Here is a 1,133,362-nt window from a genome sequence, read left to right on the forward strand (position 1 = left end):
ACTTCTGGCTCTAGGAGTACATAATCTTCCTGGCTTTGATCCCACTGACTCCACAGAATGTGGGATTTAGTAGCACATGTGTAACTGTTTATGTTCCTAAGGAATTTCAAGGAATTTTTGATTCTCAAAAAAGCCCAGTGAGGTGGCCAAGGCAGGCACTGTTTTTTGTACAGTAGGTTTCTACCTATTGTATACAATGGGCCCTTTCTCAGTGCAATGGCTGGTGCATGTATAACATACAGAGTGGGTAATTTATTAATGGTAGTGATTATTCCTCTTAACATTCCCATTCTACAGACAAAGAGGCTAGAAAGAGATTCAGATTCCCAGAATCAGAGCTTGGACTCTATCACTTAAGATTGTGTTTTGCTCCACACGACACCAGTGGCTTAACCAAAGGGTGGCTTATTTTGCTCACATAACCCTGAGTCCAGAGGTAAGCGATCCAGGGCTGGCACAGCAGTTCCATGATTCTGTCGGGATCCTAGGTCTTTCTGTCTTTTTGCTCTTCCACCCTTAACATGTTGCAAGATGGATGCTCCACAGGTATTACCACTTCTGCAAAAAGGCTTGAGAAGAAAAAGAAGAAGGCAAAAGGGGTGGTGCCTGTCACAGGAAAGAAAGAGCTTTCCAGAAATCCCTAGTAGAGTACCACTTAGATTCCTTTCAGTGCCCTCAGCTGCAAGGGAGTCAGAGGAGGTGAATGCTTTTAACTGGGCACATTGCTGTTCCAAAAAACTCGAGAGTTGCACCTGGGAGAAAGAAGGGGAGCAGGGATATTGGGTAGGCAATGAGCAGTGTTGGCTACAAAGCTCTTATTAGCTTTCTGTTTCAAATGCCATGTGGTTCCCTCTCCTCCAGTCCCTCTCCTCCAGCGTGTCCATCCTCTTGCTTCTGCCCTTGAAATTACCTTAGCTGAGCACTAACCATATGCAAGGCTCCTTATCATCGAGGGCTGATGGTGCTCCCTGTGCACTTGGCACTGCTGAGGGGATAGGGAGTGGGCACCCTGGGACAGGACCGGGCAGGGAAGGCTCCTTCTGGAGCCTCACTCTGCTGTCTTCTTTGCAATATTGGCATTAGGGGTGGCAATATCTCCTATGGGATGAATGAGAAATCCTAAGCAATGCGAGACCTTTGGGAGCCTGTCACTGAGGCTTTAGAGACAGCTCATTTATCAGCTGTGGAAGTTTTCCTGAAGCGCTGATTGAGGAGGCCTGTCAGCTGCAAGATCTATAACCTTGATCTCAAGAGTGACCCATGTATGCAGCACCATAAATCTTTCTGAGCCACCAACTGGAAGGCAGAGGCAGGTGAGATTCAACGTTGGTCTCTTAGAGGTAATTTTCCCAACTCACTTGTCCTCCTGTCCTCCAGGATGTCCTCACATTTGATGGTGGCCCACTGGGTGGTGTTCAGAGCTGTGCTGAGCTGCAGGAGGTCATGAAAATGTTGTGCACAGTCGGGCTGCCAAACAGCTGTCCTAGGTCTGTTCTTGCTGGGTGTGGCTTCCACCCAAGCTCTGGCTGCAGAGCAGTAGGAGGAAATATCTGAGCTGCAGAGGCCTCCACCTTCTCTGTACCTGGTGAAGAGGTTATGTGGCTGCGTGGAGAGGGTGGAGGGAGAACCCGGAGACCGGGTCTCAAAGTGTCATTTGACAACACAGCGTGATGGTTAAGAGCTTTGAATCTGAGTTAGCATACATTTAACCCCCTACCCACCCATTCCCAGGTCCTCTTCCAGACCCTCTGAGGACAGACAGGTCAACATAGGCATCATACTCCAGGTATGAGGGAGCCCACACTCTCGGGGAGCTAACAGCCCCCTCAAGTGCCTTCCTCTGGATCTGAACCTCGCTTCTACCTTTAAGCAGCAGTCTGGATCTGAGGTGAGGGGATTGAGGGGAGAAAGTTTGGGACCATAGAGGGCATCCAAATGTATTTTTCTGCCCCAGATCCATCATTTTAATGTAACCTGACTTCCTATTTGAATGATTAACTAAGAAAGTGTCTGTCTTGGCACCTGTGGTTTCTGCACAGCCCTGATAAGGAAGCCCATAAAATCATCTTCAGGCTCCCAGAGGAGATTTTATGTATGTCCCAGAAAAGGTGGTTTGATTTCTAGCAGCTTCTAGCAGGAACTTTCTGCCTGAATCTGGGAGGCTGCTAGGTACCAGGATCCTGTGAAGGCAGGAAGGCTGACCCCAGGTGGACTCAGGAAGGCCCAAGTGGACACAGGTGGGATGAGTAACAGAGCTGGTCATGCTGACTGCATGACCCAGAGGTGCCCTCTCACTGGGCTCTTGTGTACCCCTTCCTGAGTCAGTCTCTAGTTAGTCACTGCCTTCCCTGGCTGCTTCTGTACTTTGTGTGTATTCAATATATATTAACTCGTTCAATACATATTTATCCAGCTCTCCCTGGAGGTCAGGCTCTGAGCCAGCTCCATAGGTGTGGTGCAAATGAGAGGGTCCCTATCCTGGTAAGGTTCCTATAGAGTTATGCAGCCAAAGTAATAAAGAGGGAATCACAGTACATTATGGTAAGCATAAGAGTAAGTAAAGGGGCCTGTGAACACGTACAGAAGGGTCAGGAAACGTGTCCCAGTGGAAGTGGTGGTAAGCTAAGACCTTACTTTGGATGGATGATGGGTGTTGGCCTGGAAAACGGATAGGTGGAGGCACTGGGGAGAGACAAAGAAGGAATATAACAAGTGCAGAGTCCCAGAAGCTAGAGAAGTGGCCTTGTTGAGAAAGCACAAGTACCTCAGTGTGGCTGGATCATAGAGTGTAAGAGGAAAGTACAAAGAGATTCTGGGGAGTGGGGCAGGAGCCTTGTCACAAAAGGACTTGAAACCTTGGTGAGTGCCGCTAGCAGTAACACCTGTGAGGGGGTGAGGGCAGCAAGATGAAGCAGGGGGAAGAAGTTAAACCACAATGCAGTTGCAACCGAGGTCTCACCCAGTCCCCTGGGAGCTCTGGAGCTAGGATGGCCTTTCATTGCTGTCCTGAGTTCACACAAGGGGGATGAACTTTTATATCTCTGCAAAAATCAGTCACTGACCAAAAAAGAGATAAATTGGACTTCATCACAATTAAAAACCTCTGCACTTCAAATGATACTATGAAGAAAGTAAAAAGACAATCCACAGATGAAAGAGAATATTTGCAAATCATATCTGGTAAGATTCTAGTATCCAGAATATATAAAGAATTCTTACAACTCAACAATAAGAAGATAACCCAGTTAAAAAATGGGCCAAGGATTTGAATAGTTCTCCCAAAAGATTTACAAATGGCCAGTAAGCACATGAGAAGATGTTCAACATCATTAGCCATCAGGGAAAAGTAAATCAAAACCACAATGAGATACCATTTCATGTTCACTAGGATGGACACAATCAAAAAGACAATAACAAGTATTATTCAAGAAGTGGAGAAATTGGAACTCTCACACCTTGCTGTGGGGAATGGAAAATGGTGCAGCCTCTTTGGGAAACAGTCTGGCAGTTTCTCAAGAAGTTAAACACAGGTTTAGCATATGACCTAGGTAACTCCCCTTCTTGACACGTATCCAAGAGAAGTGAAAACACATATCCACACAAAAACCTGTACATGAACATTCATAGTAACACTATTCTTAAGAGCCAAAAAGTAGAAACTCGTCATCAGCTGATGAATGAAATAAAAAGGAGTGAATTACTGATGTATGTTTCAACATGGATAAACCTTGAAGACATTATGCTAAGTGAAAGAAGCCAGAGACGGAAGGCTACCTATTGTATGGTTCCATTTATATGAAATATGCAGAATAGGCAGATTTGTAGAGACAGAACACTGATTAGCGGTTGCAAAGGCCTGAGGGGAGGGAGAAAAGAGAGTGACTAGCACAGGGTATCTGAGGTATTTGGGGGGGGGGGTGATGAGATATTGTGATATTAGATAGTGACTGTGGTTTTATAATTTTGTGACTATACTAAGCTCCACTGAATTGCACTTTAAAAGGATGAGTTTTTAGGGTATGTGAGTTATAACTATAAAAAAGGTCATTTTATATGCATACCCCCCAACTCCCACACATCATATAACCTTGAGTGACACAGCTCCCTTAGGCAGAGAGCACTGTCCATGGCAGGGCTCAGCTGTGAGCCATTAGCAGACCACACTCTAAGGGTCTGGGGAATGAGTGCCTCCTGGGGGATCTGAGTTACATACCACAGCATCCCCTGCGGAAAGCTTCCAGGGTGGAAGTGGCGCTGCTAGAGTTTTCCTTTAAATTTTTTTTAATGTTTATTTATTTTTGAGAGAGACAGAGACAGAATGCGAGTGGGTTGGGGCAGAGAGAGAGGGAGACACAAAATCTGAAGCAGGCTCCAGGCTCCGAGCTGTCAGCACAGAGCCTGACGCAGGGCTCCAATTCACAAGCTGCGAGATCATGACCCGAGCCGAAGTCGGAAGCTCAACTGACTGAGCCACCCAGGCGCCCCGCTAGAGTTTTCCTTTAGCATGTAACCTTCATGACAACTCTTAAAAGGTAAGCATTATCATCCCCTTTTGAGATGAATGGTCTGAAGGTCAGAGAGGTTAAGCGACTTGCACAGTCTCCATAGCTAGTGGAAATTTGAACAGGAGTGTGAACTCATGTCTACCCAGAGCTGGAAGTCAGCTTCTTCACTGTGATTCTGTGCTATTTTGTGCTCAGTCATTCATAGGTTTGTTGTCCCTGAAAAATTAATTGGTTTGAAATCAGGGACCATGTCTGAATGTATCCTCAGCACCCAGAACGGAACATAAAAAATATACTCAAAAATGTCTGCTGGGGAGAGGGGGGTCACCTGGGTGGCCGAATCGGTTAAGTGTCCGAACTTCAGCTCAGGTCATGATCTCATTGTTTGTGGGTTCGAGCCCAGCATCAGGCTCTGTGCTGACAGCTCAGAGCCTGGAGCCTGCTTCCAATTCCATGTCTTCCTCTCTCTCTGCCCCTCTCCTGCTCGCTCTCTGTCTCTGTCTTTGTCTCTCTCTCAAAAGTAAATAAACTTAAAAAATGTCTGCTAAGGGAGCCTGGGTGGCTCAGTTGGTTGAGCATCCAACTCTCGGTGTCATCTCAGGTCCTGATCTCACAGTTGGTAGGGTTGAGCCAGGTGACAGCATGGAGCCTCCTTGGGACTCTCTCTCTCACTGTCTCTGCCCCTCCCCTACTTGCACTCTTCCTCTCTCTGTCAAAATAAATAAATAAACTTAAAAAAAATCTTTAAAAAATGTCTGCTAAGCTGAAGTAAGGAGTTCCTTTTTCTTTAAAAAACGTGTGTTTTTTTGACATTTATTTATTTTTTGAGAGACACAGCATGAGCAGGAAGGAACTGAAAGAGAGGGAGACACAGAATCAGAAACAGGCTCCAGGCTCTGAGCTGTTAGCACAGAGCCTGATGTGGGGCTCGAGCCCACGAACCATGAGATCGTGACCTGAGCTGAAGTCGGATGCCTTAACCGACTGAGCCACCCAGGAGCCCCAAGGAGTTCCTTTTTCAACTACTAAAGAAACTTCACCACTGCTAATATTCAGCAAAGGCAGTTTTCTCTAAGTCACAGGAAAAAATTAATGGGATGAGCAGAATTTCCTGATTTTTAATCCTTTTTGGGGAGAACTTTTGCTTTTACTCAGACAACTTGTTTGTACTAACACCTAGTATCAGAAAGCATCTTATTTATCAAAAAATTGGTAGACTTATTTTCATCAATATTTCAGTTTCCTGTCAGATGCTCTCACACATTCCCTTGAAGAGATGAGAGAGTTATGGATTTCAGTTAATTGAAGTCAGCATTGAGGGAGGTGCATTTGACTGCTATTTTCCCCTAGACTTTTCCATGAAGCTTCTCCCCTGTGGCTGATGGAGAATCAGAGGCATTATCCTCAACATATATGCCACCTACTCCCCCTGGCTAGGCATGGAGTGGGGCGTCCATAGGTGCATCTGGGCTGTCTTTGGTAGGGTTTTCTTCCTACGGGGGAGATTGGGAGGAGAGGCATGGGTGGGGGTTGCTTAGCTGGGAGACAGTATCCAGAAAGGCAGTGGATCATTTTCCAGAACCTGGGAAGGACCACATATGTCACTGTGCTTACTTTAATATGAAGTTTCATCCTTGGAACTCAAAGATCATCTTGACTCTATTAAAGTGATAACACCCCTGTCTGTCCAAGTTGACGGCCTTAACAGTTGTTCCTATCTGCATGTGAATGCCTAAGCAATCTTGTAAGGGGAGGAAGCAAAGGGCACTGGGCACCTGAGTGGTGGCCAAGAGGGCTGGGAGCAAAAAACTGGGCCAGAATAGCATCCTGGTGAACAGCGAGGATCCAGGGACATGCTTTGTAGCCCTACTTCCTGACTCTATTGTTACACACTCTTTCCAGGTTGTTACCTCATCATGTTTTTTTACTTTTAATTTTTTTAATGTTTATTTATTCTTGGAAGAGAGAGAGAGATAGACAGAGCGTGAGTGGGGAAGGGGCAGAGAGAGAGATGGAGACACAGAATCTGAAGCAGGCTCCAGGCTCTGAGTTGTTGGCACAGAGCCTGATGCAAGGCTCAAACTCAGGAACAGCTAGATCATGACCTAGGCCAAAGTCAGATACTTAACCAACTGAGCCACCCAGGCGCCCCTGTTTTTTTTTTTTAATTTACTTTTTTATTAAAATTTTTTCAAAATTTTATAGTGTGGGGAAGGGCAGAGAGAGGGAAAGGAAGAATCCCAAGCAGGCTACACTGTCATCACAGAGCCTGATGTGGGGCTTGATCCCATGACCCTGGGATCATGACCTAAGCCGAAATCAAGAGTCAGATGTTTAACTGACTGAGCCACCCAGACACCCCATTACATCTTTGAAATGGGGTAATAATAGTCCTCAATGCACAGGATTGTTGGAGGGATCAAATGAGATAGTACCTATATGGCAGACATAAATGGAAATATAGTCACATGAACAGAGAAAATGCAGTCTCACTTTCTCTTATAGTGCTCTGAGTTTTCCTCATGAGATTTCCACTTGCTGGCTAAGGTGGAGGAAAAACACTTCCATTTTATTCTTATCTCATAAATTTAGTCTTATTAAAAAATGTAAACAATCCCTCTAGGTAGTTATCAGCCTTTCACATTTATCTGGTTCCCTTTCCTCTTACCCCGGGTGGTGTCTGTGAACGGGAAGGGTTAGGTCCTCGTGCCAGAGGAAGAGAATCAGTTCTTGTCTAGTCAGGGTTCAGGTGCAGGAGAGGGACATACAGCAGGATATTTCACGGCTTGTGAAATTGTTGCGAGAGGTCAAGGAACAGACTCGAGACTACTACGGCTCTCTAAGCTGTGTTGCAGAGCTAGTCTGCCTGAGCAGTGAGGCAGTAAGCTGCACAATCAGAAACAGCCATCACAGCTCCCAGCCAGGTGCTTGCTGCCTTTGCCATGATCCACACCTAGAACATGGACGCCCTCCCTCTCTCCCCATGTCCTTAGAGCCTGGTCCCTGTTTTGTTTCAGTTCATCTTATTAGCAGAACCTAAATCACATCCAAAAACCCTAGCTGCAAATCAGTCTGGGCAATGTAGTTTTTAGCTTCCCAGCCTGTGCTTTATATGAGGAGTTGGAATGTCTGTTGAGCTAATATTACCTGCTACATTCCTTCCATTCGGTCATTTAACATCCATACATGTCCTTTTCACCAAATGTCTAAACAACCTTGGCAACAAGTTGCTTCCTTTTTTTTTTTTTTTTTTTAAAGTAGGCTTCATGCCCAACATGGGGCTTGAATTCATGACCCTGAGATCAAGAGTCACATGCTGTACTGGAGCACATGGGTGGCTCAGTTGGTTAAGCCTCCAACTCTTGGTTTTGGCTTAGGTCATGATCTCACAGTTTGTGAGATCGAGCCCCACATCGGGCTGGGCTCAGACGGTGTGAAGCCTGCTTGGGATTCTTTCTCTCTCTCCCTCTCCGCCCTTGCCCCACTTGTGCTCTCTCTCTCTCTCTCTCTCTCTCTCTCTCACAATAAATAAATAAATTTAAATGAATAAACTTAAAAACAAAAAGAGTAGCACGTTCTACTGACTGAGCCAGTGAACTGCCCCACAAGTTTGCTCTTTTATAACCTAATGTAACTATCCTCTGCAAAAATTAAAATGTGCTTACCTTTTTTCCATAAAAGGGAAGACCCAAATTTCATCAGTCACTGATGACATTATTCCTCTTAGTTCAGTGACAATTCTGCCTTTATATCATATAACCTGAAGTTTAAATATATACTTAATAACCACAACATATATTAGAACCTATGAAAGTAGAGGAAAGAAGAGGATCACACAAAGGAAAGGGACATTTGTGCTTATGTGCATGTATAAGTATATATAGTGTGTATGTAACATGTGTGTATATATATATATACATATATCAGTTTTTGTTGCATAACCAAGCACTTCAAATTTAATGGCTTAAAACAATCACCATTTATTATTTCTTACCATTCTGTGGATTGGCTAGAAAGTTCTGGCCTGATATGGTTTGGCTGATCTTTGTTGGGGTTACAGGTCAGCTAGTGGCTGGGTAATCTAGAACAGCCTTGCTCAAATATCTGGTGGTTGGGAGGTTGTTGGAGGGGGCTCAGGTTTGTTCACTTGGTAGTCCCAGAATTTCAGGCAAGAGATCAAATCCCAAGGGACAAAACATCTCCGGTCTTTGTTTACGTCACATCTGTTGCTGACCCATTGGCCCAAACAAATCACACAGCCAACCCTGAATCAAGAGGAGGAGAAATAGACGCCACCTTTGGTTGGTTGGAGAAGAATCTATGGCCATTTTGCCATCTGTCACAATATATACGTACACCACGACAGACTATATGCAAGTCATAAAACAAGTCTCTGTAAACTGAAAAGGATTGAAATCACACAGAGCCCATTTTCTGGATACAACAGAATTAAGCTGGAAATCAGTAACACTTGATATTAGGGGGAAAAATCCCAAAGATGTGGAAATTAAACCACAGTCCTTATCAGGTTTGGAGGAGGCTGACTGGAGTCTGTCTTTACTTTTCTTCATCCCTTTCTAGTCTTAATTTTCCACAAGGATGGCAAAAATTAGGGAAATTTGTCAGCTAATGGTTGTTTATTCTCTTGTGCACAAACTTTTGCCACACTTGCTCATTTTTCCTCCAGATTTTCTAAGGATCACTACTGTGGTCAAGCAACAATTTGTTAAAATGTATATTAGGATTCTCTGAGAAATAGAACCAAAAGGATATGTAAGATATATATATATATACATACATACATATAATTTCATAGGATTTGGCTCATGTGGTTATGGAGGCCAAATTGTCCCACAGTTTGCCATCTGCCAACTGGAGAACCAGGAAAACTGATAGTTTTCGGTTTTAGTCAGAAGGTGTGAGCACTGGGGGTCAATTGTGTAAGCCCGGATCTGAACCTGAAAATCTGAAAAACCAAGAGTGCCAAAGGCCAAGAACAGAAGATGGATGTCTCACTTTAAGCAAAGAGAGGGAATTCCCCCTTTTTGTCCTATTCAGGCCTCCCAAGAATTGGAGGGCACCTACTCACATCTGGTGAAGGTCATCTTTCCTCATTCCACCAATTCAAATGCTAGTGGTTTCCAGGGACACCCTCACAGACACAGCCAGAAATAATGTTTACCAGCTATCTGGGCATCCCTTAGCCCAGCCAAGTTGGAACATAAAATTAACCATCACAGATGCCTCTCTCGTCATGTCCCACTTGTCCAAGTTTGGTTCTTCCAGCCCTCCAAAATGGCACATTTTTGCCAAGCACTAAACATCGGACCATTATTCTCCTGCCAGCAGTGCCTCTCCTTAGGCTATCCCTTCCTGCTTTAGCTACTGTTAACAGTATCTGGTCATTATTACTGGTCTTCCTGAGTAGCTGGTGAATTAGCATAGAATCTGTTGATATCAAAAAACATATCATGAGAGCCATAGGTACCCTATTCTGAGCCCAAGGCACGCATCACTGATCAGGTAGGACATTGTCTCACTGACCTCTGGAAGACAAGGCACAGGCCAGTCAACTGGAGTTGGCATCAGAGATGAATTGTCATCTCTGAGTTGTCATCTCAATTTTAAGTACTTGTCCTTGTGTTCCTTTGCCCACTGTAACCCTACTATATTGTTCTGATGTTCTGGGGATGGGCAAGTATGGGCAGAAAATCACATATCTTAGAAATATGCTATAATTGTCGAAAGTACAGGAAACCGGTCATACAAAAGTAGTGAATCAAGTCATGGCTTCCCCCTCACCCCCTGTAATGTAAAAATTGCAATGTTTTTTAAGTTTTAAAAAATGTTTAAATACCTTTAGCTGTGTTATGTGGAGAGACTTAATATCAAGCTGTTTGTGCTCTCCCCCAAGCATTTTTCTCTTTAAAAAGCTGTCTTCTGCCCTTATTTCCAGAGATCCTAGAAGCTTTTCTCTTTGTGTCTGAAGAGGGTCTACAGATTTTAAAAGTTAATGCTGTTCTATAACTTAAGAAAATACCTTATTTGCACACCAGAGGCCCCTCTTTGATTTAGAAATACAAATTGTGTACCAGCTCCTAGCTCTCAAATTTCTTCTGTGTGCCAGGCATTCCCCTGAATGATTTATCTACCTCAGCTTCCACATGCCTCACAACAGTCCTGGGAGCCTTGTATTAGCATCCCCTTTCTCCTGATGATGAAATGGCTCAGAGTTGTCAAGTGATTTGTCCAAAATTGCACAACTGGAAAGTGGTGGAGTTAGAATTTGAATCCAGGTCTGTGTGGCATCAAAGCCTTAACTAATGCCCTTCCCAACCTCTTTCCTAGGGGTCATGGTGCTCTTGCTTTTGGGGGTCTTATGAAGCTTCTCTGCCTTTTTTTCTGCTTTTCCCCCACCTTCTTTAACTTGCACTAAGTCAAACACTTTTTTTAAATTTATTTTTATTTTGAGAGAGAGAGAGAAGAGTGGGGGGAGGGGCAGAGAGAGAGGGAGAGAGAGAACTCCAAGCAGGTTCCACACTGTCAGCGTGGAGCCTGAGATGGGGCTCAGACCCATGAACCATGAGAACATGACCTAAGCTAAAACCAAGAGTCAGATGCATACTGACTGAGCCACCCAGGTGCCCCAAGGCCTCAAACACTTTTCAATCCCTCTCTCCTCCTCCTCCTCCCCTCCCTCCCTCCTATTAGTCTGCAGAGACTTGGACATTCCTCAAATAGAAACCCCTTTCATCCTAGGGACCCAGCTTAAAATGCCAGAGTCCCAGGGCAGAGAAAAGGGCCTAAGACTTAACAAAGTGCTGGCATCAGGTCCTTTTGGGAGAGCAGGACTTGAGAGAGGTGGGGAGGAAACTCAGGAGGGGAGGGAAAGAATGGGAAAGTAAGAGATGGAGCATGCTTAATCAAGTTGCTCTTAACCTCACAGACCTCAGGCCTTAGACCTAGAGAGTTATCCATTGTGTATCCACTTCCCAAACCCTCTTGAGCACCCACTGTTGGCCAAGCTCTGTGCTGGACTTTGTGCATCCTCAGATAGCTAAGCCCCACCCCTGGGAAGTCAGAGTGGGGAAAAGGAAGGAAGCCTGCTGCTGATGGAGAGGTGCATTTGGGGTAGGAAGGGCAGAGAGGGGGCACGGGAGGAAAGAACCTCCCTTTGGCACTGGATACTTTGGGCACTGGTTGTAGTAGATTTTCAGACCACGCTCTGCATTTTTTCTTTCTGCCCCCTGGCTAGTTGGAAGACCGAGAAGCCTTTTGAAGCCCAGACAATTATTAAACATCATGAAGTAAGTGCTTTCTTGGAGCCCCTCACTCTCCAGTAAGCAGCTGCTCTATCACAAACCTCATTGTGCAGGCCAGGCAGTCTCTTGGTGTCTTCAGGTTTAGGGTCCACACTGAACAACCTCATTTGTTTTCTCTGCATGTAGTGTCTAAATATTTTACCTGAGAGGCTCCTCCTTGGATGTCAACCTGTGCACTTCATTTCCAACTGCTTTGGTGCCCCTTCTCAGTGCTTCCAAAATGACTAATGTGTGTCCTTGTGTTTTAAGTCAGACTGTCGCAAACATACCCCTAAATATAAGGGGAAATACCTCCCGTCTTCTTGGTGTGCTGTGCTACAATAGACACTTAATTTTCTTTATGCAGATACTTAAAGATAGTTTCTTTCATACTAGCCTTTGGAAGGGCTTTGCACATGGTTTGCTCGAATCCCTGGTCTGACAGAGCTTGACTGTAGAAGCACCCAGTGGGCTGCCTCTCCCCCTCCTATGCAAGCCCCATCTCTTGCCTTTATTTGTAATCATACGTAGATTTGCCTTTGGGCCTACTCCCTGTTTAGACCCCAAACAAAATCGGAAGGCTTCAGCCCACCAAACTGGACCGAACCAGAGAGACAAAAGCAGTGGCTGCCACTCTTCTGACTCTGGTTGTTCTGATTTCCTTGATGCCTGGCCTATCTTGCTTTGACCTCCTTGGTATTAGCCATGTTCTGTCTGTTCTCCTGTTGTCTGCTCAATCGCTTGGTACTTAACATTAGACCTGGTTTCTGTTATCCCTTGGAGAAAACGAATGGCCTGACCAGGCAGTGTGGACATCTGCATTCCCTCAGTCTCTGCCTCTGATATGAGCCCTGTGCTGACAGTTCCAGCCCTGGTTTTTGCAGAAGCGCTGTCTTGAAATGGCAGGAGAGAGGCAGAGTGCTCCCAAGGTTTCAGCATAATTTGGTTTTATTACAAGGGTTTTCATTTTGATGACAACATTATTCTTTTCCTGGAAGAAATTATCTTCAAATTATTTAATCTTACTCTTCTATCTTTGGGGATACTTTGGGGTATATTGCTGCAGTCTTACAGATTGCTAGAAAATAGTGGGCCTCTTATTTGAATCATTTTCACAGACCCACATTTGGAAAGGGAGAACGGATCTTGTTATCACAGAGACATTTGGTCCCTGAAATAATCCTAAAATATCTGTGCTTTCTGGGGTAGAAGCACTCAGATTCTTTCATCACTCCAGAGGAAAATATTATCAGCCTAGAAAGAGCTGAAAGGTTCCTGTCAAGGAAGGTTCTGAAGGACAAAGACTCAAGGATCTTTCTTGGGGTAGCATGTTTTCCTGTGAATTGCAGATCCTGGGCAGAATATTCGTTTCAATTAAAAAGATTTCTTTGGCCTGGAATATAGTAAGCATTAAAAAGATAGTAGGTTTTTATTTTATTTTATTAAAAAAAATTTTTTTTTCAACGTTTTTTATTTATTTTTGGGACAGAGAGAGACAGAGCATGAGCGGGGGAGGGGCAGAGAGAGAGGGAGACACAGAATCGGAAACAGGCTCCAGGCTCCGAGCCATCAGCCCAGAGCCTGACACGGGGCTCGAACTCACGGACCGCGAGATCGTGACCTGGCTGAAGTCGGACGCTTAACCGACTGCGCCACCCAGGCGCCCCAGTAGGTTTTTAAAAAAAATTTTTTTTAATGTTTACTTTTGAGAGAGAGAGAGAGCGTGCGAGAGAGAACCAGAGAGGGAGGGGCAGAGAGAGAGAAGGAGACAGGAGACACAGAATCCAAAGCAGGTTCCAGGCTCTGAGCTGTCGGCCCAGAGCCTGACGTGGGGCTCAAATTCGTGAGCTGTGGGATCATCACCTGAGCCGACGTCAGACACGCAACTGACTGAGCCACCCAGGCACCCCCCAAATAGTAGTTTTTGATAGAAATAAAGCAGCTGAATAAGCAGGCTCAGTGAAGCCTGGGGGTAGGGGGGGATCCTGGAGCTGGGAGCAAGAGAAGGCTCTTGAGGGGTGAGTGGCATGACTCAGCCTGGCCTCACCAGCACAGGTGGCACCGTGGTCCCCAGATCCCGGCCCAGAAGCAGCCCTGAAGGAAAGTACAAGGTGAATCCTTCATGCATCTGCAACTAAGGCTGCCTGAGTCTCATTGGCTTCTCCGGCCAGTGTCAGGAGCCAAACACACCCAGACCGCTGTGGCCTCCAAGAGGACAGCACTTGTTGGGATATCGTGCCTGTGGGTTGGGGGAGTATGAAGTGACCTGAGGAAAGAGCTGGGACAGCTGCTGGGGATTAAACAGGGGAATCCTAGGAAAGTGGACTAAGGCATCACAAAGAGACGAAGTGACAGGAGCACAAGTGTAGGTGGCCACTCCAGCCACAGGTCCTGGAAGTGCCTCTCAAATGCCTGGGTCCGGATCGCCTTCTCCAGCCCCGCCTGTCTACCTGGTTGTGTGGTCTCTCCTCCCAGCAGACTTTGCTCTCCACCTTCCTCTCTCTAGCAGGTTGATTACTACCTCTTTTGTGTCCCCAAGGGAACTTGGCAGACACTCCAGGCCCCCTTCCCTGGAATTGCAATCTTCTGTTTATGTCAGCATGTTCATCTCTGAGGGCAGAGCCTAACACAGTTTCTGGCCTGGAATATGGTCTCATTAAATGAATGGTAAAATACTTATTGGCATGCTTTAGACAGGAAGGCACAAAGGGAGGGTGTGAAATAATGGAGCAGGCACTGGATCAGGGTTCACTTCTTCCTAGAGCCGTCCTCAATGGCTGTGTAGCCTTGGCTGAGTCACTTTGCCCCCTCTGAGTCTCTGTTTCAACATCAGTTGCACAGGAAAGGTGATTTCAAAGGTGTCTTGTGAGGCTCCATTGAGTTCATGATTGTGAGAGCTGGTGCTTAACCCAGTTTTCCTACATGTGGATGTAGGCACACCCACATCCAGGAAGTCTCAGCAGGGCTCACATGGTCAATGTCGTTCTTGCAGGATGGATGGACCCTTTTCCAGGGTGGAAGGTGTGGTGACAGCCAACACAGTCTGTCATGGGCTACCTTAACCTGCGCTGTCTTAATCTTAATTACCTTAACCAGCTGGTTCTTGCAGCAACCCTGTGCACTGAGTGTTATTACTGTCCTTCCCGTTTTGTAGATGGGGGAAATTCTGGTTAGAAAGTAAAGTGATTTTGTCAAGGTTCCCAAGGTTGGAATCCCAGTGGTCTGACTCCAGGGACTTGCTTTTTTTTTTAATGTTTATTTTTGAGAGAGAGAGAGGCAGAGACAAAAGGAGACGGAATCCCAAGCAGGCTTCAGGCCCTGAGCTGTCAGCACAGAGCCCAATGTGCAGAACCCACAAACTGCAAAACCCTGACCTGAGCTGAAGTTGGACTCTTAACCGACTGAGCCACCCAGGTGGCTTTGCTCTGGGTCCTTGCTCTTAACCACCATGCTCACCTGCTTCTGTGTGCCTTAGAGGAACCCGCAAGAGGTGGGACAATGTCAGCTTAGACCTGGCAGGGGGATAATGCTGTCAGCCCTGGAGACAGTCAGGAGGTCAGGAAGAGGTGACTTGGGGTTCCAGGCCATCCCTTTCTGAGAGCTGTGCTCCAATGACATAGTTCCCAGCTCCTGGGCCTTTGACTTTTTAGCTCTGAGCCGTTTCTCCTTATTTCAGTCTGGTAGGGACCTAGGGGCTCGCTGGCAGGTGAGGGCAGAATAAAAACTGTTCTTCTCCTTCTCATTGCAGAACAGGACGCTGCCAGCCCTTCCCCCACTCCCTTGGCCACAGCTGACTTAGGCAAAATACTCTGAGGAATGGCCAAAGGGGCCCAGGGGGAGGTTTAGCAAAATGGTTAAGGGTGGCTCAGATGTCAGGTCTGGGGTTTGAGTCCTAGTTAAGTTGCTTACAACTTGTTTCACCCCTCTGAGTCTCCGATTCATCGTAAGTATAAATGGGATGACTCTAGTTACCTGAATTATTGGTCTGGCTCCCAGTAGATGCTCCATAAATTGTAGCTTTTATCATCATTACTAGGGTTATGATGGAACCAACAGTCTTGGGGCAGGTGCAGGGCTGCCTTGAGGCATCCCCTTGAGGGATCAGGGGGCTGCTCTGTGAAATGTTGGTGCAGGTGAGCTTGTGGAGGGCTCAGGGCTGCTATGAGGGGCTCGGCCAGGCGTGGTGCCTCCTTGGGTGGAGTCATCACCCCCTTTCCCATTTTCTGGATTCAGCCATTTGATTAGAACAAATGTGTCTATTGAAACTCTGTAGAAAAGTTGGTTTGCAGTGAGATAAAGGATGCCATTTAAAAATGATGGTATATATTTCTGTTGGTATTGGGCTTTGTCTTCAATTAGAAAGAATTTATTTAGAGTTTGAGCTGGGTTTGAATTGTTTCCCTTGTTTCTCCCTTTTGTGAAACATTGTGGCTACAGACTTCCCCTCTGCAAAAAGGGAAGTTTACTTCTCCTCTGTCTTCTCAGGAGTGCCACCTCTTCCCCTGCCACAGGGAGCACCTGTTGGGGACTGCCACATACTTTCATTGGGAAGGGGTCCCACATGAGGGAGAAAGCTGAGGAAGCAAGTACCCAGAGCTGCCCTTGGCTTTCTCCAAATGGGGAGACAGGTGCTTAGGAAGGCTGAGACCTCAGGTGAGACCTCAGGTAACCCCATTTCTGGTACTCATCCTAGTACCCATCACTTCTGGAGCTGCTGCAAAGTCTGAGTGGAAGGTATTAATTGAGTGCCAGCTCTTCCCAGTCTTGTTTATAATGCCCCCCATCCTAATCCCTGCCACGAATGTCCCCTGACTCAATGCACATCTTGCCATCTCAATCTGTTACCCTCCCGGGGCCACTCTTTGTGCTTGTCTGGATGAAAGGATTCGCCTCGTAACTAATCTCTCTGCTTCCAGCTTCCCTAAGCCACCACCCATTCTCTGCGCAACAACCAGTGTGGTCATTCCAAAAACAGCAAACTGTTCTTGTCTCTTTCCAGTTTGGTGACTTCCCATGGTGCTTGCAACATAATGAAACACCCTAAGCACAGCCCGAGAGCACTCCAGGCCCATCTATTCGTACTCACATCATAATCTTCCACCCCAGCCTTCCTTTGGCACCCAAACCGCAGGACTTTGCATATGCTGTTCCCTCACTATTTAATGCTTTTCCCACTGCCACCCTCTTTTGCCTTGATGAACTCCTATTCATCTTTCATGCTTCTGCTTCAATGTCTTTGCTTAGGCCTGCCATGATCTCATCAAACTAAATCAAATTACCCCAATAAGTACTCTCATAATTCACTTTTCTTTGTCACATCCACCACAGTGGTTAACGCCATATCATTCGAAGTTGCTTTATCCAGGTCTCTCCCCTGTAGTCTTTGTAAGGATGGAAACTGGTGCATAGTATATTTGCTACGTGAATAAATGGAAGTTTCTACTTTGTCTCTATGTTGGGTTTACTGCATCCCCTTCCCCATCAAGACCTGGAGATGATTCCACTTTATTTTTTGAAACTTGTGAATTTTGACTGTGCAATGAATCAACCCTCAGGAAGAAGAAGCTCACATAAGTGTAAACACAAAGTACCACCCACCCCACATCCCTATTCACTTCTAGTTTTTGGTGAGGGCCATGGCTCGTTTCCCCAGAGTTGTATGCAAGGCGTCCCTGCTGTTTTGAGAACTGCTTTTTTTGTAGCATGTTTGTAGGCATGTGTGAGTTTCCTCCCAGAGCTCAGGCACTCTTCCCTTGAAGGGCTCCCTGTCCTTTTACCATATGGACATGCTTGCTTTTTGACACGCACTTGGTGAACACCAGGCATGGTGCCAGACCCTGGGGGAGGCTGCTAAGAGTCCAAGCTGCCAGGTCAGAAGACCTACGTTTGACTCCTGAGGCCCTTCCCTTTCTAGTGGTGTGACTATAGGCCATTTATTTAACCTCTCATCCTCAGTTTCCTTACCTGCAAAACAGGGGTAACATCAGTGTCCACAGCACAGAATTATGGGAAGGACTAAATATTGCATGCTGTGGAAAGAACTTGGAGCCCTGCTTGGCACTTGGTAAGGGTGCACAGATGGCAGCAGCTGCTGCTATTATTAATATCAGGGAAGGGAAATCAACCTTGGTTGAGTCAGACACTTCCATAACTCCCCTCCCCAGTGTGGCTTGGTCTCTGGCCTATGGGTTCCTGCTCTAAGGAATGCAGGTCCAAGGCAGGTGGGTTCTGGGGAGGTACACAGAAGGCTGGTGGCTCTCTTGGGCTTTCAGGGAGTTTATTCTGGTTTTGTGTACAGGGTCCTCCCACTCAGCATATGGGGCTGCCTGGCCATAGGCTGTATTTCCCTGGGAATCCTCAGGCTTGTGCATCTGGGCTATGCTCTGAGAACCATAGGGATCTTTTACCTGGAGAGGGACAAAAGAAAATTCCACTGGGTTTCTTGCTTCTCAGAAAACAGCTGTTCCTCTTTGGCCTGGGACGGTTTCAGAGAGTGGGGGCCGGCCTTTGCACACCAGGGAGAGAGCTGATGAGTATGGAAAACAAGACCCCAGCATTCCCTTCCGTTGCATGGTGGAGCAGCTCCTTTGCTTTTCTTAAAATCACAGATACTTAGATATGGAAGAGACCTTAGAGATCATCAAGTCCAATCCTACAATGTCATAGATGAGGAAACTGAAGCCCCAGCAAGTCATTTTACTTTTCTGTGATGCAGTGTCCTCATCTGTGAAATGAAGACAGTAACATATCCTTTGCAGAGCTAGTGTGAGGCTATGGTGAATGTAGCTGGCCCAGCAGAGTTGTTGGCTTGCAATAGGTGCTCAGCAAATTTAAATTCCCTCCTGTGTGCATGCTACTCCCTTGTTCTCCTAGTTTGCTTTTACTGAATTGAGGTGATAGGGGATTTTTTGGGAGTATTTTGAATTGTGTTTGTGTGAGTGTGTGTGTGTGTGTGTGTGTGTGTGTGTGTGACTAGGAGCATTATACTGAAACCACTAGAACCTGAATTTGAATCCTTGCCTGATTACTACTGGAGAAAAAACCTCCATAACTCAAATTTGGGCAAGTCACAGAACTTGGGAACTCAGGCTCCTCATCTATAATGTGGGAATGTCTGCCTGCTGACCTCACAGCGCTGGTACGAAGCTTGAGTAGAATCATGCATAATAAAGAGCTTCAAAATGCACAAAATGCCCAGCAAGTGGAAAACACCATCCTTCCCTCTTATCTGTGTCGTCGATTTTTCTGCTAGAGGAATGAGCAATGAGTGGAAATATGAATTGGAATTTGATCTTTTCCTTTGAGTGAGTCTTAAGAGTGTGCAAAGGCCATGAGCTGGCCTAATTGATTTTTGCCTGCAGGTTTTCTCCCCCTTTCCCTCTCCTCTCCCCTGATTTGTGTGAAAGCTGGGGCTCCTTTCCTATATTTTAATTCTGGTAATGATCAGTATAACCAAGAGTGAGCAGCTTCTGAATTGGCTAGAAATAATTCTAGTCTTATCAGGCAAGAATGTTACAATCTGATCCTGATTCATAACAGCCAAGGGTTGAATTCCATTAAAGAAGAGACAAGTCTCTGGTTTATTTGCAGGAAAAAGGGGCAATTTAATCTGATGCATGTGATGAAGTTCTTTCTGAAAACAGTAATGCTAATTGCATCTTTCTCATGTACAGTTAATCACATCTTTTAATATTTTCTAACAGCTTTCATTCTTTTATCTGCCAGGCATCCTTAGTAAATTCATCTCTTCTTTCTTATTAACATGTTCATTAATCCTCAAACATTTATTGTGCTTCATTAAACAGGTTAGAGGATTAACAAAAATTTGGATTTGGAGCAATTAAAGATATAGGCAGGTCAGAATCTGAAATCTAGAATTTCAGTCTGTTGATGGCTTCATTGACCAGACTGGATTTTGTGGATAAGGAAGCTGAAAGTGAAGGACAACCTGTGTTGCATTTTCTTCCTGGGTGTTGAGGATCTTAGTTCAGCCTGTGAGGCATTATGGGTGTGTGAGGTGCATTTCTTGCTGGTTCAAAACATGTTTGTCTTAAGAGGCATGATCCTAAGAGTAATCATCTCAGGGTTCATAACACATCAGGGTTTACAGTTGAAAAGCAAAATTTTTTTTCTTTTTGAGGTTACAATATATATTTAATTTATCTTCTTCCATATTTTCTTTTTCTGGCAAATATACATTTTTTAATTTACATCCAAGTTAGTTAGCATATAGTGGAACAATGATTTCGGGAGTAGATTCCTTAATGCCCCTTATGCATTTAGCCCATCTCCCGTCCCACCATCCCTCCTGTAACCCTCTGTTCTCCATCTGTAAGATTCTCTTATGTTTTGTCCCCCTCTCTGTTTTTATATTATTCTTGCTTCCCTTCCCTTGTGTTCATCTGTTCTGTGTCTTAAAGTCCTCACATGAGTGAAGCCATATGATAGTTGTCTTTCTCTGACTGACCAATTTCGCTTAGAACAATAACCTCCAGTTCCATCCATGTAGGTGCAAATGGCAAGATTTCATTCTTTTTGATTACCGAGTAATACTCCATCGTATAGATATGCCACATCTTCTTTATCCATTCATCCATCAGTGGACATTTGGGCTCTTTCCATCCTTTGGCTATTGTTGATAGTGCTGATATAAACATGGGGGCGCATGTGTCCCTTTGAAAAAGCACACCTGTATCCCTTGGATAAATACCTAGTAGTACAATTGCTGGGTCACAGGGTAGTTCCATTTTTAATTTTTTGAGGAACCTCCATACTGTTTTTCAGAGTGGCAGCACCAGCTTGCATTGCCACCAACAATGCAAAAGAGATCCTCTTTATCCACATCCTCGCCAACATCTGTTGTTGCCGGAGTTGCTAATGTTAGCCACTCTGACAGGTGTGAGGTGGCATCTCAGTGTGGTTTTGATTTGTATTTCCCTGATGATGAGTGATGTTGAGCATTTTTTCATGTGTCAGTTGGCCATGTGGATGTCTTCCTTGGATAAGTGTCTATTCATGTCTTTTGCCCATTTTTTCACTGGATTATTTGTATTTGGGGTGTTGAGTTTGAGAAGTTCTTTATAGATTTTGGATACTAACCCTTTATCTGATATGTCATTTGCAAATATCTTCCCCCATTCTGTCGGTTGCCTTTTAGTTTTGCTGATTGTTTCCTTCACTGTGCAGAAGCTTTTTATTTTGATGAGGTCCCAGTAGTTCATTTTTGCTTTTGTTTCCCTTGCCTCCAGAGACATGTTGAGTAAGAAGTTGCTGCAGCCAAGATCGAAGAGGTTTTTGCCTGATTTCTCCTTTTCTCCTCAAGGATTTTGATGGCTTCCTGTCTTATATTTAGGTCTTTCATCCATTTTGAGTTTATTTTTGTGTGTGGTGTAAGAAAGTGGTTCAGGTTCATTCTTCTGCATGTCCTGTCCAGTTTTCCCAGCACCACTTGCTGAAGAACTATCTTTATTTCATTGGATATTCTTTCCTGCTTTGTCAAAGATGAGTTGGCCATACATTTGTGGGTCCATTTCTGGGTTCTCTATTCTGTTCCATTGACCTGAGTGTCTGTCTTGATGGTGACAGCTTTGTAATACATCATGAAGTCTGGGATTATGATGCCTCCTGCTTTGGTTTTCTTTTTAAAGATTTCTTTGGCTATTTGGGGTCTTTTCCAGTTCCATACAAATTTTAGGATTGTTTGTTCTAGTTCTGTGAAGAAGCTGGGCTGGTGTTATTTTGATAGGGATTGCATTGAATATGTAGATTGTTTTGGGTAGCATTGGCATTTTAACAATATTTGTTCTTCCTATCCAGGATCATGGAATATTTTTCCATTTCTTTGTGTCTTCTTCAATTTCTTCCATAGGCTTTCTATAGTTTTCAGTGTATAGATTTTCCACCTCTTTTGTTAGATTTATTCCTAGGTATTTTATGGTTTTTGGTGCATTTGTAAATGGGATCGATTCCTTGATTGCTCTTTCTGTTGCTTCATTGTTGGTGTATAGGAATGCAAATTCTGTGCATTGATTTTATATCTTGTGACTTTGCTGAATTCATGGATCAGTTACAATAGTTTTTTTGGTGGAATCTTTTGGGTTTTCCATATAGAATATCATGTCATCTTTGAAGAGTGAAATTTTGACCTCCTCCTGGATGATTTGGATGCCTTTTATTTCTTTGTGTTGTCTGATTGCTGAGTCCAAGACTTCCAATACTATATTGAATAATGGTGGCAACAGTGGACATTCCTGTCTTGTTCCTGACTTTAGGGGGAAAGCTCTCAGTTTTTCCCATTGACGACGATATTAGTGTTGGGTCTTTCATATTATGGCTTTTATGATCTTGAGGTATGGTCCTTCTATACCTACTTCTTTGAGGGTTTTTATCAAGAAAGTGTGCTGTATTTTGTCAAATGCTTTCTCTGCATCTATTGAGAGGATCATGTAGTTCTTGTCCTTTCTTTTATTGATGTGATGTATCACATTGATTGTTTTGTGGATATTGAACTATCCCTGCACCCCAGGTATAAATCCCACTTGGTCATGGTGAATAATTTTTTAAAAGTATTGTTGGATCCAGTTGGCTAATATCTTGTTGAGGATTTTTGCATCCACGTTCATCAGGGAAATTGGTGTATCATTCTCCTTTTTAGTGGGTACTTTGGTTTTAGAATCAAGGTAATGCTGGCTTCATACAAAGAGTTTGGAAGTTTTCCTTCCATTTCTATTTTTTGGAACAGCTTCATGAAAATAGGTGTTAACTTTTCCTTAAATATTGGTAGATTTCCCCCTGGAAACCCATCTGTCCCTGGACTCTTGTTTTTTGGGAGATTTTTGATTATTAATTCCATTTCTTTACTGGTTATGGGTCTGTTCAAATTTTCTATTTCTTCTTGTGTCAGTTTTGGTAGTGTATGTGTTTCTAGTAATTTGTATGTTTCTTTAAGATTGCCCATTTTATTGGCTCATAATATTCGCTTATTATTATTTTTATTTCTGTTCTGCTGGTTGTGATCTCTCTTCTTTCATTCTTGATTTTATTTCGGTCCTTTCCTTTTTCTTTTTGATCAAACTGGATAGTGGTTTATCAATTTTGTTAATTCTTTCAAAGAATCAGCTTCTGGTTTCATTGATCTGTTGTGGTTTTTTTGGTTTGGATAGCATTGATTTCTGCTCTAATCTTTATTATTTCCTGTCTTCTTCTGGTTTGGGGATTTATTTGCTGTTCTTTTTCCAGCTCTTTAAGGTGTAAGGTTAGGTTATGTGTCTGAGACCTTTCTTGCTTCTTTAGGAAGGCCTGGATTGCTATACACTTTTCTCTTACGACCACCTTTGCTGTGTCCCAGAGGTTTTGGGCTGTAGTATTATCATTTTCATTGGCTTCTATGTACGTTCTAATTTCCTCTTTTACTTCTTGGTTAGCCCATTCATTCTTTAGTAGGATGTCCTTTAGTCTCCAAGTACTTTTTACGTTTACAAATTTTTTCTCATGGTTGATTTTGAGTTTCATAGTGTTGTGGTCTGAAAATATGCATAGTATGATCTTGATTTTTTGTACTTGTTGAGGGCTTGTGTGTGTCCCAGTATGTGGTCTACTCTGGAGAACGTTCCATGTGCACTGGAGAAGAATGTATATTCTGCTGTTTTAGGATGAAATGTTCTGAATGTATCTGTTAAGTCCATCTGGTCCAGTGTGTCATTCAAAGCCATTTTTTTCTTGTTGATTTTCTGTTTAGATTATCTGTCTCTTGCTGTAAGTGGGGTGTTGAAGTCCCCTACTATTATGGTATTATTATCAATGAGTTTCTGTATGCTTGTGATTAATTGATTTATATATTTGGGTGCTTTCATGATGGGGCATAAATGCTTACAGTTGTTAGATCTTGGTGGACAGACCCTTAATTATGATATAATGCCTTTCTTCATCTCTTGTTACAGTCCTTATTTTAAAATCAGATTGCTGATATAAGTGTGGCCACTCCAGCTTTCTTTTGGCAACCATTAGCATGACAGATGGTTCTCCATCCCCTTACTTTCAATCTGAAGGTGTCTTTAGGTCTAAAATGGGTCTCTCGAAAACAGCATATAGATGGGTCTTGCTTTCTTATCCACTCTTTGTCTTTTGATTTGAGCGTTTACTCCACTGACATTTAGAGTGAGTACTGAAAGATACGAATTTATTGCCATTGTGTTGCCTGCAGAGTTTCTGGTGGTCTCCGGTCCCTTCTAGTGTTTGTTGCTTTTGGTCTTTTTTGTTTAGTTTTGTCTTTTATCCTCTCAGAGAGTCCCCCTTAGAATTTCTTTCAGGGCTGGTTTAGTGGTCACAGACTCCTTTAGTTTTTGTTTGTCTGGGAAACTCTTTATTGCTCCTTTTATTTTGAATGATAGCTTTGCTGGATAAAGAATTCTTGGCTGCATATCTTTCCAATTCAGCACATTGAATATATCCTGCCACTCCTTTCTGGCCTGCCAAGTTTCTGTGGATAGGTCTGCTCAAAACCTGATCTGTCTTCCCTTGTAGGTTAAGGACTTTTCTCCCTTTCTGCTTTCATGATTCTATCCTTGCCTGAGTGTTTTGTGAATTTGACTATGATATGACTTGCTGATGGTTGGTTTTTGTTGAATCTACTGGGAATCCTCTGTGCTTCCTGGATTTTGATGTCTGTGTCTTCCCCCAGGTTAGGAAAGTTTTCTGCTATGATTTGCTCACATAACGCTTCTACCTCTTTTTCTCTCTCTTCATCTTCTGAGACCCCTATGATTCTGATGTTCCTTTTTAATGAGTCACTAATTTCTCTAATTCTTAAATTGTGCTCTTTTGCTTCAGTCTCCCTCTTTCTTTTTGCTTCATTATTCTCCCTAGTTTGTCCTCTATATCTCTGATTCACTGCTCTGCCTTATCCATCCTTGCCACCGTGGCATCCGCTTGAGATTGCAGCTCAGTTATAGCATTTTTTATTTCATTCTAATCAGCTTTTACTTCTTTTATCTCTGCAGAAAGGGATTCTAATCTGTTTTCAACTCCAGCTAATATTGTTATTATCCTGATTCTAAATTCTTGTTCAGACATCTTGCTTGTATCTGTGTGGTTAAGTCCCTGGCTGTCATTTCTTCCTGCTCTTTCTTTTGGGGCGAATTCCTTTATTTCATCATTTTGAAGGAAGAAAAAGAATTAATGAGGTAAAAAAATTAAAACTAAAAAGTTAAAACAACACACACACACACAAATCAAATAAATAATGCTATATTCTAGGTGTGTTTTGGTCTGAGTGTTGAAAGGGCTTGATAGATTAAAATAAAATGAGGAAAAAGAAAAAAAGGAAAACGTTTGAAAATTAAAAAAAAATGAATACAATGAAATAGAATAAAATGAAATGGCAGAAGTAAAATAGAATTTGAAAAATTTTTAAAAAGGAAGAAATACAGTAGAAAAAAATTAAAGAAAAATATTTTCAGTAAAAATTGAAAATAAAATAATTTTTTTCTCTCTGTATTCATGAAAAAGAAAAGAAATAAAAAAGAAAAAAAAGAAAATTTAATAGATGGACCAGTGAACAGTCTGAAATACGATTGAAATTACATTGTTTTCCCCTAGAAGTCAACTACAGACTTATTGTCTGTAAATTAAACAGGCAGAAAGACTTGTGGTCTTCCTGAAGAGTGAAGTTGGCCCAGTTGGGCAGAGCTTAGTGTAACAGCTCCATTCTCCACTAGATGGTGCTGCTCAGCTTATTGGGGTAGATTGTTGTGGCACTTGTAGGTGTATGTGTGCATGCGCAGGAGGGGTGAAAATGGCATCACCCAACTGCCCAGTATTTGCTATCGGAACACTGTTCTCCCCGATCAGCAATCATGCACCTGTCCTTTGTTTCTGGCTTCTGTCCACTCCCCTCTTTTACACTGTCCATGACCAAGCCCCAGGCAGCACCTCCCTCCTGAGTTATCTCAGATGTGGCTGTTTTTCCCGTCCCCTTACTTCTGAGGGACTGCAGCTTTGACCTGATCTTCCCCTCTGTGGGAGGGTCTCACTGAGCAATGGCCAGGTGCTGGCTGCACCCAGGAACATTTGTGGGACCGTGCTGCTGCTGATGCCCAGAGATTGCGGCTGGGTGCCAGCCCACCCCAGAAAAAGTTCACATGATCCTGTAGCAGCAGTGTTTCAGGGATTATGGAAAATCACAACACACATCTGGCACCAGGCTTCACTCTTAATGACCTCGTTCCAGCACCAGTGAATGTGGTTGTTCTCCAGGGTCCTGGGTTCTCTGGGGTTGTTCTCTGGGACCTTTACCTGTTGGGGGGCACAAAGCCTCTACCAAATGTCCTCCCAGCAGGGGAACTACCTCCCCCCATGTGGTCCCAGCACCCCCGGACTTCGCTCTTCTCCTGGGGATTCACCCTTCTCACCAGAGCACTGCTAGATATCAAGCTGCAGAGTTTCAGACTATGCGCTCCCCCTGTTTACAGAGTCTTAATGGAATTTAAACCCCCTCCTTTCTCCTTTCTCCCTTTCTATTTCAGTCCTTGTGGCTGTTTCCACTTTTTCACTTTCTCTCCAGCTGCTTTTTGGGGGGGGGTGCTTTTCCCATACTCTCCCCCATCTCCATTCTCTCTCCACAAGCAAAACAGCTCCCTGCCCTCTGTGGCTTTTCTCTCCCCCATTTCACCTCTCTGCACCACATACCTGCTGAGTTCTATGGTTCAGGTTGTGTAGATTGCTGTGTTAATCCTCAATCAGTTTCCTAGGTGTGCAGGATGGTTTAGTGTTGATCTGGCTGTATTTCAGGGATACGAGACACAAAAAAACTTCCATTCTGTTTCACCACCTTGGCTCCTCTCTCCAAAAAGCAAATAGTTTAAAATATTATTCTTTTGTCAAGTCTTTTTGGGGCTCTAATACTTAGTTTCTTCATGTTTAAGATGGAAATGTTAATAACACTAGTAATAATAATGAGAGTTGTCATTTATTTAATGCTCACTATGAGCCAGACATTATGCTAGGCACTTCTTAGAATTATCTCACTCAATCGTCATGAACCCAAAGAGAAGGGTTCTAATTAGGTCCCCTTTCAACAGATAAGAAAATGAGAGCACAGAGAAGGTAGTTAACTTACTTATGGACACATAAATAGTAAGTGGTTAAGCCAGAGTGACCATAGTGTAATGGAATAGGCACTGGATGTGAATCACAGCCTTGGATTCCAGCCTTGATTATCTCACTAATTCTGTGACCTTGGAAGTCACCTAACCTCTCTGGATTTCAGGGTTTTATTGTTGTCTGCTTGTAAATGAGAACGATGGAAAACATGGACTTTATTTAAGTCCTTTCTATCTCTGACATTCTGGAACACTGAGAAATTATATTGAGAATAAAAAGGCCAACAGAGTGGACTGAATAGAATTATCTCCCATGTGGAACACTCCAGCTGGCCTTGATTTCTAGCTGTGACCCCTCTGTGCTGATGCCCATGATTACTCCACAGAGAAGTCCTTACCAGCCTCTGAGCAGTTCTCAGCCATCTCACACTCCAGGCCCCTTGAACATTGCCCTCAATTCTGCAGTTTCTCCTCATGTGCCCTGAAGCCTAGACGACATGTAAACACCCAGACCAAGAACAATAATTCTGCTTCTTGGTATTGAGGAGTGTATCAATTTTCTGTAATTCCTTGTAGCAGAATGAGCATACATTATAGAGTTCAAGTGGTTTGAAAATAAGCTATGAAGAATTGCTGTCTGCTGAAAGAACTGGCAATTTGTCAACTTTCAGTGGCTGAGCAGCTGAGTGTACTCAATGTGGTGTGTACTGTCAGTGCTGGCCTGAGAGAGGTATGGGCAAAGGAGGAGGGAGATGGTGGAAGGGAATGCCCCTCAAATTCTCAGGGAGAAAAATAATTTAGCTGTTGGAGATACGATAGGATTTGCACAATAACTTGAAAGAAGCTATGTAAATTATAGCACATGGGTCTCAGTTTACATCAAGATATATAAAATAAAAACAAAGAAAAACCATGCAAACTTTGGCATGACATAAGTCAATCATACTATCTCTACTACCTGCTATTCTCATCCACCCCCAATAACTTATTTACTTGTGTCAACACTAGCAAATGTTGGCATCACCTGGTACCCTTGAAACATTTCCTACTTTCCCTCAGTAATTTTGTAATTCACATTTCAATTATGGTTGGTCATGGCTTCTTGGTAACTACAATTGTTTGAAAGATAGAATAACAATCTTCTTCTTTCCTTGGCTAATTAATCTTTCAGAGGTGTCTGCTTTTACAATGGTCTTATTCCCCCTCTCTATTTCTGTCCTGCCCTTTTCCCCTCCTTCCCTTCTCTCACATCACTGCCTTTCCCTATATGTTTGGTTTTTATTTATTTTTATTTTAAAGAGAGATAAAGAGATAGAGAGATAGAGATAGAGTTGGGGAGAGAGAGAGAGAGAGAGAGAGAGAGAGAGAGCGAATGAGCTGAGGAGAGGGGCAGAAGGAGACAGAGAGAGCATCTTAAGCAGGCTCCATGCTCAGTTCAGAAGCCTGACATGGGACTCAATCTCATGACTTTGGGATCATTACCTGTGCTGAAATCAAGAGTCAGACACTCAACCAACTGTAACATCTAAGCACCCCTTCCTATATTTTAAAAGAATTCTTGAAAGAGGTTCATTGATCACCACTCTCCCAGGTTGGGAAAAACTTTTATCTTAGCAAGCAAGATCAGAACCACGGACAGCGTCACCAACTTGTGCATGACTCTCCAAATTCATTCTTTTCCTTCCTTCCTTCCTTCCTTTCCTTCCTTCCTTCCTTCCTTCCTTCCTTCCTTCCTTCCTTCTTTCTTTCTTTCTTTCTTTCTTCTTTCTTTCTTTCTTTCTTTCTTAGTTCTAGTTAATTAACATATAGTGCAATATTGGTTTCATGAGTAGAATTCGGTGATTCATCACTTACATACAACACCCAGTGCTCATCATAGCATGTGCCCTCCTTAATATCTATCACCTATCTAGCCCTTCCCCTACACACTTCCTTCCATTAACTTTCAGTTTATTCTCTATTATTGAGTCTTTTATTGTTTGTTTCCCTTTCTCTTTTACCCCCGCCCTTCTCATATGTTTATCTGTTTTCTTTCTTAAATTCCACATGTGAGTGAAATAATAGGGTATTTACCTTTCTCTGATTCATTTATTTCATTTAGCATAATATATTCTAGCTCCATACATGTCATTGCAAATGGCAAGATTCATTCCTTTTGGTGGCTGAGTAATATTCAGTTGTTTAAATATATACCACATCTTCTTTATCCATTCATCAATCTATGGACATTTGGGCTCTTTCCATAATTTGGGTACTGTTGATAATGCTGTTATAAACATCAGCGTGCCTGTACCCCTTTGAGTCTGTATTTTTGTATCCTTTGGATAAATATCTGGTAGTGCAATTGGTGGATCATAGGATAGTTCTATTTTTAACGTTTTGAGGAATCCCCATACTGTTCTCCAGAGTGGCTGCACCTGTTTCCATTCCCACCAACAGTTCAAGAGGGTTCCCCTTTCTCCGCATCCTCATCAACACCTTTTGTTTCTTGTTTTGTTAATTTTAGCCATTCTGATAGGGCAGTATCTCTTCATTGTTTTTATTTGAATTTACCTGATGTTGAGCATCTTTTCTGTCATAAACTCTAAGTCTAAAGTTCTCTTTTGGCCAGCAAAAGAGTGGATGCAGGATTAAAACAAGAGATGGATAATGTTCTGGAAAAAGACAAGTGCCCTGAATAAGGGTCCTTTCCCCGTATTTATTCAAATCAGAAGGCTTGCAAATGTGATGGGTGTGTACAAAGAGACAAACTAGGTACATTAACTTGTGGATGTGAGAGGGAAAGGAGATTTTGAAGATACACAGTGTTTGGGGTTTGGGTCAATATAAAATAAAATCCAGGTGCTGGGCAGATGGGTAGATGGTTGTTAACAGCAGACAGGAGGCACCGTGCCTGTTTATCTTTGCCAGCCTAGGGTATGAGACAGATAGGGGGAATAACCGCAGGATTAATAAACCACCTTTTCTTTTGTTAACTATCTCCACTCTGGGCTACTTGCCTGTAGCGCAGTGGTCCAAAGTCCAATTCACCAATTTACCTAACCTGGCCCTATTCTCCTATGAAAGGAGCTTTCTGCTATAGTACTAAATTTGGGATGCTTTTACCCTGAATATCTAATCTTATTATTCCTATGTATTGGACACCTTTGCGCCATTTTTATTTCAGGCCTTTGCCTTTCTCTATATATTTTTGGGGGCTCAGCACCCCTCCCTATTTTGGGGTGCCTTTGCACCTCCCTATTCCTGGCACCTTTGTGCCTCCCTATTCTCAGAGTGTCTTTGCACCCCCCTATTCTTGGAGTGCCAATCTGGTTTACCCAAACTCAGGTGTGAGCATTTTATTGACTTTGTATTTCTTTGTGCCTTGTAAACCCATTGGTGTAAGCCTGGGGGATTCCTAAGCTTGTCCCCCACTCTTTCCATGTGTCTGTTAGCCCTCTGGATGTCTTTGGAAAAGTTTCAATTCATGTCTTCTGCCCATTTCTTAACAGGGTTGTTTGTTTTTTGGGTGTTGAGTTTGATATGTTCTTTATAGATTTTGATACTAACCCTTTATCAGAATGCCATTTGCAAATATATTCTCCCATTCCATTGAATGCCTTTTAGTTTTATTGATTTTTCCCTTTGCTGTGCAGGAGTTTTTATCTAGATGAAGTCCAAATAGTTCCTTTTTGCTTTCGTTTCCCTTGCCTCTGGCAACATGTTTAGTAAGAAGTTGCTCTGGCTGATGTCAAAGAGGTTGCTGCCTGTGTTCTTCTCTAGGATTTTATTGTTTCTTGTCTCACATTTAGGTCTTTCATCATTTTGAATTTATTCTTGTGTATGGTATAAGACAGTGGTCTGGGTTCATTCTTCAGCATATTGCTGTCCAGTGTTCCCAAAACCATTTGTTAAAGAGACTATCTTTTTTCCATTGGAATTCTTTTCTGCTTTGTTGAAGATTAGTTGGCCATCTAGTTGTGGGTCTATTTCTGGGTTTTCTATTCTGTTCCATTGATCTATGTGCCTATTTTTGTGTCAGGACCATACTGTCTTATTGACTATAGTTTTATAATATAGCTTGAGGGGCGCCTGGGTGGCTCAGTCGGTTGAGTGCCGACTTCGGCTCAGGTCACGATCTCGCGGTCCGTGAGTTCGAGCCCCGCATCGGGCCCCTGTGCTGACAGCTCAGAGCCCGGAGCCTGTTTCAGATTCTGTGTCTCCCTCTCTCTGACCCTCCCCCATTCATGCTCTGTCTCCCTCTGTCTCAAAAATAAAAAAACGTTAAAAAATTTTTTTTTATAATATAGCTTGAAATCTGGAACCGTGATGCTTCCAGTTTTGTTTCTATTTTTTAGGATGGCTTTGGCTACTTGGGGTCTTTTGTGGTTCCACACATTTTGAGAATTGTTTGTTCTAGCTTTGTGAAAAATGCTGTTGGCATTTTGATGGGGATTTCATTAACTGTGTAGATTGTTTTGGGTAGTATCAACATTTTAACAATGTTTGTTCTTCCAATCCATGAGCATTGAATGCTTTTTCTTTTCTTTGTGTTCTCTTGTGTTCTATAGTTTACAGAGTACAGACCTTTTACCTCTTTGGTTAGGTTTATTCCTAGGTATATATTTCTTTTTGATCTTATGGTAAAGGGGATCAATTCCTTGATATCTTTTTCTGCTGCTTTGTTATTGGTGTATAGAAATGCAATAGATTTCTGTACATTGATTTTATATCCTGAGACTTTGCTGAATTAATGTATTAGTTCTAGCAATTTTTTGGTGCAGTCTTTTGTGTTTTCTACATTGAGTATCATGTTGTCTGTAAATAGTGAAGGTTTGACTTCTTCCTTGCTGACCTGGATGTCTTTTATTTCTTTTTGTTGTCTAATTGCTGAGGCTAAGACTTCTAGTACTATGTTCATTAGTTATAGTGAGAGTGGACATCCTTGTCTTGTTTTTTAACATAGGGATTTTGGAGATGTGATTGTATTCAAGCTTTGTATAAACTCTGTGAGGTAAGTGGGCAGACATTCCTGTGATACAGTTGAGGAAACTGAGTTATAAAGAGGCTCTGTGACATGTACAACTTTCATTTTCCCTAGTAGTAATAGGACCTTGATTCATATTCAGGTCTTGTGGTTCCAGAGCTAAAGCTCTTTTTCTATTACACAAAGTAATTACACCAGATATTTCCTAGTTTTCTCTCACCTTATTCTTTTATACTTTTTTTTTTAAACATTTATTTTATTTTTGAGAGACAGAGAGAGACAGAGCATGAGCAGGGGAGGGGCAGAGAGAGAGGGAGACACAGAATCTGAAGCAGGCTTCAGGCTCCGAGCTGTCAGCACAGAGCACGACGCAGGGCTCAAACTCCTGAATCATGAGATCATGACCTGAGATGAAGTCAGATGCTCAACCGACTGAGCCACCCCGGTGCCCCTTGCCCTATTCTTTTAGATTTAAATTCTCTCAGCTTTTATTTATTTTACACAAATATAGATTGATAGTAATTTTTTTCAGTACATTTTACATATAATTCCTCCATCTTTAGACTTCCATTGTTACTATTGATAAGTCACCTGTGAATCTAATTCATTCCTCTGCCATTTTCCTCTGAGAGTCTTTACAGGTTTTTTTCCTCTTTGGTGTTCTGTGGTTTCACAGTACCACATATCAGGTAATTGTCCTTCTCCCTCCCTTCCTTCCTTCTATTTTCCTTCCTTCCTTCCTTCCTTCCTTCCTTCCTTCCTTCCTTTCTGTCTTTTTTTTCTGTCTTTCTTTCTGTCTTCTTTTTTCTTTTCACTTATCATTTTTGGGATTTGTTGGGCTTTTTGAATCTTTGGATTGGTATCTTTTATATTTTCTGAAAAATCCCCTCCAGATTTCCCCTCTGATCTATTTTCTCTTCTCTCCTACTTTTGGGCCTCTGATTAAACTTATTAGATTCTTTCATTCTATCCCCCTTACCTCTTTGTTTTTATAACTCCTTTATTGGAATATATTTCACATTCCATGCAACTTACCAATTTAAAGTATATAATTTGGTGGTTTCTTAATATATTCACAGATCTGTGAAACCATCATTAAACACATTTTAGAACTTTTAATCACCACAGAGAGAAAGTCCATACCCTTTAGCTGTTATCTCCCACTCCCCCATTACATTAGTTATGAACTGAATGTTTGTGTCTCCCCCAAATTCATATCTTGAAATCTAATCCTCCATGTGATGGTATTTGGAGGTGAGCCTTTGAGAGATAATTAGTTCATAGAGTGAAGCCATCATGAGTGGAGTGAGTACCATTATAACAAAAGCCAGAGAGCTAGCTTGGTCTTTTTCATTTATATGAAGATACAGGGAGAAGTTAGCAATGTACATCCTGGAAAAGGGCCCTCACCAGAACCTGGCAATACTGGCACCCCAATCTCAGACTTCCAGTCTCCAAAGCTGTGAGAAATATATTTCTGTTGTTTATAAGCCATCCAGTATATGGTACTTTGTTATGGTAGCCTTAACTGATTAAGATACCACCCAACCCAAACAACCCTTAATCTAGTTTGTCTATATACATATTTACCTTTTCTGACCTTTTATATAAATAAGATAATATGATATGTGATATTTTGTGAGAGGTTTTTTTCACTTAGCCTACTGTCTTCAATATTCATCCATATTGTAACATGTATCCATACCTCATTCTTTTTTTATGGCTGAATAATATTCCATTGTATAGATTTACAGCATTTTGTTTATATATTCATCAATTGATGGACACATGAGTTTCTGCCTTTTGGATACTATGAATAATATTGCTAAACACATTCATATACAAGGTTTTGGGTAGACATGTATTTTCATTTCTCTTGGGTATATACCTAGGAGTGGAATTGCTGGGTCAAATGTTAAATCTATGTATAAGGTTTTGAGAAACTTCTAGACTATTTCCCAAAGTGGTTGTGGCATTATATATAATCCACCAACAGTGTATGAGAGTTCTAATTTCTTCACACCTTTACCAATACTTCTTATTATCTGACTTTTTGATTATAGCCATTCTACTGGATGTAAAGTAGTTACAATTTGCATTTCCCTGATACTAATGATGTTGAGCATCTCTTTAATGTGCTTACTGACAATTTGTATCTCTTTCTTGGTCTATTCAGATTTTTGGGCCATTTTAAAATTGGGTTTTCTATGTTTTTATTATTGAGTGTAAATGTTTTTATATGTTTTAGGTACAAGTCCTAATCAGGTACGGTTTGCAGATATTTTCTACCATTCTGTGGACTGTCTTTCACTTTCTGGATAGCGTCCTTTGAGACAAAATAATTTCTAAATTTAAGGAAATGAAATTTATCTATTTTATCTTTTTTTGCTTGTGCTTTTTGTGTCTTAGCTTGTGCTAAGAATCCATTGCCAAATCCAAGGTCATGAAGATTTATTCCTATATTTTTATCTAAGTGTTTTATAATCTTTGTTCTTACATTTAGGTCTTTGCTCCATTTTGTGTTCCTTTTTGTATATGATCTGAGATGAGTCCAACTCCATTATTTTGCATTGGCTATCCAGTTGTCCCACCAGCATTTGTTGATAAAATATTTTTTCCCATTAATAATCTTAGATCCTTGTTAAAAATAAATTGACCATAAATATATGAAGTTACCTTTGGACTCTCAGTTCTAATCCATAATCTACATGTCTATCTTTATGTCAGTGCTACAAGGGCTTGATTACTATAGCTTTTTAGTAAGTTTTGTTAAACTTATTCCTAAGTATTGTACTTTTTTCGATGTTGCTGTAAATGGAATTGTGTTCTTAATTTCATTTTTGGATGCTTATTGCTAGTGTATAAAAATACAATTGATTTTTTTGTATATTGATCTTGTATTCTGCAATCTTGCTGAACTTATTTATTAATTCTAGTACTTTTTTAGTGGATTCCTTAGGATTTCCTGTATACAAGATTATGTCATCTGTGAATAGAGATAGTTTTACCTCTTCCTTTCCAATTTAGATGTGTTTTATTTATTTCACTTTCTTTCTTAATTGCCATTGCTAGAACATCTGGTACAATGTTCGATAAAAGTGGTAGAGTGGACATCCTTCTGTTTTTTCTGATCTTAGGGGAAAGTATCTAGTTTTTGTACCATTTAGCATGATGTTAAAGTGGGTTTTTTGTAAATGCCCTTTATTGTGTTGAAGAAATTTTCTTCTATTCCTAGTCTGTTGAGGTTTTTATCATAAAGCAGTGTTAGATTTTATGAAATGCTTTTTCTGCATCTAGTGAGGTAATTACATTAATTGATTTTAAGATATGAAATATCTTCTTTGTCTCTTTTCCATATTTTCCACCTTATTATGGCCCTTATACTTTATTACAGTCTGTATTTCCCCACTAGAATAGGAGTCTGATGAAAGTTGAGACTGCATCATATAACATATTCTTGACTTTATGAGGGAGATCTTTGTGGATCCTGAAATATGTGAATCCCTTCCCTTCAAAATGCCACTGAAACAAAAGGAGAGGAAAAACTAAGGTGAATTGAGGTGTATATTCCGGATACTCACTGGGGCTTGGAAAGTGTCTTTTTCTTACATACCAGTCTTGAAGCAAATAATTCAATTTTTAGCCTCAGAAAAACAACAAACCGGGGCGCCTGGGTGGCTTGGTCGGTTAAGCGTCCGACTTCGGCTCAGGTCATGATCTCACGGTCCGTGAGCTCGAGTCCCGCGTAGGGCTCTGTGCTGACAGCTCGGAGCCTGGAGCCTGTTTCAGATTCTGTGTCTCCCTCTCTCTCTGCCCCTCCCCTGTTCATGCTCTGTCTCTCTTTGTCTCAAAAATAAATAAACGTTAAAAAAAAAAAAACAAAACAACAAACCATGGGCTTTCAGGATCACTCTTGAATAAAATAACCATCCAGTGCTCTATCCCCTAGGGCCATAGACCAGTGGTGTTCATCCCTATAGTACTGGCACGTAGTAGGAAGCAAAAAAAAAAATGTTTGTTTATTTTATTATGACTCTGTACCCTGTACTAGATGTTAGATTAGGTGCTGAGGTTATAGGAGTACATGAAATATGGATCTTACCTCAAGGAATTCAGAGTCAGTAGAGGTAGAAAGATTATTAAAATACAGGGTAAAAGTGCTTTGGTGCTGTAAGCACAAGGGAGCGGAGAGGTCCCTTGTAGCAAGTGAGGTCTGAGTCTTCTCACCACTTCTATTGCCATCTCCTAGTCCATGTTACCATTAACTCTCTCCTAGAATAACGTAGGAGTCTCTTCTAACTAACTGACTTCTCTGTTTTCACCTTGCTACACATGCAGTCCATTCTTATTAGAGCATCCAGAGAGATCCTTTAAAAGTTTAAGTGTACTTATGTCTCTGTTCTATTCAGAGACCACACCGACTGCTAGTCTTTCCAGAGTTAAATCCCAAGTTTCTTCCATGGTACATAAGTTCCCACCTTATCTGGCCCTCTACCATCTCTCTCATCTCTTTTCCTCCTTTCACTCTTGATAACACCACTGTACAAGCTCTAGTCTCCCTGAAGGTCTTTCAACACATCAAACTCATGCTGCACCAACCTGGGGTCTTTGCATTTGTGGCTTCCTCTTCCTGGAGTTCTCTTCCCAGGTATATCTTTCCCACACTCTTTTCAGGCTTCTGCTCAAAGCCATTGGTAGCAAGTATTTCTCTGACTACATAAACTGGGAGACTACATTTCCTCCATTCCCTCTCCACTCGAGCCTGCTTTGTTTTTCTCTCTACCACTCATTCATTTATCTGTTTATTGTCTGTCTTCCCCAACTAGAATGTAACTTCCACCAAGTCAGATATTTTTGCCCATTTTGTTCATTGTTGTTATCTCCATTGCCTGGCATGCTTCCTGGAATACAATACAGCATTAAATAATTGCTGACTCAATTAATGAAAGATGAATAGGAGTGACTTAGAAGAAATAATGATCTGGGATATGAGGTAGATAGGGGGTTTATTGAATTGAATGATTTAATTTCCTCATGTGTGAGGTTTTGGTTTTGGACTGTGTGGTTGCTCATATCCATTTTTGTTCAATCATCTCTGAAACAGCATAACAAAATGGAAGTGTTGAAGCCCAAAGTGGACCACTGTTCTGTGTGAATGACACTGACAGCTTTTAGCCATCTGAGGGTGAAGGGATGCCTGACGGGTGGTGGCACCAAAGCACATTGCCAGGCAGTGAATATGGTTCCTGAAACCACAGCTGAATCATGGTTGCTACCCAGACACCTGGTTCTCACATCCTAAGAACAGCTCCTACACCAAATCTCAAAGCTCAAAGTTAATAAGAGGCATCCCCAGCATAATGTATTATTAATGACTGTTGTTTATTAAGTGCTTCCCTTGTGCCATGCTTAGTGCTGGCAACTTTATGATGTTCTCTCTTATAACCCTCAGAAGTAAGTACTGTTGTCATCTCCATTTTATATATAAGAAACCAGGTGCTCAAAAAATTTCATAACTTGCCTAGGGCCATGTGGCTGTTAGGTGACTGAGCCAGTAAATTTTAATTTCAGTCTGCTGGAGTCTAAAACCCGTGTTCTTGGCCACATTGTATTTCCCCCAGATCAGCCACCTGCAACAAATATTTTACCTCGTAGGGCAAGAACACATCTCTCCAGTTTCTCTACTTTTCTGCCTTTGGAAATGAGGTTTGGGATGTTCCAGAAGCAGGTGTGAGTTTACCCACAGCTCTGACAGGGCTATGCAGGTCCGGACACAGCTCTAATTGTATCAGCTGTGATTTAACATACAATATTATCATAACTCAGGGAAGTTATTAGCAGTGCAAAGGATAGAAAAGATTAAGAAGATTGCTTCTAAGAATAAATACATTCTTGCCTAGGAAATGTATTTTCTGTAATAATTTTGGGGCTCCAATTTCCATGCACTTTATTGAAAGGAACCTGCTACATATTGTAGAGAGAGTTTGGATTAGCTCAAGTTCCCTTGGGAAAGGAACAGGGAGGTGTATACTGAAATGTTATGGTGAGTTTCCTGTAATTCTCTTATACAGAACTAGGGGGCTAGACAGAGGGTTTGAACTTCAAAAAAAGAAAAGTAGGCTGTAGGTGGTTGTAGGTTTTTCAGAGGGTTTGTGGTTCAGATAGTAATTCCTTTTGGGGGCTGATGTTTCTTCTTATGGGCAGTTTGGGTGGGTGGTCAGACCACAGAGACTGTGCTTGGGATTACGAAACAAGGTATTTTCAGAAGAAGCCCTAGTACAGCACCTGGATTAAATCATGGGGAATGTTGTGACATCCCCAGGTTATGTCAAGGGACAGTGTTGTGACACCTCTAGATGATGTCATGGTTGGTGCTGTGAGACCCCTAGATGTGCAGTGCACTGTGAACATTATGGAAAGTTGTGGCAACTGAAGTTAGAGAAATCATTTATGGGGGACTTAGCATTTTAGACTTGGTGTAGATCCCTCTATGTGTGTCATCCCATGGTAACATCTGCCTCATGCAGTGGTCCTCAGGGTCTTGGCTGAGGCTGGAGGGGACTCTGAGCATATTAGGAAAGCTATGACATTGTCTAGCCTTCTAGGAGTTGCCTATAAGCCTCTTTAATGCAAGGAAGATGGTCAGAATTGTCATGAGGCAAAAATGAGCTTATGTAGTCTTATTAAGTCAAATGTCAACAAGTTTAGTAAAGTGGGGGTTTGTGAAGAGAGGCATGATCTTTTGGTCTCTGTTCAGATTCTCTTCTTTCTTGTGCTGGATCTGTGCTCTACTGGTCATGCATGTTCCAAGGTGAGTCTGGCCAGCTCATTAACTTTATTGGGTAACATGATGCAGGATATGTGTGTGTGTGCACATGCATTTAGAAAGCACTAGGTGGGAATCAAGGCTCTTGAAATTCTCTGAGGCTGCCCTACTGCCTCTACATGGCATAGGTACCCCACAAAAAGGAGAACTCTGTCTTAATTGTGAGCTATTCACCTTAATAACTTCCTGTCACATTTCATACCCCAGACGTTGCTCTCCACTCTCCAGGTCCATCCCTACCTTTTTTTGTAACTTGGACTTGAGTTTGGTTCCTCTAGTCAATGTCTTAATTGAGTTCTCCGTATGAATGAGTTTCCTTAGTTCATTGGAATTTGTTAGCTCCTTTTTAAAAGGCTGTTCATTTGCTTGAATTTTATTTATTTTTATTTTTAATTCCCCATCCCCAAATCAATACACAGCTTTTATTACATCTTTAAAATAGCACAGATAACTCTGAAAAGTTGCCTAGCATCTTGCTTTTTCTGAAACTGGGCAACTTAGATCTTATTCATCAGCCTGCTGAAGTGTTCTTCTTTCAGAAACTTACATACCATCCAAAATTTTTCTGATATCCTTGTTTTTAACCATTATGGCTTGCTAAGTCAAAGCAGCTAAGTTTGATACAAGTTCACTGTCATTTTATTCAAGAACTAACTCATCTTTCTGGTCTTGAGATACCGAACACGCAATGCCTGGCCTCATATGAACCCTGAGGATGTATTTTTCACTCAAGAAATTTCAGATTTCATCAAGAGAACATTCTCCTGAATAATGACATTGCTGGGGAAGTGAGCATACACAGACCTCATCTTCTACAGGAAGTCCTTGTAATGCCCTTGATCCTGTGTTGTACATGACTACAGAGAGTGAGAACAATAGCCAGTTCCTTTCTGTTTCCTCACTGTTTGTCCACTTAATGCCTTTTCTTTTTCTTTTCAAGGAGGCTGAGTTTTACTTTGACATGACTGAAGGTTCCTCTGGGGCCCTTCACAATTACAGTGTGTCCCTTCAGAGTGATGTTGACATGTTCTGGAATGTTGACATTTTGATTGCTGAGAATGGCCTTCATTCTTGCAGTAGATGCAGCAAAGAGTATTTTTAAAGTTTTCATTGAAGTATAATTGACATAATATTAAATTAGTTTTAGGTGTACAACACAGTGATTCAACAATTACACATTCTGCAAAATGCTTGCCATGGTAAGTGTATTACAGTATTATTGACTATATGACTATATTCCCTGTGCTGCACTTTTTTTGAAGAAAGATGATATGACATACCATTAATACTGCATAGTGACGGCTTAATGCTCATGGTGTGTTCTAACAGGGGTTTTATGGAGACAATGTCTCACTCCATGCAATAACTCTACAGGTGGCTGCTGTAGTCACTCAGCCGGCCAGTGGTCCAGGTCCATGTCTGAACACGGACAGAAAGAACTGGCTGGAGGAGCCTTGGGAACAAGAGGGAAGAAAGAGGGATGTGGGAAGGAGTAAAACTCCATTCTATGGGACATCTGTGAGATCACTGGAGAGAATACTATTGTGTAGGAGACGTTGGACTCTGTGTATGTATCACAGGTTAATTAGGAGAACAGATTAATCTGATTTGGTATCAAAATAGCTGTGGGAAAAACAACCTTAATAGCAGGTTGCAGATGAAAGAAAATGAAATGGCAAAGAAATGAGGAGCATTTAAAAGAAGACAATCACCAGGGCGCCTGGGTGGCGCAGTCGGTTAAGCGTCCGACTTCAGCTCAGGTCACGATCTCAAAGTCTGTGAGTTCGAGCCCCACGTCGGGCTCTGGGCTGATGGCTCAGAGCCTGGAGCCTGCTTCCCATTCTGTGTCTCCCTCTCTCTCTGCCCCTCCCCCGTTCATGCTCTGTCTCTCTCTGTCTCAAAAATAAATAAACGTTAAAAAAAAAATAAAAAATAAAAAAAAAGAAGACAATCAGGCTGGAAGGAATGGAGAGAGGAGGCTAGAACAGAGCATTTAAAAACTAAAGAGGTGGGCATGGGATAGTATATGCAATTCTGATGAGCAGGAGGGGAAGAGAGTCTAGTCTCACATTTCCTCAACCTCAGTGTTTGCCATGTTCAAGTCCCCAGACTTGCTAGGAGACAGGAAAAGGGGGTTGGTAAGCAACTTTCTTGGGGGAGTCAAGTGGCCAGGCTGTGCTCTTTCTCTGCTCAGTCTCAGCTCTGCTATTACCTGTGGTTTTGCCCTCTTCTCATTCCTTGCAGTGAGATACCTGTTCCTTCCATTACTCTCAGGAATTTCATCACCACCCCTTAATGGTTGGGTTTCTCCACCCAAGTCTCTAGCACGCATGCATCTCCTGCATTCTCTAGATGCTCCCTGTCCCTCCTGCACAATCTCAACTGACACATCTGAGTAGACTCTCTCCTCTCCCCATGCTTCCCTGACATGCTTCTCTTTCAATCTTCTCCATCCACCCAATCACCTGAGATAGAAAAGTGAGACTCTTTTTTATTCTTTCTCCAGTGAGTCATTGCCTTCTGTTGACTCTACTTTCTATATATATCTCAGATCAACTTGGTATTTATCTTCACCTTCCTGCCACTGTCTTGGTTGCCACTTACCTGTACAACTTCAGTACCCCAATGGTTATTCTGTTACATTCTCTCTATCTACCAATCTATTGCCCACACCGCAGCCTGAGTGCTCCTTTCAGAGCAAACCTAATAATGTTACTCTCTTTCCTAAAAACTCTCAGTGCTCTTTTGTTGTTCCGGGTATCTACTATTGCATAGAAACGGCACTCCAAAACTTAATGACTTAAAACAACAACGATTTTATTATATCTTATAAATTGTCAGTCAAAAATTCAGGCGGGACTCAGCTGAGGGATTGATTCTTCTATTCCACAGGGCATCATCAAATGTCAGTTAGTGGTATTCAGCTGGTAGTGTGTTGGTCTAAAGTCCAAGATGGCTTTACTCACATATAAGTCACTTTGGTTGGAAGGGCCAGAAGGCTTCACTTAGCTGGAGCTATCAGGTGGAGCACCTATACGTAGCCCTTCCATTACAGTGGTCTTAGGATAACTGATGTTCTTATATGGTGGCTTAAGGCTCCAAGGGTGAGAGTTCCAGTGAACAAGGTAGAAGCTGCATATTATTTCATGGCTTAGCCTTAGCCTCAGAAATCATATGGCATCATTTTCATGGTACTATATTGGCAGTTTCAAGCCTGCCAACTTTCAAGGATAGAGGACGAAGACACTACTTTTTAATGGGAGGAGTACAGCATGTCTTCAGAGGACATCTTCTGTAGCATGGCATATATGACCCTTCATGGGCTTGAAACTGATGGCCTCCTCTCTGTGCATCATTTCCTAACTCACAGCATTTTATGCTCCAAGTCTCTAGCCATCCTTAGCAACTTATAACTCTTTGAGTAGTCTGGGCTTTCTCGCATTGTTAGATTCTTCCCTGTTTAGAATGGCCTTCTTACACCTTCCACATCTGACAAACTGTTATTTACCTCCAAGTGTTACGTGCTGTTTCCTGCAGGAGGCCTTCTGTGAACCTGTTAGTCTAGGTTAGGTGACCCTCCACGTGGCCAAATAATACTCATCACACAGTACTGTAACTGGTTGTTTAACAGCCTATATCTCTCACTAAACTGAGTCATTAGAGCTCAAGACTATGTCCTGTTCATCTTTTTATCTTCAGGATCTAAGGACAAAAGTCCATGACATATTAATTGCTCAACAAATGTTTATTGAATCCATTACTCTCTTCGGGCCTCAGTTTCCCCATTTGTAAATTGGGACAATTGATTAACATCAGGGATCGCAAATAGGTTTATCCAATGTGCTGTTGTCTCACTCACTTGCTTCCTTAGCATAGAGATGAAAAGGATTCTGAAGCTACAACTGGGATCACTAGGAAAGATGGCAATCCATTAGTGATGTCTGCAATGGGCACAGTATAGGAAAGTGGCAGCTTGGATGCACTGCCTTTGACATACCTAGATTAGATCACCTCCAGGGCTTCTCCAACTTTAAAGGACTATCCACAGTGCTGTGTATGTCTTATTTAATTAGAATCCCAGAATGTAAGAGCTACAAGTTTCCTATGGGATCACTCAGTCAAATATTCTCATTGCATAGATGAGAAAACCAAGTCTCAGAGGAAAAGTTCTTCGCTTGAAGTCAGAACCTGAGTCTAGGGTCAGATCTAATATAATGAATTAATTTGCACTCATGTAATAATGCAGGAATAGAATGCAGTATATAAGATAGTAGATGCTAACTTCAAATCAGTGTTAATTTCCTCCCTTGTCTTCTCTGACATTTCAAGCAACACGGCAATAGAACAACCTGAGTTTGAATCCTGGCCATACTTACTCGCTGTGTGTCTTTGAGGAAATTACTTGACTTTTCTGAACTTCAGGTTCCCCTTCTGTCATGTGGTTAACAGTAATATCTATCAAATAAATCAAATAATACAGAGAGAACACTTTTCAGTTGTTTCTAGAACATAGTGAGGACTCAAATATTAACTGCTAATTGTAGTAGTATTAGTATTATGACCACCTCTACTATCGTCACAAAGCTTTTACCTGGCTCACTCCTTGGAGCTAGCACAGAGACCCGGGTCATGTGGAGTGCAAGATACGGGGTGCAGGTTATCTGAATTCTCAGGGGTGACTTGAGATTTTGTAAGAAAAAATTTGAAGAGTCCCATTTTCCCCAAACCAGAAGGCTTTGAAAGTGAACTCAGTGACAAATTGCGGCTTGTACCAGAGAAATATCTCTAGACCGCTATTGGAGCAGCGACATTTTCAATCAGGATTTCTGTAAGAGAGAAAAGGAAAGCTCATCTAACAGGCCAGATGCTTTATCAGATCTAAACAGTTTTGTCTTTTGGGGAAGAAATGCGAAAAGTCAATAGCAAGACTTCAGACTATGTATCTCTACCTGTATATAATTTTTTTAACCTATTAAGACAAGAGTCATCTGGGGTTTGGGAGTTTTTCCCTAAAGAGTGAATAGTAATGAATTAAGGTAAGCTGATTATGAAATGTAAGAATAAATAATTTGGGGCAAAATCAATAGAAGGTGATTATTGCAGAGGCCAGCACTATGGTGAGGACTCAGGGAGTGGCAGGATGGTTAGGTGTTGATCTGATTTCTGGAGGACTAACGCATGAAGATCTCCAGGCAACAATGACAAATGTTCTTCTAATCATCTCCATATTAAATTTATTATCAAGGAGAGAGGCATTTCTCTCTTTTCAATTTGATAGGAATGTGATTAACATAGATATGAAAAAAGTTAAAGGAAACAGAATTTGATTTGAACTTCAGAGTCTCTTTCAGAGTGAAAATTAAGATGTATTTGTAAGGTTTCCATTGGTAAGTTTCGAGGGACTCTAAATTGTGATTGAACCCATTCCATCTTGTATTTTTCCTCCCTCCCCTTCCCCTTTTCCTGGGGGCCTAAGTCTGCTGAGAAGGGAGCAAAAGGAGGAAAGAGATAAACCAGCAGAGTGCAAGGGGACAGGGAGGAAGACTGTTTTGCCAATATTGCAGTGTTAAGGATTTCAGGCCCATGTTGATACAAAATGAACCCCTTGGTTGGCAGTGAAACTTTTATCAGCATGAGAGTGGGACTCTTTGAATTTGAGACAAGAGAATTGGACACAATCGGGGAAGAGGATCTCTAGAAAAATTACAAAGCTGGTGGTCAACAGTTGGCTTTAGCGCTGATGTGTAAAAGGTCACAATTCTGCTGGCAGTCATCCAGGTGGGGGACAACTCTGAATCTTCTACTTCCTTCAGGCCCATTCCTTCACCTTCTAACTAAAACGTTTAAGATTCAAAGACTAAGAGGGGCGCCTGTGTGGCTCAATCAGTTGAGAGAGATCTCGCTCTCCCTTTCTCTCCTCTCTCTCTCCCTCTGGCTGTCAGAGCCAAAGCACAGCCTGATTAGGATCCTCTGTCCACCCCCCCCCCATCTCTGCACCTCTCTTGCTCCCATTCTCTCTCTCTCTATCTCTTAAAAATAAATAAGACAAACAAACAAAAAGATGCAAATACTGAGAACTTGGAAAGCCCTCTATGGGCCTCTGCACCTGGAACTATTTTTTCTTTCCTAAGATTGTTACCTTGAATTTAATAGTTTTGTGGAATAGTGAAGACAAAAAGGGGGAGAAAAATTGGGGACTCCTCTGGCATTGAGAGTGAAGGCACCTATAGTTTTCTGTCTTACATCTTGAAAACAGGCTGTGCTTTGTAGCTCTCACCCCAGTGTTTTAGATTTATTTTTTTTTATATCAGAGATGCTTTCTTTGAGTACGCTTACAAATGTATCTCCTTCTTTAGGGAAGGGCCTTCTTTGAACATGCTCTACCTTTAGTAAGCAATGTAATAAACAGATCCTCAGTTTATCCAGAAACATTAGAAAACAGTGTAATTAAAGGGATATGTTTAATTGGGAAATTGACCCAAAGCCCAATTTAGCATCATCATCTAGACCCACAGGGCCAGGCTACCAACAGTGGCAGTCTGGCCGCTTCAGGATTTGGGGACTGAGCTTGCTTGATTAAGATGTTTCCCAGGAAATGGAATTAAGCCTAATGATTTCCTATGGAAGGGACTGCTAATTGGGGAGGCAATGCTGCTTAATTGGGACACCTGCAGGTAATTAAAGGCTCCTTCCCAGTGGCCTTCTCTGTAGTTGTGACTCTGGGAAGTTAAGGCAATGTGGAGAATACAGGTGTTCTCAGTCCTGTGCTGTGTCTTTCCCTTGACCCTCTGTCCAAGGTCACACAACTAGGTCACTTTTCTACTCCTTGGCAAATAGTGCTTCAAGTAAGGTCTTCCAGGGACCTCAGGAGCTTGGGCAAGTTTTGGTATCTGGAGCTAAACTGCTGCCAGGGAATTTCCTGAGCTCCTTGGAAATGGGAGAAGGCTCTGAGGTAACAAACACAGTAGTGCCCAGAGGATTCTCAGACCCCAGAGACCTCTGTATCATGTAACTCTGGTTGAATGGGACTTAAGGTTGAAGATGTCAGCTTTTCCATGTGATCAGGGTGCCCTGGTAGAAAATATTCTGGATTGGGAGTTGGGTAAATTGATGTCTACTTACTAGCCTACTGCCAACTGGTATTGTGACTCTTACTTCTTTAGATCTCAGTTTGCTCAACTGTAAACTGGGAATGACTCTACTTAATTCTGGACAAAGTAAAGATCCTTTCATTCTACATGTTGGGGAGGAAACTGGAGAAGGATGAAAGGATGAAATTTTAATCTATGTTCCAAGGAACTCATTCTAGTGGAATGGAACAAAACTTGTCATTTGGTGTTACAGGTCCTACTGGACAACGGAAGAGGGCATCAGTTATCAGAGAAGATCAGAGAAGTCTTCAGAAGGAGGTAACATTTAAGTGAGCATTTTGAGAGAAGTTTTATGAATGGATAAGGCAGAGGAAGAAAGCATTCCAGGCAGGGAGAACAGCACATGCAAAAGCACAGGTGTGCAAACCTTGTGGCACATCCTGGGAGTGTCGCTGGTTGTGTATTTCTGTTGAGTGGGAAGGATGCATGTTGTTGGGGAAGAGAAGAGTGGGATGGGACGGGATGGGGGAAGTGAGACAGTGGAAGTCATGGAAGATGGATCATGAAAGGCCATGCACATTATTTTAGGGAGCATGTTTGGACTTCCTTCCTTCCTTCCTTCCTTCCTTCCTTCCTTCCTTCCAAGTTTATTTATTTTGAGAGAGGAGAGAGAGAGAGAGAGAGAGAGAGAGAGAGAGAGAGAACACAAGCAGGAGAGGGCAGGGAGAAGGAGAGAGAGAATCCCAAGCAGGCTCCATGCTGTCCGCACAGAGCCTGATGTAGGGCTTGTGACCTGAGCTGAAATCAAGAGTCAGATGCTTAACCGACTGAGCCACCCAGGCACCCCAGACTTTCTTTAATAGGCAGTGGCTGGTCGTTGAAGAGTATTCATTGTGGGAGAGACTGACACACAATTGAATTCAAGAAAAGCCACTTTAATAGAAGTGTAGTCTCAATATGAGAGCTGGATAGGAGGGGCAGGGCTTGAGGCAGGAATTGCTACAATAGTCCAGAAGAGAGGTGGCCAGTCGCTACAACCAGGCGAAGGCAGAGGGAAGTGAGAAAATGGAACAATTTGAGTTTGTATTATGGACTGCTTTGTTTGCTGGTGTTTACATTTTAAAATAATTTTTTAATGTTTATTCATTTTTGAGAGACACAGAGAGACAGAGTGTGAGTCGGAGAGGGGCAGAGAGAGGGAGATACAGAATTCGAAGCAGGTTCCAGGCTCTGAGCTGTTAGCACAGAGCCTGACGCAGGGCTCGAACCCACAAACTGTGAGATCATGACCTGAGCTAAAGTCAGATGCTAAACCGACTGAACCATCCAGGCTCCCATTGGTGTTTAAATTTTTAAGCTTCTGTTAGCTCTGGAATCACAAGCCTCTTGTAGCATTTGCTTCCCTTTCAGCCAAAGGCCCCTTGTTCATACTTCTTTACCTGCTCTAACCCCTTGCTGTGCATAGAGAGGCTCCTCAGAACCAACTTTTCACAGGAAACTTTGGCAAGGCTTGGGACACCCCATCCAATGTACTCAGACGAGGGGAGTATGATAGGGCAAGAAATGGGGCCTCTGGCTTCCCCAAGAGGCTTAGGAAAGAGAACTTGGACAATACACAGGAAGTCAGCTCAGCACTTGAGTTGCAGTGAGTTTGGAAAAAAACACACCTGACAGAAAGGCAGTTGAGATGGGGGAGCACAAAGGTGAGTCAGAACTGGTAGTAACTGCAGTGTTCACTCTGACTGTCATCCCACGTTCTCTCATTTCATACCTGGCAGTTTGGGTAATGGGCATTCATGCCTCAATGGATAAGGTAGGGACCCATTTCCAATTTTTCTGCAAGACTCTTCCCTTGGGTTGGGTCACCTTAAAGGCTCAGTACAGGCTGTTGGTGCCATTGCAGACTCTTGAGATCAAAGCTATTACTGTCTCTGCCTCGTCAAAAAACATCTTTAGTGTTAAAGTTTTTTTGAAGTGTTCAGCTATGATTCTCTGAAAAGTGCTTCTGTGAATAGTCTGTGCAGAGTTTGAGTTAATGGGGATGAGGTAAGCTAGATGGGGGATTTTCTTGCTTTTCTGTCTGAAAAAGCAGAGCAATCCATCCCTCCTTCTCTTCACTCTTACAGCCCTGACTCCTGGATCACCTAGCAGGGAATCCCTTCGAAGTAGATCAAAATACTTGCATGTCCATGAGGGAACTATTGAATGGCACATTTTCACAATTATTCCAATGTGAAGTTCACTTCCTTTCAAATCATTTTTGTCTTTCTGAAGTCCTAAGTCCATTAGAACAGGAACCTGACAGGGCCTTTTCCTGTTTGGGGAAGCATAGGTTGACCTGCCTTTTTTTTCCAGCCTCTGAGGGCAGGAGCCTATGTTTTCTCCTTTGGCCTCCATGTCCCCAGGGAGACTGAAGCACCTAGCAGCTCTTTAGGACAAACTTTACCATTGACCATGTGAGACTGATCTCACTTGTGTTGTGGGAGAGTTAGTCTTATGACCATGGTGTATCCTTGCTGGATGCATGAATAAAATTATTTTATTCTAGGGAAGTGTTTCCCCAAAGCAAGAAGTAGGGACTGTGCTGTAAATTTTATGCCCATTTTCCTCAAGCCATAGAAAGAGGCAACCTGCATTAGTAAGTAACTTTCCACTCTGCATAAGATGAAATCAAGCCACCTTCCTGTGGCCCACCTGGTCTGACATATCCAGCCTCTGTGGACTGTGGCCTCATCTTGTTCTGCTGTCCTCTTTGGTGCTTTGGTGGCTCTCTGTCAGCTGTACTAGTCACTTGACTGCTTGTCCCACCCCAGAGACCCAGCACAGACTGTTCCTCTGATTGGGTTGCTCTTTTCCCCCATGTCCCACTAATTCCCACCCATCCTTCATTTAGCCCTAGGGAGGTCTTGTCTGACCTCTAATCTAAATTAGGTTCCCTTTCTCCACTTTGTCATCTGCTTCACTCTCTCGTTTCACAGCCCTTATTACTACAATTTTTTGGCCATGCCTCCATGTGAGATCCCTGGCTTCATCTGTTTCTCTGTCAAGGTCCTAAACTCCTGAAGGCAGGCACCTTATCTGTTTTTTACTTCACTAAATTCTAGTGCCCATATTTAGTGCTTCACTAAATTCTATGTGCCCTGGCACAGAGTAGGTGCTTGACAAAGATCTTTTGAGGAAATGGATGACTGATGTTGCCTTTTAGTCCAGTGTGGCAATCCAGGTGGGCAGAGCTGGGAAGCATTAGCCACAGTGCAGACAGTCTAACTATGATGGTCACAATACTTCTAGAACTTTCCTGCATCTATTCTTTAGGGGCCATTTGAGTGGGGCAAAGAGGTTCATGCCAGGGCTTTGATCCTTCTGACTCAGTAGTAGTTCTGATTTTGCTTTTCCCATCCTCTTTGGGTCCTGAAAATGCCCTTGGTATGTTCTTTTGTTCCTGCAGGATCAGGTGGTCAGATGGGCTGGGAGCCAGGGTGGGGAGGGAGGAGGGTAGAAATTGTTTGGTCAGAATGGAGGCCTGCAGAGAAGTTTTCTTAGCAGGACATCTATTGATGAAATACCTAGAGCTAGTTGTGAGAGGTTATTAATCTCAATTAAACCTGATTAGGAGATGATTGGATTTGGGCTGAGACTGTCCAAGTCAAACTGGTCCACTTGATAGTCTGCTCAGTGGCAGGCTTGTATAATACCAGCTGGCATCCACATGAGGACAGAAGGAGAGCCTCTGGCATCTCTGGGAAGGAGGATCCAGGTACCATGAATATAGAGATCCTCATTCCCAGGGGGGTTCGCAGATTGTAGGAGCTTCACTGCTGCTGGCTTCTTGGGAAGATATGACATTCACTATGGGGAGATTATTAATTGTCACAATTATGGGATTATTACCGTGAAAAAGCCACTTTTATCATCTTCCTCATGAGGATGTATTGGGAAAGAACTTGGTAATTGGTGTTGAGCCAGGGGAGCAAGCTGACACCAGTAGCTCCCTGGCTCCTGCTGAGGAGGCAGGTGGATTCTGGAACAGACAGAAGTATTGGCCCGACCTGAGGGGCTGTTCAGAGCTCCCACTGTTGAAAATTACAGCTCATACCATTGTTATCATAGGGAGCAATGAATGGGGTCGTTACGATGTAGCACAGATAGGATGGGCCAACCATGAATCTATTAGTGCAAACTGGGACTAAGAACCTGCAGATGGGGATCCATTATCTACTGAATGGTAGAAAAATGGTAACTATCAAACCTCTGCTTTTGTACATAATATATGCTTTAAAGTATGGGTGAAAAAAATCATATAGGTAAAAGGTGAACAATAAACTTATGTGTTATAAAGGTGTCCCTGCTTAGAGCACTGAAAACATAACAAAATCTTTAAAAACTCTTACCACCTAAACATAATCTTAAATAATATGGTAATGTTTCATGGGTGTTATTTTTAAAAATAAAATTTATTTTTATCAAAGTAATATATGCTCAGTCCTTACAAAGCTTATAATAAAAAGTAGCAGTCAATTGTCCCCCTCCCCCATCCCTTTTCCTTTCTGTCCCCCAGAGTTAACTACATTTAACACCCTTAAAATTTCCTTGGAAATTTATCTCCATATTTATAAATAATATGCTAATATTGCCTTTTCTTGATTTACCCATTTTGGACATTATTAAATTCTTATTAGAGCGTGAGTAGGTTTAGAATGCTTACATACATACGTCCTCCCACCCACTCTCCATTCCCTATCTCATTGTCAATTCCCCATTCTTCCAGTGTAATTACATAATATAATTAGTACATTAGTTTAATTATAAGTCTATGGCTACATAATTATTATCATTATGTAAATGTAGTTCATTGATAAGCCAGGTATAGCATTACGGTTGTTTTCTTTCTTTGGGAATCTCTATTTTATTTTTCTTAGAGTTAATGCCTTTTTCCCCTTATTTTTTCCTTGTGGAGTATTATTTTCATTTTCTTTTTTCAGAACTTCTTTTTTTAATGTTTATTGATTTATTTTGAGAGGTAAAGAGAGAGTGGAGGGGGAAGAGCACGGTGGGATGCAGAAAGAGAGGGAAAGAGAATCCTAAGCAGGCTCTGGGCTGGCAGCACAGAGCCCAATGTGGGTCTTGCTCTCATGAACCATGAGATCATGACCTGAGCTGAAATCAAGACATGAATTCAGCAACGTCGCAGGATACAAAAATAATGTACAGAAATCAATTGCATCTTTATACACCAATAATGAAGCAACAGGAAGACAAATAAAGAAACTGATCCCATTCACAACTGCACCAAGAATGATAAAATATCTAGGAATAAACTTAACCAAAGATGTAAAAGATCTTTGTGCTGAAAGCTATAGAAAACTTATGAAGGAAATTGAAGAAGATACAAATAAATGGGAAAACATTCTGTGCTCATGAACTGGAAGAATAAGTATTGTTAAAATGTCAATACTACCCAAAGCAATCTACACTTTCAATGCAATCCCAATCAAAATTGCACTAGCATTCTTCTCAAAGCTAGAACAAGCAATCCTAAAATTTGTATGGAACCACAAAAGACCCCTAATAGTCAAAGTAATATTGAAGAAGAAAACCAAAGCGGGAGGCATCACAATTCCAGACTTTAGCATCTACTACAAAGCTGTCATCATCAAGACAGCATGGTATTGGCACAAAAACAGACACATAGACCAATGTAATAAAATAGAGACTCCAAAACTGGACCCACAAACGTATGGCCAACTAATCTTTGACAAAGCAGGAAAGAATATCCAATGGAAAAAAGACAGTCTCTTTAACACATGGTGCTGGGAAAACTGGACAGCAACATGCAGAGGAATGAAACTTGACCACTTTCTTACACCATTCACAAAAATAAACTCAAAATGGATGAAGGACTTGAATGTGAGACAGGAAACCATCAAAACCCTAGAGGAGAAAGCAGGAAAAAACCTCTCTGACCTCAGCCGCAGCAATTTCTTACTTGACACATCCCCAAAGGCGAGGGAATTAAAAGCAAAAATGAACTACTGGGACCTTATGAAGATAAAAAGCTTCTGCACTGCAAAGGAAACAATCAACAAAACTAAAAGGCAACCGATGGAATGGGAAAAGATATTTGCAAATGACATATCAGACAAAGGGCTAGTATCCAAAATCTATAAAGAACTCACCAAACTCCACACTGAAAAACAAATTATCAAGAGAAGAAATGGGTAGAAGACATGAATAGACACTTTTCTAAAGAAGACATCCAGGTGGCCAACAGGGACATGAAAAGTTGCTCAATGTCACTCCTTATCAGGGAACTACAAATCAAAACCACCCTGAGATACCACTTCATGCTGGTCAGAGTGGCTAAAATGAAAAATCAGGAGACTACAGATGCTGGAGAGGATGTGGAGAAATGGAACCCTCTTGCACTATTGGTGGGAATGCAAAATGGTGCAGTTGCTCTGGAAAACATTGTGAAGGTTGCTCAAAAAATTAAAAATAGATCTATCCTATGAACTAGCAATAGCACTGCTAGGAATTTACCCAAGAGATACAGGAGTGTTGATGCATAGGGACACTTGTACCCCAATGTTTATAGCAGCACTTTTTTTTTTTTTTTAATTTTTTTTTATAACGTTTATTTATTTTTGAGACAGAGAGAGACAGAGCACGAATGGGGGAAGGGCAGAGAGAGAGGGAGACACAGAATCGGAAGCAGGCTCCAGGCTCTGAGCCATCAGCCCAGAGCCCGACGCGGGGCTCGAAAGCACGGACCGCGAGATCGTGACCTGAGCCGAAGTCGGACGCTCAACCGACTGAGCCACCCAGGCACCCCTAGCAGCAATTTCAACAATAGCCAAATTATGGAAAGAGCCTAAATGTCCATCAAATGACGAATGGATAAAGAGGATGTGGTATATATATATATATACAATGCAATACTACTTGGCAATGACAAAAAATGAAGTCTGGCCATTTGTAACAACATGGATGGAACTGGAGAGTATTATGCTAAGTGAAACAAGTCAGGCAGAGAAAGACAGATACCATATGTTTTCACTCATATGTGGATCCTGAGAAACTTAACAGAAGACCAGGAGGGAGGGGAAGGGGGAAAAAACGTACAGAGAGGGAATGAGGCAAACCATAAGAGACTCTTAAATACTAAGAACAAACTGAGGGGTGATGGGGGGTGGGTAAGAGGGGAAAGTGGGTGATGGGTATTGAGGAGGGCACTTGTGGGGATGAGCACTGGGTGTTGTATGGAAAACAATTTGACAATAAATTATATATATATATATATATATATATATATATATATATATATATATATAAAGAGTTGGATGTTCAATGGACTGAGCCACCCAGATGCCCCCAAAGTTTTCTTTTTTACATAACCTTAATTTCTTTTTCATTAGCAGTCTTCACAGTTCTATAAAAATTTCTTTCTAAATACACACATAACTATTTCATCAATTCTGTGTTGTTTTCCTCCTAGCTTTCCTCCTAGCTCCTTCCTCTAAGCTTCTATTTTTCTTCTGATTTAGACTGATTGTTCTCTAGACCTGTGGTACAACATTACCAAGGAATACTACAGGTTTTCTGCTTCAGATTCCCTGCTTAAGTTTTGAGTTCAAGTCTGAAAATGAATCTGATTATTCTCATATGGATGATATTTTCACTGCTTATAAAATCTCAGGTTAAAAACTCACTTGAAAGCATTACTCCATTATCTTCTGCATCCCATATTCAATGTATTGTTTCCTTGGTCTCTGTTTTTAGGAAAGAAGAAACTAGGTGAAAACTCAAATTTTGGGTAAACTCTTTGCCTTTCACATCTTCCATTGTTTTTTAAATTTGGGTTATCTTATTTGGAGGGGGAGGCTTTGCTACTATTTTATTTTTATTTATTTTAATTTAATATTTTAAACAAATATTTATTTTTTCATACACATTTCTTTTTTTCCTTTTTGTTGAATTTAAATTTTAGTTAGTTAACATACAGTGCATTATTGGTTTCAAGAGTATAACTCAGTAATTCATCACTTACATACAACACCCAGTGCTCATCACAAGTGCCCTTTTTAGTACCCATCACCCATCATGAGCTATCTTACTTTTTTTTTAATGTTTATTTATTTATTTTGAGACTGAGAGAGAGCAAGTTGGGGAGGGGCAGAGAGAGGGGGAGAGAATCCCAATCAGATTCCACACTGTCATCTTAGAGCCTGAGGTAGGGCTCTATTTCATGGACTGTAAGATTATGACCTGAGTTGAAATCAAGAGTCACATGTTAACTGACTGAGCAACCCAGGAACCCCTTGACGTATCTTATTTTTAACTGTAAAGTTCTTTCTTGAACTGAGTTACCTTAAAAAAGATAGACTTCTATTTTTTTTCTTAGATGCAGTACCTTTTTATTAAAAATTTGACATTAATTTCTCTTTATTAGCTCAGCTTTCCTGGTTCTTTCCTTTTTCTGCTTGTTTTATTTTGTCTTCATATCAGGAATTCCTAAGATGTTAAATGATCCTTGGTTGACTATTAATATTTAACAGTAGGATTCTAAAAAGCTGTTTAGCATGTGTATGTGTGAGTGTGATTGCTCAAATAGCACATATCACTGTATTTTGTAGTGATACCAGGCAAATGTAAGTATCTGGCCAACTTTTCTCTGTATAGGAATTCTCTAGTGTCCAGCCTGGGAGGAGAGTGCCTTGTTTCCAGCTTTCTGGGAATGGGGTGGAGGAATGGGGACTGTAGCCTTTAAGTTAACCCACCTTTATCTCTAACATGTGTGATGTTCCTGAGTCTAGAGCCTATCTATATTAACTTCTCCAGAAAATAAACCTTTGATTTCCTTGGGGATAGGGTAGGTGGAGTTTGTCAGCTGGATCTTTGGGGTTGTTCAGGGGATCTTGGAGCACAGTACTTTTGTATTCTGACTTTCAATAAGACCTCATGTTTTCAGCTTTGTGCCTTCATGCTCTCCTCTTTCTGCTTTTTGTGGTATTTAGAACCTTGAGTGCTGAAGCCTTTCTGGGATTCTGTGTTGGGATGAAAGAGAAAGGGAGTAGTTTATGTATCATAGATATCTCCATTTTGTGGGTACATTGGTGGTAGCTTTATGACCCTGTTGAGCAAGTTTCCCAATCCTCCATTTTATATCTTCCCAAAATTTGTGGAAAATTTTCATTTCATTGATTATTCCTTTGTTATACTTCTATCCTTTGGAAATTTATATTTTAAAAAGAACACAATTGGAGCACCTGGGTGGCTCAGTCAGTTAAGTGTCCAACTCTTGATTTCAGCTCAGGTCATAATCTCACAATTTGTGAGATCAAGCCCTACGCTGGGCTCCGCACTGACAGTGCAGTGGGATTCCCTCTCTCTCTCTCTCTCTCTCTCTCTCTTCACCTCCCCTGCTTGTGTGCTCTCTCTCTTGAAATAAATAAAAAGAAATAAAACACTATTATTTTAGTGGGTTTTGAAAGGGAGAAAACAAATGTAAATGTTTGTGGTCATTCGATCACACTTAAATGAAAGTCTTATATGTTTGTGTTTTTCTTATTTTTCAAAATTAAACACATAGTTGTTGGCTTATATCCAGTGTGTACTGTTGGGTATAAAAAAGTACTGCTTTTGGCTCACTAATAATTCTCATCGTTTTCTAAATTATGTAAAATGTATTTGGATTTTTTTCTCTAGCAATAGGCTTTTCGTTTCCCCCCTATGATCTAATATTCAAGTATTTGTGAAAATAAGGACCCATATACAAATGTAGGAAAGTCTACAAAACACAACTGTTGTTTGGGGACCAAGGCCATCCAGTAATAGCTTGAAGTGTTTGTCCATCAGTTAGAACAGCCAAATTGGGAGTACAAGAACAGTTTAGGAGTGACAATGTATAAGGTACAAAAGTCACAGACATGGACCTTGAGGACTGTTGACAGATTCAAGGGTTCAGAAATGAGGTTGACATTGTGTTTCTTTCTCACCACCTGCCTTCACTTCCAGTGTGTCTGTGTGATTCCATCAACCCCATTAGCTGAAACTTTTCATCCTTCAGTACCCAGCCTGGATAGTTCCCATACTGTGAGACCTTCATTCTCCATCCCTGGCAGGGCTCATTGCTCCTTAAATACTTTGCCCTTGCTTTCTTTTTCAAACCTTCTTTTGGTGGTTTCCAAATACTCTTCTGTGAACTGGTGCTAAGTTGTGAAAAAATTTAACTAGTCTAGAAAAATTGGAAAAGTAAAGAAATTAACTGTGTGTGTGTGTGTGTTGTGAGTATACGCATGGTGTGAAGTTCCAACTCTTTTTTCTTGGTATAGAATATCCTTTATTCTTATTAAATACCAGTGAAATGTTTTTTCTTTTACGAAATGATTATGACATTAGATGGTGGTCAAACAAATGTTTACTTGGCAAAAAAAAAAAAAAAAAATTGGAAATACCAGAGGCTGTTATGATACACAGGAGCAGTTGTCCCAATAAGCCATCAATGGACTTAGCTATATCCTCTCTGCTTAGCTATTGCCTTTCTTAGAGCACATGATTCTGCCGTGGTGAGTTTCTATTCCTGGACTGCTTGTGTAGGATCCTTAGAAAACAGTATATCCAGGGGTGCCTGGGTGGCTCGGTTGGTTAAGCGTCCGACTTCGGCTTAGGTCATGATCTTGCAGTCTGTGAGTTCGAGCCCGCGTCGGGCTCTGTGCTGACAGCTCAGAGCCTGGAGCCTGTTTCAGATTCTGTGTCTCCCTCTCTCTCTGACTCTCCCCCTGTTCATTCTCTGTCTCCCTCTGTCTCAAAAATAAATAAAAGTTAAAAAAAATTAAAAAAAAAAAGAAAACAGCATATCCCTGGTAATTAATGAATGAACTGGTCACATTCCATGGCCACTGGGTCAAGGGCTTGCTTTAAGGGGACGGATATTCCTAGTCTGGGTCTCAGGTCTTCATATTAATGCCATTGTTGCATGTTCTGTGCTAAGTCACTTCCCTGCCCTCTGACCCCACCTGAAGCTTTCATAGAGCAGCAAGGTCAAAGCTTGGCAGTATCACAGGAATAAAATTCTTCCAGCACTTAATAGCTCCTCCTTCCTCCTCAGTTTAGCACCCATCCTCTCCTTGCCTCTTCCACTGAGTTCCTTAAGGGGTCCTATTTGATTCATCACCACACCCTTGCGCTCTTCTGGCAACTAGTCCAGTGCCTGGAACATAGTAGGCACTCAGTGTTTTGTAGAAATAATTGTAAATAATCATGCCTAAAAATTTCATAATGATTATACCTTTCACGTGCCTCCATGCTTTTGCCACGTACTAAAAACAAACAAATGAACATTAGGTATCTTGGAAATCATAAATCTTAAGGAAATCATGGATAGGCTTATGAATTTGTGATTCTCTTAAAATTGTATGCAAAATCTTGTGTATGTTCTGTGTATGTGTATTTTTCTGGGGAAGAGTGTTCAATGCTATGTCTTCCAAAGTTTAAGAACCACAAAGAAGAGGAGTCTTGGAGCTACGCACAAATGCATCTGAATGTAAATTCTAAGATGGCAAATGCTGTATCAGTGCAACTATTATGCTCTATAGGAGTTTCTACGTTGGAATTTCCATCCTTTGGGCCTGACCACACTTTTGGTGCCATCTTTTCTGGGAAACGCCATAGGTTTTGGGTTTTTCAACCCCCAATAGCTTTAGGTCTATACTTACTGGAAACCAACCCTGGAATCTTTGATTCAGGATCACTGAGCTTGGTACATGAATCTGAAGCTCCAGGTGACTTGAAGAGATTTCTAGGTTAATAGCTAACTGGATTGGATAGAGCATTTTGTTTCACAAACATGATCATAATTTGTTCTTATTTACTTTTAAATTATAAATGATTATTCAGTAGTTTTTTCCCCTCCTTTTTAAACAGGCTCTTGAAAACATTGCTTTAATGAAAAATAAAACTTAAAAGCAGCTGTGGTGTTGGTATGTAATGATTGAAATATAATTAAGAGTTGTAATTATTCTCAATTAGTCATTTGGAATGTCAAAGTAAGGACCCCAATCAACTCAACCCAGGCAAGGGAGCATCGGGCCTGAGATAGAGACAGGGTGCAAGGTAGGGAGGATTTGACTTGGGGACCCTTGAGCACTCGATTGAAGAGGTTTGGTCATGGGATGGGCATCTAGGGATTGATTCCTTATGTGTGAAAAGTCCCAACCTTCCCTGAGTTTGGGAGTAAAGAAAGCTCTGCTCAGAGGAACGTATTTCTCAACAATGTTTCCCTGAAGATTTCTAAAGTTTATCTACTCTAAAGCAGACCGACATCCTGGAAAAACGTCCTCCTTTTATGAAAATGTATATCATTTGAGGGGAAAGGACCAGTATTCCTTTCCCCTATATCCCATCAAAACCCCATTACCTGGTGTCATTTCTAGGCTGACAGCCCTCCTCACTGCCATAATTTTGTGCTGCCTTTCCTGTACCCAGAAACCTTGTCTGTCCCCACCTTTTTTCACAGTTAATATTACCAGACTTCCATAACCCCATGGTCCTGCCATTCGTTCGTAAATGAACCTGAGCTGTGATTGGTTGCCATGGTTTTAACATGGAGGGAATTGAGTAATGTCTGGAACATTTGGCTTTTTGGGCTGGTCCTCCTGGTCATGTTATTCCCTCCTGAGTCCTCTTCCTGTATTTGGGTGATACTGATGCCTGGGTGAGGGTGGGAATAGGAGGCATATCTGAGAAATGGCATGCCTAACAGACCTGTTAGTTGGGGATGCAGACACATGTGGCAGAACCATGGTGATATGTGGCTGGAAAGGCCCCTTCCTACTGCCTCATAGCAGTGGACTCTGACATTTGAGTTTTATCTACCACTGTGGGCTAGTATGGGCTCTCTGGAGGATTCTGAGTGAAAAGACTTGGCCAGAGTTGGGCTTTGGTCAGACATCCTATTTGTGGGGGCAGATAGGTGAGGGGAATCTGGAAACAGAAAGATGTGTGGAGATCGCTGCTATGGTCCACAGGAAAGAGGCAATGAATGGCAGGAAGCTTGCCGTGGGCTGATGAAGGTGGGGTCATGGGGTGGAGTCTGGGGAGTGGCAACACAGGAAACTGGGTGCCCACCATGATGGTTTGAGGGAGTCAGGAGGAAGGGACTGGTCAAAGCTGTTGAGGTTGGGAAATCTTGAACTTAGATAATTAGAAGCATTAAGCACGGGGTGGTAAGGCTGGTGGTGAGAGAAGGGAAAGAAAGAGTTTGGAATGAGTCATATTATTTGAGAGAACATCCCTTTGGAAGTGTCCAGATGACATGAGGAATATGGGATCGGAGTTGGAACACCCTTAGTAAGAGAGCAGAGTGGAAATATGAGAGACTGGGGACCAAGTCTATTGCAGGGATGCTGTGTGAACCCAGGGCCAGAAAAGAGCCAGGAGCAAAACAGTCCTGCTATGATACCTAATGGCTTTCTGTAGATCTTCATTCATCCTTTTTTTTTTTTTTTTTTTTTTTTTTCAGAGAGAGAGAGAGAGAGAGAGAGAGAGAGAGAGAGAGAGAGAAAGCATGAGAACATGCGAGCAGGGGAGGGGCAGAAGGAGAGAGAATCTTAAGCAGCCCAGCGTGGAGTCTGATGCAGGGCTGGATCCCATGGCCCTGGGATCATGACCTGAGCCAAAATCAGGAGTAGGATACTTAACCAACTGAGCCACCCAGGCACCCCTAGATCTTCATCCTTAAGGACTGGCAACACCTGTGAGTTGTGTCTCTTGCCTATTCAGCTATGACAGGAAGTTCCTGTACTGGTTAGGAGGCTCTGCCTCTGGAACTGGGCAGATCTGAGTTCTAATCCCACCTCTTCCACTTGTAGCTGTAAAATGGGACAATAATGCCTTCCTTGCAGATTCATACAGCAAATACTTACTTCTGTGTGCTAAGCACTGTGGGTAGGGTTCCACATGACTAATTAAATCAGAATCTAGGGGGACTGGTGTGAAAGGGTGTCCAGGTATTTGTGTGTGTGTGTGTGCGTGTGTGTGTGTGTGTGTGTGTGTGTATTTTTTTAACCAGTCATCTTTTATTGGATGGTAATTCTGAATCAGGATATGAAAGGATTCAAGGGTGCCAGGCAAAGCTCACGGTCAGGAATGCTGAATGTGCCTCCACACTGGGCCCTCTTCAGTGGTGCTTGCATAGCTGCTCATGTATGAGTTCTCTGTAACAACAGCAGTAGTCGAAAAGCATATATGCTGCCAGCACCATAGAAATCCCAGCGACTCCTCCTTTCTTCACATAGACACACTTGTTGTAATACTGGTAGTAACCTCTTTGAAATGTTCCAGGAATGCCTTTAGGGGTGAAATCCTGTATCATTATCCAGCTTGACAGCTATCCTAGCCTCACATCCATGAGCTTCTCCTCCTTCACTGGTATGGACGACGCCATCTTGGAGTCTGTATATTTTTAAGGCACGCTGTGTGATTCTAATCTGCAGCCAAGGTTGAAAACAACTGAATTCGCAGAAGAAGGGTTGACTAGGGAAGAGAAAGGAAATCTCGCCAGAAATGCACGTAAGAAATCTCAGAGGGACAGGAGCGGAAGGCAATTTGGACAGACTGCAGAAATCGTTTTAGTATATTGTACAAACTGTAGTTCATGATTTGCTGGTGGGTCATGAAACCAATTTACTGTGTCATGACCGGCTTTAAAAACAAATAGAATAAGATGGGATTGAAAACATCAGAGCTCATAGTATATCCTAAGGATCATGGTTTCTTGGAACTTGTGTTTCAGAAACCTGTGTGGGTGTGTAAGCTGGGTCTCCTGCAAAGCATATTTCCCGTTATGAGCACGGTGACAGGTTTCTGGGAAACACTGGTCCAGCTGGATGGAGGGAGGCTGGGGGGGGGACTGTGAAATGTACTTTAACTTTGTCTCTAGGGTAGTGGGGGGCCTTGGAAGGATTTTCAGGAGGGAGTGCATTTGAGTGAGCCCTCACTTGCCTCATGGGCGGTGTGCTGTAGGAGCCAAGGTTGCCCCTGCAGTGGTGGTCCTTGGAACAGTCAGTCAGCTGCCTGGGGGAGTAGAGGGGCTGAGAGATGTAAGGAGGACACCAGGCCACACTGCTGAACTTTGACTTCTCACCTCACCTTTTCTACTTTTTCCTTCTGGGGCAGGTCCCTGGGTCTTTGGTCAAGGTGTACACTGTCCCCTCAGACCCTGTCAGAAGGGCCTGATTCAGGACCTTTGTAGCATTTTCCTCTCATGTCTCCATCTGGAGAGCTCAGAATGGCTTCAATAATTCAAGCAGGGAGAGAGAAGCCTCGAAATCTTCTGTAAACCGTGGCACTGTTTGGGTTTCTGGCTCCTCTACACGTAAAAATATCAGGATAGATGTAACAGATGCTTTGAGAGCAAATTTCCTTTGAGCTGGTATCAAACATAAATGTTGGGCCCGAAGGGGATATTCAGAAAATTGTGGTTTGGAAAACTCCATTTTATCTCAGTGAAGGTTGGGCACTCTGTGAGCTTCCTCTTAGGGCCAGAGTTTACTGGTTCTTAGTGGTGCTAGGGGCTCAGGTTAGGGGTGGGAGCAGCCAGAGAGACTTCCTCCCATATGTCCCTCCAGGGCTAGGGCATGGTGAGATGGGAGAGAGAGGAGTGGCATCCGCTCCCACGTGCACATGTGGATAGTGAGTGGCAGCACAGGGAGCCCCTCCTACCAAGCCCCCCCCCCCCCCCTTGTACTTCAGCCACATGGGCCTCCCCTCTTCACTTGGCCACACTCACTCCTGCCTTAGGCCTCTTGTATCCCCTCTTCCCATGCTGGGAACACTCTCCCTCATGTCTCCACAGATGTCTCTGCTCAAATGTCACCCTTTCTGCAGGCGACCATCTAGATAATTTTTCTTCCAACACTTTTTCATTCTCTCCTCTTGCTTTCCTTCTCTTTAGTATCAATCCCTACCTGAAATGATTCATGGGTCAGTTTTTGGTAGTCTTCTCCCCCAGCTCAAGGGCAAGCTCCTCGAAGGTGGGTCCCATGTCTGTCCATGTCTTCCTAGTTCCCTGCTATATCTTTTGTGCCAGACCATTTGCAGGGCATGTGGAACATGGGAGCTGGTGGTGAGTACTTCTTTAGTGAATGAATGGTAGACATGGGCCTCACGGATGGATAGACTTATTCATCCTTCATTCAACCATGTTCCAGGCTTGTTTCTTGCTGGTGAAGGGGGTTTGCGAAACTTTGTTAATGGCCTTTTGTAGGGGACAGCCACCTACAAGGTGACACAGCATGGTTTTTGCACCCCACTGTCTTCCCCTGAGGCTAGACCTCTGTTCAGAAGATGCCCTCTTCCTCGGGGGCTTCTAGATGGCCTTTAGTAGTTTGTCCTTGGGGACTGACAACAAGGATCCATGTATCTACTGAGACCACTAGGGAAATCATTATTAGCATTGTGCCATTAGCAAACCTATTCTACTAGTCCCAGATCTGGGACACACTCACATCCCCTTCTCTGCTCCTGGGGCCTTTTGCCACCTCCTCCCACCTGTTCGCATTCCCTCCCTCCTCTGTACCTAGGCTGATAACACTTTCTTTTTTCCTGTGTCATTCTTTGAGCTCCATTTGAGTCCAATGAAAATTTCTCCCCACAAACTCAGATGTGTAACATGTATCATTTTCTGTAAATTGGAGCCTCCATCCTGCCAGGCTGGTAGGAACTGTGTCTCAGTCATTTCTGGGTACTGCCTCTCCTCCAGGGAGTGTGGGCGTGCCAGGCAGGACTCAGGCAGAACCAATGGTTTGGAATCACCAGGGCCATTGGGCCGTCCCCACAGTCCCATGGGTCCCCAGGTTCATGTTCCTGATGTTTATTTGCTATGCTTAGAGCCCGAGTCTTGTGTCCAGAATGCCTACTGCTGTTCTTGCAAAGTACCTACTTCATGTTTACTTGCAAAGAAAAATAGGAGGGGCACCTGGGTGGCTCATTCTGTTAAGTGTCCAACTTTGGCTCAGGTCATGATCTCACAATTCTCAAGTTCGAGCCCTGCATCAGGCTTTCTGTGTCAGCACAGAGCCCACTTTGGAACCTCTGTTCCCCCTCTCTCTCTGCCTCTCACCTGCTCACACATTGTCTTTCTCAAAAGTAAATAAATATTAAAAAAAAAAACACCCTGTTCCTCCCTGAGGGACCAGTTTGTTTAGCTTCCAGTCATAAGGGTCCACATGTAAAAAGGATAAGTAAGCAGATTAAGTGTTAAATTGACCAAGGACTCCAGCCATTCGGAGGAAAGAGCAGGAGGCTTGGAGAGGTGGTGGAGGGCTCCCTGGAGGGGACAATATGCACCTGCCCTTGGAAGTTGGGCTGATTTGAGAGTTTGCTTTGGGGAGAAATTTATCCCCATATCAGTCCAATGCCCAGCTGGCCAACTCCACAGCCCATATAAAGTGAATTTGCTGGAAGAAAGAGCCATAGCGAACTCTTAAACTCTGAAGGACTTGAAAAAGTACGTTCTTGCTGTATCGGTGTGTCCCTGCTGCTGCCAGTCAGGCCTGACAAAGTTCAGTTTGGGATGCGGCAGCCCCTGGATGGAATTGCCTCTTCATACAACAGTGTGTGGCTTTGAAATGTTATATAACAAGTTCACCTGACACAGGCCTGAGCAGCTTCTCAGCTGTCGCCCCCAGCTCTGCTCCCACTGCAAAGGGGCCACATTAGAATCCAACCCCAGAGCAAACGAATCTGGAGTCCATTGAGATGGCAGGTGGTTTTTATAGCTTTCACTGCGTTTTGAGTGGTGCACAGAACTGACAAAATGCCTCTCAAGGCAACAGCTTCACTGGACACAGTGTTTTGAAAGGGATTCAATTCCATTTAAATTATGGCATTTTTTAGTATTTTGCACATTCTGTACCCCGTCTTCCTTTTTATTTTCTATAGCCAAAGCGCAAATGTGAATTAAAATTGCCTGGGAAAATCCAGGCATAAATATTAAAACATTTGGCTGCTGGTTAAAGGGAATTTATGTCTGCATTTTCTCTTTGTTGCAGAAACTTGTTTTTATTTTTGGTGGAAGTTGTTATTCCAGACGTTAGAAGATGTGTTTCTTGGTGCTTTCCCCCTCTTCCTTTAGCAACCCCTGTGTCCATCCACTTGCACCTACCCTCCTGTCTGGTGGTTTGGAAACAAGACCATCATCAACAAATCAGGCGGGGGTCAAACCCCAGTGTCCACAGGGCCCAGCAGGTAAATCAGTGAGTGATGTAGGCAGGAGGCAGGCAGTGAACCAGAGGGGATGGGTCCATTTGGAAAGACAGAGAGCACTCTGCCAGCTCCTGGTTGCCACAGAAATGCAGACCCAAGGTGTGGCTGTGTCTCCAGCATTTTCAAGAGAAGCTGGAATCCAGATTATAAGGGGAAATTTCTTGACTTTTAAATGTCGATGGCTGAAAAACAACCCAACCATGTGGATTGAATAAAATCCATATGCCAGATTGAACCTGTAGGCTACCAGCATAGAGCGTCTGTTAAAGATTGTCAGGTTCTCCTGGCCCAGGAGTAAGTGGGCTTACCTCCCTGTGTAAGGGAGTTCTCTTGGGCCTTTAGTTTTACCTTCAGCAATAGTTTTACCTTCCAGCAATAGTTTTACCTTCAAAGAGGGACCTGATCCAGAAGAGGGAAAAGCCTTGGCTGGAGAGGCACAGGACCCGTACTTTTGTTCATACCCTGTAGCTTCTGGGGCCTGGTGACCTTGAGAATCTATGGGTTTCAGTGCCTCTATTCTTTGAAATAAGGAAAATTGTTTCAGGATTACCCACTCAGTTTCTTGTGAGACAAAAAGGATAACATCAGTAACTATGATTTGGGGAGAGTAAATCCTAAGTGCTGTTCTTATTTTGTGTGGCCAGCACCTGGTGTGAAGAAATCATGAACTTGAAAAGGATGTTATGCTCCATGCCTGCCCAGGTACCAGCCTGGTTCTTCCTTCTCAAGGGCAGTGAGCCTTGGGGCTTTCTGTGCACATCTACCAGCATGATTTCCCAAACCTGTCACAGCATAGGCCACAGAGGAAGGGGAGGAACAAGGTAGGCAGGAAGCAGAGTCTGGGTACAGCAGACCCCTTCACACTCCACTGTGCTGTTATGGCTCAGAGCAGCTTTGAAAAATTGGGGGTCCCCTGGTTTGTTTAAATAAACAATAAACAAATAAATCATAAAATAAATAATAAACAAAGAAATATTATCCAGATAGTGTTTCCCAAACTGGAGTTCCAAGGCATACCCCTCTGCCTAGGATGTTGAGAGGAATGAGAAAGGATCCCATACTCAGGCAAACTGGGAAATATTGGAGTAAAGTCAGATGAGTTTCTTTCCAGCAGGACTCCACAGAGTTTTAGAGGTTGAGAGTGTCCAGTGTTTCTCAAACCTTTGTTTATTGAGTACATGTTTACATTTCCTTAAGACACAATTTTACTCTACCTGAGTTTCCTACATGCCGCCTGAGTGCTAGGCACAGGGGACAGAACGGTGAACAAAAGCAGACCTGGCCTTGTGATGCTGAGAGTCTTGTTGGGGACAGTGGCATGAATCAAGTAAGAACACACCCAGTGTAAAATTGTAATGGGAGAAAGAATGCACAGGAGAGAAGTGTGATGCCATTGGGGGATTTGCTCCTTTCTCTGGCGATCCGGAGGGCGAGAGGAAGGGTTGAGGGAGCTGGGAGGGATAGAGAGGCATTTATCAGCTGGAGAGGCATTAACCAGGGCCATGGGTGCTTCCTAGAAGTGGACAGAAACCAGTGTGGTGAGACATCCGGGGGGTGAAGACTCATGGGGGTCCGATGGTGGTGATGGGAGGCATGAAAGCCTCCTTCAGCCATGGCTTGGCCCCTGCCTGACATGACTTGGAGCCTATCCACACAAGGCAAGCTCCCCCTCTCCTGCCAGGGTTGCAGGAAGCCTGCACGGGCTGAGCTCGTGGAATAATGAACAAATGCTAGCTGCCTGGTGCAGTACTTAATTTCTTGCTGCTGTGTCTGGTCTTTGTCCTGGGACTGTGGTCAGCTTTCCACGTGAACAGATTACATCCTTGGGAAGGATGTTGCTACCTGCTGGGACCGCCAGCGGGTGGCTCAGTTCCCAGTAAGGTTCTCTTTGCTCCCGTTTGCTCTGAAATCAAGAATTTGTTGGTTGTGCCTCCCTGGTGGCTAATACTCTCTTGAATTTCATGTTACTTGGAGTGCACACCCAGCCAGCACAGCATCATTGCCTACCACATGTTCACAATTCACTCAGTAAATATTTCTTGAATGTTATGCTGGACACGAAGCGGGAGGGGTGGACAAGGTAGTGGAGACCCCCTGCTCTCATCCAGCTGTCCTTCAGGTGGGGCGGTGGGAGGCTGAACAATACTGGCAAGCCTGGTAGGTGTAGGAAGCACCTGACCTCAATCAGAGAGCTTCATAGAGGGCTCCTGGCAGAAATGCAGTCTGAGGTGTGGTCTTGAGTGAGACAGAGAGAATGCATGGGCAGAGGGAGGCCAGGTACAGAAGAAAAGGGGGGAGAATATGGCTCAGTCATGTGGCTGCAGCACGGGGGCAGGGCTGGCAAGGCCACTTTGTAAGATTTCCTCTTTCCCTTGATCCCCTGGAGAAGCTTCCCCGGAGTCTGTGGGAGAGTCCTGAGCGGCCTTGGTCACAGTCAGCCAGTGCCAATTGTATTTTTTCTCTGGAGCACTCCAGACCCCAGGCACAATAAACCAAGCCTTGTGTGTCTCAGCTACTGCCTGTACGAGTGGGTGGCCACACGCATGATGTCGAAGTTGCAGGAAGTAATCGCTGCCAACTCTTGGAGTACCCTTCCCTCCAAGAAGCCTCTGCCTGGATGCCCTGAGCCGATGAAATGATAGAACTGCCACTACCAGAGACAGCTTTTTTCATTTAATGAGAGGGATGGGGGTAGTGGGAATACATCGGCTGCAGTGACCTTTTACAGTAGGAAGAGATATGCCAGAATGGAAACAATTATCTCAAGTGCCCGCGGGCACCAGCTTCCTGTTGATAACATGTGGTGCTAATTACCTTGAAGAATTCAGGACAGATGTTGGTGCCTGGAATTAATTGGCCAGCAAAGGGGCTGAGCCTGGCTTAGGACCAGGAACCAAGGTGGGCGGCTCCACCTTCTTACTTCCTGCTGGCAGGTGTGGTTCCTCTCTTCCTCCAGGCGCTATGCTTTTACCGCCCTCTCTTAACCTTTTCAAGGGAACCCAAAGTGTGATTGGCTGACCAGTCACCCCTCTGTGTGTATAGCCTTCTAGAGCTGCAGGGGAGGAATAGGATGCCAGTTAATCAAAACACTTTGTGTGGAAAAGGTCAGCATGGTGGGGCTCCCACTATATATCTTCCCAGAATGGGAGGTATTAACATTCTGCCTCTGCTCTCCTTTCAGTACTGCCCAACCTGAACCATGTGGTCAGGAAATCATATCAGTGCTATGGATCCCAGATGGCCATGCTTTTATTTAAAAAGACTAATGGAGCCAAGTCCGATCACAGTTTTCCTTCTTCCCATTGGACCCATTATTTGGAAGGTGGGCAATGACCTGGGGCATGTGCAGTGCTTTCCCTGCTGTGAGCACCGTCTCTGTGCTCTACGCTTTTGTCTTTTACGGCAACTCATTACAAGTGTAAATATTTATGACAGTATTAATTAACCTTCACCTGGGGCCACCATGTGCCAGGCCCTGGGCCAAGCATTCCACATGCATCATTTCGTTTAATCCTCTAACAGTCTAATGAGGACTCTTATGCCCCTTTCGCAGAAAGGGAAGCTGATGTCCAGAAAGGTCAACCAACATAGCCAGGCCACCCAGCTAGCCTATGAGTCTCCAGGACTTGAACTCAGGGAGTGTAACTCCAGCGATACCTTTGTTTCAGTCCCCCTTTCCACTGGAACCTGAGTTCCGCAAGAATGGAGACAGTACCTGTCTTGTTTGCCTGCACTCATTAGTTGCTCATGGAAGCTAAGCACTCTGGAGGACACTCGGTAAGTGTTTATTAAGTGAATAAATGAGCTTAACCCCCAAGCATTGCTTGGAAGTGAGAACAGGAAAGGTGGGTTTGAGGCAGAGGGTCAGGGCTGAATGCATTTACTGTGTGTTTTGTAGACATAGTCTGGAGGGCTGGAGTGTAGGAGGGTTTACCACTCCAGGAAGGTGAAATGAAAGCTGCTTCCTTTACTCAAAGGAAGCTCACTTTTGCAGAATGGAGAAATTGTTGCTATTAAAGGTAGCAAATGGTATGGGTCATTTGGTTTTGTTTCTTAGCTTCCAACATCTTCCAGCTTTAAAAACTCTAGTCCATAATAGGTAGCTAACTGAAGTAGAAGAAACCTCTAGACAGTGCCAGTTCACCTTTCTGGAATCCTTAGAGAATCTTGCACTCCCTGTGAGTGAGGTGTGTGTGCATGTGTGTGTGTCTGTCGGTGCATGGGAGTACCTTCATTACTGAACTTAGCATGTTGAATTTTCTGCAGGGAGTGCCTCTCATTTTCACCAAACAAAGCTGTTTCCTTTTGAAAAAATTAAATTGTACAAACAAAACAGACAAGCCTGAAGGCTAAAGTAAAATCACTTGAAAATGTATCACCCAGAGCTAACTGGTAGATAATTTGGTGAATATCCTTTCAACATTTGTGTGTATGTAAAATATAATTTTACAGAGAGTAAGATACCATAAATACTACTTTGCAATCTGCTCTTTTCCCTCCATTTACTCTACTGTGCAGATCTTTCCCTGTCAGTGAATATGGTGCTACATTATTCTTTTTAATGGCTATATAGCACTCTATTGTATGGCTGTTTCATGATTAATTTAACCTGTCCCTTATGATGTGCATTTATCCACATTCACATGGCACTGTAATTATCCGTTTAATCATCTGTCTCTCCCTGTAGGCTGTGAAAGCACTGAAAGTGGGGATATTTCCGAATCCACAGGCATCCAATAGGTGTCCAATACATTTTGGATGGATGGATGAGTGAGGGAGGAGAGAAAGAGGTTGTGTTTTGTCATTGCTGTGGCTTGTTTCTGGCTCAACCCATGTTCTGAATGACAGCCTATTAACCTAGGGCTGGTGAGGGCATTTTAGTGATTATAGAGCTCGACGTTGACTGTTCTTTTGGTGTCATGACTTTAAATCCTGGTGCTGCAAGGAAGTATTTCTGACACCAATCAGATTAAATTCTGCTCTTTTTGAAGGAAAGTCCTTGGTTTCTTAACCCTGTGGGTTACTTTTCATGCAGTTACAGCCTCTTTTCTGCTCTTCTCTTCCAAGGCCACATTGGCTGCCCAGGGGAGACATCTCTTACGCATTTAGGGAAACAGCAATTGGCTTTTCGAGGGGAGTTGGGGGGCAGTGTCAGGCATGATGGTTCTCCCCCACCCCTCTTACCTTTCCTTATATTTATGAGCTGGATGCCTTACCCCGTGCCAGGGGGATAAAATGTGCTGAAAAATAAGGATGAAAAAAAAAAGAACAACCTTCAAGGCCATTAACTAAAAAAAAAAGTTAAAATTCTAGATGCCTGCTTCTAGGGAGAGTGAAAGATGTTGTTAAGATGGGGGTTTTAACCTGGGGAGCACTAATAGGAGACATAAGGGTTGCTTTGCTGTGTCTGCTAATCCTTTGAAATAGTATGCAGGACTTTGCATTGTGCGTGTGTGTGTGTGTGTGTGTGTATGTATATGTGTGTATATATATGTGTATATATATGTATATATATCTGTGTGTATATATGTATATATATGTGTATATATACGTGTGTATATATGTGTATATATATAACCATATATACACACACACACATATGTATACATATGTATATATACACACACATGTATATATATATGTATACACACACACATATATATATTATATGTATGCATATATCATATTCACCAAAAATATTCATCATCAAAAATATTATAATTTTTAAGCATGTGTATTTTTCTGGGCAACGGATTCATGCTCTTGTCAGATTCTCACAGGGTTTTGAGACATCTAATTAGAAGAAAAGTAATTTAAGTACGTAAACCTCATATTCCTTATCTGTAAAATGGAACGATAACTCCTGCCTCAGAGTTGTGTAAAGATTGGTAAAAACAAGGTATTTAAAGTACCTGGCTCAGGTGTAGAGTAAATGGCCACTATTATATTGATGCTCCCAGGATAATAGAGTGTGACCTTTCTCTGATCATGGGTGATTGTCCATCCCAGCATTGCTGTGTGCATATGGAATGGGCTGTGACCAGAGGTGTGCTTTAGTGGACTTGCTCTTAGGAAGAGGTGGTCCCGTGAACTGGAGAGAGGGGGAGGAGGGCTCAAAGACCTGTTAGGGGCTGTCTCATTATCTGGGTTGAGGTAGGCAGTGCTGGGACTAGAAGAAGATAGAAGCAAGCAGGAAAGACTCATTAGGGCTTAGTGACTGGAACTGGAGTTGAGAGACAGAAATCAGGAGGACCCTGAGGGTCTGGCTGTCTCTGATGAGAATGAAAATTTTGCTAACAAACCCAGAAAAGTGTGATGGTGGGGAGGAAGTCAGGTTTGCAGGAAGGGTCAGTTTACCCACATTAGTTCTGAGGAGAGATGAACCATATGAGTGGAAATAAAACAGCAGGAAATACAGGTCCTAGAAGTATAATCACTTTGGACACTCTTAGCTGTTTATTTGCATGAATTGCATTTATGGGGCTTTTGGGATTATGGCTGAAAGAGAAGAGCTGACTTCTGGTGGACAGAGTTCCTGGAGCAGTGTGAGAAGCAGAAGAGAAGGTGGTGGAGAGGATGCTCTAATGTCTGATCCCAGCCTAGTCCCTATATTTGTTGGTGACATTAGGGATGGAAGCTGAAGATGCTGTTTTCACAAAGGACCCCATGGACCATGGCAGTACTGGATGATGCCCTGGTGTCCACGTGACAGAGTGCTGTAGGGTCAGTGAGAGGATATTCTCCATGTGGGTATGGAAGGTGGTGGCTCTGTGACCACTGGGGCCATCAAGAAAGAGCACTTTGGGCACTGATGTTGGCATGGATCCATGTGTTTGTAATGGATGCTGTCAGAAGCAATAGGAGTGAAGCTTTCTTGTTGCACCATGAGGGCAGGACATTGATAAGGCAGAGGAGGGATGTGGCGGGTTCTGCACATTGGCCACAGATGACAGATGGGCCTATGAACCAGGAAGGGACACTCTCAGGGACTCTCAGGGACTGTTAGGGGATAGAGTTTCATCTAGTCTGCCTCTGAACCCCTCTAGTATATTTTTCTGTTCAGTTAGTTATTGTATTCTTCTGTGACTTCTGTTTGGTACTTAAAAAAATTTTTTTTAATGTTTGTTTATTTTTGAGAGAGAATGAGCGAGAGAGAGCCTGTGAGCAGGGGAGGGGCAGAGAGAGAGAGAGAGAGAGGGAGACATAGAATCCAAAGCAGGCTCCAGGCTCTGAGCTGTCTGCAGAAAGCCTGATGCAGGGCTCGAATCCATGAACTCCGAGATCGTGACCCAAGCCAAAGTCAAACGCTTAACTGACTGAGTCACCCAGGCACCCCTCTCTTTGGTCTTTTTAATATTTTCTATCTCTTCGTTGAATTTCTCATTGTGTTCATCCATTCTTCTCCTGCGGTAGGTGAGCATCTTTATGAGTCTTACTTTGAACTCTATATCAGAGAAATTACTTACCTCCACTTCATTCAGGTTTATTTCTGGAGTTTTATCTTGTTCTTTCATCTGGATCATATTCCTCTGTTCCCTCATCTTGCTTTTGTCTCTCTTTCATTTGGCAATAGGACAATCTCTTTCATTTGACAAAGAGTGGCCTCGTATAGGCAATGAAATTTATCTTCCCATCTTGCCCTAGTTCTTGCTGGTCTCCTGGAACTTGGTGATTATCTAAGCAACTTGAAGTATTCCTCATAGGTCCCAGTTGCTGTTAGTGGTGTACCAAGCCCTGTCTCTTCCAAAGGGAAGGATCTCACTCAGCACCTGATTTCAGGCTGATTTGAAGCCAGACCCTCAGGCAACAGCTTTTAAAGTATGTAAATTTAAATAGTCTTGTGGGACCACAGTTACAACTCCTGCTGGCTTCTCTACCAGGTGATTTGGAGGTGTCTTCTTGGTGAAAGTTGCAAAATTGGAGCTCCAGACAAGTGTATAAACTCCCTCTGGGAGGTCTGGTGAGCCACAGTGAGGCCAAGGCAGAGCGCAAAGCTGGCACTGTCCTGCCCTCCCTTCCCTTGAGCCCTCACATAGCCTCTGGATGTGTGGCAAATCTGAAGACTGCCCCTCAGCCTGAAGCTCCAGGACAAGTAAGTAGGCCTTTTCCACAGGAAGACTAGCAGAGTGTTTCAGTCAGCCATCTGTGCTGTGTCCTGGGGATGGTAGCCTTCCAAGAACTGTCTCTCGGGTTGTTTCAGTCCCATGAGGCCCAGCAACACAGGCCCCCTGGCCACAGAGCCAGGCACTGAATCCCTCTGTGGACTGTGTATGCCCTCTGGTTTTAGCAGGGTCGTGTCGGAGCCTGGGGTTGGGGTGGGCCTGCTGGCTGCTCAGTGGAGCCACAGGAGCACATGTGTGTAGGGCAAGCCTGCCTTTTTCGGGGGGACTATGGAAGAGCATGGGGAGGGGCAAGCCTGCTAGCACTAAGGGAGTGCCAAAATGGCGCCCAACAGTGCCTCCTTCCACAGAGAAAGTCCTACCAGACCCCTGCATCTCTGACACATGCTTGAAGATTTGCAAATAAATAGTCTTTTGCATGTGGTGTAACTGTTGCTTTTGTGCAGGGTCCTGGGATGAGTAAGTCTGTATATGCCCTTTAGGAGTGGTCTTTCATGGGGCACCAGGGTGGCTCAGTCAGTTATGCGTCCGACTTTGGCTCAGGTCACGACCTCATGGTTTGTTGGTTCGAGCCCCATGTCGGGCTCTGAGCTGTCAGCACAGAGCCTGCTTTGGATTCTGAGTCTCCTCTCTCTGCCTCTCCCCCGCGCACACTGTGTGTGTGTCTCAAAAAAATGAACAAACATTAAAAAAAAAAAAGTGGTCTTTCAGGGGTGCATGGATGGTTCAGTTGGTTAAGTGACTGGCTCTTGATTTCATCTCAGGTCATGATCTTGTGGTGAGTTCCAGTCCTGCATTTGGCTCTGTGCTGACAGTGTGGAGTCTGCTTGGGACTCTTTGCCTCTCTGCCCCTCTCACCTCAAATAAGTAAAAACTTTAAAAAAAGAGTGGACTTTCAGTTCTACAGAATCTTTTGGGTCTGCTGGCTTAGGTCCTGTTGGTTTCCAGAGCCAGATGTTTTGAGGACTCGTTGTTTAAGTCCCACGGGCTGGGGTGCTTGATGTGGGGTATGACCCCCTCGCTCCTCAAGGAGAAAACCCATGTTTGTGTGCCACCTCCTAATTATGGGTTGCCTCTCCGGGGCTGGGGTTTTTGGCAAGACCACATCTCTGCCTCTCTACCCATCCTGATGGGGCTCTTTCATCCTTTGTTGCTGTGAAGCTCTTTAGCTAGTTTTCAGGTCTTTTTCAGAAGGAATTATTCCATATGTAGCTACTGATTTGGCATGTCTGTGGGAGGAGGTGAGTTCAGGATCTTCCTACACTGCTCTTTAATTTTTATAGGACATTTTGAACAGCTCTGTAATTTTTATAGGACATTTTGACACACAGGATGTTTTAAAAGTTCTACTGTGAAATCAATTGGAGGTTTCCTTTATGTTTTCCCACCTTCCCAACTTGCAACTTTTAATTCCAAAATAAATGGTAATCAAGCTTCTTCTTTCCTTTTTTAATGCTTATTTATTTATTCTGAGAGAGAAACAGAGAGCCTGAGCGGAAAAGGGACAGAGACACACACACACAGAATCTGAAGCAGGCTCCAGGCTCTGAGCTGTCAGCACAGAGCCCGACACGGGGCTCAAACCCACAAACCATGAGATCATGACCTGAACCAAAGTCAGACGTCTAATCAACGGAGCCACCCAGGTGCCCCTTAATCAAGCTTCTTAAGATTTCTTATTAAACAAGAGTCGATGAGCCTGTAGGGTGGGTTTGTGAGATTTTTCTACACAGCAGTGTGTGTGACTTTGGTGACAACTGTTCCAGCCCTTTGAGATCATTGCTTTCCATGCTTATTGTGTGAAGAATTGTCTTTAAGCTAAGAATCACTGTGGACCTCCTTGTGATAGTGATTACATTTTTCAGGTCTGTTGATGGAGAACATATAATGACCAAAAACTACAAATTCAGTTCCTTTTGAATATGAATTGCATTGTATTAATTGCCATAGCACTTGCATGCATTAGAGAAACAGCACGCCTACGTGTGAAGCATGTATTCTGTCTACAAAGCTGGGTGTGTGTGTGGCTGCACGAATCCCTGTAATAATTTCAAGGTCTTCCAGATTTGGGAATCCCCAGTAGGACCCACATCTCAGTACGTCTTTTGCCTGTGTTGAAGCCTGCCCCTCCCTGGTTAGCTGGGAATTGTGAGGACATGGGCTTGGGGCTTCTGGGAAGCCTGAATTTGGGATAAGTGGAAATATTATTAGGGTTTTAAAATATTTTGTCTTCAATTCACCTTTCTTGATTTTGAAGGAATATCTCATTCAAGTGGGAGTGGGTGAAAAAGACATTAATGGTCTTCTCTCAGCCATTCTCTTTTCACATGGAAGTGTCTTTGCCCAGAAGAATCAGCACATGGCTTTTCCCCTCTCTCTGTCATTTTCTTTCCGGGAACTCAGAGTGTGCCTGCTTAAATGAGATAACGTATGTGAAGCACCCACCACAGGGCTTGGCCTCCAGTTCGTGTGCATTGAATCTTTGTTCTTCTCCTCTTCCTCTGATAGCGGGTTCCAAGCTCACTTGCAAATGTAGCATTGATCCCACAGCAAATATGTTTTGGCTTAGTGATGAGTCCGCTCAAAAGAAGGGAGAGAATTATTTAAATTATTGAAACACCTTAATCCATAAGCTCACATGAATATTGTTTTGAGCTAATAGTTTTATGCTCTTTGGCTTCTGTATTCCATCTTATTGGTGGTTAATGTCTCTTGCTGTCACATACTTGAAAAAATTCAGGCTTTTGAAATTTTCTTTTGTGTTAAACTTGCAATGGAGTATTGGATTCCTTGGTTCATTTTTAAAAAAGCCTTTTATCAAAATGTTAAGCTTGGTTAATTTGCATAAAATATTTCCTCCGCAATTTACTCTCTATTACTTTTGAAACGCAAATTGCCTCTGCTGCAGTGTGGGGCCGTTGTAATGACACCGAGCTATCAGGGCTTTCCATTCCAGGGATGAACAAGTCTCAGGTTTGAAGCTCAAGGAAATAAATTGGAATCTTGCCTCCTCTCACTCCCTTGGGTGATCTGAGCTCATCCGAAGAAGAAAAGGAAGCAAAGGGAGCAGGGATTGTGAAGACAGGGTTCAAAGGCCTGGGTTAGGAATGTACAGGTGTGGGTTGGAAGCTGGCATGTAGCTGTGTGCTCACGTGTGCTCAGGCAGTGGAGGAGGGAAGAAGAAAAGCCTTGGGGCATCTCCAGAAAGTGGCTCAGGGGAAGCAGATCTAATGGGCATACACAGCCAGGTTCTTCTGCCTAAGACACAGTTCCCATCCTATCATTTCCCCACCGCTGCCAGCCAGCATTTACTGCCTTCCCACCAGCCCAGAATCAATTTGACATTCAAATAGGAAGCTGGTGGACATCAATACTGAAGGAAATAAACAAACTTCAGTGCACCAAGCAGGCTTTTGGGAAACCAGAGACCAAGAGACTTTCCTGCCAACAGGGGCCATGATGGTTATGTGTTGACCCAGAGTCACCCGATTACAGCCCAGATGTTGACATCTCCCATGCCTGGCAGTAGAGTGGAGCCTTTTTGCCCTTAGTAACAACCTCCCTTTAAGGTAAAGCTGCTCAGCCTTCACAAATTGCAGGTGGGCGGGCCAGGCTGATAGGAGGCAGCTGCTGGCTCCTCACACTCCCTTTTCTTAGAAAGAGGAAGACTCACAGAAAAGAGGGAGGGCTTCCTTGTTGGGGAGGGGTCTTCCCTTTGCACATGAGATGCTCCTTCCATGACTCAACCTAGTCTTTTCTCTGAAAGCTCAGAAGGAGCTAATGTTAGTAGGAGCAAATGAATGTATTTGCAAATGAAAGGTGGGATTCGTGTGCAAGGAGATGGGGTTATATTTAGAGCCATGTAATTAAAGATCCATTTATGTCTGAGCATCCTTAAACAGACAAATATAAAACTCATGAATACCAAATTCTATTTGGGTAACTGGCTGGAAGCACACACACTCATGCATCTGAGCCCTGCCTCTGTCTGTTCAAGTAGAAGAGAAAGCCACTGCTGTCTCAACTTGGGCCACAACTTAGGGCTACAATTAAAAAAAACACAAAAAACTGTATTTTTATCTCTTTCTATGTTCTCTGATTTAGAAAGTCTCTAGATGAAACTGTACATGATGCTAGATTGGTACTGACAAGAGAGAGACCAAACTTTCTTCTGAATTGTTTTCCTTTGGGACCTAAGCAGATGTGCTGTTTGAAACTTAAAGAAAGGTCAACGATTGGTATTTGTGATGTAATAAAAAATATATTTGTGGGGTGCCTGGGTGGCTCAGTTGGTTAAGTATCTGACTTTGGCTCAGGTCATGATCTCGCAGTTCGTGAGCTCCAGCCCCATGTCAGGCTCTGTGCTGATGGCTCAGAGCCTGGAGTCTGCTTCTGATTCTGTGTCTCTCCCTCTCTCTTTGCCCCTCCCCTACTCACATTCTGTCTCTCTCTCTCTCAAAAATGAATAAACATAAAAAAAAAATAAAAAATATATATTTGATCTTTGTCCCTGGTTCTGACACAGAGCTCTGAAAACCTTTAGAATTTCCTGAGTGACAGAATTGTCTTTTGTTACCCATAATGAGTTCCTTTCAACCACATGTGTGTTTGTGCTAGTGAGGTGACTACTGGGACCCTAGAAACTTCAGGGTGAAGGCTGGTAGCCAAGGGAACCAACCATGTGGTTAGAAGGTTGGAACTTTGAGCCCACGCCCTGACCCTTGGGTGAAGAAGAGGGACTGGAGGTTCAGTTTAATCACTAATGGCCAATGGTTTAATCAATCTTGCCTACTTAATGAAACCTCCATAAAAACTCCTGAACAACAGGGTTCAGAGAGCTTCTGGGTTGGTGGCTGCATCTGGGTGCTGGGAGGGTGGTACACCCAGAAAAGGCATGGAAGCTCTGTGTTCTTCCCTCCATACCTTGCCTTATGCATCGCTTCCATGTGGCTGTTACTGAGTTGTATCCTTCATAATACACTGGTAATAATGAGTATAGAGCTTTTCTGAGTTCTGTGAGTTATTCCAGTGAATTATTGAACCTGAGGAGAGTGTTGTGGGAACCACCAGTTTATAGCTGGTTGGTTGGAAGTATGGGTGGTCTGGGGCTTGTGACTGGTATCTGAAGTGAGGGAAGTGTTGTAGGACTGAGCCCTTTAACTTGTAGGATCTGATGCTAACTCAAGGTAGTGAGTGTCAGAATTGAATTGAATTATAGGACATCCAGCTGGTGTCTTGAAAGCTGGAGAACTGGTTGGTATGAGAAAAACCCTCCACCAATTTGGTGTCAGAAGTACAGTGAGTAAAAACATCCCAGCACTTATTGAAAAACAGTTTGTTTTTCGCTTAAAAATACTTCAAAAAGAAGAAAAAAACCCATCAAATTCCCAATCAAAAGCTCCACTAGCTTAGAAATAGGAAGAAGTTTCCATTTTCAATGACTTAGTGGTAGTGAGAGAAAAGCTACCAATAGCTGACTTTCTCCATCCAATATCACATCAGAGATAATCATGTGAAATTATTGCAGTCATATTATTTCCCAAAAAAGTGGGCACAGCACATCTTTGGATTTCAAATGTGCTGGAGTTGAACTGCTGTGTTCTTTGCTATAGAATACAGGAGAGGCCCCTCTCCCCCTTCTCACTCCCTTCTCTGAATGTTGGTAACATGGGACATATTGAACACAATTCTCTCCTATCCTGTTTGGTGTTCATACCCCCTGTGATGTGGCATCTGAAGCAAAGAGAAAGCATTTGGAGAATCATGATTATGGCTGTCATTCTGAACCACAGAGGGGGACTGCACAGGAGAGTAGACATGCTAGGTTGCTTGGGGACATCTGGCCAAGTCATCCTAGAGATTTATTCTCAAGGACTTAGATGAAGATAGAGAGGGTTTGCTTATCAGCGAGTAGATGACAGAGATGGGAAGAATGACCAACATGTTGAGTGACAGATTTAGAAATCAGAAAGATCTTGACTGGATGGAGCCAAGCCTGAAATCTAATGAGGAAAAGGTAAGGGAGTAAAGGTAAGGCCTAAAATACCAAGGGCACAGACACAGCAGGGGAAGGAAGGCCTTGGTCCGTGTGGGTATATAACCTGGGGTTTTGCCCATCATGAATGCATTCTGCATCAACAGTGGGATGTGGGATGCAGGGAAGCAAGTGATCTTTGGCAGTGTTCTTAGTGGCGTGATGACTGCAGCGAGGGAGCTGACAGGCTTTCTCTCTTACAGCCTGGTCTCCCTGGGGCATCCTACTCAGGTCAGGACCCCCACTGACAACTTCACAGACAGACTGATGGAGGCTGTGAGAGGAGGGCTCCAACAGAGGAACTGGAGGTCATACCAATGAGAAGGGAAGAAATCAGACTTTTTTGATCTATTTCCTGGGTCAGGGTTATTGCTTTTAACTGAAAGAATTTGTGGACCTGACCTGTGAAAGAGACACTTGGCTTGTTCTGGGAGGTCTAATGCAGGGGTTGGCAAACTGAAGTCTGCTGCTTGCTTTTGTAAATAAAATTTTATTGGAAACAGCCATATCGACTCCTATATATATTGTCTATGGCTCCTTTTGTGCTCTAATGGCAGGGTTAAATCATTCCCAAAGAGACTCTGTGGCCCACAAAGCCTATTTACTATCTGGTCCTTTCAAAAACAAAAGTATGCTGACCTCTCTATGGGAATAGTTTGGAGGTTTTGATGGTGGACATTTTGAGAAGGCCTACTTTCACACAATGAAAGGAAGAAAACTCAAATTTAAGGTATTAATTGAAGGTAAGAATTGAGTTACCTTCTTAGTGGGATTGATTTAGAGGTGATTAAGCATTAGCGGGTGTTTGGACTTAAGTGGCTCTTGACCTCTTTCCAGTTTTGGAAGTGTCTGATTTACTGCCTTGTGACATTACTTAAATTACTTCTGGGTTTATTTTATGACATATTTCAAATATGTCTCACCTCCACCCTTCCCTACACCACTCACTTTCCTTGTGCATAGGACCCACATCTCACTTTTCTCTCTAGCTCCTGTTATGGCTAAGTTAGATCTGCCCTACACTCTTGCCAAGTATATTTATAATGGAAGGTTCCAAAAGGCTTTCTCTTTGGAGAGTTTCACCTACAAGGATGTCCAAAGGCAAGCATTTCAAGGGCAGTATTATAACAAAAATCTAGGGATGTAGTGTGGATTAGAAATAGTAAAGGTCTTGGAGCCAATGTTGGAGAGATTTTGGCTTTATTTGGAGAGACACGGGAAGCCATTGCAGGAACTTCCCTCTTGAACAAAGGAGTGTCTGGAACTGTTTTGATTTAAAAGGATCCTCTGGACATCAGTTGAGACTGGACTATAGAGGTATGAATTAGTTTGCTGTGGCTGCCCCAGCATATTGCCACACATCGGGTGCCTTAAAACAAGAATGCATTTGTTCACAGTTCTGGAGGTTGGAAGTCTGAAATCAAGGTGTTTGAGTGGTTGCATTTCCTCCTGGGTTCCAGGAGAGTATCTGCTTTTGCCTCTTCCAGTTCCTGGTGGCTCCTGGCATTCTTTGGCTTGTGGCTGCATTATCTCCAAACTCTGTCTTCACGTGGCCTTCTCTCTCCCTCAGATCTCCCTCTGCCCTACTTTCATACGGACACCTACCATTGGGTTGAGGATCTACCTAGATAAATCCACGATGACCTCATCTGGAGATCCTTAATTCATTTACATCTGCAAAGATACCTTTTCTGTGTAAGGTCACATTCACAGGTTCTGGGGATTAGGACATACCTTTTGTCCGACCCACTGCAGGGGGCAAAGGCAGAAGCAGGGAGACTGGTGAGAGGCTAGTGTAGCCATCCCTGCAGGAGACACTAATGGTTTGGGCCAGAGTGGTATCAGGAGACACGGTGAAAAAAGCCAGAAAGATACATGACAGATGGGAAGTCGTTGTGGGACAAAGAGCAGTCAGGTTTTTCAAATTCTCAAATGTCAAAGAATGGAATCCCTTTCCCAGGGCTGGGAAAGGCTGGTGGTAGAACAGGTGCTTTTGTTTTTGTTTTGTTTTTCATCCATTAGCTCTTTTAATTTGGGGAGGGGGGCGGGTGGAGGGGCATATCTAGAGGTGAGTTTTTGACATTTAAGTTTGAAGTGTGTTGGACATTCACGCGGAGTTATTAAGCACTTGTAAATATTAAGCATTTACAAGTCTGGAACTGAGGGGGAGACATCCAGACTGGGGATATGAATTTAGGAATTGTCAGTGTATGGATGGTATCTAAAACCATGAGATGAAGTTTCTTAACTGTAAGGAATAAGGATCCAACTATGTGGAAAATTGCGTGGAATCAAATTTGTCAGTGGAGGCTGATTTTATATAGTCCATGGGATGAGGCACTTCAGTCCCATTACCCTGGACCAGCAGCATTGGCTGCTGGGGGCTTGTTAGGACTGCAGCCTCTCAGAGGCTCCCCGGGGGCTCAGTAGGTTAAGCGTGACTCTTGATTTCAGCTCAGGTCATGATCTTAAGGTGGTGAGATCCAGATTCTCTCTCCCTCTCCCTCACCCTGAGCATGCTGAATCAGAATCTGCATCTTAAAAGATTCCAGGCTATTTGAATGCATGCAAAGTTTGAGGAGCACTGTCTCATCAGTGTAATAAATGACCTCACTTGAGGTGTTTCTGGCATGGGCTTAATTTAGATTTTCTGGAAACGCTCATTAGCATACCTATTGGAGTGAGACAAAAAATCAGGAAGTGTTCTAAAGCAAGGGGCCAACCTTTTGTTCTTGGGACTTTCAAGCACTTTCATTGTTACATTTTGAATGAATCCCAGCCCCTCCCTATCACAGCCCAGCAAGTTGCATCAGCTTCAGAGGAAAGCAGGTGTGTGGGGGACGGGCCTGGCAGGTGAGAAGCATCCTGCTTGTTCACCTACCTCCTTAGTACCTGTCTGTTCCTAGCAAGGATTCTTTGGGCTGGTGTCTCCCTTCTCCACATCCCCATACAACAATGACCACTTCTCAGCCCTTAAAGATCTGGGGGTCCCTCAGGTGAGCGGAGTAATTTTCTTTCTTTCTTTATTAAAAAATATTTTTGATGTTTTATTTTTTAAAATGTTTATTTTTGAGAGAGACAGAGTGTGAGCGGGGGAGGGGCAGAGAGAGACGGAGACACAGAATCTGAAGCAGGCTCCAGGCTCTGAGCTGTCAGCAAAGAGCCCGAAGACGTGGAGCTTGAACTCATAGACTGTAAGATCATGAGATTATGACCCCAGCCAAAGTCGGACGCTTAACCGACTCATCCACCCAGGCGTCCCACTGATGTTTTATTTATTTTTGAGAGAGAGAGAGAGAATATGAGTGGGGAAGGGGCAGACAGAGAGGGAGACACAGAATCTGGAGTAGGCTCCAGGCTCTGAGCTGTTGGCACAGCGCCTGGTGCCGGGGCTCGAACTCGTGAACCACGATATCATGACCTGGGCCAAAGGTGGGCGCTCAGACGATGGAGCCACCCAGGTGCCCCAGAAGTAATTTTCTTAACAGATAAAATGTGATTTCTCTAAAACTCTTAAAACATATATTTTAGAAAGCAAATTTACCTACTCCCCCCTTTCCCCACCTCCAAAGGTTAGTGAGGTGAATGCCAGAATAATTTGTAATCCTTGTGTGTGTAGGTGAATGGATTTATTTCAAATGCTCTCTTCTGTGAGGCTGGCTCACAGCCTGAGGACAGAGGCACTGAAATAATTCATTTTTACCCATGATTTAAGCAATCCACTTTCAAATATTTGATTTATGAGGATTTTTAAAATAGGTATGTCTTGCTTTATGTAGTAGATTCATTTCAGAAGACTTCTCCTTGACTATAACTTGTAGAAATCAAGCCGTATTTCCCCCATTAACTTCTGTGATCATTTCAGAGACACTTTGCCCTCCTTGCTGGGTAAGACTCCAGCAGAACTCTTCCTACCATGAGAGTAGGGTGACCAGCTGTCCTTATTTGCCCATGACTGAGGGATTTCTCAAGATGAGGGCCCTTTTTTAAAAAAAATAGATTTTACTTTTTTAGAGCAGTTTTAATTTCACAGACAGCATAATTGAGCAGAAAGTACAGGGTGTTCCAAAAGACTTCCTGCTCCCACACATCCACAGCCTCCCCAACTATTAACATCCCTCCCGAGAGGGGTGCATTCATTACAGTTGATGAGAACCTACATTGACAAATCATTATCCAGCAAAGATGGTAGTTTATATTAGGGCTCCCTCTTGGTGTATACAACACAATACAATTCTATGGGTTTTGACAAGTATATAATGACACGTATCCAAAATGATAGGATCACACAGAATAGCTTTTGTGCCCTAAGAAAGTCCTCTGTGCTCCATCTAGTCATCCCTCCTTACCTCCAACCCTGGCAACACTGATATTTTTACTGTCTCCACAGTTTTGCCTGTTTTCCAGAATGTCTTATAGTTGGAATCACACACTATATAGACTTTTCAAATTGGCTTCTATCACTTAGTAATATGCAGTCAAGTTTCTTCCATGTCTTTTCATGGCTTGATAGCTCAGTTCTTTTTAGTGCTGAATGCTATTCTGTGTTCTGATGTACTGTGGTTTATTTTCCCACTCACCTACTGAGGGACATCTTGGTTGCTTCAACGTTTTGGCAATTATGAATAAAGCTGCCAGCAACGTCCCTGTGCAGGCTTTATGTGGACACAGTTTTCAGCTTATCTGAGTATATCCCTAAGAGTGCAATTGCTGGATTGTAGGCTAAGAGTATCTTTGGTTTGGTTAGAAACTGCCATCCTGTCTTCCTAAATGACTGTACCATTTTTCATTCTCACCAGCGATGAATGAGGGTTCCTGTTACTCCACATCATCGCCAGCATTTGATGTTGTCAGTGTCCCAGATTTTGGACATTCTAACAGGTGTGTAGTGGTATTTCATTGCATGAATTTACAATTCCCTAATGATATATGATGGAGAGCATCTTTTCATATATTTAATTGTATCCATATATCTACTTTGGTGAGATGTCTATTTAGGTCTTTTACCCGAATTTTTAAAATGGGGTGTTTGTTCTCTTATCGTTGAGTTTTGGGAACTCTTTTTAATATTTTGGATGACAGTCCTTTATCAGATGTATCTTGTGCAAGTATTTTCTATTTTCCATTGATGTATAAGGTGATTATTGATACAGTTGGATTAATACCTACCATATTTGTTACTGTTTTCTATTTTTTGCTTTTGTTCTTTATTCCTATTTTTGCCTACCACTCTTTTTTTTCGCCTTTTGTGGTTTTAATTGAGAATTATTTTATTTTATTAAAATTTTTTTTAATGTTTATTTATTTTTGAGAGAGAGAGAGACCAAATATGAGCAGGGGGCAGGGGTGCAGAGAGAGAGGGAGTGACAGAATCAAAAGCAAGCTCCAGGCTCCGAGCTTTCAGCACAGAGACTGATGCGGGGCTTGAACCCACGAGCTGTGAGATCATGACCTGAGCCGAAGTCACACGCTTAACTGACTGAGCCACCCAGGCGCCCCTTAATTGAGAATTTTATATGATTCTGTTTTCTTTCCTTTTTTAGCCTATCAATTATACTTTTCTTTTTTCCTGATTTTAGTGGTTATCCTAGAGTTTGTAATATACATGTACAACTGATCTGAGTCCATTTTATAATAATACTAGTACTTTATAGTCACAATTATTTGTATATCCTTTGCACCTCTTGTATCATTGCTGTCATGCATTTCACTTATATATAAAGTTATAATCATTGAATATAGTGTTGCTATTATTATTTTGAACAAATAGTTATCTGTTAGAAAAATAAAGAATAAGAAAAAAAGGAGGCTTGGCTGGCTCAGTCAGTAGAGCATATGGCTCTTGATGTTGGGGTTGTAAGTTTGGGCCCCACGGTGGGTGTAGAGATTACTTAAAAATATCATCTTAAAAAAAAAGAATGAGAAAAATAAAAGTTTTTCATTTTACTTTCACATATTCTCTAAGTCTCTTCCTTTAAGTAGATCTGAGTTTCTGGCCTATATCATTTAACTTCTTTCTGAAGGGCTTCTTTTAACATTTTTTTGCAAGGAAGGTCTATTGATGGTAAATTCTCTCAGTTTTGGTTTGTCTGTCTTTATTTTTCCTTTACTTTTGAAGGATACTTTTGTAGGAGATAGAAGTCTAGGGGTTTTTTCCCCCTCTCTCTCAGTACTGACCCATTTTCTTCTTGTTTAAATTTCTTCTGAGGAAAAGTCAGATTTAATTCTTACCTTTGTTCCTCTACAGGTAAGGTGTTTTATTTCCTCTGGCTTCTTTCAAGAATTTTTCTTTACCTTTGATATTGTTCAGTTTGAATATGGCATGCCTAGGTGTAGTGTGTTTTTTGGCATTTATCATGCTTGGTGGTCTCTGAGTTTCCTGGATTTGTGGTTTGGTGTCTGACATTGATTTGAGGCAAATTCTCAGTCATTATTGCTTTATATACTGCATCTGTTCTGTTTTCTCTTTTCCTTTTGGTAATCCCCATTGCATGTATGTTATACTTTCTGTGGTTGCCCTACAGTTCTTGGATATTCTGTTCCATTTTTTTTCTCAGTCTTTTTTTGTCTTTGCTTTTTTAGTTTTGGAAGTTTCCATTGACATATCCCCAAGCCCAGAGATCCTTTCCTTAGCCATATCCAGTCTAGTAACAAGTCCTTAAAAGGGATTCTTTATTTCTGTTACAGTGTTTTTTGATCTCTAGCATTTCGTTTTGATTCTTTCTTAGAATTTCCATTTCTCTGCTTACATTACCCATCTGTTCTTGCATGTCTTTTTCCCATTAGAGCCTTTAGCGTATAATCATAGTTTTAAAAAATTCCTGATATGATAATTCCAACATTCCTGCCTGTCTGACTCTGGTTCTCATACCTGCTCAGTGTCTTCAAACTGTGTTTTCTGCATTTTAGAATGCCTTATAATTTTTTTTCCTGACAGCTGGACATGATGTACGGGGTGAAAGGAACTGTTATAAATACTTGATTAGTGTTTTAGTGGTACGGTGTAGGGGGAGTCCTGTAGTCATCTATGTAGGTTGCAATCTTTTAGGAAGCCTGTATCCCTGGACTGTGAACTTTACAGTGTTTCTTAGAATGTCCCACCCTTTCTGTGGGACAGACTGACTAAAGGCGACTGAGTTACGGATTTCTCTTCCTTCGTGTGCAAGTCTGGAGTGGGCTGTTATTTTCCTCCCCCAGTCCAGTTGGGTTCTGATAAAACCCCAATAGTTTAGACGAGTAAACTACTTTCTCTTGTTGGCAGGCCTTGCTGAAAAGAACAGAATGCTCTGGTGTAGTTAAACAATTTTTTTCTTACTCTCTTGCTAGAAGCATGGGGGGATTTTTCTCCCAAATTCACTGTGAGAACTTGGTAGGGCACACACACACATAAGTGTGTAAAGGCCTCCTATGACTGGGGCCCCCTGGAGTCTTTAATTGTCAGATCTGTCCGAGGTGAACCTTCAGTAATGCATTGTATATGGTTGAGGGTTTTCTCACCCCGCACTGGTTCCTGTAGAGCTCTCTGCTTGTAGACTTCTACTTCAGTAAGCTGTGATTTTCTCTATCTGCCTGGCGATCTCTCTCTCCAATTTTGGGGACAGTGGTTTGCTCTGTGGCTTCACTGCTCTGATGGATCTAAGATGAGTTGGTGATTTTTCAGTTTGTTCAGTTTTTTACTTACTCTTTGGACAGAGCAACCACTTCCAATTCCTTGCAGGCCAGATTAGCAGGTGCAAGTCACGTGAGGGCCTTATAATATCAAAATGAGTATGGTTCTGGGAAAATCCAGATGGTTCGTCAGCCTACTTGGGTTAAAGTTCTGGGGTCTTGTCTTGGCTATGGTGAATCCCCTTGAGTACGGCATTTAGTGTTTTGGAGCCTGTTTCCCTTTGTGTGGAATGGGAGAGGGTTCACTGTGGGCTTCCTTCCAGTTACTTTTCCACGTCACATGATCTGATATTCTTTACGCTGGGCAAAAAGGCAAAGCGTTTCTGAACTTAAACTAATGGAGTTTCCTTGCTGGGAGATGAAACCAAAATTCTCCTGTTAACCAACTTTTTTTTTTTTTTTTTTTTTTTTTTGACTCATACTAATCTTGGCTTGGAAGACACAGTGACACTTCAGTTTCAGAGAAAGGGCTCCCTGCTGCTTTCACCCATTATGATGTTTGTCACACAGCAGGGACTTTTCTCCCTTTGACAGCATCTATTTGAAAACAGAACCACTCTTGTTATGGATGGACTTAGGATCTCCTCTCGCTTTTGGTTGAATTTGCCTGAAAGAGTGGAGAGTAGAGAAGTAGGAGTAAGGTAGACACAAGGTGTGAAGGCCTGGCCACACCTTTCTTTTCTTTTCTTTTCTTTTCTTTTCTTTTCTTTTCTTTTCTTTTCTTTTCTTTTCTTTCCCTTTCCTTATTTTCTTTCTTCCTTTCTTTCTTTTTCTTTCTTTCTTTCTCTTTCTCTTTCTCTTTCTCTCTCTGTTTCTTTCTTTTTTTAATAAATGTTTATTCATTTTTGAGAGAGAGAGAGAGAGTGGGGGATGGGCAGAGAGAGGAGGAGAGAGAGAGAGAATCCCAAGCAGCCTCCACACTGTGCGCAGTGAGCCCAATGCAGGGCTCAAACTCATGAACTGTGAAATCGTGACCTGAGCTGAAGTTGGATGCTTAACCAACTGAGCCACCCAGGCACTCCCTAGGACACCATTCTGATAGGATAGCCTCTGATTTATTTCTTTCTAAACGCTTTCAGTCCCTGCTTCTCCAGTTATTCCATGGTCCTTGATTTGCCCAGCAACATAATGAGAAACATTAAGCATATCATCATCTTCCAAAGTCCTCAGCAGAGAAATAGCTCAGACAGTTTTTATGAAATTGTAATGTGCCCACTTGAACACAAACCCTAATTTCCTGAAGTCTAGCTCTAGTTTGAAGAATTGCCTGATTTATTTTAAAATTGAATTTTGCTGTCAGAGAAGCTGCCAATACTTACTGCCAGCGTTGTTATTTTTCTTTACATATTTTAGTCTTAGCTCTTGAGTATAAAAAGCTCTCTCCCTCCTTCCCTTCCAAGAGTTGAGTTTCAACTGCGTGACCAGATTGTACAATTTTGCATGGGTTTAAGGCTTCACGGGGAAGTGGAAGGTGCTGCTAACTCATTGTTTCTTCTTGCAAATGACAGATTTTCTGGTGGCAAATGGACATAGAGGTTAAACAATTCTAAAAAGTAGAAGAAACCTTAAGAGGTCTCTTGCTCCAGCTTTCTGTCCATTAGCAGGACTGCATTCAAGCTATTCTGATGGGGGGGGGGGTGTCACCATGTCCTTTGGGAATCATTTCATTGTCAAGAGGGTCTTGTAGAAGGTCTTTAATTTCAAGCAATTCAGTCAACAGCCATAGAGGACAACATTTATATAACAGGTATAGTTTCAGGTACTTAACGTACAGCGGTGAGCAGGGCAGGTGAACAAATAAGAACATCAGGGATGTGTACCATTAAGAAAATGAAACAGGAATATGTGTGGAGTTGCCTAGGGGCTGATACAACTTGAAGAGAATGGACAAGGAAGGTTAGGTAAGTATTGATAATTTAAGATGAGATCTTGATGATGATCTGTCCTGTAGACAACTGGGAACCAGCAAAGGTTTCTCATTTGGGCGACCACAATACAGTGTAATCAGCAATCCTTTAACATACCTAGATAAATGTACATGTCTTATTTTCTTTAAAAAAACTTTGTGAAGTAACTGTCATTCCCATTTTACACATAAGAACACTGAGATTCTGAAGCCCTCAGTGTCCTTGTGCCTCAGGAGACCTCTAGTCTCTTACTCATTTTAATTCCAAACATTGAGATTCCCTTTCCTTTGCTCATGGTCATACAGATAGTTAAAGGGACTGGATTTTTCCTACCTGTTGGCTGTTTGACCTTGGGTTGGTCATCTTTGGGACCAGTTTCCCATCTGTAGATGGATGAGATGCCCTCAAGAGACCTCACAGACTTCAGATATTTTGAGTTTTAAATTTGTCTTTATGTGCCCCTTTTAGGCCCACCCGAACCAGGATGTCTAAACGGGGCCCTCTGGCTTACTTTATGAATTGTCTTCTTCAGTTGGGTGATGATAAAACGGGACACCGTTTTTTCTCCTATAAGCATGAAGGGAGAACTGCAGAATGTTCTAAGGTCCTTGCTGAAGTCCTGCTATCCTGATTTGGAGTGTTTGTCCTTTTTGGAGGCCACGTATTCCATCTGGTCCTTGTAACAAATGGGTACCCACACATTTATGTCTCCCCTCACTGCCATCCTCAGTGTAGTGAGTTTAATGCTAACCTATTAGGCTGTTTATTAGAGGGGATGAGTAAAAAATTCTTTGTTCATTTCTCAAAAAGTAGGTCAAACATAAAAAAATCTGCTATCGTGTATTTAATCTTCAGATATTAACTCCCATCTATTTTGCAACCTCCCCTGGGGAGTTTGTAAGGAGAAGGGATGTTTTATAGCTTGCAATGTGTATTTGATGATCTCTGCTCCATTAAATTGGAACAGAATCCATCATTTGTTCTTCTAATAGATGCTTGAATAACACACCATATATTAGCCCTCTGTTACAGTTTCTCTTTGAGATGCCTAAATAGTCCAGGCTTCTAAGCTCTGTTTTAGCCTCTCCCCATTTAAATACGCTGAAGATTTCTGGGACTGTTTACAATAAGTATGAGAAGACTCCCCCCCTCTGCCACAGAACAATGACTCTGCCTCAGGAGACTCATAACTTCTCTGGTCCTTTCTTTGTGTGTGTGTGTGTGTGTGTGTGTGTGTGTGTGTGTGTGTGTCGGGGGGTTGTTTGGTGGTGACTTAAAAATGTTTTCTGTTGTGATAAAATGCATGTAACATAATATTTAGCACATAACCATTTTTAAGTGTATAGTTTATTGGTATTAACCACATTCCTATTGTTGTGCAATAACCATTACCGTCCATCTCCAGAATTTTTTTCATCTTGTGGAACTGAAACTCTATACTCATTATACAGGAACTCCCCATTCCCCTTCCCTCCAGCCCCTGACAACCATAATTCTACTTTCTGTCTCCACTGTAATCAAACCAAATGGGAGTTTGCTCACCTGATGTGCAGCAAGCCAACAAAAAATGATACCGAACTTTTGCAGTGAAGAAAGATGGGTGGTTTATTGGTGTGGTGCCACGGAGAACAAAGAGCTAGTGCTCAAAAGTCCCTAACTCCCAGGTGGCTTACAGATGAAGGTTTTTAGGGCAAAACTTGAGGCAGATGAGAAGGTGTACACCATGGATTAGAGGCCCATGAGGTCATGTTAGCAGATGTTACTTGATAACTTTTGGTGCTTCTTTGTCTGGTCCCTGGAGGTCTGTTCTATCTCAAAATACTTTGGATCCAAAAAATACCTTTATTCTTGATGTTAGAGATTTAATTAGGTATATCTGCTGATGTACCTGTCCTACAAATAGTTGAATGATAAACATTCATATCCATTGAGCCTTGCCCTATGTGTTCTTGGCCAGTCTGGTTGAGCCTTGGGGTGACCTGTAGTGTTCATTCTTCTGTCGAAACTTAGAAGGTTGATGCCAGCTTCACTATAGTTTTGACTGTTCTAGGTACCTCATATAAGTGGAATCATACAGTATTTGTCTTTTAATGACTGACTCATTTCACTTTACATAGTGTCCCCAAGTTTCATCCACGCTGTAGCATATATCAGAATTTTCTTCCTTTTTAAGATGAATAATATTCCACTGTATGTATATACACCATTTTGTTTATCCATCCATCTGTCAATGGACACTTGAGTTGTTTCTACCTTTTGATTCTTGTGAATAATGTCACTATGAATGTGGGTGTACAAGTATCTGTTCGAGTCTCTGCTTTCAATTTTTTATGTATCCAGAAATGGATTTGCTAGGTCATATCATAATTGTATTTTTTATTTTGGGGAGATCTGCCATACTGTTTTCCATAATGGCTGTACCATTTTACTGAATTTATATACAATTATTTTTATCATTTCAATTTTGGTGACATGTAATTCATTATTATTCAAGCATTTTATAGAAAAATTTCCTTTACCCTAAAATATTCTTTGTAACTTCCCTTTTTATCCTTGTCAGAGCTTCCTTTGGTGTCATCCCTGACTTCTCTTTTGTTTCCATATCCAACGTCCAAACCATGAAGAAATGGCATCAAGTGTGTCTTCAAAATATATCCAGAATCCTAATCTACTTCTTACTGATTGTACTCACCTACCTTGCCAGTCTGTTCTCCCCACAGCAGCCAGATCAGTCCTTCTAAAACTAATCAGATCATGTCACTCCTCACTTGAAACCCTTCCAAAGTTTTTCCCATTTCATAAAATCCAAATGCCTTGCAATGGCCTGCAAAGTCCTGAGGATCCTACCTGTCATTCTGAACTCACCTCCTCTCTCTCCCCTACCTCCTCCTGTAGTCACACTGGCATTCCTGCTGTTCTTTGAACACACAGGTGCATCCTTCCTCAGTGCCTTAGCATTAAATCTGTCTTTTCCTTGGAGCAACCCTGCTTCTACCCCCTCCTTGACATCAGCTGTGTGGCTTATTCCACCTTTTCTTACTCTGCCCACATGTCACCTTCTCAAAAAGGACTTACTGGGCAACCCTATTTAAACATTTAAACCAGCACCTTCCCATTCTCTCCCTTTTCTTTTACTTTGCTATGTTTTCTTCATAGTCTTTATTTCCACTGTCAAACTTGTCTGTCTTCTACTTCCGCCAGAACGTAAGCTTCATGGGAAATACAAACTTATTTGTTTTTTTAATTCTGAATCGCAGAACCCTATAAAGGGCATGGCATACTAGGCATTCCTATATAGTTGTTCTTTTTTTTTTATTTTTTTTTTAACGTTTATTTATTTTTGAGACAGAGAGAGACAGAGCATGAACAGGGGAGGGGCAGAGAGAGAGGGAGATACAGAATCTGAAACAGGCTCCAGGCTCTGGGCTGTCAGCACAGAGCTCAACGCGGGGCTCGAACTCACGGACCGTGAGATCATGACCTGAGCCGAAGTTGGACGCTTAACCCATCAAGCCACCCAGGCGCCCCTACAGTTGTTCTTAAATGCATGTTTGTATCTGCATTTTCACATAGTAGTGATAAACACTTGAAAGATAAGGCTCTGAGGTCAAATTTCCCTATTTCTAAAATGGGTTCTATTTTAATTACTTTGAGTGTTTTACTTAACATCAGTCTGATTTTCCTCCTCTGAAAAATGGGTATGAATAATAATACCTACTATATAGAATTATAGTTGAGAATTCAGTGGGATAATTTGTGTAATGTGGTATTCACATAGTAAATGATCAAACAAGGTTATTTTGTTGTAGCTGTTATTATTCTTTTGGTTTCTGCTGCCCCCCCCCACACATTTTTTTTTTTTTTGCTTGATCTTTTTTTCATGTACAAAATAGTGAGTGTCATTCTTTAGGGCTACACAGTCTCTCTCCTATGGTCTGTGGCACTCAGCTCGGCCATTCCTCATGTGGATGGTTCTGGAATTTTTCCCTTCATTATAAATAGTGTTATGATGAGCCTCCTTTACATATATTGGAAATGTATACTTTTTATTTATCGTTACTGCCTGGGATATAGTCTTTTATTTGGATTGCTGGTTGGAAGGTGTGGAGATGATTGTCCAGTCCTTCCCACATTGCACACAGGCCACTCCCAGCCCATCTCCAGTGATACTACCTCAACACAGGTGTTTCTGCTTGTGGCTCTTCTGGGTAAGCTGGAAGGTGATAAAGGACAAGAGTTCCTGTGGAGGAATGTGACACAGAGGAAAGGGGAGGGGCTTTTTGGCTAGCCAGATCTGGGCTAGAATAATGGTGCTGACATTCCTAGCTGCGGGATCTCAGTCAAGTAGTCTGACCTCTTTGTTTCCTTATTTCACAAAGCATTGCTGTGAAATAAAATGACCTACCTCAAAGCATTGCTGTGGGGACTGGAGATGCAGATAGAAGCATGTCTAGTACTGGCACATAGTAGGTAGACAGAAAATGTTTGCTGTCATTAATTGCTATTACTCCTTGTTTGCAGGCAGATGGTCTCTGGCCTGTGGGAGGTTGGCCAACGGAGGAAGTTAGGTAAAATGTTAAGGCTGTATAATAACACTGTAGCTTGATCTGATAAAACACTATGGCAGAGAAAGTCCCTTTCTCTTTTAGGATAACTTTCCTTACATGGCCTAAGAGCTGGAGCCTGGGCCTTTAGGTGACTTTCCCAAGATTGCTGAGCTGGTTGGTGGCTGGCATGAAAATACAGGTCATGGCTATCTGGCTGCCTCTCCTGTTAGAATAAACCTCCAAGTTTAACCCCAGAATGACCATGCAAGTCTTTCCTGCTTTTCCCAGCCTCCCCACTCCTCTTTCCATTTATTTTAGAGCTTAGAGAAAATTCAAAGTCTCCGGTATAAAGGTTTCACACATGTGACACGTGGGGAAGGGCCAGATGGGACACGTGATGGCTCTGGGAATAGATGACATTTGTACATGTTGTTGAGGTGTGAGGTGAGAGGGATGGCTAGGAAAGAGAGAGGGTAATTAGAAGAATTATAAAGACAGGATTGTTTATAATGGTATAGCAGTGGGTGAATTTAAGATAGATCTGGGTGCTGAGATTTCAAATGTGTGTGTGTTTTTTCTTTTGCCTGGAAATCTATTTAAAATGTTTATTACATTAGTAACTATTAGAAACCCAACTAAAGTGGCTTTAGGAAAAAAGGAAGGAAGGAATTAAAGAAGGAAGGAAGGAAGAGAAACAAACAGGAAGGAAAGAAGAAAGAAAGGAAAGGAAGAAAGAAAAGAGAAAAAAGAGAAAGGAAAGAAGGAAGGAAAGAAAGGAAGAAGGAAAGAAAAGAAGGAAGGAAGGAAGAAGAGAAAGGGAAGGAAGGAAGGAAAGGAAGAGAAAGAAAGCAAGAAAGAAGGAAAGAAAGAGAGAAAGAACGAAGGTGTTGACAAATATACCTGGTTGCTCAGTCTCTCTTAGCTCTGTTCTTACCCCTGTTGGCCTTGTTCAGCATTTCTTCCAAGATAACAGGAAGATGGGTACCCCTGACTCTGGGTTTACCTCCTATCATCTTTAATGTCATCTATGAAAAGATGAGCCCTTCTGTTTCTCAATAGTTACAACAAAAGCCCTAGAATGGAGCCTCATTGGCCAGGCTGGGGTCATTTGCCCTTCCAGAACCTTCTTGAAGTGTGGCCAGGGGAATTATATGCTGTTTGGGCAGGCTGGGGTCATGTGGCCATCTCAGGAGCTAGGCTGTGGCACCTGCTGTTCTGAATCATGTGGGCTGAGAGAAGGGAAGAGGTGGTTTCTCAAGGAAAATGAAGGCGTATTTATAGAAGAAAGAGAAAAGAATCCTGGGCAGGCAAAAGCCACAGGCTTCTGCTCCATTTATTATATGCTGCTGTTTACTCACTTGAACATTTCTTCTGTACAAATGAAAGGGTAACCCATGAATGGCTTGTGTCAGGTGAAACACCCAACCTTCATATGAATATAATTATAATGTATCACCTTTTATAGTTTTCCTACAGCCTTTGTGAACACCACAAATAGTGGAATTGTACATGACTATTGAATTTGAGTTCAATAAAGGATTTGTACCACCTGAATTACACCTCTACACACAAGATAGGATACATTAACTTAATTACTGTGGGACTCAATAACATAGGCCATTGCCCTGGGAATTTATCTTGTGTTGTACTCAGAGAGAGGAACTGGGCATCATTTCTAAAGGCAGTCAATTTCCAATTATCCATGTTAATGGAAGAACACAGCATGTGGAAACTCTAAATACTGTTTCTGTTAGGTTTAAGGAGGGGACATGATTTTTTATTTTTCCACCTGAGTTGCTTATTTTGCTTAGACTTAGGTAACATAGAAGAGTTTGCATTATCTGGGTCTATACTTCCTTTCCCCCTGCCTTGATTTATACAATGTGAAGTGCACTTTATTTTTTGGATGTTTATTTTTTAACTTTTCATTTTGAACTCATTTTAGGCTTGTAGGATAGTTGCAAAAATAGTACAGAGAGCTTTCTTTATATCTGTTACTTAGCTTACCTTAATGATGACATCATTAAGGAACATAGTAGAAAACCAGGAAACTAACACTGGCACAATACAATGAATCAACTATACACTTTATCTAAATTTCATCAGTATTCCCCCATTGTCCCTTTTCCACTCCAGAATCCCACATTTGGTTGTAATTTATCTTTAGTTTTGCATAATTTTGAACAGTTCTTCAGTTTTTCTTATTTTTCATCATCTTGGACTTCTGAAGAATACTTATCAATTATTTTGAAGCATATCTTTCAGTCTTACGTTTGGAATGAGATTAAGCTTTTTTTTTTGGCAAGAACGCCAAAGGAATGAGTTATGCCCTTATTTTGCATCATATCAAGAGGTCATGATGTTAATAGATTGTCTCAGCACTGGTGATGTTGACTTCCATCACTTGGTTAAAGTGGTTTCTGCTGCAGTTCTCCCTTATAAAGTTGGTATCTTCCTTTTGTAATAAATATCTTGAGGGAGGTAGTTGGAGACTAATCATGTCCTGTTTGTCTTCAAATTTCCACCTACTAATTTTACCACCCATCAGTAGACCTTGTCTATAACAATGATTACTGTGGTGTTTGACTAATAGTGATTTTCTACTTGCTCTTTCATTCTACACTTATTAATTGGAATTCAACTATAAGGAAGAAATGCCCATTCTCACTATTTATTTATTTATCCACCCACTCATTAATTAATTAATTAATTAATTAATTCTATCAGTATAGACTCATGGACATCTAGGTTATTTTATGGTTTAAATCCAATACAGTAATTATTTATTTTGTTTCCAAAAATTTTCCAGCTTTGGCCATGAGGACCTCCTTCAGGTTTGATTCTGTTCTTTTGACAAGGCCACATCTTTGTGAGCACTTTCTTACTTTCTGGCAGTACAAAATGTGCCAAGCTTATCTTCTATTTCCCTGCTCTAGCCCAGCAATCATCCACTTCTCAAGGAGCCCTGGTTTATTTTATTAGAAAATAGTATTTCGAAACCAAGACCTGGGCACTAGGTATGCTCACTGCTACTTGGTTATTTTAGAATCTCTCAGAAGCTAGGGCTAGGAAACATGGGTACATGTACTAATGCATGCATGTGCATACATCTATATTTCTTGCACACAGGTTGATGAATTGAGTGACCTTGCAGCAGAAATGAAGACTATGTATAGTTTCACCAACATGGCTTCCCTTTCCCTAAGAGAAATTTACCTACTAGTAAATCAACTCAGTCACTGCTGAATGTTGACCTACTAGAAACAGAAACCATTGCTGAACCTTTGTATTTCAGATCTCTTCCAACTTGGAATGGGAAACATTTTATTCTGACCAGGACTGACAGATACTCTGGGTTCGGATTTGCCTTTCCAGCATGCTCTGTCTCAGCCAGCACCACTGGCAGATGCAAGGATCAAATTAGTGTTTGATGTACTGACATGGGATACCACATAACATTGCCTTGGACCAGGGAACTATTTTATAGCAAAGGAGGTCTGGCAGTGAGCACATAACCATGGGATCCACTGACCCTTTGTATACTGCACCATCCTGAAGCTGCTGGTCTGGTTAAGGATTGGAACAACCTCTTAAAGATATAGCTGAAGTATTAATTTTAAAATGCCATTTTAAAAATTTATTTATTAAAAAATTTTTTTTTATTTGAGAGAGAGAGAGCAAGCGAGAGGAGGGGAGGGGCAGAGAGAGAGAGACAGAATCCGAAGCAGGCTCCAGGCTCCGAGCTGTCAGCACAGAGCCCCAGAGCCTGACATGGGGCTCGAATTCACAAGCAGTGAGATCATGACCTTAGCCAAAGTCAGTCACCCAACCAACTTGAGTCACCCAGGCGCCCTAAACCAAATGCCATTCTATAGTGCTATGTCCCCAGAAGACAGGATACGTTGGTGAGACTCAAGGATGGTAAGAAAGAGCATCGATGCTCATCATCATTTTCATGACCCATCTGGAGTCTTTGCACACTTCCTGTTTGCAGCTAGAGATCCTATATCCTAGATGGGAGTTGCTTCCACTAGGGTACACAGGAGGTGTTCCACTAAACTTAAACTATGGCTGCTGCCTTGTCACTTTGGACTTCCCATTTGACAACAGAAGACCAAGCACAAAATGGAATAATTGACCCTCACCGTCATGAGAAGGTAGGACTTTGGTATGTGTTGGTGGTAAGAGAAATATACTGAGTTGATTCCCTGAGATCCCTTGGCACTTCCATGACTACTTATAGCTATAAATGGGCAAGGATAGCAGTTACAGTCTGTTAAAGGCATGGTGATCTGGGGCTCAGATTCTTCATGGATAAGGGTCTGGGTTGCCCTGCCAGGCAAGTTACCCAGGCTAGCAGATGGACTAGCCAAGGGGAGGGGAAGGGCAAGCATCAGTTATAACTTCAAGACCAAGTACAGCATCAACTAAGTTACCCACCTCTTGTGTGATTTCTCAGGAAGTATAACCTATCAGAATCCTGGAGAAGTTGTGGGTGGATGGGGTGACTTTAACATGAGGAGCAAGTGGATGTCAGTGGTGCTTCTTCTTAGGAGACTTACCCTTGGCAGAGATTGTATACCCTCATAACTCACACTTCTGGTAGGCAGCAGTCAATGCCACAGGGAAATGAAAGACCAGTCTCTCATGGGGAACCAACCTGGGGGTATTACTCTGTCCCAGAGTTCTCCATGGGTCCAGGCTGAAGCTATTCTCCAGTGGGGACCACAGTCGTGCTTGGCTTTCTTTGCCTGCACGCTCCTATTCTGTTACTCTTCTCCCTACAGCACTCTATCAATAAATCACTTTCTCAGGAATCCTTGCCTCAGGCTCTGCTTCTGTGGAACTAACCTCAGATAATACTGATTGATTATTTTTATTCAGTTAATGCCGTATGTTCCCAGCTGTGAGATATTCCCAAATAACATAACTTAGTGGCCACATAATATTCTTCTATATAAATGTAGTTTATTTAACTAGTTCCCCGTTTCTAGAAATTTAGATTGTTTCCACATTTTCACTATTATAAGTAATTCCACAAACATCGTTGTTGACAAATATTTGCATACATTCTTTTTTTTTATTAAAGATTTTATTTTTAAGTAATCTCTACACCCAGTGTGAGGCTCGAACTCACAACTCTAAGATCAAGAGTCACATGCTCCACCAACAGAGCCAGCCGGGTGCCCCTCTTTGTACATATTCTTAATTATCTGAATAGGTTAAATTCTTATGGGTGGAACTGTGAAGTCAAAGGTTACAAACATTTTGTGGCTTTTAATATAAATATGAACTTGGCCTCCAGGAGCATTGTGCTACTTTATGAGCCCACAGAGAGAATAGGAAGGAGACTTTTCCCCATATCTGCCAAATAGAGAAAAATGAATAAAACAGTCTTTGCAAATTTGATAGGTGATGTATTATTTTGATGTGCTTTATTTTGGTTATTAGGCAGTTGATTCATATATAATTTGGCCATTTGTATGTCTTTGAATTGCCTGTTCAAAGCCTTTGCCAATTTCTCATTGATTTCTTCTTTCCTTTACTGATGTGTTTGAATTCTCTTTGTAATGGATTCAAAGTATATGGAAACTTTAATTGTTAGTATCAAGGGTACCTCATGCTTCCTCTGAGTCCAATGCTGGGGTAGAGGTGCTATAGTCCTCCTCCCTCATTTTAGGAGAGGAGAGAGTCCTAGGAACAGCTAGGATCCCTATGGATAAAGAGGAGTGGGGAGTAAGGTTCTCCTTCTTCTTATGAATACTCATTTAAAATTAATTGAGCATATATGGTTCAAATGATATGTGCATATGCTATCTTCCTAAAATCCTGATAGTCATGTCCTATCATTGCCTACATACTACAAATAAAGAAATGGAAGCATATAGAGAATAAAAAACTTGTGGAAATCACAGAGGCATTAAATGACAGAGCTGAGATCCAAACCCAGGTCTCTCTAACTCTAGGGTATGTGATCCTAATATAGGATATACTGTTTATGTTACACTTCCACACTGAGATATCTTTGGAAGAAGGAAAAGAACATTGCCCACAGTTCTGCCTTAACATAGCCACTGCTAGTTTACTTTTTTTTCCCCCCTTCCTTCCTGCTGAAATCCTTCTGGCCATCCATTTCTACAATTTGATTTTTTTTTTTTTACCCTATATTTTTCCATATTCTTTCATGGGTTTTATGGCCATCATTTTAATGACCTGCATAATATGCCTTTGTTGGTTACATGCTAACTTTGTAAATTTGGTGTTCTCCCACCAAAGATCTTAGGACAGCTTCTGGGGACCCCTGCTGTTTCCCCCCTACAGTTCTCCTTGGCTTGATAACTCCCTGTTTACTTCATGCCTTCAGTGAAATGATACAAATCTAAGTTGCAAATTACCTGAGGATGTCTTTCAAAGTTGTAGGCATCTGCAAATTATATGTGAATATGTGTGTAGCCAGGCAAATTCTTCCCAACATTTTAACTTTAGAAAAATCTAGTGGAGAGAAGTGTGTAAGTGATTTAAAATCTCTACTTGGGGTCTGTGTTCCTCATTCTATAAAGGGGTGAACTCACCTGCTCGTCTAAGCCTCATATGTGAGACTTTAATAAGAAATCACACGGTAAGTTGTAAAGCATCTTATAGGAACAGCAGTGACACTGCCATATCATATTTATAGTGTTTCCCATGTGTAGACACTAGGCAAGTTTTACATCCCTCTTAATCCTCCTCACAGCCCTATAAAGAAGGTACACCATTATTTTCTTCATTTTACAGGCAAACAAATGGGTCCAGAGGGATTAATCAACTAGTCTGAGAGTCCACAGTTAGAAGGAGGCTGAGCTGGTGTTTGAACCAAGGTTTGCCAGAGCCTCAGGGCTCTGTGTGGTTAGCACAGTGATGGAGGTTTTTGTCTTCTCACTGATCCATTAATGCCTTCTGGAACTGTGTTGCCTTGAGGTGATGCTTTCCTAGCATTGTCTATTCCCAGGGGCTTATGCTGGTTCAGTTTAGTGTGTAGGACTTTGCCGATGCTTCTGTATTCCATTTGGGGAATTTGTGTAGGAAATATTTATAGGAAGTTTGGTTTTAGTTCAAGCTAGTTGCTCAATGGTCTTAGAAATCCTGTCAAGCTAGTTCAGGCTCCTCTGGGGGCTCAGGAGATGAGTCTGGTTTTTTTACTGTGTTTCTAAGGCCCACTTGGCTCTGTGTGACTTCTCCAGCTTCAGATTTGCTGTCTCATCTCCATGTTGGCTTGAAAGCTTCTTGGAGAGCTTCCTCCATGAGGAACTCCATTTTTTTTTAAACTTTTTTTTACATTTATTTATTTTTGATAGAGAGAGACAGACCACAAGTGGGGGAGGGGCAGAGAGAGAGGGAGACACAGAATCTAAAGCAGGCTCCAGGCTCCGAGCTGTCAGCACAGAGCTGGGCGCGGGGCTCGAACCCACAAACCACGAAATCATGACCTGAGCTGAAGTCAGGCACTTAACCGGCTGAGCCACCCAGGTGCCTGAGGAACTCCATTTTTGTGCTCAGTCTCTAGATCCTTGCTGAGTTGGGGCCTCTTTCAGCAGTGTGGCTTGCTGGAGGTACAGCCAAGCTCTCTTTTGACATGGCACACCCTGACCTCCATCTCCCTAAGCTGTGAACTTGCATGATCCCCAAACTAAAACAATTCTAATGGCAGAATTCTGGTGATGACCCAGAGAGGGAAGGAGGCTCTTGCCAGCCTATTGTGAATCTTTTGTCTGTGTGTAGAGGCCGATGCCAACACAGGGGTGCTTTTCTTGTCTTTAAATGAACACAAAGTTAATGAGACAAAAAGGAGCTTAGATGGCTTTTCTGGGAGGGGAAAAGAAAATTGTCTTCAAGACTCTAAAGGCTTGCTGTTTGGTTGACAGAGATGAGGTAGCTCCATATTTCCCATCTCAGAGCATAGTGTATGGGCAATGGAGTGAGGTGCTATGCCTCACAGTGTAGAAATGGATTTAGAAGCCACAAAGCCTGGAGTCAGATCCCTTATAATCCTGAGCAAGTCATTTAACCTCTCCAGACCTTGGTGTCCTTGAACCATGAAGTGGGAGGACTGTGGTATTCAGTTTATAGTGTTGAGTGAGGAACTTTTGACAAACAAGCACTTAGATAACATTTATTATGTGTAAGACACTGTGCTAAGTACATTACCAATAGAAACTTGTTTAATCCTCTTGATAACCCCATGAAGTAGGCACTACACTGTCTTTATGTATTTTTTTTAAATTTAACTTTATTTTTTATTTTTTAAAATTTACATCCAAATTAGTTAGTATATAGTGAAGCAATGATTTCAGGAGTAGATTCCTTAATGCCCCTTACCCATTTAGCCCATCCCCCCTCCTACAACCCCTGCAGCAACCCTCAGTTTGTTCTCCATATTTATGAGTCTCTTTTGTTTTGTCCCCCTCCCTGTTTTTATATTATTTTTGTTTCCCTTCCCTTATGTTCATCTGTTTTGTCTCTTAAAGTCCTCATATGAGTGAAGTCATATGATTTTTGTCTTTCTCTGACTAATTTCACTTAGCATAATACCCTCCAGTTCCATCTATGTAGCTGCAAATGGCAAGATTTCATTCTTTTTGATTGCTGAGTAATACTCCATTGTATATATATACCACATCTTCTTTATCCATTCATCCGTTGATGGACATTTGGGCTCTTTCCATACTTGGGCTATTGCTGATAGTGCTGCTATAAACATGGGGGTGCATGTGCCCCTTCGAAACAGCACACCTGTATCCCTTGGATAAATGCCTAGTAGTGCAATTGCTGGGTCGCAGGGTAGTTCTATTTTTAGTTTTTTTGAGGAAACTCCATACTGTTTTCCAGAGTGGCTGCACCAGTTTGCATTCCCACCAACAATGCAAAAGAGATCCTCTTTCTCCGTATCCTCACCAACATCTGTTGTTGCCTGAGTTGTTAATGTTAGCCATTCTGACAGGTGTAAGGTCGTATCTCATTGTGGTTTTGATTTGTATTTCCCTGATGATGAGTGATGTTGAGCATTTATTCATGTGTCGGTTGGCCATCTGGATGTCTTCTTTGGAGAAGTGTCTATTCATATCTTTTGCCCATTTCTTCACTGGATTATTTGTTTTTTGGGTGTTGAGTTTGAGAAGTTCTTTATAGATTTTGGATACTAACCCTTTATCTGAAATGTCATTTGCAAATTTCTTCTCCCATTCTGTCGGTTGCCTTTTAGTTTTGGTGATTGTTTCCTTCACTGTGCAGAAGCTTTTTATTTTGATGAGGTCCCAGTAGTTCATTTTTGCTTTTGTTTCCCTTGCCTCCGGAGACATGTTGAGTAAGCAATTGCTGCGGGCAAGATCAAAGAGGTTTTTGCCTGCTTTCTCCTTGAGGATTTTGATGGCTTCCTGTCTTACATTGAGGTCTTTCATCCACTTTGAGTTTATTTTTGTGCATGATGTAAGAAAGTGGTCCAGGTTCATTCTTCTGCATGTCACTGTCCGGTTTTCCCAGCACCACTTGCTGAAGAGACTGTCTTTATTCCATTGGCTATTCTTTCCTGCTTTGTCAAAGATTAGTTGCCCATACGTTTGTGGGTCCATTTCTGGGTTCTCCATTCTATTCCATTGATCTGAGTGTCTGTTCTTGTGCCATACACTGTCTTATGAATTTAAGATGCATGCTTTTTTAACTTCTCTGAAATGGGTTGCATCTGACAGCTGACAGTGTCTCACAAACTCCAGGGACTGTGTCAGCTACTGAAGAATTGGGAGAATGTTCCAGGCAGAAGGATGTCAGAGATTTTTGGAGACCTGCATGAACATGGAGGAATCAAACAGAGATGAATTCTTTCCAGCTGGGCCAAGCAAGCTTCCCTCCAGTGCTGCAAACCAGGACAGAGGTCTTTCCTATTAGAATAAGCTCCATGAAGATAGGGGCTGTTTTTGTCCCATTCACCTGTAGTGTCCCTGGCATCATCTAGTGTGGCATAATGATTGGTGGATGTTGAAATGAAGATTCAGAGGTTGCCCTCCCATCCCCAGTGACTTTCCACAGATACATCAGTCCCTGGAAGTCTCTCTCCCACAGTCCTTGGGCACCTTGTTAGATTTTTTTTCCCCACAGGACCAAGGAGGTGGGTCAAGACAGCACATCACTTTGTTTGACCAGGTGTCCTGTAAGCAGCCATCACTATTTGACATAGAGAGGGCCTTAGTGTTCCTGGATGAGGACCAAACATGTGGTCCCTAGCACCCAAATACTATTTTACACTCTAAGCTGACGAGGTTACGTCCTCAGCATGGCTCCCGACTCATGTTCAATCCTTTGGTCCTGTGTTCAAGGAGTCAGAGTTATCAGTGCGTTTTGAAGCACAGACAGTCACAATCTTAAATAATTGGAATGATTTCCCATTTTAATATCTTGATGACTAGATACATTTCACGGGAATAGGTGCTAAACTTCATGAGAACAACCGATATTGTGTATAAATGAATCAGGAACAGTCCATTTACATCAAAAGATGACTTTTTACCAGTGTGAGCTTTAGTGTGGGAGGTGAGGGAAACACAGAGGGCAGGGAGGAAGATGGCAGCCGTGGGGTTGAGTGCTGTGGTGGGTTGTGGGGGACCTTTGACATCAGATAGTACCTGGTTCAGATCCTGGCTCTACCATTTACTCATTGAGGGATCCTGGATGAGTGGTAACATGACCCTGGGACTCATTGTCTCCATATGTGCAATGGGGCTTATCTTGGTGCCTATTTCTTAGGGGGTTGTTGTGAACATTATATTATATGCATATGCATTATATGCATTATATGCATATCAGCAAATGTTCCTAGTATTGTCACTCTCCTGGTTTTCTTCTCTGTGGTCAGGACTTTGGCCTCCTCTGCTTTGTCCTTGGGTAGCTGCTTGGCTACTAAGCTTTCCTGATGGTTGTTTTCATTTATTTCTGAGGTATTCATTTGCTTAAAATCGATTTCTCCCAAGCTGGATTGCCCATACCCCATGGCTCTGCATGACAGGGGGTGGTGGGGAGAAAGCAAGAAGGTATGTGTATGCGGTGGAAATGGCCATGGGGGTTGCAGAGAGATGGAGTGAGCCTGGCTCTGCTGAATACATATAATCAATAGGTGAAATCGACATCTTCGTAAAAGTTACAGGTCCTGCTGGGTGAGCTCTTTTCAGTGGTGCCAAGAATGCACCTATTTCATTTTTCCTCTTCTTGGGGCCGGGATAGATTCACCTTCAAACCACCTGAACAGCCTGGGAATAGAGTGGTCATCTCATCCCTCATTGTTCCCACCTTCCATCCATGGACTGTTTTAGGGTTAAGGTATTGACAAAAACCTGGGAGCTACTTTGCTTTTGAGAAGGGAAGGAAATAAATACATTGAGTCACAAGCATTCACTCATTCACTCAGTATTTATTGTGTACCTACTAGGTACCAGATGCTTGTTTTTAAAGTTTATTTAGAGGAGGTGGGGAGGGAAAGAGAATCCCAAGTAGTTTCCACATTGTCAGTGCAGAGCCTGATGCAGGGCTTGAACTCACGAACCCGTGAGATCATTACCTGAGCCAAAATCAAGAGTTGGAGGCTGACTGAGCCACCCAGGTGCCACCAGATGCTTTTTTAAGCACTGTGGGTTTAAAAGCAAATGAGACAGGCATGCCCAGACCCCTGTGCTTTGAATGTCTGGTGGGAGATTGACATTGTACAGCTATGATGGGTGCAGGGAGGATGCTGGGGTCAGGAGAGCCTTTTCTGAGGACTTGGCATGAAGCTGCAGTCTGAATGGTGAGCAGGGGCTGGCCAGGAGAAGGGCAGGGAGGGAGGAGAGCATCTAGGCTGTAGGGAGCCCTCCCCAGATTAGCCCTGAAGTGGGGGGGGGGCAGGAGATAGGTGATTAGAGGGGGAGGAGGAGAGGGTTGTGTAGGACTGAAGGGCTGGCAGAATCCAAGCTCAGCTGGGTGGATAGGGAGTCATGGTTGGGTGCCTGATTGTCATCCTGGGAGCACGGATAGGTAAGGAGAGAGAAGAGGTCATGTTTGTACAGATACAGGATGACTTTGGTGCCTGTATGGAGAGTGAATCACACATCTCTAGTAGAGAGAAAGAGACCCTTGGAAGGGGCTCCATACAGTTTGGATGCAGGGTGGGTGGGGACTGGACTCTAGAGGTGTAGTAGTGGGTACAGTGGGTCTAACTGGAAATTCTGCAGAGGTAGACTTGATGGGTTGGTATATCACTGAAAGTGGGGGCTGTGGAGGAGGTTGGAATGAGACTGGCATTTGGGGTGGTGGTGGTTTTCCTGAGGTGGGGACATGGGCTGGGAGCAGGTTTAGTTAGGAGACATGGCTCAGGCATTCAGTTTTGGACACATGGAGTTCAAAGTGACAGTGAAACAGCCAAATGGGGATGCCATATAGGAGGTAGGTAGGAGTCTGCAGCTAAAAATAAATCTGGGTTGATGACAGGGTGAGTATGGCAGGCACCTCTTTCATCCCATGGAGCCCAATGGGTGGTTCTTATCATAGCCAGCATAGCCTCACGGAGTGGGGGCTACACTTTGAACTTCCTACTACCAGATGCACCTTCCTCTCTTTCTGCGACCTTCAGCAATTCATCTAGCCTTTCTCTGCTCCCCTATCCTCAGCATAAAATGGTGATAGTTATGTCTGCTTCAGACTACCCAGTAGCATGTGTCTGAGGATTCATTAAACTGAAAATAAAACATGTGGGGCACTTTGGAAATAAGAACTATGTTAAAACAAGGAGTTATTATAGTTGTGCGCAAGCCAATGAAAAGCAGAAATACAGCCCTAAGGCCCAGTATTGATTTTGGTCCCGGGTACTTCCCGTAGCCGAATAAATCTGACATTTCTGCCCTCAAGTGCTGGCTGCACTGGTGGCAGGCCTCCAGCTTCCAGCCTCCTTGCCCCTGTTCCAAGGTTACGTCCTTTCTCGGCTCAGGCCAGATTCAGCACCCCCACACCTGCCCATGGTGCTCTGGCTGCCCTTCCCACCCCGGTGGGTGGTTACAGGGAAGGTTCCAGTTGTGAAGTTGGAGACTGGCCAAGAGCAGATGCCCTCCGATTAAACTGGGGACAGGCCCTGCTGGAAAAGCAGAGCTTGGATCTGCAGAACATGGGATTTAAGGGCTACCAAAGGAAACATCTCTAGACAGAGTTTTCAAACTTAGAAATGCATTAAGGGTTTTGGAATTTGCTTCATGCATTCATTCATTCATTCATTCAGTCACTGGATAAATATTTAGGGAGTGCCCATTGAGTGTCAGGCTCTGAGATAAGCCTGGGGATACAGGAGTAAAAGGACGCTACGCATGTCCTTCTGGAATTAATATTTGGACTGGGAAAGAGAGAGACAAAGGAACTACATACTCTTTCGGGACAACCAGGTACAAGGATAGAGAGCAGTGATGTGGCTGGGCTGGGAAGGCCCTGTTTTAGAGGGGGTGACACGGAGCTGAGATCTGACAGCTAAGAAAGAGCTGACCTGAGACATGTGGGAAGCGTGCATTCCAAGTGAAGGACCTGGCCAGTGCCAAGTACCTGAGGTGAGAACATGCTTGGCACGTGTGCAAAACCATGACAACAAGTGTGGCTAGAATCCAGGGAATGAGAGGGAGGAAGAGGGGGCCAGATGGTACAGGGTTTTATCAGTCATGGGAAGGAGTTTGGATTTTTGTTTTAGTGTCATGGTGAGCCATTGAACGGTTCTTTTCAAGGGAGTGATTTCTGTTTGAAAGTGATTATCCTGAATGGATAATGGATTGGAGGGGAAAGGAAAGAATCAAGGCAACCACCCAAGAAGCCACTGCTGCCTTCCAGGTGAGAAGTAGTGGCTGTGTGGACCCATGGTGCCAGTGGAGGTGGACTGGGCAGGGTGCCGGGCAGTGGAAGTGGTAAGGTTGCTGATAGACAGGAGGTGAGGGGCGAAGGGAACGGAGGGACTGAAGATGCCTCCTATGTTTCTGACCCTGGCAGCCATGTGCACAGGGATACATTTATTGTGGTAGGGATCAGTCAGAGCACGGGTTCACAGAGGGAAATCTAGACTCCTGTTTTGACCTGGAAAAGTCTGTCATACCGATGGGGCATGTGGAGGAGATGTCAAGTAGGGCGTTGGACGTACAGCTGGAAGTCATCAGACACTTCTGGGCTAGAAATGCAAATGCAGAGTATCAGCACAGGACTGGATAGGAACACCCCGGGAAAGGATCTAGACAGAGCAGAGGGCCCAGGACTGAGCCCTGAAAATGACTGGTGGGAATGACCGGTGGGGAGCAGGAAAGTCAGCAGGCATGGTGCCACGAAAGCCTAAAGGAACCTCTCAGAGGCCAAGAACAGTAGGACTGAGGTCTCCCACTCATTTTGACGACTTGGAGGAGGTTGCTGATGGTGACAAGTCACTTCAGTTAGTCAGTGAGGATGAAAAGCACATAGAGTGGGTGGAAGAAAGAACTAGAGCTGAGGAGGCAGAAATGACATTTGGGGACAACTCTTTGGAGAAGTTTTGCTGTCAAATTGGGCAGAGAAATGGGGAAGTGGCTGCTTGGTTGGGTTTGTATGAAAGTAAGAAATGGTCTCTCCATCATTTGTAAACCTCTCTCCCACTCTGATACACCCAGGACATGATCCTGAAACACCGGAAGTATTTCCATGATAAAATCAACTGTGGATGACACACAGTCCCCAATATATAGCTGTGACTCCACTCCTTTCTCTCCCTTTCAAGAATGCTTCTAGGAATGTAAATCAGCCAGAATAATGTTGGGATAAGCATCTGCTACTTTTTAGGAACAATCATAATCCAACTTCTACACATCAAACTACACAAGTAAATTATCTGTGGTGACCGCATCACAGCGGTTGAGAAATGTTCGCTGAGTGTGGTTCCAGTCCCTGGCTGGATGCCATTCATTCATTCATTCATTCATTCATCAAATGTTTTCTGAGCTCTCACTATGTGTCAGGAGCGTGGCTCTAGACAGTGGGAGCAGAGATGAACAAGCCAAACATGGCCTCCGTCCTCACATAGCTGCCTCGCTTGGAATAAGGGATTCCAAGTGCAGTAAGTTTAAGCTGGAGTTGTTGTGTTCTCAAGGAGAGCCTCTCTAGGGTCTTGGCCTGGTCCACAGGCTTAGCAAGAGTTACTCTGAAGAGGTCAGGATGTATAAGCTGCAGGGGTGAATTAATAAGGCCCAAGTTGGGGGTGGGTGTGGACAATGGCCCAGGCAGAAATGAGCACCCAGTGCTGGAATCCTATCCCCACTGAGGTCTGTACCAAGACCAACTTGTCCAAGAACTCAGGGGAGGAGGAAGGTATGGCACCAGAGGCGGCCAGATCGGTGGTCAGGGGACAGATGTGCAGAGTCAGGAGGCTTCACCCATTGTTTGGTTTTCATCAGGAGAGCGCCATGAAGGGTTTTAAGTGTGTGTGTTGAAGGAAGAGGGGTGAGTGTATCAGACTTGTTTTCAAAGAGCACTCAGGTGTCTGGGGAGTGGGGTGTGGTTGTACAAGAGAAAGGCAGCAGGTGAGTGTCACCTGTATGCAGACAGAGGACTGCATTACTAACTTTCCAGCCCTTTTTGACCAGACGCCGCTGAGGATTTGGAAACGAGATTGGGGGTCTGGGGGCAGGTTAAGGCCGGCCTTACCGGTCTGTATCCTGTTCCTGAAGTCTGGTTTAGTTTTCCTCCTCTCCTTCCTCCCCTGGGGGAAAACCCAACAGGCTGGTGCGGGGGCCAGCTCTCAAGCAATGGGAACAGAAGCAGACCTGGGCTTCGGCTGCAGAACACCAAAGGATATGCTTAGGTCTAATGTGGGGATCCAGGGATGTAGAAATTTTAGAAATGGAGGCAGACGGACTGTTTTAAGGGCTTAACAGCAGTGGGCATGGTATGGGGCATGGGCGTGCAGAGACACCGGTGGGCACAGGACCAGGAACGAGAACGGGCAGTGCCGAAATTCACTCACCTCCCAGAGGCCCTCTCAAGGAACGCTGATTCAGCAAGTCTGGAGCACCGGCCAGGAATCCGCATTTTTAAGAAGCCCTTTCCTCCCCAGACCAAGGTGATTCTGACCTAGGTGGCCCGGCGACCCTCCTTTTGAGAATGCCTCTACGTTGCTTTCTTGGCCATGTGTCCTCAGTGCCCTCAGTAGCTTTCACCGGCTTGAGCCTGAAAGCTTATTTCGGCCCCGCGTTGAGCGGTGGATAAGCACTTCCCCGGCTGGCTGCCTGGCCAGGGGCGGCGGGGCTAGCGGGCGGGCGGCACGGCAGCGCGCGGCCGCCAGGGGTCGCCAGAGGCCTCGGCTCGAGCGCTCGGGCTCCTCCGCCCGTGGTCGCCGCGCCCGAGCGAGCTAGAGAGCGAGCGGAGCCAGAGCGCTGCGGGCTCACAAAGCGGCCGGACGCGCGGCGGCGGGTGGCAGGAGCGTAGGAGAGCGAGCCGGCGGATCAGCCTCCTCCGCGACCGCGCCACACGAGCTCCAGCAACTCGGACGCGGGGACCCGGGCCGGCCCCCATGGTACGTGCCCCGCGGAACCTCGCGCCCCAACTTGGCGTAGTTGGGACCTCCCCGCGACCACCGGGAGGCTGGCAGGGGCAGGGCCTGGGGGTATCTCCGCGGGACCTTCTTGCCGAGGCTACAGGGCGGACGAGGGATTACCGCCCCCCCCCCCCACCCCAGCTGCGGGTACCTCCTCCCTCCACCCCGTGCCCCGTTTGGCCAGAGCCTGGGCTGCTGCTCGGATCCCTGTTCTCCCCCCTCCCTACCCCGGAGCTCTGGGCACCGTCTGTGGGAGTGCGGCTTGCCGATCCAGGAATCCGCGTTTTTGGGGAGGGGTGCTGAAGAAGCCGATTCGAGAGTAGCGGTCCGTGGGGCACCCGGAGAATAGGCGACAGATATCCTCTGTAGTTTGGTAGCAGCCCCTAATTTGTGACGCAGCCTCTTGATTTGTAACTAAGCCCCCCCATTCGTGAGAGGGCTCCCCGGCTCTCTCGATTCGCGACAGACGCCCCAGGTGTGCGAGGGATGACCCTTTTTCCGCCGTGAGATTCCCCAGTCCCTACAGCCAGGGCGGGTCGCCGAGGCGCCGAGACCTCGGTGCACCGCGAGGGGCTCGCCTGGCCCTGCCCTCCGGCTCACGCCCCTGCGTGCCCCCTGCCCGCAGATGCCGGCGATCGCGGTGCTGGCGGCGGCGGCCGCGGCGTGGTGCTTCCTCCAGGTCGAGAGCCGGCACCTGGACGCGCTCAACGGAGGCGCGGGCCCCAACAACGGCAATTTCCTAGACAATGACCAGTGGCTGAGCACCGTCTCCCAGTACGACCGGGACAAGTACTGGAACCGCTTTCGAGACGTGAGTACCGCTGCTGGCAGGCCCTGCGGGGTTGAGGAGCCTCTATGAGAGGGGGGGCTCTGAGGCGGGGAGGGGAGGGGATGGGCGCAGACCTCTCACCGCAGCTTGTTGGCGGGGGGGTTCCCAGGCTGCATCTTGCCAGAGAAGAACTTTAAAGAGAACTTCGAAGGCGTGATGCTGTTTGCCTGTTACCTGTGGTCCAGGTGTGTGTAATCGTAGGACCGGGGGAGATAACTCAGTACGCATGGTAAGAACAGCAAGCAGCTTGGAGAGAGGCTCCCTAAGGTCCTCAATTCCCCTAACGTGGATGGTTGACTTTGCCGAGCCCCCTAGAGAACCTTCCTGGGGCAGCAGGGATTTGGACCATCTCTGGGCTGTGCCAGAAGAATCCCTGGTGCAGATGTTAGGTTTAGGGGTGAGCCCAGCTGATTTGTTCCAGGAGGATTGGAGGGTCGTGGCAACGGGCCTGAGAAAATGTGGATGGTGGTGCTGTGGAGGAGGTGTGGTGGTTTTGATCCTTGGAGTCTTTAGGGAAAGGGAGCAGGCCACTGATGGAGCTGGTCTTCTGCCCTGAAGATGAGCTTGGGTGGCAGAGGATTGCTCCTGTGGGGGAGCCCTGGCAGGGGAGAAAGTTCCTCCTGGGCACCCACAGGCACATCTGCTGCCTGTTTCTTCCCCAAGGCTGGCTGTGGCTCCCCAGGTATGTCCCGGAGGATGCAGGACAAGAGGCACCTGGCACAGTCTTTCCAGCAGATGGCAACCCCCGGGTGCTGTGGGAGCTGCTTGCAGACAGCTCTTTCAAAGGCTGTCCCAGATGGTTGGGGCCATAGGCTTGCAGGGCACTGAGGAAGAACTTTTATGATCCTTGACATTAGCAATTCCTGCCAGTGAGAGAGAGGGACCCGCATTTCCGAGTCTCTGTTCTTCTTACAGGGTTCTTTCAGGCGGGAGATGTTTGGGAGTCACCATCCTTCACTGGATTTATCTTAGCCCCTGTCCTGGTCTTCCCAAACCCTCGCGGGGGGGAAAGCACGAGGAAATCCAGAGAATCCAGATAATTTCTTATACTTTCTAAAGAGCGCCTCTCCAGGCCCCGTTCCTGAGGAGCAGGCCTGCCCATAGCCTTGAGTGAGGGCTTACCCCTCCTCTCCCTCTTCGTCTTCCTCCTCTCTTTAGTTGGCTGTGGGCTGCTTTTCTTTGAAAGGTGCTTTCAAACACTTTCAGTGAACTTGGAGTTATTTTGAGCTTACTTAGGCAGCGGACTTCCTCTTTGCTTCTCCCAACCCTGAGATCCCTGGCACACCTCCCCGTGTCCCTGACCTGCTCTGTTAACCATCTTGCATCCCCTTTTTGCTCAGCTCGGAGGAATCCTGCAGTGACTTTCTTTGCCTGAGGCTGAAAAGGATGCCAGAGTGCCCAAAGGGTGCCCCCAAAGAAGCATTCATTCATGGACTCAATAGGGTAGACATACTTTTGCTTTGTAAAATTTATTTTATCATTACATTTTGGGTAGAGTTGAGGGACAAGGCAGATGCTTCACCCTCCACGGCATGGAAGAATTGGGCCAGGTGCAGGGAAGGGACACCTTGCAGGTGCCTTGTTTTCCCTGGCCGCTCGGTCAAATTGAAAGCAGCTGTGCTCATTGGCCCATTGGGGTGTGGAAAGGTTTACTGTGCTTTTGTGTCTGCTCAAGGTTTTCTAGTCTCATTGTATCATAAGCATGACATGATTCTTATCTCCCATCAAGCTTTAAATTTATAAAAGTTGAGCATTTCTTCATTTCTCATCTTTCTTGCAAATGGTGACATTTTTTATCCTTGGGTCAGTGTTGTCCCAAACCTGGGTGATCATGAAGCTTGCCTGGGATGTTTGTTAAATTACAACATGCAGATGCCTCTTCTGGAGAGTGTGATTCCATGCTTCCAGGATGACTGCTGGGAAACTATATTTTAAACATTCTAGGTAATTCTTAAGATGTTTAGGAGATACTATAGAGTGTGCCTTAAATAACATAAAAATGTCCACAGTTTAATAAAAAGAGAGACGCTTTTGTGTTCAAATGCCATGCTTTTTTGTTTCTGGAGAATTTTAGGTGTTAATATTTTTACCAGAATATATTCTTTTAAAATGATATTTTAATCCAGTATACCATTAAAAACATCTAAAAATGTTTAAAAAAACACCTCCAAACTGGTGTTATTATCAACCTTTTTATGTGCTTCATGGTGCGGGTGGAGGGGGGCGGTGTCTGATGATACCAGTCAGGTGTGGTTCAGATATAATTTAATGCTATTAACCTCTTCAAAGTTGTGAAACTCAAACCAGCTACTCTTTTACTCCAAATCCAAGTATCTCCATTCGGTCATTTGCTTGGAGTAACTACAAAGCCTGTGTCCCCTGGGACCAGGGACTAAAAGGCTGCTTGCTTTAAAAACCAGATGTTCTGTGGACAAAGCCCCAGGGAACTGGGCACTTGCTCAGCCAGCCTGATTGTTTTTACAGAGCTACGTCTTGCTTAAGACTGACAAAGCTTAACTTCTCTGCTAGTGTTTTTGTTGTTGGTTGAAGCCACTGATAACTTTGAGAGACTGTGTCCTGAGATTACTGTTACGATGCTTGTCAATTTTTGAAAGTCACTGTGAAAGAAAATATCTTGCCTTTTCCTGGACTTATAACCTTTTTGCACTTTGGGGAGAGAGATTTAGAAGTGATTTTTGAACTTGTGAAACTGAAAACTAAGGGCTCCTTTCAGAGTTGATGATACCCATTGGTTGGTGTTCTTGGGCTAACTTTGAAATGGAAATGATGGCAGGCTGTGTGCTCCATGCTCCCTAGCCTATTGAGTGTGCTGTGACATTGCCAGTGATTGCTTGATAGCCACTACTTATCACTTGGAAGTCGTCCTATTGTTCTAGGTACACACATAATAACTGTATCCTTCTTTACAGAAATACATCTTTCACAACTGCTCCATGGCTTGTCTCCTGGAGTGATGGATTCAGGAGAAATAGGACACTGTTTAGATGTTAGGAGATGTTTGTTCCTAAATGTATTGATGGTCTGTTAGTTTGATTATCGTTATTTTTTAAAGATCAGCAGTTGGGATGTTTTGGTCCAATGGAAACTCAGACTTTTGCATAAATACAGTATTAAGAAGGAGAAGAAGTGGCTCCTGGGTGGCTCAGTCTGTTAAGCGTCTGACTTCGGCTCAGGTCATGATCTCATAGTCTGTGAGTTCGAGCCCCGTGTCAGGCTCTGGGCTGATAGCTCAGAGCCTGGAGCCTGCTTCGGATTCTGTGTCTCCCTCTCACTCTGACCCTCTCCTATTCATGCTCTGTCTCTCTCTATCTCAAAAATAAATAAACGTTTAAAAAAAAAAAAAGAAGGAGAAGATGAAGAAGGTAGATGTTTGTGTCTAGTTGTATGATAATTTCCAGCTTCCTATTGTCATGCATTTAACTTCTCTGTGGTTTGAGACTGAGGGGTCAAGATGTTAGAATCATTCCCTGGATTAAAAAAAAAATTATTTTAGAGATAGAGTGTGTGTGAGTGGAGGAGAGGGGTGGAGGGAGAGGGAGAGAGAGAGAGGGAGAATATCCCAAGTAGGCTCCATGCTCATTGTAGAGCTGGATGCAGGGCTCAATCCCGCGACCCTGGGATCATGACGTGAGCCGAAATCAAGAGTTGGATGCTCAACCGACTGAGTCACCCAAGCACCTCTCTGGATTTTTCCTCATTGCGATTTGGCTTTCCATAGTCATTCCTGCAAGGAAATTTTCCTCTTGTCATTCTTACATTCATTTGTACATTCATTCCAACCCATATTTAACTGTCTAGTGTGTGCGAGGCAGTGGGCTGTAAGGGTGAACATGATAAATAAGGTGGTTTCTTCTCTCAGTAACCTCTTGTTCACTGGAGGAAATCCTTTACCTTATGCTTTCATGCATTTCTCTCTTTTTAAGTTTTTTCTTATAAAGGTAATATGTTCTGGTTGTAATTAAAAAATTAAAACATTGCAGAAATAGGTGATACCTAACATTAACCAAGCATTTAGTGTGCCAGACATTGTTTAGGGTACTTTACATGTATTTTCTCATTTAATATTCATAAAAATTCTAGAAGTACTGTTCTTATCGACCATTCACTAAAAGATTAAGGCTCTTGTCCCAAGTTACAGAGCTAGGCTGTAGAGGAGCCTGGCCTGGACCCAGGTAGTCTGATTCCAGTTTCTTACTGTGCATGCAGTCAATTCAGACTGGAATGGACTTAGAGTGTGAGCCTCCATTGATAGGACATGGTAAGTCTTTCCAATTTTATGTCTGAGGACAGTCAGTGAAGAACCTTAGTTTGACACAAAGAAGAATGGAAGCCAGGTAGATACAACTTATTGTAGGGGTTACATTAGGGCTTATCTTCTGCTAATAACGAGCTTCTTATTTGATTAAAATAATATTGTTGCTTACACCAAACATGACATTTTCTTTCTTTTGCATACATGAAACTAGACTTGACATTTAACTCCAGGATAATTACCTTGGGCAGGCCTGAAGAATCAGAAATGTTGCCTTGGCTGGCATTTATCTTATTCCGAAGTGACCTGAGTTTGTAATTCTAATGAGACCACAAGGACCGGCCTGAATTCTTTTTCCTTTGGTGCACACTCTATGGGATTTGATGGTCTCTGTAGCAGAACTGGGGTGCCAGTGAGCATCTGATCTGCTCATTTGATTTTAACATCTCATCTGTAAGGAGTCTCAAGGGCAAACGGGGCTTATTGATAGAATAGTGGCTGGCTCAGTCAGTGGAGTTGGTGAGAAGAGAGGTGGTGTGGCTTAGTGGATCAGTCATTAATCTGTCACCACAGAAACTTGGCTTGTAATAGAGAGTAGCAGAAAATCATTTTGATTAAACAGGTTCAAGGAGACTTAAATGAGTTTGTGATCCTCTCTTTAATGAACCCACTATCTTAAATCCCCTGTACTAAATGACCACTGATAGAAATAATTATTTCACAGGAATCATGGTAAAGTGATGGTTTGGAAGTCCGTAAGCCTGAGACCATTCCTGTGTTTTCTCTCCTTATCTTCAGTTTGTCCTTGCCAGAGAAAACCTAGTTCTTGCCTGGCAAGGATAGTGGAGCTTCTTCACCCAGTTGACCTTCCTAGGTTGACTTCCCCTGCCTCTCCTAGTCCTTTCCCAGTCCTGCCCTGCAGGACTGCAGCTGAACTGGATTGCCGAGAGGTTAAGTCCTCTCCAAATGCTGATGAGATTATTTTCAAAAGCAAGAAGTGGTCCCAAATGGATCTACAGGCCTTTATTACTCCCCTAGAGGAGTAGGACCTAATCATTAGGTCAACTATTTTACCTTGCTTGGAGAGACAAAGTAATGTTAGCAATTATATATTTTTGTAATAAATCATGTGTTATTTCCTTAATGTGTTTCAGACCAAACACATCTCAGTATCTAAATTTGAACACTTTCAAGGTGACTCATTTTACTTTTCTTTTGGTGAGGTGACTATAAATGTTCCTTAGGAAATTCCTCAGACCCAAGTTCAGAGTTGATCTCATCTCCCCAGATGAGATAACTACATATAAAATATATTTTCTGTTAAGAGATTAAATAATTTGCCCAAGGTTACAAGTATTTTCTCACCATATTTCATTTAATAGAAGGTGCCGTCACTTTTAAGATGTAGCATTTATGTGTACTTCTAAGAAGACAGTGCCCAGAATGAAGAATTCGGTAGACCCTTGGATAAAGCTAAGAGCCCAGAGGTCTACCTGCTCAGTGTAAAAGGTAAATGAGAAATGAACCCACCATGCAGAAAAAGGACCATAGCAAGGTGATTTGCAGGTTTTCCCTTGGAACTGGTGGATGGAGGGGAAAAAAAAAATATGCCTCTGGCAATTCACAGTCTGACTCTTGTAGAGTTTCTTGTCTGAATTCATTCAACCACATGGCCTCTCCAAATCTTCGTTAATTAAATCTAAGGTGGTCAAATTGTCCTTTCTGAATCCCTGACTGCATTTGTTAAGTGGGGATAATAACACTCTTACTGGTGAGGACTCTAGATTTTAAGTGACTGAAATCTAGTTGAAGCTGGCTTAATTGGAAAGGAAAACTTACTTACCTATGTAACTGAAGAGTCTACTGATAAACATGGCTTTAGATAAGGTTGAATCCAGAGACTCAGGTTATATCATAGGACTTGGATGTGTGTGTCAATCAGTTTTCTCTCCCCTCACCCCGTAGTCTTTGGGCTTTCTTTTCCCTATTTTGGTTTTTTTCTCAGGCTAATGAATTCCATAATTAGTGGTGGTGGCTCATAGCAACTACAAATTTATATCATCGGACGGTTTTTATGTCTGAGCAAAATTCCCAGAATCGAGACTCATCAGATTCACCTATTGTATATACTTATCCCCCATCAGTCACTCTGGACAATTGGGGAGAATGTGCTGATTGTCCGGGACTGGGACCTGGGGATAAAGTGACGGTGAGGGCTCCATTGAATCACATAGTGACAGGGAGGGTTGAGAGGTAGCTCCTTAAGGGGAAGTGGATGTCCACTATGTTGACCAGCCTTCCAGGGTTGGTGTGAAGAGTTTAACTGGCTAATGCACGTGAAGTGCTTAGCACAGTGTCTGGTGTCATCATAAATGCTGAGCAGATGGAGGCTATTATTTTTATTAATATTAACAACTCCTACAGCACTTTATTATTCCTCAATTTATAGTTTGATTTGTTTATATTTTAGCTGTTTAAATCGTCGGATGCTTCCTGAAGAAAGAGCCTGAGTCTTATTATGCGTGGCACAGAATAGGTAGTGAGTAAGCATTGTGTTGACTTGAATTTTCCTAAGCATGACTCCTGATACATCCCTGGGGAAAGAAAGCCTATAAGAGAATTATAGACGTGTGCTTTTATAGTTTTTGATAGGCAGAAATTATATATCAGGCACAGATTGAAAAGTAGTGTTTTGAGGGACCTAATCTCTATCTCTAAGCTGGGACCTTACAACTTTATAAACCCTTTCAGGAGGCACTGTGGTATAGAGCTTGGTGTCCCTGGACCTTTGCTTTTAAGCTCCTCACAGAAGATTGCTCAGTGAGTGTTGGAATGAATTTGAGTAAATGAATGCATGAATGAATGAATGAGTGAATTATCCTGGACCAGGACTCTCCACACTTGCAGGATGGGGACAAGTAGTTCTTTGCAGAAGGGCCCAGCAGAAGGCTGGGCCCAGTAGGTCAGCTAGCTTTGGACACGTGTCTGTCTTTCTTTTAGTAACTGATAGTGGTTGTGGATACCAACAGGTGGGGGTGCTGTTGAGAATCCTGGGGAAACTCACAGGGAGACCGAACCCCCACACAGTCTGGGCACAGTTTCTGAATCTGTGAAAAGCTCTTTGAGCCTGAGTCCTGTCATGGTGAAGAGCCCACTTTTGACCTGAGCTCACCTTGCAGTCTTGCCAAGTATAAGCTTGGGTCTTTGGCCAGAGCTGCCCTTTCCTTATCTATACAAGTAGAGCAATCATAGCTTCTTGGTGCCGCTTGGGGGAGGATAAGTAAGATCATGATGCAAAGTAGGTGCTCGTGCTCTTTGAGTGGCTGGTATACCTGCTCTTCTGATTTGCTTTCCGAAGGTCACTTCTCTTGTGCCCTGTGAGTGTGAGTGAATTGTTGGCACATGGCTTCAGATGTTGTTTTCTGTCTCATGTCTTAGGGAAATGTTGGGGCCATTTCTTCTATTATCCTTGACCTTATCTACCTTCCTTGCCCCTTGGGATGGCTGTGTGAGGTTCCGTGTGGTTCTCTGTTAATTTCCTTCCAGTTGCAGCTCCTGGCACAGAACACCTTCCCATTATGTTTCACATCATCACCAGACTTCCTGAAGCTGGCAACTCCTCCTGATGTATCTGAGAGGGGCTTTGTGCCCAGCTGTGCCTGAAATCCTAGTTCTGTGAAGGGCTCCCCAGGGAGCTCTGTTCTGCTGGCTAAGCTCTAATTGGTATCCCTTTTAACGGTAAACTCTGATCCAGTTGCCTGTAGCCCATCTCAAAAGGTATAAACCTTCTTGTGCTCCAGAGTGATCCAGGCTGGCTTGGAGGAAGATGGAGTTCTGCATTACTGTCCTTGAGGAAATTCCTGCAGGGTCTAGCAAATGCTTCTGTTTGGTGTTCAGGAGTCCCCAAGCTCCTGGTTTGGCTTTAGAACCAAGAGGAAAGTACTCATAGGGTTGGCCAGGCCTTTGTTACTTCACTCCTCCAGTGTAGCTCTTCAGTTCTAGATGATGACAGGCTCTCAGAGGACCTGTAATTCACTAAAGGCAAAGCAGGTTGGCTCTGGTTGAGGGAAACCCAAACAATAAAAAATAGCCAATGCAGAGCATGGTGTACCCTCCTGCAGACATGGTTTGTACCCTCCTGGGATTTACCATCTAGTGTGGCAAACAGGTAAATCATCACAAAATCACCATTCGGGTACAGTAGCCAAAAGTGCTATCAGGTAGAGAGGTACAGATGCCTTGAGACTGTGTAAAGGGGAGGGGGGGAGCTAATCAACTCTTTTGGTCAGGGAATGCATCCCTGAGAAAGCCATTGGAGCTGCTAGGTGGCGGATGACAGGAGTGAGCCAGGTGAGGAGAAGAGGTGGTTGTATTCGGGGTATCCTGTGGGGAGAGCAAGTCCAAAGATCCCGAAGTGGGAAGACACTGATGTGTTTCCATTAGACACGTTTGCCCTGGGATTCTGTTAAGCAGCAAGCTCTCCCCTAGTTGATTTAAAAATCGCACTTTGCACGTTTTCAGTTTAACACATATTTTGGGGGCAGGGGAATGAGTCAAGTGACAAGTGTGGTGTGCAGATGGGCCAATCCCTTGGAAGGATGGCCTGTTCGTTTGTCCCCCCTCTCTGTTGGCTCTGATAGCCATCTCTGCTGTGTCAGATCCCTCACTTTGCCTCCCCCTTTGCAGAAAGTACCTCTTTCTCTTTTAGTGTCTGTGGCCATGTGCTTCTCCTTCCCTTGGTGGTCCAGTGTTCTGGGCTGTGGCACTCCAGTAACTGCTGCTGCTCTTTAGAAATAAAGGCACCCTGGAATTTCTGGATGGGGTGATGATTTGTGAAGTATTTATTTCAACAATGAGACTGGTTTATATGGGCTGGTCCTTGTTCCTCTCCCCATTCCCTTCCCATGTTACCATTGCTGAGAACAAAGTGGGTGCCAGGCTTGGAGGCCAAGGATGAAAACCAAGATTTCCACCCTCAAGGGTCACAGTTTAGGGGGAGAGACGGACACGCATGTGCTTCTTTTAGCCCCATGTCAGAGTGCTGAGTGGTGTGGGGCATTTCATAGCCCCTGCTTCTGGGTCCTCCCAGGTCTATGACAGACATGACAATAAAGGTTTCTTTCTAGGGAGGTAAAAATGAATTACTGGAGATTCTTCTGGAAGGATAATATTAAAGTCCACATCCACTTGATTGGGCTGCTCTTCTTAGGATCCTATACAAATACGTCCCTCAAGAGACTCTCTCTCTTGATCTTTTAAATTTTTTTTTTTTAATTTGGCGTACTGGGAAAGGGAGGAAGGAAGGACGTCTTAGACGACTGTTTGTAATAATTTGCGAACTCTTCCTGTGTGATCTGCAACACGTCACACTACAGAGGGCACTGTCAACATTCCCCAGCATTATTATGTGGTGGGTGAACAGGCATTTATGCAAAGTCCGTTGATGCCTGTGATTGGAGCAGGGAAGCAGAACTTCCTGCGGGCATTCCAGGCAGTCTTTGTGCAGATAAAACATAGAGAAAACAACTATCCAGAGACTATAAGCCTCCCCTTTTCTGTTTTAGCTCTCTCCTTTCTCTGCCACCATTCATTTAAATTCAAATCAGTTTATATATAGTGTAGTATTGATTTTAGGAGTAGGGCCCCGTAGAATCCATACAACACCTAGTGCTCATCCCAACAAGTTCCCTCCTTAATGCACATTGGCCATTTAGCCACCCCACCCCTCCCCATGACCCAACACCCCTCCAGCAACCCTCAGTTTGTTCTCTGTATTTAAGACTCTCTTATGGTTTGCCTCCGTCTCTGTTTTTATCTTATTTTTCCTTCCCTTCACCCATGTTCATCTGTTGTTTCTTAAATCCCACATATGAGTGAAATCATATGAGATTTGTCTTTCTCTGCCTGACTTACTTTGCTTAGCATAATACCCTCTAGTTCCAACCATGTAGTTGCAAATTCTGTCCCACCCTTTAGATGGAATTGCTGTAACTCTGCTCTAAAAAAGGCCAGGCCAAGTTATAGGTGACTAGGCATGGCCAAGGCAAAAGGGGGAAATGCCTTTCAGACTCCCATCTTCATAATCTTGAAACATCGCCACTGGTCTTGTTTAAAATGTAGATTTCAGCCTCCCCAGTCCAGAGCATAGTCTTCAGTAGGTCAAAGGTGACACCTAGGAAGCTGCATTTTACATAGGCAGAGCAGATAATTGTGAGGCAGGTAATTTTCAGGCTGTATTTCTAGAAAAAATCCTGGAGAGTTATTATGTATCCTAAATACCCAACACCAAGGGATCCAATGAATAATAAAATTTTAGACAAAATGAGCATTTTGTCCAATAGTAAATGACTGTGAGTGCCATATTTTCCCCGTAGGCCAACAGGGCTACTGTTGATTCCAGTAGAAAGAAGGGTTTTGCTTTTCATTGTGTATATCTCCATAGATCTCAGTGGCAGTCATTGTTATGAGGTGCTCTGGGAGTGGGATAACAATGGACTCGATTGGCTTCTAGGGACACGTGTGCATGTGAGCATGGTGAAATTGACCCGGGGCCTTCTAACATGATAAAGTCCTAGGGATCCTCTCAATAAATCTTAATATCTCTAAAGGAGCCTGAACCCAGCCAGTGCTGGGCTAACTTTGTATCTTCTCTAGCAGAATTGATAGGTTTTGTGCACACTGAAGGAAACTGACTCTGACATTGACTTTAGTGTACAGAGAAATGAGTATTGAAGCTTAAGTGGTGCTAAGAGTATGTAATAAGGAATGGTGGATATTACACAGAATATCTACTTTCACAGAGGTGTGATTTTGCGCATGGGGTTGCAGATACTGGTTGGTGGAAGCACAGAGAAGGTCTGAGGGATGTGGGTCGGAGAGTGATACTCCTTGCAGCTCTCTTTTTGGTGTATTAATTTTTTTGATGATTTGGACAGATAATTTTGGAAAGATCAGAGGACTCCAAAAGCAAAGACTCATTAAAGGTGAGAACATTTTTGAGGATCATCAGGACATGGTAGCACTCCTTGTTCTAAAGCCATTGCACTGCCCACTGAACAACCTCTCAAACTTTGCTTTACCCTGTGTTACTGAATTTCTTCTAATTAATGTACCTAAAACTGATGAATGGATAAATAAGATGTTGTTTGTATATATAATGGAATACTACTTGGCAATGAGAAAGAATGAAATTTGGCCATTTGCAGTAACGTGGATGGAACTGGAGGGTATTATGCTAAGTGAAATAAGACAGTCAGAGAGAGACAGATAAATGTTTTCACTCATATGTGGATCTTGAGAAACTTAACAGAAGACCATCGGGGAGGGGAAGGGGAAACAAAGTTACAGAGAGGGAAGGAGGCAAACCATAAGAGACTCTTAAATACTGAGAACAAACTGAGGGTTGATGGGGGGGTGAGTAGAGGGGAAAGTGGGTGATGGACATGGAGGAGGGCACTTGTTGGGATGAGCCCTGGGTGTTGTATGGAAGCCAATTTGAAAATAAATTTTATATTTTAAAAAACCCATTGCCAAGAAGGAGAAAATTGTTAACAGATGATAAATGAATAGATTTATGTGGCTACTTGGGGTCTTTCCATAGCCCCAATGTTAAGGGACCGTTGGGTAGTTTCCATGTCTTTTTATGCTCATTGGATATGATGATTCTTTTGTGACATTGGTGGGTTTGGTTGGCTGGTTGGTGTCCAGAACTTTAATTAGGCTAAGGTGTCATTTCCTGTCTCAATCAGCTACTTTTGCTTTGAGTCTGGATCTGGTCTACAACCTTTGACTAGCTGACTTGAATAAGACCTATGCCATTTTCAATGAATGAGAGAATAAAAATGTTATACCTGGTAAAGATAAATTGTGTGATTTTTCTTTACGTGACAGAATTGATGGTATAAAATTTTTTCTTACCTCAGAAAGACCTTTACATATGTTTTTAAAAATGCTTTGTTTCTCTCCATGGTCATCCTGGACCTAGATCCTTGCTTTTCTAGTAACCAGATCCTGGTACACAGATTCAGTAGTTGTGTTTGGTCACGTATTCATATATTCCTACCGGAGATACTTACTGGCCAGGGTGTTACGTACTTGACACTGTGCTGGCTATTTAGGATGTAGCAGGGAGTGAAAAAAAGCTGATTCCTGTCCTCTGGAATCTGCAGGTTCCTTGTCTGAGATAAAGTGAAGACGAAGGGATGCTTGTCATCTGGGGACCTATTGGGGGTTGTTGTGCAAAGGAAAAGGCCTGGCCTACAAAGGAACCAGAGCAGTCCTGGCAAGCTGGACATCTGGAGGCATCGTTACCTGAGCCATGTCTCTCTGTGGAAAAGTAGCATAAGCCTTCATCTGTGAATCTGTCTAGAGGTCAGGCCATGTCAGCCTATCTGACTGACACACATGGGTTGCCTCTGCTCTTTTGCCTAAGTTGAGGAACCCGGGCAGTGCCAGCAGAAGGGTGCTAGTTGGTACAGTTGAGGTGGAGCATTTAGATGAGACAGGACTTGATGTGTATGAATGCTGAAGTGTGGTGTTTCGCCTTGTCTGTCCTGTAGGTAAAGGTCTGGCTTGGTAGGGAGTATGTTTCATTGGAGTATAACATACTTCCAGCAAAAGTGCCAATCGTGCGTGTACTACTGCTTGGTGTACTTTCATAAAGTGAACACACTTACACAACCATCAACCAAGTCAACAGACAGAACATTATCAGCATCTGAGCAGTCTGTTTTGTGTTCCTTGCTGTCATGGCCTGTCCCTGTCTAGCTGAGAACACTCCTGACTTGTAACTCTATAGACTAGTTCTGTCTGTTTTTATACTTTTATAACGGAGTTCTATTTTTTTTGCCTGGCTGCTTTTGCCCAACATCACATTTGTGATACACCGTGTGTCATTCTGCTTTGTTATTCTCATCGCTGTGTGAATATTCCATAATTTATATGTTTTATTGTTTTTTAAGTATTTAATTCCAGTAGAGTTAACATACGGTGTTATATTAGTTTCAGGTGTACAGTATTTAGCACTTCTGTACCTTTTACTCAGTGCTTATAAAGATGTGTGTGCTCTCCGTCCACTTAACCTGCTTCACAACCCCCCCCCCCCCCCCCCCCCCCGCCCCACCATCTGCCCTCTGGTAACCATCACTTTGTTCTCCGTAGTTAAAAGTCTGTTTTTCAGTTTGTCATTGTTTTCTTTCTTTGTTTTGTTTCTTAAATTCCACATATGAATGAAATCATATTGTGTTTGTCTTTCTCTGACTTACATCACTCAGAATTATAACCAATAGATTCATCCTTGTTGCAACTGGCAAAATGCCTTTCTGTTTTATGGCTAAGTGTTAATTCATTCCACATCTTCTTTATTCCTTCATCTGCCAGCAGACACTTGGATGGCTTGATAATTTGGCTATTGTCAATGCTGCAATAAACACAGGGGTGCCTCTATCTTTTCAAATTAGTGTTTTTGATTTCTTGGGGTAAGAACTCAGTAGAATTGCTAGATCATATGGAAATTGGATTTTGAAATTTTTGAGGAACCTCACTACTGTCTTCCACAGTGGCTGCACCAGTTTGCACTCCCACTAACTGTGCATGAGGGAGGGTTCCTTTTTCTCCACATCCTCACCAACACTTGGTGTTTCTGATTTTTGCCATTCTGGCAAATGTGAGGCGGTAACTCATCATGGTTTTGATTTGCATTTCCCTGATGGTGAGTGATGTTGAGCATTTTTTCATGTGTCCTGTTAACCATCTGTATATCTTTTTTAGAGAGATGTCTGTTTATGTCTTCTTCCCATTTTTAAAAATTGGATTATTTGTGTTTATGTTGAGTTGTACAAATTGTTTACATATTTTGGATACTAACCATTTATACGATATGTCATTTGTAAATATCTTCTCCATTAAGTAGGTTGCCTGTTTTGTTGTTTCCTTTGCTGTGCAGAAGCCTTTTATTTTGGTGTAGTCCCAATAGTTTATTTTTGCTTTTATTTCCCTTGCCTCAGGAAACATATCTAGAAATGTTATTATAGCCATTGTCAGAGAAATTACTGCCTGTATTTTTTTGCAGAATTTTTATGGTTTCAGGTCTCACATTTAGGTACTTAATCCACTTTGAGTTTATTTTGTGTATGGTGTAAGAAAGTGGTTTAGTTTCATTTTTTTTTGTGTTTAGTTGTCCAGTTTTCCAACACCATTTGTTGAAGAGACTGTCTTTTCCCCCATTGCATATTCTTGCCTCCTTTGTCGAAGATTAATTGGCCATATAATCATGGGCTCATTTCTGGGCTATCTGTTCTGTTCTATGGACCTATGTGTCTATTTTTGTGCCAGTACCATACTGTTTTGATTACTGTAGCTTTGTAGTATATCTTAAAGTCTGGGATTATAATACTTCTAGCTTCTTATTTTTTCATATTGCTTTGGTTATTTGGGGTATTTTGTGGTTCCATACAGATTTTAGGATTGTTTGTTCTAGTTCTTTGAAAAATGTTGTCATTTTGATAGAGGTTGCATTAAATACGTAGTTTGCTTTGGTAGTATAGACTTTTTAACAGTACTTTTTCTCCCAAACCATGAGCACGCTATATCTTTCCATTTGTTGATTTCATCTTCATTTTCTTTCATCAGCATTTTAAAGTTTTCAGAGTACAGATCTTTCACCTCCGTGGTTAAGTTTATTCTTAGGTATTTCATTATTTGTGGTACAATTGTAGATGGTATTGTTTTGTTAATTTCTTCTACTCTTTCATTATAATTGTATATAATGCAGTAAATTTCTGTATATTGATTTTGTATCCTCTGACTTTACTGAATTCATTTATCAATTCTAGTAGTTTTTTGGTGAAGTCTTTAGGATTTTCTGTATATAGTATCCTGTCCTCTGTAAATTGTGAAAGTTTTAGTTCTTTCTTACCAATTTTGATGTGTTTTATTTATTTTTCTTATCTGACAGTTGTGGCTATGACTTCCGGTACTATGTTGAATAAAAGTGGTGAGAATGGACTTCCTTGTCTTGTTCCTGACCTTAGGGGAAAGGCCATCAGTTTTTCATCATTGAGTATGATGGTGATTGTGGGTTTTTCATAGATGGCCTTTATTATCTTGAGTTATGTTTCTTCTAAATGTTTACTACTTTGTTGAGGGTTTTTATCATGAGTGGGTGTCGTACTTTGTCAAATGCTTTTTCTGCATCTGTTGAAATGATTGTATGGTTTTTGTCCTTTTTCTTTTTCATGTGATGTATCATGTTGATTAATTTACAAGTATTGAACCATTCTTGCCCCCAGGAATAAATCGTACTCAATCATGGTGCATGATTTATTAAAATGTATTGTTGAATTAAGTTTGCTGTTATTTTTTTGAGGATTTCTGTATCTATATTCATCAGGGATATTGGTCTATAGTTCTCTTCTTTTGTAGTTTTCTCTACCTGGTTTTGGTATCAGGGAATGCTGGCCATATAGAATGAAATTGGAAGCTTTCTCTCCTCTTCAGGTTTTCTTGGAATAGTTTGAGAAGAATGGGTATTAATTTTACTTTAAATGTTTGGTAGAATTAACCTGTAAAGCAATGTGGTTCTGGACTTTTGGGAGTTTTTTGATTAATGATTTAATTTTATTGTTGGTAATTGGTCTGTTGAAATTTTCTATTTCTTTCTCCTTCACTTTTGGGATGTTTTATGTTTCTGGGGATTCATCCATTTCTTCTAGGTTGCCCAATTTGTTGCCATATAATTTTTCATAATCTGTTATAATCCTTATTTCTGTTGTGTCAGTTGTTATTTCACTTTAATTTTTCACTTTGAGTCTTCAGGTTTTTTTTTTTTCTTAATATAACTAAGGCTTATCAATTTTGTTGATAATTTAAGGACTATTTTTTTTTTTTTTTAAGGACTAGCTCCTGGTTTCATTGATATGTTGTTTTTTTGTTTCTATTTTATTTCTGCTCTCATTTTCACTACTTCCTTCCTTGTACTGTTTTGGGGTTTGTTCTTCTTTTTCTACCTCCTTTAGGTGTAAGGTTGGGTTGTTTATTTGAGCTTTTTCTTCTTGAGATAGGCCTGTATTGCTATAAACATCCCTCTTACAACAGCTTTTGTTGCATCTCAAAGATTTTTGGATCACTCTGTTGTCATTTTCATTGGTCTCCATGTATTTTTTATTTCCTCTTTGATTTCTTGGTTGACTCCTTCATTGTTTAATAGTATGTTATTTAACTTCCATGCATTTGTGCTCATTCCTGATTTTTTCTTGTGTTTGATTTGTAATTTCATAGCATTGCGGTCAGAGAGATACCTGATATGACTTAAGGCTTTTAGAATTTGTTGAGAGTCGTTTTGTGGCCTAATATGTGATCTGTTCTTGAGAATGTTCCATGTGCCCTTGAAAAAAATACGTACTCTGCTGTTTTAGGATGAAATGTTCTGAATAATATGTTAGATCCATCTGGTCCAGTATGTCATTGAAAGCCACTGTTTGCGTATTTATTTCCTGTTTGGATGATCTATCCATTGATGTAAGTGGGGGTGTTGAAGTCTGCTGTTATTGTATTACTATTGATTACTTCCTTTATGCTTGTTACTAGTTTCTTTATGTATTTAGTGCTGCCATTTTGGGTGCATAAATATTTACAATTGTTAGATCTTGTTGGATTGTTTCCTTTATGATTATATAGTGTGGTTCTTTGTCTCTTGTTACAGTCTTTGTTTTAAAGTTTTTTTCTTTTCTTTTTTCCCCCCCCAATATCAGTAGTGCTACCCTGGCTTTCTTTTCACTTCTCTTCACCTTCAATCTGTATTTGTCTTTAGGTCTGAAATAAGTCTCTTGTAGGCATCATATGGATGGGTCTTGGTTTTTGTATCCATTCCATCACCCTGTGTCTTTAGTCCTTTAATATTCAGAGTAATAATTGATACGTATGTACTTACTTTTGGTTTATGGGTGTTTTTGTAGTTCTTCTCTGTTCCTTTCTTCTCTCAGGTTTGTTGGCATTCTTTAGTGATATCCTTGGATTCTTTTCCCTTTTTAATTTTTTAATTTTTTTAATGTTTATTTATTTTGGGGGGTGGAAGGGCAGATAGATGGAGAGAGAGCATCCCAGGCAGGCTCCATGCTGTCAGTGCAGAGCTTGACATGGACCTCGATCTCAAACTGTGAAATCATGACCTGAGCTGAAATCAAGACTCAGATGCTCAACCAACTGAGTCACCCAGGTGCTCTCCTTTCTCTCTTTTCTAAAAAGTTTAATTTCAATATAGTTAATATACACTGTTAAATTATTTTCAGGTGTACAATATAGTGATTCATTAATTCTGTATATTATTCTGTGCTCATCAGGATACGTGTACTCTTTTTTTTTTTAAATTTTTTTTTTTAACGTTTTTTATTTATTTTTGAGACAGAGAGACAGAGCATGAACGGGGGAGGGGCAGAGAGAGAGGGAGACACAGAATCGGAAGCAGGCTCCAGGCTTTGAGCCATCAGCCCAGAGCCCGACGCGAGGCTCGAACTCACAGACTGCGAGATCGTGACCTGAGCTGAAGTCGGACGCCTAACCGACTGAGCCACCCAGGCGCCCCGATACGTGTACTCTTAATCCCCTTCATCTATTACACCCATTCCCCCACCCACCTCTTCTCTGGTAACCATCAGTACTCTAAAAGACTCTAAAAGGTCTGTTTTGGTTTATCCACCCCCCCCCCCCGCCCCCCGCTTTGTTCCTTCCTCTTAATTTTTTTGCATATCTATTAATGGTTTTTGGTTTGTGGTTACCATTAAATTTGTATATAACATCTTATGGACCTGGCAATCTGTATTGTTGATAGTCACTTAAGTTTAAACCTGTTCCTTACTCCTCTCTCCCACCTACATTTTAGATATATGGTATCATACTTTATATCCTTTTATTTTGTGAATTCCTTGGTTAATTTTTATAGATATGCTTATTTTCACTGCTTTTGTACTTTCTACTTTTCTTAGTCCTACTATGGTCTTTCTTTTCCACTCACAGAATCCTCTTTAATATTTCTTGTAGGGCTTGTTTAGTGGTCATGAATTCCTTTAACTTTTGATTGTCTGAAAAGCTCTTTATCTCTCCTTCTATTCTGAATGATAGCCTTGCTGGATAGACTGTTTTTTTCCTGCAGGGTTTTTTTCTTTCATTACTTTGAATATATCTTGCCACTCCCTTCTGGTATGCAAAGATTTTGCTGAAAAGTCAGCTCATAGCCTTATAGAGTTTCCTTTGTATTAAGTTGTTTTCTTTTTTCTTGCTGCTTATAAAATTCTCTCCTTATCACTGCTTTTTGCTGTTTTAATTACTGTGTGTCTTGGTGTGATTTTGTTGGGGACTCTCTCTGTACCTCCTGGATCTGGGTTTCTGTTTCTTTCCCTAGATTTAGGAAGTTTTCAGCTTATTGTTTCTTTAGATAAATAATCTGCCTCCTTTTGTCTCTTTTCTCCTGGGTTCCCTGTAATTCAAATGTTATTACAGTTGATGGTATTGCTCAGTTCACTAAATCTCTTTTCATTTATTATTAGTATTTTTCTCTCTCCCAAAGACTACATTACATTACTTTACATTACTGCTCCAGGTCTCTTCTGCTTCATGTAGTCTACTGTTTATTCCATCTAGTATATTTTAATTTCATTAATTGAGTTCTTTATCTGATTAGTTCTTTTTATGTTTCCTTTCTCTTTGTTAAGGGTCTCATTGAGGTCTTCCACCCTTTTCTCAAGTCCAATGAATATCTTTATGACCACTACACTAAATTCCCTACTAGACATATTATTTACATTTGCTTTGTTTAGGTCTCTTGCTGCGATTTTGTCCTGTTCTTTCATTTGGGACCTATTCCTTTGTCTCCTCATTTTGTCTAACTCTCTGTTTTTATGTGTTAGGAAAGTCAGCTATGTTTCCTGCTCTTGAAAGTAATGGCCTTATGAAGAAGAGATCCTGTAGTGTCCTATAGTGTAGTGTCCCCTGTTTACCAGAACTTGTTACTTGAGGAGTGTCTCCTGTGTGTGTTGCATATACCCTACTGTTGTAGCTGAGTTTCATTGGCTTTCATTCATATTCCATGGCTCTCTTTGCCCGTTATGGGCAGGATTTGGTTCCTGTGTTGTTAGTGGGCCAGTCTGGGGCCACCTTGGGTTTGAGTTGAGTCAGACCAGGTATTTGCCAGAGATGTGGTAGCACCAAACTGTAGTGCCCTGAGAAACTTCTGTTGGTGGGTGGGGACCTGCATTCGGACTAGATGTCTGCTCCCAGTCCTCTGTGGGCCACAGTTGGACTGATGTGTGTGGTTATCTTTGGATGGGCTCTGGCCATGGTCATATTGAAAGGGACAGGTCTTTAAGAGAATGTGGGGGTGGGGCACCCAGTGTTAGCAAAGTCTGCACAGGTCTGTTGTGGTAAGTGACCTGGAGCTGACGCCTGGCTGGAGGGGTCATGTACACAAAAGAATGCAGGAGCATGGTGTGCTGTAGCTATAAGATCTCTGCCTGTTGGTTGTGGGAGGGGGCCTGCAGTGGCAGGGGACAGAAGCAGGTGCATTGGAGGGGGCAGATATGCAGAAGCCAGTGGTGTGAGATGGAGAGTGTTGTCACCGTGCTGGTTCTTACAGATGTCTAGGCTGGGAGGTTTGGGGGAAGGAAGTGGCACATACTTCACAGTTAGTAAACAAATCTCCCTGCTGTATATAACCCAGGCATTTTTAAAAATGCTGCTTCTATGCCATATCTCTGTGGGGCTGTTTTTTGTGCTTTTTTGTGCTGTGTTTTTTGTCTCTCTCTCTCTCTCTCTTTTTTAAAGAAGGCTTCTTGCCCAACATGGGGCTTGACCTCCCAGCCCTGAGATTAAGGGTCCCATGCTCTACTGTCTAAGCCAGCGAGGCACCCCATTGTGCTAGCTCTTTAAGGGTGGGCACACAGTTTCTGATCATTCTCCCAGGGCATGCCCACAGATTTTTAAAGATCCATGTGTTAGGCACACATTACTGTAAGAGCCTGTGGAATTCAGCCCCTCTGGTTTTTAAAGCCAAACATTAGGGAGATTGCTTGTGCCTGGAGTGGCTGGGATGTTTGTTTCTTTCCCCTACATGCAGACAGTCCTGCATGTACATTTAGCTCCCAACTGTGTCTCTGCCCTTCCTCCCCTCTTCATTGTGGCCTCTTTAAATTTAGCTGTAGAGGGTTTGTTCTGCCAGTCTTCAGGTTGTTTTCTGAGTTATTTACACTGATATGGTTGTTATACGGGATGAGGTGAGCTTAGGATCCTCCTATTCCACCATCTTCCCTAGAAGTCTCTACCTGTTCTATTACTGAAGGACCTTTGGGTAGTTTTCAGGCTTTGGCTATTATATAATAGCACCTTCTTGGGAATGTCTTCTGGTGAATCTATGTATGCATTTTTTACAGGTACATACTGAAGCAGAGAATCGATTGGTTATAGCATAGGTGAACATTCAGCTTTCATAGATGCAGTTAAATAGTTTTCCCAAGTGGTTGTTCCAGTTACTGTCTCACTATGACAGCATTTGCCTTACTGACAGAGAAATTAAACAAGCAAACAAACTCTACAGTCTAACTTGCACGTTCAATTCAACAAACTGTATTGAGCATCTATTACATATCGGGTACTTGTCTACCCTTATGGAATCTGTGTTCTAGGTGGGGAGAAAAATAATGGGGAGAATAAGACACAACAGTTGGTGGTAAGTGCTACAGGCAAAATAATAAGGTCACTTAATGGGGGAAAGGATAGTCTCCTCAATAAATGGTGATGGGAAAACTGGATATTCATATGAAAGAAAATGAAATTGGGCTGATATCTTACACCACTCACAAAAATTAACTTGAAATGGATTAAAGGTTTATTTTTTTTAAACATTTTATTTTTAAGTAATTTATATATACCCAATGTGGGGCTTGAACTTAAAAGCCTGAGATCAAGAATTGTGTGCTCTACTGACTGACTGATCCAGCAAGGAGCCCCTAAAGATATAAATTTAAGACCTGAAACCATAAAACTCTAGAAGAAAACATAAGGAAAGAGCTCATTGACACCGGTCTTTGCAATGACTTTTTTTGTATGTAGACCAAAAGTACAAGCAATGGGAGCAAAAAATAAATGAGTAGGACTACATCACACTGTAAAAAGCCCCTGCACAGCTGAAGAAACAATCCACAAAATGAAAAGGCAGTCTACAAAGTGGAAGGAAATATTAGCAAGCCCTGTATCTGATAAGGGCTTATTATAGAATATGTAAAACACTCATACAGCTCAATAGCAAAAGACAAAATAATCTGATTTCAAAATGGGCAGAGGACCTGGACATTTTTCCAAAGAACATATACAAACGGACAACAGATACATGAAAAGATGCTCACCATCACTAATTATCAGAGAAATCCAAATCAAAACCTCAGAGATCACCTCATGACCGTTAGAGTGGCTACTGTAAAAAAGACAAGAGATAACAAGTGTTGGCAAGGGTATGGAGAAAAGGAAACTCTTGTACACTATTTGTGGGAATGTAAATTGTTGCAGCCACTGCGGAAAACACTATGGAGGTTCCTCAAAAAATGGAAAACCCAACTACCACATGATCTACCATAGATCTAGAATCTACACTTCTGGGTGTATATCCTAAGGAAATTATCACTACCTTGAAGAGGTGTCTGCACTCCCGTGTTCATTGCAGTATTATTTGCAGTAACCAAGACATGGAAACAACCTAAATGTCCTTTGACAGATGAATGGACAAAGAAAAAAAAAGTACAATGGAATATTATTCAACCACAAAAAAGAAGGAGATCCTGCCATTTGCAATAGCATGGGTGGACCTTGAGGGCATTATACTAAATGAAATAAGTCAGAGAAAGACAAATACTGTATGATTTCACTTATATGTGGAATCTAAAGAAGTTAAATTTATAGAAACAGAGTATATTGGTATTTGCTAAGGCTTGGGAGGTGGAGTGGGAGGAAATGAGGAGATGTTGGTCAAAGGGTACAAACTTCAAGTTGTTTTAGTGATTGATTGATTGATTGTTAAATTTACATCCAAGTTAGCTAGCATAGGTGCAACAATAATTTCAGGAGTAGATTCCTTGATGTTCGTTACTCATTTAGCCCACCCCCCTCCCACCTCTCTTTGTTCTCTGTATTTAAGAGTCCCTTATGTTTTGCCCCCCTCCCTGTTTTTATATTATTTTTGCTTCCTTTCCCTTATGTTCGTCTGTTTTGTACCTTAAATTCCTCATATGAGTGAACTCATATATTTGTCTTTCTCTCACTGACCAATTTCACTTAGCACAATAACCTCCAGTTCCACCCATGTAGTTGCAAATGGCAAGATTTCATTCTTTTTGATTGCTGAGTAATACTCCATTTTATATATATACCACATCTTCTCTATCCATTCATCCATTGATTGACATTTGAGCCCTTTCTATACTTTGGCTATTGCCGATAGTGCTGCTGTAAATGTTGGGGTGCATGTGCCCCTTCGAAACAGCACACCTGTATCCCTTGGATAAATATCTAGTAGTGCAATTACTGGGTCGTAGGGTAGTTCCATTTTTAACTTTTTGAGGAATGTCTATACTGTTTTCCAGAGTGGCTGCACCAGTTTGCATTCCCACCAACAATGCAAAAGAGATCCTCTTTCTCTGCATCCTCGCCAACATCTTTTGTTGCCTGAGTTGTTAATGTTAGCCATTCTGACAGATGTGAGGTGGGATCTTATTGTAGTTTTGATTTGTATTTCCCTGATGATGAGTGATCTTGAGCATTTTTCATGTGTTGGTTGGCCATCTGGATGTCTTCTTTGGAGAAGTGTCTACTCATGTCTTTTGACCATTTCTTCATTGGATTATTTGTTTTTTGGGTGTTGAGTTTGAGAAGTTCTTTATAGATTGTGATACTAACCCTTTATCTGATATGTTGTTTACAAATATCTTCTCTCAGTCTTTCAGTTGCCTTTTAGTTTTGCTGATTGTTTCCTTGGCTGTGCAGAAGCTTTTTATTTTGATGAGGTCCCAGTAGTTCATTTTTGCTTTTGTTTCCCTTGCCTCCGGAGACGTGTTGAGTAAGAAGTTGCTGTGGCCAAGGTCAAAAGGGTTGTTACCTGCTTTCTACTCTAGGATTTTGATGGCCTCTTGTCTTACGTTTAAGTCTTTGATCCATTTTGAGTTTATTTTTGTGTATGGTATAAGAAAGTGGTCCAGGTTCATTTTTCTGCATGTCGCTGTCCAGTTTTCCCAGCACCATTTGCTGAAGAGACTGCCTTTACTCCGTTGGATATTCTTTCCTGCTTTGTCAAAGATGAGTTGGCCATACGTTTGTGGGGTCCATTTCTGGGTTCTCCATTCTGTTCCATTGATCTGAGTGTCTGTTTTTGTGCCAATACCATACTGTCTTGATGATTACAGCTTTGTGATACAGTTTGAAGTCTCAGATTGTGATGTCTCCAGCTTTGGTTTTCTTTTTCAAAATTGCTTTGGCTCTTCAGGGTCTTTTCCAGTTCCATACAAATTTTAGGATTATTTGTTATAGCTCTGTGAAGAATGCTGGTGTTATTTTGATAGGTATTGCATTGAATATGTAGATCGTTTTCAGTAGTATCAACATTTTAACAATGTTTGTTCTTCCACTCCAGGAGCCTTGTATATTTTTCCATTTTTTTTGTGTGTCTTCTTCAATTTCTTCCATAAGCTTTCTATAGTTTTCAGTGTATAGATTTTCACCTCTTTGGTTAGATTTATTCCTAGGTATTTTATGGTTTTTGGTGCAATTGTAAATGGGATCGATTCCTTGATTTCTCTTTGTGCTGCTTCATTATTTGTGTATAGGAATGCAACCGATTTCTGTGCGTTGATTTTATGTCTTGCAACTTTGCTGGATTCATGGATCAGTTCTAGCAGTTTTTTAGTGGAATCTTTTGGGTGTTCCATATAGAGTATCATGTCATCTGCGAAGAGTGAAAGTTTGACTTCTCCTGGCTGATTTGGATGCTTTTTATTCCTTTATGTTGTCTGATTGCTGAGACAAACTTCAAGTTATAAGGGAATCTGGTGATCTAATGAACAGCATGTTGACTATAGTTAACAATACTGTATTGTATACTCAAATGTTGCTGAGAAAGTAAATCTTAAATGTCATACATGTAACATTAACATGGTAATTATGTCAGATGAAGTATGTGTTAACCTTACCTTGGTAATCATTTTGCAGTATATGCATCTATTAAATTATCACGTCATGTACCTTAAACGTAGGCAGTGTTATATGTCAATAAATAAATCTCAAACTGTGAAAAAACCTGGGCTAAAGATGATATGGAGGGGATGTATTTATGTTCTAGATGTGGGTTTACTATTATTCTTTTGATACTAAATTGTTCTTTTCCCATTGTAAAGAAATAGATTATTTAAAAAGAGAATTGTAAAAGAGAATTTAGAAGATATAGAAAGAGAAATAAATAACTTCCCTCCCATATGCAGTTACGGTTAACATTTTTTTTTTTGTGTGGAGGATCTGTTTGCTTTCAGAAGACTTTTTAATGCCAAAGTGTTTATTTTCATGGTTGATGTCATGCTGTTGATATGATTTGGTGTTCTCTCTCTGTGTTTTCATTTAATGACACAGCATAAACATTTTATTATAGTATGATGCTATTCTTTGGAAATGATGTTTTAATGGTATGTATTAGTCCAGGGAATATGTAATACTACATTATAACAAACGAAAATATCTGACAATAGACAGTTGGTGGTTTCCATTCTTTCTAATTTTCTATAAATACATAATGAATACTTTGGGCATAGGAGTCTTTCTCCAGTTAGAATTATTTCTTTATGATACATTCCCAGAAGTAGAAATATGCGGTACTGGCATGTGCATTTTAAAAGCCACTCATGGGTGTTGCTACCTTATGCTGGTTGTACCCCCAGAATTATAGAATGTATGTTTTATTGTACCCTTGCCAGCACTGGCTATTAGTGATTTTTTGGGTAAAGCACAAGAATGTGAAAGAAATATGGCATGCCAAGATAGGTGCAGTTAATGAATCAACACAGGTAAGATGATGCAAGCAAGAGTCCTGACTGGGAGGAATGTGTCTCTGAGCCCTCTTGATTTTGTTCGGGAAACAGATGTGAGAGTCCAGCAACTCACCTGTAACTGGGGAGCAGAAGTGGTTGCTCTTCCTCACATTTGTACCTGCCCTTGTAAATGCTGTGTAGAGCCTGTTCTCTGAAGAGCCCTTCGAACTCATTGTGGAGATATTAATGAATCCTAGCCTCGTTCATAATTAGGAGCAGGAGCAGATGCTCCAAGCCAGATTTCGAGTCAAATAGCTGCTCACAGATCCCCTGCTACTGGTACAACGTATAGATGGTTTTATGCCCTTGCAGTGGAGGAGGGTGAGAGGAGATCATTAAAAACCAAGTCCATCCCCACCACAGCGGTGAAGTGGTTTCTCCTTTCGAATACAGACAAGGCCTGGGCCCACATCTCCGTCTTCATTTGTGTTCAAGACATCTGCCTGATTTTCATTACCCAATATTTCCTCCCACTGCTCTCACCGCAGGCCTGTCTGGTGCACTCAGCTCCAAGTAGGCAGGGAGAAGGGTTTCCCCTGCCTGCGGTCTCAGCATCATGAATAAGACAAAAACACTATAGTTCTCTGGATCTGTCAGCAGTTTGGGAGCTCTGTGCAGGCCTAGACAAGTGATTCCCAAGCAGGGAAGATTTTACCCCCAGGGAACATTTGGCAAGGTCTTGAGACTTTTCTGGTTGCCACAACCAGGGATTGTGGGGGGGAAATGATATTGGCGTCTCATGAGTAGTGGCCAGGGATGCTGCTAAACATCCTACCACGTATAGGACAGCCTCTCTCCCTCACAATGTCTGCAGTGCCAAGGTTGAGAAATGCTGGCCTTGAGGCATGGTTGCTTCTTGTTTATTTTTTTTCCCAGTTTTGTCAAGAAATAATTGACATACCATTTGTCACTGTATAAGTTTAAGACCCATAGCATGATGGTTTGATTTATGTATCTTGTGAAACGATTACCATGGTAGGTTCACTTAATATCCATCTTTTCATATAGATAGAATGAAAGGAAAAAAAGAAAGGAAAAAAGGAAAAAAATTCTTGGGATAAGAGGTTTTAGGATTTATTCCCTTAACAGCTTCCCTATATACCTGTGGCCCTGTTAACAACCCTAGTCACCATGCACTACATTATATCCCTAATACTTAGGTTATAGCTGGGAAGTTTGTACCTTTTGACCACCTTCCTCCAATACTGTCTCCCTGTCCCCACCAAACCACAAGTTTGATTTTTTTTTTTTTCTGTTGGGTTGGTTTTGTTTGTGTTTTGTTTTAGATTGCAAAATAAGATCATACAGTATTTACCTTTTTCTTTTCAACTTATTTCACTTACTACAATGCCTTCAAAATCATCCAAGTTGTCTCAAGTGGTAGAATTTTTTTTTTTTTTTATGGCTCAATAATACTACATTTTAGAGATATATAATACAACTTCTTTATCCATTCATCCATCACTGGACACTTGGGTTGTTTCCATGTCTTGGCTATTGTAAGTAATGCTGCCATGAACATGGGGGTACACATATCTTTTCAAGTTAGTGGTTTTGTGTCCTTTTTGTTCCCAGAAGTGGAATTGCTGGACCATATGGTCGGTTTTTTTTCTAATGTTTTTTAAATTTATTTTGCCAGAGAGAAAGAGTGTGTGTGAGCGGGGCATGGACAGAGGGAGTAGAGAGAGAGAATCCCTGATGCAGGGTTTGATCTTACAAACCATGAGATCATGACCTGAGCCTAAATCAGGAGTCAGACACTTAACCAACTGAGCTACCCAGGAACCCCTGGATCATAGTTCTATTTTTAACTTTTGAGGATTTATCGTAGTGTTTTCCCTAGTGGCTGTAGCAATTTACAATCCCATAAATAAATCAGAAATGTTCTCTTTTCCCTACATTCATGGCAGCATTTATCTCTTGTCTTTTTTATTATGGCTGTTCTAAAAGGCATGAGGTGGTAATCATTGTGGTTTTAGTTTGAATTTCCCTTATCACTAGTGATGTGGAGCATCTTTTCCATGTACCTGTTGGCCTTTCATATATCTTTTTTGGGAGAGTTTTCTAGTTAAGTCCTTTGTCCATTTTTAAATCAGGTTGTTTTTATGCTATTGAATTGTTTCGGGTTCTTTATATGTTTTGGATATCAACCCATTATCAGGTTTGTAAGTATTTTCTTCCACATTTCATAGGTTGTCTTTTCTTTTTGTTGATGGTTTCTTTTACTGTCTAGAAGCTTTTTAGTGTGATGTAGTCCTACTTGTTTTTGATTTTCTTGCTTGTCCTTTAGGTGTCCTATCAAAAAAAGTCATTAGCAAGACTGATGTCAAGGAGCATTTTCTATATGTTTTCTTACAGAAGTTTTATGGTTTCTGGTAGTACATTTAAGTCTTTAATCAACTTCAAGTTAATGTGTATGAGTGGTATAAGATGTAGGTCTAGTTTCATTCTTTTTCATGCGAATATCCAGTTTTCCCAGGTTGAAGAGACTATCTTTTATACAGTGAGCATTTTTGTCTCCCTTGTCAAATATTAGCTGACCATGTATGGTTGGGTTTATTTATGGGCTCTCAGTTGTGTTCCATTGTTCTGTTTGTCCATCTTTATGCCAATACTCTACTGTTTAATGCCTATGGCTTTATAGTGTACCTTGACATCAGTAAGTGTGATGCCTCCTGCTTTCTTCTTCTTTCTTAGGATTTCTTTGGCTATTCAGGGTCTTTTGTGGTTCTACATAAATTTTAGGAGTGTTTTTCCCACTTCTGTAAAAAATGCCTTAGAAATCTTGATAGGGATTACATTGAATATACAGATGGCTTTTGGTAATATTGACATTTTAACAATACCAATTGTTCCAATCTGTGAACACAGGATATTTTACCATTTAATTGTGTTTTCTTCTATTTCTTTTATCGATTTCTTAACAGTTTCCAGAAGAGAGATCTTACACCTACTTAGTTAAATTTGTTCCTAAGTATTTTATTGTTTTTGATGCTATTGTAAACGGGATTGATTTATAAATTTCTTTCCCAGAAAATTTGTTGTTAGTGTATAAAACTGGTACTTATTTTTGTATGTTAATTTTATTTTCTGCAACTATACTGAACTCATTGATTAGATTTAACAAGTTTTTTAGTTGAGTCTTTGGGATTTTGTATATATAAAATCATGTAATCTGCAAATTGAGACAATTTTACTTCATCCTTTATAATTGTGATACATTTTTTTCTTGCCTGATTGCATTGGCTAGACTTCCAATACTACCAGAAGTGTCTTGTTCCTGATCTTAGAGGAAATGTTTTCTTTTTTTTTTTTTTTTTTTTAATGTTTTTATTTATTTTTGCGACAGAGAGAGACAGCATGAGCAGGGGAGGGGCAGAGAGAGAGGGAGACACAGAATTGGAAGCAGGCTCCAGGCTCTGAGCTGTCAGCACAGAGCCCGATGTGGGGCTCGAACCCACAGACTGTGAGATCATGACCTGAGCCGAAGTTGGATGCCCAACAGACTGAGCCACCCAGGCGCCCCAGAGGAAATGTTTTCAACCACTCACCATAGAGTATTATGTTACCTGTGGGCTTGTGATATCTATCTATCTATCTATCTATCTATCTATCTCTATCTATCTATCTATCTATCTATCTACCTATCTATCTATGTATTTATATCTATCTATCTATATCTATATAGATAGATATATATATCTCCTTTATTTTGTTGAGATATGTTCCTTCTGTGCCATATTTAAGCTTTTTAAAATCATGAATGGATGTTGAATTTTTTAAATTGCTTTTTTCTTTGTCAGTTGAAATTATCATATGGTTCTTTTCTCTTATTCTATTAAGGTGATATGTCATATTGATTGATTTGTATATATTGAATCATTCTTGTGACCCAGGGATAAATCCCACTTGATCATGGTGGATGATCCTTTTGATGTGCTCAAAAGGATGTGCTGGTGAATTAGTTTGGCAGCATTTAGTTTGGCAGTATTTTACTGAGAACTTTTGCATCTATATTCATCTGAGATATTGGCCTGTAGTTTTGTTTTCTAGTACCATCCTTTTCTGGTTTTGGTGTTAGGATAATGTTGGCTTTGTAAAATGCATTTGGGTGTGTTTTCTCTTTTTCAATGTTTTGAAGAGTTTGAGAAGGATTGGCATTAATTCTATTTACATACTTAGTAAAATTCACTGTTGAAGCATTTGGTCTTGGGCTTTTCTTTGTTGAGAGATTTTGATTACTGATTCAATCTCCTTACTAGTAATTGGTCTATTAATGTTTTCTCTGTGTTCTTGATTCAGTCATAGTAAATTGTGTGTTTCTAAGAATTTTTCCATTTCTTCTAGTTTGTTGGCATATAGTTTTTCACAGCACCCTCTTACGGTCCTTTGAATTTCTGTGTTATCAGCTGCAATTTTTTTTTTCATTTATAATTTTGTTAATTTGGTTATTCTTGCTAAGGATTTGTCAATTTTGTTTATCTTTTCCACGAACCAGCTTTCCATTTCATTAATCTTCTCTGTTGATTTTCATTTCTCTTTTTTATTCATTTGTGCTCTAATTTTTATTATTTCCTCTCTACTGCTCATTTTGGGCTTAATTTCTTCTTTATCTACTATAGTATTGAGTTAGGTTTTATTTGTTGTCTTTTATCTTAATGTAGGCATGTTTGCTATGAACTTTCCTCTTAGAACTGTTTTTGCTGCATTGTGTAAGTTCTTGTATGTTGTGTTTACATATTTGGTTTTTTTTCAAAGTTTATTTCTGTTTGAATTTATTTTTTGAGCCATTGGTTTAGGAGAGTATTGTTTAATTTCCATGTGTTCATGAATTTTCACTTTCCTCTTGTTGACTTTTAGCTTCATGCCATTATGGTCAAAGAAGATACTTCATATGGTTTCAGTCTTCCTGAATTTGCTAAGACTTGTTTTGTGGCCTAACATATGGTCTATCATAGAAAATGTTCCATGGGCATTTGAGAAGAATGTGTATTCTGTTGTTGGATAAGATTTTTCTCTATATGTCTGTTAGGTCCATTTGGTGTATAGTGTTGTTCAAATCTGCTGTTTCCTTATTGATTTTCTGTCTAGATGGTCTATCCATTGTTCAGAGTAGGGTATTAAAATCCCCTACTATTACTGCCTTACTGTTTCTCATTTTAGCTCTGTTAGTTTTGGTTGATATATTTAGGTGCTCTGATGGGCATATAAATATTTAGAATTGTTATATCTCCCTGATATATTGGCTCCTTTGTCAAAAAATGACTTTATTTCTTTTTTCCATTTTTAGCATAAAATCTGTTTGTCTAATAAAAGTATAGCTACTGCTATTTCTTTTGGGTTATCATTTGCTTGAAATGTCTTTTTTCATACCCTCACTGTCAGTCTATTTGTATCTTCAAGGCGAAATTGAGTTTCTTGTCCGCAATGTATTGTTGGGTTTTGTTTTTGTTTTGCTTTGCTTTGAAATCCTTGCAGCCATTCTGTCTTTCAGTTGCAGAATTTTATCTGTTTACATTTAAAGTAGTTATTGATAAAGAGTTACTACTGCCATTTTGTTACTTCTTTTCTGGTTGCTATGTACATCTATTTTTCTTTTGTACATCTATTTTTCTTTTGTTTCTTATCCTGCTATCTTGTGGTTTGATGTGTTTGCTATCATTATGCTTTGACTTCTTTTATTCTTTTGTGAATTTACTGCAAGATTTTCCTTTGTAGTTACCGAGAGGCTTACCCTAAAATATCTTAAATGTATCACACCCTATTTTAAACTGATAAGAACTCACCTTTAATCAAATTTATAAACTTTACACTTTTATTTCTCTTCCATGTTACCTTTTAGGTTATTGTCATAATTCACATGTTTTTTATGTTGTATAACTAATAATAGATTATTCTACTTAGGGTTATTTTTGCTACTTAAAAAATTTTTTTAAACTAGAGTTGTAAGTGAAGTATGCACCAATATTACAAAACTACAAAATCTAAGACTATATATGTGCCATTATCAGTGAGGTTTATGGTACCTTTTTATGTTTTTATGTTGTATGTTAGTGTTCTTTGACTTCCACTCAAAGAACTCTTTACATATTTCATGTAAGGCAGGTCTAATGGTAATGAACTCCCTAAGCTTTTATTTGTTTGGGAGGTCTTTTCTCTCCTTCATTTCTGAAAGATATCTTCAATGGGTATGGAATTCTTGGTTTATAGTTATTTTTTTTCAATATTTTGAATATGTCTCTCCATTCTCTCTTGGTCTGAGAAGTTTCTGTTGAAAAATCCATTGATAGTCTTCGTGAGATTCCTTTTTATGTAACTTCTCTCTTTGCCTTGTCTTAAAATTCTTTGTTTTTAACGTTTGCCAATTTGATTATAATGTGCCTTAGTGTAGGCTTAATCAGATTGATTATATTTGGGATCCTTTAGGCCTCGTGGGTGTAGATGTCCATTTCTCTCTCCAGGTTTGGGAAGTTTTCAGCCTTTATTACTTTAAATATACTTTCTGTCCCTTGCTCTCTTACCTTTATAGAATTCCTATAATATGAATATGTTTCTTTTCATTATGTCCCATAATTCCTGTAGTCATTTTTCACTCTCTGTTATTCATTTTAAAATTTTGCTCCAGGGGTGCCTAGGTTTCTCAGTGAGTTGGACATCTGACTCTTAAGTTTGGGTCAGGTCTTGATCTCACGGTCATGAGTTAAGACCCTGTGTGGGACTCCATGCTGGGCGTGAAGCCTACTTAAAAAAAATTTTAAATTTTGCTCCTTTGATGGTTAATTTCTAATATTTCTATTTTCTGTGTCACTAATTCTCTATTCTGAATGTTCCAGTGTACATTTGAAACTCTGTTGAATTCTTCAGTTCAGTTATTTATTTTTCAGCTCTAGGATTTCTATTTGGTCTCTTTTGATGGTTGCCATTTCCTTGTTGAGATTCTCATTTTGTTCATGTCTTGTTTTCATAATTTTGTTTAGTTGTCTGTGTATGTTTTCATGTAGTTGCCTAAATTTCCTTAAGAAGATTAGTCTGAATTCTTTGTTAATAGATCTCTATTTTTTTAGGGTCATTTGTTAGAGCTTTATTAGTTTCCTTAGGCAGTGTCCTATTTACCTGTTTTTTTGTGTGTGTGATTCTTGGTATCTGTATCCACAGATACATTGGTATCTGTGGATTTGAGTGAGTTCCTCTTCCAGATTTTATAGATAATATGGTAGTATTAGGTAGACTAGGTAATATGTCCAGTAGTGGATAGAGCCACAAATTTACTTCCTTTTCCTGGCAGGTCAGTAGGATGGGACCCAGAACCTGTATAGCTTCTTGTTTGGGGACCCATATCAGCCCAGAGTGTATGGCCATTAGTTTTGCTTTGTAGATAAGGAAAGCCACTGTCTGTGGTTTCTGTTCAAGTGCCACTGTATGTAGGTTGTTAAATGGGCTACATAGCTTCCCATGTGCTCTGGTTAGGTTCTCTGGTGGGGCAGACTGAAGACTATATTCATTAGTGAGCAGGACTATGAATTAGATTCCCTGCCTGGGTCTATCAGGAGAGCTTCTCTAAAACTGATAAAACTCTTTGTTGTCTTAACTCAAGCTGACCCACACTCCAAGTTCCATAGCTGAACCCGGCCACTGCCTTCCCCTTTCTAGGCTCAACCACTGCTCAACTTGCAGGGGTTGTAACCAGCCCTTATGGTCCCCTGTGACTAAAAGACAGTCTCCATAGTGGTTGGGTTATATATCAGCTTCTAGGTCTAGGAAGGGGGACAGGCCACTCCAGGCTGCCCTCAGTTTCTCAAATAGGCCCTCTCATTGGGAGAGGCTGGGAACTACCCTCAGCCTTGGCTATGAAATTAATCCCACTATCTGTGAATAGTCCAGGAACGCTCTATGACTGGTACTGGCTTTGCTCGGGGATAATCAGCCTTCTTACCCACCTCTTGGCTCAAGTGCCGCTGGGTCACACAGCTTCCTGGAGTCATCTCCAATCCTTCTTGTCAGATGTAGGTAGAAGATGGTATCCACAATGTGTGGGGCTGTAACTCCACTCCTTTCTTGAGCGTGGGAAAACTGGATTCTAGGGCTGGCAAAATTCCTCATTTGAGTATCTGAATCATGTATATCTGTACCCCACCTTGTTCCCTGATCAAAGTGCACCCCCAGCTCAGTTCTACAGATGAGCAAACCTGCTGGTGGGTGTTACTACTTCGGTACTGCAGGAATGAACTTGATCTTCCAAGATCCATGTACTGGTTGTTGCAAGCCCCTCCCCACCTTGTCCATTATACTCAGATTGCCATTCACTGGGCCCTGCAGATTCCCCTTGCAATACATATGGTGTGACATCAGAACAGGGGCTCTCACAAAGTGACCCCCGTGCTACAAGTGGATCTTAGTGTCCCCTGTGAGTTCTCTTTTCCTATTGGAGGAACTGAAGGCTCAGAGAGGAGACCTCTTTGCTTGGTGGTACACCGGTCTGGGAGAGAGCAATGTGCTCAACTAATGTGTAGTCGCTTCTCTTACCCTTCTAATGCAGTCTTGGTCTTTGTGGTACAGGGATTGCTTTAGCTTCCTCCTCGTGCTCTAGGATTCTATCAGTGGTATCTTGTTTTTGAATAGTTGTTAGTTGTTTTTATAAGGGGGAGAAAAGTCAGGAAAGACTTGTTTTGCCATCTTGCTGATGTCACTCCCTGATTATTATTTTTTAATGCCAGGCATAGTGTAAGTGGATAAAGTTGAGCATGAGGGACATGTGATGAGCCATTCTTAATTATGAGCCATTCTTTACATTGTTCATTCAATAAATAAATGTATCAGGTACTGTCTTAGGCTCTTGGATACAGCCATAAACAAAATATACAAAAATCTGTGTCCTTGAAGAGTGTACATTATAAGGCATGAACTCCTCTTATCCAGATACTTGACTTTTCCAGAGCCAAGAGAAGGGAGGATCAATCAAATAAATACATTATATTTTATATCCTTATGAAATCTGATGTATTATTGTAGCCAGTTGGGTATAATAAAGATCATATAATTTTTATTATTTATGCCAAGATAAACAGCCATGGGGAGTTTTTGTGTGAGACATGTATTTACCTGTGAGTCACAGTAAATTGGCTCTACTGTGAATCAGAAAGGCTGTTTGATTTTGTTTCCCTGAGGAGTGGGAACATTCAGCATAAAAATATTTCTGTTCCCAAAAAGAAGTGACAGTCTCCAGATGGATGGCCTGGTTATTCTCCCTTGGATCTTGCTTCACCACACATTGTGGGTAGTAGCCACTCTTTCCAACAAGATGATCTCTGTTCACAACTCACTTCTTTCTCATATGCCATATAACAAATTTTAATGACCTGCTCCTCTGATATCCATAGCAGTGACAGCCAGTACCACATGACTCTTTATCAGGTTTTGCATTACACGGGTTGTGTTCTTGTTTTGTCTGTTGGAGGCGCACCTGAATTGTGAACTCCTGCCTTCCAGGACTGTGGCTCATGGATTTTGGTCTCTCTGAGGCTGCCAGATGTGTAATACATACTTAAGGATATACTGGGAGCCTCTTCTCTCACCCTGTGTAATTGTAGCATTCTTCCTTGTGAAGGGAAAGGGGACACAGCCCACAAGAAAGTTGTTGAGCCAACTCAGCCTCCCAGTGGATCTCCTGTGAAGCCTTTACTTCTCATATGAGTAGTGTCCACACTGAGTTCATATGGTAGTAGAGATGGGGAGAGTAATGTATCTTGCCTATTTGGATATTTCCATAGCTTCTGTTCATGGATATGAAGACTTAGCTCAGGATTAAGGAGTATACAATGTGTCCTGTCCCATGGAAATGCCCTTGGGCATTTTTATTGTGTCCCTTTCCCCCAGTAGAGACCACCCTTCTTTTTTTCCTTTATTTTGCATCTGCCCTCAAACCCCACCAATTATTGTCCCTAAAGTCCAGCATGGGTTGCTATGTCTGCCCTTTTTGGTCTCATTCCTGGGAATGTTTGCGTGGGTAGGAGTGTGGTAGGGTCTGAAAGACCTTTTCCACTTGGAAGATCAACTTGCTGCCAACATGACTCCTGTGTGATGCTAAGTTAAGCTGCATGTTTCTCCTTTCTACCCTTGAGTTAATGTCACAAGGTCTGCTGAATTCTTGGGCATACTTTAAGGAGCAGGAGGGAAAGAGAAGAAAACTTCTATTGTCACACCTCTGCACCCCTTCCACAACTCTGGAAGACCCCTTACTTTGTGGAGTTTATATAGACCTGTAGCCGACTTATTCACTCTGTTCCTAGTTGTGTAATGCGGGGGCATTCATACTTACCTTCTAGAGTGACTTTCAGGCACTTGTCTCTCACCTAAACAAGTGAGTATTTACCTGAGATGTTTTCATAGCATGTAAAACTGACCTGCCGAGTAGCTGAGATTCTATAGAGATAACAGATGTTGATACATAGGCAAGAAAGTTGTTAAACAGATAAGGGGAGCAGGTTAAGAATCACTTTTCTCCTGTTACTTTGGTCAAGTAACATTTTGAATTTGAGAGAGACTAGACCATCTTAATTATTGAATACCTTTGTGCTAGGCATGGTGCCAGGCTCAGGAATGTGGAACTTCAAGTCTAAATCTTGGCCCTAAGGAGCTGGTGCTCTACTTGGATAAAGAGGTAAATAGGAATTTCTGTAGAAAAATCTGTTGCTCAAGTAAATCCCAGGGTCCCACACAGTCAAAGCTTTGTTTAAAGTTCCATTCACAGTTGCACAGTCCAGTCCAGCATCCAAAGTATTTGAAAAGGAATTCCAGTTTTTCCTTCCATATTTCAATACATGTTAAAGAAGACCCAATTCATAACCCACAACTACACTTCTCAAAATGTGTTCTCCTCTTCTTCATTATTTTGGTCCTTGTGTTACTCAGGAGTCTTTTATATGACAGCCCCATAAAACTCTTCTTGTCCTTCCTCTTCTCCCAGCAGTTAGTTTAATGGTTTGACCTAATCTCTCCTGGGTAACCTCCCAACCCTGCCCCACCTTGTCCTCTGGCTTCTTAGGTGCTTGTCTATCCTGACATCTAGGCTGGAAAAAGACACAATTGTTCTTTAGAGGATAGGAGTTGGGTAAAATGCAGTGGGAAGTTGGAGAACCTTTACATGTTAACGAATAGTCTCACTGTCACACCTGTGGTCCACATTTTGGCTATTCGTTGTACACCCTTCTCATAGTAATAGTTGAATTCTAATCTATTCTCTAGGACACATTATTTTCAGATATCCTAATCTTCTCTCTCTCCCTGTAGGGCATACCCTCTTTGTGCAGAGAAAAACAACTTCATCTCTAAAAGAAGCAGGACACCCACATAATAGGATTAGTGTACTCTGGTTGGTAGGGCTGATTAGAACTGCTTGTCTTGGGGCAGTATTGATTGTCTTGTTAGAATTATTTCAGTAATTGTGTGTGTGTGCGCGCGCGCGCGCGCACACGTGTGTTTTAAGGAGAGCAAATGTGAACAGCTGCAGTTTTCTGAGACCAGTCAAAAACACATGTCTTTGTTTATTAAACACGTATGGGCAACCAGTTTATTGAGGAATTTCAACTTGGAAAATAAACATGAGACAATTTTATTTATTTTTAATTCCTGCTTTCCCTTAACAACATCTTGGGGGAGATTCCATAGTTTTCCATCATTTTTGGCTTTAAAACTAAGTCCATTTGACCTTAAATCTTCCATACCAGATTTGGAGAATCTTTTCCTTTTCACCTGCATAATTTAGACTTCTGGCTTGAGGAGCCAGTATTGTGCTGAATGTATAATTTATGATTTATCCCTCTTCCTGCCAGGGTTCATGTCAAGGTGGGCTCTTTGGAGGGCCAGGTGGAGAACTGTCAGTACATAATTCACTGATGGGGTGGTTTGACTCCAGATTCACCTCTTCTTTTCCTCTCTCCTTTTTATCAGTCAGGTTGAGTTAGGTTATGCTGTGGTGACACATAACTCCAAAAATCATCCTTTTGTCTTAAAACAGTGAAGGCCTGTTTTTCCCTCATTCTACACATCTCTCATGGGTTGGTAGGGGCTCTGATCTGTGTTGTCCTCAAGGAAGCAGGCTGATGAAGACTCCATCTCCGTGCTTTCACAATCACTGTGCTGCAGAGCTTACATTAGCTACTGGACTGCATCTTCTTAGATGAGGCACTTTTTTTTTTTTTTTTTTTTTTTTTTTGAGCAAGGAAATTACATGGTCAGAATCCACTTCCATGGGGGCAGTTAAGGGTAATCCTACCATGTATACTTGGAAGGAGAAGTCATATATTTGGCTAATGGTATTAATGACATCCCAAGAACATGTTCTCATAGACATCTGTATCATAGCCTTAGCTGATAAGGTCCTCTTATTTTGTAGGTCGTCCCCTTGGGGAGATACACACAACAAGGTGCTAGGGTTGCCTTCTGTGTTCTTTTGCTCTCTAAACTCTCATCTTTGTTCTCTACTAAATGGTGGGGATAGATGCTTACATACTGCTGCCCCTTCTCTAGGTTTGGCCAGCCCTCTTGAGTTTTCTTTTTTCTGTTCAGTTAGTCATAAGACAGACTAGCAAACCCACTGCCTGAGATTTTCAGTTGGGGAAACAAATATTCCCCTCTTGTAGGTACCACCCCCCCCCCCCCCCCCCGGGTTTTAAGCTGTTTTCCTATCATATGGTCTAAAATTTGTATGGGTTTTAAGCTGTTTTCCTATCATATGGTCTAAAATTTGTACCTCAGAAGGGAAGTGTACCTTACTGGAGGAACCTGGTGAGTATTGCATTTTCCAGAAGGTTGATGACCACCTTCTTCCCACTCTGGTCATCTTCTCATATGTCCAAGGAGCAGGTGAGGGCCTGCATGAGGGTCAGTTGTGCCTACTTTATAAAGCCATTTCTAGGTGGGAGTTGTGTTTGAACATCTGGAAGCTTTTGCGCCCCCGCCCCCTCTTTTTTTCATAGAATATATAGGAATTTGATTCCAAAATGGGTCTTAGTCAAATTTGGTGGGGAGCAATGTAAGTCCCACTGAAACAACACGCTGTTTGTTTGATTTTTAAGAGAGTGTGAGCAGGGGAGAGGGGCAGAGGGGGAGAGAGAAGCTTTAGCAGACTCCATGCTCATTGCATAGCCCAACATAAGGCTTGGTCCCATGACCCTGGGATCATGGACTGAGCTGAAATGGAGAGTCAGATAGTCAGCTGACTGAGCTACCCTGGTGCCCCAACACACATTTGATATAAGGGGCTTAACCCTCTGCTTGGCAATATAGTAATTCATTGATAAATAGGAGGTTTAATAATCACTAATTTAAAAATCCTCTAGGCTTGCAACTTATGTTGGTTAACACTGGGACCTTTGCTGAATTCAGATGTCTTTATTGTTGTTCAGAGTAACTAGGGGCTTAGAGAGAGTTTAATTTCTTGAAAGAAGTATTTTGTTGGGTGATTTAATTTATGTTCCATTTAAGTGAAACCAGTGATTATTTCAAATCTGCATGTCCTTGATATATGTCAGACTTGGGTGTGATTTTTTTTTTTTTTTTATACAGTAACTTCTTCCCTTTTTGGGATACGGATGCCATTCATACCCTTTGAGACTTTGAGTATGGCCACACGAGGTTGGGTCTCAAGCCCTTGTGTTTTGTTTCTCTGATTTGTTGGTGGATGACTCTGGCTCACTAATCTTTGCTCTAGCAGTAATAATACCTAGTATCTTTTGAGACTTAGTATGTGCGAGGTGCTGTTCTATGATAGCCTTGTCACCGTTTTGTTTTATCAGTCCTCCTTCTATGTATGTGCGTACCCACACATATATTAAAGCTGCTGTACCAAGCTCCCTGCACACAGCTTATTTCATCTTTATAGCTCTAATAGAGATCCCCGAGGAGCCTGGAGCTCAGTGTGGGTTAGAGACTTGCCAAGTAGAAGAGCTGAGGGAAAGAAGGGAAGCTTCAAATGTGGGTTCGACTCCAAATCTACATTCTTGAGCATGCTGTGCTGCTCTTAGAAATAAACCTCATTCTGTTTGCTGGCTTGGCAGCCAGCAAGTTGACAGAAACTGGGTTTTCAGCATTGTTACTTAAAGTCAGCATCCTTCTTTGCAGAGTCACAAGGCTATGCTGATAGGTGTGGGCTGTTTTTGTCAGCTTATTGGAGCAGTCCTTAGCTTCGGGTGCTGCCTGAGCTGATATGTGGAGCTTAGCCAAGGATGCCTTATTGAGATGAGGCTAGGTTTTTCAAAACCTCAAGTTTGGTCATTCCCAGTGGAGTTGGTGGGGAATCGTCGTTACGGTCCAGTGGATGTTGACCCACTCTTGTGTAGAGCTGGTCTTAGGGGTTGCTGGCAGGCTGACAGGTTTGCTTTGAAATCCTAGCTAGGGAGCTGGTTCCCCTCTCTTCCCCTGCAGGTTATACTGAGCAGCATTACAAGAGCTCCCCGAACTCTGAGTAGCCTGTGAGTCTTTTCCCAACCTTGAAGTTGGAGGGTAAGGTGTCTGGATTGTACCTCTCCAGAATCTTTCGGCACTGGGCTTTTCTGCTCCTATTTACAAAAAATACATTGAGTACTGAAAAATAGATATGGTTATAAAAGAAATAGCATTTTTTTGAGGATGTTAAGAAAAATAAACAGAACGAAGAAAAAATAAAGTGTATTTAATTTTATAGATAGCTTTGTTGGTTTATGTCTCTATATCTATGTGTATATAGTTTTAAATGAAATCATGTAATGCATGTGCCCTTTTCATTTTAAAATGCTGATAAACATCTTTCTCTCTCATGGTGTATACTTGGACCCTACCCTATATTCCTTTGGGTGGATATTCCATAATTTATTAAAATAAGTCTGTATTTGTTTATTTTTACATTTGGGCTGTTTTTCAGCTTTTCCCTAGTGTAACAATGTTGTGATGAACGTTTTTGGTGATTAAATATTTGTTTATCTTTACAATTATTTCCTTAGGATAAATTTTAGAAAAAGAATTGCTGAATTGCTAGGAAATAATATGCAAAATTTCATGTGTGTATATGTGTATATATATCATATGCACTTTGCTTTTAGCATTTAATAATATGTATTGGAAGGAGTCCATAGCATTTCATCAAGATCTTTCTTATTCTTTAATAAGGCTGCAGACTTTTTCCCATTGTGTGGATTTTACCCAGCCAACTTCCTGTGGATGGGCATTTAAATTGTCTGAACGTTTTTCTGGCAAATGCACAAGGCAAGTGAGTAAGTTTGTGTGTCTCTTGTTTCATGTTGGTGGAGTTACACCTTTGGGGCGCCTTCATAGAAGCGGGATTGCTGGGTCAGAGTCAAAGCATATGTGGTAGTGTTGGATGTTTCTAAATCCCCCTCCCTGGGGCTGAAACATTCTGCACTCCAGCCAGTGACGTGTGACAGGTCTGGTTTCTCCACAGCCTTGCTGGCAGACTATGTGATGAAGCTTTTGAATTTTTGCAACCGTGATAGGTAAGCAGTGGCATTACATTGTGGTTTTAATTTGCATTTTTCTTACAGCAAGTGAAGTTGAGCATTTTTTTGTGTATTTTGTGTGTCTCTTTCTGTGGACTGTTTATGAATTTTGCCCGTTTTTCTATCTTGGGTCCTCATTATTTTTTAAGTTGCATAGTATTTCATAGTCTATATGAAATTCGTTTATTTACCTGGTTTCCTGTTGGTGGAAATTGGCATTGTTTTTTATGTTTGCTGTTAAAGACAGTGCTGTAATGAATGATGTTATGGACACTTCATTTCACTCATGTGTAGCTCTGTCTTGTGTGTTCAATTCCAAAAGCAGATTTGCTTGGTCAAAGGGTGTGTGTGTTAGTAATGTGAATGGGTATTGCCAAGTTTCGTTCCCCTTCTAATGGGTTAACACCTACAGTTACCACCCGCACCAGCAATGTATGTGAGTACCTCTTTCCTCCCAGCTAGTGAGCAGACTGGGTTGTTGGCTTTCGGATTTTTGTCCTAATAGTGAAATACGAAATCTCAGTGAAGTGTTAATTTGCACTGAACATGTCTCGTATACTTGAGATGTTTGTATTTCTTTTTCGGCATTATGGTCTCCTACATTCTTTGGAGGTTTTGGCCCCCTTTTTTTCCTGGCAGATCTCCCTTCTTTCTGGACAGGTAGTGATGGAGTTGTTAAATGGGAGGATTGCATGACCGGGATACCACCACCTGTCTGACCAGGAATTCTGGCTCTGGGAAATTCCAGCCCCAGACTAAGCCATTCCCGAAGTGCCCCCATTCCTAAGGGCCACTTCAAACATGCACACGGTCTGCTGGCAGCACTTGAGCTCAGCCCCCTGATGGTATGTCCTCCCATGAATTCATGGCACTGAGTCCTTGGCCAGCCGCTCTCCAGCTAAATTCCTTAGTGAAAAGAGAGCCTGACTCCCAAACTGCAGCTGGCATCTTGAGGGTTCTTTTCATCATGCTCTCTGTTCATCCCCATGAAGGGAGCTGCTTCCTCCCCCTCTCCTGCCCAATCTACCTGGTCTGTTAAACGGCTCTGCCCCATTATTTCTGTGCGCTCAGGGCTCTTGGACATATGATCACCTCTGTGCTGATTGCCAGGCTGCAGAGTTTCCTGATTTCCTTGTTCCCAGTCTGTCCTTTGTCTGCTCAAAGGTGGAGAGAGTGCCCAGGACCCTCCCCTTCTGAGAAGGTGCTCCTTTCCTTAATGCTGCCGACTGTGCCTCTCTCCCTCCCCACATTTGCCCTGGGTTTGATCTACCTAATCTCTAGTTTTTCAGTGACTGAACAAAATAGGTGCTATGACCATCTGCTTTTTTATAGAAGAGGAAGCTGCCCAAGCCTTCACAGCTCTTAAGTGGTGAAGAAAGTACACATGTAATTTGACTCTGGGGAACATTCCAATTTGGTGGGGAAGACAGCAAAATCTCCAATTCTGATTATGCAGAAAATAACTGTAATTTCTTGAGCATATATTATGTGAATAGATTGGCATAGGATCACCCTGTGTGGCCCTGGGGACCTCAGCGTGGGCTAGAGATTTGGGCAGAGTTACCTATTGCACAAAGCAGAGTGTGGTGTTGGGGAGGTAGTGACTAGTACCAGAGGCTAGTGTTCACTGAGCATTTACTATTTGCCCAGTGTTGGACTAAGCCCTCTGTATGCTTATCTCCTATATTCTCACAGCCTTCTAGTGGAGAAGGAACTATTTCACTCCAGTTTAAATGTGTAAGGAGACTGAGGCTCAGAGTATTAACTGAGTTGCCCAAGGATAGATAGCTGATGACTGCAAAGCCATGATTCAGAGCTGGGTTGTCTGTCTCCAGAGCCTTAGGTTCGTAACTATCATGCAACACCACCTCCCGTGAGGCTGGGGAAATTGCACCAGGCCTCTTGGTAGCGTCCTCCAGGCAGATCCTCTCTTCAGGTATTGGAGAGAGGGAAGCCAGGATCTTTTGCTGTTCATGTTGGTGATTGATCAGACCAGTGGCTTTTATAAGATAGGTTTCCTTTCTGCCTCTGGTGAGCCTGTTAACCACGGCAGCCTCCAGATGCTGCGAACCACATGGCTCTTGGGAAGCAAGAGCTACTAGACTGGATTTGGGGATGGCTGATCCCCTGTCAGCACCTTGGGGGGGCACCATGCTCAACAGCTGCACTTGAGAAGCCTCTTCCACATGTGCCTCTGGCTTCCTCTGTCTCTGTTGCGTTTGGCCTTCTTACTGATAGCACTGTCACAGCAGGGGGACACCCTCACCTCCCACACTGTGCCCATGAATAAGACAAACAGCATAGCTCTTATCTCAAGACCATGTGGGGCTGGCTGACCAAGCTTGGCTGACCTTTTTTGATAACAATACCTTGCATTTTTCTCTAAGTTTTCCTTGGTCAATCACCAAACATTTGAAAGCCTATGTCCTTGGTGCCACAGGAAGATACGATATCTCTGCTCTTGTGGAATGCGTTGTTTTGTTGAAGATGTGCCCACAGATCGTTCCACAAAGAAATGGTTGAACAGGACAATAGTCGTAAAAGGAGCCATGGAAAGCATCAGGAGGCAGTGTCCAGGTCAGTGCAGGCCTCTTGTATTCTCAGTGGAACAGGAAAAGGCCAGTCTGGTCTGGAATCTTCTTCAAGGAAGTGGGACTTTGAAAATGGCTGGATAACTTGCAGTGGAGGAGACAGAGGGGTGGCATGCGCTAGGGCCTCACAGCTGGCCTCTGGGTTCCAGGTAGAGTGTCAAGGCGGTGCTGCTGTGAAAGCCCCCATGCTAAGACGATTCTGAGCCATTGAGAGCATTTACTGAAGGAGACAGGGAAGGAGAAAGTGTCTACCATAGTCTTTCCAAAGTACATGGCACAGAACCTTAATCAATGAGAAAAATGATTGCCTGGAGAAGTATATCATATCCTCCCTTTAGATGCTCACAGTACACATTAGTTTTTTAAGGCTCTGAGAAGTCCTATAGTAAAGAAGACTATTTCATTTTCAACCTCTTGTTTCCCAAACTTATTGACTGTAAGACCCTGTAACATTTTTCTTTGGGGGCATAATTCTTATTAATATATCCAGCAGAACCAGTGTTTTTTTTTTTAATCTTTAGAAATGCTAAAATCATATATTTCTGAAAGACTTTTTCCTTAAAAGCAGTTAGCTGTGAAGAACTTTTGAGCTTAAAATTTTAGCCTCCAACTTTCCAAGGACTTAGTAACAAGGAGTCATTCTTGGCAGGTTCTGGAAAGCTCTAGTTAAAATGTTAAGTTCCTCGAGGGCAGTATTGGAGCCTTAACCTCCTCTGTGTCAACCCCATAGCTTGCTGAACGCTGACCATATAGTAGCTACTCAATAATTACTTGCTAATTACTTGATTGAAGATGTTTGCTGAATGCCAAAGAGTTAATTAGTTGAGGCTGGAATCAAGTACTTTCAACTTCCAGCCAGAGGCTTATTTTGCTAGCCAACAAACTACAATGCTGAGCCCTCCAGTCTCCTGCTGTTTCCTAAAGCTACCTCAAAGTTTATTCAACTCTTTGATTAAGTTGTTGTTGTTATTGTTGTTGTTGTTGTTGTTGTTATTATTATTAGTTGTTGTTGTTGTTGGGTCCATCCTCTTGACTCCCTTTCTCCACATCATGGACGAAGCTGTGATGATGTGAGTGAGCAGACAACCAGATGGTGATTTTTTTATTCTGGTGGGCAGCGCTTCTACCTCCATTTTATCCCACTACACCTCATTGCTCCAGAAAAACATGCGATTTTGATCATCTCTGCTTTGTTCTGAGTGTGGTACGTTGTACTTTGGAAATTCCATCCTGGTGTTGAGTCTGCCAGGAGTGGGGCCGGAAGCATGCTGTTACCAGGGCTAGGTAACAGTTGTCACTCAATTTTTGAGCACAATAAACATGTGTCACCTACCCCCAAACCTTAATTACATTAGTACGTATGGATTGACTACCACAATGTACCTAGGGGTTTTCACAGCATCAATGGGAAAGATGGCCTCTTGTCGATAGGATTGCAATGTAGGCTATTTATCATAAGTATCTCGGCCCAGGGTAACATGAATATAATGAAGATGTACTAATTTCTTTTCCTACAAATGTATTGGATTTCAGACCTATTGAAATGTGTCTTTTTGTGGCTGTTTGACACTTGAACTTGCAGCTTGCTAGTAAGCAAGAGAGGGCACTGAGCAGAATTCAAATGTCTTGGAGGAAAGTTCTTTATTTAAACCCCCACTGGGCTGCATCTGTTTCTGGGTCTGTTCTCCAACCTTGGGAATCAACAGGAAAGCATCTTCATTTTGAGTGTTTCACTCTACCTCTGCCATGGATCAGCATTTTTGTGTTCTCTTTAACTCCAGGAGTCATTTAGCAGTATTATTTATGGAAAAATTGATTGGATTTAATGAAATAGAATGAGAAGGAGTCTTCGTTGTTCTGAGTGCTTTTTGGTTAGCAATAATTCATCAGAATGAGATCTGATTTTGGTTAGGGGTATTGTGTCCTATTATGGAAACCTGTCTTCCTGGACAAATCATTAAAATAACCCGAAGCCCCCAAGACACTGCAGTTTTGCTGGTCTGGAAGATTTAGATCAACATAGGTTTTATTAACTCTTTGTGTGGCAGTTTGTAGATCTAACTGAAATCATGGAGGGCCAATATATCTGAATTGTCCATTGTGAATTTAATATAGTCAAGTACAGGGGCCAGTTAGAAACTTAACTGCTTAATGCTGCCTGGACACCATTCTGCCTCCACCCTACCATTTATTGAGTCCAACGTGTGCAGAATATGTCTGATCTCACAGCCTTCCTACAGTCTGTTCTTTTGTGTCTGGACCTGTCTTCTCTTGCCTGGCCCCTGGTTTTTGCCCTGTTAAGTCTTTCTCATCCTTTTTGTCTCAGTCTGGCTCTCTTCCTCAGGGAAGCCCTATGTGAATTCCGAGTGGATCACATTCTTTGTGCAATTTTGCACAATGTACTTCTTCCTCAAGGCACTCGTCATAACTTTAATTCAATCATAGTTTATTTCTTTAATGTCTGTTTCCCCTGCTAGATTATCAGCTTCATGAGAGCAAGGACATGTCTGTGTTCTTTAATATATTCTCAGGGCCTTTGTGCAGTGCTTGATACAGGGTAAATAAGTGTTAATGGAAAGAAGGAAAAAAAGAGTTGCAACCTCACTGTGAAGACTTTGGCTTTTCAGAATGTACTAGAGCCCTAACATGGTCTTCAATAATGCCCACCTCCTGGTACTCATGCTCTTTTGCGGGGTGGACCCGGAGACTCATTTCTGACAAATAAGGCTATGACAAAGGTATAGGATGCTACTTCTAAAATTAGGTTACAAAGAGAATGTAGTTTCTGCGTTGTGTGCCCTCTCTTGCTCTTTTGCCTGTTCTGAAGGAAGCCAGCTGCTATTCTGTAAGCTTCCTAGTGGGAGTCCCAGGCCATGTGGTAAGGGACTGAGGGAGGCTTCTCATCACCGGCCAGTGAGGAACTGAGGCCCTCAGTCCAATTGCCTGTGAGGTCCTGGATCCTGCCAACCACCATGGGAGTGAACTTGGAAGGGGATCCTCCTTCACTTGAGCCTTCAGATGAGACCCTGGCCAATAACGTGACCACAGCCTATGAGAAACCATGAAGCAGAGGCACTCTAGATTACGCTTAGATTCCTCACTCACAGAAACTTGAGATAATACACGTTTGTTTGCTTCGTTTTTATTTTTTTTTGTTGTTTTTGTTTTTAAAGTAGGCTTCGTGCCCAACATGGAGCCCATTGCGGGGTTTGAACTTGTGACCCTGAGATCATGACAGGAGCTGAGATCAAGAGTCCGATGCTTAACTGACTGAGCCATGTAGGCACCCTAATGCTTGTTTTTTTTAAGGCAATAAGTTTTGGGGTAATTTGTTATACAGTCATAGATAATTAATGCACAGATCTTTCTCTCTTTGTTTATTAGACAATATTAATGATAATGGGAACTTAATACATGCCAGGTCTTGTACTAAACACTTAATATGTACACTTTCATCTGCTCCTTGCATTAACTCTGTGATGTATGTTCTTTTATTATCCCCAATTTTCAGATAAGAAGGCTAAGGGAGGTTGAATAACTTACTGAAGGTCTTGGCAGAGCACAGGGACTGTGATCCTGGAGCCTGTGCTAGAGGTAGAATATAACGTGGAATGGCTTTGGGCTCCTTTGTCACCTAAAGGACAGGAATCCTGACAGTATGGGTTTCTAGGACTCAGTGCAGTGCCGTGTGAGACTGTTGAGTATGAGCATTTGGGCAGTGGCTCATCTTGGAGCCCGTCTCTTTAAGGAATTGGAATCAAGTCCCTTTAGGAGAGATCCAGCTGCCGCTTTATTTAGGCATGCCCTCTTAATGCCCTGTGAATTAGCATGCTTAGTGTGGAAGCCCACTCCACTTGTGTCCAAGAATAAAATCCAATCAGGAGCATAAAAGATGGTGGCTTTTGGAATAAAATGAACAGCATCTACTGTGATTACAGCTTGTTTTTTCACTTGTGCAAGATGAAATTAAATTGAGTAATTGTTTGCACATTTAACCACATGACTCTGTCTGTGGCAGATTGTGGCATTGTGAATATTTTAACCAGTGATAAAGTCTTTTAAACTTATGTTCCATTTTATTTATCTGTAGATCTAAAAATGCAACAGAACAGAATGCAGGGTGTCTAAGAGAAAAGGCTCTTGTTGTGTAAGATCACTCTGGATTTAGGTTATGAAGTTCCAAGGCCTTGTGTTGGGAACTAATTTTGTGTGCAGATTGATTCTAAGTCCTGGATTCTGGAGTTTATGTTTTTGCAGAGAAATTTGAAGACCAAGAGTCCGTTGCAGTCTGTTTTTTTTTTTTTTTTTCCTCCTTGGGTGGGTTTGTGTATCTCCTGCCTCAGAATTGATTTTTGCCAACTTCTTGAATACTTTGGAGTTGCGTCATATTTGCTAATTCAAACAGACTCACTTTGAGTGATGGACATATAACCAAGCATGTACAGATTGCAAATGAGTGTTGGGTATAAAACATATATTAGATGTGTTACTATTTGAAATGTTGCTTCAGATAAGACCTTATATTCTGGAAACATACCTCTGTGTCTTTTAGTGAAAACCTCTGACAATGCAGTAGAACTTTTCCAGATAAACACAAATCAAGTTTGTCTCTTTATGAAAAGATCATTTATAATTTGTCAAAAGTGTAAGCTTGTACATCGGTCTTCATGTTGTTATGAGAAGGAATTTGGATGGAACTTGCATTTTATATTCCAAGGCTCTGCTTTGCCCATAGTGCTCGGCTGTCATGATTTGAATCTGTTTTCGGCTGTCATGATTTTGGCAGCCATTTGATGTTGGGGTTGCTTTCTAGTCTCCCTGAGATCACAAGTGAATTAAATAAGTAGGTTTAATTGGGTAGTCTCTTCAACTCTCTAAGTGTGGAGAGTTACGTTTATTTATATTAGTAACTTATATTTTCTTCATGGAAGTAGTTTATGAATGTAATCAAAATTGATGGCCTGGGTGCTTTTTAGTTAAACCTTCCCATTCAGTCATGAATCCTGGATTTTGGTATTACCTGGTATCTTCCCTTTTTCCACTGACTTCCATAGTAGCACTATTCTATCATCGTTTTCTGACATGGTCTCCCTGCTATCTGTGGCTCTTTTTGTTTATGTCCTTGTCTTCCTCCCAACCTTTCACTGTTGGTGATGCCTTAGGGCTCTGTCCTCAGGCCTTTTGTCTCTTTGTTAATCTCTCCTGCATAATGTCATTCAGCAGGAAAGTCTTCATAACCACATATATCTCACACTCTGAATATGTATCTCCAGCTCAGATCGAAGATTCAAGACACCGATGATCCAGTTGCACAGTGACATTTCCGCTTGGATCGTCTCTCTCTGATGCAGTTCAAACTCACTCTGTATAAACCAGAGTTCGTGTTCCTCCACTTCTTGTCATTGTGGGTGATATTGCCATTCATCCAATCACCCAGGTCTGTGGGCTGCTATTATCCTTGGATCTTCCCCACCCCATACCTAAGCCTGCCCATCTTACCTCCTACGCCTTCAAAGCATCTTTCCTTCCCTGGCTTCTTGTCAGTCTCCTACTTTAGCCCCCCCAACCCCACTCTCCAGTTTCTTTCCACATCATCTGTGAGCCACCTTCTATCTTGCTTCCAGCTCTGTATTTCTGAAACCTAAATCCGGTTTGGTCATGTCCCTCCTTAAAATGTTTCAGTGGCTCCTCATTGTCCTCACGATCAAGTCCAAATTCTTATGTAGGCCATGAGTCTTCTCTGCGATTTGGTTCTGCTCCTGCCTTTAACCTCATTCTTTGTCATTCTCTGAATTGTACTCCACATGAGGTAACTGGTAGTTTCCCAGACCTGATAGCTCATTTCTTGCCAGGGTGCTTTGAGCATATGGTCTTCATTTAACCTAGTGGTTTTCAGCTTTTTCCTTCCAGGGGACACTTGGCAATGTCTGAAGACATTTTTGGTTATCCCACCAGAAAGCAGTTGCTACTGGCATCTAGTGGGGAGAGGCCAGGGATGCTGATCAACTTCCTACAAAGCATAGGATAGCCCCACAGTGAGGAATTATGTAGCCCCAAAGGTCAAGTAGGATGAGGTTGAGAAACAAGACTCAACCACTTGGCAAATTCTTTTTGTCCCAGGTCAAGCACAGTCAGTCTTTTAAGCCTTTGACTAGCTCTGTGACTTTTGGCAAGTGACATAACTTGTCTGTGTCTCAATTTCCTCCTCTGTAAAATGCAAGTTATAATAATTCTCCATCATGTAGATGTTGTGAGGATTAAATGAATGAAGAGTATGTTAAAACAGTGTGTGGGGCATAGTAATTGCTCAATAAATGTTACCTGCTGATATCATTATCATCGTCATCATTATTATGTGATCTCTCTTTAAATTTTTTCTTTTTGACCTATTCAAGCAGAGTTGATCTCTCCTTCTTTATGTCACATGTAGACTGGTGAGCACCTTGAGGAAATGATCTGTGACTTGTTCATTGCTATGTCTCAGTGCCTGGCATAAATTAGACATGTGATGAATGTTTGCTGAATGAATGAATGATTTAATTTGCATATATTTTTATGTTATGAATTCACTGTTCTCGACTGATGCAAAAATCAACAAAATGTTAGCTCTATTAAGCAGGAGCTTCATAAATGTTAGCTATCACTGTTAATATATATAATTATTAATGTAATTTATAGTTATATAACATATAGTAACATTGCTGATCGCATTTTTAATTTTCAAGCCATTTTTACTTTGCAATGTTTTGATGTTACCATTCCAATTATAAGTGAATTTTCCCCATGAGAGTCTTTGATCTCACATGGCAGATGTCCACAGGGTGCCTGAGAGCCCCTTTCCCCTGCTTTGATGGGAGTATTGGGTAAGGGGGTTGTTTGTTGCCTGGCTGAACTGTTGGGATGCTAGGCTCTAGAAAGCTTGAGTGGAGGTTCAGGGTTTGAGTAGAGTTTTACCACACTGTGGAGCTCATGACCTGGGAAATCTTCTAACTCGACCTTAGAGAGTCCTCTGGGTCTTCTGTTATAGGCAGAACTTCAGGCCGGGCACACATTTGCTGTCATGGTTCTCTACCTGGCACATCTTTTCTCAGCCTGGAAAATTCCTATTCATTCTTCATGGCTTGGTTCAGTGTCCAGTTACAGATTCAGCCAGTTCTTTGTGCATCTGCTATGTGTTAGGACCTATTGTAGACCCCGAGGAAGCAATAGTGAACAAAAGAGGCCAAGTTCTTGGCTACGTGCAGCTAGTATTCTGGTGAAGGAGTAGGCAGCAAGCAAGTGGACACATCAGAACATTTCAGAGAGTCATGACTGCTTTGAAGACAGGGTGATGTGATAGAGCGGTGGAGGGAAGTCTCATTAGCTGGTGATCAGGGAAGCCTTTTGGGGAAAGAACATGGAGCTAGCTAGCTATGGGGAGATGTAGGCATAGAACTTGTCAAGCCAAAGGATCGGCAAATGCAAAGGCCTTGACACTTCAATGAACTTGCTGTTCTTAGTGAAGTTTTCTCTATCTCTTTGGTGTTTTGGGTTTTGTATTTGGCTCTTAAGCTGCTTGGTTCATCTCGCTGAAATATTGTTAAGCACACTGCATTGTAAGTTAGATGTGGACATGTTGCTTTCCATCCCTCCTCCTTTGTGGACTCTTAAACTTTCAAGAATATTGTATCTGAAATGAGAGCAATTAGCAGCAACAGTTAACATGTATTAAGCACTTGCTTTTCAATTGTAGCCATTCTTCTAAGTGCTTTGCAGGTATTTTCTCATTTAATACAGTAGCTTTGTGAGGTCGGCACCACTACGATCCTCATTTTTCAGATGAGGAAACTCAGGCTCAGCCTAAGTAACTTGCCCTGGTATACAGCTAGGAAGCGGCTGAGCCGGGGTTCTGAGGCAGGCAGTCTGACCACAAATCTGCCCCTTGTCCCTCCAGCTTCCAGTGCTTGTGGCTCACAAGAATGGGTCTGACATGAGGAGGCCTTTGTCACCCAAGGGTGCGTGAGCTGTAGTCTTGTGTGCATCAAGCCACAGAGGCTCCAACAATCTCACTGGGTAGAGGAAGTAGGCTCTGACTGCTGCCAGAGGAACAGGAGGTCACAGTGGACATGGCTGCTGCCTTCTGGGCCTTTCTGCATCCTGGTTGTTTAGAAGAAATGAGCCATTGGAGGAATGAACCACTGGAGGAAGGTTTAAAACAACAAATTCCACCAATGAAAAATAAGAGAAACCAAAGTCTTCTGTGAGTGCTCAGGGCTAGCCTAGATATGAAGCTCCTGGTGCCCTAGCATAGGGGGCTGAGTGCAGGGCCCCATAGGACTTCCCACATCCCCTCGCCTCTGCTTTAAGGAAGAGCAGCCCCGGCGGGGGCTCATCACCTCAGCAGGCCAAGAGTGTTGCTTCTCATTCTCCCCCCATGTCTCTGAACCTCCATTTCATTTCTTCATCTGCAAAATGCTGATGATGCCAGCAATGGCCTCATGGGGAGTTTGAGAATCATGGGAGACCGTGGGATGTGAAAGTGCTTTGTGCGTGATCAAAAGCTATAGAAAACGGTAGTAGTTTTTATTATTAGATCACAGAGAGGTTTGCAGGAAGAGGTTTCTGAATTATTTGAGGGTTACATTTATTGTCTCTCTGCCTTGTTAGTCCCAGTAAGTGAGCCTTGGCTCCGTTTTGCTGTTTCCAGGTTAGGATGAAATTTTCTTAAAAGGCAGCTCTGCTTTTCCTAAAGCCTCATTAGAGCCCGGACTCCAGGCAGAACAAAGACGCGGGCACGAGAGCACGCCGTGACTTACATGACTTATAGCCTAGGCATCCCAGGATCTCCTACTTCAGTGGTGGGGAATGACTGACATCTTACCCCTCACTTGCCTGCCCTTAACTCCATAGTTAGGGAAGTTTTATTACCAACAAGGTGGTATTTCAAGGGACTGTCCCCTAGAAGCCACTTCATTAATGAAGGCATTTCTAGAAGTTTCTTTCCTCACTGACTGTGTATTTAGCAAGTTCCCTGCTGCTTTTCCCTGTTTGATGTGAACACATACAATGCCCAGCTGCTAACATTTTAGATGCAGATGGTTTAAAGGAAATGAGAAACTCTCTGGCTCTAGTCTCTTTAAGATCTATATTACAGTCTAAAACAGGTTTCCTACTCAGGGAGGTGAAATTTCATGGATCCTCAAGGCATGGGTTGATGAATTATTTCACTTATGTGACAAATATTTGTTAACCACCACCATGTGCCAGGCACTTTTCAGACACTGGAGAGACACAAGTGAACAAGACTTGTTCACTTTAGACATTGCATTGTGATAGGGACAGACCACACACCAAACACTTAGGTAAGTTACAGTTTCTGATAGAGCTAAGTGCAAATAAGAAGATGGGGCAGTTGGGTCAGGTGGGGGAGTCAGTGAAATAGGTGAAGTAGACTGAGAGGTAAAACTGCTCCAGTTATAGGATAAATAAGTTACAGGGATGAGAAGTACAGCCTAGGGAATGTAATCGATAATATTGTAATAATGGTGCATGGGGACAGATGGTAACCGCACTTCCTGTGGCAAACCTTTCATAATGTATATTAATGGAAAATCATTATGTTGTGCACCTGAAAGGAATATAGCATTGTACGGCAACTGTACTTCCATAATGACAATTAAAATTTTTTTTTTTTAACGTTTATTTATTTTTGAGACAGAGAGAGACATAGCATGAACGGGGGAGGGGCAGAGAGAGAGGGAGACACAGAATCGGAAGCAAGCTCCAGGCTCTGAGCCATCAGCCCAGAGCCCGACGCGGGGCTCGAACTCACGGACCGCGAGATCGTGACCTGAGCCGAAGTTGGACCCTCAACCGACTGAGCCACCCAGGCGCCCGATAATGACAATTTAAAAAAAGATGACATGAAGTGGTGATGTAGTAGATGTGCAGGTGAGGTGTACCTCTTCGGTGGGCACAAAACTTTGGTCCATAAGGCCTTCCTAAAAGGGATGAATGTGAGTGGAGGCAGCTGACTTAAGACCTGGGGGAAGGGCATGCTAGGTGGAGGGAACAGCAAGTGTGGAGCCCAGAGGTGAGAATGAATGTGGCACATTTGAGTGATGAAAAGAAATGTGCCTGGAGTATATCAAGTGTGCAGACGTGTGGTGAAATTGTCAGGCAGGGCTTTGAAGATCATGCAGGACCTCTTAGCCAGTATAAGGGATTGCATTTTATTAGAAATGCATGAATTTCTAATGATGAATTTTGCGTCAAGTTCAAGTAGAACAGGTAGAAACCCACAGGGTGAACTTGCCTAGAGAGTCTTTGTGGCCCTGTGTTACCTGCCTCTGTAGTGGACACAGTCGTCATTGTCCTTTCTGTGTGTACAGGATCTGCCTGGACCCTTAGTGGGCTGGCCGAATGGACAAGCTGACTTTGTCTTCTGTAGGGTTGGGGCACAGGAGCAGGGGCAGAGAGTAGCTGCTGAGCTCTATTTCTTGGCTCCTCTCTGTCCCCTAAGTACAGTAGACAGGTTGATTCTTGACTTGTCCTTGACCTGGAAGATTCTCTCTAGGGGTCTTGCATTGTATGGGCTCAGTCCCCTTCTGGGAACATGATTAATCAGACAGGGCAGGAGGTTCAGAAGAATCATAGTCCTTAACCTTCTCAGTCCTGCAAGTGCAGGAGCCAGGCATCCAGGGCTTCTGGAGCCTTCACCCATTTTCCAGTATAGGCTTCCCATACCCCAGACCATCTTGCAGGCTGCTCTGTATTTACCTTCTATATTGTCTTTAAGTGTACCTGCATTGGTGCTTTCAAAGACTGCCTGCTGTTGATGAATTAGAGCCAACTTCTTAGCCTGACTTTCAAGACCCTTTACAATTTAATCCTACTAACTGCCCCATCCTTCTCATCCTCCTACACAAATTCTCTCCTATACTGGGCTTGTTGACTTGCAGTCTCTACAAACTGCCTATACTTTCTGCCTCATGCTGGGGCGCCTGGGTGGCTCAGTCGGTTGAGCGGCCGACTTCGGCTCAGGTCATGATCTTGCGGTCCGTGAGTTCGAGCCCCGCGTCGGGCTCTGTGCTGACAGCTCAGAGCCTGGAGCCTGTTTCGGATTCTGTGTCTCCCTCTCTCTGACCCTCCCCTGTTCATGCTCTGTCTCTCCCTGTCTCAAAAATAAATAAAATGTTAAAACAACAACAACAACAACAACAAAACTTACTTTCTGCCTCATGCATTCATGCTTGCCAAGCCCCCCTCCTAGCATACCCTTCCATTGTCCTAATACCCCAGGTGCACCTTGAACTTCAATTTCTAAACCTGCCCCTCCAGGAAGACTTTCTGGATTGCTTTAGTTCCCAAAAATATAGTGTATCCCTATGAATGGCACAAGTGCTTACAGTTTTCCCTTGTAATAACTCACCTTGTCGTTATTTTTCCTTTGTCTCCCCCAGTATACCGTCAGCTCCTGAAGGGAGCAGGTGCCTTGTTGTTGATGTTGATAAAAACCTCAGAGGTGGTAAGAATCAATAAGCTGGAAACCGTACACATCTTCAGGTCAGGGTGGAATTATATTCCAGATGAACCAGTCCAGAAAAAGGATACAGCACCAGTTAAACTACTAGGCAGCCTTTGTCAGCTCTATAGATAGTTCCCCAAAGGAGTCACTTGCTGAAATGTCTCCTCAGAACTCCATCTGTTAGGAATGATGTTTTATTTTACCCTTGGCCTTGAATTGGCTTCTGTCCCTGTGTAGCATGCAAGGGTAACTTGCTCTTGGGACTACCTCTTCACCAGTGGGAACCACCACCCCTGCCCCCCGCCCCAAAGCTTTGGGGTTGGAGGTGCCCTGTTTTATCTGAGAAGGAAAGTCAGTTTTAGGGATTGTTGGGCTTGGTTGGGCAACAAGACAGTTGCTTCGGGCATTTATTTGAAAAATGTTTTTGTCTCAGACCTCAAGGAGTTTCCTTTGCCCTTGAATTCAGTAATGAGTCTTGTTTTAGTTCCTAGGAAACTGCATGACCTATACATCCACACCCACTCACTTTGAGTAAGAGGAGGGCCCTGCTTGTTCAACAGGCGGTCCCCAGCATGCTCGTTCAACACAGGGCTCTGAACCCGGGCTGCCTGCTCAGGGCTGCTCACCTACTCTTAATTGTGTATGCACCTTTACTGAGAAAACCATGAGGGGTACACACTCTTTCCACCTTGTGTGTTTTCTGTTTCCCTGTTGATAAACGGCATTTCAAATAAGCCTAGCCAAGTTGGTGGTCTGCCCTTAGGGGCTCAGAAGATGGTAAAACCATCCAAATCAGCTTCCTCTCATATTCATTTTGGCACGTGTTCTTATAGTATGTGGGCTAATTGGTGTATTTTTGTTTGGTGGTCAAGTGCTTCCTTTGTATGTACAGATTACATACTTTTTCTCAAAGGGACAATATTATGAACTCGGGAAAGATAGATTTTTGGTAAAAGTGAAGAATCAGGAAAGGGAACTCTTACCTCAGGAGAAATTTAGATGAAAGAAAAAAATATTTGAAGAACAGAAACGCTTCCTAAATTTCATAGCACAAATTCTTACCATAAAAACTTGACTGAAGGCCAGACTCACTGACTGTTTCAAGAAGGGCTTATTTTGCAAAGTTAAGGCATCCACAGCTAAAAGATATTGCCCAGGCAATACTTAATGTTTTCTGTTCTCTAAAAAATGGTTTCTCTTATTACAAAGTAATATATATTTGTTGTAGGGAATTTAGGAAGTACAGGTTTCTAACCCCTCACCCCCACCCCCGCCCCCCACAGCTCTTCCAGGGTGATTAAGAGAATGTGATCTGGGAGCCATTTTTGGAAATGATGACCAAGGCTTGTGGCTTCTTCATGAATGTTTTGCTGGTCCAGTGCATATGTCTCAAACCTACAGTCAAGTGTGTCTTATTGAGGTCCTTCAGCAGGTGCAGGTCACCCAGGGCTGTTCCCTCTGATATGTACTGCTCTGACCTATCAGTGAGAGTTGAGCCCAGTCTAGAATGAGGAATCACTGCAGTGATGATGCTGAGTCCCCAAAGAAACCATCTCTCTTTAGAAGACACGTCAGCATTTCTCTAATTACCTGCCTATATTTCTTGGCATTGCATACACCACCACTGTTTTCTTTATTTTCAGTAACCACTGAACAGAAGTGAGTCATTTCTGTGGATTTTCTCATCTTGTGTCCTTTGGTTGTATTCCTCACATGCGGCTCTCCCTTGGTTTCGAACTGAAGGAGATTTATCTTGTTTGAGGAAGAAATTCCTCTCTTTGTTTCTCTGGGATAGTTTGAAAAGGCAACACATTTTTGTTGAAATAAAAGGGATGTGGTGATTCTGAGTGTGTGCTTTTAAATCTTTGCATCTCCAGTGTCTTCCACACTAGCACAGACTAGGTACTCACACTCAAAAGTTGGCTAATTAAATTGCTGAATTAAGTGCTCACACATCCTTGTTGGGGTTTCAGCCCTGCATAACTCCAGGGATACCTTTCATATGCCTTGTACTGCCTGTGTGACTGACTGCGGCAACTTTGTCAGAAGGAATAGTCATTCCAGGGTATGAGATTTGAGTAGCTTTTTGATTCTTGGTATGGTTTTAACAATCTCTGTGAGTGACATTGAGTTGGAATGCCAGGAACTGCTCATACGCTCCCAGTGTCCTGCACTGACATGACTCGTTTGTCTCCTTGAGCCTAGGAATGTTGTATTCTGCTCAAGCTCATTCTGCATGGATAGACTTTATCTAAATTCCAATCCATGCCAGCACTGTTTCCACTTCATATCATTCTGCTCTAACCCATTCATGTCTATTTTCTCTTTGATCTCCTTCTGAAAAATTCATGAGGACCTCTGCAGGTATCTGCTCATGTGTGGGTTTTTGCTCAGAATCAGCCATATGTGAAACTCCTCCTGGATAGTGAAGCCTCATCTTACCTAGTGATTTCCCCATCGATGAGTTGCTCTCAAATTTCAATTTCCTCTCTCCTGGATATCAAGCTAAACTGAGAAGCCCTAGACCATTAAGTGGGATGAGTACTGGAAGACACTGTGACTAAACTACTTGCAGACTTGTTTCATATTTATTGAATGGTTTCTTGAAACAAAGGTTAATATACCCACTAGCAGATGTGCAGTAGTTGGTAGTGTGTGTTAACAATGAATTTCTTCTGTAGCTGTCAGGCTCTATTATATTGAAACAACATATTTGGGAACATGATGATAGTCTCATAGATAAAATTTATACAAATTTCCCATTGAATTTAAGTGGCCAGTTATTGTTTGGGTCTACCATGGTATCCATTCCAGACTTCTGTTTTAGGCCCTAGAGATCATCATTTTACTGGTTATGGGTTTTTTTGCCCCCATCATTGATTATTATCTCCTTGAGGACAAAAAGAGTCTATTTTGATACCATTGCCGGTAGTGATAATTATGCCACAACATTATTCTGTTCAATAAAATTTGTGATTGAATAAATTCATCAGAAGTCTTAAGCTGGTTAGAATTTGGGTGATTGGATATGAAGATACCATCAGAATCAGGGGCTACTGAGATTCTTGAGCATTTCATACAGCTGGAGAATCAGAGGGAAGGTTTAAGGGGCACACTGTATCTCAATTTACCAGAAGGAGAGAAGAAATCATTCTATTAGTAAATACTAAAAGTTGTACAAGCAGCTACATAAATTGTGATGCATGAATTACTGTGTTATGTTAGTTTTATAGTACTGTAAAATCATATTTTTCCCTCCTATCAAAAGAAGAGCTTTGAATGCTGGATTGGGCAGTCTTATCTGATGCCAGTCTTACCTCCTGATAAATGGTAAGAGTGTCTGAAGATTCAAAGAAGCAACTGAGTACCAGAGAGCAGTGATGATCAAAGACCATGCATAGCTACCAAGGTTTCCCAGGCCTAGCCTGTGGCCTGTCATGTGACTGGTATGGTGTATTAAATTGGACTGGGAAAATAAATTAGTACCAGAGTTCTTTTTTTTAATTTTTTTTAATGTTTTATTTATTTTTAAGACAGAGAGAGACAGAGCATGAGTGGGGATGTGACAGAGAGAGAGGGAGACACAGAATCTGAAGCAGGCTCCAGGCTTTGAGCTGTCAGCACAGAGCCCGATGCGGGACTCGAACTCAGGAACTGTGAGATCATGACCTGGGTGAAGTCAGACGCTCAACCGACTGAGCCACCTGGGTGCCCCAGTACCTGAATTCTAAGCCATAAGGAGTTGGTGGCTGGCAGGAAGGAGAGAGCTCATGCTAAGTGCAGATCCTGAAATATCTCAGATTTTGGGTTTGCAGGCCCCAGAGACCAGGAGCAACCTATTGTGGACCACATCAGCACACACCCATGGAAAAGTGGTTTCTACCATTCAAGACATCTCAGGACTATGACTTTGGCCACTGTTTCTTTAGTATTATCCTTATTTAGGCTCCATAAAGCAGTTGTTCCTTCCATAAACAGTTAGGCCAGCGTGGCCCCGTCTCCTAGGAGACATGCTGGATATTCTGAGAGCAACTAGCTTGGTTTGATTCAGGCAGCCTGGTGTCTGTAGTGCTGCCCTGGAGACAAAACCATCTGTAAGGAAGGACCCTTCCTTCTTGGTAAGTTATGGGGGGACTCTGGACAAGTCCCTTCACCTCTTCTAGTATCATATGACTCTCATTTGGAGAAAGTAACTTCTTTATTGTCCTTAAAGTGATACCTGTCAGTAGACCCAGGTCTTTTCAGGAAAGTTGCTCTGGAATATGATAGTGAAGCAGTGCTATTATGATGAAAAATGAGTACATTCTCTTATGTAGGGTACAAAGTCTATTGTTAACACTTCAAAATTTGGCTTCGTTTCCTCTCAATTCCTAGCTGAATGAACTCATTATCCAAAGATTTGAGAATTGAACATGCATCTGAAGAAGCCCTTTAAGACAGTGTGTATCTGATTTGGTGCTTAATTTGGAAAAAAGAGTCCATTTACTCATATATTATTTTCTCTGGGTTAAAAAAGAGAAACAGAGTTCTGCTTTATCTTTAAGTGTTCCAAATTATGTGTGACAGCTTTTCAAAAAGCTGGTATCTAAAGGCAAAAAATACATTCTTTACATATATATGATTTGACAGAATCCTTGGCCCAGGATTGAGAAGATCTGTCATTTATTGCTGTAATTCAGCATTTGTGATTAATTGTTCCAGAGCCTTCATTGTACTTTGCCAAAACAAAATTAAGGGAAAACAACATTCTCATCATGCAAATCACTTAACTTTCATGTTTATTAATGCTTCCATGAGGAATCAATATCCACTTTTCATTGAGAGTACTAATCACTGTGAACCCCTCTCAAACATTTCTGGGAGAAATCATTGTGACTTTTTTCTAGGGAACTCAGCTCATGACCCCAGAAAGCCATATCACTTTGTGCCCCTCCCCACATCAGCAGACTGCTGAGGTGCTGGTGTGGATTTATAGGGACTCTATTGGTCATGTAAAAGAGATTTTAGGGGCACCTGGGTAGCTCAGTCAGTTAGGCATCTGACTCTTGATTTCACTTCACACATTTCATGGGTTCAAGCCCCGCATTGGGCTCTGCGCTGACAGTGTGGAGTCTGCCTGGGATTCTCTCTGACCCTCTCTCTCTGCCCTTCCTCTGCTTGTGTGCCTATGCATTCTCTCTCTCTCTCTTTCAAAATAAGTAAACAAACATAAAAAAGGAAATTTTAAATGCTTCTTCATGTGATTGTTATTGAATCACATCTGAGCAACAGGTCAGTGATCCTCTAAATGTGTATTCCATTCTTTGGGGTATTTTGGAGGGCTTTTGTAGTTGACTCAGAGTCCACCCTGGTGGTGTCAGAGTTGGGATAGGAACAACTGCTCTCTTAGACTTTCTCTTCATTGCTAAGTTGTCATCAACACTCATTCAGGCCAAGGTTTTGCTTATCAGATAAGCCAGCCTGAAGTTGTGCAGACTGGATCATAGTAATAGAAACAAAATGATCCTACTTTTTTTCTGTCAAGACTTATCTTCCCTCTTCTCACCTGCTCTTTCCTTGAGTACAGTGGATGGACTGAGAGATTTTGTGTTTCTTACATTTTTTCCCTTGATCCCAGTTAATGTCTGTCTTCTCTTCTTGCCTATGACATCTTTGTGCACCAAGGATATCAATATTTGCCATGGGGGGGCGTGGTATATGTTTGTGTCAATCTGTACACAAACAGCTAAATTTAGTTTGAAAAAGTGAAACCCAGGGGGTCAGTGGATGCCACCACAGTCAAAATAGACTTCTAAGACTTTGATTTTTTTGTTGACATTCTGTTGCCTCCCTGCCTCTCACCCCATGTTGTCTCCCAACAAAACAAGGCAAAATAAAACACAATGACATCTTGATTTCCTCTCTACTCCCTAATTACATCATTGCTGTGATGTAGATGTCTTTGGTGCAGTAGCAACATTTCTCAGTAATGCTGCCCTGAACTGTCCACGGTGCTGATAAATCAGCTTACTATAAACTAATCTTGAGCAAGAACATGGCTTCTTCACATGGAATGAAACCTTTTGCTCCTTGAATTTACAAGCTTTCGATTCCCATGGCTAGGTTTTGTCATACCGAAAGAAGTAGAGAATTGAAGACAGATATTTTACCGGTTTTAGCTTTCAGTACAATGATATTTTGGGCCCAAGTTCTCTTGGTCTTAGATATTGGGAGAGTTTTTTTATTTGTGGGCTGTTTTTGGTAGATACAGCTCTTGTTTTCATTTTTCCTTTCTTGTAGCTACCCCAGAGGATTACAGAGAGCACACAGGGAATTGACAATTATTTTTAATGAGAGGTGTATGTGAAGCGGCTTCTCATTCTGAATTCCCTGCACTGCTTTTTAGTGGAATCAGGGGGTTTGGGATGTGTTTGTGGAGCTGTTTGCATTGACAGCGAATTCCATAATCACTTTCTGGCAGGACCAAATGGGCTCTGGTTTTGAGTTTTATTTCAGAAGCATGCCTTATTTTGCTAAGGAAAACAACTATTTGTGAAATTTGAGGAAGGGAGAAGCCTTCTAATATTTGTCTTTGGTTTGTAAGAAGGTGAAGAACATAGTAATGTGGAAAGGGATTTTAAAAAGTCAAATAACCTTCATCTTCTCTCTTCCTAAAACTCAAACTCATGGGCTTGAAGGTGTCTTGGATTCATAGGCTACTAGTGCCCTAGAAGATTCTCAGGAAACAAGGGAAAGATTCTTTTCCATCCACATACCTGTAGTACTTTGACAGTAGCACCAGGGTCAAAAGTGGCGTACGTAATTGGGTATATACCTATCTCTATAATAATAAATGAATAATATATACATAATCATGTATATACAATTTATAGCTGGGACCTCATAAAGCTAATAGTGCGGTAGAAAAAACACACATAGGATAAATAACTGTCCACGTACTAAGGATGGCATGTAAGCAAAAGAGTGTGTGTGTCTGAAATGCTAGTCATAATCATACAAAAGCCACTGTCAGGAGTATGTCCAGGGAATTTGTTGTTGTTATTTTTCCATAATACATGAGTACTGAATGGGGCATGTTAGCCATGCACATTACAGTCTCAATTATTAGCATGTCTGCTGTATACATCCAAATGAAAAGGGAGGGAGTTATTCCAAAATTATTATGTTACAAACCTTGATTCAAATCCACTTTTACTGGTGACAGTACTCAATAGCCAACTCAAATGGGAGAAAGGACAACTACATCATTTGAGATTCGATGAGTCTCACCTTTTAAAATGAAAGCTTCATAATATCTTGGTAAAGCATTCTATTTTTATTTATTGTATGCAACAGTTAGCCTTCAGAATTGATAGAAAAATATATTTCCTTGGCAAAAAGCTCTTCTAGTCACAATGCTATTGGTATAAAAACACACAGCACACGGTGCTAAGACATGCACTACAAATGTAGATCATTAGATCTTGGTTTGTTTTACAAAACAAATTTTTCAGGTTCTTACTGGTTAGTTGTATAAAATAGGCAATTATTATTGTTTTTGAAATTACCCTAATCTGTAGAAGGAGAAGACATGCATGCATCTCTACTGAGCTAAAACATTACAGGACTCACTGAAGGAAACTAATATAAATGGATGAAGCAAAAAAGTGGATTCTGCTGGCACCATTTCATACAGACCAGAATTAATGTGCTACGATAGGATTAAGACTTCGATTGGAGGCATAAAATGTATGTGCAAGACCAAACACAGTCTGAATGGGCTAAATCCATTTTTTATTTCTACATAGATCAAGGGAAAGAGGTTTACCAAGATGATGCTTGTTAAATATTCAAATGAGAACCAGATTTCACTGGGTGTTGGAGGAAAAGCACATTAGCTGGATTAGTAAAGATTTTTCATATTACGCTGAAGTAGATTTTGAGAGTGTTTATGCTTAATGAAATTCCTCTGTGTTTATTGTCACTAAAAAAAGGAAGGAGAAAAGGTGACAGATGTCCTGCAAAATTGAATATGTTGTATAAAGTACCGTGATGGCATTGAGCTCACCCCTGCTAAGGCTGAAACATGAGCTTGGGGCAACACTGAAAATGCATATTGTGAGAAGTCACTTAAAGACAATTCTTGTCTGTGCTGGAGTGCTTGGGATAAGCAGAGATGGAATGGATCAGGCATGGATTCTGGCTGCCGGGAGCATGCAGTATAATAAGGATGGTAGTAAATCGGGAAGTGGGTGCTGTTGTGTTGTAGAATAAGGATCCAGGAGGGAAAGCAGACCTGGCCCCTGTCCTGTGGCTTTCCTAAAAGATTTAAAAGTTCTAGGAAGGGTGGGTCTGTTCCTAGCCTGGGCCAGGGTGGGGCTTATCAGCAGCTTCAGAGCAACAGAGATGGTGCCATGGAAGAGAGGGAGGAGATTTGAGGGGCTTTAAGCATAAGGATGCTAGGATTATCCTTGCCTTTGTGAGATTAATCTGGCCTGGGCAAGCAGGATAGATGACTGGTAGAAGGACCTGAAGGAGGTGAGACTAGTGTGGTCGTGTATTTATTAGGACAGGTTTGAGAGAGTGAGGTAGAGCAGCCATGGTGGGGATGGAGAGGGAGATAAATGCAAAAATCTAAATAGAATTGAAAGTGCCTGGTAGCTTTCAGTGTCAGGAGTTGGGGGGGTGGGGGAGGGCAGGTGGTTGGCTCATGACCAAGAGAGTCTCTGATTCCAAGCCCAGGTAATAGGGAAGATAGTGGGGCCATTATCAGGAACAGGTAGAGTTGGTTTGGGAGAACAGCTGAAAGTCATTGTGAACTATGGAGTTCAGGACTATGTATGTGATTTGTGGTACCCAGTGAAAAATTAAAATTGAAGGCCTGTTCAGAAATTATGAAGGATTTCAAGATGGCAACAGAGTATGGTGATTGTAAGCATGGGGCCCTTTATGAATGTGCTGGTCGCTAACCATGAAGTCAATCTTGATTGAATTGGAGGTGCTAAAGTGCACATGCCGCCCCCCACCCCCACTCTGGGTATCTGCCCCAGTGCCTGGGAAAGCTTGAGTAAAGGAACAGGGTGGGATTGCATGCAGTGGTGCAGCATGTTGTAGGGTCAGGATCAAGGCTGAGGGACAAGAACCACAGCAATCTCTGGGTGGAACTGAACCCCTTTTGTCCCCGTTGTTAGTGATAAGCTCATTCTCAAATGTGATTAATTCCTGAGAACAGATGAGGCGTCTGAGGTCCTTGGATATTTGCCTCAGTTGAAATTTGATGACTCCCTGGGCATTCCAGCCTTCTGGGAAGAAGATACTAACCTTTGGTTTATTTGAATGTCTACTATGCCTGTGTCAAACCTTCTTCTGGAGCATGTTCGTGAGTGCTGCCTTAGAGTATCCTTTGATATGGGCATCATTACCTCATTTTACAGGGAAGAAAATGGAGATGTAGAGAGGCAATCCTCTAAAACCTCACAGCCAGTGGTTGGCAGAGTCCATCTCTCCCTGTGGTGCTGTCCTTTTTTGTTGACTGTGGAAACACAGGCTACTCAAAATTTGTTTAAAAGCGGTAGAGGAACTCATGTGAAAATTATCTTAGGAGGGAACTGACTGGTTTTTGGATGTGGGGCCAGGAGGAGAGCCTGAGAACTTTCTGGGGTTGACCCAGGTGGTACCCAACTCTGACAGACAGACACAAGGGGGCCTGCGGTCTGCTCCTGGAGGAGATGGGCTCTTTTTTTTTTTTTTTTTTTTTTTTTTTATCTGACTGGGCACAAGTTTTGGTCTCTTGGGTTGGTTGAGAAGGAATCATTTTCCATGGTGTGATTAGCCAGTGGAGTGGGGGGGGGGGCAGCTGGTCATGCAGATGTCCTGGGGGCCAAAGCCAAGCTTCTCCTTCCTGGTTCCTTAGCTGTCCCAATGCCTTGGAGCAGGGCCTGAGGGAGGGAGATGACTGGGAGGTTGTGGAAGGGGAGTCAGCCCCTGGGTGGAATTGTGGAAGGGGAGTCAGCCCCTGGGTGGAAAGGGCTGTCTCCTCTCCCCTGGCACCCAGATGACAAGTCAGTGAAAATACAGTCTTAGGCCAGATTCCAGCTGCACATCAGACCTTCCCCTCCCAGGCCATGGCTTTTCTGAATAGGGGCTCTGCTTGATCTGAAGGAAGCACGTGAGGAGGGGCTGGGAAGTAGAGCAGCTGCCAAACGCAGGCTGTGTTTCTCCAAGGTGTCGGCTAAGCCTGTGAATGTCAGAACAACAGAGAACCTGGTTATTTTGGAATCTGAACTCCATCATTGAATTAATTTGAAATTAGAGGTTCAAATTGACGGATAGGAAAAATACGCCCTTAAGGATATTGCTGTTTAAAACCTGAACATTCAAGGAGCTCTTTGACAAATTTCAAAACAGTCTGATTTTTTTTTTTCACTCACACATTAACTTAGCTGTATTCAAACTTCACTCAGTGGCTGTGCCTAGTAGAAAGAGGTTTTGGTGTCCTGGCTCCCCTGGCCCAGGCACAGAGTGCCTTAGCTGGCCTTGGTAGGTGTTTGGGATCTCAAGGTTAGCACTTCACAGAGCAATTCTTCTGTCCAATTGTTCTCACTCTGGGGTATCTGCCAAAACTGCTAGGTTTTTAATCAGATGATGTTAGCGAGAATGGGTTGGACACTGCCTGCTCTCAGAGTGACTACCTCTTTGTAGCACTAATGTGAGGTCAGGGTGGTTCCTCTTCAGGTACTCATAAACTGGTGCTTATTTTTTTTTTAATACCAGTGCTTAAGGTCTATTTGATACTGGATATTAGAGACTGAATGTGAATAGTTGGGGGTGGGGGAGAAACCAGGCGTCAAGACGCTGGGCTTTTGAATATAGCCAGATTATATCATATACCTCGGAGTTACTAATGTTGCTGGCTGGCCTCACAGAGGTGTGTTAAGTTCATTTAGCAGCTTTCTTGGCGGCATAGATTGAATTCTTGTCATTTCTCATATGGGTACAGGCGATAGGCTAACAGTTGGCTGAATGGGTGGGGTAGGGCTGGTGTAGGGAGGCATTTCCCACCCCCTGGACCTTAGAGCCTTGGGTGAGGTAGTGGATAAGGAGAAGGTGGTATGTGTCATCTATGGGGAGGTTTCATTTTGTGACTCCATATGCTTGCCAAGCTTTGCTTCTATTATTTGTTTGTTTAATTTAACAATGTACTTATTTATTTTGAGAGAGAGAGAGAGAGTGAGAGAGCATGTGAGTAGGGGAGGTCAGAGAGAGATGGAGAGAGAGAGAATCCCAAGCAGGCCCCTCATTGTCAGTGTGGAGCCCAACATGGGGCTAGAACCCATGACCTGCGAGATCATGACTGAGCTGAAATCAAGAGTCGGCTGCTTAATCAACTGAGCCACCCAGGCATCCCTGTATTACTTACATATATTAGTGGATGCAATGGATGTAATAAAACACCAATTTATTTTAAAACAACTCTGAATTATTAGTAGCTTTTTTGTCATTCTACTTATTTTTAGATTTTTGTTGTTGTTCTTGCTTAAAGGAGTCTTCTTGTGCAAACACACCAGGTAGGGGACTCCTGGTTTAGGGAAAAGCTATTGCCCCTGCCACTAGCTCAGGGGATGCCTGCAGACAGCATGTCTCTGGTGGCACCATGACATCCCCTCAGTGGAGACAGTCTTCTCCTTACTGATGGTCTTTCTCTGCTGTTGCCCTTGTTTTCTCCACCGTAGGTGAGAAGGAGTGATAGTTTATATTAGGAAATAGTAAAACAAAAATTTTAAACTGACTTTTGGTTCAAAATAGTTTATGCGATTCTACTTAGAAGAATTATCCCCACACTTAAATACCCATGTTCATGGCAGTATTATTCATAGTAACCAGGAGGTGGAAGTGACCCTGGTGTTTCTTATGTTCTTTTTTTTAATTAAGTATTTATTTATTTATTTATTTATTTATTTATTTATTTATTTATTTATTTATTTTGAGAGAGACTGAGAATCCCAAACAGGCTCTGGCTGGCAGGATGGAGACCGACATGGGACTTGATCACACAACCGTGAGATCATGACTTGAGCCAAAATCAAGAGTCAGATGCTCAGTTGACTGAGGCACTCAGGTGCCCCCACCCTCTTGTTTCTTGATAGATGAATGAATTAAAAAATGTGGCATAAAATTATGTAAAGAGCCTAAATGTCCATCAACTGACGAATGGATAAAGAAGATGTGGTTTGTGTATACAATGGAATACTACTTGGAAATGAGAAAGAATGAAATCTGGCCATTTGCAGCAATGTGGATGGAACTGGAGGGTATTATGCTAAGTGAAATAAGTCAGGCAGAGAAAGACAGATACCATATGTTTTCACTCATATGTGGATCTTGAGAAACTTAACAGAAGACCATGGCAGAGGGGAAGGGGAAGAAAAAAAGTTACAGAGAGGGAGGGAGGCAAACCATAAGAGACCCTTGGATACTGAGAACAAACTTAGGGTTAATGGGGGGTGGGGGAGAGGGGAAAGTGGGTGATGAGCATTGAGGTGGGCACTTGTTGGGATGAGCCCTGAGTGTTATATGGAAACCAATTTGACAATAAATTATATTTAAAAAATGTGGCATATATATGCAGTGGAATATTATTCAGTCTTAAAAAGGAAGGAGATTATGACACCTGCTGTAACATGGACTGTGAGGACATTTTGCTAAGCAAAAAAAGCCTGTCACAAAAAACAAGTACTGTATGATCCTGCTTGTGTGAGGTGTGAAGAGGAGACAAATTCATAAAGGCAGGAAGTAGAATGGTGGTTGCCAGGAGTTGGGGGCAGGGGAAATGGGGACTAGTTTAATGGGTGTAAAGCTTCAGTTTTGCAATGAAAACGTTCTGGAGATTGTTGCACAAACATCATGAATAGACTTAATACTTCGGAAGTATACACTTAAAAATGGTTAAGATGGCAGATTGCATGTTATGTGTTTTTTATACCACAATTTTATTTATTTATTTATTTTTCAATATATGAAGTTTATTGTCAAATTGGTTTCCATACAAAGCCCAGTGCTCATCCCAAAAGGTGCCTTCCTCAATACCCATCACCTATACCACGATTTTAAAAAACATTATCATCTTTTCCAGTCTCTTAAGCCATGTTGATTTGTATGTGTCTTTTATCTTTGCCCTGGTGTTGGCACATTCTCACGTTTTCTCTTATCTGTGCACCTCACATACCTTCCTACTGTGGGAATCACTCAGAATCCAGGTTAGACTTATTCTGGGATCGCCCACCGGTGGCATCCTATGGAGACCAAGGGGAACACTGCCTTCCCTTGTGGGTCCCTCCTGTGGTGGTTGCTACTCTTCATCACTGGGTATCATCTGTGATCTGTTTCTTCCTGGCCCAGCTGCCCTCTGGAGATCCAAACACTGTGCTGTTTTCAGCAGCTACATTGATGAGTCATATCATTGTTTTGGTTTAATTGCAGTCACTCTGTTAATAAATTTATACAAAGTAGAGCAGGAAGAAAGTCTTTGGGTACTTACATGTCCCCAACAGATAAAATGTGACCATTTTTTTTCCTGCATCATTTGAATTTTTTACTGCTAATAAATGCCTGGCACTGCCTTTTGGTGTGATATTTAAGTCCAAAGGGATATTGTGGAGCCTGCATATACATAATTTAATGTAGAACGTAGAATTTTAGTGCTGGCAGGGATCTCTGAGAGTTTTTATTTCAACTTTCTCATTTGATAGTGGAGGAATTTGGGGTCCTTATTAGGGAAGTGATAATGGTGGAGCCAGAACTAGGTCTAGGTCCCAGTTTGTATTGTCAGCCCCTTCTCTTCCTTGAGGCACCCTCTTGGCATTTAGAAAACTGTATTTAGGGCCAGGTATCTAAAAGCCATTCATTTCAGAGCATATTAGCTTGAAGTGATTGTGTGCTGCATCTGTCAGCGGTAAGAAGTGGTCATTACCATGTTTCAAGTCCTGTGTGGGTTGCCCTCCCTTTACCCAAGAGATGTACTGCTGATGCCATGTGTGAAAGTCAGCATTTGAACTTGATGCTTCCAAGGGGCTGGCTATTAGAGGATTGCTGCATTAAATCATCTTGAAAATGGAAAACTTACATAACATGAAGAAATTCACCCTTGAATTAACCTTTCTCAGGAAATAATGTTGGCATTCACCTTTGACTCCCTCTTAGCTTTACTTACTCCAACACAGATAATGTTCTTCAGAGACCTTGTGAGTTTCTTCCTATGAGGGGATAAGCTTCCCGAGACTCTGCTGCAGCCTCTAGCTCACACCCAGCATGTAGGAGGCACCCTTCACATCTGATTGTACTGAATTTAAGTAGACTGTTCACAGGGTTGAGGAGAAGGTCTGATCACAGATACAGCACAGCTGTATCATCATTTGAATTCACATTCCTTAAGTAATGTGAATAGTGTTTTGTAACTAGATAGGATTAATCCTGCAAGACTTCCTGGATGAGGTGAGATCTGGTCTCAGTTCTTTTTTGCTTGTTTGTTTAAGAGACCAAAAGAAGTGTATTTTATTTAAATAAACAGTAGATATATGTAAACATTATGAGAATAACTCAAGAAATAAACCACAAGTTGAGATGGGATTTGAAACAAGGGGTGGAGAGAGATTTCAGGAATTTTAGCATTTTTGTGTTCTGGATGGTAACAATTAACAAGGAGAACATCAACAAAGGCTATTATTTACTGAATGTTTATCTAATGTCAGACAACAGGTTGAGCACTTTCCTATATTATCTTTTTTAAAATTTTATTTTTAATTTTTTAAAGTTTGCATCCAAATTAGTTCGCATATAGTGCAACAATGGTTTCAGGAGTAGATTCCAGGAGTAGTGCCCCTTAACCATTTAGCCCATCCCCCCTCCTACAACCCCTCCAGTAACCCTCAGTTTGTTCTCTCCATATTTGAGTTTCTTCTGTTTTGTCCCCCTCCCTGTTTTTATATTATTTTTGTTTCCCTTCCCTTATGTTCATTTGTTTTGTCTCTTAAAGTCCTCATAGGAGTGAAGTCATATGATTTTTGTCTTTCTCTGACTAATTTCACTTAGCATTATACCCTCCAGTTCCATCCACATAGTTGCAAATGGCAAGATTTCACTCTTTTTGATTGCTGACTAATACTCCTTTGTATATATATACACCACATCTTCTTTATCCATTTATCCATCGATGGACATTTGGTCTCTTTCCATACTTTGGCTATTGCTGATAGTGCTGCTATAAACATGGGGGTGCATGTGTCCCTTCGAAACAGCACACCTGTGTCCCGTGGATAAATGCCTAGTAGTGCAATTGCTGGGTTGTAGGGTAGTTCTATTTTTAGTTTTTTGAGGAACCTCCATACTGTTTTCCAGAGTGGCTGCACCAGCTTGCATTCCCATGATCTCAGTTCTAGAAAATGGGCAGAAAATTGAAGAAGATGACTGTAGCAGAGGAAAAATAGCATACTTAGGGGGAAGGAAATACAGAAAGAGGAGGGAGAAGCAAACTGTCCCAGATGGAACAGGCAGTGGAGTTTCCTTTTGGAATGCTTATGGAGCTCACAGCTCTGTTATTTCCTCCTTGCTTCCCACCATTTATTGAAATGAGACCCTCAGTGGCTACTCTGTCTTGAAGCTTGCTACCTGGTATATGTAGTTGGTGGAGCCGGGGAGTGACCCAGCTGGGCCAATCAGAGTCACTCTCCTGGGATTTAGACTAGGAACTGGGAAAGGAATTGGCATTGCTGTGTCTGCGTCATGGTACTTGGACAGCTGGTATCTGCCTGGAGGTCAGAGAATGGGGAGGAAGATCATTAGCAGAGGGATAGAAGAGCCATGAGAATAAGTTGGGTGACCTTCCATTCCCTGGGAGCCAGCCTTGCCTGCACACCCCCTTCAGCATTCATGTGCTTGAATCTTATATTTTCCTTTTCCCCTTCACTTACCTCTGGGCTCCAGTGAGGCTGGCTCTGTTACTTGCAGCTAAAAAGGTGTTAAGGAATAGAGGGAGCCTCCAAGAGAACTAGAGTTCTAGTTTCATGTCAGAAGCTTGTTGGGGAGGTCTGGGTTTGATTTCCTTGGAAGCCAGGTTAGTGGCTTGGTCCTAGTATGCCTGGGTCAACTTGTCACCTCTGTTGTGACTCCGCACCCCCATCTGATCTGGACACAACCAAGGTAGAGGGTCACTGGTTGGATGCTTATGTGTGTATTGGGTGAATCAGCATTGTGTCTGCACAAGACACTGCTGTAATAGCTGGAGTCTGGCTGGAGCATGCAGGTGGAACACCTGCATGTGATGAGGGCTCAGACAGAGATGTGTGGCAGGCACTGGAGGGGAGAAGAGGTGGGGAGGTCCTGGTGTGTTGGAGGGAGCAGGAAGCATATCACAGAGGAGATAACACAGGAGGGGCAGTGCAGGAACTTGGGTAGTGGACAGTCAGAACAGAGGTAACAGGGCATGTCACATGGGGGGGAGAATGACCTTTGGGAGGAGGTGGGGCCAGTCCATAAAGCCAGAGCAGTGGTGTTTGAAAGAGAATGGGAGGCAAAGTTGTGATCACAGGCAGGAGCTAAGTCATGAAGAGCCTCACAAGCCTGGTCAACGGTGACTGTCCTTCTCAGTTTCCTGGGATGGTTCTAGTTTATGCCTGTTAACCTGGTACACTTCTGACAAGTGCTCCCCTTTCACCCTTACAAGTGTCCAGGTTTGATAATAAATGATATGTTCATCTTACTTGTAGGTGCAAGATTTTAAACATCAGAGTGACAGGGTGAGCTTTTAAGTTGGGTCAGTGATTCAGGAGGCGATGGAGAGGTTGGCGAGGCAGGATTAATGGTAGTGGCCTGCAGTGAACAGTGGTAATGGAGTTGGAGAAGGAAGCACAAATGGCAAAACAAGTTACAATGTACAGACCATGGCGTTGGGTGAACTTACAGCTGTCTGTCATGGGGCCCTAAGGGTAACAGTACGAATAGGCTTAGTGAGGGGTTTTTAGACTTATGGTTTAGGGGCCATGGGGAAGCCAGAAAAGAAGTCACGTATAAAGTTGGAAATAATGGGCTGGGGTACAGAAGGGAAGATTAGGCTGCATACAGCCATTTGGGAGTCAGTAGGCTGTGGGTGACCATTGCAACCATCAACATGGATGTGACTGTCCAGGGAGAGAGAGTGTTGAAGAGGAAGTCAAAGACTATGCCTTGGGGCTGCCTGTGTTTAAGGGGAAGTCAAGAAAAACTGAGTCTGCAGTGTTCAGGAGGACCAGCAGGAAAGGTAAGAAGAAGTCTCAGGGCATGGCCAGAGGAGCGGGTGCTATTAATTGAAGGTTTAGTATGATTGCTGCACCATGCTGGAAACTTCGTGTATCTCACCCTTTAAACCTCTTGGCAGAATTGTTTTTTTTTTTTTTTTTAAGCCGTTGTTATTTTTCACCCCACTGGCAGAAAAGAACTAGTGATTGCTGCTCAGGTGGTGGTTGTATCAGGAATGGGGCACCAGAGTCCAGATAATCCTCCTCCTTCAGGTGGCCTCAGCAAGTTGGGCAGATGTCGAGTGCAGGGAACTTGACCTTTGCAGGTGCACGTCTGAGGAGGGCCGCTGTCTCCTTCCTCTCCCAGCCCCATGAAGCAGGCCACATCAAGGAGACCTGGACAAGGAGGCTGTTTAAAATGGAACATGGAAAACAATGCCAGTGATTTAATTGCATTATGAATTGTGGCCAGAAAAGGAGCCTAGCAACAAACTCATTTTTGTTGGGCACAAGACACAGAGAACCTACTATAATTAGTTCTCGTTTTTTTTCTTTTTTCTTGCTGGCGAGTGCCTCTTTATTTTTTTCTTCCTTGAGGGCATATGATGGATCAGCTTTCACCTAAGGTCCTGGTGTTACAGTTGTCTCACAGCATCATGAAATGTTTGTGTAAGTCCTCAGTTTGCATGAGTGTGGGCACACGACTGTGTCTAACATTCAGGGAGCACCTGTTGCATGCAAAGTAATGTACTTGAGAGTTGGACATGTATTATCTTAATTACCTCTTGGCACAACCTTGTGAGTTAGGTATTATTACTCTCCTTATTTTTCTGGTGGAAAAGCTGTACTGACAGAATTTAATAGGTTGCCCAAGATCCCATGGCCAGTAAGTGGCAGACTGGGGATTTGAACCCTCCTCTCATGCTGACCTTCTCCAGTTACTCTCTACATCTTTTCCTATTTGTTGTGATCTGATATCACATCCAGTCAGAGCCTCTGTAGCTTTAATCTGTTATTTTTGACCCTAAAGTGTGATCCTCCTTGAAGACCCCAAAGGGCTAGCAAGGCTGTTGAAGAAGACTTGAATGGCCCAGAGAGTTAACAGCAATTTGTGCAGAGGCCTTTCTGTGTGGCTGGAGTAGCTGAAGCTCCAGGAATAGTGGGTCATGTTCTGCAGGAACGTCATCCATAAGCAAGTGCTCCGACAGGGTTTTGTTTACTTCTTTAGAGGTGGAGCAAAGCTGTTTCTGAGACTCAGGAAATTGTAATGCCATTAAACACCCTGTGGCCTATAGGGGCAGCTCTGGGGGAGCCCTCATTCATTCAGGGAGCCTGCTTTCCGGCTCTGCTGGGAGCAGTGCACCTGCCTAGTTGTGAATAGGGAACTGCTCATCCCCAGAGACCTGGAGAGAAAGTCCTACTAAAAGCCCACGCCTTAACACTTAGAAACATTTTCTTTGTTTGAGGCCTCTTGCTTATGGATTTTCTTTCGTCACCAGGGTGGTTCTGTGCTCTCTTGCTAATGAATTATCCAGGAGTCAATGACCTGTGCACAGTGGTATTGCCATTCATGCAGCATAAGACACAGCTGCCTGCCCTGTGTGACCAGAACCCAAGGTCAGAGCCTCCGAGGTGATTACAAAGCTGTACCATTAGCCATTTTCCCATTTCCTTCCTGTATACGGGTAGTCCTGCAAATATGCATTTGCTCACCAGCCTGTGGTGAACAGTGGTTTAAGCCTGGCAGGCAGTTAAGACTCCTGATTGGATTTATCTTAGTAAGTAGCATGATTTGATAAAAGTTGGAATCACAGACTTTGGGGGGCTTAAAAAAACCTTGTTCCAATCCCTTTAACTAGCAACCGAGAACAAAAAGGCTGGGGAAATGAGGTAATTTCCTTGGCTATGTCTTGAAGAGACTGAATGCCAAGACAGCCCTCCTCCTTGTACCCCCAGTTTTGGGGGTTAGCCTTTCAAATATCTTGTTGGCAGATGGTTCTAAGGCCAGTCCTATTGGCTGAGAAAATTGGAAAAGAAGATTATAAAGAGATTGGCGAAACCTTACCAGTCTTCCAGTGGGTGATAGGTGGGCTCCTTCTCCGACACTGATGTTGAACATTTGATTTGGTTTTGTCTCACTTTTTTCCAGAATAACAGGGATAGTTTTGATGAGTGCTCAACCACTTGCAGTCCAGTGCACGAAGATCAGTTGTCATGTTAGAAAACTCCCTTGCTCTTCAGGTTATTAAAGAACTATTAGTGCCCCCCGACAGGCATGTAATAAATGAAGCCTCCTGAGGCTTGAATAGCAGTAATCAGTGCCTCATTTGCACCCAAGGATTCGCTTGCTCGCTCAGCAGGATCTGGGTCAATAGACGTCATTTTCATAAGTCATTTATCTTTCTTTTTCCATATTAGACAGGCTTACTTTAGGGTTTTTTTTTGGAATTTTCTTTTGGGGCAAGAGGATTTTGGGAAAAAATAAAACTGGCAGATTCTAAGAATAAAGCTGGAATCATATGTAGGTATAAAAAGTAAAATGTAACTTCCAGGGGACCTAGGTGGTACACCATTTCCATTGATATCAACACTTGACTGTGATGAGGTTTAGATTCAGAATTCAATTCCGAGTTCTGTAAGATGATTGCTTGTAAGGAAAAGTGCAGTTAGGCCTTCTGGATGGTACTCAGGGAGGTTGGAGCAGGCATTTAAGAAAGATTGTGAACAGCAAGTGGTAGAGGTTAACCTCTGACATAATCAGAAGTTTCCATGTTTGAGAGTCCCGATTACCTGACCATTCCTATTGATCTTGATTTTGCTTTTTGATGAATATTGTTCCAAAGCTAGGTGTACATATTCTGCCCTACAGTTACATTCTTGGACCATGTAAACACCCTCCCTCTTTTTGCGCAAACTGAATTGTGTCTCCCCGGAATGTATATGTTGAAGCCTCACCTCCCAGTAGGACTGTGTTTGGAGATAGGGCTTTTAGAAGGTAATGAAAGTTAGATGAGACCATAAGGGTGGGATACTAATTCAGTAGCATTGGTGGTCTTAGAATAAGAGGAAGGGAAATTTCTCTCTCTCTGTCATGTGAGTGCACAGCAAGAAGGCAGCCATCTGTAAGCCAGGAAAAGGTCCCACCAAAACCTGCCATGCTGGCACTCTGAGCTCAGATTTCCAAGCCTGCAGAATTGTGGGAAAATAAATTTCCATTGCTTTAGCCATCCAGGATAGTGTGTGTGTGTGTGTGTGTGTGTGTGTATAAAATTTTAAAAAGTAATCTCTACCCATAATGTGGGGCTCAAACTCACAACCCTGAGATCAAGAGTCACATGCTCTACTGACTGAGCCAGCTTGGCACCTCTAGGCTATTGTACTTTGTATGGCAGCCCCAGTTGACTAATCCTTGGTCCCTTTCTCTTTCCTTCTTTCCTTCCTTCTTTCATCTTATTTCATGTCAGCAGCTTGAACTTAACGTGTATAAGTTTCATTTGTTTGTTTGTTTGTAAGTAAGTGGTTAGGCAGCCTTGGATGTGTTTGTCCTGAAAATATTGTTTGAGGTCATGGCTAGCTTTACCAGGTGGTTCACAAAAATCTCTGTACGCCATGATGTAGGTAAATCACATGCTATGAGGGCTCATATGGTAGTTAGGCACCATTAGAAAATGGATAATGCATTTACATGGCTCAAAAAGGTCTAAAGGAAGAGTTTTCTTTTCACCCCATCCCCCATCTGTCCATTTCCACTGTTGCCTTCCCAGGTAACCACTTCCGTTAGCTTGTTAGTTTGGGCATACCTCTGTGTATCCATCCTTCCAGAGTTGCTTAGTTGAAGAATGAAAAGCAAAAATTAATATATTTCTGTACCTCTCCCACTTAAAAAATAAGATAGGTTGTTATACTGTTCTGTCTGGCTTTTTTTTTTTTTTTTCACTTCACAATATAGCTTGGATTTCCATATCAACACATGGAGAATATTGTCCTTTTTGAAGGGTGCCTAGTATCCCATCTTAGGAATACACCACAATATAACCGTGTAGCAAACTCTCTTTACTTTTATTTCCTTCATAACTTATTAGTTTCTCTTATACTAATGATTGTACTGCCTTTTGTATTTGCTTGGTTTTATACATATTTGTCACTAATTTAACCTCTGAACCTTTGCAAGTTACAAATCTCTGAAGATACTCAGGTGCATCTGGATTTCTGTCGGTTCCATTTTCCTGAGCAGCTCTCTCCTGGAGCCCTTGGACCATTGCCACTCTCAACTGCTCTCCTTCTGGACTTGACCTCTGGCACCAGCACCTTGGGATTCATTTCACTTGTCTCCTGCTCTCGATTTCTTGGTTCCTGCATTACATCTGTGCATGGTTTTCATTTACCTCTTCTTGTTGAAGAACATCTTCCAATTGTTGTTTGAGAAAGGGTGTGTCAGAGACAAATGTTTGAGATCTGAAATGAGTACAAATGTACCCTCACCCTTGATTGGTAGCTTGGCTGGATTCATATTTCTAAGTTGGACGTAGTTTTCTTTCAGAATTTTGAGGCCAAGTGTCCACTGTCTTCTAGAGTCCACTGTTGTTCCTGCGAAGTTAAAGCTGTTCAGATTCCTGCTGTGTTCTGTGTTCCTTGTTTCCTTTTCCTTCTTTCTATATTTGTAGGACTTAGCTTACCACTAAGTATTCTAAAATTTCTTGCTGCTGTGCTTTAATTTGTGCTTATTTTATCTATTTTTTTTTCTGGATACTTTGGAGAGCCCTTTGAATTTGGAAATTCATATCATTCTACTCTGGGATTAAAAAAAGGTTTTTTTTTTCTCTGAAATTGTTTTTGGTTGTTCCCATTTTCCCTTTATGCAAGTCTTAATATTCAGACGTAATTTCTAATTATGTCATCTTTTATCTTCTATTTTCTGTCTTTTTGCTCTACTTGCCAGGAGATTTTCCCAAGTTCATCTTGCAGCTATCTTTTGGGTTTTTCTTTTTGTGAATACTCATACACACACACACACATAACCTCCCCCACCCCGCATAATCTTTTGTTGTACCATGCTATTTTTATTTCATGGTTATAGTATTGTTTACTATCTTTGTGAGGATGTTAATGGTAATTATTTTTAAAGTGTTTTCCCCTCCCTTTAGAGACTTTTTTTCTTCCAAGTTCATCACTTTCTTTTACCTTCTGTTTTGGCCTTTGTCTCTAATATTCAAGGTTTTCCTCCACTGTTTAAATTTTTTTTTTTAACATTTATTTATTTGTGAGACAGAGAGAGACAGAGCATGAACGGGGGAGGGGCAGAGAGAGAGGGAGACACAGAATCGGAAGCAGGCTCCAGGTTCCGAGCCATCAGCCCAGAGCCCGATGTGGGGCTCGAACTCACGGACCGCGAGATCGTGACCTGAGCCGAAGTCGGATGCTCAACCGACTGAGCCACCCAGGCGCCCCTCCTCCACTGTTTAATAACACTCAGTTGTTGGTTCATCTGTAAGAGGACTGCAAAGCTCTTTGAAGGCTTTAGTGTATATGTGTGGCTTGTTGATCCTGACTCTTTCTATAGGGTCATCTGGCTGGATGTTTGATTAAGAGTTAGTGTTGAGGGGCACCTGGGTGGCTCAGTCAGGTAAGCAACTGATTCTTGGTTCCGGCTCAGGTAGTGATCTCAGGGTTTGTTGAATTCAGGCACACATCGGGCTCTGTGCTGACAGTGCAGAGCCTGCTTGGGATTCTGTCTCTCTCTTTCTGCCTCTCTCTGCCCCCTCCCACTCGTGCGCGCTCTCGCTCTCTCTCTCTCTCTCTCAAAATAAGTCAATAAACTTAAAAAAAAAAAAAAAGAATTAGTGTTGATATCTTCAGATATCATGGGCGGCTCATGCTCTCCAGCGAAGACTCCTAGAATTCCTGCCTGGAAAGGGAAGATCAGGGTGCCAGTGCTTGTAGGTGCCAGTGGGGATGAGAGGGCTGAAGGGGTGGTGGTAGGGTTTCAGCACCCTCCTTGGTTTGTTTACCTCCCTTATGTGAGGTACCCTAGCCTTTGACCTATGTCTGAAGTCCTTTAACGAAGAGACCCTCTCCTGTCCCCTCTCCTGTGAAGACATCTCCCATGTTTTGCCATGGCAGAGATGGTGTGATACTGAGCTCTGCAGTGGCAAATGGCATCTGGGGGCCTGATTTCTTCTTGATCAGAATTTCAGTTAATCCTTCTTGCTTTAGCCCCCAATCCCATGTCTTTTGAGGAATCTAATTGCATGAATTTAAGTGTAATAATCCAAGGCATGTCTTGAAGTTGTCTACAGTTCTCCCCATCACTGCTGTAGGGCAGGCCATCATCGCCTCCTGCTGGGACCAGGGCAGAGGCTCCCAGCTGCTGGTCTCTGTCCTCCTTAATCTATTTCTCTCTTTACCTCTCTCTCTTCCTCTTCCCCTTCCCCTTGCAAAAGCTTATAATGTATTCAGCCTTAAAAACGAAGGAAATCCTGACACATGCTACAACATGGATAAACCTTGAGGATATTTTGCTAAGTGAAATAAGCCAGTCACAAAAATTCAAATACTATGTGATTCCACTTATATGAGGCATCTAGAGCAGTCAAATTCATAGAAACAAAAAGTAGAATGGTGGTTGCCTGGGGCTAAAAAGGGGAGAGGAATAGGGTGGTGTTGTTTAATGGGTACAGGGCTTCAGTTTTGCAAGACGGAAAGGTTCCAGAGATTGATTGCAGAGCAGTGTGAGTATACGTAACACTGTGAACTGCACACTTAAAGAGTCAAGATGATAAATTTTATGTTAAGTATACCTTACCAAAATTTTTAAAAAGCTTAAATTGACGATAGGGTTTCTATTTTGGGGGGGGATGATGGTTGCACACCCCTTGGTACTACAAACCATAGGATTGTACACATTAGTTTTTAAGTTTTATTTATTTATTTTTGAGACAGAGAGAGACAGAGCATGAGCAGGGGAGGGGCAGAGAGAGAGGGAGACAGAGAATTCCAAGCAGGCTCCATACTGTCAGTGCAGAGCCTGATGTGGGGCTTGAACTCATGAACCGTGAGGTCATGACCTGAGCCAAAATCAAGAGTCAGGCACTTAACTGACTGAGTCATCCAGGTGCCCCTAGAATTATACACTTTAAATGGGTTAATTGCATGGCGTACGGATGGCATCACAGTGAAGTTGTTGTCTCGTAGCGCAGCTTTTTATTATCCCTCAGGCTGACAACATCCTGACTCAGTTCCAAAGGCCACTGGCATTCTGTTCAAAACTGAAGTTCCCAAGAAAGACCTTGGCGTGGTTGTGCTCACCCCTGGAGATAGGGTACAAGATCGAGAGTTGTGGGAGAATGTACCATAAGGGACACAATGCCAGAGGTGGTTGTATCAATATTTTAAGGTGATTTATTTTTCTTCGAAAAGTCTAAAGTGGGCCTTGAGCTTGAGAGATCCATCATGAGTCTGCTCTGCAGTCTAACTAACCCAGGTCTTCTCTGGCACCAGGGCTCGTGAGCCCATTTGTTACCCACCCATTCATTCACTCATCCACTCATGTGTACATTCTTTTCACTTATTTCCTAAATGTTGAGCCTCTCCACCAGGCCCCAGAGAGAGAGCTTATCTTCCACATTGTGGTGTTGAAATTTGGGAATATCATTTCAGACTTGCCTTGCTTGGTGCAGTTCACTTAGGAGTCAAAATATATAAGACACACAGGAATAGCGGAACAAGAAATGCTGCAGAATCCATATGAAGAACATCACAAAAATTTATTGACTGACATAAAAGACGACTTGAATAAATGGAGGTGTGTGCTGCCAGTTTCTCTCAGTGTGATAAAGATGTCAGTTCTTTCCAAAATAATGTGTCATTTCACCCCGTTCCAGTCAGCGTCTCAGCTGGGGTTTTCTTTCTTCTTTTTTTGGAATGTGTCAAATTATTCTCAAATTCTTGAAGAATCAGCTGGCTGGAATTGCCATAAAATTTTGAAAATGATGTATAATCAGGGGAGATGTGCATTTCCAGATAAAAAATGTACCCAAACTATGCTAATTAAGACCATGGTTATTAGTGCAGGAACATACTGTTGAATGGAACAGCATAGTCTAGACATGGAGCCTAATATGAAAGAGGGTTTTAAATTAACCACTTGGAAACAATAGAATTACAGCCTTTCCTCACACAGTATACCAAAAACATATTTTAGTTCTATTAAAGGGTTAAATACCCTCATTATAAAAGCTAGGAAAAATTGTAGGTAACTCTGTTACTGGGGGAGCCAACAGAAATAAGATTTCAAAGGAGGAAAACGACTGTAAATAAAATCCACCCCTCTAGACATCAAAAGACTTGCACAAGAAAATAAAATGCTGATAAAATATCTTGGAAAAACAGGCAACAAAGGATTCTATTAGTATATAAATACACGGGAACAGTACTAAAGCTCTAGTATGAAAATCAATGAAGGATATAAGCAGGTAATTAACAGAAAAGGAAATACAAATTGCTACTAAACGTGAAAAGCTTGTCAAACTTTCCACCTTGCTCCCTTTGAAGCAATACCTTTTATATGATGGCCTACATGTGCTTATAAGAGAATCATGTTTTAGAAGACACTTGAAGACCCTAATGTTAATTGTAATGTTAATGGGAAATGGAACAAAATAGTGTATCAGAAATTGTAAAACAAAGGGAAACATGTGAAAGAAGCTGGCAGGGCCTGCACTGAAAATTGAATAATGCATTTGGGAAGAAAAAAATAGTTCGCAATTTGGGCTATTCAATTACTCAGTTGGTAGAAAGGTAGATTGGTAGAACTTTTACATAAAGCAATTTGGCTGCTCTTAGTAGGCACCTTAAGAAGTCAACGAACAGGGTCCCAGGAGTGAGTTTCTGAGAATCACTCCTAAGGAATTAGAGATGCAGATACAGGTTTACATAGGTGGATATGAGTCAGTTTATTGATAAAAGTTTAAAATGTGGGAAGAAGCTGTAAATCCAGAAGGAGGGGATTGTTTAAAGAAATCACATTAAATATGCTTGATAGAAAGTTTAATGGTAAAATAAGATAGAATACTAAATAAATATAATGTGGTCTTGTTGTGGAAAAAAAAAAAATAGGTATGCTTAGGGGTGCCTGGGTGGCTTCATCAGTTAAGCGTCCGATTTCGGCTCAGGTCATGATCTCATGGTTCGTGAGTTCGAGTCCCGCGTTGGCCTCTGTGCTGACAGCTCAGAGCCTGGAGCCTGCTTCGGATTCTGTGTCTCCTTCTCTCTCTGCTCCTCCCCTGCTCATGCTCTGTCTGTCTCTCTCTCCCTTCAAAAATAAATAAAAGCAATTTTAAAAAATTAAAAAAAAAATAGGTATGCTTAGAAAATACTTTGGAAAGACAGAGAACGAAATGGATATATGTGGTTATAAATGGTTATATGTGGGATGGCTGGCAGTTTTAATTTTTTTTTTGGTAACTCTGGGTGTTTTCTCTATTTTCTTCTTGGAGCATTTGTTAGTTTTTATAATCAGAATCTTATCTGTATGGAATACTTAGTATTGAAACAGGCAGTTCATTGATATTTCAGGAGTTACAGAACTTCTTGAAGTTGTTAATATTTGACTGTTAACATTCTTAAAAAATTGAGGAAGGAAATCTTTTTCTCAGCCACTTGAGGATCTGTGCCTATTTCCTTGAGACCTGGTAGAGTTTAGATATAAGACCTGAAAGGTGAGTAGTGAGGGAATTTCCATTTATCCTGGAGATCTATTGGAGATCATTGGAATGGGGGATGTGTTTTAGGAGTTGAAGTAAATTCTATTGTGAAGGACTGAAGATCAATATAGAAATGTCTCTTTTTTTTTCAAATGACAGTTGAGGGAGAAAGATAGATCATTACTCACTGCCTATTTGGAGGCTGTTCACGAACCGCTTTTAAAAACCAGTGCACGGTTCAGCAACTTTGCCATTTCTTCAGCTGGCCAGTTTCGGTGGATCTGTTTAATTAGATTTCAACACGGCATCTGTAGCCCCAGTAAATTCAAATAATTAAGCTTCATGATTTCTTGTGTGTTATAAATGTCACTAAAATTGCTGTTGCAGAACAGATCATTTCTTTGGTAATTGCAATTTCTGTCATGAATTGTTTCATCACTTATAACGATTAGAACTTTGAAATAATTTCTTAAAATTGGACTCAATTGAATAATTTTTTTTTTTGTCTTGGATCTCCTTGTCCATTTTTCTGCTTTTATTCCTCAATTATTTGGGCTAGTTTGCTTGACTTGAATACGGAGAAGGACATGGGCAGATGCTCTCAAGAAGGCAGGTGCCCAGATTCGGGGTTGTTCTGGGAGGTAGGTGGGCCCGTGTTCCTTCAGGAAGGAAGGCCTATTCTGTCTGGTGGGCAGATCCCATCTGGGGGCATGTGTGATAAGGGATTTTTGGGGGGCTAGGACTGGCCCAGAGTGTCCATCAGTAACTGAAGTCCTTTTGTGTTGTTTTTGCTTTTTCTTGTCTTTGGAAGTAGTCCAGGTATTAGCGGTCCACAGGAGACGGTCTCAGCAGCTGAGGAGGACCTCAGTAAACCATTGCTAGTCATCTGGTAGATCTCTGCAGGTGCTCCTGGCCACTGAGTGAGGCATCAATTTTTGAGAACTCGGGGTGTGCTTAGAATAGTCCTAAATGCCGTGGATACAGACACGCATCTTTAGCTCCTGCCCTCCCCTGTGCAACAAAGGTACAACTTTCTTGCCTGGTGCTTGGGACTTTGTCTGGCTTTTGTCTTTCCCGTTTGTCCTAATGCCCAATTCCCTTCAGCCGGGTTGGATGGTCTGCCATCTTGGCTCGTGTTGCTGTTACTGCTAGCTGGAAGTGTCTTGAGAACCCCCCTTTTTTCTACAGTAAATGTGCTCATTCCTCAGCACCAGTGCCATCTTTCCTTTGAAGCATTTCTCAGATTCCCAAGCCATGAGCAGTGGCTCCGACCTCTGAAGATACATTTTTTTCCCATAACCCTTTGGGGCAGGTATACATTAGTAATGTGGGTCTTTGTGGAAATCTTTTTGCTTTCCTCAGGGCAGGAAACTGTTTGACTCCTGTTTGGTTTCCTATAGAGACAAGTGATTGTGCCTGTTAGCTCTGTGAATGGAGCATTTTGTAGATACATTGGTCTGGGACAAATCTGCTTGGGCTTGACCCAACAATGGTGGTCAGCCTGACAAGCTATGTGTGGCTGTACAGTCTGACAAGCTATGAACTCATTCACAAGTTTTTCATTTCATTTAATCCCTAAAACTATTTTCAAAAGCCATTTATCTTTTTATTAACAATTATTTTTTAAAAATGGTGGTAAAATATAGGTAACCTAAAATGACCACTTTAACCATTTTTAAGTACGCAGTTCAGCAACGTTAACTGTACTCACACTAAGAGAAACCATCACCCCATCCATCTCCGGAGCTTTTTTCGTCTTGGGTGACGGAAGCACTGTTTCTCTCTCTCCCTGGCCCCTGACGGTTACCATTCTACTTTCTGTCTCCGTGAATTTGACGACGTAGCTCCCGTGGAAAGAATCATGTAGTATTTGTTCTTTTATGACCCGCTTATTGCTCTGAGTATAAGGTCTTCAGGTTTCATCCATGTTGGAGCCTTGTGAAATAATTTCCTTCCTTTTTAAAACTGAATACTATTCCACTTACATACATCACTGTTTATCCCGTTACCTGTTGATGGACACTGGGACTGCTTCCACCTTGTGGCTCTTGTGAATAATGGCGCTCTCAGGATGGATGTGCAGACAGCTTTTCGAGTCGCTGCTTCCATTTCTTGTGGCTAGGTACCCAGAAGTGAGATTGCTGCATCATAAGGTAATTTTTTGAGGAGCCATCACCTTGTTTTCTATAGTGCTGCATCCTCTTACATTCTCGCCAGTAGTTACAGTGTTTTTATCTTATTAAAAGATGGAAACAAGTAAACTGTCAGGGATTAAATAATTTGTATCTGGACTTGTGTCGCTAGTCAGTGACTGAACTGGCACGTGAGCCCAAGCGTGTCTAGTTCAAAAGCATGTGCTCAGTCATGCCCCGAACTATGGATTCCAGGACTGTGTGGCTGCAGGTAGCAGAAAGCCTCTCCCATAGTGGTTAAAACAACCAGGCCCTGGTTTTTCTTAGCGAACAAATGGTCTGAAGGGATACAGCTACTGTCATGGTCTTAGAGGCCCAACAGTGTCAACAAGAGTGACATTGGCTCTTTCCCTTCTGGCTTCCTCACTGCCTCCTGTCTGCAAGGTGGCTGCTGTGGCTCTGGACATTACATCTCTCTGACGTGAAGACAGAAGGAATAAGGGCCAAAGCAGCTGGAGCTGTCTTTTCTTAAAATCAGAGCAAAAGCGGTCCTAGAAGTCCTGGAGCAGATTCCTAGGGCTAGTGCATGGCCAGGACTAGGTTGTATGATGACCCCTCACTAAAAGGGAGGCTGGCAAGTGTCTTGGTGAGAAGCAGTAAGGGAAAAGGGGGTTTACAATGCTTTTGGGCAGCTGTTCACCGGTCTTGCACCCTGTACATTTTTAGTGAAATTCAGGATTTTTCCTCCCTACTTAGAATCTTAAAGCCAAAATGTAGGTAATTAAACTCCTCTGCCTAATTTTAACTGGAAACACATTTTGTTAAGTTCTTCTTGGACCAAGGAAGACATGTACAATGATAATAAAAATACCAGGAAAGATGCATAGGAGGTTTAAGTGAAATCACTTAGTATATTATAACGTGCTTTACAAGCGTAGTTCACTAGACTGTGAGCTTCCTGGAGCAGAGGTTGTGTTTCATCGTTGCTGAATCCCCAGGGCCTCACACAGGGCCTGAAACATGGGCGGAAAAAAAAAAAAGGTGATTACGGAATTGGACGAAACCTCATTGCAATATGCCAGTGGTAAAATGCTTCCAGGACACAGACTTGTGTGCGCGAGGCCGAGGCTGTTTGGACATAGATGGAGTATGAGCTAGGCTGATGATGGACTCTTTTGCCCACGTTAGAATAGAGCCTTTGGTATATTCAGTAATAATGCTATGAGGGCATTTAAATCAAAATTTAAATTCCTCATAACTGCTTGGCTGGCAGAAATCAGGTAGCCAGCAATGCTGTCTTTTGAAGATGGATCACCGGCCACCGGACAGGTGTGCCCGATGTTGAACACACGTCTGTGTGGTAAGATCCGTGTCATGTGTTTATCGTCTTCATCCAACACTGTTTGCTGCTGCGTGTGGGGAACAGTAACTGCTCATCAGGAAATACTTTCCTGCCTTCCTAGGGACACGACTATTCTGGCCTGATGGAGGCTGATGCATGGACATCGAACACACTTCGCCAGCTATCCGAGGAATAGCTTCCTCCCCAGAGAGATAGTGTGTGCTTGATCCTGTGCTGATGATAGCATACACATGGCCTTGTTTATTTCTACCACAACCTTGTCATCTTTAAGTGCCAGATCCAGGATTTGAACACAGATCTTTGGTCCCTCTAGTTTGGGTTTTACACTCTTCTTTGGGTTACAAGTGGATTGATCTCTTGGGGCTAGAGTGACTTCGATGTCAGTGTGGCCAGGGACTGAACTGTGGATTAAGAGTCCAAGGTTTACACGGTGGCTCTGACAAAGATGGTAAGACTTGGGGAAGGCCCCTTCCTGTATCCTGGCCTCAGTCTTTCCATCTTTTACATGGGAAGACTGAATTTATTGTGCCATATCAGACTTCCTGAGGGCCTGCTGTGTGCTGCGGGTGTTGCAGGCACTGAGGTTATAGCACTGAATGAGTTGAGCCCCTTCCTGCCTTTCTGGGGCTTATGTTCCAGTGGAGGAGACAGGTATTAGACAATTAACCAAACAAGCTTTTAATTACAGTTGTGAAAGGAAAAAGTACAATATAATAAGATTGTATGTATTTCACATACCTATAGTTATTTATACTGACTTTATATAACCTAGTTATATTGTATTCAGAGCACAGTGTAATGTCTGTTATATGTAATGAGGGAACTGATGGCATGTGGGGATAGGTGTGAGCTTGAAGGGCTTCACTGGCAAGCTGTGTCTTTAACAGAGATGAAGGATACATGGGAGCAAGGACAGGAAGGTGGACGTGGTCACAGGTGTACTCCCAGAGACTGAGCACTCCGAGAAAATTAGAATCCTGTGACATTTCAGGAACTGAAAGGAGGAGGCCAATCTGTAGGAACAGAGGGGGAGAAAAGCAAAAAGACCACTGGACAGGTAGGCAGGGACCCCAGAGAGCATTATGTGGTTGTGAACCCCATGGAGATTTGCGTTTCCCTTGAGAATGAAAGCAAACTTCTCAAGGTTTTGTTTTTATTTTATTTTTATTTATTTGTTTTTGTGACAGAGAAAGACTGTGAACAGGGGAGGGCCATAGAGAGAGAGAGAGAGAGAGAGAGAGGGAGGGAGGGAGGGAGGGAGGGAGACCGAGAATCTGACGTGGGCTCCTCACTGTCATTGAAGAGCCACACTTGGGGTTCGAACTCGTGAACCGTGAGATCATGACCTGAGCCAAAATCAGACACTTAACCGATTGAGCCACCTAGGCGTCCCTCAAGATTTTAAATAGAGAGGGGCGTGATCACATCTAAGTGTTTAAAAGATCATTTAGTTGCCTTATGGAAAGTCGGTTGGAGGCAGCACGAATAGATGTGGTGCCTCCAGGATGGAAGGGTATTCCTTTAGTCCTTCTGACGGGGTTGCTATTGGCTTGGATTATGTGGCAGCCATGTAGAAAGAAGGACGGAAGCTGAAGGACTCGAGACAGATTCAGAAGGTAGAATCAGTAGGATTTGATATTTCAGCCCAAGGTGGGGGAACTGGGTAGAAAGGTATCAACAGCTCCCACAATTCAGATTGGTCATTAGTTGGGGATGGGCGGTGGTAGGGTGGGGATCAGTGAGGAGAGCCAGAAGGGGAATCAGAAGGCTGGTAGTAGGATACTGAGAGGATGACTTTACCTTACAGGGAGGGGCTGCTTCTCCTTTAAAGTACATTTGAGGGAGGACACAAACTCCCTTGCAGTGAGTGGACAGAGCCTACACATTTTTCAGGGAAAGATGCAGAATGAGGACGGATGATGCAACCAAAGTAAAGGGATCTTATATCCCATGCATCCCAACAAACCCTAACTAAGTGCAGGAGCAGTTGAGGCAGTTGTGTGGAAGGACAGTTTAGGGACTGGATCCCATGTGGCCATCTCTCCTGGTTGGCTGTGCCAGGCTCCTAACTCACTCCCTGCCTATACATTTTCCCCACATGACTATGCTCATGAAATGCAGATGTGATTGTGTCTTAGAATCCTCTTGGTTAACTCCTCTGAAGGTTCTTTGCCATTTAAAGCACGAGGCCTACCATCTCAGCTTCACTTCTGTCGCTGCCCTCTCCACTTTCTCTCCCATCTGGCCACCCTTTTATAAGCTGTGTCTTGCTAAGGTAATAAAGAGATCAGAATGTCTGGTTTTGGTCCCAGGGGACAGATTGTGGCAGGTCATGACTTGGCGTATCCATCCCCTGCACAGAAAGGGAAAACTCCTGGGCTCTACAGTTTGGGCACAAGTAGGGGGAGGTTGCTTCTGGCACAGCAGTGATTTAGAACATGGAACCTAAACTTCGCCCAGGGTGATAGGACTTGCTGAGTAGCCCAAGTGTTGCCTTTTATGGTGGTTTAAGTTGTTTCTGTATTCTGAGGTGGTTGGAGGGTAGTAGTGAGACTACAGTTCAGAGACCCCTTGTTCTGGTGGTTATCTTAGTTCATAGGGAAGTCCATGACCAACAAACTCTGTCTCGATCTAGACCTTTGTGAGAAAACAAGGGAGACAAAGGAGAGCTTGGCCCTCACCTGTATCCTTGGCTTGTTCTTCACGTGGGCACTGCTTATTTGTTTCTTCTAGAGGAGACTAAAGAAGCAACCTGTTTTCATGGGGTCCTTGGCAAGACTTGTGAGCACAATCCACATTGCTTTGGGGCCTCAGAGTCTTGTGTACTCCAGCAGTGAACACAATGTGGTAGCTGAGGTGATGGTGGCTGCTGTAAGAGTCAAATCCCCAAATCTCTGCTTCCCACAGTCCTTCAGGGACCCCGGCTATTAGAGAGTTTACTATTTTTAACATGTGTCCACTGGCAAATGGGGAAAGAGACAGCCTTGGGTGTGTAGAAGGCATACCTTCTTCTTTTACCTATTTGATCTGGAGAGGATGTACGTTATTTTTACTTCATTAGTTAGGATTAGTCTCGTGGTCCCACCTAGGTGCAAAGAGGGCTGGAGAATGAAGTCCATGTCTCGGAGCTGCTTAGCAACACTTTTTATCTTTGAGATGAATCTTTGATGGACCGCTAGCTCATTCTGTCACACACAACAATATTGTAGTATACTTGCTGCACTGGTGGCCTTAAGCCCTTGGATGGAGACTGTGCCCTTTGCAGAGGTATCAGCCCTCTGAAGGTGTTGCTAAGGTACATCACAGCTATCAGGGGGAGCCAAATAAGGGGAAGGATTATTTGTGAATGTAGGTATTTTACTGCCAGGAATTCCAAGAAATAACTGGATGAGGAATCTGGAAGCTAGAGATCTCACGTCATGTTAGGGTAGGCTCTGGAGAAAGACCCATTGATGAGATTGGAGGAAACTTAGGTTACATACAATAGGAATTTTCCAATGTTTTGTTAGGGGAGATTATCTAAATTCTTTTAGTAGAAATATCCTTGGAATGTAGGAGAATAACTCGTTGGGTTGTCATTGTTAGAAACATCCCTTGAGAACATGCCACTGTCTTGGCTGTCATTCTGTACTTGTAAGGCAAACTTCTGATTGGTGCTGGTCTCTTGGGAGCTTCCACTCAGCATGAAGGGCCCTCCTTGTGTGGATGATAGGTTCTTCTTGATCATAGATATTCTTGCTGTATATGAATATATAAGTGGACACTCCGAGTTATAAATTGGTCTTATGTTTGTTCAGAAAGATTGAGTTGGTTCTTAAGCTCATTTGTACTGCAGAACTGAAGACTAGAGCTTGCTTTGGGTCACTTTTTGAAGCTCAGCCGGAAAAAGCCCTTATTTCTTTTGCAGATGTCAGTTGATGCCCAGGGAATACACCATGTCTCCGTAAAAATTCCTGAAAGCATCCAGATTGAGTGTCTAGATTTCCCATTACCCCCTTCTGCATCTGACAGTGAATAGTCAATAATCCATTACTGAATAGATTGTAGTTGATATGTAAAGTTTATGTTATGGTATATAGAGATTAAGGACAACAGTAAAACAACAACAATGATGATAGCCAGCTAACATTTATTGTGTACTTGATAAACTAGATATTGTCATCGCTATTTTATGGATGCCAAAACTATGGCAGTTCTTCTGAAGTGGTATCATAGAGATGTGGCTAAGCTGGGGTTAAAGTGTGGCTGTTGGGTGTCACACCTGACTTCTGCAGAGCCACTGGTCTAGAATGAGTTGGTGGGGGTCTAGGAACATGCCAGGAGCTGGGGTTTTTTGATTCTCACCTGTTTAATGGTTTTGTTGCTATTCTGGTTTCTTTGGCAGGCTTTTTGTTATTGTTCTGGAATGTACCCTTAACAGTATAGAAAAGGGAATGTGAGCCCTAAAGGAGTTTGAGAATTTTCGGAGTTTGATCTGAAGCAGCTATAGTGGGTAGGAAATGTCTTAGAAGTGTCTTTTTAAAATCTTAACCAGTCATATGAATATCTCTTTCTATTCCATAATATAGCCTGACTGTTTTTACCATAAAAAACATTTTACCCTTTCTAAATTGCCATGTAAAATTGATGCTCCGGAAAATACACACCATGTTACATGCTGTGGTTTGCTGTGCTCCCTACTAAAATATAGGACAGCAGTTCCCAGCGTGAGAAGCTTCAATACATGGTTTGGTAAACTAGAGTTATAGATGCATTATCAGCCTTCAGTATCTGGGGTGTGAACATGGATGCCTGGGCAAGCCTCAGTACCCTGCAGGCCTGTGTTGTATCATGATTCATCAACATTATGAGAATTGCTGTTTGCTTCCGAAAATGCAGACTATATTTCTGTTTTTGGAAGTGAATTTTGCAGCAGAATTCCAGGTCATTCTCTTTGGCAGAGCAGGTTAGAAAGGTTGTTTGCATGGTGATACAGAGGGGGAAGATAGACATGGGAGGTGAAAAATTTATGCAGTGGGATATATTTGTGTTCAGTATTTCTGCCATGTCTTCAGCAGCATAGTCTTTTGCCATACCAATGGCTTTATGGGACTCTGGAAAATAAACAACCAGGGCAGATCAATAAGTACATTAGTAATAAATGTGTCTTCACTTGGTAAGGCCATCCATTGTGCTAAGCCCAATCTTAAGTGTTGGTTTAAAATATTAGCCTTGTGAAAGCATTCTAGAAATAGTCGATAGAAATAAGGAGCAACCAGCATCTTTATATCTTTAAGTGTGATGTTTCATAGTTGTGAATGTAGATAGACCCTTTGGTAAACTTTTAGAATAGAAAGTCCATATTTATAACAGGGAAAACTGCCTTTTAAAAATCAATTTTATTGAGGAATAATTTGCATGCAATACACTTTGCCAATTTTACGTGTATAGTTTCACTTTTAACAACTTTGTAAATACCCCTACAATTAAGATTTATTTTTTTAAATTTTTTATTTTTTAAAATTTACCCAAATTAGCATATAGTGAAACAATGATTTCAGGAGTAGATTCCTTAATGCCCCTTACCCATTTAGCCCATCGCCCACTCCCACAACCCCTCCAGCAACCCTCAGTTTGTTCTCCATATGTATGAGTATCTTCTATTTTGTCCCCCTCCCTGTTTTTATATTATTTTTGTTTCCCTTCCCTTATGTTCATCTGTTTTGTCTCTTAAAGTCCTCATATGAGTGAAGTCTTATGATTTTTGTCTTTCTCTAATTTCACTTAGCACAATACCCTCCAGTTCCATTCACATAGTTGCAAATGGCAAGATTTCATTCTTTTTGATTGCCGAGTAATACTCCATTGTGTGTGTGTGTGTGTGTGTGTGTGTGTGTGTGTGTGTGTGTGTGTACACACACACACCACATTTTCTTTATTCATCTGTCGATGGACATTTGGGCTCTTTCCATACTTTGGCTAGTGTTGATAGTGCTGCTATAAACATGGGGGTGCATGTGTCCCTTCGAAGCAGCACACCTGTATCCCTTGGATAAATGCCTAGTAGTGAAATTGCTGGGTTGTAGGATAGTTCTATTTCTAGTTTTTTGAGGAACCTCCATACTGTTTTCCAGAGTGGCTGCCCCAGCTTGCATTGCCATCAACAATGCAAAAGAGATCCTCTTTCTCCACATCCTTGCCAACGTCTGTTGTTGCCTGAGTTGTTAGCCACTCTGACAGGTGTGAGGTGGTATCTCAGTGTGGTTTTGATTTGTATTTCCCTGATGATGAGTGATGTTGAGCATTTTTTCATGTGTCTGTTGGCCATGTGGATGTCTTCCTTGGAGAAGTGTCTATTCATATCTTCTGCCCATTTCTTCATTGGATTATTTGTTTTTTGGGTGTTAAGTTTGAGAAGTTCTTTATAGATTTTGGATACTAACCCTTTATCTGATATGTCATTTGCAAATATCTTCTCCCATTCTGTTGGTTGCCTTTTAGTTTTGGTGATTGTTTCCTTCACTGTGCAGAAGCTTTTTATTTTGATGAGGTCCCAGTAGTTCATTTTTGCTTTTGTTTCCCTTGCCTCCAGAGATGGGTTGAGTAAGAAGTTGCTGCAGCCAAGATCGAAGAGGTTTTTGCCTGATTTCTCCTTTTCTCCTCAAGGATTTTGATGGCTTCCTGTCTTACACTGAGATCTTTCATCCATTTTGAGTTTATTTTTGTGTATGGTGTAAGAAAGTGGTCCAGGTTCATTCTTCTGCCTGTTGCTGTCCAATTTTCCTAGCACCACTTGCTGAAGAGACTGTCTTTATTCCATTGGATCTTCTTTGCTGTTTTGTCAAAGATAAGTTGGCCATATGTTTATGGGTCCATTTCTGGGTTCTCCATTCTGTTCCATTGATCTGAGTGTCTGTTCTTGTGCCAGTACCATACTGTCTTGATCACAGCTTTGTAGTATAGCTTGAAGTCTGGGATTGTGATGCCTCCTGCTTTGGTTTTCTTTTTCAAGATTGCTTTGGCTATTCAGGGTCTTTTCTGGTTCCATGCAAATTTTAGGATTATTTGTTGTAGGTCTGTGAAGAATGCTGGTGTTACTTTGATAGGGATTACATTGAATATGTAGATTGTTTGGGTAGTATCGACATTTTAACAATACTTGTTCTTCCTATCAAGGAGCATGGAATCTTTTTCCATTTTTTTTTTGTGTCTTCTTCAATGTCTTTCATAAGCTTTCTATAGTTTTCAGTGTATAGATTTTTCACCTCTTTGGTTAGATTTATTCCTAGGTATTTTATAGTTTTTTGGGCAACTGTAAATGGGATTGATTCCTTGATTTCTCTTTATGTCGCTTCATTGTTGGTGTATAGGAATGCAACTGATTTCTGTGCGTTGATTTTATATCCTGCAACTTTGCTGAATTCATGAATCAGTTCTAGCAGTTTTTGGTGGGATCTTTTGGGTTTTCCATATAGAGTATCATGTCATCTGCAAAGAGTGAATGTTTGACCTCCTCCTGGTTGATTTGGATACCTTTTATTTCTTTGTGTTGTCTGATTGCAGAGGCTGAGACTTCCAATACTATGTTGAATAACAGTGGTGAGAGTGGACATCCCTGTCTTGTTCCTGACCTTAGGGGGAAAGCTGTCCGTTTTTTCCCATTGAGGATGATATTAGCATTGGGTCGTTCATATATGGCTTTTATGATCTCGAGGTATGATCCTTCTATCCCTACTTTCTTGAGGGTTTTTATCAAAAAAGGATGCTGTATTTTGTCAAATGCTTTCTCTGCATCTATTGAGAGGATCATATGGTTCTTGTCCTTTCTTTTATTGATGTGATGAATCACGTTAATTGTTTTGCGGATATTGAGCCAGCCCTGCATCCCAGGTGTAGATCCCACTTGGCCGTGGTGAATAATTTTTTTAATGTATTGTTGGATATGGTTGGCTAATATCTTGTTGAGGATTTTTACATCCATGTTCATCAGGGAAATTGGTTTATAGTTCTCCTTTTTAGTGGGTCTCTGTCTGGTTTTGGAATCAAGGTAATGCTGGCTTCACAGAAAGAGTTTGTAAGTTTTCCTTCCATTTCTATTTTTTGGAACAGTTTCAAGAGAATAGGTGTTAACTCTTCCTTAAATGTTTGGTAGAATTCCCCTGGAAAGCCATCTGGCCCTGGACTCTTGTTTTTTGGCAGATTTTTTATTACTAACTCGATTTCCTTACTGGTTATGGGTCTGTTCAAATTTTCTATTTCTTCCTGTTTCAGTTTTGGTAGTGTATAGGTTTCTAGGAATTTGCCCTTTTCTTCCAGATTATCCATTTTATTGGCATATAATTGCTCATAATATTCTCTTATTGTTTTTATTTCTGTTGTGTTGGTTGTGGTCTCTCCTCTTTCATTCTTGATTTTATTTATTTGAGTCCTTTCCTTTTTCTTCTTGACCAAACTGGCTAGTGGCTTATCAATTTTGTTAATTCTTTCAAACAACCAGCTTCTGGTTTTATTGATCTGTTCTGTTTTTTTTTGGTTTCGATAGCATTAATTTCTGCTCTAATCTTTATTATTTCCTGTCTTCTGCTGTTTTTGGGTTTTATTTGCTATTCTTTTTCCAGTCCCTTAAGTTGTAAGGTTAGGTTGTGTATCTGATCTGAGATCTTTCTTCCTTCTTTAGGAAGGCCTGGATCGCTATATACTTTCCTCTTATGACCGCCTTTCCTGCGTCCCAGAGGTTTTGGTTGTGGTGTTATCATTTTCACTGACTTCCATATACTTTTACATTTCCTCTTTAACTGCTTGGGTAGCCCATTTGTTCTTTAGTAGGATGTTCTTCAGTCTCCAAATTTTTTCCAAATTTTTTCTTGTGGTTGATTTCAAGTTTTATAGCGTTGTGGTTTGAAAATATGCACGGTATGATCTCGATCTTTTTGTACTTACTTAGGGCTGATTTGTGTCCCAGTATATGGTCTATTCTGGAGAATGTTCCATGTGCACTGGAGAAGAATATATATTCTGCTGCTTTAGGATGCAATATTCTGAATATATCTGTTAAGTCCATGTGGTCCAGCATGTCATTCAAAGCCATTGTTTCCTTGTTGATTTTTTGATTAGATGATCTGTTGTTCATTGTTGTGAGTGGGGTGTTTCTTGGTCTATAGACCCCTTGATTATGATATGCCCTTCTGCATCCCTTGGTACAGTCTTTATTTTAAAGTCTAGATTGTCTGATATAAGTATGGCTACTCCGGCTCTCTTTTGTTGACCATTAGCATGATAGATGGTTCTCCATCCCCTTATTTTCAATCTGAAGGTGTCTTTAGGTCTAAAGTGGGTCTCTTGTAAACAGCATATAGATGGATCTTGTTTTCTTATCCATTCTGTTACCCTATGTGGTTTGATTGGAGCATTGAATCCATTGACGTGTAGAGTGAGTACTGAAAGATATGAATTTATTGCCATTATGATGCTTGTAGAGTTGGAGTTTCTAGTGATGTTCTCTGGTCCTTTCTAATCTTTTGTTGCTTTTGGTGTTTATATATATATATATATATATATATATATATATATGTATATATGTATATATACATATATATATATATATATATATTTTTTTTTTTTTCCATCTTTTCTCCCCTCAGAAAGTCCCCCTTAAAATTTCTTGCAGGGCTGGTTTAGTGGTCACAACTCCTTTAATTTTTGTTTGTCTGGGAAACTTTTTATCTCTCCTTCTATTTTGAATGACAGCTTTGCTGGATAAAGAATTCTTGGCTGCATATTTTTCTGATTCAGCATAGTGAATATATCCTGCCACTCCCTTCTGGCCTGCCAAGTTTCTGTGGATAGGTCTGCTGCAAACCTGATCTGCCTTCTTTTGTATGTTAGGGACTTTTTTTCCCTTGCTGCTTTCATGATTCTTTCCTTGCCTGAGTATTTTGTGAATTTGACTATGATATGCCTTGTTGATGGTCGGGTTTTTTTTTAATCTAATGGGGGTCCTCTGTGCTTCCTGGATTTTGATGTCTGTGTCTTTTCCCCAGGTTAGGAAAGTTTTCTGCTATGATTTGCTCACATAATCCTTCTACCCCTATTTCTCTCTCTTCCTTTTCTGGGACCCCTATGATTCTGATGTTTTTCCTTTTTAATGAGTCAGGGATTTCTCTAATTCTCAAATTGTGCTCTTTTGCCTTAATCTCCCTCTTTTTCTCTGCTTCGTTATTCTCTATAAGTTTGTTCTCTGTATCGCTGATTCTCTGTTCTGTCTCGTCCATCCTTGCTGCCGCTGCATCCATCCGTGATTGCAGCTCAGTTATAGCATTTTTAATTTCATTCTGGCTATTTTTTACTTCTTTTATCTCTGCAGAAAGGGATTCTAATCTATTTTTGACTCCAGCTAGTATTCTTATTATCGTGATTCTAAATTCTGGTTCAGACATCTTGCTTGCATCTGTGTTGGTTAAATCCCTGGCTGTCGTTTCTTCGTGCTCTTTCTTATGGGGTGAATTCCTTCGTTTTGTCATTTTGAAGGGAGAAAAGGAATTAATGAGGTAGCAAAATTGAAATAAAAAAGTTAAAATTAAAAAATATTGAAATTAAAAATTGAACACACACACACACACACACACACACACACACACACACAAATCGAATAGATGATGCTAGATCCTAGGTGTGTTTTGGTCTGGGTGTTGAAAGAGGTTTGACAGATTAGAGAAAAAGAAAGGGGGGGAAGGAAATCATTTGAAAATTTGAAAAAATGAATACACTGAAGTAGACTAAAATGAGATGATGGGGGTAAAATAGAATTTGAAAAAATATACACCAAAGTAAAGAATGTAGTACAAAAAATTAAAAATATTTTTAATAATTAAAAATAAATATGAATTTTTTCATTTTATGGAATTAAGAAAACAGGCAAGAAATGAAAAAGAAAAAAGATAAAGAAAAGAAAAAAATAATTTGAAAATTTTAAAAAGTGAATACACTGTAGTAGACTAAAGTAACATGATGGAAGTAAAACAGAATTTGAGAAAACTTACGTAACAGCAAAAAATATGGTAGAAAAAATTAAATAAAAATATTTTAATAGAAATTGAAAATAAAAATGAAGTTTTTCTCTTTCTGCATTCAAGAAAAGGAAAAGAAATGAAAAAGAGGAAAAAAGAAAAAGAAAAAAGGAAATTGAGAATTTTAAAAGGTGAGTACACTGAAGTAGACTAAAATAAAATGATGGAAGTAAAGTAGAATTTGAAAAAATTTACACAAAAGTAAAAAGTATAGTAATAAAAGTTAAAGAAAGATATTTTTAATAAAAATGGAAAATAAAAATGAGTTTTTCCTCTTTCTGTATTCAAGAAAGAGAAAAGAATTGTAAAAGAGAAAAGGAAAAAGAAAAAAAACAAAAAAAATTTGAATAGATGAACCTGCTAATAGATTGAAGTAGGACTGAAATTGCTTCATTTTTGCCTAGAAGTCAGTCTATGTAGCTCTTTATAGTCAATAAATTAAGCGGGTGGTGAGACTTGTGTTCTTGAAGAGCCAAGTTGGCCCAGTTGGGTGGGGCTCAGTGTAACAGCTCCGCTCTCCACTAGGTGGCGCTGCTAGCCTACTTGGGTGGATTGTTGCAGGGCGCGTAGGTGCGTACGCGCTTGCGCGGGAGCAGTCAAAATGGCACCACCCAGCTACCCAGTCTGTTCTCCCGGATCAGCAGTTGCGCACCCGTCCTCTGTCTTCAGCTCTCGTCCACTCCCTGCTTCTCCACTCTCAGTGACCAGGCCCCAGGCAGCACCTCTCTCCCAAGCCTTGTCTCAGATGCGGCTGTTTTCCCCGGCCCCCTTCTTAAGAATGTCTGTGGCTTTGACCAGTTCCACCCCTCTGCAGGAGGGTCTCACTGAGCAATGGTCGAATGAGCAATGGCCGAATATCGGCTGCATCCAGGTACGCCCACTGGACCCTGCTGTTGCCGGTTCCCCAAGACTGTGGCCAGGTGCAAGCGCATCCCAGAAAATGTTTGCGAGACAGTGTAGCAGTAGCGTGTCAGAGATTATGGAAAATCACAACACACATCTGGCACCAGGCTTCACCCTTAATGACCTTCCCTAGCACCAGCTAACGTGACTGCCCTCTGGGGTCTGCTGGGACCAGGTGGCTTCACCAGTCTCCACCAAATGTCCCTCCAGCAGTGGAACCTCTTTTCCCCGTGTGGCCCGAGAACCTCCCGGACCCCACTCTGTTCCTGGGGATTCATCCTTCCCACCAGAGCACTGCCAGATATCAAGCTGCGGAGTTGCAGCCTTTGCATTCCCCTTGTTTACAGTATTAATGGAATTTAAACTCTCTCCTTTCTCCTTTTTTAGTTTAGTCTCTGTAGCTGTTTCCAATTTTCCACTTTCTCTCCAGCTGCTTTGGGGAGGGGTGATTTTCCCGTATTCTCCCCCCTCCCCAGTCTCTGTCCTCTCTTCCCCCACAAAAGTGGTTCCCTACCTTTTGGGGCTTCTTGCTCCCCAAGGTCAGCTCTCCATGCCGTGTACCTGCTGAATTCTGTGGTTCAGGTTGTGCAGATTGTTGTGTTAATCCCTATTTTTCTAGGTGTGTAGGATAAAGATTTATTTTTTTTAAGTATGTTTGTTTGTTTATTTATTTAGATAGCAGGGGAGGGGCAGAGAGAGGAAGAGAGAGAATTCGAAGCAGGCTCCATACTGTCAGCATGGAGCCTGACGTGGGGCTCAAACTCCCAAATGGTTAAATCATGACCTGAGTCGAAGTCAACAGTTGGATGTTTAACTAAGCCACCTAGGTGCCCCACTAAAATTAAGATTTAAAACATTTCCATTACTATAAGTTTCCTCTGGAACCTTTGCAATCAATTCTCCAGCCCCAGGAGACCTGATATACTTTCTGTCACTGTACAGAAGTTTTACCATGTATACGAAATCATACAGTATGTAATGTTTTATGTCTAGCTTCTTAGTATCTTCTTTTTTAAGATTTGTTCATGCTATTGTGTATATCAGTAATTCATTATTTTTATTGCTGATTAGTATTCCATTGTGTGGATATAACATATTTTGTTCATCCATTCATCTGTTGATGGACATTTGGTTTGTTTCCAGCTTGGGACTTCCCATAAGCTTTTTGAAACAACTCATTAGGAAAATGAAAAAACAAGTCAGAGGCTGGGAGAATATGTATGTGTGTGTGTGTTTTGTGTGTGTATACGCACGTATATGTGTATGACAAAAGACTTGAATGTGGAATATGTAATGAAATATTACAACTTTATAATGAGAAGACAACCAAATTAGGAAATGGGCCAAAGATTGGAACAAAATTTCATAAAAGGAGAACTACAAATGGGCACTGAACACATGAAGAGATAAAAACTGTTAGTCATTATGGAAATGAATATGTACTGTTTCATTTCCAATACACTGGATAACACTGAAAAGACTGACAGTACCTGGTGTTGATGAAGGTGTGGAATATCTCACACTCTGATGGATTGCATTCAACGATGTGAAATGGTACAAAGACGTTGGAAAAAGGTTTGGCGGTTTCTCATTCATATTATTTTTGATAGCTTTCGGATTTTTTCAGTGAGTTATAGGTTGCTTTTTCCACTGTATATTTTATTTCATTTCCCCCAGTGTTCTAGCTCTTTAGGGAGAATAAGAGATTTTCTGGAGTCCTGAGTTATGTTATCTTTGAATAGTGTTATATAAAGCTATTATTTTGCTCTCCTGCTAAGTTCAAGACAGTATGAAAGAAAGCAAGAGCTAAACTATACAGCCAAGAGCTAAAAGGTTAAAACACATTTTAAACAAGATAATTACTGTAAGGAAAGCAATTAATATATATAACTTTGTTGATTTTGATAGCCCATGCAGTTACCATTTCCAGAGTTCTTGGTATCTTTCTATAAGTCTCTATTTGCATTTGGGTAGTTTTCCTTCTGCCTAAGTATTGCCTTTAACATTTCTTGTACTTGAGCTCTGTTAGTGATGAATTCTTAACAGCTTTTGTCTGTCTGAAAATTCTTTATTTCAACTTTATTTTTGAAAGACATTTTTGCCAGGTATAGAATTCCATCTAGGTTGACAGTTTTTTTTTCTTTATGTACTTTAAAGATGTTGCTCATCTGTATTTTTGTTTGTGTTGTTTCCATGGTGAAATTTATTTTTTTTCTTTTTTTCTTGTTCTTCTCTATGTGACATCTTTTTTATCCATGGCTACTTTTAAGATTTTCTGTTTACCACCGGTTTGGTGCAGTTGATTATGATATGCCTTCAGTTTTCTTCCTGTTGCTTGGGCTTGCGGTTCATTCAAGTTCTAGGATCTATGGATTTATGGTTTTTATCTGCTTAGGTTTTTGAAAGTCAGCAAGATGACCTGAGATTTTATAGTATTTGGGAGTATGTGATTTGTCAGGGTTGCCAAGGTAACACTTAAGTGTGCTAGCTAATGAGTTTTTTATTCAGTTGAATTAACAGGAAAGTAAATGGATGTAGTTCAGCAAAAGTTTAGTCTTTTTTCCAGAAGCAAGGTGAGCTTACTACCAGACTCTGGGTTATGAAAATAAGGGCCTTTACTTTAATTTTGATTCATTTGTACAATTGGCCAGTTAGGGATTATCTAGTTGTGCCTTTCTGGCTCAGTGCTCATTGGGGTAGAGCTTCTGGGAAGTGTTGTCTGGAACAAGGAATTACCTCTTTACCCCATTATTGGATCTAGACAGTGTGCACTATTCTTTTCAATGGAGGGAGAAGGCAAGACCTAGCTGTCACCTTGATTGCAACTTAAGGGATCCTTTCTTCTAAATTTTGTGCATGTCATTACACCCTGGACTATGGAGTTCACAGTTTTTCCTTCTGCTAGTAGCCTTCAATAGCTACGTAAACACATGGGTTTGATTTTCCCTATTCTCTCACAAATCCTATTTTAAAAGCCAGCTCAGGGAGTTGCCAGTAGCCCTGATTCAATTCAGAAGTATTTGTGTGCTTGTAATACAAAGGAACTGCCTTTTATGATTGGAATTTCCAACACTGGGGACCTTCTCTATCTGTGTCACCTTCTTACTTAGTCCAGGAATTATTAATAAATCTCTATTTACATACTTATTCTGAAATACTTTTTTCTTTATCTACTGAAATTTAACCCCCCAAGTGCCTCAGATCCTCTAATTAGGACTTAAAATGTCATTCTGTATCTCCTCTTCGGGTTTATTTATAACTGTGCTAGCCCAAATCTGAATGCTTTTCTGGTCCTAATTGAATGTTCATTTGTGGATTCAGGCCAAATTCAGAATCAAGGAGGTCTTTGGTAGAACAGGCTTTGATCAGCAAAGCTACAGCACATGGGGGATAAGATGTGATATCCTCCAGTTAGTACAAGGGGGAGAAAGACTAGGATTATCTGTGACTCTTTTTAACAGCAGCATAGTGAACGTTTGAAGCTCTGGACCTTAGGGGGTTAAAATAGGAAGTCTTGGAAAATATTTTCTAACACCTCCAGGAACATAGAGTGCTTATTTCAGGAATTACTGAAAATGTAAATCTCTGTTGTTTTCTTTTCCCAGTGATGTAATTGATAGCTAGACACATGGTCACATCCCAATTTAATAAAATTCCTCCAGCAATAAATCATGACCAGAAGGGTAGTTTCGATGTTTTGCCACCAGCAAGAGAATGTCTTGCATTTAATATAGGGAAATGTAAACAGAGCAAGCAGTGCCGTTTCTTCAGGTTTTAAAATCATTAATAAAGATGTCTTTACTCTCGAAGGAAAGGGTGGTGAGCAGTCACATTTTTATTATTCTACTGAATAAGTGAATTTACCCAGCACATAAATTAGCAAATACATTTTCTCCCTGCAGCACATGTTGACATTTTCCTGCAGATGGCTCAGCAGAAGGGGAAACGAGAAAGGTGGTTAGTGACAAAGGACAGGCATGTTTGGTCACTGTCTTTCAACACCTAGGGACACTGGCCTGCTTGTCTCTCTGACCCAGCCAGTGGGCTTGCTGGGAGCAGGAGGGTCTGAGATTGCAGACACTGTTGGGAAGGATGGAATAGGATAGGAAAGCAGTCCAATCTGCATGACCTCTTAGAATGAATTTTTTTCCTCTTCTCTATTAAATTTGTTCAGACCATTATGAGTTGGAGAAAGGATTTTCTCTATTATCTTTCCATTTGGAATCATTTCTCAAAATTGGTGTATAGATGATGTTTTCTTAAACCATTAGTTGGAGATGGGCTATTTGACCTGCAGTGCTCTAATTTTGGTTTAAGGTAACTTAGAGGCAGGATTTAGGGAGAATGGGTGAGTGGAGCAGGGGTGATCTTTCAAAAAAAAAATACAAGTATTTCATTGATTAAATATAGCCTTTGTCATCCACACACTTACTGGACCCTGGTGATTGGCAAACTGGTTGTTGATGGGAATAAGTTGGAGGCTCAGTGTGAATTGTTTGGTATTTGAGGACTGTGAGGCTTAAAGGTTTATTCAGGTATTTGGGAATGAAGTCTGTCTGGAGGCAGATTTCCATGTAGGACTGTAAGATCTAGGTGTGGTACAGCTCTCTCCAAAGGTGGTAGTTTCAGAGAAGCCAGGAGACTATCTCAGGTTTTGGTGGGGGCAGGGGGGCGCTGTGATTTGTGCTCCAGCAAGTTGGAGCTCATTCCAGGAGCTGGGGATGAGTAGGTATGGCAAAGAAGAACCTTCAGGAAGGCAGCCGGAGCTACTAGGTAGTGTATATAAATCCCCTCCATCTATCCACTCAGCTATTAATTATCAACTTCTTAATATGTTCAGTATCAAAGTTGCTTTAGAAAAATGAGAAGTTAGTAAAATGCATTATGGTATACATGTGTTTGGGTTTTGCTTGTGATGTTTTTCACTTGTCACAAGCAAAAGAGAATTAGTGTTTAGATGTACGTTTTGATTTTTTTTGACAGTTCATATTCAGAATAAAGTGGAATCTTGGGGAAAAACTCAGAATGCACTAGGAATGCTTAAACTGGTCCCTGGGAATCAGTGTAGTCTATATTCAGCAGGATCGCCTGAGAAGAGCTTTGAGCCAGGGTCCTCAATTACAAAATAAGGTAGTAGTAGAGACCTGTCCATCCAAGGTGAGATGATGGCTGTAATTTGTTGGTACAGCACTTCCCAAAAGCGAGTATTTAAGATTTCATAAAAATAGAATCCCATGATCCACGTTGTATTCACTTCTTACCACTTACCACTAGATTTTGGGCAGCTCGTGTGTTAGAACGTAAAGACTGAGACACATGATCAGAGTGCACTTGGAGTCTCTTCTCCAAATTTTCTGTTGAATGAAACTGAATTCCTTTGCCCAGGCCTCCCCTCACAGGACAGTGGAGGACATCCTGGCACATGTCAGTATATTTGCCACACTCTTTGGTAGGATGACATCTCCATCTCCTGTACTTGAGAGCAGCACACACTCCCTGCCTGGGGTCCCAGATGCTGGTGGACACTCCACTGGTATTACCAGGCTTCCTCTGAGGCTCTGCAGTTGGTCTGTGCTCCTTCTGTGCTCAGGAGCTCTCAGTAAGTCAGCAGGTTTCCTTCCATTTGGCCTGGAGATTCTCCTTTGCAGGCAGAGACCTAGGCTTCCCCGTGTTCCTCCTCAAGATGAGGCAGACAGCCTTGCAGTTGTTTGCTAATTCCTTGATGTCAAAAGTGGCAAATTTTGGTTTGGCAACCTCTCCCCACACATACCCATCTCCCACACATCACCTCTTCCAGGATTGTTGTCTGTAGGACTGGAAATCCAACTAATTTTTCACTCTGGCCCAACTTCTTCTCTGTCGCTGCTGGATGTTCAGTTTGGAGCAAGGCACGCAGCGGGCAGAAATTGGATGATAGCATCATCTCTGCACCATCCGGTTGTCAGTGAGGTCCTGAGGCATAGTGGGCCTTCTGGGTGCACACCTGTGCTCTGATGAATGCGCACTTGCATCTGAGCTGAGTGGGAAATGATCATCTGGTAAGAGAAGTAATTTATGAGGTCACTGTTGCATTGGGCTCACACCCTCCATCTTCATGGTCTGCAGTTATTTCCCTCAACCCTCTGTCGTTAGGGTGGATTGTTTATCTGGGGGGCCATCTGGAGTCCGAGGGCTCTGCATCACAGAGGCCTAAAGTGCCTCTTGTCCACTTTCCTCTTTACCCTTGGTGGCTGTGTCAGGCACACACACCTCTTCTTTACCATGGCGGTGAAGCCTGGAGAGAGTGGGGGAAACTCATATTCAACACTTTAAAAAAAAAATCTAAATAGAATTTCTTTTGCAGGAGAGGATTAAAGCCATGGGATGGAGTGAGAGTTTGGTGTTCTGGGGGATTGTCACTATCCGTTTGGGGTGCCCTCATTTGTGTGACTCGAGCCACCATGCCTGTGTGCCACCCAGGGGCCCTGGTACCTGATCATCATGACCCACCCTTCAGGCCCTAGCTCAGAGGCGCCTGTGGGAAGTCTCAGCTAAATCCAGAACTGGATTAAACAGTTCTTCCAGCTGCTCACACACCACCTGTTTTCATTGTTTTATTGGCGTGCGTCCCCTACTGGACTTGGAGGGCATGAAACATTGTCTTGTCCTTCACCAGATCCTCGGTAGAGCCCAGAACCACACCTGGTCCCTGGGAACATGCTGGGTAAAGATCTTCTTGCTGGATGGAACCCTTGCTGCCACTGGTACTGAGGAACATAGGAATTTGTGACGTGACACTGGGTTTTACCCAAAGCAGGATGCTAGAAAATGTCCTTTCCTAGGTAGGGTCTTCATACTTGGTGTGCTCGTCCGTGAAGCCTGCTGTTTTTCTCAAGGTAGTATTTCTGCCTTTCCAGCATGTACACCCCTTCTCGACATCTTCCATCATACAGCTCATTGCAGCCTCCCTCTCCATCCCAGCCTCTAAGGAGAGAAAGCCACTGTCCCGTGTGTGTGGGGTATCTGTGACCATGCCCTGGCTGGTGCCAGTTGGAGAGCTGAAGTGGCATGCTCCCTCCTACCTGGAGCTCACCCCGGGCCTGTGAATGCCAGAGTCAGCACCCATTCTCCTTGCCTTCCCTTTGCGTTGTGCCCAGGCTGTGTGGGACTTGGTCTTTATTTAATACTTGTTGGCTCCATTAAAATGCAGTGATGTCTTCCTGGCCAGTTATCCAATGGGCATAAAACGGAACTTGTTGGGAATAATGAAACTAATAACAGATTTTGACAGCAGTGATCTGTGCAGCCACTGAGATGGTTATCAAAAAGCAGCCTTTCTTCTGCTTCCTGCGGCCAACCTGCTTGGAACATCTTACAAAGGCCCGGTTGTCACGATAAACCTCTCTGGCCATCAATTTTCAAAGTCTGGTTCTCCAGAACATCTTGATCAGTTCTTAAAATTAATTATTATCAGGAACAAGTGAAATGATACCTCGGGAAGATCTTTTCAAACACCAACGGGCGTTGTGGTGGAGTTGCCAGATAAGGGGAAATATATCAGCTAGAAGGTCTTGTAATAAACCACCTGAACACCTTGATTAAGTGTCAGTGAATGTGGAGTATCAGGAGCATGATAATAAGGGTATAAAGTGGGAAGACTTGAAAGGTAGTAAGGTCTTGGTTCAGTGATGGGAGGTGTTATGAAGCCGAGGGAAGAAATTAAGTTCTCAGGGCTGGGGAAGGCTGGTTGTGTGATGGCCTGAGCAGGCTGCTCCTACAGTGATCCCCTGCTGGTCTGTCCACATCTGCTTTGCTTTAACATCCCTTCCTACACCCCCATGTGCTCAACTCTGGCCTGCAATGCAGGAGATGCCTGCTAAATGCTGAACTGAGCTAAACTGAATTTTCAGTGGGCTGCAAACTCTCCAAGGGCTGGACATGTAGCATTTAATAGATGTTGAAGGACTGGGTGATTGGATATTTGCATTATATCCTTCCAACCTAACAGAGGAACATGCCAACCCAATGATTGCTAATCAACAGCTAGTCTTCTGTGAGTGTCTGCTGTATATCTCTTACCCATGTCATGTTTATTGCGTGCTAAGTGTATACATGCATTATCTCAGTCTTGCAAGAGTACTATTAGGCTATTTTAGAGAAAGGGAAGCAGAGGCTCATACATGTAGGACATGGCAGATTTGAGATTTGACCTTGGCCATGCACTGAATCTAGGCCGGACTGCCTTTCCCAGCTGTCCGGTGGCCTGCAGCCCACAGAGGTTTGGGAGCCTCAGGCCGTTGTGTGGAGTGCAGCCTCCCTGTTCACCTGTGCACGGCTCATGCATTTAGGATTTCCCTGAACCTAAGGACTCTTTTCGGTCCTTCTCCTTCAGATTCCAAGGCACATGCCACTTCTGAAGGGCATAACAAACAGGGCTTAAACATACCCCTTTGGTGCATCAGCAGTATTGTCTCGTTCCAGCTTTGAATGTAGAAAGGGAAGATCCTCTGGGAGGATGGGAGAAGTGGGGAACCATGTCTGGCATTTCCCGCATGGAGTTGGGAGTGGGTTGTCATGACACTTTGAAGATTGTATGGTGGCCTGGGGTATCCTCAGACTTGGAAGCTCCCTCTCAGGAGCCCGGTGGACTGTGCTCACAGGTGTGTGTTTGGGGAAGGGGCTTGGGAAGAAGACGGGACTGACCTTCACACAACATAACTTGTGCATCAGATATGATGCTGGAGCCTGTCTTCCCACCCACCTAGGAGGGAAGGGGGAGCTATCCTCCCATTTGACAGCTGAGGAAGCTGAGCCTCAGAGAGGCTAAGAATCATGGTCAAGGCTACATAGCTAATAAATGGTAGAGCTGGGATGTCCCCCAGTCTTGTTTCTTCCTGGAATACATGTTCTGTTCTTGACATATTGTTTCACTTTCCTGGGGAATCAGTCCTTGGGGGAGGCTTGTGTCCTTTATTCATAGCATAAAATTGGAGACTGTGTACTGCAAATAAGCTTAAAAGTCATGCAGTCTAAAAAACAAAGTAAGTGGGAGTCTACAGAGGATTAAGTGTCTTATTTACATGTTGGCTACATCTGGCAGCTGAAGATGTGTCTCTTTCTTCCCCATACCTTTCTTCAAGGATGGATTGGAATCGAAGACAAGCTCTTTATTCCTGAGGAGGAGGGCAAGGATTGATGGGCTTCAAGGTCAGGAACCCTTAGGAGGTTTTGAATTCCAGAGGTGGAGCTTACAATGTGATAATGTCACAGCAAAGGAGTGTGGGTTTTTTCTTTTCTCTTTCATCTTTGACATTGGTGGGCTGAGGATCCTAGTGGAGCCATGTGAGAGCAAGACCACACAGCCACCCCTGAGTCTGGGTCTGTGTCTCTGATTGTCTCCTTTCCTCATCTCCAGTCTCTTCCATCTCGGCGAGAGCATTCCATCATGGTGGACTTGGGGAGGCCTGGACACTCTGCCTTCTCTGCAGTGTATGCTGAGTTCTGGGGACACAGCAGTGAATATCAAAGACAGGCTTTTGTCCTCATGGGACTTAGGATCTAGGAGAGCAAATAGGCAATAAGCAAGAAAACAAATCATATGTTTTCAGATAATAGTAACTGCTAGGAAGGAAATAAATCAAGTGACAGCGAAATAACCTTTTGAGGAGAAGAAACAGCATTAGCAAAGGCTCCAAAGTGGCGAGAGCTTGGCCTGTGGGAGGGGTGTGGCAAGGAGAAGAGTGAGTGGGGGAGGGGTGGGGGGAAGGGACGAGCAGGTGCAGACCCTACAGAGCCTTGTGGCAGGCCTTAGCATGTCATTCTCTGCAGGGGGGAAACTGCTAATGAGCTTTAAGCCAGGGAGTGATGTGACTTGATATATGCTCCAAACATTCTTATATGCTTCGCTCCATTTTGTCCAGTGCTGATGGGTGTACAATGGACTGTTTTCTTAGCAGAAAGACTTGTGATCCAGTTTTATGTTGGGAGAATGAGGTTCTTTGTGTTAGCCTGGGTGATAGGAGTTCTCTGTGTGGTCTAGCCTGGGTCAGTGTTATTTTATATTGGGATTTGAACTCACAAAAGTAGTGCTCCATGCTTTTTTATCCTCTATTTTCCTCAAGGAGCTTGAGGAGGAGAGGAAGACGGGTCCAGGCAGGATTTAGGCACCCTTGGGTCACCATCTAAGGGGATCATTGAATACTTGGCTAACTTAATCACCACCCCCCCTTTCAGGTGCACTCAGCCAGTTAATGGCAGCAAGAACCCGGCATCCTGGGTCCTAGGTGGATGTGATTTTTATGATCACATCCTGCCCTTGGGTTCAAACTTCTCATTGCTGTCCTTTCCCGTCTGCTGTCTCTTCCCAAGTTTTACCCCAGTTGTGAACTGTAGCTTAAAGTATAGCGTAGGGCTGTCATCTTTACCTAGAGGGGAAAAAAAAGACCAATTCCTTTAAAATTGCCCATTCTCCTTGGATAGGAGTTGGTTTATGTTGACAGCTATGGGGTTGAAGTATAGACCTTATATCTGTTTTTTTCAGACCATGAAATTATGTCCGGTTTCAGTACATATTTCACTGATATAATTAAGCTGTTCATTCCCTCTGAGTTGGTTTCAGCCATATTCAGCAGCATCCCAGGATGCTTTTCATGTTTCACACTGTTGAAGGATGAGACCTCAGTTCAAGACCCAGCTCTGCTACTTACCAGCTCTTTGGCCTCTGGCAAATTTTTTCTCTGAGCTTTGATGTTCGCAGTGAAAATTGATATAATGGCATAAGTGAATGGTACCTAACGTTCACACTTAGGCTTTTGAAGCAGTGACTTAAGTAACTCACTTAATCCTCGTAACAGCCCTTCTTGGCAACTACTATTTTATTTCCATTTTACAGATGCAAATATTGAGGTAAAGCTCAATCATTGGCTCACGGTCCCCTAGTTGGAAAATAGAACAACAGGGATAGAAAGCCAGAGTCTGTGCTCTGAGCACCTAACTGAAGCTACTCGTGGATCCTCCCTGAGAGACTTGATTGGCAAAATGCATGCATCGCCCTTATCACAGTGCCAGGCACGTAGCCCGTGCCCTTCCCATCTGTCTTCCTGTAATTCTGAAGAGTTGTCCTCTCAGAGGCCTTCTCAGTAGAAAGATAGAAGCTTGGAATCCAAATGGGCTTTCTGCTGATGGTGACAGTCCCTCGGCACTCAGTGCTCAAAATGGATTGCGTGCTGAGCGGGTAGGTGTCGACCAGGCAGAGCTGAAGGAAAAGTGGTGTTCTGCCACGACCTCCCCCCAGTCATGTGGGCTGCCTTTAGGATTGCGGGCAGGCTTCCATTCCTGCCTGACCTTCCTGCTCTTGTTGGAGTCCTCGCTGTCTGACTCGCACCTCATGCTCAGAATTAATACCTTCCTCCAGATGTCTTTAGCACCCACGGGGTTTGGCACGGGCATGAAGTGCCAGGGGTTGACACTGCTTTTGTGTGTGACTGTCTAGTAAGAATCTGCCTTTGTGGATGCCTGGCTGTGGGTTTTGTCAGTGTCGAGTCTCCTCTGTGGGTGCTGGGCTCCTTGAGTTGGGGGAACATGCCCTCTCATTTTACCTCCCTGGAATGACGGACATCCTCTCAATGGGGCCAGGACAGGAGCCCGCAGAACAGCAGCTTGCCCGGGGTGCCCAATTGAGGATGATGGAGTCAGGTCACGGCTTGTCCACAAAGACTTCTGTTTTCTCTCTGCTCAGCCGGCTGTGCCAGATTGGGGAACAGAGTTTGGGGTGTGGCTATTGCGGGAAACCTGTGGGGTGGCTCTGCATCCCCAGATGTGTGGTGAGGCTGCATGGGTGATCCACAACACAGCTGTGGGTTCCTTTCTTGGTTTTCTAGTCGTGAGTAAAGACAGGCCCTATCAAATGAGGAATTGAAATGTATTTGTAACTGAGATAGGAATTAGCCAAATTTTCCCCTTCCTTTGCGCTCTGCAATCTGGGTCTTGGTAGCAGAATTGTTCATCTTGGTCCTTCTCGCTGGGTAGCTGGGGGGCTGTCTGGAGCCTCAGAGAAGCAGGAGCAGCGTTTGGCCCGGTGGGGCTCATGGTAGTCCCTTAGCTTCTTCATGGTGAGAGGGTGGCCCCAGGGCAGATGTCTGGTGCTTCCTGCATGTCTGTGGCTCTGAGAGGGGACCTTGGTTTTTGCCTGGAGGATGGGGTCCAGTCGTGGGGGGAAACAGCTGCCATTTTTGCCCTCTGCCTTTTGCCCTGCCCCTTCTTCCATGAAGCACGCTTCCAGCTTCTCTCCCCTTTCAGGCACTTCATAACTTGTGGTTCAGCTGATTTATGGGGCTAAGGTAAGCTCATTATGTGAGATGTCAGTAATTATATGAATTGATGAGGAGATTTCCCTGTTCCTTCCCTTGGATGCTTGCAAAATCATTTCAGGTGGATTTTGTGTTTTGACCTAAACAGTGATGAATTTAGACATTAGCTTCTCTCAGTTCAGGATAACTTCTGCATTCATTGCTTTGTAACAAGCTCATCCCAGGTGGGGTTTCTGATGAGGTTTTCCTGCACCGAGAGTGACAGAGGCCCCCTGCATCTTCGATGAGTGTGTGTTGTCTTTATTTTTCTAGTTATTAATTATTAAGAGCATTACCTGGAAGGACTTCAGCCTGCTGGCTCCTGTTGAAAATGCTTGCTGCATTCCCAGACGGATTCAGCATGAGTGGTGGTATGTTCTTGAAGATTAAAAAAAACAAAGCATAAGCCCTTGGAAATAAACTTGGTGGATAGTCCTGTTGTAGTATAACTGCGCAGGTGCATTAGCATGACAAACCCAGGGGTTAAATCCAGCTTGCAGAGGTGTTTTGTTTGGCCTGGACAACATGTTAAAAAATATTTTTTTGAATTGGTTGCTAACATTAAAAAATTACAAGATGTTCCCTGAAACCCCATGTATTTGGATTTCCCATTTTTTGTGGAAAATTCTCAGATATGGCCACGTGGCTCACCGTCCTCTATGGAGATAGTTGGCTGGCACTGAGTAACGGCTGCTCCTCTCCATGGGGCACACGGGTGCTGTCTAATCTGCATCTGTGTGAACGTGGTCTACCTTGTTGATTTAATTGATCGGTTTGGCCCCATCTGGCGTTTGAGTATGTGGCTCCAGGAGCAGATGAGCAAGCATTAGTATGCTCAGTGATCGACTCCTTGCCTCTGTGGTCTCCATCCTGGCTGCAGTTCACATCTCTCTTCTGGTGAGTGCACACACCTTCTGCCTGGTCTGCCTGCCTCCACCTTTGCAACCTCCCTGCTCTGCAGTCAGTGCTCGGCAAGGAAGGGAGACTGGTCCTTGTGAAACACATCAGACCGTTACTCCTCTGTTCAAATCCTTGCTAAGGTTCTCAGTGTCTCTCAGAGGAAAACCTAATGCATGCTGTCCTATGGCTCCATCAAGATCTGGCTTCCTGCTGCCTCTCTGAGTTGGTCTCCTCCTGTCCCCCTTGCTCACTCTCTTCTAGCCGCACTGCCCTCCTTGCTGTTTTGTGAACATGACAGACCTCAGAGCCTTGGCACAGTGTCCCTGGATGCTCCTCTCCTAGGTAACTGTGCGGCTAATTCCCTCACTTCCTTTAGGTCTTGGGTTGAGTCCCACCTTATCATTGAGGCCCTCCCACATCATCTGATTTATTACCGCAACGTATTTCCACCCCTATTCCTGTTTTTTTTATCCCCACCTACCTACCTCTACCTTTTCATTTTTTTGTGGTACTTAATCCCTTTTAACACATCAAATGCTTTCTGTATCATATGCATTGTTTGCCTCTTCTCTTTGCCTGAATGTGAATTTGACAATGACAAGGATCTTTTTTGCTCATCGTTCTATCCCTGGCATCTAGAACAATGCCTGGCACATCGTCAATATTAATAAATGTCTATTGTTGGACGTAGTTGAAATCATGGAGTGTTTTAAAAACTTCAAGGTGATTGAAGTTTAGAATGATGGAAATGGGAGCTGTTGTTCTCATTGCACACCGCCCAGCAGGTAAGCTCCCCAGAGGGACTGGCAGTGTGGGCGCCGTCCAGCCTGAGGCGTGAGAGCCAGAGTTCCAGAACTCTCCCTGGATCTTGTTCCCTGTGGGATCATATTGCTCCTTCATCTTCTCCTCTGTAACTGAGGATGAAGGGGGTGGCGTATTTTGCATCAAACAGAGCAAAGGGGAAGTGGAGAAGAAGGGAGAGCAGGGACAGTGTGCATTGCACATTTGGGAGAACTTCCTGGTGAACCTGTCGGTGCCTGTCACCTGCACTGTAAGATTCAGAATTGTTTCCAAAATCTGGATCACTGCTATTAAAAATACACCTTTTCTCATTTTCCGCGTTTCTGTTCGAAATCCCTTTCTGGGCTCAGACATTTTCCCCCTTCCCTTGCTGACATACAGCAGGATTTCACAGCGCTGCCTCACCCAGCCACAGCTTTGATGTTGTCACTGGGGGGACAGGCCGAGATGTGACCCCTCGCCGCCCGGGCTGCTTTTGAGAGCCCCTGTGTTCGCTCTATGGTGTGTAAGGTAGTGTTTCACATTTTTACTTCCATTCCTACTCACTAATAGAAAATTAATTACAGTGAAATAGGAAATAATAGAGGCCAAACATCACCTTGGCCAAGTGGCTTAAAACACACCTCATCCCCACTCCAGATGGTTGTCAATAAAAAGTGACATTTAAAAATGCTGACTACATTCAAACCTGTGAAGTGCTTTCTCCCATAATTTAAATTCATTTTAGGGGAGATGTGCAAGTCTGTTTTGTTGTAATGTCTATAAGCATATTAATCTCACGAGGACTAGAATATCTGCAGTGGTTGTACGTTTCCCTAAAAGCTTTTTCAAGAGAAACCTAACAACTTCTACTGAAGAAATGAAAACCTGCTCGGACTCAGGAGATCTGAAATAAACGGGCCTGTTTTCTCCCAGACACCACAGCATTAAACCTGCAACCTGTCTTCCCTGGCTTTTCGGTGCTGGCTTCCAGGTGCAATGCTCATGAGCAGGTGGGACTCCTCCCAGCTCCTCGGGAGGGACAGAGAAATGCTTGAAAGGTGCTATTTCAAGGGGCGCTCTTCCTCCTGGAGAAACCTGAGGCTTAAGTCTTGACATCTCAGATGGAATGCAAGCCTTTCTGGAATGAAAATCCCCTGAGCTTTCCTTTAAAAGAAAGAGGTGCTGGGGGTACCTGGGTGGCTCAGTCGGTTAAGCAGCTGACTTCAGCTCAGGGCATGAATTCGTGGTTTGTGAGATCAAGCCCCACGTCGGGCTCTGTGCTGACAGCTCAGAGCCTGGAGCCTGTTTCAGATTCTGTGTCTCCTTCTCTCCCTGCCCCTCCCCCACTCACGCTCTGTCTCTCTCTCTATCTCTCTGAAAAATAAACACCCACCCAAAAAATTTTTTTAATTAAAAAAAAAAAAAAGAAGTGCTGGGATCCTGGGATTCATGGAGTGGCAGGGGCCGCTCTGTGCAGTGTGTGGGGAGAGGGGCATGTGCATTGTTTGCACCCAGACATACTGCTGCTCCGGCAGGCAGGCTTTTCTCAGAGCTGGGTGACCTTGGGCAAGTTACATACCCTCTGTAAGTCCTCATTTCCCAGCTTTCAGGTGAGAATGTGAGTAGTACCTGCTTCAGAGCATTATTGTGAGGACCAAATCAGATGATGAAGGTAAAGCCAGCACATGGCTAGCACTTAATAAACCTTCGCCTTTGTTAGTTATCATTTTGCCAAGTTTCTCCAACCCCCCCCCCCCCCCCCCCCGTATTCATCTGTTCCTTAAACTTGTTGGAGCAAACATAAAGATATGAACCCCCTGAGCATGACCACTTTGTCTCCAGCTGTATTGATTCCATGAGTGGGACTTGGTACCCAAGTCCCCTAAGGTTCTGGTACCCTCGAACCATCAGGGATTGCCCCTGGTTCCCAGGCCCTGGTTTATGTTGGGTTTGGTGCAAGGATGCCCTGCAGCCTCTGCTGGGAGGCAGGCCTTCTCTTTGCTCTGCCCCCATACGCGTCTGCTGACTTGGGCTCCAGCAAAGCAGGACGTTCAGGGGTAGGCTGGGAAGGGGTTTCCAATAGGTGCTCTTGCAGTAACTCTGTGAGTGGCCGTGGAAGGACCTCCTTCTGGGTAGCAGGAACCACCCCTGGTTTATATGGAGGCAGACTGACTTTCTTCTCTATGATCCACCCTTTTCTTTCCTCCTTGCCGGCCGTTCTTTGGACCACATGTGTTTGGGTATTTGCTCACAGAGCACCCATCTCCTTGGCTAGGAGCATTGTTGTCTTCTCAAAAGCCCTCTGAAGTTCTGAGGGCTGTGCTGAGGGCCTTGTAAGGAGCCCTTGGATGGCCACCGTGGTGGTTGCCCTGCCAGGTTCTCTGCATGACCCCAAAGACCGGTTTTGTTAAAGCTCTTCCTCTTGATCCCCCAAACAAGGAGTAATACATTTCATTTCCAAGGCCCCCTTTTCTAGGAAATGCAGATTTGCTCTTCTGGTTAGACGGTGTGGATGAAGACAGAGCATTCGTCTCTTGGGCGCTGGTGGGGGTCAGGACTCTGCATAGCTTCCTTGCAGGACTCACTGGTCTCCTTGTCCATTTGTGAATCTTCCTGTCCCAAGCTGGCTTGAGCCTCTTCCCAGTGGAGGCTCCACTAGTAATGAGAGTCTCTCCCGGAGTCATTCACACTTGTCGCCGGGACCTGCAGGGTCTGCATGGGCTGGTGGGGGTTACGGTAGGCTGGCTAGGTACGGCCCCTGGCTGTGGGGACAGGAAATAGGAATTGGCCTTTTTGGAGCTGCAGTTAGAGCACTGTTGCCTTCTGCCCTGTGGCCTGGCGATAATGCCACTGGCCAGAGGTTGCAGGGTCCTTGGCCGCAGCTTTGAGATGCACGGCTGCCCACAGCGGGGGCATGAGGACCACAGTCATCTTCAAGTCCATGAGTGGAAACCAGGCCTCCCTCTGCAGATGAGTCTACTGATTCAAGTGTAGTGGATGAGACTTGACTCAGGCCAGTTGTGAGAGACTGAAGAGTAATTATGTTATTTTCAGGGAATATTGACCTCAGAAATAGTCCAGAAAAGTGAAACTCTGCCAGAGTTAGCAAGCGTTGTGGTTTCTTTACTTTTCATGAACAAAAAATTTTGTTTTTCATCCCTACACGAACCTTTCCTCGTTGTTGGTGAGGATGCCGTGCAGATGGTCTGGCCTTCACATGAGACTCTGTTTGGCTGTGAGCTTCTCTGGTAGTGGACATCTGCAGGGAGTAAATATTTTTCAGTAATGGAGACAAAGTCATGGATTTTTTGTTTGTTTGTTTCTTTTACTAAAGAGGCATTATAACCTGGGAGTGAAGAACCTGAGCTCTGAATTCTCCCTGATAAAATTCAGTGAGCTCTTAATTGCAAAAACTTGCCCCACACATTGCCTAGCCGTCAATAAGTATTAGTTATCATGGTTACATGATACAGTCTTTCCTTGATGCCCCAAGTCACGGCATATTTGAAACATTTTCTGGCATTTTTGTCAGCACCTTATGTGGGCTGCGATGACTCTGAAAAATAGGACTTTGAGGAAAAATACAGAGCTTACTAAAATTTAAATGGTAAGTGCACAACTCTCAGGTGACATACATGTTCTTGCCTTCCATTGTGCATCCTTCAGGATCCTGTGAGTGGTACAATCACTCTTCCCCACCCGGGAGTGATGGCCCTTCCCCACCCAGTTCCTCTGGCCCTCTTCAGTTCTTCCAGCTGCCTGCAGTGTCAGATTGTTGGGAAGTCACATGGCTTGGTGCATGATAGACCTTACTGGCTAGGTTTCTCTGCCCTGTCTGTGGATTCCAGATTATGGCAGGTGGGTACACTTGGAATCCTTTCTGACCTCTTTCTGGCCCCTCGTTCATTTTCAGGAATAAACAGGTGCTCTAGTAGTAGGTTTTATCGATCACTTAACCGGGGAGAAGTTATGGAAATATTATCCATAAAATTGCGGTAAAACCCTGTTAATGTGCCAATTTCCCAAATTAGCAAATCAATTAGATTTGTTGAGTATTTGTTTAGCTGTGGTTTCCTGGTGACTCCTGCTTTATTTACTCTCATAATTTCTCCAAAGATTTGTTTCTGTTTTCCTGAGAGAAGAATGTGTTGTGCATATCCTATGCACAGAAACTGCTAGAACAGCTAGGGGCAGAGAGATAAATTAAGCAAATATTTCAGATTTGTTACTGTATTTTCATCAGCCGTATAAGTTAATGATCCAAGGCCAGATACATTGCCTAATGCCAGGCACAGCCATGCTAAATTCTACTTTTCCTGGGGGGACTGGGGATAGATTACAGTTCAGGTTTCTCTGGCCTGGGTGCTAGGGTTATGGGGACCTGCCTCATGACGCTTTATCTTCAACTGAATACAGTCTCTGGGCACCAATTATTTCAAAGGCCCAGGTTATCGTCATCCTGCCACCTTGTTCCAACCCATCAGCTAACAAGGCTGCCTCCCTGAGGTATTCATGTACCTGGGGATCGCTGGCCTCATTGAAAGTCTTGTCCGCCTGCAGAAGAGCCCCATGTGTGGGTGATAGAGGCCGCTATCAATATAGTGTGAACTGGTGGAGGGGACTTGCTGGTGTCCTGCACGGGCTCCCTGGGCTACTGAAGACTGACCCTACCTTTGTCATTCCAGTAATTCATCTTCCTTCTTTTGGACTCAAATTGTCTTTTGTTTGGGAAATTCTCCTTAAAGATTCACTTGATTAATACCTATTGAACGTTCGCTGTGTGGTGGGTATAGTACTAGCCACAGTAGGTAGGAGGGTAGTTGCGTCCAGGAAGGCTTCCTGGTAGAGGTGATGTCTGAGGTGAGTCTTGAAGAATGTGAAAGAGATCCAAGTGAAATGATGCACACAGAGTAACTCAGTTTGGCCCTTCATACCCTGAGTAGTAGGTATTAATGTCATTCCCCTTGGATGGAGGAGGAAGTGAATCTCAGAAAGGGTAAGTAATTTGCTCAAGGTCAAGAACTAGTATGCGAACTTAGGAAGTCTTTTTCCAAAGTCCACAAGCTCAGTCACTGCAACTCAGTGGTAGATAGGCAGGCAAAACCCACAGTTTGATCCATTGTTAACAAGGAGAAGAAGGAGGCATTTGTGATGATTGAGAGGACAATGAGTAAATCTAACCTCCCTCAGGGCTGGCTCTTTGAAGGGAGGGGAGCTGGGGGTGAAGAGAAAGAGAGGCTTGATCTCTTTCCTGAAGTAGTGTATGATCCAGTTAGAAAAGGCTGAGAAAGCTCTGGTTGATAGAAATAGTAACTATGGTTCTGTCTGCAGCCAGCTGTCGATCTCTAGGAGATGACATCAGGTTGTCACCACTGGCATCAACACACTCACCATGTGAGGGCACCATCCTCAAATATGGAGAAGGGATGGACATTGCTCTTCTCAACTCATGGAAGAGCTCTCAAGATGAGTGAGATGCCCCTGCAGTTCTAGAGGTCACGAGACTTCCATGGAGCTCCTTTCATCCCACTCCCTGAAGGAGTTCTTTGGGAAAGTTCTGGTTCTTGACCTGGCATCCTGGAAGGAGCATGGAGTAGGATTTTGAGTTTCTGGATTAAGAGTCTGAAGAAAACATCAGTTCTGATACGGCCTCTATTGTTCACTTACTGGGTGACCTTGGGTAATTTGTTTAACATCTGTAGGTCTGTCTTCTTCATCTGTCAAATGAAAGTAATACTTAGGGTAAGTAGATGTTGATGGTTGTGAAAGTATTTTGAAATTTCAAAGTATAAAAGTTTAATGTGCTTTGCAGAGTACATTCTTAATGTTATATTTTCTCATCCTGCTGGGTGGAAGGAAGCTAACTTACCACGAAGATGCCTTCTCTTGGGTGGAAGTGAATCTGCACAGCCACATTTTGAGGCCAGATGAGCCACTTCACATGCATGGGATTAATAAGTGTGTTATTATGGATGGCTACTTAACTTCTCTCAGTCTCTCCCTTGGCTATACAGTAAGGAGACTGGGCTCTGCCTTGCAGGATCATTATGAAAATGACATGAGCCACGAAAGGCTCTGGAAGCAGCATTGGTGCCTAGAGAACGTTTGCAACCCTTCCCCGTCCATCTCTTGACCCATCAGCCCCTCCCCCACGACAGCCTAGTTGTGCGCATGCTCACCGGTAGTGGTGGAAGTGGATCTCCAAACTTGTGTCAAATCCCACATCTCACAGACTCATGGGTACCACTATCCTGGTTTCGGCCACATTCCTGAACACCTGAATTTATTAAAAACTTTTTCCCCTTTTTTTTAAAGTTTTATTTTAGAGCTAGAGTGTGGGAGAGGGCCCGAGGGAGAGGGAGAATCTCAGGTACGCTCCGTGCTCAGCATGGAGATCCACGCGGGGCTCTATGCCATGACTCTGGAATCATGACCCCAGCCAAAATTAGGAGTCCCACTCTCAAAAGATTGAGTCACCCGGGCACTGCCCCCCGCCCCCACTGCCACACACACATTTTTTTCTTTAATTTCTCTTTCCCTCTAATTTCATCTTAGATAATAATAGATATGAAACTATAGGTTTAATACATATAACTTAAATGACTTAAATAAAACATTTTGTGTACTCCCCCAAATCCCCAGTGGGGTATGTACCACAGTTTGAGAAACACTGTTCTAATTGGATTTGTTTGAGATAACTTCATGCCTGCTGGAAGTGTTTTCTCTGTTCCTTCTCAAGAAATAGTGGAGGCATTTTGGAGGCTGGTTGTTGGAGGGAACATTTTTATATGAGGAAGTTTGAGAAATAGAACGGGCTGAATTGCAGGGAACATTTTTATCTGAGTGCCGTTTGAGGAATTGAGGAGGCTGAATTGAAGTCCAGTTTGGTATTTATTTGGCTCCTGAGGTTTGAAAGCTCCATCTCTGTCCAGATAGTGGAATCCAAAAGTTTCATCCAAGGCAGTCTTTGACAAAACCACAGAAACTGCGGAGGATTATGGACTGTGAAGAAACGTAATGTGTGTTGGAGAGATTTTCAGAGCTCTTCTGGGCTGTTGCTAGCATGAAATCACAGCCTTCATGTTGGTGTCGGGGGCCTAGATTCTTCTCGGTGCAAAAGGGAGTAGCCGTTGCTTGACGTTCTGACACTCAGGCTTTATAGGGGCCAGTGCGCAAGCAAGCTACAATGGCACCCAGGCTAGTGGCTTGCTTTGGGTCGGCCTCCTTGGCTTACCTACTCACCTCTTAAGAGTGCAGCCCGGAGACCTTGCAGGGGTGAAGCTTGGGCCTCTCCCAGGCTGCATTGCAGGCATGTTATTTCTGCTCCATCAACCATCTCACCTTATCCCAGCCGCGCAGTCACCTTTTTCCAACTGTGTGCAACCAGTGTGGCAGCTGCCTGCAATTTGGCTGTAGATGGGTGATTATCGGAGTTATTAAATGCTGTCAGTTGGGAAGGAGTCACCAGACATTGAGCGGGTGTTGGTGGGACACAGATGCGGAAGCCCAGCCAGAGTGTCCTCCTGTTGACCACTTGGCTCACTGACTGCGACTTGCTCATCCCAGACCAGTGAAAATGCGTCCTGTTTGTCATGACTATGCTTTCATTCCCTCGTGAAGAGAAATGTGGTTTTAATTCCAGAGATCAGATGGGATGACTTGTGTTCATCTGGCTGATAAATCATTTCAAAGAAAATTACTTTGGCATGCCTGACATTTGTATGGATTGCTTATGAATTAAAGAAATGAATCCCGGTCACGTCAGAAATATTTTACCATTACAAAAAATTGTGGTCTGCGGAAAACAAAATTCAATAAAGCTATAAAGCTGTCTGACCATCTCTCTGAGCTGCAGAAATGCAGCATTTTGGGACCTTGTCATTGATGTCAACCTGCCCCGTGGTGGACAGTCTTAAAAGGAAGAGAAGACTCAGGATGGAAATGAGGAGGTCTGGGCTCTGGCTCACGATTTGCCCACTGACCACTATTTGCGATGGGGCAAGAAGTCATATCATCTTGCTGGAGGACCTCAGCTTAGCTGGGTTATTGACTCCAGTTGAATCTCTGTTAAAAGCTTTGCCCTCTCCCTGGAAACCATGGACACACCCAAAAAGTATTTTTCGCATAATGCCCCAAGTTGGTAGATCTCTTGAAGCTCATCCGTGAGCCTCAGTTTAAGTACTTCCATACTCAGTGGGTCCAGCTGTCTGTCCCTGCTCTAGAGACCATATTAAAGCTTACTCAACTTTTTAACAATCTTCTCTAGAGGAGGAGAAGACAAGGAAACCTGGCCTTGAGAGCTGAGCTTGTCATTTCCCATGGGCTCTGTCTTCTGGTTCGGTGGACATTTATTGAGCCCATTTTGAAAGGGAGGCAGTGGGCCAGGTGAGGGGTGCGAAGGTGAGTGAGACACATACATACTCAGTCTCTGAAAGACTGTTCATTCAGGCATGGGTGTTGTTGTTGGTGAAGGCTGGGAGGGGTACTGGCACCAGCACTGGAGGAAGAGTCAGGATTTGAGTCTGATTCTCACCTTGTGATGTGTTCTAAATCATCCTTTCATGATCTTGGACAGTCCACTGTGCCTTAGTTTCTTCCTCTCTACAATAAGGTTAAGGGCTCTAGGCTTTTTTCTTTTCTTTTTTTTTTTTTTTTTGAAACATAGTGACCTGCAACATTACATTAATTTTAGGTGGTTTGACATTTATTTGCACCATGAAATGGTCACCCTAATAAGTCTGATTACCATCTGTCTTCATACAAAGTTAGAATAAAATTTTCCTCGGGTTGGAAGCTTTTAAGATTTACCTTTTTTTAAAAAATTTTTTTTAAGTTCTATTTAATTATTTTGAGAGAGAGAGAGAGCGAGCGAGCAGGGGAGGGGCAGAGAGAGACGCAGAGAGAGAATCCGAAGCAGGCACCACACTGTCAACACAGACCCTGGTGTGGGCCTTGAACTCATGAATCTTGAGATCACGACCTGAGCCAAAACCAAGAGTTGGACACTTAACAACTGCGCCACCCAGGCGCCTCTAGATTTCCTTTCTGAGCACCTTTCACATTTGCAATACAGTGTTACTGATGGGAGTCACCATGCTGTGTGTTACCTCCCTGTGACTGACTGACCCCTGGAGGTTTGTACCTCTCGATCCTAGGACTTTCTACCTCTCAGAAGTATCGTGAGGACTGGCTCTGCTCCTGTATTCCTTTTTAAGAATTTAGCAATCTACTCATGGAAACAAGATCTCTGCCAGTAAAAAAGCAAAAGTGTAAGAATGGTTAACAGCACACACTGACAGTGTAGAGAAGGAAGGTATGACTCAGGGTTCTGCGGACAGGGGAAGCCTGTGCCCTGAATCCTGGAGCCTTCACCTTGGAGGATTTAAGTCTTATTACTTTATTATATAAGTCATCATGCTAATTGTGGAAAAAATAGAAAATTCTATTTATAAAAAAAAACAAAAAAACCGAAAATACATACCGTTTATCATCTAAGCAGCTGGAGATAATTACTTTGGATCATTTGGTGTAAAACCTCTAGACCTTTGGATGCATGCACATCCACGGAAAGCCACTCATTTATTCCTTTAACAGTATGTATTCAGTGTCTACAAATGTTCCTGGCTTTGAGTTAGGCACGTAAGTCTGTAAAGGTAAACAAAGCAGATGCGGTTCCTTAAGGACATAATCCTTCAGGCTGGAAGAAGATGATACAGAATTGCAACTGTGTCTCTTTCTTTGAACATAAGCATGCAGGCATGCATGTATGCTCACTCACTCTTAGCTGGTACCATGCTCTCTGTTACTGGTTTGCTTTCGGTTATTTTCCCCCTTTAATATACTGTAAGCTTTTCTCCATGTTGGTTAACACATGCATCAGTTATCTATTCCCTGTCAGACAACCAGAGAGCTTCATTGGCATGCAACAGTAAGTATTCACATTCGTGGCTGGTCTTGCTGGCATGTCTGTGGGTCTTCGGATGGCCAGCTGGTCTAGAATGGCCTCGGCTAGGACGAGTCAGTATGTATTGCATAATCCAAGTATGGGCTTAGAGGTAGAAGGAGGGGCTGGACGGAGACAACTGAATTCACCATTTTGACTTTCAGTATTTGAATTCTTTTTTAAAAATGTTTTGAATGTTTTTATTTATTTTTGAGACAGCATGAGCAGGGGAGGGGCAGAGAGAGAGGGAGATATAGAATCTAAAGCAGGCTCCAGGTTGAGCCTGTCAGCGCAGAGCTTGACATGGGGCTCGAACTCACAAGCCATGATATCATGGCCTGAGCTTAAGTCAGACACTTAACCGGCTGAGCCAACCAGGCACCCCTGAATTCTTTTTTTTTTTATGCTTATTTTATTTTTGAGGGACAGAGAGAGAAGGAGACAGAGGATCTAAAGCAGGCTCCCTGCTCGCAGCAGAGAGCCCAATGTGGGGCTTAAACTCATGAACCAGGAGATCATGGCCTGGGTTGAAGTGTGATGTTTAATTGACTCAGCCACCCAGCTGCCCCTCATTAATTAAATTCTTAACGCGTGCCACCAGGTACTGTGCCAAACCCTTTGTGTTGTTATCTGTACTCCTTACAACTTCCCTGTGAACCAGCTACTGAATATCAGTCCCCCTTTGCAGACAGGGAAATCAGGGTGCAATATCTAAGTACCTGGTGCACCCAAGGTCTCTGGCTACTTAGTGGCAGTACCAGGATGTGAATCTGTGCAGTCTGTCTCCAGAGGCTATACCTTCCGGTCTTACTTCCAGGTTTACTCCTAGTAGGAGAGGAGCCTGCCGACAGACATTTGATGAGACTTGCTAACAGTTAATGGAAGAAAAGAGGAAAAGACATAGGTTTATGGAAATGAGCTTTCTAGCTGTGGGAGTGGTCCTCGACAAGCAGGAAGGCCAACTACAATTCGTTCTGTGCATTGAGGTTGGGGCTATAAAGTTGCTGACTTAATATAAAGTCAGGGGGCTTTATAAATTTGCTGTGGACAGCAAATGGAAGCAGTGGTTAAGGGTGAAACCTGTGGCATCTGCCCAAGGAAGGTAAAATAGGAAGAGCAGAGAGTGCTGGCAGTAGGGTTTTAGTGTTTTTCTTTGTTTTTTTTTTCTTTTCTTTTTTGTTTTTTTCTTTTTAGTACAGTTTTGAGGCTGGTTTTCATCTGGGAATTAGGAAGAGAACAGAAAGGAGATCCAGCAAAGGAGTGAACTGAAATGTGGGTGAATTGAGTTGTGGGTCTAGACTATAGGAGGGGAGTTTTACTGTGGAGGGATGGTCTGCAGTCAGGGGTGGGAAACGCCATCAGGAGGAGGAGAACAGAAGAGGTAAAGGGTTTGGCGTTGTGGAGGTCAAGGGCACTGCTGGGCAGAGTGGCTTGGGGGGAAGCTGTGGAGAAAGAAGGCAAGTCGCACTGCTGTCTGGACAGAGTGACTGAGAGTCAGCTTTTCAGCCTATGCTTAGGGCGCCTGGCAGCCAAGGCCAGGGCCACTGTGGGTGCGGGGACAAGGGCTATCTGAGCATGACAGGGTGCGGGGTGAAGAGGAGACAGTCGGCGATGACTGGGAATGCCTGAGAGAGGAGGGCTAATGACAGGAGCCCACACCAGGAGGGGCACACAAGGGGTGGGGATCAGGGACTGGCCCAGGAGGAGCAGTGCGGGAGGGATGGGTGGAGGCCATCTGAGAAGACAGTGAGTGTGTGTGAGGTTAGGTAGGGCTGAGAGGAAGGGTGAGCCCCACTCAGAGCCAGGGCGGCTTCATGATTGCTGTTATCTTGACTTGGCTTCAACCTTCTCACAGTTATCTACTTCCCACACAGCAGCCAGAGCATCTTTTGAGTAGAAAACCATTGAGGTTCTCTCTTGCCCTCGGCATAAAGCGTGTTCTCCTTAAGGTGGCCTTCATGCTGGTTGTCCTTTGTGTTGTGGTTCCTGCCAGCTCTTCAGCCCCATCCAGCCCCACCCCCTGTACTTCCAGCCTGTCTGTTCCTTTTGCCTGGAGTGCTTGATGCCCTGCTCCCCCTGCTGTACCCATATCTGCTCCTTTCTAACTCCAGGCCTCGGTTCAGATGGTTGCCCTCTGACTTCTTCCTTGCGTCTGTTCTCTGTGCCTTGATGTCTGCTGAATCCCCAGCATCCAACACCATGGTTGGAACGCAGTAGGGGCTCAGCACAACTTTCCTGAAGGAAATTGAGGTGGGCGGTGTTGACATGCAAGGAGTCCGTGCTGTTTCTGGGGGCCGAGAATATCTCTGCAGGTCGGGGTTTCCCTGGTGCTTCTAAGCCCCTTTGTCATGCTCACCACAACTCCTGTGTGTTTTTCAAGCCTGACCGACTGCTCTCTGCCCTACAGTCCTTTTTTCTTTTTAAAAATGGAAATAGAACAGGCAAAGCAGACCTCACAAGCACCTTTTCCTTTCGACAAATAGCTGGCTTTCCATTAAAATGGTAATTTCCTTTGTTTAAAAAAGGCAGATGTGGTCAAATTAAGCTAATCTAATTTGCAATTTTTCATTAAAAATATATATGGGTTAGGCTGGGAGGCTATTTGGGTCCCTGGGGTCATTGTGTTAGCAGTCACGGGAATAAATGTCCTTTATTTGCTTATAGATACATACAGCTTCCAGGCAAGCATCATTTCCTCACATTGACTTCTCTGTGACCTTGTTTCAGACCACAGGGGATTTCTGTCTGCCAAATTGTTTTGTATTTTGCCCTTTTTATTAAATAGAAAATCCCTAAGTACCCCCGGATTGCCGAGTCCCTTGTAGAGAGGACAGGAGAAAGGCTCTCCTCTAAGTAATAGGGAACATGGGACAAAGACGTGGGGTTTTATACAAGAGCAAGGAAGAATGTAAAATCCTGCATGGAGTTGAGAGGATGTGGAGATGGGCCCTGACCTATGTGCCTGGCTTTGGGTGGGCAGGATCCCAGAGTGGAGGCAGACGAGGCAGTGGTCCCTTGACGTTCTCACATCCCAGAATTTGTCGGTATCATTGATAGCTTAGGATTTCCCCCATGAAACGCATCAGGCATGCCTGGAACCTGTGTGTCCCCACGTGAACCTTAAGGAGAGTTAGCACCATACAGCTAAGCTCTGTAGAACCTTAGATGATGTTGTCAACCAAGATGGTATAGTTTTTCTTCTCCCGCGTAGCCCTGAGGGACTTGTGTCCAATCCATTCTTCATCAGCGCTTTTGGTATCTAAGAGACCTGGATTCGAGCATGAGCCTTGTTTCTTGCAGCTTTGTGGCTCCAGGTCTGAGAAGTGGGGACGCTGCTGTGTGGAGCTCCAGGCACACTTGGCATGGCGTTCGTCGTAAATGGGGCCTCTTAGCATCACCCCCGGCTCTGGGATTGCTCCAGTGTTGGACCCTGCCCGCGAAATCCACAAAGCCAGGGGTTCCTCCTGTTGGTGTCTCATCTCTGCAACAACACCTTGAACCCTGATGAAAGGTGGTTCAGTCATTTTCTATGCCGTCAGAACTTAAAACAAGTCAGAACAGCGTTAGGACGTCAGGATGGAAACGTTTGGGGCCCACGCAGGCAGGCAGTGCCTAACAAAGCAGAAGCTTTGTTACAAGCTTCTGAGGGGAAGACAGGACCCGGGAAAAGTGTTCTTGGCGCTCTAGAAAGCTCTTGGCCCTCCAAAGTGCCGGGTGACTGTAGAGCATGCAAGGAGTTGGAGGTGCTTCTGTACTATTTTGAGGAGGGCTGATATCCTTGGATTATCGTTTTTAAGCCTGTGATAAAACCCATCTCTCAGGAAGTGTGTGGCAATGTGCCTTATTTGTCTCTCTTACATCCTATCTTGATTGGTCTTTGGAACGAGCCTTAGGTATTTTGCTGTAGTTGGCCTATTTTCTTGCCTACCTAAATTATGCCAATTTGTGCAGAGGATGGTATGTGATGACAGGTGAATGGTCGGCGGCGAATTCTGTCTTCTGTAGCCCTTTTCTTGTCACTGTCACAGCTGTGAACATTGGCAAGTCCTCCAGATAGATTCTCTTTTCCTCTTAAATGTTTGTCTAAAATTAATTTTGACTGTTTTGAAGAGGTTGCTGAGCAGTTGGAGGGTTTTGCAGAGCGGAAAATGCAGCCCTGGCAGAGGAGCCAAAAAGCTTCAGATTCGGTGTGGCATGTGAGTGCCCCCACCAGAGATGGAAACTGGGTCCACATCCACGTAGAGAGCTGGAAGGGGTGCGTGGCTGTCACGCCACTGAGCAGACCTGGAGGGAAGCCCTTGAGGTGGGAGCCTTAAATGCCATGACACCGTGTGGCCTCCAAGGGCACAAGATGGTCTGAGTTATGATAGACCTTTAAAACCCTGGACATTTGGCTACCTGTCGGGTAAAATAGTAGTTTTTTAAGAATATAATTTGGTGACTGCCCTTGCTTTTGCTCCACGGTGTCTTGTGAATCCATCGACAACTCCCTCTGCATCCTGTACCCACAGAGATCACATCAGAGAACTCCATCAGAACCTGGCTCAGCTTCTAAAAGCGATGTCACTGTTTCGTGGGTTTCTCTGTATTCCATTGGTTTATGTGGTTTGCGGTCTTTTCAGTTAGCATGTAGCACCATACTTTGAACAAAGGGTGGAACTCTGATCCATTAGTTTTGGGCCCTGTGAGGGAATGGGTCTGCTTTCTTCCTCTTATATCCCTACTGCCTAGCGGAAGCCTGGCACACAGTAGGAACTGAGTAAGTATTTGCCAAATGTGTTTATGAACTGACTCTTCCTAGTTGCTCACTGGACTTCGTATTATAAATATTTCCTCTGTGCCATAGGCAGAGAGTTTTATCTTAACTGTCCGTTTCTGCTTGATTTTAAGTGTAATTTTAATTGGTCCTGGGTGGACGAGGTAGGACATAGTTGAGCCTCAGGTGGGAACGAGAGAACTGGGTTCTGTTCTCAGCTTGTCCCTTCTTCTCTGTGGGAGTTTTGTCCGTCATCATGTGGATGCTGAGTTTTACTCACTTGTATATCCTCAGAAGCAGGGGTCACAAAGTATTGCCCAACACCTGTTTTTGTAAATCAAGTGGGGCTGGGTCACGGCCATGCCCACTTGTTTCCACGTCGTCCACGGCGGTGTTTGTGCCATAACACAGAGTCGACTAGTTGCGACAGGGTCTGTACGGCCCAGAAAGCCCAAGTTGTTTACTCTCTGGCCCTTTATAGAAAAAAGTTTGCTGACTCCTGCTCAGGAGCATCGAGCAGGTGCTTGGCACATGGTAGATACCTGGCAGAGCATGTGTTCACTCAAGGCCTGAAAAATGGATAAATGCAGTGGTATGTCAGTCTGCAGGCAGGGTGTTCACTCCTGGGGGCTGTGGAGGAGATGAGGGTAAGGGCTCCGTCTCAGCAGTGAGGGCCAGAGATCTCCCAGGGGTGTCATGGCCTAGTGTGATCTGACTGTCCGTTTAGTTACCAGGTATTTATTGAACTACGCAGTTGTTGAGCATCAGTGAGGTGACGGCAGTTCCGGAGCGCGTACTGCTCGCTGACTGCTCTGTGCTGTGTCTGTGTCGTCTGCGGTATTCACAACTTGCCCGCACAGCTGTCACGTTCTTGCCCCTCACATGCTAGTGTGAGGCTCAGGCATTGCTTCACATGCCCATTGTCATATCAGTAGAAGGTGGCAGAGCCAAGTCCCAAGCACGGGTCTGTCTGATGTCAGAGCCCGTGGTCTTGCTGCTGAGACCGTCCCCATACACTCCGGGGGCACTTAGCACGTGGATGTCAAGAAGCCTGGTCCCTGATCTTAAGGGGTTTGTAGTCTAGACGGGAAGTCTGAATTGTCTCAAACCCTTCTTGGAAAAAGGTTATCAGGAAGTCAGGAAGACTTTCTGGAGGAGATGAAGATGGCAACTCTCATAATGGTAACATGTCACGTTTGTTTCCCGTGTGACTGATAGCATTCAGAGCATGCTCCAAGCATTAATCTTTTAATCTGAAGAACCCTATGTGATGGGCACTGCAGGGTTGAATTGTATCTCCCCCAGAGATTGGCTTAAGTTCTACCCCGTGGTACCTGTGAAGGTGACTCTGGTTGGAAATGGGGTGTGGCTGCCTGCTGGTGCATAGTGGGGCAAGGGCAGTGCAGGCGTCCCGGCCGTGCTGGCTCCAAGTTTTACGTGTGGCTCTGACTCCACCAGTCACATCGAGTCATTTCCATCCCAGTCATTGTGCTGACCCAACTTCGGGATGCTCCCATCTGAGAAGAGCCCATGGCACTCTCCTCTTCAGTCATAGACTGTGTTCCCCAGTGGGCAGGGGAAGGAGTGAAGTCACCCTGACTGGCTTAGTCTGGGAAGCTGGCCTCTCCCACAGGCCAGGGGGGCGCTGGCCTGCATTCATCCTGGGGAGGCACTGCCAGTGCTCCCCCCAAATCTCCCTTGCCAGCCCCTTTTCTTGGGGGAAGGCAGGTAGTTAAACATCAGCCAGCCAAGTAGCTGCTGGTATTGTCAGAAAAACTAAGTCATCAGATCAGTTGTAGAAACTGAAGTCTCATTGGCCTAGAGAGTCAGAGGAAGACAAACCAGTGGAGCCCACGATGTGCTGGGTAGTGTACTAAGACTTTTGTTACTGTTTTTGCTTGTTTTTATTTTGTTAAAAGTCACAGCAGCTCTTTGAGATGTTCATATATCCCCATTTTACAACTGGGACAAGAGGTTTGAGGTCTTAGGTGACTGAGCCAAAGACTCACAGAAAGCAGTCATGCTGGAATTTAAACCCAGGGTCTTTCTGACTCCAAGGTCTGCTCTTAACAGCTGCTTTCTGGAACAGGGGGTGCTGAGAGGGCAGTGCCAGGTGGGGCTTCCCAGTGGATGGTCTACGTGGATACTGTGGGAGAGGGATAGAAAAGCAAGGGACCCTTTTTACTTGTTTCACAGTTTGATTTAGTCTTGGTTCAGAAGCTAATCAAACTTCTGACCATCATGTCACATGCCTTCATTTTGTTGTTGTGATTTTTGTTCACACGCCTTCATTTTTTTAAATGTTTATTTATTTATTTTGAGAGAGAAATGGGGCATGCGTGAGCAGAGGGAGGGGCAGAGAGAGAGAGAGAGAGAGAGAGAGAGAGAGAGAGAAGATCCTAGGTAGGCTCCAAGCTGTCAGCTCAGAACCTGATGCAGGGCTCAAACCCATGAACTATGAGATCATGACCTGAGCCAGAAACGAGAGTCAGACACTTAACTGACCGAGGCACCCAGGCACCCCCGGCCCCCAACATCTTCATTTTAAGGTGAGCGTGTATAGGCTACTTCCTGCCACTGGGCAATGCTACCCATTCTTTCCCAGCCGGGGTTCCTCTTCCTAAGCCACAGCGTCTTTAAGAAGTTCACGCTCACATAGTGGATACACATGGGCTGTTTCATTACCTGGTTAGGAAAGTGTACCCAGAGGCTGTTGTCATGACTTCACCAGTAAAGCAAACACATGAATGAATTTTCTGTTAGATCCAGTTTTTGCTTTGGGTGTTGTCTAACTTGCCCCATTACCTCCCCCATGTGCCCCCACCCCCAGGCCCTGTCGTCTCTGTTCCCACCTCTCTGCCCTTAGCGAGTCCTTACAGTGGAGGGTAGAGATACTGTAGCCTAGGTGGAGTGTGATTCACGCATGTGACATTTGCTCTACCAGGCTGTCGGTCTGGTGAGTTTATTTGGTGTGGGTCTTAGGGAGTTGTTATATGAATATCTTAGAGGAAGCAAAGGAGAATGATGAATGCTTGGGAAGCTCTTCCCTGACATTCTAATTCTTACTCACTAAGTGTTAAAGTGGCAATATTTAGTCTGATGACTCAGTCTGTGCAGGGGAATTGGTTTCAGTGCTGTCACCATTGGGGCTCATGAATTGAACTACCACCAAGGTCTGAATTACCCAAGAGATGAGTTTATTTGGGCTCTGGAAAGGGAAGGCAGTCTTCAGCCCCACTCAGCTCACAACTTTTCTTTTCACGTCAAGTTCTGGCTGGTGACTTGTGTGATGGTACCACCAGACTTGTCTTGGCTTATCGAAAGAAAATTTCATATTCATATTCAAATCATATGCTGACTTAATATATGATGTATGTCTATTAAGCCAAAGAAATGAGTGAAAAGTTATCTTGTATGTTTTTTAAGTAGCACCGATACCCTCCTGTGGCGAGAGATGCCACTCAGAAGTGTTTGTAGCTTGCCTGGGAAGCAGAAAAAGTATTAAGAGACCTTGTCATTTGAACGGTGTCTTTTTGAGCATTAAACCTTCCTTTTTGTTATTTAAAGCCATTGGATGGCGCAGAAACACATTCGCTTATTACCCGGGAGTTTTTTCTCTTTGCAGTAAAGATAAATCTGTATATGTTTGATCTCTCTTGTGTTTGAAGGAAATTAAAATAAATTCATTATGATGAAACTCTTTTCAGATGGCTTGTCTGTCTTTGTTGTGATGGAAAGCCAGAATGAGTTTCCATTCTAGTGGTTTTCGGAACACGATCCTGACATCATCAGTCCCGGGAGGCGGGTGGTGCACTGTCGCTCCTTGCCCACCGCCATGTGTACATAGCACCCCAGCCTTGGAGGCCTGCCGTTGAGGTTAGGTGGCAATGGGAAAGTGTTCTGGTGCCTGTTAGGCTTTCTCTGGTTCCTGTGGGAAAGCAGGGTGCACCGCACATCCAAAAGGCGGGGGGTGGGGGGGGTGGGTGGGTATGGGACGAGGCCCAGGAAACAGTCCCAGTCATGACTGTGGAGAACTGGGAGGTGGCTCAGGATACAGCAGCCATCTCCTGGGTCTGAGTCTTTGGACACCTCAGTGTAACAGGTTGCCTTCCTGGCGCCATTCCACGCCTCTTCTGCTTCTCTCTTCCCAGCTGCTGACTTGCCTTGGGTCTCACAACCCAGCTCCCCAAGAGAGAACTGAGTTACTTAGATCACGGGGTGCCAGCTAGACTGTGGAGGACAGCGTTTGCCTTGGGCACTGATCCCATATGGCCACTTTGCTCGAAAAGGGGGCCTTGGCACATAGCTTTTGGTAGCATCTTCATGTCGTCTCTGGTGGGAGCCTTATCTCCTCTCAGGTGGGAACTCTGACCTCGTTTGCATGAGGAGCCTTTGGGTTCCCTCATGGTTCCAGCTCAAAAACTAGCCATCCATGCCTGAGACAAATCGTTGCTGTTTAGGTTAACCTCTTTCTTGTTTTTTTTTTTTTTTTTTTTTTAATGTTTATTTGTTTTTGAGAGAGGGAGAGGCAGAGAGAGAGGGAGACACAGAATCCGAAGCAGGCTGCAGGTTCTGAGCTGTCAGCACAGAGCCTGATGCGGGGCTTGAACTCACGAACCGTGAGGTCATGACCTGAGCTGAAGTCAGGTGCTTAGCCCACTGAGCTACTCTGGCGCCCCATTCACTTGTGGTTTCGTTGGTCAGCCTGCTTATCCTCGTCTGTGCCTGTCCCACCTGTATTCCCAAAGCCACATCTTTGTCACCTCTGCCATACTTATTCTCTCCCTTCTTCCTCCAGCCACCAAGCCTTAGGGAACCCAAGCGTGTGCCCTGACTGTCCCTCAGGTAGCAGTTCCCATGCAGAGCACAGCTGAGACGTGGGAGGGGAGGAGGTGATTGTGTTGCGTTTCTTCCAGTTCCATTTCCTGATCCTCATCTAGTCTTACCTGATTTCTTTCAGACCCGTCTGATTTCTCTTTAGGACAGGGACTTATTTTCAGGACTGGTTTGATTAATTTGTTGACTAGAATCTGTCCATTGTAGAAAACATCAAGGAGTTTCCTGTCCACACGCCGGAGAGAGTCCTGAATGCTGCTGCAGCTGGTGGCCACGCAGAAGCAAAACAAGTAGCCTCCTCTCATGATTTATCTGTCAGCTCATTTAATTGCTTGTGTCTTGCCTTGTGCCAAAAACTCAATTTATTATTCCATAAGTAATACATGTTCCTTGTAGAAAATTACAAAAAAAAAAAAAAAAAAAAAAGAGAAAGTAACAGGAACAAATTGTTCCTTGATACTTGGAGAGCAAGACATCACACATTATATTTTTTTCCCTGAAGTTAAATCAACTTGAGACACAACTTGCCGAGATAGACAAGGGGCCGGGTGTGGGGCATTCCTCAAGGTCCCTCCCCTTGGGAAAGACCTGGGAGCTCCAGGAGGCTGTGGGGGGCCTGGCACTGAATGATCCCCTCTGGTGTGGACCCGCATGGTTGGCCCCACACCGGCAGTCAAGTTTCCCGCTTGGAGGCCTCTGTGTGCTCATCCCTGCCCTGGCCAACACCCTGTGCGAGGCCGTTCCGGGTTCAGTGCTCGAAGCGCATACTTTGATCTCCCCTTGGAGATGGGCCAAGAGATAGAAAACACAGAAGTAATACTTACTCTTCTGTGGAGCAGGGACAGCCCAGATCTTGAGAACTGTAAGCTGACTTCATGTGTTAGAGAAGTCAGGCACCGGTCAGTGAGATGCTGTAGCAAATGAACAAAAAGGTAGCAATCAACTTCTGACTAATGTTCCATTTTGATGTACACATGCACAAAGAGAAGGTGCAAGTTGCTCCTGCTTCTGTTTGCCGTGCTTCAGGGCTGCTAACGTTTTGTTGTTGACCTTCTAGTCTTCCTTCTCTGCATGTATACATAGAGGTGCCCTAGAAAGGCCGGGGACGGTGATCTTATGTATGGCAGTGTTTAAAGAAGAAGCAATGGTGGGAAAGGAAAACAAGGGCATGGAAATTAAATGAATCTAGGAGTTACTTTTCCCAGAAGGCTTATTCACTTCCCTCCAGTGCCTGAAGCTGATTTCCTTGAATAGGAGTTAGGAAGGGAAACCTGTTGGTATGGTGGCTCTAATTTCCTTTTGAAAATCCCACTCCCCCCCCCCCCCCCCCCCCCCACCGTCTACATCCCAGGGGAGTTCTGCTGGCCGAGGACTTGGTAATTCCTGAAGTGCATTTCAAATCTGAGTGTGATTCTGGTCAAACCCGGTGACCCTCATTGCAACCCTTTGCTTCTTGCATCAAAACCAAGACAGCAGCGAAGCCTGCACTCTGGGCCTGTGATTCTTGCCTGGCCAGCTTCGCTTTTAATAAGCAAGGGACTGCAGGAGGGAGAGGCAGCGGCTTCCAGAGGAGGTGGTGGCTCACAGAGCCTGTGCCGCCATCTTCCAGGGACTGGGGATACCTGGGCCCAGGTAGCCTTCTGAGGCTGTAACTGGGTGGGTCCCCGGCTTTTATTCTAAGCTCTGCTTGTTCCCAGACCAGGAAATAATTAGAGGCGAGTGTGCCTGGAGCGGTGTGCTGTGTGTGAATGCCTGGTGGCTGCTGGTTTCCTTTTGTTATGTGTGCCCATTTAACTTGGTGTGCTTGGATCCTGAGATGGCCCGGCAACAGCTTTATTGTATTGAGTGCTTTTGAGTTTCTTGTCGTGCCTTCTGAAAAGGCCTGATGCTCCTAGGCGCAGAGGAAAGGAATATTCCTCTAAGCCCCTTTGAAGTGGCCAGTGGTGGGGGCTTTGTTCTCTGCAGACATGTCTTCGGAGACTCAAAGTGTGGATCTCCCCAGTGGGCAGGGCTGGGGGGTAGCTGGAGGTCACATATAACCTGTGCAGATCTGGAGCATGCCCCACTCCTCAGCTCACGAGTTTTGTTGTTGTGGCTGAATTTTTATTTGGGGTTTAAAAAAAGTCTTTATTTTAGTTTTTGTTTTATAAGATAGGTAATTGCCTTCTTTCTTAAAGGAGTCTGGGTTCATTTTTACCTAAAGTGAGGATCCTGGATTAAATATTTTATGGAGATATTTTTGAATTTTTATTTTATATTTTTATTGAGGTACAATATGGAAAAGCACACAGATCTTACAGGTACAGCTTGATAATGTTTATCTCTAAATATTCCTCTGTAATCTTGCCTAATTAAGATATAAGAACCTCTCTAGCACCCCCTGACCCTCCCTTAGTACCTTCCCAGCCACTGCTCCCTTAGCAAAGGTAACCATCTCTGTAACTTTTATCACCATTGTTTAGCTTTGCCCGTTTTTGAACTTGATATAAGATGAATTCAACCAGGGGCCCATGGGCGGCTCAGTTGGTTAAGTGGCCAGCTTGGACTCAGGTCATGATTTCATAGTTTGAGGGTTCGAGCCCCATGTCAGGCTCTGTGCTGACAGCTCAGAGCCTGGAGCCTGCTTCAGGTTCTGTGTCTCCCTCTCTCTCTGCCCCTCCCCAACTCACACTGTCTCTCTCTGTCTGTCTCTCTCAAAAGTAAATAAACATTAAAAAATTTTTTTAAACAGATTCATTCACTTTATATTTTTCTGTCTTCTTACCTCATGTTGTGAGATCACCATGTTGTATCTAGAAGCAGTTTTTCAATGCTCTTTTGTTATATGAATATGTTACTATAATTTATCTGTTCCACTGTGGATGGATATTTGGGTCTGGCATTTTAATTTAATTTATGTATTTTTCTCATGTTTTATTTATTTTTTAGACAGAGCACAAGCATGGGAGGAGCAGAGAGAGAGAGGGGGACAGAGGATCTGAAGCGGGCTCTGCACTGACAGCAGCGAGCCTGATGCAGGGCTCGAACTCATGAACTGCGAGAGCCAAAATCGTGTGCTCAACCGGCTGAGCCACACAGATGCCCTGGGTCCTGGCATTTTTAAAAGCTTGACATACAAGCCACCTTTGGATATGGGCCATCATTTATTCCATGATTTTGTTTTAAAAAAATGAGCAATGCCACTTTTTTTTTTTTTTTCCAAATGAAATGTTGTCTGGATTCTGTTCATAAGAAATAGATTGCATACGAACTGCTGCACCTTTGCTGGGGGCTGGTGGCTTTGAGCCCCTGGCCTTCTTGCCTTCCCTTGCCCCCGGGGTGGCCCTGGAGTGAGACACTTTACCTTACAGGTCTAGGACCTGGCGCTGGGGTGTCTGCCTTTTTCCCCTTTGCCTGTGCATCTCTGGACAAATTCCTTAACCTCAGTTTCCTTCTTTACAAAATGGAGATTACAGAAAGGAGTGCTGACGTCCTAGGGTTATTGGCAACAGTAAGGGTGTGCAAGGCTGGTGCCACACATCAGCGGGGCTATCCAGCACATGCTTCCTAAGTGGTGTGGGGGGTGCTGGTGTGTGTCTGGGCGCTGTCATTCCCATGTCGCAGAGCTCTGGTACTGCCTGGGCACCGTGGCGAAACGGCGCATTCATGCCATGGTGGGATCGCAGCCCTCCCTGGCTCTCCAGCCCTGGGAACGTGTGATCAGCCACGGTGTGTTGGTCCACAGCTGCAGTGTCTCGGAGGCTCTTTTCCCTGCTGGTTTGTGAGCATTTTGGACATAGGCACGTCACTCCTCATTGAGCCTGGTAGAAGGCTGCCTCTCCCCTGGTTAGCAGAATTGTAGCCCCAAGAGCCCCGTTGCCTAGACCCACCTTTTACTGTGCACCTGCACTTGGTAGGACTGTCAGGTTTGCTAAATGAAGACCGTGTGCGACTTCATCCTTGTGGCAGGATGTCCTTGTGGCGCAGTTCCAGAAAGATGTTGGGATGGGAAGAATGGAGGGCCTTGCTGGCTTTTATCCTGCCTTGGCTTCCAGCCATATTGGACTTCTGGAACAAGGCCCAGCCCCAGGTCCAGGTGCAGCTGGAAGGATTCGATATAACTATTATTACTATTCATAATAACAATAGCTAACATTTATTTAGTGCATACAATCTGTATTAGATGTGCTATGTAATTGAATTTTCCCATCAACCCAGTGAGGTAGGTACTGGTATTATATTTGTTTACACATGTTGATCTGCCCCCTGGGTACCTCCTCCTCCAGCTAGAATTAAGTTTGATGGGGGAGAGATTGGTTTTGTTTGTTTGTTTTCTTCTCTGTTACATCCCTAGAAGCTAGAATAGAACAGGCTTAAGAAGTATTTGTTAAATGAATGAATGATTCTGTTACAGAAGAAAAAATTGAGGCTCAGAGTCATTAACTCAGCTACAGTCATGCTGCTGGTAAGAGGCAGAGTCAGGGGCACCTGGGTGGCTCAGTCGGTTAAGCGTCCTACTGTGGCTCAGGTCGTGATCTTTTGGTCTAGGAGCTCGAGACCCGCGTCGGGCTCTGTGCTGACAGCTCAGAGCCTGGAGCCTGCTTCCAATTCTGTGTCTCCCCCTCTCTCTGCCCCTCTCCTGCTCATTCACGCTCTCTTTCTCTCTCCCTCTCTCTCTCTCTCAAAAAAAAAAAATAAAGTAAAACATTTAAAAAAAATTAAAAAACCAAAGAGGCAGAGTCGGGTTTGTTTGATGTTGAGTTCCTCCTGGTTACCATCCTCCTGTACAGGAGTTGGAGACCCTTCCCGAAAGGATAGAGGCTCCGGTTTGGGGTGCGATGGGACGGAGAGGTATTACCCGGGCTCAGTGTTTGTTTATACCCGTGCTGGTGAACCCAGCATGCTTCAGGAAGGACATGCCTAACCAGCCTCCCTGGTGACTCTCACTTGTGTGTGTGTCCAGGCCTGGGCTATCCCTGCATGGCCTAGCAGGGCCTCAGCCTTGGCCCTTCACCCTAGTGCTGTAGGCGTTGGGCATACATCTCCTTCTGGGACCTTTTGCAGGGATGCTGAAGGAGTGGGGGCACAGGAGATAAAACCCAAGCTTGTCTTATGGGGTCTCTCCTGTGCTTAGTTCAAAACAAAGCAGATCCCACCTGTGGGTTTTCACCGCCTTTCTTTTGAAGATCTGGGTATTCCCAGCGGCCGTCTCTGGGCTGGAAACCCTGTTGATTGTGTCAGTCTCATGGAAGCCTTCCAAACCATCTTGGTTCTTGGATGCACTTTTAGTCACGGTACAATTGGCAGCAAGTAATTACCATTATGCCATTATACCACAAATGATAGCTGCAAAGAGCTTCTGTCCCAAATAATTTCCATGTCTTTGAGGCAGCAACTCGACTCTGAGGTAAGATGCAGGCCGGTAAGTGGCTGATCACCTGCAGGTCCCTTTGCTGGCCGCTTTGCCCTTCCCGGCTCTGTCTCCAGTTAAATAGGCATTTTTTCCATTTCCTGTTTAACCACGGTACCTCCTCTGTTACTGTATTTTCTCTTGTTCTTAGCATTGTCATTTTCTGGTATTTTGGTTTGGAATCATTACCAAATTATAGCTAATCTCTGTATCACTCGCTGTCTCCTACCTTTCAGGGAATTCCTAACATAGGGTTGGACTTTTTTTTTTTTTTTTGACAGCTTTGAAACTCTCCTCTGATATCAGCTGGGTGCTATTTTTAAAAAAGTGCTTGTTTCTTCTTCTTAACTCTCAGCCAGGGGTCATTTTTAGCAGGTTGCAGTGAGGGTGCCTTGTCAGGATCTTACCTTTAACTGCGCATTTGCAGATGTCTCTTGCATTTTCCCTCAGCTTGCAGGAAGGGATTTGCTTCTAGTTGTGCGCTTGAAGCCACTGGTTCTTGGGGCAAGTGGTGGGCTACAGAAGGTGAGGCCTAATGTATTCAGGAGATGAGAGGCAGGAGAGCATAATAGTTGAGAGCTTGGCTGTGGGCCAGCTACCACGTGGGACCCTGCCCAAGTGTCATCATGTCTTTTGCTCATTCTTCAGACCTTCGTGGTCCAGTATGGTGACCACCAGCCACGTGTGGCTCCTAAGCACTTGAAATAAGGCTAGTCTGAACTGAGATATGCTTAGAGTGTAAGATAGATACACATCAGATGTTAAAACCTTAATCGAGGGGAAAAAATAGATCATGAATATTTAAAAATATTGATGACAGGTAGATGTGATATTTTCGATACATTGGATTAAATAAAATATTAAAATGAATTTCACCTCTTTTTTACTTTTTCATGTATCTGCTGGAAAATGAAAGAGACATTCATGGCTCACATTTGGGTTTCCCGTGACGTTTCTCTGGGACAGCGCCGATCCAGACTGAGGATCGTAATAGTCAGTTCTTCATGAGTTGTTGTGAGGCTGGGCAAGTAGATGGGGGTATTTAGTTTGGTGCTGGGCATGTGGTAAGCATTCACGGAACTGTAGGGACTGTCACCGTCATCAGCCTCTCCTCGTCACGGATGGAAATCTAAGCTAAGGGGAGAGGATTTGGAGTTGGAGACCTCTGGGTTTGATAGAGTTCCAGGTAAACTCATCTCCTTCACCGTAAGCAGTTATGTATCAGTTAGGGTTCGGCGGTGTTTCTGAGGGTCCCTCTCCTCTTGACTTCCCGTTTGTGTTTCTGATGGAAGGTTGTTTGTACAAGTCGTGGTAAACCTCTTACCTAAAGGGAGGACTGCTCACTGCAGCCCACTTTGCAGAATCCCCTGAGGCGCACTCTTTTTTTTTTTAACCCAGCTACTTTGTTGTATTGAAGCGAAAAATCCATTTTTTAATGAAACCTTTTCTATAATAGCTAACCTCTGTGAAGTGCTTCCCATATGCCTAGCTCTGTGCTAAGCGCTTTTCATACTGTTGACCTCCCCACTTTGCAGTGAAGCCAGGGTTTAGCATAAGAACAAACCCCAAGTTTCACAGCCCAGGAGAGAGCTGGGCCTTGAATCCAGGTCTGATTCTGGAGTTACGATGCTGTTTATTCTGCCTCATTAGCACTCAAAGCAAGTCTCTCCTGATCAGGAAACCCAGAGCGGCAGCAGACTGGGTATGGAGGGTGTCTGAGGAGTTGGAGAGGCTGTGTGTCTGAAGACACAGAAAGCCAGAAAATGGTTGAGAATCCTCTGGCCACAGCCGATTCTGGAGGGTGGCCAGCAACGCGCTGTGGCCAGGTAGTAGGATGAGCGGTGAGGGCCGTACAGCTCTGGTCCCTGGCTGTCCGTTTATCTCAGTGAAGAACATTTCACAGGGTTTTCCCGCAGACCTGAAATCCATTCACAGCAAGGTTTTCTTTGCCAAGGCCCTGGAGAGGTAGCAGAAAATGCTGTCCCAGACACTTGACAAATGCATTAACTTTGGCAGTGCAGCTTCAAGGAGGCATTTGATAGAATGTCTCCAAGGCCACAGCGTTTTTTTGGAGAAATTTCTCGACAGCTTAAAACTCTAATGACTGGGTGTGTCAGGAAAGGACCTTATCTTTTTCTTAGGCCTGATGTAAATTTGCTGGTGACTTTACCACGTTCGCTAAATGCCAGGAAAGATACATGTCACCGTGCTGGGTGTTTCTGTTGCCGCAGGACATTGAGAAGCACATTCTTTAATGAATGAGTGTCACTGATTGGAGCAGCTGCCTTTCAGGGAAGCCATTCCTCTTGAATAAAAGATTTCTATTTAGTATCCCGATTATTTCCTCTTTGACCCCCTCTCAGTCAAAATATGCAAGGCTCATTCCTCACCTCTTGACATCCAATGCCTGTTAGAACCTTATTAGCATTTGTTCTCATTGATGTTCATTGCATTTCCATCCGGCAGGGACTTGATTAAGAGGTGGAAAATCACCGGACTTGGTCCACGTGTGAGTGTCAGCTTTGGCGTGATGACCAGCTCAGCATTTAATCACATCTCTTGTGTTTTCAGTTTCCTTTCATACCCCTGGAGGGAAAAAGTTCAATTCCAAGTCATGCTCTGGCTTGGCAGAAGGAGGTGGGGGCTGGAGGGCGGGGGGCAGAATCCGAAGTGCCTTGAAAGGCAGACTAGAGCCTGGATGACAGATTCTACCTGCCATTTGCACAAGGCGCCATCCCTGTGTCAGTTGCCGCAAGAACAAGCAAACGAGAGGCGACCCGCCGTCACAGGGCATTTGCATGAGCCAGGCTGTGTGCTAAGCAGGATACCCATTGGCTCTCAGTACCATTGGCTTCTCAGACCTTTGAGAAGTAATTAGGTTTAGATGAGGTCTTCGGGATGAGGCCCTCATGATGGGATTAGTGTCCTCTGAGAAGAAACTCCAGAGAGATTGCTGCCTCTCCCACTCTGTTGTGTGAAGACACCGTGAGAAGGTGGCCATCTACAAACTAGGAAGCAGGGCCTTCCCGGGAGAGTGAATCAGCCGGCACCTTATTCTTGGACTTCCAGCCTCTAGGACTGTGAGAAATCCATTCCTGTTGCTTAAGCCACACAGTCTGTGGTATCTTGTTGTGGCAGCCCAAGCTGACCAAGGCAGTGGTCCTCGTTCCGTGTTACTAGTTTAAGGAGCTTATCCCAGCTTCCTAGCCAGTCAGTGCCCACAGGGCAGTGTGGGGTAGGGGTCTGTGGCCTCATCTCCCTGGTTGCTCTCCATATCTGTAGGGATAGTGCCTATTGGGAGTGTTGTGTATTTGTTAATCTCCCTGGGAGGATCTCTTCCGGGCCTGTCACAGAGCCTGTGTAGAAGAGCCACGGAATGGATACCAGCATTGTGAATGAAGAAAGGGGAGCAATGAAAGTGGTCACAGTCTGGGAGGGGAACCACCTCAGGAAAGAGGTGGCCAGCTGGGGTGGGGGGTGGCATGCAAGTTCCTCACCTTCTCCCTTCACTCATGACTTGTGTCCTAGTCCCCACAAACAGGGGTTCCCAGAGAAGTCTCTGCTGCAGCTGGCCTCCCCAGAGACACTGTCCCATTTGGAGGGCACTGGCCTGGCCGTCTGGAACAGTCCCCAGGCGCTCGGCCAGCTTGTCAGCTTAGCTGACTGCACTGTCTGTCCACACCTCTGCTTTTACCTGCACACCGGGCTGGATGGAAAAGAAGGGGTTAACGCCTGCAAGTGCGAGTCCGTTGTACAGAGCAGCATCTAGGTCATTTCTCCAGCACAAAAGAAATGAAATACCGCTCGCCTGTCTGCCGATTGCTGCATAAACCCCGTTGCTCCGTGCAGAACACAAGGCAGGCACCAGGCCATTTTAATAAGATACAGCAAGATTAATAAGGGAGCAGACCACATGCTTCTCTGGAACACGCTGTCCTGTGTGCCATTGTTGGGGGGGGGGGTTGCCCATGGGGAGAAGCAGAAGCAGGGACGGAGGGTTTTGGGGGGGCAGAAAGATGGAGGCACCTAAGGCATCAGCCCCCAGTGAGGCCAGCCCAAGGAACTTCCTGGGAGGAAGGGTCTCATACGGCAGGGGTCCTAAACCCGGGTCCAGCCTGGGTTTATAGTGGTGTGAGGCCACCCCGGAGCTGTGTGGGGTGCTCTGGGCATCCACTTGCACACCGCTCCCTAGCCTGGCTGGCTTTGTTTGGGTTGCACAGGGCCTTTGCATATGTCGTTCTCCCTGTCTGCACCATGCTCTCTCATCTCTGCCCAGCTAGTGTCCACTCTTCCTTCTGGTCTCATTTCCTGGGGAAGCCTTCCCAGACCCCCAGGCTAGCTCACAGGTGCCACAGGGCCCCACGCTCCCCTCCTTTGTGGCACTCTCCACAGTTGTAACTTTAGCTTAAAGGGTAATGTAATCTCCCTCCCTCACCCCTGCTTTGGCCTGCCTGGTTTATTCTTCTGCGTCACTAGGTAGTACTTGAAAGAAACTGAATGTGTCTGCTCGTGGATTAGGATGTTTGTGTTTGAAAGCAGTTGTCCCAGCCGTAGCTCCATAGCATCTTCTGGTTCAAACCCCATCATTAGCTGACCCCAATATTGTGACTATTAGGTACAGATGTTTGAGGGAGAATTTAGCCGGATTATTTCAAGCTACTGACTGTGTCTTCCTGGAAAAGGTATTCACTCCAGTTCAAGTAGTGTTTTGAGGAGAGGGTCATGAGGTCATGAAGCCACCTTTTTTTTTTTTTTAATGTTTATTTATTTGGGAAAGAGCGTGAATGCACACCCGAGCGGGGGAGGGGCAGAGAGCGAGCGAGCGAGAGAATCCCATGCAGACTCCATGCTCAGCATGGAGCCTGCCACGGGGTGCAGACCCATGAACTGGGAGTTCATGACCTCAGCCGAAATCAAGAGTTGGATGCTCAACCTACTGAGCCACCCAGGCTCCCTGCATCTGCCGTAAAAGATAGGAATAAATAATCAAACAAAACAAATGAGAGCACTGGAAGTAAAGAATCACTGCCATTTGACTCGTTTGTTAGAGCGCTTTTTCTCGCTGTCTCTCTGTCATCTCTGGCTCAGCAGTGTTAGCAGTCTAAGGTCTGGTGTTTAAAACTTGCAACCACAGTCATTTGCTTATTCAGATCCTCATTTACTTGGTCTTTTTTTTTTTTTTTTTTTTTTAAAGTAGGTTTCATGCCCAGTTTGGGGCTTGAACTCATGACTCTGAGATTAAGAGTCACACGCCGTAGTGCCTGAGCCATCCAGGTGCCCCCTATTTGGTCCGATTTCTTGTTTTGCAGAGGCAGCTGGTCCGCATTTAGCTGGAGCATCTATCTCCCTTTTTTTCACCTTTTCTTAGATCTGTGCTCTTTCCCCTCTGGCTCTTCTGTGGACTTTTACCATGGAAGCTGTGATGGACTCCCCTGCTTCAGTTGCTTCTAATTTAATTCATGCTTAATCATTGATGTCTCTGCTTCACTCCACAACCTGCCCATTCAAAGAGCTGAAATGTTCTGACACTTAACAGAGGGTAAATGGCATTAACCCCTGCATGCTAAGGTGGGGCTGGAGGGGACTCTAGTCTTGACCTTCTAGGCCAGCTTGGTGCACATATTTAGGGTATGGGTGTTGGAATACAAAAGGTTCTGGTTCCCAGCTTGGATCTGCCCCTTTTCGGTAGAGTGGCCACGGGCAAGTTTGTTAACATCTGTGTCTTTTTTCTTATCTGAAAAATGAAGATGATAGTGCTTATCTCACAGGATTGTCATGAGGATTAAAGATCTTAAATCTCTATAGCATTTAGCACAATACCTGGTCGTGAGTGTTCAGTAAATGGGAGCTATTTGTGGCATTATTATCTAGCTTATAGATTTTGATGAGACAGTTTCAAGTTTTCTATTTCGAAAACATAGTTGTCCTGTTACCCATGTGACATCCTGTATTTGGGTAGGATTGAAAGAAAGATGCTGTCTTGTCCTTGGAGCTCTTGGAGAGTATTTTTAGAGATTTTTGTTTGCCTGCCTCCTGGACTTCTATGCAAAGAGCTCTCCTGGGGACCCGACCTTGTCTTTGCCTCCCATGGCATTGGTTGGCATTCTGTGCCACACTCAGAGCCTTTGCTCTTCCCTCTGGGGCATTTTATGAGGATTCCCTTTTTACAAGTGTTGCCAGAAGTTTTGGGACTGTACTTTTGTATGTCGTGTTTGTAAGTAGTAATACAGAATATTTAATAAGGTCAACCGTATTGCATGTTTGAAAACTGTATATGTTGAGTTAGGAAAACAGCTTTGATTGCATGAGTAATATTTAAAGTGCTTGCTAAAAATACAGTAACTTTTCTGTCATTAGTAGAGAACCTTCTGAGCTCTGGAGAGATTTTGAAAGCAAGATCCAGTGGCTCTTGCCCATCTTGGTGAAAGTTTCCGTTCAACAGATGATTCATATTATGAGGGTAGAATGATTAACATGAATTATGGGAGAATTATTCTAGGACTTGAATGGCTGAGTTGTGAATGGATTAGGAGGCAGATTGCTCAGCACTTGGTGTTTTTAAAGGAAGATTTTAGCTTACTATGTGAGACACTCAAAAAGGTTTCCCCTAATATTCCTTTTTTTTATTAAAAAAATTTTTTTTTAAACATTTATTTATTTTTGAGACAGAGAGAGACAGAGCATGAACAGGGGAGGGGCAGAGAGAGAGGGAGACACAGAATCGGAAGCAGGCCCCAGGCTCTGAGCCATCAGCCCAGAGCCCGACGCGGGCTCGAACTCGCAGACGCGAGATCGAGATCGTGACCTGAGCTGAAGTCGGACGCTTAACCGACTGAGCCACCCAGCCGCCCCGCCCTAATATTCCTTTTTAAGGAGATGTCTCAGAGTCCCTTGAAGAGGGAAAAATTGCATTCAGGGAAGGGGGGTTACGCATTTCTGAATAGATTCTAGAATTCCTCCTACACTTGCTTCGGTAGGTAAGGTTTGAGGAGGTCAGAATGCCACCTTGAGGGGTGAGTCTTTGAACCCAGGCTTTATGCAGAGGGCTGGGAGGAAACCACAGTGACTTCTGGTTGGCCAGAGACTTCTGTGTTCCTGAAGGAAAAGGCTGAGGCTCTCCCAAACTTGCTTACCGGCCACAGCACTGCTCCCCGGAGAGTCTTAGCAGAGACCCCTGGGCTGAGAACCACAGCCAGAGGAGAGGGGCGACTGAGCGGCAGAGTGGCCTATAAGCCTGGATAAGTGTATTCATCCAAAGCATGACCTGAGGCCCTACTGTGTGCCGGGGCCACTGCTGAGTGCTGAGACATTAAGTGGATCCTCACCTGATTCCTGCCGTTGAGTAGCTCACATTCCGTAGGGGGGGCAGATGGTGGCATGACAGTGGTCATGCAGCAAGCTCAAACAGGCAGTTTGCCTGCCTTTAAGCCACCTCATCCCAACAGAACCTGTTGGAGGGGGAACTAGTATTAGTCTCATTTTACAGAGGTGGAGATGTAAGGCCACACAGACGGTGGGAAGCGATGGAGCCATGCTTTGAACCCAGCTTTGCATAACTCCCACTCCAAGCCTTGGCTGCCAAATCCTGCCTGATCCTATATGTATAAAAGTGATGGGCATAGTCCCAACGGTACAGGCCCCAGGCAGGGAGGGTCCATATTTTGCCCTTCTGATGCATCATCCCTGACCGAGAGGGTGAATTTGCCCCATTGTCTGTCGGTCACATATCGCCAGGGCTGTGAGACTTTTTTGTAAAAGCTCCTTATGTACTGGAGCCCTGTGCATATCTGCCCCTCACCCAGTGCTTTATAGAAAACAGTCCACTTTTCCCATCTTTATGTGGATTCTTTCATCAGGTCGCTTGAGTAGCAGTGGCAGAAAAGCCAAAGTGGCAGCAGCATCTAGAAATGACATGGACAAGGTTCATTATGGAAATTGCAGGGTAGGGTTCTGCTATAACCTGAAAAGAGTAGTGGATGATTTGTAATCTTAGTTTTCCAGAACTTAGCATGGGTGGTAAATTGTGTGCGCATGCATGATTAGTGGCTTGTGGTAAACTCAAGGAAGTTGAGTTTGGGCTTCCTGAAATGTCTGGAGAATGTGTAGGGGTGAAGGTTTGTTCCTTTGTTAGCCCCGCCCTTCCTCCCTTCCTCCCTCCCTCCCTTCCTTCCTTCCTTCCTTCCTTCCTTCCTTCCTTCCTTCCTTCCTTCCTTCCTTCATCAGATACGGTGGAACATCTATGTGTCAAGCACTATGGGAAGTACTTGGGTTTAGTAGTGTAAAAGACACAGTTACTGTCTTTCCTGAAACCCACTCTCCTGGTTGGGAAAGAAGCCATAAACCAGGCTCTTCCACCTTACCACTGAATTGCACTTGCTACGAGGGAAAGATCCAGGGTCACCTTAAAGGAGACATTGATGAGGGTGGAGGGTTAAGCTAGGCTCTTGCTGAGGGTGGTGGCCAAGGGGAGCTTCCTGAGCAAATGACAACTGACCTGAGAGCCACAGGCTGAATAGGTGTTAGCCAGGTAAAGAGAAGGGGTGAGAACATTCCAGGGAAGGGGGAACAGCAGGTTCTTGGAACAGACAGGAGGCTACTGTGGCTGGTGTATAGTGGGCAACAGGGAAGTGGGGCACGCTGAGGTTGGTGAGGGGGGAAGGGACAAGGCAATGCTTTGGGCATTGGGTGAAGGTGAGGTGGAGGGTCATTGAACTCATATCTGTCCCTTGGACCTGGATTTGTCCCCTAACAGCTATGTGAGCTTGGACGGATGACACAACCTCTCTGATCTGTGGCTCCCTCTTTTTTTTTTTTTTTTTTTTTTTTTTTTTTTAACATTTATCTGTTTTTGAGAGAGCACGAGCAGGAGAGGGGCAGAGAGAGAGGCAGACAGAATCCAAAGCCAGCTCCAGGCTCTGAGCTGTCCGCACAGAGCCAGACGTGGGGCTTGATGTCACAAACTCCAAGACCATGACGTGAGCCAAAGTTGGATGCTTAGCCGACTGAGCCATCCAGGTGTCCCTGTGGCTCCCTCTTTTAAATGTGAGTGAAAACATTCACCTCTCAGGATTGCCCTAAGCATAAAATGACATCATTTGCCTTTTTGGCCCTGTGGTCCCTGGGACATTGCAGGTGCAAAAAATATCACTATTCCTGCCCCCACCCCCTGGCCTCTAGCATTACAGCTGATGAAGGAGCCACAGGTGGGCAAATGGTGGTTCTGCCTCAGGGAAGACCTCTTGAAAATCTTCACGTTTAACCCTTATCCTTTTCCAATTAGGCAGCCCCCAGAAAGGCCTGCGGGTGGAGGGTGGGGGGCAGGTTGGCTCTCCTCTCCTGTTTACTGGAGGTTAATAAGGTCAGAGTTTATTCTGGGGTCAGAAGCAATGAACAGAAGCTGTGCCCTACCCTCTGTGTTCACGTTAACTGCCATTCACACGAGCCTGTGGCTGCAGGAAAGGGCCTCTGTGGCTCACAGGGAGGGTGGGTTTGTGCCTCTCTCTCTTGAAGAGAGCTATCCGTGCTTCCGGTGCTAGACTTCTTTATTTAAAGGGAAGTTGTTCACAAGATAAGTTTCCTGCTGACTTAAGTTTTTTTCCGAAAGTCTCCCTTTTAATTTTTCTTTCTGCCCTTGATTTTGTGTGCCTGGTACTGCGGATATGATGATGGACAAAATAGTTGCAGCCTCTGCCCCCCATCTTGTCTCCTAACAGCCCCAAGATGGAGGAGATTCCGAACTTAGGTTTACAGGGGACCAAGCCGAGGCTTAGGTCACACAGAGCGAGGATTGCCATCCAGGTCCATCTGGAGGGAAAGGTGATAGACTCTTACCCATGAAGCTGAACTATCACCCAGTACATCTGGCGGGGGTTCCTCAGGCTGTGTCTTGTCTGTCAGCTTCTACACTCACCCCTCAGAGACGTGTAAACCAGTAATTAAAAGCCCACGTTAGCTCACTTTCTAGCAGTGTCCTTGTGTAGAGGGTAAAACCCTTTTGTAGAGGAATTAGGTTAACTCGTATGTCTGTGCTGTGGATTGTAGTGTTTTTGACACCTCTTTAATTCTGCTGGGACGTACTTGTATTGAGGATGGGGTGTTGGGTGGCTACCTCTGGAGCAGATGCCCATCTTCACTTACAAACTTTGGAAGGCAGGACCTGCGTCTTATTCCTGGGTCCCCATGCTCAGCAGGATGCTGGCACAAGAGTGTTAAAGAGTGGGCTCTTTAGAGTCAGCTGGACATGGGGGTGAGTCAAATCATGCCACTTTTTGATAGCATAGCCTGGGCTAGTGACATAGTCTCTCTGAGCCTCAGTTTCCCCATCTGAGGGTTGTAGGAAGTAGAGATTTCACATTGCCTGTTTTATTATGTCAATTCTTGGCAACGTATAGTGCTCGGGCCAAATGTGGTCTGCTGTTTCGTATGTAGAGTTTTATTTGAACACAGCAGTGTTTGTTTGTTTGTTTATTTATTTATTTATTTATTTATTTATTGAGAGAAAGAGAGTGAGGTGGGGAGAGGGGCAGAGGGAGAGAGGGAATCTTAAGCAGGCTCTACACTCAGTGCCGGCTCTGATGGGGGGCTTGATCCCAAGACTCTGGGATTATGACCTGAGCCGAAATCAAGAGTCGGATGCTTGACAGACTGAGCCACCCAGGTGCCCCTAGAAGTATTTATTCTTGTGCGTTGTCTGTAGCTACTCTTGCATTGCAGCTGCTGAGTTGAGTATGGTGACCGAGACAATGTGGCCTGTACCCTTTACAGTTCAGTCTTGCCCAGCCCATGTCAGACCCTTAGCCATTGGTAGCTGCCATTGTTACACTTGGGGTCATTACCTATAGTGTGAGCCCTTCTCCTTCTTAAAGAAGTACCTGTAGAGCAGTGACCTTCTTCGGTACTTACAGCTTTGGTTGAAACTTGAGTTCCTTGATGAACATCTTTGGGATTCCCTTAGTTTTGCTCTTCACGGCTGTTAAGATTGGGTCATATTTTTTTCCTAGCCTTTTTCTCCTGGTCTGATGCTTCCTCAGAGTTTTTGGTCTGTCACTAAAGGGGACACTTCCTTGACCTGTACCTGTGTACAGCCCTTCTTTCTAGATGGTTGAGGTCAGAACAACACCGCATGGGAATGTCCACTGTGAAAGTATCTGAGCGAGAGTGGAGATTGCGTGTGAGGATCCTTTGTGCTCCTGGGAAACCTGGAGAGATGTGAGCTCCTAACCTCTGGGTACATGAATCTATCTGTCTTGACTTTGCCACCCTACGTCTCTGCCCTGCTTTTTTTTTTTTTTAATGTTTTATTTATTTTTGAGAGAGAGAGAGAGAGAGAGAGAGTGTGTGTGTGTGTGTGTGTGTGTGTGTGTGTGTGTGTGTGAGCAGGGAGGGGTAGAGAGAAGGGGACAGAGGATCTGAAACACGCCCTGTGCTGAAGAAGTAAGCCCATGTGGGGCTCAAACTCATAAACAGTGAGATGATGACCTGAGCCACCTGGGTGCCCCTCTGCTCTGCTTTTAGAGGAGAAAATCTCCTAAAACAGAGGTGCTTTTTTTAATTCTTAGTAATTTCCTTTTTAAAAACGTAATCTTGTTTTGGATCGTAAATGTAATACATGCAATTTATGGAAACATGGGGCATGAAAACTGCAACAATCAACCCTAATCGTACCACCCAGAGATAACCGTTATTAGCATTTTTAGCATATTTCCTTCCAGATTCCTAATCATGTGTAAATGTTTACATAATTGAAATCACATTGTTTATATAATTTTATTTCCTGCATTTTTACTTATTATGTCAGAACCGTTAAGTGCAGTGGTGAACGTTATTCAAAACCGTGATTTTCACGTCTGCACATATGCGTTCATCCACTCACCCATCCGTCCATGCATGCGTGCAGCTACCCACCTCACACGTATGTCCCTAGTGCCTCTTAGATCCCAAACCATGTGCTAGGGATGCTTAGATCCCAAACCATGTGCTAGGGTGCCAGGGATGCAGTGGTGAGCATAAATCGACCCTCCCCTGCCCTTTACAGGGATCGTGGTCTAACAGGAGAGAGAGAGAGAGATGAATCATTATGACATTGTCTTCCTTTGGACTGCAGCAACAAACTCCAGCAGACTGGGTGGTTTAAACAACAGATGTTTGTTTGTCACCGTTGTGGATGCTGGAAGTCTGAGATCAGGGTGCCAGCATGGTTGGATCCTGGTGAGGATTGTCTTCCTGGCCTACATATGGTTGCCTTTTCCCTGTGTCTTCACATGGTGGAGTGAAGGAGGTCTGATATTTCCTCCTCCTCCTCCTCCTCCTCTTCTTTTTTTTTTCTTTTTCTTTTAAAAAAAAATTTTTTTTTTAACGTTTTATTTATTTTTGAGACAGAGAGAGACAGAACATGAACGGGGGAGGGGCAGAGAGAGAGGGAGACACAGAATCGGAAGCAGGCTCCAGGCTCTGAGCCATCAGCCCAGAGCCTGACATGGGGCTCGAACTCACGGACCGCGAGATCGTGACCTGAGCCGAAGTCGGCCGCTTAACCGACTGAGCCACCCAGGCGCCCCTTCTTTTTTTTTCTAGAGGGAGAGCACATGAGCAGGGGAGAGGGGCAAAAGGAGAGAGAGACAGAGAGAGAATCTCAAACAGGCTCCACATTCAGCATGGAGCTCGACTCAGGGCTCACTCCCATAACCCTGGGATCATGACCTGAGCTGAGATCAAGTGTGTGACACTTAACCAACGAGCCACCTGGGCACCCCTCTTCCTCTTCTTAGCGCTTATCTCATCCTGGACCTTCCGCCCTCATGGCTGCATCTAAACCTGTTTACCTCCCAGAGGTACCATCTCCTAACACCATCACATTGAAGGGTAGCGCTTCCATGTACGAAGTTTGAGGGAACACACTGAATCCCTAACAAACATCATACGATAATGCTTTACTGTGGGGGGGGGGAAGGGATAGGTAGGAACATATGAAGAAGGGTCCCATCCCTGAAATGGTGTGGAATGGCTTTCCTGAGGAACCTAATCCCCGTCTCTGTGGTCATCTTTTTGGAGAAGCTTGAGGAACCCCGACCTACAAGTTTCTCAAACCTGTAGGTGTGAACCTATGTAGACAGTCTTCCGACAAATGTGCACTTGGATGGGATGTAAGGAAAGGAAATTAGCAGTCACCATGTGTGGCGTAACTACAAATCTTGCTGTACGGTGTTACTGTCAAGACTCTTGCTAGCATGGGGCACTTTGGAATTAAAGGGAGGTCCTGCAGAGATGAAAGCTGTCGGACTCATTTGGAAATGTTGAACCTCTTCCTGAAATAGGCTGCAGTGTTCCACGTGGAATCCCTTCCCTGGACGTAAGGACACATCCTAGGATGGGTGGTGTTTGGAGATGCTCTTGCTTTTTGAAGGTTCAGCAGCACTGCTGGGAAGTCATGGCTCCACTCTGCTTGCTGGTGACTTTGAAAGATGATCAAGACCCAGGTGGGTCCAGGTGGCCCTTGGATCACTATCGGAAAGGCTGCCTGCCTTGTAAGAGGTCATGTGACGCATTGTCAGCAATGGCAGAACTCAGACCCAGGCCTGTTCCAGAGTTCTGAGCACACAAACGCCCACCTTCTTCTGCCTTTTGTCTCGCTTGTCATGTGCCTGTGTTTGATTTTACATGTTTCCTGGAGGGTTGGTGGGAGAGGTGAGTGTTGTGACAAACTGATGGCAGTTGGAGTCTTGCACATTTATGTCTGGCAGCCGAGCTGAGCCTGAGACGGGGCGTGTGCAACAGGGGAAGGGTGACCCTGATTGCTGGTTTTCTGAAATCGTCTCTGAGTGATTCAAATGGAAGTGGCCCTCTTTGTTCCTTGGACGTTTAGGGACAGCCTTGTGAGTAGTTACTAGCTTGCATGTCCCCACGAGGGTCTCGCAGTTTGTTGCAGGGTGACTTTGTGGGTCACAGGCGCCTCCCAGTTGGGGGGCAGGGCAGCCACGTAGATGTGTGCGTGATGTCGGGAGAGCTTGGTGCTGCACTATGTCCATCATAGAGTAAAACAAATACAATTCAGGAACTGTATCTGTCTATGTATGTATTTTTGGCTTTTTATCTCAGTTGGGCAAGCGTATAAAAATGCTGACTATATTTGCTCCTTAGTGTGGAATGCAGTGTTTTATTAAAAAAAAAAAATGAGTTTCCATTAATGAAGACCTGTAGGAAGTAACAAAATTTGCATTTCCTCACCTTCATCTGTGCAAAGTAGGAGTTACCACTACCCTGTAGGGTTTGCTCTCACATTACGCTAGCGAGAACATGTCCTTGACCTATTGCCTGGTACACAGTAGGTACTCAATAAATGGCTATAATTTCTGTCGATGTAATAGCTAATTTTGATCCCAAATTCTGTATATTAACTCTGAATATAAGTTCAAAATTCTGTATGTTAACACTCTTAATTGGTTTCGTATGCTCTGGGTCACCTGTCATGGTCTTTAATCAGAGATGGAGGTATCTGTGAAGACGCACACCTGTATGTTATTCTCTGTCTGGGGGGCAGCTTTTGTCCTGATGATGAAATGTCAGAAAAGTGTCTTACAATTCACTGAGAGTATTGTCCAAATGTAAATTTCCAGTTCGCCCCCTAGTTTGCTTTCTAAGGTACGGTAATATTACTGGAAAGTAACCCAGGGTTTTATTCTTAGAGGGTCCTATATCCCAGTTAGAGGGAGAATTTGTGTTTCCTAAGGATGGGACACTTAAAAGATCGCTTCTAATATAGGTCTTACACCACTGGCCCTTGAGTGGGCTTGCTTTATTTGGGCTTCTTTTGAGGCTAACTGGCTGTGATAGACAATTTTTAGCCTTCATCCCAGAAACGATGCTTTAAAGATGCTGCCTTCCATTCTCCCATACTGTAGGCTTTGTGATGAGCTCATACTTCCAGTGCCATCTGAAAGTGCCTATTAAATTGGAGTTCAGGATATCTGGATTCTTGATTTGATCATGTAAGTCTTGAAATTTTGTCCAGGAGGCACAGAAAAACCCTTCACAGTTCTGAGCGTTTAATCTGTTTGAACACGGTCTCAGAAAGGGTTTAGCCAAAGAATAGCAAACCCTTATATACACGGTTTATTAAAAAACCAACAGAAAATTTCTCTTAAATACACAACCACCTGGAGCACTGAAGTTTTGGAGGAGACAACGGAAGACCTGCTGGACAGATTCCATTTCTTACCGCGGCTGGTAGAAAGTTAGGACTGCCTGGGGAGGTACTATTGGCAGTGAAGGCCATCTCTCCACCCACCCACCTACCTGTCTACCTCCCTGTGTATCTGTCTGTCTACTTTGTTAGGTGAAAGTGAACAGTGCTAAATAAACGTGTTGTATAGATGAAGGGCAGAAGAGCGATGCCCTAGGTATACCCTGGGTCCCTTCTGTCACTTGTGCAGTGATGTTGGCTGTACTTGACCTGAACACATCTCCTCATCCCAGCACACCGGGTAGGCATGAAGGAACGTAAAGAGATACTTGCCTCGAGAGCATGACTAGTCTTCCTCAGTCATTGCCCTGTGATGTCTCTCATGGACACAAAGCCCCTTCGCCCTGTCCTCTCCCGCTGGACAGCTTCATTTCGTTACTTGTTGGTCTCTGACTTGTGCATAGAAAACCCGTGAGGATTTGCAGTGACTGGTCCAGTGTTCAGGAAGGAAATGGGGCTCCGGAGGCCTTAACGGAAGGCCAAGTTTCTCTTCCTTTTTTTCCCTCATTTGCATCTCAGGATGAGGTGAATCTGGCCATGATTTCTTGGTTCCCGGGAAGAACTGTGCAAACAGAATGGCACCTTGGCATCCTCATGGTTTACTCTGCTGGAGGGTGACTTATTAACAGAGGATGAGGACAAGGGATGACAAGGGTTCTCAGTATTCTCTTACGAAAGAGTGAAAGAAATCCCATTTCCTTCCAACTTCACGAAGATTCTGGGAGAATCGTGAGTCATAGATGAGGCAGACTAGCCCGTAGCTAGCGCCCCCTTAGGGTTGCTCCTGCCCTTTCATGCATTTATGTATGCTAATCCATTTGCCATGCGCGTGCAGTTGTGTGACCGGAACCTTTGCATATGTGGGTCCCTCTTCTGAGAATGCAGCTTCTCCCCGTGTGCCTGGCAAATTCCTACTCTTCCCGCAAGACCCAGCTCAGGATATCTCTTTGTGCAACCTTCATTGGCTCTCTTCCTCCACAAGCAGAACCGATCACAGACACTTTTCCATCCCCACTGACCTTGAAGACAGAGTCGTCACACACAATTCTCATCTCCTCACACTGTGCCTAGAACAAAGTGGGCATCAGGGCTAATTTGTTTTGTAGAGGTTTGTTTGCATGAGTACCTCCCCTGTGGTCTGTGAACGCCCTCATAGCAGAGAGTGTGTTCTCTTCATCTCTGTGTCCGCAGCAAATAGTGCAGTACCTCGATATAGCAATAGATGTTCGATTATGATGAATCGAAAGGATGGATTCAGCCCAGTGGCCTAAGAGAAAGATGTGTGTACTTGTCACATGCGAAACTCGATGAATAGGTTGCAGTATAAGCTCTTATTCCCTTTTTAGGGGGGGCACTCCCATCAGGAAGATTGAGCTGCAGGTGAACGAAAATCGGTTCTTTGTATCAATTTGAGAAGAGAGCACAGTGTTTGCTAATTACTAGGTCAGCAGTAGATGATGTTTGCCTTTGTGTTGTTGGGGGATAAAACGGACTCCTGTGATACATGTGCCCTGTAGCTGTGGTGAAAGTGCAGCATTAGCGCAGGACCCTGGGGCGGGAGAGGGACTGGGCTGAGTGCCCCCCAACCCCCCCATCCCTGCCCCCGGGCTGGAAACCACGCAGCTCAGCTGCCAGCAGTTTTAGCAGGAGGGCAATGGAATCCATCTGCTCAGGTTCTTGGCAAATAAAACAGCAGCGACAACAACGAAGCCAGCGCTCCTTGCTTTCTGACATGATGCTGGGCAAATGCCCGCTTCTCTTTTAAATGTCCCCCCAAGTTCCCCAAACGTCCAGATGGCAATTTGTGGGTGAATAATTTATAACAAGGTATCTTATGCATTATGCAGTGCAGATTTAAATTATAAATTGACCTCGGCTGGCAGTTTACCTTAGTTAATAGGTGGACTGTGTGGTGGTAGATGTGAAAAGCTAAATTGGGGCTGAGTTAGTATTACTGAGATGGGAATGGAGTGGGTGGCCTCGTCCGTGTGCGCCGATGAGGTAGAGCAGGTGGGAGGAGGCCCCAGACCTTGGGGCGCTTTGACTTGGGTGAGCTGAGGCCACGCCAGCGCAGGCTCCCTAGACGTGGTCTCGGCAGTACGCAGCTTCCCTCCCACAGGGGAGGGGGGGACAGAGTCACAGTGGAAGAACTGTCCCTGGGCTTGCAGCTCTCCCAGGAGGAAAACACGCTGGCAGGATGCGTTCTAGGTGGACGAGGTCCCGGAGCCCGGCCTGTGGTCCTTTCGGCCTGTTGTGTTCCAGACCCTCCATGAGGGAGGTGTATGGAACCCCACCTGAGGGTGGGGTGTGACCTGAGCTGAGGGAAGGAGACGGGACATGGGGACAGGGGATGCCTCCAGAGAGGGAGTGTGGAGGGTGTTGGGGGCACAGTCCTAAGCACTAAAAGGTACCCTGAACAGACCAGATCTTTAAAGCAAACTGGAGGGTGAAAGAGGTGTGGTGGGAACACAGGCGATTCCAGCCCATCTCCCGGATGGTCACCACGGACGTTCCCTTTGTCCAGCCACACACCGAGCCCTTGTCCTGAACTGCTTTATTGACGTCCTGTGATGCCTTTTAGGATGACCCTGGACCGTTCTTGCATTTTACAGAGGTGGGGGTGAGGACGAGGGTGTAGAGAGTGAGTCGTTTACTCAAAGTGACGCAGTTAGTAAGTGGCAGAGCTGAGATTTGAAAGCGGATCATTTGGTATGCCTCGGTGGCTCAGTCACTTAGGAGACTGACTCTTGATTTTGGCTCAGGTTGTGAGCTTGCAGCTGTGGGATTGAGCCCCGCGTTGGGCTCTGTGCTGAGCACGGGGCCTGCTTGGGATTCTCTCTCCCTGCTCCTCCCCCTTGCTCTCTTTCTCTTGAAATAAATAAGCATTAAAAAAAAAAAAGAAAGAAAACAAACATCTTTCACTTAACAAAATATCCACTAAGGGCCTCCTAGGGGCCAAATCCTGTCCTGCATGCTGGGGTACAGTGGGGACCAGGCAGACAGGACTCTATTCTCAGGAAGGATAACTTCTGGTGGTAGAGACACAAAATAGAGCTGTCAACAGACAAAGTACCTGATATCTGCAGTTGCTGCTGAGGCCTTTGCCCTAAATATTATGCTATATTGATTGATTAGACAGTATGTTCAGCAAGTACTGATTGCAAACCTGTAGTCTATAAAACTCTGCACCGTGAGAGGCATGCGCGGACGCCAGTAAGAGTTAGCCCTCCCTCCAGGGAGCTTAGAGTTGGGGGTCGGGGAGGGGAGCAGAGTACGGAGTTAGGTGGCACAAGCGAGGCCCACCTCCTTGTGGCCCTTGGGGAGCAGGGTGGGGAGCACTGGTTCGGGCAGGGCCTTGCACGGGCGGGAGTCCAGGCTGGGATTGTGGGTGCTTTGGGCCGGAGTGGAGGGTGTAGGGACAGAAGTGTAGGACCAGATAGGTAGAGGCCAGGACCCCGGGGGTCTATCATGACGAGTGTAGAGCCAGCCCCTGGATTTCCTGCAGCACCTCAGCCTCAGGATGGGGATGCCCTGGGGAGAGGAGGACATGCTGGAGTCAGGGGATCCAATTTGAGAGGTCTTAGAGGTCCGAACTTGGACGAAGATGTGCGAAGGCAAAGAAGAGGGTTGATGCAGGAGCTTCTTGGAGGTGGCGTCCTTGAGGCTTTTTGAACAGCGCAGGTGATTTGGGGGATCCTCAGAACGGCCCCTAACGGCACCTTTAATAGGTGCTAAGTCAGGCTCGTGATAGGGGCAGGCAGGGAGGATGTGGTGTTCAGCCTTGCCACGTGGTGCTGGAGAGACCAGCAGGCATCTGTGGAGAGAGGCTGGGGCCTTACCACCTGGAGGAGGTGGGCCTACTGGGGACAGAGCTTTGGGACAGAGAGCTGAGGAGGGGACTCCTCTGCTGGTCTCTGCTGGGCTTGCTGTCTGGGAAGGAGTTTTATTTAGGTCATGAACTTGTGCTTGCTGAGTGTGCTGTGTTCTGGGCACCTTTGATTTGTACATTTCTCCTGTATCTATTGGTCGGGTCATAAAGTACTTCCCGGGAAGGACCTGGCAGTAGTTACAGAATTCTAATGGACTGAATAATTGGTGTTTGTTAAAGGGGCCGCCTTATCTGATCAGAGACATTTGTTTCTCATGTGTAAAGGGAACCCAACTGCTGAGGTGTTTCGTGGCAGATGTGAGGCCAGCGGAAGGCCTGGTGATCAGGTTGCCTTCTGGTTTACTAGGGAGAAGCCAGTGGGTTCAGTCCACATCCTGTGTCCCTTTTGGGAAAGCCGTTCTGTCTTTTTTTCTGTTTGTCCTCTGTCAGCCTTGTCTTCTCTGACTTGAGCAGAACTGCGGTGGTGCGTGATAAATCCAGAACTGCAGAGACGTTGGCTCTGAAATCAGCTAGAAAACGGCTTTGTAGGTTTTTCACAAATACAGAAAATAATCGTTGTGTGTGGATGTGAAGAAAGAGAATATGGAGACGCATCACTGTAATGCCCACCCCCTCTAACCCACATGTGAAAAATCACCTACTCTCCTTTCCTCTGTCTTTGTTTTGAACTAGAGAAGTTGTTTCACTAGCCTTTTCAGGAACTGAGAAGTTGGTGTTGGCTGTAGCCTATCGGTGTGTCTTAGCCTGTGACTAGGCTGCTGTTTCTGGGGGATTTCTCTCTTGAATGTCTCCCCCATCCCATCCCTTCCTGCCCCTTGCTTCTTGCTGAGCTTTTGTGTGCGACGTACTGGTCCCTCTCCTAGCTCTGTGCACACAGAGTCTGGTCCTTCCGGGGGCTCTCCCTTAGTCGAAGCCACAGTCAGAGACGTAAAAAGATGTATTACAACTTGATGAAAAATTTAGAAAATTCTTTACATCTCGTGTGTCCAAGGCTGGAGCGTATGTTGTAGTCATAATACCGTAAGTACCTTGAGGTGAGAAACCACACCTCCATCTGTTTTTCTCCCCCATGATATTTGACTATATTAGAGGCTCATCAGATATTTAACGAGTGTCGCAGAGATCTCTTTTTAGATGGAGTTTAGTTCTGTGCCTTGCAGAAAAAAAATCTAGTCTATTAAAATATTTACTGGAATAATAATAGCAATAATAGTAGTTGGCCATTCAATGGGGGGGGGGGTCTTCAGTGCATCAGCTCTTATTCCAGATATTTCTCCCACCTTTTCTCAAACCTTGTCAACAATGTGGCAAGCTGGGTTTTACTCAAGAGGAAGAGAGAAGGCGCAGAGAAGTCAGGAGACTTGCTTCAGGTCACACAGCCAATAAGTTCTTCTGATACTAGAGCCTCAGCCCATCATGTCTGTCTAAGTGGCCTTGCTGCAAATTGGTCTTCAGCTCTTCTCAGAGCCTCAAACAGGCTTCTTACTCAGGTTCTCAGCTGTGCCTTCAAAAGTAAGGCTGTTGAGAGTCTGAATTAGGTTTGATGTTTCTCCACGGCTGTTGCATAATTTTGGTTTAGGGGGTGCCCTACTTATATCAGGGTTGTGTGGCTCTTCTGATCCACATGATGAAATTATGTGTTCAAAGGTGCTCCTTTAATGGGTATGTGAAGGGGGCTGACGTTTGGTATGTTGGGGAGATGTCTTATTTCTGTAAGATCGTGGCAGTGTATGTGAACTTCCTGCTGTCCGATGTGGTCAGCACTTGAAACTGTCTCTCTGTTCACACCACAGCATGTCACGCCTTTTTGCAAGAGGGTGGTGGCAGTGAGGCAGAACTGGGGGGCGCAGAGGGCAAGGTGCAGAAGTTTCTTCGTCTCAAGGATGGAGGATGTGATAGTTCTCAAGCTGGATTCTGGCCCAGGTGGACAAGGGCATTGTGGTTTTAAGGAGGACCACTGGGATCAAACACAATAACACCGTGCCCATGACCATGAGAATATGTCCTGTAGAGGATGCTGTCCAGAAACCAGCCTGCTGGAGCAACCTCAGAGTGAGAAGGCTGCGTCGTGTTTGTGTTTGATCATTGAGGAGACTGAGAGGCTAAGAACCTTGCTTCTGCCCCTCTGCCCATGAGTGACAGTGTCAGTGATTGGACTTAGCTCTTTCTGTGTGGCCCGTCTGCTCTGCTGGGAGGTGGGAATCTATCCCAGATTTCCTCCCTTCCCTGGCCATCCTGTTATGTCCCAGCACCCATGCCTCCAGTACTCTCGTTTTCATCTGGATGCTTCTGACTCTTGGGTCATCTCAAGTGCTTTGGTCTTTGATGGATCAGGGTTGTGTTTCTACCTGTTTTCCTGGGACAGACGTAGCTACCTGCTGACCCTGCTGCTGAGTCCTGGGTGGAAATTTTGACCACCTGCACTTAACTGGATCCTGATGAAATTGTCCGTTCTGACCTAGGATGAAATAAACTCTTCATATGGAAGTCCTGGAGAGTTGCATATTGGTAAAAGAAGTTCATGTCCCAGCTACGTGGCCTGACAACTGATCACACTTAATGCTTTTAGTGCAGGGGTACTCTCACATCCGCTTGGATGCCAAGTTTTATATATTTTTATTCCTGATTGTTAAAAATATTTGACATTTAACACTGTAAAATAGGGTCAACTATATTTAAACATACAATATGCAACTGAGTTGTTTAACATTTTAAGCCAATATGTTTAAGTAACATAGATGCTATGAATAACCATTGTGCCTAAATGACTTAAATGTCTTACCTCCAGTGCCCTCAGTAGCATTTCTCTTTCTTGGTAAAACCTGTTTCAGTGCACCTGGATGGCTCAGTTGGTTGGGGGTCTGACTATTCACATCATGATCTCGTGGTTTGTGGGTTCGAGCCCCACATTGAGCTCACTGCTGTCAGCACAGAGCCCGCTTCGGATCCTCTGTCACCCTCTCCCAACGCACCCCTTTCAAAAATAAACATTAAAAAAAATCTGTTTCTTTTCCAGGAGTCTATACCATCCTCTTGTTAACTTGGCATTGCAGATTTTCTTTAAGGGTCTGTCTAGCTAGCTAGCTAGGTCTTAACCACTTTTAAAGCTTTTTCATTTTTGAATATGATCAGACTTAGTCTCTTTATGCCCGACCTATCCTTGACGTAAGATAATGCTGGTTTATAAAAATAGCTGCCAACATGCCTCTGGGGAGAGGGAAATGGATGTATATATTGCTTTTCATAACAAGCCTTGTAGAACTGATTAAGTCATTGCTACCGTATAATGGATGATTAGCACTTGCCAGACTCTGGGCTGAAGAGTTTTACTTGGATTATTTAGTTGAATTTTTTTGTTTTTCTTATTGTGGGAAGAATACTTTCTGTTCTACATTTGATGACATTTTTTCCTGCTTTTCATGCGAGACGTCCCACATTGTCATTCTTGCAGCCGAAGGTTGCTTCTGCTGAGACCGGAAGTATTAACAGCCTTGGACCAGAGAGAGCCTGCCCCTCCACTCTGCCCGACACCACATGCTGGAGAGGCCTGAGTGGACACCCTGTCTGACAGTTGCAGCTGAGTCCAGCCACCTTCCCCTCCCTGGCCCCCAGGCACCAGACACATGAAGGAAGCAGCATTGGGACCCCTGTAGACGATCCCTCCCCCGGATGAATATCACCAAGTCATTGTGGTTGATGCCACCTGGTGCAGAAACCTCACTTAGCCAAGCCCCGCCGATAATCCCAAGCCACAGAGCTGTGAGAAATGACAAATGGCAGGTGTTTTTAAGCCGCTAAGTTTTGGGTAGTTTGTTGTGGAGTGATAGATAACTGGGATCCCTTAATGGGAGCAGTGACCAGTCCCTTCTGACTCTTGGCCTAGGCTCAGCAATGTTGCCCTTTTGGGTCTTCTTTGGCCTCTGCGAGCCCCTCTTTGCTCATCTGTCTCTGCAGCACTGATGTTCTGAGGTTCTCTTCTTAGCACCCCTTCTCTACGAAGCACTAGGACTTCTCTCTGGGTGCTCTCATTCGTATCTGTGGCTTCCGCCATTTTCACCTAGGTCTTCACCTGTTCCCTTTTTAGCAGATAAATATGTTACAGACGTATAAACATGCGTCTCTCAACTCTGTGTCTGTTGTGCAAATTTGTCTGGCGATCTCAGAACCCACGCATGTGCAGCTAGTTCACCCTTAACATGGCGACGACTGGCCTTGACGTCTTCCCGTGCTTCGCTGTTAGAGGATGCGTCCTGTCTCTCACAAAAGATGTGTTGAATTCCTAGCCCCTCCTACCAAAGAATGGAACCTGATTTGCAAAGAGGGTCTTCCTAGAGGTAATCAAGGTAAAATGAGATCATTAGAGTGGGGCCCTAATCTGAGGTGACTGGTGTCCTTATGAAAGAGTAAATTTGGCCAGAGAAATAGACGTGCCCAGAGGAAACACTGTTTGAAGCCACACAGAGAGAACACCATGTGAAAATGAAGGTGGGGATTGGGGTGATTCTTCTCCAAGCCAAGGAATGCCAGAATTGCTGGCAAACCGCAGGAGGCTAGGAGAGAGGCCTGGAACACATTTTCCCTCGCAGTTCTGGTAAGGAACGAACACCGCCAGTCCTTCATCTTGGACTTGTAGTTCTGTAAGTGTGAGGCAGGACGTTTCCATTGTTGCAGCTGCCCAGTCTGTGGTTGTGTGTTGCAGCATCCCTGGGACACACAAACATATTCTCCTACACCGTGCTCCCTACCAACTTGTTCCTCCTGCTAGAGTCTTGGTCTCCGTGAATGGCTCCCTCATCTCTCCACTTGCCCAAGTCAGAAACCTGAATTCTTGGCCCCCCCAGACTGGGCCGGTATGAAACCAGCCCTCAGTACTATCGACTACTTAAATAGATGCCCTCAAATATTGCAGGTCTTGTGGCGAGGATAGAGATTACCCCGAGGATGTGCAGAACTGGAATTAAAAAGAGCCACAAACCCTGAACATCTTTTATCTGTGTCCCATCCCTCTGTACTGCGGGTTTCCTGAGAGAAACTATTGATGTCTTCTTTCAGCCAAGGGGCAGGCCTGTATTGAGAGCCCCATGTATGTAAATAAGATCTCAGCAGCATGCCTTCCTTTCTGTTCTTCAGAGAAATATCGATTTTGACTTGGGAGAGTTACCTAAAAGTTCTCTTTTCACCGGTTTCTTCTTCATTGTGTACAATTCGAATCAGTGTGTCGAGTTACACAATGTGATCTTTGTAAGGAATCGTGCAAGTCGGACCCAGCTCTTTGGAAGGCTGAGGACGAGGAGGGCCGTTTTAGAGCTGTATTGATTTGTAGCTGGTGATTGAGGTTGTTGCAAATGCTTGCCTCCATTTTTGCCCGTTCTGTGTTATTGAAATCACTGGTCTGCAGAATGAAGAGTCAGACTTCCAAAGAGATGTTGTGCTCCTTTTCTCATGATGGTGATTTCAACAAGTCCCCTGCGTTCCATCCTTTCAGAGCATCCAGATTACCCTTGGCAACAGAGGACTGATATAATTGTTGCCGTTTCATTTTATATTGAAATGACTTCAACGCATTTCCTATACTTGGCCTGTGCAAATTGTTTCTTTCTTTCTTTTTTTCCTCTTGGTAAAGAAATTATAGTTGTGTGTGGAAGCCCTAAGCAGGGCACAAAGACATCAAAGTCGGCCATAATCATAAAAAGCACATGCAAATCTTTCACATTAATAATTCACAGTTCAGCCCAGGCGCTATGGCCCCCTGTCTGAGATTGCAGCAGTAGCAATTTGTTTAGCTTTGGTAAAGGGCACAAAAATCACCCAAGTTCAGATGTTCTATTTTGGTCTTGCACTTGCTCTGTGGATTGAATTCAGGCAAATAGCCGGCTTTATAAGTGGATACTTACATATTCGTCAGGAAGGTCTCATCTGCAGGGGACAGTGTTAATTTTGTGGACCTTTTCAGTGTCCCTATCTCCTGAGGCCTCGATGAAAGTAGTACCTAACCCCAAATCCTTCCGTGTCTAACTTCATCCTCACTGCCCTCATTTATTCATCCCGTAGACATTTATCGAATGCCTACATGTGCTAGGTTTGTGCTTAGTGCTGGGGAAGCACGGCCCTGGCCCATCGTGACCCCATTGTGGTCCACAGCCCCGCAGACATGAGCATCAGTTGGGAGCTGGTTGGCAAGACAGCATCATAGGCCCCACTCCGCACTCACTGAGACAGTTTTAACACGATCACCAGGTGATGCCTCTTCCTGTGAAGAAATACTCGTGCGACTTGGTTATAATAGGGTGTGAAAATGCTCACCTGTAGATCACTCCGAGAGGACAGAGCAGGTCATGACCGTGTTAGAATGGGAGGGGCTCAGGGGAAGGAAGAGGTGGTTTCAGCTGAAATCAGAAGGATAAAGAAGCACATTACAAAGCGGGCAGAGACGGCGAGGGGTGTGTGTGTGTCTGCTCTCTCAGGTCTCAGGTAACCGTGTGTGCCTATTAACACCTGAGGGAAGGGATTACAGCCCACCAGAAGAAGGATGGTCTTTATGGCTGGAGCTCAACAGGAGGTAGAGAGAAGATCAGTCATGAACTGAAGGAGGGCCCTAGAACCCCCCCCCCCCCCCCCCCCCCCCGCAAGGACTTTGACCTTTCCCCAGAGAGTTGCAAGGAACCACTGAGGCATTTAAATAGGATTGGATTTAAAAACATGATGGATTGTAGCAAAATCACTTTCACTACAGCATGGGGGATAGATTGGTACAGGGCAGAGCTGAGCACTATCTAGGCAACAGCTGCTGTGCTTGGACTGAGTTAAGACAGTACAATGGGCCTGAGTAGATGTGTTTGAGACAGGTTGGGAGGCAGAACTGGAAGGACCTGAATGTGGGGAGGGCAGAGTCCAGGGAACAGCCAGGGGGAGGTCTGGGTACCTCTTCTGACTCTCACCTCCTGTAGACTGTCCGTCCCAGTAGGCACATGCTGCACGGGGTTGGGGCATTTCTCTTTTTCCCTCTTTCCCAGCTCATCGGCATTTTGACCACCAGGCCATGCTTTGCACAGTTTTGTTTTCAGTACAGTGCCCAGCACAGAGCCCGGCACTCAGTGCTCTCTGGAGACCTCTTGTTGAGTGGAGACCCAGTGTTTACGAGAACTTGGCCTTCTTCAGTCGCAGAAGGTGTTTCTCGGAAGAGAACTGGCTGCAAAAGCTGTGTTTCCCTGTTTATTTTTCTTTCGCATTAGCGAATGATAACTCCTGTCTGTATGGCACTTTACAGTGCGGGCGGCATGTTCATAATGTCTCATCTGCATTCCTCCCGACAGTCCTCCGTGCAGCATTAGAAAAGGTGGTGCGTTCACAGCTCAGTGTTAATCAAGGGCTGATTATCTCCGTCTTTCTCTCCTCCCTGCTCTGACTTTCTGCCTTTTGACTTGGGAGTTGAAGCTGGAAGCAGGTGGGGGTCAAACAATGCAGAGTAGAGTCAAATAAATTCTGTCCATTTGAATTAGCCATTCAGGAGGAGGACTGTGGAGGGAGAGGCTGAGCGAGGAGGGGTAAGGGTTTCTGCAGGCTCTGTGGCTCAGGCTGTCGGGTAACTGGATCCCAGGGCAGGAGGGGACTGCAGGGAAATGCAAGCTCCCAGCCTCCCTGGGCTTCTCGCTCTTTGGAGGGGTAGGGGTGGGGGGTTGTTTTGCTGTCCTCCTGAGAGAGGAAGCCAAAAAGAATTTGATGGAAGAAGGGAAATCCAGGCCTTATTAAAATTGCCCCTTGCCTGTCTGAATGAAGAAAGAGGCTTTGCATGGGACAGACTTGAGTTTGCATCCTGGCTCTGCCACTCTCTAGCCCCAGGGCCTTGGGCAGCTCCTTACCCCTCCAAGTCTGTTTCTAAAAAAGTGATAAAATGGCAGGTTTGTGAGAACCAGATGAGGCAGAGATAAATGCTAACAAGCAAGATGCCCCGAGTGTCTGGTGAAGTGCTTGCAACAAATGCTGATACATTCCTATTTATCTAGGAACCCCCTCACCCTTGTTAGAGCTGATGCTTCCCTAAGACAAGGAATGGCATGATGCTCTAAGTTGTTTTCATATAGAGTGCAAGGGTTCTCAAGTTTTGAAAAAGTTTATTTATTTATTTTGAGAGAGAGCATGCATAAGTGGGTAGAGGGGCAGAGAGAGAGAGAGAGAGAGAGAGAGAGATATGGAGGGAGAGGAGAGAATCCCAAGCAGGCCCTGTGCTCTGCGTGGAGCCTGGCACAAGGCTTGATCCAATGACGCAGTGAGATCACTCTCTGAAGTGATATCAAGAGTCCAGATGCTTAATGGACAGAGCCACCCAGGTGCCCCAAGGGTTCTCAACTTTAATGTGTGAAAGAATCATCCCGGACGTTGTTAAAATACACATTCCCATATCCAGCCCTCAGAGGAGCTGACTGATCTAGAATGGTGCCCATTTGGTTCTCATAGGGACCACGTTGTGGAAAAGTTTGGAATGGAACCGGAGCTGAAGAACTACCTAGCCTAGTGTTTGCTCAAGTAGATTCTCAGCTCTGCTTGAGACTTACTGCAAACGATTCTCCAAGGCGAGGGTCTGTGTTTCTACCAAACCCCAGGTGATTCTCTGGACAAAGCAAGTTTGGATAACTTTGGGCTCTGGGATCTAGGTAGTGTCCACCGCTGTGGGAAATTTAGTGCAAGAGGTTCAGGCAGCTGGGGATGTGCTTTAGGGGCAGACATGTACAACCCTTAAATGGGAAGAGCTCATCAGGGCAAGAGCTCTCTTCCCTGAAGTGCTGACATCTGGGACTGCGGGTGGGCACAGCCTGGCAAATAACAAACTCTAGAGACTAGCTCTGTGTCGTTGTTGGTTCAGATGAGGCTCTGGGATTAGTTGCCTTTAGTCCTTACAGCTCTGAAGTCACTTGGTTCTAAAAGATTGAGTATAAGTTAAATTAGGCAGAGGTGAGTATTTGTTAGGGTGTCCCCAGTGTATGGTATTTACATTCCTTTAAAATGTTACACTATATTATGTGGATTTATTCAGTTTCTGTATTCAGTCCATACTGCTACTTAACCGTGGTTAGGTTTTTGTGGGCAAATGCAGCATATGCGGTCGCGCAGAGCTCTGCCTGAGAACTTCCTAGGAGGTGTTTGTTACCCAAGCTAACAGCAGTGCTACCCGGTGGCAGCTTCTGGAATTGCATGGCTGCGGTTTGCAGAAAATCTCAAAACCAGCTGGGTGGGCTAGAGGTCTTTGTGTGAAATACATACAAACATACAACCATACATACGTACGTACATACATAAAGCAAACTCCCACTCCAGCTGAAACAGAGTCTCTGGGGATTGGGATACAGAAACTTGCATTTACAGTAAATCCTTCACGTAAACCTTATGCCCGCTGTCACTCGAAAATACTTGCTCTACATCAGGGTGTGTTAACCTTGGCGCCATAGAATTTTTGGACTGTGTGGGGAACATACTTTGTGTGGGGAGCTCTCCTGTGCAGAGTGGGGGGCTGAGCAGCATCTCTGGCCTCTACCCACCAAACGTCATCAGCACCTCCCCCTCCCATTTGTGACAGTGAGAATTGTCTCCAGATATTGCCAGTGTCCCCTGGTGGGCAAAATTGCTTCCACTTAAGCGCCACTGGTCTCAAGTGTGTCGTGAACGCCCAGCCCATTTCAGTGACAGCGTGTATCACAGGGTCACTAAAAGCTAAGACGTGTCAACTGTCATTACAGGAGGTTACTAATGCACATGTGAAATGATTTCCGACTTGTAGTAGCATAAACATCTGGCCTTCTGACTTTTGTTTTGATTTTTAAATAGTCATGGAGGACTGTTGTGAGGGATGCATGGGCATTAATGACTCCCCACGCATGGGCTGGGGCATCTGATCACCCACACGGAGGCCACCCGTGTACCGTCCTCAGGTTCACGTGTCAGCTTCACGCGGTTGGTTCCTGGGAGCCTCGGAGGATGGAATGGGGAAATAATTCTTTGAAATAATTGTATTCTGTTATCTTGTCCAGTCATGTAACGGGGCTGTTTATTGGGTGAAATCTAATTCTGTATAGCAAACACATACTCTGTAGGCATCACCAAGAAGACGGGGTACGGGGAAGAAAATGCGTTGGGCGTCCATGTAGAGCAGTTCGGCTAAATGAATGTTGCTGAGTTTGTTCTGTGAGGTAGAGCTGAGGTAATCTCTGGTGTGCACCTGTGACCCCTAGAGGTAAACACTTGGACTTAACACCTCCAGGGAGAATGAGTTAACTGGGAGAGCACCTCACTCCTCTTGATGGCACCGGTAGCTGAGCCTTCTGGTCTTTTCATACTGGGACAGAGGGTCTCGTTAGCTGCCAGACACCAGGGAAACCTGTCACAGGATGAATGCTTGAGTGACGCAAAAGGCATTGACTTTACTGTTCTCTACAAATGGAAGGTTGGGGAGCTGCCTGGGTGGCTTGGTTGGTTAAGCGTCCGACTCTTGGTTTGGGCTCAGGTCATGATCTTGTGGTCATGGCATCCAGCCCCATGTCAGGCTTAGCCTGGAGCCTGCTTGGGATTCCCTTTCTCCCTCTCTCTCTCAGTTCCTCCCCTGCATGTGCACGCATGCACCCTCTCTCTCTCTCTTTCAAAATAAGTATAAACCTAAAAAGAAAAAACAAAAACAGAAGGTTGGGGTGGGATTGACCTTAAAGAGGGTCTGTGTGAGTCTTACTGTGTCACCCACCAGGGCTGAGAGCCTGGGGCCTCCCAGGTGTCTGTGATGGGTGGTTTGAGTAGATGCAGGTGAGTGCATTGGGGGCCCCAAAGTATTTCTGTAAGGCTCTACCCCCAGTCCTCTGAGGGACCCCACAGAAGCCCCTGCCCTTTAGACTTCATTTCTTCCACAGTGGAAAGGAAGTGCTGAGCTTGAACTTCTGTTGTGGGCCGGCCTGGATAAGAAGGTCCTCGGCAGTGGGTGGGCAGGAGGAGGAAATGCCGTGTAATTTCTGATCTCCTTCTGCTCGCTTTTCTCAACTCATCCTCTCCTCCTGAAGGTCTGTGGATACAGCCAGTCTCTGCATCAGCCTGAGCACTGAAGTTTGACCTGCATGACTGCCCATCCACCCCTCCCCTTGGTGGCTGTGCTCTTACAGTAGCTTCCTCTGATCTTGTGGGGGTGGGGCAGCTTCATGATGGACTTGGACTTAACCAAAGACCTTTCTGTTCAGAGATACTTATCCACCACCTCTGAGATGCCTAAAAGTCTGTTTCCAGAGGTGCAGTTCTTTTGGTTTCATAATTGATCCGGCATCAGATCGGTCGTCCAGTGCTAGTCATTACATTTAGGTGTGAATTAATTTCATCTCATTTCTAGAGCTGAGATTTTGCTGGAAAAGGAGAATATAGATGTCGTGCTCCCAAGAGGACCAGGTAAGAACTAAGAGTGGAACACAAACCCAGGAGGAATGAAAAGAGCATATAACTTGGAGGCTAGAGCTGATAAAAGAAACTTCTACGGTCCGGTGTTGCCAAGGGGTGAGGTTTTCTGATGGCTTCCTCAGCCATAGGTCCTTGCCTGTGAATAGCCAAGCAGCTGTGATTCCATCCTGCTCTTTCTGGTCTGAAATTAGCAGGTTTCTTCATTGTGAATAATCTGCGAGGATTCGCATTTCTTTCCAGGCGCCTGCCATCTCTGTTCTGCCCTTTTGCCAGCCAGTCTTTGCTGAAATCCACTCTATCTGATCCAGATGGGGTGGGAAGGAGGTCATGAAAATCCCTCTTGAGATTACAATTATTGCAACCCTCAGTGGACACAATAGAGTTTGGCTGGGCCACTCAATGAATTTTTTACTTACACTTTTAATTTATTCATGGTGGTCAACTTTATAGGGCAAGTTGAAAGAAGTGCCCAAGACAGGAAAATTCTTAGTGACATAAGGAATACGATGGCTTTTGGATTCTCAATTTTATTTCCTTCTGTGGAAAGAACTTCTTGTTCTGAGAGAAACATAGGAGTAAATACAGGCATATTGGGGAGATGGGATACCAGGTGGGGGGGGGGGGATACAGTAATGCTGGATGTTCCTGCGATGCTAGAACTTTGTCGGCTATCATCCTCGATGGCCTTGTTTCTGCAGTGAGTGCTTTGAGTCAAACGCTGGTCCCTCAGACTCTTCTATGGAAAAAGAGTTGACCACATACATTTTTTACAAACTTGTGCTTACCTCTGAGGATGGGGGGAGCCCTGTGTGCCCATGCACTGCAGCCCTGGCTTCCCGGGGGTTGCCTCGCTAAGCACGTTTGCAAGATGAAGGATGGGAGAAAGCCTGTTTTAAAACTGGGCCTTCAGTTTTTAGAAACAGTCCTTCTCAACTAATTTGGCCACAAAAGCTTTTTGTTTTCTTCCCTAGACACCTTATTAGAAGGAACAAGTTTTTAGAATTGTTGCTCCGTGAAATGATTTTCTCCCAGGATTAGTGTTACCACATCATTGTGAAAATGAAGTGTTGGCAAACCTGTTTTGAGCCCCTGGCAGAGGATGCGGGGCCCCTGAGAAGCTGGCTCCACTCCCAGCGGGAGGGCCGGGCCTGGCAATTCACGGGCTGGGATCGGAGGGTCTGTCCCAGTGCTTGGCTGACAGGAGCTCGTGGCTCGATGGAAGCCTGTGGAACAGATGAATAAAAGAAGGCTTAGTTTAAAAATTTAATAGTCCCGTAAAGCTCTTGTGGTTTACAGAAATGTCCTCTGTGCTAGTAGATGTATCCTCAAAACCCAGAGAGTGCTACGTTTCATTTTTCTTTGTTTGTGATGACTTTTTCCCCAGCCTGAGATATGATGATCATATCCCTCAGGCCTAAGCCGTCTTCCTTGGCAGCCTCCTAATTTCCTTTGTATGGTGATACACCTGTTCGATCGCTGGGGCATCTTGACACTTATGAAGAGTAAAGGCTCCGGCAACTGGTTTGTTGATTCTGAGCAGACCTTAAAACACAGCTACATTTATAACATGGCTGCAAGGCACCCCACGCAAACACACACTTTAGGAGAAGATAGGCCTTGCTTCTTATCTCTCAGACCTTGCCTCCTGGAGCATAAAGTTTCTGCCAACTTGGTGCAGAACGTAACACTTGAAGTCGTCCCCCTCAAGGACACCGCAGCCTGCATGTCCCGGCAGGTGCCTGAGTAGAGACAGTTCAGGGGGCATCACAAGTACGGTCGTGCGCACTGACTGTCAGTCATGGGGCGCCAGAGGGCCAGCCTTGTGCATATGAAGAGGGGTGACCAGGGCAAAGGCTCTGTTGGCAGACCTGGACGCAAGCCCCAAATCCTGCAGTTATTAGCACTGGGACCTTAGGAAGTCGCTCAGCTGCTCTGGCCTCAGTCTTACACATTGAACTAAGTTAAGAGCTCCTACCCACCCAGCAAGTAAGTTCCTCATCCTTCCATCCTCACAACAAACCTTGTAAGAGCGTAGTATTATTAGCCTTAGTTTCCAGGTGCCACACCCAAGCTTCAGAGAGGTAGGAAATCGCAGAGTCAGGAATGCGGTGCTGGTCTGCCTCCAGAGTGTGGCACTAACCACTCTCCTGCATTGCCTCTTGGTAAGGACCCTTTTGGGGGTGGCTGTCGGCAGCAGCCAGGAGGGGTCATCAAGAGTTCAGGTAGCCGTCTTGTCCAAATAACGACCTATTGCAAATGTGTGGTGGAGGAGAGCATTATCATCCCAGTGTTCCCAAGTTCCTTTGTCTTGTAACAACCCAGGATCAGGATCTCCTTCAGTGAAGACAGCTGGAGATCCCGAGTCCCTTAACTGGCCACCTTCTCCTACCTGTGTTTTAACCCAGTGTTTTTTTTGTTTTGTTTTGTTTTGTTTCCTTTAAAGTAGTGGGTAGAGTTTACGAGGACCTCCCACACTGTGTGCTGCAGAGAATGTGATCCTTGTCAATGTCATAGTACCTCCCCCCTGGAAGAATGGGACACATAGGAGGTCAGAAGCTGTCTTGGGCAGGGGCAGTCTGCACATCAAACCCAGTCTGGACCCCGCGGGCAGACCTCAGGTGTGCAGATTAGAGTGTCGCTTTTAGGTTAGGAGCACACATCCCAGGGCTTGTGGATTTGCCATTGGTCAGGTCTGGCTGCTTCTTTAGGGCATCTGTCCCATAGTCCAAAGTGAATCTGAGCTCACCAAGCATCATCTGGACAACCTCTGTTCACTCCCCACCATAACCAGCTCCAAACGCTCTTATTCAGTGTAGTGGTAAGGACTGTGCTAGTGTCATGAGGCATGGCTTTGATTTCAAATTGATTGAAGGAATAATAAAAAAAAAAAAAGAACTTGAAGACTAAATCAAGAATTCAAGCGATAGTTCTGGCTTCAGATTTACCTTGATGTAGGCTCTTGTAGAGGTAATTGGGGCCTGGGTTCCTACTCTCCATCTTTGAGCCATGTTCTCCTCTGTGCACTGGGTCTGTTCTCAGGCAGGTGGTATCCTCCATGGCGGGGGTTGGGGGGGGGGTGGTAGTGGTGGGCGCATCAGCTCTGGGCTTATAACCTCACACTTTTACATTTAGTAGAAAATGTCTTCCATCCATCCTGGCAAATACCTCATTGCGTATCATGGGCTCCAATTGCACGATTTTTCCATCCACAAACTGGTCACCATGGCCAGGAAAATGTAGTGCATTGATGGGCTTAGGTTTGGGTCACATGCTCCATCCTGGGGCAGGGTGGAGTCTCGCCCAAAGCTAAGAACTAAATGTGGAGAACTCCTTTCCCAAGGGAACCCATACAAAGGGAGATGGATGCTGGTGGCCATGATGTAAACACTGTTGACTTCCTGTCCTGCCAGTTCTCTTTGAGCCCTCCAGTCACTGACTATGCTCTGGGATTATGTGTGCCGCTGGAGGAGGGGTTGTGTGCACTTCTGGTCATATTCCAGAAGTAGGTAGGTGTTTGTTGAGTTCTTACCATTTGGCAGGCACTGCTACACAGTTTGATATGTCTTCTTTGACTGAATCTTTGGAATTACAGTCTAAAAGAGTATTATTAGTCCTAGTTTACAGATGGAGAAATAGACTCTGGGAGATGAAATGCCTTGCAGAGTCACATAGTTGTTTTAGGTACTGGTGGGAAGGTTACAGTGAGAAATTACTTTGGTCTCTTGGCCACTCCTCTTGCTGCTGAATCTTTTACTCTCTCCTGTAGGCATACTTATTTGAAAGATAATTGGGTATTTATCAATGTTTCTTGCTGGACACAAGAAGCAGAAGTGTCTTTATTCAGGAGGGCCAGAATTCAATGCACTTATCATCTGGATTCTGTGTGTGTGTGTGTGTGTGTGTGTGTGTGTGTGTGTGTGTGTGTATGAGCACCTAAGTACATTAGATACGTGTGGGTATCAGCATACTGAAGTAAGAATGAAGAGCCTTGAATCCTTGGTCTTTGTGTGAGCCGACAGTTGTTCTCTGCTTTTAGTTGGATGTTTGTTGAAGCTGATGGATTATCTCTGCTTTTGTAACTTGAGCGATTAGGTGCTTGTGGTCAGAATGTCCGAGGAGGAGGCTGGAGAGTCCAAGAACATAGGGTTAACACGTTTAGAATTTCCATGGTATCTGATGCAGAAAGGAGTGCTGCTATAAAATCTTAGGGGTAAATAGGAATACTTAGAAGGTAAAGTGACAAAGCAGATGAAGGGAGTGCACAGGGAATGTGGGTTGGTCCACAGCAGTGTTAGCTGTGGTGTGGGCTTGCCCGCAGACAGGACTACTCTCAGGATAGTTCTTAAGCTTGATACTCAAGGCTTTCTGTCTTACAGTTGTAACCTGTAGCTCTGCAAATGGCTTGGTGTTTCCACCCATGGGCCTTTTCCCTGCTCCCTGGACACACCTTGTACTTTCCTACTTCTACCTTGGTATATGGAAACTGTTAAACTTGTTTGTGCAATCGACTTGTGCAAAAAGCTGACGCTAAGAATGTAGGCATCTATTAGTTAATTCATTGGGTACTAACTGAGTCGCCACTAAGCTCCAGACACTGTTCTTTGTAGGTGTATGGAAAAAGCGATAGGCAAGGCAGACACTGTCGCTAGTCCCTGTCTTTGGGGGAGCTCTCACTCTGATCCCTTGAGTGACTCGATCCCTCGGGAGGCCCCACTGAGCTTCTAGCCTGGATACTTGCCATGGGAGCCCTTTCCTTAGGAACTTGGACTTGAATGTCTCTTGGCCTCTAGTTCTGGGAAGGTAAGCCTTGTATTCCTCTGGCTATCCATATGCTAATGTTCTGGGTGGAGAGCCCAGAGAAGTATTTTCTGTTGTCAGAGAAGCATATGTTTTGCAGCTTCTTTATTGAAGTCTCCTTTGGATGTGAGTCACAAAAACTCAGGCTTAGTTCAAGCCAAAAGAAGGAATAATCAGGAGGTGCAAAGGGTGGTTTATGCACCTTGAGAGAAACCCTCACAGGGACTATTCACAACTAGGGATCCAGAAGGCCACTCTCAGTCTCTTACACCTGTGTTCTCTGTATTACCCTGCTCTCTCCTAACCTGCTTTAACTGCTTCACCTGCTTCACCAGGTGCATTGCTGGGAAATGGCGGCCCCAGAGTCCTGGAGAGCATAGGATTCCTATTTCCAAGGACCAGTGGAAAGCAATAGTCTTGCTACTTGCAGTTGTAATGTCAGGAAAGAAGATAGTTGGATCAGAGGTCTGCCCGTAGCCCCAGCAGCTATGATCTGAGAAGGGATAGTGGGTTTCTGTATTGCAAACCAGACTGCAGGGCACATCCCCTGACAGGCAGAGGGGAAGTTCTTGGAAAAATGCTGGCAGACTGAGGATCCATCCCACCATCCAGATTTCCTACTAGGCCATGTCAAGGAAACATACTATTTGCCTCAGTTTAGGATGCTTCAAACCAGCAAATTGTAGGAATGGCCTCAGCTGACCTTGTCCTCAAGCTTACCACCTATGGTGAAGAAACTCCTGTGTTAGCATGGTTCAAAGTATTTATTGTTTTAGAAACTTCTGTATCAGCAAAGTACCTCAATATCCAGTGTGTGATATTAATTCCGAAGGATAGGAAATCATTAGTTGGGGCCAGTAAATCCTCTGTTACAGTAAGGCTGTAAGTATTCCAAGAAAATAAAGAACCCTTCTCATGAGGGAGAAAAGGCATTTGTACAAATAGGCTGTGTCCGGGGTTGGGGATGGGCACCTCAGGGCTTGTGCTTGTTAATGTCATTCCAGCTTCTCTCGTCCATGTTTAATTGAATTGAACACATTGAAATTTGTTCCAGTGTATTAACAGGGAGCCGGTGAATGCGTGTGCAATGTGTGACAATTAATGTTTGCTTTCCCTGTGCTCACCCCCTCCCGGGAACACCCACGGAGGACCCACTGAGGAGGGAGGTACTCATTTGAAAAGAGAAGCCTTAACTCTTTTAGGTCCTTGAATTTCTGCAACAGCCAGGGAATTAAGAATCTGCTCAATCTCTGTGGCCAGGAGCGGAATCTCCTGAAACACTCCTATGAACTCTTGCAGCCGCATACAATTACTTCATGGAGGGGTTACTGAATAGCAGTTGGTGTTTCTTAACCACCAAAGCAGTGCACCTTGAGGATCCAAATTCAGAACATCCAGAAAGTATGAAGAAACAGTATCTCCCATAATCTAATGATATAGAAAATAGTCACTGTAGACTGTGTGGTATGTTTACCTTATTATTCTCATGGTTGTGCGTGCCAGCAAGTATATTTAAATTAGGAGCCTCTGATTTCATATCTGGTACTCTCTGTCTTTTTTATTTTAACATGTTCTCATTCCATTAATTAGTGAATGTGCTTTTTAAGGTTTTACTGAGGTATAATTGAATATCATAACATTAGCCCATTAAAAACATTTTTTTAATGTTCATTTTTTAATTTTGAGAGAGAGAGAGAGAGAGACAGAGCACGAGCAGTCGAAGGCCAGAGAGAGAAGGAGACACAGAATCTGAAGCAGACTCCAGGCTCTGAGCTATCAGCACAGAGCCCGATGGCAGGGCTCAAACTCACGAACTAGGAGATCATGACTGAGCTAAAGTCGGCTGCTCAACAGACTGAGCCACCCAGGCGCCCCAACGTTAGCTCGTTTTAAGTGTGCAGTTCAGGAGGTTGTAGTAAAATTTTGGACTTGTGCATCCATCACCTCAGTCCAGTTTGAGGACGTCTCTGTCCTCCCTCATGGTCCCCAAGTCCCCTTTCACCCCTGGTCCCTCTGTCTCTGTAAATGTGCCTTTTGGAACATGGCACATAAATGGGATCCTACTGCGTGGCGTCTTTTGCATCAGACTTCTTTCCCCGAGCATCACGATGGGAGCTTCGCCCCTGAGGGAGCCCCCTCGGAAGTAGCAGTGAAGTTCCGGCCTCGTACGAGTTCTGGGGTTAAATGGGCTCTGTGGTCTGAGTATTGGAGACACCTCACTCTCCCGAGGAAGGCAGGACTGCCCTGGTATCTGTCTCCAGCCCTGGGTTGGATTCTTGCCTAAGTGCCGAGAGGGCAACGATTACAAATGTTAACGTGATTGTCAGGAGAAAATGAGGTTTTTGTGTCAGCATCCCGTTGACCTTGACAGGGGACCTCATCTTAGGGCCAGGGTTTTGCTTTATTCTGAACCAAGGACTGAGTTACTGCTATTGATTTTCACCATGAAGGTTATCTTTGAAACCAGGAGGGCCAGAAAAGCATTGTCTGCTCGGGAGAGAATGTGGGGCAACAGGACACGAAGCACAGGGACCTGGTTCCGTGACAGAATTCTCCCATGAGCTGAGAATTTCAGCATTTTTGCTCTCTCTCTTTGTTCTCAGCTAACTGGAGAGACCTTCCTCAAACCATCTATTTTCTTATGGGGAGCCTAAAGTATGCCCCCCCCAAATCTTTCTGGAATGTTTACAGCCTGTCTCCTCCTGGACAAGGAGAGAGGATCTAATTTCTTTTGGCTGGAGCCTCATTTGTGCATTTCAAAGAGGGAAGCCTTTTAAAAGTCACTTATATTCTATTTACCCCAGCAGATAAGAAAGTTGTTTGGATGCTTCTATACCTTATAATTTTTGAGTCCAAATTGTGCATTGACATTGGTCTGAGACCAGTCTATCTCACAGAATCTGTGTACTCTTGTGAAGACTGAATTTTGCATAACTCAAAATGTGAGAGTCACATAGACATGGGGAGAGAGTGGGAGCAGAATGGCTCCCTTGGCAGAGACCCCTGAAGGGTGGGGTCTCCTGGGCTCTAACGGGACCTCTTTAAATCAGCCTCATCAGGAGAGAAACTACCCACTGCACGTTTAATAATGATGCTTTGGATGTGATGTTTATATATCTTCCCACTACTGGTTTCTTTCTTTGTTTCTTGAATCATAGAGGGCATTGAGATTCATCTCCCAACAAACAGACGCGACTTGTTTAGAAAATATCACACTTACATCTAGCATTCACTGAGATCTCTGTGTATTTATAGATGCAACATGCATGTGCCAGCTTTCCCCCCAAAAAAGCAGGTTCTCGGCTTTGACCGGATTACAGTTACTATTTATTTGTTTCCAGGAACTTGGGCGGCTGGCGTACTGCACATCCCTGCCAATACTAGTGTTTGAGCACTTGAATTCTGAAGGATCTCTTACTCTCTTGGCCCGCAAGTGAGATTTTCTCACACGCGCCTCGAGATCCTGTGTGTTTCCTTTGTCGGCGTGTCCTCAGGCTTGGTCTTGCTGGGATGTCCAGAGCGGGTGCCTGTGAAGGAGGCGCCAGCATCTTCTCCTTGTTGTCTGTGCTTGGTCTCACTGGTGGCCACCAGGAGAAAGGGGGTGGGAGGTGCTGGCCCAGTGTCTGGCTGGAGGCTTCTGTGGCTTCCCGAGTCTCCCTCTGTTCTCACTCGGCTGTCTTCATCCCTCCTGAGCTGTGTGTTGTGCTTTTTGGAATACTACATTTACCAGGTCACTCCTTTGCTTCCAAGTCCTATACCTACAGAATCTGGACCCAGCTCTAAAATCTGAGATTCAGAGCGTGCCACCGCCCCCCACCCCACCGCCCCCACCACTGTGCAGCCCTAACATACATTTCTGACTTTTTATTCCCTTTATTTTAAGGTCTCCCACATTACAGCCCTACAACCACAGTGGGGGTGTCGTCAGGCCCTTTTGCCTGGTGGGCTTACATTTCACTGGGTGATGGCCAGGGATGTGATGAAATGTACATTCCCCCAGAGCTTCCGTGAGTAGGTCAGGGTGAGGCCCAGAGATCTGCCCTTTGTGCCAGCATCTCAGGGCTCATCACTGACGCAGGTGGGGGAGGGGCCACCCCCGAGCTCCTCCTGCTGTTGGCATCTCTGAGTCTGTGCTCCTTTTACGGGCTGGCTTCCCTGGGGCACCTCGCTTGCTCTCCCGTCCTCATTCGCCCTTGTTTTGGTAGTGCCTGTTCTTTATGACACTGAGTTTGCACTTAGCACATTCTGCCTTGGACTGTGATTTAAACGTGTCACAGATGGATTTTCTCAGCAGCTCTATGTACCTATATAAGATCACCTTCTATTTGCATGGCAGTTGCTAGTTTGGAAACACTTTGGCACGTGTCACTTAGGTCCTCCAGAGCAGAGACCTTACTTTCTACACGGGTCTTGGTGCCACATCGCCCGCTTACCCGGCCAGCCTGCCAAGGGTGAGACAGCCCCATGATGCTATCTTCTGGAGACAGGCATCGCTGTTCTTGCAGACGGTCAGCGAGTCTTCATGACTGCTGGCTTTGTGCTGGGCGCTCTGTTGGGGGCAGGTGGTGGCTGAAGCAGAACCTTACCTGGGGAGATGAGCTGTGGACCAAGGGAGAAAAGTGTCTATTTGGGTTACCTGCCTGGAGGGACCAGACAGGCTGAAATAGTGAATACCCAGTGGGAAGGTCTGAGGAGGAAATGTGGAGGGCTGGGTCCAAAGGGCAGGGAGGGAGTGGAGAGGGTTGCAGACAGGGAAGAACAGGGCTGAGGAGGGAAGGACTGAGCACCTGGTGAGGCTGGAGGAGGGAGCCAGCAGGTGTGGACCTAGGCGAGGCCAGAGAGGGAGCATAGGCCCTGCTCAGGGGTTTACATAACCAGAAACTAGGGGGCTATTACCTTTAAGGCAGGAGAGGGATGCGATCTGAGTTATGTAAAACTTGAATACACAAAACACAGGTGCTGTGTTGGCAAAGGTACTGAACTAGGGGAGGAGTATGAAGGGCCTTGAGGGTTTGGTGGCGGGTAGGAGTTTGTCTGACGAGGCTGTGGCTGAGGCAGGTGAGTTGGGGCCAGCGCATCTCTGTGGGGCTGCTTGTCAAGGCCTGGCTGAGATACTCTGTGCCCTGGGAATGAGCTAGAATGCTCTTGGCCACGCTTTTGCAGGTCCTTTGATGGCAGGGATGCAGAAGACCCCTTGGAAGGCAGATTGGTTGGATGATCGCTTCATTGACCTCGCACACTTGGTAGATGATGAGGCAGATTCTGGAGAGGGGAGGCAGCTGGCCGGGGCACCGCACCTGTAGTCCCACTGCTCACGCAGCCAGTCCATTGCGATAACAGCTGAGGAAGGAGCAGGCCTCTTTAGAACCCCTTGGGAATCCTAGTGGATGCTCAGGGAGACCCGAGCTTCCCCATCACACACGTTGGGAACTTGGATCCTGGTTCAACGACCATTTCCTGGTCATGTAACTTTGGGCCAGCCCTGTAATCTCTCTGGTTGCCACCTGTAACATCGTAGTGCTGATACCTACCTTGTGGAGATGTCAGGTGGATTAAGTGGTATAATGTGCATAGTGCTTATCCTGGTGCCCGAAGTAATAGGTGCTCAGGAAATGCACATGTCTGAGTAATGCCTGCACCTGACTCCCTTGGATGAAAGCTGTGATTGTCAGGGTGAATATTGGGCTGGGCAGGTCTCTGCAAAGATTAATTGAGCCCTTTCTTGACAAATGAAAGGGGTTTGGTGGGGTCCTTTGGTGGGCAGTGAGCTGTCCTAGGCCTCATCTCTGTGTCTCCATGGCCAGTGCCTCGCACCCAGTAATTCCTCTGCATGTATTTGTCAAAACGTTACATGGATGAATGTTTTTACTAACAACTACCCACAACAAGCTCCATAACCAAGTATGAGCCCTGCGTTTCCATGCATTTTTTTATTTCAGCTTCTAGCTTTCCATGTGAATTTTCACAGTGCGTCTGAGGGTAGATTTGGAGCCAGTTCATGTCTTGAGATCTGAGAGATATGTGGCTTTAAAATCAGTGCTGATGTATTTAAGGAACGAGTTCAACTGGCTTTCTCCTAATCTCACTACAGAGGCAGTGTCAGTTTGCGTTTTGGTTGAAGCTGGTGGAGTTCAGAGATGGGGGAGCATTGTACAGCCCTCATCTTTAAAGTCACCCATCACTGGGAAATGCAGTTACAATTTCTGTCCCTACGGTGTCTGGGGATCCCTGAGTCAGCCAGCCGAAGGTACCGAGTAGAGACGGAAGGCAGGGAAGTGGCTGGAACATATATATTATGAATTGTGCCCATAGGTCATCTCTTAGCTCCCGCGCGCTTTGGGCAGCTCATCATGATGAAAGAGATAATTTTCAGGAGCATCAGCCTGCAGGGAGGCTCAGCCGAGCAGAAGTGGGGTCCTGGCTCTACTTTCCATGCAGTGTATGAAAAAGGCTGGTCTGGCTCCAGCTCAGTGACAGATTAATCCCCACAGAGCCTAGTGTGATGGCCAGGGGACTGTGTTGTGTACCTACATGAGCTACAAAGATGGTTCTCATCTGAAGATGACTTGTCCTTACGCCATTTGTTCGGAGGCTTCCAGGCCCGGCTGTAGAATTGATAAGATTGGGAGACATGTGACTGATAGGCTGAGGGAGCCATGGAGACGGCTTCTCAAGCTTGTGCACAGGGACAATGTTTGTGCTCAGTGAGATGTGTTGTGTTAGAGGGGCCAACAAAGCAACGCTAAGGTGGAAAGGCACAGTTGGGGCCCAAGAGCACACCACGATCCCGTATGCTCCCCTCCTTTCCCCCTAGATCCCCTCCTTCAAATCACTGCCCACTTTTGTTTTCGGAGCCGCATTTCTTCAGGTCAGACATTTATCTAAGGTTTAGTTTTACAAACTGGGCTGATGGAAGCTAAATGTCTACATAACCCATAAACAGGCTCCATTGTTAATAACTAAGGCTTTAGTTGGACTCCTGTGACACTTGGCATCTCCGTTAGTCAAGGTTCTCCAGAGAACCAGGACCAACAGGACAAAGATAAATGTACATAAAATAAGGCATTGGCTCATGCAAGTAGAGAGGCTCAGATGTCCCAGTATCTGTAGTTGGCAAGCTGGAGACCCTGGAGGGCTGATGGCCTAATTCCAGTCTCATTCTGAAGGAATGAGGTAAGCTCTGGTCCAAAATCCAGTAGGCTCCAGACCCAAGAAGAGCCGACTTTTTGGTTTACTGCAAAAGTGAGAGAAGACCATTGGCCCAGCCCAATTACTTCTGCAGAAGGAATTCCTTCTTATTTAGCCTTTTGTTCTATTCAGTCTTCAGTTGATTGGGTGGAGTCCACCTACATTGAGGGGGGATGCAATCTGCTTTACTCAGTCTGCCATTCAAATGTTTATCTCCTCTACAAACACCCCTACAGACACACCTGGGATAATGTTTGGCCCTGTGTCTGGTCACTTCATGGCTCAGTCCAGTTGACCCGTATGATTAACCATCACTGTATCCAGAAGCTGGCATGGCGGATGTCTGCCAATTTAGGGGCCATTTATGACTTTATATATCATTTCCAATTCCCAAAAGACTTAAAAGAATACGTGGTATGTGGAGGTGATATAGTTTGGAGGAAGTGATGCAAAAGGCCCCTGTTGGTATTGTAGCTTTGCCGCGTACGAATCGTGTGATCCTGGCAGGTCCCCTGGACTAAACTTTTCAATTTTCTCAGCTGGAAGGTGCAAATGATAGCACCTGCTCCTTAGTGTCGTTATGAGAAGTAAATAAAATAACACATGTAAGGTATTTAGCATAGCTCCTTGGACTGTGATATGCTGGCTTTTGTTATTCCGCAGTGAGGAGGAGGGTAACGACTCTGTTCTTTTGTGACGTGAACATGGTGTGCCTGGTACAGAGTTGGATGCTTTCTCTGCAGATACTCCTTTGTGTCCTATCTGCCCTAGAAGTAGGCTCGGGTCTTAGTATTCAATCTGTTCTTTCCCGTGCAGGCCACATGGATTATGTTTTCTCTTCTGGAATTTCTTTTTTGTGATTTAAATGAGAGGAGCCTTATTTCTCTGGGGGAGGAGATAGATAGTTCATCCTTGGGATGGGCTTGGCCAATTGTCCCCTTTTCCCAGGCTCTCCTGATCCTGGTGTCCCTGTCACCAGAGTGCAGAGGAGGATGAGGGGTTTGGCAGCAAAGGCCCTGATGGTGACATGACCTAGGGATCGAGGTCCCTGGCCCAGGGTCTTCGGTGTATTTTGCCATCCAGCTGGGCCCCATTTATAGATTATGTAAAATCACAAGGTTGTTTTTCAACTGGGCTTTTGGCACATACTCGTTGGTCAGTCCAATCATGTTTCACAGTTAGTTTCCCATTTACCAGCGAAGAGGAGCTTAGCTATCGGTTGGATGTCAGGTAGCCGAAAGGGCTGTGAGGAGCTCCTGTTGTTTACATTTTAAGTGGTATTACAGGTCGGCATGGACAATGGATGGTTGATTCCAAGGTCTTAAGAATCTGAGGGGTCCCTGCAAGAATGATACATTCGTGTTCTTTTTTTCTGGCCAAGACATTTTCCTTCTGTTTGTTCAGCTTGAGAATCTGGACTCAGAATTCCTGGAGTTATTAAGACGGCTCTAGAAAAAAGGCAGGAGGATATACATTCCCAGCAGCTCATGTTGGCAAATGCTAATGTGTGTGCGGCAGGACTTACCTGACAGGCTAGTCATTTGATTTACTGCAACACTGGGAACTATGTATTTTTACTAGTCCTTACCTTACAGTTGAGAAAGTTGACGCACAGACTAGTTATTTGCTTTGCACAAGGTTACACAGCTTATAGGTAGAATGAAGGCTTACATTTAAAGAATGGATGTGCCTTTTGGGATAAAAGACACCCAGGCACCATTTGGAGGGTTGTGGAAAGCTGCACACGTTCCTCTGTATTTTGTTCCTCTTTTCTGGGAGGTGGAGAACAAGTTTTTCAACCACTGGTGTTCTTATTTTCCTGCTGACAAATGGAAATCGCTGTGTTGGCTTTTGTCAGCGTCACAGGGGTATTTAAGCCTTCATTATGTTATAGTTAAGATTTATTTTCTGATTTATTCTTGTGGGTTGTTAATAAGGTTATGAAAAAAGATCTGTATTATTTTTATATGAAAAAATGAAAGGTTTTTAAATCTTTGAGTAATATGTTTTAGCTAATATCAGTTTGCATTATTGGGATACACCAAACAATAATAATTGCAGCTGACATTTAACTACACACTTACTGTGGGGCAGGCAGCATATTGGGTGATTAACTCATGGAATCTTTATTTTTAAAATTTATTTATTTTGAGAGGGAGAGAGAGAGAGAATGCTCATTGGAGAGAAGCAGAGAGAGAGAGAGGAGAGAGAGACTCCCACGCTGAAAGCACAGACCCAGATGTGGGGCTTGAACCATGAGATCATGACCTGAGCTGAAATCGAAAGTCACACACTTAACTGACTGAGCCACCCAGGTGCCCCAACTCATGGAAACTTTTCAAACCTCCCTGTGTGGTGAACATTTCTTTGGTTTCCATTTTACAATTGGAAAGTGCTGGAGCTGGGACAGGAAATCACTCTGACTCATGATTTTGTGCTTGTAACCAAACGTATCCATCTTTCCCCACAACGGAAAGCATTACTTTGGGCTTTTTGAAAAGTTCCATATAAGTCGATGATGAATGTAAATGATTATTTTTTAGATTTTAAGTGAAATGTATTTAGAGTGAGGGTCTTTTGGACAATATTTCATCCAAAATAATGAGGTTTAATGCAATGTGTATTACAATGCACCCCATTTGAGAACATCTGGAGAGAAAGTACTTGGTTGATTTTTTACAGTGGACATAAACACAATGGAATGATAGATGAGATGAATTTAGGTAATCTTCAGATTAAAATTCTGAACAGTCAAAGAGCATCTTTTGGGAAAAGTTGGATCTCCTGATAAGCCCCAAATTATATTCCCACCTTATTTAAGAATTTGTGTTGGCAGGTTTAACAAGATCTTGGCACATTCTAATTTGAGATTTATTACAAGATGTGTGCAAGTTTAATAGGGGCTTAATTATTCATATCCACATCTTCCTGACAGTAACTTACTTCAGCTGTAGATAAATTCCTGGCGCATTGGGAAATACTGGCTTCTACTGTTGAAAAAATACAGTGAAAGGAAAATTAAATGCATATGCAAGAAATTACCCAGAACAACCACCTTCACTGAAGCAGGAACCTGGAGCGAGTAGTTCTCCACGTTGCTTGAAGGGAACTGCAGAGAGAGAGAGCTCTACTGTGTCCCTGTACTGGGGGGAGGCAGCCCATTGCCATGGGAAGAGCCCAGGCTCTAGAGTGAGGCCCATTTGAGGTCAATTCCAGTTACAGCTTAAGGATTGAGTGCCCTTGGGCTGATTTCTTAAAGCCTCTAGACTGGAGCTTTTTGACCAACAGAAGAGGGTACTTAATGTGTCTCTCAGAAAGTTGATGCGAGGTGAATGGAAACATCTGTGAAGTAAAGAGCGTTGTGCATGGTATAGGAAGAGAGAGGTACAGAATGGATGCTGCCTTCTTCCATTTCCTCTACTCCCATCATCCATTTTTTTTTTTTTTGAGTCTATCCAAAACTCTTGGAGAAAATACAACGGTATTTATTTTTTATAGAAAGTAAAGTAACTATGTATAGATAAGATGCTGGTGAAAATGTAGGGCAGTAGGTATTCCCAGATGCTGCTGGTGAGGGTGAATTGATACAGATCCTTGAGAGTTGAATTTGTCGATATCTATCAAGATAAAAGACCTCTGGGCCTTTGCACGTCCCATTTCCTCTTTCTGGAATGCTTTACACATGCTAGTTTGCATGGCTGGTTCACTCTTCATTTCAGCCCTTGGCTCAGCTGTGACTTTCTCAGGTTGTACCAAACTATTCCATGTGAACTAACACCACTCTTCACTCTCTAGATTATTTACCCTGCTTTGTTTTTTTCCGTAGCCCTTAACCCTCTCTGACACTTACCTGTGTGTGAGTTTATGTCTGTCTCCCCAACGAATGTGAGTTCCAGGAAGGCAGGGTCTTTTTTCCATGCTGTATGACTAGTGCTGAGAGTAGCACTGTGTCTGGCAGAGTGGGTACTTAATAAGTGATTGTTGAATAATCTCATTACAAGTTACTGCCTTAAAGTTCTGTCTGGATAAACACTTCATAGTGTTGGGCTGTTAGCTCTCGGGGACCACATATGTGCTTTTAGTTTGAACCAAGCTATAGATAGTTTTAAAAAAAAGTATGTGAGATCTGGCTCCCTTGATGACAAGAGTCTGGGCTCATTTGTCCTGCTCTCAAAGAACAAAGGGCAATGAAGTCAGTGGCCAGAAACTGAACGGTTTGTCTGTGACAGAAGGGTGAAATATCCCTGACTTGAGAAAGAGTGTCATTCAAGGTCAGGCTAGTGTCTTTTTATATATCACTGACCTATGTTGAGAGAGAATACCATAGACAACTGGTAGATACAGTTGACCGTTGAACAACCTGGGGGTTAGGGACATCAAACCCCCGTGGAGTCGAAAATCTGTGTATAATTTTGTCTCCCCCTCCCCACCCCCAAACTTAACTATTGATAACCTACAGTTGATGAGAAGTGTCACTGATACCATAAACAGTGGATTAACATATTTTGTATTTTTTATGTATTATATACTACCTTACAATAAAGTAAGCTGGAGAAAAGAAAAAGGAAAATTATAAGGGGCAGAAAATTTAGTGTACTGTATTTATAAAAAGTTCACATGTAAGTGGACCTCTGGAGTTCAGATTGGTGATGCTCAAGGGTCAACTGTAGTTTTTTTTTTTAGCTAAAACATTGTATTTTCATAATCTTAAATTAAATCGTTAGCATTTTCATTTAAAACATTGCAATATTACTCATCAGGCTAAGGTGTCTTGACCACCTCTCACTCACTTGCCTCTGTGTTCTCCCTCTCCCCCCAAGAATGTCAATACTGTTAACACTTTGCCATGTGTATTTGAGACATACTTGGGAGCATTCCCACACCTGGATATCAAAGTCAAGGGCTGCAGGTGGGTGGAAGAGCATTCACCTTCCCTGATGAGCACTGACCTCTCAGATTGTTTTTGGCGTTGAGCCATCAAACTTCTTATATGGTTTGTGAGGGTGGCGCTTTGCTCTCTTTATCTTCAGAAGCTACATTTTGGGATGGGGGAAGACTGCTTTTTGAAATGGTTTTGCGTCCAGATTCTTCTGAAACTTCCAGCCTGGACAAAAATTTAGTTTTTGTTTTTTTATTGTGCTAACATATATAACATGAAATCTACTTTCTTAAATTTTTAAGTGTGTAATACGGTATTAACTATGTGCACATCGTTGTAATAGAAGATCTCTAAAGCTTTTTCACCTTGTTTGATGGACACTGTATATCTATTGAACTGCATCTCCCCATTTCCCACCCCTGCCCCCTGTCCCATCGCTTGGAGACCACCATTCTCCTTCATGCTTTTAAGATTTGACTTCTTTAATTTTTTTTAGATGTTTATCTATTTTTGAAAGAGAGAGAGAGAGAGAGAGAGCGAGAGCGAGAGAGAGAGCAAGGGAGCAGGGGAGAGGCAGAGAGGTAGACACAGAATCCGAAGCAAGCTCCAGGCTCTGAGCTGTCAGCACAGAGCCTGACATGGGGCTTGAACTCGTGGACCATGAGATCATGATCTGAGCCAAAGTCGGATGCTTAACTGACTGAGCTACCCAGGTGCCCCAAGATTTGACTTCTTTAGATACCTTGTGTAAGTAGAATCATACAGGATCTGTCCTTCTGTGACTGACGTATTTTACTTACCATCATGTCCTTAAAGTTTATTCATGTTATGGCATATGACAGGATTTCCTTCCTTTTAAAGGCCGAATAATATAACATTGTGTACACCCCCCCCCCCCAACCTCATCTTCTTCATCCTTAGATGGACACTTCCATTGTTATGCCTCTGGCTTACTGGGAATGATGCTGCAATAAACATGGAGATGCAAATGTCTCTTACTTGTGTCTTTAATTTCTCACAACAGTTTGTAGTTTTTAGTATAGAAGTCTTTAACCTTCTTAGTTTACTCCTAAATGTTTTATTCTTTTGCATGATATTGTGAACAGGATTGTTTTGTTTTTGTTGTGCTTTTTTTTTTTTTTTTTTTTAGTGACATGCTTTGATTCCTTTCTAATTTTGTGTATCTTCTGTACGTATTTCTTTTGTGATTACCATGGGACTTACATATAACAGCTTCAGTCACATACAAACATTCTATTCTTTCACTTTTCCCTGTACACTTTGAGTTGCTTGCTACTGATACTACAAAATCTTTTTATATTGTGTGTCAATTTACTTATTTTTGTAGTTATTTTTATAATTTTGTTTTGTGACCCCTATACCACAATTCGAAATTACTTACACACTGCCATTACAATATTGTGGTTTTTTGGTATGTGTGCATTTTTTTTTTTTTTTTAGCCAGTGAACTTTGTTTTCAAATGCTTTCATGTTGCTGTCTAGCATCCTGTCATTTCAACTGGCAGTATTCCCTTTAGCCATTTCTTGTAAGGCAGGTCTAGTGGTTATAAACTCCTGTAGCTTTTGCTTGTTTGGGAAAGTCTTTATTTACCTTCATTTTTGAAGGACAGTTTTGCTGGATATAGTATTCTCGGTTGGTGTTTTTTTTTTTTTTCTGTTGAGCATTTGAATACGTCATCCCACTGCTTTAAAAAAAAATTTTTTTTTAACGTTTTATTTATTTTTGAGACAGGGAGAGACAGAGCATGAACAGGGGAGAGTCAGAGAGAGAGAGAGAGACACAGAATCTGAAACAGGCTCCAGGCTCTGAGCTGTCAGCACAGAGCCCGATGCAGGGCTCAAACTCATGGACCGAGAGATCATGACCTGAGCTGAAGTCAGTAGCTTAACCGACTGAACCACCCAGGCACCCCCCACTGGTTTTTGGACTGCAAGGTTTATACTGGTAAATCATGCATAGTTTCCTGTGATTTCTCTTGTATATGATAAATTACCTTGCTCTTGCTGCTTTCAAAATTCTTTGTCTTACTCGTGTCAATGTGATTATAATGTGTCTTCATGTGTATTTTTTTTTTTCTTTTTGGATTCATCTTAGTTGGAATCTGTTTAGCTTCTTGAATCTGGATGTCTTTTTACTCTGCCAGATTTGGGGAGTTTTCACCTATTACTTTTTCTTCTTTTTTTTTTTTTAATTTTTTTTAACGTTTATTTCTTTTTGAGACAGAGAGAGACAGAGCATGAACGGGGGAGGAGCAGAGAGAGAGGGAGACACAGAATCGGAAGCAGGCTCCAGGCTCTGGGCCATCAGCCCAGAGCCCGACGCGGGGCTCGAACTCATGGACCATGAAATCGTGACCTGAGCTGAAGTCACACGCTTAACTGACTGAGCCACCCAGGCGCCCCTACCTATTACTTTTTCACACAAGCTTTGTGCCCTTTTCTCTCTCTTCTTCTTCAAGGAATTTGATAGTGTGTATTTTGGGCTTATTAGTGGACTTCCATAAGTACTTTAAGCTTTCTGCACTCTGTCTTTTTTTTCTTGTTGCTCTTCTGACTGGATAATTTCAAGTGACTTGTCTTTGAGTTCTGTGATTCTTTCCTCTGTTTGATCAAGTCTGCCATTGAACCCTCCTACTGATAATTTCAATGCAGTTATTGGGTTCTTTAGCTCCAGAATTTGTTGGGATCTTCTTAAAATATTCCATCTCTTTGTTGATTTTTCTCATTTTGCTCATGTATCATTTTCCTCAGCTTGTTGGATATCTTCTTGATGGTTATATTGAATTCTTTGTCAGATAATTCATATGCCTCCCGTCTTTTGAGAGTTGGTTTCTGGAGATTTATTTTGTTACTTCAAATTTGTTTTGTAACTTCTGTGCACTTTCTACCTTTGTGTTCGGATCTACACATTTGAGAAAACAGCCGTTTCTCTCAGTGTTCACAGACTTGGATTAAACAAGGGAATACTTCACCAATCAGCCAGGCTAAGATTCTTTGAGCCTTTCAGACCTTTCTGGGGATGTGTAATCTTTTCACATCTATATGTAATTTCCCAGTTAGAGAGATTTACCATTTTTTTTTTCCAGGAGCTTATTATCTCTTAATCCTTCTGGTGTCTATGGTAGTCCACATTCTCTGGTGCAGCCACAAACCACCGAGCTGTCTTTTGTTCTCTGTGGCCTCTAGGTATCTACTCTATGCCAGTTCCATCCCTTCTCTGAGTTGTGTGAGACACAAGCCAGTCTGGCAGGCAGCCTTCTGAAAAGCTGGATTATTTGATGCATGTTTCACTATCCTCTTTCCTAATAAGGCAGAAGCCACAAGCTGGGCACTTTCTCCCAATTGCAGTGAGCTTTTTCAGCTTCCTTTTGCAGTGTTACAAATCTTTGGTGCTGCCACAAGCTGCCGAGCTCTGTGTTGTTCTCCTCAGCCCCCTGGGCATCCAAGGTCTACTGTTTCCTCATCAGTACTCTGAGTCTGATGAGATAGAAACCACTGCTTTGAGCAGCCCCATGAAAAGCCAGACTGTTGATGTATATTTCATTCTTTCCCTCCCAAGGTTGAAGCCACAAGTTAGTCCTTTATTTCCTATTGTTAGCAGTGCCAGGTTGAGGGAGGGGCTGGCATGGTTGACATGAAATGAGTTCTGTTACCTGTTTCCATGCAGTTATTCTTGGACTTGACCTTTCCTGGAGTGCTGCAGGTTCTAAACTGATTTATGGAGTTCTTAGAAAGGATTTTTGAAGTGTAGATTGTTGTTGGTGTTTCTGTTGGGGAATGAAATCTGGGGATTCATGTTTTGCCATCTTGCTGACCTCACTTGAATACAAAGTATAATCGTGTCACCTTTCCTAAAATTGGAATCCAGTATTACGCTTGTGGTAACATGACTAGTTTGGTAATTGATACCTTTTAAGAAACCACTTTACAAGTATTAAGACTTTCTCTTCAAGGGATGTCAATCTTTACTTATAATGAGCAATAAACATATTAGGGAAAATGTGCTGGAAGAAAGAAAGGGGTAATGAATTGCTTTAAGTTAATAGGTGTTTCATCCACTGCTAGTCATAGAGTGTTGCTTGCAAATCAATTAAAGGCCAAAGGAAAGGTCAATCGTTGAACTCACTCTGGGTTTTTACTTACAGAGAGTTTTTTCCTCCAAATGCACTTTGCCTGGGAATCCATGAATCCTCAGTTCTCTGGGGGAGAGGCAGCTTAAAATTCAGCTGGGTAGTTTTAATGATGTCTCAAACAGGCTCCATAATCTTTATGATACATGGCCTTGGAGTTGGTGTGCACCCCTCCTCTTTTCTCTGAGGCAAAGATTGGACAAACTTGAACTGCTGAGGTGGAGAAAGTGACTTACTATGCCTTTCAGCTTAGAACAGCACTAGTTGGCCAATTTTAGGGGCTAAAATGTACACTGTATGCCCTGAGTAGAACAGTGCCCACAAAACCTCCTCTGTGACTGGGCAAGTCTATACATGAATGAAGTTTTATTTCCTTCAGAGAAGGAGATGGATCGGCCAACAAATCCACATTGTTGAGCCACTCTGCCCCCAGCAGTATGTCTTGAGGTTTGGAAAAATCTTCTCTCTACCAGGTGAAATGTCCCACGTGGGCCTCATCTGTGCTTTCCCGTGCCTGCTGTGGTTTTTAGAGCCCTAGCTTTCGCCCTCTGTACCTTACTTGTAACAGAGGAAAAATTCAACAGTAGGCTGTGCTGGTTTCATCTCTGAATTCTCTTTTTGTCAGATCCTCAATCTGTTCCTTTTCCCATGTAAGATCCACTTGGCTATCTCCACAGTTACCTGGTTCACCCCTGGCCTGAAGCCTCATTATAAAGAGAACCACCTTGAGCACTCTTACCTCTTTTCGAGGTACCAAAAGCGGTTCCCGGGAGAGGGCGCTGGGAAAACGAAGTCCCTCATGGTGAGCATGACACTGCCTGGAAATAGGAATGCTGCTTGACAGGCTGGACCATAGACCCGTACTTTTTTATTATTTAAAGACAACTTTTTCTTTCTTCTCAGGTAGTTGACAGCTAGCAATTTAAATGAGCTAGGTTTATGGATGGCTGCAGAAATTCTCCTCACTCAAACCCAGTATCTATCCATCAGGCATGATGCAGCACTTTACTGCAGAGGCACCGGGGGGACAGCTCATCAGAATCGCCCCAGTGGAATGTTATGATAGAAAAAGAGAGGAATAGATTACATATTTATGTGGTCTTTGAAAATGCAGTGGGACAGGGAAGATTGCTTGTACCATATGCAGTTACATTAAATGACTATTAACCTTCGCTGTTTGCGAATGTCTGGTGAATACGTTTGTGCCTCTGTGTGTTGTGTGGCTTGAAAAATTAATGAGACTTTTAAAATAATCAAATTAAAAGTATTTGTTACCCTAGGTTCTGGTGAGCCATCAAAACACAACTTGGTGTAACTCACAAAAATAAAGTGTCTTCCAAGATAAAGAAAAATATACATGGTGTGGGGAGAGGAAATTATAGCCATGTAAATCTCAGAAGCTAGTTTCATCTGATGGAGTGGAAAGAAAATGTGCCCGTTGTATCTTGGTTTCATTTGTAGATTATGGTTGGTGAATGACCTCCTTTGTCATATATGCATCACACTCTGGTGGGGGGAAGTGGTCTTTGCAGTAATGTGTATTTCTGTGGGTGTCAGACTTTTCTCCATCCTGTAGGCTTGTAGGCTTAGTGTGCTAGACCTGGTGAGAAACAGTACCTTCTGAGCTGAGTGTCTGCTTGCCGAAACAGGTTGTTTCGAAGGTGCTCTTTTGACAAAGACATTTGGACTCTCGGTAGATTCAACCACACTGTGAAACTTCTTATTTTCTTTAATATCCCCACCTGACTTTCATGAGACCACCTTCCATCCATTTTTGAAATTCATCCATTGCTGATAGGCTGGAGCCCACATTCTCCCCAGTATTGTGTACTACACCAAAGCAGCAGTAATGTGAGTAAGGAATCAATCTTTGGAGCCTCTGAAGGTCAGAGATGATGGGTTTTCTCTGCCCCCATTCCACGACCATGAGATGGGAGGGACCAGGAGGTAAGAGGCTCCAGCAATTTCACTGTAGGGACTAGGAACAAAGGCCCTTTCTGCTTTGCACTTTTAACAGTGTTTTTTAAAAACGTAAAGCCTTTTGTGTTTATGTAGCTGTAGTGGAGTCTGGGGAGGAAGAACAAGGGCTGTAGATTGGTGACCAGGAGCTCTGTGGGACATCACCGCTCTGCTCCACCAATAGAGATGCCCCTCTGACTCAGCCAGCCAGTACAATGAGCAAACAGTGGGTTATACCCAGAGCCCTCTGGAAAAGGTGGGCCGTTTGTTCTTCCTGGACCAGGAACCATTCAACAGTTGGAAAAAAGAGTCATCTTTTTTACCAACTTGGAAAAAAGAGTCATCCTTAGATCAAAGTGTCACCCCTCTTAGATGACATGGCACTATGGGGGCTCTGGCTTTTCCGTAGATGTCTTCCAAAGGCAGGTAGATTTGTTCTCTAAGTGCACACAGCAGGCTCATGCTGAACACAGAAACCACGTTACTCTAATTGTTAAATGAGTAAAATGACATGCTATTAGTTAGGCTAGTTGATCTGCGGAATTTGGGTTTTCTACCCTTTAAAACTCTGTCCTGGGCATGAATGAAACATTCAGAGGGCAGAGGAGCTACAGATGACATCTGCAGGGGAAAAATCATAGTTGGAATAAGGATTTGGCGTGTGCGCTTCCGAATTCCAGGGATTTAAAAGCAGAGGCATCTGCTAAAGCGCCTGTGGCACTGCCAGGTCGTTAGTGAGGAACCGTGAGCCCTGAGCCTGTTTGTTGGCCTGTGAGCCAGCACAGCGGGGATTAGACCTGCAGGGGCATCCGGCCCTTAGTTCCCCAGGACTGAAGCTCTGCTCTGAATTTTGGGAATCATGATACCAAACACCAGGAAGGAGTTCTCACAGCAGAGCGGAAAGCAAGGACGATTCCACGTGCTCAGGAATGAAAACAAAAGTTGTTTCTTTTTTTTTTTTTAACTTTTTTTTTTTTAATGTTTATTTATTTTTGACAGAGAGAGAGACAGAGCATGAGCAGGGGAGGGGCAGAGAGAGAGAGACACAGAATCGAAAGCAGGCTCCAGGCTCTGAGCTGTCAGCACAGAGCCCGATGTAGGGCTCAAACTCACAGACCGCGAGATCATGACCTGAGCCGAAGTCGGACGCTCAACCGACTGAGCCACCCAGGTGCCCCAAAAGTTGTTTCTTTTAAGCAGAAGACTATTGGCTCTAGCTAGCTGAGCCTCCAACAACTTGCCTCACCCCAAAATGCCGTCCTCTTTCCAGAAACCTTGATATCACCTGAGATTTTGCTAGAAACACTGACTCTTACTCTTCCCCGCAGCCCTACCGAATCAAGGTTGGCTTTTTGACCAGTTACCCCACGGACTGGGAGGCACCATAAAGTCTGGGGAGGCACTGGGGTACAGGTGAGCTGTCTGCATTCGTGCCCTGAATCTTTATGGGAACCTACCTTAGCTGCCCTGTTAGTGGTGGACACAGTGAGAGGAGACAGACCCTGTGACTGGCTTGAGGGATTTCTCTGTCTAGAAGGAAGGGCAGCACATAATCCTAGAATGACATAAACTGATCTCAGAGATGTGTTCTCGAGAGCCTCAAGCCATCATTGCAGCTAGAGGGTGCCTGTCATGCCCTGGTCGCAGGTGTCCTGGTGGTGAGGTCCCCTTTTCCTCCTAGGCCAAGCAGAAGAGATTCCAGGTAGGAATGCTCCGCCTGTCTCAGCTTCTGTTGTCTCATGTACGCAATGAGGGGCACAGAGCAGTGTCTACTTCGCAGGGCTAAAATGACTGACTCAGCACAAGTTTGCTGCACGTCTCTACCCCAAGCTCTACTTGTGTAGGGTTGAGGACCGATCACAGCTCATAGCCTTGTGGGGATGACAGATGTGATAAATGGAATTCAGCCCCATGGAATAAGAACTGGGGAGTGGCTCTGAAGATTAGTATCACATTCTGTCCAGGGTGCATCCAGGAAGGCTTCCCAGGGGAGAGAGATGGATTTGTAGTGGAGATGATGCAACTTTTCCTTGGCATGGTTCTGGCTCTAGCTGATGTGATTGTTTGCTCCTCTCAGAGCTGTCTGTGGGTTGTTGATAAACTCCTGGAGGGGACAGCAGGGGCCTGATGGGATTGGCAGGGGTAAGCACACAGGTGAAGGCTCTGATTTTAGAGATGCAACAGAATTTCTCAAGTAACTGGAATTGGTGCATAGCACAGATTTCCCACATATTCCTAAAGATGCCTCTTTTTGCCAGATACTGAGACCCGGCCAGTGCCTGTGGATACACAGACAGCTTGAAGTGCTGCTGCATTGCCAAAGCCAATGGAAGACATCACAGTGACTTGTGAACTTCATTTAATGGAGCACCTGTTTGGTGCTGAGCTCAGGAGGAGATGGGCTTAGGGGAGTGAAGAGGGGAAGACATGGCTCCTGCACTCTAAGAACATTAAATATGGCAGGATCCCATATGTCCTGTTAAGTAGAGTCAGGCTATAAATCAACAGCCAGAGATTCTAGCTGGGGAGAAGCACAGACATGTGACACATGTTAATACTAACTCCCTTTTAAGGAGAACAGGGTGCGTCCGAGGCTTTGCGCTGAGTGCTTTGTATGTGGCATTTCTAATTATTTTTTTAAAAATCCCCGAAGCATTTTTTTTTTTTATTATTATCTCTGTTGTACAGGCAAGGAAAGTGGGGCTGGAAAAGGTTGTGAGGAGCAGAGCTGAAATTCAGACATAGGTTTCTCACACGGCAAGTCCTGTCTTCTTTCTCCGGGCCCCCGTGTTAATTCTGAATCCAGCGCAGAGAAGCTGGTGCACTTACCTTTGTGCAAAGGTGGGGGTATTGGTGAGGCTGGCATTTGGAGTTCTTTGCACTAGAGCAGGGCAGTTGGGATTATACCAGTGTCCTATGAGGGAGTAGTGCTTACTTGCCCTTTTTTTGCCCATAAGCAGTAACAGGACTGAGTGCCTTGATAAGTGAATCCCACATCTCCCTGCGGGACGCGTCTGTCAGTTCTGCGGCTGCTGTCTTCCTCTGGATGCATTTGTGAGGGGGCTCCTCCTTCTCCCCCAGGGTGTGGCGTCCCTGAGTCCTGCAGTAAATGACTGGAAATAGCCGGGAAAACTGTTTCTTTTCCTTTCCTGCAGAGTCCCACCACCTGAGCAACTCTGGACAAAGGGCTAGGTGGGCTCCTGGCCAAGGAGTGGATTGTTGTGGACTTGAACAGTTTATTTGCAGAGGAGCAGTACTTGTGCAACATGGCAGTGTGTTCCGGAAGCTTAGGAGGATGGGTCAGGTTCATCTTGAGGGGGTAGAAGAGAAGCTGCAGCCTGTGATTCTCCTTCGGAGGTTGTTGGGCTCTGTTCCATTGGATGGGTGACCCACGTTCCCTGCCTGCTCTCTGGTTATTTCCGGAGTCCGCCACTTGGAGCTGGTGAGCCCCTCTCTGCGTTTCTGCTTCCGAAGAGACCATTGTAGCATCCTACAGTGGGCTAATTGAAGGAACCATTTAGCAGGGGCTGGTTTATGTGTTACCCTTTAATTATCCAAAATGCCTTGCACTTAATAAAACTCCCACATTCCCACTGAGCTCTTATGAGAGACTAACTGTGGGAATGTCCGGCCCTGTTGGCAATGAATGGTGGGGACATGTTTAGGTCCGGGATAGTTAGGCCCCCACCCCTGTCACCTTGTGTAGTGGAACTACGTTCTCCTGCTGGGTCCAGCCTTGCCTTTAACTGGGATGCTGCCATGGGAGGAGAGTAACCCATGTCCTCTGGATTGGGCTTTAGATCTAGCTGACAGTGGAAAAGCACCCCGGGCTCAGGTTCGCTGTTGTTTAGTGGCTCTGTCCTTCCAATCCACCCATACGTGGACATTTCTCTTCCAGGGGTATTTACTCTTCGAAGAAGGCCTCCCACTGTAGAGGTATCTTCCTTTGGTGGAATGTTTATCAGATGGGGATGCCGAAAGAAAGATGGGGGTAGGCTTTTGGAGCCAAGAAACCATTTCTTCTCAGATCATCAAGACTTCGAGCCCCACTGGGCTCCTTGGCTATTCCCTGTGGCATGTTCCCTGGCTGCCAGAAGCATGGGGGCGTGCTGCTTCTGAAAGAGCACAGAATCCAGAACCATCCTAGACTCCCAGCAGCCATGGGCTCCTGCGTTGGCATTTGTGGGTATAGTCTATTTTATAACATAGTTTCTGAATTTGGATTAGCACAAAATTTTCCTCCTTCCTCACCGGCATGGTGATAGAGGGCCTTGAGCGTTGATGTCAGAGTCTTCTGGAGGGGGTCTAGCAGTTACCTGCTTTATTCTCAAGCCCTCCCGCAGGAGGGATTCATTGGCCAAAGAGTAACGCTCTCTTGTGAGCACTGCCGGGGTGAAATCAGGTGGATGCGTGATCCTCTGAGGTCATGAGTCTTGGCCAGAGCCTGGTCTCTGGGGTCTCCAGTGGACTCCACCTCCCGTCTTGTACAGGAGGCTGCCCTGAGCCAGGCACTGGGACCTCTTTAGGCATGGTGCTGCTTCTGGAGATTTAAGGGAGCGGAGTTTGAATATTGAGCCATATGGTAGGACTTTGCTAGGCATTTTTTGAAATGAGAAATGTCTAGGATCCCTTTGAAAAAGAAGTATCCTAAAGACCTGGCATATTAATGCCAGCTACATGCCAGGCAGTGAAACGGTCTCCACTGTTTCAAATACCTGAGTACCTGCTTTTTCTCGTTTGGGTATAGAAATGGAAGAGTAACTTCTGTCAGACAGTAACACCTAATTAATTCAGACGAGCTAAGTAAATTGGGGCACAGGCATACACTACAATACTGTGCAGCCACTAAAATGATGCTGTAGAATATTTAATGACATGGGGAAGAGTTCATGGTTTATTAAGTGTAAAAAGCAGGTTACAAAAGAGTGGGTACAGAATTATCCTATTTTCTTGTAATTTGAAAAAAGTAAAGAAAAAGACTGACAAGGCAGACATTGAAATGTCTCTTCCTGGAGGTTGGTTTGCAGAGGATTATTGTTTTTCTTCTTTTTATATATTTTGTTATTTTTAGTGTTCATGCGATGTCTCTCAAATAATGGGGAAAGGGCATTTAAAGTGTGTGTGTGTGTGTGTGTGTGTGTGTGTGTGTGTGTGTGTGTAGGTGTAGATAGGACTCAAGAAAAACAGGAAAGGAGTAGATGATTTGAACTTATTTAAATTATTTAAAATTTTTCAGGGTGCATGGGTGGCTCAGTTGGTTAAGTGTCCGACTACAACTCAGGTCATGATCTCACAGTCTGTGCGTTCGAGCCCTGCGTGGCGCTCTGTGAAGACAGCTCAGAGCCTGGAGCCTGCTTCAGATTCTGCGTCTCCCTCTCTCTTTGCCCCTCACCCGCTTATACTCTGTCTCTCTGTCTCTCTCAAAAATAATAAATAAACATTAAATAATTTTAAATTATTTATAATTTTTAAAAATTATGTTTATTTTTGAGAGAGAAAGAGACTGAACATGAGCAGGGGACGGGCAGAGAGAGAGGGAGACACAGAATCCGAAGTAGGCTCCAGCCTCGGAGTTGTTAGCACAGAGCCCGAGGTGGGGCTCGAACCCACAGACAGCGAGATCATGACCTGAGCTGAAGCTGGATGCTTAACCGACTGAGCCACCCAGGTGCCCCTAAATTGTTTTTTTTTTTTAAGTTTATTTATTTAGTTTTGAGAAAGAGAGCACAAACACAGGCGGGGGAGGGGCGCACAGAGAGAGGGGGAGAAAGAAGCCCAAGCAGGCTCAGCACTGTCAGCAAGGAGCCGGATGCGGGGCTCCAGTTCATGAACTGTGAGATCATGATCTGAGTTGAAATCAAGAGTCAGACAATTAACTCACCGAGCCACCCAGGTGGCCCTGAACTTATTTAAAAGTATGTTGGACAAATTACTTGTGTTTACAGATGAAGAAATCAAGATGCTGCAGAGGAGGAATCACCTTTTCTGTTCTATCAGCTTATAATTATCAAAGGAGGATATCCTTTGTAAAGAATCTAAGGCATTAGTATTTTTTTTTTTAACATTTATTTATTTTTGAGACAGAGAGAGACAGAGCATGAACGGGGGAGGGTCAGAGAGAGGGAGACACAGAATCTGAAACAGGCTCCGGGCTCCGAGCTATCAGCACAGAGCCCGACGGGGGGCTCGTACTCACGGACCGCGTGATCATCACCTGAGCCGAAGTCGGCCGCTCAACCGACTGAGCCACCCAGGTGCCCCAGGCATTAGTATTTTTAATACTCTGTGGGTGCTTTTCTTACACAGTTAGGATTGCTGTTGAGTGATGAAGATCTGTTGAAAAGTCCCATGCATTTATGTTGGCAGGGGGCTCAGGAATCGACCTCGGTTTGGAATCACCCTTCTCCCCTCGTAGCTCCCCCAGCCCCCGAACAAAAAGAATGTAGGGCGGTGCTAGCCCATAGCAAGTGCTTAGAAAATTGTCATCTTCTTCTGCCATCTGCTTTACCTCTGCTTACGAGAAAACCAGGACGTTTTGAAGCTAATGGGAAAAAGAAGTGACTTTGAATTTGTCCCTCTTGGGTTAGTTATGTTTGTTAAACCAACACCAGAGGCTCTGTCTTGTGGCCTAAGAGATTAGTACCCACTTTGAGGCATGTGCTTTTCAAGATGAAAACGACAGAGATTTCTAGACCAGCCTGTAGGAGGTTTGCTCTTCCATAAGAGGAGGGTTCCCTGAGGCCTGTCCTCTTTTGAAGAGTGTCTGTGTTTGGTAACAGAGCAATCCTGTTCCCTTCTAATACACGCCAAATTGATTTTAAAGCTTGTGTCGTACCTGCATCTGGGGAGGCAGCCTTACCTCCTGTCCAGCCTCCCAGCCTCTCATTTCCTGGGTTACTTTTGCAGTATCTCATGGGCATAACTCAGTAGAAAACAGCCAGTAAATGTTTGCCGAAATTTTAATTCCTTAATAAACCCATTAAACTCTGGCTGCTCTGTTGTGATTAATGAGGGAGGCCCACGCTCTGTGGGAACTGTCCCTCTCAGGCACGGATTCCCACCGCTGTGGAGTGAAGCAGGGCAGGGCTGGGGGAAATGCTGATGAATTGTTGGATGACACAGCTATAGATTTTTTGGTGCGCATTCTCCTTTCGTCATTGAAGGCAAGCTCTGTGGAGGCCAGCTCATCAAATGCATGTTACGGTTTTGGTGATTAATGAGTCTGCTGTGTTGATCCACCCTATTTTCTTCAAAACAATTATTTCAACTCTAATCTCCCCTGGGGAATTGCTTCTTATGGCTAATAAATCAGTAGACAGTATAAAATTCTTAAGTGGCAATGACACTAAGTGTGGTCCACCTGGGCGCTCTGCTGGGCTGCTTCTAATTGGAGCCAGGCTTGCTTGCTTTTTTCACGAGCTGAGAAAAGGTGCGGTGGCATTCATTGAAGTGAGAGTGATGGAGGTGTATCCTTGTAGAGTCATCCATGGTGAGAGCTGGGTTAAGTGCTTTATATATATTTTCTCACTTAATCCTTAGAAAAATCCTTTTAAGGCAGGTGGTAGCATCCCCACTGAACAGAAATGGCTCAGAGAGGTTCACAACTTGCCCGAGGCACACAGCTAGTGAGGGTACACCTGATTTCAAAACACAGGACCCTGGCTCCACAGCCTATGCCGTTGCTAAGTTTTTGCACGTCTGGGGTTATTGTGCAAAGAGGCAGGCTTTTGTGGGTGAGTGTTGTCTGATGACTCAATTAGTGACATGGGGCATAGAAGGTGATCTTGAACAACAACTCTTCACAGAAGGTATTTGGTGTGCAAGCCCCTCCAGTGAAGGCTCGACCTGTGAGTCGTGGGGGAGGCGCCACAGTCTGAGACCCTCCTACTTAAATCTTTATCATCATCCTATGTTGATGAGTGTCTGCAGCCCTAACTCACAGCTCAGTGAAGAGAAGTAATCTGCCCGAGGACACACAGATTGTAAGTGGCAACACCAGGATTTGGACTCCTGTTTGAGCTTGTCATAAGCAAAAAAATGACAGTCAGCGGGAAGCACGGCACAGCACACCGAACCCATGGCAGAGAACGGTGTACTTAACAAATGCTTGGGTTATGCTGTCTCCTTGCGCTGAGAAGAAAAGGAGCTGTCACCTTGGGCAAAATGGCAGCCGGCTGAGAAGAGCAGGAAGACTTCTGGAGGAGGTGTTTGATTTGGTTCCCAGGAGGGAGCTGGGGGGATCGGGAAAAGCTGTGGGTGAGAACAGAGTTCTCAGGACCAGTCTGGAATGACCAGGAGGGCCCTGCAGGGGTGGGTGCTGGTGCTTCTTACCCAAGTAGGGACTCTGGAGTCTCTGCCATCCTTCTTTCTCCCCACCCACGCCACCTTCCTGTGAGTTCCCTCCTGCCCCTGCCTTCCTGCTGGGAGCAAAGTTGGAAGACCTTCTCAGGAGTCTCTGAGTTGTGCAGGGGAGACAGATGCCAAGCAAATACGTGATCCTTCATCTTCTTTGTGAAGACCGATCTCCTTAATTTTTCCTGTGTGTTTCCCCAAATGGAATTGGTAGTTTTAGTGTTCTGATGCAACAGTAATTCCTACTTATTATGAAAGAATCTTCCTTTTCAGAAGAGCACAAAGAATTAAAAAACATCCATAATCTTACCGCTTTGAGATAACCAAAGTCACAATTACATGTATATTTCTAGTGTTATTTATTTAAAGCACGTATGTGAACATATCTCTCATTGTCTGTCTTGTTCTGAGTATAATACTGTTGGATAGTGTCCTTGGTGTCTCAACAACCCCTGCCCTTACTCACCTTTATATGTGGGTACATTTAGATATGTATCATTGTTCCTAATGGCTGTTGAGTGCTCCATTGAATGGTGGTTTAAAAATTCTTTACATGGGGTATCAGTCAGGGTCCATCTAGGAAAACAGAAACCAATTTAAGTGTTTTCAGGGGAGAAAAGTGAATACAGAGAGTTGTTTGCACAGGAGGGGGAAGCGCAGAGACGAACAGGAGATTGTTTCACTCCTGAGCTGGTGGGGTACATCGGGGAAGGGGCGGTGCCAGAGGTCGGGAACCAGTGCCCTCTGGCAGCAGCCAAGCCCATGGCCAGGGCTGTGCTGCCCAGGAAGAGCAAGGAATTGTTCCGAGATCACCCAGGCAAGTGACAGGCTAGATGGCAATGGGGCACCTTCATCCCAAGTGGTTGTGTGTGTGTGTGTGTGTGTGTGTGTGTGTGTGTTGGAGAAAACTTGGCAGAATCAAGCAAGTGCTATCTCTTAAGCACTGTTGTATACAAGGGCAGTTGGGAATACAAACAGCTAGAGGCCATTACCCCTACCTTGCAGTCAAATTCAGCTGTGGGGATAGTAAGAATGCTAACAGCTGCTGTTTGTTGAGCATTTAGTGGTCAGCACTTTATGTGGATTGCCGTTTAATCTTCGTGGCTCATAGAACCGCAGTCCATTTCTTCTTAACACTTGTCTCATTCTGTCATTATATAAATGCATAGTTCGTTTAGTGCAGGATGTGTTCCTGGAGATGAAGGTGCTCACTGAATCAGCACTCTGCAAGGTCGCGGTGCCTGCGCCCCTGCGGTGGTGGGTCTTGTCTTCAGACGCTGGAAGCTACCCTTCCGTGCAAACTTGCTGAGGTCATGTGGGGCTTTTATTTCATCTGTGCTTATTTTGCTCATTTCTGATAGGTGTGGCCCAGTCCGTCCAGGCTGCAGCAGTTTTTATGATTCCTCCTACGTCACCGAGGTGGTCATGAATCCCAAAGGGTCTGCTCGTCTTTGTTCTCTGTGTCCAGGAAGTTTGCATATATAAAACTCGGATTTTGTCTTCACATGCCAGGTTCTTCCTTCGCTACCCACATTTTGGCACCCGTTATGGCTGTTAACCACCTTGAGGAAACACTGTTGACCAAAACACAAACTCCTTGGTAGAAAAAGAGGCCCCAGAGTAAACACATGCTGCAGGGTTGAATCAACTTGAGATTGTGTGGAGACCCTTCGCTGGCTGGGAGGTTCAGCCGTGCAGGGCACTTGTGCTCCCTGGCTGGGAGCAGAAGTAGTTCCTGGAGAAAAATACACGTGTATTGACCCTGTACTGTTGTGGCTTATGTGAATGTCTGTTTTCGGTTGTTAGAAAAAGATTTCACAGACAGTGGTAAGGTGGATGGGCTCTCCCATCAGCAAACACTTGCTTCCCCTCCAGTCTTAATGCCTTGTGACTATAAGGACCGTGACCTTATGTCTGTTTTTCCTCATGAGTACGTGTCTGGTTCCCAGCATTGTACTTGGAAAAGCAATTCACTTGGGACTGAATGTCTAAACTGCCATTATAAACTCTCCCCATTTTACAGCCAAGAAAACTGAGGCTCAGAGAGTTAACCCCCAAGTGAGAGAGTTGGAGAATGATTGGGTCTGTCTTGACCTCTGAGTGGTCTTGGCTGAGCATACTGTATGTGTGCACGATATATTCCAAGGTGACTCAGGTTTCTGGAGAGTAAAAACTCAGAAATCTGTAGTAGCACAAGCGAGGGTGCATCCAGGTTTTGGGGGCCTGAAGATTGTGCAGTGTAGGGGCTCTCGTTATGAAAAAAATCATAAAATTACATATGCAAACTTAGGAGTAAAATTATTTGTGGTTTAGGCTGAGAAAATAAACCATCAAAAAGTTACAAATTTACTTTTTAAAAACATTTTTAATGTTTATTCATTTTTGAGAGAGAGAGAGAGAGAGAGAGAGAGCGTAAGTGGGGAGGGGCAGAGAGAGAGGGAGACACAGAATCCGAAGCAGGCTCCAGGCTCCGAGCAGACAGCATAGAGCCCGACGTGGGGCTGGAACTCACGAGCCATGAGATCATGACCTGAGCCGAAGTGGGATGCTTAACCGACTGAGCCACCCAGGTGCCCCCCAAAATTACAAATTTTCAAAAGCTGACACCTATTACAACCAGGCTTCAGTCTAGAAAATAACAGATTTAAATTGGAAATTAACTGCCTGACACACCTCTGTAATAAATTTTCCCTTGTATGTTTTTTGTTGCATGCTTTTTGGTTACCTCTTTATACGACATTAATTTTGTGATCTTTTCTACATAGCAATTAGAAAGATAAGTCAGTCTTTGCTTTAGCATGGGCTGATGAAATTTGCTTTTTATTTTTGAGGACTGGACGCACGGAGCACACCGCTTCTCACACAGATGTACTCGCTGTTTGTAATGTTGTATGCCTCGAGCGCATGGATTCCAATTAATTCTCTGTCATGTGACTCCCACCAAGAAATAAAAGAGGGAAGCTTGTGCATTTTTTAATTGTGTATGCTGCATCATCCAGTGTCCTTCTTTTGGGGGAGAACTTCTGTTTCAATCAGGCAAGAAAAAGCCGTGATTTACGTGTCCGCTCGCTGGAGGATGGTTCCACAACCGAGTGTCTGTCTCTGTGGGTTTCAGATATTGGTTCTTCTTGACTCAGATACTTCTGGTGCTGGACACTGTAAAACCTGTTGCTCTCTTGGCTTCACTCCTGGCCCTGTTCCATGTTACCATGATACTGGGTGAATGGGAACATTCACAAAAGCCGTTGCCTATCACGGTAGTGGTTATTCTACCTGTACTTAGGAGTGCCCACAAACTTCTGAGTCCATCCCGCTGAATCCTGCCTCTATGTATCTCTGCCTGATTCCTCTCACCTGGCTTCCCCTGCTAGCTGGAATAAGGTAGAATGTGACGGAGGGGGATGTGGCATGGAAAGGGACAGGGGCCTTAACTAGGTGTGGTTAAAAGAGCTTGCTTTTGTACATTTTATGCAAACGCATATCCACGTGAAAAATGTTGACCAAGAAGAAAAAGAGGCTGTAGAGCACTCCAGAGTATTTATGTAGGGTCTTAGGTATTGCAGTCCAGGAGACACAGAGTCTATCAAAATCTTGAAACTGTGCTCCAAATTGCAAGCAGGGAGTGCAGACTTATAAAGGCAAAACGCCCAAGGGCACAGAACCTGCTTTGAAGGGATGCTTATTGGTGCCAAGGGAGTTAAACTGACTAATATACAATTGGCTGTTTAGCTGATAGACGTTAGGTTACCTTTCAGTCCAAAGTCCATGTGTTCCAGAAGGTGGTGGAGGTGCAGTGAGAAATTGCAGCCGAAAACAGTCAGAAGTCCACGGCTTTCACAATCGAAACAGGAGATGTGCATAGGCCTTGCCTGTTAAGCATCCTCCTCACCCTGTTTTGAATGACCTGTTAGCAAGGCTTACTTAATTTTGGGATCTTCTTTCGCAGCACACTGCTAGGCCTATCTCAAGGCAGTGGAAGGAGCATGAGTGAGGAAGGTCCCTGGGGCTCACCATCTTGGCATGCCTGCCTTAGAGCACCCTTGAGTACCATTGGTGATGGGGATGGCCATCCCAAAGCCTGTCCATGTTATTGATAACAGTCAACAGAGCTGCTGATTTATTGAGTACTTCCTGTGGCCGCGTACTAGGAGAGCCAGCCTCTATCCCAGTGAACCTTCCTGTTAGGTGTTGATTTATGGCCTTCAGATCCATATGTTGAAGTCTTAACCCTTGATATGTGTGAGTGTGACCTGATTCACAAATGGTGTTTTTGCACATGTAATCCAGCTCACACGGGGTCATTAGAGTGGACGTGTCCTTATAAGAAAAGAGACACAAAGACCCGGGCATGTTGGAGAGAATGCTGAGTGATGACCGAGGTAGAGAGGGAAGTGCTACCTACGGCAGTGAGCCAAAGAATGCATTTCTGGCAACTACCAGAAGAGGCAAAGAAGGATTCTCCTCTACAGGTGTCAGGGGGAGCATGGCCCTGTTGTCTCCATAGTTTTGGACATCTAGCCTCTCAATCTGTGAGACACCAAGTTTCCGGGTTCAGGTGGCTACCCGGTTTGAGATATTGTGTGACTAACAGGAAACTAACATCCGTCCCCAGGAACCATATGAGGTTGATGATCCCCTGACAGATGAGGAGCTGAGGCACAGAAAGGTTATGTCACTTGTTGAAGTCACACGGACAGCCGTGGCAGAGTCTGGCCCGCATCACCCCCTTCTCTGGGAGGAGGCTCTCCTGGTGGTGTTCGTGTAGTACATGAATCACTGGCCGGAGCAGCGTGTGGACTGGCTGCTCGGTGGACTGAGACATCCTGCCCACTCACCCATCAGAACTGGAGCTGCTTCCATCTTTGGCCCTGCTGGTTCCTCACGGCACACATCTTACCACGGTGCTTTCTGGGGGATGCACATAATTTCCTGCCACTATAAAAATCCTATTCCTGCCTGTCCTCACATTCTACGGATCCAGTCCCCCAGCCCTGCACAACTAGGCTTATATCTCACCAGGCACGCTTAAGACTGCTAAACTTGGCCAAGCGTGTGTGTTCCCTTTGTGAGCCTCTGGAAGGCTGTGGAAGCTGCGGTGAGTGCTGGGAAGTCTGTGTCAAGGCTTCTGTACTGTTAACAAGGGTCTGTTGGCAAACGTGCCGTGTGCCAGGGCCGGGGGGACGTGCTGAGACAAACAGGACACTATTTCTTTCCTACCTTCAGTGTCGTGTGTGGATTCAAGCCTTTGTTGTCAAAACCTAGTTCCTCCTGGATAAAAATATTTCAGTAATTTTTTGTTATCACTAATGCTGTCTTTGTTGTTTTTAGTAGGTATAGGCTTTTTATTTTTACTTTAAAAAAGTTTTTTAATGTTTATTTTTGAAGAGAGGGAGAGAGAGAGAGGGCGAGAGAGAGCGAGAGCGACCCTGCACGTGGGAGGGGCAGAGAGAGAGGGAGCCACAGAACTGGAAGTGGGCTCCAGGCTTCTGGCTGTCAGCACAGAGCCTGATGTGGGGCTGGAACTCATGAGCTGTGAGATCATGACCTGAACTGGAGTCGGACACTCAACCGACTGAGCCACCCAGGCGCCCCAGTACGTATAGGCTTTTTAATGTTTTAACTTTTGTTCTTTGTTCTCCTTGTTTGAAATTCCTGTTTCCTGATACAGTAACAGACTTTTCATCTGCCTGTGTCTATTGGACCAGCCCTGTACCTGTGTGAGACTCTGAAAATAGAGTGGTGAAAGTGACCAGAATAATCCTAGCCTTAAAATTCCCTATTTTGGGGCACCAGGATGGGGTGACAGGGTGGGACACAGGAGATGCACTACTGAGTTCCTGAACCCGGACTTAGGAACTTCTAATGGATGTGAGAGTCCCCAGACACATTGGAGGGTGTACCAAACCTCTGAAATTATTTGTAATGCATGCATGTGGTTATGTGCTTTTTCTCTTGGGGGAGAACACACAGTTTAACTAGACTTTCAGTGGGATCTACAGTGGCTTTAAAGGACCCTCAAGATTAACTCCTTTTGTAAAGCAAAGGGGTCTTCTGTGATATGTATACCCTCCCAGATATACCGGTTCAGAACTACTGAAATCAACCTTGATTTTTCTTCTCTGCCTTTATATTCTGATTCTAAAAAGTCCCATTTCCTTGAAGTAGGGCTAGCCTGAATTCCTGGTAGTCTGTTTATAGGTCCTGAAGTATTACTTGGTAGTAAGTTGAGGCCATTTATAAGATGCCTCTTTAAGGGCCCATCCAATTTCATAATGGTTGGAAGCACATTGTTTGAGAAATGCTATGACCCTCAGCATTATGGGCCACCAATTGTGCTCGTGGATGTCAGCACACTTAGCAGCCCTTCCTGTCTTCCCAGCATTTAAATTTTTTACCCGTGAGTCTGAAACTGTACTGTTTTGGGGAAACTTTGTCTAGACTGTCTCTGCTTATAGGAGGTTGTGTAAGGCACAGAATCATCTTGCCAACCTAAGTTCACTAAACTGTGTCATTCTTCTTCCTGGTCTGAGCAGTCCTTGCCCAAAATAAGAACAAACTCCACAATAATGATGAAAGGTTTAATGAATGTGTTGGCTGATAGAGTTCCTAATAGTCTCAAACAGAGTTCCTCCGCAAGAAAAAGGACATGAGGAGTTACTGCTTTAGTATTTACTGTTGTTCCAGAATAGACCAGGGGGAACTGATGGTGGAAGTGGAAGGGACGTTCACACAGAGCTATTCCTGTTTCTGCATCAGTTCACCACTGTTGTTGGCAGAGAACATTACTATGTACGCTCCTCCAAATGGTGCCCCCTCCCCCATGGCTGCCCCAGGTATAGATAGTAGGAATTTCACAGAAGCTTCTTAATTGATTAGCTGCTTTGAGGGACACCCATCACTAATGGTTCATGGACAGCCATGAACAGGTTTAGAGAGCTGCTCTTTCATTAAGCATCTAAGGGCAGATCCTGAGAGCATGATTAGAGAGGAGCCATCCTTCTGTGTTGGAAATGGAGGTTAATTCCCTTGTGTCCTCTGGACATCCAAGATGGGGGTTCCAAGGCAAGTTAGAGAGTCCAGAGGTAGCATGGGTAAGAGAACAAGGGGTCAATTAAGGGCCTGGGTGATTCTCAAGGGCAGGTCTCTTCCCTGTTTTGCTAAGGATGAGCATTTTCCTTTATCAAGACCTCATAGTCTTAGACTATTAAAAAGTCTCTTCTCTCTGAGGAGCAAACCTGTTGGCTTAGGTGTGTCAGAAGAACCTACAAGGAAGTTGATTTTTGAAAGAAGAGAATTGCACTTGATAAAATTTGTATTTATATGGCTTTTTACCTGAAGGTACTTTCCAGTTATTGGAGCTTGGGGTGGTTAGGAATCAAGCAAAAATCTCTACTAGTAGTAGGTTGGAAAGTTGGAGACCAGAACATCTGGAAAGTGAGGGAGGACTTTTAAGAAAGGAAGGAAACAGAATGGAGAGTATGAAGATCATTTGTTTTTAATTTTAGAAGGGGAGAGAACACGAGCTGGGGAAAAGGGCAGAGGGAGAGAGAGAGAATCTCAAGTAAGTTCCATGTTCAGCCTAGAGGCCAACACAGGGCTTGATCCCACAACTCTAAGATCATGATGTGAGCTGAAACAAGAGTCAGACGCTCAACCACCTGAGCCACCAAGGCACCCCTGAAGATGATTTTTAACTTTGTCCAAATCATTGCCTGACTCCTGAGCTCACTTGAAAGGGGGAGATTTGAAGGTTCCCAGCAAAAAGCAAGTGCTTAAGGGCTAAAGGAATTGAGAAGTTTTAGCTGCTATCCTTTTCAAGGGAAGCTGAATTTGGAGTCTCAGACTAGCCAAATTAACTGCCCACTAGAATATAAAAATATTTTTAAAAAAAATCAATTCAGGTAATCTATAATATATCCTATACAATACTAATACAATAAAAATTACTAGAAGAAATAGGAATGTAGAAGCTATGGTTAAGAGACAAAGTAGTTAAATAAGACTGACCCTGAGATGACTCAGATGTTGGAATTAGGACAGTTATTTTAAAGCAACTGTGTGTGTGTGTGTGTGTGTGTGTGTGTGTGTGTGTGTGTGTGTGTGTGTATGTGTGTGTGTGTGTGTGTTTCAAAGACTTAAAGGACCAGGCAGTCTTAATGAATAAATAGATTGAAGAATCTAAGCAGAGAAATGCAAACTATTTTAAAAATGCAAATTCTAACATTGAAATGTGTCCAGAATGAAAAGTTCATTGAATTGGATTAACAGCAGATTGGAAATGGCAAAAGAAAGGGCCACTGAATCTAAAGTTATATCAAAAAAAGTCATTCAATTTAAAAAAAAGGAAGAAAAAAACTGAGTGTCGAGAACCAGTGGGATAATATAAAGTGGTCTAATATATATGTAATTGGAATCTCAGAAGGAGAAAGGAAAGAGAGAATGGGGCATAAAAAATATTTGAAGAAATAATGGCCTAACATTTCCTTAAATTGGTGAAAATATCAACTTATGGATACAGCAAACTCAGCAAACCCAAAGCAGGATAAATACAAAGAACGCTGCCTTTAGGCACAATGCGGTCAAAGTATTAAAAACCGAAGAGAGTTCTTAAAAGCAGACAGAGGAGGGGAAAAGAGACATTATATAAGGTGAGAATAACGATACTAAAAATGAAACTAAAAATCTGCAAACAATGGAGACCAGATGAAAATGGAACAGCATCTGAAATTCTAAGAAACAAAACAAAATGAACCTTTAAAAACATCTGTCACCTCTTAAATCTGTATCCAGCAGAAGCATCCTGTGAACGTAAGAGTGAAATACATATTTTCAGATGAGTAAAAGCAGAAAATAGTTATCAGTAGTAGTGCACCATAGGATATGCTAAACGAACTTTGTCAGCCTGAAGGCGGATGACAACACAGATCTATAGGAATGAATGATATATTTTATAGGACAGTTTATATATAGTTTTTCTTCTCTTGATTTATTTAAAAGACATACAGTTCTTTATTTTTTTATTTAAAAAAAATTTTTTTAATGTTTATTTATTTTTGACAGAGAGAGAGAGGGGGACAGAACATGAGCAGGGAAGGGGCAGAGAGAGAGGGAGACACAGAATCTGAAGCAGGCTCCAGGCTCCGAGCTGTCAGCAGCACAGAGCCCGATGCGGGGCTTGAACTCACGGACCGCGAGATCATGACCTGAGCCGAAGTTGGACACTCAACCGACTGAGCCACCCAGGCACCCCAGACATACAGTTCTTTAAAAAAAAAAAAAAAAAAGTAAATTACTGTATTTGGTTTATAATGTATGTAGATTATAGTATATATATGCAATGTACACTATATATATATATATATATATATATATATATATATATATATTCATAGATATGAAAATGGAAGGCACATAGGAACAGAATGGGGGAGGGGTAAATGGAATCATTTTATTTCCTACATTAAATGGTACAGTATGAACTAATCAGTCATAAATTAAGGATACATATTGTAACCACTATGCCAATAACTAAAAATGGCAAAGCAAAAGATACAGCCAGAATAGCCAAAAGAATTAAAATGGTACACTAAAAAATTCACTTAACTCCAAAGAAGGAAGGAAAAGCGAATGAGAGTATTAAAGAACAGGGAGAACAGGTTGAAAATAAAAGCATGGAGAAATGTGTACCCTGCAAGAAAATAAGCATAAGAAAATTGGAGTGGCAATATCAGACAAAGTAGTCCTCCAAAGAAGGAGTATTAATTGAGATAAGAGAAACATCTCATAATACTAAAAGGGTCACTTAGGAGATCTAACAGTCATGAATGTATATGTGCCTAATAGCATAGTTTCAACAGAGTTGAACAAAAACAGACAACTCAAGGGAGAAATTCACAGATTCTTCATAGTATCGGGAAGTCTCAACACTGCTCCTTCAGTAATTGACAGAACAATCAAACAAAAAGTGAGAATATAGAAGATCTGAAAAGCATTGTTAGTCATCTTGGCCTGACTGTTCTTTATGGAACACTACACCCACAGAAGCATATGCTTATTTTTCAGGTGCACATGGAAGGTTTGCCAAGAAAGACCGTCATGTATCATAAAATAAGACTTAAATTTCAAAGGACTGACATCTTAGTTTATTCTCGGATCACACTGGGAATTGAATTAGTAATCAGTATCAACAAAATCCCAAGTAACTGTAAATTAAATTGTGCTGTGTCTGCAGTTCCCGCAGGAGCTCTGGGGAGGCCCCATTCTGATGTCCCAAGCAGACAGACACCCTACGCTCAGGGTGAGCTATGGTCAGGCCACCACAATGAGAAGAGAAGGCAGTGACCTTGATCAAGTCTCATTGTACACACGGCACTGTGTTAAAAGTTATCTTACGTATACCGAGTCCTGTAATTCTTAAACAGCTATCCCTGTTTGAGAGCTGACACTTAGTGACTTTCCCAAAGTTTCGTAGCTAGTACGTGGGAGATGTGAGGTTAGGGCCAGGTCTGTCTGGCTCCAGAGACCCTTCTGTGGACCACATTAAAGTATGGTCTCTTAATCATATAATGTATAGTTGTATTTCTTTTCTCGATGAGATTGTGGAACTGTGGTCTTCTGCAATGAAAGTTTGTCTCTTTTCTACCCTTATAGTTTATAGCTGTACTTTTTCCAATTCATATACTTTTTCTATTTTTTATTAAAATTAAATATGCACAGACATCCTTCTTTTGTACCTCAGATGAAGGCACCTGCTCACCTTACTAGATAGAATCTCTGACACAGATTGCTATGTGTGTACATACATATGCATTATATGTGTGCATTATATGTACATATGCATGTATATAATGTATGTGTACCTACATATATGTCATACTGGTAATGTACAATTAAACAAATTCTATATATCTTCTTATCTCTTCTTTTGCCTTTTCTTGAAGTTTAGCTAAAATTCTTTAAGCAAATGTATTACGATTCATTGGGGTTAGTTATTGCCGTTCACCCTTGTGCTGGACGGCTCAGGGGGCCTCATGTCAGGAAGCCTGCTGCGAAGGTCCATGCTTCAGTCTGCGTGCCACATCCCATCCTAGGTCCCCAGTCCCTGCTCTGTGAGTCTGTGTCAAGATTGTGCGTGGTGTTGAGAGCACCTTTTAACCTGTCTCTCTGGGATGATAAATTGTACCAATGGAGCATCTGGACTCCTCCACCAGCCCTTCCAGAGGGGAGCCCTAAACTGGGATTTATCTGTGTTTGTCACAGATGAGTGCTATTTACTTATGAGGCCTGCATTAGTTTCAGGCCAGTGGAAAAGCCTTTCCATCTACCAATTCACTGGGCAGCACTTGTCAAACAATAGTGTTCATAGGAACAGCCAGGAGCACAATTTCACAGCCTGGATGCTCCTTTAGTTCATACTCAGTCAGCCATGCCACGTTTTGTAGCTGCCCGTCACAACTTCTGTATTGTCTGGACACCCTTGCAGCTTGATTCATAACTTTCACAATTAGAGATTGTGTCCTTTAACTAAGCACAGGCTGTGAGTTTGAATTCCGGCTTCCCCTCTCCCTCTACCTATCTGACATGTGACATATAAGAAATCCTCTTGTCTCTCTGTGCTGCAGTTTTCTCAACTTCTTAACAGGAATAATAATAAAACCCACCTTACTGAGTTACTTGGAAGGTTCAGTAAGGGGGTATGTGAGAGACAGACCTTGGTGAAATGAACTGATTACCAGGTGCATTTATTGTTTTATATGTGACAGAAGTCTGCTGATAGTTGATTGGTATAAATCAGAACCCACATCCAACAGTACTTCTCCCCCCCCCCCCCCCCCACAGTTAAGAAGCATTATCTAAGCATGCCTGGTCAGTGAGGTGGAGCCTACCTCCAGCTTCATGAAGCCAGCATTGTGAACAGGGTTTACAGTTGACCTTGATGTGGAGGGGATTGTATAGCTACTTCAGCACGTACTGGGACCTTTCATTTTTAGTCTCCTATCCAATGGTAAAATCGTCAGAAATGGAGTTATATTATTTAAATCAAAGAAGTTGAGTATGATTCATTGGCAGGCCCCTGTGGTTGAGTTCCTTGGATCTAGCAGGTTTGGTGACCCACAGACTTGACAATCTCTGTTTCAAGGGGACGTTAGCTCTATGCCATTGTTAGCAGAACTCACAGTGGGAAGGGTGGAGAGTAGGTGCAGGTTTAAGACTTCATGGAGGTGGTGACTTTCGGGCCACCCAGTGATGACCAAGTAGGATGATGTGAAGAACATTTATTGATTTAATGACTGCAAGGGGCATTGATGTTACTGTAGACTGTTGGGGAAACCTAGAAAAGTACGAAGGACAAAAAATAACGCCTCTCTTGGAACCATGCAGGTAAACTTTTATTGTCTATCTGTGTACTTATTCAGAGTACTTACTGAGTGCCTTTTCTGGACCAGGTGCTAGGGTATATCAGTGAACAAGACAATTCCTGTCCTCATGCAGCTTATGTCCCAATGGGAGTAGAGGAAGACAGACAATAAACAGGTGATAAACACTACAGAGAAGAATTCAGGGAGTCAGTACCAGGAGTAGTGGGTTTGGAGTCAGAAAGAGAACTTAAAAAAGTAGTGGCAGAAGAACTCACATATAAAGGACAGTTGAGCAGAGATCTCAAGAAAGACTATGTCACATGAATATCTGAAGGAAGAGCCTTTCAGGGGGAGAAAACAGCTAGTGCAAAGGTCCTGAGGCAGGAGACTGCCTGCTGTGTTGCTGTCGCAGAAGGCCAGTGTGACTAGAGCAGAGCGAGCAGAAGGCAGAGGGGCAGATGGCAGGGGGTGGTGTGGGGCCACTGAGGGCCAAATCCTGCAGTTTGTGGTTGGCACCTGGGACCTTTTCCTTTCTCTGTGTTATACTGTATTTATAGAACCCTGCATAAGAATAGCAGTTGATACGTGGAAAACAATGAAAAATGTCAGGAGTTGAGGGTAAGGGAGGTGACAGTTCCATTACCTTCTCTTCGTGTTTTGAGTTGAGCCCCCATATATGGAGACAACATGTTTTCCATGTTTTAGTGGAAACGGTGTGGTATTGGGATCGTAGGATTTGTGTTCAAATCTTGACTCTGTCATGTCCAGTCCTGTAACATCGAGCACATGTTTAGCCTCTTTGAGCCTCAGTTTTCCTCATCTGTAAAACTTCCCTGATGGAGTTTTTGACAGTAGTAGGTACTCAAACCATGCCATTTTGTTAATGTATATAGATAAGGAAAAGAAATTGTTGATAATTGGTCAAAGGTGGAAATGAACATGGTCTAATCCAGTTAACTTCCATCTTTTCCTTAAATGCTGCTATGGGGTCTAGAGCTGCATAGTTCAGTAAATAAGCCATAGATGCATGACCATTTAAATTAAATTGAAACGGACCACAATTAAACGTTCGGTGTTTCGGTCATACTAGTTATATTTCAAGTGCTCATCAACCACATGTGGCTACTGTATTGGGCAGTGAGGACTCCCGAACCTTTCCGTCATCACCGAAAGTTCTATTGGATGTCGCAACCCCAGAGCAAGTGGCAAACCCTTACTTCTCCTGAGCTATGGTCCATGTATGTGGCGAGTGGTCATACCTTTCTTTGTGAGGCATTTCATCACGCTGTTTCCAGACCTCCATGATCACGTTCACTTAGGGGAGCAGGCAGGGTAGGATTTCTAAGCCCCGTGGCAGATTCCCCGAATCAGAGTTTCTGAGAGCAAGAAAGAGGTCACTTCAGGATTTCCATGCAGGCTAAAGTTTGCGATTTGGGGCTCTAAAGGGCACTGTCAGAATTAATTAAGGCATGTTGCGCATCCTCAGATGCTCTGATGATGCGAGCTGCCGAATTGCAGAATATTGTTACTAATTGCATTTTGCTTTGGTGAGTCTGTTTGCTTCCTCCTGGTCCACTTGAGATTAGACTAATTTGTTGGGCTCTGTTAACTTCCCTGCAGATAGTATTTCATGTGCTCTCATAAAGGCTGCCTACATGTTATTTGTACTTTCAACATATTCCTGAAATAAATGGTGCTTGGTGTTGGTTTATTAGATTTATTTAAGAAAAATAAGCCCAATACCCAATGGCCTCTATTGTATACATTGAAAAAAACATTCCACAAACCAACCACAGAATTGAATGAAACAACTGTGGCCACAGTTTTCTTACAGGAACGTGCCAGATGGGCAGTGGCCACAGGGGATTACTAGACCAAGAAGATAAACAAGATTAAAATGGAATTATTTCTCATTCCAAATCAGGATTTTCCACTGTGTTTGCAGCACTGACTCTGGGGGAAATACAGTCTGCGAAAAGAGTTTACTGTCATGCCAGTTCTGTGTTTGTGCAGTGATAAATCAGTGGATTTATGGATTTAATTTCCTCTTATTCCCGACCCCCTTCCTATCTGAAGATACGAATTTAAAAGTTAAGGTGTGTATCTACAGGTAGTAAAATATCATTTTGTTCTTTCTCACTGGTTGACTCTTGTATGGAATTAAAATTGCAGGAAAATCTTGTTAAAGATGGGTCGATTCATTACCCCATAGAGATCCATTTGTGAGAGCCAAGCCTGGCTGTGTTCAGCTCTGCTGTGGAAGTGCTTCCTTCTGACAGCTGTTTGCTCTGAAAGATGATAGGTGACTCAGCTGTTTGATCAGTTCTGCACCCTGGTAGCTGCCCCAACATTTTGATCTGGCTTCCCCCCAGTCGTTCTGTTTTGTTTTCTCCCTACTACGCCAGTGAGTGGGGACGATGGAGTTTTCTCATGAATCTGTGTTACCTTCCTTTCCCCGAAGCTGATGATAGGTTTTGGGAGTTCAGCCCAACATAGTTCCCGTACGGAACCCTCCTTAGAGGCCTTTCAGACTGCTTGGCTTCCCCTGTTCAATCTGCCATCACTTGTTTCAGAACATAGTCCTATATCCTACCTTATCCAGAGACTTGTGCTATGTTAGGACTCTCATGGTTGCAAGGTAATGAAACCCAATTCAGACTAGCTTAAATGCAAAGCCAGGTTATGTTCCATGTACTTAGAAAGTCCAGTGTTGGACTTCAGGCAGGGCTGCATCCAGGGCTTGCCCTCACTTTCTCTTTGTCTCCCCACTACATCTGCTTTGACACACTGGCTTTATCCTTAGACATGCTTTTTCCATGTGACTGAAAAGATACTCTGGAGAAATTCCAAGCCAGTTCTTCCTAAAGGAGTCACTTAGAGCCCTCTCTCTCCAGCATCCATATGCAAGCTCAGAGAGGACTCTGACTCATCTGCAAGGTCATGTACCAATTCCTGGGTGAATCGCTATGGTATAGCCAGGAGGGTGAAATCCCCTCTCTCGCTTGCTCTCGTCCGTGTGACCGGTGGGATCGTGAGCCAGGCCTGAATCATAGGTAAAGCATTCTCTTATAAGAAGAGGGGACCCTCTGGCACAGACAGAACAGATGTCTGCTCCACCACTCCAGATAGGACATCTCACTCCAGCTTTTGTTTGTGGAGGGATCCTTACATGTCAGTCCACCCCTGTTGCCGAGCAGGAGGGCTCCATTCTTACTGGTTGGATTGGGCGCTGGTCTGGTCCTATAAAGCAATCTTGCAGGTGTGAACTTCCCCTCGTAAACTCCACTTCAGTGATGGTGGCTTCCCTGGAGTTGCCATGGAAACACGGTGCTGCCAGGACCTATTCTGGCCTGTAGACTTTACTGACCTTTCAGGTTGTGGGACTTTGCGGTTCAATCCTCCCCATGCTCTTCACCAGCAGTGGAAAGTTAACGTTTTCCAAGCCTCATTTCCTGCTTCTCTCAAATAGGGATGGTAAGAGTAGCTACAGTTCCTGATAGAGCTCTTCTGAAAATTAAATCAAATTTGGCTTAGAGTACCTAGCTCATTGCCTAGCACTTAGTAGGTGCTCTGTAAGCAATGGATTTTCTCCTCTTGGCCTGACTTTCCTCTCCCCATTGCTTCTGTGACTGCTTCTGCTGAGGTGAGTGGCTGGATTTATTGTTCGTTCTTAGATGGTCAGGTGGTTTCGGTGCTGGCATAGCACGTGCCTACAGCATGTGAATTCCAGAGCAGTAGTCCCTGGACTGAATGAGTCCATGCTCTGTCCCTTGCTAATTGTGTGACCTTATGTCACACACTTAACTCCTCTGTGTTGATTTAAAAAGTAGGAATTTATGAGGATTACATGAATTAATCCATTTAAGTGTTTAAAACAATGCTGCCACTTAAGGAGCAGTTAATACATTGATGGTTATTTGTGCAGGTCCTGGGTTTCCCTTGTGGCTTTCTGGCTTCCTGACTTTTATGGTTGAGACTAAGACCCATCTCTCCGACTCTGGGGTGTGCGTGTCCAGCTGTCACAAAAACACTTTCTGCCATGTGGGTGTTTCCAGGAAATGCCTTTTTCTGGCTCAGAATATTTCTTTAATTTCCAACTAAGCAGTGACCCTGCCTAGATCACGTAGGTACAACAGAATAGATTGTTTCTTTGTTTCACTCACTCGTTACACTTTTTTAGTGGAGTCTAATACGCATGCGTACCAAGTGCCAGATAGAATAGACTTATTACTAAGGGAGCAAACCTGTGCAACCTGCACCTAGGGCAAGAGACAGAATGTTCCTGGCACCCGTGAGTGTGACTTGTCCTCGCTAACTTACTCCCTCGCTTCTTCCCAGAGTTGCTGTTCCAACTTTGCATCAGAGCTTAGTCTTGCCATTTTTTGAATTCGCTGTAAATGACATCATACAGTTTGTGCTCTTCTGTGCCAGTTTATGCACCTGGGGCCGTCCACGTTGTAATGTGTAGCGACATTTGGTCTGTTGCCACTGCTGCCTACTGTTCACTTGTGCACACACAAACCACAGTTGATCCATTGGCTATTGGTAGATACTTGAGTTGTTTCACTGAGGGTTACTTTGAGTGTTGCTGCTGATGACCGTTCTTGTATAAGCCTTTTGCGTACGTGTTCCCATTTGTGTTGGGTATCTTCTCGGGGGGTGGAGTCTCTGGGGCACCTGTCAAGCCGTCTTCTGAAGTGGCTAACATCACATCAGTGCCTTGCCTTGTGCCCTGCGTGACAGTGCCAGTTGTCCTTCATCTTTTCTTATACTGTGTAAAGTCATAGTTTAAGGCTTAAGCCCTTCTGATAAATGTTGGCTTAGGGGTATCCTCTATTTAGAAGTGCCCTATTCACATCTCCTGCCCATATTTTGAATGGGGTCATTTTTTCTATTACTGATTTGTATACAGTCTTTATATTCTGGATGCAAGTCATTTGTTTTTATTTTTAGAATATTTTAATGTTTATTTATTTTTGAGAGATGGAGTTCGAATGGGGGAGGGGCAGAGAGAGAGAGGGAGACACAGAATCCAAAGCAGTCTCCAGGCTCTGAGCTATCAGTACAGAGCCCATCGTGGGGCTCATACCTGCAAATCAGAAGATCATGACCTGAGCTGAAGTCAGACCTAACCAACTGAGCCCCCCGGGCGCCCTAAGCCATTTGTTGGGTTTCAAACGATGCAAGTATCTTCTTTCACTCTGGCTTGTTTCTTTCACTCTTCGGATGTTTCTTGATGAGGAAGATATTTATGAGTTTTCTTCTTTGCATACTGTTTCCCTTACATAATTTAAAACCACATCTAGAAAAATGTGATTTCCCGCTCTTGTTGAGAACGGTGTACCTCTCTCTACAGCTTTGTCCTAGCTTCAACCAGCACATCTCCAGCTGGGAGACTTGTGGTCTTTCCTCCACAAGAATTACTTTTTCTTTTTTTTCCTTCCCCCTTTTTTTTTTATTGCTTTTTCTTTATGATGAAACAGAACCACCTTTCCTCACCTTTGCCTCTGGCTTACATGTTAGGGAGGGTTTTTGCTTTCTTCTTTTTTAAGACTCTAAGTCACTGACTCTTTGCACCTGTTTTGAGACCTTGAAACCAGAGTATACTGTGTTTTAAAGAAAAGCAACAGGCCAATCAAGCATTCCCTTTAGGGTGTTTTAACCCCCTCAAATGGTAGTGATGGGAAGACTTTGAAAAGAAGAGGAAGCCAGAGTTAAAATGCACCTAAATGAGAATCACCCATTAAACAGTAATTCTACTTATAATGGCTACTGTTTATGAATATTCATGGACTACTATTCATTTGGACTCTGTAAGGTCTAAGGAGTTGGCCCCATTAATAACCTCAGTTTATAGATTGGAATAGTGAGAGGTTCAGTACCTTTCCAAAGTCACACAGGGAATACACGCTGGAGGCCAGATGCCTAGTGGCTCTGCTGGGCTCCAAAGCTCAGTTCTCTACCCTGCCACCCTGCCAATGAAGATGCATCCTTGCTCTTTGCAATTTGGATCAAGCCAACAAAACCACATTCCAGCCTCCTGCTATGAATAGTTCAGTCCTGATGTAAAATTTAGGTAAGCTTCTCCTTCCCCAGTTCTCCATCTCAGAAATAGATCTTTGAAGCTGATTGCCTCCTCAGTACCTTTGAAAGTTTTCCAATTTCTCCTCATTCTGGAAGTCATTGCATCTTGTTCCCTTCATGCACTCAGGAGGACCTTAAGGTTTTGGATAAAATGTGCTGGACTTCGATGCTTAGCAACAACCTGGTCTAGAATTGTGGAAGTAAAAAATCATTGTGAGTCCAGATTTCCCTTTTAAATGTAGTCTGGTGTCCAAGCTTAGCATCTAATGACTGCCTGGTCTCCAAAACCTCAGAGAGTCCAGAGATCAGAATCTCTGGCTGCTTCCAGATCTTCTCTTTCTATTCATTAGTTGAAGACTCTTAGTTTCCAGCCTACTGATCGAATCCTCACAACTATGCCTGTGGGAATTGGCCTGGTTAGGGAGGTAGGACCCTCCTATGGGAAGCCCTGAATAGGACTCAGGATACCGTGCTGAGCCTCTATGTTGAGGGTGGCTTGTTGGCAAGACTCGGAACAGAGTCGGGGTTGGGTGTATCCAAGGGTTTCCAAGTCTCTTAGATTCTTGGCTTATGGTTGGAGGGGAATCACAGCTGCCATTACCTGGCCTTTCAGAATGTCAGCACTGTGCCTTCAGTAGCACAATTTACTACAGATGATTTAGAAGCTACCTCTGTGTTGTAGAGTTGTGTGCATGGGAGGAGAAAATCATACAGCATCTGGGGGCTGGGCCCGGCTCCCCTTGCTGGGTGAGGCACCTTGAGTGCTCCGGTGACCATAACAGGCGGTGAGTTCACTCTCTGGGGCCTGCTGTAGCTCAGTGACTTGTTATTTGGGGGTGACTCTTAACTGCTTGCCTTCTCTCCTTAACCGGGGAGTCTTGTCCTCTTGGCTTCCACTTGACTATTGATTACCTCTCGCAAAGGGACTTCCCTTCACATTTAACTTGAAAATAGTATTTTCTCAATTTTATGGCTTCTGACTTCCACCCGCCCATTGCTTCTCTCCCCATGTAGGAGCTGCCTAAAGCATAAACAGCTGTTTTCTGGGTAATTTTCCACATTGCCTTTTGAACATTTAGCAGTAGCGGAGGGCTCTGGGAATGATTGCCCTCGCCTGAACCAGCCGTCCGTAGACACGACTACAATGGCAGCATGAAGATTGGCTGTTTAGGGAGTTCACAGCTTAGTAATTGCAGAGAGCAATTTACTTTCTCTCCTCACTAGTGCCTGTCTAGAGACAATTGCAGAAACTTTTAGGGGCATCTGAGAGGAATCTTGTCCTTGGAGCTGGAGATGAAAAAAGAGAAGGAAATGTAGTTCCTTTCCCTGGTTAGCTAATTTCCAACAATTTAACTAAATTTTCACCCACAGTGGTCTCAGGAAGACAATTATGAGTGTTTTTTTTTTTTTTTTTTTTTTTTTTTTCTTTTTCCAGTTGGGTAGGTTGTGGGAGAAGTCTCATGGGTCCTTAAGGACTCTTTGCCAGTGCTGTCACTCCAGGGAAGTGTCACCAAATGCTCAAACAGGAGCAGGCCTCTGTGTCCCAGAACCTCAGCTAGAGACAAGTTTTGACCAAAAAGTCTGAGCCCAGGAGGTAGAATACATGGCTTAGTGCACATGGGTGGTCTCATGGCTGGGCTGCAGCTGTCTTTTGCCAGGGAAATCTGCACCGAAACTGTTGACATCATGATGGCTGTGTGAGGCCTTTGTAGGTTGCCCTAACGTGTGGGTGGGGGAGGGGTGATGGCCTTGGAGGCAGCAGCCAGGAGCACTGTGGCCAAGGAGTTCACCGGAGCATCTGATAAGTTGTTACAGTGAGTCTCCTCCATTTTGCCTCTGGATTACAGAGTCTGTTTTTGTTAAGGATGGAACTTCAGGATGGTAAGGAAACTCTCCAGCTGCTCCTCGCCTCCTGTAATAAGCCCTTAGATAATCATCACCAAGAGAGTCAATAAGTTTCTGTTGAACTGAATGGAATGTATGTACATCTTCCTTTAAAATACCTAGTTTTTAACCTTATCATCTTTTATGACAAGAGTATGTGTCTCGCCCACAAAGGGAGATGATATTTACTTTCTGACCCTTTATAGAAAAGGTTTGCAGAGCCCTAGTTTGGAGGGGTGAGCCCCACCTGGCATAGGGTAGCCACTGTACCTGGTGTGTTTTCCTCTCTCCCATCGCTTGCCTGCCCGGTTCTTCCCTTCCTGAGCATTTGGTCCATCACCAAGATCTGCCACAGAGGCCAGAGCTGGCCTAAAAAAAATAAAGACCTGTTTAAAAACAGAAATCTAAGGGTGCCTGGGTGGCTCAGTCGGTTAAACTTCTGACTTCGGCTCAGGTCATGATCTCACGATTCTTGAATTCGAGCCCCGCATTGGGCTCTGTGCTGACAGCTCAGAGCCTGGAGCCTGCTTTGGGTTCTGTGTCTTGCTGTCTCTCTCTGCCCTTCCCCCACTTGCGCTGTCTTTCTCTCTCTCTCAAAAACAAATAAACACTAAAAAAATTTTTTTAAATGGAAATCTGTACCACTTTTTGTTTTATATATTTTTCCTGCCTTTAAATATAAAACACACTGAGGACCACATGTGCTTATGGTTACCACAGGTGTGAGTAGCTTCCAATACTTTCTAATAAATAATCATGTTTAAGCTGAGTATTAGTAGAACATGTTTCTGATAGTTTTTAAACTGGTAATTTATTTTCTTGGAGAAATAGAACCCAAAATGGCATGGTAATGAACTGCCGTTGTTGTTACGGGAGTTGTTCACATTGCAGTGAGGAAGATTTATGTTCCCAGGTACCTTTTAGTTGCAAAAGACTTAAGAATACTGCGGTCCTCTAAAGAGCAGAGAGACTGTGTTAATAAGCACAAAAGGTCTGGGCTGCTGTGCTTGAGTGTGTGGTCATAATTTATTAAGTATTTTCTCCGATTCTGTCATTCGGGCATCATTGTTGTGTGGCAGGCAAGGGCCAGCAGGAAGGCGAGCCATGACCCCTATCACATTTGCATCTAATTTTTACTAATGCGGACCCTGGGTTTGTGAAGCCATGTGTGCTCGCATAATGACTCCTTGGGAGCCACCCCTGGTCTGCTGGGCTTCGGGGTCAGGTCTGAGCTTATGCTGCAGCTGGGGGAAGAGGCACATTAGTCTGGAGTGATTGACAGATCAGCCTGCAAACCTGTGCACCTCACAAGGTGGTCTCACTTCGAATGCGAACGAGCCCTTCCTGGAACCTGCTTGGATGCTGTGCCTCTTGTTGGCCAGGCTCCTGTTTCATCTTTGGAACCACAGCTTCGCCCAGCAGCCACAAAGGGGTCTGGTGCAGTAGCATAGCCTCTCCCTGCCACCCATCCAGGGTGTCTCTTGAGATTTCACTTCTTCTCCCCTCTCTTCCCATACTCTGCCTCTACCCAGATCTGAGCCCTAGAGGCTCAGCTTCCCTGGGCTTTATCAAGGGTGGGCCTTTGTCTTCAAAAGAGTGAAGTTGCTAGTTGCCAGAGAAAGTCATAATGTCTTCACATACCAGTTCTCATTCAACCCGTAGCTGTTCTGAGTCTCTGTTGGTTGCTCAGGTCTGAGCTGGGTCCAGCGGCGTCCACCCTCTGGGAGCTGATGGTCTAGGGCTTGGTGAGATACTCAGCCCTCTGGGAGGGGTGGGGGGGCACTGGGTGATCGTGGCGCATGGAAAAGAGCCCAGGGCTCTGTGGTCGGGGAGAGCTGGATTTGAAACCCTGCTCTGCCGCTTCCTGCTGTGTGACCTCAAACAAGTTACGTAACCTCTTTGAGCCTTAGCTGTGAAAGGTAACGGACATCTCCATCCTTGCAAAGTCATTGGGATCATTATGAGGAATAATCAGCGTTAAGTGTAGAGTGTGGTCCTCAGCTGCCAGTCGAAGTTCAGTAGATGTATGCTACTTCCCATACACAGGCTCGAACACAGTGGCCCGAACACAGGCTCGAGTTGCTGTTTTCTTGAATTCCCCTCCCTCCCTTAGAGGTGCAGGATGCCAGCACCTCCCTAGGTCCCGGGTTCTTGTGCTACCATCCATTGGGTCCATTTTGGATCTGGAGGAGAAAGTGTTCTCACATTGCCAGTGCTGCCTTTCCTGGTGTTTTCCCTTCAAGACTCTTTGCAGACTCTTTCATTCTCTTTCCCTCTGTTTACCTCTCCCTGCTTTCTTCATCCTCTTCTCCTTCTACACTTACTGGGACCAGGCTGACGGGTATGCTGTAAATTCAGTGGGCAGCCGGGACCCTCTCCCTAAATATTCCTCGCCTTTCTTTTGGCAGACGGCAGGATTTTGGCACCTCAGGCTTGGATCCTTTGTTGAATATGAATGGTCTGGGAGCTATCATAGTCCTCTTTACATGGCTCTGAAGGAAGGGTCCAGGAGCAAGTTTTGATGTGCGAGCAGAGGCGGGGAGTCCGTGAGGGCACAGAAGCCCTGCTGGGAGGTGGAGGCAGGAAGGGCAGAGCCTCTTAGGACAAGCCTTGCCTCAATCAAGTATACCCATGTTTAGGGAGCTCTTTCCCTGGGGAAAGGTGGCAGGTGCCTCGGTGAACTTAGATTTAATGTTGCCATTGGATTCTGAAGTAGCTTTTCTGGAGGTTCTCCATTTATCCGGAGCATAAATGGTCTAAGGACCTAGCATACTCCAGTTAGTTTGTGACCGCTTTCAGGGCAGTTCTAGGCAAAGGGAGACCCCTGGGATTTCAGAGATCCTCCCTCCCCTCACGAAGGAGGTAGATTTAGTGCAGCACTCCTGGTTCCTTCTTTTGGTGCTTGGTTTGGTGCTCGACACTGCTAAGTCGAGAGTAGGCTATGTTTGGCATCCGAGGAGGCTCCATCCTCACCTGACGGGGCCAGGAGGATTACGCTAGAAATTTCCTCTGGCCCAAATTCTTTTAGGAGCCCCTGCGAACTGAGGAACGTGCCTTTAATGGCTGACTTAGACCCTGGTAGCTCTCCCTCAAGCACACACATCTGTTTGCATTATCACCTTATTATGAAGGCATCGTCTCCTTCCTGCTCAGTCTGTTCCTACTGATAGCAAGGAGTGTGGGTCCCATCAGGAGCTCATGTAGACATTCCCAGCCAGGACGCCTGCAGGCGGTTGGATGGACCGCAGTGGCAGCCAACAGATAATGAGAAATCCATCACATGCACACGCTTGCTTGAAGCTCTGGATCACATGCATTAAGCTGTGAGTAATGTGATTACTTAAGTGCCATTTTATTTACACTTTCGCATAGAGCCATGGCTGCTGCTTTTCCAAAGCAGCCATCACCCAGATTTCATTGCTTCACAATCTCCTCAGAGTCAGGATGGCAGTATAACCAGTCTCTTGATCCAGAGTCCACCAGCAGTCTGTTTCGAAAACCCTATTTTCGGCTCAGAGCACAGGACGCATAGAAAATGTAGTTACCATCTTCTGGCGCAAGCTACGTGCTGGGCGTTTTGCATGTATGTCTCAGATGACCCCTCCAGTCCACCCTGCGGAGTGGGCACCTTTGCCCTCATTTTACAGGTGAGGGGACTGCAGTTCGCAAAGGTTGAATCGCTGGCCCAGAATCACTTAGGCAGTGGCAGTGGGGACATCAAGAGAAGTTCCTGGTGAAGAAACTGCCATAGGCTTTTATGCTTTTGTGCGTTTCTGATGGGGAAGCAGAACCATTGAGTTCAGCTCCAAGCTGGGTTAAGAGCTGAATTTCATGAAAAGAGAGATGTGAGAAAGGAGCTCGGAGGCTTTGATGGGTAACACCAAAATAACCCGCGCGCTCTTGTTCCCAAATAATTCCAGCAGGCAGTGCTGACGAGGTGCCTCCAAGTCTAGCTGTGATTTGTGTGTCCTGCTGGTAAATCAGATGAGGTGTCTGAGCCTCGGATCCCTTAGTAAATCGAACCACAACTTGGCTTAGTTGTCAGAGCTGGAGCCGTCACCGAGCCTCATGGGTAAATGTGCGATTTCTGCTCTGAGTCCTGGGCCCTTGTCCTTCGTGTTTCTGCCAGGGGCTGTGCACTGTGAGTGAGCTGAGGGTCACCCCTTGTGAATCCTAGGTCTTTCATTCCTTACAGGGTAGCTGAAATGCCAGAACAAAGGAATAAATGAACGGCGACCCTATGTGCCAGCCCAGAAGCAGGCTACTGATAAGGCTTTGTGGTTCCATTCAGGATCCATTCCATCGGAATGGAATGTTCCTACTCATTGGCCTTGGTCATGGCCCAAGAAGCGTTTCATTGTTACTTCCTTTGTCTGGGACATGGGTACATTGCTCAGCCCAAGCTGTTGGTCTACATGGATCTTCTACTGCACGTTTTAGTGCTGTGTGAATTCGTGTCCAAATGATTTTACGTCTCTGTGCACTAGAGTTTCTCCGCCTGTAATGGTTGAGTGATGCTGTCCTCATTTTCCCTCTTCCATAGAGCTTTGAATGAATGAATGAGTAAACAGATCAGTGAGTAGACAACATACAAATACAAGAAGTAATTCATGTCATGTTGATTTTTTTAAGTTTATTTTATTTTGAGAGAGAGAGAGACAGAGACAGAGTGCAAGCAGGGGAAGGGCAGCGATAGAGGGAAAGAGAATCCCAAGCAGACCCTGCACTGTTAGCCCAGAGCCTGATGTGGGGCTCGAACTCCCAAACTGTGAGATCATGACCTGAACTGAAATTAAGAGCCAGATCCTTAATGGACTGAGCCACCCAGGTACCCCCATGTCATGTTTTTTAAATTGATAACTAATAAAGTATAAGCAGCTTCATATTCCCCCAACCATTATAACCATCTTGATTTTCTTGTAGTCCTTTTATATATATATATATATATATATATATATATATATATATATATATATATATATATATATAGACAGAGAGAGAGAGAGAGAGAGAGTGAGCGAGGGAAGGGCAGAGAGGGGGGGGAGACAGAATCCCAAGCAGGTTCCGTGTTAGTAGCCCACAGCCCGACGAGGTGCTCAATCTCACTAACTGCAAGATTATAACTTGAGCTGAAATCAAGAGTCAGATTCTTAGTCGACTGAGCCACCCGGGCACCCCCCCCCCCCGCCCCCGCACTTTTCTATATTTTTTTCTTTCCTTCTTCCTGTGGGTCATAGACACTACTTAAGGATGTTGAGATACCTAGAAAATGTGACCATGCAACTGACTGACTGAGAAGGGGATTTTAACCAACAGGACCCAACACCACTCCAGCATAGTAGCCACATAGTCCTGGTACATGTGTGTTGGTGCCATGGCTCCTGTTTTTCTTTCCCAGGCCTCTGAGGAGGTGGGCTCTGGGCCCCGAGATGGTGTGGTGATGGAGTGGATGAAGTACCTACCCTTGCTTGTTGGGCCCTTTGGACTGCTTCTTGATTTTCTGTATTCTTCCTGTCTTCTTACGTGATTTCTTCCGGAAGTCTCCCCCTCACACGAAAAGGTAGCTGAGCTAAAAAATTTGATCTTGGAGATTTTTTTTTTTTTTTTTTTTTTTTTTTGCTAGAGCTTCTGTGTCAGTACCTCTGAGCATCATGTGAAAAAAAAAATCCGACTGGGCTCTTTCTTGAATGCTCAAAAGTTATTTCATAGGAAGAGGATTTTTAAAGATCTAGGACATAATTACTCTTTGTGTTTATATTAGGTCCTTCCATTTGAACCAAAAATAAAAAGCAAACCAAAGGCAGCTCACTGCTTTGCTGCATCTTGGATTCCTCTAGTACATTATAGTCTAGTAGAGTCTCAATAGTAGTCTCGCTACTCTGCGAAAATTGCTCCTACTCTATTTATATAGAGCTTTCAGGCACAGTTGATTGTTTGACATAATTAGAATCACTGAATTTTGGAACTGGAAGAGACTAGCATTATTATCAATGTTCCGTTATTTCCCCAAATAATACATGGAAAAAGAGCATAAAAATGAAGGTATTACGATGGTTTCTGCCAGCAAAGTGTTCCTCCACAAGAAATAAATGTCTGTTGAATGTGTGTTTTGTTACCATGTAAATGATGTCACTTGATAACTTTGCCTTGGAGGGCTCTGGTGTCCTTGGTTTCACTTGGACTGCCTCTAATTTGTCCCACACAGAGTAAGCCCAGCATGGTTCAGAAAATACCAGTTTGATGGAATCCACCTCTAAGGAAGCCCTCCAGTGGTTCCTCAATGCCTTAAAATCTGCATGTCTCCTCAGGCATCAAGGTCCTTGCATCTCTGCCCCAGTTTCTTTGGCAGCTTCACCTTTCCTCTGTCTCTGCGGGCACTCCAGACCCCAAATGAGCATGGCCAGATTGTAGGAATTTCCCTGCAGAGGAATGGGACAGCCATATGTTCATGGAGTAGACTTGCACATGGATCCCACAAAACAAGGGCTGGACCCCTGTTGGGGGACTCAATGCACATTGCTCTTAGTATGAGGACTGCTCTCCTGCAGTGTCTCTGGGCTTTCCATCTTGTCACCTGACATAGATACATCTTGTCTGGGACCAAGAGGTCCAGTGACCAGGTTCCCAAGCGTGGAGCCTGGCTGCAGTGCTTTCTGGTTCTCTAAGTCTCCTGAGTGTACCGAGCATCTTTTTTGGCATGCTGGGGTTGAGAGGCTCTGTCATATCCTTCACAGAATTGCATCAGCTCTTGCTGAGTGAGAGGAAAGGTAGCTTGTCTCTGTGACCATGTGTTGATTGGACCCAGCGGCTGTTGGGAGTGTGGGTCCTATGGGGGTCTTCGGTTTCAGAGGGTTGTTCTGGTGAGCCCCAGTTTTCGCAATGGCTGGAACCTTAGAGAGGGGGCACCCGCCCTTCTCCATGGAAGCCTTGTCGGTGACTGTAGAGGTAAATTGTGGCTCAGGAGTGTGGATCCATTTTTCAGCAGGCTTGCCTGCCCTGATTACCTCGTACCATGGGGGATTGTAACTTCAGAAGTTGTAAATCTCAGATGAGTACCCTCAGATCCCGACACTGACACCACTGGCATGGACAAAAGACGTTGACCAGATCTGTTTCTGGGGCTCTCTTGCCAGGGAGTATCTGCTATGTAGTGGTCCGAGGGCCAGAGCCTCAGGATGCACAGGAGGGTGGGCAGGGTGGCTGCTAGGACACTTGGGGACACAGCGAAGGGAGTCTTCATTGCTACGCTTCCCAGATGTTCCCTTGAAGAGCCGAGGCTGAATGGCAGGGCTGGGAGGAAGTGTAGCAGGCCTAGCTGTGCAGCTAATGAAAATTTCATGCAAAGTCTGTAGCCGTGGTTTCCTAGAGAGATGGCTGGTGCCAAAGCCACCACCTCCTCCATGCTGTGCCTTGATGTTGCATTGGATACTTCACTTTGAACCGGGCTCCAGGGAGTGCTGGTGGCAGACAGGTGTGAGCACTCAGTCCAGAGCACACAAAGGCGGAGGGCTTCTGAGGCTGCTTTGTCAGGGCTCATGGCCATGGTTCTGAAACCCCGGCCAGCGTCTTGAGTAGGGGTGGATCAGGGAGTCAGGGTGTCCTCCCTCCTCTCTTGGATCCACGCGCATGACGGATGGACTTGCGATCCGATCTCACATAGACCTTGTAAAGCAGGTGTTTATTCCTGCCATTTCACAGATGGGAAACCTGAGGCTTCAGACACACACAGTTCATGGCAGCAGTAGAGAGGGCCTCTTGAAGGCCTCTGGTCTGTGTGTTCATCTCCCATCCCTTGGTTTCTCCTGCTGGCATCTTCCCAGGGTTGCCAGCCCCTCCCTAGGGTCTCCATCCCACACATACCTTGTGCTCTTCCCTTCATACGGTGGCACTGAGGTGGCGTCATCTGGTGGGTAGAGCATGATCTTTAGACTTGAGCAAAAGTGAGTTCACATTCTCCTCTGCCCCTTACTAGCTGCACGATCTTATGTAATAATTTCCTCACTCTGAGCTCCTATTTCCCCAGCTACCTCACAGGGGTCCTCATTCCCTCATGTTAGCGGGTTATTGTAAAGGTTAGGTGAAATAAAACATAGGGCTTATTAGCGCCGTGTCTGGCACCTTGTGCCCATTCACAAATAGTAACTGCCATTATTAGTGTATGATTAATAGTAATACTACTCTTTGATTTTTTTTTTTTTTGGATTTGAACTTTTTGATGTGAACTTCAATTTGCTACAAGGCCTGACTTTGAACACAGCTGTGGTGAGCCAAGTCCTGAAGGCTGCTTGTTCCTTGCAGGTGACTCAGGCATGAATATATGTGGGGTGAGGGTGTGGGGCATAGCCCCACCTGCAGGTCTCTTGGACAGTTTGATCAACCCAAGATCCACCAGTGTCACCTCACTAGTCCTAGGTTCCCATTATTGCCTCCCCCACCCCCACCCCCCCTTGAAGTTATTGCCTGAACAGCAAAAGGAAGGAAGAGGAGTCTGACCTGAGACCTGGGTTCTCTCCTGGGCAGCCAGTGGACATGCGTGCTGTATATGGAGCTGGGGATGGCTTGAGGGGTTAGCCTGGGATTGGAAGAGTCAACTCTGGAAAGCTCTGGATGTTGACAGAGTTAGGCCTTTGATGGGCTGCATCTGGTGTGCTACCTTTGTGGGCCAGACTACTCCTGAGTCATCCTTCATTTACTGTGATTGAGTTGATGTGTGGCTTCCTTTAGCCCCTGAGGGCTAAAGAATCATCCGGGGAACTTAAAAAAAACCCCAAAACTGTCCCCCCTGTGGGGGCCACAGCCCAGACCAGTGAAGTGGCTGCTCCTGGCTGAGGCATCTGTGTTGGGAAAGCCCTCCAGTGAGTCCAGTGGTCAGCAAGGAGGATGACCACATTTACTGTCCCCAGTCATGCCTCCCACGCAGGATGAGTGGGGCGGGAGAAGGGGCGAGGTGATAGTTAATAGCTGTACCTTATAGTCTAGAAGGTAGTGTCTGGCTGTTCATGGTTGGACAGCCTACGGATGTGGCAGGAGTGGCCTTCACAGAACTCTTCAACTTGGAATTTGTGCTACTTGGACAAAGGTAGGCCTCATGGTATTTTCTGTGTATAATTGGTATTTTCTCTGAGGTAAAGGCTCACATGCTGCAAGATGGCAAGGGCCTCATTTTGGTGTGCCAAACACTGTCTGTTTTTTCCATCCATACAGCGATGACATGGAAATGTCACCTGTCCAGAGCTTGCCCAGTTTCCTTATCAGGATATAGTTACTTACAATAGAAACTTTAATTGAGTTAAATGTAATATTTAATAGTGGTTCAAAACTCGATGCACAAACAGCTCTGTGGTGTATTACCTTTGGTTTTGTTTTTTTGTTTTTTTGTTTTTTTTTTTTTAAAGATGGGGTCGCTGAGTCTTAGAGAGTATAAGCCTGACCTTGAAACAGAGACATGCCTGGAACTCAAGTTTTCAAATTTCACTGATTTTTTATTTTTCTAAGCTCCTCTTCGTACGTGACACTAATAAAATTACATGTATCTAAAATACTTGATAATTATTGTTACCAGGTACAATTGGCCTCCCTTCACTTGGGCCTAATTGGTAAGATTCAGATGCACAAGAAGTCACATTACTGAAATTTTATACCTGTTAGAGTTAACTCTTGAATAACATGGGTTTGAACTGTGTGAGTCCACTTGTGCACGGATTTTTTTTTGTCCTATACAGTACAGTCCTATAAAAAGCCACCTTCAAGGTGGCTGCGGATAAGAGAAAGATAAGGGAAGTGTGACTCTTGGGAAACTGAGTGATTGTGCAGGGGCCACACAGCCAATGAGTGCCAGAGAAAGAATTTAAACCCATATCTGCATCAGAGCTGGTCTTGTTTTATCCTGTCTCCTCTGCCTTTGCCTCCATAGTTCTGGCTGTTTCTTTCCTGGGTATTCAGAAGGCAGCTCGTGGTTAGCACAAGTATTTTGATAATATTGTTAATAAAGTCGGGGATAGGGATGGCTTTGAGTCTGGGGGATGTCCTTTGGCTTGGCCGAATACACACATAACCTCATAGACCCATTCATATCCCAGAACGAAAACCACTGCAGACCATACTTTTGGGAAGCAATCTCAGACTTGGTTTTTCTCACTGAGAAATGAACAAGACAGTGGGTCACTTCCACAACCTCAGATTGGATGGACAGATGGGGAGACATAGAAAGTCCTGAGGAAGCTGGAACTCTTCTGTGGTGGCTGTCATCCTTTAATTGGCTAAAGGAGCCATGACAATCTTATATTACCTGTTTCTAAGACCTAAATTCATGTCTTCCTCAGGTTTTAGACCCCTTCAAGCTATTTTGGAGCTGTAAGGCAGGAGAATTTCTTTGCAGAAATGTAGAAGGTCTGTTACTTCTGGTCTCTGATGTCATCTCAGGATTTTTACCGAATTTCACCGTTTGGACCAGTGTCATAGGAAATTATTCACTTGAAATTCTCATAGATAGAAATCATGACTGAGTGTTGGGATTTAATCATGATTTTGCTGTTTTGTCTGCAATAACTACATGGATCACTAGAGCACACTCTGATTTTTCCCCATTTGTGTTATTCTACCCAGTAACCTAATGTTTTTCCCCATGAACTTAATGAATGACGGCACTTTTTCAAATGTATGATGGTTGGTGACTTAACAGAAAATATCTGCATATGATCTTTGTAATGTTATGATAATATGAAAATTTGATGCAATTATCGAAAATGTTTACATTCCTTCCTCTTGTTTGATTCTTTTATTTTTTTTTTCCTCATTTATAATGCTTTCGTACTCAGGAAGTTGAGGTAGGTTTTTGACTTTTCAACTGTATGTAGACATAGCATCCAAATAGTTGCCAAATAAAATGTAAATTTCATTCTTAATCCTAAATCTCAGTGGTAAATATTTGTTTTAGTTCAGTGAACCAGCACCGCACACATTTATTTTTCATTGGTATATCCAGGGGATGCAATTTATCAAATGCATATAAACAGTCCATTTGCTGCTTTATCTTTTCTCGTTAGTTATAGTACAAGTATGATTGTCAGTTATTATCTGTGTTTTACTGGTGTGTTATTTATTGAAAGAGCAGAGCAACTGACATTGTTATTTTCTAAATCATTTTGTCTAGGGCCTGCAGGACTTTATACCAAATGTCAAACCAATTTATCAAAGAATCGCTCTATTCAGGAAGAAAGTGATTTAGAGTGTCTGTATAAACATATACCCACCTGTATTTACATGCATCCCAGTAACAGTTATGGGACTTTCACAGGAACACAAAGATGTTAAGGCTGGAGCAGCTTCCTTCTATTTTACACGATTTAGGTAGGATTCATTGTGTGCTTTTGAGTGATGCCTTGGGGGAATATGCAGGTGAGTCTGATCTTCGTTCCCTGCCCCGAGGTAGGCTAGGCTCAGGTATGTGGCAGTGATACGTTCACATGGAAATGCATTCATGCACACAGCTCCCACTTGCTGGCATACACGGTTCTCATGAGTGGGGGTCTGTGGAGGGAAGCTCGGTGGGGCCTCAGGTCACTGAAACAAGCTGGGCCACTTAGCTGAGCCACTTCATTCAGAAGGATTCCTCTCTGGTGGGGCTGTTTGCAAGGAATGGGCGGGACAGGCCTGCTGGAGTTCTCTGTCGCTTGCCCAGAGAGAGAACTGGACAGAGATAAGGTGGCTGGTATGGGAAGCCAGCTCCTTTCCCAGTAAATAAATGGAATGTTTTGTACCGCCCAGTAGATGGGGTAGTAGAAATTGCCATTGCGTGCCAGTTAAAATTGCGGTCAAATGTCTAGTTATACAGCCGAGGCACTATATGATGTCATCTGGGAATCTCACCTTTCCAGTGACTTCTGGTACGTTTTAGAGACATTCTTTCCACCTGCCGACCAGCCCTTCCCCCTAACGTTCCCAGTCAAGTGGTGTGAAAATTAACAGAACTAGGGTGCACTGAATCTTTGGGTGAGCGGTTTGCTTACAGTCCCTTAATCTCTTTGTCAAGCTTTTGGGTTCAGTAAATGGGGATCTACCCCATCCGGGATCCGCAAACCCCACTTTGGTCTGCCTGACCTTGCAGGGGAGTGCTTCTTCTCCCCTTTGCATTTACCCACCGCGGGTCCACAGATGATGCCACAGAGGCTATCTGCCCTCCCTTCACCTTCCTTCCTTCTGTTTGGATCCCTGTTGCTCACTCCTGGTTGAGACTGGGGAGGCTCCCACTTATTTGCAAGGCTGATGATTTGTATTATCTCAGGTAATCTTTAGATGAAACTGCAGAGTGCAAACAACTGGGCTAAAATATGTATGAGGGGGAAGTGATGTGTTCCACATGAGTTAAGTGTCTTGGATCTGTACTACCTGGAGCTGTAAGGTAGATAATAAATGACATCACCACGTTTGTAAGTGAAACTAAGGCAAGTTGGGTTTCATAAGTGGTTTCCATTTTGTCCTGCCACCTCATCTCTGCCTCAGAGTCTGGGTCGACATTGTGTGGAGCTGAAATGAGCACTCCTGGAAAGGGAAATCCTTGGGGAATATTTGAGCTAAATTGCACCCGCCATCTTGGGGCTCTGGGACAGTGAAAGAGAAATTCAGGTTCCCATTCAGAATGGGATGGAACCATAGCTTTTCCAATTTGTTACCATCATCCATGATGAACAGACTTGAATCACTCAAATTATAGCAGGAACATTTTTTGCATCATTTCGTGCTAGGGAGGCTTAACGATTTTGTGGGAAGATGAGTTACAGAGCAGAATAATTGTATAATAATTGTATAATAATATACAATATGTGTTGTATACGTATACACTTTAAATAGACTTCCTTTCCCGTGCATGTTTATCAAAACAGAGTATCTCTAAAGTAGTTGAAAACCCAGAGTTAAATTCCTTTGCACCAGCCCCTGAGTGCCAGTAATTTTACAGGATCCTTTTCTGTGTTAGGAGGATATTTACTGAGATAAATGGAGAAATGGGTGTCTTTGCCCCCTGCATTGATCAGCTGCAGAGGATTAAAATAAGTGGGACTGTAATCTTTGCCAGTCTTTGATTCTTTCTTTAACAAGAGCACCACTGCCTTCTTTCTCATCCTACACAGGTAATGATGTGTCCTTTCTTTTTATTTTTATTCATTAAAATTTTTTTAATGTTTATTCATTTTTTGGAGAGAGAGAGAGAGCATGCGAGAGAGCATGAATGGGTGAGGGGCAGAGAGAGAGAGGGAGACACAGAATCTGAAGCAGGCTCCAGCCTCTGAGCTGTCAGCATGGAGCCCAGCGCAGAGCTTGAACTCACAGACCATGAGATCATGCCCTGAGCTGAAGTCGGACGCTTAACCTGACTGAGCCACCCAGGCGCCCCTCTTTTTTTTTTTTTTTTTTTTTAAACTTTATTCATTTTGAGGGCGAGAGTGAGAGTGGGGGAGGGGCAGAGAGAGGGAGTGAGAAACCCAAGCAGGCTCAGCACTGTCAGTGCAGAGCCCGACGCGGGGCTCAAACTCAGAAACTGCGAGACCAGGAAGCCAGCTGAAATCAAGAGCCCGATGCATAACCTACTGAGCCACCCAGGTGCCCCATGATGTGTCACTTTGTTACTGTGATTGTTACGCTAACTTTTGATTCTGGCTTCCTGCAACTTTATCCTCCTGCCTTGAGACGTTTCATGATTTTGGATGAAAGTGTGAACGTGCTCAAGTTTGAGACTCTGTTTAAATTGATAGGTTCTTCTAGATGTTAACAGAACCTAAAACGTTGGGTAAGTTTCACTTAAGCAATGCTACAATAAAATGGAATCAGCCTTCCCTCATATGGTTAGAATTTAGAGGAAGCCTGTTCTCTGCCCTGTCTAGCAGGGGCCTGAATTTACGCTGTGTAGTAGAGCCCATAAAATATACACATGTGGTAACACTGCCGGCCTTCATTCCTTAGCCTGCATAATACACTAATAGGCGTTGCTGAATTTAGTAAGTGACTATATTTAGATATGCATCTTTCTATCTAGGTTTATGTTTTAAAAATTAACTGTTGCTGGGGTCCTTGCAAGTCATTTTGAAAAGCCTCCTCATTAGATGATAAAATGACCAGTTAAGAGGCCAACTCAGACATGCTCGCCTCTCCTGGCAAGTTTGATCTGACACATCCCGTGTGCCTTTCCCCCACAGTCTGAATTTGACCAGGTCACAACCTTCTTGGGCTGGAAGGAAGATGACAGGCAGGGGCTCTTAAAGTCCTGCCCTGGGCTGATATCTGGAAGGGACTCTGGGGTCCGTGCAGCGGGAACACTCTTTAATTCACTGCGGCATTGGGGTTTTGTGGGGACAGGCATGGTTCCCAGGGTGGGAATTGTAACTCTGAGAAAACTGGCAGAACTGCCCACGGCACCGGAAGTCATGGGTCTATTTTAGGACAGTGTAAAGAGGATATAGCTGTATTAATTTAGATAGAAAATAAAAGACAAGCTGGGGTGGTTTCTCTTCCCCACCCCCCGTCTCCAGTCTTGAGCCCGGGAGAAATGACCAGCCCTCGTGCTGATAGTGTTGGTACAGTGCCACAGACAGTTGTCCTTCTGATAAGTGGGATTCAGGGATGAGCACGTTCTCAGGAGGTGCAGCTCTAGAAGGGGCCGTCTTTTATCTGTGGCTTTTTCCACTTGAGTTTAGATGCTGCCTCACTGGAAATCCTCGCAGACGTGGGGCGGATTGATGGATACCGCCCCTGCCTGCTTGGACTTGCCTTGTGTGCGGGCCAGTAAGACCTGGCACATTCCGTGTGGCGGGGTGCTCTGTCCGCCCAGCATCTCATCCTCCACTTTGCTGCCTCCATGCCCCACCCCGGTGCTCCCTGACCACCCCCCAGCTGGGCTCTTGGTTCTTCCCTGTTTGCCACGTGTTCATGACCTTGGCCTCTGATAGGGGTTTCTCTTAGCTCTAGCCAAACAGTTACACTCGTGGGTTTATCTGCTCCTGGCTCATTGGTTTTTGCCTAGGCAATCTACATTCCTAAAGCAGAGCAAAAGCAGTCAGGTGCAGGGAATCACTTTCCTTCCGTGCTTGGCCTTGCTGGGCCAGGGGCTCCCTGAAGGACTGCCTTTGCATAACGAGTGTTCACTCAAGGTGCACTTTCACATCTTGGCAGCAATTAGGCAGTATTTTTTACCTTTGCGATCAGTTGAAACTATTTGAATGCACATACCTGCTTTTATGACTGAAAGGCTTTGTATTTAAAATGGTGATTTTTTTCCCCCCTGAGAAATATGTAAAAGTGGCCATTGTAGTTAACCTGGAAAAATGACAAGGTCCAGAAGCATGCTTCATTCACATGCCATCCCGGTTACAAAGGAGGTTGAAATCATTAGGGAATATTCAGCTCTTGAGACTTACTCATACCTTTTTTTGACATCAAAGGGAATGTGGCAAGTGAAATTAAAGTAAAGGAACTTGTCTTCGGCTTCAGTCCTTCCCTGTCGGACACACATCCTAAACTTCCAAGGACTTCCATGTCTTAGAACAGCATGTTCAAGTAGATCATATTGCATGAGGATAGGGATAGGAAGCTGGGCTCTATATGTGAAGAGGGCGCTGATGAACCACGGTTGGAAGGATGGATGTTATTTTTTTCTCCAGCAGTGAGGATAGGTTCTTCCGATTCATTCTTCTGTCCTCGTGACCAGCAGAATGTGTCGGTGACATGCTTGTGTATAGAGCTGAGAGCACATTGACGACCATCCAGCTAAGAAATCGGAGGCTAAGCCCCCCCACCCCCATCCAGTCCTTAACTTGGACTCATTTAACCCGGGCTGCTGAGTTTCAAACCACATAGTTCAAAAGATTAGGATTGTATTTAAAATCATAGGTGGGGAGAGACATAGCAGAGGGCTTGTTTTAAGCTTTCTCATTGATATTTCATGGTGTGGCCCTTAGGGACTTCTTAACCAAATGGGTGAGAAGGTCAGTCATGCCCTAACATTAAAGCCAGAGCAAAGTGGCCCAATTCCTTGGAGTTAAAAACAATTTAATGCTGAATCCCTAGCTTCCAGAGGAACCTGTTCATGTTTATTCATGTTCTGGAAAATGGAATCACTGCCCAAGAAGCAATATGTTGTGATTTTACTCTAAATCCAGTTTCCTAAAATCTATTTAAGGGCTTAGGTGAACTCAACAAGGATCTAATAAAGCCAGGTAATTGAACGACACAGAGGCTGATAAAATTCACAGGAGATCTTGTCGGAGACAAACTGCAGCCGGAGACAGTGTGGACAATAATTTAAACTAATTGTGCACTTTGATGTAAATTAGCTTCTCTGGAAGAGAAATTGAGGCCTCTTTGTAGGCAGCTCTCTATAACTCTGCAGCATGCACAGTACCTGCCAAAAACACAGACAGCAAATAATGTTGGGTAGATTAGGTCGAGGAGGAAATGACCTGAAAAGGTGTGCAAGCCCTAAAATGATGTGGGGGTGATAAACACGTGTGAAGCCTCTTCACCTTGCAAACCGGTTGCCGGGACAGAGTGGGTATGCTGGGGGACAGTGCAGGTGGGGGAGGGGAGGATAAAGAGAGCAGGCAGCAGTTAAGAAGGAGAGGTTCTCAAAAGGGGAGAAGAGGTTCATGTAACTATAAATAAGTGAGTGGCCTGGACCCCAGTGAATTTCCAAGGAACAAAGTGTCTCTCCTCAGCATAAATTGATATAAGCAGCATTGAGTGGATTGGCCAGTCTTTATTATTTTGCTGTCACACATCCAGAACAAATGGTACGAAGCTAAATGTATGCCTCTGGTTAATGCTCACATTTGAACGGTCCTCTGCTTTTAACTTTTGCCAGTGTTGGAAAACTGTAACTGCACTGCAAGTTATGTGTCTCTGCATGAAGGGAATGTTGACAGTTGAAATTATCAGCTGTTACAAACACAGAGGCCTAATCATAAGTGAGGGCAGCAGGGCATCACCTGCAGCATAATTGATAGCAAATCCACCTTGCTTTTGGAAGGTGTCTCCGTTTATCTGTCAAACCGAGAAGAGCAGCGTTGTTTCCATATGAGGCTGAAATGTTTCTTACTCTTCCCAGTGTTTAATGCATGTAGTTTGAAAGACAAGAATTTGAAAAGTAAATTGATATTTTTGATTTCACATAAATGTCTGTTTGGGGAACGATTTCTAAGCCATTCATGCTTTCCTTTGTGTTTTGGGAGATAGGGAGAAAGGCAGGTTTTTGTGTAGTTATGTGAGTTTTCTGAAATCTGACCTTTGTTTTCTATTTTTTTTTTCCTTATATAGGATGATTATTTCAGAAACTGGAATCCCAACAAGCCTTTTGACCAAGGTAAAGGATGCAATGTTTCTTGTTGTATATTCCGTGGGAAATGTGGCCTCATTTTTCCTTCCTTGCGTGCTGAGCTAGTATTCATAAAAAGGCCAGTGAGCTGTCTTATTTTACTGACTTGGGAGCCTAAAATGACTATGGTGATGGAAGGTATTTTATCAGTTTGGTTATTTGTCTGAGATTGTCTAAGACAGATTGTTAAAAATGTATTGAATTGACAACTACAGTCATTGGATTTTTTTTTAACACAACAATAACAAAAGAGTAAAATGCTTATTATAATGACCTGGTGAGTTGTTGGGTTGAATCCAGTGATTTCATTCGTGGAAGAGACTGCCTGGAAATGCTGTGCAATTGACATGAGTCATGAACATTGAAACTTCCTTGGTAGAAACAGGTTAATCCCAGGAGGCTTTCAAGGGCACGGATAGTTCATTTGTTAAATCAGTTCATCGTGGTTTCTAAATGGAAGCTTCTTTCTGAGTCTGCTCAATGACCACTTGGGTGTAAGCATGGTCCTCAGAGAGCTCTTTCCACTGATAACCAGCAAGCATGAAGCCAGTCTCCTGATGGCCCTTGTAAATCATCACCACTGTCCTCCTCTGAGTTATTTAAGATACAGCGAGGACCTGCCCGTGAATCATGTCCCTGTTTCGACTGTCCCATGTGTGGCTGCTGTTGGCACAGACTCTGCTGATGAAAATGGTGCTAGGTTGTACCTGAAGTATGTATATGCAATTGATACTGAAACCTGGGGGGAAAAGTTTACCTACCACGTATCAAAGGTTCACACTCCTGACGATGAACTTCACTTCTGCGGCTTCAGTATTTGATGTGATCATGATGGCCAACCTGACAACAAGAAATCAAGCAAGGCTTTGACGTGTAACATGGTAGAAGGTAACCCCTTCTACTCCCTCCTTTGTGACTTTAATGGGTTGCTCTCACCCTGGACCCTGTTTTTTTTTATTTAAACAAAATTGGTATTAAAATTTCTACATATGCATTTCAGCTCATGCCTTCAAGTAGAACATTTTATTCATTCGTACATGCATTCATTCGTTTTCAAACATTGAACTTGCACTGTTTTCACGGGCACCAGCCAGGTTCTGGGAGAACAGAACAATCGTAGGGGTGCCTGGATGGCTCAGTCGATTAAGTGCCCAGCTCTTGATTTGAGCTCAGGTCATGATCTCGTGGTTAGCGAGATGGAACCTCACATGGGGCTCTGCATTGTCAGTGCTTGGGATTCTTTCTCTCCCTCTCTCTCTCTCTGCCCCTCCTCTTCTTATGGTCTCTCTCTCTCTCTCAAAATAAATAAACATAAAAAAAAGCTGTAGTGCCAGCCCTGGAGGAGCTCAGAGTAGAGCATGGGCAGAAGTCAGTCACCAGTTCCAGTGGGATGTGTTAAGGGCTGTAAAGCATGTATGTGCAGGGCCAGTGTTGAATCTGTAGGTGGGGAACTTACTGTGTTGCATGTGTCTTGGGAGCAGGTGCCAAGAAAGGCTTTCCTTTGAAGATCAGTCTGAGCTTATCCATATCTTAGCAGCCTCCAAGAGCCTTACTCCTTTGCAACTTTAGCAGTGACTGAGACATCACAATAAGCCACGTTAAAGCATGCAGAGGCATTTGTAATTTAGAAATTCTCCACTGGAAAGGGTCAGAATTTCTAAACATGTCTTTCAAAAGGATATACCTTCATTTCAGAAGAACCCTCAGAAACAGAGCCACATGTTCTCTGTCTGTGTCTGACAAACGAGCCTTTCTACAAACATTCCTACCACGATTTTGCTGAGGGACGTATCTCAGCTGCCGGTGCCAGTGAACTAATTGTTTCCAGACCAGAACCAGAAATAGGTTCTTGTCCTGTAAGGATCAGACATTCTCTAAATAACTGCCAGATTTACTCTTCCCCAAGACTTGGAAACAAATACTAAAACTTCACCAGGAGAAGCCTTTTTCATTTTTACTAGTAGACATTGGGAAAGATAATACTTGGAAGGTGGGTATCATTTGCCGCTTGGGGATATACACGATAGTTTCCCTTGATTTGGGTGTTCACACAGAAACTTTGAGCATCAAAAAGAGCATGGTATTTAAATCTGCTTAACCAAAAAGCCTGAAGAGGGATTTTTCTCTCCTGGGAATGAAGGCAAGCGTATCGAGCAGATTCCCAGCCCTGCTCCCTCTTTTTCTAGTTCTGTAGGCATGAAAACTGGATCTGCTGAGACAAATCCTCCTCAGATAAAACCTGATGACTTTATGGGGTATAATTGAGGACCCCAGCCAAGAAGCCCCACTTTGTAGCTCAGGTGTTGCCGCTGTGGGCTATTTACATACCGAGCCGTGGGGAGAGCTGGCAGAACTGAGGCTAGCCTTCACCTCAAATACCAGCCCCAGCAGATGTCATCAGTTACATTGTGAGCTGCTCAATAAAAATGGGAGGTTACTATATCAGTGCTGACACCACTTGGTGAAATATAAATCCCAGGCACGGACGATGTAGAGCATTTCATCTTCCAGATAATAGGAGAATTGCCGAACTCTAGTGAAAAGTTGTCAGCTGAGGAGAGAAGTCCTTTCCCCTCCTAAGCTGAAAAGGAATCAGACATGGTTCATGTGGTTTTGGGGTTGGGGACAACTTGGAGTTTGTAGAAATGGAACTTGTTGGAAAACACGGCAGGGTTTCACATGACACCTCTGCCCTGGCATTGGGGTGGATAGGGCTTCCTGATGGAGGTGAGGACGAGGTGGGCTTCAAATGTAGGGGAAAAGAAGGGAAGGAGGGTGGGTCATGAGGGATTCCGGTGGAGGGTAGCCAGAAAGGGGGGTTTGAGGCAGGTTTTGAAGGACGCTTCATACCAATCTGTGAAGTTTGAACTTTGTTTTCTTGGCAGTCGGGAGCCATAGAAAGGTTTTGAGCAGTGGAGTGACATGATGAGGGCAGTCCTGTGGAGGACTTTAGCTTGATGACTCAACAGCTGTGATTAGGGACACAAGGCATACCTGCTAAATGATGTCCCTCCTCCAGGACTCTTGGGTGACTCGTCCATTGCGCCTTTCATTGCCTGGGAGCTTTGGAATTTGGCCGTCGTCGTAGGCGGTCAGACTTGGCATCAACTCTGTAGCTTGATCTCTGAAAAGCCCACGTAGCTCTTGCTTCTCTTAGGTATTGGTGTGAATAGCTCAGACACTCACGGTATTCAGAAAGTGGTTACTTGGCTGTAATTATGCTCTCTGCCTCAGGGTATTTACCGAACTTTGAACAAAAGGGCTTCATAGAGCAAGCCCTTCTCATGTAATCGACTCTAAGGCGGTTGGAAGAAAAGTGCCTCACTTGGCAGTCTCCTTCCATGAGGCTGAGAATGTCTTTAACTTGTTGTCTTAAAGCGAATCATTAATGATTCTGTCAGTGGAGTATAATAGCCATCAACCTCAGGCTTTTCTAAGAAGCATTCTTGGTGAGATGTGGGTAAAGTATTAGGTCCTTTTTTTTTTTTTTTCTTTTTTGGTATCATAATGACTTGATGCCACGTGTCCTCACAGAAGGGACAGACAGGAGTTCAGAACTGAAGGGACCAGGTGAGACAGTGCCTTTGTGAAGTTCCCAAAGCCAGACACCCTGCAGGGAGAGTTGAGCAGGCTGTCCAGGTGGAGAGGGCAGTGGGCACATGCAGACGTTTCCTGTCTCAGATGAGCAGGGCGAGTGGAGGCCCTGGGGTGGATGTCTCCAGGAGGTCAGCTGAGGCTGTAGGTTGCTGGAGTGATTCTAGAGTTTTGGGCAGCCACTCTGCCCTCCCAAGCAGGTTCTGTAGCAGAGCCCGAAGCACAGACTTGATCTCCCCAATGGTGAGATCGTGACCTGAACCCACATCCAGAATCAGACACTTAACCGACTGAGCCACCCAGGTGCCCCCTCAATTTGCCTTTAACCACATGCTTTTATTTTCATTTTCTCACTCCACACCTATCTGGTGCCCAGAGAAAGTGCTGCATTCTGTGGGATACACTTTGGTAAATGAGGTGTGGGGACTTGAGGTTTGCAGTCAGATTCTCCAGGTTTGGAATTTGACTTTGCCAGTTCCTCACCGAGCAATTCTGGGCAAGGTGCTTAACTTCTCTGCCTCTAAGCCTTCCAGTCTGGCATGGGCACCAGGGAAAGCATTGGCAGGATTAAATGAGTTAATGTCTGGCATACAGTAAGTGCTCAATCTGTGCTGCCTTAGCAAGTAATTGATCTTTTTCATTCCCTCTTCTTCCTATTTACCTGTCTCTCTGTGTTGCTTCCTTCCTTCTCCACTCAGGTTTTACTTCTTCCTTCCTTGTGTTCCCTTCTGGGGGCCTTCAGGGTTGGGAGGCTCTGAAGCTCACAGGTCTAAACTGGAGCCAGCCTGCTTTATACTAGGTGGGTGGGTCACTGCAGTCGTGCACCCCAGATCCTTGTTATTGGGGCCAAAAAGGTTCAGGCTCTTAATGTGTTCCTTCCTTCTTGACTCCCATCCACCCTTAAATGGTTATCAGATACTCCATGTTTATACCTGCTGTGTTGGATAACAGGGACCACAGTGAGAAAGGCGTCTCTGGGACACTCCCAGTTATCAGTCATAAGCCATCCACCTAAGGTCTTAAATAAGCAGAGAGAGTGTTTTAGTGCTGGGAAGTGGGGGCTGGGAGCAAAAGCAGGTGTCGGTGTGGGTGGTTTGGGTGAGGGGTGCTAGTCTGGGAAACTGGGAAATCCATAAGATGGCAAGTGTTAATGTAAGTGACCCAGGTCTATCACAATTAATTAATTTAAAGTTTCTTAATTTATTTTGAGAGAGAGTGTGAGTGGGTGAGGGGCAGAGAGAGAGAGAGAAAGAAAGAATCCCAAGCAGGCTCCACATGCCGTCAGCACAGAGCTTGAACCCACCAACCCTGAGATCATGACCTGAGCCCAAATCAAGAGGCAGACAGCTAACTGACTGAGCCCCCTAGGTGACTAGACACCATGTGGGTGACATTTTCTGCTATAACGTGGCCTCACCGGGTCTGGGCCTATGGTGTGTGGGTCAGGATCCCTGCACTGTAACCTTTGCTAATAACAGTCATGTTCAGTGTGATAATAAAGGTGCTGTCTCAAGGATTCTCTTTCGCCTTATAGTGAGATGGCTCAGGAAGGTTATCCAAAGGGCCTGGAGGAGAAAGAGAGAGATAATTTATTGAACCACAGTGCTATGTTAAAAGAATAAAAGGTGTTGCTTTTATCGAATAGAGAGAGGATGAACAAGAAGCAAAGTGAATTCTAAAAAGTTGTTTCAAAGCTTCTTGACCGGTCTTTTTTGAAAAAGAAATTTGAAGCTTTAATCACAGTGTTTTTGCTGAATAAAGAGGTTTTTGTTGTTGTTGTTGCACTGGGGGGTTTGGAAAAGTAATTTATGTATATAAGCAATACCTTACTTTAGCATAGAATTCTGATTATTTGAAGAGGTCCTAAAGTGAGGGAGCATTCATTAATTTAGGTTCTTTCCTGTAGCCATGGCCCACACAGGACAGAACCCGCTGATTTATTTGGGTATGAAGTTCTCCTTGATGAGCCAAGCCTTTTTAGGACAAATGGCTGAAGGGAGATTTATCATGGAACTTTTTGAAACCAGCGAGTTCCTTTAATGTGGAATAAATGAATGTTTTAGATGGAGTGAATAGCTGTTGGTTTTAAAGATAATGTTTTTCTTCTGGAGTGAATACTAATCATTCTTCCCGAGCAGCCTGGCTGTGACTAAATCTCAAATGATGCTGGTGATCTTCAGAGCAGAATATGAACTTGTAGAAATTGATCTCCAGATAAAAATAAAGCTCACAAAGTCAGGGGCCCTTTTCACTCACGCTGTTCACTTGAATTGAAGAAAAGAAGAAAACTCTTGCCCTTTGACTTCCGATCTATTATACCAAGATCCCGACAAGCTCAAATTCCGACCAAAGCCTTGAACTGTTTTGAAGCAGAAATTCTAAAACTCAAAAGGAGCGCGTCCTTCCCATGTTCCAACTGTGTTTCTGCAAGCGGAACCCTGGGGATGATTGCAGCATCCACGTTTTGTCCAAGTTTTAAAGGGTGCTCCAGGGGAGGCAAGATTGCTTATTTATAGAATGGTTCTTCAGAAGGGGATTTTTTTTTCCCTCCAGATTAATCTGGAATTTTACATGCTAGGCTTAAAAAAATCTGAAGTCCCCACAGTGTTCCTCCTGTTGTAGAAGTTAACCTCACCCCAAAAAGACCTGCTGATTTGCATTCATATGTCCTTGAATGTTTCTCAGCTTTGAAGGATCTGTTCACCTTGTCTGATGGCTTGAGCTCTGCTGGTTTTCACAGGCAGCTGGCCTGGTCTGTGGGAAGCAGCTTAATAATTTTCCCCCGGTACCCTTGTGTCTGGTCTCTTTGTTACCTTTCCCTTTCCACATGATGTCACCATTCTGCTTTCCCCTGAGCGGCAGTTTCTCTTACCTCGTGTTAGCCCATTCCTCACCCCAGACCTTCCCGTTGGCCTCTGTCCTTTCGTTGTCTCTTCTTCTGCTGCTTGATTATGGCAATGAAATAGTGTTTTTGGGGGCGCCTGGGTGGCTCAGTCAATTAAGCATCCGACTTCGGCTCAGGTCATGATCTCACGGTTCATGAGTTTGAGCCCCGCATGGGGCTCTGTGCTGATAGCTCAGAGCCTAGAGCCTGCTTCAGATTCTGTGTCTCCTTCTCTCTCTGCCCCTCCCCCACTGGCGCTATGTCTCTGTCTCAAAAATAAATAAACATTAAAAAAAATGTAAAAAAACAAATAGTGTTTTTAAAATTTTTGAAGTATTGATTTTTAAATGTTCCAAGTCATTTCTTCCAGGGAAGCAACAGAAGACTATTAATCCACATTGGTGTGCCCCAGCTTTTGACTCAGCCAGTCTGCTTTGAAGTTACATCAAGTTATAAGTTAGAGCTTTCATCCCTGCCTACCTTTGCCCATTTGCTTCTTTTATTTATTTTTTTAAATTTTGTTTATTTATGTATTTTATAATATGCCCATTTGCTTATTTTAAAGAAATAAAACATCAAGTATAAAAGTGAAATCCAATGAGGGCTCCTTCTTGGCCCCTTTTCCTAAAGTGCCACATCATTAATGTACTTTTCTGTCCATGCTCTTACACTTTTATGTCATATGGGCAGGTCTACAAATAAGGTGTTACATTACATGTTGCACCGTAGAAACATTTCCTTCTCTAATCTGTGTATTTCATTGAAAATTGTTTCTGGAGGTTTTTGGTTTGATAGTTTTAGATCTAGTTAATGGCTTTATTATTTTGTCATATGCAATAATCTTTTTATCCATTCTTCCCCCCACCCCGCCATTGGCAGACATTTATGTTGACTCTATTTTGCTGTTGGTGCTGCTTTTTCTTAGCATTTCTTTATTTTTTAAAATTTTAAAATTTTTATTGTATTTTTGTTTTTTTAATAATAGAATTTATTGTCAACTTGGCTTATCCAGTGCTCATTCCAACAAGTGCCCTCCTCAATGCCCATCACCCGTTTTCTGTACACACTGACTAATTCTTCCCTGAAGCCACTTGGCCTGTAGAGCATGGTAACCCAGGAAGGGGCAGAGGTGAGCCATGACTTTGCCACTTTTTAAATGTGTTAAATTCAGGCAAATCACGTGGCCTTTCCTGAAGTCACTTGGCCTATTTCTGAAATAAAAAGGGGGTTCCCCTTTTGTACTGCTGGTGGGAATGCAAACTGGTGCAGCCACCTGGGAAAGTAGTATGGAGGTTCCTCAAGAAGTTAAAAAGAGAACTACCCCATGACCAAGCACTTGCACCACTAGATATTTACCTAAGGGATACGAAAATGCTGACTCGAAGGGGCCCATGCACCCCAGTGTTTATAGCAGCACTAGCCAAAGTATGGACAGAGCCCAAATGTCCATCGATGGATGAATGGCTAAAGAAGATGTGGTATATCTATACAATGGAATACTACTCTGTGATCAAAAAGAATGAAATCTTGCCATTTGCAGCAATGTGGATGGAACTAGAGTGTATTACACTAAGCGAAATAAGTCAGTCAGATAAAGCCAAATATCATATGATTTTACTCCTATGTGGAATTTAAGAAACACAACAAATGAACATATGAAAAGGAAAGGAAAAATAAGATAAAAAAAGAGAGGGAGGCAAACCTTAAGAGACTCTTAAATACAGAGAACAAACTGGGGGTTGCTAGAGGGGAGGTGGATGAGGGGATGGGCTAAATGGGTGATGGGTATTAAGGAGGGCACTTGTTGGGATGAGCTCTGGGTGCTATATGTAAGTGATGAATCACTGGGTTTTACTCATGAAACCAATATTACACTGTGTGTTTACTAACTTGAATTTAAATAAATAAATTTGAAATAAAAAAACAAAAAGGAGGTTCCTGAGGTCCTTTGTATCCACGATAGTTAAGCTCTCATGCTTTTAGGCAGCATAGCATCTGTATATGTTTTCTTCATAACGAAAGACAAAATGAAAAATTGGAAGCCTGATGCTGCTGTTTCAAAGGTTACAGTTTAACCAATGAGGTATGAATAAGCTTCAGTAAAACCAGTGGAATTAAATGGGCCTTTAAATCATCAGAGATGGGGGCGGAGGCTCAGAGTAAAAAGCAAAAAAGGCCAAAGTGGGAGGTATTTTGTTTTCTCAGAGAGTCTTATGGGTACTGCAGGGTGTGGAGGGAAGAGCGGAGTTTAAAGGGCTCAAGTTCAAGTCTTGGCTCTCCCATTAGCTTGCTGCATACATTGGAATAACTTATTTGGCCTTCATTTTCTCCTCTGTGAAGTGGGGCTAATGATGCCTGTGCCATGGGCATTAGTGGAGACCAAGTGGCATCATGTTTCAGAGGGCCATGGGTTGGCAGACGGCACGTGCTCACAAACCTCAGTGAGCCAGCTCAGTGCTGTCAGCTACGACTGTGTAGACCCCATTTCCTTATGGGGTGCCGATGGCTCTGTCTCTGTCATCTGCTGGCTTTGCTGGGAGCTCCCAGCACCCTATGCCTCTCAAACCAAGCTGCGCTGGGTTGTGTTCTCCCCTTTGGATGGAATGATAATCGTGAAGGGTAGGAAAATTCCCCTTGCAAAACTAGGGCTCTGCGGCCTTCTATTACTGTGTTTAACAGGTTTCTTCAGCATGGGCAAATCCATTTTAAAGACATATTTATTACCTTTCCTCAAACTCATAAAATGTAGTACTAGTTTTATAAAAACGAAAAAAACCCAAACAAACAAAACAATCCTTCCTGCTATTCCACCTGCTAGAGAAACAGCCCCTGAATTAATTATATTATGTTTGTTGAGTCCTAATGAAACAGCTTTGGTTTGGGGAAATTCTCAATAGGGAAAAACATGTCAGCCGAATTTTAAAATCAATCAATAATGCTGTTTAAAATTTCCTCATCTGAGACTGTCGAGTGGATTAGAGCATTTTCACAACTGGGAGGTGGCTGCTCGGCTCACCTGCGTCCCCACAGGCCCTATGCCTGAGACGGAGAGTTTTCTTTTGTTGAGGTTTGTAGTTGTATTACGTAAAAGTTCATTGCTGGAGGCCTGTGTGATGTCCATTCTGCCCTCATCGCCATGTAGGATGAGAGGCAATGTTGTGTGTGGAAAGGTCCTCGGTTCGCAGTCTCATTGATTGGGTTTGATTCCCACTTCTTGACTTTTGTAGGTGTATGTGCTGAGGCAGGTGCTGAGCTTTTCTGAGCCTGTTTCCCCCTTATCTTTACCAATAGAAATTGACAGTTATCGCACCTCTGACCAGCGTGGTGTCTGTCCAACCCCTGATGTAGTACCTGACCCAGTCTTAAGATAAGGAGCATGATAAAAGCAGTAACGCTTTGGTAAAAGATGCAGGACCAATGTTTTCTTCTGGATTCTCAGAGGTGGAAGGGGCTTTGGGGGTTTTGATATGTTCGCTTACCTGATCCAGCATGTGGGCTCTAATTGTTCAGTGAACTGTTGAGTCAAGTGCGTAACTGATTACCTGGTAGGTGCTGAGTTGTTTCCACACAGTAACTATGAAGAGGAGCGTGATGGTGGCTTTGCTCAGGGCACTTAGAGACTGTGTAGTCAAGAGTGGGACATATGGGCAATAAAATACCCCAGGGGATGTGTTTGAGCTGCCCTGACAGAACCTTGCACCCTGGATGCTCAGTTGAGGAGCCAGTCAGTTCTTCCTCCGTGATGGTCAGGTAAAGGATCCCAGGAAGCAACCTGGGAGCCTCTCAAGGATGAGTAGATATCTGGTGATAAGCTGGGGGGAGGTGGCCAGCATCTGATGGGTAGAAATGTGTCCTGAGAACTGAGCATTCAGTTGCTACAGAAGTAAAATTTGATAGGATTGATTCTTCTAAAAACATTTATTAATAGAGATGAAGAAAATGTAAGCCATTACTTTATCAGGCTGTTTCTTTGTTTACCCATTTATCTCTGAAGATCACTCTGGTGGGAACCTCAGAATCCCCCCAGAGCAGGGATCATGAACAGTGGGGTAACCTGTATAGGGACAGGGAGAAGGTGGGCTTCGGGATGCGCCAGAGAGCGGCTGTGATGCTACGATAGCTGAGGGTGGTCATGAGGATCTGGGACCCATTGGTGACAGAACTTCTGATTTCTCCCATCCAAGTACTAACCAGGCCCGACCCTGCTTAGCTTCCAAGATCAGACGAGATCGGGCGCGTTCAGGGTGGTATGGCCGTAGACTGGAACTTCCGATTTCTCAAGGGGAGCAGGAGATGGAGAAGTTTCTACATGCGTATTAAATGAAGTTCTTTAGTGTTTGCAAATCATTATTAAAAACAAACACACAAACAAACAGAAAAGCCTATGAGAACGTAGGTCTTTGGACTTCTTGTCTGTGGCTTCTCTCTGAGAGGGAAGCCAGCGGCCTCGTTGTCAGAACTTGTCAAACAGGCAAAACCTGTAGTGTGAATGCTCTGGAGGGTGATGAGTCCTTGGGGTCCCCCTGACCTGGAGGCAGTGCCTAGCAGAGCGGGAAGTCATCTGTGCCCAGGTTGCACTTGGACAGTGTAAGGCCTGAAGCCATATGTAATGAGCAGGGGCGCCCAACGCAGACCCGAGCCCCAGGCAGAGTGCTGGGTTATTACTGCGGTTTCTCTGTGGCCTCCCACACCACCTTCAGATACATTGTTTTAATCTCGAGAAGAGGGAAACACACTCCTGCCCACACCCAAGCACACTCACACTCACACAAAATTCACACCATGTAGGTGCCTCTGGGATTTAGAAACACAAACTACCTCCCGAGAGTCAGAGTGCAGCCCGTGTGAATCAGGATCGATTTCATTAGGCGCTGAATTTCCCTGCTCTGGGGAGGGTCCGGGTGGTGCCTCGGCCCCCGGCAGCCTGGCCCTGCGGAGCCGTGGCGGGGAGGGGAGGATGGGTGTCATTTTTAGCAGCTGGCCCTGTGCTGCTGCTGCTCTTTTTTGGCCAAAAAATACTGATAGAAGGAGATAGAGAAGGTGGACGATATCAGAGACACTCACTGTCAAGGGGAGAAGACCCCAGTAAGGTAAGGGATTGCCCTTCTGAGCCCATGAGAGCCAGCAGGATGTTCTAGCCCTGGTTTTGCCTGTGGTCATTGCCATCCAGGAGCCCTTGCAAAATTCTACTCTAGCCCCCTCTCTTCTTGCTAACTTGTTTTTTTAACTCATTTTTAAAAAAATGTTTACTTATTTTGAGAGAGAGGGGAAAAGAAAAAAACATGAGTGGGGGAGAGGCAGTGACAGAGGGAGAGAGAGCGAAAATCCCAAGCAGGCTCCATGCTGTCAGCATAGAGCCCAATGTGGGGCGTGGACTCACAAACCACGAGATCATGAACTGAGCCGAAACCAAGAGTCAAGACACTCAACCGACTGAGCCACCCACGAGCCCCTCTTCCTGCTAACTTTGAGTCAGAGAAATAAAGGCCCTTGTTTTCCTGCTATGTTGACTTCAGGTCCATGAATGCTCACTTACAAGAGTATACTTGAAATGTGACTCAGCTGTCCTCATATCTGTAACCAAATGCATGATAGCCTGACATTTTTTAAAAAATTATTTTCTCTGCCCATTCTCTAAATATAACCTTTAGGAATACATAAGTATCAGGTAAAAAAAAAAATGAGTAGATGGGCAATATTTGGATATAAGGAAAAGTATAAGCAAATAAAGCTTCAGCAAGGGCTCTATTCAAAACACATGCACGGTAAATTTCTGTGTACTTCTAGAGCTGGCCCTGGGGCTTCCTAACAACCAAAGGAAGGAAGGAAACACACAACCGCGAGATGAAATAAGGCTGCTGTTCAGGAGAAATATAAGGTGTTCCTGGGACTGAGGCCAGAGTTGCCTTCCTCCACCTGAGGTCTCTAAAAGAGTGTTGTCAGGGTGGGCCATGCTCTTGACCGTGTCTGACAGTAAATACCTCAGTCACTTTTTACCACTTCTTCCTCCGCGGTCTCTCAGGGTACACGGATGGCTGACTGCCAAAGTGCAATTCTATAAGTTAATTCAATGATAAGCCAGAATAATACAGAGTACACAGTCTTCTTAAGGTCTGGCTTGATACACGGATAAAATTGACAACATCAGGAAGAATGGATGCCCTGTGTCTCCATCAGGGAATACTCTTGATTGTTTTGTTTCTGGTAAGTGATTAGCATTGGAACTGAGAGATCTGGGCTTTTCCTGGCAGGAACAAGAGGTTCATATGATCTCTGCTGCCAATTAGCAGAAGCAAATGAATCTCTTTTCATCAGCCAAGTGGCAGGTAGAGCCAGTGTCCTTGGTCAGAAATTCAGGATCCAGGCTGGAATTGTGATACCTGACTGTATAGTCACCTTCCTCCCTGCCAAGATTGTGGGTCAGTGCAAAGCCCCAGGCAAATGGGTGATTATGAACATCAGCTCTTCTTCCTAGACCCCAACTGCTAGCCTAGAGGGTTACATCAGTATCACATGGGAGCTTCACATTGTAATTTGAGCTTCACATGGGTGGGACACACTTCCCGTGCACACGTAAGGGTACATTTTCATCTCTGCTTCTCAGATATGTGCAGATGCTGACAGGCTTAGTAAAATTCGCAATTTATTTAAAGGTATTGCCAAATTCATATTAGGTTTTGTTAGGACATTCCCAGCCATCAACAGAACTACGATCACGATGGCTACTTTTTTTTTTTTTTTTTTTTTTTTTTAACGTTTATTTATTTTTGAGACAGAGAGAGACAGAGCATGAACGGGGGAGGGGCAGAGAGAGAGGGAGACATAGAATCGGAAGCAGGCTCCAGGCTCTGAGCCATCAGCCCAGAGCCTGATGCGGGGCTCGAACCCACAGACCGCGAGATCGTGACCTGAGCTGAAGTCGGACGCTTAACCGACTGAGCCACCCAGGCGCCCCACGATGGCTACTTTTGGAGGGATGAAGGGGAGAGCGCGGTTCACAAATACAATTTGATCCCGAGTTGTCTTTTCCATTGGTTATTAGGCAGGAGGAGAAACTCCCAGTTTGTGATGACACAGTCATACTGTCAGCTTAGGGGTAGACACTCATAGCATGGCACAGGTGTCTTCATTCAGAAATGGTTTTGAGTGCTTTATGCATAGTTTTAAAAGTAGGGGTGAGGTGATAAAGCACTCACAGATGTGGACAAGCCTCCATATAAGCCAGCATGGGGGTGGAATTTTGAACTCCATTGCATTTTATAATAGCTGTACTCAGATGTTGGTTGGGTTCTTGTACAGAGGAAGTTGAAGATTCCGTTTGTCACCAAAGGATAGTCCCAGAAAAAGTGAGTGGGAGTTGCAAGGTGATGGGTTTTGGCTCCTTCCAAGTATGGTCTTTTCATAGCTCAGGCTGTATGGGGCAGGGCCCCTGCCTTGAGGAATGAGTCACCACTGCTGGGATGTTCACACCTAAGACTGGGCAGGAATCAAACATTGGGGGACAGGGTACTTACCATTGACATTGCTTCTGACTTTGAGTGTATGTAGTTCTAAGATAAGGCAGGTCTGCTGAGAGGTGATCATTTATTTTATAATAGAAATTATTCCCCGTAGGATTTCCTCAAACTACTTGCCTAATTGGTGCATTGAGGTGGATTCAGTTCAACAGAGTCATGTCTGTGTACCTTTGCAAGAATACCTCATAAGCAAATGGGGTTGGTCGTGTACAACTGAAGCCCCGTTCTTTGCAAATACAAGGGACTTGAGTAAGAAAAATGGCAGGATTATTCTGTGTTCCTTGTAAAGGAAAGTGATATATCCAGTCAGTTTAGATCTTTACTTCCATCCTTTTGAAGCTAACCTGTTTCTCTGAATGGATTCTCTTGTCTTTGGCAACAATGGCAGGGGAATAAATGGCCTTGGTGCCATGTTTTATCTTGCCAGGGCAGCACATATAGGCATACATTTCCAAATGCAGTGACATTGCTCATTGCGAGACTCAGGCAGAGAGATTGCTGTCCTGCATGGAGAAAGAAATGTTTTTGCTCTACGTTCAGATGCTTGCGGGTAAGGGTAGTGAATGAAGGAACTGGGAAGCCATCGTCTTTACAGAGAAGCCTCCGAGGGCCTGGAGGAATAGATTAGGCTAGACTGTACCCTCAAGGAAAGCCTGGTCCCTTCATGTATCTTGTTGTCTGGCTTCGAATGCCACAGCCGACGGATCCCCTGCCATAGCCTCCAAAGGACATGCTTTTACAAATTCCTGTCATCTGACAGCTTGTGCTGTTGGAGAAATCTGAAGTGCATGCAGGATTAAATGTGGTTTTGTTAACATATCAAATAATGACTCCCTAGATGTTTAGAACATCGTACTATCTCAGACACTGAAAAAGAGATCCTGAAACTCTCAGACAAAGAGGGCTTATTCTGTATTTGGAGAGTATGTGCCTAGTGTTTACATCTGGTCAACACTGAGCTGGTCTGCCCTGGAAGAGAAAGAGGGGAGCTATTTCTGTCTCCAGGGCCATTTAGGTTGACCCCTCAGATCAAGGGGGCGGCGTTCTTAGTCAGAAATGATAATGCCAGCTGTTGGGTTGTCATGATGCTGGAGCTTTTCTGTAGCATATTCTCAGTGGCTGCTGTGTTCGTGACTCTGTTATTCACATTTTTCCTCTCGGTATGTTTACATTTTTCTTAGAACCATGGTTTCTGGTCTCTTTGATTCTTTCACTGCAAAATGGAAATTTGTCAGGGTGGTATAATTTTCAGATAGTATAGAAGGAGTTAGAATTGTAGTTGAGAATAAATTGTGGATATTTTGCTTCTTCGTTATGTGACTGTTTCATTAAGAATTTACTATAATACTGTAATAATTAGCAAATAGCTTGCATGGGGGCCTTCACACCTTCCCTTCTCTGTGCTTAGCCTATTCCTGCCCGCCCTTCACCTGGTATGTCCAGCTCTTTCTTGAGATTCCAGTTTACATGTTACTTCCTCAAGGACATCTTCTCTCATTGACCCTAGACTCACCTGGGACTCTCTTTCCTGCTAGCCTGTATTCTGCATCACCAGCCGGTTGGTATTTAATAATTTTCTGGAATTATTTACTGTTTGATTCTCTGGCTAGATGGTGATCTCCTTGGGGGCAGGCTTACGTGTGTCTTGTGTACTTCCATATCTCTGGGGTCTAGTACAGGACTGGACACAATGTAAATGCTGAGTTAGTAGTTGGGAAGAATAAAAATTACCATTTATTGAGTACCTACTGTATGCAAGTACTGTCTATTCCTCTTAGAAACAAGTGTGCACACGTACACATCATCTTGTTAACACTGGTACCTGTATAAAGAAAACATGGTTGCTCCCATTTTTAACCGGGGCGGGGGGGGGGGGGTGGTGGTGGCTTGGTTCAAATCCTGAGCAGCTTTTAAACAGGTTTCGGAAATACATAGTCATCTGGGATAAGATCTGGAATAAAAAAGCAAAATAACATATCTGATAGGATTCCATTTATGTAAGACAAAGTGTTTTTATACGTCTGTATCTGATGGGTACTTGTATCTGACATGGGTGCATGTCAGATATCTGAACACCAAATTGTAACCTTTTATCTCTGAGGAATGGGTAGGGAGGAGGAAGAAGAGTTTTAGTTCTTTGTAATATTTTAAATACTTTAATTAAAAAAGATTTTTAATTTATTTTTTAATGTTTATTTTTGAGAGAGAGAGAAAGAGAGAGAGAGTGAGCTTGAGTTGGGGAGGGGGGGAGAGCGAGAGGGAGACACAGAATCTGATCCTGGCTCCAGGCTCTGAGCTGTCAGCACAGAGCCCGATGCAGGGCTCAAACTCAGGAGTTCATGACCTAATCCAAAGTTGGACGCTTAACCACCTGAGCCACCCAGGCACCCCTATTTACTTTCAGTTAAAGAACATACTGTGAATCTCTCTTTGTAAATAGAAACTATAAGGAAGCAAAGGGCTTGTCCAAGGTCACCAAGGTCACCTAGGTGGTGTGGTGGCTGAGTGGAGATTTGAACCACAACCCATCTGGCTCTGGAGCGTGTGTTCTGTTCCTGACACCTTTTATGTGACTAGAGCGGTAGTTTCAACTGGGGACTTTTTGCCCTCCACGGAAAGCTACGTGCATGGGCACAGGCTGCCCCAGGGACAACTGACTGAGTTGTAAAACTGACCCAAGGTCTGTGAATAGACCATGCAAGAGACATGGGAAGATTGCTTCTGAGGAAGAGGGTCATCATTACAAGGGGCAGGTGACTGCAGCCTGTGGAGGACTGGAGTGTGGACACTTAGTCCTGAAAGTCATGGTACTCACATTTGTAGACAAAAGTAATAGTTAATCAACATGTGATAGGCTCAGCCTCTTTCACCTAATCTCTGACACCTTAGTTGAGCTAACACACACACACACACACACACACACACAATCAAACTGACATGCCACTGGTTATAAAAAAAAAAAGAAAATTCTGACTTCAGTATTAAAATGTGAAAAGCAGTATTTAAAAAAGTACTGACCACCATCCACTCATTATTACATTCAGTCTTCACAGCTGTCCTGTGACATTGCGGCTGTTACTGGAGTTATTTTATAGGTAAAGAAACTGAGGCTCAGTTAAGTCCCTTATATCAGGCAGAGCACAGCAACCTTTTTGCATAAAGGGTCAGATAGTAAATACTCTAGGCTTTGGGCTCCATGTGATCTTTTTTTGCTGCAGCTCACTTTTGCCTGTTGCGTTTAAGCAGCCATAGATAATATGCAAATGAGCAGACATGACTGCGTTCCAATAAAACTTTATTTATGGACACTGACCATTGAATTTAATAAGAATTTCATGTCGTGAAACATTAATAATTGTACTTTTTCAACCATGTAAACATGGAAAAGTTATTCTTAAGCTTGTGGGCCACACAAAAACTGGTGGCAGGCTAGACTTGGCCCTGGGTTTGGCCCCTGGGCCTTATGTTTTGATTCCTGGCTTAAGGGTGTCCTAGAGTTCAAATCCAGAATCAAATCTAGTTCAAATGCAGGTTCCAATGTAGATGTGTTTCTACGACCAGGTTTTAATCTCCACTATCCTATGCTGTAGATAAGGAGAGGTAGCTGTCAACTTGTTTGTTCTCAGAAAACAACTTTTAAAAACCATACTAAAAGTACTATTTGCCTTAATCATGAAGTTTGTCACATTTTTCAAGGAAGGTCTCATTTTCATTTCCTCTGAACTTGTTTCTTTGTAGCTCCATGTTAATTATAATTTGGGGAGGCATTTTGGCTTTTGAATGACAGCTTGAAAATGTAAGGTTTCTTTTTGAGTGAAGCAAACATGTTCATGGTATAAAAAATTTACTTCAAAAGTATATAAAAGCAAGTCGAGTTCTTTCACTCCCTTGTTCACTTTTATTACGTAATTGTTCTTCCCATAGGTAACCACCATGAGCCGTTTCCCGGGCATTTCTGGAAATTGAGTCTAGGACTCTGTGTGTGTGTGCACATTGTCTTTTATCTGCTTACCTCCTTTTTCTTTTCTTTTTTATAAAATTTTTTTTCTAGCGTTTATTTTTGAGAAAGAGAGAGAAAGAGAACATGAGTGGGGGAGGTGCAGAGAGAGAGGGAGACACAGAATCTGAAGCAGGATCCAGGCTCCGAGCTGTCAGCACAGAGTCTGATGCAGGCCTCAAACTTATGAACTGAGAGATCACGACCTGAACCAAAGTTGGGCACTTAATGGACTGAGCTGCCCAGGCGCCCCTTACCTTCTTTTTCCTGTAAACTCCTAGAGAGCTCTCCTTTATCATTTCATCCATCAGAACATTATTTTTAGAGGATGCATAGTATTCTGTGTATGTATTCCTAAAGTACTGCTATTTGTTTAACCATGTTCCCATTCTTGGATTTGAGTTTTTTCCATTTATTACCAAGTATGGCTCATTGATTATCGCTGTGAATAAATCTGTCATGCTTGCATAAATATTTCTGTAGGATAAGTTCCTGGAGGTGGCTCTTGCATTAAAGCAGATGTACTTTTTTGATGCCCTTCTGTTTTTCTTACATGAAATTTCAAACAGGTTACATGCCTGAGCCAAGCATATCCCCAAATTCTGGCATCGCTGGTGAGAAAATGGACTCCTATAACGTTTGCAGCTCTGTGATGTTTTTGTTTGGTGAGGAAATAGGTTGTGTTTCATCTTGAAGAGTTGGTAGAGGATGAGGTGTGAGCAATGACATTGAGCTTTTGGGCTGTGGATCTCAACACAATCTTTGACTTTTCCTTAAAGAACAGTCAACTTTTCTTAAGGAACATAAGAAATGTGCCCTGGGCCTGCCTGGCCAGGATTCTCTGAGGGAAAAGCTACAGTGATGGCTAAAAACTATAGTTAATCTCTATGAAATTTTCTCATAGCCTCAGGAAAGAATGCTAGTAGCTTACAGGCATCATTTCACACCTAGTAATTTTGAGTACTGACTCTTTTCCAGGTTCTTTACTAAGCCCTTCCTATATGAATTATCCCCTTGAATGTGCGCCATCACCTTGCAAGGTTGGAACTTTTCTCATTTCTCTGTTCCGATGATAAAACTGAGGCTCACAGAGGCCCAGAGTCACAGAGCAAGTAAGTGGTAGAGTGAGACTTCAAACCAAGCTTTGACTCTGAAATTCCCATTCTTGATCACCAAAGCATACTGTTTTCTTAAAACTGTGTTAAAATTAGCTGTCTTAAAATTTTGCAAGTGTCCTGTGTTTCCTGATAGAGATGGGTTAATCAGTAGCTGTCGGTGAGTCACAGAATGAGATGTTGCTTCTGCTTTCTGCTTCACAGATGATTATGGAGATAGGCTTTTCTTCTGGACTGTGAGTTCCAAGGACAGGATGGTATGTCACTTAGACCTGTGTCCCTAGCACACAAGGGGCTCAGCAAATGTTGGCTGATGTAATGAATAAATCAGACAAATGCAGGTAAAATATGTAGAATATGACTTGAGTTAGGACTTTATTTTATGATTATTAGGGGCTAAGTAGCAGGAAATACAGATGAAGTTTCCACAGGTTCTGAAGGGTGACAAGGGCTCAGAAAACGTCTATTTTCTTACCTAGAAATAAAACCCAAAGTACAAATTTTATTTTTAGTGTATTTAAACTTAGGTTTGCAGCTAACTCTTAGCCTCCAAGAAATGTGTAGGAAAACAGATAAGAGTTAATACAAGGCCTTTTATTCCAGGAAAGAAACAGCCTTTTTTTTTTCTTCTTTTTTCTTTTGTTTTTGTTTTTTTTTTAAGTTCCTTGTGAACTTGCATGATGTTGAGGAGTTGTGTAGCTGGGGGTCCAGAAGAAATCAATCTATCAGGTTTTCTGCGCTCTGAATTGTTACTGAGAACTAAGCAGATGGTAGATTGCAAAGCACATATGGTTTTTGCATGAATTTTCCAACCATGGGATGACACGGGTCCTAGCCAGAGCAGAACCAAATTTCCACATGGCTGGTGGCGCCTGAACCCAGGGCAAGTCTGACCCAGAAGTGTGCCACTGGGTCACACAGGAACCGTGGGGCATCCAAGGGTCCCCAGTGTGAGAACTGAGCTGGTGACATGCCAGGTCTTGGGCCAGGCACCCACTCTCACATCTGGCTTCCCCTCAAAGTGCCCTGCCCTACCCTTTCCACTCTGCCACCTAGCCTCGTAGCAGTGCTTCGTTCTTAGCCTCGGCCGTGCTCAGCCACTGCCGGCTGTGGGCCCCCTTCCATCCATGGTTTCTTCTTTGACCTGATTCATGCTTCTTCATCCTTCAGACTGCCCTTCCGCATTACTCTCAGAGTCTTTTTTTTTTTTTTTTTCTTGTCATAGATTCCATACTTGAAGCCTATCTCAGGTCGTTAAAGCTCCTTAGAAGACATATTTTAACCAAGGCAGCTGTGAGAGAATTCATGCTTCAGAGAATTTGTGATTGGGCCATGAGACCCCACTCCCCTCAGGTGGTTTGTGTCTCCCCGCGATTCTGATTCTGTAACTGTCTTGTGCCTACAGCCACAATTTGTTATCGTTCACTTTGGCCACTGCTTGATGCGTCTATTGCCCTCAATTTTGCTTTTAGTTTTAAGGAGCAGTATTGAATGTGTAATTAATTTCCTCCTCTGCTTATGTCCTTAACTATTGATTAGAACCAACAATTGGTACAATAATCATTTGGAGTATAATTGTTTCTTATAAATGTTACATGAGTCCTGGGAATGGCCTTGTAAAGCTCTAGAAAGTAATGGCAAGATATACTTATGTCCATGTGTTTTTTTTCATTTCTGAAACCAATTATTTTTCTAAAATTGCTTTTCAGATTGGCTATTAAGTAGAAAAGATCATTGATTTTTTTCATACTGGCATCAAGGAGAATCCTAATGAAACATGATGTGTTTACAATTAATTATGTTAGCTCTCACCTGGCTGCTTAATGCCCGTAGTGTTTCTTTTCGAGTTTGAGTGGGAAAGGTGGTCACGTTCATTAATGCTTCCTGAACTTTTGCAGGAGTGGGGGAGAAAGAGTGATTATCTTTTTCTTTAAATTCTTAAAGGATAATTTTGAATTACTCATTTGTGTCCATTTTTGGGAGCTGTTTTCTCTTATTAGATACAGATAAACTTTATCCTGGGTGCAGTTGTAAAATTAGTGTTTAAAAAATAATTTGTCAAATGCCTTTTTGGAAAAAATCTGACTTCTTTGCTCCTTTGGGGTTTGACTTGAGTTCCTATGCGGGAGGGCACCGGGCCAAGGTGACAGGTGCTGGCGTGGCAGAGCATCTGGTGAGGCCAGGCCTGCCCAGGTGCCAGAGGACTCATCCGCCCTCATCAATGCAGGCCCAGTAGTCCTGATTGCTTTCTTCAGGTGTGCAAGCTCTCCGTCCAGACCAAACAAAACCCTGATGACCACCGTCATGTGGGACTCTGTCTTCTGGCAGGACGCGCCTCAATTGAGACCCAGGGACTTGACGTTTGTGCGATTTTTATTGTATTTTAATTAATTGATTAATTCATTTTTGAGAAAGAGCAAGCAGGGGAGGGGCTGGGGGGGGGGTGGGAACAGAGGATCCGAAGTGGGCTCTGTGCTGGCAGGCCGACAGCAGCGAGCCTAATGTGGGGCTCAAACTCACGAACCATGAGATCATGACCTGAGCTGAAGTTGGATGCTCTACCAACTGAGCCACCCAGGTGTCCCTGTGTTCTTGTGATTTTAGTTTATTTCTTAAATTTATTTTATTAAAATTTTTTTTAAATGTTTATTTTTGAGAGAGACAGACAGACAGTGCACAAGCGGGGGAGGGGCAGGGAGGGTGGGGGGGGGGTCACAGAATCTGAAGTGGGCTCCGGGTTCTGAGATGTCAGCACAGAGCTTGACACGGGGCTTGAACTCAGGAACCATGAGAACGTGACCGTAGTTGAAGTCTGACCCTTAAGCGACTGAACCACCCAGGTGCCCCGAGTTCTTGTGACTTTAAACTTAAGACAGGCTGGCCCATTTTTTAGGTGTTAGAAATCAATTGTCCTTTGTTTTGTAAATTGCACAGTGGAAGCTACAGGTAGCAGTCACCTGATGGACGCATATTTGCTAGCGCTGTCTCTCTGCATCCCAGGCGAAATCTGAATTTTGTGCCCATTGAGTTTTGGGCCCATTCATTTTTCTGTGAATCTCTGTGCCACCAGCAGTCTCTTTAAGTGCCTCACTTTGTGCTTTGGCGTACCTGTATCGAACGCTATATAGTCTCTTTATAGCCAACATGTTATTTTTATGTGTCTTACTTTATTACACATGAAATGAAACCATCTCTGACATTTTTTATACTCACTGAATTTTTATTAGAGTTCTATCTTTCATCAATAATAACATAAGCTGCAACACCCTTCTCTGGAATATTTACTGAAAAGGTTGCTGCCACTGTTTGGAAAGAGTGCTGTTCCCACCTTATTAGAAACGGTTTCATCCTCATTGCTTTTATCTCGAGAGATAATCCTTTAATCCTTGTTCCTTGCCTTGGATGCTGGCTCTCCTTGCCTGTGCTGTTAATGCAGGCCCACAGAGTGGTGCCTCGGGGGAGGCCTGCCCTCTAGCTGATCAGTTTCGAGTCATTACAGTCATTAGTTCTGGTGGCTGCAGTGATTAGGACCAGAGGTCTTATACCTGAGGCCAGCCCTGTTCATTCATAATAAGGGATTCAGCAGATACGGATGCAAGCAGAAAATTGAATCCCCAGCACCGTCACTCCATTAAGTTATGGCATTTACCTGCAGAATTCCTGTTGAGATGTAATCGTGGATTTGGTCAGAACCATTTCTTAGGCAGGTTCGTTTAGGGTCTTTGGTAACCCAGGGAGATGGAGGGTTTTCCAGTATCTCAGAGGCTTCAAGCCAGTTTGTTCTGGTCAGTCCCCACCTATGAATGTGGCAGTCTGTGTTTAGATACTAACCTTTTTTCTATTGATTTTTGTAAAATCACCTTCTTAATGATGTCTTTGGTACTAGAAAAATGAGGCCAAACACACAAGAAAATAGAGGCGCTAGTGATGAATTTAAAATGTATAACCCTAGCCTGCTTTCGACTTTTGGGTGGGTTTCACTATAACTTTGAGAGATTTAAAAGAGCTCCTGATGATGTGGTATTCACAGGCTTTCCCCAGATGCTGGCTGTTACGGAAAAAAGAAGTCCTCAGGCAAGGACCCTGGGGAGCTTGAGGGGCTCAGCTGGAAGTGGGGTGAGGCACCTCCCAGGGCATATCTGCAGAACAGTCACATTTCTTGTTATTTACTTTGTTTTTTCAATCTAGTTTTTAAGTGGGACGATACATTCAGAGGTTTTTCAGAAATGAAAATAACTAGCAAGGAATACAGTAAAAAGTCTCCATGTGCCCAATTTTCTTACCCAATAACCGCTGTTATTGGTCTCTTGTGTATCCTTCCGAAATGTTTTTAAGCATTTGTTACTTAACGTGTGTATGTGTATTCTGTGTTTTCTTTTGTTAAAACATAACAGCCTATTATAGGCAATGTTCTGTACCCTGCTTTTTGCAGGTATCAGTATATCTTGGAGGTCTTCCCGTATCTATGTAGAGATCATTGTTCTCTCTTCTTCTTCTTCTAAAGCTGTGTGGTATTTCAGTGTACAAATAATTGATTCAATCCATTCCTGTTGATGGGCATTTGAGTTTTCCAGTATTTTGTACATGTATCATTTCACACATCATGTGCACGTTCTTCAGATAGTAACTTGCCAGAAGACGACTTAATGGATCAGAAGATCTATGCGTTTATAATTTGGATGACTGCGTCAGATTATGCCTTGCCCCTCCGTAGTGGTAAGTATTTGGGAACAACTTTGTCCAAACAGCCTTGCCAAAGATAGGTCTATTCCAGTCCTTTGCCCATTTTTTTTAGTTAAGTCCTATGTCTTGTACTTGTTAATTTCTAGAAGCTGTTTATATATGAGAGATATTAGCCCTTTGCCTGTAATTTGAAAGCAGATAAGACATTCCCAGGGGTGGCATTTAACTTTAGACTTTGTTTATGATATATTGCTAGGTTAAAGTTTGATTTTTATGTGTTTGTATTTCTTGGTGTTGGCTTTTGTGGCTTCTTTGATTAAAAAATCTGTCGAGTTTTAGGCATGACTCAAAAGGCCTTCTCTGCTTCCAGGTTAATAAATACTTTGTCCTATTTTTTTTTTTCTCCCACCATGGTTTTACATACTGGGAATTTATTTTGGTGTGTATTTTAAGACAGAGAAGTGATCTCTTTTTTTTTTTTTTGAGATGCCATTCAGTTAAGTTTACATCACTAGGTGAATATATATTTTCCCTACACAGTAGAGATGCTCACTTTTACCGTGTACTGAGTTTGCTTTGATTTTTGGACTTTGTATTCTGATCCATTTGTCTGTGTTCATAGTCAAATCCAGTGCCTGTAACACATGATCTTAATTTTGTTTTGGTTTTTTTGTGTTTTTGTTACATGATGTTAATATTAAAGCTTTGTCACATGTTCACGTCTCTGACAGGACTGCTATTTTTCATTCCTTTTCTTAAAGTTGTTTTGGTCTTTTCTTCGTAGTCTTTTATCTTTTTCTAAATATGCTTAATTATCAACTTGTATAATTCCCAAACTAAAAATGATATTTCCATTAAGAGAGCATTGCATTTATAAACCACCTTAAGAAAAAGTAGACATCTTTGTGAATCTGTTTTCCTGTCTAGTAACATTGTATCTCTTTCTAATTGTGCAGGTCTTTTTTCATGTCTGTTAGAAGGGTTTTAAAGTTTTCTTCTTAAAGGTTTGCAAATGTATTAATTAGTTAATTCCTTGGTATTTTAATTATTGTGGTATTTTATTTTATTAAGGTATTTTATTTTTTAAAAACAATTTTTTAATGTTTATTTATTTTTGAGACAGAGACAGAGCATGAGGGGGGGAGGGGTGGAGAGAGAGGGAGACACAGAATCCGAAGGAGCCTCCAGGCTCTGAGCTGTCAGCACAGAGCCTGACGCGGGGCTCAAACTCACAGACCATGAGATCATGACCTGAGCTGAAGTCAGGCGCTTAACCGACTGAGCCACCCAGGTGCCCCATTATTAAGGTATTTTATATTACATATAATGTAATTTTTTAAGTATATCTCCTAACTGGTGGAGGTTTGCATATAAGGAACCTGTAAGTGTCTACATGTTAATTTTGTATCTTGCTAAACTTTCTGAGTTGTCTTTTGCTTGACAATGGCTTTCAGTTGATTGTTGTTTTGGCTTTCCTAGAATATGATCAACTTGTCTTTATTTTTATTAAGTTTATTTATTTAAGTAATCTCTACACTCAGCATGGGGCTCAAACTCATAACCCCAAGATCAAGAGTTGCGCACTCTTCTGACTGAGCCAGCCAGGTGCCCTGATCAACTTGTCTTTAAATAGTCCTACTTTTATGTGACCTCTTTCCAATTTGTATGTTTCTTTAGGGCTTCCCTGGCTCCCTCTCATAGGATGTAAAATAACCATGGTGATAGGGAACACGCTTCTTAGTCCTGGTTCTTGTCGGCTTGAATTCTAGTGTTGTATCTTTAAGTATGATCCTAGCTTTGGGATTGAGATAAATACATTTTATCACGTCAAAGAAGTATACATTTATTTTTGTTTGAATGATTTTTGTTGTTGTTATTAAGAATGGTTGTTGAATTTTATCCAGTACTTTTCCACTGTCTAGGTGGTTACATGATTTTACTCTTGAGCTCTTTATTATGATAAACTAGTTTAATGGATTTACTACTATTGAGCGGTCTGTGCATTACAAGTATAAATTCCACTTGGCCATGATGTAACATTCTTTTATTGTGCTGCTTGATTCTTTGTGCCACTGTTTGCATTATATTCATGAATGAAATTGGCCTTGAGTTTTCTTTTATGCATAATTGTTAGGAGTTTTTGCACTGACTTTATTTAAAAGACTGTATGTGAAGGAGGGTTTTTAAAATAATTTCATGTTGTGAACATGATTTTAGGAAACATGTCTAGTCTTAAAGGAACATTTAGTTTCAAGCACTGTTTAGGAGTGTGTCCATGTATGTGAATGAAAATTTAAACCGTTAAGATACCTGACGAATGGATAAAGTAGATGTGGTTTATATATAGGATGGAATACTACTTGGCAATGAGAAAGTATGCAGTCTGGCCATTTGCAGCAACGTGGATGGAACTGGAGGGTATTATGCTAAGTGAAATAAGTCAGGCAGAGAAAGACAGATATCATATGTTTTCACTCTTGTGTGGATTTTGAGAAACTTAACAGAACACCATGGGGGAGAGGAAGGGGGAAAAGTTTACAGAGAGGGAGGGAGGCAAACCATAAGAGACTCTTAAGGATAGAAAACAAACTGAGGGTTGATGGGAGGGTGGGGGAGGGGGAAAGTGGGTGATGGGCATGGAGGAGGGCACTTGTTGGGATGAGCACTGGGTGTTGTATGGAAACCAATTTGACAATAAATTATATTTAAAAAAAAGATAAGGTCTGTCTCTTTGGGGAGGTAAAATTTGGAAAATAATTTATTAACATTTTATTAGTACTAATAAGAACTAACAAGAAAAATCACTATTAACTAGATTAAGTAGCTGGATATGTAAGTAGGTTGGATTTACATTTGTTCGTTCTTGTTGGTCCTTCATATGGCCCTGGGAGGAGTTGCTTTTAACTTAACAGAAGGGAAAACTGACTTGAAGAGGTGAACTTGACTTGCCCCAGATCACACAGCCAGTCAGGGATAGAACCACACTTTGAACCTGGATGTGCTTGACCCCGGTGTCCATAATCTCAACCACATGCTTGATTACTTTTTAAACAAATTTGAGTCGTTGCACGCAGTTAGAAGTTAAGGGAATGGTTTCCTTAAGCAGTCGCCTCTAGGTATGGTCCCCACACCAGCCACCTCTGCATCACCTTAGAACTTATTAGAATGCAGATTCTCAAGCCCCTGCCAGATCTCATGAAGCAGAAACTCCAGGGATGAGGCCCAACTCTGTTTTAATAAGGCCTGCAGGTGATGGTGACACACAGGGACTACAAGTGAGAAGCACTGCCTTGAGAACGACAGACTCTTCTCCCCTTCTGCAGGGTTTGTGTAGTGGCTATGCCAGCTCCATAGTCTACTTGTCACCTATGGATCCTGGGAAGTACTCTTTACTTTCTCCATTTGCTCTCCAGAAACAAGGGCAAATCATTTGTTTCCCACCTTCTGTCTTGTTTACAAAAGCGCATATTTGCTGAGCCTAGCTTTCTGTGAACCTGGGACGATTAAACACACTGGTGAAATGTCCCTCTCAGTCCAGGCAAGGGGTCTTAATCAAACTCACTAGACTTCATTTCTGAGTGTGAGCCGTTCACAGACGTGCGTGTTTTCTTCACATGCCCCCTGTGCATGATGTACCTTCCGGAGACTAACCAAAAGTGGATGCTGGGGGTGGGGGCAGGGACCCGGCGGCCTCAGGGCAGCCTCCCAGACAGGCACACAAAGCCTTCGTTACATTTCCTGGAATGAGAATGCCAGGAAGATGCTGAAAATCATGGTGGGCTGCCCACTTGACCTCATCTCCACACAGGGCCACCAAACAGAGGAAATAATGATAATTCACTTAACCTAAAAGGCTCAAGCCAATTAATGATTTCCATGCAGTTGCCAGTCGCTTGCCCTTCCCTTCCGGGTGCAGAATTCATTTCCCTGGCATTGCTGATTTACAAAAGGCAGACTGCTTGCAAGCTAATTGGGTAAAGTCATTATCGAGGGCAGCGTGGCTGTGAGCTGGAGCAGCGCTAAAGTGGTTTTCGATAATGTGCCTCTTGTCCTTGCATTGGTTGTCACCCCCAGAGTAATTAGATCTGAGTGGCTTCAGTTTGGGGCTGTGAGGATGCTGTGGGTTTACCAGTGACCATGTGTTGTTTGCTCAAACTAGCTCTTCATTATAGTCGGGTATCTTGCCCAGGTCTGGGGGTTTCCGGACTGACGTATTTCTGTGGTTAGTAGACACGTCTCTGGTCAGTGTGGGTGCGTGTGTGTTGGGTTAGGATGGATATGCTAAATGGATCACTTTCCGGGGAGTGCAAGATAGACCCCTCTGTGAGCTAAGTCTGAGGAAAGCATGCCTGCCCCCAGCCAGGTCAGAAATGGCCTTACCTCCAGTGCTGATCTCCACTGATAAGTGGCCCAGGGCCTGGAACCTGGGGTGGGCGGGGCTCCCAGATGCTCCAGCAGGCTGCACACACACACACACACACACACACGCACGCACGCACACACACTTGTGTGCACAACTGGGGCCTGCAGCAAGAGTGTAAGGGGAGGCTCATATCCCCTAAATAATTAAGTTGTAAGAAAATCACATGAACATGCCATTAATAATAACATGTGTTTGATCCCCCTGCCTTGACACGTGAACTGTCGTCGTGACCTGGGATGTGGCTGCGTGGCAGGAGCATGCCTTGTCTTCCTGCTTCCCTTCATCTTGCTCCACAAGGGCCTTGCATGCCCACCTGCAGATGCCCACCTTTTTGTCTGAAGGCTGATCTTCAAACCCCCTCCTCACTGCCAACCACTGGCCTAGAGTCTCTCCTTGAGCAGAGGGGGTCCTCACTGGCAGCTCCGGCCACCTTGAAAGGACAGATCTGGAGGAAAGGCCCAGACGACAGGCCTGCAAGTTGGTTCAGGGCCATTTGAACAGGAAACTGGTTTTAGGGACCAAGCACATGGGGTAGAAAGGGGAAGCCTGAGCTCTGGATAGGCGTGTCTCCTAAGCCCCACCGAAGCTCCACCCCATCTAGGCCAGAACAAGGGCCCTCTTTGTGGGGCTGAGGCTGGTACTGACCTTGTGGAGTGTCATTAGAGCTTTATTTATCCAGGGCCTCAGTCAAAGGAGAAACCTTAAACATAGGCTCATGTATTCAGGTATGTCGTCTACACAGACCTTTACAGTCCTGATGATCATACACAGAGCCACCTGTGGTTGCTTCCTGTGTTGCTTGCACGTCCCCCCTTGCACACTCACACACAGACACCTCTACACTTCGAGCAACACATCCACACTACTCTTAGGTAGAAGGACACAGAAATTTTCACCTGCCTGCCATTCTTTGACACCCGTACACCTGTCATAAATTTTTACACGCACTGGTATCTTCCCATAGACGTGTATCTAGCAGCCTTGCACACACATGCACACCCACAAACATCTTGCGTGTACACATGCCTTCCAACCTAGGCATCTTTCTGCCCATATTCCTGCCACATGTAGCCACACTTACTTCTTCTGGAATGTTCCTCGTAGCAGTTGCCATCACTGCTGTTATCAAGGCTCAGGTTGAAAGCCATGGCTTAAATAAGGCTTTCGGGTTTCAGGTGCAGTTACTTTATTGAAGGTCTGCCTGTGGTTCATTTGCAGATAATGATAACTGATCACATGGCAGTTATGATGACGGTAATCTGGACACAAACACCCAGGTATCTGCTGTGATTTTGTGGGTGACACAGTCCCGCTGCAGGTTGATACGTGTCATCCAGCGGGGCACATTGCTTGGCCACGGCTCCCTTGTCTGGATGTTTCAGGATTCCTTATAGCGTTCCATAGCATATCTCCCTTGACACCGAGAAACTCATACAGGGAAGACTGAGTGACCCTGGATCTTTCCGTGGGCCTCAGCCCCCCTTTAGTCAGTGATTCAGTGTCATATATCTGATCTCCAGATCACTGCCTCCTTGAAGGCAGACGCAAATAGCTCATTCTTTCTTCACTTCAGTAGCCATGCTGTCTCTGCGATGGGATGATAGGTGCTTAGTGGAACACTTCCAGGTCAGCAGTATTGGCCCTAAAGCCCTTTAATGTCATTGCCCTGTCTCCCCTAAAGTAAAAGATATCTTAACTGTGCGATCAGAGATTTGTGTTGGAAATATGTTTGATATTTGGGAATAGGATTATTTTTCATTTAACTTTTTAAAAATGAACTTTTGCTTGGGAACACTTTTAGATTTATAGAAAAGTTGCCCAGATGCACCTAGAGAGGGTTCTCATGTATCTATCACTCAGTTTGACCCATTCATACCATCTCATGTTACTATATAGTACATTTGTCAAAACTAACACTGGTATTGGCAATGGACTGTTAGCAAAATTCCACACTTCTCATTGCTTGGTTTCTACCAATGGTTCTGTCCTCTGTAAAGCTACTACTTTACCTTTTCCCTACTTTTTTTTTTGGAAGCAAGTCACTGTATCTAGCCCGCCTTCAAGAGGGAAAGCCAGGAATTGAGCTGTACCCCTCTTCCCCCTCCCCGGAGGAAGCAGGATCTACATAAATTACTTGGAATTCTGCTGAAGGAAAGATTTCATTCCCTCTCACTTTTAAACAGAAAGGTACTTGGTGCAACTTCTCACGTGGACAAGATGGCCTAAAGTTGCTTTTCCCTGCATCTCATGGCAAAGTATGATAGTAAGCCCTGGAAATAGCACAAGAGGTAACCAAAGGATAACTCTGGAAGGTGGTAAGAGAAAGGTGATTGGATTTGGGGTGCCAGGACTGGAAGGATAGCACAGCAGCAGGGCATCTTCTCTGCCACCACCCCCTTCCCCCCCGCCACAGACCTAACAGAATGGTGTTTCCTGACTTAGAACTTAGCATCGGAAAGCAGCCCAGGCTCATCCCTGTCTTGATAAAATAGGAGTCCTGAAAATAACAGTAGTGAACCCAGCAACTTGGCTTCACTGAGAACGGTGGCCACGGCAAGTGTTTCTATTCCCTGTTGGTCTGAGATTACTGTTCCCCATGAGAGATACCAGGGTGTCTGGGGCAGGGAGACACCAGCAAAAGAGGCCCCCACACAACAGGTGATCCAGTCTGGGAAGCTTCTTTGTCTCTGTGAGCCCGAGACTCCTCTTCCTTCCCCTCTCCTCCCCTGAGACACCTGGGCAGCTTGGGGAGGCCTGCCGAACCTTTGGGGACATCTCTTCATGGATCCAATTCTCCTCAGCCAACAGACACCAGTTGCCCTGGAATGGGAGTTGCGGGGGAATGCTTGTTTAGAGGAATGAGGCAAAGAAATCTGCTCACACCCCTCTTAGTCAACAAAGAACTGGAAGTTCTAGTTACTGCAATAAGATGAGAAAAAGAAATAAAGGCATTGGTAAGGAATGCCACACTTCACTTGTAGATGACGTGGTTGCCTATGTAGAAAACCCCTAGAACTTAACAAAAGAAAAATGCCTTCTGGGAAAAGTAAGGAAGCTCTGCAAGGTCAAAGTTATACAAGATGAATACAGAAACATCAAATCAATCATACTTCTGTATACTAGCAATGCGTAAGTGAAAACTGAAATTAAAAACACCATTCATGATCACTCCAAAGAAAATGAAATACTTAGGTATAAATTAAATCATATATAGGATCTATATTTTAAATATTACAGAACTTTGATGAAAGAAATCAAATAAGACCTAAATTATTTTTTTTGTTTGGATTATCAAAATTTATTTTATTTTATTTTATTTTATTTTATTTTATTTTATTTTATTTTATTTTATTTTGTTTTATTTTAATTTATTTTTAAAATATAATTTATTGTCAAATTAGTTTCCATACAACACCCAGTGCTCATCCCAACAAGTGCCCTCCTCCATGCCCATCACCCACTTCCCCCCTCCCCCACCCCCCATCAACCCTCAGTTTTTTCTCCTTCCTTGAGAGTCTCTTATGGTTTGCCTCCCTCCCTCTCTGTAACTTTTTCCCCCTTCCCCTCTCTCATGGTCTTCTGTTAAGTTTCTCAAGATCCACATATGAGTGAAAACATGGATCTGTCTTCCTCTGCCTGACTTATTTCACTTAGCGTAATACCCTCCAGTTCTATCCACATTGCTGCAAATGGCCAGATTGCATTCTTTCTCATTGCCTAAATGTCCATCAACTGATGAATGGATAAAGAAGATGTGGTTTATATATACGATGGAATACTACTTGGAAATAAGACTTAAATTAATAGAAAGATAGGTCTTGTTCATTCATTGGAAGACTTAACATATAGTAAAGATGTCCTCAATTGACACACAGTTTGAAAGAAATTCCTATCAAAGTTCCAGCAAGGTTTTTATAGGCACAAATAAGGTTATTCTGAAATTTATGTGGAAAGGCACAGGCCCTCAAATAGCTAAAATGATCTTGACAAAGATAAACTAGCAGGAGGAAGTCTACCTTATATTAAGGCTTACTATATAGCTATAGTAATCAAGACAGTGTGATATTGGCAGGGGAACAGACACATGGATCAATGGAACAGAATAGAGAGCCTGGAAACAGAACCAGGGAAGTAAGCACAAGTGATTTTTGTCAAAGGTGCAAAAGCATCTCCAGGGAAGAAAACTGACCTTGGCTAAAAACGATGCAGAAGCAGTTGGACGTCCATAGGCAAACAAAGAGACCTCACCTGAAACCTTGTACCTTATATAAAAGCTCCCTTAAAAGGATCACAGACTTTAGTGTAAAACTGCAAAACTTTTAGGAAAAAAAAAAACCCAAATCTTCATGATCTAGGGTTAGACAAAGAATTCTGGGACTTGACAATAAATGTATGATCCCTAAAAGAGAAGTGGGTAAATTGGACTTCAAAATGTTAAAATCATGCGGTCTGTGAAGAACCCTGTTAAGAAGGTGCAAAAAGAAGTTCCAGACTGGAAATACTAACAAGTGACAGTTCCAACACAGACTGGAAATACTAACAAGTGACAGTTCCAACACAGGACTAGTATCTAGAATACCAAATTATCTCGCACAATTCAAGAGTAAGAAAAGAAACCAATCATAGAATGGACAAAAGCCATGGAGGGTTATTTCACCAAGGAAAAAGTCTGTGTATGATGGAAAATACCCCCATGAAATGAGTTCAGTGTCGTTACTCATCACGGAAGTGCAAATTAAAGTGGCGATGAGATATTACCACACAGCTATAAGAGTGGCTGAAATGAAAAATAGCTGGTGAGGATGTGGGAAACGGAGTCGCTCATAGTAACTTGTGGAAATGTAAAATGCTAGAGTTGCTCTGGCCTGCAAGTGCCATGCAACCCAGCAAAGGCACTCTTGGGCATTTATCCCAGAAAAATGAAAACTTACCTTCATACCAAAGCCTGTACACAAATTTCTTTTAAACATAGGAGATTGTTTTATGTGAATGACTAACACTGAAATGCATAGGACATAATCAAAGTTAAATAAATTTTATAACCATTGACTTTTTGAACACAAAATATACCATACAGCTCACATACAGGAAAGAATACCAGTTTATTTAAAAAAATTTTTTTAATGTTTTTATTTATTTTAGAGAGAGAGTGCACACATGCGTGAGTGGGGGGAGGGGCAGAGAGAGAGAGAAAGAGAGACAGAATCCGAAGCAGGCCCCAGGCTCTGAGCTGCTAGCATAGAGCATGACATGGGGCTCGAACTCATGAACTGCGAGATCATGACCTGAGCCGGAGTTGGACGCTTTACCAACTGAACCACCAGGCGCCCCGAACCATACCAGTTGCTAAATGGCCAGACGAGTGCTGCCAAACTTTTCTTGTATTCTTTTTTCTTTACTTTTCTCCCAGGCTTTTTTTTTTTAAATTATTTTTAATGTTTATTTTATTTTTGAGAGAGAGAGAGAGCAAGCATGGAGGGGAAGAGTGAGAGGGAGACAGAGAATCCCAAGCAGGCTCTGCACTGTCAGCACAGAGCCTGATACGGGGCTTGAACTCACAAACTGTGACATTTTGACCTGAGCTGAAATCAAGAGTCAGATGTTTGACTGAGCCACTTAAGTCCGTCCCTCCCGGGTTTATTGAGATATAATTGGTATCTAACATTGTGCAAGTTTAAGGTGTACAGACAAATGTTCATAGCACCTCTGTCTATAATAGTTAAAAATTGGAATCAGGCCAGAATTCAGGGGGTGCATTTGGCTAAACTGTGGTACATGCGTATCATGGAATGAAATAGCCCTGCACTATTGATACATGAAGTGATGGAGATAAAATCTCCAGGGCTTTGCTGAGTGAAAAAGCCAGCACTAAGAGGTTACATGCTATATACAGTTCCAATTAGATAACATTTTAAAAATGCCACAAATGGGGCGCCTGGGTGGCGCAGTCGGTTAAGCGTCCGACTTCAGCCAGGTCACGATCTCGCGGTCCGTGAATTCGAGCCCCGCGTCGGGCTCTGGGCTGATGGCTCAGAGCCTGGAGCCTGTTTCCGATTCTGTGTCTCCCTCTCTCTGCCACTCCCCCGTTCATGCTCTGTCTGTCTCTCTCTGTCCCCAAAAAATAAATAAAAAACGTTGAAAAAATGCCACAAATTTAGAAGTTGAGTGAAAGATTAGTTGTTTTCAGTGGTTAGTGATGTTAGAGGGCTAAGGATGGTTAGGAGGGAGGAGGGTGTGATTATAAATGGGAGATACCAGGGGTCCTTGTGGTAACGGAACTGTTTTGTATTTTGGCTTTGTATTTGGTAGAACATGAACTGACACGTGATGAAGTCATACAGAACTAAACCCCTGTACACACGTGTTCACACATACAGTGCAAGTACAGTTGGTAAAAGCCAAATAAGATGAATGGATTGTGTCTATATGAAGATCCGGTTGTGATATTGTACTGTACTTTTGCATTGCAGTTAGCATAGATGATGTTACCATTTGGTGAGATTGGATAAAGGGATCTGTCTGGAATATTTCTTACTACTGCGTGTGAATCTACAATGCTCTCAATAAAAATTTCAGTGTAAAAAGGTACATGATGTGGTAGAATCAGATTTAATATATTTTGATATTAAAAATGATTAAGCAGGGCCTACTATGAAATGTTCAGAAAAATACACAGAAAAGGATTGTGGGGTACACCAGCTAAAATTCCTGTCTCAAAGTTGATAGATTACTAGAAATTAATTCATTTATGAGCTTTGTTCTGATCTAATCAGGTAATGATACTACCAAAAATAATTTCACAAATGAAGCATCTTTTATTTTTTTCTTGCAAGAGTACTGAAGATTCACTGTAGTTGGAATTTCTCAATAAGCCCAAAGAATAGAATAAACATGACCCATATGTTTGCTTTTTAGTAGATGATGAAGACTGCAAAGGTTTGTTGTGTGTGTGTGTGTGTGTGTGTGTGTGTGTGTGTGTGTGTGTGTGTGTGTGTTTTAAACTCTTGGTGTTTTATCCTATGGTCCATTTTGCATTTTGTGGGGCAACCCTTTTCTTTCCAAGGAGAACCCCTTGAAGATCGTTCTCTGACTGGGCCTTTCTTCTGAGACACTGTTGGTTTGAGAAAAGGCTCTTGCACAGTATTTCAGAAGCTTGCTGCTCATGGGACGTCACCAAACTTGCTTCCTACGTGGCTTCAGCAGCTCTTAGCTGCTCTTAGACAGTAACTGGAAGGATGCCAATAGATAATTGCATATAAAGAAAGAAGGGGAGAGCTCAGGGTCCGGAGGATCTGGTCCTGTCTTTGATCAGTCCTGACCATTGCATGTACTTCTGTCCTTTTGCAGGAGCAGAACACTGGGTAGTCACAGACTGCCTTTCCTTCAGGGTCCAGAGGCGGTCTTCATTGCCTGCCACCCTGTAGCAGTGACAAGGTTGCTCTCAGCCTGCGGTGTCTTTATCTGAGCTCTCTGTGCTAGATCGCTTATTTTTTCTGCCCAAACAATAGCCACCTGCCTTTCTAGGAGATGTGCCTGTTTCCTCTAGTCACCTTGTGATTCAGATGAGAGTGTCATCTTCCCGTGCACTCTGTTCCTTCACTCTGGCGACATCGGGGGCCTGGGAGCTACCAGAGGTTGCGTTTTCATGACCTAGTGGTAGACCAGTCCCTGCTCCTGGTCATCCTCAAGACTGGGCACCCGTTGAGCTGTTTGCTGATATGAGCTAGTAAGATGCGTTCCTTCGCTTGGCTGGTTCATGGCAAGTTTCTTTCACAGGCATTTAGGTGTCCTGAATCATACTCTCCCAAAGATCGATATCTGTTCTTTTCTTTCTTTGTTCTTCCTGTAGCTTACTGCTCTTAACTTTAGGAGGAGAGGTCAAAATACATGCATTTTTCTTTTTTGTTCTTTCAGTTTCCTGCTATTTCCTAGACTAGGTCAGTCGAGGATTCCTTTGTGTCTAGGGAGGATGAGGTGCGTCTCCAGGGGCAGCTCCAGCCTCATCAGGAGTCCCCCCAATCTGAATGAAGAAAGTCTGGTGTAGTGCTGCCTGGATGGCTCCCATTGCGTTTATTTGCAGTGTATGAGCCCGTCTTGTTGGAGAGATTGATGCCATCACCCAGGCTAAGTCTCAGTGAGTTGGTATATGGAGACCTGTGAGTGATTGCAGACATGGCTCTGAGGTAAATCCATAACCTGGGCAAGAGCTGCTATGTAGTAATTAAACTGAAAATATAATATTTGTATAAACTTTCTGCCCCTCGGCACAACATATTTAAAATGTTCCTAGAGGTGATGTTTTTTAAAAATCTTTGCACTTTTGTACCACAGTTCGACTTAAATAGCATGCAAGTGCTATTCTCAAGATGACTAGTGTTTCTCTCACTTACTGGATGGGGTCTTGCCAAGAGGTGCCAAGAGGCATGTAAGGTCAGAGGTCTCAATGGAGGGCTTGGGAGCCATGTTTACAGAGAGTGTGCTGCTGCAGCCAACTGGGTCATGGATGTTGGCCAGAGCCTTCTTTGCACTTTGACCTGCCATGTACCATTTGTGAGGCCCTGTGCTTGTTTGAGTCATTCAGGGTTTCTCGGGTCAACTGGCAGCGGTCTGAAAGCAGGTCCCATTTCTCTCTGCTGAGAACCGAAGGGGGAAGAGTGAGAAAATGGAACCAGACTGGCTTTGCTCATCATTGCCGTTCGGTTTCATCAGTTCTGTTCAGGGTGTGGGATTCGCACCAGTTCTGTGTCGGGGGGGGGGGGGGGTGGGGAAATATCCAGATGGCGGAGTTTTGTGGTTTCTGTTCATAGGTGTATCCGCCTCCCAGCAGCCCCTGTTCCCCACGGAAGTCCTCAGGGAGGAGGACAGCAAAGACCTAGAGGATGGCAGGGTCTGAGACACATGCTCTGATGTCACAAATCTGCTCTCGTGGTCTGTAACCTAGACACAATGGTAGTGTTGGCTGTTGCTTTGCTCATAGGAGCCCTGTGGTAACTTGCCCTCGGGTCTCTTGGCAAAATCCGAGGCTCTGTTCTGCAGACATGGGTCTTTTCTTCAAAGAGAGCCACTGGGTTCGGGTCATGGCCTATGTTCCCTGACTGTACAGACACTGGCCTACTGGTTGACTCGTTCCTTAAACCCAAATGGAAGGCCCTTGGGCTCCTCTGTGCATCTTAACAGCAGACACCGAGTTGGGCCATAGAGGACTAATGTCCAAAGACTCTTATTTTATTCTGATCATACCAGAACCAGCGGGTCACTAGGATTTCAAGACCCTACGAAATGAGCTGGTGTAAATCATAATACAGCAAACAATTCAATTTGCTCTCCTTGGAAAGTTCTTCTGCAGAGACAAGGCCACTGGGACTGAGTGGGACTGAAGCTTTAGAAAATAACCATGAGTTTCAGATTGCATTTCATCTTTTTGGCAAGCAGTAAAATCTATTTTTCTGTCAAATGAAATTTCACCTGGAATCTAGTACATGTAACTGATTAGAGCAGAATTTCTAAGGTTAGCCTAGCCCTTGTTTCTGCAAGGGTTTTTGAAACTCTTCCTTGGAAGCCCAGGTTGGCGGGGTCCCCGCTTTGAGGGCTCTGCTTTCAGAGTCCAGCACTGCCTTCAAAGCTGAGTAGCTCCCAGAGCCCAGAAGTGGCCTGGAGCAGGTTCTTCTGATTCCCCACATGCTCTGAGCTTCATGCTTTGCAGCTGTTCTGGAGTCCCTGCTGTGTCCCCGATTGCAAATTTTGTGAAAAGTCCTCCGTCAGAATGCCTCATTTTGCAGATGGATCAAGGGAGGACCTGAAAGAGGCAGGCAGTTGCTCACTATTCATTCACTTGCTTTTTGGTCCGTTCGTTCGTTCGTTCATTCATTCATTCGTTCATTTATGCACTCATTTGTAAATGTTTGCTCAGCACTTAACTACACCTATTTCACAGCTTTACTATGTTCTCCAGATACTCTGGTCAGTGAATGTCTCTTGGCCTCACAGACCTTATGATCTGGATACATACTCTTCTCAAAACCATGAATGCTGTGAATGGGAGCTAGCGGAGCACTACATTAGTCAGCTCAGGCTGCTGTAACAAAATACCGTAGACAACAGACACTTCGGTTTCACAGTTTTGGAGGCTGGATGTCTGAGACCAGGATGACTGCAGATTGGATTTCTGGTGAGAGGTCTCCTCCTGGCCTGCAGGTGGCCTCCTTCTTGCTGGCCTCACATGGCAGAGACTTGGCTCTTCCCCTTCTTATAAGGGCACTGATCCCACTAGGGGGCTCCACCCTCGTGGCCTCATCTAATAATCCTCATTACCTCCCAAGGCCCCACCTCCACATGCTCCCATATTGGCAGTTAGGGCTTCAACGTAGGAGGTGGTTTTTTTCTTTTTTCTTTTTTTTTTTTTCAGGATGGGGACACAATTCAATCCATAGCAGATACTGTTTGGGCACACCGTGGTGATCTTTAACCTGATAGTAGAAAGATGGATGGGAGTTAAGCATATGGAGGAGGCAGGAGAAGACAGTGTTCCAGGCAGAGGGAATGGCTCGAGCAAAGGCCCAGAGATAAAGGAGTCCTGAGCCCTTGGGTGCAGGTGCCTGTGCTCAGGGAATGCAAGCCAAGGACCTGTGAAGCTATGGAAATAAGGAGTCATGCACCGTACTATCGGCTTTGAACAGACATAACCCTGAGGGAAATGGGGAGCCCTAGAAAGGGCGAGCATGCTGGAGTAGGTGACAACCCTTGGCGTGGCTTCCTCCCATAGCATTAAAGGTCCCGCCTGTGTATATGGTGCTTCATGGTCTGACATCCCTTAGAATAAATGTGGATGCCTGGGCAGCATGACACTTCAGCCCTCAGGGCAAGAAGATCAAGCCACAGTTTGTTCGGTAAACAGATTCATTTGGTCAGTAGTTTAATTCTGCAGCAGCTGAATGACATTATAAAGAATGCGGTGGCATTTCTACCGGAAATGTCTGCCATCATTTTCTTCTTGACATGAGGAGAATAAAAGCTTCCCCACTCCAGAAGAATTAGCATGAAATATGCCCATCAGTCTCCCTGTGAGCAGGCTTTCGGCTGCAGCATTGCATTCACAGTGACTGAGCGGGATGGTGTACGTCCCACCAGTGGTCTCATTGTCAGATGCCCACCCCTCTGGATGGCCCTGTTGGGTTGTGGCCTTGGGTCAGTGCTGCATGGCTGCCTCCACAGTGGGAGGACCCCTGCCTGCAGTCATTCTTGCTACTCACTTGGGGGCCAGCCCCTGGTTCCATCAAGGGCTCTAGACTCCCTTTGGGTCTGAGCTTTTCACAGGTGGCTTTCGTTTTCATTTACCCCTATTTCCATTCTTGTCTCTTATTTCTCATTCCTTTGGCATGCTGCTCTCCAAATGTGGTCTTTGGATTGTTGCATCAGACATGCAAATTCTTGAGTCCCAACTCAGACGTACCAAGGCAGCATTGCTGAGGATGGGGCCCAGAAACCTGCATTTTCAGGAGCCTTCCAGGTGACGCCAGTGCACAGTCAAGCTGGGAACCCCTGCTTCAGCCCACACATATGCCGTGTGCTTGTATGCTCCATGCCTTTGAATGCAAGCGAGTGGACGATCAAGTTTGTGTTTGGGCCCGGGCGCACGTGTCTGAACCTTTCAGAGAAAGTTCTGTGCAGGGACGTAAGCATAGGGAGCCCCTGGATGGGGGCTGAGTAAGGCCTGGGAGTTCTTCAGTATCTCTTAGTACCTGTTTGTGATATGGATGCTGACAGCTAACGACTATTGAGCAGGTTCTGTGTGCCATCACGCTGCCCAGCCTTGTGCACATCTCATTCTCACCATCACCTCTGTCGGGTACTTTTCCTATCCCCATTTCATAGGGAGTCACAGTGAGGCTTATAGCAAGTAACTTGGTCAAGATGGAACCTGAGCACACGTCTTCACTGCGTCTGAATAAGCATGTGTCTGCACATCCTCCCGCTCTGTTTGCACACCAGCCCTTGGTGGTGCTGGTGAGAGGGGGAGGGGCGCTTTCAGCAACACCTGTGTTTGCTGCTTCTAGCTCTTGGGCTGGCTTAGTTGAGACGTTGCGGCATAGAGCCCTGCAAAGGGTTTGAGCATGAAGAGCTTTCATGCTCTTGGTGGAGAATGGTCCTTAATCTCTCCAAGAATACTTTTAGAAGCACAAACAGGAACCAAGAAAATGAAGTGAACTGTTTTACACTTGAAATGCACCACGTGTGAGAAAGTGCCTGTTAAATCGGGCTGGGTCTGCTTTCCTGGTCTCCTATGATTGGGGCCATTAAAAACTGCAGGGGTGAGCTGGTTAATTGTCTTCCCAGGTTGTGGCCGCCCTGTGGGAGGGGACAGGGGTCTCGTGGGCTTCCTGTACGTTTCTCTGTGGACTTTCATCTCGTTATAAATAGGCAGCAGTAATGATTTTATGGTATTGAAGGGCGAGTGGGGGAGAAACCTGGGCTGAGATTTAGAAGACTCACATGAAGGCATATGTGTGAGATAACTCTTTTATCAGGCTTAGCAGAGATAATTTCTGAACCTCAGCTTGCTGCTTTTAGGGTGATCGGTGATGTCTTTTCAAGTTTCTTGCTGGCTCTCAAGTCTGTAGGTAGATGGGTGCCTTGGGACTCAGGTATGAACTGGCCTTTTGATTTTTACACCAGCTTCTTTTCCCAGCTAAAATTCTTTAAGGATTTCTATTTGGCTAGTTCCTCCTCATGGGCCACAATTTTGCATTCTGTGCTTTGAAAGCGTGTCACTTACTCTGAGGGAAAAATGTAGCTAAATACATAGTAAATCACATGTACTCTTATACCCTGCCTATATGTTAAGCCATCCTCTGTCCACTAAGTGTCTCACCATTTTCCAGATTTGTGTTGGAGACATCCAGCAGCTGGCTGCATTTCCCTATGATTTCTCTTCCCCAATTAGCTTGTAGCCAAGTTCCAATAATATATTAAGCCGAGAGCTTTTCTTGTTAATTTCCCCATAGAAAAGATGTGGCAAAGCTACTGGGAGGCTGAACTTAGCCTACAAACATTGCTGAGCTGTACTGTTCTTCCTTTCAAATCATCAGTTGCTCCCTTGGAGAATAACTTTGTTTAGCATCTGGAAAGATGTTGGAGTGTTATAGGAAGTTGGAAACTTAGTGGCATTATTAGTTAGTGGGGGAAATTCCTTCTGGAGTAAACTTCATGAAGTGACTCTGGAAGCTTTACTATCCAGTGGGTGTATTACCCGAAGGTAGTTCAGACTTCTTGAGATTCAACTTTTGCATAAACAAAGTGATATAGTACATTATGAAATGATGTCCATGGATGTACTTATGTTGACTAGTCTTATATCACTCTTCAGATGTTCCCTGGTAGACAGGCGTTCTGAGCTCTGGCGGGGAGGGGGCCTGCCATGAACTCTGAGAGTTCATGTTTTTGGATCATCACCTTTGCTGGTACAACTTGAATGTTAGAGCCGTTCTTTGAACTTGTAGTGCATTTTTTCTTGCTCATTATTTCATAAACACCTGTGATAAAATGAGAATAATGGTGTTGAAGTTTAGGTGTCAGAAATGTGGAGATAACATCAGGAATCATTAAGCATGCCCTAAATGGCCAATCATTAGTCTCAAATGGATGGACATTGGAATTAAAACAGTCAACTGGGTGTTCAGTTGTGAGGAAAAAGAAAATTAAAGGACACGTGTGAATTGCTGGAAATATGTCATCAAAGGTGGTGTTTAAAAATGATGTCATTAAGAATTTCGTGCTGTTTTTCAATGTTTAGGAACAGCCCCTTCCTTCACCCGTACAATATAGAAATCTCTTGTTTGATCATCACACTTTTTACTTTTTTAATCTCTGTATTATAGCACATTATGTACTCTGTAATGGGCTACCCTTGGTTATGGGGGCTGCTTTTTTAATTTGCCATCAAAATTTCTTTTTTTTTTCTCATATTGAAGTCACAAATCTTATTAGCAGCCATGATTGGGAGGAAAATTGAGAAATTAATTAATGGAAATGGTCATTTTCTCCGGTTTCTATCCTCTGTCCCTTCCTGGCTAGACTTGACTTCCTGTCCCTGCTTCATTTTTCTCCGTAACACTTACACTTAATAAAGCATATGTTATACGTATTATTTGTCATCTGTCTTCTACAAGTAGAATGTTAGCGCCATGAAGCTAAGAATTTTTGCCTGTTCCTTAGTCTATACCAGTGTTTCTCCATAGTTTTTCCATTTTCACTCTCCTGAGGAGACTTTCTAGACTCTTGTCTGCTAATTTCCTCCCTCCCTGGAATTTCAATACCACAAATATACCATGTATCTATGTCCTATGTGTATAGTTGAGATTTATACCTAACAAGAGTAAGAAGTTTTTTATCCCTCAAAAATCACTTTACCCCTTGGAAGAGAAGTGTTGCCCCTTCTGAGAATGCACACTCTGGCCCTAAGCCAACAGGAGTCCTGGAGCAGAGCAGGTACTTAGTAACAGTTTCTGAGTATCCCCTTCTAAAATTCCACCCTTCTTTTCCCCGTTGCCAAAGGAATGTTTGGCTAAGCCGGCGAAAGGTGGGTGAAGGGAGTCCTTCCCTCAGTTGTATCAAGTCTTCATTCTTAAGAGTCTGTGATTACCCAGTGGAGGCACTGCTTTAATAGAGGGTCTTATTTAAACCTGTGGACTATTCTCCCTGCCGATCAGTACATAAACAGAAAGCCAGTGCACATGCTAAGTGGTCTTACCAGCTCCTAGCAGTAGCTCTGTTCCCACTTAAGCTGTGGTACTGACACTGACCTGTTTGGTCACAGAGCCTCCTGGCAGTATTTTGTGCAGCTGTGGTGGTGGCCTTACCCATCAGCGGTTTTCCACATACACCCTTGAAGCAGGGGCAGGAACCAAACAGAGGCATTTCAACAAATCTTCTCAGAATGCCCGGATTTCCTTGCATGTTTTCAAATAACTCGATAGTCTGCAGCCTCTCCTCCCATCTTCCCAGTAGCCTGTACATATGGCAGGGTAAAAGGCCAGCAGTCCCTCTTGTGTTAAATAAAACAAGCAAACTTCAGGCTTCATGGTGTCCTGTGTGATTGGAATAGTAACAGAAGCAAGACAATTGTGTGGCCTTTCAGATGCCAGAGACCAGGAAGACCCTCTCAGCCTGCAGTCCAAGGCTCGCCCAGCAGACAGAGACAGACCCCATGCCTGAAGCCTTGGGCAGGGGTGAATGACACGTTCCTTGAGATGCCTCAGGAGGAATAATTGCCCGTTAGTTCCTGTATTCCCAGAAAGGAAAGCATTCATTCATCATTTTAGGTAGCTTTGTTCCTCCATAGAAATGTTTCAGATGCTAATTTCCTTGGGAGAGAAGACTGACATTCATGCTTACTTTTATACCAACAATTATGCAGGAGTATGAATATTCATGTCAATAAGATGAATTTAATTATAGTCTGAGAAAATATCATAATGAATGGTTCTGCTGGTCTGACCCTCGTGGCTATAATAATAAAGATAAGTTCCTAAAATGGGGATCTATTCTTATCTGAGCCATTGACTGAAAGTGGAAAGGCTTTGAATTTTTTTGTTTGCTCTGTTGAGGTAGATTCCCTGAAATGAGACCTAAGTGTGTCATGTGTAATGGTCCTCAGTTAGTGGGGTTAGTGGGGTTACATCTTCTGGAATGTAGTCGCAGCCAGATGTACCTATAAATTTCACATATTGGCCTAGACGCTTATAACATGAAACCACGTATGCTTCTTAGTAACTGAAACCGACGGGTCATTTTCCTCATGATGGATAGCAGTTAAAAAGATTTCTTTTTTGGAAAGTGTTGAAATTAGACATTTAAAACCGAAATTTCCAAGGCAACAGGCTATTTGCAGGGAATGTATGGTGAATCCTTTTTATAATTCGAGTGCCTTTCCCTGCATATATTTCTACATAGATGTATGGGATTTCTATCCCGGTTTTTCTTAAAGTGAGGCATACCCATCCGGGCAGATGTGTTTTTGCCGACCACATTGCTATGGCTGTTGTTTTACTCTAGCTGGGTATTAATTTAAGTGAGTCATTTTAAAAGAGAACACTTGTGGGGTGCCTGGGTGGCTCAGTCAGTTAAGCATCCGACTCTTGATTTTGGCTCAAGACACGATCTCATGATTTGTGAGATCAAGCCTTGGGTCGGGATCTGCGCTGACAGCCCAGAGCCTGCTTGGGATTCTCTCTCCCTCCCCGCCCCCCCACCCCCCACCCCCCCCACCCCCCCCCCGCCACCACTCGCACATATGTGCCCTTGCACATGCATTCTTTCTCTCAAAAGAAACATCTTTTAAAAAGAGAACAGTTGCAAAAATGCTTTAAAAGCATGGATAATAAAGCAAACATCTTCATAATAAGCAAACTTGGGAGACTTTTTCGCTTGTATTTCATTTGCATGTTGCTATTTTCTACTCTGTGACCCAGCTGAGGATTCAGCATGGAGTCGGGCAACATTCACCTACTGGCTTGTTCTGTTACTTGCATCCTTATTATCCACTCCGTGACCATTCGCTAAGTGCCTTCTGTGTGGTGGTCCCTCTGCAAGGTGCCTGGGAGGTGGCGATGAACCTGACTCAGTCCTGACCTTCAGTGTCCTCACAGTTTAGAGTGGAGACTGTAACGTAAGGCCAGCAATTACAGCAGGAGGCAGTGGGGATCACCATGCGGAGGAGCCTGGATTTAGGTGTCGGCCCTCTCTGACCTTGGACACCAGTTTATCCTTTGTGGCTTAGTTTGCTCATCTGTGAAATAGGATTAAAAATCATACCCCTAAGTGGGATAGAATATTTGACTGCAAAAATCGTACCAGCTTCATAGGGTTCCTTGAGGATTAAGGGATGCTCATCCATGCAGAGTGTAGTGCCTGGCACATGGTAATCCCCAGAAAATGATGATCCATTCAATAAATGTGCAGACATATGTCACAGAGAGTGACTTATGATGTATCCAGGGACACGCCCACCAGGCAGGGCAGCTCGAGTGCAAGAGTCACTTTTGTGCCCATAGACAAAAGATGGGCAAGGCATTTTCTTTTTCTGCAGAACGTAACATAATAGTGCTTTTGGAGAAGGAGGAGCTGTTGGTGTGGGATATATAGGTCGTGGCTTTGAGGTCATATGATCTTGTTCTTTACTGCTCTTTTTACCCCTCTTCCTTTTTCTCCCCAAAAGATACTAACATGTGAAGGTATCATCAGTAGACTGGGAGTTCATCCAGGGCTGGGACCTTGGCTTCCTTAACCCTTACCACAGGGCCCTCTGTTTGACAGACATTTGTTGAATGAATGAATGAATGAATGAATGAATGAATGGAACGAACGAACTAATGTATGAAAGAGTGAATGGATAAATGATATTTGATCATGATCAGGGATAGAATGTTAAGTAAAGGCATGGTACCAGTTATTGTTTTTTCACATCTGTGTGTGTTTCTGGTAATAAGATATATTTTTTCATGGAGTTTGACCCAGGATTTTGTTTGGCAGTATTTTGAGCTTCTATTTATTTGGAGAAGAAAAGGCATGATTCTTAATTGGTGTAATTTTACCTTCATGAATTCAGAAATGCAATTTCTAGAATAATGAGTTCTCCTTTTAGAAAGGAACATATTTGCAGAAATGCCAATTCCTGGCTCATTAGGTCCGGCCTAGCTCTGGAGCTACATGACTCTCCCTGGGGCTGGCCCTGTCAAGTTTGGGGATCCTCTCACATTTTCCAGTCCCTGCTGCCCCCAATCAGCTCTACCTCTCACAAGTAAGAGTTAATATTTAATGAAAGGACCTTTGAGACTTCCATTGCCAGAACGCTGCTTGCTTACCACTCTGCAAATAATTTTGGATGACTGATTTTTATAATCTTAGCATCATTATTCCTGTTCACACAAAGAACACAGTGTATTTATGTAAACAGGCCACTGGACAAATTGATGGGGTGATGATAGCATTTCCTGGGTGCAAATTTGTTAGTAGTCATCTATTTGGAGAGACTCCAGGTGAGCTTGAGGGGAAGAGAGCTTTGTATCAACCAGGTTTTTTCTGATGTGCCTCCTTAAGGTACACCCCACCCACCCAGGGGTTGCATAAAGAAGGTGCCCTGGAGACAACCCTGCATTTTATGACTGCCCCATTTCTGCCCCCGACCCCTCGAAGGAGGCCTGGTTGCTGCTTTCTCCCTTGTTGATCATCCTCTCTCCTCTCCCCATGCTTACCCCTGCCCAGGCACCTGACGGCTGGTGTCCCGTTCCTGACTTTTGGTGGTGCTATCTGGGCTCCCCCGTCCCTTCTTCTGATGTGGTGTCAGATGAGGAGCACCTCCTGGGCAGGTCTGGGGCCATCTGTCCTGTGTGCATCAGGGGTCGGGAAAGAGTCTGGCTGGCCCCTCTAGGACTCCATCCTGAGAGCTTGCTTCTCCGGGACTGAGACGGGTGGCCCTTCTTTCTGATGTAGCTGAGTCACATAACTTGTCAGTTTTCCCTGCAAGTCTTGAAGAAATTTTGAGTCCCTCCAGAAGGAATTAAGTGAGTGGTGTTATTGTTCTTTTGTTTAATTCATGACTTTTCTGGGATTCACAGTTCAAATATTTGTTAGCTTGAAAAACACCACTAATTTCTCAGCTTTGCACATTACTCATTTCAATCACAACAAAGCAGAAATGCTGCTGTGTAGAGGGCCCTTGGGTGGAGGACTTGTAGCACCCAAGAACCACAGGTGAGGGCTGGACATGGGACCTTCTCCTCCTGGAACTTGATGGTGTGGTCATTTTAGGTAAAACCGTTCTACTGTTGGTCTCTGGTCCATTAGAAAAGACCCTGTCCTTTGCGCAGGGAGATCTCACCATCAGTTTGCTTGACTAGGGGGTTGAGAGACCAAGATTTATGTTCCATTTCTCACTAACAAGCTGTGTTACCTCAAACAAATCACATGTCCCTGACAGGCTTCCATTTCACACGAAGCTGAAGATGAAGACAAGGGATCAGGTTTCAGCTTGAACTCTGACTAGTTAGAAATGGATCTGTGATCACAAATCATTGGGGAAGGATTCTGTGATTGATTAGCCATGTCTGCTATAGGTAAGGAAAGGGCCAGTGGTGGCATCCCTCAGGAAGGTATTGTCAAAGCCCCTTTTGCTGATGTTCTCCCCGTGTCTAGGAACATGGAAGCCATAGGACAGGACATGTGCAATGGGGCAACATCGACAGTAGGAGTGGGGTTGGACCGTTCCGTCTGATTTCTGTTGCAGCCCCCCCACTGGTTAGCTCTGACACCTTAGACTAGCCAATTAAGGGAATGCTATAGTCCCTACTTCAGATGCATGTTATGAGGACTGAGTCACATGTCTTCACTACTTTGCGTAGTAGGTGATCAATGAAACTGTGGTTGAGCTCTTCTTACTAATATAAGAATTATGGACAGTACTTTCTGCAGTAACAGGTGGTTTCTACCTGGTGGTCAGCCCTTGTTTCTGAACCACAGAGGATTTGCCCACATCACTGTTGTGAATGAGGACATCAGAACAGTCCAGAGGTTCATGATGGCCCAAACCTGGAAGGAAATCCCATTGTTAGAGTCATGAAGTTGTGAGCTAGATGCCATGTTTTACAGGTGGGAGCATCTGTAAACCTTAGGCCTGGGTGGGAGAGGGTGTTGTCCAAGGTCACTGGGTGAGGTGAGGGCAAGCTAGGTTCTGTCCTGAAACTCTAGCACGTCCTGGATCTCTGTGTCTCTCCCGTGTGCTTCTAGCTGCCCAGCTGAGGGGCTTCTACCACAAGAGGAGGTGCCACTCAGTGGGATGCACGCTCACTTGGGGCTCTTACAGAGACTGGCTCTGGGGAGTGATTTGAAAGGAAGCCAAGTGCTGCTTTGTAATCATTGGAAGCATATTTATTTATTCATTATGTTTGAGAAGAGCCTCTAGTACCGGAAAGAAATGCTTCAGTCAACTGAGTTTTATTTTCTTTGTCGGTTTATCTTGATTCCCTGTGGCTTCCCACAGGCTTCCTGTCACTTCTCCCTTCCCAGCCTTGTCTCTGCTCCATGTCTCATCCATGCAGAATGAGGCCTTCAAAATCTCACCTCCCTCTGTCCAGACTCCCTCTCCCTGCCCTCAAGCCTGCATATTCCTGCCTGATGCTTATTTTCTTTGTTCTTTTTTCTTTTGTTGTTGTTGTTGTTTCAAACTTTACCTTGAATCTCAATAGGATTTATTTATTTATTTGTTTGTTTGTTTTAAATATGAAATTTTTGTCAAATTGGTTTCCATACAACACCCAGTGCTCATCCCAACAGGTGCCCTCCTCAATGCTCATCACCCACTTTCCCCTCCCTCCCACCCCCATCAACCCTCAGTTCTCAGTTTTTGAGAGTCTCTTATGTTTTGGCTCCCTCCCTCTCTAACCTCTTTTTTTTTTCTTCCCCTCCCCCATGGTCTTCTGTTGGGCTTCTCAGGATCCACATAAGATGAAAACATAAGGTATCTGTCTTTCTGTATATGACTTATTTCACTTAGCATTACACTCTCCAATTCCATCCACGTTGCTACAAAAGGCCCTATTTCATTCTTTCTCATTGCCATGTAGTACTCCATTGTGTATATAAAGCACAATTTCTTTATCCATTCATCAGTTGATGGACATTTAGGCTCTTTCCAGAATTTGGCTATTGTTGAAAGTCTGATGCTTATTTTCAAAACATGCCTTTGATTAAACCTTGGCCCCTATGGCCTCCTCACCCCCCTGCAACTGTCCTGCACTCTAGCACAGCCCTACTGAGAGCACTCCCCAGGCCATTGCCCGAGCCTCCTCTCCTCCTGGAGTGCCTGCCCGCCTCCCCTTTCCTTATGGTTTCCTCTTTATTTGGAAAGACAATCCAAATGTCATCACTTTGAAGGCTTCCCCAGAGATGGCTTCAGAACCTCCCCATCCTTGACCCCTGACCCCTCCAGGCAGAACTGGCCTGGGATATGGTCTTCTGTACTCCTTGCTCTTTTCTTTTACTAATGTATTGCACAGTCTTTAAAGGAAATAATGCTGTATTGTGTAATACTTTATTCCCCATCACTGGTGTTGTGCTGTCCTAGAGCAAGATTTTAATCCATATTTGAGTGTCTGATTGAGTGAGCCCTAATGGCTCATGTTGGGCCATGTATACATATCTCATCTGATTATCTGGAGATCCTTGTGAAGTAGTGTCAGTTGGGGTCTGCTTTTGAGAGCTGAGAACCCTGAGGCCAGAGAGAATCAGTTGTGTGAAGGGATGACTAGTTAATGATGGAGTCAGGATTTGCATGCGGGGTGGGAGATTTCAGATCCTCCCTGCCTTATGCTGTAGTGAATGAAAGTCACACCTGGTGACCAGACTTGGTCCGAGGTAGTCTTCACCTGCCAGATTCATTTCCCATTCTCCTCACCCATCTGAGTCCTTCCTCTTGTTTAGGGTCTACCACCTGGGTGCCCCATCTCTGCCATGCCTTGGATCATCATGCCATCACCACTCACTCATTTACTGGAGAGCATTTTGCAATGAGCCATCTTCTCATTGTACACTTCAGTGTGCCCCCTGAATTGTCTGCTCCTGTAGGAGAGGGGTTGTATTTTGAATTTGAGCCTTGACTGGGCCCCTGCTCTGCCACTTTTTGACTTGGATAAGATGCTGAGCTCTTTAAATCTCAATTTCTTTATCTCTAGACTAGGTAGTTTTGTGTTTCCAAAACTTGTAACTCGCCTAGTGTCTGGAGATGATGCAATTACAAATGAACATTCAAGGGCCAGATCGGAAATGTGCAGTTGTCCCAGAGATTGTTTGCGGCTTCTGTATCTGCAATGTTTTACTAGCTGGAGCCTTAGAGAACTTTCTCCCATCAATGCCCCATGGTGGAGAAACATGAGCCATATTGCTGGAGTGTGGCCTGAAGCAGTCTTCCACAAATCTTAAATCTCTTTGAAGTCCCAGGTTTCATCTTTAAAAAATTCATACACATTTTGAAATCTTTTTCTTAATATATATCAGTGTTTTTCTTGGTATGAAAATAATGTAAAATGACCACCCACTAAATCTACATTCTAGGGAGGAATGCTTCAGCATCCACTATACACAAGCTCTCGTAGTGCTTTGGCTTTTAATCGTGTCCCTGAGAGCTTGCTTGATGTGAGTCCTCTCCAGGTGAGTGGAGGAAGTTGGATCTCAGGGGCCTACAGAGCATGGTCCCTTGACTGGGCAGAAGACCAGACCTTGGTGGAGGGTGAGTTCACCCAGGGGATGAGGCTGCTTAGAGAAGACATTTTGCTTCTTTATCTAGGTGGAAAGCAGATTCTTGACATTAAGTTTGAAGAGATTTACTTGTTCTCTATAGAGGTAAAAACCGCTACCTCAAGGGTCCTAGATGGGTCCTATGAAAAGCTTGGTTCTTGACACTTAGTGAATGTTCAAAGATGTTTTCTCCCATTGAAATAGTAGACCTTGCACCTGTCCATCCCAGGCCATATTTATCCAGTATCTTTCATTTGCAAGGGTCATTGTTTGTTGATGCTTCCTTAGTACATGCTATTCCTTTGGTCCACACCTAATTAAGGAGCAAATATTATTTTTCCCTTGGAATGGAAACATTGAGTTTTTTTAATTGGGAGTGGAACTTGCTAATTAAAGTATATATTTGCCTAGGAATGGAATATTTCTACAACAAAATGATCATGATTTAATGTGCTGTAAATTCTGCTTCATATCATCTCTTAATCAGAAACTACCTTCCTTAAAAAATTCAGCTCGAGTTCAGTCTTCTGACCTCCTGAGGCCCCAGTAATCTCTCCTTCCATCCCCATTAGACCTCATCATTGGTATCCTGAATCTGGCACTTGGTGTGGAGGCATTGTTTTTGTTTACCATTTTATGCCTTTGTCTTATTATTTGTCCGAATTGGTGTGCCCTTGTAGACCACAGCTATCAGTAAACACTTATTCAGTCAGTCATTGAACTTTTTGTTGTTGTTGAGTGCAAGATGTGCATAAAGTGTGCTAGACTCTGAGGAAATTAATTCATTCTGAATGAATCATGAACCCAGTGTCCCTGTGAGGGCATGTTCACTCTTCTAGAAGTGACCTAAGTTTCTGCAGACTGAGTGTTTCTGACCGTATTTGGATGGCAGTGTTGTGGAGGAGCCTTGGGTTACATTCGCACAGACTTGAGTTGGAATTCGGGCTCTACCAGTTACCAGCTCTGGGACCTTGGCCATCTTCTCCTCTCTGAGCTTCCATTTTCTCACTTGTAAAATAGGAGTAAAACTGATCTTTCTTTCATAGTTGTAAGAGGTGAGGATAACACAATGCCTGGTTCATAGCACTAAATGATAGTAATTTTTTAACTATTTACTCTCATTTAGAAATATTTGTGTTCCTATTATATACAGTTGACCCTGGGCTAGGTGATTTGCTAAGTACTGGGGAATATGTGCATATGGTGACAAAGGCCCTTGCTTTTACAAAAGAGCTTTGGTAGCAAACAGTCTTCCTGGTCTGAGTCTCCTAAGTGTTGGTATAAAATGAATGCTGCCATGAGTGAGTATATTAAACATGTGGCTTCCCGCTTACCCCCAATATCCTGTTGATACTGTTATTGCTTTGAGAATAGGGGAAGTTAAAATGATAGCACCAAAACAAGGTTTGGTCTGACCCTGTTGCATCCAGAAACACCCCAGATGGAGAGAGAGGTCACCATCATTGCAGTAAACATCCCCCCCTTCAGATGTATGTCGCACCCTTCTATTGGAGCCTTGCTCTAACTCCAGGAAGCAGGCCCAGTTGCCCCATGTCACAGATGGGGAACCAGGGACCCCTCAGTGTTACTGACTTAGCTGAGAGCACGTTGTCCAAGACAGGTGAAGGTGGGACTTGAACCAAGTTTGCTCACTTCCTAATCTGGTCCTCTCTATTGCATGGTGCCTGGGAACTCAGAGTCAGACCCTAGCCTTGCCAGCCACTTGTATGACATGACTTGCACATTAGTTTCCTCTTAGGCAAAATTAGAAATAGCACCTACTTGATAGAGGTTTGGTGGAGATGAAATGAGAGAATGTAATTGCTTCATGCAGAGTGTAGCTCATAGTCTATGAATACAAACCCTTGGTATAGCCAATGTCACTGTAGTCGTGCGGAGAATCTCTGAGGCCGCCTATGTGTGAAGCCTGTGTCTGCAACTTGTTGTGTGTCCTCATGTTACCCATCCTGGCTAAGCCTCACCATCCTCTGAGTAAAATGGGGACAGTCATAATTAACACATGTGGTCCAAATAGCAGGTGCTAAATGAACTATTGGGATCTCATCAAGATAAAAATCTGGGGCACCTGGGTGGCTCAGTTGGTTAAGTGTCCAACTTCAGATCAGGTCATGATCTCTAAGTCTGTGAGTTCAAGCCCCATGTCAGGCTCTGTGCTGACAGCTTGGAGTCTGGAGCCTGCTTGGGATCCTATGTCTCCCTCTCTCTCTGCCCCACCTCTGCTCATGCTCTGTTTCTCCTTGTCTTTCAAAATTGAATAAATGCTACAAAAATTTTTTAAAGAAGGTAAAAATCTTCTGCACAGGGAAGGAAACGGTCAGCAAAACTGAAAGGCAGCTGACAGAATAGGAGAAGACATTTGCAAACGAGAAATAAGATAAAGGGTTAGTATACAAAATCTGTAAAGAAATGATCAAACTCAATACCCAAAAAAGAAATAATTTAGTGAAGAAATGGGCAAAAGACATGAATAGACACTTTTCCAAAGAAGACATCCGGATGGCAAACAGACACATGAAAACATGCTCAACATCACTCATCATCAGGGAAATACAAATCAAAACCACGATGAGTTCCTGCCCTCACACCTGTCACAATGGCTAAAAATTAACAACTCAGGAAATGAGAGATGTTGGCGAGGATGCAGAGAAAGAGGAACCCTTTCACACTGCTGGTGGGAATGCAAACTGGTGCAGCCACTCTGGAGAACAATATGAAGTCTCTTCAAAATATTAAAGATAGAACGACCCTACGACCCAGCAATTACACTACTAGGTATTTATCCAAAGGATACAGGAGTGCTGATTTGAAGGGACACATGCACCCCAATGTTTATAGCATTGGTTATTGAAATCATTGACATATGATTTCACTCATATGTGGAATTTGAGATGAAATAAGGGAAGGGAAAGAAAAATAAGAAAAAAACAAAGAGGGAGGCAAACCATAAGAGACTTTTAAATACAGAGAACAAACTCAAGGTTGCTGGTGGGGTGTTGGGTGGGGAGATGGGCTAGAGGGGTGAGGGGCATTAAGGAGTATTTGTTGGGATGAGCACTGGGTGTTATATGGAAGTGATGAATCAACTAAATTCTATCCCTGAAATCATTATTACATTATATGTTAAGTGACTTGGATTTAAATTAAAAAAATAATAATAATAAAACAAATAGGCCCTAACAAGTTATCATTCTGACAACAATGCTTGTGATTTTGGACTTTGCGCCTCTTCCCTCATCAAGAATGAAACCCATGACTTTGTGACTCCGACTAGCACCTTTTATGCTGTCTAGCTGTTGCGTTAGCTGGCTCTTGCCTTCCTGAGAGGACCCCTGTGAGGGGCAGAGGCTGCTGCAGTGCACTGAAACCAGGGTTCATTGCCTGACCTCTCCTTGACCCATCTCAGCGCTCACCTCCCAGATGGCAGCATCTAGTGTCTGGAAGGCCAGAGGCAGAGCCCTGGGCTGTGGATACCTCCCTCCCCTCCCCTTTTCTTCCTTCAATAGACAGTGTAGAATCCTTGGTCCAACCACCACCTGGAACTGTTACCCGTGTGCAAGAGGCGAAGCCTCTGACTTTGTCCACTGCAAGGAATCTCAGATGCTGGGGAAGCAAATCTGGCAACACACAAGATAAGAGTTTAGGAAGTGCTGGAAATGCAGTCCAAAGGGCTAAGACTCCTTGCTCCTGGCCCAGGGCTTTGTTGTCAGTCATAGATCAAACAGGTAACCGCATGGTGTCCTTATGTGACCAAGATGAGATTGTTAATGAGGCACCATGCAAGCCATTGAGTCCAAGGTTGATGACAGAGCCTGCTGCCTGCTCCTCATTGCTGAGTCCACGCAGTGCATGGCCCGGAGTATGTTCAGGATATAGTGGTTGCATTGAAGAAAATTAATCGTGAAAGGATTATTGTTCGAGAGGATAAAATTACATCATCATCATTATGTTTGCTACAGCGTATTGCATACTTCCTCCATGCCAAGCAGCATGCCCTTCCTGTCAACAATCTCTGATTCTTAGCAACACCCCTAGTGAGGTGAGCACCGTTAGTCCCCACGCTCACATTTGTGGGACTCAATCTCAGGTGCTGAAAGACGTGATCAAGGTTACACAGCTAGGGGGTAGCTGAGGTGGACTTCAGAGACGGGTTTAACTTTGAAGACCTTGCTCTTAACTATTATGCTGAAATGTGACCCTGCATAATGGGAGGTCCAGTGTGGGGTGACAGTCCCTTACTTCTGTGGGCCTCACTTTCCTCATCTTTGAAGAAATAGCGCAGAGCTGGGTCTCAGGAGGTCTCTTCCAGAGTGGTCATGCTAGGTCTGCTTTCCCTGGGGGCATCCGGTGTGCACAGGACTAAGCCGAGCTCACGTCCCTGCAGCTGATGTTCTGGTGTGAGGAGAACTGCCCTTACACAGGGCTTTGGCTCACTGGTGAGAATCATAACCAACTGGCTTGTGGACAGAGTACTGGGGGAAGTAGAATGTAGAACTGAGCCCACGTTCCTGTCACACTATGCAGGCCGAACTCATTGACAGTTCTGGATCTAGCTACCTCTCTCTCTTAACTGACCTAAAATGGTACTGGGCGAGTACAGATGAGGCGGTTAGGAGATATAAGCTATAACATGGAACCCTGAGCAAACCGTCCCTGCTCCTGCATGCCTTAGCTGGTGGTTGACTCCTCTAGGATAGGAAATCTCTGGGATGCTCAGTGATGACCTGCTGGCAAAAGGGCTTACTTTACCTCCCCTCGTCCCACACTGGTGCCCAACCTGTATTGCAGATGTGTCTCAGATTCCCAGTTCTCTCCTGTACCTCCCTCAGACCATCAGCAGGGCTGCTGGGAGGCTCTCAAGAATAGAATGACATGACGCTTAAATAAAGCTGATTATTTGAGAGCATTTCAGAAATATGTGCAACAGGTTTATTCTTAACTTTCCAAAGACTAAGATGTGATAATGCTGCATGAGTCCTCTAGTTAGATAGTTGCCTCAGCTCTAGCCTTGGAAGTATCAAGAAGACTGGGGACGATTTCTTCAGATAGGCCATTGTCAGTGTTTCTTTGAGGTAAAACCATATAAAACTTGGCTCCTTTGCTTTTGCAGTGTGTGTGTGTGTGGTGTATGTGTGTGAAAGAAGAAGAGAATTGTATAGAACATGGAATAAATTTGAAACCCACTTAACAGATAACACACACCTGCCATCTCCCATCCCTTTGCTTGATTGTCCCATGTACAACAGGATGGATGTGTCACCCTCAAATTCTATGGCATTGGAAATGCACGGAGCAAAACCGGCTACCCTGGATCGTAGATTTGGTTCCAAGCTCATTCACTTTCTGGCTTTGTGACAAAAAATCAATATCAAATCTAGTTGTGTTGGCAAATACACAGGTTTGAAAAGGCTACAGTGGAACATTGAAATCACTAAAAGTGCTTGAGTCTTAATGGCCAAGAACATAAAGTATGGATTTATTGCATTTAGTGTTTGGAAGACTTCATATTTCTCCGCATTTCTTGTGGTTTTGTATTTGTGTACAGAGTGTATCATATGCATCTTTTTAAACTCGATCCCAGTAATTGTATGCTCGTTGACTACATGAATCATTTTTTCACTTTCCTGGACATTGTCAAGCTGAAAGGCTGGGTTCTTGTTTTGTGTCTGATGACCGACACTGGGATTGAACTCTCGGGGGACCCATAATAAAATCAGAGTACAGTCCAAAAATATGTGGTTAGTCTGATTCAGTCAAGCCCGGTGCTTTCTCATCTGTCACACAAGCCAGTCTTGTGGTTCTGGGCTCAACAAATTATTATGAAAATGGTTTCACATTTGCTGCCGATGGTGATGTTGTCTGCTTCCAACTTTGGGAGGGATATTTACAGCGTTTCTATCAGTTTGAGTCATATCGGAGCAAAATCAAAGTACGTCCGTATCTCCTTACTTTTAGAAGCAATTCATTTGTAGTGTGTGGTTCATGCAGTGCAGGCTCTGATGTGGCCTGGTTATTTAGGGCTTTGGCAGCCTTAATAGCTTTGAATTACCTAATGGAAAATATATTTTGGAAATAGGAAATAGTAAACACCCTTTTCAAGTAATTCTTACCATGGTGTGGGATTTGACAGTGAACGGGAGAGAAAGTTGTTTCCCCGTTCGGGAGATCATTATGTATAGATACTTTTTTAAAGCTGGCTCCTCAGGTTGAAGGGAGGAAATATCCTTTATTGAGTGTGCTCTTTGGATTCTCACAACAACCCTTTGAGACCAGTATCACCACCCCAGGTTTGTGAAGGAGGGAACAGAGGGGAAAGGCATCAGGAAACTAGTGGACTGACCGTAACTCCCGTCAGGGAGGAGTGAGGCTGGGCCTCACACTCTGGAAGAGCGACCTCCGCATCCCTGTTCCTTCCCTAACTCCAGCGGCGGAATTCTGTGTGGTTCGATTTCACATACAGAAAAGGCCCTGTGGATGGCACCGTTCTGTTAGGGAGGCAGAATGGAGTCACTTCCACCTTTCAGTCTGTGGCATGCAGGTGGTCTACCTCCCTCGTAAACTTCATCCCTGTATCTAAAAATGGGGGCAGTATCCCCAAATGACACGGTTGTCTACGTTCGTGATCCTAGGACAGGACAAAATCATTAATAGGGCCATGTCCACAGAGGTCCCTGCTCTCCCAGCTACTGAACGAAGAGAGACCTGTAACTGTTGACCCCATTTTCTCTCCCCTACCTTCTTTGTACATAGGGGGAATGTGTTTTTCTGGTTGGAAGAGAGGCTAAGCCTCTCAGGATAATTAGGGGCAAAGAAATAGAGACACTGAGATTGGGAGTGAAGGAGGGATTTGGGGGGCGTGCACATAAATGAGGCCAGCCCTGCTTTGGAGAGAGGAATCACTGGGAGAGGATGGGGTTTTGATCAGAGGTGCAGAGATGGTATATTTAGATCCTTTCAGATGTCTTTCAGAGACATTTGAGGATGAGATTCCTTTTTTAAAAAATGTTTATTTATTTTGAGAGAGAGAGAGAGCAAGCAGGGAAGGGGCAGAGAGAGAGAGAGAGAGAGAGAGAGGGAGAGAGAGAATCCCAAGCAAGCTCTGTAACTGTCAGTGCAGAGCCCGGTGTGGGGCTCGCTCTCATGAACCGTGAGATCCTGACCTGACCTGGAATCAAGAGTTGGATGGTTAACTGAGCAACCCAGGCGTCCTGAAATTATATTTTAAGGTTAAATGAATAAGCTGTGTGTGCTCTGATTTTAAACCATTGTAGGACTTCATATTTATCAAGTGTAATCAGAGCCCAAATTAATAATTACAGTAGTAAATCATAGCAACCACACACATCATTTATGAAGCATGTGCAGAGCAGGCCTGGGGCTGAGCCCTTCAGGTGTGTCATCTGATTTCGTCCCCAGACAGCCCCAGGAAGCATCTAGCACAGGGCCCAGTGCTGCTCTTATACTCAGTAAGTATTCACACCTGACCCCTTTCCTCCGCTCCGAGTTGCAACCAGGTTACCTGCCACCTCCCGTCCCCTGTTCCTGCTGCGTGTTGCCATCCTGCGCCCTGGTGATGCCTCCCCTGACAACCTAACACTGGGCCAGTAGGAACCCAGGTGACTGGCTGTGATCTGCAGGCAAAGCCCATGTAAACCCAGCTGAAGTCTGTCCCTCCTTCCTGACAGTTAAAGAAGCTTGGCTGAAAAAACCATGAAGGAAATACATGTGTGCCTGTAAATCACTTATTCACCATCCCTTATACTTCACAGTAAATCAAGAGGATGCTGGAGCCGGTGTTCATATTCCAGTTTAGAAAAGCCCCCACTGGAAAGGCTCTCTGCGAGGAAGCCTGTCCCAGGCCTGCAGAGACCATTCACGGGGAGTGTGGGATGCCATCAGCCAGGCGGAAGGACAGCAGTGCTGGCCTGTGACAGGCATGGAAGGGACCTGCCAACAGGCCACTCAGTGATGTCCAGCTGGATACCAGAGAACCCGGATGACAGCAGATGGAATCTGAGGAGATCTCGTCACTCAGGACAGAGGACGATGCTTGTGAAAATGTGTATGTTGAGGGGACAACGTGCCGTATTCTCATGTTCCTGATAGGCTGATACGGTTGTGGTTCAGCATATGGCCTCTGCAGTCCCCTCACTGGCTTCATATCTGGTCTCTGACACTTACGAGGCATTGTGTCCCTCGGCAGAGTTCTTAAATTTCTTGTTCTCAGTTTCCTCATGTGTGAAATGGGGCTAATTGTCCTATCTTTATGGGGCATTTGAGAATTAAATACAACAACCCAAGGATATTGCGTACGATGTTGCTTGGCATGTAGTTAATCCTTGATAAATGTCAACTAGGATGATATTTATATGAAGTTTCTCCCGCTTATTTTAATTACACTGGTTGTAACATAGTACAAGCCATTTTAACTTGTAGGATTATATTAGCAATTCCTCAGTATATCTATTAACTTAGATATGCTAACAGCTTAAGAAGCAGTTGGGTAATACAGGTAAGGAAACAGACCCAGAAGGGCAAGTCACTTGCCTTATGTGCCCCAGCTGGTAAATAGTAGGGCTAAGAATTCAACTGAGCCCTCCTTGGGTTTAACCGACCCCTCCATGTGCCCTCCTAAATCATTTCCCCCTGTTTGGCATTTCTATGGAGTAGAGACTCACACAGGTCTCCTAGTCTGTCCGGCAGGCACATGCAGTTTGGAATCCCTTGTGGGGATGCACAGGTGAACTCCCTGTGGGCCCTCTGGGGGGCTGGTGCAGCCCTGGTGCCTGAAGCTTCCAGGGCTGGACCAGGTCTCTCAGGGCGTTCTGTGGCTTTGTGTTTGCATCCTCGGGAGCCCCTTCCCTGCACCTAACCTTCAACGTACTCTGACTTAGGGGTCTTATTCGCTTCTTGGAATCCTTCTCCATCTGGCGGCCTTAGCACGGATGTTGAGTGGGTTCTTGAATGCCACCAATGGTTCTTCTAGAGGAACCGAAAAGGATGGTACATGCTGCATTTTGTCTCTCCAGGTGGCATGCTGCAGGATAGTGGCCGGGTTAGGTGTCTGCCTACCTGGGTCCTCATCCCAGCTTTACTTGTAGCATATTTGACCTTGGACACTGTGTATTAACCTCTCTTGGCATCTTGGTGTTCTCTTCCATCCGTTGATGGTGCTGACGGTGTCCATCTCATGGGGCTCTGGGAAAGACTGGATGAGTGAGAATTGAGCATTCTGCAGAGATTATTCAGCTGTGATTTTTTTCCCTTTTCTTTCCGTGTGTCTCTTTCCAGAGACAAGCGGGGCTGGCTGGGCACAGGGTGGTGCTCTGTGTCTGGCGAGCATGTAAGGAGTGTCGTTTGGCCTTCAGCAGTGGCTGTGACTTGATTGCGCATCTTCTCTAAAACCAGGGTCAGGAAACTATGTGCGTGTTCAGCCACCTCCTTTCCTACCCGCCCCTGCCCTGGATGGGTGATTCATCACTGCCAAGGGCTGGACTCTTAAATTTCATGGAATCCTGGGGGCGAAAGCCCCCTGCCAGGTCATGCAGTCCAGTCAGCTGTTTCCTTGAGACTGTTGACTAGACCCTGCTTTTGAACACTCTCCAGGATGGGGACCTCACTCCTCTGCCCACAAGGCAGGTGGCTCTTCTGAGACAAGGGTGCCTTCCTTTCCCTGAGATGTGTCGGCTACCACACAGCTTCATCTCATGTGGGTTTTCTCTTCACCCTGCGGCCATGCAGAATAAAGCCCAAACCTCACTTTGCCCACACCTAACCCTCGAGTAATTCCTGTTGGACCCAGTTACTGCTGTGTGCCCAGGTCTGTGCTAAGTGTAGATGTCCCCCGTGGTTCCTGGGAAGCCAGCAGCAGGGTGGAGAGACCCAGGGAAAAAAGTACAAGCGGCCTTAAAATGGAGAAAACTGTTGTCAAAAAAGAAATGGGGTACTGTGACAGGAATAAGTCATCTTCTTAGGAGTCGTGGGAGAGTCACTTCTTAGGAGGATATGTTTCAGCTGTGTCTTGTCAGCAAGGAGGGAGCCCGCCAAGCAGAGGGCAAAGGAGGCACCTGTCATGCAGAGGAAGCAACCTGTGCCTGAGCCCAGGGGTGGGAACAGGCTGAGCGTGTTTGAGGAATGGAGGCAGTGCTCTGAGAATGTGCTGAGTGAGGAGGGACATTGGTGGCAGATGAGCTTATGTGGGTTGGCAGAGGCCTGTTTGGGATTTGGGCTTTACTCCCAAGGTGGTAGGGAGCCATTAAAAGTTGTTAAGCAGAGTCTGGCTGCGGGATGGAGACTGGATTTGGGGGTGGGGGAACGGGGAGTGACAGAAGGTAAGAAGTGGGAGACTAGTTACAGGGTTCATTGCCTTCTCACAGGTGAGCAGACAGATGAGGGCCTAGGGCAGAGCACTGGGTGTGCAGGCGGAGGAGAGGGGAGAATTTGGGATAGGTTTTAAAAGTAGAATCTTTGGTACAGAATGATGGACTGCAAGATGAAAGAAAAGAGGTGAAAAATCACAGATGGCTCCTAGATTGCTGCCTTGACTATGACGTGTGGGGTGGCTGTTGTTGACTCTTAGAAACCAATCGATATATTTTCTTTTGTCAGTTTGCTGCCTTGCTTCTCTGAGAAGACATTCTGGCAGGCTAGGGCTTTCTCCCAGACATAGTGTGGGGATGCTTGAAGGTCTTTAGGTCTTGTTCCATCAGGTTTACAAACATCTCTGATGTTTTCAAAACCATCGTGCCACTGGTTGGATATCATATCACTGACATTACAGATAAAATTAACAGTATTAGCACCTGACATTTATCGAGCCAGTGCTGAAGGCTTTGTAGGCATATTAATTGGTGCGTTATCACAGGCCAACAGTGGAGGGTAATGATTTCCGTACTGCAAAGGAGCAAACCAAGGCTTGGGTTGGTTAATGGACCAGCCAAGGCCACCAAACAAACGCATAGTACAGGATTAGAATGCAGATTTGTCAGCATCCAGAGCCTAAGCTCTTACCCAGTAGGCAGAGTTATTTCCCATGTTGCCAGAGGTCTGTATTTTGGAAGAATTCGACATCCTCCCTCCCGTGGGAAATGGCAGCACATCATTAATCCACATTACTTAAGAAGGATTTCCCGTTATGTCTCTCCAGTCAGCTTGATTAATTTTTGAAGGAGAGACAGTTAGGCAAGGATGACATCGCTCCTGATCTGAGTAGGTTCTTGTTTACACATGCAAGTTAGAAAGCACCCTGTAAATCAAAAAGTTGTGAGCCAGGTAGAGTGAATAATTTTTGTTGACGACTTGGTGAAATACTTTAAATTCACTTAAGCAGCATCGTATGCAAAATTCTTAAGGATCAGAGAAGAGAGAATGATTTTCTCATTTAGCTAAAGCATGCATTACCTTTCAGGTAAACATGGTAATGCCATCCTAAGGAAAAAAGGGTAAATAGCAGTAATGATAAGGAAATCATACGCTGAGCATCAGTAATTAGATGCGGCTCCCGGGGCTTCCCTAGGGACGACACGAGAAGATGCTCAGGCCTGCAATCTGTTCGTTGCCCTTTTTACCTCGGGACTAAGTCTCGTGCAGTCCGCCTCACCACCTCGATTTTGGGAAATGTTGTCGTCCCGGATGGGTGGTGATACTGAAGCGGTCATTTCTGGCCCCAGATTAGCCCTCGCTTGCCCTCCATCACAAGACTGAGCAGTGACGCGGGAGGTCACCAGATCCTTTTTGGACTTCACTGGTCAAGAACAGAAAAGTGCTCAAAGTTTATCATCCCTGTCTACAGTGTCAGTTACAGGATTTGGGGAATAAAAAACCAGAAAGTCATCTGTTAGTTATTTGTTAAACCAAGGTAATCCATTATCCTGAATGAAGTTTCATTAAGAGTAATGTACTCATTAGGCATAAAATGGCTCAAAAAAGCTTAACTATCATCATTTCTTAGAATAACTCAAACCTTGGCTAAGATGGTTGACTTTCACCCTTGTGTAACAAGCAATCAGCATTTAATTAGCTGAGCACTTGGATTTGTTGATTAGGGTGCATTCAGGACGTGAATATGGATGACGTTCTTTAAGCAAGATCAGCCATTGCTTTTCTGAAACCTCTTGTCCAGCGACTTTCAAAGGCTCACAATGAATATGGATGCTAGTGATTATTTATAGAATAACTCTTCTGTTCCCATCCTTAGCCTTTACAAAGTTATTTTTGAGTTTACTGTGACCTGATTTTTAATTCAAGGAAAAGAATGCTTTGTTGTTATTTTCCTTCACGGACTCTGAGCTCCTCACATGAAGGAGACATCTCAGCCTGTGAGCATCTAACTTATTTACAATTGGAGGAATTTATTTTTGAACTCACATCAAGCCTCTCAGTGTTGTTCCACACAGTTTTTGCCCGTTGCTTCTCCTGGAGGCATTTGTAGATCCTGGAAACACCAGGAAACTGATATGTCATGTGCATTGGCTGTACACTCTTGTCTGCACCCCTTTCAGGATGCTTTAAATCAGGTCTCAAGTAGAGACAAATCCAAGCTTGTCCTGAGCTTGAGTCTGGCGTCTCTGGTTTGTCACATTGCATGACACTGTCTGGTTTTCCCTTTAATTCCCAGTACAAGAACAACATTAAAAGTTAAGTGTCTGTTTGCAGTGTGTTCACATGATAGGTACTTTGTGCAGGTGATGTACAAGTAGACAACTGTACCTTCCCTCCCTGCTGCTTTCTTCATGTCTCTTTGTCCTCTTCAGCATTCTGTGACTCGCTTTTCCTGTGTTGCGATGGGAAGTCATGCGGATTTGCCGCTGCTGCAAGTGTCTGGGCTGTTGTTAGAGGCTGAGTCATAAGAACGGGATCAGGGTTACTTGGAAATGCTTGCATCCGGTGACACACAGCCACATTCTGCTCACATGACTGGCAGCGTATTGTGCCCGGAAGCCTTGAGTGACCCTGGTCGATGGGTGTTCAGGCGGAGACGGTGAAGCTGCGGGCGGGGACCCCAGGGCCAGGGAGCCACATCCGGGCCTCAGTTGGGTTGAGGGGGCGCGTGGCCTCCTGTGATGTCGTTTCCACCCGGATGTGGGACACATGGGTTTTCTCTTTTTATTCCCCCCCTGCGTGGAACGGACCCGGCTGTATTTACAACACAGGTCCTTAAGAGCTGAGGGAGAGCTGATGGTAGGAAAAATGATGAGGAAAAAAAAAAAGAGGAACAGTGTGTCCCATTTTCTTGTATTCTTTGTCCAAATCCGGATTAAGCGGCCTTTCTCAAGGGGATACAGAGTTACCTTTTTTTTCCCTTTCCATTTTTCTGGGGAAAAGCTTATATTGCCGTACTTGTTCAAATGAAGTGTGCACATGAGGTATTTTCAAATGTTAACATTGCAGTTGGCAGCGGGGCCTGGATTACATCCCAAATGTGGCATCTCTGGGACTTAGTTAATAAGGTTCTGTTTATATCAGCAGGGAGAATATTAAAATTCTCCCAAAACAGCTTGAAATGTTACAGTGGCTTTGTTTCTGAGGCGTAACAGAAATGAAGCACATTATTAATTTAGAAACAGCTAGGTGGAGCCGCCTCCCGCCCCCCTTAGAATTAAGTGATGAGAATGGGCATTTGTGAAATTGACTGAGTGATCTTTGGGGGATGCTTATTAAAATCCTAACATCGTTCCAGAGTTTTGTAGCAGATTCATTATCGGCTGTAATCTTATTAGGACTGTTTTGTTTTGTAATCACCATTTCATCCATGGGGCCCCTACATGTGTACCATGTTTCTCTGCTGGTCCATCCATTCTGGTCTCTTTTTTTCTGATGACTTAATACCTCTTCTGTCTGTCTGTCAGTCAGATCTGTCACTTGCTGTCTCAGTCAGGGTTGGGCACTGTGTTGCGGATGCCTTTTTCCCTTCCTGGGCCAACTCAGGAAGACGGTTGCCTTGAGATTTACTTTGTTCCCCTTTTAATATTTTCCCCAAACTATATCCTTTAATTTTTTTTAACGTTTATTTATTTTTGAGAGACAGAGAAAGACAGAGCTTGTTTGGGAGAGTAGCAGAGAGAGAGGGAGACAGAGAATCTGAAGCAGGCTCCTGGCTCCGGGCTGTCAGTACAGAGCCTGACAGAGGGCTGGAACCCACAATCCATAAGATCATGACCTGAGCTGAAGTCAGACACTTAACCGACTGAGCCACTCAGGCGCCCCCCAAAAAACTGCATTCTAAAGATGTAGACAGTGGGCATCTGGCCTGCAGTGTAACACAGAGCACACTGTGTTAATAGATCGGGTCTCTGTCCATAGCATCACCGTCTTAACCTCTTTCATCCTTTTCTCAGGGTTGTAGACAGAAACCCCCTTGTAGAGCCAGTATGGATTCAAATTCTGACCCAGGAGACTCTCTGACTACTCTGCCTCCTTGTTTGCAAAAAGAGGGATTTGTATAGCCATCCCATGCATGCATCCACTCATGCACTGGGTAGCTAAGATCCTACTATGTGCCAAACATTGTTCTGGTTCCATGGGTACTGCAGTAAACAGAGAACTGCCCGCCTTCATGGAGCTTAGGTTCTAGTGAGGGGGGTAATCAGAATTCAAGCTAAGTAATTAATATGTTGAGTCTGTTTAGTATGAGCGCTAAAGAGAAAGAATTAGGCAGGAAAAGGGGGTACAAAGTAGGGAGTTGCTGTTTTATTTTTATTTTGGAAGAGTTTTTGTTGAGGCCAGAGTAGGCCTCATGGAGAAGGTGGTGATTAAGAAGGACCCGACGGAGGTAGATTTGTGGGCAAGGACTGCTGGGGCGACGGGCAGTAGGCGTTGAGTGCCAGAGGACGGGGTGCGCCCAGCTTGTCTGAGGAATCACAGGGGAATCTGGAGAAATGTGAAGAGGGAGCAGAATATTAGGAAATAAGAAGAGAGAGATGATTTGGTAAGGACTTCGACTTTACGCTGAAGAGGGTCACAGGACAGAAGCAGGGAAATCATTTGGGAGACTTTTGGTGATGGCTCACTCCAGGGAAGTGGTAGTGTGGGCAGAAGGATGCACTTGAATTCGGGCTCTATTTTGGTGGATTTGCTGATGGACTCTGAGGGGGGAAGACTGCGGCAGGGGCTGGTTTGCTGGGGAAGGTTAGTTCACTTTGGGACGTGTTAGTAGTCCAGCTCTTGAGAGTTGGATACGTTGGTCTGAATATCCGGGGAAGGACCCACGTTGGAAATGTCATCAATCTGTACTTGGTGCTTACAGTCCTGAGGTTGGATGAGATCATCATGGGAGTGAGTATAAGCAGAAGGGCAAAGAGGTCTGATGACTAGGACAAATGACTCATCTCCAACATGCAGAAGCTCGGAAGATGAGCAGGAGGTACTAAAAGGCTAAGAGGGAAAAAACTGGAAACAAGGAGGAGAACCAGGAGAGTGTGTTGTCCCAGGCCCAGGTAGAGGAAGTGTGGAAGGAAGATGGAGAGATCAGTGGGGTTAATGAGGCTAATGGAGCAACTAGAGACTGAAAACCCATGAGGTTTAGGTGGTAGCCCTAGGTAGCTGAGAACCAGCCTTGACTCCTCAACATTTTGCTCATAAAATTAGCTGTGTGGTGACTCAGGCACCCCCGCAGGTTCTTTCCTGACCAATATGGACTTCAGAGAATATATACAGAGGAAAACATGAACTGTGTGGGTTGGAAGAGAATTCATGAGGTGAGGTTCTCAGCTGGAATGGTATTAATGATACTAAAGACATGTGACAGACTGATACCTTGTTCATCTGCACACTGAGGTCTTCGTGTTAATACCCAGGCTGGTTCTATGATAGGTGGTTGTGATCTGAAGGAAGGCAGCAATATGTTATGTCCTTATGTCCTTATGTTATGTCCATATTGGGTCACAGTATGGCAGGATCCACTGACTCAGGCTCTGAGGAACAGGAATTTTTTCCCTTAAGAGCTCAGGGTGAATGATATAAAATTCACTGGGCATAACAGTGGACTAGAATCCATAGTCAGAAATAAATCCCAGTAGTCACTGGTAGGTCTTTGACCTACCACAGATTTACTCTGCAGATGGTGCTGGGAAATTTGGCAGAGTACTTTAAGATAGGTAGTCATCTCATGCTAACCAGTAAAACACATTTATCTGGAAGAGTTATGTATAAAAAATAAGCACACACAAAAGTTAGCAGAGCACATGGTTGAGTTTTCATCTAACCCCAAGAATAGTAGATCTGGTAAATAAAATTAGAAGGTTTGACTACATTAAAATCAAGCTACAATTTGTGTCAAAAATAAAACACAAAGTAAATTAAGAAAAATACTGTCACAAGTAAGTCCAGGAGGTGATAGCTTTCATATATAAAAAGCATTTATAAATTAATAAAGATAAAGAAATTTTACCAAAGACAGGAGTACAAAATTTCATAAAAGATATATAGACAAATAATAAGGAAAAGTATTAAACTTCATCGGCATTCAAAGAAATGTAAAACAAAAGGTAAAATCTTTCTTCTGTTAAGTAAGCCTGTATTTTTTAAAAAGACAACGCTTACTTTGTTTTCTCCCTCTGACAGCTCTTTATCCAGCCCCTCAGTATGCTAACTAATGTGGCAGGCACCACATAAATTGTGGAAAGCACTTTGTCATAAATTAAGAATTTAAAAAAAAGAAAATCTATGTGCTCTATTAAACAATAATTCATCGTTTAGAAGTCTCTCCTGAAGAAATAAGTAGAAATGAGGACAAAGACATATGCAGAAATACATTTATTGCAGCATTATTTATAAGACCAACATCTGGCAAAAATTATTAGGATGGGTTACGTTTAATGCTACCGTATGATGGAATATTACGGAACCTTTCACATCATGTTCTTAGCAATTATGACATAAAAATGAAAATAGCAGAATACAGCTAAGTTTATACTGTGTGACTTCAATTTTGTAAACATTACTGGGTGATTATTAAGGAAAAAAACCCACTCAGATGTTGTTTACGGATGGTGGCATTATAAATTACATTTCCTATTTTTTGTATGTTTCTGCCTTTCAAAGGTGTCAACAGTAGTGACGATTGGTGATGGCCACTGAAACAATGTTTACGGAGTCCTCACAAGGTGTCTCTTGCTGTATCAAGAATCTCCCATAAATTATCTCATTTAATTTCCACAGCTAGGCTATAAACTGGGAAATATTACCATCTTCATTTTATGGATGTGGAGATTGGACTCTGTGAACTTAAGTAGCTTTTGCCCCAGGCTAATCAGCTGTTAGGAAATGGTGCTGAATTTGAATCCATTCGGTGGGTCCTTATCTCCTACTCCATATTGCCTCTCAGTGAAAATGTATTACTGTGATAGTCAGGAAAGAAGAACCTTAATTTTTTTTAAAGGAATACAATGTGTTCCCAAATTTGATTTTTAAGCTTATCTACTTTTGTAGAGAAGTAGAATCGGGATTTTTTTCTCTTGTAACGGAAACTGGAATTTGTGTACTCTGTGCCAGGCATGCTACACACATTATTTCATTTATCTTCACAACGGCCTCAGAAGGTAGATATTAGGATTCTTATCCTGACTTTTGACATGAGAAAACTGACCTGAAGTGGCACAGTGACTTCTGTTGGTGGTCACCCAGCTAGTGCATAGCAGAGCTAGGATTGGGAGTGTCCCTGCTTCATTCTAATCAGGTCCTCTCATACCGCATTTCACGGAGTATCGTGATCTCTCTTTGAGCGTTTTCTGAGTGACCTCTCTTCTTCAGCAGAGCAACATCAAGTCGGCATCCGAGGCTTGCTCAGGACAGTCACTCATTTGGAGGCCCAGGGCTCCCAGAGCTCCTGCACTTGGAAGGTCCAGAGTCACTTGGGCTTGTACAGTGTGGAGAGATTCATGCTGGAGTGTGATCTGGAGGTTTTGCAGAATCAGTGAGTCTACAGTGGCCCATAGGACCCAGGATCCCACCTGGGTTGTCAAGATGAAGGTGATGGTCTTCTAATAGGTGTCCTGCTCAGAACGTACTCTTGAAGTCACAGGGCAGGTAGAATCCTCAACACCCAAGTCTTCCTCCATCTACTCTGGGTGGCTCTTTTATTTTCATTTCTGAATGTCCTTTTTTTTTTTTTGAAATGAGGTGTGAATCATCATCATAACTAGACCAGCTATTGCAAACCGCTGGGTCAAGATTCTTGGACTCAACAAATACACACTAAGCTCATAGCGCCTGGTGCTGGACACCATGTTGAGTATTGACCACAGAATAACAACAGAAACAAGGTCATCTCTTGCTGTCCCTGAGCTTACAGTGTAGGGAGGAGACCTATTAACCAAGTGGTTACATAAGTAAATATGGCTCGTAGACAATGGTAAATGTCAAGTAGGCACACTGTGTTCCACATGGTTATAAGAGGACGGCTTGACATAGAGATGAATTGGGAAGGCTTCCTTGGGGAAGTTGCATTCTAGCTGAGACTGGAGGGAGATGAATTGGTCAAGCAGAGAAGGAAGAGAATTGCAGCCAGAGGGAACAGCATGCTGAAATGCCCTCTCATGGAAAGTAGTGTAGTCATTAAGAGGGCTTGAAGGAAGGCCAGAGTTCAGAGGGTCTGGCTGGAGCCAGAGCACCTTAGGGAATGTATCACTACCTTAGCAGCAGTGGGAGCCCACTGAAGGGCTCTCAGGTGGGTGTGGACACCCAAATGACAGATCTGTGTTTTGAAAAGCTTTCACTGGCTACCATGTGGAGGCTGGGCTGCGTAAGGAGGGCTGGGGCTGGGGTTGTACGTTTGAGAGATTGTTGCTGTGGATAAGTTTTGGTTTGGACTGGGAGGGAGTGGTACTGGAGATGCGAGGGGATAGATGGAGTCAGTATGGTGGAGGGAACAGGAGGGACCGAGGTGATAGTTGATGGAAATGCTAAGTATGAAAAGAGAGTTTCTAAGGCTCCTCTTTCTGAGAATCTTCCACAGCATGTAGCATTGCTCTGAGTACACAGTAAATGTTCATTTGATGGACTCAGGGACACTTGGGTGGCCTAGAAGAGTCACCCTCATCCCTCAGTAACTTTTCCCGCCTCCCCAGGGTGAAGCCTCCTAGTTACCTTAGCCCCCTCCCCAACCACTCCAGATGCCAATTGACTAACTGGCTCTAGATAGGGGTTCCAACAACCCCCACCCTTGGGTTTAATGAATTTGCTACAGTGGCTCACAGAACTCAGAGAAACATTGTGCTGATGAGATTACTGGTTTGTCATAAAACAGCAAAACTCAGGAACAGTCAGATCATGGCGAAGCTTCTACGTCCTCTCCCAGAGCACCGCCCTTCCCAAATCTTCATGTGTTCACTAACCCAGAAGCTCTCCAAACCCAGTCCTTTAGGATTTTTATGGAGGCTCCATTCCTTAGGCATGGTTGATTCAATCATGGGCCTTGGATGATTGAGATCATTCTTAAAAAATTTTTTTTTAACCTTTATTCTTTTTTGAGACAGAGACAGAGCATGAATGGGGGAAGGTCAGAGAGAGAGGGAGACACAGAATCTGAAACAGGCTCCAGGCTCTGAGCCATCAGCACAGAGCCCGATGCGGGGCTTGAACTCACTAACCACGAGATCATGACCTGAGCCCAAGTTGGACGCTTAACCAACTGAGCCACCCAGGCGCCCCAGATTGAGATCATTCTTGAGTCACTCTCCCAGCTGGAGGCGTGGGGGCGGAACTGCAAATTCTAGCTGTCCAATCACATGGCTGGTTCTCAGGGTGACCAGCGCCATCATTAAGTGCTTTCCCAAAGGCCCCTCATTAATATAATGAGAGACGCCTTTATCACTCTCCTTACCTAGGAAATTTCAGGTATTTTAGGAGCTCTGTGTCAGGAAGTGGGTCAAAGACCATTATATTTTCTGCTCTATATCACTGTATCTCAGAGGGGTCCCCATGATTTTGTATATTTAAAAAATGTTTTTAATGTTTATTCATTTCTTTTTGAGAGAGAGAGTGCATGTGCAAGTGGGAAAGGGGCAGAGAGAGAGAGAGAGAGAGAGAGAGAGAGAGAGAGAGAATCCAAAGCAGGCCCCAGGCTCTGAGCTGTCAGCCCAGAGCCTGATGCTCAGTTCGAACCCACAAACCATGAGATCATGGCCTGAGCTGAAGTCGGACACTTAACCAACTGAGCCACCCAGGTGCCCCTCATTATGCATAGTTACTGCCACCTGGAGTGCTAACATCTGCTTCCCTTTCCTAGAGGAGTCTATGCCAGCCATGCCTGGAGAGATGTAAACCCTGGTGCTTCCCATCAGCATGAAGTCACAACTGTCTTCTCATTTCCAACGATAGGGGTCAGTGAACTTGGCTGGGCTTGATCACCTCCCTTAGAGCCGACAGTCTGGATGATGACTGACATAAAGCTCATGTATCTGGAACTGTGGGTCACCCCCACATCATGCCACGCCCACTGGGAGCTGTCCAAGCTCAAGGCTGACCTGCTGTAGCCTGTGGCCAAACAGGGTAGCCATGATCCTTGGCCCCATCCTTCACCCACTGCCCCTGCTCCCACATCTTCTTCTGCCCCCTGCCTAGTGGGGTGATAGCGATGCATGTTAGGGCTGAATCTCAGTTAAGTTTATGGCCACGTGTTCGCTTTGTTAAGAGATCCTTAACAAAAAATCGGAGTTAGGCAAAACCAGAGCACTGGAATCCAGATGGCCTATGTGGGCAGAGAATCATTAAAGTTGGAAAGATAGCTAGTAAACCTTGAGGGAGGGGTATTGGAAACCATGCACATGTGGTGGGTATGCTCACAGTGAGGGGGAATTAAAGAGAGAGGCCGAATCACCTTATTTAATTGAGATTTTAAGAGGGTCATTTGACATTGTTTGGGTGAGAAGAAAAGAAACGCAGTGATGGATGAGCCCTTTGCTGCATGGTGGATTTAATCACGGACTGCTGCCAGGCCCTTCTGTCTTCCTAATTCACACGCTGACCGTGGAGGGAGACTGAATTGCATCAGGGAGAGAGTGGCTACTCTTAGCATTTTGTTTTCCCTGTGGTTAAGCTTGTCGACCCTGAGCGGACAGGACGGGGTCCCTGGTGCTGCCATATGCAGTGTCAGTATGCTTCATCAGAAGGCTGTGACCAGGAATGGGGAGTGATCTGTGGAGGGACAAGATGGGATTTTCCTACTGAGCCTTGGTTTTCCTACGGATGCGGGAGGATCGTAGTCAGCAGGAGCTCTTAGTGGAGGGGTGGGAGCTGCCCTCTGGAGGCAAATTCAGCAGACCCTGGTTCTGGGGAGTGGGGGTCTCAGGGGAGGGTGTGGAAATAAGACTTGGCTATGCTCTGTGAGCTCCTGGAGGGCAGGGCTGTCCACAACTCTCCATCTCCCAGGACAGAACCGCACAGGACTGAGTCCTGAGAAAGAGAGACTGGTGCCCTTGCTCCCCCTTCCACTGTCGTCTCTGCACACTCCACCCGCTTCCACAAAACTGAATGGCTGTGGTTCCACTGACAGGCCACGTGGTCTCTTACTCTCGCACCTTTGCCTATGTGCGAGAAACACTCTTCCACTCTCACCTGGTTAACGCTCTCTCGCGCCCTTCAGGTCTTAGCTTCTCCTAGGAAGAATTGCCAGCTGTGGAGTGGTCTCCCCTAGACATTACATGTCCCCCCTCTGTGCTGCAGAGCCTCTCATCCCGTTCTTACTGCCTTTCCACTGTCTGTCCTCTTCACCGCGAGCACTTGGAGAGCTGGGTACAGCGCCTGCCACAGTCCAAACTCAATACTTCATTGATGAACGGGAATGATGAAGGCCTCCGTTCGGCTTCTCTCCCCTTGATGATGAAAAGGGGGTTATTGATTCTAAAGCTTGAAGGAAAAGAACTTGTGTTGCACCCATCTCTTGTCCCGTCTGTTGGTGATGGCATGGCAGGCTCACACTCTGTCCCTGCCTTCTGGGAATATTCTGTCTGAAACGGGCACATTGGCATACCAGATGCCCTGAAAACCAAGACCCCAAGCAGCCTGGGGATTAGATGAGCACCTATATACTTGCCCATTCTGCCCAACAGAGGGAGAGGTGTGTATTTCTCAGCATGTCTGTGGGGGATAAGAAGCCTCAGAGCTGCCTCTGGGAGAAGAGAGCAGGTCCTGGGCTATGGTGGGGCTGGGGCAGCCTGACGGGTTGGTTACATGATAGCGCCATTCTGTCTCACCCATTCTCATTTCCACACTATTAAATCTGCCTTTCCTAACATATCCTTAAAGGGGAAATAAATTACCAGCACTCTGTACCTATAGCCTGCCATTATTACCACTAATGTAACTTCTCAGGGGCAGTCAGGCGCTGTTCATCTGTCATAGTCATTTGCACCCCCAAAGCTATATTGAGCTATCAAGTATTCATAGGCACCGTCTCGACCTCCCATTTTTCTCTGCTGGTTTTACCCAGCGGTTTGAGGGCAGAATTAAGTGCAGGCTATGTTACTACTCGGGGCTTCAGCTCTGTCCTTTCCATCCCTTTCTTAATTGGGTTATTTCATCAAAGGCAGGCACTAAGCATGATGTATAAAAGAATTCTCAGGATATTCTGTGGTGATGGCCCATTATTGGTCTGGGGAGATGTCTGTCTCTCACTTTGTTGGGTAGAATATGGTGTTGAGGATGGCTGGTTCTGGATATTCATGGTTTGGCCAGTTGGCTCTCCTCCGCTGCCTTCACCCAATGTCAGTGCTCCCACCACCCTGTTACTGTGACCAGGAATCAGGACATCAAAGTGCTTCCTTCCCATCTACCTGCTCCCACCTGCCCCCCACATCCCGTCAATACCCGAGGCCTGCTGGGTAATCTTCAAGACACATGAAGAATTATCTCCCCTTGCCACTCCTCTCTTCTCCATCTCTTGTCTAAACAATTGTAGTCACCTCCCAATTGGCCCACCTGCCTCCCCTCTCGCCCCCTCCCATGCTTGCCACACAGCTTCCCACAGTGATGCTTTCTTCTTCCTAAGTGGCACATTGACAAGCACAACTCTGTCTGCCCACCAGTTTTAACACAGCTTATTGGCTACAGATCATTTACTTAAAGAAACAAGAGAACATAGATTTGTTAGTGAGGACCCCAGTGTTTGCTTCCTAGATCTCATTCTCTTCTTTCTTCTCTAAAGGTACTACAGCCCTGTGGTTTCCCTCTGTGTGTATCTGTAAGTAAACATGTGTGCTGTGTTTTACAAGTTCTAAACTTCATACCTTGATTGTTGATTTCACGCAGTTCCAGCTCATTCGCATTAGTTGCTGGTAGTCCTTTGGGGGCATGATTCATTTGTCCATCCTTGTGTTGATAGGTAGTAAGTCATCTTTTTCAAGTATAAATCAGATGGCGTTTCTCCCTTGCCTACAGTCCTACGGTGCCTGGAGAGGAGGCTGCCCCAGGCCATAGGGACTCATTTGGCTGTGCCCACGCTGGTGACTGTAAGCCTAACACAGGCAGGCATCAGGAAGGAAGGCAGTTTGGGAGTGGGAGAAATCCTTCTAACTTAGACTAACTGTGGGCTTCCTAGGCTTGTCTTTATTCTGACCGGAGTGGCTCCTCTTAGCGGGGGGTACTAACAGGTAACCTTGGGCTCTGTTGCTATGGGTTTCACATCTAGAGAGCTGGATTTGTGCACCATTGCCAGGCTATCATGTACGCTGGGTTCTGCTACAAGGGTCATTCCCCCTCTGTCCTTGGAAGGAGTCTCTTTGAGCTGGTTTTGCAGGTCACTCTCTTTTTGATCACCCCTTTCCTAGATCTCTCATGTAAGGGCACATGGTGAGTTTGTTGCAGTGTAGGTATTTGAACATTCTCGAGATAAGCACCTCAGCTTTAAGACCCATGGACTTTAGGGACTGCTTCACCCAAATTAACCCACTCCTCATTGTCTCCAGTGACCTTGTCTAAAGGCCACGAGACCCAGTCAGTGGAGTGGATGGCTCCTAGCAAACCCATTTTTCATAAGAAAGAAGCAGCTCAAAGCAATTCTACCTGAGAGGCCATTGATACTGCGTGGATACTAGAAGGATATGTGTGACATATTCATACTACAGGTCAGGTTCTGCAGTCTCCAGAAAGGAAAATTGTGTTTGATGCAAAGGTTCTGAACCACTAGGTGACACGTAGCTCACTTTAAACAAAGGTTTGTATGTCCAAAACCCAAGTACGTTGAACTTAACAGCTTAGCCCCCAAATACATGCTATGCCATGGAGTCGACTGTAGCAGGGATCCCACCATCGAGATGCCTCCTTTGGACACAGGCAGGCATGAGATGCTGTGGTTTGCTTAGCAAGGATTGCCAAAAGGGGGATGGAAGGATAGGAATGTACCATTAACTGAGGACTTATTATGTGCTTTGTAAATCACATGTTAGGTTATTTTTCATAAATCCCATGTATGGGATGTTTTGTGTTTCTCATTTAAGGAAGCAGAAACATTCAGGTTAAATAACCAGCTCAAGGTCACATAAGCAGGAAGAGTTGGAGTCTTTTTTCTCGGTTTGTTAGGTCCCCACCCTCTTTGGCCTCTGTGTGGGAAGAACCAAGAGAAGGAAAAAACCCAGCCGAGAACATTCTATCCTCAGATGAAAAGGGTAGGACATGGATAGGAAGCTCTTTCAAAGCTCCCTTCTCCTGTCCTGGAAATGCTTGTTTTTTTAAGGCTCTGAGTGGGTAGACCCAATACTACTTAATTTGCTCAGGAACTCTACATGGAGCTGTGTCCATTGCTGGGGCTGAAGTAAGCTCAAAGTAGACAGGGCAGGATCAGACAGCATCCCCGCCCGGCCCTGTCCTGGATCTCTTCGGAGGAGTTGGGGAGCAAGACCACAGGCAAATGAGGACATGAGAATCCTGAGGAGGGAAGCAGTTGGTCAAGCTTTCCTGGGATGTAACATACATCCTGAAGGATGGTAGACATTGTGGAAAAAACATTTCAGGCATGGGATAACAGCATGGGAAAGGTCTGAAAGTCTTATAGTCAGAAAATGGTGGTCATTTGTGACTGTAGCAAGTTGGAGACAGGTATGAGATTGGGGGCGGGGGGGAGTAGGCTGGGGCCATATTATAAGAGCCTTGGCCACCATAATGAGAATGTCTGAAAGGCATCCTCTGTTCTGTGGTGACACCCTGACTCAGAATGTCCTGTGGACTCGCCTAGCCTGGGGCTTACTCAGCTTGTAAGATAGTAATTCCCACCCTTCAGTCTGCAAGTAAGTAAAAGGGATGTTATTATCACATGGCCTTGTATCTCACTGATGTATAAAAAGATAACGATCTTTAAAATTCATGTTCTTGGGCCATTATTACTTTCACTAATGTAGGCTCACTAATTACTTGGGATACCTTGTAATGGATCACACCCTCCTGTATATCATGATGCCACCGCTGGTGGCTCTGTTGAGGGCATCCACTGGGGAGTCCCTGCGGATCTTGATAAGAAGTGACATGAATGACTTTGTCAGTCTCTTCCAGACTCCCACAGAACTCCATATAGACCCCTGTTTTTAAAATACTGAATTAATAGGTTGCTTATGTCTTGTATAGAATGTAGAGTCATTGGGAACATGACCAGAGTGGAAGTACCTACTTGTCCTTAGTGCTCAGTGCACATACGGGTTCTAGGCAGATGATGATGGGTGGGTTGGAGGGTGGATGGCAGGGAGATCTCACTAAGGAGGCTGTTGCTGTAGATCACATGGAAAGCTACGATGGTGTGGTAGGGAGGGACTAGGGGAGTAACTGGAGGATGGAGTGAAGGGTGGGAGGCTGGCACAAAGAAAGGGTTACAGCTGACCATGTTTCTGGTCAGAATGCCTAGACAGGAGCCCAGAAGGAAGAGGTGGCTTGGGAAGAAAAAGGGTGAGACAAGTGTAGGGCCCCAGTTGCTGTCATACTGCTTGTGGATCGTCCTTGGAATGAGGAGTAACAGTCTTCTGGAAAGGTGGGCCTGGAGAAATGCCTGGGAGCCCTTGGTGTAAAGGACGGGATTTGAAGCCATACAGCGGGGTGGAGAGTGGCTGTATCCTTTCTGGGAGAGCAGATTGAGAGAGAATTAGCAGGAATCCCAAGAAACAGTGGCATGGAAGGGATAAAAAGTAGGAGGAGTGTTCAAGGTCAAAGAGGTGCCAGAGAGGCCAGAAGTAGACTGAGATGGGCAGAGACACGTGGGGTAGGAGGCAGGATCGGGGTGGGGGGCGGCGGGGGGGCAAGCAGACAAGGGAGCTGAGAGCCAAGCTAGGTGAGGACTGGGATGTGGCCTTCAGGGTGGCCTGCAGGTCTCACCTCTTGGTGAGAACAGTCCCTTTGCAGCACAATGATAGAGAATGCAGCCCGAGCGGAGGCTGAAGCAGTGGAGATGGTAGGAACACGCTGAGTGCTGATGTGGGTTCTGGTTTACTGCCTTGTCCACCCAGCTGCCAACTCTCAGGACTGTAAGAGATTGAAAGTAGTGCACTGATGCTTGGATCATGACTAGGCATATTGTGGGCCCCACTTGTGTCAGACGTGCCCTTGTTTAAGCCTCACCTGTACGATGAGCCTCCACGAGGTTGCAGTAACTGGCCATCCTCCCAACTTCCACACTCTGCCATCCCCACTTGTGTGTCTGGAAAACTTTGTTTCTCATGACTTGTCAGGGTGGAGCACTGTTAGTGACGGCCTGTCTTGTAGCAATGCCATGTTCATTGTGTGTTTGATCAAGGGCTGGGCTTTGAAAGGCTTTAGCTGGCAGAGGGCCGGCTTGCATCTTCCCTGCCCGCGCTCTCAATTTCTCTCTCTCTCTCTCTCTCTCTCTCTCTGGTCCTGCAGGTACCTCCTGAGCTGTGGGCCCAGCTCACATCTGTTTGCTGTTCCCTTGGTGACAGGGCCTCCCCTTGAGCACCCTGGTGCCACAGTCTGTCACCTCATTACACACCAGCCCCCACTGCATTCACCACTTTCCTTTCAGAAAATTTCGGGCCTTTCTTTACTTTATTAAGGCTCAGGAGCCTTGGAAGGCCCTGGATCAGAAACGTGATTGCTACCAAACTGTCAGGAATGGAAGTCGTACAGGTGTAGGTAATTTGCTTCTATTTCCTGACTTAGAAAGAGAAAGTCAACAAATTAAAATAATTGCTGAGACTCTTCCAGTGCTGGAGCTGGCGCCATCTGCTTGAGCACTTCCAGGGCCCTGCCTCAGCTCAGGCCCCTCGGGGTTCTTCCCTCAGGGCAGTTGGGCACAGGGGCCAGCTGGTAGCTGATGTCTGGTGGGAGGGGCTTGGGAGAAGGTGACCGGAGCCCTGGAGCAAGTACATTTGAAATGGAAGCAGTGGAACCTGTGTAATGCCTTCCTGGCCTCCAACGCGCAGAGAACAAGAAATAAAAATATCCCTGTGGCCGCTCAGGACACAACAAAGTCTCTCTTGTGTTCTCTTCTGTTCCAGCCTCTCTCTTTCTTCTCTCTCTCTCTTCCATCTGAACCTTTATGTTTCCTCCTCTTTGTGCCTTGATTTCACCCCTGCCCCTTCCCTTTGTTGGCTTTTTCAGTCCCCATCTCTGCTGTCTGCTCTGCCGGTGCTGGAGATACAGTGGTCAACAGGGCAGACAAAAGAACAGACAGAGTGATCACGGCATGGTTCAGTTCTGTGAAGGGAATGCACAGGTGACAATGACAGAAAATAGAAGGGAAGGATGGTCCGAGTGGCCTCTCTGAGCTGGAGATGTTTCAGAAGAGGCCAGGGGAGTGAGTCAGAGCCAGGCATGGGACATTCTCGAGGGACAAGGCTGGAAGAGGACACAGCAGGCCCCATAGCCTCTGAGCAGGACAAATTTGGGGATCCTGTCAGAACTCAGAGGCACTGAAGGTGAAGGTGAGGAGGGAGGTGAGGGGGCGGTGGAGGAGGCTGGAGGGAGAGACCACACCAACACAGGATTCTCAGGAGGGACTCCATTGTCTCAATGTTGTTTGCCCTCCATACACTCATCCCCTGGGCTGGGAGCTGGGTTTTAATGTGGCTGTCCTTATACTCCCTGCACTGGGCTGTGGCCTCTTGTTGGATTTCTTCAGCTTGTTGAGTTTATTTGAAACCTTGTAGAGCTGCAGCCAGAAGCTTAGGGAGGGAGTTCCTTACCTTCTCCCAAACTGACAGGAGCCCGAGCCGTGTTGGGTGGCAGGTGTCAGGAGATGATGGGGCATCCCGGAGCAGGGGAGGAGGCTGGGAGAGAAAATGGCTTTCTGTGGCCAGCTGCTTAGGTCATTCAGGGAGAGTGGCTCGTCTGTTCCTGCACCAGGCTTGTGCCTGCTTCAGGGGCTTCCTTCGACTCTGGATATCTGGATTACGTTTACTCATGAGCTTATTTTGCTAGTCTCCTGTACACAGCTCTGTACCCTTGGGAGAAAGCAAAACTCCACGTGCTCACTGGAGAATATGTACTTTACATAGTAATTAAAGAAAGCACAGCTCTGTTATAAAAACTGGATAAAGTTGGTTCCTGGCCTGGAGAACCCTTCTGTTGGTGGTTGCTGGACTCATTCCTAGGGCCGCACTGCCTTCCCATCGCAATGATGTTGACTGTGATGGTAGATAAGCATCCAGTTCACAGAGAAGGCAGGTGTGACTTGCCCAGACTCATCCAGCTTAATAGTGGAGTCAGGACTTTTATCTGGATGGTCTGACCTTCACCCTTTGGGCCTCCTGGCCTGCTGGGGAGGACAGGGTGTGAGGAGCACAGTGACTTGCCCCTGTCTACACAGGCAGCAAGAGGTAGAGACCAGACTTCACTGAAAGTCTTTTGGCTTAATCTGGGCCTTTTCCAGCCTTCCCCGAGCTACCCTCACCCTCCTTGATGTTCTCCAGGTCCCCGAGGTCCTAGAGCAGTAGCTCCCAGATCCTGTCCCTAGACCAGTGCCAAACAGAATGCACAAGAGTCACCTGCAGAACTTAAAAGTGCAGCATCTTGGGCCCTGCCATCAGGATTCTGGTTTCAGGAAGTGAGACCTAAGAATCCGTATTTTGTTGTACAGTTGGGTTTGAGAACAGGGACCCAGATACTTATACTGGGAATGATGGTTTGCAGGCTAGGACGTCTTCCAGGGCCCTTTGGTCTTTGTAGAATCGGCTGTTCTTCCTTTTGTGACCCCATGCAGGTCGCTGTCTCATTTTGTATAGACTTCTACACCTGCTCTCCCCACTTTCCAGATGCTCACCCAGGGCAGATAGTGGTACTCATGTGTATCAACAGTCCCTGTCCCACAGTGAGTACTCCGTACAGATTCGTGGGATTAAGGGATGGGTAAAAGTATGTATTTATACATAATTAAATGTCCTGTGTTTACAAAGAGCGTTACCTATTCTTTCCAGATAGAGACTGGGGAAGCTCCCTGGGGTTCTCATGCCATTTATACCAAGAACACCAGTGCCGGTGCCTTGTACCTAACAAATACACTAGAAGTTGTTTCTCCACTCGTGGGAGTGCATCCCTACTAAAACGTTCATGTTTCTTGACCAAGTCTCCATGAACATAGAAGACATGGAAGGTGATTGGCTGGAGGAGTCCAGGGCATGTGGCTCTAGAGAGGGGGACATCTGGAGTTTAGAGGCTCAGCCTGATGGCGCCATGACCAGCTGCACTGGCCTTCAGCTTGAGACCTTCATCTCTGGGGATCCTGACAGTCCTTGCAGCAGGTCACTATCCCTGCACTGGCCCGAGTCATGGGTTGCTCCATCTCTGCCCTCGGGGACTTCACAGTTTGGTGGGAAAGACAGATCCGAAGAAGTGTTGACGCAGAGGTTAAGTGTGAACGGGGAGGTCTTTCAGGCAAGGGCTCTGAAAAACAGACTGGAGTATGGGGTGAATCTGGGCTGTGTCTCTGTGACCTCTGGCACATTAACCTCTCTGGGGTCCCTCGTTGCATAGTGGGGATCATGATAGTACTGTCCTGGGCATACAGTAAACATGGACAAATATTTGTAGAAAAACCAAGAGCTGCAACACTCTTCAGGAAAAGCTTCCCATAGAAGGAGGCATCTGAGTTGTGTTTGGAAGAACAACTAAGATTTATCCAGGAGAAGAGGGGCCTTTGGGGTGGAGAAAACTGTAGAGCAAAGGCGTGGAGGTGTGTATGGTATAGGAAAGAAGGCGCAGGCAGGTCATTCGTTGCAGAGACTGAAGTTTTAGGTGGTGGGGAGCCACAGATGATGAGGGCTGGGGAGGTGTGCCCTCATGAGCATTTTAAGCTCCGTTTCAGAATTGATGGTATCTATCAGAAGATGTTAAGCAAACAAGTGGCACACTTGAGCCTATGCTTTACATATGGTCTTTATACAGAGAGAGGCTCTGAACTCTTCAGCTCTGTGGGTCTCTTCCCATGAACCCATTGTTGCAAAATTATTTGCAGACTGTTGTCCTTGTATCCCCTTTAGCCAACAATGGAAGTTTGGCAGATGCATGCCTTGGGGACTAGAACACTGGGGGCTTGTCACCTTCATGACCAGGTCTGGTCCACCATGTCCTGTGGTCTCCTGGAGGATGAAAAGTAATCATCAAGCAAACGTAATCAGATTTCCCAGGCAGACGTCTGCCCAGCCTGATTTAGATTATCATACTTTATCCTCAGCTCAGAGAATTGGTGATGGCGGCAAGATTAGCTCACACTTTGCATTTGCCCTGGGAGTTTGCACAGCAGCAAGCCTGTTTGTCGGTTAATGCTCCAAAGTTTCCAGCCTCCATGGGGACCACAGTTCCAGTTCTGTTTAATGTTGTATTCAAATGCAGCAAAAGAGAGGCACAAAGCTGATGGCAAGCTGGAAGCTTCTCGGATTGGGAAGCCAGCACGAGGTTCCCTCCCAGTCTTGCCTTTTGACGTTATCTCTCCTTCTCTGAATCCAGCCTGGAATTTCATTTCTAAGGCTGGAGTTTCAGAGAGCCCCATTCTGTGAGCAGAACCATGGTCCCGGTTGACTGGTGCTTCCAGTCCACTCCAGTCCCCATGGCTGATGGAGTGTAGGATCATAAAGAAGATCCCTGTGTGTCACTGCCCTCCCAAGAAACTGACGGTGGTTCTCACTGACTATGGAATAAAGTCTAAAGCAGAACTTCTATTCTCACAGACATCCGGACTAGAGCATTCTGTACCATGTCTTCAGTTTCTTCTCCTTCCCATGTTTGCTCTTGCGGCTCCTACCCAGAATACCTCATTTCCACCTGCTAGAAATTGTAAGTGGTCTTCTTTGCCCAACATAATACTGGTTGCCCCATGGAGCCTTTCCATTTCTGCTGCGTGCTGTCCGTGTTTCCCAATCAGTGCTTTTGGACTTGGTTTGAGTCATTGGCACCTGAAGGCAGAAGACCCTTAAGCTTAAGATCTGGAGGTCACCTTTATTCCCCATCTCTCCCGCCAGTGCCCAGCCCAAGATCTCACATGTATATAGGATGTATTTTGTATTCTATTCCAAGCCATTTACTGGATCACATGGTATTTCAGGTTTTTGTTTTGAGGACCAGGATAATGAGTGGCTCATTCATGGCCTTTTTGTGTTTTTCCATTCTCCCAGTGCCTGAACTCTGGGGGTTTCTGTTCTGAGTACGCGCTTGTCAGCCTGTGGGAAAGAGGAAAGCTAGGGAGGAGAAAGGAGACCTCACAGCTCTGACCTGAATATTCTGGAACTTCTGGCTCTCCTGGTTTTCTTTCAGCCAAAGAGTAGCAGGGTGGGGAGTGTCTTGGCCATAGCTGGAGGCGTCCCTACAGTGGTCAAGGAATGGTGCCCGGGAAGGAGACCACCCCTCGGAGCAGTGACTAATCCCTGAGAGTCTTCCAGCAGGGTTTTTGGGAAATAAAACCCACTGGCTTCAGGCTTAGAAAGCTAGAGGTTTCTTTGAGTTTGGTGTTCTCTCCTATAAAATGATGATAATGTCTAGCTCAGAGTCTTCGAGGAATAAGACGTGATAATTTAGCTAAGGCGCCTGGTGCTTCAGAGAGTCAGACCTCTCTTCTTCTCTCCCACCTCACCTCCTTATTTAAAACTGGCTCAGGGCAGGCTTACAAACATTACCATTACAAAAGGTAATATAAGTTACTAGTAGTAGCTTATAGTGGAGTGGTACTTGCTTGCTTTACAGAGTATGTTATGTTCTACTCGGTAAGTTCTCACATGTGCTGGGTGGCCCATGTTCTGGGCTTGCTGTGGCCAAGGGTGGTGCAGGGTAAAGCTGGAGCTCTCCCCTCTGCGGGATCTGGTGGATCTCAGCTCAGCCCCTCGGTGGCCATGTGATCGTAGGCAAGTGATTTAACCTTTCTGATGCTTGTTTTCTTCACTTAAATCATGACACTGATGGTCACTTAGTAGCATTATTCTGAGGATGAATGAGATCAGCTCCTGTCAATCTCTGGTGCCTGGCATTTAGTGAAGGCACAGTCCGTGTTGCTCAGGGGCCTTGTGGGAGGGAGGCAGGGCCTTAAGCCTCAAGAAGTGCATGGCCTAAGGGGGCAGATGGCCTTGTCTATGTTGTATCCTCACAGAAGTCCACAGATGTCCTCTACATCCTTCCTCCTCGCTAAAGTCAGGAGCCTGCCCTACATCTCACGACTGGCAGGCGGCCCAGTTGAGGCTTGGAGCAGGTCTGTTACCTCGCACTGCTGCTCCCCAGCCTGGGGAGAGAACCTCAGTCTGTCTCTGCTGTGGAAAGAACAGAGCGGGGCAGGTCACCTGTTCCTGCTCTGCAGGGCTTAGCCTGCTGTAGAAGGACTTTTTGGCTGTGGAAGTGGTTGGAAAAATAGATGTCATTAGAAGGTATCCTTCCCCTAAAGACAGGAATGGTTCCCAGGCCTCCAGGGTACCCCAACAATGCACAGAGGGAACAGGATGACCCCTGTAGGTCTGCTATCCCTGGGAGTCTGTAATCTACCCCGTGGGACAACTTAAATGTGTAAGTTAACTAATTGGTGGCATTATGCCCTATTAAGGGGAGGCGAATGTCTATGCCTTTTTTGAGACGAAATCAGATCTTAGATCAGATGCTCTCACAGGAACTCAGAGCCGGGCCTTTATTTTTAGATCAAAAGGGGAAAGGGGGACAGAGAGCTTGTTTTTTCACTGGGTATGGATAGAAAATGGGTCCCTGTAATTTTTTTTTCCCTTAACCCACGGATGGGATCTTAGCAGAGTAGGGATGGATTCTGCCTTTTCTGCACCGTCCTGTTTTTGTAATCAAAACCTCTTTGCAATATTGGAGTAAAAATAATACCAGAGTTTAAGGAGCCTGAATAGCCTTAGAAATGCCTCATAGGACAGCTTGGTATATGGGCTGCCGAAGCGAGCACTTCATAGGCCAGCTTGGAATGGAATCACTGTTCACTGCCCACCACATCCGCATTTTTCAGTGCACTTGCTCATCTGGGCTCGCTAGCTGCTGTGCTAGTCCCTGGGGATGCAGAGGGGTGGTTGGCACTTTGTGAAGGTTATACTGAGCTCTTGCCTGTTCCAGGCACTTTCCTAGGCCCAGGGGACACAGTGGTTGACAACACCAGAAAAGATCACTGCTCTTGTGGGCATGTATTCTCCTGGGAGAGATAAGAAAGAAAACATCACATGGTGCTAAATGTTACAAAGAAAAGTCAGGATGACATTATCGAGTCAGCTTCTCGAGAAACTGTGGCCTAGGAGGTCCCTTTGGAGGCAGGCAGAATGTGAGTGACAAGAAGGCATGCGGAGCTCTGAGGAAGAGCATTCCACACATAACGAGCTTTCTTCCATTGGAAGGGTTGGAAGGGAGGCAGGCCGTGGTGGCTGGACCAGAGGGGTAAGGGAGCCAGAGATGAGTGGCAAGGGGAGGGCAGGGCCCCAATTGTACAGGATTTTGTAGGTCATGGGAGAGGTTTTCCAAGTCACTGGAGAGATGTCAAGCAAGGCAGGGCTGAGGTAAGATTCCCATTTCTAGTCTATGACTCTCGCTGCCCACAGGGGGCAGATCGTAGGGCCCAGGAGGAGAAGAAGGAGTCCAGGTAGGAGGCTGCTGCCAGTGTCCAGGGAGGCAATGAGGATGGAGACAAGAGACCATATGGAGGATATATTTAAGGCCAGTGAGACTGATTGGTGGTAGGTGGTGAGGGAGAGAGAGGGATCCATGTGGCCTTGGCTTCAGGTCCAAGGGGCTAGTGTGTCGTTTACTGAGATGGAAAAGATGTGAGGAACAACAGGTTTTCTAGAATGAAAAGTGTTGCTTTTGAACATTAAGTGAGAGCTCCCTGCTGGACAAGTGATGTCAGATGAGCAGTCACACGGTGGGGGACTCGGGTGAAGGGAGGCCTACAGGTGTGGAGATGGGGTGTTGCCTCCTCTCAAGGAGCCCAGGCTTCTCTCGGAAGCTCAGGGCACCTTCTTTCCCTTCTCTGACCAAGGTAGCGCTAAAATGCCACCCCTCCCACGAGCTTCTCCTGTGACATTTGCTGCCATTCCGCAGTTGATCCCTGCATCCCTTGGGGTGGGAATCCAGGGTCAGAGATGTTGGTTAACCTTAGGCCAGCCCAGAAGTGGGTCACTGATGGTCTGGGTCTGAAAACATCACACTGCTTATGTCTGCTCTCTTGTCTCCCCGGGGGCAGAGGACTGTAAGAGGGTGGCTCCAGCTGTGGTCTCTCAGGGGAAGGGAGCTGGATGGGCTGTTAATGACCAGACTCTGTTATTCTCCACTCTCCCTAGAGAAAGGACCTTGGGCTTCTGAATTTGATGCCTGCTCTGCTCTTCTGTCTTGCAAAAAGTCCCATCCCTTGACCTCCCTGAGCCTCAGTGTCCTTAAATGTGAGCTATGTGCTCATGTGAGGTCTTCCTTGAGGGTGTTGCATAGAGAAGACTTGCAATCTTTGGCTTGTTCCACAAAGTGTGTTTACCAACGTGCTAAGCACAGAGGATTGAGACGTAAACACAAAAGTTCCTCTCCTATGGAACTCATCTTCTAGGAGGGGAGTCAGTGTTAAATAATCAAAGATGAGCTAATGTCCGGGCAGTTTTGTGCAAAGCAGCTGGATGTTCAGAGGCCCCTTGGGCAGTGAGGTGGGCTGTTTCGGGGCTGGGGATCAGGTGGCCTCAAAGATTCACCTCTCCCAAGCTGCTGCCTTCTCTCTCCTCACCTGCCGACACGTGGAGGTGATTTCCAGAGGGAGCTACTGAGCAGGTGCGTTGCCCTTTCCAACTGTGGTGTTTGAGGTCTTTCCAGTTCCCTGGCCTGGTGGCCACAAGTTCCTTTACTTCTGTTCCACCTTGGCTGGGAGATCAGGGAGCTCCCCGGGCTTTTCTTCTTTTAACCCCCATTTTGAAGGCTTTGGATGGACTCTGTTCCCCTGTTGCCTCGCTCACACACGAAGTCAGAGATCTCCATTCCCTCCCCCTCCTCATTTATTTCTCCTGGCTGACACCAAAGACATTTCTTAAAAAGACTCTTCAAAGTGAATGCTTGGGGCTCCCCTTCCTCTTATCTTTGAGTCCGACAGCATTTTTGTGGAAGATATTTTTTTATGTGTGTTAATGTGAACAGGAGTTTTAAACTTTGTTATCTTACAGACTCTCCATCTGCCTTCCCCTCCTTCCCAAACCCCTACGTGTCTCCCCTCCCTGACCTCCTTAAGCCTCTTTTCCCAGAGTGCCTTTGTCTGCTTTTTCCTTATCTGTTTTTCTCCCCTCTTCTTTGTCACTCCCTCTGGACTCCTACCTCTTCCCCTTGTGCCTTCCTCCCTGGTTCTCTCTTAGCTTTATTTTCTCCCCACGCTGGGCGCCCTGAGCTCTTTAACCCAGCTGCTGCCAGGGGCTGTTTCCCAGTGAAGCGGCCTCTGGACTCCCTTCTGTGCATTATTTATCCTGCCCTGGGACTCCTTTGAAGATGCCTTTGATAATGTGGATGGCCCTTGGCACACCTGGGCCACAGGACACCTGCTCTGCCTACTGGCTGAAGCTGCCCTGATTTCAAAGAAAACAAATGTTGTCTTTAACTCCACATGGTGGGTTTTCTCTGGGAGGAATTTCTGCAGATACCAAGAAGAATGCGTACCCAATGTTCAATTATCAAGGGACAGACGCTGCTGTCCAAGGCCATTCGTTCATCTCCGTTCTCTGAGCACACTATATCCACCCTTATGTTAATGTTAATTAATTAATTCCTCTTGTCTCTGGGGTCTTACTCCTTTCTGTAAGGTGCATTTCCAGGCTTTGGGTACTACCGAATAAGTTGTGGCAGAGAACATGATATGAACTTGCAGAGGAGTAAAGCGAAGGGAATTGTAGTTTTGCCGTTAGGTCGGCAGACCTGGTCACCGCGCCTCTGTCCACCCGTGCCCACCACCGGGAATGCCCGTTAGGAGATTCTCATACGACAGAGATGCGTGGTCCTTAGGATTTTGTTGGCAGTGCATCAACTGTCATTGCATTTGGCAAACCATACACTGTTAGTTCCACATGCAGGAACTGTCCATACCAGCTGTTAGCCTGTCCTGCTAACCTGTGGCTGATTTGTATTGACGAGGACATCCTTTCGGGTTATTGCCTTTTTTGTTGGAGTAATGGTCTTTCTGAGGACTTAACAGGTGATGGGTTCTTATAGTCAAGTTTAATTAAGAAAGTATATGTGCATGTGCATATATGTGTATATGTATGTGCATGCACACACACACACACACACACACACACAGAATGAAGGGAGATATTTTGTCATCTTATTGGGTAGCACCCAAAGCCGGGAAGTGCAACTTACAGAAAGGAGTAAAACCCCAGAGATGAGGAATTGGTTAATTAACATTAACATAAGCCTGGATATATAGTGCGCTCAGAGAATGGAGATGAATGAATGGCCTTGGAGAGCAAGCAGCAGGATTCTGAGCCTTTGAATGACAACATTTGAGGTTAATTCTACCAAAGTGTGAATGTCCGTGGTGACATGCAAGGATCTTCTCAGCGTCTAGGGCAGGTGCTAAGTCACATCACCACCCCCTTGTGGGTGTACCCCCTGCCAAGGATGGAACTTGTTCTTTCCTCTGGTAGTGTAGGGCCTCAGGCGAGCCCTCCCTCTGAGCCTGTTCGAGATGACCTTGATGGCAAATGCCGAAGAGAATTGAAGGCATGTTGGCCATTTACGTGATTAAGGGACAGGATCTTCCTCCCTAGAAGACAAGTAAAACATTGTTTTGGGATTTGCTGGGCAGTTCTCATTTTAGAAGCTTATAAAGCAAGATGGGCTGGTGATTTTAATGGTTGTTGCCTCGGATTAATTCAGTCATTAGGAAGATTGGGTAAAAATTTAGTGCTGTTGGCATTCTCCTGGGGTTGATAGCCTGGTCCAGAAGCCTCTTTCTGTAGCATTAAAGTTAGCATCAGTGGAGACAAAAAATAGGCCTGGGCAGTGCCAACATCCTGCCTTCACTTTTATTGTAGATGCATTTTTTAATTGTGAGCTTTGAACAAATCATGCATTTCCCCCAAAGGAGTCACTGCTTAGTATTTGTTACAAACAAGTGTGTGTGTACATACATGTGTGTTTTGAGGTATATCCACATATGCAGATCTAAATCATGCTCATCTCAGTGGATGGTCATGGGTGAGGGTACTGATAGGGCTGGAGGGGGCCCTCCATATAGGGACATCCTATATGCCAGGTACTCTGCAAAGTATTTCACATGGATTGCCTGCTTTCTCATTCAACAACTCTGTGACAAGGCTATAATTGTTTCTCCCTTTTCAAAAATAAAGAAATTGAGGGTGAAGAAAAGTTAAGTAACCCATCCAAGATCACACAGCTAGTAAATGGTAAGCCTGAGATTAGAAACCTGGAGCCTTAGCTTTTAACCACTGGAGAGGGAGGGAGAGCACATGCACATTGGAGGGGCAGAGAGAGAAGGAGAGTGAAAGAATCCCAAGCAGGCTCCACATTGTCCACACAGAGCCCACTGCGGGGCTGGAACCCACGAACCACAAGATCATGACCTGAGCCGAAATCAAGAGTAGGAGGCTTAACCAACTGAGCCACCCATGTGCCCCCACCCCCACTGTGCTATATTGACTGACAGTAACTCTTGATGGAGCAATCCAGCAATTCCCAGGAGCGGATAGACCAAAATGTAACACTTTGCAATCTTCTACAATATTTTTCCTGGCACAACTGCACTTTGTCCCCGAGCGGCTTCCATGGGAATTAGAGAGGTTGAACATTTGCACTTGTAAAGATGTTATGTTCAATATTATTTATAAATCATGTACAATTCCAGTTATATCACAGTTTTACTCAAAATTTTACTCAATTTTACCTGCCAAAAACACTGGGGCTTTTATTGTCACTGCTGGTCGCATGGCTTCCCTCCCCCTCAATTTCCATGTGTCTTGTACTAGCATGCACTGTTAAGCACCCACTGCCACTGTCCCCACGTTTGTTGCCCCCGTGTCTGTAAGCCCCCTTCATGCCTGGTACAGGTAGTGATTTCTCTCTCTTCATAACGTTCATTGCCATAGTAATGTCATTTTTCCCTTGTGACACTTGGTCCCTTTCTTTTTGTAATCTTGGAAGCTTTTTGAGGGCAGGGACTAAATGAGTCATAGACATCTGTGGAAGGAGTAGGAATTAGATCTGCATTATGTGTGTGTGTATGTGTGTGTGTATGTGTGTGTGTATGTGTGTGTATGTACACATACACATACAGTATGGTAAGACAGTGGTGGCCATCTTGTCTCGGGCAGTGCACCATCCCTTAGGTGATGCCTTCTCCACGGGGTGCATCATACCCCTTTTCCCTTCACTCCTCTTCATTGCTTCCTATGGACATGTGCTAGACCCCTCTTTTCTGGCTGTCTCTGTCATTTCTTAGAGAACATCAGGGGCTCATGAAGGGCCAGGACTTCCCTGGTGCCAAGTCAGAATGGTATTTCTTCCCTTTGTGCTACCAACTTCTGGGTGCTTGGACCTGCCAATGATCCAGCTTTGTAATGGAATTTGTGATCAAGTCATTGCTCCCTTTTGGGGTGGGGGCTGTCAGCCACCTTTTACGATGGTCCTTTTCACCTCTGCCCTGGTGATCCAGGCACCTGAGTCAGGCCTAAGAAGATGGACAAGACCAGGCACCGGGACATGATACCCATGTGTCAGGACCACTAACTGCAAAGGACAGCAAGGGCATGGTTCAAAGGAGAGCAACAGATTTGATTGTGGAGTTGGAAATTAGGGCATGTGTGAAAAATAATTAGGAATTGTAGCCTCAGGAAAAGAAGCCTGCAGGGAGACCTAGTAATTGTCTTGAAGCATATGAAAGCCAATTATGCCACCGAGTTAGGTCAGCTTGTCCCTTTCCCGTGGAGAGGAGAGAAGTATGTTTAAACTCCAAGAGGAAGGGTTTCCACTCAGTGTGGGATTGTCACCTTCCAGCACAGGCTGCCACAGAGTGCCCACATCCAGGTTGGAGGAGATGGCCTCCTTTCCAGAGGGAAAGCTTAGGCAGAAACTGGAGGCTGGCTTAGGTACAGCTCAAGTTTCTTTTAGCTCCTAGGACTTGGGTTGTTGGATTTGACTATGACAGATGCCTGAGAGTTATAGTTAAGTGACATAATTTGCTGGCTAGGTTAGACCCAGAAGCTCTTGAATCCCTTAGAGTATGTTTGGACCTTTCACCAAGAAAAGTAAATTAGGACCAGGTCCTTACCTTCTCTGACCTCTGTGTCTTTTACTATAAAATGCTATTATTGTACACTTTGTGGTGCATTGTGGGAGGATTAAATGCTAACATGCATACATAGAATTTGGTAACTACCTAACACATAGATGGTGCTAGATAGGTGGTAGCTAGATACTTAGGACCAGAAATGCCCAGCCTTTCCCCATAGGAGTCAGTATCGTGATTAAGGAGAGGGTATAAATGGAGAGAGAACTATTCACTGAGCAGAGCCAGGCTAAAATTTTTCAGGTTCCTAAGCTTTGACCTTCATAGGCACTTCAAAATAAAAACAGTGCTAAACGACAAAACGCATTCAAGAAAGAGCAATACAGTTCCGTTTCCTTTGATTCTAATCTACAGCTTGGTGGTGTTTATTGTTTGTGATATACCACAGTCTTACACATGTATGTGTCGGACCCTCAGCACAGGCTCAGTCTGCTGGTTGGTTAGTCTACCCCTGATGATGAGACTGACTAGCACTGAATAGCAATTGGGTCATAGCTCCTCCCTCCCTCTCCGTCTCCCCCTCCCTTTTCTCTCCTCCTCCCTCTCCCTCTCCCTCTCCCTTCCCCTCCCCACCCCCTCAACAAACACTTCTTGAACAGGCAGCTTCTTGGTTGCAAAAAGCAGAAGCCAATTTTCTTGGCTTAAGAAAGCTGAAGAAACAGGTGTTTTATTAGAAGGATGGCAGGAGTTCAAAGAACTACTGGGAGCGGGGGCTTGGAGTGTGGGTAGAAGCTGAGGGTTCTGCTGAAGGCCAGACATTGGAAATGGTCAAGTCCAAGTGCTAGCACCTGGGCTGTGGTGAGCCGGATCTTTGGATTTTCTGAGTCACTCCTTAAAGACTCCAAAGGAGGTCTGGGGCTGGGCTCATATGACATGCATGGCTCACAGCTATGCCAGGACTGAGGAAAAAGAAGTATCTGGTCCCTTTCACCACAGGGTAACAGGCAAGAATGAGTGGAAACTGCATTCCTACCAGTACAACACACAGATGGGAGTCTGGTGCCAGAAGGAAGGGAGTTAAAGTTTGCATGGAAAGAAGGATACAGACATGGACCTTGCCTTTGACATGCTGGATCCTGCACATGACCAGTGTGCTAAGTCATGTGCTTAGCGGGTTTGCAGTCCCTACCATTTACCTGTGTGTTTTCATATTGTCTCTAAGGAAACCCTTAAGGTTCCATGAGGGCAGGGATCCCGGTTTGTAAGTGTCGTATCCCTCAACGTGGCACTCACTAAATGTCTGGTGATCTGGTGATTGATTGCCTCACTGTTGATTGGATTGTGAAGTGAGTTCACCTCCATCAGCAGGAACAGACGGTGATTGGGTGTCCCTGGGGTAAAGAATGTGTATTAGACATTGGGAGTGTGTAGTTAAGACCAGAAACAGCCCTGTGGCCTCAAAAAATCTGCAAATACATCTCTCTGATTGCCAGCTGAGTTCCAGCCTTGAGTACTGGGGGCCTGGGTCTCTGGCGGAAAGGTTGAAAAATAAAATAAACTCATCCCTCAATTGCTTTATTAAATAATGCACAGATGACAGTGCGTGAAATATTGATGCACAGAGGCTCGTCCTCCTGCAGGGGAGAGGGGCCTCTGGATAATTGGTTTTTCTACATGGCAACCAGGATGGCTTGGCAGTCCTGTTACCGTTCCCCTCACTGTATCACGCCCTAGCTATTCATGGACTCTTGTTTTCCAAATTCTCATTATCCTGCCATCACGAGGCGTCACAATGAATGGAAGGGCACAGCCGAGTATCGGTGTTTTCACATAAATCAGCTTGCAGGATTGGGCACTTCCTACGGGTTACGTTAGAGGGCCAGCCTGACCATCTTTTTGGAAATCGGTGGAGCCAACTGTCTTGTGTTTTTCTTCTCCATCTGGAAAATTTTAGAAATATCATGGGCTGGCGTTGAAGGCCGGGGCTGCGTTCTGTGGTACTAAGGGTTTAAGTGCAATCACCATTGAGTTTCTTGTGAAACCTTCCCTCCCTTCCCTCCCCTCCCCTCCCCTCCCCTCCCCTCCCCTCCCCTCCCCTCCCCTCCCCTCCCCTCCCCTCCCCTCCCCTCCCCTCCCCTCCCCTCCCCTCCCCTCCCCTCCCCTCTCCTTTCCTTTCCTTTCCTTTCCTTTCCTTTCCTTTCCTTCTTTTTTTAAATAGAAGTATGAAAACCTGTGATTCAAAGGCCAGATGCTCAGGCCATTTGCCGGCCAGAGAGGCAGATTGTCCACGGTGATTTAATATGTGAGACATGCATGGGGCACCGGAGCGACTGCTCTGGTACTTGTAATGGAATTTTAAGTCGCAGTCACCTTTATAATTGGAGGCACACAGATAACATATGTTTACCAGAAAGGCATGACGGTTGTCGTGTCGCCCCCCCTCACATAGGAATGGCAGTTGAAACTCAAGCGTGAGTTTCTCTTTATAGGGATTGTTAGCCGATAAGTTCATGAGGTCAGGGAACGCTGTTGAATACCTACTGTGTGCCAGCATAGGATTTGCCTCTCTTGTCTTCAGTTCCTTCCTTTTGTCATTTGTAATTTTTTGTGATGGCTGCTTTGATTCGGGGCTAAGTTAAAGCTGTCTTAATGTTAACACAGATCTCTCTCGGTTGCTTAAAATGGAGGAGTAGAGTTTCCTTTATTCGGCACACGTTCACAGAGCACCTGTTACGAGCTAGATTCTGACCCTTCACGTCACATTGTGCTGTGGTGTGATGGTCGCACCATTTCATTTGGTGGTTGCAAGAACATTTCCTGCCAGTCCGGCAGTTTATGGAGCCCCCGCTCTGTAGCAGGTGCAGGGGAAGTCAGGGGGAGCACAGAGACAGGTAAGGTTCAGCAATGAAGAAATGACCACATGGCTTCCCAAGCTTGTGGGATTGAACGTGAGACGGAGAAGGCTGTCCAGAGACAGGAATGCATTCAGAGATGGGCCAGTCCAGGGAAAAAGCAGTGTTGCTCCTACCTGAGTTCCCTTGTGGGTTCTCCCTGCTCACCCCATAGGACACCTCATCCCTGGGTCCCTCGATCACAGGCATTTACATACCTGCTATGCTGACAGTCTTGTGCCTGGTTCACTGTACATGTGGTGGGGGTAGGGCACGTGATGAATGGGAAGGGCTTTGTAGCCACTCACAGTAGAGTCTGAATCAAAGCTTATTACTCCGTGCACTGAGGAGACTTTCATAGTCTCTCTGAACCTCCATTTTCTTAGCTTCAAAATGATAATGGTAATAGTGCCGGTAGCAGTCAGCCTGAGCCCCCCTAATACACTGCCATTGCCTGAGGGGCTTGAACAACACGGTTCTGGAGGCTGGAAGTCAGAGACCAGGGTGGCAGCATGGTTGGTTATCTGCATGTTTCACAGATGCCACCTTCTCACCCTGTCCTCACATGGCCTCGCCTCCGTGCACATGGAGACCAAGGGGGTGAGCACCTTCCCTGGTTCTCTTCTTTTTATTTTTATTAAAATTTTTTTTAATGTTTATTTATTTTTGAGAGAGACACACACGGTGTGAGCAGGGGAGGGGCAGAGAGAGGGAGACACAGAATCCGAAGCAGGCTCCAGGCTCCGAGCGGTCAGCACAGAACCTGACACGAGGCTCAATCTCACATACTGTGCAATCATGACCTGAGCTGAAATCAAGAGTTAGATGCTTAACTGACTGAGCCACCCAGGCATCCCATCTGAGCCTCTCTTTTTTTGTGATTAGTGATGTGGGAGAGGTAACTCTTACTTCCCACATTTCTGGTTAGGTTTAAATAAGGCAACCCATATGAAAGCACCTGTATTTTCAGATATATAGCAGGTATTCTCTCAATGTTGGCTGAATGAGATTCTCATGCATTTATCCCTGAAGTGTTCATAGGCCCAGATGACTTGGTCAGCTTGTGGTCCCAAATCCCATGGTGCCTTGCCTCTGCCGCTCTGTATATGGGCCTTCCAGCCCCAGTCGTCATGCTCCTGGGCAGAGAGACGTTTGATGAGATTCTTGACAGGATTGAAAAAACACCAACCTTAATCTGGTGGAGAACTAATGACTTAGATCCAGTATTCACATAGAAAAATGGGTTATTTTGGATGTTCTTAGTCCCATTAACAAAATGTAATCTAGTGCTGAAAATTTATGGGGCAGCAAGCAATCTGTTTTGCCTGATGGTGTTCAAAAGTGCAAATGCATACTTTATGTACCCTCCCTGCTTTTCAGTTTTTAACAGCGTACGAACATTTACATTTCAAACAAGGTGGTCCTCATGCTGGGTGACTTTTTATGGTCTGTGTGAAATACGTGAGTTTGAAATATATGGTCTGCTGACAGTTTAAATTTTCTGAGAAGCCACATTGAACAGAAAGAAATACAATATATATTAATGAAGATAGCTGTTTGTTCGCTGTAAGACCTTATGGATGAACTGCAGGCCCGCCATTTGGGTCATACATAACAGAGGAAGAAGAAGTTGAGAGTCACGTGTTGGCTATGTTGACTGCTCTGCCTTAGCTCTGAAAGCTTAGGAAGTCTTGACACCCTCCAGCCTAGTCATTAAGAGCTTAGGTCTTGGTGGCAGACAGACCTTTGTGTGAGTTGCTCTAGCTATGTGACCTTGAACTAGTTGTTTTGCATCATTGAACCCAAGTTTCTGCGTCTGTAAATCCGGGTAATGATACCTCCATCCCGGGGCTGTTACGAGGATTTAATGAGATGGCGTATGTAAGTGCGTGGCACAGAATCCTGCACACATATCTGTATCCAGGAAATGTTGGCCATTATTATTATCATCACTACTACTATATTACCTAGGAATGCATTACTAGGTAATTGCTAGGTAATGTAATACCTAGTGACCTATGAAAGTTTTAGAGCCTGGAGGAAAATGTTGCATCATCCTTTTTAAAGGTACTTAGAGAGCTTGCCTTTTTCAAGCTCTTTGAGCCCTGGAGGGGATATTAGGGTACTCAGCGTTTGCTTGGGCTTAGCTTTGGCCTCAGCTTCTCTCCCTTTCCCTCGTGGCCATGCCTGACACCCTGGCCTGTATTGCCTGAGGTGAAGTCACATGGCACCAGGCATTTTGTATCTCTCATTCACTGTTGTATTTCCAGCACCTAAACCAGTGCCTGGCATACAGTAGATCCTAAATGCGTATCTGTTGACTTCTAGTCTCCAGAATGTGCCTATTGTTCCCTCTTGGGTCAGAAAGTTCTCTTCTTAGTTCCCATCTTATTTCCCATCCCAGGAATTTAAAGACCAGTGGTAGTTTTGGAAATGTGTCTCCTTTTCTCCTTTCCTGGGGATCAGTGTGATGGAGCAGAAGGAACTCTGGGCTGGAAGCACAAGATCGGGGATCTCTTTTCAGCTCTGCAGCTAGAGCCTGCCCAGAAGCCTTGGCAAAGTTGGTCTCCTCCCCTCTGGACTTCGTTTCTTCTATAGTATCATGAGGAAATTGGCTTACGTAATTTCTGGAGGACCTTCCAATGCTGACATGGGACAGATAGGTTCTCTGGGGACAACCCCCATGTTCCTGCTCCCGCTTTCTTTTTTTTTTTTAAGTTTATTTATTTTTGACAGAGACAGAGTGCAAGCATGAGCTGGGGAGGTGCAGAGAGAGAGAGGGAGACACAGAATCCGAAGCAGGCTTCAGGCTCCAGGCTGTCAGCACAGAGCCTGACGCGGGGCTCGAACTCATGAACTGTGAGATCATGACCCAGGCTGAAGTCGGACACTTAACTGATTGAGCCACCCAGGCACCCCCCTGCTCCGTCTTTCTTAGGCCTCTAGTTCCAGCTAGCCTCACTCCTCATCCCTCATATAGAAATGAACCCAGCCCTAAAGAATGTTTTAAACAGTAGTTCTTGCCACTACGCCTTGTGTATCTAAGCTAGGGTATCTCTACCTTGGAACTGTTGACATTTTGCACCAGATAGTTCTCGGTTATGAGGGATGGTCCTGTGGATTGTAAAATGTTTGGCACCATCTCTGACCTCTACCTACTAAATGCCAATAGTATTGTTGCCCCGCCCTCCCCCATCCCTGCTGACACCAGATGTACAAACAGATTTCCTCCAGACATTGCCACATGTGTCCTGAAGGGGGGTATGTGTGTGTGTGTGTGTGTGTGCGAATAATCCCTGATCTAAACACAAATTGTTCCTTAGTGTTACTTCAGATGACATTGCAAGCAGACAGAAGGTTTTCTCAAGAGACTCAAGCAAATGGGAATAGTCTATTGATCAGCGACTTCATTTTCCCTAGGGCTGGGGAAAAGAAACAGAAAACAACTACCTTACCAGCTTGAAAGTGAAAATACAAAGCTAGCCGAAATATTGTGCTGGGGCCCTGGATTCACAATGAGTTAATTCCACATATAATACACCACCAAAGATGCAAATAGGGAACGGCACCTCTTAGATCTTACCCAGACTGTGACAGCTATTGGATCTTATTCTTACATCATGGAAATTGGGTAGTGGTGGCTCTGAATACTTGATGAAAAAAGATGGGTTTTAAAAATCTTCCACGTTGCTCACATTTTAGATGTAGGCACATCCTAGAGAAGGTGGAATATGAAAGCAGTTTGGAGGAAAAAAAACATTTTCGGTGGTACCACGATATTATAAACAACGTGTTTATTATAAACTTGTTGATAACGTTTTATCAACAGAAGTATGATACTGAATGCCCTGAGAGAAGTAAAAAGATATTTTTAAGACACAGCTACCAGTTTGGTAGGTGACACAAAAAAATGGGTAGAAATGTAAATCATAACTAAATTTGTAGAGTGGTGATGCATTTACAGCATAAGCAGTAATTGCCATTGGAGCCCAAAGAAAGAGAAGTGTGAGCTCGGGTGACAGGAATGGTGGTCAGCCTTACTTGGGGAGAGAGTTTGGGGGCTCCAGAAGAACATGGGATACCATGATGTACTCTGTCTAAAGCGTCTGGAGGTTGCTTATGATCCAAATTAGCTGCATTTGGAAATTGGTGAGACAACATGCACTTGACATCAAGAGTCAACTCTATGGTATTTGCCCTAGCGGCTCAGATTGTTCAAAACAGAGGCGATCTCATTTTCAAAGCTCTTCCTTCCTTACTTACTTACTTATGCACGAATGCATGCATGCATGCCTGCCTGCCTCATGTGATTCCTGAGGTTGATATCCTTGGAGGTATCTTCCCAACTTGAAACTACCCCTTCTCTAGGAATATTTATCTCTATCAAAAAAAAAAAAAAAAAAAAAAAGAAGAAGAAGAAGAGGAAGAAAGTCCCATGGGTAAGCTCCTGGTGGCCATGCTTTTTTTCTGAGACCAGAACCCTTACTTCAGGCCCTAGATGATGGGGTCCAGGTGGACACCTGATTCCAGCTGGATCAGATTCTGGACTAAGAATTTGGTCTTAGGACTGAGAGGCATGCCAGTGTTTTCATGCACCTGTTAATCTGAGAGGTGGTGCCACCATCTTTCCCCCTGGGAAGCCTGGAGATGCCCCCAAAAGGTGGTGGTTTGCTCTCCTGAATGAGACCCTGGGTATACTGGTCACCGACACCCTGTGGACCAGGTTATCACATGGCCCCCCTGTGAAGGATGAGGTTTGCTTAGGGGTCTTCTCATTGCCCAGCCTGTCCTCTCTCCATTGGCCCTCCTTTCTCCCAGCATCCTCAGGACTCCTGCCCTTTTATGGCACAGACAACATCCCCTGCCCGCTGACTTTCCCAGGGTGTTCTGTGTAAATCTCACTACCCACACTCCAGAGGTATGGGCAATATTGTTCATGACCCCAAGGGACAGCTTTCTCTGGGCTGCGATGTTGAGGAGGTTCTGTTGACCCATCACTCTGAGTGGTGGCTCAGTGTATTAACTGGCTTAACTGATATGTGGCTGCATTTCAACCGACAGGGACCGTTCACTGCCTTCGAAGTGTGGTTTCCAACCTCAGACCCCTGTGACATTCTCTCGATGGCATGAATTTGCCTAAGAGTTCTCTGGCACTAGAGTCGGACCCACGCATCATGGGAAGGATATCTATGGCTTGCAGAGGCTTCGGGAGCTGGAGTGTAAACCCGGGTTGGAAGTGGGGCTAAGGGAGCACCAGGGAGCTAGGCAGCAGCAGACACAGTCTAGTAGTGACCCCCTGTTCTCTCTGCCCTGGGACCTCTCCTTCAGGATGCAGTTGCAGGAAGGGTGGTGGGATTGAATACACAAGGGCAGGAAGGGGAAGAGTCACCTGACGCCCATCACCCATGTCTTTTTAGTGGGAGTTGGGCAATCTGAACCACTGTCCCACCTAGCCTTTGCACAATGGGGAGACAGAATGAGTACAGGGAAATGGGGTGCTGCTACAAGGGGACTGAAGGATTCAAGGTGAACATCCACTCTGGGTCCTTCAGATCACAAAAAATGTGTGTAAGAATTTGGATGCAGGTTTTAGACCCTCTGAAGGTTGTTCACAGACTCCTGGTTAACATTCCTTTTCATTCAAAGGAATTTGTTCATTCACATCATTTCCAATGCTAGTGCCCAGGGAATGGGGTTTCTGTGGGCTGGGATATGTCAAAAGGATGTTAGTTGCAGACCAAGTGATTAGCAGGAACCTGTACACATCGGGAAGGTATGTAGGAGGTGTCCTCCCCTGCCCTTGGGCATGACTCAGGAGGGTGAAAGCCTAGGCTGGTGAAAACATTAGTGGGGAGGAGGTCCCTTTGCTACTGTTCCACCTGCTCCTATCCCACAGTCACCTCTGTGGCTCTGGCCACAGTAAGATTGATGTTCAGCACAGTCAAGACTCTTAAGAAAAAAAAAGCAGAGTAAAGCCTGTTAAGAGGGGAAAATTCTCCAGGGCAGAGGATTGCTAAATTAATTATGCAGATGTGAAAATTCAAAGGAAGAATAATTAGACAGCCTGTTAAAGCTTAAAAAAAAAAAAAGTTGTTGGCCAAACACTGAAATACTGTGGACTGGTAACTGCTTTTAAACCCAAGTAAACGAACCCTTCTGGAACATTCTACCCCACTTGTTTGGGGAGTCTTGGCTAAGTGAATGAAGTATCGAATGTGAACGGTGTAGTTCTTTATTTTGTGAAGAAAAGATAAATTCTTATGAGCTGTGGGTGGAATGAATACCAGTGCCTTCAGGGTCAGGCAGGCCCTGAATGTAGGAGAGAAGGAAAAAGAGAAAGAGGAAAGCAAAATAGAGCGTAAAGGGGACACAGGCGATGCTGGGGTAAAGGAGGCAGCCATGCGGGAATGAAAGCCCAAGTGTGGCCACATCTTCCAATTAAAAATAATCCACAAATGTATACTGGATTTTTATATGATGTGCTCTCACTCATTACTGCTAGTGCCTTACTCAAAACTGTAACAGCCCTGTGTGGGCTGGCAAAAGCACACTTGTGGGGTGTTCGGGTGATCTTGACGATAAAATAAGCGTGATGGAAACACCTTCCTCGTGGGGTTGCTTATGGATTCCACGAGATCAGAGTGGCACATACCTGATGGCTCTCACGAGCCTGTCACTGACACAAGCATGGGGACTGGCCTATCTTATTTAGCACCCAAAATGATGCATGCCACAGAGTAGGACTCAGTGAGGGTCTTTGATCAATAAATAGGGGAATTACTGGATGTTCAAAGGAAGAGAGTTTAGTCTATGGTAGTTTAATTTCTTTTCTTTTTTTTTTAAGTAGGCTCCACACACTCCGTGGAGCGCAAGTCAGGATTTGAACTCATGACCCTGAGATCCAGACCTGAGCTGACATCAGGAATTGGACAGTCAACTGGCTGAGCCACCCAGGAGCCCCTTCTACTGATTTCTGATTTCTTTTATTACTGTTATTACTGAAGTATAATTGGCATACAGTGTTATATTAGTTTTGGGGGCATAGTACAGTGATTTGACAATTCTATACATTACTCAATGCTCACCATGACAAGTGTAGTCACTATCTGTCACCATACACTGTCATTGCAGTATTATTGACTGTATTCCCTATGCTGTACTTTCATCTCTGCGACTTATTTATTTTCATCTCCATGACCTATTGATTTCCATTTTGAAATCCAAAGGGGAGGAGGTTGGTTGCTAAGGAGATGTGTTCCCATAAGGAATTGTCCCCTAGGAGAGAACTCTGTCAGCTCTTGGTGAGGAAGGGATGGGCCAAGAGGTAGTTATGACCCTGGAAGCGTGCGGTAACAGGCGCCCTCTGAGCAAGGCAGACCATGGCCAGCTCGTCACTTCAGTTTTGCAGCAACACCTGCCGATAGTTGTGCTACAGCCCCTCCCCATGTCTCAGGATGCAGAGCACTTGTCCTGCCCTGTGAATATACCCCTCAGGTCCCCTTCTTTCTCCCTGTTTGGATTCCTACGGCACCTCTGAAGCTTTGTCATATTCTGTCTGTTCAGGCCATTGCCTGAAACAGGAGTGAACTTCGTCGGAAATGTTGTCAACTGGCAACTTAGAAATGGGTTAAAAATTGGCCGCTTCATCAGTCTTTGTTCACCATCCTGGGTCTGGTCATGGCTTCCAATGAGGCGGAGTTTTCTTGAGGGAGGGAGACGCCCCACGGGTCTGCCTTTGTGCCTGTGGCTTTGAATCGGCATCTAGGGCCACTTGCCCTTGTTGATTGGACAGGCCAACAAAGAGACCAGACAGGGTTTCTGTTGGTCAGAGAAAGGAACACATCAGGGAGATTTGTTGCCCGTTTAAAAAACGATTGGGCATGAAATGGATACTGTTTGGATTACACAGAAACAGCCCCTCATTAGCTGTTTCAGAATCACAAAAGGCTTGATGGCTGCTCTAATCCCAGCCAGTGGGGTGATGTGGGGTCAACAGTCTCTGTTACACATTTGCATAGGGATGGGGTATTGGCAGAAAAAGGAACCTCCTGTATTCCATTTTTTTTTCTTCTCCTTGCACCCTGTTGTGTACATTTATAAGTTACCAGGTATCAGGTTTCAGCTCAATCTCCCTGAGTGGGGTGGGGGTGGAGTGGAGCATACTGGGGGGCGGCCACAGAGGCTGCGTATAGCAGACTCCCTGGAGGGGCTACAGTGGAGGGCAGGGCCGACCTGGCAATAGATGTGGCTTCCTGGAGTCTCCTGGGAAATAGACATGGGAAGCAAGATGGTTTCCAGGCTGTATTTTGGTATAAAGATGACCTGGGACAGAAATCTGGAGAAGAAAAAAAAGTTCAGTTTGGACTGGTGGATCTGAAAGGAATGTTTAAGGAAAATCATGGGGGAAAGAGTTGAAACTAACATTGATTGAGGACTTGCCAGTGTCAGTGTTCAGCATTTGACATATTGCCTCATTCACACTTGCCAACCATCGTGTAAGAGGGATGCCACTACTCTCCTTTATGGCTCAGAGAGGCTGCATAACTTGCCTGAGGTCACACAGCACCCAAGGAGCTAAGCTCCGATGAGCAACTGGAACTGGCTGTGGTGCAAAATTCATGTTCATTTAACCTTACCATATAACTCATATACGCATACTGGGGATTTGCCTATGTGAGCAAAAGGTGGTATCCAGTAAGTCTGAGATGTCGGTTCTCTCTGGCTTATTCATCTTTAGTTTTGGCAGCTGGAGCAATGACTTGTCAAGACCCCTGTGTTGAAGCAGAGTGCTGGGCCTGTTCTGGCAAGGCCGTGGTCACAAGGGTGAGTCCAGGTCCAGAGCGAGGCCAACAGGTGATTGCTGGTGCAACTCATTTAAACCTCAACCTGTCTCAGACATCTCTGTGCTCACTGCTCTGAGGATGCATGGCTGAGGCTTGGCTTTCTAAAGTTAAGTCCTGATTCTGTCCGACTGGTGTGTTCTTAGAAAAGTCATGTGATCTCTCGGGACCTGTGTCTTTATCTAACATTCCAGGATCTTCTCCTGCCTTGGAGCCTTTGCTGTCCCTTTTCTGCATTATTCCTCACCTGATCTTCTAAAGTCTGGCTCCTTCTTGTCAGACCATGGCTTAATGTCACCTCCTCTGAGAGGTCTTCTCTGACTACCTAATCCAATGTGGCCTTCAGGAGCTTGCTACTGCTCACTCTTTTAAAATATTTGCTTAGCTCTTATTACTACCTGTTGTTTGTTCCTCACATCCCTTCTTTCATTTCCTCTTGCCTTTCCTTCCCTTCATCTTCCCCTATCCATTGCCCTTGTCCTTCCCTTCCCTTCATCTTCCCCTATCCATTGCCCTTGTCCTTCCCTTCATCTTCCCCTATCCATTGCCCTTGTCCTTCCCTTCCCTTCCCTTCCCTTCCCTTCCCTTCCCTTCCCTTCCCTTCCCTTCCCGTCCCGTCCCGTCCCGTCCCGTCCCGTCCCGTCCCATCCCATCCTTGTACTAGAATGTCAGTTCCTTAAGGGCAAGGACTTGGGTCTTACCCATCTCTGAATGCCCAGAGCTTATAATAGTACTTGGCATGTAAATGTAGTTTCATGAAAGTTTGCTGAACTGATGGGTTAAAGTCTTCCCTATGTTAAATATGAACATGTTGGTCTGAAGGCAGATGCTCCAGGGACTCTTTGAGCTATGAGTCTTTGTGACCTAGAAATTCCAGCTTACAAGATTCATCCAGATACTCTTTTCAAAGACGGTTTATTCAGCATTAACTAAGCATGCCCCTTATAGCAGACACATGCCAGAGAACTTGGGGTTCAGAAATGATGAGCCTAGGGTGGCTGGGTGACTCAAGTGTTGAAACGTCCAACTCTTGATTTCTGCTCAGGTCATGGTCTCACAGTTCAAAGGATCGAGCCCCGCATTGGGCTCTGTGTGCTTGGGATTCTCACTCTCTCTTTCCATCCTCCATTCTCTATCTCTCTCCCTCTTCCTCTTCCCCTCCCTCCCTCCCTCCCTCCCTCCCTCCCTCCCTCCCTCCCTCTCTCTCTCTCTCTCCCCCACCAAACAAAGAAATAACCATAAAAAAAAAAAAGAAATGGTGAGCTGGACTTTGTTCCTAGCCTCACAGAGCAAGATAGTTACTCTGTTACTGAGCCCTGTGATATTCCAGATGCTGCTTAGGTGATGGGGCATGCAGTAGTGAGGATAGCCACTTTCTGTGGTCTCCTGAAACTTCTACTTGATTACAACATACTTAGAGTCATAACTCATGTTTGTCATGTACTAGTTGCATGATCTTTGACTAGTTTAATTTTTCCCCTTTATTTGTCAAGTGGAGATAATATTGGTGTCATGAGACACCTCTAAGAATTGAATGGTTCTCTGTATTGGACACTGCAGTCTAGACTCTAGAGGCTTGAAAGCAAGCAAAGAGTTGGAAAATTTGTGAATTGTCCAGTGTAGCTGAAGGCATGGTAAACCTTGGAGGATAAGGAGAATACAGTCTGAGAATATGAGCCAAATTCTAGAAGGGAGGTTTGAGGCCATATTTCACCTATAAGTAAAATCATACAGTGTTTGTCATTCTCTGAATTATTTCACATAGTGTAATACTGTCTGGGTCTATCCATGTTGATGCAAATGGCAAGATTTAATTCCTTTTTATGACTGAGTAATATTCCACTGTGTGTGTGTGTGTGTGTGTGTGTGCGCGCGCGCGCGTGTGCGCACATGTGTGTGTACACACACTGTCTCTTCTTTATCCTTTAATCCATATGTCACTACTCAAGTTGTTTCCAAATTTTGGCTATTAGAAATACTGCAGTTAACATAGGGTTACATATATCTTTTAAAATTATTGTTTTTATTTTCTTTGGATAATTACCCAGAAGTAGAAATGCTGGATCGTGTAGTAATTCCATTTTGAATTTTTTGAGGAACCTCCATACTGTTTTTCATAGTGGCTGCACCAGTTTACATTCCCACTGACAGTACATGAGGGTTTCCTTTTCTCCACAGCCTTGCCAACACTTATTTTTCATTTGTTTTGATACTATCTATTATGACAGGTATAAGCTCATAACTCATTGTGGTTTTGATTTGCATTTCTCTGAGCCTCTTTTCATGTGCCTCTTGGCCATCTGTATGTCGTCTTCAGAAAAATGTCCATGCAGGTCCTCTGCCTATTTTTTTAATTGAGTTGACTGAGAGCTAAAATCTTTTTTAGGGGCGCCTGGGTGGCTCAGTCAGCTAAGCATCTGACTCTTGATTTGAGCTCAGGTCATGATCTCATGGTTCATGAGATGGAGCTCCATGGCTTGGGATCCTCTCTGCCCCTCCCTCCTCAAAATAAGTAAACATTAAAATAAATAAATAAATAAAATAAATACATAAAATTCTTTTTTAAAAAAATATAAAGTTTAGAATCCACAAATTTAACAAAAATGAGAACATCATTTTCACTTCTTAGTGAAAGAAGCATTGCAGCCATTACAGTATCCAAAGATGATTATCTCCCTGCTCTGTTTTACCTGCTGGGTATTCAGTATTTATTGCTAAAGAATGAAAATGAGAGATTTTACTCCTTGTGTTTATTCCATGTTTGTCTTAGCAAACCTCATGGGTGCTTTCTCATTATTTATTGTTGCATTTGTCTTCCATGTGCAGTTAAGACCTGATTTATATTTTACATTAGCACTACAGGCTTTATTTTAGAGTAATGGAAGGGAGGTGATCAGCCATTGAGGGGCACATTGATAAAGAGACACGCAGGAAAGAGAGCCGTTGTGGGCAAGGTTGGGACTGTCAATTGATTACCTGATGGATGCACATGGAAAAGTATTTTAGCAATGATTGAATAAGGTGGGACCCCCCCAAAAAACAAAGCAACAAGAGTAAACAAGACTTAAATGATACAGATTTACTGAATCCTTCAATGGGAGATGCAACTGCTCTTCTCTCAGTTTGAAGTGCTTTCTAATAGCTTAGATGGTGCCCAAAGAAATCCCTGATCCCATCAGCACTAACTTTGTCATGACTGCTTCAATGTTATCAGTTAAGGAATAGAATTTAATAGCCTTGGGAACCATCCCAAGGACTCAGAAATGAGTCTGCCCTAATTGCAGAAAGAAAGGACTTGGAAATACATAGTCTCCACTTACCCATTTATAAATCTGGAGCCAAGTGTTTCTAAAAAATTAACAGTGGGAGGAATGAAAGTAATAAAAGCTTTAATTTTGATAGTCATACCTAGGGAGCCACAAATACTTTGTAACTCATTTGTAAACCTCACCCACTGGTTAGCACATTAAAGGTCTCAAAAAAGCTTTGGATTATGCAGGGTCACTTCTCTGAAAAGCCCTGGGGCCTCTCACCAGTGGGACTGAGCTCCCTGGGAACAGATGGCATGGGAAGTCTGTTCCAGGGGGTGTGGGATGCAGTTTTGAATAACTAGCTTCAACGGGTCCTGCAAGAATGAGTGATTTGCTTATGCAAGTTCTTTATATGGACTTTTACTGCTATTGATTTTCCATCTTGGATATCAGTACCCTGGAGAGCTCTCCACTTCATTCTTAAGACCCTTTAAACTTGGTAAACACTTTCAACACTTCTGAAACTTTTCTATCAAAGAGCCTCTAAGGGCAAGCTACAACATACATCTTTCTTGAGGTTCAGGGGACAGAACCTACTGCCAGCACATACATCTTTGGAGTGTCTTTATACAAATGTATATGAATTTTGTATTCTGTTCTGTAGTAGACCAGTGATGGCCTTAATATTTTAACAGTTTTAAATTACTCACCACCTCATAAAATAGGTGCCGCAGGGAGATTAACTGTAGATTTGCATTCTCCTTGGCCCATTATAGTCTGAGATGGAAAACCTAGGTTAGATTTGTAAAACAGGAAAAGAGATTTGGTAGATACATGTGGTGTGGGACTATTTTGCCTTCTTCCACTGATTTCTGGACTTGTCAAGGGAGGTGGCAGTGAATGAGCACCATGATACATCACCAGAGCTCTGGACTTAAGTTCTGCTTCTGAGGATGCCACATTACGGAAGTAACCACTTCATCTGAGGCTCGTAGAGGTCATTTGAACAAATTGTCTCCAATTTGGGGCAGGGTTTCCCTGCAGACTTTATTTTTCTGTTTTCAGTTAACATCTTTCCCTGCCAAGCTTCATAAGACAGGGTGGAAGCAGTCAAATGGACAGCCTCTGGCTAAGGATCAGAAGGCACTAACCTTGTACATGAAGCCTGCCTTGCTGAACCCTGCCTGCCCATTTATACCTAGCACACCTCATGTTGACAACCTCCCTGACACAAGCCATTGTCTGCTTGGATCAACAGTGTTTGTCACATACTCCTTAATCATTATTTTTCTCCCCTAGCATTTTATCAATGGTGCCTGAATGTAGGCCTTAGGATATTAAGACTCATAGTCTATGACTCTGTAATAGAGACTTTTCAAAGCCCATAGTACCTTCTCTCAAAACAAACAAAACAAAATAAAGACTATAACTATGACTGTGTAAGTTTGTTGACAAGGCTTTGTTGTTTGTTCTTAGTGCACATAATTTAGAGGGGAAAAAAAGGTTTTTATTCTTCATTCCCAGACTTTATAATCTCCAAGATGAGACAAGGCAGAACACAGCTCTACTAGAGATATGTGAACTCCTTAGTTGTCGTATGGTGGTTTCAGCAGTGGTGTAGATCTGGTTAATCAGTGAAAGCTTTCTGGATAAAGTAGACCCTGAGCTTTATGTTTAAAGAGAAATGTTAAAGTTGCTTCTTGTACAAATGAGTCTAACATTTGAAATGGAAAGGGATGAATAGCACTGTAGCTCCGAGATCTTTTTTTTAATTTGATTTGATTTGATTTACTTTGCATCATGGTAAGTATACTCTTTAATTCGCATCACTCATTTTACCTTGCCCTTTCCCCCTCCCTTCTGTTAACTATCAGTTTGTTCTCTAGAGCTAAGAGAATATTTCTTGGTTTATTTGGTTTTATTTCTTGGTTTATTATTATTATTCTCTCTTTTTTATTTTGCTCATTTATTTTGTTTCTTAAATTCCACATGTGAGTGAGATCATATGGTATTTGTCTTTCTTTGACTGACTTATTTCACTTAGCATTATACTCTCTAGCTTTATCCACATTGTTGCAAATGGCAAGATTTCATTCTTTTTTATGGATGAATAATATTCCTGTGTGTGTATATATACATCTTTATCCATTCACCTATAAAATTAATAGAATTTAATTTTAATAGAATTTTAATAGGATACTTGGGCTGCTTCCATAGTTTGGATTTCATAAGTAATGCTACTATAAACTAGGAAAGCAGGTATCCCTTTGAATTAGTGTTTTTGTATTTTGGGGGTAAATACCTAGTAGTATGTTCACTGGGTCATAGAGTAGTTCTATTTTTAATTTTTTAAGGAAACTTCATACTGTTTTCCACAATGACTGTACCAGTTTGCCTTCCCAGCAATAGTGCAAGAGGGTTCTTTTTTCTCACATCCTCACCAACACTTACTGTTTCTTGTGTTTTTGATTTTAGCCATTCTCATGGCTGTAAGATGATACCTCATTGTGGTTTTGATTTGCATTTGCCTGATGATGAGTTATTTTGAGTATCTTTTCATATGTCTGTTGGCCATTTGGATGTCTTTTTTGGAGAAATGTCTATTCATGTCTTCTGCCCATGTTTTAACTGTTCTGGTATCTTGAATCTCTAAAATGTCTAGGGTTCCTTGCCTTTTGCATATATCCACTTTCTGTATTTGAAGAGCAAGCTAAAAGAGTGGTGAAGATGATTACTGAACACACCCTATGTGCCAGGCTCTGTGCTGGGCAACTTTCATGCGTTGTGTCTTCAGTTACTCACAATATCCGAGTGAAGTAGATCTCTTTGTCTGCATTTGAATCCTGAAGAGTGAGTGACCCATCTGGACCACAAAGGCAGGAAGTGGCACAATTGTGCTTTTTGTACACCTTCACCTCTCTGATCCAAACCTGTGGGTTCTCTTCTTCTAGACACACTGGTTTAATTATTTATTGGAAATTCATGGAGTTTCTTTATTTCCCCATTTTTACATGGTCAACTACTAGGACTGCTGAATAGTGACAGAGTCGTGCTCATCAGCACAAAGGAGTTCATTCTTTATGAAAAGCTACATGTTTTACAGGAATTTTAATTGTATTAAAGTGAAGTACAGGTATAAAACATAGACTTGCTGAGCTATACCCCTCTTTTAACTCTGCCTTTTTCATGGAGGTGTTTGATTTTTATTGTGCTTTTTGTGTCCTCTTATTTTCCTAGGTTATAGAACTGGTCTTACGTATCTTCAGTAATTCTGTTGCCTTTGTTCATAAGTGTCTTAGGAATAATTCCTCCCAATTACCATGAAGTAGAACTCGAGTACCTTTACTGTTATAACACTTTAATGAATTCTGGCCATTTTGATGGATGGGAAGGTTAAGACTTCTCTTTGGATGGTCTCTTGTACCCCTATTGAGAACAAAGGCCATTGTCAGGTCCTACTGTTTGTGCTGCTCCATCTGATCCCATGTTGCCACCAGACCTCATGCACCTCCTGGTCAGTGATGTGGACCATAGATAGGCTTCACAGAATCCCTGAGAGAAGGAACCACAAGCCTCACTGGGTCCATGTTGTTTTTTAAGTCAGAGAGAAAGTTAAGTTGACTGGGCATGAGCATCACCTTGAAAAGAAACTTTGACCTTCATATTCATTATAAAAGTAATATACACTTACTCAAATGTCCAGCAATCTGGCTTTGACTTCTGAATAGTACAATATTTTCTTCACAGTATTAATTTCTTCTTGTGGATCCTTTGGGCGACATGATTCTTGGGGGCGGTGGACAGGGATGTTCAACATGCTGCTTCTTGGCACTGTATTTGTTACCTTTCTCCTCATCATAAGCTGCTCATGAGTGGCCTGGTGGCTCTGAGCATCAGATTTGGTGTGAGAGTACTCTAGATTGAAGTCCAGATTTACCAACTATGTGACCACAGACAAGTTAGTTACTTACCATCTCTGTGTCAGTTTCCTCATTGGTTAATTAGAATAGTAGTACATTATTCTATATATAGTTGGTAAGTGTCATTGTCGCCACTGTCAGCCCCTCAACTGGATGATGCATTATGTAATAAAATGCTCCCTCTTTCCTTTTCTTTCCACGTAGTTAATACTACCCCCCTCCCTTTTATCCTCCTGTCTCCCTATCCCACTTTTACAAGGAAATCAGTTTCTTGGCAGAAACGTGGAGTGAGGGTCCTTTGTTTACCATCCCAGAACAACTGGGAAACTGAGGCAGGTATGGGATGATAGCTTTGAGAAAGTGGGATTGCCTGGCCTGGTTAATATACTTTTGTGGCTTGTGATTTTATGGGGCATATTTCCACTGCTGCTGTAGACTTCCCTTAATACATTCTTTTTTAATGATCAGGACTTGTAAATTAGACAAGTAGGACTTAGCAGTTGTTGCTCATAATGTCTTGTTTTGCCCATGAGCTGAAAGGCAAAGCTCTTTCCAGTCACTGCCTGTGTAGTTCCAGCCAGGCCCAGGGTTTCTCTTATAACTCAGAAGCAAATTCCAAATTCTCTTAGGGCTGGACACTTGCTCTTGCTCTGGACAATAGTCATGACTTCATTGTTTCCCCCGCTGCAGGCAAGATTCTCTAAGAAGCAAGAGAAGGTTACTTTTTGCAGGTGAGGTTTCTAGACCAGTGTATACAGACATTAGGTGTGGTGTTGGCCTGACGGCATAGGGTGTCTGAATTCATTCACAGGTCTTTGCAGGGATAGTCCCAGGAGGGAGAGGATAGTAGAGAAATGGAAGGTTCTGGTGTGTAAGTGGGTGGAGGCTAGGACTTTGTGGGCAGAAGGACTTCTCAAGGTCAGCAGGATAGCAAAGGGAAAGGTCCTTCCTTGAGAAGCAGACCTAGTTTGAGTACTAGTTTTGCCGTTTATTAGTTGTCTGGTGTTTGGAAGTTACTTTGCCATTGCAAATATTTTAACTTGCTTCCTTACTTAATTTGTTATAAATATCTACCTGTGTTAGTACACACTGATCTACTTCCTCTTTTATAACAGCTGGACAAGATTTCATGAATGGATGTCTTGTAATTAAGGTAACAGTTTCCTTATAGATGGTGTTATGGACTGAATGTTTTATATGTTGAACTCTTAACTCTCAGTGTCCTGTATTGGAGATTGGGCATCTAAAGAGGTAACCAAGGTTAAATGAAGTCCTCAGGGTAGGGCCCTATTCCTGTAAGATAGTATATAAGAAGAGACATCTCATGGGGTGTGTGTGTGTGTGTGTGTGTGTGTATAAAAATATGTATATATGGTCTCCGGGTGACGATTCAGCCATGGGCATTAAAAGCTGTGACCCCAAAGGCCCACTTATGATGTACATTTCCAAGATGGTGCCAACCTCTGACAAAGGTTGGTTCTACGCCTTCGGCCGCGTATTCTCGGGGCTGGTGTCCACTGGTCTCAAGGTCAGGATCATGGGGCCCAACTACACACCTGGGAAGAAGGAGGACCTGTACCTGAAGCCCATCCAGAGAACAATCCTAAAGATGGGCCATTATGTGGAGCCCATTGAAGATGTGCTTTGTGGGAACACTGTGGGCCTGGTGGGCATGGACCAGTTCCTGGTGAAGAATGGCACGATCACCACCTTTGAGCATGCCCACAACATGCGGGTGATGAAGTTCAGTGTTAGCCCCGTTGTCCGGATTGCCGTGGAGGCCAAGAATCCAGCCTACCTTCTCAAGCTAGCGGAGGGCCTGAATGCCTGGCCAAGTTGGACCCCACAGTGCAGGGCATCATTGAGGAGTCAAGGGAGCACATCATCGCAGGGGCTGGCGACCTGTAACTGGAGATCTGTCTGAAGGACCTGGAGGAGGACCACGCGTGCATTCCCATCAAGAAATCCAACCCCGTGGTGTCTTACCGGAATACAGTCAGTGAGGAGTCGAGTGTGCTCTGCATGTCCAAGTCCCAAAATAGGCACAACCGACTGTGCATGAAGGTGTGGCCCTTCCCCGATGGCCTGGCCAAGGACATCGACAAGGGCGAAGTGTCCATCCGCCAAGAACTCAAGCAGCAGGTCCGCTATCTGGCCGAGAAGTATGAGTGGGATGTGGCAGAAGCCCACAAGATCTGATGCTTTGGGCCTGACGCCAGCCCCAGTGTCCTCACCGATATCACCAAGGATGTGCAGTGCCTCAACGAGATCAAGGACAGTATGGTAGCTGGCTTCCAGTGGGCCACCAAAGAGGAAGCCCTGTGCAAGGAAAACGTGGGGTGTGTGCTTCGATGTCCCTGATGTGACCTTGCATGCGGATGCCAGATCATCCCCACTGGCTGGCGCTGTCTCTGTGCCAGTGTGCTGACCACCCAGTCCTGTCTCATGGAGCCTATCTACCTTGTGGATATTCAGTGTCCAGAACAAGTGGCTAGTGGCATCTATAGTGTCCTGAACAGGAAGCATGGTCACGTCTTTGAGGAGTCCCAGCCGGCCCCCCCGCCATGTTTGTCGTGGAGGCCTACCTGCCTGTGAACGAGTCCTTCAGGTTCACTGCTGACCTGAGGTCCAACCCTGGTGGCCAGGCCTTCTCCCAGTGCGTCTTTGACCACTGGCAGACCCTGCCTGGGGATCTCTTCAACCACACCAGCCACCCCAGCCAGGTGATGGCCGAAACACGCAAGGGCCTGAAGGAAGGAATCCCAGCCCTGGACAACTTCCTGGACAAATAGTAGGCTGCCCTCCCTGCAGTCCACTGCCCTGGGTGGGACTCAGCACAGCCCTTGCACTCGGCTGACAATCGACCACAGCAAGCCCTCGCATTCTCCATGACACCTCGAGACTGTCCCCAGTGATGCTCCACCTGATGGGTTCTGGGGCCCACTCTGTGCCATCACTCAATGTGAACACTTGCTGCCATTTCTTTCGATATTTATTTCAAGATATCAGAGGCAACAGAAATGCCCTGGCAACAGGGACTTATTTAGCCGGTGGGGGTGGGGGAGGCAGGATGGGACACTCAACAGTTTTGTTTTGTTTTTTTTCCATTTCAGAAACTCAAATGTCAACAACAACAACAAAAAGGCATTAAGAGGTTTATTTGGGTAAATAGTCTGTGGTGGATTTTCCCCCAGAAAGGGGGAAGGAACAAGCAGGTAGACCTTTCTCTTTGGGAAGAAGCTAAAAGGCAGGAAACTTTGTGCAGCATCACCGTGAACACCCCCAGCTGTATTAGTGCCATTGGAATAATAAGTGTGATATGGTGGTGAAAAAAAAAATCAGGGTGCTCCCCACCTGCAGGCAGGAGGCAACACCCTATCTGCTACCATCAGCCTCTTCCAGAGCCTAGTGCCCCGCCCTGCCCTGTCTAGCCCAGCCATACCCTGCTCTGCCCCATGTGGGGATGCTTTGCTCAGGGATGAGCCGGCAGGGCTGCCCCAGCCTCCCTGGTAAGCAGAGACTCTGGAAACATCTGGGGACCTGTTTTCTGGCTGTGTGATCCCAGGGGTGCCCATGGGCCTCTTGGGTGTCTGAGCAGAAGGGCATGGGAGGGAGGGCCACACCCCTGCAGTCCTGCTCTGCTGGTTTAGCGGGCAGCTGCCTACCCCACCCCACCCCGCACCGAGGGCTCCAGAGTCGGCAGATTAAGCATTTTATGAATTGTATTTTAAATACATGTTTTAGAGGTGCCTGGGTGGCTGAGTAGGTTGAGCGTCCGACTTCGGCTCAGGTCATGATCTTGCAGTCTGAGTTCCAGCCCTGAGTCAGTCTCTGTGCTGACAGCTCAGAGCCTGGAGCCTGCGGGAGATTCTGTGTCTCCCTCTCTCTCTGCCCCTCCCCGCACATGGTCTCTGTCTCTCTCTGTCAAAAATAAATGAACATTAAAAAAAATTTTAAATACATGTTTTAAACTTGAAAAAAAATCTTGCCGTTTGCAACAACACGGATGGAACTAGAGTGTATTATGCTAAGTGAAATAAGTCAGTCAGAGAAAGACAAATATATGATTTTACTCATATTTGGAATTTAAGAAATAAAACAGATGAACATACGGGAAGGGAAGCAAAAATAAGATAAAAAACAGGAAGACAAACCATAAGAGACTCTTGAATACAGAGAACAAAAGTGAGGGCCCCTGGAGGGTTGTTGGGTGGATGGATGGACCAAATGGGTGATGGGCATTAAGGAAGGCACTTGAGATGAACACTGCTTGTTGTATGTAAGTGATGAATCACTAAATTCTTTTCCTGAAATCATTATTACACTATATGTTAACTAATGTGGATTTAAGTAAAAAAGTAAATAAAATCTTTTTTTAAAAAAGGTATGCAGAATAAAAAGAGACATCACAGAGCTTACTGGCTTGCTGTGTGTATACACTGAGAAAAAGCCTTCTCACATAGTGAGAAGGTGGCCATCTACAAGCCAGCAAGAGAGCTCTCAAAGAAATCGGCCATGGTGGCAACGTGATCTCAGATTTCCATCCTCCAAAACTGTGAGAAATAACAGTCTGTTGTCCAAGTCACCCAGTGTCTAGTATTTTGTTTCGGTAGCCCAAGCCGGGTAGAGTAGATGGACATTCAACTTGTTGATAATTTCCTCTTACTGTAGACTATCGAGATGTACATTTTTTGCCTTATATGTTAACTTGCTGGCTTGTAGGATGTTTCTTTTTTCTTTTCTTTCCTTTTAATATTAAAGTTTTCATATATACCCAAAAGTTGATGGAATGATAAAATAAACTCCTCTATACCCATCTACCTGTATTTAACAGTTGTTAGCATTTAGGGACATGGCTGAATAATTGCCCATTACCAGTTTATACAACTTAGCCTCCATACACACACACACACACACACACACACACACACACACACACACAGTGTAAGAGAGAGGATGCTTTTAGTTATAACACAGAAAGAAAAGAGTTCTTAGGTCCTCTGTTTGAAGGGAAAAGAAAATGTCTCTTCTCAGGAGGGGTTCCTTAGGTAAGATGCACCTTTTTATCATCTATTCCTCTGTCCTTATCTGTCTGTGTCCCCATCCACTCCCATTCCCTCCCCCCCCTTCCTAGGGCATACATGTTCAGCTGTCTGTGTCACTCAACTGCCTGTCTTATTCAGACACATGGCCATTGGGCCCCTTTGTTCAGCCTCCCATGAACACATCCAGTACCTCGATTGGAAAGCTGAAAATGGTGACAGAGCTTTTCCAAACTGTCATTCTTCTCTGTTTCCAGCAGAATTCTGTGGGCAGCATCTTCTGTTTTGTATTCTGTGTGGCTCTGTCGTCAGCTAGTAAACAAGCCCCTCCAGAGGTTGGGAGAGGGGGGAGCAAGATGCATGCCCAGGTTACCATGGGGACAGACAAGCTGTAATAAATGTTTGGGATCTTAGCTTGACGAGGTTTTAGCAGTTTGGAGTAATTTCTTTGTCATTCATCCATTAAGTCACTGCTAATGAATCACTGGGAGTGTCTGCTCTTCAGATGAACCTCAGTTGAGCATGATTCAGGCAGAGAGCAGTCTTCAAAACAACAAGAAGACAGAAAACATTCATTAATTTGTCAACTTTTTGTAGGTTGAGCGGCCTCTTGTCTCTGGACATTCCCTGGAGTCACCAGAGTGGACCACAAGTTCACATGACTGTTGTAGATGATGTCTTTGCTTGTCAGACTCACTGGGTAGGCTTCTTGCCTCCCAGAATCCTGCATGGCTCAGTGTCCCCAGAGGTTCTGCAAAGGGAGAAAGGGGAGCTCTAAGAGCCAACCACAGAGACCTCCACCCTGATATCCCTCTTCTTTGGAGGGTGAGAGTGTGCAGCTTGTCTGTTCTTATCAAAGTGCCACTTACCCTGAAAAAGGTATATAAAGGGTTCTCTCTCCCTATAGCTTCTCCACTAACTTCAGCATGGGAGGATGTGCCAAAGGTCACCAGGTTCTGCCATGTTTGCCAACACTGTAGGATTTGGAGACCATGATCCCTTAAAGGCCCTTCATGGTGCTGCTGCCACTCTGTCCACTTTTCCCACATACCACCCCTGCTCCAACCTGCAGTGGCCCCAACAAATGCTTTAGTTCCCCCAAACTTGCCTTGATTCCTCTGGGAAGGGAGCTGCTTCTGAGCTGGAATGTTTTCTTCACCCTATTACCTGCCTTAAACCCATTTTCCATAGATACCTGTCTGTCAAGGAGCTCTCCCTACCCCCTGAAAGGCTGGGCAAGGTACCCACATCTCCCCTAACACACTGAACTTGCCCTTCTGTTGTCTGTCATCCGTATTGAGCTGTGAGCCCCTGGAGGGTAGGAATGTCTTCACGTTCACTCTGGAGATGCCGGCCTCTAGCCTGCACAGAACAGAAGCTCTACAGGTGTTAAGGGAATAAACCCAAGTGTGTGTCAGTCCCCTAGGCGCCTCTCAGGGACTCTGGGGCCAACCCACAAAATGGAACATTCCCTCATCTCCGCATCTCTGAGGGGGTAGCCTGTTCTGCTCTCACAGGAATTACAACCCTTTGCCAGTGAGCTTATGGGATATGCCCACTGACAGCAAAAAGGCTTGATTCTGGATTTTAAAATCAATGTAGCTAATTAAAAAGTAACTCAAACCGGAAAACAAGTTTAGAAACAATTAAGATAATTAAAATATCACTACCTTAATTGAGACCAAGCAGTGAGCTTAAAAAATAAAATTAATGAAATAAAAATTACACGAAGCCTGTAATTAACTTGCTTTGGAAGTCAGTGTTTTTCAGCTTAACAAATCTCTCTTTAAATTAATTTGTCCCTGTTCTTTTTTTCTTTGAAAATGGTTTTTGTAAAAATTAGTCAACAAATTACTTGGACATGTGTCTTGTGCCACTGGACACTTGATTGGTCTTGGGAAATGGGCAGAGAGAGGGAATTAACCTCCTGTGGGCACCTGCTCTGTGCCAGGTATGCTGTCCCGGAGAAGTCCTGCGGGTGCCCTGAGAGAAGCAGTGGAGGGCACGCAGGGCTCTGCCATCCTGTGGGGATCGCTGCATCCTGTCACTCAGCCTGTGCGTGGAGAGAGAGAGAGACTCAGGGCACAGGCTCCAGAAATCATTAGCCCTTGACAAGGAAGCTTCTGGGCCTGCTCCCAGTTATCACGAACACTCAGCTCTCTCCCTACCTCCTCACCTGCACTCTTTCTCTGCACCTTATTAAAGGGCCTCTCAAATGCTGCTTATTATTCTGATCTGTTATCGTTCCCTTTAGAAAGTGGAGCCACACAGCCCTGTCCAATGCGGGTGTCAGCTTCTTTCCAGAGTATTGCTGTGAGCCTTGGGGCTGCTTAGAAAAGCTCGCTTGGGAGACGGCGTTTAAAGGGAAATGACACACTCCTTGTACCATCCTCATCCCCTTTCCATCTCAGTGTGGCTGTTTTTCGGAAACAAAATGCCCCTTGGTGATTAAATGAATGCTGGCAGCTTGATTTATTACTGTTTTGTTGTGCTATGAAGTTCATTTACTCAAAATAATCTGCATCCCTGTCTGAAGTATTCAGACCCTGGTAATTAATTTTTAGTAGACTTGATTTCTGTATGCAAATTGTTAGGTATGTATATGGAGTTAAGTGACTCATTTTCGTTTATTAGTATTTTTTCGTTGGATTTCTTTGTAAAGAAATGCTGGCTTCAAGAATTGGAAGGGGGGCGGTCCGTAGTAGTTAGCCTAATGGTAGTGTCACACATGGAAAGGCTACAGAAAGAAAACTGACCAGGACACTGGTCTGTTGACTTAGCTGGAGGGTTGCCGCATTCAGAGGGAGAGCGCAGAGGGCACAGTTCCCCGGAGCTGGGCACCTCCCCTTCTCGGGAAGCCCTGGGGCTGTGTGAGGTCCATGGGGGCAGTCCTGCATGGCCTGACCTGGGAAGCACCAGATTCTCTCACTGCCCCCTTCCTTTTACCCCTTGGCTTTCTTTATGCCCCAGGAACTCCCAAGAACATGGTGCCTGTGGGCTCCATACTTGGTGTGAGGTGGACCCCGCAGTCAACCCTTCAGAGGAGATCCTAGGTGATTGTTTTGCTGCTGGCCTATGAATGTGAAGAGTTTGCATTCTGGAGTCGATGGGCCAAGTGTCAGATACCCTCCGCACCTCTCATCGGTGACTCCCCTTTAAGACCTTCATTTGTAAAACGGGCACATTAACAGCAGCCACCTCCTTGGGTGGTTTTGAGATTAAATATGATAATCCAGTTATAGGGCTTAGTTCATTGCATGTCTGAAACAGTGGGTGTTAGCTCTTCTTGTTTTTATGAAGACTTATGACTCATTCTGGGGACCAGATGCACAAAAAATTAGCAAACACCTATGAGGTACTTAACATACATTAAGTTGGCTTTAAGGACTTACAAATATTAGCTCCTTTAACCCTCAAGATAACCAAACCAAGAGCAGGTGGTATAACCCTCACCATATAGAGGAGGCAGCTGAGGTATGAGTAAGCCGTATTCACACTCGAAAACACCGGGTCTGGAGTCTGCTCTTGCAAACTATGCTCGGCTGACTTACTTCCTTCAAGATTGTACTGCCTGTCGACGGACATTGGTGTTTGTGCAGTTGGCTGCAAAAACAAAAAGAACCTCAAATTTGGCCACGAAGCTGGTCATGGAGTACTTCAGATTTGGATACCCACCCTCCTAGGGCAGCCTGTTAGTTTCCATCTCTGTGATACACTCCCATGAAAATCCCAAGGGCTCTGTAGCACTTAGCACCAATCAGGGAAGCACCTAGGCTGGCACCTTGGCTGGGGCTGCCTGTGGTCTGGTCCCCAAGTTCCTTGAGATCCCCGATGTCTCCCCTCATCCTGTGGTGGCTGGGCGTGTGAGAAGGAGCAGTGGAGGATTGCCACGGTCCGTCATTAGCAGTCATCTGGTAATCGTTCTTCAGGTTGGCTGCATTTTGCATGAGCCTGGGAAGGCAAGTCACAGTTGGCTGGACAGCCACCCTGGGGTTGGGAGTGGGAGACACTGCACGAGGAAAGAGCCAGTGGTCTGAGGCCATCCCCAGGACTGGGAGCCTTCCACCTGGGACCAGAAACTCCTGTTGTGAGTTTCTGGAAGGCCTAGGCTTGAAGGACTCCGGAAGCGGACACAAGCCTTGCTGCCATTGCTTCCCAGATGCAGCCCTCAGCTGAAGAGTTCAAAGTGAATGCCCTGTCGCTGGGGCTCGAATCAGCTTCTTTTATTCTTCCTGCACCTCGTTTCCCTCTGCTAAGCTTCAGGCAGCCGGGCGATCCCTTGGGGCGTAGGCTCTGTCAGATGACTCCCCTGGGACCAGGACCTGGGTCTTGTTGCTGGCCTGACTGGCCTAAAAATGCACCCTGCCTTGTGTTTATAGCGGCTGGTGCTGCTGCAGCGGACGGAGCTGCCCTGAACTGTTCAAGCAGCAGAAACGCCTCCGGATGTTGTGTGTTCAGGTCCCTTGAGAAACTCCCAGCTGCTGTCTGAGGAAAATGGTGTGGAGGTTCTGGGCCTGGGCGGGCTGAGAGGAACCGCGACTTCTCTAAGTGCAGGGGTCTCGTGGTGGCCGGGGGACCCGGCAGCTGTGGGCACAATGGCGTTTCTCATGGCAGTTTTGCTGTCCCTGCTCAGGATGCCAGTTTGTTTAAGCAAATGTTTGCGTGGGGAGGACACGGGGAGGCCTCGCCTCCACGGGCTGAGGAGAAAGTTATGAAGGATTTACTGCCTAATAGGCCTAGGCCTGGAGCTGGGAGACAGCACAATTGCTTTTGCTTTGCGGAGAATTCCCTGCGGCCTCTTCGCTGCCGTAATGAGCGTGCGCACCTCGGTGTGTGGGGCGCTGATTAGCCCGGGGCCCGCCGCTCAGCCTGTTCTGGAAAACTGTGCAGTTTTGGAACCACTGTTTTGGGAGACCCTTTCTGGAGTGCCTTGGTCGACTCCACATCCCTTCTCCACACACCGCCCCCCACCCCTCGCCCCTCGCCATCATTACCACCCACAAGCCACACTTACTGATTGGATCAAGTGCCCTGTGATGGTCCACCCATGGCAGTCTAGACTGCCTTTTGTAACTTCGCTTTCCCAAACTCTGCCCATCCTTCTGGATCCAGTTCACATATTAATGCTTCATTAATCCTTGCCCCAGAAATTGATCTCTGTTTTTCTCTGGAGCTCCGTTATCATTTTATATGCCCGTCATGGCCCTTATCTCATTCTGCCTCGCACAATAAATATTTATGTGTAAGCTTTTTCCCTTCCTTATTATGTTGGAACTTTGCATGGCGCAAAATGGTTTTGGGCCTCCTGAAGCTCTTTCCAAAATTTAACATGGGCTTATTGATGCACACAGTCCGTGTCGATTGAACTGGAGCCAAAAAAACTCTGTCCTCAAGGACTTTCTACGTGGTAGGAAATAAGTAAAGGTAGGCATGGATGAAGTCATAAAAAGCAATTGCAGACAGATAACCAAAGAGGGAAAAGGAGCTCTTGGTCCTTGGAGTATGTAAGATTCTAAAGGATTTTAAAAGTAATTCCTGCCCGACATGGAGATGCTGAAACTCCCCAAAGCACAAAGGAATCAGTATCCTGATGCTGAAGCAGAACATGTGCAGTAGACACAGAATTCCCCTCGGTTTGGGTATTCATTCCAATCCCCATCAGCCTAAGAAAACCGCCCAGAGTGCAAACACATGGTCTGTTTATTTCCCATTTGTTTATTTGAGTTGAAAGAGAAACTAAATTTCCTTAGAAGTCCTCACCCCCACCCCTCTTCTTGCTCTTTTTGCCTCAGCCCTGGACCCATCGAAAGACCCCTGCCTGAAGGTGAAGTGCAGCCCTCACAAAGTGTGTGTGACCCAGGACTACCAGACTGCCCTGTGTGTCAGCCGCAAACACCTTCTCCCCAGGTAAGGCCGGGGGCCGGGAAGCGCGCTCCGACTGACAGATCTGGGGGTACCCAATCTCAGAGTGGGGGACAGTAAGGGGGGAAGGAAAGCAGGCGTTTCTATCGCCATTTTGTAGGGTATTTGGTGCCTCCAGTCATCCTGGGGTATGCATCTCAATTCTCCAACACAGATTTGCAAAAAATTTTAATACCTGCATTTATTTTAAATCAACTTTAACTCTGAGCCCTCATCTGAGCAGATGCACGGAAAATCCCTTCTTTGTCATTGTGGGGGCCATTCCTCATTCAGGAATGACCCCAGAGATCCCAGAAGCTTAGAGCTAAGAAAACAGGTTCTGAATCATTAGTCTCTTGCTTGTCACTGACATTGTCAGTGTTATAATCCTTTGAGGTTCCTCGGAGTCTGAGGGTTGTCTGCTTTCATGCCCAGATATATGGGCCGTGGGCATCTTCGCCAGTCGGGGCGCCCTAGTTTGGGGTTCTTCCTCCTCAGCACCACCACACCACCATTTCTACTGAGAACACGCCTTGCTGTTTTCTCAGGGTATAGTACTTGATCACCTTCTTCCCCAGCACGGAGGGAGGTCTCCTCACTCTTCTTTAAGATCTTTAAAGCTTTGCCTTTTTACCCTCAACCTCTCCCAGCTTTCTCCATCCAGTGGGAGAAAGCTTTTATAGAGGGCAGAAAGAGCCTTTGAATTCAGTCTCCTTGGTGGGCCTTCAGTCCTACAAAAATACTCGGAGCAAGAACCAGCATGTGCCCATGCATGAACGTATGTGCGTGTACACACACACACACACACACACACACACACACACACGGTGTTCTTTAACAGTGGGGTTGGGTTGGTGGTGATGGGAGAAAGGCATTTGCAGGGCCTGTTCTCCCTTCTTTCTGTACTGCTGTGCAATGGAGAGGTAGGTGTTCAGTCCATGGGCACTGGAGTCACCACACCTGTTTTGGACTTGGCAACGTGCTCTGCCATCCACCTGTGCTGGGCCATGACCTCAAGCAAAGGATGCAGCCTTTCTGGGACTCGATTCCCACTGAAGTGCATCTCCTGTGGCTTCTGCTCATTAGCTCCGTTTCGACCATGGGACCATGCCGGATGGGTCCTTTCCCTTCCTGCAGTTCTTGAAGTCTGAGCAATGCTGGTCCCATTGGCTGCTCCTTTTGCAAAGTGTTTTAATTTCCCTCCATTCCCTAAGTGGTTTCCTCCTAAACTGCCTGGGAAGCTCCATCATGGTCCAGCAGAGAAACTCCCTGGAGCAGAGCCCTCAACATCCCTGCCTCTGCAAACCTGGTCCCTACAGCTACAGATCCAGCCTGGTGGTCACCTAAAAACAGTAACCCTTTGTCTCCATAAGACTGAGATGCAAGATATAATGTGTTTTACTCTTTGCTCCAGACTGGAGTATTCTCCCTGGAAGTAAAGATAGATCTCACTCCCAAACCCTAGCACACACCATGCATGCATTGTGCTCAGCACCACATCCGTGAATTCTTCCTGCCCTTTTGTCAAGCTGGGATTTATTTTTGTCTCCACTCTAGAAATGAGGGGAGTGAGACAGAGCAGCATTAGTAATTGGCTTATACATCTAGGAAGTGGCAGCCATGTTTCAAACCCTGGACCGTCCGGCTCCAAAACTCCTGTTTTCTGTTACTACCGTGTGCCGGCTTCTCCCTTCATCCTGTCCTTGTCTCTCCATTCATTCACTGTCATTTAACAGAACGATACCGAGCACCTACAATGTGCCAGGCTTGTGTTACACACTGAAGCTACATATTTTCCTACCCTCAAGGAAAATTAAGTTCACTGTGGAGTGGGATGTAAAAAAAAAAAAAAAAAATTGTTGTCACTAGAAGTTTTCCAGGCAGACATATTCTGAGAAAACTATCCTAGAGTTTCCTGCTGCACATGATTTCTTCCTTCTCTGAAGGTTGTAAGAGGGGGGCCTCTTTTGCTGCAAATAGCTAAATACCCTTTTTGAGATAATGCTCTAGATTTTAAGCATCTGGTTGTATGTGTGTGTATATGGATGTGCAACATGGATAGACCATTGCCTGTTTCCTCCTGGAATAGAGCCCCTCTGAAAGTGCCGGACAGGAGATGGTCAGCATTAAGCTCAAATCTGTGCAAGATGGAGGCTGCAACCATATTGGTATTCAGGCCTATCCAGGTGTAGGTTGTGTGTGTCTGGGTGTGCCTTGTTTCTTTGTTGGGAACACCACCACTTGTTTGCTTGTGTGGAAAGCATAATCCTCATCTCCCTCGTATTCTGGTGGCCACAGGATTACAATGACTAAGCGCATGGATTTGGGAATGAGACCAACCAGGGTTCCTTTCCCAGGCTGGCTACTACCTTGCTCTGTGACCTTGGCATGTACTTTACCTTTCAGAATTTGTGCTTCATCGTCTGTAAAATGGATTTAATGAAAATACTTACCCATTCCTCTTTCCTGTTTATTGGGGTGCATCCTCTCATGATTGTTTTTTTATTAATGTTCATTTATTTATTTTGTGAGATAGAGAGTGCGCATGCATGCAGGAGGGGCAGAGAAGGGGAGAGAGAGAGAATACCAAGCAGGCCCTGCACTGTCAGTGCCCAAGAGCCCAATGCGGGGCTCAAACTCACGGACCAAACCTTGATATCATGACCTGAGCAGAAATCAGTACTCGGACTCTTAACCCTTTGACTGACTGAGCCACCCAGGCGCCGCCCACTAGTGATTCTTAAAGAGACCTTATGGGTAGCAATTGTTGCTAATCCTTGCAGGGGCTCTTTTGTGCGTGTCCTTGTGTGAGAGTTCAGTGACGCGCACTTGTCTAAGGCATATAGTCTAGTGTCACATAATGATGGCTGGTCTGCCACTTGCTAAAACAATTACGATGATGGTTATTATGTCATTCGTTTTGGAAGGTCAGCCAGGAAACCCCACAGTTGCATGTTTCTAAGAAGAAGGTAGCCCCCTCCAGATGCCTGGCTTCTTCCTCTGGTGACTCTGCCTGCTTGTCCTTCCTTCTCGGGGAAGCCGTGAGGTTTAGCATGAGGATTACAGTGTCATTTCTGCCGCCCTCTTTGTGATTCACAGCAGGTAAGGGCTAAGAAGATGGCTGCATTCCTGATGATAGGGACCTTTTGTTCACTGGAAAAACAGCCCAAAGAGGAGGCTGTGATTGAGGCAGCGCACCCACTCCCTTATCCGGATTTGGGAGGTGGTCTGAGCCAGGAAGGCTCTGCAGTGGTGTTCACTGCCGTTGTGGGTCCAACCTCCCCACCTCCCTCCCACAGACTGAATACCTCGGCCTGCCGTATCAGTCGAGCACATACCTCTTCTTGGGGTCTTGGACACCTTCCCAGATGAAACATCTGTCCTGCCACATTGTACTTCAGGGGTCCCCTCTGACCAAGGAGACAGTGTTGACGACTCTATTTATTCATCAATCAGGGAAGTAATCTTTCTCTCTGAGAAACATCTGTAGACAATCCCATCAGCCAGTCTGGCCTCTGCAGCAGCTCAAGAGGCAAATCCCACCTGCCAGATCGTCAGCACTACACACACATGGAGAGGCGGCTGGGCCAGCCTCAGGCTGATTACGAGGCTGCACACTTAGGCTGTCTTGTCACATGGATTGAGACAGAGGACAGTGAGCGCATCAGTGAGAGAATTTCATTAGCTTTCCTTGCCCATTGAGATGGAGTGAGTGGAGAAGCTGTTTGACGTACGCACATTTGTGACCACTGAACATCTGGGCAGACGGGCGAGAATTCTGGTGGGGTGCCACGTGGGGTCTCCCTTTGCTGGAATTCTCCTTTATTAGGGTAGTATTTACATTTGGGTTTGCATCTGGTTTCATCTAGAGGCTTCAGGTAATCTCACATTCTCTTTGGAGAATTCTGCTTGGAAGTTCTTTGCTTCATCTTTTCTTGTGTCGAGCCACCGTGAGTGGGCTCGGGAGCGGGTGAATTCTCGGTAGTGTTGTTCACCTTTCAGGTTTTCTGAAGGGGCCATTTAAGTGCCACAGAGCACTGTGAAGCCTTCCTGGGATCGGGAAGCCATCTCTTAAATGATTTTTTTAAATATCTGCATTAATTTTTAATATGATGATATTCGATGCTTATTACAGGAGACACTAACAATACAGAAGAGTAAAAAGAAACAAGAAATAGGCAATGTTCACATCAGTTAAAAACAGTAATTAAACATCCCAGCACATTTCCATCCATTCTTTTTTCTAGTCCTAGGTTTTATCTGTTGGTTCATTTTTGTTAAAACTTGGTCATCACGTCATGCTTACCCTATATAGAAAAATTTGTATTAGGCTTTCTTCAGTTGATTTTTATAAGTGAGTATTTTATGATATGACAAATCTTTGTAGATACAATTTTTAAAAAACTTTGATGTTTATTTTTGAGAGACAGAGACAGAGCATGAATGGGGGAGTGTCAGAGAGAGACGCACACACAGAATCCGAAGCAGGCTCCAGGCTCTGAGCCGTCCGAACAGAGCCTGATGCAGGGCTTGAACCCACGAACTGTGAGATCGTGATCTGAGCCGAAGTTGGATGCTCAACCAACTGAGCCACCCAGGTGCCCCTGTAGTTACAAATTTTAAAGATTGTATAACATAGTATATAAAATATGAACTTGGGAAGTGCCTTGGTGGCTCCATTGGTTGAGCGTCTGACTCTTGGTTTCATCTCGGATCGTGATCCTAGGGTTGTGGGATCGAGCACTACATCAGGGTCTGCACTGAGCATGGAGCCTGTTTGGGATTTTCTGTCTCAGTAAGAGCTAAGAATATCAAACTTTTAGAAGAAAACAGGAGTAGTAACCTTGGGTCTGACAAAGATTTCTTTGGACACGAAAAAGCATGAACTATAAAAGCAAGAAAATAATAGTAAAATCAGCCAATTGGATTTCATCAAAATTTAAAACTTGATCTTCAAAAGACACTGTTACAATAACAAAAGGAATAAAAGGACAAGCCACACCAAGAGAAAATATTTACAAAACACAGGTTTGACAAAAGGTTTGTATCTGGATTATGCACTGAAAGCATATGTCCGTTCTAAGACTCAACCATGAATATTCGTAGCACCTTTACTAGTAATAGCCAAGAGCTGGAAGCAACCCAAATGTCTATCAACAGGTGAATGGATAAACAAATTGTGGTACATCTATACAATGGATTACTACTAAGCAATAAAAAGACGGGGGGCCTGGGTGGCTCAGTCAATTAAGCATCTGACCGGCTCAGGTCATGATCTTACAGTTCTTGAGTTCAAGCTCCCCATTGGGCTCTGTGCTGACGGCTCAGAGCGTGGAGCCTGCTGTGGATTCTGTGTCTCCCTCTCTCCCCCTCCCCCACTCGATATCTGTCTCTCAAAAATAAATAAACATGAAAAAAAGTTAAAGAAATAGGCTATTGATGCATCCATCAGTATGGATAAATTTCATCATAACTATGCTAAGTGGAAGAACACAGACCAAAAAAAGGAGTATATCCTGTATGATTTCTATTTACCTATACTTCTTGAGTATGCAAGCTAATCTTTGGTGACAGAAAGCAGATCATTGGTTGTCCGGGGGAGCAGGTCAGTGGGTGTCTGAGCCATCATTAAGACTAGATAATGCAGAATGGATCCTTAGGGAAATAGTCACACTCTGTTCTTCGATACCAAAGATCCTACCGGCAAAAGGACTCATTAGGGGAAAAAGAGTTTTTATGCAACAGTGTGTTATTCTTCCTGACTCAGGTTTTAGAAATACTGTCTTAGGCTTTCTTAAAGAAAACACCCTCGTGGGAAACGGGGGGATGGACAGAAAGTCATACAAGCCACAGAGGGCTCTGCTCTCAGGGATTCACTGCCAGTCAAGATGGCTAGTTCTGATTTATTGCTCTGGGTGGGCGGGAGCTAGGGGTGGGATTCTCCCTACAGAGCGGTGAACATTGATTTTACCTCTCTGTTGCCATTGATTTTCATTTGGAGAATGGAAAATTGAAGCATTTGTTTTAAGCCTTGCAGACAAGCCACATTCTCGAATTCTGCAAGCGTATTGTGAACAGGAGGAAAGGGTGTCAGGATGGGGCTTAGCATATCTGAGCATACCCTTGGAAGCCTTCTGGGAGCAGTGGGAACTAATCTGTTTTTAAACAAGGAGCCGATGGCCAGTCTTCCCAGTGGGCTAGGCCTCTCTAACGTAATGGCCCTTTATCTCTGCTTCCTAATTATCTGGAATAACAACGAATTCTCGGCACCAGCGAAGAATTCTGATTGAGTCAAGACTCATGGTGCTGTAGACCAATCTGAGAGCTTTCTGTCTTTTATGTGAACTTGGAAAAAGAGAATCAAAGTGTTTGAGGTCAGAGAGAAGTACATGACAGAATGTGCCTCAAATACCAAACTCTCAGAGGACATTTGAAAGGATGATGGTTATTTCATCTCAGTTTTGTTTTACAACAAAGCACTGCCTCCTGCTACAGGGGCTTTGAGCGGGTTGATTATACATATGCATATCTCTCTCGGTTTGGAAGACACATGGCCATGTAGAAAGTGGGTGATTCCTAGGTGTCTGAGTGGCGTTCTGGTACTTTCACAACTCAAGGCATGGCCAGTTTCCAGAATGTGATCATGTTCATATTCCTTATTACGATTTTTATCTTTATATAGCTCACACTTTTTTCCTAGGAGGCCTTGTGTTCTCTTTTAACCTTGAGGGATCTTCATTTTCCCTGCTCTGAGCCTGAGTAAAGTCCTGATGAGGGATTGGTGCTGTTTCTAGGCAATTGGTGGAATTTACGCAACTGAGGTTTGGGTTTGGGCCCACTTCTGAATCAGCCACCTTTAATAAACAGGAACCATCACCGTGATCTCTTTACCCCTGGTCACTGAGGAAAACAAAGGGGGAGAGAGGTTGGTTCCAGAAATGCCACTTCTTTTTTTTTTTTTCCAATATATGAAATTTATTGTCAAATTGGTTTCCATACAACACCCAGTGCTCATCCCAAAAGGTGCCCTCCTCATTACCCATCACCCACCCTCCCCTCCCTCCCACCCCCATCAACCCTCAGTTTGTTCTCAGTTTTTAACAGTCTCTTATGCTTTGGCTCTCTCCCACTCTTACCTCTTTTTTTTTTTTCCTTCCCCTCCCCCACGAGTTTCTGTTAAGTTTCTCAGGATCCACATAAGAGTGAAACCATATGGTATCTGTCTTTCTCTGTATGGCTTATTTCACTTAGCATCACACTCTCCAGTTCCATCCACGTTGCTACAAAGGGCCATATTTCGTTCTTTCTCATTGCCACGTAGTACTCCATTGTGTATATAAACCACAATTTCTTTATCCATTCATCAGTTGATGGACATTTAGGCTCTTTCCATAATCTGGCTATTGTTGAGAGGGCTGCTGTAAACATTGGGGTACAAGTGCCCCTATGCATCAGTACTCCTGTATCCCTTGGGTAAATTCCTAGCAGTGCTATTCCTGGGTCATAGGGTAGGTCTATTTTTAATTTTCTGAGGAACCTCCACACTGCTTTCCAGAGCGGCTGCACCAATTTGCATTCCCACCAACAGTGCAAGAGGGTTCCCGTTTCTCCACATCCTCTCCAGCATCTATAGTCTCCTGATTTGTTCATTTTGGCCACTCTGACTGCAGAAATGCCACTTCTTAACCACCCACCATGTTAGACACACTTTGCAGAAGGAGTTTTGCTGACTTCTCACAGTTACCTTCTCTGTTCCTTTGTTTTCCTCTCTGAAATTGAGAGTATTGATTACACGAGCTTGACGACAAGAGCAGCAGAGAGTAAAAAGCAATTCATAATGGAGATGGGAGTAATTGTGTAGAATTTTTAGTCCTTGGAACAAAGGGGACTCAGCGAGAGGTAGATCTTACTTTGGGGGGGCAGATTCACTAGGCGAGTTTTATAAATACATTAAAATCGTGATTGTCAATAAAATTTACCAGACTCAAATTTTGCCCTGCCTTGTTCCCCACCCCACCCCTGCCTTTTTTTTTTTTTTTTTTTTTTAAACTCTGCTGCCAATGCCAACACAGGTTGTACCTAAAGATGGTGGGCGGGTAAGGGCAGTGACCGGGTGATCTCTCCCAGCGAGTCTGATGGCATCCTGGCTGGCTGGACACTTGTTTCTAGGTGTGACTCTTAAGGACCAGAGCCTCTGCCCTGCCAGGGCCCTCTCTGGCACCTGCCACCGGCTTGTCACCTTTCCCTCCCAGGTTGTGCTGCTTGAGAAGCCCCCTTTCCAGAGAGGGTAGTTCGTATTTCCAGGTATTTCCTGGAATACCCAATGTGCTGAATCATTGTCTTTTTTTTTTTTTTAAGCCATGTCTATCTGTGGGAGATTGGAAACGTTTTATGGTTAAATTCTTAAATTCCCAGAATGTGCATCACGTACAAAGTTGCTGGAAAGGTAGAAAGCCAAGAGTCTGTGGTGCTGGGAATGTCTGTTCACAGGGTCAGGGACTAATGATAAAACCTCCCTCTCCATTCCTCTCTCTTTCTCTTGTTAGAAAGCCTAAGTGCGTTACCCTGCTGTGTGGTTCTCCCTTGGATGATGGGCTCAGTTGCTCTGTTTATTGGTGTCTCCGTCTGTTAAGAAATGTACAGAGAGGCATATTTCATGCCTCAGATTTAAGTGGATTAGAAAGAGGAGATTGAGGTGGGTGTGCTGGTTTTGAAGAGGTAATCACTAGGTGTGATTTCCAACAGGGCTCAGGGCGTGCCAAGCAGGTGTGAAGCATTACATTAGCAGGTCCCTAAACACTAGGAAACAGACGAGCTCAAGCCCCCCCTGCAACTCGCTGAAGGTGTTACGTTACCCACACGTTCTGGGGGCCCTTTATAGTATCCAGAGAGAGGAGTATCCAGGTATCTGAGGCAGGGGAGCAAGGCCTCTGTGACCTCTCACAAAACACATCATCTTTTATGAAAGGGGTCAGATTGAATTTCCCACTTACACACACTTCTGCTTTAATTTTCTGAAATATCTTTCCTTTGCCTTTGTTATTAAATCTGCTGTGGCCCTGCTTGCTGTTCTGCCTAAACTCATCAAGATCCCAATTCACAGGTTTTCCAGTTTAGACATTTTATATCAGATTAATTCAACCAATGAACCATGAAAGACATTCTTTATGGATATCAGGCACCACAGTAGGGCCCATCTGGGGCACTGACCATGCAGGTTCTGGAGCCAGAAAATGGACTCAGGATGATTTAGATGGGCATCCAAGGCTATCTTTAGAAGTACTTTTGTTTTAAATAGAATGTTCTCAGGCTAATGTCCTGTCTTTAATGTTCCTCATGGAGGGGGTGGGCAGAGGGCAGGGCCCTCCAAGCGCAGAGGGACAGGAGAGATGAAAGTTAATTAGTTTAGGGACCTTGGTACCTTTCCAAGGTACTCTCTTAAATGATGTTTTTAACGGGCACACACTGAAATGCATGCGGCTGTATTACTGAGTTGGGAAAGGGCCTTCTTCCAGCCAGCCTTGCTCATGATCTTGCCACAGCTGGAAGTGCTGGTGTATCCTGCTTTCCACTGAACCGCAAGTCCTGCTTTTCATTACCTGATGGGAGGGAGAAGGCCATGGCTCAGACCTTCCATGGCTATGAGTATCTCCCAAGTGGAAGGCAAGATGACAGGGCTCTGGTCCAGCCTGGAATTAAGAGTCTTCCTCTCGGCAGATGCCAGGGGAGGCCATCTGTGAGTATAGTGATGGTGATAAAGGGCTTTAGGACTTGTCATAATTTTGGCAGGATTAGCCCTCACAAGACAGCTCACATAAACCAGTCATGGTGGGCTAAAGGTCATTAACTCAGAATCCACTAAGTTGGTATCTGTGATAATTTCTGGATTCAACAAATATTTATGGTGCCTTCTGTATGCCAGATGCTGCTATGTGTTTGGAATAATGTGATGAATGGACATAATCTAGCCTTGTGGAGAGTAAAGTCTATAGGAAAAGGTAGCTAAAAAGAAATTAAGTATCTGATAAATTGTCCTAAGCACCAAGTGGGATAAGAGCAGAGTGTTATAACAGAATCCCTTTAGTTGGTTGTGCCATCTTGGGTGGGTGAAAGGTGATAGGTTCCAGGTGGTTACAGGGTAGGGAGAAGTGTCCTCAGAGGAGGGAACAGCCTTTGCAGAGACCCTGAATCAGGGAAGGGAATGGGACTTGGTATCCTAAAGAAAGGAAGAGGACAGAGGCCTGTGCTGTAGGTAGGCAGTGACCAAGGGGAGCATGGCTGCCTGAGACTAGAAGGGGTAGTGGGACCAGAGCCTGCAGAGCCTTGAAAGCCACGGGACAGATTTGGCTCTCAGACCATGTGACAAGGGACATCTTGTGTGGCTTTAAGTTGGAGAGTGACAGAATTGTGTGCCTTAGGATAGACTGAGTTTCCTTGAATTCTCATTTTTTAAAGCCACATTGTATACTCTGTGAAGAAAGCCAGGGGCCCTGCCTGTCTACGTGTGTTCACATGAAGACTCTGAAGATCTCATCGAAGCTTGTGGCCTATGAGAGGACATTAGCGGCAAAGATGTATATAATCTAAGCCAGAAAAGAAAAAATGTGACGGAGTAAAGTTGAAGCTCCAAGAAGGGGGCGACTGTTTCCAGCTGCATTGGGGCTGGACATGGGTGGGAGACGGAGAAGGGGCAGGATTCACTAGCAGAATTTACTAGTATTCCTAGTGGTTTAAGAGCCTGTGAGGTCACTGTGGCTCACGCACACTGTGAGTTTCTCAGTGTCGCACAGCCGTTATGTGGCAGAGGTGGGGGGCCAGGGCAAGGCTGCCCCGAAGCCCATCTTTCTGCCCTCTGCCCTCGAGACACTTGTCTGCACTAAATCTCCATTTCCATAGCAAATGCTGACTTTCAAACTAGCCCAGGGCACAGTGATAAGGAAAGTGGTAAGCATAGTGCTGGCTCATAGTCGGGGCTCAATAAAAGTCCATCTCCTTTCTGAGTCTCCACTTCCTCACTGAATCTAGATAGAGGATCAGTCCTCCAAGCCTCACAGAGTTGCTCAGGCCTACATGAGCTCACGCATGCAAAGGCCCTGCTATTTTTAGTGTTCTGGATGGAGTCAGTTGTCATGATTAGTAGGTTCCCTACTGGCGGGGTGCCTACTTGTTCCTTGTGATGCTCACCTCTGTTACTTGCACTGCCCACACTCCCTCTGGAGCATGAGCTCAGGTCTTGGCACATATTCATGACCTATTAAAGGGATAAATGCATCAGTTAAGTTGAGAAGGAAGCTGGGGATGCAGGGCCAGGCTGGTGTCTTTAATGAGGAGCTCGGATCGGTCAGTGAGTCACAAAGCAATGCTCCAAGTCAGGCGAGGGTTGTCTATGTTGTACCACATTCTTGAACACCTGGGAAATGCTCAGAATGTCCCTGTGAACCCCCCCACAGGGAAACAGGAGGCAATGTGTCAGTCTGGTGTGAAAGTGGACCTGTTCTTGGGAAGGAACAGTGTAGTCCAGACTCTGCACTCTGTCCTGACCTGGTGGCCTGCTCCTGTGGTGCCATGTCTCTTTGCCCGTCCTGTCTCTGTGCTAAGAGATTGGACACAGCTGAAGGTCAGTGGCTTGGCCTTGGAGGTATTAAGATGTCATGTGTCTCATTGAGCTCCTGAGTCTCTCAGAGCTGGAGGTTTGTTCTTGAGAGTGCTTCAGAACGGCCTTTGATTCTGCCTTAGGGAAGGAAGGAGCACATACTGGGCATCCACTCTGGCAGCTGTCGGGAACAAGCCCTGCCTAGATTGTCACTCTTCCCCTGCAGCTCCCCTGAGACTGGCTTAAATTCATCCTTCTGGTTCGTCCAGGAGGCTTGCAGGCTCCAGAATCTCTTCTCTATGAGGTCTGACCCCTCCACCCCTCGGGCCATGGGACTGGCCCTTCCGCCTTCAGAACAAGACTGAGCAGGGCTGTGTGTGGCCCATGTTGCTTGCTCAGCAAGAAGGAAGCCCGGGAAGGCAGCAGGCAGCCTTTTTTTGGGTCCTTCTCGGACCTGGGGAGAAGCCTGGTGCAGAGGGGCTGGGCAGTGAGCTACTCACCTGCTGGGAGGAGCTCCTGCTCTCCAGTGTGAGCCCACAGTGACCTGCCCACCGACAGGAACATATCAGGGTGATGTTTTATTTCCTCCTGATCTATCCATTCTTCAACTTTACCAGTTTCTCCTTGTGCCACGTTTTCACCTGGTATTCTGGGGCAGCGTTGGTTTCTTGCTCTTCATGACTCGGTCGATTACTTGTGCACCTTTGGTGGTGTGGCCAAACACTTGGCTTCAGAGCAGTACATGGTAGAAACCTGCAGGGTGGAAGGTTGGGGTAAGGGGATAATGGTCCCAGCAAGGTGCTGTCGATGGCAGTGTAAGTCGGTGCCACATTTCTGGTGGGTATTTTGGCCTCATTGACCCCATGATTCCATTTTGGAAAAATCTGTCTCATGAATATAAAGAGATGCACATTAAGATTTATATCCGAGAGTATTCAGTGCTCTCAATGACAATATTGCAGAAATGGAGCAACCTCCTCACTGTCCAGCCATAGAGGAGTGCTTACACAAATTATCATGTGCCTTCTGTAGAACCCCCTGCCTCTAGGTGACCTCTGACCATTAAGAGCCTCCTTCCTCAGCCTTCTCAGACAGATGATGTGTCTCTGTACTGCTCTCACTCACTGTATGAGGCATCTTGCTTACAGTGAGTTGAAAGTTTTTTTCTGTTGGTAACTTCTGCACATTGGTCCAGGTTCTGCTGTGGAATAGCATTGGGACGTGCTGATTCACTCTTCCCCGTGCCAACCCATTCTGGAGCATCGTGTCTGTGCATGGAAACAGCTGGGAACCTGACTGAGGAGAGCTCAGTGACTGGTGATAAAAAGCTGCAGGACACATCCAAGGGATTTGGAAGAAGGGGTAGCATGTCTGAAATACCCTCAGAGGGAGGTGGTATTTGAGTGGGCGCTTGCAGAAGGGTGGGACTGTTGTGGCAGGGGAAGATCGACGTTAGAAAACACCCAAGCCTGTGGAGTTAGCCTTAGTTCCTGGCCACCTGTCCAGAACGTTCCCCTCCAGTGAAGGCCACAGAACCTTGTCAAGGCTCCAGCTTCTGTCCTGTGACACTGGGAAGAGAGCTTTTAGGTTGGGGGCTCGCCACGATGCTTGGTGTGGCTGTTTCTGCCTCCTGCAGCGCTTTTGGAGAACGGCCGCTCTTGATGGTGTGAGGGTGATGGTGTCCATCTCCTCGAACACCATGAGCCTGTCAGCTTCCTGTCTGTCTCTGGGCCTGTCTTGGAAAGAGCAGTGTCCCGGATGCAGTGCGGTCTACCCACACTGGCTTCACTTTGCTAGCTTGTTCTTCCTAAGGTGGATCCTACACAGCCATCCCAGAACAGGGTGCTTTGCTGCTGGTGATTCTAAAACAAATGTGGATATTCTCTCTCTCTCTCTTGCACATGCCCATAATAATTAATTGTCTCCCAGGAATGCAAGCACATGTTTTCACAGCTTATAGCCGCGGAGCCGATGGTGAAAGTGTACACGCTTCCCCTCACCCTTGTGTGCACACCTGAGCTCACACTTAGCTGGAAGCTGTGTTAGCACACCCTCAGTTGTTCCGGCCCCTCCTGCAAAGGCTCAGGATTATAAATGCTCAAGCAGGGAGGCCAAATGAAATTCTCAGCCTCGGTCTTGCTTGATTATCATTTGATTTTTTCCAATTAGCATGTCCATTGCTAAAGATTTCCACTAAGATCTCAGGGCTGGAAAGGGACCTCTCTTTATTGGGCCAGCAAACAAAGGAGAGCAGTAAAACAAGAAATCAAACAGGGCTGCCAAAGGTCACTGGGTAATAGTCACAGTTTCTTTTCTGCCCCCTTTTAGGAAGAAATAGATTTTTTTAAGTGAGTACACTGCTATCCATTATCCTACTGGAATAAAGAAAGCTCAAGCGTTCACTTACATTTCCCTAATAGCTTGCTATTACACTGCTGGCTTGGCATTTTCCTTCACAAAGCAGTCTTACTTGGGCCCTGTATGTGTCTCTGTGTGCGTGTGTGTGCTCACATACGCAGATTTTTGTTACTTGTAGGTCCCCATGGCCACATTCGTTTACCAGGCTGAACTCTGAATTAAACCCCCACTGTCTCTGCCTCCCAGAGCCCCTTGGGTCCGCTGGCCATGCTCTGTCACTCTCTTAATGGGAGATGACTCCAACCTGTTAGTGGAATTTACATAATCACATCAGCCTGCTAATCTTCCTCATCTGGTCAGGAAACACCCAGAACATAGTCTAGGCTAGAAGTAGGATCCCTGGACATAATATATATTTGGTTTCAAGTGTAAGGAAACCTTGATTTCAAGTAATGTCGAAAAAATGGGAGAAAGACGACATCTGTGTTTGTTGTCTTGCAAGTTCCTTTTCTTCGTGCCCTTTTGGCCACACACATGGCTCTGGCACTCGTAAAGGTAGGATGGCTTGTGGGGGGAGGGGTGGTTCCTGAAATGGACAGCAGATTTCTTGCTGTGTGGAGATTTTCTTGGAGAAGTTAGCAGTCCGTGAGAATCTGTAGTGTCTCATGTGAATAAGAATAAAAGAGTTAATTTAAGGAAACACCTACCTCAAATCAGTGCAGACATTCAGAGTAATTATGATCTTTACGCTTTAGTAATAATGGTTACATGTGATATGTGTTCATTAGAAGTCTATCAATTACAATGCTAGCATTATCTTTGAATTCTTTGTCCGATTTCTGGCACACAGTAGGTGATTAATAAGTGCTGAAAAAGTAAAGACTATGTCTATAATCCTAGCTGCGTTTAGAATGTTTATACTTAATTTTTTGATAGCTTTCCTTGAACAAACCATCAAAATAATTTGGAAATTTAGTTCAGTTACAGTGATCTGACCCCTGAGTCTTCAATGAAACCTTTGAGGCCCGGTCACCTTTATCCAGGTGAACTAACTCCCTTTCTTTCAGCCTTCCTTCCACGCCTAGCAGATCTTTCTTCCATTCCAACCACCTGGAAACTAGAAACTGCTAGTTTCTTTAAACAAAACTGGAGATATGGGGAACTGGCAGTCAGGTGTGGGTTTGGCAACATGCATTTCTTTAAAAATTCTGAAAATACGTTTCTTTAAAAAAAATTTTTTTTAAGTTTATTTTGAGAGAGAGAGAGAGAGAGAGAGAGGAGCAGAGAGATAGGAAGAGAGAGGACCTCAAGCAGGCTCTGTGGTGTCAGCACAGAGCCCAATGCGGGGTTCAAACCCACGAACTGAGATCATACCCTGAGCCGAAATCAAGTGTCAGATGCTTAACCAACTGAACCACCCATGACCCCCTGAAAATGCATTTCTTTTTTAGATTTGGAACAAATTAGACCAACAGCACATGGTTGTGAGAGAGTCAAATAATAGACATGGAGAGTAAAAAAGCGGAAGTTCCCTTTCTCATACCCTCTGGCCTCCCCTGCTGACAGTTTGTTCCCTTTGGTGTGTATCTTATTCATCACTTTGAGTTCAGTTACACCTGCATGCACAGTGTTGTTGGAAACTCTCATCTGGCTGTTGAATCTTCTCATCTCCGAAGAGTAGATTCATCCCCAGCTGCCTCGACCTTTACACAGCTCAGGTGACGGGCAGGTCATAGAGACTCAAATGACATTCACATACACCTGGAAAGATGTTCCTGCTTTTGGAATTCCTTGCATACCAGGCCCATGATTTTTTGGTGGCTGTGATTCTGCTCTAAGACTTTAAAAATACGTAGTTTTCCTCTGGGTTTGAAGGTACTTTGGAAACCTTTTTTTTTTTTTTTTAATTTTTTTTTTTTTAATTTTTTTTAACGTTTATTTATTTTTGAGACAGAGAGAGACAGAGCATGAACGGGGGAGGGTCACAGAGAGAGGGAGACACAGAATCTGAAACAGGCTCCAGGCTCTGAGCTGTCAGCACAGAGCCCGACGCGGGGCTCGAACCCACGGACCGTGAGATCATGACCTGAGCCGAAGTCGGACGCTTAACCGACCGAGCCACCCAGGCGCCCCTGGAAACCTTTTTGATGAGGGGTTGCAAGCATGCCTGTGAACTGGATCAAGTCAGGTGGGGAAAAGGCACACAGAGGTGCTGGCTTTCTGGTGGTTGATGTGTCAGTTTGAATCAGTGGATCAGTGGGATGTCCACCCATGATGACTGGGACCCACCATGAGCGGTCCTTCCCATCCCCTCAGGTCTGCTTTGCTCCCACAGTCTACCTGACTCATCCCCCGCCCCAACACAGCTCCCCAGTGTTTCATGACATCTTTTCTACCTCTTGGTGATGTTGGCATATTGTGTGGAGGGCTTAAAACAGTACCTGGAACATTGCGAGAGCTCAAAACATGTTAGCTGTTATTGGTGGTAGTGACAGCATCAGCAGAAGAGTAGGTCCTCATAAATGCATAGCTGCTCTTATTATGTATTTGCCCTTTGAAGTCTCAAGTATCTGTAAACACATCTTTATACCATGCGGGTGCCCAGTAGCACTTAGGACACTCAGAGGCACACCATAGTTACTCCATGCATACTGAGAGCTTTTCCTATTGTTCTCTAATGGGCATCTGTTTATTCGGAAAATTTGCCTCTCTTTGAACAGGATCTTGCATCTGTAATCTTCTCCCTTTGGAAGACGATGGGGATTCAGGAGCCCATAGGTACCAGGATAGAGAGTGTCTCACATGAGAGCCTGTCTCTGTCATCAAAGCAGCTTTTGTAAATGACACAGGCCATTATGCTCTTCCTGTGTAATTTTATGACTTTGTATAATGACTCAAATAACCCTAACAACGGAGGAATTATAGCATCATTTTACATGACAGATTATTTCAGTGGTTAACATGTTTTTCATTTCAATTAACATTCATTATTTTGTCTCTGGTTCAAAATAGCCACCACGTCGGCTGAGTGTCCTCCATCCTTGTTTTGGAAGCAATTAGTTCTGATTTTGCAAACAAATTCAATCTTGTTTTTGAATGGGCAGTTTGATATTAACAAGAGAATAAAATGCACGTGATGCTGGCTGCCAGCAAACAAACATGGGGCTTCCTGGGACGGGACCCTGCCTGGGCGGGTTCTCAGGCCTCTGAGCTGACAGGTCTGCCTTAGAGCTGATGAGAGAGCACAGACAGGACAGAGGCAAAGGTCGTGGGACTGGGATTGGCTACGTGAGCCTCAGCTTCTCCCTTCTGTAAAATGGGGTCATACAGCATCTACTGTCAGAGGGTTATGGTGTGTGAGGAGTCAGGGGGGGTGTGTTCAAGGCGCTCAGCCTGGCAGGTCGTAGTCACATAAAACTCCTGGAGTCCTGCTCCTGTTCATTACTATCAGGCAGTGCTTTACTCTTTGACTAGCTGTTCATATAGAGTGAAATAATTGTATCTAAAGTTAGGCAAACCCGTTGGAAATCCAAGGTATTAGATACAATGAAGGGTCTTTCTTCTATAACCAAAAGAAGAAAGTCAGCAGTGCTACATATACTCTTGGAAGCCCCCACCCCCAATGTATCAGTAAAATTTTTTGACACAGATTGTTGAATTTCATCATGTGGGATCGATGTCAGGAAATAGATACCTGTACATCTACTTATTGCTGAAAAGATTATTCCGGAAGAGTCTTTCCAGCCACTGTTTTGCTGTAGGCACTGGCTGTGGCTCCACTCTGGCCATAGCCAAGTGAAATTGGACCACAACGGATGTCATCACTGCCCTCTTTGGCGTCAACCGAAGTGGGGAAGTGGCAGGAGGTGGGACTTATCTTGATTGCTGAGGGTAGGGATATCTGCACAAGGAGTGGCAGGGTCCAGTGGGAAGCAAGAGCAGGAAATCCTTGGTGTGTGGACTTGAAGGTTAAGGTTGACATTTCTAAGAACTAGGACAGGGACACGTTGGCAAGAGCAGTGACAGTCTGGTCAGTCTTGCTGGTAGCTGCTGCCCTCTTGAAAGGGTGTGAGTTGCTCTTGTAAATAATAGGAATACTAATAAATGTATTTGCATACTATACTTGAGAGAAGTCCTCTGAGTGGTGTTCAAAAAAATAGTTTTGGAGCAAAGTAAGTCTTGAAATTGAGACTATCAACATGAGCTTTGCCATCATTTGAGTACTGCCCGATAATGTTTGCTGATGATTTCCACTGTTTGAATTTTCACTTCAGGCTACATTGCTTGATAAACAGTACTAAACTTAACATTTCCTATTTGTTTAAAAAACATGTGAATAAAAGATTGTGAAGAATGTAGAAAAACTTATGCTTCCAGGAATAGTTGAGGATTCCTGAGAATTCATATTTCTCATTCACTCCTAAGTCCTAAAAATTAATATCTCTTGGGAATTTGGAAGCGCTACATAAGGATCCTTACCCAGCCTGAGAAGTGGTCTGATCTCTGGAATACAGAAGGTCTTTCAGCCCTGAGATGCATAGGAGGGTTGTGGTTTATATACACATCCTCTTCGTGTGGGTGTTAACCCGTGGTTATAACCACCCACTTCGTAGTTGTCTTTAGAAATTTTTGCTTTTCAAGTTGGACTTAGGGTTTCTTTTTTTTTAATATGAAATTTATTGTCAAATTGGTTTCCATACAACACCCAGTGCTCATCCCAAAAGGTGCCCTCCTCACTACCCATCACCCACCCTCCCCTCCCTCCCACCCCCCATCAACCCTCAGTTTGTTCTCAGGTTTTAAGACTCTCTCATGGTTTGGCTCCCTCCCTCTCTAACCATTTTTTTTCCTTCCCCTCCCCCACGGTCTTCTGTTAAGTTTCTCAGGATCCACATATGAATGGAAACATATGGTATCTGTCGTTGTTTGCCTGACTTATTTCACTTAGTATAACACTCTCCAGTCCCATCCACGTTGCTACAAAAGGCCATATTTCATTCTTTCTCATTGCCACGTAGTATTCCATTGTGTATATAAACCACAGTTTCTTTTTTTTTATTAAAAAAAATTTTTTTAATGTTTATTTATTTGAGAGACACAGAGTGTGAGCGGGGAAGGGACAGAGAGAGAGAGAAAGACACAGAATCTGAAGAGGCTCCAGGCTCTGGGCTGTCAGCACAGAGCCCGACGCGGGGCTCAAACTCACAAGCTGTGAGATCATGACCTGAGCTGAAGTCGGACGCTTAACCAACTGAGCCACCCAGGCGCCCCCACAATTTCTTTATCCATTCATCAGTTGACAGACTTTTAGGCTCTTTCCATAATTTGGCTGTTGTTGAAAGTGCTGCCAACAACATTGGGGTACAAGTGCCCCTGTGCATCAGCACTCCTGTATCCCTTGGGTAAATTCCTAGCAGTGCTATTGCTGGGTCATAGGGTAGATCTATTTTTAATTTTTCGAGGAACCTCCACACTGTTTTCCAGAGCAACTGCACCAGTTTGCATTCCCACCAACAGTGCAAGAGAGTTCCCGTTTCTCCACATCCTTGCCAGCATCTATAGTCTCGTGATTTGTTCATTTTAGCCATTCTGACCAGCGTGAGGTGATATCTCAGTGTGGTTTTGATTTGTATTTCCCTGGTGAGGAGTGACGTTGAGCATCATTTTCATGTGCCTGTTGGCCATCTGGATGTCTTCTTTAGAGAAGTGTCTATTCATGTCTTCTGCCCATTTCTTCACTGGACTATTTGTTTTTCAGGTGTGGAGTTTGGTGAGCTCTTTATAGATTTTGGATACTAGCCCTTTGTCTGATATGTCATTTGCAAATAATTTTTCCCATTCCGTCAGTTGCCTTTTAGTTTTGTTGATTGTTTCCTTTGCAGTGCAGAAGACTTTTATCTTCATGAGGCCCCAATAGTTCATTTTTGCTTTTAATTCCCTTGCCTTTGGAGATGATGTGTCAAGTAGAAATTGCTGCAGCTAAGGTCAGAGAGGTTTTTTCCTGCTTTCTCCTCTAGGGTTTTGATGGTTTCCTGTCTCACATTCAGGTCCGTTATCCATTTTGAGTTTATTTTTGTGAATGGTGTAAGAAAGTGGTCTAGTTTCTTTTTTAAAAAGTTTATTTATTTTTCAACAGAGAGAGAGAGAGAGAGAGAGAGAGAGAGAGCACATGCAGGTGGGAGACAGAGAGAGAAAGGGAGACAGAGAGTCCCAAGCAGGCTCTGCACTGATAGCACAGAGCCCATCATGGGGTTTGAACTAAAGAACTGTGAAATCATGACCTGAGCTGAAATCAAGAATTGGATGCTTAGCCATCTGGGCCACCCAGGCACCCCTGACTTAGGAAGACTAAGTCTGTTGAATTCTTGTTGTTTAAAACCACATCATATGTTTGTGTTCTCATTAGTGATAATGTCCAGATATTAAAGGAGAAAGTTCTAAAGGTCCAGGTTAATAAATTCACTTACTTCACTGAAAAAAGTCATGTGTTGGGGGTTGCCCATGTTTCCAACCCAGGAGCATAAAAATGATGAGACTCAGTCACTACCCTTGAGGAGTGCATAGTATATTGAGGAAGAGAGACTTAAAAAGAGAGACTTATGCTATAGTGAATGTCACAGTTGCATCTGAACAAGGTGTAATGTTGGAACAGATGATGTCATGGTCGATTCTGCTTGAGGTAGAACTCACAGGATCAGGAGATACTTCATGAAAGGTAGTTGATTTGAACCTTGAACGAGGGGCAGACATGTGCCATGCAGGCAAAAAGCATTTGCCCAGGCATATAGACTTGAATTTGCATGGCACATGAAAGAAACCTGTAAGAGGCTCATATGGCTGGCTGCTGTTGGATCAGTAGGACTGAATGATGGGGGAAAGTGGTGAGGGCAGAAAAGGGAGATGTCCAGGATGGGCTCCAAGGCTTTTAGCCTGAGCATACCCCATATTCTGTCAGAATAACTATAATAATTTGGTTAAGTTGAAGCAATGTTCTCCCTTAGATACTAGTCAGGAGCCTGAGCAGACATGTTCACAGGACCATGGTGTCATGGGCGTGCAGCCCTACAAGACTTCCTGGGGGAGAGGAGTATTGGGTGGGGCCTTGAAGAAAGCCTTATGGAGGCAGAGAGGATGGAGGGGAGAAGTGTGGGTTTGTAAAGAAGACGTGTCAGACTGAGAAAAAGCCCACATGCTGGTCCAGGGACACGAAGATCCTTGGTGGGCTCTGGGAAACAGTAGAGGGGGGTTGGAACAAAAATACTTGGTGGTAGTGGTCCATGTGTACCTGTGTGTGTAGGGGGGTGTGTATGTATTGGAGAGGGGAGAAAAGCAGATATTGACCCTGTAAAGGTAGGCTCAGTCAGTTTAATACCAAAAACTAGGAAATCAGACTGTGCTCTAGGAGGTGAGGCAAAGATAGAGGTTCTAAGTATAGGGGTCACATCATCAGATTTGTACTTAAGAATCACTGCTTCAGAAACATAAATGCTGGGAATTTTGGTAATCTTAAAAAAAAGACTAATAATAAATAGTTAAGCACAAGAAAATAAGAAATGCCTGTGACCTTCCAGTTGTCTGTCTTCTCTCCTTCATAGGGTGCTTGTAGGTTGGGATTTTCTTTGTGGTGCTGTCAGTAGGGTAGGAAGTGTGGCTGTCCCTAGCACCAGCTAGGCCAGGATGGAATTAGGGCTTCGTGGCCACTTGAAAGGCTGGTAGGACCTGCTTTCCAGATTAAATTGCTTGTGTCACCCCAGGTAATAAATGTCTACGACAGTGGGTATAGCAATACCTTCAAGACACTTCGTAGGATTTCATTCTTTGACTCAAAAAGTAAAATATGTTAAAGTCAGAAGAGTTGGTCCCCTGCATCGGCTGGGATGGTTAATTTTTAGAGTCTTTACTGAATTGTGGGGGTTGAAATATACACAACAGCCAGGGAAGTTATGCCTCCATGGGTTCACATATACTTGCCTATAACTTCATATAATATGGTCTCTGGATGCAGACCAGAGGTTTGGGTGCCATTTCCACTGGAGTCCCAGGGAGGTAAAGAACATCCGAGTTTGCTCTGATATAACAGGTATTCTTGTTTCGTTGGAACTGTGAAAATTTAGGTCGGGTTGGGCTCTAGTCCCTGAGGCATCCTCGGAGAGGATGGTACCTCGATGACCGCCAGACGTTGGGTGTGTTCAGCTTGCTCCTTTGCAGGTGTAGAGCCAGGGACAATGTTTCAGAGAAGCTTTATTTATAAAACTGAGCCTAATGATGAAACAAAAGATGCCAAAATAAGAATTTAAATGGTTCCAGAGCAGTATTTAGTCATTTCCAGGATAGCCTTGTTCCAACAAGTGTATATGAGGTAGCTTTGCTGTATTTCTGTGTCATACTGGCCAAGTCATTGCCCGTCTGTGTCTAATTCCTCATTTATAAATTAGAGTTCTTAGACTAGATTAGTTTTAAGGTGTTTTGTGGTTCTGACAGTCTGCTATTTTGTGATTAACTTCTAAGAAACCATGGCATTGGTCGGCACATAGAGACCCACCCCGTCACCCCACAGGCATATATGGAGCACTCATGCTGCACCAGGCCTGCTGGTAAGCACAAGCCAGCCCTATCTCTTTGTGTCCCCACAGTGAGCTTGGTTTAATGGTGAAGTTCAGGTCCACCAGGCATGATCTGTCATTAACTGATAGTACATGATTCCATCTTTTTCTCAAAGCCATTGGCTCAGCTCCGCATTTACTTCTCCCTCCTCTCCCTTTGGATCAGCTCCTTTCCTCTGTGGCATCATCGCACGTGGTGATGTCTGCTCCAGCAAAGCTGCCTGCTCTTTGGATTTTATAGCCCCTTTCTGGGAACTCATCACAAGAATTGTTTCAGCAGTGGGCATGCACACTGGGGACCAGCCCAGGAGAGGGCCTGCCAGATGCCAGAACTGCTGCGTATATTTGTTGATTCTTCATCAGTGTCAGACAGTCTGCTGTGTGAATGATGATAAATGTGTGGTGTTCTGCTGAAGGACTCATGGGCTCTCACGTTAACCCCGTGCTGACAGCCTGCTTGTCCGCTACGTGGAGTCCCATCAGCCATCATCCCTTTCTCTCAAGTCCAGAACAAACCTTGAATGAGTAAAGTATGTTTGGCAAAGGGTAATAGGTAATCATGTCCATGTGAATTAGAAATGCAATTTTTTTTTTCCAGACAGAGAGGCAAGGACAAGGTAGGTGCCTGCTACAGAAGCAGGGAGGCATTGGAGAGAGGACCACAAGTGACAAACACATAGGTGCCCCCAAAGAAATTTCAAGTTCGTAATCTACATGGCTGGCCTGGGCTGAAGAAGAGATTCATCCTTGGCCACTGTGCAGCTGTACGAACGTCATCATAGGCCTGGCCACCAGTTATCTTCCCGACTTTGGGCAAGGCTCTTACCCAACTTGGGCTTCACTTCCCATCATTAGTAACATGAGTAAACTGGACTAGGTGATCTTATAGCATCCCTATAGGACCTCCTTCTTCAGTTTATTGGTCAGACAGGACCAGCCTTGTGGCCCATCCAGCCTGGGATCCCTGATGGCCTCAAGGGTTTGGCTGCAGGTACCTGGTCAACCTCAAAGGTAATTTCTCAAACAGACCTTCCTCCTTTTACAGTCTCCCCCAAATTGCTAGGGAAGGTCTGTGATTGAATAAGAACCAAGTTGGTGGGTGCTTTTCCTAGGTCACTTTCCTTCATTCGAAAGAGTGTGGATTACCTCACACCCCAAACCCAAATTCGTAATGAGCTGGAGATTTATTCCATGCCTGATTGAAAGGATTTTCTTCCGTGGCCACATGAGTTCTCCCAGGGGATTAACCCTAGGGCCTTAGAATGAAGTCACATTTCTAAGGCATTGGTAATTTCATCCTCTACACACCCATTTGTTATTGGGGCAAATAAGAATTATAGTGATAGCTGCCTTTTTTCTTGCTTTGTGTTTTTTTAGGCGTTATACTGAGTATGTACATCACCTCATTTAATCTTCATAGCACCGGCTTGAAGTAGATTCTATTTTCCTCCATTGTATAGATGAGGAAACTGAGACAGACTTACAGTTCCAGGGTTAAATGTCCTGCCAAGATCACACAGTGAGCTAGTGGCAGAGCTGAGATTTGCACTTATGTTTTCTGACTCCAGGGCCCAAATGTTAGCCTCCAGGCAAAACTTCCAAAGGCAAAGCACTTGAAGGACACCATAATCACCTGATGGATGGTCCATCCACAGTCACTTATCCTCCCCCTAGAACTCGCCATGTAGGCATGAGAGTTACTCCCAGCAGTTTGCTAGGACAGTAGAGACCATGGGGGGAAAGGAGGCAATCACTGCAGGCCTTTCTTTCAGTGGTTTATGATTCAGGGATGGGGTTCCTTCCGTGGACATAAGCCATCCTAATAGCACCATTTATCATTATGACACAGGTTAGGATGGAGGAAACCAGAGCCAAAATGGAAGAGTAGAATTCTGATTATTTTAGCAGTTGAAAGTGACATCACATCAGAGCCTCTATAGAATGGCAAATTGGAAGCTGGACCAAAATTGCTTCAAAATGTATCCAGAGATCGTTTTCCACTGCTGCGATAAAGTCATTTGCTTGCGTTTGGAGATGTGTTTCTATCTAAACTGCTCTCTGACTTGTCTGTGTGTTACCCAGCTGGGAAGGCTCTCCATCAGCCCCGGAGGACTGTGAAGCTCTGGGGTGCTGTTTCTGGGTCATCCATGATGTGCCACACGCTGTACTGGGGTCTCAGTGAGCTAATGGGGCCACTCCCTCTTTGTTTCTTTCAATGTGTTGTGAATGTCTTTTCATGTAACCAAGTCATGTTTTCCATTATTTTTAATGGCCACATTGTTGTCCTTGGTATGTCTGGTGGGTTGAACCTGGGCTTTTGGAACAGAATCTCTTGCCCTTGTCAGCACGTTGGTTCAAACGGGAACACCAGCAAAGGCCTCCAGGTTGTGCCGGACTGTTTGACCACCGCTTTCGTTTATTCGGTTGGCCTTTGTCCGGGTACCTTGCAAGTGAGACCCATGGGAACCGGATCTTCAGTGAATTTATCCCCTCTTTTTCCATCCTTAGGCAAAAGAAGGGAAACGTGGCCCACAAACACTGGGTTGGACCTTCGAATTTGGTGAAGTGCAAGCCCTGCCCCGCCGCACAGTCAGCCATGGTCTGCGGCTCTGATGGCCACACCTACACTTCCAAGGTCAGTCATCTCTGTTGTCTTTTCTGTCATCCAGAATATCCCACGCCTGCCTGTTCTGACAAGTCTGTGTGCCAAAAGTAAGGCCTGTGAATCCCTAGTTTTATTGGGCTTTGGGCCTTGCCCTCAAGAAGCTGCCATGTGAATAAACTCTCGAGCCAAAGAGACCAGATAAAAATGTTACCTACCTCCCATGTAACTGGAGTGATCAAGAACTATGGGAAAAGGATCATTGTGAGAATGGCCTGTGATCCTGAAGTCAGTCTAGGCAGGCTTCCTGGAGAAGGTGAGGTAGCAAGCTGTTCCAAAGATGTGAGTCATAGAGCTCAGCTGATGGGTGTCTCTGGAGTTTGCTGTAGCTCCTGTCTGCCCATCTCCTGCAGCTGGAGCTCCAGCCCTTTTCTCTCTCCTCCTGTTGTCTGTATGAGGCTCACTTGGGGATGGATTCTGGGTCTAAAGAGAGTGACTGTCACCCACACCTTGGGCACTTGTGGCCACACCGCCTACAGCTCTTGAGCTTGGGCCTTTCTGCTAGATCCCTCTCGGTCCCTCGCCCTCTGCACACACAGCTGACAGCTTCTGTTCCTGTGATCCCCTCACCATCTACCCTTGTGGAGATCCCCCCAGGCCTGGGAGGGCCCTCATTGCCTACTGTCCCCAGAAGCTGATTTGGGTTATTGCGAGGCAATGCCGTGCGTTCCTGCGGATTCTCTTTGCACAGACCATATATTTTTCGTTCGCTGAAAGCAGAGTTTTATTCTTTTAGATTCTCACATTTTTCTAACTAAAGGGAATATGCATAGCTAAACAGGAAGCCAGAAGGTAGGTCTTGCTTATATGCAGGTCCATGTAATCTGCTTTAGGACCTCGATATCATCCTTACTATTTGACGGCTTGTTTGTTCTTTCAACAAGTATCATTTGGGCCCTTTTTATGTGCCACACTCTGTGCCAGATGCTCGGGAAACTTACTGTGGGAATACAAAAAGTTCACCCATCTTCACAGCCAGAGTCAAGAATCCTTACATCCTCAACCTCAGACCTGCCCTGGGAATTAGAGCTTTTCTGCCCAGGGTCACAGTCAGTACATCCTGGTTAAAGAGCCCACTTGGCTCAGCATACCTACCCTTGCCCCTTCCCCTACTGTCCCTGACCTCTGATGGAATCAGTTTGAGATAGTTTGTAGTCACAGGGCTTGCTTCTGGCACCCTGCACATGTCTACAGTTGTGGATTTTGGTGGGGTGTTGGGGGGGGGGCACTGATGAATCAGTCCTATCTCCCACTCCCCAAAGGCAGATCAGGCCAGGACTGTCTTCCACCCAAAGCCCAGCTTCTCAGTATGTGAAGGGTTGTCTGGAGCTGGTTGTGATATAGGAAGTCTTGTGCGGGGCCTGAGATCTGCATTTCTAACAACTTCCCAAGAGATGTCCATGCTGGTGGTCAGTGGACCACACTAGGTAGTGAAGACTTCAGTTTTTATAGACATCTCCTAATACATCTTTTTACCTCCAGTCTGCTTTTGCCTTGCCTCCAAAGTCCATTTCTGCATGACAGAGAGGTGGGGATGATTCTGTAATAAAGGCCTGTTTGTGCGTCTCGCCCTCTTAAAACGATTGGGCAGCTTTCCTCTTGCCACTAAAACTAAACCCAGACCCACTCTAGTTACTAGCAAAGCCTTCCAGAGTCAGCTGCCTTCCTACTCCCATAGTCATTTCTTAAAGAAAAGCTCACTCGTGCACTTGTTCACCACCTACGTTTTGAACACTGCTAGTTGTTCTAGGCCCTGCGCAGGACGTGGCGGTGGGCAACGGGACAGACACCATTCCAGCTCACTTGGAGGTTACAGTCTGGTAGGGGAGACAGAAATAAATAACCAAACAAATACATATGTCATTTCACAGAGGGGGAGGGGGAGCGAGAGGGAGAGGGAGAGAGAGAGAGAGGGAGGCTTGATTTGTAGGGGATGGTAAGGGAAGGCCTTTCTGAGGAGGTGTCCTTTAAATGGAGAGTGGAGGGTAGAATGTATGTTCTAAATGGAGAAAATCGCATAGACCAAGGCTCCAAGGCAGGCTGGTGTGTTTAAAGAAGAAAAAGATGCCTGTGTGACTGTCACAGTGAGGGGAGAGGGGGGCGGGAGGGTGAGAGAGCAGTCCAAGAGGAGACCTGTAGCCAAAGCTGGAAGGTGAGCCGATGGTCCAGCAAGGCCGGGCTTGGGGGACGCTGGTTACTATAACCGCCTTCTTCTCTGTGTCTGCCTTAAGAATGTCAGGCTCTAGACTCAGAAGCGGTGCCTGTCACCACCTTCACCAGGGACAGAACGCAGTGCATACCGGGTGCTCATTGAGTGTCATGGGCAGGAGGGGAGCCTCCAAGGACTCTGGCTAAGAAGGAATAGCAAGAGGCTGGTCTTTGTAACCCATCTGGGATTTGAGGGGTTGGATTTCAGAGAGCTTAGTGATTAAGAAAAATAAGCTGTCCCCACCCTGGGCCAAATTGCTTAGCTAAACACCCAGCCCGGGGCTCTGGCAGAGAGTCAGAGGCTCCTGAAAATGATTCTGTCTTTGTGAAGATCTAGTTAGTGTGGTTTAAATGATTCCCTCCAGCTCTGGAATAAACTGTCTGATCCTCAAGCCTGAGATTGGAGATGGGCCACGAAATGTCAGTGGAGGATCGGGGCTGTTGGGGCAAGTGGCATATTGCACATCAAACTCCAGCAAAAACCTGCCATCTCACCTCTGCCTCTCATTTGCAAAAGGAGCTTCAAATGCCAGCTCCCCATGACCCCCGAGCTACAAGGAGCAGTAGTAACCTGTCAGCCGTGGCTTGAAGTGCTGTCAGTTGCCCCGGGAATGTCTCTGGAAATGCTTGCTGGTTTTGGCCCCCCTGCAGTCCGGGCAGGAAAGTTGCCTTTTGTTGTAGAAGGCTGCCTAGCCACCGATACTGATAAATCGCTTGTCTAAGAGGCAGGACGGGATTTGGAAGAGTCCTTTGCAATGACTCCTGATTCTTCAAAAAAAGAGTGCCTTCCGGATACTGCTGGGCCCTCAAAGCTTTCACTGGCCTCAGCCTGCTCTTGGTCCAGTGTCCTGGAATTGCAGCCCCAGCTTAAACACAGCCCTCAGTTTCCCAGACCTGCTCAGCTATCTATTCCTAAAGCAAACAAAGAGACCTAAAGCATTCTTATTAGAAACTGTAGTATCCTTTTCCCCATTCTCCATATGCAGTATACTGAGGCCCACAGAGCCAAGGACAGTGGCAGAGTTTGACACCCAAGGTTTCCTGCCTTGATATCTATAATCACCCACTTCTTTTTATAAATTTAAGTTTATTTATTTATTTTGAGAGCGAGAGAGAGGATGAGCAGGAGAGGGGCAGAGAGAGAGGAAGAGAGAGAATCCCAAGCAGGCTCCACACTGTTAGTGTAGAGCCTGATGTGGGGTTCGAACCCACAAACCGTGAGATCATGACCTGAGCCACAACCAAGAATCAGGTGCTTAACCAACCGAGCCTCCCAGTTGCCCCCTACAATCACCCACTTCTATTTGAAGTTAAAAAAAGGAAGGGAGTCAGGGAGGGGTAACATTGGTATGGAAAATGGTGTAGGTATTAGTCTTTGACATTAGTCTCCTACTTTTCTACCTTATATGAACTTCTAGAGAGGTGACATCTTTTCCCTAAAGAAACAGATCACATGGTAGTCAGTCAGTAACTGTGTGTTGACTGTTCTAGATCTCTGAGCCCACGGATACTTTTAAAACCCATTCAGTGAGGCATCCTTCCAAGGGGATATTTCAGTCGGGTGGTTTACTACTAGAAGTGTTTTAATAATTGCCCCCAAATACATGACCACCTTTTCATGGAGGTTTAAGAGGACATTTTAGTCCTATAGACAAAGCTGTTGGGGGACCACAAGTAGATGGTCAGTTAATAAGAGTGAATGAGTTAACTATTCATGAACTCCATCCCTCAGAGTTGCCACCTTTTGCGGGGGGGGTGGGTAGTCATTGGGTTCAGAAAACAAGAACTGATGAGACCCTGAAGCATGATTAATAGGAAGGATTTGATATCGTAAGTCAAATTCACAAAAATAAGTGTTGGCAAACATCTTGCAGCCCTTGTCCCCATCATCATCAGGGAAACCCCCACCCCATAAGAAATGATGACAGTCCTCCAGGGGGAGGCGTTTGCTCTCTTTGGGATGGATCTGAAGGCTGTGGGGCACACTGTCAGGAGCAGGAGGAAGAAGGAGCCTGTATATCAGCTCTGTTCTGGATGCTGGGTAGTTGTCTTCAGGTGATATCACATAAACTCTCCTGCTTCTATACCCAGAACAGTGTGAGGATCCTAGAACTTGAGGGAAGTGCTTAGAAGCTCCTGTCTTGGCAGAGCTCCTAGTGACCTGGCATCAGCAACCAACTCAGAGTTTTGTGACCAAAGGTAAAGTGGACAAAAACGCACCAAGTCTTGAGCTGAAAGGATATAAGGTGTAGCATGGCAATAAATGTTTATTCATACTCTGTATCCATAAAAGAGAAGGAATAAAAAACCACCGGTGGGGATAGATCAATTGAAGGCCAACCCTGCAGCTGCTTTGAAAGTATGATGTAGACCCTGCCCCTTGACTTGGGTTTGAGGCAGTGAGGATCGCCCTAGTCATCTTACTACTCTTGATGTCCTGTTATCCTGGCCAGAAAAACTGAACCAGTCCAGAAACTCCGTAAATTTTTATTTTCTTCCTTACCGTGTATCGTGCGTTGTCCTACTTGCTGTGGCTATGACAAAAGGCAAAGCAGACAAAGCCTCACTTTTCATGGGACTTAAAGGTAGGCAAATTGAAAAGCAATCTCCCTTTATCAGAACAGATATTCAGATGAAGGGCATTGAGTGCTGCAGGACACAAAGCAGGGCTACCACCATCAGTTGGGAGGTGTGAATGGTTTTGGTAGAGGAAGTGATGATTCCGTGGAGATCTTAAGGCTGGAAGGAATCAACCAGAGCCAAAGTGGCATGGAGCACAGCACATCCATCTGAGGAGAGAGTGGGTTGAAGAGTAAGATGAAGGACAGCATGTCCCCTTGAAGGAGCTTGTGACCATTGGTATGGCTGGTCACATGTGATCTGGGGACAGGGAGTTAACTAGCTGCAGAAATGAGGCTGGAAAAGTAATAAGGGGCCATTTCTGTAGGGACTTTGAAGGCCATGGGAGGGGGCTGGACTTTGCCCTAACAGCACTAGGGATCCTATTAAGGGTTTCTGGTTTTGAATTCACTTGCACTGGCTACTAAGTAGACATGGTTGGGGGCAGGACTGGAGGCAGGGTAGCCACGAGGAGACTGCTGGTATGAGTGAGGCCCGGAAGTGTATAATGGTTGCAGAGATGGGCAGAAAACAGTCGACAGAGGCGTTCAGGGAGTCAGAATTTGTCTCAGTGACCATGTGAATTTCAGACACAAGGGAGTCATTTCAGCTCTGAGCTCGGCCAAAGGCCTTCTTCACCATCCTAGTCCTGATGAGACTTGGAAATCCTCCTGCCAACAGCTTCGTGGAGTCAGCCTTGGCCAGCTGGGAACCCGTCATCTGTGAACCCCTTTGCTTCCTCTCCTGGCATCCATGTGGAAAGATTAGAGCTTATTGGGGTCCTGCCTGCCAACTTTTAATTTTGCCTGTGTGCAGAGGGGCACAGCCACTGCTGACCACAGTCCGGCAGCCTGGGCTTCAAGTGGGCAAGCTCAGCTTTCCTCCCTCTGGAGGGGAGAGCTGTTTGGGAAAATGTAGTGGCTCTGAGGTTCCTGGCAGCTCAGAAGGGAGGAGGGCCCCATTGCTGCACGTCCTGTTTCTGGTAGGCAGGCCTCTTTTAATAGGACTTCGTGGAGTCCCCTCAGTCTGGACCCATCTGACCAAAGCTCAGATGTCAGTGCTAGGACTGCTCATGTCCCCACCAGAAGCCACTGGTCCTTGGCCTGACCTTGAGGAGAAGGCTCCCCGAATGAAACTGGGTGGCCCTGAGAGCCAACTCTGTTCTCCCCCATGAACCTGACTGTTGGTAATTGGAAAACAAGCAGTCAGACACCCTTCTGCTCCCACCCCCCTCTCCAGAACGTTTACTTCCTTAATCACTGTTAAACAATTAGCAAATGGCTCATTTATGTCTAGACACAGAAGAGAGATGCAGAGTCAAGAGCTGCTGTGGAGGAAAACGTTTCTCTTCTGTTCTGAATGTGCGCTCGCAAGGGACGGCGAGAGAGAGCTTGCTTTACAGGGTTGGCATTTCTTTCAACATATTGTCGCTGCGGATTATATTATTTTCAGAGTCATCTTAATAGTTTCCAACAATTGCTACCAAGTAAAGGTCACGTTTGAAGTTTTTGGCAAATAGAGTCTCGGTTGGCCGGCATTTCCTATGCACAGACTGTTCTGAAGGGTGAGAGCAATCCAGGGTGGAGGTTGTAAGACTTTGCAAGATAGCATTAAACTTAGTGTCTCTTCCCAGTCTCCCCCAGGCTTTTGTGGCCCTGTGACTGTGACCGGCATGGGACATTTTTATGTATAGCTCCTCTTCTTTGCTTTTCAACAGAATGGAGGGTGTCCATATTTTGGGGGATATTTTTGGATAACCCTGCTGCCATAGAACCCGCTGGGTGGGAGTTGTCTTCACTTGCAAGTGTCTCCTTGGTGAGGGCATTGCTTCTGGCTAACCAGAACATCACGTGATGGGAAGCAAAAGGTGGAGGGCTTGCGTTTCTATGTTTTGTGCATCAGGGGATTGGAACACGGTGGCAGTGGTAATGACCCAAGGATGAGAGGACTAAGGGCAATTAGGGAAGCCATTGGATGTGCCCATCTGGCAGCCCTGTGGAGGGTCAAGAAATAGGAACAATCCCGACGCCATCCCCTTGTGCTCTAGGTAGCAGGGGGAGAAAGCAGCAGTGCACCCGTGGACCACGTGGACACCAGTGATCTGGGGAGGGAGGCATGTGGTAGGTTTTGTTATTTTGATTTTCTGTTGCTTAGGAAAAGCCAGCAAAACAGGGTTTATGACTTTGCAGGTATACTCCGTGGATCTAACCAACTTTAAGCAGTTTTATATGTTAAACCTTCTGAGATTTGGGGACTCACATCCCATCACAGGTGGCCCACCTTTGCTTTTCCACTCAGGTCTTGTTCATTTTCAACCTCCTTTCCTCCATCAGGAGTAGCCAAATATCATTTAGACTGAGAGCTGGAATTCAGGGTGCAAAAACCCTCGACTCTTGGGTTAAATAGAAGTCTTGCCCTAGGCTTGTTATTCTTCCCTTTTCTCCTTCATGGGGTTTTGGAAGGAGCAAGTACAAATAATATGTAAAATACTGATTGGGTGTTAGTTAGGATGTACGTTCTGGCTGCTCCAACAAAAATCCAAATGAAACAGAGGCTTAAACAGAGGTAGTTTTATTTCTCTCTCATGCAAACATCCCAAAGGCAAGCAGCCCAGGGAGGGTCACTGACCAGCGTCCTTTCAGCTCATCGTCCTGTCTTTCTCAGCCAATGTAGTTGTTGAGCTTCTGCGCCTGGGTCCAAGGTGGCTGCTGTGCCCAGCCAGAAGGAAGGAGAAAAGGAAGGAGGCACAATCCAGAAGTCACCAGTGTCACTTCTGCTCACATCGTCTTGGACACAGCTTAATCACAAGGCTCCATGACGCTGCGAAGGAGTCTGTGAAATGTAGTTTTTATTGTGGACGGCTATATGCCTAGCTAAAATTTGAGATTCACATAATTAGAGGAATAGCGTGGATATTGGGGTTACCTGTCAGTCTCTGTTGTAGTAATATTTTAAATCACAGTAATGACAAGAACAACATCGAAACAATAGCACTTAATTACTAATTTAGTAATTAATACATAGCAATAGGTACTCTGACCTTGTGCTGAGTGCCATCGTATTGTATTTCCTCTAGCTTTCCATCTAATTCCTACAACAGACCTATGAGGTAATACTTTTATTAGTCCCAAATTAATGACGAGTACATCGAAGCCCTGCAACGTTTCCAAGGGCAACATAGCTCGTAAGCAGGAGGGCAGATACTAGAACACGGGTCCACCTCTCACATCAGTCTTTACTTTCCTAAGTGCAGAGCCATCTGAAAAGTAATGTAAAATACCAGCTGTGTCATCAGGATGCTTTTGATTTCGTGTGACAGAAACATAACTCAAACTTAGCTTACTCTCAAAATGAAGATTTATTGCCATATAAGGCTAGAAAGTATACTGGGGTAGGCAGAGCTCAGAGAAAGAAGAGGAAATGCTGTGCTGTCGACATTGCATTTCCTTCTGTCTCTCTTTGTCTCTCTCTGCTTGGCTTCATTCTGCAAAGAGGCTTTCTCCCCTTGGCAGAAAGTAGGGATTTTGACAGCCCCAGATTCATTTCCTCCCAGCCTAGAAGCTCAAGAGAAATTTACCAGTGTCTATGCTTCAACCCCAGGGAAGGATCCCACCTGGCTCTTTCTGAAGAATCCTGTGTCTGTCCCTTAATCAAATACCATGCCACATGACCCTCTTCCTCCCTACAATTCACTATAATCAAGGGTAGTATTTTTTACTGGAGGAGAGGGAGGGCAAGATTATTTACTGGACTGACAAGATTATTTACTAGTACACTGGGAGGGCAGTGTGCTACATAATCACCTCTTAAAATGTCAGATATAGTAATCTCATTAAAGGCTTCAGCTAAATGACACTAGCTTGAGCCTGTAAGGATATATTAAAGCATTCTGTGTTTCTATGAATGACAGGCATAGACGGGCACAGAAGCCAAGTCTATACCAGAATGTTAGTTATCTGGTTAAAGAGAGAGTTCATCGAAAATAGAGTAGATCCAGCATTATTTTAATTCAGAATTCTTTTCAAACATTTGGCCTAATGTTTTGATACTTCCTTCTGATCATGTGGCACATCTGTCCTCAGTTATATGAAGCATTTATTTCTTCTTAGAACATGCCAAGATAACACTGGCTTTTTGGCTCCTGAGGATAAACTTTCAGGCAAAATGGTTATTGTGACATTTTCGGGAAGCGCAGATGTTCAAACACCGTCCGTGGTGAAAATGCATCCACTGAATTTACACAGACTACTTCAACATGCAGATTAGTTATGAAGTTACAGCAGAAGGAAGCAATTCAGCTAATTATTTCACTACTTATTTCTATGTTCTATATGCAAACATGCATTTAACCAAGATTGGAAGAATAGGTATTCATTTCTTCTTCTCAAATGCCCTGAATAGGATGCCATGTAATTAGTTAGTGCTTTTGTTAAAAACACATTAGGAAGAATAACCTTCTTGTTGTCAGTTCTGTTGAATGCACAATTAAACCGTTTGATAAAGCAATTACCTGAACACAATTATGTTCATCCTCACCCCATCAGGAGATGAAATTAAGGATTAGGTAAAATTGCAAAGCACATGAGATCTCTGCCAACCCTTCTTTAGAAGACAGAAAGGTCCCTGGCCAGGATGAATTTGCACAGTTCTATAAATCTAATTAAATCATTGCACAACAACTTTAATTAAGTTCATGATCATATTGCTTTTCTTTTTCTTTAAGAAAAAAAAAGCAAACAAAATATTCTTTGTTGGCATGCTGCTCTAGTGAGTACAGTCAGACTTCTTCACAACCTTTTCCAAGAGAACATTTGAGCCCCAGATTTGGGAAGTGCTCGTAGAGTCTTGTTATCTAAGCCTTGGACTAGGACCTTTATGTCATGAGGGAATGAGGTGGGTTAGGGTTGACCATGAATTGATGCCATAACTGCCTGTCAAGAGGAATGGCTTTAATGATGCCCTCACTTTTACCAAAGCAAGTTGTTGGGACTTTCCCCTTTCTGAAACCAATGGAACAGTTTTGCATGTTTACATATGATTGCATGGGACCGAAATGCCTCATCCTGTCATCAAGGGTGGTTTTCCTGAGATGCTGGGTTCCATCCGGGAACATGCTCAGAACAGCAGACCTCAGCGTCAGGGAAGACCTTGTGTCTAAGAGAGCACCTTTCCAAAGTTCTCATCTAAAGATACTGAGGACCGCTTTGAAATCTGCACCTCCTTGAAGGCTGCCTGTCCAGTGGTGTCCAGATGAGAGGGACCAGGTGCTATGGGAACATGGGGACGCTGACCAGAGTGATCAGGTGGAGTACATTATAAGGTTTTCTTTGCTTTCTTCTCTCCTCGGAGGGAGGTCAAAAGATGTTATCCTGTATCAGCATGGATGGGATGCTCATATGATGGTTCATCTCTCATGTTAGCTTCATATTTCCTCCTGGAAGATCTCTAGACCCTCTGGCCCCTCTTGAGAGCACATCCGCATAGAATACAATTTCCTGCTATCAAACAAAGCAAGACAGAGGTGGCGTAGAGAGGATGCATCCCCTTTTTTGTTTGTTACTTTCGGTCTTTTAATGTACATGACAGGGTAGAATGGCTTGACTCTCTCTTATCCACATCCACCTCCACCAAAAAAGGAATAACTATATTCCTGACATTTCACCTGTGAGGCTTAGACTAAGCATCTCAGTGAAGTGTCTGTGAGCCCTTCCTGCTAAGCGAGGTCATTTCTTTCCTCTGAGCTCCAACAGCACAAGGTAGTATACTTGTGCTGGCACATTTATTGCACCCCCTTGGAACTGTTCACAGTTGAGTGTGTGTCTCGCCACATGATGAGCTAGAGAGTCTGAGAACTGTAATACAGAGCCCCTCAGTAGAATACCCTTTTAAATAGCTGAGTTTGCAAGATGTAAGGGAAATCCCTGGTTGGGAGGTGGGGAGAAGGAAAACCAGAGGGGATACCAACCACTGCCTTGGGTGCCCTGGGGCAGGGGCGGTGGAAGGTAGCCCATCTGACCAAGAGGTTTTAGGGGTAACAGCTAACTTGCAGACTAGAGACAATGCTTTATGTCTTTACAAGTTGGGAAATTCGAGGTGACACCCCACGCGTAAGTCCAAAACCTTCAGTGAGTTCACCCTGAATTAAAAGGTGGGCTTTATTGAAAAAAAAAATTCTGCCTGTTGGTCAGATATTTCTTCTAAGATAACACTTGTCAACTTCAGCCTGATTCTGGTTTGCAAAAGAAAAGATCACCGGTAAAACTTCTTAAGGAAGAACCCGCATTCATTCCTACAGAGCACAGGTGGTACACCAAACATATAATGACTAACATAAGACACAGGCACAAATCAGTTAGATCTGAGAGCAGCTGTTAAGCTGTCCTGTGGCGTATTGTGTGAATGGCGACCTGAGTATGTGGTTCCAACTGATACTCCTGGCATGGTATGGAAATTTTCAAGCTGATTAATTGACTTCAAGTAGTCCTGTTTGGGAATGCACTGACATTCCTGTAGACGTAAATCCTCTCTGGAGGGCTGAGCCATCAGCTCAAGCTTCACAGCATTCCCTCAAAACCCCGTCACACATGACTCATAGTTCTTAAAAACATAGAATGAAGTAAGCCACCATGAGCAAGAGGGAGCACAGACCACAAACAGTAGAATTCGACCCCCAAGAACTTGAAAGTTGGATTTTCATGTAAAATCAGTACAGATGTTCAAAATGTTTAAATTTTTAAAAATGACAATGTAAAACTTAAGCAATGAGTTACATGTAATCAAAAAACACTGGCTCTGAAAGGGAGAAATATAATCATTAAAAGTACATTTTTATGACGAGAACACATGAAAACCATGAGAAAGAAACCACGGCTCCAGCTCCTTATTCTAAATTTCGTAATTAAAAACACCTAGCTAAACACGTATTATTTCTGTACAAATCATATTTCAGGATAACTCTAAATCTCTATTCAATAGAGGAAAATTCTTTGCAGAAGAAGTATAGCTAATAAATGCACAAGCAATAACAGAACAAGGAAATCACCATTTTTCAGCCCCTAATGATACAGCTGATATGGGCAGTGATCAAGCATGGATGAAACCATTAGTCAAAAGGCTGATAATGAACTTTAGGGTATTTTTAAATAAAATGTTTATTTACTTATTGAGAGAGGGGTGGGAAGGGAGAGGGAGAGGCAGAGAGAGAAGAGAGAGAGAGAGAGAGAGAGAGAGAGAATCCCAAGCAGGCTTTGCGCTGTCACTTAACTCTGAGACCATGACGAGCTGAAATCAAGAATCGGATGCTTACCCGACGGAGTCATCCAGGCACCCTTGAACCTCAGGCTATTAACTCCTGAGCCATCAGATGAATCAGAGAGTCACTGAAATGGGCAACTGGCATTGTTTGTCTTCTGGTGTCCTGTGGTGCCTCACGGGTATGTGAAGTATTTTTATTGAACTTAATTCTAGTCAAGCCTATGATGCCATGTTCCACTTACAGAATGTACAGGAGGGAAAGGAGGCCCCACAGATGCAAACAGACAAATTTGGAGTGTGAGGTTTTCGGGGACCCACTTTCCCCATGGAAAAAGGCAGAGTGGGACACATAACTGCCAAATGTTTTGTGAATACTCGTTGCACCCAAAGGGAAACAAGCCAGGAGAAATGTAAAAGAGAAAGATGCTTTGGGGACTCTCAGGAAAATTGATAAGGAAGTGGGAATTAGGGTAGTAGCATTGCAGTTGAGTAAGGAAAACCCACATTTTTAAAGAGGTATCCTGTGAAGAGCATAGAGGGCTTGCTTTATGATAATTTGCCAAAAAAAAGAAAAGTATGTTCTTTGAGGGAATAAAATATCTCCTGCTAACCTTATCATCAGTGTTGAACACATAAAGTGAATGAGTATCAGTAAAAGGAAGGAAGTTATGTTTGCAGGACAAGTTTAGGGATAGCCAAGGATATAAATCTGTAAAACTTTAAAAATATATATGTCATAGACTTAAATACAAAATTTAAAACTATAAAACTTCTAGGAAAAAGTTAGAAGAATCTTTGTGCCTTGGATTAGGCAAATATTTCTTAGATACAGCACCAGAAGCATGTGGCCATAAAACATAAAATGGATAGTTTTCACTTCTGCCTTCAGAAGACACTGTTAAGAGAATGAAAAATGCAGCCACAGCCTAGTATAAAACATTTGAAAATCATGTAACTCATATAGGACTTGCATCCAGCATATATAAAGAGTTCTCTAAAAAAAAAAAAAAAAAAAAAAAACGTAGACAACCTAATAAAAATGGGCAAAAGATGTGAGCAGGCATTTCATCAAAGAAGATATGTGGATGGTAAATAAGCAAATAAAAGATGCTCCATATTATTGTCCTTGAGGAAATGCAAATTACAACCACAGTGAGATACCAGAACACCAGAATGTCTCATATTAAAAAGACTGATCAGGTATGTCTGGGTTGCTCAGTCGGTTAAGTGTCCGACTCTTGGTTTTGGCTCAGGTCATGATCTCATGGTTCTTGAGATGGAGCCCTGAATCAGGCTCTGAGCTGGCAGCATGGAATCTGCTGGGGAGTCTCTCTCTCCCTCTCTCTCTGGCCCTCCCCGCCTCAAAATAAATATATAAGCTTTTTTTTTTTTTTTTTTTTTTTTTAACAAAGACCGATCGGTGCAAGTGCTGGCAAAGGTATGTAGGAACCAGTACTCTTCTGTGTTGCTGGTGGGAATGTAAAATGGTGTAGCCATTCTGGAAAACAGTTTGGAAGTTTCTTAAAGTACTATATGATCTAGCTGTTCTGATTATAGGTCTCCACCCGAGAAAATGGAAGCACATGTGCGTGGAAATAGCTGTTCACACGTGCTCATGGCAGCTTTATTTCTAACAGCCAGAAATCACAAATAACCCAAATATCCATCAAGCAAATAGATGAACAAATGGGATACATCTCTACAATGCAATGCCATCCAGAAATAAAAAGGAATATGCTGCTGGCCCATGTAACAACAAGAATGAATATTACAATAATTAGGCTGCATGACAGCCAGACAAAAAAAAAGGATGTACTATTTGATGACATTAATATAAAACTTCAGAAAACACAGCTCATCTCTAGTGACAGAGAGCAGATCCATGGTTTCATGTGGTGGGGGAGGGGGGAGGAATAGGAGGGCAGGGTTCCACGGGGGCAGGAAGAACCTTTTAGGGATGATGGATGTGTTAATTATCCTGATTACAGTGATGGTTTCGTGAGTGTGTATGTATGTGTATTTATCACAGCTCATCAAATTTGGACACCTTAAATATATATAGTGTATTGTATGCCAACTGTACCTGCAATGCAGCTGTTTAGAAAGTTTTAGAAAAAGGTGATCAGAGCTGTAGAGTATGTCTTGAACTTAGCACGTTCTTCTACTTCTGCACCGTGAATTTCCACGTTCCTCTTTTTTGATGCTGCTATCCTCCACCACTTTGTAGCCTCATCAAGGCTGAGTAATGTCCAAAAATAGAGTTGACACTTCTCAAAGGTGGTGCCAGTAAAACATTGAAAGAAAAAGATGCGAGTTACTGTGAACACTCAGTCACTCTGGATTCTTCTTTCCTGGAGAATTCTCTGTAGTTGACGTGTGTCCGAGATTGTAACATCCCTTTGGGTTCAGAGCCCAGTTGTCATTTGTTGGCATTGTCCTTCTGCCCTTCTTGGAGAAGCACAGGTCTTGGGAGATTGAGCAGTAGCCAGAAGGGCAACTGTGGGGGTGGCTGAGATGGCAGAGGGCAGGTCTCCTAGGGTGGTCTGCGGGGCCTGCCGCCCTGGTGGCCTTTCAGGGAAAGTCTGCTTGGGCCAGAGGGATGGTTAAGGTTCGCCACATGGCAAGAAGAAACTATGCAAAGTATATAAATGCCTAAGTGACAAGAACCAGTGGTGAGTGCAGGTGAGGGGAACAACTGACATGTTTGACATGGTCGCTGTGACTGATATGACAAAGCCGTTAGTCGGGTAGGTGACAGGGGAACAAGGAAGATGGTGCCTCTGAGGGCCGCATGCTTAGGAGGGGCTACCGTATGTTCTAACTCTGCAAACGTTGAGCTCCACTCACTGATGCCTGTCTCAGACCTCCAAGTGCGCAGAGTTGGAGAGGCCACGCAGTTTGCTGGGGCCTGCTTGGCGCCTTCTTCCAGGCAGGGTAGGTAGCTTTTCTAGTCATCACACACACCAATGTGTACCAGACCAGGCCAGACACTACTCCTGCTCCCAGGTTGTTTCTTGGTCCCGGGGAAGACAGACATGGAGACAGAGGGTTTCACAGGTCAGCAAGCTGAGAGGTGTAGAGGCATGGGCAGGGCGAGGCCCTGCATGGGAGGATGGAGGAAGTGTTGACACATCCATATCTTGGTTGAGAGCTTGTTCAGTGGAACGGGATGGTATAGGCTCACATCCTGGTTTAGCCTGTTAGCCGTGTGACCTTGAACAAGCTCTGAAGCCTCTTGGTGCCCCAGTTTCCCCGCCCCCGCCAACGCTCATGTATTTCTGAGACAGGGTCCTATTGGAGGACTGAGTGATAGCAGCTTTGGCCATGGCCTGACCGTTCCTGGGCTGGAGGGAACGGATATAGGACCCTAGCTAAGTCTGCCAGATACGCAGGGGAGCAGTTAACTGGGCCTAGGTCTGCTCCTTCCTGGAAAGCCCTCCCCCCACTGTAAGGAATTAAGCAAAAGCAGCCCCTCTAATCACACAGCCAGAGACAAGAGCCTACTCTAGAACCCCTCTCCAAGGGCCATCTTTGTGTTCCCTGACCTGGGCTTGTAGTCCAGGCCCGCCATTTGCACTCCCAGTCCACACCAGAACCAGTGCCCATACCACATCGTGTGTCATCCCTGTGCCACTCGCCATGCTCCGCACATGACATGACAAGATCATGCTTAATTCTCTCACCGATCTTCTCAGGTGGGAACTAGTATTAAACCCCTTCTTGAAATAATGAAGACACAGAGCCTCAGCTGTTAACATTGCTGTGGTCTCTCAGCTCCTAAGAGGAGAAGCCAGCCTTTACCATAATGTCACCCTGATGAGTGGCAAAGTCCAGACAGTCCTAATCCAACACCACTAAAGTCAATCAGGTAGAGGGGTGGAATGCACTTAGAGATGGCAAGGAAATTGGATCTTAATTATAAATATTTTTAAAGAAGTTTCTTTTTCTTGACTTTGAAGAAATACTATGGTTGTAGTCTAAGGATCTATTAATCTTGAATTGGCAAATAAAAGCATAAATAATGGCCTGGGCCAGTTCATGGATTTCTTAAACAGAACTGTGCTGCATTGATGATTTGTTTTCAAGTGTCACCAGCAGCCTCTTTTCCTGAGTAGTTGAAATGTTCCCTTACAGGGTCATCTGCATTACTTCCTCCCCTTCAGAAAACCCTCTCTTTCCTAAACTGTGATTGGATGGCCTAGGCTCAGCTCAGAGCCCTGATCCGGGTATCTCGGTGTTGGTGGCTTGGTGCTGGTGGCTTGTAGTGGAGAGCGTGGTCTCCCTAGATGACAGCTGACCCCGTTGGCCCTGCCCCTGTGTGGTGCTGTCTCCCAAGTAATTGCCCCCTAGTGCCCCCAGCTCAGAAGTGGTCGTCATGGAAACATATTTTTGTTTTGTCTTGGTTAGTGGCTACTATTTGATTACAGACAAGTGGAAAGAGTGGAGTGCCTCCCCTCAGAAGCATAGCTTGTGACTGAGCAAGTTCAAGGGCAAGTTCAAGTTCAAGGGCTGCTACAGACATTGGGAGGCTGAGGACTGGGCGGGTTGCGGGGCCCCCTTGGGGCAGCCCTGTCCACACCACCCCATTATTGAATCACATAAACAAAGTGCTTTTGTCACAGGCTCTTGGTGCTGACAGCTTCCCCAACTGGTCTCCTGGGTGACCCCGCCTTCCCAGTGAGGGTGCTCCCCTCGCTCCTGCCCACCCCTCACCCTCCTGTGTTCTTTGGTACCGCCTGGAGCTGGGGCTGTGTGGAGAGAGGAAGGGTTCCCGAGGTTACTTGGTTTTCACAGCTCACAGGTTTTCTTGATTGCATGTTTTGTAGATCCACATTTTTATCCCTGTAGCTGTCATTTTTCTTGACCTGCTATTTCAGTCACTCAAAACAGTATTACTATATCGCGTTGGAATTTCTCAGGCTTTTTTCCCTTCATGAAGTTTTCATCAACCTAGGGAGAATAATAGCTAATGATGAGAATGGAGAGCCGCAGCCGACTTGACCCGGCTTCCCACTGGTGGGCAGGCCCGGCTGCCAGGAGCAGGGCCGAGCAGCCGGGGTGTGCCGCTGGCCCCACTCCCGCTGTGCCCCGGGTGTTGGCCACTCCGCATCCAGTCCGGTCCTCACGACCCTGGGGTAAATCGGTTTTGCTCTCATTTTCGCAGAGGAAGAGCAGACCATCCCCAAAAGGTGGTTCCTTGCCTGAGATCCTACAGTTATAAGTGACAGAGGTGGATCTGAACCTAGATGTAGCAGAACCCAAACAGTGTCGGTCTTTCTCGATACTCGAAGCACGTGAACTGTTCACCTTGGCTGGTTTCATGGCAGCATGGCGCATTGACAGAATGACGTTTGGATGGCCTGCAAGATCTGCTCACTCAGATGCGTGATTGGCATCTCCCATTCGCTGTGGCCCAAACAGATGATTCTCCTCATCGCCCACGATCTCTCTCGTGGCTCCTATGACTCTGCTCTCAACCTGGTGACTCAGGCCCCAACCCTAACAGTCCTCTTGGTCTCCCCATTTGCTCTCATCCTCTTCAGCTGATCCGTTAGCCAGCCTTGTTCTCTGTTACCTCCACACGGTAGCATGATTTCACTCTGGGTCATCACTGCTATCCCGTGACACTGGTGCTACCGTCTTTTTGCACGTGGGCCCCCACTTGGCCTCCTCACTGGCCTCTCTGTTTCCATCAGTGTTCTCTGAGGTTGGTTCCTCACAGAGCAGCTGAGCAAGCGATCCAAACACCTGTGCACTTCACGTCACCTGTACAACAACGTCACAAATCCTTATTGTGCTCCCCAGGCCCGCCATGACCTGGCCTCATTCTAACCATATTTTACCGTGCCTCTCTGTCCGTTGCTCTGTCTGATCACCTTGGTGTGCATTTCTCCTTGTAGCGTGCTGAACTGGTCCTGCATCAGGGATTTTGTGCATGCCATTCCCTCTGCCTGAATGCCTTTCCACCAAAACTTCACATGACTTCCTCCTTCTCATCATTCAGGTCTTAGCTGAAAGGTCCCCTCTTCTGGGAACCCCTCCTTGACCACCCACCACACAACAGAGCCAGCTTTCCCCTCAGTTACTTTCTAATCTGTTTCTCTGCTTTCTTCATACTGATTACCTGTGTCTGCAGTGATCTCATTTCACTTGTTCCTCCAGACTGTATAGCAGACTGCATAGCAGACTGCTCAGTTTCTAGAGTAGTGTCTACACAAAGGAAGTGCTCAGTCAATATTTGTGAACGAAAGATTTGATGATTGAGTGATGTATAGAGTTCTCAAAATGTGCCAGAATAGCTTTGGAGTGTAGCTCTGGGCTTCTTCCAGTCCAGAATCTCTTGGGGCTGGGGGATGATTCTGCCCTTCTGCCCACTGATGAGGATAACAGTTTGTTCACATTGCCTTCTGGGAACCCCGGGGAGATAGGGAAGTACAGGATCTTGATGCCAAGTACAAAGATGCCACTGACTGCCCAGACACTGATGTGTGCCGATACGCAGGTTTGAAAGAAACAGGAAAGCTGGGTGAAAGTGACAAACAGTGTGTCCATCTGTCTGTATGTTCATCTGTCTCTCCTTCCATTCACCAGGGATGAACTGGGTGCTTGTTCCTCTCTGGGCATTGCAGATGTAAAAATGTATTAGGTGAAGTTCCTGGCCTCCTAGATTTTCCATTTCAGAAGGGGAAATGGAAAGTCTTGTGTTGGTAAGTGGCTTCCTAATAAAGGTGGGCATGTGCAGAGCACCCACATGGGCACACAGGAGGGCCTCCTACCTCTCCTGGCAAGTTACGGAGAGCCTCCTGAGGAGTTGATGGCTGAGCTGTATACGAGAAGTGTGAAGGATGCTGGCAGAGGTGGGAGTGAGCCCTGATGCTCCCCCTCCCTTCACACAAGCCTAGGAACTCCTGCTTATCCTCCAGATCATAAGCGCCTTCCCTCATGCCCTCGGGCTGGTCATGCCCCTTGTCGCATATCTCACCCGTGCTGCATACCTTTTATTCTTGGCATTTACCATAGTTAAAGTCTAATTTTCTATTTGTAGGGTTACTAAATTAGTATCTCTTTCCTCCAGTAAACTATGAGTAACTTAGAATAGGAACCACATTTATCTCTGGCTCACTGCTTCATCCCCAGCAGCTTACCCAATGCCTAGCACAGAGAAGTGACTCAGTCAGTAGACACTCGCGTATCGAACATCGGTGGATGGGGAAGGGAGAGAGATGAGGCCAAAGAGGTGAGCAGGGGTGCACCATGGAGGTCTCTATGTGGCCTCCTGATGGACTTGACAGGAAAATAATGGAAATGAGAGTTTATTGTGTCCTTAAGGACTGACATGATGGAGTAGTTTGGGGAACTCTTTTTTGTCTTACTTGAAGGAGTAGCTTGGTGAACAAATGTAATCTAATGTAAAAATCTCTACAGACAAATGAACTCCTATTTCTGGAACTCTCAGTCCTGGAGAAAAGACCTCAATTCACCATTTACTGTATGTGTACCTTCACACCAGCTTTGTGTCCAGCCCCGGGAATGACAGAGATGAACCATTCAAAGCCCTTGCCTCGGGGTACTCTGCGTTTGGAGGCAGGGGCTGATCTGTGATCCTCCAACAGTGAGCACACTTGGACCGCTGATAAGGAGGAAGGCTTAGAGAGCCTGGGAGCCAGAGGGACCCAGAAATTCATGTAAATGTGGCTGTCCAAGAAACTGTTATTTTTATTTGCCCTTGATTGTAAACCAACACTTAAATGTAGAGGCTGCCGATGGGCACATCTCCACTGAGAGATGTGCCCAGGCTCTTTCCAAGTACGGCCCAGGGCATTTAGCTGCCTTGTATTCATGCTTTTCAAGACGGAATTGTGTCTCACCTTCATCTACAGTGAGGGTTTTATTATTTCAGTTTAGCATAACCCTTGGGAGTGTCGTCTTGTGCTGGTTTTGTGCTCTTCTGCTAGTCCCCGTTACTTTCTATCCCTGGCTACAGTGCCTGCAGCTTGTAGGCACTCAATAAATGTTGGTGAAAGGAAGGGTTGGAGTAGAGAAGAGACGGTCCCTGGAAAGATAAAGGAAGTGACTTTCATACTACCACGTTTGAAGGCAGAGCCCTCAAACTCATAAAGTGTCAGGTTCGTTAGATACACCTTTGCACCCATCTGGCCCACTTCACCATGCCTGTCTTTGTGTCTCTGCTAGTCTTCGCCTCTTGCCCATTGAACACAGAGAGGTGGGAAGGAAAACTGTGCCCCAAGTTTCCTTATTCTTGTGTTGCTTTTTCTTTGCGGCTTGGCTCAGTTCCATGGCTGTATAAGCATGTAAGGAGATGAGGGAGGAGGTAGCCTGGAATCTGAAACTGAGCCAGAGAATACTGTGAGAAAGAGAAAGTGCTTCATGATGACAGGTGCCTGAGAGTCTCAGGAGAATCAAGTTGCTTCTTGTCAAAGCCCCTTGCTTGAAAGCCCAGGGGAACAAAGGGATTTTCCTTTTACAAAATCTGCCTATTCTATTTGTGCCATGACCCCTTTTCTCTTCCAACTTGGGGACTCTGGAGCTTTTGAGAGGTGTTTCATGCTTTCAAGATGAAACTCTGCATAGCGTCTGAACTTGACTGAGTCTGCTCTTTCATTGACTTTAGGCAGCAAAAATGCTTGCTGTGTTGTGGTCCCCCTACTTGGCTGTGCCTTGGGGAGTGTGGAGGCAGGATTGGGCATGGTGCCTGCCCTCTAGGAGTCGGCACTTTTAGCCGCCACTGCAGTGGAAGTTCAGATGTCCCCCAGCAGTCTGTATCTGCCTGCCAGATGCCTGCCATGCACACAGGGAGGAAGGCCTGGATATGACCAGAGACACAGACTAGGGGTTCAGGTTCCCTCCTGCAGACCAGGACAACAGAAGTGCTCCAGGGTGGAGAACAGAGCTGGGATTCTTCTCCTCCTCCCAGGGTGTTATGATTCACGGATGTGTTTGTTGGCTAATTGCTTCTCTGTGAGAAGTTTGGAAATTACACAGCAATTTTGTTGACAAAAGGATGAACTTCAAATTGCTGTTTCGCAAAAAATCGTTTTGTTCTTGAGGCAAGCTCAACCCTTGTTCATTGAAATAGAATCTTAAAACTAGCATCTTGTCTCACGTGGGATTTGCACATTTTGTTAGAGAAAATATTGCTTCCATTTCTGTTGTTCTAAATGATGGACCGTTTCCAAGTTGGTTCCATTTCTCCATGGACTCCCAACCAAGTAAATGAGCAAAAAATACCTAGCACCAAGTGTTAGATCCAGTGCTTATATTCCAGCCGATTATTTGGGGAGTAGAATGTCCAGCCTGCTGGTGGCCTCGGTCACATTGCTAGGTACTTCAGAAGATGCCCTTCTTTTCCTTGTGAAAGCTCAAACCATAGAGCTATCTTTTATGATTACAAGCTCTCGAGTGAGGACTTCCAAAGTATCTTCAAAAATGAGTTTTTAAAAGCTTACTCTCTAGCTGCCATCTTGCGTCCCCACGTGTATGCGCTTAATCTCAGCTGGTCCACCCGAGACCCCCTGAGCGCCAACCCTAGCCCCCCGCGTGGTCCCATTTCCGCTCCAACAAGATGAAGGAAACTATCACGAACTGGGAGAAACTCGCCAAAACTACAAGCACAAGTGCACATTGGTGGGAAAGGAACTGCTCGCCGAAAGAAGAAGGTGGTTCATAGAACAGCTACGGCAGATGATAAAAAACTTCAGTTGTCCTTAAAGAAGTTAGGGGTAAACAGTATCTCTGGTATTGAAGAAGTGAATATGTTCACAAACCAAGGAACAGTGATCCACTTTAACAACCCTAAAGTTCAGGCATCCCTGGCAGCGAACCCCTTCACCATTACAGGCCATGCTGAGACACAGCAGCTGACAGAAATGCTCCCCGGTATCTTAAACCACCTTGGTGCTGACTAGGTTAAGAAGGCTGGCTGAAGCTCTGCCTAAAAAATCTGTAGACGGAAAGGCACCACTTGCTACCAGAGAGGATGATGATGATAAAGTTCCAGATCTTGTGGAGGATTTTGATGAAGCTTCCAAGAATGAAGCCAACTGAATTGAGTCAACTTGTGAAGAAGATAAAGCTTGAAGAAGTGACTGGGAGCTGCTACTTTATATTATGACTGCTTTCTAAAAATTTTGTTCATGGATCTGATGAAATCTAGATCTCTAATATTTTTAAGCCCAAGCCCCTTGGACACTGCAGCTCTTTTCACTTTTTGCTTATACACAATTCATTCTTTGCAGCTAATTAAGCTGAAGAAGCCTGGGAATAAAGTTTGAAACAAGATTAGTAAAGTTCTTTGCCTAGTAAAAAAAAACAAAAAAGCTTACTCTCAGTATTTATACTTCTTTTTTCCCTAAAAAAATAGTGTAGATTTGGATGTTTCTGTCTCAGTATGAGATGATGCATCTGAGGGGACTTCGGAGTTGAGTGGGCATCCAGGTTCAGTGGAGAATATCTCTTTATGAAAGCCTCATCTGCTTTGCATGGCTTCCAGAAGTCAGTCCCTCGGTTTCCTATTGAATGAGATCATAAGCAGGAGACACTGAGAGACAGTAGCATAGCTCTCCAGGTCCTGGGTATGAAGGAGACCTTGATAGTATCCCACTGCCCTCAGGTCACTGGCACCAAGGCCCTCACATTGTAGAAGGTGTGGGAGAAGGAGGAGGGTGGCCACATCCTGGGAATTAGCATGTTGACCACTAGGGTTGGTGCGTTCAATATGAGATATGGGCTGTTGCTACAGTTTGACTTTGGGAGCCTGAAGGCATTTCTGCTTGCCTTCCCCAGCAGGGCTAATGGAAAATTAGAAGCTATCAAGGGAGAGTGGCTGTAAAGATTTTTGGTTTTGTGTTCTTCCATTTTGGTTCAGAGGAGGTGTCAAAGACTTGGATGCTCACGAGCAGGGACCAGGAGGGAGATGGGAAGCCTACAAGGGTGGCGATATGCAGGCTCTGTCAGGAGCAGACCCTCTCATCCTCTCTCTGTTCCTGCATTTCTGTAGCTCCTCATCTAGGTCTCACGTGGCTCTCCAATGCCTCCTACTGGCTAGGGTCGCGTTGTTCTTCCTGGCCTCCTCTCCGGGCACTCAGACTGTGTTCTCCTCTGCTTGAGTAAATGCAGTAGCTTCTTCTTGCTCCTCACGACAAAAATAGGCTCTAGTTAGAATTTGAAGCCTCTTTCCTAATCTCTACCCTTGCTCCTGGTCTCCCCCATGCCTTGTTCTTTCCTTGTCTTCAGAACCTTGAACCAAGTTGTAAGGCCACTGAGAAGACTTCTCCACCCTTGGGTTTGCTGTCTTTCAGTTCCCACAGCACTGAGGGTCACTTGCCCTGGTCCACCATGTCACTGTGGCCAATCTGGTAGAATATGCTAGCTGATCCATTTGTTAATCTACTTGAAAACTCTTTGAAATTGAGAACCATGACCTTGCTACTACTTTGTGAATCTCTCAACATACAGTTTCCACCAGAACAAAGGTGATTGGCATGAAAAGCTAAGGACATCGGAGGGGGCGGGGGTGATGGTAGGTAAGATGAGTGGCAGCAGGATTAGCTCTATAAGGTTGATAGATTTGACATCCTGATATCATCACTCTTTTTACCTTTCTTTATAAATGCCTTGGAGCAAGCGTCAGGTGATTTGTATCCCCAAGTAGAAACACACCCATTTGGGAGACAGAGACTGCTCACCTTTCAAATCTGTGAGAGATTGCTGAGCCCACGAGAAACGGACAGCCATCTCACATGGATTAAAACCAGTGGTGGTAGGAAGTTAAATTTGCCTCGTGAGTTTGTAGGAGGTGAGCATGTGACTTCACTTCCATGATGTTGCTCCGAGACTACAGTCACATCTGTGGACAGCTTTGTGGGATGTAGGCCCTTCCCTGGGGAGGAGACCACATCCATTTTGAGGTAGAATATTCTTTTGGCTAATGCAGGCACAGTGTATTTGAGTTGGGGGGGAGGCCTAGAACCTAACTAGTCTAGCCTCTCCTGGTCCCCACTCCTTGACCCCCCAGCAGTGTTTACAGACATGAAGACTGAGACCGGAGGAGTCAGGTTATTGTCTCAGCAGAGACTAGACCCTGAGTTTCCTGACTTCCACTCAAGAGCTTTTTATGGGAGGGTAACAGATGCTTATAGGCACCAGGAAGCTGAGAGAAAACATAGTGTCAGCAGTCCCATGTGTAGAAATCCTGGGTGAATGGTTCCGGTTAAATAGAGCTACCCCTGTGTTTTCCCTGGCTCACATGCTTATTTTGGTTCTTCTTTCCCTCTTTTTTTTCTGCCTGCTTCCTGACTTCCTTTCTGACGTCCCCATTGCCCTCCCTCCCATGAGACTTAGGAAGCCATCTCTCGGCCCCTGAAACATCAGCTGGTGCTGTGCTTCTGGCTCTAACCTTGCCTGTGTGCCATGTCACAGTGCTCCCTGGGTCCCCAGCCCTGGAAGCCATGCCGTGCCATTCACTGGGGGAGATGCTGCCAGCTGTTGCTTCCCAGAGAAGCAAAATCTCAAGCCCTCCCGGCTGAGCAGACACCAAAGGCTGTGGGAGTTTTGAGGGTGGGAGATCTTGAGGAGATAGCTCTTTTAGATGAACTTGATGACATGAACAACAGTGTTGATCATGATAATAGTCACATAACAATAAAGATAAAATAGCTACTGTTTACTGATGCTGCACCATGCCAAAAGCTTTATTTACCTCTCTTCTCTCACTTAGTACCTAGCCCCAAAATGCCAGTGGTGCTATCCCTGTCTTCCAGAGGAAGACACGGAAGTTGGGAAAGGTGAGGTGGCTTGTCTCCGTTCACCCCTCTCAGGACCCAGACTGAATCAGGGCCTCTTGGGAAGAGCAGAGGTCGGAGGGGTGGAGACCTCCAGCCAGCAGCTCATTCACCTGCAGCCTACGAGTGTGGCTGTTGCCTCTAGGGAAGAAGGGAGGTCACTCAGTGACTCTTTCATCCTCTGGCCCTGCTGCGCTTACTCAGGTGGGAGGAAAAGAAAACCAGGTTGTGCACTATCCCCATCATCTGTCTGTTCAGGAGGCTCGGCCTCATGTATTCTTATTTATTGATTTCATTCATTTCCACAAATACCTACAAGGACTTCTCCAGCCGCTGGGGAAATGACGGCTTGTTACATAACAAGAGCATTTGATCAGGACTCAGAAGACATTAGTCACCTTTCAGCTTTCCTGTGTGTTATCCCGGTAACCTTGGACAAATCGTGTGATTTCTCAGAGACTCCGCTTCTTCATCCATCAGACGAAGCCAATGATGACAGAGGCAGCATGGCTGTCCTTGCCCAGTTTCTGCACCGAGGTGGCAGCTGGTTGGGGGACGATGAGCCCTTGACATATTGTAACCTTTGGGGTGGCTTATGTTGTCCCTGACCAAGAAAGCACGTGGTTGGGCAGAACGTGTCATGGAGAGAGATTATGGGAGAGGAGCAGAGGGAAGGAGCCAGAGTTCTGGAAACAGTTCTTTGCATATTTCGAGGAGCTCAGGTGTCCTCAGCTGGGAGGCACCAGGTTAACCTAGGGAATGGGATGGGAAGATTCAGGGCCCTTCTTAGGAAAAGGAAGGAGGACCAGATGGGGAGTCCCGGTGCTAAACACTCCCAGAGCATTTTTCATTTCATTTGCCTTAAATAAAACAGCGCTTGAAGTAAGTGTTGTTGTTATTTTCAGTCTACAGATGGGCAAACCAGACTCAATTAGCATGTGGCAACCCTGGGATCAAGCGGAAGTCCTTCATACTGCAAAGCCCATGGCCCCAGCCCAGAATGGCGCTGCCTTGTGGGAGCAGGAAACGGGGAGGGGTTTTGTGCAGGTGAAACTATAGTCTGATGCCATTTCCCACACATCTGATTAGCAAATACCTGAAGAACCTCGCAGGCTTTCCAAGTAAGGATCAAAACTAAAGAGTGCAAAACTTAAGTAGGTATAGGCCTCATCATTTCTGTCATTGTCATCCACTTGAGTAATGGTGGAACAGGAATGGACTTGGCCATTTTCTTTCACAAGGGCGTGTACCTGACCTTCCTGGTCATCATTCCCCTAGGAAGGGTAAGGTTCTTCTTCCCCAGTGCATAGAGTGGATGTGTTCTTAGTGGTGGCTAGGACACAAGTCTCTTTCCCTGAAGCATCTCCTTCCAGCCATCCCTGTCAGTAGCCTGCCTGCTCCCTCCTTCTGGTGTCACAAAGCCAGTGGGGAGGGCGGCCATTTTCTTTACACCCGGTACAGATGGTGAGTGGGATCATTGCACTGGAGCTGAGCTTCTGTTTGGGGAAATGTCACTTTCCTGCTCTTGCCTCTCAAATGCCTCAGAGCTATGGTTTGTCATGGCCCTAAATTTAAATCTTGGTTTTTCCTTTCTAGTAACTTACGGATCCTTTCTGACAGCTCCCGTTAGGTCCGGGTCACACGTTGCTATCCTTGGTCACCTGCCCTGTGCATGTGTGCGCCTGTGTGTCGTGGCATGAGGTGGGGGCAGTTCTGGATGATCTCAGTGGGGCTACTTAGGGAACCCTCAGACTTGTGACTTCCTTTTGTGGTTTGTTTCTCTGGCTGCTGAGAGTCCCTTCTGTTAGAATTGCTTATTTGGTTGTGTTCTGGAACCATGGAAACTTTATAATTTTGTTCTGATTATAACTGCAATAAATACAGTGTATTTGTCTGTGGCAAATTATGTGCTCTGTATAAATCCCCTGCCTTCGAAACACGGTGGATCCCTCCAAGGGCCCATTATTTCTGTGGAAGGCTGAGCTTGTGGATAGCCGGGAAAGTACCCGGAACCAGTGAAATGGTGGCTGTTCCTGAAGGAGGGAATGGGTCACTAGACAGCTGAAGAGAGATTCTGGAGATTGAAAAAACTAACTGACATTTTCTTTCTGATATAACCGCTTCTGTGGTCCTGTAATGTCTTTAGCAGGACATTTATTTTTTACTAATACGTCTCACAGGGAGTTTTTTGAGGGGGCAGGGGGATCAAAGTGACGAGTTCCTCTCAAATAGTGGCTTCTCGGTGGCCCCCTGGACTGATTCTGCTTCAGCTCATTTTCATCCCTCAAGTGTTTTCTGGGTCCCAGTGACAGCCCAAGCCCTGAGAGGAATGCTCAGGAAGGTGAGCCTTTGCCCACCAGGACTGTATGGTCTGCAAGGAAGAAGAGAGTCATCAATCACCCCACCGTGGCTCCAGCTTCTGGGGCACGTCCTGCTGCTGCACAGCGATGCCGTTATCAAGCAGAAGGGGCAAACCCACCTTGTGGGGCTGGCATTTATGGCATCTTTATGGGTGACAAGTGAAGTGACTCAGGCACCCTGGGCACGGTCCCCGAAGCAGCTGCGGCTGCCTGAGTCTGCGTGGGGATGAGGGTGGGTCTGGCAGGGGGGAATGAGCACTGTACTGTGCCAGGCACCCAGCTGAGTCCTAACCATAATCCTAATTAATCCTCACAGATCAGGGAGGCAGGTTCCATTAGCATCCCCATTTTATGTATGTGGAAACTGGGCATCACCACCTGAAGTGACTTGGGGCACCTGGGTGGCTCAGTCGGTTAAGCATCTGACTCTTGATTTCATCTCAGGTCACGATCTCATGGTTCATGGGTTCGAGACCCACATCAGGCACTGCACTGATGGTGCGGAGCCTGCTTGGAATTTTCTCTCTGTCTCTCTCTGCCTCTCCTCCGCTCGATTATGCATGCTCTCTCTCAAAGTAAACAAACGAACAAACAAACTTAAAACAAATTAAATAAAAAGAAAGTTAAGTGACTTGCTCTAGGACAATGAGTGAGCAAGCGAGAGTTGATAGTTGAGTCTGGGTTTGTCTGTCTCCAAATTCCTGACTCCTGTAGGACTCTTATTAGATCCTTATTTACTTCTGTCACACTGGAGGGACAGAAGCTTGGCCAGGCTCCCCAGGAAGAAGGCTGAAAAATCGTCCATTCCTTCCATAGACAGGTGTGGCAGGGCCGACAGGTATCCTAAACATATCGTGTGACTTTCATCTCTCCCTGAGCACATGCTCTGTGTCTGGCCTTGTGCTAAGCACTTGATACACATCATTTCATTTTTTGTTGATTTTTTTCTAGCATCTGGCTTCCTTTTCTAGAATGTAAGCCCCTAAAGGACAACACAGTATCCTCTTTTGTTCCCTGCTATATCACTATCAACTAGAATATTGCCTGGCACATAGTAGGTGCTCCACAAAAATACTAGTTGCATAAATGGATTATATCATCCCATTGAGTCAGGTATTATTATATCCTCCATTTTATAAATTAGGAAAGTCGGGAACAGGAGGCTTAACTCAGTTTCCCATAGCTAGGAAGTCTAGAGCCAGGGAGGATTTGAACTCACTCTGGCTCGTTCTCATGCCTCTGCTCCAACCCTTCTCTGATCCTGGGAGGTCAGCAGTGTAGTTGCCGAGGGTTTAGGTGGCTGATATACTGGCTTCCCTCTGAACTTCACACGTGGCTTCCTCCCAAGGCAGCAAAGGGAAGGCGTTAATTGATGAGCTTAATTATCTGTGGCAGGGACACGATGGAGGTGCCACAATGTGAGTGCTCGTTATTACTTTGTTGTGCAGGATTCCCCCAAACGGGAGGGAGCCCGCACGTTGCAACAGGCTCTGTGAGACAGTATCTGTTCCACTTCTTTTATGGGGGTTCCCTCCCACCCTCATCCAGAGCTTGGTGTTAGACTGTTTGAAAAATCACTCAGCTGTATGAAACAAAAATTATGTTACATGCGGAGCCGCTAGCTTCCTGGAGATCACAGTTGGCCTTCCTTAATGAATTTTGGCCTGATTAACACAGGTTCTGGATTGATATCAAAATACACAAGGAGAAACTTGGTAGGAGTGGGAGGAGACTAGTTTGAACTTTCTAACTTTGAAATCACAGGAAGCAAAGGCTTGTGTGAAGCTTGGAGCCAAGGACAAGATGTGTAACGAGCTCCTGGATCTTTGAAGTGGTGTTGCCTTGCTCAGACTTCTGTAGACTGAGGCGCTGTCCAGACTCTACCGCCTTCCTGGTCCCATTCCATGCCCAAGGGCATGAGGCTGGGGTGCACATCTAAGGCTGATTGACCCTCAGAAGCTGCACCACCTTCTCCTGTGCCTTGTTTCCTTGGTACCTGGATGACTGTCCTGCATCTTCATTTAAACTCACCCTTGGGGGATCACCTGGGCAGCTCAGTCAGTGAGTATCCGACTCCTGGTTTTGGCTCAGGTCGTGATCTTACTGTTGGTGGGTTCAAGTCCTGCATCAGGCTCTGTGCTGTCAGTGCATAGCCTGCTTGGGATTCTTTCTCTCTTTCTCTATCTCTGCCCCTCCCCTGCTTGTTTGTTCGTTCTCTCTCTCTCTCTCTCTCTCTCTCTCTCAAAAAAAATAAATATTAAAAAGATTAAAAAATAATATACTCACGCTTACAATCCCCACAGGGACTTCCAGTGGTGTCTTGTCCCCAATGCCTACCTCTTCATAGCCGGGTCTCTATTCTTGCCCCTCCTTTTTGGATTCTTGAAAATTCATTTATATAACTATCCCCACTCCCCCTGGTTGGAGTCCTGGCACCTCATCACAAGACTCCACTTTTTGCAAGTGTCGGGCATGTCTCATGCCCCCTTTGTCCTCAGGGCTGACCTCCTGGATTGAGATCTGGATCTTTTTGTACATCCCCAGAAGTTAGGTACCTGCGTTCCCGCCTCAGATGCCTGTATGTCATCCAGTCTTGTGATCTCCGTATCAAGCCGTTGGCAATCTCAGAGTCACCGGATCTGTAGTTTGGGCTTCAGTGGAAAGAAAGTACGAAAGGAGAGGGGTTCCCCATGAATGACAGGACCTAGACATTTCTGGACATGGAATAAGCACTAGGAACCATCAGCTCACGCTTCGCTCATGGGGCAGAGTGGCCACAAGAGTCAACCTCATGGGACAGCTCATCAGATTCCAGGAGAAAGGAAATGAGATCTGTGTGGGGGTGGAAACTCTATCATCAAAAGAGGAAAAAAGACAGACTGTGCAGTCTGCACCATGTCCACAACTCAGCTCCATCATCAGACAATGAACTCTTGCCAAGGGCATTTTATTACTTAAATGTATTTTTCACATAGGTGATGCCAAGCAAAGAAAATCCTGTTTGAGTGATATGACTTTTTCATTCAGCACTGTAGGCTCTCTCATCTCTAAGCAGTAAAATCAGGCAGTAATGCAAAGTTTAAGTTACTGTTTTATTGAAAAAAAATATCACCTTCATCTTGTTGCATTTGGTCAAAAGTCTGATTTGGCATTTTTGGTCACCTTTACCTACAGCTTCATTTTCGTTGGCTCTTTTAAGCATATGCAGCCTTTATTCATAAAGGCATTTGGGGTTTATTTTTCTAGAGTGAGTAAAGGTGGAGAGAGGAAGGAATTGTCTAGAGCAGACAGAAAGTGAGGCTGCCTGGCTGGTGATGTTTATCTCCTGTCGGGCCATGGTGAGATGTTAATGGCTTTTTTTTGACCTTGGGGAGTGGTAGCTTTGGAAAGAATTGGTGGATAGCTTAGCTAGTATCTGTTTTCTCATTCCGCAGAATGTCAGGGGCTACTGGGGGTGCACGATGGACTCCTTATCACCCTAGAAATCTGCTGCCCTTTCGCTGTCTGCATTTCTTCTCCCTTATGGGTGAGGAGAGAGGGTTTTTATGCAGAGGGGTCATCACTTGAGAATCCAAGAATCCCGAGTCCCTGCCTCTCCTCTGTGGTAAAGATGACAGAGACAGCGGACAGCATGAGGAAGGTGGCCCAGAACTGCCCCTCAGAAGATGGATCCACAGGGGTGCTTTGGGATGGTCTCCAAAGGAGAATCAGAGTAGAGAGATGCGTCGGCGTTGTCGAAACTCCGAAGATTAAGTACTTATGAGCCTGCATTCTTAAGAGTTTGGAACCAGGAGAAAATGAGTGTGAATCCACAGAAGAAGCCTTGGTTGGCTGCTTTGGAGAGGTTATGACTCTGATACAGAGTTCTGTTCCCTCTGAGCTTCCTTTTCATTAGTGACGTTTTTGGCCTGGTAGGGCTTTGGGGGCTTATTGCCTACCTCATTCGTGTTTTTATTTCACTGAATAAATAGGAGCATCTCCTCTGTTCTGGGCCCTCCTTTAGGTACCTGAGAAGCCGCAGTAAAACACCAAGATCCCTGCTCTCGTTGAGCCCACATACCAGTGGGACCACAACAAGAGCCCTGTCGGGACACTTGGGAAAGACACCACCCGTGTGCCTTTCTACGTGCAGAATGATGTAACTACGTGCACGCCTTCTCAGCACAGTCTGCAGAGAATTCCCTACAGCTTGGCTCTCTTTGTAAGAGAGTCATTGCTGCAAGCGCCCTGGGCTGACCAAGAGGACCACTGTCCCATGAGCCTGCTAAACACATGACATGGGACCATATAAACCCTTAAGAACGCAAGCCTTAGTGTCAGATGGCCTGGGTTTGAATCCAGACTCTGCAGCTCAGAGTTGGGTTTCCCTGGGCAAACAGCATTTCTGAGCCGGAGTTTCTTCATATGTAAGTCGGCTGTCAGCAGAGTTCTTGTGGTGAAACTGAGGGTGAAATTTAACGGGGAGAGTGTAGGAAAAGCTTGTAGCACAGCCCCTGTTTCCATGACTGATTGTGGATATGATGTGTATCATGAAGACTTTGAAGCCATTTCTACCAGCACCGTGGGGGATATGGATATACTTCGTGTTCGTAGCTCGTCTCTGAGTGGTGCGCAGGTATATTACACAGAGGCTCTGAAGTCTAGCGGTTCAGTCGTAACTGTGAAGGAAATACTAGAGGTCAAGAGGAGCAGGCGTGGGCCTGTGGAAGGGCAGTGGCATGGGTTGGAAATGTGCCTGGGCCAGGGGTGTCCTGGGGGAACATTGCCCAAGCGGAGAGGCTTAGGGTAGGGGGAGAGTGAGCCTGCCGTGTGAGGGGGGCACCAGAGTGGAGCAAGGCCTGGGCAGGGCAGCTGGGACCAGCCGTGGAGGGACTGGAGCAGTGTTGATGGAGAAGTAAGATCACACCCAGAGGGGATGGGCCTCAGAAACAAGGACTTGAACTCAGTCTGGGCATGTGAGGAAAACATCAGCACTGGGCCATCTTTGGCCTGATTCCCGGTAGGCAGGGAGGATCAGACTGGGTAGGAGGCACCGTGCAGGTGTTGCATCTGATGGACTGGGAGAACCTGGGTGTCATCCACAGGGCCGAGAAACGTCAAAGCCTTGAGATCTTGGTGACAGACGACTGTCTTCCTTTGGCCAACTTGACGGCAGCTCCTGGACCCCGAGCCGTGTGGGATTGCTTGGCAGGCAGCAGGATGTCCTTTCATCTGCCCGAATATCTGTTGGTCTGTCAGCGTTTATTTGCTACCTGTTCTTTTGCAGGTCTTTTTCTGGGCACTTGGGCCACACAAGTGAATTACGACATCTTATTTGTGGAACTCATAAGGGAGACAGGCAAGAAAGCAGTCATCACGGTGCAGGGCAGCGTGCAGTGGAGGTGGGCACAGCTGGTCGGTGCCCTCGTGGAAACCTGCCTCGGGATCCCTGGGGGCTGCAGACAAAGCAAGGCGTGGAGGTGGAGCGTGTCACGGGAGAGTGTGAAGGGTCCACTTCGGGGGCCGTGTGCCAGAACAGAGCAGGCATGGGTTGGGAAAAGAAGCAAAGGGACCAAGCTAGAGGGGTTTGTGGGCTGTAGATCACGAGGACCCTCTTCTGGGGTCACGTCTTCATGCTTCCCTGAGGACGCCAGGGACAAGGAACGGGCATGAACTGGGACAGAGAATCACACAAATTTGCATTTTGCAGAGATCCTTCAAGTGTGGGACAACTTTCAGGGGAAGGGAGGGATGAGGGCAGGATTAGCAGGAGTGGAGGCACAGACTCAGATCTGTTTTCCGCTGTGTGCCAGGGCAGGGCTTGCTGCCAGGCCCTAGGGACCCCCCACTTATCCATTCCTTCCCATACAGTTGCAGGAGGCTTTATCTAGTGACAAGGAAAAGGAGGCCTGGGTGGGTGATGCGAATCACTTAGACTCTTTCCTCTAGAAGGCAGTGGAGGGAGTCCCGTGTCAGATTCCCATTCAGGCTGACAGAGACAGGCAGAACCTGGGCAAAAGGCCTCTCCCCTTCCATCAGCACAGCTGGAGAGGTGAGAGTCCTGATGGAAATTAGGTGCCGCCTTCACTTGCATGCCACCTCCTGTGAATCCTGTCTGCGAGGCAGTCTGCCTCAGTGGTGTGTGGTGGGGGGACACGTGGCCCAGGGAGGTGGCTTAGCGTGGGCAGGGGACCACCAAGGAGGCCGGGACAGCCGGAGAGACAGGCATCCCAAGGGCATTTATAGCAGCAGAGATGTTTTTATTTTAGGCAGGAGCCAGCCAGGAACATTCTCTTCCTTTCTCCTAGAGCTGCCTGAGCCCACACAGCCAGGCTGGGCGAGAGACTGTGAACAAGCCCCTGCCTCCACCCCGCCTCTCGCACCGCCTGGAGTCTCTCCTGGAGGCTTGCTGCTTTTTCCTATGCTTGCAGGGTCCCCTCCCTTGTCTCCTTCTGCCGTGCTTCCTCCACTGCCTTCCTCTCTTCCTCTCTCCTACTTTCATTCTTTGTGTTCCTTCCTTCCTTACCTTTTCTCTCCTCATCTGTAAAACGGGGTGATGCTCCCTAACTCCCTCCCCTTGCTGGCAAGGTGACTGATTAATTTCAGCAAGCCTGCTCCATCCACTTTGAGGTGTGGGGCTCAGGTCTGGCCCTAGGGCGTGTGAACGTGAACAGCATCCAGTTGTGCAGTTCTTGCCCTTGAGAATGCCCTCAAGCAGCTTACCCCTTGGTGGGTGTCAGGTTCAGAGGTCTGATCTTGGAGGCCTCCCTGGCCGGGCCACCCTGGACTGCCAGCTCCTGAATACACATTGCCCAGGAGAGCTCCGGTATGATATTCGACAGTTACAGGGTTAGCCTGAAGAGCCTCAGGCCCTTCTGCCTCCAGGACAGGTGATCTTCCCAAGACACAAAGGGAAGGTGCCCACATCATCTTGTTTCATTCTGTTGGCTTATCTGCATGAGTTCTGTTAAGCTACCTTAGCTAATGTGACAGTGACTTCGAATAACATCACTAACACCACTGCAGTTGCCGAGCAAGGGCTTCATTTGGTGTAAGTTAGGGGGAGCGGCCGGCTGCCTTCGTTCCCTTACTATAGCTCAGCATCAAGGCAGCTTCTGGCAGGGGACCCCTTCCTTTCCTTTCTCTGCTTCCCCAGCCCTAGGGTCATTCCGTCCCCGCAGTGTCTTCTGCCTCTTCATTCAGCCGTCCTAGGATGCCCGGAAAGGCTTTGCCAGTCCCCTCAGTATTGAGAAGTGTGTGAGTCACCCCCACCACACCAGTGGACTAGGGAAAACTTGAAGGGTCTAGATTAAAAAGGAAGTCTGCCATTTACTGGCCTTGTGACCTTGAGGCAGCTGTTTTGTTTTCTCAAGGTTTCACTTTGTTCATCTGCAGAACGAACCCACCAACATCTGCTCTCGCATATAGTGTTATATAAAGTATATCCCATGGGGGCGCCTGGATGGCTCAGTCAGTTCAGCGTCCGGCTTTGGCTTAGGTCATGATCTCATGGTTTGTGAGTTCAAGCCCCGCATCGGGTTGTCTGCTCTAGGCACAGAGCCAGCTTGGGATCCTCTGTACCCTCTTCCCTCGTCTCTCTCTGCCCCTCCCCCACTTGTGTTTTTTCCGTGTGTGTGTCTCTCTCTCTCTCTCAAAAATAAATAAAACATTAACAAATAAACTGTATCCCATGAATAAGCAAATACATAGGAAGTTTTTGCCTTATGCTAGCATCTAGACAGAGATGCATATCTTCTCCCCAGGCAGTTTCGTAGACAGAGAAATGCGTGCAGTGTGGTGAGCGCGGTGAGGGAGAATGGCCCCGGGTCCCAGAGGCACCCCTTGAGGCCTGTCTGGAGGGAAACAGGAGCCAGGAAGGGAAGAGGAGAAGGTCTGAATCTCCACTCTCACACTCAGGTGTCTGTGTGCCTCTTGAGTGTTAAGGAAATCAGTTTCAGTTCTACTTGGAGCCCCTTTCCCATAGGGCTGGAAGGAAGCTTGCCCTCCGTCACTTTGTGAGTTTTGCCTCCTTCCTGGGGCCCTGTCCCTCATTTCAACTCTTATTCATACTCAGACACTGGGGGTGGGTTGGAGGCACTGTCTGCCGGTCACACAGGCCGTTGTTTTCACTCAGTCATTCCTTCACCCCATGCAGTTTCATTGAGTACCTACCGCCCAGCACCTGCCAGGTACTGTGCTTGGCACTTCCAATATAGCAGTGAACAGAACACAGCAGACCCCTGTCCTCATGGAACTTAAATTCTAGCAAGGAAGAGAGAGACGAAGCAGCAGATAGAACAAGCAAGAAATCCATACAGTGTGTTAGAAAATGACATGTTTTTATATATATATATATATATATATATATATATATATATATATATATATATGAAATATATAATGGAAATATATATATAACATATATATATTATATATGTATTATATGTTATATTATATATATAATATTATATAATATATATATAATAATATGGAAAAAGAAAACAGCGTGAGAAGGTCAGGCATGCTGGGTATGATTGTTCAAGAGTGCTAAGAGAAGGAAGCCTTCCATGAGAAGGTGCACCTAAGCAAAGGCCTGAAGATGAGGGGACACCAGGAGGGACCCTTAACTGCCCCTGTGTCCAGGGCTTCTTTGGATGTGAGGCTCTCCGCTGCTTCCAGGCCATGCTTGGCCAGGCTGCACCTGGACCCCCCTCTTCTGGGGTATGCCTGGCAGTGGTTTCTCTGTGGGGTCTGTGGTCTCCCCAGAAGGCTGATAGGAAGCAGGACCTGGGAACTTCAAGTCCCTCCACATCTGTGCTGTCTCCCCCAGATCCTAGATAGTGGGGGAAATCCCACACAAATGTGAAGTTTGCCAACATTAGCTGGCGCTCACAGGATTTCAGGCAGAGCGGACAGCAGGGCAGAGTCCCAGAAGTGAAAAGCAGCAGAGGTGAGGCAGGGAAGCCCCCGGTGTGTGTGATGTTGGGATGCATAAAGCATGGACATGGGACAGCAGCCGGCCCCAGCAATGAGCCTGGTGAATGTGCAGGGCAGGATAGGTAGCCTGTGGGGTGGCTCTCCTCCCTTGCACCCCTGCCCCGGGGGCCTGGCATCTTTTCCTTGGGCTCCGTCACGTGGAGCCTTGCCCTTTCCTCTGGCATTTCACATGTGCAGGACATTCCGCTGGTCTCGTTACACAAATGAGAGGAAGTGTACTCAGCTCTGCCTCTTAACACAAACCTGGGACAGTTTGTACTCGGACTAGACTGAAATCTGCCTCCTCCTCTGCTGAAAAAGGGTTTGCTAAATTGGTGACAAGACAAAGAAGAGCCAGAGCAAGTAAGGAGGTTACTCAAGAGAATGGCCACAAGACAAGATGCGTCTTCCCCCAGCCTCCACCTCCCCTGTGCGCATGAAAGAGGGTCTTTGCCGGATCTGAAATGCTGCCTTCCGGTGCACCTGTGTGTAGCCTTCATGTTCCAGTGTTGCTGGCTTGCGTCGCTGAAGAGAATTGGTGCTCCAGAAATACCTTCATCATTGGTGAAGGCCTGCTCTTTCCAATTCCAGGCCAGGTCCTACAGACAGTGGTAGTAGACAGGATCCTCACGGCCCTCAAAGAGCTTGCCCCCTGGTGGGGAAGCGCAGGAGGACAAGTCGTTGCAATAGACACTGCCTGCCCGCCGTATGGGCAACAGTTCAGGGCAGCAAATAGGACTGGTTTCCGCAAGAATTTTCCTAGCACCGCCGGGCAAAGCAAGTTGCTTTTTTTTTTTTTTAATTTATTTTTATTTACTTTCCTCCTGCTGTTGGTTTAATAATTTTTTTTGTTTTTTTTAATTGAAGTAGAATTAGCATACAGTGTTATATTAGTTTCAGGTGCACAATATGGTTCAGTAACTCTGTGTATTACTCAGTGCTCATCATGACAAGTGTACTCTTCTTTTTTCATGTATTTATTTATTTTAAGAGAAAGAGAGCACGACCAGGGGAGGGGAAGAGAGAGGGAGAGAGAATCCCAAGCAGGCTCTGCTCTGTCAGCACAGAGCCCAACACAGGGCTTGATCTCATGAATGGTGAGATCATGATCTGAGCGGAAATCAAGAGTCCGATGTTTAACAGGCCGAGCCACCCAGGCGCCCCACAACACGTGTACTCTTAATCCCCTTCACCTACTTTACCCATCCCCCCACGACTTTCCCCTGGTAACCATCAGTTTGTTCTCTGTATTTAAGAATATCTTTTTCTCCTCTTTTTTTTTCATTGTTGTTCATTTTGTTTCTTAAATTCCACATATGAGTGAAATTACATGGTATTTGTCTTTCTCTGCCTGACTTATTTCATTTAGTATTAGACCCTCTAGGTCCATCTACGTTGCTGCAAATGGTGAGATCGCATTCTTTTTATGGCTGAGTACTATTCCATTGTGTTTGTGTGCATGTGTGTGTGTAAGTATTCATATATTTATACATATATAATATCTTCTTTATCCATCTGTTCATGGACACTTGGATTGCTTCCATATCCTGGCTATTATACATAAACATAGGAATGCATGTATCTTTTCAAATTAGTGTTTTCTCTTGGGTAAATACCCAGAGGTGGATTTACTGCATCCCATGGTAACTCTATAATTTTTCAAGGAAACTCCACACTGTTTTCCTCAGTGGCTGTACCAATTTTGCATCCCCACCAACATCTAGATATGTCTCCTTAGGCAAGGAAAGTGAAAGAAAAATGAAACTATTTGGACTTCACTAAAATACAAAGCTTTTGCACAGCAAGGGAAAGCATTAGGGAAACAACATGGCAATCCGCTGTTGGGAGAAGATATTTGCAAATGATATATCCAGTTAGGGGTGAGTATCCAAAATATATAAAGAACTTGTACAAATCAACACCAGAAAACAATCCAATTACAAAATGGGCAGAAGACCTGAATAGACATTTGTTCAAAGAAGATGTCCATATGGCTAACAGACACACGAAAAGGTGCTCCACATCACTCATAATCAAGGAAATACAAATCAAAACCATAACGAGCTATCACCTCACACTGGTCAGAATGGCTAGAGTCAACAAGACGAGAAATAACAAGTGTTGGTGAGGATGTGCAGATACTGGTTTAGTGATTATTAAATGTATGGAAGAATTAAAAAAAAAACAAACCAATGCAATGAACACCTGTATACCTGTCACCGAGACTGGGCAGTTGCTAACATTTTACAAAATTTGTGCTCTCTCTGTAACATACACGCGTTTCCCCCGAACCATTTAAAAACAAATTACAGATGCTAAGAAACCTCACCTCTAAGGAGACAGGCATTCTCCTATATGACCACTTTAGTAGGTATTACTACACCTACGAGAACAATAATCCAGTAATGTCACGTAATATGCAATCCTTGTTAAAACCACAGAAGTTTTCCCCAGAATGTCTTTTTAAAAAATTTTTTTTAAATGTTTGTTTATTTTTGAGAAAGAGAGACAGAACATGAGTGTGGGAGGGGCAGAGAGAGGGACACACACACAGAATTCGAAGCAGGTTCCAGGATCTGAGCTGTCAGCACAGAACCCGATGCAGGGCTCGAACTCAAACCGTGAGATCATGACCTGAGCTGAAGTTGGGTGCTTAACTGACTGTGCTACCCAAGTGCCCCCCCACCCCCCCGCAGAATGTCTTTTATAGCTTTGCATAATTGTGATTTTTTCAAGATCCATTCAAGCCTCACCCATTGCATTTGTTCCATCCATTTAATTTCCTCTAATCTGGAAGAGTGACCCACTTGCCTCAGGGTTTTTTGTTGTTGTTTATGGCTTTTTAAAAAATTTTTAACGTTTATTTATTTTTGAGAGATAGAAGGAGGCAGCGCATGAGCGGGAGAGGGGCAGAGAGAGAGGGAGACCCAGAATCCAAAGCAGGCTGCAGGCTCTGAGCTGTCAGCACAGAGCCTGACGTGGGGCTCGAACTCACGGACCGCGAGATCATGACCTGAGCCAAAATCAGATGCTTAACCAACTGAGCCACCCACCTGCCCCTAAAACATCTTCAATTTTGGAATTGTTTTCTAACAAATAGATTGAGGTTAAATGTGTTTGGCACCAATCCCTCATAGGCACAATTGTGTAGTCGTTCCTTTCGCAGAAGGTGCATAAGTAGCTGATGCCAGCCGGTCTCTCTGCTGCTGAATTGTCCCCTTGGTCCCTGCATTAAGGGGTGCCTGCCATGTCCTTTTATCGAAAATGTACATTTTCCTTGGTTAATAACGAGGTGTTTGTTCTGTGGCGGGCACTTTGAGACTATGTGACTGTCCTGTTCCCTAGTTACTTTTAGCCACCATTTGTAATAAACATCGAATGATCCTTTCCTGACTCAGTTATTACACAGGGAGTTGCCAAATGATTTTCTAATTCTAGCATTCCTTCTCAATTTATTTAGCTGGCATTCCTCCGTAAAGATGAGCTTTTCCTTTTTCACATTTTTAGCAAACTTGCTTTTGAGGTGTAGGGTTCTGCCTTCTTTGGAACTCTTACCTCAGAGAAATGTGTGTGTCTTTGGGGGTGGGCTGGGGAGGGAGAGAGCCCAAGACTGAGCCCTGAGTCACACACAGGCCTCCATCCATCCATCCATCCATCCATCCATCCATCCATCTTCTTCCTCCTTGCACGTTCCTCTTCAGCCACACTGGCTTCCCTGATGACTCTCATGCGCACTCAGCATCTTCCACTTCAGGGCCTTTGCCTGGAGTCCCCCTCCCTTCCCCTGGAGGGCTGCATGGGTCACTTTATTCTTTGCTCTGCCCGGATATCATCTTGCCAGTTTCCTCATCACCCCATATAATGTACTATTCCCTCCCCATTATTCACTGTCTCTTACTCCCCTTTGTTTCTTTGCTGTCCTTATCAGCACCTGCCATGCTGATGGGACCAGCTTTTTTGTCTTGTTAGTATAGGGCCTGGGCCATAGTAGGTGCTCAATAAATATTTGTTGGATGCAAGAAGAAACATGTACATGAATGTATGTTTGGCAAATCTCTGAATGAGACCAAAGACCCTTCTTTTGTTTCTCGTCACCACTCCTTCCAGATGACCACAGGGACATCTGGAAGCCCTGGACAGAGACGGACAGCTGTTCTTCCGTCTGCCAAGGGACAATGTGTAGTCAGCAGCCACTCACTTCCTGCCCAGTTATCAAAGCCAACAGAGCCATAAGATTATCTCCCTCCTCCTCCTTTGACATGATTTTTGGGGAATAAAAACAAATCAGAATTCATCAACTGTGAACAAAATTGTCAACTGTGAACTGTCAACAGTCTGGTTTAAAAATAGATGATTGGTTGATGAAATAGACTGGAGAAAGCAATTTAAATAAAATGTTAAAAATAATACCCAAAACATGCAAGGCAAAGCAAAGAGTGTGGTGCGGTGGAGAAATGTACCCAGTGGAGACCTGTGCGAGCAGTGAACCAGAGAGAGGTTATTAGTTTTGCTTTACAAATCCTAGCAGAGAAAGATTTACTGGCCATTTGCAGTAACGTTCACTCATTCCGACGTGTTGGTGCATTAGACAAAACGGAAGGAAAGATTGGTTGGGAAATCTGCTAGCACGTTTATTTTTAAGTAGGTCAACATTTTGAATATTTCTGCCCATTTGTGAAGTCTTGGGCTCCCTCCATCTTCTCTGTTTCTGTGATGACTGGGGAAGGCATTTTTCTCCCAGCAGGTCAAGGGGTATAGAAGCTTCCGGAAGTTATAATTGTATTTGTGTTTGTATGAATGTGGGTTCCCGTACAATGTTTAAAAGTTGTTAATTTCCCATTTTCTAGGCTCCTCCTCCTTTTAAAGAGTTAGAGCTAATTATTTATTTAACTACATTATCATAAAATCAATATAAAGTCTTGAATTTTTCATACTTGCTCTTTTTTGCACATGAGTCACAGGTGATATAATTTGGCCAAGTTCTGTACGTCCACTTGCCCAACATCCTGAGGCTGCTGTTCTGTGTTTTTTCTTTTCTTTTCTTTTCTTTTCTTTTCTTTTCTTTTCTTTTCTTTTCTTTTCTTTTTTCTCTTCTTTCCTTTCCTTTTCCTTCCTTCCTTCCTTCCTTCCTTCCTTCCTTCCTTCCTTCCTTTCTTTCTTTTTCTTTCTTTCTCTCTCTCTGTTTCTTTCTTTCTCTTCTTTCTTTCTTTCTTTCTTTCTTTCTTTCTTTCTTTCTTTCTTTCTTTCTTTTTCTTTCTTTCCAGGAGAACTGAGTCATCTTGGCACAAAAGCATTCCCATTCCTTAGAGGCTATCTCTTTTTAAACATTGCTAGGGCTGCTCTAGGAGTATCCCAAACTGGGTGTCTCAAACAATAGAAATTTACTATCTCACAGCCCTGGAGGTAGGAATTGGAAGCCAAAGTGTGGACAAGTTTCCTTCCTTCTGAGGCTGTGTGCCGCAGTCCATCTCCTGCCATTCCTTAGCTTCTAGTAGCCTCCGGCTCTCCTTGTAGATGGCTCTCTTAGCACACCTCCACCTGCCCTCTGTTTGTGTGTGCCCCTGTGTCCAAATTTCCGCTTCTTAAAAGCATGCCAATCGTATTGGATTAGGACCCACACTATGAGCTCGTTGTAAGTTGATTATCTCCATAAAGACCCTGTAGAATACTGAGGGTTAAGACTCCCAGATAGATACCTTTTATGAGGGATATAAGGCATAACACAAGGTGCAAACTTTTCTAGAGGGCAAGCGGGGGGCGAGGGCATTGGTGATTCCTCTCCGCTTAGACCCACTTAGCATATGGGCCAGGGCTGGAAGGGCTCTCCCTCACAGGCAGCGGTGCCCATCTGAGGAGTCTTTACATTTATTCACTGTGTCTTTCCTCTGCTCTGGTCGAGGAGTTCCAGGGCATGCCATCACCCTTGGCTCTTTGGGAGCCTTGAGTAACTGACGGGCTCTCCCCTCTAAATCCAAAATATTCATGGATACTTCTTTCCTCCTCTTTTCTCCCCATGGTATTTTCTTAAAAAATATTTTTTTTACGGCTGCCCCTTGATCAGTTCCCAAGAACGTCAACTTGTAGTTTTTATTGTTGTTTTATTGTGTTTGTTGTTGTTGTTATTATTATTATTATTTTGCTTATCCAACTCCAAGCCACAAATTCTAAGAAGTAGGCTCCCAGTCTACCCTCTTTAACTTGGCGCTCTGCAGACACTGTTCTGACACGGTAGCAAAGCCCGGCTGACTGCCTGTAGCCCCAGCACTTGCAGGGCAGACGTGGCGGGAGGGGATAAATGCGTACTGCAAAGTCTTTACTGCAAAGAAATCACCGTGTATCATTTTGTCAGTTTGTAACTCCAGCTTTGAACACTCCGTAAGACAGAGAGGGTGTGGCGATCCTGAAAGCTTGTCATTTGGGAAGGGAGTCACTGATGTCTCTGTGGTATTAGGAGACACTTCCTTCTCCCTCCTCATGTCTCTCTGGGAGATTTTCACTCTCATGCTGTGACCATTGCTTCCTCTTGCCCAAGAAAGGCTGCTTATGTCCCGATGGGAGGGAGCCTAGTGTCTCTTGGGTCAAGAGCATATTCACAGGATCACTGCATTGGCAAAGTAACATGCGCTGGCTTTTTCTCTTGGCCGCGTTCTCTTGGCAGCCCTGTCCTCAACGGCTAGCACACCTGCCTTGTGTTTCCAGGATCTGTGTGTGCACAGCCCAGGGCACCCGTGTGCAAAGCCCAGCCAGGTCTGTGCATTCTCTCCGCTTGTGTATCCAGGTGAATGGCTAGGGCTTTGCCGGGCGTGTGTTTCCTGCAGATTGGGAGAAGGAGTTGGAGGCCTCTGCTTGGCGTGAAGGTCTCAGTCAGGTTGTGCAGCCCCGTCTAGCAGGAAGCTCTATACTTGGGGAGATTTCTGGCCCTTGTGAGTAAAGCCGGTGCAGTGACTACCTTTTGGTATCTGTGACTCTTCTTCCCCAGCAGGAACCTGGGGGAGACAGAGGGTGGGCGAGAGACTGGGCAGGTCACCTCCTGGGTTCACTTTCATGAAGCGCTCTGAGAAGGAAACGTATGTGAGGTGCCTTGAGCATGTTCTGCCCAGCGACAGTCCAGGACTCTGGTTCAGAGCTGGGTACCCTGTCCCCTCACCGGCAGGTACTCAGGTATACTCTCACTTAATCCACTTAGCAACTTTCCCTGGGAGGTGGGAGGCATGGGTAGAGCTTGGTTGTCACTCTGATAGAAGCATGGAAACTTTGTTTCATATTTTACCGTAAGATATTTGATACACATGAATGTACGTGTCTTATTTATCTCAGTTGCCAAGCCCAGAAACAAAAGAAAAGCCTCAGAATCTACCACTAAGCTTGTGAAATAAACCATTCTCCGTTTTCACAGCATTTCTGTGGGTTCCCGTCTGATGCCATTCTCCTGCCCCTGCTCCAGAGGTAACCCCTATCTTGGCATTCGCCACCCTACCCCCCATATGTAGTTACGCATTTATAGGTATCTCTAAATAGCGTGTTTTGATCTTAATAAAAAATGGAATTCTAGTCCTTTGAGCTTCATTTAAATGCCGCATACTGTCCTGGGAGATAAAAAAAGCAGATCTGTGCCCTTGAAACATGGATTTTTCACTGGTGCAGATAAATCTTGTTTTCTCTGGTGGCACCTCCCTGGGGTCAGGGATGAGGCCAGGCTGCCTCCACAGATTGTGACAGCGGCTGTACACGAGAGGGGGTCCTGTGGCCAGCCAAGGAAGCTGAGTTACTAGAATTACAGTCCACAGGAGCTCTCAGGCGAGACCAGGCCACCCAGGGGAACGAGTGTTCGGGGCAGCTGGGAAGCAGATGGACAAGCTTCCGACTCCAGCAATAGATGGGGGTGAGTGGGGAGGCGGCAAGGCGGGGGGCTGGATGTGGAACTCACAGAGAGGACTCAGGTGACAGGTGCGGGTCAAGGATGCTTCACCGTGGAGATCCCGAATACGGAGCTGCAGCACCCGCGTTCCTTGTGCAAGCAGATTGGTCATTCCTGGTGGCCTCACAACAGGTTTAGAGCAGCACAGTGGGCAACACCACCTTCTGTCTTTGCCATTTAGCAGCTATTTACTGAACACCTACTACGTGCCAGGGCTAACACAGTGACTTAGACCTTTTCCAGCTGATAAGTACCTCATGGCCTAGTAGGAAGTCAACGCTGTTACCTTTTAGTAAATTATGCTGTAGTAACAAAGGATCTCTAAACATCAGTGGCTTACGAGAGCAAACATTAATTCCTGGCTCATGTTGCATGTTAGCCGTGGGTTAGCTGCAGCTCTGGTCCCATGCCCTCTGTGCCTCAGGCCAGAGGAGCAGCCCTTATCTGTCCCATGTCCTTTTCATGGTAGAGGGAAGAGTAACAGGGGTGATAAAACCAAGAAGTGGTCCTTGAAACCTCTGCTCAAACCTGGCCTGTCACGCCTACTCACGGTTCACTGGCAGAACAAGTTACGCGGCCAGGACTGATGTCACCAGGGAGGGGAAGCCCATTTTCCCACGGGGCGATGAGCGAAGCACAGATTCCTCTTTCAGGGTGACCGGAGAATGTTTGGGAAGAGTATGACAACTGTCACAGATACAAACAGGTGACCATAGTAACAGGGGGATAAGGCTTTATAGTAAATGTATTAAGTTTTGCCTTTATAAAATGCATTTTCACGTACAAATGTATCATTTCCCCTAAATGAGGTTTAGGAGTTCTGTTGAGAAAATAGTTGGAGAACTGCTCGTCTTAAACAGGATTGTTCCAGAGCACTGGGGCAGTGGAAGGAGGCCGGACTGGCCACAGTAGTCTTCTCTCTAGCCCTGGGCACGTGTTCACAGGCTGCACTATTTGAGAAGAGCTTTCTGACACAGGTGACCCACCTGCCCCCTTCCTGCCTTCCTCTTGGCTTATCTTCTGTCCATCAGGCGGTCAGCAGGCACATCCCACTCCTGTGGGTCTTTTTCTTGTGCTGTATCTCTACATACACATGACTCCTGTCTCCCTTCACAATCCTGGCCACACGGCTTTATTTTATTTTATTTTATTTTAATATAATTTATTGTCAAATTGGTTTCCATACAACACCCAGTGCTCATCCCAACAAGTGCCCTCCTCCATGCCCATCACCCACTTTCCCCTCCCTCCCACCCCCCATCAACCCTCAGTTTGTTCTCAGTTTTTAAGAGTCTCTTATGGTTTGCCTCCCTCACTCTCCGTTTGTAACTTTTTCCCCCTTCCTCTCCCCCATGGTCTTCTGTTAAGTTTCTCAAGGTCCACATATGAGTGAAAACATATATATCTGGCCACATGGCTTTAGAAGGACGTGCTCTTTTTTGCCTTCTCGTTAAGTCTGTTGAAGTTGGAGGTCTGGGCCATGGCCCCCTTTCATACCGTCCCCACCCCTGCTGCTACCACACTGGGCACGTCCTGGACGCCTAACAAATCTGTACAAAAGGCAGTTGCATCGAGCGGAAGTCATCTCCCTGTCGGCTTGTCTGTTTCTCTCTCTCCACACGGGTAGCCGCTGTGTGGGTGACAGTTGGAGTTACACTGAGTGACTCCACTGCAATCAGGGCCAGGTTGGAAGCACTCTGGCCCTAAGTCTGTAATCCATATGGCGACCGAGTAGCTCTGCCCTCACCACGAGCCAGTGTTCATCTGAACTCATCGTGTGCTGCTTTGCAAAAGCCAGTGGCCTGGTCACAAGTATGCATTTGTGTTTCCCTCTTTTCATTCTTTTAAAAGCTTCCCCGTGGCCCCTGGTAAGAACTGTACACAAAGTTGGGTGCTCAGTCAACTTGGCCAGTCTCCTCTTCCTTTGAGCCTCCCCTGGATGGAAACACGGTTCTAGGCCCATAGGCCTTTGCACAAGGCTGATTACACACAGGTCTTGATCCTGAGAATTTTACGGGTGGAAAAGGAATGATGGTCAGACAACTGACACCATGGCCGGTAGTGACACGGAGTAACAGTACAGCATGTCTGCTCTCAGAAGCCCATTCCTATGGCAGAAACACTGCTGTGGGGCCAGCAAATATCTAGCCCTGTAGTCAGACACAGCTTTGAATCCTCCCTTTATGGCTATCGTGAACCTTTACGTGATATTTAACCTCTCTGTGTCGGTTGCTTATTCCTTAATGCCAGGTTGCTAAAAATGCTATTAAATTGTTGTGCTCTCTTGCACCTGCAAATGTCCTTTCTCGCTTGTGCTCTGAATCAGTTGAGACTTGAGAATAAGAGTGGCAGAAAGAGCGAAACTGGCCGAAAGTGGCCAAAATACTGCCACTGTTGGTGACCAAGGGTTGACAAGAGGAGATTTGGCCTTTGGGCTTCAACACTGAACCTGAGAATTAAGTGGGTGCCTCCACCCAGTCCCAGGCTAGAGGCAACCACAGGCATCCTCTGGGGGAAAGAGTGTGTGAAACTCAGGTTTGGGATGGTTGAAGTAAAAGCATTCACTCCTCGCTTGCTCCAGACTGAAAGAGGCTGGGCCTCACGTACACCATGCCTATGTGCTCACTAGATGGTTACTCTGCCTTCCTACCCAGGAAGAGCATGTGAGCAGCTGAGAGGGCCTAGGAGTGCTGCACTGGGGCAGAGGCACCCTAGGTAGGAGTCAGAAAGCCTGGGGAGGTGGCGTTCTGCTGAGGGGGCGAGTCTTTGTGGACCCTTGGGACTCCAAGATGTCATTTCAGATGAATACTTTTATTATGTTAGCAGTTAAATTTGCATTTACCATGAGTAAAGTAAGCCCTCCAGTGTTCTGCAGTGGTTTTGGATATTACCCTACGCATTTGGAAAGACATAAAAGGCCATTTCTTATTTAGCATTGTACGCTGTGAACCTTTACCTGAGATGGACTCCTTCGTTCTCTTTGTTGCCTGTGAGCCTAGCCGGTTGGAGAGGTACTGGCTGTTTCCTAGGAAAGCCAAGTAGTGGTCTGCATTCTTTTTTTTAAATGTTTATTTATTTTGAGAGGGAGAGTGGGGGAGGGGCAGAGTGAGACTGGGATTGGGAGAGAAAGAACCCTAAGCAGACTCTGTGCTGTCAATGCAGAGCCCGACTTGCGGCGCAATCCCACGAACCGTGAGATCATGACCTGCGCCGAGATCAAGAGTCAGGAGCTTTAACCGACTGAGCCACTCAGGCGCCCCTGGCTGCATTCTTAAAGCCTGTTCTGTCTCTCTTTTGCAGTGCAAGTTGGAGTTCCATGCTTGTTCCACTGGCAAGAGCCTCACCATCCTCTGTGATGGGCCCTGTCCGTGTCTCCCGGAGCCTGAGCCACCTAGACACAAGACAGAAAAGAATGGTGAGTGGGAATTGGAGGAGCTTCCATGGAAGGAAGTTGACGTGGCCCAGCTGTGCCCTCATGCCAGCAACCTGGCATTTAACACAGCCGTTCGAGCCCATGCGGGGCGCGGCGGACAGACTTGGCAAGTACTACAGCTTGTGCAGGGACTTGGAGCTGAACTGCCTTCAGCTACCGTTAAAAAGAACACGAAGAGCTTGAGAGTCTTTGAAAATAATTCTCTTAGACCAGGGTATGCACTAGGCTCTTTGAGAGATCAAGTTGGCTCTGGCGTGGGAAGAGCAGGTTTTTTGGCCTCTTCGAACAGGGTCTGCCCTGGGGTGCATCTTGGTCTTCCTTGAACTTTAATCTCTAAGTCCTTTGAACTTCTCAGGGCCAAGTTTCATACCAGAAACCGTAGAGACATCACAACCGTGAAGAGTCTTTTCCCCCCAAAAGGCATTTCTTTATTAATATGATCTGCTGGGAATGCAGCACAGAGCCAGGGGCACATGAAAGGAGAATACCTCTCCAGGGGCAGCTGATTCTCTTCCATGGCCAAGAGGGGAAGGAAAGGTTGGGCTTATTTGGGTGTTTCGGTGATGGAGAAAGTCAGGCCATCCCAATGGTCGTGGCCCATTTTTGAGCCTTCCTTGATGAGGCCCGAGATGGAGGTTTGCGTTTGCCTTCTTTGGAACTGGGCTTTCTCCATCGTAGCTCTTGTTGCATGGAAAATGTTGCACGTTTCTGTATGTGAGTGAGTGAGTGAGTGAGTGAGTGAGTGAGTACGCATGCACAGATGCCCCTTCTAAACCATCTTCTGTTGGTAATGGGAGAGGACGATGAGGGTGTGTGTGTGTGTTTATTTGTTCCCCTCTTTGTGGGTCATATTGCCTTTTCCAGGGCACATAGGTGAAGATGTTGGAATGTGCGTTTGTTCATGGTGGCAACCACAGGAATATTGTGTTAAGATACTCTTTGGTGGGAGCAAGGGGTGCCTGGTTAAGCCTCCAACTCTTGATTTTAGCTCGGGTTATGATCTCATGGTTTTTGAGTTCAAGCCCCACATCGGGCTCTGCACTCACAGTGCAAAGCCTGGTTGGGATTTTCTCTCTCTCTCTCTCTCTCTCTCCCTCCCTCCCTCCCTCCCTCCCTCCCCCTCCCCCCTCTCTCCCCCTCTCTCCCCCCCTTTCCCTCTCCCCCTCTCTCCCCCCCCTTTCCCTCTCCCCCTCACTCTCTCTCTCCTCTCTCTCTCCTCTCTCTCTCCTCTCTCTCTCCTCTCTCTCTCTCTTCTCTCTCTCTCCTCTCTCTCTCTCTTCTCTCTCTCTTCTCTCTGTCTTCTCTCTCTCTCTCTCTCTCTCTCCCCACCCCTCCCCTGAACTTGCGCTCTCTCTCTCTCTCTCTCTCAAATAAATAAACTTTAAAAAAAAAAAAAAAAAAGAGGCTCTTTGGAAGGTTTGGCTTGGAATGTGGAGGGAGTTTGTAAACCAGCGCTGTGGTCACCAATAACGTCTGTAAATTCCTCTTGATTACCAAAAGCTGATTGTACTGTGTTTGGGCCTGACTCATTCTTATAACTGCAATAAGAAATGCTCATTCATATGCATACACCCCCTTGGAATGTGGCCAGAGAACCTAAAACCCTGTGGTATAAAGCAGCTCCAAAATCCAGAAAATTCACTTCTGTCTAGGGATTTCTTAATAATCTTAAAAAGTTATAATAGTCTCTGTTATTCCAGTTAGGTTGTTTACTGCTTATATTTACACTTCTCTTCTGAAGGGAGGAAACCAACCCGAGAAAGTCACCTCCACCATTTTGCCTGTGGTATCTGTACAAGGGGGTGAATTCATCTCTCCTCAGGGTCTCCCAAATCCGCACAGGCTTCCTGATTTGCCATGATGAGTTAACAGACTGGTTTTCTGGGGAGGCTTTGTGGTTCTCCAAATGAAGTACAACACCTCTTTGTTTTCTTTCCTATTTTTTTTTTTTGAGTGAGCTCTATGCCCAGCATGGGGCTCGAACCCCCTGTTTCTGAGATCAGAGTTGTATGCTCCACTTGACTGAGCCAGCCAGGCACCCCAGTGCATATTTCTTAATGATGGGCTTGTCACACCTGATTAATTGAGATTCATTCTCAAGTATGACACTCGAGGTCCAGCCTTGCGTGTACCGTGCATTTGTTTGATTATGTAGTGGTAAAAATGAGAACAAATTCTTACCGCACCTTTGCAAGTAACTGCACTGCCATTAATAGTAAAGAGACTCTGAAAAGAGTATTGTTCACGAATCCTGAAAGGTCAGTGAGAATAAGAAAGCCATTTAAAAATGTTTCAAGTGAAAATGTTGGAAAAAGCTTAAACTACTAGGTTAATAATAAAAGATAAATCAGGAAGAAGGAGAAGGGGCTTCAGATGCCTATCAGAAATGACGACAATAAAAAGTAATACCAACACTATCCCCAAACAAATAATCCAAATTATATTTCCTTCATCAGTTCTTTTAGTCCTGTATAATTATTTTTTGTTCCGCTGGCTTTTGGGTCAGGAGTTTGCTTTTATGAAGTCATCTGCCTCTGCCCTGGAAAGAGCCCTGGAACTCAATACTGGCTCTCCTCTCACCTGGCAATTGTCTAAGAAATATCACCTTGGAAGCTGGCAGTGATGAGTCTGTTACTTGAAGTATCGATCAAACTTGGTCCAGTTCTTTCTGTGAGGCTTTGAGACCATCCTCCTTGGTTTAAGACCCATTTTCTAGACTGTGACTTAGTGTGGAGTTTTTATATAAGCCTGAGGGGGAAGCAGAAACTACCTGCTGATAAGACTGAATGGCTGTAGTTAACTTATTCCATATCCAACAACATCCTCATGGAGGAGAATATAATCCCCTATCAGGGTATAGTGCTTAATTAATACAGATTTGATCGGTGTTCACCTGGAGGATAAGGACATACTATGGGCAGGGAAGGCATTGATAAGCCCCCAGGGTCATTTTGTGTAATGAGACATTTAAATTGATAACATTTTACCTGGACAAAGGCAAGGGAAGACCGACTCTTCCTTTGATTTGACATTTCTTTGCATGAGGCTCTCAGAAGCTGAGGTTGTAGCAGGTGGGGTGAAGGGGACAGAGAGGGCGGAAAGGGGAGATCAGAGGTAAAATGAAGGACACTGACCCCACAGAAGCTGCAGGCAGTGAGAGTGGCAGCCTCTGGCTTCCTGAGACGCACTTGGGCTCTGCACCGTGTCAGGAGCAATCTTGTTTCTGGACCTGTTGCCAAAATAACATTTCGTACGCTCACAAATGGCGGCGTGTCAAAAGTGTGGCGATTAGGGCTGTTGTTGATAACATTTTATGTTTGATGTCATCTCCCTTTTAAACCTTGTTTCTCTGTGGTAACAAAAACAGTAATGTAGTCACTTGTAGATAAATTCCGTTAATTCCCAGTTGTATCTCAATTGCAGGAAGTAGGGGTTGGGTGAGGGCCTAAGCACTGCTACGTTGCTGGGAAGTGGCTCCTGGTGTTGTCTTTCTCTGGCATCCACCTGCATGGAGTTGTTAACATCTCCAGTTAGTTGGCCAGCCAACTAACTGAAGTGCATGCTCCTTGCATCCAAAGAAAGACATTTGCGATCCCAGTATGACCTGTGCTGACCGTGACCATTAGGTCATACGGAGTGCTCTTTCTTCTATGTCCTGCTCTTCTGGATTTACTAGTCTTCACACAGCCCCCTCTCTGGCCCCCTTCAGGGCCCCAGAACACTTGAGGATGTACTTCCATAACCTTTTAGTGTCAAGAGAGATTGATGAGGTTGCTGTCTCAAGCCCTCTGTCCTTGGATCTGCTTGGCAGCCATTTCTATTTTATGCAGAGGATCTTTTCACCAGGCTTGCCCCAAATTGGATTTCCAGTTGGTAGGAGAGCCCAGATCCTCTTTGTTGCTGGGAGCTGGTTACCTGCCTGTGGTTTCATAAGTGCCTCTTCCCTGCCTGGGACCCAGAGTTGGGTTGGAGACGGGGAGACCACTGGGGAGTCGAACCTTTCCTCGGTGCTCACCTGCCTCCACCACTTCTTCTCCTTCCCAAAATGTTGCTTCTTGTAGCCCCAGCTTGGATCAATACTGGATGTGAGTGTTGAAGGTGTGTGAGGGTGGAATCTGACGCCTTTTCTGGCAAATCTTACAGCACATCTCACAGCACTCTGCTTCTCCCAGCCTTTTGTCTTTTGCATTGCGACATACCCCCTTCTTGCAAATCAGAACTGTATTGTCTCAGCTTTAAATTTTAAGAGCATTTCTAGGAAGGCAAAGCCAAGTGGTTATTTGTTCTCTTGATTTTTTTCTGGCATCTCTCCTTGATGTGGTCCCTAAAGACATTGTAGAGGGTGGAGTCATCCTTGAATATCTCTGAATATTTCCTCTCACACCTCTCAGTGGCCTTGTGACCTTGGACAAGTTACTTAATAAATAGCTTTTTAAAGTCTGTCCTCTCTGTTATGCCAGTCCAGCCTATAGATTATAGAGAAATGATTGTCGAGGAGCAGGAGGAGGAGGAGGAAGAAGAGGAAGAAAGAAAGCAAGAAAGCAAGAAAGCAAGAAAGCAAGAAAGAAAGAAAGAAATTACAGAGAAGAAGATGAAACTGAAATACTGTGTTAGGTGTGGATTTCTGTGCTTTTTCTAGGAGTCTTCCAGGAAAGATATGAATTTCTCTTGGTATTTTCTAGTACCCAGCACCCAACCCAGTTAGGAAGTCAGTTCTTATATCTGACGTTAACTCTAGTTCTGGGGTTATTTCTGCTGCTTTTTCTTCAACCCTCAGTGAAGGGTGTAAGGAATGTGAGGTACTTGTTTCTTGATTTCTTTACAGTGGTTGAAAATCTAAGGGGATGGTAGAGGTCTCTTACCATTAAGTCTTTGAGATATATTTAGAAGCCAACTTTTCTCCTGTTCCCAGCCTGAGCCTGTGCCCACCCTGCCTCTGCTCCCTTTTCTCACAGAAACAAAACACATGGCCCTGACCTAGGCTTGTCAGCTTTGCTGCATCTGAAGGAGGGATTTGAGGCTCTGTCCTTGGTGAGGTGAAAATTTTGCAGTTGTAGGGTATAACATCAGGAAAAGATCACACTTATCTTCTTCCATACTCCGTTGAGGGAACCCTTGAGTTCTTGATGATGCCTTGGGTTTCCCATGAGGACCCGGGGAAGGCCTAAGGGATGGGGCCTCAGATCTCTCCCAGAGTCACTCCGTTTTTACGCTTTAACAAATTGCTTTGCCTCTGTAGGGAAAGACTTTGACCACCAGTGAGTGATCCTTGGGTCCCATTTACCAGAGAGGAGCCTGGAGGCCTAATGCAAGATAGAAAGTTGCCTGAGGTCAGACATTGGGTAGGGACAGGGCTGTCTCAGGGCCTGAGCCTCTTGATTCCCAGGCTAGTACCTTTGTGTCCCGCCACATGTACACCCTTCGGGACTCTGCACTCACAAGAGGGTGGAGGCTCTGTAGCTGAGTTTGGTGGGAATTCGATTCAATGTCGCCAGGGTCTCACCTCACTTGCCCACATCTCGAAGTGTCAGCCATCAAGCAGAGAATGTCACTGTGCTTCCCACAACCAGCAATGTTTTGAAGGCGCTTTACAGAATCTCTCCCATTTCTCTCCTCCTCTTTCCCTGGAGGAGGAGGTAGAGAGAACATCCCTGTCTCTCAGCACAGCTCCTTCTTTGCTTCTGTTGGCACACGTTAGCTTTCAGAGAAGGGATATATGGGTCAGCAGGCAACCGGACATTTTGCAGAAGGCTGGGACCCTCATCCCTTCCTGGCCTGACAGGTGCTGGGAGGTAGGGGCGAGGCGGGGCAGGGGGCAGGGGCATGATTCGTTCAGGCCGGGAAGGAAAGGGTGCTACAGGTCTTTCCAGCAGGGTGTGCGTGCTAAAGAGGAAATAACAACTTCCCTGCAGCTGAGCTATTTGAAACCGTAGAAAAATAGTCCACAGTGATTTTCTTTTCTCAAATGGTGATTTCAACCTGAGGGCTAGATTCTCGGGGAAAAAAATCCTGGGTTGACAGACGGTTGTCTAATTCCATTGCTTATCACAAGTAGAGTCGGGGAAAAGTATTAAAACGCAAACAGGAGGTGGTGCCACAGAGACGGGATAAAGAGTTCTTCCTGGCTGTAATGTCTCAATGGAAAAATCCTAAAAGAATCCTGCTGCTGCAGAGGCTCCCAGCAAAATGGAGGTTTATCTTTGGATCCAGGAAAGAACATTTTTCTTTAATGCCTATTGTGTAATAGGGTGAAGGCCCAGGGCTTGCAAACTTGCAATTTAAAAGCAGTTTGTATTAACCTCTCCATCCCCATTCAGCTTCATTCACTTCTTAGTGCTACACTGTAGCCAGAAATTAAACATGTAAAGCAACATTTAATTTTTAGGGCCTTGTTATTCTAAATGCCGTGACCTTAAAAGAAAAAAAAGAAAAACCTCAGAATTGAATTGGCAACTGCAAAGAAGAAAAACTTTCTAGTCGGGGCTCTTGGAGTATTGAGTAACTGCTGACTTTGGCTCCAAACTCAGGTTCTTCTCTGCGAGTTCAGCTCTGCAAAAACAGAGATTCTCCTGTCATTTGCAAGCCTACTAGGCAGCAACTGATTGGAGAGAGATCGAGCCAAAGATAGGAAGAGAGAGAAGGGTAAACTGAGGCAGAGGGTGGCCACTGTCGTAACTGGAATCCGGAGAAGGTCTGTGCTACAAATTAATGGCTTTGAAAATTCACGCAAGCAGTACTCTTCTCTTGCCATTACTTGTTTAGTTTATAAATTAATGCATATTCTTCTTTAAAATCTAAATGATACGGCAAAAGTGTCTCAGATTTCCCTTCCATTAGCTTTCTGTTGCCTGCGCTTCTAATTATTTTCAGTACACATATACTAACATACTTTATAAACTTTACTCATCCCAAATCAGGATTATGTTCTGTGTAATATTTTGTACCCTGCCCCTTTTTTTGTATCATAGATATGTCTTCATCTAAGTACACACGGATGTGTGTGTGAGGGCATCTGTCTGTCCCCCTTCATCCTTCCTTCTAGCCACCCTGCCTGCCCCGCTGCCTGGTACTCCAGATTTAAATATATCATGACTGCTCAGCGTTTCCATTTGATGCCCGCGGGCATATCAAGCTTAACGTCCATAATCAAACCCTGATCTTTGCCCCACGTCTGCTCCTTCCTCCTTCAGTGTTTATCATCTGAATAAATGGTGCCTCTGTATTTTGATTTGCTGAAAAAGAAGATCTTCTTTGTCTCCCATGCTATCATCCTGTTGATTCTGCGTTCTAAGCCTTCTGAACATAGCTGCCGCTTTTTTCCTCCACTGCCACTACCCCAGTGGTCTGCGACATTCTCGTGTTTTAGTTTGATTGCTCTCTAATTGATCTCCGGGCCCCTGCCCTCTCTTCCGAACGTAGGAGTTAAACCAGTTCTGTACAATATAAGTCAAATTGTGTAATCCCCTGTTCAAGACCCTCCAGTGACTTCCCATCTTTGTTCAGAGGTAGAGCTAGCATCCTTTCAGTGACTTGCAAGGCCCAATATGATTACATCCCCTCCTGTGTCTCTGTACCCGTCTTCTGCCGCTGCACCCTCTGCCTGCTGGGCTCTAGGCACGCAGGCCTCCGTGGGGGCCCTCAGGTGACTCCCTGGTGCCCCTGTACTTCGCACTGCCTGGCCCGTCTTCCCAGACACCTGCACAGCTCGCTCCGTCCATCGCCTCTACACAGATGTCACCTTCTCAGGAACCCCCTGGAAGTTCTTACCCCCTTTCGTCCTTTGTTTCTCTCTGTGCCATTTATCACCTTCTACCATGTTAGATTGACCTCCTTCGTGTATTGTCGTGCGTTGCCCAGCTAGAATGGAAGTTCCACGAGGGCGTTTTGTCTGGATTCTCCATAGTCATTTGTCCACTGTTGAATGTCTCTACCTCATTCTTTTTAGGAGTTGCCCTTTGTATAGATGTACCATAGCTCACAGTGTTTAAAAGAGCAACAACATGATTTATGAGGACAAGAGATAATCTGTATAAGGTGCTGACTGTGTGTACTGGACTAAGCACGTGGTGTGTGAACGTTTCATTCTTCCCGCCAACTAATGTCATCTCTGTTGCTGGTGAGAACGTTTGAGATCTGGGGCATTCAGTACCTTGCCCAAGGCCACATGGCTAATAAATGACAGAGCAGGGATTTGAAGGCTTTTTTAGAACTTGTTCTCTTACGCTCCCATCAGACTGTGTTCTTAACCTAAACCGAACATGCACTGAAAGGGCAGAGTCTTCCTTTGGAAAAAGAAAAATAAACACGCACACGTACAGCCGCACCTTTAAAACTACCCCTCGCCTTGCTTTCTGCGCTCAGAGCATGCACTCCTTCCCGGAGAGCCCAGCACTCTCTGACGGGCCTTTTCCAAGGTGAGAGAATTAACGTCCTTGCTCGTTTTCTCCTCTTCCTTTCTGCGAGCACACTTAGCTCTCTGAAGTTTATCAAAACGCTGGCACGGGCTCATCGCTCACCACCGTATTATGCTTTTCTGATAGCTGCGAGTTTCCGACCCAGCTCCTTAAAGATAAAAATTCATTTGCAGTCTGTCCCGATGTCGACTGTTTTCCCATCGCCCTGCTATCTATCGAAAAGAAAAGATGGCATTACAATAAAAAAAAATTGAAATTATAATCGGAAGAAAGCAAGTGGCTGCAATCCCACAAGGCCAGCTTCTTAGGAAAATGTGGGTGGGCCCTTTCCTTCTTAGATCCGAGAGATGTGGTGGGAACCTTGGCCACGTGGGGAGCATGGGAAGGTGTGCCAGCACCCTGACAGGTGTGGGGAGATTGGAGTGAACTCAATTTTAACTATAGAGGTGGAGTTCAAAACCTACAGCTGTTTTGTCCTCCTCCTCATTATTATCTTAATGGTGATGATGGTGATTCTGTGTTGCAAAAGTAAACGTGGCAGTTAGACACAGCGGAAGCAGAAATGTCCCTTTGATGATTTAACCTGCATAATGTTGAACGATGCCGGATACAGCGCAGAATAAGCAGTGGGTTGCGTACGTGGTTCCAGATATTCACATTGGTTGGGAGTGCAGGAAAATAAACGAAACAACTGCCCAGATCTCTTCAGTCTGAGGAGACAGGGGGAGGCGAGAGAGAGAAATCCTGGTGACGTCACGAGGGTCAAAGCGTGTGCTCCTCTCCTAACCCCACAGCAGTAGCCCCGAGGGGCCCTCCTGCTGGAAAAGAAGGAGCTTTGCGGCAAGAGCAGAGCAGCCTGCTTACACCGCCGGGGCAAGTCTCATGATTTCAAGGCCTCCACTGTGCTCCAGGGAGAGAGAACTTCAGAGCCATTTAGGTGAACTTCTGGGAGGTGCAGGACTGGAGTGGATCGGAGGTGATGAGAAGGACCGGGGGGTCCTTGGATGTGAGAATTCTTGCTTTCCGATGTCCCAGTGATGCAGTGGCAGGTTGTGTTGGGGGCTGGTCCCTCATACTGACTAACTTTTGTTGTGTGGAAGGATCAGTGCGAGGAACCAGTGTAGCGCTCCTGTTACTTATGTGTCTGGGCATCCCACAAAGGCAGTTCCAAGGGTCTCTTTCCTCCCATGCCAGCCTCGAGACTGTTGTGGCCTCTTGGCCTGGCTATGTGTCGTCTATGCTCGAGTGGCTTCAAAGGCTCTTTGCAGCAGGTAGAGCGAGGCCAACAAGTGGGGTGGGTCCCACCCCAGCAAGGGATGGGACTCTCCCCACCTTCTCAAATCACTGGGCAGGGGATACCGATGCTGTGAAACTAGATTTAGAAGTTCGACCAGAGAATTAGTGCAGACAGGAGATTTGATTGGAATGCTGATCATGTACCAATGCACAGGGATAAGAAATACTCCAAAAAATGCCTTACAAGAAATTACTTGAAGCCACATTAAAAAAAAAAAAAAAGCCTGTCATTTTACGAGGCTATTAATTCTATGGAACTATTCCCCTGAGAGGCATTACTGAGGCTGAAGAGGTCTGGATCCCTGTCCATACATCTCTCCAGATTTTAGGATTTAGGAGACTCGGTCTTAAACCGGGCTAATCCACAGGGATTGTTCAGAGCTCCAGGACTGTAGTTTTGGGAGGACAATATCGGGTCCCCCTACTCCATTGGCCTGATCCCAGTCTGTGGCCAAGTTCCTTCACAGTGGGGGTACTGCTGGCTGTTCCAAAGCACCAAGAGCTGGCATCTGCCCTTCCATTGAGCCTCCCTCCCCTTCCCAGCCTCCCCAGGTATTAAAGGCTGGCTGCTGTGGGGTGCCTCACCTGGCAGGCTCCCATCTGTGATTTGCACCTGTCGGTCTGTCCTCTCCCCTGGGGACGTAGGCCCCAGCCTTCCCTACAGACTGCTCAGTGGGCTGGGCACAGTGCATAGGCCACTGCAAGGCATAGGTTGGGCCACACCTTCCATCATTGTGGAAGGAATTAATTGACGGCATGTGTAGACTGTTAGAGTCTTTAAAGCACTTTCAGGTGCCTGAAAAAATTGGGTATCGTAAGTGAATTATGTCCCCAAACCAAAGAGGCAGGCTCAGTGATTCCAAGCTGCCAGTCTGTGGCCTTCCTTGAGTCAGTCATTCTGGGGCTTGGCCTCGGGCTGGAACTTAACTTGTGTGTGTTGCTGGCCCCTCTGGACTGGGAACAGAAGGCAATTTCCAACCCAGCCTCAGGCAAGTCTCCTCTCTCCCTGTGTCCTGCCTCCCTAGCTTAGGAAAAGGGCTCAAGGTGTCTCTGGAAGCAAATATTTTTGCCTGGATGACAGAAGTGTAGTATCTTTTGGAATAGAACATTCCGTTCCTACTTTGCTCAGGCTCTCGTGAGAACACAGAGAACATTTCTGGGCAGAGGGGGGAGTATCTGGAGCTAGCAAAAGCTCTCGTTTGGATCGAGAGCTTCCGGTACAAGAATCCTACATATTTCTATGTTGTGAAGTAGCTGGGGTAAATACTGATTACCTCTGTGTCTAGTAGGAAGCTCCATTTCAGGAAAACGTAGTGAACGAAAATAACACCAATCAGTGACTTCACGTACCTTGCTTCCACAGTCCTCTAAGCCCTATTTAAAATCAAAATTTAAAGCTTAAGGCGCTGTTCTGACAGCTAATCTGTTTTGTTTCGTTTTCTAAAATTGAGGGCAGTGATTGAGTTTGGAGGTAGTGATAATGTGTCTTCATCCATCCATCTGGTCATCTGTCTTTGTGTCCATCTGTCTATCCCTTCATCTGTCCATCCATCCATCCATCATTCACCCATCCACCATTTATTAAATGGCTACTCTGTGCCCAGGTCCTGTGCTGTCTCTCCCCTAAGTAGGATAACAACTCTTAATATCAATAATCACGTCATTCGTGTGTCTTCATGTGGAACTCACTTATGTCCCAAGGTGACAGTTGTCTAGAGCTGGGATGTTTCCTATCTTTTTATGGATTTGGGTTTATAAGTCCACTACTCCAAAGGCTTTTTATTGCTTTCTGAGTACTTTGTCATACTTTTGACCCACTGCTATTATAGTCTCAGTGGTCAGAAGGGCTAGACTTCATCTCACGTAGTTCAGACAAGGAAACTAACTTAAAAATATTGAACTGTTACATTTGTAACCATTGATACACTGGCATTGTCTAAGCACTAGATTATGACCTTGAAAGCGGGGACTTCGTCTCACTTATTTGTCATTATATCCCTAGCCTAGGGTCTGTTGAATGAATGAACACAACTAAGTATAAATATAAGTTTGTAAGAGATGTGTTACACATTTCATTGGAGCAGTATTTAAATAAGCAAATATCCAGGTTAAATTGGGTGCCTTTCTACCTGGTGTATGTTATGAGTTACTGATTATCCTACCTAAGGTAGACACAGACCTACTTCTGGGTTTACTCTGAGACTTCTGATTCAAGTTGGCATCTAAAGTCTCTGGGTCATTTTCCCCAGTCCCTTTTTGTGATAACCACAGCTGAATACTTTGCCCTCAGGAGTCCTGCTGTGTTGTCTCTTTGCCCATGAGCAGTAGTTAGGGGAGAGGTCACAGTCATGATCACTAACATACCTACTGCCTTCCCTTTCTTATAGATGGTTGCTTTCCATCAGACCTCCCATGAGTCCTAAACTATGTATCTAAAAGTTTGGGTGCCAAGTCGTTCATACTTACTCTGCCCCATTATTTGTCTATCAGGTACAAATGATAGAACTCGCGAGTTGTATACTTGTCGTGTGCTAGAGAAAGCATGGGTTCTGGACGCAGGCAGTCATGAGATTGAAGTCCAGCCCTAGGACTTACTAGCTGTGGCTTTGGGTGGGCTGCTTAGTTTCTCCGAGTCCCCCTTTCCTCATCTGCAAAAGCAAAGTAAATAAGGGCTATTTGCAGAAGTCATTATGAGAGCAAAGTCCATTCGAGGAGATAAGTATGAAAGCAGCTGGTTCTCATAGGTGCTCAAGGAATATCAATTTTCACTCTTTCATTAGGTTAATTCACGCACACACACATACCACCCTGTGCGTGGGAATAACTTGATCTCCTCTTTGTGCAGTTTGGTAACCCACTGCCTTTCCCAAAGACTTTGGGGTTCTAGAACGTCTTGCCAACATGTAGCAGGCACTGTTAGCTGTCTTTCCCATTCTCAGTTCTGGTTTTCTTTATTTTTTCTTTTTTTTTTTAAACGTTTTTTAATTTATTTTTGAGACAGAGAGAGACAAAGCATGAATGGGGGAGGGTCAGAGAGAGGGAGACACAGAATCTGAAACAGGCTCCAGGCTCTGAGCTGTCAGCACAGAGCCCGACGCGGGGCTCGAACTCACGGACCACAAGATCATGACCTGAGCCGAAGTCGGCCGCTTAACCGACTGAGCCACCCAGGCGCCCCAGTTCTGGTTTTCTTTGAGGGCGAGTGTGTCCAGCATTGTTCCCAATGTCCCAGTCTCTCCTCAGCTGAGGACCCTTTGAGTCAGTCCTACCAAATTAGACCCCAGTGAAGCCTTCTGGAGGTCACTGAGAAAGTTTTCGCTTTCATGCACAGCTGTCCCTTTTTCCTGGAGAGGTTTGTGTGATGCTTCAGAACCATTTTGTGACCACAAGGTGAAAAGCCTGCGGATAAAGTCTACCCGCTGAAAATGAGCAGAAACACAGAAAGAATGTGGGTCCAGGCTGAACTGACATCCTTGCTGCCTATCTCTTAACTTCTTATGTCACAGAGTAAAGTTCCATGAACATATGCCACTGTTAATCAAGTTTTCTGTTACTTGCAGCTAAACACATTTTCTTTTCTTTTCTTTTCTTTATGTTTATTTTTGAGAGAGAGAGAGTGCAAGCGAGAGCAAGCCCAAAAACAGAGGAGGGGCAGAGAGAGAGGGAGACACAGAATCTGAAGCACGCTCCAGGCTCCGAGCTGTCAGCACAGAGCCTGACATGGGGCTCGAACCCATGAACTGAGAAATCAGGACCTGAGCCAAAGTCAGACCCTTAACCAACTGAGCCACCAAGGCGCCCCTAAACACATTTTCTAATCAACATAGAACACATTCCTTTTAAAGACCATTTGCTTCAAGACAGGCAATATTGGCCTGAGGCCAGGAGCTCCCAGGGAGTCAAGGACAATGACATCTTGGTATCTGGGGAAGGGGAGACCTGAGATGGCATCAGGAGCATCACTCACAGTGCAATGAGATACTCTAAGTGTCTCAGAAGCATTGTAGGCTCCAGCACTAGATGCAGGGGCTTAGGTTGGTTTGTAGTGGGAACATCTGACCTTAAGTGAAATATGGTCCTGTGTCAGCCGTTCCTCATCCCTTGCAAGGACTACTCGTAGGAAAGCGGAAAGCATATTCCAAGGTGCAAACTAGCCAGGCGTGTTGAACTGGAACACACTGTCCATGAAGGTGAGCAGAAGGAACCACCCAGCTGGAGCAGGCAGCTCTGTGGCCAAAGGGAGTAGACACCTATAGATTTTTTAGTAACCTTAAAAAAAACCCAAAACTGCTGGGTTATACATTTTTCTTAGCATTTGGGAAATTCTGAAAAACACAAAGAATAAAGGCTGAAAATTGCCTATGCTCTCCTGAACTCAGTATAATCGTGTACTACTTTAAAATATTTATTATTAGCTTAATACTTAATAATATTTCCATGTCATCAATTATTCTTTTAAAACTTGATTTTTAATGGCTGTGTGGTGTCTGATTCTATAAATGTACTGTAATTTTTATAACTGGTCCTCTATTATTAAGCATTTAGCTTCTCTCTAATTTTTCATTATTACAAACACCGCTTTTGTGAACATCATTGTGTATTAATTTTGCACATATCTTAATTATTTTCGTAAGCTACGTTCCGAGCAGTAGAATTGCTGGGTACAAGGATATGCAGCTTAAAACTCTTTTGTTGTTACAGACTAGCAAAAATTTCTCACGGAAAAAAGTATACCATAAGCAGTGTCTAAGAATGCCAGTTCAAAAGACACTTACTATAATTTGTTTTAAGTTTATTTCTTTATTTTGAGAGAGACAGAGCATGAGCGAGGGAGGGGCAGAGAGAGAGGGAGAATCCCAAGCAGGCTCTGTGCTGACAGCACAGACGAAGGGCTCCAACTTGTGAAACTGTGAGATCACAGTTTCTGAGCAGAAATCAAGAGTCGGACGCTTAACCAACTGAGCCATCCAGGCGCCCTGAGACTATAATTTTTAAAATAATTTTTGTACTTTCTTTAGTTAAGATTTGAATGTGCTGTACATAACCCACACTCCAGTGCTCAAATAGCAGTGGTTTAAGCACAAGAGGGTTTTCTTCATTTTCCTACAAAACAAGTCAAGTAGTAGGATAATCAGGGCTGGTATGGGAGCATCTGAATCATCAAGGACGCTTTTATCTTGTTACTCTGGCAACCTTAGGGTGCATCCTCTTGGGCCAGCGTGCCTGCTAGAGCTCCAGCCATTATATCTGTAATCCATTCAACAGGGAAAAGGGAAGAGCAAATACGGGCACACTACTTTTCTTCTAGCAGACCTCTGTGAATCTGGATGTAATCCTCCTTCCATCTCACTGGCCAACTCAGTATGCATTTTTTCTGAGTCTCGTTGCACGACCCTACCTGGATGGTGAGGAATATAGACTTTTAAACTAGAAAGCAACAAGCTCTCTAAAAAGCAAAGTTCTTGTTATTAAAGAAAAGCAGAAGAATGGATCTTGGGAGACAATTACCTGACTCTGTCAGAGGTTTATTTATTTATTTATTTATTTTTACTACTTTGACTATGGTGCAGATTTAACTTTATGTTTTCATCGACGTGAAAAAAAAATACGGGCTATTTATAATTCTTCTGTATGAATTCTCTCATATACCCCCTGCTTTCCCTTTTAGGGTCTGAGTGTTTTTCTCAGTAATTTATAAGGGGATTGTTTTACATATTAAGGATATGAATCCATCGTATATATTTCACATTTTTTCCCCCGATTTGTCATTCGCCTTTAATGGTGTTTTCGAATAGACTCAGGTTTTGATGTTCTCAAACATCAGCCAGGTCTATCATTCTTTTCTTTTGGAGTTTCTGGCTTTGATGTATGTTTAGAAATCTCTCCCCAACTCTGAGGCCAGATAAAAAGTTCAGCTATGTTTTCATTTTGTTCTTTTCATGGTTTGAATTTTTCATGTTTGATGCATTAGGCCAGTGGCATTTGAACAGGAAGAAATAGTTGATACTGTGAGCCAGTGTGGTTAAAGCTTCCTCCAAGCAGTACTCATTGTTACTCTACATAATGCATGCTATTTCCTACTCTCTGTCATTATCCTTCATATTTTAGAAAGCTGTGTTTATAACCCACTCATGGATTGTGACCACGAGTTGAAAAAATACTGTTTTAATCAATCTACAGCTGATTCTGGGGTGCACTATGAGAGAGAGAGTGACGTGTTCTTTTTTTTTTCTCTCTTCTAAATAGCTAGTTTTCGTAATGGTTTTTACTCTGTAATTCATCTTTCCGTGTAACAAGTTACTCTCTTTTCCACAATTTTTATGGCTCTTCTTGCCTGTTCTCCCAGATAATATTAGAAATCATTTTGAAAACTTTCAGAAGATGAGATTTAGATTGAATTTCAAAGTAATTTGAGGCAAGCTGATAACTTTACAGTTAAGTTGTTCCATCTGGAAACACGACTCGTCTCTCTATCCAAATTTCCTCCGGAAATGTCTGCAGTTTCCTTTCATAGAGGCTCCTGTATTTCTCATTACATCTATAGCTGGAGAGTGGATGTTTGGGACTGCTTTTTGTGAATGAAATCTGTTTTCTATTTTTGTTAAAATTATTATTTCTTTCAAATAGGAAGTCTCGACTCTGATGGTTTTTTATTTTATCGTTTTGGATCTTCTATCGCAGGCAGTCTCCTCCAGAGATAATGGCCATTTTATCTTCTTTGCCATGTGGGTTTTAAGATAGAGCTGCCATTTATTGATTACTCACTAGAGCTAGACATTGTGTATTGTATGTATGTTTCCTTTAACTATTCTGAAGCCCAGTGATAGGTGGTACTCTTCTCTGCACTTTAAAGGTGAGAGAATGGACTTTGGCTCATTGAAATGGCTCAGGTCACATATCTAGCAAATAAATAGCAGATCCAGGATCAATCCAACTGAACCCAGATCAATCCAACTCCAGAGCCTGGGCTTTAATAAAGCTCTTCATTCCATTAATCACGTGTACGCTAAACCTCTTTTTTTGTGTCTTATTGCTTTGGCTGAAACTTCCAGAATGGAGTAAATTATACTGCTTTACCAGGAAACCCATAGGATAGTGACTTTACGTTTTCCTGGGGCACAAATTTGAATGAGGGCTTGTGAAGGCCTTTGCACGGTTTGTTTCTCTGTGATTGGGTTGGGGAATGCCTCATCTGTCACTAGCACAGAGGCCTCTCACTTCCTTGGGTTCATTAATTTTTGTCATTCTTCGTCTTCAGATCATTATGGACCTTTTTAAAAAAATACTTGGGGGGCGCCTGGGTGGCTCGGTCGGTTAAGCGGCCGACTTCGGCTCAGGTCATGATCTCGCGGTCTGTGAGTTCGAGCCCCGCGTCGGGCTCTGTGCTGACAGCTCAGAGCCTGGAGCCTGTTTCAGATTCTGTGTCTCCCTCTCTCTGGCCCTCCCCCGTTCATGCTCTGTCTCTCCCTGTCTCAAAAATAAATAAAACGTTAAAAAAATTATAAAAATAATACTTGGGGTGCCTGGGTAGCTCAATTGGTTAAGCGTCCGACTCTTGATTTCAGCTCAGGCCATAATCTCATGGTTGATGGAACCGAGCCCTGCATCTGGCTCTGCACGGACAGTACAGAGCCTGCTTCGGATTCTCTGTCTCCCCCTCTCTCTGTCTCTTCCCTGTTCTCTTTCTCAGAATAAATAAACATTGAAACAAGTAATAGATCAAATACTTTATTTGAGTAAATCGACACACAATGTTGCATTAGTTTCAGGTATACAACAGAGTGATTCCACAAGTTTATATGTTCTGCTCTGGTCACCAATGGCATAGCTACCCATCTGTCTCCATACGACACCGTTACAATATCACCGCCTGTATTCCTTACATTGTGCCTTTTACTCACGTGACTTACTCATCCCGTAACTGGTAGCCTATGTCTCCCTCTCCCCTTTATCCGTTTTGCCCATCTGCACACCTTCCCCACCCTCTCCCATCTACCTCCCTATCTCTGGCAACCATCAGTTCTCTTTATTTATAGGACTCGTTCTGCTTTTTGTTTATGTATTCATTTGATTTTTTTAGATTCCACATATGAGTGCAATCATATTACCATATAGTATTTGTCTTTCTCTGTCTCATTTATTTTGCTTAGGATAATAGGCTCTAAGTCCATCCATGCTGTTGTAAATGGCAAGATTTGACTCTTTTTATGGTTGCATAATATTCCAGTGTGTGTGTGTGTGTGTGTGTGTGTGTGTGTGTGTATGTGTGTGTGTGTGTGTGTGTGTGTGTGTGTGAGAGAGAGAGAGAGAGAGAGAGAGAGATTTTGTGTGTGTTCATGCTTGTGTATATATATATATATATATATATATATATATATATATATATACACCACATTTTCCTTATTCGTTCATTTATCACTGGATACTTAGGGTGAAGAACCCTTGGATATGTTGGTGGGAATGTAATTTGGTGCAGCAGCTATGGACAGCGACATGGAGGTTCCTCAGAAAATTAAAAGGAGAAATACCCTATGATGCAATAATTCCACTACAGGGTATTCGGCCAAAGAAATTAAGACACAATTCAAAAAGATGTGCATCCCTTTGTTTATTGCAGCATTATTTACAGTAGCCAAGATAGGGAAGATCACTATGACCCTTTGATTTCCAGAAATTGGTATCCAATAAAATTCTATTTCCTGGACTCATTACTATAATGTTCTTTTTTTTTTTTAACATAAGCTTTTTATTTTAGAAAAGTTTTAGATTTACAGAAATACTACAGAGATAGTAGAGTTCCCATAAACATTGCTGCTCCTACTTTCTCCTTACCATCATCTTACGTTGGTGTGGTACATTTGTCACATTTAATGAACCAATATGGATATATTAAATCAGTTAAAGTCCATATTCAGATTACCTTAGTTTTTACCTCATTTCCTTTTTCTGTTCCAGAATCTCACCCATGATACTACGGTATATTTAGTCATTATGTCTCCTGAGGCTTCTGGTTATAACATGTTCTCAGATTTTCCTTGTTTTTGATGACCTTGACAATTGTGAGGTGTACTAGTCAGTTTTTTTTTTTTCCCAGAACGTCCATGAGTTGGGGTTTGTTTGATGTTTTTCTCATGATTAGACAGGAGTTACGGGTTTGGGGGAGGAAGACCACTGAGGTACAGTGACATCGTTGTATCACATCAAGGGTGCCTATTATCAGTATAACTTAACACTGTCAATGTGAACCTTGATCACCTGGCTGAGGTGGTATTTTTCAGGTTTCTCTACTGTAATGCTACTCTTTTCCTTCCTTTTCATACTGTCCACTCTGGTGGAAGTCACTGTGCACAGTGAGTGGGCAGTTAATCCTCCATCCCCTTGAGGATGAAGTGTCTCCATAAATTATTTGAAATTCTTCTGCACCAGAGATTTGTTTCTTTGTTCATTCATTCAATCATTTATTTATGGATTCATAAGCATTTATTTTGTACCTGAGGTTACAATCCAATACTAACTATTAAATCAGTCCAATCCTAAGATTTTGTTGTGCAAATTATTGCAGCTTTGGACTTGGGAGCTCCTTCTCTTGGGTCCTTTCTCCCTTTGATATACTCTCATTTTGTTTATTTTATTTACTTATTTTTGGACACTTGTTTACTTTCTGGTGCTACAAGTTGCCTCAGGCTCATCTTGTCTATTCCTTATCCCAGCCATTTTGCCAGGTAGCCCTGGTTCCTTTAATTGGAGAATCGTATTAGAAACCAAGATTTGGGCAACTTGGCACTAGGTGTGCTCATTACTACTAGAATGTTGTTTCTCTGCCTTCTCAGCCGACAGGGCAAGGAAATATATGTGTGTGTACTGATAAACATGTGCATAGACCTGTAAATTCTATAGGAATCCATCCTTATCTATATTAAGCTAAACACGAATTCATACTGATGTCCTCAACTTGGATCCATGAGCACATGGATCATTCTAGCCCCCTCCCTTGTTTGTCTTTAATTTCCTTCTCCATTGGTGAGAAACTGGGCTCCCAGCATCTGCAGTCCGTTTACTTAATTCTTCAGTTCCAATATGCTTGTAGAGTGGTCTCAGGATTGTTAACCCCTACCTCTATGGGAAATGACTTCATCAGTCAGAGCACAGTGCTTATGTCATTTTGCCTTTAGTCTTACAGTCTCCACTTATTTCCAAACTGCTCAGGTCCGCACGTTTTGTAATCCAAGTAGATTGAGTTTTCACATTTTGCATTTCATCCTAGGGTCTCCCGACTTTGTAAATGATTTTCGAACACTGGCATACATTAAGGTTCCCTTTCTGCTACAGTGTTCTTTGGGTCATGACACATTTATATTGTCATATATCCCCCCTTACAGTATCATGAATAATAGGTTCACCACTCTGAGAAAATTCCTTGTGCTTCACTTTTTAACCACTCCCACTTCCCCACCTCAAATCCCTGAGAACCAATGTACTATCTCTATGGTTTTGTGTCATAAAAATGGAACCATTCATTATGTAACCTTTTTTTTAAGACCAGTTTTCACTTAGCAATATTCATATAACATTCAGACATATTTTTGTAGCTTGATATTTGTTCCTTTTTATCAATGCATCGTACCCCGTTGTATAGGTGTTTTCATAATTTATCCATTCACCTACTGAAGGACGTCTTGGTTGTTTCCAGTTTGTGCAATTATGAATAAAGGTGATACATTTTAATGTAGCTTTTCTGACTGTTGGTATAATATTACAAATTAATTGGGCAGATACCTAGGAGTGCTATTGCTGGATCACATGGTAAGATACTTAGATTTAAAAGACTTTGCCAAACTGTTTTCCTAAGTCACAATACCATTTTGTATTCACACTACCAGTAATGAGAGTGTCTGTTGCTTTGCATCCTTGCCAGCAATTGGTATTGTCAGATCGTTTTGTTTTGTTTTGTTTTAATTTTAGACATCCTAATAGGTATGTGGTGCTGTGCCATTGTTTCCATTTGCATTTCCCTAGTGACAGCTGATGTTGAGAATCTCTTCATATGGTTATTTTACCTCTTATTAAATGAGGTATCTGGTCAGATCTTTTGTATGTTTTTTAATTGGGCTTTTGGTCTTCCTGTTGTTGAGTTTTAAGGGTATTTCATTTTGGATACACATTCTTTGTCAGATATGTGTTTGCAAATATTTTCTCCCAGGCGGTAGCTTATGTTTTGGTTCCCATAACTGTCATTCACACAGCCGGAGGTTTTAATTTTAATAAAGTCCCACTCATTTTTGTTTTCATGGATTGTGCTTTTGGCATTATTTCAAAAAGTTTATTGCCAAACCCAAGGTCACATAGATTTTCTCCTCTCTTCTAGAAGTTTTGTAGTTTTGCAATTTACCTATTGGCTTATCACCCATTTTAATTATGTGTTAAAGTATAAGGTCCCCGAGTAGGTTCATTCTTTTTGCATTTTGGCATCTGATAGTTCCAGCACCATTTACTGGAAAGACTATCCTTTCTCCCTTGAACTGAATCTGCTACCTTTGCTCCTTTTGCAAATTCACCTGACTACAGTCGTGTGGGTCTACATCTCAGTCCCCTGTTCCGTTCCATCAGTCGTTTACTTTCTCACCACTACCACGCTGTCTTAATGATTGCTGCCTTAGAGTAAATCTTGAAATGTGCTTTGAGCACTCCTACTTTGTGTTTCTTCTTCAGTACTCTAATACTCTCTAAAATTTTTGTCGTGTAAAATATTTTTTAAAAAGGGAATATGTTTGGTCCCCAGCCTTTTTGCTTGGAAATGTGCTTCGTCTGGGTCATCCAGTCCTGGCCAAGCACATGGTGGGCCTTCATTTGTCACTTGCTGATTTCCCAGAAGGCCAGTGCAGGGGAAATTCCCTCCGCCAGAGATTGAGGCCAGCAGATGGTCAGGCGTGTTCACCTCAGAGGGCTCTTGTCTCTCAGCATTTCTTACTTGCAGTTCCCAGGAGAAAACTCACTCTTAGCAAAGATCATGAATGTCAAGAGATGGGAAGTTGTTTGCAAAACTGATGGTTCTTAACCAATTTCACTTACTGCTTCTCCTTGGTATCATTCCACCCTGCACGCTACCTTTGCAGAAGACTCGAGTTGGAGGATGCAAATTCAGATTACAAACCCTCATCCGCCATCCTCTGGCTCCCTTACAAAACCAGAGCATCCTTGCACCAGGTGCCCTCAGCCCCCTGAACAGGGCCCACACCATCAGCAGATAGGGCTTTGTTAGCCATGGCCCAGAAGGAGGCACAGTCCTGGCATTGGGGCGCTGGGGATGATTTAGGATGTATACCCTCAGCTGCTGGTAAAAAAGTCGAGATTGGAGGTAAACTGGATCTCAGAAACAAGTGAGAATGAGAGCCCTGGCACACCACAGGGAAACAAGAAAAGCGGGTCATGAATTAGTTTTCGCTAAGGCTCCAGCCAGGGTGAACACTTGGACGGGTCGCTTTCATGCTCTGGGATTGTTCGGTAATTCAGGAGTTGGTTGCTGTCTTGGCCAAGAAGTATCCATCCCTCAGGCATTTTGTGGGTCCACATTTGCAGCATGATCTTTCCCACCTGCCTTCCTTTGGTCCCAGATATGCTTGTAGGTTGGTTCCAGTATTTGTCTCCTTTCTGCAAGGCGTATACATGCTTAGCGATGAATTTTCTAGCCCAAATGCAGAGCTGGGGCGAGGAGACATATGCCCAGTGTGGATTAGCAGCAGACGGAGCTCATCAGGATACATTAGAACAGTTGTCCAAGCCCTCATGAAGTGCCAGCCTGCTGTTCACACGGTCCTTCCCGCCTCTTTGGATGGCCGGGCGGGCCCACTTCAGCTGGAAGCCAGTCAGTACTGACGGCCCTTTTGCTCCAGGCTCAGAGCCCAGTCTCTGCTGGCACCACTGCCCGGCAGGCCCTGGGCCGCTGCCTGACAGAGACTGAGCAGGGAGACAAATGCAGGAGGAGCAACAGAAACTCAGGTAAAAATCTGGCTGTGCATGACAGCTCCAGATGAACTGTCAGGGAAGCTCCGGAAAAGCCAGCCCTGGCAGACCCAAGCTAGCAGCAGGGTCTGTTACTTTTCAAGGCATGTAAGCATTGTGTGAGTTACGTGTGGGGGCGTTTGGTCTTACCCTAACCCGAGGAAGGCCGGCATGGGAGGGAAGCTGTTGCTTAGGTGATGAACCTACCACCTGTACCCTTATGAATGTGTAGCGTTGTCCTGGGTGCATGGGAGGCAGGAGCCCGTATTCCCTTTGAGTGGGTTGCTCTTTTCTTCTTGTGCAGGGCCTTCCCAGTGGGGTGGCTCAGCAGGAGCTACCCGCAGTCGAGGGTATACATCCTAAATCATCCCCAGCGCCCCGATGCCAGGACTGTGCCTCCTTCTGGGCCATGGCTAACAAAGCCCTATCTGCTGATGGTGTGGGCCCTGTTCAGGGGGCTGAGGGCACCTGGTGCAAGGATGCTCTGGTTTTTGTAAGGGAGCCAGAAGGATGGCGGATGAGGGTTTGTAATCTGAATTTGCATCCTCCAACTCTAGTCTTCTGCAAAGGCAGCGTGCAGGGTGGAATGATACCAAGGAGAAGCAGTGACTGATGTTCAAGCACCGCACTGGTCATCAGCACGGACAGGCACTGAGGTCCTGAAGGATCCAGATGCATAATTTATGTGCACATGCCTCAGGCTTACCCTTGTCCTCCCAGGACTCCCGGTGTGAGCATAGTGTCCCTGTTGCAGAAACCATGGAATGGCAGTGAGACAAGCAGAATGGTGGACTGTTCCGGTTCTCCATTCAGACAGACCCGTGTTCAGCTCATAAATCTGCTCATTGGTTGTTGACTTGTAACAAATGCTCGAACTGCTTTGAATTCATATCTTTATTGGAGAATGGGACACCAATAATGACACCTCCTTCTGGAATTGTTTTGAGGCTTAAGTGTAATCATCACTGTAAAGCACTTGGAATGGGGCCTGGTATATAACCATAACCTCATAAAAAATGGAAATAAATTCTACCCCTATCATAGGACTCGAACTCATGACCCCCAAGATCAAGAGTCACATGCTTCACCGAGTGAGCTGCCCAGGTGCCCCACAATAGCCTCATAACAAATGCCGTTGTTACCACCACTGTCATCGCTGCCTTTGTCGTCATCATCATCTTCAGGATTATCGGCAGTAGGAAAGTGTATTGAACAACATCCTTCCCATTCTCTATCATAAGAGCTTTGCATTAAATCAAAGTCATAAAACCCTCCTCGATGCCTCCTGTCTGCAGGAATATAGACTTGGACACGTACAGTTTCTGCTCTCATAAAACTCATACCTTCTATGGGTGAAAATTCATACATTTATGAAATCTCAACAATAATTATAAAAGTAAGCAATGCCGTATGTGGCTATTGATTGCTGGGAAAACCAAAATGTGATTGTAGTTATCTGTGTACAAACAGTCCTGACCCACAAGGTCTTTTCTTGGTTCATACCGCTGTCTATCTGTGTCACAAAGATACGATTTCCATGAAAAGTGGGGCGAGCCCGAGAGGAGGGAGAAGCACAGGAGAGCCTCAGCAAAGCTCCTCGCCATTTTTTGGTTTTGGCATGAAGTAGATACTCCTTGCCCCTCTCCTGCCATCTTCCTTTTCTACCTCTTGAATCTCCCCTTTTCCATCCCTCCCTCCTTCACTCTCACACCACCCAGTCAGTTGAAACCCTGACACTCAGCAGATTTCTCAGGGGGAAAAGGAAAGGGGTGGATTATGTCCATTTTGATCTTCCTCTTCCCCGTCCTGCTTCTGCAAGTCCTGTACCTGATTCTTCTCTGCTGGAGTCCCGCATTCTGTATCCAGCGACTTTCCATAGGACCTCAGAGGTGTGGATTTCCCCTGACATGGAGTAGTTGGACATCCAGTGTGGTCCTCCCTGAGTCCTGGAGTTTGTTGATCAGAATTGAGGATTTAGAGTAGCCGCCTGCCTCGTCTCACCTTCTTATTCAGAAAGGGACAGAGAGAGAGCATGAATTCAGTGGCTTTTCGTTCTTCAACCCAGACCTCAGGGCTCCTGCTCAGTGTTTGCTGTAAGAAAAATACCCACAGGAGAGATGGCTCCGCCCCCAGGCAAGAGCATACTTTTCAACCCAACTTGCAGGCAGGCAGAGATGTCTGCTGGTTCCTAACGGCTGGTTTCCCGAAAGCATTTTTCTGTTCGGTGACAAACCTGAGTTGGTCTCTGCCACAAACCCCATTCATGTGATCATTGAAATATGTAAATGGAGCCACTGGCAGCACCCCCACCCCCTCTTGCGACGGAGGCTAGCACCTCTGGGTGACCTCTGCCTGATTGACTGTATCTTGGCCCTCAAATATCAGATATAGGGGACTAGAGTTTCTGAAACTTCATTTGTATGTTTATGTTTTCCAGTGCATATTTATGCACCAGGAGACTTTTTTACTTTGGGGGGTTGGGAACTCTGAGTTTAAGGAGCAAACCACACCTCAAAGAAATCTGTAAATGAGGCTGAGATACACGCATGATGATCTTGCAACCCCTTTGTCTTAGTGGGAGAGGACAGTGAAAGGTTATATACTTTTTTAGATGCTAGGGATTATTTGTTACGGTAGACATCATTTCTCTGACAAGTACGGAAATTAATTCAAAGAATGTTGGTTGAGCACCTGTTATGAGACAGGCCTTGTGCTAAGTGCCAGGACCTTGTCTTAGCTCAGGCAACTGTAACAACATACCACAGACCGGGGTGCTTGAGCAACAGACATTTACTTCTCACTGTTCTGGAGCCTGGGAAGTCCAAGATCCAGGTGCCAGCAGGCTCTGTTCTTGGCCAGGGCCTTCTTGCTGGCCTGCAGACCATGCCGTCTTACTGTATCCTCATGTCATGGTGCAGAAAGATTGGGGTCTGGTCTCTTCCTCTTCTTAGGAGGGCACTAAGCCCATTATGGAAGCTCCACCTTCAGGACCTCCTCTCAACCTACTGACATTCCAGAAGCCCCTTTTCTTTATACCATCACGCTGGGGGGTTAGGACTTCAGCATATGAATGGGGGTGGGGTGGGCACACACATTCGGTCCACAACAGACGCCAACAACAAAGAATAATTGGAGGGCTTTACTCCCCTGGAGCTGATGTTCCACGGCAGCACTTACCCAGCCCGTGTCCAGTACACGGGGGCTCTGCCTGTCACAGGTTGACTACAAGAGGACAAGAGCTATGTTTTTCTGCATCTTTATGTCCCTGCTACCTATCTGCACGTAGTCCCACGTCCGGCATCCAGCAACTGTGTGAAAATGTTGTCTGGGATGGCGAGACATTGACCAGAGGCTCCTGGCTCTTGCAGAGGTGTGGTCTCGTGTCTTTCTTCTGAAACAGGAGGGAAAGATGCCTTGCAAGCAAGTGCACTGTCTGAAAGCAGCTTTATTTCTCATTGTCTCATAGACAAAAGGAGCTTAAGCCTCTAATTGCTGTTCTTGGAGCCAGAGCACCTGCTGGTTCTGCCTCCATTAGCGTGTTGCCTCTCTCCCAGGACTGCCGGGCTGGTAATCTGAAAGGGAAATGACTTCTGGTTGCGGGTGGAGGGAGCTCATTGTTGCTAACTGCTCACAGTGTCTATCACTGTCTCACCTCTACTTTGGAGGAGAGAAATCAATAGTATTTTAAACGTCTTGCTAAGTAGGTGTTTATGAAGCAGATTCCCCAGGGCTTAGCCCGGGGCAGCACTCAGGGCAGGCGAACCGCCTGGAGTGGGAAAAGCCTGGCTGAGACCAAAGGGCCTTGCTCCCACCCCATGCTTGCCCGTCCTCGGTGTGGGGGGCAGGGGGTGGGGGGGCTGGCGTCTTTGAGCCAGTGACATGAATTGGCATGCTTGGAGGGCAATAAGGAAGGGCACTGTCATTCCAGAATAGTTTCCTGGGTACTGTGCTGGGGGCTGGACACCAGCCCTGTCCCCAGAGAAACCCTGTTGGGCAGGAGATGGACAAATAGGACATGACAGCGCGTGGCAGGCCACATGATGGTGGGCGACAGACGGTGCTGCGGGAACACACAGAAGGAGCCTGTGGGCAGGGGAAGCGAGGAGAGGAAGGAGTGAGAGAGGGCTTCCTGGATGGGAGGGAAGAGTGTCTTCGAATTTCTTGCCCTTGACCCCTCCTTATTCTGTTTTTCTAGACCTCTGCTTGTGGCAAAACCCCTCAGTCAGGGCACGGCAGGGAAGAAAAGCCTGGAACTATCTGATCAGCCCCAACTCAGGGTTACTTAGTAAATAAGAGTTGCTGCAAAATGAAAGGTGATGTAGGCCATTGCTAGTGTCCAGGGGATATTAGGTCCCTTCCCTTCTGGAAATCAGGTCTGCAACTCCTCACCATTGCTCAGCCCCTTCCTCCTGCCAGGGACACATGATTTCTTATATTAGCTCAGCTCTCTCTCCCCACCACCCCCCCTCCCCCCACTTACCCCCATGCATCCTCACAGTAGCCCCCTCTTTGCCCTGCTCCACACTCTTCTTCCTTACCGGGAACTTCATGGACGAAGCCACATCCCTGGTCAAACTCAGCTAGGAGCACTACTGTGACACACAGAGCATCCAAATAGAGAGAAAACGCGCCCCTGCTCCTGTGCTGGTGATCTGTCTTCCCGCCCCCAGTGTTCCTGACCTCCCCTGTGTGGCTTAGCCAGGAGAGAAGGCAAGCTGGGTCATCACCTGGGCGCCGTGGCCGAAAAGTTGCCAGAACACTAATGCCCCCCGGCCTTAAGCCCCAGCTTGGGCTACTCACGGTCCCCACAAGGCCTGATTAAGATTCATTCATCAGACAAGGGAGGGCTTGGGCAATGGCGACCTCAGGCTTTCCTGCCATCCAGTGACAGGTGCCAGATGCCCCCGCCCCCCACTGAATGCATGGTCCATAAGCCAGGCCAGCCGTGCAGGGCGGCAGCAGGGGGCTCACAGGAGCAGAGGCCCAGGTGAACATTCTCCCTGGTCGGGGTGCACCACCCACTTACATTCACCCTATTCCAGGCTTGCCGTCTTACTCCCCATCTGCCCATTCCTTCTGGAGAATGGAGGTGGCTGCACCAGTGCCCTGTAAACGAGAGTCTGCTTGGAGGCACTTTCCTGGGTGGTGAGAATGATCTGAGTCTTCCCCACGGCCTCTCTGATTAAGACTGACCACACTGGCAGGCGGGCGGGTGGGCCGGCAGGTGGCCGATCCTGGTCCTGATGCAGCCAATGCTGCGGGGATGCTCCCTTCCTCCCTCTTCAGCTCAGGGCGGTGGGGGGAGAGGAAAAAGAAGTCACAGCACAGACACCTGCAGAAGTGGTGCTAATTTGGCCTGATTTAAATTTAGGCAGTAACTTGTGCACTCCTCTGCGTGCCAGACCCAGGGTCCGGGAGCTGTTTGTGGTCTTACTCGTAGGGAAAGAAGACTGTCTAGGGAAGGACTTGGACAGTGGCAAGTCCCCAGCAGCTGAATCTGCCCTTTCCCACCCCTGCCGAGCCTGTGCCGGCCTGCACCTGGACCCTCTCGACCACCTGTGCATACCCTTCTGTGCTGTCTGGTTTTCCTCAAGCCTTGTCAGCTGGAGAAGACAGCTGCCCACCATGCATGCCCATTGTCCATGCCAGGCCTGCCCTGGATGCCAGGTCTGTGGGGCCCTTTCTCAACCATTGATCTGTCATCACCATGTGTTCCTCTAGAGACTGCATGTTGGCTACAGCCTGAGTCAGCTCTGGAGCCCTTCCAACCTGGGTTCTCCTTCTTCGTTCTGCTACATCCAAGCTTTGTGCCTGGGCAAAGCCTTTTCACCTCCCTGAGCCAACCTCAGCTCTCTCAGCTGGAATATGATAATACATAGTCCATGGGAGTATGACAGAACCACCACGAGATGATGTCTGTAAAATAGCTCCTGTAGGGCCTGGAACCTAATAAATGCGCATAGCATGCCGTCTGCCATTGCCATTGTTAACAGCTGCCTGTAGGGATTTACAAACCCCCCCCTCCCCGGGAGAATTCAACCTCTTGGCTCATTTAGGGGTATTGCAAGGAATAATGTGAGGCCATCCTGGTGAAGTGCTGACATTGAGTTTGGCACCTGTAAGTACTCCATAAGTGGGGGAGGTTCCCCTCGGTGCTGGACAGACTCTCACCATATTGTTCACGCTGTACTGAAAGCCTTGTTTCTTTCTGTCTTCCTTGCAAGGCTGGGAGCCCCTTGAGGCAGGAGCTGTCTCATCCTCCACTGTCTCCCTGTCCCCACGATGGGGCCTGGCACTTAGGAATGGGCATTGAGCCTGCAAAGAACTCTATTCTCACAGGTCCTTCTAGCCACGAGAGTCTCAGAGCTCAAGGTCTCTACCTATTCTGTTAGTACACTGGAGATTGAGGTCCTAGAGAGGGCTAACTGCCATGTCCAGCCAGGCAGGCAGCCCATCAGCAAGCAGGCACTCAGGCAGGACCTACTGTGTGCTATAGGACCTGAGAGACCACAGATGCCTGAGAAGAGAGTCTTGTCCAACAGAGACTGCCATGTTGCCATGGGCGGCCGGGCCCTGTACTGGGAGCCAGGGCATAACAGTAAAAAAGAACAGGGCTCTGTCCTCCTGGAGCTTACAGTCCAGTGTGAGAGAGGACAGTCATGACACAACTTTGAAGCACATCACATGGCTAGGAGTGAGATGAGCACAGAGGAGAAGCAGTGAGGAGTAAGAGCTAGGTGCCATGACCGAGAAAGGTGGTAGCATCTGACCTTGTTGGGTGTGGCCAGGGAAGGAGGACTTGGATTAGGAAGTGACCCCTGATCTGATGTTGGAAGGATTAGTAGGTGTTAATGAGGCCAGTGGGAAAGTGTCCCCTGGGGAGCCACCTTAATGCATTTGGGGGGTCTAAGCTTGCAAGGCGAGTCCCCCAGAGAGAAGGGAGAATGGATTCAGCCTGTAGGATAGAAAGAGCAGTGAGGGAAGGGCACCACCCTGTCCCCCTGCCTGCCCCCCTCCCATGGCAGCTGCCCTTCCTCTTGCTGTGACCGCACTGAGGTCATAGGGCTGAGCTCTGTGACTCGCTGCCTTTGGGTGCCCATCCATCCCTCCTCAGGAACAAGGAGAAGAATTCCTTCTTCCTGCTGACCCTCCCTCTTCCTCTTTCCTGTTGCCCCTCCCTCTCTGCTTCTTCCTCTATCCTTTGTACCCAGGAGGGTCACCCTGTCTTGGTGCCTTGTAACCTTGAAGCTTCTTGGTTCCTTGTGTGGACTACGCTAACTGCATCCCTTTCTTTCGCCTCACCCTATGAACCTTCACCTTTGGTCTTCAGACTCACTGCAGCAATGCTGAGCCCCAAATCCTGGGCTACTTCTGAATATTCTTCCTTCCTGACTTCTCTGTGAAATTTGGGGGTGTTGACCAGCTACTTCCTTTCTTTTGAAAACGCTTCTTGCTTTCCCTCGGGGCGATGCTGGGCTTTGCCATCTAACTGTGCTGACTTCCCCTTCTTTGGTTTTCTCACCCAGACCGTCACTTTCCCTATGGGACCAGTCCACTGCTTATTCATTTATGACCTCTCTTCCCCCTTCTTCCACTGACATCACCCTGGTCCTTGTCACCTCCACCTCCTGCACCGTAGCACCTACTCATAGGGTCTCCTGCTGCTTCTTTTCTCTTTTCCACCCCCTGAACTCCACTTCCAGATTAATCTTTTAAAACTACTATCTGGGGAACAGCAGTGTGTCTCTTTTGGTACACTCAGCCTCATAAACTCACTTTCCCCTCAATTCATTCTGATGTGGTTTGACTCTGGCTTATGTTGGTCCCAAGCCTGGAATACTCTCTTCCCTGTGTCAACACACAATGCCTCCTCATCTCCAGGGATTTTTCCTCTAGGATAAAACTCCCCTCTCATTGGTGTTCACAGCTACCCAACAAACATTTATCAAGCTCTTACCGCACATCAGGCCCTCCAGAAGTTTGTAGTGTGTTTGAGGAGACAGATGGTCATAGAGAAAGCTAGAGAAATGATTTTGTCCCTGCCATGTTTGTCCCTGCCATCATTGCAATGCTGATACATATCGATACATCCTGAGCTCCTCTTTGACAGTTCCCCACACAAGCTATACCCGTACTTGGTATAGTTGTTCATCATTCTTACCATTGTCATTTTCACAGCCCCATTAATTCCTGATCTTATGATGGTGATAAGGAGTTGTTCTGGAATGAGGCAAGGCCTTGAGAACTTGATATTAATCCCCCAGATAGTACCTACCCTTTAAAACTAGAATCTACTAGGGGTGCCTGGGTGGCTCAGTCGGTTGAGCGTCCGACTTCAGCTCAGGTCATGATCTCACGCTCCGTGAGTTCGAGCCCTGCGTCGGGCTCTGTGCTGACAGCTCAGAGCCTGGATCCCGCTTCAGATTCTGTGTCTCCCTCTTTCTCTCTGCCCATCCCCTACACATGCTCTGTCTCTCTCTGTCTCAAAAATAAATAAAAACATTTAAAAATTTAAAAAAAAAAACTAGAATCCACTAATGTAGATGTGGATTTTGCTAACAAAACTTCCTCTTAGCTCCACAGTGGAGGCTGTTTTTTGAGTTTATTAAAGAGAATGCTTTAAAACGGAATCACCATGAAATGAGACCCAAAGCACAGCCCATCTTCTTATAATTATGCCATGTATAATTTACCAGGAAGAAAGTGCTTTTATGATTCTGGGGGAAAATGCTTACAGAACAAAACTCTTCATTACTACACATACTATAATTTTTTCAAAAATTCTTGGGGAAGAATTAGAATTGAAAATGTGGTAGCTGCTAGGTTCTCCCCCTAGAGAATATTTACATCGACACAAATGGCGTAATTGTATTTGCCACTTTCCAAGGCAGTTGGGCTGTATGAACTCCGACAAGTTCACCATGAGATCTGACTCGTTTCGGAAACTGGCCCTGGTTAATCCAATCGGCAGATCCAGCCTCAGTGTAGTGGAAAGAATTCTCATGACGTGAGGGAGGTGAGCCTGAGGCCTGACTCTGGTGTTGAGCAAGGTGGAGGCTGCACACTCTTTAGTTCACCTCTTCCCCAGTCAGGGCTGCTGTGAAGAATAAAAAGAGAGCTAAAAAGAGAGCAAGGCTATGGCAGGAGATCCCACGTGGGTGTCAGAGGTTATGGTCGGTTATGTTTGTGAGATTTACACTGTTTCACAACAGGATGATAGAATAATGCGTGTTGATTATTGAACACAGAGAAAAGAAAATGTACATAAAAATGTAGAGTATGTGAACTCAGGTGAACAAGTTTGATTTTCTGGGTAGTGCTTTGAAACTTTCTTTTTTCTGTTTTGTTTTTGCTTTTGCTTTTGTTTTACTTTGTAATATATTACAGACTTTCCCCCAAATAATTTTTTTTGACAAATTTATTTTTGACAGACACATAGTATTGGGTTATAGAATATATTTAACCAGTTCCTTGGTTTAAGTTGTTACTTTGGTTTTGGTTTTGTGTTTTGGCTATTGTAAATACTTCCTTCAAGGACAACTTATATTTAAGTTTTTAAACACACCTTTGGTAGGATAAATGGTTAGAATGAAATTAATCAGTCAAACTATAGATAATTTTAGGTCTTTAATCCATACCACCAACTTCCCTGCCAAAATATGCTGTCCCAACTTCTCTTCTGTCATATCAGCCATTTATACCAACAGCCTTTCCAATACAGGGTATTGTTTTAAAAGGCCAAGACATTTTATTTTAATGTTGCCTGTTTGCTAGATTTCCCTCACCACCCCCCCCCACCAGTTTTCATTTTTGTTTGTATTATTTTGATTACTAGGGAGGCACAAAACCTTTTTTTATTTGACCATTTACAGTTCTTCTTTTGCGAATTGTAGTTTGTGTCCTTTGTTTTTCACGGCCGCGTTTACCATCTTCCCTCATGGGTTGAATTGCTGAGGCATAGTCGTTAATTTTGCATTAAAGCTGCATTGAGTGGATCAGGACTTTATTTTTATTTTTTATTTTTTATTTTTTAGCACTTATTGATTTTATTTTTTTTTCAATATATGAAATTTATTGTCAAATTGGTTTCCATACAACACCCAGTGCTCATCCCAAAAGGTGCCCTCTTCAGTACCCATCACCTACCCTCCCCCTCCCTCCCACCCCCCTTCAACCCTCAGTTTGTTCTCAGTTTTTAAGAGTCTCTTATGCTTTGGCTCTCTCCCACTCTCACCTCTTTTTTTTTTTCCTTCCCCTCCCCCATGGGTTTCTGTTAAGTTTCTCAGGATCCACATAAGAGTGAAAACATATGGTATCTTTCTCTGTATGAGTTATTTCACTTAGCATCACACTCTCCAGTTCCATGAGTGGATCAGGACTTTAAACTGGTCACTTGTCCAGCAATAAATGTTTGCTGAATAAATGCTAAATGAATCATGATGTGGTAGTTGGATGGCTGTGGGTCAAGAGGTAATGGTCATTGTCCCCAAGAGTGGCAGGATATTACTTCCTCCATTCATTCATTCATTCATTCATCCATCACTCTGCCCAATATAGTTTTTAAGTGTGCCGTGCTGTGTATTAGGCTTTTGTTCCTGTTCTCAAGAACTTACGTCTAAAGGAGAATTTCCAATACAGTGTGGTTTATTCACTGTGAATGAATTCAGTAATTCCTTAGAGGAACACAAGTCCATTTTTAAGAGGATGGATTTTGACTCCTAGAAAGTACACATGATTTCATGAACTAGCAGAAGCGTCTTAGCTCACATTATTTAGGTGGACGTGTGCACCTTTTTTTTTTTTTTTTTTTTTTTAACGTACTTCCTCTATGAGGCTAATTTCAACACCAAACAGGTAAAATTCAGTTGGTAGAAAACTAGACAAAACCTCTTCAAGTACTTTCTTTACGGAAGCTAACAAATTTGGTTTTTTCTTGGCCTCCAGCTTGCCCCTTAGCGTGATCTCTGAGCTCCCTGCCAAACAAAGTTTGAAAATTATTGCTGGAGTCAGATGTGCAAGGATTTTGGAGCAGGTAGACCTGGGGCCTAATCCCAGCTCTTGGACCCATTACTCGTCTTCTCTGGTCTCAGTTCCCTGGTATTGAAAATTGGGAGATAAACCTTATGTCACCAGCATTGTTTTAAAAAAATTTTTTTAACGTTTATTTATTTTTGAGACAGAGAGAGACAGAGCATGAACAGGGGAGGGTCAGAGAGAGGGAGACACAGAATCTGAAACAGGCTCCAGGCTCTGAGCTGTCAGCACAGAGCCCAACGCAGGGCTCGAATTCACAGACCGTGAGATCATGACCTGAGCCAAAGTCGGCCGCTTAACCGACTGAGCCACCCAGGCGCCCCCAGCATTGTTTTAAAGATCAGTCAATATGACAACTTAAAGTATCTGGTGCAGAGTAGACTAATATTATACTACTAAAAATAGTAGACTAATAATAGCTATTATCCTGATTCATAGTGAAGTCACATAGTTTTACCATTAGGGAATGGTTGGTTATGACAAATATCATGGAAAGCAACTTTTAATTCAATGTATTTACCACAATTTGGATCTGTTTCAATCTCAGCTTTACAGATCTGAACCTTGATTTTATTTTCCCATTGAGAGTGGCTCAGTCCCTCAGTTATAAGGTCACCTTAAACAATTTCTCGAGAGACCACTCTATAAACCAAAATCAAGATAGTTTATTTATCAACTCTGGATGGTTGTGAAACATGGGGACTGGAATACTCACATCATAGGGCGGTTCTTCCCTCATCCTGAGAGAGCTTTGGGAGAGCCACATAAGAATCGGTGCTTGTTAGGTGAGCAGGGAATTGGAACAAGGGCACTTAATTGATGGTTAGAAATGAGCTGTCCTTCCCACACCCTAGCTAAGATAGCTAGGTGACCTGTTCTTCCTAGTCTTACATGACCTTCCATGGGCTGCGGAACCATATCCCTCACAGAGAGTTTCAGTGGACAGACACTGTCCATACTTGCCTCTGAAACTCTCATTTTTTCTTGGTTCTACACTAACCACTTCCTTTTCTGAATGGTGCATTGTGTGTCTGGCTGTGTCATTGTCTTTAAACCAGTTGTTAATTACCACTAAGTCTTTTATTCTAGAGGTGGGTCTCTGTAGGAGACTTTCCATATGTTCACCTGTGGATTAATTCTGTCATTCACCTCTCTGAGGTCATTTTATTTCCATCCAGAGAGCCCTTGAGTGGGTGGGTAGGTGAGAGGTAAATACCTCCCTGCTCTCTGTACCCCATGAACATCTGCAAGCTTCCTACTATAAGCAGTGGTGTGGGATATGAAACATGCCCCCAGGAATGACATCTCCACCATCACATACATTATCTCTTGGTGTCCCCATGGAGCAGGAGGAAATCTCCAGGGCCTTCTGCTGCTCAAAGGTGCCCGTGGACATGATTATGAACATACTAAAAGCCACCAGAACCATACTGCCATGCTGGATTTATGAACATTCTCTGCTAGCTCCTGTATTCTGTCATGTAGAGTCAGCAAGTGATGGTGGCATGAATTACATTTCCTCAGGGACCTAGCATTTTTCCCAGTGAGAGTCCGGCTAATTATTTACTAGTCTGTTTCACATGGCTGGAGAGCATTCATTTTCTGCTGTAACGGTCATTTGTACGGCCCCTCACCTCTCTTCCTGGGAATATAACTTGCCTCCCATAGAGGAGATTCATAAATCTAACATGGGGACAAGTCTCTTGTGATGACTGGACCTTCTAATGTGTCAAATGCACTCTGACTTAAAGAGCAGAGCAAAAGAGGTGTGGGTACCCCAAGGAAAAAAATCCCTACCCCCTCTGTCCTAGCATTTTGTGGGGAAATGGGAAATTGGCTTCCTATAATCTGAAGAAGACAGGACTTGGAGGGTAATAAATTTCTTCCAACCATAGTACTTCATAGATACCTCCTTTCTTTGTCATCCACCCCATGGTCCATCCCATCATCCTCATCCATTCCTTGGCCAGTGGGCTTTTCAGGGTGGTCGAATGTCTCCTTGATGTTGAGTTCCCTGCCTGCTTGTGTGCAAAAGAGAGTGAGGGACACATAGGGGCAGTAGGTACTAAGCCGGGAGGGAAGACCACAGCCAGCCAGACTGCTAATGGGGTAATCTGGCAGTAATAGGGTTGATGGAAGAAGTGTCCCCATGCCTGGGCACACCTGGTCTGTTAAAACACCCTTTTACCACACCTTTCAGTTAGTCTGGAGCTGGGGTCTCCAATACGATAGCTACTAGCCACATCTGGTTATTAAAATGAATTAAAATTAAATAAAACTGAAAACTCAATTCCTTGATCACACTAGCCACGTTTCAAGTGACTAATAGCCACACTTGGCTAGTGCCTACCATCTTGGGTCTATGACACAGGACATTTCTATTGCTACAAAAAGTTCTGTTAGTACTTTTCTAGGGGGGTTTCATTGGCTCTACAAAAGAATTCACCTTAGGGTTCCTTTAACACTATAACATTTTTATAAGCATTGATTTTATATGCAAGTGGCCTTAGAGCTTTTGATGACTATATTATTTGGGTAAGTTGGGGTCTATGTGTCTCTGAAGGCTCTATCTCTGTGGCACACATGCATTCCCACTAATAAAAGAATCAAGTTCAAAAGATAGAGCTTAAGGAGAAAATCTCCAGCTTGCAAGTCAGGGTCCCAGAACCCTACATCTCTCATTAGGAATTCTTGCCGCTGGTACCCTAGCCTGCACGTGATCCTTGCCCTCCAGGTAATCTGAGTTCCAGATTTAGTCACTTGAGTTGGAATTCTTTAGAACATGTAATGCTCAAAAAAAAATAAGTGAGTTTAATTTTTTTAGGTGGAAGATTTTATTCATTCACTAGATACTAGGCAGAGCTCAGCCAGATTCTCTAGCACCTAACCCAAGGCATGGCACATAGTAGGCATTCAATAAAAACCTATCAAATGATTGAATAAATTACTCATTCTAAAAAAAGTTGACTAAGCCATTCAGTCTGTTTGTCTTTGTTCCCTGTCTGAATCTTGACTCAGACGACCACCTGGGAGCCAGGATTCATCCCATTATAGGTATAGTAGGATCCTCAGGGCGATGGAAGCTGGTTTCCTAGTTCCATGTTTTAATGTTTAATTGTATTAGTTAAGTCTCCAGATAAACAGAACCAACAGGGTAAATGTGTGTAATATGTATGCATATGTGTATATGCACACGTATATATTGTATAGAGAGAGTGATTGATTTTAAAGAATCGGCTCATGCAATTTTGGAAGCGGACAAGTTCAAAATGTGCAGGGCAGGCCAGCAGGCTGAAGTGAAAGGAAGATTGATACTGTATTTTGAATCCAACAACAGCTTACAGGCAGACTTCCTTTTATTTTTGGGGGGAGGTCAGTCTTGTCTTTTTTTCAGGTCTTCAACTAGTAGAATGAGGCTCATTCGCACTATGGAGCATAATCTGCTTTACTAAGAATCTACTGATTTAAATGTTAATTTATCTTTAAAAAAAAAAAAAAACACCTTCACAGAAATGTCTAGAATAATGTTTGACTAAACATCTAGGTGCCATGGCCGAGTCTCGTTGATGCATAAAATTAACCATTACAATAGTCTTGTCTTACCTCCGTGTGGTGGAACTGGGATGCTATTTCTGTTCGGGTCCCCACCACCCTGAGCATGGATGTTCTCAACGACGTGGGTCTTTCCCCAGTCAGTCCCGCTCCCTCTTGTGTGCCGTAAGGAGCCCGCACAACTCAGGCATATAGAAGCGTACCTCCTGCAGATGAGTTTGTCTCCATTTCTGCCTTCTGCTTAGCGGTAAACATTCATAGAACCACCATCCTCATCTATTTTTTATAGGTTACGCCTATAAGTTTATAGGTGGCCTTTTCCTTGGCCACCGCATCCTGAGCAGGGGGGTCATCTCCCCATCTGTCTTCAGTAGTGTGTTCCTCCTGCAGAGAGAAGGAAATGCAGAGTGGAAACATTACAGGTTTGAAGTCAAACAGATTTGGATTACAGCCTTTGTTCCTCCACTAGTCAGCTCTAACCTCTGAACCTGAATTTCATCATCTGTAAAATGGGTTAATAGTTTGTTCGTGGTAACCTCTGCATCACTTTTTATCAGTTTTGTATTTCCTCTTGATCTGTTTGTCTTTGTTGCCTTTGAGGACAGTCACTGTATTTTATTTACCATCCTGTAGGTAGAACAAAATCCTTAGCATGTAATGTATGCTCATGAAATATCTGTGGAGTAAATGTTGAATGAATGAATCAAAAGAGGGTGATAGAGGCAGGAGCACTGGTATGTAGCAAATACTCTTAAGTCTAGATTTCTTTCCCACTACTGTCCATCTTGCTAGTAAGGTCTTCTTTCCAGGCCTTATCTCACCTGTGCTGCCTCCAGTCTTACTACACCTGCATAGTAGAGGTGATTAATACATCATGGCATTAGGGGTGCCTGGGTGGCTCAGTCGGTTAAGCATCCAACTTCTGCTCAGGTCATGATTTCACGGTTTGTGGGTTCGAGCCCCGCGTCGGGCTCTGTGCTGACAGCTCAGAGCCTGGAGCCTGCTTCCGATTCCGTGTCTCCCTCTCTGTCCCTCCCCCACTCATGATCTATCTCTCAAAAATGAATACACTTAAAAAAAAAATCGTGGCATCAGTGGCTATTCAATCTTTTTCTCATCGCTGCCTCGCTTTCTGGTTCTCCTTCTTTTCTTACATGCCAGGTGGCTTCCTGCGCGTTGCTCAGTGTTCTCTCAGGACATGAGTGTGCATGACAGTGTCCAAACTGTAGAGCACCGGTGGGGTAGACAGCAGTAAGCAAGACATTTTCTTTCATGATCTGCGTTAATACCTTAAACATTTCTATGGGTCAAAGATTGATGCACCTTTTATTCCAAAGACCTGGTGAGATTTCATTAATCGCAGGGAAGTTCCAGGGTCCCAGCTTTAAATCAGCGTTGTATTGAATAAGAAATGAGCAATTGGACCTTTTTTTTTTTTTCTCAGTAAACCGATGCAGTTTAGTGCTTATGGAATTTATCTGTCTGGCAGATCAGCAGCTGAACATAATTTTAATTACACCTGTCACCCTCGGCTGCACTTCCTCATTCAGTGCCAACCTTATTAGGATAGTGGTACCTATGCTCCTGGATTCTGTTGCTCAAAAGCCAAATTTTGCTTTCTATGTGACACTTGAATTTCAGAGAGAAGCTACCTTATTAATATGAAGCGACTTAACAGGAAGTACAAGCAGTTAGGTTGCGTGTCTAACGAAGTCTTCTGCAGACTCCTTGAAATAGCAAAGGATGCAAGTGTTAAAGTTAGCAAGGAATACTATATTGACACTCGCTAATTAGATCCAATTTCACCATGTAGCCTGCTATGGTTATGTGAGTTTTACTACCTTTATTTGCATTGTGCTACAGAAGCATTTCCTGCTAACGATGCTCAATACTCAGTGTCTTTGGTGGGGGAGCAATCCTTTAGAGGAAGCCAAACCAGCCCTGCTCTCCTTCATTTCCTTGAGAGCAGAAAGAGGGAAGGCGCAGGGTGTGAACATCACTTAGGATGAAAAGGATCGGCATTTTTCCTTGTGCCCTATAATTAGGGTATTGAGCACTGCCTTGCAGATGAAGGAGCCCTTCCTCACTGTGCCTTCCCATTGTCGGTAGAACAGTTTGATTCTTATTTTCTAAACTGTTCTTCTAGACACTGTCGGGTACGTGAGTCACACTTTTCATGTCAATTATTTCAGGGCACGAGTTTTTCTGTTGCAGACTTTGAAGGTATAGCCGACTGTTTGTGAATCACATGTTGCCCTCAGCTTTGTCCCCAGTGGCTGTCGAGCCCTGGCTACTCGGGCTTCTCTTCGAGATGACACAGCAGAGCATGCAGTCCCCTGGCCAGAGCCCCGCTCCTGCTCTCTCGTAGCGGCCAGTTGGGAGGGAAGCCAGCCCTTCCATTTTTACTGAGTTCTACTCTTTGCATTACCAAAGTAAATTACTTCCCTCCAAGTTAATGACCAAGTGCTGTCATTGCTTATGAAGATCTTGCTAGGTGCCAGTCAAGGTTCTAAGCATGATATTTGTTTACTGAGTTAATTTAATCCTCGTAGTTCCCCAACACACGTGTTCATATTATCAGTTCCATTCTTCAGATGAAGAAAATGAGGCACAGAGAATATACAGGATCACAAATCTAGTAAGAGGCAGCGCTAGGATGTGAACTCAGGCAGCCAGGCTCCTGAGTCTATGCCCTCAGCACCAGACTATGCTGCCTCTCCTACTTGCTAGGCTTAGCTGTTCAGGAAGCTTGACCCCTTTTAAGGAGTGGGAGAAAAGAGAGAACTCTGAGATGAAATTTGGACCAAATGGTCCCTCCTGTGAGAGTTGCAGACAAAGTTGATGTGTTCCCAGCCAGTCAGCAGTGGAGAATTCTCTCCATGGCTCATAAGGATGGAGGAGGTCTGGGAGAGAATGAAAGCCAGCTAAATGCCAGCCCCAACCACAGTAAAATCATTAGCTGGCCGTTATTGCTTCCTGTGCACAATGTACAGTATGGGGATATCAGATTCCTTGTTTGAAAAACTTTGAAAGGTATAAGTTGATAGGAGTCCCTAGTTTTTCACCTAGGAAACTTGAGGCTCCCAGAAGTTAATCAGGCACACAGCTAGTTAGTGGCAAAGCTACATTTTATACTCCGGGTGTCTGGCATCCATTTAAAATTCTAGATCATCTTTCCTTCACTTTAGGGGAGCTTAACATCATAGTTTGTTCCAATTGCCTATGGCTCAGTGACAAACCACTCCAGTTTTGGTGACATAAAATAACAACCATCACTTACTGTTATTACCTGTCATGGTTCCTGGGGTTGATGGGGCTCAGCTGGCTAAGTTTGCACTTGGAGTCTCTCCTGTGGTTGTAGTCAGATGGTGACTGGGGCTGGAGTCAAGTTGAACACATTCTTATGTGTTGGCATTTGATGCTGGATATCAGCTAGTGCCTCAGCCGGGGCTGCTGGCTTGTAGCACCCATAGGGGCCCTCCTGGGCATCCTCAGAGCTTAGCAGCTGGATATCAAGAGTCCAGCAAGAGAGAAGCTCTCAATCACATTTCAGGAGCTACACTGAGAAGTCACACAGCATCTCTCCTTCCATACTCTATTGGTTGAGAAGCTCTAAGTTCAAGAAGAGGGAAGAGAGACTCCACCTCCCTCTATGAGTCGTGTCCAGGTTTCATTATGAGGAAGACCGTGTTGCAGCCACGTTTGGAAAAGATGGTCTGCCGCATAGCTTTTTCTCACATTTTTTTTTCTTATTCTAAAGCTAAAACTTTCTCATCAGGCAAAGATTTCTAGCAGCATAGATACATCTCTTTAAACTCGTCACTGGTATCAGCTCCTGACTCAGTGAAACATTTTGGGTATCCAAGAAAATCAGTATACATCTCACACAGTGTGAATCAACTCAGAATATTTTCTTCTTCAGCCCACACAAGGCATAAATAACTTAGACTAATTTCAGGGATGGTAAATACAACCAGAATAATTCGTGGCATCACCACATTCCGTTTTGGTATTTTGTAGTTCGTGGAGGGATGTTTCCTCATGATTAACCGTATTGTTGTGAGTAGGGTTAGGACCAGACCTACACTAATGAATAAATGTTTTTAACTAGCACACTTCTTGTTTTTAATTTTTAGAATTATTTTTACTGAATACAAAATAGATAGTCACCTTGAAAGGGATCAACAATACAAATATAGTAGCAAGTATTGTAACAGTACGAAGACCACTAGGGTATCTATCAGCAACAGTAGGAAATAGATCATTGCCTTAAATTTGAAGCCCCCCTTGTGTCTTCCCCTTTCCTCCTCACTTTGAGGTAACCATTATCCCGACTTCTGTGTTTACTGCTACATTAATTTTCTTTATAGCTTGGCGTAAATTTGCATCCCTTGATGATATTTTGTGTAGTTTTGCTTGCTTTGGAATGTCTTTGTCACTGGCCTCATACTACATTTGCTCACTCAATGCTATATTCTTGAGATTTATCTATGCTGCTGCATGTAGCTGGATTTCAATCACATTCTCTATTAGATTGTATTCAGCATTGTAAACAGTAACATATTCTACTGTTTGCCCATTTATTTTTTCAATTTGTTCCATCATAAACAATGCCGATATTAACATCCTTCTGTATGTCTCCATGAGTACATGTGCAAACGTTTTCCCAGGGCATAGACCCAGGAATGAAATTGCTGACATACAACAAATGCTTGCTTTCAACTTTATTAGAAATGCCCCGTCGTGTTTCACAGTGATTGTTCTATTCCTCTTTGTATCATCACTATACAGACGTTCTGGTTGTTTCACATCCCTGCCTGTACTTCTTTTCTGTGCTTAAAGCGAAACAAACAAACAAACAAAAAAACAAAACACTTCTGCGCCTAACAAAAACCAAAAAAAAAAAAAAACTTATGCCAACACAGTGCCTATGAAATGGTGTCTTATTGTGGTTTCTTTGGCATTTATGAACATCTTTTCTTATATTTGTTGGCCATTGTGACTTTCTGATTTGGTAAGTTCCTGTTCAAATCTTTTGTCAGTTTTTGTATTTGAGGTGTCTTTTTCTTATTTATAGGAGTATTATTCTTCTGTTCTGGATACTCACTTTTTTTTCAGTTAGGTGCTCCAAATATTCTTTCCAGTTTGGGGTCTCATGTTTCTTGCTCTGTTTGTGGTATCTTTTGATACATAGAAATTGTTCACTCAATGCTCTCCAGTTTCTCAAGCTTTTTGTATCACCTCCACTTTCAGGTAGGTGAAAGAATCCTTCCCTACCTTGAGGTCATGAATATCTTCTGTTATAGTTGCTTCTGAATACTTTCTGCTGTCCTCTTTGATATTTAAGTGTCCATTATACCTGGGTTGACTTTTGTCTTATTAAGTGCATACGTGTTTAGGAAGATTGCTCTCCTAGTGATGTGAACCTCTTGTCATTGTGTTTGATTCTTTGTTTTTAGTAGTCCTTATGGTTTAAATCATGATAACTGAGAATCCTGATGTTAAAATTGCCATATTTTGGGTAATACAGCCACCTCTGCTCTGTTAGTTGGTATGAGCCTGGTATATCTCTTTTTATCCTTTTGCTTTCAACCTGTTTGGTTCATTTGTCTGTTAACAGCAAATAGCATGGTTTTGTTTTTCATTCTGTGTTTTAATCTTGAACTGAAGCATTCAGCCTACATATGTGTGGTAATTTCATCCTCTTACTAGTAGTTTCTACTTTTTATTATTTCTTGGCTTTCCATGTTTCTTCTCTCCCTTTTTTTTCCCCCTTTGGATTATTTTTCCTAATTTTTTTTTTTTTTTTGGTCCATCAGTTTTGAAACTAGTTAACTCTATTTGTATTTTATGAGCACTGAATCCAGAAATTTTGACATACACCCTTTGCTTATGAGCGTGTAAACTTGCCCAGTACCTATATCTCCATCCCAAACAATACAGGGACAAAGCTCAGAACGCTTTTGCTCTAACTCACCTGCTCTTGTTGGTATGTGTTTGGGTTCCACATTCTTGTAACTTCCAAGCTGTTACCCTCGTTTTATACCATTAATGTTTACTTTTACCCACATGCTTGCCTTCATCTCTCTCCACCATCCCTTCTTAAGAACTTCTTAAGTTCTGTCTGGGGCCACTTTGTCTGAAGTATATCCTTGGGAAATAGCTGTAATGAGAGTATGTGGGTGGCAAAGCTTCTCAGGTTTTGTCTCTTTCACAATAGATGTGTTTTCCTGTTATTCGAAGAATAACCTCGGCAAATAGCAATTATTAAAGGTACAGAAAATACTGAGTCACAACGATCTTTTCACAGCCTTGTTGATGACACACAGAAACAAAAGAGTAAAAAAACTACATGTCCCATAGAAGGCGAGTGGCTTATTATATAGATGTATCCATGTGACTTATTATATAATCATGAATTACATTTTTATTTAAAAAAATTTTTTAGCGTTTATTTTTGAGAGACAGAGACAGAGCATGAGTGGGGGAGGCGCAGAGAGAGAGAGAGGGAGACACAGGATCAGAAGCAGGCCCCAGGCTCTGAGCTGTCAGCACAGGGCCTGATGTGGGGCTCAAGCTCATGAACTGGGAAATCATGACCTGAGCTGAAGTCAGACGCTTAACTGACTGAGCCACCCAGGCGCCCCTATACAATCATAAGTTACATTTTTAAAGATGATGCGATGGCACAGGATCATGCTCACACACGGTATTAAATGAAAAAAGAACCGTAGCAAACTGAACATACAACACAGTACACACACAAAGATACCCTTAAAAAGACTGAGAAAAATATAGAAGAAAGTTAAAATTATTTGTTTCTCAGTCGCTGAAGTGCTAGCCTATTCTGATTCTCATTTTTATGCTTTTCAGTATTTTATAAACTTTCTGCAAAAGCAAGTGTAGCATTTATAATTAGAAGCCAGTTATTTCTTTTTAAAATTACTCATAATCAAAATGATTTTCAAGAAGATTGGATAATTTGCATTCACTTGCCACCCCAGCGTATATGAACAGCAATTATATTTGTAATGTTTGCCAATTTTATAAGTATACCCTAGTATTTGTTACTTCCATTTCCATTTTTTTATTAGTATTGAAGTCAAATGTTTTTTTCAGAAGTGTTTATTGGCCATTTGTATTTCTTCTTTCACCAAAGCATTTGTTCATACCCTTTGTCAATTTTTCAGTTACATTCCTAATGGTTTCCCTATTGATTTGAAAGAACTCTTTATATATTAAGAATATTGAGCTTGCCTTCTTCAAAGTGTTTTCCAACTTGTGTTTTAAATTATCATTTATAGTAGCTTAGGCTGTTTTTAATATTTCTTTTTGAAAGTAATTCAGGGACACATTTTGGAAAAAAAGAGGAATAAAGGCAAATGGAGGTAAAACATACATTCAAAAAGTATTACAATAAACGTTGGGATAGTAAGGCGAGATAAAACAAATAAAATATACCTCGTAATGAAGTTGCAGGAAAACAAAAGAAGAGGAGATCGAGTATTTCTATAGAGTTTTTAACTGGTGGGCCTGTTGGGGTGATTTGTCTCCTCTGTCGCCCTTCTCCGGGTGTACAGATCCATACAATCTGTCTGTATATTTAAAAACAAATTTTTTAGTGTTATTTATTTTTTGAGAGGTGGGGAGGGGCAGTGAGAGGGGGAGACACAGAATCCGAAGCAGGCTCCAGGCTCTGAGCTGTCAGCACAGAGCCTGACGTGGGGCTCGAACTCAGGAGCTGCGAGATCATGACCTGAGCCAAAGTCAGACGCTTAACCGACTGAGCCACCCAGGTGCTCTCTATCTGCATATTTAATAGGCTGTCGTCACACCTTTCCAAGAATGTGGTTACTCGTGAGCACTGTAAGGTGTGCTGGAGGTCATGGACAAAACGAAGGCCGCAGCAAGCTACAACTGTATTCAAGATGAAGCTTTATGCAGCTTATGGCAGGGATTAACCTGCTGGTTTTTCCACCTTCTACTGGTAGTCTCAAGGTTTGGACCTGTGTCCCTTTCTTCCCGTCTTCACCTGGGCAGTCATCACTGTCAGGCATGAGTCACCACAGGGTAACTGCCTTTTCTCTTCCAGGGCACGGCTCTTCGCCTTGGCTCTACTAACGTTTTGGGTCAGGTCATTCTTTGCTCCAGAGTCTGTCTTGTTTGCTGTAGGATGTTTGCAGCATTGCTGCTGGGAGTACCATTGCGGTTGTGACAGCCTCCATATCTCCGGACTGTACCACATGTCGCCTGCGGGGTGCAACATTGGCGATCCCCTGTTCCAGGTGAAAGCTGATGCTGGGCAGGGAAAGCTGGGGATTCCCTTCTGGGCTTTGGGGGCCTTGCAGTTGACTTGCAATTTGCAGAGCTCCCAGGCTTCACCTGTTTGCATGGCAATTGGATGGGATTGTGGCTGGTTGTCCACGGTGCTCTCTTCCACCGTGTAGGGCTGTGGCAAGTCTTTTAATGAACACACACCTTTAATTTTTGTTCTGTTTCATTAATACTTTCTTCCGTTACTTTGATATGTACAGACTCCTCCTTTATTCATCTTCTAATAGTTGGTACTGTTAGTAGTTTTTACCTTAAGCCTTTAATCCGTGTGAGACTTCCTTTGATGTGTGTTGTCAGGTGAGGTTTAAACTCTTTGCTCTCTTTTCTTTGATAATAACAAATGCAATGATGCCATTGGTTGAATACTTGCGCTGTAATGTTCCTTAAGACATTCATTAGGTTATTTTACAAGGTTTTATATCGTTTGTTGTTTCTATGTAAATATTCTTTCAATGTTATCATGTATTTTAAAACATTATTAGAGTGAAGAAGCTCTTCATATGTTATTTGTTTATACACACCCACATAGCTTGGTTTGGGGAATAATAGAATCTTGACCCTAGTCGTCTTTTGTGACTTTTCAGTTATTCAAACATTTCCCTTGGAATCTGCCTCAGAAAAGTAGCAAGGATGTAGCAACTTCCTTGTAGCAAAGTAGCAAAGACTCAGTCCCTCTTCACTGGTCACCAGTAGCAACTGTATACTAAGCTCCTACCATTTTAAAGTACCACCATCAGAGAGACAGAAATATAATGGTACGTACAGGTCTTATAGTCTGGTAGCGAGACGGACTGAAAACCAAAAATCACATGTGCTACTCCCTGTGGTCCATGGTGACTGTTTCACTCCCCATTCTGGGGAAGCTGAGCGCCCTACCTTCATTCACCTAAGTCCCTGGAAGCTCTGAGAGTGCCTGTCACAGGCCAACTCCCATAAAGCACTGGGGTGAGGGGCTCCTCCTGTCCTCAGCTCTCTGTTCTTCTATTCACTGATGCTAAGCACAAGAGTGAGAGAGGAAAACTGTGTCACATGACCTGGGGCCTGTGGACCTGCTGGAGATGGCAGGAAAAGCTCTCCAGAATCCCAGATGTGCTTGAGTTCACGGGACTGGTTCAACACCTGTACCCCACACTAAGCCCTCATCATTCCCAGTTCCCTTCTTGGGCCTCCCTTGGGACACTGTCACGTTGCTGTCTCTATGGGTCCATATTGGGCTGGTAGTTCTGATTCTTTGGTTCTCTTCTGACTTGAGTCCTGGACAGCCTCATTTGGTGCCTGAACAGTCTTTTCTCCATCGAACTTTTAACCTGAAGATTCATTAGTTGGCTTCCATCCAGAAGTGTAGAAAAAGCATACCAGACCACTGTGGTCAAAACCATGGGAGAACTAGGAAATTGCTTTAAGAAACCGCATCCTGTTACACTGCCAGATGCTGGTTGGTGGCAAGCTGAACTGTCGGATATCTCCACGTGCTTACAATCCAGGTTCTGCTTTCTGGTGTGAATCTATTTTCCACAGATTTTTAAAGTCTGCTTATTTTGGAAATAGCATTTGAGTTTGAACATACACGTGCATTGATGATTCAACTCCTCCCTTGTGAAGCGTCCTAAGCAAGCAAGCCAGAGAGTGAGTGTTCTAGAAGAACCCCACCTGTTCAACACCCACCAGGAACCATGCTCATGCTCGAGGCATTGCATGACCATCATTTAATCTTCATGGCGGAGTGTGAGGTGGGAATACCATTGTGCCAGTCTCTACATGAGGACCCTCTTAGAGCTCACAAGGAGACCCCAACAGATTGTCAGTGATACTCCTGTCTCTAAAGGTCCCAAGGTGAACCCACAAGCGTTGGTCAGTGGTCTGGTTTTGCAGCACAGAGTGGCCTTCTTCCATAGAGGCATCGCTGTCATGATTCCATAACCCCATCCGCCTTAGGTTTTCTCCCTTATACAACAGCAACATTGGCCTGCCTGACTTGGGCCATTTCAGTAAGAATGTCCTTCAGATTCCAAGTCCTGGGTCCAGGACGTGGATGCTTTGTCTTCTCTTTCCCTCCATACCCCTCAGATCTGACCGGATTTCTTTCAAAGCCATGTGTCGTCAAGTTCAGCATCATGTCCTGCAGGGTCAGGGCTGTTGGAAATGGTGTCCGGACCTGGTGATAGAAAAAATAAACAAACAAAAAAACAGAAAAACCCAGTGCTGTTAGGGGCCTCCCCTTTCCTTCATGCCCCCAGGGGTGCAGACCACAGACACCGCCCAGAACACATCTGTCCCATGTGACATGGGAGTGAGGAGGGCAGCAGGAGACCCTGGCCCTCTACATGTGTGCACACAGCCAGACAGGCCTATTGGCCTTCCCCGTGGAGACCAACAAGGGAGCCACAGTGTCGGAAGCAGGACCTCTTAGAGCCCTGGCTGTGCCTCCCAGCAGGGCTTCTGGCTCCTTCAGCCTTCTGTTTAGGAGAAGAACCTCTAGAGGTGAATGAACCCTGGATAAGAATGTGAGCGTCGTTGATGTTAGCAGTGTTTGGATCCTTGCTCTGCTCTTGAAAAGGCGGGCCGATTTCTCTTTCCCAAGATAACCAGGCTACAAACTCTTCTCCACAACTACTTAAGCCCCCTCTTGGTAAAATTGGAAAAATGAGTCTTTTAGAATTCACTGTTGCCCACAACAGTGGGCCCACAGAGACTGTTGGAATCAATCCCAGCCTACTTTCATAGGATCAGAACCGTGCATCCTGGAGAAGTCACCTCCACATGAATTTGGCCTTTGTCCATTCACCCTGACAGGCTTTCCTGGCCAGACTGTCACTACATACAAAAAAATTAATGCCCGTCAGAGAAATGGGTGGTTTCTCTTGCAGTCAGTGGGGGTTTTCACGTCGTGATACAAGACTTAAAAAGAAAATACAAGAGGATGTATTGTGACCCTCTTGGGAGTTTGTTCCTGTCAGGATTTTTATATCCCTTGATGTAGAACATTGGATTAATGAGTTTTAGCTGTGTACACATTCCATTCTGGGTGATAATCTCAGATATATTGACACAGAAAGTCCCTTTTCCAAACAGAGCTCAGGGAACTAAGAGGGTCTCTCTCCTCACCTTCTGTCTTGAACATTTGTAATCTGGACACAGCAGGCTTGACTGTTGAAATGGTGGATTCTGTCTGAGGCCACATTTCCAAAAACACCCCAAATCTTGATGCCCTGAGGTCACCACCCTTGGACTAGCAGGGACATATGTGTAAACCTAAATGTCTTTAGGCCACAGCGCCACTAGGGACCACATGGCCAAGTAAAAGCGGGTTCAACAAGGAACCCACATAGTCAGAGGCCTCAGTACTGCCCCACTGCGTGCTGTTCCAGCGTATCAGCCGCCACTGCCTCAGCCACCTGCTGACCTCCTCTGAGAAGTATCCAGGCTGGCCAGTAGGGCGCCAAACAAGTTCTTGTATAAAGTATACCACTCAGCGTAATGCTTTTGGGGCCGCAGCATCACTGAGGAAGCTTGGTGTTTCGTGCATCACCAGAGATTCTGACTTGAGATGACAGCCACAGATCCCGGTGTCCCCTGCCTAAAAGGAGGAAGAATATTTATTCCGCTTTTCCTTCAGTTCTGGAAATATTTATAGGAGGTGCTGAGAGAAAAACTTTGTTAGTGTCATAGGTGTTAGAGAAGGGAATTCCTGGGAGGGAGAGGTTGGCATTTTGACTATGCACAGATTGTAGAGATGAATAAATAATGAGCTGTAAGCAAACACTGTCCAAGGTGGGCCCCTTGGAGCTGTAAGATATCATGTCCTACGCACACACACAAGTGTTCTGTGGTCCTATAAATTCAGCATCCTCCCGCTTAAGTCCGTGTGAAGGAGCTCTCGTTAACATGAGACTCTACAGTTCAAGTCACTAAAGAGAGAGAGAGTATTTGCCAAATGGATTTCATTTGCCAAATGTAACTCTTTTCTGGAAATACCCATGCGCTCTAAAGTCTGGGAAATGCTGGTCTGGTCTCCCGCAATCTTTTCTGAGCCTCGTTGGACTCTCTTTTTGTCAGACACTCACCTACATACACATTCTTAGGCTTAAAAAACAACTTGGTAAAAATCATAAAATAACGGATGTTTACTTACCGTAGACCATTAGAAAACAGCCACAAGTAAAAGGAAAGCAGCAACAAAGATCACCCCAGACGTACTAGACCCACTGTTTACTTTTCATTGTATATAGCTTCACCTCTCTGCTTTGTCTCAGACTCGGTTTCTCTCTCCACATGTCCTCACTCCCCATGTCATGTTACCAAAGTAACATGAGATCAAACCGTAGATGCTTTTGTATTCTGCTCTTGCCATCTAATAAGTTGCAAGGAGTTTATATGTCCTATCCTTCTTTGTCTTTCTTTGTAATGGCCTCTCAGCTTTCTAACCTATTTGTGACCCATAATCTAATCCCTATGATTGGACGTTGGCCTCCAGGTTTGTTTTTTGTTTGTTTTGTTTTGGTGCTGTCTTTTTTGAGTGTTAGAAGTCTTGTGTTGTTCATAATGGTACAACTAAATCTTGAAGCCGTCTGTACTCACTTGACTTACGTCTTATATAAAATCGACTAAAGGGCCATAATTTTCAGTGTGTGTTTCTCATCATGAGACAGCATCTTAATTAGAAACAGCTCCCGGACCATCAATACTCTGTCTCTCATTATTAGATGAACTACCATAGGGCCTCCTGGCTAAGAGTATGGGGCCCGGAGTCAGACATCCTTGGTGCATACCTCGAGCCTCCTACTTTATATTTTGCTGAATTTGATTAGTTGGAGTAACATCTCCAAGCTCAGTCTCCATAGCTGTAAAACGGGAATAATAATAGTGCCTGCCTCAAAGAGTTGTTAGGCTTTATGAGTCTATCACCTGAAACCCTGTGTGTCTGTTCGTGCGTGCATGCATGTCTGTCCGGGAGGAAGTTAGGGAGAGAAAGGAGAGAAGCATTGGGTCCCAGAAAACAGGATGGCTTCTACATGCCCAAGCAGCTGCTTCTCTAGCTCTTCCTCATTTTCTGGCAATGGGAACCTCTTTTCACATGGTGAGAACACAGGACACAGCAGGACAGACATGGCTGTGGCTGTGACCCAAATGTGACTCCCAGCTCTACCATTTATAAGCTTGACCTTGGACGTGTGATACAACTTTTTCCAGTTCACAGCGGATATTGATGAAAAGTCTCTACTCTCTACCTCATAGGTATGATGATACGGTGAGATCTTCCTTCTATGCGTAGCACCTGTCGTGTAATAAGCACCCAGTGGCAGCTAGAAAAAAGCCACTGAACCTCTTTATGCTTCAGTTTCCATATCAGTAAGAGAAATAATAATGACTCTGACAAGTGATCACCCGAATTAAATGGAAACCATGAAGGCAAAGTACTTGTTAGCAATAGTAGGTATTTAATATATGGCAGCTCTTGAGACAAATTATTATTCCTGCCGTTATTGTGGATAAGTGGGACACAAGCCAAGCTGCATGGGTGCCACCTTCCCTCGTAGGCAACAGCTGGCCATTGGAGCTCCTCAGGTTAGCCGTGCGTGGACGGGGTGCCTACAGACAGAAGAACCACTTTTCTTTCTGGTCTGCAGATTGGAAACCCCCAAGCTCAATACCCTTCCCCATCCAGTTTTGGTTTTGGTTTTGGTTTTGGTTTTGGTTTTGGTTTTGGTTTTGGTTTTGGTTTTGGTTTTGGTTTGTTTGTTTGTTTCTTTGTTTGGGTTTGTCCTAAAGTCCACTCACTATGCTGGCCTATAAGTTTACCCTTAGTAGAGGGAGACTTGTAATCACATCTGCAGGCAATGTCTTGCTGGTGTCCTATTGGCAGAGACTGAAGCAGCAGCCCCAGCAGAGAACAGGGAAGGTGTGCGACAGACAGCAGCGGTGTTTCAATTGTGGCGGTGCTTTTGAGCTCAAGGTCGACCTAGAATTTTCTCTCTAGGCCCAAGAAGAAAAACATATGCTGGGAAATTGTGCGAAGCATAAGAGTCACGGTGGAATTGGGTTTGAAATGTTCAGCCTCGTCACACCATGAGCTCAATCTCCAGGCACATTGTGGCCTAGAATTCTCTGAAGTCCTTAGAGACACCTTAACACCACTTAAAATTAGATGTGTTCACATTGGGCTTGTGGCCACCCCATGCTGTACACTGTAAACCATTATTTTCTGTTCTTAGCTGAGTTCAACTGCTCTTACAGACCAATAGCTCTATATTCTTTTCAGAATGACTCTATTGCGCTTCTGTTTCTTTGGAAGGGACTTTTGTTTTCTTCAATGCTGTGAAGTGTGAAGTCTACATAATTTGCTAAATGCATCATGTTTACATATGCATAAGCCAGTTACCTCCAAATCACCATCTCCTGCCTGCACTAGTGGCTGGGTGCTTAAAGAAAATGAAGCTTAATTTTCTGTAAGCAGCATTCCATGGTTTCCAAATAAGCTCACGGAGACACAGATAAATGAAATTACTTAGTGGTAACTATCCAGACAAGAGTGAGAAGCCAGTGGTGAAACCAGCCAGGTGCGTGTGATCCTTCTAGCATCCCTCTATCACAATATACAAAATAACATGAAAATGAGATGCCAGGGATGCCCTGCTGCTGTAGGCTGAGGTGTTAGCAGGCTGGCTGCGGGCTGAGGTGTTAGCAGTTGGGTTAGTGCCTATATGTAAGCCCATGGGCCCCATTTCAGCCTGTGGACCCTTGAACTCCTAGCTTCCGGGCTTCCTCATAATTCCTTTGTTTGGGCAAAGGATTCCCCATGGTATCTGTGGTGGAAGAATCAGGCCATCCTTCCCATAAGCATTCGGTCCTGGGTTGAAATGCCAGCCTTGGCCTTTATGTGTATGTTGGGGGGTGTGGAGATAAGAATGGGCAGCCTCTAACCTGTGTAGGCCATGGTGTTCTCAAATGTGAAGTGGAGAGTAGGATCGCCTTCCCAGGCATCCTGGGGCTACAGTGAAACAGTGTGTGTTTCTGGGTATAGTCGCCTTAATTAAGTCAGGCACATATGTGTTTCTCTCTCCCTCTTGCCCCCAATGAAACACGATCTTCTGTTGGCTGGAAGTTATTTGTCTCTGTGATAGTTATGACTCACCCCTGCATCCATCCTCAGTGGCACACTTTTTTATTTGACCTGTTCACCATGTTTATTCTTGGTATTTTTAGGTGGATGATGGGGGCAGTGTTTTCACTTAGCTCCAAGGATTCGCATTATCTTCTCTGTGCCTTCTCCAAACATGTATCAGTGTCTGCTTATAACCAGACACTCTGCCAGGATAGTTACATGTGGGACTGTGGCAGAATCCTTGCCACATTGGCTCTCAGAGTCCAGAAGGGATGACAGGTTGTGGCATAGCACAGAAAAGCGGAACTGGAAGTTTGAGGCCTTAGGGACACCCCAGGAGGGGGCAGTCAAATCCTCCTGGAAGGTGGAGAGAAGACTCGACAGACGAACAAATACTTGAACTGAACCTTGGTTCTCCAGGAAGGAGCATTTTGAGAGAGAAAGTGGCTCAAGTCTTCATCGTTAAAATTCTACCAACTCAGTACAGGGAAAACGTTCTTCTTTTACAAACAAGGAGAGGGGACACTGAGCACTGGGCAAGGGCTGTGTTAATCGTCTCTGCATCCCCCAGAGTGTCTGACTCAGGGAGTGCTGGAATTGAATTTCGGCCTATCCAAGGTCACAGGGCAGGATGGAGAACAGCGCACAGATTGTATTGATTAAAAAAAAAAAAAGTATTGGGGATTATTTTTCCCCCTTGGGATTAAAAAGAAAAATGTTATTAGCATGTGGAATTAGAACTGATGAATCAGTGCAAACTGTCCCGAGTTACACAGTTCAAGGGTCTATGGTGCTCATTCCACTGGAGCTTTTTGCCACCTCAGAGCCTCTCCCGCCCCCCCCCCCCACTGCATTTGTTCATTCATTTGTTCTTCCAGTCAACAAACCTCAAGTGGACACTTGCGTGATTTTGGCCTTGAGCTCAGTGCCAAGGAGGTGCAGGGTCCCTGCATTCAGGGAGCATACAGCTTAGTGGGGGAGACACACAAGGAAACAGACTTAAATTTTTCAAGGAGGTGTATATTCACATCACAACCAAAGAGTATTACAAGGAGCGCAGGAATTCTCCCTCCTGTTCCTGGCTGCTGTCTGTCCAGCTCCTACTCCCCATAAAGCAGAGGCCATTCTTATTTAGTTTATTGTACATCCTTAAAGAGTTCCTTGCATCTCAAAGTAAACACTGGTTCAGATTCTTAGGGTCCCTTTTTAACACAGATAGTGGAGTTTTGATACACTTTGCTTTTTTAACTTAATGTATCTTGGAGATCCTTGCATATTATACAGATAGCTGTTTAGAGTTTTCCATCGGGTAGATGTACTATCATTGATATAAGCATGGACATCTCAATTACTTCTAGCCTTTTGCCATTGGAAATAATGCTGTAATGGATAGCTGTATACATGTTACTTCAAACACGCATATGTGCATACTTGTAGATTATAGTCTCAAAGTGGAATTTTGGGGTCAGAACGTAGGTAGCAATCTTTCTGAATCACTTTGTCATTGCTACAGGCCTCCTGTAATCTGTATGGAGTTGGGTTTTTCTCTGTGACTCTGTAAAAAATAAAATCTTATTCTCTGAAGAGCTGAATTTAAGCCATTTAGATTTATTGATATAAAAAAATTATGTTTGGTTCTACCACCTCTGTTATTTCTGATTCTGTTTTCCTTTATTTTTTTTTCCTCACTGTGTGTACTATTTTCTGTGTGTGGACGGAGGGCATGTGTATAATTCTTCTGATACTCAGGGATGTTACCACTTTAAATGGCAGTAAAATTAATAGGATTCTTCCTCTTTCTTTCCCATTTTCACTTCACCTCCCTTTCTTCTATCACTTGATAATAGTTAATATAATTTTCCTCTAAAAGTTTCCCTTTGTTCTATAAAATATAGTCACTCTTTTGTTACTTAATTTGTCATTTTTTGATGTTTAAAAAAAATTTTAATGTTTATTTTTGAGAGAGAAAGAGAGAGACAGAGTGCAAGCAGGGGAAGGGCAGAGACAGAGAGAGAACAGAATCTGAAGCAGGCTCCAGGCTCTGAGCTGTCAGCACAGAGCCCGACGCGGGGCTCGAACCCATGGACCGTGAGATCATGACCTAAGCCGAAGTCAGACGCTTAACCGACTGAGCCACGCAGGCGCCCCCGTTTTTTGATGCTTTTATCTGATCCCCGAACTACTGTATATGAGGCAATCAGCACAGTAGCCATACAGTGCATCTTTTTCCCTTCCTCTTTTTTTTTTCTTTTTTGCACTCTCATCTCTCACCCTAATCTCCTCCACCTTTGTTCATTCATAAATAATTGCATTTCCCAAGTCCTCTCCATAGTTGACCACAGTGAGTCCTCCAGTAGCTCCTATGGACGACTCATGGAAACCATTCTCCCCAAGTCACTGTATGCTCAAAACCAGTTTTCTGTAGCATTTATTCTTAGCTCATGGGGATACAAAAGTTTTGGTTCAACTTTTTCCTGACTTCCTTCTAGATGTTGCTCCACTAGATTCTGACTTGGAATATTGCTATTTGAGATCTGAGGGCAGACTTATTTTTTTTTTCTCTCTCATGTGTTCCATGGATATCTTCTCTGCTATTGGATCAATATTTATTTTTAAAATCCAGTAACTTCATTAGAAAAAATCCTAGTACTGGCCATTCCAGGTTTGTTTGTTTTTTTTTCTGGCTAATGCTGTGCCTTTTCAATATGTAGGTTCATCTCTTGTTTTATTTCAGAAATGGTTTAACAAATTCTATTTTAAATATATGCCCTGTTGCGTTGTTTTCTCCTGTTTCTTCAAAGGCTTCCATCATGCACATGTAGGCATTCCTTTGCCTCTTCTCTGTAACTGTCATTTGCTCTCTAATCCTCCGTGGATTTTTGTTTTTGTTTTTTATATGTAAGTTTGTTTATTTATTTTGACAGAGAAAGAGAGAGGGAGGGAGAGGGAGGGGCAGAGAGAGTGAGGGAGAGACAGGATCCCAAGAAGACCCTATGCCATCAGCACAGAGCTGGATGCGAGGCTGGATCCCACGAACCATGAGATCATGACCTGAGCTAAAAATCAAGAGTCAGATGCTCAACTGATTGAGCCACCCAGGTGTCCTTACTCTCTAATGCTTTATAATTCCTTCTTTCTTTCCTTTTCATGTTGTTCTCTCCTGTCATTTCTGACATCCTTCTCTCTCACTGAGTTTTCCAGTGTCTGCATTCCTTTGTGCATTTTTCAGTGTGCCTTCATTTTTATGATTTTCTTTTTCTTTTTTCTTTTTGCTGGGGATCTAAATGCTCACATGCCATTTCCTCCAGGGTCTCTTCATCTCTTCTCTGATTTCTTGTATACTGTTTTATTTTCTTTCTTCACAAAGGTGATTGTTTCACTCTAATTCATGGTGTTATACTTGTTCCACATTTTCACCTTTTCCATTTTTTTTTTTTCTGCTGAGTGTTCTGTGCCAAGTTTTACTGCTCTTTTCTACAGCGTATGGGTGTTTGTACGGGTATGTATAAACTTGTCAGCATCTTTAAAAAAAAAGTTATTAAAAAAATTGTTATAAGTTAGACTTGACTGGCCTGCCTATTTCACATAGAGTCCAGTAGATGGAAGGAGAGGAATCCTTCAGTCTTTGTAGACTCACAATCCAAATTTGCTTCCTAAATCACCCATGAAAGAGGGTTTCCTGCTAAAATGGCTGCTCTGTGTATTCTGTCCTGTTTCTATGGAACAGCTCTGTTTCAGTTCTCCAGTTCTCTTGTTATAACTGAAGCTGCACTTTGGAATGAGCCTCTTGCCTACAGGAAGAACAATTTTGCTGGCATTTTCTGAGACCTGCTGCCCTTGGCCATTTTCCTCTTTTTCTGCTTTCTTGTTGTTTTTTCTTCCTGTGCAACTTCTGCTTGATCTGTGCCCTGTCCTTTCCTTTCAGTCCCTTAGTCCTTGCTTGACAAGAAATACTGGTCTCTGACTTCAGGAGGAGCCCTTTGCCTATCATAAACACGTTTTTGATTTTTTTAATTGGCTTTGGACATTTTACTTCCCTGCAGGTGGCTTCTGCTATATTGTTCAAAGCTAGGGATTATGTATCTGTTTTGCAGTTTAACTAAAAATGGACTTTACGATGTTATTCTGCTTATATTGTTGATTATATGATATTTAGGAGGGGAAGAGGGAAATTTCCAGCTATGTCACACTGCCTTGGTAGATACTAGGTTTCTAAACAGACAGTTTGGACCAAAGATAGTAGTGTTTCTAGCAGTAAAATAGTAGCTACCATTTCATCTTTATGCCAGGCACAAGGTCCTCTCTGAGCCCACGGTGTTCCCATGAGGCTTGGATACCATTTTCTTTTCTTGCTGGGTCACTATACCCATTCATGCCCCCAGGCTTCCAGAGTGGAAATAAACTTAGAGTTAGTTATACGAGCGAAAGGGTGAAAAGAATAGTGAGTGAAACACTGCACCTGGCAGGGTTTGGAATTGCTGAAGATACCCTTTATGGTTTCAGCAGGCACTTCTTCGTCAGACCCTGCTTCACTATCCCAATCTTCTGTCAGTTTGTCCACTAGAAGCATGGAAGTGAAGATGCCAGGCCATGCATGCTTCAGGCATACTCAGGACCATTCCATTCTGGCCTCAGTCCCAGTTGGGAGTTTTCGATCCCAGCTCCAAAGTCTACCTCTTACTCAAGATGACAGTAGCCCCGGAGGCACTGTTGCACCTTTGTCACAAGAAGGGTGTGGCGCTTCCTTCCATCCCATTAGTCCATATACCCATGTCACCATCCACTCTGGTCCAGGAGAGGCAGCAGTGTTGAGAGGAAAGGAACTAATTGGATATCGCGTTTCTCTGCCTTTGGCTCATATCTACTCCTGGTCCCCTACCTAGTCATGAATAAAAGTGTGCCCGTGACCTCCTGTCACCCCCAAGCTAAAAAGGCAATCTCAGGTTCTGTACACATCCTAGACCATCAGGATCAGATAGATCTCTGGTCCCAAGCTTGGCATTCATGGTTGTGCACCCATCTTTTGTGGCTTCCTGACCCATTAAATAACAATATAAGTTGATCTCACCTTTAAGGGTAAAAACATACATGTACGTATTGGTGCTTTAAGTGTTGAAAAACACAGAAACTTAAATTCTATTTAATACTGCCCAGATTTGGATGTTGAAATTGAGTGGGTTGAACTGGATACAAATTACCAACTATGAATGGCAATTCATATTTTTTTTAATGTTTATTTCTCAGAGAGAGAGAGAGAGAGAAAGAGTGTGAGTGGGGAAGGGGCAGAGAGAGAGGAAGACACAGAACCTGAAGTAGGCTCCAGGCTCCAAGCTGTCAGCACACACCCTGATGTGGGGCTCGAACTCATGGACCGTGAGATCATGACCTGAGCCTAAGTCAGACGCTTAACCAAGTGAGCCATCCAGGAGCCCCAAAATGGAGATTCATCTGATATGTACTCAAAAGATAAGTCTTCTGTCACTAAAACCTCCTGCAGATATAGGCTTACGTATCACTCCTGGCATTGTCAGTGCTACCTGGTCAGAAGACGGTCCTTGAAAGGTATATAAGCATTTATATAATCTCTAATATATTGGAATATCGTTAGACAGATACATGGAGCATTTTACATATATATGCATTTATGTAAGCGTTTATACATGTTTGATTTTTTATATGTTTATGAATGAGAATTAGATCTAATCATGCTAAAGTTGGTGTGTTTAATCCAAGCAGCGTTAATCTTAAATTAGTTTAAGAAAAAGTCGCATCATTCATATTGGCTTCCTCATTATTTCGAAGACCTGCCTGGACTGTCTTCCCCTTATCTAAGTGCTCCCTGCAAGTCATCTCAGCTAGAGCCCTGCCTCCTTTTGGAAGCCTTCCCAGACTGTCATCGGCCGCCTGAGATTATAGATTAAGAAAATGCAGAGTAACTGTCTGTCTGCCTCTTGGCAGTGGGACGGCCCACACAGGGACTTCACCCAGCCCCTTTCCCAGGGCTCTGTCCACCCCGGCTCTTCCCAGGAGTTGGGGTTGAGCCTGTATCCCACACCTTGTCCTGAAGCATCTGCCATTGCTGATTTTAGGTGAGAAGGGCAGTTGTCATTTCTGGCATTTAGTCTTTATTAGTCGAGGACCATGAAGCCCTTCAGTCAAATTGCCGGTTATGATGCTGTTTTTTCTACAGCACCACTAATCTTTTTGAGATTTGTAGGGAAATACCTACCCAGTGTCTGGGAAACACAATTGAAGCCACGGTTGGCATTTCCAACCAAGATTTTGTACATCTACTTTTTTTTTTTTCTTTTTTTTTTTTTTTTTTTTTTTTTACTGCGGAGTGGTGGAAAAGGCTGTGGATTTTATCGGAAGCTTTAAAAGCTTATTTCATCTAGCTAACCTCCCTGCTCTAGATTATTCAGCGGGAAAAAGTAAGTGTTACTCTGCTAATGCACATTTACAAATGTTGTGTAAATTCTAAATGTATTTCTTTTTCCACATGAAGGATTATCATTCGAATCAAAGGGAACATTAAAGTCTCCTCAAATCAGGTTACTAAGAATAGTCATAATGGGGTTAATAGGGATATTTATCCATCTGTGCTTGTAGGCTCTACCATTAATTAGTTTAACTCATTTTCCTTCAAGTTTAATGTCAGTATTTTAAGCTCTTTCAAAGATTGCTTTTTAAGGACTTTATTAGCGAGCTCCTGAATAATGGGGCCCTAATTCCTTTGCTCAGGCCTGTTGTTTACAGAAAATGGTGCATTCTCCCAGCATAAGAGAACACGCATCTGTACTGATGTTTTAGGCCCTGAAGAGTAAAACCTGGATTTACATATAACAACACAATTTAATCTGAGCACGCTCAAATCTCTCTGCGATGATCTCCAGTGAGAAATGGAGATTCACCTTGTATAAGCTTGGAAAATTCCCCTTAGGAAACTTCAGTCGTGTTTCCAGTCACGAAAGCCGCTTACGGCTGGGAGCTTATTCTCTGTTACCTCCCAGTGGTGAACACTACCAGCTCCAGAAGTTTCTCAGAGGGCAAGATGGTGGTGACTGCCTCTTGGGTTTGGAAAACTTCACAGCAAATCCTTACCACAACCCGGTGAGGCTGATACTCTCAGTATCCCTGTTTTATGTATGGAAGAAAAAAAGTTTCAAGAAGAGCATGGACTTAGGTGGAGAACAGCAGCTCACACACTCGAAGCTGGCATTCAGACCCAAGGCTGTCAGGCCCACAAGCCTGGGCTCTCAGCCACAGCACCAGCCGTCTGTTCCCTGTTCATGTGCCTGGGAGGGAGTGTGGTCCTGCCATGCACTCAGCTGCTTGATCCTAATCTTGTGGAAGGGGCCCTGCGCCTGCGGGGAGGACTGGGTGGAAGGACAGGTGCACGCACCTGGGGCTATGGTATGAGAGCAGATCAAGTGAACTTCCAGAGGCTCTGAGCTGACAGCACAGGGTCAGACGCAGGGCTCAAACTCATGAACTGCGAGATCATGACCTGAGCCGAAGTCAGACACTCAACCGACTGAGCCACCCAGATGCCCCAAGAGATGTGGATTTGAATCTCTCTTTAGCCATTTAACTGGCTAGCTTCACTTGGTCATTTCAGGTGCAAATACGGCATGTGTGATCTTGATTTCCCTACCTTCCCTCTGGTGGATCACTGTGTCACGCCGTGTCCACAAACACAAACGGTATCCGAGCCACCCGCTGCCGAGATGCTGGGCACTTGAGTGCATTCCCATGCAGTCCTCCCATAATCCTATGAGCTCCTTCTCCATATGCACATGAGGAAGCTGAAGAGTGGGAAAGTCACCTGTCCAGCCTCAGCCAGGATGGCAGTGCAGGCCTCCGAGCTCAGCTCCATCTTTCTGCGGAGCCTAGTTATGCCCTCTTGCTGCCCCAGGATCCCCTTAACCAGGATGTGGTTACTGCTTCTGAAACCCTGCTAAGCAGAATCAACCCTCACCTCTTTGAGTTCCAGTTTAGTAGGGTCCATGGTCACAGGGGACTGTAGCCTTGCTCGGTCTCACACTTTCTCAAGCTCCTGTGAAGTACAGCCCCCGTCCGCTCCATTCCCACACACTTGCCCTGTTGGAAAAGTGAATAAAGTACTGCTCCAAAGATGGCCCACGGGACTAAAACACGCTCTGGTCTCTAACTTGGAGACCCTTCCTCCGGGTGCTTCTTCCTTCGTTTGCTGCGTGCGCGAAAACCCCCACAGATACGGAGGCTGACAACTGTAAGTTACCCTCCCCACTTGCATTTGGCGCTCAGATCTTTGGAGAAACGGTCTCCTCTGAGCCTGCCGGTGGTAAATAAATCTCCGATCCACCAAGATCTCCGAGTGCCGCTTGGTTTTTCCGCCAGCGTTCCAGCCTGTTCCATAACATCCCTACCCTGGGGCACTTGCCGTGTGCTGTGTGCGCCAACAGCACGGGGGCCCAGGTCCCTACCGGGAAAAGGAGCCTGCATGTACTTGAGGGTGGCATCGAGCCTACGTGTTCCTGAGCGGCTTGGGAAGGCATCCTGGTGTTTGTTCCAGCCTGGACTCTGCTCATCCCCTCATCTCTGCCCTAAAAACGGCTCAGCTGGACTTTTTGCAGGAGATGCTAATTGCACGCACTCTGAGTGCATTGATCCAGTGTTGCTCTGATTAAGTAATTAAGCACAACAGCACCTAGGAGGGCTGAAGAAGATTGCTTTCACAAGTCTCGGTTTCTGAGAGGCCTCCCGGCCTGCTCCAGAGAGAGCTCCGGTCTGGCCCAACTCTTTAATTACCTTCAGAGGCACTAAAGTTTAAATTAAATTCTAACTGTTTTCATATTAACTTCTTCCGGAACCCTGAGCTAAGCACTGGTAAGGCTAGAGGGGCAGAACGCAGTGGCTTCATGTGACAGGTGGGGTGTTTTCTTCCTCGGCTCTTTAGCTGAAGGATTTCATGAGTTACACGAGTTTACCGGTAATTGGTGCCCTAGCAGAGGTTTACAGATCGCCTACAATGCTTGTGTGTCAGCTTTGCCATTTTCAAATATCCACAACTGAGTGTTCAAATGTGGCTTCAGTTAGGATTTTAACATCCACACACACACACACACACACACACACACACACACACACACACACTCCTGCTCACTCTATTAGATATTAACACTACAGCTCTGAATGCAGAATTTGCCCCCACCTCCACTTTTTATATCACTCCAAATATTTTTTTTTATCCCTCTGATTATTTCCTTGCCTTCTGGTTTTCTGTGTAATCCTCTGAGAGGCCTTTCTAGAGTGTCCTTCAGCCACCAAAGTCATCAGTAAGCTGAGACCAGCTCGGAACACCAGTTACCACCTTGGGGAACCCTTTCCTAAGAAGCTTGGATTGCCTGGCTTCTGTCTCCCCACTTCCAAAACCAGCACCTGTTTGAAACTTCCTCACCCCTCCTTTCTAGGCCTTGGCTTTGTCTGAAGGAGACAAGGACTGTGGTGTGATGGTGGCCTGGGGGCAGGCAGGACCCATTGACTGATACTCAAGAAGCGCCCCTTTCTCTCCTTCAGTAGCTGTTTCCCGGGCTCACTGCCCCACGAGCAAATACTAATAAATGAAAGCACCCCTCCCTTCCTCCCTCAAAACGTCACTAGCGCTGCAGTAATCCTGTTAACACCATCTCTGCCCTATAGTATTTAGGTACCGGTACCTCCTTCCCGCCCCTGTCAGCTGGGTCACTCATGATGTACTACTGCTTTACGTGCACGCTGTTGCAGTCAAATCCAGTCTAGCTCGAGGCCCCTTAAAGCTCCAGGCCTTGGGTGGAGAGAGGAGAGGGCGCCCAGGTGGGAAAAGTGATCACATTTTCTTCCCTGAGCTATATACCTTCCACGGCGGCTGCATGTGCCTTATTTACACTTGCTTATTGCATTTTGTTCATATTTTCCAAGGAGACAGGACAAGTCCACTGGGAGACCACCAAATTACCTGGGCCCTTCCCTGCCTGAGCGCTGGGCTTTCCTGGGGGACAAAGCTCTCTTTTTGTACACACTGGAGTAATGTGCAATGGCACTCTACTTTTCTCTAATGAAGCCCCAGCGGCCGCACATGTGATCCCCGCTCCTGGGAGCCTAACAGGAAGGCAGCAGGCTGTGTGTTCCTTCCGTAGGACCGCTGTTCTCACGCCAGAGCTAATGAAAGCAGAGCCTGATTTCATCCCTCTAATACTCAGCCAGCTGCTTCACCTGCATCATTGGCAGAACTTCCTGTACCTGTGAAGGCCTGATGTTTGGATTTTTTTTCCAACTCAGAAAATGGACCAAGTCTATTAATTGCCCCAGTTACTGCTGGCTCCCCTCAAGCCCAGTTAATGCAAGGAGCCAGTCCAGCACCCAGGGCAGCCCAGCAAGAAAACAGCCTGGATGTAAATCCTGTCTCTGTCACTTGATAGCTGTGAGACTTAAGGAGCTTGTAACCAGTGTATTCATGTTTTCCTGTTTTTTTGTTTTTTTTTTTAATACATATATTTTGAAAAACTATGTATCCATCCTTGGTAAGGGCTGAGAATACAGACACAGAGAAGTCAAACCAAACCCTCGGTTATGGAGCTTTTCTATGCGGGAGAAGGCAGATATATATTGCACGTCGAACCTTCTTAATTTGTACCAAGCCACCTACAAAATAAGTGAAGGAGAGGTATTATTTTTTATATCACAAGCATCTCCTCAGGCTTCAACAAAAACATAAGGATAAAATTGTAACACATTATGCAGCCAGTTGGGATACGGGAAGAGGAATCTACATTTGTTAAGTCCCTGCTCTACTCCAGTAGCTGTGAGCTATGTTTTACTGATACTCTCTCATTCCCTGCAGTAATGCTATGAGCTGAGCTTTATTATGCCATTTTGCAGATGGATAAATGGAAGTTTGCAAAAGGCAACAAGAGGGGTTATTACGCTTGGTTAGTTAGTATGTTATCAACAGCATTCTTTATGCCAGGAACGGGCTGCCTAAGATGCTGGCCCCCCTGAGGTGAGCCACGCCCCGGGCGCTGCTCCCACCTAGAGGGGAAGGTGGACAGTGAACGAGAGGTAATGGTGCTGGAAGCACACAGAAGGGAAACCCCCCTCTTGTGAGGCTTAGGGAAGTCCTCGAAGAGGAAACACATTAAAAGCAGAGACCCTAGAAATTTGCATATTAGCAAGACATCGAGGAGGGGTGCCCCAGGTGGAGCTGCTTCTGCAAAGGACAGGGCAGAGCAGGGAGCCCCAAGGAGAAGAGGGAGACCAGAGGCAGGGCAGGGCACTGCGATCGAAGCACAGGTCACATTATGGATTTGGACTTGCCTGCAGAGTGATTAAGAGGCTCTGAAGGAGCTAACTAAGCAGGAAAGTGACGTCACTTTAGAAAGAGAGTGCTTTGGGGCGCCTGGGTGGCGCAGTTGGTTAAGCGTCCAACTTCAGCCAGGTCACGATCTCGCGGTCCGTGAGTTCGAGCCCCGCGTCAGGCTCTGGGCTGATGGCTCGGAGCCTGGAGCCTGTTTCCGATTCTGTGTCTCCCTCTCTCTCTGCCCCTCCCCCGTTCATGCTCTGTCTCTCTCTGTCCCAAAAATAAATAAAAAAAAAAAAGAAAAGAAAGAGAGTGCTTTGACTGCTGGATGGAGAAGGGAGAGTGGGGGGAAAGACAGGAAACCAATTAGGATCCTGATCCAGCCTCCTTGGTGCGCGTAGCGGTGGTGATAAGGACTGGAATGAAGGCAGTGGAGCCAGCAAGAAGCAAGAAACTTTTTTTTTAGGGATCCCAGGATAATTCCCAGGTGTGTGCCCTGAGGATGCGAGTGCCTGGTGGTGCCATTCTCTGACCACAGGAGGAGGCGAGGATGCTGCCTGTGCCCCAGCCATGCTGGAGCAGATTGAGGGCCTGTCAAAAACATGGGGAGTGGGGCGCCTGGGTGGCTCAGTCGGTTAAGCGTCCGACTTCGGCTTAGGTCATGATCTCGCGGTCTGTGAGTTCGAGCCCCGCATCGGGCTCTGGGCTGACGGCTCAGAGCCTGGAGCCTGCTTCCGATTCTGTGTCTCCCTCTCTCTCTGCCCCTCCCCCGTTCATGCTCTGTCTCTCTCTGTCTCAAAAATAAATAAACATTAAAAAAATTAAAAAAAAAAAAAAACATGGGGAGTAACCTGTGGAAACAAGAAGGGACACTTGGGAGAATGAGGGTAGTTCAAAGTGAGCTGAAGCCCCAGTGCAGGGCAGGAGGGAAGCGAAGGGAAGGGAGGGGACATGAAGAGGAGTGGCTGGCCTCACTCACTCAGGAAGGTGTCACCCAGGGACAAGGGGGATCAGGTCTTAGCCTGCATGAGTGAACCGAGTCCTCTGGGGATTCTAATGCTCCTGGCCTGGGTATCAGGCTTCTCTGACCAGGAGGAGAGGAGAGCTCAGACCCCCTCTTGAGAAAGCACAAGGAGTGGTCCACCTCAGGGCACCATGTGAGAATGGCAGGTGGACGTGGTTTTATCAAGGTTTTCTCTCCCCCAAAACTAATTTTCCCCAGAAAGGAATGGAGCGTGTGGGAGGTGCCCTTTAAGCCTCCACTTCTGAAAGCATCAATCCTCAGTTCATACCTTTATCAGGGGCTACAACAGGCCCCTTAAAAGGCGAGCATTCCCTACCCCCCATTGCTGGCATGTCTTTTTTGGCTAGAATACCCAATTTGAACAAACAGCTCTCTGCAGGCTGTCATCTTTATTTTTTTCTTTGGGATGTATCTAGCTCCAGGCCAACAGTGCCTGACTTTTTCCCCATTCGGACCATTCAGTGGAAGACACAGCGAGTGAACAGGGCCCAGTAATTGAGTGCCTCCTGTCTCCATTCTGGCTTTCTGATCTCTCTGTACCCAAGCCAGTGGCATCTTGCTTGTGCACTTCCCCGAGTGACAGATTCTCTCTTTTAAGATTCCAGCGCCTGATTCCATCCGCCATCCAGAGCCTGTGTACTTTGGAAAGCCTGTGGGAAATTCAACAGCCTTCTAAAGATATAGATTACCTGCACATCTGTCAGGGTTTAGTTAAACATGACTGACTAATTTATCCTGCAGTGTGAGATGGGGATTCATTTCCTTTGCAAGTTGACTTGGCAATTTTCTCTGCTTGGAGAACGTTTAGAATAGATGGTGTGCATGGCAATTGAGAAGAAATAGATGCTATTAATTTTCCATTTTCAAATGTGAGATTGACTCTAGAGCCCACATCTCACTCCTATCAGGAAAACAGACCACATCCTCTCCCTTATGAGCTGCTTGGCATCTGAGAAGTCAGAAAGGTGAGCACCCTATCCCAACGTTCCAAGTTGGGACCCATCCACGTGTCGGTGTGAACCTGCCCTCTCCTTGCTGTGTGTGTGACTTAGTGTGAGATGCAGGCTCCTGGCTTGAGCAGGCATGGGATCTTCTTCCTCAGCCCATCTTTAAAGACCAAAGGGAAGGAGTAGAGGTAGAACATATCATGATGAACCTCCAAAAAGTTGGAAATCCCAAAGGGATAGCCAACTTCATCCATTTTATCTGGCACAGAATTGTGCTATGATGGAAACACTCTGTGTATGATCGCGTACGGCGTCCCCAGCCATGTGAGCACTTGGAATGGAGTGAGTGCAACCGAAGAACTGTCTTTTATTTATTTAAAAAATGTTTTAATGTTTATTTTTGAGAGAGACAGAGACAGAGCATGAGTGGGGGGGGGAGGGCGGGCAGAGAGAGAGGGAGACACAGAATCCGAAGCAGGTTCCAGGCTCCGAGCTGTCAGCACAGAGCCCAATGTGGGGCTCGAACCCACGAATCGCAAGATCATGACCTGAGCTGAAGTCAGATACTTAACCGACTGAGCCACCCTGGGCATCTTTTATTTATATAAATTAGTGTTAATATAAATAGCCACATCTGACTAATGACAACTGTATCCATTGCAAGTATCCATGTCTCCCAATTCTTATGTGGCCAAAGCCAGTTTTGTTGAGGCACAGTTGTCGTGCTGGTTTTCTGCATGCTGCGATGTTTGCTTTAAGCTTACCTATAAACCTTCAATTTAAAAATAATAGTAGTGGTCATTAAAATCATAGCACATGCTGAACAATTGTTATGTACCATGTACTTTGCTAAGCACTTTACATACTTGGTCTAATTTATACTGACTTCATGATATCCTGGGTTTACAGGTCGGGGAGGCCTTTCCCACCTGGGGTCTGGGAAGTTTGGCTCTATTCCCCACCAAGCCCCAAATCCCAGGCTAAGGAAAAATGGGCTTTCCCAAGAGCAGACATGGATTCGAAAAATGAGGAGAGGGTCTGAATGATATTCTTCTCTTCTTTTGGAGGCAGGTGGAGGCTCTCTTTAGTGAGAGCTTGCACTGACTGAAGGCAGGACTGGAGTTATGGCGAGACAGTCTGCTCATTCATCACTGCCCCATTGCCTTCTGGGGGTGAGCCTGGGGTATTTTCTGGGGTCTCTCTTCACTGGTAGAGTCCAGCTTTAACCTGCATCCTGTCAGCTCCACAAGATACTCAGAACTTGGCTTTGCCCTGTATTGGTGTTTAGCTTAGCTTCTGCACTGTCTGCCCCTGTAGCTTTAGAATCTGAGAAAAGTGACAGTTGTGGGGTTCGTGTCTTTGTCCCTTCTTACTGAGGGTTTGGCCCCTCAGGTCTTGAATTTCTGGTGCTCCAGATGTGAATGGCTGGTTTTTCTGCCTCTTGGAAGTGTGCCATTGCCTGGACCCTTTGTAGGGAGTCTCTATACCCAGAATTAGGGTAAAACCTGGGAGGTAGGGGAAATCAGCTCCCTTTCCCACACCATTGTTCCTCCTTCATCGATTTCTTCCCTCAAGCCTTACTTCAGCACTCTATCAGACCTTCACAGAACCTGTACCCCACCGTCTGTCCATCCGTCCGTCCATCCATCCATCCAGGTTTTCTTCTTGTTCTCAGAAGGAGTATTCCTTGGCCCCAGTTCGTATGCTGCACCCTAAAAGATGAGCCTGATAGTTAGAGATGGGCTGCAAGAGAAAGGACACTTGCATGGAGAAGGCATCCATCTCTCTTTAGGGGAAAGTTGGCTCAGTCTGCCAAAAGGCCAGCAAAATAGGCCACATGCACCAATCCCAACCTTGGGCTAAAACAACATTGATAGTCTGCCATTACTGGGATATTTTAGTGTTCCAGGCAGCCTCTCACTAAGGACATTGGCTATTTCCGAGTTTTAATCTCTCTTGGCATGAATTTAGTGGAAAATGTGGTCTCTGGCAAATTGCAATAGCAAGTTTTATTGGGTTAGCAAGAAGGATCTTTTGGGGTCTTTGGAGACTGGTGAACAACTGTGAGACCATTAGCATTTGCTTTAATATCTCTGAGGCAGTCCAGATTCAGTTCTGAACAATGCTGCTTACCCGGGGAGTCTAGGCTCTCTGGCACATTCCTTACCTGTCATTGCTGTATCTTTGGCCTGTTTTCCAAGTGGGGGTAAGGAGTTGTGTTGTGGTTGGAGAGGGAGGTTTGTTTTGAGCGTGGCTTCATGGATGGCATTGCATGTTGAGGGCAGAGAGCTAACTAGAGGAGAAAGTCCATGGATTCACTGTTTGTTCCATTTGCTTTTCTGCAGCCTGCACAGACAAGGAGTTGAGGAACCTTGCTTCCCGGCTGAAAGACTGGTTCGGAGCCCTTCATGAGGACGCCAACCGGGTCATCAAGCCCACCAGCTCTGACGCAGCCCAAGGCAGTAAGGCCAACTTTGCTCTCACTAATTTATTTCATTTTAAATATCACATTCCCTTAGTTACTAGATAGTATTGATCTAACAGTTTTTTAGAGTAATCACAGAAACATTACGTAAAATGTACAAAGCAACTTCAGGTATTTACTTTATTCCAAAGCATTTCCCCCTCCTCTCTATAACATCTTATATGTTTTAAAGTCTGGCCACAAAATTATAATACTTTAAGTATAGAGATTTTGGAAAATATATTAAGTGTGTATAAAAATACAAAAATCCACCATTTTAACAACTGTTAGCATGTTGTGGCATAGACTTCTAATTATTTTCCTTGCCATAGAGAAGAAAATCTAGGTGTCTGTATATGTATATACACACACACTTCACAGGTTGTTTTATGAGCTTTTATCACTTAGCAGCATACTATGACCTCCTATGTTGTTGAGTACTATTACACTTTCTAATAGCTACATAGATTCCCAAGTTATAGATACAATTTATGTAATTAGACCTCTATTTTGGAGTGTTAAAGTTGCTCCTAATGTTCAGCTATTATAAGCAACACATATGTATCACACATCTTTGATAACTTATCTTTGTGAACGTTAGACTGCATTTTGTTTTCCATAGAAACTCCCAGGCAAGGGTTCCCCCTCCCCACCAGTGAATTTGCAGAGCCTGTATTCAGAGCGTCATCATAAGCTACAGAGAAAACTCAGAATGGGTCCGCATCTTTGTACCTTGATGGACTCTCTTGCTGCCTTGAACTCAAAGGGCATTAGGGGTAGGCTTCTTCACACTGTGGCCAGTTGGCTCAGAATGTCTTCCTCAATAACACACATGTTCCCATACGTGGAGTTTTGCAACTGTTGGGATCCAAAGCTTAATCAGAATCTGGTCTTTGGCCAAAATCAGAACGATCACCTTCATTTTTGGTTATTCTTTGCCGTTCATAGCTGTAGATACTGGTAGAGAATACTGACATAGAGGACACTTGTTTAACTAGTTTGGATCTTTTATTTTAAGGGAATGATCATTTCTGAGAAGTAAACACTGAAGTGTCCAAAGAGTGATTTCAGGTGGCTGAGTCTATGGGAAAGAGGAAGGAAGAGTGTTTTTTTCCATTCCTGCCGGAGGCTTCCTTGAGAGTTAGTGGACAATTAATGCACAGATGGTCTAAAAGAACCTTTCCCTGGGATCCACGAGGAGCAGCTGGGCCCTTGGGCTTTCTGAATAACCTTTCAATGAAGAGCAGATTGATGTGAGGAGAACTGTTCCTTGCAGCCTTCAGTCCCAGGAGACTCCTTCTATAGACAGCTAGGGAGCTGGCAAAAGACCTGCCCTTGGCCAGAAGCAAATTGAGTCCCCGAAGAGGCTCTTAGGCTTGATGTCCTGAAGCAGTGGCAGTGAAGCGAGTCTTGAGGAACCACAAGGCTGCAAGAGGGAGAGATGTTTTTATCAGTTCAGGACTTCTGAAGAGAACCTTATAAGTCCCATATGCTTGGGGTGAACTAGAAGGGCTGCTGTCTTTCCCTCTTCATTCCTCAGTACCAGGTGTGGGTATCTTTTCTCTAATATCTTCCCAATGGGTATGGAGTGGGCTTGACCCACTGTCCAACCGGTTTGGCACTTCTCTTTGGTGGTCATTCAGCAGTGAGCCCCTCTTTCCCATGTATTAAAATACTAATACCCTATAATGTTGATGCATATTACATACAATATTCTATATATAACTGTGGAGCCATTTAGTGTCAGAGTTAATGATCTTGCTTTACTCAGTAGCCCTAAGGACATCCTCATCATAGAGACTGTTCAATCATGACCTTCAAAGAAGAGGCCACATTATGTCCCCTAATGTCTCTTAAAAAGGGGGATGTTTTCTAAGACACGTTCTAAGATATCAATAGGACTAAATTTAAAAATTGACTTTTATGTCTAAAGGAGTAAACTCTGCAGTAGCTAAAGAACTTCTCTCAATAAATACTTTTAGTGAGAACTTACTATGTGCCTGCACTGGTGGAGGCTACTGAAGGGAACAAAGCAGTCTTTGCCCTCAAGGAGCTTAGCATCTAATGGATATTCACTGACAGTAAGGGGAAGCAGAGTGTTCGTGAGAGCTCAGAGGTAGGGGTGCTGTACTTACTTTACTGTTTCCTAGACAGGGAAGACCTCTTTGTAAAAAATAAGGCTTTCAAAAAGGTGGGTGCATTTTGCTACGTTTCATATTCTGCAGGCAGGGGTTGGTAATGCACATAGAAACCTGATGCGCAGGGAATGGGTGGCCAACGCCATCAGGATCTCAGTTGGAGTCACCGTATCCCTCCCTTGCCCTGCCCGTCCTCAAGCATGGCACCCAAGCCAACTAGAGGTCCTCAGGGTAGGAGCATCACATGAAGTAGAGGCAGCCCTGGGAGAAGAGGGACAGAGAATGTAGACTCAGGGCTGGGCCACCTGTGTTTGAAGCCCAGCTCCACAATTATATGACCTTGAGCAAGTAGCTTAAGCCTTGAGCTTTTTTTCTTCCATCTGTAAAGTAGAGAGGATATACCATTTTATAGGCCTATTAGAAGGGTTGAATGAGATGCTTAAGAATAAGGTGCTTAGAGGAATACCTTAAATAACACAAAAATGAACTTTTTTCATAATTTTTCCTGGGAATGTAAAACCACTTCTAGAAATCCAGCTTATGGAATGACTTAAATTGCATAGTGCTTTTGATTCTGACAGAAAGACCAATTTTAGATTTGGGGCATGCCTTCTCTGGGGGTTGTCTACAGTAGATTCAATATCCTGAGTGTTAAGCAAAGTGTTATTATTCTAGGGCGTACAGTTTCCATTGTGGAAACAAGTAATTCTTTAAGAAAACTACCCCCCCTCCCCCAGGGAAATAAGAAAGAAATTATTGTCTGACTCAATTTGGATTCCATATCATGTATCTCTTGAGGGGACTGCAGAAAAGAAGAATAGGGAACAGAAGCAGGTACCTGGCTTGTTTTCCCATTAATGTTCAAACGGCTTGGATTTAACAGTCCTTTGGGACATAATCAGTGCTTCTGGATTGTGCTATATAGTTTCATTTCACTGCCATCATCTTTTTTTTTTTTTTTTGCAATAGTTTCTTTTGTTTTGGTTCTTCACATATTTTCCCCCTAAATATAAAAGTATACTTTGCAGAATTATAAGTTTTTTCTTTTCTGCACCATGTTTGTACTCTTCCTTTTGGGCATACCCTGTTTTAAGCAAGTCTAGTAAATGTAAATTCTTATTTACATCACACATAAATTAGTACGGGGGACTTGTTCCCTTTGAAACATATTTTCCTCAGATGCTGACTTCTGTTTAAGAGCATTTTTAACTATCTTATTTAAAACCCCCAAACAACAGTATCTTCTAGTAGTGTGCCCCTGAGACCCACCCATGGAGGGAAATAGTCTCAGGGGAGGTTGTAGGTGGGGTGGGCCCTGGGCCTCTTCTTGGGATGGGAAGATCTAGGCTGGGTGGCCACTGAGATGTGCCCTTCTCTCTGCAGGATTTGACACCAGTATCCTGCCCATCTGCAAGGACTCTCTGGGCTGGATGTTTAACAAGTTAGATATGAACTATGACCTCCTTCTTGACCACTCAGAGATCAATGCCATCTACCTGGATAAGTATGAGCCCTGTATCAAACCTCTCTTCAACTCCTGTGACTCATTCAAGGATGGCAAGCTCTCCAACAATGAGTGGTGCTACTGTTTCCAGAAGCCTGGAGGTAAGGCGGGAGAGAGGCGGGGTCCCAAGTTCAGGGCAGCCACACTGGGCAAGGAAGGCCCACATATCACATACTGGGGAGAGCCCTGGGTGGAGATCAGCAGGCAGAAGAACACAAGTAGAGAGTAGAGCATTCATCTGATAATGGCAGACCCAAAGGCTCTTTTCTTCTATTTTATTTCCACTCTTCTCATGGTATATCAGAAAATTCAAGAGCATAATGGTAGAGTCCATTACTTCAGTCACTCTCTGGGATGATCTCCTGACCATATTGTGCCTCGATTTTTTCATCTGTCAAATGGGTGTCGAAACCTTTGCTATATAATTCCCAAGGTCACTGTGATAACCTTATTGTGAGAAATACTGTACAAATGTGAGAGAATCATAATTCCCATTGTCACATGAGTTCTCCATGTTCCCCTTAGAGAAAGCCCCTTGTCCTTTTCTCTGGGGTAAATACAGATTTATACTGAATCTTGTAGACAAGGAGATTTCGGTTATAAACTCCCACTAACTCCAGAAAGACGCACTATTTGAGGAATATGTGGAAAGAATACAGGAGTATCTCTAATTTGTTGGAAAGTCAGACAAGAGAGTCCCCCTACAGACTCTCAGGAATCTAGGGGCAGGAGCCCTGAGTCTGCTGGAGAAGCCACATAGTCTAGCTTTACTTCTTCTGCCTTAGCTTCCTGGGGTTGTGCCCAAGTGTGGCCAACGGCAGCTCGCAGACACTGGCTTGTATTTGAATTCCATTCCCAAGTCCCAGGAAAATATGCCTCCGCATGAATCAGGTATCATGGGTACTCTGCAAGCATGGCTGTCAGAACCTCTGCCCAGGAAAGGGAGATGGTCATGAGTATTATAGTATTTAAATTATACATGTGTGTATGCCTGCGTGTATTCAGAATCGATGCACCCCCAGAGCAGAAAATGTGGGCGTTAAAAAAGGGCAGGTGGTGTTACGTTCATGTACATGTTTACAGAATTACAAGAATTACTGGTCACAGGGCATGTGCATTTTTAAATTTAAGCCGTATTTCCAATTTGCCTTCCAAAAACGTTGTACCCATGTTTACGCTCTCCAAGAATACCTAGTTCCCCATGGTGGAGCCAAACCTTGTGGTCACTGCCAAGTTAGGGGACAAGCTGTTACATTTCCTCATGGGTCTCATTTCATTTCTCTTATTATAACTTAGATTGAACACCTTCGTGTTTGAGAAATTCCTATTTTTTGTACATTTTTGGTATGTTTCTAGGAATTTTTTTTCTCAATGAAGGACGTTAGCACTGTTGAAGTCACATATATTGCAAATATATTTTTCCCCAAATTTGACTTGGTCCATTTTTTTAGGAAGAAATTTTTCAATTTAAGAGTGTAAAATTTCTCCATCTTTTATGGTTTTTTAGCAACCATAAGGCTTACATTAAGTCTAGAAAGGTAACGTGTACCTTTGGGTACCTTAGGTAAAGGTACCAAATACCTTCAGTATTTGAAGGTGCATGATTCTCTTGTGTTTGTGTTTTCTTCAGCACATTTTGGTTGGTTTGTTGTTTATTGAAATCTTGTATCACTTTTGTTTTTTTTGGTATATGGTCAGAGAGGGTCCCAGCCCCTCTCCCCACTCCCCACTCCTGGAAATGGTTGTTCAGTTACCTTTTTGTCACGTATTGACTAACCTATCCTCCTCCTCTCATCTGAATGCTTCCTCTATTGTATATAATACTTCTTTATATTTATATGTCTCTTCTTCCATCTAGAATCCTTTTATTGTAGAACAGCATCTATCAACCAATGGAGTTATATTTTTTTTAATGGTTTTTATTTATAGAGAGCGCGCGCACACACACATGTGGGGGAGGGGCAGAGAGAATTCCAAGAGGGCTCTGCAATGTCAGCACAGAACCCATCGCAGGGCTCGAACCCAAAAACTGTGAGATCATGACCTGAGCCAAAATCAAGAGCTGGACACCTAACTGAGCCAACCAGGTGCCCCTGGAGTTACATTTTTAAGTTTTGTTCTCATAGATACTGTACTTCCCGTCTATTTATTGCCCTTGTAAAGGAAATTGATTTTTTTTCCCATTATAGTTCCTCACTGCTGGTGGTTTCAGTATTAATCTTGTTCGCACCCACCTTACTAAATTCTCATTTTGTTTATAATAATTATTCTGGTTGGTTTCCTTTGATTTTTGAGGTGTGCAATCATAACCTCTGCAAATAGTGATAATTTTTTTCTTTTTTCTTTTTATACCTCCCCTCTCTTTTCTAATCACATCAGCTAATACTTCAAATTTGTGTTAAATAATAGCCATGTTCTTACTTTAATAGAAATACTTGGAGTGATCGAGTTCTAAGTTTAATGATAGCTTTGGGCTTGAGTCCATATAAAATCATGTAACCTTCAGCCAGGGTTCAGGCTTAGCCTAAGTAAGCAAAGCCTCCGTGTTAGTGCTTCTTGGAGGTGTAATGCCAGGACCCTGAGAGTGAGGTTACTGCCTTTATCAAGGGACAAAGCTGGTCACCACGCTGTGTGGATGTCCCTGGATTTGCTGCCCTTTCAGCAACTGCTGAAGGAGGCCAGAACCCCATTACGTGGCACATTATGGTATCCAGGAGAAGTTGATCAAACTACAACAGAAGTCATTTTGTTGTACATTTTTTTTTTGTTTTGTTAGTCATTTTGTGTATTTCTCTCATTATTTCTTTATTTTTTGTGGGAGAGAGAGAATTCCAGGCAGGTTCCACACCCAGCACAGAGCCCTATATGGGGCTTGGTCTCACAACACTGAGATCATGACCTGAGCCAAAATCAAGAGTCAGATGCTTAACTGATCCACCCAGGTGCGCCTCTCTCCTTTTATTAAGTTAGGTTATTTTTGTTGGGTTTCTACCACCTTCCTCCTTGACCCAGAACCAGCCCTGGGAGTTCTGTTTGACCCCCACATTTCCTCATTATTTCCTGTTGATTAATGCGTGTACTCAAGGCTAAAATTTCCTCCAAAGCACCCTTTTAGCTATAGACCATAGGTATTACGTATGTGAAGATTTTTTTTTTTTTTTTTTTTTACTATGATTAATGTGTAGATGTCCTACAATAAAGGCTCTAAATGCCTCTTTGGTCCAAGAAAATTTTGAGAGAGCACTTTAAAATTTTCCATGTGGTAGGATTATTTATTGACTGGTTTCGATATTTTTCTTTAGTATTATGTTTGAGTTTTTGAAGTTTCTTCAAAAATTCTCACTGGAATTGTATTCCTTGATCAAAAATTCTCACTGGAATTGTATTCCTTGAGTTAGCACTTGAATATCTGTAAATATTGGTATTTTCTTTATACAGAAACAAAGATGCCAAGATTAAACTTACTCTCCTAGTACTGGGTTTAGCTATAGAATAATATGAACCCATACTAATTTTTGTTCCCCTTTAAGGACATGAATTTCGTAGGACATGTCTCAGTTTTTGCTCAGTCCGTAACACTTTCCTGAGATATGTCATGCATTTTTAAAGATTTTTTAAAATATTTTATTTATTTTTTTAAGACAGAGAGAGACAGAGCATGAATGGGGATGGGGCAGAGAGAGAGGGAGACACAGAATTCGAAGCAGGCTCCAGGCTCTGAGCTGTCAGCACGGAGCCTGATGCGGGGCTTGAACTCACGAACCGTGAGATCATGACCTGAGCTGAAGTCGGATGCTTACTGACTGAGCCACCCAGGCACCCCTATGTCATGCATTTTTGAGCTCTGGAATTAAACATTTGGTTCCATTTGATTAGTCTCTGCTCAGGAGCATCAGTTATATACATGTTGCACATCAGTTTTGTTGCTTCAGATATAGCCTTCATTTATTTCAGTGTTTAATTTTCTTCTGTGTCGCTTATGTCTTTGAGCCTTTGTATCTGCATTGAACTGGAGTGTCCTGTCTGTGTGGTGCTTTTTTTTTTCAAGTGGACTCTACACCCAGCATGGAGCCCAGTGAGGGGCCGCAACAGACATGAGCTGAGATCGAGAGTCAGACCCTTAACCGACTGAGGCGCCCCAAGTGTCTTTTTCATTAGAACCCTTGACTACTTAAGTCTTGGGTAACTATTTTCATTTGCTCAGAAGCCAGCGTTTTCTGTTAGAATTCTTCATGTGGAGTTTGGTTTTCTTGCAGTACTTTTTAGTAGGTCTCAGCCTGATTCATGTTTCCTTGCTGGAAGAGAAGTAAAATTTTTACAATTACCATCGGACCATTTGAGGAACTCCCTGACACAGTGTTTCTATGAATGTGGGCGACTTTTGCATTCTTCAGGAACAGTCTTCTAAATGCCTACGGTTTTTGCACAAAGATGAGCTTTCCAGTGGTAAAATAGGAAGAATATTGGTCCCTACTTTATGGGATTGTTGTAAAGATGAAGACAAAATTCTAGAACATTGTCTGGTACATTCTAAGAATTCATTAAGTGCCCCTTATTTGTCATAGTAAATGCTTTACTTCATCAAACATGGAATCTGTTTCCCTTTTTCTTTGTTGTTTTCAGTTGGTATCTTTCTCCTGCACTCTGAAAGCACCTTAAACCCAGGGGTAAATAAAGCGTATTAGTTTTTCTTAGGGAACCAGCAACGAGACCGGGTGGCATCGTGCACTCCACAGGGTAAAAGATGTTAAGAAGGTGGTCAGGTACTTACGCTACTTCTGTCCAAGCAAGTTTGGGGCCTGTTAGTAAATGTTCTGAGACTCAGAATACTTCTGCCCTTGGCTCGAGGCCCATGAGCACGTATCACAGTCTTCCAGAGCCACGCGGTCTGCCAAGGCAAGTCACGGTGACTCAAGAACTGGTGAAGCCATCTTTCTTTAGGCTTGGAATGGAATAAGTTCTTCTCTTGGGAGACAGAACTGCACACTGTTTGGCCATGCAGCTCCCACTCTATCAGTCCTTCCCTTGAGAACTGAGTTTTGTGCTCGCTCATGGCAACAGGTGTCTTATAATTGAGGACTTCGAGGCTGAGAGTGAGTTAACGTTTCACTTTTCTATTCTCACTGCTACTCTCTATCTCTTACATAGCTTCAAAGTTTGTATAATTTTACAGTTGTTCCTTGAGGCCTATGTAAGTCTGAAGTAGCTATTCTCATCCTCTTTCTCTCCTGTAGCAAGACCTGGGTTAGATTAAGTATTGGTGAGTTGCTTCTGTCTGTGGATTCGCAACACTTAACCACGAGGATGCTGTGATCCTCATTCTCAGCTGATTAAAATGTCTATTACCAGATCACCTAGAAGCACGTGGCATTTGCCTGAGTTGGTGGCAGGAAGAAAAATTACTATACAATGCAAGTAGCCCCCAAATACTATTTAAGTACCTCATGATGTAAGGGTTTTTTGTTTTTGTTTTTTTTTTTTTTTTTTGATTAGTAACACTAATGGCCTGAATTTGTTGTGCTGTTTAATAACAGCATATGGAGTCATTCCAGTCCCAGGTGTGTCATTGTGTACATTTCACTTCATGAGTGAAGCCAATCATTAGAGATTATGTCCTGCACCATCTGGAAACTGACTTTCATAAATTATTTTTCAGGTCTCCCTTGCCAGAATGAAATGAACAGGATTCAGAAGCTGAGCAAGGGGAAGAGCCTGTTGGGTAAGTACAATTTCTTGTCACTCGTTTGAACAACTAATTAAACCAACCATGTCTCGTGTAATGTTGAGCCACAGCAATGGTTATTCCATTAGGTAACAGTGTTTCCTGAAAGAAATGCCTCGCTTCATCCCCAGACAGCTGGCTGGATGTAGTCTGAGGATAGGCGAGCTGTTTGAGAAATGCTGCCTAGTCCATTAGCCCAGGACTAGTGGGCAGGGCTGCAAGGGTGGGAATCCAACACCGTCTCTACTGCCCACTCCTCCCTTACTTGGGGCTCCAGTAAACCTCGGCTTTCTCCTCTCCCAAGAATCTCTCCTGAATGGAGCATGAAAGTGTTCCTTCCTAGTTCAAGCAGTAACGTCTATGAATTATTCCCCAGACCAAATTGTCCATTCAGGGAAGAAGATGAGCTGTAGCCTCTTCTATATTTATCAGATCGGGTTCAAAGGCTTGGGTGTGCTTAAATGTGTTTTTTGGATTCATGTGCATAATAATCCCTGGAGGAAAGCATAAATCTGTTTAAATAGTGCACATTTCTCCTCTCTGTCTGAATGTTAACTGTGCTTTTCCCTGACATGCCCATCTGTGGCTGGAGGTAAAGGTAACAAATGCTGGCTTGTTGAAGTGTTCCCTTTCAGCTGCATATCCTCTTTCTCCAGCACTAAGGGGTCGTCATGGCATTCAGACCAGGCCATTTCAGAGACTGGTAAACCTCATATATTTGTCAAAAAAGGAGTCTGGGTTGGTTTACTTGCTTTTTAAAAAGAGAGCTGACAGCGGCAATATAATACACAATAATTCACAATTTTTCTTGTTAAGCATTAAGAAGCAGGTGCATCCCTTAAGCATCTTGCCATTTCAAACATGCACCTGTGTACTTGAAGAAATGGGCAAGTTTTGTTTTGTTTTGATTTTACAGATTGTTTAAGTAGTCTGTGAACTCAGGTAGTTTCTCCTCTACTGATTTTTGGGTTGCCTCAGATCTCCCACTTCTGATAATGCCCCGTTCGACTCAGGAAGAACCCCAAAGTTGTGACTTTGACCTATGTGGACCTGAGTTCTAAAAAAGACAAAGGTATCATTCTGATCTGAAGGCAACTTCAATAGGTCTGTCCAGTGCAAGGGCTTGTGCTCACTAATCTGATTTCTCCATGTAGGAGGTTATTCAGGTGTTTGAGTGATATGCCTAAGGTCCACAGGTAGTTAAAGAATTAGTATAAATCTAGTTTTTAAATTTTGTTTTCATTGGCTATGGATATCTTCTTACCGCTTCATTAATAATGAATGAGACATTTATAAGGCATGTAGTCTGAGATAAAACGTCTCATCTTCCATTTTCCCTAGCTCACACCAATGAAACGCCTACCTTTGTCCTACCTTGAATCTCACCTAGTTTTCAAGCTTGCTTTATCACATCTCCCCACATAGATTACTCTGGCTGACTCATAAAAATACCATTGACCTTCTTACACATCATTTCCTGCATGGGGATATCTCCTAATGTGTTTTCACGGGCATTCAAATTAAAAACAAAATAGACCATACATCGTGGAGTATAAATAATCAAGAGTGAAATTAAAACTACTTTTAGGATTGAATGACAATGAGGTTTGTGAGTCAAAATCAGAGGGAAGCAACTAAAAACAGAGGAATATTCATAGCTTCAAATGGATTTATGAAAAAACAAACACTAACCTTTCAAGTCAAAAAAATGACCAAGACTAAAGTAGAAAACAATGAAATAGACAAATCTTTGGCAATATGAAAGCCATTCAACTACTGTTATGAACTTGTAAGTGGGAATGTAACTTCACATACAGGACAGTACTGTAAATTTGTTGTTTTAAAACTTCAGCATGTATTGGAATCACTTGGAGGGTTTACTAAAACACAGTTTCTGATTCAGTAGATCTGGGTGGGATAGGGCCCAAGTACATGCTTTTCTAAGATGTTTCCAGGTAATGATGCAGGTGCTGGTCCTGGGACCACACTTTGACAACCACTGCTATAAGCCAACTTACAGAATCTTGAAAACCTTGTTGAAACAAGTACTGTGAGTTACCACACTTGTACAAGGAAGAGAAACAGAAGACCCACCTGTATGAAAAACCATGAAATTCCTGAAAATCAAAATCAAAATGCTAACCTCACTGCCCCCCAAAACAGGCCCAAAGTATTTTTATGAGTACGTCTTTCACAGAAGAAAATGTATTCAAAATGTCTAGAGGAGGCAAGAAAAACACCTGAATCATTTCATGAATTGGGTGCCATGATAAAAAAATTAGAAATAGAGGCATACAGTTTTATCACTTAGTGAATCGCCTAGTAACACAGATGCAAAAGGATCAGTAAATTCAGTCAGTAGTATTCCAATAACAATGTATCATGGCCAAGTAGTATTTACTCCAGGAAAACAATATCCCAATTACTAGTAAGGAGATTGAATTACTAATCAAAAATGTCCCCAAAAAGAAAAGCCCAGGACCAAATGGCTTCACTGGTGAATTTTAGTGAACATTTAAAGAATTAACACCACCACACCTTCTTCAACTCTTCCAAAAAAGATCAAAGAAGAGGAAACACTCCCAAGCTCATTTTTGAGGCCAGCATTATCCCAATGGCAAAATCAGAAAGGACCCTACAAGAAAAAAACAGGCCAGTATCTTAAATACACATACAAAAGTTCCCAATAAAATACTAGTAAACGAAATCCAACAGTGCATTAAAAGGATCAAATGGGATTTAATGCTGCAATGCAAGGATGGTTCAAAATACACAAATCAACCAATATGATATATTAATACAAGGTGATATCTGAATAGATGCAGAAAATTCACTTGACAAAATCCAGCATCCATTCATGGTTTTTAAAAACTCTCCACAAATTAGGTATAAAAGGAACAAACCTCAACACAATAAATGCCACATAAGACAACCAACATCATATTCAACAGTGAAAGGTTGAAATCTTTTCCTCTAATATCAGAAACGAGACAAAGTGGCACTCTTACCACTCCTATTCAACATACTACTGGAAGTCCTATGCAGCACAGTCAGTCAAGACAAAGAAACAAAAGGCATCCAAGTTGGAAAAAAGTACAATTTTCCTTATTTGCAGATATGTTTCAGCCAAGGAGGTGAAAGATGTATATACTAAAAACTATATGACACTGATGAAAGAAATCAAAGACAACACAAATAAATGGAAAGGAATCCCATGTTCATGGAGTGGAAGAATATTTAATTTAACATTGTTAAAATTTGTTTAATATTGTTAAAATGTCCATATCACCCCAAACCATCTACAATTTAATTGCTATCCCTATCAAAAGTCCACTGGTATGTTCTGCAGAAATAGAAATAACAATCCTAAAGTTCATATGGAATCACAAAAGACCCCAGATAGCCAAAGCAATCCTAAGAACAAAGTAGGAGACATTACACTTGCTGATTCCAAGCTACGTTATGAAGCTGTAATCATCAAAGCAGCATGATGGCATAATAACAGACACAAAGATCAAGGGAACCAAAAATAAACACAAGTATATAGGTCTACTATTAGTCTCTTTAATAAACGGTGCTTGGAAGATTGAATATTCACATGTAAAAGATTGAAACTAGATCTCTATCTTATACCCCTCACAAAAATTAACTCAAAATGGATTAAAGACTTAAATGCAAGACTGGAAACCATAAAACTCCTAGAAGAAAACATAGGGGAAAAAGATTCTTGACATGAGCCTCAGCAATGATATTTTTTATAGGACACCTGAAGCACGAGCCACTAAATTAAAAAAAAAAAAATGGGACTGCGTCAAACTTAAAAGCTTCTACACAGCGAAATTATCAGAAAACCTACAGAATGAAGAATAACATTTGCAAACCATATATCTGATAAGGGATTAATACCCAAAATGTATAAAGAACTCAACTCAGTAGCAAAACAAACCAAAACCAAAAACCTGATTTAAAGATGGGTAGAAGATCTAAATAGACATCATCCTAAAGAAAACATACAGATGGCCAACAGGTACGTGAAAAGATGCTCAACGTTATTAATCATCAGGGAAATGCTTATCGAAACCACAGTGAGATATCACCTCACACCTGTTAGAATGGCTGTCATCAAAATGACCAGACACAACAAGTGCTAGTAAGGACATGGAGAAAGGGAAGCATTGTGCGCTGATGGTGGGAATGTAAATTGGTCCAGCCGCTATGGAAAGCAGTATGGAGGTTCATGAAAAATTTTAAAATACTACTGCCATACAATCCAGCAATTCAACTTCTCAGAATATATCCCAAGGAAATAACATTCTGTCGAAGAGATATATGTACCCTTATGTTCACTTCAGCATTATTTATAGTAGCCAAGATACAGAAACAACAGAGGTGTCCATCAACGGATTACTGAATAAAGACATTGGTGCGTGTGTATACACAATATTGTATACCATAAGAGAAGGAAGTCTTGCCCATTGTGACAACAAAGATGGACCCTGAAGAAATAATGCTAAGTGAAGTAAGTCAGACAAATACTGTATGATCTCACCTATATGTGGAATCTAAAAATCTCAGGGGAACCGGGGTGGCTCAGTCGGTTAAGCGTCTTTGGCTCAGGTCATGATCTTGTGATTCCGTGAGTTCCAGCCCCACACTGGGTTCTCTGCTGTCAGAGGCTCCACACTGTCTCCCTGTCTCTGCCCTTCCCCTGTTCACGTGTACACACGCACTCTCTCTCTCTCTCTAAAAATAAACCAAAAAAGTTTACAACAAAAACTCATAGAAAAAGACATCAGGCTGGTAGTCCCCAGCGGTAGGGAGTAGAGAGGGGGGGAACTGGAGAAAGGTGATCAAAAGGTACAAACTTCCAGTTGAAAGGCGTATAAGTACTAGGAATTTAATGTACAGCATGAGGACTCTAGTCAACTTTGCTGTGTGGTACATAGGAAAGTTGTTAATAGTAAATCCTAAGAGTTCTCATCACAAGGGAAAAACATCTTTTTTTTTAAATCATTGAGATGATGGATGTTAATTAAACTTACAGTGGTAATCATGTCCCAGTATATGTGAGTCAAATTTGGCCCTACAGTTGACATTCCACAAGGCTGCCCATCAATTCTATCTCAGTAAAACTGAAAAAATATTAACCAGTCCTAAGAGTAGGACCCATTCGCCATTTAAAGGGGAAAAATAAGAACCCATCAAAGAAGGGATCCTGTCTAACCTTGAGCAAACCCAGGGACTTGTCATCTTGAGTAAGTCATAACCAACGGCCCCATTCTCCCCTGCTAGCTCTGCAAGAAGTACCCGGTCTGATAGGTTAGCCCTCTTCTCCGTCTTGGAGGGCATTAACCCCGAGTATCAGGGCACCTCTGATTCAAATTGGACCTTTTATTCCCTCAGGAGCATTCATACCTCGGTGTAATGAGGAGGGATATTACAAAGCCACGCAGTGCCACGGGAGCACAGGGCAGTGCTGGTGTGTGGATAAATACGGAAACGAGCTGGCTGGCTCCAGGAAACAGGGCACCGTGAGCTGTGGTGAGTAAGGTCTTCTGCATCAGCCCCACAATGACGACTTGCACGTCCTGACTGGATAAAGACCTGGGCAGGGAAATTTCAAGACCTATCCGTGGTCTACAGCGAACAAGTTTACAATGGTGACGTGAATAAAGCACACGTGATTATGCGTAGCTAGCTTCCAGAGTGGCAGGGACTCACCATGAGCAGGAGATTGGGTAACATTTTGTCACAGTCAGGAACTGTCGCAGGCAGAGAGGGACTTCGATAAACCTCCCACAGTTCTACCCCAGAAGGTAGAAGCATCTCAAGAATTCTGGGGGCCCCCAAAGCTTGTGGTCCCTCCAGGCTGAGAGGCCCCAGTATTCAGAGAGTGAATTGCATGGTTTTTCCCTACAGTTGAGTCACATGCGAAGGAACCATTCTTATGGTCATAAGGTATAAAGAGAAACTAATCCTCCATCTTGTCTTCCTTCTTAATATTTCAGAAGAGGAGCAAGAAACTTCAGGGGATTTTGGCAGTGGTGGCTCTGTGGTCCTCCTAGATGACCTGGAGGATGAACGGGAGCTGGGACCAAAGGACAGATTGGGCAAGCTGAGGGTGCACACCCGGGCAGTGACAGAGGATGATGAGGACGAGGATGACGACAAAGAGGACGAGGTCGGGTACATATGGTAGTCCCCACCGGGAAGAGGACACGAGGTGCACACAGAATTGCAAGTCACTTCCTACTCCTGCGTTTGTATCTAATAAGACTCCACAGCACCAAGGCCTCTTCTCCATTGTTGCTCTCTGTACCCGACCCGAGGTTTGGGAGACCACTTCTTGTCCCCAGAGCATTCTGGTTTTGCATACGCTTGTGTGGGAAGAAGGGTGTTGTGTTTTGTTTTTTAGACAGGGGAATGGCTGGCTGAATTCGAGCCCCCTTCCCTCCCGTGAGATTTTTGCACCAAGCATGTGATTTATGTGGGATTCTGACAGTGCAGGGAGCCCCCACCTTGTAAACGTCAAAGATGCTTTTTGATTACCCACACCAGTGGTTATTCCAGCATGGTTCCCGGCCTTACGGTGTCTAAGTGCTTTTCTTGTGTCCTGTAGATGTCGTGGAAAACACCACACTGTACTTTTTCCCCCCCCTAGCCCCACCACCCCGGGTGTTAATAACTAAAAATTAGTTTTCATATCACTCTATCTGGCTTCCTACAAACAAGAGCCTTAATTCAGTCAAGAGTTCCTCTGGGGAATTGATTTCCTTAATAAAAAATGGTGTCTGGACGCTTCTCTCTGTACATGCTTGAATATGTACAGAACAGACTGTACGTGTACAAGGTGTGTGCACACACCTGTCAGAAAAAAGTGTTTCAAGATCCTCTAAAAACTCATCTGAAAAACAATTCTAGATTTGTCAGCTTGTCCAGACCTGGATCACAATTTCTGGAATAAGAAATTTGTATCAAAGTCCTTTTTTTGCACTAACAGCACTTGCAGCCTGCAGGCTGAGGATGCTCCTTCCCCTATGCATTAGCAGAGTTCCTGGAAGCCCTTTGATTTGGATAAGCCTCTGTCCGCCTAAATCGCTTTTCTTGCAGAAGCCATGAGACTCCCACATGGGCAACTTCACAAGCCATCTCTTTCATTTCAGCTCCAAGCCCACCCCGGGCTGCAACAATCCTGTCCGCCACAGGTTCTCACCCTCCCTACTACCTACGCAAGGGCTTTTTCCAAGGCATGTCTCCATATCCCCTGCTCTCCGAGAAGACAATACCACAGTGTTCCTTAGCAGAAGAAAATTCCAGATTCTTAATCTAAGGTTTTGCTTTTGCCCCATTTCTATCCACAGATCATAATGAGGGTCCACGAACTGTACAGATTTTATACCACCACTCATCCTTTGTAAAAAATCCCAGACAGAGGCCAAAAAGAACTTCATCGTAGCACAGAGAAGCTAGGGTTGGATTTTTACCGGCTAGTCCTGTCCCCATCATCTCACCTGCACCAATGTCAAGAAACCAGTGAAGAAAGCCCTTCATCAGTGTTTCTTTTCCCGAAGTAAGTTCACGATTAGAGTCTGTCTCCAAATTTGGTAGGGTCATTTTCTCTACGGTTTTTAGAATTTCTGACCCTATCAAAGCTGACTCGGATACAAAGTACCAAAGAATAGTCCTCAAGTGGTCCCATTTAGTTCAGTACCAGCCCTTAAGCTCCTGCTCCACCTGGTTTCCAGCTTCCTGGATACCCTCCTCAGCCACCCAGCAAGGCTTTCTGGCCCACATTTTTTTTGTTGTTTGTTTTCGTTCATCATGAATTCCAGCCCATCCACAAGACAACCACATAAAACTCAGGCAAAAAAAACCACTTTGTACTCTGTCAACCCACCTCAAACCAGCATTTTCCAATCCTAGCATTGGCCAAAGTGGCATCATCTCCAGAGTTAGTCTCAGATGGGAAATGAACATACTTGATACAATAAACTTCTGTGGCCTAATATACACGGGTACAACCAGGACTGTGGGTATAGAGAGGCCAGAGGCAAGCTCTGTATTGGGATTTCAACTGCATCATCCCTGTTTCAATTTTTTTTCTCACTTGAACAAAACACCAAGATCATAATTTAGAAAACAGGTGTTTAATTGCAGCTAAATTGTAATAGAGTATATAAAACAATCCAGACATTAAAAAAAAATCTCAGTTTACACCATCAGAGAAAACCATTGTTACTGTCTCTCTGAGCTTGGAAAAATGCACAAGAGAACAAATTAAAATCGACTAACTGATTTCACTTAGAGAAACTTCTAGGAACAGAGAACCACTGATTTTAATTTGCCTAATTATCTTATGACAAGTTTCAAAATAAGATGACACTTAAAGATTCTTAGCATTAACTTAATGATGGAGAAGAGTGTGCTCTGTAGTCAGTTCCCAGTAAGCTAACGAGATGCTCATTTTCAAAGATATTCCAAGAAGATATTTTGACTCATTAAGATATTAAATAAAAAGCCCTCCTAAGACCGGAAACCCAAAATCAATGGACCAACCAACATTAACACCACTTTTCATGCCTCAACTTTGGCATGACAGCATTGGATTTTTAAAGGGCTTTAGTACAATTTTTAGAAACTTTATCCTTAGAAGTGAAATTTTTGATTTCTTCCTTTTGGGCAGGAGCATTTTTGCTAGCAACTAAGAATACATAAGAATTTTGATTAAAAAAATAATACCATGATAATTAATTACCTTTTTTTTGAGACAGTTAATGAACTGAATCCTCACCAACTCATTTTTGGAAACTCTAGTAGTTTTATTCTTATTCCATAAATGGTTCTCTTATTTAATCCTGTTTCCTCGGCATCCAACTTAAACCCCAGAATTTTCTTCCACCATAGTTAGCTGTCTGCCATATTAATGTCTTTTTGTTTCTGCGGATATTCTAGGCATGGGAATACCTGGATGTTCAATCTGAGGTTTTGTTATCAGTTTCCCCTTCTTTATGCCCATTTCCCCACGCCCAGCAGTGAATGACTACGTGTCTGTCCAGGTCTGCCCCTCTACTTTTCCCAGAATGCAATTCACATTTGTTTTGTTTTCATTTTTTACCTTGACCACATTGTACAGTAACATCTAAGAGCCCTTTCTACAGTGGGTGGTTTTGGTCTTTTTATACCTTTTTCTCAAAGTCACTGATGTTTGTCCCTGTTCAATGTGTAGCATTGTAATGAGAGCCCACCAAATCCTGAGTGTCATTTTGTTGTCCCTATTGTAGATGAAATAGTGATGTAGAAAAATCTAGTAAATTCTGAATGCTTTTCCACATAGACTTATCTGGAATGTGAACACGACTCTTTGGTTAATAGTAAATGCTTTAACTGTAGTCCTAAGTAGGTGCATTTCTGTCTGTCTCAATAAATTTTAATTTGTCTGCAACATCTGAATGTATTTGTATTTTCTTATCTTGCATGTGAACTCACCTGGCTATGTCCACACCCGCTCTCTGGAGAACACACAGTAGGGGCAAAGGGGACTGCCAATGCAGACCTCTCCTGTGCTTCTGTACATGGCAGGGAAGAATACCTGCTGTGGTCGAGCCTGTCCTGGCCCCTCTCAGCACAATCTGTGCCCACTCAGTCTAGAACACCTAACCCTTATTTTTGCTGCTTCCACCTTTTCTACACTTGACCTTTGTTACATAGTTTTGACCTATTGGATTTCAGTGTTGTCTTCCTGTTTACAACCTTAAGCTTTTCCAGTTCTGCCTATTCCTTCCCTCCCCTGTCAGTTCTTCTCCAATTCTCCTGAAACTAAAACACAAAAAACAACAACAAAAAAAAAAACCCAGTCTCCTTTACAGGGAATTCTGAGTTCTCCACAGTTCATGGATTAACCCACCAGAGGCTCGTCAAACATCAGAAAGCACCCAAATTGGAACAGAAATTATCTCCTTTCCACCTTTATCCACATTCAGGCCAGTGTGTGTATGACTTAATTATACCCTGAGTGAGTAATTTCACCCTGAGCTGAGGTAGAAACTATCTTATGAATAATTCCATTCCTTTACCCCACGGAGTAGATTTTACAGACAATTTGTAGATTGACAGTTCAGGGAAAGGTGCTTCATAAATCCACAAAATAACTAATGTCAGGAGAACAATGACCAATATGAATACTCTAGGGGTGTTACAGGATACAGCAAAGAGATGTTGGCATTCATGGACACACTCCAAATTCATCTCAAATCAGCACAGTTGTGCAGGTCAAATATCACCTTGCTCCTCCAGCTGTGACTTCCCAGATGCCACCTTGGTTCATTTAAAGGGCAGGACCAAAGGAATGAGAACTAGAAGCCAGTGTCCAGCTTTGGTGATACAGGTAAGCCAAAAGGTCACAGCACCTTCTCGCAATGCTTACCCACTTGTAAGATTTGCTTTGACAAATTGATTCAAGGAAAGAGGAAGATTTTAAGATGTACTCACTCAACGGGCCTTTACAGATTTATTTATAGATTTTTAGATGAATGTTGTATTGACGAATGCCACTGGAGGCTGGCACCACATTCAGTTCTAGGAATACAAGTGTGAATAAAACCTGGTTGCTCTGTGAACTTAACTTGACGTGCTTTCTCTGGACACTATTTTGTTTGCCGTTGGTTTCAACCGCCTCCTCTACTCTGAGGAACCCCCAATCTGTATCTTGAGTGTGTGTTTTGACTGCCACTCCATTCTTAGACATCACTTTCCATTTACATAATTCTAGAATTTCCCACTGATAACTTAAAAAATGAAAAAGGTGAGATGAAACAGAGCGGTTATGCCCATGACAGCAAGAGTCAGCAAGGCTGTTCTAACAAACCTGAGCCATAAAGGACGTGATTGATACATTTTTTCCATCCAAATTAACAACATCATAAACAAACTGGCAAGATAAACAAGAGACTAAGGAAGATACTGGTGACGTAAAACAGATGAAGGATTAGGATATAAATATTTTTTGACTCCTAAATCCCTAAGCCAAAGGTCCAACAGACTAATGGAGAAACGATGAAACAAGCAATTCACAGAAGACAGACAAATGGCAAGGGAACCATGCCTAACCTCACGGATGATCAGAGAAACAAAGCCATGATCTATCATTTTTCACTTTAAAAAGCCATGTTACATGTTGATGAGAATGTGGTATAAACACCTTGCACACTGTACAGTCACAGCACCCACAGGGAGGGCAGTTTGGCAACAACTATCAAAATAAGAACATACCCCGTAGGACCCAGCAATTCTACTTCTGGGTAACTAGTAGAGGGCAAAAAATCAAATAATTTGCAAAAAAAACCCCATAGAAATGTATATCCACTGCAACATCACTGTTAGAACAGGAAAACTGGGACAAAGCTAAACATCCATCAATGGGCCCGATGGGTGACTCGTCTGGAACACGACACAACAGTCAAAAGAATGACTTAACTTCATATGCACTGAGAAAAACTTCTACATTATCAGTTGTGTGAAGAAAAAAATTGGGGTGTATAAAATATAGAATATATTAGGTATCTAAAAGGAATTATGGGGAGTGTGGAAATACACAGTGCAAGGCCTGAAAGAATACACACTAAGCTGGTGGTAGTGTTATTGTGACAGAGACACATAGCATGAATGGGGGAGGGGGAGAGAGAGAATCCCAAGCAGGCTTTGCACTGTCAGCACAGAGCCCTCCATGGTCTCCATCTCACCAACTGTAAGGTCATGACCTGAGCTGAAATCCAGAGCTGGATGCTCACCTGACTGAGCCACCGAGGGACCACAGCAGTGGTGACTTCTCTAAGAGGAGGACTGGGATTGTGTCTGATAGCTAACAGGGGTGTCAGCCTCATCCCCATGTTTCACTTTCTTCTAACAACAAAAGCAATTTACCACAATGTCTGACATGATTTAAAATTAATCCATCAGCTTTCTCTTCGCGATTTCTCTCCCTACATTCCTTGACTTCAGGAATGGCACCAACATCTCTGGTTTTCTTTCCCAACCTCGAATAACTCACTAGCCTCTGTTTGTTCATCTTTCTAGATAACTTTTCCTCGCTTTCTTACCACCACTGTCATGATTCTGACCACCATCATCTTTCTCAATGTTCGTAGGAATATTTTCACTAGTGACCGTGCTGTATCCTTATCCAGCTCCGATCCATCCAGCATGCTGCTGCTGCCAGAGTAATTTACTCTAAAGGAAAATTTGATCATGTCACTACCCTAATTTTCAAGGTTTCTCTTCACTTTCAAGACCATATATAAACTACGTGGCTTGGCAAACAAGCTCCTTTGTAATCGATTTCTCTGTATTTCTTTGTCCACTTGCACTCCTCACTTCTCAAATTCTCACTTCTTTCTCAGCACTCCACCCTTCTCAAGCTTCTGCCTGTGTTCTTGATAGTGTCTTTACCTGGAACTCCCAGGAGCCTCAGCTCGATTATTACTTCCCTGGGAACCTTTCTCAATCTCTCTTCTCCTCTAGCACCCTGTGTGTATTTCCAACACGATGTTTTGTGTCATGTCTGATTCCCTCATCAAGTATGAAAGCCTCAAAAGCAACAGATGAAGCAAAATGACATAATAAGAAGCTCCAAAGGCTTCATTCACCCAGTGTTTAAAAACACTGAAAACTAAGATAAATAAATCTCTGTAAAAAAGTAAAAGCCTGTAGGATCCAACTTAATATCCAATCAACAAAAACCCACATTCAAAATGGCAGGACATTTCATGATGTCTTGACTTGCCCTAGACCACTCTCTTCCCAGTGCAGCCTGGCCTTATATCTAGAGCGGGTGGCAGCCCAATTCCCAATTCCATAAACCACAAGAGAACATTTTTTTTTTTTGCAATATTATAACCTGTCTGGAGGCTGCTTAAAGGATTGGTCTCTGGGTTACCTAACTCAAATTTCAGAAAGGGTAGCAGGATTCTCACACAGGCGGGACACCAAAGCTCTTCTTTCCAGAAAACAGTGGTATTCATGCCAGCGGGGGCTCAACGGGCCAAAACCCCAAAAGTCAGAGGTCCAAGTGCAGTGGAGTGTAGCATTGGATGCAATTTCTACCTCTTGGCTCCCATATATGGTGACACATAGAGTCTGACTGGACACAGTCCCAAGTCACAGAGTCGGGTCAGAGTTCTACATACATGTATGGGAATTGGTTGGGCCATGTTGCCTTCCTTAGGGAGGGGCTCTACCACCTTCCCCCCTTTGATGCTCAGACCCCCTAATTTGGGTCAAAGACCATCCTCTTCGTTTAGAGGTTTAAATTTCCGTAACATCATCACAGGCACGGCCGTTTTCCTTTCAACCATTGGCTCATTGAGGCTGGAGACGAACCATATAACCAGGGGAGACTGGCGAGGTAGGATTAAGCAAGCTCCCAAAATCAAGAGAATAATACTTAGGAGGGTTTTGAAACCCCCGAGAGTTGGGAACCATCCTCCAAATAACTCGCTGGGGTTCCAACCATCCCAGGTCTGGACTGAGACAAGAACAACCTTTCTTATTTGACCTGTGACCTCTTCTATGACCTTTTCTTCCTCATCTATCTGTAGGCAGCAGTTTCTCAGGTTAAACTTTCCACGAACTCTTCTCTCAGAAGCAAGCAAGTAATCTAAGGCCAAGCGATTTTGATAGATGGCATTGCACATTGTGGTTTGCTGCCTGGCTAGTAAGTTAAGAGCTCTGGAGGTCTCATTGGTTATCATTTGAGTCTGATTATGCAGTTTAGCATATAAATGGGAGTGCGGTAGCCCCAGGACCCATCCTCTGCCCAGGTGACAGGGCCATCTTATTGGATTATATGTTCAGGAGGCTATTCATCATCCTTCCAATTGCCAGTCTGTAGGACACATCATTTCCTTTGAGTCTCCCTGCCTCCAAATACTTGGACTCCTAAATGTTAATCTCTGGCAAGTGATAGCAGGAAGAACGATGAACAAATAGTTCCCAGCACACATGACCCGGACCACCCTGAGGGAAGTACTGTATAGGCTGTCCTTCCAAATATCCACTATAGTCCACCTGGGGCCCACTGTCCAATGGCTGCATCAGCATTGTCCTAGGCCTCACAGAGATGAGAGAAGTTAGACAAGGGGTGGGGATCTGGCTGAAGGTGCTCTGGGGACCCCCACCATTGGGTTTCTCAGGTGGTTGAGTTATAAAATCTTTGGGCTAGGCATTTTAAGCTTCTAACAGAGATGGTAAGATTCCTTCCCCACCGGGTAAGGTGGTTTTTTTCCCCAATAAGTGAGGTTTTGAGAGCCAAACCCCAGTAGTATGACTGGCACATTCTGTTCCACTATAAGGTTCATGGGGATCTAATCAGGTAGCCTCCCGTGGCCATTGATCCCCCATGTCGGTTCCCACATACATAACGAGAAGAGAACTTTAGAGTCTGAACTATAGTCTCTCCTATGACTAGAAACAGATGTTTCGTCATGACAGAGACAGGAAGAGGGAGGATTTCCATTTCTTCATAAAAGGAGTGAAAGACTTGGTGGGTTATGGCCTTATGTGTGACTGTAACTCTCTTTAAAGTATAACAAGGTTCCTGGGTCTGTGCCCCACCCATAGATAAGTGTACTAATCTGACGGTTCATTTAACATTTGGAAACTCCTGGGTCAAGGATGGCAAAATTTACAGGGTTACAGGTTCCCTATTGGCAATTTGACACAGCCATGCCCTTTCGGAGGAGTGCTGCTTTGTCTTTAGTCTGCCAGGTGGCCCACGTGACACGGCTCCAATAAGGAAGAAGAATTCGGTGCCTAGGGCCAGGAAGCACACATACCAGACCCCTCACACATGTATTCAGCATAGAGTTGGTACCCTCCTTCCCATGCCAGACCTCCACATGGCAAACCATATGGCAATGTGTCGCCTGTGGCTGTACATACATCAAAGAATATAGACCACGGCTGGCTTGGACTGGTAGTTTGAATTTTGTTCATTCGTCAGCCCACACCGGTGGTGCCTGACTTGGGGTGACTCCAGACCTCTAGCCATTCTTCTGTTGGGAAGTAGTGCGGGTCAAAACAAGTCTGTTGACTCTCCCATTGGCAGATAGAACAGGTGGTCTTCTAGTGTACTGAGGTCTGCAGGACCTTTCCCTGGCATGAGAAGTGGGTATGGTATAGTAAGGACCAAGCGACTCCCTGGCCTGACCTGGTTATGCGAATACATGGGTCACATGATGAGGAACCTAGGTCTACAGAAGGGGTCCGGATTAGAAGCAACCAATACCAATGAAGCATCCTATCCACCAAAGGAAGGCGAGTGTAACAGAAGCCTCTTGCCACACTCCCAGCCAGCCGGGGCGGCCTCTGCCAATCCCGTGGCAAAAAGTAGAACAAGAATCACAACAACAGTGAGAAACAAGGGGTGACAGTGCATCCCAGTAAGGAAATGGGTATAAAAAATAAGGACAGTCTATTTGATCCATCAGACCATCGATTCGTCAAGCTTCTGCCGTGTGTATTAGTCGGCTTCCAGAGTGACTAAAGCTGGGCTGCAGTCTCCCAGAGCCTCTAAAGTTGTAGACTGCTTCTTCCCTAATGGTCACCTTGCACAGCATTGATGGATCAGGAATGCACTCCCAGTTTTGAGATGCTGACTTCACTTGGTTGTGGTGATTCTAGGGACCCACTTTGGCTACCTTTACTGCACTAGGGGTGGACAAAGTAACAGAGGATGGGCCCCTCCAGAGGAGTTTTAGGGGTTGGACATTCCATTCCTTTACCCATACAGCATCTCCTGGTTTAAAGGGGTGAGCGTCTGTGGTCAGAATCACAGATAAATGCTCCCTAACCCAGTGGTGTCAAGTGGTTAGGGTAGAGCCAAGGGTCTGCATCTGTTACCTTAGGGTGAGATTGCCTATCTCATTTAGATCCCTCCTACGCCCTTGATAATGGGGGGAAGGTGCCCATAAAGGATTTCATAAGGGGAGAACCTTATTTTTTTACGGTAAGGCTTCTACCCAATTAGTAAAAGTATCAACCCATACCAATAGATGTTGGAATTCCTTTGACCTTGGCATACGAGTGAAACCTAACCGTCAGTCTTCCCTGGATAGCCTTCAGTTCCTTGATTGCCTGGGAGAGCAAGTTTGTGGTGGAGAGGATTGTTTCTAAGGACATACTTCACAGGCTGATACTACTTGCTGAACTGTCCATGACAAATTTTTCCCAGTAAACATCCTTCGGGCCATTTGGTAAGTTTTATCCCTCCCTAAATGAAAGGCCTGACACAGTGCTTTAATGATCTTTTAGCTCTATGAGCTAGGTAATAGTAATTGCCCCTGCTCTGTTTGTAACCATCTGGAGGGCTGGAGACAGTGTCCATGAGTCAGACCCCAGTTTATTTCCTTGGGAGAGAAAGTGGGATTGAGTCTCCTTTAATAAGGGTTAATTCACCAAAACATCCAACAAGTACAGACCTATATTTGCCAAAAATCATAGCACCAAAATAAATGAAAAACACTGGCACCCCTGAAAGTTGAAATACACAGCTCTATAATAACTAGAGACTTCAGGAGCTCACTTCCTATAATGGATAAAAACAGACAGCGTATCAGTAGGAGAGGACTTGTACAACACTTTAAGTTAACTGGACCTAACAGACACATACACATTTTCCTTAAGTGCACATAAACATGGTCCAGGACAGACCATATATGAGGCTGTAAAACTAGGTTTACTGTTTTAAGACTTCAAATTGTATATATTTTAAAAGAATGAAATCATACTAAGTATCTTTCCTGATCACACAGAATGAAAATAGCAATCAGTAGCAAAAAGAAAACCAGAAAATTAAAAAAAAAAATGTGGAACTCAAACACCACACTCCTAAACAACCAATGAGTCCAATAAAAAATTGCAAAGGAAAGGCAAATGAAAATGAAAATATACCAAAATGTACAGTGTGCAATGAGAGCCATGCTAGGAGTGCAAATTTATAGCTCCAAATGCTGATTATTTTTTTTAAAAAAGATCTCAAATAGACAACCTAACTTTACAAGTTAAGAAACTATAAAAAGAACAACAAAGAAGCCTAAAGGTAGCAAATGGAAGGAAATAAAAGATTAGAAAAGATATAAAGAATACGAAATACAAAATATCAACAAAAACAAAAGCATTTCAAAAAGATTAATAAAAGTGACTAACAAAATCTAGTTAATTTGACTAAGAAAAAAAGAGAGAAGACTCAAATTACTAAAATTACAAATAAAAGTGAGGGACATTACTACTGATTTCATAAAAATAAGAAATACTATGAGAGAGTGTCATGAACAATTGTATGCCTACAATTGAAAAACTTAGATGAAATGGACAAATACCTAGAAACACACAACCTCCCGAGACCGAATCATGAATAAACAGAAAATCTGAATGAACCTATAAGAAGTAAAGGCATCAAAAATCTCCCAACAAATAAAATCTCTGGACCAGACTGGTGCACTGGTAAATTCTAACAAATATTTAAGGAAAAATTAACACGTGTCCTTTTCAAATTCTTCCCAAAAAAGTGAAGAGGAGGGAATACTTCCTAACTCATCTATGAGGTTAGCATTATCCTGATACCAAAACCAGAAAAAGACACTACAAGAAAGCTACAGACCAATATTCCTTACAGTCTCTCAGGCAAAAATCCTCAAAAGAATATTAGAAAACCAAATTCAGGAATATATTAAAGATTTATAAGCCATGATCAAACCATTTATCCCTTAAATCCAAGATGTTTCACCACATAAAATCAATCAACATAATGTACCACATCAACAGAATGAAAGAAAAAAATCACACAATCATCTCAACTCATGCAGATAAAATATTTGATGAAATTTAACTTTTTAAAATAAACACAGTCTATAAACTAAGAACAGAAGGAAACTACCTCAATGTAATAAAGTCCACGTATGAAAATCCCATAGCTAACATCAAACTCAATGATGAATGAAAAAGCTTGTCCCCTATGGTCGTAAACAAAACAAGGATGTCAACTTTCACCAGTCCTAGTCAACATACTATTGGAAGTACTAGCCAGAACAATTAGGCAAGAAAAAAAATTAAGACAATTAAACTGGAAAGAAAGAAGTAAAATTCTGTTTGCAGATAACATGATCTTAAGTGCAGAAAACTCTAGAGTTTCCACAGGAAAAGTTTAGAATAAAATAATTCAACAAAAGTGTAGAATACAAAATCAACTCACAGGGGTGCCTGGGCGGCTCAGTCTCAGGTCGTGGTCTCACGGTTCTGAGTTCAAGCCCGACATCAGGCTCTGCGCTAACAGTGTGGTACTTGCTTGGGATTCTCTCTCTCTCCTTCTGTCTCTGTCCCTCCCCCATTCATGCTCACTCACTGTCTCTAAATAAATAAATAAAGTTAAGAAAAAACACAACAAAAATCAACCCACAAAACTCAGCTGTGTTTCTATACACAGTGAACAATTTGGAAAGGAAATTAAGACACCAATTTCACCTATAATAGCATCAAAAAGAATAAAATACGTAGGACTGAACTTATCCAAAGAGGAAATACATGCACACCAAAAGTGCAAAACACTCCTAAATTAAAGAAGACATAAATAAATGGATAAACATCCAGGGTTCATGGATTAGAGGACTTAATACAGTTAAGATGTCACTGTTACCCAAAGTGACCTAGAGATTCAAAACAATCCATACCAAGCTCCCAAAGATGGTAAGTTTTTTTTTTCCCAGAAACAGATACATCTATCCCAAAATTTATATGCAACCTCAAGAGACTCTGATTAGCCACAACAATCTTGAAAAAGAAACAAGCGGGACTTACACTTTCTGATATAAAAATGTAGCAAAAAGCCATGGTAATCAAAATAATGTGATACTATTATAAAGACAGATATAGAGAAAAATGGAATAGAATACAAAGCCCGGAAATAAACCCTTGCATACATGATTAAATGATTTTCAGGGAGGATGCCAATATTATTCAATGGGGAAAAAAACAGTCTTTTCAACAAAATGGTGCGGGGAAAAGTGGACATCTAGTTATGAAAGAATAAAGTTGGGTTCTTTATCTGAGACATCAAGTCTTGTCTCAAAATAGATCAAATACCTAAATTTAAGAGCAAGAACCATGTAATTCTTGACAGAAAACAGAAGAGGTAAGCTTCGTGACAATGGATTTGGCAATGACTTTTTGAATATGACACCAAAAGGCAGGAACCATTTGTGTTACTGAGTGACACTACACTCAGTGTAAACAACAAAGTGAAAAGGCAACCCATGCAATGGGAAAAATATTTGCCATCATATCTAAGGGATTAACGTCCAAAATATATGAAGAGCACCTACATTTCAACAACAATAAAAAAGGACCCAATTATACAATGGGCAAAACAAATAGCCATATTCCCAAAGAACATGTGCAGTATTCATTTCCAAAGAATACATCCTAATGACCCATATACACATAAAAAGCTGCTCAACATCTCTAATCATTAGGGAAATCCAAGTCAAAACCACAGTGACACATACCATTTCATACCATTAAGGAGAGCCATAATAAAAACAGTAATACATGTTTTGGCCAAAAGGTAAAGAAAGTGGAAGGCGGGAATATAATATGTGGCAGCCACTGCGGAAGACAGTATAGTGGTTCCTCAAAAAATTCAACACAGCATTACCATATGATCCAGAAATTTCACTCCTAGGTATATGCCCCCAAAATTGCAATAAGAGATTTGAACAGCTGATTGGATTGTACAGCAATATTCATAACAGCATTCTTCACAATAGGCAAAAGATGATTATAATCCAAATATCCATCAGTAGATGAGTGGATTAAGAACATGTGGAAATTCTGATATATGCTACAACTTAGATGGATCTTGAAAACGTTACGCTACACGAAATAAGCCAAACATGAAAATATAAATATTATATGAGTCCACTTATAGGAGGTACCTAGAATAGTCAAATTCGTAGAGAAAGTAGACTACAGGTTACCAGGGACTAGGGGCAGGGGAAATAGGAATTGAGGGCTTAATGGAAAAAAAGTTTCAGAATGGGATGATGAAAAAGTTCTAGAGATGAAAAGTGGTGGTGATGGTTGCAAAACAGTGTGAATATACTTAGTTCCACTAAATAGTACTCTTAAAAATGGTTAAAACGCTAAATTTTATGTTTAAATTTTATATGTAAAATTATGTCTAAATGTTATATATTTGACATCAAAAAAAGCAAGAGGGGTGCCTGGGTGGCTCAGTCGGTTGAGTGGCCAACTTGGGCTCAGCTCATCTCCTGAGTTTGTGAGTTCAAGCCCCACATCGGGCTCACTGCCATCAGTGCACAGCTGGCTTTGCTTAGGATCCTCTGTCCCCTTCTCTCTGCCCCTCCCCAGCTTGTGGTCGGTCTCCCCCTCTCTCTCTCTCTAAAATAAATAAACATTAAAAAAAAACTAAGAGATGTCTTATCTTTCTCTTATTCCCATGGTAATGGGAACAAAAACATACTGATGAGTTAATTCTGCCTGGAAAGATTTTAAAAAAAAACAAAAAAAACAAAAAACAAAACAGAAGAGACCTCACAGAAAGGATGACATTTGATCAATACCTTCACAAAGGTTGACTTTTTCCATCAATTCATACAGGCTGATTTTTTTTTTTAGCAGCTTCATTGAGGTAGAATTTACTTAGCATAAAATTTATCCGTTTTAAGTGTGACTTTCATTAAATTTATCGAGTTGTCAACCGTATCGTGTCTAATTTCAGGACACTGACATGAAACCTCATGCCCAGCTATCGTTCCTTCTTCTCTCCCTCCCTGAGCCCGGGGAAATCACCAAAGTATTTTCTGTGTCTAGAAATTTATTTGCCGTTTCTGAATATTTCATATAAATGGAATCCTGTAACATGTGGGCTTGTGTAGGACTACTGATCACAAATCCATCATGTCAGTGAGTTCCACTGCTCACAGGTTTGAGGATTACAAATTCGGATGGGAAATCGGATACCAGATAATGATTTGCATATCTTATCAACCACAGGTCTTGAGACTCTAAACAGCTGTTAAGGCATGTTCTCGCAAACCAGAAGACTATCCTCTTTTCCTGATATTCCTGTTTTTACTATTCCATTCACCATTTTCCTTTCTCTCTTAAAAAAAAAAAAAAAGCCTTAGGGATCATTTGATTATATAAAAGAGTGTTTTCTTCCTGCTTATTTTTCACTATTCATGTGAACCTATTCATGAACTCCATTCATGTAAACCTAAGCTTAATTTCTAAAACCTGTAGTACTAATCACATTCTGGCAAAAGAAACAATGAACCTAATTAAAATCTGAGACAGAGCTTATGGAAATTTTGGTTGGTTCTTAAAATAGAGACCTGAGCAATACTGTTGCTGTGGCTTTTGAATCCAGGACTCTCAGCAGTTTTTCCTCAGCTTTTAGTCATCTGTGCTCATTTTCAAAACTCAATGAGGATAGCAACTGAAGTCTCCTCACCAGCTCACATTCTTCTCCCACTAGAAGAAAGCTGCCTGGAACCATCTTCACAAACTAAGAAGAGCAGTAACGTCCAAACACAGAGCTGTGCGTCTCAAACACAGGTAGTTCAACCTCTGCACGTTACAGCTTATCATGAGGTGACTGGTACGAGCCGCTAACCTATATCCCTTTTTATCTCAGACAAGCCTTACAACAGTTCTGCAGGTCGATATAATGACTCTTTCTACTTTACAGAGAGGTCAAGCAGCTTCCCTAAAGTCACACAGCCAGCAGATGGCAGAGTGAGGATTTGCACTCACAATGGGCTCTCTCGGAAGCCCAAGTCTGCAACAGTTACGATGTTGGACGGCGTACTCTCAGTTGAAAAACGAAATACGGATAGTTAAGTAAAATAAAAGGAAAAACCACACACCCACACACAAAATAGACACCCTGGACCTCAGAAGAAGGTCTGGCAATACGTCAGTTTGCAACAATGAACAACGACCAGGTACGAAATGCTGTCTGATGATGTGATCAGTCCTTGGCCTCAAAGTCATGATTTGTATGCTAGAGCAGAGGACAGACAGAGGGCTATGCAGCCTGGGCTCAGTGTGGCGGGAACAGGCTAGTCCCAGTGCAGGCTATTGTGAATGAAGAATTTCACTGGCTCACGGTGATTGCTTAGGTAGGCCTCTTTCTTTCTGGGCCTCAGCTTTCGCACCTGCACAACAAATGGGCTGGGCAGGCTGGTCTCTGAGGCCTCAGGACTCTGTACTCACTGGCACCATCATGTGTCTTACCATTCCTGCATATCCGGCCCTCACCCCGGTCTTTCTGATTCCTGTGGCTTCAAGGACAACAAAGCCTCACCTATTTCTTACACATATTTCTGTACTGTGTGGCAGAGCATTCTCTTTTAAATGGAATGGATTAAGATGAATTTTGCTTGGGATTGCTTCACACTTGAATCACACGCTGCCTTCCCCTCTCCCACTTGATCTGAGCTCCCTGTGGTTTCTTCGAGTCCAGATCTCAACTTTACAGCACGCGGTGCCTCGTTCACCACAAACTGCCATATTTCACTTGTGGCTGAGTGGAGAATTCATTTCATTTCACTGTTCAGTCTCAATAGCGCAAATATATATTCAGGGCTGACATATTTTCATTATGGAAAAGCCAAGCTCTCAAACAGACGCTGCCCATAGGGATTAATGAGGGGAATGGTTATTTATTCTGCCACTTGACATTTTGTGCAGAATAATTCCTGAGTCGTTTTATACTTTAACAAATAGTTCCCCAACAAAGGATCTTAGCACTTTGGATGAGCACCAAGCCAGGATTTAGGATCTGACTAATGTTAACCAACAGCAATGAAGCTACTCTCCAGAATCACATTTCATGTAATAACAGTACATAATGTCACAGCCAGCTGGCCAAGGGGGACAGCCATCCACTCCTGACACAAGACAGTCCCTCCTCATCTGAAACCAACTGTACCAATCGACTCCCAGGAGAATTCTAGGGTTGACCTGAAACCCTCCTACCCCAACATAAAATATCTGGACTGTCTACGGATTCAACATGAAAATATTCTGCATCATTTTTGGTCAAAAGTCCGTGGTTCCCATTTGCTAAATACATAATACTTAAACTGCACAACTTCCCTTCAATGTACCAGCACTGTGAGCCCTGACCCCCTTTTCCATATTGATCCTTTCTCCCTCAACCTGCTGTACTTGTAGCCTAGAGTAGTTTTCTCTGTTTCTGGAATACTTACACCTCTTCCCATCTCTATACTTGTCTACTCCTGACATCTTTCAGGTGATATACTACCCATCTCGTATGGTTCCTTTAAACCATCAGAAGGGGTCATTTCTCCATCAACCCCCAAAACACAGCCCTAGGCCTTTTGGCTGATGCATACTTGGGGAATGAACCAAATACACCATATAAGCTCCTAACAGCAAGTACCAAGTCTATCTTTCTGCAATTTGCAAAACCCATCTTGAAATAACTATGAAAAAGAATAAAAAGTGGGGGCCAATCCTGGGCTGGAACCTCCAGTTAAGGTCCCAAAGCTCTAGGATATCATTGTCAACTCATGCATTTGAAAAAATATTTTCTGTGCCCCTATTTTGCACTGTATTAGTTGTGTTCTTTTTTTTTCCACTCTAGAGTCTGTGACATACAGAGCAGAGATAATTTCTAAACCGTGGGGCCACATCTGTGGGTACTATAATTACTAGATTTAGACCCAATGTGTTGCTGCCCCAATCCACCATTACTGACCTATAGCCTGTACTGTTTGTGGTTCAGTGACACATTTGGGCTTGCACCTTCTGAGCTGAGATAGAAGGGAGAATGAGGGGGGCCTGGCCCCCAAAAGGCCATCTCCTACAAGTTGGTTGCCAGTTTATCTCCGGCCAGGACACTCTGGGGAAGCCAGGCTTTGGATCTTTTGGACAAAACTCCTACAGGCCACGTAAGGCATTTGAACACGATTACCATCTGAGTTCCCAAGCCTATGAGCAAATGAATTCTCCAAATTATCCGCTGAGTGCCCAGACCCACAGGGCCAGTAGGTCCAGGATACTCAATGAAGAATATGGATACTGAGAAGAGGAGTTAGAATAAGCAACTGAAGTGATCTCAATGCGTGGTAAGAAGGCTGAGAAGACACCCAGAGAAAACACTCTTAGTATATACAGTATTTCACAAAATACTGAATAAAATTAATTTACTCTCCCGACAGTTGAGCTATCAAGCCATCATTGATCATAAATTGATCAATACATTAATTCCTTAATTGGCAGAAAAGGGAAAAAAAAAGCCAAAATCCACAGGTTAAACTCATACCAGAAGCTAGCTTTTGCTCATCTTTTGATGGTCTCTGGCAGTGTTTTTACCATCTATGGGTACAGGAGATAAAAGAGAAAGACTAGGCCTCATCAAGATGAGTTAAGCTCAGAATCTCCACGAAAGCCAAGACCCTCAAAAGGCAATGACCTCAGTGGATGGGTTTGTTAAAAAAACCAATGCAAGAAATTTGGGGTGTAGGATACGAATACAAGTGTTGACCCTGGCTCACTATGAAGCAGAATGAGGAGGAAGAGGTGATGGAGGAAAAAAAAAAAACTCCCATGAGAATTTCTAACACAATCTGAATTCATATGGGTTTGAGGGCACAATTCATGTTACCTATGTCGCTCAAAAACCCAAGATGTAAATCACACTTAAAGTGCCTCTATCAGAAACAAATACAAATCTTTGGTGCATACCTCAAGAAATTACCCCAAATACAGTAAAGGTAACAAAGATACCTAAGATAGGGGAAATGACTTAAAAACATATAGTGGAAGGTGGAAGGTCCAAAAGAAGTCTAATTGAAGTTCCAGACGAACATAGTAGAGAAAAAAGGGTATAAGGAATATTTAAAGAGATAACAGGTTATAATTTTCCAAGACCAATGGAACCATGAATCCCTCAATTCAGGAAGCCCAGGAAATCTTAATCAAAATAAGTAAATTACTAGACTCATCATAATCTAGAGAACACCAAAGACAAAGAAATAAACCTTAAAAATGATGACAAATAAATGATGAATTCACTTTCCCCTTCAAAAGAGTAACAATTATATCAGTGGGTCTCAAAATTTACTATGCATCAGAATCACATGTAGGACTTTTTAAAACACGTATTCCTGAGATTCAGCTGCAGAGTGTAGATTCAGTAGGTCTGGAATAAAGCTGAAGAAATATATTTCTCATAATCTCCAAAGCATTATAAATGCTGTTGGTCTAGAGGCAACCCTTTGAAAACCACTAAATTCAATTGATAGTTGTATTATAAAGAGCGACAGTTTAAGACAAAAGAATATTGAATGATATCTATAAAGCACCCAGAGAAAAATAATAGTCAACCTGGAATTGAAACCCAGGAAAACTATCTTTCAAGAACAAGTGCAAAATACAGATATTGTTGGACAAACAAAAATGGAGAGTCTGCAGACTTCCACTGAAATAACTTCTAAAATATGTGCTTCAGCAAGAAAGAAAATTATCCTATAAGGAAGGTCTGAGATAGAAAAGGGAATGCGCAAGCACAGAAAATGGTCAACATGGGCTAATTTAAACTAACATTAATTGTGCAAAACAAAAGCTTTACTCTCTTATCTGTAGGTCTATTAAAGCCAATTGAGAATTAATATTCTTGAATGCAAAAGCATATAGGTCAAGATTGGAACGATCAGATTTAAAACATTCTAAGCCCCTTGTTTCATGTGAGGTGAAGAATACATATTTATTAAATTTAGACATAAAATTTTAAAATTTCCTGCACATTCACTATAAGAACTGTACCAGAATATATAACAGCCAAATTAGTTGAAGGCAAAGTATGGAAGGAGATTTAAAGGAAAAAATGTGTAATACTAAGAAATTTATAAAAAGAAAAAAAATAAGGTAGCAAGAAAATAATCCAAATATATCAGTAGTCATAGTCAGTATACATGGGCTACACTCTCTATTTAAAATAGAGACTATTAGATACTAAAAATTAAGATTGAGGCACCTGATATATAGAAGATATATCTAAAACAGAAGAGTTTAGAAATGAAAGGAAAAATGACAGAAAAACTTGTATCAAATAAATGCAAATCAAGGTTTTGCTATAGCTATGTTAGTCTCAGACCAAATACACTTTACACAAAAGAAATCACTGGGATTCATAGAATCACCATATGTATTGATCAAAAGTTCTATTTATTCATACAAACATTTTTTTATAGTCTACTATGTGCTAACCACTGTTTTAGACACTATGGATACAAGAGTGAACAAAATACAAAAAAATTACAAGAAGTGAATTTAAAAATTTAAGTTTGGGGCACCTGGGAGGCTCAGTCGGTTAAGTGTCTGACTCTTAGTTTTGGCTCAGGCCATGATCTCATGGTTTGTGGGTTCCAGCCCCATGTCAATCTCCATGCTGGGATTCTCTCTCTCTCCCTCTCCCTCCCTCTCTCATTCTCCCTCTCCTTCTCCCCCTGGCCTGCTTGTGTGCTCTTTCGCTCAAAATAAATAAACCTTTAAATAAATATATAAAATGTTAAGTTTATTTATATCTAATCACATACTCCAAACCCTAAAGAGCAAAAAATTGAATTGAACTACAGGATAAAATTGATAAATCCACCATAATAATAGGAGATGTTTAAAAGCAGACCTCTCTGATAAATCAAACAGGGGGATAAAATGAAGAGCAAGGCTAGGATCCAAGATGGCAGGGTAGGAAGACCCTAAACTCATTTCCTCCCATGGACACAATGACTCTCTACCTACATATACAGCAATTCCTCCTGAAGAAAAATGGGGCTAATTGAACAGCTTCTGCCCAACAATAAATGGACCACACCTCCTAATACAGCAACCTGCACTTAAGGAGGGATCTTAATGAGGGACCTGCAGGCAGATTCACCTGTCCCAGGGCACAGAGAAAAAACAGCAACTTAAAAGGCAACTAGACTCGAAGTGAAAGAAATCCATTTAGTAACTCTAGAGTGTCCACCAAATGGGCGAGGGACTGCTAGAATGCTCTCCAAAGTCAAAGATGTCTGAGAGCATCATTTCTTAGTTCTCCATACATCTTAATAATGCAGGAAGGAACAACGACCAGGGACTCTAGCCAGCCTGCTAGGTCCATCCCTGCAGGCCCCAGGCCCCTGGTCTATAGCAGCTCTAGCTGTCCCACCAAGAAAGCCTAGGTGTAGTGTGTTCCAGGAACTTACACACCCACTCACCTGCCTGTACCCAATGTAGCCATCTCACCTAGGAGCCCCTGGCATACCATGATCTGTGAACCTTCTGGCCTGCACCCAACCCAACAGTCTTGCCAATGCAGATCCGGCATATCACACCAAGAATCCCTGTGGTCCATGCCTACTCCAGCCCAAGCCATCTTGCTCATACAGTCCCAGTGTAGCATATCACAGAGACCTAACCCCCAACCTATGTCCAGTGAAGCTTCAGCTACTCCACAGATGAGGCCCTGGCTCATCGTGCCCCGGGACGCCTGTGTCCTGCACCCATTCCATCTCCAGCCACTCTGGAAGGGCGGCACCAGGGTGGCCCTTGCACCACACGGTGCAGCACACCCAGACCTCCAACCCCAGCTGTCCCACCACAGCAGCCCTGGTACAGCACCCTCAGGAGCTCCCAGCCCACACCTGCTCCAGCTCCAGCCAACCTGCAAAAGCCACCAAGCACATTCAGTCTATGTATATGAGGCTACTCAAGACCAGGAGAAAGAGCTGTTCTGTGTAATTCACAGAAAACAAAAACAAAAACAAAAAAACAGAAAATCAAAATGAAGAGACAGATAAACATGTTCCAAACAAAAGAACAAAATAAAACCCCAGTGGGGGGGGAGTGGGGGGGGGGGACTCTAATGAAATGGAGATAAGTGATTTATCTCATAAAGACCTCAAAGAAATGGTCACAAAGATGCTCAACAAACTCAACAGAAAAAGGGAACTTCAACAAAGAGAGAATATTAGACACTACTGATGAGAACTGACAAATACAAAAATTGAAATGAAAAACACTAGAGGGAATCAACAGCAGACTCGATGATACAGAAGAATGGGTCTAATCTTAATAGCAAAAACAAAATGCAACTTAAAAAATGAGAAGAGTTTAAGGGACCTTTGGAACAACCACAAGTGTAATAATATTCACATTAGAGGGGTTGCAGGAAAAAAAAGAGACAGAAAGCGTGTTTGAAATAATTATGGCTGAAAACTTCCCTAACCTGGGAAAGGAAACACACATCCAAGCCCAGGAGTCATAGAGAGCCCTAAACAAAATAACCCCAAAGAGATTCACACCAATACATATTATAATAAAAATGGCAAAATTAAAGACAAAGAATCTTAAAGGCAGCAAGAGAAAAACAATAGTCACATAGAAGAAAAACCACTTTAGACTGTCAGATGATTTTTAGGCACAAACTTTTCAGGCTAGAGGAGAGTGGCAGGATGTATTTTAAGTGCTGAAAGGGATAAACTTATAAGCAAGAATACTCTACCCAACAAAATTATCATTCAGAATTGAAAGAGAGGTAAATAGCTTCCCAGACAAGTGAAAACCAAAGCAATTCATCATTACCACACCAGCCCAACAAGAAATGTTAAAGGGTATTCTTTAAATAGAAAATCCCATACATAGAAATAAGAAAACATATGAAAGAACAAAAATCTCACCAGTAAAGGCAACTATATGATGAAGGCAGTGAATCAGCTACTTAAAAAGTTAGTAGGAAGGTTAGAGATTAAAACAGTAACTCTAAGTACAATAAGTAGTTAAGGGATACACAAAATTAAAAAAGTGTAAAATATGCCAAAAACGTAACATAAAAAATAAAGACCAAGGAACCCAAACCAAACACTAAAGAAAACCATCACACCACAAGACACTCAGAGAAGAAACAGAAAGCCTCAAAAACAACCAGAAAACAAATAACAAAAATATAAGCACAAACTTATCAATAATTACTTTAAATATAAATGCACTGAATTCTCCAAACAAAAGATATAAAGTGGCTGAATGAATTAAAGAAAAAACCCTAAGTAGCCTGTAAGTAGCCTATAAGAGACTCATTTTAAATGTAAAGACACACACAGGTTGAAAGTAAAGTGATGAAAAATGCTATTTCATGCAAACGCAAACAAAAAGAAAGCTGTGGTAGCAATACTTATATCAGAAAAAAAAAAAAACTACTTTAAAACAAAGACTGTGGGATGCCTGGGTGGCTCAGTAGGTTAAGCATCCGACTTTGGCTCAGGTCATGATCTCGCAGTTCGTGGATTTGAGCCCCACTTCAGGTTCTGTGTGGACAGTTCAGAGCCTGAAGCCTGCTTTGGATTCTGGGTCTCCCTCACTCTCTGTCCTTCCCCAACTCACACTCTCTCTCTCCCCCTCTCTCAAAAATAAATAAACATTAAAAAAAATTACAACAAAGATTGTACCAAGAGACAAGGAAGGGCATAACAATAAAAGAGTCAAACTAAGAAGAGGATATACCTTTCATGAATATTTATGCATCTAACATAGAAACACTTAAATAAAGGAAATAACAACAGACATAAAGGAAAAAAATGACAGTAACACAATAATAGTGGGGACTTTAATAGTCCACTTACATCAATGGGTAGATCATGCAGATAGCAATCAGTAAGGAAACACTTGTCTTAAATGACTCATTAGACCAGATGAACTTAATAGACAGATATAGTCCATTTTATCCAAAGCTGCAGAATATACTTCTTTTCAAGTGCACATAGAACATTCTCCAAAATAGATCATGTTAGGCCTTAAAACAAGCCTCAATAAATTCAAGAAGAGTAAAATCACATCAAGCATCTCTTCTGACCACAATGTATGAAATTATAAATTTTAAGAAAAAAACTGAAAAAAAAACCCACACATGTCGAAAGCAAATATGCTACTAAACAACCAATGGAAATAAAAAAATACCTTGAAACAAAAGAAAATGGAAAAACAACTTTCCAAAATCTATGAGATGCAACAAAAGCAGTTCTAAGAGGGAGCTTCATAGTGATACAGGCTTACCTCAAGAAACAAACAAAAATACCAAATAAATAATCTAACTTTATCTCTACAAGAACTAGAAAAATAAAAACAAACAAAGCCAAAAGTTTGAAGAAGGAAGGAAATAACAGAGATCAGAGCAGAAAGGAAAGAACTAGAGACAAAAAACAAAACAAAACAAAACAAAAAAACCAAAAACACAATGAAACTAAAAGTTGATTCTTTGAAAACATCAACAAAACTGATGAACTTCTATCCAGCCTCATCAAAAAAAGGGAGAGAACTTTAAATAACAAAAACAGAAGAGGAAAATTTATAAGTGACATCAGAGAAATACAAAACATCAAAAGAGACTACTACAAACAATTATACACCAAAAAACTGGAAAACTGAGAAGAAATGGATAAATTCCTATAAAGACAACATTTCAATGAATCCTAAGGAAATGAAACATCTGAATAAAGGGACTGCAAGTAATGAAATTACTTTATGGGGCCAGCATTAGCCTGACACTAAAAGCAGGCAAGACCACCACCACCAAAAAAAAAAAAAAAAAAAAAAAAAAAAGGAATATTACAAGGTATCCCTTATCAACATAGATGTGAAAATTATCAACAAACTATTAGCAAACTAAGACTTGTTCCATGAATGCAAGAATGATTCAACACCTGCAGATTGAACAACACGATATACCACATTACCCCCCCCCAAAAAAAATCATATGATCATCATCTCAATAGATGCAGAAAATGCATTCAACAAAATTCAACACCCATTTATGATTAAAAAAAAAAACTCTCAACAAAGTGGGTATAAAAAATGTACCCCAACATTATACAGGCCATATATGAAAAATCCACAGCTAACATCATGGTGAAAAGCTGTTAAGTTTTTTCTCAAAGACAAGGAATAAGACAAACATGCCCACTCTCACCACTTCAATATAGTATTGGAAATCCTGGACATGTCAATTAGGCAAGAAAAAGGAATAAAAGGCATCCAAATTGGAAAGGAAGAAGCTAAATTGTCACTATTTGCAGAGGACATATTATAGAGAGAGAACCCTAAAAACTCCACCAGAAACTATTAGAATCAAAAAATAAGTTAAAAACATATAAAAATCAATTGCATTTCTTACACAAAAGGGAGATATCAGAAAGAGAAATTAAGGAGTCACATTTACAATTGCATTAAGAGAATAAAATATGTATGAATAAATTGAACCAAGAGGTAAAAGACCAATACTCTGAAAACTCTAAGACACCAATGAAGAAAATTAAAGTTGACACAAATAAATGCAAACATATACCATGCTCATGGATTGAAGAATATGGCAAAAATGTCTACATTACACAAAGCTATCAAAAGATTAAGTGTAATCTCTATCAAAATACCAATGGAATTTTTCACAGAACGTGAACAAAGAATCCTAAAATTTGTATGAGACCACAAAAGACCCCAAAGAGCCAATGAAATCTTGAGAAAAAAGAACAAAGTTGGAAGTACCACTGTCCCCGATTTCGAACATATGCACTCTCATGTTCACTATAGCATCATATACATAGCCAAAATGTGGATGCAACCTCAGTGTCCATCATAGATAAATGGACAAAGATGTTATATATATATATATACATATATATATATATATATATATATATATGTATATATATATATATACACATACATATATATATATATATATATATATATATATATATATATATATATATACATACATACAAGGGAATACTACTCAGCCATAAAAAGGAATGAAATCTTACCATTTGGTACATCATGGATGGCCCTAGAGGATATTATGCTAAGTGAAATAAATCAAAAAGAGAAAGATACATAGCGTATGATTTCATTTATATGTGAAATCTGAAAAACAAAATAGAAAAAGACTCAGATACAGGAGACAAACTGGTGGTTACTAGAGTGAGGAGGGCTTGGGGAGTAAGGGAAATAGGAAAAAGGGATCTTGGTACAAACTTCCAGTTATAAAATAAAGTAGTACAACATAGGGAATATAGTCAATAATACTGTCATAGCTTTGTATGGTGACAGATGGTAACTATACTTAACATGGGGAACATTTCATAACATATAAAAGTATCAAAACACTATGATGTACACCTGAAAGTAATAGGATATTGTATGTCAATTATACTTCAGTGAAAAGACTAAGGCTATAAAAGAACTGAATGCCATAATTAACAGCTGATTTAATAGACAGGTATAGAACTAAATGCTACATCAGAAAACAAATGAATATCAGGCCGTATAAAAGAGAGCTTAATAAACTTCAAGCAATAAATATCAGAGTCCCCATTCTCTGAGCTCAACATTAGAAATCGATAACTAAAAAGGTAATTAGAAAAAATCCATACAAAAAGATACAGTAAAAAGGGGGAAACTGAATAAAGGTCAATTAATATTGATTCATTTAAAAGATATAAAATTCACAGATTATCCAGCAAGAACAAAGGAAGAAGAAAATAAATATACAATATTAGGAATGAAAATGGGATATAACCACTGATGGAGCAGGGATGTAAAAGCAATAAAAATAATTTTGAGCTATATACCAATGAATTTCAGAACCTAAATTAAATGGAAGACTTCTTGCAAAAAAATATGAACTGTGACAGTTGGTGCAAGAAAAAATTTAAAACTGTTAAAAATTAAATAATTAGTTAAAAAAATAAACAACTTTCATTCAAGCATTCCTGGGCTCAGATGATTTCACTGAAGCATTCTACAAAACAGTGATCAAATTGATTATAAGATTACACAAACTTTTTTAAGAATAGGAAAGAAGGAATCCTTCCCAAATCCTTGTATGAAGTTAGCATAATCCTCACACCAGAACCAGAGAAGCATATTACAGGAAATAAAAAAATTACAGACCACTCTAACTCATGATCAAAGATATGAAAATCCTTTTTTAAAATCTGCGAGCAACCCAAATAATCCAACATAAAAAAAAACAGGTAATGCCAAGTATTAAAGGTCACATTTACCCCAAGTAAACCAAGGCAGGACCAAGTCAGGTTTACACCAGAAATGGAAGGTCAATTTAATATTAAAAACCATTAATCCATTTCACCATAATTAATTGGATATGGAAAAACCCATAGAACTTATCAATATATACAGATAAAATATACCAAGTAATTTAATATCCCGTTACTTTTCTTTTTTTTTTTAATTAGCAAAGAAGTAAAAAGAAACTTTCTTAAAATGATAATGAAAATGTCCTCTTAGAAAAAAACACATATACATGTGCCACACACACAAAAGAGTAACATTAGAAGTTTTACTTTTAAAGTCTGTAGCAAGAGGGGCACCTGGGTGGCTCAGTCAGTTAAGCGTCTGACTTCAGCTCAGATCACGATCTCATCATTAGTGGGTTTGAGCACCATCTCGGGCTCTGTGTGGACAGCTCAGAGCCTGCAGCCTGCTTTGGATTCTGTGTCTCGTTTCTCTCTCTCTTTGCCCCTTCCCCGCTTGTGCTGGTTTGTTCATTCATTTTCTCTGTCTCTCTGTCTCTCTCATAAACAAACAAACAAACATTAAAAAAATTTAAAATCTGTAGCAAGAATACCATTATCACTGATGCCACTAAGTCTATCCAATGTTACATAAAGGTAAGTAACCTGAACAATAGGACACCAAACAAGACATGGACTGAAAAGAAATTAAACTGTCTTTATTTACATATGATATGATTGAACTTCATAGAATGTCTCTAAAAAATATGTACAACAATTATTAGAATAAGAATTCACCCATTCATGAAGGATAGAGAAGATGTGATACACACACACACACACACACACACACACACACACACACACGGAGTATTACTCAGCAATGAAAAAGAATGAAATCTTGCCATTTGCAACTATGTGGATGGAACGAGAGGGTAATATGTTAAGTGAAATTAGTCAGTCAGAGACACACAAACATCATATGACTTCACTCAAATGAGGACTTTAAGTTACAAAACAGATGAACATAAGGGAAGCAAAAATCATATAAAAACAGGGAGGTGGACAAAACATAAGAGACTCTTAAATATGGAGAACAAACTGAGGGTCACTGGAGGGGTTGTGGGAGGGGTGATGGGCTAAATGGGTAAGGGGCACTAAGGAATCTACTCCTGAAATCATTGTTGCACTATATGCTAACTCGGACGTAAATAAAAAAAATAATAAATTAAATATCAAAAATAGTAATAATAAACATAAAAAAAGAATTAATCCACTCATTCAACTAATATTTACTGAACACTTAATATAAGCACAACACTATTCTCAATGCTAAAAAGATACAATAAGAAAGAGACAAATCTCTACCCTAATCTGACATTCTGATCACAGAAAACCTACAAAAAAAACAAAATAAGAAAGTTATATAGTCTATTAGAAAGTGATATGTACAGAGAAAGGTAAATTTAGAAAAGTGATAAGTACTGGGAGCAATGTAAAAGACAGTTTAGGGCACCTGGGTGGCTCAGTCGGTTAAGTGTTCAACTTTGGTTCAGGTCATGATCTCGCGGTTTGTGGGTTCAAGCCCCATGACGGGCTCTGTGCTGACAGCTCAGAACCTAGAGCCTGCTTCTGATTCTGTGTCTCCCTCTCTCTCTGTCCCTCCCCCACTCATGCTCTGTCTCTCCCTCTTAAGAATAAACATAAAAAATGTTTTTAAAAAAAGGCAGTTAGTTCAGCAACCTAATTGCATTTCTATATACTAGCAAAGTCTTAGGAAATATAATAAAGACATCATTTCCAATAGTGTGCAAATATATGTTACCTATACAAAAGCAACTTAAAGATAAGAAAAACTTTTTTAGAGTAGTATGCTAGTCAACTCTACTTAACGACATTCATAGAATCTAATAAAGGCAATGATACCATATTCATGGGTTGGAAGACTACAAAGATGTGTTTTCCTTCACATCGTTTCAATCCAATTCTAATCATTTGAAACTTTTATGAAATTTGATAAGCCGTTTCAAAATTTTTGCAGATAAGGGCCAAGAATAGACAAACGCTCCTGGGAAAGAAAAGCCAGGCTGGGGTTAGAGTTAGCCTTATTTATTCAGACATCAAGAGTGATGATACAGCTAGAATAATGGAGGCACTGTATAATTAGTATGTTGACTGATAACAGAACAAAGAGCCCTGAAACAGAGCCACACTTAAATGGACACATGACATGACAAAACAGACACTGCAAACCACCGAGAGCAGAATAGGGTGTGCAATATAGCATGCCAGAGAATTTGGGTATCATTGGTAGTGAATATGTAGTCCCCCATCACACCATGCCTTAAAATAAATTCCAGGCAGATTAGATAGAGAAGGTAAGTCTAAGGAACTTCTAAATTGTAGGCTTATAGACTTGAGAACATTAAACATAAAAGAAAGCAATGATGTATTTGACTATATTAAGAATTTTTATTCCTGAAAACATTTCACAGAGGCCACAAAACAACAAACTACAAATATGAGATGTTTGAAATGTTTCTGACAAAATTTTAATAATCCGGCTGTAGAATCACAAGTCAGCAGACGAGCAACCCAAGAGAAACATGGACAAGAAAGTTGGACAAAACACCACCAAAAAAGAAAATTAAATGGCAATTAATATATGAAAATTGTTTAGGGAGGTGTGAATTAATCTCATAAGATAGCATTCTATATTTCCCCCAGATGGAGAAAATGAAAATGTCCAACACTATCAAGTGTCATTGAGGACAAGGAGTAAACAGAGCCCATATGTATGAAAAATACGTTGTTGTAGGCACTTTGGGAAACAGTTTGGCATTTTGTGGTAAGGTAAAGGTGAAAATGTGTAGACTATACAGCACAGCAAATCGACTCCTGGGTGTATACATGGGAGGTATACACCCAAAGGTCATATACAAATTTTCAGAGATGTGAATGGAAAATGGAAAAATTTTGGCAGTTTCCTACAAAAATAAATTTGTGCTTGTCATACAATCCAGCCATTGCACGCTTGGCCATTTATCCTAGAGAAATAAAACTGCATTCATACAAAAACCTGTACACAAATGTTTACAGCAGCTCCATGAACTGTGGCCAAATTGGAAATGACCCAATGTCCTTCAGAGGGGAATAAACTGTGGCACATGTATTCCATGGAATACTATTCAGTAAAAAAGGAACAAACTATTAGCGCATGGAATAACTGTGGTTGATCTCAAGGGAATTATGGTGCATGGGGGGAAAAAAAGCAATCCCAAGAGGCTATATACTGAGTGTTTCCATTTATAGAGCAGGTTTGAAATGATAAAATTATAGCGATGAAGAAAAGAGTACAAGGGGTTAGGGAAGGAGAAAGGGAGGGAGGTGGCTGTGACTATAAAAGAATAGCATAAGAGATTACTGTGATGGAAATTTTCTGTATCTTGACTGTGTGATGACATTTGATAGAACTAAACACACGCGCACACACACAAGTGCATGAACACTGGTAAAATCTGAATAAGGTAAATGGGTTATATCAAGTCAGTTTCCTGGCTGTTATATAAGATGTCACCAATGAGAGAAACTGGGAGAAGAGCAGAGAGATCTCCTTGTATTATTTCTTACAACTGTATGTGCACATACAATCACCTCAAAATAAAAAGTTTAACCGAAAAAATCTGTTTTTAATAGTAAAAAAATCCTATATAAAAAATCTAGATTCTTTTGGTAGGAGACTGGATTAGTAGATCATGATATATTTATGTCTTCGAAGACTATACAGCAGGAAAATGAAAAATGTATACTTCACGTATCAACAAAAATAAATCTCCAGGAGCAGGAGAAAAAGGAAGAGAAGGAGGAGATAACTATAGTTGGAAAAAGAAATTGGTGCAAGTCATATAATTACATGTGCGGTCATATACAGGTAACACTTAAGGAAATATTTTGGTTAAGGATGCCTACATATGTGGTAAGATTATGAACAGAAGCCACAAAATGATAAATACTGTATTCAGGAAAGTTGTTGCCTCAGGATGATAGAAGTGGGACAGGGGATCAGAGCATAGACTTAGGGCAGTGATACTCTCTGGTGTTTGTGTGTCTAGCATCCAGTTTGCTTTTCTTTGTATTTTAGACCTCTGTTATAATCTTTTGTATGTATTCAATCTTTAAGTTAAAAAAATGTAAAACAGCCTACTGGGATAGAAAGGTGCTTGGGAAAAACAGAGGGCAGGTGAAAGACTATGGAATCTATGAACTTACGATGTTTGGGTTTGCACTAAGTAACTGACTGGAATAGTAAGCTCCAAGTCCCAAGTCTCATATAGGAATGGCATTAAGAACAGAATAAACATAACAGTCAATATATAAATTTATATTATTTACAAAGGGAATGGAGAAATGTGTGCATGCATGCACGTGTGTGCACAGACACACACACACCCTGTATACACATGCCCTATTCCAGTATGATAACACTTTGAATTTCTCCATAATACAATCAGTAATATAAAAAATACACTTGCAGATAATAAGAAGATGGCTGCCATACAGAAAAACAATACGCACGGTGGTTCTGAATACAGGCTCTGCAATCAAACAACATAGGGGTGACTCTTGGTGCCACCATCCCCCAACTGAGACCCTTGGGCAAAGAGTCCTACAAGTAAAATGGCACCAATACTGCAGTTCTCAAACATTCTGGTTTCAAGGTCCCTTTAAACTCTTAAAAAATTATTAAGGACCTCAAGGATCTATTGTTTATCTGGCTCATTATATCTGTCTGTATTAAATGTTTACAAATTCAAATAATGATAACTAGCCTATTGCATGTTAATATCAATAACATATTTTATGAAAAATATATATTCCCAAACAAAAACAAATTAATGAGAAGAGTAGCACTGTTCAATATTTCTCTAAAACTCTTTAATGTCTGATTTAATAGAAGACAGCTGAGTTCTCACATCTGCTTCAGCATTCAATCTATCCGCAATATGTTGTTTTGGTTGAAGTATATCAAGAGAATCTACTCTCACACACATACAAATTTGAAAAAGGAAAGATTCTGTGGATCCCTGAAAAGGTCTCAGGGACCCCCCAGGGATTCTTGGACCACACTTTAAAAACAACTAGACTAAAAAGTTTCCAAGATTTCCAACCAAACACATGTAGCAATCCTCTGTTTTCTATAACTGTTTAAATCAATTACAGAAAATACATTAATATAAAAATGTATGTCTATGCTTAAAAAACTATAAGTGTGGGCATGGCAGGATGGGGGACTCTGTGAAAGAAGATTATAGCATAAAAAAATTGGAAATGGCATTACAAATGACATTGAGATGATGCAACCCAGAAATAATGAAATGGGTGCTAAGTTGAGGCATTCCAGGCAGATAAAACCTTGTGCACCGTTCCTGCTCTTCTCAGGGACCAGGCAGCAACAATGAGGGACATCTGTTTGCAGGTGGAAGCTGGGATCAAAGAGGCTAGACAGTATTTCCAATGCCAGGACAAATGGGTGCTCAAGCACAGATTGCCAGCTACTCACCCAACCATTCAGCCACTCTTGCCAATTCCCACCATACAGAGTTCATTCAAAACAGTAACACCTGCTAGCATCCCAAAGTGTAGAGATGGTGGATAATTTAACAGGAAAGTTCAATCACTGAGATAACCACACAATCAAAAATCACCTAATACTGGAGGAAACTCAGGAAAATCATCCAATATTCAAAGAGTCAACAAACTTATTAACCAATGGCAACATTTGTACAGGAGGACAAAGTAATTCTTTGTATTTATACGTCACTGGGAAGAAGCCTTTTTAAAAAAGATAGCACACTCAAGAGAGAACCTTTTAAACAAAACACATTGTTTATTAACTTCCTAAAGTGAAAAAAATAATTAATAGGGGTAAAATTCCCAAGAGATGGACTAAAAAGCCAATTAAATACATAAAGAGAAATAGTGAGTGAGCTGGAAGATTAAGGAATTTTTTCAGTTTCAGCCAAAAGAATAATAAGATGAAAAGGAAGAAAGTTAGAAAATATAAAAGATCCAGAAACCAACAAGCTTCTAATGGAAGTTCTGGAGAAGATCGAGACTGATAATGGAGAGATAGCAATAAGCCACGAAATAATAGCCAAGAACTGAAGATCGACACTGATGAGTCCTCAGTTTGAAAGCGATCACTGAGTGTCTGGTAAGATAGTATTAAGCATACATGTAAAACTCTAAAATCTGATAGCAAACTCAGAATACGTACACAAGAATAAACATCAGAGTAACATGAAAAACTGAACATACAGACAACCAGACTATATATAAAAATAGATAACTTTTACCCACAGTCTGCAACAAGCAGACTAGTTGGTTACAACCTACATTATTATCTACACTACTGTCTACATTAACCATCCTAGGAAGCCGAGTGGAAAAGAGCACTGAGAAGATATGACTTCCAGCTGACCTGTGATCTGGACCCATGTGACTTCAGATTCCTCGTCTCCTTCCCTGTCCTTGGAATGAGGGTTCTGTTTGCCCTTCCATGCCCAGATACTGCTCCAAAGACAGAGCCTTGAGATAGGGATGTAAAGCTGAGAACATGTGCACAGTATATATGCCCAAACCCAGTAAGGCCTCTGTACAAACTTTAAAGATTTGGTGGGCATGTGCAAGGGTCCATTTGTCTCGATGCCACCCAAGACAAACCTTGTATATAAGTTCCCTTTGTTTACTAAAAGTATCACCCACCAACCAGGAGCAAGGTGCGTCTTTCTTCAGTCTCTTCCTGTACTCTACATACAGGGGTCAGTTTCAAATTATACCTAGGAAGCTTTTGAGGAGGTAATTAACCAAAAGAAGCCAGGCTGCTTTCTACAAGTTAGACTTAGGAAGCCAAACATCAACTTCAGTACAATCATCCCCCAAAGGCCAGGACTTTATTAATAACTAACAACTTCCTGAATGTTGTCCCTGCTTCCAACTTAACACCAAGCAGAGAAAGCAAAATATGTACTCCCAACCAATCATACACGATGCCCTACAGCTTCCTTCCAGAAGTTTTCCCATTTTCCTCCCTCCTCTGTCTGCCTCTGAGTCTCTGCCAAAGGCAAGTGATGGTGGCTGATTCCCTTGCTACAGAGAACTATGAATAAGTAACCTTTGCTTGCTCTAATTCGCTTGGTCCTTGTGTATTTCCATAGTTATTGCGGAGGCTTCCCTGAGCCTTGCCTGCACTGTGCACTACATGGGCCCAACCTTCAACCAGCTGTGGAGCCCATAAGGCCAGACGCAAGCAATGGGTCTGAACTCTGCTTTCTTTGTGTTGAGTTTCTTGGCTATTTATCCTCAGCTTGGTACATGGGTTTTGTTATTGGTTTATACTGGCATCCTTAGTCCAACCAGATCATTCCTTTTCATCTCTGTTTTGCTGTCTCTTGTGTTACCGTCTTCTGTTGTGGTGTCCAAAAGTGCGATAAGAAGGAGACTAAGAGGGCAGGATGCAGGGAAATGCTGTATAAGCCTGTTGTTCAAACTGGCCTCATAGAACATTGGGTTTTCAGTTCTCACCAGATCAGCATACACTGAACCAACTGCTATAGGTCACTAATCAAAGTAAAAAAGGTTTTCCTTCTGTGTATTTTGCATCCTGAGTGCTTGGTTTTGACCAGAGAGAATGTTCTCTCTGGTTTTCCAACTGCTGGGGGCAGAGAATGTCAGGCTTTCATTAGGCAGTGACCAGCAGTCAGGTCAAGGGCTCGAGACACAAGGTGCATAAGCATTACATTCCTGCCAAGCTTTCATGGGGTCATCTAAATCTAAATCCTGTCCTCCACCTGGAAAACCCCTGTTTCTTGTATGTGCTATGATTAAAATCCTATTTCTTGTGTCTATCTTTCTAAATGGCAAAGCCTCACCACAGATAATTTGGGCCTTCAGGAGCCAATCTTGAGAACACTTGATTTGAATAAATTATTCATATGAGAGGTACCTTAGAAAAGGAAGGGAATAAGATTTCATAAACCCATTGAGCAGAACTTTTTTTCTGGCTACGCAGAGGCCTTTAAATGAAATTCTGAATGAGCACTTGCTTCACTAAAAGATTCTTTGGCCAAAACTAAAGAGCTATGTGACAACTTAAGAAAAAAAATGTAGACTCACTTCCCTAGTAAATCCTCCCCTCCTTGTCCCCTGGTTGTTTCTCTATATCCAGCTCTCTACCTCCCCCACCTTGTCCTTCTGATCCCTCTCCTCGTACACTTCTTCCCCACCACTCCCCTTGTCCAGAAGCCCTATCTTCTCCTACTGAGTTCCCTGAAACTGCAAAATGCCTGTGAGGATCCATCCCTCCCATGAGCCAGGTGTACAGGCAACTGAGAAACTTAAGACTTAGACATGAAGTGAATTAACAGCAGGGATTAAAGATTTCCCTAAATCCAAACAAGATAAGCAAATATTCATAGGAGAATTTACAGTTCTTTGGGTACTTATGACCTAGGATTACCGGACATCTATCAACTAGTATACATGTTGGTCAGACCATCAGATGCTAAATGCTGGATGGCACAATCTCATTGGAATGATCTGGAATGGGACCTTTTTTCCACAATAAATCTGAGAGAGAGAGAGAGAGAGAGAGAGTGTGAGAGAGAGAGAGAGTGTGAGAGAGAGAGAGAGAGTGAGAGAGAGAGAGAGAGAGAGTGAGAGAGAGAGAGAGAGAGTGAGAGAGAGAGAGAGAGAGAAGAAAGAAAGAAAGAAAGAAAGAAAGAAAGAAAGAAAGAAAGAAAAAAGAAAAAGAATCAGAAAAGCCATCTCCTAAGAGGTATACCTGAAACATTCCCCTAATATTGATGGGGCATAATTCAATCATGCAAATAAACAAAATGAAACTATAGGATATTCTCAGGATGGTTTAAAAAATAACTTTTGACAATAGTCAAGAGTTAAAGGTATTGATGGAGCAGGGGCCCTTTCATCTCATTTTGTCAACTTGAAATTGAAGACCTAATCTAAAAAGAGAAATCAGAACAGGAAAAAGCCCGGTGAGCTCAACTACAACACCCAGAAGAACATTTTGAAAGGAAACCTTGCCATTTGCAACAACAAGTGGATGGAACTAGAGAGTATTAGGTTAAGTGAAATAAGTCAGAGAAAGATAAATATCATGATTTCACTCATATGTGGAATTTGAGAAACACAACAGATGAACATAGGGGAAAGGAAGGAAAAATAAGATAAAAACAGAGAAGGAGGCAAACCATAAGAGACTCTTAAATACAGAGAACAAACTGAGAGTTGCTGGAGGGGTGTTGAGTGGAGGGCATTGAGGAGGACACTGGTTGGAATGAGCATTGGATGCTGTATGCAAGTAATGAATCGCTAAATTCTACTCGTGAAACTATTACTACACTCTATGTTAACTAATTTGGATTTAAATAAAAACTTTTTAAAAATGCTTAAAAAAGAGAACATTGTGATAGGGCTTTAGAACAAAAATGAGACAAGACAGAGTAAACCAACCATAAAGACCAAAGACCTAGGTGGCCCCTACCACAACGAACCACCTACTGACAAGGACACTAGTGGATATTGTTAACAGAAGAACACTTGGAGAATAGATTGTCCCATCTTTTAAGAGAAAAACCAGTACAAAGAAAAACGCCTTCATTAGGTGCTCCAAGGAAGGAAAACATGCCCAGCGTCCCGCCATACTGCTGCGAGTTTGTTATATTCACACTCGTGAAGTGGAGCCTTGGCAGGTCAGTGTGCCTCAGTTCAACAGAAGATTGCAACGGAATTCAAAAAGAGATGTTTATTCCTCATGAGTCCTGGAGAAGTACAAGGCACACCTCCTGGGGCCATGCAGGGCAAGCAGGGTTGGGGGGCAGCACCTGGGGCACGTGCCTGTATTAGGGTGCACAGTGGATGGCTTTGGTGCTCCTAGGCTCAGGTCAGAATGGTCAATATGAATCAAAAAGAGGGAGGTTTTGTCAAGCTTCTCAGGGAGCTAATCTAAGGGGCCCGCAAGGGGAAGGTCCTGAGAGGCAGAGGAGACCTTGATCACAAGGACCATTGGGGGAGTCACACGAGAACTTACCTTTATTTGTGACTCTCTGGGCTGCTCTCTGGGGTATCCACTTGAGGGAGGGTGTCACTTTGAAGCCTCTTCAGGCCAACAGACGACACAAAATGGATGCCAGGGCAGCAGCGCTAGGGAGTAGTTTAGCTAAACTCACAACACATGCCCTTAAGCAAAGAGAACTATAAACAGATACTCATCCTCATCAATTCCAGGCGCTACTTGGAATTAAAAACACATGGTGCTACTCTTCCTGCATTAAACCCTGCCACCTTTGCGCAACCTCTCCAAGTAAACATGCAGCACAGGTGCTACGTATTCCAAATCGTTATCAAATAAGAGATTTTCCGTATCTCTAAGTCCTTAAACTAATGCTTGGGTCCTTGACTGAAAAACATTTCTTCCTGCTCTGAGATACTACCTGTAAAAATGTAACAGAAGACATACTTAGCAAATTGAATTGTGAAATCAAATACATACCAGAGGGACTATTTCTTCAGGTTCTAGGGAAGTCTTCTGTTCCTAAGTTGTGTCTGTTCTGGATAACCTTTGCTTCCTCCACTATGTTTAATGCAAATCCCAGATAGGGATCTTGATATTGTATCTGACACTCTATAGGCTAAAAATTTCACATATAATAGGCAAAATAATTGGAACAGAACATATAAAAGTTCAGATAGATCCTACCACACCACCATTACCTAAACTTCTGCAGTATTCTTTGAAAACAGAGGGAAAAAAGAAGGATCAAATTTATTTGGAAGCCTTATGTCCAAAGGCAGTCTTCCCATATCCTATCCTAGTAACATTTCTATCCTGCCAGGAAAGAAACCAAGTGATGTCCCCTCCTACATTTCCCAAGTCCTCAACTGAGACTTTAAAAGACCCAAATTCCCCCTGTGATTCAGTTCTGATGAAACATGTAGATGATCTGCTACTTTGTTCAGAGAACAAGGAAACCTGTGGAAGAGAATGACATTCACTTGTCCTCAGTCTTAGGAGAAAATGGAGTTAAGTTTCAAAGACACATTTAAATTTTGTCAAATAACTTATTATTTAGGGTATGACCTATTTAAAGAGGGAAAAGTACTTTCTCCTGATAGACTGAAGGCTACTGAAACAGATCTCAGACTCCTCGCAATGGAGATGACTTTGAGTTTAAATGGATAGTGCAGACAATGGATGCCAAATTTTTCTGAGATGGCAACACCTCTTTACGAATTGGTGAAATCCTCAGTGAGAGCCTCGCTGCTTGGAGGGCCCAAACATGAACCCACCAACCCACCGTCTGTCATCTGTAGGAGCTCTTTAGCAGTCTTCTTCCCCAGGCACTCCTAACTACAAGCTGTTTCATCTAGAGAGATGACTATTACCAAGGTTGTTCCCATGTAAAGAGATAATCTAAGGGCTAAAGAAAATGCTCTAACAGAGGATTATGCCAAAACAAGCGGCTTTAACCAATGTTACGATCCTATCTCAACACTCAAAGGATCCATCTCTGGAGGGATGCAAAGAGGCCATGTATAAAGTATCACCACAACAAATACCAACAACAACGCACTCATGAGCTTTTACACGCAGCAGATGTAAAACAAACTGATGTAGGAAGGTTGAAAAGGAAGGGATAAAAATACGTGGCAAGTAGTAACAAGAAAGTTAATTATTCGTAGATGATGTAGAAAAAAAGGCAAAAAGACAAAATAGAAATATCTTATACCGATTAGAAAAGTACCAGCTATGAACCTATTGAACCTGTTGCCATCGTGAGTAGGCCCACCGTGCTCTGAAGTGTTCTTCTCCATGTCTGCTCCCTGCCTGGCACTGGGTCTCCCTCTGCCCTTCTTCTCAGAGAAAATCTCTCTCATACTTCTACGCCTGCCCTTTTCCCTGCACTTCCCCCTTACTCAGGTGCAATGGATTGCCTCCAGCCCAGTAAGGCCACAGTATTTTTGTTTTGTTTTGCTCTTCCTCAGAAAGATGAAGACTTTTGTTTCACAGGGGAGATAGATCTCAGTGGGGTTTCAACAGGGTCTGCTATTCACCTCCGCAGCAAGCACTGAGCTGAACACCTGGTGGGATTCCTCAGGAAACACACCTACGAGTTTGCAAACCTCCTATGTCTGGGATTCACACTCTCAATATAGCCCACACCCAGCCTTTGGGAATTCCTTAGAAGTTTCCACCTGAATCTGTGGACATCGATGGCATCTGTTAGTCTGTTCCAGGTAAGCAGCTGCAGATTGGGAGACACTTACAGACACCTGTCTCTCCAATGACAACGTTGAACTTCACCTGAGTCCTGTGCTCCTTTCACACAGCAGCACTTAGGAAACCCCACCAACCATTCTGTGTCTCAGGAAGCGACTTACCACCAAGAACCACTCCCCCTATGACTCAGATAAACATTTCTGTTTACTCTTTGTCATGACTTGTGTAAGACGCAGGATGACCCCTGGGTTTCCCTGTGAGGTGTCAAACACAGACCTTCCCCCTTTCCCCTGAACCCGTGGACAAAGCCAGATAAAGATCCTCCAACTTCCACCCTCAGCCCAACTGCCTGATTTTGTGTGTGTGTGTGTGTGTGTGTGTCATGAGTGAAGAGCTCAAGTTAGAATTGCTTATCCCCCACCACCACACAAATGGACACACAAATGGCTATTTTTAGTAGAGGTGCCCGAGACTTCCCATTACAAAAGAATCCCAACTGTAAATCCCCCACTTGTAACCTGTCTCCACTCCCTATAAAGTCTAAGGCAAAACCATCCCACTGAGACAGATGCCCCCATCTCAGAATCTGGGGTGATGTCCCTATTGCAGTCATCTGAATACAATCATCTCCTTAATTATCTGCTGCGTTTTGTCTTTGACACCAGATTTCAGGTTAGCGATTTGCCCTGTGACTTCATTCTGAAAATTCAAGAAAATGCATTTATTTGTAGTTTCTCTACCTTTTTTTGCCTGCTGTGTGGGAACAATGCTTGTCTTCTTCCAGCTGTCTGTCTCTGAGCTGAACAGGAAGTCTTGATTCTTTTCTCTTATTTACCACTTTAAAGCGACCAATCTGATTTTTTTAAACTACCATTATGAACAAATGGATGTTAAGACTTCAAGGTTTTCAACCAATTGTAGTTATTCTTTTCACACTTAAATGTCCCATCTTTGGCCAGTGGGAGTCCTTTCAAGTTGGCCTCTTAAACCTTTTGATACAACTCAAGTAGTCTCTGATTGCTTCCTTGCTTTCTGTATAACAAGATGCTCCAGTCTCATTCTGTGCACCTCCCACCCCAGATCTGGAATCAGCCATTTCTTTAGGAAGCCTTTGTTTTAATGGCAAATGGTATTTTAAAACCATGATCTAAGCTGTATTGGTATTTACTCTTTATATGAAAAATAGATTGGGGTGTCTGGGTGGCTCAGTCGGTTGAGCATCCGACTTCATCTCAGGTCATGATCTCGCGGTTCATGAGTTTGAGCCCCACGTCAGGCTCTGTGCTGACAGCTCGGAGCCTGGAGCCTGTTTCGGATTCTGTGTCTCCCTCTCTTTCTGTCCCTCCCCTGCTCATGCTGTCTCAAAAATAAGTAAAACATTAAAAAATTAAAAAAAAAAAGAAAAAGATTTATTATTTAAAAATAATATGGGAATAATACATTGTATTACTCATGCTATTGTAGTAATCAAATGAGACAAAAGATATAATCAATACTTACTAAAGGTTACCTTTTTCATGTGTTCAAAAAATATTTAATGATCACATGCATTTTGCCAGCCTTGTTCCAGGTACTGAGGACAGACTTAGTGGAGGCAAAAAAAAGGGAGGGGGGGAAGAGAAAAACCTTTGCCAGTATAGGGCTTACAGTCTAGTGGAAGAAGATAAGCAGTAAACAAAATAGTCAATTCAATGGTTAAGTGCTACGGACAAAACGAAAGCAAAGAAGGTGGCTTAATGGAGTGCTACTGTTATCTTTAGTAATACTATTATTAGTACATTTATGTGAAGCATCCCAAGCAATACCATTGGGCAGGCCAATCTAATTTATGGATGCCAAAGTCCGCTTTCAAAGCCCTTTCAGGCCTCCTTATTTAAATAGATTACGGATGAATCACTATGTAAAATCTACACATCATCCTCTTCCTTCGCCCGCTGGGGCAAAAGAAGTTTACTTAAAGAAAGGGACACCTGCGTACTGTTGGTGTCTGGAGAGTAGAGACACGTGTTCCCTGCAGGTACGCCCTCTCCTGAGAGGCAGAGACAGGAGACATAGGGATATGATGATTCTCTTTTGAACAGGTAAGGGTACATCTTACTAAAATTCTATTATGCTCCCACCTTCTCAGTAAAGGCGAAGCGGCCAATAGACAGAGCCATCCTTTTAAAAGGTAATAACCAACCCCTACTCCACCTCCTCATCCCCATTGATGGCTCTTCAGAGACCCTCCAGCTTCCCATGAAAATATTCTGAAGGGTGCTATAGCACCTCAGTACAAGGAAGTTTTTATTTTAATGTCTATTGACATATCATCAAAGAACCAAATAAAAACATTTTATTTGGTGATGCTTTCTTAAGGCAGCAACTATTTGTGAAAAACATTTAAGTGCCAGTGGTGAATGACAGCTCCAACCACATTTCCAATGTATCCGCATAAGAAATAGGAACATTGCTGCCTGAATGCTATAAAGTATTTTTATGGAGCTCTAAATTCTGTTGGTGTAGAGTAAACCGGGCACTGGAGACAAATTTCTGAGATTGTATATATATCAATATAATAGACGGTTCAATCTATTTCTAGGGTAATCGTTGTGTATATCTTAAAGATACATTTTTATTAAAAATGAGATTTATTCTATATGAACAGCATTGCAAAGTTGTTGCCCAATGGTTTGGCAGCAACTTTTTTGGGTATTATGCATGGTTGGTATTAGAGAGTAGTGTCTTCAGCAGGCTGTTGTTTTGGGTACTGGATAACCCTAACATCCCCCAAAGTCTTGGCTATTAGATTACTGACCGTCTTTTTCAAATCTCTCTAGGTGTCCTTTAAAATGATGGAGCCACATTGAGACCTGCAGTCATGATGTTCTGGGTTGAATCCTCGGCCTTCCCTATTTGCCACGGCAAAACACGGCTCAGCGACAGAGAAACCAGGATCCGTAGGTGATGTTTCAATCTCTGATATGTGTGAAGCATACGCCTTTGTTTCCATCACTGGTTCCTCTGTCCACTAGACTGTGGTCTCCTCTCAGTCTGAGCTACATCCCATTCGTCTCTTTATCCCCAATGCTGAGTTGCAAAGCCTGGCACACCGTCACAGGGATCAAGATATAAACAGAATAAAAGATGGTGATGATTTTACTAGTTTGTTCTCTTATTAAACTTCTTTCCTACAAATTCTGCTGTTTCCAAAGCATTTTCTGCCTCATTTCCACCAGTCACTTGAATGTCCCATGGTCTTTCCCACAGTGAGGTCTTTGTTCACACCATTAGCGCCCCTAGAATGCCCTTTCCCTCTATCCTCCAGGGAGTTTTCTTACATAGCATTTATACATGAGGAGCTGGAATCAGACAGAACATGTGAACACATCTAGCAGATGCCTGCCACAGTCAACTTCAGTTTTCTTCTCACTGCCACAGACCCTAGTCACCCTCCAAACTTCTGAAGACTGCATGTGGGCCACATAACTTAGGTATTGAGTAAATACTATTTTATACTGCTCAGAAACTGTCTGTTCTGTCTGGTCTCTCCAGCTAGTCCCTTAGAGGATCACAATTTATTCCCTCACATTCATTAGAGCATCTGGAACACAGTAAGGTACCTGGTAGGAGCTCAACAGATGCCAGCCAGTTGGACTTCTCCTCAGTCTTTCTTCTTCTCCTGTTTCTGTGGTATGTACTTTAGAGGGGGAGATCTTTTTCTTTCCAGTCCATTCTTTGCTTACTCTGGTCTGCCTCTCTGGGTCACAGTAGCCTAGACCAAGAGTGGCTCACCCAAGTTCGGCCAATTGGGTCTTATATCTTAGGGATGTATAAATGGAACTAAAAGATAGTCCAGAAGTCTCTGGACAGTTAAGACAAGAACAAGTAACTGTAAGTGTATGGGGCCCCATATCCCATCCTGTAGACTGGACAGGTAAAGCAAATGATATATGCAAAAAGAGGAGAATGAACCCATTGAGGCATTAAGAGAGTGTTCACTTCAGAACAAGAGAATGGAAGGCATCCTGTCTAGTTTCTAGTTCCCACTTCTACTATTTCTCTTCCCAAAGCTCACCACTTTCCTGCTCTTGGGTTCTTTGAAATTCCCATCTTTATTCATTAAATCCCTCCCCACCCCTATCCAAGCTACCTTGCAACTCAAAGGTTCTTATCTGGTATCTCTTTCTTTTGCTCCCCATCCCCCAACCCCAGTACCTCAAAGTACAACCTTTGGGAGCTCTGAGGGCTCAGAGCACCTGGGATTTCTCTATCTCCTTTGTCTAATGGATCCAGGTCTGGGTCAAGGGAGAGTGGGAGGTGTGGGAAAATAATATCTGATAGTAGCCCGGCTACTGGAAAATCCACTTGGTGTCTGCATTTTACCTGTTCTTGGCTAGCAGCATCTCCTGTGATAATCGGCTCTTGAGAGCATCATGATGTGGACATAGAACTGTGCCAAGAGCACTAGCTTCAAAGCCAGATACACCTAAATTCTATTACTTAAGGGAGGTATGGCATGAGGCTCCTTTGTTGTGCTTCTCCTAATACAAAAGATATGGGGATTGAAGGGACAGATGGCAGGTTGTGAGGTCTGGCCCAGTACCTAGCACAGAGAAGTACTCACTTCTCCTTCTGTGCATCTTCACATGATGAGAGTGAAGGAGAGGAAGAGGGATGCAGAAAAGAGACGTTGATTCTCCGACAACACTGATGTCCCTATGCAAGGATACACTCATCCCTGAGTACAGCATGCGCTGAAAACAGGAAAGTTTAGACAGAAGGGAAACAAAACTGGATTTCTTTCTCATACCCCCAGCTACCCCTTTCTCTCCTCACTAAGTGTCTCTATTTGGGCTGCCATATCAAAATACCAGAGCCTCGGTGGCTTAAACAACAGAAATGTATTTTCTCACAATTCTGGAGGCTGGAATTCATAAGTCAGGGTTCTAGCATGGTCAGGGTCTAGTGACAGCTCTCTTCCTGGCTTATAGTTGACCATCTTCTTGCTATGACCTCACAGGACCTTCCCCTGGTGTGTGTGCAAGGAGAGATCAAGAGAGAGATAGGGATCTCTTCCTTTTCTTATAAATTCACCAATGCTATTGGATTAGAACCCCATGCCTATCATCTCAGTGAATCTTAATGACCTCCTAAATGCCTCATCTCCAAATACAGTGACACTGGGGGCTGGGCTTGAACACATGAATTTTGAGGAGACAATTCAAACCATAGCCCTGGGGGTTGGGAGACTGCCCAGGAGGTGGTGGGGAAAGAAGAAAGTGAATGCATCTCTCCTCTACGCCCATCATAAATAAACATTAGAAAGGAGATACATTCAAATACAGGAAAGAGCAAGATATTATCACTATCCCAGGAGGGAAGAGACTGTTACATTTCAAATTATTAAAGATTCAACCACATGCATGGAATAAATGTATCTCATTTAGGTCTGGAAGTTTTCTGCCTTTATTCTTATTTAATTAGAGTATTTGCTATGTAAAGACCTCATATTTTTGTGAGAAGCATCATCAGCAACTGTAACTCCAGAAGAAAAGTAATTAATTTCAGAAATGGAGGTTGTCAGTTATATGCTGGCATAAACCATGTCACCAGTGAGCAGTCACAGCCTTTGGGGGTTTATTTCTGTTATTTCTGTGAAAGCTACTGGGCTAAACAGACTGTAGGGATTGGGCAGAAATTGTGCTTCTATTGGTTTCAAGTCTCATGGACACTGTAAGCTAAAACTAATCTGTAGAGATGGCCAATTTATACCTCCCTACACACACACATACACACACACACACACACACACACACACACACACACACACACACACAGAGTCATCATCATCTTCTTCTTCTTTTCTTTTTTTTGGCTAAATTTGAAGCTTTACTTATTTTAATCTTCATACTTGGTTGCCAGAAGCTTTATAACTTCAGGCAAACTAACCACCGCAGTGAATAATAAAGAAAAGCCTTATTGTGAATGTTGAATACAAAGGAAGGATTTTTCTACTTATAGATGATGCAGATATATTCTCCTTTGACCAGCTGATCGAATAAATTATTTTAGTAGATTAATTTATGCCAATCCACCTTTGGCGTCTGGGAATAAACCCATTTGGCTGTCGTGGATTGTCTTATTCAAATGCTGCTGGATCTAATTTGCTAACATTTTATCTAAGATTTTTAAAAAATCTACCAACCTGTAGGTTACAGGTGCATTTCACATTCACCACTCTTGATCAGATTAGAGCATCAGAGTTCAGCTAGTTTTGTAAAATGTATCAGGAAATTTGATAAGTACCGAATGGATAAACGATGGACTTAGTGAATTAGCTGGGGTTTTTCATTTGCCATTTCTCTGACTACTCCATCTATGGAGATCCTCTCCATCATTTCCTCCCAGAACATACTGCTCATATCCCTTTGACTCTTATTCCACTTTATAGCTATATATTAAATGGTTTTCTTACTTGTTTTTCTGCATTCCACTGAACTTTAAGCTCTGTGTGGACAAAACCATACCTGTTTTACTCACCAAAAGGTTGTCTGGTACCTAGCACACTGCCTGAAGCAATAGTAGGGTAGGGGCTCTAGAAATATTTATTGAATCAATGAAAGACATTAGGCAAGTTTCAATTTAACCCCAATTAAGTTTTATTGCTGAGCTAGAAGATAAGGAATTTATATACTAATAATTATTAATTACCATTCATTGAGTATTGGCTATATACTCTATATGCAATATACCATAAACTAAAAGCACAATGTGCTCAACAGTTGATACATGTTCTCTCATATGATCTTTTCAAAAACCCTATAAAGTAGACTCCGTAACAGTAAATAATTTTCTTAAAGTCACCCAGTTAGTAAAGCTAGGATTTGAACCCAGGTTTTTCAGACTTCAAAGGCTGTCTTCTTTACAACTGTAAGAAATTGCTTTCTCTCTAAAACAACCTAAAGCAAAGAGAGAACTGAGCTCGGTAAGTCTTCACTATTGTGAGGCCATATCTTGGTTTGTTTATTCCAAATGTAAGGTTCTTGGACCAATGTTACATTAACATTTAGAAGAATTCTCACTACATATAATGAAACTATTGTTGCGTGTAGAATAAAATGATTGTTTAAATGCCTAAGGAGCTTTGTTTAAAGTGCAGCATCCATCAGGAGAAAATATTCCTTCTTCTCCCTCCTTTGTTTACAATGTGCACAGAGAGGGAAAGAGGAAGGGGTTGAGTCTTCCTCCCTTCCATCCTCAAACCCTAGGAGGGGAGTCTGGCAGGTAGGGGAACAGAGGCTGCAAAACTGTGTTCCCAGACAGGAGGGGAACACAGGAGATGGGACGGAGGACTTGAAACTTCAGCATGATGGTGGTGAGGGGCAATCCTACATTTTCCCCCCTCCTCAGCCAGCCCTCTTCACTTTGTGTATCAATGATTACCTTGGGCCAGATCAACAACAGAGGAGAAATTCTGTGGCTAATATAATGATGATTTTTTCTACTTTGGGGCTGGAAAGGAGTAGGGCCCAGAGAATGAGGATGGTTGGTACAGGCAGCTGGGTTGTATGGAGATGATTCATGCAATAAATATTTACTGAGCAATTATAGATACTTGAATCCAGGGATACAATCAGAGCAGAAACCTAATGGAGTGGGAATATACAATAATTTTTTATAAGCACACTTGTGCTTATACTGTATGATGGAAAAATCAAGGGAGCTCTGGGAAGGAAAGCTAGGGACCTACTGTACTTGAGCTGATGATAGGTCTCCCTGAGGCAATGATATGTAAAGTGGAAAAGAAGAGTAGCAGGTGGTCAATATTACTATCAATTACAGAAATAGCATTCTGGGCAGAAAGAGTATTGCAAGCCAATCTTCTGAGGAAGGAAAAACATTGGTCAAAGTACAGAAAGCAGACATGGGGCTGGTGTTGCCACAACGTGGATTAAAAACATGGCGACTGGCAGAAGGCACAGGCAGAACCTTCTAGATCCTGTTAAAAACTGTGACCATCAGGAGAAATGAAGAGCCAGTGAAAAGGTTTGAGCAGTGGAGTGATATATCCAGACACACTATACCCTTCAGTGTGATTGCAGGGACAAAACCCCAGTGGAAGGGGCAAGGGGGGTGTCTGAGACCAGTTGGCACTTTGCTGTTGAGAGAGAACTGGTGGTGCCTGCCTGATGGTGACAGGAGGCATGAAGAAAAAAGGGAAGGTCTGAGATGCATCCTACAAATGGAATTGTCAGGTCCTCATGTCTGACGGGATATAGGAACTGAGGAATGCGGAGGCATACAAGTTGATGTTCAGCGTTCTGAACTGAGCAATCAAGTGAGTGGACAGAGACACCACTGCTGAGAAAGAAGGAGAAGGGGAAATCTGCAGGATTAAACCAAGACCTTGTTTTGACACATCATGCGTCTGAAGATGCTGAATATATTTATCTGGAGCTTAGAAGTAGGTTTGGGGCTAGAAAGTTAAATTCAATTCAATATCATAAATACTAAAGACATTTTGAGCCAAGCATTCAGCTAGAACCTTGTATTCCAGGGAGAATCAGTCTTGAACATGAGACCATATTCTGAAAATGCCAACAGGGAGAGATACATGCTCACAATGGAAAGGGCCCTAAACCATGAAACTGATTGTATCCTGTGATCAGAGACAGGGGAGAAAAGGAATGAGGATAAGAAAGGAATCCATGAAAGATCTGTGGAAGAGGTAAAAGTCACTCCAATTTTTTTATGACTGTAAAAAAATTTTTTTTTTTTAATTTTTGAGAGAGAGAGAGACAAGCATGAGTCAGGGGAGGGCAGAAAGAGAGGGAGACACAGAATTTGAAGCAGACTCCAGCCTTTGAGCTGTCAGCACAGAGCACAAACCCTAAGATCATGACCTGTGTGGAAGTTGGATGCTCAACCAACCAACTGAGCCACCCAGGTGCCCCTTCGTGGAGTTTTAAAACAACTCAGTGCCCAGGTCATACCCAGACTATCCAAATCCAAATCTCTGGGAATGGAACCCAGCTATCAGTATTTTTAAAAACCCTCCAGGTAATTCCTTTGTGCGGCCAGGGACAGAAACACCATTTCAAGTAAAAGTGGTTGTTCGCAGTGGAAGCAGAGGGAAGAAATATAGAAACATGTGCATTTTGGTTCCCCTTCACTGGCTTCCTGCCAAGCCCTTCTTCCTGACAACTGGGGACAGAAAACAATAGCCTTGAGGCAAGCCCTAGGATGAGGTAAATACCTACATCCCATACATGGGATGGCAGTTCTCTGAGTTCCTTCGACCCTCGACTGAACTACATGTCAGCCATCAGAAAAGTGTAAGTTCGTGGCAATTTATAAATGATTTGATTTGCCTGGGTGACTTGGATTCGAAACAGCCTTAACCTCTACTACTTGGCAATGAGAAAGAATGAAATCTGGCCATTTGCAGCAACATGGATGGAATTGGAGGGTATTATGCTAAGTGAAATAAGTCAGTCAGAGAAAGACAGATACCATATGTTTTCACTCCTATGTGGATCTTGAGAAACTTAACAGAAGACCACAGGGGAGGGGAAAGGGAAAACAAAATTACAGAGAGGGAGGGAGGCAAACCATAAGAGATTCTTGGATACTGAGAACAAACTGAGGTTGATGGGGGTTGGGGGAGAGGGGAAAGTGGGTGATGGGCATGGAGGGGGGCACCTGTTGGGATGAGCACTGGGTGTTGTATGGAAACCAATCTGACGATAAATTATATTAAAAACAAACAAAAACAAAAATGAATAAACATTAAAAAAAAAGAAAGAAAGAAACAGCCTTAACCTGGTCTTTGGTTTCTAAGATATATAGACCCCAAGATTGACACTTGGTGGTGGTAAGGCGGGTTTCATGGGGATGGTGCCTGGCTTTCACAAGCTTGCCTTCCTTCAGCGGGCATGCTGAGGCTTCAGGATTGGAAGAAGAACTGAGATGGCCAGACTGGGAAGGCAGAAGCCGTTTCTAGAAGCGCTGTCCTGGGTTACCCCCAGAGGGTTCTGAGTGTGGCTACCAGGCCAGGCGACAGATGCCCAGAGGCAAGAATGGAATCAAAGGACCAGGAAGGGTTTGTAAACAGACCTGGCGAGGAGAGAGGCAAGCACACCTTAGTTACTTGCTAGCACGGGGAAGCCTTGCTAGATAGCGGCAGCCGCTAGGGCTCCAGTCCAGTTCGAAGGGGTGAGTACCACATTAGTAGAAGGCTAGTAATTCACTCTGACTTTAAATTGTCCATCCCGTTCAAAGAAATAGTTCTACTTGGGGAGAACTAGCCCTTCCCAGGTGATTTGGGAGAAGTCCAGTTGTGGTAAGTTTAGAAGTCAACTAGTCTTACATTATTTTGCTCTCCCATGATTATGTTGAGCTAGTCCCTCATACGGAATTAATAATAAATTTTCCCCATTTGCTCCATTTATTATCGTTACACAGCCCAGTGCCCCAACTCCCATATTCACATAAAAGTGAGAGAGAAAACGGATCAATATTTATAATTTGCTACCAACACAGTGGCTTTTTTCAAGACACGAACAGAAAAGGGAACAGTGCAGAGAAAGAGACCGCCTGAGAGTAAACTTGCATCTCAGAATCCTACAGGGAAAAGTGATGAACCACAGCTACATTCAAGAGAAAACGTGTCTTTCCAAACCAGGCAGTTGGGGGATGGCGAGGCCAAGGGAGAAGGGAAGAATCCAATGGGGGAAGAAAAGCGTACAAGACCTAATACAAATTCTGCATAAAGGCAGCATCCTCAACCGGGCGTGGTGGTGGTTGGATCAGGGTGCCAGGGTCCTCCAAACCTGCGTCCGAGGTTACCACTGCCACTTACCACCTCTTGGGGAGGTTACCTCCTCTGAACCTCAGTTTCCTCATCTGTACAATGGAGATCCTAATGCCTGCCATTCGAGGGCTTGTGAATTTGAACGAGGTCCTCCATACGCAGTGCTGGCACTGAGGGATGTTCTGCTCCGAATTCTTCTCTGGGGCCCGCTGTGGGCTGGTTACTGATCTTGGTAAGAGGAGGAAATCCTGTTGTCCTTTTTCTCTATACTTCCATTTTCTTACATTTTAAATATGCTCAGCCTCACTCCTCAGAAAAATGCAAATCAAACCACCCTGAAATAGCATGTTTCACCCATAGATTGGCTAACATCCGGAAGTTTGATAACACACGCTGATGTATAAGCTGTGAAGAGCCATGTACTCTCAGGCTGCTGACTCGCATGTAAATTGGCACAACCACTAGGAATGTAATTGGCGATATGTCAAAATTACAAATACACAAACCCTTTGTGTGTATGTAAAATGTGAGCCATTAAAGGTTTTTTTTTTCGCCTAACATCAAAAGATTGAAACAGCCCAAATGTCCATCAATAAGGGACCATTTAATTACATTGTGTTGCATCCATCTGATAGAATAGCTAAGTAAAACTGGTTCTTTTTGTACTGATACGAGAGGTCTCCAAGATACATTTTACGTGGAAAAAAAAAAACCACATAGATCAGCCATCTGTAATATGCTCCATTTTGTGTAGTAAAAAGGAGGTAAACAAGAATGTTTATTCACATTTGGCTTGTATAACCACAAACTCCAGAAGATGCAGAAGAAACTAAAATGTACGTACCTATACGGTGGTTAGGGACTGGTCTGTAGGGGCACGGGGCAGGACAGACATTTCTCACTACCTACTTATTTATATCTCTTTATTCTTTTAAGGTTTCAAATCAAAAACATAGTCAGGTAATAATTTTTGAAATCCAATTTTCCATCACCTACCCGGGTGTTCTGTGATCAGTCTTACCGGCTTGAACCTAGCCCTGTTAGAATCATCATGGCCCAATCTCTGTTTATTAAAAGACATATTTCATGTAGTTGCTTCTTTGGGTCTCAAACCTTGTCCACTGAGAGAACTTAAACAGGCACTGTGTTGTCTGGAGGAGGCAGGGGAATTCACCAGCTGGGCATACATCACAAACCTAGTTTCTGACTCCACCTCTGCCTCCATAGGTGATTGACCTTAGGTGGACAAGTCACTGCCTTTGCTTGCGCCTCAGTTTACCATTCTGCAATTTAAGGATGTTGCTCTAGGATTTGCTCCTTTTGTTTTTGAAATTTTAAGACTCGTATCAAATGACAAATGCCCTTTTCCACTTAATCTCTCACTTCCTTCTATTTCCTCGCCACATCCTTCCTTTTTCAAACATTTAATAAGTCTTGCCAATTATGTGCCTCATACAGTTCTAGGGGCTTTGGGAATATAAAGATGAAGGACTAAAACCCTGCCATCAAAAAGCTCATGGGTTATAGGGCACCTGGGTGGCTCAGTTAGTCAGCTAAGCATCCGACCCCTGATTTTGGCTCAGGTCATGATCCCAGGGATCTAGCCCCACACCGGGCTCCACACTGAGCATGAGGCCTGCTTGAGACTATCTCTCTGCCTCTGCTCCTCCCCCACTCACGCACATTCTCTGTCTCAAAAAAAATTGTTGGGGAAAGGCAAAAGCAGAAGGCAGTTATAATACAAGGGGAAAGTTCCATGATCAACTAAATCCTACCAGCAAAGCTCTCAGAGATGTAGAATAACAGTATGACCTTGAGGACCACGGAATCCCCTAGATGACTACAGTCTCTGTAAGTAATAAAGCAATGCCTATTATCCCCTAAACCCATATATTACTGCTGCCTTAACACTTGAACACCTTTGACTCCCTTCCTCTACTCCCTGGCTCCTTTCTTGGCCAATTGTTTTCCTTTTCTTTTCAGCTCTACTGTCCTCATCCTCATCAAGACCCTCTTCACTTCTTGCCTGCATTCACCCTGGAACCTCACTACTACTCAGATTTCTTCTTAATCCTGTCTCTAAGATGTATACTTGCTAGGCAAATATTCCTGCATTTCATTCCATTTAGACTTATGAACAATTAATCTCTGAATATGAAAATAGGAAATGAGCAAAATGCATGGTAAGCTATGCCATTCAACATGTGGAATCGGAGCTGTCTAATGGGTTTTATTTCCACAGGTCTTCTGTAGAGTAAGAAATGATGAATGGTGATCCCTCAAGGCATCTGAAGATTCTGAGGTGCCTCCTTAACATCAAAGAAAAATATCTATGTGATCTTAATTTGGTAATATACACTTTATTGTATTCTGGGTCTATGTGTGATGATTCTTTACTAATGAGTGTATTTGATGAACCAGGAAACCTAGTTCCTTGACTTTGCAAGCAGGGTTTACACTAACTACCTAATATTTTTGTCCCACTAACAATTTTCCAAATTGTGGATTTGTGTATTTTGTTAATGGAAAAGCCAAATTGATTCTGATTTAAAAAATCAGAAGAGTCTTATTATAATACCTTATATATAATTTCTATTAAGTCATTACCACCCCCTCAAAAAGGAAAAAAAAAACCAACACCAGATAAATAAGAACTAAAAATAACCACCAATAACAAATCTACACAGACTAGGATAAATATTATAATCACCTGTTCAGGAAAGAATGCAAAGCAGTTAGGCAAATTGCTTAGCAGATTACACAATGGGTGTTTGGGAATTTCAAATGTGTCTCAATGGAAGCGTAAATATTTATCTGTTCTATTTCTCAGTGTAATATACAGTCAATAAACATTTCCCTGTGATATGCAAGCTACCTGTAGAATCAGTCACTGGGACTTAACTCATTTGCAAATCCTTTCCCACTGCCTTGGAATGATGCGCTTCCAACCTGACTCCTGGGGTCCAAATGTGATCAAAGATATCTTTTCCTGTGATATTTGGACAGTGTCTGACTTACCTCACTGTCCTGGTAGGCACTCAACTTTTTTTCAACATAGAGAAAAATTAGATATTTTAACCAGAAAGCTCAGGGAATCACAGAATTTAGAAAGCAAGGAGGACCATGGCTCTGCTTCCCTTGGTGGGGGTATAAAAATGCCCATTTAAAGCCACACTTGAGGAATTAGGCTTTTATTTATTGCTTAAAAAGTTTTATTCATTTAAGTAATCTGTGCACCCAGTGTGGGGCTCAAACTCACAACCCTGAGATCAAGAGTCACATGTTCTTCCGACTGAACCATCTAGGCGCCCCTATGCTACTTTTATATGCCCAAATTATAAATTGTTAGTTCCAGACTCCCCATGTTAGTCCCTTTATCCCCATCTTTGAGGTCAGAGTCTTGTAAATTGTCCCTTGGTCTTTCAAAGCTCGCAATTCTGACATTGATGCACGTTCAGTAGGCTCCTAGCTCCCCCGTGGGTTCATTCTCACCCCATGGGGACCTAGGCTGATGGGAGCCCATTGGTACAAACACTGGGAGTCCAGGGAAAGTCCCTTGTCTGCGGCTCCTTATCCTTTCCCTGCTGAAGGTGAGTTGGGAGGCAAGGAGCCTTGTGCTCTGGAAGGGAAAGTACCCTCGATTCCTCCTTACACCTTCTCTTTCTAGCCAAATACCAGAGCCACAAAGAAATGCCAGGGTGGATGCCACCACCACTGCCAGCCAGCCCTACAGATCATTGAACTGAGGCAGGCAGTATCAACAGCCCATTTTAAAGAGGAAGAAACATCCCAAGGGTATTTGCCCAAGGACATACCATAGGCAAGGGACCCGGCCAAGGTTAGAACCCTGGCGTGTCTCCTGTAGAACCAGTGCTTTTAGACTCTCAACTGCAGCTCGAGGACTCACAGGTATGCACTTAACCAGCAGACCTCTAATAGCCCTATAGTTAGACCCATGCAGACAGGCTCGAACCCAAGGCCCATTTCCAGGCCCTTTCTGCCTCCTGAGGATGCACCCATCTCCTCAGCCCGTTTCCTGGGCTTGGCCTTCTTTCTGGGGGCTTCCTGGGGTGACGGGCTCCACAGCTGTGTGTGCTTTTGCCTTCTCTATTCTCAAGGGAGGCTCTTCTCTTCTTCATGCTGGCTCGTATGCCCCAGGTCTTCCACGTTGACCACTCACCTGACTCACTCCATTCCAGACCTGCACACCATCCTGATGTAAAAGGGATCTGCATCGGCGTTACAACTGACCTGCTGGTCTGGCCCTGCTCTCGCCAGCATGGACTGGCTGCTCTCCTTATTTGCCTCATTGCACCCCTGCATGCTGACAATCTGGCAAGTGTTTCTGTAATATACAATATGAATACTTGAATGTTCTTCACAGGGTTTATTTTACTTCCAACCCAACCCCTCGTAAACTCAGGGGCATCTGGACGATGGACCCCTAGGCATTCAGGCAATTATTCCCGTACGCACTCAGTTTTTTCTATGGTCCCACTCAACAGTCCCCTGCATCAGAAAAAGAACCAAATCCGTGTCCTCTCACTCCTTTTGAGAGCTATTTTGGATATCACTTGTCGTATGTACAACTAGGCACAAGTCTATCGAAAAAGATAGAACTAACTTGCTGCTCCAACTTATTTGAGTCATGCCCAGGTCTGAGCTTAACCAGGTGATTTACAGATGTAATACGTTCATGTGGGGAAAAATAAGTGCTGATTCAGTTTAGAGGACCACTGAGCACAGCTAATGTGACTGCCCAAATGTTGCTGCATCATCTATTTCCTTATCCCCCAAATACGTGTTCCAGCTAGATGGAATATATTCGGTCCACGGAATGGCCAGGATCTGTCTCATTTCCACATCTTTGCAAATGCTGTCCCCTCCCCATCCTGTTCAACCCCTCACTGCCAACTCCCACCCTGCCACCCACACCTCCTAAACCAGGTCCCCTATGATGTATCACAGGTTGTCACCACTTACTTGTTTTCCCTAGTAGTCCTAAATTCCTAAGGGCCTCATACTGTGCCTATCTTGCTTCCCATTGTGTGCCCAGGGCTTAGCATGATACCTGGCATGGACAGGTTGCAAATGAAGATTCTGGAGATGAGGGAATGAATGAATGAATGAATGATCAAAGTGACTGATCACAATTTACTCACTATTAGGGAAAGGTCACACCTATTAGCATTGTGAAAGAAAGGTATAACACGTGTGGTCAAGCGAAAAAAATAGTCAGCTGTAAAAATGCATGACTGCCAGAATCCCACTGGCAGAAAATTCTTTTTCTCAGGGACAGAGAGAGAAGGGGCAATGTCCAGAAGATCTTTACCAAAATGTTAATTTGGGGGTAGAGAAACCAGGGGAGATTTTGTTCTTTACTTCCATTAAACATCTTCCATCGTGCTTGAATATGAGTCAGGTTTACAATAAAACCTGCTAAACAACAGCACGAATGTGACGAGCCAAACAAACGCGGACGTTTTTGTTCTTCAGCAGCATAGAAGTGTAGCTACTTGTGGCCCGCGTGCCTGTGGTGTGCAGGAGACAGCCTTGACCTGGACGTCTGCAGAGAAAGGGGTCTCGGCAAACTTAGCACACTCATCTTAAGTAAGGCTTTGTTCTCATCTCCACGGGAGATTTCCGCTGTTTTCTCATTAAAAACACACAAAAACCAAAATGAAAACAACAATTATGTGTTTCCTATGGTCTGGCTGTCCTTATTTGTCTGACAAATTTGTAATTGATCCCAGAGGTGATACCCCAATAGCTCTCCTCTGTGTTTTCAGCTTTCTTCTCTCCCTTCCTCCCTCTCCCTACCCGGCTTGGCATACAATGCAGATCATTCTGTCTGTAAGTTAGTACTAGAACTGAGCTTTTGAAATGTGTCTGTGTACCCTATGTACCAGGCTTGGCTGACTACTGGCTTCCTCTTGTTCGTAATAAAGAAGCTAAAAAAATGCTAAATACCTGAAGAATATAGAAATTCCCCCTCTGTGTAATAGCAAGAAGAAAAAGGGGGAATCAAACAACCTAATTCTGCTTTACTAGGGAAGAGCTAAATCAAGTTCGGTGCTATCATGTTTGGACAATGAAACAGGAGCTTAAAAAGAAAGGAGCCAGAACTCTTATCAACATGGGGCAATATCCAGGATGCAGCGTTGAATGCAAAAAGCAAATCGCAGCATGAAAAATAGCAATGATTCTATTTATACAACAAACTCAGTCCTATATCACTTCTACAGGAACATGTATATGCAAATAGGTAGAAAATTCCGGAAGGACACAAAAAGCTGAAAGAGCTGCTCCACTCTGGTAGGACAGCAGAATCTTGGGTGAGGACAAGGATGGAGACCAAATTTGACTTCAGAAATATTTAAATTATTTGGGTTTTTTATAAGGGGAAGGTGTTCATATATGCTTTTTGTATCCAAAATTAATTTAAAAACTAGATAGTACCTGTTAAGTACCTAAGTACTGCGAGGCACAAAGTACACTCCCAGCAATTAGTAGCTGCATTTATCATTATAAAAAATAAACAAGCATTACCGCTTTAATTATTTTAAGGGTGCAAAATATATTGCCAAAATTTTAGTTTATGTGTGTCAAAGACGTGTGTTGGCAGAGAAATATCATGTGCCCATTTGTGTACTTTTTAATCCTTGTAGAAAAGTAGAAAGACAAACAGATAAAAGACTAGGCAGGGATGCTGTCAGTGACGCCGACTGCCTCAGAGTTTCTCAGAGAACACCCGTTGTTATTCCAGCCTTAGCAAAGTCACATTTCACCTTTGCATCCCTCTTAACAGGCCATGGAGACTGGAAGAGTATTTTAAATATTCCATTCACTCCCCGGAGGAGCCAATCTGACATTTCCACAGAAAAGGAACTTACACCATATTACCTCTTAGAAGTATATAAGCTCACGACTGTACAATTTGATAATTGAGAAATCCAATCGGCTCTCTGTGAGGCGGGGAAAATGGATTTTAGAGGAGATGGAATCCAGGCAATGACTTTCAGGCAGACCGGTCAATAGCTCTAAGAGGCCAGATTGATTGCAGGCAGGAGTGAGACCAGGGGGTGGAGAGGGGCTCGGAGCAGCTGGGAGAAACCAGGCTTCCGGTTGGCTGCCTCTCTCTGCGTCTGATTCAGTTTCTTTCCTGCTGATTCCCTGCATCCAAATATGGACCATTTCCCTTTCCTCAGGTTAACATTCCTTGAGTACTTTCACCTTGAAGTGTGGGGCTAAGTTAGGCAGTGGCCCAAGTAATTTGTTATGAATAATGATCAAGATACTACCATGGGCAAATGACTTTTTCCATCTTTTCTTAAGTAAATTGAGATGCATGGTTAATTTTTAACAATGGCAGTCTTGCTCATTTGCCTTTCAATTTGCTTTCTAAGATCCACTGTCTGTCTTATTTACACTAGAGTGAAGACTGAAAACCTCTCTGAGCCAGAGAATGGCTCCAAGCTCTCTCTCCTGGCCTGATTCCTACCTGTTCTCCGTCCCAGCAGATCAGGACTCATACCAGGACTCTGCCACTCCCTGGCTGTGAACTATTGGGCAGGTGATAATAACAGTCTGAGACTCAATTTCTTCTGTGTCCAACAGGGGCCATGAGGGGGCCATGGCAGCTATAGAGCCTGGTGGGCACTCGATATCTAGTTATCCTCTCCCTGTGGAGTGCACGCCCCAGATAGACCGGCTGAGTAGCCCTTTGCCTGCCCATAATTCGCTCCCAACTTTACTTCCCAGATGGCTCAGTACATCAATACTTAATAAACCCTAGTGCCTTTTATATTTCTACTTCCCAATGTGAATTTCATGGTAAGCCCTTCCTGTCTTCTTCCACTTCCAGCCTCTCCTGATTAAGTCTTCCATCTGAGATTTCCACAAGACCATGTGTTCCTTACTGGGGAACACTGGTGACAACGGTCAGGGACGGGTCCTCTTCACAGAACGTAGGTTCTAATTTGTGGACTTAATTCAGGTCCTACTGAATATGCCTGAAACCCAAGAACTATCCAGATACGCTAGTGTGGATGAATGCCTTGGGGCCACTTTGAGAAAGCCTGCGCAGAGGCCCATGTATCTGAGTATTTTGGATAGGAGGAGAAGCAGTCTGATTCGGCTGCCCATATTCTGAGGTCAGAAGCAAGGGCATTTACTGCTGAAATATTTATATCGAGTGGATCAACAGGCCAGGTTGGAGGCTGACTCACTGCCATTGGATTTCTCCTCTCCTCAGTAACTTAATGGAATTCTGAGAGAGGATTTCCACTTTGGGGTATGAGAGACTAAGACAGCTCCCTTCCCTTGCAGAAAACAAACACTAATCCTTGACATAGTAGGAAACCCAACTGCCTGATCGTGCAAAAATGGGTAGAAACAGAGAGACAGCTGGGGATGCATGCTCGCATGGAGGAGGAAGCCAGAGAGCGATACCAATAAACTTTGACTTCCAAGGCTTTTTGCGTGGGGCTAAGCTGCACGCACAGAGGCAGGCAAGGCTGCCTTAAAAACACCTTGTGCTCTTTCTGGCCTGGGGAACCAGAAAAGTAAAGCTGAGCAATCATGGGTCCTGAAGAGAGTGAAGGAATCACAAAAGGGAAAGAGTCAGACGGAGCATCCCCAAACTCTGCTTAGCCATATGTCTCTAAAACCTCTGAATGACTCAGGCGTGTGCCAGATTGAGAGAAACTAAGCTAAAGACAAAAGATCCATATTAAGACCAGATCTTGAGGCTGCTCCTCAAGAAATAACATTCACAACTTGAGCCCAGCCGAGGAAATTACCTGTGAAAACAAACCAAGCAATAAAAATTGGGTAAAAATAACAAATTCTAAAATTCTCCAAACTTAACATGCATAACATTCAGGATATAATCTGAAATTACCTGACTTTCAGAGAACCAAGAAAATGGAGCATATTCTCAAGAGAAAACAGCCAACTGAGTCCAAGCCTGCGATGAACTAAATGTTGAAACCAGTATAAAAGGATTTGAAAGCACTGTCTTTACTATTCTTGAAATGAAGTGAAACAAAACATGTTTCCAGAAAAGAACAGCTCAGTTGAAAAACAGAAATAATAAAAAATAAAGAAGTGGAAAATCTGGAACGAAGATATGTAATTTCTAAAACTAAACCAAAAAGTCATGGGATAGACTTAATAGACAAATGCGCATGCAGAGGAAAGAATGGGTTAATAGAAGCTGTACAAGATGAAGAGGAAAGGGAATGAAGACTGAAATGGAATTGATCAGAGCCTTATGGATGTGTTAGATGATATCTAATAGTAAACATACAGGTATTTGAAATGACATAGGAGAAAGGAGAATCAAGTTGCAGAAAATTTTTTTAAGTAACCAGTAACGGGGCGCCTGGATGCCACAATCAGTTAAGCATCCGACTCTTGATCTCAGCTCAGATTATGATCTCACAGTTTGTAGGTTCAAGCCTTGCATCAGGCTGAGCGCTGATGGCTTAGAGCTTGCTTGGGATTCTGTCTCTCCTTCTCTTTGCCCCTGTCCCATTTATGCACACACACTCTCTCAAAATAAGCAAATAAACAAAAATAAATAAAGTAACCAGTGATGATAAAATAACCAAGAAAATCTCTAGTATTTAGGAATTAAATAACACAATTATAATAAATAATCCTTGGTTCAGAAAAGAAATGACATGAGAGATCAAAATATCTTTAAACTGAATAATAAAAATACAAATGTATCAAAAATCTGAGGACACAGTAAAGCAATGCTTATAGGGATGTTTTTAAGTTTAAAAGGCTTTATTAGTAAATAAAGGCTCAAACTGATGATCTAAACTTAGAGCTTAAGAAATTAGAAAAAGAAGAACAAATTAAACACAAAGCAAGCAGAATGAGATAAAAAGCTTAATAAAACAGACTCAAGAAGAAATAAAAAATTTGAACAGACCCATATTATCTAAGGAAATTTATAGATAATAATTATATATGTAAAAGAGCCAAAATAATCCACAGAGAAATGAAAATTAGAATAGAGTTTAGAAAGATTATTGGTTTCGAGATCAGAATATAAACATTAATTACATTTCTATATACCGGGTGGAAAGTGGAATTTTAAAAGACACAGTTACAGTCATGTTAAAATTATCAAATATCTACAACTAACTGAGGTGTAAGAACTTCACAATACAATAAATTATAAAACATTAAGAAGAGAAATTAAAGAAGACCTAAGTAAAAGGAGGAATGTGCCACGTTCGTGGATGAGAAAACTGGTATTATACAGATGTGATCTATGAATTTAATAGAATTCTCGTTTGTGTAACTTAACGAACTCATTCTGAAATTTATATAGAAATACAAGGGGTCTGGGGCGCCTGGGTGGCTCAGTCGGTTGGGCGGCCGACTTCAGCTCAGGTCATGATCTTGCGGTCTGTGAGTTTGAGCCCCGCATCGGGCTCTGTGCTGACAGCTCAGAGCCTGGAGCCTGTTTCAGATTCTGTGTCTCCCTCTCTCTCTGCCCCTCCCCTGTTCATGCTCTGTCTCTCTCTGTCTCAAAAATAAATAAACGTTAAAATTAAAAAAAAAAAGAAATACAAGGGGTCAAGAAAAGCCAAGATGCTCTTGAAGAACAAAAGTCAAAGGACAGGTTCTGCTTGATATCAAAATGGACTGTAAAGCTGCAGTTTTTTTTAATGTGATACTGAATTAAGGAGATGCAAATTAGCGGAACAGAATGGAGAGCTCAGAAACAAACCAGACGTATATGGACCCTTGACTGATGTAAAAGCGAGCACAGCAGAGCACTGGGGAAATGATGGGCGTGTTGGCAACAGGTACTACAACTACTGGATATCCAATGAGGGGAACACTTGGGCTTATATTAAGCATACATAAAAATCAATCCCAGGAAGATTGTAGGTCTAAATAAGAAAGGCAACATAATAAAGTTTCCAGAAAACAACATCGGAGAATTTCTTGATAACCTCAAGGTCCAGAAAGATCTCTTAACCAGACACCAAAAGCACTAACCATAATGAAAAGATTCATAATTGTGACTAAATTAAAAGTAAGAACTTTCACCGTCAGAAGATGGGAATGAAATGGCAAGCCATGGACTACTAGAAGGTATTTGTAATACAGGAAGTGAGGAACTCTGCCCAGAATACACAAAGAGTTCTTGCAAATAAATAAAACAGACAATGCAATTTAAAAATGAAAGATTTGGGCAGGTAATTCGCAAAAGAAGTTATTCAAGTGGCTAAAATCCATATGAAAAGGTGTTTAACTACATTAGTAATCAGGAAAATGGTAATTAGTAGCACAATGTGATACCACTGTTTACTCACCAAAATGCCATTCAACAATGAAAAGAACCTCTTCACATGACAGTATGGCGTAATCTCAAAAACATGACACTGAGAAATGAAATCAGATGTACAATGATACACAGTGTACAAATCCACTAATCAAAAACTTTAGAACAGACAGTACTGAAATGTAGTGTATCAGAATAAACTTAATTCATAAAACTATAAGGAAAGTAATGTCAGAATGGTAATTTTTAGGGGGTAAGGGATGGTAGTGAAACTAGGCAGGAACTTGAAGGAGAACTCTTGAGGTGCTGATAATATTCTATTTCTTGATCTGGATATTGGTTGTATGTTTGTTTGTTTCATAATGACGTGTTGAAGTCTGTGTGTGTGTGTGTGTGTGTGTGTGTGTGTGTGTGTGTGTGTGTATGGATGTGTGGATGTGTGTTGCTGTAAGAGGAGGGCTACCCAGTACAGAGGGCAGAGAGAAAATGGGGCTCCTGATCATCATGGAGAGATGTGAGGTCAGCCCTGGATCGTCCACCTGTGAATTTCTTATACAGTACAGAGAAACCAACCTCAATCTTGTTAAGTCACCATTTAAGGAATTTCTGTTCCTTGCAGCCAAATGTAAGCCTAACTTCTACAAGATAAGACTGGGATTCAAGTCAACTCACACACAGCAAACACCTATTATCTATTAGGCCCAGTGCTTAGTTATGGGAACAGCACAAGGAATAATGAACGTCAGGACTGCGCGGGATCAAGAAAAGGTGAGACACACACAAAGAGATCAGAGAGAAGCATTTAGCCCATTATGATCTGGACTGGGCCACAGTCAATCCTTTATTTCTTGGAAGAACGTAGATCATTTGCTGATTTTCTCAGGTAGCTTGTACCCAGGAAGCTTGTCTTGTGCTATGGAAGGCTGGTCTTATGGTCATTGTAGAAAAGTAAACACATTTTTGTTAAAACCATATGTAGGACAACTCTTCGCTGAAAATGGGATTCTTGGGCCTTTTCAACTCAGCTTGGGTCTCAAGCACCATCAGACAAGGACCCTGAAACATTTATTTTTCAGAACTGAGCTTCATTTAGCATCATGTGTGAAGGTGCAGCGCAGTCTTGAAGTGAGCACTGAGCAGGAAGTGGGGATAGGTCGGTCACTCTCCTTGCCAGAATCAGATTGAGCCCAGGTTATTTTAAAGTGAGCTATGAAGCAAATCAGAGTTGTTTTTAAATACATAAATCCAATAAGCCAGTTGGACCTGGGACTAAACCTGTATCTTTTCTAGAATTATTCAGCCAGAAAATCAAAATATTCCCTAAACTGAATCTGAATTGAATTGTACCGTTATTTCATTTGGTTCAAATCCCTGGATTGTGGAAGGAGGGGAGGGCCGCGCTTGTGCAGGAGGGGCTGAAGAGTGGGAGCCTACGTGGGTGGCAGAAGGTTCCATGAGCCTGTTGTGTTCAGAATGTAAAACAAAACCCTGTTAGGGATCTGACATGTAAGAGTTCTGGCTGCATGATAGCAATTCAGCCATGAAAGGGGAAGATGACCTATATTTGCCTGTATAGATGGTGCATTCGTCGTTTAATCGGTGCTTGAGAAATCAGCCTCGGTCCAGTCAAGATAGCAGAGTTTGGCCTCCTGCTTAATGCTCCCAGAGATGGGCAGCCTACCTGACAGGTATGATTTATTACGCAGAGAACGCAATGTTTTCTTCTTGAAATACACTCCTCAGGCAGAGCACAAAGTGTTGTGCTGTTCCAAAAGCTGGCTCGACAGTAGCTGCGGTGTTTGATCAAGGGAAGGTTTCACTGCGCAGACACCTTGGCTGGGAACACAATGTATTGTAATGCAAATAGCTTCAGTCCTTCTCCGGGAAATCAGGAGCTTTTCAAAGAGGTACAAGAGGAGGGAACAAATGGATGCTAAAAGCAAAATATAGAAATAAAACTAAGCCGTGTCATAGCATTCTGTCTCTGTGAACCTCACAGTCGCCTGACATCAGAAATAACTTTGACTCATGCTGTGCCAGGGCTTTGGGGAAGGAGCCCAAGGGGCAGGTGCTCTGCCCAGGCCATAAAAACCAGTGAAAAGCCGGCTGGCTGCCGTGTGATGAGCTCCTGGTGATGTCAGCATAGTGACAGGTTTGAATGCCCACCATTTATAGGTTGGTCGATTCATATCACATCTTACACTGTGTTAGGCACTGGGGATGTAACCAGAGGAGAAAAAGTATGCCATCATTTTATTCCAGAAGAGTGTCCTCCTCTGGAGAATCCCAGACAGGAATGGTTGAGGAATTTGAGCCCCTAAGAGTTTTCCCACATTTGTTCCTAGCTCTGCAACACCTGAGATTGATGAGCTAATTAATAGACTTGAGCTGAAGGAGAGTATTAAGAGGACTCAGTGGCCAGGGGGCCCTGGCCTAATCACACCTGTGGCTCCACAGACAGAACATGGCAGAGAGAGAGTTGTCATATCACACCCCACTTAAAACCCCTTGGGTTCTGATGCTCTTTGGATCAAGCCTACAGTCCTGAACCTTGTCTCCAAAGGCTGCACACGCCTCCAGCCTGGTCACCCTCTGTCTCCTCGTCACAATGCCAGCATCCTCTGCTTTTCTTTTCTTTATGTTTATTTTATTTACTTTGAGAGAGAGAGAGAGAGAGAGAGAGAGAGAATGAGTGGGGGAGGGATAGAGAGAGAGGGAGAGAGAATCCCAGGCAAGCTCAGCACTTGTCAGTTGAGCAGGGCTCGAGCCTAGGAACTGTGAGATCATGACCTGAGCTGAAATCAAGTCACTTGCTTAACAGACTGAGCCACCCAGATGGCCCCATCTTCTGCTTTTCTAACGTGCCCTGCTCCTGTCTATGCCAGGGCCTCAGAACGTGCTCTTCTCACTACCTGGAATTCTGACTTGCCTGGCCAAACCTCCCCAGTCCTCAGGCCTCAGCCTGTTAACTTCACTGGGAGGTTTTCCAAAGGCCCTTTCTCCACCCATTCCAGATCAAGTCTCTGCCACATCGGCGCACTAACCTTTTTATGCTGCCTTCTTAGGGCTTACTTACCATTATAAGAATATTTGTATAATCTTTTGCAAACCCTCTTTCCTGCTGGATTGCGATCTTTGTTAGCTGAGAGGCTGCATCCATTTTTACTTACCACCATATCCTACCCTTGAGCACAGGGTCTGGCTCAAAACTATAACAGCAGTTCACATCGGATACACCGGGCTCACATTTACTGGGTAGTTTCTACTTTCTTAATGTACTAATTTAATGAATGCTCACAATAACCCATGAAATAAATGCTACTGATACGCTCACTTTGCAAATGGGAGTTGGGGAAATAGAGTGGTTGAGCAACTTGCCCAAGGCGACCTAGGCAATCAATAAATATCTGAGCAAGAATTTAAACCCAAACAGTGGAACTCCAAAGTCCATGGTCTTAGCAACTATGGCAGTGGCTCAAGAAAGATTTGTCAAATGAATGAGTTTATAAACAAATAAATGAAATTGGGTTGGGATAATGTTTATGAAACTAACTGACCAAAGGAGGTAATTGTGTGAGGGGTATTTTCTCTGCCTATTGTATCATATATGCTAACATTTATATGCTTATAATGCTTATTATAGACACATCCTTTATTTTGCCGATAAGGAAACTGTCACTTAGACAGTTTAGTAACAGGTCATACAGCTAACACATAGCAGAATTTGGATTCCAAACTCTTTTTTTTTTTTAACGTTTATTTGTTTTTGAGAGAGGGAGAAACAGACAGCAAGCAGGGGAGGGGCAGAGAGAGGGAGGCACAGAATCTGAAGCAGACTCCGGGCTCCGAGCTGTCAGCACAGAGCCTGATGCGGGGCTTAAACTCAAGAGCGGTGAGATCATGACCTGAGCTGAAGTCCAACGCTTAACCAAGTCACCCAGGTGCCCCATGGATTCCAAACTCTTTTAAACACTATATTATGCCCCCTCCTGCATGAAATCGAGAATGACACATGCTTCTGTAAGAAGGAAGAGGAAGCCTAACACTTGAGGATTTCAGTTCCCTGCACCCAGGCATACAGACCAAACCCTCCCAAGTGAAAGACGGAGGTGGGTGGGGCTGATTCCCTTCTCCCCTTCCTTTTCAAATTCACCCCAAGTCAAGGCATAGAATCTTGTCCTCAATACTCAGACAGAAGCAGTTGGCATCTCAGACCAGGAGACCCCTAGTTAGGAGCCTCTTTGCGAGGTCATACCTACTTCCCCAAATCCATTCCTTTCCCCCAATTGCTCATCTTGGCGGCTGTAGCCCATGACGAAAACATGAAGGTGTACCAGTGAGCCCTCCTATGGTTGTCAGAACTTACCTTTGTGGACAGGCAGGTTCTGACTTTGGGCAATGGGCTGATTTCTCATTCAGCAAATACTGCCTGAGTGCCTGTGACATGGCAGGTCTGGGGCAGACTGTTGAGGATACAACCATGAACAGCGTGGTCTCTGCCACCACTAACACACCACCTCCCCGCAGATAGCAAACTGAAAATAAAGTGGCTGGTCACACAGTTAATTATAGGATTCTGGGACAAGGCGATGTGAACTGTCACCAAAAGATGCCTTCCTTGCTCTGTCTGTTTATCCACTAGTCCGTTCCTCCCTCCGGTGCCCAGTTATGGAAAAGCTCACAGCTGATAACCAGAGATTAAATACTTCATCTTCTAAATGCAAAGAGATACGCCTTCTGGGAACAGACTCTCACTCTGCACCAAGCAGAAAATGAAGCACAACTACGTTAGTGGTTTTCGCCACCAAGAGAGATGATAAAAAAGGACTGGGAAAGAGAGAAGAGGAGCTTTGAGGAAAGTCCAGAAGGTGGGAGAACTACATCTGCAGAATGTTTTTTTCCCTCTCTGGGTGATCTTCCCAGAATGTTCTTAATGACTCTAGGGGTGACTGTGAACATAGGGTCTCGTACCTGCTTCTCAACTGGTATTTCCTACCAGTTGAGAATCACCTGCATCACCTGCAACAGAGATGGCAGGCGGCACGATGAGAAAGAAGCATGGCAGGGCTTGGTCCCCAACCTCCTGCAAGCTGGAGCTGGCACTGTAGACTCGTGTGGGCCTTCGAGTGGGTGTGCCAGCATGCCAGGACGTGGGCCAGTGTGCCACCGGGCACCAAGGATGCACAGCAGGGCAAAGGCCAAGATGGCATAACGAAGGCTCTTGGAAACTTCCATGTCTCCAGTTCTGAAAGAGTAGGGCAAGGAGTCCCCATAACTAGACTCTTCCCTCTTCCACCTTTCTACTCTATTTGGTGTGAGACCTCAAGAAACTTGGAATCAATAAGCGTGTGTGTGTGTGTGTGTGTGTGTGTAAGTAACACCTGGAGGGACCGCTCTGACTTGAGAAGAGTACCTAAATAATGGCACAATGTAAATCTGACTCAATACCTGGGCAATGTTTTTTTTTACAAGTGACCACGATGCTACAGGTTGAATACAGTGCATTATGCAAGTTTAATTTTCTCCTTGCCAAGCAGAAGCATGAGGGCTTGCCTGAGCCAGCCCTTTCCTGCTCTAGAAGCTGGGATTTGCCCCCCCTCCAGGGACCAGCCCCTCCCTCTCTGCCAGCTTTGGTCTGCTGTCATTATGTGTCCAGTGTTGGTCACCTGTGGGCACCCCCATTACAGCAGGATGGGCTAAGACTTTGGGTCTCTGGCTTTAAAATCAGCTCAGTGTCTGTATGTGCCAGAGGCAGAGGGTATGGGAAGAAGGAAGGAGCTAAACTCTTAGAAGAAGTTGATGCACCTAAGCCTGCAGATCCCAAAATGCCACTGGTAATGGAATTTGTTGAAAATTTCCACCATGGATACCCCAGAATGCAATAAGAGCTTTCCTCTGCTTAAGGGAATCTCATGTTTCTGATTTTCCTGATGACACTAAGGGAACAAAATGACCCTATTAGGGTGCCCACCAAGCAGGGAGAACACAGCCTGTTAATTAACTGACCTAAGACCTTTGCTTAGGGATTTCCTTAGGGACTGCAAAGTCGCTTCACGAAATGACGACAGGCTCCCTCAAGGCCAGATCCAATAAAATGCAGGATTGGAAACAAACCTTCCCTGTCCCCTTGTTTCCAGGTTTATCAGGACTGAGAGGCCCAGCTGTGGTTTGTGAGGGCAAGAAGAGGTGGTGGGGGGGGGGGGGGGGAAGAAAGAAGAGAGGAGAAGTGAGGGCAGAAGAAAAAAATAATGCAGAATGAGACTTATGGAGTCTGGTTTTCCCATCCAAACCGTGGTCCAGTTTTATGCCTATTACAGAACCATAGTGATAATGACAATATTTATGCTGGAGAAACAAAACTATAAATAGACTGACTCTCCATCAGTGGGAAGCTGGTTGAGACAATTACAGTGGCGTTATATTATGAGCTGATTATATTATTAACAGGCTGTTTAGGATAACATGACTCTTCAAAAGAATAAGTTGATTTGTAATATTGACCTAGAGAGACATCTGTGAAAGCAGTAAGAGTACACTTGATCCTATTTTTTGTAAAACAACACCAAGAACAATACGCATACGAACTTAGAGGGGAATAAAGTCCCTGACATTTATGCATGTGTCAGTGCGAGCAGGGAGAAACATGGGAGATTACCCACAAAACTTAGCGATGGATACTTGTGGAAGGGTGGATGAGGTGCTGGAAGCGGGGGAGGGAAAGAATTACAGTTTTCTTTGCACAATTCTGTATTGTTTGACTTGTCACAATGAACACACTTTGCCAGAATCTGAGATGGAAACAACGATCAAAAGGGTTGGAAACAGAAAATTGCTTGGCATCTAAGATGCATACGTGAGAGCAGTAAGCCCTGACTGCTGCTGCCCATTAGGCATCTTACCCTCTGCATCTTGTCTGCATCTCCAAGGAGCCTGTGCTCCCATTTTCCAGGCTCAGAGATGCTCAGGAAGTTGCGCTAGTCTGAGTGTAAGGCCAAGAGCTGATTTTTGCATCTAGGTCTATCCTACTGCAGAAGCCCTGGAGAAAGGCTGAGCTTGAGGGCAGAGGCCAGGCAGCAGGCTCCCGAACAGTGGTGTCAAGGTAGGTGAGCAATTTCTTTCTGTGCCCCGGGGCAGGGCAGGGACGGTGACAGCTCTGAGCCAGACCCAGGGTTAGAACTGCTTCCCCAGCATATCAGCATCTCCAACTTTAATATCTCAATTCTCTTGGCTGGGCTTGACTGAGCAAGCTACCCATCAGCTTCCACACAGCATTTCCCAGGGAATAGGCTGTTTGGAACATTCTATGTCTGGAAGCATTTTATCACTGAGAGGCCATAACCAAGAGCAGTGAAACTGCCTACCCACTTTCCCGTTCCCGTGGGCAGGGCAATTAAGGGCACTCAGGTCCAGCCGGCAAATGGCGTTGGGTAGTCAGATCTTATTAATCTGGGGGTATTGCGACAACGTAACACAAGCCTGACTGAAGTTTGCCTCTGCAATATCGGTAGTTAAAAAGGTTTGCCAGGTTTCTTGATGAATAAGGAAAACAGACGAGAGAGAAGGGGAAACATTTACCCTACGTGAGGGGTTTAAGTGAGTCTTTGTTTTACTTGCAAAGAACTTAAACAAGGTGTCTGCCTAAAAATGCCAGCACCTAAATAGTTGTTATTAATGGCAAAAGTGGATTCAGCAAGATTTCTAGGTCATAACTTTTTAGAAGTAGCCAAGTGACTACATCTGCTTCAGAGCACGGTCTATTTCCCCAGCAACGAGATTCCCCGAAATGACTAAAGTCTCCAGTTAGAATTGATGGGGTCTCAGTGTAGCATCTCCAAGACTGAAAACCCCACCAGAGCAGGTGTCCCAGCTGTGTTGCAGTTTATTCTTGCAGCCTAGATCTCAGCCTAAAAACTTGCAATTTCTGTCTCCACGGGCCTCAGCACATGCAAGCTGCATGCAGCCTCAGAAAGAGGAAGTGTCTCCCTTTCTTTGCAAAGGACACACCTGCTTCTTCTTCCCCTCCTATTCCCTTCCGTTTTCAAAATGACACTTCCCCTTGCCTTTCCATTTTCCCTGGACTCCACTTCCTTGTCTCCAAGGTGGTTCCCGTCTCCGCTCAAAAAAGTTCTCCCTCCATCTCCTCCTCTGGACATTTGCACCCGGGAGAGAGTGGTCCTGCTCAGAGGCCTCTGTTGCCTCAGACCTACTCACTACTTCCCTATCTTCTGTCCCCACCGTCAACTGCTCTCCCAAAGGTCACTAGTGACATTCCATCAGCAAACGCAGTGACCTTTTCTCAGCCTTCATCCCACCTGACCTTTCTGACTGTCTCACACCACGGGCCATCTCCTGTTTGCCTTTTTGGAAAATCCATTTTTGCTTCCTACTCTCCTAGTCTGTCCCTCCTTTTTTTTCTCTTTTTTGTTCTCTTAGTTTCTTTGCTCCCCCTTCTTCCTTGAAATAGAAAGTTTTTCAAATTCTGTCTCTTCTAGGGGTTGGGGGTTGTGTCTCACTCTCTCCCGTGACCATAAATGCATCTTCGTGAGTGATTTCCAAATCTACACCCCAAATCAAGTCCTGCTTTTCCACCCAAAATCTTAGCCTGTAGTTTTCTCTAGCAGCACCACCAGCTTCCTGGTCAGTGGGGCTCTCCCGGCTTCCTTGCCCACCCATCCCAATAGTAAGTAAAACTCTTTTGCCGGTTCTGACTCTGAAATGTCTACGGCAAAGTAGCGTTTGTCATTTCTTCATTTAGGGAGCTTGGATCAACTCAATTCTGAGTCTGTATCCTAATCCCTGCCGTGTAGACCATGGCAAACACACTGCAGGGGGGATGAGGATTATGGCCCTTACACCAAAGCACAGAGTTTCTGACACCTGGGAGATACGACCTGATGTTGCCCCAGTAATTACACCTGATTCTTGTTATTCCTGGTAGCTATATTCTATGAAGTCATGAAGTACAGTAAATTAGTAGACTCTGAACCATGGCTCCTAGGGAAACACAGGATTAGGTTCCTATGAGTCCTCAATCACAGTTTCATCAGCTGATCGATACAGAACCCTGTGTTTGGTTCCATCTTAAAACACCTTATTTAACATACTTTGGTGGTTCATTACCATAGAACTCACAGCCAACAGCACTATGACTCATGCCTGAATGAAGCTTATTCGAACACTCGTATTTTCTCCATGAGGCACATCACAGCCCTCTTGCACTTAGGAAAACTTGGGAGCCATTTGCAACAGCGAAATCACTAAGAAAGGACACAAAAACAAAAACAAAACCAAAACACCCCAGAGCACTATTGTTCACGGCTCTGTGCACATCTATGAATATCAGCAAATGCACCTTAAGTATTGATTTGGGGATTACAAAGTACATTTGAGCAAGCAGGTGAATTTGCAAACATGGAACCTGCCAACGATGGGAATGAATTACTTTCCCCTTCTCGTACCCAATACCCTCCCCCTTGCGGAGGCCCTGGCTGCCTCTTGCCGCGATTAGCTACTGAAGTGCGAACTCTCCTGAAGGGACGTTTCTGTCCCAAGCTCAGTCTTCCCATGCCCACACTGTACTTTCCATCCTGTGCCTCAAGCTTCTGGCTGACAGCAATTCTCTTGTGCGCCTCCTTGCTGCCCGCTCCGCCTCTCTGGACCACACCCTAACCAGCTGCCACAATACCAATGCATCATCTGAAACAAAACCACTCAACTTCTTCGACGTTCACTGCCCTAATTTCTGAAATGCGCTGATGCCGTTTGGCCCACTACTTTATAGGAGTTTTGTGACGATCATGTACGGTGGCAGTTCTACATTTCCACGTGCCAAAGAATCACTGGAGAAGTGGACCAAAAAAGGCAAGAGACACTATTTGTTTATAATTCAGGTGTCTGGGGTCCAGTCTCACATTTTCCAACTCAGCAGTTTGGGGCCAGCCCCAAGGATTTACTCTTTAGCAATCTCTGTTTCTTGGATCACACTTTGAGAAACGCTGGCAGAAGTCAATGGATGTGAAGGCACGTTGCAAATTAGAAGGCAGGCTACCTCCATCTATCAGCAATCGGCAGTTTGCAGGCCTGCTCTGTGTTGCTCTGTGGCCACTGTGGGAACATAACAGGGTGAGGATGAGGAAAAACAAACTCCAATAGGAGGTGAGAGAGAGTGGTTACCACGTTTTTGTTAATGTTGTGTTTTCACAAGACCACGACAAAAATAAGCCAAACTTGTGCAAAGAAAAAAGTAGGCCAGCAAGCACAGAGATGAAACAACAGAAAATGGTGGGCATGCACCTCCTCTCTCCTGTCAGGCAGTGCTCCCCTTGACGACAGGAGCCAGCAGTTTGTGTCTCCAACGCCCACGCTGTGGGTTCATAATGGTGTGTGCTTAGCGGGTTTTGAGTGGCTAATCTGTTTATACATACGTCAATTGAACGAAAGCCTCATTAAATACAGTTAAACAGATGGCCATTAAAAAAATAGTCAATTACTACTTATTTTTTGACTGACTTGTAGGCAGGCATGGCCACTGACTTCTCAAAGAGGAGGATAAGGAAAGGAAATCGAGAAGAGACCTGTATTAAAGTCCCTACTGTGCGCCACCGCTGTGCTTGCACCTTGAAATCTGAAGCTCTCCAACCATCTCCAAGGCATCTCCAAGGCAAGAGGCAAGAGGCATCATGGAGCATGTGAGAGGACCAGACGTGTCTTCTGCCTGACCGTACCTGTCTGATCCACGCATTGTGCGTCAGGGGCACGGGCTCTTAGCATCCTATCCAGTGCCACGGGCTCTTAGCATTCCGATGAAGTCTAATGATCCCTTCCCAGATTCAACGTGTTTGAATTTTTTTTATGTTTATGTGTTTATTTGTTTGAGAGAGACAGAGACAGCTTGAGCAGGGAAGGGACAGAGAGAGAGAGAGACAGAGAGGGAAAGAGAGAGAGAATCCGAAGCAGACTTCATGCTGCCAGCTACAGAGTCCGATGTGGGGCTTGAACCCACAAACTGTGAGATCACGACCTGAGCCGAAACCAAGAGTCAGACGCTCTACTGACTGACCACCCAGGTGCCCCTCAGAATCATGTTTTTTATTTATTTATTTATTTTTTATTTGTTTTCAGAATCATGTTTTTAAACACATAAGATTAAGACATAGGACTCCCAAGGAAACCATGATGTTGAAATCTGGTTAACATTTTTAAAAAACAATACATGATATGACAATGTGTATGTTTCTTCATTATTGCATTTATTAATAAGACTCAGGAGCAAATCAACTGTCACAACTTCAACGTAATAACAAATGTAAATAATAACATAAATGCCTATAATATGACATGAAAATATATGGGCTTTCTATTGGGGACAAAGTCATAGTTGCTGCTAGAGTCATAGGTGATTTGTTGCCTACATTTACAATTGAAGAAATTCAAATTTGTAGCTAGACATTAATGAAAATTAAGATGCAGTTTCCTTCTGCTCAAGTTCATGGACTCCCTTAATTGCATTCAGGAACCCGCTGTGCCCTAAGTTTAGAATCTTTGTTCTAGATGGAGGCACTTGAGTAAATGAGCAATTCAGTTTCAGAGAGTCTCCTTTTGCTCTTTATGAAGCCACATAACTCTACAATCTACCTCTGCTGTGTAATTCAATTTTTACTCACTGCTAGTCAAGAAAATCTTTAGAAAGTCAAAGTGAAACCTAGTTCTCCTGAGCCTACCTTGTTTTATTGTCCACTGAGAGCACTACCCTCATGTCTTCAATTTTCCACTTGAGATAAAAATTAGCAAGTAATGGGGCACCTGGGTGGCTCAGTGGGTTAAGCGGCCAACTTCATCTCAGGTCATGATCTCGCGGTCCGTGAGTTCGAGCCCCGCGTCGGGCTCTGTGCTGACCGCTCAGAGCCTGGAGCCTGTTTCGGATTCTGTGTCTCCCTCTCTCTGACCCTCCCCCGTTCATGCTCTGTCTCTCTCTGTCTCAAAAATAAATAAACGTTTAAAAAAAATTAGCAACTATTAACTACTTAGTGTTTTTTTTTTTTAAGATTTCAGGGTGAGGCACAACCTTATATATGAATCAAGTAAAAATGTGTTCAATGTAGAAAAAATAAGAAGCAAACAACAAAAAGAAAATATATGCTATACACAATTTCACCCTTCAGACATAAATTCTATTACTATTTTAAATGATTTAACCTTTAAGACTTTTAAAAATGTATTTGTATATACAGGAAAATATTCAGATACCTATTTTTTAAACAACAATGAGATCATTATATACTCTCTTGTAATCTATTTCTCATACTTTATACATAAGAGTCATCTCTGAATGTCAAAAATAACCTAAACCGTTCTTTTCAATGTCAAGGTGACTGAATTCATTATATAATTGTTACATAATTTAACAAATCCCTCTCTTAGAATTTTAAGCTGTTTCAACTTTTTTTACATACTTAAAATAATACTTAATCGGAAGCAAGTGTTTCATTTGCTAATTATCTACTAGCTGGATGATTCTTTCCTCAAACGATAAACAGGACATAGTCCTGGTCTCACGGGACTGTTGGGAAAATTAAATGGGACATACCAGGTAACTTGCTTGGAATGGGGTCACCAACGCAGTAAATATGCGGTAGGCATTAGCTATAATCTATTTTTTAAAATTATTCCATATGTAAATTCCTAAGTGTGCAATTGCTAGGTCAAAGATACATCCAAATTTGAAAGGTGCTTCTAAATCATGATCCAGAAAGGTTGTTTCCCACCACCGGTGACTAAAAGAATCTATTTCTCTTAGCATTTTTACTTTTTAAATCTTTTCTGTTATGCTATATCTTTGGCATTACTACTAGTGGAGTTGAACACTTTGTGTACAATTGTTGGCTGTGTGAATTTCTTTTTAAAACTCTTTTCCCCAAATCTGCCTTTTGTCATATGTTGCAACTGTTTTTTTCCAGCTTTTATAATTTTCCTTTTAGTTTTATTTACTGTATCTTTTGTGTGGAGAAGGCTTAGTAATAATTTATTGTAAGCAGTCCTATCTCCTCCCTCCCCATTTCTTTGGTGGGTTCTTTCTTTGGAATCACAACTGGAAAGACCAACTCTGTCCTCTGTTTATAATACATTAACTATGTTTTCTTTAAGTACTTTTAGCTCTTTAAGTACTTTTAGATTGTTTTAATAAGATAATGTAAGGTAGAGAATTAACTTACAAAAATTTAATAGTTATTCAGTTGTATCAAAGCAATTACTGAATATGTGGATCCTTCTCAACAAAGTGATGGTTCAAGAATTTGTGCTAATTGTGTATAAAGTACATTTCAAAGAAACATATTTGATTATGTTTCATTCACTTACATTTTATTTGATTTCTGAGTCATAGTGGTATGGAGGAGTAATTACATTAAACAGAATAACAGTAATTAATCTTTCCTCCAAATCTAGTTGATAGTTTCCACTGAATCCCTAAATGTGTTTCATCATTTTCCTTCTCTTCTCTCCTAATCACCATTGTATCTCTCGCTCTGTCCTAAGCTTCCATTGACTTGATCAAAAAGACTAAAGGAAGAATAACATAAGGACTAAAAAGCAAAGGTCACTAGGCCACTCTAATACTGTTGATTTTTTTAATATATCAAAATATAGCCATATGTGAACTTTTGGAGAGATGATTAGCTCCTCAAGAACAGAACTTAACAGAAGACCATGGGGGAGGGGAAGAGGGGGAAAAAAGCTACAGAGAGGGAGGGAGGCAAACCATAAGACTCTTGGATACTGAAAATAAACTGAAGGTTGATGGGGGATGTTGGAGACGAGAAAGTGGGTGATGGGCACCAAGGAAGGCACTTGTTGGGATGAGCACTGGGTGTTGTATTGTTGGAGAAATGAATAAAGTAATGCGCCAAAGATGGCCGACGGGCCTAAAACAAGCTCTGGTCTCTGGCTTAGAAACCCCTCTTCCAGGTTCAAGTTCTTGCCCTGTTGGCCTGGTGCATGAAACCCTCCCCCCTCCCCCCACAGATATGGAGGCTGACAACTATAAATTACCCTTCCCACTTGCATTCAGGGCTCAGATCTTTGGAGAAACGGTCTCCTCTGAGCCCGCTGGTGTTTAATAAATCTCCAATCCACCAAGATGTCCAAGTGCTGCGTGGTTTTTCCGCCAGCGTTCTGGCCTGGTTCCGTAACAGTATGGAAACCAATTTGACAATAAATTACATTTAAAAAAAAAAAAAGGAAAAGAACTGTGCCACTGACTTATTTTGCATGACGCATATATTTTATAACTTGAGGATAAGGAAAGCATGATCCTCACCCTCCTGCCAAGTGTTTGCCATTGAGAGATTTTATTTTTACTTTCTGTCCCTGCTCCATGGGGCAATATTCTATTAGTTCAACCAGAATTATTTCACACTTACTCTGTATTATGTACCAGCTCAATTGAGATCATTCTTGAAGATTTACCCAGGCAGTAATTCCTATTGTCCCGAATGGAGTCACACTGCTCTTGGGTGGGAGTGTGGCGGACTGAATGACAGCAAGGCTTGAACAAAGCTGTCAAAGAGACCACGGGTATCTCAAAAAGAAACTTCATTGACCAAGAAGACATATAAGATGTCAAAAGATCGTAGTGGGACAAAGCATAGATTCCTACCTTCCCAACAAAAATCCACTATCCTCACCGCCCCAGAATTGAAGTGAAGGACTAAAGAAATTTTCTGCTGCCCCAAGGCACATTGGGGGCTGTCAGCTTCCATTGTACGTATTTCCTTTCTCTACATTTTATGTGTCAATGGTCTTCGATCTCAATAGTTCACTCCACCTATAAACAATAGGGCCATTTCAACTGAGTTACCACCATTACAGACATAGTTGAGCTCTTTGGAATTCTATCCAGTTATCAGTCATCTGCTTATGAGGTCTGAGCCACGCATCATCCAGTCAAACTTCCAGTGAGGAAGTGAAGGGCTACTGACAGAACCCAAACTCTTCCCTCCTGTCTCTGTCGACACATCACTGATTTGTGTAGGACATCCCTCATACTCCTGCCTCCAGCTGGCTTTCCTGTAAATAAGATGAGGAACTAGAATAATTTCTCGCCCTTCTCCCATTCTCATAAAAATAAATTTGTTCCTATTTCTCAGCTATGACTGAACTCAATGTCCAGAACGTATCCAAAGTCTCCAAATCCTATGTTCTAGCTCCAACAATTGATCATTTCTCCAACGGCTCTAACCCTCACTGGAGATCACCATGTTTAGATAGAAAGGAACTCTCCATAGCTGAAAGTGTTCATTAGTATGTTCAACCAGGGACAGAAGAAAACCTACAAACCAATAGATAAATCTAAAACGTAGGAGGAAACAGCAACAGTCAGAGAATCAGTGATATACTCTAATAACCGCAATCATCTTGCTTCTAACTTACCCTTCTCTGAAGGGTTGGCTCTAAGCAGGGTTCAGGAATGCATTCTGATTGGAAGTCAGGTGGAGCTAGAGAAAAGTTTAAAATTGCATTTGTCAAAACTAAGAAAATTTCCACTGTGCATATCCTTAACCGGTAAGGGGCAACTGGGGACTAAGGGAGAAGCTCAGCCTTTCCTTGTCTACCACTGACTGCTTCTCTAAAATATGTCTCTTCCAACCCCCACATCCCAGATCGTCTCTGCTGTGCAGTCTTCATGGGGTTACTTCATGGTCTCCTCCCCTCAACTCAGACATTGGTACAGAGAGGTCTCTGCTGAGTTATCTGAACTGGAATCAACGTCACCCTACTGGAAAATGTAGAAATGGTTTAATTTTCTCAGTTTTCTTCCCTTCTGAGGATTCCCTTTATCTCCCTTTTGCCCAGGTCCCACTTTCAAGGTCCAGCTCTGCCCCCATCTGTTCCAGGAAGCCTTCTCTGGCATCTGGAAATCCTGAAATCCCAGAGCCCCATTATCTGGACTGATTATCCTGGTACCACACCAAAGGAGATGCCCAGGACTCTTCAGCTCCATGTTTCTTGCCCTCTGTCTTACTATTTGAAGAGTATATATACATGGTTCCTTTACCGAGCGAAGTTTGCAAAATCATGAAACCAAACTTATAATTCAGAATAGACTAGAAATAAAATGATGTTCTATGAAGTCCAACAGGTGCCAACAGTAACCAATATCCCAGGACCAGTGAACTATTAAATTTTTCTAAGTCTTATTTCCCTCATGTTAAAAGATGAGTAATTACAGTCCCTGCCACATGAGACCTATTACGTATTTTTAAGATAACACCTATATACACGAAATACAGTGCCTAGTCTATTGTTTTTCTCCTTCTGGTCACTACTCCCCTTCTGATCCTCACCCACTTTTACTGAAAGCAGCATCTATCAACAGTACTTTCCACTTTGTTTTGGCCATTTAAGGCCATGACTTAACACTTCCCCTGGAGCCAAACAAGCCTACAATGGACATGACCCACACCCAGTTCCCCTGGCACTTCTCCCATGCCCCCTGCCTTATGAAAGTGTGGACTGGCATGAGTGAGTGAATAACAACCAATCAATGAACGACTTTTTAAAACTGGTACTTGCTTTAATAAATGTTTGGCTCAAGATTGGCCCTTGTTTCATCTTCCACATCTGTGGTCTCTGTGTCCTGAGGACAGGGACTGTCACAGTAATTGGTTTTGCACCACAGAGCATGCAAAAAAAAAAAAAAAAAAAAAAAAAAGGCCTAATTGATGATGACATTTCAGTAGCCAACAACTCTTGAAGCCAGGAAGGATTTTATTTTTAGCATCATCTTTATGTTTAATGAAACATTCAATCCTCCTCCTTCAGAGTTTTATTCTCTAATTTCCCCAAACTGCATTTTTAGTTTCTACATGTTGCTTGTCTCATGGTGACAGTTTCAGGCATTTTCCCAAATGCTAATGATACAAAGGATGAATGATAACATGGGTAAATTGCTGTGGAGCCATGCTTTTGAAAAGATAAAAAGAACAAGAAATGGGACTTCTCTAGCTTCTGTTCAATTTCAATGACACATTTCTTATTAGCTGCTTTTGTTTTTACTCTGTGGGTATTTAAATTTTAGCAAACTGAATAGTTTCTCCCAGAGAACTACCAATTGAGCGTTTTTCGGTGATGGCAAATAGCATTTTTCTCTTATGAAGGAGATTACAGTATTGCTCCAGAATAACTGAAAACACCCTTAAATTGTTGATGCGGTTCCCAAAGGGGCTTTTACTTGCAGGGGACATGGAAAAAAGCAAGTGCTTGGGGCGGCCTCCATTCTTAGTCCTAGATTGTATGCCCAGCATCTTTATGGCCCTCCTGTCCTCCTTCGATCATAGCCCTATTGCTCTCAGAGTAGGTTTTCTAAGATGCCTACCTGATCACGCCTCTCCCTTCCCAACACGCTGTAATGGTTCTCCTTCACCTGCAGGTTGGAAGCCGAACCTCTATCTCTATGGGCTCAGCTGGGATGTGTACTTTATATTCCAGCCATACTACACTGATTTCCATTATTGTTTTTAAGGTATTCTATGCTCTTCCTCGCCTGCAGAGTTTATATATGTGCTTCCACTTCCTAGAACCTACAACAGGCTGTTCAAAAGACAACCACAGACCCCAGATGGTGTCACGTAGGCCAAGTCCACAAACCAAGACTTAAAATCCAAGGTAACTGCAGTTTTACCCTCCCAGGAATGGAACGAACCGGTCAACACAGAATTTCCTGGTCAGTACTAGGAAATGTACTGATAGACTGCTTCCGTTCCCATGAGGAGGGCCACCTTGCCCAAACGATGCACTCCTTGCTAACAGATCCCTTTCTTCTTCTTTTTTTTAATGACCCCCCCCCCCCCCACAGTCTTTAACAACCTTTCTTTTGTTTAGCTCAGCAAAGTCCTGCTACTTGCTAGATGGGGTGCTCCCTGATTTATGCATTGTTTAATAAAGCCAATTAGATCTTAAGCTGAGTTTAAAACTGCATTTGTCAAAACTAATTTACTCAGCTGAATTTTGTGTTTTTAACAAGACTCTGTTCGCGCCTTCCCAGCCCTCACCCAGCTCACCCCAAAGTCTGTTAATGGCTGTTCACTGTTCAAAACTTGACTTTGATGTCACTTCAACCACTCTTCTCTCACCCTCTGCTACACTAGGGGCACCTCTCTGTGATCCTCAAGTTCCGTGTACCTCCCACACCTGTATTGTTATTACCTTTTTTTTGGGGGGGGGTCATTTTCTATTTGATATCCCTCAGAAGACTGCTCAGGGGAAATGGGGAAATGGAAGCCTTATTCAGAGCTATGTTCTGCAGGGTTTAGCATAACTCATGGCTCATATATTTGTTGAATGATGCTATGGTGGTGGTTCTATTAGGGACAAAAAGTAAGATCTGAGAAATATAAGGATTCTAGGCTCGATGTGCTTAAAGTTAGACATTTAGCAGATACCCCATTTGTACTTGATGACTTCAGGAGGTGATTCCTCAGCAAGAACAAAAGAAGCCACCTGCAGGGCCTGCATGTGGTAGGTCATCCATATACACCGTCAGCCATGTGAATCTTCTCTATAAATTGTCCATCAACGATTAATGGTCCATCAACGATTAATACAGCATGAGCACCCAGTTCCTACATATTTTTGCAGCTAAAGATAAACATGATGAAAAATAAATTTAAATTATAAAGGAAAATTGCCTTGACCATGAAGAGTATGAACATTAGGAGAATTTGTATAGAGAGATGATCAGACACTGGCTTAGGCTACCACAGTTTTCGTCATGGGTCTTATAGGCAGTGGAAGCATCAATCTGTCCTTGGCTCCCATGATAAATCACTACTTTGGATCAAGTAAAGGCCATCACCATGGTCACAAGTAGTCACTTAAGTTAAAGTTGTAATCATGTGCAGGACAATATTCCATATAACCTTAAGGATTTACCCAGTGGATTCCAATGTAGTCTTAATACTTCTGGGTTCAGCTTTGGTGCTCAAGATTTTTTAAGCAGCAGCTGGACCAGAAGGAGTTATTAAGGGTGAGGATCAGATCACAGCAATTATCCACTTAATGTGGCATTTATATGAAACACTAACTCTGTGCAAGGTCATTTAGACTAACCACCATTTATTTCTTGAACATTTTCCTGAATCTGGCAATAATCATAAAGATAATAATTTATTGCAAACATAATCAATTCAAGAAAGATAATTAGCATGAACAATTATTATAGGGAAATACTAGCTGTCCATAAAACATATGCCTAAATCTGTTTCTTGCTCCCTTTGGAAGAGATTAGTTACATATGGTTTATATGGTATGCCTGTTGCAGATGTTGATACTTAAAAAAATATGAACTAGCATTATTACTCTTTTTGGGAAGAACAAAAGAATTAATTGAGAGCTTCATTATCATAGATGATTGAGGTTTTAGATGATAATGGCATTTTATTTCAAAAGTTCATCAAACTGAGGATTTTAATTGTGAGGCTTGACTAATCATGACCACTTTGACTCTGGTTAATTATGTATCAAGATGGAAGTTTTTAATGAGTCTTCTTGAAATTAAGGGTGCATTCTGCCATTGTGCATTTGATACAGAAAAAAAGGCTCCAAATTTCAATAATTGAAAATGTCAAAACCTACTTCTAAGCATACTTGTTCTAAAAATACATTCTAAGAATTTAGATTAAAAGTAGATGAGCTAAGAAACAGGATTGTTAGAGTGGTTTTCAGCCCTTGAGAGCCAACAGTCATGGGGCCAACTTAAATAGTTAGCTAACAAAAGAAATCAGCAAATGCTTTGTACAAGGAATGACTTTCGAACTGAAAGCAGAGAGGTTAAGGTGCATGCCAGAGGATTCCAAAAGCCATCTACTAGTTAAAACCATTAGGAAAACATTCTACAGCAAGTTTTTCTACTCCTCCAGCTCTCCATGACAGAGGACTTGGATGAGAAAGTTCATTCTCATTTAGAAACATTAAACAGGTGGCATTCGTGGCTCCATGACTGATATCTGACATCTGTGATAAGAGCACACAGATACTCCTGAATGGAATCTTCTGTGGGGTTTGTGTAACCTTCCTAAGCAGAAGCTAGTGAGGAAGACATTGATTTTTCCCTCAAATTAATGATCTCTCTTTCGACACTGATCTTCACTTTGATTCATAGGTAAACATGATTAGTTGGAAAAGTGATCAGCTTTCTTTTATAGGTTGCATTTCTAAAATGGGACACAAGAAGGGAAGCCATCTCTCCTTCACATCAAGAATGACAAGCTCAGGGGTGCACAGGTGGTTCATTTGGTGAAGCGTCTGACTCTTGATTTCTGCTTAGATCATGATCTCACAGCCGTGGGACTGAGCCCCATGTCAGGCTCTGTACTGACAGCTTGGAGCCTACTTGGAATTCTCTTTCCCCTTCTCCCTCTGCTCCTCCCCACTTGTTCGCATGACAAGCTCAAAAAGAGGACAGGTAGAGAGCCCTCAGCCAGCTAAACCTACTCTAGGGTTCCACCAGCTCCCCAAGTACAGTCAACATTTTAATGGTGGGATATCATCCCTGATTGACTACATTCAAAACCAACTATTACCAACAAAAGCATCCCAAGAAACGTAGGGTAACCTTAGGAGCCAACTAGAATCAGGGACATGTTGCTGGGAAATACTTCTATTTTCCTGTGAAACTCTTATTGGAACTTCTCTAAACAGACAGCTTTTCTGGAATCTTGGTTTCCAGAACTGTAGACAGACAGCCATCTGGTGTCACATGAGAGACTACTTCCTTAAAACAGCAGAGACCCCTCAGAGGCCAAAGAACCCAAGATATGAAGTTCCCAAGTTGGTGAAAGAGCCTCTGTGAGCTGATACTTCAAGCAAATACACCCGAGGACTGAAGCAGGAGAACACCAAACGATTACACAAGAGAGAAGAAAACATGTGGAGATTCGAACACGCCTTGCCTAAGCTATGTCTACATGGGAGTGGAGACGGGGTGATCGAGGATCTGTTTCAAACCATCTGAGGAACGTGCAGAGCCTCTTACTCTATTCTGTTATTAGCCAGAGCTACCGGCGGAGACAGAAGTAACTAGGATTGGGTTGAAGACTGATCACTATTTTTATTAGGAAGAGGTGATAAGCCTGATTTGAATTGGACTAATGAAGTGAACACTGAGTCAAGACTTCCACCGGCCTCTCCAGTGGTTTTGTGCAAAGGCACACAACCAGCACGAGTGAGCGGACTTTGGCAAACTGAGCAAACGTGTTATGTCACTGCCCAGAAAATAGGCTGTGCAATACATTTAGAAGACAGGCGCTCAGTGCTGAGATCACAATTAAGATCAAAGGAAATATGGGGCACCTGAATGTCTCAGTCAGTTAAGCGTCCGACTTCGGCTCAGGTCACGACCTCATAGTCCGAGAGTTCAAGCCCTGCGTGGGGCTCTGTGCTGACAGCTCGGAGCTCGGAGCCTGCTTCAGAGTCTGTGTCTCCCTCTCTCTGCCCCTCCCCCACTCATGCTCTGTCTCTCTCAAAAATAAACATTAAAAACATTTTTTAAATCAAAGAAAATAGAGGCATACTTGTTTTTCTGTGCAGTTACCTACTCTCTCTCAGTGGGAGGGACAAATAGGCTTATAGCTCTAAAGTTCATATTTGACTCAAGAATGTCATAGTTTATATTGATTCTGCACTCAGGTTGGTCCCTATAAATCACATTACTCACCTACGCATACCCAAATACACCTTTCCCCAGCCAGGCTATAGAAGAAGTCCGTGTGCTCTCTCTTCCACTTTTCCATTCCAGCCCTCACCTACCCACCACATGCACAGAGGTCAGTCTTGGCAGGGTCACTCTTAGATCTCTGTTTGTCCCATTTCTGTTCCCCACCTCTGGTAGATGATTACCACCTCCGGACTTTTGGATTGACTCCCTGTGGCTTCTTGGTCTTGTCTTCTGGTCGCTTTCTTACCTTGTCTCCATCTTCCGACTTGCCTTGAAATTTATGCTCTAGCTCTGACCCCACAGTGCTCATCTCTCCTAATTGTATTCTGCTCAGACTGATCATGGCCGAGTTGACATTTCTTTAATATTCAACTTTGACAAAGAACATAGTCCTATCCCTGGCATGCATACATTAGATACACAATAAGTACTTGCTGAAATATTGCTAAATGAATTGGGTAACTGAATATTGCCAATGGTCCCTTCTGGACTGCTGGTTGATCTTATAGGCTTCTGAATTTATCTCATTTATTGAGCCTCAATTAGGGCTTGTTAATCAATCTATCTTAAAAACATATTAGCTGCATGGTTAAGCCTCTGATGAGGACAATTTATCCACTGGTGAATGAGATATGATTGAATTAGCTAAAGATGGCTGGACTAAATTAACTGAAAAAGAGAGAGAGAGAGAGAGAGAGAGAAAGAGAGAGAGAGAGAGAAAGAGAAAGAGAGAGAGAGAGAGAGAGGAGAGCCTTAATCACTTGGGATTCGTTTGTCATCCCCTGAACAATTCACTGAATCTTCCAGACCACGGCCTTATTAGAGCCACCAATGTGACTGAATACCAAAAAGCTATACTGTTCATTTAAAAAGGCAATCTGTTCCATGTGCCTTAACAGAGAAACCTCATAGCTGAAAGGTAAGCCTTATTTCGTCCACTTTACAGATGAGAAACTGAAGCAAAGATGTGAAGTGACTTGTCCAAAACACCGAGGTGGGTAGATGTTGGAGTCTGAATTCAAACTCAGGTCCAGATAATTCCAAAGACCATATTCTCTCCCTATTTCCAATGGGTTTCCCTATTGTGGTCAGGCACAGGTCAAGAACTCAGGTTTCATAATCTACAAGTTCAGAGTATCTAGGTCTGTAGAAATCACAGCCACATTGGAAACAGACACACACATGGGCACAAAGAAGCAGATAGATAGTCATGAGGTATGGGGGGGTACACCCTGGGGAAGAAACCCAAAGATGGTCACTGCACACCCTCGGGCCCCACTCAGTTTCCCTCTACCAATTCTGCCAGCCGAAGCCCTGGGGGCCCTCAGGACAGCTGCCTGAATCCACACCATTCTGTGCTGGCTGATGTCCAGGTACCTATGCCTTTGCTTGGCTCTCTGCACCCTGCGGCCGAGACATAGGCGTGCCTGAGATCCACTTGACCCCTCCGAATCTCTCCACTTCAACAAGCTTCTCCAAGCCTCAAACAACAGCTGAGAACTGCACCAATCAGCCCTCACACCTGGACTTGCCGCACCGCCAGAGTCAGCGTGGTTCCTAAAGTTCGAGATCTCAAACTTGGGTATTTTTCTTTCTGCTCAAGTGCTACACCTTTGGAGCCATTTGATATTCCTCCATCGTTAGCCTGGGCAACCTGCAGGGACTCTAATTCCACCGGTGACAAGGGTACCCCTGTGCTGTGGGTCTTCCAGTCAACATGAAAATCGGATTATCACGGAGGGAACCAGGTAAGGGAGGAAGCAGTTAAGACGAAGTTCAAAGGAGCCAGCTGGGTTCTTGCCCTCAGGGGTTGAAGGGAATAAAGCAGTTTGAGAAGGACACAGGCAGAACAAAACTAAATGTTAGAATGGTTGGAAGTGACTGGAAAGATGGTCATAATAATTGCTTCTTGGATGTACTATGTGCCAAGAGGATTAACTCCAGTTCTCACAGTAACCCTATTTGGCATTTTATCCCCATTTTACAGACAGGAAAACTGAGTCTGAGCGCTAAATAAGCCTTGGGAATGTAGCTTATACGCGGCAAAGCCATTTTTCAAACGTGGGCCCACTAGGACCATGTTCATGTTGCTCCCGCTTCACCATGCTACAAAAGAGAAGTGTGCACAAAGCTGGGCCTGCACATCTAGGTGGGGTTCTATGAGGGATGCGAAGGGACGGCATGAAGCTGGAATGTGAAGCCTGACCCAGGAGAAGAGAGGCACGGGCTGCAGCGCGGGACCGGACCAACCTTGCATGGCCCTGCGAGCCTTCTCCTTTTCCACAGAACACACGGGGACACGCAAGCCTGACTCCCCTGTCGCGCACGATGCCTGGCTACCCAGAGCTCAAGCTCAAACACAGAAAAGATGAACAGCCTTGGACCCAAAGGCAGAGCAATGAGTAAACTCCAGCTCTAATTTCCAACCCCTGGAACCCAGACCTCATCAAACGCCGACAACAGTTTTAAGGAGAATGTTAGTTACAATCCAGAGCTAATTAAAACTTTCCATAAAATGACTCTTTAAAATTTAAGTGGCCTTGAATGCTAACAGCCCAGGCTTGTCTCTAACTGCAGAATTATTATTAACGCATTAGCACAGCAATGCCAGCCATTGAATTTGCTTGGCAATTTGGAAATAATGATGTTTTGAGTGTTTCCAGCTGAAACGATGTGTCCTTTTCAATTGGGACCCAGCATGTTATCAGCTGCTTCTCCCCACCGCATTCCCAGTGTTGGCCGCCTCCTTCCTCTGAGGCTCACAAAGGGTTTCTTAGTGTCTTGTGGCCGCATCTCTTTATAGCTCCTACATTTATCTCCGTCATGATGCCCGTCTCTTTGTGTGGGTGTTTTATGTTTATCTTCTCTTGAAAACAGAGACTGTGTTCATGCGGGATACCGGGTAATGTATAGTGAGAGTACGGACGTTAGAAACGAATAGGGCTCACTCCAGTTCTAGCGATGTCTCTTACAGGCTTCGAAGTTTGGAACAAGTTATGAGGACACTGTGATAACAATTGTTACCACTACTAATAATTGTTAACATTTGTTGAGCACTTACTATTCTGCCAAGGACAATTTATACACATTATCTAAATCTCCCCGCCCGCCAGCAGCCCTTATTTTTATCTGTTCTGTTTAAAAAATAGCTATAAAATACTCATTGTTGTATTTCATGTACATTACGTCCTCATGACAATCTCAAGGAGGTGAGCACTCTTCATGACAATCTCAAGGAGGTGAGCACTCTTTTTATCCCCATTCTACAACTGAGTGAACTCAGATTAAGTAGAAACTATGTAACCAAGATCATACAGATAAAATGCAGTCTTCCTGGGATTCTAATGCACTGAGTCAGGCTCAGAATCCATGCACTTAACCTCTACACTACTGATTCTCCAAATTCCAGAATGCTTCAAAATCACCTAGAGGGCTCATGAAACACAAATTGCTAAACCCACTCTCTGACATCCTGGTTCTGAGGTGGAGCCAGAGAATGGGTTTCTAAAAGATCGCAGGTGACACACATGTTAGATTATGTTGTCAATTTTCCTATTATCCTCCCATTTTTAGAGAGGGGAAGACCGAGCCTCAGAGTCTCAAGCTACTTGAACTACTCAAGATCACTACAGTAACGTGCTGAGCGAGCCATCTGGTCAATCGAAATACACAAAACACCCTGAATTTCAGCTTCCCCATGAATATAATGGAGATATTAATATTACCTAGCTACACGGTTGTTAACACTAACGGAAACAATGAGCATTACAGTCTATGGTAGAGAGTGGCTACTCAGTGTTTGCTTTTCCTGTATCACGTAGAACCTTGTACGCACGGTGTGCCCAATGAACGTGAATTGAACGGAGCTGCACTCATGCAATTGCTCCCAAACGGGCTTTTGTTGATGATACTGCCTGGAATACTCCTTACTTCTCCAAACCGTAGTGACAAGCCTTCCCTTTCATGCCCAAATGCCAATCATCTGAACAGCTTTCTCCCTCTCTGGAGTCCAAGTTCCCAGGGCTGCCATATGCCTTAACTTCTGGGGGGACACTATTTAAATTCTACTCCATCTGAATAGCTCCCTTGGAGTTGGCAGTATGGCAACCCAACTGGTCGGTCCCCAGCTCTCTGAGGCCTACGGTGAGAATAAAGCCGCTTTCCTCATTACTCCCAGTTTTAGGCCATCTCCTTATGTAGATACACAACAGAGAAGTTAAACTTAATACATTATTTCATTTAAGAGTTTAACTCCTGGGATGCCTGGGTGGCTCAGTCAGTTGAACATCCAACTTCAGCTCAGCTTATGATTCACAGTTTGTGAGTTCAAGCCCCGCATCGGACACAGAGCCTTAGCACGGAGCCCACTTTGGATCTTGTCTCCCCTTCTCTCTCTTCCCCTCTCCAACGCGCACATGCATGCACACATGCTCTCACTCTAAATAAATAAATAAATAAATAAATAAATAAATAAATAAATAAATAGAGTTTAACTCCTCATTGCCTCAGTTTTGACAATTTCACATAACCACCCTCTACAAAAAAAAATCTGTTTTTTTCATGTCAAGTAAAAAAAAAAAACATAAAACACAAAAGACACAATAAAACCTGGAAAGCCTTTGGACTCAGCAGTCTCACTTCTAGGAATTTACCATGAAGATTTATCCCCAACAGAATCAGAAACAAACACCTCAAGATTATTCACTGAGGCGTTATTTATTACAACAAAATACTTGAAAATAAACTAAATGCCTGTCTTAAGAATTCTGAATATGCATTATGTATGCATTCATAGGGTGAAATAGTAGGCATCTGTGAAAATAGACGAAGACAATACCTAGACTTGATGTGGGGTGATCATCAGGGTATCATTAAGTGAAAAGAAGCAAAGTGCAAAAGATTATATATAGTATTTTACCTTTTACATAAAAAGCAGAGAATAAGAACATGAGTGCATATATTATTTTTGCAAAAAGAAACACTAGAAGGAAAAAAATAAACCAGAAGCTAGTGAAACTAGTTACCTAATTAATAACCCAGAGGTGATAGGCAGGAATAGGGTGCAAGATCTAGGGCAGGAGTTGGGAGATCTCTGAATATGTATTTCTATATAGTTTTGGCTTCGATTCTATGTTAATGTTTTACATGTTCAAATAACCAAAATAAATTGGCAAAGATGGAGGAAATATTAAATATGAATACATATAACTGATCTTAATATCAAATATTGATCAACATCACACAAAAGAAAAACGGAATTTGTTCAAGAAACTTTTAAATACATTATCCTAGATACCCTCACTGAGATTTATTCTAAAGGCAAAAATAACAGCAAAGAAATCTTAAACTTTGTTTAGGAGATTTGTTGTTGGTACTGCATTGGTGTGGCAACTCTGAAACTCCTAAGTGTATTATAGATTTGGGCAATGAGTAATTGTATTGATGTTGGGAACCAGAGTTATCACTGTGCTTATTCATAGTTTTGGTCTTCAGTGTGGGAGAAGATAAATACAGATGTGGGATGCAGGAAGACGAGGAAGAATTCTGTGGTGTTGGATTAGTAGGGATATTAGTATGAACTCTTAATGTACAAATATGGTTTAGCTTTGTCCACAGAAAGGAGCTAGGAGCAATGGTATTCCAGTAGCAATGAGCACACGGAGCACCCAGATCTTGGTTTTTCTAAATGCCATTTCCCACTAAATAAACCTGGGCTCTTTGAGAAGTGGTTGACTCTAGGTCTTTTGCATATAAAGGTCAAAGCAAGTGCAGAACATCTTGTTGTGATGGAAAATAAGAATCTGTTCAATGACTAAAAGGAACATGTCAAAAGGATTCCACAGCCAGATTTCAGGGCTACTCACCGGCCAAACTAGAGTATATTTGAGTATAAAAATGAAAAATCCCAAGAATGGATTATAACACATTTAATAAAAAGAGGCTCATGAGTCCATGCTGATAATGTCGGCAGCTACAGGTGCCAGGGCCTCAAAATTCTCTAATGTAAAGCATGTATACATACACACACATATACATATGTACGTATATACATGTATATTTACGTGTGTGTGTATATATATATATACATATGTGTGTGTGTGTGTGTGTGTGTATATGTATGTGTGTGTGTGTGTGTGTGTGTGTGTGTGTGTGTGTGTGTGTGTGTGTGTGTGTAGGAGGGTAGGCTGGGAAGATGGCAGAATAAGAGGACCTTGAGCTCACCTTGATCCATGGAGACAACCAGATAACACTTACATTAGCATAAATAACCCAGAAATGACCGAAAGACTGGCAGAAAAACTACATCTAAAGGCAGAGAGGAGGCCACATCGAAGAAGGTAGGAATGGTGGAAACGTGGTTTGGAAGTGAAACAGACTGGATCCTGGCTGTGTATAGTCAGGAGGGAGCTGGTGGCATGGAAGAAGGCAAGAAACAGACTATCACGGGGTGCCTGGGTGGCTCAGCCGGTTAAGTGTCCGACTTCGGCTCAGGTCATGATCTCACAGCTCCTGAGTTCGAGCCCCGTATCAGACTCTGTGCTGACAGTTCAGAGCCTGGAGCCCGCTTCAGATTCTGTCTCTCTCTCTGCCCCTCCCCCACTCATGCTCTATCTCTCTCTCTGTCTCTTGTTCAAAAACAAATAATCATTGAGAAAGAAAGAGAGAAAGAAAGAAAGAAAGAAACAAACAAACAGGCTATCACACTAGGAAGTCTGCACAGGGAAAAGAGATCTCCATAACATTTGTCTTTGAAAGCAAGAGGGACTGAATTTTTTGAGTCCTTATAACCAGTCAGACTTAAAGCCCGGAATTTTAAAAATCAGAGGGCTTGGGAAAGTCTGGAGGGCATTAGGAAGCTGAGTCCCTGCCCTTAAAGAGACAGCACAACAAACAGCCCCTGGAGATAGAACATAGACGCAGCAGTTTGAAAAACATCTGGGGCACATGGAAGGAGCGTTATTTACTCACTCAGAGCATGTTCCAGGGAGGACATGTGTTCCAGAATCACAGGGAGAACGCTCCAGGAACAAAGGAGTTGGCAGGCACCATTTCACTGTCCCACCCCCTAGCATATACTCACGGCCACTTGCAGGAACCAGTACAGTGCCAACACTCACTACCTACTGACTTTAACCAAGGCCTGCTTCAGAGGCTCTGCCCTCCAGCCACATTTGCCTCAGTCCCTGTGCTGCAGGCCCCCTCCCCCAGAAGACATGAGCAAACCCTGTTGATACCACATTTCTGATCTACATGTTTTGCAGGGCCTCAGTTCCTGCGGCCCTACCAGCAGGTCTCATTTTGCAAGCAGCCCAGCACACACCTTGTTAAAACATGCCCCACCCATCTGGGGCTCGAACACTGCCCACAGCAGGCAAAGACAGCCTCTGCAGATAACTGGACTGAAATAAAAAGCAGCCAAGACTCAACAGCAGGGCACATGCAATACATATAAGAGATAATCCCTCAAGTGCCAGGTTCTGGGGAACAGGGAACACTGCACTTCAGGGCATTACAGTCCTCTTCTTCATAAGTCCATTACCTTCAAGAGCAGGAGAAATGGCTGTCTATTCTAACACAGAGAAACAGATGCAGAGAGGTAGGCAAAATGAGGAGACAGAGGAATATGTCTCAAATGAAAGAGCAGGACAAAACCACAGCAAGAGACCTAAGTGAGATGGAGAAGGAAATATGCCAGATAGAGAATTGAAAGTAATGATCATAAAGATACTCACTAGACTTGAGAAAAGAGTAGAGGAAGTTACTGAGACTTATCAAAGAGATAAAAAAGAACCACTCACAGAAGAACATAATAAATGAAATTAAAAATATGCTTGATGGAATAAATAGCAGCCTAGAGGGAGCAGAGAAACTGATTAATGACCTGGAAGACAGAATGGAAAGCAATGAAGCCAAGCAAGTGAGAGGGAAAAAAATGCAAATTAGAATAGTCTTAGGGGACTCAGTGACTCCATCAAGTGTAATAACATTCACATTCTAGGGATCCCAGAAAAAGAAACAAGAAAAAAGGGGGCTGATAATTTATTTGAAAAAATAATAGCTGAAAACTTTCCTGACCTGGGAAAGAAAACAGAGATGCAAATCCAGGAGGCACAGAGATCCCCAAAAAATTAGTCCAAGGAGGTCCAGACCAAGACATATAGTGATTAAAATGTCAAAAAGTAGTGATAAAGAAAAAAATTTTAAAGCAGCCAGAGAAAACAGTTAAATACAAGGGAAACTACTTGGCTATCAGTGGAGTTTTTAGCAGAAACTTTGCAGGCAAGAAGGGAGTGGCATGGTATATTCAAAGAACTGGAAGGGAAAAATGTGCAACCAAGAGTACTATATCCAGCAAGGCTATCACTTAGAATACAAGGAAAGATACAGAGTTTCTCAGACAAACAAAACCTAAAGGAATTAATGGCCACTAAAGCAGTCTTACAAGAAATATTAAAGGGGGTATTCTTTGAGTGAAAGGGATAGACCATAAGTGAGAATATGAAAATAGGAATTATAAAAGCAATAAAAGTTAAGTATATCTCTAAAAATCAGTTAAGGGATTAACAAAATAAAAGCATGTAAAATATGACACTATAAACCTAAAACATGGAGGGGGGAGGAATAAAGAATGGGTTGGAATTTAAGCAACCATCAACTTAATATAGAACACTATATGCGGAAGATGTTTCGTACAAACCTAATGGTAATCACATATGAAAACCCAGTAATAGATATGCAAAGAATAAAAAAAGGAATCCAAATATATCACTAAAGAAAGCCAGCAAACCACAAAAAACAGCAAAGGAAGAAAGGATCAGAGAAAAACTACAAAACCAACCACAAAACAGGCAATAGAGAAAATAAATACATATCTATCAATAATTACTTTGAATGTAAATGGACTAAACACTCCAATCAAAAGACAGAGGGTAACAGGGGATAAAAAAACAACACCCATTTATTTATATGTGGTCTAAAAGAGACTGGAGACCTAAAGACACCTGCAAATTGAAAGTGAGGGGATGCATGTCAAAACAAAGCTGGATTAGCATCACTTATATGGGACAAAATAGACTTTAAAAAAGACTGTAGCAAGAGACAAAGAAGGACACTATATAATCAGAAAGGGAACAATCCAACAGGACGATATAACAATTTTCAATATTTATGCACCTAACAGGAATACATACCCAAATACATAAAAGAGTTAATAACAAACATAAAGAAATTAACTGATAGTAATACAGTAATAGCAGAGAACTTTAACACTCTACCTAAAGACACCTGCAGATTGAAAGTGAGGGGATGCATGTCAAAACAAAGCTGGAGTAGCATCACTTATAAGGGACAAAATAGACTTTAAAAAAGATTGTAGCAAGAGACAAAAAAGACACCATACAATCAGAAAGGGGACAATCCAACAGGAAGATATAACAATTTTCTATATTTATGCACCTAACAGGAATACATACCCAAATACATAAAAGAGTTAATAACAAAGATAAAGAAATTAACTGATAGTAATACAATAATAGCAGAGAACTTTAACACTCCACTTACATTAATGCACAGATCACCCAAAGAGAAAATCAACAAGGAAACTGTGGTTTTGAATGACACACTGGATCAGATGGATTTACCAGATATATTCAGAATATTTCATCCTAAAACAGCAGAATATACATTCTTCTCAAGTGCATATGGAAGATTCTCCAGAATATATCACATATTAGGACACACAAAAAATTCAAGACAATCAATATTATACCATACATCTTTTCTAATTATAACGACAATGCTATGAAACTAGAAATCAACTACGAGAAAAATCTGGAAAAAGCACAAATACATGGAGGCTAAATAACATGCTACTAAGCAATGAGTAGATCAACCAAGAAATCAAAGAAGGATTGAAAAACTACATGGAAACTAACAAAAATCAAAATACAACAGTCCAAATTCGGTGGGATGCAGCGAAAGTGGTTGTAAGAGGGAAGTATAGAGCAATACTTATTTCAAGAAGCAAGAAAAATCTCAAAACAACAAGCTAACCTGAACGTTTAAAGGAGCTAGAAAAAGAAGAGTAACAAAACTCAAACAGAGCACAAAAAATGAAATAATAAAGATTACAACAGATATGAATGATATAGAAACAAAATAACAATAGAACACATCAATAAAACCAGTAGCTTTTTCTATGAAAAGAGCAACAAAATTGAAGACTACTACTAGCCAGACTCATCAGAAGTAGAGAGAGAGAGAGACAAAGAGAGAGAGAGAGAGAGAGAGAGAATTCAAATAAACAAAGTCACTAATAAAAGAGTAGAAATAACAACCAATACCACAGAAATACAAATAATTGTAAGACAATACTATAAAAACTTATATGCCAACAAATTTGACAACCTAGAAGAAATGGATAAATTCCTAGAAACATGTAACTGACCAAAAGTAAAGCAAGAAGAAATAGAAAATTTGAACAGAACAATTACCACCAATGAAATTGAATTATTAAAAAAACTCCCAACAAACAAAAGCCCAGAACCAGATGGTTTCCCAATTTCTACCAAACATGTGAAGAAGAGTTAATACCTATTCTTCTCAAACTTTTCCAGAAAAAAGAAGAGGAAGGAAAACTTTCTTTTTTTTTTTTTCAATATATGAAGTTTATTGTCAAATTGGTTTCCATACAGCATCCAGTGCTCATCCCAAAAGGTGCCTTCCTCAATACCCATCACCCACCCTCTCCTCCCTCCCTCCCCCCATCAACCCTCAGTTTGTTCTCAGTCTTTAAGAGTCTCTTATGCTTTGGCTCTCTTCCACTCTAACCTCTTTTTTTTTTCCTTCTCCTCCCCCATGGGTTTCTGTTAAGTTTCTCAGGATCCACATAAGAGTGAAACCATATGGTATCTGTCTTTCTCAGTATGGCTTATTTCACTTAGCATAACACTCTCCAGTTCCATCCATGTTGCTACAAAGGGCCATATTTCATTCTTTCTCATTGCCACGTAGTACTCCAGTGTGTATATAAACCACAATTTTTTTATCCATTCATCAGTTGGTGGACACTTAGCTCTTTCCAGAATTTGGCTATTGTTGAGAGTACTGCTATAAACATTGGGGTACAAGTGCCCCTATGCATCAGTACTCCTGTAACCCTTGGGTAAATTCCTAGCAGTGCTAAGGAAAACTTTCAAATTCATTCTGTGAGGTCAGGATTACCCTGATACCAAAACCAGACAAAGACACTACAATAAAAGAGAAAGAGAGAAAGAGAGAAAGAGAGAGAGAGAGAGAGAGAGAGAACTATACGCCAATATCTCTGATGAACATAGATGCAAAAATCCTCAACAATACTAGCAAACCAAATCCAACGATACATTAAAAAAAACATTCACCACAATAAAGTGAAATTTATTCCTGGAATGCAAGAATTGTTCAATACTTGCAAATCAATCATTGTAATACATCACATCAATAAGGGTAAGGATAACAACCAGAGGATCACTTTAAGAGATGCAGAAAAAGTATTTGACAAAGAATAACATCTATTCATGATAAAAACCCTCAACAAAGTAGGATTAGAGGAATATACCTCAACATGGTAAAGGCCATATATGAAAAACCCACAGTACATCACACTCAATGGGGTAACCTAAGAGCTTTTCCGCTAAGGTCAAGAACAAGGCAAGGATTTTCATTCTCACCACTTTCATTCATCAGAGTACTGGATGTCCTAGCCACAGCAATCAGATAACAAAAAGAAATAAAAGGCACCCAAATTGGTGAAGAAGTAAAAATTTCATTATGTGCAGATGACATGACACTATATACAGAAAACCCTAAAGACTTTACCAAAAATCTACTAGAACTAATAAAATGAATTTAATAAAGTCAAAGGATACAAAGTCAATGTCCAGAAATCAGTTGCATTTCTATGCACTAAAAATGAAGCAGCAGAAAAAGAAAATGAGAAAACAATCCCATTTATAACTGCACCAAAAATAAAAGCATGCCTATGTTTAAACTTAACCAAAGAGGTGAAAGACCTATACTCTGAAAACTATACAACACAGATGACACAAAGAAATAGACAGATATTCCATGCTCATGGACTGGAAGAACAAATATTGTTAAAACACCTATACTACCCAAAGCCACTTACAGATTTAACGCAATCTCTATCAAAATAGCAATAGCATTTTTTAACAGACCTAAAACAAATAACTCTAAAATTTGTATGGAACCGTAGAAGACCCCATATAGCCAAAACGATCTTGAAAAAGAAAAACAAAACTGGAGAAATTACAATTCCAGACATCAAGTTAAATTTTAAAGCTGTAGTAATTAAAATACTATGGTATTGGTATAAAAATAGACGTATAGATCAATAGAACAGAATAGAAAAACCCAGAAATAAACCCACAATTATATGACCAATTGATCTTTGACAAAAGAGGAAAGAATATGCAATGGGAAAAAGTCTCTTGCACAAAAGGTAGTGGGAAAACTGGACAAATACATGCAAATGAATGAAACTGGTCCACTTTCTCATACCATACACAAAAGTAAGCCCAAATGGATTAAAGACCTAAACGTGAGACTTGAAACCATAAAAAGTCTAGAAAAGAGCACAGACAGTAATTTCTCTGACATCAGCTATAACAACATTATTCTCGTATGTATCCTGAGGCAAGGGAGGCAAAAGCAAAAATAATCTATTTGGACTACATCAAAACAAAAAACTTCTGCACAGTGAAAGAAACAATCACAAAACCGAGACAGCAACCTTTGGAATGGGAGAAGATATTTGCAAATGACATATTCAATAAAGGATTAGTATCCAAAACATATAAAGAACTGATATAACTCAATACCCCCAAAATAAGTAACCCAATTAAAAAATAGGCATAAGAAATGAACAGATATTTCTCTAAGAAACATACCGGATGATCAAGAGACACATGAAAAGATGCTCAGTATCATTATCATCCGGGAAATGCAAATCAAAACGACAATGGCATATCATCTCACATCTGTCAGAACAGCTAAAATCAACAACACAAGAAACAATAAGCGTTGGCAAGGATACTTACACTCTTGGTGAGAATGCAAACTGGTACAGCCACTGTGGAAGACAGTATGGAGGTTCCTCAAAACATTAAAAACAAAACTACCCCTATGATCTAGTAATCACACTACTGGATATTCACCCCTAAAACACAAAAACACTAATTCAAAGGGATACTTGCACCCCTATGTTTAGTGCAGCATTATTTACAATAGCCAAATTATGGAAGCACCCCAAGTGTCCACTGAGAGACAAATGGACAAAGAAGATGTGAGTATACAATGGAACGTTATTCAGCCATGAAAAGAATGAAATCTTGTCATTTGCAACAACATGGATGGAACTAGAGAGTATGATGGTCAACAAAACAAGTCAGAGAAAGATCAATACCATATGATATCACTCATACATGGAATTTAAGAAACAAAACCAATCAGCAGTAAAAAGAGAGAGAGAGAGAGAGAGAGAGAGAGAGAGAGAGAGACAAACTGAGAAACAGACTTAACTATAGAGAACTGACTAGTGGTTACCAGAGAAGTGGGAAGGGGGATGGGTGAAATAGGTGAAGGGGATTAAGAGTACACTTATCATGATGAGCACTGAGCAATGTATAGAACTGTTGAATCACTCCATTGTGCATCTAAAACTAATATAATACTATATGTTAACTGTACTGGAATTAAAATTTAAAAATTAATAAAAATATATAGGGCGGATATAATCTCTACTTTAGAGAAGAATGTCAAGTAATAAACATAGAAGAAATGATGGAAAAATCCCTGCCATTCTTTAGCCCAAGAGTAAAAATTAATTTAGGCAGGAAACATCAAAGGTGCTTATACTATTGAGGGAAAAAATGTTAGGAACTGAATATGCACAACATCTCAAAATGCCTCACCACAGATCATTAATTACAATTTGAAAAGATTTCTTTAGCATGGAAAACACTGGAAGATACCACCTGAAAGAAGGTGATCAAATGTAATGTCACCAATGGAGGGAAAAACTGACATACTGTATCCCCTGAAATAATTCCTTAAAGGAATACAACATAACCAGTTCAGTATTCCCACCTGAGATGCTTAACCTTAAGTGAATAATCAGAAAACAGTCAGGCAAATCCAAACTCAGGGACACTTTGAAAAGAAAAACATTGTGGATTCTTTAAAAATGTTAATACCATTAAAAAAAAAACCTCACAAAGAGTTTGGACAATTATTCCAGATTGAAGAAAACTAAAGATATATACCAACTAAATGAAGGTCATTGTCTGTGATGGAATAACAGATCAAAACATTACAATGAATGCCCTTTGGGGGGAAACTGGGAAAATTTGAAATGAGTTGAATATTAATCATATTAAATCTAAATTAAATTTTCTGAGTGCAGTTATTGTCTTGTAATTATTCAGGAGAATTCTTATTTCCAGAAGGTATATACAGAAGTATTAAGATGTCTGCAACTAACTCTCAAATGATTCAGAAAAAAAGTACCTGTCTATATATAAAGATAAAGCAAATGATACAAACATTAACAATTAGTAAATAAAATTCTCTTGGCTCATTAAGAGAAAAAAATGCCAGCAAATGACAACATTCTGTTTTCCAGCTCTGTGCCATCTGCTAGAGCACATAATAGGACACAGATACCAGGAGCAGTTCACTCTGCCTCTGTGCCCATCTGAGGAAAGTCTACAAAAGCTGCCTTCTCCAACGTTTAGTTGCCTCCAACTGGGTAAAGAGAAGTCTAAATACTATCTCTATGGTTGAACATCAACAGCTTATATGTTCATAGCTTCCTTCATTCAATGAAGGAAAAAGTAAGACACAGCTGAAAATCCTTTTTGGGACTACCAATCAAAATTAGGAATCTGCATCCCTCTGCGACTCACTTCCTCGTCTCATTATCCCAAGGTCTTCCAGTTTCAGAGCCAACATGTAAATACCTTGGAAGTCTTCACTCCCATCCATACAACGGCAACAAAAGCTGAACTGAGTATCAGTGACTTTCGTTGGACTCATCAGAGAATTAAGGTTGCAATGCAAATCACCTCCCTCAAATTCAGGGAATCACAACCAGGATGCTGCAGGAGTTCAGGGGATTCTACTTCCTTAGCATTGAAGCCTCTGGATCCATAGACTGGTAGGAATATTTGAATGATAATTTTGATCATGAGGCTGAATGTGGGCTAATTTCAGAGGGAGAAGACCCTGGGGGCTGCATTCTTGGGTAGGCTATACTTTTGTGGGTTTTAACTTCAGGTAACTACCAAGTTCTCACGATGAAGAGCCTAATAATAATAATAATAATAATAACAATAAATAATAAAAACAAAAACAAAACAAAAAAATACCTCCTTGTTCTTTTAGGTACTTTTAGGAGGGAAAAGTAAACACTTTGAAATGCACTTGGGGCGGGGCGCCTGGGTGGCTCAGTTGGTTGAGCATCCGACTTCGGCTCAGGTCATGATCTCACGGTCTATGAGCTCGAACCCTGCGTGGGGCTCTGTGCTGACAGCTCAGAGCCTGGAGCCTGCTTCGGATTCTGTGTCTCCCTCTCTCTCTGACTCTCCCCCATTCATGCTCTGTCTCTGTCTCAAAAATAAATAAACATTAAAAAAAAAAATGAAATGCACTTGGGGGTCCCTCTATAACAATGCCTACTCGTAACCAGTAAAAAAGACTATATTGGTGACTTATCTCACTGAGGCAGAAGGTAGAAGGGCAGGTACTCCACTTCAGCCCTGTTTTGCCTTTCTGACTCACCTGAAGATGTGGCAGGTGAAGCTAAGAAACACCTGTGAGGGTCACAGCCCAGGGACACAGACACACTAAAGACTGAGAGCTTACTATATGATTATAGAACATCTTCCCTCTCCTATTCCTTACCATCACATCAACAGTGCTCCAGTATATTAAAAGTAGGATGCAACTCAAACAATTATAAGGTGTAACTCTTTTTAAGGAATTGTTAGAAAAAGCCAAAGACAATAGGGGTAGGATGGGCAGGAAGCAAAGATAATAGAGTAATTTGAAGCCCCTGGCACCCACAGCTATACTGTATACTAAATATGTCCAACTCTAGCCAGATTGATATAAAGCCTCATACCAAAGGCCTATTTACCTCAGCTTTTATTGCCTGATATATCAATATTCAGCTTTCAATGAAAATTACAAGTCAATGTTGGGATGAGCACTGGGTGTTGTATCTAAGTGATGAATCATGGGAATCTACTCCCGAAACCAAGAGCATGCTGTATACACTGTATGTTAGCTAACTTGACAATAATTTATATTTTTTAAAAAAAGTAACAAAAAAATAAAAATAGCCAAAAAGTTTCAACAAAAAAAGAAAGAAAAAGAAAGAAAATTACAAGTCATGCTAAGAGGCAAGAAAAAACAATGTGAAGAGAATCAGATTCAACATGACACAGATTTTGTCAGACTATAAATTTTATCAGACTAGATGTTATCAGACGAGAAATCCAAAATAACTATGATTAATCTGTTAAATCCTCTAATGATAAAGGTAGACAACATGCAAGAATAGATGGTAATGGAGGTGGAAAGGTGGAAACTTTAAGAAAGAATCAAAAAGAAACGCTAGAAATGAAAACATGGCAACAGAAGAAAAAATGCCCTTCATTAATGCTTTTGTGTCTGATAGATTAGACACAGCAGAGGAAAATATCAGTGAGTCTAAAGGTACGTCAATAGTAAATTCCTACACTGAAATACAAAAAAAAGAGAAAGGAATAAAAATAAAAAAATAATATCCAATAACTGTGGGATAATTTTTAAAGGTTTAACATGTACTTAATTGGAATACCAAAAGGAACAGAAGGAATACAAAGCAGAGTAAGTACAGAAGTAATAAGGCTGAGAACTTTCTACAATTAATGACAGACACAAAACCATAGATCCAGAAAGCTGAGAGAACACCAAACAAAATAAATATAAAAATTCTACACCAAGGCATATCACACTCAAATTTTAGGAAATCAAACACAAAGAGAAAAATGTTGAAATAAGCCAGAGCTAAAAGCACCGTATCTTTAGAGGGAAAAGGAAAAAAAAAAAATGTAGCAGATTTCTCATAAGTAACCATATAAGGAAGACAGTGGAGTAAAATATTTTAAGTGCTGAAAGAAAAAAAAATTACTGCCCTAGAATTCTATACTCAGTAAAATCAGCCTTCAAAAGTGAGAAAAATCACTCTCAAACAAACAATAACTGTGGGAATTCATCACCAGCAAACCAGCCTTAAAAGAAATGTTAAAAGAAGTTCTTCAGGGATGAGGAAAATGATACAGCTCAGACGTAAGGACCTACATAAGGAAAGCAAAGCATCAGAGAATGAATAAATGAAAACAAATCTTATTTATTCTAAATTAATCTTACAGATAACTGCTCATGATGAGAATAACCGTGTATACATGATTATATCATGTAGATAAGTAAAAGGAATGACAGCACTTTTCTAAGGGATGAGAAGGAAGAACGGGGAGTGCTATGTTATCAGGTACCATCTGAGAAGCAGTACAATTTTATTTGGAAGTGGCCTTAGGTTAGTTGTAAAAATAGATTTACATCTTTAGGGAAACCACTAAGTTTTCTGGGAAGAGAAATAGATTTAATATGACAAGAGAGCAAAGGATATAGAAGCATATAAGGTGCTCATTTAAAAACAGAAAAGGCAAGGAAAAAGGAAGATAAGACAAGAAACAGAACAGTGCAATGAAAACAGTTTGCAATCCTAGTAAAAATCATGCAACTAGATCAATAGTTACCTTTAAGGTGAATAGTTTAAATACATCAATTAAAAGGCAAAAATTGTCAGAGCAGATTAAAAATCAACACCCAATTGTATGTTGTCTACAAGAAACCCACTTAAAACATAAAGGTACAGATACATTAAAAGTAAGGGAGTGGAGAAAGATATGCCATACTAAGACTATGTTTAAAAAGAATGTGAATTAGCTATATTAATTTCAGACAAAGCATACTTCACGGTAAGAAAATTATCAGGGATAAATAATTATCAGGGATAAAGATAATAATAAAGGCTCAATTCTCTAAAAAGTCATAACCTCTAACATATATGCATCCGAGAACAGAGAATCAAAATACGTAATGCAAAAAATAATAGAATTATTTTACATAATTATTACATAAGGCAGAAAATAATAGCATTATAAGGAGAAATAAATAAATCTATTATGGGGGCGCCTGGGTGGCTCAGTCGGTTAAACATCTGACTTCAGCTCAGGTCATGATCTCCTGGTCCCAGAGTTCGAGCCCCACGTCGGGCTCTGTGCTGTCAGCTCAAAGCCTGGAGCCTGCTTCGGATTCTGTGTCTCTCTGCCTCTCTCCTCAAGAATAAATAAACATTAAAGAAATAAATCTATTATGATAATCATAAATTCAATAAGCCTGTATCAGTAAACTACTAATCTACAAAGCAAAAATCAGCAGGAATATAGCTGAAATAAACAGCACCATCAATCAACTGGATCGGATTGACATTTATAGAATACTTCATCCAACATGAGCAGAATATATATTCTTATCAAGGTCACTTGGAACATTCACCAAGACAGACCACATTCTGGGCCATAAAACCTAACAAATTTAAAAGAATTGAAATTATACAAATGCTATTTTCAGAACACAATGAAATTAAACTAGAAATCAATAATAAAATGATAGCTGGATAATCATCAATTATTTGGCGATTAAACAACGTTTCTAAATAATAAGTGGATCAACGAAGTCTCAAGAGAAGTTTAAAAATATTTTAAACTAAATGAAAATTGATATTTAACAGCGAAATTTGTGAGACACAGCAAAAGCAGTGTTTAGAGGAAAATTTATAGCATCAAAATGTATATATTAGAAAAGAATAAAGATCTAAAATCAATAATCTATCTGAAGTTCCACTTTAAAAAAAGAGAGAGAAAACATAAATCAAGAAGCAAGAAGAAGAAATAATAAAAATTAGAGCAGAAGTCAATGAAATTGTGCAGAGGGAAAAAAATGGATTTGACTAACCAAGAAAAAAGAGAAACATAAATTACTAATGTCAGACATGACAGAGAGATCATCACTATAGATCTCAAGGACATAAATAAGAATAAGAGTCCTATGAACAACTGTATGCCTACGAATATGAGAACTTAGGTGAAATGGATCGATTCTTTGACAGACACAAACTATTAAAACTCACTCATGGAGAAGCTGACAATCTAAAAAGGCCTATATCTACTAATAAAATAAAATCAGTACCCAATAATGTTACTAAAATAAAAGCATCAGGCCCATATGGTTTCATTGGTGAATTCTATCAAGCATTTAAGAATGAGATTATATCAATTCTCTACAATCTCTTCCAAAAAACAGAATCAAAGGGCACACTAATATGATGGTTAATGTTATATGTCACCTTAGCTAGGCTTAAGTGCCCAGGTGTTTGATCAAACACTAGTCTAGATGCTGCTATGAAAGTATTTTTTTTTAGATATGATTAATATTTACATCACTAGTAGACTCTGAATAAAGCAGATTACTCTCCATAATGTGAGTGGACTTCATGCAATCAGGTGAAGGCCTAAAGAGCACACACTGAGATTTCCTAAAGAAAAAGGAATTTAGTCTCAAGACTGCAACACAGAAACTCTGCCTGAGTTTCCAGCTTGCCTGCTTTGCCCTGAAAATGTTGGACTCAGATTGCAACATTAACTCTTACCTGAATTTCTAGCCTACCAGCTTGCCCTACAGGTTTTGGATTTGCCAGCCCCACAGTTTTGTGAGCCAATTCCTTAAAATCTCATGGCTCTGTTTCTGTCTCTCTCTCTCACACACACCAATGTAATCTCTCAATTTCTATGAAGAATAGGAATTTTAAAATTTAAAAGCACTATACCATTTATAATAGTACAAAAAATGAACTATCTAGTTATAAATGTAACAAAATATGTACAAGGTCTATATGCTTCAGAAAACTATAAAACTCTGGAAAAAGAAATAAAATAAACTCAAAATAAATGGAGACATTCTGTACTCATGGATAGAAAGACTCAGTATTTTAAAATGTCAATTCTTCCCAAGATTTCTTCTGAAGATTCAATGCGATATCAATAAGAATCTGGGCAAAGTGTTTGATAGATATTGACGAACTTATTCTAAAGTTTATGTGGAAAGGCAAAAGGCCTAAGACACCCAATAAGATACTGAGGAATATACTTGGAGAACTGGCACTCCAGAACTTACAAAAGTACTTCAACCTATGTATATTTAATGCTACCATAGTCAAGACGGTATGGCATTGGTGAAATAAAAGCCACATACGCCAACAAACAGAATAGAGCACAGAAATCGACCCACACAAATGTAGTCAACTGATCTATGGATCAAAGGCAATTCAGTGGAGAAAAGATGGTCTTTCCAATACATGGTTCTGGAAAAACTGGATATCCAAATGAAGAAAAAGAAAAGGCTTTCAGGAACACCCTTGTACCATTCACAAAAATTAACATGGGTTGTAGATCTAAATATAAAATGCAAACCTATAAAACTTCTAGAAGAATATACAGTAGAAAATCTAGGTGACATTGGATTTGATGGTGAGGTTTATTTTTTTTAAGGTTTATTTTTTATTTATTTATTTATTTTTTTTTTTGAGAGAGAGAGAGAGCAGGGGGAGTGGCAGAGAGAGAGAGCATCCCAAACAGTATTTGCACTGTCAGCACAGAGCTGCATGTGGGGCTCAAACTCACGAACCGTGAGATCATGATCTGAGCCAAAATCAGGAATCAGACATATCACTGACTGAGCCATCCAGGCGCCCTGATGATGAGTTTTTAGATGCAATACAAAAAAAGCATGATTCATGGGGACTCCTGGGTGGTTCAGTCAGTTAAGCATCTGATTCTTGATGGATTCTTGCTGGTGGAAATGAAAAACAGTACTGTCCCTTTGGAAAACAGCTTGGCAGGTTTTTTGTTTTTTTTTTTTTTTTAAAAAAAAACTAGACAGACTCTTATTATACAATCCAGGAATCATGCTTCTAAGTTTTACCTAATGTACTTAAAAGTCCAGTCTACAGAAGAACCTGCAAGTCTATGTTTACAGTGCCTTTACTCATAATCAATGTAAGTTGGAAGCCACCTAGATGTCATTCAATAGGTCAATGCATAAACAAACTGTTTTGTTCATAATGGAATACTGTTCACCGAGAAAAAGAGATGAACTATGAAGCCATGAAGAGATATGGACGAACCTTAAATGGATATTGCTAAGCAAGAGAAGCCCGCCTGAAAAAGCTACAACTGTATGATTCCAACCATGACATTCTGTAAAACACAAACAATAAATATGGTTTTCTGAGTTCTGGTGGGAGGGATAGAGGGTTAAATGGGTGAAACACAGCAAACCCTTAGGGCAGTGTGAATATTCTCGAAGATACTGTAGTAGTGGAGGGGTACCTGTGCCACATTGGGCTCTGCCCTGGCAGTGCAGAGCCTGCTTGGGATTCGTTCTCTCCCTCTCTCTCTCTCTCTCTCTCTCTCTCTTTCTCTCTCTCCCTCTGCTTCTCTCTTTCTCCCTCTCCCCAACTCACGCTGTCTCTGTATCTCTCAAAATAAATAAATAACCTTGCAAAAAAAAAAAAAAGATACTATAATAGTGGATACATGACATTATGTTTAAAGACCACAGAATTTTATAGTGTAAAGGGTCAATCTTCATGTAGGCATTTTTTAAAATTCATAAGTCAGGGAATGCCAGGGAAATATTCAAGACTGTGACAAGAGAATCTAACTGTATCAAAAACATCTGAAACTACTTTACTGAAGGGGAAGAGAGGGAAAGGTGTGTAACTTTGGAGACTGTAACTGGAGTCTGTAAGTCTAAAGGCAAATGGAATGTACATAAGCTCTGTAGTCTAGCAGACAAAATTGGTTCTTCTGGGTCCATATGAATAATTCAGATACTAGAATTGAAAACTTAAATAAATGGGCAGTGGACAGTGGCAGCCAGTTTTCTCACTGTTTTACTGGGGATTACAGATAAGCAAGGGGCAGGGAGGCTGGACTGATTCTTGTGGTAAGACATCAGCACGAATGAGTAGTGATACACATTCAGAAGGCTACATATAGAAATATTTACAGATAAATGTATACACATGGTTTAGTACACAAGCATCTGTTTCCTTGCTCTGTTGGCTGAGATGGCTGGGAAGTAACAACCCCCAGATCTGGGTCTGCAATACCATTCTCCATGAAAAGATACCAGGACTCCTGGGAGAAATGGCCGATTCTACTATTTGGTCAATAATTATACAAGGTGAGCCTGTAGCACCTTGATGTGACAAAAAGTAAGAAAGTGCCCAAATAATAAAAAAAAAAAAAAAAAAAAAAAAACCTAAAATGATGGGGGCATTGTCAGAAGGACACAGGAGCCAACTCAAAGAGCTACCAGTGGTCGAAGACAGAACAAACTGAACAACAAAAATAAATTAAGTACTACAGGATTATAACCCAAAGTAGAAAATAAATATCCACAAATCCCGGCCAATACAAATAAATGACTGAATAAACAAAGAGTTGATGGAAAAGAGCAAATTTCCCCTGCAGAACACTTCCAAATGAATTATGCAGACACTCTCAAGAGGGGAGTGCATAAATCCCCATTCCTGAAATGAGGGCTTTGCATAGTGACTTTCCCCCAAAGAGTATGGCAAGAGTTTTCCCTTCACAGAGGAAAACCTGACGAACAGTATCCCAATCAAGAGATGAAGGTAGATAAACATCAACAGTTGCTAAGCTATGTTGATTATATATACCCTTGATAGGATCTGTTGAAAGTGGGACTTTGTCTCTCTCAAACCCATAAGCCTAGTCTAATTATAAGAAAAACATCAGATAAATCCTCTTTGAGGGGCATCCTACAAAATACTTGACCAGTAGTCCTCAAACTGTCAAGGTCATCGAGACAAGGAAAACATAAGAAACTTCCACAGTCAAGAGGACCCTAAGGAGAGAGGACACATAAATGTAATGTGGTATCCTGAAAGGGATCCTGGAAAGGCCTCAGGCAAAATTAAAGAAATCTGAATTGAGTACGGCCTTTTAGTTAGTTAACAGTATTGTATCAGTATTAGTTCATTAATTGCAACAAATGTACCATGTAAGCTATAATAATATATAATACATTATATATAATTTTATGTATTAAATTATATATAATTAATAATATATAATTATAACATATATTATATAAAATATTATAGAGCATAATAGGGGAAACTGGGTACGGAGTATATAGGAACCCTGTACTATCTTTACAATTCTTTGGTACATCTAAACCTGTTCTTAAAAATAAAGTCTATTATTATTATTACCAAGTTCCCTTTTTTTTTTTTTTTTTTGTCCCAGATGGTTCTTGCTACTGCCACTCTTGATTCAAACACTGGGCAGTTCTAATAATAGGAAAACTCTGCCATTGTGCTTACTTTTTTGTGGCTTCTGCCCTCTTAGAAAAACACAGAATGAATTTGCTTCCACGAAGTAATTTTCCAACCGTTCAAAGACACTCCCCTGAAGTCTTCCTCCCAGGGTTAAACTCAGGCTAACTACCCTGTTATTCCTCCCATCATGCAGTTTCTAAATATTTTGCCACCCCAGCCACTTTCCCGTGAATATTTATGTTTGTCAAGGAGAGGAGCCCAGACCTAAATGCATTTTTCCTATTCCATTCTGATCAGAATTGAGCAGCATATTATTTCTTGGCTTACATTTACTTTTATCTACTACTTAAAATATACATCATGTCACTGCAGTTTTAGATCTCCATTTCAAGAAAGTGAACTAAATAGCATAAAGCCTTCTTTATACATCCTCCCCCTCATTAAAACCATTGCACTGATGAATTTCAAACAATTCATTTAGATTCCATACCTCATCCGGATGTTCTCACGGTTTGAAATTTACAACTGCTTTGACCAACTTTGAAAATGAATTGACAGGTTATGTCTATATGATTGAATAAGACATCCCTCCCCATGCACCCCACTCAGCAACAATTTGGCATCGATCTGCAGACAAAAGCGTCATTGTGAGGGGTGTGGCATCAACCATATGCCAAGTGCCCCAGAAGGAATACCCCCTACCCATGGATTGGGTAATACACACAAAGACCTTGGTCTAAGGAACGAACCCCAAAGTGTCTCATGAACTAGCTCCAGCCTCAGTCACGTACAGTCCAGGAACCCCGGGAAAACACTGTCTTAGGCAATCATCCACTGACAAGAAAGCCTCAATAGAAGTCCAGGTTTCCAGTCGAGAAGTTCAGCACTCCACTGGAGAAAAAAACAATCAACAAAAAACCATACGGGTTTGGACACATGAGAGACTTTTCCCACATCACCTCTCCGCTAGGGCGGCACAGCTCAGGACAAGAGAGATTTTTCTCAGACTATGATTTCCATTATGGGAGAAAAAAACATCACGTGAGGGAGCACCCTGCTTCCCTAGCTGTACAAGACACTGCCAGAGAGGCCCCTTCTCTCTTGCCCCATCCAAAAACCCAGGGGGAATTACATGAGTTGATGGAAGGCGTTAACTAACGTTACTGTGGTCATCATTTCCCGATATATGGGTGTATCAAAACAACACACTGTACACCTTAAAGTCACACAATGTTCTATGTCAAGTACATCCCAAGAGAGCTAGAGAAAACTAAACTGAATGTTACTATGTTTCATTAAATTTTTTTTTGTCAAGTATAATTGGCAACATTACATTATTTTCAGACGTGCAACATAGTGATTCAACTTCTCTGTACATTACACTATGCTCACTATGAGCGTATCAACTTCTCTGTACATTACACTATGCTCACTACGAGGGTAGCTACCCCCTAACTCCCCGCAATGCTATCACGGTATCAGTGACTATATTCCCGATGCTGTGCTTTTTATTCCCGTGACCTAATCATCCCATAACTAGAAGCCTGTACTCCCCACTCCCCTTCGCCCATTTTACCCATACTTCTTTGCTCTGGCAAACATGAGTCTGTTCTCTGTACTTATAGGTCTGATTCTGCTCTTTGTCTATTCCTTTGTTTTGTTCTTTAGATTCCACATATGAACGAAGTCATGTGGTAGGTGTCTTTCTCAGTCTGACTTGTATCACTTAGCACAGTACCCCCGAGGCTCCTCCGGGTTGTTGCAAATGGCAAGATCTCATCATTTTTCTGCCTACATAACCTTCCACTGTGTACATACGTGTATGTGGGTGCACGTGCAGATGCACGCATGTATGTGTATCGTACATCTTGCTTACCAATTCCATCTATCGAGACACTTAGGTTGCTTCCATATCTTGTCTATTGTAACTAATGCCACAATAAACATAGGAGTGCGTATAGCTTTGTGAATCCGAGTTTTCATTTTTGTGGGTAAGTAACTGGTAGGGGAATTACTGCATCATACGGAAAAAAAGACAGTGTCTTCAGCAAGTGGTGCTGGGAAAATGGACAGCTCTGTGCAAAAGAATAAAGCTGGACCACGTTCTCACCCCATACACAAAAATAAATTCAAAATGTATTAAGGACCTAAGCGTGAGACTTGAAACCATAAAAATCCTAGAAGAGAGCACAGGCGGCAATTTCTCTGATATTGGCCATAGCAACATTTTTCTAGATATGTCTCCTCTGGCAAGCAAAAATAAATGACTGGGACTACATCAAAATGAAAAGCTTTTTCACAGCCAGGGAGACCATCAACAAAATGAAAAGGCAACCTACGGAATGGGAGAAGATGTGTGCAGATGATATATCTGATAAGGAATTAATACCCAAACTATATAACTTACACAACCGCAAAACAACCAACAATCGAACTTAAAAACGGGCAGAGGACCTGAATAGACATGTTTACAAAGAAGACATACTCATGGCCAAGGGACATGTGAAAAGATGCTCAATGTCACTGATTATCAGGGAAATGTAAATCAAAACCACGTGATCCCAGCTCACACCTGTCAGAATGGCGAGAAGCAAAAGGATAAGAAATAATAAGTGTTGGCAAAGATGCAGAGAAAAAGGAAAACTTGTGCCCTGCTGGTGGGAATGTAAATTGGCACAGCCACCGTGGAAAATGGTATGAAGTTTCCTCAAAAAATTAAGAGAGAGGGGCACCTGGGTGGCTCACTTGGTTAAGCGTCTGAATCTTGATTTCAGCTCAGGTCATGATCTCACCTTTCATGGGTTCCAGCCCCTCATCTGATTCTGCACTGACAGCATGTGGAGTCTCATTGGGATTCTCTCTCTCCTCTCTCTGTCTGCCCCTCCCCCCGCTTGCGCATGCTCTCTCTCTCTCTCTCTCTCAAAATAAATAAACTTAAAAAAATATTTTAAATAATTAAAAATGGAAACACCATATGAAGTTACTATTTCAATAAACAAAGAAACAAAGCAAATAAATAAATTGACACGTTCCTTATTGTACAAAGAGACTTACACTCAAGCCAAAGATGCATAATAAACACATTCAGACACGTGAATTTTGTTCAGCAATGGGCTTTGTATATATTAACAAAATCATAGCTCTGTCACACAGAAATATATCTCAATAGTACTTTTCCCAGAGGAGTTAACTGATGTATAAAATACATTGAATCAACACCATGGAATTTGGTGGCTCAAAGTTAGGTTTTCACGCCATGCATAAAACTGAACATAGTCATAAAATAACGCTACAGTAGAATAATTCCCAGGGGAATATAGAAGTTATCGGGCTCAGATATGAAACCTGGAATTAGTTGCTACCTTTTTTGTGATCCAGAGTAAACCTTTCCGAACACGGCAGAGAAAGCAGTTACTTGGGAATTCTGGTGTTTGGAAAGAAGCCTTTACCTGTTTGGATGATCCTTCTTTCAAGAGATGCCAACCTGAACCCTCTTCGAGTGTCTCCCTGAAAAGACTGATCAGGATGCCAGTGCACAGTGTCAACTAAGATTTTCTGAACATGTTCAAAGAAGCTAGCTACCCAGATACCTAATGGATGACTAGCTCAACAGTTCAACTTTTTTTTTCATTTGTAAACATTCATCTCAAGTCTCCCCTGCTCCGAGCCTGCAGGCTTTGTTAGCAATACTGTACTTCCCAGTAAACTATGCTGTGTTCTGTATTGTTATGTTCTCTATTGCTGTTTCTTGTTGGTTCTTCCTCACATTCCAAACCTTTCTGTTCAGTTGTTTGATGTTATTCATCATTGCTATTTATTAGAGTGTGCCACATATTTGTCCATGCTGATGTCACGCGGATCAATGTCAGTTAATTACGTAGCAATGATATTTAGGACTCGAGCTGTGTCCTGAGCCTCTTGCTTGCCCCCTCACTGAAAGGAAACTCGAACAGAGGAGGGCCCAGTGATCTTTTTGAATCTACCAAATGGATACACCTAATGCTGACCTAGGACAAGTCTATATAACTCTGAAATAATGCACTTGATTCATTCGGACACATAATCAATCTCATTTTATTATAGTCATGTATCTGAGAGTCCAGAAAAATGCTTGCTCTTGAAAGGACTAAGTATTGGATTTGGCACAGATGGTGGCAAATACAGTTTTCTCATTCACCTCTACACACGCACTGGAGGAGAGAAAGATCCATCTATTCTTTTATAAACAATTGAGGGAAAAACGAAGCCGGCTACTCAAGAGGCTGGGAATCTTGCTTGGTTCAAAGAGTCAGGATTCATTCTGTGGTGTCTGACAGGTTTTCCATCTCAGTCTAAGCTTGTGGTAGCTGAACTTGTCCAGCTGCTAAATTGTCTTTCTAACCAGCTTCCAGCCATCCTTTCTTGCAGACCCAGAGGCAGCTCTGATGACTCAAAAGAACAAATAGTTTCTTGGAGGAGTCTCCACTCTTCCTTCCTGAGTGAGCCACTGGTGCCTCTGTGAGAAGCAAGCTCTCAGAGCTGGTATCTATTCTCCCTCATTTGGTTGGAGATCCTGTTGTGTGACCACCACTGCCTCTTGTGGCCAAGCAATGAGGCTTGCAAGCCAGAAGGATCCTGGGCAACTACATCTGAATCTTCAGAAATATCGATTGTTACTGAAATTCGTTTTCATGCCTTGCTCAGAGAAATGAGGGGCGGCAGGATGATTTAATGTTGTGTGTCTAATCAGATCAATTGGTATACACTCAAGAACTGTGTGGGGAGTCTCAGGCCATGTCTAAACTCAGAGTGGGAAGGAGCCTGGCTGATTAAAGATGTCTTTCAGAGGTGGGAACTGGGCCCACCCAGGCACTGTGTCTGAGTGCCTCAGATGTGCCACCACAGAGAGAGATGTCCTCAGGTCTTGCGCTGATTATGGAGCATATTGAACATACTGAGAACTGTCCCAAGTGCACAGAGCAGCCCTGACGTAGTGGAAAAAAGCAGTTACTGTTCTCAAGGAAAGTGTATGTAGAACAACAACATAATGATATGCGCTGCCATTAACCAGGTTTCTTTGACGGGATTTATTATCATCTCTCCCTGATACACGCATACATACACATATACTTAATAACACAAGTGTTTTGAGTCGATTTCCACACTTGGCAATTCCTATACTACCTGAAAATGTTCTACACCAGTGCTTCTCAAACTTTAATATGCACACCAGGGAAACACCTGGGAAACAGATTCCATTTCAGTGGACGTGGGGTGGACCGGAGATTCTGCCTTTCTAGCATCTTCCCTGGTGATCCTCATGCTGCTGATCCATAGACCACACTGCATAGCAAACTTCTGAACTCACAAATGGCTTCTGTTGGGATAAAAGCAAACCTCGGGGCACCTGCGTGGCCTAGTCAGTTAAGCGTCCAACTCTTGATCTCAGCTCGGGTCATGATGTCATGGTTGAGCCCTGTGTCATGCTCTGCACTAAGTGCACAGAGCCTGCTTGGGATTCTTTCTCTCCCTCTCTCTCTGCCACTCCCCTGCTCATGCTCACTCTGTCTCTCTCAAAATGAATAAATACACATTAAAAAAAGAAAATTATTGAAAAAAAAAACTTTCACATGACTGACAAGGTCCTGCAGGGTCTTGTTGGCTTCTAACTCAACAGCTTCATATTCCCTCCAAGACTTGACTTGCTCTTTCCAAAGCAATGACATTGGGTTCTATTCAGTCCTCTCTCCTAGTGAAGCTCTGTCCATCTCAGAGCCTTTGTACATGCTGTATATTCTATCTGGGATGTCCTTTTCTCCCCTACCCACCTAGATAAATTTTATTCACCCTTGGGATCTCAACTCAAACATCATTTCTTCATGACAACCTCCCCGGACTTCCCCAACTAAAAAACCTCTTTATTATTTGCTTTTATAGTATAGAACATTTTTTACCCTTTGATTTGGTGATAAACAACTTATGTCTGTCTCTCCTGCTAGAGTATAATCTTCATCAGTGCAAGGATCTTATCTGTTTTTATCCACCAGTATATATTCCCACCACTTAGCACAGTGTTTCTTGCTTCAATTCCTAGACTTTGACCGTCTTAGAAGTGGAAATCCTCACAGTAGATTTTTCAAGACAATGAAGCCCCTTATCCTTTGAACTCCCCTAGTTGGGCATTACATTGGGGCAGGAGGTGAGAGGCTTGGAGCAGCCACTGCTTGGTGAGAAATGCTTCCCCTGGCTGCAAGTTAAGACAATGGGTTTGTTTTGTTTCAGAATGCTATTGATTTATCTATCATCCTTTCAATCTTCAAAGGACAGAGGACACAATACCTATTCTGCCTTAGGTCAGTTTCTTGTAGGCTTGTATGAATGACCTCCATTCAGTACCCTACCATTGGACTGGAAGCTCTTTCTGGACAGAAATTGGGTCTTTCCTTATTTCTGCTACCGTGAGCCTCGTACACCATACAAGACATTTAATAACCAACAAGGCTAAATCAAATCTGGGAACGTGTAAAGGAAAACTCTGGGCCCGGGGGAGTGTACAGTCTGGCCCACTAATATCTTCCCAAAGATTGCCAGGATAAAGCTGTGATCATTTGCCCCATGGTTCTGTCAGTTACACAAAATGTCATGTTTCTTTTTGGATGTTGGGAACCTTAGCATCAAGTTCTGTGCAAGTGTGTCAAGCTTTAGGGCAAGGATCTGTTTAACTCATCTCAATTTCTTTTCAGATCAAGTCAGGATACAAAAATAGATAACAAATATTTAGTGAGATGCCTGTAAGTGCTTATGACGTACTAAATGTTCCACACAGGTAAAGACGAGTTCTCGTTATTCAAAAAAATAAGTTATATTACTCTCATTTTAAAATGAGGAAATAGAATGATTACATGACTTAGCATACACAGAGGCCTAAATTCTGGCCTAGAGAAAGAAACTGAAGACTAGAGAGGATAAAAAATGAGTTCAAGCTTCCTCAGCTGATGAGGGACTGTATCACTGTCTCAGGACTGCCATAACAAATTACTACAAACTCAGTGGCTTACACCAACAGAAATGTACTCTCACAGTTCTTAATACTAGATTTAAAAAAGTATTGAAAGGACCATGCTCACTCTGAAGGTTTTAAGTAAGAATCCTTTCTTGTCTCCTCTTATCTTCTGGTGGCTCCCGGAAACCCTTGGCATTCCTTGGGTTGGAGTGCATCATGTCAACCTCTGCCTCTGTCTTCACATGGCCCTTCCCCCCTTCTATATGTCTCTGTGGGCTTCTCCTCTTCTTATAAGGACACCAGTCAGCACTATAGCCCATCCTAATCCAGTAAGACCTCATCTTGACTAATTACGTCTTCAAAGACGCTATCCTCAAATAAAATCCCAATTTGAGGTTCTGTACATACATAAAGTTTGGGGGTGCACTGTTTAACCCAGTATAGTGACTGAGCTAGTACCAAAAGTTAGCTCTAACTTGAGGCAAGGTTGTTTATACTACACCCAACTAGCTGCCTCTGGAATTCCTTTGCCTTGGTGATTATTTCCCATACTGCATCACAACTGACTGGTCATCTCTACAGGAAAGAGGACTCTGCCAGACTCTAAACCTAACTCGGCAGCTTCTCTTCAAAGTGGTTGGTTGATTTGTAAGGAAGAATTGCTGACAAGTCAACTTAAAGAAGACGTAATTAGTAGATTCAGGTTTAAAAAAGAATTACATTTTGAGAAGCCAAATATTGGTAGAATAGGGCTGACTAGATACAGCTGGGTTTAGTCAACATGGAGTTTCAATCCTCAGAGCAACAGCCTCTTCTTCCATCATCATTTTCTCTCCACCCGGCATCCAAACCCCATCGGTAAGAAGAGTGCTTACCTTGCAAAATACCTCCTCACTTGCAATACCAGAGCCATGCTGCTTCCCAATTGCTTGTTTGATGTTAACATTATTCTGAGAATTACATCTCATCCAACATGATATTTTAATGAGCCTTTGTCTGTTCTAGTTAAGTCATTTGGAGCTGAGCTAATGAAACAGGAATGGGGAGAGATGGTTTTCAGTGGCATTGGCTGTTTCTGTAATTCCATGGATTGGAATGGAATTTCCCTGAGCCCCTCTCTCTTCACCCCAAGAATGAGAAACCACAAATTCTGAGACTACTTCTGGGAATGTCCACTTCTAGGTCTGATTCCCCCATACACTTTCTTATGGTGAGGAAGGAGGTGGAGAGCAGGTGTCCACAGAACTCCTTGCCCAGGGTCTGGATAAGTCAATCAAGGCAGGCTGGGCAAGACGTACATCAGCAATCCAGATCAGCTAAACAAAGATGGTGAGTGGGGTGTGGAAAGAAGACCACATGGTCATTTATTGGGCTGGGCTGCAAGGGGCAGCCTTGGGAGAAGAAAGAACATTGCTAGCTGGTGGGTTAAAAGTCAGCTGAAGAGGTTCGTGTGCTCAGTCTACCAGTATCTCTTCTTCCCACAGCCCCTTCTTGACTATAATGACACCCTCAGTTCTTCCTGGTGACTGACTCCTTTCTTTGGTGTCTTAATCTCCACTTTGATCTGATTTCTTCTGTGGTCTTGGCCTCTGGGTGATATTTCTTTATGGACAATTCTTGGCACTTCCTTTATGAGACTTGGCAACCATTTATGCTTTAATATTGGATCCTTCAAGAAAGTGCCGATAAGCAAAGAGTGTGAAATGGCAAAAAGAGACAGTGTGACCTTTGTCCCCAAATAGGAAGCGTCTTGACACAGGGAATCAAATACTGGTCTCAACAGTATTGCTTGGGGTCATGGGGAGTGTCCAATAAGTGTTGAGGCAAAGAAAGAAGGAATGGAAAGAATAAAGTGAAGAAGAGAAAGGGAAGGAGGATGGGAGAGTGGAGGGAGGGAAGAAATGTACTCCAGAGCATCATAAATACCCTTCAAGTTGGCCACAAAGCCTGGGCCCTCTGAATTACTCTGGAAACACCCAAGCATGACTGCCAAGAGGGTCTGCAAATTCTTGTAGAGCAAAATACCACGAGAGAGCATTAGCCTAATGATTTAGACTACGGGTTCTAGGGCCAGAGACCACGGTTTGAATGTAGGCTTTTCTCCTTTACACACATGTAAACTGGGAAAGATTTCTAACTTTGCACAGCTCTGATTCTTCATTTGGAAGACAGGGACACTAAGTTTCCTCAAATGGGCTATTGGGGAAGAATAAATGAACGCATAATGCATGGAAAGAGCACCCAGTACAATAGTAGGCGAGGCACCAAGTCCACAGTATCTTCCCTACTTGTACAAAGCACTGCGCAGCAGAGCTGGGAGGGCTTAGGATGACTTCTCACCACCACCACCGCAGGTATACCTGCTTCTTCAGAAGGACCCAGTACAGGCTCAAAGCACAAGGGTAAAGGCTGGTCCTGCGTTTCTCAAATGGCTGATTAGCCTCTGATTCTGAAGCCTTGCTTTCTTCATCCCAAGGATTTACAAGCTGAGTTTGGTGCCTTCAGTTCCTTGTGGCCCTTGCAACCTACATACTCTCAGTAGCCCACACCTATGCCATGCGGAGGAACATGGCAGGGAGATGAGACTTTGTGACACCCTTGAACTTCTTGCCTGTAACTCCGGTGCTCCTCGCCATTACAGAGCATCTCTGCCTTGCTGGCTTCTCCTCAGCTTGTTATTCTTATTCTTTTGTCCTGCCTTCTGCCTCCAAATGGCGTTGCTCGTCAGATGTGACACGTTGCTGGTTGGGGATTTGAGATGGCAAGCCTGGTGAAGCTGAGCGGATCAGGTTTGCTCGAGTTAATATTGTGCTTGTGGGTCAGAGACTCGGGGGGTAGACAAAGTATTGGTTTAAAAAGTGGCAGCTTTTCTCTTTTCCTAAAGCGACTTGCATTTCTTAAGCCAGGCCTCTGAGGTCCTGGAAACATCCTTCTCTACAGACCCCATCAGTGATTCATGAGAGCGTTTGTCCTAGATTTACTTGGCTCTGCAGCTGAAAAACGCAGTGGGCAGAAAGCTAACTTTGGAACAGGCAGAGGGTTTACCCCCTGACACCAGCATACATTTTTTTCTTCTAGCCGTGGACCAATTATATAAAGGACCACATGGAAAAACTTCATCGGAAACGAAATAAAGTATGTCTAAGTTTAGATTCAGCCAGGCGAGAGGGGCCTGAGGCAGCCAGGGGATGAACTGAACACTGGCAACATACGGAGACCGCCAGAGCAAAGTGGAGTGTCACGGGACTTCATGCTTCGGGACACCAGAGGTCCAGTCTACCTTTGTCCTAGATCACTTTGTGACCCTGGGTAAATAAGTCACTTGGCCTTCTCTGGCCTCAGTTTCTTCACGTGTAAAGAGAGGACCGGACCTAACAGGCTAAGTCCCTCGTAGTACAAATACGCTACCAGGTCAAGGCTAAATGCAGCTGGCCAGAGAAAGACAGATGAAAATAGGATTTGTATTCAAAGTGGACCTTGTTTTAGACAGAACATTCCTCAAGTTTCGTGTATTAGCAAGCCCTACTTAACATATGCCGGGGGAGCTTCATTTGTAAAAAACATCTCTTCGGTGAAAAATTGTTACCATCTGGTAATGAGCATGTGTCTTTTGTGGTGGCAAATACACAGCAGCCTGAAAAGACTAGCAGCTAAACTCTTAGGGGCAGAAGATGGGTACACACACACACACACACACACACACTCACACACCCCAAAACATGGACTGCATTCATCAAACAAAAATGTCTTGGTCAGAGATGACTGAGAGCAAGGAACAGATGTCCACGGAAATGAGGACCCCTTCAAGGGCGTTCACCACAGGGAGTCTCGTAGTTGCCCGTTTGGCAAATCACTGCATATGGTTGTGGAGACTGTGGTGGAACTTCTGGATATTTTTTCTCCTTGTTCTTCACCCCCAGCTCCTCTCCCAGGAGCTGGCTGCCCACTGCTCACTGGCCAGGCCTGCCCTTCTAAGAGGCCCTGCATGGATGAAGGGAATTCCCAGAGACCACGACTGAGGGCAGAACCACAAAACTGAAGACAGCTTATTGAGAAAAACACAGTATGCATGACAGAAGGTTATGGAATCACTTTTTTGCTTCCCTGCCTTCTGGTCTACTCATTCCCTTCTAATGGGAAACCAGTGATACACAATACTCTCCTACGAGTAGAGCAATAATGAGCCTAAGACTCACTTTCTATTCAGTCCCTAGGTCTCCAGTCTTATTTATCAAGCAGGGCAAATATCATACTCCAAATCCCAAAGAGCAATTCAGACATAAAGAGATATACACACTTACTGTCTTTCTCCCCATCTTCCGAAGCCATTTACCATTTTCAAATAAAGGACCATCTCCTTATTTCCACGTGGGAAAAAAAAAACGCATCTAATCTTATCAATTCAATACACTTTCTCTGATTGCCTACTACACTGTGGCATTGCCTGGCAATGGAGAATGAAGCAACTCGCAGATTTCCAGGGATCGATGAGACAGGGCGTTCCAGCTCATGCGGTGACCACACTGTCGCGCATGTGCATAGTGGTCCTGCCTCACTCCTGTCAGAGGGGTCTCCCAGGGCCTGCTGGTGTACTGCCCATTTTGGAAAGACACGAAAACATGACCACAGGCAGGCAAGACAAGGGGGCTCATTTTACCTCATTTTCCCCACAAATCCCACCTGTCCTTCCTCCCTCCCAGGACCCAAGTACAGTTTTATCCCTCTCTGAAAACTCACCCACGGCGATAAGTGATCTACTGCAGACTTCTATGTTATAGCAAATGTAATTTCACTGAAATGGATAACCTCTCAGATTCATTCCACCCCTGAGATACTGGGCTTCTCTGGTCATAACACATTATCTGTGTTTACAGCAGAACCACATTACTCCCACTGTTTATCTGTGTTTTGGAACCCAAACTCCACATTATCTTTGCTTGCATTTTCTTCTTGTTTTTTTTAATAAAAATTGAGGTGCCAGTATTCGCCTTGATAAACTGTAAAGGAAAACTTCGCCAGCCTCCTGCCTCGTCTTTTCTCCTCTGTGATTTCACATACCAGAGGCATGGACAGACCACCGGGTGAAGCTTGCAGGGACGTCTGTGTGAAGTAAGGACAAGCAGCTGCCCTTTTCCCGTCGCACACTGAAGACAACACAATGTTGCACACGGTTTCTTGGAGGAGGGGTGCTCATGAAGCAGCCCAACACGTGGTCACATGTGAATTTCTTATTCTCCTCCACGTAGACATTTCATACATGGGCTGTTAATAGATTTGTTTATGTATTAATTAGCAATGTATGACTGTATTTCAATGTTGCCTTTTACAAAGGAGTTGTCATTCAGTGAACATTTACTGAGTGCCTGCTGTGTGCTAAGCACAGCGCTAGGCCTTGGAGCAAGTGTATAACTAGGCCCATATATATAACACAGCATGTAACACACTGTCCCTGTCTGGAGGCCAGTGTAGAAAAAGAGAGTTTGAATGTACAATTATGACAGAGATGAGGGTAGTGGATATACAAGGTGCTGTGAGAATGCAGAGTAGGGAAAGAAGCTTAGAATTGAACTAGGATGTAATTCTGCAAGTGGTGTGCGTGTGTGTGTGTGTGTGTGTGTGTGTGTGTGTGTGAGTGAAGGGGTTAGGTAGGGAGAGATGGCTGAACTACTAGCTTTAAGAGGAGAGAGGGGAAGAGGAGAGGGGGAGAAAGGGACAGGGAGAGAGAGAAATGAGACATTCTGAGGCCATCCTCCCAGTCATGTTTTTATGCAAAACAAGTATTTTTGTTTTCCCTTCATAAAATGGGAATTGTGTTCCATGAATTGTTATCTGTCTGGCTTTTCTCACAAACAAATAAAAATGGCTTCTAAACATTTTTGCTCAATTCATATATATATATATATATATATATATATATATATATATATATACATACACATATATGTATGTATATATACACATATATATATACATACACATATATGTATGTATATATACACATATATATGTGTATGTATATATATCCACATATATATGTATGTGTATATATGTATATATACACATATATATGTGTATGTATATATATCCACATATATATGTATGTGGATATATATACACATACATATATATATGTATGCATATATATGTATTCACATTCTTTGTAATGACCATGGTTTGTGTGCATCAACAGTTTATTTATTCCTCTAAAGATGGTCATCTTTCCTAATGTCTTCACAAGAATCTTGAAGAAAATGTTTGGAATACATCTGAGATAACAGAATTTCTGGATTAATGAGCATGTACATGTAAATTGTTGATAATGCTGCTTAAATTGCTCTCCCAAAGGCTTTGCAATGAATACTCCAAACAAGAGTGGGTGAGAGTGTCTGTTTCCTTAACAAAAGAATATGATCAATACATTTAATTATTTTCAGTCTAATGGATATGAAATGTTAGCTAATTGTTGATTTAATTTTCATTTCCCTGATTGCTAGTCAAGTGGAATGACTTTTCATATGTTTATAGTCTGTTGACATTCATTCTTAACTGCCTATCTTTATTCTTTGTCAATTTTTCAATGTTTGGCATGTAGAAGTACTTTTTATATGGTCTGAATATTAATCCTGCCTCTAAGTTGTGTCATGTCCTCCTGATCTGTTGCATTTTCCCCCAAATTTTACTAGGAAAATGTATGACATTCAGCAAGTTGAAACCATATTGCTTATCTTTCAAACATCCCTATGATGCCTTTGACATAGAGTTCAAATATATTTCACACATTGGTTAGTGAGTTGTTGTTGTTGTTTTTTTTTTAACTTCTGGTCTTTGTTTCCTGCCTAGAAGACCTAACTCACTCTAAGGTTTAGCAAAATATTTCTAATCATTTTCATCTAACATCATCATTATCTTACATAAAGAGTTCTCTAGCACCTCTCAGTGATATTTGGATATTGGCAGTGGGGAGCTGGGGTATGTTTAGCTTTATTAGGTCAATGCTGTTGGGACAAATAGCTCTCCACATGAGGGGAAAATAGCTCACTCTTTGACTAACCAAGTCAAATTCCATCTTTCCCATAAGCTGAATTCTTATTTCCCATAAGCTAACATTTGTTTCCTCTGTTTTATTCCAACAACCTATTCATGCATTTCTTCTGTTTTAATTTCTTTACTTTTGTTTTATGTTTTGACATATGTTAGGTCAAGTACATTTCTTAATGTTCTTTCAATCATTCTTTCTTTTTTTCAACAGTATCTCCTCCATATAAACTTTAAAGTCAGTATGATAGTTTCTATAAAATATCCTGCTGGAGTTTTGATTTGGAATTCACTGAACTTTTAGAGGAATCATGGAGTGGTGACATCTTCACAACACTGAGCCTTTCCAGCCAGGGACACTGTGTATCTTAGTCTTGGCTCTTAATACCTGAGAAAGACACAGTGCTGGTTCTCTAAGGAGAATATATTGTGTCTGCACCTCAGGTGATTGCCTTGTCCCTGAGTGCTCAGCATCCTTCTGCTGTCTGGAGTAGAGGAAGAGAAACTTCTCCTGGTCTTATACAAGTCATCCCCCCTTCCCATCCCCTGGAAAGAGACAGAAAAGAGCTACTCCACTAGCCTGAAGTCGAGGTGCCATGAGACTCTGCGCAGATGCTTAGACCTCACCCAAGGCAACAGGGGCTACTAAGGACATGGTACTTAAATCTCTCCCTACCCAATAACTTGTGAGGGTGACCACTGCTTCATGGGTCACCAAGGAGAACATTACCTTGTTGATTCTTACCTTAAATGCACTCCCTTCCCCATTTGCTAACCCACTCTTGTCCTAGTTTGTCTGTCTTTCTTTCTTTCTTTTCTTTTCTTTTCTTTCTTTCCATCCATCCATCCATCCATCCATCCATCCATCCATCCATCCATCCAGTCTGTCCATCCATCCATTCATCTATCCTTCCATCTGTCTGTCTGTCTATCTACCTATCTATCTTGAAGGGATACAGAGAATTCGTGAGAACTTGCCCTTTTCCCATAATCTGTTCTCTGGCTCCTTCAGAGGTGTTCATATCATTTCTTTCATCATCCTACTATCTTCTCAGATCATCAACTTTGATATATATGTAACACCCTACCTCTGTCCATATCAACCTAATGCTCTAATAGAACTTGTGTGTATGTTACATACATATCAATTTCATGTGTCTAAATTTCAGAAGAATATGGAGAACAATGTAACTAAGAAATGGAGCTTTATACTTTTTCTATAACAAGGCAGCGCTGCCTAGTTGAACACTTTAACAGTACTAGCCATCACTAAGCACCCACGGGTAAAATAACGAAGACAAAATCACCATAGCCAGAGGGAAAGGAATTATGGTCTCTTGGGCAACATTCCCTTCCAGATTCTTCAGGTGGTTGGACTGACCCCTGCAAGAGTCTATGCAACGACTCCGAGTCTATGTCACCCCCAGGTATGCTCGTGCTGAGTATGAATGATCTCCAGACCATCCTAATTGTATTTTAAGAAGTGGGTAACAGGGGCACCTGCGTGGCTCAGTCGGTTAGCATCCAACTTTTGCTCAGGTCGTGATCTCAAAGTTCATGGGTTCAAGCCCCATGTTGGGCTCTGTGCTGACAGCTCAGAGCCTGGAGCCTGCTTCAGATTCTGTGTCTCCCTCTCTCTCTGCCCCCTCCGCCACTCACACTCTATCTGTCTCTCAGAAATGAACATTAAACAATTAAAAAAAAAAAAGAAGAGGGTAATAAAATCACATAAGCCAGGGTAAGGAATCAGACATCACAGATAAAGACATGGCTTTAGATTGACACCTCCTAAAACTGAGTGGGAGTCAGATTCGGCACAGACTTTAGACTAAGGCAACCTCCAGACCCAGAGAGCCACCTGTCACTCCCACCCTGAAGAGAAACTAGATGAAGCACAATGTAGTGGTGAGGAAACAAGGACCCTGGCTCTACCCTTTGCCAGCTAAGTGACTCTGGGCAAGTTACTTAAATTCCCAGTGTCTCAGTTTCCTCATCTGCAAAATGGAATTAATATCTGTACTTATGTTATCAAAGTTTTGTGAACGTTGAGTAACATAAAAACATGCAGAATGCTTAGAATCATAGCAAGAACTCAGGTTAGCAGTAACCACTCCATAATTAATGTTAGTTATTCTTTTTCCATAACTATCACCTCTAGATGGATCCTAAGACTTTAGGTGGGCTCCAGGGATGTAACGGGTGCCAACGTGGATGTCCCATGACTGGCTTTTCTGTCAGGGGGTGTACTAGGATCCAGGGAGGTGTGAGGAGCCCATTCAGAGCAAATGAGGCACTCACAGAAAGACCACAGCTGCTGACTGGTTAAGGGCACATAGAGAACTGAAGAAGTCAGAAACAAATAGAGAGTCTTGGCAGATAGGCCCTGCAAACATCACATCCACAGTGGCTGGCTCCGGATGGCAGGGGCCCCGAGATGACAGGGAAAGAGCTCTGAACAATTTCCTAAGGCGGCAGGAGCCTTTGGTTCAGTTGAATTAGGAAATGGCTTATTACAGCGTTGCCAGAACCTTCCACAGGCTGGCTGCCTCTGCCAGGCTACCGCCACTCTCAAAATCCCCTTGTCACGGTTTCCATACCAATAATGAATTGCTAATTTCTGTGCTCTCTCAGACTGCAGTCCTGCATAATTTTCTCATTCTCTAATTGCTCTTCCCATTCGAACCTGTAGAATAATAGGATGGCTGCCACTGTGCTACCGGAATTGAAAAGTAAGGCAAGACTCCTCCATTGCAGAATTCACTCCAGTTTGGCCAGATGGTTGGAGGGGGCTGTCTGAAAGTACACTCGGGTAAGTAATAGCCTTCCTTGGGCTCCAGCGGTGGGACGTCTGAGCGACAAAGCTGACAGATGCTCTCCAGCTCAGGGAAACTTGGCTGGTCACAAGGGAAGCATGGAGAGACCGTCTGTAGCCATTCAAATCCCAATCTGTGTGTCCCTATGTCACCCCCAGGTATGCTCGTGCTGAGGGTCCCACAGTAAATTGGAAATATATGAAGCAAATCAAGGAGAACATTTTAATCCCTGTTCAAATAGTATTAACCAATCCATAAGTCAAATACAGAGCAAGACAATGAGGCAGCTCTGGCATGAATTACTCAAGATAAATATCTTCGAGAAAAACAAAACAAAATCCAAAGTCTATTATCAGGTAACAATTCACTGCTTTGAATTGGAAATGCCTTAGTTTACTGTTTAAAAGCACAAATAATCAAGAATTTAATGTGTAAAGTATCATTATAATCATTTGTTCATCATCCCATACTCACATATTTACTGAAAAGAATGTGTGTATTTTTTCAATGTATTTCTGATACTGTTTGACAACATGCATTTGTAAGGGACAAATACACAAACAGATGGAAGGGAGTTTGCTCAGGCATAAAATATATGAATAAGTGAAACCTTCAAGGGATACCCAATCTTTATTTAAACTAAGAGATTTTCTTAATCCCCAACTATATATGCCTAAAATTCGGGTTAGCATTTTATCCAAAATCGACCAATTTCATTTCCAAAGCCATTTGTCGCTGCTTTTGCTAACAAAGGTAAAAGAAAAAGACAAATACTGAGGAAAGGACATGAAAAAAGATGAATTGGACAATCAGCCTCTGAAATTGACATCTCTAGGGTGTAGTGTTGGTTCACAGCTGGAACAGACCATCCAAACACCTTGAAATATCCCCATCTTTTCACCTTGGTACAGGTTCAAGACTATAGGGAAAGAGCATTTATCCATTTGGTATTTTAATCACAAGTGATAGCTTCAGATTGCTGAATAATTGAATAGATCCTCCATAACCATCAAAAAATTGGAATTTTTGGAAGGAGGGGCCAACGCGGTGGAGAAATCCCTATGTCCTGAGTCTCTCAAAGAAGTGCAGAAGCCAAAGGACTTTGAACACCAGAGCCTGGGAGGAAAAGAGACTGAATCTACTAGGAAGAAAATGGGAAAACTGGAAAAAAAGATAGGTGGGTAACTGTGAACTGGGGTTGATAAAAAAGGCCGCGTGGGCACGGAGGGGAGGGACCCCCTTCTGCAGAGAGACAAAGGGAAGAGAAAGAGTGGCTAGGGAAGTGCAGGACTGTATCTGGACGGAGAGAGACCTCGGACTGAGACTGAGAGGGATCCAATCTCTAACTGCGGGGCTTTCTTTGGACTGGAGCCGGCTCCCTGTTCATGCACCTGGGGAGGAGGGGAGCCAGCCCTGGGTGCGGTAGGTCGGAGGTTCACTCCCCAGCTGGAGAAAGTGGTTCCCTCCCTTGAGGGCTGCGCGATAGTACAGAACCTGCCTGCGTCGGCCACCTCCGGGCCCAGTAGCTGGGTTAAGGGCACAGTCTGCAGGAGGAAAAGGCCGCCATCTCCCTGGAGTGCAGTGGGAAAAGACAAAGGCTGCCTGTGTCCGCCACCCCGGGGGCTGGCGGCATGGGCAGCAGCTCAGTCTGCAGAAGGTGGTCCTCCCTGAAGTGCTGGGGCACAGACACAGCCAGCAGAGACCACATATTGCCGCACAGAGAGGCACTTCCCCAGGGCCAGAGCGCACAAAGTGGGACTTTGAATCCTAGCCAAGCACAGGGTCAGGGGAGTGGGGGAGAGAGAAGGACCATCCCGTCTGCGCCCGCAGCACAGTGAGGATGACTCAAATGGAGTCCACCGGACCGGCTCCGTGGAGGAGACTGGGGGAACACCATTCCCCCCGACCACCACCACCAAGGCAGGGCCTCAGGGATCACTCCCGCGGCCCATAGTGGAGATGGGTCCAGATAACACCAAACCACGCCCCTTTGCACTGGGTAACTGTCGGGGCACAGACCCTGTGGACAGCTCCTCCCGACAAGCAATGCAGCATTACCTGGATTAACTCTAGGTCAGTTCTGGAAATATATTCTCCCCCCAACCCCCATTTCTCCTCCTTATCTCTTCCCTCCCCTAGGCTGGTTACTCTGGTTATTGGCCTGTCTAAACAGACATATTTAATCCATTGTCTTGATACATGTTCTACACCTCCTTTATTATTTTTTTTTTTAATTTTTTTTTCAACGTTTTTTGGGACAGAGAGAGACAGAGCATGAACGGGGGAGGGGCAGAGAGAGAGGGAGACACACAGAATTGGAAACAGGCTCCAGGCTCCAAGCCATCAGCCCAGAGCCTGACACGGGGCTCGAACTCACAGACCGCGGGATCGTGACCTGGCTGAAGTCGGACGCTTAACCGACTGTGCTACCAGGCGCCCCTACACCTCCTTCTTTAAACTCCTTCCTCTCTCTCCGTAATAATCAAGCCATATAGTTTCTCTGTCTGGGTAACTTGATCTTCGTTCCGTTTTCCCCACCTCCTTCTTTATTTTCCTTTCTCTCTCACGGGATTAAGCCTTTTAGCCTCTCTGCATAATCAATGTTTATTTTTTCTTTCTTTGTATGTGCTATTCCATCAGCACCACCTCCACCCTCTTCTTTACTTGTCGTCAGGGTTTTTGGGTTTTGTTTGTTTGTTTGTTTTTTAGTCTTTAGTTTTTTGTTTTTGTTTATCTGTTTGTGGTATTTGTGTGTTTGTGTGTTTTTGTCTCCTGTTTGTCTGTTTTCTTTTACAGGGCTACTCCAAGGAACAAATCAAACCATACCTGGTGGAGGGTCCAAAATATCACTACGAGTAGGGTAATAAATTAACAAAAGTCCCAACAACAGAGACCAAGTAACAATCCCCAAAAAACACCTCCTGAAGGGCCAGGCCCTGGACAGTGTATGACCCTCCTTTAATACAGCAGTGCTCACAGGTGCAGAGCACACAACAAGCTTTTAAAACACATAAGGGACAGAAAACTAACCAAAATGACGAAACAGAAGAATTCTGCTCAAAAGAAATTCCAGGAAGCAGCGACAGCTAACAGATTCATCAAAACCGATTTAAGCAATATAACGGAACAAGAATTTAGAATAATAGTCATAAAGTTAATTTCTGGGCTTGAAAAAAGCATAGAGGACAGCAGAGAATCTATTGCTACAGAGATCAAGGGACTAAAAAATAGTCATGATGAATTAAAAAATGCTATAAATGAGATGCAAAATAAAATGGAGACAGCCACAGCACAGATTTGAAGAGGCAGAGGGGAGAATAGGTGAATTAGAAGATAAAATTATGGAAAACTAGGAAGCTGAGAAAAAGAGAGATAAAAAAATCCAGGAGTATGAGGGGAGAATTAGAGAACTAAGTGATGCAATCAAACGCAACAATATCCATATAATAGGAATTCCAGAAGAGGAAGAGAGAGAGAAAGGGGCTGAAGGTATACTTGAACAAATCATAGCTGAGAACTTCCCCTATCTGGGGAAGGAAACAGGCATTGAAATCCAAGAGGCACAGAGAACTCCCTTCAGATGTAACTTGAATCGATCTTCTGCATGACATATCATAGTGAAACTGGCAAAATACAAGGATAAAGAGAAAATTCTGAAAGCAGCTAGGGATAAATGGCCCTTAAAATACAAAGGTAGACACAGAAGGGTAGTAGCAGACCTATCTACTGAAACTTGTCAGGCCAGAAAGGAATGGCAGGAAATCTTCACTGTGATGAACAGAAAAAATATCCAGCCGAGAATCCTTTATCCAGCAAGGCTGTCATTCAGAATAGAAGGAGAGATAAAGGTCTTCCCAAACAAACAAAAACTGAAGGAATTCATCACCACTAAACCAGCACTACAAGAAATCCTTAGGGGGATTCTTTGAGTGAAATGTTCCAAGGACCACAAAGTACCAGAGACATCACTACAAGCATGAAACCTACAGATATCACCATGACTCTAAAGCCATAACTTTCAATAATAACACTGAATGTAAATGGACTCAATGCTCTAACCAAAAGACATAGGGTATCAGAATGGATAAAAAAACAAGACCCATCTATTTGCTGTCTACAAGAGACTCATTTTAGACCTGAAGACACCTTCAGACTGAAAGTGAGGGGATGGAGAACTAAATATCATGCTACTGGAAGTCAAAAGAAAAGCTGGAGTAACCATACTTATATCAGACAAACCAGACTTTAAATTAAAGGCTGTAGCAAGAGATGAAGAAGGGCATTATATAATAATTACAGGGTCTATCCATCAGGAAGAGCTAACAATTATAAACGTCTATGCACCGAATTTGGAGGCCCCAAATATTTAAAACAATTAATCACAAACACAAGCAACCTTATTGATAAGAATGTAGTAATTGCAGGGGATTTTAATACTCCACTTACAACAATAGATAGATCATCTAGACAGAGAATCAATCAAGAAACAAGGGAACTGAATGATACAGTGGATCAGATGGACTTGACAGATATATTTAGAATTCTGCATCCCAGAGCAATGGAATATACTTTCTTCTTGAGTGCACATGGAACATTCTCCAAGATAGATCACATACTGGGTCACAAAACATCCCTTAATAATTATAAAAGAATGAGATCATACCATTCACACTTACAGATCACAATGCTATGAAACTTTAAATCAACCACAGGAAAAAGTCTGGAAAACCTCCAAAAGCATGGAGGTTAAAGAACACCCTACTAAAGAACGAATGGGTCACCCAGGCAATTAGAGAAGAAATTTAAAAAATATATGGAAACAAATGAAAATGAAAATACAACAATCCAAATGCTTTGGGATGCAGTGAAGGCCGTCCTGAGAGGAAAATACATTGCAATCCAGGCCTATCTCAAGAAACAAGAAAAATCCCAAATACAAAATCTAACAGCACACCTAAAGGAACTAGAAGCAGAACAGTAAAGGCACCCCAAACCCAGCAGAAAAAGAGAAATAATAAAGATCAGAGGAGAAATAAACAATATAGAATCTAAAAAAACAGTAGAGAAGATGAATGAAACCATGAGTTGGTTTTTTCGAAAAACAAACAAAATTGATAAACCTCTAGCCAGGCCTCTCAAAAAGAAAAGGGAGATGACCCAAATAGATAAAATCATGAATGAAAATGGAATTATTACAACCAATCCCTCAGAAATACAAGCAATTATCAGGGAATACTACGAAAAATTATATGCCAACAAACTGGACAACCTGGAAGAAATGGACAAATTCCTAAGCACCCACACACTTCCAAAACTCAAACAGGAAGAAATAGAAAATTTGGACAGACCCATAACTAATGAAGAAATTGAATCAGTTATTGAAAATCTCCCAACAAATAAGATTCCAGGACCAGATGGCTTCCCAGGGGAATTCTACCAGACATTTAAAGCAGAGATAATACCCATCCTTCTCAAGCTGTTCCAAAAAATAGAAAGGGAAGGAAAACTTCCAGACTCATTCTATGAAGCCAGCATTACTTTGATTCCCAAAACAGACAGAGACCCAGCAAAAAAAATAACTAAGCCAATATCCCTGATGAATATGGATGCAAAAATTCTCAACAAGATACTAGCAAATCGAATTCAACAGCATATAAAAAGAATTATTCACCATGATCAAGTGGGATTCATTCCTGGGCTGCAGGGCTGGTTCAACATTCGCAAATCAATCAATGTGATACATCACATTAACAAAAGAAAAGATAAGAACCATATGATCCTGTCAATCGATGCAGAAAAAGCATTTGACAAAATTCAGCATCCTTTCTTAATAAAAAGCCTCGAGAAAATAAGGATAGAAGGAACATAAACATCATAAAAGCCATTTATGAAAAGCCCACAGTTAATTATTATCCTCAATGGGGAAAACTGAGAGCTTTCCCCTTGAGATCAGGAACACAACAGGGATGTCCACTCTCACCGCTGTTGTTTAACAGTGTTGGAAGTTCTAGCCTCAGCAGTCAGACAACAAAAGGAAATCAAAGGCATCAAAATTGGCAAAGATGAAGTCAAGCTTTCACTTTTTGCAGATGACATGATACTTTACATGGAAAACCCGAAAGACTCCACCAAAAGTCTGCTAGAACTGATACATGAATTCAGCAAAGTCGTGGGATACAAAATTCATGTACAGAAATCAGTTGCATTTTTATACACCAATAATGAAGCAACAGAAAGACAAATAAAGAAACTGATCCCATTCACAATTGCACCAAGAATCATAAAATACCTAGGAATAAACCTAACCAAAGATGTAAAAGATCTGTATGCTGAAATCTATAGAAAGCTTATGAAGGAAATTGAAAAAGATACAAAGAAATGGAAAAACATTCCATGCTCATGGATTGGAATAATAAAATTGTTAAAATGTCACTACTACCCAAAGCTATCTACACATTTAATGCAATCCCAATCAAAATTGCACAAGCATTTTTCTCGAAGCTAGAACAAGCAATCCTAAAATTTGTATGGAACCACAAAAGACCCCAAACAGCCAAAGTAATATTGAAGAAGAAGACCAAAGTGGGAGGCATCACAATCCCAGACTTTAGCCTCTACTACAAAGCTGTAAGCATCAAGACAGCATGGTATTGGCACAAAAACAGACACATACACCAATGGAATAGAATAGAGACTCCAGAACTAGACCCACAAACATATGGCCAACTAATCTTTGACAAAGCAGGAAAGAACATCCAATGGAAAAAAAAAGACGGTCTCTTTAACAAATGATGCTGGGAGAACTGGACAGCAACATGCAGAAGAACGAAACTAGACCACTTTCTTACACAATTCACAAAAATAAACTCAAAATGGATAAAGCACCTGAATGTGAGACAGGAAACGATCAAAACCCTAGAGGAAAAAGCAGTAAAAAACCTCTCTGACCTCAGCCACAGCAATTTCTGGCTCCACACATCTCCAAAGGCAAGGGAATTAAAAGCAAAAATGAACTACTGGGACCTCATGAAGATAAAAGGCTTCTACACTGCAAAGGAAACAATCAACAAAACTAAAAAGCAACCTACAGAATGGGAAGAGATACTTGCAAATGACATATCAGACAAAGAGCTAGTACCCAAAATCTATAAAGAGCTCACCAAACTCCACACCCGAAAAACAAATAACCCAGTGAAGAAATGGGCAGAAAACATGAATAGACACTTCTCTAAAGAAGACATCCAGATGGCCAACAGGGACATGAAAAGATGCTCAGCGTCTCTCCTCATCAGGGATATACAAATCAAAACCACACTGAGATATCACCTCACGCCAGTCAGAGTGGCTAAAATGAACAAATCAGGAGACTATAGATGCTGGGGAGGATGTGGAGAAACGGGAACCCTCTTGCACTGTTGGTGGGAATGCAAACTGGTGCAGCCACTCTGGAAAACAGTGTGGAGGTTCCTCAAAAAATTAAAAATACATGTACCCTATGACCCAGCAAAAGCATGGCTAAGAATTTACCCAAGGAATACAGGAGTGCTGATGCATAGGGGCAATTGTACCCCAATGTTTACAGCAGCACTTTCAACAATAGCCAAATTATGGAAAGAGCCTAAATGTCCATCCACTGACAAATGGATAAAGAAGATGTGGTTCATATATACAATGGAATACTACGTGGCAATGAGAAAGAATGAAATCTGGCCATTTATAGCAACATGGATGGAACTGGAGAGTGTTATGCTAAGTGAAATAAGTCAGGCAGAGAAAGACATATACCATATGTTTTCACTCATATGTGGATCCTGAGAAACTTAACAGAAGACCATGGTGGGAGGGAAAGGGGGGAAAAAGTTACAGAGAGGGAAGGAGGCAAACCATAAGAGACTCTTAAATACTGAGAACAAACTGAGGGTTGATGGGTGGTGGGGAAGAGGAAAGTAGGTGATGGGCATTAAGGAGGGCACCTGTTGTGATGATCACTGGGTTTTGTATGGAAACCAATTTGACAATAAAGTGTATTTAAAAAATTGGGATTTTTGATCTTATTTTCCCAACATGTAAAATTTCCTTCTCATTACGTTTTTATTCATAATCACTTAGCTTCTCTGATAACAGATTTCTGGTTTGGTTTTGTTTTTCATAGAAATGCCCATTTTCTTCCTACAATTCGTACCACAGCCATTTTACTTTCTCTCTCTATGCCTGGTGATAAATTAACCAATAATATTTAAACTGTTATCAATGCCTCCCCCCGATCTCCTTTCTAATTTCCCCATGTATCTTTACCTTAGATTTTTCTATTGTTTTCTGACAACAAAGAATTCTTTTCAAAATTACTGGATACTAAACTGAATTTTTTTAATACTACAACATAGTTAGTAATATTTCAATGTATCACTCATTAACCCAAGGTAGAAAGACATCTATTAAGACACTATGTCTTTTTTATCCTATGGAAGTGTACGTGGAAAGTAAGAAGGTATTTTATTTAGCACCTTATTGGCTCGGTTTACTCTTGTGTATTTATTTTTATTCCATTTACTTGAACTAAAAAAAAAACAAAAAACAAAAACAAGAAAAATAACCACACAGTTTACCCATGTCTGTCACCTTTTAACTCCTGCTTCTGGCAACCAGCAGCGGGTCCATGTCTGTGAGATTGGGTATGGATGGATGGATTTTAACATTCCATGTAGAAGAGAGATCACAGTGTTATCTTATTTGAGGGCTTACTCTAAATAGCACATGGCTATAAACTCAGTGATGGTGGGGAAGAGAGCATGAGATTTCTCTGCTTTTATTCACTGATGTATCCTGGCACATGGCAAGTGATCGATACCCACTTTTGAGCTATGAATACATAAATGAATGAATGAAGGGGTGCTAAGTACTTCACATGGATTATCTATATCCCTGAATCTTATAAGAATCCTACACGGCACTATGATCATCCTCATTTTACATGAGGAAACCGAGGCTCAGCAAAATTAACTTACCCACAGTATTGCAGCCAGCAAATGGTGCCGGGGGCCCTCAAACCAAGTTGTCTGATATCAGAACCAAAGCTCTGAGCCACTCTTTGCAGTCAAACCCCTATGCTCTGAACCACTGTCCACACTGAATCTATCTTTTCCTCACACCTGTGCTGACCTGTTGCATAGGATGTCTCAGACTAAACAAGGGACTGCTTATGTGTAAAACTGGAACCACAGTGACCCGTGTTCTACCAGCTCTTCTGTCAGCAGATGGCCCCTTCCACCTGTCCCTGGGCTGATGCCTCGGGGGCCCCCTCACAGGGGCTGGTATCTGAGCTCATAGAGCCTTCCATGCCTCTTACTACAGCTTCCACCGTGGCTTCAGAGGACTCTGTGCCCTCACCAGTTGACTTCTCCATGGCAGGGGACCTGCCCTTCCTCTTACTACCTGCAGTGCTACGTGAGCCAGGCTATAACTTTGAAATTTTGCCAAAGTTTCAAGAATGATGAGAGAGGAATAGCATCCAATCACTGAACAGGCAAGCCCCATCTTTGGGTCTCTCATCCTGCTGCCTCTTTTACTCCTAACTGAGCAGCTTCCTTTTGGCTGGGTGAGCTCCCCTCCCCTTCCCCCACCCCTAAATCAGGACCCCTCCATGGCTCAGAGTCAGGGTCAGATAGACGCTGCAAGGAGGGAATGATTTGCCTTCCCTGTCTACAGCCTGCTTTCCAAGTCATGTCTTGCCCTAGATGATGAGCAGTGCATGTTTTCAATCCTTTCAGGAGGAACTTCATCACCAGTCTGACCCTAAGGGCCTAAGCTGGAAGCCCTACAAGAGACCAGCATCAACACATTCTAGAGTTTGGGTTATTTAGTCTCAAGAACAATCTGTGAGATCCATCTCTCAGGTGAGACACAAATGGTCTAATCCAGGCAGGGCCACAGACACAGGTCAATGCCTTTTCTAGTCCCCTCAGCTCGAATCTCCTCATGGTCTACACACGTCTCTCAGAGCTGCTATAAGTTCCTTGAGGGCAGAGTGCTCCTGTCTCCCCTGCACCTGGCTGTGCTTCTAGCACATAGTTCTCTGCAGATGGTGGTCGTGGGAGCCGAATGCCAATCCTCTCCTTCCTTCCTCTGACGCACTCTCACCTCTGAGCCCTGGACAAATAATAGCTTTCCGCCATAGAACATCTGTGGATTCAGCAGCCTGGAGCTAGAAAATCAACCTGAACATTTTAAGTGCTGGAAAGAAAAAGTCTTTTCTTCATGTTGCCCTGGGGTAGGTACCAGGCATACCCTGGGGTTCTGGACACGAGGGACAGGACAAGATGTGGAAAAGACAGGGTTGAGAGAGCTCAGTTGTAATGTTCTTTACCTAGTCTGTGTTGACAAGACAAATAAAGGCTCTCAGACAGTATTACCCAAAGATGTGACAGAAGCATATTCAGAAGCAGACAGGTCCGGGCTGAAACTCTTGAGTTTTCTGCCAGTTAGTTCATTTGAGGATGCCCAGGGACCTACTCTCACTGTGCAAAGGGAAGAGAACAGTGTGGTCAACATCCCTGCACTGCATGTAAATTCCTTAATCCATGTGGCATCTGTAGACACCAGGCAAAAAGTAAATCACAAGGGAGGACGGTCAAGGAGTTTGCCCTTGGCAAGAAAATGGTTGTTTAGAATATTAACTATGGAGTACAAGTGCCCCTATGCATCAGCACTCCTGTATCCCTTGGGTAAGTTCCTAGCAGTGCTATTGCTGGGTCTAGGGTAGATCTATTTTTATTTTTTGGGGGGAGGAAGTTATGGAGAGGGAGGGAGGCAAACCCTAAGAGACTCTTAAACACTGAGAACAAACTGAGGGTTGATGGGGGTGAGGGAGAGGGCAAAGTGGGTGATGGCATTGAGGGGGGCACCTGTTGGGATGAGCACTGGGTGTTGCATGGAAACCAATTTGACAATAAGTTATATTTAATATAAAAAAAGAATATTAACTATGGAGATGTAGCAAACTTGAGAATCTTCTAGATATATTTAGTTTTATGAGCCTCCACTGACTCAAGAATCTTAAGAGGGTATTATGGGTTAAACTGCATCCCTCTCCCACAGATTTGTATGTTGAAGACCTACTCTTAGTACTTGAGCCTGTGATCTTATCTAGAGATATGGTCTTGACTGAGGTAGATGAGGTCATTAGGGTAAGCTCTAGTCCAATATGACTGATGTCCTCCGAAAAAGACACACATACAGAGAAGACAATGTGAAGAGATATATAGGGAGGCAATGGCCATCTACAGGCCAAAGTGAGAGGCCTGGGATAGATCCTTCCCTTACAGGCCTCAGAAAAGAACCGACCCTGCAGACACAATGATTTGGAACCCCTGGCTCCAGATCTGTAAGACCCTACATTTGTGTTGTTTGAGCCAGCCGGTCTGTAACACCTTGTTATGGCAGTCCTAGCAATCTAACACAAAGGGCACCAGGGCATGGACGGTCTGTATCATTACCTGCTGTTAACAATGCTGGTGCTTAGATGTTCACTTTAAGGGCTGCGACTTTCTTTTTTATTTTTAATTTATTGTTTTAAGTGTGCATTTATTTTCGAGAGACAGAGAACGCGAGCAGGGGAGGGGTAGAGGGAGGGGGGTACAGAGGATCTGAAGCAGACTCCGTGCTGACAGCAGCGAGCCCGATGCGGGGCTCACAATCACGACCTGTGAGATCATGACCTGAGCCGAAGTCCGACGCTCAAGTGACTGAGCCACCCAGGTGCCCCAAGGGCTGTGACTTTTCTTATCACACCACCAGTTAGGGACGTCTCCTGGATTGTTTACATCTAGGACACAACTGGAAAAGGCCAATAAACCATACACATGCACAGTTCATAACTAATCACACCAGAGACAGTCTTTTCCAGATCTTTCACCCCATCTCTAACGAAAACTCAACTCTAACATAACTGTTTGGATTGGCCACTCAGTTTGGGTGCTGCCTTTGCCAGTAAATGTCGTCCTTCATGAGGCTCCTGCAGTCCGAGCCAACCAGACAGTTGAGACAACGTGCTGGCTGAGAGTATGGTTGCGGTCACCTGGGTTGAGTATGGGTGAAGGGCATGTTGCTGGTCCAAGGCTATGGTCCACGCTGGCCTCTGACCCTCCCGGAATGTCAGCTCTAGGAGAATGCCCACCACGGCACTTATTTTTGTGAATAGCATGAAAGTAGAAATAGGAAAAGGGGTGACCAGACGTGTTTGCTGACACAGGGAAGGATGCCTTGGACAGAATGAAGCTGCAAAAGCAAGAGACAGTACTGATAGGATTAAGGGTACGCAAGGAAAGATTGGCCTTTTAAGGATATTCGCCATTTATTGAGGCTTCCAATGTGACAGACCTCATCCTATGGGCTTTATACCCACCACAACCGCCTCATAAAAGCCCCGTAAAATATCTATTATTTTGCAGATGTGAAAACTGGAATACACATGGATTAAATGGTTTGCCTAAGAACATAGAGCAGGTAAGTGAGATTAACCCATAAATGTCTGTTCATTATACTATACTACTTCCCTTGGAATAAAAAACACTCTGTTCCTTTTTTCCGGAGATTGTAAGAAAGAAAGTAGGACAAGATGGGGAGTGTCTTGAACAATGTTATCTTTGCTCCTCCAGACCTATCCCCATCTCCCTTCATCACCCCTGCCCTGTGGCCAGGAGTGTGGCCTCTGTGTATTGTTTCAATGGGCATCTTTGCCTGGTGGCTTCCGGCTGAGGTAAGCCAGTGGCAGTCAACCGCAGGAGGTCAGAAGACAGGAGAAGAGTGACAGTGGGGGTGTACTTCCTTGCCATTTCTCACTACTGGGGGGCCCCCAGGTTGGCTTTGTCCTAGACCATAGGCCAGAGTTCCCATCAGGTGGCCTCCTTCATAGAGTCCCCACTCTGGGCTCCAGTTAACATTCCCTTCTGTGCCCAGTCCTGGAGGACTGCACCACCCATTGATTTTTCTTTAAACCCTGACCATCCCTCTATCAAATAAAAATCCCTTTATCAAATTTTCCTTACAATATCCAGCCTATGTATGTATGTGTGCCATTTTCCCCTGCTGGGACCCTGATTGGTACAGCAACACAGCAAGCTTTAGACACAAAAGACGAAATGTTGTTAGTGAAGTGCGCATCCCTGAGAGAGGAGGCTGAAGGGGCAGCAGGATCCCTGGCAAGGAGAGAACATGGGGACAGGTCCTGTGGGAAGAGGGTCAGTTACACCAGAATGGGGGTCATGCTGAATGGTGTTACGGACCCTTTCCAGGCAACGTGGCAAGGATTTGAAGCAGAACTAATCTTTCCGACATCTGGGCACGGAAAGTCTGAGAAAAGAAATAGAATACCATGTACCAAGAGTCTGGCATGAGTAAGAGGAAAAAGATGAGGTCCTGGAAGCCGAGCCCCCCCCCCCCACACCCAGTCTAGCAGAGGAGACAGGTGTGAGAGGAAACACCAGCAGCCCAGCAAGTCGAGCTTTTCTAACAGAGCTCTGCCCACAACCCAGCAGATGCCTGAAAGGCATGCAGCCTGGTGGGTCCTCTAGTCTTGGGTGCCTTCTCTCCTGCTTGTGGGTCTCTCATAACCACGTCTGCACAGACGGCCTGGGAAGAGACTCTGGACCCTGTGCCTCAGTCACTCAGACCCTGAGGTTCTGAATTGTGGTGTGAGGAGAGGCACATGTGTGCCAAGTTTTAGTGGAGTCTCCACTGGGCATTGGTGGTGACTTTGGGGTACTGTTAGATACTGTTTTTGCTAAGCACTTGGGATCTCATTAATCCTGCCCTGACAATCAACATTTATCTCTCTGAGATCCCAGAGGGATAGATAAATATGGGGAAATGCCTGGAAAGAATAAAATGCAGCAAATATAACAAAACAATGTATTATTAGCTGTGGTTTTGCCTCCAACTCCAAAATAGAGAACTCTAGCAAGCTGGTAACCTTTTTCCTCAGCTAGTTAGGCCTAAAGAACGGTAGGCCAAAAGTTGATCCCATACAAACCCATCACCAAGAGGAATGTAATTAGAGAGAAGTTATAAGAGAAGAAAGGGTTCTGGGTCCCAGTACTTAGTGCTGAGTTATCCTGGATCTCAGCTGAGGGAGATGTCCCAGGCCAGCTGCTAACAAGAAAAACAGGAGCAACCGGAAAGAAACAGATACTGTCTGATCAGCTGGAGGAAGGGGACCCGTGTCTGCTTGCCCCACCCCACCCCTGCCACAGGAAGGGAAGCAGCCAAAAAGAGAATGGCATCTGTGTACCAACCATTTAATTCACAGAATCTACAATAGAATCTACATTAGTATTCTTCCTCCTTGGTAGGACACAAGAGGAGGCTGAGGAAGAGGGAAGAAGGGGGTTGGAGAGGTTGCCCTCACAAAGGCTCATGCCCTTCCTCTGCCCTGTGACCGCCCGACCTCCTGAAGATAGTAACTAGACTGAACAAAATACCAAGACACCATAGTCCACAGGCATCTGAGACTAGAGAGTATACAAAAGTCAGGCAGCTTCTGGAGGGGACGTGATGCTCAGAACAAAGCGATGAGACTGTGTGAGGGTGAGATTTTTATGGGGTTTTGGGGCCCAAGGGCAGGCTGAAATCTGCAGTCTGAGGAGTGGCCCAAACTCCAGGAGAGACCCAATAACCTTCCTGGTGTGAAAAACAAGAGGACTGAGTCTGGGGCAACCACAGCTGCTGGAAAGTGAGGGGGAACCCATGAAGGAGAGAGCCGGGGGGGGGAGAACCCCAAATTCAGCGTGTAAACTCTGCCAGAGTGTCTGGCCGAGCCCTGAATGCTGCATACACACACACACACGCACGCACACACACACACACACACACACACACACACACACACACACACACACGACAGACTCCAGAAATGCCGTAAGCTGCCCAAGAGACAGGGCTTGCCGTGTGAGCCCAACCAGGTGCGCTGTCTGCTGGGAAAACAAAAACAACAAACCTCTCCTTAAGACATAACATAATCCTGAGTCTCCTAAACGTGACATTCACAAGGCCCAAGACGCAGTTCAAACTACTCCTTATGTGAACAGCTTGAGGCCCACACCTCCTTCTCCAGGTCAGATGGTGAGGAGCAGTTCTCCAAGTGAAGGTCCTTGGAACCCTGTCAGGGTCCATGAGGCCAGAACTATTTTTATAATGATGTTATTTATCTTCTTATTTCTCAGTGTCTTAGACATGTACGAAGGAGTTTTTCAGAAGCTATATGACATGTGATGTCAAGACCTATTGAATGTAAAAGTAGATATGAGAATCCAGCTTTTATTAAAGCCAAACGTTGAAGAGGTTTGCAAAATATGTGAGACAGTATCACATTTTTTACTAACTTCTTTCTAATTTTGAAAATTCAGATATTTTTTTGTTACAACTACGGGATTTTGTTATTTTAACTTTTTATGGTTCACTTATTTTTGTGAGAGTTAAGAGTGTACGAGCAGGGGAGGGGCAGAGAGAGAGGGAGACACAGAATCCGAAGCAGGCTCCAGGCTCTGAGCTGTCAGCACAGAGCCAGACGTGGGGATCGAACTCAAGAACAGCGACATCAAGACTTGAGCTGAAGTTGGAGGTTTAACAATGGAGCCACCCAGGCATTCTAGGCTTTTGTTATTTTAAACAAACTGATAAATGAAAATCTAAATCTCTTAGTTCTGAACCAAGGCATTGATAACCCATCCCTGCCACCACCAGCACTGCCTGCTCAAGGGCTCACAGCTGAACCCCTCCTGAGGGACTCCCCTGGGCAGAGGAAGCTGACTGTCCAACGTCATACCTTCTGTTCAAGGGTAGCCCGTATCTGACAACGGGGCGGTCTGACATACAGAGGCCGGAAGTGCCCTCCAACTGCGGGAGCTCCTAGTGGGGTCAGCTGGGGCCCACACTGCATCTATATCCAAGCTCACCTTTGCCCTCTGCCCAATTCTCTTGGCCTTCCAGCTCCCAGGAAGCCTCCCTAAAAAACACAGATCTCCATTTCAGAGTCCCCCTGACATGCCGGGGCCAACTGAACCTACCACTAATGGGAAAAGGACTAACCTGGTCTGGAGCCTCCATGGGCTCTGTCTCTGATGGCAGAGTGGCAGTTCTTCTGACGGCCAGACCTCCTTTCCTTTAGGGCACGCCTGAACAAGCCTGAGGCTCCAGCCTCTAGTCCTGGGCATGCGGATGGTCCGTGGTGTGCCGAGTCCTACAGGGAGGGTCTGGGGCAATGATCGGAGTGAATCATCCTAACTGCAGTACTGGATCTGGCCCACGCTGGCTTACAAGCGCTGCTTGTTACAGTTTTACGACTTTTCCAAGCTGGTTGTTAAACAGAGCCATGTTAAAATTAAATCGTGTATGTTTACGATTAGATAAATTACATTAAAAGCAAAGGTAATATGTATTCAAAACTTTGATTACTTTGCTACATTTTATTATCTAGGCTCTTAAGGTTTTTACGTCTGTTGTATCTGTATGGTTTACCATTATATAGTATTTTCACCTACAGACACAGTAGATGTAAATAACCTTAAGACTTTAGAAAGTAGTAAAATTTAGCAGAATAATCAGGAAAAAAGCAAGGCCAGATGGCCAGGAGACCAAAGGGTTGTAAAGCTCTGAGAGCAAACAGCCAAGAAGGGGTTGGATTGGTATCTTCCATTTTAGATCAGAAGTTATCCACGGTACTTCCTCTCACCCAGGAGACCACCAGAAGTTTCTTCATCCCTCCTAGCTATGCCTTCCCCATTAGTGTGCTTGAAATTATGATCTCTTCTTTAACCACTTGGTCCTGTCTATTCATATCTTGTAACTCCGACTCTGTGCTGGGCATTGGAATAGGGAAACAGACATGTCCTTGCCTTTGGGAAGTTCAAGTCTAATCGAGACATGTACACAAATCATAAAATGTAGTGACATACGCACATATAAGTAACAAGAGAGTCTCAGAAACGTTTATTGAATGAACTAGAAGCATAGAATGACTGATGGTGTATTCAGGAAAACTTCATAAGACAGGACATATGAGACATGTTTCTCCAGAATAGCAGATCCTCCAGGTGGGCAAAGGTGCCAGTTGGAAAGAACATTAATGTGAAAAGGCACAGAGGTAATTTAGGATGTAGCTTTTTATTGCTGGTCATGGGGACTGTGCAGAGCTGTGCATACTCTCCACTGGACCGGACCCTAAAGACCACATGTCGTCCCATCAGCTTTAGGTCTGCAGGCACCAGAGACCAGATGGTTTATATAACAACCACAGCCCTAAGGCCAAGCTCACAGGCTATTGTAATCTCCCAAGCTAATTGGATACTATTCCTATATTCATATGCTCCCACAGCTTTGTATGATGATTCAGAGGTTTTATGATTAATGTCATATTAGAAGCACCCCCCCTGCCACCGGGGAACTGACTCCGCTGAAAATCTTCCAAAGACAGGACTTATTTTATTCCTTGCCTGGGATGGTTAAGACAGAGTTGTTGGATGGAAAGGGTCAAGGGGTCATCAGGTGACCCGTATCCTTTGCTGTCTGGCTCTAGAATCAAGTCCAGGATTGGTCCACTGACCCTCAGTTTGGAATAAATGGTTTGGATGGATTGGAATCCTGGCGAAGTTCCTAGATGCTCAAGCAGTCTGCATTACAAGCTGTTCAATTGCCCATGTGGCAAAAGAGGTTATTGTAGCATTGAAATCAGAATACAGCACAGGTCCCTCCAGATCTGTGTAGCCACAGCTTCCAACTTTCTCTCCTGTACCAAGAGGCTTCAATGAGCAGCCAGGAGCCATGAAGGGACAGCACACTGCAGCCAAATGAGGATGTGCTGTCTTAACTGTCATATCGACAGGGAAGACTGACAGGTTCCAAGCTGGCAAGCCATAAGCCTTTCAGATATATCACATCATAATGAACTTGTTTGCATTCTGCTTCCCTGGTAAGACTGCCAGCTCCCTGAGGGCACAGATTGGGTCTGGTTCATCTCTGAGTCCCAAGAGTTTGTTAGGTGGATGGAAGGATGGATGGATAGATCATCAATCTTGTCCAACAGGAATTTACACTGAAAAATGTTAAGTAATTTAGAAAATGTTTATTAAACACTTAACTACATTCAAGATAGTTTTCTTCGTTCTTTATGGATTATCTTATTTAATCTTCATAGCACTCTTATGAGATATGTGTTATTGGTATCCCTTTTACAAAGGAGGAAACTTCTCCTTAGAAAAGAGGAGCCATTTCCTAAAGATCACATAGCTAATCAGAGGAAGAGCCAAGGCTCAGATCTATTCTGTCTGATTTCAGAGCCTCACTTCTCGAACACAACTAAGTCATGGCAGTAACCTAGGGCCATATGTGATGAAGGGAGGCAGGGAATGAAACAGGTTGGGGTAGTGACACATGCTTCCAGGGGAGGTGGGATGGCAAGTGAAGTCTACAGGATGGTTACGATCTCGAGAACTACAGAGGGGATTTAAGAATGTTCTAGATGGGAAGACAAGGTAAGCAGAAGGTTGTTGAGACCGTGACAGTCTGTGTCTGTCAGTGAGAAGGTGGCTATGGCCCCAATTCAACCTTCCTCCTTTGCCTTTGCTCCAGGGCTTGTTCACTGAGCTGAACAAAGATGCCAGTCTTGGGCCTTGCACTACTTAACCTAAGGGAGTAAACCAGGAATGACCACACGGATGCCAGGCAATATGGGACTTATTTCCACATAGGTAGCTGCCTGCTGCCCCTTCCCTGTGGTTCAGCCAACATTGCTTGAGGCTGCCATGGGGGCTACCACTGGCTCTGCGAGAGGCAAAAACATTAGGGTGGATCAAAGGTATATTTGCAATTATGCAGGAAGCCAAGGGGAACTGCAGCGTTCAAAGTTCCGTTAGCAAGAGGACAAGGGGGTACTTAGAGCATGTTACAGCACAAAACAAAGTCTTTCTGTTATGTTTGACAATGGAGCACAGAGTGTTCCCCGTTTCGGATCATGAGGTCAGGATGTCAAACGGATCATCAGTGTGAATGTTGAAGACTCTGAAGGAGCAAAGAGAATCAATAGATAAAATCGGGATCCACACGCCAGACAATGTGTCAGGCGCTCCCTATGTGTCACCTAATTAAATTCTTATAACTCTTGTATTAGGATATGGATTCAGAAAGGTTATATGACTTACGGAAAATTATCTAGCTTTTAAGTCGTTGTATCATTTTTGAAAGGCAATTCTGTCAGGCTCCAAATGCTTTGCCTGACAAGTCCCCTTCTACAAAAATATCCCACCGATTCTCTTCCTGGGGATAGAGCATGATCGCACAGGACTCATAGTTGGGACACCTGGTTTCTACTGGAGTACATCATACTCTTCACTTCTTTCCTTTGAAACACCAAGTTCTCAAATATCCCTCTAACTGGGATGAATTCTATGCAACAATGACAAGATCGTCCCTCAGCAATGAGTTGCGAGAATGATCATTTTCTCCTACGTGTCTCTAATTTACAAAACATAGATACCATCAATTTCTAATGCAGTGAATAGTTACGCTTAATTATTTTTAACATCATTTCCTACTAATGTGTTTAGGGGAAGTGATTATTGGAGTTGTGATTGAAGCACAAGAAATGCTATTTGGGAGACAGATGGTCCCTGTCGACCCAGGAGGTCCATCCATCAATAGGAAAGTGAAGCCTTCACCCAGGTGGGACAGCCGGTGTGTGAAACCCCACGTTAGTGTGTGTGCATGTGTATGTGCATGCACATGCGCATGCACACATGAGGTTGTAGAGGCTGCTGGCTATGACTCTCCGTGTGGATACAGGACTCCTACAAAGAGTTTCAAGATTCATTAAAATAGTGTGCAGTGTAAAGTAAGAAGCTCCATAGATCTCTGGGTGAAGAAGTTTCCCTTTAGTGACTTTCCACATCCCAAGATCATTCAGAACTCCTCTGGAAGAATACAGGGAGTTGGTAGAAACCTGGCAATTAACCTTTTACCAATTACCAATGTTAATTCCTGTTACTGGGAGCAGAAATGGAAGTTGGAGGAGGACGAGTAAATGGCCAAACTCATGCCTCTCTCTCCTCCCTCATTCACTGCTGTCCTCTCCCACCTCCCTACCTACAGTGTGGCGGCCCTGCGCGCAAGGATCCTTGCTTCCATCTCCACTTGGTCTTGCTGCCTTCTTCTGCCAAATCCTCAGAGCCTCTTTTCCCTCTTACCCATTAGAAAATCTCTCCTTTCATTGAAATTCCATTGCTTTTAAGAAACCTATGCTGGCCTTGACCCAAATTCTAGCATCTGGTACCCTCTTTCCAAACAAAATCATCCGGAAGAAGAAAGAAATGAAAGTAAGCATAAACAAGCATCGTCTTCAGCGTGAATTGTAAAATTATAAATCACGACCACTCGGATCGTCAAACATTTTTAGAACAGTAGACACAGCATGTTGCCAGATGACTGAAGTTCATGCAATGCCTCTCTATCCAAATACAAATGTAATTAGTGATAATAATGGCTTATTGAGAGTCTATTACATACCAGGCATAAGCTTGGATTTGGAAATAAAATGAAGAATGAGATATGGTCTCTTTCCTGTAGAAGCTCTCTGTACAGAGGAACTGATGGACAAAATGAGAAACGACAAGAAGACAGGGACCTACAGTCACCCGTGGCAGAACCAACAGAGGAGGGACTATCTGAATATTGAGAAAAGAGGGCAGGAAGAGGTGACTCGTTGCCTACATTTGCAAGAAGGAGCAGAAATGTGGAGGGTGGGTTGAACACAATGGGGAAGAACTTGCCAGGCAGAGGGAGGAGCAGAAACACAGCTGTGGAAATGTTAAGGAGCTAAAGCATGCTTGGAGAACACAAGTTCAGCGTGAGCAGAGCACGGTAGGGGGAGAGGGCACAGGAAGAGCGGCATAAAACGAGGTGGGGAGAGCAGGGGGAGGCCTGGGTTTGAAGGTCCCATATGACATGGGAAGGCTTTTATCTTACACCTAGTGGGAAACTGCTAGGGGTTTTCAGGAGGCGAGGGGTGAGACCAAATCCTTTTATGGAAAGTTCATTCAGGCTGAGGAGTAGGGGCGAGGAAGTCAGGGTGGGCACAGGGGCCTGGAGATGTGGCAGCGGGGGAAGAAAAACCAATCAGGATACTATGGTCAAGGTCCAGGCAAGAAAGGAACTCAGACCCCAGCAGGGAAGGGATGTCTGTGCCTCCTCGGAGGGCACAAAGCAACCTTTCAGCTAACACTTAGAGCACTTCAACAGTGTCCAAGGAACAACACGTGAAAATGTCAAGAGACAGTGTCTGATCTTTTCTGACACACTGAACCCCGTGAAACACTAAAAGCAAATTTTTCGTTTGGCCTTATTTCCCCGTTTGCAGATCACTGTTGTCTGCAATTGTAAGAAGTACACTAAGAAATCCACGCCATGGTTTCCACTTGTAACAGTTCAACATTTTATGATGGATCCACTTTCATTTTGAAACAAGGTGATTCGTTTGTGTGCATAAATCACCTGAATAGAGAGCCCCAGCGAGTCTCATTGGAAAACAGCTCTGTACGCCCAACAGCAGCTTAATATTCCTTCAGTAAAAGGTCTCTCACTCTCCTAGGGAAACCATTTCAAAAACTGTCAGCCTCCTCCTCGAGAGCTTTCTCTTGGTTTCTGAAGCAGACTGTGGGCCAGCAGTGCCCTCTCCTGGCACCTTGGAGGTACAGCTTGGCACTCCCTTTTTTTGGCACTGAGGAGGTCTTCGTATAGAAAGAAGCCATTGTTGAGATTAATTCTCTCTACTCAGAGACCTAAATTAATAAGTTATTTAGGGCCAAGAGTTGTGGCTGAAGTAGGGATCAAAGAGAAGGCTGTTTTTCCATGGGCAGTGTGAAACAGACAGAAGACATATCAAACAAATAAAAAAAAACCAAAAAGCCTACAATTGTGGTCCAAAGCTGAGTTCAGGTGCCTGCATTGTTTCCTATCTGCCATGTGACTCTGGACAGGTCGTTTTCTTTTTGTTAATCTCACAAGACCCTTATGAGCATTAGATGCAAGAATGGATCTAAAAGCCTCTGCACATGGGAACTGTGTCAGTGATATGTCATATACAAATTTGAAACTTCCCTAAAGGAGTGTAATTGATATAAATGGGGGGGGGGGGTGAAACTGCTTGCAAATATCAAGGACCTTAACCAAAATTGACTAATCCTTTGACCCAACAATTACACTTTTAGAATTTATCCGAAAGACAAATAAGTGAAGTGTGGAAAAGTTCAATGTACAAAGATGTTCACTATGGTGTTAAGTATAATTCAGGTGAGAAATCCAAATGTCCAGAAAACTAAGGAAATGGTTTGATAAACTCAGTATATCCATACCATGTGTTTACACTTACCACTGAAAATCAAGGTTTATAAAAAGTTTTCATTAGATTAAGGTATTTATGACGTTAAAAAGAACAGGCTATGTATCGTGTTAAATATAATATCAGGGGTGTAAATACAAAAAATAAAAAACTTTGAAATGAAAAAATGATGACATCAAGTGTCAGTAAGGAGGTAAAAGGGTACTTTCATACACTGTGGATACAGTGAAAATTTGTAAAGTCAACCCGGACAGCCTTTTAGATAGATTTGTTAAACAAAAAGTGTACATATGATTTCATTCTTGAGTGATTACCCCAGGGGAAAAAAAAACTTGCATGTGAACACAACAAATGCACATAAGGATATTTATCAACACATTTTTTATAAGAGTGAAAAACTGGAAAAACTTGGACGTCCACCCACAGGGAAATGATCAAATGAGTTACAACAGGTGTGTCTGGATAGACCAGGCGGGGGCAAACAACAGTGCAATCTTGATGCCTTAAGGAAATAGAAACGGCTTCTCTCTCACTGACACTGTATGCCTGACACACTTTTGCTGCGGATTCAGCTCTGTGGCACCCTGAGATCCAGGTAGAGCCATGTGGTAGCTGCTAGCCACATGTGGCCACTAAGCACTGGGGACGTGGCTGGTTGGAACAGATATACACTGTAAGTGTAAATTACACACTGTATTTCAAAGGCTGAGGATTAAAAATGTCAAATATCTCAATTAATTTCAATCTTGATTGCATGTTGAAATGAGAACATTTACATATACTGGGTAAAAAAAAATTATTATCAAGTTAATTTTACTTGATTTTTAAATTTAAAAAAAATGTGGCTTCTAGAACATTTAAAATTATAGACCAGCTTTTACTACATTTTTATTGGACAGAGCTGGTCTAAAACATCCCTAGTTCCCAAGGCAAAGGAAGAGAGGTGGTGAGGCTCTCCTTGGCTCTTAAAAAGCTTTTGCATGGAAGTGACACGTGGGAATTTGGTTTAAATGCCCTTGCTCAAAGGAAATGCTGGCACACCTGAGTTGAATCAAGCGGGGAACTACAATGCTGTCAGGTCCCCAGAAAAGAGAGACAACTAAGATATTGGGAAACGGCCCTCCACGGACCATGCTGCGAAACACCTTGCAGGGGTTAAAATACTAGGGTACGTGAGCTGACATACAGAGTCCAAGAAATATTGCTGAGTACAAAGCAGGTTGTTTAACCATGCACACTATATCATACCATTTATAAAACACACACACCCACATGGGCAGAACAAAACTGTATACTTTATGAGGGCATATATCATTCAGGTAACTACGCATAGAAAAACGTCTGGAAGGATCCATACCAAACTTAAACCAACGGTCACCTCTTCAGGGGGAAGGGTAGCATTACCTGTAATGTTTGAATATTTAGACCTCAGGAATGTGCTCCTCTGGGGTTGGAGGTCTTCTGTTTGCCCCTCCAGATTGTCCCTCTACCCTTGTCCACCTGTCCGTCCTGTGCTTGGGGAGGCTGACCGCCCTGAGGGGTAACCACTCTCCCTGGTTTCCAGGGGCCTCCAGCAGGGAGAGTGAAGATCAAGGACAAGTATATACACCCATCCCATGCTGTCCCATCACACACTCTTCCTGACCAGGGGCCCTCCCCATGCAGCTCGCTAGCTGGCTGTCTTGGGTCTGAGCATTGTTTCTCCCTCGCCCCACCCTTAGGCTGTGAATGGCAGTGGCAATGGCAGCCCAGGTTACCGGACCCCTGGGGTCCCCGGCACCCTCACATCCTGCCCATGCCCTCACCAACAGTAACTTTGCTAAGTTCTCTTCAGCTGACACAATTTAAATGTGTCCTCTGCTTTTGTCCTTCTTTTGTCTTTTTGCTGGGTTTGGAATACAATGTGTTACTTAAAAAATCAGAAATAAATACAAATCACAGAAGAAAACAGAACCTGGACGGAATTATGACAACAATGTTGCATTTGTTTTGGCGATAGGATTGTTCACGAGCTACTTTCTGTGCTGCTGCACTTCCCTGTAGTTACTTTCTCTATAACAAACATTGCCTTCGTAATTCACTTTCTAATTAAAAGTACAAAATGGACAACACCAGTAAACAAAAAAAAAAGGTTACTCTAAAACTCAATTTATTCAGAACTTGCTGACCTCTGTTTATGGAACTGGGGCTAACAGGGAGTAGGTCCTTTCTTATCTGGCAGAGAACACCCTGCCTCCTTGATAATATCCAGGAGAAAAATCACGACTAGCATTTACTGAATGCTCATGACAGGCTAAGCACGGTCTTGTTCCCTGCTGCGGGTGACCTTCCTGTGACCCACGGCTAACAGCGCCACTGTTTTCTCTCGCATGGAGGCAGGACCGGTTTCCGGCTCCCGAGCTGACTCCCATTACATGCCGCCCCACAAAGGCAGACTGGAGCATCACCGTGTGGGAGTTCTGAGTCCATTCCCATGGCCAAGGCATTCTGAGTGTGGCACACTGCTCTGAGACACGCCTGCCAAGTCCCGCACTGAGACATTCCTTGGGACACCACGGGGAGATCTTCCAAGGGCCACCATCCTAAGAATCCCCTCCCCCCGCCTCTTTGGGGCCAGGGCACTCACCGCCCACTGGTAACACTTCATTTTTTTTTTCATTCATTCAAATGTCTCCTGGGGCCCCGCACCCTTCCATGTGCAGTAAGACAGAGAAATGAGGCAGGTCTTGGATAGGAATCGCTCCCCTCTTTAATCCAGTGTGGGTCATTCTTGAATCACAATATCAGCAGTATAGCAGGGTAGCAGAGGAGGAGAAAGATGAACAACCAAGGGGAGCTAAGTACTTGACTTAACTGACCTCTCCCCAGGAAGGTCTTCCCTGGGCCAGGGGCAATGTGAGCATTTGTGTGCACCCTCAAGGAGCAAATGATAATGTCTGGAGAAGCCCTGTGTTAGGACAAAGGACAGACATTGCTGTTTAGTCTCCTTGGAGCAGTAGGGGGCCTTAGAAGGAATGTCAGCTGCCTAAGACACACAGCCTGGCCTCATGCACATGCTTGCTCCTCTGGGAAGGGGACAGGGACTGCTTCAGGTGAGATCATTTGATAAAAAGTAGGCTTCCCCTTCCACCTAAGGAAGCCCATTTCAGGTGCACCATTATTTATGGAGAGTTCTGGTTAGCGGAAGATCCGATTGGCCCCCAAAGCATATGGATTTGATTAGAACTTTCCTGTTACCTTAATTGCGCAAATCTCAACTAAGCAATTCAGGATCTGCCTGGATTGTGGGCACTTTCCCAAGGAGGAGCCTCAGGAAGCATTGTCTGCTTGGACAGTTACATCTGGGACCTGAGCTCAAATCCAGACCCTCCCACCCACTGGCTGTGGAGCCATAGGAAAGCAGTGAAGCTGTCTTTTGTGTCCAACGGACATAACAGCCTCCCTCCTGGTGGTAGCCGAGTACACAAAGCAGAGCCTCAATATACACGAGAAGATGTCATTATTGGTGGTGAGAGGGGTATCAATAATTAATCAGCCACAGCATGTCTCGTGAAATGATTTCCTCATTTGTATCTTGCAGTTCTGCCCCCTCAGACTATTTTCTAAGCTTCTGCCACAGAGCGTGGCTTCCGAGGATGTTTATTTTTTTAATTAAAAAAGTTATTTATATTTTATGGTAAATACACTGAACATAAAATTTACCACTTTAGGCCATTTTTAAAGGGAAGGACTCAGTGGCAGAAGCCCATTCACAGTACCAGGCAACCATTGCCACAGTCGACTTCCAGAATGTGTTCATCATCCTAGACAGAAACTCTGTACCCGTGAAAGATTAGGTCCTCCTTTTCCCCTCCCCCCAGTCCCCAGTAATCTCTATTCTACTTCCTTTCTCTTTGACTATTCTAGGTACCTCATATGAGTGGTATCATATAATACTTGTCCTGTTGTGTCTGGCTTATTTCACTGAGCACTGGGTTTTCAAGGTTCACGATCCATGTTGGAGCGTTCCAGGATGTTATAAGTCAGGTCAGCGTAAGTGGATTCTACTGCATTTTTTGTGCCAGAAGCTAAAGATAAAGCAGTGAAGCTGCCTGACTTGACCCTGTCCCCGCCTCACACCCCACCAGAGCTTAATGTGGCCTCACCCCTATGGTCCATCATCATAGAGGGGGCAGAGGCAGGACACAAGCCCTATTCTGATTACAATCTAGATTCACCACACTCAGCCATGCTGCCTACTAAGTGCCAGACCTTGGTGGTATTTTCTATCTATTCCTCATTCATCGCTTTGGGCTTTAGAGTCAGACAGATGTGAATATGGTTTGAATCTCTAGCTCTGCCACCTGCTGGCCCATCTTCAAATAAACACACGAAAAATATTTGGCACAGTGTCTAGAATATGGTAAGCACTCATCAATATTAGCTGTGCTTTTATTCATTCATCCAATGCCCATTTTCCAGATGTAACTTCGCAGGCTCCATAAGGACAGCAACCAGGCTTGTCTTATTGTCATGACACCTGCACGCCCAAACACGGCATGGCACCTGGCAGTCAGTGTTTACTGAAGGAGAGAGAACAGCTGAGGCCCCAGAGCTGGGCTGTGACTTTGGAGTCTGAACTCGCTCCATGACTGCTCACTGTTTCTCCAGGAAGCTCCAGCCACCCCATGGCAGGGATGGGATGGGGAGGGGGGAAATCAACAGGTCAACAAACAACGGCCGTGGAATGTGATGCTAGTCACTTCTTTTGACACGGGCAATAAAGATGCTGCCTCAGAACTTAGATGAGAAAGAATTCATGGCACTTGACTTTGGTCCCTGCTTTGATATTGATGAACGAATCAATTGATGAGGCTTTCACCTCAGCACTGCACGTAACGCAAGCTCTGCCTTAAGAGAGGAGTAACTTCTACCAGAAGAAGGAGAAGTGTGAACCAACCCAGGAGGTCCAGGAAGGGGTCAAGGTAGGGAGGCGCAGAGAGAAGGTATCTGATCATCACTCACCAGCTCTGCCTCAGCTGTGGTTCTGCTGAGTAGCTCTTGGATCCCACATTTCAGTGTCTCAGTTTCCTCACCTGTAAGAAGGGACATAACATTTCTCTTTCTTTTTTTTTTTTAATTTTTTTTTTAACGTTTATTTATTTTTGAGACAGAGAGAGACAGAGCATGAATGGGGGAGAGTCAGAGAGAGAGAGGGAGACACAGAATCTGAAACAGGCTCTGGGCTCTGAGCTGTCAGCACAGAGCCCGATGTGGGGCTCGAACTCATGGACCGCGAGATCATGACCTGAGCCGAAGTCGGCCGCTTAAACCAACTGAGCCACGCAGGCGCCCCATAACATTTCTCTTTCTGCCATTCTACATATGTTTTACTCCAATTCTATCAAGCCTGAGGGCTACCTCCTAGATTTGAACGCAGAAGATTCAAAAGTGGTTGACAAATGGAATGGTGAAGACACACGAATTTTATCTGAGAAGTATTCAACGATTGCCTGGAGTGTATCCGGCACTGTGCCAGCCCCACGCAGGCTAATAAGTTATCGCCCCTGCCCTTAAGGATACACTGCTCAGCAGTTTTCATTTTATTGTATTTAATATTTATTTATTTTTGAGAGAGAGAGAGAGAGAGAGAGAGAGAGAGAGAGAGAGAGAGAAACAGAATCCAAAGCAAGCTCCAGGCTCCAAGCTGTCAGCACAGAACCCGACACGGGGATCAAACCCATGAACCATGAGTTCACGGCCTGAGCTGAAGTCGGACGCTTAACTGACCGAGCCACCCAGACGCCCCATTCAGGAGTTTTCATTTTCAAATGAAAAAAATACAGTAACAAAATAAATAAAATTTTAAAAATGAAATGAAAACACTAACAGCAGAGGTGACTGTGTGACTCCCACATCCTCCCCACAAACTGCCTCCGGGAAAGATAATGAATGTCATTCTGGAGTCATAGCTGCAAATTTTAAAGAACCAACTAACCCAGTAAAGAAGTTTGGGATATGCTGTCAAGCAGCTGAACTTTCTTTGCCCTTTCACGAAAAGGATTTTAATTCCACAAAAAAAGTCATGATGATATAATGGATGGCAATTAGGAGCATTAAGATCTGCCACTTAGAGAGCGATAGTGCCCTGAGAGCATCAGATGTGCACTTTGCAGAGAGAGCTTTGAGACAAGAGCAGGGGACTCAGGCCGGACAGGGCGGCCCGCTGCAGGACGCAGGTGCCCTCCCACTTGACTCCACGGGAGTGTCACAGGACGCTCAGACCAGGCACATCAGGTCCAGCCTTTCCACCTACAAAACCCCCCTTTACTGACATGGAGTAGGCAGTAAGACCACTGAAAGGAGATGAGCCAATGGAAAGAGAAAACGAGTTTGGTGTCAGAAAACATGCACATTCTGATGCGACCCTGATCATTAGATGTGTGCCTTTGAGCAAGTCAGGTAACCATCTGTAGTGTTTCTGTAGACTGTGCAGCTTATCAACGGCAGAATTTTAGTGCTCACAGTGCTGGAGGCCGAAAGTCTGAGATCAGAGCTCCTGAGGGCTTGAGTGAGGGCCCTCCTCCAGGTGACAGACATCTTGCTATGTCCTTATGTGGTGGGAGTTCTCTGGAGCCTTATTTAGAAGGGCACTAATCTCATTCATGAGGGCTCCACCCTTACACCTATCACCTCCCAGAGGCCCCACCTCCTGACACCATGATCCTTGGGTGTTACGGTTTCAACACATCAATTTCAGCAGGACACAAATATTCAGACCATAGCAAAAATGTTTACGTGGCCTGTCTGTTTTCATCATCTTACTTTAATCTTTCTTTATCCTTGAATATTATAGTGTGTCTTTTGTGAGCAGCAAACAGCTTTTGAAAAATTTCTCCCCTGTCTGACAATCTTCGTCATTTAATTGGGATGTTGAGTTTACACATCACGTCATTGCTGACACATTTGGGCTTAAATCTACTATCTTTCTATGAGTTTGTATTTATCCCATCTATTCTATACTCTTGTTTTCTAATCCTCATTTCTTTTGGAGATACCTATTTTTTATCTTATTTTTTCTCCTGTATTTGCTTGTTAGTTACATAAGCTTTTGCTATCCTTCTACTTATCGTCCTAAATATTAAAATATAGCATAATATTTACTTATAAAGTGGTATTTTTTTAATGTTTATTTATTTGAGAGAGAAAGAGAGCATGAGCAGGGGAGGGGCAGAAAGAGAGAGGGAGAGAGAGACTCCCAAGCAGACCCCACACTGCCAGCACAGAGCCCAACATGATCTCTATTCCACGAACTGCAAGATCATAACCTGAGCCTAAATTAAGGGTCAGACGCTCAACTGAGTGAGCCACCCAGGTGCCCCTAAAGTGGTATTTTTTATACTTCCTGGATAATGCAAAGTAATTAGAGAATTTTAACTCCATTTTAACTGTCCTGCCTATTGGATATTGTTGTTATTTTAATATATAGTTTTAGAATATTTTTCTATAATACATATAAAAATAAAATACTGTATCTTAACACATATATGTGGATATGTGTGTGTGTGCATACTCAAACATATTTAAATCTCATAAAACCATATTATTATTGATTAATGCAACCATTTTTAGATTTAACCACATTTTACTTCTCATCTTCCAGTCACTATTATCTCTCCTACAGTTAACCATTGCTGATTTCATTCACTGTAAATCCATGCTGATTTTCTTTTTTTTAACTTCATGATTTTTATGGACTTAATACATATGCTTTTTTATGCCTGGCTTATTTTATTCAATATTATTCATAGAGATTTTTTTAATGTTCTTGCAACTAATTTTAAACTGCTTATCCCTATGCTGTATAACATTCCATAGTGTGAATATATCACAATTCATTTGTCCTTCCTTTTTTTTTCTGGACACTTGTCCAGACCCTTTTCCTTTGATTTTTAAAATGAGTTTTATTATGATGTACTTAGGTAGTGATTTTCTTTGTATTTACCTTACTTTGTGTGTGGAGAGCTTCTGGGTGGGATATGTGGTTTGGTTTCTTCCATCAGTTTTGGAAAATTCTCAGTGACTTTCAAATACTGCCTCTGATCCATTCTTTCCCATCTCAGTTTCTGGGACTCAAATGATATGTTTCCTGTGCTCTTTCCTCTGTCTAGCATTATTATTGTCTTTCTCTGCTTCAGTCTTGGTATCTTCTTCTGATCTTTATTCTGCTTTATTAACTCTCTGTTTAACTTTATCAAATCCTTATTTCAGTTATTTTAAGTTCTAGAATTTCTATTATATTCTTTTTATGTTTTATAGTTATTTACTCTAAATCTCCATTTGTTTTTTATCTCTGAATCATGGCCCTGCTAAAATCCCCATCTGATAACTCCCCTATCTGGATCTCCCATCGGTCTGTTTCTATTGTCTGGTTGACTTTTTTCTTTTTTGGTCCTATTTTATATTCTTTTATGTCTGATTAATTTTGACCATGAGGCTTGTATTTAGACAGCGTAGATATCATTTGAGGCTCTGGAGGATGTATGCTCCTCCAGAGAGGATTCCTTATTATTTCTGGCAGGCAGTGAGCTGGGGCAGTTCACTTTAATGCAGTTATGGATTGAACTTCATCCTTTGTGAAGGGAGGCCTAATCCAGTATGAAATCTTTGGGGGAGGGGGTCAAAATGGAAACTCTGGGATATTTACCAGCCAGCCCCCCACCCCTCAGCAAGCTCTGAAATCCAATTTTCCCTCAATTGCAGGAGACTGATAAAATCCCTGCTCAGGCTCTTACCCTCTCTTCTGCTGCTATCTGCTCATCTTTCAGTCTTTGTCACAAATTTCCAATCTCCAAATTTTTTGGTGGGGGGAGGGCAGTGAGCTTTGCAAATGCTGGGCACCCCTCTCTGGCTTCCTATGTCTCAGAAACCTTGAATCTGCTAGTTTTAATGGTTTCTCTAACTCTCTAACAGTTTCAGACACATTATTCTTCCAGTATTTTTTTTTTTCAGCCTTTCTAAGTGTGGGAAAAGGATCAATCTGAAATAACCTACTTTGATATTTCCAGAGGCAGAAATTCACTACTATATGCTTTTATCTTTGCCAAATTGACAGATTAATTGGTACCTCATTATTATCCTATCCCCATATCTAAGATTAGCACCGCAACAGTGGAGGAATCCACCTTCAAGTGATTGGAAAATTAAATCACTGTGTTTAAAAGTGACCAGAGGTCGTTTTTATATCTGAAAGTAGCGCAACAGTGATGAGACCTACCCTTGATTTAACCAATGTGTAGGGGGGAAAACGACTACCCACTAAGCAGGTTTGAAAAGGCAGTAGCTGGGAAAGAGTTGTTTCATGATCATACCCTGCTAAATTATGCTCATTCAATAAAATGCTTACAATGAGTACAACAATGAGAATCACAAAAACACCACAATTAATATTTTGACAAAATATTCTGCCACTTATTCATTTATTAATTCAACAAATAATGATTGGACACCTAACACATGCCAAACTCTGCAAAGTACTCAGAATGGAGTTGTATATGATGAGGAGCTGGTAGTCTTTCCTACACAGTTTGAATTAAGAACTATGGCTCTGGAGGGGCGCCTGGGTTGGTCAGTCAGTTGAGTGTCTGACTCTTGATTTTGGCTCAGAACATCATCTCATGGTCATGGGATTGAGCCCCGCATCCGGCTCCACACTGAATGCGGAGTCTGCTTAAGATGGTCCCTCTCCCTCTCCCTCCTTTCCCTGCTTGCGCACACTCTAATTAAAAAAATAAATAAGCAAACAAAAAAATAACAAATTCTGGTTCTGTAGTCAAAAAAGATGTAATTTTATGTTCTCAGGGACAAGAGAGAAATTAATGTAATTTAAGTAACAAAGAATATAATTAATGTTATACAATACTATAGTATTACTATACAAGAAGATGAACTTATGCTATCACTGACTGAATGAATGATTCATCCTCCCTGTGCTAGATTATCTCTAATGTTTTTTTCATTGAGTTCTCATAGTTTGTGTTCTATGACCCTATAAAATCTATGGATGGTGGTGAGTGAGAACGCATTTTTAGGTTCAACAAGTTCTTAACACCCTGAGACACTAGAGGGCAGGAAAACCACACCAAGAAAACAAAACAAACAAAAAAAAAAAACAACAAAAAAAACCACACATCCCCTTGTTGGATGATAGCATGGTGAGAAAAGGCTCTTGCTAGCCTGCATACTTTCTTCCTGCCTAGGAGGATCCTGCCCTGACCAGCCGGCATGGATCTTCCTCAGCACTTATATCTCTGACATAGGTCAATTGCATCACCGTTTTCCGGCTCTCAATCCTCTCTGCAAAGACTATCTTCAGGATGGAAATTCACAACTCTTGACTAGAAATAAGATGTAATATTTGAAATTGGGACTATCCTGGGAAATTTCCGACGCGAGGATGTTACAGCCAAAGCCTCTCGAGTCTCTAAGATTAGCACTACAACAGCAGAAGAGTCCACCTTCACTATGAACCTTCTGGTTCATAGAAGTTCACTCGTTTATTGAGTCAGAGCGGAGAAAAGCAAACTTGCATATTGTGTACCTAATACTTGTTTGTGTGAAAGCGATGGAGACGGGGCACAGGATAAAAGCATTTGGGGGATGACCTCACATCTGCTGTGCTGGCAGCAGGCACCCCGGTGATCACAGAGCCGAGGCTGGAAACTTGCGTGTGAGTGTGCAGAAAGAAATCAGAAAACAGAGGCAGGATGGTTCTGTAAAGTGGTAACAGTGAAAAACCGTTCCTTGTCAATTCAAAGAACAGGAAGTACAGGGACAGACTTCAAAGAAAGCAGGAAGGATTTTTATTTAAAACCAAGGGAAGTATTCTCTGATTCTGAGGTATAAGTTACCATGGGCAGAGCCTTACGCTATCGATCAACAGGACACAAGACTAGGGAGGGCCCTGTGACTGCGCACGCCCCAACTGTTCAGTGTATAGGTAAGTAGACTGGGACCCAGTGAGAGGTGGTCTTACACAAACTCTCACAGTGAGCCTCCGACAAGGTCACTCCTATTGCAAGTCTTGGTCCAAGATGTTGATTCCTTAGACTGAAGGTCCAGGCTTAGGGAATAGGTGATTTGGGGTTGACCAACTGGTATCCAATTATTGTTGGCATGGTTCCCAGAATGTGTTGAAGTGGTCCACTCAAAGCTAGGATTAGCCAGTTCTAGCTGGCCATGATTGTGAGACTTGGAAAACCATCATGTTCCCAGAAAATACTTTTAGACAAGAGTCTCTGCTCAGTTGGTCAGTTCCTTTTCTTGGGTATTCCAATCCTTCCATTGCCCAAAAGGTTCAGTGGTCATTGGGAGAGGCTGATGGGCTTATGTGACCACATATCTAACTCTCTGCTTTATTAAAGGACTAATAACTATTTTATCCAACCTGATGTTCCTACCTTTCATCTAACCCAAGAGAATCTGATTTTTGCCCTCTTTTATTAGTGAAGATGAGCTTGTCAATTAGTTGAGATCACTCAGAGGGAAATGGAACGGAACTCATATATACCTTATACTCATTATGAACCAGATAGTCAGAATGCTACTTTGAGCATAGGGCTATATTCAATTCTCAAAACAACCTTGTTAGGAAGAGATTTTCATTCCCATTTTACAGACGCAGAAACCGAGGTTCAGAAATGTTAAGAAATTGGTCAAGGGTCAAGGAAATTCTAAGCTGCAAAGTCAAAATTCACAACATGGTGGGTCTCATTCTAAAATACATTTTCCCTCCGATATAAAGAGAACCTTGATTAAGTAACCTAGGTACCAGAATATAGGGTGCCCAAACCATGGCAGAGAGAACCAGGAACGAAGGGGTTCCCAGATAGAAAGAGGATCTCTTCAAGTTGGCTGAAGGCTGAGCCCAGGGCCTATGACACAAAGTTAGGAGGACAGGGATGTGCTTTTAAAGTAGAGGCGGCCAATTTAATAATGTCAGATGTTAATGTTGCATGACGCTTTGTGCTTTATGAAGCACTTTTGTGTGCATTATCTCACTTGTGTCCCACTGCAATTCTGCAAAACAGGAGGAAATGATATTGCTACTGTTAGGTGATGTTTGAATAGATTGTTATGTAATTTGACATAGTTGAATAATTTTTCAGAAGGAAGGAAGGAAGAAGCGCCAGGTCTGTTGTACAGTCTCTCCATGTTCCACAAGGGAAAATTTGGCCTCACGAGGGTCAATTTCACTGCTATAACAGGAGCCAAGGCATTGGTGAAAAAGAGAGGGATCTTGACTGTCCGCCTTGCAGAAGAAACACCACTTTGGACAACGCCCACAGGACCGTCTCTTTTGCCAAGGTGTGTGGGCCCTGGGTGTAGTACAGACATGAAGCCTCCTGCATGTGTCATTCTCATTCATTTATTCATTCAGTTACCCATCCGCAAATGGGCATGGAGCACCTACTAATTGTCTGGCATTATGTTAAGCTTATAAAGAAAATGGCGGGTCAAAACCAGATGTTGTCCCTGCCTCACTGACCTGGGACTTTACCCTTCCTGCCTATCTGTTAAGTGTGTACTGAACTCTAACTGGGGTTTTAACTTTGATTCCCCCAATTACTAATCAAGTACCTTTTCATGTGGGCATCCACTAAAATGCCTTGTGTGAAGGGATGAAATGAACAGGTCTGTATTACTGTTTAAGGTCTCTCTGGCTCCAGTATAGAGAATGGACTTAAGGGAATCTGCCAGAACGCTGGTCCAGCAGCCCAACCCTAACAGGAAGGCAGCTCGGGTCAGGGGCAGAGATAAGGCACCAGACTCTACAAGGAATTTAGGAGATAAAATTGAGAGCAGGGTCTTCAAATTCCTGAACATCTGCAGGACTTGAAAAGAAGAAATTAGAATTTCTGGAATTGGAAATTGGAAATCTTGGAATGTCTGAAATCACAGGTTTTTCTTAAAATACTTCCAACATTCTTTATACTCCTTAATCACTCTTATGGTTATCTGAAAAAATCTGTTGGGTACTTAAGAATAAGTAAGAAGAATAGGAAATTTTAAATTTCATGTCTTTACAAAGAACGGTAGCTTGTAGCAATATTCCAACACTGGAAAAATGCCAGCAAATGTTATAAGATAGTATTCCAATAATGTAGCATTCAGATCTCCTACCCAGATTAATGATGCTACACAGAATCACATGTCAAAATTGCCAATTTAAGAACTTAATTTGTTTGTAAAACTCATTATTTCTTGGAACATCATCGGATTTGTATAAAGCATACTATGTGCATAAGCGTATTAATGCTCATTTCATTTGTAGGGATGACTCACCATTAGCAGCAGACAGAGCCAGGGACACCACTTATAAACACGGCAACAGCTACAAGAGAAACAGATTAGATTGTGATCATCTGGGTTCCCAGAAATGTCCTCCTTAACCTTTGTCCTTGTCAGCTTCTGCTCTTGCTTGAAGCTTGAAGTCACTGGCTTCTTTCCAACCAGCACCATCTCTGTTACTTGATAAGCTTTACATCTCAAAGGAGATTTGTAATACTTATTTCCTATTTTCCTGACTTCTTGATCAATTTTTCTCAGAATTGGGGATTCAGAAGACTGCAAATTCCCTGAGAAATGCTGTTACAAAATTCTAGAATGCAAGCATGGGGCTTGAGGTAGACTGACATGTTCAACACTCTGGCTGAGAGATGGCTGATAAATCTCAAGCCTGTTTATATCTGTGTTCTCTCCATCCTTCAGACTGCTTAGTCATCATGTAGACAGTGAGGTAAATAAATAACCCTACCCTATTATACACAATCAGAACAAAATTTCCCAACAATGAACTCTTAATCCTCTTTGAAAAAGTAATACACCTTTAGAAAGAGCATGGAACAAACCAAAATACAAATATTCCCCCAAATCTAGGGCTTTTCCCATGGGACCATTGAACCCTGGACTTGGGAAGGAGAGAAGATGGGTCAGATAGAGATACGAACATGATTCCTGTAGGATAATTTTCTCTTAGACATATTACCAGATTATTCATGGATTTCAACCCCAAAACAAAATATTTTGCTCAGTCAATAGCTACTCCTAAAGATCAGGTGGTTATCAAGGATGTCTAGAAAGGGGAATCCTTTTGCATAGTTGGTGGGAATGCTAACTGGTGCAGCCACTGTGGAAAATCGTATGGAGTTCCTCAAAAAATTAAAAATAGAACTACCCTAGGACCCAGCAACTGCACTACTAGGATTTATTCAAAGGATACAAAAATGCTGACTTGAAGGGGCACATGCACCCCCATGTTTATAGCAGCACTATCAACAACAGCCAAAGTATGGAAAGAGCCCAAATGTCCATCAACTGATGAATGGATAAAGAAGATGTGGGATATACGTGTATACAACGGAATACCACTCGGCAATCAAAAAGAATGAAATCTTGTCATTTGCCAACAACATCGGTGGAACTAGAGGGTATTATGCTAAGTGAAAGAAGTCAGTCAGAGAAAGGTACATGTAATATGATTTCACTCCTATGTGGAGTTTGAGAACTCCAGATGAACATAGGGGAAGGGAAGGAAAAATGAGATAAAAACAGAGAGGGAGGCAAACAATAAGAGATTCTTAAATACAGAGAACAAACGGGGCTGTGGGGGGAGGGGGCTGCATTAAATGGGTGATGGGCATTGATGAGGGCACTTGTTGGGATGAGCACTGGGTGTCACATGTACGAGATGAATCACTGGGTTCTACTCCTGAAGCCAAGATTACACAGTATATTAACTAACTTGAATTCAAACCAAAACAATAAATAAAAACTAACACTAAAAATATAATAAAACCATCTTAAGTTTTGAAAAGATTAGGTGGTTGAAAGTTTGAAAGCATGGCTAAGGGTGTCATAGTGAAGTATGCATGTTTTTTTAAAAATGTATTTTTATTTATTTATTTATTTATTTATTTATTTATTTATTTATTTATTTTTGTAAGTGAGCAGCCGAGGGGGAGAGAGAGACAGAGACTCTTAGGCAGGCTCCACGCCCAGCCCAGAGCCTGACTCGGGGCTCGATCGCAAGAGCCTGAGATCATGACCTGAGCCGAAACCAAGGGTCAGACGCTTCACCTACTGAGCCACCCAGGCACCCTGAAGTATATACATAGTTTACAAGATCAAGATAAAAAGTATTAATACAGAAATAAGATAAATCCATTGAGATTTTTTTTTAAAAACCTAATTTGATTCTCTCCACTAGCAATAAACAAGATGTGTTAGATCTTAGATCCCTAAGATGCGTTAGAAATTCAGGGCAGAGATGAAAGCAGAGATAGAATAGTCTGTCTACTGGCTTATGGCCGTGGCCACTGGCAACATTTCTAACAGCAGTGTTTTCTCCAGAACTGTGACATGTAAACTTACCTAGGAATGTATAGCAACTTACAGTGCTGAAATCTACACCTGGGCCGGGAAGACACTTGGCTGTTTGCCACTAAGTAATCAAGACCCCTCTGGGCATTTGGCATGGTCCCTTTTGTTCTGGTGCATTTGTCATAGATTTCCCCACAGGGAATTATTTCTCAGGGTGTGTAGGAACGGGAAAACTGGGAAGAAAATGAAGATTGCAGAGAGAAGAATACAATGTGCTAGAAGAATCTTAAAGACCCAGAGCTATTTATAGATCTTGAAATAAATGGCCTTCCTTTGATTGGAAGAGGCACTTCTAAAAGAACTTAAAAAAAAAAAAAATAGGACAAGAGATTGGTGGTAAAGGGGGAAAAATTATCTAAGACCTGTCTGTCTGGTATAATTTTTTCTTAGGAAAAAAAAAAAATCAGAATTGCCACATTATCACATGTACCCAAAGGGAGAAAAAGAAGTTATTTGAAGAGGTGGCAGGTCTTCCAAAAAGGTTTCTTTTTCTTTCTTTTTGGAGGCTACAGATAAAAATCAAGAAACTGACTGAAAATTGGAGAAGAAACGTTTGGCTTGCTGGTGTATTTTAGGGTCGAAGTTTATTTTGCAAAGGCATGTGTGGTTAAAAAAGTCAGATACGAGGTCAGCGTATTCTTAGAAGACATTACATGCCAGGAGAACTGGAAAATACTTGCACAATTGTATTCACTCATTTTTTAAGTATAAATTACTTACTTGACTCCAGTTCAAGCTCATTGTGAGAAATCAGTTCAATTAAACAAAAATACAGAATAACAGAAACAGGCAATGAGGAGGACTTGGAGCCAGATCTTAATCGACTTCACGGCTAGTGGGCATAAAACAGGTTATCAAAATCTGCCAATCACCCAGGAAATTTAAAGTCATCAAGAGTATTTTAGAGCAGGGATTATCAGCCATGGTTGCCCACTGAAAAGCTTGAAGAACTCATAAAAATGTTTGATGCCTGGTTTGCAGCAACTTTAATTTGATTGGTCTGGGGTCAAGACTTTTAAATGATCCCCAGATAATTCTGATAGTCAGCCAAGACCAAAAGCCACAGACTAACAAGCTAATTAGGGCATCAGACTCCTAGTACCTTTGTGTCTGTTCATTATCTCCTGGGAATCTGAAATCTGGGCTCTTCCCCTGGGCCCAAGTTGGGCCAGACAGGGAAGACTTGCTGTGAATGGGGATGTCTCTTCTCCCTGCTGGGCCCTGACCGCTCTTTCCCTTTCTGTCAGTTTAAAACTGTGACTCTGTTGCTCCTTGTTCACCAGTGTTTCCCCTTCATCTGGGAGATCAAATGTTTTGCTCGATCCGAGCAGTTGGTGGTGCAAACTCTGTAATTATACGTGTAGTTCTTCCTCTTTTCTTCTGCTTTTCCTTCTTCTTCGTTTCGTTTTGCTTTTGTCTAGACCTTGATTTAAAAATTTTGTGAGGGGCGCCTTGGTGGCTCTATCAGTTAAGCGTCTGCCTCACGATTTCCGCTCAGGTCATGATCTCACGGTTCCTGAGAACAAGCCCCGTGCCAGGCTCTGCACTGAGAACACGGAGCCTGCTTGGGATTCTCTCTCTCCCCCTCTTTCTCTCTGCCCCTCCCCTGCTCACTCTGAAATAAATAAACAAACAAAATTTTGTGACTCTCAGATGGGCATAAAACAAATGGAACTGTGGCTTTTGCTTCCCAGTCTACAGAGCTGGCTCCATCCAAGGGCATGTTTCTTATACTAAAACCTCTTTTTGAAAACCATTTATGTCTTCTGGCTGGACGTTGCCCTGCGACCCAACGTGGCTCCGGCTGCCAGGCTTCCACCTGAGCTTTAGGCAACCCCAGAACTGTTAACACGTGGCTGTCACACAGCAATTACTCTTCGACACAGGCGTTTAGCCGGAGCTCCTACAACGGCCCTGCTCCGGGATTTCACACTGCTCCATTAATGAAGATGCGGAGTGTGGCATCCTTAGAAGACACGTTCGCCAGCTGGACAACCCAGGCAGATACAGTGTATCTGCTTTCGGGCTCTCTGTTCACATTAAGAGCCCAGAGTCAGCTTGACCTGAAGCAGAACACAGGCAATCGGCCCCACAGGAAAGAATGGTTACTGTTCCTTTCCTGTGAATTTCAATCTCTTGCCACCACCTGCAACTCAACCTCCGCCAGGCCTCCACACACAGCGGGAGGGCCGAGGGCAAGGGGTGGGGTCTTCTGAGCTCCCACATTCACCACCCCGGGGCTGCTGCTTCTTTCTCCTTCCTTTTCTCCCTCCTGCCAAGTGTCACCCTCTCCTGCCAGGCTGTGTGTGGGGCAGGGGTGGGGAGAAGGCCGCGTGCCCTACGAGCACCAGGCAGGGCAAGTGTGTTTGCTTCTTGATCCTAAGACAAGGAAACCAAATCTCCGGGGCTGCACAATTGAGATTTTTGTGGATTGGACAAAATGAGGAGTAGCATTCGGCTACCGCTGGTCCAGGGCACGGCTGGCTGCGTCTGCCTTGGTTTGGCCTCCAGCCCTCACCTGCCATTAGGCAGAACCCCTGAAGCCCGTCACTCTGGTGGATCAGCCCACTGGAGTCCCGTTTGGGCCCTTTTAAGGCTCAACAGTGTAGAGCCCACCTCCCTGCCTTCTCCACAGGAGCCAGCCATGAGGGAAACGATCAAGGTCAGCATCAGCTGCTGCTACCACCAGCCCAGGGCACCCCAAACGCAAGACGATACACGTTAAAGCAAACAAATCCCCTTTGCCACGCCCTTGGGTTGGTTTTGAGCTGACTACTCATTAGCCATCTAGCCTCTGGAGCAGCGGTTGTCCAAGTTCCCAACTCACTTGGGGAACTTGTTATAAATGCAAATCCTCAGGTCTCACCTAGACCTATTAAATCAGCAAACTCTGGGGGGCGCCTGGGTGGCTCAGTCGGTTGAGCATCCGACTTTGACTCAGGTCATGATCTCACGGCTTGTGGGTTCGAGCCCCACATCAGGCTCTGTGCTGACAGCTTGGAGCCTGGAGCCTGCTTCTGATTCTGTGTCTCCCTGTCTCTGCCCCTAACCCACTTGCATTCTGTCTGTCTCTCTCACAAATAAATAAACATTAAAAAAAATTTAAATCAGCAAACTCTGGATGGGTGATTCTGAGAGCCCCTGTTTAGGGGTACTGTGTCAATGTGGTTGGGAACTGACGGGCTTACGAACTCTTGAGCAAATGACCCAAGCTTACCAAGCTTCTGTTTTCTCATCTACACAACGGGAGTATGAAAATTCTGCCCCCACTGGGTTGTTTTGATGTTTACATGGAGTGAAGCATGTCCAGGGCTTAGCAGGTAAAATCCCAATTAACACGAACCCTGGCTTTGATCCTGTGTCACCTTGAATGCCAGCTTTGTTGTTGCCTCTTGTGTTTCTGTCATGGAGTTGCCCTGAAAGCCACATTCAGGGAATGGACCTCACTGCCACCCTGCCTCTGGATGTGTGTCCTACCCTTCTGTACTGTTCCTGTTGCTGTTAGGTGTTTCTCTCTCCTGGGCAAGGCCTCTAATGGACAGAAGAATGCCCCAGGGTTTTCCTTTTCCAGAGAAAGGCTTGCAGGGGAAATGGCAGGGTGGATTTTCAACAAGACAAGCCTAGGGGCTCTGGCTAAAATCACAGGGACATTGGTTCCTAACGGTGCCCCTGACAGAACCCGGTAAAGGAGGTGAGATGCTCAAGGGCAGCATAATAAAACCAGTAACAGTACCTACGGACCTACGGGTGAGGACTGCCTATGACAGGACAGATGCTTAGAGATGGGGACAGGGCTTAGGTGACACCCAGCTTGGGGTGGGAAGAAGGCAGAAGAGCTTTTCCAGGGAAACTCTCAGTCCTCAGAGCTTGATGGCTGGTGGGGACACCAAACAGAAACTTGTGGTGTCATAGAGGCTCCCAGGTTTCCAGGATCAAGTGTGTTTGAATTGTGAATCTTAGCTCAGCCACCCACTAGACAAGGTCTGAGTCATGGGGCATGTCATTTCTCTGAGATTTTATTTTCTTCTTCACCAAACAGACAGAATGAGGATTCCATTAAATAAATCATTGGGGCGCCTGGGTGGCTTGATCGGTTAAGCTCTGACTTTGGCTCAGGTCATGATCTCACAGTTTGTGGGTTCGAGCCCTGTGCGGGAGCCTAGAACCTGCTTCGGATTCTGTGTCTCCCTCTCACTCTGCCCCCACCATGCACGGTGTCTCTCATCCAAGAATCAACATAAAAAAAAATTTTTTTTTAATCATGTGAGAGCACTGTGCAGATTAAGAGCACACGCGCAGGGTCAGGCGTGGGTGTTATCAGGGGCAGCCGGTTGTGGAATCTCAGAGGGGCCTGAAGTTTGGCTTGGCCACACAGCAACTGTGTGACCTCAAATGGGACCTCTTCCAGCCTCAGTTTTCCCACGTGTGAAGCGCGGACAATTTTACACGCCTCCCACACAAAGTCACCGCGGGACTTACAGCCAGGGGGCCCGAAGACCCCAGGGCAGATGAGACACACGCGTGTCGTTGCCTCCCTTTCTCCACAGATGAGCTATTGTAAGGGACCGGAAAGGCTGCATCTCTGAGGGCTCTCTTCATGCTTATCACTCCTGAGCCTGTGGAGTCAACTCTACCCAATGCTCAGCTGTCGGGCTCATCTCGCATCTGTTTTGAGATTCCTGGGGTTGAAAGGACAAAGACTCCTTTCCTCTGCGTGGCCTTCCCTCCACTGGCAGTCAGTTTTTGTGAACAGTCCCTAGGCTTCCCAACAAAAGGCTATATGGGGGTTCCCCGGCGAAAGGGGCCCCCTTAGCCACAGCATGTCCCATGAGCTGAGTCACGGGCATATTTAGCAGGTGACCATCATAGTATTCTTAAAGCCTCTCCCCCCTGGCTCACATGTGAAGTCTGTATCAGCTGCCACACCTGGGGCGTTCACAGGAGAAGACGGACAGTCCCCCTTCACGGAGTAAACAGACCCCACGCTGTCCCCTAGAGAACAGCCTCCTGTATGTCTGGATCACACGTAGCCATCTATGATTGTTTCCTTGTGAGCTGGGGTTCCTCTATCGGCCGCGACATGCTCCCGCACAAAGCAGCCATCAAAACCTCTCACACAGCTCTTCCGCTCACAACCCATTTTACCAGATGTTCCTCAGGAAGCTAATGCCCCCAACCCACAAGATGACACAGTTCCTTCACACTGTAGCCCTGGTTTCGTTAGTTTCTGGGTTTTGCCCTCCTCCTACAGTGACTGCTTTCTTTTCTTTCCAAACTCACCCAGGCCCCCATCTGGGCTTGGTTTCGGCCTCAAGGCCCAACTCAGCACTTCTGTTTGCTTTTGTTTTAGCTACTGTAACAGCAAGCAAAGTATCGTTATGTTTAGCTTCTTGTTGTCTGGCATTTCCTTCCGTTTCCAGTGGCTCACCTCCCCTGGAGCAGGTTCCCTCTCTCAATTCCACTGGTAACGTTTACTTTTAGTAACTGAGTCCAGGAGTTCATGCTCCAGACTGTAGGTGATCCCACGACCATCCAGGAATCCAATGTTCTTCATCCCCCAGCCTGTCATCCTGTCTCTTCCCAAACCACGTTTCTGTGACCCAGGGCTTTTCTAGCAAATTGCACTTGTGACAGTGACTAAAAGGATTTCTAATTCCAGCATGTGGTCTGGGGGGGGGGGGGAGGGGGGAGGGCGGGGAGTGGGGAGCAGGGTTCCTCCATAACATCAAGCAATTCTCAGACACCAGCTGGGTAGTTTACAATTCAACAAAATTATGACACTATCCACCCTGAGAGAGCATGAGATCCCACAGGAGAAAAGCCCAGTCCTATCAGACCACCGCTCTCCCACCTCAGATGCCAGGCTCAGGCCCGGGTCCTTACCTGTGGCTCAGAATGCCTGGCTACAAATAACACGTTCCAATGACGTCCTCCTTGAGTTGAATTAATTTGCTAGATCCCTGGTTTATGTTAAAAGGGTGTAACTCAGGAACAGTCAGGTAGAGGACAAGCACAGGGCAAGGTGTGTGGGTGGGGGGGCGGGGTGGGGAAGGGTGGAGCTTCCACGCTCTCTGGGAGCGCGCCACCCTTCCAGAATCTCCACCCGTTCCCCACCCTGAAGCTCTCCAAACCCTGTCTTTTCCCCACCACCTACCTCCCAGTTTTTATGGCGGTTTCATTCTATAGGCCCGATTGATTACATCAATGACCAATGGAGATGGCTTCCACCTGGTTGCCAGGAGAAGCAACCTGTGATTGGAGGTTTGGAACTCTCAGTCCCACCCACAGACTTCTGGGGAAAGGGCAAGGCTGGAGATCCTTAATCTCAGGTGCAGGCCAAAAGTCACCTCATTAACCTAAGGAAAGACACCATCATCACTCTCATTACTTAGCAATGCCAAGGTTTTTAGGAGCTCTGTGGCAGGAACAGTGGACAAGGACCTAATATATATTTCTTATTATAAATCACAATATCACTTTCACTGAAAGCGAATGCTACTCTATTTGGTTTCACTGTTCCCTTGTGGGTATGCCTTCACCTCTTGGGGGAGATTATACTCTTTTTAGGGCAGGTGCTACGTCCTTTACAGCCCCAGGGAGAGGGTTAGGAATATGGTAGGAATGCAATTTCTACCATGTTTGAGGGAATTAAGGGAAATAAAGAGCTTGCTCCGCAGTCAGGGTGCAGTGAACTAATACAAGCACTGGGGGGCAGTGGAGGACCGAGCTGTGAGCTTGGTCCGGCCTCTGGGAGGTAACCCAGGGGTTGGGGGAGTGGGAGGGAGTACAGGTAGCAGTGGGCCCCTGACAGCACAGCCAGGGAGGATGGCCCCGGAGGAGGCTCTCCCACGAGATTTGGAGGAGGGGTAAACAGGAGGAGAGGAAATGACCCACAGCCAAGCCTTCCAATTTTCCCACCATCATCACCCCTGAAGTCCTGGGACTGACTGGGGAGCCCACAAGTCAGGGGAGGGGGGCGGACATTTCTTCCAAATGAGCATGCCCCCTTGGTTCCAGACACAGTGCTGATACAGTGGGGTCCTGTCCTTCAGGGCAGCCGGCCTAACCCTGGCCCACAGCCCAGCCAGAGTCATTGAGCGGAGAGACCACACTGTCTAAGGCTTCAGGAAGCCAAGAAAAATACCCCAAAGCAGAGGGATCCATGGGCTCAACCAAGCCAACACCACCAAGTGCCAGTATTTCCCGGGAAATATGCCAAAATGCCTTTATCCCTGACGGCGTTGCCAGCCAGTAGAGCCGGCCTGTCCTACCACAGGCGCCTGCGCCCTGCTCTGAGCTCACACAATCAGAGTACTTCCGCTGGTGATGGGAACCCACTTCAGAGAAACGTTTCACCGCGGTGGTGGGGGGGGGGGGGTGGGCAACCGGGATACAGAGGGCAGGTGGGGGTTGAAGCACAGCGAGGGTTTCGGTACTCTCCAGTAGCTGCGTGTACTGTAGGCCTTGACCTTGGCTGGAGCGCTAAGTTCCGACTGTGTTTAAGGCAAGGATTTTCTTTTTTTTTTTTTTTTTATTTTTTAATATATGAAATTTACTGTCAAATTGGTTTCCATACAACACCCAGTGCTCATCCCAAAAGGTGCCCTCCTCAATACCCATCACCCACCCTGCCCTCCCTCCCACCCCCCATCAACCCTCAGTTTGTTCTCAGTTTTTAACAGTCTCTAATGCTTTGGCTCTCTCCCACTCTAACCTCTTTTTTTTTTTTTTTTTTCCTTCCCCTCCCCCATGGGTTTCTGTTATGTTTCTCAGGATCCACATAAGAGTGAAACCATATGGTATCTGTCTTTCTCTGTATGGCTTATTTCACTTAGCATCACACTCGCCACTTCCATCCACGTTGCTACAAAGGGCTGTATTTCATTCTTTCTCATTGCTGCGTAGTTCTCCATTGTGTATATAAACCACAATTTCTTTATCCATTCATCAGTTGATGGACATTTAGGCTCTTTCCATAATTTGGCTATTGTTGAGAGTAAGGCAAGGATTTTCAAGGTCAGAACTTTTCAGCAGAGAAGCTTCGATGACGGTTGCAGCCGTCAGGCAGGCGTTGGAGTTAGAACACACAGTGGACTGGCTTGGCCCTGGTGGCTCAGCCCAGCGGGGTTTCTTGCCTGCAGTGTCTGAAACGATGTGCTGGGGAACTACCCTCTGCGTGACAGCTGCAGTGAATTCTGATTTATGGCTGCTGTGCCTCCCTCTGCCACCTGGGGCTAGGAGCTTTTGGAAAGGCTTTCTGGCAGCCAGTGCAGGTCGTTCCATTCCTGGTGCTCCCTGGCCCGCTGGGGCACTGTGCACCCTCCTTCTGCTGGCCGCGTGGAGGGGAGAAGGCAGTCCACCTGCCTGGCCTGCCTCCCGGGAGCCTGGTGGAGCTGCCCCCCGCCTGGCGGTTCCCAACCCCCCTCTGCCTGCAGCAAGGCCGGGGCTCGCTGCGTGCCTGCTCCAGCTCCTGCGCTCTGGGGAGCCGGCCTTGTAAGGCCTCCCCTGCTACACCCTGTCCCTGCCCCCTTGCCAGGCAGTGTTCCTTTGGCCCTGTCTGCACTCTCTCTTTCTCACACGTGACCAATATTTCGTGCCATCTCCTCTCTCAGGCTGTAAAGCCCCTGCACTATAGGATGATCGTTCCTTCTCCTTATTAAATTAACAAATGTTTATTGACTAACCACCATGGGCCAGGCACTGAGCTAAGTGCTAAGGAGCAGGAGAGCCATGGTCTTGACCCTTGTGGGGCTAACAGCCGAGCAAATAAGCAAGTACACAGCAAACAAACAAATAGGTTACAGAGAGTGTAACACGGTCCCCGAAGAAAGCAGAGCTTATGTGACTGGAAGGGGATGGAAACTTCTTTCAGCACATGGACAGGAAGTGACGGTCCTGTTGAGGCCTTGAAGGAAGAAACTGCCTGAGGCTCAGAGTCCTGTGTGTCTGTCAGCTGGCTGCTGTCCCCTTCTAGGCACACCCCGGGAGAAGCTGGCCCAGGGGCTCCGCAAGTGCAAGGCCCTCTGGTAAAGTAGGCTTGATTTTCTAGAAACTGATGGACACCTGGTGTGAGAGCACAGTGATTCGGGGGTAGCGGTAAGATATGCAACAGTGAACCTGACATGTCTTAGAGGAGTTCCTAATTTCCTACCAAACTGCCCGTGGCATGGTCTTCCCCTTTGGTAAGGAAGAAACCCACTCTTACGTAGCCCAGGTCCCAAACCTTGGGGTGATCCCTAACCCTCTCTCAAATGCTAGAGCCAGCTACCAAGCAGCTCCAAGGTTCTAGACGCTGGCCACCTCTGCCGACCTCCACCACAGCCATCCTATTCCAGCCCTGTAGGACGATGCCTACCGGGTCTCCAGCTTCCCCTCCCACCCCTCACCCCCGGAAATCAAGTCAGCATTGGCATTGTTCTGCACAAACCCTCTCAGAGCTGCCAGCTCTGGGAGATTCAGACTGTAGTGTAATGTGGTTAACACTTATGCACTACACAGTGCTGTAATTACCCATGAGAACCGTCATGCTCCTGAACTCTTACCTCCATTCCTTACCATCCACTCTGCTCCTGCGGCCACCCTGCTTTCCTGAAACAGGCTGAGCACACTCCCACCTCAGGGCCTTTGCACTTGCTCCTTTCTCTGCTGGAGCACTTCCTGCCCCCGCTCCCCACACCAGATACTGACACAGCTCCCTCTCTTAAAGCTCTCTAATGCCTCTGCTGAAACATCAATTTATTATGGACACTCCATCTCCTCCTTTTCCCAGCTGCCCCCAACATCCACCCCAGGAGCTTGTTTTTGTTCCCTCCATGACATTTTTGGTCTAATACATTTGTTATTTATTTTCTTGCTTGTTGTCTATGTCTCCCCACTTGTTGGAAAAAAGAGCTTTGTCTTGTTCACTGTTGTATCTCCAGCACAGAACACATTGCTTGGCCTGTGGCAGACATTCAAAAAATATTTGCTGAAAAAATATATGCAAAATATAGATAGCTCCAGACCATGGAGAACATCCTAGACCGTGTTAGATGATGTGGATTTTCTTCTAAAAGCAGTAAGAAGCCATTGGAAAGGTTTAAACAGTGGAAGAAGTGATCTGCTTTCTATTTTGAGTTTACTGTGAATGTGGTATGGAGAATGACCAGAAGCAGGGGGCCAGAGAAAGAGGTGGTGGAAAAGCCCAGTAAAGAGGCCAGTGGCTTGGACCAGGATGGTGTCAGTGGATATGAAGCGAAGGCTGTAAGCAAAGTAACTGGCAGATCAGCTGGGAAAAAGCCAGTGTCCAGGTCCAGAAGGTCTCCTCATATGGTCCTGGTCCTACGTGATTCGCCATCAGCAGCCTGAATGCCAAGGACAGCCCCACTGCGTGGGCTCTTGGGCAGAAGGAGGAGGACTAGACTCTGAGCTCATCTTCTGCAGATGGGAGTTTGAGCTGAGCCACCCACACTTCTCCCCTTATGCCCAACAATGAGCATCTTCACAGCAAGGGCTATGCTGTTCCTCTGTATCTCTCTCCCCCAGCCCAATGCTCACACATGCATATGCCTGAAGGGATTCAGTACTGTTGCAGGTTGGTGTCTCTGAGAGCAGATGCCAAAACAGACTGGAGGACAAGAGGTTTATTGGGGTCAACACCTGTGCAAGGAAAGGAAGGAAGCAGCAGTGAACAGCAAGAGAAGTCCATTATGATGTAAGCCCCATCAAGCCTGGCCAACCTGGTGGGGAGTTGGGGAGCAATTATCACCCACTCTAAATTGGGCCCAAATGGCCAGGCCTTGCGCCACTGAATATAGGCTGTTTAGGAAGGGCAATACCCCCGGGTGAGACAGCACTCTGCAGTTGAGGCAGATTCTGAAGGAGCTGATAATAGGAGGCATTTGCTGCCAGAATTTCAGCTGGATCCCTTCCTTTAAGGGATCTCTGTATCTGCCATGGAGAGGATCTAACTGTGGGCTGTTAGGCCGAGACCCAGGGCCCCTCCCTCTGCAGTGAGAACTGGCTCTCAGGAAGAGTTTCTGCAACAGCTTGGCTCTTTCTAGGCCTCTCGGCTGACTGACCCGACTGACCTCATGAATAAGCCACTGGCCATGTATCAGAGCATCTCTTCAGACTCCAGGGAGTGCTTCTAGACCAGGGTGGATATTTTGAAATTAATTTAGTGGACCATTTTAGAGTTATTTCAGCATCTGTGGTATCGTGGAAAGATCCAGGCTCCGTGGTCAGGTACTCCAGCATTCTAATACTGCATCTACTACACGCCGACCCCGTGACCCCAAGCAAGTTAAGAAGCCTTCTGGGAGTATTTTCCTTCTTCTGTAAAACGTGTGGAATGATGCTCAAAAGCCAGGTACTTGAGATTAAGGGCTGTGTCTTACTAGCCTTGTCTTCTCATTGACCTGTAGGTGTCCCCTGCATGAAGGTCACTCACTGTGGTATGCGTGCCCTGTCTTATGCAGTGGTAAGTGCTGGGGGTGAGGGGCTGCTGTTCACACCGACAGAGGTCTGACCACTTCTCCTGCTGCCAGAGGCTCCTCCATCTGACTGCCACTTCACCCCACCATGCAGGGTTCATGGCTGGAAACTTAGCCCCAGCCCAGAGACTTGCCCAGAGCTGGTGCCTGCCACCCATTGGCTGCCATGACGGAAATCTGCGATAACTCAACGGGGCCTCGATGGCACCCCAACAGTTCGCGACATTCTCTGGGAATGAGTCCCAATTTTACCCCGACCTCAGCCCATCTTTCAGGAATCTCATTGGTACAGCACGCAGCATGCTGGCCCCAGCTGGACTCTAAAGTTGTTCATGAGTAAAGCATCTGCCATAGTTTGCTGGCTTACTGGGATTTCATGTCACCCTGGTAAAGCTCTCCCGAGCTCCTTCCTGTCAGCTCTCTTCCACCGACAGATATTTGTGTTTTCTTTAGGTTGTGCGAGGAAAAGACTGCCATCCCACAGGGCAAGTGCCACAGCTATCGGTAAGACGCAAAGAATCTAGGTTTATCCACCTCACCAAATTGCCCCCTGGTTTTTCAGAGCAGAGCCCTTAATTTTACTCCATAGAGTGTGGTGTAGTGGGATAAGCACCTGCTATGGATCTAGCAAGACCTGAGTTTAACTCCCGTATGGTCGTGAGCAAGTCAGCTCGACTTCAGAGGGTTTCCATTCCTTTATCAGTAACACTTCCCTTGCAGGTGGGTTGAGGGCTTAGAAAAGTAATTGCCTAAGAGATAGCAGCTGCTCAACAGCATGCACTTGTCATTTCCTTCTGCCAAGAGGAAGGAACAACCCGCGAGCAGTGCTGGTGTCTGTCTTACATAATGCCATGTGATTTGTACTCGATGTGAAGTGATGCATCTGGCATCTGGTGCACTAGATCATGACCAAGCAGGTCAACAGGACAGCAGGTGCCTGGAAGGGTGAAGGGCTGTGGTGTGGCCCTGAGAGGGACTGTCCTACACAATAGAGCCTCTGAATAGTGAAGCAAAAGACAGAGGGTTGTGCTGTTCTCCCACAACTGCCATCCACGTTTACGGTATCCTCTATACAGGTCAGACCAGGAATATGGCTCAGACCCTGCTCTGCCCGCTATGTGCAGGAGAGGCTGGCATGCACTACAAACACTGAAACAGGGAGATATCTCCAGGCAGGAAGAAGGAAAAGATTCAGAGCTCATAAACTTACATATCCAAATGGAAGACTTTAAAGGCAGGAGCCATTACTGTCTGGTGGCTGTTGAGTACCTAACACATAAGAGGTATTCAATATGCACCACATTAGCAAAATGAAGCATAAAAATCATGCGATCATCTCAATAGATGCGCAAAAAGCATTTGACAAAATTCAGCATCCATTTGTGATAAAAGCTCTCAATAAAGAGGTATGGAAGAAACACAATTCAACACAATAAAAGCCATATATGACAAACCCATGGGTAACATCATACTGAATACTGACAAACTAAAAGTTTTTCCTCTAAGATCAGGAACAAGACAAAGCTGCCAACTCTCACCACTTTTATTCAATATAGTATCAGAAATACTAGCCACAGCATTAGCAAAAAAAAAAAAAAATCAAAAGACATCAAAAATGGAAAGAAGTAAAACAGTCATTCAAGGTGACATGACACCATATACAGAAAACCCTAAACACACTAACAAAAAGCTTTACGACTAATAAATGAATTCAGTAAAGTTGCAGCATCAAAAATCAATGTACAGAAATCTGTTGTGTTTCTATATATGAATAATGACCTATCAGAAAGAGGAATCAAGAAAACAATCCCATTTAAAATCGCATCAAAAAGAATAAAATATATAGGAATACATTTAACCATGTAGATGAAAGAGCTATACACTGAAAACTGTAAGACACAGATGGAAGAAATTGAAGAAGACCCAAATAAGGGGAAAGATAAAATGTAAAGATAAAATTAATGTTCATGGATTGGATGGAAGAATGTTGCCAAAATGTCCATACTACCCAAAGCAATTCACAGATTCAGGGCCATTTCTATCAAATTTCCAATGGCATTTTTTAATAAAAAGAGAAAATGAGAATCATAAAATTTGTATGGAACCACAAAAGACTCTGAATTGCCAAAACAATACTGAGAAAGAGGAACAAAGCTGGAGGTACTATTCTCCCTGATTTCAAACTCTATTACAAAGCGGTAGTCATGAAGACAGTATGGTACTAACAAAAATACACAGACACATAGATCAATGTAATAGAATAGAAAGCCAAGAAATAGGCCCACACATGTATGGTCAATTAATTTATGGCAAAGGAACCAAAAATATCCAATGGGAAAAAGTCTCTTCAACAAATGGTGTTGGGAAAACTAGACAGCTACATGCACAAAAATAAAACGGAACCACTTTCTTAACACCACATGCAAGAATTAACTCAAAATGAATTAAAGGCTTGAACGGAACACCTAAAACCATAAGACTCCTAGAAGAAAACATAGGTGCTAAGCTCCTTGACAGCAGTCTTAGTGATATATATATTTTGGAATTTGCACCCAAAGCAAAGGCAACAAATGAAAACTAAAAAAAGAAAACAAACAAACAAAAACTACATCAAATGAAAAGCTTCTGCACAGCAAAGAGAACCATCAACAAAATGAAATGAAAGGGCAACCTACGAAATGGGTGAAAATATCTGCAAATCATATATTTCATAAGGGGTTGATTCCCAAAATAAATAAATAAATCCATACAACTCAAAAGCAAAACAACACTCCAATGAAACAATGGGCAGAAGCTCTGAATAGACGTTTTTCCAAAGAAGACATCCAGACGGCTGACACACACATGAAAAGATGCTCAACATCACAAGCCATCAGGGAAATGCAAGTCAAAACCACAATGAAATATCACCTCACACCTACCAGATTGGCTACTGTCAAAAAGGTAAGAAATAGCAAGTGTTGGTGAGAATGTGGAGAAATGGAATTTCTCCTCGTACACTGCAGGTGGGAATGTAAATTAGTGTAGCCAGTATGGAAACCAGTATAGACATTTCTCATTAAAAATGGAACTACCATATGATCCAACAATGCCACCTCTGGGCAATTATCTGAAGAAAACAAAAATGGTAGTTTGAAAAGATATACGTGACCCTGTGTTCATTGTGGCATTATTTACAATAGCCAAATTATGGAAACAACTTGGGTGTTCACCAGTGGATAAAGAAGATGTGGTGTGCACACGCACAGATACGCACACACAGAGGAATGTCACTCAACCATAAAAAAGAATGAAATCTTACCATTTTCAGCAACATGGATGGACCTAGAGTATATTACGCTAAGTGAAATAAGTCAGAGACAGTCAACTGTAATATGATTTCATGTCTACATAGAATTTAAATAACAAAACACCAAAAAACAAGGTCATATATACAGAGAACAGATGGGTGGTTGCCAGAGGTGAACGGTGGAGGTGGGCCTAAGTGAAGGTGGTCAAAAGTTACGAACTTCCAGTTATAAATAAATATGTCATGGGGATATGATGTACAGAATGATTACCATAGTTAATAATAATGTACTGCACCTTAGCAAGTTGCTAAAAGAGTACATCTTACAAGTTCTCATCACACACACAAATTTGGTAATCATGTATAGTGACGGATATTAACAAGACTCACTACTTACTAGACAGATGTTAACTAGACTTACTCCTTTCACAATACACACAAATATTGAATCATTATGTTGTACACCTGAAACTAATGTAATTTGCATGTCAATGATACCTTAATTAAAAATAAGTAAATAAAAAAATATGGATTTCATGACCCCCAAAATAATAATGATAAACAAATTAGACATTAGTGGTAAATATCAAGAAAGAGGTTTCAAAAAAGAGAGATTTTTAAAATTGGGAAAATGGAAGCATGTATCAGATTATATATATTTTACGGTCTTGTTGGAAAGCATTTTAGTTAGATTGAGACTTTCTTGGGGAGTACCCAGGGGGGACTCAATCACATCAAGGAATAAAAATTGGGAAATGACTGTTTCAGAAGGAATGGTTTTAAAAATGCAATCATTTGATCTACAGAGGGGAAAACTAACATGTAATGTCAAAAAAAGCCCCAATAATTTTCTTGTGTTATATAATTTCTCTCTTAACCAATTAAAGTAATAACTGTACTTAGTTTCAAAGGACAATTAAAAAAAAAAAAAAAACTGTCTCAAGAAGCCCGTTAAAGGAGGAATATATTACCTGGCAGGTAGAACACATTAGCCAGCCCCAGGTACTGACAGTTACCCACGAAGTCACTCACACACACACCAGGAAGCCACCTCAAGGCTCTGTGGATTCAGAAGCCAGGCTGAGTGTTTCCAGGGACTAAAGGTTGGCTGGGAGGGAGCAAAGATGGCAGAGGCCTAGCACACGGGGCTCACCTGGCAAGGTTTTCCTGGCGCAGAGAGGAAACATAAACTTTAGGCTAGAGCCTGGGAAAAGAGGCCTCTGGCCTCTGGCAACAGCTGACCCTTGAACAAGGTGGGAGGTTAGGGGCGCTGACCCCCATGCAGTCAAAAGTCTCCGTGTAACTTCTGACTCTCCCCTCAGACTAACTACTGATAACCTACTGTTGACCTGAAGCCTTACAGATAACGTCAGCAATCAGTCAACACATATTTCCTATGTTATATGTATTATAGACTATATTCTTGCAATAAAGTCAGCTAGAGAAAAGAAAATGCTAGTAAGAAAATCATAAAACACACCTAAGATCCTGCCTATAAAAAATCTGCAGACAAACGGACCTGCACAGTTCAACCCCGTGTTGTTCGAGGGTAAACTGTATATGCTTCTTGTTTATCAAGGCAGGGCCTTGACCCATTTGCGACCCACCTGCCCACCTCCCTGGGAGAGCTGCAGAGGGTGGAGGCAGTAGGAGGAGAAGAGGTTTGACAAAATGCTACTTTCTATTCTTTCTTTCCTAAGATGGACTCAAGGTGATATTCTCAAAGGGATGATGCCAGTTTATCCTTTGAAATTGCAGGGTCCTATTGCTAAAATGCTATCTTTTATTCAAGCCAGAGATGCCTGGGGCCACAGGAAATGTCTCTGTGTATTTTCAGCGTGGTCTTGTGATTTCTGGCAGTGTCATGGGTCCGGGCAAGCCGCCTTTTGGGACAATGACCCTTCAAATGTCAACAAGCCACTCTCCTTGGAGAGATTAGAGAGGAAGACGGTCAGTCCGGGCATGGCATTTGAAACACCCTTTGCCAATACTGCTAAGCTTTTTGAATGCTCTTATTAAACTATTAAAATTTGCTTAGTCACCCAGGTGTGCACAATTCATCTGTACTTTTTCGTCAAATATCTGCTCTCTTAGGTAAATTGTATTCAGTCTCATCCACTTCAGGAGAGTGCTTCCTTAGCTGTCTAATGGTGGAATAACAGCACCCAACTCACAGAATGAGGACTGGGTGAGGCAGTGTTTCTAGAAATCCGGAATCCAGGGGTCTAAGTCTCTGTAGCCATAATGCTACATGACCTTTGACATTTTGTGTAACTTTCCTGGCTCATTTTTCTCAAAGGCAAAATTGCAATGATAATTCAAAGGGGTGCCATTTAATTTTATTTCATTTTTTAAAGCTTGTGTTTATGTTGTGTTTTCAAGCTCCCTCATGTTATGGGAAATAAAACATTAAAATGAAAATCACAGGGTGTCTGGGTGGCTCAGTCGGTTGGGCATCCGACTTCAGCTGGGGTCATGATCTCACAGTTCGTGGGTTTGAGCCCCACGTCGGGCTCTGTGCTGGCAGCTCAGAGCCCGGAGCCTGCTTCGGATTCTGGGTCTCTCTCTCTCTCTCTCTGCCCCTCCCCTGCTCACGCTCTGTCTCCCTCAAAAATAAATATTTAAAAAATTTTAAAAATAAAATAAAATAAGATAAATGAGAATCACAAAGGTAATAGTTCTAAAACCTAACTAAATAGGAAATGGCAACTAGGAGGGTATAGGACCGTCCTTGGTGATGCTTCCTCATTGCTCATTTGGATTCAGCCCACACCAGTTCAGCATGTAATAAGATGAGGCCCTTAAAAATTCATACTGAATCTCATCATTTCTGTCCATGTACAAATTCCATGCTGGCTTGGGGTAATTTCTGCGGGGTAATTTCTGTGAAGTGACTGTGCCTTTCTCATAATTTATGTTCTCTTTTCACTCTGTGGGGGCTGGACACAGATGCCTGCAGGAGTGTGAGTTTGATTAAGCCGTTGTGGGTTCTACCTGTGTGAGTGGCTCTGCGTCATTCCTGGCTGGTCTGGTGCTTCCAAACCCCACTGGGCAGAAGGGCTGAAGGTGGATAGTTCTCAGTCTGTGCACCAAAAAGGGTGTGATGGCTGAGCTAGCAACCCCAGGAACCAAACAAAGGAAAGTATGGCACTACATTCCCTTAGCCAGAGCAAACACTTCTATATTGCTCCAAGGGACACCCTGGACCTAAGCAAACTTGGGAAATTCAAAGGCTGATCCCTAGGGTCAGTGTAATGGGTCTCAAGGCTGCTGGAGAATTTCCTGATCTAGGAAGCTTGAGGGTGAGATGGAAGGAGGTGTGTGTGTGTGTGTGTGTGTGTGTGTGCATGCTGGCGAGGCAGAAATAGAAAGGTCTGCCATTGCTAAGAAATCACTGTTGGTGAAGTTAAATGCCCCATGTAGGTATCTATCAGGTAGAAAAGATAACCTCAAAGGTGACAGTTTTACTGACCTATAGCATGTTAACAAATTTTATCTGTCTCAGTGCGTTGCTTTTCTATCGTTGCCATAGCAAATAACTACTGACTCAGTGGCTTAAGAGGACACCAATGTATCATTTTACAGCTTGAAAGGTCAAAAGTTCAAAGCAGGTGCCACCACACTGAAACCAATTTGTATGTAGACTGCATTGCCTTCTGGAGGCTCAAGGGCAGAATCCTTTTCCTGCTCATTCCAGTTGTGGGAAGAATACGCCTTTTCAGGTGTAGAACAGAGGCCCTTGTGTTCTTGCCAACTGTAAAGTGAGGGCCATTTGTAGCTGACAGAGGCCTCTGTTTCTTAGCCTGTGGCCCTCTTCCTCAGTCTCAATGAGAAAGAATGAACTATGGCCCTTTGTAGCAACGTGGATGGAACTGGAGAGTGTGATGCTAAGTGAAATAAGCCATACAGAGAAAGACAGATACCATATGTTTTCACTCTTATGAGGATCCTGAGACACTTAACAGAAACCCATGGGGGAGGGGAAGGAAAAAAAAAAGAGGTTAGAGTGGGAGAGAGCCAAAGCATAAGAGACTCTTAAAAACTGAGAACAAACTGAGGGTTGATTGGGGGTGGGAGGAAGGGGAGGGTGGGTGATGGGTATTGAAGAGGGCATTTTTTGGGATGAGCACTGGATGTTGTATGGAAACCAATTTGACAATAAATTTCATATATTGAAAAAATAAAAAAGAAAAAAAGAAAAAAAAAAGAAAAGAAAAAAAAAAGTGAGCAACAGGGGTTCCTTCTCACATCACATCATCCCCCGCCTACATTTCTGTCACCCTCTTCCCCTTTTAAAGACCTGTAATTAAACTGCGCCTCCCCAGATAATCCAGGATTATCTCCCATCTCAAGATCCTTAACCTAAATCACAGCTTCAAAATCTCTTTTGTCAGGTAAAAATCACATGAATATGCGTTCTGAGGATCTGAGTGTTGACATCTTTGGGGAACCCTGTTTCAGCCTACCACATTATAATGACTACCATTATTTAAGAATGCCCCCTTTTTTGTAAACCATGTAACCCCGTTCCTCAAAATGCCATTTTAACTATCTTTACCAATCTTACTAGTTCCCTTATGGATGAGTCAGTAAATCTTTAACACGTTTATTCTACATTTGTACATTTTTAACTTTTTGAAAACTGTAGTAATTAAACCCATCAGTTCTGGAGGCTTCGATAAGATTGCCAAGTGGTCTAACCTGCCAGGGCCTATTTAACCATGATGCACGGGGAGCAGACCTCATGGGCTGTCCAGCCTAGCATGCTATTTTGGCTCCTGGGATGGAGTGCAAATGATAAACATGGTAATAAACGTTATCTTCCCTAACTCTCTGTCTCTGAAATCGAATTCTAAGTTGTTCTTTTTAATTTCTGCTCCTTGACCAACTTTAGTCCTGGTTCTGATTAGTGCATGGCTGGGACGTTATCGGCCATTGTTGACTACAATGACCAGGGCCCCAGCTTTCTGGGCTGATCATTTGGTGATTTCTCCTGAAATGGTGGCATCTATTCTCTGTTGGGTAAGAAACGGGTTTGTTAGTCTTTTCTGTTTGTCCGTTTGGCAACTTGTGACCTCAAATCAATTAGGAAAATATTTTATTCTTCCTGGAATGAAGAACAGCCCTTTGAGATCTGGAACGGTGAATTTTTCTATTTCTCTCTGTTCATGGCCGGTAACTATGTAAAGCTACAAGGTCTCTGAAGGGTTGTGCGTAATTAAGAAAAGCTTTACTTTTCATTGCGATATATTTCCCTTTTCCTGAAGTATTAATTAATTAGATTACAATGTCTCACAAATGAAAGTAATTAATTGCTGTATAGAGATTTTAAGCACTTAAATAAATTACGTATATTCCCAGAATTACCCTCCAAATAAACTAAGCTTCTGATATTTTAAATGGATTGGCTTACCAAAATCCTTTCTTATAGAAAATACTAGCTAAGAAGCATTTTTATAAGAATCAAAATTCAAGTAATCAAGATGAATCCTTAAGCAAATCATGCTGATTGAATCTTTTGGCTTAACAATAGTTATACATATTTTCTCTGGTTTTATCAGTATGAGGTATAATATAACAATTATTAAAAGCAAGGTTTGGTATATTTTTCATGAATAAGCTAGTTAATCTGAACTTCCTAAAGTTTTTGTTTGTTTGTTTGTTTGTTTTTGAGAGAGAGAGAAAGAGTAGGGGAGAGGAGCAGAGAGAGAGAGAGAGAGAGAGAGAGAGAGAATCTTAAGCTGCCTCCATGCCCAGCTCAGAGCCCAACAAAAGTGGGCTGGATGCCATGACCATGCGATAATGACTGTGAGATCATGACCTGAGTCGAAATCAAGAGTTGGAAGCTTAAATGACTGAGCCACCCAGTTAACCATGAGCTTCCTAAACCTTTTATGTTAATTTACTGGTTAGATAAGCTAATATACCTACATAATATTGAGGATTGTGAAATATGTAAAAATTTTAAGTACATTGAACAGTAATTCTAAAAAACCTTTATAAAAAACTTTTTTAATGTTTTTTTTTTAATTTTTTTTTTAACGTTTTTTATTTATTTTTGAGACAGAGAGAGACAGAGCATGAACAGGGGAGGGCCAGAGAGAGAGGGAGACACAGAATCTGAAACAGGCTCCAGGCTCTGAGCAGTCAGCACAGAGCCCGAAGTGAGGCTCGAACTCACATACCGCGAGATGGTGACCTGAGCCGAAGTCGGACGCTTAACCGACTGAGCCACCCAGGAGCCCCCATTTAATGTTTATTTTTAATGCGGGGGGAGGGTGGGGTGGGCAGAGCACAAGCAGGGAAGGGGCAGAGAGAGAGGGAGACACAGAATCCGAAGCAGGCTCCAGGCTCTGAGCCGTAAGCACAGAGCCTGACACAGTGCTTGAACTCACAAATCGTGAGATCATGACTTGAGCTGAAGTTAGATGCTCAACCAACTGAACCACCCAGGCGCCCCTAAAAAACCTTTTATATCAACAGCAACTGTGATTGTAGTGTGTCCATTTGAACATAATTTCCGACATCCTTAGTTAACCTTAAAATCATAGACTAATGTTAAATTGAGTAAATTAATGAATAATTTTTGGATACCCAGGTAATTTCTAAACAAAATAAAATACAGAAATCTTGGTTATTAAGTCTTAATATATAAAAATATATACTTTTGCCTCCTATTTTCATGGTATGGAGTAGCTATATCTTTGGGTGCTGTTAATGGACGCGTTCCTTTTGCCACTTTGAGAACACGTAAGAGGCATGTGAGTAACCAAGGGGGTCGCATTCCATGTTCTTGTGAGATTTCTGGGCTGTGTTGATAGGTGGTTCTCAATTCCCTACCTAGCTTTCATTTCTCTGAGATAAAATTGAGTTGCTTTGGTTAAAAGTTTTAATCAATACGCATGATTAACACTATATACCGGGAGTAATGACAAAGTAATGAGTACTTAAAGCTAACAGGATGTATCTCTTAAGGCAAAGAGGGATAGGTTTGGCTTAAAGCATCCGGGCGTTCCCGAATGTGGAAAAGACAAAACTTGGATACGGAAAGTTGTAGAAGGTTCATATAAATTAGACGTTATTCACCTTGGCTTAGAATATCTGCAAATAATGAGTCTGGTGTAATCAAAGGGGTGTGCTAAAATTTTGGAAAAGTGTGCACATGGCTGATGGGCTTATTCCTAAGGTAAGTTTAACAAAAGAGGTAGGGGAGCTGCGGAATCCTTACTGCCAAAGCTGATATTAATTTCAAACTAGAATTTGATTTCTCTCTGTTAAAATGATAAATTGATCTTAGAACACATAGCCTGCTTTTACAAGGGAGAGAACAAGGTTATTCACTATCTTCTGTGTTATCTGTCTGGATAGCAAGGCTCCTAAGTCTTACCAGAATAATTTTCTGTGCTTTGCACTTACTTCATCATCATCACCTTGATTTTCAAGGAGCCAAGGTTTCACAAAACCGTGTCACCTTCTTCCAGAATTTACTTAAAATATTCTATTGCCACTTTGATTAATAGGTAACCAAGCTACTGTTTCTATCTTAATCAAGCTTCCAGATTTCCTCTCCTAACTCTTGATTTTGCCATCAGAGAACCAGACCATCATTTAGGGAAAAGATTGATTATTTCTTTTACACCCAAATATCTTTGCAATGTCCCAAAGTTCCCATGGGAACTCACAAAGATTTCTTCTTTAATATTACATATAAAAAATTGCTAAAAATAATTAGGATTGTTTCTGCACATTTCTTAATTAGTTCCACACTGTTGTACAAGCTAAATGACAACAAATGATGTGTCAAAGCACAGAAGAGTTTTGTACAGGTAAAACGTTATTGATATTAATGTGGCATAAGTTACCCGTATTATAGAAGGGAAAGCGAAGTCCCAAAGATTTGCCAATGCTCTCACTGTCTACAATATGTTCTTGCCTGAGAGGGAACATTAATTTTCAAGGAAACAGTTATGTATTATATCCCAACAGAGAATTTAACTCTCCTCTTTTTTGATATTATTATCTGCTGCACAAAATGAACCACAGGTACATAGTCTCGTCTACCTCTGGTTTTCACTCTCCTCTGACATGTTCCTGAAGGCCTGCAGGCTAGAATCTGTAACTTTGATAAAGAAAAACTCACAGTCTTGAGGAAAGGACTGTATTGGATACCAATAACTATTGATGCGTCAAGACTAGGCTTACGGGTAAAAGCTCCAACGTGTAAAGCTGACATTATCTAGACAACTGTCAGACTGTATTAGGGGACTGGTCAGAACTTCTAACATTCTGTTTAGTTCACAAGTAGACAATTTTACACAAGGAGCTGCTGACCCAAGATCCAGTGGAATAAATTTAATGACATAGGACTGAATTCACTGATGAGGGAAAACCAGACTGAAATTTAAATGGTAGTTATTTACTTTGGCATACGTTAATTTTTTAATGTTCTATTTATCATAATGTATGAGAGGAGATTTTTACTCTTCCTTTTTAATCTCTCTCAGTGTAGTAGACGATGCTTTAGGAAACTGAAAAGAGGACACTTTTTTAATGTTTATTTGTTTTGAAAGAGAGACAGAGATAGCAAGAGCAAGCATGAGCCAGGGAGGGGCAGAGAGAGAGGGGGAGAAAGAGTCCCAAGTAGGCTCTGAACTGTCAGTGCAGAGCCCAATGCGGGGCTCAATCCCACAAACTGTGAGATCATGACCTGAGCTAAAAACAAGAGTAGGACGCTTAACCGATTGAGCCACCCAGGCGCCCCTGAAAGAGGGCACTTGTAATGATATCTGCTTGTTACTGTCACCTCTGAATTCAGAGACGAGGATGTTTATTGAGATGCTTTACTTTGCACAGCAATATAGTTATTTGCGTAGGTTCAGTGAGGATTTGGCCTCCTTTTTACCAAGATATAATTTGACAAATTAGCTGTGCAACTAAGGCCAGATCTGGAGTGTCATGTTGAAAATGAACCTCACTTAATCAAGTGTGACAAGCTCACCTTTACAAAGGTATATTTAACATGTGGCGTCAATGTTTACAAAGCTCTCCCAGGAAACCTGGCCTGAGACATGTTCTATGCCATACAGGCTCCCAGCCTCCCAGAGGTAAGGAAAGTCACTTCCTGGAGTACCAGTGATCATAATAAAACATGGGCAATCTTGAAGAATTCACCAAAATTTACTAGCACTTCATGTGAGATCTGTCTGGTGGAGTTTCTTGGACCTTGGTTTCTTGCGTCAGAATAGAAGTCCAAATCATTAAGACTTTTAAACAGCCCAACCTGAGATTCTTTAATAAAATTTCCAGACAGAAGTTAATTCTCTGGCTTTAGTGAGGCCTCAGTACCTCTGGCTCAAGGAAGATTATATGGTTAAGCAACACTGCTTACTTCGCCTTTGTAAACAATCAAGCTAAAACATGAGACCAGCCTTTGGGGTGGTCAAGAATGATCTCTGGATATTAATTATAATAAAAAATGGGGGGACAATTAGAAAAGATCTTTTAAAATTTGGAAAAATAGGCAAAGAGAGGGCAGCATGTCTATTTATGGTTATAAAGGAAAATTGTTTCATAGGCTTATTTGAGAATTTAACTAAATTTCCAGGGAAATATACCTGTATTCGGCTGTGCCATTAAGGGATGAGACCCAGTGAAGTTACATGTACCATGCAGATTTCTCTAAGGTGACAAAGATTACCCTACATGTTAGGCTTCACTGCTCTACAGAATATTCCAGTTTTATGTTTGACTCAGAAAATTTATTTCAGAATGCCTTTATCCAGTAGATGAGATCACCCTGTTCTTCAAAACGCTCTTTTTTTTGAGAGAGAGAGAGAGAGAGCTGGAGAGGGACAGAAGGAGAGGAAGAGGAAGAGAGAGAATCCCAAGCAAGCTCCACACCCAGTGCAAAGCCTGATGTGGGGCTTGATCTCATGACCTCAAGACTAAGAGATCATGACTTGAGCTGAAATCAAGAACCAGATGCTCAAGGCACCCCTCAAGATGCTCTTTGAACTACCTTTATCATATTACTGGTTTCCTCATTATTTAGTTGGTAACTTTTGACACATATACATTCTATATCATTAAAGAGTCATGCTTTTCATTGTGTGAAAATTATGATTGTACATACATTACCTCACAAGATGGAGAATGGGGTGGAAACAGCCTCTCTTTCCTTCCCAGTTCCAGAAGGTGCCATCGCCTTGGCTTCTGACTGAACGACTCTTCCCCCTCTCGCTCTGTTCCCCTCCTCACTCGCCAGGAGCTGTGCAGTGGCTGTGGTCAACCTTTTTCTGAGCCTCTTGTTAACTGCCTCAGAGTCTTAGGCCTGCATTACAATTCCTGTCTCACTTCTCTGGGAGTAAATCAGTGCTTGCTCTAAGCTGTTCCAGACACAGCTAGAAAGGCATGAGGAAGGAGACGTTTTTGCCATATTACCCACTCCTGACAGGGCTGTTTATTTATTTATCTATCCAATGATTTATTTATTTATCCAGGGTTGATTTATTATTTATTATTCAGTATCCATTCATCAAGTCCTCAGAAACTAGCATCAGAACCACAGTGGGGGGGGGGGGGGCGGGGAGGGGCGCCTGGGTGGCTCAGTCGGTTGGGCATCCGACTTCGGCTCAGGTCATGATCTCACAGTCCATGAGTTCAAGCCCCATGTCCGGTTCTGTGCTGACAGCTCAGAGCCTGGAGCCTGCTTCGGATTCTGTGTCTCGCTCTCTCTCTGCCCCTCCCCTGCTCATGCTCTGTCTCTCTCTGTCTCAAAAATAAATAAATACATTAAAAAATTTTTTTTTAAAAAAAGAACCACAGTGGGTGGTTTATTGATATAATTAGGTGAACCCTTAAAAGCTGACATTTAAGTGACTGTATATCATGGAATAATTGATAATGCAAATACCTTTTGTGTGTGTGTGTGTGTGTGTGTGTGTACAATATGCAGCTACTTGTGTAGCAAACTCCAAATTTTCTGCAGTTGAGTGCATAAATTTATTATCCTTGCAGAATCCAGTCTGTGATGGAGGCATCATTCAGGAACCCAGGCTACAGATTGTCTGCCATCTTCAATGTGTGACTACTTCCAAAGTTGCCCTGGGTATTGGTATTCAGCTGGTGGCTGCTGGAGAGAGATTTGAGGATTGGGTGAGAGGTTTTCAGGGGTCAGGCTCAAAAAGGTATCTTCCACCACATCCCCTAGGACAGAACTCAGTGACAGAGTCACAGTGACCAGCAAGGCAGGCGGGGTTGCAGGCCAGCTGTGTTCCTAGACGGAGAGAGAAATGGTCTTGGTAATAGCTACCAAGTCCTTACCACAGCTTCTGGAAGTCAGAATCCCGGAGTCCCTTCAGCCCTCGCTGATGCTGACTTTGGAGGTCCCTAGAAGGGGGGTGTGAGGTCGTGTCTATTGAAAACCTCATTTCACTCACTTGAGCTACTGGCTCAGGAACAAGTGTTATGTTAGAAAGTACAATCGTGAAAGTGACTATTTCTTGTCCACAGATCCCAGGGGCAGACAGAGTCCTTTTCCTTCTTCTCCTTTATCCTCACAGATAGGAAGCTTTCAGTGTTATTCCCAGAATTTCATTCAGTAGGGAGTGGGAAACAGTTGTCAGCCCCGGTGTGGGGATTGAGAGGATCCAGGTAAGCTTCTGGAAGGTGACTGGAGGCCGCCATCATTGGCTTCACCTGCAGGACCCGGTAGGTGATTCAGCACGTGAAAAACACCTGGAACTACAGGGTTTCAGAGTCTCTAGCTTACCCCTTCAGCATTCTTTTGTTGTTGTTGTTTATTATTTTTGAGAGAGACAGAGCTTGAGCAGGGGAGGGGCAGAGAGAGAGGGAGACACAGAATCCGAAGCAGGCTCCAGGCTCTGAACTGACAGCACAGAGCCCAATGCGAGGCTCAAACCGATGAACCGTGAGGTCATGACCTGAGCCAAAGTGGGACGCTTAACCAACTGAGCCACCCAGGCGTACCCATCCCTGTTCCGCATTTTTAGCTTCAGAGAGGTTAAGCCATTTTCCCTAAACACCGGACTAATTCACGGTAGAACGTAAACAAAGCCAAGTTCTGCCAGGCAGCACTCCATCAAGCAGTGAATGATTCCCCTTTCACTTTAATGCAAAAGACAACAAAAGTGATGAGTCAGAAGTCTGTGTAGATCTAGTTTTTCCTGAATTGAATTTTCTGGTTAACTCTATTTTAGTCAGATAGCCTTTCTACTTCAACCTGTGCGGCTGAATAGTCTCCTAACGCATACCGGCTGGCTTGCCGGCCTTCCTAAGCAGTGTTTCAAAACAGGCCCACAACGTTGCCTTAATGTTGTCTCGTAGGGCCAATTACTATTCACAAGTAGGGAAGGGGATGACAATTTTCAGTCACCCACAGCTCAATCATGGTGACCTGAATAAACTGTGAGAACCTGTTTTCAGTTATTTTGTCCCTTTAACCACCTCTCAATTTCAGACTTCAGGTCACGGGACAGAGTGCTTCCTCGCCGTTCTAGACCAAGTGTTCTTGCTGCTAGCTGAGGGCACCGTGGATGTGAGCCCACCTTCATCTCCGCCATTTCACCACCCTCACTTAGGGAGGAGGCCTAGATAGGTCTGTAAGAACATCTCAAAAATAACAGAGTTCACTTTGTGCGTTGTTTTTGAAGAGTAGCTATCAAACAAGAACCATGCTAATTTTGGGTCCCACACTCGCATTGCATGATGACCATGTAAGGAAGCTTTACGTCATAAATCCACTCAAGGACTGTATATACTAAATAAGGATTAAAGCTTTTTCTTTTGGTTATCGCTTCTCGCTATTTTATCTCTCTCTCTCTTTTTTTTAACATTCATTTATTTTTGAAACAGAGAGTACAAGTGGGGGAAGGGCAGAGAGAGAGGGAGACACAGAATCCAAAACAGGCTCCAGGCTCTGAGCTGTCAGCACAGAGCCTGATGCGGGGCTCAAACCCACGAGCCGTGAGATCGTGACCGGAGCCGAAGTCAGATGCTTAACTGACTGAGCCACCCAAGATCCCCTACATTCCTCTCTTCTTAAAATTACATTATCTTATCATTTAAAGAGCCTGCAGGCATGCTTCCTTCTAGCCATGGAGACACTGAGCCCTGGAAATTTGAGGCCATGTTCACAAGGTAACAGACAGCACCTGTGGCAGCCCGGTTCTCCTGACTCAAGTTCTGTCTCCGCATTTGGAATTAAAGTTTGCACAAAGTTGTCCATTTTCAACTGAAACCTTAGAATGTGTCCTCCCTCTTTCCCTGGCACTGCAACAATAATCATCGGTCAAGCAAAAATCCCACGGCCATATAATTGACGACTGGGATACTCTGATGGAATTTCCCCTTCAGACGTGGGGAGGGTGCCAGAAAAGAGACCTGGTGCCTTATTTGGGCCAGGCAGCCCTACTGGGCCATATTACTTTGTTTTCACAACATTGTAAGAGAAGTCATCGTCCCCACCATACAGATGAGGAAATGGCAGCTGTGAATTACAGCCTTTCCCCAGATCATGAAATTGGCATATGGAGAAACCAAACTAGAACCTGGCCTATCTGGCCACATCCTGAAGGATGACTCCTCCTGCCCTTTCAAGACAACAGAAGATCCTATTTATACCCCGGTTCCCATTAGTCCTGGAGTCCAGGTTCCTCACAGAGAGCATCTCCTAATAGTGACTCTCTCCCACCCTGACCATGAGGCTCCCCTCAGATAGAATGCTCCCTGAGGTGCCCCAAATCCTTTTGCTACCTAAAGAAAGATATGGGCAGTTTTTCAGGTGCCCAAGAAGGCAGAGGATATTCACCCAAACCTGACATCAATGTGTGTACTCTCGTAAGAAATTGCTTTGCAGAGACCAGCTAGTAACCTGGGGATGTGTGGGAGTCTTGGAATTCATACAGACCACTGCTTCTATCCGTTATCTTTCAAAAAACATCTTATGAAAATATTTTGCATGCACGGAAATAACTCACCATCCAGTTTTTAACATTCAAGTTAGCCTTTTGTCATGTTTCTTTCTGAGTATGCTTTTTAACAATTGTTTTAACTTTCTTAAATTATTTTGAGAAAGAGAGAGAGCATGCACACAAGAGGGAGAGGGGCAGAGAGAGAGAGAGAGAGAGACAGAATCCCAAGCAGCCTCCACATCATAAGAGCACAGGGGCTGAAACTCATGAACCCGCAAGTACATGACCTGAGCTGAGTTCAAGAGTCAGGTGCTTAACTGTGCCACCCAGGTGCCCCCTGATTTTTCTTTTTTAAAGGAAGATCTGAAATTGAGGTTTATTCTGTTATCCATGTTTCTATATTATTACTACATAGATAAATATCCACACGTGGCCTTGTTTTGTCTTTTAAAAATTCACACAGTTTTATCTTTTGCAACTTTCCTTTTGCAGTGGACATTCGTTCCTCGATACTCTCATGTTGATATATTTGTCTGGAGTTCATGCGAGTCCACTGTAGGACAGCAACTCAATGTATGAGTATACCGCAATTTATCGATCCATCCCTCTTCTGAAAGATATTAAAGTTATTTTGAATTATATTTGCAATTATAAATGGTAATGGTTAATTTTATACATCAGGCTGACTGGGCCATGGGGTACCCAGACATTGGCTCAAACATCATTCTGAGTATTTCTGTGGGTGTTTGAGGATGAAATTAACATTTAAATCAGTAGAATGAAGGCAGACGGCCTCCCTAATTCGGGTGGGCCTCACCCAATCAGTTGAAGGCCTGGAGAGAACGACACGACAGACCTACTCACCCCGAAATAAAAGAGGATTCCTCCTGCCTGGCTGCCTTTGACCTGGGACAGCCCCCTTTTCCCGTCTTCAGACTCAAACTGATGTATCACCTGTCCCTCGGTCACGAACCTGTTAATCTTTGAACTGACACTACACCACTGGGTCTCCTGGGTCTCCTGCTTTTTAAAAATTGTTTTAAGTTTTTTAAATTATTTTGAGAACAGAGAGAGCATGCACACAAGTCACACTGCCAAGTCTCGGTGGCCTCCACAGTCACGGGAGCCAATTCCTTCTGATAAATGTCTTTCCATATATACACACTTCCTACTGGTTCCATTTCTCTACAGAACCCTGACTAATACACAAAGCTGGGCCTTTTATGCAGGGCTTCTGTGCATGCATAGAGTGTAGACCTAAGAAAGGGCCTCCGAAACCATCTACCTCTATGATCTCAGGATTCCCTCCTTCATTCAAGCCACCATCCCTGCAAACAAGGCGGAATCTCCATTTCCTTTGTGATGCTTCACAACTTACTCTACTTACGTGTCCGTCCTAGTCTTTCTGTAACAGTGGGGGCATCTTACACGGCACAGGCGGCCTCCTTCCTTCTCCAGCCCAAGTCTTCTCAGGTGACTGTTTCATTCTATCCAGGCGCTCCTTCCATTCCTCCAACCCTCTCTTCCCCTTCCTTCCTCCCACCCTCAGCTGCTGACTTAGAGCAGGGCAGGCACTTTCTAGGTGGGGGAGACTCAAATAAGCATTAACATAGCTCCCCCACCCCCGCCCCCGCCCCCACCCCCACCCCCTTGAGCAGCTCTGAGCTCAGGAGTCCATGCAAAAGGTAAACCAACTACTGTCAAACCCTCAAACTAAGGCCTTGCCTGCAAAAAGAGCGCCATGCCAGGTGCAGAGGGAGGCCCTGGGGAGGGTATCCGGCCAGGCAGGCTGCCAGGAAGGGGAGGGCCCACAGGCAGGAGTCCTGAGGGAGGAGTCCTGCAGCTAGGTCTGAGTGAAGTGTGCGGATTTCTCAGTTGCACCAAGGAGGAGAAGAAACAAAGACGTTCTAGTAGAGAGAAGAGCTGCAACAAAGCATGCGGCTGGCAAAAGGCTGAGCAGGATCAAGTCAAAATGAGCTGAATGAGGCTGGAGACGCATCCCGGCTTCTACTGTCGATGATGCCCGTCGTAGGAGGAAGGATGGGGGAAGAAGTCAGAAGCTGGTATTATTTATTCGAGGGAAAGCTATATCTCCAATGCTATATGCTCCAATTATTAATGGCACCAGTCAGTTTCCAAAGCCTCTGATCATGATAGGTATTACCATAAAGAAAATTACTACGAATGCATGAGCAGTGACAATTACATTATAGATTTGGTCGTCTCCTAGTAGGGTGCCCGGTTGGCCAAGTTCGGCTCGAATTAGAAGGCTAAGGGCAGTTCCTGCTATGCCCGCTCAGGCACGGAATAGGAGGTAGAGAGTGCCAGTGTGTCTGTGGTTAGTAGAAAATAATCAGCGGTTTATGAACATAGGTAAAATGGCAGAGTAAAAGTTAGACTGTAAATCTATGAACAGAGGTTCAAGCCCTCTTTTCACCAAGCTCGTGGTGAAATATCACATCGAATTGCAAATGCAAAGCTGCTGCCAGGACTTCTCCCACCTTTTTTCCCCAGCCTGTTGGAGAAGTCGATGAAAGTGAGTTGATTAGGGTATTTAGCTGTTAACAGCCCTCTGAGGGCTTCGAGCGGGGCCATCTGGGCTTCTCCCCCAGCCCTGGGCCACTCGGACACACAGGCCACCTGGTTGGTCTAGCTTGTGTTCACACAGCTGTTGTCTACCATGTATGACAAAACTGAAATAAGTTGTGTGATGTACATGTCCACATGGGTGAGATTCATAAACAAGAGAAACAAATTTAAGCCAGAAACCCTCTGAGGTTTTCCCTATTTGGGCTTCCAGGCTTTCCTTAAGATCACCTTTCTTTTTATTTTTTTTTATAATTAAAAAAAATGTTTCTTTAATGTTTATTTTTGAGAGAGAGAGAGAGAGAGAGAGAGAGACAGTGTGAGCGGGGGAGGGTCAGAGAGAGAGAGGGAGACACAGAGTCCGAAGCAGGCTCCAGGCTCCGAGCTGTCAGCACAGAGACCGACATGGGGCCCGAACCCACAAACTGTGAGATCATGACCTGAGCCAAAGTCGGGCGCTTAACCGACTGAGCCACCCAGGCACTCCTATAATTTTTTTCTGATGTTTGTTCATTTTTGAGAAAGAGAGAGTGAGCGGGGGAGGGGCAGAGACAGAGGAAGACACAGAACCTGAAGCAGGCTCCAGGCTGTGAGCTGTCAGCACAGAGCCCAACTTGGGACTCAAACTCACTATCCGTGAGATCATGACCTGAGCCAAAGTTGGATGCTTAACTGACTGAGTCGCCCAGACACCCCAAGATCACATTTCTGATGGTCAGAACACAGCAGTGAATCTGGCATGGGTTTGCTGCATCTGTGAGCAAATAGATGAGGAGGGGCTTGGCTGGGGTTGTGTGACCTCAGAGCTAGAAAAGCTTCCTTTGAACAGGAAGGGCCTGGGGTCTCACTCACCTCATTGTCAGAGATACCAGCTTTCTTATTTTAGAAACACAGTTAGTTGATCCTACTCATTTAATAAGCTTTGTCCTGAACCAGAAAGGGAAAGAAAATCCATTTTGAGAATTTGCAATTTTATTTGGTTTTGCTGGCTCATTCTCCCAGGAAGGAGATTCCCCTATTTTAATCCCATCAAGCTGGGATTCAGCACAGCTTCCAAGGAACCGAGAGTTTCCCAGGGCAGCCTGTCTCACTGCACAATACTTGGTTACTACAGTGGAATTAATTTTTTTTTAATTTTTTTTTTCAACGTTTTTTAATTTATTTTTGGGACAGAGAGAGACATAGCATGAACAGGGGAGGGGCAGAGAGAGAGGGAGACACAGAATCGGAAACAGGCTCCAGGCTCCGAGCCATCAGCCCAGAGCCTGACGCGGGGCTCGAACTCACGGACCGCGAGATCGTGACCTGGCTGAAGTCGGACGCTTAACCGACTGCGCCACCCAGGCGCCCCGACAGTGGAATTAATTTACTACAAGAGCTTATTTCTACCTGCTGTTAAAATCACCTCCATCCTGCCACGCCAAGTAACCAATACATTTTGTGGGCTCATTTGCTTTTTTTCCCCTGCGTACCTTCATCTGGTTGTTTCTCGTAGTAGAAAAATGGAGGAAGGTAAACATAAGATGTTAGTGAGAGCTGGCAGAACTACATTTCTCTCTGCATCTGTGTTCCCTTTGCCACTGGTGGTGGCCTGTTTATGTGAGTTTGCCTGGATCACCCCACTGGATTCCCTCCTGGCTCAGAGCCAGCCGGCTATAGAAGGGCAAGGACCTTTTTTCTTTTTCTCTTGTCTCTCTGTACCCAGAGCTTCAAGTGTAAGAGGTGCTTTTCTTCTCTCTTTTTTTAAATGTTTATTTCTTTTTGAGACCCAGAGAGAGAATGAGCAAGGGAGGAACAAAGAGAGAGGGAGACACAGAATCTGAAGCAGGTTCCAGGTTCTGAGCTGTCAGCACACAGCCTGACGCAGGGCTCGAGCTCACAAACCGAACCATGAGATCATGGCCTGAGCCAAAGCCAGAGGCTTAACTGACTGAGCCACCCAGGAACTACACAAGAGGTGATTCTACTCTTGCCTCTGGAGGCTGGTCTGAGAACTCCCACCTGGAAGCTGAGTTTCGCTCCCAGTAGTTAGTTAAATAATGAACATTTTGTTGAACTTACTGGAAACATTGTAATAATTATAGAGGAAAGCACACTGGTTCTTGCTCTCTCCTTGCCTGCAGAGAAACAAATGAGAGTAAGTGAAATGTATGGAAAAGAATCTCCCACTCTCCAAAGACCAGCAGGGCTGGCGGACTCTTTTTTACTCGTTTTGAAGTTAAGAAAAAAAAAAAAAGCATAAAATGGGATTTTCAAGAGTCCGAACAGCCAGCAGAAAGGCAAGATACCATCTTTATGACAAAGGAATGCCTGATAAGAACAGTGTTTATGATTTTTCTCTCGCCAGGATGTCTCTTTGCTCCTAGAGAACTTTCATGCAATTCTCCCAGTTTAAATGATATGTAATTCATTACACAAAGCTAAAAGAGTACAATATGTCTTTAGGGCACTGAATTGTTAAATGGACAATAACTGCCATTCTTGAGGGCCTACCATGTGTCAGGGTGCAGTATACTCTGAAGGGCATGGTCCAAGTCTAAGCTCTTCAGGGGAAAGGGCATGTTTTTCTCGTTGACTGCTACACTTAGAGCATTTAGCTCTGCTTCTGGCCCAGAGAGGTGCTCAGGAAGCTTGTGGAGAGCAGGAGGAAGAAAAGAGGCTGCCCGTGACCTTGTCTGGTTGCTTCGTTTTCTCCTCAAGCCTACCTTTGCTCATATTCATGGTCTCCAAATTTATAGGGGCGTTCTCTTTTTGCACCCCATCTCATCTTTCCAATAAAACAATGCGTTAAGTGATAAGGGTCTTGTGTCTAAAGCCGCACACGTCAGTGGTAGGATTTGCTTCTGAGTGATTCTGTTGCCAAAAACCTGTGTGTTCTTCCCAGTGTCACAGCTGCCTCCCAGCAAAGGATGGCTGCCGTGTGGTTGCAGGAGGCATCCCTGGACAGAGGAGGGCCCCAAAAGCAGACTGTGGAGGGAAGCAGGGCTGGGTGGCATCTGGGGCTCACCCTCACGGCAGTCCTTGCAGCTGACGAGGGCACAGGGCTAGGAACTGATATTTCAGGGAGAGGAAATGCTTGTGCAAAACGAAGAGTGACTTATTCCTTAACAAATACCCATGTCAGTTCCAGCATCACAGATGGGGGATTTCCTATACGTCTGATGTTTCCCAGGTTAGGCTGCAAGCACCAGCTGATAAGAGAATCCCTTCTATGATGTTCAAGGTCAAGTCCAGGCATTGTAAACTGAGGCATCACGATGAAGAGGATGAGGCAGATCACTCAGTAGGAAGCTATACTGCCCACCTCTCTTTCCTGGTGCATCACATATCATGTAAAATGGGAGAATTGTATGAAATTTCTCTAGGAGCAAAGAGACATCATGGAGAGAGCGGAAAATCATAACACAAACACTATTATTATCTGGCATTCCTTGTCCTGAAGATGGTATCCTGCCTTTCTGCTGGCTGTTTGGACCCTTGAAAATCCCGTTTTATGGCTTTTTTTTCCTTAACATCAAAATGAGCAAAAAAAAAAAAAAAAAAAAAAAAAAGTCAGCCAGCCCTACAGGTATTTGGACAGAGGGAGACTGGCAGGAGAAGGCTAGAATGTTTGGGAAGCCTGTCTCAGAGTGTATGCTGTGTGGGGGAAGGTGGTGCTGGCAGAGAGGAACTCAGTAAATTCCTGTAGAAGGGGCTGGACATGGCCCCTTCTTTTCACCTACAAAGCTACCTGGATATTGGTCATGTTTGCGGTTTTCTTTTTTTTTTTTTTTAAATTTTTTTTAATGTTTATTTGTTTCTGAGACAGAGAGAGACAGAGCATGAGCACGGGAGGGGCAGAGAGAGAGGGAGACACAGAATCCGAAGCAGGCTCCAGGCTCCGAGCTGTCAGCACAGAGCCCCACGCGGGGCTCAAACTCACAGACCTCGAGATCATGACCTGAGCCGAAGTCGGACGCTCAACCAGCTGAGCCACCCAGGTGCCCCTCTGTGGTTTTCAAATTTAGCTTCAAAATTCATGACAGAAAACTTAAAATGTTTGTGAAATAAAAGGTCCTTGCTAATGCAGGTACCTTGGACCTAAAGAAGGGCTGTGGTGCTCAGTTTACCCCTGCACAACCAGGTAATGAATGCATTTCCCCCGCGGACAGGTAGACCCCTCCCAGGGTCTTCACACAATGGTGATGTTCTTGATTGTGTTATGGCCAGCATCTCCACCTGCAGCAGACACTGGCTTTCAATGTCTGTGGCTTTAAGCCCAGAGGAGGGAGAAATTCTCAGAAGAAGGGACAGAGACTGAAGATGGCTTTGGCCTCTGGCCTCTTATCCCCTAGAAGTGATTTTTCTCCTAGCTGGCCAAGGATCTGTCCTGAAAGCTGGCCCTGACTGCCCAACGAGCTCTGTGTGCCCTTGAATCTGACCCCAAATTCCAATTTTCTCACGCCGCTCAGATTAGTTGTCTCTTGTGGAGCTGACCTAGCCTCGGACTCCAGACCCCTCCCTCCTCCGTGCCCCGGCTTGGCCTCATTTCATACTCCTGAGCCTGACATTCAGTCCCACCCTGCTCCCCCGCACCTGCCCTCTATTCCTGGCACGGGGCTTTTCTGCCTCAGTGCTGACGGTGGCTGTGACTGCCTCTAACTGGACTGCTAAAGAGTGGAAGCTTCTTCCCACCTGGGGTTCCGAGTTGCTTCCTCATCATGCCCAGAGTCCTGGAAGGGGACGTGGGGCAGCCTGTACCCTCCAGGTCGTGCTTTTGGCCTCACCCAGAGCTGAGAACAAACCAGTCTTCCCTACTGGTGCACAGAGTGGCGTGATCCTGTCCAAAAGTGGACCTGGAATTCTCTGCTTAGGAGGAAACCACATACGCACTTACTAAATGATTCAGAATGTGGCGTCTTAACAGCATTGATCTATTGTGCCAAAACCTTCAATCTTTACTTTAAAAAACTGTTCACTAGTTCCTTTTATTTTTCTTCTCACCATCGTAGCCTCCCTTCCCCACCACCTCCCTACTGGGGATGTTGAAGTACATGTGGCTTTAACAAAAAATTTTTAAAATGTTTTATTATTGAGAGACAGAACATGAGCACGGGAGGAACAGAGAGAGGGAGACACAGGATCTAAAGCAGGCTCCAGGCTCTGAGCTGTCAGCATAGAGCCTGACGCAGGGCTTGAACTCATAAACCATGAGACCATGAGCTGAGCTGAAGTCGGACACTCAATCGACTGAGCCCCCCAGGTGCCCCCATGTGGCTCTTTATCAGAACGTGAGTTCTCCAATAAGTCATGGTTTGTGGGTACCTAGGTTTTTCTTCCCAAAGCAAGATCACTTCTCTGGGCCCTCTCTCCCAGAGCTCTGGATGTGTTTCCCTTTCCAAGAGCAGAAATACGAGCAGATGTACATTTCTTAAAATCACTATGGTTTCAGCATACAGCATGGATCAGAAGAAGGCCAGGCTGGAGGATTAGAGACTTGTGAAGAGTTAATTTAAGAGTCCTGATAAGGGATATTCAGGATATCTATTGTCCCAGAACATTTGCAATGACTTAGTTGAGCCTAAATAGTTTTAGACAAAAGATGACACAGAGCAGTCTGACTATCCCCCACTGTCTACTCCCCTAGCACCCAAGTCTTGAATCTTATTATTATTGTATAATAAAGACATCCACCAACTACACGGTGGAGGGAATCAAAGAGAGAATCTGCCTGTCCACTAGGGCTTGTATATGCCCTTGAGGCTTGTCACCTGCTGGAAAATGGGTCCCTGAAATCTGACCAGATTAATACCCCCTCAGAGGGCAATCAACGGAGTTTGAGAGAAACATTGATTGAATTCCATCCTCTAAAGGAAGCAGAAATTATTAGTCGATTTCTGAGAGCCCATTCACTGGTATCCTCCCTTGACTTCCTTCAAGGGCGATTAATAGAGATTCAAGACCCAACCTGGGAATCCAAGGGGAGATACAGTCAAGCAGGAAAGGGAAATTTTCTGAAGGGGGAAAGGAGGTTTGAGGCTTCACTGAGAGGAATGTTATTTAATAAGAGCCTCAGAGACATCATGAGATATTGGGACATAACATATCCCTGCAACGGTGGGTGATAGCATTTTCAGTTATCAATTAAGAGACACCAGTGTCAGAGATCCAGTAGTACATCTGGGTTATTAACAACAGGAGGGAAGGTTTAAATTACTCTCTGTTTAACCTTTCCAAGACTTGATTTTTATGAAAACCATTAGCAAATATGAGCTGGTCAGGGAGAGGATAAACAAAAGATAACCCAAGCAGAAAGGCAGAATTCAAATCAGAGTGAGGAAAAATGCAAATGGAAGACCAAGAGAATGCAATGCTTTCTCATCGCTTGGTTGGTGGGAGTTAAGGACAGAGGAAGGAAGGAGAGGAGATACATGGCAGAGCTTCAGTGATCCAAATCCAAGTATATGATATCTTTGCTCATAGTGTGAAATCTATGGGGACACAGTCCAGCTGAGAGCAGCAAGACAAGGACAGTACAAAGCGAGGGTCACCCATTCTCTGGGCCAAAAATGGCAAACAGGCTTAATCTCTGTATTAATTTTATCAATTAGGAGTTGCTTCTCTAAACTTTATCCTCAAAGTCAGAGGCTAGATCTGAGATCAACAGTAGAGTACTGTGATTGAGTAGTGACATCCGCCCTGGCCCAGGGTTGGCATGGGCTCAAGCAGTGTGGGAGAAAAGAGTGCTAACCGTGGCCCAGTCTGGTTTACTGGCATTCTCTGTACTGGAGTTTAGAGTCAAAGGCCAAGCTACACTACGGTAAGTCTTTTGTCTTTGTCCTGTACATGATTTCTCAAGGGGATTTATATGGAGAGTGATGTATTAGGAGTATGTAGCGTTCCTGGATCCCCTGGCACTGAAAAAATCTAATAGAACCTACTCTTGAGTCCCTAAATTTTATATGCAGGTATTTTTGGAATTGGGGACATAAAATTTTCCCTCATAGGTCCAGGTAAAGTTTCCAGAGGTCTTGTTGGTTACCTGGGGGAGTGGGCTGGGAATGGGATCTCTGGGTGGACATCAGTGAGCAAAATTTGTTCCCGGGCTCCTGTCCTCTCTCCCATCCAAGGGAAGAGATGCTCAAGTTCTTGGTCCTATGGTCCAGGACACCACCAATCCCGGATACCACTGGCCCAGCCCAGGAGGGCCTAGGGAAATGTAAGGACTTGAGATTCCGCTTTGCTTAACACATGGGTGTCAGGTGGGGGATGGTGACATTATCTACCTGGATCTAATGATTGCTTTTTCCTTCAATAGCCAGAGATAGATGTTCAGGCATCCATGTGAAAAGCTTCCTGGCATAAAAGTAGATTGAGTATTGATTCTCATTTATGGTTTCAGGGGTCCCCCTTCAGGAAACAGGACAACAGAATCTACATGGCAGACCCAATAGCTTAACTGCAAAGACTGACCTTTCTCAGAATGACAACTCATGTAATATGGCCTAAGTCTGAGTACAAATAGAACAACCCCCAAATGCCTTCAGGTCAGAGCTCATTTTATGTTGTTCACAAGAACCTATAAATCAAAATTTTGGTCAAGTGCTAAGTCAGCAAGACTGGTTTTGTTATAATGCTTGCACTTTGTCATCAGGAAGACAAAACAAATAAAAGAGTAATGATCTCTTTCTTTTTCCAGCCAGCATTACAAAATTGAAAGGCTGACATAACGATTTGTGTCTATATACAGCCTCCTTTCCTATATAACAAATACATTTTGAGGGCATTATATAACTCCGTTCTTTTCCCCTACATAGTAGGAATGCTTGATAGAGTTGTTAATTTGAAAAGAACAGTTGCAGTGTTCAGTAGTGGAGAGACCCCTGCACTTACACATTTCCTGCTGTATTCCCAGCTTCTAGAATAACCTCATAAAAGCTCTTACCAGCAATATGAGCAGTATGGTCATGGGCAAGCTTTAACTCTAAGACTGAGCTTCCTTGTAAGTAGAATGGGGCGAGCATGTCTACACTGCTTCATGTCTTTGCTCAAGGTTGCTTCTTCTCCTGGAAATGTCTTGACTCTCTCATTTCAAAACCTTGCTCAGGGTCCCTTTCCTTGACATCCTCTCCTTTCCCAGGAAAAAGTGACATCTCCTTCCTTTGGGATTCTGCCAAATCCCATAATCACTATCATCAAAACACTTAGAGCCCTTTGTGACATTTATCTACCTGAAATTCTACCTGCTTCTGCCAAACAGTGGTTTTCTAGAGGGTAGGAACTATGTCTCATTCATTCCTGTATGCCCAATGCCCAAAACAGTAGAAATTTGGTGTATAATTTCTGAATGAATAAGGGTATGGGTAACAGAGGACTAGAATCAACCAAGTGATGTGACCCATTCTGGGTTTTAGGAAAATTCCCCTGGCATGGTAAGGCACACAGCCTAGAGTTCAGAGGGGGTTATATAAAAAGCATCAAGGGGCGCCTGGGTGCCTCAGTCTGTTAAGCGTCCGACTTCAGCTCAGGTCATGATCTCACAGCTCGTGAGTTCGAGCCCCACGTCGGGCTCTGGGCTGACAGCTCAGAGCCTGGAGCCTGCTTCACATTCTGTGTCTCCCTCTCTCTCTGCCCCTTCCCTGCTCATGCTGTGTCTCTCTCTGTCTCAAAAATAAATAAACAATAAAAAAAAAAGCATCAAGACTCCTTGGGACTCAGACACTGTCTCTAGAATGCTTGTGTTAATATCAGAAGCAACCCTAGGTCATGCAAGCCATTACTGTCTACCAGTACATTATTAACACTGAGTCTGCTGAGCCTAAAACAGAGAGCCCATGTCATGATGGGGTCCAGAATGGCATAGGAAATGCTGAACCATGAAGCCCCTTGGGAAGGGATCAGCCTTGGTGGGCATGCTGGGGTAATGGGAGGCAGACTGTTGACTAAGTGGGCACCTGAGACCCTTCATTCCCTGTACAGCTCTCCCAAGGTCCTTTGGAAATAGCTTATGCTCAAGGGGATGTAGTATCATGGACTTATTTCTCAAAAGCAGGGGCGGGTCAGTCTTTTGTTTGGGTTGTGAGAGCCCTTACAACCAAAGAGTACAGGTGGTTACTGTTGTCCAAAGCAGACTGGGGAAGAAGAGCAACCAGCTTGGGCTCAGCAGGCATAGAGGTGGCATTCAGTCCTATTCTCTGGGCTACGTCACAGACACAGGGGTAAGCTCAAGGGAGTGTTGGATTTGTGGAAGGGTGGAGGTTCCTGCTCCCACTGCTAACCTGAACAACAAGTGACTTCATTATTCAACGCTACGGTAAGGACTAACCTCTTTTCTTTCCTTTCCTTCTTCCTCTTTCTTTCTTTCTTTCTTTCTTTCTTTCTTTCTTTCTTTTCTTCCTTCCTTCCTTCCTTCCTTCCTTCCTTCCCTCCTCCCCTTCCCCTTCCTTCCTTCCTTCTTTCCTTCCTTTTTGTAAAGTCTGTATTAAATCTACAGGGTCAACCTCTGGTTGTCTCTCATCTATTCTATTTTTTTAAAAACAACTTCATGGAAGTATAGTTTATGTACAGAAATTGCATTCACTGAAAGTACACAAAATGCTGAGTTCTGACAGATCTATATACACCCGTTGCTATGGACTGAATGGCGTCCATCAAAATTCTTATGTTGAAGCCCTGACCACTACTGTGACCGTATTTGGAGACAGAGCCTACAAGGACATAATTAGGGTTAAATAAGGTCACAGGGTGGGGCCCCAATAGGATAGGATTAGTGTCCTTGTAAGAGACTAAGAGACACCAGAACTCACTTGCTCCCTTGCAGTGTGCCCGCTGATCCTCTCCTGCTTCTCTCTCTTGCTTTCTCTCTCTGTCCTTCCTCTCTCCCCCTGCCTTGTGAGCACATAGTGAGAAGGCGGCTGTCTATATGCCAAGAGAGGGCTCTCATCAGAACTTGGCCTTCCAGCCTCCAGAACTGGGAGACATAAATTCCTGCTGTTTAAGCTTCCCCGACTATGGCATTTTGTTACGGGGGCCTGAGCAGACTGATATACTCATGAAAGCAGTCATTGTACAGAACGATTCCACCACTCCTACTCCTTTTCACAATAGACTGAAAACCTCTAACCTTGAAACTAGGAGAGAGATGTCTGCTGTAGGAAAATACACAACCTTTCCAAAATGCCTCTTGACATGTTTTGTTGCCCATGATGTCATTATGCCAAATTTTAATGAAGAAAAGAGGCCATTATGCAATTAAGGCAAAGAATTCATGGTAATTCAGCCCAGAGTATCCAATTAAGCTTGGCACAGTCACCAGCTCTCAAAAGCTTCTGGTCACCTGCATAAATTTTCTAGTTGAAGCCTGACAGTTATTCACCAGAAGCAACAGGTTCTCTGAGCATAGGGGATTCCAGAAAGTTTTGGAAAAGGGAAGTCTTCGATGTTCTATGGCATCTTCCTCATTTCCCAGGAGCCAAACTCCCTTTTCCTCCCTCTGGAGATGGTTTTTCAATCCTTGTCACTTCTCCCCCATCCCCCCCACCCCAGGAAGGGTCAATACAGCCTCCAAACCCAGTCAACTACCTGAGGGAACTGGTCTCTTGTGGTTCCTGGCTGTGCTCCTGGGTCTAACACACCGCCCAGAAAGAGCTGCTGCCCAGGAGATGTCTATGGAATGAATCCTTGATTAAACGAAGTGAAAAGAATTGACCAAAGGCATGGCAGCCATTTGAGGTCACAATGCATATTAAGGCAGCCTGGAATGCTGTCTAGTGAAGCAGCCTTTTGATTCTTCTGAGATCTCTGGGCTGGCAGGGCCAGTAGATCAGAGAAATTATTCTTATCGGCACCAAGAGAAATGGTCTGACTGTTGCGTCACAGCACGAAAGGCCCCTCTGCCTGGTCTAATCCACATTTGCACCCCACCTCCCACCTACGCTCTTTGTAACTGAGAGTCCACATCGCCCCCCAGTATGCTTATTAGAACTTGAATATACTGTGTGTTCTGTCTCTACTTTTGTCCACGTTGTTGCCCTTTGTAGGACCAAACTAAAATGGGTCATGCATGTCAGGGACAAATCAGACTCGGCCAATGCCGATGCATTAAAAAAGATGAAAACAACCTTACCCAAGTTGCAGAATTTTACAAGTCTCCGTAGAGGTCAGCAGAAGATGCGGGCCAGTCCCCAAACATCAAGCCTGCTCACGCCGTCCCTGGACTTCCTCATCCTCCTGACTCAGCTGCCCTGACCCAAACAAGGGAGAAGACAACTAGGTAACCAATCAGCTGAAAGAGCCACACACTTCCACACTCACCCCGTGAAATCCCTCAGTCTGTAAGCAACAAGGAACTCCTGGTTCCCGTAGCCTCGAGTTTCCTGGTTTGCAGGTCGAAACCCTTGCAGTAAACTGTTCTTTCTGCTTTGTCTTACTCGGTGTGCAGTTGGATTTTGACACCTCTCATCTATGCGCTTCCCACTTTGTCTGCTGTGGCCTCCTACTCAGTCTTCACGTCCAAGCTCAGTCTCCTTCCCTTTGGAGGCTTCTCTACCGTAGCAGCATACCGACCGCATCTCTGCCATAGGCTCTCGCATGGTTTCCACCTGCCTCTTGATGGTCTTTCCCACCAGACACTGAGTCCCCACGGGATGCTGTTGGGTCTGAATCATCTTGTAAACCCACTGCTTAGTACATAAAGACTCTCTAATACTCGTAGAATGTAGTTGTCCGGTAAGCCCTCCTCACTTTCTCTTCCCCAGCACAGGCAGCTCCTGCAGTGGGGGAAGCATGGCCCTAAGTCCAGGCAGCCTCCAGTTTAAATTCTGGTTCTTCATCTTCTGTATTTGTTATCTATCACCGTGTAGCCAGTTAACATAAAGGAAGCACTTTAAAACAGCACCTGCTTGTCAGTTCCTGGAAACTCCGGCACATGTGAGCTGGGTTCTATGCTCAGAGTTTCACAGGACTGCCTTGAAGGTGTCAGCTGGGTTGAGTTCCTTTCTGGGGCTCAGGGCTTTCAAACACCTGTGACTGTTGGCAGACTTCGGTTCCCTGAGGTTGTAGAATGGTGGTCCCATTCTGTTGCTGACTGCCTGCCGGCTGGGAATGCTACCCGATAGCCTTCTCCACCTTGAAAACCAGCAAGGGAGGGTCTCCCTCACGTCCATTTGGCCTTGTTCATCAAATCCCTTATGTCCTTTGTCCCTGATCTCTCCGTGCAGCTTTAAAGGGTCACGTGATTAGTCGGGTCCACCTGGATAGTTTCCCTTTTGATTAGTTGAAAGTCAGAGGATTATCACCTTAATGCCACGTGGACAATTCTCTCGCCATGTTACATACCCTAATTACTCATTACCTTCATTGGTTGTACCCACACTCAAAGGGAAGGACTTACACAAGAACAAGGGTCACTGGGAGTCACCTTAGAATTCTGCTCACCCACCTCCTCAGGATACATGACCCCCTTTACAAGGTCACTTTCCTCAGATGGAAAACAGGGAAAAATAAACCTGCCTCCCAGACTTGGGGGTGAAGATTAAAGAAATGTGAAAGAGCCATTCAGGAGACACAGGTCTCTTTTCCTCCTGCTATCTCTAGGATGCTACTTTATCACTGTTCCCGGTGAGACCAGCTGGACTGGATACCTACCAAATGACTCAAAGACATCCTCAGTAATTAAGGCAGATTTAAAAAAAAGAGACTGATAATGTCTAGTGGTGTGATTTTTGGAAGGTGGTAATAGCTGAGATCACCCAGGATCAGCCCGTGACCCAAGCTGTGATAATTTCATAAAGACTGAAATCCAAGCTCTTCAATTAGATTACTTTTATAGAAAGGCTTAAACCATTATTTATCTTGATAAAACAAAAACACTTGTCCATGGTGCTTGAGTTTTAATAAATTAGATGCTCTGACAAAGAAAGCCCATGGCACTGGGTTTTAATATACTAGAATCTCTAAGTCTGGAGACAAGGATGCTGTTGGCTCTCAGGATACAGCTGACACACGATGAGGCCAAGTTTGTCCTCTTTGGCTCTCCTTCTCAGATAGTCCTTGCTGCTGGTGTCTTATGCCTGTGCTGATTCCCAGCCCTGCTGCCTGGGGACCTTCAAAGTGGTGTCCCACCTGGGCAAGTTCTCCTCCAGACATTATCTGATTCTTCCTCACAAAACTTAACAGTCCTGTGGTTTATCCCTTCGATGCCCACCTGGGTGCCTGCCTAATTAGGTACAAGAAGGACAGAGACATCTGCCAATGAGAACGGCTAAATATGATAGGCTTCTCCTGGTTACGTCCACACTGTATGGGGCCTTCAGGATTACTCAACCAGAGTAGACTTCCTTCCCTTTCAGTGTTCAGCTTCTCCAAACACAGTGAGCCAGTGCTGTCTCTCTCTGCTAGAGCAGATGCTACTGCTGACAGAGGTCCATCAGTGGTCTGGGGAGCACCACCCCCACCCCAGGACAGGTTCCATGGCTCCAGTCCTCACCTGAGATGTCAACTGACCGTGCGCATTTTCCAAAGAGTCCCTGTTCTTCACTCATACCTATGGGGCAAGAAGGCGCCTCTGGGTCAGAGGAATGCAAATAACTAACAGTAAAAGACAATGTTCAAGTCTGACTTGGTACTGAAACCATTCTGCACCAGTGGATTCTTAGGTGAAAGAAAAATTGGGCACATCCTCTAAAAAGTGCATTTTACCAACTTCTGTTTTATTTAGATAACAAGGAAGAATAAAACACCAGTGCTCTCCCCCTCCCCTTTTTTGTCTTTAATAATGAATTTAGAGATAAAAAAATTCAATTAACCCTCATCAAAGGTGTGCATGTTTCATCCAGGCTGTAGTCTTCGACCAGCACCTCGGAGGCCGAGCTGACTGGCGGCAGATTCTGCCCAGCTGGGAGCCCTAAGGCATCTGTAATGAAGAGGTCAGCTTGTTTTTCCTGGGAATCAGAGGCTCTGGTGGCGTGGCTACAAAGGGCTAAGGCTTAGCAACTTGAGCTGTGAGGCTCCACTGTCTGCTCTGGGGACTCTGGGCGCCATCTGGACGCAGTGAGTGGCACCCGCTTGGAACCCTGCAGCCCCGTGGCAGGAAGTGCACCACCAGAGATCTTTCGTGACGTCTTGCCTTCCCCACAGCCCAGCCGTGGCTCGGGCCACTGTTTCTCACTTTTTTTCTGTCTGCCATCCCACGCTCTTCTATGTGGCCACAAACACATCCAGGGTGCGCCCCAACGGTGGGCCTCTCCACCCCTCTCAGGATAAAGTTAATTGCTAGGTTTGGTTAAGGCCATTTAGAACCTGTAGCCTTTCCATTTTGGCTACTTCTCGTCTTGCTGTGACCCTCACTCCCACACCCACACACACCCTCAGTGTACTCTTTGGGCCCTAAATGCAGAGGGGCTTACAGTCCCTCGGGCATGCCATGCGCTTTGTCACCTGCGGCCCTTTGCACAAGCTGTTCCTTCCGCCAAGAGGGAAGGCTCTCCTTCTCCTCCTCATGCTTCACCTGGCTCAATCCTACTTGGTCCTCAGGACTTGATTTACAGGCCACCTATTCTAGGAAGCCCCCCCTCCTCTGCACATCTGCAACTGGTATTCACCCCTGCGTTCCCTCAGCCATCACATATCGACCACATTGGTGGTGAAACAGCTTGTGGGCTGGCTGGTCACTGCAACCAGTAGGTGAACGCTGTGAATCTCTAGCAGTGTACGTGACATTTGCTTAACATTCAGAAAACTTTGTGGGGGGCAGGGAGGGAGGGAGGGAAGGGGAAGGGAGGAAGGAAGGAGAAAGGGAAGGAAGGAAGGAGGAAGGGAAGGAAGGAAGGAAGAAAGGAAGGAAGGAAGGAGGGGAGAAGGGAAGGATGGGAAGAGGGAAGAGAGGGAGGGAGGGAGGGAGGAAACAGAAGGGAAATGACATTTGGAATGCTGTGGCCTTGGAGCAAAGCCACTGGCTGGGGAATAGGAGTGACAGGCCACCCTGAGTCCCTAGAACATCCTGAAGAAGGGCACTCACAGACACCCTGTATCAGCATTTCAGTCTAAAACCGGGCAGGCAGCCAGTCCTAGCCAACAGGCTCTGCCACAGTCACTGCAAGATGCTGGACGAGTCCTCTGCTCTGAGGCAAGTCTCAGATTCCTCCCTGAAAAAAGTGTGGTTTCGCCAGAGTCTCTGGCTTGTGCCATGTATGGCAAGAATCAGCAGTAATGCCCTGACCCACCAGACCCTAAGTATCCTCTCTGCCCAAAGCCTAGTCCTGAGCTTTCTGCCTGTTACTTACTCCGAGGAAGCTTCCCAGACCTGAGATTTCACCAATTAATATCAACTCTCGCTGCAGCCCTTAAAATGGCCAAACAAGCCACAGCAAATGAAAACTGACTGGGAAAGATCAGATGTTGGCTGGGTCAGAGCCGTCAATTTCGCCATTAATCTGCTCCATCAGTAGCAATGATTCACCTTTCTCAGGAGAGGAGCCAGAGGGCAACAGAGGGGAGGCAATCCTTCCACCCACCAGCGTCTGCCTCAGTGAGCCGGTCCTCAACGGGCACAAACGCCGAAGTAGGGCAGCTCGTGGGCAGCACGTGAGTTGTCGAGGTTCCGCGCAGGCCAGGGAAGGGGAGGGCCGACAGCACACCCTTTGTTCTCACCTCCCCCTGCAACAAAGCGGGTGGTTCATTTCACGTAGCTAAGAGTTGTGCCGGATGAAAGTGGGTGGCACGTAAACTAGGAACCATGCCCTCACGCTGTGTCATTTACTTGTGAAAATGTCACATAGAACACGGGAAAGTGGTTAGAAGATACTGTTAGGTGAAGGAGCGAGATACACACGCGTATGTATGGTGTGGTCATCGTCGTGCAAACAGAAGCAAAAATCCTAGAAATCTATGTGTGACGACAAATGACAGCCTAGAGATCTCTGTGGCTGGTCGAGTCATTATCTCTGAAAATGTCTCTTCTCTCTACTTTTCTGATTTTTCTAAAAAATGTCTGTATTTTGTTAGAATACAATTAAGTAACTTTTTAATTTTTTAAATGTTTATTATTTTTGAGAGAGACAGAGAGAGAGAGAGAGAGAGCATGAGGAAGAGAGGGGCAGAGAGAGAGGGAGACACAGAATCCGAAGCAGGCTCCAGGCTCTGAGCTGTCAGCACAGAGTCCGAAGCAGGGCTTGAACTCAGGAGCTGTCAGATCATGACCCGAGCTGAAGTCGGATGCTTAACCGAAGGAGCCACCCAGGCTCCCCTACAATTAAGTATTTCAAAAATAATTCTATGAGAAAGGGCCCTTTATAAAGGTCATTTAGTTCAGTGGCTCCCAAAGGGGGTTTTGATGAGTACCCAGCATCTCTAGGGAAGTTCACTAAATATAGGCAAGGACCCAGGTCACAGCCCTAGAGACCCTGACTTAGTAAGCCTGGCACCGGGCCTGGAAATCTGCATTCACTGAGTTAAAAATAAAAAGCTTGCCAGGGAATACCAAAATGAAGCCAGGGCTGGAGGTGTTTATTCTCATGCAGTCCAGCCTCTCCCTCTGCAGAATGAAGAAACTGAGGCCCCTGAGAGGGGAGTCACTTGTCAGGTATGTGACAGAAGCAAGACTACAGCTCAGGACCCACTCTGGCAGAGCACAGTGGACTCTGGGTAACTAGACAAAGCATTTCGAGCCGTGCAAACTCTTTGCCCCTCCTGCGTTTCTGGTCATTGTGCGGTGTGGCTTTGCAAAGGCCGGCCCTTCTGGAATGGCCTGACCCACGAGACTGCTTAAGAATGCTTATTGGAGTCAATGTGCTCTTCTTGTGACCTTTTATGAACAAAAGCATCCAGCTCTCTGTATCTGAAATGCTAATATGGAGGAACTGGATAAAAGGGCTCTGATTCTGCACCACCTCCCCCCTTTTCCTAAGGGCTGGCCTTATGATGTATGTTTATGTTGGCCTTCACGGCAGAAAGTGAAGCTGCTCATCCCCCTTTGACGTGCAAGGTTGGTGTGTCTAAATGGGACGCTGGAAGGGCAGGCTGGCCTCAGTCTCCTGGCCAGTCCTCCCCTGAGTCAGAAGGGCTAACCTTCAGCCTCGGAAAGGAGCAGAAAGGCAGGAGCAGGAGGAGGTGGCCTTAGAGATGCAGCGGCAGTCAGAGCTGCTGAGTCAGTTCCGTAGATGTTCCTAGTAACTTCACCGGAGGCCATTCAGCCAGGCTCTTCCCAGCGGAGACCCATCAGGGCCGCCTTCCTCCCCACCCATTTGTCATCAAAATAGAAGTCATCGGAGACGATGGGTGTCAAACTCCGAATTTCTCTGCCTCCTGTAAAAACAGCTATGCCTGGCTGGTGCTTCCTTCTCCTCCTGCAGCATAAGCTGTCCCTGCCCCACTGAGTGAAGGAGATGCGGTGTGTGTGTGTGTGTGTGTGTGCGTGCGTGTGGTAGAGATCAGCTGGTGTCCTGGCTAGAGGCTCGTCTAGTTACTTCCTAGGAGAAATGTGTTCATTGTTGTGATACCCAGTGCCTGGAGAAGCAACGGAAAAGCAGTCAAGAAGCAGGCCGTTCTAGATGCCAGCAATAACAATGACAATAACAATAACAGTAAGAATAGCTCTAGGGTGGCAAGATAGGGCTTCGTTTCATCATCATGTCTCCTCCCCTGCCCCCTCCCTGGGGAAGAAGGTGTCTGTGCTAAGACAATGTAAAGAGACAGAGGCTCTGCTGAAAGCATCGCCAGGCTGAAAGGCCCCCGCTCTGCAGTGTCCAGACGCACAGTGGGCAGCCGGGAGGAGGTGCACCTGCAGTGGCAGACCTCTGCATGGGGAGTCAGAGGAGAAGACCGGCAGCGGCAGCAGGCTGGCAGGATAAAAAGAAAAGACTCAAGCTCACAGTGAGTGGGAACAGGAGGAGGAAAAGCCTCCCAGGCAGCCCTCCAAGGCAGATTTTATTTATATTGTAACTGACTCAGGAGAAAAGTTAAGAAATATTCTGCACCACGACCTGAATTTGGTGGGTTTAATCTACTTCTCTTTTGAGGGAGGGTGGATCACATAGACAGAACTGAGGGGGTCACACGCCATTTGAGTCGCTTACTCCCTCACATGGTTCGATTTCCAAATCCAAAGTGTACAATGAAACTCACAGCTCCCAGCACCACCGATTCTGGAAATTCCCAGAAAGCACTGCTCCGTGCCTGGCCACCTCTACTTAACTTTCTCTGAATTAACTGCCAATTAGCTTCTGGCATCTCAGACCAGCAACCATCAACACACTGCATGTTAGCCTTATTTCTCTCAAATACCATCTACACACCCGGATCTGTATGCTTTACAGTTTTTTAATGTTTATTTAAATTTGAGAGAGGGAGAGGGAGAGAGAAAGATGGCGAGCACGAGGGGAGCAGGGGCAGAGAGAGAGGGAGGCAGAGGGTCAGAGGCATGCTCTGCTGACAGCAAAGAATGTGGGACTCGAGCTCACAACTCTGAGATCATGACCTGAGCTGAAGTCAGATGCTTTAACCGACTGAGCCACCCAGGCATCCCTATGCTCTACTTTTTTTTTTTTAAGTTAACAGACTTTACTTTTTACAACAGTTTTATGAGTTCTTTTTTTTTTTTTAATTTTTTAATGTTTATTTTTGAGAGTGAGAGAGACAGAGCACGAGCAGGCAAGAGACAGAGAAAGGATACACAGAAACCAAAGCAGGTTCCAGGCTCTGAGCTGTCAGCACAGAGCCCGACGCGGGGCTTGAACTCACGAACCATGAGATCATGACCTGAGCCGAAGTCAGAAGCTTAACCGACTGAGCCACCCAGGCACCCCTTTAGAAGAGTTTTACATATAGTATAGGGAGTATAGTATAGGGAGTTTCCATATCCCCCTTCCTCCCACGAAGACTTTCCCCTTTTAATACCTTGCATTTGTGTGCTAGGTTCTTAGTACACCTTCGTGTGCTTTCTCTTCCACGTATTCGAAAAGTTAGAGGGAGGGCCTCGTTGCCTTCCTGAGGTGTTGTCTAGACCTCATCTGCTTCTTGTTCTAGATGTTCTCTTCCCAACTGCAGCAGAAAGGTGGGGTGGCCAAAGTCTGACTTGAAAGATACTATTAAGACCTACTACTCAATTCAGCTCAGCTCACCCAACACTTGCCCACACCTCCTCCATTGCCAAAACCAGTCTCAGAGTATCTACCTACTGGCCAGAGTCATGCTTTGGATTTTAAGGACCCCAGAAGTGGGCTGCAATAAAGTGAACGAAAGGCGCCATTGAATTAAAGTCTGTTATTAGGCAGAAGCAAGAGATCAGTACCCGCTGACAAGAACCAGGAGAATCAAGGTTTAGGGAAGATGCAGTGGAGGTGTTAAGATTTGGTGGAAGAAAGGTCTAGAGTTCCTAAGGGGGATGCACAAAGCTGAGGCTGGGGGTGGGGGGGGGGGGTTGGATCTAGAAGCCACATGTGGGCTTCATAGAAAGAGTGTGGAGTTGTAAAGACAAACTTGACTGGATCTCCATTTGCTGATGTGTTATTTGAGCACTGGGGACTCTGAAAGAATATTTATCTTGATAATTTTAAGGGAAAAGCAACAGGATGTGGTCACAGTTGCCAAAGGAATTCACCGTAGGCCTAGGTCAAGGACCCTTGTGTCTGTTCTTCCTTGGGGAGTGACATTTCATCACTTCATCTACACTGCGTGACTGTTAACCTCACTTCTTGGAATGTGGGTAATCTCTCAAATGGTCCTTTCAGGATGTGATGGAAACATGGGTGGAGGAAGTGAAGCTGTCTTGGGGAGAGGAGAGGAAAGAGCAAGAGAACTGTGTGATCAGAACTTGATTATAAGAAAAGAAAACTTGCTTGAGTCTGAGAAACAAAAGACCAGAAGCCTGGGGGAAGACGCAGGGTTCGGGGGATGGTGTGAGAGCAGTGCCCCAGCCAGGCCTCGGGGAGTCCCTCAGGGAATTGAGGGGAGGACCAGCTCTCAAGGCCCAGGGGAGCCACAGGCTGACGCCAGGGCATGACAGTCCAGTTCCGTCCTCACTTGCTCGTTTCTACTGACAGAGGACCTGAGGCTTCAGGGAGGCATTTGTTACCCATCAGGTCAGGTGTTTTTCAGTCCATTCTGGCCCAAATGAATTTTATGTTTTTCTGATATAAATTAGGTTGGAGTACTCTGAGAAGCAAGCTCTGTCTTCCAGCTTCCGTTTTCAACACTCCTAATATATGAGTTCCTGTAACTGACAGATCTAACGTGACTGGCTGAGCATGAATCACCACCAACTTGATAACACAGATGATTTTCCTTGAAAGAGGAAAGGAGGGCAAGGATTCAAATTAGAATTCACTCTGTTTATGGAGCCATAGCTACCAGGGATATCTATACTTAGATGCATTCTAGAAGAAACGTGGAATGTAGATCTTTACAGAAAAACCTCATGTGTCAATCATGACAGTTCAAGATAGCTTCTTTAAATCATTCTAACTCACTGAGAATATCTCTGAGTGACTCTTGCATCCCAAGAAAAAGAGGAGACTCCCAGAAGTGGGGTTGGTGGGTCCCACAGTGCAGATCAAGTTCCACTGGATGGAGAGTGGAGGCTTGACTCCTTGACCCAGACCGACAACAAATTTCTTTTGTAAATCTGAGCATATGCCCTCCTCTCTCTATACCACACTCCTCTCCTCTCAGGCCAGGTGATGGAGCAGGGGCAGGGAGAAAAACAGGTTTTGGCTCTTGTCCCACATGCCCAAGGAAGAAACACAGTTTAGGCCGAAGTGGCAGCAAAGGTCAACGGTTTGGCATCTTGCCTTGGTCGCAGAGGGGCACTTGGGTCGGGAAGCTAGTGGCAGGACTGGGCCATGAAATGAACATGAAGAAGAGGAAATTATTTGTTAATGATCCTCATCATCCCATCTGTATCCTCTGCTCGCTCCAGACAAAGGTAGTTTTACCTGAAGCAAAGGAGGCTTACGATTTAGGTCCTGATTCGGGTCTTAAGGATCTAGCAATGTCTTCGTGTTGGCAGGTGCTTTTGCGAAATTAGAAAAAAAAAATCAGGTACGGGAATTACCATCGGCCGTGACTGTGCTCTCTTCTCAAGGCAACTTCCCTTAGGTCACTTATCCTCCTGTTTTGAGCAGTGTCGGAGAAGGTAGGAGAACTTTTTTGGATCTGGCTAAGGAGAAGCTGACTTCTGAACGCATTTAGTTTGGGCCTAGTGGGCTACGTTTTTGGACTGGGCCACCCTCTCTGTGCCTCGTCATCCCCTGCCATCTGCTGTGAGAATGGCATCCAGGCACCTGCTGTGCCCTGCCGACTCACCTGGCCTCACTGCATGGCAGAGGTGCAGACCACGGGCACAGACGCAGGCCGCAGGGGCCTGGAACGGCATGTGCAGCAAGAGCGGAGGGGAAGCGGGGTGGAAAATCCAGAGCCAGAAGCCGGTCCCGGGAAAATGCCTTTGTCAGATGCGTAAAACCCTAAGCGGAGGACTTCACTCTCAGGGACACCTTGTCAAAACGGAAGTTCTTTCCTGTCAGGAGTATAGCCCAAATGGAATGATAACTAGGCAGTGCAATGTTTTTCCCTTTTCTGAATGGAACTGCGTGGAGGCGAGTTTAACGGGAGGCCCACGTTTGTGGGACACAGGCCTGAAAGCGGTGCGCCCAGCCGTGAGGACATGTGAGGGTGAGGTCACACGCCTCATGCATCCCAACCAGAATGAAGAATACTCTTTGTTCACCAGCTGTGCTCCTCTGTGACTGAATTATCCTTCTGTGCTCGTTATAAAAAACAGTGCCACGTCGTCCTTAATATGAAGGGGTATTGAGTGTATGGGTAAAACTTGCAGGAAAGATGATTAAAGGGGCGTGTCAGCCAGCTAATAAAAACAATGTCGTTTTTCTGAATTTCTGTCATAGTCTTAAAGTTTGTAACTTTAAGTTACAAACTTTAGTTGTAAGTTACAAACTTAAGTTACAACTTTAAGTTGGGTTTCTTTCTACACTCTAAATGAAGGTTCGCTTTGAAACCTAATTTTATGCATTTTGTACTTTTTGTTTTTTACGTTTTCTTAAAGAAGTCCCTTCCAACTGTACAAGGTTCAGATCCCCCACCCCTCCCCAAGCCTGGCCTGAACCCCGCCCACAGGCTTTCTGCCTTTGGGTTTCCTCAGCCCCGACATCCCTCTTCTTCCCCAGAAGTTGCTAAGACTCTTCATAATCCTTCCCCTATGAAAGCAACAGTCACAAAAAGTCTCACTCCGGCCTCCCTGTGCGCTCCGATTTCCCATTTCCCTTTCCATCTTTATTCCCTAATGTCCCACCCCTTTGCTCTGCCCTTTCCCTTTCTTGCAGAGTTGTTTTTCTCTTCTGCTGTCTTCACCTCACGCTAAGGCCTCTCAAGCAGTGGATCAGAAATTTGACGCAGGTCATAAATCCTTACTCAGCGTGCCTCCAGAAGGCTTCCACAGACAGCTGACATTTGCTCCTCCACACCTCAGGGACTTCCCCTCTAGAGCTCTGTGGCAGACGCCCTTCCCTCAGCCACCTCTCCATCTTCCTTGCAAACAGAGCTGTATTTTGTTGGTAGCAGGTGGGCAGCAGAAGACTTGGAGAAGAGTGACATTTTCACATCCTGGGGGGCGTGGTTTAAACTGGCCAGGTAATCCCAGTCGTCTCCACCGGTGATTGTGCTGGACAAGGGTATGTGTCCCAGTCTGGCCAGTGAGACTGAGGGGACATCTGCTGAGGGACCTTCTCTTTCATAATAAAAGAAAGAGTATTGCAGGAGGAATAGCCCCCTTGCCACCCTTGCCCTTATTGCCTGCCTGGGATGCCATCACCTCAGAACGTGTTGCTTAACATTTCAGTGATCATCTTGTCACTCTTAGTGAAAGGCCAAGAGCATCTCAGGGTGTAGACACAGAGCCCTTCCTGTCACTGCCAGTCCTCTCAGTCAACCCTGGGATCACTTGTCCCCAGACTTGTCATTTGCTGTACATAATAAATATCCTTACAGATGTAAGCCACCTTTGCTCTGTTTTATTGTTACTTGCAGCCCAAGGTAATCCTAATAGAAACAGCCAGCACAGATTTGCATAGCAGACCAAAGTCACTCCCAGCATGGCCCAGTCCTCTATGTCTATCAGTTAGGAGGGTCTGTTACCCCCATTTAGTAAATGACTTACTCTAGTGATACAGCTGGGGAACACTGTACTGAAATGCAGCTGATTATACTTTAGGGCAGAGACGATGTGCCAGAGGGGGCTGATTCGTTAGGAGAAGTGGTAGAAAAATGCAGGCTGTTGGTATGCTTTTAACCACTTCTTTTAGCCATCAGCAAGGTCTTATAAGAGGTAAGTTTAGGCTTAACTGAACTCCAAAAGCAGAGAGAGAAAACCACACAGGTTTATTAAAAGGAGGCCTTTTGTGCTCTTGCCCTAAAATCCAAGTTGAATGCAGGGCCAAGAATCTGGAGATGTTCAAGGTCAGAAAGGCTGTGTTGTCCACCCAAGCTACAGTTAGACATGGAAGATGCAGAAGACTGAGAAACAGACAACACTGAGGGGAAAGATGAGCCTGTTGTCACAGGCCTCTTTCTGCCACCTTCTTGTAAGTACTCCCTGTTCCCTGGGAAGCTGTATCTAGAATGAAGTATGGGGTCAAGGAGAGGATTATTGTTGCTGCTTTTGCAAATGATCCAATGCTTGAAATAACCCAAGGTGAGGAAGTTAAACTTTATGCCAGGGGAGTTAACATGGCACAGAGGCAGAGAAGACACCTAACTCTGGGTACCTGAGTGCCCAATGAAATTCCTAGAAGCAAAGAGATGAAACTCCTAAGTTTTTAAGGGACCTCTATTGCCAAAGAAAGCCCCGGGTTGTCTGACAATAGCCTACATGCCTAACCCCTAAGCCTTGACCTTGGTATTTGTTACATCAGGAAGTGGATCACAAAAGCTGTGCTTCCCAAAAGGATCACATTTCATCTCCCAGTAAACATGTCAGGGGTGACTATGGAGGAAATTGAACAGGAACATCGTCCCGATAGGAGAATCAATGAATGTCAAGTTGGCTGGCCAAAGAGTCATTCCACTGCCTGGGCAGAAGGTTCTTACCACTTCTGTCCAGCAGCAGGATATACTACAGCAGTTCATCTCAAAGCAGAAAGCTCTACCTGAATAAGAAAAAGTGAAGGGTGTTACAGTTGTGATATTACAAATAAGAGAAAAAGTTCCAAAGGTGAAAGAAGTTTTCTAAACTTTCAAATGAAAAAATAAAGGGGCATTATCCTTCTATTATCTCTATAATCATTGAATCATGAAATCATTGTCATATGACTAGACGATTAAAGAAAGAGACAAAATGTAGTAAAATAATTGAGTTAGGCACTTAATAAACATATTCATTATACAATAGTATATTATTTTTATTTTTGCTCTATTTTTTGATACTTGGGGTATATGGCAACCTTTTACATTTCATGATTTCTTACGTTTTTTTCTCATTCTGGGTAAATAGTGCATTTGTATGCCTAAATCTGTATTTATAATTTAGTATTTTTCTTAAATAAGGACTCCCAAATTGTGTAAGCTCAACCCACAAAGCCCAAATCTCTCCCTGATTCTCTCTCACCAGATCATTCAGATCTGAGGGGAGATGCTGTCCATCATCCGGAGATCTTGGAGTTGGGGCTGGACATCCAGCTCAGCTGGATGAGACTGAGCATGTGAGTGAGTTTTTCATGTATGTGTCTAGCTTGCCGAAGTGTATGTGTGAGAAGACAGGTGGATACATACAATGGGAACCACAAGATTATTGTGGTGAACACCACTGTTTTCTCACTAAGCAGCCATTTCCTCTTCTTTCCTTCCCAACACAATCACAATTTTATTTGGTTATCCACCCTTCTCCTCATAACACACAGTAAACTAACTGGCTCCATCCTATAAGCCTGGGGGTAGATTATGATTAGTTAACAAAGAAGTACATGGCATGTCCTGTGCAGGTGTTATGGCTCAGGAAATTCAGGAGGGGGTACATGTGTGGACTTTGTCCGTCCAAGTGAAGGAAAGGACTAGCATTCCACAATTCAATGGAGATTACCCGGGAAGCTCGCTTCTCCAGCTGTAGCTGACAGCCAACACAGAACCATGAGACAGACCAGCCTTAGAAAGAATCTGATGTTGCGAATGGCAGTCCAGATGAATGGAAAAAAACACAACCCCACCATGATATGGTCGACCTTCAACTCCACCAACCCTGAATCCTGCCTTACCGCTTGATCTGTTATGCAAGATCAGTACGTTCCTTTTTTTTTAAAGCCAGTTGGCATTAATATTTGTTGCACTTAAAATCATCTTAATTAATACAGTGTGTGGCTTCGATTCAATATATCAAGGTTCTTGTCAGTTTGTTTTCTTCAAACCATATCATTCAGGAATTTCACAATTTCGACACAGCACATTTAGCTAAATTATACTTTAAAAAAATTATACTCTATATTTCACTGCTATACCATTTGTGCTGATAAGATTGCTTTTATAACTCATAGCATTGAAAGTACATGCATTTCCCTCCATCTTGATAATACTTGGTGTAGTGTTCGTAGTTAACTTCCCACATCTTTTTCATCTCTGAAGTAGCACACCGATTGTTAATCTTTAATAGTTTTTAGTAGCTAATTAAACTGCTACACACTTTCAGTCTTCCTTGAATGAAAACTACTTATTTCCTTTCTGAAAAAAAAAAAAAAAAAAAAAAGGACCAGAAACTCTATTTTTAACTGTTTTTTTTAAAAACCTAGAGAATGAAAGTAAGCTTCATCAATGTTTCTGTAAATAGCCTAAAGGTAAGATGGCATGTTATGAGAGATCTAAGCAATTCACCAGGAATCGAAGGATCAATTTCCCTTAAACTGTTTCTGAACAATGCAAGCAGCCAAATTCTGCACGGTTACTGTGCTCCCAAATAATCTGGGACAGATAGAGGGTGCTGAAGACTAGACTGGCCACGGAGGTGATGTGAAGGAGGCATGAAAGCAAATCGCTTTCCCAGTAATCACGCTTGAGCCTTTAAGACTTGGATCAGATTCCTCAGGGATTGTGAAATCTAGCCCTCTGACTTGCTAAGCTCGCCAAGAAAGATAGTGTGTTAGTTTCCTCTTTGAAACTGCCAGCGTCCGAAATCCCTTTTCTCAACAGCATCCAATTCGAGGGTTATACCTCCTGTCAGCCAAGAGGCTCTACCTTACGCCTCCTTGAAGTTTCTTCTTTCAATGACATCAATTCTTGTCTCCTTTTGTTCTACCTGACCCCCACCTCAGTAATGGACCAGAAATGATTCCAAAATTCTATGTAAAGCAGTAGGTAAGTAACCCTTCTCTTTATACAAGGCAAAGCTGGAAACCTTACTAGGCTGTTTTCTTTCCTTTTTTTAATTTTTAAGTTTATTTATTTATTTTGAGAGAGAAAAAGACAGAGAGAGAGAGGGCATGCACACAAGCAGGGGAAGGGAAGGGGCAGGGGGACAGAATCCCAAGTAGGCTCCACACTCCATGTTGAGGCCAATGCAGGTCTCCATCTCATAACCATGAGCTCATGGCCTGACTCGAAATCAAGAGTCAGACGCTTAACCAACTGAGCTACCCAGGTGCCCCTCTATGTGCACGTTTATACTCTGCTTTCTTATGATTAACATGTTGGTAAATATTTGTCCTGCATGATAGTAAATATTCTTAATCTGAAAACACTTTCAGAGCTGCATAGGGGGTCTGTCATGAGCATGTATTTATTTAACCCCCTCCCCAAACTTCAGCTATTATAAAGAAATATTGCAATGCATATATATGGGCACAAATCTTTTCCTGGCTTTCTGTTTTCCCAACAAAGACTCCAGAAAGAGCAATTGCCATTTCACAAGACCTGGAAGCTCTATAGCATATTGGTTATGGTTGTAGGTTCTGGAGTCACAGATAGAGACTTGAATCTCAGCTTAGCCATTCTTTAATGAAAGACTGTGGGCAAGTACATAAATCCTCCAAGCCTCAGTTTCTTTATCTGCAAATAGATGAAAGCAGTCTGTACCTGACAGGAGTGTTATTAGAATTAAATGAAATGATGCATGTACAAGTAGAGTCTTTGACACATACACAGAACTCAATAAATGATGTAAGAATTGCTATAGCAGAATAGGAAAAGAGTAACAGAACATCTATCTCTAGAATTTGAAAAATCCAGAGGCGTAGAAAGAAGAAAATGTCCATCGCCTATATTATATTAACTTTTCGCATGTTGACATGTACTTCAAGTGTTTGTTTTTTAAATTACTCAAATATGATATGACTACACTCTTCCTTGTGAAAAGGACAGTGCAGATAAGTGGAAAGATGAGGTATAACCTTCCCAATCTTAACAGAGCCCCAAACTCCGTTGTATTCGTTTTCCTAAAATCACCTTTGTTCCAAAAGGTTGACTACCTTAGGACCATCATGTCACTTCTACTGTCACCTATACCCTAAGTCACTTACCCGGGCCTCAGTGATATCAAAATGGACGTCAAGCCCACTGCCCCCCTTCACATTTGCTCTTACTTCTGTTTTGCTCTCTTGGACCATTTCTTCCCATTCTGGCGTGGAAGCGCATCATTGTCTCGGGTCTTCTCAAAAAGGGACCTCCGTTCTCTGTTGCTGTTGGAACGAAGTGGGAGCAGTCGGTCAGGGTCTTACAGAGGATCCTCAGCTGCATCGCTGTCAACAGGCCTCCTCCCGGAGAACACTCACTTAGCTCAGGTGAACCCAATAGTCCATGTCTGGCCTTCATTCAGACTTACAGGTTCAGGGACCTGATTTTAAGCAGGAGAACTGCCTCTCAGGGACAAATTCCTACCATTCCAGCTTTTGTACCCTGAAGTATACTCAGGGCTAATTGTTGAATTTCCACTGAAAAATATCACTCTCTTGGTGTGCCTGGGTGGTTCAGTGGGTTGAGCGTCCGACTTGGGCTTGGGTCATGAACTCATGGAGCGTGGGTTTGAGCCCCGCGTCCGGTTCAGTGCTGACAGCTCGGATCCTGGAGCCTGCTTCGGATCTTGTGTCTCCTCTCTCTATTGCTCCCCTGCTTCCACTCTGTTTCTCTCCCTCCCTCCCTCCCTCTCTCTCTTCTCTCTCTCTCTCAAAAATAAAGATTAAAAAGTTTTTTTTAAATTATCACTCTCCTTGTGACAGCGGAGTGCTGTCTCTCCAACAGAGAGAGACACACAAGAATCCAAATTTAAGTTAGAAGCTGTTTGCACATATAAAATCAACATTAAATGCTCTTGGAACATACTGCCCAGTATGGTACCAACTTAAAATTTCACCAGTTGTCTATCAGTGCCTGTGTTAATACATTCTTGTCAACATTGGTCATCAGTGAAATATTTTCAGTTAATTTGTAGGCAAGCACCCATTCTCATTGTTTCCACTGGCATCAAATGACATTGTGAATTTTCTTTCCATTTTCTGGGGGTATTAACAGTATTATGTCAATCAATGTCACATACAGTTCTAATGGGGGGACGTTAGTCTTCGTGAGGCTCCACAGTAAGACAGCTGGACAGAACTGAACTTTACAGCTGTATGTGAGGGAGAGCTCACTGGACATCCCTAAAGTAGGGAAACTTTTTACCAGGGAAAAATATGAAAACACTCAGACTCCGAATCTGACTTTAAAGCACCAGGTTATGACCCTTTCTAAACCACATGCATATCCTATGCTTGAAATACTAAAGCACAGAGCTTTGTTTGGGCCAACTTTGATCCATCCATAAGCACTTTGGTCGGAGCAGATGAGTCACTCCTATTAGCTGTTATCATGGAAAAGAGAGATTAGGGTTTGGGAACAGAAAAGAGAGAAGTGGAATGGAGGTTTTTGGTAAAGACTTGGGAGGACAGAAAAAAACTGAAGGAAGCCAACCGAAGCTCAGACCTATGTCCTGATGTCTCCTGGGAAGAGAGATGAGTACAAATCTCTAAGAGCATACTGATGGGTATGCTGTGCATCCAGCTCACTCCCTGACACTGCAACAAGACCAGGAAGATGGGAGTCAAGAAGTCTGAGTCATCTCATCAAAAAGGAATCAGACATTTGGGTTAATAATCAAATAGAAAAAAATGATATGGTGTCTGTGAGGAAGCGTAATGAATTCCCAGACACTCTTCTGAAGCTTTAAGGAAGGGTCATATTAAAATTTTTCCATGCCACATAAATTAATTGCATAGTAGTGATTACTGTTAATTTAAAATGTATTAGATGAAGTTGATATTCTTTTTATTGGGTTGGGTTAGATTTATTTCACATTGATGAATGTGGAAGTTTTATAAGGGTGTTTGCAGAGTTTTCTGTGACATTGGTCCTCTTAACTCTTTTTCCTATGGTCTTAAGATCCTCAACCATGCATTTTTTTTTTTTTTTACCATGAAAGTTTTTAGACAAGGGTCTCTATAGTGTGAGTGAGGCTGGATTTTCATGGTTTTCTTCTTCCTGGTGTGATTTCATTCCCGCAAGTACCAGAGTGTTAGAATCTAGTCATCACAACACAAGCTTGCGTTTCCATTTTTCTCTTAGGAGACTTTGGAGACCATGGGTCCACACTTGCTTGCAGAAGAGACCTCTTGGGTAGATGGGTGGGGAATTTCTCTTGCCTTCTCATCATCTGACTTGCTCAGTTTCCTCGGTCCATTACTCTCATTTGCCTTCACATTGATTTTCTAGCATCCCTTCCTGCCTCCTCAACACACAGCCCCCACCTTGTCCATAGTCATTCCACTTCTCAGAGCGCTCCAGCACTATTAACTTCTGTCTTACCCATCCCTGCCCTCAGTTAGCCTTCCTGTCTGAATTCTAGCTAGTCCCATGCCACTGAGCATACCTGGAGAAAGTCCCAAAACAAAGGGACGAGTCAACATGGCAGACTGGTTAACTCATGTGCTTAAGCATCAAACTGATTATGGCTTCAATGAAAAAATGAGTGTTTTTAGTTATGTGACCTTAGGCGAGTCACTCAGCCTGCCAGAATTCCAGCTCCTCATCAGATATAATAAAACAGATATAATAAAAGCACCTACTTAGAATATTAAGCCAGGTGTCGGGCATACAGTTGGCATTCAATCAACACCAACTGTTGTTACAGCTACATGATGATGGTAATGAACCAGATATTCTGCTAGGCACTGCACTATGTCACTTAACCTTCGCGGCAACTCTTTGAAGGTGGTGGTGCCTCCATTTTACAGATGAGGCAGATGAGGCTCCCAGGGTAATTGAAGAATAACTATTAAGCAGTGCTGCTGGTTCACAACTGCGGGCTCCAAAGCCTTTTTTCTTTCCCAAAGCACACTGTGCTCTCAGTGTCCATTGTAAAAGGAAATAGAAAGGTTTTTCTTAAGCCACCGTTTTCTGAGTTAAAAACCAGGGACTGTGCTGCCTGCTTCCTTGCAGCATCTCATTTCAATCCTCACTACACCTCTCTAACTAACGATGTAGCTATTAATTACATATATAACTTTAGAAAACCTATTCACAAGTTCAACGAGAGCTTTCCGCACAAAGAAAAATCACTTTTCCTGTCCAACACGGGCAAAGTTCTAGTAGCTGTTGGTGCCACTCGACCCTTCTACATGCCTAACAGGTGCTGGCCGCCACATGCTGCAATTCCTACTTCCTTCTCCCCTCCCCCCCCCGGCTCTACTACTGGCTTATTTTGTGCTGTTTTCCCATCCCCCTTACGTTGGGGCACTTTGAATAACTGCCACACAGATGCCAATGTTTCAGTGGTAAGACTGCAATTAGAGGGAAATTAACAAGTATGTCAATAGTGATGAATAATGGAAGGATTACTGATGTTTTCCAGTTAGATATTGTATTTTGTTTCATTGTGGGATTCAAATTAACTCATCAATATTGGATGGCATATGATAAATAGCTCTTCTAAATAAAGAATAGAGATTCTTCCTAAGCACCAAAGAGATGAAATTTATGTACCTGCTTGGGAACACCTGCCCTGGGGCTTTGTGCAGGGCCGCGCCTGACTCAGGGCAAATCGTCAGCACGGCAGTGAGGCTGCTCTCCTGAGTTCACAACTGCTCTAATATAATTCAGGTGGGGTCCTCGTGGAACAGTTAGCTGGGGTACTGACAGGGGGACAAAAGTCCATTTGCACGAGGAACTGAAGGTCCTTCTGCAAAAACCCTCATCCAGAGGGCAAGTGGAGCCAGGCTCCACGAGCTTCGCCCAGTGATCAAGCTCTGTCACTGGAGTGGGGCGCTGCACTGCCACTTAATGTCCTGAGTCTGGCCTCACCCTCACACATTCACGTCTGGGTTTTAAAGAGAGAGGACACTGTCAGCAAATAGTGAAAGCACTATATTGCTAAAATAAAACAAAAACAAAACCCAAAGTGGGTAGCTTTTTTAAGACAAGTTACCACCCTAGGACAGTGCAGAGATGCTCCCCCCGTCAACCCAGACTACCACATCTCTGGCACCTCAAGAGTTCATGGTGCTGATGGTCCCATGCGAGTTGGTGAAAGTGGCAGCAGTGGATGATGGAAAATGACTGTGTTTAATGGAAAAGTAGAGGCAAACCCGGCAGGAGATGGCAGAGAGGTCTGGACGAGGCAGTAGCATTCAGTGGGCTGGTGGTACCCAGTCAAAAGGGACAATGGTTTGTGTCAGTTACCTACAGTGGCTGACTGAACTTGCCAGAGTACACATGTGAGGCCCCCCATGGTACTCCCAGGAATATTGCAGGGACTTTACAGGAAGTTGCAGCAAAGGAAGAAAGAGCCTGGGCAAGTTAGCTTATTGTTGTAACCATGGCGATCAAGTGAGGTCTGGCTCTCAGGTTGCAGGGAACTACAGCACAGAATAGTACTAATTATAGGGGCACTTGGGTGGCTCAGTTGGTTAGGCGTCCGACTTCAGCTCAGGGCATGATCTCACAGTCTGTGAGTTCAAGCCCCGTGTCAGGTTCTGTGCTGACAGCTCAGAGCCTGGAGCCTGCTTCACATTCTGTGTCTCCCTCTCTCTCTGCCTCTCCTCTGCTTGCACTCTTCCCCCCTCTCTCTCTCTCTCAAAAATAAAGTTTAAAAAAATTTAAAAATTTTAAAAAGAGAATAGTATTAAGTATAAAAGTGTGTACCACAAAATGTATCAAAGGCCTAAATATAAGACCTGAAACTAAAGTTCTTAGGAGAAAGCGCAGGAGAAAAATTCACAGTACCAGATTTGGCAAAGATTTCTTGGCTATGACACCAAGAACATAGGCAATAAGAATAAAAATAAACTGGACTAGATCAAAATTAAAAACTTACTGTGCATCAAAAAACACAATTACCAGAGTAAAAAGGCAACCTATTAAATGAGAAAAAAATATTTGCAAATCATGTAGCTAATAAGGGGGTTAGTATCTAGAATATATAAAGAACCCCTACAACTCTGCAACAACAACAACAACGAAATAACCAATTTTTTTTAAATGGGCAAAGGATTCGAATAGACATTTCTCCAAAGATATTTAGGCCAACCAGCATGTGCAAAGATGCTCAACATTACTAATCATCAGGGAAACATAAATTGAAATCAAATGAGATATCACTTCACATCCATTAGGATGGATATTGCAAAAAAAAAAAGAAAAGAAAAGAAAAGAAAAGAAAAGAAAAGAAAAGAAAAGAAACAGATAATAGCAAGTGTTGGCTAGGAAGTGAAGAAATTGGACCCTTGGGCACTGTTGTGGTGAATGTAAATTGGTACAGCAGCCACTATGAAAAGCAGTATGGCAGCTCCTCAGAAAATTAAAAATAGAATTACCATATGAGATGCGCCTGGGTGGCTCAGCTGGTTGAGTGTCCGACTTCCGCTCAGGTCACAATCTCACAGATCGTGGGTTTGAGGTCTGTCAGTGCAGAGCCTGCTTCAGATTCTGTCTCCTTCTCTCTCTGCCCCTCCTCCCAGGTCTCTCAAAGATAAGTAAGTAAAATTTAAAGAAAAAAAAAAAAAAGACTTACCATATGACCCAGCAATTCCACCTCTGGGTATATGCCACAAAGAATTGAAAGGAGGGCGTTGAAGACATATCTGCTCAGCCATGTTCACAGCAGCACTATTTACAATTGCCAAAAGATGGAAGTAACCCAAGTGTCCATCAGCGAATGAATATACAAACAAAACGCGATGATCTCACCTTTGTGAGCTTGGGCCTCACATCAGCCTCCGTGCCGACAGTGCAGAGCCTGCTTAGATTCTCTCTCTCTCTCTCTCTCTCTCTCTCTCCCTCTCTCTGCCCCTCCTCCACTTTCTCTCTCTCTCTCTCAAAATAAAAAAATACACAAACAAAATGTGATACATATACACAGTTGAATATTCAGCCTTAGGAAGAAAGAAAATTCTGGCACAGACTACAATATGGATAAACCTTGAGGGAATTACGTGAAGTGAAATAAATCACAAAAAGACAAATACTGTATGATTCCAATTATGGGAGGTATCTAGAGTAGTCAAATTCACAAGGACAGACAGTAGAATGATGATTGCCAGGGGCTGGGGGGAGGGGGAAATGGGGGGGGGTTGTATAGTTTCAGTTTGGGAAGATGGAAAAGTTTTGGGGATTGGTTGTACAACAGTGTGAATAGATCCACAAAACTGAAGTGTAAACTTAGGGAGATGGTAAATGACGCAGCATGTATTTTAGCACAATGTTTAAAAACATTTATTTCGGGGAGAGAGAAAGTGCACATGGACATATGTGAGCGAATGAGGGGCAGAGAAAGAGAGGGAGAGAGAGATTCCCAAGCAGGCTCCACGCTGTCAGCACAGAGCCCGATGTGGGACGGACTTGAACCCACAAACCGTGAGATCATGACCTGAGCTGAAATCAAGAGCTGGATGCTTAACCGACTGGGCCACCGAGGTGCCCCACATTTAAGCACAATTTAAAACAAAATGTGTGCCAACCTGAGGGCAGTATTTGGAAACTAAGCTTTTCTCAATATCATCTGAGGTCAGGGTGGTGGAACATCGGTTCCTTCCCTCACCCTACCCAAACTGTTCACGAATGCCTAGCTTTAGACCAGCGCTTCTCAACGGGGAGAGACTGACCATGTTTGGAGACGTTTTTGATTCATGGCTAGGGTGACACTGCTGGCATCTATGGGCAAGAGACCAGGGATGCTTCTAGACACCCTACAGTGCTCAGGACAGTCTCCCAGAATGAAGAATCAGACAGATTTTCATGTACCCCCAGAAAGATGTCTCCAAAGCGTCATCGATCTCGTTTTGTCCTCAGCGAAGATGCTCCAGATCAGCCATCATCTTTCACTCATCTTCTGAGAGCTGAAGCCTGCGAAGAATAAAAGGAGAGAGCTGTTATCGCTGCAGGCATGCGGTGATTCAGTCCTGGCTCTGGGTGACAATTTTGTCCACACGTTCCAGGTTGCTTAGTCACACACTCAGCTACATTGCACGGATGTGGCCTGTCCCTGTATGAAATCCTCTCACTAACCTCTCTGCGAGCTAGAGAGGCTTCAGTGGCTCGCCTCTGAACGACTGCCCAGAAGGAAGCTGGGTTGAAGTATCTGACTGTGCGATTCACAATGGGAACTATTAGTGTAACAACGACAAATGCCGCTGACCCGAATGTGCAAATTCTCAAAACCAGACGATTCAAACAGGCAACCAGTTAAATTCCTGCTCTTTGGTGGCTCCTGTTTAGGTGGACACGAGGGGCCGTGTCGGCATGAGAATAAACTGTTTCTCAAATGCGGCAGAACGCAAAGATAGGATGCCTCTTTCCTTTTTCCCGTCATAAGGTAATTATAAGTGCAGTAGTTTATGCTAATTCTAAAATTACTTATCTCTAAACTGGTAGGGCTGGAAAGGTGAATTGTGGCAACCCCTAATTGTTACAGACAAAGCACAGAGGCCCAGAGAGGGGAAATGATTTGCCTAAAGGTAAGTGAGCTCGTAAGTCAGGGAGGGCTTTCTACCCTGAAGGGTGGCGAGCCACGGCATCTGATGCCGGGATTCTCATGCTGTTTCACTCACCATGAGAGCCTGAGCAAGTCAGGATTAAATGACAGAGAACAGATACAGTGTGTGTCACATTTAAGTGGCCAGTGTGTGATTTAATACTATTTGAACTCCCCAAAGTCAACTATAAGCCCTAATAAAGTTAGAGGCAGTGCTTTCTCCTTTGTGACATCATTCACTGCTGTGCACGTAAGTTGTTTCCAACATTTTATGCCAACTGCAAACATCCAACATGTTTTAATTGCCTTCTATTCATTCCATCGGTGAGGGAGGGATTCCTGCCTTGGGGTTACAGGGATGGCCTACCACAGAACATCTGACACTGGACAGATCAAGATCTACTACTCATGCATACAGCCTGGGGAAGGAGGCCACAACATGACATACAGGGCCACAGGGGGGCTGCGTTCAGGAAAAGAGTGAACAGGCAGGCCTGTGGGAGCAGGCTTTGTAGCATCGAGAAGAAGGGGTGCCCCTTGGCCTCAAGGGAGGATGTGACTGACTTGGTTGAATGATTCTGCGGACTGGCAAGGAGCTGAAACCCTCTACTCAGGGATATAAGCAAGGACTGCGTCTGGTGCCCTGGATAAGGAGGGTTATTAGGCCAGGGAATCTTATCCACAGGAGCAGGGTGGGGAGGGAAGCGTGTGGGAAGGCCATCGGAGGCCCTCTTGATTTAACCAGATGTCAAGGCAGCACATAACACTGAGCCTTACTCGAGCCTCATACCTGAAGCCTGAAAGAATTTTATAGTGAAAAACTACACAACCACCACCTAAATTCTAGCAGTGACACTCTACTTGTTGTATTACACATTCACCCATCTCTCCATCCCTCTTTCCATCAATTTATCTTATGTTTTATGTTTCAAACTGCAAACAAAAGCATACTTCCTTCTAGATATTCCAGCATGAAAACCACTAAGTTGAATATCTGCACAGTTGTTTCTTTTGATGAGCATCTTGCAAACAATGAAATGCACAAGTTTTAAGTGCCCACTGTGAGTTTTGACAAGTGCATACACCTGAGTAACCAAAAACCCTATCGAGATATAGAATATTATTACCATCATCCCAGAAAGTTCTGTCATGGCCCCTCCCAGTCGATGCCTGCCTTCAGCTCCCTCAGAGGAAACCACTTTTCTGATCTTAGTTTTGTCTGTTCTCGAATTTCATATGAATTGCACACAACCTAACAATGTGTCCTCTTTATGGGAGTCTCCTTTCCCTCAACATACGGTTTCTGGGTTCATCCCTGGTGTGTTCCTTTTTATTGCTAGGTGGTAGTATTTCATTGCAGGAATACACTGTGAATATGTACTTTTTCATACATTCTTCTACTGAAGGACACTTAGGCTGCTACGTACGTTTAAATAGAAGTCTTTCTATGGACATGCTTTCATTCCTCTTGGATAAGGCTTAAGATCACAGGGTAGAGGATATGAAACAGAAGGCCGTTTTCAAAGTGGTGGTTGTACAATGTATGTCTCCACCAACAATGTATGAAAATTCCTATTGTCCCAAATCTTCATTAATGTTTGGTGTTGTCTGTCTTTTTGTAACTCATTCTTGAGTTGAGTTTGGAAATTGAGAAGGTGTGTGTGCAAGAAGGCAGGACTCCGGGGACCATACAGAATTTTTGTAGAGCGTGGCCCCAAGCCTGTCGATTGTCATCAGACATTTTCCTGGCTGAGTCCAGGGCAGCATCCATCCCCTGTTCTTTGACATTTAAGAGCTGTGATGTCCCTGAAACCTGGCAAAGGTACTTGCGATATGACCCGAAGCTGCAGTGTTGGAGGCCACAACTATGCTGTTTGACACTTCGTGAAGGGTACTTTCTGCATGAGTTAACGACGTGCTGAGGCCTCGGGCCATGTCCACTGGGGAGCCTGCGAACCTTCAGGGTTCACACACACACAGCCTCTTGGCTCCCTTCAGTGGGACTGAGTCAACAAAAAGCTGGCTCGCACTACCAACCTGTGGCCATTAGCAAGGCAGGTGAAAATGGATCTGGCCCTCCTCTACCTTCCCATCCCTGAGGAACCGAGCAGCTGAGAGTGCGGAGGGGACACTGTAGATGCATCGGCAGAAGAAAAAGTGCCCGGAGCTCTACATTCTGTTAAAAGAAAACATTGGCGCTGAAAGAAACAAAGCAGGAAGAAAAAGAAGACAAGCACGTAGAGGTAAGGAATGGCGGTGTCTCTCAGCTCTGATCCGCTGCTAAGCTGACAATGCTCCCTGAGGAAGGGGCAAGGAAGGGAGAAAAGTGCAGCCACAGGTCCTCCCCCAAGTGACCCCAGGACTAAGATGGGCAGCAGTGAGGAATAAGCTGTGGTACATGCGATCACGGAACAAGCGGGATAGGGCACATGGCAAAGATAAACATTGAGGCCGGAAGTAACTGGCAGGAGGAATTTGCCCTTGTCCTTCACGGAGGGGAAACATCACGTGGTTTTGACAGGCAGGGCCGATTCCAAAGGCAGGAGACAGGAGAGCAAAAGCTGTGGTCAGAGAGTGGTCCTGTGTGGTCAGTCATCCAGGGGGTGGGAGCAGAGGCACTCTGGGAACTTGAAGGCCAAGGTTAAGACCTTCAGTTTAATTCATTCTGCAATGAGAAGCCGTGAAAAATCAGGGAAGTGGTGTCCTGAAGGCTATGGCTTGGAAAGATGAGTCAGATTTCAAGGTAGGGCCTGATTAGCAGGAGATAGCTGAGGTCGTCACACCAGTGGGGAGGCAGTTAGAGAAGTCTACTGCAGAGAACCAGGTCAAAGGAGGTCAGGGCCCGAGCTGAGATGTCAGCAGAGGCTGGAAAAAAGGAGATGGATGGGAGAGATGCAGAGGGTAAATACACTCCTGTGTTTGTTCACCACCAAAGAGCACAAGCAGGCGGCACGTCCCCAAGGACGAGAATGCTGCAAGTCAGTGTGGAAAACAAGGACCTGCCACCCTGCTGTGTCCCAGAGGCCGGCCTGGAAGAGTGGGCAACACGATAACTCGGCCAACCTCCACCCTGGCCGCCTCGTTCCTCCAGACGCAGAAAACACAAGTGCTAACGTGCAGTGGACGCACCTGCTGTTCCCTCACCCCCAGGGTCCAAGCAAGAGGAGGGTAAGGTCGATCGGAGGGGTGAGGGCGCTGTGTGCCATCCCCTCTCACGTTCTCTCTGGTGACTTCACTTCCACTGGCGCTTCTCCAATGTGTCCTCCTCCTAAAGACCCACAATGGTCATGTAACCCCCCCTTGTGCCCCCCGCCACCAGGCCCTCACTCAAACTGCCCTAAGGCTTCCCGTGGGTCTCAGGATAAAATTCCAAATCCCCCTCACCCTTCCACTTCTCCTAGTATCCTTCCTGTCCCTGCCCACTGCCTCCAGTCATGCTAATTCCCTTGAGCAAAGTGCTAAGCATTCCCCTATAATGCCCCCTACCTGGAAATACCCTTCACCCCCTCCCCCAGCCACATCCCACTCACCTCTTGGGCCCAGGGTGGCTGCCCTGCCCCTCACTCACCATCCAGTGTCAACAAGATTCCCTCTATTAATTTCTCTCATAGCACCATTTCCCCCCCTTTCCCGGCACTTATCGCAACTTGTAGTTATATAATTATTTGATTTTAAACATTAAACGTCCATCCTCATTAGCTGGTGAACTCCATAAGGCAGAGGCCATGCCTGCCTTGCTCACTGCTGGCCCCAGGCCTTGTAGAGGCCGGGGCAGGTGCTCAGGGGCATGAACACGTTAGTAGAATGGATGTGTGAGTGAATCCTGAGCTCTGGCGTTCCATGGCCATCTCTCCAAGTATAGCAGCCCGGGAAACACTGCTCACTGGAACCCGACTGCACGTCAGGCTCTTTTCTGGAAAGGAGGTTAGCCCTCCTGGAGGGTACAGATGGTCACTTTCCTGGGAGTGGCTGAGTCTTCTCACAAGCCCTCGTGCATGCTTACTCCACTGCGATTTTATCTGTGAATGTGAAAACTATGAGCGCTAAACATCTCCCTGGCACTGCTAGGGAGGGGAATGGCTTCCCAGAAGCACCAGCAGGTGTAAAACAGAGATAAGTAAGTGGGTTTTTATCTTTACTGGCGTTGCACAGGAGCTGTGTGTATCCTACAATTCTAGTTAGCACGGACTTCGGAAGAGAAAAGCACTATTTTAAGGAGAGCCCTTCATATTACAATGGCATTTACACAGTGACAGCTTCAACAGCTGTAGGAGTAGTATAAATAGTCTAAGACACAGCACTGCGCTATGACACCCCAACACATGCCCTTCAAGGGCCCAGTGGAGAAGGACATGCCAAAAATAGGGATCTGGCAGCTACTGGCACGTGTGTGATGCTGTGTTATGGAACTGTGACATACCTCAGCTTCCCCTTGAGGAGTGGGTCCAAGCTGGTACATATTTCGCATGTTTGCTTGCGTCATCAACACCTGGAAATAAAATCAGGTTAGACGGAGTGAAATCGTCCTTGCCAGTTGAATCAGCTGATGCTCAGGTTTATCAGAGCAGGCGTTCTCGGTGATGCTGCACATTAGAATAACCTGCGGAGTTTTCATAAACCCTGGTGCCCACAACACAGCCCATAACGACACCCTCAGAATCTCCGGGATGAGGCTCGGGTATGACTGTGTTTTAAACCTCCCCAGGTGATTGCAATGGGAAGCCAAGTTCCAGAAGCCCAGCGTAAGCGTTTTTGAGATTTGGAGAAATGGCCTGAACTAGTCAGGTATTTCATGACTCCAAACATAAATCAAGGCCGCATTGCCAGTACTGAGTTGATTATATAAAAGGAGAAAAAGGGAAACTGATGCTGGCTGAACGCTTGAGAGGCAGAGACAGGGTAGGAGTTAAGAGCACTTACTCTAACTTCTTAACATCAACTCCTGGTTTTATTACTTCCCAGCTGTGTGACCTTTGGCAACTTGCTTAAAACCTCTGTGCTCTATTTCTCTCTTTTTTCAAAGCATAAGTGCAGCCCACAAATATTTCCATATTTACCTGCCTTGTGGACAACGGAAGGTCAGGAGCTGGGAAGAAGCCTTCCCAGGAAGGCAAAGAGCCCTCATGGGCCCAAGCGCATGAGGAGAAAGATCAGGCCACACGGACGAGGAGTACAAGTACTTTCATGGGAACTACATGAGAAATCAGAGACATGGGGTCTTGTGCCTGAATTAAGTTTCTGACAGGACTAGAATTATTGCCTGCACTGAATGCCTTACATGCATGGGGGCCGAGACAAAACAAAGCAGGCAGAGCTATAAAATAGGATTTCAGGGGCGCCTGGGTGGCTCAGTTGGTTAAGTGTCCGACTTCAGCTCAGGTCATGATCTCATGGTTCGTGGGTTCAAGCCCCACATCAGGCTCTGTGCTGACAGCTCGGAGCCTGGAGCCTGTTTCGGATTCTGTGTCTCCCTCTCTCTCTGCCCCTCCCCCGCTCACGCTCTGTCTCCCTCTGTCTCAAAAATAAATAAACATTAATTTAAAAAAAAAATAGGGTTTCATTCTGAAATGCATCCAATTTATAAATGCTATATATACACATAAGCTTGGCACATACAAGGTTCTCTCCCTTTCCTCCCTGTCTCTCTGAATTGTTCTTTTTATGACAAATAAGCTGAGTCTACATTCTAGAGTCTGAGTTATTTGAACCAAGAACATCCTTACCTTCTCATCACCCAGCTCAGCAAGGCAGAGACTCTACTTCTACTTCTGACTGCCACCCCAAGAACACAGGGCTCCCTCCCCACCCAGCTCCTAGTCAGGGGGTACGGCAAGGCTTCAGCTACCTTGCTTAAGCTAAGTCCCAGTTGAATGAGGTCGACAGGTGGGGGCTCCCTTCTTCCACCCAGTCCCTATGTGTGGAAAGGAGGCTCTCCTCCCCTGAGCATAGAGAATACTGATCTCATCACTGTTGACTGGCTCATGAGGTGGTGCCTCCATGGCAGGAGAGGCAGGCTGAGGGGACCCCAGGCTGCTAACAGCAACACACACACACACACACACACACACACACACACACACACACACAGTGAATACTCAACTCCTAGGGTAAGAGTGTCACTTAGAGTGCAGCCTGTCATCGTCTCCACCTCCAGCTCTAGAGCTCCAGCTGAGACAGTTTTGCCTGAGGTGGGAAGTAGACCATCAAACAGGGAGCTCATAAGCTCTTTGCAAAGGAACTGACTTCATTTGCAACAGAGAGCCGAGAAGTTCAAAGGGGTCCTCAAGACAGAGGAGGTTGTGATGGAAATCGGCTGGGGGGAGATTGGTGGATTTAGTGAAGATACAGCCCAGGCTTTAGGTTGGCTGGTTTGTAGTAGACACTCAGGGAATAAAAGAGCTGGGAGGAGCACCCCTGGGGTCAGAAGAAATATTAAATATTTCAGTTACCTGCGGTCAACGATAGTCAGGGAGCAGAGGTCCTCCTTCTGAGGCATCCGTGGAAGAGCAATACTAGCCTAATGCTTTGTCACAATGTCTGTGTCATTCCCCTCATTTATCTCACCACAAAGGCATTTTTCATGTCATGTCACCAACACAAGAAGGGTGAATACAGTACGAGGAGTTATTCTGAGAGAGGTTGAGAGAGAGAAACCACAATCCCATAATATATTACAGTATATTGTTAATTGTTCTATTTTATTATTATTGTTGCTAATCCTAACTGTGCCTGATTCATAAGCTAAACTTTATCATAGGTATGTATATAGGAAAAAACGTAGTATATATGGGCTTGCATACTGGCCATTTTCATGTGTCTATTGGGGGCCTTGGAATGTATCCCTTGTGGATAAGGTGGAGGGGGGGTACTGTCCCAACCTCAGAAACCACTCCACAATTTGAAAGGATTAAATACAAGCAATTTATGCACAGGGCATTGTTTCAAGTAATAAAGCATTCAATGGAATATACACCTGCATGTGATCAGGCAAGGAGAGAAAGGGAGGCCTACGGATACCACTGTCACCCCCAGGTGACCACGGGCATACCCAAAGCTGTGCCTTCCTGTGGAGTAACATCAGAGGCTTCATTAACACTGTATTGTGTGTGTTTGGAGGGGGATAAATGTAACTACAATAATCCAGACAGTCACTACAATATCAACAAGCCAATAACAACAACAAGCTGCAGAGGAGGGAGACTAGCTTCCAGAGTTGCTACACTGAAAAACAAGGCAGCACAAACTGCCTGTGCAAGATGAGATGTCAGACTTAGCAGCAAAAGACTTCAGAATAGCCCTTCTAAATATGTTCATGGAACGGAAAGCATAATTAAAGAAGTAAAGCAGGATGTGATAACAATGCCCTATCAAATAGAGAATGTCGATAAAGAGACATAAATTACAAAAAAAAAAAAAAAAGAGAGAACCAAGTGGAAATTCTGGAGTTGAAAAGCACACTAACAGAAATTAAAAAAAAAAAAAAAATCATTCGAGGTTGCAATAGTAAACTTTACCTGGCAGAGGAAAGAGTTAGTGAACTTGAAGATACATCAATAGAGATTATGCAAGCCAAAGAACCAAGTGAAAAAAGTAGGGAAAAGTAGACACAGCCTCAGAGAAACACGAGGGATACCATCAAATGCATCAACTGAGTATAAACAGAGTATCAGAGGAAAGGAGAGAAAGGAGTAGAGGGAATATTCCAAAAATTAATGGCAGAAAAGTTCCCAAACGTATTGAAAAACAACCTGCACATCCAAGAAGCTCAATCAACTCCAGGTATAATAAAAACAGAGATCCACAAACAGACATATCATAGTAAAATTTCTGAAAATCAGAGACAAGGAGAAAGTCCCGAAAACAGCCAAGAGAAAAATGACGTCAGTTACAAGGGGATCCCAATAAGACATACAGTTGACTTACCACTCCAGTAGAAACAATGGAGGCCAGAAGACAGCAGGATAGTATTCAAAATTCTCAATTAAAAAAATCATCAGCCAAGAACGCTATATCCAGCCAAGTTATCTTTCAAAAATGGAGGGGACAAGCACTGAGTAATGTATAGAATTGTTGAATCATTATATATAACACTGAAACTACTATAACACTGTACATTAATTATACTTGAATTAAAAAATGGTATTTGGGGCGCCTGGGTTGCTCAGTCGGTTTAAGCGGCCGACTTCGGCTCAGGTCATGATCTCGCGGTTTGTGGGTTCCAGCCCCGCGTCGGGCTCTGTGCTGACAGCTCAGAGCCTGGAGCCTGTTTCAGATTCTGTGTCTCCCTCTCTCTCTGATCCTCCCCCGTTCATGCTCTGTCTCTCTCTGTCTCAAAAATAAATAAACATTAAAAAAATTTTTTTAAATGGTATTTTTGCAGATATTGGATTCAATGTTTTTTATATATGCCTATTAAGTCAAACTTGCTTTAAAAAATGGAGGTGAAATAAAAACTTTCCAAAATCATAAAAGCTGAGAGTAATTATTGCTAACAGGACTGCTTTAGAAGAAATACTGAGGAATTAACCTCAAACAGTAATTCGAATCCAAATGATAACAAGGCACTGATAAAGGTAACAGTATATATGCATATTTTTCTCTTTCTGATAACTGATTTAAAAAGCAACTATATAAAATAACATGTAGGGGCACCTGGGTGGCTCAGTCAGTTGAGCTCTGACTTCGGCTCAGATTCTGATCTCACGGTTCATGGGTTCGAGCCCCGCGTCAGGCTCTGTGCTGACAGCTCAGAGCCTGGAGCCTGCTTCAGATTCTGTGTCTCCCTCTCTCTGTGCTCCTCCCCTGCTTTCTGTCTCTCTGTCTCTCTCAAAAATAAATAAACATTAAAAAACTAAAAAATAAGAAAAAAAACATGTATATAATGTAATGTTGGGTTTATAACATACCACAATGTAATGTGTGTGTACTATTCTTGCCAGTAATAGCACAAAGGAGGTAGGTGGGAGCAAAATTGTATTGGGATAAGGAAACCACTACAGATGGCAAAGCAACAACTATAACAAAGTATTTTTGTGTTTGTAACATTAGTAGATATACTATGTGTAACGCTATACCACAAAAAGGAGGAAAAGGGAATAGAGCTTTATAGGAATGACATTTCATTATAACACTGTAATTATGCTAGTACACATTTGAAGCAGGCTCTCCTAGGTTGATGTAGATAATAAACCCCAGAGCAACCACAGAAAACATAACTGAAAGATGACAGGTGAAAAAACATTAAAGAAATAAAAATGACATTTTTAATTTACAAGGTGGGAGTGGAAAGACCTTAAAAGTTGGAAAAAGGTAGGGAATAACTTTAGGTTTTAGGGAGTTTGTTTAGACAGAAGGAAGGTGCTGGGTCTCCTCTGAACATGGCTGAGTTTCTTGGCAAGAAAGCAGGATTCTGAGGACCAAGGTATTTTCAAACTTCCTCTGAACACTACTCTTTTTTTTTTTTTTAATTTTTTTAAATGTTTATTCATTTTTGAGAGAGAGAGAGAGAGAGCGCACAAGCAGGGGAAGGGCATAGAGACAGGGAGACACAGAATCTGAAGCAGGCTCCAGGCTGTGAGCTGTTGGCCCACGGCCAGATGCGGGGCTCGAACCCATGAACCTCAAGATCATGACCTGAGCGGAAGTCCGACACTTAACCAACTGAGCCACTCAGGCGCTCTTTTATCTTGCGCAATGAAACAGTCTTATTTTTATGTAAATAATCCCAAGTAGGAGACTGACTTACAAATATTTTTAAGCAATTTAGTAAAAATAGTAGTATTCACACTGTACTGATTTGAGGTTGAGTATATAAAAGGAAGAGGCTGTAGAAATCTGGTAATTGGTATGATCAACGTAACCTGTCCAACCTCTGAGAGAGTTTAGGTTTATTAGATGATAGTATCTTTCTTTCCCTCTAAAATGAGATTGTTTACCGCCCTGGCATTAGCAGAAAGTTCCTAACACTGAGGACACCAACGCAAGCTAAGTGTCTACTTTGATACTGCTCCTGTCTAAATGCATTAATATTTTCTGAAAGATGGAGAACTGCATAATTAACTGACTATATTTAGTGCTGAAGAGTTGCTATTGACATCTGTAGCATACAACTCTTAAAAAAACAATGATTGTTTCTCTGATAACCACAGAGGCAATTCTATCATTTTTGTAAACATCTAATCATGTAAGGAAAAAAATGAAAAGTAATATGCAGAAGCTACATGCAGAATATGAAAACAAAATACTGGGAAAAAAATCAAATAAGACTGAAAAGATTTGGCAAGTGAAATGTGGTCCTGAAGAAGTCACTATGTTACAAAATGTTACTTCTCTTTACATTATCATTTTAGTATAATTGCCCCCCCCCAACAAAGCCTAATAGAATTTTAAGGGATATTTAAAGATGATTTATATATATGGGAAATCAGTGAGAGTGACTAAAAGGAGTTTACAAAATAACAGTGAAGGGGGGCTTCTATTATCAGAAAATCAATGACATTAAAGAGTTACAGTTACTAAAGCAGCGTGACACTTGCAGAAGAGAATGGATAGATATCCATGAATAAGAACAGAAAACTCCAAGAGAGACCCAAGGTCAGCACTGGTATAGATAAAGACACTACAGATCAACAGAGGAAGTTTTGTACTTTCCAGTAAATAGTGTTCAAATTTGCCTACATTTTTAGAAAAAAATTGGGTCTTTATTTCCTATTATTCACCCCAATGCATATTAAACAATTAATGTAAGACCATGAGAGTAAGTAATGTAAGACCATGCAAAATACAGATGAGTATCTGTTCACTTTGTGACAAAATACTTACTAAGCATAAAAGCAAATGGAATCAGGGGCGCCTGGGTGGCGCAGTCGGTTAAGCGTCCGACTTCAGCCAGGTCACGATTTCACGGTCCGTGAGTTCGAGCCCCGTGTCAGGCTCTGGGCTGATGGCTCAGAGCCTGGAGCCTGTTTCCGATTCTGTGTCTCCCTCTCTCTCTGTCCCTCCCCCGTTCATGCTCTGTCTCTCTCTGTCCCACAAATAAATAAAAAAACGTTGAAAAAAAAAAATTAAAAAAAAAAAAAAAAAAAAAAGCAAATGGAATCAGAAAAAAATTCGTCTGTTAGAGAAAAATTTCAAGCTTCAACATGTTGAGAAGTTTGGAAGTAGGAAAAATGTCCGTAGCATTTACAACGGACGGTTAATATTTTAAACATAAAAATATTTTTGTAAATCACTATGAAGGCAATACTCCTACAGTAAAATGAAAACAGATATAAGAGGCAATTCAGAAAAGAAGAAACACAAGTGGCCAAGTTAAAAACAAAACAAAAAAAAGCTCAGGGGCGCTTGGCTGGCTCAGTTGGTTAAGTGTCCCACTCTTGATTTTGGCTCGAGTCATGATGCCAGGGCCGTGAGACGGAGTCCGGAGTTGGGCTCCGTGCTGGGTGTGGAGATTCTGGCTTGGGATTCTCTCTCTCCCTCTTCCTCTGCACCTCACCTGCTCTCTCTCTCTCTGTGTCTCTCACTCTCTCTCTCAAAAAAAAAAAAAAAAAAAAAAAAGCTCAAATTCACTGTAATCAAGAAAACAAAAACTGCAACCATGATATAGCAGTGTCACTTATTATCCAGGTAGGATGTTTTTCATTCCAATTACAGAAAACCTGACTAAATGTAGCTCAGAAAATCGTAATGTTTATTATCTCACACAGAAGGGTCTGGTCTGGAGTTGGTCACCTGCTAGTTAATTTAGTGGCTCGCCATGCTGTCTAGGACCCGCTTTTTCTATCTCTGCCCTCCTCTGCACGCTGCCTCTTGCTCTCCATGCGTGTCCCCTCAGGGTCACCTGAGGGGTGCAGTACCTCTAGTTTCTAGATGTCCCCTTCCACTATGATGAAAAAATGGACCGTTTTTCCCTCTGTGTCTCTTTTAATCAAAGAGTGACCCACTTCCTAGGGGACCTCAAGGAGTCCCTTCAGGCTCAGCTGGCTAGAATTGGGTCATGTGCCTGTGATCAACCTTGTTACTGGAAAGGGATATGGAGTTACACCTGTGGGTTTCGATTAGTTAAGATTTACACCCTGAGTCCGAATTAAATCTTGTATAGTTGCTAGCGGAGTATCAGTGGATGCAAACTTCCTCGGTCAAGCTTTTCAGAAGCTGTTGGACTACATATACCCACTAACCCACAATTCTAGTTGGATGGCTCATAAAAGGCTTCTCACTAAATTATTTTTAAAAATAAGAAATAAGCCACATGCACAAAAATAAGTAGTTGGTTAAAGAACTCAGGCTATCATTACAAGGTAGAATAATATGGAGCCATCAACATTGTTTTATATACAAGTTATTTATGTGGACATCTATTCATGTTCTATCAAATGGGTAGGAACAATGCTTAAAATATTATCCTATCCTTTAAAAATATAAGTAAAAGTCTGGGAAGATATATACCAATATCTTTTTAAATGTTTATTTATTTATTCAGAGAGAGAGAGAGGAGAGGAGGGGCAGAGAGAGAGAGAGAGAGAAAGAGAGAGAGAGAATCTCAAGCAGGTTCCACACTGTCAGTGCAGAGCTCCATGCATGACTCAAACCCAGAAGCTGTGAGATCATGACCTGAGCTAAAATCAAGAGTCAATGCTTAACCAACTGAGCCACCCAGGCGCCTCTATACCAATATCTTAATACTGATATACTGGTGTGATGGCTGCAAATTATTAATTTTCCCCTCGGTTTGGGGGGTATTTTGCAACATTTTTAATATTAAAGCTATTTTGTAATTAAAATGGAGGAAACATTAAAAAGGAATAATATTCAATCTTGTTTTATATTTTTTCTTCCCTTTCACAGCCAAGATGAAGGCTCTGACAAGTATGACACGTGCGTTAGTCTGGGATGTTTGCATCAAGAAAGAAGAGACTGGCTCAGCTGTGCACCGGGTTCCTGGCACCAGGAGCCTGCGGAGGGACAGAAGTTCAAGCAGAGCGCGTCGTGTGCAAGACCCAGAAGACCTGGGCTCCTCTGAGCCTGGGGGCACCATCGTTACCTCTGCGAATGTCCAACCCTCATTCAGCTCTTAAAATGCAAGAGGAAAGTGGCTTTGCATTATTTTTAAGTCGAGATTTAAATAGGTGCTTATGTTTGCCCAGAGAAGCAGCAGGTAGCAACAGAAAGCACTGCAGGAAAGAAACTATATAGATGTGTAGCAATTTTGTTTCATGGTTAGGTAGTACAAATCCCCACCCTTCTTTCACCCTCCTTTCCAGTGTCTTCGGGGACCAGTATTCCTCTTAACTGCGGAAGCTATTTGGAAGGGCTCCATAACAACCAGAATAATGAGAGCTTAAATTACAGCATACTTACTCTGGGCGGCCTTGCTAAATTCCTTGCACATTTTATCACATTTAATCCACATGACTACCTTGGGAAGTTGATGCTATTTTTAATGCTCTTTTCACTGAAAAAGAAACTGGTAACTTTTTTTAAACGTTTTTTAAGGTTACTTTTAAAGGTCACGGGGCTAGGGAGCCGCAGAAGCCAGCGTGTATCCTTGTCTGTTAGGCTCTGAAGTACAAGCTGCCCTCTTCCCTACTGTGTTGCTCCTTAAATTTGGGGGAAAGGGGTGTAAGCATCACTAGGCGTGGCTGAAGGGCAGAGCCAGAGAAGGCACAATATCAGAGTCCTCTATGTCTCCCAGCAAAGTGCGCGGGGGAGTTGGCAGTAGAAGAGCTTTAGGGAGGGTGTGGGGGTGCGTGTTTGGGTAAGAGCACTGGACCTGCTTTGTTGGGGGAAGCACACCAGTGTCTCACTGGGCATTGGGTCTTAGAGAAGCAAATTAGATTGCAGCTGCATCTGTCACATTCTATGGGACAGTCTTCTTTTAAGCATCCAGGTTTGCAACCCTTGACCCTTGATTCCTAAAGTTATGGGACTATTGTCCTCTAATCATGGATTTTCCCATGTGCTTCTGTAAACACAAAAACACATTCACACAGACACACACCAGGATTTCTCACTTTAAATTGCTTGGGTCCAGGAGGAGTGAATGCATAAGCCTAATGAGGTCTGTACATGGGTGAGCGCCATCTGCTCTCCTGGGTAGCAGGATGAGCTGCTGAGCCTGATGGCAGAGGTTTCCTTCTGAGGTTTCCCTTTGGAATGTTAAGTCTATGGTCAACTTAGGCATGGAAGTCACCATGGCCACCATTCATGCAAAGGATTTTGTTAAATACCTACTATAAGACAGAAACAGAAATGATGTAAGACTGACCTTCATATATATATATATATATATATATATATATATATGTACATATATATATATATGATATATATGATGTCTTTATATCAATATATAATATTGATATCCTCTCATATATTATGTATATAATATATATATATATACATATATATATGACATTTTTATATACCCCTCAACTTCCAAGTTGCTTTATGTGACTATTAAGGCTGTATAATTATGACTTATATAAATGCTTTTCCAGATTCCAAGAAAAATTCAAGGGGTACCTGGGTGGCTCAGTTGGTTAAGCATCTGACTTCGGCTCAGGTCATGAAATCGAAGTTTGTGACTTCAGTCGCTGCATTGGGCCCTCTGCTGTCAGCTCAGAGCCCGCTTCGCATCCTCTGTCCCCCAGTCTCTCTGCCCCTCCCCAGCTGGTGCTCTCTCTCATTCTCTCTCTCTCTCTCTCTCTCTCATAGATAAACATTTAAAAAAAAATTCTGTTCAGTGGTACAGGTAATATTCATTGGTGGGCAATAATAAACCTTTGTATTTTAGGATGGAAGGGTTTTCATGCATTGTCTCACGACGGCTATTTAGGGTCTAAATCCTTAATTATCACCACTAGTTACTGCCGGCAGGCCCCCTTGTCTCCATGATCAGATCTCCACAGCACACGTGGCCTCTCCAGGGCCCAATGTGTTCTCCGGGGCATAACTTCTGCTGCGAAGAAGCAGTTGTCTACCACTGCTGTCACATTTCGTTTACTTTCACTCCTCAAAAGCCAACGCAATATTTTAAGAGGAATAGTGTTCCTATCTTCATTCCACAACCCATTGATTTTTTAATAAAGGAAAGGTTTAGAAAAGGCAGTTCACTAAAGAGGAAAAGCCAATAAATGTGTGAAAATGTTCAAAGGCGCATAAATCAAAATAGGATCGAGGCACCAATTTCATCTTTCGAATTGGCAAGCATTTTTAAATGACTGCACCTCAGTTGCCAATGGTGAGGGGAAACTGGAATTCACCTGGCAAGATATAAATTGGTCTAGAATTTCTGATGGAAAATTTGGCAAGATGCAACAAAAGCCCTTAAAAACGTGCATATTCTATGGTCTCAAATTTCTGCATCTACAAGTTTTTGTCAGAACATAATAGCGATCACACGCACATATAAATGTTTCAAGATCTTTATCAAAGTGTCGTTCAGGTTATTTAAAAAGTGGAAGTAAATTTCAAACAATTGATGAAGTCGATTTTGACACCAAATAGTTTTAATAAGGTAGAATAATCTTTACTGATATGGAAAATATTCACAATATTCCATTCAGTGAAAAAAAGGCTATAAAATATTATGCATTTTATTATCCCATTTGATTTTATGTAATACAGTGTGTGTGTGTGTGTGTGTGTGTGTGTGTAAACAGAGGATGGGTGTGGGGGAAACAGACTGGAAGAACAGATATCAGAATATCACCTATGGTATTCTCTATCTGGTGGTATTAAAAGCGATTTAAGAATTGGCTAAGGAAAGAAGGCCAAAAATATTATTTTTGTGGACACAGTTTTCTGTGTTAAAAAAACCAATTGTGCTGTGATTTCAGTGAACCAGTCAATGCCATGTGAAAAGCTGATATTTAATTTCCTGCATTTGTAAATCCAAATACGGGTTCACACAAGTCGATGTCAGTCACTCTCAATAATAGTCTACGAGACTGGCCAACCCCCTCACTAAAGTCCTTTGTATTAATAAAAGCTACCTTGTAATGAATGCTTAATATACCCTGAGCTCAGGGCTAAGTACCTTTTGGTATAAATTCATAAAATCCTTTCACGAACCCTTTGACCTAGGTAAAATCAATCCCCTTATTGTTGAAAACCCCAAGCTTGACAGAGATTAGGAGGCCTGACCAGGTCACAAAGCCAGTCAATACCAGACAAAGAATGGAAACCCAGCTCTGTGCAGCTCTACACCTTTAGACATCACCTCTCTGGAACACAGCCTCCCACCCACACGTCTGCTGGCACTGCACCAGGAACCTTCAGGGCAATGACCTCATAAGCCCTTCAACTCCATTAAGGTCCCAAAGCACACCGGCTTCCTCTGTTTCTTCTGTCTGACTGAAAGTCAACTGAATATTATAGATAATCTGAGAGATATCTAATCTAGTGAGCTGAGAAAAAAAGGAGTATGTTTGCTCAAAATTCTTTAGGTATGTTTCTAAGAACATACATCTCGGAAATAAGAAAACAGCTCGATGAAGCTCATGTGTTTTGCATAAATATCATTATTTTTGTACCCTGCAGCAAAGCAAATATTGGTTTATACACTGCCTAAAGAGCCTTAGGGGAGAAATTAGCATGAAAACCATTTGCTTCCTAAATACAAAGCTTAACTCACAAAATCCAGTTGAAATAAAGACAGCACCGTGAAATAAATCTGATAAAGAGGGCACAATGAAACATCTCTGTGACGACTTAGGAGAAAAAGAAGAAACCGAGAAGAGTCACTCAAATTGTCCAGGACTCTGGTGGGTGGAACCCTGAGACCCGAGGAGGCTTTGCTTACAGCAGGGTGGTGTCATTAAAACAGGCAGGGGGCAAACAGGGATCCGGGTGGGCAGCCTATAAAGCCAATGCATGTCCCCAGGAGGGAGAAGGGAAGCACAGCCTACCTAGAAATAGCTTGGGAAGGCTAAAAGGGAAGACCAGAATGCTGATCATTCCTAGGGCTGGACCCTTTGGCATTCACAAAACTCAGTCCTGCCCCAGGACCTGCTCAGAAACAATACAAGAAGGAGCCTTCCCAGTGGCCAGCATATGCCCGTAGAATTGTTCTCTTTCCTAAGGTTCAGTTGTGTTGTGCTTGTACCAGAACAGCCAGTCGAGAGCCAAGAAGGCCCTGCATCCTACTACTTCTCTGAATAACCCACAAGTCTGGGTGGGGTGAGGGAGTGGAGGTGGGGGTTGGACTGGGGATCAAACTGCTGGCCAAATTCTGGGGGGACCCCCAGTCTCGAAAAACCCCTTTGGATCTGCATTGCCACAAGCTATGCACTCCTTTTCTTTGCCTTGTCTTTTTACACTACTACCTCAGGCCTCTAAAGTCTGGCATTTTTGTCCCCATCCCACGATCAGCCAAAGATGAAAGGCATGTAAGGATGGCATAACAGAACTTTCCAGCTCCTGCTGAAATCCATTTTCTACTGGGAGCAGCAAATGGAGCCAGATGATCAGAGGGCTGGCAAAGAGATGCAGGCTGAGAACTGATGCTCTTTATCCATCTCTAACAACCCTGGGAAGAATTCCCAAACAGCACCATTTATAAAAGAACCAGAAATGACCCTGTCCTGACATAGCCCACAGCTTGTCACAAAATCCTTATGTGTCATTCCAAAGATCGCTTTAATTTTATACACTTTGTTTTCTTCTTAATGAAGCTTTTCAGATAATTTACTTCTTAGAAACATGAAGAGTACTTTAAACACTCTAAGGTATGTATGTTTCTGTGGCTAGTGTTATAAATACTGCCGTGTTAATCTTTGTGTCTTTAAAAACATCTTTGCTCCACTATGCTGCTGATCAACATGGCCCAGGGAAGCCATCTGAATCATACTGAGAAAAACTGGAAAGAAATTTAATAAACTTCGATTCATTTCTCTTACGGATTTTGAAGGAGATAACAACAACAAAAAAAGGTATTTTGCAAGACTTCGGTAGAAAGAATTGATTTTCAATTAGTCAGAATAGAAGGAAATAAACGTGCGTCGCTCAGAATGCAAAGGATCAAACAAGTAGGCAAATTAAGCTCTAATGAACCTGAACAAGACGTTGAATCTGAGTCCCAGTTTTTGAAATCTATAAAACGAAAATGACAACTGTTACTGCACGAAGATTACGTTTCGAAAGGGGGGCCTTGGCACATATGAGCACTTTGTCAGCGCTCACCATCATCACGGTTGCCATTGCCATTTGTTACTGCCACCATATGTGCTTGCGGGCTAGGCTGAACGAAGGAAGATGGAACCGGTGTGCCATGGGAACTTACTTGGTTACAAGGTTGGGACAGTGAGGCCAGATCCTGGTTCTTCAGCTGACCTAGTGGATCTGACGACTACATATTGCACATCTAGTCTCGGGGAGGTGTTCTATAAACATGCACCTCCGGTCACATGGAGGTCTGGGTAAAGTCATGATGCGCTTGTCACGCTGACCCCTGTACCTGAAAACATGTCTATCTTGCAAGTACTATGTTGACTGTATGAGAAAGTCAGACAAGTGACTGAGTTGGGGACTCTAGCCACCCATCTGTCTATCTCTCTAGATGAAGAAAGTCTTGAATGCTGTATTTTCACTAGGTAGAAGTGGGTAAAAGAGCTTACTCTGAAGACACAATTAATAAATAGGCATTCCTTGAAACTCTACCTATTTCTATGTTGTGATCTAAATTATTATTTCCCTTTTTCTTAAAGGGAAGCAATATCCTCTTACATATGGATTCTCATCAACTTTTTTCATCTGCCATTCATTCATCTACCATTTATTGTGTTTTTTCTTTGTGTGAGGTAGAGAGCTAGTCGTTGGACCTATTGGCTTATAGTGATCAAGGATTCATGTGGCAAAACAGGAGAGACTTCATTATGCTATTGCCTCCGGAGAGGTTATGGGGTGCCCACGTTCAGTCATGGGTCCCTCTTATGCCCATAACCACATGCACTTCTTTCTAAATATCCTGGGCCTGGGTCTCGCATTCCTCCAGTCTACGAGGCAATGAACACTAGGTGTTCTAATTTCTCAAAAAGAAGGCATAGGGAGGTACGGCATCCAATTACTGGGAATTGACAGTTTTGTGCAGACAAGGCTTTGAAGGCCTGTGGGTTCACACAATGGGACTAATTAAGAGTGATCAAATAAAAACGAGTTGCATATAGCTTCCTGCCTCTGGATGTGTGGTGATGTACAGCCCCTAACATACACAGAGACTTCTTGAGAGAGATGGGAGCAGGCTGTGAGGAGTAGGTATGAGAAGGACACGGCCTGGCATGGCCACGAATTCAGTCACAACTAATTGATGATGGTGGCACCAACAGCTTCATTATCCTTGAATGAAACATTTGTGGACATCTTCAGGAAAAAAAGACAATGCTTATCCTTTGCAAAGCTAACTCTTTGCATAAAAATACACAGTTTGTGGAACTGGAGCTAGAAAGTCATTATTGAAGGTAAGAGAGATTTATTAAGATGGAAAGTGAAATTTGAAGTTTCCACCCATTTTGACACAGGGGCTACATGAAGCACCAGATCCTTCTTTGGCAAGAACACCCCTGGTGAGTCATCTCACAAGGGTTCTGATTAGTGCCTTTCAGTTCCAGCAAATGAGGGGTACGCATCACCATGCGTGTTAAGTCACTAAGGACTTAGGAAAATAATCCTTCAGAAGGACTAAAGTTCCAGGGAGGTCAATTACACAGGGCACAGCACCAAAGTTCTATGTGTTTGGTAAAGTCACCTTGCTGGTGTTTTTAGTCATAAATTACTTTTTGCAAAACCAGCCCTCCTCTTGGCTAAAAGGATGGCCACGGTAACTCCAAAATGGCGTCACGTACGAGCGAATCTGCATAATCACCAGGTAGTGCATACAGAGCCCTCAGCATGAGGCTGGGACATAATAAGAAGGGACCCATGGTCTTATTATCATTTACTGTTTTATCATTTCCATTTCATGTGTGTGCAAGTTAATGCCAACAGCGCTTCTAAGAGTATTATGAGAATATTTAATAGAAGAATTGTTTATAAGAATGGGGAATGGAAAAGTGAAAATCTTACAGTGGGCTCTACAGAATCAGAGGAGTCACTAGCAACATCCATCCGATGTACTGGTGAGGGGAGGATAAGTCAGAGCTCACGGGGAAACAGGAGAGGCTGTGTGTACCTGGCTGTTAACATGGGACCACAAAGGTGGAGTTCTTGGAGAGGCTGGGAAACTGTGGCCTCTGTGGAATCAGTCACCCCTTGGAAATCCACCACCTATGGGCAAGTGCTGGGTGGTGGGTAGACATGAGCAACAGCAGGAGCCCAGGGGCTGAGGGGCACCACACACGCAGCACCGTTTGTGATCGTCCCTGCTCCACCAGTGCGAGGTGGGCCTCAGCATCACTTCCGCCTCCCAAATCTCACACAAGGTCCTCTTCTGACTCTAACTGGGAACCGTACTGGGAAGAAAGTCCTGGGAAATGTTCTCTCCCTTGGACAGGAGAAGCAACGCCAAATGAATAGAACAATGCCTTAGAGTCATAACGTCATATGTGAGCTCTGGAATGTACCCCTTGCCAGCTCTGGAACCTTGACAAGTTTCTTCACTTCCTGAGGCCTCAGCTCTCCGTATGGAAAATGAAGGTAATAATAGAATCGACCTCAGAAAGCTGATGGGAGGATTAAATGAGGTAATACCTATCGAGGGCTTTGTTCAGGCACAAAATGACAACAACAATAACAATAATAATAGGATTATACAATTGACGTTAATGGTGAGGGTATGAAATCCAACATGGCCTTCTCTACTCAGTACCCCAGAAACTGACCAGGACTATACTGATGAATAGCCAGAGAAGTCCAGCCTGCTCCAAATTCAGTCTTTGACAAGATGTCATGGTCTGCAGGAGAATACAGTTTATCCTACTTCTCTAAGCATGAGCCCTAGCCAGTCAATTACAAGAGTAAATGTGCTTGCATGCTATGAAAATCCTTTGGGTTAGCTGTGTGTTCAGAGTGGAATGAAACAAGTAGAGATGGCTCTCAATAGGCTGTCTGACTCGAGAGACACCACAAAGAAACTGACTCACTGTCAAGCTAGACAGGCACTGAAACCAGCTTTAACACTGTGAATTACCTCTGATGATGTCTAGTCAACACAACTGTCTTCAATCCAACAGTCATGTTTGAATATACTTACTGTGTGTGTGGCTGTGTGTGTGTGTGTGTTCACTAAGCTGAGAGTTTCCATTTATTGAGCAACTACTAAGTGTCATTTACCATGTTAGTCATTAACTATTTAATTAAAGTAAAGGTAAAATTTAAAGTCATTTCCATATAAGGGACAAATAAAACATAATTCTTGCACCCCCAAAGCTCACGGTCTCACAGAATAGAAGAGGAGGTGGAGGCAAAATATTCTTCTCATGAAGATCGTGAGAACTATTTTATAAGTAATAGAAACACATTGCCGTGGGACCCCAGAAGAAGGAAAGACCACACGTTCAAGTTTTCAAGTGTCGGCCCACACATTACTTTCTTTAAAAAGTCATGCCCAAATGAAAGCAGTCCACCTCCTTTTCTTACAATACCCTGATTTATTTTCCTCAGAGCTGTTAGCACAATTGGCAATTAAAAACCTTTTTTCTTTGTTATCATATCCTTCAAATGGAAGATAAACTTCACAAGATAAGAAAATTTATTTATTTTGTTTGATGCTAATTCTTCAGGGACTAAGACATTGCTTATCGCTTAAGATGCTCAATAAAAACCTGTTAAAATAATGAATACGTAGCTGATAGACTCCACGAAGGCTTCATAAAGGAAGAGAAGCTGTGTGCCTTTACATGCACATTCATTCAAGATGTGTCTTAAGAAACGAATGTCAAGGAGGGTTTGCAGTTAGAAGAGTTCAGTTATTATGGGAGAAAGGAACAGGTGACTAGAAGTCCAGAAGCAGATGTCTCAATTCTCAAGCAAACAGCAGCCACCAGGATACATGCCTGTCTTGGAATAATGTATGAATGCATGTGTCATTAGTTCAAAGAAAATGTGACCAAAGAGGGCTGCGGTTGAAAGGACAGCAGAGTTTCTGACGTGAACAAACTTTGTAAGAGGACGTTTTTGACAAGTGATAATTTGTGGTTGGCTTAATGACAAACATTCAAAACACTAAGCAAATAAAAGGAAAAAAAATAACAATCAAAGAAAAGAAAGGTTAGTTAAGTTTGACGTCAGGAACTCACTGGCTGTAGACATATTCTTTCTCCTTGGGGCACTCACACAGGTGACAAGGCACCAAGGTGCCGCATCAGGTACCTGAGATCTCTCATGGGAATAAACTCTTCAAGTAGGATGCAACAATTCACTTACTGCTTGTGGCACAGGTTGGTAATCCTCTTCAAATATCTGGTTACTAAGCATCTTTTTTGTGGGGGGAGGGGTTTCATGTGAGTATTTCTTGTATTTAAGGGATCTGTCCCTTCTAGCCCTAGGTCATTAAGAATGGGAGCACTGTCTTCTTGCTCCCTCTCTCTGTTATCTATCCAAAGAGTAAGAAACAAAAGATTCTAAGAGAGTAGAACAGAAGAAGCCTGGACCCCTGAGTCACTGCTTGGAGGAACATCCCTGATGTACATCAGACTGATGTAAGTGAGGGACAAAATTTTGTTGTTGTAAGCCTAAAACTTGGGGTATCTATTTTACTGCAACATAGATGAGACTAGTCATCCTAATATACTCAAAAAAATTACTTTATCCTTTCTTTTTTTCTTTTTTTTTTTTGTGGGGGAGGGAAGCAGTGGGGTTTAGTTCTGTTTAAATCTTCATAGGTACTCTCATCATAAAGGGCCACCACTTAAACAATTCAGCCAATTAGACTAATGACCTTGCTTTAAACCCCTGTTCCCATTCAGACCTGGCACATCACAATACAGCTTCAGTAATATACAGTATTGATTTGATCACTGTTCTCCATAATCGTAGAGTCAGTAGACTCCCATTCAGGAAGTGAGATTGAAAACACTTCTTATCATTGAGGAGGGCACTTGTTGGGATGAGCACTGGGTGTTGTATGGAAGCCAATTTGACAATAAATTATATTTAAACATTTTTAAAAAATAAATAAAACACTTCTAATTTTGAGGATCAGAGAATCTGATTTGGATAAGCTCTCTGCAATTTCCCTACATTCTTGGCCACCTTTTCTTCCTCCTATATTTCAATTGACCCTTATTTCATTCTTATATTCTGGCTAGGATAAACAACTCAACCCAACTGAATAATGAAGCGTGATAGGAGGAGAGAAGTGAGGAGTCAAGCACAGCAGGAATGTGTGTAAAATTGGGGCCCCTGCTACTCCAGGGGGGTGCTGCCCACCAGAATGCTATGTAAGAAATGTCCTCTGCAGAATCATTCCCTGAGACACCTTGCACTGAGTGCTCCGGGTGTGGTGTACGTACAGAACCTGCCTCTCATCGTTATACAGTTTAGTGGCAATGTGAGAAATGTAACAGCAATCCAGAACCCAGAGTGAATTACACATGTCAACACCCTCAAAGAGAAATTGATCCAATTAGGTCACGGCCTCGGAGTAGAATAAGCAATGCTTTAGAAAAAGACAAAGGCTGATTAGTGCACACCCTTGGAATATCTTGCGAAAATACAGTAACATCTAACCTCAGACCCTCTTGCCCATTTTAGTTGTGTGCCTTTGTATTCCCACTTGACATGATTTCCAAATAATTGGTGAAATTATTACAGATTTGGGTTCAGTAATTGCATAAGCATTCAAGCATGAATTTGGAGAGAAAATTAAATTAATATAAAAACTTATATTCACTGAAGCCTCAATTATTCTCCTTAGAGTTTAAGTAATAAGCAAAGCTTTAACTCTAAGGGTCTAAAGTACCTTCTGATATGAATTTATCAGTGAATGTATGTGTGTGTGTGTGTGTGTGTGTGATCATGCTCACTAATGGAAACTCCGAGAAAATAGAAAAGAAAACATAGGGGAAAGCAGACTCACTTGGGAGTCTGCCATCCAAAACCGCCTATGGATAGTGTATTGTATATTTAACAGAATTAAAGTTATATTTCAAGGTATTATAATGTGAATAAAACGTGTAAGTTGTGTTTTTATTTTCACAATGTATACTGTGCTTTCCCCCAAATCATCAAAAATCAGCTTTTCAACAATTTTTTAATGTTTATTTTTGAGAGAGAGAGAGAGGGAGAGAGAAAGAAAGAGGGAGGGAGAGGCAGAGATAGAGGGAGACACAGAATCTGAAGCAGGCTCCAGGCTCTGAGCTGTCAGCACAGAGCCTGATGCAGGGTTTGGACTCATGAACTGTGAGATCATGACCCGAGCTGAAGTCAGACACTTAATTGACTGAGCCACCTAGACACTCCTGTAGAGTGGACATTCAATAAATGTTGGATTTTTTTTAAGTTTATTTTTGAGAGAGAGAGAGAGAGAGAGAGAGAGAGAGTGTGTGTGTGTGTGTGTGTGCGTGCGCGCGCGCGCGCGCACACGCGCACGCATGAGTGGGGGAGGGGCAGAAAGACAGGGAGACACAGAATCCGATGCAGGCTCCAGGCTCTGAGCTGTCAGCACAGAGTCCAACGCGGGGCTCCAACTCACAAACTGTGTGTGAGATCATGACTTGAGCCAAAGTCGGATGCTTAACCAATCGAGCCACCTGGGCACCCCCAAAATCAATTTTTAATATACAATGGAATATGACTCAGCCATAAAAAAAGAATGAGGTCTTGCCATTCTTCTCATCATGGATGGACCTAGAGTGTATTAAGCTACATGAAATAAGTCACAGAAAGACAAACACCATATGATTTCACTTATTCATAGAATGTAAAAAACAAAAGAAAAAAAACAGAATCTCAAATACCGAAACAAACTGGTGGTTGCCAGAGAGAAGGTGGATGGGAGGACAGGTGAGATAGAGGAAGAAGATTAAGAGGTACAAGCTTCCACTTATAAAATAAATAAGTCATGGAGATGAAAAGTACAACATAGGGGATACAGTCAATAACACCGTATGGGGTCCCTGGGAGGCTCAGTCGGTTAAACGTCTGACTCTTGATTTCAGTTCAAGTCATGATCTCAGGGGTCATGGGATTGAGCCCTGCATTGGGCTCCTGCGCTGAGCACTGAGACTTCTTGGGATTCTCTCTCTCTCTCTCTCTCTCTCTCTCTCTCTCTCTCTCACTGTCTCTCTCTCTGCCCCTCCCCCGCTTGCATGCACTGACTCGCACTCTCTTTCAAAAAAAAATAGCGTAATAATATTGTATGGTGACAAACAGTGACTGTATTTATCATGGTGAGAATGAGTAATGTACAAAATTATTGAATCGATATGTTGCATACATGAAACTAATATAACATTGTACGTTAATTATACTTCAACGTAATAAAAAAAATAGAACTTTTTAAAAAATGTTCTTAAAAGTTACATTATATTGCATACAAGTGTATCAACATTGAATCCTACATATCCTTATTCCTGCATATTTATATTATTTTTAAAAGCACAGCTCGTTTACAAATAATTAGTTATATATCGTCATGTTTATATATAGGCATATTTTCCATGTTTTAAGTTATTAACCTAGGATATCTTCCTGGAAGTGCAACACTAGGTCAGAGGATATAGTCCTTTCTTGAAATGAATTTTGGGCCATAAAAATACATTTCTGAATACAAAAGTAATTGTGAAAAATTATAATGATCCATGCTATTGCTACCAGAAAATAATCACCACTAGTTGTGTTAGCCTTTTTTTTTTTAATGTTTATGTATTTTTGAGAGACAGAGAGAGACAGCATGAGCGGGAGAGGGCAGAGAGAGAGAGAGGGAGACCCAGAATCTGAAGCAGGCTCCAGGTTCTGAGCTGTCAGCACAGAGCCCGATGTGGGGCTTGAACCCACAAACTGTGAGATCCTGACCCGATCCGAGGTCAGAGTCTGAACTGACTGAGCCACCCAGGCGTCCCTGTGTTTGCCTTTTTTATTGATACACATATTTCTTTTCACATGCAAAAATAAATCCAAATGTAAATGGTACTATGACCAAGCGATCACCTTTTATATTAAAATGTTCTGATGCCTCTAGAATCCCCAGGGTTGGGGCGGGTGGGGGGAAACTGCATGTTTCCAAGGATAATACTGGATTTGCACATGAAGGAGAGAGGAGAGTGGAAGTGGAAAGTGTTGGCTGTGTTTAAAGCAATCTGCTTGCTCCTCCATATTCAATTCTCCTCTCAGAACCTCATTAGAAAGAGTCTGTCACTTCACTTCCAAATGCATTCTGCCCAGCAGGATTGGCTCCTCTCCAGATACCATCAACTTCACAGAAATCAATGTGGCGGTGGTTGCCCATTCCAAGAATAATCACTTTAAAGACTCCTTGAATATAAAAAATCAATAACAGAGCAAGTCACTGCAATCCGTATAATTAAATCACTCCCAAGCACCCTCATTTTTTCTCCAAACAATTGTGGTAAGAGTCTGAGCTGATGGAATCTCCTTAGGGTGCCTCATCTGAGCTCCAGGAGGGTCAGGGCTGGATTCAGACTCATCTTGCTCCTGTGGTAGTCAGTGCTTCTGATCTCAGACAACAAAGCCAGAGCACCAGATAGGCAAGGAGAGAGGTCAGGTGGAAAAACAAACGTCCCTATTCTTGTGAGAGCCAGCGACTGTGCGTTTGGTGGGGTAACGAGCCACTGAAGTCAGCTCCTGTCCATCATCTGTACCAGCAGAGAGGGGTCGGTGCTCACTAAGGGGTATGACCGGTGGCAGGCTAACCTGCCTATTGGAGAACATTCCTGGCATTTCCTTCTCTATGTGAGGCGCTGAGGTGAGGCACAGACAAATTATAATACAATGTCCTTGATGAAGGAGAGATGAGAGGGAGCAAGCAGGAAAGAAGCAGTCAGAAACACAGGAGCCGACTGAGAAGTACAGCAACAGATTGGATTGGATACATTGAGGGATGAGAATGGTAGGGGATAATTAACGGAAAGCTTCATGGAGAAGTAAGACTTTGTTGAGGGTCCAAAAATAAAGAAGAAGAGGTCTGCTGCTGCTGATGGGAGATTAAATATTTCAGACCAACATCACCACTGAGAACAACCAGAATATGTGGTGTGTGTGTGTGTGTGTGTGTGTGTGTGTGTGTGTGTTTGTGTGTGTGTACATGCGTGCACACCTGCTCTTCTAGTGTCCTAGAAGATCATCTTACATTTCAAAATTAAGAGACATGGTTCTATACAAACCATGGGTCAATAAGGAAATTACAAGAGAAATCGGAAAATATTTGAAACAAATGATAAAAAAAGATAAACATTGTAACTGTAATATGAAGCTAAAGATGTTCTCAGACAGACATTTATAGCCTGAAATACAATGTTTTTTTAAAAAGTTACAAAATCAGTGATTTAGACATTAACAAAAGGCATTCTCAAAAAAACTAGAGAAAGAAAAGTAAATTGAATCCAAAATAAAAGGAAACAAACAATAAATAGATGATCAGAAATCAATGAAAGAGAGAGAAAAAGACTAATAAATTAGATACACCAGGACAAGATACATCAGGTTAAAAAAATAGGACAGCAGACACAAATAACAAACATCAGGAATGAAAAAAAGGAACACCACAAGATAAGGATATCATAAACAAATGTATGTAAATACATTTGAAAGTTTAGATGAAAGAGTCAAATTCCTATAAAACAATTTCAAAATAGACAGAAGTAGAAATACAAATGACTCTCTAACTATTAACAAAATGTAATTCATGATTAAAAACTTGCCTGCACCCCACCACCAAAATGTAGACTCAGGTGGTTCCTCAGGTAAATTTTACTAAACATTTAAGGAGGAAGAATACAGTTTTTAGAACAATTCCTGGTGATAAAAAAAAAAATGAAGAAAGCACTTCCCACCTCACTTAATGAGGCTATGATTCATTAACACAGCTACAAAAGTTCTAATCAAAACATTGACCATTCTAATACAGTAATACACAAAAAAGGATAATATACCCTGATCACCCACTTACTCTAGGAAGGCAAGGTTAATTTAACACTGTAATTGATCAGTATATTTTGCCACCTTCACAAAATAAAATAAAAACCATATGATCATTTTTCAGGGATGTAGTAAGTGATTTACTAAAATCCAACATCCATTCATAATAAAACTCTTAGAAATAGAAGGGGGCTTTCTAAATATCACACGGGGTATTTATATACTTAGTGGTAAAATGCTGAAGACTTGCCCTCTAAGACTGAAAATGAGAAAATGACTGCTATAGCAACATCTACTTTACATTATACTGAAAACCTGTGTAATAAGGCATGAAAACATAAATGCGTAAGGACTAGACAGGAAGAAGCAAAATTGTCATGTTTCCACAATGGATGTGATTTTGTGCATGGCAATTTCGGAATAACCCATAAAAAATTTACTAGGATTAATAAATGAAACAGTAAGGTCACTAGGCAAGGTCACTTGGCAAAAATCAATACCAGCAAAAATAGCTCAAACAGACAATTTCAAAAGATACCATTTACAGAACTTAGTTCTTAATTTCTGCCCCATCCCTCCCTGAGGGTGGGCTAACTTAAGTGACTCATATCTAAAGAATACAGGAAATGGGGAAACCAGTCACAGGACAGTGGAGAGCCCTGGCAAATACCACCTCAACCAAGTGATGAAGGTTAATGTCACACCAGTGTTGTCATGTGGATGTCACGTGTCTCCTGATAGGACGTGACTTCACTTCTGTGCATTCTTTCAAAACCCCCAAAACGCATGTCTAATAGTGCAAAAAACATGAGGAAAAACTCAAACTGGGGGACTTCTACAGAGTACCTGGCTAATAATCCTCTATCAAAGTCATGAAAAAGGAAAGACTAAGAAACTGCTACTGACTCCGGGAGACTAAGGAGGTATAATAACTAATTGAGATGTGGTTCATTGGACTTGATCCTGTAACAGAAAGAGAGTATTAATGGAAAAACTAAGGAAATCCAAATAAAGTCTGGAGTTTAGTTAATAGTAATAGTAATGCAAGTGTGTGAGCTTGAAATTATCAGAGGAGTGACTGAAGAAGTCCCTAGAGATAACCCAATTCGCCCATCTCCGTGTATAGATAGACGTGAGACCCAGGATCCGGAAAATGGAAGGGCTTTGTAGTAATAGTTAACAGTTAATAGTAATGCCAATAGTAATGCAAAGCCTGCACTCCTAGTCAAGAGTCTTGTAGAAGGGAGGATGACATTCATCAAGGGCAACCTTCCACCTCGTTTGATCCTTTCGACATCATGACCAAAGTGACCCGACCTCAACTTACCTTCTTACAATGATGAGAAGGTCATTGCCTGTAAATGGCTGGTCATTGAGAAGTTCTTCCCTAAATTTCCCTGACCAAGGGTTCTTATTCTCTCCTCTGGGTGCAGATGGGCATACAGGGTTGGGTGCCGAGAAGATAACAGCAAGCCCTTACGATCTCCTGGATAGGTGTCTTCCCACAGGCTGTCTCTGAATCTCTATTATTTCCATTGCTGAACAGCTTATAAGCCTTGGGATCTCACAATGTAAAATGGGCCAGAGCAAGTGTAGAATGCTGCCTTTAACAGCATTGCTGCCAGGGTCACTTAAGGGATTCATGGCCTAAGAATGCATATGTAATTTGGGCTGCTCTCTCTTTATCCTGAAATCTTGTAAGCACCTTTTGTTACTGTCAGACAGGAAATACAGACTCATTTTCAATAGCAACCTGAACGGCACGTAATTTGGAAAGAAAGTCAGATTTGAGGATTATTGGCACTTTGATTTTATCTCTTAAGTTTTCCTTACTTCTAATGTCTTACAAGGAATTTTTAGAAGTAATGGTAGCATATGTCTTACACGAAAGTGCTTTGGTGATACGATGCTAAAATTAACATGTCATGAGTAACAGTCTTGAAATTAACATATGTCTAAAGTATGAATACATAGTGTCTACAAATGACTGCATGAAGACTTGATTGAAATAAGTATTCTACTGAGATTGGGTGGGGGGAGTGTGTGGTCTGACTATTCTGTGTGAGCTTCAAATTATCAGAAGAGCAACTGAAAAAGTCCCTAGAGATAACCCAATTCACCCATCTCCTTACATAGATAGAGGTGAGACCCAGGATCCAGAAAATGGAAGGGATTTGCCTAGCGTCACACTGAGTTACGAATACATATGGCCCAGAACGCATTTCCTGCTATTCAAAGTCCAGCCATTCTGAATGGCCTCCAGATCCAGTAGAAAGTACTAGTTTCCAATTATCTATAAAGAATTGGTCACTGACAGGAAGAAAAAAGTTCCCTTCCATCCTAATGCTTTTCCTTTACCTCTTGGGATTGTTCCCTTTCTGTCCACAGACTTTTTTTCTAAGTCTTATAAATCAAGCAAACAAAACCAAAAAATAAAGTGAAAACTAAAAAAGACAACTTTGTCTAGGCAATAATATATGAGCTACTATTTAATAAGTGTCCCCCATGTGCCATGGCACCCAGTTTTACATAATCCTAACAAATCAATGAGATACATATGATTTTATCCATCTTGAATGGATACCCATGTTTTAAGAGCACAGGTGTCCAAAGTCAGACAACCCTAGGTCTGAATTCCTGCTGGTGCAAATTGCTTGTTAATTTCAGCCTGCTTTCTCATCTGGACAATGTTGGGAACATCTGTTCTATGATACATATAAAGTATGCAGCACCACTCCTGGAACAGAGTATCTAATTAGTGGCAGTTATTATTTATGGGACTATAAAGAAATGTAAATTCAAAAGAAAAATTAATTAGGTTGTTTCAACTCATGTAGAGCTGGAATTTGAAGCCAAGCTTGTCTGATGCGCACATACAAACACATGAGGACACCCCCACACATTGTAAAATGGAGAGTTTTTCTTGGTTCAGAGAAGCCCAGAGTGGATAGTCTAGACAGCTATGATGGCTCTATGATGCCTTTGATGACCCAGCATCCTTCTACTTTTCTTTCCTGTGTCCTTGCTGCTTGGACCCATCCTCAGGGTATCCTCATGGTCACAAAATGGTTGCTATTCCATCACCATGTTAACAAAAGACAAAAAAAAAAAAAAAAAAAAAAAAAAAAAGGAAGGAGCAAAAGGGAAGAATAATAGATGTCTCTTAGATGGCTTCTTAATATTTGGGTTCAACTATACCACCTATCACCGTGCATTATGCCAGGTATGAGACACTAGTCGTCTTTATCCAGGCTATTTGTCCTGGCATGTAGTGTTAAGTCTTATGGAGAATAGAAACAGCAATTAAGAACTCAGTTTCTTAGATTCTACCAACCCACTGAATGGGCCAATCTTTCTCCCATATCTCAGTTTCCCTACTGGGGAAATGAGGACATACAATCGGAAAATAGCATGAGGTGGTCTTTCTAAGCCCTGTCCTGTACATTCCTCTGTGCCAATATTCCTGGCATCTTCAGGAGGAAAAAGATGGAGCATTCCCATCAACCAGATAGCCCCCAGGGTCACAGAACAGATCATCATAGCCAGTCACATGACTGGTCGCTGGCACTTACTGTGCACTTCAGAGCCATGTCTTGCTCTGAGCAACGGGCATCAGGAAACCAAAGTTTTCCCTGGAGCCCTTCCACACTGGCTGAGGGGCAGAGAGAGAGGGAGACAGATGATCTGAAGAAGGCTCTGTGCTCTCAGTGCAGAGCCCCATGTGGGGCTCAAACTCACAAACTGTGAGACCATGACCTGAGCCAGAGTCAAATTAAGTGACTGAGTCACCCAGGCACCCCTACATTTTATTTTTTTTTTAATTTTTTTTCAACGTTTTTTATTTATTTTTGGGACAGAGAGAGACAGAGCATGAACGGGGGAGGGGCAGAGAGAGAGAGGGAGACACAGAATCGGAAACAGGCTCCAGGCTCCGAGCCATCAGCCCAGAGCCTGACGCGGGGCTCGAACTCACGGACCGCGAGATCGTGACCTGGCTGAAGTCGGACGCTTAACCGACTGCGCCACCCAGGCGCCCCGGCACCCCTACATTTTAAAATACCCTACTAACTGGGGCGCCTGGGTGGCTCAGTCAGTTAGGCATCCGACTTCGGCTCAGGTCATGATCTCATGGCTCGTGGGTTCGAGCCCCGCATCGAGCTCTGTGCTGACAGCTCAGAGCCTGGAGCCTGCTTCGGATTCTGTGTCTCCCTCTCTCTCTGCCCCTAACCCACTTGCATTCTGTCTCTGTCTCTCTCAAAAATAAATAAAAATTAAAAAAAATTTTTTTTTAAATACCCTACTAACAGCCTGCTACTGCACTATTACCACCTTCCCACATAATCCTCGTAGGAGGTTTGTGGCAATATCTCTATGGATGAAGAAACTGAAGCTTGAAAAGAGTAAATAAGGTCATAGAGCTAGTGTGGTGCCAGAGTCAGTCTACAAATGCAAGTCCATTTGATTCCCATGTTCATGAAAGATTGGCAATTTAATTTCAGGAAATATTTGCCATTTATTAAGTGCTTCCAATGGTAGACCCAAACAGGTAGAATTTCTGCCATTCTCTTAAGCTTGAAGTGTGAAACATTTTGTGTGCAAGATCATTTTCTTGTGCCCTAAGGTCATCCTTTGCCTGCTCCATGATCTACTCTGGCATGTAGTGGCAATGAATTAGCCCCATTTATTTTGAAGAGTGACACCACAGTGTGCAGCTCTGTGCTCTTTTTCTCGTTCTTCTTACCTGTCGGTGCCGATCAGGGAATGCCCAGTACTCTTTGCCAGCTGGCATGGCAACCTCACTGTCACTTGTGAATTCTAAACAGGACATCTGCTCTCACCACACAGGTACGGGTGCCTCGAGCTGGCTCCAGGAAAATGCTGTCAGGGCTCCATGCTGTGATGCCTGCTACATAACTCACCCGAGTTCACGCCCCTTGAAGAGCAACTTTTTCACCCCTCTGCAAAAAGACCGAGTGAAGACTAGTTTGCTAACAAAGAGACATGAACAAATATCCCAAGAAAGAAATCCAAAGAGAGAGAAGAAATAAATAGCACTGAAGAAAAACAGGATGAATGTGACACCTGGTAAGACATTTTTCACTAACAGTGTTGTCATTATAGTCTGAAGAATAACCACGTGGAAGATTCCTGCCTCGGGCTGTCAAAAAGAGCTAATTACACAGAAGTATTAGCTTAGTTCAGGTCTCTGAAATGTGTTCAGCAGAACACTAATTTTAAAGGATGATTAAAAGGTCTTCTACAGGGAAAAAGAGTGTGCAGTCAAAACAATCTGGAAAAACCTAGGATAAACAAACTTAAATGGACTTCTTTCCTCTGTTACTCAAGATTTCTCAGTCTTTAATATGTTAGTGAGCGTGATAAATTTCCAAGAGGGGAACTATGGAATTTTCTAGACTTCACAACTTTCCTTGACCTTCACAAAGTAGGTTTCACCTGTTACTCCCTATCACTAAACCATGTTCATTTCTTTCCCAGACTGTATTACAATTTGGAACGTTAGATGTATTTCTTAGTTTATCAGCTTGTGGGTCTCTCTCACTGGACCCTGTGACCTCCATGGGGGCTGGGACCAGATCAGTTTCACTAACAACCGTACCCCAGCAGCTAGTATTAGCTTGACATATAGAAGATGCTGCATAAATGTGAGTTTACACCTTTTTTTTTCATGTTTAACATTAAGGGCTTTCTACATGCTTTTAATCGATTATCTCATTTAGCTTCCATAGGAACCCTAGAGCATAGGTACCATTACTATCTTCTTTGAACAGAGAAGGATGTCAAGGCTCAGAGAATTCAAGTGACTTGCTCAAGATCACGGTGGCAGTAAGTGACGGAGAAAAGATTTGAACTCGGGCATTCTGGTACCAGAGTCAGCATTATCGTATTAAATGAATGTATTAGGTTTCTCTCCAATCCCAGGAGAGAGGCAAAAGTGAATGATTACTGTAAGTCTTGGCTCAGAGGCCAGCCAGAGCCCTTTGAATTGAGAAGATATGGTCTGGTAGGTTCTCACTGAGTCCTTACTATGTGGCGGACCCAGTTTCACACCGTGAAACTCATTTTACCCTCTATGATGCACTTCAAGGATCAGATAGTTTCATCCCCTTCCACAGATAACCAAACCAAAGCTCAGAGAAGCTAAGGGACCTGTCCAAGGTCACTGGGCCAGGAAGCAGCAGAATAAAGGTTTGCCTGATTCCCAAACTCCTGGTCTGGGTAGAGCCATGCTGGGGAGGTGGCTCAGCTAGGGCTTGAAGGAGATTGGAGGCCTGAAGGAACATTTCAGAACAAAAGCTGTCACTCCCAGATTCCCTGTCTTCTGTTGCCTATCATGACCCCATTCCACAAAGCCATGTGGTATGGATACTTTAGCCCTGGCGTTGCCCAGGTTCTGACCAAGGGACACATAACACCCATGTTGTTACCTGGCTTATCTAGCCTTTCTGATCTGGTGAATCATGTGGACTCCAGAGTCCGAATTCACACCTGGTTCTACCGCCTTCTAACTCTATGGCCTTTAAGCACTTGACGCCTTTGAGCCTCACCCACAGTAATAAGCCCTACTTCACCGGACTGCTGGGACGATTAATTGAAAGAACACTTTTAAGTAAAGTATTTTAGCTCATTGCCTGGGACATTTTAGATATTTTTTAAGTAGTTTGTTATTAATAAAATAGTTAACAATCCCTCATGATCCAGGCTGGTGATCCTGAGGAGGCTATGACACCTCAATATCTCATGTCCTCGGCTGGGGAGAAAAGGATATTTGGGTAGGTGCAGTATCTAGAACGTGCTCAACAAATGTTGAGGGGGTGCCTGGGTGGCTCAGTCAGTTAAGCGTCCGACTTTGGCTCAGGTCACAACCTTGCGGTTCACGAGTTTGAGCCCCGTGGTGGGCTCTGTGCTGACAGCTCAGAGCCTGGAGCCTGCTTGGGATTCTGTGTCTCGTCTCTCTCTGCCCCTCCCTCTCTCTCTTTCTCTCTCAAAAATAAACATTAAAAAAATTAAAATAAATAAATAAATAACATAAATGTTGTTGAGCTGACTTGGCTTCTTCCCCAGGATCACAAAAATGAAAAGGTCGGAGGGAATGGATATCATCGCAGATGCCCAGAGCAGTATGGAGCAGCTGCTTCCTGGGACAGGGACTTCCCGCTTTGCTGTGCGAACCCCAAGGGTTCCGGTGGACAGGCAGCCTCTGGTGGGTGTGAGGGGCAGCTTTCGGAGTCCTTCAGGAAAGCTCTGCTGTCTCAAGCAACAGGTGTTTGCGTGGTGGCACTTCTAAGGGGGATACTCAAGGCTGAAGGCTTCTCAGGCAGGGAATCAGCTCACTGAGTTTTGCCACCTTTGTGGCCTCTGTCCCCAATTAGGCTATGAAGCAACCTTCTATCAACTGGTAAGTTTAAGACCCATTTTTCACACAGATGCCACACCCGGGGCTGCAGAGGTTCTGCGCTCTCGTCCAAGTTGGGCTAATACGTGGTCCACGTGGCCAGCACCTACCTTGTGCCTGGCTGCCCGCTGAGCCCGCCCACGTGTTACCTCACTGAATCCTAATGGTATTCCATGAGGCAGGTGACAGAGTCTCCACTTGACAGTAAGGAAATGAAGCCCAGAGAGTTTCGGGAAATTACCTGGTCACGGCCTTCCTGAGGGGGGGGAGCCAAAGCTCAACTCCTAGACGTTATGCAACTCCTTTTCCTTACCCCAAATTCCATTTCTCCCCGTAGGCGAAGCATCTGGCTGGCTCTCGGGACTTGTGGGTTCTAGTCTAACACAGCCTCTAGTTTGTGTAACTCTGCACAACTGTTTAACTTCTTTAAGCATCCGTTGCCCTATCAGCCAATTAAGAGCGATGGTTACAATAATAATTTATGAAGTCGTTATCAGGCATAGCATGGAATACTTCACAACGTGTTGCCTCCCTTAATCCTCACAGTTGTGCCTTGAGGCTGAGTCAGGAATTGTCCTCATTTTACAGAAAGGAAAGGAGGCTGGTGGAGAGCAAGCGAATACTTGGTTCCACAGCCTGTAGGTGGCTGGGCCGGGAGCCAACGTGGAGACGGGGGATCTCGAGTACTCTGCACTCAGCCTCTGTCCCCGGTGCCGGAGGGGTGGCACTGCAATCTGCCTCCGTCCAGATCAATCTCTGGGATTACGAAGAAGGTATCAAGGCAGTGACCAGGGGGCCAAGACTGAGGCCCACTGCACAGGCCCATCGCTGCAAAGCCCACCCCTTGCCTCAGCCTCCCAGCCCCGGTGCTTTTGCTCACACTCTTCCCCTGCCGGCCTCACCCTGTGCTTCTTTACATCATCTGAGCTTCCATTCTTCAAGCCGCGAATCCGGCCTCACTTCCCACACAAGAGATTCGTGGCGGTGGCTCCGCTCTTTCCGCTTATTTGGCAAACACTTAGGTGACTGTGAATCGCTACTTAACCCTAAGCTCCAGGGCTTGGACCTAGCAGGTGCACAGCGAGTCAGAGGATGACGACTTCACACGCACATTGCGCACACCGCGCCCACGGCGCGCCATGGACCTACGCAGCCTAAGCACGTAAACGGTAGGCTAGTAAACAGCTTAGCACTAGGTTTTCCAACAAATCCCAGTTCATGATCTCCAAACTCAGTTTCATTTTGTACCTTGTCATCTCCGCCCCTCTTCTGGTGCCTTTGAGCTAAGTGAGGTCTCAAGGTCGCACAAAACCAGAGTGGTAAGTGGTCCCGGCTAAAGCTGAATAAGGAAGCAAGGCAAACTGGGCTTCTCTACTCTAGGTTCTCAAACTCAGTGCAAGGGTAATCAGAAAAGCTTCTGTGTGGCACAGCTAATAAGGATCCCCTCTCGTTCCCTTTTTCCCAGAGCCCTTTTGGCCTCTTTCAAAGAAGCCACACACAGGTGGACACGTGGAGACGATGGTCAGTGACTGAATGGAAGGGTCTAGGGTCTGCTGTCATGTCAGCACCTCTAGTCTCCAGGGACACGTGCTCATCTGAATAACTGTTGTTGAGAAATATCTTGTAGCTCCAGCAATTCACTGAGGCCACTGAGAAACATGTCCCGTGGCTAGGGTAGAACCTCATAGGTTTGCTTAATGTTAACCAGAAATTCCCCTCCTCCTTCAGCCAGACTTGCTCTATGATGGGACATCAGCAGAGCATCACAGATACCTAACAGATGGTGGACTCCAAGTGCAGAGGGACCTTGTTCAAGGGAACTTCAGAACAGGCATCACGTCCTGGGTAGGGACTGGTCAGGAGCCTTTGCCACCCACTGGAGCTCAAGGCTGTATGGCCAGGGTGCAGGGTGCAGACTCCCTCCCACAATATAAACCTGGGAAATCAATAATGGACACACCAAGGGGACTGAGGAGGACTTCTTGGTGTTCATGATTTATTAGGTCTGGAAAACTGAGCTAGTCCCATAACCAGAAAGGGATTAATGGGCTTGATCAGTTCAAGTCAGTTCAACAACCTACATGCAGTGAGCCCCTGTGCTAGGCAGTGGGGATGCCGAGCTCCAAGAAAGTGCTGTCATACTGAGGGTCTCCTAATCTACCTATGGAGCATGGAAGGTATGGGGGAGTGTAGATTTTACAAAAGAGATAGGGAACTCAAGCCTGTTCTCCCTGCACCACCACACTGGGTGGGGATTCCTTTGGAGGTATGACTGGATCTCATAATCACCCATGGAGGCTCTTTGAACAATGTAAAATAGTTCTCAAACATCAGAGAAAAACATTCGTTTTAGCTTTTCATTGAACATTAAGGGATATCTGCTAAGTGCCCCTCCTGGTCCACGCTCCCTGCTGTCCGAGACGGCCCTTGCCAGATGTGTAATTTTGGGGGACCCAACCAACCTGCTCAACAGATGCCAATGGCCTCTTGAGCAGTCTCGAGCCTCTCATGAGGGTGGCGGCAAAATCTTTTCCACTTGTCACTTTGCCTGTCTCCACAGTACCTGTTCTTGGAGGTGTCGCCCTTTCTCTGATTGAGCTTTCATTTCTGTTTCATGGACACCAAATTTCATGTCAAGGTGTTCCACAATGACCACACATGAGAGAGATTTCCTCAAAAGTAACGCCTCACTGGTGGAGGCCCCTCTTCACTTTGGATCTGCTTTTGTTCCCTCTCTTACAGGGAAAAAGCCCCACCACTCTGTTTTCACCTTCATCCAAATGTTCGACCTTTGAGGTACAACGGGCTTGCACACATCAGTGTTTCTCTTTCTCACAACAAGATCAAAGCTTCTGTGTGCACCCCATACAGCACCTGTGTGAGAGCTTCTGTCATGTTTCACGTAGGTCTATACCACACACATTATACTCAGGAATGGGAGTGACACAGCACCATTTTACCTGCTGTTCAAGGGGCCAAACCCAGTAGCCTGTATAAAGACTCTTCTCTGAAATATCAAACCAGGAAGACTTTATGGAGAGACCATGAGCCCGTGCACGGAGGACTACTAAGTATCCACATCTCTGCTTCCCCCTTTAGGACCTCGAAAACAAGAAAGCAAGCACAGGCCTGGGAGTCAACCCAGGCTGCACCACCGATTACTAACCGAACGTCCCTAGAAAAGCAACCTAACCTCAGCCTCTGTTTATTCATCTGCAGGACGGACATGATAATAATGGCTATCTTGTAGGGTCACTATCAAGGTCCAATCTGATCATGTATAAAAAGTTCTGGGAGTCCCATCTGCTGATGCCCAATAGGTGGTAGCTGTTATATGGGAAGGTACAAAGATTAGTGACTCACAGAGAGGGCTATTCATTTTGGTCACTTCTTCCTACCTCTCCAAAGAGAACTGTATTACTGCAAGCTCAAATTCTCCTTTTGGCCTCCTACTAAAAAATGAGGAGGGGGGGACTGGGACCCCTGAGCGGGGCAACAGCTCCATGGAGGACAGTGATGTGTCACTGGGTAATGGTGAAAAGACCGCTGGAGGGGCCCTGAACACAGCTCAGGTCTTTCAACATGTGCGGCTGAGTCTTGAAGCTGCTCCAAAGGGCAGCTGAGCTGCTCTGTGTTTGCGTGATCTGGCAGGTACTCGTGGGCAGTGGAGCCAAGGGGCTGCCAGAGCTTCCCCACGCAGGAAAACCATCCTGCCTGGCTCACTGGTCCTTGCCACTCCTTCAGTTATCTTCGAGATGCCCTTGGGGCAGACACGGCCCTGCACCTGGCTGAGAGGCTGAGAGAGACACTGGAGGCTCTCCTGCATTCTTAATGAGGCAGGTGTTTTGTTTTGTTTTTTCTTTTCTGAAAGACTCTTCAAAGAGATTTTAGGGGCTCTCAGATGGGCAAGATTCCTTCTTTCTATTTTCGACTGATGTGCACCACTTTCCCCAGTGTTTTTGTTCTATTGTATTATTATAATTTTTTTCCTGTGGTTTGCTTTGTCTATTTGTCTTGCTGGCTGAAAGAACAGAAAAGAAAACCTTTGGAGAGAGATTCTCTGCTCACAGAAAGAAATAGCAGAAAGGATTTAGATAACAGTATTTTTTTTTTTTTTACTATGCCACAAATCTAAGGAAAATGTATAGTGGGACAGTGTGTCAACTTTCTCTATAAACAAAATGCATTTGCCTGCCATGTTTATTAAACAGGAGCAAAGAAATAGTGGCAAACAAGATCCGAAGGACAGTAGAAAGGGAAAATAAAATTTGCTAAACGCCTGTCATGTGCCAGAAATAGGCCGATGGGTTTTCTATGTTATTATCCTTCCAACAACCCCATAAAACAGACACCATTACTATTCCCACTTCACAAATGGGGAGATTGAGACCATCTCCAAATTATGTAGCTTGCAAGTGGCTGAGTCTGGATTTGTCTCATCCTGAGAGTCTGTGGTCTTGACCACTATTCAGTCTCTAGACTCCAAGACAACTGAGTAGAAGAAATGATGCATTTCCCCAGTAAAAAAAATAAAATAACAATAAATACAGGCACTTGAGTACACATAGTCTTACTGTCGATTTTGTTGACTTTCACTGTATGCAAATTTAACATTTTAGGAGTTGTTTACAATGATGATACTCTGTTGAGTTACAAAGAAAATTAACTGGGACAAATACAACATGCATTTAAGAATTATTACTTTTATTATTTATTTTTAGTAACAGCTACTCAGAAGTTATCTGCCCAGATGTACATAAACTAAGTTCAAATCTCTCCTACTTTACTGATCAGCTATGTGACCTTAAGGCAAATCACCTATTTTTCTACTCTTAAATTTGTTTTTCTGTTAACTGAAGAAAATCGTATCTCCCTCAAAGGGTTTTTGTGAGGAAATGGGTTATTTAAAGTACATAAAGTAGGGGCACCTGGGTGGCTCAGTCGGTTAGGCGGCCGACTTCGGCTCAGGTCACGATCTCGCGGTCCGTGAGTTCGAGCCCCGCGTCGGGCTCTGTGCTGACAGCTCAGAGCCTGGAGCCTGTTTCAGATTCTGTCTCTCCCTCTTTCTCTGCCCCTCCCCTGTTCATGCTCTGTCTCTCTCTGTCTCAAAAATAAATAAACGTTAAAAAAAAAAATTAAAGTACATAAAGTACTTAGAACCAAGTATATATGACCTATGGTAGACTCTAAGAAAGAAGATGGTGTCAACATTTTGATTATTTATTCACTAATATTTATTACAACCTATGTAATAAATATTGTATTTATTTAAAATATTTTTAAATATTTTAAATATTTAATATTTATCTGACTTTGCCAGATGCCAGGTTTATTCTTTTTTTTTTAATTTTTTTTTCAATGTTTTTTATTTATTTTTGGGACAATCGGAAACAGGCTCCAGGCTCTGAGCCATCAGCCCAGAGCCCGACGCGGGGCTCGAACTCACGGACCGCGAGATCGTGACCTGGCTGAAGTCGGAGGCCCAACTGACTGCGCCACCCAGGCGCCCCTGCCAGGTTTATTCTTAAGAAGATCTGCCATTCATAGACAGCTGCATTAAACCTGGCCAATCAACTGGCAAATATTAAAGAGCGGGAGTATTTCCACTATAGGAAAGATGTCTCAGAAATATCCCACTGGAGAGATTCACAAATACTACCTTCATTGCACAAGTGAGCACCTTTTCTCCATGGATGGCTAAATTTAGTTCTCTCTCTCTCTGTCTCATATATGTATATTTAGATAACAGCATTTATCTCTCTCCATATATATATATAGATAGATAGATATAGATATAGATATATAAATATAGATATGTATCTGTATCTGCATGCATATATATGTACAAATACATTTTTCAAACATCTCATCCTTCATACTCACTGAGTCTTCAAAGAAAAATAATCCTTATGAGATGTTTCAAAAAGGACAATTGGACAAGAGATTTGCAGCTGTTCGGAAGAGTTCTGCATCCCTCCTCTCTTTTTGATCTCAAAGTCATGAAGCACTTTATGACTCTTTTTTAAAAATGTTTGTTTATTTATTTTGAGAAAGAGAGAGGGTGCATGGGGGAAGAGGAGGGGCAGAGAGAGGGAGAGAGAATCCCAAGCAGGCTCCACACTGTCAGCACAGAGCCCTACGTGGGACTTAATCTCATGAACCATGAGATCATGACCTGAACCAAGATCGAGAGTCAGGTGCTTAACCAACTGAGCCACCCAGGTATCACTGAGTCACTTTGTGACTTTTGATAAGATATTGCCAAACTGGTTTCCATTCTCTTGGCCTTATTCTTCCCAGCCTGAGAGCTCCTGTTCAGAGCTACTTAATTAACCAGGACCCGAATGACTGTTTTTTAAATTGCCTGTTTAAATGTATGGAGTGTTCAAAGTAAAATTTAAGAAGCAGACAAATGAAGCTGCTCTATTCCCCAGAGCCGATGAGTTTTCTTTTCTTTTTTCTTCTTTTGCTGCAGACCCAAGAACTTCTTCCCAAAATGCCGATTAGCCCTCCCCTATTATAAGAGGACTTTTCATGTTGCCGAATAATTAATAATACTCTTTCTGAGGTAGAGAAAGACCAAAAGCCTTTGCTCAAAGCATTTTGATCACTTGTTCTTAGGGAAATAAAACAAGTCAATAACTGTAAGTCAGAGATAGCAGCCTCTAAGACATTAATTGGGGCTGTTGCGTGAGAGAAGAGGCATTAAATGAATTTTCTTCCATGTTTTCCTTTCCTATACATATAACACTTTGACATATTTGTCATTTCCCAGGGTGTGGTTTGCCAGGTATTCTGGAGGTTAGGGAGGGGGAATTAGCCAAAAGGAAACATGACTGGCTGATTTAATTATTTCTCTTTGGGTTGAATGATATCCTAGGTAGTAAAGACACATAATTTAGTAGCCTGTATAAATTATGTTAGTTTTCCTACCCAGTGGGAAAGGAGGAGGAGTGAGCATTAGTCTAACCAACTCTGTCTATGTGGACGGCGTCATGGGAACGCAGTTAATGGGATTTATTTAAATGCGTTTTTTTTTTTTTTTTTAAGGTTTATTTATTTTTGAGACAGAGAGAGACAGAGCATGAATGGGGGAGGGGCAGAGAGAGAGGGAGACACAGAATCGGAAGCAGGCTCCAGGCTCTGAGCCGTCAGCCCAGAGCCTGACGCGGGGCTCGAACCCACGGACCGCGAGATGGTGACCTGAGCCGAAGTCGGACGCTCAACTGACTGAGCCACCCAGGCGCCCCTTAAATGCATTTTTAGTTTCTGGGCAAAGAAAAAGGATTTTTGAATCAAGGACATTATTGTTTTTATCCTCCTAATCTGAACCTGCTTCCACCCTTATGCATGTATTTATTATGAGGTAACTCAGGATGTGAAAGATCTATTAATTTGGGGAGATTAGAGCTGCTTACATTCATTCTTTGAAATCTTACAACATGAGCAGGCACTGAATCTAACATCCAGTGATCAGTCATTATAAATGTTTTAAACCCTTAAAACCTTCTAAAACATACACATTCAGCTCTCCCGTGCTCACTGTCAACTTCCACACTGAATTTCTGATCAGAGGGTCTGATGGGCTCCGTGTCTGTATTTGAGCCAGTGCCCAGGTGATACTGCTGTCCATCCATGCTTGGGAACTAGAATCTTGAACAGTGGCTTTTTTTTTTTTAACATTTATTTATTTATTTTGTGTGTGTGTTGGGGTGGGGGAAGTGAACACATGTGTGGGGGAGAGGCAGAGAAAGAGAGGGAAAGAGAATCCCAAGCAGGCTCTACACTGTCAGTGTGGAGCCCGATGCGGAACTCGATCCCAGGAACCATGATCCTAGAATCATGACCTGAGCCAAAATCAAGAGTTGGACAGCTAACTGACTGAGCCATCCAGGCACCCCAGAGCAGTGGTTCTTTAATTATAGTGTCCATCAGAATTCCCTGGTGCTGAAATGGCTGAGCGTCATTCCTAGAGCTTCTGGTTCAATAGTTCTGGGGTAGAGCCTGAGAATTTGCTTTTCTACTGACCTCCCAGGTGGTACTCACACTGCTGATCCTGGAATCACACTTTGGGAATCAGTGATCTAAGACAGAAGTCAGCCACTGTATGATCTGTGGGCCATCTCCAGCTTGCCTCCTGGTTTTTTTGTTTTTGTTTTTGTTTTTTTTTTTTTTGTAAATAACATTTTATTAGAACACAGCCATGCTTATTCATTTACATATTCTCTATAGCTATCATCACAATATAATGGCACAGTTGAATAAATTACAACTATATTATTCATAAAGCCTAGAAAAACTACTCTGTGGGCCTTTGCAGAAAAAGTGTGTCAACCCTGAATCTAGAAGAGAATAGTCTGATCTTGGGCCTCTTTCCGGGGATAAAGTTATCAGAGAAAACACAGGGCACCCAGTTAAATTCAAACTTCAGATAAATAAAAGATTTTTGTTTTTTTTACTGTAAGAATATGTCTCCAATTTTGCACACATAAAACCATTTTGCAAAACAGTCTGCCAGTTTCTTACAAAGCTTAATATAGATATAGTGTATGATGTACTCCTTGATCCTTTGTATTTACCAAGATAAGTGAAAGATCCGTGCATACAAAGACAGGCATATGAATGTTTATAACAGCTTTGTCTTTACTTGCCAAAACCACGAAACAATTCAAATGTCCATCCACAGGTGAATAACCAAACCAACTGTGGTACATGATGGAATACGACTCATCCATAAAAGGGAATAAGCTGCTGATTCATGCAACATGAAGGAATCTCAAAATAATTACACTGAATGAAAAGAGTCTGACAAGATTATATACTGTTTAATTCCATTTATGTAAAATTCTAGGAAACACAAACTGTTTTATAGCAACAGAAAGTTGACCAGTGGTTGCCTGGGGATTGGTGTAGCCGGGAGGGGTGGAAGGGAGAAGTTACAGAGGGCACAAGGAAACTTCTGGGGGGATGGATGTGTTCATTATCTTGTTTGTGGTGTTGATTTCACAGGGATACACAGATGATAAGACATTTCAGTGGTACATTTTAGGCATGTGCAATTTATCGCATGTCAATTACCTATCTGTTACGCTGTGGAAAAAGCGAGTTCAGCACTTCACCTTCTGATTCCATCAGTCTCTACTGCCTCTACATTCTGATCAGAGACTTCAGGCTGGAGCAGTTGCTGACTCACTGACTCACTCTGGCAACAGCCCCATTTATCTGAACTCTTTGTAGCTGGGAGTCTAATATCTACTATTAGATTATTAGGTCCTGAAAGGCAAATCCTCATAGTTGGATGCCCCTGGGCCTGAACCCTGGCTTCCTGCTCTCTGGTCTGCCACCTTACTGGCAACTTCAACCTGTATTAAGTGTTTCCTAAGTCTATGATGTTGTAATCAGAAACCAGGTTGGCCCCACCTTGGCAACTGGTTCCTAGCCCTACCAAAAAAAAAGTCTCTGGTTGCCCAGAGTCCTAAATCCTCAATCCTGGCCAGAGCCAACCTCAGGCCATGTCCCTGGAGGACACACATGCCCCTTGCCAGGATGTATCTGCATCTCTCTAGGTGCTTCTGTTAGCTTTCTGTGTAAGGATTTTCCACCACGTCCCAGAGAACAGGTTGAGAGTAACCTTGATCTAATCTGTCTGGGAGCGAGGTCTAAAGGTTAAAAATTGAAGCTGGTGTCACTGAATCAATCATTCCCCTTTGTTATCTACCTGATGGGCTGGCAGGGTCTGATGAGAGCAGAGTACGGATAAGCAGAGAGATGTCTCATTCCTGGCCTTGTCCCAGAAAAAGGCTGCCTGTGGGCCAGGCAGATACGGGGGCTCTCTCTCCAGGAGCAACTGAGTAAGGGAATTCCAAGAGGAGACTACACCACATGGGAAAGCATTTCCCCAGATATCTTTCTGAAACACGAGTAATTTCCCCCCAAATTGATCTCTGTATGGGTCTCATCATGATTCTCAATATTAAATAAATCAATATGAAGTGGAATGTAGATGCAAAAGAACTTCTCATAAATGTGGAATGTAGTACATTCCTTGTGTTGGATGGAATTATTAATGAGCACTAATGACTAATTAATTTAAAAAACGGTCCGATCCAAAAAACTGTACTTTCCCGTTCCACAGCCTGCTCATGTCTGAGTTGCTGGCGGCTCTCTGAGATCCTAGAGAAGATTTCACCCCCTTTGGATAATGGACTTGACAAAGTGAGAGAGATCTGGGTGGGTTTCCCTGGGGGCTGGCTCGGAATAGCTGAGCACTACAGGTCAGCACACACTTGCTCTTTGTGGGGATCAAGGCCCCTTAAGGAGTAGAGGAGAGACCACAAACCTAGCCCACGCTGACACTCTGTCTCCCCTGTTTTCCTTCTCCCCACTGGAGAGCTGCTAAGTCTGCTTGGCCTCCCTGCCCAGGGCTCCCTAGGGTAGAGCCCAGAGCCCTTAATGTGGACCAGTGCAGATGGCTGTCCTCTCCCAGAGCAGAAGCAGTAACAGTGTCTTAATACGCTCCATCCTGCAGGAGATGCTGTATGTCTCCTTACTCAAGCCTCCCAACAACCCTGTGAATCAGCAGTTCCTATTCCCATTTCACAGCTGAGGAAGTTGAGGACTAAAGGAGATGACCAATGCTTCTCACACTTCAATGTACGTTGGAATCACCTGAAGAATCTTGCTACATGCAGATTCTGGTCTGGGCTGGGACCTAGGATTCTGCATTTCTAACCTGTATAGGTGAGTAGCCAAAGGCTGTGTGAGCTCTGTCCAACTTCAAGGCCTAGGCCCTTCTATTTGACAGTCAGTTGTGTGAGGCACAGAGTGGGCAGGGAGGGGGGCGATACAGTGATGAATGAGCAAAACTCTGCCCTTGAGGGCTCCCCACTTGGTCAGGGAGGCAGACACCTCCCAAGACAACACAAGGTATGAAGTGCTATCTTAATCCTGGGAACAAATTCCTACAGGTGGGAGCCATAGATAAAAGGGGGAGAACAGAAAGTGGTCCTGCCTGGGGAGCAGAGGGTCAGGGGGGAACTCCCAAAGCTTAGCCTTCAAGGAAAGGCAGAACACAGCGCCCGGGGGTTGGGGGGGGGGGGAGAGAGTTGACATCAAGGGACGTTTCAGTGTGAGAGGACAGCACAGGCCTAAGGCCCGGAGCTGTGGCAGGGAGTGTGGCGTTCCGGAACGGTGAGAATTCTAGTGTGACTGGAGTGTGTCCTCTGCTCCCCATCTGCACAGTGTTTGGCTTTGGTCAGTAATTTCTGCTGTCCTCCAGTCCTGAGTTCCTCACACAGTGGCGGGCCCTGAGTAAGTAGGTCAGGAGGGAGCTGTGAGGGCTGCAGCCAGGGGCTGGAGGACGCAGGACTGGCCCCGCTTCTGCCTAGTTCTGGCCACCTGCTCTGCTGGTTGTACCTCCTCCTCCTCCTCCTCCTCCTCCTCCTCCTCCTCCTCCTCCTCCTCCCCCTCCTCCTCCTCCTTCTCCCCCCTTCCTCTTCCTCCTCCTCCGCCATCCTAGAGCTAATGAGACAGAGAGGAAGGAGAGGGCTGAGGATGTGCTACCCTGGCTGCTCCCCAGGAAATGAATTTGAGAGGCAGAGGGGGCCCACTGTCCAAAGACTCCGGACCCTGGTTGCACACTAGAGTTACCCAGGGAACTTCAAAATGGAGGGAGGCCCAGACCCCACCCCAGAGCTTCTCCCTTAGCAGGGCCTGCGGGCTGAGGCCCTGGCATCAGATTTGAAACACTCCCAACAGATTCAAATGTGGAGCCAAGGTGGAGGAACCCTGATAGGCACACACTCAGAAAAGCCTGGGGCAGAGGGAGCCGGTACGATTCCTGGGGGAGCAATAAATGTTTCAGACACGGACCCGGATGAAAAAAACGCCAAACTATGCTCCTTTTCTAATATAATATAAAGAACCGAGACGAAAGAGGCAGGAGGCCGGAGCCTAAACCATATGCTGTTTGTCAGGATTTTTTAAGATTAAATTCTGTTTTTAATAATATTTATGGGTTTCATCTGATTATATCAGAAATATTCGGCCGCTGCAGAATATTTGAACAATTTCAAAAAAAAAAAAAAGTGTAAAGAAGAAAATAAAAATCTGACAACCGAAGATAATGACCCTTATGGGTATAGGTCTTTCTAGTCTTTTTCTTAGGCACATTGGTCATAAACATATATCCACATGTAGCTATCGATACAGACCTCATGGCCCACACAACTCTTACCCCCTGATACTACACTTGATGCTTATTTGTTAATTCCTCCCCCAGCACCCCCAGAGCAGTCTCTACAGGCGGGAAGTCTGTTTTCCTCTCCTCCAGATCCCCAATGTCTAGAGGATCTGGTGCACAGCAGGCACTCCGTAAGTACTGCTTGAACGGGAGTATAATGGTTAAGGTCACGGCTGATGAAATCAGACCTGCGTCTGACCTCAGCTCTGCCGCTTACTTCAACAAACTACCTCTCTTTGCTAACCCTCAGTTTCCCTCATCTGTACAATGGGCATAGAAAGAAAACCGGTCTGACACAGCTTCTATAAAACTGCTCAGCACGGGGTGTGGTACACAGCAAATCCTCAGTAACTGTTATGTTGAGTCTTAGGTCACATATTAGGCAAATCCTTTAGGACATTTGAAAAGAAGGCATGGGCCACAAAGTCTACTGGTGTGGATGGAGGATTTCTGTACCTTAAAGACACTCAGACCTGAGAGAAAGAAGCACTGACCTTCAAGGGACCTGACCTATCAAGTTCTGTTTTAGAAGACCCCACCCCCCGAAAATTCGTATTCAGAGTATCCTCTTTCCTTAGATCCTAGGCGCTTTCTTCAAGATGCAGGAAAGGACAAAAAGTACCTTGGGATAAAGCTCAGCAAAAGAGCTGAGTGCTATTCAACAACATTGTTTTTCCTTTTCTCCAATCCTTATTCAGCGGGCAGATTCGTGTCCTGGCAACAATTCGGCGATGCTCCCTCATCCCACGTGGAGGGGCTCCTCCACCGGTCCACAGGCCTAAAGATGAGCACTGCTGGTTCACAGCATCGGTCCCCCTACAGGACCCCCTGCTTTGAAGAAGAAGGTGTGTACCTGGCTCTGGGGAAAGTGGATTAAATCCCGTGTCACCTTTTGGTCATCACTAGATGTCTTTAATTACATTACTATCTGAGAACCATAACAGAAGCTTAAATAGAGGGGGAAAATCTCCAGCATCTGGCACAGGGCCTTCCACAGAGTAAACTAAACACTCAATAAGCATTTCTTGAATAAAGACCAAAATCACACATACTGATTTTATGTGATCGAGTTTCTTTTAAGTAAATGCTACCTGTTTACATCTACACGGAACACAAACAAATGGTCTTATCTGAGTGTTAATGGTTCTTTCTATTTCACCCTGAACATGAGATGCTTCCTCATGTGTATCTCTTTCTACCTTTAAAATGCTCAAACCCCTTAACCCAGAAAGTAGAAGACGACTCTGCATCTTTCCCCTGGTTCATTCAGACTGGTTCTTTTCTCTACTGTACCTGGCAAGCATTATTGATATATAATTCTTACATCTGGCCAGTGCTGCCCTAGAGTAGTGTCCACTGTGATGGACTATCTCTGGCAAGTTTGCGGGTTGTGGCCAAGAGAAAGCACAACAGACTACAGTCTGGGACAGGTTGGTGGCGGTGGCTGCCTGAGTCAGAACTCCTGAAGCTTCTGAAGTGATGTTTAACCATTTTTGTGAAAGCCATCACAGTGGTAAAAAAGGCAATCTTGTGAATCAGACAGAAATGGGTATAAGTCTGTGGTGCCTGGGTGGCTCAGTCCGTTAAGCATCTGACTTCAGCTCAGGTCATGATCTCACAGTTTGTGGGTTCGGGCCCCGCATCAGGCTCTGTGCTGATGGATCAGAGCCTGGAGACTGCTTCAGATTCTGTCTCCCTCTCTCTCTGCCCCTCCCCTGCTCACTCTCAGTCTCTTTCTCTCTCTTTCAAAAATAAATAAACAATAAAAAAAGAAAAAGAAATGCTTATAAGTCTTAGCACTGCCAATCCTTTTTCTGTGACTGTAAACAAGTCATTTCACTTCTCCAAGTCTTAGGAAGTGATGGCATAAGCATAGAACTTACAGGGTCACTGGAAGGATTAAGTGGGATAAATGCATAGCAAGGATTTAGCAAAGGGTCTGGGATACTGAAAGCAATAATGGTAATAACCAAGTCATAATTACAAATGAAAGTAACTATATGGTTAAGGTTCGTCTTGAAATAGAAACAGTATGAGGTGTTACAAACGGCCTCCAAAGACCCAGCACTTTTTTATTCCTTCCTTTTTGTCCACTGATCATTACGGAAGCTAAGCTCAGCACAGAATAAAACAGAGATAAGCTTGGCCTGGAGGGGAAAACACTGCCCCACCCCTCACTGGGCCATGGCCTGCCTGGACAGCAGCGAGAGCCCCTCTACACTTCCCCACTTCTGCTTCAAGTTTCATTTTCACTAAATCCCAAGGCTTTGGGAAAAAGAGGAAAATAAAGACTCGTATAATATTTCATCTAAGGGGAAAGTAGGTTCCTGGGATGAAACCATTAAGACAAGCTATTTTTTTCATTATAGGCTAAATTCTTGGCAGATTCAATGTAGAATAAATTTAGATCATAACATTCAATAGCTAAATAGCTATAGAGCTAACTAAATTGAATAAGAATCTAACATCAGGGCACCTTCAATGAATGCAGTCTTTGTGCAGGATGCTTTTTATCATTTGCCGCTCATTTCTTTCAGTGAAGAACTCTGCCGTCAGGTTGTCTTGAATCACTTTTCCTCCCAGGTATGAATGTTTCTAAAGCAAAGATTGGGGTCAGAACAAGATGCAGATGGAGAAGGTGTTTGCAGGGGGAAGGGCTGTTGATGAAACTGGGTAGGGCCCGGCCAAACATGACTTCTGTCTCAGGGATGGAGTTACATTTACTCAGTGCCCAGAGACTGATGTCATACAATATCAACTTACCATTTTCCAGTAAAAGTTAGAAATTCTAAGGGGATCACACATGTTCCTCTTTGGACCCACGTCCTTCTCCTTGTGCACCCTCTCTTTACATGAAGGCCAGTGATAATCAGAAAGTGGCCACCTAAACAAGGGATCCCAGCGAATTATTCATTCAACCGCCCTTTACTGAACAGCTGCCTCTGTGTGAGGTACTATGAATGATGAATAGATCGTACCTCATTCTTGCCATCATGTAATCCACAATCTATTAAAGGATATAAACAGGTACCTGAGCAACTCTGAAATGATGTGGAACTTGTAGAATGTGGTGTGGCAGGTGTACAATGCTATGGGGGCCCAGGGCAGAGGCACCCTTTCCAGAATGAGGGGCTGGACTGGAGAACATTTGGGAAAAGCTTGGCGGCAGTGATCCTGGAGCTAACGTCTAAAGAAAGGCTGCAAGGTAGCAGATCAGGAGAAGGCTGGTAAGGGGTGGGAGGGAGAGAAATCAGGGAAGAGAGTCCTAGGAATATTAGTTCTTGTGGCTCATAAGCCACATGTCTCTTTCTCTGCAGGGATGTTCGAAGCTGAATATTATATCCATCACAGATATAGAGTTTCCCCAGAGTCCACACCACTTGTCCTTGGGCACCTTTCTCTGGACATTGCTAGGAAGGCTAATGTCAGTGTCTCCCCTCATGAGTGTCACGCTGAGCAGCAGCATCTCATTGAAAAATCAAACCAATCTTGCTGGCCCGGAGCATATTCTATCTTTGACTTTGTACGTATCTACTTTGATCTGTTATGTTTTGGTGCTTTCCTCATTTCTCAGAGAGCAATTAAGCATTCAGCAGGACCAAGCTTTTTTCCCAGGAAAAACACCCCTTAATGAAATACCTATGTATTACCTATATGATAATTTTTGAAAATGGTAAGGAGGACTCCCCTAGATTTGAGGACCAGTGAAATGTAGTATACTTCTCTGGATAATTACTTGTTCTTTCTTCCCTTGCTTGGTAAATTTATTATATGGATGTGTTGTCCCACAGAGCAGAGATAAGGTGTTGAGCAAAAATAAGACAGAGTTGGGGTGCCTGGGTGGCTCAGTCACTTAAGTGTCCAACACCTGACTTCAGCTCAGGTCATGATCTCATGGTTTGTGAGTTTGAGCCCCACATGGGGCTCTGTCTGCACTGACAGTGCAGAGCCTGCTTGGAATTCTCTATCCCCCCCCTCTCTCTCTGCCCCTCCTCTGCCCATGGTGTCTCTATCTCTCTCAAAATAAATAAATAAAACTTAAAAAAAATAGACAGGGTTGTGACCCTAATGAAGTTCACAGTCTTGGGAGAGAGAGAGAGAACGATCAAGTGGTCAAGGACCTAAATGTGAAATTACAACTGTGCTAATGTCATATATAAATGAGACTGTATAATAATGGTGACAAGAAAGAGAGAGGCAAACCCGAAGTACAAGGATTGTAGAAAGTTGCCATGTAATGGAAAGGGGTTAGTTTCGGTCTAAGCAGGGCAAGTAAAACCACCTCGAGTCAGGCAGCACGACTATGAAAGAGGTTACAGTTTTCTAAGAACTAGGAAAAGAAGCAGAGCCTGACTATAAAATAGGGCTCAGCTTTTAAATCTGAGGCTCAAGTAGAATTATTCTGCACATGCAGCCAAATCCATCAGTATCCCATGTCGTGGGCCGGTGACCTCAGCCGGCCAGAGATGTCACATCTGCTCTCCCTATTTGGGAAAATGTCTTTCCACCCCGGGAAGTCTGGAAATAAGCCTAGAGTTGGTTAAATAGGAAAAACACACCCAGAGAACGAACACTTCTGTGTCGGGCTTTGAAAGGTTTTGGAATCGTAATGACTTGTATGTGTTTATTTGTTATTTATGGCAGTGCTTCCCAACCTTTATCAAGTCATGAGACAAATAATATATCAAAGGAATACTGGGGTTGCTAACTGAAGGAATTTGGAGCCCCATATGAAGGCTACTCTTAGTAGGATGCAATCACACCATGGACTCTGGCTGCCTCAGGGCTCACCCGCCTGCCCCATGGATTGAGGGCATCGAATCTGAGACACGCTGGGAAGACGGGTGGATCAATGCTGATTTCAGGTGTATGAAATTGGTAAGCTGAGTAACCCACCAGACTTGCTATTTCGATTTTAGGTAGTTAATGAGTAATACACTTGTGATTTTAATTTGAAAGGCTTCCAATAATTTGGCTGATTACATTTGTGGACCCTGTTTATTTGATAATCTGATCCATTAAGTCCAAAAGTTGAGATTTATTCGTTTTGAAAGTAATGTTTAAGTGCCTAAGAAAACTGTGTTTAACTTGTAGGTCTTCAGGCAGCTGTGCCCTGGGAGAATCACATCTATTGTATTTGTAATTGCAACCTAAAACATTTGGGGAGGTATGATTAAGTAAGACCATTAAGGTTAAATTGTATAGAACACTTAATCTGTTAAATGTATAATTAACATTACTATTAATAAAATTACATTAATCAAATAATAAAGTATACATTTCTTATTTTTATACTGAAATAAACTAGATTGATAAATTAAAAAACATGGTTCATCATTGATATTAAAGCTTAAGAGAGGCTAGTTTTCAAAATTTTTCAATCGTAGTAATTCTAGTATTAAAATGTAAGAAAATAGTAAATATTTCATTGAATGTGCAAAGTTCACCCACACACAACACAAAACTAAATTGACAAGATGAAGACAAGAACATGGTCAATAAGAATACGTAATAACAGAGTTTGATTTGGTCTAGAAGTCCAGAAAGTTTTTCCATAAGGAAGAAGGTTCAGCCAGGAGTCAAAGATTAAGAAACAAGTAGGTCCAGTGAGGTGAGGGGCATACTGAGAAGAGCATACTGAGTACTGAAGAAGGAGGCGAAGGAAAAAGAGAAGAAGCAGAAGAATGAAAAGAAGGAAGGGACAAGGAAGAACTGGAGGCAAGTGTAAGGGCTCTGGGGTAGCCTTAGCAATTAGGGAATAAAAAACTAATTGGGCAGTCTGGAGTATGGAGGAACAAGGGAGAGCAGACAGCAAGGTCCCCAAGTGTGGTCTCACCTCCTTTCATGTTCTGCATGGAGTCCTTTCTTTAGAGAGGTTTCTTCCACCTCGTTTCTAAAATTACTATTAGTTGGTTACTTCCTAGCTCCTTTTACTAAATGTTTCTTCATAGCACTTATCATCCCCTGAAAATGAATCTCTATTTTTTACACTTTTTAAATTGTTGATTTCCCCCACTAGAATATATCTTCCATGGCTCAATGAAGCCAAGAATTGTTTGTTTTACCTCTATTTCCATGGTGCTCTGAATGGTGTGTGCATTCAAAATACGCAAGCATACCTTATTTTATTGCACTTTGTTTTACTGAGCTTCACAGATCTGAATTTTTACAAAATGAAGACTTGGGACAACCCCGCACTGAGCAAATCTATGGGTGCGATTTTTCTAACAGCATTTTCTCACTTTGTGTCTCTGTGTCAAATTTCGGTAAATCTTGAAATATTTCAAACTTTTTAATTATTATGTTTCTTACGATGATCTGTGATCAATGATCTTTGATGTTACTACTATAACTGTTGGGGCACCAAGAACCCTGCCCGTATGAGATGGCAAACTAAAGTGATAAGGGTTATGTGTGTTCTGACTGCTCTCCTGACCAGCCGTTCTCCCATCTCTCTACCTCTCCTCCTGCTTCACTATTTCCTAAGACACAGCAGTACAGAAATTAGGCAAATTAAAAACCCACAATAGTTTCAAAGTATTCAAGTGAAGGGAAGAGTCACATCTTTCACTTTAATTCAAAAGCGATAAATGATTAAGCTTAGGAAGGCAAGTTGAAAGCTAAGATAGGCTGAAAGCTAGGCTTTTATGCCAGTTAGCCAAGTTGTAAAAACAAAGAATTCCTGAAGAAAATTAAAAGCGATACTTCAGCAAACACAGAAATCATAAGAAAGGGAAACAGCCTTATTGCTGATATGGAGAAAGTCTGAGTGGTCTAGATGGAAGAGTAAACCAAGCACAACAATTCCTCAGCCAAAGCCTAACCCAGGGCAAGGCCTTAATTCTCTTCAGTTCTGTGAGTGCTGTGAGAGGAGAAGAAGGTACAGAAGAAAAGTCTGAAGCTAGCAGGGGTTTGTTCATGTGGTGTAAGGAAGGAAACCATCTCCAAAACATTAAAGTGCAAATGAGGCAGTGAGGGCTATCCACGGGATAGCTAAGGAAGTTATCCAGGGATCTAGCTAAGATAATTTGTGAAGGTGGCCTTAGCAAAAAATAGCTTTTCAAAGTAGCCAAAATGGCCTTCTGTTGGAAAAAGATGCCATCTAGGACTTTCATAGCTAGAGAGGAGAAGTCAATGTCTTGCTTCAAAGCCTCAAAAGACAAGCTGAATCTCTGATTAGGGGCTAATGCAGCTGGTGATTTTAAATTGAAGTCAATGCTTATTTACCATTCAGAAAATCCTAGGACCCTTAAGAATGATGCTAAATCTACCCTGCCTGTACTCTAGAAATGGAGCAACAAAGCCTGGATGACAGCACATCTGTTTACAATATAGTTTACTGAATATTTTAGACTGCCTGTTGAGAACTACTGTTCAGAAGAAATGATTTCTGGGGCACCTAGGTGGCTCAGTTGGTTAAGGGTCCAACTTCGCCCCAGGTCATGATCTCACAGGTTCATGGGTTAGGGCTTGCGTCGGGCTCTGTGCTGACAGCTTGGAGCCTAGAGCCTGCTTTGGATAACTCTCTCAAATAAATAAACATTTAAAAATTTTTCTAAAAAAAAGAAAAAAAAAGATTCCTTTCAAAGTATCACCATCATTGACAATGCACCTGGGCACTCAAGAGCTCTGATGGAGATGTACGATGATATTACTGTCATTCTCTTGCCTACTAACACAGCAACCATTTTACAGCCTGTGGATTTAGGAGTCATTTTGACTTTCGAGTCTTATTCTTTAAGAAATATATTTCATAAGGCTATAGCTGCCATTGAGAGTGATTCCTCTTATGGGTCTGGGCAAAGTAAGTTGAAAATTTCTGGAAAAGATGCATGATTCTACATGTCATTAAGAACATTAGGGATTCACAGGAAGAAGTCAAGCTGTCCACATGCACAGGAGTTTGGGAGAAGTTGACTTCAACCCTCATGGATGACTTTGAGAGGTTCAAAACTTCACTGGAGGAAGTCACTGAAGAGTGGTAGAAATAGCAAGAGAAGAGAACTAGAAGTAGAAATGGAGCCTGATAATGTGACTTAATGGCTGCAATCTCATGATAAAACTTTAATAGGTAAGGAGTTGATTCTTATAGATGAATAGTTTCTTTCTTTCTTTCTTTCTTTCTTTCTTTCTTTCTTTCTTTCTTTCTTTCTTTCTTTCTTAAATATGAAATTTATTGTCAAATTGGTTTCCATACAACACCAGTGCTCATCCCAACAGGTGCCCTCAATACCGATCACCCACCCTCCCCTCCCTCCCACCCCCATCAACCCTCAGTTTGTTCTCAGTTTTAAAGAGTCTCTTATGTTTTGGCTCCCTCCCTCTCTAACCTTTTTTTTTATTCCTTCCCCTCCCCCATGGTCTTCTGTTAAGTTTCTCAGGATCCACATATGAATGAAAACATATGGTATATGTCTTTCTCTGCCTGACTTATTCCACTTAGCATAATACACTCCAGTTCCATCCATGTTGCTATAAATGGCCAGATTTCATTCTTTCTCATTTCCACCTAGCATTCCATTGTATATATGAACCACATCTTCTTTATCCATTTGTCAGTGAATGGACATTTAGGCTCTTTCCATAATTTGGCTATTGTTGAAAGTGCTGCTATCAACGTTGGGATACAAGTGCCCCTATGCATCAGCACTCCTGTATCCTTTGGGTAAATTCCTAGCAGTGCTATTGCTGGGTCATAGGGGAGATCTATTTTTAATTTTTTGAGGAACCTCCACACTATTTTCCAGAGCAGCTGCACCAATTTGCATTTCCACCAACAGTGCAAGAGGGTTCCCGTTTCTCCACAGCCTCGCGAGCATCTATAGTCTCCTGATTTATTCATGTTAGCTACTCTGACTGGCATGAGGTGGTATATGAGTGTGGTTTTGATTTGTATTTCCCTGATGAGGAGTGACACTGAGCATCTTTTCATGTGCCTGTTGGCCATCTGGATGTCTTCTTTAGAGAAGTGTCTATTCATGTTCTCTGCCCATTTCTTTGATGGGTTATTTGTTTTTCAGGTGTGGAGTTGGGTGAGCTCTTTATAGATTTTGGATACTAGCCCTTTGTCTGTTATGTCATTGGCAAATATCTTTTCCCATTCCGTTGGTTGCCTTTTAGTGTTGATTGTTTCCTTTGCAGTGCAGAAGCTTTTTATCTTCATGGGGTCCCAATAGTTCATTTTTGCTTTTAATTCCCTTGCCTTTGGGGTGTGTCAAGTAAGAAATTGCTGCGGCTGAGGTCAGAGAGGTTTTTTTCCTGCTTTTTCCTCTAGGGTTTTGATGGCTTCCTGTCTCACATTCAGGTCCTTTATCCATTTTGAGTTTATTTTTCTGAATTGTGTAAGAAAGTGGTCTAGTTTCAACCTTCTGCATGTTGCTGTCCAGTTCTCCCAGCACCATTTGTTAAAGAGACTGTCTTTTTTCCATTGGATGTTCTTTCCTGCTTTGTCAAAGATTAGTTGGCCATACGTTTGTGGGTCTAGTTCTGGGGTTTCTATTCTATTCCATTGGTCTGTGTGTCTGTTTTTGTGCCAATACCATGCTGTCTTGATGATTACAGCTTTGTAGTAGAGGCTGAAGTCTGGGATTGTGATGCCTCCTGCTTTGGTCTTCTTCTTCAAAATTACTTTGGCTATTCGGGGCCTTTTGTGGTTCCATATGAATTTTAGGATTGCTTGTTCTAGCTTCGAGAAGAATGCTGGTGCAATTTTGATTGGGATTGCATTGAATGTGTAGATAGCGTTGGGTAGTATTGACATTTTAACAATATTTATTCTTCCAATCCATGAGCAGGGAATGTCTTTCCATTTCTTTATATCTTCTTCAATTTCCTTCATAAGCTTTCTATAGTTTTCAGCATACAGTTCCTTTGCATCTTTGGTCAGGTTTATTCCTAGGTATTTTATGCTTCTTGGTGCAATTGTGAATGGGGTCAGTTTCTTTATTTGTCTTTCTGTTGCTTCATTATTAGTGTATAAGAATGCAATTGATTTCTGTACATTGATTTTATATCCTGCGACTTTGCTGAATTCATGTATCAGTTCTAGCAGACTTTTGGTGGAGTCTATCGGGTTTTCCATGTATAATATCATGTCATCTGCAAAAAGTGAAAGCTTGACTTCATCTTTGCCAATTTTGATGCCTTTGATTTCCTTTTGTCTGATTGCTGATGCTAGCACTTCCAACACTATGTTAAACAACAGCGGTGAGAGTGGACATCCCTGTCGTGTTCCTGATCTCGGGGGAAAGCTCTCAGTTTTTCCCCATTGAGGATATTAGCTGTGGGCTTTTTCGAGGGTTTTTATTAAGAAAGAATGCTGAATTTTGTCAAATGCTTTTTCTGCATCGATTGACAGGATCATATGGTTCTTATCTTTTTTTTTGTTAATGTGGTGTATCACATTGATTGATTTGTGAATGTTGAACCAGCCCTGCAGCCCAGGAATGAATCCCACTTGATCATGGTGAATAATTCTTCTTATATGCTATTGAATTCGATTTGCTACTATCTTATTGAGAATTTTTGCATCCCTATTCATCAAGGATATTGGCCTGTAGTTCTCTTTTTTTTCTGGGTCTCTGTCTGGTTTAGGAATCAAAGTAATGCTGGCTTCAAAGAATGAGTCTGGAAGTTTTCCTTCCCTTTCTATTTTTTGGAACAGCTTGAGAAGGATAGGTATTATCTCTGCTTTAAATGTCTGGTAGAATTCCCCTGGGAAGTCATCTGGTGCTGGACTCCTTTTTGTTGGGAGATTTTCAATAACTGATTCAATTTTTTCACTGGTTATGGGTCTGTTCAAGCTTTCTATTTCTTCCTGTTTGAGTTTTGGAAGTGTGTGGGTGCTTAGGAATTTGTCCATTTCTTCCAGGTTCTCCAGTTTGTTGGCATATAATTTTTCGTAGTATTCCCTGATAATTGCTTGTATTTCTGAGGGATTGGTTGTAATAATTCCATTTTCATTCATGATTTTATCTATTTGGGTCATCTCCCTTTTCTTTTTGAGAAGCCTGGCTAGAGGTTTGTCAATTTTGTTTATTTTTTCAAAAAACCAACTCTTGGTTTCATTGATCTGCTCTACCTTTTTTTAGATTCTATATTGTTTATTTCTGCTCCGACCTTTATTATTTCTCTTCTTCTGCTGGGTTTAGGCTGCCTTTGCTGTTCTGCTTCTATTTCCTTTAGGTGTGCTGTTAGATTCTGTATTTGGGATTTTTCTTGTTTCTTGAGATAGGCCTGGATTGCAATGTATTTTCCTCTCAGGACTGCCTTCGCTGCATCCCAAAGCGTTTGGATTGTTGTATTTTCATTTTCGTTTGTTTCCATATATTTTTTAATTTCTTCTCTAATTGCCTGCTTGACCCACTCATTCTTTAGTAGGGTGTTCTTTAACCTCCACGCTTTTGGAGGTTTTCCAGACTTTTTCCTGTGATTGATTTCAAGCTTCATAGCATTGTGGTCTGAAAGTATGCATGGTATAATTTCAATTCTTGTAAACTTATGAAGGGCTGTTTTGTGACTCAGTATGTGATCTATCTTGGAGAATGTTCCATGTGCACTCGAGAAGAAAGTATATTCTGTTGCTTTGGGATGCAGAGTTCTAAATATATCTGTCAAGTCCATCTGATCCAATGTATCATTCAGGGCCCTTGTTTCTTTATTGACCGTGTGTCTAGATGATCTATCCATTTCTGTACGTGGAGTGTTAAAGTCCCCTGCAATGACCACATTCTTATCAATAAGGTTGCTTATGTTTGTGAGCAATTGTTTTATATATTTGGGGGCTCCGGTATTTGGCGCATAGACATTTATAATTGTTAGCTCTTCCTGATGGATAGACCCTGTAATTATTATATAATGCCCTTCTTCATCTCTTGTTACAGCCTTTAATTTAAAGTCTAGTTTGTCTGATATAAGTATGGCTACTCCAGCTTTCTTTTGACTTCCAGTAGCATGATAAATAGTTCTCCATCCCCTCACTTTCAATCTGAAGTTGTCCTCAGGTCTAAAATGAGTCTCTTGTAGACAGCAAATAGATGGGTCTTGTTTTTTTTATCCATTCTGATACCCTATGTCTTTTGGTTGCAGCATTGAGTCCATTTACATTCAGTGTTATTATAGAAAGATATGGGTTTAGAGTCATTGTGATGTCTGTAGGTTTCGTGCTTGTAGTGATGTCTCTGGTACTTTGTCTCACAGGATCACCCTTAGGATCTCTTGTAGGGATGGTTTAGTGGTGATGAATTCCTTCAGTTTTTGTTTGTTTGGGAAGACCTTTATCTCTCCTTCTATTCTAAATGACAGACTTGCTGGATAAAGGATTCTCGGTTGCATATTTTTCCTGTTCATCACATTGAAGATTTCCTGCCATTCCTTTCTGGTCTGCCAAGTTTCAGTAGGTAGGTCTGTCACTAGTCTTATCGGTCTCCCTTTATAAATTAGAGCGTGTTTATCCCTAGCTGCTTTCAGAATTTTCTCTCTATCCTTGTATTTTGCCAGTTTCACTATGATAGTTTGTGCAGAAGATAGATTCAAGTTACGTCTGAAGGGAGTTTTCTGTGCCTCTTGGATTTCAATGCCTTTTTCCTTCCGCAGATCAAGGAAGTTCTCAGCGATGATTTCTTCAAGTACACCTTCAGCCCCTTTCTCTCTCTCTTCCTCTTCTGGAATCCTATTATACAGATATTATTGCGTTTGATTGCATCACTTAATTCTCTAATTCTCCCCTCATACTCCTGCATTTTTTAAATCTTTTTCTCAGCTTCCTCTTTTTCCATAATTTTATCTTCTAATTCACCTATTCTCTCCTCTGCCTCTTTAATCCGAGCTGTGGTCACCTCCATTTTATTTTGCATCTCTTTTATAGCATTTTTAGCTCCTCATGACTCTTTCTTAGTCCCTTGATCTCTGTTAATAGATTCTCTGATGTCCTCTATACTTTTTTCAAGCCCAGTGATTAATTTTATGCCTATTATTCTAAATTCTTGTTCCATTATATTGCTTAAATTGTTTTTGATCAATTCGTTAGCTGTTGCTACTTCCTGGAGTTTCTTTTGAGGAGAATTCTTCCATTTTGTAATTTTGGATAGTCCCTGGGTAGCTCAGAACTGCAGGGCACTTCCCCTGTGCTGTCTGGAGTAACTTGTGTTGATGGGCAGGGCCACAGTCAGACCTGATGTGTGTCCCCAGCCCACCGCTGGGGCCAGTAAGACTGGTGTGTACCTTATCTTCCACTCTCCCAGTGGCAGGACTCACTGTGGAGTGGTGTGGCCCCTGTCTGGGCTACTTGCACATTGCCAGGCTTGTGGTGCTGCTTTGATGGGATGTGGTGTATTAGCTGTGGTGGTTCCGCAAGGTGCACATGGGCAGGAGGGGCAGGCTCAGTTCACTTTACAGTCAGTGGTCTCCTGCAGGAGGGGCCCTGCAGTGATTGGGAGGGAGGCCTACCCGTCAGAGGGCTGGATCCACAGAAGTGTAGATTTGGGTGTTTGCGCAGTGCAAGCAAGTTCAGTGAACAGGTTCCCTTTGGGGTTTCGGCTGGGGGATGGGAGAAGGAGATGACACTGGCCAGTGCCTTTGTTCCCTGTCGAGCTGACCTCTGTCTTCCAGGGCCAACACCTCTCCCTCCCAGTGTCCTCTCACCCTCCCGCTCCGAACAGAGCTGTTGACTTATAACATTCCAGATGTTAAGTCCCACTGGCTGTCAGGACTCACGCAGTCTGGCCCCTCCACTTTTGCAAGCCTGACTTGGGGATTCCACCTTGCCAGGCAGGTTGCCCCTCCCAGAAAGTAGTGTCTTGAGACTGAATCTACTCCTGGTGATGACTGCTGAAATTATAACAAAGGATGTAGAACATCACATAAACTTAGTCGATGATGCAGCAGCAAGGTTTGGGAGGACTGACTCCAATGTTAAAAGAAGGTCTCCTATGCAATCAAACAAACATTACATGCTACTGAGAAATGGTTTGTGAAAAGAAGAGTCTATCGATGCAGCAAACTTCACTGTTGTCCTACTTTCAGAAAGTGCCACAGTTGCCCCAACCTTCAGCAGCCACCACCCTGCTCAGTCAGGAGCCATCAACTTTGAGCAAGAGTCTCCACCACCAAAACGATCATGACTTGCTGAAAGCTCAGATGGCGGCTAACATTTTTTAGCAATAAAACTTCCTTTAATTAAAATGTATACATTGGGTTTTTTTTAGACATAATGCTATGGCACACTCAACAGACCACACTAAAGTATAAACAGAACTATATGCACCGGGCAAACAAAAAATTCATTTAACTTGCTTTTTTTACAATGCTTGCTTTGCTTTCTTACAGCAGTTTGGAACAGAACCTACAGTATCTTCAAGGTATGCCTGTATTCTCTTAAAAGAATGAATCAAGCAATGCACAAGTAAACAGAAGAAGGGCTTTGAAGACCATGTTAAATACAATGGACTCCAAGCTAAGAGCAGGCATGAGGCCTGATCAGTGTGCATTTTGAAAATATTTGGCTAACTGCATAGTGAAGATGGATGAAAAATTATGGCCACTTTGACTAAGACTCTGGCAGTGGCACAAGACATGCACAGATGTAGAAGTTGAGCATGCTTGTTGATAGATTAAACGTGCAGAGGTAAGGGAGAAGTCAAGTTTGGATCCTAGGGTTTTGGCTTATGGGACTGGATGGATGAGGATCTGTTCACCGAAACAGAGGACATTAGAAAGGGACTAAACTGTTATTGCTATTTTGGATATGTTGAGATCAAGGTACTTAGAAGCATCCAACTATAGATGTCATGTAGGCAGTCAAATATATGTGTTGGAAACTAGGCTGAAGATTTCAATTAATGGGTCCTTGTGCACAAGCAATAATTGAATCCATGGCTATCAATGAGACAACCTAGGCAGAAAGTATGGAGTCAAAAGTACAGAATGAAATAGCCTCTATGATGAAGACTTCACAATGGCCTAAAGAGACATTGAACAGAGATGTTAGGGATACATCAAGTAGATGCCATGTCACAGAAGCCAAAGAGAGATTGTAGTTGGAGAGGAAAGAAAGTAATCAGTTAACATCAAGAAATGCTACAGAGAGGTTGAAAGATGGCCATGGGATTTAGAGATTTGGTTACTGGTTATCTTAGCAATCAGTATGTTGCTGACTTGATGTGATGAGAAGTCATTTGGAAGTGGATTGAGAGGTAAGAAGTGCTAAATGAAATAAATGAGGCAGAGAAAGACAAATATATGATTTCACTCATATGTGGAATTTAAAAAAAAATAACAGATGAAGATAGGGAAAGGGAAGGAAAAATAAAATGAAAACAGGGAAGCAAATCATTAGTGACTCTTAAATACAGAGAACAAACTGGGGGATTCTGGGAGGGTGTTGGGGGTAGGAACGGGCTAAATGTGTAATGGACATTAAGGAGGGCACTTGTTGGGATGAGCACTGGGTGTTATATGTAAGTGATTAATCACTAGGTTTTACTCCTAAAACCAATACTACACTGTATGTTAACTTTAATATAAATAAATAAATTGAGGGAAAAAAAGAGTTGAGGAACTGGAGATAGGAGTAAAGGCAATTCTTACAGGATGATAGAGCATAAAGAGAAGGGAAGCACGGGGTGTGGTATGGTATCAGGAGGATATTCTTAGGGAGAGTTGGTTTTGCTTATTTGTTTTTAATACCGAGGGACCTGAGCATGTTTAAAAGAACATGGTTTCAGGAAGAAGATTAAAGTGAGAAAGACAAAGACAATCTATTGTCCATGAAGGTCCTGAGAAGAGCAGAGCAGATACAAGAAGAGAGAGCAAAACCAGCTGGAGACAGGTCTAGATTTCTCGCTGGGAAGCTGAGAGCATTTCCCATATAATGGCTTCAGTTTTCCTTATGAAGTAAGAGTTGGGGTTGGGGCATGTGGGTGGCTCAGTCACTTAAGTTCTGGACTCTTGATCTTGACTCAGGTCATGATCTCATGGTTCATGGGATTAAGTCCTGCACTGGGCTCTGCACTGACTACCCAGAGCCTGCTTGGGATTCTCTCTATCCCTCTTACTCCACCCCTCCATCACTCATGCTCCCTCTCTCTCTCAAAATAAATAAATAAAACGTGTTTAAAAAGAGTTGGGACCAACTACTGAGACTGCAAGGGAAAGATTAGATGGCTGAGGTCCAAGGATATAGGAGGGTGGAGGAGGTTTGAAATACTAGTGTTATGATTAGTCAGCATCTATGCACGGCAGCACTATGAGAATGTAGAAGGTCTACTTCATTTTATGATGCCTCGTTTTTAGCGGAACATTCTGTCCTACTGTGTGATTTTTGCCAAGCCCGACACAATTGTTTAGTGCGAGCATGGAGAAAAGACATAATGTGGTTGCTTCCAAATTGCGGTTCTGCTAGATGGCTATTTTGAGAAGACAGAGGTGCAGATGTGTTGAGGATAGCATGAACAGGTGAACAGAGTTGTTGGAATGTAAGCTGGGCAGAGAGAAATGTAAAGGAAGGAAGGGATGTTTCAGTATGGTTGAAGAAGAGAGGAGGTGACAGCGGAGGAACAGGGAAGACCCTGGTGCCAGAGATGGGGAAGGCTTGAATCTGTGACTCTTGCAAGATGGCTGTTTTAGATGATGATGAGGATCAGACTGGAAAACTGGGGTAGAATGGCCACAACGTGAAAGATGAGGAGGACAGGGGGAGGGGTTGTCCATGTAGCCATGAAGTCACCCAGGACAATAGCTAGGCTGGGGGTTGAGAGAAAGATGGTAAGAGAGGGACCACCTGTCTGATACACAGGAGAGTGTGAGAGTGGCAGGAAGGCGTTTGAAAGGCGAGACATGGGGAGTCTGGATGTCACAGGGCCAAGAGGAAAATATGGTCTTTGTTTGATGTTCATTTACCAGTTGGATGGGAAGAAATGGTTTGGAAGTAACAGTTGGAAGCAAGAAGGGTCACATACTCCACTTTGGAGTCATGGTAGAGAAAGAGAACTGATAACCTCTTGACAGGCTGCAAGAAAACCAGGTCCTGAGGAAGCGGAGCTAAAGAAGGGGAAGAGGTTGTGTTTATTCATTTATATTTTCTCTCCTTATTTACCCACTGTTAGAGATGAGAAAATTGAGGCTCTGGGGACAAGGGTTAAAACCCACCTCTCCAGGATTTATTTTTATTTTTATTAAAAAAAATTTTTTTTTGTAACGTTTATTTATTTTTGAGACAGAGAGAGACAGAGCATGAACAGGGGAGGGGCAGGGAGAGAGGGAGACACAGAATCTGAAACAGACTCCAGGCTCTGAGCTGTCAACACAGAGCCCAACGCGGGGCTCAAACTCATGGACCGTGAGATCATGACCTGAGCCGAAGTTGGACGCTTAACCGACCAAGCCACCCAGGCAACCCTCCAGGATTTATTTTTAAATACTGTTTGTTCATCTACTATCTCTATATGCAGCATGAGAAGGCAAATCACATGCCACGTTGCCGGTATGTGTATAGAAAATGTTAACCATGCATGTCACATATCCCCTACTCAAAAAACAAATCATCATTAAGCCCATCCAGTATCAAATGTAATAAATAATCTCTTAAGAAATTTAGGTTTTTTTGACATATATTTGACATTATTGAATCTCTGTGACAAATATAACCTTTCTTTTAAAAAAATATTTTTGGAGTAACCATGAAAGGTAGAACTTATAAATATGATTTTTAGCAACATGAAAACAAAATAGATCCCCAATCAGGTTTTTCTTTCAAATAGAAATGCAAGATGAGGCAGACCTCTTCTTTACCAAACAGACATGGTGATGTAAGGAGAAAATTCCCAAAGACCAAGACGCCGAGATTCCACCTTTAAGTTCTGTTTCTCCAAGAGCAGGGAGACTCACAAATATTTGTAATACCGATGTTACAACAACATTGATTCTAACTAAACAATGTCTTTTAAAGCAGAGACCTCTCCTTTCCTATTGTTCTCATACGTCCTCTTCTTTGAGGAGACAAAATTCTGAGCTCTATATTTAATGTTCATGTTCCATAAACATAGCAGCACTGAGAAGGGAAGCTTTTACAAGTGTGATATCAACTTCAAACATAAAATAAAATTTCTTTGGTACCATTATTTCACACAGACCTAAACAGAGTTTATAATTCATATATAGGTAGTGAATATTTTGTAAAAGTTTATCATCAAGCCCTGGTATATCAGGAATCCAAAGGGAACTTAATCTAGCAAATGTGTTACATCAAAAGCTGTCTTGTGTGGACACGGTATTTCTTAACCTGTTTTTCTTATAACTCAAAATACGCTCTTAAACATCAGCTGCCTTGTCACTATATGTTGGGTTCAGATAATGTAGTCAGCATCATGGTGAAAATTACAGATGTCAGCAGCAGGGGTGAGGGGATTCTTAACTCTTGCCCTGACCTTTAGGTAACCTTCAACAAGTCCTCTGAATTCTGAAAGCTCCTTTCCTCATCTTTGGAAGAATACAACAGTGACACCCACCTTGGGGGCCTACAGAGTGGGGGGGGAGTGAAGAAGGTGTTGTGGGAAGTCTTTGGCAAAGTATACAATGCAATACAGAGAAGGTCCCTAGAATCAATTAGTAGTAACTAATAACATTATTAATTATAGATAATTATAAATAATTATTGGCCCCACTTCTCTCAAGATCCCACTCATGTTCCACTATTTTAATGAACACCCATATCCTACCAAGTGTCCATGACCTTTCTTCCAGTTCCCGAATTCATATAGGATACACCATGTGAACTACATGATTTGGTTCTTGATCATGTACTGTCATGAATCATTCTCCAGGTGACGTTATAAATGTAATTCCTGTACTGTCATGGGTTGGTCCCCTGTAATGTTTCATGTATAATTCCTATCACCTCCTTTAAGAAATCCTCCACTATAGCCCTTACATCTCTTTCAGCTTACCTAGGTGAGCTCTGTGCTTCCCTGGGATTCTGTGCCTTTATTTTTACTGTATCAAGTAATACTAAATTAAAATTTTTAATTTACATGTAAATACTTTCCCTATTATATCGCATCTTCCTGTGCCTTACCCATCTCTCTAGGGTTGGGTAACCCTACAACTGAACTGACCCATACTTGTATTATAAATTTCAAGAGTGTGGATGCTGCTTTTTTACTGTCTTTTTTGGCTACTCTCTAGTAAGGCTGACTGTCTAGTTGATGAGGCATTATGTTTAATGATGCCTCTCCCACTAGGCATCCTACCCATGTGATAACCACTGGAACACAAGTAAGGTGGGAGGGTTAATAAGTAGGACAGGAAATAAAAATTCTGTATCAAAAAAGTTTGGGGAACTGTTAATCAAGTAGGTATTGCAAGACTTTTCAGAATCTTTCCTATGATAATATCATTTATGACTCTTACAAAGGGGAGAATAATTGAAACTCAGTGCTCTTTCTATTGTGGGAGTGGGGAGTACGGAGTTATTGTAGGGAGTTACAGTCTTTTAGGAGCACTGCAGAAACCAACATGGCCATGATCCATCCATGAGATAACCCAGATGTGCCTGGTTATCAAAGGCCTCTGAACTTTATTTTTTTTAACAAGAAAAAACATTTTATTAACAGAGAAAACCATAGTTACAAAGGCCTCTGAACTTTAAAATCACATAGCTCTCAACTAAAGTTGTGAGATATATAAACACCACAATTTACATACATATATTCTAACCCCAGTTTCCTTCAGAGTTCTTACTGCCCCTTCCTTCCTTTCTTCCTTCCTTCTTTTCTTCCCTCCTTCCTTCCCTTCTTCTCTTTTCTCCTTCCTTCCTCTCTTTCATTGTTGCCTTTGCTCCCCAACCCTCTCCCTCCTTCTCACTTTTTTTTGCAAATTCGCTTATTGTGGTTCTTCTCCAACATACTCATACATGTCACGAGAGAAGGAAATTTACCTGTCTTTTTTACCGCCAAAATTCCAGGGCCCAGAACATCACCTAGTGTAAACTAAGCCCTCAATAAATATTTAGAAATGAAAGAAGTGTCCCTCTTTGATTGTACAAAATTTAAATAAGTGTTGACCAGACACCAGTCCCAAATGCTCTGTTCACTAAACTGACCTGGTATATGACTTTTTAAAGAAAATCACTTAGTTGTTTAGCACACAGCATACCAAGAGAATAAATCTATTGAAACATCAAGTCAGTTCCTAGACAGAATTATATTTGGCAAGAAAGGGAAATCCCTGAGGCCATGCCTGGGGGTGAAGCACAAACTCCATGAAGGCAGGACCTTGGTAGATGAGCCAGCTGCTGGTCTTGTAATAGAGACAGAGGTACCTTTTAATGGAGACAGAAAGCTCTGATTGGTGGAGTATCATGGGAAATTTATATTTTTCTTACATTTTTTTTCAGTTTCAAATGGCATTTTGGGCTTTTTATAAGATGACTGACTGTAAATCCCTATTTCTCTTGTTAGTGAGTCATCGATTATTTGTATAGTCCTTATCACCCAGGAGTAAAGACCTATTCAATCAGTGGATGAAAACACAATATGTGATGATGTTCATATTCCATCATGTTGCAATAAAATAGAAAAAGTTTCACAGGCAGATTCCCTTGCCCCTCAAGACATGTCTCCTTACCTGTGTCTATAAATGACAGCACCTATCCCAACACCTCAGGAAATCAGCCAAAGTAATTTATTTTTGTGTCTCTGGTTGCAAAAGTTTGAATAATCAGATAGTGAAACATATATGACTTAGATTAAAGGGAATGGCAGCCTTATATCACAGTATCAGGGAAGCAATTCTTGCAAACAAGGATGTTTACTAGAAAATGCCTAGCTTAGAATTCATCTTGGCAAGAAAAATGATGTAAGACCTTCTGCCAGAATCCATTCCATTTTTAGGATAACAAAAGGAAAGAAAGCTTCTAGAGCTCTCCCTGAAACCATATTTCTAAGCAATACTTCTAGGAAATTTATTTTTTCACCTAATAATGTATGCATTTCCCCTTTGGCCCTCTTAACTTTTCTGAATTCTTTAATTGATTCTATATGGTAAAATTTCTATTGTCCAGGCTTAATTCATGGCAATGGCAGGGGCATTACCTGAACAAGGCCAGCACTGGCCACCACAGCCAGTTCCCATAAGTCAGAAAATGAGGTCTTCATTCCTTTGATTTAAAGTTTAATAGGCAGAGAGAAATCTTTTTTCCTTATTTCTCAGTTATCTGGAGATGGGAAGGAATCCAATAAAATTTGGCATATTCAAAATTCACGTGTTCTAAATTATGTCCAAATTTACATTTAACAGATTCAAAAAAAGGAGTGGCATGCAATGTAGCCATTTTAAGTTGAGGACTGAGGGCTGGGAAAACTTGAAGTTCAAGTAATATACATCACTGATGAGAAAAGTGGATGTCTTTTGGGTGATGGATTTCATTAGAAAGATGGCGAACCAAATACTGTACACCCTATGTTCCCTCAAAGCCTAGCAAAGTGTTATACCGAACATTTTTGAATTGTGTTTGCATAAATTAGTGAGCAAGTAAGAGAGGGAATGAATGAATAAATGAGGCAACAAGAGATTAGGAAAAATGACCCCAAGTTACATATTTGCTGAGAGGATTTCCATCTACATCAAAGGGGTTAGTTCCATGAAATGAAGACCTTATCTGTTTCGTTCACCATAGTTTTCTACAAGCTCTTATATGATAATGGGCGGTTCTGTTTTGTAATGTTCTACAACAAAATCCTACTCATTCTTCAATATTTTCTCCTAATCCTCGACTTCTGTACACGAACTGACACCCATCCTGAAGGCAACGTGCTCTCGGGCATCTTGTTTGAATCATCTGCCTCACTAAGCGAAGCGTCGGGAGTTAGCAGGGGGCTCTCAGGGAAGGATGACATTCTAAAATCTTGCATGGCTTGACTGAGAAGACTATACAGAGTTTTAAGATAAAATTAGGCAATCAATATTTTGACCAGTTTTACATAATCATCCCAAATTTTGGTCTCTAGCATTCTATTTCTTTCAATTGCTCAAAGAAAGCAAGCTTGGGCAGCAAACGTGTCCACCCAGAAACTGATGAAAGGTGAGAATATAACATAAAGGCAGCAAAGCACATAAAATAGGAGGCTTTGTGCCCGTATGCCACAAGCTTAATTCCACTTGGCGAGAAAAGATTATCATTTAGACACACAGGGAATAAAGTGGAAATAATCACAGGGCAGGGTATACAGAAGCATGCAGTGTTGTCTAAAACTTTTTATTATGATAAAACTAATGCATCAGGAATGTAAATATTTTGAAGAGAATAAAGAAGAAAATGAAAAAAAAAAGGTAATGCCATGACTCACAAGTTTAAACTATTAATATTTTTATATATTTCCCTATTATTTTCTATGCCCACCTGCATGTGTGTCTAAGGACGGGAATTCATTTCCTATTCATGCTTAATTTGTAACCTGGTTTTTTTTCCACTAAGCATAATAATATTAACACTTGTCTACATCACTTGTTCTGATCTCGCGTAACATTCCTTAGTGGGGCAACGATGTGTGGCTGACAGTGGTTTCACTGTACTGATCCCACCCAAAGGCTTACTCAAAGCTTTTTTTGCCTGCTTTTGAGGCTACTGGTGACACGAAAACCTCGTGGAATCTCAAAGAGAGTTCATCCAGGGATGCAGACCCAAAAGATCATGGCAGAACGTAAAGACCACAGCTTTCTTCCTGTGGCACGTCTGTCTTCATCTCTGGAATTTGGCAAGCTTGCTTCCACTGCCACTCCTCCTTCTGCTATTAGCCTGGGGAGGTCACCCAGCTTCCTCTCTGTTGTTCTAGTTATGGAAACACTTGTGAAGAATGGCTAAAATGGTTTCTTTGCCCAGAGGTTGCTCTATATGCTTCATTAATTAAATCCATATGTAAGTTACAGAAGATCCCTTTTCATGTGGAGTTATACCATGAATACACTACTCACTATATGTGCCGGTCCTTTAAATGGCTGGAATCTTGGTAGAGTTCTGGAGAACAGAGGAAAAAGGAGCGGGAGATGGACAACAGTGCTAACAGTATAACCATAAAACCCAGTCTTTAAACTCAGTGCTTTAATTAGTTCGATATTGACTTTTTTCTCCCAATAAAGGTGCACTATCATTCATTATCTCATAAATCTCCTTTAGTATAATAAAGAGTTTTTCTGGCCTTTGTTCCTGGTTCCTCATACAAAGCTTCTAAAACCCCTGAAATTCCCTGAGTAATGGGGTGTCTGTTATGCTATTAAGGTGACTGACAGTGAAGACCCTAGATGGCTTCAGCTGTGCTAGCTGGACTGGTCCCCAGAAAGTTCTACCATGCAGTGACAGGGCTGAGACATAGATGAGCCCAGCCTCTGGGAGAGGAAGGACCTGGAGATTGGGTTCCACCACATGGCCATTGATCTAATGAATCATGTCTACATAATAGAATGCCAATAAAATCTCTGGACACCAAAGCTCAGTGGAGTTTGGTGGCTGGTGAACAGACCGATATGCTGGAAGGGGGCCAAACCCTTATTCCATGGGTAGAGGGCACAGAAGCTCTGTGTTTGCTCCCAGACCTTGTCTGATGCGCATCCTTAAGAATATAACTGTAATTATAAGCATTGTTTTTCGAAGGTCTGGGAATAGTTCTAGTGTATTAGGGGCACCTGGCTTACTCAGTCAGTAGAGCGTAAGACTCTTGATCTCAGGGTTGTAAGTTCAAGCCCCATGTTGGGTGTAGAGCTTACTTAAATATTAATATGTATTAATATTAATTATAATTAATAATATATTATACAATACAATTATAATTATAATAATTATATAATTATTATTTAATATGTTTAAATATATCAAATATATAAATTATATATTAAATATATAAATATATTAAATGTAATTATTTAATAATATATTATAATTATTAATTAGATATAATAATTATTATAATTATATTGTTATATATATATGTATGTGTGTGTATATATATATATATATATATATATAACAGTTCTGGCAAATTATCAAACCTGAGGGGCATTATAGGAACATCCTGGGTTGGTAGCCTGCTGCTCCCAAGTTTTGGTGGCCTGGGGACACCCAATGGTAAGTGTCTGAAGGGCAGACTTGTTAGGGTCTGTGCTCTTAAATCTGTGGAGCTTAGGGCTAACTCCAAGTCGTTAACATCAGAATTCAACTGTATTGTAATATATCCAGTTGGGATGCAGATAAGTCCTTCCCAACTTTCTGATGTAGGAATTGTATTTCAAGTTTTACAGGGGAAATAGCAGGTAATACAGGCAGTAAGTGGCAGACCTAGAATTAAAACCCAGATCTATGTGATTCCAAGGTCTGCGATCTTTCTGCTTCATGCCAAACTGCTCTAATACTCACAAAGGTTAGATACTACAAATGCTTATCCCAGGGCCATTACCAGCAATGGTGCTGAAAAGAGAACTGCTGGGAGAAACTTTTCTGGTCCATTCAGTCTCCTTAGTGTGAGAAGTGTTCAGAGCAATGTAATTTTGCAGAATAAACCTGCAAGCACTCAGACAAAGGAAACTGTCCTGGGATGTGGCCTAAATAAACAGCTTTTTCACGTGGCACAAAGGTTTCCTGATTTCCTCTAAGGAATGAAAGTTCCACAGTCTCGAGTGCTAATCAATACTTACCGAACTCCTGCTGTTCGAGACCACTATGTTAGACTCTAAGGATACAGAAAGTAGAAGCTAGGACCCCTGCCCTTGAGCACCTAACAACCCAGTTGGCAAGAAAGATCAAAGCAGAGCAGGAGAAATAATTTAAACAAAAAATATCATCCAAGGAAGATGTTCCTGGGAGTTAGTCTAGAAGGCTCCCTGGATGAAGACTAGAGCCAGGCTTTGAAATGTGTGTAGGATCTAAAGGAATGATTCCCAGGAATGGAGTAGAGCAGTGTCTGCAACGTGCCTAGTGCAGTGTCGTCAATGCAAATGATAAGGATGGTAAGGATGATAATGATGATAGTAATTCAAGCAATTCTGCAGTGTAGCCATCCACTTCCTCGTTGGAGTGCCCAGGGATAAAATAGCTAGGTGCATGTTTTGAAATGTCATTTTGAAACATACAATATTTAATTTTGTTCCTAGAGACCTTTGAATTAGAGGTGCTTTTACACCTTGAAGGAACAAATGCTCTTAAAGGAGGGAAAGACCTCTATTAAGGGTGTAATATACCTGTAGGTGCCCTAAATGGAGGCACTGGTTATGCAATAAGGAAACTCCCAAAGCCTAGGGGTTTACAACACAAGGAAAGGATTGAATGTGATGCAACTTTAAGCTCTTTGGGTCACCATCCCCGTTAGTGAGGTCACACACCGTTAGTAAGATGCTAACACAGGTGGCAGGCCAGTGTCCCCAGACCATGCTGGGGAACCATCCCTTTCTCCCTCCTTCTGACACTGTGTGGCTCAGGAAGGGTTGAGCCACCCTGTGTTCATGGCCAGGCCCTGAATGATTTAAGCCAGTCACGGTTTCCTCTTTCTACCATGACTGATTCAAGATGGATATAAGAACAAATCTGAGCCAAGAAGAGAAAGGGTGTCTGTCTAAGGATCTGTACAAAAACAGTCAGAGCAGACCCCTCCTCTTCCCTCAGTGTAGTTCAAGGACATCCGTAAGCTTGCAGTCAGCAGCAGCCATTTGTGAAAAAGAAAAAAAGAGCTGAGAATGGGGACAGGCACAGTGTGTGCACCTGAAGACGAAGCCAGCACTACAAAAGGCAGAGTGAAAAAGAAAAATCAGGTTCTGGTTACAATGTATGTGTTACTGGATCAAGCGTTGCCTGAACATAAAAGTATCTCTGAATCTTTTGGGTCTGTGAGCCAAGAACTACCCTCCCCATCCCCCTTTTCTGCTTAATTTCATTTGAGTTGTTTTTTTCTCTCTTTTACAATCAAGATATTCCTAACTAGTAACAACAGATGAGCAGGCTCTGAGATTATTTCATTTGCTTCATTCAATTCACGGTATGATAATGTTCACTCTAAGTATTAACGGTTTGTGTAAAACAAATACCTAGCAACATTTTCTATGCAGAATTCACTATGGATATTTGCAGTAGCCTATATTTGGAAATATGACATGTGAATATTGATCAAATCTATGGGGCCATAATGATTACTACATAATGGCATATTCTAATGAGGTCTTATATTCAAAATTCAAGTTCATCAGTGAAGATAATTACATGTGGAATATCACAGTTTGATAAAACATTCACATGTGGCAAATTTTAAAGCACTATGTACATGAAATAATTTAGATGAAGCCCTTGCCAACTCTCATTCTCATTTTGAATTTAGTGACTTGCTTTTCATTCCGGCAGTTGTACCCCTGCCTGATCCCAGAGCCCTTAGGGTCTCCTCAGATGACAATCTCAGTTCAGAACATGAGTAGTCACTACCAGGATGATAGCCAGGGGGATGGGGAGCAAAGAGACATGACACGCTTGTGCAGCACGGTCCTTGCTAACTCCCAGATGCCCACACACTGCATCTCATTTCTGCCATCAAGGCTCTAAAGCTATGTGATGTGAAGAATGGGGCTGCTTGGAGGACAGAGAGGACCATCCAAACCACTCTGTCCTCACTGGGCGCTCCATAGGTACACATCAAAACACTCTTGACCTCTCCAAGTCCCAGTACTGTCACCTATAGAGAGTCACTCCTAGAAACCACATCACTCCTATATTCAGAAGACCTCTTCTCTCTTTGCCTCCGCTCTGCCCATCATCCTTGCGAAGAGTAAGTGACGGGGTCTGAAGAACCACCAGTGATTCCTTATATAGACTCCCTGGATGCTAAAACTCGGGAGGGGTCTCTCTCTCCTGGCGTGCCAAAGCCTGCTGGGCCTTGACAAAGAGCTTCCTGGGGCTATGGTAGAGGAGGATTCCTATGTCTGGGCAGGAGTGGGAGTTGATAAGCCTAGTATTACACAGAAGACTGAATTTTTTCCTGCTTCCAGACTTTCCCTTTGTGCCTAGCACTAACCTCTCTCACTGCAACAGCAAAGGTTAGATACTGCTTTTTTCATGGAGGCCGGAGCCAACAGAACAGCATGTTTAACCTGCCCGATGAAAACCAAAGGTCACATTATTATTAATTAATGATAATCAATAATAATATATGTAAATAGATATATTTCTATATCTTTATATTTCTTTACAATACCACATAACTTTTTATTATCTTTTATATACAAAACTTCTTAAAGACTATTAGCTTTTTCTCATTTTCACACTTCTTTCAGAGATAAATGTTTAAGGCAAAATTAATTATAATATGTTTAGGGGTTCATAGCAGATGTAAAGGTAAATATAAAACAAAAAGAGCACAAAGGCCAGAGTGAAGTCACCAGAAGGGCAGTGTGGCAACACTGAAGGTGGCTGTGAGGAGTTCAAGTTGCAGATGGTGATCTCTAGAACAACCAACTAAAAATTAACACAAAGAGGTACAGCTAAAAAAAAAAAGTCAATAGAAAGTATAAAATGGAATACTAGGAATATACCTGATTTTTCTAAAACAAGGCAGAAAAGGAGGTACAAAGGAAGGTACAAGTAAGGATATTATGGAACATTGTTATTGGCTGAATTGTGTCCCCTCAAAATTCAGATGTTGGAGTCCTAAGCCCAAGTACCTCAGAATGTGAGTGTATTTGGAGAGAGCGTCTTTAAAGAAGTAATTAGGTTAAAATGAGGTCATTCAGGGCGGGCCTTAATCCAACATGACTGGTGTCCTTATAAGAAGAGGAAATATTGGGGCGCCTGGTTGGCTCAGTCTATTGAGTGTCCAACTCTTGATTTCAGCTCAGGTCATGATCTCGTGGGTGTGAGATCAAGCCCCACTTCGAGCTCCGCACTGGACACAGAGCCTGTTTGGGATTCTTCCTCTGTTTCTCTCTCTCTCTCTCTCTGAAATAAGTAAATAATAGATAGATAGATAGATAGATAGAAGAGGAAATTGGACACAAACAGGCATGAGGGGAAAGACAACGTGAAGACACACAGAGAAGGCCATCTTCAAGCCATGGAGAGAAGCCTAGGACAACTCCCTCCCTCCCCTTTATCAGGAACCAACCCTGCTGATGCCCTCATTTCAGACTCCAGCCTCCAGAGCTGTGAGAAAATGACTTTCTGTTATCTACTCAGTTTGTGGTACTTGGTTATGGCAGGCCTAGGAAACAAATACACACATAACCGAAACAAACACCAAGAAGATAAACATAAAATCCAACTACATCAATACTTCCTTTGTAAGTAAACGAATTAGCACTCCATATAAAATGCAGACCTTATCAGACAAGATTTTAAAAAAGCAAGAATGTTTACAAGAAACATATTTAAACATAAAGACACACACAGGTTGAAAGTAAAGTAACTGAAAAAGACAGACCATGCATACACAAAGCGTAAGGGAGGCGGCACAGCCATATCATATCAGACAAAGTAGATTTCAGAACAGAGAAAATTACCAGAGGAAAAACAAGGACATTTCATAATGACTAAAAGGGCAATTCATCAACAAAACATAACTATTATAATACATATGCAACATACATGGATCAGTTGTATTTGCATTATTCTGATAATAAACAATTGGAACACACTATTAAATTTATAACAGCACCCAAAATACTAAGCGTCTTAGAACAAATCTAATGGAAGATGTGCAAGTCCTCTGCACTGAAAATTTCAAGACATTCTCAGAGAAATTAAACAAAATTTAAATAAATGAAGAGGTATATAATTTCCATGGATCTGAAGTCTCAAAATTGTGAAGGTGTCTATTGTCTCCAAATTGATCTGTGGATTTAATTCAGCCCTAAGCAAAATCCCAGCAGGCTTTCTTGGGGGAAAATGGCAAAGTAATCTTAAAATTTATATGGAAATTTAAAGGGTCTAGAATAAGAAAAACAATCTTAAAAAAAATTGGAGAATTTATATTCTATTATTTCAAAATAAAGTTATAGTAATTGAGACAGTATGGTATTGGTATAAGATAGATCAGTGGGAAAGAACAGGGAATCCAAAGACAGGCCCACACATAGACAGACAACTGAGTTTTAAGGCACAAAGACAATGGAGAAAGGAAAGCTATTTAACAAATGGTGCTGGAATAACTGGATGTTTATATGGAATAAACAGAAATCTCAGCCACTATTTCATGCCATATACAAAAATTAATTCAAGTTAGATCATATACCTAAACAGAAAGCTTAGAGAAATAAAGTTTCTAGAAGACAACACAGGAAAGAATATATCTTCATGACTTGTAGGCAAAAGATTTCTTATACAGAACACAAAAATGGGGGTGATAATGGTGGGAGGGGAAACACAAACCTGACTTTGTCAAATTTAAAGTTTCTGCTCATCAAGGACCCCATTTAGTAAATAAGTAGGCCCACAAACTAGGAGAGAATATTTCCAATACATATATTTGATGAGTGATTCATATCCAGAACAAAAAACAACAAAATTAAAAAACATGGACAAAACACTACAACTAATTCTTCAAAAAGAAGATAACACACAGTCAATAAGTTTTTAACATCACTGCTCATCATGTAATGCAGATTAAAACCACTACGAGGTATTATTTCACATATGCACAAATAGTGAAAGTAAAGACAACAATATCAAATGTGGGCAAAAATGAACATCGAGACCTTTGCGCATTGCTGGTGGAGTTTAACATGATACAACAATTTTAGATAAGAATTTGGAAATTTCTTATTAAAGTTAAACATTTATGTGCCCCATGACCCAGGAAGTGCACTCCAGGTATGTACCCAAGAGAAAAGAAAGCACAGGTTACTAAAAGATTAGTACCAGGATGATCAAAGCAACCTTATTCATCATAGGTAAAATTGGGGAGGGGATGAAAATCCACTGACAAAAGAACATTCAGAAACAAATTTCATAAAGTAAAATACTACTCCACAATGAAAAGGAATATTCATGAGAATATCACTATGCTATTCCATTTAAGTACAAGATTATATAAAGTTGATACATGGTGACAGAAATCAGAAAATCACTGCTTCTGACGTGTGGGTGATGGTGAGAGAGATAAAATGGACTGGAAGGCAGTCTGAGGGAACTTTCCCGAATGATGGAAATATTCCATGTCATGTTTTGAGTGGTAGTTACAACTCTCAAAACTTATCAAACTGAACACTTAAGATTTGTACATCTGGGGTGCCTGGGTGACTCTGTCCATTGAGAGTCCGACTTCGGCTCAGGTCATGATCTTGCAGTTTGTGAGTTTAAACCCCACGTTGGGCTCTGTGCTGACAGCTCAGAGACTGGAGCCTGCTTCGGTTTCTGTGTCTCCCTCTCTCTGCTCTTCCCCGCTCCTGCTTTGTCTCTGTCTCTGTCTCTCTCTCTCAAAAATAAACAAACATTAAAAACGTTAAAAAGAAAAGATTTGTACAATTTATTGTTTTTAAATTTTACCTCAATTTTAAAAACTGCTCTTCTATGGCCAAATAGTCATTGGAAAGCATGATAGAGTTTTACAATTTAATTATTGCATACTTCTATACCTACGGTATAATAAGCCCAAAGGAAATATGTCAAAGAATGATGTGTAGTCTTTGCCATCAATGAGTTAAAATCCAGCAGAGAAGACAGCATGCACGTGGGCACTAGATCTCAAGTATGAGATACAAAGCTTAACAGTGGCAATGCAGGTACATCATTGGGATTCAAAAGAGGGAGATGTAAGGGTAATACTAGCGAGCCATGAAAATAAATGAGGGGGATCTGTAGGTCTGATGTGGAATAATCTCCAAGGCTATATGCTGAGATGAAGAAGGAGGGGAAGAACGATGTGCAGAGAGAACTTCTATTTTCTGGTATAGACAACTGTCTTTGGAGACATTCAAGAAGCTGAGAAGAGAAACAATGAGGGTTGCATGGCAGGAAGCTGTATTTTCACTGTATGCCTTCGTAATACTTAGGTGTGATTTTTTTTTACCTGATGTAACTGCATCTTTTTTTTTTTTTTGACAGAGAGAGAGAGAAAGAGAGGGAAGGGGAGAGGGGTGGAGAGAGAGAGACAGAGAGAGAGAGAATCTTAAGCAGGCTTGATACTCTGCATAGAGCCCCATGACTCTGGGATCATGACTTGAGCCAAAATCAAGAGCTGGATGCTCAACTGACTGAGCAACCCAGGCACCCCACAACTGCATCTTTTGAAATTAACTACAGTCAGCAAACAGAAAAAGATGTAGATATCACCTCTCGTTTAGGGGGATGAGAAATGGAGAGGTTCAGTAATGGCTTTATGAAAGAGTGGGCATGAGCTGGGTCTTACAGGATGGGCAGGAAAAAAGGAATAATAGTCAAATTTCCACACCTTGAAAACCAGGAAATAGTGCATCATCTTTCTCTGTGTACCACATATACGAACAGACTCTTCCCTGTGTAATCAGTCCCAAGGCTAAGAAACAAATGTGTACTCCATTCCTTGGAACAGGCTCTGATGTAGGAGCAGTTTGTGTTTTGCATGAGTTGCGCGCTCTGATTTAAATGTTTGCTGTAGGTAATATTTTGTTACCTTCTTGGCATCATAGACGCAGAGAGAAAAAATAAATCTACCCAGCTGTTCTTAAATTGCCTCTCAACATGCAGTCCACCTCCCCTGGGCTTTTCCTCTCATGGAAGCTCTGCCCTGCTGGGCTGACACTGTGGGTGACTAATCCACAATGTAGGAGGAACCGGAGGGGGAAAACCCCTTTGTCCCACAGCCTGCCCCGCCCCCTCCCCAGGGTTCAGTTCCCTTGCACCCATTCCATGTTCTGTACCACAGCAGAAATTCCTGCAAGTTTCTGACATGGGTATGGCATCATCTCTGGTTTTCTTCCTGTTTTTGAATTCTTTTGGTCTTTTGGGACACTTTATGGAAGGGGAGGGAAGTGCTCAATTTCTTTTTTTTTTTTTTAAGTTGATTCATTTTGAGAGAGACAAAAACAGTGTGAGTGGGGAAGGGGCAGAGAGAGAGAGAAGGAGAGAGCGAGAGAATCCCAAGCAGGCTCCGAACTGTCAGTGCAGAGCTCTACGCGGGGCTCAAACTCACCAACCGTGAGATCATGACCTGAGCTGAAACCAAGAGTCGGAGCCACCCAGGTGCCCGCAAGGGTTTGATTTCTAACCCTTAAAGGACCACCTTCCCTAGATGCCAGCCTGAGCTATTACCTTCACAGTACTGGACAGTACTAGGAAACATGCCCCGGTGTTGCTATGTTTTACATAATCAATCTTACTGTGTTGTATTGGAATTAAAACAGTAGGTGTTTGGGTTGTATAGACAGGGCTCAGATCCCAGCTCCATTACAGTCCTGGGCAGTGAATGAACCATTTTTAGCCTCATTTTCCTCATCTGCAAAATGCAGACGTTACTAGCAGCTACTTCATAGAATAGTTACAAGGATCAAATGAAATGGTACATTTAAAGCTTCAGCCCAGTCCCTGGCACACAATAACTGCTTAGTAAATATTTAAAAGGATTTTCCCAATTTTCCCTCCCTGTCAGATGTGGGGTCTAAACTCGAGCGCTCCCACATGGATTCAGATTTCTCACACCTGAATTTTTTTTCAAGAATAGGTTTTTTTAATTAATTAATTAATTTATTTATTTATTAAGAAACCATAGTTCCTGGTCAGATTGAATTTGATCTAATCTTAAAAGCACCATAAGGAAACCTGGAAAGATGCATCTTAGCTGTCTAGACAGGGCGCTCCGGAGAGCCAGACCCTTTTGGAGACCCAAGGCCTGTGGCTCTCGATTCCCCCATGTGGAAAGTAGAATTCCATTGTCATCAAAATTTCACCAAGATGCATGCAGCCGCACTCCTACATGGACGGATCTACATTCTCAGGTTACGGGGCTGTGGGTTTTTCTTAATGAAGAAGGGGATTTGTGCCCTCCCAAGCCTGATATGTAGAGAAGGAGCTGAGGATTAAAAGGGTGAGATGATGAGGATTTAGGAGGATCTATGGCAAATCATTACTGGAGTGCTTGAGTTACCGGCCCCAGATGAAGGGAAGCCTCTCTCGCCCAAGACCATTTTCTTCAGTAGTAACAGGCAGGCAAAGCCTTTTCCTTTTCAAATCATTCTCTAATGAGAAACGACTTAAGCTAGGGAACTTCTCTGCACAATAAACTGGACAGATTGAGGGATACGCTGAAAGAGGATCCAGTAACAGGACGAAAGCTCTTCTGTCCCACAGATCCGCATCGGCTGGGATTGGAATTGGGTGTTCCAGACACCTGACAGGCAGCCTGCAGAAACACTTGCCACAGGATCAACCTGAGACAGGCGCACGTGTGTGAGATCCTGCCCCTGCTCTCTCCCCACCGGCACCCCCTGAACAGTGTTCAAAATCCTTGAACGGCTTCGTGTTTCTCTCAAGACAAAACGGCAAATCCTCTGCATGCCCTGCAGATTCCTGCATGGCCCACACCCTGCTTCCTCGCCTAGAGATTCTGTCCTCTCTCGCTGCCTGCCGGCCACACCGTCTTCGACTGGAACATACTTCCACTGCCCCAGGGCCTTTGCAAATGCTATCCACTCTACTTGGAATACTCCACTTGGCTCCTCCTCATGCTTTAGATCCTAGCTCAAGTATTTACAGTACCATTGGCCCTCTTCATAACTCTTAAAATTGCAGTCAATAATTAATTATATAATTAACTTATTAACATTATCTGCATCTAAATTTCTCATTAGAATAAAAATTCCCCAGGGGTGCCTGGGTGCCTCAGTCAGTTAAGCGTCCAACTCCGGATTTCGGCTCAGGTTATGGTCTCACACTTCATGAGTTCGAGCCCCAAGTTGGGCTCTGCACTGACAATGCAGAGCCTGCTTAGGATTCTCTCTCTCTCTCTCTCTCTCCCTCTCTCTCTCCCTTTCTCTGCCCCTCCCCTGCTTTCTCGCTCTCTCAAAATAAATAAACTCAAAAAAAAAAAAAAAAAGGAATTCCTGAAGGACAGGTACTATGTCTACTATATTGACAATTCTATTCCTAGTGTTTGCAAAAGGCAAGCATTCAATAAATAATCACTGACTGAGTGAATGAATGGATTCTTACCCTCTATCAGCACCAGGAGCTTAGATTATAAATCTCTAAGCACAACACATCTATGAACTGAAACTTGTGAGTCACGCGGCACCATGAGCGCTAGCTGATACAGACTTACACGGTATCTGCAGTGTGTTGTGTGTGGGTGGGTGGATAGCAATTGATCTATGTCCTCTCCCTTTTCTCTGTTCTCTCTCCCTGGGTTGCATTTGTGTTCCTAGGTTCTCTGCCTTGTGGCCCTTTGTCTCTTCACTTCCTCCACCCAGTGCCTCTTACCACTTATTTCTCCTTTTTTCAATTCCTTCCCAAGGGCCAGGAACTTGCCGTGCTTTGGCAGCTTCATTGGTATTCATCACACTTGGCTCCCAGGCTCCTGATCTGATGGCTATCTTACTTCCAAAGTCTGCCTACTTCCCTGCCAAGATATTTAGGAACTGTTACTCCCAGAAGAACATTGAGAAGATAGATTTTCCTTCTCTCTTTTCATTCATAGGGATACTATTTTTGGCTTCAGGGCCATGAATTTAAGGCAACGATGATTTTTTTTAACCCTGGGGTGAGTTGCAGGAGCCCTATGGTACTTTCCACTGAATATGCCATGGATCTCCTTAGTAATCCCTTAAAAAAAAAAAAAACAAAACAGTAATGACATAGTTAGTTCTTCAAGAGGATGAAAACTGTATGACAAGGACTTTGGAAATGAAAGCTGTTTGGAAAAAAATTGAAAATTACATTCAATGTTATTGGGTCTGGGAAACCATTATACTAGGGACTTAATTATTTGTGTGTTCATCAATTTAATGAGACATTACCATTAAGGTTTAATGGTAAACCTTGCCAAATTCTGGTAGATACCAGGGCTACACTCCCTTTGTCTTGATATGGAAAGTTGCCTGCAAGGACCCCAGGGCTCTGTGGTCCATGAGCCCATCCCTGACAGGCACAGAAACCATGATGCTGAAGAAGGTGATGATGTTGAACAGGCACTGCTTTTATATCTACTTCGTGATACAATGGTATACAAAGCATTTGGGAGTTCCGCCTACATGAGGCATACATTCATCTTGCAAGAGATAGACAGTAAACAATAAAACATACATGTGTGGCAAGTGTAACAAATCAGGCTATCATGAGTTAGCTATAAGCACTGAAAATCTATGTTCTCTTCCACAGCAAGAAAGGCATTTCCTATTTTGCCTTAGCCATGCTATTTGCACTGTCCCGTTATTGCAGTGTTTCTCAAGGTGTGACTGACAATCCCCTAGTAGGTCATCGAATTAAGTTTTAAAACATTTTTTAATTAATAAAATAGAACAGAAAATGTCAGACTATCTCCTATATTAAAGGTCACTACTGAACTTTGTTTCAGAGTTAAATGTACGGATACATTGGTTCTGATATAGAATATGTCTTAGAGTAGGTCCTCATCAAAAATGTGTCAAAGCATGGCTTCTTGAGCCAGAATTTCAGCAATGTCTCATCCCATATTATGGGCTAAGGGACCATTTATAATGATGGCAAGCCAGGCATCCAGTTCCTTTTGGTGACAAGAAATCCAGCCTCATTTCATAGGGCCCTCATGTCTTCCAATTATGAATTAGAAAATATTATTTGAACACATGCCCAAGGAGAACTGAAAATAAGTTATCATTCAGCACACGCAATTTTAAAAATGGTATTATGGGGTGGGAAGCATTGGTAGGCTTTCCTAATTATAGATATGCCACAGGGTTACTAAATTACTCAATCCATTCAATAAGTCTTTATTGAGTATCTATCATGTCCCAGGCAATGTTTTGAATAAATCTTGCATGGTTCTTACACTCATTCGGTTTATAATCATACTCTTCACTTTCTAAATTAGTGATCCTCAATCCGGCAGCAAAATACAATCATCATGGAAGCTTTTGAAAAACACCAATTCTCATTCCCAAAGGTTCTGGTTTAATTAGGGTAGGGATCCAGAATGAATATTTTTGGAGCTGTCCAGGTGATTCTAATATGCAGGCAGTACTGAGAACCAATGGTCTGCAACAGACAATAAGAATCTTGTCAATTTGTATATTATTTAACTTTGTCTGAGATACCCGGAATATTTTCTGTCTCAGGGTGGTACAATGAATTCCTCTTACTAAAGTAAGGAGCTGAAAATTCCTCTGAAAACGTTCGCATCCGTAAAATCTTCCAGTTGATTTTTATCATTTTTCACTGGCTGAAGACTGGTTAACAACAGGTCTTTCACTGTTTTTAAATCTTAACTTTTTCCATTCAGTATGAATTTTGAATCCCATTTATGGAAGCATTTAAATTCCCCATTATTGACCATTCCTCCTACATGGTTATTATTAAGGACATATATAATCCTTTAATTTCCATTTTTAGTGTCAAGTGTCTAATTAAAGTTCCAAGTGTATATATTTCTACATGAAATGGTAAAGCCCGTCATTTGGATACTTGTTTCATTTTTGCGAACCTTGTGTCCAACATTAATACTTCAAACGCTCATTCTTCTTCATCTCCCGATAATCAGTCTCCATAGAGTGAAAGTTTAGCAAAAACTTGGGAAAAATAATCCCTGATTCAAGCCCCCATTTCCCTTAGCATCCTTTGTGTTTCACCTTTTCAAGAATGTTTAACAGGGTTAAAAAAAAAAAAGAAAAAAAGCTACTCTCGTGTCCAACACTATGTTTTGCCTTCCCTTCCCTGAAGGATTAGGCATCTGACTGAAGAACTCCATTCTTACCTTATTTCCTTTTCAAAAAAAGCTGAGCAAACCAGCTGAAACATTTGGGAGCTTTCTGAGTTTTCTAGCAACTTAGGCTCCCTGCTGACTGATGATATTCCTACCTATTCCCTTCTTTGGAGACATCTAGAGATATCTTTCATTTTCTCTCATTTCTTGATTTGATCCTTAGTACTGGATGTGAGCTACTGAAACAGTCACCTTGACTTGGGAGCTCCCAGCTGGGTGGTCTTGGCCCAGTCATACCAATTCTCTGAGTCCTAATGGCCACACTGGCAAAATGGACAGAGAGATAAGATGGTTTGAGTATTAGACATAATGAATGTGAACTACTTGGCTCAATGCCTATACTTTCTTGGATACAAGAAATGGGAGAGAGTGTTAATAGTGAAGTAGCAGGCGTCCCACATTTAACTGCACTCTACTAGATAGGTACAGGGCACGTAGCATTCTTTCCTATAAATAATTCCAGTCCATCTCTCATTAGAGTAAGAAGGCTTAAACAGTGGAGAATTGGTTCCCCAGGAGCACATCTGTTATAGGAACATTTGTTCATTCACTTGACAGATATTAATCAGGTATTCTCTCCTGGGCTGGGAGCCAGGGTTCCAGCAGGGATCAGGGAGGATGCGCACACGGTTCTTTGGAACTTACGGTCTTGCCAGGGAGATGGAAATTCTCATGAGTGTGCTCTAGTTTGATACGGAAAGTTGCCTTCAAGGACCCCAGGGCTCTGTGATCGATGAGCCCATCCCTGACAGGCACAGAAACCATGATGCTGAAGAAGGTGATGATGTTGACAAGGATCTGTATCTTTTATTTGAAAATGTAGGAGCATTCCCCGTTATCATTCCTTTTATGGAGTGGTAAGGTTCCTTTCCTTAATTATTATGAGAGTATTTGAGCCAGAAATGAGTTTTACAGACATGGTCCACCGTGAACATGAAACTTCAGAGTGTTGGGCGGGTGCCGCCTGATGACTTTGCTGACGAGCTGTCATTTCTCATGGGGTGATTCGAGAACAGTGCTCCGACACTGGTTTTCATCAGAGTTTGCATTGCTGCATTTTCTCCCAGGGTTTTTACTCTTCCCATATACATCCATTTTGAACACTCATTTGTTTCTTGCCTTTTTAAAAAACCAACACTATGGCATATATTTCAAGCACTGATGCTTATCACATTTTTTCAAAGGCATCTTTTAATTTATGGCATGTTGTTCAACTATTCCCTTTACTTCTAGACATTATATCCCTTCTTTCATTAACTACTTTATAGGAAACTACATTATTACACTGCAAGTTTTCCTATATAAAGTTTTATCATGTCATTAATTATTCCCTAGATTTGATATCTACAAGGTAGATAAAGAGCTCTACGGCTTTTAAGCTTCTTAAATTTTATTGCCAAATGTCTTTCCAGAAAAGTAGTACCAATGTGTACTGTTTTTATACTGGTATTTCCCACTAGTAGGTCTGAGTCCATGATCCAACAGACCTTCACTTATTCTGAATACACACGCACATTGACACACACAGATTTAAATTCTATCAAAATTATGGGAAGCACACAGTGTCTGATGTACCTCTCATTTTATGATGTCAGCAGCCTTTGCCTAAATGCTGTTTTTAATTGGGGGTTACCAATGGCAATATCCTATATTTATCTTTTCATTTTTGTCCGTGGTGAGATCACTCTGAAAGAGAGGATGGATCCCCATCCAAAACTGGGGTGGATGTCAAGACTGATAAATACCATACACAGAGAAGGAATGAAAAGTTTTATTACTTACATAATGGGGCTGTAGCCAGACTACAGCATTGCCGGCTTCATAAGCTGGCCCCAAAAATGACTCGAGGGAGCAGGGAAAGGAGACTGCATGTGGTTGTTACTGTGATTAGAACATAGGGTAGGGTGAAGGTTTCTGGGCACAGTGGAGCTGGCATGGTTTAAACCATCTCCAGGTACCAAAGGAGACAGCCATTGGCCGTCCTGGCTCACCCAGATGTGGCGAAAAGAGGGAGAAAGAGGCTAAAATGTTGTCAGCGAAGATCAGAACATGAAGGGAGGGAGACATTTTAGGAGTTTCTTCATTGGAATATTTGATAAAGAGACACTTGTCCTTTTTTACTCTTTTGATTACTCTTGGTACAGTTCATGAAGGTCGTAAAATGCTTGGCCCTTTCCATTTATGTACTGGTTTTCAAGATAACGAAAGTGGTTTGCTGTCATTTTCTGAAGGTGAATAACGTTTTAATTCCATAAACTCAGAAAATAAACATATTTGGTCGGTTTCAACCCATTATAATCATTTTCATTACCGAAACACAATTTTGTCCCACCTTTAACTAGTGGCAGACTCGTTAAGTCATCTCTAGAGTCTTTCTATCATGACCCAAGTAGGATCTGGTAGCCTCCTGGCCATCCTCTCTGGAATAAGCTATTTCTTTAAGAAAACCAGGTTTCTTTGGGTTACAGATTTTATTTCAAGACCATGATTACTATGATGTTGGTAATTATCTCAAGGCATCTTAAGTAGTACACAGAGCTAAGTAATACACACACACTGATGCACGCAAACGTATGCGCGCCTGCGCATACAAACACACACACACACGCACACACACACACACGGGACCTCATGAGTTTGTTTTGCACTTACAATTCAAATTTAAACCTAAAGAACATTTACTAAACCTTTTATCTATTATATATGCACCTCCTTTATTTCACACTGAGAAGCCTGGCTCTCAAGGACAGCAGAGGTGACAGAATAAAAATGTTCTATCATAACTCATTTGTGTTTTCATGTATTGTACATGTGACAGACAGTGTCATAGGAATAACACTGATACTAACAGTATCAATATGTACAATAGTACAATCAATAGTACAATATGATCGATGGAAACGTTAAAATTATTTTGGCACATGCTCTAGCCATGCCCACCCGCTACATTTACTGGAGTTCTGCCGGATGTAAATGGTCACAGTATGTAGTAATTATGAACTTAGCTCTCAATGAGTTTTAGTTTTACAAGTACCTATATATCTAATAATGTTCATGGGTCCTCCTACATCTATGTCACTCTAATCATTTGGTAAAAAAAAAAAAAAAAAAAAAAAAAAAAAAATCTCTAAGCACCACAGATTTTTACATTATCTTGAGTCCTTTCCTGAGCGTTATCACCTCATTTCTGAGTTCTTTCTAATTCCGATTTGCCCTATCCTTTAATGTCTTACATCATTTTCTTAATCTTTCAGTTTGTTTTGAAATAGTAGGTCATAGTTTTAATCTATTTTGAGAGCAAATCTTTCTGGCATGCTTTCACTGTCTGCAGGGATGCTATTCTGCTCCTTATTTTGCTTTTTCTTACAATAACTTGGTATGGATTTGACTTTCATACTTGCCTATTGCTGATTTTTGTGCTGAAATTGGTTCCTTGAACTTTTAGAATGAGGCGTGGTTCAGGATAGCTTTTATAACTTCTCAAAGGTCCCTCTCCTGTTGTTTTACAATGTTCCAAAGTAGGGCAGCCCGCTTCCTCTGATTTCCTGGCTATTCCCATCCCCTCTTTTGCCCTTCTTTGTCCCTTTGTCTCTGTTCTGTTTGGTTTGCTTCTCTGAGCAGTTATTCCTCTAGGTGGGACTGCGTCCTGGCAGGAGCTCTGGCTCATTGGTGTGGAGAATTCACAGGGGCCAGACTACTGAGCATCCCTCAGACCTTTCTCTTGTGGACTCCTTACACTTATCCGGTATTACAGAGAAAAAGCCCCTCCCCACTTCTGCTGCCATTTTCAAATTAGCCTGCTGTGCCTTCCATTAAATACCTATTGACTACGTTGGAGATCTCCCAGTGTCAGCTCTGTCAGATGATGCCCTACCGTTTCATTCTTCCTCCACAAAAAAATATGCTAGTACCATGGAGATCTTGTGGCCACTGGTCTGTCCCTATCTGCTTGTATTTAATGCCTCTTAGTCATTAATTTGGCTCTGAGAAACCCAAGGCTTAGAAGTTTCGAAGAAACCAATGTGCCACCTTCTACCATACCTACTTATATCTACAGACCTACAGATCTCTGAAGCTGTACGTGTCTATAAAAAATGGCAGAATCTTACAAAGACAGTCTAAAATTAAAACGGCCAATATGGAGAACATTCCCATTAGACAAGATCATTCATTTAAGGAATGAAGTTGAAAGCCAGGGCTACTAACTCAAATAAACGGGGGAGAGTACCTATTGTAATTGGAATTTAGAAGCCTCTGATAGGCCTCAAGATTCCAAAAGTCTAAGGAGAATTAAAGATACAAGGGAAAACTAAGACATGACTATGTAAGACTAATGTGACTCCCACTGCTCCCCTCCATCCTCCCTTACCTGACTACTCAGTCTACTAATCCTCTCTCTGAATTTTGTTTCCCCTCTGAAGAGACTCGAAGACCAGCAACAAAAGTCCACCAAATGAGGAGCCCCCATACCATCTGGGCTGGTCCCATACTTGAGGAGATCCTGAGGAATGCTCCAGTAAACTGCTAGATGTTATTTCCTTAAAGCTTCAAGAGGAAACTAAAATTAAAATTAATGGTAAACCTTGCCAAATTCTCGTAGATACCAGGGCTATACTCCCTACTTTCAACCTCACTCGCTCTGGAGACAGCAGATGGGATCCTGGGGAAACTGGCAGAAGCCAGCAAAGGATGAGAATTCACACCAGAGTCAGCTATTCTGGATCTCTGTACTGTCCAGTAGAGAGAAGGAGGTAAAATCTCAGGTTGTCCCTTCCTTTCCAAATCCAGACTCATAAATTTGGTTTGGGGGCACTTGCTGGTTGCTGATCCTTCGTCTCCTAGGGAAAACTATGTCCTTGTTTCTCTTGTTTTGTGTCCCAACAACCTGGCTTGGCTTTATGCCTGCCTGCCACACGCAGGCTGCCAGTTCGAGTGTATACAGAAGCTCAGTCGCGGTTTGGGAGTTGGGAACTGCAAAATATGCCTGGACAGAAATGTGAGTTGTATTCCATCTGCAGCAAGCGTCCCACTAACTGTTACTAGCTCTCAGATAAAATGTCTAAGTCTTTCTTTCTTTGGGATATTTTGGGAGTGGCACTGGATCTTCAAGGATAGTACCCCTTGCACCCTCTTTGGAGATACCTCTTGTGTCCAAGTGTTTGTTCAATACAGCCAAGAATATTTGCTGTTTGTCCTGGATGAAATCTGACAAGATATTTGAAAGGATTTTTTTAAAGTAGCTCTATGGCCAAAAATTGGCCAAATTGGAAGCAGACATTCAGAGCCTAACAGGAACTATTTTTTTAGGCCTTCTTCCCTGAGCTAAACGAAACCATGTACCCAGGGGGAAAGAAAAACATTCCAAAGACAAACAGCTCTAAATCTAGAACACAAGAACTACCAACCAAATGATCTCTCTAAGACAGAAAAGGAACAACAGGAATGACTGACGTGGAGAATGTGAACTGGACATCATGACCTGTGAACAGCACACAGATATTCAGCAAAAATTGTGAGAACTCCCGAGCAGTAGCTGGGAGGAGCTGGTAAGCTATTGCCTTAAGTCTTTTTTTTTTTTTTTTAACCACATCTCTTAGGCTAAGAGTCTAACCAGAAAGGGAGAATTGTTAAAAACAAGACAAGAGACGTCAAGTGGAGTTGCTTATGCTAAGCCCCATATCACCAAAGCGAGACTTGACTTAATTACAGTTTGACTCTCCTGGAAATGGAATTATTCAGGAATCCCTTAATAGATGCCTGCCTTCTCCTAAAGGAAAGTTGGTAACCTTACAGTAACCGACCTACTTTTGTGCCTAGTATAACTTCTTGTTCCTGTTCTCTTCTGCCTATAAAAGTTTTTCATTTTGTACAGTTATTTGGAGATCCCTTCTCTCTATTACGTTGGATGCTCCCTGATTCGTGGATCATTGAATAGAGCCAATAAAATACACAAAATTTACTGAGGTGAATTTTGCTTTTTAACAGTAAACAGGTGAGGGCCTTTTAAACATAAAAGCAATGGTGGAAACAGTCACAAAGGAAATGATGATAGAGCCACCCATGTGAAATGTAACATCCCTCTCAGATATTCAGTTATCATACTGCCAGAGCATTCAGCAATGACTAACATAGATAGCAGAACTTCTGATACTCAGAGGGAGGTGACTTATAGATGTCTTCTGTCGGCTATAGTCTTAAAACTGTCTTGGATTCAGCCTTGAACTGGCCAAAATTGACCTCTTGGTTCACACTAAAGGTTAAAACCAAAGGATTTGAATCCTGTGACTCAGACTGACAGAGATGCCCTTGTTTGGCAAGATACTGACTCAAGAACTATAGAATGAAAAAATAATTTTCTCCAGGTAGTTAAATATGTCCCCACTTATTTCAACCCTGAGAATCCAGGATCGGTTGGGTATTGTAAGAGAGTGTAATATAGCACATAGCCTTGATCTAGAGTGTACGCATGATGGGTGGGCAATAAAGAAAAGTGATGGTCACTCTTATTTTGTTTAGCCTCTTGATTGGTCTGGGCAACAGTGAATTAGAGGAATCCAAATTTAACACAGGTGGTCTCAACGTACAGAAAATTACACATGAAAACAAACTTGTGCAACAGGTGAATCTGGGAGGTGATCACCCAAGGTTATTTCTCTTCTATCAATTCGTTTAATGTCAACTTCCTGCAGTGCTTTTAAGTTTCTCTGCATGAAGCAGTAAGGAAAATACGAAGTTAACATGGTTGGGTCACTGCCAGTAGAAGATCCTAAGAAGGAGATGAAGCTTCTCAATATTTGTGAATAAATTTGTGAATAATGTTTAGAAATACATCTACTGGATAAATGTTGATGCAGTTGCATAAAATATCAAGGCATGAAATGTCTGAGTGTTTGTGAATGGAACACTGAGGCTCTGGGCAGGTACCAGAGTGAGGCATTTGGAGAACAAAAATTTAAGGAGGCTGTCAGGGTTGACCCTGAACTTAAGTGACCCCCAAGAGTGAGTGCCTCCTTAAATTTTGGCCTTAGGCACGTTACTCACCTTAACCTTGTGCTGGTCTTGCCTTGCTGAGGTTGATCGTTCAGCCACAGAAGCAAAGGGACGCTCTGGTCTATGTGCCCTTAGACATTTGCCCATACAAATTGACATTGCACAGCCCTTACAGATCAAGACTGAGAAAGCCACTTACATGTTAGCCTAAGGGGAAATTTCACTGGCCCAGACAGAGTTAACAAGTGTGGGTTCTATCCCACACTGGTCCCTGAAGAGTATCTTTTCTACGTTCAGCCCCATATCACGTGCGAAGAGCTCTTAACGGAAACTTAAACAGAAAAAACGAGGGAAGATGGTGGCATAGGAGGACGCTGGGCTCACCGCGCGTCCTGCTGATCACTTAGATTCCACCTACACCTGCCTAAATAACCCAGAAAACCACCAGAGGATTAGCAGAAAGGAGTCTCCAGAGCCAAGCGCAGACGCGAGGCCCACGGAAGAGGGTAGAAAGGGCGGCGAGGCGGTGCGCGCTCCACGGACTGGTGGGAGGGAGCCGGGGCAGAGGGGCGGGTCGCCGGCCAAGCAGAGCCCCCGAGTCTGGCTGGCAAAAGCGGAGGGGCCGGACGGACTGTGTTCCGACAGCAAGCGCGACTTAGCGTCTGGGAGGTCATAAGTTAACAGCTCTGTTCAGAAAGCGGGAAGGCTGGAGGACAAAGGGAGGGAGAGCTGCTGAGCCCCCGGACGGCAGAGCTCAGCTTGGTGGGGAACAAAGGCGCTCTCCAGCGCCATCTCCCTCGCCCATCCCCCAGCCAAAATCCCAAAGGGACCCAGGTCCTGCCAGGGAACTTGCTCGCTCAGCACAAACACCCAACTCTGTGCTCCTGCAGAGCCAAACCTCCGGCAGCGGATCTGACTCCCTCCCGCTGCCACAGGGCCCCTCCTGAAGTGGATCACCTAAGGAGAAGCGAGCTAAGCCTGCCCCTCTTGCCCCCGTGCACCTTGCCTACCCACCCCAGCTAATACGCCAGATCCCCAGCACCACAAGCCTGGCAGTGTGCAAGTAGCCCAGATGGGCCACGCCACCCCACAGTGAATCCCGCCCCTAGGAGAGGGGAAGAGAAGGCACACACCAGTCTGACTGTGGCCCCAGCGGTGGGCTGGGGGCAGACATCAGGTCAGACTGCGGCCCCGCCCACCAACTCCAGTTATATACCACAGCACAGGGGAAGTGCCCTGAAGGTCCTCACCACTCCAGGGACTATCCAAAATGACCAAACGGAAGAATTCCCCTCAGAAGAACCTCCAGGAAATAACAACAGCTAATGAACTGAACAAAAAGGATTTAAATAATATAACAGAAAGTGAATTTAGAATAATAGTCATAAAATTAATCGCTGGTCTTGAAAACAGTATAGAGGACAGCAGAGAATCCCTTGCCACAGAGATCAAGGGACTAAGGAACAGTCACGAGGAGTTGAAAAACGCTTTAAATGAAATGCAAAACAAAATGGAAACCACGACGGCTCGGCTTGAAGAGGCAGAGGAGAGAATAGGTGAACTAGAAGATAAAGTTATGGAAAAAGAGGAAGCTGAGAAAAAGAGAGATAAAAAAATCCAGGAGTATGAGGGGAAAATTAGAGAACTAAGTGATACACTAAAAAGAAATAATATACGCATAATTGGTATCCCAGAGGAGGAAGAGAGAGGGAAAGGTGCTGAAGGGGTACTTGAAGAAATTATAGCTGAGAACTTCCCTGAACTGGGGAAGGAAAAAGGCATTGAAATCCAAGAGGCACAGAGAACTCCCTTCAGACGTAACTTGAATCGATCTTCTGCACGACATATCATAGTGAAACTGGCAAAATACAAGGATAAAGAGAAAATTCTGAAAGCAAGGGATAAACGTGCCCTCACATATAAAGGGAGACCTATAAGACTCGTGACTGATCTCTCCTTTGAAACTTGGCAGGCCAGAAAGGCTTGGCACGATATCTTCAGTGTGCTCAACAGAAAAAATATGCAGCCGAGAATCCTTTATCCAGCAAGTCTGTCATTTAGAATAGAAGGAGAGATAAAGGTCTTCCCAAACAAACAAAAACTGAAGGAATTTGTCACCACTAAACCAGCCCTACAAGAGATCCTAAGGGGGATCCTGTGAGACAAAGTACCAGAGACATCACTACAAGCATAAAACATACAGACATCACAATGACTCTAAACCCGTATCTTTCTATAATAACACTGAATGTAAATGGATTAAATGTGCCAACCAAAAGACATAGGGTATCAGAATGGATAAAAAAACAAGACCCATCTATTTGCTGTCTACAAGAGACTCATTTTAGACCTGAGGACACCTTTAGATTGAGAGTGAGGGGATGGAGAACTATTTATCATGCTACTGGAAGTCAAAAGAAAGCTGGAGTAGCCATATTTATATCAGACAAACTAGACTTTAAATTAAAGGCTGTAACAAGAGATGAAGAAGGGCATTATATAATAATTACAGGGTCTATCCATCAGGAAGAGCTAACAATTATAAATGTCTATGCGCCAAATACCGGAGCCCCCAAATATATAAAACAATTACTCACAAACATAAGCAACCTTATTGATAAGAATGTGGTCATTGCAGGGGACTTTAACACTCCACTTACAGAAATGGATAGATCATCTAGACACACGGTCAATAAAGAAACAAGGGCCCTGAATGATACATTGGATCAGATGGACTTGACAGATCTATTTAGAACTCTGCATCCCAAAGCAACAGAATATACTTTCTTCTCGAGTGCACATGGAACATTCTCCAAGATAGATCACATACTGAGTCACAAAACAGCCCTTCATAAGTTTACAAGAATTGAAATTATACCATGCATACTTTCAGACCACAATGCTATGAAGCTTGAAATCAATCACAGGAAAAAGTCTGGAAAACCTCCAAAAGCATGGAGGTTAAAGAACACCCTACTAAAGAATGAGTGGGTCAAGCAGGCAATTAGAGAAGAAATTAAAAAATATATGGAAACAAACGAAAATGAAAATACAACAATCCAAACGCTTTGGGATGCAGCGAAGGCAGTCCTGAGAGGAAAATACATTGCAATCCAGGCCTATCTCAAGAAACAAGAAAAATCCCAAATACAGAATCTAACAGCACACCTAAAGGAAATAGAAGCAGAACAGCAAAGGCAGCCTAAACCCAGCAGAAGAAGAGAAATAATAAAGGTCAGAGCAGAAATAAACAATATAGAATCTAAAAAAACTGTAGAGCAGATCAACGAAACGAAGAGTTGGTTTTTTGAAAAAATAAACAAAATTGACAAACCTCTAGCCAGGCTTCTCAAAAAGAAAAGGGAGATGACCCAAATAGATAAAATCATGAATGAAAATGGAATTATTACAACCAATCCCTCAGAGATACAAGCAATTATCAGGGAATACTATGAAAAATTATATGCCAACAAATTGGACAACCTGGAAGAAATGGACAAATTCCTAAACACCCACACTCTTCCAAAACTCAATCAGGAGGAAATAGAAAGCTTGAACAGACCCATAACCAGCGAAGAAATTGAATCGGTTATCAAAAATCTCCCAACAAATAAGAGTCCAGGACCAGATGGCTTCCCAGGGGAGTTCTACCAGACGTTTAAAGCAGAGATAATACCTATCCTTCTCAAGCTATTCCAAGAAATAGAAAGGGAAGGAAAACTTCCAGACTCATTCTATGAAGCCAGTATTACTTTGGTTCCTAAACCAGACAGAGACCCAGTAAAAAAAAAGAGAACTACAGGCCAATATCCGTGATGAATATGGATGCAAAAATTCTCAATAAGATACTAGCAAATCGAATTCAACGGCATATAAAAAGAATTATTCACCATGATCAAGTGGGATTCATTCCTGGGATGCAGGGCTGGTTCAACATTCGCAAATCAATCAATGTGATACATCACAATAATAAAAAAAAAGAGAAGAACCATATGATCCTGTCAATCGATGCAGAAAAGGCCTTTGACAAAATCCAGCACGCTTTCTTAATAAAAACCCTTGAGAAAGTCGGGATAGAAGGAACATACTTAAAGATCATAAAAGCCATTTATGAAAAGCCCACAGCTAACATCATCCTCAACGGGGAAAAACTGAGAGCTTTTTCCCTGAGATCAGGAGCACAACAGGGATGCCCACTCTCACCGCTGTTGTTTAATATAGTGTTGGAAGTTCTAGCATCAGCAATCAGACAACAAAAGGAAATCAAAGGCATCCAAATTGGCAAAGATGAAGTCAACCTTTCGCTTTTTGCAGATGACATGATATTATACATGGAAAATCCGATAGACTCCACCAAAAGTCTGCTAGAACTGATACATGAATTCAGCAAAGTCGCAGGATACAAAATCAATGTACAGAAATCCGTTGCATTCTTATACACTAACAATGAAGCAACAGAAAGACAAATAAAGAAACTGATCCCATTCACAATTGCACCAAGAAGCATAAAATACCTAGGAATAAATCTAACCAAAGATGTAAAAGATCTGTATGCTGAAAACTATAGAAAGCTTATGAAGGAAATTGAAGAAGATATAAAGAAATGGAAAGACATTCCCTGCTCATGGATTGGAAGAATAAATATTGTCAAAATGTCAATACTACCCAAAGCTATGTACACATTCAGTGCAATCCCAATCAAAATTGCACCAGCATTCTTCTCGAAACTAGAACAAGCAATCCTAAAATTCATATGGAACCACAAAAGGCCCTGAATAGCCAAAGCAATTTTGAAGAAGACCAAAGCAGGAGGCATCACAATCCCAGACTTTAGCCTCTACTACAAAGCTGTCATCATCAAGACAGCATGGTATTGGCACAAAAACAGACACATAGACCAATGGAATAGAATAGAAACCCCAGAACTAGACCCACAAACATATGGCCAACTCATCTTTGACAAAGCAGGAAAGAACATCCAATGGAAAAAAGACAGTCTCTTTAACAAATGGTGCTGGGAGAACTGGACAGCAACATGCAGAAGGTTGAAACTAGACCACTTTCTCACACCATTCACAAAAATAAACTCAAAATGGATAAAGGACCTGAATGTGAGACAGGAAACCATCAAAGCCCTAGAGGAGAAAGCAGGAAAGGACCTCTCTGACCTCAGCCGTAGCAATCTCTTACTCGACACATCCCCAAAGGCAAGGGAATTAAAAGCAAAAATGAATTACTGGGACCTTATGAAGATAAAAAACTTCTGCACAGCAAAGGAAACAACCAACAAAACTAAAAGGCAACCAACGGAATGGGAAAAGATATTTGCGAATGACATATCGGACAAAGGGCTAGTATCCAAAATCTATAAAGAGCTCACCAAACTCCACACCCGAAAAACAAATAACCCGGTGAAGAAATGGGCAGAAAACATGAATAGACATTTCTCTAAAGAAGACATCCGGATGGCCAACAGGCACATGAAAAGATGTTCAACGTCGCTCCTTATCAGGGAAATACAAATCAAAACCACACTCAGATATCACCTCACGCCAGTCAGAGTGGCCAAAATGAACAAATCAGGAGACTATAGATGCTGGAGAGGATGTGGAGAAACGGGAACCCTCTTGCACTGTTGGTGGGAATGCAAATTGGTGCAGCCGCTCTGGAAAGCAGTGTGGAGGTTCCTCAGAAAATTAAAAATAGACCTACCCTATGACCCAGCAATAGCACTGCTAGGAATTTACCCAAGGGATACAGGAGTACTGATGCATAGGAGCACTTGTACCCCAATGTTTATAGCAGCACTTTCAACAATACCCAAAGTATGGAAAGAGCCTAAATGTCCATCAACTGATGAATGGATAAAGATATTGTGGTTTATATACACAATGGAATACTACGTGGCAATGAGAAGGAATGAAATATGGCCTTTTTGTAGCAACGTGGATGGAACGGGAGAGTGTGATGCTAAGTGAAATAAGCCATACAGAGAAAGACAGATACCATATGGTTTCACTCTTATGTGGATCCTGAGAAACTTAACAGAAACCCATGGGGGAGGGGAAGGAAAAAAAAAAGAGGTTAGAGTGGGAGAGAGCCAAAGCATAAGAGGCTGTTAAAAACTGAGAATAAACTGAGGGTTGATGGGGGGTGGGAGGGAGGGTAGGGTGGGTGATGGGTATTGAGGAGGGCACCTTTTGGGATGAGCACTGGGTGTTGTATGGAAACCAATATGACAATAAATTTCATATATTGGGAAAAAAAAAAAAACAGAAAAAACGACAGACAGGAAAATATAATCCCGTTAAGGAATCTGCCTTGCTTTGTAAGACCTGAAACCGACTAGGCGAGAGACATTTTGCATCCCGTTCCATCAAGAGTTAACTCCCACCTTTTAGGCCTTCTTAGTCTGCAAAAACAAACAACTATCCAGCATGGGGGTGGAATCTGTAAGTGTGAGCCATACTCCACAGGTTTCTCTGCTGTTCTGGAGGAATGACACTGACTTTCTGAGAGAAGATACTTTTGCATAATTCCCTTCCTATTTCCTCCCTCAAAACACTTGTGGGCAAACAGGGCTCATATAGGGGGTGCTTTCTTTTGCTCCATTTTCCATTGACGGGGCGTCTTTCACGTTGTCTGGGGTCCCTTGCCATCTGTGGGGAGGCAGGCAGACGCAGGGCAAGCTGGCTGCCTGGCAGCCTTCACATGGGGGTGGAAGAGCACCTCCCACCCTTTCCAACAATGGTTCTGTGAGAAACGCTTTAGGGAACAGGAGAGGGATTCACTGAATGGAGGATATGGAGCAAAAGTCCAGGTTGGCTCTGCCTCTGAGCTGAGAACGGAAACACTGTTGTCAGGAATTGATTTCTGTCACTTGCATCCTCCATTCACCCTGGACCACCTTTATCGTCACCCACCTTGTTCTTTCCCCATTATGCTGAGAAGAGAAATGTTATTTCTCTGCTTCCACACTTTATTCTTTAACGAATGATTATCTCCTTATTCTGCCCACTCACTACCTCTCTCCTCATTATTCTCAGCAGGTTCATCAAACATCAAAACCTGGCTCAATCTACCCCGAGAACACATTCTTTTCCTGGAGAGCATGGTTTCACTTGAACTGGTCTGCTTCTGCAGCAAACTTTGGGACACATTTCTTGTTTAAAACCACAGCCCTAAATTTAGCTCCAAGGCCAGGATCTGTCTCATCTCCCCAAGAAGGTCTTACTAATACGAATACTATAGTAATGATAATTTCCTGTGTATGCACATCAAGCCCAATACCTTGGGATTGTTTGTTATGAGCTGGCCCCTCCCTCTCTCCAGCCTGCATCTCCTGGTGTCCTTTCCTATAGCTAAGTGCTCCCAAACATACTTTCCCACTTGAGGCTCTTCCTGATGCTATAATTCCTGCTCCTGTACCCCCCCCCCCCCCCACCTGAAGTCTCTTAGCTCCAGGTCTATCTTTCCTGTGGTTGCACTGGACAATGAAAATTTGAATCATTCTCATAGTCCTGGTCAAGTTGTGCCCTCCTCCATAAATACTTCCCTAAACTCCCACTAGTCCCTGTATTCATAGAGTTCTAACTTTTGGCCCAAGGCCCTTTCCAAATTAATCTCAAAAAGAGCACAATGTATAATTTTGAAAGAACAGGATCAGACAAGGAGCCCCAGTGAAATACATTTCAGGGATATGCATTTGGAAACTGGAGGCTTTCACACAAGATGTGATAATGTGGCCATTAGTCTGCAGGTGGTATGTAAAGATACAGAAGTCAACAGACCAAGCTCATCTCAGTCTGTTGTAGAGAAAAGGTAAGGATTGATTTAAACTCAACAAATGCTTGTTGAGCACCCTCCCCTGGGCTCTCTAGTAAGCACTGGGGGTGCCAGGCGGATGACTTCACTAGAAGGCTGATAAATGGGCTAAGCACTTTGAGTTTGTTTCCGTCCCTTGTGATGAGTTAATGCAGTGATTCTCAAACCTGGCTAGGCAGCAAAATCACCTAGGGAACATGATTTATGTATTTGTTTATTTATGCATTAGTTCTGGATCTCATTTTGTGGGAATAAATAATACATTCACAGGATATAGAGCCAAACGAGTGAAAAAGGCACACGGTGCAAAGTATCTCTTGCACCACTATTCCATTTGCGTAATTTCCCTAGATACCTTGCCACTTTATCTGGTATCATTGGAGAAGAGCTTAACTCCACTTATCTCTCTACCCATAGTAGAGTTTAAAAGGGTGGAAAGGTGATTGGAAATTTGGGTGGGGTGGGGGGGCATCTGAGCAGGCTGCCCAAGTCAAGCACAAATTAGGAAACCAGTCTGCAGAGAAAGAGGTTAGGCCTATGCTTATAGGATCTAGGCAAGACCAGGAAATGACCTCCTAAAGGTGTGTGAAGCCAGGAGACCCTGCCGCTGGTCATCTTAAACAGCCGGTTCCCCATGAGATCTTCAAGATCTGTGCCCACTAAGCCCCTCAGAATCTAGTGCCACACATTCGGCCTTCCTTCTTAGACATGGGGGTGTCAATGCGTCCATATTTGTCACTGTTTGACTATTGTGTGCTAGAATATGAGCATCAAGCATAATGGAAGAGCTTTGCAAGTTAGAGGCAATATTTGTTTTCTACCTTTTATGTAGTAATACATTACATGCCTCTTATGTGCACTCCTATGTGCATGAGACAACGCAGAGTCTCATTTTGTTCTCACAATGTTGCTGGGATATCATTGCACAGAGGCAGTATATAATACAGGTTAAAAGTATGGTGTATAAAGACAGGCTGCTCGATGCAAGTTTCTGCTCCTTTGCATGAAAATGTGGATCCTTGAGCAAGTTACATAGATTCATGGTGCCTCAATATCCTCATCATAAAAGACAGGATAGACATAACATACTTTGTATAGTGCCTGGCACATGTTTTAAACTCAATTCATGTTACCTATTATTAGTTTTGGAGGGAAGAATATCAACAACTCTACAGGACTAATGACATCCAGGATACCAGAAGCCATCCAAGCGATTGCTAAGCCAGGGAACAGAAGTCAGTATCAAATGCAAAGTACAACAAACAGAATTCAACAGCACATTTAAAGGATCATACGCCATAATCAAGTTCAACTTATCCCAAGGGTGCAAGGATGGTTCAAAATATGAAAGTCAATTAATGCAAAATACCACATGAACAGAATGAATGATTAAAATTACGATCAACTCAATAAGATGCAGAAAAAGCGTCTGATAAAACTCAACATCCTTCCACGATAAAAATTCTCCACAAATAAGTAGAAGAACATGCATACTTCACATGTACTGCAACATAATAAAGGCAATATATAAAACGCTGACAGTTAGAGTCACACTCAATGGTAAAAAGCTAAAATCTTTTCTTCTAAAATCAGCACCACGACAAAGACGACTACTCTTGCCACTTCTATTCACCATAGTACTGGAAGTCCAAAATAGAGCAAGCAGGTAAGAAAAAGAAGTAAAAGGCATCCAAATTAGGTTGAAACAAGTAAAATTACCTCTGTATACAGCATGATCTTATGTAAAGAAAACCCTAAAGGCTCCATGAAAAAATGGCTAAAATAAGTTGAATTTAGTAAGGCTGCAGGATGCAAAACCAACATACACAAATCAGCTGCAATTCTATACACTAACAGCGAATTTCTCTGGAAAGAGAAATTAGGAAAATAATCCAATTTACACTAATACTGTGAAAATAAATAAAGAGAATCCTCACTGAAGTGTATGTGGGAAACTAGAAGGGGGAACTGGTACAGCTCAATGTCAGTTACAGGAAGAATTGTCACTTACAGACCCTAACAGAGGAATCATCAACAGGAAAGAATGATCAATTACAGGTTCCAACATGTACCTTGAATCTCCTACAAGAAATCAATCATGCCTGCAATTACTCCACAAGAAACCCACCATCACTCTGAACTCCTATGTTTCTCAAATGGACTTTCATTCAAAACAACCCTCCCAATTCCTCCTTCTTCTCCAAAAAATAATGTTCCTCTCCTTTGTATTAGACTTGCCTATGGTTTTGTCATAGCCTGCATGTCCTGAACTACAAGTCTCTGTTATTCCCAAATAAACCTGTTTTTTGCTGCCAAAATAACTGATTTTTATTTGAAAGTTAACAATAGAAAATACAATAAAACACCCAGGCATAAATTTTCTCTCACCAAGGAGGTACCTATGTACTGAAAACTACTAAGACATTAATGAAAGAAACTGAAGAAGATATAAATAGGTATTCCCATTATCATGGACTAAAAGAATTAACACTGTTAAAATGTCCATACTACTCAAAGCAATATAAAGATTCAGTTCAATCTCTATCAAATTCCAATGGTATTTCACAGATATAGGAAAAAAAAAACTACCTTTAGAAAAAAGGCATTTGAGAGGAGAAAATGGGTGATGGGCATTGAGGACAGCACTTGTTGGGAGGAGCAATGGGTGTTGTAGGTAACATTAGAAACAAACAAACAAACAAATAAATGAAAAGAAAATGTAAAAAAGAATAAACAAAGTCTAATACGCATACATAAAAGCACACACCATGCACACACAAAAGAAAAATGCATTTGACAAACTACAACACATCCATTCATGATAAAAACTTGAACAAAATGGGTTTAGAGAGAACATAGCTCAACATAATAAAGCGCTTATATGAAAAGCCACAGCAAACATCCATCCTTAATGGGGAAAAACTAAGAGCTTTTCCCCCAAAGGACAGAACAAGACAGGGATGTACACTCTCACCACTATTATTTCACACAGTACTGGAAGTCCTAGCCTCAGCAATCAGACAACAAAAAGAAATAAAGGATATCCAAATTGGTAAGGAGAAAGTAAAACTTTCACTATTTGCAGGTGACATGATATGATATAGAGAAAACTCTAAACACTGCACCAAAAAACTCCTAGAATTGATAAACGAATTCAGTGAAGCTGCTGGATACAAAATCAAGGTACAGAAATCCACTGCATTTGGTTTTTTTTTTTTTTTAATTTTTTTTAACATTTATTTATTGTTGAGAGGACAGACAGAGAAAAAGCATGAGCAGGGGAGGGTCAGAGAGAGAGGGAGACACAGAATCTGAAGCAGGCTCCAGGCTCTCAGCTGTCAGCACAGAGCCCGATGCGGGGCTTGAACCCATGAACCGGGAGATCATGACCTGAGCCGAAGTCAGACATTTAACTGACCAAACCACCCAGGTGCCCCTGAGAAACAGACTCTTAACTCTCGAGAACAAAATGATAGTTACCAGAGGGGAGATGGGTTGGGGGATGGGTACAATAGGTGATGGAGTAAGAGTAAGGTAAGAGTACAGTTACCATAATGGAGTACAGCGTAATGCATAGAATTACTGAGTCACTATATTATACAACTGAAACTGATGTAACACTGTATGTTAACAGTACTAGGAAATTAACATAAAAAACTTAATAAGAAAACAAGATATTGGCTTATAATGAACAAAGCAAAAAAAATTTTTTTTTATGGAACCACAAAAGATTCTGAATTGTCAAAGCAAAGTTGGAGGTATCACGTTTTCTAATTTCAAACTATATTATGAAGCTATATAGCAATCAAAATGGTATATTATTGGCATGAAAACAGACACATAGGTAGATGGAACAGAGATCCCAGAAAAAACCTGCACATATACAGTGAACTAATCTTGGATAGGGGTGAAAAGAACATACAATAGAGAAAGGACAGTCTCTTCAACAGGTGGTGCCAAGAAAACCTGGATATCCACATGCGAAAAAAATGAAATTGGACCCCTATCTTATACCTCTCACAAAAATTAATTTAAATGGATTAAAGATTTAAATATAAGACCTGAAATTAAAAACTCTTAGAAGAAAACATCGGGAAAAATGCTCCTTGGACTTTAATCTTGGCAGTGACTTTTTGGATATCACACCAAAGGCACATGAAACCAAAGGAAAAATGAGGTGGGACTACATCAAACTAAAATTCTCATGAATGGCAAAGGAAATAATCAATAAAATGAAAAGGCTAATTATGGATTAGGAAAAAAAAAATCTACAAACCATATATCTCATGATGGGCTAATATGCAAAAGATAAAACAAACCTATACAACTCAGTAGCAACATACAAATAATCTAATTAAAAATCAGCAAAAGACTGAAAAGACATATTTCCAAAGATGACATACAAATGGGGGTGCCTGAGTGGCTCAGTCACTTATGCATCTGACTCTTGATTTTGACTCAGGTCATGATCTCACGGTTCATGGGATCGGGCCCCATGTTGGGCTCTGCACTGACAGCAGGGAACCTGCTTGGGATTCTCACCTCTTTGCCCTCTCTCTGCTCCTTCCCCACTCATGTGCTTTCTCTCTCTGTCAAAATAAATAAACATTAAAAAAAAGACATACAAATGGCCAATAGGTACATAAAAGGTGCTCAACATCACTAATCACCAGGGAAATGCAAATCAAAACCCCCAGGAGCTAACAGCTCATACACCTTAGGATGGCTTTTAGGAAAAAGACAAGAGATAAATCTTTGCAAGGAGGTGGAAAAAAGGGAAACCTTTTGCAATGTTGATATGAAAGTAAATTGGTTCACCCTTTCTGGAAAACAATATGGAGCTTCCTCAAAAAATTAAAAACAGAACTACCAATTCCACTTCTGGGTGTATTTCTAAAGAAAATGTAAAACAGTATCTCAAAGAGATATGTGCACTCCAATTTCACTGCAACATTATTCACAATAGCCAAGATATGGAAAAAACCTTAAGTGTCTATAGATGGGTGAATGGATAAAGAAGATGTGGCATACATATACTCTCATACATATAGATTGCCTATATATACTGATATATGTGTGTGTGTGTGTGTGTGTGTGTGTGTGTGTGTGTGTGTGTATGGTGAACAGTATTACATCATATATGTGTACATATATACATATATATATATCTATATAGATATATATGACGGAATATTTTTTAGCCATGATCGGCACTTGCAAAAAAATAGATGAGCTTTAGAGGACATTATGCTAAATGAAATAAGCCAGACAGAGAAAAACAAATATTGCATGATCTCACTTACATGTGTAAAAACAAAGGAAAAGAAATGCCAAGTTCACAGAGAGTAGAGAATAGAACAATACCAGGGGTTGCAGGTTGGGGAAAATGGAGAGATTTTGGTGAATGGATACAAGCCTTCAGTTATAAAATGAGTAAGTTCTGGAAAATAATGTACAGCATGGTAACTATGGTTAATAATAGCGTAATTTGCTAAGACAGTAGATCTTCAGTGTTTGTATTTATTTTTTGTATTTAAAAAAATTTTTTAATGTTTATTTTTATTTTTTTATTAATGTTTTTATTTATTTTTGAAGGAGAGAGAGAGAGAGAAAGAGAGAGACAGAGCATGAGCAGGGAGGAACAGAGAGAGAGGGAGAATTCGAAGCAGGCTCCAGGCTTTAAGCTGTCAGCACAGAGCCCAATGCGGGGCTCGAACCCACAAAACTGAGATCATGACCTGAGCCAAAGTCAGACGCTTAGCTGACTGAGCCACCCAGGCGTCCCTATTTTTATTTTGAGAGACAGAGCATGAGTGGGGGAGGGCAGAGAGAAAGAGACACAGAATCTGAAGGCAGCTCCAGCGCTGAGCTGTCAGCAGCACAGAGCCCAATGTAGGGCTCAAACTAACAAACCATGAAATCTTGACTTGAGCTAAAGTTGGACACTCAACCACCCAGGTGCCCCATCTTAAGCGTTTTTAACACACACACAAAATGTAATTATGTGAGATGATGGCTATAATCATTAACCTGACTGTGGTAATCATTTCACAAAGTATATGTATATTCAAATCATCATACTGCACACTTTAAATGTATTTATTTTTATTTGTCAATTATACATTTAAACTAGGGGGGCAAAAAATAATTTTTTCAAAGTGTTGTGAGCTTTTTTGAATTATTTGCAAATAATCACTTTGTCCATTTACTCCCTAGTGCTCTGGGATTCTAAAGGTTCAATGCATTGAACATACAGCATCATAGACACAGGAGGAACCTCAAGGATGTCCATCAGCCCAGGACCTTTGTCTTCCGGGAGAGAACACCTACTTCCAGGGACAGGGGATAGACTTAACCGGGTCAAACAGCAAGAATGTCACCAGCCACACCTGCCACCTCTCCAGTACGCAACCATAGCGTAGCAGGATTCTGCCACAGAGAGTCATGACACGGAGGCTTTTCTTTCCAGGAAGCAACTTCAATCCTGCCGACACCGCTCCGTTGGGTTCTTAGCCGAAGAACTGAGCCCCGAACGCCACGTGGCCTAGTTTTTTAATGTATTTTTTTTACTTCTTTGTCTCCCATATATGGTAACACCCAAACATGTAGTCTGATTAAGTGGTCTCATGGTACAAGTCGTGAGGGATGTTGTCGAGTAAGCGAAGAGCAAGGTTGCCTGGAGGTTATTTTTTTCTTTCCTTAGATAGGGGACCCTACTGCAATAGTGCCTCCATACCCAAGGGTCTCAGCACGCTATGCCACTGTGTACTTGTTAGGACTGCCATAACAAAATACCACACACTGGGTGGCTTAAACAACAGAAATGTGTTGTCTCGCAGTTCTGGAGGCTAGAAGTCCAAGATGAAGGTGTGAGCAGAGTTTATTTCCTTCTAGGCCTCTCCTTGGCTTGCAAATGGCCCTCTTCTTGCTGTGTGGTCACATGGTCTTCCCTCTGTGCACCTGCAAGCCTGCTATCTTTCCGTGTATCCTAATTTTCTCTCGTGATGACACCAGTCAAATGAAATCAGCGCTCACTCTAACAGCTTCTTCATTTTAACCTAATCACTCCTATAGAGGCCCTATGTCCAAATGCAGCCACATTCTGAGGTACTGGGGGGTTAAGCCTTCAACAAAGGAATTTCAGGGGTACACAATTCAGCCCGTAACAACTCCCTATGTCAGGGATGCTTATCCTGTTCCCTTAACTAAATCCTAATCATCTTCTGCATCCCAACTTAAACACCCCTTCCTTAAAAGAGCCTATCCTAACGGCCTCTCACTTCCTAGAGACAAGTTCAGGCCCCTTTCGAGGCACCCTTCAACTTGTACCTCTCATGACTGTTAGCAAATAAATCACTGGGTAAGGAGTCGATTGGATTTTGTCCCTCTCCGTGAGACTTTCATCCTCCACAGGGCAGGGAGATGGACGCTCTTGCTCATTCCTGCATCCTCAGGGACTAGCCAGGGCCTGGCCCAGGCAGCAAATGTTTACTGAATCAACACGTAAATGAATAATGCTTTCAGGAAGCAATGAAAGCCACAGAATCCTCTGTGGAGTTATTGGTTGCAAACTATTTTTACGTTTTCTCAGTTTGTTTATGATGCCTGATACAAACGCTCCTCATGTCCCAAAGCCCACTTCCAACCAGCCTCACTCCTTCTCTTTACCCAAAAGTACAACTGACTCCTTCTTCCTCATCAATTCTGCAGCCCATTATTTATGCAGGTGGTTTCATGCCTTTAAGTTTATTTATTTCGAGAGAGACAGAAACAGCGTGAGCGGAGGAGGGGCAGAGAGAGAGAGAGAGAGGGAGAGAGACAGTCCCAAGCAGGCTCCACAGTGGCAGCACAGAACCCTGATGCGAAGCTCAAACCCACGAAACCGTGAGGTCTGAGCAGAAACCAAGAGCCAGACGCTTAACCAAGTGAGCCACCCAGGCGCTGCTCGTTTCATGCTGAATTGTAATGTATTATGGGTAGTTTGTTAACATGTTTATCCCTCACATACACCTCACTCACCTTAGCTATGATCTCCGTGAAGATAAGAACAGACCCTAACTATAAATCCCTGGCACACAGCATAACACCTGCATAATAACGAATTCGTGCTTATGAGGAGATAGGACGTACCTGGAGCCCAACTCACATGGTTGGAGCCAGTTGTCAAAGGTGTGAAGTTCTTCTTTACGATTCTAGAATCACTGAGGGGGCTCCCCACAGCCCTGTCCGTCCCAGAGGCTTCAGTGGGGCAAGGAGAGCTGCCGCTCACTCAACTCCCAGAAACAGCTGTGGAGCTGGCTCTAGAGGAGGAAGGACTCCAGTGACTGAATACATACATTTGTTTCCTTAAGAACAAAAAAAAAAAAAAAGAGAGAGAGAGAGAGAGAGAGAGAGAGAGAGAGAAAGAGGAGGAGAGAAGGGTGAAGGAGGAGAAGAGAAAGAAACCAAGAAAAGGAAAGAATAAAAAAATCCTGTGAACCTTCTGGAATTTGATTTACATTCAGACAGGAATTGGCTCTGGCTCTTTGGTCTAGGGTTACACAGAAGGAAGCTCAAACAAGCAAGCCAGACTAGAGGGATTGGGATGGGGCAGGGAGGCAGCCTAGAGGGACTGGGATGGGGCAGGGAGCCAGCCTAGAGGGACTGGGATGGGGCAGGGAGGCAGCCTAGAGGGACTGGGATGAGGCAGGGAGGCAGCCTAGAGGGACTGGGATGGGGCAGGGAGGCAGCCTAGAGGGACTGGGATGGGGCAGGGAGGCAGCCTAGAGGGACTGGGATGGGGCAGGGAGGCAGCCTAGAGGGACTGGGATGTGGCAGGGAGCCAGCCTAGAGGGACTGGGATGGGGCAGGGAGGCAGCCTAGAGGGACTGGGATGGGGCAGGGAGCCAGCCAGCCGTCCAGCTTCTAAGGGGTGTCCTGTGGCTCAAGCTCCTTGTCTGTGAAAACAGAGTGATTACATGGTAGTCCGTAATTCACAGCAGTATGGTGAGCGGCAGATGAGACGTCTCAAGTGAGGGAGCTCCTGGAAGGTTCATGAGCTTTTCCAGTAGTGAAGGAAGGTCTTTGTTTAGCTTCAGAACAGTTGATGAGTAAACAGGAGAAAATCAGGGGTCCTTCTGAGGAATCGTAAAGAAGAACTTCACACCTTTGACAACTGGCTCCAACCATGTCCCCTTCTGAGGACATATCCAGGTTTAGCAGCGATATGCCCCAAGTATAGAGCTACCAGTGCACTGGGGCATTCTCAGGTTGGTGGAGAACTTGGTCTCATAAAAGCTGAGGATGTGTCCCTTCGTTTCTCCATCTCTGGACCTGCAGGTACCCCTGCTTCTGAGCATCTTCATCTCCCAGTGAAAACCACTCTATCGTTTACCTCTTCCTTTGTCTCAACCGGGGGGGGGGGGTGGGGAGGGGCAGCATGCCACCTGGTTAAAATCACAGCTTCTGGGGTCACTTGGGCCACAGTTCAAATCCCAGACCTGCTGCTTACCAGCTCTGTGATCTAGAGAAAGTACCTGATCTTCAGTCTCCTCTTCTTTAATACGATAAAATTAACAGTAAGTGCCCGTGGGACTGTCAGGAAGCTTAACTGAGATAGTGCATGCTTGGGAGGAGCATGGGGTCTGATAGTAAGTGCTCAACAAACAGGAGGCATGCCATAATACCGTAACCTCAGCTAGGGTCAAATACTTTCCTTACAGATTTGTTTTCTTGATCCATTTTCTCTACTGTTCTCCTCCTCGGATCCTCGTTCTCATGCATAAGGAGCCTAATGCAGCCCCAGAATTAGGCCTCTTAATGGCATCAGGCAACCCAAAGAATAGGTAAAAGTTTCTCAGGCCATCTGAGAAAACCAAACTCCTCTCTTGTAATAGGGGTCTCTGATAGCAAAGGGTTTCATTACAGACACCCCAGTGTTCAGGCGGATGCCTCCTTTCCTCCTCCCTCAACACTTAAGCAAACCCCAAGGCCGTTCCTTTATAAACCATGCTCAAAAAACGCAGAGTCAGGATATAGGAGCTTTTGGTTCATAGTTCTCCAGGAGTTCCCAACTCCAGATTCATTTTTGTTCCTAAGACAGCAGCATAGTTATTAGCTGCAGGATATGTAAAGGGCATGGAGAGTTACTAAAGCATTGAGTCAAGAAGTGCAAATGTCAAAGGCAAAAAGAACACTGTGAATGTAGACACAGACTTGAAAGTAGAGGCAGAAAAACACCCGTGGGATAAAATGTCCTTGGAAAACGGCTAAGATGTTGATTTGGGTGCTGCTATTGACAATGGGCAATGGTTACCTGGCAGTCTCTTCCCATATCCTGGCATGTGATAGGAGCTCAACAAAAGCAGCTGAATGAATGAATGAATGAATGAACAATAAACAGTATTTTATCGATAAACATTTATTTTATTGATAATATTGGGATGAAAGGCTTGAGTAAACAACATCATGCTATTGCCTCATGCTCTTCCTTTCATAATGCATGAATCCTCTAACGTTCTCCTTTCTTACTAGTCTATCAAATGCCCCCCTGCTTCTAGTTATCATGACAATTTGGATGGTTGGCCATGCACTAAGGGCTGGACCTTTGAATACTTTATGCTGAATTGACCCCAGCATGTCTCACCACCCCCCACAAGATCGTAAAACAGCCCTAAATGCTAGAAGATGATCTATGCTCCTCTTTCTCTATTCACCTCCACCCTCCTGTGACTGTGATATGTCTTAGATACTCAGCACTATTGTATTTCTACATAAAATCACCCTTAGTCTCAGGTTCTATTCCATGAAAGCTCCTCGCCTGTCTTACTCTGTACCTCTCTCTTGTGTCTGTGGTGAGCACTGCCTTGTAGAGCTTCTTTCTCCATAGTCCTTACACGCGTCATGTAGCTCTCTGTACTGAGTGCCATCGTGATTCAGGCTTCAGTATCATCAATGCTTGTCCCAGGTGCACTGTCCCCAGTAACTCCCTCTTCTTGAAAATGTCCATGGTATTTATATTATTAAATAGGATTTACTGATTTTGAATCAGACAGGTAATATTTTCTTCCATGCTCATCAATTAACAGTACCACCTCCTATTAGGAAGCCCCAAATTCTGCAAACCATTGTGCAGGCAGCTGTTTGATGCGTGACATTGCCTGGACCCTACAAAGGGCTGACTGTCCACCTATGTGAGATGAGCATTTTCTGGATAGATGATGGCAGTTCTCTCTGGATAGGAGGGTATCGGATCATATGATATTTTCTATTTAAGTTACCTTCTTCTTGCAGTGATACACAGGTTCTTTGCATACCACATTAAGTGAATTTATGGTCGTTTGGCAACGATCCTTAAAAGGACATGTGGTATGATGGAATAGTACACAGAACAGAAAAGGGTGAACCACTACTTGCAACGGGGATGAACCTCACAGAAATGATACTGAACAAAAGAAACCAGAAACAAAAGAGTATATACTGCCTGGCTCCATGGTTACAAAGCTCAAGTAATTGCAAAATAAATATCTAGTAATAGAAGTTAGAATATGGTGACCTCTGAAGAGGTGGTTGGCTAAAAATGAGCACAAGGAAGCTGATTTCAGGGGTGCTGGGAATGTTCTACATCTTGATCTCGATGGTGGCTCCACAGATATATTCATTTTGTAAGTATTTATTGAGTTGCCCACTGAAGATTTATACACCTAACCATATACTTGACATGCCTCGATTAAGAAGTTAAAAATGAAACTTTGCAACATGGACACTTGATAATTAGATTGTAGAGCCCCACAATATGAGAGCTCACTAAGATAAAATCCAGAATTAGCTATCAAATTTGCCTTCTGTGTAGAAAGGTTGCTTACTTCAGATGACTGTCATATACTGTGGCCAAAATGAATGTACTGACTGTCCCTTATGGGATTAACCCTGGGGAGATTATTAAGCATTATAAGGTAGCTCCTTTCCTTATTCAACAGAATCTCAGTGCATTGCTGATAACATCCCTGGGGAAAACTACATCAGGGAAAAATTACATTGGAGATATTTTAATTCACATTTCCACTCACAGAATATTCTTCCTAAAACCTGTTCATTTCAAACCCAAAGAAATGTGTTTTTTTTAATAACAAGAAGTTATATTTCTGCTAATGTCAACCAATCCTGAAAAATAATCCATCTGGAAAAACTGTATTAGCTGTGAAAATGACATTTCAATATTTGGAGTGCAGTTGGCTTAAGAGGAAGATTCCCTCTGTGGCCACATGTAGGCTGCATATTTTTCAAATAGTTCAGCCTTTCAGATCTTCTGAAATCCATTTAGTCTGGAATTACTAGAGTCTAGTTCAATCAAAAAATAAGCTTGGGTTTCTAAAGGGTACAAGAGCCATTCTAGGGAAAAAAAATCAATTTGAGAAGGTCTTACATAGCTCTCAGCATTGAGATCTGAAAGCTCACTGTCCATGAAAGACAGCAGCTGCTGTAAAAGGACATTCCCAGGCATCCCTCTTGGACAGCTGTGCCTACCTGGTCAGCTGTTTTCAGAGGTCATTTAATTCAACACATTGGGGACATGAATTCCTTATTACAGTGTTTTCACAAAACAGTCTTTCCAAGTGCAAGTGAGGCTTTACTTTAGTGCACCAGGGTGTGGTGGGAGGAGTCCTGCAGGCTTCAGTTCAAAACTCATCTCAAAAGTACATTATTATGTATGCCCTACAGTAACTCAACGTTCAGCTTCCTCCTTTATAAAAGGGCTGATAACTCCTACCTTTTGAAAAATTACTGTGAACCTGAGTGACAAGTAGAGCCTGGCACATAGAAACTGTTCAATAGTTTCTAGCTATTGCCATTATGACCCAAAGAGCCATAACTGAGTGTAGGCACCTCTGAGTGTTGTGGATGGAAGTGTGGCATGCCGATGGTACTAGTTATTCAGTCGCATGGGCCACGTTCAACCAATGTCATTGAGTGCTACCCACCAAGCACTGTAGAGACCACAAAGGCACTTCACTCAAACTCTTTCCTGTAAGGAACCCACAGTCAAGGAGATGAGACAGACATGTTATTAGCTATACCTAGCACAGTGACCGGAACACAAAGACCCTCCACTATGTTTAATGAATCACTTCCTATAGTGTGTTTTGATTTGCCATTTAATCTGTTTCTGTTTCAATCTTCATTACTGTCATCCTTGTTGCTTTGGGTTTAACATTTGTTCCTCATTTTCTAGTTTCTGAAGATGAAAGGTAAGGTTACTGATTTGAGATCTTTATTCTATTTTTTTTAATATAGTCATCAACAGCTACAAATTCCCTCCTAAATACTGCTTTAGCTGCATCCTGTAAGTTTTGGTGTGTTGCAGTTTTCCTTTGTATTCATCTCAAAGTATTGTCTAATTTCATTTTTTCTTTGACCCACTGGTTGTTGAGGAGTATGTTGCTTAATCACTCAATAACCCACTGGTTATTGAGGAGCAATGTGCTCCAGTGCTCTGGAGAAGCACCATGGGCACTCAATCAGACTGTGTTTTCTGTTACCACTGGGTAGAGTATTCTATGGACACCTGCGAAGTCCAGTTGCTTTATAGTGTTGTTCAAGTCATACGTTTCCTTGTTGGTCTTCTGTGTAGTTATTCTATCCATTATTGAAATGAGGTATTGAAGTCTTCAAATATGATTGTTGGGTTCTCTATTTCTCCCTTCAATTCTATTCACTTTTGCTTCATGGGGCTCTGTTGTTATGTGCGTATATGTTCATAAGGATTACATCTTCTTGATGCATTGATTCTTTTACCATTTGTAAAGTGTCCTCCTTGTCTCTACTAACAATTTTTGTATGAAAGTGTGTTTTTTCTTTCTTTTTTTCTGATATTAGTATAGCCATTCCAGTTCTATTGTGGTTATTGCTTTCATGGTATATCTTTTTTCCATCCTTTTACTTTCAACCTATTTATACTTATGAATCTGAAGTTTGTCTGTAGCAGATAGCATATGTTTGTAGGGTGTTTCCTTTCATAGATTCTGCCACAGGTCTCCTTAGGCTTTGTTTATTTTTCTTCATTTCCTTTCCTGTCCCTCACAGTGGAAAATTTCCTTGACCTATAGTCATTCTAAATATACGATATCGTGGCCTTATTGTAATTACTACTTAATTTAGGAGATTTTCGAGAAAATGTAGATAACTTGTCTCTGAAGTCTTTCCCACCTCAAATTTTTCAAGTTCTTGTCTTAGTGACATTTGTTTTTCAGTCACATCTTTTAAGGCACCTCATTACGTGAGGAAAATAACATTCACCTAGACCTCAGCTTTAGCGAGACTAACACATTATCCATTAGTCGCAAAGAACACGTTTGCGGGAAAATATTTGCCAACTGTCATCTCTATTTTTCTTGTTGTTTCTCCTACTAGAAAATCCATGCCCCTCTCTCTACACATCTCTATTGTTTTATGACTGCCTTTGCAAATGTGCTCAGACAGCAGCTGATTGGTTTCCACCAGCCCTTAATTGAGTAGGCTGTTTACTCCCTCCTAGTTCTTAGTAGTCAGATTGCCCAACAAGACTTGGCCTTACCCGGTGCACTTCAGCCTCCTTCCCCCAAACCTTCTTTCATGTCAGCATCAATCAAATGCTGCTTCCGTGTGTTTTGTATTTTATCATTCTCATTTGCTTGCGGATTTGTGGACCATGAGACTTAGGCCGCTCTCACTCAACATCCTTTGAATTAATTTATAAACGTTCCAGATGACTGTATTCACATCTGTCTGATAATAAATATCTCCAGCAGAGATTATCTGAAGGGGTCCTGTTTTTGTACCATCCCATTGTGTGAAGCATTCAAGCACTGTGCTTGCAATTATTGAGCAGTTACAACATGTAATTGCAGAGTTATTTTGTCCTGCAAATTCTATGGGAGGATAGTAATCAGAGAAAATAAGAGAAGGGAAGAGGCAGGGTATGAGTAGGGAGAGAAATCAAAAGAAGTACTCAAAGAACTCTATAAGAAACACACAAACCATTTTTTCTTTTAAAATGCAGTTTATAAGAACTGAAAACAAAATTTTCTCTGTCCTCTAGAAAAAAAAAACAAAACATTCGTAATGTATACTAACCAGATACTGACCAAATTTTAAAGGAATTCTCTCACAATTAATACAACAAACTTAAGGTGAAAGAAAAGTCTATTATGGTGTTAACAAAAGATCATAATATGGGTGCCTGGGTAGCTTAGTCAGTTGAGCGTCTGACTTCGGCTCAGGTCATGATCTCATGTTTCATGGGTTCGAGCCCCATGTTGGGCTCTATGCTGACAACTCAGAGCCTGGAGTCTGCTTCAGATTCTATGTCTCCCTCTCTCTCTGCCCCTCCCCTGCTCTCTCTCTCTCTCTCAATTATAAATAAACACTAAAAAAGGAAGATCATAATAAATAAACAAATATAATAGAAAAATAAATAGAAAAAAATATATAATGGTTTTAAAGAAAGATCAAAAGACAATCTCAGGAGTAGATTCCTTAATGCCCCTTACCCATTTAGCCCATCCCCCCTGCAACAACCCCTCCAGTAACACTGTTTGTTCTCCATATTTAGGAGACTCTTATGTTTTGTCCCCCTCCCTGTTTCTATATTATTTTTGTTTCCCTTCCTTTATGTTCATCTGTTTTGTCTCTTAAAGTCCTCATATGAGTGAGAAATCATTGTTGCACTATATGCTAACTAATTTGTATGTAAATTAAAAAAATTAAATTAAAAAAAAGACAATCTCTACCTACGACCGTAACATTGATAATGTCTTGCTCCCTATTTTATCTGTTTCAACATAGTTTTCTTAATAAATAATGGATTTTTGCAATAACTACTTCCCTCCTTATGGAACAGAGCCTAGCTTGCACTGACATCTTGGAAGTTCTTTTCTCTCAGCTCTATAAACCATCAGAAAATACCCTTGCTTTTGTGGGTCCCAGGCAACATTCTGACCAGAGCCTAGTAACAGTCACTTTCATCATAAATTTAAGAAGTTTCTGCTGAAAAAAAAAAAAAGCATGAGAAGATATTTTCCTCCAGGTTATTCATAAATAGGTCTGAATGTTGTACTCCTACCTTACAATGCCAGCAAAGCCAGACCATGACTACCAGAGGGTATCACATCTTCTAAAGAACCACCTTTCACTCCCCACAAAATACGGCTCTTAAACATTTCATCCAAACGTGATACCACCTATATGCCTCAGAAACTGCACATCTGGGTTTTCTCCTGTCAAGCATTTAGAGGAGGGGAGCGCAGATCTGCAGAGCTATTTCACTGTTCTTGTGTGCATCACGTAGTGGAGAATTCCACCAGCAGCCCCAGTAAAGAGTTCGGAGTTTGTCTCACCTTTGAACTCTGTGAACGAAACAGGATTTTAAGCCAACTTGGCCAGAACGAACGTTACTTCTGTTTGTTAAATTTCATTTTGAAGTAACTGTAGATTCACGTGAGTTCTAAGAAATCACACAGGGAGATTCTGTGCACGTTTTACCCACTCTACTCACAGCTTACCACACCAGGACAGCAACACGGAGACAGTCAAGATAGGGAGCGTTTCCATCCCCATAAGGATCCTTCATACTGCCCTTTTATGGCCACACTCACCTCCCTGCCGCTACCTTCCCCTGACCCCTGACCTCATCCATTCAGTACTTACACAACACTATCCTCGGTCATCTATCCCTTCATTCATTTATTAATTCAACAAATATTTGGCCAACCTCTACACGCCAAGCGCTAAAGACATAACATGCATCACATGCACAAATCATCTGTGACTGGGCTCCACAATGGAGTCGGTGAGGCAGACACTAACCAATTCGAATCAACACCGAGTTGCAAGTGTGATAGATACGACCACTAAGCAGCCGGTACTCTGCAGCCGTGATAACAGAGAGGCTGCGTGGGAAGGGAGGACAGGGCACACTTCCCAGAATGAACCGATATTTGAAGGGCAAGCTGGAGTACCCAAACAAAGGCTCTTCCGAGTGTGCTGGGCAGACGGAGCAGACGCAAAGGAAAGGAGGCGCTGAGAAAGTACAGCAGCCTCTTCGCTGGCTTTCCACCCCTCAGCCTGTCCTCTCACACCCCCTTCATACCCTGAGGATGGTGAGGTTTGGGAATTGACAGTGTGACCTTAGAACAGGGACAGACGGCAGAAGATGGCAAAGCCCATTAAGGAAATTATTACCAATCTCCATGGAGGGTCTAACTGGTGAGACAAAGTCACTATCCATTGAATATGTTCCTGTCTCTTCTAAAAGAGAATTTCCATTGGAAAGGACTCTGCTGCTTACTATCGAGATGTTCTCTTACAGCCTGATTTCGCTTGAATTTAATGGGGAGATTTAATATTTAAGAAATGTCAAGTGCCTTAGCAATCGTAATGACTTTGACTCTGCAGCCCCATAGGAATATGTCCTAAGAAAAAACTCCTAAATGTAAGAGACAATTTATAGATAAACGTTTTTACCCTATTGTTATTTATTACGGTAAAATATTATTCATATGTCAAATAATAGGGCACTGATTAAATAATTTATGGAATATGCATATGACATAAGGTCACTGCAGCACCTTACAGTTATATTTTCAAAGATTGTAATAGCGTGGAAAAATGCTCTTTTGATCTAAGCTTAAGAAAAACAAACAACAAAAGTCAGGATAAAAATCTGCACACACGTATAATTCCAGTCATATTAAAGACCAAGAAAATAGAGCCCAGTGATGGAAGAAGGACAAATAGTTATTTCTGGGTGGTGGGATCTTACGTAATTTTTACTTTCCTATTTAGACTTTTGCTTATAAGTGCATTAATTTTATATTCAGCAAAAAATCAATCAACTATTATATACATTTAAAAGCCCGCAATGTAATAGGTGGCAGGAGTCATAATCTGGGGCTTTAAGCTTCACCTGTGACAAGACCAGATTTATGACTCTGAATAGCCATTTAATGTCTACTCTCCGTCTCCTCTCTCCTACATGAGGGTGACGGCCCTGGCTCTCTCACAGAGCTGGGAATGAAGAAAGAGACCAGGAGTAAGAGTGCTCCATACCATAAAGACGCAAAGCTTCAAGAGCAGCACCAATGATAATACTCTGTGGCACAAAGGGTAGTGGATTTCCTAAGAACCCTGCCCTCTGATCCCTTGGCATCTAAGATGAAACACTACAGATGGGCATGCGCTTTTTGGGATGAGCACTGGGTGTCATCTGTAAGAGATGAATCACTGGGTTCTACTCCTGAAGCCAAGACTACACGCTGGATGTTAACTAACTTGAATTTAAATTAAAAACAGAAAAAGAAACACACAGAAAGCACAAGCGTGCAGGAGGTAAATAAATAACGTACCCGTGTCATCATTTTGAGTCTGGCACTCCTTCTCCCTGAGACTCGTCATTCTACTCACAGCGAAGGCCCTCCTCCCTCTTGCTTTACACTTGGTTTTAATGGACTTGATTTTCTGGTTTCTAAGCCAGTGGAAGATTGGAAGACGCATCTAGCGTACAGACATGCATTTAACGGTCAGAAATGAGAGGTAACTCTGCAAAACTGAGGACACGGAGAGGGGGAGAATGCTAGAAAGCACCTAGTCACTCGGCACAGGAATGAATACAAAATCAAAATGTCCCTGTGCGCCAAGAAGTGGGTGGTGAGGGCACAACTGCATTATAGCTTGACACGGAAATTGAAAACGTATCAGTAAATGTTAGAAAAGACTTTCAACCTAACAGCATAAACTCAGGCGGGAGGCTTAGCTTGGCGAGCCTTCCGTGAGCCTGCCGGCTCAGCCTGCACATTCCCACGAGGGGCCAGCCAGCCTGAGCTGCTTCAGAGACCTCCGACAGGCCCAGACTTGCTTCCACAGCCGGCTTCCCAGTGTACTTGCTCATGGGGGGAGGAGGGGTTGTTTCTTTCTGCTTCTGGGAGTGCTCCCTTAGGCCTAGAAGCTTTCTGGGGAAGGAGGACTAGAAGGAATGAAAGTAGTGTGTGTAGAAAGGCCAAGGTGAAAAGTCTTGTTTCTTTGATTAAAGGCTGCGGAAACCGACTCTGGCAAACTTCAGCTGAAAGAGAATTTCCTGGAAGACCATGGGGAGGCCTGCAATATCAGAGTGAAGGCTCAAGGGCTCGGCTTGGAATGTCCAGCTGCAAAATGGGAGAATGCGGGCCCTGGGTTTAACACCACATCATGACTGCCCACTGTGGAATGTGGTAATTCCCCAGAAAAAACTGCCGTGCTGTCAGGAACAGATTATGAGTGGACAGAACACCCGGCAAAAGCCATCCACACTGAGGATGGCATTTTGGGGCCCCCGCTATTGCGAGCTTAGAAGCCAGAGGGGGTCCTGGCAGGGTCCACCGATCTGCAAGACTGGACGTGGAGGAAGACACACACTCTCTGCTCCATCTACCACTGGGTTCACAATACAGCCGGGCCGCACGCCTGAAAGCCCTGTACTTGGGACGGGCGCATTTCCCTTTGAATCTGATAACTCAGATTAAATGCCATTTTCCCGTTCTGGTCCCTGCTACGCCTCTGCCTCATCTCCCCAGCTGCCTCGCCCCCAGGCACTGTTGGGGATAATGTGATCAGATACTACAGGGCTGTGGCAGAGGTCAGTCACGCATCCGATTCCGCTGAAAGGGAAGGCTTTTATCTCCTCGGCTGCCTTGGCTCCCTTGAACCTGGGGGAGCAGCTTCGGGATGAAGGGAAATACCTGAAACACCGGCTGGATTGACAGCAGACCTGTCAGAAGGCCAAAGGGTCGGCGGGATTACACAGTGCGATTGTGCACAAGGTTTCACAGGGCTCAAAGCGAACCCCCTGTTATTGACCTAGTCCTGAGGGCTTCGCAGACCTTAATGAATGAAGCTTCCTACCGCCTCTGCCGGGCAGCCCTTCTCTCATACCTCAGACTGATTTATTTCTCATTCATTCCTTATACTGCTATTCCTCAGTAGTAGTATGGAGATCATACTCAGTAGTATGGAGATCTCCTCAGTAGATGGAGAGGGACTTTTCCAGATTTTATTTAGGTTGAACTATTCAAAGAAATGGATCTATTCCCTTCCGACTCTTGTGTATTAAAAAACAAAAAACAAAAAAAACAACTATATATGTGAGCCCGATCTTCTTACTTTGGCTATACCTTTTCATTCTTTCGAGGTTCAGAGACCTTCACTCCAAACAGTACGGTTGGCAAACTTAAATATCAGAATACAAAGGTTTAAGAATTCCACTTGACAAACGTTCACTGCATCCGTGGTGTGGGAAAGTGTGAAAAACGCTGTGTGGAGGATTTGAACAACGAGCCACGCACATTTCTTCCACTGGGGAGCTCATGGTATAGTGCGTAAGATAATGAAAACAGTGAAAATAGTATCAAACGTTTGTAGAGTGCTCACTGTTCCCAAGGCACTATGCTAAATGGTTTCTTTTATATAAAGCAAACCAGTGAGGTGCTAAAAACAACCAGATGAGGGAAGGAATTTGAGTTCCCTGTTTGACAGATGAGGGCACCAAGCTTATAACGAAGCTGCATTTGCAAATTCGAGAGGCAGGATTTGGATGCGGGTCTGGACTCATGACCGTGATGTTACGCAACCTCCTCACAAATAGACACCGTGAAGAGAGGAGCTGGAGTATGAGGGAAGCAACCAAGGATGGACAGCAGTTAAGGAGAGGAATACTTTCTGTGGGAACAATCAAAGCAGTCTTCAAGAAAGCAGCAGCGAGGTGCCTGGGTGGCTCACTGGGTTGCGTGTCTGACTCTCGATTTCCGCTCATGTTATGATCCCAGCGTTGTGGGATCAAGTCCCGTGTCAGGCTCTGCTACGTGTTTTCTCCCTCTCTCCCTCTCTCTCTCAAAATAAATAAACAAATAAACATGAGGGAAAAAATTTTTAAAAAAGAAAGCAGCAGCAACTGGCCTCATCCACAGAAGGTAATATTTCAAAAGATGGAGATGGAGAGGGGAAATCTCGTGGGGACACCAAAGCAGAGAGACAGCTGCATGGGTGTGTGACAAAACAGGGGGTCCTCGGGTGTGGTAGAACAAGGGTAGGTGAGGCTGAAAGGGGGAGCTGAGAGGAGGTTCAGAGGACATTTAGGTGCTGGCTGGCAAGCTAGGACTCTGCTGAATGCAACGGCATGATGCGAAAGGCACTGGAGGGAGGCGGACCCAGCAGCATATGGGAGATGGCCGAGGTGGGATGAGCAACCAGGAGGGCCGTAATGGCGGCCCCTGCCAAGCAGCGCAGACACTGGGGAAACAGAGAGAGTGGAAAACCCCAGCAACATGTCAGAGCAGCTGGCTGCCTGAGAGGTGAGATTCCAGGCAGCTGAATGGGGTGCCACTCTGGTGGGGAAGAAGGCAACCGGTCAGGCCTAGAGAATCAACAGGAGATGACAGAAAGGGGTCCTTTCTGCAGGTGGGCCTTCAGAGATAAAGAGCCGTGGAAGCACTGAAGACAGATCCCTTGTAGTGGGGAGGCGGCTGAGACCAGGAGAGGACTGGGTGTCTGGTGAAACTCTGGTCCTGTATTAAGGTCTACAGCTCTCCTCCACAATTCTACAATGCGACAAGCTCTGAAAATGAGCCTGTTTACTTACTTACTTATTTGGAGTGTCAGGCAAACTCATGTGGCCGCAAAACTGACACGAGGCCTCATATCACCTCCACCCATCCCCCGAGAATAAAAAGACACGCACTTTGCTACAGAAATACTCCTGCATTGCATTACGGTGTGCTGTCCCAGACCCCACGAAGAAAGTACATCACAGCGCTTGCCCAGTATAGATACGCGGGCACCTTTCTAAAATCTCCCAAATTCTGAATTCCAGAGCACGCCTGACTGTAAGAGGTCTAGGTAAGAGATTTTGGAACTGCATTTACTTTCTGAAAACAGCAAGCTGAGCAATAATCCTACAAGCTGATGATTATTGAGGGCTTCTCCTATGCTCAGCACACTTCTAAGTACTTTATTTTACTTTTTACAACATGTGAAATGGGAACTCTGATTATCTCTATTTTACAGATAAAAATTGGATGGCCAGGTAGATTAGCAGTAACAGCTAGAGCTGGTACTTACCAGAGGCAGAACGACTCCTGGGACCGTGCCCTTTACTACAACAGCATACTGCCTGCAAATTAATTTGTGAAACTATTTTGAAAAGACCTGCTCAATCCCTATACTAGATTAATTAGTAGATGAGGGTGCCTGGGTGGCTCAGTTGGTTGACTGTCCGACTTCGGCTCAGGTCACAATCTCACAGTTTGTGGGTTTGAGTCCTGCGTTGGGCTCTGTGCTGACAGCTCAGAGCCTAGAGCCTGCTTCGGTTCTGTGTCTCCCTCTCTCTCTGCCCCTCCCCCCCCCCATGTTCTGTCTCTCTCTCTCTTTCTCTCAAAATTAAATAAACATTAAACATTTGTGAATAGCAAGGAACAAATACCTTTTACCACATTTCCACAAATGATACAAGGCCATGGTCCACCTAGGTTGTTCTTTCATTTATAGTCTGGCAAAGCAGAGGGAACATTATTAAAGGGTATCCCAGGGAAGGGGTTTCTGTGCGGGCCATACAGTCCATATACAAAGTTTTCCATAGTTTTCCTTACCAGGTAAAGAAGCTGGGGATTAAAGCAGCAAAGTGGAACTGATAGAAAAATAAACTCTGGAGTCTTAATTCTTTGGTTCTACCATCTCATAGCTATGGCCCTGGTCCGTTAATTAACCTTGCTGTGCCTCAGTTTTCCCTTCTGTAGAATGGGATTAATTTCAAATTATATCATAGAGTTTGAATGGGCTGAGATAACTTGTATAAAGTTTTTGGAGAGTGCCAGGCTGATAGTGAATCCTCAATAAACTTTGAATATCTGTATTTGGCAAGGCTCTCAAAGGGCTAGAACTCTTGTTGGGGGTTTCTGATGACCAGTAAGTTTTCTATATTTCTCTGAATTTAGGGTTATTATTTACCAAGTATAAATCCTGTTCTCTTCCAGCTTTTGTAGGTTCATGGAAATCAGTCCAATTTAAAGATCCTTTCCAATTCCATAGTCAAATGACAGATTAGTTTAGGTCTATCTGTGAATAGCTCTGACTTGGAAGGATGCTTTTCACTTGGTTTTCTCTACGGTGTTGTCTCTGGCTGTGTCATCAGTTGGACATGTATCTGCATCCGTGTTCACTCCTGCAGAGTAAGCCCAAGCAGGCCCGCCAGGAGCACTAGGATTAAGCCTGATGTGTGTTGCCTTATTCCAGGTGGATTCCCGTATAGTCTCTGGACATTGGAATGGAATTCTATTTCTTCTCTATCTTATTCCTGAATTATATTTTGAATTGGAAAGGGTGGTTGGTTTTTGTCCAGATTCTTCTCAGTCATGAGGAGGTTCACCACATGCTGTGCACACAGTAGGCATTCAATAAGCGTCATATGGCACAGGATGTGACCAATGACCACAAAATGGGGCTGCTCCAGAAGTTTTGTGCTCTGCAACCCTGAGTTGCCATGGTGATACATTCCATGGCAAGTGGTTTGTCAAATGTTAAGTGATGCTCATCTTCTCTGATCAGAATAGGTTGTTCTAGTTTAGGGAAAATTCATTGTCTCGGAGTCTGTTTTCCTTGTTTGACTCTTACCTTCCAGTCAGCAGTGGGGCTAACTTGGCTTGCTTGATTCTGACATAAAGAAAGAAAATGGAAGAATCCAGCAAATACTTAAATGGGATGTTTGGCAAAGTAAAACTAGGGCTTATTCATGCAGTAGAGTAGCTGATAATTGCCTTTATTATTCTAGGCCAGATTGAGGTCATTGTCTGATAAAATTGGACAACTTAGGAAATGAGAAAAAATGAACACATTTAAGTTTATTTAGATACAACTTGTACATTTTATTTTAATTTCTTATCAAGTTTTGGCATGTAATAAGACACAGCAGAGAAAATGGAGAGGAAATGGAAGAGAGTCTGGCAGATAGGGAGGCATATATTAAGGAAAATAATCTTTGACACATTAACGTATATCTTCCACTTAGAACAGCAAGTGGTGGGAAAGCAAACAAATAATTTTGCATCAGGGCACATACATACTATTTTCTTCCCGGGATATAACCCAGTGGTGGTTTTATGACACCATCATTCCATTGTCACATGTTGCACTCATAATCCTGGCCCCTCTAATTTCATGAATATTTACTTTAGTATGAAAGGAAGAAAAGAAAAGAAACAAAGAAACAAAGAAAAAGAATGAATGGAAGGAGGAAGGAAAAAAGGAAGTAAGGAAGAAAGAAAGAGGGAGGGAGGGAGGGGAGAAGGAAAGGAGATGGGAGGGAGGAAAGGTGAGGGGAAAAATGGAGAGGAGGAAGGAAAAAGAAAACTGCATAATCCATAGGTCTACCACAAGGATTGAACCTCAGTTAGCTAAAATTTAGTTCATCAGCTTCTCTTTTCCTCACCTTAATCAATCATTTGGGCTAAAGTCATTCTTAATTCAGTCATCCCTTTCCTTCCCTCTTTTACATCACTGAATTTTATCAATTCTACCTTGAGTATATCAAGTTGAAGAAAAAACTTTGACAGCAGTCCCCTGAGGCCAGAGTTCATGACTAATTCAACTTTGTATTTTTCACAGCACATCACAGAGTCCATCTCACCCCACCAGCGATCAATACCCGTGTTATTTATTGGATAAATGTTTTTTTGAGAAGGTCAGTATACATTTAGCCCCTTCTCTGCATTTGGAGAGGCATGTCCTCTGTCTGGATTATCCAGTATCTGTGTGACCCTGGGTTAGTCCTGTTCCCTCTCTGGTCCTCAGTATAGACTTCCATGCTGGTCAGGAATACTTAAACCCCTCTCAACTGCTGCTGGTGGCCAACAGGTCCTGTTTGCTGTGCTCTAAGCTCTTCGGTTATCTTTGTTGTCCTAAGAACTCTGTCATGAGCAAAGTCCTTAACCCAAGTAAAACATTTTTTTTTTAATTTTTAAATGTTTATTCATTTTTTGAGAGAGAGAGAAAGAGAGAGAGAGACAGAGCACAAGTGAGGAGCAGAGAGAGAGGGAGACACAATCTGAAGCAGGTTTCAGGCTCTGAGTTAACAGCATCAAGCCTGATGTGGGGCTCAAACTCATGAACCATGAGATCGTGACCTGAGCCTAAGTCAGACACTTAACCAACTGAGCCACTCTGGCGCCCCCAAGTAAAACACTCTCAAGAGGGAGAGAAAGGAAATTATTTGCGCAGGTAAATGAAAAGTCTGAAGAATTGTGATAAGGAAGGTGTAACCTCAGGCTTGTTTGAATTCAAGTACTGAAACCATGCCACCGAAATCAGTCCCCCTCCATCTCTGTGTCTCTTTGCTTCTGTCTTTCTCTACCTCTGCGTGTCTTTTTTCCTCTATTTTTCTCCAAGTGAGTTCTCTCCAAGTAGAGGCAAAGACCAGGCTGGAGTAACTCTGGTAGACAGAGAATCTCTTTCCCCAAAATTCTAACCAAAGTCCCAGGCCTGAATCTCATTGGCTTGGAAAATCACCTGTCTATCCTTTCACCAATCACTGGAAGTTGGAAGTATCTGGTCCTGTACCCATTCCTAGGGCTGAGGAGAGGATTAGCCTCATGGAACCACATGGACTCAGAACGGGGGTAGGGTCATTCCTGAAGTAAAAGAGGGGTACTGGCACAGAGCACCAAAATTGTCTTCTACAAGGCCTTTTATGACATCACCAGCTAATGCACAATGACCTGTTGGGTTCCCTTTGGCCACAGCCTCAATTCTTTCTCCCCTTCCCTGAACAGACTGAACAGACCTGAGACAATGACCTTTCTAGACTAGTCCCAGAAAAAGTGGCAAAACTTCCTGGAAAACTATATATTTCCCCAAAGGGACTAGAGACAGGCAAGAATTTGGGCCTGTGCTAGATTCATCAGGTCAGTCCCCTGAACAGCCAGCCGTTTTTGAGTAGTTAGTGGAGGTGTAGAGTGCTGCCCAGACTCCCACTCATTCCCCCAGTTTTCAGGAGTATCTCCTGTCTCCTGTTCAGCTCACAGCTGAATCTCACTGAGAATTGCCTTTGGCCAAATGGAGCTACCTCACCTAAGGTCAAGCCGCTATGTGGGCAGGTCTATGTTGAGTAACAGGATTACATAGCTCTGGCCTTCTCACCCCAGCTCAGGACACTCTGAAGCACCCCCCTCTGCCAGCACCCTGGCTCCAGAATTCACTGCGGCATCAACTGAGGCCTTTGTCACACTGCTTTGCTGCTTAACCTCTCCATCTTCCCATTTTCCTTCTGTGCCTCTGTCCTGCACCCAAAGGGACTATGCCCAAGAGCTCTCCCCAGTAATCCTCCTGCATGGAAATCTCCAAGTCTCAGAGATCCTTTCTGGGAAAACAGCCTAAGATAGTTTACGTAGCATCTAAAACCTGAAACTCCTGGGATTTATCTACTACTGGAGCAGGATAATTTTGTCAGCAAAATCTCAAGCTTTGAAATCAGATATTCCCAGGTTTTTTTTTTAATTTTCATTTATTTATTTTTGAGAAAGCGAGAATAAACAGCAGAGGGGCAAAGAAAGGGAGAGAGAGAATCCGAAGCAGATTCTGTGCTGTCAGCACAGAACCTGATGCAGGGCTCAAACTCACAAACTGTGAGGTCATGACCTAAGCTGAAGCCAAGAGTCAGATGCTTAACAGACTGAGCCACCCAGGTGCCCCCAGACAATCCCAGTTTCAAATTTGTCACTTACTAGCTGTGGGAGTTTAAGCAAGTTATTTAACAATTCTTCTTATCTTTAAAAGATAGGGATATTGATAACACCATCTCCAAAGGTGGATGGGAATTTTAAGGAAGCTATTCATGTGTAAAATGCTTGGTATAGGGTCTCGCCTTAGGAAGGGCCCAGTGTATGACTGTTATTATTTTATAATCCTGCGGTATGGCTAAATGAATATGATTCCAACAGAGACACGAAAACACACCAATGGTCAATACACAGTGTCAGTAACTATTCACACTGCTTGTGAGTCTGAAACTCAAGTTCAGTTCTCTTCCTGGAGGGTAATTGAACAATATATTAGAAGCCGCTAAAATGCTCAGGACCCAGAGAGTCCAACTGGAGGCATTTTATCTAAGGAAATCATCATAGTCATGACCTCACATTGATGAACTGGGATATTTAAAAGCATTTGTTGGGATGAGCAATGGGTGTTGTATGGAAACCAATGTGACATTAAATTATATTTTAAAAATAAAATATAAAAAATAAAAAATAAAAAAATAGGTATTTTTTATTTTTTTATTTAAAAAAATTTGTTTTAACGTCTATTCATTTTTAAGAGACAGAGAGGGACAGACTATGAGTGAGGGAAGGGCAGAGAGAGAGGGAGACAAAGAATCTGAAGCAGGCTCTAGGCTCTGAGCTGTCAGCACAGAGCCCAATATGGGACTTGAACTCAAGAACCACGAGATCATGACATGAGGCCAAGTTGGATGCTTAAGTGACTGAGCCACCCAGGCACCCCATAAAATATTATTTTTTAAACAAAAATCTGGGAATTACCTAATGTCAACTAACATAGAACTGCTACAATCACTTATAGTATAGGCATATGATAAAATAAAATGCAGCTATTAAAACTATGCTATGGGGGGGGGGGGGGCTGGGTGGCACAGTAGGTTAAGCATCCAGCTCTTGATTTCAGCTCAGGTCATGATCTCATAGTTTTGTGAGTTCGAGCCCTGTATCTGGCTCTGCGCTGACTGCACGGATCCTGTGGGATTCTCTGTCTCCCTCTCTCTCTCTCTCTCTGCCTTTTCCCCACTTGCATTCTCTCTCAAAAATAACTAAATATTTTTTAAAATATGCTGTAGAAACCAAGTTAATGATATGGAAATAAAATCATGACAGTTCTTAGTGGGAAAAAAAAAGGCCCACAAAACAATAGTATGTAGGTTGTGAGCCCAACTTTTACAGCTGTAGAAGTATGCACAGACACATAGACACACGGAAATACACATGTACACACGCTCCCTCTGTCACATACAATCTGGAGAAATGGCTAGATGGCCACAAGTAAAAGTTCAAGATGTGAGCAATCATTATTCCTGAGTGGGCTACTGGCAATATTGATTTTCTCCTTTTAGCTTTTCTGTATGTTGAAAATGTTCTACAATAAACATGTATTCATTTTGTAATTTTGTTTCAGTGTTATTCCTTAAATGCCATCCACCGGATTAAAATGAGAACCCAAAGTGCTAATGACTAAATACCATTGACTTCTATGAGAGGTCTGATTTCTCATACTTGAAACACATTTTAGAAACGCCAACTCACTTGTACCCCAAAGTTTATAGCAGCACTTTCAACAATACCCAAAGTATGGAAAGAGCCTAAATGTCCATCAACTGATGAATGGATAAAGAAATTGTGGTTTATATACACAATGGAGTACTACGTGGCAATGAGAAAGAATGAAATATGGCCCTGTGTAGCAACGTGGATGGAACTGGAGAGTGTGATGCTAAGTGAAATAAGCCATACAGAGAAAGACAGATACCATATGGTTTCACTCTTATATGGATCCTGAGAAACTTAACAGAAACCCATGGGGGAGGGGAAGGGAAAAAAAAAAAAAAAAGAGGTTAGAGTGGAAGAGAGCCAAAGCATAAGAGACTGTTAAAAACTGAGAACAAACTGAGGGTTGATGGGGGGTGGGAGGGAAGGGAGGGTGGGTGATGGGTATTGAGGAGGGCACCTTTTGGGATGAGCACTGGGTGTTGTATGGAAACAATTTGACAATAAACTTCATATATTGAATAAATAAATAAATAAATAAATAAAAATTAAAATTAAAAAAGGGAAAAAAAAGTATAAACTGATAGAAAAGCCAACTAAATGAGGCTCACATACACAGTCCCTAAGAAAAACAAAATAGAGCACTACTTCCAAGAAATCCCTGCTCACTGTAATTAATTCAGAGAAGAAATCACCAGAGCTAATACTGTCCATTGGAAGATATATAACTCACTCACTCTCAATAATAGGCTCAATATGTTCAGCAGGACAAGAAGTTGATCGTTAAATATGTCTGCAGGGTCTATGTAACTTGTTTATTTTCATGTACTTTCCTTATGATGACCTTTTTTCTGAAGCTACATTTAAGACCCACAGTCTGACAATTAGAGCAATGATTTGAAATCAGAACTTTCCTGGAAAATCCACGGCATAGGTCCTCATGGCCATTTGATTTAGGAAAAGAGACATGTTAAGGCTGCAGCTGTGGACATCACTGAATGTCCCTTCCTCATCCTGCCTTATAACATGAATCTTTTTCTCCCTTCTCTCCCTTGTTATTCTTATTCTGATGTCCTGTATTCTCTGCATTTCTTTTCCTCTCCTACCACATAGCTGCTCCTGGGCATGGATTTTCTCTGCCAAGGGCTTCTGAGGCTGTGGAAAGCCCTTCATAAGCCTGTGCCATAGCTCAGAGAAGCCACAAAAAGCCTTGGGCACAGTTAGCAACCAGATCAAGTTTTGCACTCCTTTCCGTATAGCAATCACAAAGTTCCAGCATGTACAGCTCTTTCCTTCCTCATCAGCAATTGAAAAGCAAATTATTAAACAATACTGAATAAACCATTCTGATGCGTGTGGATAGACCTTAACAACACTCTTCATGTGATACTCTGCCTCGATCTTGATGTCTCTGTTAAGCCATCCATGAGCATCCATGAACAAAAAGGCCCATCCATGAGCCACCTCTTATTCCCTTGGCTCAGAAGCATCCTTGGTTGTGGAGCAGGGAGCATTATTGGGGCATTAGCCTGGGAGAGGCAGGAAAAAAAGCTGTCTCTCAAGTTTAGCCACAAAAATGGCCTTCAAGTTGACTTACAATTGGACTAAGCCAGAATATACTGGAAAACAGAGAAGTCATAAGACCTAAAGATCTTACTCTCTCCAGTAGAATAGAACCAGGGCAATAGGAAACTAATGCTTAGTGAAACAATGTGGGGCTGGCCAACTTTACTGCCTGTGCATCTTGTCTGGAATGAATTGGGATGGGGGCGGGGGGAGGGGGGTAGTCACAAGGCTGTTTAAATCAAGCTGTGAGTCTTTAATCCTGCTGTCATTTTTGCTGTGATTAAAATCCCAATTGGCTACATCACATGCAGTTTTTATTTTCCAGGACAGAACAAAATGTCTTAATAAAAACAGATAACCATGCATGTTGACTCTCGGATGAGGTCAAGATTAAACGAATGGAGGAAAAAGGCTGTAAAGGAGTATTTAACTTAATGTGAAAATGGCATAGAAAATCACATCTGTGTAGGTCCAAGAACCAAAGAGGCTTGGATGTCTATTTCACTCAACAGACAGGGAGAAGATGGAAATATGGAAAAGATTAAAGAGCTCAGTAAATAGATTAGTCATTTTGTAATTAGGGTGGAATTCAAAGTAGAAGCCAAGTGCCTTTTATCTGGGTTTGTTGTAATTGATTAAAAAAATGTAAATTGCACATTTTTGAGAAATAACTTTTTCGGTAAGACTCCACATTGTCCTCGTGCATTTAATTTTCTTACATATCTTCTCTGCAAATGCAGCTGTAGCTATGGAATAGTAACACAATTCTGCGAGCAACTGGTACTACAACAGGCAATCTCTCCCCTCGGCTTTCTTGCAAGTTTGCTTGATAGCATTCTGGATTGTCTGAGATGAGAAAATGCATGCTTCTCTTCCATGCTGTAGATCCTGCATGCGGGAATCCATAGAGGAGAAAGAATGCAGCCTCCTTTCTGACAAAACAGACCATGGGAACATTTTTACTCTTTCACTGCTCCCAGAGGTTCAAGTACTTAAACACTCAACCCCCCCCACATGCCACTCGCTACTGGAAAACCTCTCTCTCTTTATTTCTTTCTGCACAAACTTCGACTAACAGCCGGTCTTCCATGCCTGTTTTTTCTAGGCCCGTCACATCAGCCAGCCTGACCCCCCCATGACCTTGCAAAGTGCATTCTTCTCCCTGGCCAGTTGGCCTCCTCCTGTTCCCCCACATACACCTCTGCTACTGCTGCTCCTCTCTGTTGAGACAGGTCCCCCCTTCACCCATCATGGTAAAAGCCATCTACCACTAGGTTGGGCACTTTCCATGTTTCATCTCACTTAATCTTTGCAACAGCCTGGCATTTAAGATTAATATTTCTATTTTATAGATAAAGAAATCAAGGCTCAGAAAGATTTAGGAACCTGTCAAAACCTAACAAGATGTGGAACCAGGATTTTAAACCAGGTCTGAGGCCACAACCTGAGCCCTTAACCATTGCCTCTCCTCCCGTCTCTCTGACCCTAGTGTAACTTCCGGGGTCTGGCTCAGGCCTGACTCTTCGTAGAAGTTCAGGCTGGTGAGCCCAGCCCACACTATTCCCACACACCCCACTGGTCAGAACCACCACAGAGATGAGCATGGAATTGTTATCTGATAGCTCTGTAAGTATTTGTTTCCCAATTCAAATTTTCTCTCCTTAAGGGAAGAGACTGCCTCCCATAAAACCCCTTACACACATATGCATACACACACACAGCTCTTAGCTGACCAATGTACATTTCAGTGAGGATCTAAGTATACTCTCTGAGGAGGGAGAGTATTACTTGCCCCTCCCTATTCTCCTCCTGTCTTCCTGTGAGAAGAGGGAACAGTAATCAGATTGGATTGGTTTCCAAGACTCTGGGCCTGTTCACTGGTAGGCAGGGCCAGTGTGAATTTCTAGGATGCCCTTTTGTTCCTCCTAAGCCTGTGGCTCAGGTGGTGAAGCAAGGCAGAGTCCATGCTCATGGGGAAGGAGGCTCAGCCATTTTGCTTTCTCTTTTCTTCAAACACATGGATTTGGTTACTCTTGCTTCCTTGTCTGCTGCCACATGTGTCTGGCTGGAGGGTGGACAGATTCAGGAATTAAAGTTTGACCTAAAGATTTTGTACTGTCCATCAGGCTCTTAGGCTAGGTTGGGTGCTTAAGCCTAGCACAGGCCAGCCCAGCCAATAATAAACATAATAAATATTAAAGTAGTACATTATTACCTACTTGTTTCCTATATGTACTCTGCTCTTTTTAAAAAATTTTTTTTAAATGTTTATTTGTTTCTGAAAGAGAGACCACATGCAGGGAAGGGGCAGAGAGAGGGAGACACAGAATCTGAAGCAAACTGCAGGCTCTGAACTGTCAGCACAGAGTCTGACGCAGGGCTCAAACTCATAGACTGTGAAATCATGACCAGAGCTGAAGTCAGATGCTTAACCAAATGAGCCACCCAGGTGCCCCTGTATGTAGTCTGCTCTTAAGGACCTCGAGAGATAAGGCTCCTGTTTCCTAGCCAAAGACCATTTAATAGTGCCCCAAACCTCATGATCTATCCCACACTCCCCTTCACAAGTTCTTGATTATTCATTTCCTTCTTAATTCATAGGACTTTTAAAGGAAGATTTACTAGAAGTGACCTTTGTGGAAATTTGTGGTATACACATGTTTTGTATGTGTTTTCCTTGCAAATAATAGTCAACGAAGTAATATTAAGCATGAACTTTCGTGGCAGTCTGGTCCTCCCAAGAAGATGCCAGCAAGGGTGTGTGGGGACTTTCTTAGGAAAAGGGAATAAGGAAGAAGCCAGAGGCTGGGCGAGCCATAGGACTGTGATGCAAGTCAGACCCCTGGTGAGAGAGAGGAGAAAAGGTCAGGTAGCAGTGTCTGAGACTGCCACAAAGTCAAAGGAAAAAGTCCAGCAAACCCTTTGGGGAGCTCTTGAGCCAAAGGTGGCTGTCAGGAGCACATAGCTGCTCATGGGAAGTGTGGCCTCGGGGCAAAACCAAGTCCATTTTCAAAAAGTAGCATATGGGGCCTCAATTATGCTCTGCAAAGTAAAAGGATGGTAAGATGCATTCTCACCGCTTCAGCTTCCATCTCATGTCAACAATTGCTGCCTCCCTTGACCTTTCCTTGCAAAACCATTCTCATTTCCTGTTTAGACTTCCATTTCCAAGCAGCAAAAGGAAACCCACCTTTGAGACAAGAAGTACTTTGAAAGAAAAGCAGAACACAGTTTCTTCAGGAAGGCTTCAAACTGGGCACATGCAGGCTGTCCAGAGTCTATTATTATCTTGGGAGGTCTCAGGAAAATGCCAGAGACATTATACCTTTTCCTAATGTTTCCTCCTCTAAAATAAACTGGGTTCCCATACTCCTCATGAGTATTCCTGATACCCAACAACTCCTATTATTGGAAAAGTATGACCCAGGCAAAGGACTCAAGGACTGTATCACATCTGAGGCCTGATTCTCCAAAAAAGAAGCTGTGTGTGGCTCCTGTCACTTTGTGGTGGGAACTCCAAGTAGGGTACTGTGGTCTCCAGAGCGTTCTCATGGTGAACAGACATGATGGGCTCTGATTCCCCAGGCACAGTGCCTTGCTAGAGTAGGTAAAGGTTTGCTAATTTGGTTAACAGTGTAGATGCATTTTATTTATTTTTATTTTTTAAAATTTACATCCAAATTAGCATATAGTGCAACAATGATTTTAGGAGTAGATTCCTTAGTGCCCCTTACCCATTTAGCCCACCCCCCTCCCACAACTCCTCCAGTAACCCTCAGTTTGTTCTCCGTATTCATGAGCCTCTTCTGTTTTGTCCCCCTCCCTGTTTTTATATTATTTTTGTTTCCCTTCCCTTATGTTCATCTGTTTTGTCTCTTAAAGTCCTCATACGAGTGAAGTCATAGGATTTTTGTCTTTATCTGACTGACTAATTTCACTTAGCATAATACCCTCCAGTTCCATCCATGTAGTTGCAAATGGCAAGATTTCATTCTGTTTGATTGCCGAGTAATACTCCATTGTATATACAGAGATGCATTTTAAAAAGCTAGAACTGTGTAGAGAAAGTTCGTCCTCACCAAAATCCATGAGCTCTTTACTTCCCTGGCAAAACACTTAGCAGGAAGCTAATGTGGTCCTATGAGGAAGCTCATGTGGTCCTCATGAGCTCTACTATGAGCCAGTAGAAAGTGAGTGGAAGGGATGTGTGCTGCTTTCAATCCAGCTCTTACTTCCAGTATGTGTTCCTCTCTCTTTTTCTCCATTGGCTGGTGGGCTGTAAAGAACTAGAACCTGGCTTCTAGTGGGGCCTGGGTTCCCAAACGACCAAAACTCACTTCCCTTAAGAGTCATGACTGGTTTGTGCTCGCTTCGGCAGTACATATACTAAAATTGGAACGCTACAGAGAAGATAAACATGGCCCCTGCAAAAGGATGACACGCAAATTCATGAAGCGTTCCATGTTTTTTTCAGTGTGCTGAATCAGAAAAATATGCAGCCAAGAATTCTTTATCCAGCAAGGCTGTCATTCAAAATAGAAGGAGAGATAAAAAGTGTTCCAGACAAACAAAAATTAAAGGAGTTTGTGACCACTAAATCAGGCCTGCAAGAAATTTTAAGGGGGACTCTCTGAGGGGAAAAAAGATGAAAAAAAAAAATATATATATATATATAGCAAAAGCAACAAAGCATTAGAAAGGACCAGAGAACACCACCAGAAACTCCAACTCTACAAGCATCATAATGGCAATAAGTTCATATCTTTCAGTACTCACTCTAAATGTCAATGGTCTCAGTAATCCAATCAAAAGACATAGGGTAACAGAATGGATAAGAAAACAAGATCCATCTATATGCTGTTTACAAGAGACCCACTTTAGACCTAAAGACACCTACAGATTGAAAATAAGGGGATGGAGAACCATCTATCATGCTAATGGTCAACAAAAGAAAGCCAGACTAGCCATACTTATATCAGACAATCTAGACTTTAAAATAGAGACTGTATCAAGAGATGCAGAAGGGCATTATATCATAATCAAGGGGTCTATAGACCAAGAAGACCTAACAATTGTAAACATTTATGTGCCAAATGTGGAGCACCCAAATATATAAATTAATCACAAACATAAAGAAACGCATTGATAGTAATACCATAATAGTAGGAGACTTCAACACCCCACTCACAGCAATGGACAGATCATCTAATCAAAAAATCAACAAGGAAACAATGGCCTTGAATGACACAGTGGACCAGATGAACTTAACAGATATATTCAGAACATTTCATCCTAAAGTAGCAGAATATACATTCTTCTCCAGTGCACATGGAACATTCTCCAGAATAGACCATATACTGGGAAACAAATCAGCCCTAAGTAAGTACAAAAAGATTGAGATCATACTGTGCATATTTTCAGACCACAATGCTATGAAACTCGAAATCAACCACAAGAAAAAATTTCAAAAGGTAACAAATACTTGGAGACTGAAGAAAATCCTACTAAAGAATGAATAGGCTAACCAAGCAGTTAAAGAGAAAATTAAAAAGTATATGGAAGTCAATGAAAATGATAGCACCATAACCCAAAACCTCTGGGATGCAGCAAAGGTGGTCATAAGAGGAAAGTAAATAGCAATCCAGGCCTTCCTAAACAAGGAAGAAAGATCTCAGATACACAACCTAACCTTACACCGTAAGGAGCTGGAAAAAGAGGAGCAAATAAAACCCCAAACTAGCAGAAGATAGGAAATAATAAAGATTAGAGCAGAAATTAATGCTATCGAAACCAAAAAAACAGTAGAACAGATCAATGAAACCAGAAGCTGGTTCTTTGAAAGAATTAACAAAATTGATAACCCACTAGTCAGTTTGATCAAGAAGAAAAAGGAAAGGACCCAAATAAGTAAAATCAAGAATGGAAGAGGAGAGGTCACAACCAACACAACAGAAATAAAAGCAATAATAAGAGAATATTATGAGCAATTATATGCCAATAAAATGGGCAATCTGGCAGAAATGGACAAATTCCTAGAAACATATATATTACCAAAACTGAAACAGGAAGAAATAGAAAATTTGAACAGACCCATAACCAGTGAGGAAATCGAATTAGTAATCAAAAATCTGCCAAACAACAAGATCCAGGGCCAGATGGCTTTCCAGGGGAATTCTACCAAACATTTAAGGAAGAGTTAACACCTATTCTCTTGAAACTGTCCCAAAAAATAGAAATGGAAGGAAAACTTCCAAACTCTTTCTATGAAGCCAGCATTACCTTGATTCCAAAACCAGACAGAGACCCCACTAAAAAGGAGAACTATAGACCAATTTCCTGATGAACACGGATGCAAAAATCCTCAACAAGATATTAGCCAACCGGATCCAATAATACATTAAAAAAATTATTCACAACGACCAAGTGGGATTTATACCTGGGATGCAGGGCTGGTTCAATATCCACAAAACAGTTAACGTGATTCATCACATCAATAAAAGAAAGGACAAGAACCATATGATCCTCTTAATAGATGCAGAGAAAGCATATGACAAAATACAGCATCCTTTTTTGATAAAAACCCTCAAGAAAGTAGGGATAGAAGGATCATACCTCGAGATCATAAAAGCCATATATGAACGACCCAATGCTAATATCATCCTCAATGGGGAAAAACTGACAGCTTTCCCCCTAAGGTCAGGAACAAGACAGGGATGTCCACTCTCGCCACTGTTATTCAACATAGTATTGGAATTCTTAGCCTCTGCAATCAGACAACACAAAGAAATAAAAGGCATCCACATCGGCCAGGAGGAGGTCAAACTTTCACTCTTCACAGATGACATGATACTCTATGTGGAAAACCCAAAAGATTCCACCAAAAAACTGCTAGAACTGATTCATGAATTCAGCAAAGTCGCAGGATATAAAATCAATGCACAGAAATCGGTTGCATTCCTATACACCAACAATGAAACGACAGAAAGAGAAATCAAGGAATCGATCCCATTTACAGTTGCCCAAAAACCCATAAAATACCTAGGAATAAATCTAACCAAAGAGGTGAAAAATCTATACACTGAAAACTATAGAAAGCTTATGAAAGAAATTGAAGAAGACACAAAGAAATGGAAAAAGATTCCATGATCCTGGATAGGAAGAACAAATATTGTTAAAATGTCGACACTACCCAAAGCAATCTACATATTCAACGCGATTCCTATCAAAGTAACACCAGCATTGTTCACAGAGCTAGAACAAATAATCCTAAAATCTGTATGGAACCAGAAAAGACCCCAAATAGCCAAAGTGATCTTGAAAAAGAAAACCAAAGCAGGAGGCCTCACAATCCCAGACTTCAAGCTATACTACAAAGCTGTAACCATCAAGACAGTATGGTACTAGCACAAGAACAGACACTCAGATTGATGGAATAGAATAGAGAACCCAGAAATGGACCCACAAAAGTATGGCCAACTAATCTTTGATGAAGCAGGAAAGAACATCCAATGGAATAAAGACAGTCTCTTCAGCAAGTGGTGCTGGGAAAACTGGACAGTGACATGCAGAAGAATGAACCTGGACCACTTTCTTACACCATACACAAAATAAACTCAAAATGGATGAAAGATCTCAGAGTAAGACAGGAAGCCATCAAAATCCTTGAGGAGAAAGCAGGCAAAAACCTCTTTAATCTTGCCCACAGCAACTTCTTACTCAACATGTCTCCAGAGGCAAGGGAAACAAAAGCAAAAATGAACTCCTGGGACCTCATCAAAATAAAAAGCTTCTGCACAGTGAAGGAAACAATCAGCAAAACTAAAAGGCAACCAACAGAATGGGAGAAGATATTTGCAAATGACATATCAGAAAAAGGGTTAGTATCCAAAATCTACAAAGAACTTATCAAACTCAACACACATAAAAACAAATAATCCAGTGAAGAAATGGGCAAAAGACATGAATAGGTGCTTCTCCAGAGAAGACATCCAGATGGCCAATCGACACATGAGTAAATGCTCAACATCACTCATCATCAGGGAAATACGGATCAAAACCACAACGTGATACCACCTGACACCTGTCAGAATGGCTAACATTAACAACTCAGGCAACAACAGATGTTGGCAAGGATGCGGAGAAAGAGGATCTCTTTTTCATGTTGGTGAGAATGCAAGCTGGGGCAGCCACTCTGGAAAACAGTATGGAGGTTCCTCAAAAAAACTAAAAACAGAACCACCCTAAGACCCAGCAATTGCACTCCTAGGTATTTATCCAAGAGATACAGGTGTGCTGTTTCGAAGGGACACACGCACCCCCATGTTTATAGCAGCACTATCAGCAATAGCCCAAGTATGGAAAGAGCCCAAATGTCCCTCAATGGATGAATAGATAAAGAAGATGTGGTATATATATACAATGGAGTATTAGTTGGCAATCAAAAAGAATGAAATCTTGTCATTTACAACTATGTGGATGGAACTGGAGGGTATTACGCTAAGTGAAATTAGTCAGAGAAAGAGAAAAATCATATGACTTCACTCATATGAAGACTTTAAGAGACAAAACAGGTGAACATAAGGGAAGGGAAACAAAAATAATATAAAAACAGGGAGGGGGACAAAACAGAAAAGACTCATAAATATGGAGAACAAACAGAGGGTTACTGGAGGGGTTGTGGGAGGGGGGACGGGCTAAATGGGTAAGGGGCACTAAGGAATCTACTCCTGAAATCATTGCTTCACTATATGCTAACTAATTTGGATGTAAATTTAAAAAAATAAAAAACAAAGTTAAAAAAAAAGTCATGACCAGTTCTAGTCAGACCTTTCTATGTGTCAACTGCATAGACAACAAGCTAAATGTAAAAATTCTATAATTTACAAAAAGCAATCATGCACATTCCTAAAAATGTTTATGTGTAAACAGGATTATAAATGATATTTTTTTTCAAAGGCAGCTTTACTGAGGTATCATTGTTATACAAAAACTCTTTGGACTTATTTAATGTCTACAATTTGATGAGTTCAGAGATTGGAATTCTCTCATGAAACTGTCACCACAATCACAGTAATAAACATTGCCTCCTGCCTCTTTGTTTTTGTTTTGTATTAAAAACACTTAATATGAGAACTACCCTCTGAGCAGATTTTTAAGTGCACAATACAGTGTTGTTAAGTACAAACACAGAGTTGTACAGCAGATTCATCTATCACAAGTGACAGTTTAACAACTACGTCTCATTTCCCTCATCCCCAGCCCCTGGATCCTGCTCACTTTATCCTCTGTTTCTATGACTGTGACCACTGTAAGTAACTTATCGTGCAGTATTTGTCTTTCTGAGGTGGACTTATTTCGCTTAGCATAATCCGAGGTTCACCCACAGTTTCTTATAGGGCAGAATTTCCTTCTATTTCTTTTAAGTTTATTTATTTATTTTTGAGACAGAGAGAGAGAGAGCGAGTGAGTGTGTGCACAAGCTCGGGAGGGGCATAGAGAGAGAAAGACACAGAATCTGAAGTAGACTCCAGGCTCTGAGCTGTCAAGACAGAGCCTGACACAGGGCTCAAACCCACGAACCGTGAGACCATGAACTGAACCAAAGTTGGACACTCAACTGACCGAACCACCTAGGTGCCCCAAACTTCCTTGTTTAAGGCTGAAAAACATTCTACTGTAGGTATATACCACATTTTCTTTATCCATTCATCTGTGGATGGACATGAAGGGTGTTTCCACACCATGGCTATTTTAAATAATTTGATAGGAGCGCCTGGGTGGCTCAGTCCATTGAGCATCTGACTTTGGCTCAGGTCATGATCCCACGGTTTATGAGTTTGAGCCCTGCATTGGGCTCTGTACTGATAGCTTGGAGCCTGGAGCTCCCAAATCAGATTCTGTCTCCCTCTCTCTCTCTGTCCCTCCCCTGCTCATGCTCTGTACCTTTCTCCCAAAAATAAATAAACATTAAAAAATAATAATAAAAATAAATAATGTGATAAATGTGGTTTCTTTTTTCTATTGCCCAGGAATGCTAAACTAATTCCCAGCCAGCAGGTTATCTGTGGAGCTGAAAAGATGATACATTTTGCTCATGTGTGCCTTACCACTTCTTCATTTTCTTTCTCACCAGCCCCTGTTATGTGAATGAAGCTTTTATGGCTTGCCTAAAACATGCATATTTTCATTATTTTATGGAGGTGGATTGACTGTGAAAGAGTGCCATGCTGTGGGTGAGGAGATTTGATTTGTAATGCACGTTGAAGATCTTTCTATCTGAAAGTCCAGGAACTTCAGAACAAAACAGAAGTTGTGTTAGTGTGTATCTGCCTTCCCACAGAGCTTGCCTGAGCACAGTCGTCAGTAGATTTTTTTAATGAATTTTTTAAATGTTTTTATTTATTTTTGAGACAGAGAGAGACAGAGCATGAGCAGGGGAGGGGCAGAGAGAGGGAGACACAGAATCGGAAGCAGGCTCCAGGCTCCGAGCTGCCAGCACAGAACCCGACGCGGGGCTCGAACTCACGGACTGTGAGATCATGACCTGAGCTGAAGTCAGACGCTTTACCGACTGAGCCACCCAGGCGCCCCACAGTCATCAGTAGATTTAACTTCCAGTGCAACCACCCAAATACCAGCCATCACTAGTACTTACAGGCTCAACACCGGCTCACCCTGACACTGTAAGGTTTCGTTTTCTAATCACCGCTAATAGGTCCAACACAAGAGAAAAACAAAGAGCAAGATCCTAACTCCAACATAATTTTTCACTTGCTAAATGAATGACAGCTTCTAGAAATGAAATTTCCATGTAGTTCTGTAAAGACGGAACCATAGACATGGATCATCTGCAAAAAAAATCCTGGACTGTTACGCTCACCGCAAATGGATTCCAAGTTCCCAAGAGGCTGACCCCTCAGCTCTATAGAGCTGATGCTGCCAAAGGTTCCAGAGCCCCTGACTCTGAATATGAGCCATACTATCTAGTTATGCCAGTTGTTACCATTACTGCCATTTTTCTACTATGACCAGCAAGACACAAAAATTGAGGAAGCATGGAGATGCATTAGCAATCCGTATCATAGGTACTGACTCGGTCAGGATGCTGTGGACTGAAGTGGCAGAGACACCAACTCAAACTGGCTTAAATGGTATGGAAATTCATGGTAAGTCCACGTGGAATTGGTTAAATGTTTAATACAGTCCTTGCTGAACTTCTCTGAATTTTGTCCTCAATGGAGACTTTGTCCTCACGTGCCTTCCCTTATGGTACCCAGAAATTATGGCAGTTCCAGTCTTTTTATGTGCAGCCTCTATGTCGGGAGAGGGAAGGAGAGAGAGAAAGAGGGAGAGAGAGGAGGCTGCATTTCTGTCGGCTGGCTCTTCAGATTAAAGCACATTTCTTTAAGTCCCTGGCAGACCTCTTCTCACTGGACTGAACTGAACCACGTGTCCCTTCCTGAACCAGTCTGGCCAAGAGTGTGTGACTACTCCGTTTATATCCTGATAATGTGAACTACCTGTAAATATGCAGTCTGGGGATACTGTGGTGGCATTATCTGCTCTAGCCCACCCTGGACAATGATATCCATGAAGTCATGGGTGTGATGTGATAATTTTATTCCCTAACACATATTTACTAGAGATTTACATATTAAATTTTTTTAAAGTTTGAGCTACCACCTAATTGTGTTGACACTAGAGATACACAAAGCACACTTGGGCAATACTGAGCTTGACTGAAGAGGGTAAGAAAGAGAACGGCATTAGAGGGTTAGTCATGGAAAGACAGAGTGTATAGCTTGTTACAGGGACAACGACTCGACTAGTTTGACTGAAACAGAGGACTCATTGAGAAATAGTGGGAAATGAGAACAAAAATTTGTGGACTGTAGGGGACCTTAAATTCCAGGCTGAGGAATTTTGCACAGGTCAATGCCAACCTTTTCGAGCTTTTCATCCTTAAACGATGAAAGAACTGTTTTGTTAACATTAAATTGACAGGTCTATGAAGGACTAGTTGAAGTGGGAAATCTTTGCAATAAGAAAGGAATAAAGGTAGCAAGATTTAAAGTAAGAAGAAGGTGAGATACAGGAGGGGAACATTTCAAAGAGGCAAGTGATGAGAGTGGAAAAATCTGATATGTGGCATGGAAAGAATGAGTAGCCTCGAGTGATTTCAAGATTTATTAGAATAGGCTCTCTAACACGAGACCCCATTTGGCTTATTTGGAGTCACTGAGTGTGTGTATGTATGTGGGCGTGCACGTGTGTGGTGCATGCATTTGTATTCTCCCTCCAATTTTGGGCTGACCAAGACTCAAGTTCCCGATCTCCCGGCTTTTAGAGTCCTTCCTGCCACATCGCTGCTCTAAAACACAGAAGTCAGGAGTGGGAGCTTGACCTCAGGAGGTCAATGACGTCATTGAATAACTAGATCCACCTAATTGGTCCCCAGATCCCATAACCCACCCCGAATCTCCTTCCCCCGCCAAGATCACAACTGGACATCTCCCTTCAGACCAAGAACATGTTCCACCTCTGACCCTGACCCATACAGGAGTCACATCCATCCTCCACTGAGGAGCTCCAATCCAGGCCATGCATCACGGAACCCTAAGGAGACTTTCACACAGAGGACTGTCAGAGCCCTGCGAATACAAAATCTCCATGATGCCTCCTGGGCATCTTCATAGAAGAGCAGACAAAGAAGCCAGTGCTGGGGAGAAGCTGCTGTGGGATTAGTCAACCTCAGCGTAGAACTGCACTGGCAGCCTTCCTGCTCACTCACTATAGGATATTTTACAATAATTTCCACCCCGTGTCCTGGACTCAGTGACTCCTGTTTCTTAGCATTGCTGGCTGCCGGCCAGCACCTTGCTCTGGGAGCAGCTCCTGGCAGCTGCAGCCCAGAGTGGTAATGAACAGAGGCCCAACTGGATGTGGCTGCCGTGCTGCTCCCACAGCTGTGGTCTTGTAAGTCAGGAGCATGCCAGGTGGCTGTGCCTGGAACGAGGGCAGCAGAGCACTTGGGCTCCTTAGCCAGGTACTGGAGAGCTAAAAGTTCCAACCATTTTGTCTCTGAGGTGCCAAAAAATGTAGAATGGTCAGGGTAATCTGGGAGGTCATCTCCCGACAAATCCGGCTGATGCCACTCAAGCAAACTGAGCCCTGGCTTATGAACATCTCCTCGATTCTCCTTTTCTGAATCTATTTCCTGGTGTTGGACGTTATAGGAATATATACATCTACAGATGGTCAAGTCTAACTTTCTGCATCCTAATCTTTCTCACTACTATGATTAGAAGAAAAGTCCTGAATGCAAGCAGTAGTAAGAGTAGGAGTAGCAGTTGTAGTAGTAACGTAAGAACAACAGTTATATCCAGACAATATACCAGACACTTCAAACGTGTTATCTCATTAAATCGACACAATCCTATGAATTACATACCATGGTCATCCCTTTTGCAGATAAGAAAACAATTTAAAATGATAACTACCTAGCCTAATATAACTGCAAAAACGTGGCAGAGCCAAGATTTGAACTCACATTTGTCACACTCCGGAGCAAGAGCACTTATTGAGCACACCATTCAGACCATCTGTAGGAACTGAGCCTCACCCTGAAACTCACTCTGTTTTTGCAATGGCCAAATGAGTGGATTTCATGTAGAGAAGTATACGTTAGCATACCGAAAAGCCTTCTTTCCTCTCTTAAAAGCAAAGAGGAAAAGTGTCCAATGCGGTGGGTGAAAGTGTAAATCAGGACAACCACTTTGGAAAACCACTGGTATTACTTACTGAAGTGGAAGGTTTGCATGTTCTGTGATCCAGCATTTCTCCTCTAGGAATATGCCCACAAAAGATGTGTGCACGTGCGCACAGAGGAAATGTACAAGAATGCTCACAGCAGCATTGTTTGTGTTAGCCCTAAACTGCAAATAATCCAAAAATCTATCAACAGGAATAGGGCTACCTAATTGGGATATATTCACACAATGGAATGCCGTACAGCAATGAGTAATCAACCCAGTTACACGCAACAACATGGATGAATGCGGAGGTCAGGAAGCCGGACGCAAAGAACACATGTTGTGCAATTCAATTTATTTTAATGTCAAACACAGAAGTAAACCATAGTATTTAGAGAGTCATACTTAGGGGATAAAATTATGAAGTAAAGCAAGGAAGTGATTGCCATAAAAGTCAGAAAAGTGGAGAGGGGGTGGGAAGTGGCCATCATGAGTGGAGGCCGTAAGAGGCTTCGGGGGTGCTGCAAAGTTCTGGCATATTTGCTTGAGAAGACACAGGTAATTTCTTTTATATTAATTTTTGGTATGTCTATGGATCCTACAGTAGAAATGGCTTAAAAACAGGCTTAAGGGAGGTAAAGGCAAAAAGAAAAAAAAAGAAAAGAAAAAATAAAGAAAAAAGAAAGAAAAACTCACATCAAACAACGCAACTTTTGCTTTCAAACTGAGGCTACAATATCTTGGTAAGCAGCCTGTTTTAAGACAGATTTTATCGACAAAACCTGCTACTTCTGGACTCACTTCCACCCTCTGTACTGATCAGAAGTTCTCCCACTCCCACCGCTTTTAATCATTAGTGTTTTTCTGGTTAAAGAAACGTTTCCTTGCTCACATTATACGTGATCGTACTCAAGTACATTTCTCTTAGAAGGAACTGATTGATTTTTCTGGTACGCTCTTGTAGAAGTAATCGTGAGCTTTTTAGGTCACCCTTGACTCAAGGGTGCTTCTGCGATAGGAAAATGGGAACAGCAAAGTTTATGGTCTTAATTAACATATCCGAATAAAGACTTGTCAGAATGAGAAACGAGGCAACCATGATACTAGGAAAGACACTGGGACAGAGCTAGGGATGGGGATGAAGGGGGAGGAGGGACTGGGTGAAGTCCCAACAGACGACCAGCTCAGGTGTCACAGGCCCGGGGGCACAGGGGGTCCGAACCCAGCTTCTCTTCAGGTGCTTTAAAACTCTAAAAAGGCTTATCAGCATATTCAGTTGGAATGACCCTAAACTCTAAATTCTAAAAGACATGGCTTTTAAACTATGAGAAATCAGGACTCGTTAAGGATTATTTGAGTTCCAAGCTCCATAACAGAACAAAGTTAAGTGGTAGTTAAAATCCCTGCCTCAGGCTCTGAGAAATAGTTGGCTGCCTTGACTGTAATTTTCACTCTTTCCCTCTGTTAGCAATCACCTCCACCCTCACATGCCTACCCAAATGAAATTCAGTCTCATAGTTATCCTAGGTGAGGAACAGGAATGAGTGAAACTTTTGCCAAGTGCTGTGAGGCCCATGTAATAGAAGCACAGGTAGCAATCATTGACTGAACCTTTACTGTCTTCAGGTACTTGTTCTAAGCTGTGTGGATATAGAATTTGACTTGCTCTTCACAATAACTCCATGAAGTTTGTTCTATTTCTATTATCTCATTTTATCAAGGAGAAAACTAAGTAAGGCACAGAAAGTGTGAGTAGTTTGTCTTATTATCAGCCGCATCACAATCCTTTTGGGAAGAATGTGGTGTGCCAATTGAAATTAATCTCAATTTTTCTTTCTTCCCCTTGTTTCTCTAAATCCTACCCTTCTTTCAACATCCACCTAAAATTCGACTTTCTTCATGAAGCATTCATTAATAGACTTACTTTACTATGAATCATGTAACTTTTCAAACTACACATCTGGAAATTATTGTGATCCCATCCATGCTTCATCTCCTAAAACAGCCTATGAGCTCATGGAAGACAAAAGCGATTGCACATACACCTGTACACCCCCCGCCCCTGTAGCTTGCCTTAACTTCTTCCCAAATGGTGATGCTTACAGACACAAGGTGTAGATCTTAATGGTTACATTGAATTGAGTTACCGACTTAAAGTCTATTTTGGTTATTTTCTGAAGTACCAAGAGAAGGATTATACATACACATAGAAATTTCATATATGAGGACTCAAAGAGAAATATTAAGTTTTAATCCATGTACTTTTCTATTATTTACACTTTTACAGCATAGTTTTACTTTTAAAAACCCGCAAAATTAATTTTAACCCTGGTTAGTGAGCTTAAAGTTTCTGGCAGGAAGAGGGAGGCATTGAGTTGGAATAGCATGAATCAGTAGTAGAAATGGTGACTCCCAGTGTTGGTTCTGTGTTGGGTAAGTATTGAAGTTTCCCTGGGCTGAAGAGAAGAGCCTAGAGTCCTGCCCCTGCTCCTTGACTTTGAGCCTAAGAAGATATTTAGTTCTCAAAATCTCATTATTCACTGGTATATATTTTAGGTGACATAATCCTATATAACCTAGTGTATTTTTGACTTTTCACATTTGTTGCCAAGTTATTCACTATCTGCGTGTGTATAGGTTTCCTTAAACATGCTTAGGAAAAAATAAAAATTTTCCACACAAGTAAATGTGTAATTGAAATTTAGGCACCAAAATTTCACCTTGAGCTCTATCAGAGTTAAAACCAAACTAAATATATTAAGCCATAATTATTTAGAACGGTTATTTGCATTTAAAGGGTATTAACACACAGCATTTGCTTCTTACAAAGGAAGTGGAACTGAAGGATGTGTCATTCCAGTGTGCAACCTTTCTGTGAAGAAACTTTGAGCTGCTCATTCCGGAAACCTTGATTATCAGTTACCTTCCAACATAGGTCTGAGTTTATAACATGCATTAGTGTAAGGGAAACCAGAGCTGATTCAGAGATTTTGAAACTGTCAAAGACTGATGTCCACACAGAAAGTCTGTTTGTATTTTTTTCAGAAAGGTCGTCCTTCAACAAATGATAAAGAGAAAATGTGAGTGTGTGTAAACAACATAATTATTTCAGAATCAATACGCTTTTTCTATTAGCTTTTGAAGTCTGTTTGTTTAAAAAGTTTCTTTTCAACCTAGCTCTTCTGGTTTTGTGGGCAGAAGTGACTAGGGACATGATCTTTGCAATATTTCATTTTGTTATCTCTTATTATTACATGGTGGCCCAGAGCATGGCATGAATAAAGCTGTCTTGTCATCAAAATGCATTCATTCATTTAACAAGTTCCTGAAAATAATGGAACAGTTGCTAAGCAATGGAGAAATTATATATTCTCAGGGATCTGTGCAGATTCTAAAAGCAAAAGTAATTCTGACAATTGGTATTAGTGCCTCTTGAACCCAACTAAATACAACTAAGGAAGTGGCATGCTTACCTAATAGTCAAGAGACAATATCTTTATTTTTCCTTCTCTCTGACTCAGGTTTCCAAAGTAATTCCAGTCAAACAGTGATCTGAATCCATTTATGGATTACAGATAGCTGGCAAGTTAATAACACATTTTTTTTTAACTGGTATGAGAAGACTGTATTCTTTGAATTGGGAAGTAAAATTATCTTAGATATATTCATCGTATTTTAATTAAATATTAAGGTTTACATCACAGTTCCACATTTATGGATTACACCCCTCTCCCAAACAGCCATAATTAAAATTTTGGGATATGTTTCTCTGTCACTTTTATAGACATATGTAAAGTTATTACCTATTATTATTTAACATTATACACACACACTATACACACACACAAATAAATGCTTGTTCTAAATGCTACTAATATATCATTCCTTTTAAAACAATTTTTAAATTTTTTAATGTTATTTATTTTTGACAGAGAGAGAGAGAGAAAGAGAGAGACAGAGCAAGTGGGAGAGGGGCAGAGAGAGGGAGACACAGAATCCGAAGCAGGATCCAGGCTCCAAGCTGTCAGCACAAAGGCCAGCCTGGGACTTGAACTCACAAATGGCAAGGTCATGACATAAGCTAAAGTTGGACATTTAACCAACTGAGCCACCCAGGTGTCCCTTGAGACAATTTTTAATCATTTAATTGCTGATCACCATTATAAATAACTCTTAATTATGCTGGACAAACATAAAAAGGACCTTTTCCACTGCAAAAGTAACACATTTAGAGAAACACCTCTGGAATGTCAATAAATACCTTGGGGATAGGACTACTCCTACTGAGCAAATTCTGAGTCAGATCAAATAAAGACAAATGCTGTGACAGGAGGTTTTCCAAGGAGCTGCCACATAAGTCAAATAATGACAATCTCAGGAGATGGGGCTTTTTGGAGAGCTCTGAATCATTTTGCCCCTCCAGTGGCTGCTAGGTTGCTGGCTTTTCCAGCATTACTAATTGTGAGGCTGCTGGTTTTCAAGCTTACTGTAGATATCAGGAGAGAGGGATGAAAATGTTGCTAGGTAAAACTCTACAAAATGATCTGTTCTTACCAATATTCAGCCATATTGCTTAAATAGACCCTCGCTGTATTTTTCCAAGTCTTTGGTTAATTTCCAGAATTCTCCAGAGAAACATAGAAATTGAATATATAGACATATGTGGAGAGATTTATTACAGGAATTGATTCCCGTGATTATCGAGGCCTAGAAGTCCTACAATCTGCCATCTGCAGGAAGGAGAACCAAGTAAATAAACAAGTTCAGCGAAGTTGCAAGTTACAACACCAATATACAAAAATCAATGGTCTTTCCCTACAGAAGCAATGAACACTGCAAATGTGAAATTATGAACATAATTTCATTTACAATAACATCAAAAAATAAATTTTTTAGAAATAAATTTAACGAAAGTATAAACTAAAAACTACAAAATATTGATAAAATAAGTTAAAAAGATAGAAATACATGGAAAGACATCCCATGATCATGGACTAGAAAATTTAATATTGGTAACATGGCAATACTCCCCAAACTGATTTTCAGATTCATTGTAATCCCTATCAAAATCTCAGTTGGCATTTTTGCTGACACTAACAACATTATCCTAAAATTCACAGGAAAAAACAAGTGACACCAAATAGCTACAGTTTTTTAAAAACTGCAGTTGGAGAACTCAGACTGTCCTATTTTAAAACTAGCTTACAATAATCAAGAGAATGTGATATCGTCATAGGATAAATACATAAATCAATGAAATAGAAGTAAGAATCCAGAAATAAACCCTTATGAGTTATGGTTATTTATTTGCTTTTTACAAGGTTGCCCTGATAACTAAATAGGGGAAACAACAAGTGTTTCAAAAACTAGTATTAGAATAACTGGATATACATATGCAACAGAAAAAAAATCGACCACTTCTTCATACTACATACAAAAATTAATTCCAAATAGGATGAATGGGGCACCTGGGTGGCTCAGTCAGTTAAGCGTCTCTCTTATTTCGGCTCAGGTCATGATCTCACAATCTTTGAGTTCGAGCCCACATCAGGCTCTATGTTGAAAGTGTGGGGCCTGCTTGGGATTCTCTCTCCCTCTCCCTCCCTCTGTCCCTCTCCCCCTCGCACACCTGTGCTCTTTCACTCTCTCAAAATAAGCAATAAAAATGAAAAAAAAAAAAACCTTAAAAACTACCTCAAAATATGATGATGTAAGTGTAAAACTAAAAATCTTAGAAGAAAATATATTAGTAAATCTAAGCCAAGTCTTTTAGATAGGACATCAAAATCACAAGCAACAAAAGAAAAAATAGATAAACTGGACTTCATCAAAATTAAAAACTTATATTCTTCAAAGGACACTACCAGAAAATGAAAATATAAGACACAGAATGGGAGAAAATATTTTCAAATCAAATATCTGATAAGGGGCCGGTTTTCAGGGTATATAAAGAACTCTTACAGCCCAACAATAAAAAAAAAAAGAAATAACCCAATTTAAAAATGGGCAAAAGATCTAAAACATTTTACCAAAGACGATATACAAATGATCAATAAGTACATGAAAGATGCTCAACATCATTAGCCACCAAGGAAACGCAATTCAAGATCACAGTGAGGTACCACTTCACCCCCACTAATACAGCTGCATCAAAAAGCCAGATAGTATCAAACGTTGGGAGGGACTGGAAGAATTCTCATACTTTTTTGATGGGAATGTAAAATGGTACGGACATTTTGGAAAATAACCTGGAAGTTCTTCAAAGATTAAACATACAATTTCTTTATTACCCAGCAATTTCACTCCTTAGTTATATATCCAAAGTAATAAAATTATAGGTCCACAGGAAAACTTATACATAAATGTTCATAGCAGCATTATTTATTATATCCAAAAAGGAGAAACAACCTAAATGTCCATCATCCTAATGAATGGATATATAAAATGTGCTATGTCCACACAATGGAATATTATGCAGGCATAACAAGGAATGCAATACTAAAATACTGATATGTTCTACACCTGGATAAACCTTGAAAGCATGCTAAGTGAAAGAATCCAGAGCACATACTGTATGATTCCATTTATATGAAATGTCCAGAAAAGGCAAATCAATAGAGATTGAAACTATATTAGATGCTGCCAAAAGCCAGGGGAAGGTTCAAAGCTATAAACCTAAACTTAAAAGGTGTAAGACATAGAATATGAGGTTTCTTTTTGGTAGGATACAAATATTTAAAATTAGATAATGGTGATGGTTCCAGAATGCTTTGAATATGCTAAAACCCACTGAATTATAGACTTTAAAAGGGTGAGTTTATGGTGTGTTCAGTATATTTCTTTAATAAAGCTGTTATAAAGAAAATTACTACATGAACTTGATTTAAAAAATCAAATTATATCCAGACTACTTGCACAGATACCGTATGTTTTCACTCTTATGTGGATCCTGAGAAACTTAACAGAAGACCATGGGGGAAAGGAAGGGGGAAAAAAAAGTTAGAGAGAGAGAGGGAGCCAAACCATAAGAGACTCTTAAAAACTGAGAATAAACTCAGGGTTGGTGGGGAGTGGGAGGGAGGGGAAAGTGTGTAATGGGCATCGAGGAGGGCACCTGTTGGGATGAGCACTGGGTGTTGTATGGAAACCAATTTGACAATAAATTTCATAAAAAAAAAATAAAAAATAAATCAAATTATAAGTACCTTTTTTTCTAAATAGGTCTCCTGAGGCAGGTGAAAAAGAGCAAAAATAAACTAGTGGGACTACATCAAAATAATATATTCGGCACAGTGAAGGAAAGAATCAACAAAACTAAAGGGCAATTTACAGAATGGGAGAAGACATTTGCAAATGACATAGCCAATAAAGGGTTAGTATCCAAAATATACAAAGAACTTATACAACTCAACACCCAAAAAACAAGTAACCCAATTTAAAAATGGGCAGAAGACATGAACAGACATTTCTCCAAATAAGACATCCAGGCAGCCAGCAGACACATGAAAAGATGCTCATCATCACTCATCATCAGGGAAATGCAATCAAAACTACAGTGACATATCACCTCACACTTGTCAGAATGGCTAAAATCAACAACATAAGAAACAGGTGTTGGTGAGGATGTGGCAAAAAGGGAACACTGCTGCTCTGTTGGTGGAAATGCTAACTGGTGCAGCCACTCTGGAAAACAGCAGGAAGTTTCCTCAAAAAGTTAAAAATAGAACTACCCTACGATCCAGTGACCATACTAATGGGTATTTACTCAAAAAATACAAAAATACTAATTCAAAGGGATACATGCTCCCTTTTGTTTATAAGTAGCGTTATTTACAAGAGCCAAGATATAGAAACAGCGCCTGTCCATTGATAGACAAATGGGATAAAGAAGATCTGATATATATATATACATATACACACACACATATATACATGTATAATTCCGACATAAGAAAGGATGAAATCTTGCCTTTTGCGACAATACGGATGGAGCTGGAGAGTGTAACGCTAAGCAAAGTAAGTCAGTCAGAGAAGGACAAATAACAAAGGATTTCACTCATAGGTGGAATTTAAGAAACACAAAATTTAATAATGTAACTACTTAACTATTAATTTAACTATTAGAGAAGAAACTAATGGTTACCAGAGAAGAGGGTGGGGGGATGGGTGAAATGGGTGATGGGGATTAAGGAGCGCACTTGTAATGATGAGAACCGCATGATGTATGGAAGTAGTGAATCATCATATTGTACACCTGAACTAGTATAACACTGGATGTTAGTTAACTAACTGGAATTAAAATAAAAACTTTTAAGAAATCAGATTATATAAAAAAATATATAATGGACATTCTCTACAGCTCTCCAAACTTGTATTGCCCATTCCCCTTCTCAGAGGCACATTCACCACTTTTTTGTGTGTCATTCAATGCATGCCCTCTGCATTGCCAAACATAAATAATGGCATGGATACATTTCCGAACATATTCAATGTTATTTTATAAGATAAATTTCTAAAAGAAAAATTGTTATATCAACATAATTGCACATTTTAAATTATCTACATACCTATTTATCATTAACATATAAGCAAATTACAGAAATACTGTATCAGCTTCCTTTACTTTTAATCTTTGGCAGTCTCAAATGGGAAATACTTATATCTTTTAACTTGCATTTCTTTTTTAATGTTTATTTATATTTGAGAGAGAGAGAGAGAGAGAGAGAGAGAGAGAGAGTGTGTGTGTGTGTGTGTGTGTGAGAGAGAGAGAGAGAGAGAGAGAGACAGAGAGAGAGACAGAGAGAGAGAGCGCGCAGGGACGGGACAGGGAGAGAGACAGAGACAGACTCTGAAGCAGGCTCCAGGCTCTGAGCTGTCAGCACAGAGCCTGACATGGTACTCAAACCCACAAACCGTGAGATCATAACTGAGTGAAGTTGGACACTTAACTGACTGAGCCACCCAGGCACCTCTAAGTTGCATTTCTTTATGCAATATTAGGAATTTCTTTTTTTTTTTTTAATATATAGTGTAGTCTTACTGATTTTTTTATGTAGTTCCAAGTTTTTATTTAAATTACAGTTAGTGAACACATAGTGTAATATTACTTTCAGGAGTAGAATTTAGTGATTCATCACTTACATTTAACACTCGGTGCTCATTACAAGTGTCCTCTTTTGTTTTTTTTTATCTTTCGTAATGAGGATATATTTTTTTAATTTTATTTTTTGTTTTTTAAAATTGACATCCAAATTAGTTAGCATCTAGTGTAACAATGATTTCAGGAGTAGATTCCTTAGTGCCCCTTGCCCATTTAGCCCATCCGCCCTCCCACAACCCCTTCAGTAGCCCCCTGTTTGTTCTCCATATTTATGAATGTCTTCTGTTTTGCCCCCTCCCTGTTTTCATACTGTTTTTGCTTCCCTTCCCTTACATTCATCTGTTTGTCTCTTAAAGTCCTCATATGAGTGAAGTCATATGATCTTTGTCTTTCTCTGACGGACTAATTTCACTTAGCATAATACCCTCCAGTTCCATCCACGTAGTTGCAAATGGCAAGATTTCATTCTTTTTGATTGCCGAGTAATACTCCATTGTATATATATACCACATCTTCTTTTTTTTTTTTATTTTTTTATTTTTTAATATATGAAATTTACTGTCAAATTGGTTTCCATACAACACCCAGTGCTCATCCCAAAAGGTGCCCTCCTCAATACCCATCACCCACCCTGCCCTCCCTCCCACCCTGCCCTCCCTCCCACCCCCCATCAACCCTCAGTTTGTTCTCAGTTTTTAACAGTCTCTAATGCTTTGGCTCTCTCCCACTCTAACCTCTTTTTTTTTTTTTTTTTTTTTTTCTTCCCCTCCCCCATGGGTTTCTGTTATGTTTCTCAGGATCCACATAAGAGTGAAACCATATGGTATCTGTCTTTCTCTGTATGGCTTATTTCACTTAGCATCACACTCTCCAGTTCCATCCATGTTGCTACAAAAGGCCATATTTCATTTTTTCTCATTGCCACGTAGTATTCCATTGTGTATATAAACCACAATTTCTTTATCCATTCATCAGTTGATGGACATTTAGGCTCTTTCCATACTTTGGCTATTGTTGAGAGTGCCGCTATAAACATTGGGGTACAGGTGCCCCTATGCATCAGTACTCCTGTATCCCTTGGATAAATTCCTAGCAGTGCTATTGCTGGGTCATAGGGTAGGTCTATTTTTAATTTTCTGAGGAACCTCCACACTGCTTTCCAGAGCGGCTGCACCAATTTGCATTCCCACCAACAGTGCAAGAGGGTTCCTGTTTCTCCACATCCTCTCCAGCATCTATAGTCTCCTGATTTCTTCATTTTGGCCACTCTGACTGGCGTGAGGTGGTATCTGAGTGTGGTTTTGATTTGTATTTCCCTGATAAGGAGCGACGTTGAACATCTTTTCATGTGCCTGTTGGCCATCCGGATGTCTTCTTTAGAGAAGTGTCTATTCATGTTTTCTGCCCATTTCTTCACTGGGTTATTTGTTTTTCGGGTGTGGAGTTTGATGAGCTCTTTATAGATTTTGGATACTAGCCCTTTGTCCGATGTGTCATTTGCAAATATCTTTTCCCATTCCGTTGGCTGCCTTTTAGTTTTGTTGGTTGTTTCCTTTGCTGTGCAGAAGCTTTTTATCTTCATAAGGTCCCAGTAATTCACTTTTGCTTTTAATTCCCTTGCCTTTGGGGATGTGCCGAGTAAGAGATTGCTACGGCTGAGGTCAGAGAGGTCTTTTCCTGCTTTCTCCTCTAAGGTTTTGATGGTTTCCTGTCTCACATTCAGGTCCTTTATCCATTTTGAGTTTATTTTTGTGAATGGTGTGAGAAAGTGGTCTAGTTTCAACCTTCTGCATGTTGCTGTCCAGTTCTCCCAGCACCATTTGTTCAAGAGACTGTCTTTTTTCCATTGGATGTTCTTTCCTGCTTTGTCAAAGATGAGTTGGCCATACGTTTGTGGGTCTAGTTCTGGGGTTTCTATTCTATTCCATTGGTCTATGTGTCTGTTTTTATGCCAATACCATGCTGTCTTGATGATGACAGCTTTGTAGTAGAGGCTAAAGTCTGGGATTGTGATGCCTCCTGCTTTGGTCTTCTTCTTCAAAATTACTTTGGCTATTCGGGGCCTTTTGTGGTTCCATATGAATTTTAGGATTGCTTGTTCTAGTTTCGAGAAGAATGCTGGTGCAATTTTGATTGGGATTGCATTGAATGTGTAGATAGCTTTGGGTAGTATTGACATTTTGACAATATTTATTCTTCCAATCCATGAGCAGGGAATGTCTTTCCATTTCTTTATATCTTCTTCAATTACCTGCATAAGCTTTCTATTGTTTTCAGCATACAGATCTTTTACATCTTTGGTTAGATTTATTCCTAGGTATTTTATGCTTCTTGGTGCAATTGTGAATGGGATCAGTTTCTTCATTTGTCTTTCTGTTGCTTCATTGTTAGTGTATAAGAATGCAACTGATTTCTGCACATTGATTTTGTATCCTGCAACTTTGCTGAATTCATGTATCAGTTCTAGCAGACTTTCGGTGGAGTCTATCGGATTTTCCATGTATAATATCATGTCATCTGCAAAAAGCGAAAGCTTGACTTCATCTTTGCCAATTTTGATGCCTTTGATTTCCTTTTGTTGTCTGATTGCTGATGCTAGAACTTCCAGCACTATATTAAACAGCAGCGGTGACAGTGGGCATCCCTGTCGTGTTCCTGATCTCAGGGAAAAAGCTCTCAGTTTTTCCCCGTTGAGGATGATGTTAGCTGTGGGCTTTTCATAAATGGTCTTTATGATCTTTAAGTAAGTTCCTTCTATCCTGACTTTCTCAAGGGTTTTTATTAAGAAAGGGTGCTGGATTTTGTCAAAGGCCTTTTCTGCATCGATTGACAGGATCATATGGTTCTTCTCTTTTTTTTTGTTAATGTGATGTATCACGTTGATCGATTTGCGAATGTTGAACCAGCCCTGCATCCCAGGAATGAATCCCACTTGATCATGGTGAATAATTCTTTTTATATGCTGTTGAATTCGATTTGCTAGTATCTTATTAAGAATTTTTGCATCCATATTCATCAGGGATATTGGCCTGTAGTTCTCTTTTTTTACTGGGTCTCTGTCTGGTTTAGGAATCAAAGTAATACTGGCTTCATAGAATGAGTCTGGAAGTTTTCCTTCCCTTTCTATTTCTTGGAATAGCTTGAGAAGGATAGGTATTATCTCTGCTTTAAATGTCTGGTAGAACTCCCCTGGGAAGCCATCTGGTCCTGGACTCTTATTTGTTGGGAGATTTTTGATAACCGATTCAATTTCTTCGCTGGTTATGGGTCTGTTCAAGCTTTCTATTTCCTCCTGATTGAGTTTTGGAAGAGTGTGGGTGTTTAGAAATTTGTCCATTTCTTCCAGGTTGTCCAATTTGCTGGCATATAATTTTTCATAGTATTCCCTGATAATTGTTTGTATCTCTGAGGGATTGGTTGTCATCATTCCATTTTCATTCATGATTTTATCTATTTGGGTCATCTCCCTTTTCTTTTTGAGAAGCCTGGCTAGAGGTTTGTCAATTTTGTTTATTTTTTCAAAAAACCAACTCTTCGTTTCGTTGATCTGCTCTACAGTTTTTTTAGATTCTATATTGTTTATTTCTGCTCTGATCTTTATTATTTCTCTTCTTCTGCTGGGTTTAGGCTGCCTTTGCTGTTCTGCTTCTATTTCCTTTAGGTGTGCTGTTAGATTTTGTATTTGGGATTTTTCTTGTTTCTTGAGATAGGCCTGGATTGCAATGTATTTTCCTCTCAGGACTGCCTTCGCTGCATCCCAAAGCGTTTGGATTGTTGTATTTTCATTTTCGTTTGTTTCCATATATGTTTTAATTTCTTCTCTAATTGCCTGGTTGACCCACTCATTCGTTAGTAGGGTGTTCTTTAACCTCCATGCTTTTGGAGGTTTTCCAGACTTTTTCCTGTGGTTGATTTCAAGCTTCATAGCATTGTGGTCTGAAAGTATGCATGGTATAATTTCAATTCTTGTAAACTTATGAAGGGCTGTTTTGTGACCCAGTATATGATCTATCTTGGAGAATGTTCCATGTGCACTCGAGAAGAAAGTATATTCTGTTGCTTTGGGATGCAGAGTTCTAAATAGATCTGTCAAGTCCATCTGATCCAATGTATCATTCAGGGCCCTTGTTTCTTTATTGACTGTGTGTCTAGATGATCTATCCATTTCTGTAAGTGGGGTGTTAAAGTCCCCTGCAATGACCACATTCTTATCTATAAGGTTGCTTATGTTTATGAGTAATTGTTTTATATATCTGGGGGCTCGGGTATTTGGCGCATAGACATTTATAATAGTTATCTCTTCCTGGTGGATAGACCCTGTGATTATTATATAATGCCCTTCTTCATCTCTTGTTACAGCCTTTAATTTAAAGTCTAGTTTGTCTGATATAAGTATGGCTACTCCAGCTTTCTTTTGGCTTCCAGGAGCATGATAAATAGTTCTCCATCCCCTCACTCTCAATCTAAAGGTGTCCTCAGATCTAAAATGAGTCTCTTGTAGACAGCAAATAGATGGGTCTTGTTTTTTTATCCATTCTGATACCCTATGTCTTTTGGTTGGCGCATTTAATCCATTTACATTCAGTGTTATTATAGAAAGATATGGGTTTAGAGTCATTGTGATGTCTGTATGTTTTATGCTTGTAGTGATGTCTCTGGTACTTTGTCTCACAGGATCCCCCTTAGGATCTCTTGTAGGGCTGGTTTCGTGGTGACAAATTCCTTCAGTTTTTGTTTGTTTGGGAAGACCTTTATCTCTCCTTCTATTCTAAATGACAGACTTGCTGGATAAAGGATTCTCGGCTGCATATTTTTTCTGTTTAGCACACTGTAGATATCGTGCCAAGCCTTTCTGGCCTGCCAAGTTTCAAAGGAGAGATCAGTCACGAGTCTTATAGGTCTCCCTTTATATGTGAGGGCACGTTTATCCCTTGCTGCTTTCAGAATTTTCTCTTTATCCTTGTATTTTGCCAGTTTCACTATGATATGTCGTGCAGAAGATCGATTCAAGTTACGTCTGAAGGGAGTTCTCTGTGCCTCTTGGATTTCAATGCCTTTTTCCTTCCCCAGTTCAGGGAAGTTCTCAGCTATAATTTGTTCAAGTACCCCTTCAGCACCCTTCCCTCTCTCTTCCTCCTCTGGGATACCAATTATGCGTATATTATTTTTTTTTAGTGTATCACTTAGTTCTCTAATTTTCCCCTCATACTCCTGGATTTTTTTATCTCTCTTTCTTTCAGCTTCCTCTTTCTCCATAACTTTATCTTCTAGTTCACCTATTCTCTCCTCTGCCTCTTCAAGCCGAGCCATCGTGGATTCCATTTTGTTTTGCAATTCGTTTAAAGCGTTTTTCAACTCCTGGTGACTGTTCCTTAGTCCCTCGATCTTTGTGGCAAGAGATTCTCTGCTGTCCTGTATACTGTTTTCAAGCCCAGCGATTAATTTTATGACTATTATTCTAAATTCACTTTCTGTTATATTATTTAAATCCTTTTTGATCAGTTCATTAGCTGTTGTTATTTCCTGGAGATTCTTCTGAGGGGAATTCTTCCGTTTGGTCATTTTGGAGAGTCCCTGGCGTGGTGAGGACCTGCAGTGCACTTCCCCTGTGCTGTGGTGTATAACTGGAGTTAGTGGGCGGGGCCGCAGTCCAACCCGATGTCTGCCCCCAGCCCACTGCTGGGGCCACAGTCAGACTGGTGTGTGCCTTCTCTTCCCCTCTCCTAGGGGCGGGATTCACTGTGGGGTGGCGTGTCCCGTCTGGGCTACTTGCACACTGCCAGGCTTGTGTTGCTGGGGATCTGGCGTATTAGCTGGGGTGGGTAGGCAAGGTGCACGGGGGCTGGAGGGGCAGGCTTAGCTCTCTTCTCCTTAGGTGATCCGCTTCAGGAGGAGCCCTGTGGCAGCGGGAGGGAGTCAGATCCGCTGCCGGAGGTTTGGCTCCGCAGAAGCACAGAGTTGGGTGTTTGCGCGGAGCGAGCAAGTTCCCTGGCAGGAACTGGTTCCCTTTGGGATTTTGGCTGGGGGATGGGCGGGGGAGATGGCGCTGGCGCCTTTGTTCCCCGCCAAGCTGAGCTCTGCCGTCCGGGGGCTCAGCAGCTCTCCCTCCCTTTGTCCTCCAGCCTTCCCGCTTTCCGAGCAGAGCTGTTAACTTATGACCTCCCAGACGCTAAGTCGCGCTTGCTGTCGGAACACAGTCTGTCCGGCCCCTCCGCTTTTGCCAGCCAGACTCGGGGGCTCCGCTTGGCCGGCGAGCCGCCCCTCCGCCCCGGCTCCCTCCCGCCAGTCCATGGAGCGTGCACTGCCTCGCCGCCCTTCCTACCCTCTTCCGTGGGCCTCTAGTCTGCGCTTGACTCCGGAGACTCCCTTCTGCTACTCCTCTGGCGGTTTTCTAGGTTCTTTAGGCAGGTGTAGGTGGAATCTAAGTGATCGGCAGGACGCGCTGTGAGCCCCGCGTCCTCCTACGCCGCCATCTTCCGGAACCTCTCCTACCACATCTTCTTTATCCATTCATACATCAATGGACATTTGGGCTAACACATGAAAAAAAGCTCAACATCACTCATCATCAGGGAAATACAAATCAAAACCACAATGAGATACCACCTTACACCTGTCAGAATGGCTAACACTAACAAGTGCCCTCTTTAATGCCCATCACCCATTTAGCCCATCTTCCCTCCAACATCTCAGTTTGTTCTCTATAGTTAAGAGTCTGTTTCTTGGTTTGCCTCTCTTTCCCCCACCCCCATGTTCATCTGTTTTGTTTCTTACATTCCACATATGAGAGTGCACCTTTAGGAATTTCCTGCTCATGTTTTTTTGTTTTTTTTTTAAGTAGGCTTCATGCCCAGTGCAGAACCCAGTGCAGAGATAGACCTCACAACCCTGAGATCAAGACCTGAGCTAAGATCAAGAGTTGGACGCCCAACCAATTGAGCCACTTAGGTGCCCCTCCTCATTCATACTGATTATTCACTTGTGAACTTTTTAAAATACACAACAATGCAAGGAATAATAAACATCTGTGTATACGCCACTCAGAGAAACAAACACTAACATTTTTATCATACTGACATCACATTTCTTTTTTTATTATTTTTTTTAAATGTTTTTATTTATTTTTGAGAGAGAAAGAGTGAGAGTGAATGAGTGAGCGTGAGGGGTGAGGAGCAGACAGAGGGGGAGACACAGAACCTGAAGCAGCCTCCAGGCCTCAAGCTGTCAGCACAGAGCCGACACGGGGCTTGAACTCATGAGCTAAGAGATCATGACCTGAGCCAAAGTCGGACGCTTAACCGACTGAGATGTTCAGGCGCCGCTTGACATTGCATTTCTTAAAGAAAACTCTAAAAATAAAGGTTATGACTCCTCTGTTCTCCACCACAATACATTCTTATTCTCTCTCCATGGAGATAACCCCTATCATAAGTTAAGCATACATCCAAGCCAGTGCATACTTTAACTATGTTTTAACTATGCTTTAATTGACAATAGATAATATTTCTATGTAATACATATATTATACATAGCATTTGGCAATGTTCTTGTTTTTAGCCCAGTATTGTTTTGAGATCTACCTATACTGACCACACAGATCTTTTTTAAAACTGTATCTATTACTACAGATCTCTTTTATTGCATCCTTGTATCTCATTTCATGTTTATTCATTTATTTTTCATTTTTTCTGAGAGAGACACAGAGCACAAGTGGGGGAGGGGGCAGAGAGAGAGGGAGACACAAAATCTGAAGCAGGTCCCAGCTCTGAGCTGTTAGCACAGAGCCCGACAGATGGCTCAAACTCAAAACCCGCGAGATCATGACCTGAACTGAAGTCGGCCACTTAACCGACTAAGCCACCCAGGCAACCCTCATTTTATGAATATACAACAGTTCATTTCTCCTTACCTTTATTGAAGGACTTCTGGATTATTATCAGTTTTTTTTTTTTCTGAAACAAAGAATTCTGTAATGAGCAGATCTTCATTTAATTTTCCTGTTATATATGTGCAAGAATTTCCCTACAATAAATTCTCAGGAGCAAAATGGCTGGTTTACAGGCCTTACTTATCTCTAAATTTAGCAGCTAATGCCAGACTGCTTGTACAAATTCATATTCCCATTTGAACAAGCAAGGGCCCTCATGGCATGTAATTTTGCATTCTGGTGTGTCTGGAGGAGGATGGGAGATTACTGAGTTCTGTCTCTGCATCCTTGACCCCCCCACATACACCACAACATTATCTTTTTAAGCCTCTCATTATTGTTTTAGTTACTTTTTTTCTGATTACCAGTAAGACTTGGGGTGTCTTTATATGTTTGCCAGTGAATTTTATTAATTTTAAAACGTTACTCCCATTTTTAAGCATATGCTTTATTATTTGACACCATTCTAAATGAGCCAGATGCACGGACCTAAATGTAAAAACAAGCATTTTGTAATAAGCATATGAAGTAGTGTGACTGTTATAAGCCAAGAGTGGGTTTTTCTGGACATCTGGCCTTTTGAAATAGTAAAGAACCAAAGTTTCTGATTAAAAAAGACAATTTATCAACCTGATTTCAAAAGAGAGCGGTCAATACTTTTTACTCCTTTTTGATTGAGAGAATTTGTTTTAATCAAACAAATCAGTCTATTTGGTTCTGAAAATGTCATTCCATAGTCCATTTTCCCTTGAAAACACTTGAATTATTCAGAATTGGGTCATGTGGGTTGAGTGGCATGGGTGTAGTTGGGGACACACGGTACACAGTCCGGGTGAGGCAAGAAGCATGACTGGGTGTGCCCCGGGTCTCCTCACATCTCAGAGAGGGGAGGGACAGGAAATAGTTTTCAAATACAATCTCTCAGACCCAAGGTCAGCCTGGAAAGCATTTCCTTATCTGAACATTGGATAGAATTCTGCTCAAAGCCACTTACCTAGCATTCAGAGATCTTTAATTTCAATCGATTTCAAATCAACGGGCTAATAAATTAGTGGGACTCAGCATAGCCTAGGATGCTAGTCATGTCTTATCAATTGTGACTTAGTCATGATTTATTAGAATTTTTCATAACAATGTTAAATTGATGGATTATAGCAATTATAAAGCAGCGATCACAAAACACAGCAGTGTGCTTTTAACAGAATATTTGAAGAATTCTTTCATGTGGCCTCATCTTGTCCAGCTATTACATTCTGATGGGTGATATAGATATACCCCAGCAATTTCTAAGATTATATCCACATTAGGGTTGTAGTACAATTTCTCTAGAGCACATAGACATTTCTTTTGGACTCTTTACATGTGGTTATTCCATTGTAAAATAATAAATAATCTGAACTTCCCCAATTATCATTTTCAGACCCTTGAAGGCATTAATTTCTGCTTCTTGCTTAAATATTTACTCACCAGAAGCTCTGATAATAGCCTGCGTCGTCACCCTATACTGTCAACTACCAGTTTGAAAATGCTAAGCTTCAAGAGGACAGAACTCACTTTTGTCTCTCCAAAGAAGCCCAGCCAGAGAGCAGCTCACTCTGTTTCAGAACCAGGCCAGCTCCTTGTTTTCCCCCAACTCTTGGGTATGACGGGACTATCTCATTCTTACTCTTAAACTTGCCCAAGAGCCCTAACTATCCCATAGTCTATTGACAATAACCAGGGATATTTCTGCAATGAAGGCAGTCAAACTCTTCTGCTGATGTGCCTCTGGAATCTTGCCCTAGGCCTGCTGTAACAGATGCACCCAAATCTCTTCAGATTCCTTACTGGCTCTGCAGACTCATGAGTTTGCTCCTGGTGGCTCATAGCTTATGAAAACCTTCATCAGAGAACTACCTATTGGTTCCTGGAGCTGCTTCATCCACATACTGAGAGCCTAAAACCTGGGGAGTTAACATGTTTCTGGAGTAAACCTTAGCCAATGAATGGGTGTTGTATGAGGATGAAAGTTCAGCTCCCTCAAAGGGGGAAAGACTCTCTTCTTGACCCCCTTGGGAGATCAGGCAAAGCTGGGGGGAAACCTAGAATTGCCCACGTGTTTGGGGAGAGGGACAAGATAGAGGCCAGTGAGGGAAGGAGGGTCTGATCACAGAGAAATTCATAGACCACAGGGATAATCCTTTAGATTATATTCTAAATGTGACAGAAATCCACTAAAGGGTTTTAAGAAAGGGAGTGGTGTCATTTAAGTTTTGGAACACTCATTCAGACACCTGGATGGAGACTGGTTTGTAGATCTGGATGAACCAGTAAGAGGTTCTCCATGCTGACCAAGCCATCTGCATTGAGAGGGATACTTCTTAGCACATGAGCATAGCAGTGAGAACCTACAAGCAGGCAGTAACACAAGGAATATTGCTATGGGGATGGAGGTGAGGTCTAAGGAAGTTAGGTTGCAGATAAAATATAGGACACCCAGTTATATTTGAATTTCAGATGCACAGCAAATAGTCTTTTCATCTAAGTATGTTCCAAATATTACATGGAAGGAAATGGTATGGAACATTCTTCTATTAAAAAAATCATCCATTGCTTATCTGAAATTCAAATTTTAGTGGGCATCTTGTTGTGGCTGCTGTTGTGTCCCATGTCGGGCACCCTACTGAGGGTTTCTAAATGAAGGCACTGAGCTAATAAGAAAAGGGTTGGAATGTGCACAAGTCTCTTAAATCTCAGTTTCTTGCTTTTGGTCTGGGTCTGCAGGCTAACATCAAAATAAAAGCATCCTGTCACTAAACTTACACATAATTTATAATCATGTACATGTTATGCTCATGTGCTAAGCTCCCAGGAAGACTTAGGCCACTAAATGAAAAAAAAAAAAAACCAAAAACAAAAAACCCTGATGACCCAGATTCTATCTCAAATATGTTTCTACCCTGTCTTTCTGCTCACCAGAGAGTTTTTCATTGTTTTCTTTCTTCAAAAACACTGTCCTACACAGAAAAAAAGGGTAGCTCCTAAAGCAATTTGTATAGATATTAGAATAATTCAGGAGAAAACTGAGTCACACACTACCTTGGCTAGTCAGTGTGCATGCACCTTAGACTGTGCCCAAGGACACCCAGGGGTCCTGAGAACAATGTCCAACCCTACCACAGCCTTCATCAAACCTCTTCTGAGGCATGGTTATAGAGCATGGGCTCTGGACTCTACTAGACTTGGCTTTGATAACCACATGCGAAGTAACCGCTTGAGCTAAAGCCGACACTAGACTTGGCTTTGAATCCCACTTTGGCTGCTGAGAATCTATGTGAACATAAACAAATTAAGCTTAGATTTCCTGTCTGGATAAAAACAGAGATACTATATAATATGGAGATCAGATGACATATTTTGTGAAAAAGCACTGATCAAAATGCTAGATTCATAGTCAAATCTAAAAAAAGCTAATGACTATAGGTATCATTCGCCATTAGAGTTCACAACAGGAACTGACCTTCCCTGATACATTCCTTAAGTTCTAAATGTTGATATATATGCCCCAAGGGGCATATCCCAGAAGCAGACTCAACAACAAGCATTTGTGTGAAAGACATTTTATAGTAAATGTTCTTAGGAAAAGCGGCAGAGGCCAACTGGGACCTGGGAAGGAGAGAGGTCAGGCAAGGGTGGAAAATCAGGCAAAGTTCCATGAAGGGTGGCTTTGGCTCAGTCCCACAAGGAAGCTCAAAGATGGGACAGGTCCTATCTCGGTCCTGGTCCTCTCAGGGGACAAGGGGGCTGTACAGACACAATCAGTGGCTATGGAATGTCCCTAGGCAACGTGTCCAGAGGTCCCTGGAGGAAAAGTGAGTTAAGACAGCAAGAGGGCAGCACTTCCACTAAGAGATGGAGGTACTGGGTGTTTGGAGTGAAATGTGGTGGGAACGAGTGAGCGTAAAAAACATAAGGGGATCTATAGGGATGCAGGAGAAGTGATGACAGCATCACCCCATTTGACTTAAAGCAAAAATCCTATGTGAGAGAAAAAGAAAGATCCGTGGTTCTCATTCATTTACCATGGTACACCACTAAAAGAATGATGGAGAGGCATGATATTTTCTGAGATAGTAAGCATTGGAGAACTATTTTCAAACTTTGCTTAATAAATGGCAGTTATTATAATCCAAGTATTAACATAAATATCTTTAGTGTTTATTAACTGAGTGCAGGATGGTTGGCTCCTTTCCTCTAACCCAACTACAACAAATATTACATAGAAAACCATCTTGTTATGGAGATCCCCAAAAATGATGACCAATTCAATAAGATAAAGTTTAACACATCAATAGAATAATAGACAAAGAACATGAATAAGCAATTCACAAAAGAAAAAGTGAAAATGGACAATAAACATAAGATCATTGCTGAAAGTCACTAGTAACCAAAGAAATTTAACTTGGACCATGAGATACTAGTTTTCACCTCTCAGAATTGGTATTAATTTTTAAAGGAATAATAGTTAAAACTGCCAAGAATGTAGGGAAAATGAGTACCCTTACACAATGTTATTGTGAGTGTCACCTGGCATAACTCTCCTAGAAGACAATTCAACAATACTTATCAAAAATATACAGGGGCTCCTGGGTGGCTCAGTCGGCTGGGCGTCGACTTCAGCTCAAGTCATGATCTCACAGTTTGTGGGTTCGAGCCCTGCGTCGGGCTCTGTGCTGACAGTGCAGAGCCTGGAGCCTGTTTCGGATTCTGTGTCTCCCTCTCTCTCTGCCCCACCCCTGTTCACACTCTGTCTCTGTCTCAAGAATAAATAAACATTAAAAATTTTTTTTAAAAAATACAAAAAATGCAGACCCTTTGACAAAGCAATTACACTTTAAGAAATTTTTACTCAGGAAATAATTGACAAGTTTAAAAAAGTCATTTCAATAACAGGTACTATCATGCAACACATAATATCTAAAAATTGGAAAACTACACATGTTCACCAAAGGAGGGTTAAATTAAATCAACGGGGATATACAAAGTGCTGTAACTATGTAGGTGTTCTTATGTTGTCAAATAAATATATCAACAGAAGTTTCTAATCATTTTTATTAAACCAAAGAAAAACAAGATTGTAAGACATAAACAGTATGATCTAATCTAAGCCCAGAAACAAATGTGAGAGGATATATATGAAAATGTTAACAATAATTATCTTTAGGTATTGAGGATGACTTTTAATTTCTTCTTTCTGCTTATCTGTATTTTCTAGCTTTTCTACAGTAAACATATATTGCTTGCATAATAAACCATGTTATAAAATAACAAGGCATCACCTCTCTGTACTTAGTTAAAAATGAAGTACTCTCAGAGATTGGGTAGCAATACATATTTTTCCACTGTGTTAATTTCCCGTTCCATTAAGCATATGTAATGAACAGTCTGCCGTGACTCCCACTGGTTGGAGGGGATCCAAGCGCTACACAACAAACAAGGCAATGGACACCATTCATCCCCAGCTTTGACCTCAGCCAGCAAACCGTGGCCTTGGGACCAAATCCATCAAACTTCAGGTTTAGAAAAAAGTCTTCAGTCATGTCAAGGATTTATGTGAGCCAAAGGTGTCCCCGGAAAGGCACCTCTTTCCAGCAGTTGGTGCCTCGCTGAAATGAGACTGATCAATGACTTCACAGTTGGGAAAAGCTAGCAAAATGCCCTGTATGTGGTAGATGCTCAAAAAATGCTTGGACTGCAAGTTAACAATGCTCATTTTAGGAATGATGGAACCAAATTTGAAAATTTGTAAAACATTGTTTATGCACCACCAGGAAGCCATCAAATAGTCTATCAGTCATGTTTTTTTTCAAAATTCAAAAATTATAAGGCAATTTTTGACTGACAAACTTCTGTCCACTGTTAGTGCTGCCGAACTCACTCCTGCTTACTTCAAACACAAAAAACAGCAATAAAAAGACCTTAGTGCTTTAGAAAAGCTAGAGCCTGAGAAGCAGAGGAAGAAACAAGACCCTGAAAATCCGAAACAAAATGTCACATCCCAACGGCAGAATGTGAATTGATCCATGTGGTCACCTCCTTTTCCAAAGTACATATCATTTCATCCCTGCCACCACCAACATAGATAGGACACTTACCCATCTGAGTATCTTCTCTGTTACCTTTCTCTTTTTTTTAAAAGGGTGATCCTTCATAAATCTTGTGGCAATAGTTTTTATAAATTTTATATCTAAAATGAATTGGAGCTACATTTTGTCAATTGTTTAAGGAGTAGATTTCAAAAGCAATTTCATCTCCGGTCTATGGGTAAATGCATAAATTTCTTTGAAAAGTGTTTTGTTTACCTAGCAAACGAGAATGGAACCCATTAGAAAAAATCTGTATTCCTCCACAGTGGCTTAACTAACACATCCCATCACAGAAATATTTCTGCAAATGAAGGCATTGCATTGTAGTTCCCCTTCTCCATTCTAATAACCTGCAGGAGTGAAACATTCTGTTAGCATGTTGTCTATATGTGGGTGGCTAAGAATGAATTTTGAGGTTTTAGTGATCAATTTCCAGATAGAAAAGCAAAAGCAAACAGAGGGACACTGTACCACCACCTGCAGTACAATCCAACTGTGACTGTGGGCCAAAAATCTAGGTTGGCAGTCTGAAGTGACATTGTATGTGAACACATACTCAGAATTACCTAATAGGGTGTTCTATCCCCCCAAAATCTGAGTAAGGAAATGCAGATGACTCAGGGACCCACCACCAAAACCATTACGTGAGAAAATACTTGGAAGTATGTCCAAAAATGCAGAGGATTTTTAAAAGTACATGAAGCCAACTACGGATCCTAGGTAACACGGTCATGGAATTGAAAATTAAGGAAATTTTAATTTGTGGCAGTGCAAAACCCTGTCCCCCTTTCTTTTTTACCACCTCTCCTTTCCTTACATGCTTTAAGATGCCTGGAAGGGAGGCCTGGGTGGCACAGTCAGTTAAGCATCTGACTTTGGTTCAGGTCATGATCTTATGACTCAGGAGTTCTGGTCCCACATAAGGCTCCCTGTTGTCAGCTCAGAGCCCATGTCAGATTCTCTGTCCTCCTCTGTCCGCTTCTTTCCCTGCCCTCCCCCACTTGTACTCTCTCTCTCTCTTAAAAAAAAATGCCTGGAAGAGTTTGAATTAGTGTCAGAAGAGCCCAGGTAAGGAAGCATCTTGGGATGCAGAGGTGCTTCAGGTACAGGGCCAAGCACACACCTCACTTCCCATCACCAAATTTCAATCATGCTATTGCTTCAGTCCACCATTGCCACTGCCTGTAGCTGATGAATTTGGTTCTCACATTCTCCTGTCTAAAGGCATTTTTCTTCTTTAAGGAACCGCATACATTTGTAGTCTGAATATCTTCAATGAATGAATGGCTGGCTTAATTTCTCCTGCTTTAATAGGGCTTAAGTTAAGGTTGTTCATTGCATAATATATCCTGTTAGCACACAAGACAGTATCATGGAATACGCAGAAACTCAGTAAGCAGCAATCTCTTTAAATTAAAACAATTATTGTGCCTTAGTCCTCCTCACTTTGTAAGATCGAAAGTCAAGTGGTCTGTCTGCACTAGGGCCCTAAATCACAAACTCCAAGTCAGTTCCCTGAGATTGAGGCCTGGTTCCCTGTCATCCCATATTCTCTAGAAACAAGAGCAGAAGCTTCTCTCACTTTCTTCTCATCAGGAGGCTCGGGTACATCCATTGTCCATTTGAGCCTCAGTGATATACAGGAGTCCACCGAACATACCAGGCAGAAAGGTGGCTACTGCCCTCACTTCTCCCTGGAAATCTTCCTCTCTGCCACATATCACACGGGCCTCTGCCCCATACAGTATTTATTTCATTATTGTGGACATCCAGAAACTTCATCTCCCTGGAGAAAGGAAACAGACTCTACATGGACAGGAGTGTGCCTTTTTTTTTTTTTTTTAACTGATTTTTTACTAGAAATATTTGGCTTCCTTAAAGTTCCTTGTGGGGCACCTGGCTGGCTCAGTTGGTAAAGCATATGACTCTTGATCTCAGGGTCATGAATTCACATTGGGCATAGAGCTTACTGGGAAGGGAAGGGAAGGGAAGGGAAGGGAAGGGAAGGGAAGGGAAGGGAAGGGAAGGGAAGGGGAGGGGAGGGGAGGGGAAGCGGAAGGGAGGGGAGGGGAGGGGAGGGGAGGGGAGGGGAAGGGGGAGGGGAAGGGGAAGGGGAAGGGGAAGGGGAAGGGGAGGGGAGGGGAGGGGAGGGGAGGGGAGGGAGGAAAGGAGAAAAGAGAAAAAAGAGAAAACAAAACAAAACAAAAGAAGAGGGAAGGAGAAGAGAGTTCCTTGTATCCAGGATTTGGATTTTCAAGGATAGATACAAATGAATGCCACAATTAAGAAGCTGAAATTTCTTTAATTAAAGAATCAATTCACTGATATATGTCAATTTACGAGACCACAGAAAAAGTGATGTCATTAGCTAGCAATACGATAATATGATTCCTTACACTGTATTAGTTTTAACACTTTTTGTTAGATATATACACAAATATTTCATGTTTTCTAGTACTTTTGTAAATAGTAGTGTATTTTTTTAAAACTTCAGCTATTCATTGCTAGCATATAGTTTTACAATTCATTTTTGTATATTTCTCTTGTATCCCAAAAACTCAAGAAATTCACATATTAGTTTTAAGAGTTTTTTTTAGATTCCTTGGGATATATATATGGTATATATGATATATATCTCATATATACATACATATATACATGCATATATAGCATATATATTTTCGCTTCTGCATTTAGGTCCATAATCCATTTTGAGCTTATTTTGTAGATGCTGTGTTGAAAGAGGTCCAGCTTTATTCTTTTGCATGAGGACATTCAGGCGTTCCAGAGCCATTTGTTGAACAGACTATTCTTCCCCCACTGAAATGTCCTGATGACCCTGTCAAAACTCAATTGACTATAAATGTTAAGTCATGGCCAACTTTTAACAGTGGTAATCTTCTTAAGGTTATCTCCACAGGCAATGAGACTGGCAGTGGCACAGGGACATAAGAAGAAAATTTTTTTTCAATTGTACACATTTGTATGATTTAAATGTTTACAATGATCTTATAGGACTTTATAATTTAACATTTTATTTTTTACAAACACCACATTTGATGCATCCTTTCTGATGAGTAAAACCTATTTCCCAAACATGTATTGTACCTCAGAGAGGTATATTTTCTAAGGGGAATTTTTCTAAGCTGCTTTAAAGGTATTTTAAGATTAGTTTTGTATATTCAAATCTGAAAATATTTCCTACCTCCACAAGAAAACACTTGTATTTTTACTCTTCAGGTCTGAGAATCACAGTCAAAGATACTGGAGGGGCACACGGACATTGTGACAGGGTCTAACTGTTAATCCTAACTGTGCGGCCACTTCCCAGTCCTCCTTTTAACCTTGTCACCAGAGTGAGAGGTATACCGGTTAACTACAAAATGAGGGAGACTTGGGGTGATTGGTTTCATGCAAGTATATGTCATGTCCCTGAATCACATCTTGTGCTCTAGGGAAGCAGCAGGCAGTGACAGCAGTCATGGCTCCTGCTGTGAACAGACTTAGATAGATCACTGCAGAGACAGACATTAATCAAATTATTACATAAGTAAATGTGTTTTTTTTTTTTAACAAAGGGAGGTGAGAATCTTGAAGAAAGTCAACAGGGTGCTACAAAATTCTTCAAGGAGGATTTCTCTGAGAAAACTGATGAGGAATTAAGGAGGTAAAGAGGGATAAAGCTCATTTTGGAGAAAGAGAAATGCACGTTGTTGCAGAAGGCTCTATAGTAAGAGAGAGTATACTGAAAGAATGCCCAATACAACCAGAACACAGAAAGGCACAGAGGAGGTGGTATGCAATGAGGCCAGAGAAGTGAGCCAGAACCAGATAATTGCCAGCCTTGCAAAATTCAAGTCCAGCTCTGCCACTTTCTCCCTATGTGACCAGGGCCAAATCATTTAACCTCTATGAAGCTCCCTTTCCTGATCTATAAAATAGGGACAGTAATAATACCTACAACTCATTGATTCTGTGGGGCAGCCTAAATAAGATATTACACATAAATATACATGAATATTCAAGCATACTAGCTCAACGATTAAACATCAGAATGATTTTGAGGTTATTCCTAACTGGTCTTCCTACTCCTTCTCTCCTCTATAATCAATCCTTTGATCATTGAAATCCTTCCAGCGCATTATTAATCACATACCTACACTGCTTAAAAAATAATAATCTCCCCTCATTGTCTACATCAGTAATGGCAGATAGGCTTCTTTCAGCTCGAGAACCAATCCCATGCCATTTATAGAAGATTTCTGGATTGAGGTTTCTGGACTCAATTGGGTTGGTGACGTCTGCCATGGGCACTGAGTATAACACCCAGCAGCTGAGCCATTCCTAGCCCAGAACTAAGTACTTTCTTCATCTACCTCTTTCCTACTTTTCAATTTCCAACCCAACTATGCCCTTCCCTCCTTCCCAATTAGGAATGTACCCCCCAAAAATGTGCAAATGTATCTAAGAGCTATGTACCCCCAAATACCAACAAAGTGTTATTCCTTGCACATACTGTGAGCATCTTTCCTTACACTGCACAGTGGTTCTTGCTGTTTCTTCTTTCTGAGTCAGAGAACTGTTTCTCATCCATAAAATCTTTGTATATCCATTTGGAGGGGTCTATGCCCCTGTTGTCTAGGTTAGGCCTCCTGGATATATGCTGTCCTAGAAACGTGCCTCTTGCCTTCAGAGACTGTATGTTAGTCTGAACTCACAGAGAGAACAATGTAGTTATGTGATTACTGTCTGTGTCCCTCATCACAGTCAGGCTCCCTGGTGAAAAGAGAGGAAACCATATCCATCTATGCACTCTCCTACTTCTGCAGCTCCAGAACCAAGCACCCAGATTGCCACAGGTGTCCAATGCATTCTTGTTAATGGGTGGATGGCCCAAGGTACTTACTTTCTCATATACCATTTACTGAATTTCTCACCAACCAATTCAATATCAGTGTCAGGTAAGAAAGGAAGGAGAAAAGACAGGTGAAGTATTTATTTTAATTTCCCATAGCCTCCTGATGGTTCTTACATTTCAGTGAGCATCAGTGACTACAACCTGACCCCTCCCTGGCTCCAACTCTTCTGTTATCCTCTAGGAAAGATCTGTCTAGATTCCCCAAATGACCACTAAATGGATGGGCTGGAACAATTCAGAGTCTAAAGAAAAATTTGGGGTATCTCTTCCCTTCTGACACTGAGCTCTTCTTTTTTTATTTAATTTTATTTTTTATCTTTTAAAATTTACATCCAAATTAGTTAGCATATAGTGAAGCAATGATTTCAGGAGTATGAGCTCTTCTGATGTACTAATTTGTCATAGGCCACATCAGAAGTTTTGTTTTAGAGTAACCACTAAAGATCAATATGTGAATTCTACCTCTGGATACACTGTTAATTCAAGATTCACACTGAGCCAATTTTAGGTACTACATGGAGTCTATTACTAATATCCAGAGTTCTGATAGATTACATTCTAGGAGAGAGGAGGTAAAGGATATACTCTTCTCAGGGGAATTCTGGTTCCTGTGTTCATCAACTAATAAGACCCTCCAACAATAAACCTTAGATTTTACTGACAATAGATTTCCAGTTCTTAGCAGGGCAAAAGACACCTATAAAATTGAGAGACACTCTAGAAGAAAGTGTAAGCAGCGAAGTATTTTGTTATGTTATAGACTCAGGGTCACCTTGAGAATGATGTCCTCCAGCACTATATTTAACGTCATACACATGTTGTTTTAGAAGCAGAGGAGTCTCAGAAAGGTTCCAGTTTAATGTTTTTGTTCCATAGATAAGAAAACCTGAAAGGAGTTATAACTCAATCTGTGAGATACTCCATAAAACAGTGTTTCTCAAAGAGTGTTCCTTGGAGCCTAAATTTTATGAGATGTCAATATTTGTTTCACAGAAGTGGGGAAAAGAATGTCATGGAATTTGGGAAATGTTGACTTAACTAAAGTCCACCACGTATCTATGACTGGAATTCTCAAAGCCTTTAATTTGTTAGAAGACGAGGAAAGCCTCCAAAAGGGAGACTACAATGAGTCATTTCACCAAACCATTTCCATCATTGTTTATCAGGACTGTGACTGCAGAAAAGTGCTGGGCAACACATGCTTCTCTGGTCCACGTTTCAAGGAGTTCCCTCAGGAGAGAGGTGGTATGTGGGAAGTCAAATTAACTGAGCCTCTGGACAGGCTGACCAGCAAAACAAGGCAAAAACCAAGAGAAAAATTCACAAGCAGAGTCTCAACACCAAAATGTAAGAACATTTCTTAGTAATGAGACTACTGCTCCCTGGTTCACTGAGGCAGGCTGTACCTTGGGGTCAAACAGACAGCTTTCTCTTGTAGGGACTTCCACCACCAACTCTGCTCTCCCTGAAGAGACCCAGAGTGGAAGCAAATATAGAGTTGTGTAATAACTGGACTCCTCTTAATGTCTGTTCACATGGGAAGTAAAATGGAGATCAGCAGCATTTGCGGTAATTGCATTCTGCCTAAATCAATTCTGCCTTTGGTTACAATTGGATAATCCTGCCTTAAATTGTTGTCTAATGTATCTGTGGGTTGTTAAACAGCAAGTGCCTTTCATTTCATAGGAAATGGTTTTTGACTGTATAAAGCAATCTTTGGGGGAGTTTGTATTCCTCTTTATGCTTGTGAAGTGGTTTGGGACACAGGTCAGTATAAAATCCAGATTTATTACTACTATTAGCAATAGTAAAAGTGTTATGAAGCCATTTATTCTGCTTTTGATATTGATAGCTGAAAAAAAGCCGATTCTCCTATGTGGAATGGGAGCTCGGCCTCAAATTATAAACATCCATCTTGTCTGTGTGCACCCACTCCCAGATCCAGGGAGACAGGGGCTGGGTCAGGGCTTTAGCAATGGCATTCTAGGGCAGGGGCTTTCTGCTGTTGAAAGCCACACCTTCCTGATCAGGTGGAGCCATGGAACACATATGCAGAAAGGGGTATCGGAACTTGCCCAATGTTTGTCCCAAACTATCAGAAGTAGTTTTGTTTTGGTGCCCAGTTTCATTGTTGTTGTTGTTGTTGTTGTTGTTGTTGTTGTTGTTGTTATTGTTGTTATTTTCTTTCCATATTTATTTATTTGCCTTAACTAGAATGATTTTCATAAAAGTAGGTAGAGGCTTTGAACACAATCCACAGTACAGGGACAATGAATGATTTTTCTAGCCCACTAGAAATTCGATTTTTAAAAATTCTATTCCTCAGATCTTTTGAATCCAAGCCAGCCATCAACCGTGCACTCGGACACTGGTTTTTCTTATGCATTATTTCCCTTCTGTTCTTACCTTTTCCCCATGATCAAATGAATACTTTACATTCAAACAGGTGCCACTGAGAAGAAAGGGAGAAAGATATACTTTGCACCAAGTTCAACTTCTAGCAGCCTTTCATTATTTAATTTGTTAAGCATGTTCATTTTGGCTATAGGAACAGGAGGGTTGTTTCAGTAAACATCAACAAACATCTAATGTAAATCTCAGTCCATGAAGTCTTATAACTTCTTCACAAGAGTTATGAAGGCTGAAAGACACATGTTTTCTTCAAAGCCCAGTTTAAATTAGCTATCTCAATGAAATCACTGTCCCTTTTTTGGCAGTGCAGTAAATCAGAAGGAGGAGGAGGCTGAAGGAGTGTTCAGGGAGAGTCATTTTTAATATGGGAGAAACCAGAACCTATTTAAGAAGATCAAATAGATCGCAATGATGAGACAGATGGGAGCACAAATAATTGGTAGCATATGGTTCCTGAGAAGGAGGAAAAGAGAGAATCCAGGGTATCAGTGGAGTTGAGAAGAGGAAGGCAAAGAGGCTTGCGGATAAGGTGATGGGAATCCCTCTCACATATTTTCTGCCTCCTCTTCTACAGATCATCTGCTCAGAGGATGAAGGGCATAGAAGGAAATTTAGACCTCTTCTGCAGAGGCAAGAATTGAATGAGCCAAAATTCCACACTGAAGGACTAGTTGAAGATGAAACCATGAACTTACAATGGAACCAACTTGCCAGAGAGCATGATATCTTCCAGCAGTGCTTAGCTGACCAGGTGCCGACCCACACAAGTGGCTAGGTTACCAATTTCCAGCAGTATGCAGGGTAGGAATGTTTCAGACAAGGAATATCAACTTGGCAGAAGTGTTACAAGTGAAATTAAATGAAATTCGAAGGAGAACCTTTAGCTGCCTTGAACTTAAGGGTCTGCCTCCGACTACACCCTGCAAGGGAGGTCCTGGGTCATGCAAGTTGAAGGCAGAGTTCAGCACAGACTTCCTCCCTGTTCTGAAGCTCCACCTCCTTCCTGGTTTGGATATACAGGGAGAATGATTATAGCTTAGCACGCAATAGGTGCTCAAAACATGATGACTGAGGGATTAACAAGTCTGTGATGGTCTTGTAAAAAAAAAAAAACAAAAGCAGCAGTGGGAGCTCAGAATTGTTTTCTTTCTCACTTATTCTGAACAAGGGATTGTTTATTTGTATGGCTTCATTTTACCTTTGCCATTATACTTCCTCAAACGATCATGCTGGTTCCCCTTTGCTGGTAAAAATGAAAGAAAGACTAGAAGAACCAAAGGAAGGAAAGGGAAGGGAAGGAAAAAGGGAGGACAAAGTGAGAAGGGGAAGAATAAAGAGGAAAATAAAAGAAAGGCAATTTCCACATGTTTTAAAATATGCCTAGGAAAGTGACTAATAAAATGGTCAAATGAATTCCTAAGTATTTCCAAGAACTCAAACTGTCACCATTCATTATAGGTTTAAATTCATTTTAAAGTCCTGTAAAGCTCCTCGTTGGCCTTATTACTCCTCTTTATGTACTTGATTTGTTCTGATGAAACAGCTTTTCCACACAGGAGCTTGTATTGCATATTAGCTTTGTTTTACATGCATTTTAATGATTTAGAGCCATGGGAGCTTTGGTGGACAGAAGATGGTCCAAACACTGAGGTGTATTAGATCATATAAAGGAAACTCATATTTATTAATTAGGTTTTAACATTTTAATACGTGAGCATTTTTGTACAGCCAGAGAAGCATCTTCCTCCTGGGCCAGTATTAAGTATAGAACATAACAGACAATCACACATTAAAGCACTTAACCATAATTCAGTGCAGTGCAACTTTAAAATCTAAATGTGAGTATTTTTATTCTCCTGATTGTAAGGGCATTTTTTTTTTCCTTTGGCATGCCTTCCTTAGAATTATTTTGAGTTATAGTGATGAGCAAATCAAGGAAAGCATTTTAAGAAGACACAGGATGCCCGTTTTAAATGGGTTATAATTGCAGGAAAAAGAGCTGGCTGCACTAGATAGAGTTTTCTTTTCCTTCATCATTAGAGTGGTGTCTAGATTCCTATGACATAAAAAACCTTGTAGGCTACAATGATTTTTATTTCTTTTCACTTACTCAATTCAAATCTAAAGACAGCTGTGCCACAGTCATGCATTTCTGCATTTATTATATTTTAGAGTAGAGTAAGAAGATGGCATAAATTATAGTTTCTAGTTTATTCTAACTAGGTAGAACGCCTTGATGTTTGAGTGGTGAGTTTCAGTGGCTCCAAGTATCACTTTTATTTATTTTTTTTCTGGTTGTAAAAGCAATAATGCTTGTTGCATTTTTATCTTTTCACCCATATTAATTGTGTCTGCTTTGTAGAGAGAAAGTAGTCATACTAACTGAGGGCAAAATCTCTGGAGTCAGGCAGAAACTGGATTCAAATCCAGCTCCTGTCGTTTGTTAGAGGGTCAACTTAGACAAACAAATCCACCTCGCCAAGCTTCAATTTCTTCATCTATAAAAGTGGGCTGAAAATACCCACCTCTTGAGATTACTGTGAAGCCTTAGTTCAAATGTTGAGCAACACTCCTCGCACCTGATGAACACTCAATAAATGTACTACCTTAGCAGGAACGGGGATGTGCCTGGAGGAGCTTTTTATTCATCCTTTACCGACATGTCTAAGCACAGCTTGGCAAGCTCTCCCTTCTTGGCTTCTTGGCTTCTCCAAGTATCTGGGATTCTCAAATGAAATAGCAAAACATGTCTGCCTTCTCAGTTCTATAGCTCAGATTTGATGGGCTCTAGACATTAAGCTATCTCTTAGACATGAATAGGCCTAACTCATTTTCCTACTGGTTATTAAAAGAGCAAAATAAAATTAGCTTTGACTAGGCTGCGCCTGCTTTCCAATGTTGTGCTGTGGATTTCCATCTTGATTCAATATATGATCTCAGAGGTTCCCAAGGTCACGAGAGAAAAGCCCTCAGAGGTTCCCAAGGTCAGGGGAGAAAAGCCCTCTGGCAGCCCCCATCTTGACAAGACTACAATATCTTGATATGAAGAATATTTTTCAGTTTACAAAAGCATTTTCTGAGTTATTTTATCACAACATTTCTGGGAGGTAGCAGAGATGGCTTTCCTCAAAACCATGGTAGCATGAGACAGCTCAGTTTCTGGAATGAGAGGGACTAATCTGGATCCCAAAGCTAATGAGCGGCAGACCAGGACCTAATCTCAAGACCAAAGATAAGATTTCTAATTTTCTCTTCACTGCCGCCTGCTCTGGCACTTTAGTCTTAGGTGAACATCGTGGCCATCAGTTCTCACATTTGGGTTTGTATAAGGAGCATTTGAGGAGTCTATGAAAATGCAGAAACATAAGTCCTACCTCCAGATATTGAGATTCACCAATTCTGGGATGAGGCCTGTGAATCTTCAGGCATCACCAGCTCCCAGGCAACTCTGAACTGGGGTCACACTTGGAAAAACTTGGAATTTTTAGAATTCTACTCTTCTCTACCACTCCTCTCTGAATGTCCCCTGAAAAGACCAGACCATTTTCTCACCTTTTCTAGATCGACAACTTCAATCAGCTGAGGCTAAGCCGTGCAGCACATTCCCAACATTACTGGCTTGTAAAAGCAAAGGTTAATTCACTCGGCCCACATTATGTCCCTACAAATTGGCTATGAATATACCTCAAGTCCTTTTCATCTGAGGACCTAGCCTGGAGAACAGTGCCCATCTGGTACATGTGATGGCATAGCAGAGGGAAAAGAGAGATGGCAGAATGTCATGATGGCCCTTAAAGTTTTTCTAGGAAGTGTCATATCCCATTTCCACTTGTATCTCACTGGCAGAAGAAAATCATAAGCCTAAGCTTGCTGTCGAGGAGTCAGGAAGTAGACTCTTCCCTCAGAAATGGGCTGGGAGCTAGTTCTAGCAATTGTTTTCACAATAATACAATGAACCATGGGGGCCTTACCTGTGGTCTCAAGTGCCTCTAATTGTCCATGTTTCCTGAACTGACCAAGATTTCCGCTCCTGAAAAATTATTTGGTGGCTAACTTAATATTTTGCCACCACAATTTCCTCCCATTCTTCAACTGTCCTTTTCGGTTTTTATGTTTTCTACCTTATTTTGTCTAACACCTAAATACTTCTGATTATCGAAAGATCTAAGCATCTATGTTTCAATTCTAAATTTTTATGCTGTTGTTAACATTGTTCCATGTTAAGAAATGTGCTTTAATATATTTAAAGATAACTCTGGGTCAAACAGTGATCCTCTGTATCTTATAATGTCTATTTCTGCTTTTGGAGCATGCCAGTGACTGCTGGCCACATGCTTCAATCAAAGGCAATTTTCCTTTCTCTGTTTAGCTCTGGTTCCCAACCAGCAGAGAGAATAACTTTGAAGCTTTCCCATTTTTGTAATAAACAGACACTTCAAATGCCAGTGTTCTGTTCATCATTAAAATTCATTTTATATTTTGCCCCTTCCCTTCACCTTCCCAGGTAGATGATGTTTGGTTCATGGTAGAGCTCAAAACGTCTTTTTTGTCCCTGGATCCACAAACAATGGACATGGAAAGAGTAATCTTTCTTATTTTCTCTGCTGAGCAAGTGGTCGTTAGATTATGTAACAATCTAATATATCTATAGACAGGAGAATATCATTAGACTAATGAGATATACCACCAAATGCACTCCTTCACTTCAGAGTGACCAATACCACCATAAGTAAATAAATAAATAAACAAACAAATAAAAAGCGGCTGACGGGGAGTCATTGTGAGTTTGCACAACATGCTATATTTATTCACAATTTGATTTTCTGTTCTTAGGGGACTGCAAATTTTATTTGAAATTTTAGATTTAACCTAATAAACTACATAGTCTCTGTAAAACCAACGTGAAACAGGAGTGAGCTCTGAAATACCAATCCTTACTCATTTTCTCTTTTGTTCTTTCTTTCTTCCTTCCCTGCCTTACTCTCTCCATTAAAACTCCGTAATATGCCCAATCATTTTACTAGTGAGCTCTAAAGCACCCAATCCATAAAGGTGTACTGAAACTCTGTTATGGATCAGCTCTTCTTGAGGGCCCTGGAGACAATGCTGAAGAACAACGCGGTTCATGCCCTCCAGAAATTACATTCTAATGAGCACATGTCATCTTGTTTTTTCTATTCATAATACACATTTATTTAGCAAAGTTTTGCTGAACACTTACTATGTGCCAGGCATAGTTTCAAATGCTAGGGATAGAATAGTCAATAAAGCAAACAAAAGTCCCGCATTTAAGGATGTTACAGTTAGTGAGGGGAAGCTGAAATTGACCGCATATGTAACATAAAAAAATCTGTCAGAATATGTATGTGTTGTGGATAAAAGTAAATCAGGGAAAGAAAAACAGGGGGTGCTTAGGGCTGCAACTAAAATATGATGTCTGAAGCTAATGAGGCAGGGTGTGATGCTAAGAACACTGTGCGGAGAGGTAGATAGGTGGTGTAAGGGCCCTGGGGTAGGAGACTGCCTGACATTTTCAAGGGGCAGCAAGACAGCCTTGATGAAGGTAAGAGCATACATATTTAGCAATGACATGTCTAAGCCAGCTTCTATTTGAAGAATAATAAACACTGAATCATTAACTGGAGTAATGCAGAAGTGGGCAGATAACACAGGTTGAAAGTCTTGAAAGTACTCTTATCACCTAAAATAGATACATATGATGGGAATGACATTAATGGAAATGACAACAGGAAAGGTCTTCCCAACCTGTCTTTGTCTGTATAGCATCCTTTAAAAAACATGCATACAGATGTTGACTGCAATATAGTTAAAAAGCTTTGTCCATTTTAATCCAGATGTTGAAAGTACTTAGCTAGAGAAAAATAAGTGCTCGCGCTCTCTCTCTCTCTCTCTCTCTCTCTGGTAACAACCACCTTGTGGGTTCAGTACTGAATAAAATACAATGACTTGACTTTATTTTTTTTCCTTTTTATAAAAACTATAATTCTCAAGAAGCTCTGTAATTTCCTAGGTATCTTATTCCCAAATTCTTCCTCTTTTTTTTTCCATCCTCTGTAAAATGATAGAAACTGCTTGCTGTAACAAAGTCCTGAAGTTGAGATGATTTTATAGCAAAAGCTAAAAAAATAATTTTATATATTATAAAATCATAAGTATAACTATAATTTAACAGGCCTAATAATGACTACACGTGGTGACTTTCAGTGCTCTGTGTTGGTTTATAATAAGTATACAGTTTTCATTGTGCCATTATCATTATTGGTAGGAGCAGTAGTAGGAACTGAAGTCTATACTTTTTTAAATTAATTTAATTTTAATATGAAATTTATTGTCAAATTGGTGCCCATACAACACCCAGTGCTCATCCCAACAGGAGCCCTCCTCAATACCCATCACCCACTTTCCCCCCTTCCCACCCCCCATCAACCCTCAGTTTGTTCTCAGTTTTTAAGGGTCTCTTATGTTTTGGCTCCCTCCCTCTCTAACCTGTTTTTCCTTCCCCTCCCCCATGGTCTTCTGTTAAGTTTCTCAGGATCCACATAAGAGTGAAAACATATGGTATCTGTCTTTCTCTGTATGACTTATTTCACTTAGCAGAACACTCTCCAGTTCCATCCACATTGCTACAAAAGGCCAGATTTCATTATTTCTCATTGCCACCTAGTATTCCATTGCGTACATAAGCCACAATTTCTTTATCCATTCATCAGTTGATGGACATTTAGGCTCTTTCCATAATTTGGCTATTGTTGAAAGTGCTGCTATAAACATTGGGGTACAAGTGCCCCTATGCATCAGCACTCCTGTATCCCTTGGGTAAATTCCTAGAAGTGCTATTGCTGGGTCATAGGGGAGATGTATTTTTAATTTTTTGAGGAACCTCCACACTATTTTCCAGAGCAGCTGCACAAATTTGCATTTCCACCAACAGTGCAAGAGGGTTCCCATTTCTCCACAGCCTCGCCAGCATCTATAGTCTCCTGATTTGTTCATGTTAGCCACTCTGACTGGCGTGAGGTGGTATATGAGTGTGGTTTTGATTTGTATTTCCCTGATGAGGAGAGACGTTGAACATCTTTTCATGTGCCTGTTGGCCATCTGGATGTCTTCTTTAGAGAAGTGTCTACTCATGCTTTCTGCCCATTTCTTCACTGTTTTTCAGTGTGGAGTTTGGTGAGTTCTTTATAGATTTTGGATACTAGCCCTTTGACCAATATGTCATTTGCAAATACCTTTTCCCATTCCGTTGGTTGCCTTTTAGTTTTGTTGATTGTTTCCTTTGCAGTGCAGAAGCTTTTTATCTTCATGAGGTCCCAATAGTTCATTTTTGCTTTTAGTTCCCTTGCCTTTAGAGATGTGTTGAGTAAGAAATTGCTGCGGCTGAGGTCAGAGAGGTTTTTTCCTGCTTTCTCCTCTGGGGTTTTGATGGCTTCCTGTCTCACATTCAGGTCCTTTATCCATTTTGAGTTTATTTTTCTGAATTGTGTAAGAAAGTGGTCTAGTTTCATCCTTCTGCATGTTGCTGTCCAGTTCTCCCAGCACCATTGTTAAAGAGACTGTCTTTTTTCCATTGGATAGTCTTTCCTACTTCATCAAAGATTAGTTGGCCATACTTTTGTGGGTCTAGTTCTGGGGTTTCTACTCTATTCCATTGGTCTATGTGTCTGTTTTTGTGCCAATACCATGCTGTCTTGATGATTTGCTCAGAGGCTAAATTCTGGGATTGTGATGCCTCCCGCTTTGGTCTTCTTCTTCATTACTTTGGCTATTCGGGGTCTTTTGTGGTTCCATACAAATTTTAGGATTGCTTGTTCTAGCTTCGAGAAGAATGCTGGTGCAATTTTGATTGGGTTTGCATTGAATGTGTAGATAGCGTTGGGTAGTATTGACATTTTGACAATATTTATTCTTCCAATCCATGAGCATGGAATGTTTTTTCATTTCTTTGTATCTATCTTCTTCAATTTCCTTCATAAGCTTTCTATAGTTTTCAGAATACAGATCTTCTACATCTTTGGTTAGGTTTATTCCTAGGTATTTTATGCTTCTTGGTGCAATTGTGAATGGGGTCAGTTTCGTTATCTGTCTTTCTGTTGCTTCATTATTAGTGTATAAGAATGCAACTGATTTCTGTACAATGATTTTGTATCCTGCGACTTTGCTGAATTCATGTATCAGTTCTAGCAGACTTTTGGTGGAGTCTTTCGGGTTTTCCATGTATTATATCATGTCATCTGCAAAAAAGTGAAAGCTTAACTTCATCTTTGCCAATTTTGATGCCTTTGATTTCCTTTTGTTGTCTGATTGCTGATGTTAGCACTTCCAACACTATGTTAAACAACAGCGGTGAGAGTGGACATCCCTGTCGTGTTCCTGATCTCAGGGGGAAAGCTCTCAGTTTTTCCCCATTGAGGATGATATTAGCTGTGGGCTTTTCATAAATAGCTTTTATCATGTTTAAGTATGTTCCTTCTATCCCGACTTTCTCCAGGGTTTTTATTAAGAAAGGATGCTGAATTTTGTCAAATGCTTTTTCTGCATCGATTGACAGGACCATATGGTTCTTATCTTTTCTTTTGTTAATGTGATATATCACACTGATTGATTTGCGAATGTTGAACCAGCCCTGCAGCCCAGGAATGAATCCCACTTGATCATGGTGAATAGTTCTTTTTATATGCTGTTGAATTCGATATGCTAGTATCTTATTGAGAATTTTTGCATCCATATTCATCACGGATATTGGCCTCTTTTTGCTGGGTCTCTGTCTGGTTTAGGAATCAAAGTAATGTTGGCTTCATAGAATGAGTCTGGAAGTTTTCCTTCCCTTTCTATTTCTTGGAATAGCTTGAGAAGGGTAGGTATTATCTCTGCTTTAAACATCTGGTAGAATTCCCCTGGGAAGCCATCTGGTCCTGGACTCTTATTTGTTGGGAGATTTTTGATAACTGATTCAATATCTTCGCTTGTTATGGGTCTGTTCAAGTTTTCTATTTCTTCCTGTTTGAGTTTTGGAAGTATGTGGGTGCTTAGGAATTTGTCCATTTCTTCCAGGTTGTCCAGTTTGTTGGCATATAATTTTTCATAGTATTCCCTGATAATTGCTTGTATTTCTTAGGGATTGGTTGTAATAATGCCATTTTCATTCATGATTTTATCTATTTGGGTCATCTCCCTTTTCTTCTTGAGAAGCCTGGCTAGAAGTTTACCAATTTTGTTTATTTTTTCAAAAAACCAACTCTTGGTTTCGTTGATCTGCTCTACAGTTTTTTCAGATCCTCTATTGTTTATTTATGCTCTGATTGTTATTATTTCTCTTCTTCTGCTGGGTTTGGGGTGTCTTTGCTGTTCTGCTTCTAGTTCCTTTAGGTGTTCTGTTAGATTTTGTATTTGGGGTTTTTCTTATTTCTTGAGATAGACCAGGATTGCAATGTATTTTCCTCTCAGGACTGCCTTCGCTGCATCCCAAAGCATTTGGATTGTTGTATTTTCATTTTCATTTGTTTCCATATATATTTTTAATTTCTTCTCTAATTGCCTGGTTGACCCATTCATTCTTTAGTAGGGTGTTCTTTAACCTCCATGGTTTTGGAGGTTTTCCAGACTTTTTCTTGTGGTTGATGTCAAGCTTTATAGCACTGTGGTCTGAAAGTATGCATGGTATGATCTCAATTCTTTTATACTTATGAAGGGCTGTTTTGTGACCCAGTATGTGATCTATCTTGGAGATTGTTCCATGTGCACTCGAGGAAGGGCAAAGAGGCAGTCCGTGCTACACGGACTGACGGGAGGGAGTCAGGGCGGTGGAGGGGAGCCCACCCAGCAAGGAAGTCTATGTTGAATAAACTTCTTTCTACTTTGTTTTTAAAAAGCCCATTACTATCAGGCCTGTGAAGACTGATGATTAGAGGGAGAAGTCCTATAGTTTTATCAAAGAAACTAATAAAAATATCAAGAGATCATAATGGCATTGTCAAAAACCTGTGCTTTGAGGACGGACCAGAATTTGGATACTGACAATGATATTTAGAAGCTGCTTAACCTTGGCAGTTACTCAACCCCTCAGGCCCTGTGTAAAATGAAGAAAATCATCATACCTCCTCACAGACCCCTTTAGAAAAAGGTAATATCACCTATAAGATGCTTTGCATAGTCCTTACACTCAATGCATGTTAGCTAATATTATGAAGAAAATAGCTTGTAATTTGCTCATTTACACAAGGATCTGACCCAAAGCCGTTTATCAGGAATATTACTTTTATGTGTATCTCCTTCTGGGTCCTCTTTGGTTTTGGGGGCAGAGTGGGGTGTGGGGGTAGGGGGTCAGAGAACAAGGATAGTCTTCTGGTTTCACTGGCAGGACACTGAGCACTACATTAATTGTACCTTGGGCTGTCAATCACCTGAGTCACACTTTCCCAGACACTCTCTTGGGCTTGTCCTCCCCGTAGGAACACAGCTCCACTTGGTGAAAATGAGATTTTCCCTTTGTTAATAAAATTCTACCTTATCTGAAATCAGAATTCTAAAGTGTATTAGTTTTAAAATGGTTAAATCATTTCTTCAATAGTTTAACTTCTTTTATGCAGAGAGCATCCAAGAGGAGAATTGTTATTAAACACTCAAAAGAAAAAAAAACTCTCTCAAAGCAGCACTGGCTGTTTAATAAATAATCCATTGAATTCTTGCAGCCCTTTCTTTCAGATAAAAAGCAACAGCGAGGCCCGTTAAAGAAACCCATCACGGCAAAACCCACACCCAACAGAAAGTGTCTAACAGATTGAGATGACGGCACAAAGGGCTGAAAGAAGCTTGTCTTTGTAGAGAGAACAAAGATGTCTCTGGCAATTAGAAGCGCGTTTGTCTGTTTTAGCTGCACTCAAAGGGAGTCTGGGGAAACCACTGTGTTAAGGGTGCTGTCGGGATGCCCTTCCTCCAAGGCAGGTGGCAGGAGCACATTACAGGGGGGAGAAAATAACGATCAAATCAGTCAGTTTGGCATGGCACTATTTTAAATACATTATGTTACAATTGTAGTCTCATGATTTTTATTGTCCAGCTGTTCTAATGGTTTGTTTTTATCTACTATATGGATGTATGTTTGTATGGTGAGGTGGAGATGAGCCACAACAGCAGGAAAAGTCTACAACAAATTCATCTCCTGGGGACCTGTATTAATCTGGCAGGCAAGTCCCTTCACATCTAGGACTGTCTTCCCATTTTACAGCCTCCTGTCTCTACCTTCACATCTGTACTCCATGCTCTGGCCAAACCAACAAATTTGTGATCTCCAAATAACACATGCCCTCTGAGGATTTTAGCAGCTCTCTCCTCTCCTGGCTGGCCCTGCTCACCACCCACAAGCATGCTGTCTTGCCCAGTGCAGTTATACTATCAGAAGACCCTCCCTCAATTCCGCCCACAGAGTCCCTTCTTTCCTAACTTGTCCCCAGGGTGTCAAACTTCCCTTGAGCTCAGAACCCCAAACAGCTGTGTAAGTATTTAGTCAAATGTCCCCCCTTGAGACTGGAAATAGTCATCTCCTCATGCCAAGACCCAGCAGAACTTAGGACACAGAGAGGGACTCAACCAATATTAAGATGAATGAATAAATCAGTGACTATAAATTAATGAATAAAACCTATCAGCAGAGAGTAATAGGGTGCTTTTGGTTTGTCTGTAGCTTTCCTTAAGCTGGCATGTGCCCTAGAGCTTCCAGAGGTGAAGATGTTGTAGGCTGTTTGGTTTGGGCAGTTAAAGATTTGCCACTCCACTACCTTTTACCATTCTCCTGACAAGCAGCCAGACCAGGTCTGGTTAGAAGCTGCTGTCAGAAAAGCCTCTTATTTCTCAATAGGATTGAAAGAGCTAATTTATAAAACAGAAGAGAATTCAATCTGGAGAAGCTGATTAATCCCATTTCCTTCACAGGAAAAAAAAAAGCATATCCAAATAATCAACAGATTGATATAAATTACTAATATACAAAATAACAGGATTTCAGCTATAGGACTGCTAAAATGAGTAACTTAGGTCAAGAATTAAAAACCTTGAGGAAAAAAAGGAGGGCACCTGGGTGGCTCAGTTGGTTAAGTGTCTGACTCTTGATTTCAGCTTGGGTCATGTTCTCACGGTTCGTGACTTTGAGCCTCCTCACTGACAGCATGGAACCTGCTTAGGATTCTCTCTCTCCCTCTCTCTCTCTGCCCCTCCCCCATTCATACTCTCTGTCTCTCTCAAGATAAAATAAATAAACCTTAAAAAAATCTTGAAAAGTAAAGAAAAATTGCCTGAGGTGCTATCTGACTCAAGTGTAGCTTTCAAGACTCAGTCTCCAAAAGCACATCGTGGCTGGTGAGCAGACACTGGGCACAGAGATTAGAGGCCAAATTGAATGCATCTCAGAAATATGCCCTGAAACTGGGAAAGCCACAAACCACTCTGGTGATACAGAGGGACATCCCCAACACAAACCTTCTTCACTCCAGATAAAAGCATTATAAAGGAACCAAGGTTTAAAACATTAGCTCTATTATCACCCTGTCCTTGAGTTTGCCCAAGAAACTGATGGTCTTAGTACTTCACATTAAAAATATTCATTCAATATCTGCCCAATTCCAAGCCCTGTGATGCCATCATGCACATGGTTGCCCTCTGCCCCAGAGGGGTTGTCAGTCTAATAAGGGGAGACAGACAAGTAAATAAGTTAATGCAGTAATCTGCCCTAAAAACCATTATAGAGTGGGTTTAGGTGGCTATGGGGCCATTAAACAAAGCACAGATACTCCACCACAGTGGGTGAGATCAGTAAATGGTTCAAAGAGGAAGCACCTCCAGAACAGAGGTATGAGAAGTGATTGATTGCTTTGGAGCATGGTTCCAGGGGAAGTATAGTGGATGAGGGGGCACCAAAGGGCAAGGCATGCTCTCCAGAAGAGTATGCTTGAGGGTCTTGCAGCAGCTGATGGGACTAGAGCCCTGAATGTGTGGGGAGAGTGCTGAGGAGCTGTGGGAGGTTGGGCAGGTAGATGGACCTGATAATTAATGCTTTGATGTACTATACTGGGGAGTGTGGACTCTTGCCTACGGATGATGGGAGCCCTTCTTTATAAGATCAGAAAAGGTAAGTGGGTTCAAAAATGAGGCAATTCCTTTACTCTTTATATATGCTATTCGTTGGCCCTCAGACTCTCTTTTATAATAGAATTTGAGGTAAGCAAGCGTTCATGCTGAGCACCAAAAGCTTTCAATATCTGAACTCATTTCCACTCACTTGAGCCTGTCCTATCTAATATACTTGAGGCCTTCATGTTTTTAATTATCTCAGATATTTAAGTGGCTCAGAACCAAACCTGTCCATTCTTGTCTGATGGTATATTCCCCCATGTGGTCATGGAACATGGAGATCTATTTCCTTTCTTTTGCCTGAACCTGACTCACACTACCACACAACTTAAGAACTACTATGCTAAAATCTTGGCATGATTTCCAAACCCTCACATTTCACCAAAATGAGTCCAAATTTCTCCATAAAATATCCACAGTCAGGCACCAGGCACTTCGTCCCTAGATGCATCTGCATCAGGATTATCGGACTCCCACCCAGACCTCCTAAATGAAAATATATGGAAAGCAAGGCCTGGGACCCTGCATTATGGCAAGGTCTCTAGGAGGTTTTTAATCTCACTGATGTGTGTGCAACATACTGGTCCAGTTCTAGAGAAACTTATGGAGAAACCTAGCCCCATGGGTATTGTGAAACTGACCAGCTCCAATTGAAATAAAATCAAGTTAGACTTTTCAGGGAAATAGGTGTTTATAGTTCCCCCAAATATGAAGCAGAAATATGAAGCAGAAATATGAAGTTTCCTAAGCAGAAAAACACCGTAGATTAACTGCTACAAAAGGCCTATGTTATTCTGCCAAATCAAATGATCCTTTGGTGGCTCACTTCTTCCTACCTCACTCTCCTCGCTTTTGATGTTGAGGTTACTGACTTCACACCTCTTCTTTCCAATGTCAGTTTCTTTTGCCCAAAGCCTTACTTGAAAGTGTTGGAAAAATGTGTTGGTCTCTATTCTGTCAGTGCAAAAGTCACCTTTCAAGAGGCTTTTGTTAACTCAATTTCATACTTTTAGCTTAGCTAGCCATTAAATAAGCATAGTGGGCATTAAGGGGTGTGTAGGAGCTGTCGAAGACCAAAAGAGATTGGAGGCCTTGGACCGGAGTGAGATGGGCTATAGTTCACCAAGAATGAGGAATGCGGGAGGGCCCTGGGAGGACCCTGGTACAGTGGAGGCACCCTGGCCAGAAAAGAACTGGCAGTAATGACCTTAAGATAGAATGTGGCATAATGGGAGTTAAGAACAAATTTAATATTGTTCAGTGTTCAAAGGAGCCTTTTTCTTTGTGGAGTAAAAATGAAGCTATTTCACTGGATATAAAAAAATGGCAATATTTCTGACTGTCCCTGTATATTTTTAGCTGTTGAGATGAGATGACTATCTTATAACCATAGTTAATGCATGATTTTCAATGGTTCAGATTTTCCATGTTGCAGATTTGGGTATGACATTTTGGGATCTCTTTGTGTTGAGGAAAGATAGATTTCTTTCTTTGTTAATGATTTAGAATAATTTTTATCTGAGTTCAAACAGATTTTGTTCTTTTTGAAGACCCTTTTCTGTTTTTAAAACGACAAAGGAAGGGGAAAAATAGGGCTGGAAAGCATTTCAAAGCCATCTTGTCCAGTCCCCTGCCCTATGTGGGAATGTGTTTCCATTTGAGCCATTTCAGATACTAATTTGTTTGGACACAAATGCCATGACATTCAAACAGAACATCCAACTCTGGGTTGCTCCAGACAGGCAGACACCAGAGGTGCTAAAATGAGGAACACATGAGGTTTTGGGCATAAAACATATGACAAGTCAAGGCATAAAAATACTAGTTTATCGATTTTAAGGAGCCCATGCTCGCTTCCAAGAAGTGAAAGGTCATCATTTTCTGACCAACCATCCCCATGCACTGCTACAATTTGGTACTGCACCTTCACATGGGACAATGTTGGAACACTGGGAAAGTTTTTATTTTTCAGTTCAACAAATGTATATGAGACGCTTTTAAAGGCATTTTTGAAGGAGCCAATTAATATATTATGAAAGACACTCTCATATTCTGCTTGCAGGAGGATAAATTGGACAACTTCATGAGACTATAAGCTTTGTGAGGATGGGGAATGTCTTATTCACATGACTTTTCTCCAGGGTCTATTACTGCCTGAAAATAACAGATGCTTACAAAGGTTTGTTAAATAAATATGAATTAAATGGAATCTGGTTGTAAGTGGGGACCCACCATTTTGCCTTTAGAAAGGTACTCTAAAGAAATATGCATGAAACAGATAAAATATTTGGCTATGTAGATTCTCATCATTATATTGGTAATTGTGTCCCCAAAACTGAGGGATAAAATGTAAAGAAGGCGGGGGGTGGCTGTGGTGGTGAATAGGTTACATTCCATTATTCCAGTGATGGAACGAATAAGTCATGGAGATGAAAGGTACACTACAGGAAATTTATTTAATTTTTTTAAATTAATTTATTTATTTTTGAGAGAGACAGAGACAGCATGAGAAAGGGAGGGGGAGAGGGAGAGGGAGAGGGAGAGGGAGAGGGAGAGGGAGAGAGAGAGAGAGAGAGAGAGAGAGAGAGAGAGAGAGAGAGAATATCCCAAGGAGGCTCTGTGCTGACGGCACAGCAGGGCTTGAACTCACAAAACCATGAGATCATGACCTGAGCCAAAACCAAGATTTGGACACTTAACCGACTGAGCCATGCAGGCATCCTATTAAAAATTTTCTTAAAAGAGAGGTGCATTAAGTTATAGTACATCCATATAATGGAGTACTATGAAGTTATTAAAATGGTGTTATATGACCAGAATAAAATAAATTGAGCTAAAGAGAAAAAATAATGTTATATAAAACTATCTAATGACAGAGAAAGATAAACTAGGTTAATAAGTATAAAAGCAGATTACTAGCCTTTAATAACTATCAAAAATGACTATGACATTTATCAGAGGGGCTTGGAATTATAAACTATTATTTCCTCATTTTTGTTTATTCTTTACTTTCAATCATGAATATGAATTATGTATTACATTTCTACCAATATGATATTAAAAATATAATACAATTAGAAGATTTTCCTCCTCTCTCCAACTCTCACCTGAAAATTATATAATGATAACTGAAATTGATACTTCCATTGATTAAGCTATACCAAAGGTCATTGGTAAATTCCTTAGTCATTATTAGTTTCTGCTTAGACAAAAATTCGAAGAAAGACTCAGTGTTAAAAAAGGCATAATGATGGGGCACCTGGGTGGCTCAGTCAGTTGAGCGTCCAACTTCGGCTGAGGTCATGATCTTGCGGTCTGTGAGTTCGAGCCCCGCTTTGTGCTCTGTGCTGACACCTCAGAGCCTGGAGCCTGTTTCAGATCCTCTCTCTCTCTCTCTCTCTCTCTCTCTGCCCCTCCCCCACTCACACTCTGTCTCTCTCTCCTTCAAAAATAAATAAACATTAAAAAAAATTTTAAAGGTATAATGAGGCAGGCTTTAATTTATATTTAGAAATGGCATTTCTGAAGTCAATCAGAATGTTTGGCACCAGTGGAAAAACACAATGATAAACCACAGTTTAATCAAACAAAAGGAGGATTGACTACAATTCAGAGCTGTGAAGAAGGCAAGAAGACTTTGTGTGGCCTGTTCTAAGAGCACCTTCCGACGTTGGCCAGGATCTGAAGTTCCCACCGATGTAATGGCGCCTCTGAAGCACAGACATGTCTGTGAAAACCCCTGTTAAGATGCCAAGTGACTATAAAGGAGATCACTGTGCTCAGACCAATTAAATGGATGGATCAGCACCAATGGCCATCCTACCTTACCAGATGGCATCAAGCTCACTGTCTTAGTCAGCTTGGCCCTGCTATTAAAAAAATATCATAGGCTGAGTGGCTTAAGCAACAAATACTCCTCACAGTCTGAAGACCAAATCCAAGGTCAGGGTACCAGTGGACCTGTTCTTAGTGAGGATGCTCTTCCTAGCTTGTGGACAACTACCTTCTCACCATATGCTCACAGGACCTTTCCTCACTGCATGAAAATGAGAAAGTTCTGGTGTCTCCTCCTGCTCTATAAGAGCAGTGATCCACCATCAGTGGATGGTAGATGGCTCCACCATCATGACCTCCTCTAACCGTAATTACTTCTCAAAGGTTCCACCATCTAACCCTATCACATTAAGGGTTAGGGAGCCAAACGATGAATTTTGTAGGGATGCAAACATTCAGTCCACTCACCCTTCTTTCTGCTAGTTTCTAGCCAGTTGCAGTGGAAAATACAACTCCGAGAAAAAGATGAATGAATTTTGTACACTGAGCACAGAACAAAGTCCTGAGTATGGAACTGGTTGGTGCCCAGCAGAGAGCAAGGTCATTTGTTCTGAAGGAAGTCACTGGCAGGGAAAAGTAGAAAGAGGTAGCATTTACTGAGGACCAAGCATGGCTTCATCCACTATTTGTTCTAAGTGTTGCATGAATGCTATGAGCTAGAATTATGGTCTACATTTTACCCATGAGAAAAGAAAGTCTCAGGCAAGTAAGGTCACACGGCTAAGAAGTGGTGGAATTGACCTCAGAACCCAGAGAGGGTTGGCTCCAAAGCTAGTGCTCTTTCCACTTACTAATGTAAAGTGATGAAATTTAATTTCTATGAGAGCAGGGATCTTTGTCTCATTCACAAATGCATTCCAAGCATACAGAACTATCCACATAGTGAGTGTTCAGAAAGTGCCAAATGAATGAGCAAATGAATTAATCAAGACAAAACTATAACCAGCATGGAAAGATCAAAAATTCCGCATCATTCCTCTCGAGCTGAATCTTCATAGACATTGCAGAGTGAACCCATTAAAAATGAGTAGCTGCATCTTGGTTTGCAAAGTGCTCAGAGTGACAAAGCACACATATCTCAATATTATTCACAAATATAACTAATTGCTAAAAGATGACTTCACTGGAAAAATATTCATTCTGGTTGCAGGAATGATCCCTATCTGACAATAGTCACAGGCCACCCAGCAAGCACTTTTTTCTCCTGAGGCTGCCCATTCAGACTGTCACCTACCCTCATTGCATCTGCCCACGGGGACAGGAGAGCTGCCAAGCAGAGCTGAGACCAGGGCAAGCTGCCATGAGCCGATGCAGCCGACCTGCTGTCTTCCTCCTTTGCAGCTGGCTTTACACTTTTTATTTCAGCTCTGTCCTTGAATACGGTTCAAGCACAGTGGTTTACCATTTCAGTCCATCCCTTATTCAACACATTCCCAATTTAATTGAAATGATGCCAAACAGCATTTATAGTCATCTCGCATAGATGCTTCCTCCAAGCAACTTCATTTGAAATCTGCCCCCATGCAATTTTTATTAGAGACTTGAGCTCAAAATCCTCCCCCCAAGGACAGTGTAAAAGAGCAGAAATGACTGAATCATGATAGATTAATTATTATTTGTGTGTGTCCAGGACAAGGCTAGACCACTCGGACCTGAGTACATTTGCATTTGGCACCTAGAACCAGCTTTGCCTTTCAGGTGTCAAATCACAACACAACTTTGAAGAAACCGTGTGAACTCTGTAAGTTTCAATTTTCCATTCTATCAGTTGGGACCAACATAACCTAACAAAACCCTGGTGAGTATTCAATGAAATAACGCAGGACCCGTAGTCCTCTCATTCCAGGAACAGTCATCAAAGGCCTGAAAGAACACGCAGCTTCCTCTAGTCACCCAGCTTGTGAGCAGCACCTCTGGAATTAGCACCCAAGTTCCCAGCTCTGTATCCACTGGTTCTTCTGTCAAACATCCCAACTTTAGACTTGAATTATAGCACATTTTGCATCACAACCTGATAATTTTTGGTCTAAAACCCCAAACTAGTGTTTTTTTTTTTTATTTTTTTTTTATTTTTATTTTTTTTTTAAATTTTTTTTTACATTTTATTTATTTTTGAGAAACAGAGTGAGACAAAGTGTGAGCGGGGGAGGGGCAGAGAGAGAAGGAGACAGAATCGGAAGCAGGCTCCAGGCTCTGAGCAAGCAGTCAGCACAGAGCCTGATGTGGGGCCCGAACCCACAAACTGTGAGATCATGACCTGAGCCGAAGTCGGACGCTCAACCGACTGAGCCACCCAGGCGCCCCAGTGTTTTTTTTTTTAAATAAAGAATATAAAAATTATATTTTAATCCAGTGCTTTATTCTCAGGATGCTGAGATACTTCACCCCCTACTTACATCATTTTGTAAGTCATAATATGAGCCTAGAGGACAATTATTTGTGTTATTCATGGAAGACTAACTCATCCTGAACTCAAAAAGAAGGTGTAGAGAAATGTTTTCTCTTCCTACAAAAGAAAAAAACCTATGTTTTTTTTTTTTAATTCAAATAAATGATTCCCAAACTTGATCCTGCATCAGGGTAAATTTGTACTGCCAGATATTTTAGTAAGTATTTAGTTTCAATCAAAATATTACTCTAATAGGTTCACAATAAATGCCTAATGGTTAAAAAGAATCAATCCATTGTGGGCTGTTTTATTTTACTGATGGCCAACTTCACTGCAGAATTCACAAAGTGGCAAGTGACTTGGCATGCAAAACACTCAAGAAAAATTTTAAAAACAAAGGAACAGGATCAACATGAAGATGGCTGCTGGGTTGACCATCTGTGGAGTTCCTGACACTGCCCTGGACTTCGCAGCTAGTATAGGAGCCCCCATATCTGAAAGGTAGTGTGTTAAAACAAACAGCAAGTTAATAAGTCTTTTGGGATTAGACAGGCCTGCATTCAAGTCCTGGCTGTGCCACTTTCTAGTCCTGTGACCTTGAGTAAATAAACATTTACATGTCAGCACATGTAATGGGATGATCATGGTAGTCTTACAAGGTTACTATGAGAATTGGAAGATATGACATGAGAAAAAACTTAGGGAACTGCTTAGCACATGGCAAGCACTCAAGAAATGTCTTGTTTACTTATTTGCTGTTTGTTTAAACAGCTGCTTAATACCAGGTTGATTACATATCCAGTTGGCATGCTCATGAAACACTGGTGGCTGAACAACATGAACTTCCTGTTCCAAGCTCCTATCATCAGTTTACAGAGGCTACCCCAGCATTTGAAAGATAATGCAGACCAGTTAGGTTCAATTCATTTTTGCTGGTAACTTATTCGCTCTAGGCCCAGGGCAAGTCATTTAAACTCTCTGAATTTTGGATTTCCTCAACTACAAAAGTGAGGAAAGTTATCTAAGAGATGTTGAAAGGTTGACTGAAATAATATACGTAAACAACTTGGAACAGTGATAACATGGTTAACTTTTGTCAAGCCCTCTTGTAAACTTTTGTTTACAGTGTGGTGAAAGCCACACCTGCATCACATCTATTATTCCTATTTTATATGAAAAGAAATGGAAGTGTAGAAAGGTTAAATCTCATGGTCAAGATTACATAGTTAACAGGCACCAGACTAGGAACTGAGCCCATTCTGTCTCACTCCAAAAGCTAGTGCTCAATTACCATCTCCTTATACCACCTCCCCCAGTTCCTTAACTAACACAAGTCACAGTTCAATTCAGGGTCTACATAGTAAATTCACTAAGTATTCGACTGGTTCTCTAAATTGTGTCTTCTGTGAAATTTCTTGGACCAGTGGAGAGTGTCCTGGAATTGCTTTCAAAATCAGTATAGCACTAGGATGCAACCACGCTACACACACACGTGCACACACATATACACAATACAAGGACTAGGGACTGGATGAATTCATAAAAAAAAAAAAATGGCACAAGCAAGAAGCAAATGCAATCACTTACTGGAGCTGTGAAAATCAGCTAAGTTTCCTCTAAAATTCTTTTAGGATTTAGGAGAAATAACAAGTTGTAGGAATATGAAGTCAAGACCTTCCTTTTACTCTAGGTGAATACTATTATCTATCACTGGTGGGGAATGGGAAGGGCTTACACTACAAAAAAGATGTTCCTGTGTTGTGAGCTTGCTTCAATTCAGAGCCCAGCAGTGTCTTTTTTGACCAGAGGAGTTTTCTCCCTCTTCTTATCCCCACTGGCACAAAGAAGATGAAGCTCTTTGGAGAAATACTGTGCTGAGATTTTCTTGATACATTAGGCTAAAATGTCTTATTGAATCTTATAACTCCATAAAACCTGAATTAAAGTGTGAGTACAGTAGCTGCCCCTTATCTGCAGGGACCCAAGTGGATTTCTGAAACCATGGACAGCAACATGTCCACAAGCCCTACACACACTATGCTTTTTCCTATACACACATACCTATGATAAAGCTTACTTTATAAATTAGGCATAGTAAGAGATAAAAAATAATAACTAATAATATAATAATTGTAACAATATATAATAAGAATTATGTGCATGTGGTCTCTCTCTCGCAACATATCTTATTGTACCATATTCACTCTTCTTCTTGTATGGTGCGAGATGATAAATGCCTATGTGATGAGAGGAAATGAGGTGAATGATGTAGGCATTGTGCTATAGCTTTGTGCTACTACTGACCTTCTGATGATACATCAAAAGGAGGACCATGTGCTTCCCGACTGGTTGACCACAGGTAACTAAAATCGCAGAAAGCAAAACCACCGGCATGGTGCAACTACTATACTTGCTCACGACCTGACTCATATTCCTGGAGAAGCATAACATTCTTCCTGGTCATTTCAAAAAGCGCTGTTCTGCCCAAAATACAATCTGGAAGCAGTGACTGCAAGCAATCAATAAGAATTGGGCCATTATGGTTCTGGATCTAGCCACACAGCCATTAACTCGCTCTGGAAGCTCTGTACCCATCAAATGGAACATTGCAGAAGGGAAGCCTGGAATGACCAGACAAATCACTGCAGGGTAAGTACACACTGTAAAATACCACTCCCGATAAAGGTGGAGTGAAACACTATCAAGTAGAAGATGCAAATTTTATGCAATCAAACAAATATCCCACGATTACCTACTAGCCCCACTCTACTCCTTGTTAGGTGTATGAGCACATAAGAAAGTTATCCAACTTTTTCCAGCCTCAGTTTTCTCATCTATAAAATGGAGATAACAGAGCTCCTCATAAAGTTACCGTATATATTCATGTACATAAACTAATATTTGTAAGGGCTCAGAATAATAGTTGGCACATGGTAAATTCCATATAAATGATTGTTCATTAAATAAAATGTCTAGTCTAGCACCTGGCAAATATCTATCACTGCCATCATCATCATCATCATCAATGAGTCAGGCACTATGTTCAACATAATGAGAGAAAACAAAGATTAAAAACATGTAGTCCCTCCCGTTAACGAACTTTGCTCTAGTGGGGTAAAAACATGAAGCATATGGGAATGCATCCTGCTGGTTACTGATCTTGAAGTAGAACCAGAAACTGTGACAGCCCCTCCCCAGTCTTGTCATTCCACAAGAGACCCATCATTAGTTGTAACACAATAATGGCATTCTTCAAATAATTAGACCTAGGAACAGGTACTTCTTCCATGTTTCACAGTGATAAGAGAAGGGCAAAAGGCAATGGACATGAAACAAAGAAAGAGATTAATTCTGCCTGGCATTATTAGCAGATACTTCAAGGAAGAAATAGTATTCAAGAAGGTCCTTGAAAGACAAAAAAAAAAAAATTAAAAATATTGTATTGGGACTTCTTTTTCTAGCTATGACAGAGTTACTGGCTCTAGATTTCAATAGGCCCTCCCACTGAAAATAACTATAAAACTGGACAAAATGTATGAGGCAACTGTTTTTAGACCTTGGCTAGGAGGCAGTGAAACTGCATGATGCTTGAGGTAAGGAGAACATCACCTGCTTAGGAACAATTTCCTGACCACTTTATAGTAAGTGAGAGACTGGCGCAAAGCCTACTGGGCATTTCCCACAAGACTTTGGCTAAAGACTGGACTATGATTATGCAGGGTAGACAATATGAGACCTACTGGCTGCTACAGACTTGAGATCAGAGCAAAGAGAATAGCAGTCAAGCAGTGCTGGGGAACACTGGAGGTTAAATGTAGCCTGAGAGGCTAAAAATCATAAATACCTCATTAACATCCCAGATGTAGAGCTGAGACACCAGAAAGGCTAAGCCAAAAGAGTAAAGACTGCATCCTAAAATAAGGCATACTCTATACCTATCCTAACAAAGCCTAACACCAAGACCTGACGAGATCCGTCAGGGGAAATAAAGTTTGGAGGCTAAGTCCCACCAAGTTAGAGCAGCTGAGGAAACACCATAGACGTTTCACTGATCCACTCGAAAGAAGCATAAAACCAAGTCTATACAGGTTGAAAGTGAATAACCAGTAAGTGAACTGCCTAACAGAACAAAAATTAACACTCTTCAGAGGAAGATAACAGACTCAATACATTTCCTAAATGTATTCTTACCAATATCCATTCCAAATCAAATATTACTGGAGAGAGAGTGCCAGAGAGTGAGAGACAGAAAGTGAAAGAGACAGAGAAAAGAAAAATAACAATGTGTGACCCATACTCAAGATAGAAGCCATCCCTAAAAATCTACTCCAGAGGTTGGATTCAGCACACAAAGATATTAAAAAATGTATGAATAAATATGTTTAAATAAATTAAAAAATATGTTTAATGAATTAAAGAAATACTATCTTAATAATATTTAATCTCATTAGAAAATAAAAACCTTTCTTATAAGCTGGCATTAAGCAATGTTAAGAGAACCAAAAGATAAGCCACAAACTGGGAGAAAGTATTTTCCAAAATACCTATCTGATATAGGAGTTGTAACACAAATTCACAAAAGACTCTTAAAGCTCAACAGTAAGAAAACAATCAAATTAAAAAGTGGGAAAATAATAAAACAAATATCTCACCAAAGATATACACATGGCAAGCATAAGAAAAGATGTGAATATTATCAGGGAACTGCAAACTAAAACAATGAGATACGACTACATACCTGTTACAGTGGCAAAAATAAAAATAAACCTGACAACATCCATAGCTACTAAGAATATGGAATAACTGTTGAGAAATGAAAATGGCATAGCACTTTAGAAGACAGTTTGCCAGTTTCTCACAAAGCTAACCATAGTTTTACCACATAATCCAGCAATCAGACTTCTAGGTATTTACCAAACTGATCAGAAATTTATAACCACACAAAAGGTTTTCACTTTAAGAAAACACAGAATGCGGGCACCTGGATGGCTCAGTTGGTTAAGTGCCCAACTTTGGCTCAGGTCATAATCTCATGGTTCGTGGGCTCAAGCCCCACGTTGGGCTCTGTGCTGACAGCTGAGAGCCTGGAGCCTGCTTCAGATTCTGTGTCTTCCTGTCTCTCTGCCCCTCCTCCCCCCAAAATAGCCAAATTATGGAAAGAGGGTAAATGTCCATCAACTGATGAATGGATAAAGAAGATGTGGTTTCTATATACAATGGAATACTACTTGGCAATGAGAAAGAATGAAATCCTGCCATTTGCAGCAACGTGGATGGAACTGGAGGGTATTATGCTAAGTAAAATAAGTCAGAAAAAGACAGATATCATATGTTTTCACTTATATGTGGATCCTGAGAAACCACAGAAAACTATGGAGGAGGGAAAGGGAGAAAAAAAGTTACAGAGAGGGAGGTAGGCAAACCATAAGATAATCTTGGATACTGAGAACAAACTGAGGGTTGATGGGGGTGAGGGGAGGGGAAAGTGGGTGATGGGCATGGAGGAGGGTACTTGTTGGGATGAGCAGTGGGTGTTTTATGGAAACCAATTTGACAATAAATAATATTTTAAAAAATACATAAACATTAAATAAATAAATAAAATTTAAAAACACGGAATGTTACAGCACCAAGATCGAACCTTAATATATGCAAATTTTAAAAACCACTTAGGAAACTGGGAGAGTCCCAAGATGAAATATGGAAAAGATAAATGAAGTGTATTACAAACGTGTAAACAACCTCACTGGAAGGGCTCAGGGTAAAGGTACTAATGTATATAACTGTGAAATGAGTGAAATCTGTATGACTATAGGCAAAAGCAGCTATTTATAAGTCTGGGCTCCAGTTGACAGTAGTTCCTACGGGTTAACAGTTCTGAAGCTGATATGCACGTATACTATAACTGAACAACTTAGTAAATGGTTGGGATGGGAAGTTGCGAATACACAAGGAGAAGAGGCTAGAAAGATCCGTGTGGGTGACTCAGACTTGGAGACCTCAGCATCAACTCATGTTTATCTTAATATAAACAGAGATGGCTACCTAAAGAAATAGTTATAGATATGTGTATATGCACATGGTAGTATACACAAATGTATTCCCTTGATCTGTCTGCTGAGAGGACCTAGAAATAACAGCATCTAGTAGCAGTGAGCACACCTAGCAGCCAGATCTCAGTTTAGTTTTTTAATACCATTCCCCACTGAGAGGAACCAGTATTCCTTAGAGAAATATCTGAGTCTGGGTCTGAGGCAGGAAATACACAAAATGAGCCTGATCATCCCGTAGTGCCAGAAAGTAAGGAACAACTTAAAGAACAAAAAAAAGGTCCACATGATGGAGGTATAACAAAGGGACAGAGGAGCAAATGAAAGAGCTCCCAGTGCCCAAGGCTGAAAAAATTTGAGCAACAAAATACGTAGGACTGGCTTATAAATCAGAGTTTAAAATAAACATCTTTAAGTCCACATTGAAATCAAGAAATGATTATAAATAAATGAATGTGACATGAGACAAATCTTCTATGCAGTAAAACTCCGAATGATACATGTGGATACTTCACCCTCCAGGACGAGGAAGCATAGATGCCTACTCCTTATGTGAGGGCTGCAGATAGTGATTTCATTCCAAAGAGTGCAGTATGGAAACAGGAAAAAGAGAGTAGCTTTACAGTAGACAAACTTGATACAAACTACACACACTGCCTCAGCCAGGTGGTCAAAGTCAGCATCAAATGTCATAAGCATATTGCTTGTAGGTCTGCTGGATAAGATGTGATGAACACAGCAATTTACCTCTGTTGTCTTCCTTCCAAGAATATATAACCCCAACTAACCGTGTGAAAAACGTCAGAAAAATGCCAGTTGAGGGACATTCTACAAATTGTCAAAATTATGAAACTCATTAAAAATAAGGTAAGTCTAAGAAACTATGACAGGCAAGGGTAGGTAAGGGGACATGACTTCTAAATATACTGTGATATCCCTAATTGGATCCTGCAACACAAAGAGGAAATTAGGTAAAACTAAGGAAATCTGAATGAAGTATGGACTTTGTTTAAAAATAATGTAGTCAAATTTGTTCTGTTAATTATGACTAATGTAAGATGTTAAAAATAGAGGAAAGTGGATATATGTTACATGGGAACTTTTTGTATTAGCTGTGCTACATTTCTGTAAATATCAAATTGTTCTAAAATAGAACATTTATTTTTTTAATATAATAAAACTCACAATAGCATCAAAACCATAAAATTCTTTGGAATAAGTTCAACAAGAGCTGCAAGACCTCTACTCGAAAAAGTAAAACTCTTTTCTCATAGAAATTGACCCACAGAATCAATCTAATACCAATAAAAAACCTTAGAAGCCTTTTCAACAAATGGAATTATCAAGCTGATTCTAAAGTTTAAAGAACCTAGGATTCCAAAACAATTTTGAAAATGCAGAACAAAATTAGAGGATTTTTATTATCATATTTAAAGATAAATTACAAGGCTACAATAATCAAGAGAATGTGACATTCGTGTACATGGAGACTGTAGATCGGTGGAGCCGAGTAGATAATCCAGAAAAAGACCTACGCATGTATGATACATGGCTTTTTTTTTTTTTTTTTTGACACAAGGGACAAGGCAATTCAATGGTTAAAGGATAGTCTTTTTGTAAAATGATAGGGAACAATTAAATATTCATATAAAGAATGAATTTCACCCCCACCTTATGCCATTCACAAAACTAATTCAAAATGAATCATATACTTCACCTTAGAAGCTAAAACCGTAAAACTTCTAGAAGAAAACAAAAGAAAAAACATCCACAACCCGAAGGTGGTCAAAATACTTTAAAAGGGACACAAAACATTAATAGAAGGACAAACTATCCAGTAAAGTATAGATAAGAGATTTGAAGACGACACATTAAGAATGAGGACATACAAGGGGTGCCTGGGGGGCTCAATCAGTTAAGTATCCGACTTGGGCTCAGGTCATGATCTCACGGTTTGGGGGTTTGAGCCCCATGTCAGGCTCTGTGTTGACAGCTCGGAGCCTGGAGCCTGCTTCGGATTCTGTGTCTCCCTCTCTCTCTGGCCCGTCCCCTATCAAGCTCTGTCTCTGTCTCTGTCTCTGTCTCTCTACCTCAAAAATAAACATTAAAAAAGTTTAAACAAAAATAAAGGAATGAGGACATGCAAATGGGCCACACGCATGTGAAACGATGTTAAACATGGACACAAGCAAACTGCAGACACAATGATCCACAACCGCACACCCACTTCAATGACTGCAAGTAAGAAGACTTGAGAGTAGCAGTATTGGCAAAGTGGGGAGCAGCTAGAACTCTTGTATGTTACTAGTAGAAATGTAAAATGAAATAATCGCTGCAGGGAATTATTCGGCCACTTCTTAGCAAGTTAAACATACACTTAAGACCCAGCAAGTTTACTCCTGGGTATTTTACCTAAGAAATATGAAAACATGTGTCCACAAAAAGCCTTGGACAACAACATTGGTCGCGGTTTTATTCACAATGGCTCCAAACCGGAAACAACCCAAATGTCTATCAACAGATGGATGGGTTAATAAACTACAGTATATTTGCCCAATGGAATACTAGTCAGCAATAAAGAAGAACAAAGCACATACCACAGATGAATCAAACAAACATGCTGAGTATAAAAAGACAGTTAGAAGAGGATCTATACTGTATGATCTCATTTACATGAAGTTCTACAACTGGAAAGAGTACGTCTATATACAAAACAGTAAGTGATAAGAGAAGTAAGAAGTTGGCTGCAAAGCGGCCTGAGGAAACTTTCAGAACAATTAAAATGTTCTATATCTTAATGAGGGTGGTGGTTACATTGTTGTATGCATTTATCAAACACATATACTAAAATACATATACGTTTTACTGTATGTAAATCAGCAAAAATGTTTACAACTAAGCATTTAAAAATCCATGTGGTGTGAGGAGAGGGAATGCAGTGATAGACCACGAGGTGGTGGGAAATGTGGAGAGACAGCAGGACCTAACCTCCTCCTATGTCCTATGTATTCTGCTCAGGTCTGAGAATCCTGTGACAGGGAATCAAACACAGTCGCCATTCTCACTGATACCGTGGGGTGGTGAAGTAAGCAAATAATTAAATACAGTGAGAAAAATGCTCTGATAAGACTTATGTAGGTATCAAGGGAACATCGGAGGGGCTGAGAGACTGCCAGTAGGAGGGTTTCAAAGGGGAGGTGACAATCAGAATTTTAACGGAAAAAAATCAGATATGCTCGAGGAAAGAAGGGTACAGTGGTGGTAAGAAAGAAAATTGCTAGCAAAGGCAAAGAAGTGGAAGATAACACAGCTTGCTTGGGGAACAGAAGAGAGATCAAAAGAGATGAACAGAGACTGAAGGGGAAAGTAGACAAGGACCATGTGGGGACAGGCCCCATACATCAAGGGATTCCGATTTTATTCTGCAGATGACTGGGAGGTATTCTCCTGAGAAGAATATGGTCAGGTGTATGCACGCTGGCGTGGATTAGAGAAGGAGCAGGGAAAGGAACTAGAGGCCACAGGAGACTGACAAAGTAACTGAGGCAAGGGATAAGAACTTGAACCATAGACTGGTAAGGAGGCAGTGAACGAAGGAAGGGCAGAGTTCGTGACCTGCTAAAGTGCCCGAGGCAGGTCACAAATCCAAGTCCATCGCCCCTCCTGGAATGAAATCTGTCCTAATACCTCAACCTTTTTCAGATTAAAACTGAATTCAGTGTAGCAAGTTATAGAGCCACAAGGAGAGCCAGAGCCTCACTATGACCAGAAAGAGAACGATACGGCTCTGAGCATTAGCTCCTTCAAATTCCCCTTTACTACCAACGCACCCGGCAGGGGTTTCAAAGTGATCATCCCCATGTTCTTGGGAGTGACTGCCTTTCTACAACATACTGGATGGGAAACTTGTTTTTCACCCTGCTGCTGGTCTTGGTTGACTGCAATTCCTATGCACCTAATCTTGCCATTCATCTGTCTCCCACATCCCCAGCTCTCTTAATGCTAATGAGCTCCAACTGCAGAATGAGCCACACTATTTAGTGCCTGGTGGCAGCTTGGACAAGAGGCTATCCCCTCATGTTGTGGCATGTTTAACTACCCAGAGGAAAACAGGGAGAAGTCACTGTCTGAATGTTTAGTGGGGATGGAAATGTTCCAAGTCACTCTTCCACGGAGTGTCCTGAGAATGAAAACACAATCCAGGGTTATTTTCGATGAGGAGTGTGGTGATGACTACTTCCGAAATTCCAGTATTTATCCATCCCAGAAATAATTATGAAGACCTGCAATGGGCTGGGCCCTGTACTGCGTCCTGGGAGCCACCAGAGGAGGAGGCAGTAGAAGGCGGTTCACATGCTCCCTCCACAGCTCGCTGAAGGCATACAAGTGCTCGCTCCTTCCCTAGCTCTCCTGCAATGTGGGTCTGGCTGGAACCCATGGGCAGGTGGGGGCAGAGATGTGATGGATGCTCCTGGCACTCAGGGTGCTGGAGAGTCTCAGCTCAGAGCCTCTGATGGGGGCATTTAGGAGGGGAGAGACCTTACTGCTCTCAGAGACCTGTGGGAGCAGTAAATCATCGGTCCCTGAGGCTCTAATATCTGAGACTGTGGGGGAAGCATGGCTTTCCCCTCACCTAAGCCTCTTCAACTATAGAGGTGCTCCTCCTTCCTACTAGAAAGCCTTCTCTCTCTTCCCTGCTTCTTAATCCACACAGACCCCACTCAAACAGCATCTCCTCCATGAAGGCTTTCTGACAATCTAAGGCAAGTTAGATAACTTGTCCTCTGTATTCACACAATTACTGTATGTCATAGAGATGATGGTGCTATAGCTGGGCTTTAAACGAAATAAATCAGTCAGGTAAAGATAAATATCATATGACTTCACTGATATGTGGAATTTAAGAAATACAACAGATGAACATAGGAGACGGGAAGAAACAATAACATAAAAACAGAGAGGGAGGCAAACCATAAGAGTCTTAAATATAGAGAACAAACTAAGGGGTGCTGGAGGGGGTGCTGGGTGGTGGGATGAGGTAAATGGGTGATAGGCATTAAGGAGGGCACCTGCTGGGATGAGCACTGGGTGTTATATATTCAGTGATGAACCACTGGATTCTACTCCTGTAACCATTATCATACTATGCTAACTAATTTGGATTAAAAAAAAAAAAAGAATGGATACTGACAGGTGGGAGGCAATATCTCATTGTGGTTTTGATTTCCATTTCTCTAATGATGAGTGATATTGGGCATGTTTTCATGTGTCTGCTAGCCATTTGCATGCCTTCTTTGGAGAAATGTCCGTTCATGTCTTCTGCCCATTTCTTAACTGGATTATTTATTTTTTGGGTGTTTAGTTTGACAAGTTCTTTATAGATTTTGGATACTAACCCTTTTGTCATTTGCAAATATCTTCTACCTTTCCACAGGTTGCCTTTTAGTTTTGTTGACTGTTTCTTTTGCTGTGTAGAAGCTTTTTATCTTGATGAAGTCCCAACAGCTCATGTTTGCTTTTATTTCCTTTGCCTCCATAGACGTGTCTAGAAAGAAGTTGCTATGGCCGAGGTTAAAGAGGTTGTTGTCTGTGTTCTCCTGTAGGATTTTGAGGATTCTCTGTCTCACATTTAGGTCTGTCAGAATGACTAAAATTAACAACTCAGAAAACAACACATTTTGGTGAGGATGTGGAGAAAAGGGAACCCTCTTATACTGTTAGTGGGAATGCAAATGTGTGCAGCCACTCTGGAAAACAGTGTGGAATTTCCTCACAAAGATCAAGACAGAGCTACCTTACAACCCAGCAAGTGAACTATTAGGTATTTATCAAAAGGATACAAAAATACTGATTCGAAGAGGCATAGGCACCTCAATGTTTATAGCAACACTATCAACAGTAGCCAAATTATGGAAAGAGCCCAAATGTCCATCGACTCATGAATGCATAAATAACATGTGGTATATATATATATATATATATATATATATACTGGAATACTACTCAGCCATCAAAAATGAGATCTTGCCATTTGCAAATGATGTAGATGGAACTAGAGTGTATTAGGCTAAGGGAAATCAGTCAGAGAAAGACAAATGCCACACGATTTCAGTCATAAATGGAATTTAAGAAACAAAACAGATGAACACAGGGGAAAGGAAGGACAAATAAAACAAGATAAAAACAGAGAGGGAGCCAAACCATTAAGAGACTTTTAAACTATAGAGAACAAACTGAAGGTTTGGGGAGGAAACGTCGGGGGGGGGGGGGTTGGGGTGGGCTAAAAAGTTGATAAGCATGAAGGAGGGCACTTCTGATGGACATTGGGTGTTACCTGTAAGTGATAAATCACTAAATTCTACTCCTGAAACCAATAGTACATTATATGTTAACTCGGATTTAAATGAAATCTTGGAAGAAAAAAAAAGAATGGATTCGGGAAAAAATATGTATACAAAATATATACAGGGGCAGTCATAGCGCGATGTCTGAGAGGATGCAGTCACTCATTCATCCATTTAGCATATATCAGTGAACTCTGACTGGGTGCCAGGCTCACTTTTCAGTGTTGGAAATTCATCTGGGAGCTTGGGAGGCATGGCCCCAACCTACACAGACCAGCAGGCTAGTGAACAAGTATTGGTCTCTCTCCCACGAACACACCTGCCTTCAGAAAACAAAGATCTGCCCTGTTGGCAACTGCAGCACCTGTGTTGTCTTGATGTGTTGGTTTGGTCTCAGGAAAAGAGTGAAGATTTTAGCGCAAATAGAAAACCCTGACTGGGATTTGCATATGGCAGAGAGAACACAATCTCAATCCTATTTTGATATACAAACAAGGCTTTTTCTTTTCTGTTCTTGCTATAGGCAAGATAAGAATCTTCTTCAACATTTCATATCTCTGGAGCTAACAGCACGATGTATCTTTCTGAAATTTTTCTTCCCGTTTACTTCTCCACAGAAAGACATGTTTATTTCTAAAAGAAAAGAGCAAGTGTGGAGGTTCCTCAAAAAATTAAAAATAGATCTCCCCTATGACCCAGCAATAGCACTTCTAGGAATTTACCCAAGGGATACAGGAGTGCTGATGCATAGGGGCACTTGTACCCCAATGTTTATTGCAGCACTTTCAACAATAGCCAAATTATGGAAAGAGCCTAAATGTCCATCAACTGATGAATGGATAAAGAAATTGTGGCTTATGTACACAATGGAATACTAAGTGGCAATGAGAAAGAATGAAATCTGGCCTTTTGTAGCAACGTGGATAGAACTGGAGAGTGTTATGCTAAGTGAAATAAGTCAGACAGAGAAAGACAGATACCATATGTTTTCACTCTTATGTGGATCCTGAGAAACTTAACAGAAGACCATGGGGGAGGGGAAGAAAAAAAAAAGAGTTAGAGAGGGAGGGAGCCAAAACATAAGATACTCTTAAAAACTGAGAACAAACTGAGGGTTGATGGGGGGTGGGAGGGAGGGGAGGGTGGGTGATGGGTATTGAGGAGGGCACCTGTTGGAATGAGCACAGGTTGTTGTATGGAAACCAATTTGACAATAAATTTCATATTTAAAAATAAATAAATAAATAAATAAATAAATAAATAAATAAATAAATAAGATTTTTGCCACAATCATTACTATTATTCCCTGGCTTATTCTCAAGGGCCGAATGTTCTACCAATCTGCATTTTCTGGGGACCCAAAAAATAATGCTGTGTTGCTTTCTGATTATTCTAGCTTTCTGAATCCATGCTTCAAAGTGAAGGTATAACCTTATGTGCCTATTCAGTGATAATTAGAAAGCACATTTATTTCCCTTTTAATTGGTAGACTAGAGACATCCCATGGGGAGAGACATGAACAACCCAGAGAGTAAAACTATTTACACAAGGAAATCAACCCCTATAAATTAACAAGGAAATCAAATGAACTACAAAGAACTTCCTATGCTTCTCCGAGTTTTAAGGAAATAGTCTGTCCATCCGATACTAACCAAAGTCATAAATAAAACATTAGCAAATTGAATCCAGCACTAAGTTTAAAGAATGAAAACTGATGTCAGTGCCAGAATGGTTTCATATTAGGAAATGTATTAATATAATTAATTACATCAATATATGGAGAGGTAAGAGGAAATGAGGGTTTTGAGAACACGTGGGCAGTTTCCTGGAGCAGTGGAGGCCGGAGCTCTAATGGCAGGGGCTCTAGCAGTGAATCCGTTGAGGAACTGGGACAGAAGCTGCAAGGGAGTCTCTGGAGGCTTGGTATAAATGAGCACAGGGAAGAAAGAAAGAGAGTGGTAACTTGAGGCAAGGGCTCAAGACACAAAGGATAGTACATGTGTGTGTGTGTGTGTGTGTGTGTGTGTGTGTGTGTGTACGCGCGTGCACTTTAAGGTGGCAAATATTACAACACGTTTATAGCCTACAAAAAAGGAGCTACTGCAGAGGGAATATGTATGTAAATATTAGAAAAGGAAAGGAAAAGAGGTGAACTCTCTATCAGTGCATGGTTGAGAAGTGGCTGTGTAAGTGGTTACGAGCTCAGACTCTGGGAGCAAGACTTAGGGCTTTGAATCCTCCATCATTTACTAGCTGTGTGACATTGAACAACTTTCTTAACTTTTCCATACCTTACATCCTCACCTGTATAATTAAAATAACAGTGATGCCCTCCTCACAGAATTACTATAAGGATTAAATGAATTAATATTTCTAAAATGCTGAGAATACTTCCGGGCATTGTGTTAAATAAGACAAATAAAGTCAATGTCTTCAACTAAGTACAGACTACGGTGCACTACTAAATATAATACTTGGTCCCACTAAGTACAGAACAGATATTATAGATCTATATTATATAACACACTAGGTACTATTTTTTTCTGACTGGGGACACAGAAGCATGGAAAAAAGGAACTGAGAGGCTGTCAGACAATCAGATAAAGAGTAGAGACTGGGAGCTGCTAATATCACCTACAATCAAAAAGGGGGTTCCATGGAATCATCCAGAAATCCCAAAGTTCCACTTTGTCCCAGAATGACCCTGGCCATAACACCAAGACAGAAGGGAGGAAGTATAATGGACAAAGGAGGCACAGCAAACTGGAGGAGGGCCCAGATGAGGACAGAGTCTGAGAGAACGGGGCTCAAAATGGACCTTCAGGCTTTGTTCTGTATACTTCAGTATTATCGGAACCTATAACAATGAAAATGTATTGATATAATATTTACTGTCTATAAAAAATAATATAGGGCAAGATGTTGCCATCAGGGAAAAATGATTAAAGGGTATATTACAGGGATATCCCTATATTATTTCTTACAACTGTGTGTGAATATATACATACCTCAATAGAAATTTCAGTTAAAAAATAACAAAGAAGAGTGTGCATGAAAGAAACCCCTGCATTGTCTTCCTCACTCTGATTCTAGCCACCACTGCAGAGAGGGGCAGAGGACCATATATTTTATAGAGAGAAATTAAATCATGACAGAAGGCACATTTCTCTCTCAACATGTGATGATGCACAGGGGAAAAGGCTGGCAGACCGTCCCTTAAGGGCCTATCAGAATATCCTTCTCTTTAGTCTCTTTGCCATGGTCCATGGTATTTCTTCAGTTCTGCAGCTCAGAACTCTGTGTTGTTGGTGTGTGAAGAACTAACCCAGCGCTCAGAGGAGAACACACAGGAGCCAAATTTACAACATTTGCGAAAGAACCCACAATGCCAGCACATCCAGGTAGCTAAGGACACAGGTTTTGTTAAAAAGCAACCTTGGGGGCACCTGGGTGGCTCAGTGGTTAAGCGTCCAACTTCAGCTCAGGTCGTGATCTCGTGGTTTGTGAGTCCAAGCCCCACATCATGCTCTGTGCTGACAGCTCAGAGCCTGAAGCCTGCTTCAGATTCTCTGTCTCCCTCTCCCTCTGCCACTCCCCTGCTCATGCTCTGACTCTGTCTTTCAATAATAAATAAACGTTAAAAAAATTAAAAAAAACAACCTTGGTATCTTGATATGTGGATCTTGAAAAACTTAACAGAAGACCATGGGGGAAGGGAAGGGGAAAAAAAAATAGTTACAAACAGAAGGGAGGGAGGCAAACCATAAAAGACTCTTAAATACAGAGAAGAAACTGAGAGTTGATAGGGGATGGGAGAGAGGGGAAAGTGGGTGATGGGCATGGAGGAGGGCACTTGTTGGGATGAGCACTGGGTGTTGTATGGAAGCCAATTTGACGATAAATTATATTTTAAAAAAACAAGCCAAAAAGAAAGCAACCTTGGGTTCAAAATCTCTACTCTCACTTATTAACTGTGTGGCTCTGGGAAATCTTCCTTACCTCTCCAACCTGTGTTTCCTCATCTGGAATAATGAGAGTGTAACAGTATCACTGGAGTGCCTGGGTGGCTCAGTCGGTTAAGTGTCTGATTCTTGGTTTCAGCTCAGGTTGTGAGATCAAGGCCTCCATCAGCCTCTGAGTTGAGTGTACAGCCTGCTTGGGATTCTCTCTCTCTCTCTGCCCCTCCCTTCCCCTGCTCCTGCACATGTGCTCTCTCTCTCTCTCTCAAAACAATAAATCCACATTTTTTAAAAATAACAGTACGACCATATTTGGAAGATTAAATGTCACAGAAACTTCAAGATAAACCTAAAGGATTGAATAAGTACATTGAGGTCTACCCCTGCCTAAAACATTACTAAAATAATAGTTAAGGAATAAAACAAGTATGATATGCAAGGTCAAAGAGAATAGAGAGTAGACAAAAGGGGAGAGAGATGCTAATAATATTTTTTTGGCTCAATAAATAGATATAGATATACATATACATATACATATACATATACATATACATATACAGATATACTTTTAATTTTTTTTTTAATTTACATCCAAATTAGTTAACATATTGTGCAACAATGATTTCAGGAGTAGATTCCTTAGTGCCCCTTACCCTTTAGCCCATCCCCCCTCCCACAACCCCTCCAGTGACCCTCAGTTTGTTCTCCATATCTATGAGTCTCCTCTGTTTTGTCCCCCTCCCTGTTTTTATATTATTTTTGTTTCCCTTCCCTTATGTTCATCTGTTTTGTCTCTTAAAGTCCTCATATGAGTGAAGTCATATGATTTTTCTCTTTCTCTAATTTCACTTAACATAATACCCTCCAGTTCCATCCATGTAGTTGCAAATGGCAAGATTTCATTCTTTTTGATTGCCAACTAATACTCCATTGTATGTATGTATATATATATATATATGTATGTATATATATATATATATGTATGTTATATATATATACATACATATATATATATATACATAAACACCACTTCTTCTTTATCCATTCATCCATCGATGGACATTTGCGCTCTTTCCATACTTTAGCTATTGTTGATAGTGCTGCTATAAACATGGGGGTGCATGTGCCCCTTCGAAACAGCACACCTGTATCTCTTGGATAAATGCCTAGGAGTGCAATTGTGGGTCATAGGGTAGTTCTATTTTTAGTTTTTTGAGGAACCTCCATACTGTTTTCCAGAGTGGCTGCCCCAGCTTGCATTCCCACCAACAATGCAAAAGAGATCCTCTTTCTCTGCATCCTCACCAACATCTGTTGTTGCCTGAGTTGTTAATGTTAACCATTCTGACAGGTGTCAGGTGGTATCGCGTTGTGGTTTTGATCTGTATTTCCCTGATGATGAATGATGTTGAGCATTTATTCATGTGTCAGTTGGCCATCTGGATGTCTTCCTTGGAGAAGTGTCCATTCATGTCTTCTGCCCATTTCTTCACTGGATTATTTGTTTTTTGGGTGTTGAGTTTGATAAGTTCTTTATAGATTTTGGATACTAATCCTTTATCTGATATGTCATTTGCAAATATCTTCTCCCATTCTGTTGGTTGCCTTTTAGTCTTGCTGATTGTTTCCTTCACTGTGAAGAAGCTTTTTATTTTGATGAGGTCCCAGGAGTTCATTTTTGCTTTTGTTTCCCTTGCCTCTGGAGACATGGTGAGTAAGAAGTTGCTGCGGGCAAGATCAAAGAGGTTTTTGCCTGCTTTCTCCTTGAGGATTTTGATGGCTTCCTGTCTTACATTGAGGTCTTTCATCCATTTTGAGTTTATTTTTGTGTATGGTGTAAGAAAGTGGTCCAGGTTCATTCTTCTGCATGTCGCTGTCCAGTTTTCCCAGCACCACTTGCTGAAGAGACTTTCTTGTTTCATCAAAGATTAGTTGGCCATACACTTGTGGGTCCATTTCTGGGTTTTCTATTCTGTTCCATTGATCTGAGTGTCTGTTCTTGTGCCAGTACCATACTGTCTTGATGATTACAGCTTTGTAGTATAGCTTGAAGCCTGGGATTGTGAGGCCTCCTGCTTTGGTTTTCTTTTTCAAGATCGCTTTGGCTATTTGGGGTCTTTTCTGGTTTCATACAGATTTTAGGATTATTTGTTCTAGCTCTGTGAACAATGCTGGTGTTACTTTGATAGGAATCACGTTGAATATGTAGATTGCTTTGGGTAGTGTCGACATTTTAACAATATTTGTTCTTCCTATCCAGGATCATGGAATCTTTTTCTATTTCTTTGTGTCTTCTTCAATTTCTTTCATAAGCTTTCTACAGTTTTCAGTGTATAGATTTTTCACCTCTTTGGTTAGATTTATTCCTAGGTATTTTATGGGTTTTTGGGCAACTGTAAATGGGATCAATTCCTTTATTTCTCTTTCTGTCGCTTCATTGTTGGTGTATAGGAATGCAACCGATTTCTGTGCATTGATTTTATATCCTGCAACCTTGCTGAATTCATGAATCAGTTCTAGCAGTTTTTTGGTGGAATCTTTTGGGTTTTTCATATAGAGTATCATATCATCTTCGAAGCATGAAAGTTTGACCTCCTCCTGGCCGATGTGGATGCCTTTTATTTCTTTGTGTTGCCTGATTGCAGAGGCTGACTTCCAATACTATGTTGAATAATAGTGGTGAGAGTTGACATCCCTGTCTTGTTCCTGACATTAGGGGGAAAGCTGTCAGTTTTTCCCCATTGAGGATGATATTAGCATTGGGTCGTTCATATATGGCTTTTATGATCTCGAGGTATGCTCCTTCTATCCCTACTTTCTTGAGGGTTTTTATCAAGAAAGGATGCTGTATCTTGTCAAATGCTTTCTCTGCATCTATTGAGAGGATCATATGGTTCTTGTCCTTTCTTTTATTGATGTGATAAATCACATTAATTATTTTGTGAATATTGAACCAGCCCTGCATCCCAGGTATAAATCCTGCTTGGTTGTGGTGAATAATTTTTTTAATGTATTATTGGATCCGGTTGGCTAATATCTTGTTGAGGATTTTTGCATCCATGTTCATCAGGGAAATTGGTCTATAGTTCTCCTTTTTAGTGAACAAGATATATATTTTTAAATATAATTTATTGTCCAGTTGGCTAACATACAGTATATACATTGTACTCTCAGTTTTGGGGGTAGATTCCTGTGATTCATCACTTACATATAATACCTAGTGCTCATCCCAACAAGTGCCCTCTTCAATGTCCATTACCCATTTTCCTCTCTCCCCCACTCCCCACCCATCAACCCTCAGTTTGTTCTCTGTATTTAAGAGTCTCTTATGGTTTTCCTCCCTCCCTCTTTGTTTGTAACTATTTTTTCCTCTTCCCTTCCCCCATGATCTTCTGTTAAGTTTCTCAAGATCCACATAAGAGTGAAAACATATGATACCTGTCTTTTTCTGCCTATTTCACTTAGCATAATACCCTCCCGTTCCATCCACGTTGTTGCAAATGGCAGGATTTCATTCTTTCTCATTGCCAAGTAGTATTTCACTGTATATATAAACCACATCTTCTTTATCCATTCATCGGTTGATGGACTGATAGAATATTGTTGAAGGAAAGTAACAAATCAGATTGAACAGAGGAAGGAGAAACCTAAAAGCATCTAGCCAGCCTTCCTTGCAAAATCAAAGTACAAAAGGATAAGAAGGAATTCTAGAAATTCAAAGTTCTCTTTTAAAATGTATAACTAAAACCTAAAGAAGGACAGCAACTTGTCCAAAGAGACACAGCAATTAGTGTCAGAGCCGGGACTAGACCCACTTCCTGACTCGAATCCTAGTGCATTGCCATCAGGCATTTCCCCTCCCTTGACTTGGTATCTAAGTGGGAGGTCCCAGTGTGTTGATCAAAGACAGCATTTTCTGTTTTTCTGAGTGTGTGTGACTTTAGGGAACTGAAGGAGGAAATGAGGGTCACTGAGATGGGAAGGAAGGAGAGTTTGGGAACCAGGAGGGGCACTGGAGTACCTCCTATGGCCAACCAGAATTTTGCATTCTCGCTGTTTGATTTTTCCAAAAAGTATCTGCACAGGCAGAAAAGCAGTGCAGAATAGAGCCACACGAAGGAGGTTGCTCTTGATGTTTTGAAACTAATGGCGGCTCAGAATTAATTCGCTGCTTCTCTGGTCCCAGGTGACAGCGCTGATGGAAGCCTGAATGAAGTTCAGCAAATTAATCTTGAATATTTTATGGGTCCTGAATACTATATACACAGTATTCCTGATGTTGATTACTGTCTCAGTCAGTGCAGGGGGGATTTGTTTTATGATGATTTCAATTACAGATAACTGTTATACCCGGAATCACATATCAGCTGCTTGTAAACCAGAACGTGATATGAACACTGGCTGCCAAAAGCCAAGAGCTGCCCAGGACACACTTTTAATTTAAAGCTCATGATAAAATTACTCTGTTTCTAGAGAAAGAAGTTCCGTTCCTCCCTTGTTTTTTGTGCTTTCCCATTGGTCCTGGCCCCGCTTGGGATCTGGAATTGTGCAGAAATGACAGGAATGCTGCTTTATGCTCCTTTCTGCTTTTCTACTGGGAATAAACAGCATTTGAATATTGCTGTTTTGTATGCAAGGTTGGGCTAAGGGAAATGACCCAGCAATCCTTACACCCTCAAGATGCATTCCCTGCCTTACATAATAGGTACCTGGTTTCCTGCAAGTGACCTGGATGCCTAAGTGTGATGCCCAGAAACACCAGGGAGCGCTGCAGAGAGACAAGGGACCTTCAGGCATGCATGCTGCCCACGTTAACAGGCCTTCTCTCTTGTCACACTCGGACACCTGAAAGCCCTCCTTCCTCTACTTAAGCTAACAGCATGTATGCAGCCAAGGGCAGCGCTCTAAGCATCTCAATTTGAGAAAGGCCAGGTGGCCAGCAACTGGCAACCCCACTCAGAGGCCTAAAGCATCACAGCTGGAAAGGAAGGGCACTAGCTAAGTCTGATTTGTGGTTCTACTAGGGGGAAAATGAGGTTCAGAGTGAGGCAGGGCACTCCTCCAACTCACAGAGAATTAGCTCACCTCAAAGTAGAATCTCAAAGCCTGACCTCGAAGTAGAATCAGACATCACTGCTCTGAGTTCAGCAGTAAGCTTAGAAACACCTTATTTCTGTTTTCTTACTGGTTTCTCACATCAGAGTCTCCGAAAAGGCAAAAGTTTATGAACTTGTTTTTATAATCACACCTCCTTCCAGCTCTTAATGTTTTCCACAAATGTTACATTGTCTTTTCTATTTTTTTAATGCTTATTTTTGAGAAAGAGAGAAAGAGAGAGAGAGAGAGAGCAAGCAGGAAAGGGGCAGAGAGAGAGGAAGACACAGAATCTGAAGCAGGCTCCAGGCTCTCAGCTGTCAGAACAGAAGCCAACACCAGGCTCAAACTCACTGACCAGGAGATCATGACCTGAGCCAAAGTAGGATGCCTAACCGACTGAGCCACAGGCACCTCTCTTTTCTGTTTTAATATCCTAGTGGTCAGCACTGCAATGACCTCACTCCACAAACCATGGTTTTCAGCATAACAGAGACACAGAGAGCCAGTTCGATGACCTCCAGAATGAGCAAGTTTAGAGAAAAAAATCTGTTTGGCCTCATCTACTTGCACAGGTGTTACCATGTGCCCGTCCATCTTAACCTCTCAGCCTTTGTCTTTCTGGTCCTCCCCATGTTCTCCATTCCTGAGCCTTGGCATGAATCACATACACCAATGTAATCTTAATTTGGAGTTTATGAATAGAAACAACGTATTGTTATTTATGGGGATCCCCACAGAAAAGACCAAGTCCATATGCTCACCACTCTGTGACTACCAAACAAAGGTACCATTTTTTTTTTACACTCAAATTATTATAGCATAAGCCCCACTTATATAAACCCCTCTATCAAATCCCCAGCAACTTCACCAAGCACATCCTCTGGAACCTGCTGTTCTGACCAGACCAGCCACCACTTCCTCCTGGCCTCTGCTGGTGACTACCACAGTTTCTCAACTTCCAGGACAGGGCATTGTGCTTTCTCACTCCTCATGGCAGGCCGTGATGTTAACTTGCTCCCAAAGAGGTAACTACACACTCCTGGAACTGTTCTAAAGGCCCGCAGGCTGTTCTAAAGGCCCGCGGGCTCTACCTCACTCAGTATGCACTTGGCAGCCAGCCCTTGCCGATCTGTTAGCCTGTCCCAGAAAGTGGGCCCAACTCAGAGCCTTTGGTAGGATGCTCCCAGCATCTTCACATCCATGACCTTTCTCACACCCTCTTCACTCGGCTCCAAATTAAGGAAGAAGTCCTTCCACACTCCCATCCAACACCAGCACCCTTCCTGCTCTAGGATTAACTTCTCAGGTTGACAGTGGAAACCCCAATTTCTTCAGGAGGAAACCCATAACCACACCCTGGAAAAGAAAGGCATAAAGGTCAACAGGAAATTTAGCAACATCTGGCCTTTTACCAGATTAAGTGACAGCATGAGATATGCCAGTGGTCCCCCTTCATTATCTCACCTCACCAGAAAGAGAGTTGAGGCCTGTGCCCCTACCCCCTTGTCTGCTTCGAGCTGCCCTTCTGCCATGAGCAGATGCTGGAGTGGTGAGGAGACTCATGAGTTTTCTAGGAACAGACAAGGGCAGGCAAAATCCAGAGGAAGAAGCAAAACAAAATGAAAGAAAACAGGTCTCTACCTCCAAGGGACAAGACACACTGCCAGCACTGCCAGTTGCCTTTTCAGAACAAAACACTTAAAATCTCAGACTGCAGGATTTCCATCTTGTTCTTTGGTACATGTGGGGCTTCTCCAAGAAAAATGAGGGGGCTATTAATTGCTCTATATGTGCATGGCTGAAAGGGCCCACATCAGTGAGATGGTCCTCCAAGAATTTTAGGAGGCTCTACTCCAAAGACAAATGGCAGTGTTCATCCTGAAATGCTGAAATTGTCTTTAACTCCACAAATGGCAGAATTTCTAGCTTCTAAAAAAAAGTTTAGTGTCTGTCAGACTTCCTGCTGCATTCAGATGACACTCTCAATGCTGTCACACAGAGATCCCAACATGGATGCTTTCTAGGCTTTTTAATCTGCAAGGCGTTGCTGGAAATGAAGCTATGCACTAAAAAAATTTTTTTAACTTAAAAATGGGGTCACAAGATGGCAGAAACACAGCAGGACCAAGTATGAAAGTGCAGTTTGGGTAAATTGGAGACTTTAAGAAAAAAACAGCATAATAAACTTGATGGCCCAATTTGGCAAATAAGTTCCTTGAAAATGCTCCATTTTTTTCCCACATAAAAAAGCAGATTTCCAAAGCTTAGTTAGCAGAAGATAGGGAGCAAGTATTCTACATTTACGTGGACTGCCAACAAAGAGAAAGATCAGGATTCGACGACCTTAGAAACATCAGAAGGACACTGGGGGCCCCACTTCCTCCCGCAGACTCTGTTGCCATTTCTCAGTGGATGCTGCCTTCCAAGTGGTCCCTGGGGTACTCAAAATGGCCTAGGGGCTAAGAAGTCGGCAGGGCTTCAGATGCTCTCAGATGGGGTCTGGTGGGGTCCAGTAGGCTCAGCACTGGGGTCCAGTGCTCCTTAGTCACCTCCCTTTAGACCCATCTCCAGCCCCCTGCTTGCCACAGGACTTAGTCATAGTCAAACAGAGGCCCAAGCCAAGAAACAAGGGAGAGAGCCTTTCACAGTACAGGCATACCTGGTTTTACTATACTTTGCTCTATTGCACCTTGTAGATATTGTGTCGTTCACAAGTCGAATGTGTGCGGCAGCCCTGCATCAAGCAAGCTGTGTTTCTGACAGCAAGAGCTCACTTCACATCCCCATGTCACCTTTGGGTAACTCTTGCAATATTTCAAACTCTTTTATATTTATATATAAAGATATATATAAAGATATATATATATATCTTTTATATTTCAAACTCTTTCATATTTGTTATGGTGATCAGTGATCAGTGATTTTTGATGTTGCTATCGTAACTGTTTGGGGCACCAAGAACCGTGCCCAAATAAGATGCTGAACTTCATTGATAAATGTATGTGTTATGACAGCTCCACCCACTAGTCCTTCCCCCTCTCTCTCCTTCTCGAGCCTCCCCTACTCCCCAAGACACACAATATTGAAATTAGACCAATTAATAATGCTACAGTGGCCTTGAAGTGTTCCAGTGAAAGGAAGAGTTGCACATCTCACTTAAAATCAGAAGCTAAAAATGATTAAACTTAGTGAGGAAGGCATATCAAAAGTCAAGAGAGGCCGAAAGCTAGGCCTCTTGCACCACACAGTTAGCAAGTTGTGAATGCAAAAAAAAAGTTCCTGAAGGAAATTAAAAGTGCTACTCCGGTGAACACACAAATTATAAAAAAACATAACAGCCTTATGGCTGACGAAAAGAAAGTTTGAGTGGTCTGGACAGGAGACCAAACAGCCACAACATTCTCTTAAGCCAGAATCTAATCCAGGGCAAGACCCTAATTCCCTTCTATCTATGAAGGCTGAGAGAAGTGAGGAAGCTGCAGAAGAAAAGTCTGAAGCTAGGAGAGGCTGGCTCATGAGGTTTAAGGAAGGAAGCCATCTCCATAATATAAAAGTCCACGTTGAAGCAGCAAGTACAGTCACAGGAGCTGTGGCAAGTTATCCAGAAGATCTTGCTAAGATAATTCATGAAAGTAGTTACACCAAACAACAGATTTTCAACGTAGACAAAACAGCCTTCTGTTGGAAAAAGATGTCATCTAGGACTTTCATAGTTAGAAAGGACTCAGAAAATGACATATGCTGGCTGAATGGGTTGTTCTTTAAGGAAGACGTTCAGAGCTAAATACCCATAACAGCTAGAAGAGGGATGGCTGATTTCTGAGATGCCCCTTCTGGCAGCAGATGAGAATGCTTTCCTTGGGATCCTTCAGAGGTGGGCAGGGGGAGCAAGGAACAGGTCACTCTTCCCTTTCTCTTTTCTCCTGATTTTCTATGGGCCACAACTTACACTGATGGCTGCCTCATGAAGAGACAAGTGAAACCCTACAAAGAGAGAACTCAGCACGGTGAGTTCATAACAAGCCCCGACCCTAACCTGCCCATGTTCTAACATGTCCATTCATTCAGAGACTTCTTGCATTTCTTAAGCCCCACTGGTACCAAGTCTTATGGGGTCTCAGCCTTGGGGAAGTGCGAATATAAGAACCACCACAGACAAACTTCACAAACATTTATAAACATCAGGAAGATGACTTCAAGACAAGCAACATCCAGCGTAGCCAGAATGTTCTCCTTCTTGTGACACTAGGAATAACCACTGTCCTGGGTGTGTGGTTCCAGGCCCACCTTCATCCAACTCACTGGTGAATTTAACTTTGACCCTTTCTATTTGTGGATTTAGGTGCCTTCAGCTCCTGTCTGGAGGAAATGACTTGATGGGGTATAATATTCCAATAAAAAGTACACAAGGGAACATATGTTGGCTCTATAAATCAACAATCTCCAATGTGACCATTAAATGATTATTTCCTATTTTTCCTCAAAGAGTCCACGATGAAGTTACCAACACCAGTGATAGAGGGTAAGGGTGGAAATTAGACCCTGAGGTAAATCAAACACTTTCTTCCTCTGCCTCGCTTGCCAATGTCACTAAATTTATTGATGGCATAATTGGAAAGTCTGGCTTTGAGCCAAGTGTTGCCTTCTGAATGAGAGGCAGGGGGTGGAGGAGCCATAAAGTGTTAATTTCTCCACATGCAAGCTCAGGGCCACCTGTCCCATGCTCCTATGTCACATCAATCATCACAGCCTCTAGCTCAACCAAGTGATAAGGCCTCTCTAGTAGATTCCTAGAAGAGGCATAATAAACAGTGACTTCCCCTGGTGCCTACAGCTCTTGACTGTATAATTAACATTTACACTATGGGCCTGAAGTTATTTCCAATGCTCCAGAAATTCCATTTCGCAGACTGAGAAACTGAGTGCAGAATAAAGCAGAGGCCAGGCCTACTAAGCCAACAGTTCCATAAGGACAGAGACCCTCATCTGTCACTGCTGAATCCCTAACCCACTGCTCGGTCCCTGGCCCTGAGCAAGAACACTACATATTCCTGGTCCCTTCCCCACTATGTTTCTTTCACTTCTCTCCCTCCTACACCCACAGACACATGCAGGGAAACAGATACACAGAAACACTCAGACACTCTACAGTACACATACACATACACACAAGCAGATGGAGGCAGGTACACACACACACACACACACACACACATACACACACACCTTTAACTTAATAACAAGGTTTAGGGATAGAATTACCATTACTTCTTTCATCAGTCTGACACTGCACTTTGCTGGTGAAAATCAAGCGATTATACCAATGGGGTCCTGTTTTATTTTATTAACTTCTCGGTTGCACTGGAAGAGTCATGGGAGTTTTTCTTGGTCAATCTCCTCCTTTTAAAGGTGGAAAAACTTAGGCCCATAAAGGGAAGGGAATTGCTTTAAATGAATTAGCCATGATCAGGAATGAATCTGGCCCTTTGTTTCCTAAGCTACACGACCCTTAGGTCCTTCTAGTGATGGTTTTCAGCCACTGTGCCCAGCAGGGTTGACCTGATAGTGAAAGGCGCTGCCAGTTATGGACTGGCCCCCAGTTGCTAGGCACGGAACCCAGCCTTTCACATGCATTACTTCAACTGCATCTTAGAGCTGAAGAAGTCAAAGTTCAGGGAGGCAAAATATTCCATTGACTCATATGAAATTGATGATATTTGATCATTTTTGTTTAATAAAAATGGTAAGTTAACAATTTTCCCCAGACCTCAGAACAGTTAAGTGGCCAGGCCAAGTTGTGCCTCCAGAGCCCTTTCCCATTCGTTGCAGTCTCCCTGTATGTATGGCCCAGGCTCCTCTGGCCCTCACACCTGCCTGCAGGCTAGGCCTGCTCTCTCTATCACCTTTCCTTGGCTGATCCTGATTGCTTTCTTTTCTACTTAGACTAATGTCAGACCTGCTGCCCTCTACTCTTTTCAATGCATCTCCATCACTGCTGATCTCTGTATTTTCTGATCTCCGCTCTCTTTACTTTGGAACTTTTCCTCTCTCATCAGATCTATGACCATCCCTCTGACTCTTTTTATCCATCAGCACTCTTGTCCCCACACTGAGCCTCTCCTATCCACACTGGTCAGGACAGCTTTTCACTTCTATTGTCTGTCCTTTTCCACATCTGGAGACTTCTAAGCATTTATTCCTAATATTTTTGCAGTTTACTTGGACCATGGGCACTTCCTTGGCCATTAAAAATATGTCCACAGGAGTTGCGATGTTCTTGCTCTCAAGAGGTGAAGCTTACCCCCCTCCTCCTGAGGATAAGCTGGAGTTAGTAATTGGCTTCTAACAAAGAGAATATTGCAGAAATGATGGCATGACACTTCATAGATTAGGTTATAAAAAGACTGTAGCTTCCAAGTGGATTCCCCACCCCACCCCCTACCTCATCCCTGCTCTGGGGGATGCCATGTCATTCATAGAGCTATGGACAGGTCCAAATCGCAGATCCTTGCCAACAGCCACGTGAATGAGCCACATGAAGAGTGAACTCCCAGCCCCAGTTATGTCTCAGAGACTGCAGCCCTGGCCAAAAGCTTGGCCTGACAAATCCCAAGCCAGAACCACCCAGCTAAGTTGCTCCTGGGTTCCTGCTCCACAAAAGCTATGAGATAATCAATGCTTGTTGCTTTAAGCTGCTGAGTGTGAGATAACTGAGTAACTAATACAGGCACCTTTGGCCTTAAAAGACAGAAAGAGGCCACCCCTATATCAACAATCACATATCACAATGGGCTTCTTTATTCATTTTCCCTAATTATTCCTGACACTGCTTCCTCAGCTGACCAACTTGCTCCCTTCCCAGTAACCTTCCTTGCCTGGCACCCTTTGCCTCCAAGAACTAAGCAAATGGGTATTTCCAGACCAACCTGTTTGGAGTTCTGCTTAGCCAAAAAGCAAACTAACGAAGAGTAAAACAACAACTAACTCTCCAAAGAGATAATGTACTTGCCTGACATGGGTATGTGCTACTGCAAAATAACTTACAAAGCAACAGCAGCACTCAAAACATCTCACTGCTCTGTTCTCAGTCCCTGACTTTGAGTTACAAGATGAGAATTTTCCAGTCCACTAAAACGCATGCTGACATTAAAACTTGTCAGAGGGGTGACAGAGACAAAAGATGTGAATGTCTAAAAATTGAGTCCAGTTCTCAGGAGTGTGTCCCTTGCCCTGTATGGGCAAATTATCTGAAACATTTACACAGAGATGAAATCCTACAACCATGAACACGAAAGGTCCCTCTGGGTTATTTGGTGGCCATGGGATTCTACTGAATAGAGGCTGATTTAACGTATGTAAACTTAGAAATCCTAGTGGGAACTCAGAGGTTTTCACCACAAGGAGTGCTACTGGGATAAGACAGTGTGTGCCTTCTTTAGGCCACGTATGCAGACGTACGCAGTATGTTCTCTCATTCCCTTTGCTCCTCTTGCCCCACTCCTGTGTCATACTCCCTCATCTGGGTACTAAACCCGGAAGAGTTAGGGGCAGGTTTCATGACTTGTGGAGGTCTATTACATGGACCAAGGCATTATCCCTTCCTTGTTTGTGGCATGCTTACCAGCTCTCTCAATTGATTTGGAACAATACCATTTCTAACCTTTGAGTAATGGACACAAAAACCAAGCTGAATTTTCTAGCTGTTTCACAAATAGCCCACAGCAAATAGTGTTGGTCATGGGTACCACCAATCGTCCTTCTTGCTCTACTTGGTTCCCCAGCTCTACCTACTTCTGATGCATGTCTTCAATAATCCAGGACACTGGATAGAAGCTGACATTAAAGATCTGCCCATCCTCAGAACCACTAGACCTAACCCTCTTGTAATAATAAGGGCACACTGAGAAATGCCCAGCTCTCAAGTTAAGCCTCTCCAGTTTGACAGAAACGACGTCCTTGGCTACCAAGATTGAAAGCTGTCCTATAAAAAAGGTGGTATCATCTAAGGTAAGACATGGCTTAGAGACGGTCGTGTGAAGTGGATAAAAACAAACCTTAATTAAAGACAAAAATAAGTCTGTTAGATATGCTTTTGAAATTATAGGTAGGGAATTTCAAAATATAGCCTAAAAGGGCTTCCTCCACTCACCAATTACACTGACAGAATAGATTTCTGAAGCAGCCAACTGGAAATGTAATACATATTACAAGAAAGAAAAATCAGCTTTCACCACTCATATTTGGTGATTTATTGTGTCCACACATGCTAAAGTATGAAAAAGAGTAAAATAATTTGAGATCAAAACCTGAAAACACAGGGATGCCTGGGTGGCTCAGTTGGTTAAGCATCCAACTTTGGTTTAGGTCATGATCTCACGGTTCATGGGTTCGAGCCCCGCTTAGGGCTCTGGGTTAACAGCCCAGAGCATGGAGCCGGCTTTGGATTCTGTGTCTCCTTTTCTCTCTGCCCTTCCCCTGCTTGTGCTCTGTCTCCCTCTCTCAAAAATAAAATAAGCATTATGGTTTTTTTAATGAAACACAAAGGTAGATGAAAAGAAAAGCAACTGGGCCTATATCAGGGACACCCTTTATTGTTCCACCTGTCAGCAAACTCTGGGACCTAGCTATAGTACTTCGGTTTTGTTGTATAACCTCTGTGTGACTCAGTCTCATAACCTATAAGGTGGAGAACTAGTAGAATCTTCTTTATAGGATTATTATGAGGATTAAATGAAATCACATATAGAACAATTCCTGGCACAGAGGAAGCATTCGATAAATATTACCGATTATTGTTGCTATTACTTCTATTATCATCCCATTCTGTCTTTGTAAGTAGATCCACATGGCAAAGCCACATCATAAAAGCACAGCATGGCTTGGTAAACAAGCCATCCACATATTATGCTGAATCCAATGTCTATTGGCATCATCCAAGATGCATGGTGCTCCCATCTATATTATATACAGAAGGTTTTACCAGTAGAGTCAGAATTTTCCAAACCAACTGCCCAAAGCTCCCTCCATTCTGGTCAGATGAGCACTGCTTATGCAACATTTTATAGCTTTCCTCTGTCTTTCTCATTCTTATTTGATAAGACGAATGTGCCAGACAGTCTTTCTGAATGGAAGACCACTGTTTCTCCTCCTTTCTGAATGGAAGATCACTGTTTCTTAATCTCTGTTCGGACCAGTATGCATTAATTGTAACTTTCACCTCTCAAAGCGTTCTCTTACTTCCTTCACTTCCCAGTTCATGGCGGGTGCTATTGCCCCCGAGAATTTAATATCTTTTTTTCTGACAAATATTTTGTCCACTCAAAAAAATTAGGGGAATCTGTAGAATTATCCAAAGAATTCAGTTTAGATACTCCATTAGTTCCTAGTAATCTGGTAAAATATTCTCCTTTCTGAGTATGATGAAGGCAATTTGCCCTGACATTTAATATTGTTGTTTATTTCTATTTAAAATTCAAGGAAAAGGAGATCAGCCACAAGTATAAGGTGACTTATAGTCCCATTTTGATAGACTGATAGACTATAGAAATTATAGTCATGATTATACCTAATTCTGCTAGAGTTTGGGTTTGCCTAGGCTGATCATGGGATATTACAGTATAACTGCCCAAGAGGCCACATTTAAGACTAGCCATAGCAAATGAACAACATCGGTAATAATAGTTTTCATTATTTTTTCTAAAGATATTTTTCATTAATTTTTTAAAACTGTCCGTATAAACAAATAGATGATCCTACTTAATTATATCTAAGGGTTCCTTCAAACCAGACCAGGTTTCCATACCAATTATAGGCAATGAATCCACTTACTTTGAAATGTTATTTTAACATAAACACAATTGGTTAGGTCAAAGTTTCCTGGGTAATACTAAAGGAAATCTTTCTGTGTACAAGAGATGCTTCATATACTATACCATTAGATATTCACAACAAATCTTTGAGGTACATATTATGTTGATGAGGCATAGATATGTCATTACCTTACCAAAGGACCAGAACTAGTAAGAGATACAGCTGAGGTATTTTTTTTTTTTTTGAGCCATAACTCAGAAGCAGAAGCCACTTTAGCTATTTCAAGTAAAGAGGGATTTAATATAAGGATAACCATCTACAGAAGAATTGATAGTACTGCGACACTTTTACCAATTGAAGGTACAGACATCTTCATATCAAATTATAGTAGACATATTTCAAGAATTTATCCCTACCTCAAAATTAGATCCATCACTAGATCTCATTATTTACAATATTAATAAAGAAACATATGTATTACTATAACATGAATTTATTATTTAATACGTTTTCACAGCCAATATAGTTGGTTTCCTATAAAATCTTTTGTTTTTTATTTTAATCATTTAAAACCATTATTTGAAAAGGGGTCCATGAACTTCACCAGATGCTGAAAGGTCTGGGACACAGAAATATTAATTTCCCTTGGCCTAGAAGGAAAGGGCTGATTCCTGGAATCAACACACAGAATATGGAATCTCAACTCCTTTCTATCAAACTCCATTATCTTTGCCTTAATCATCACACTCTACTGGTCTTTCAGAGTGACAGCAATCCTTTTAGGTATTTTGAGCACGATCAAAAACCTGAGTGATCCCAGCTTGTTTCACACTGTCGCAGCCTTGGGAATCCCCAGTGAACACTGGAGGAGTAGTTTTTTTTCATCCATAAGATCAGTCCTTTTCAGGCAGGTCACGGGGCGGGGGGGGGGAGGGGGGAGGTGGTGGTGTCATCTTCTACCATCTTTGAAAAATTTCATTCTATTTCCCCACGCACTGCCTTCATATTTGCAAGGTACCTCTTCCAGTGACTTCACTAAGGTATCTCAGAACTACACTGCTGACTCCCGTTTTCATCAGGCAGAGAAATGACGTGTGCAAAGATTAAATGTTAGGGTGCTCAGAGGAAGAAATAAAGGTGTTACCCTAAGACTTCTTCCATGAGACATTCAACTCAAAATGCATGTGTGTGGTATTTTCTTTGCTGACAGGGCTTCCATCTGTGAGTATAGCTAAAAATATGGATGAGCTGTTTGTCCTCATTCAACTGAGAAAGACGGAATTAGAAGAGACCTCATTTAACAGATGAAGAGACCAAGAAACATATTCTATCGTGATTAAGGGCTCAACTGTACAAATAGACTTGGCCTTGAACCCCAACTTCTCATGCTATTTGTGCGACAGTGCACGCAGATCCTGGTTACAGAGTTGCTTAATCACAGGTTCATCATCTGTGAAGTGGGGGAATTTACTTCTCAAGATATTTTTTTTATATTAAGTGACATAAAACACATGAGATGACTAGCACACACAATGAATATTATTAGCACAAACAGAGACAAGACTACTCAAGGTCATAAAATGCAGAGCCTTGTCTGAGATGCAGGCTCCTGGCTCTTTCTGCAGTGTTCTTTTCTGCATGAAGACCTTCTGTGTGATGGTTTTTCTTTCCTCTAAGACTTGGCTAGGCAGCTGGTGAACTGCATGGCCCCATTCTAGGTTGCACCCAGAGAAGGAAAGCTGTAAAAACATGTTTACATAAGAGAAACTCCATAAGCAAGACTTGCTTCTTCCATCATCACAAAATGAAAGAATAATAGTAGCCAGCCAAAGACATGCATCAAGGGAGCTTTTAATCTTGTACCTGCTAATAATCAGATTTCTGGACTGTAAGCTGCATCTGAGAAATTGACTGCTCTCTTTTCACATCTCTGAGATCCATCTGTAGCACATGCTCAGCCAAGGCTTCTGTTCAAATCATAATCATCTTTGGCAAACTCATTTCCAGGTGATTCAACAGATTTCTGTGAGATGACATGTTCCAAAGTTGTCCTGTCACTCACAAGGGACTCCTTTTACCACCCACTTATCTGCCCAGACTCAAAGGACAGTACCTCCAATGCAGCCCAGTACTCAGGGACTCACAGTATAGGGGAGAACACGTGCAAACAGGCCATGACCCCATAAACCCAGGATTCTGGGGGAACATATGGCAGGAGCTCTTATCTTAATGGAAGAGGCAGTTAGAGAGAGCTACCTGGAGGAAGTCACTTAAGTTGAGGAGGAGCTCAGCAGGTGAAGAAAAAGATTTAAAAACTTGCCAGGCAAAAAAAAAAAAAACAAAAAACAAAAAAACAGCATATTCCAAGGTCCAGGGGGAGAGAAGCAGAGTGGACTTGCGAAAGTGAAAAAAAGATACCCTGTGAGATTTTGGGATTGGTCGGCATTCAATAAAATCTTGCATCTTGGATTGAGAAAATTTATTTTCCCTAACACCTTGATACACAAAGTTGTTTATGCTACACTGAGATGGAGTCAGTGTTTTTTCAAATGGAAGGATCATCTTAGTAAACCTCCGGCTCCAAGCTGGAAAGGCAGTGGTGAGCACCCAAAAGCTGCTGGGGTTTGTGTAAGACACAGCAAGGGCCTTAACAAAGACCCTGTGGGCTGGGCCTGGCAGCTGGGCTGGCATCGCTGTACATTTACCTACCACACAATGAGAATGACTCATGCAGGAAAAAGACAGCATTCCTACTGATAGAGCCACTAAGAGACTCCATACTGGATGGTCTGAGGAGAGGATTTCCACTGGGCATTCCACTTAGTCTCTCAAGCTCATGATAGCCAAAGGAAGAGAGCCAGTCACTCTGAGGGTTCGGTTCTTGTTGAGTCAGCGTAGGGTGTCAGTTTGTCTGGAACTCCAGTCTTCTGGGAACATCAGGCTTTCCATGCTAAATCCAAGAAAGTGCCAGATGAAGAAAGACAAACTGGTCACCTCACTTTAACCCACTGCAAGTGCACCAGCTCTGTGCTGAGCCCCAGGAGAGATGCTGAGGATATGGAGATGGATAAGACACGATTCCTGCTCTTCAGAACGTCTCACAGCACAATTAATGGAAAAGACAAACATGTAACCAAAATAAATCCTGAGACCTCCACATACACCTGTCCTGATAAAGGGGTGAATTCAAAAAAGTACAACAACTAAAAGTAATTAAAACACAATTCTAAGTTCTATCTCTCAAAGAATATCAAAGGAGTGTAATTCATCACCCACGTTCTTTTTTTATCTCCCCCCTTCTCTCATCTCATCTCCAAATTTCTCTGAAGCTCAACGTGTCTGAGCCTCTGGGGCCATCCTCGCACTAAGCTCCCTCCCAAGGCTTCCTTGGCCCCTACTTACGAGGGGTCTTCTTCTCTGTTCCCTCAGCATGTACGACTTCCCTGCCAGAAGTGGTTGCTGTGACACAATCTCCTCCGGGACCCTCCCAGGAAGGCTGCGGATGCAGTGATTGCACAGCCTCAGTCTTCTCTACCCAGAGAGGAACAGAGCAGGTGTTTTCTCACGTGATTGCTTTTCCAGCCAGAACTTCTCCACCTCAAGTCACTCACATGAGCACATCATTTCCAACTGCTCTGGTGAGGGCCATACTGAGGACAATGTGTGTACAGGGAGGTGTACAACCACACAGGTGGGCGCTTCGCTCAAGAACAAAGCAGGAACTAGGTCGCTGGAACGGAAGCAGACTCTGTCCAGAAGCTTTGGGGTTTCCCCCTATTGCAGACCCGGAGGAACTCTAGCTGTGGAGGAAGGGGAGTCCTTTAAGGCTGCACCTATTCAACCCACAAGCAAATGAGCTTGAACACAAAATAAAATGTACACACCAAGCTCGTGGTGCTCTATTTTCTGAACCACTTAAAAATAGCTTCTTAGAGGGGAAACAGGGAATAGAGATAGCCAGGTCTTGAGGGAACCATCTATTTGGTCACTAGACATATGGATTAATTTTTCCCTGAAAGAAAGGCAGAACCTCACTATAGTAAGTGCTAGCAACATATTGGTTGGGGTGCGGGGGGTGGGAGGGAGCTTCTGCACTCTACTTCATAATTGTGCCTTCATGGTCCTTTAACTTTGTCCTCTAAAGAACATCACTAAAATCATGAGGCTGTACAGACTGATATAAGGCCAGACTGCCTTGGTTAGAACACTGATTAGCTGCAGGATCTTGAAGAAGTTATTTCATCTCTCTGTGCCTCAGCTTCCACCTCTGGAAAACAAAGACAATCATATTATCTACCTCATAAGGTTGCTAAGAATATTAAGCAAGATAATATCTCGAAAGTATTTACAATAGTGCCTGGTACGTAAAAAGCATCACATAAGAATTTGTTCAATGACATGATCATTTTCAGTACCATTTAACTTGTACTTAATTTGTGCCAGGTACTATTCTCACAACAGTTCTGAAGGGCAGGCAGTTTTAAATTGCCTCTGGCATATAGCCAGGGAAACTGAGGCTCAAAAAGTAACTCACCAACATCACACAGTTGATAAACGGCAAAGTCAGAAGCTAAATCCAGGTCCGTCTGGCATCAAAACCCATCCTGTGGACTCTTTTGCTTTCCTGACTCCCCAAATCAAGTTTTAGAAAACTTTCCCTCCAAAAGTTTGTTGAAGACCTCCCTCTGCACCCAATTCCATCAGATATCCAGAGCCAGACTTGGAAGAACCTCTGGGAAGTGCAGTTTACCCAGGGAGAGACACAGCCATGGGCAGGGCCAGCTCCCACCTGGTCCCTGGTAGGTGGGGTCTCAAGCCAAACTTTACTGCCTGATGATCAGCACATGCGCATATGTGTGTGCGCGCGCACACACACACACACACTTTCAGTGCCTGTGTGGGAGCCAGCACTGTCTTTTCTACCAAAACAAGCTGCTCCTTTCCAGCCTCTCTGCTAATTACACTCAGGAGAGCACCTCCTTGAGAATACACTCCCATCTTTGCTGTCAAGGGACCCAAAGGAAACCTCAGATCCCCAGAGCCTGTTCCCTTCAGACTAGTCCTCCTTTCCCAGGGGAGGAGCAACACTTTTGACTCTGGGGATAACCTGGAGGAGAGGCTCAGGCAGGACAAAGGCAAGGTGAATTCCCCCAACCTAACGCCATAGCTGTGTCTGCAGATCAATAGTAAGAACAGTAAATATGACAGCAATGACCATGGAAATAGGAACTAACATGAACAGAAAGAGTTACTGCATACAAGGAGCTATTATAGGCAACTCACACACATCATCTCTTATACTGTTCACAACAACCCAAGACAATATTAATGACCCTGTCTGCAAATGCGAAGATGAGACCCAGAAATGAGAAGTTATTTGCCCAAGACCCCACAGCTAGTGAGTGTCAGAGCAGGGGAGAAGGTGCATGTCACCTGACTTATGAGACCATAAGTCTTTCCCCTGCTTGAGGAGACATGGACTGAGGTCCTCACAAGGCCATTTCCCTCTTGAGGCTCTGAGGATCCATCTTCTCAGCAAAAGGTTTTGTTTCTCTGCCCCACCCATGCACCTGTCCCACGCCTTCCCCTGCCAAACTGAAACTGCCTAAGAATTCTCCAGAGCGCATGTAACCAAACCAAATAATGTTTCAGAGATAATTTACATAAATAAACGATTCTGTTCCAAGGTGAGAGACTGTATCAAAGCTTTCCCTGGGGAACATTAGGCTGGCTTTGCAAGCTCAGCAATCAGGCAGGATCCTGCTGCTCTGTAGGATGCCTGCCTCTCTTCCTAAGTGATTTTGGCCATCACCCAAATGGGCCCCATCAGGGCATCTGTACTTTTCTGTGGACCTGGGCCTAGAGGGATGTCCCTAGGATAGCTTACACCCTCTGCTTCCTTCCACACAACCTCGGCCTATGTTGCAAACTCCCCTGCTCGTTTTTAAGCTGCTCTACACTGAGAGGTTTCTGCCCAGAGCTTTCCTGGGGGTACTGAGAGAGGCATTCATGACAAGTGCCCCCCTCTGCCTGGTATGTTTGCAGTTGGAGGGTCCAGCTCAGTCCCACAATCTATCCCCTTGGTGATGGCCATGAGCAGCTGCCTATGATAGGCCAGATCATTCCTCCAAAAGAGTGCACTTAGGTATGGGAACAACTCTTCACAAAGTTTCTCAGCTGATGGAGCCATGGGTGACTCAGGCTTAGCCTCCTCCTCTCCCCTGGAGCTGATACCTCCAAATTCTTCCTCACCCTCCTAGGATGTCTCCAGGTTGTGTGGGTTTTATGGCTAAGAGCAAGCTCTGATTCCAGTGAGGCTATGTGCTAGTTACATGACCTCAGAAAAAGTTGCTTAGCCTCTCTGGACCTTGGTTTCTTCACCTATAAAAGAGAAATGATGTAACACCTAACCTCATAGAGCTGCTATAATGGCCATGTGATTTAATGCACACAAAGAAATTAGCACAAACCTGGAACAGAATTAGCATCAAAAAACTGGTAATTGTCCATTCCATGTTGGGTGGTAACAGCCCAATGTACCAACCTCCTCACATAGGCTGGGGACTTGGGAGTCTTTGTTTCCATTACTCTGCCTGCTGGGCCTCTACATGTGGGGTATACGATACGTCAGTCCCAGTACATCCACAAAGAACCCTCTTCTTTTCCCCAAATTAGCATTAACACATGAGACCTTCACAATCTAGTCTACTCCCTTACCTGACACATATAGCTTTAACTCTCACTCCACAGGACTAGCTATACATTTCCAAAAAGAAAATAGTGTAAAAAAGAAAAGAAAGAAAGAAAAGAAAATAGTGTATTTCATGCCTCTGTATCTTTGTATGGACTTTTTCCTATGTCTGGTATCCCTGTGCCTACTTTTTGAGGCTAGCTTGTTCCTATTTCTTTCCATATAAGCATCACCTTCTCTGAAAGCCTTCCTTGACATGCCTTCCACCCAAGCTGGATCAGGTGACTTCTTATGAGTTTCCATAGGCCCTTGTCCTTTTCCCATCATTGCCAATATCACATTGAATCAGAATGGCCAGTGTAGCAGGTAAGTATCTCAGCCTACAATCTAAATGTACACAAGGAACACCTTTCCTTTGATGCTCAAAAACTGAACTTAATTTCTACTGGAGCTTCCAAATCATAATCTCAGTCACTTTAAGTAATATTAGTGACCTGAACATATTCTCAGCCAATTTGGTGGCACCCTCAACACCCGTATCTTCCCCAGTTTGATTCTGGGCTCTGAGGGCCTCATAGAGAATTGAGGCACGGGCGGGGTGGGGAGAGAGATGGATGGGGCACTGCTCTTCAAGTATCATCATTAATTTATGCTGGCATCTGCAGAGATATAGCCCATCCCCTTCTGATCCTCCACTATCTATCTCAAGAGGTCTTACCTCTGCTCCATCATCTGCCCCTCATGTCCAATACTATATCTGGTTATTTATGTTTCTGTCTGGGCACATGGGAATCACATTCTATGCTCTAAGAAGCTGTCTCAAGGCCACCTACCCTACACACTCCACATACTCCTCTCCACTGCCACTATATGTCAAGATAAACGAAGAACAACTCAAGAATTCTTGCCATCCTTCCAGGCTCCCTCAAGAAAGTTAAGTGTAGATATCCTCCATCCACAGTGTGCCAAACCTACCTGAATACACTGTCAACTGTCCCACCCCGCCTCCCTAGAGCTCATCCCTGAGAGTTATGGGACCCCTTTTAAGGGAAAAGTGCCAATGTGCATTTCTTCCCCCCCCCCAATGTACATTTCTATTGCATTCCATCCAATTCTCCTCCTTTAACCTAGATTATCCTTACATTTTATGGATCAGGAAAAAAAAATCCAAACTCTGATTAGTCTTTATATTCTGTAGTCCCTGAGTCTCTTTAAGGCAAAGATTTTTGGAGTCTCAAATCCCTAAGCTTTTAGAAGTCACGAGTCTTTCCTCTCACACTATTATCTGTGTCTTGAGTTTTCAAACATATTTTGAAACTTCAAAGCCAAGCCTTGACCCCTTGAGACTCATACCTTTCTGTGTTCTGTTGTCAAAGTCTTTCCCAAAGCCAAGAATGCTTTACGGTCTAGTTTGAATAGGGAATGTGCCACAGGAAATCCCCCCCACCCCCGCCACCCTGCAAAATGCAATAAACCAAATACAATAGTAAATGCATCAAAATAGTATCTCACTATCTCTTGACTTGTCTGATTCTCTACCAGACTGTGATCTCTGAAAGCAATTATTTCATTTCTTTGACTAATACCATGTGCTGAATAAGTTGTAGCTGAATAAACAAAACATTGATTTCTGTTCATAGCATTTGAGATTTCAAGAAATAAACAATATAGTGGACTATTAAATACAGTATATATAAGCACCACAAAGAAAGTAAAACACCCTGGATCGGAATGGTAGAGCCAGCAGAATGGCTAATCTTGATTCTTCCACCCAGTGTTTACTAAGCTGTTACTATGAGTCAGACACTGTTACATACATGATCTTCCTTAATTCCATTTTAGCAATGAGAACGTGTAATCTTTTGGGGAACAAGATTCCTAGTGGTCATGGCCCTGTTTTTCCACTAGAAAATGGGAAGGCTCTCCTTCCCCCATAATAGCCACCAAGTGTACTGTAAAGTGAGATGGAGAGCTCAGAGGTCACAGAAAACGAGTATCTTTCTTGGCACCTGTGGCTCTGACCTCATTAGATCTGCAAGTGAAAAACCAGCAAACATATTTATCATTTCGTTTCATGTTTGTATTATCAGCTCTTGCACCGAGATAAATTCATGGAAGTTAATATGGGGAAACTAGCAATAAGCTCAGGAAGGCTCTTAGAAACCTCATATTGCATTTGCCCTGAGGCTCATAATTTGACTTTCAATCAACACAGCTGAAATACGTGGCATGAAAATTTTATCGCAAAAGGGTAATGTGTGTGTCAGAAAGTAACCTCCTTTCTGAGTTAATTATTTGCTTTTAAAGGGAAAATAATATTGCAATGTAAATCACAGGTGCATTGTTCCTCGGATTCTGGCTGGAGTCTGGAGATGACTACTCTCTCTAAAATCTCATGCAGTCACTGATTCAGGTTCATCCTAAAGCTATTGCTATCTAGCTGTATTATGAAATTGGAAACTAGGAAGGAGGCAATTGGGTGCAAGGGAATAACCACTAGACTTAGACAAAAAACTTAAACTCAGCCTTACTCACTTTCTAAGTCACTCATGACCCTGACCCTGACCCTGTTTTCCCATCTCTCTCCTGGAGATAATAGTATGGACCCTGCCTATAGCGCACAGTTGCTGTGGGGACCAAACCAGCTGAAAGAGCTTTGCGCACTGTGAAACATCGTGCCCTGTGAAAGGAGAGAAGGCAACCCGGCTAACAAACTGATGCTTCCTTACCCTCTTGTAGGAATTTGACAATAACAGCTTGCACTCCTGAAGTGATCACTTGGTACAAACAGGGTACTAAGTGATTACAAATATTAACTCATTTAATCCTCAAACAACCCAACATGGCAGGTTCTATTATCATTCCCATTTATACACATGGAAATGGAGTCAAGGAGAGGCTAAGTCCCTGGCCATCTGGCTCCAGAATCTCTGCTCTTCCTCCCCTGGGTAAGGATGTCTTCCTCTCTCCCAGGTTCCCCTCAGATGTCTTCATCTTCGATCCTGCTGTAAAGCCATACTTCTTTGGTCCATAAAATAGCTAAAAGAATCTAAATATATTTCTTGAGGACAAAGTCTGCCTTGGGATCTGCTGCGCCTTCCCCGCTTAGTAATGTATTTATGTATCCTGTAGAGAGGTAACTTCTGCTTGCTGGTCTACCTTCTGCCCTCTGAGGTCATGCAGAGCAGTGAGCCATTCTTAAAAACCAAATATCTCAGACTCTTCAACTCTTTATCCCATCAGACATTCCTAGGACTTTTCCAGATGCTCACTACCCACTTCTGCATTCCTCTGATTTTGTCCCCTAGAACTGGAATATCCACAGTTGCACATATAGCCTCAAGGGTGGTCTGTCCAGGACAGAGGTCAGGACTACACAGCCACACACCAAACACAGCTAAAATTCATGCTCAGTTGTCCCACACTGCCATAGCTACCCAAGCTCAGTTTCCCTCCAGCCTGGGGTCTGAAGTCCCTAAGGTATGGAAGCTCTTTCTGGGAGAGAACAAACTTCCTGACTGAGAAAGGCTCAGCCAATTCCATCACCCCAGACACTGATGATTATGTGTTTAGATTATCTTGCTCCTCAGCTTCCACAACCTTCTCGATTCTTCTTCTCATTCTCCTTCCCTAAAGCTCCCTTTTTTCAGCTTCTCTAATCATTTATTAATCCATTCAACAAATATTTATGAAGACTCCACTAAATAACTGCTACTCCAGAACCTGGCATCATAAAATATGAGAACTCTTTAGTGGTTCCAAATAACATGGAGATGAAATGTATTCTTTGAAGTCTTTTGGGAATTTTAATAGATCTGATTTTTTTTCAGTCACTCTCTCTGCTTACACAGATATGACTCTGCCTTTGCTTACAGTAGGTGTTAAATAAGTGCTTGCAGAGTTTAATTAAAAGTGCATATCTGTACAATGTACATACATATGATGATCTGTGACATGTCCAAACACCTGTTGCAAAGAAAGCAACCGAGAGGCGTATCCACCTTACCTTGTGGGTTTTGACATTTATGCTTTCATCTTGCATCTGCATTCAAAGAGCAGAGGTGTTGTTAAGTCTGTCTATATTTATAAAGAGTTAGCAATTATGAAATATTTTCTTGGGCCTTGACTTTTACGTAGAATTTTTCTCTCCCTTTACGTACTATATCGCTTATCTATTGATGCATCCCAAGCCACTTCAGGAGTCAGTGGCTTAAACAACAGCCATTTCACTGCTTAGAGTGTGGGTTGGCCAGGCTCAGTGTGTATGGCTTACATTTGCTCTACACGGAGTCAGCTAGGATGACTGAACTAGCAACAGAAACCCAAGAAAGCCTCATCTACTTGGTGCTGGCCATGGGCTTGGATGTCTTGGTTCTCCTCTAGGTGACCTGCCTCTCCACTTGGCCTCCCTGGAGCAAGATGACCTGGATTTCTTTACAGGGTGGGCTGGGTTTTGAAATAGACAGAAGCTACATGGCCTCTTAACATCTTGGCTGCCAAATACTAGAACATCATAACTACTATGTTGTCTTTCCCAAAATGAGTCACAGGGTCAGTCCAGATTCAAGGGAGGGAAAAAAGACCCCACGAAGCAATGGGTGAAATGGCAAAGTCACATTGCAAGACACCAAAAAGACATAATTCACTGGATGCTATTTTAAAGAATCTGCCACATGCAGGCTTTCCAAATGGATGGAATGGTGTCATTCAGATGAGAACAGGAGGGTCTCTCCCTCCCAAATTTTATTAAGAAGTGACCTGCAGTGTTTCACCACGCCCAAGTATGCTTACCAGGATCAAAGCACCCCACAAGGAGGACCAATATGAACGAAGGCGGTCCTCCTTGGGGTACGCTTTGAATCTAGTGGGAAAGGTTTAGCTGAAATGGAGACTATTCAAATCCCAGTGCATGGTCTTGCAGTCTGAGAGACCCAGGTTCAAATCCCAGTTTACCAGTTGCCAGTCCTGAGAAAGTTCTCAATCTCTATGAGCCTTTTTCTTCCTCAATAAAAAAGTGGACACAACATTACGAGGGGCCTCACAAAGGATTTTGTAAGAATTAAATAAAGTGTTTCAGGTAAAGTGCTTAGCACAGGACCTGATAAAGAGTGAGCATTTAATAAACAATAGCTCCCATTTCACCTGGAACAAAAGCTTTTCCTCTATGGAACACGTTCCTCCTATTTCCAGAAGCCTGGTATTAGAAGGTAAGCTGGGCTCTCCTTGGCTGGAAGGAGGAGTGAAAATCAAAATACTGAACAACTCTCCATGTTGCCTTGGACTAGCCAGTGAGACCTGAGGCCAATCTTAGGGCCCTGCGGTCTTAGCACTAACTCTTCAGTTGCTGGACTAGGAGGCCGGGGGGGTTGGGCACCTGGGACAGGCCAGGGCAAGCAGTGTGGCAGAGGAGGGAGGCCATGAAGAGTTTGTAGCAGTTGCAATTTACCAATAAGTACAGAAATATTTCAACGTCATAACTCCACGTATGGCCATATGGGTATGGGCCAGCTAAAACAATGGCCCCCGTCTAGGACAAGAAGTGCCAAGGTCTCTCTTCTGCAGGTGATTTGATTAGTACAACCAGACTGGAGGAGAGAAGCCAAAATTTCATCCCTCTTGTCTGAAGAAGTGAGGTTGAAAAAGCAACGGATACTCAGCAATGATTCAAACCAGGGAACAAAAGTATAAACCTACAAGTTTGTCAGAATCCAGCTGCATCCAAGAGCCTGCCAGCCAGCAACAGGAGATAAACAGTAGCAGAGAAACAAGGGAAGATGAGCATCAGAGGGAGTAGGACACCAAGTGTGCAACTATGAGTCCCCAGAAGCTAGGTCAGCCAAAGAGGTTGAGTTCTTTAAACTGAGTAGATGGAAGGAGAAGGCAGAGTTCCTTGGAAATGTCCACAACTGCTGCTAAGTCCAAAGGTCCATGGTTCGTGCTGTGAGGGACCAGAAAGTGAGACTGCCCTTGCCTTTGAGGGGCCTGTGTGTACAGTGACATGAGAGCTCACTGCCCAGGCCTTAAGTGGGGGCATCCAGTGAGGCCAGTGACTGCAATGATGAGAAGCAAGAGGCTGGAGGGTGGGCTTCAGAAAGAAGGGACAGGATGAAGAACATGAACATGCTGTTAGCAAGAACCTGGTACGTGTGTGAGGGAGCCTGCCCTGGCTAAGCCTTGAAGGCTGGGAAAATGGGACAGCTTTGCCAGAGATTTTACCAAGTGACTGGAATAAAAGTCTCCTAAGCCCACAGAAGATCTTATTTCCCAAGCCTACAGTGAAGACATTCCACAATTTGGTTTCAACTTACTCTACCAGTACCATCCCCCCAAAGTAGAATTGCATGGAATAGGGAAATGAATAGCACATTCTTCATGGACAGTTATGAGGAGTAACACAGTTAATATACACATGACATGTAAGTTCAAATATGTGGAGCAAATGTGATGACTGTTTCTCCCCCCATGTACAGTTGAGCAAGTTGTGCGCTGAACAAAGTTGTTCAGTCACTGGAAGCCATGCTCCCATGAGATGTATCTCTGTCCGAGGGGTACTATTTTTTCAATGCCCCAAACTACTGCACAGGGTAGCAGACCCTGAATTCTTCATAATATTTTATGAGAATTAACTTAGATTATGGTCATTTATATGCTTAGCTCTATGTATGACAAAAATTACATGTTCAATAAATGTTCATTGTCACTGCTTTCTTGTTGATGTTTGACGTTGAAAATTTTTTTCCTCCCCTGTCCAGCCAGTTTTCCCACTGCTTGCTGAAAACAGAGCACACACTGCCCTCCAAGTTTCTCATCGGCCTGTTCAGGGCACCCTCTGATGGTTAAACCCTCTCCATGATCCAAACCCCTCTTCCCACATCCTCTGTAAATCATTCCCTGACAATTCTTGCCTTCCTCTTTTGAACCCTTGGAGCATCGACTGTCGGCATAATTCACTTGGCAATTAATCATTCTGTGCCTTGTCACAGCTCCCTATTGTAGTTAAACCAATTATGTTGAACTGTCTTTGTACCTTCCTCGATGCCTGTGTCCTCACCCACCCTCCCAACTCCTGGATGTCCTTAAAGCACCCAGCTCAGTATCTGCACCTAGGAGGAGCTAGGTTTATTCATTTGAAGAATCTCAAGAGATACGGTAATGGCCTAAAGAGTTAAGAACAAAGTGCTTATCCAAGGTTCTGGGATGACTACAATGAAACCCGCAAAAAAGAAAATCAACCAGCACATCAATTGATCAAAACGTCCACTTCGGGGGGCCTGTGCGGACAGAGTCTAAGCAGATAGTTCGTGCCTATGGGGTGCTCATTTTCCAGGCTGCTCCCAAATCAAACACACAGTCCCAATGAAACCCTGTGAATTCACAATGAAGTTCTAACAAATGATTTATTAACCAAGGGAACATGGCAGCCTTGGGCATGACTTAATGATCCTTTTGAAACTGGGGAGAAAAAAACTCTTGTTTTACCCTTTGTGCCCTTGTCCCTCACCTGGCACCCCATTCAGTAAGAAAGTAGGTACTGACAATGGAATACTATGTAGCAATGTTAAGAATGAAATATGGCCTTTTGTAGCAACGTGGATGGAACTGGAGAGTGTGATGCTAAGTGAAATAAGTCATACAGAGAAAGACAGATACCATATGTTTTCACTCTTATGTGGATCCTGAGAAACTTAACAGAAACCCATGGGGGAGGGGAAGGAAAAAAAAAAAAAGAGGTTAGAGTGGAAGAGAGCCAAAGCATAAGAGACTGTTAAAAACTGAGAACAAACTGAGGGTTGATGGGGGGTGGGAGGGAGGGGAGGGTGGGTGATGGGTGTTGAGGAGGGCACCTTTTGGGATGAGCACTGGGTGTTGTATGGAAACCAATTTGACAATAAATTTCATATTAAAAAAAAAGAAAAGAAAAAGAAAGCAGGTACTGAGCATTGGGCAAAGTATAGAAGAGGACATAAGACGAAGATCATTTATGTGGACCCCCCACCCCAGCCCCATCCCTTTCCCCAAAACTCCCTTCTCTACCTTGAAGGTTCATTCCAATACCAACTCCTTCTTGAGCCTTTTCTGGATTGTCCAACCACAGGAATCACTTTCCTGTTAGCATCATTCAACATTTTGGTCAATACCTATAGCTACCAAACCATCTCACAAAACAATCTGCATTATGCTGCCAAATCCCACCAGGGTTTGGTTCTTGTTTTATAAGATGGGCCATGAGTGTGAGCCTGGAAGTACCACCATAATGCCCGAGTTCAAATATTTGTATTATTAAAGCAGATACACTGATTGACTGTAGAAACGGATGAATGAATGGTAAAACATAAAATCAATCTGTATTAATAAAAAGCTTTTTAAACTGTTTTAATGCATGAGGGGTGGCTGGGTGGCTCAGTCAGACATGTGCACTCTCTCTCCCTAAAATAATAAATAAATAAATAAATAAATAAATAAATAAATAAATAAATGTGTGAAATTTTGTTTGAAGATGGGTCCCACTGCTGACAACAAAACAAATAAAAAATGTGAAAAAGACTGCTTCCTATCATGCATCTGGTAATTAATCCTTAATGTTTTAAAGACTCTTTGGCATTGTTATCTTGTGTTTTCAATATTTAAAGACCATGCATTAATTATTAATTGTGGTGAATTTTTTAAATGTTCTGTAAATTAGGTTGTTGCAGAAACAGCAGGGAGCCGAAGCTGGGGGCTCTGTCATTCTGAGAGAAAAGTTGCAGCTAAGCTTGCTCCTCTCCAATTTGAGGAATTGGACCTGTTCACTTCAGAGTGTGCACAGAAGACGGGAAAGGTGCTGACATCATTTTCTAAGCTTTCACAGAGATAACGCCATCTGCTGTGCTTCCCTAATCCATCCTAACAGTGATAAAATCAGTAATCCCAAAGGGGTCACTGGTGTTTCACCTCCCCCGGCTGAGCTAATTCTTCTTAATCAAACTGGTGTTCTAGACCTCCTTCTCCTAAGGAGCCTGCAGTGTACTGCCGGGGTTTAGAGTCCCGTGTGAAGTTGTTGGGCATTGTGGCCCATCCAGAGTTCTCTCCATGGCACAGATCAAGTACCACAGGTTGCCATGACCTACCATCAAGTATGTCTGAAATCACTCACCATCAGAAATACTTTAAATAAGACTTAAAATACTAGAAGGCAAGTTAGCATGGAAAACAAGCATATTCTAGAGTTAGACTAATTTTTACTTGGATTCCCCACCAATTGGCTACATGACCTTGGGAAAGTGACATTAACCTCTCTGAGCTTCAGTTTCCTCATTTTCTTTTAATTTTTTCAATGTATTTTTTTTTTTTTTTGAGAGAGAGAGAGAGACAGAGACAGAGCACAAGCAGGGGAGCAGCAGAGAGAGAGGGAGACACAGAATCTGAAGCAGGTTCCAGGTTCCAAACTGTCAGCACAGAGCCCAATATGGAACTTAAACTAGTGAACCGCGAGGTCATGACCTGAGCCAAAGTCCACCGCTTAACCGACTGAGCCACCCGGCGTGCCCCTCCTCATTTTTAAAGAAGATAATATTAATACCTGCCTCTTACACATTTTGAGATTAAATACAATAATGTATGTAAAGTGTTCAGAGGGTGTCTGGCACTCAACAAATGGTAGCTATTATTTTTAGTGAGTGAAGTTTATAAATTACTGGCTTTTATAAAGTTAAATTCACAAGGCATCACTTTCACCGACCCGTTTTCTAAAATGCTTTCTTGAATGACAGAGAAAGGCTGTAGGTGTAGTTAGTATGCAGGAAACTTCTCACAATCTCAGGAATACCAAATATAGTGCCTCACACACATAAACATTATTTGTCATGTGTTGGGGCAGGAGAGATTCACACACGCTTCTCTGGGTAAAGCCAGAGGCATTTCTTTGGAAGTGGAAGGCTCAAGGCTCAGCAGTGATTTTTCTTTCCTTTTAAAGTGTAAGGACTCAGAGATCATGTGTAGAGCTCAAACACATCAAGATTCTCAGCACTAAGAAGACATAGCTTTGGAGGGACAGAGATATGGGTTCAAAGCCTACCTTAACCACAAATTGTGAGACCATGAACAAGTTACTTAAAGTCTATCAGTCTCATTCTTCTCTGTTGTCAAATGGAACCAGCAAACATATCTTTGTGAGTTGCTGTAAGGATTAAGTCAAAATACATAAAGCACATAAGCTGGAATTTTTTCCCCTGTGTGCCATTAAGGAAGACAACCTCTGATCATCAATCTCCTCACAGATATGGGGATGAAAATAATCTCTTAGGGCTGTTTGTTTTACACTGTTATTACATCATAACTGACATGATAAACTGTATCTATTTCAAGTGCACAGTTTCACAAATCTTGACATATGTGTACAGCCATAAAACAACTACCACAATCAAGATAATGAACACATATCCATCAACCTCACATGTTGCCTCATATGTCTTTGCAATCCTTCTGTCCTGTCCCTCCCCATTCTGTCCCTACCTATGAACTCAGGCAACTGACAGCCACGCAGGGTACAGCATGTGCTCTATTTTTGTGTAAAATTTTTTGCTCAGCATAATTATTTTGAGGCTCATAATGGTGTGTGGCTATAGTTCATTATTTTTACGGTAAGTAATAATCCACTGGATGGATATAACACAGTATTTTATCCTTTTGCTACTGATAGACATTTGGGTTGTTTCCAGCTTGAGACCGTTTCAAATAAAGCTGTGCTGAACATCTGTATACAAGTCTTTGATACCTCTCAGGTGAGTTCCACGCCTAAGAGCAGAATGATTGACTCACAGGGTGTAAATAATGTCTGACTTTTGAAGAAATGAAAAAACTGTTCTCCAAAGTGCATACACCATTACATTCCCACTAGCAGTGTATGAGAGTTCCGGTTTCTCCGCATCCTCACCAACATTAGATATGGTCAATCTATTTAATATTACCTATTGTAATCAGTGTGTAGTAATATCTCACTTGTATTTCCCTAATGATTATGTTGATCAGTTTTTCAAGTGCTTATTTGCCATTCTTCACTGGAGTGTATAATTAAATATTTCATCCATGTTTTTATTGGGCTGTTTTCGTATTTTTGAGTTTTCAGAGTTCTCTGTACATTCTGGATAAAAGCCCTTTATTCACAGGTTTTGTGAATATATGTTTTCAAATTCTGGGCTGTCCTTTCATTCTCCTACAGTGCTTTTCAAAGCTTTCAGTCTGTCACTGAAGTATTTGTCTTTTTAAGGGTTTTTTTGTACATATCTTTTCAGTTGAGGAGCTTATATTCTATTTCTACTTTGATGAAAGTTTTCATCAGGAACAGAGTTTGAACTTTGTCAACTGCTTTTGCTCATATATTGACTTGATTATATGGCTTTTCAGTTTTGATTTGTTAATATGATGAATTACATTGATTTTTTTTAACATTAAACCAACTTTGAATTCCTGGGATAAAGCCAATCTCTTTTAGATACTGTTGAATACAACTTTTAAAATTTCGTTTAGAATGCTTACGTATATATTCACAACGTTGGTCTGTAGTTTTCTTGTAATGACTTTCTCTGATGTTGCTAACAGGTTGATGCTAGCCTCACAGAACTAAATGAGAAACGTTCCTTTTCAGTTTTCTAAAAGAATTTATGTAAGATTAGTGTAACTTTATTCCTTAAATGTCTGACATAATTCACCAGAAAGCCATCAGAGCAGTGACTTTTCTTTACGGGCAGTTCTCTTAAGATTTATAAATTGGATAGCATTATTCAACTTTATCTGTTTCTTAGTGAATGAATGCTGGTAATTTGAGTCATTTGGGGGACTGTCCATTTCATCTAAAGTGTCAGATTAGTAGGCATACCATTTTTGATAATATTCCTATAACATCGTTTTAACCTGATTCCTGTAGAATCTACAGCCATGTCATTTCTCTCATTCCTGATATGTGTCTTCTCTTCTTTTCCCCTTATTAGTCTGGCTTCAGGTTTAATTTTATTGACCTTCTAAAATAAATGCTTTTCATTTCATTTTGATTTTTATCTATTTTTTTGTTTTGACTTTTAGCGATTTCTGCTTTGAACTTTATTATTTCCTTTCTTCTCCTTACTTTAATTTGCTCTTTTTTTGTTTTCGTTTTTTTTTTTTTAAGGTCATATCATACCTGACATCGTTGATTTGTAAATTTTATTTTTTATTTTTTTAATCTTTTTAACGTTTATTTATTTTTGAGAGAGAAAGAGAGTGTGAGTGGGGGAGGTGCATAGAGAGAAGGAGACACAGAATCTGAAACAGTCTCCAGGCTCTGTCAGCACAAAGCCCGACGCATGGCTTGAACTCACAAACGATGAGATCATGACCTGAGCTGATGTTGGACACTTAACCAACTGAGCCACCCAGGTGCCCCATCTTTTTTCTAACATAGGTGTTTAGCCCTATAAATGACACCAACTAGAATACTTTTTAGCAGCATCCTACAAATCATCACACATTGCTCTTTTAATTCTTTCAAAATACTTTCTAATTTCTATTCTGATTTATTCCTTGATCCATGTGTTATTTAAAAATATTTTATTCAGTTTCTAAACATTTAAAGATATTTCAGAGTTCTTTCTGTTATTGATTTCTTTTTAAAAAAATTTTTAATGTTTATTTATTATTTTTGAGAGAGAGAGAGAGACAGAGCATGAGCTGGAGAGAGACAAAGAGAGAGGAAGACACAGAATCCTAAGCAGGCTCCAGGCTCTGAGCTGTCCGCAAAAAGCCCGACGCAGGGCTCAAACTCACAAACCATGAGATCATGACTTGAGCTAAAGTGGGACACTCGACTGACACTCAGGCACCCCTGACTTCTAATTTAATCCTATTATGATCAGATATCATATTGTTATCCTTCTAAATTCACCAAGATTTATTTTCTGGTCCAGTGGTCTATGTTGGTAAATGTTCTGAGTGCACTTGAAAATAATTTTATTGATGCTAAGAAAGCTATAAAAATGCCAATCAAGTTAGGTTGGTTGATACTTTTGTTCAAGACTACTATGTCTTTGATAAATTTTTGCCTGCATGTTTGAATAGAGGTATTAAAATCTGACTGTAATTATGCTTTTGTTTTTGTTTTTTGTGGTTCTATCAGTTTTTGCTTCCTGTATTTTGAAGCTGTGTTATTAGGTGTATAAACTTATAGGACTGCTATATCTTCTTGATATACTAACCTATCTATCATGATGAAATTACCTTCTTTACCCCTGGTAATATTCTTTGTTCTAAAATGTATTTTGTGTAATATTAATGTTACCACCCCAACTTCCTTTTGATTACTGTTATCAACACACATATTTCCCCCTTCTTTTACTTTTGATTTACATGTGTTTTCATATTTCTTGTAAATAGCATATTATTGGGTCTTCCTTTTTTATCCAATCTCACAATCTATGCCTTTTAATTAGAGAAGTTACACTGAATGTGCTAATTAACATATTAAGTTTTTCATCTTGCTATTTGTTTTCCAATTGCCTCCTTTGTTTTCTTTTTCTCTTTTCTTCCTTTTCTGCATTTATTTGCATTGGGTATTTTTTATAATTTCTATTGTTGGTTTACTAGTTTGCTATGTTGTTTCAGTGCTTTCTTTAGGGTTTATAGTATATATATCTTTAACTTACCACAGTTTATCTTCAAGTAATATTATATCACTTCATACACAGTATAAGAACCTAACAATAGCATTCTTTCATTTCCCACCTCTCGGTTTTTATGCTATTAGTGTCGTAAATTTGCACATGTATGTATGTATTATAAACTCCAAATACAGTATTGTTATCTTTGTGTGAATAGTCAATTATCTTTTAAAGAGATTTAAATAATAAAAAATCTTATATATTTACCTATTAATTACCATGTCTTGTGTACTTTATTTCTGGGTATAGATTCTTATTTCCATCCAGTATCATTGTCCTTCTGTCTGAAGGACTTGCGTCAACATTTCTTTTAATGTGGTTCTGATGGTGATGAATTCTTTCAGCTTCTGCACGTCTCAAAATGTCTTTATTTTGTCTTCATTTTTGAAAGATATTTTTACTGGGTATAGAATTCTAGGTTGACAGCATTTTTTAAAGTTCTTTAAAGATGCTATTTCATTCTCTTATCACTTGCTTTTCTCCTGATGAGAAATTTTCTGGCATCTTCATTTCTCTATACACGATGTTTCATTTCCCTCAGCTTTCAAGTTTTTCTTTTTGTTACTAATCTTGAGAAGTTGGATTATGTACCTTGCAGTAATGTTATTTATACTTCTCATGCTTGCACTTCATTTAGCTTCTTAGATTTGTGATTATCAGGTGAGGAATAACTAACCTGGAGTTTCAAATAACATAGTGTACACAATCCACTGGTATTAAAGATAAAACAACTTATAATTTACCTACAGCCAACCTGAAATTTTTTCCTTTTTAGCCTTCCTGGATCAAAGGCTAGAATCAGGGATGGGATCAGGCTTCATGAGAGGTGTCTCAAATCTTTTCTGGGGGTCAATCCAGTACCGTAAGGATTTCTATCAATGTGAGACACTTGAGGCAGAGTCTTGTTTTCCACACACACAAAAAGGATAGGTTGGATAAATAACAGAGACTTGGCATGGTGAGATGAGGGAGTTTTCGCAATTTGACACACATCAAATGGGACTCAGCCAGTCAAAGAAGTCTCAAAATGTTTCCCAAGACTGGCTAAATTCACATTCATCTAAGGTGGATGTGGTCTGTGGTCCAGGCTTTTCTAAGAGTTTTAGAGTTCACTGCCAAATATTAATGCAAAAAGGAAGAGGAGAAGGAAGAAATTGAAGAGGAAAGGAAAGGGGGACAGAAGAGAAGAGAAAATGTTCAAGTTTATGACTGCATTCTAAAATCATGGCTTGGCACATATAATGTAAGAGTACCTGGCTGTCATTCCCTGTCTCCTTTTACATGTCCATTGGGAATAGATGCCCTGGAGGAGAGCTGCAAATGATTCTTCAGATGCACCAGGATAGATGATATAGGGAAAGACAATTTTTAAATGCCTTTTTCATGGTAAGTGATCATAGATACTGGTGTGAAAATAACAGAGATAGGTCTAAAAGAGAGGGAAAATAATTACGTTTCTAAACTGTAGACTTTCTATATCTTTTCTGAGTAAGAGAAACAAACTTAGAAATAAAAGAACTCCAAAAAGATTTCATGATGAACATAGTACTGTCTGCTGGCAGGGACAATAGCTGGACTTGGGCAAAGTAACATGATTTTGGCAAAGTACTGAAACCTGGAACGGGCAGAATCAATACAAATGCGAGGCAGTGGCTTCTTGTGATATTGTTGATGCAGAGAGGCCTCTTTCCGCTATAAACACATAGAAATACTTGATAAAACTTTCTTCACAAAACATATTTGAAGTTTATGTGAAAGAAACAAAGAAAAAGAAAGCCCTAGCAGTCAGAAATGAATAGGAAAGCATTAAGAGGAAGCTACTGTTGTTGTGAATCAAGGGAGTAATGGACCATAGGCTTCAGGGTTTGGAAGCTGGGGTTTTAGATCCACTCAGGAACCTGGGATCACATGGGACACAGATCTACATGATAAAGACACAGTAACACATGGCACATAGCTGTCATGGGCATACAGAACCCCTGCTGTCTAGTATTCCACAGTATTACTACACCAAAATGTATTTTTCTGTTCTCCAACTATAACATTTCAGTGAATTCTGGTCTTTATGAATATAGACATTGCTACTATGAAAAGTCTTATAAAATTCCCCTGGTGTGCACAAAAACAATTACTTCTTTAGGGTATATGCCTAGGAGTAGAACTGCTGAAATATAAGGTATTATAAGTTGTTTACAAAATAGGATATTTTCAGATGTTTTAATTTTTACTAACTGATGCGTATAAAATGGAATTTCATTATGGTTTTCAAACTACAATTGTTTGATTACTGGTGGAGTTGATCATCATTTATGTGTTTACTGGCCACTTAAGTTTCTTTTTCTGTGATATACCAGTTTATCTTTTGTCCATTTTTTTCTATTGAGTTTTTGAGAAGTTATTTATATATTCTAGATCCTTTTCAAGTACATGTATTAGAAATATCCTCTTTCATTTTCTGGGCATTTTTCACTTTGTTCATGGCAGTTTCTGTTGAACTTTTAAAACTTTTAACTTTACTGTAGTTAAATGTAACTCTCTGTCCTTTGTAGTTTAGAATTTTTGCCACCATTTTAAATCATTTCCTACCCCCAAAGTCATAATATATTCTCCAATATTGTTTCCCAAAGGTATATGGTTTTAATTTCACCCTAACTTTTAGTCATCTTTTAGGAAAAATCCAATTATACATTTTAATACATAAATGAAGCCAGTACCATTTATTGAAGTTCATCCCTTCACCCACTGATTTGCAATTCCAGTTTTGTCTGAAATCAAGCTTCCATGTATGTGAAGTCTATTTCTGGATTTTCTATATAGATTCATTGGCCTATTTTTCTACCCATATACTAATACATCACTGAATTACTTTTGTAGGCTTAAAATGAATCTTAATATTGGCTAAACCAATCTCCCTCACCATATTTTTCTCCTTTGAGAAGTTGTGGTTATCATTAAACTTAATTGCCAAAACCGAGCAAAAGACCCACTACCCCCCCCAACACACACACAGAGACAAACCTGCTTTTACACTATTTTTTAAAAGTTTAGTAAAGAAAGATAAAGCAAAAAATATTAACAGATACATGACATGATAATATTAAATTATACTAAGGTAAAATGTACCCTTAGAGATAAAACAGTGTCTTACTTAATGGTGGAAAAAATTCACCAGGAAGATATAAAAATCCTGATCTGGTATAAATGAAACCACTCAGTTTCAAAATACATTTTAAAAAAATAAAGAAGTAGACGTGAGAGGAGAAAATGATCAAACCCCACGGGGTATTTTAACACATCTCTCTTCAAAAGTGACAAGTCAAGCAGATAATAAATAAATAAATAAATAAATAAATAAATAAATAAATAAAGGAATACAAGTTTGAACAACAAAATAAACAATATTGATCCTGCGGACATAGCCCACAAATAAAGTAAATACGTCCTTTTCAAGCACACATGGATAATTCACAAAAATTGACAACGTTCTGCACCATAAAAGAAGTTTCCATCAAGCAATCAATACCAAACACTACAGGATAATAACATTCAGAATCAATAGCAAAATGACAGCTTTGCAAAGTCCATACGTCCAGCTCCCACAGAGTTTTTCATAAATTGCCATGCTCTTGGAAAGGGATGCAGTGAATGGCCTCTTCCATGAGAGTAAAGAAAAAAGGACTCAACAATGTGGCCTGTGGAGTCAAGCAGACTCCAGGGGGATTCCAGCTCACTACTTAACAGACTTGTGACCTTAAGGAAGTGACACAACCTGCGTGTGCCACAGTCTCCTCACAGCTGGAATGGAAAGTGTCTTTTTCAGCATGCTGTGTGAGAATTAAATGAGATAATATACAGCACTTGGCCTAAAGTAAGCCCACATAGAAATACCTAATGTTTGGGTTTTTGGGGGTTTTATTTAAATCTGTTTAGTTGTTGGTATTATTATTATACTAAGGTTTGCTCTTCAACATAACAAAGTAAACTCCTCTTAGGTTTTCTACCCAGTCACAAGGCACCCTTTTCCAAATCTACACCACGGATTTCCAGTTCAGACACAGCACCCACAGGGGAAGAGGCGAAGAACACTAGGTAGCTTCAAATTTCTCATGCTTCATTTCTTTAGGTGTTGACTTCTCCTTTTCCAATTCCTTATCAAAAACATCCAAAGAGGTCATTCCGATTTGGCTACCTTTTGCCAAACATGTGGACTAAATGCCCCTGTCCTTTCCTCTTTGAAATCCTTTGAACTCTGCAGATGAGTGTGGACCTGTGGATACCTGAAATACTGATGAACTAGCAGCAAAGTGACTTGGATTAGAAATCCTGCCCTGTCTCGGTTGGTCTCTACATGACCCTAAAGAAGTCTAACAAGGAAAGTTCCTTTTTGAGAAGATTTGGTGATATGGGAGAAAGCCTGTGATTATCATAAATAAATAAATAACTGTACTGGAATGTGATCATGACTTTTGTCTTTATTTTGTTCTGCACCTGTCTCATTGGGAACCATAACCTGTGCTTCTTCTGTTATCATAGGCTGAAGCCAACCCATAGAGGGTCATGAATGCCAAAGTGAACTGTTGGACTTGCCTGGCTCAGTCTCCTCCAAAGGGCCACAGATTCACTGGGGAGAAGTACTGTGCCCAACTTGTCTTTCTATCCCAAATACTTAGAATCTGGGCTTGCAGGGTGCTCAGAGCACATCTGTCCAAGAGAATGAATGATGACACGAATAGATGAAGAGGGATCGAATTGGACGTGCAATCAGGTCCATAAAAAAAAGTATAATTGACAAGAGTGTAAACAGTACATTAGACAAACACAAATAATGAAATGCACAAAGGGCACTTTCCTTTTTTCTCCCAGTGTCTCTCTCATTTTTTCCTTATTGAAGTATAGTCAACATATACTTGACCACAAATATTTAAATGGAACTATAAGACAAATTTTAACATATATACAATATCTTTTAACCATCTGCCAAACCAAGACCACCCTCAAAACTTTCCTCCTTGCCCCTCTTTAATAGGCTTGGAAATGGGAGGTCTGTGGGTAGGTTTGCCCAGAACACTGTCAGGAGCAACACCTGTTGCGGGAGCGAGGGCAGCACGACTGGAGGCAGGAAAGGCTTGGGTTGAACTGTGATGAAGAGATGGCTGAGTCCACAGGGAGACAAGCTGCCCCACGTTGAGACAAGGGAGGCCATCCTATTGGCCACTTCCACTGGTCACTAGATATGGACTTCCCCACGAGGAGAAGCTTAACCTTGGCAGTTCCCTTTGGCCCAAGGCAATTTGTGGGGAGGGACTCAGCTGCCAACTTAGCAGGCAACATTCCCAGCAGTCGCAGGAGCCAAGAACCTGCATCCTGAAGGGGGATCTGTGCCAAGCACCACGACATACACCTCCAGCGGGGAAGGTAAAGGATGCAAGGGTAGCTAGGCATGGTCCCTGCCCTCCTAAAGTGAGGAAATCAATGGTTTTGACTTTATAGGAAAGAATCCATTGTAATGAAACCAAAGCTTCTGCCTTCATTGTGCCACACACTGCTCTAAGCTCTGCACTTCTATTACCACATTTCCACAACCACCTTATTATTATGACCCAGTATAGTAGATGAGGCACCTGAAGCACAGAGAGGCCACATAATCACCCAGCATCACATGAATAGTGAGCTCAGCTCTAACAACAGAAATTCCAGGCTGTTTCGTCCTATTCAACATCTCTAATACCACAATCTTCTGCCTCTCTCAACTTACATTTCACTCAGATTTTTTTATTATGTTTTATGTTGCATATCTTATCTTGTAAAAGGTGCTACTGTTGCATGTTATGTTCAAAATGGGAAACTGGCAGTTTGGCACACACTGACTCTGTAAATCATTCAATGCCTAGATTAGAAATTGCCCAAGTAACATCTGCAAAGTTATGTGATATTTTGTCACTACATTAGGAAAGGATATCATTATAACTTGTAATCGTTGATGGAGTGAAAACATCACCCTAGAATTAGTCTGATTCAAAGGAATTGGAAATGGGAAACATGCATGCACACGTACACACACACACACACACACACACACACACTCCCAGGGAAGAAATTTAAGACCCAGGCACAGAACCTCGTTTCTTATTCCCCAGGAAATGGTCATTTTTTACTGAAATTATCCTAGTAACTCAGAGATATCAAGCTTGAGCCATGCAGCTCTCTGACAAAATTCATTACCTATTGTGTCTGACCAGGCTCAATCAGAGAAGCAAAATCACTATGACAAATCAGATATTGTAAAAGATGACTCATATGGATTTGACTTCACACAACCAGTGGAGCAGGCTAAGTAATCTTTGAGAAACTATTCCACCTGCTTCTGGTATTGGAGGTTGAATCTGCAGACAAGGCCATCAGGAAGAGCAGGCAGATGGGCAACGGGGACAGCGAGGAGAAACTGGAAGCTATGAAGCCTAGAGAGGACTAGTACCCACTGCAGTCTCTCCCTGCCTCCAAGCTCCCACTGTGATGACGGCAGTATCCTGCAGAGGAAGCTGGCACCCTTCATCACAAAGCTAAGCACAGGTTTGAGCCAAGAATCAGAGAAGCTTAAAGGCAGAAATGCAGCAGGAGCTGGAGGTGAGCCAGCAGATCATCTACCAGATGTGACAACATGTAGGAGGCAGCAGCAACACCTTGTGCCCTGTGGTGACCTTCTAGCATAAACAAATATGGCTGCTGCTTCAATTCCATCTGCCACATCTCCTGCAAAATGCCTCTGATGGTCCAAGTGACTTGGAATTATTCATGGGAAATGTAGTTTTAGCTAGGTGGACATAACATAAATTTACCACACCCATTCTTGAGGGCAGATCTGGCAGTAAAAGGAAGTTCCCAGATGCCCTACCTGAGAAAATTTTACCTTAGATCTTCTCAAAGTAGCTCTTGACATTATATAGGGTGAAACTTAGTCTTTGTTCCCCTCCTACCACCAAAAGAAATGTTGATTAGTCACTAAATACTTGACTGTGGATTTACATCCATTACCTTAGTTAATTCTTAAGTTTAGTACTATATTTATTACCCCTACTTTGTAAATAAATGCATTGAAGCTTAGAGAAGTTAATAGGCTTACTCAAAGCAACACAGCAAATTGCAAATCTGGGACCCATGTATGGAGTTATGATTCCATAATCCTACCCATCACCAATTCACTGTTACTGCTGTAACACTAGAGAAAATTGTCTCAGTTATCACCTTTTATGAAAATCTGAGAAGATCCAGACTCTTTAGTGCATTGGTGTAGCCCTACTTACTTTTTTCTGAGTGTACACTGAAGAGTCAGAGACCCACAGAGAATTAGAACTGGAAGGGTCTATCCCTAGAAACAAAGAAGAGGGGGTAAAGAGGAATAGAAGTTCAGGAGTAAAGTGAAAGGGGGAATCGTGGGTCTGTAAAGGGAATATTCAGCAGAAATAAGGTGAGAAGAAGAAAGGTGATGAGCAGAGAAAGGAAAGTACTGGTATTTTCTAAAGGAAAAGAAAGATTTTTCTAGAGTCATGAGCAGGTTAAGACCAAATCAGGAGTGAAGGCTGTGGTGGGAGACAGAAGTTGTACATCTCTCAGTAAGACCTCTGTAAACCTGCCAACTCAGGACCAAAATGGCCCTATCATTCCCTAGCTTGACTAAATGCTAGTCAGGTTTCCCTTTTCTTAGAGCATTTAACTTTAGAAAACCTGTAACTGTAAATCCTTTCTCTCTGCTTCTTTGAGATGCAAATCTGTTAAAAAGCTTCTCACCAGTTTTACAATCCTGTAGTGTCTTTCCAAAAGGGCCTGGGAGCCATTCCCTTGGAATGTAAATAGGGGTGCAAGGTAGATAGCACCCCCATATCCTAGTTTCTGTGAGAAGATAGGAGCCTAATTTCCCATGGACACCTTTTTCCAAGCTGTAAAACTATCTCCTGTCACAAGGATACAGAAAGTTTAGTTTGGGGAAGGCCAATTAGCAAATACACATGGCGGATCATCCTCCCCACCCACCACCCCAGCTGCTAAAATGTGCCAGCCCCATGTGTCACTAGAGTAGAACCCAGATTGGGGTCTAGCCTCTCCTCTTCTTGCAGGAGCCTTGAATCAACTCCTTCTTACATGTTGAACTTTGTCCAGTGCAACTTTTGCTTTGACTGTCATAAGCCCAATATGGAATGGGAAGCACTAAACTGTGGTCTACCTATGGAGAAGAGATTTATTATTCAAGGGAAGATAAAAGCATTAACCAAAAAAAAAAAAAAAAAAAAAAAAAAAGAGGAATTCAAGCATCTGGGGAGCCAAACTGTGAGAAAGACAGAACAGAGGTTTAGAATACAGGCTTTGGAGTTCATGACTCAGGTCTAGGTCCTCTGACCCCCTCTTACTGCTTTTACTACTGTTGCAACACCAGACCCATTATTTACCCTTATTTTTTTCTATGGCCCAGCAAAACAGTGCTAGTAATAACAATGCTGGTTGTATGGAGAATTAAATCAATGTGCATAATGCTCATATGACTAGGGTCTAACTAAGACTCAAGAAAATTATCCTACTTATCTACCCAGAGGGAGGTTTTTCCCTCCCACTTTACTATCTTGAGATATTTCAAACCTCGAGAAAAGTTAAAGAGTAATAAAATGCCCCCATTTCCTTTACCTAGATTCACCAATTGTTCACATTTTTAACCTCTCCCTCTCTCTTTCTGTATCTCTCTCTCTCTCTCTCTCTCTGCCATTTGAAAATAAGTTGCAGACATCATGCCTAAATACTTCATGACTGAATGCTTCAGCATCCATTTCTAGAAAATAAAGACATTCTCTTACATAACTGAAATGCATTAACCACAGCCAAAAAGATGTAATAAGATCATCTGTTGGGAGGGGGGAGCAGTTAAAATGGTGAAGAAGTAGAGGGACCCTGGGCTTTCCTCATCCCTCAGACACAGCTATATTGAGGTCAGACCACTTGGAACACCCAGGAAATTGATCTGTGGAGTGGCAGAAGGATCGGCACAGTTGGTGGGAAACAGCTTGACAGGTGCAAGGGTTACATCAACAAACAAATCAAATGACACCTAATCAAAGGTCCAAACACTCCACCACCACAAGGAGGAGGAGCTCTGCAGAGGACTTACCAGAGAGAGCAGCCAAAACGCAATAGCAGAGTACACGCAGCATATACCAGAAACACCTCCTGAAGTGCCAGGCCCTGGACAACGTATGACCCCTTTTTAAAATTTTTTTTTTAACATTTATTTATTTTTTGAGACAGAGAGAGACAGAGCATGAACAGGGGAGGGGCAGAGAGAGAGGGAGACACAGAATCTGAAACAGGCTCCAGGCTCCGAGCTGTCAGCACAGAGCCCGACGCGGGGCTCGAACTCACGGACCGTGAGATCATCACCTGAGCCGAAGTCGGACGCTTAACCGACCAAGCCACCCAGGCGCCCCACATATGACCCCTTTTTAATACAGCAGTACTCTCAGGTGCAGGAAACATAACAAGCTTTTAGAACATGCCAGAGACAGAAACTTAGCTAAAATGACAAGACAGAGGAATTCTCCCAAAAAGAAATGTCAAGAAGAAACCACAGCCAGGGACTTGCTCAAAACAGATAAAAGCAATTTAACTGAACAAGAATTTAGAATAACAATCATAAGACTACTAGCTGGGCTTGAGAAAAGCATGAAGACATCAGAGAAACCCTTGCTAGAGATCAAAGACCTAAGAATTAGGATGAAATAAAAAGTATTGTAACTGAGATGCAAAACAAACTGAATATAGTGATAATGAGGATTTAAGAAGCAGAGGAGATAATAAGTGATATAGAAGATAAAATTATGGAAAATATTGAAACTGAAAACAAGAGGGAAAGGAAATTATTAGATCACGAGGAGAGACTTAGAGAACTAATTGATTCCCTGAAATCCATATCACAGGAGTGCTAGAATAAGAAAAGCAGGAAAAAGGGGAAGAAGGTTTATTTGAACAAATTATAGCTGGGAATTTCCCTAATCTGGGGAAGGAAACAAGAATTCAAGTCCAAGAGACACAGAGAATTCACCTCACAATCAACAAAAACAGGTCAACAACACAACATATCAAAATGAAACTTGCAAAATACAAAGATAAAGAGAGAATTCTGAGAGCAGGGCAAAAGGCCCTTTACCTATGTAGACACAAGGTTAGCAGCAGACCTGTCCACTGAAACTTAGCAGGCTGGAAGGGGGTGTCAGAAAATTTTCAATGTGCTGAATGGGAAAAATACACAGCCAAGAATTCTTTATCCAGCAAGGCTGCCATTCAGAACAGAAAAAGGGATAGAGTTTCCAGACAAACAAAAACTAAAGGAGTTCATGACCACTAAACCTGCCCCATAAGAAATTTTAAGGGCAACTCTCTGACTAGAGGTGGGGAAAAAAAGAAGACCAAGGCAACAAAGATTACATAGGACCAGAGAACATAACCAGAAACACCAACTCTACAGGTAACACATGGGACTAAATTCATATCTTTCAATAATCACTCTGAATGTAAATGGACTAAATCCTCCAATCAAAAGACAAAGAGTATCAGAATAAATTTTTTTAACACAAGTGATTCTGTTATTTTTTCAACTTATTTTTTTTAATTTTTTAATTTATATCCAAATTAGTTAGCATATAATGCAACAATGATTTCAGGAATAGATTCCTTAATGCCCCTTACCCATTTAGCCTCTCCCCCCTCCCACCCCCCCTCGTAACCCTCTATTTGTTCTCCATATTTATGAGTCTCTTATGATTTGTCCCCCTCCCTGTTCTTGTATTATTTTTGTTTCCCTTCCCTTATGTTCATCTGTTTTGTTTCTTAAAGTCCTCCTATAAGTGAAGTTATATGATATCTGTCTTTCTCTGACTAATTTCACTTAGCATAATACCCTTCAGTTCTATCCACGTAGTTGCAAATGACAAGATTTCATTCTTTTTGATTGCCGAGTAATACTCCATTGTATATATATACCACATCTTCTTTATCCATTCATCCATCGATGGACATTTGGGCTCTTTCCATACTTTGGCTATTGTTGATAATGCTGCTATAAACATGAGGGTGCATGTGTCCCTTTGAAACAGCACACCTGTATCCTCTGGATAAATACCTAGTAGTGCAATTGCTGAGTCATAGGGTAGTTCTATTTTTAGTTTTTTGAGGAACCTCCATACGTTTTCCAGAGTGGCTGCACCAGCTTGCATTCCCATCAGAATGGATTTTTTAAAAAACCCATCTATATGCTGGCTACAAGAGGCTCATTTTAGGCCTAAAGACATCTGCAGACTGAACATGAGAAAATGGAGAACCATCTATCATGTTAATGGAGGTCAAAGGAAAGCCAGAGTAGCCACACATATATCATACAAACTAGATTTTAAAACAAAACCATAACAAGAGATGAAGAAGGGCATTATACCATAGTTAAGGGGTCTATCCATCAAGAAGATTGAGCCATTATAAATATTTATGTCCCCAACTTGAAGGCCACAAATATATAAATCAATTAATAACAAACATAAAGACACTCATTGATAATAATACCATAATAGTAGGACACTTTAATACCCTTCTTACAATAATGGACAGATCATCTAAGCAGAAAATCAACAAGGAAACAATGGCTTTGAATGACACACTGGACCAGATGGACTTAACAGATATATTCAGAACATTTCATCCTGAAGCAGAATATATATTCTTCTCAAGTGCAGATGAAACATTCTCCAGAATAGATCGCATACTGGGTCACAAGTCAGCCCGCAACAAGTACAAAAAAATCAAGAATATTCCATGCATATTTTCATATCGCAACACTATGAAACTTGAAATCAACCACAAGTAAAAATTTGGAAAGCACTCAAATCCACAGAGGTTAAAGAACATCCTCCTAAATAATCAATGAGTAAACCAGGAAATCAAAGAAGAAATTAAAAAATACATAGAAGCAAATGAAAATGAAAACACGACAGTCCAAATTCTTTGGGATGCAGCAAAGTCAGTCTTAAGAGGAAAGTACATTGCAATTCAGGCTTATGTCAAGAAGCAAGAAAGGTCCCAAACACACAACCTAACCTTGCACCTAAAGGAGCTAGAAAAGGGGCAGCAAATAAAGCTTAAAACCAGCAGAAGAAAAGAAATAATAAACATTAGAGCAGAAATAAATGATATAGAAACAAACAAAAACCAGAACACATGAATGATACTAAATGCTAGTTATTTGAAAGAATAAACAAAATTGATAACCCCTAGCCAGACTTATCAAAAAAGAAAAGAGAGATGACCCAGATAGATAAAATCACAAACAAAAGAGGAGAGATCAAACCAACACCACAGAAATACAATTATTAGAGAATACTATGAAAAATTATATGCCAACAAACTGGACAATCTGGAAGAAATGACAAATTCCTAGACACACACTACCAAAACTCAAATGGGAAGAAATAGAAAATTTGAACACATCCATAACCAGCAAAGAAACTGAATCAGTAATCATAGATCTCTTAACAAACAAGAGTCCTGGCCAGATGGCTTCCCAGGGGAATTCTATCAGACACTTAAAAAAGGGTTAATACCTATTCTTCTCAAACTGTTCAAAGAAAGAAAGAAAGAAAGAAAGAAAGGTAAGGAAAGCTTTCAAACTCATGCTACAAAGCCAGCATTATCTTGATTCCAAAACCAGACAAAGACTCCACTAAAAAGGAGAATTAAAGGTCAATATCCCTGACAAACCTGGATGCAAATATTCTTAACAGGTACTAGCACATCAAATTGAACAGTACACTAAAAGAATTATTCACCATAATAAATTAGTATTTATTCCTGGGATGCAGTTCTGGTTCTATATTTTTAAATCAATCAATGTGATACACCACATTAATAAAAGAAAGTGTAAGAACCATATGATCCTCTCAATATATGGAGAAAAAGCATTTGACAAAATACAGCATCCTTTATTGATAAAAACCCTCAAGAAAGTAGCGATAGAAAGAATATACCACAACAAAATAAAGGCCACATATGAAAGACGAACAGCTAATATCATCCTGAACGGGAAAAACTGAGAACTTTTCCCCTAAGGTCAGGAACATAACAGGGATGTCAAATCTCACCACTGTTATTCAACATAGTGTTAGAAGTCCTAGCCTCAGCAATCAGACAACAAAAAGATTTAAAAGGCATACAAATTGGCAAAGGAGAAGTCAAACTTTGAATCTTCGCAGACAAGATTATACTCTACATGGAAATCCTGAAAGACTCCACCAGAAGACTGCTAGAACTGATACAAGTATTCAGCCAAGTCATGGGATATAAAATTAATGTACAGAAATTGGGTGCATTTACATACACCAATAATGAAGCAGCAGAAAGAGAAATCAAGGAATCAATTCCATTTATAATTATTCTAGAAACCACAAGAAACTTAGGAATAAACCTAACCAAAGAGATAAAATATCTGTCTGCTGAAAATTATAGAAAGCTTATGAAAAAAATTGAAGAAGACACAAAGAAATGAAAAAACATTCCACGCTAATGGATTGGAAGACAAATTTGTTAAAATGTCTATACTACCCAAAGCAATCTACACATTCAATGCAATCCCTATCAAAATAACACCAGCACTCATCACAGATCTAGAACAAACAATTCTAAAATTTGTATGGAACCAGAAAAGACCCTGAAGAGCCAAAGTAATATGGAAAAAGAAAACCAAAGCTGGAGGCATCACAATTCCAGACTTTAAGTTGTATTACAAAGCTGTAATCATCAAGACAGTATGGTACTAGCACAAAAATAGACATGTTGATCAATGGAACAGAATAGAGAACCCAGAAATGGACCCACAAACATATGGCCAACTAATCTTAGACAAAGCAGGAGAGAGTATCTAATGGAAAAAAGAGTCTCTTCAAAAAATGGTGGTGGGAAAACTGGACAATGACATGTAGAGGATTGAAACAGGACCACTTTCTTACCCATACACAAAAATAAATTCAAAATGGATGAAAGACCCTAAATGTGAGACAGGAAACCATCAAAATCCTAGAGGAGAACACAGGAACAACTTCTTTGACCTTGGCCACAGCAGCTTCTTACTAGACATGTCTCCAGAGGCAAGGGAAATAAAAACAAAAATAAACTATTGGGACCTCATCAAGATAAAAAGCTTCTGCACAGAGAAGGAAACAATCAATGAAACTAAATGGTAACGGACAGAATGGGAGATGATATTTGAAAATGACATATCAGATAAAGGGTTAGTATCCAAAATCTATGAAGAATTCATCAAACTCAACACCCAAAAAATAAATAATCCAGAATGGGATTAATGAATGGGAAGAAGACATGAATAGACACTTTGCCAAAGAAGACATCCAGATGGCTGACAGACACAAGAAAAGATGCTCAACATTGCTCATCATCAGGGAACTACAAATCAAAACCGTATTGAGATACCATCTCACACCTGTCAGAATGGCTAAAACTAACAACTCAGGAAACAAGAGATGTTGGCAAGGATGAAGAAAATCGGCAATATTTACACTGTTGGTGGGAATACAAACTGGTACAGCCACTCTAGAAAACAGTATGGAGGTTCCTTAAAAAATTAAAAAAGTATTACTACCATGCGACCCAGTAATTGCACTACTAGGTATTTATCCAAAGGATACAAAAATGCTGATTTGAAGGGGCACATGCACCCCAATGTTTACAGCAGCAGTATCAACAACAGTCAAATTACAAAAGAGCCCAGGGGCGCCTGGGTGGCTCAGTCGGTTGAGCGTCTGACTTCGGCTCAGGTCATGATGTCGCAGTTTGTGAGTTCAAGCTCCGTGTCGGGCTCTGTGCTGACAGCTCAGAGCCTGGAGTCTGCTTCAGATTCTGTGTCTCCCTCTCTCTCTGCCCCTCCCCTGCTCATGCTCTGTCTCTCTCTGTCTCTCAAAGATGAATAAACGTTAAAAAAAAAAAAAAAGAGTCCAAGTGTCCACCCACTGATGAATGGAAAATTACTCGGTGATCAAAAAGAATGAAATCTTGCCATTTGAAACAATGTGGATGGAAATGCGTGTATTATGGTAGGTGAAATTAATTCAGGCAAAGAAAGACAAATATTATATGATTTCACTACTATGTGTAATTTAAGAAGCAAAAAAATTAACATAGGGGAAGGGAAAGAAAAAGAAGATAAAAATGGAGGCAAACCATAAAAGACTCTCAAATACAGAAAACAAACAGGATCGCTGGAGATGAGATGGGTGGGGGTTGGACTAAATGGGTGATGGACATTAAGGAGGGCATTTATTGGGATGAGCACTGGGTGTGGTATGTAAGTGATAAATCAATGGGGTCTACTCCTGAAACCAATACTACACTCTATGTTAACTATCTTGAATTTAAATAAATAATGTACACTAAAAAAAAAAACATCTGTTATTCAGATGATATTTAAATTTCTTCAAATGTTTCCAAAATGCTTTTTATTGTTTTTGTTTTTTACTTCCTGATCCAAGATCCATTCAAGGATCACAAACTTCTCTGTGTTGTTCTTGCCTCTTTAGTTTTTCTGAAACTAGACAAGTCTGCCATGTTTTGCGTGTTAAGTGTTTTTTATGACCCTGCCATTTGTAAAGACCAGTTACCTTTTAGAATAAACCAGATTCTATATATGCCAGTTATTTTCCTCATTAGATTCAGGTTTCACTGTAGCTGCAGAACACACAATCTTTTTAAGTATACATGCAGCATTTGCCAACATAGATCATATGTGGGGCCATAAAGCAGGTCTCAAAAATGTGAAAGGATAAAAGTCTTACTGGAGAAAAGCAATGCAAGATGGTGGCGTAGGAGGACGCTGGGCTCACCACATCCTGATGGTCACTTAGATTCAACCCACATCTGCCTAATTAAGGCAGAAAACTAGCAGAAGGACTCTCTGGAGCCAAATATAGACGAGAGGCCCAGGAAAGAGGGTAGGAAGGGCAGAGAGGCGTTGCGTGCTACATGGACTGGCAGGAGGGAGCCAGGGCAATGGAGGGGCAGCCCACCTGGCAACTCGGAATCCCCGAGTCTGGCTTGCAAAAGCAGAGGGGCCAGACGGAGTGTGTTCTGACAGCCAGCGGGACTTAGTATCTGGAATGTTATAAGTCAACAGCTCTGCTCAGAGAGCGGGAGGGAGAGTTGTTGAGCCCCGGAGGACAGAGCTCAGCTCAGCAGTGAAAAAAGGCGCTGGGAAGCGCCATCTCCCTTGCCCATCCCCCAGCTAAGATCCCAAAGAGAACCAGTTCCCATCACAGAACTTGCTTGCACTGCGCAAACACCCAACACTGTGCTTCTGTGGATCCATCTCTCCCACGGGTCGGCCTCCCTCCTGGTGCTGCAGGGCCCCTCCCACAGCAGACCACGGAAGGCAAAGAGAGCTGAGCCTGCCCCTCCTGTCCCTGTGCACCTTGCGGATCCATGCTGGCTAATATGCCAGATCCCATAGGAGCAGCACCACAAGCCTGGCAGTGTGCAAGTAGCCCAGACAGGGGCCACACCACTCCACAGTGAGTCCTGCCCCTGGGAGAGGGGAAGATAAGGTACACATCAGTCTGACTGTGACCCCAGCATTGGGCTGGGGGCAGACATCCAGTCTGACTGTGGCCCCGTCCACCAACACAAGTTTCTCCAGACAGCACATGGGAAGTGCCCTGCAGTTCTGCACCACTCCAGGGACTATCCAAAATGAAGAAACTGAAGAATTCTCCTCAAAAGAAACTCCAGGAAGTAGTGACAGCTAATGAACTGATCAAAAACAATTTAAGCAATATAACAGAAAATGAATTTAAAATAATAGTCATAAAATTAATCACTGGGCTTGAAAAAAGTATAGAGGACAGCAGAGAATCTATTGCTACAGAGATCAAGGGACTAAGGAACAGCCAGGAGGAGATAAAAAATGCTATTAATGCGCTGCAAAATAAAATGGAGGCAACCACAGCTCGGACTGAAGAGGCAGAGGAGAGAATAGGTGAATTAGAAGATAAAATTATGGAAAAAGAGGAAGCTGAGAAAAAGAGAGACAAAAGAATCCAGGAGCATGAGGGGAGAATTAGAGAATTAAGTGATGCGATGGAATACAATAATATACATATAATAGGGATTCCAGAGGAGGAAGAGAGAGAGAAAGGGGCTGAAGGTGTACTTGAAGAAATCATCACTGAGAACTTCCCTGATCTGGGGAAGGAAAAAGGCATTGAAATCCAAGAGGCACAGAGAACTCCCTTCAGACGTAACTTGAATCGATCTTCTGCACGACATATCATAGTGAAACTGGCAAAATACAAGGATAAAGAGAAAATTCTGAAAGCAGCTAGGGATAAATATGCTCTAACATATAAAGGGAGACCAATAAGACTAGTGACGGATCTATCTACTGAAACTTGGCAGGCCAGAAAGGAATGGCAGGAAATCTTCAATGTGATGAACAGAAAAAATATGCAGCCGAGAATCCTTTATCCAGCAAGTCTGTCATTTAGAATAGAAGGAGAGATGAAGGTCTTCCAAACAAACAAAAACTGAAGGAATTCATCACCACTAAACCATCCCTACAAGAGATCCTAAGGGGGATCCTGTGAGACAAAGTGCCAGAGACATCACTACAAGCATGAAACCTACAGACATCACCATGACTCTAAACCCATATCTTTCTATAATAACACTGAAAGTAAATGGACTCAATGCTCCAACCAAAAGACATAGGGTATCAGAATGGATAAAAAAACAAGACCCATCTATTTGCTGTCTACAAGAGACTCATTTTAGACCTGAGGACAACTTCAGATTGAAAGTGAGGGGATGGAGAACTATTTATCATGCTACTGGAAGTCAAAAGAAAGCTGGAGTAGCCATACTTATATCAGACAAACTAGACTTTAAATTAAAGGCTGTAACAAGAGATGAAGAAGGGCATTATATAATAATTACAGGGTCTATCCCTCAGGAAGAGCTAACAATTATAAATGTCTATGCACTGAATACAGGAGCCTCCAAATATATAAACCAATTACTCACAAACATAAGCAACCTTATTGATAAGAAGGTGGTCATTGCAGGGGACTTTAATACTCTACTTACAACAATGGACAGATCATCTAGACACAGGATCAATAAAGAAACAAGGGCCCTGAATGATACATTGGATCAGATGGACTTGACAGATATATTTAGAACTCTGCATCCCAAAACAACAGAATATACCTTATTCTTGAGTACACATGGAACATTCTCCAAGATAGATCACATACTGGGTCACAAAACACCCCTTCATAAGTATACAAGAATTGAGACCATACCATGCACATTTTCAGACCACAATGCTATGAAGCTTGACATCAACCACAGGAAAAAGTTTGGAAAACCTCCAAAAGCATGGAGGTTAAAGAACACCCTACTAAAGAATGAATGGGTCAACCAGGCAATTAGAGAAGAAATTAAAAAATATATGGAAACAAATGAAAATGAAAATACAACAATGCAAATGCTTTGAGATGCAGCGAAGGCAGCCCTGAGAGGAAAATACATTGTAATCCAGGCCTATCTCAAGAAACAAGAAAAATCCCCAATACAAAATCTAACAGCACACCTAAAGGAACTAGAAGCAGAACAGCAAAGGCACCCCAAACCCAGCAGAAGAAGAGAAATAATAACGATCAGAGCAGAAATAAACAATACAGAATCTAAAAAAACTGTAGAGCAGATCAATGAAACCAAGAGTTGGTTTTTTGAAAAAATAAACAAAATTGGTAAACCACTAGCCAAGCTTCTCAAAAAGAAAAGGGAGATGACCCAAATAGATAAAATCATGAATGAAAATGGAATTATTACAACCAATCCCTCATACATACCAGCAATTATCAGGGAATACTATGAAAAATTATATGCCAACAAACTGGACAACCTGGAAGAAATGGACAAATTCCTAAGCACCCACACACTTCCAAAACTCAAACAGGAAGAAAGAGAAAACTTGACCAGACCCATAATCAGCGAAGAAATTAATCAGTTATTGAAAATCTCCCAACAAAAAGGAGTCCAGGACCAGATGGCTTCCCAGGGGAATACTACCAGACATTTAAAGCAGAGATAATGCCTATCCTTCTCAAGCTATTCCAAAAAATAGAAAGGGAAGGAAAACTTCCAGACTCATTCTATGAAGCCAGCATTACTTTGATTCCTAAACCAGACAGAGACCCAGCAAAAAAAGAGAACTACAGGCCAATATCCATGATGAATTTGGATGCAAAACTTCTCAATAAGATACTAGCAAATCAAATTCAACGGCATGTAAGAAGAATTATTCACCATAATCAAGTGGGATTCATTCCTGGGCTGCAGGGCTAGTTCAACATTCGCAAATCAATCAATGTGATACATCATATTAACAAAAGAAAAGATAAGAACCATATGATCCTGTCAATCGATGCAGAAAAAGCATTTGACAAAATTCAGCATCCTTTCTTAATAAAAACCCTCAAAAAAGCCCACAGCTAATATCATCCTCAATGGGGAAAAACTGAGCGCTTTCCCCCTGAGATCAGGAACATGACAGGGATGTCCACTCTCACCGCTGTTGTTTAACATAGTGTTGGAAGTGCTAGCATCAGCAATCAGACAACAAAAGGAAATCAAAGGCATCAAAATTGGCAAAGATGAAGTCAAGCTTTCACTTTTTACAGATGACATGATATTATACATGGAAAATCCAATAAACTCCACCAAAAGTCTGCTAGAACTGATACATGAATTCAGCAAAGTCACAGGATACAAAATCAATGTACAGAAATCAGTTGCATTCTTATACATTAATAATGAAGAAACAGAAAGACAAATAAAGAAACTGATCCCATTCACAATTGCACCAAGAAGCATAAAATACCTAGGAATAAACCTAACCAAAGATGTAAAAGATCTGTATGCTGAAAACTATAGAAAGCTTATGAAGGAAATTGAAGAAGATATAAAGAAATGGAAAAACATTCCATGCTCATGGATTGGAAGAATAAATATTTTTAAAATGTCAATACTATCCAAAGCTAACTACACATTCAATGCAATCCCAATCAAATTGCACCAGCATTCTTCTCGAAGCTAGAACAAGCAATCCTAAAATTTGTATGGAACCACAAAAGGCCCCGAATAGCCAAAGGAATATTGAAGAAGACCAAAGTGGGAGGCATCACAATCCCAGACTTTAGCCTCTACTAAAAAGCTGTAATCATCAAGAGAGCATGGTATTGGCACAAAAACAGACACATAGACCGATGGAATAAAATAGAAATCTCAGAACTAGACCCACAAACGTATGGCCAACTAACCTTTGACAAAGCAGGAAAGAATATCCAATGGAAAAAAGGCAGTCTCTTTAACAAATGGTGCTGGGAGAACTGGACAGCAACATGCAGAAGGATGAATCTAGACCACTTTCTTACACCATACGCAAAAACAAACTCAAAATGGATAAAGGACCTGAATGTGAGACAGGAAACCATCAAAACTCTAGAGTAGAAAGCAGGAAAAATCCTCTCTGATCTCAGCTGCAGCAATTTCTTACTTGACACATCCCCAAAGGCAAGGGAATTAAAAGCAAAAATGAACTATTGGGACCTCATGAAGATAAAAGGCTTCTGCACAGCAAAGGAAACAATCAATAAAACTAAAAGGCAACCAACGGAATGGGAAAAGATATTTGCGAATGACATATCGGTCAAAGGGCTAGTATCCAAAATCTATAAAGAACTCACCAAACTCCACACCCCAAAAAACAAATAATCCAGTGAAGAAATGGGCAGAAAACATGAATAGACACTTTTCTAAAGACAACATCCAGATGGCCAACAGGCACATGACAAGGTGCTCAACGTCGTTCCTCATCAGGGAAATACAAATCAAAACCACACTCATATACCACCTCACGCCAGTCAGAGTGGCTAAAAAGAACAAATCAGGAGACTATAGATGCTGGCGAGGATGTGGAGAAACGGGAATCCTCGTGCACTGTTGGTGGGAATGTAAACTGGTGCAGCCGCTCTGGAAAACAGTGTGGAAGTTCCTCAAAAAATTAAAAATACATCTCCCCTATGACCCAGCAATAGCACTGCTAGGAATTTACCCAAGGGATACAGGAGTGCTGATGCATAGGGGCACTTGTACCCCAATGTTGATAGCAGCACTTTCAACAATAGCCAAATTATGGAAAGAGCCTAAATGTCCATCCACTGACGAATGGATAAAGAACTTGTGGCTTATATACACAATGCAATACTACGTGGCAATGAGAAAGAATGAAATATGGCCCTTTGTAGCAACGTGGATGGAACTGGAGAGTGTTATGCTAAGTGAAATAAGTCATACAGAGAAATACAGATACCATATGGTTTCACTCTTATGTGGGTCCTGAGAAACCTAACAGAAGTCCATGGTGGAGGGGAAGAAAAAAAAAAAGAGGTTAGAGAGGGAGAGAGCCAAAGCATAAGAGACTCAAAAACTGAGAACAAACTGAGGGTTGATGGGGGGGAGGGGAGGGTGGGTGGGTGATGGGTATTGAGGAGGGCACCTGTTGGGATGAGCACTGGGTGTTGTATGGACACCAATTTGACAATAAATTTCATATTTAAAAAAAAAGTCTTACAAAAAGTGTACTCTGCACTGGTATTAAATTAGCGAAAAGATATTAGAATATAACAATAAGATACTTAGAAAAAAAAACGAATATTTGGAAATTAAGCAACACATCTAAGTAATCCATAGATCACAGATGTAATTAAAGAAAAAAACTGAAAATAAACTGAATATTCTTGAAAACACAACATCTCAAAATTTGTGGGATATAGCTAAGCACTGCTTGAAGGAAACTTTGTAACTTTGAATACTTACTTCAGAAAATAAGAAAGGTCTTCAATCAGTGACCTAAAGTACAAGTCAAACCCAGAGTAAACAGAATGGAGGAAATAATAAACATAGATAGAAATTGATAAAACTGAAACCAGACAAACAAGAGAGAAAATTCCTCTAAAAAATAATTAAACTGATAAACACCAAGAATGATCAAGAAAAAAAAAGGACACAAATTACCAATAAAAGAGGTGACACCACTGAGAAAGTTACTGATCTTAAGAGGATAATGAGAAAATATCAGAAAGAGTTTTATGCCAACAAACTGAACCACTTAGATGAAATGGACAAATTCCCTAAATAACACAACTTACCAAAACTGACCTAAGATTTACATTAAATATTTTTTAGCAAATATACTACCTAGATGATGTTTTTTACTTCTTCCTGCATTACTTCAGGAGATACATAATGTTAGATTATCCCACTTTAAGATATACCAGGTATGATTACTTGGTTAAGGTATACAGCATCAAATATGAGCATTATAAGAACATATTTTCCTTTAGCTCAAATAATCTCTAGGGTGATACTTTGAGACCATGTAAATATCCTGTTCCCCAAAAATCTTTAACCCAATGATTTCAGCAGTCATGGATCATTCTATTTGGAATAACTGATAATTGATACTTAATAACAGATTATATGATGTGAAATGTGGATTTTCTAATTGTGTTACTGCATCTACATTTATTGGCCACTATTCTTTTATAAAAAGAGCTTTCTTCTATCTCTCTCGATGTCTCCCCCCTCATCTCATCACTATGAACTCATGAATTCAGTTTTTACTCAACATGTTATAATCAATGGTCATCATTCTTTTTAATGTGTAACTTGTACCAAGCCAGCTTTTGTACTTTTCTTTTTAATGAACCCATTAGTCTTTGTGCACTTACTTGCTTTTTGACATGAGATTTTTCAGGCTTACCTTGTAAATTCCCTGCTCTGGGCCTAGACATAGCCATTTCTCTAAGAAGCATCATTAGTATTTAGAAATCCAGACCTAGGAGCTAAGTGCACTCACTGCTACTGAAGTGGATTTGCTTAAAGCTCTTTCAGTGAACAGAGATAGGAAGTGTATATGTGTGTCCATGGTATCTATCAATCTATATACATACATAATAAGCTTGTATTGAGGCCTCTCACTGAAATCCAACCCTATATATATCCTTTGTCCTCACCTAGGAATGTGAAAGCTCTGCTTCCCAAAAACATCAATATATTTACTCATTTGCTGTATCCTATTATGCAAACAAAACAGTTTCAAAATTATACCACCCAAACCATTACCAAGAACAAAGCTGCTAAGCAAATATTAATCATTCTTTGAAGTTCTCTTTGACTTTATAATATGTTCTATTTAGGATGTATAGTCATAGCTCTATAAGCCCAAAGTTACTTTTTTTTCCTCGGTGTGATTATTATCAATTTGACATGCAGTTGGGTTATTCTTCTGTTTGTAATCAAATTTATTGTCTGTTGTTTCATGTTTTTGTTAATTTTTTTAACTTTTCAGATATTTACATAGTTGAAAATTAAAACTATATAAAAAATTTTCTACTAAAAGAAATCTCACACTCACCCCTATATCCTCCACACTATCTCTACATAACTTGTAAGTAAATATTTTCATTAATTTCTGGTTGATATATCCCATTTCACTTTGCAAGAATAAGCAAGTTCCCCTTCTTTTTTACATGATATGTAGATATGCACACCACTGTATCCTGGACTCATGGACAGCTTCTTTATTCTTCTTCTTTGGCTACACTTCATACAACTGTATGGAGCACTATATTTAATTCAATCGCTCTCCTTTGAGTCATCATTTAGAATGACTGTGGGGCACCTGGGTGGCTCAGTCGGTTAAGCGTCCGACTTCAGCTCAGGTCATGATCTCGCAGTCCGTGAGTTCGAGCCCCGCGTCGGGCTCTGTGCTGACAGCTCAGAGCCTGGAGCCTGTTTCGGATTCTGTGTGTGTCTCTCTCTCTGCCCCTCCCCTGTTCATGCTCTGTCTCTCTCTGTCTCAAAAATAAATAAACGTTAAAAAAAAAAATTTAGAATGACTGTAATGTTTTGTTATTATAACTTATTCCTGAATGAAGACCTTGCACATATGCTATTTCATATTTGTAGGCAAATTTCTAGAAATGGAATTTCTGGTTCAAAAGGTAAATGCATATATAATTTTTGTTAAATATCATCAAATCCCCTACAAAGGGGTTGTTATCATTTTGCAGTTGCAGCATAAATGTGTAAAAGTATCTGAATTTCCATAGCTTTGACAAATGTGTTCCTAGGTTTTGGACTTTCTATCAAGCTGATAGATGAGAAATTGTTTCTCAATAAAGTTCTCATTGACTTTTTATTGTAAGTGAAGACGAATTATCTTTTTTTGCAATTAAAGGCCATTTTATATTTTTTGTGAATTCTTTTGAGTTTTTATTCATTATGTCATATTTTGCAATTTTTTATTGATTTTTAAGAATTTTGTTTTTGACTTATTTATTTATTTTGAGGGGGGAAAAGAGAGAATCCCAAGTAGGCTCTGCTCTGTGAGGACAGAATCAGATGGGTTAACTGACTGAGCTACCCAGGGGCCCCAAAAATTCTTATGCGTTATAGAAATTAGCCTTGTACTCTCAACAATAGCCAAATTATGGAAAGAGCCTAAATGTCCATCAACTGATGAATGGATAAAGAAATTGTGGTTTATATACACAATGGAATACTACGTGGCAATGAGAAAAAATGAAATATGGCCTTTTGTAGCAACATGGATGGAACTGGAGAGTGTGATGCTAAGTGAAATAAGCCATACAGAGAAAGACAGATACCATATGGTTTCACTCTTATGTGGATCCTGAGAAACATAACAGAATCCCATGGGGGAGGGGAAGGAAAAAAAAAAAAAAAAAAGAGGTTAGAGTGGGAGAGAGCCAAAGCATTAGAGACTGTTAAAAACTGAGAACAAACTGAGGGTTGATGGGGGGGGGGAGGGAGGGCAGGGTGGGAGGGAGGGCAGGGTGGGTGATGGGTATTGAGGAGGGCACCTTTTGGGATGAGCACTGGGTGTTGTATGGAAACCAATTTGACAGTAAATTTCATATATTAAAAATAAATAAATAAATAAATAAATAAATAAATAAAAGAAATTAGCCTTGTGACCACCATATAAGTCTCCTGATTTTTCTTTTTTTTTCCTTTTTTTTTTAATATATGAAATTTATTGTCAGACTGGTTTCCATACAACACCCAGTGCTCATCCCAAAAGATGCCCTCTTCAATGCCCATCACCAAAATGTTGAATGATGCTAACAGGAAAGCGATTCCTGTGGTTGGAGAATCCAGAAAAGGCTCAAGAAGGAGTTGGTATTGGAATGAACCTTCAAGGTAGAGAAGGGAGTTTTGGGGAAAGGGATGGGGCTGGGGTGGGGGGTCCACATAAATGATCTTCGTCTTAAGTCCTCTTTCGTACTTTGCCCAATGCTCAGTACCTGCTTTCTTTTTCTTTTCTTTTTTTTTAATATGAAATTTATTGTCAAATTGGTTTCCATACAACACCCAGTGCTCATCCCAAAAGGTGCCCTCCTCAACACCCATCACCCACGCTCCCCTCCCTCCCACCCCCCCATCAACCCTCAGTTTGTTCTCAGTTTTTAAGAGTCTCTTATGCTTTGGCTCTCTCCCACTCTAACCTCTTTTTTTTTTTCCTTCCCCTCCTCATGGGTTTCTGTTAAGTTTCTCAGGATCCACTTAAGAGTGAAACCATATGGTATCTGTCTTTCTCTGTATGGCTTATTTCACTTAGCATCACTAAGTCTCCTGATTTTTCACTGGTTTTTGACTTTACATATAGTGGTCTGCCATGTAAAAAAAAATTTTTTTATTTTTATATGATTTATATTAGCCATCTTTTCTTCTGTTGTTTCTGGATTTTGGATTATAGTTTGAAAGTTTCTTCATGCTCAGGTCAAGAGATAAATCAGCCATGTGTTTTGTACATTTAGATCTCTGATCTACTTGGAATTTGATCTGGCAATTTGTATGAGATATGAAATTATTTTTTTCCCAAATGACTAGCCAGTTGTCCCCAAACCATTTATTTTAAAAGGCCCTATTTTCCAGGGTGCCTGGGCAGCTGAATCAATTAAGCATCCAACTCTGGATTTCAGCTCACGTCATGATCTCAGGGTTCTTGAGTTTGAGCCCCATGTCTGGCTCTGCGTTAACATCACAGAGACTGCTTGCTATTTTCTCTCTCTGCCCCTCCCCTGCTCATTCTCATTCTCATTTTCTCTCTCTCTCAAAATAAAGAAACTTTAAAAAATAAAATAAAAGTTCCTATTTTCCAAAATAGAGGGAATTTGAGGCACAGAATTCGTTTTATGAGTGATGGACAGCTGAGGAGCCAAACAAGCTCAGAGACTGACAACCACAGGAAACCACCACCAGCCCTGGGCTAAAGTATCAAAGGGAGAAAGAAATGTTCCTGAAGCCCTGGGTTTAGGGCCATCAAGCAAATGCAGCAATCATGACTGCCTGTCCAGTGAGATCTGAAGACTCCAGAAGCTGCACTTGCTGCCTAAGTATAGGAGAGAGAGAGAGAGAGAGAGAGAGAGAGAGAGAGAGAAATGCTTCCTTTCTTTCTGCCCTCCAATCTCCCATCAGTGGTTCCAATTGGCCAAATTCAGATGGAAGTCAGTTAAGGGAGGGCCTAGGACATGCATCCTACAGAGTTTAGCTTTCTTGCAAAATAGAACAGAGATGGAAGAGGGGCAAGAGTTGCCCTGAGGACAAAGGGGTCGCACAGTACTCACTGAAAAAATTAAGACAAATTCTTTATATTGTCATTAAAATGAATGCCCAGAAGATATCATGTAACTTATTCACACTCTAGTAGCCAAATTCCTCTAAGTAAATTTTAAAAGGTATATATGGATTTAAAGACAGACTAATACAATCTTTTTATAGGTCAATCATCTGTCCTGAAAATAATCTGGATCAGTAAGATATTTATTATATATGTGTTTGGCATGAAGCAGGATTGAGGAAATTAGTAATGCGGGGATGGAATTAGAAAGATTTTAAAAATATAATTAGTCCTGCAGAAATCAGAAACATCCAAGAAACTGATATTGAGATCAAACATAACTGAAAACAAATGAACAAAACATATTTAAATGTTACCTTAAAACATTAAAAATGAATTAAAAAAATTATAAGTCATATACAATGAATGCAGGAGTTTCTAGATACTCTCCTCAGAGGAAGCAAAAATTTCTTCCTGAGAAGAAACTTCTTCCTTTCTTCTGTTTCTGAGAAGCATAGATACTTCTCAGAGGAAGCAAAAATTTATTTTTTATCCTTCATAATTTCTCATGTGCTGTATTTTTTTTTATTTTTTTTAACGTTTATTTATTTTTGAGACAGAGAGAGACAGAGCATGAACGGGGGAGGGTCAGAGAGAGCGAGACACAGAATCTGAAACAGGCTCCAGGCTCTGAGCTGTCAGCACAGAGCCCGATGCGGGGCTCGAACTCACGGACCGCGAGATCATGACCTGAGCCGAAGTCGGCCGCTCAACCGACTGAGCCACCCAGGCGCCCCTCATGTGCTGTATTTTTTAAGAAAGTGATTTGCTTTATTTTAAAAGTTATTAAGCTTCATTAAATATTGATTTAAAAACACTTTTTATAGGTCTTGGAATTTTAGATATATGTATACCTACCAATCATAACATAAAATCTAGACTGTATGACATACTCAAAAGAACAAATAATGCTCTGAAATTCAAATCTGGGGCATAAAATTTATATTCAATAAAACATTCATCTCTGAGATTAGGCTGAATTATCCAGATGAGTCTAATCCAATATCATGAACCTTTACAACAGAGAACCTGTCCCCAGGCTGTGGTCAGAGGAAGAGATGTGATGATAGAGGCAGGGTCGGAGGACCTGCTCAGCTATTGCTGCCATTGGAGATGGAGGAAGGGGGTCATAAACCAAGGCGTGCATGTGGTCTATAAAAGCTGGAAAAGTCAAAGAAAGGGAGTCTTCCTTACAAGCTCCAGAAAGGAATACAACCTTGCTGATATGTTAATTTCAGACCAGTGAGACTTTACCAGCAGAATTATCAGAAAATAAATTTGTGTTTTAACCACCACCCCCAAAATAATAATAATACATGCCATCTCTAAGTGTTACATTTTAATGTAATTTTTTAGAAATATTAACTTTAATAAATGTAACATTCTATTTTATACCTTAAGAGATCCATTACAATAATCATCTATACATCCTAATCTAGCAAAATCCAAATATAGCCCCAATATATAATAGTTGCCATAAAACAAATATTTTGACTCTTGAAGGAATGATTTATTCTCAGAATTAATCCAATGAAACAAGATCACTTTCCCATAAGGAAACCAATCATGTATCTGTATTAAATTTCCTAGAAAATTAAAGGCTCCAAATCAGACACCTTGCTGACTCAGAAAAGAGTTCTCTAGGATTCTCTAGGGAATTCCTATTCCCCTTATTTCTTCTCCTTCTTCCCCTCTTCTTTCCTCCCTTCTCCTACTTGCCAGTGTCCTCTTCTGTACTGGGTAGCACCACCATTTGGGGGAAGAATCAAAAGGAGAAAAAAATCAGCTCAAGGAAAAACATCCTGGTACAGAGGAGGATGAAATAAACAACAATCGTGTGTGGGGCACCATTAGTCATTGTGGTTCTGCATACTCCATCTCCACTAAACCCATCTTAACCAAATACCCCTGGATAATTGGTTCCAATGACTAATACATGCCCAATGATCCAGAGCCTGCAGATTGTGGATGACAAACAATAAACCTGCTTAGGATAATGTGATTGATTATAATTCCATTTGAAATAAATGTAACAAATGGCGATACGCTATCTAGTTAACCATGCAGCACAACTGTAATTGTTAAGGTTGTTCATTTCATTACACAGTGTCCTTTCTTAGAAAAAAGTTCATCTGCTCTCAGGATGAGGAATTTTTGTTCTTACTTTGAACACATGATTTCCACTAGTTACCTGGCTTGTTTCTATTTCACTCTGGCTTCTAGAAAATCTGGAGCCTGTCTATAGTCTGCAGAGATAACTCAAAAGAAATATCTGCATGTTAGCTTAAATCAAGTAGTTTATGTCCGTATCCTTAATATTATTCTATTCTTTTTTGCCTATCTCTAATTTGTTTTGTATTTTAAATATTCCTGTAAGTCATCTGTCACAGGCTGACTTCTCCAGAAACAGATCAGACAGAGAGTTTGGGGTACAAGATATTTATGTGTAACCAACACTTCTGAAAGGAAGTAGAACTGGACAGAGGAAAATGCAGGCTTGATCAAACTTTGGCCAAACTGGCAGGGTGCTGTGAAGTGAGTATGGTCCTGCGGCATGCCATATTGGCTGGTATATTCCCCCCTCAATTAGTCACCAGACACAGGATTCCCCAATAAGGATGTGAGCTCAAGCAAGGTAGGTCTCTAAAACTGAGGTAGACTATGAAGAAATTGAAATATGCCTGCAGATTGTAATACCCACAGCTATGCAGCAAGTCCTTCTTTGAGGTGAAGCAGGATGGCACATCCACCTCTTTTTATTTTAATGTTTTATTTATTTATTTTGAGAGAGAGAGAGAGAGTGAGTGAGAGTGAGTGAGTCAGAGAGAGGGGGAGGAAGAGATAATCCCAAGCAGCCCCTGCGTTCTCAGTGCAAAGCCTGATGCAGGGATCGAACTCACGAACTGTGAGATCATGACCCGAGTCAAGATCAAGAGTCAGAGGCGCCTGGATGGTTCAGTCGGTTAATCTCACGGTTTGTGAGTTCGAGCCCCACATCCGGCTGTGCTGACAGCTCAGAGCCTGGAGCCTGCTTCGGATTCTGTGTCTCCCTCTCTCTCTGCCCCTCCCCTGCTCGCTCTCTCTCTCTCCCTCAAAATAAATAAATATTACAAAAAATATTATAAAAAGAAAAGATCAAGAGTCAGAGGCTTAACAAACTGGGCCACTCAGGTACTCCCCACCTCTTTTTCTACTTTAGTCTCCATCTCCTTTATAAAGGATGGAAGAGAAGCTCCTCCAGGTTTCTGGTGTGCCCCTCTTCACAAAAAAGCTTAGGAGAGAGATGTTAGTGAGATAACTACAATGCCTAAAGCAGAAGTGGGTCTCAGAGTCCCAAATTATACTATCTTTTTCTTCCACTATCCTTTTTAGATTTCATTAACCATTAGCTACCACCACTGCTGATCTGTCTACTTACTCATTAGTGTTACCCAGACCTTCAGCCCTAAAGATCTGAGCCTTGTCACCATGCTCTTTGGCTGGGGTCACTATACCAGCCCATTTACAGTCACAATTGGCCAAGGGATTATTAAGATAGATCCAAGTGAATCAATTGAGTTCTACTATATTCCTTCTTGCCTCCATTGTGTAATAGCAGCCCCATCTCCTCCAAATGATCAACTACCTCGCCAAGACAGTGACTCATCTTCTTATTTTTGATCCTTGAACATAAGGAAGTTGACAAACGAAGTGACAAGTGACAAATGAAGCTTATAATTCAATGGGACATTTTTGTATCCCCTTCAGACAGTATATGCACTTTGGAGAGCAGGATCTATAACCCAGAAGAACCTATAATTATGGGGAAAGGAAAAACATGACTCTCAGTGGGTCACTGAGAGTGACGGTTAAGTAGAGTCAGTACTATTTCCACCTCCTGATTATTGTGTCCATGTATTCTTCCTACTGGGATATACCAGATAAAGGTGATTGATTCAACGCATATAGAGTATTCTAGAAGATGGCATCCCAACTGTGTAGAGGATTGCCTCTGGATTTCCAATGATCTGTTAGACTAGCAATTTTTGAGTGGAGTAGAATGTGATATGGCCAGTGAATCTCATGGTCATAGATTCACTCCTGAACCTGTTTTGCTATATAGTGGGTCCCCTGGTCTGAGGCAACCTTACACAAGTTTCCATGTCAATGAATCAAATGCTCTATAAGCTCTTGGATAGTAGTACAGGCTGAGACTACATTGACAAGAAAGGCAAACTCACCTAGAATACATGTCCATTCTTGTAAGACATATGGAAATAAACAAATAACCCTTTCAGGATGAAATGAGTCCAATGTAGTCAACCTGCTACCTACAGGCTACTTGGTCTTCTTGAGTAATGGCCTCGTATTAACATTGTTCTCTGTTGCAGACATACTGGATATTCAACAGCAACCCCAGATTGTCAAGCCTTTGTAAATGGAAGTCCAGGCTGCTGGAGTCTTGCATATCTGTCATCTTTGTTACCGTCTTTCATGTGCCTGTTGTCCCAGCACTGCAGTGGGTGATGACAGAGACTGGCTGCGTCAGCTGGATAGGTAATTTTTCTTCCTCGGTTGTTAAATACCACTTTCATGGTAAATGCTATCTTTTGAACACTAAGACATGGTACAATGATCTTCACAATTCATATCATATATCCATCCATATGTCTCTAACCCAGACTTTCTTGTCAACCATCTTCCATTCTTTCTTCTTCCAGGTCCCTGATCAGCTGACCAATCCATGCATCACTATCCATAATGTTGTATATATTTAACCTCAGGCTAGTTCTTTTTCTATGAAAAAGGTCTACCAATCCTCTGAGCACTGAGAAGATTTACCTTACCTTTCAAGACCATCTTTAAATGAGATTCTGGTATAGCTACCATCCATTTCTGATATGTACACAAATACTAAGCTAACTCATCTATATTGAATTCAGGCTTTTTCTCCTATTTATATTAAAATCTCCATATAAGGGGAATAAATGATCCTGGTACCAGAGTGGTGGGTGCCATGAAGATCTGAGCTACATGTTCATGCTCATGTCCCCCTATTACTCAGTCCTAGATATACCACATCCATTTTTCTATGGATTGTTCCTGGACCCAGCTGTCCTTATGAATTGTCAATCTGAAAGAACCTATCTCATGAAGGACCACTCTGGACATACAGTCACCTAGCTTCTCATGGTTGAATGTTCCATCTCTTCCAGGACCCAGTAACATGCCAGAAGTTTTTCAAAAGGTATATAATTCTCTAACGCAAATGCTAAGACCATGCTCCAGAATACCAAAGGCCCACTTTATGATTCTTTCACTGAGGCTTAACACAAACTATACATGACATGTTTTCCCACCAGTGATAATCCCTAAGATTATTGGTCTGCCAGATTGTGTGGCCCAAGAGCAGTGCTGCTTGCACTACAAACTGATCCTACTATAGACTTTTTTCCTGCTCTGGGTTCCACTGAAAGATGGTGATCTTTCATGCTTCCTACAACACAGGCTGGAGCAGAACCCTGAGATGTACAATTTGCTGACTCCAGAACCCAAAGAGGCCTACCAGTCACTGTGCTTCCTTCTTTGGGTAAGAGATTACAAGACATAATGACTAGTCTTTTACTTTGGAGGCGATATACTGGCACGCTCTTAATTCCTGGATGCCTAAAAAAATTATAGATGCAGAAAAACCATAAATCTTCACAGGTTTCACCTCCTATCTTCTGGAGTACATGTGTCTTACCAGGACCTCCAGCATGCTGGCAATCTCTTGCTCATTGGGTCCAATCAACATAATATCATCATCAACAATTTAATAAATTAATATGATGTTCTGCAGTATGTTCAGACAGTCCAGATATCTTTGCTCTATATTAAGACAATGAGTAGGCCAGTTAACATAAGTCCTCAAGCAAAACTGTGTATTCCATGCAAATATCTGATCCTCATTTATGATAGAAATATCATATTTCTATTGGGATAGAAAATAACATATTTTCCAAAACAATTACAATATATTTGAGGTCTATTAATTTACTCCAACAAAATACTACATCTAGTATAGTGGCTGTGACTGGTGCTACTATTTGCTTCAACTTAAAGTACTCTACACTTATCACCCTGGGGACACTGGCTTCTGCAAGTATAGAATGACCAATTAAATAGAAATACCTTGGGGACTATAACCTGTGAACCCTTTAAATCCCAAAAGGTACCATTAATCTTCACTATTTTCCTTCTCCAGGATGTCATACTGTTTTTCACTTTACTATCTTGGCTGTCTAGGGAGTGTGAGGGATAGTTTCAAAAGCCTTCCACTTTGTTTTCCTTGCTGTGATAATTCTTACCACAGAAGACTAAAACCCAATGTGGAGACTGCAACAACTGTCAAGCATTTCAAAGCCATTTAATATCCTGGAACTAAGGAAATGGCCATCAGGTGGGTTTGTGGACATGTTGGCCAACACCCCATTTATTACCTGGTTATTTCATACCACTACTCTAACAAGGGGACCATGATGACACATTGAGTCCCTGGATATTAATATCAACTCAGACCCTGTGTTCAACAGATCTCAAGATGGGTACTGCCTTTATTCTTTTCCCTAGTGTCAAGTTGTTCAAGTAAATGATGGCAGGACCCTTTGGAGAAGGGCTAGATGAATAATTACCATGTAAACAACCTAGATCTTCTTTCTCCTAGGAATTTGCCCACCACTTTAATAATGGTTTCCAGAACTGAAAATACGATCATCCAGAAGCTGAGCAAGGAATCATTATTTGTTTTATGAAGACTATATTTTTAAAGCAGTTTTAGTTTCAAGGCAAAGCTGAGCAGAAAGTACAGAGAGTTTCCATATGACCCCTGCCCCACATATGCACAGCTTTCCCCACTATCACCATCCTCTGTCAGAATGGTATATTTATTACAAATGATGAACCTACATTGACACATCATTATCACTCAAAGTCCATAGCTTATATTAGAGTTCACTCTTGGTGTTATACATTCTATGGATTTCAACAAATATATAATTGACATGTATCCACCATTCTAATATCACACAAAAAAGTTTCAATGCCCTAAAGATATTCTGTATTCTATTCATCTCTCCCTCCCTGCCAACCCTTGGCAATCACTGATACTTTTATTGTCTCCATACTTTTGTCTTTTCAAGAGTATCATATAGTTATAATCATACAGTATGCAGCCTTTTCAGAATGGCTTATATCATTAAGTAATATGCTTTGGGGATCTTTACTTTTTATTGAAGTAAGACATCCAGGGCCTATTAGTCATCGTTTCTTAATTTTTCTGCAGCAATAAACTGAACAGTATCTTAGTCAGTTACCCATCTATTTTGTCCTTAGAGATGCTATTTTCTATTAACCATTTCCATTAGTCTGTGGGCTCTTGATTGACCCTCCATTCTTGCTAGTCCTGACAGCACTGCAACAGCCTGGTTTCAGATGTTAAAGTCCTGCCACTTGCCTCAATTGTTTCAGGGTTCTATCATGCCCACCTCAATCAGGGAACCAAGCCCATAATGGACAATGCCACCGCCAGAATATGCTACTGCCAGCCCTGGCCTACAAAGAAGAACTACACTGAAAATTTAGATGATACTGGTGTTCTTCTAATCAGTGCATTTCTTATGACTTTGGTAAAAGATGTATCCTCTAGGGTCCATGAACATAATCGTCTCATGGGCCTTCTAGCCAAAATTACTGATCCCAGAATCCCCACATCCATAAGCATTTCATTCCCTTCCTTCTGTCCTCTACCATGAAAATTCTTTCATTTCAACTTTGTGTATGTGAGCCATTGTTCTCTTTCATGTTTTCAGGGGCCACCCGAGTAGTAAGTTCACACCATTTACTGGGATCCTCACCAAAATAATAAATGCAGTAATTCAAGAGAACATTTCCAGGTCAGTTAACTGTTCAATATGCAATTTTTATTTCAGGCCCCCTGATCAAGCATCCTCAGAATCCAGGCCCACACTTACCTCCCTGACTCCTGCCAGTACATGTTGGCTATTTCTTGCAGCTCCTTTGGTGCACTGTCCCTCTCCTGCCTTACCAGGCTCAGAACATCCTCCGCTATATTATGGGTCTCTAGATAATAAAGTCAATTCACAACCTGTGTACAACTTAACTTAGTTATAGGCGTTGTGGTCAGCAGAGAAAATGGTATGGGTCCTGAGACAGATACATGATACTTCATGGGTGAGAGGTCTATATAAAATCTTCCAGTCTCAGATGGGGGCAGGGGGCGGTGGGGCTAACTCTTAATGGAGATAAATGGACCATATATATAGCCTCAAAAGGTTCAGAAGTATACAGGGGGTCAAAATCTTGAGAGACACCCATGTAGATGTTCTCATTCCATCAGAGTCTTGGATTTTTCCAACCAAAGTGCTTGGCATGATAGACTTATTTTGGTTTAGCATTTAGTCATCTCTAAATTCAGTCCTCCAAATATTAATTCCTAGGCTTAGACCTTGACTTTCTCTATCTTCCCACTAGAGTTGATAAGAGCTTCTTTGTACACAACCAGGAGATCCTCTGGATTTTAAATTTCAACCGCCAATTACACAACCTCAGCTGCTCATTATCTTTCTTTTGGGTACCAATGGCATTTAACTATAGCCTCTGCTTGACATTATTATTTCTCCTGTAAGTTTCAAATGCATGATATATCACCCATGCAATGTATCCTCTTGCACAAATACAACTTCCCAATTCAATACCATTGAAAGTTCAGGATGTAGACCATCACCTTGTTCCAAGAGCTGTGAAGAGGTCTGCATTGCCAGCTAGATGGTAATTCAGCTCCAAACCCCACATAATCACCTACTTTCTGAAACCACACCTACTACCAATTAACGCAGGTTCAATTCCCTGGAAACAGAAACTGAGACAGAGTTTGAGGTGAAAGATACTTATTAGGGATCAACATTTATGAAAGGAAGAGAGAGTAGGTAGGATTGGACAGAGGAAGAAACCAACTATGATAATCTGGCCAATAAGGCAGTGAGCTATGGAGTTCCTTACAATAGTGTCTCTAAAATGGCTTATATACCCCTACCTTGTTCAGTCAGCAGATAAAGGCTGCCCAAGAAAAGGTGTTACCTCAGGTAAGATGGCTCTTTTCAGCTGAGGCAGACCCTGAAGGATATGAAAGCTGAGGTCTGTCAGATGACTATCATTCCTGTGCAAGTCCTTCCTTGAAAGGGAATCAGTGTGTGTAAATAATTATTTATTTCACATTACTTTCTGCTTATTTTTTAGGGGGAGGAAGGAGCATAGGGAGAAAGAGAGGATCTTAGGCAGGCTCTACACTCAGTGTGTAGCCTGATGCGAGGCTCTATCTCACAAACCATGAGATCATGACCTGAGCTGAAATCAAGAGTCAGACGCTTAACCAAATGAACCACCCAGGCACCCATTTTCTCACTGATAAAAAAAAAAAAAACTTTTCATAAGTTACTGGCCAATTATAGCTGACATAAAACCTGTAAAGTCATAACCACTGAAATCCACAAGTTTACAGCCCAAATTAGAAGATCAACAATTTTCCACAAAATGCATAAAATGAAGAGGATTAAATTAGCATTACTCGTAGCATCACTTTAAGACACAGCGCCATTTCTAGTCGCTCCCCACCTGTTCATGAATAAAGTCACAATTTTTCATGGCTTGAGAACAGTCTAGAGCACAAGATTTTTCTCAGATCTGTGCCCACTCTGGAGAAGCTTTGCAGTGATATTTCCATCAACCAAGATGAAAGAGATTTCTACTCTTTTTTGAGTACAAGCTTAACATAGAGGCTTCTTGAAATTTCAACCAGATTTTTGGGGCGCCTGGGTGGCTCAGTCGGTTAAGCGTCCGACTTCGGCTCAGGTCATGATCTCACGGTTCGTGGGTTCGAGCCCCGCATCGGGCTCTGTGCTGACAGCTCAGAGCCTGGAGCCTGTTTCAGATTCTGTGTCTCCCTCTCTCTCTCTGCCCCTCCCCAACTCATGTTCTGTCTCCCTCTGTCTCAAAAATAAATAAACATTAAAAAAAAATTAAAAAAAAAAAAAGAAATTTCAACCAGATTTTTTTTTCCTGTAGGACTTATTTGTATCACTTTCTTAAATCAAAAATGTAAGAGTCAATCTGATTACTATATTGTTGCTTCTACCTGGGAGAAAGAGCCAGGTCTGTCCAGTAACCAAACAAATTAGCATGAGAGAAAAAAGAGAGTAAGTGTCCCAAAGGATTCAGTCATTTGATGCAGACTTTCATACTTATGACTGCAGTTTCTAAAACAAATCACTCTTCCAATGGACAAGAGCAGTGTTTCCTCATAGTATGACTTATGAACTTCCCACAACAGAATGGCCAGAAGTTCTGGAAGAAAAAAGGCAAATTCTCTCGAGCACCAGAAAATTGTATTTTTATATTTTCAACAGGCTGGTGAGGTGACAACAGAGCACACAAAGTCTGAGAACCATATATCAATAATATGTTCACTGTTCAGTCATAGAGTGAGCTGTTAAGCAATAGTGAAAGCTGATGTATACTGAGCTCTGACTATATGCCTGACACTGCTGTAAGCACTTTATGTGAGTTGTCTCATTTTATCCTCACTGTAATTCTACAAGTGAGAGACTGTTATTACTTTCATTTTACAGGTGATAAAACTGAGGGACTAGGGAATTGGAGGATTTGGAATTAAAATACAAGAAGTTTGACTAGAATTGTATAAACTCTACTCTGAGCTAGGAGAAAACAAAGCTTAAGACCTTACACGTGAAACTTAGACACCTATATAGTCTTCTAAACTTTCATCAATGACAGAGAGAACCTAATTACTTCTGTGTTTTACACACTGAAAATATTTTGATACGTATGTAACACTCTTAGATTACAAGTACTAACCCACTGAATGAAATATTGTGTATGACCATGATCCTCTGGAAGTGATAAAGCACTCTAATAATGTGGACACTGAAGGCTGGATTCTTCACAAATACCATCTTAACCTATCACTTTTGAAGAGCTAACTGGCCTGATTATGACCTGTCTTCAATCAATGTATCTATAAAATAATTAGCTCATTTCCTCCATATATATAACTACTGCACTTTCATTGTCACACTTTTAAAAATATGACTTGTTTTTTAATGAGCTCACCATGAGTGGAAACAAGAACATAGTTCATGTCAGAATTTCATGAAAACACTCTTTTGGTTATTTATTTAAAACAATATAATAAGACTTCATCTCCAGCATTATCAACTAAAAGCCACAACCCAGTAGTCTTAAGAAAGTATTTATAATTAAGAGTATTTTATTCTATGCTGTTTTGCTAATCATGATGATGAAGATCCCAATCAAAAAGATATTACCAGTGTCATAGCTAATCTACTAACTTTGTGACTGTGTAAGACACTTTTATTGGTTTCATATATTTTGCTCTACACTTCTATGTGATATTAAATAGCTCTTAATTCATTAACATTTTAATCAAGAGAATTCAGTGTATTTGTTCCTGATTCGAGTTAGAACTAAAATTATTTTCTTCAAAACTAAAAATTTTAAAAGAAAAAGTTTTCATTTTAAGACAATTTCTTTTTAAAAAGGTATTTTATCCAATAAAGAACAATCCCTTATATTGGAAAACCTGTATAGAGGCTTACAGGAATAAAATTAGTTTGTTGTCAAGCTTTTTAGAGAGTTGTAACTAAAGAATTACTTTAACTTGTCTAGTTTTAAGGGGTAAAAACATTCTAACTTATTATTCACCTCTTAAATGTTAAATAACCCTTCTGGGTGCTTTGTACATGTCATTTCAATTAATAATCACCATGCATTTGGAAAAAAGTATTATTACCCCCATTATTACCCACCATTTATGTATGAGAAGACAGAGGTTCAATTAGGTTATGTATTATGTCCAAAGTCACACAGTTAATAAATGAATCAAAATTCCAGGGTCTTCCCCCACACATCATGTTGCTTCCAGAGAAAATGCTAGTAGCATATTAATAAACTAATGCAACCTGATTTGCATATAAACATAGAATACCATTGTGCAAAATACATTATAAGCCAATTGTTTAACCCTAAGTATCACATTTACACACAGAGACAGTCTTTACAGACTGTTGTTAATCCATGAATTGGTTTCAAAGAATAAGCACTCTGATTTATTGTTCAGTGACAGAGGTAGATCCTGGAATTAATCCTGGTTTCTCACACACAGGCAATATT

At 43.2% G+C, this 1,133,362-nt stretch overlaps 1 protein-coding gene, 3 long non-coding RNA genes, 1 other non-coding gene and 4 pseudogenes across 6 annotated transcripts; 5 read left to right on the forward strand and 4 right to left on the reverse strand.

The window, feature by feature from the left end:
* Window positions 1-39,200: 39,200 nt before the first annotated feature.
* Window positions 39,201-39,765, reverse strand: LOC109252094 (60S ribosomal protein L9-like; annotated as a pseudogene).
* A 20,198-nt stretch (window positions 39,766-59,963) lies between these two features.
* On the reverse strand, window positions 59,964-60,230 carry LOC109252100 (ATP synthase subunit f, mitochondrial-like; annotated as a pseudogene).
* A 48,479-nt stretch (window positions 60,231-108,709) lies between these two features.
* Window positions 108,710-625,605, forward strand: SPOCK1 (SPARC (osteonectin), cwcv and kazal like domains proteoglycan 1). The gene is made up of 11 exons (XM_019424249.2): window positions 108,710-108,885; window positions 109,532-109,717; window positions 345,526-345,571; window positions 465,445-465,559; window positions 490,616-490,742; window positions 538,184-538,298; window positions 606,681-606,797; window positions 610,321-610,542; window positions 616,098-616,160; window positions 621,567-621,704; window positions 622,172-625,605. Exons 1-11 carry the CDS (start codon window positions 108,883-108,885, stop codon window positions 622,360-622,362), a joined length of 1,323 nt encoding a protein of 440 aa, XP_019279794.1. The 5' UTR covers window positions 108,710-108,882; the 3' UTR covers window positions 622,363-625,605.
* Window positions 387,006-390,730, reverse strand: LOC109252106 (uncharacterized). The gene is made up of 2 exons (XR_002073857.2): window positions 390,645-390,730; window positions 387,006-387,325 (listed from the first exon to the last, which is right to left on the reverse strand). It is a non-coding gene; the product is annotated as an uncharacterized LOC109252106 (long non-coding RNA).
* LOC109252103 (elongation factor 2-like) lies at window positions 455,974-457,417 on the forward strand (annotated as a pseudogene).
* LOC109252105 (transcription factor BTF3-like) lies at window positions 512,236-513,149 on the forward strand (annotated as a pseudogene).
* Window positions 625,606-773,092: 147,487 nt separating the features above from the next.
* Window positions 773,093-825,490, reverse strand: LOC109252102 (uncharacterized). 2 transcript variants are annotated; one of them, XR_008423973.1, is made up of 3 exons: window positions 825,391-825,479; window positions 781,454-781,502; window positions 773,093-773,205 (listed from the first exon to the last, which is right to left on the reverse strand). It is a non-coding gene; the product is annotated as an uncharacterized LOC109252102 (long non-coding RNA). The 2 variants fall into 2 exon arrangements; XR_002073856.2 differs by lacking the exons at window positions 773,093-773,205; window positions 781,454-781,502 and adding exons at window positions 809,416-809,444; window positions 816,892-816,947 and having other exon boundaries at window positions 825,391-825,490.
* A 113,177-nt stretch (window positions 825,491-938,667) lies between these two features.
* On the forward strand, window positions 938,668-955,754 carry LOC109250810 (uncharacterized). Its single transcript, XR_002073194.2, has 3 exons — window positions 938,668-938,934; window positions 939,666-939,904; window positions 955,389-955,754. It is a non-coding gene; the product is annotated as an uncharacterized LOC109250810 (long non-coding RNA).
* Window positions 955,755-983,401: 27,647 nt separating this feature from the next.
* LOC128778396 (U6 spliceosomal RNA) lies at window positions 983,402-983,508 on the forward strand. Its single transcript, XR_008423986.1, has one exon. It is a non-coding gene; the product is annotated as a U6 spliceosomal RNA (small nuclear RNA).
* The last annotated feature ends 149,854 nt before the right edge of the window (window positions 983,509-1,133,362 follow it).

The sequence above is a fragment of the Panthera pardus genome, unplaced genomic scaffold (genome assembly GCF_024362965.1).
Source record: "Panthera pardus isolate Hobbes unplaced genomic scaffold, ASM2436296v1 HiC_scaffold_2, whole genome shotgun sequence".
In the NCBI taxonomy this organism is placed as follows: domain Eukaryota; kingdom Metazoa; phylum Chordata; class Mammalia; order Carnivora; family Felidae; genus Panthera; species Panthera pardus.

What these genes read in the sequence shown, in the direction of transcription:
- SPOCK1 (XM_019424249.2), top strand. An exon ending in CAACAAGCCTTTTGACCAAG is followed by an intron (nt 345,572 to 465,444) that starts GTAAAGGATGCA and finishes TTTTTGCCTCAG; the next exon opens with CCCTGGACCCATCGAAAGAC. An exon ending in CGCAAACACCTTCTCCCCAG is followed by an intron (nt 465,560 to 490,615) that starts GTAAGGCCGGGG and finishes TTCCATCCTTAG; the next exon opens with GCAAAAGAAGGGAAACGTGG.